At 41.3% G+C, this 1,153,433-nt stretch overlaps 6 protein-coding genes and 1 long non-coding RNA gene across 14 annotated transcripts; 2 read left to right on the top strand and 5 right to left on the bottom strand.

The window, feature by feature from the left end:
* Positions 1–60,077: 60,077 nt before the first annotated feature.
* Positions 60,078–155,045, top strand: MAMDC2 (MAM domain containing 2). 3 transcript variants are annotated; one of them, XM_054032940.1, is made up of 14 exons: positions 60,080–60,344; positions 60,728–60,841; positions 101,967–102,238; positions 105,294–105,378; positions 106,668–106,805; positions 111,829–112,085; positions 113,726–113,819; positions 118,025–118,171; positions 120,330–120,595; positions 140,986–141,079; positions 142,641–142,793; positions 150,782–151,041; positions 153,640–153,724; positions 154,056–155,045. In XM_054032940.1, the coding sequence occupies exons 1-14, from the start codon at positions 60,314–60,316 to the stop codon at positions 154,118–154,120; spliced, it is 2,061 nt and encodes a 686-aa protein (XP_053888915.1). In that variant the 5' UTR covers positions 60,080–60,313; the 3' UTR covers positions 154,121–155,045. The 3 variants fall into 3 exon arrangements, with proteins under 3 accessions (XP_053888917.1, XP_053888916.1, XP_053888915.1); XM_054032942.1 differs by lacking the exons at positions 153,640–153,724; positions 154,056–155,045 and having other exon boundaries at positions 60,078–60,344; positions 142,641–142,789; positions 150,782–150,894; XM_054032941.1 differs by lacking the exons at positions 150,782–151,041; positions 153,640–153,724; positions 154,056–155,045 and adding an exon at positions 144,215–146,154 and having other exon boundaries at positions 60,078–60,344; positions 142,641–142,789.
* A 4,904-nt stretch (positions 155,046–159,949) lies between these two features.
* SMC5 (structural maintenance of chromosomes 5) lies at positions 159,950–244,734 on the top strand. The gene is made up of 24 exons (XM_054032815.1): positions 159,950–160,127; positions 162,546–162,687; positions 164,409–164,461; positions 174,321–174,483; positions 175,624–175,758; positions 177,620–177,760; positions 182,153–182,314; positions 205,376–205,447; positions 206,889–207,144; positions 208,876–209,030; positions 210,874–210,987; positions 212,022–212,116; positions 212,345–212,477; positions 215,321–215,494; positions 215,649–215,818; positions 218,392–218,515; positions 221,143–221,265; positions 226,525–226,650; positions 229,390–229,485; positions 229,883–229,987; positions 232,748–232,867; positions 242,134–242,313; positions 242,419–242,514; positions 244,021–244,734. Exons 1-24 carry the CDS (start codon positions 159,961–159,963, stop codon positions 244,156–244,158), a joined length of 3,240 nt encoding a protein of 1,079 aa, XP_053888790.1. The 5' UTR covers positions 159,950–159,960; the 3' UTR covers positions 244,159–244,734.
* A 29,058-nt stretch (positions 244,735–273,792) lies between these two features.
* KLF9 (KLF transcription factor 9) lies at positions 273,793–297,574 on the bottom strand. Its single transcript, XM_054031725.1, has 2 exons — positions 296,476–297,574; positions 273,793–277,338 (listed from the first exon to the last, which is right to left on the bottom strand). The coding sequence occupies exons 1-2, from the start codon at positions 296,975–296,977 to the stop codon at positions 277,109–277,111; spliced, it is 732 nt and encodes a 243-aa protein (XP_053887700.1). The 5' UTR covers positions 296,978–297,574; the 3' UTR covers positions 273,793–277,108.
* LOC128839064 (uncharacterized) lies at positions 285,595–288,433 on the bottom strand. The gene is made up of 2 exons (XR_008445364.1): positions 287,462–288,433; positions 285,595–286,203 (listed from the first exon to the last, which is right to left on the bottom strand). It is a non-coding gene; the product is annotated as an uncharacterized LOC128839064 (long non-coding RNA).
* A 68,635-nt stretch (positions 297,575–366,209) lies between the features above and the next one.
* TRPM3 (transient receptor potential cation channel subfamily M member 3) lies at positions 366,210–941,322 on the bottom strand. 5 transcript variants are annotated; one of them, XM_054032770.1, is made up of 26 exons: positions 941,146–941,322; positions 550,848–550,927; positions 549,886–550,090; positions 535,176–535,389; positions 531,212–531,336; positions 518,054–518,225; positions 494,217–494,391; positions 475,851–475,974; positions 445,247–445,319; positions 434,310–434,410; positions 432,862–432,996; positions 430,703–430,753; positions 422,368–422,403; positions 422,078–422,218; positions 419,245–419,274; positions 416,671–416,960; positions 415,645–415,873; positions 411,699–411,866; positions 400,268–400,408; positions 395,439–395,567; positions 392,973–393,224; positions 387,613–387,787; positions 376,480–376,630; positions 374,706–374,905; positions 373,802–373,934; positions 366,210–368,289 (listed from the first exon to the last, which is right to left on the bottom strand). In XM_054032770.1, exons 1-26 carry the CDS (start codon positions 941,320–941,322, stop codon positions 366,843–366,845), a joined length of 5,154 nt encoding a protein of 1,717 aa, XP_053888745.1. In that variant the 3' UTR covers positions 366,210–366,842. The 5 variants fall into 5 exon arrangements, with proteins under 5 accessions (XP_053888745.1, XP_053888748.1, XP_053888744.1 ...); XM_054032773.1 differs by lacking the exon at positions 419,245–419,274; XM_054032769.1 differs by lacking the exon at positions 422,368–422,403.
* LOC128839625 (NADH dehydrogenase [ubiquinone] 1 beta subcomplex subunit 2, mitochondrial-like) lies at positions 465,740–466,019 on the bottom strand. Its single transcript, XM_054032775.1, is given in 2 exon segments — positions 465,740–465,959; positions 465,961–466,019. Coding segments are annotated over 2 exon segments (279 nt in total).
* A 119,004-nt stretch (positions 941,323–1,060,326) lies between the features above and the next one.
* On the bottom strand, positions 1,060,327–1,147,408 carry CEMIP2 (cell migration inducing hyaluronidase 2). 2 transcript variants are annotated; one of them, XM_054032009.1, is made up of 24 exons: positions 1,147,299–1,147,408; positions 1,108,222–1,108,564; positions 1,101,949–1,102,089; positions 1,098,793–1,099,354; positions 1,095,384–1,095,553; positions 1,092,408–1,092,596; positions 1,088,317–1,088,486; positions 1,084,346–1,084,555; positions 1,083,752–1,083,957; positions 1,083,034–1,083,103; positions 1,081,360–1,081,488; positions 1,079,540–1,079,628; positions 1,076,294–1,076,425; positions 1,075,667–1,075,702; positions 1,074,658–1,074,813; positions 1,072,434–1,072,611; positions 1,070,549–1,070,764; positions 1,069,628–1,069,836; positions 1,068,333–1,068,515; positions 1,066,780–1,066,999; positions 1,063,487–1,063,585; positions 1,062,312–1,062,460; positions 1,061,289–1,061,392; positions 1,060,327–1,060,908 (listed from the first exon to the last, which is right to left on the bottom strand). In XM_054032009.1, the coding sequence occupies exons 2-24, from the start codon at positions 1,108,550–1,108,552 to the stop codon at positions 1,060,712–1,060,714; spliced, it is 4,146 nt and encodes a 1,381-aa protein (XP_053887984.1). In that variant the 5' UTR covers positions 1,108,553–1,108,564; positions 1,147,299–1,147,408; the 3' UTR covers positions 1,060,327–1,060,711. The 2 variants fall into 2 exon arrangements, with proteins under 2 accessions (XP_053887984.1, XP_053887982.1); XM_054032007.1 differs by lacking the exon at positions 1,147,299–1,147,408 and adding an exon at positions 1,136,909–1,137,029.
* Positions 1,147,409–1,153,433: the final 6,025 nt, after the last annotated feature.

The following is a 1,153,433-nucleotide window of genomic DNA, read 5'->3' as shown; positions in this document are numbered from 1 at the left end:
CAATGACTTTATTGCCTCTGCAAGCGGTGCTCGAAGGGGGGAGGGGAAGGTGGGGTGGTTGGTTTACAGGGAAGTAGAGTGAACTGGGTGGGGGGGCGGTGGGTTCATCAAGGAGAAACAAACAGAAGTTTCACACCATAGCCTGGCCAGTCACAAAACTCATTTTCAAAGCTTCTCTGATGCGCACCGCGCCCTGCTGTGCTCCCCTAACCGCCCTGGTGTCTGGCTGCGCGTAATCAGCGGCCAGGCGATTTGCCTCAACCTCCCACCCCACCATAAATGTCTCCCCCTTACTCTCACAGATATTGTGGAGCGCACAGCAAGCAGCAATAACAATGGGGATATTCTTTTCGCTGAGGTCTGAGCGAGTCAGTAAGCTGCGCCAACGCGCTTTTAAACGTCCAAATGCACATTCCACCACCATTCAGCACTTGCTCAGCCGGTAGTTGAACAGGTCCTGACTCCTGTCCAGGCTGCCTGTGTACGGCTTCATGAGCCATGGCATTTAAGGGGTAGGCTGGGTCCCCAAGGATCACGATAGGCAACGGTTACATCCCCAATGGTTACTTTCTGGTCCGGGAAGAAAGTCCCTTCCTCCAGCTTTCGAAACAGAGCAGAGTGCCTGAAGACGCGAGCATCATGTACCTTTCCCAGCCATCCCACGTTGATGTTGGTAAAACGTCCCTTGTGATCCACCAGGGCTTGCAGCAGCATTGAAAAGTACCCCTTGCGGTTTATGTACTCAGTGGCTTGGTGCTCTGGTGCCAAGATAGGGATATGGGTTCCGTCTATGGCCCCACCACAGTTTGGGAATCCCATTTCAGCAAAACCATCCACTATGGCCTGCACGTTGCCCAGAGTCACTACCCTTGATATCACCAGGTCTTTCATTGCCCTGGCAACTTGGATCACAGCAGCCCCCACAGTAGATTTGCCCACTCCAAATTGATTCCCGACTGACCGGTAGCTGTCTGGCGTTGCAAGCTTCCACAGGGCTATCGCCACTTGCTTCTCAACTGTGAGGGCTGCTCTCATCCTGGTATTCTGGCACTTCACGGCAGGGGAAAGCAAGTCACAAAGTTCCATGAAAGTGCCCTTACGCATGCGAAAGTTTCGCAGCCACTGGGAATCGTCCCACACCTGCAGCACGATGCAGTCCTACCAGTCTGTGCTTGTTTCCCGTGCACAGAATCGGCGTTCCACAGCATGAACCTGCCCCAGTAACACCATGATTTCCACATTGCTGGGGCCTGTGCCTTGTGAGAGGTCTATGTCCATGTCAATTTCCTCATCACTCTCGTCGCCGCGCTGCAATCGCCTCCTCGGCTGGTCCGGGTTTCGCTTTGGCATGTCCTGGCTCTGCATATACTCCAAGACAATGCGTGTGGGGTTCATAGTGCTCATAATTGCCGCGTTGATCTGAGCGAGCTCCATGATCCCAGTGCCAGCTATGGCACCTGGTCTGAAAAAAGGCGCGAAACTAGTATCTGACAGACCAGGGGAAGGAGGGAGGGAGGGCCGAGTGACGACATGGCATACAGGTACAGGGAATTAAAATCAAGAAAGGTGTGCATCAGGGAGAAACACAACTGTCACACAGAATGGTCTCCCCAAAGATTAAACTCAAAACCCTGGGTTTAGCAGGCCATTGATTTCACGGAGGGAGGGGAAGCAAATGAATACAGAACAAATCTATTTTTTACATCTTAAGCTGGCAGCCGACGGTGCAGCATGACTGATAGCCACTGCAGTACGACGACGATGGATACCAGTCGTAATATACCATCTTCTGCCAAAAGGCAAGGGGCTGCTGCTGTGTAGCAATGCAGCCCCACGTCTGCTAGCCCCACATCTGCCAGCACCCAGATCGCCCTCGGCCTCTTCTGGGTGCTTAGCAGACAATACTGGGCGATTGGCAGAAAATAGCATACTACGACTGATAGCCATCATCATCGAGACAGTTGCATGTCTGCCCAGGTGCCCCTGATTGATAGCCACTGCAGTACGATGACGACGGTTACCAGTCGTAATATACCATCTTCTACCAAAAGGCAAGGGGCTGGTGCAATGCAGCCCTTTGGCTGCCAGTCATGCTGCACCGTCTACCGCCAAAAGGCAGTTAGCTGCTGCTGCCGTGTAGCAATGCAGTACCACGTCTGCCGGCACCCAGATGACATATGGTGACGTTGAGCTGATCTGAGCGGGCTCCATGCTTGCCGGGGTATGTTGTCTGCACAGGTAACCCAGGTAAAAAGGCGTGAATCTATTTTCTGCCGGTGCTCTGACGGAGGGGGAGGGGCCTGACGACATGTACCTAGAACCCCCCGTGACACTGTTTTGCATCATTCAGGCATTGGGATCTCAACCCAGAATTCCAATGGGCGGCGGAGACTGCGGGAACTGTGGGATAGCTACCCATAGTGCAATGCTCTGGAAGTCGACGCTAGCCTCGGTACTGTGGACGCGGTCCGCCGACTAGAGCACTTAGAGCATTTTATGTGGGGACACACACAATCGGCTGTATACAACCGATTTCTATAAAACCAGCTTCTATAAATTCGACCTAATTTCGTAGTGTAGACATATCCTTATCTGAGCCTGCCAGGCCCAGATTGGTTTGCTCCCTGCAACTCCTCCCTGATTTGGCTGTGCCTCACAGAGTCTCTCAGGGCTGCTTAGAGGATTCACTTTCACTGCTCCCTGCTGAGATTAACCCTTTCTGCACCTCTGTGGAGCAGACACCTCATCACAACTCCCAATAAAATGCTCTGGCCTAATGGGCTAATGCAGTTCTTGGTGTATAAATGGGAATCTTGAGTAGGAACAGAGAGGCTATTTTCCTCTGTATTTGGCACTGGTGCGACTGCTGCTGGACTTCTGGTGTCACAATTCAAGAAAGATGTTGATAAATTGGAGAAGGTTCAGTGAAGAGCCACAAGAATGATTAAAGGGTTAGAAAACAAGGTGTGTGCACTCAAATGCACTGACCTTTATACATATAATTACTGTGACTGCGTGTGCAGCTGGTTATTTACGCACTAACGAGTTACCTGTACGCACAGTGACAAATATGAATGTGACTGTGCAGGTATGAGAATTTTTTGCGTGTGGCCCTCAGTCCTCTTTTCAGAATTCGTCCCCTAATCTAGAAACAAAGTGGATAGTTATACAAAATGCATGCAATGAAAACCACTGAGGCCAGGCACCTGCCGTTGATGATGTAGTAATAGGATTTTATGTTGGTATTTTGTATAATTTAGAATGAAGGATAAAAAAAAGAATAATAATGTAGCATGTATTAAATGTATTGGTGTATGATATGATCATGTCCTGCCAGCCACCCTTTTTGAATAGGAGAAAGGAATGGCCTAAATGGGCTATTGGTACAGATACATCAGCCAGAATCTGCATCTGTGCTGATTTTGAGGACCACCAATTTGAGGGTCACCAATTTGTTGTAGGTTTAGCATTTTAAAATAAGTAAAAGAATGTCATGATTGTTTTCTTTTGCATTGCAACTTGATGTTCCTGTTCAAAATGTTCTGTGTAAATTAATTCTGTTTTGTGTGTGAATGAGGAATGTGTGTGTTAAGAGATAAGTGTGAAGGCCATCACTGAACCAGATGGTCTAGGGAGGAACCAGAGACAGCGAGGAGGCTGCAACATGCTCGTATTGAAATGTCAGAGGAGGACAGATTGATAGGTGCCTGTCTCATCTTTAGAGTTATCAATGGGGACAAGATAGCTGTGATCAAAACCAACATGGGATAACTCCCTGAGGAACTTGATGAAAAAACAAGATAAAGGATGAGAAGGACAATTTAAGAAAACAAGTACTCGTCAAACAACAATTGATTACATCATGATGGTGCAGAACTCATAGGTTCCAATGAAGGCAAATCACTATATAAACAGGGAGCCTTGTCATGAAACTTTGGGTTCATCTTGCCAAGACTTCCCCAGAGCATTGTGTCGCGACCGACAGAACCCGGCTCCTCCCTACCTGTGATCAACCTAGCTGGCCACTAGATTGATCCAGACTTTGGACTGGTAACTATAACATTGACTGGCGGGACTGTGTGTGTGTGTGTGTGTGTGTGGTGTGATTGAATGCACGTGCTAATTGTTGTTGTATTGTCAATAAATGCGGCGTATTGTCTTTTCTCCTGAAAAAGATCCTGTGTGCTTCTTATAAGCATAACAATGAGGTGATGTAAACTCTCTCTTCTGAGGTGGAAGCAAGGGAGGCCAGGAGTAACGCTGCAATACAATAACATAAAAAAGAGATGTCAGTGTAATGTTGCAAAGATGTCTGACCTGATTGTATAGCCTGATTACCGCCTACTGTGCCACTGGTATGGAAAGTCTAAGGCAACTTTAATCAAGGCATCAACTAGCCACTATATTTGTCCTTAGATTGAGATTGGACGTTAATTCTAATACTAAAACAGATCAGTAGAATAATTTCCAGATTCAGTAGTAGTAGGTAATGAATAAAATATTCAGCTGTGGAAGTGGAGAGAGAGTTAAGGCCTTCAGTCCCATAGGACTTTAACTGGATTTTCCTTCTGTGTGGTAAATCTTGCACAGTCAATCTATTTCCACACAGTTCATTAAGTCTGACTCTGAGGTAGAAATTAAAATCAGCCTTGATAAATACAAAGGCTTTTGTTGATTTTAATGAAACAAACAGATGAATGTAATTCTATTGTTTTCCTACTTGCAGGTGTAGATGAGTAACCAATGATTCTATATGCACTTGAAATCATAGGCAAAATGAGGACTCTTTTTCTCCTCCTTTTGTATGGCTTTTTCATTAGACAGACAGGGAGGTGTTAGAGGATGCCTTTAGGACATCTCAGAATTCATGAGATAAAGAACACAAGTTTCTAATAGAATATGATACTCAGTTAACAATACTGTGTATTTCAAGTTTGTTCAAATTAGTCATGAATATCAGCCTACATTCTACTGAATAAACTAATTCCTCTAGTGCAACGGATCCAAACACCAGTAAGCATGGGTTACTGACCTAGTACCACAAGTCTCTAAGGAGTACATTTGACATGGATTAAAAGGGTCACATGTACAAACAGCCTTGAATAGTACCCAAAAGAAACTGCATCCCAGCAGACTTTGTCCTGGTGCCATTCATGCACTGAAGATGTTGAAACTGGCAGAAGGCAGAAGAAAGCTGCCTGTCAGAGAAACAAACTGAACAGGAAAAAACAAAAGCAAATGTAGGTAAAATTAGGCTAGGAACAGTTCAGAAAGTCCACACAGATCAAAAGGAACTACTTATAAATAGAGAGCATTGTAGAGTTCAGAGTTGTCCTTTTGTTGCAATACAGTGATTTAATACAAGCATTTTCTGTCCATAAAATATATATTGTATCCAAATGACTGTGCTTCGGATAAAGTACCCACATATAGACTAGAAATTACTTTGTAGATATCAGGTTGAAACTAAAGGCAACACAGCCAAATATTAATCACTGCTCTGGATATCTAAACCATATGCAATAACTATATGCTGTATTTCTATGCACTCTTAACAAACCACCAATCAAAGAGATAAGAAATTGGAAAATGCTTTTGAAAGATTTTTTCATTAAGATCAGTGGAGGTCTTAGAAGTAAAAGGGGGCCTCCCTCAGATAAATTGCTCAAGCCCATTCAAGTGTATAAATATCTTTCCTAAAACAATAACACAGAAAAAAAGATGATGGTATTTCTAATTTTACTGACTAGTTAAAGGATACTGGCCATCTAAGAAATTCACAGCATCTCCATATGAACTTTAATTACTGTATTACTGGAAATATGCAAATGAAAGAAGACTTTAAAATACATGGGGTAAAGTGAAGACAGGTGATGTGGACAAGGGCCTAAATCTAGAATGGACCACCATGCACTATCATGGAACATTGAAAAGAAATGTCAGCAAGCTCCCTCAAGAACCAGTAGAGCAGATGTTGTTATAAAGGCCCTGGAGACTTTCTAGGACCCCTGCAGGCAAAACAGACAAAGCTGAGACATTGGCTGGAACATGTTGGGGTCAGAGCTTAAGCATGTACATTTACATGTTAGAGAAGAACAACACTGATTTTATTGATGTCTCCATATAATCTTCTTCCACTCGTTGATGCTCAATGCTCATTAAAATGGCAAAAGAGGAAATGTTCCAGCGTTCCAATAACTTCTCATGGAGGTTTTGCTCCACTAAAAATAATAATAATAATAATAATAAAAAAAAATACACCATTTTCACAAATCTGCAGAAGGCAAAGTTCCACCTGCCAATTCCTTGCAGAGTCTTAGAGATAACCTATTTGTAAAGCAACCCAAATACAAGTATACAAGACATTTCTGCAGTGCACGGATGGAGCATTTGAAAAAAATCCCCAGTTATTGCTTCATTCTCAATAATTTTTGCTTGTGAATTCTCAAGACATATAACTGGTTAACAAAGTATCAGTCAAGGCAATTCTCATTTAAATTAGCAGGGATAGAAATCATGGACTCTCTTGAATATCAGCTTCAATGGAATTCTCTCTCTTACTGAAATATTGATATTTCTGCCTTGAAGAGAGTTGCTATGTCTTACTTCCTGTCTCAGTTGATTGACTGGCCAGCAGTAATATATTTTAGTTTGCATCCATTGCCTAATAGCACTGGTCAGCATGAAGTGTCATGTCAGTAAGCAAATCAGCCACGTGATAGGCATGTCACACAACGGCTATTGACATGACACATTGAAAAGGTATCATGTGACATGCCTGTCATTTCACTGCAGATTGTGCCACATGCCACCAAATGATGCAAATCCCTGTCACATTCTGTATAAGCAATTTCCAGTCTGTGTCCATTCCATCTCACACATAGTGTTCAGAAATAGTTAAATAAAATGGACCAAATTCTTTGCAGGCATCACCCCATTGAAATCAATGGAATTATGACAGAACAGAATTTGACCCAAAGGGTATTTTTACTTACAATGCTAGCTTGTTTTGATTATATGTATATTAGTAAATGAAAATTATTGCCCACGATATTATTATAGATGGAAAAACTACATCCCTGGATAAATGTAATCCATTGATTAGTTTATGGTCCCACAGTCCTGCAGTGATAGTCACAGGTCTACCTGCTGAATGCTGGATTTGCATTTGAGTCTAAATTACTTGTGAGATGTATTAGAATGATGTGTTGGTGAATGTTTATTGGCTACATGCAATGTTTATTCCACTATATACATGAAGTACCTTACATTCAGGAAACTTATTTTGAAATTCCTGTTTGAATTGCAAGGAAAGGAACCAAATCACATAAATAACATTTGATTGGCATAACTAACTTTGTCAGAGCATCAAAGAGACAGAGCCTGAACAAATATTAATTATTTTATTATTTAAAATTGTGAAATATAGTTGAGAAATGTGTCCACATATTACTTGCCTAGTCTGTAATTGGGGCACACAATGTGGGAAATTCAGTTAATTTATGTGAAAAAATACCACAAAATTCATAACATTTTTTTCAACCAGCCCTATTGTGAGTACAGTATCTGTCACAACTACTTCTGCATCAATCATCTGTTCTGTATTTGGGGTTTTATTATCTTTGGTCACATTTAATCTCCTGATCCAAATCCCACTGAAATATTTCTATTTACTTGAGTGGAGTTGGATCAGGTTCTAATACAATGGCAGGCTGCTAGATAGTATAAGACTATTTCTACTATCTCTTTCCTGTTCTCAAGAGCTGTACAGATTTGCTTCTTTGGTTTTTGACGAAAAGTCTTTTATCATTTCTTATAGTATCACACCTGAACATCATGGCCAAATGGAGCAGAAAATGTCTCTTGATTTTGCTCTGATGCATTTTATACTGTTCCAGTCATGAAATCATGACACCACTGAAGTCAATAGGAATTCTTCCATTGACTTCAAAGGGGCCAGGATTTCACCTTATGTTTCCACTCTATGCTTTGTACTTCCCACTTCTAATGTCCAGTTTGTGATAGCTGATCCTGTATTTGTTGAGTCTGTCTACCTGTATTTTGCCTATTTTACTGGGTTAAGACAGAGTGAAGTTTCTGTTTAGCGATTTGTGGTAGTCTAGCTCAGTGCAAACTTGTTGTTTCCAATGATTTATACGTTGTTCTCTTAGGGATTTTATCCCCATAGTGATGTAGGATTCCATCATGTCTTGAGGTACTGCTCCATATTGGGATCAGCATGGAGCCACTCCACTCCTGTGAGAATTCTGGGAGCCATTTTGCCTTCACAAGCTCCCAGGCATACAGGCATATGTCCCTATACTACTACCCATAAGTGGGTGCATTGTGTCTTCCTCTTCATGGCTGGCCAACTCCATTGGCTGGGGAGGAAGGAGCCACAGCTTTTCTTAGGTCATGCTGCAAGTGCCTCTCAGGCTGGCAGGCAGGCTTTCTTGCTGCTTTTTTTGCATGCTTCTGTGATGTTTATGCTTCTTCGCTCTCTCTTGCACACACACATCTGTGCGCATGCACATTCCCCTCCCCCATAATGAAATCAACCCCCCACCCCTGTGTTTGTTATCTGACCCCCGGAAAACTCCTTGGACCTCCTGGCTTAGTCACTGCTCAGGCTTGCATGCAGTTTAGTCCTTGGGTGGTGGTTTTCCATGGTTTCACCTATCACTAAACAAAAGGGCATTTAGTTCCCTCATTTAGCATGAATGAAAGGTGGCTATCACACCCAACAGCTTCAACGAGATGGTGCAATTGCCCAACCCCTACAATTGCCCAACACACCCATCGCAACTGCACATAAGCATATGTTAAAATAATATAAAACAAGTTAACAAATGTCAGCTAAGACTTATTTTCAGATATTTCCAAACATAATTTAACAATAAACCCAACCTTTTTCTCCCTTCAACCACATTTCCTTTATCCCGGGTTGCTCAGGAAGGTATTATCCCAGTAGATTTAAAAATCCAGACAGATTAGCCTAAATTCTACAAGTAAACGGAATAAATGTAACTATTTTCTCCCCCCCACCCAGAGTTACATGCTGTATATTTCATTTAGGGCTTTTCACACAAACATCTTAGATTTCTTTTTGATCACTTGGCTTCTTCCTGTCATTGTAACGTAAGAAATAGGAAGAATCTTACCATTAATAATCAGAATGTACAGTACTGGATCACTGTATATATCTGGGGATATGAAACTACTTTGAAGGTTAATATGGTACCCTTTTATATTATGATATTTTGTATATCAAGCGTAGGTGCTGTAATATGCCTCTGTGAAATCTGGAGAGATGTAAGTGTAATTATCTCAAATTATTGGAACTTTTCCAAACATTTAGCTTTTAAAACTCAAATGAGATTTGATCAACAGCTTCCCATTTTACCATCACTGCCACCATCCCTTATTCTGAATGGCACAGAAATCATGCTGAACTTGAATTAAGATCACACTTCCGAGGCTGTTCCTGAAAGATAAAAGACTAATTGGTTTTGGCTTCTGCAAAGCCTGCAAAGCACTTGGAGCTGAAGATTTTTAATCATTTTTGTTGCTGTGTATCATCCTTCCAATTACCACCAAATATGCCCTGTGCGTGAACTACTTTCTTCTACTGATTATGAACCTAGCAAAAGCAAAGTAACATTTCATTTTAAAGATCTCATCATTATTAATTAATTTGGGATTTCTTACAGTAGCACTAATCACAGTGAACTCATTTGGTAAATGTGTGGATGACATATGTATTTCCATGGGTATCGACTGTGACTTGGAAATATCCAAGGTATCATTAAAATTGTCACTGAAAGGAAAGAAACAAAATGTGAATTAATGTAGACAGAACATTTTCCCTCTTTCTTTTTGATGGCTTTTGCAGTTTTTGTGTTTGGGAAACAATGGTAGTGTTTGAATGATCCGTTATGTTTAATGGATACACTAGAGGTCAACATTGAGAAATGTAAACAACTACTGGTGATTCTCTCTCAGCATTCAGGATTGGCATGAACTGCATGCTAAGAGCTACAAAGAACTGAGAAATGTAGGAGCAGAGTAAGCTGATTCAGGGAGGAACATGGCATCAGACCCTTGCAAAGTTGGCATGGCGGTAGCCACTCTATTGTGCTTTTCATTCTGGAAACTACCACCTCAGGAAAACAAAACAGGCCTGATTGAAGCATGTTTGCCAGGGTCATGTTTGAGAAATAAGCCCTTACCATGAGGATACTGGTATATGTTCTGTATGTTTTTTGGAAAAATATATAACAAATCAAACAGGCCTTAGCAGTGAAACTGTCTCCAAATCCAAACTTTTCCAGAGTTTGGGGTTTTCTGATTCCTGTTCTGGATCCTTCTCTAAACAATAATCCCTCCTACTTATATTAAATGATACTGTTGGGTTACACTGACATTAGAATTCACATTCTGGTGCTGACTGTACTTTTACTGTCTTGTCATGCTCCAAGAATTTATGCTCATTCCAGGGTGTAGCCTAATATGTCCAGTTTGGCTACACTGCGCTCTGCTTTGTAAGTAGCATAGAAAGGGGCAGAGAGGGAGTGAGCTTACACTGTATCTACTGTATAGACAGAAAAAGACAATATGCATTAGTATGGCTGCTTTTATTTATTTATTTGTCACAAACTTGGATCACAAATACAAAGGTGGGTCTAATCCTAATCCCATTAAAGCACCCCAGCAGCAAACTACCACTGACTTTCACAGGGCAGGATCAGACCCAATAACAGCATCAGCTGTTGTTTTATTTTTACACAGCCCTCCCTACAAAAATAAAGAGCTGATGTGGTTAGTTAGGGCCAGTCCTGCTCCCATGTATGTCAATTGCAAATTTCACATGGATGCAGGAACAGGTCTGAGGGTTAGATATGTTCATAAGCACTCAGTGTTGGCTTAACTCAGCTTCCATTAAAGTCAATGGGAACTTCACCAATAGTTTAATTGAGAGCAGAGCTAGGTCAACGCTAATCACTTTTGAAAATCCCACCCTGAATGTCCATTCTGACAATTCACAGCTGAAGAAGAAACCCAGCCAGTTAACTTTCTATTAAAGTGGCATGTTTGCAGAGAAGAGCATATTAAAGGGAATTACTGTTTCTTTAATAGCAGTCATTGGTTTATAACAATGACAAGAGTTCTTTCTCTGCTGCCTCCATAATTTCCCTGTATTAACAGCTCGACAACTGTAGCATGGCTGAATGCTTCCAGCAGAAAATCTGTTGTTAGTTTAATACTGACTCTTCCAGTTACTTTTTTTTTTAATTACATAGAAGTTGTTGACAGTGAAAGTTATTTTCTTGCATAGATCATAAGTGAGAGGGTGACAGATATAAAAAGAAGGAAATGCAGCAGAGTTGAGGCAGTATAGCTGATGAGTGACAGCAGGTATTATTGCTATAAAGTTACATTAATAATTTTGTTTGAACCAGTTCATGCTCATTGGCCTGCCTTTCCTCAAATCACATTTTAATCTAATACTGGCAGTAAATTATTCTATTTCTCAATTTTTTTATTCTGGTCAACCACATTTCTGTAAATGGCATTTGTGATTGCAACCATAGTGATTAACTATATTTATTGACTGTCGTCACAAGTATTATGAGCAGATTTGGTGAATCAAACTATGATGGAAATCAGGATATTTTCCTGATACTAACGAAGAAATCAGACACAGCATAGCACAGCAATTTTAGGAATATTTGTTATCTGATATCACAGAGTATGCTTTCTACAGCTCCAGTGGGAGCACGTGTTTTCTTCTGTTTGTTTACTGAGGTCTTCAATGAAAAAATCAACGGGAAAGATCTTTTGAGTGGGTGTATCAGAGAACCTAAAAATTGTTAGAGCTGGAAGTGACCTACTGCTGGATATCTAGTAGAGTAGTTATCAACCTTTTTCTATGCAGAACCCAACAAAAAACAAACCACCCACAGTTTCTTCTTGCAACCCAGCTGTGTAATTGGGGCCATGACAAAAAATGTTGGCTGGGTTTGGGTGCTGGGGATTGTCTCAGAAGTACCAGAAAGCTAGAGTGAATATAGTCCAGGAAGTTAGAGTGAATATTGACGAGAAAGCTAGGGTGAATGTTGATGGACCCATTGTCAGGTCTGAAGCTGAGCAAGCGTTGTACTCTCTTTGTTGACATAGTAGATTGGAATCTAGGACAGCTGATGGCAACACACAGGGAATTAGGATAGTTTGAGGAGTTATGGCAATCAAGGCAGAAGAGCTCATATCAAAACAGAATGGTCAGGATTTAGATAATGTAACCATGCATATTGTTGAATGAGCTGAGTGCCAAGTCTAGACAGATCCTCTCAATGGCATTGCTGTGCATTTCATCAACCTCAATCCTGAGATTACTATTCTGGATCTCAACAAAGATTATTCTGATCTTCACCCAACCTTAAAAAGTTTGGTTTTATTTTGAAAAGCCAATCTAAAATTTTATTTTTTAAAATCCAAAAGACAATGCAACTATAACTCTTGCTGATGCCTCACAGGGCAATTGCGAGCTATTTAGAAGGAACTAGTCATGCCAGAGTACTGGAGGCCGTGATCAAACTGATCATTTGGCCGTCACCCATTTGGAACATATTGCAGAACTGAATCAGGGGCTGATGTAGGCCAAGTTAGGGGCATTTTTAAGGTGATCAATTAAGATAGGTAGTTTTGGGGGCACACAATTTCGTGATGGACTGAATCGCCATGGTGACTGAAGTATCATTTTTTTCAAGGAGTTGATCACTCATTTGCAAAAGTTAGAAAGTGCTATGTTAGAACTCATGTCTAGAAAAAGAAATCCCAACCCTTATGTCTGAAGACATATCATTAGAGATGGCAAATCTGAAGGGATAAACATTTCCAGGTCTCTAGAGGCAAAGCTACAGAAAAATTAGACATATCTGCTTGGAATTGCATTTGAAAATATGGGTGCCACATTTACCAGGCTACAGCCACCACCATTAATACTGTTTGAGTGCTTTGACTGCACTCCCTGGCCTAATGGTAAGAAAGAACTGGCTCATTATAGTAATGTACAAACTGACAGTCTGCAAGAGAATTTTACTAAGACTGGTAATTTGTGAATAGGAAAAGAAGAGCACCTTACATCTCTGGCTGCCTCAAAATTTAATCCACCTATTGTTAGATAATCATGTTACAATGGTTACCCAGTTTTTTTTATTATCTGTGTCTGGCTAGGAAGTTGTAACCTTTCCTTTCAGGTGTAGATCTTTCCACCAGTATTCATGCCTTTGGTTACTTTCAGATTAAACTATTGCAACACACTCCACATTGGGCTAAACCTTAAAGCTATTTGGAGACTGAAGATGGTGCAGCAGCTCACTTATTGAGCAGGAGGCCCTGCTGGAAGCATCTGGCACCAGTGCTCTGAGATCTGCACTGACTCCCCATCGGTCTCCAGGGGTAGAATAAAGTCTTTGTTTTGAACTATAAAGGCCTAACTGGCCTGGGAATGACCTGACTGAGTGATTGCCTCTCTCCCCTCGCTGTAATACTAAAGCTGTGGTCAGTAGGTGGGCCTGAGCTGATCCCCCTGGTTATAAATGAAATTATTATTTTATTGGGATTTTATTTTATTTTGCACTGATGTATCAGGGTGCCTAGAACATTGGTGTGGTGTCCCTCATACTTTCCTGCAAATACAGGTTTGGACTATTCCTGCAACATTCAACCCTGTGAATTCAGGGCTGGTTGAGGCACAGGAGCTCTCTGCTGGATCTGCAGCAGCTTTTCTGAATGCCCCGGCCTCCTCTCCCAGGCCTGAGAGTGGGTAAAGATCTTACTTACACTATCCCATCCCCCAGGCCTGAGTGTGGGTAAAGATCCTACTTACGCTGTTCCATCCCCCAGGCCTGAGAGGGGCATTAAGATCTTCTTTGTTGCTGGTAGTGAGGCTGAAAAGGAGTGCTGGTGGGGGGAAGAGAAGTAAATGCTCAGATCTCTTCCTTTCTCTCCCTCATTCCATTTTCCTCTCTTCCCATTTCCATCCTGTGTCTCTTTAGCTAGATGTAAGTAGTGACCTATTGGCTATGATTTCCTGGGTGTTGGCAGATGACATTATCCATAATATTATTTATGCGCTAGAATTCATACTTGACTGAAATAAATTATATAGTATCTGATTCTCTGTTTCAAACAGGTGGTAACAGTGACATTTTAATTAATATTAAAGCTAGGACAAAGCTAAATATAAGACCAAGTGAGAGTCAAATATATGAAAGAAGAGAATAAGATTGAGAAACCCTGGCACAATAACCCTCAAAAGAAAATAACCTGTAGACGTTCATAGCAGAAACAATATTTCATTTAAATTTATTTGTGAATGAAACCATAGCCCAAAATTTAAGAAAGCCAGTTGTCTTGTTAGACAACCAAGTGTGAAGTCTTGGTCTTCTGCTTGGTTGGAAAGCAGTGTTGATTATCTCTTCTGTCATTAAGACTTGTTTCAATTATTGCTGCCAAATCTCCCTCGTTTGTTGATCGTGTCCCACTGTAACAGGCAGTCATAGGTTTGCTGAGTCTGACTGAAGCTATTCTGGGAGATTTCCTCTCCCAACATAACATAATGTCATTTTCTTAAAATAAAATATCCTATTAAAATCTCCTGGATTGCTTTCAATAGTCACTGAGAGATTGATACTGATTCCAGGAGACTCCACGCCAATCCTGGAGGGTTGGCAAACCTAGGTAACCATCTGAGTGTCCCTATATGGCTGGGGGAGGTGTGGTGTTTACTCTTTCAGGCCTTTTAAGAACTCCACAAAGTCTTTGGCTATGTCTACACTGCACTATAGTGTGAACTATGGGGGGGTGAACTGCAGAGCGCACCAAAGTGTGCTCTAGCTGCTCTGTGTGAACGCTGTTGGCACAAACTAAAAGGTACCTACCTCATTTGCATTAACATAGTCCTCTTTCAAACACGACTATGTTAATGGAAACTGAATACCTTTTAGTTCATGCCAGCAGTGCCCACATATGACAATTAGATCATAACATTTTGGTGTGCTCTGCAGTTCATACCCCCATAGTTTGGAGTGAAGCACAGTGAAGATAGGCCCTTTCTTTCCATTCAGTAATACCTCTCTTTAGGGTCTGGTTTTATTGGATTAAAGTTCAAGAAAATCCAAAAATAGTCTTCTCCCTAGAAGCTGGGCACAGGTCCTTCTACCCCACCCTGGTACTGCCTCAAAAGTCTCCTGATGTCTAAGGGTCTTTCCTGCAGGAGCCATTTCACTCTCTGCAGTCCCTTTACAGCTTCCTTCCTCTAGGGCCCAGGTGCCCTCTTTTAAGAGTAATTGGGGGTCACCTGCCCAGTCACAGGTGCTCTGGCCTCTGTCCTCTTAAAATGCCAGTGTCACCCCATGACACTCACAATAGGGAAATTGCCGCCCATATCTTTAGCCTTGTAAGGATTAAGTGTTCTCCTTGAAAGATCTGTACATGAACTCTGCTGTCAGCCAGGAACTTTTAGTGTGTTTGTCTCTCTGGGCAATGTTTCCTGTTTCTGTAATAACTATCCCTTCTTAAATGTAATCCAGCGGTATTAATACATGTTTATTTATTTCATAGGGATGATGGGCTCAGACTCTTTACTCATCGTTGTTTCTAGTGCTCTGATATTTTATGAATAATCTTGGCTCTCAAGGAGTGCGTCTCTCAGGGGTTTGGTCACGTACTGACAAATTGTGAGCTTTGTAACTTAAAAGCCACAAAAAGGAAAGAAATCTACAGCTCCTGGGCTAGCATCACACTGTGGAATCAACCCCTTTTGGATGTTTAGATAGCAGATGCATAATTGTTAGGGTCACCATATTTCCCAAAGGGAAAATGGGACACAGTATGGGGCTAGCCAGACCCACCCCACCACCGCCCCCCGTGCAGGGCTGGCCCGAGCCGCTCGTCCGGGTCCCCCCACTCCACGTGGGGCTGGCATTGCTGCTCACCTGAGACCTGCCTGCCCCCCTGCATGGGACTGGCATCTTTGCTCACCCCCACTCTGCACATTCCTCTGCACCCCACTTCTTTGACAAAAATGGGCATTTGTCCCATTTGTTCTTACCAACTGATCAAGTTGGAAAGAGCAAATGGGACAAATGCCCACTTTTTCCAAAAAAGTCAGGATGGCTAGGACAGGGCATAAAAAATGTCCTGGCCAAAACGGGACATATGGTTACCTAACAATTGTGGGATAGGGAATAGCAAACAAAAGGCTGCATGCTGCCATCCACAGAGAAGAATCCCATGTAAGCCCAACCTTCCACAGGTCTCCCTGCCATCATCCTGGCTACATGTCATGCAGGGTCTCTCCATAAGAACATGCCCCTTCACCAGGGCCAAATCCATGACCGTGGAGTTACTGCTCCAATCAATAGTAACTTAAGATGTTTTATGCATTGTTACTTTTACAGGATTTGAAGGGCAATACACCATGAACAGTGGGTCATTCCTAGACTTTGCCTTCCTATGGCACCAGTACCAACCCCTCCATTGGTTGGGCAGACCAGAAATTGATTACAGTAAATGCTAAGGGAAAGCAGGTAGCTCTCAGTGGAGAAGAAAATACCATGAATCTCATGTGAGGACTCTTCTTTGTGATACTTGGTCCTTTCCGTCCCCTCCATGGTGCATGAGCAGGAGGAGCATATGGCCCATCGTTCATAAGTAAGATTTAGTGCAGTTTTTAGGACATTTTTTGGCAACACAACACAGATTCAAATAGAACATGAAGATATTCCTAATGTATTCAGTAGCCCAGGAGGTGTGCTCTCTGGGTGCACCTACTGGCCCTGATTCTGGGCTACAGCTGTGCTGAGATCAATGCAGCCCAAGAGCATAAGGTCAAATGTGGCTTTCAATAAATTCTGGAGCTTGCTGTAATGACCCCTAAGGGATCATCTTACATCCCATAATAGCTAGAGTGCAGGAAAATGCTTATTTTCCAAGTGGCTCTAATTGCTATGATGAACATAAGCTTTCTTTACCTGAAATAGATCCCCATCACTTGCTCTTTCCAAGTAATGATGCCAAAATCATATGTTGATCTAATGCTTTTCTCTAGGAATTACTATATTATCTAAACAGGTTGGTACTTCATTGTACAAATATACAGAAGAAGAGTGCTACAGATGGCCAAAGAAGCAGGGTCAAATCCTGCTCTGAGTTCCATCAGTTACAGTGGTCTGTGTTATTATTTATTATTGTTAATCCTTATGAAGGAGGAGAGTGGAAATTTTTTATAAGTAAATATTTCTCCTATCCAGAGCACTGGAGCTGAAAATGAACACAGAAGAAAAGCCTGTTAATTAATGGAGATATCCTATCTCCTAGAACTGGAAGGGCTTTTGAAAGGTCATTGAGTTGGGTCCAGCCCCCTGCCTTTGCTAGCAGGACCAAGTACTGATTTTTGCCCTAGATCCCTAAGTGGCACCCTCAAGGATTGAACTCACATCCCTAGGTTTAGCAAGCCAATGCTCAAACCACTGAGCTATCCTTCTCCTCCCTGCCCTGATTGTTTGTTTAAATTGTAGGAGATGTCATCCAGAATCTGCTTTTGCATATACTTCCTTTCTGCGAGCAAAACAAACTCTTTAAGAAAAATAAACAGCTGAAATGACTCCTATTAAGCTGTGAAGTAGAAATATTGACAGTTCAACTAGTCAACATGCAGCTAAGGAGACACAAAAACATTTTTTGTAATTTTAAAAGTTTTTTCCTCCCTTATGTTTTCCATATTTCCTTGAAAGCTTGAAACTGAATCTGTTTGCTTAACCCAGTGGTCTCCAAATTTTTGATCGCGCACCCTTATCAGTAAAAAATTTTTGAGCACACACCCCCAATATATGTATATTTATTTATGTATACATTATATACATGTACTACTGTACTAATATATTATGTACATTATAAAACATACACAAAAATAGAAGTCAAAGTTAAAAAAGGATGAGATAAAGATGAAATAAACAATATTTTTAATTTTTTTATTTTATTTTATTTATTAACGGTACAAAAACCCTTTTTGCTCTCACTAAAAAAATTATTAATATTTTTAGTGAGAGCAATGTGATTGAATATGCTCCATTATTTTTTAAAATTTTGGTTTAACACTTTGTGATACAGCAATTCGAAGGTCTGGTTCTACGTTCAGTTTATTTCGCACCTTGGTTTTAATGGCTGTCATAGCTAAAAAAGATGCCTCACAAAGATACATAGATCCAAATGGAAGAAGTGCATCCTTGGCTGCGCTTACTAAATCATGATACTCATTTTTCAATCCCATCCACCAATTATGGAAAGGTTTTTGTTGAAATTTGGCTAGTAAATTTCCATTTTCCTTGATGTCAATCAGTTCTTGCAAACTAATCAGAAGGTGTTGCATTTTTATATTTTTAACAAATGGGTTCAAAACCCACTGAAACTCTTCATTTGGAAGATTTTTAAACAGGTTAGAAAATTCTGTTTCCAAGTTTTTTAAGTGTGCAGATATGAGAGTTTTTATAGGTAACACACTTACATCGTTTTCAGCAACAAAATCACATAACGATGGAAACGTTTCCAAACATCCGTTTTCAAAATGCTCTCTTTATAGCACGAGTTTCTTTCGAAAAGCAATTACTTTCTCACTCATTATTAAAACGTCTCCTTTACCTTGAAGGGACAGATTAAGTGTGTTTATTTTTTCAAAAATATCTGCTAGGTAGCATACTACTGACAGCCACTTGTCATCACAGAAAAGGTCAGCAAATTTGGAACACTTGTCTTTTTGTAAAAGAAAAATGCGTAACTCATCTTTAAGTTCGACAGCACTTTGCCACGAGATAACCAGCGAACCTCTGTGTGGTACAAAAGATTTTCATGGTCACTCCCCATCTCATTACAAAGTATTGTAAAGATTCTATTTAAACGTCTTGTTTTTATGAAATTAACCACATTGATAATATCCTGCAGCACTTTGTGCACTTCTGGCTCCAACTTCTTTGTTGCAATAGCTTGCCTATGAATGATGCAGTGAATGAATTTCACGTGTGGTGCTTTCTTTATTCCAGAGTAGCCACTCCATCAGTAGTTACACTTACACAGTTTTTCCATAAAACATTGTTTTTATGAAAGAAGTCATTTATTGTTGAGAATATATCTTCTCTGGTACATCTTTCCTTTAGTGGCTCACAAAAAAGCAATTCTTGTGTATTTCATTATTGAAACAGAATCTAGGAAATACCATAAGCTGAGACATGTTAGAAACATCTGTACTTTCATCCAACTGTAGAGCAAACCTCCCACACTGCGTAATTTGTTTGAATACTTGTTCCTTCAAATCCTCACCAATGTTTTCTATGCGTCTTCTAACAGTATTTGCTGACAAAGGAATGCATTTTAGTTTGTCGCCATATTGTTTTCCGTGTATTATTTCATCCATTTTTACCGTGGCAGGAAGAAGAAGTGTTTCCTCAATGGTATGTGGTTTTTTGTCTTTCACTATTAAGTAAGAAACCTCAAAAGAGGCTTCTAAACATTTATCATTAAGTTTAGTGAAATTTTCTAAAGTACTGGATTGAGTATTGCATGACTTTAAACATCGCTGAAAAAATTGTAGAGGTTTGTCTTTAGGTTCTGGATGCTTAGTTTTTAAATGTCTTGCTAATCGTGATGGCTTCATACTATCATTAGCTAATATCTCAAGGCACAATATACACTTAGGGCGAGGTTCATCGTTAACGATAGTGGATGTAAATCCATATTTCAAATAGTTTTCTTGATAATTTCAAATTTTTTTGGCCAACTTCTTGTCAGATCTGATTAGATCATCATTGTTTTTACCTTGTAATGTGGCTGACGAAGAACTCATACTAGGAGTAGGAGAACTGTCAGCTCTGCCATTTTCTTGTTGTTCGCTTGTGCTCACATTATTAGTATTATCTTCAATCCGCGGTTTCTTTGCAGGAATCTTTGTCCATTTTGTGAGGGTTAGTTTAGTTAAAACTAGATAATATAATCTGTAAATCCACTTAACCGGGCACATGTAAACTGCAATACATCGCAATACGCTGAAAGCGAATGAACGAGTGAAGGTGTCACTGTCAACCCCTCCGCGTTGTGGAACTCCCACTCTTCCCTCAGGATACCTCGCAGGGCTGGCTCCAGGCACCAGTGTAGGAAGCACGTCCCTGGAGCAGCACACTGTAAGGGGCGGCATTCTGGCCAATCTTAGGGCAGAGCTCCTCCAGCCGCCCTTTTTTACTTTTTCCTCTGGCAGCGCTCCTCCAGCTGCGCTGCCCTGTTTGTTCCCGCAGCGCTCCTCCAGCCACGCCGCCCTGTTTGCTCCTGCGGCGCTTCTCTGGCCGCGGCCCCCAATGGATGGTCTTGCGCACCCCCTGGGGTGCGTGCACCCCACTTTGGAGACCACTGATCTAGACCATCCCTGACAGGTGTTTGTCTAACCTGTTCTTAAAAATCTCCAATGATGGTATAAGCGGGTGTGACTCACCCCTCCGGCATCTCCTGCTGGGTGTCTGTGGGAATTAGCTCGTCCCAGCTCTGGAGCGCCCTCTGCAGGCTGGTGATCCACCTTACCTCACTCTGGCCCCCCGTGTCCCTCCCAGGACTCGGTGCCCCTTCACTGGGTTTCTGCCCCCCTTGCAGAACCCCTCAGTCCTGGGTCTCCCCCCTCCCAGGGGAATCCCCACCCACTATCCCCACTTTGCCTCAGTCTTGGGTACTGCCCAGTCTCCATCTAGCCCCCATTCACTGGGGCAGACTGCAGTATAAGCCACTCATCATAGGCAAAGGGGTTTGGACCTGCTTCCCCCTGCAACCCAGTACCTAATAGGCCTTACTAGGCCTGCAGCCTGGGGGCTTTCCTAGGCCGGAGCTCCCTGGCTCCCTTGGCCTTTCCCCAGCCCTGCTCCACTCTACGCACTTAATTCAGCTCCCTGCAGCCAGGCCCTTCTCGCTCTGAACACAGAGAGAGACTTCTGAGCTCCTGGCTCCCAGCCTCTTACACAGGCCAGCTGTGGCCTGATTGGGGTGTGGTCCAGCTGAGGCCACTTCCCCAATCAGCCCAGCTTTTAGAGCTACAGCTCTCTCCAGGGCTGCTTTCAAGCCCTCCCAGACAGGAGCGGGTGTCCACCCCGCTACAGATGGATAATTCACAACCTCCATAGGCAATTTATTCCAGTGTTTAACTACCCTGACAGTTAGGAAGATTTTCCTAATGTCCAACCTAAACCTCCCTTGTTGCAATTTAAGCCCATTGCTTCTTGTCCTATCCTCAGAGAACAATTTTTCTCCTTCTTCCTTGTAACAACCGTTTATGTACTTGAAAACTGTTATCATGTCCCCTCTCACTCTTCTCTTCTCTAGGCTAAACAAACCCAATTTTTTCAATCTTCCCCCATTGGTCATGTTTTCTAGACCTTTAATAATATTTGTTGCTCTTCTCTAGACTTTCTCCAATTGTCCACATCTTTCCTGAAATGTGGTGCCCAGAACTGGACACAATACTCCAGTTGAGGCCTAATCAGAGCAGAGTACAGCAGAAGAATTACTTCTCGTGTCTTGCTCACAATGTTGTGATGGGTTGGGTCACAGAGATGCCCTTGGGACTGCCACCTGATGTGCTGAGATTACCTCTGAGCCTGTTTTCCCTGCCAGTTTGAGACTTCAGTACCCTGTCTTGTTGAGCCAGACACGCTAGCCTGCTGAAAACACCGACCCAGGTCTGAAGCACATCCCCAAAAGCTGCAGGCTTAACTGAAAACAGCTTAAGAAGTGCTCTTGTCTCCAGCACCCAGATACTCAGTTTCCAATGGGGTACAAACCCCAAATAAATCCATTTTACTCTGTATAAAGCTTATATAGGGTAAACTCATAAATTGTTCGCTCTCTATAACACCGATAGAGATGCACAGCTGTTTGCTCCCCCAGGTATTAATTACTTGCTCTGGGTTAATTAATAAGCAAAAAGTTATTTTATTATGTATAAAAAGTAGGATTTAAGTGGTTCCAAGTAATAATAGACAGAACAAAGTAAATTACCGAGCAAAATAAAACAAAAACATGCAAGTCTAAGCCTAATACAGTAGGAAACTAAATGCAGATAAATCTCACCCTTAGAGATGTTCCAGTAAGCTTCTTTCACAGACTAGATTCCTTCCTAGTCTGGGTCCAGCAATCACTCATACCTCCGTAGTAACTGTCCTTTGTTCCAGTTTCTTTCAGACATCTCTTTGGGGTGGTGAGGCTATCTTTTGATTCAGCTGAAGACAAAATGGAAGGGTTTCCAGGGCCTTTTATAGTCTCTCTCTTGTGGGTTGAAACCTCTTTGTTCTCCTGTGCAAAATTACAACACAAGATGGAGTCGGTAGCCACCTGGGCAAATCACAAGTCTATGGATTATTCAGCTTTTTGCAGGTCGACGCCATTGTTTACATGTTAGTTTGAATGTTCCCAAGAAAGCTCAGATGTGGATTGGCATCTTCCAAAGTCTACTGTTGGTTAAGTACTCCCAATTACTTGAATAACCCCTTCACACTATGTTGACCAAATCTGCCTTATGTGCTTCCTACAGCAAACACTTTAAATACAAGCATAGAGCCAACGCTTATAACTTCAGATATAAAAATGATACATGCATACAAATAGGATGGATATATTCAGTAGATCATAACCTTTGCAAAGACATGTTACATGGCATATCTAGCATAAAACATATTCCAGTTATGTCATATTTACACTCACAAGCATATATCTGTAAAGCATTATGGGGTGCAACATCACAAATGTTATACTGTTGACTCTCATTTAGCTTGTGATCCACTATGACTCTCCCTCCCCCCCACCCTTGATCCATTTCTGCAGTACTCCTTCCTAGGCAGTCATTTCCCATTTTGTATGTGTGAAATTGATTGTTCCTTCCTAAGTGAACTTCGCATTTGTCCTTATTGAATTTCACCCTATTTACTCCAGACCATTTCTCCAGTTTGTCCAGATAATTTTGAATTTTAATCCTATCCTCAAAAACACTTGCATCCCCTCCCAGTTTGGTATCATTTGCAAACTTTTTAAGTGTACTCTCTATGACATTATCTAAATCATTGATGAAGATATTGAACAGAACCAGACCCATAACTGATCTCTGCGGGACCGCACTTGATATGCCCTTTTAGCTTGACTGTGAACCACTTATAGCTCCTCTCTGGGAATGGTTTTCCAACCAGTTATGCACCCACCTTTAGTAACTCCATCTAGGTTGTATTTCCCTAGTTTGTTAATGAGAAGGTCATGTGAGACAGCATCAAAAGCCTTACTAAAGTCAAAATATACCACATCTACCGCTTTCCCCCATCCACAAGGCTTGTTACCCAGTCAAAGAAAGCTATTAGGTAGGTGTGACACAATTTGTTCCTGACAAATCTATGCTGACTGTTACTTGTCGTTATATTTTCTTTTAGGTGTCTGAAAATTGATTGCTTAATTATTTGCTCCATTATCTTTCCTGATGTTAAGATGACTGGTCTGTAATTCCCTGGGGTGCCCTCAGTCCCATTTTTATAGATTGGCACTATATTTGTCCTTTTCCAGTCCTCTGGAATCTTACCTGTCTTCTATGACTTTTTGAAGATAATCACTACTGGCTCAGATATCTCCTCAGTCAGCTCCTTGAGTATTCTAGGATGTATTTCATCAGGCCCCGGTGACTTGAAGACTCTGACTTGTCTAAGACATTTTTAACTTGTTCTTTCCCTATTTTAGCCTCTGATCCTAACTTATTTCCACTGACATTCATTAAGTTATATTTTCAATTGCTACTAAACTTTTTGGTGAAAACTGAAACAAAAGTCATTTTGCACTTTTGCCATTTCCACAGTTTTTGTTATTGTCCGTCGTGTCCCACTTCCCTCCGCCCCCAATTGAGTAACAGGCCTACCCTGTCCTTGGTCTTCCTCTTGCTTCTCATGTATCTGTAGAATGTTTTCTTGTTACCCTTTTTGTCTCTAGCTAGTTTAATCGCATTTTATGCCTTGGTCTTTCTAATTTTGTCTCTATGTACGTGTATTATTGCTCTGCCTCAGTATGATGTGTTTGTAATCTTTTAAAGTATGGGTCTACTTTAAAAAGAGATAATGAGAGAGAAAAAAAGCCAATGTTTACTCAACAGATTTGCTCCCTATACCACCAGTTCTGTCAGCCCTACTCTGAGTAGTACCTTCCTCCATGAGTAGTCCCAGAGGAGTATGGTACTATTTAAAATCTGACCCTGTGTGTATTCATAGATTAGGATTCCAAGTCACCTTTGCATCCATTCTCTCCTTCTCTTCATCTGTGCCCAGCACTCTTGAGCCACAGATAAGCCACATTTCTTTCTGTGCCAATATCATTGTTTATTAAGTTCCAGTCAGTTATATCTGTTCAGAGGGTTTGCAGAGGTGTGGGCGACGGCACAATTTGAAGATAACTGGATTGGCAGATGTAGCCAAAGGACTAATTTAGCCTGCCGAACATTTATTGCTGGTGACGATGCAACAGAGTGAACCTAACCTGACTCACAGCACCCCTGTTGCGTTTGCAAGGCCAGAAGGTAGCAAAGCATCTTTTTACTCATAAACTGAGTGCATTTGATATGGAAATAGTTGAGACAACCAGCCTTGCACCCCACAATCCTATTATTAGAGTCACCTTTCAGACTAGAAATTGTACTTTAAAAGCCAGTGCTCCATTGTCAAAGTGGATATGCCAAGGCTAATGGGCAGCACTTGTGCACACTGTAGCTGGTAAATTAGGAAACACTGAAGTGGTTAACGATTTTTTCCCTCTACTTTGTGTACCCACCTTAGTTTATTGTGGTAGGGTTGGTCCTGAGGTTTTGGATTCTGTCATTTAGGTGAATTATTGCTTTTTTAGAACAAACAACATAGACATCCTTTTTACTGGTGGAATAATCAAATCTAGAAAATGACAACTTTGAATAGGCAGTTTTAAAATGTAATAGAACATTTTCATCCTCAAAATGTTTCTTTAATTCAAAGTAGCGTATGTGTATTTCTATTGTTCTCTTAGTTCAGGGTAGAGGTCAAGATTTTGTAGATTCTTTTGCTAAAGTTGCTGGTATAATTAGAAACCAATAAACAGTTACCAAATGCAATAGTTATCCGTTAATAGGGCTCAGCTGATGTCATAAATCACAGAAATGTGTCCTAGGACATTTTATAGGTGTCAGCATAACCTTAATAGAGAATTATTGGACAACAGGCACCTCCTTAAGTGTGTCTAGTATCTTACCTAATATTTACTTTGACATTTAAAAAATACTCATGAAGAATAATGATTTCAAAATGTAAATACATAGTATTTATTAAAGGCTGCATCAATTAGTGTGGTGGGGATTGGCATACTCTCTCTCAAAGCTAACTTGATTGTTTTATCCTGTATGCTCTTTACATCTCTCCTGTATTATTTGTAGAACTGGACCAAGTGGGTCTAGTCCTGCCCAGAACTAAAGGCCTGCCCCCTCAGCTAATGGGGAGGAATCACTAAGTCCAGGCTGCAAGTGAGTATGTGGGACAATGAAAAAGAAAACAGGAACAGGAATGGGGTCAAAGGTTAAAAATGAGGGAGCCAGAGGGGGAGACTGGAGTAGAGAATGCCAGACAGTGCCCACCACTCCTCAAAGGCATTTAGGGAGTCGGTGGACACTGCCCAGAGTAACTCTGCCCAGAGGTCTGATTGCATGAGGGACCAGAAATAGGCCCCACAATCCCAGAGTACCTTCCCATCCAGCTTCCTCCTCCTGTTATAATGAATGGCCATCTTGGCTAGTGGCAGGAGGAGGTTGACGAGGAGGTTCTGTGACTTTGTGGGGCTACAGATGGGGTGAGCAAGAATTAGAAGATGCAGGGAGAAGTGCAGCCAGAACCTCTGGCGGAGCCGTAAGAGAGGCCTCAATTTGATGCTCCCTATGTAGATGTGTGCTAGGGTCTCCTTCTTGCCACAAAAGGGACAATGCTAGGGGAATTTGAGCCCATGCTCACGGCTTGATGGAGGAATCGCCAACTAATATCCCTGGCAGGCCATGGGACCAGAGTGGATTACAGGCTGGCCCACTGGGGTTTCTCGCACTTCTCAGGTGGCAACAGGTGTTGGGGCAGGACATGAGGAAGTGGATGGTCGGATGCACAAGTGTGTACAGATGTTCTCTGGGTGCAGTTCGGAGATGGATTGGCTGAATGAGTTCCGGAGGCCCAGGGGAGAGGGATGGGCTTGACCTGCTTGAGGAAAGTGGGAGAAGCAGGAGGCAAGGTTGCCCTCACTCCTGGAGCACATGAGAGGGTGGGCAGCCCCATGCGCTGGCTGAGTGCCATGGGGTCCACCCAGTCCCTCTGATTGTAGTCCAGGAGGTCTCCAAAGCTGGTGGTACCAGACAGAACCATCTTCCGGCACACCAAAGGATACCTCTCTTTAGTGCTGCTAGGGCAGGAGTCTATACAAACATCTCCCATTGCATGCATGGTAATAAATAGGTAAGTCTTGTAACTGAACTATCTCCTGTGGATGCCTCTGCGAAGGGAGAGAAAGCCCTACCGCAAACTTTATCCTGTTCCCACTTTCACCAGCAATTGGTTGCACTGCTGACCAATTAAAACTGAAGATCAGTTTTAAAGCATGTGAAGATTGATTTCCCCACCTGTGAGAATGCAGTTGAATTACTAATCCCCATTGCTAGAGAGGCTACTGCCTAGGAATAGCCCCTCCAATGGAGCACAATAGGATAAGGGTCAAGCAGGCTAGCATGGTGATACTAGGGCCAAGACAGTTGTACCCATACTACTGAACCCCAGTGTGCATGTGCAACACAAAACAGAAAAATATGAAGAGTCAATAAGCAATGAATAAAAGAGTTAGGGGATTTAGAATTCAATAAGAAAGATGGGGTAAATCTGAGCACCCCAATTATTCAGTTTCACTGCTTGGTTATGGGTGTGTGCTGCACCTAGAGACAATATTAAGGAAGAGCTCCAGCCTTCCATGGAGAATGCCACTATTCAGGTTTTGCTAGGAGAAAGCAGCAGGATCTGGTAGTCTAGAACTCATCCCCCACAATCCCCAGACAAGTCATGGGGTGCAGCATATCCCCTTTGTGGCTGCTACTCCAAGTTCTAGGATGAACTGTGGTCCTTCTGTGGTAAATCCAACAAAATATGATTCTATGAGGCTGTAATTTCTGGAATATTTCACTAGTTTGGATTGTATGGGTCTGAATCTCCATTCCTTACACACCACAAACTTGGTGCACAAAAAGTGGAGTATCTGGCTCCAGATGTGTGTTTAACTGGTCTATATATTTGTTGTTCTGCCTATAAACTATTAAAATGTCATTAATATATGCTTTTAAAAAGAAACCCATGCAGATTACCCTAAGATTTTCAGTGAGTTTCCCTTGACCCTGTAGTGACTTCCTAATGACACATTTTACCCACATTACTGCTTACAGTGTAATAGTAGGAATTCTTTCAACGAAATCCTATCTGCTGAAACATTCCCGTTTTGTTTGTAAGAATTAGATCCATGTTGGGGATGCAGACGTTGGAATCTTCTTGTGTACTGGCCCGAGAGACAGAAATAAATCATGAAAAGCAGCTGTTCCTTATAGGAAAGAAATCCATTGTTGTTATTGCTAAGACTTTGCAACTGTAAAACATAATCCAAGAAGAAAATATCCACAGTGTTCTGAACCATGCAACACCGAGAAGGCCAAGGATTCTGGCTTTGTTGCAGAGGGCTGAGCAAAAAGAGAAAGGAACAACTCTGCAGGAGCAAGTTGCAGAAAAGCCTGGAGTGAAGGGAAGTAGAGTGCATAAATTAGCTTCTTATGCGAATTGAGAATGCATATAGGTCCCTAAGTGGGGAAATAAAATGAATTCAAGGATGGGATATACACACAAATCCTCAGGCGGGGAGTATGGTCGAAAACATTAGTCCCACACCCATTCTTCTCAAAGAAGAGGATGAATAATCAGTTCTTATACTGGCTTTTGTTCAGTCATTAGATCACTTCATATCATGTTTAGCTGACATGATGTGCTACCATCTGTGGGAAGAGGAGTCACAGATGATTCCATAAAGCTAGTTCAGGAGAGAAAGCAGTGTCTCTTTTCCTGCTCTTGTATTTGCATAGTGGAAAATTAGAAAACTTCTATCATCTCTTATAAAACACTGTAATTCACTATCAGCAGAAATCCAGCCACCTGGTGCTATAAGACAGTATTGTGTGAATTGTTCATGTTCCTGAACATTGTAATGTCACAACTAAGTGTTTTGGTGAATTTATCTTCCTGTAGTGTGTATAAAAGCAGGTACGCGGACTCTTAAGCATGTAAAGCAATACAAAAACGGAGCTTGCTATCCTGTTCACCTCATTGTTCTATAATTAGGGACACCCCCAACAGGAGTCCTGTAGTGAAGTTCTCCCCCCTTTACCTAGGTGTTATGAGTGGAAGATAAGGCCTTGTAGTCCTGCTTTCTCCCTAATGGTGCTCCTTAACCGAACTGTTGGCCTCGTAGATACCCCAGTTTCTGATCAAAGACCTCTAAAATTCTTCCCCAGCTCAATCAGGAAAGGACCCAACCTTGTATTAAGCCATCTGGGGATGCATACACTCATACCAATTCTTATTTGGTTAAAAGTGCATGGTTTAAGTTTCCAGAAGCATGTAATCTTTCCTACAATACAATAAAACCTCAGAGTTACAAACACATTGGGAATGGAGGTTGTTCGTAACTCTGAAATATTTGTAATTCTGAACAAAACGTTATGATTGTTCTTTCAAGTTTACAACTGAACATTCACTTAATACAGCTTTGAAACTGTACTATGCAGAAGAAAAATGCTGCTTTCCATTTATTATTTTAGTAGTTTATGTTTAACACAGTACTGTACTGCAGTGGGTCTCAACCAGGGATCTGGGGCCTCCTGGGGGTCCACGAGCAGGTTTCAGGGGGTCCGCCACAATAAACTAGAGAGCAGGGCTGGCATTGGACTTGCTGGGGTCTAGGGCAGAAAGCTGAAGCCCAAGCCCCCCTGTGGCGTGGGGCCCTGGGCAGTTGCCTTGCTTGTTATCCCCTAATGCCAGTCCTGGCTTTTAACTTAACTACTGGATATGCAGAAAAACAGTTGTGGTACAGGCGGGCCGAGGAATTTTTATAGCATGTTGGGGGCCTCAGGAAGAAAAAGGTTGAGAACACCTGCTGTAATGTATTTGCCTTTTTTTTTTTTCCCCCCCCCTCCTCTGCTGCTGCCTGATTGTGTACTTCTGGTTCCAAATGAGGTGTGTGGTTGACTGGTCAGTTCATAACTCTGGTGTTTGTAACTCTGAGGTTCTACTATATAGCTGAATCAGCTTTTGTCAATCAGCTGATGTCTTAAGTTCATAGGCTGCAACAGAGCATTTTTGTTGGTGTAAATGCAGAAATATCAGTTCCTGATAAAAAAAAATACTTGGAAAGCAATGCCAGTCATTTTTATCTGACACACTAGTGTATGAAGAATTAAGATGAACAATCAGTTCTTATACTGGCTTTTGTTCAGTCATTAGATCACTTCATATCATGTTTAGCTGACATGATGTGCTACCATCTGTGGGAAGAGGAGTCACAGATGATTCCATAAAGCTAGTTCAGGAGAGAAAGCAGTCTCTCTTTTCCTGCTCTTATATTTGCATAGTGGAAAATTAGAAAACTTCTATCATCTCTTATAAAACACTGTAATTCACTATCAGCAGAAATCCAGCCACCTGGTGCTATAAGACAGTATTGTGTGAATTGTTCATGTTCCTGAATATTGTAATGTCACAATTAAGTGTTTTGGTGAATTTATCTTCCTGTAGTGTGTATAAAAGCAGGTACGCGGACTCTTAAGCATGTAAAGCAGTACAAAAAAGACTGCAGTAACAGCAAGTGCTAAAGGGAGGTTAAAAAAAACCCTATAAAATCTATTGGTTACCTTTTTGTTTATGAATGCCAAAGGTCTAATAGCCCTGGATTAAGACATGCATAAAGCAGGCAGGTGCACAAAGCTTTTCTACAGAGCTCTGGCAGTGCATCTCAATCCTTATTGCATCACCCTTGTTATGCGAATTCTGGGCCTCTCTTGAGCACAGACAGTGAATCATGGCAATTGTTTACATTATATCCTGACACCAACACAGTTGCAACAACACTCAAATCAAATTTTGTGAGAGACAGTGAGTTCTAGTGGATAAATTGCTGGACTCAGGAGACCAGGGTCTAATCCTGGCTCTGTCACTGATGTGCCACGTGATCTTGGATAGATCAATTCCCCTCTCTATACCTCCCCCCATTCTTATTCTTTGTTTTCTTTGTCTATATAGGTTTTAAGCTGTCTGGAGCAGGAACTACTCTTACTATGTGTTTGCACAGTGCAGCAGGGCCCAATCCTCTCGGTGTCACTGTAATCCAAATAATAAATATTCATAAAACTGGATGAGGCCTCCAAACTCATTTCATTTGTGACTTACTCAGGATTTGAACCCAGCAGCTAGATTCTGATCTCTTATGTTTTTGTAAATCTAGAGTAACTCCACTGAACTTAATGTATAACAGCAAGAAAGATCTGATCCTAACACATTGGGTACGTCTATACTTACCTCCACGTTCGGCAGTAAGCAATCAGTCTTCTGGGATCGATTTATCGCGTCTTGTCTAGACGCGATAAATCGATCCCGGAAGTTCTCGCCGTCGACGTCGGTACTCCTGCTCCGCGAGAGGAGTACACGGAGTCGACGGGGGAGCCTGCCTGCCGCGTGTGGACCCACGGTAAGTACCTTGTAGTTTGAACTAAGGTACTTCGCCTTCATCTACTGCGTATCTTAGTTCGAACTGGGGGGTTAGTGTGGACCAGCCCATTAATTTACCATTCCACCTAATAAGCAGAAACCAGAATTTCACATTAGACAGAACGGTAACAAAATGATAAGAAAACAGCTGTAAGCTACTGTTCAGAGCCAAACCTCTGAAGCAAGGACTTTGATAGCTTAGTTAGGAAGGTCTGAAAGTGACGTACAGCTCTTGAGTCCGGCTAGACTGGGAGCTCCCTGGCACAGGAACTGTCTTCGTATTGCCATCTATACAGTGCCTCACTCAGTGGGGCCTTGCTAGTTTGGTGCTCCCAGCCACTCCTGCGATATAAATAAATAATAGAGTAGAACAGTCTTAAAGGCTTCATTTGAGGGTTATTTAATTACACACTGATAGCAAGGCTGGTCTGCCCAAACAGTGACAAGCCCCACTGGAATGTACCAAATCTACCCTATCAGATACTAGAGACAGCAGACTATTTTCTCTTGCAAACCTTGATTCCAATTAAAAGCAGAATTTTTACTAGTCAAAACAGATTTAAGGATAGTATCATCAGTCTTTAAAAATGTATAATTTGGCATCATCAGCCTTTAAGTAATCCAAACAGGAAGTAACCTGGGAAACAAGTCTTCATTATAAAGACATAATAACAAAGCTTTGTTTTTTTCTGAAAAACAAGGTAAAAAGAATAAAGCTTTATAGTAAGAGCTTTTTATGTGCTGAACATAAATTTTTCCATTTATTAAACTAAAGAGTTTATTTTGTGTCCTTTGTCTTTGCTTTGCTGAGATGATTAAACATAGCCACATTTCTCTCATTACCTATTGTCTCTGTATTTACATAAGTTACTATTTTTATACCAAACATGGTAATTTTAGATTGTGTTTGGCCCATTGCATTTCTTTTGAAAAACACAACTGGATAAAAATGAATAAAGCATCCCTGCATGTCCTCTGATGCTAGATTAATATCTAAAAATTACCAAACCTTTGAAACCAAACCACGTACAGGTCTGTCACATCTTACGCACATTTAACATGCGCGATTTCAGCTTTACACGGTCGGCAAAAACAAAACAAAAAAACAAAAAAAGAGAGAGAAAAATAACAATTTTAATACTGTACCTGTAGTGCGGGCGATTTCGCCCGCCATTCAACTCAATGTAATTTTGACTATATGCGGTTTTCGCTTTACACGCTAACTGCGGAACGGACCCCCCGCGTAAGAAGAGACTTGCCTGTATACTGAATATTTGTTACATACACTATTAATGGAGAAGAAGTACTTAAAACCCTCTGCAAAGTCTATGTTCAGCAGATGCTGCAGTAAGAAAGATGCATCCATACGGAGTCTCTAGGTATAGGGGGCAGCATGGGAGATGTGCTTTGCCCCACTGTCATTGACATGATAAAGAGGGACAGAACTGAAGCTGTTAATAACCACAGAAATGGAACAGATTAACAGATCCAGCACTTGAATAGTTAAGTGGGTACAGGATGATTTTTTTCCCAGTGAGGTTAAATTTGTTTGTTGATATTGCTGTTAAGGAAAAAGAAAATCATGAATCTGGCCATTCTTTTGGTTAATATTAAACATCTGCCTGATTGAACCTACTTATTTTTCTGGCAGAATTCTGACTTTTGTGGTTTCTTTTTTTTGTGACTATGAAACAACCCCCCGTGTCATGTTAAAGCTCACTACTGTAAACATGGACAATTGTTCTGGGGTCAGTTTCAAAGGCCCATAAAACCCCCAATATTAAATCTTGGTCTGAAACTGACATTGCAGATACTCTTCTGATAGAACTCTTATGTGTGCTAATTGGAGACTAAAAAAATATTTTAACACAGAAACCTTTTGTCAAATGCAAATCAGCCTATGGAAAAACACTTTTAAAGGAACTGTTCTCCAAGGACTTGATCCAACTCAAATTGACTTCAGTGGAAGTTGGACTGGGCACTACTTTTGGCAGGTGTAGAAAATTGGTTCTTTGCAGCCCTAAACTGTGCAGCTTCTGATTAGCAGTTGTAGAAACAGTAAAAGATTGCTAAGGTTAACCACAATTGTTTTATGTAAATTAAATGAAAACTAAAGGAAAACATTTTCAAGTTTCATAATAGTGCACCTGCTGAAAGAAACCAGCTCCTTCTGCAGCTTGTTCTCCTCCCTTTAATATCAGTGGAATTACTGTGGATTTATGTTAGAGTAGCTCAGAGCAGAATGTGGCCCATTGTCTCTGATGAAAGCCAACAGATCACAAAGAGAAACGGGCAGACGCAGCATGTTCATTAGCAGTTATTTAAGGTTCCATTCCAGTGAAGTTGCATTCACCTTATCTATAGCTGAGGTGATATTCTGAGTGAGCTTGCTGTATCCTTTCTGACCTTGCACAACTTTATGCATGGCTGATGAAGGAAGAAAGAAAAATCCTTTGCTTTATTCTAGCTTCCTGGGGTTTTAAAGTGCATTAGAAGATCTAGAGCTTGAGCCTGTAAAAACGTATCCTGAAGTAATGAAAATGGCCTATTCATGGAACAGTAGATTTAATTAGTCCCAGCTTGTTTCAGCTATAAATCACAGTAGGCCACCACCAGGGTGGGAATCTTTATCTGTCTTTATGGTGCTATGGATATGGTGAGGCAGGATGCTTTCAATAACCATTATGGATTTCTTCCCAACTCATACCCAGGAATGTGTTTCTTTGCAGGCAGTTCCCCCACATGCTGTTCAGAGTGTGAAATTTGTTTAAATAGGAGCCACCTGCCTTGTTGAGTTTTTAATGACTTCATATTGATGGTATATGTACATATCCTGCCCTTAGTTAACCTAGTTCAAATCAGAGTGAATCTATTGAAGCTAACGGGCCTTATTCTGATCTCATTCATTTTTCATCATGTAACACCATTGACTTCAGTGCCATTACTCCTGATTTATGCTGGGGTAAGTGATGAAGATCTGCCACGATGGTCCAGGGGGTGAGGGTGAGCAGTTTTTACCCCTACACTTTGCAAAACTTCCATTCAAAAATGAAAGACATCCTAAACCAGGGGTGGGCAAACTACAGCTCGTGGGCTGGATCCGGCCCCTCAGGGCTTTGGATCCGGCCCGCGGGATTGCCTCCAGTGGTGCTGTGGGCCCCATGCCACTCTCAGAAGCAGCCGGCATCACGTCCCTGCGGCCCCTTGGCCAGGGGGCAGAGGGCTCCAGTGTTGCCCTTGCCTCCAGGCACTGCCCCCTGCAGCTCCCATTGGCTGGGATCGGGGAACTGTGACCAATGGGAGTTTCGGGGGAGGTACCTGGAGGTGCGGCAAGGACAGAGCATGCGGAACCCTCCGCCCCCACCCCCCAGGGGCTGCAGCGCTTCCTGGAGCTGCGTTCGGCTGGGGTCAGGGCAGGCAGGCAGGGAGCCTACCCTGGCCCCGGTACGTGCTGCTGCCACCCCAGAGCCGCTTTAGGTAAGCGGCGCCGGGCCAGAGCCCGAACCCCTCCTGCACCCATCCCCCAACTCCATGCCCTAAGCCCCCTGCCTGCACCTCGCACCCCAACTCCCTGTCCTGAGCCCCCTCATGCACCCCACATCCCTCCTGCACCCCAACCCCCTTCCCTGAGCCCCCTCATACACCTCACACTCCTCCTCTGCCCCAATCCCTTGCCCTGAGCTGCTTCCTGCACACCGCACTCCCTCCCTCCCACATACCAATCCCCTGCCCTGCATACAATTTCCCCACCCCGATGTGGCCCTCGGCCCAAAAAGTTTGCCCACCCCTGTCCTAAACTGTATTAACTTACACAGTTTTCCCAAACTCCCTTGGGATTCCCAGAGCCACTACTGCCAGGGAGAGTCCTATGATCCCAGGGAGCTGGCTTTTGCTATGAGACAGGACAATATGGGCTAACTGAATTATCCCAGATGGGATTGAGAACAGAATTTGGTCCATGATGTGTAAAGAAATAAGCATAAATTTTAAAAGAGGTACAGAGGCAAGTGTTTTCAGAATAAATAGCCCCTAGATTAGTCATTAATTCCATTAATTTAGATTCAGAACAGCTCTTGAGACACTGAACAAGCAAAACAGAGCCTAGTTCTTCCCTGCATTACAAAAAGAATGAATTTTGCCTATGGGGTGTATTTGAGAATTAGGTTCATGTAGCTGAACAGGAAGTGTGGTTTCTTTGTGGATATCCCAAATTTTGTATTCCTCCCCACTTACCCTCCTGCAATTATTCCTTCCTGAATCCTGATAGTAAGCATTTCCATCAGAGCTGTGGTGAACAACTCATTGAGCCAGTCAGAGATCCTTGCATCCGTCTCTTGAGAAATGACTCTTGGCTATCATGGTAAAAATTGCTAAGCATTTTGATTATTGTGATTGGATGCTCTCAAGGTTTGTTGAACTTTTTCTGGTGTTATAATACTGCCTTCTCATTTCTAGCCCCAGATAACACCGGAATAAGGAGAGAGGAGTGAAATTAAATAGAATTTTCTGTTACTTTGCCCCTGATTTTTATGAATGTGCTTCATTTACGTTAGCTGTATTTCTAAGGGGCCAAAGGCCCTATCCTGCTTCCATTAAAGTCTCAAATTCAGTGGGAGCAAGCTTTGGTCATTCATTATTACATTTTCTGCAAGGAACTGTCTTCTGGTCCTGTTCTGGTTTTGCTTCCTCTTCCCACCCTCCCCCCAGACTTAAGAATTACAGTAATTCTCTATTATTACCTGATCTTTTACTCCCTTGATTTTTCATTTACTCCACTGGATTTGTTGTTTCATCATTCTGTAACTAGCAATGGAAAAACTTAGTTAATATTCAGAGCTGAGTTGTGAACAAAATAGGAGAAATACATCACCATGAGACAGACTTGAAAAGGCTTGGTACTTAATTCTGCCTTGTGCCAACATTCTCATAATACTGCAGCGGGTTGCATTTTCCCCATGCAGTCTTATCAGGCCTTTTTGAAGTTTTATAGAATTGTGTAATTCAGTCTTTAACTTTGTTTATTATTAATTCCTCCTTTCCTTTCTGGGTTCTTAAGTACTAGCTGATATCTGTGACTCACTAGGTCCTGGCTGCAGGTTTCATGGGGTTGCGTAAAAGTATCACATTGATTTCTTCATGTTTCACCCAGCTGACCTAAGTGCTAGGTTAGGCCCCCTTGGGGGGGGGGGGGGGAGAAGGGGGCAGAGAATTGGCAGTGCTCTGTGGAGTTCCTTATTTAAATCCATGTCACTGTCTGTGGCTTCCAAATTAGGGCATATCATAGGCGAGATTTGCTTTGATTTAAAAAGTTCTCACACTCTATGATTCTGTGTTTCATCTTGTGTCCTTAACATGTTACATTATTATTATTATTCACTGTTAAGCTGTACAAGACACAAAGACCCTGCTTCAAGGGACTTGCAATTTAAGCAAAATGGGCCTGATTCTCATCTTACTTACAGTTGTTTTGTACCAATGTAACTTTATTGGGCCTGATTCTCCTCCCATCAGTTTTACACATTGTAATTTGACTGTCTTCAGTTGAGTTACTCCTCCTGATTTACACCAGTATACCTGAAATCAGAACCAGAGTTCACATGTGGTTTGTATTTTTAGTACAGTACATTTGTAAAATTTGATCTTTCCATTGTTTTTTGTACCTCCTTTCTGTTCTTTGGACTTGAAAGAATTTTAAACTCTTCCTTCTTGGATCACTCTTTCACTCCATGTAGCTCCCTTGCCTTTTGGCAGTTACTGGGAGAACTTTTCTACTTATGAAAGATGCAGCAAGTGGCTTCCGTGGGCACACAATTTCATTGAAGTATTCTGGGATCCTTTTGCATGAAAGACTCTTTGCAAAAGTCAATTATATTGTATACCAACAGATCCTGTATCTGATCTTGTCTAGAAAAGAATGGATGTTGCTTGTATTCCACGTCTTGTGAAAGATTATACTCCTAAACAGAAGCTGTCTGCAACAGGGCAAAAAGTAAGTAACTTCTTAGCCTGGCACTGTTAACTGCTAGGTCTTTGGGCAAGAAGACTGTTGATCATGGCATAGCTTCTAGACAGGTCTTTTCCATTGGAGGGCTGGCTTGTTCAGAGTGACATAGTCTATTTTGGCAGGAGTCTAAGAAGGCTTTTCAGAATAGTTTTAGTTTAGTGAGCAGGATGAATGTGGCAGTTATGAACTGGTCATCATTCTTTTGAACTCTTCACTACAATTCAAACTTTCAGAATTTTTCTATTTCCTAATTCCTAACAACATCTAATTTACTTTTAACTTATTTTATTTCTTACTGGAAATGTCATCTCTGAATTTATAGTTTTCAATGGTGCATGCCACATGTTCTTATATTAATCTTTCAGGATTTTAATCTTGATGACTTAATAATTTTTGAGTGTCTCCTGTAATTCACTGAACAAAAATATAATAATATAGCATAATACCTATCCACTCCATGGCCTTTTTTTTTTTTTTTTTATTAAAGGTACATGATTTCAGGGAAGGGCAATAGTCCCAGAGTTTGATAAACACAAAGGCCGCATGATAATATTTTTTTCCATACTTGAAGTAATGACTAGAGTGCATATAGTTATTCATTCAGTTTGAACACACAACCTTCAGCCTAGCTGCCAGGAAGACAGTACCTTCATGCTTTAGTACCAATAACTTTTGCTAAAGTCTATGAACTAGAATCTCTCATTTGCACTAGTTTTATACCAGTGCACCTCCATTCATATCAATAGTTACTTCTGATTTACACTGATGTAAGTAAGAGGATTATCAGGCATTTTATTTTGGATTAAAATATTCCTTTGGGTTTATGATTACATAGATTGATGATTTCATGGAAATTCTGCTGCTGCTTTGTTTTTTCATTTTTTTTCTTGCACTTTTGATCCTGGCCCAGTTCTCTGGGCTGATAATCAATTCTGGCCTGGCAGGGCTGCTTTGCTTGGCCTTCATACTGATGCTAGTCTACCAATAATACATTGAAATGCATTATAGATACCAAGGGACTGATTCTTCACCATTTACACTGGTGTAAGTCAGGAGTAACTTCATTGAAGCCAGTGGAGTGACACTCATTTTACACTTGTGTAACTGAGTTCAGAATCAAGCCATGAGTCTCCATGGTGCACAGGGTGGCGAGTACACACATTGATACACCCCTTAAGAAGTATCTCATCTCACCATGCCATCATCCCTTTGGGCACCATGAACTCTCAGGGCAGCGATTAGGAAGTAGAACAAATCTTCCTGGCCAGAATTATTCTGGCACCAAATCCATGATAAAATTAAAAACACACTTAACAGTCTAATAAAATACTCCTCTTCATTACTGAGAGACATCCTAGCTGAATTGAGCAATTCTAAAGGAGGTTATGTTTAAAATTCTAGCAACAGCAGTTGATAGATGCATATGGTGACAAAGTTCTGTCCTTGACTCCGTGGGTCCTGCATTTCCTGACAGATTTTTGCTAGCCTCAGAGGCTCACTGTGACCCTCCACATAGCCCTTCTCTCTCTAGAGGCAAGGGTCACAGTCTACTGAGCCATTTTCATCATAAGCCAGCAAGGGAGATGAGGAGAAACAACCCTCCCTCACACAGTCTCTGTTGTCTCCCAGTATCAGTGATTAATCAGGGAGGGGAGGGGAGGGGGGAGCCCAGTCCCACCCTCTACTCCAGGCTCCAGCCCAGGGACCCTAAACTTAGCAGCTATGAAAGCTGACTTTTTGGAAATAGGGCATGTACAATTCCCTGGGCTACTTCCCCACAGCAGCCCCCACTCAATATCTTCTTTACAATTACCTCAGGGCCTCCTTCCTTGCACCTGATATAGATTCATACTACTTCATTCCTCCTACAACTCCCTCCTATAGCTCCTGACACCCACACCACACCAACTAACTGAGAGGCTTTTAACTAGTTCCAGCCAGTCCTTAATTGGCTTCAGGTATCCCAATCAATCTAGCTGTCTCTCCTGCCTTCTAGAAGGATCTTAATTGGCCCCAGGTGTCTTGATTAACCTGGAGCGACTGCCATTTGGTTACCATGGTATCAGGGATTTGTTTAGCCTGGGGCTAACATACCTGTTCCTCACTGCTTTACTGTAGCCATCTGGCCTTGCCCCATCACAATATGTATATTATGGCTATCTGAAGAATAGCCCATTGTAATGAGGTGCTTAAAGCTCTAGGAAATGCAGGAGCTGCAATATTGTTACTGCTAAAATAAGACAGTCTCAAGAAGTAGTTTGAGGAAAGAAGGGGATGTAATTAGTTCAAGTTTTAATGAAAAGAGATAAGATATATATTGTATTAATTCATTCTGAGCCCCTGAGCAGGTACACAGTAGGACATGTAGGGAGCGTGAGATGTCAGCAGCCTCCATCCAGCTGTCCAGTATGCTTGGAGAGTGCAGGCCCTGCTCTCTGACAGCTGGGTGTCAGTGGCCTGTGTGGCAGCGTGAGGCTCCAAGAGTGGTGATGCTTCCTGCTTCACTGTGTGCTCCTTGAGGGTGTCAGTCAAAATTCCTCCTGAAGACACTGCTCTGCAGCTCCTCTGCACTGCCTCCAATGCCTTGCTGAGCGCAAAGAGCAGATTCAAGTTGCATAATTCCTAGCAAGTGCTACATGCACGAAACCCTTCGCCCACTTCAGGGGGGAGTCTTCATCCAGATGGTTTGCAAGACAAGTGGGGTGTTTCTCTTAATGATTTTATGACTGCCTCTCTGTAACAGAAGAAAAAACATTTATTAATCTCCTGGACAATCAGCAGCTCACTTAGCAATATTTCTGAGGTACCCCAGGGAGAGGTTTTTGTAAGTATTTTATGATTTACCCTTTGCCCATGTTAAGGGAGATAACAGAGAAACTTGGAGTTATCTGTATAAAGGAAAATAAGGTTTCCCAGAACACCACACTACATGTGATGGATTATGTTTTGATCCATACCCATTGACTCCTGCACTCATGCAATCCCATTGACTTAAATGGGGCTCTGCGCAAATCAGCTTTCAGGGCCAGGGCCTAAATAATCAGTTAGTTTAACAAGTAAACACCCAGCTATCACAATTTATGCTATTGGCATATAAATATGTATGGTATTTTATAAGGAAGTTTAAGCATAGCCATAAAAAGACATAATTAATTACTTAAATTCCAGAAATATACCATCACAGTATATCTTCCTCAGCATCATTTCTATTATCATCTCTTGGATCTTCCTTTTTTTAACCGTGCTGAGAGCAATATTTTATAGCATCATCATATTAGAAAAAGATATACTTGTCTCTTCAATAATATGTAAGTTAGTGGTAAACAATATGGAAGTATTAATGCCCAACAAAAGATATTCAGATGTTAACATCATTAGTTTACTGTATCATAATTTTGTTTCATTAGCTGTATCAAGGAAGACCTGGACTTTTCCCGTCTTTATTTCCAGTCACTTTCATCTTCCTAGATTACCTACAAGACCCTTTTAAAAATCCCTGACAGATGCAAAAGTTAAAATAAAACAAGTTTATTCTTAAGTCTAATGTAAAATACTTTATTTTAAGAACCAAACTCTGAAGTGTTGTAAATGGTGTTGTGATGAAGTAGTAGTGAACTGTAAGCACAGGAAACAATTGATGTCCCACACGCACCTGGTTTAATATTGAACTGTATAAATATGTCATAGATAATTGAAGAACATAACTACCACTGTGATAAAGCACACCAGAGATTAGTTCTGGAAACCTCAGAATGCTTTCCCCCCACATCGCTGCTCTGCAAAGTTTGGGCTCTGAGCCCCTGGCCTACAAACTACATTCTTTGTAAATACTTTGTCACTACTGACCTCTCCAGTTTAGACTGACCCCCTCCTATGAGCCTTCCCCGGCATTTTGTCTGGTAGCTGTCCCTTTAAATCTGGGAGAAAAGCCCCTGCAGCCAAAGTGTCCTAGTTACATTTGCATTTGACTTTTATAGGTTACATTATCTTCTATTCTGGTTGCCAAGTATTTTTAGATCCAGGTGTAGCAGTCTGAGCGGCCTGATCTGAAGCACTGACTAGAGGTATAGCATCAGTAAATCCTACCCCTGGTCATCAAAGGATCTTTGGTTTTCTCACAATCCTGGCAATAGAGGTGAGAGAGGAATTAGGCAGGAGAACAGAGAGGGGACATGGATTGGGGAGAGAAGGTCAGATGGGGAGGAGTGAATTTAATGCTCCTGATATAGTAGGTGAGTTTCCATTCTGTCTTTTATCCACAGAACAGGAACAGTACATGCTGCACCAGCACCAGTTCCTTCTTACTGACCTCTCCAACGTGCCTCAAACCTGACCTGAAAGGAACATTTCTACGGTGATGGAGCAGTACAGTCTCTGAATGTCCATTCAGTCCTTGGCTTCACTGCCTATTCGTTCTGATTATGATAACAGTTTGTGTGATGTAGTCTGCTGTCCACTATGACATGGATTGGTACCACCAATTCATACTACATAAACAACCAGAGGGCAATGGCTTTCAGCTATGCAGACATGGGCCAGACTCATATTAGGGTAGACAAGGCCACTGGAAATATTTGTTAGGAGATGGGGGTGGATGTGCTTTCGGTATGCTGCTGACACCCAGCTCTGTATCTCCAGATCATATGATCCAACTAGAATAGTGGATTTCCTAGCCCAGTTTTGGGATAGCAGGGGGCATGGATTAGAGTTAGATGGCTCACTCTCACTCTGATGTTGGTTGGTGGGGGGAAGCAACCAGAAGAGCGGCTATAAGTAACATTACCATCTCTTAACAAAAGGGTCTGTCTGTCATTTGTAGGCCACATGTGCAGGCAAGGAGGCTGGCTGGATTCCTAGCTGCTAGTAGATGATAATGTAGCAACTATAGAAATCTGTCTGGAACCTGACGCTTGGTGCAGAATTTGACAGCTTGTGGTTACAGGGTACATCTTGTAATGAGAACATTATGCTAGAATTAAAAATAAAGTACATTCCAAACAGAGCAAAGCACAATTTATATTGGCAATCCTGTATTTGTATGCTACTCATATTAATCAATCATATAAGAAAAACTTCATGGCATTTAAATCTTCTGATGTGGCAATTTCTATCAATAATTAATCGCTTCCTCTACTTTATCAACTGCTGTCATCATAGGTCGCTGGTTTTTCTTTTTCAAGCTATTCAAAGAAACCACAGACCTATCTTTTTTTTTTTATGACTTCAATGTGTTTTACTTATCACAAAAGCAAAAACAGAAATACTGTGTATGGTACAAGGATCGTTACTTGCATGTTAGATACTTTTGGCTTGTTGTGAGTTGCCCAACACATAGGAGTGCCACTGTTTTCAGACATGCATCAATTCAGCTGACAGTGCAAACCACAACCACAAGACATATATTTATTTCTTGATTTTTGTCTAAATAAAAATAATTAGAAGAGGCAGTCTGGTCCAGTGACTAGCCTTAAAAAGCAGGAATGAGGGCTTCAGAAATTCCAGATTCTGTGTTTGTCTTGGCAGTCTCTGTCTATGCAGAGCTACTCTGTGTGCCTCAGTCATGCCTTTGGTGAAAATAGATGGAAGAAGAGGTGCCATATGGTTCATGAGACTACAATTAACACTAGGCAATTCTGGCTGATTAAACACTTAAACCTGCATGAACATGTTGCTGTCATCACTGACTTATAAAGAAGTACTTTTAAAAAACAATTAATTTGTGATAACCAAAGTGTTCTGTGAACACGTGTGTTTCATGGACCCAACTTGCCACTCAGCAATCAGAGTAGGTGGCAATATTTGTTTGCCTCTAAAATCTGAGGCATGTAACTCCTTCTTTTGAGTCCCAGCCTCCCTCACCTCTGGCTACACAGTTTTTCTAGGTAAGCAAGTTGAGGCTATATCTACACTACAAGCGCCACAGCAGCACAGCTGCAGCACTGCTGCTGGAGCGTAGATACTTCCTCCATTGATGTAAGATGTTTCTCCATCAAAGTAGTTGTTTCACCTCTCCAAGAGGCAGTAGCTAAGTGAATGGAAGAGTTCTTCTGTCAACCTAGCTGCGTCTATAGAGGGGGTTAGGTCAACCTATTGCACTCAGCATGAAATTTTTCACAGCCCTGAGTGATGTAGGTAGATCACTCTAATTTGTAAGCATAGACCAGGGCTGATTCTTCTCACACTTATACCAAATTAGGATTAATTCTACTTAAGTCAATGAAGTCTCATGAGTTTAAAATTGGGGGGTAAAGGACAGTAGAATCGGGCCTTAAATGATTAAACAAAATATAAAATACAGGCTCCTTCATCTTTTAATACAACATGTTTTTTCCTGCACAAAACATATGTATACCTATAACCACCATCCTTGGCATCTTTATCCTTCCTTGCTTTGATAATCTCCTGTAACCACTAAATAATCACCTCACTTATGATCCTTCACACCTCTTGAATGCTACAACATTTCACCAGTGGAAACAAAATAAGTGTAATGTCAGGATAAACAAACAAACAAACAAACAAACAAAAAAACACTGAAATAAGTGGACCCAGTTGAGGCCTTTAGTTAAAGCAGATGCTGCATTAGAGAGGTTTTCTTTGTTTTACAAAGCCTATTAAATGCTGGCTTTTAATATGAACAGGCTGTAAAATCCTTGTGGCAATGCTTTCCTAAACAGTATCTATTGATATAAATTTGCCTTAAGTTCTGTCTATTTACTAGAATGCCATGCTGGGAGCTACTGAAGGTGGTGTAGCCTGGATGTGATGAAAAGATAAGGTTCTGACTGCTTGTGATAATTAAAAATCTCCTGGTATGTGCAGGAGTAGGGAGGTTAGCCTTCAGCTGATTCTCTATGAATTTCTCTTTATAGTGTGAGCTGGATGGGATATTCTTTGCTCTGCAGTGAGTTTGTAGTTTCATTTTTAGTTTCTCTGGGTGGAAGTGCTATATAAATCTCAGCAATATTGTTGTATCTTAGGATTTTCTGATTCATGCATTTTTGGATGCTCCTCCAGAGCGAAGATTGCCTCAAGTAGTATTGGTCACATAAAATATATTGAAATAAACACTGATTATGCATAAGCGAGTATAAAGCAGAAGCAAAGATCTCAGCTGCAGGCTCATCTCTATTTCAGAGATGTATATTTTTCAGATTTCTAGAATTGCTACTGCTATAAAACATTCTCTACTTTTATGTAGGCCCCCACAGTGTATTCCTCATTTTCTGTTTATTTGGAAAGAAATAATTATTTCAAGAGGAAAAACTGAGACCCCTGGCAAATGAAGGAGATGAAAAAGAGGAGAGAGCGTGCTGACCAAGAAATGGACAACATCTTGGGAGTGAGATTCTGGGCTGCACAGAACTCATAGCCCCTGGGCAGAGTGTGTATAGTGGCGCCCAACCCCGGCCATGTCTAATTTACAGTGAGTAGCCTCACAAGGCTGCTGTATGGGCGACAGTAGTGCCACAACATTACAGATGCAGCTTTGAATCTGACACATACCCCTCCTGGCCCCAGCCCCACCTGCAGCATGCCCCCTGCTCCAGGCCTTGTGAAGGGGTCCTTGGAAGTAAGGTTTACGGCTATTTCTACAGTGCCTTCCCCCTCCTGCAGCTAGTATGGGGCTTCAGAGACACTTTAGGCATCTGTCACTTTTAACCAGCATGGAGGCTGGAGCAGGACTGAGGATCTTTCCCTGGATTTCTAGATACATCTTCCTACAAACCTGAAAAATGGTCAATACTCAGTCTCTCTTTTCACCCCTATTTCATTTTCCTCATAGCTTTCTCCATACCGTCCTCTTTTTACTCTTTCTCCCCATCTTCAGGATCGCTCTTTGCCTTTCATCTCTGCACATATCCCCTCTTTTTTGCTTTTTATTTTGTTTCCTTTCAAGATCTCCAAAGCAGTGTCATCTGAAGAAAAAACTAACTGCCGTCTATGTGTTTATACACATTTGTTCACTATGGCAACCCCTGTTTTCATTATACAGTTTTCTCAGCTATGAAGTTGCTATTGTCCAGAAAGTGTCTCTAGTCTGTTTCTTCTGCTGTTGGTATCTCAATGAAAGCCTCCATACTAGAAGTTGTTACACGGACTCCAGAAGGGAGAAAAAGTGGACTGTTCCTTGGACAAGATGTGTTTCAGGTGTACAGATTACTAGTTGGTCGCACCTAGAAACAGGAGATAGTTATTTTGTAAAATATTTGATTATTTTATTTTGCTATCAAGGTACAGATTTATACTCACGCAACCCTGCAATGTCTTTATCAGAATTGCATGAGATGTAAATCCACACAGAATTTGGCCCAGCATATTTTGTTCTTTTTGGATTATTAGAAACAAAAATAACCATATCTTCTCATTTGACTCATACTCTGATGTCCAGTGGTGGTGGTTACTCTCAGTAGTGGTGAAACAAACAATTTTTAAAAACCAAAACCTCTTCCCAGGCAGCATAAGTTAAACTGAAAAACAGACACTCATCCTGGGACAAGCATGTCTACATGAATGGGGGGGAGGGAGGGGATAGGGTTAACTCATATAACTATATCAGTTTAATTTCACGTTAGGTAATACCAGTATAACTTCCCCATGTAAACAACCCCGTAAACACTTAAAGAAGCCCTTAAAAACAGGTCAGTGATCAATGTGTTTATTGTTGTTTTTATTTGAATAAATGAATATATAATTAATATAATATTAGAGGTGCAAGAACATAAGGTAATATAAGTCATCTTATTAGAGCTAGATGAACATATTTGGATAAAATAAAACTGAAGAGTCACTTAAAATCAAACCAAAACATTTTTAATGGGTTTTGACAAAGTTTGATAAACCAAAAAGTTAATTTGAAATTTCATGTCTGTCTACTGTACTCTTTAGTTCCAGCTGGAGTCAGAAGCAGAAATACAAAAAATAATGTGACAAAAACTAATGTAATCTTGCAATGTTTCTGACCCATTCTAAACCTGGAAGAACTGGAAATCTTTTGAGAGAATCAGTTCTCAAAATATTTTCAGCCTAAATTCTTGACCAAGTTAAGGTTGAATAAGCGTCTCTGAACCAAACCCTTCAAATTTGAAAGGTTTATCCATCACACTACTTAATAATAATGTGTCTATAAGTAAAACTTTTACTCAGACAAAATTCTAGTTGAGGCCAATGTAAGTTCCACTGATCTGAACAAGGACTTCAGGACTTGGACCAGTACTTTGTTTTGATTCTTCTTCATTCTTCTGCCTTTCACAAAAGCCCTACATTCTCTTTGAAGACTCCATACTGTTTTTTATTATAGCCTGTCCCTTCCTTAGACTGTACACTCTTTGGGGCAGGGGCTGTCTTTTTGTTTTGCATTTGTACAGCACCTAGCACAATGGGGTTAGGGTGACCAGATGTCCTGCTTTTATAGGGACAGTCCCAATTTTTGGGTCTTTTTCTTATATAGACTCCTATTACTCCCCCCCCCCCCGTCCCAATTGTTCACACTTGCTGTCTGGTCACTCTAAATGGGGTCCTGGTACATGACTGGGATTCCTAGGCACTACCACTATATAAATAACAATAGACTACAAGGTTGTTAATAACTGTGGTGGTGTGGAAGAGTCAACATTTTCCCCATTGTTTTGTCTTAAGTGACAGAGACATCACTTAGACTATACAGATTTACCATAGTAGATTTGCCATTGTACATATAAACAAATAACTATTAAGTGGAATACCTGGGTTGTATGACCAAAAATGGCCAGTCAGGGCTAACATTTCTGAATTCCAAAGTGCTTATGGAAAATCCAGATGTAGAGTAGGTTATAGAATATTAGGGTTGGAAGGGACCTCAGAAGGTTATCTAGTCTAACTCCCTGCTCAAAGCAGGACCAATCCCCAGACAGATTTTTACCCCAGTTCCCTAAATAGCCCCCTCAAGGATTAAACTCACAACCCTAGGTTTAGCAGGCTAATGCTCAAACCACTGAGCTATCCCTCCCTGGACTGAAGAGAAGAGTTTGGTCTGGAACACCTGGTCCTTTTAACCAATGCTCATCAAGTATGGGACGCTAAGAATGGAGCACCTGGTACAGTGACTGGTTTAAAAAATGAAAGCATGCTCTGTGGTTTGGTGTGGGAACTAGACCCGTTTAGAAACTGAGCCAAAAATACCCAACTGGAGTTTTAATTGTTAATTTCTTCCTCCTCTTCTGTACAAGTAACAGGGGTTTGTGCAAGGAGAATCCTTGGGAACTAAGGGGGAAAGGAATCCTTCGTTGGTGATCATGGGCAGCAGAGGATCCTCCTTACAGCAACTACCACAGCCTTGAGATTGCAGTAGCCCCTGCCATTCCTGTGCTCCCATTCTGTGGGAGCGTTCATGCTGGTGTTATTAATCATTCTCATGTTTATTACTGTAGGACCTATGAACCAACCAAGAGCAGATACCCTCTTATGCTAGGGGCTGTACAAACACAGTGGGCAGACAGTCCCTGCCCTGAAGAGCTTACAATATAAATAGACCGACAGACACAGGTTGGGGGAAAAGGATACAACTCACAAGCAGCGCGAACAGTGTGATGGCAGTAATTGTCATGTTGGTTCCACATTAAGTTTTTGGGAGGGGAGGGGGGTTAGTTAGTAGGGGATTAGCTAAATGGAAAGAAAGGTGGTGGGAAAGGAAACATTGAACGTTGAGAGGGACAGGGCAGGAGAGAAAAGGGTAAGAGGACAGATGTGGAGTGAAGCTGAGGTGATGAGATTGTGAAGGAGGGGGCAGGGTTGGAGCAAACAGCCAATCAGCCCCAGGCAGAGAAAATCCAGTCAAAACTGTAGAAAGTTCTTTGAATGGCCAAAGCTTTGGCTGCTTCTGCAGCTACTGGTACCAGCTTGCCGGGGATATTAGTTGGTGGCTCCTTCATGAATCCGTGACCATGGGCGTGTACCTGGCATGGTTCACTCCCCTTCCCGACACTTGCCCCTTCTGTGGCATGAAGGAGACCATGGAAGCACATCAATCTCGGGCGTGCCAAGATGAAGCCCCTTTTACGACTCCTCCAGAACCTTCTCCTCAGATTGTCTGCGCTTTTTCCCACACCTCCTCCTATTTGCATACCCATCTGTGGCTCCACGAAGTCACGAAACCGCCTCGTCAACCTGCACCTGGCACTGGCCAAACTGCTCATCCACCATACCAGGAGGAGGATGCTAGATGTGGAGGTGCTCTGTGACTATAGGGCCTATTTCTGCTCCTCCATGAGGTCACGCCTCTGGGCAAAGTTCCTCTAGGCTGCATCCTCTGGCTCCCTGGATGCCTTCAAGGAGCAGTGGGTGCTGTCTGGGATTTTCTCCTTGGTCTCCCCCTCGGGGTCCCTGCTTTTGATCCTGTGATCCTGACTTTTCATTTGTTGTCCCCTATGATCATTTGATGCCTGGGACTGGTGGCTGTTCCCCTTAGGCCGGGGAGTGAGCTGTTAGATGTTGGTGCAACTGCCCATCCCTCAGAGCCTCAATAGGCTGCGGATCCACTGGTGCCTCTGGTCTGCAAACCCTAGTGCATGTGGATGTATGGAACATCCTGCAGAGTTTGATTCGGTGGCATGAAGAAGGCAAGGATCCCCGGTACAGACTCTTCAACTCCTGCCCCTGGCATCCTCAGGGACCCTCTGTGACCACAGAGGAAAGGGAGAACTTGCCCCTAAAAAAATAGCATTAAATGCTCAAGTCCCTTATACAGGCCAATACCTGAATAGCTGTGAGTTGTCAAGGCACCTAGCCAATGCTGAGGTACTTCGTGTCTGGTTTAAAAAACAACAATCTATGAAAGTCAAATATTGTGGCTTTTCAGAAATGTTAATTCATTTTAAAACTGAATCAGGAGCTTTTTTTACTTAAATATTTATCTGGAGTCAGTTTGTTTTTTCCCACTCAGGAAGCAATCGTTTCTTGTTTAACTTGCCAGTTTTGGTGTCAGTAGAGTTATGACAAACAAAGAAGCAATCAGATCATTGGGTTTCAAGTTATTTAATTAATTCCTCTTCTGAACATCCTTTTTGATTGTTTCCTTTACTTCTGTTTAAAGTGACATGATGATATGCTGCAGAAATCTGCTCCTTCCAGGCTGCAAGCTGTTGGCACTCTTTTATTGAAGATCTAAATAAGGTCTGGAAAACTGATTAAATAAGGAAGGCTGATGTTTTTAATGTAAACATGGGTTCCAGGAACCTTTTTCTAGGTCAGTGAGAGACAGCTTTAGAGGTTGTGATTTCTTGTGTGACTTTGCCATTTATGAGCTTGTCCCTCATGGCCTTTTCTACACTATGATCATAGCCTTTTCTCTGTGTGTGTGTAAATATAAAAAAATTGCAGTATAGATTGTTCAGTTATGCCACAAATAAAATCCTTATTGAAGCTTACAGCAGTATTTCTAGATACTCTTCCAGTTTAAAAAGGGTAGATTTATCATTTACTCCAGTTTTATCACAGGCTTTGAGGTGTTTTGTATGACTAATCTTGATGCCAAGTAATCTTGTCAAGTGCAGCAGCTGCATGGTTCCCCATAAGTGATGCCTGGTAATGTTTGCTGGTGAATCAGAAACAGACTCATTGCAAATTCTGTCAGAGAGATCCACGTCCCCTTTCCTCTTCTTTAGCTGTGCAACCTGCTCCCAGCAACAACCCTTTAGCAAATTAGCTAGCAGAGAGCTCTGTTCTCACTTCAGTGTCATGAGTGCAAATCACCAGAGAGGGGAAAACGTGCAAATGTGCTGAAGCAGGATACACTATGTTGAGTTAACATGCCAGACACATGTACTTTGTTAGTACTAAACAGTAACAGGCTGTTCAGGGTACATGTGCCTTTAAAACCTAGTTCAGAATCAGGCCAATAGAATGGATAAAATTTCCTTTAAAAAGCTGCTATAAAAAGCATCCAGATGTTGCCACAATATTGACATACACCTGCACCAGATGCTACTAACAGCAGTGGTAGCTATCAATATGCTTCAATAGCTGACTGCAGTTTGCTGCAAGTAGTATGACAGGATAGTGATCATAGAAAATAGAGCTACATTGCCAAAACCTTTTCTCCACACTACTGCTTATACCTATTTGCCTCTCTTGCCTCCTTCCAAAATAACTGCAAATAAAGCAATGGCAATAAATATAATAAGCACAATCACTGGTTATCAATGACTGCTGTTAAGCCTCTCTCTTGTTTCCTCTGAATGAATTTAACTCCAAGGTAATGTGACAAGTAAACAGTGAATAAATATAATGGGACCTATTTATAAGGAACTCTCCTAGGGAAGTTTTAGCTCTACTGGTTACTGAAACAAAAGAGAAGTGCTTGTTTTCCTTAAGAGCACTCCTATCGAGTTGTATCCTGTTTACAGTGACGCACAACTCTGGATATTCCTTAATTTGTATAATAGTACCACCCAAAGGCCCCACTGAAGATCAAGGCCCCATTGTGCTGTGAGCTGTATAGTAAAGAGACAGTTGCAACAATCAGGCTGACTAACATGAGTTAAATATAATCAGTGTAACTGTAATCGATACACGTCCTAAAGCCAGATTCTGTCATCCTTACATTGAGTTGTACCTTACTCGGCAAGTAGCCCCATTAAAATCAGTGGAAATGCTCAGTGTGAGGTACTATTACAGAGTGGTTAATGGGGTGGAGGTGGGGGTGGACAGAATATGTCCCTAAATTAAGATGAGAAGCAATAAATGGGCATAGCAAATAAATGGAGGAACTGTAAAGGGGAGGATAAGAGTTCCCGTGATAGGAAGATCTGTTACATAGTCTAGCTATGTGCACAATGAGATGGTCTTAACTCAAACTGTTCTTTACTTAATCTTTTTTTTTTTTTTTTTTTTTTTTTTTAAATCTCTCTTGGCCATCTGCCTAATTTTGCTTGTAAAGTGCCGTGCACACCCATGGTATTGTAAAAATACATAATGCATAGTAATGTTAGTATTAGACATGGGGATGCTGAAACCCAAATAATGAACCATGCTAATTTGCACACAGATACCCAACATGCATTTTCAGCTCAGAATAATACTGATGTCCAAGCTCTGAGAACAAGCAGAAAGTTCTGGCCCATGCATGCAGCGAGATCTTTTCTAAAATGTATTTTCCACTTCAAAACAAACATCTGTAGCTAGGAATCAATATGGAGAAGTTCAGGATGAAGCTTGGAGAAGTTCAGAATTTAATCATCATGCTCCTGATTCTCTTCTACTGGACTAAATCAGAAATAATGAAAGAAGTTCATATAATGTAATAGGAGGCAAATCAGGGCCTATGGACCACATTTATCTTTGGAGCAAACCCTCTGAAATCAATGGAATTATAACAAAGATTAATTTGTCCCTATGGGTTTAATTTACATTTCCCATGTTCTCTCTCCTAAATGGGAGAAAACATATGTGAGGCCTAACCATATACAGTCCATGAAGAAATAGCCGTGGGAATCCTACCATTAGTAGAACATATTAGTGCACATGAGAAGCTCATATATACTGCATAATAAGTCTTTTGACATTTGCTTTCACTTGTGAAAAGAGCTAAGATAACTCAAATGTGGCTATGTTGCTCCCTGACATGAAGTAGACAACCTCATTATTTTATTAGCATGAAAAGGTAGGAGCTGTGACTTCAGAGGATTTAAGGCAGGAAGGTACAATACTTGATTATGTGTATGTGCGTGTGTATATATATATATATATATATACACACACACACCCCCTGAAAGGATGCAATTTTTCAACACCACCCAAGCTATTTGGATGTCCAGTTCCCATAAAATTAAAATTTGTCAGTTGGGCCTCTGAATCCTAAAGATGACTTTGGATATCTCTGCCCAACTTGATAAATTATACGCCAAAAGAACTAATTATACTTTTTTAATTTTTGGCTCTTCAAAACAAGAATAAATCTATTTATTTCAAAGATTAGTAAGAGATACTTTAGCCAGTCAACTGTCTAAAATGATTCACTGCAGATATCTCCTGAAAGAAGATAGTGTAGGGCGCTGAAGAGTTTAGCTCTGAGGGTTTTGTGATCATCAGAAAATCCAGAATCCATGGTGCATATGATTAGGACCACGTGACTCAAACTGTAGAATGTTAAAGAATACATACATTGAAGGCTGTATAGTACTACTACATTATTTTAATTAAGACACAGGTTAGAGTTGAGTAGCATGATGTGTAGTTGCCCAAAGGTTGGACAGGCTGGTAGAGTAGAATGCCAGCACTTGTGGTGTAATAAAACAGTGTTATGTTTCTTTTCTTGTAGAGGGACGACGACTTTGGCAATTTTATATTTTGATGTTATTTCTATTTTGGTACTATTCACTTTTAAAAGTGCTACTGCACTTTTTAAAAAAAATGCAGAATGCCTTGAAGCATTGAAAGAGAATGATGCTCATGTACCCCTAAAATTATATAGAGTGTTGCACATATGTTAACATTAATTTCTGTCAGGATAGTAAAAGCATGTAACCCTTGAGAGTGATACATATAATTTACATTACAGGGTTAATATTAATATTACATGGTGGCACTATAAAACCCTTACTCTAAGACAGTGGACCTCTTACTATAGGCCAGCTCTTAAGATAGAGCAATTTGTATGGAGAGCTGCTGCTTTTAGTCTCTCAATCCTAATCATACACAGACGAATAGTGTTTCTACTATGAATAGAATGTGTGTGTGTGTGTATTTTACTTCTTCTACACACAGTAGAAGGGGTAAAACAACACAGCAGGTTTTAAGCAGACAAGATTAAAATAAACTTGCTTTAATGAGATGGCTTTTCATTCTCTGCCTGCTATCCCCACTATTCTAATCTTTCTTGGTCATTTTGCAGTTTGATCTTGGGTTTGCTACCCCTCCAACTTTGGTATAGTCAGCACATAAAATTATAGTTATACCATAGAGACAGCAGACAAAGTGAGAAAGGGAAAGCAGCCACACAAGATACAGAGAGGTGCTTGGTTTTGTTTGTTTAGTTTAGTTTGTCTAAGAAGTCTGTTTCAGAGTAACAGCCGTGTTAGTCTGTATCCGCAAAAAGAAGAACAGGAGTACTTGTGGCACCTTTTGTTAGTCTCTAAGGTGCCACAAGTACTCCTGTTCTTTTTAAGAAGTCTGTGTGAACTCTAAAATAATTCTGGACTGGACTGAAAGTATCAGGAAATGTCACTGCTTGAAGATGGACAGATTCTTCATCCTTGTCACTGAAGGAGCTCCTCAAACAACTAGAAAGTGTGATTCACCAATCACCGCTGCAGAGCCATTGGTCTGATTGGCACACACCTAGCCTTGGGATATATCCTAAGCATCCAGGCTGTTTAAGGATGGATAGCACTTCAGAGGTTATTGTGATGGAAACATAATAAATAAAGTTGAGAACCAGCTGGCTAACCAGTTTCCATTACATTTTTGTACCAAACCTTCTAGCCCACACCCTCCATGCCGGAGGACTTGAAAGAATCTCCTGTAGAGATATTTTGTGATACCATTTCTGTTATGGAGGCTCTAAATAGTTGTATAAAACTGCAAGGAACCTTTTTTTATGATTTAACTGTTAGTAAATAAGCCTGGCAGAAAAGAGGGTAAGCACTAAAAAAAAAAAAAAAAAAAAAAAAAAAAAAAGAAAGAATCCAAAAACCTTTAGGAAAAAACAGGGTATTTTCCTTTCAATACTATTACTTCACTTAACTTTGGAGTTTCCTGTGCATTACTCAGAACAGTTGTTTTGAATTTGTCAGCACTTACATTCAATTGCATTATTAAGAGCAAAGTTTCTTTTCCACCAAATTGCAGAATCTTTTTTTTGTTCAGCTCCAATGTAAACTGGAATTTCTATACAACTGGCAAATGTAATACAAAGGTAGCTAACTACAAAGAATAAAGAGCACAGGACTCCAGTCAAGAGAGAAACATTTTCTTTCTGATAGATCAGTTTGAAATTCATAAGAACAGCCATACTGGGTCAGACCAAAGGTCCAATCAAGCCCAGTATCCTGTCCTCTGACAGTGGCCAATGGCAGGTGCCCCAAAGAGAATGAACAGACAGGTTATCATCAAGTGATCCATGCCCTGTCACCCAATCCCAGCTTCTGGCAAACAGAGGCTAGGGACACCATTCCTGCCCATCCTGGCTAATAGCCATTGATGGACTTATCTTCCATGAATCTATTTAGCTCCCTTTTGAACCCCCTTATAGTCTTGGCCTTCACAACACTCTCTGGCATGGAGTTCCAGAGGTTGACAGTGCGTTGCGTGAAAAAACACTTTCTTGTGTTTGTTTTAAACCTGCTTATTAATTTCATTTGGTGGCCCCTTGTTCTTGTATTGTGAGAAGGAGTAAATAACACTTCCTTATTTACTTTCTCTATAAGATATGATTTTATAGACCTCTATCATAGCCCCCCTTATTCACCTCTTTTCCAAGCTGAAAAATCTCAGTCTTATTAATCTCTCCTCAAACAGAAGCCATTCTATATCCCCAATTATATAAGATGCCTGTAAGATGTCCAGACTCACCCCTGCAGCACCTCCTGCTGGCCATCCAGGGAATTAGCTCACCAGCCCCTGGAGCACCCTCTGCAGGCCAGTGATCCACCTTGTCCTCTTCTCTAGCCCCCATGTCGCTCCCAGGACCCTGGTGCCCCTTGCCCTGGGTGCTGCCCCCTGGCAATACCCACACACACACTAAATCTCCCCTCCCAGGGAAACTCCCACCCAACCTCACGATAAGGCCACTGCCAGTCCCCAACTAGCCCCCACTCTCTGGGGCAGACTGCAGTATAGGCCACTCATCACCAGCAAAGTTGGGTTTAGACCTGCTGCCTTGGCCTAGTCCTGGGCGGCCCTCTGCAACCCCCAGTACCCCTTAGCCTTCTCCTAGGCTGCAGCCTGGGGCTTTGCAGGCTGGAGCTCCCCAGCCCTGCTCCACCCAGGTACTTTGTGTCTAGCACCTTGCAGCCAAGCCCTTCTCTCTCTGAAGACAGGGAGAGACTCTGACCTGAGTGCCTGGCTCCCTGCCTTTATAGGGCCTGCTGAGGCTGTTTGGGGCATGGCCCCAGCTGCAGCCACTTCCCCTAATCAGCTCAGCCTTCACAATGCCTGCTCCCTGGGCTATCTCAGGCCCTTCCAGGCCGGAGCAGGTGTCTACCTTGCTACATTGCCCTTTTCTGAACCTTTTCCAATTCCAATATATCTTTTTGAGATGGGGCAACCACATCTGCACGCAGTATTCAAGGTGTGGGTGTACCAGGGATTTATAAACAGGCAATATGATATTTTCTGTCTTATTATCTATACCTTTCTTGATCATTACCAACATTCTGTTTGCTTATTTGACTGCCGCTGCACATTGAGTGGATGATTTCAGAGAACTATTCACAATGACTCCAAGATCTCAAATTCACCTTATTTGTGAGATGATCTAAGCAAACAAATGATTATTATAGCCCTGTACATTAAGCAAATTAATTCTCAATGAGACTGTGATGTGTGCCCATCTTATTTTTGAATTATTCCTCGCTCCCCCTTAAGTTTGCATATTTTTGTGAGTAGGGCTTAGGTTCACCCCATTATAGAGAACTAGGCCAGCTACAAAAGGTAGATCCAGATCTGGGTTCAGATTCTGTACCCTGCACCCCAATTTTGGGGAGGGTGGTTTGGTGGCTCAGATGCAAGATCTGGTGGGTTCGGCCCATCTCTATTTTACATCAGTTTTCAGAGAAGGAATTAGATTCATAAAAGACTAAAACTGTGTAACCCCAAGGATATTTTGCACTTTTATAGCACCTTTTGTCTGAGGAACTCAATGTACTTTGCTAACATTAATGAATAAACCCTCACAACACCAGTGTGAGTAGGGGTATATTACTATCCCCTTTTTACAGATAGAGAAACCGAATCACAGGGCATGTAAGTGACTGACTCAATGTCACACAGGAAATTTGTGCCAAAGACAGAAATAATACTCAGGTCTCCTAGTCCCAGTCCTGTGCTTTAGCTAAGGGTCATCCTCCACCGCCAAAGATTTATGCTCCAATCCAGCACTTGTTAAATCAATAGGTTTCCATGGGAATTCTAATAATTAAACCACTGCCTCATTTGGGTTGGTCTCTGTTCGGAATCTCCCTCTAATAGAAGTTTTCATAGTGATTTGTCTGATTTATGTTCTCAGTTGTCTAATTTCTGATTTGTCTGATTTCATAATGATTTGTCTGAAATATGTTTATGTTTCCTCCAGAGGAAAGGAAAAAAGTGGTACAGAGAAAACATATTAAAAATCATAAAAGAACCTGCACACATGCTAACAAGCTTACCAGAGATCACCCTAACATGGACTCTGGTGGGAGCAGTCCTTCCATTTCCCACCAAGGGGATTCCTTGTGGTGACAAGTTCATTACAGCTTCAGCTCAGAACAAATACCCAGTCCTTCCAACACTACCCTAAGGATTGAGGCCTTCCATGGACCAGGTGTCCTCTCCATTTGCTGGATCTGGAAGAACCCCCTGAGCCAGTTTAAAACCAGGCTGTTTATCCTTTCTTTGTCTGTTGGTCCCTGGAGAATCCAGTTTGAACTAGTATATCCAAACCTCTTGGGGGGGAGTGGCTTCAAAGGGCTGATCACAGAAGAAGTACACTAGCATCCCCCAGTAGAGAAGATACATACAAAGCCACAGTAGCACATACAAACCTGCATTTGAATACAATGTGCCCAAAAGGCATTAACCCTAATTCCATAAGGTTTAATTTAATTCAATAAAGTTTGTTAATTTCATAAGATTTGTTCAGGATATTACATAGGGTGACCAGATTTCCTGATTTTACAGGGACAGTCCTGATATTTGGGGCTTTTTCTTATATAGGCGTCTATTACTCCCCAACCCCTGTCCCAATTTGTCACACTTTCTATCTGGTCACCCTAATATTACAGGACATTGTCAGTCTGTCATACAAGCCATATCCAATTTCCAGAATGAAGATGACAGAATAGCCCATTTGTTCATTTTATAGTTAAAAATATATAGTGTATTACACCACTGAGGGATATTTCTAGGCAGATGTCTGTTTTCAGTTTTGCAAATTTAAATAGTCTAAGAAGCTAAAGACTGAAAAATATAAAAGAAGCAGTTGATGATACAGTCAGCAGGAGGGATGGAATTATGATTTGTGTGCACAGCCCCATACTGCAAAAACAAACTAATCACCATTTACCTTAATCTCTTAGACTGGGTGTCTGGTCCATCAAGGTTACATAGTGGTTATGAAGAATTTAGGACACCACCCGGAGCAGATGAGCCTCCCAGACTTGGGACTTTAAGAAAAGCATCAAATATTGCAATACTTATGACAAATTTGTGAGAGTTGGAAACACTGTAGACTCCATTTGAAAGGATTAAATTTAGATCAGTGGTCACCAACTGGTAGATTGTGATCGACTGATCGATCCTGGAGCCTCTGACAATTGATTGCGATCTCCAGCCGCTAAAAGTCTGGTGGCGCAGCGGGGCTAAGGCAGGCTCCCTGCCTGCCCTGGCTCCACGCCATTCCCGGAAGTGGCCAGCACGTCCCTGCGGCCCCTAGCGGGGGGAGGGCAGGGGGTCTCTGCGTGCTGCTCCTGCCTGCAGGCACCACCCCCACAGCTCCCATTGGCTGGGAACGGGGAACTCTGGCCAATGGGAGCTACAGGGGCAGTTCCTGCAGGGACGGGGCAGCGCGCAGAGCCACATGCCCCCCAGGGACTGCAGGGTCATGTTGGCCACTTCCGGGAGTGGCATGGGGCTAGGGCAGGCAGGGAGCCTGCCTTAGCTCCGCTGCACCACCACCTGGGAGCTGCCCAAGTAAGAACCCCAACCCCATGCCCCAGCCCTAAGCCCCCTCATGCACCCCAACCCTCTGCCCTGAGCCCGCTCCTGAAGCCTGCACCCCAAACCCTCTTCTGCAACCCAATGCTCTGCCCCAGCAGAGCCCCGTCTTTCACCTAAACTCCCTCCCAGAGCTTGCATCCTTCACCCCCCCCGCACTCCAACCCCCTACCCCAGGCTCAGCCTGGAGCCCCCTCCCACACTCCAAACCCCTTGACCCCAGCCCAGAACCTGCACCCCAACCTCCTGCCCTAGCCCGGTGAAAGTGAGTGAGGATGTGGGAGAGCGAGCAATGAAGCGAAGGGGGATGGAGTGAGCAGGACGCGGCCTCCAGGAAGGAGCAGGGTAGATCCTGGGTTGCACTTAAATTCAAAAATTGATCTTGTGCATAAAAAGGTTGGAGACCACTGATCTAGACAAAAGTCATTTTCCCAAACCAGCTTTGTATATAACTTGTGCCATTACTTAAGTCTTGGCAGAATTTGGTTTGCAAGTGCATTTCACATATCCTCTCCATTACCTCCGCATTTTCCTCTTGTTTCAGTAACACCTCCTCTCCCACATATACAGATCAACAATGTAACCTGACTTTAGGGTTACCATACGTCCGTTTTTTCCCAGACATGTCCGGCTTTTCGGCAATCAAACCCCCGTCCGAGGGGAATTGCCAAAAAGCCGAACATGTCCGGGAAAATTACTGGCCGGGCACTTCCCCTCTTGCGGCTGCTCTGCTCCTCCCCTGACTCTTCGGCTCTGTTTAAGAGCCGAGTTGCCCGAGCGCTATGGGCTTCAGGCAGCCCCCTTGCCTCTGGACCCTAGCCGCCGGCCGGGCACTTCCCCTCCCAACCGCGGCTGGAGGCTCTGCTCCTCCCCTGACTCTTCAGCTCTGTTTAAGAGCCGAGCGCTATGGGCTTTGGGCAGCCCCCATGCCTCCGGACCCTGCGCCGCTGGAGCCCGGGAGGGGAAGCGCCGGCCGGGGGCGCAGGGTCTGGGGGCTGCCCGGCAAACAGTGAAGCCGGTAGCTCTCGGGCAGCCCTTTCCGCGTGGCTGGGAGTGGGAGGGAGGAGGGGGCGGGGTTGGGGCGGGGAAGGGGCGGAGTTGGGTGGGGCTGGGATGGGAAATGGGCGGGGCCAGGGCCCCGTGGAGGGTCCTCTTTTTTAATTTGTTAAATATGGTAACCCTACCTGACTTACATTGTGTGCAATTCCATGGGCCTCAGTGGAGTTGCACAGTATGTAAGTCAGCACAAATTGTGGTTCAGAGTATACTAATTATTTATGTTGGTTAAATTATTCAAATCACTTAATTAAACAAGTAATTAAATGCACCACTGAAGTTAAATTTCCTAGCAACAACCTGAGAAATCCTTACAATTGATAATTTAACATTGATGTTTTCCCAAACCTTTTAATAGAAAAACTGTGTTTCAAAACAACTGTTGATGCAACAAAGACTGTATAATGGAAAAATGATTAAAATAGAAATAAATTTTTAAGCCATGTTATACTGGCTTCGTTATTGAACTACAGTTCCCAGAATGCTCCTGTATCTGACATACATCCAAATATTCTGTAACAAACAAACATAGTCACAATTAACCATTATGTCTGATGGCTCATATCTTTCTGATATAATGTTTGCTTATGATCTATTCAACTGCATGGCTTGTATTATTTCTATATAGGAAACATCATTTAAAAACAAAACCTTCAATGTGACACCATAAAAGTCTTATTAGTGACTAAACATGCTATCAACGTGTGCATGGAACTGCTTGGCATATCCACATATGTGATGTAAGCATTACAGACAGATGGAAACATTCAGTAGTGCTGAATAGGAAAATCTTTCCCTTCTGCTGTAAATGTACAGAGTTTCAAGCAATCTAATTTAAGGAAATTCCATCTTCTAGTACTGTTAATGTTGAGGCAAAAAGGCATACATGACAGGTCCCATTTTAACTAGGTATGGGGACATCGGAATAATGTTAGTGAAGGACAAAATGCAGCTGTGGGAAGTTGGTCTGTGTGCATGGTGCAACTTACTTATAAAATGACCCTAGCACCCATGGAGAACCCCTCGTCCCCCTTTCTGTTTTGCAAACTTCCTAAATTGCATGTATTATGTTCAGTCTTTCCTTCACTCTTCCTTTCTATTCCTGCAATGAGTGGCTGTGGAGATGAACTCTGTTATAAGCTGCAGTGCCTGAGGAACACAGAGCCCTGGAGTAGCCCCTCCCTATCCTCATTTGAGCCAAGGACCAGCTGTGTAGCTGGTAGGTTTCCCTCTCCAGGCTCAGCTCATCTTTGCCGCTGCGCCTGCTTCCATTCTGGTGTCTTGTCCTGAGCACATAAGGAGGCTTGGTGCAAACACACATACACTGAACCAACTTGTCTGCAGCTTTGGAAGTTTTATTTGCTACAGTCCCTGGAGGGTTCATTTACTCCCCCCACCCCTTCTCCCCTCTATTAGTTCCATTCCAAAGAGCTGTATTATTTTCCTCACTGGACGGGTGACTATGCTCCTGCTGTATCTCCTCACTGTGCAAGGTAAGGGGGCCCAGATATGGGGAGAAGTTGGGCAAGTCCCTGTTGCTGTTAATTCCTTTCTTGCCTTTGTGGGCTGTTTGCTTGTGAAAGCAGTGAAGTGCCTGTAAAGGTCCTGTGTGTGCAGCCTCACTTTGGAAGGTGTGAGTGAGGCAGCATCTTTCTGTTGGGGGCTATAATGTAACCTGTGATATCAAAGCAAAAAAGGAGTGTTGAATGCAACAGGTTCAATCTGCTGCCCTTATTCCTGGTGCTTCCATGAGTGAATGAGCATGAGACCTGCTTGCCCAAGTTGCAGAGAAGCATGTGGTTTCCCTCACCATTCTTTTCATTCTGAGTGCAATGCAATGCTATCTGTGTGAACAGAGCTTTCTTTGTCCCTACAGTTTTGCCGTTTGCTGGAGCTGTCGAGCTCTCTACTGGGTCTTGTGCCTTTGAAGACAGCACTTGTGGCTACGAATCAGACTATACATTTTTGGCATGGATTTTAAATGAAGAAGGTAAGGATGGCTTTTTGGTATTTACAGGGATGCACTGTGCTTAAAAATGAACAAATACATTTCTATACTTAGGCTACAATAAACCAAAAGTATCAAGAATGCAAGAATCTTAAATTTCCAATATACTTTTCATGGTTGATGCTGTTTAACTCTTATATGAATACCACTGAAGTCTGTTCACTTTTGTTTATAGTTTCATTGGTTCTCCGTCTTGTAATGTTTAGTTTATAGGCACCACAGAGAGATATTAATTTGTTTTAAAATACCTGTTTCCATGGGAATCTTATAGAAATCATGGCAACTTTCTATTGGTTTAACTATTTTTGGTTTCTCTATTGAGAAAAACTCATTTTTACAAAATCAGTATTTCAGACCTAATTTAAGTTGTCTCCTTAAGGTTGTGGCTCTGCCTACTCTCTTTCTCTACCTTTATATATGAAGCATTGTGTCTTAAACTTCTGTGTAATATTGCTTTTATATTAAACATATGCTTTCTTCCATCCCAGAAGTGACTGCATTTCTGTGGCAGGAGAAGTGATGTTTGTGTATGTTATCATTACTATGCCTACCTCGTAGGGTTGTTGTGAGGTGTATTTAGCAATGTTTGTTAAATGTTTTGAGATCCCTGGATGAAAAGTAATATATGATTGCCAAGTATTGTCGGTGTTTCGATATTCTTTTTGGTCCATTGTGTGGTACCTACAGCTGAATAGGAAAAATTGTAGGTCACTATTTTTGACATTGTATTCTGAGCTATATTGGGAAAGATGTGACATTCCAAATTCCCATGGATTTCACAGGCAGTGTTGCTAGAGTAGTGATTGCAGAATTTGTCATGCTCTATATAATAAACACAATTTGGGTATAACTGAGAAGTGAAAATATTTATATTGGGGGGTATGGCAGTGGGTACTGTGCCATACATAGGATTAAATTTGTGTTCACATAATAAAAGGAAGCCCTATTAGCTGTGGTTATGGCGGCGACATAAATCCCCAAAACAGGGTCCAGGTATAATAAAGCAGTGAGTATAGATACTTATAGATAAATCCTCTCGTCTGCTCTCCTTTCAGCCTTCCAACTAATAAAAGATTTTCTCTTTCTGTTTCCAATCCCTCTCTAACTATTTAAAATAACAGTACAAAACAATGCAGCTCTAAGAGCCAAATGGATCCCCATCCATTTTTGGAAGCAATGTTAACAGTCTCTGCTACCACTACTCTGTCCGTTAGCATCACGCCTCATTGAATTGGCTCTTTTGGAAGCAGTACTTCCTCTTTGTGATTGACAGGAAGCCCTGTGTAAAGTGTTGATGATTCAGCCCAGAGTAGCAGCGAGACACTGGCAGCAACACCTGCAGGGGCAACAGTATGAGATGCACAGTAACTGTTATAGTGCTTGAAAGAAAAAAAGAAACCGAATTGGAGCACTAACAGCCACAGTGTCCTGGCCCAAACAGCACTAGTTTGGTTGGTTGCAACACTCTTTATTTTATCAGAACATTGCAGTTACAGCTAAGCTTCTGTCACTGGAAATCACTGTTTTATTAAGGAATGTATAACTGGATTGTAAAGTTCACTCTGGGAGGATAGTTGGGGTAGTAATACTTTTAATAGGTAGGGCTCTGTCAATATTTCCGTTATAAATCCTTTTCTCAGGAGTTTGTAACTCAGTGGTAGTAAGACATTCCAGGCTGACATTTGGCATACAGGGTATTAGCCTGTCTGAAATGTATTCAGTATTGTAACCAAAACTAGTTTAAAATGTTTCATCCAACTTTTGCTTTCAGGTGTACATAACCAATTTGTCTCAGATACTGTTTTGCTCCATAATACAGTACTGGGAGCTGATATTTGCAGACTAAGCCAGGTGTCTCTGATCAGAGTGTGCATATGTTGTGTGTTTACTGGCACGACAGAGGAAGTTAAGGATGGGAGTGGCAACTAAATGAAACAAGTCACAGTGATTTTCGGTTGTTTAAAATCTTTTATTGTTTTGAAGTAGCTTTTACTATTTGGAGTATATACCCTTATAGGGACGACTTGACTTGCTGTTTAAAATCTTTCAGCTCTTTTATCCTATAAATCTCTCAGTAATATGGTATCATGCCAAGCAGTTTAGGTGATATGTACATAGTTTAAATCCTGCTGAGAAATTTCCACTCCATACTTGAAAGCCTTTTGCCCAACTGCCAAGGAAGCCAATGTGTACTTAAGAGCCAGACCCAGATTGGACATAAGGGGCCAAATTTTGCTCTGGTTTATACCTATGTGTTCCCAATTAGATCAGTGGGGATGCAAGGGCTCAGCTGCCCTTTGAAATGCTTATGACTTCTCTTTAACTAGCTAAGAGTTTTGAGGTGGGTCACTTTGGGATAGTTGGAAAAGATATTGAGTACCATACAGTTTTACCATTTAAATAATTCTAACTAACTTTTTACCTGATCTTTTGACAAGTGAGCTTGAGTGGTGCTGCAGTCCTAATTTTAGCAAAAGTCCCACTGGAAAATCAAACAGAAATAAATATTCAGTATTAAAGTCAACAGGAGTTGTGCCTGAGAAAGGACTGTAAGATTGGGCTTTAAGGCCCCAGTCCTGCAATTGGATTAATGGGATGGATTCTTGTGCCCAAATGAACCTGTATTGACTTCAGTGGTACTCTGTGTGGGACTAAGATTCTGCACAGGTGAATCTAAATATAGGACTGGGGCCTAATATTATAAACAGCAAGGTGCCTTTCTATCTGATAGCTGTTCTGGGGAGGTCATTTACTACTAAAATTTTACATTCCCAAATGTAAATGCCACAAACTATTCTCATGTATTGCTAAAAATCACGGAGTAAAGAATAATATAAAAACTAAAATTGGCTCAAAATATTACAAACCCTCTCTCTAAAAATGTCTACCCAGTACAGAGGAGAGTCTACAATGTTCAGTAATGTGTGAGCCCTAGAGAACTGAACCCCAGCTGAATAAATATAACCTTATACGTCCAGCAGCACAGTTCCCAGTGTACCAGTTTAGTTTGCAATGTCATGTGTATGAATAATGGAGGACTTCACTGATTGCTTAATGCACTTAGTGAAAAATGTTTCTGTATTGTTAGCTATGCGAAAAAGAAAACAGTTGTGAATTTGTTGCATGGCAAAGAGGCTGCATTACACAAAGTATTGTTTTAAAACATAAACTGGTGACTAAGAGATTAGCTAATGTCTGTACAGTGCTTTGAAGATGTAATGAGCTATGTGACCATTAAATATTATTATTCAGTTGTTTGCATCAGCTAACATGTTAGTAGTGACCTTCAGTAACTTTAGAAAGGTCTGCAAGGGATCTACTTCCATTTTACCATAAATATCCTTGAATGCACTGTCTCTCTGAACAGGAATTTACATATAAAACTCCTTTTCAGGAGTATGAGACAAATATCATTCTCCCTATTAGTTTATGAGAGAGACAGAAGGCAAGTCCATATTCACCAATACAAGTGATATTTAGTCAGAATTAGAATTCACTATTGCAGTAATATTTGTCACTAATAGCATTCTGGGGTCAAATTCAGCCCAGGTTTATATTCAGATACCTTGTGGACATTGGCTTTGCAGACCCCTGAAGGCCAGCTCTGATCTAGGCTGTAATTCTATGCTGAGGTTCTGATAATATGAGCAAATCACTAGAGCTTTACTCTTATGGTTTATGATGTTAGCAGAATTGATGAAATCAGACTTCCTTACAATAAGGGGTACTGTTACCTATATTACAAATCCTTAAAGGTAGTGTAGTAGGATTTTACAAATAATTTAGGCATACAATTAACTCTTTGGCAGAAGGGGAAGTTTATTAAAGAAAATGCTTTTTCTGAAATACAATTATTTTTGTTGTTAGTAGAAGAAAGTTTTATCTCCTTACTATCCAGAATCCTCTGTGACTCAACATCACAGGATCTTGTTAGGGGTGGTTCACAGTTGTGTTGACTGTGTGGGATGTCTCCAAGAGACATTGTGGCTTAGGAAGGTTCAGGGAGTGCCCCTGTCCACAGCCAGACAGTAATTGTGGTTGGAACAGTAGAGACAGGGATATAGGTCCACCTGGAATGAAGGAAGGAAACAGTCTCTGCAATCAGAAGAGTGCAAGGACTGCAATTGTAGCTGCATTGCATAGATGGTGCAATGGGGTAAGCTTTCTGGCCTTCTTTCGACTCCCTCCCCTGCAACCTAACCTGCACAAGGGCCAGCTGTAATCTGGCCCTAAGCACAGCATGTTCATAGCAAAATTATAAATCATAGTTTCCTTAGACTCAAGAATCAGGATCCATCCTTTTTATGCCTGTGAATCACTTTATTTGTTGATACTTTTGTCAAGAATAGCTCTAGTTTAATCCACCACAGGTACTATCTGTTACTGCTGTCGTGTTCAATTTGCCTGTGTCCATGAGTATGTTTTGTTCCTGGTCTCCCTTCATGTCATCAGGAAACAACTTAATAGAGCTGAAAAGCAACCACACTTGGGCCTTTGACTCATATCTGCACCAAGTCCTGGACTGTGCTGTGGTGCACGTATTGGTGTGGGCTTGTTTTGATCACCATTGTGTTACCACTGCAGAGCTCCAAGACAATGAGAACATTGTTTCCATTCACAGCAATATATTCTGAAAGGCAAGTAGTCTGGTGGTTGAACGCTTTGTTAAATGTGTGTGTGCACTAGCATCATTTGTGGGTTTAGTGGTATTTAGCAGCAATTTTAAAGGCAACTACTGATGTAGGGATCTCCTCTACACTTACCTGTGTAATGTTTGCTAGTAGACTTTCAGTTAGTACTTTTCCATAATGAATTGAGTGGAGACAAACTACTAGAGCTACGTGAATGGTGCTTGCTGTAGTCTGGGGAATCTGGCATTTGTATGCTCAAGGGCAGCTTCAAGCATATAGATTTGATTGTTCTGCTGCTTTGCCTCTACAGTCCCAGAAATGTTTACCCCATCACATTGGTCATCTCTAAGGGTAAATTTTTGGACATAAAGAAAGGATTGCTTTTAGCTGCTGTGAGTTCCAGAACTGAACTTTCTAGTTTTTTTGCAAAAATTCACACAAGAGACTCTGTCCTTGAAAAGAGAGACTTCAGTCAGAATGGAGATTAAGTACATACTAAATTACAATGTGCGCATAAATTTTCCTGTCTTGATCCCCTTACGAATGCTACAACTTGAGCTACATCAGTCCAAGACTCAGTTTCTGTAGTATGTTCCAAATGGCTGACCATCAGGTGACCATATTTGAACATTGGCTTGATTAGTAAATCAGCATGCCTGGCAGATATGTCTGAAATAGATCATAGTTGTCCCAGAGAGCTAAAGTTGCTGTTGTCATGTGGGACTTAAATAATAACAGTTGAAAATGTTTTTCAAAATAAAGTTAAACTTTTTAAGATGAGGATAATTTTTTTGAGAACCAGAATGGCAAGCACAAGGTTGTGGACGAGATAATACACACCAACATGAAGAACATGGCAGATGAAATTCAATGTTGACGAATGCAAAGTAATGCGCGTTGGAAAACATAATCCTAAAAATACAGAATTATGGTTTCTAAATTAGCTGTTACCATCAAAAAAGAGATCTTGGAGTTCTCTGAAAACATGTGCTCAATGTGCAGCAGCAGTCAAAAAAACCAACAGAATGTTAAGAACCATTAGGAAGGGGATAGATAAGACAGAAAATATCATAGTGCCACTATATAAATCCATGGTATACCCACGCCTTGAATACTGTGTGCAGTTCTGGTCACTCCATCTCATAAAAGGTATATTAGAATTGGAAAAGGTACAGAGAAGAGAAACAAAAATGAATAGCGGTATGGAACAGCTTCCGTATGAGGCGAGGTTAAAAACACTGGGACTTTTAAGTTTAGAAAAGAGATGACTAAGAGGGGATATGATAGAGGTCTGTAAAATCGTGACTGTTGCGGAGAAAGTGAATAGGGAGGTGTTATTTACCCCTTCACATAACACAAGAAACAAACCAGGGGTCACCCAATGAAATTAATAGGCAGCAAGTTTATAACAAACAAAAATAAGTACTTTTTCACACAACGCATGTCAACCTGTGGCACTTTCTGGCAGAGGATGCTGTGAAGGCCAAAACTATAACAGGGTTTCAAAAAAGAACTAGGTAAGTTCATGGGAGATAGGTTCATCAATGGCTATTAGCCAACATGGTCAGGGATGCAACCCCATGCTCCAAGTGTCCCTAGCCTCTGTTTGCAGAAGCTGGGAGTGAATGACTGGGGATGGATCATTCAATGATTACCTGTTCTGTTCACTAACCACTAACCCAGGAACCTATCCTTGTAACAAACCCCGATGCCAACTCTGTCCACATATCTATTCAAGTGACATCATCATAGGACCTAATCACATCAGCCATACCATCAGGGGCTCGTTCACCTGCACATCTACCAATGTGATATATGCCATCATGTGCCAGCAATGCCCCTCTGCCATGTACATTGGCCAAACCGGACAGTCTCTACGCAAAAGAATTAATGGACACAAATCTGACATCAGGAATCAAAATACTCAAAAACCAGTGGGAGAACACTTTAACCTGTCTGGTCATTCAGTGACAGACCTGCGGGTGGCTATATTACAACAGAAAAACTTCAAAAACAGACTCCAAAGAGAGACTGCAGAGCTAGAATTGATATGCAAACTAGACACAATCAACTCCGGTTTGAATAAGGACTGGGAATGGCTGAGCCATTACAAACATTGACTCTATCTCCCCTTGTAAGTACTCTCACACTTCTTATCAAACTGTCTGTACTGGGCTAGCTTGATTATCACTTCAAAAGTTTTTTTTCTCTTAATTAATTGGCCTCTCAGAGTTGGTAAGACAACTCCCACCTGTTTATGCTCTCTGTATGTGTGTATATATATCTCCTCAATATATGTTCCATTCTATATGCATCCGAAGAAGTGGGCTGTAGTCCACGAAAGCTTATGCTCTAATAAATTTGTTAGTCTCTAAGGTGCCACAAGTACTCCTGTTCTTCTTTCTGTTCTGTTCATTCCCTCTGAAGCACTTGGCACTGGCCACTGTCGGAAGACAGAATACTGGAATAGATGGATCATTGGTCCAATATAACCCAATATCCTCATTCTTATGTTCGTTCATATGTAACATCTGGTCTAAAGTTGACCTGCACACCATTTGAGTAGCCCATATTCACAGCTCCACCATTTAAATTCAGGCCTATGTGTGTTCATTTGAATTCTTCCACCTTGGTCACCACAACATCTTCAGGTGTTTTGCTACCCTGTATGTTACCTCTTGCTGTCCCAGACTCTGAGTCTGGTATGTCAGCAAAGGCGGTTCAAATCTGATATATTCATTCTCTTGCTGAGTGGCAGATCTGTTAGCACATTAGTAATTTTAGCTGTCTGTAGTACATTTCTGGGACATACTATGGGACATTTCTGGGACATTCCTACCATACTATGCAACCGTCTCTATAAAAAATCTGTAATGCTACTCAGAGAGTGGAAAGCTTAATCCAAGATTAAAGCAACCAAGTTTGTAAAACTCTAAGAGTTGCAACACAGCCACCTCTGGCTTGGTTGGAAAATTAAACGGTTGCTTGCCTTTTTGGCAAAAATAATTGCATTTGGACTATCTGACAGTAGCTGAAAAGCCCAGATCCAATCTCTGCCTTCCCAGTCACCACAGACCTATGAGCAGAAGAGCAGCAGAAAAAAACATAACATTCAAACTGAGGTCCATCCTCACATGTGCACAGCTGTAAATTCCTTCCTGAGCCCACCTCCTTCTCCTAGATATAGTTTGTGTGTCTGACATCAACTAAGCCCATCTCCGTCCCCTCTGATTGCCAGTTTGGCCTAAATTGCTGTGCTCAACTTCTCTTCTCTTTGTGCTCTCCCCTCTGACTAGCAGTTCAGTTCTTTGGTCTGTTCTGCTCCACCTCCTCGCTCCGAGGCAGCTCACTCCTCTTCTCTTCTCTCACTCAGGGCATGGCTAGACTTGCAGATGTAGATGGCTGTGAGTTAAATCAGCCTTTAGAGACCGCAGAAGGGAAAGTGCTGCAGTGTGTTCACACTGTCAGCTGTAAGTGCATTGGTGTGGCCACATTTGCAGCACTTGCAGTGGCATTGGGAGCAGTGCATTATGGGCAGCTATCCCACAGAGCACCTCTTCCCATTCTGGCGCTGTGGCTTGTGGGAAGGGGGTGGGTGGGTGTGGGGCATTCTGGGTCCTGTCCCAAAGCCCCATGATGCATCGCTTCACATCCCAGCAATTCCTCTGCTTCTGTCCACATTTGGTGCCATCTTTCAACGTTTTTTGTACTGCATGCCCTTTCGGTCTGCAGGAATGGATCCAGAACCGCTGAGGAACTGCTGCCAGCACGTCATGAATTGCAGTAGAGTTACTCCTTAAGCTACAAACTGACAGTGAGGAGTCCGACGATGTCGACTCACATAACGCATATGACATGAGATTGCTTGTGGCGTTCACGGACATGCTCAGCACCGTGGAACGCCGCTTTTGGGCTCAGAAAACAAGCACTAAGTGGTGGGATCACATTGTCATGCAAGTCTGGGATGACGAGCAGTGGCTGCAGAACTTTCGGATGAGAAAAGCCACTTTCATGGGACTGTGTTCTGAGCTCGCCTCCACCCTGCAGCGCAAAGACACGAGATTGACAGCTGCCCTGCCGGTGGAGAAGCGGGTGGATATTGCAGTCTGGAAGCTGGCAACTCCAGACAGCTACCAATCGGTTGCTAACCAGTTCGGAGTGGGAAAGTCGACCGTTGGAATCGTGTTGATGCAAGTTTGCAGGGTTATTAATTGCATCGTGCATGACATTGTGGCTGGCTTTGCACAAATGGGTTTCCCTAACTGTGGAAGGGTGATAGATGGGACACATATTCCAATTCCGGCACCAGCCCACCTGGCCTTTGAGTACATAAATCAGAAGGGGTATTTCTCTATGGTTCTCCAGGCGCTTGTGGATCACTGTGGGCATTTCATTGACATTAACGCAACTGGCTACCTTCCTCCTGGCTTGAAAACAGCTCCTGGCTGCATGCATCTGGGGATGCCAGGCCATTCCCCCTCCTCCTCAGCACCCTCGCTCCCTGCCTTGTTGAACTAGGCTCTGAAGTGTCCATGGTGGTCTTTGGAGTGGAGGTGGGGTCACCCCCAATTATCGCGTACAGCTCTTTGTGGAAATGGCAGGTCGTGGGGGCAGCACCGGAGCGGCAGTTTGCCTCCCACGCTTTGTGGTAGGCATTCTGCAGCTCCTTCACTTTAACGCTGCACTGCAGTGCGTCCCAGTCATAGCCTCTTTTCATCATGTCCCTTGATATCTGCCCAAAGGTATCGTAATTCCTACGGCTGGAGGACAGCTGGGACTGGACAGCTTCCTCCCCCCAAACACTGATGAGGTCCAGCACCTCGCCATTGCTCCGTACTGGGGATCACGTGGCGCGTGGAGGCATGGTCACCTGGAAAGATGCTCTGAGAGCACTCCACGCCTTGCTGAGCAAACAGGAAAGGAAATTTCAAAATTCCCAGAGAATTTAAAGGTTGGGTCTGACAGTTGGTCATCTGAGGGCAGGGTAGTAGAGTTCAAAGTGATGACCAGAGTGGCTAGAACAGGCATTGTGGGACAGGGCGAGATAGCTCAGTGGTTTGAGCATTGGCCTGCTAAATTCAGGGTTGTGAGTTCAGCCCTTGAGGGGGCCATCTAGGTATCTGGGGCGCAAAAAACAAAAAATCTGTCAGGGACAGTACTTGGTCCTGCTAGTGAAGGCAGGGGACTGGACTAGATGACTTTTCAAGGTCCCTTCCAGTTCTGAGAGATAGGTATATCTCCATATGTTGTTGTTGACACTTCTGGAAGCCAATCAGAGAGCATTAATTGACTAGGGCGGCATGGCAAGCATTATGCTTCTCATGCAGGTGGATTACCAGGGGCGCTCCAGCCGCAGAGTCTGGGCGCTCTATGTGTCTTGCCAATGTGGACACATCAGGAGTTAGGGCACCTGGGGTTGCTTTAATGCACTCTAACTGGCAAGTGTAGCCAAGCCCTCAGTCTCACACATTCCCCTCTGACTGGCAGCTCAAGGTATGTCTACATTGCATTTAAAAATCTAAGGCTGGGTCATTCCAGCTGATTTAGGCTAAGGGGCTTTTTAATTGTGGTGTAGACATTCCAGCTTGGGCTGCGCTCCGGGCTCTAGGACCCTGTGAGGTGGGAGGGTGCCAGAGCTCAGGCTGCAGCCCGTGCCTGAACATCTACAGCACAATTAAACATCAGCGCTGAGCCCAAGACCCAGGAGCCCAAGTCAGCTGACATGGGTCAGCTGGGGGTGTCTAATTGCAAAGTAGACATATCCTCAGTACTACTGTGCCTGATGCCCCTCAGTCTTGTTTGCAGCCTCTTCTGTTGTCCTTATCTGATGTGCAACAAATCTGACATTTGTTTGCCCAGATATCACTTGTTGACCTAGGCTTCTGTGCAATAGAATTTTTCTCAGTCTGATTCTGAATTACAATTGTTAATTTACTCTTAGCTCAGCTTCAGATACAATTCCCAGAAAAACATCAACAAAAACAAAGTGATATTTACATTCACAAGAGACTCTCAGCATCAACAACAGGCAATGTGTGAAACCTTTGATAAGGCTGGCTTTCCATCTGTTCTAGGAGGCATAAACCAATCCCAGATTGCTACCAGTACATCACAATATGAGAGACAAGTTTCAAAGCATTCCTTCTCTTCCACAATATAATACAGTTATCAGGATCATGTTTTCTTTTACAGTTGTCACAAATTAAGTATTTTTGGGAATCAACAACCTATTTTAGCTTGCTCACACTGAAACAGTGAGGATGGCTGCAAGATAAGTGTGACAGCTGTTTTTAAAGTTCTTGTTTATTAAATATCCCTGAAGCATGTGCCAAAATGCTTGACTTTATTTAAGGAGAGCTCTGTGTAAGCTCAAAAGCTGGTCTCTTTCACCAACAGAAGTTGGTCCAATTAGAGAGATTACCTCACTCACCTTGCCTCTCTTGTGACTTTATTTGTAACAAAACAACTAAAATGGGTTAATATGGCTGTATAAATTGATTTGGAGTATTCAAGTAACTGGAAAGGTTATGATTGATTATAATTAATAGTATAATGTGAGGCTGTATGTATTGCTTCTTTAAATCTGTAGTAGGAAACAGCCCAAAAGAGGGATGGGGAAAGGTACTAGAGGCCAAAGTATTGCAGTAAAGGAGAGAGAGAGAGAGAGAGGCTTCATGGATAAATAAAACTGTTTTCCTTATTCTAATGAAGTTCCTTGTTAAATATTAGAACAAAGCAGCTTCTTCTCTGATTTATTTTTTTACCATTGTCTCATGACACTGTAAATCTTAATGCAAATACCTTGCAAAATGCCACAATGTTGCAAAACATCCTCTTATTAAACATGTAAAAGTAATACAAATATTCTTTCTCTACCACATAGTAGATGCCTGGTGATTTTTTTTTTTGGCACATTTTTGCGTACATGGGTAAAAACAAAGGTGTGTATGTTTTTTTGCAGTTAAAGGGTTGAGGAGTTATGGATAGACTACAGGGGACCGAGACATAGGACTTTGAGTTCTAACTGCACCACTGACTCCAGTGGAGATCAATAGGTTCCATTATCAGAAAACAATTTTAGCTCTGTGACATATAGCTGTTGTTCTATTTTTAAAAATAGGTTAAATTTATATATAAAACACATAACAACTGTGCTAACCTTGAAAATATTGTTGAAACTCACTAAAACACATTGGTTTAAAATTTATAAACATGCAAAATCATTTGTTTTTAAACAGTAGGAAATATTTTGAATTTTCCCAATAAATGAGGAACATAAGTTTAATCAAACAGCTAGACTTTATATTTAGGAACTTTGGGATGTAAAATACTTTAGGATGTAGGGGATTCAGTAAAACTGGTGTCAGGAGGTAAGTAGCTGTGCTTGTAGGATATTCAGAAATAAGTTGCTGAATTAGTGCACTTCCTGACTGCTCTAGCCGCACAGCCTTGCCGGCTAACATCGCACACTTTCGGGGGTTTGCTTATACTTTCTAAAAGCCATGTTAGCTTAGGGGAGGTTGCATTGCTGCAGCCTAATACCTGAGTGGCATTTCCAATGCTGTGGGTCTCCACCGTGTAACCCTGGAGCTCATCTAGGCCAGGATTTGTGGGGAAGAAACAAATGCTTACAGCTTTGAGAGTAATCAGTTTGAACCCTTATTGGTAATACCATATCCTGAAGATGTGAAACATGTTAAGTTACACAGGTAACAAACATTATTATCGCTGTTACTTAATCAGAATTTATTTGCTGTCATTGTGGATCATAGAGACTGTGATTTGTAGGCTTAGCTGAACTAAACTGAAGGTGCCCTGTTGATCTTAAAGGGCCACTGTCAACTTGAAATCTTGACAGATTCAAAAAATAAGTTAAAAGTAGTTCAGCTCCCTCCCCTTGAGGCCTCCTGCCAATGTTTGTGTTTTTACTGTCACATTTCACTATTGTTTTAAATGGTTTTTCTCTCCTGACTGCTGTGTGAAAGACCAACATAAACAACACTGAAAATTGACTAACTGGCTGACTTATCAAAGTCAACACAAAGTGCTGTCAAATGCTCCAAGTAAACAAATTGAAAAAATAAAGAAATGTATATTTTCAGTTTTAGATATCTTAGGTATTGTAATAATAGTAAATAAAGATGTTTTAGACAGAAATGTGATTGACTGTGACCCTTTAAATGCATGCTGTCATCTTTGGTTGCTTAGCAACATCAGTGCAATTTGAGCATAGTTTAATATATCTTTTTAGAGCACTCAGTATTTTTTGTATGTTAATGCTCTCCTGTTTTTATGCATACCAACATTTTCCAGTCTGGTTGCTACCATCACTCACATTATTGTAGTGTCTACCTAAGAATCAAACTAAAGAATCCTGTAACTTTAAAGCACCACTTATAGGTGATTTTTCTCATCCACAACATACCCGGTAATTTATACAGTGTATAGTTATTTTCTCAACATGTTTATTTTGGCAAACATAAATCAAGAGTGAAGGGATGTATTACTCTGCTAGGTAGAGTAACTGCATTGGCTCACTTTGAACATTGTTTTAAATAGATGTGTTCCAGATAAAATGTAATCTACGCATGTTACTAATGCTTTGTTCAGTACTGGAAGACTTGCAACTTTTAATATCAGAAAATCCCATGAATCACAGTGATTTAATTGGTGTTTCAAATGGAAATCTAAAGTCTTTCAGAGAATTTGGACTGTAAAATATCCAATTATTGAACAATTAAAAATAAGTTAAAGCACTGTGTAATGCCTTTATGAGTTCCTTTAGACTCTGAGGGTGATTGAAAAGGGTAGTCTATCAAAATACACCTCTACCCCGATATAACGCGACCCGATATAACACAAATTCTGATATAATGCGATAAAGCAGTGCTCGGGGTGGGGGTGGGGGGCTGCGTGCTCCGGCGGATCAAAGCAAGTTCAATATAATGCGGTTTCACCTATAATGCGGTAAGATTTTTTTGGCTCCCAAGGACAGCGTTATATCGAGGTAGAGGGGTATATGGAAAGGGCAGAGGTCTACAAAAATAGGTTGTACAAAGGTGACTGCATAGTGATACCTATATTTAAGGTTGCCCAAGCATTTTCATTCTATGTGCCATTTTTATTTTGGCCTTTCAAATGACCTTTCTTATTATTGTCTCACATTTTCACTTTTTTTATATTACAATATGATCTTTAATGATTTTATTACATCTTATTTTGTACGCAGAACTGCTTCCTCATTTAGTGTGCAGGATGGACAAGGAATGAAGCAGGGTTGTGCCTGAAGGTGGTGCACAGGGAAGTGCTGTCTCATTCTTTTTGAAGCTGGAACATGGGGAAGAGTTAAGGTTACCATATAAATACTCTTCATCCACAGATCTCAAAGTACTTTACAGAGATCTATAACTATCCCTGTTTTTACAGATGGAGAGCAGACACACAGACTAGTCAAGAAACTTGCCCAATGACACCCCTACTGGTAGAGCTTGGAATAGAACCAAGTCTCTTGATTCAGACCAGTATTCCACTTGCTGAACCATGGTGTCTCCCAGCATGGAGCACGCCATTTAGGAGCTAAAACATTTGTAGTAACCAACCCATTGTAAAGGGCCAAGTTCAGCAGATAGGATGCTACTCTGTCTGGAGTTGGGGATCCTATTTTTTTTTTTTTGAACCCTTTGCAGTCTGTGGATATGTTTGCAGTGCAGTTAGCCAGGGTGATAGATATCCAGGTTAGCCTGGCCTAGCAGTGAGCAGCCACATTGCAAAGCCCTACCTGAGTTACTGTGCCCTCACTGGTGCTGCTGCATTCCCCTGTGTGTCATGAGGACTTCTGGGGGCATATCCCATGGTTCTTTGTGCTGCACTAAGCAGAGCTGCTCTATGATTCTCTCCAAGGGAATTGTACCACCGTCTAAGGCCTCATCAGGAGGATGAATGAAGCTGAGGTGGGGTTGTGATTATGAGCTGAGTGAAACCTTGTTATGGGTTGAGTTAAAACCTCATTCAAACTGATGTGTGAACATGCTCTTCATTTAAAACAATTGTAAGGTTAAGGCTCTACACCTAAAACAGGCCTGTTAGAGTCTGCGCAAAAGCTAGCCCCATGTGGGGATTGGTGGTGACAGGTTGCCAGGGTTGATTCTGTTGCCAGGGGTGTGAGAGAACAGAACATGCAGAAACTGAGAAGAGGTAAGAACAGAGGAGGCAGAGGCAAAAAAGCAAGAAAGCCAGGCAGTAGCCTGTGAGCACAATGTGACCCTCGGAAAAGCTAGAGAGAGCTTTTGGCCAAGGTCTGTTGGCTAAAGAGGCTTGGGGGCTGAAACTGGTCCTCTTGTTCTTAGTTCTTTCCACACTTGGAGAAGCAAAACTTTGTGAAATCCTTGTAAATAAACAAGATGTGTCAAATAGAATTCCAGATTCCATCAATTTCTATTTCCAACTAGAACATCCCTAGGGGCCTGAAATTTGACTAGCTGCTTGGGTCAAAAAGGGGCAGTATTACTTATTTGTGTGGTGCCCCACACTGTAATGGGTCTTGAGTCTTCCAGTAAGGTTTCTAGGCTCCACTATAATGCAAATAATGAACAAGGGAGGAGGAGAGCCTGCACCGTTTGCCCATGTTCATAAATCACTAACACCCTTCCATGCAAAATCTCCATAGCTGGCGTATCACATACTTTTGGATGGAGTTTCTAGAAGGGCAGAAATGGAGAGCAGCTGTTCTGTGATATCTCCTGTTGTCCCTGGGGATTTTCATATGGAACTACCCATGTAACTTAAAGTTAATAGCGTCATTAAGTTACCATTTGTAGCTATTGTCGCCTCAGTGGGATAGTGTGCAGCCAGGGAACCAGTGGCAGCACAGCTTCTATGCTGCAAGGGGAGGGAGAGTTGTGTCTTGGGGAGCACTATAGATAAGCTGGGTCTCTACACAGATGGCCCAAGTTTCAGTGAAATTGCAGGTTTATTCAGGGATCCATGTGGGTAAGAGGCCATACCATTCAGCTTCCTTGGAGCCAGTAAACTTGCTCTGAGAAGGGAGAATGTGTCTGAACCTTTGTAAATTAAATCTTATGGTGTTTTTGCCTTAATTTTCCCCTTCTGTATGTTTTTGCACAGGTGATAATTTGGCCCTTGGGGTATTTTTTCTGTAATAAGAAATGTTGTTGACTTTGCTAGGTAATATAAATAACACTTTGGTGTTTCCCTGTATCCTTCCATATTTCCAGGGCCGGCTCTGGCTTTTTTGCCACCCTAGGCAAAAAAGCCACCCGCCGCCCGCCAGCACGGCAGGGGAGGGCGCCGAGCAATCCCCCACCGGCCAGAGCGCCGGGGGGAGGGCGGCAAGCCCGCCGCGGCTCTGCTCTCCCCGGCGGCCAGAGTGCTGGGAGCAGGGCGGAGAGCCCGCCGCGGCTCTCCGCTCTCCCCGGCGGCCAGAGTGCCGAGGGGAGGGCGGAGAGCCCCCGGCGGCAGGAGCGCTGCGGGGAGGGCGGCGAGCCCAGTTGCGGCCCCACTCTCGGGCCGGAGCACCCCGCCGCGCCGCCCCCCTCCAGGCGCTGTCCCAAGCACATGCTTGGTGGGCTGGTGCCTGGAGTTGGCCCTGCATATTTCAGGGGGCCACATCTCCCATTTTGGATGTTTGCAGATCTTGTGTGGCACCATCTCCTTGCTATAATTTGATATGGCAGCACCTCAAGCAGGAGGTTTTGGTTGGCACTTTTAGGCAGGTTCTGGTGTTCCTTCTGTGCTGCACAAACCTCAGGAGATTATGACCGCTTGGTTTTCATAGAGACATGTAAAATAACTGGGATTAATTCATTGCAGTGTAGATATGCCCCAAGTGTGACATAGGTAAATCCTATGTGGAATTCTCCATAATGGACTTCTTAGAGGATTCTGGTGTGAACCCTTCCAAGATTCTAGTAACCTCTACTTGGGGATGTCTTTTTGTGTGTGGTGATTTACACACTGCAGTTATGATGGGAAACCTTTAGAAAATAAGTCTGCTCTGTCTAATCTCTCTGGCGGCTCATTCCATAAATGAGCCTCCTTGACCGAGACACCATCTAATACAGGGGTGGGCAAACTTTTTGGCCTGAGGGCCACATTGGCGTTGCAAAACTGTATGGAGGGCTGGGTAAGGAAGGCTGTGCCTCCCCAAACAACCTGGCCCCCACCCCCTTTACACTCCCTCCCACTTCTTGCCCCCTGACTGTCCCCCTCAGAGCCCCCAGCCCATCCAACCCCCCCTGCTCCTTGTCCCCCAACCACCCCCTCCTGGAACCCCATCCCCTATCCAACCCCCCCATTCCCCGTCCCCTGACTGCCAGCCCCCCGCAGAACCTCTGCTCCATCCAACCATCCCCTGACTTTCCCCAGGACCCCCCCGCCCCTTATCCAACCCCCCATCCCCCTTACTATGCTGGGATTAGTCCCTTGCTCAGTATGCTAGACTGCACTTCCTCTCATGTTATGGATCCTTGTGGCCTGAGGCCCTGTTGACTTATTCAGTAGAGGAGCTAGCTCATCACAGGCAGCGGGTTTGTAAGGAGGTTGCAGCATCCCTGGTGTCATCAGCACTAATCCCCAAAGCTGTGAATTGATTTCGGGTCCTCACAAAAATCATTGGACCTATGGTTGTCCTGGACCCCAAAGACCAGCCCCGAGTGTCTTTGAGGGGACTATGATAACCTATGACAGGGATAGGCAACCTATGGCACGCGTGCTGAACGCGGCACGTGAGCTGATTTTTTCAGTGGCACTCACACTGCCCGGGTCCTGGCCACCAATCCGGGGGGCTCTGCATTTAAATTTAATTTTAAATGAAGCTTCTTAAACATTTTAAAAACATTATTTACTTTACATACAACAGTAGCTTAGTTTATATATTATAGACATAGAAAGAGACCTTCTAAAAATGTTAAAATGTATTACTGGCATGCAAAACCTTAAATTAGAGTGAATAAACGAAGACTCGGCACACCCCTTCTGAAAGGTTGCTGACCCCTGACCTATGATCTTTAGGAATAGTCACTTTTCAATCCCAATGAATAACTTAAATTGGTAGCTTGCCTTTTTTTTTTTTTGTTAAACTTTGTATTAAGGCAAAGTTGCGATAAATTGTTAACATCTTACATCGTATATTATTTATTACAGATCAGGTTAAAATTCAAAGAACCTGGCTAAAGATTCTGGCTTGCTGGCTGGGAGTCCTCCTCTGAGTATGCTAAAAAAGTGACCACATTTCTAAATATCTTTTTTTTTTTTTTGGCACTTCTCTTTGTGTGTACTTGGTGTGAAACTTTTCCATTACAAGGACAGTCCATATTTTACTTTACCAAAATTCCGTTGGAGGAATCACATTTTTTTCAAATAATGTGCAACACAAAGTCTAGCTACTAACAATAAAAGTTAATTTATCATTCTATTTAAAATGTAGATCTTTTACTGAAGCATTAAGCAAACAGGTCAAGGATTTCTAGGAAGCCAGCATTTTGTCTAAGATTAATATCTTTAATAATTTCCTCCACAAACCATCTAATTCTTGGACACAACCACCACATGTGCAAATATGTTCCCCTTTCCCTACAACCCCTCCAGCAGAGCACCTCCCTAGTAGCAGAAATATTTAACTGGAGTCAAATGCTATCTATATAGTGATTTATAAAAATGTTCTTTATGAGCTACACAAATTGAAGATGTACTGTATATTCCCTTTCCCATATAGAGACCCCCTCATCCAGATCAATTTTTTTGTCCAAATCCCTCTCCCATCTTTTCATCTGGGTTTTTTCTTATCAACATCTTTTTCAATCAAAATTGTATGTATCTTGGAACTTCAAACTTTTGTCCCATATTGGTAGCTCTTTCAAGGCACTTTGCAAGGAAAAGTGTTAGAAATCTATTTTTAAAAAAGTTGAGATTCTCCTTTACATTTCTAGAGCTACCAGATTGGGTGGAGGAGGGAGGAAAAGGCTGGCTTTGGAGCTAATGCAAATACATACGCACAGAGGCTGTACACAAGCAACAGTTGTGCACAAGCAACAGTTGTGCACACAAATTTTGCAGGTGTATCTTGTATACCAACTTATTAAAATGTAAGCATTAATACTCAAGGCTTACTTACATGAAATTAAAATACATTCCCTAGAGAGGTATATGTAATGATAAAGTCTGTTAATATATTGTTTGTGTCTAGAAAAATTAGATTGGAGTTTTCAAAATTGTGTGTGTGTGTGCAGGTGTGTTTACAAGCTGCACATGCAATTGCGTACTCAACTTACATCCACAATTACTGTGATTGCATAGGCAAATCAAGTAACATTAATGGGAAGATTGGAAAATTTCACCCATATGTATAACTCAGGAAACTTACATATAAGTATATGAATATTTCATACAATGAAATGTCTTTTAAAAGTATGTCCGGATACAGGATGACTTGTAACAGCATCTGTTGTATGGAGCTTACAGATTCATATGTGCCAGTCCAAGCTGTTGTTTTGTTTGTTACTTGAAGTTTTGGAATTAACAGGCTTAGTTTGAATACATGTATTTTAACCTGTTCATATGCAGATATATTACTGAGGGTGTATTATTCAGGTTCATTGTTCTGATCTTTAAGTGCATGAGAGATTTTCAGAGGGATTTCTTTCCTAAGAGTACATTTATGTACTTGAGTGGAAACACGAGAGGTTTTATATCAATAGTTTTCTAAATATAGCCCACTTCAGTGCTTATTTAAACTAAGTGTCAAGCTAGGGAGTTATTATGGAAGTAATTGCACTTTTTTTGAAAAAGAACAGGGAACTTTTCACTGGGAGGCTGTCATATATGGCAGTGATGTTAGAGGGAGGTGTAGCTTGGATTTCCACACAAGTGGGGGTAAATAAAAGTCAAATGTAAGTGTCAACATTTTTTCTCCTACTAAAAACAGAGGGCTGATTAATTGGGAGTAGACTACACAGTTGTAGAACTGTACAAGCCAAAAGAGGGTTATAAGATTACACTATGAAAACAATCACCCTCCTTTAGTAGAAGACTCATTTCCAAAATAAATGAGTCTTCTACTCATTATCTCCCATAATTTGGGCTTGGCCAGATCTGTTTGTATTAGTTAACTCCCTTTGTGTTATGTGACCCTCAGGTTCTTAAGCCATCTATCCAAAATGGCTGTGCGGTTATGAACCGATTAAGGCGTTTCAAATTTGATTGTTGGCAACATAGGCGCCAATTCCATGGGTGCTCTGGGGCTGGAGCTAGGGTGACCAGACAGCAAATGTGAAAAATCGGGAAAGGGTGTGGCGGGTAATAGGAGCTTATATAAGAAAAAGACCTAAAAGTCAGGACTGTCCCTATAAAATCGGGACATCTGGTCACCCTAGCTGGAGCACCCTCAGGGAAAAATTGGCAGTCCCTCCCCCCCGCCTCAGCTCACCTCTGCCTCTGCTCCACCTCCTCCCCTGAGCGCACTGTGTTCCCGCTTCTTCCCCTAGCTCCCAGCACTTGCTGCTGCAAAACAGCTGTTTCGCGCAGCAAGCGCTGGAAGGGAGGGGAGAGGAACTGGAATGCGGTGTGCTTGGGGAAGAAGCGGGGCCGGGACGGGGATTTGGGGAAGGAGTCCAATAGGGGCAGGGATGGGTGGAGTTGGGGCAGAGGCTTTGGGGAAGGGGTGGGAGGGGACGGGGCAGGGGTGGAGTTGGGGTGAGGGGGGAGTCGAGCACCCACTGGCACTGGGAAAAGTTGGCGCCTATGGTTGGCAACTCCTATTCAACTCCGGAACTGCAAATATGGAGTTTGCTAAGCCTCCCAGAATGTTGTTTTGTGGTACCACTTCTATAGGCCCAAGAATGAAGGCATTGTTTTTCTTCCCCTACTGCTCAGGAGGTAGAACGGGTTTAAAAGGAGGCCGTTTTGCCATGGATTTGTATCAAAGGGACAGCAGAACTTTAGCAACTCTGAAACTCCCTTCAGGAGGTAATGGTTCAGACTTATCCAGACCTTATCATTGTGTATTGCATGAATGTGCCTGTGGTTGTCAGGGATAGGCAGGCTGAAGCCACCTGTTAGGAATTCTCAAGTGGCTGGTTCAAAAGGGCAGAGAGAATTTGTGCCTTTTGGAGTGGGGATTAAAAGGTAATTACTTCCCTCTACTGGATCAGTGGGGAGGAAATGGAAGAGTCCTGATACAGGATGAAGCGAGGCTGGTACTGGTAAGTGAATAATCAATTCTGAGCCTAGGACCAAGGCTTTCCAGGATCCTGTCTGATGAGATTGGGGATGATCATTCCAACCATAGATTGGGGGATAATCCTGTCATTTTGATCTTCCTGATGTAGGACTGGTTGATGAAGTCCAAATTGGGGAACTCCAGCAGTTTTCAGAGGGTTTTGTCCACCTCTGAAAGCTGAAGGGCATAGTTTTAGTATAAGTCCATAATGTGCTATCTGCCTTGCATTAGAACAGATGTTTTTGCTCAGCACATGTAAGCAAGGATCCTTCCTTTTAGCTGTATCTCTGACAGGAAATTCCACTTCCAGGCCAAATTCCACTTTGGCCAATCTGAAAACAGTCCAGCATTCTTAGAAGAAGAGGTCCTCCACAATCCTTCACTTTCAACCAGACTGCTCTCAGTGCGTACTCCTCTGGTTTGGCTCACTCATTCTTTAGTTTTGTGAGATGTGGGGGTTTGAAAAGACCTGGGGAGGGTGGGCACTCCATGAATGGGGGACCACCTGGGGAGGTGAAAATGGCAAGCTCACGCTCTCTGAGGAGAAGAGTGAAGGGCTGTGATGTGAAGTTCCTTGTACCATGGCTAGTTCAGACACATCCAAGTCTTCTGTTTACGTCTCCATTTTTGGCCCCTTCTTATGAGGAAGAATGGTGCAAAGGCAGAGTAGGGCAATAGAGGGGAGTGTAGTGGAGAGGCAGACACAGTGAGCAATGTCTGGAGAGTGGCCCAAGAGCAGCTCCCAGTTGAGGGGAATGGGGAGCATCTGGGCCTCAGGCAGCAGTGGCCAGGGGTTCCTAGAACAGATTTGGGCCCGGGCTATTGGGCAGCAGCCAGGCTGCTGTAGCAAGAAGGCCCTAGAGGAGCTGCCAGACGTGGGAGAAGTGGGTAAGGCAAGAGGGCAGAGGGCCTTGACCCCCAATCTAAACATCACATATCTGACTGGAAGCTATGGGTGTTTGTTGTCTAACACAGAGGTCCACGAGCTCCATTCAGGTGGTCTGTGGATAGTTCCCTCTAAGGTGCACACAAGAGAATGAAGGACCACCCACCTAATTAGTGGAGCCATACAGGCGTGGCTCCACTAATTGGGTGCCTGGACCTTGGAGAAGACGCACATGTAAGGTGAGGTGGTGGCCTTGGGGGTAATAAGGGGTAGGTGGGAGGGAGCAGTGGGGTGAGAAGAGGGGATGGGGGGAATTTGGGACGTGCAGAGCTGTGGCGGCCAGAGAAAGAGGCGACTTTCCCCAGCTCGAGGGTTGCGGCTGCCAGGGAGAGACAGTCCTCCTTCCCAGCCCCAGCTCGGGGGCTGATGTGGCGGGGGAGAGAGGGCACATCCATCACATTAGAAGAGTAAGACTACTGATACTAAAATATGAGTTGTGTGCTTTTATTTGTAGAACCAAAAAAACGTTAATTAAGTTTTTTATATAGCGCTTTTATCCAAAGTGCTTTACAATTGTTAACTAACGGTACAAACAACATTTGGAAACATCATTAAGTCGTCCGCTGAGACCCTCAGCAGTTTTCAAGTGGTCCGCAAAAAAAAAAAAAAGTTTGAGAACCACTAGTCTAACAGATCCCTAGGGTAGCAGTAGCATGCCAGGTGTTCCACAACTTGGAGACAAGCGCTGGAGGTGCTTCAATAGCTAGGCCATGTAGGTGCTAGCCCTGGTGGGTCCTGATAACCACTCAGACACATGGATAAGGGCAAGGGTATTTTACTAGGACTGGCAGAAAAGGGAAAGGTTGCAAATACCCTAGGTGCAAAGTGAGCAATAGTGGTTCCTGTTTAGGTCCCTGGGGTAGTCCAACTGAGAGTCTGAGCTCTTCAGGGCTTAGGTTGCCCTCTCCAGTCAAGCATATAGATGCTTTGCATGATTCCAAGCCAGGCTCAGTTAGTGTTTCACTGTGGGGCCTCTCTGTACTGGTTCCCTGCCCAGCTGCTGCTGCTCTCCCATAAGTCCCACGCAGACCTGCACTTGGCTATAATGTCCAGCAGTCACAGCCTGTTCTACATGCAGCTATTCATACAGATCCTGGGAATTCCTCTGCATCTAGCTTCTCTGCAGCTCCTGGCTAGCCACGCAGCTGCTGCTTCCCAACAGAGCCCAGCCACTTCCTGGCTCAGGATCTTTCCCTACCTGGCCAGGAGAAAGGGGAATGTAGTGGAGGGGGGCTGATGAAGTAGTCCCCCAGTTAGTAGCTCTATCATATCTTAAATGCCACTGACTGGCTGCAAAAAGTCCTCACTGATTGGATCTGGGGTGGTCAGGAATCTCTCCAGTCAACCCAAGGAAATGTGTTGCACAGTTTTCTTGATCATTCCTTTTATGGCCTGGAGGAGGAGTGAGATCCTATATATAATTATTAGAGCTGGTCAGGATGTTTCTCATTAAATGAAATTTCATGGAAACATGCTGTTTCCTCAAAGCTGAGAAGTATCAATTTTGATTAAATTTTCATTTGTAAGATTTCTGAGGACCAGGGCTCTCTGGTCACTTCTGACATGAGAGAGACTCAAACTGAAAACATGAGCTTGTCCATCCAAAACCAGATGTCTTGACACAATTCTGTTTTGGTAAAACATTCAAAAGGTTTTGTTTTTGTTCCAGTGAATAGCAAAACCAAATCTTGAAACTTTGAAAGTTGCCACAAAAGGGAATTGTTGTCCTGTAGACAGCTCTAATAACTATATCTCCCCTTTGGGCCCCTTCTAACTTGGGGGCTCTGCCATCACAGGCTGCAGTGTGTTCATAAAACAGCCCTTCACTGAACCATGAAAAACTCTTCCTGAAAGGGAAAGTGGCAGTCTGCAGAGTGCCCATAGTAATGCAGTGCCCACTGCTGCTGGCAGGCGAAAGTTTCCTAAGCCATGTTGTACATAGACTTATAGGCAATTTTCCCACCATTGCTCTAGCATCAGTGCAGTTTCACTTGTGCTAGCAACGGTATAAACGGCAGTGGAGGATGGCAACAGGCATTTTTCCAGTCACGGAGTCCAGACCTGCCCAGAGCAGTGTTGAATGGCATGGTGATAAAAGTGTCTGTGGAGTCTCCATTGGTGCTTGCACCATTGCTAGCACTCCTGGAGTTGCCCTGTTGCTAGACCAATGGTGGGAGACTCACCTACAATTCTCAGTGTAGACACAGTCCTATTGGAGTGCTCAGTCAGAAGTCCAGAGCAGTAGAGTCTCAAACCTACAAGACTTTAGTTAGCTCATCCACAGCTGACCTGTTGTCAGAGAGATGTCCAGAAGAGCAGTCCTGTTCGAATACAGAACAGAATGCAACACCAAACTTCTCTTTGTTCACACAGATCCTGGCTCCTCATTTGGGCCTCTCAAAATGCTGGCAGCAAATAGTCAACCAGTGAAACTTACAGTTGGCTGCAGGATTTGGGGGAGGAGCATAAGGGTGAAGAAACCTAACCTCCATGCCCCCATCTCATCCCAGCTTCCCCAGCCACAGCTCATCTGCACCCCTGAGTGGCATAAATTTTGCCAACATCGGCTATAGCATAGACATAGTCTTAGTAATTAGCTGGGAGAGCTTGTATTAACACATAAGATGACAAATACAAACTAAAAGAAAAGCTTTTAAATATCCTGGAGTAGAAAGTATATTTCTCCTTCATGATGAATCTTTATTAAAAGGCCACCCTTGGTATAAAGTCATTATATTCTAGCTCCCAGCACTCTTGAAGTAATTATAAAAGGGTAATTATAAAAGTAAAATTCTGATTTTTCTGGAAAAACTTTCAAGGCAGGTTGATAATGAGATACTCCTACAGTTTGGTTTCAGCAGGAAAAATGACAATATTTGAATTGATGCTGTCAAAACTCTTGCATGCACAATGTGATGCATCTTAGGTTAGTTATAATTTAATTGGGAAAGTACTGTGGTGGGCATTAGCTTCTCTAGAGTGTGTGGGGGGTTTAAAAAAAAGCGGAGGAGGGGGGGAGAGGAAGAGGAATACTCCAAAGATTGCTTCTAAATAAGGAAGCATAATTTATATCCTATTGCCCCATCAAATTCACACAAATTTTCAGTGTAAAGATAGGTATAGCTTTCAGTGAGAGCAGATATGCCATAGAAGAAAAAGGTAGTGGTTACTTTACTGATGTAAAAGCACCCTCATTTATGATTCCTGGAGGGCCAACAGACAAATTTATGAAAGTAATCAACTCTGATGTGAGATATCACATTTCTGCAGTGCAGAAAGGGTAGTTAGTATATTTCAGCATCTTCATCAACAGAAGCAAGCTTATACACAGTGTAGGAGCAGGTGTGTGGATAATGGGGAATGCAGTCAGAAATCCCAGTAATGAGCATAACCTAAACAATTAGAGATTAATTCGTAGGGACTGTGGCTGTCTGCTTCAATTCCTGCACTGGGGGAATTATTACTTGGCTAGAAGTGAGGCTTTTAAGTTCCATTTATGCAATTTTGGCCCTTTTACCTAATGTAAAGGGGGCAGTTGGAGGGCAAGGCTCTCACCCTGTGTATCAATTCTGCTGTAGTTCTCCAAAGTTGTCTGAAATGGTGTTCTCACTGTTGTACGTATTGTTAGAAACACAGTAGTTTCTAGGCAATGTAGTTCTATCCAGCCAGTGATGCCAACATAGCAACTAGAACAGAAATCATCTCCCTGACAAACATCTGGTATATCCAGACACAACTCTGTAACAAAAACACTTCCTCCCTACCAAGTAACAAAAAGCTGAACACCAGAACAGACGCTCTACAATGCATACAGGTTCCAGTAGATTTTTTTTTGTCAGTAAAACAGCAAGATAAGCATATAGCCAATATGTCATATTTTTAGCTTGTCATGGGTGCGGGCATGTCTGGAGTTCTGTGCTCAGAGATGTCAGAGATGTTTACTATGGAACTATCAAAGAGCTAGACACAACCTTTGTCTCACATGAGAGAGTTTTCCTGCAGTATTAAGCAAAAAAGCCATTAATTTGTTTTTATACCCTTATCCTCCCATGACGACTGTAATGCAGGATTTAAATATATATTGTCCCCATCATATTGCTGATATTCGGGTAATATTAGGACACAAAGGAGTAAATGCAAACACGTTTTCATATGTGTGAAACTACATTTATCAAATAGAAGATAAAACCGATAAAGACATTTGGGGTTGGTTTCTCTCTTCTGATTGAGCTGTGCTTGGCACATGGATGGGGGGAGAACAAAAGTTTCTGTGAGTATGTTTACACTGCACTTAAACACTCATGGCTAGCCCATGTCAGCTGCTTTGGGCTTGGGCTATGGGACTGTTTAATTACTGTGTAGGCATTCGGGCTCGGGCTGGAGCCTGGGCTCTGGGACCCGAGGATGGGGATGGCCCCAGAGCCAGGCCTCCAGCCCAAGCCTGAAAGTCTGCACCACAATTAAATAGACCTGTAGCCTGACCCCAGTGATGTAGACATTAAGTCACTGTGATGGCATATATACCTCCCCCTCCACACACACACACACACACACACACTGAAAGGGTTAAAGTGGCCTGAGAGGCCAATTAACTCACTGGTCTGCACCTGGAGGGGCATTAGGCATAACTGGTGATCAAACCCGGTTAGGGAGGGGCTGGGCCTTCATAAAGGAAGGATCAAATTGTCCCTAGAGGAAGGGTTAGGGACAAGACCCAAGTGAGAGGTAGTTGGGAGTTTTCCTCCCGTAGGCTGAGGGAAGGATGAGTTCCACTTGCCCTGCCCTCCCTTGGGCATTAGGAGTGGAAGATAGGAATATGGATCAGTTTTGGGATGGTTTGAAGCATGGCTAGCCTGAAAAGAAGGCTACTAACTGAGCCCAGCTGTATTGAAGATTCAGTTGTTTTGCTATTTTCTGTTAGACTTAAGTGAAAGAATTTGAGATCCTGCAGATCTTTGGACCCCTGTTACTTGGCTTGGCTGGATGGCCAGGTCATACCAAAAGTTGAAATAGGCCAAAGAAGGCATGGGGGAAACTGAGGCACATCTGTTGCAGTGCCATTTATAGCACTGGGATGCAGTGTGGCAGCAACTTGCCACAGTCACTTTTCTGTTTGTTCTGCCAGGGGTCAATTTATTCTCTTCTGTGATGGCATACATGGGTGTCCCTGCAGCTGAAAATAGCTAGAGTACATCTTGCCTATGCTGGAGATTGTAAGGACAGCCAGCGTAGAAACACTCCACCAGCTTTATGCTGTTTAGGGAACACCTGTAGCCAGTTCCATCCCCCTTAGGGCTCCTTTATGCTGCCAGAGTGTAAGAGAGGACTGGGCCCCTTTTTTTAAGTTTGTAAGAGGTCTATAAACTCGAGTCCTCTTTTCAAAGAAGTGATTAATAAAATACTAACAAGATATGCTAAGTATCCCAGTTTAATCATTTGCTTTTTGTTGCATCTCTGATCTATATGCTATTTCTCTCTGAAAGCCTAGCATGCTATTGGTACTACATAAATAACTAATATTCAGCAAAGGTGCATTCTTTAAGTATTTGGTAGTGTCCCTTCCTTCCTTCCTTCACCAAAGTAGCTTGTTTTTTTAAAATCTGTATTATAACTAAGACAATTCAGTGAGCATATGAGCTTAGCCATGGTAGTGAAAGGCACTAGGTCTGGAATACTGCAGTACATATTGTCAGCTTGAGTCAGCATCTTGGTAATGTTATGGTCTGGGGGCTTTGAAGACTGGTATACAGGTCACTGCCTTTTCCCTCTTTAGATTATAATGGTTGATGATTATGTGCTTCAGTAGTTAAGGTTATGTCCATCTTACACATTGAAAACATGTTTTTTGGGGCTTCTAACAGTCATGAAAACTTGCTTTGATTTTTTCAAAGATGAAATTTGGCAAGCAAATAGCCCATGATCTGATTTACTCATGGCTTTGAGCTCAGGAGGAGAGGGAAGTGGGAAACAATAATGTAAAAGGGCAAGAAAATTGAATCAGTGTTAGGGCTAGGACCCAACCTGACAAAAACCAGAAAACTCAGTGTCCAGTTTGACATTCTGTTCTCACGCTCTCGGGCTCCTCTGGTTGGCTTTGCACCCCTTTCTCTTTTTCCAGTTAAACAGCTAGCTGCCAGATTGTTGCTCTATTCTCAGTTGATAACCATTTATGATGGGCCCGTACAGAATCACTCATGCTGCTTGAGCTCTGTGACGGGGTGAAATGGCCACTGGATGCTGTGGTTTCTGCTCCATCCCCAAAGAGGCCACTGTAGGAAGGGGGCATTGCACACAAATTAGGGGAGAGGGAATGAGATCGGTACTTATGTGGATCTAGTGGCAGGAATCCCCTGCATCAGGGCACAGATGGTTTGCTGTTGCTCTTCCAGTCTGTAGGCTGGAATAGAGATTGTGGAGGAGCTGCATTACAGCTCTGCACCCTAATTTACAGGTTGAGGGGTAGGCTACGTGCAGGGTGTGTGTGTGTGTGTGTGTGTGTGTGTGTGTGTGTGTAAATTGCATCTTAACTATAGATTATGGAGATAATCTGAACACACGTGGATGTTTGATATTCAGCTCATTCCACCCATCAGTGTGCGTGTTCAGATTATCTCCATGTCACTCCAGGCCAACAATACTGCAAGTTTCTTTGAAAAAGAATGCTGTTAATAAAACAGAAATATCTGACTCATCAGGCCAATGGGAAGCTGCAGGCAGGTTTTCTTTGCCTATCAAGATGAATTGACAGCATAGTTAGAGAACTGAAAATCTGTTTTCTTGACACCAGAAAGAAAGGAATGAGTCATTGTCAGTGATCCAGTCAGACATGCCAGGACTCCAGCCAGAGTTGTCAAGTGCAGAAGATAATGAACCTGCAAGTCAACATTCTGGCATATTTCCCATCACAACGTTAATTAAACCAATCTGCGCATTATAGGCCAAAGTTTTTCACTACCAAGTCCACTGTGCTTGTGGAAGTTGCAAGAATATATAGGATATGTGAGGACTTAGTTTATAAAGTATTTGTTTACAGCACATTTACTAAACTTTGACTCTAAAAGTGATATAATCTAATTATTGGCCTTATCCTGAATAACTCTTGAAGCACACATTATTGCAATGATTTCATAGACAAATATAACTCTTGCCCTAAGGAGTGATTTCAGAATAGAACTTAATGCAGTATTTTTATTGAAAGACCACACAAAGTTTGGCATATACAGCAAAGCTGTTTCTTAAGGTATAATCTTGAAATGCATGTGAAACTGTAAAAGCATCTTCAGCATCAGTTAAACTTTTGTTTACATTTAAGGGCTAGCATATTAGTTAGTTAATTCACTAAATTTATGTTTGGTTGCTAGAGGAGGATCAGCCTGGCTGTGTTAGGAAAAAGAAAACAAAAGTTTAACAATGTTATGGATTAAGGCCATCCATGATCACAGATTCATGTGTAATGGACAGAATTCACCTTCCACCTGCTTTGTAAGATTGCATTAGTATCTGTTTCTTTTTCTTCCCCCTGCTCTTCCATGCGAATTTGCCCAAGTAAGGACCTCATAATTAATTGATAGAGCCCCATGAATATAAATCCTGGGCCACATTGTCTTCTCAAGATCTGTATTACCTGTTCCACAGAGCCCTCCTTGGCCGTTGGGATCCCCCTTCATGGGGTATACCAGGGACAGCCACTATTGGGGGGAATCCACTGGGGAACAGAGCCTCTTCATAGATGGTTCTACAGTCCGGTGGAATGCTAAGGATCCTCCAGGTTTCAGGGTGACCCTAGTAATCCCACTGCTGCAAATGTGACTGGAGTTCCTGAAAAATCTAAGGGCTTAATTGAATGGGTCCTAGGGCCAATTTTGGAAAACTGTCTGGGGAATCGTGAGTTTCTGGAATAAAAAAATCACAGTGACAAACTTTCCATCCTAGCTATTGAATTCCAATTTTTATATTTTGCAAGCTATCTCCTTACCAAAATGGAGTGGAATTAACTTGAAAGAAAGAATAGGATAAACCTTGATATGTATAAAATCCTGAAATCAAGGGGCCCTGCGGCCATAGGTTTCTCAGGCTCCAGAGGCCAGCTCTGGCTCGAGGTTTGCTAGTTTTATCATTTTCTACTTAACCATACTCAGCCATCAGTCCTTACTCCTCTCCTTTAGAAAGAACTGTAAATCACTGACAGGAGTGGGATCAGGACCAAAACCCTGCTGCTCAGTTTCCCCTGGGTCTAATCTACCACTGAGCTAAAGCATGAGTGTGAGCTATTTAAAGAATATCTTCTTCTTGGAGGGAACAGGTAAGGAGCTGGATCCATTATACTTAAATGAAATGATACTGGACTCCTACCCTTGGCTGGCTGGGTGGGACGATGGAGCAAGCACAGGCCTCTTTGTCAGGCCTGGTGGAATTGCACAGCCAACGGCTAGCAACCAGTGCCAGAAACAGGTACGCCAGTAGTCACAGCAGTCAGGCTGTTTCTTTTCATTCAGTTTTTGAAGATGGTGGCTTGGCTGATTCATTCCTCATGGAACCCTGCTCAGGAACTTCTTGGTGAATCAGAATGGGACACTCCTTCTGAAGTTACTGGCATCATCAGATGTGGTTTGATTAGGTCTGCAAATGAAGAACTTCCCCATTCCAGTAACTTCAGTCTTGGATTTCCATGGATCCAAAAATATACCCAATCAATCAGCAGATCCATAGGTATTTTGAGACATTAAGGTCATGGGTCAATCCACAGGCATTATCTCAACCATCCTAAAAAGTCCTAACTCAAAAAAAAAAAAAAAAAAAAAAAAAAATTAAAAAAATACAAAGCTAGCAAAATTTTGGAACTGAAATCATGAGACTACATGAATCACACATTCACTCGGACATGCACAAGAAGGATTAGTTTCTGTTTTATAGACTAATGCTTATAACTCCCCCTTTATATTTTGATATGCAGAAAGTCAATTTTGAACAGCATATTTTTGACACACACATTCTGAGTGAGATTACACTTTAACTGGGTCAGAGTAAAAAGTCTTCCTCCTAAAATCAGTTTTGGGTTTCAGTGTTTATATGTAGCCTAGCTGCCTTTCAACATTCTTAACTCTAAATACATGAGTAGTTCCATTGAAGTCAATGGGACAGCTCACTTGCTTACTGTTGGCTACATGCTTTAAGCACTTTGCTGGACTGGGGCTGAAGTGAGTTGTTTATGTGTAGGTATAAGAACAATTTTATTCATGCAGAGCAAGTAAACTTTTATGGGTAACTATCATTCCATACATAGTTGAACTTGAAGAGAAGAATTACATAATTGTATTAACACTGTCTCTGGTACATGAGAAGCAGTTACATACAACAGTGACAGCCTGACACAACACAACAGGTCCGAACTACGCTTGTGACTTAGAAGATGCAGATGGAGCAGATATGTGTTGTAACAAAGCCTAATTTTTAGTGTCTTTTTTTTTTTTAAACCCTTCCTAACTAAAATCAAGAGTACTATGAGTGGTGGTGGGGCAATCAGAGACAAACACCATGTTTTACAATCTGGGCTAGTACCCCACTGTAAAGTCACTAATCTGCTGCTCACCAATCACTGGGTCCAATGTGTTTCCAAGCCATCTGCTTCTACTCTTTCTTAATAAATATAATCTATGAGATAGGTACATCTCCATATAACTGGAAGGGACCCTGAAAGTCCAGCCCCCTGCCTTCACTAACAGGACCAAGTATTGATTTTTGCCTTAGATCCCTAAGTGGCCCTCTCAAGGATTGACCTCACAACCCTGGGTTTAGCAAGCTAATGCTCAAACCACTAAGCTATCCCTCTCTCTTTAGGATGTGGAATGGCTCCATCTATCTGCCCTAAACCCTGGAAATCAGTGCCTCAGACCTCATGAGTCCCCCTTCCCCAGTTGCTTACACATGCTCCCTCAAAATTCCACCTAGCCTATGCACTCTAGTTCTAGTTTAACCCTTTTGGGGACAATGTGGCAAGAAACCAAGGAACCCAAGCTTAGCAAAGGAATTTCTTAACCATAGTCCCTTTAATCTCAAAGCACTCAAGAGTTACAGATTTTTGAAAACAACAGAAGTCCTGAGGCATACCTTCCTTCATATCTGATCTCACTCCTGCTCTTAAGTAGGGGGACCCTGTCTCTGATCCAGGTACCCCAACTGAGAAGCCACAGATGCCACAGTCATGCTCCCCCACCTGCACCCTACATGTTTTTTCTACACAGGAGCTCATTGTTCGGGGGAGGGAGGGAGGGAGGGGAGGGCAACAGCTGACAGACGATCAAAGTTAATGGCCCCAGATTGCAGCTTTTATGGTTTCTTGGAGATAGTCAGAGAGGTATTATGTACCCTTCCTAGTCAGGGAAGCTGTCTGGAATGCAGTTGAGTAGGAGTGCCTTGGGCAAATTTAGATGTGTTCAACACATAATAGAAGATGGAGTTCATAATTTCATACATACATATCCGACTCAGTCATGGTGTGCATCTGTGTAAATAAAAGAGGGAAACAATCAACTGAAGTACAATAGATGAAAGAGAAACATTTAACATTTATCACGGAGGTGTTAAGGCTATCCTGTACTGGTATATGGCAGAACAAACAATTGTCTAGTAAGAAGGCCCAGGACACCTTCTCCAGAATGTTGATTCTTGTCAAAAACACAATTCAAAGAAGAGGTGGAGTTCAGAACCTAAGGGAACTGCACTGTGAACAAATGAATGCATGGATGTTTCTTTTTTAGCTGCTTTTTTATTTTTAAATATCTTTTAAGCATATAAGATAATGGAAACTTTTCTAAGATGCCAAAGAATAAAGGAAATACTTTACTAAATGATTTCCCTTCCAATTCAAAAATCCCTATCACAGAGGGGTCTCAGAATCTGACCCCCGTCCTGCTCAAATGTATTAACAAAAATCACAGGGATGGCTTCTTGAAAGAGCTATTGGAAGCAATAAATTGGAAAATTCAACATTTCTGGAGGCTCTTACTGCAGTAGATAACCGATTTGACAAACAAAATACACGTATGAGCAACTTAAAAGGACTTTTGAATGCTTTGAACACCAGGCCCCTAAAGCTGATGCAACAGTTGAAAAAAACCAACAACAAAGGAAAACTTGAGAAGAGTATAAAAGTATATGAGGCTGTTATAAAAAAACAAACAAACCCATATGCTTGCATTTGAAACAGAGAATCTGGTATAATCTGTATATGATGTAAGAATCTTGGGACATCTAGAGGGAGAGCAAAGAGAGGTCACAATTGTTGCCAAAAATGCTACAATTAAGTATCACCAATGAGACCATTGTAGTGGAGCAGATGTTTTAAATCAGAAAACAGCAGCATGTACTGAACTTGCCAGATTGTTACAGTTGGGCTGATAGATCAAGGCAAAAAGGCATTACCACTGCTGGTAGTAGCAATGCTTCAAAAGTGCCTTGTGCCCACGTACAAAAAGCAGTAAATATACCGCTTACTAGTAGTAGTAGTAGGGGCACATCTCTTCAGAGGAAGGCCTTAAACCAGGGGCGGGCAAACTTTTTTTGGCCTGAGGGCCACATCGGGTTTCCAAAATTGTATGGAGGGCCGGTTAGGGGGAGGCTGTGACTCCTCAAACAGCCAGGCATGGCCCAGCCCCTGCCCCCTATCCGACCCCCCCCCCAGGGACTCCTACCCCATCCAACCCCCCCCGTTTCCTGTCTCCTGACCCCCCCTGAACCCCCGCGCCGCTGACTGCCCCTCCATCCAACCACACCTTCTCCTTGTTCCCTGACCGCCCCCGGAACCCCTACCCCGACTGCCACCCGCTGCCCCATCCAGCCCCTCCTCTCATTCCTGACTTCTCCCCCGGGACCCCAGCCCCCATTCAACCCCCCTATTCCCCACCCTCTGACCACCCCTCCCCCATCCACACCCTCTCTCCCTGACCACCACCCCGAACTCCACTGCCCTCTATCCACCCCCTTCCCCCACTCTCTGCCCCCTTACTGCACTGCTTGGAGCACCGGAGGCTGGCAGCGCTCCAGCCGCACCACCCAGAGCACCAGGACAGGCAGCTGCGCCGCCCAGCTGGAGCCAGCCACACCACCGTGCAGCACAGAGCACCGGGTCAGGCCGAGGCTCTGCAGCTGTGCTGCCTAGCCACCAAGAGCATTGCGCCAGTGGCGCAGTGAGCTGAGGCTGCGGGGGAGGTGGAACAGCAGGGGAGGGGCCGGGGGCTAGCCTCCTGGGCCAGCAGCTCAGGGGTTGGGCAGGAGGGTCCCGCGGGCCGGATGTGGCCCACGGGCCGTAGTTTGCCCACTTCTGCCTTAAACTATTTCTACCTGTACCACTGCACCCAGGACAGTGACTCACCATTGTGGGCAGGAACTCAATACACTGCAGTCAGAATGGTGCAGTAGGTGCTTCACCCAAAATGTTTCAGTCACTGAAAGACAATAAACATGGAACCCCACAAAGTTCTTTTCATAGTCACTTTTAAGGATAAACAGTTAAGAGACAAAGAAGTCAGTACAAGTGACAATTAAGGTTCCTGCCACAATGTTAATTTGACCACCCTGCACATCATGTACATTTTATGGCATAAATGTAACAACCTAAACAGAAATACACTCAGCCACAATTTAACAAGAATAGAAAATACTACATATGCGCAATGCAGTCAAATTGCATTGCTGTAGGAACAGTAACGCTATAATTTGTGGACTTTTTGGAATGTAGGCTTCACCTTCATTAAGTTAGTGCTAGAGTTTGTTTATAGGCATGCTTCTGTATATAAAGGGCAGTGCATAGCTGTGTCAAACCTTGAATGGGCATGCTGAGATTGCTATAGTTACAATTTAAATTTGATTCTCTAACCTTGGCATGAAAGTCTGGGTGCATGTGAAAATAATATATAGATGGTTTCAGAGTAGCAGCCGTGTTAGTCTGTATCCGCAAAAAGAACAGGAGTACTTGTGGCACCTTAGAGACTAACAAATTTATTTGAGCATAAGCTTTCATGGGCTACAGCCCACTTCTTCGGATGCATAGAATCTGAAGAAGTGGGCTGTAGCCCACGAAAGCTTATGCTCAAATAAATTTGTTAGTCTCTAAGGTGCCACAAGTACTCCTGTTCTTTTTGCTAATATATAGATGGTTTGCCTTTGAATCTACTGGATGATTCTCCTCACCCCACCCCCCTTTTCTTACTGGATTTGTATGGTATAAAGTAATTCCTTCTCCTCAGAGAAGATCAAAATTAATGCAATGTGCACACAGATATTTGTCTTCTCCTAGGATAGTCATTTTGTTTAACTGTTGGGCTGTACTTTTGTGCTAATATGCTGAGTCCTTTCACTTTGTAAAATGAAAAACTACAGGTAAAGTGTCTTAAAATAAGTAAAGCTGCTTGGAAAATAAGGGTGGGTTTTTTTTTGTTTGTTTGTTTTGTTCTGTGGAAAATTTACATTTTTTGTTGGAAAGCTGAAAACCAAAACACTTCCAGTTTTCAGCCAGAAGTATTTGGTTTTCAGGTGTTCAGTTTTCTGGTCAAAAATTGAAAATATTTGAGGAAAGCAGACAACTTCAGCAAACAGTTAATTTAGGAAAAACTGGGTTTTCGCCTTGAAAAAAGGTTGGACCAAATATGGAATCTTGAAGCTGAACACCTTAAATCTAATCTCATGAAACTTCTGCAGTTTTCAGCCAAAATCTCATGAGAACAGCCAGTAAGATTTCAGTGCTGTCAAATCAAACCTTAATCTAAACCAGATCTAAACACTGCCTTCACAGTGCAAACTTCATTGTGCAAAATGATGTTGGCATGGCTGTGGGAAATAGTGTTTGTTAGCTAACCATTGTTGCAGGAAGAGCAAAGCTTAATACATATTTTGTAAAACGGTGTAGTCATCTACAAAAACGGTGTCTACTTTGTTCTTTTATTCTTGGCCATAGAATGGTATGTTAAAAAACAAAACTAGATATTGTTATGCCAAAGGAGATATCCACAGAGCAAATTTTTGATCCTAGAAACCTTGATGATACCTCTTCTAATTTTTGTGTGGAAGGTACAGAGGAAACAATCACATGACGTAACTTTTTTCTCCCCCCTAAAACTGTACTGTTGCTAGGTTGAATGAACAGCTGCACCAGACATAAAAGCCTGTGAAGGGTGGAACATATCTGTGGTTACAGTTCCAAATGTTTACACCCTGTTACATCAGTAGAATTGGTAATTTTTAGTTCTTACAAATGCTTTGTAATCTCTTTTTTAATGGCCTGTAGTTTAGTTTGTTAGCCACAATATCTGGCTTCCTGCCTTTCATGTTACTCATAGAATGTGCAATCAGTGTAATTTTCTTACTGTTTTGAGGAACAAATGCTGCAAAAAAAAAATGTTGCTATAACCAGTGCTTAGTGATATATTGATGCCCTTTAGATTTTACTATAATAGCATCGAAACACTGAAATTTGCTAAGTAAAGATAAAATCATTGTGATCTAGAAGTGCAGTGTTTGTGTGGAAAAAATGGCAAGGTTATGGCCTAATCAATTTAAACTGAATGTCAGTCTTTAAGGAACTGATTATTAGAGAAGCAAGGTCAGAGACATACTCACTCATGGGAGTTTAAAGGCCTCGTCCTTCAAACTTTACTGACGTGAGCAGTCCCACTGACATCAATTGGGTTTGCAGGATTTATTCCTACAGCCATAGGTCTAGATTGTCACTGCCCTTGCTTGGATGCCACAAGTGAAAAAGGGGAATTATTTGCCTGATATTCCCTCCTGCAAACAAGTGAGTGGGGAGCGGATGGAGAGTTGGAGGAGCTCTGGCTCTACTACCTCCCACCAACTTGGCAGCCATAGTAGCTGGCTGTGTGGCACAGTGGGGAGTAAACTGCTCCAAGAAAATAGTTGAAGTACCATACTCCCCACCCAGAGCAAGGGGTGAGCAGGGGAGGAATTGTGACTGAGTCATTGTTCTCTGGTCTGTGCCTGGGATGAAGCAGATACTTAGGGCATATGGTTGTTACAGCCTGGCCCATGCTGATAACTCTCTGTGATCACTAGTAAGTGAAATTTTCTGTACTGTTGAAGGGAAGGGGATTTTGAGGAAATATTTGTATATATGATATGCTAGAAAATAAAATTAGGTTCAATGAGAACTCTGCCTTAAAAGTATCAGAGGGGTACCCGTATTAGTCTGGATCTGTAAAAGCAGCAAAGAGTCCTGTGGCACCTTATAGACTAACAGACGTATTGGAGCATGAGCTTTCGTGGGTGAATACCCACTTCGTCGATGAAAGCTCATGCTCCAATACGTCTGTTAGTCTATAAGGTGCCACAGGACTCTTTGCTGCTACTGCCTTAAAAGTTGTTTCCGCAATAAGCCTTTAACAAAAGATCTACCAAGTTCAGCCACTTCCAAAGGTTTCCCCAAACAGAAGGGAACTTCTGGAGGCAACATTTTTCTTCTTTTCTGGCTGGAGCAATGACAACTCTACATATGCACCCCTCTCTACTTGGGGGGAGTATTTTCCCTCATAAACACCCCTTAACTTCTCTCCCACCATCGCTCTGGACCAAGTCCTTGTAGTCCTTTCTGCTGGACAGTTTCCTTGTGCTGCAATGGCAGCATATTAGTCAGTGCCACCATTGATTTGTAAGAGGTTTAGAATTTTGTCTCTGTCTGAGCTTGATCCTGCAATGTTTAAAATGCATAAAATTAAGTATGTGCTGAAGTGCTTTGCTAGACTGAAGTCAGAGTGCTCAGCATCTTATATAACCGAGCTTCTCATAGTCTCATCACCTCTGCTGCAGAAGGGCTTTAGCATATAACAATGAACTGGTCAAATTAATCTGAAAGAGTCCTGACTCAAGAGACTGCTTTGCGATCAAATATGCTGTTCACTTTCATGTGGAGTCTAGAGCAAATGAGAACAAGTGTATCATGTATTTAGGGAGTAGAATCAAATTTATGGTGGCATAAACATCTAGACTGGAGTCACTAGAGGACATTTTAAAACAAATTACCATTTATGAGAGAAAAGTAGACCCTCGTCTACTTATAATTAAGTTTTCAAGTTAGAAAGGCAGTTGAGTCATGTAACTGGTAATTTGAGGTCTCTATTTGAATGAATTTTCCCCTGTCTTTATACTAATCTATTTTTGAAAAACACAAAATAGTGAGTATTATGGTTTGCAGCCATAAGGAGGTTGTGTTTCCTTTGGGGTTTCTCACAAATTCTAAACTAAAATAGGACTGAAATCTAAACATCAATTGCAATGTCTGGACTCTGAATTATATGTTTCTTTGTATCCATGTGTTAAAACTGGGCAAAAGTAGGACTATCTTGAAAATCAAATTCCTGCCTGAGCTGGATATTGCTGGTTAACTCAATACAAAACAAAACTCCTAGCAATGTTTCTGCATGATTCTGTTTAGAACTTTTAAAAAATTACATGCATTTTCTGAATGTGGAGCCTACTGATGTCAACTACCACTGTAAATCAGGAGTCACTCCACTGAAATATGTGGAGTTACAATGATGTAAATCTAGTGTGAGATCAGAATCAGACCTAAAGTTTTCTCTTTGTGCACGTAAAAACAGGTTTTTACGTACATGCAAGCTGGTCATTCAAACCAGGTAAAAATCCATGAATATATTTCTATACCAATTTCTTCCTGCAATTTGAATTACAGTGGGCAAACTGTATACTAAAGGAAAAACCCTGATTAAAACTATTCACATTTCACAAGCAGGAGTGTATTTAATAACTTGCTTGTGTATGAGCTAGAATATCTCTCATAGAATGGATTAGAGTAAGGACAAACCTGATGGAGATAAGAAGATAATATTTTTCAGAGGGTATATTAATTGTTATAGAATTCCTGTCTTTTTAAAGATCATTTAGATAAACATTTCATAATACCGTTCTAGATCTTGGTAAGAAGAGATAAAAACAAACATACTGTGCATTACTTGACTTGCACACGCAACTGCATCTTTTATATACGCAGTTACCTGTTTAGCTGCACACATTTATATATGGCAAGCACAAGTGGTGCCCATTTTTCAATATTTGGCCCTTGATTTGTTTTTCTTTTACATATTGCTGCATTAGCAAGTCACCCGTGATTAACATGCCATAATGCACATATTCCAAGGCCTAGGGACTAAAACCGTGTACTGTAGATATCTGTCTTGCAAGGAGAGATCACGGCAAGATGTGAAAATCCATTCCTAAAAATACAACAAAGATTTTTAATAGGTTGTGTTTTGGATGTGTGAGCAGCAGTCACATATTTGACCAAAATAAATGGCAGGATCGAGGAGCTATTTGAAGGCAGGCAAACAGCCAATATTTGTAAGCAACTCCCAAACAGCTTACAGTGCAAGCATATACATTATAGGCCAGAATTTCTCTTGTCCAGAGTTGCCACTCAGAGCCGCAGAGGTTGTCAGGGAGCTGCCTGGTGGATGCTGTAATGTGCATCAGTGGTAACAGTGACCAATGGATTATTTGCTGGCAGAGGCTAGCTGGAGCACACTATACTTCAGCCACATTTACTCCCCAACCTCTGCCCCTGATGTGTAGCCTGTGCCGGGGTTTAGGAAAGGGTAAGTTAGGAGCTGTGTATGCCAGCTCTACTGCTGCTGGGGTCACAGGACCACCATGTTCCATCCCCTTTGGGCTACAGGAATGGAACAAAGAAGATGGCGGGAGAGTGAATTGAGCTCTATGATTCTGGGTTATTTGCTGTATAAAGGGCCAAAGCCTTCTGAATGTGAAATGGATTACTTTTCCCCTTGTCATTGCACAGTCGGGATCTTGGGAATTGGGCTGTGCTCACTCAGGTCCCAGTTTAGCAAAGTACTTAGATATGTGCTGAACTTCAATGCTACTCATGGGCTTGAAGCTAAGCACTCCCTTAGACACCTTGCTGAATTTGTAGCCATGTGGACCCACTGAGCGAAAAACCTGACAGAAGGAAGTGAAGGGGCATGTGATACTACTGCAGCTCTGAAGAGCCACTAACTCGGACAGAACTTTTCCCAGCCCTGCCCCCAGAGAGAGCCCTGGCTCCCAGCCTAACCATTTGGAGTGGGTGATGGGAATAAGATTTGTCCCTTATGTGCTCCCAGTAGGTTGCCCAAGATCATTTTACAGGAGGTCTAGGTGATATGCAAATATAGAAGATGGCATCAGACTGGTCACAGGGTAGTTTCATGGGGTCTTGTGCTATCTACTCGTTTTGGCCAGATAATATTGTAGAAACAGACTCTCTAACACTGGCTTTTCCTTGAAGTTTTCTTAATTTGTTTCTCTGTTTTGCTGACTACTAGCTTTCTTTGCTTTGGTTTTTTTATTCCTTTGTAGTCTCCAAATCTTAGTCTTACTTTTATGTAAATAAAGTCTGCAGGATTGGGCTTCTAGTTTGCATCAGATTTATCTCCTTTTCTTTTTCCCTTATGTTTGTTTTTTATCACTTTTCAGCTTCCACATGTAGCCCTGTGGATCTTTATTCCTGATGTTAGGTTAGTGTCTTAGGTCCCATTCCAAACAAACAACAACAACAACACTTAAGCATGTAGTTAGTTTTAAGTACAAGTCTAGTTCCATTGGCTCTTTGGGGACTACTCATGTGTTTAAAGTTAAGCATGTGCTTTAGTGCTTTGATGAATCAGGGCATTTGTACATATTAGTGTATATTTTCAGTAGTAACCTTAGAAAAAACTGCCAACAGCTTATTTCAAGTTCTACTGCAAAACTACGAGAAGTGCTTAGATTTTACTAAGTGTCAGTTAAAATATATTTTTATTTTAAAAAAAGTTGAATTATAAAATGAAGATAGAGATGTTTCTGTCCAGAAAATAATTGAATGTTCCTGTAGGATATCCATTTATTATCTATATAAATAATCACTCCATAAAACTATAGGTTTAAAGGACAATACTTGAGTAAAATAACCGGAATTTGTTTAAAAATGTAATTCTTTGCACTTATAGCGTCTTTTATCTGAGGATCTCAAAGCATTTTACAAACTTAAGATTCTTAGTATCTGTAAGGTAGATTATATCTTGTCTACAGATGAGTAAATTGGTCATAGAGCGATTAAATGTCTTTCACAGTAAGTCAGTGGAGGAGCTGGAAATAAAATGTAGGAGTCCTGGCTCAATGTCCTAGTCTAACCTCTATACAACGTTTCCTCCCTAAAATGAATACTTTTATCTAGTGATGCACAAGTAAAGTATCTGACATTTATTGTCCTATTTTTGTGTGCGTTTGTGTTCCTAGGCCATTACATTTCTGTGGATACTTCCTGGGGAACTCAGGGTGAAAAAGCAGTACTTACCAGTCCTGAACTACATTCTGAAGAGTGGAGCTGCATCAGGCTTATATATCAGATTGCAACAGCTTCAGAGACTTCATTTGATCCTACCAGGCTAAACCTGTATCTGAGGTTACAAGGAGAGAGCTTTGATCATTTACTTTGGTCAGCCAAGGAGCCTTCAGATAGCTGGCTCATAGCCAGTCTTGATTTAAGAAACAGCACAAAAAAGTACAAAGTAAGCACAATTGTAGAAGATAGTACTGGATTTACTGTGCACATGCTGGAATGTACTGACTCTTGTTAAACAGAGAGATGAGGTGGGTGAGATAATATCTTTTAACGGACCAACTTCTGCTGGTGGAAGAGACAAGCTTTTTTGCGGCACAGAGCTCTTCTTCAGGTCTGGAAAAAGTAATCAGTATTATTCAACAAACTGTCATAGATCTGAAGAAGAGTTCTGTGTAGCTCATAAACTTGTCTCTTTCATGAATGGAAGTCAGTCCACTAAAAGATATTATCTCACTTACCTTGTCTTTCTAATGTCCTGGGACCAACGCAGCTACAATAACACTGCAAACAACATTGACGTTCTTCTTGGCTTTCATTGTTGTTTTCAGTAGGAGAATCTTTGAGTAGTGAGAACACAGAAAGAGAACTCAGTGGAAAATGAAAGCTTTTTCACTGGAACCCAAACTAGTTTTCACCTACTTTCCTATGCTACATGTTCAAGGACCTGAACATGCAGGCCTAATGTCTGCAAAACTCCCATTGAATTTAGTGGAAGTTAGGTGCACAAAGGATTTCAGATTAATACATAGTTGCTGAAATGTTGTCAGGGACAATTCTCCAAATAAGCCTAGGATCAAGCTGGGGCTGCCAGAGTGATATGCAAATATCCGATCTGAGCACGCATATTTGGACAGAAAGAGTAGCCATAGAACTGCACGTACGTAAACAGGTCTCTACTTCACAAAAGGTGATCTTTGGTGCAAATAGGACCTCACTTTTTAAGGTCTTTCAAAAAACTCCTATAGAGTGCATGATACTCAGTTTATGTAACTGCCAGGGATGAAAGAATTAATCCTTCCTGTAACCTGTTAGCTGCTGGTTCCAGGGCATCTAGGCATTTTAAAACTGCTTGATTTGGAGATTGATTCGGGATAGCAATCTATTAATTCTATCCCTAAAATCAAGTAGTTAATGCTGACCTCCATAAATGTTCAGTCCCTAAAATCACATAATTAATGCTGTCCCTCATCAATGAAATCAATTAGTAATCTCCCCAAATTAATCAATTCTTACCCCACTTGGATTACTCAGCTATGTTCCCAGATCAGTAATTAGTTCCCAGTCACCACTCTTCTTTAGAGAGCTGCTTAGCTTTTGTTACTCTCATGCTCACTGGTTCTTGCTTCTGCTCCCCTATCCTCAAAGGAGCAGAGGGTTAGAGGCTTACAGGGCTGTACTGATACCCAAGCTCCTTTCCATAGAGTATCTGGCAATAGCTTTCTTCACTTTATAGTCTGGTCTCAAAGCTCCCAGCTCATTGCTAGCTCCCGCACTACCTCACTAGCTGCCTCCAACTCTCACTGAACCATCTAGAAGCTTTTTTCTCCAGGTCCCTGTGATATCACTACCTCACTGAATGACTGCATGAGAACCATCCCCAGGTTCCATTTATGTTGACATACAAGCTTAGAAAACTTCAGCAAGTACCCCTGAAAAAAAGTCATTGTCTTGAATGGTGGCAGTAGCTACACTAGGCCCATGCTTTTGGTCTTGTCTTTGTCACAGGGCTCGTGGGAACAATAAAGAATACCTGGTGATGGAATGATAAGGATGGTCATTCCCCCTTAATGTCCCCAAACTGTGCATACACACATGCATAAGAGCCTGAGCTGAGGTGGGAGGGAGGTGCTCTGCCCCAGCAGTGGTACTGCAGCAGTGGTAGTTCTGTATCTGAGCCTGTCCCCAGGAAGTAAATGATAAATGTTCTATTGATTTTAGTGGGAGCAAGAGCAGGTTCCATGCTTGTGTAAAACATGGTAGGTTAAATTCATCTGTGATGTAATGCTGTTCAAGTCACTGGAGATACCTAAGAGTTGAATTTTTCCCAATAGCCTCCAGGAGGAATGGGAGGCACATTGATACATCCAGGGCTGGCTCTAGGCACCGGCAAAACAAGCCGGTGCTTGGTGTGGCACATTTTTAGGGGCGGCATGGCCGGCGCCAGAATGCCGCCCCTAAAAATGTGCCCCGGCTGCCCTAGCTCACCTCCGCTGCTGCTGCCACGGCGCGCGAAACAGCTGATTCGCGCGCGGCTACTCGTCCTCCCTCCCAGGCTCCCAAACCTGGGAGGGAGGGGGAGCAGCGGCGCGCGAATCAGCTGTTTCGCGCGCTGCGGCGGCTCGGGGTCTCCCCCTCCCTCCCAGGCTCTCAAACCTGGGAGGGAGGGGGAGATCCCGAGCGGCCGCGGCGTGGCGCCGCTTCTCCCCCTCCCTCCTAGGCTTGAGAGCCTGGGGGGAGGAGGCAGGGCTGGGGATTTGGGGAAGGGGCGGAGTTGAGGTGGGGCCGGGGGTGGGGTAATTAAAGAAGGGGGGGCGGCCAAAATTGTTTTTGCTTTGGGCGGCAAAAATCCTAGAGCCGGCCCTGGATACATCCATATACCAGCAGTAGTATGCAGAACTCCTAAGTGTTTGCCTTGCCAGCATTAGCTGGGGTCCAGGGGCCAGAGCCCTGGCCTTGTTCCCATTCTGATCAGACATGTCTCTTTTGGACATGTGCTTCTGGAGCAGTTGCAGCTATAGCTGCCTCCCATGCAGGAGTATTAGAGCAGGGGAAGCAGGAGTCTGCTGCCTGGGCCTACTCAGCCCATCCTACTTAAGAGTAGCCATAATTGTGAAGTTTTGAGAGAGAGGATCTGTGGGTGTTTTATCTCTTTATAGTAAATTAATGTGGATCTGAAGGTGCCATATCAATAGCAGATGAGTCTGAAGTCTGTTATCTGCAAAACAGGTATAACATAGTGGGTAAAATGCAGGCTTCCTCTCACTACCCATCAATGTGCTTTAGCGCTGACTTAGAGGAAAGAGAGCAGTACAGTCTCCATGCCCATTCCATCCTTGGTCTCTCTGTTGGGCTGCCAGCAAGGGCACCTCTAGTTATTAAACACAGGACGAGACCACTACATTTATTTAGCTACTCTAATATCTGAATTTTAAAGTTTAGATATCTGATATAGTAACAGAAATATTAGCACCCAATTATACTATTGTATTTATATTTTCCAGATTGTACTGGAAGGTGTACTGGGACAAGATAATTCTGCCAGTATAGCAGTTTTTGAAATTAAAATAACTACTGGATATTGTATTGGTAAGTACCATCCCTCCCCCCATGTGTATAGATGAAAACAAAAATATTTTTATTAGAGAATAATCTATCATAGTCCATGTAAAATGTTCACTATATTTAAACTCTGTGTGTGTGTGTGTGTGTGTGTGTGTGTGTGTGTGTGTGTGTGTACATCCATAGGTCTGTATGACAGAGAGAGAGCTTCACTTAAATTTATATATTTCTGAGCTATTTATTGCACATTCAAGATCTACTGTAGGACACACAAAGCTAGAATGCTGCAAGCATTGGACATAACAGCTGCAATCCCATGACTAACTGTCCATTCATGCTTCGTTATGGAGATGTCCGAGCAGTTCCATAGTTACAGTTGTGTTGATTATTGTACTTACAGTAGGAATTTAAATCCCTTAATTCCCCATGATATTTCCCAGAGATCCCTACCAAAGTAATAAAATTGCAATGAGCAGGAAACATTTAAATGTTTAGGTAAATGTAGTGGTGGATGAATCAGCATTTTCCATTTGTGTGTGTATAAATAGCGCTTACTTTGAAATGTTATCTTTTAGTGTAACATTTTATTGTGCTCCTAATAACTTACTTATCACAAGCCTCACATGCTTGATAATTCACACATACTTTACTCTTCTTTGGGCAGGCTACTTTTTAAACATGAAGTTTAAAAATAATCATTACATCTGTTTGGCTCTGCAGTGAACATTCAATAGACAGGGGGCCTTTCCGTTTTACAGTGTCAGCCCTGCTCCAGTTATAACAGTCACTGTCATAAATCTCAGCTATCCAGCTGCCCTCCCTAGCCTGTCTACCTGGCTATGTGACTACAGGCCCCAGTAGCTCCCTGCACATACACCCCATTTCATTAAGCCCCATTCCAGTCTATCTTGGACCCCTTGTGGTTCACCAGTGGGAGCTCTGGTCTGACAGATCTGATAAGGGTCAGAAAGTAGTACACTGAGTCCCTGTTTTGGTATTTGCAATATTTTAATTGGTGCTAAGTTCCAGCAATTAGTGAGATACCTTAGCAAATGTCAAAAGAACAAGCGGGATTGAACAGGATGTGACACAATAGTTCATAGCACACATCAAGGGTCAGTGGCTATGGTAGTGTGGCAGTTTACATTGCTTCCTTTGATGGCTAGCTAGTAAACCCTGTAGCTGTTTTTTCTTAGATTGCAGAAGGCTAATATGTGGTCTCTACTAAGACAATAAAGTGGATGCTTAGCAATAGCCTTTCTTGCTGCTTCTGTAATGAACATATGTGATCTTCATGATGTTATCTGCAATTGCAGAATGTGACTTTGAAGAAAATCATCTTTGTGGCTTCATGAACCGATGGAACCCCAATGTAAACTGGTTTGTTGGGGGAGGCAATATTCGAAATTCGCAATCCATCTTTCCCAGAGACCATACACTTAGCAGCGAATTGGGTAAGCAACAAGTAGATTATCTAAACTAATAATAATCTGTGCCCACAAAAGCATCTAACTTTTAACTTTTATATTGCGGTAGCAACTAAAGGACCCAACCAGGTTACGTGATCGAAAGATAAACTAAGTCTTCTTTACTTTTGCTTACCCTGTGGTCAATGAAAAATAAAATAAATGGTTGGCAAATAATATTGTGGTAAATAATATGCTGCAAAGGAAGGGCTGTGCTTTAAGAGAAAATTAGGAGGCCAAGTCCTTGCTACTCATAATTCCCCTTTTTGCCACTCCTCCTGAGGCTACTTCCTTCAGATCTAGGCTGAGGGGGACAGAAAGGCGGTGTAAAGGCCAGCTATTCTCCATTTCTTTCCTAGATTGTGTTTCACCTACTCTCTGAGGTATTTACACTTTCTTTCTCAAACTTTCTCTCTTTCTCAAACTTGCTCTCTTTATATTTCCCCTCATCTACTTCTTAATATTGTATGTGACTGGAAAAAAAGTCCATTTGTTTTTCATTCCAACACTTTCCTGTTCTAAGTTTCTCACATTGGAATGTGGGAGTCACATGGCTTGAGATAGTTAAAACAAGAATGGACAAAGTATTGGAGAAATCCTGCATTGGCAGATGGAGAATGGGCTAGATGACTTAATAGGTATTTCCCATCACTAACATCTATGATTCTAAAAGCTTTAATCCTGTTTCTTCTTTCTCATTAAGTTCTTGTCTTCTTCATCATTTTCTCTCATTCCCATCATTCTTTTGGGTCTGTTTTACTTTCAGTGGTCAGGTAACTTTCATATGTAAGTCCTATTATCACTGATGTGTTACTGTAATCAATTGTATCTGCAGCATTAATAGGAGACTAAAACCCTTTTGTTTGTTCAATGATTTAGGCCCTGATCCTACAAAGATTTTATGCACATACTTAACTTTATGCACTGTGAGCAGTCTGCTTTAAGAGCAGCAGCGGATTTACCATGAAACAAACCGTGCGGTGGCACGGGGCCCCCAAAGACAGGGCCCCCCAAAATGCAGGACAAATATCTGACAACCTGCCCCCGAGTCCTGGCTGCCTGCATGCCGTGGCCGACGGCCCCACGCCGCTCCCGGAAGTGGAGGACTGTTGGCACATCTCTGCGTGCCCCTGGCTGGGGCGGGGGAGGCAGCTCCACAGCAGTGGAGCAGGGCTAAGGTGGCTCCCTGCCCACTCTGCCTCCCTTCCTCCACGCCGCTTTGCTCCCGGAAGTGGCCGGCATGTCCCTGCAGCCCCCCCGTGGTGTGTGTGTGTCTCATCGTGCTTCCCCCGCCCTGAGCACCTACTCCACAGCTCCCATTGGCCGGGAACTGTGGCCAATGGGAGCTGCAGGGGCAGTGCCTGCGGGCAGTGGTGCGTGGAGACCCCCTTACCCCCCCACCTAGGAGCCACTGCTAGAGGGGTGTGTGTCCCGGTCGCTTTGAGAGCTGTGCTGCCCGAGGTAAGCACTGCCCCCCTGCCCCACTCCCGTACCCCAACCCCCTGACCTAGCCCAGAGCCTGTACCCCTCACTCAAACTTCCTCCCAGAGCCCGCACCCCTCACCACCTCCCACACCCCAACCCCCTGCCTCAGCCCAGAGCCTGCACCCCGCTCCCAAACTTCCCCCAAGAACTCACCTACAGCACCCCCCCTGAACTGCAACCCCCTGCCCCAATCAAGGTACCTCACCTTTATTTTCATTTACTTCCCATTACTTATAATATAGGAGGAGGATGAAGAAAAATGGGGGGGATAAGAGAGAATGTTCTTTTTCATGGCTGGGTCCTGAGGGGGGAACCCCAAAAATGAAGCTGCACACAGGGCCCCACTAACTCTAAATCCACCACTGTTTAAGAGCAGTCTGCTCACAGTGTGTGGAACTAAGCATGTGTATAAGTCTTTGAAATATCAGGCCTTAAGTATCACTCTCATGTCAACTTTTCCTCATTTTGTATTGTGCTCCTTTACTCTAGTCTCATGTTCTGTTCATATTTTACATTCCACTCTTCACCCAGTCCAGACTTGAGCAGATGTAAGGGCCTTATAGCTTACTGAAAGAACAGCAAATTGCTACAAACTTTTTTTTAATGAAAAGTTAGAAGTCTGAATTGCTTTTGATATGAAAAAAACTTCTACTTGGACACTGCTTTGTAAATATTAGACATATAGTTTGTGAAGCAGTTGCCTCAGACATATAAAAGATGTGTTTTCCTTTTTAAACATACAAGGAACTTGGCATTGGGGAAAAAAGTTCACTTTCCTCTCTCAATGGTAAGAAAGACTCCTAAGATCTAATTCTCCTTAAAACTGTATGTATTACCAAAAGTTCTGTTCAGCAAGTATTAGGAATTATACCAGGCTGAGTGGCCATTTCTAAGTGGGCTGTGCTGAACATATGAATATGTATTTTCCATATGGATTTGGCCCAAAATTCAGAAAGCAAGTGAATGTCTTATACATAGCTCCAAGAACTAGTAGCCTGGTAAATGGTTCCTGCTCTAAATAAATGCCCCTTACAAGGGGAACAAGACCAAGCTATCTGTTGTCACCACTTTTATTGGTTGTAACATTAGACTAGAGGAGACTGCTGCATTTTGCAACAGCTTTAGTCTCTGGATGAATTTAAGATGTAACCCCAATGAGATTTGCAGGTCTTCAGCACTTCTGAAAATCAGGCACAAGGTATCTTGAGTTGAGCATTGAAAAACTGAGGCACACAAAATTAGCAAACTCTTCTGCAAATTTTGGCTGTAGATTCTGAAAATTAAAAAGTACCTGTGTAACTTGAATGAAGAAACATGAATGCAAAAGCTAGTTAAACCCTAACTTGTGCTCTAAAAATAGAGCAGGTGTCATATTCAAATCATAGTGTAGTCTGTTACTTTTGCCCTTTTAACAGACTTTATTGATTTTCATGTGATCTACTGATTTTGATAGTACAACAAAAGAAAGTAATGCTGTTATATTTAGAGCAGTGTCTATGATTCAGGTATACAATCTATGTAAAACTCACACATTAAAAATCTTATATTGGGACCCTGTTCTGACTGTCGTCATTTGTAGGGAAAAAAGACATGAAAGAAGAGATTAAAACTCATCAGTGATACAGTTAACTTGGAAAAGTTAACAAAAATTTTCTGAACTCTTTATAACATGATTGTTGTGCTCTGTAGTCAGTTTAAGAAAAAAGAAAGCACCCACAATTATATCTAGGACAAAGCTGTTATACATTTACAAATACTAAAAGAACTCATTGTCCGGATTTTAAAATTACGGTACATGACAACATGCTGCCAATTATAGAAACCTTTTCATCCTTGTAATGCTGACCTATATATATTCCAAGCATTTGCTTACCATTGATACTGAATGGAAGAATTCAGTGAGCAGAAAGCATAGGGAATGAAACACAACTCATTTATATGACATTGACTTAGATGGGGTTAGAAGGCTTTTATTTCTTTAACTTAACTAGGGATCTGTTCTTGTAGGTCATAGAACACAAAGCACTTTAAAGGCTTAGAGGATCCTTCAGATCTCTCCCCGTACATAAAACTTATGCAGTAGATGCCTTTTCTTTACCACTTTGCTCGAAGTGTCTCTTTTACACTATAATAGCAAAGACAGGGCAGACTTTTTAGTTCCTTGTTGATATTACAGGAAAGAAGTTGAGGGCATTCTAAGGGAAGCAATAGGCAAGACTTATAATTCAGATCTTAAACAATGTGAAGTGAATGACAAAACAAGAAACCAGGAAATTAAAAGTGATGGATGACACCTCCTTAACTCATGCCGCTGTGTCTTTCACCCCCACTCCCACAATTGTATGAGTTGAGTACAGAGTATCAGACTAACACTGCTTGGCCCCCAGACAGCTAAACAATTGGTAACTAATTTAACTTGAGTTTAATATGTTACACTTTTCACTAGCCTACACTTGGTGTCTCATTGTTGAGAATCTTTCACCATTTGTGAATGAGCTTGCCACAGTGAAAATTAAGCTTGACAACTGGTAACACTGCCTGGAAACAATGAAGCACCAAAAATGCCCTCAGCCAACTGCAGTTGAAATGAAACCTAGGTTGGGAGGGTGGTGGTGAGGCAGGAACTTGCCAGACTAGTAAAAGAGGCAGTGACGGCCAAGTTAGCCCTTTTCGTAGTCCAAGATGAAGCGGTCAACAGCTAAAGCTTCCAAGTTCATAAAATATCAGCTAATTATTTAGGCTACAGAGATGAGGAACCTCCCCAGCAACAAGTTTATACAAACCAACACACAAAGCTTAAAATTTTAACTCTGAAATAGCCCCCTTCAACCTGCTGAGCAAAATGTTTCCATTATAAACCTCATCTCTAATCAGTATATATTATTTGATGTCCTATAACTGTGCCAGCTCTGGGTGTACATCAGAGAAAGAGAGAATGTAAATATACACGTAGGCATACGCACACGCAGTTCAGATAAACAGAAATACATATAAAGGGTCAAAGTCTCAGCTGGTGTAAATCAGCATAAATCCACTGAAGTCAATGTAGCTATCTCATCATGTGTGTGCAGGAAGTAACCTACTTATTCAATTCTAATCTGACTGGAAGATGGTAAGTATCTGTCCTATGAATCTTTTCATTTGTGGGTTTGGAGAGCAGATTTTTTCAATCTAAGGTAAAATTGAAGATTTAAATGACTCGAGACGGCAACAAGTAAAGGTTGCAATTGGCTTATTTACCTCTGGAATCCCAGTCTCACAAAATCACAACCCACCAATATGCTATTCATAGGACTGTGCAGAAGAAAAAGAGGGGAGAAGAGAAAGGGAGGCAACATTTGTAATTTGTCAAGTGAAGAGAGTATTACTACTATTAGCATTTCTAAGGGGGCCCTCACAGTAGTTATCCAATGTGTATGATGTAGATGAGCAGCATATCAAATTTCTGCACATCTATTGATACATCTATTTAATTGTCATTTGCATCATTATATATATTCAAGGGTTTTTTATATATATATTTTAGGTCACTACATGTATGTGGACTCTATTTATGTCAAGCATTTCCAAGAAGTGGCCCAGCTGGTCTCACCTAAGACAACAACCCCCATGTCTGGCTGCTTATCCTTTTATTACCAACTTCGGCAGGAGAGCGGCATTGTTTTTACTCTCTATATGAGAGATATAAATGGCTTTTATGAAGAGATCTGGAAAATAGACAGTACAATGAATACAGACTGGAGTTTAGCAGAGGTTGATTTTGATGCACCATACCCAATGGAGGTAAGACAATCAAATGCCTGTGCAGTATAGCTATATCTTCCTCAGAGGCTTGCTTTATGAAAGGGGTCACTAGTAAAAAAGTTTGAGAGCCACTGATATAGAACATGTGTATCCCTGTCATCATGTCTCTTACCTCCAGAGAGCCTCCTAGTGTTCAGGTGTGGCATTGCAGGGATTGTCTCAGTCTAGCACCCCCTTTTGTTGGTTTGTTATGTATGGCCTAGTCCTCCTACCAGGTCTCTGTTCAGTTCATTCCCCTTCTGGGGTTAATAGAACAGTCCCCAAAATAGGAAACTCAAAGTCCATCTCCTGGCCTCTATCTGGTGCTTGATATTCTTGGCTTCTTTTATCTTTGTTGCCTGAGTTTCCCCTCTTGGTCTAGGGAAGAGATAGGAGAACCCTGTCTGCCCTCTCCTCTGGATTCCAGCCTGGGGACCTTATTTAGGCAGTTAAGGACTGTTCCTTCAATCCCACACCATTTCCCCTTTACTTCACACATCAGCGTCCTCATAAGATCAGCAGGCTCTGTTGTACCTGCATTGACTCTGTGATTCCTCAGGACAGCTTCTTCTGGGACTAGCTTGGGAGGCATCTTCTACAAGCCAGTCTCAGTTCCTCTCTGCAGCAGACGAACTGTATTGCTAGCAATTCTTTGCCCCTTTCTTCAAGGCAGTCAGTAGCTCTCTCCTATGAACAGGAGTTCCCCTCAGCCCTCTCCTGGAGCTGGCGTTCCTCACGCCTCTTGCCATAGATTAGTAAATACAAGGCCTTGTGCCAGCTCCTCTCAGCTGAACACTGAACACCTTTCCTAGTAAGCCTTCCAGTCTGGAGGGTTCGTCAGGCTAGACTTCTGCTGTCAGTATCTCCCTGCTCTGCTGGAGGAGGAAGCCTTTATATTGCCCCCCTTCTCCTAACCCCTTCCTTGCCCTGCCCTCTCTGCAGGATTTGGGCCTTTAAAGGTACAGTCTTCTGATTCCTTCCCTAAGCACCATTTATTCCAAGGACTCTTAGGTCTCTACATGTATCTTTTGAACTCTTCTGAACATTTAAAGGGCCAAGATAAGTGGTAGGGCTGACCAATAGGCACTGTTGCCCTCTATCGTGGCCTACCCCATTGCAATTTCATTTGAAAATAAATGCACTTTTAAAAGTTGTGGTAGCTAATGCACCCGAGGGTACTCTCTGGGCTGTATTATTCCTTTCCCCTGTTCAGATGAGATGCCTCCAGCATCCACAGCTTAGATCTTACTCCTCCACAACCCCCCTTAACCGAACTCTGTCTCTCAAAGCTAAAATTGAGCTCTATATTATTATTATAAATCTCCAGGATATCCAAAAGAAATATCAAGTAGAAGGTGTTGTTTATTCTTTACTGACTCTTGATGCTTCACTGAATGGGAAGAAGATTCCATTCCTGACTCCCCACCCCCGGCCTTGGAATGTTCATGTGCATGGACCAGGATTTGACTTGCAGTGTTCGGTGATATAACTGCGTTAATCCCAATACCTGCACTATCCTCTCAAAGAGTTTTGTAGTTTTTCTAGGTAATCTGATCAGAATTCCAGACGGTGAAGCTGTGTTAACACATTGTAATGACATACACAATAGATAAGTAATAAATTGCCATTTATTTTTTCAGGTTATTTTTGAAGTTGCTTTCAATAGTGCCAAGGGAGGCTACATTGCTCTTGATGACATTTCTTTCTCTCCAGATTATTGCAGCAATCAGACAGGTATGAATTCTTTTGGGTATTTACTTTCCATAGTTTTTCTCCCTTCCTCTGACTCCTTTTATCAGTCTGTAGATTTCAGTGCTTGGAATATATTATAGTGACATTCAAATACTAGCCTATTCAATTTAGCAATGCCACTGGGTTCCTCCTTTTAAGAAATAAAATGGGATTGTAGAATAAATGATACATGCAGATCAAAAGTGAAGGTAATTTACCCTTTGTAGAGTGCTTTGAGATCAGATGATGAAAAGCACTATATATGAACTAGGTATTATATTATTATTATTATTATTAGCCATTGAAACATCGTACTTAGGGATATGGTGGATTGTCCATCATATGAAGTCTTGAATTCAGGACTGGATATTGTTCTAAAAGGTGTGTTATAACGCAAACAGAAGTGATGGGCTTGATGAAGAAATTACTAGGTTGGGTTTTATGACCTGAGGTATGCAGGAAGTCAGACTAGATTATCATAATAGTCCCTTCTGACTTTAAAATCTGTGAATCTGTAGATCACCAGAGCTTCAAAACTAAAGCACAACATTTTAAATTTTGAGTAGGAATAAAGAAGATTATTTTACCTGATGTTGATAAATCTGGAGAGGATTCAGGGAAGAGCCACAAGAATGATTAAAGGATTGGAAAACATGCTTCTAGTGATAGACTGAATTTGTTGAGTCTATTTAGCTTAAAAAAGAGGTTAACAGGTAACTTGACCACAGTCTGTAAGTGCCTTCAAGGGGAGCAAATATTTGATAATGGGCTCTTCTATCTAGCAGACAAAAATATAACAAGATAATGACTGAAAGTTGAAGCTAGACAAATTCAGACCAGAAATAATTTTTTATTAGTTAGGGTAATTAACCATTGGGAGCATTTACTAAGGGTTGTGGTGGATTCTCCATCACTGACTATTTTAAAATCAAGATTGGATGTTTTTCTAAAAAATATGATCTAGTTCAGACAGGAATTATTTAGAGGAATTTCTATGGCCTGTGTTAGACAGAAGGTCAGACTTCTGGCCTTGGAATCTATGAAAATTTTTACAACATATTTACAGAATGTCATTCATTTGGGCAATTGATCCAAAATAGAATGGTCTACCCTTCCTTCCAAACAAGTTGCATGCTCCATGCTGCAACAGGAATGCTAGTTGAAATGCTGCAATTCTATCTCCCTCAGGTTAAACAAATTACCACAGAGGTTGAAGCTGGTACAGCATGCCTCTGAGGGAGCGTGGGATTGGGACAAGTGCCCAAAATTAAATAAACAAGTTGCCATGGTGGGAGGAGGCCACAGGTGACTGGCAAGAGCTGTATCCTTCCCACAGTGATTAACACTGGGACATGTCCTATCCTTCCACGTGCCTGGTATGCCATTTCAGAGTTGTAAATCAGAAGATACCTTTTGGGGTCATGTGGCCTACTCACTTCCCTCAGTTGATGGAGTGACTAGCTGCCTCTGAGAGGGGAGTTCTGTCAGGATTTTATTAGGTTTCCACAACAACAGAACTAAGCTGGAGCCACATGATTGTTGTTGCGGGGCAGTTAGGGCCAGGATTCAGCCCTTGGCAGTTACAGTGTCTGTCCCTGGACTAGCCAAATACTATTTAGTTTGAATGTTGCTTTTCATTGCTAAGTAACATTCTAACAAAATGATTAATGATTTCCTATCAAACCTTTGGTCACAATTTTGAAATCTTATGAAATGGGAAGAAAAAAAAACATTTTGTACTGATCTAGTGGAAAACAGTTTCTTCCTTTTTTACCTCTGTACATGGTCTCTGCAGACTTTATCTGCACAGCTTAAAGATGCATTCTGTGGAGGGCATGAGACTGAGATCCCAGATGTGTTGCTAATCTACTAGTCTTGGTTTATTGAATGTAGTTTTTGTATCACTATTTTCTCTCCTCCTGTTCTGGTTTTACTCATTTTTGTAACAGTCTATGCTTGGGATTTATGTATTTTGATTTCTTGATTATGTTTGCAATAATGTTGCACTTTGATCCATTTATTACTTATGCTGTAACGTATTGTCCTTTTCTATTTTAACTTTCAGATGTTGTTTATTTGATGGGCTAAATACAGTCTGTTACCTCTTTAGAACACAACAGTTTATTCTAAATATCCTGACGCAAACTCTTATCTACTGTAAGTGCGTGGAACTCTAGGTTGTCAGTAGTGCTACATCCACTTACACCAGGTCTGATTTTGGCCTATTAAGTTTTTCTGTGTGAGAAATTCATGCCAGTAATTTCCTTGGTGTTTTGCTGAAATATGTTCAGTTACGTTTTAACACTTCAGTCTTGTCAGCAATTCCCATATTTCCATCTTTAGTTGCTTTGAGTACTTCTGAAATTGCATTCTCTTTCTGCTTGGCTTTAGTGGTTCTTTGCCTCCAGCTGTCCAGGAGACTGTATGTGTTGGCTCCATCTGAAATCTTTTGTTGTACAATAATAACATTAAGTTTGATGATTTTTTTTTCTAGGAGTCCTGATTCAAAAGTGCACAAATATTAGCTCAGGTCTTCAAAAATCTACCAGCCACCCACTAGTCAGAGGACTAAACTTACTAGCCACTGGCTGATTCAAAAGATGGGGCCTTGCTTTTCAGGCCAATGCCCTAATGAAAAGCTGAGTTCAATCAGCACCCAGAGTCAGGGTGCAGTTTCTTTCAAAGTGCTGTTCTTGTTCCTTATTTGACACCTCCATCTTTCACAGCTGGCTCATAGGTGTCTGTTAAATTTAAAGCCACCATAGTCCTATTTGTCTGCTGGAAAGGAGGAGGAGCACTTACTTTCTGTTTTTCCTTTCTACTCAGGGTCTTCCAGCTGTTGTAAGGAGTAGCATCTCCAAAACATTAACCCTCCCTTGCCCTCCTAGCTGCTGCAATAGGGTTGGTTGCTGATGGGGCTAGTCTGTTTTCAGTCTTCTGTGGCTTGGGAAAACCATGAGCAGTAGTAGAAGCATGGAAGCTATATGCCTGAAGACTCAGGAAGATAGCACTGCATTGATTTACATGTGGTTCACATCCAGAAGGTTATCTTTACAACTACATGGGCTAGAACCTTTTTGTGTGTGTGTGTGTGTGTGTGTGTGTGTGCGTGCGCGCTAAACTAAAGCTTAGATTCTGCAGAAATTGATAGCATGGATCCCCACACTTACTATGGGAAAGCTCCTACTTGGCAGTAGCAAGCAGACTTTTCAATCCCTGTATTAGCTACTGTACTGTAATGCTAGGGAGGACTGAGCCAGGCCACCACAGAGCTCACATAGACATGACCTACCACCTATAGGAACATCACCTGATTGCCATATGTTGATTTTTCCCAATAACTTGTAAAAATGATCTGTGAATATCTTTGAGAGAGAAACATTTTTCTTAGAAGCAGCCTGCCGGTGGGGATATTTTTAGATTAAAACTCTCTGGCCTTTGAATTTCACACAGCAGGAAAACCAAAAAGCCTTCAGCATAGATGAAGAGATTAGCTCAACTCTTTAATAAATTACACCATTTATAGTGATGTTTTCCTTTGTGCACTGAAACATGCAATACTGATGTGAATTGAGCAAAGCTCCAGAGGTCTGTAGCCATAAATAAAAAATACCACACACACACACACACACACACACACACACACACCCACACCCACACACACACACACACACACACACACCCCCACACCCACCCCCTTTCAGGAAAGGAGGGTTTGTTAAAATGAATAAATAAATAAATCTTACCTATTTGTCTTAGAAGGTTATCACATTGGAAATCTAAATATTATTATACACACACTTTTTGTCTGGATATCTTTTGAATGGAGCAGGACAGAAAAAAATGTCTGGATGTCTTTATGCATTACATCCTGAAGGAGAAATTTTATTTTCTTTGACGTCTGGTGCCTATTTATTTTTATGGGGACTGTGAAAGAGATATTTTCCCCCTTGGCAAAATATAAGAAAAGAGCATCCATTTGTCATACAAAAATGATAGTTTGTTATCAGCCTGACTATGTGCCATATGTATAAAATATCTGTGTGTGTGTGTGTGTGTGTGTGTCTGCTTGTCTTCTGCAATGCACTCAATTACTAGTCATGAACAAACAGAGATAAAACAGAATACATTTTGGCATTATTGTTCTTCAAATACTTATGCATATTACCGTGTACTCCTCCTAGCAGAGCATGTTTATCTTTTTGCAGGATTTTCTTTCAATCCTGCTGAGGCAAGCTGCAATTTTGAGGAAGATCTGTGTAATTTTTATCAGGATCACAAGGATGGCCCTGGCTGGAGCAGAGTGAAAGTAAAGCCTAATGCGTATAGGACAGGTGATCACACTACTGGATTAGGTAAATCAAAAGTTCTTTTAACTGGAGAAGTCCAACTGGATGTGAAGGTTAAATTACTCTTTAATCCAGAACAGACTATGCAATTGACATACTGCTCTGCATTGGGGGTAGGGCAGAGAGATGCTGCCCCAGAGGGAACTCTGTAACCCAAGAACCTGTTAGTGCCAGCTGGTAAAGGGGCACAGAGGGGGTGCATAGAGAGTACAGGTGTCTCCTGAGTCTGTCGTGTACATTCTGTTTCACCAGAGAGTGTCATGTGCATCCTTTAATAAATGGTTATGTCATACTGATCCTCAGAATTGTTGCAAGATGTCTGTACAGATGATAGTTAAAGAGTTGTGTATATGTACTGAAAATATATTTTAACATCTGTCACAACCAAAGAGAAAAACAGGTTTTCTTCCAGAGTGGAGGTAAGATGCATATCTGTCAAAATGTAAATTAAGCATTGTAAGCCAAGACAATAGAAGCCCCATTTACATAGAGAGTCAACAGAAAAGGAGCAACAATGAAAAAAAACAAGCTATGGGGGTTAGCCTAGCTGTGTGCAAAGAAAATGGACGTGGGGTGTGGATATATGCAGGAGGCAAGGAAGACACCCATTTATCCTGCATCTAGGAAGTAATCAGGCAGTGTGATTACATTCATAAAAATGGGATCTCAACCAGACTTGGTGGAAAATGATGCAAAGGACATTTGGGGTGAGATAAATTTATTTAGACAGAAGGTAATCTCTTAAAGTAAGCTTAGTCTATAGGGATCGTGTTATGATTTGTTTTATATGTAACCCTTCTGTTTCCATTATCCTCACTCACTGTCTCTTAAACCTTGATCGTTGATAATAAACTGATGATTGTTTTCACTACAAATATATCTCAGTGCTGTGGTATTATACAAGAACTGATCCTGAGTTGACTCAAACAAGCTGGTATGTACCCTGTCCTCTTGGGGAGAGCAAACCTGATGTTTCTTGGAGTGTGGTGACCCCTACAGGGGAACACTTTGAAGGGGCTTGGGGACTGGGGTACACCTATCGTTAACCTGCAAGGCAAAGTAAGAGTTGCCATAACCTAGAAGATAGCTAACAGACTGAGGTATCAGGGAGTTGGCACCTAGTTAAGCACAAACAAGTGTCCCTCTTGCTGGAGGCAGGGTGGTTGTAAGGTGACTCTCAGTTGTGGGCACCCTGAGAACCGTCCCAATCTCCCAGTCATATAGAAGGAGCATGCAAACTGCACCGTCCTTGTGAAGGTCCTAAAAGGGACTATGATTGTGCCTGGCCTTTGCACTTCAGGAGGGGAGGATCCTTGTGCACTCCCATCACTATACCCTCACAAGTGCCAGGAAAAACCTTGCCCTTTCTCTATGGAAATATAGGGCCAGATCCTCAGATGATATAAATCAATGCAGCTACATTCAAGTCAATAGGTCAACACCAATTTATGCCCAATAAGGATCTGTCCCATATTGTTTTTCAAAGCATGCAATGAACTACTTGTAGGAATTTATAATAGTCAGGAGTTTTGCGTAACTTTTTTAATAAGGAGAGGTGTTAGACACATGAATATAAACTCTATTCAAGCATCCTGCTGATTAAAAAAGCAAGAATTGCATGCCTCTCCAAGGCAGGGGCTCAGGATATCTGATTGTTTTGGGAATCTCCTTTACATTGTGGTTTCTGACACTGCTCATATAGAACCTTTTGTGTAGCATTCACCACTATTCAATCATAGCTACCAGAGAGGCTTGCAATTTCTGTATGAACTATCCAGTGAGGACCTGGCAGTGAATAAAGTGCCAAGTGCCCTAGCATTACCTCTTCCGATAAGGGAGTGGTATCCCTGAAATTGAGTCAGGCTGCCAATGGAGCCAACAGGATGCTATAAAATTGAGGGGTTTTTTAAGGTAATTCTACAAAGTGTTGATCTCTAGTGAAGACTGGAATCTGGCCATGTGCAGTCTTAAATTTGTAACGGCAGGGAGTTTATTTAGGATTTTGATTTGAGCACTACAAACTACAAAGATATAATTTATTAACCTGCTAGTGGAAACTCTCATTAGCACCAAAATCTGCTGAAATGACTAAAGCTTCTTTTACCTGTGAATAGGCTTTGTGAATTGTTTATTAGAAAGACTCAATAATTGCACTGTTTCACAGGTTATTACTTGCTGGCGAACACAAAGTTTACCTCACAGCCTGGGTACATTGGACGTCTGTATGGCCCCTCGCTGCCAGGAAACTTGCAGTATTGTCTGCGGTTTTATTATGCCGTTTATGGATTTTTCAAAATGAGCGACACCCTGGCTGTTTATATCTTTGAGGAGAATCATGTGGTTCAAGAGAAAATCTGGTCTGTCTTGGAATCCCCAAAGGGAGTCTGGACTCAAGCTGAAATCACCTTCAAAAAGCCTATGCCTTGCAAGGTAACAACCAGCATTTCTTCGGTGTTTGTTTTTTTCAAAGGTGTAGATGGAGATTTTTCATTCACTTCCCTTCTAGAGGGAATGTTAATCATCTTTGGCCCAACACTGCAAGGTGCTGAGAGTCTTCAGCTTCCAGTGAAGTCAATGATGGAGTGGAGGGCAATCAGCTTGCAGCAGATGGTCAGCATCTTAGGGCACTTGTTAGCAGGCTTATCCTACCATTATTATTTGTTTGTATTGAGGTTGTGCCTCCAGGCCATCAATCAAGGATCAGTGCCCCATTATGTTAGGCACGTTACATACGGATAATGAAGAGATAATCCCTGCCCCAAGAAGTTTGCCATCTGAGTAATCCTGGTGCTCACTTTATTCCAGAGGATATTAGTCTGTGAGTTACAGCTATAGCTGTGTGCAACTCGGTGGATTTGATTCTCATGGGCTCCATGTACATATACTTTTAGTTTTGCTTCATGGGGTATGGCGGGGCGACGCCTCACCAGCACGGTGCCTCCTGCTGGTCATCCTGGGAATTAGCTCTTCCAGCCTGGTGTCTGCAGGCCGGTGTCTCACCTGCCGCTGGCCCCCATGTCCTTCCCAGACCCCGGTGCCCCTTTATCTTGGGGTGCTGTCCCCTGGCAGTGCCCCACATTCTGGGTCTCCCCTCCCAGGGGAACCCCCACCCTCTATCCCCACCTACTGCCAGTCTCCATCTAACCCCCGCTCCCTGGGGCAGATAGCAGTCTGTAAACCACTCATCATTGGCAAGGTGGGTTGGACCAGCTGCCTCCGCCTATTCCCAGATTACACTTTTGTAGCCCCAGTACCTTTCACAGGCCCTTTTTAGCAAGGCCTACAGCCTGGGGTTTTACCAGGCTGGAGCTCCCTCTGCACTTCCCTTCCCCAGCACTGCTCCACCTCAGGTACCCTTCTCAGCTCCCCGGCAGCTAGGTCCTTCTCTCTCAGAAGCTAGAGAGAGATTCTCTTCTGAGCTTCTGGCCCACAGCCCTTTTATAGGGCCAGCTATGGCCTGATTGGGGCATGGCCCCCAACTGTGGCTGCTTTTTCCAACCACAGCCCTCTCCCGGGCTGCTTTAACCCCTTCAGGGCCGGAGCAGGGTGACTACCCCGCTAGAAGGGGGTTTGCAGTTGCCATTCTCATTTTCAAGATTTAACAAGCCCAAAACCTCGAAAGCAAAAATTTCTTCTCAAATTGCTGAATTTGTCTTAGTTTCTTAGTCAAAACTACCAAGTTTCAACCTGAACCCAGAAATCAGTCCAAGTTCACAGACATTGGTGAAGGTTTTGTGGAATCTGGTTGGAGTTTGTACCAAAAATAGGTGAATTAACAAAGTTTTACTCAGAACCATCCACACCAACTCTCAAGCAGGTCATCACGCTCCTTCTACTACATTTCTTCCCCCCCCCCCAACATTAATTTGACTTAGATAATCAAAATCAGCCTAGAAGTCATTGCATCAGTTATCACGGTTCCTCTCTTGGGGTTTGTCTACACAACAGCAGGGAGGTGTGATTTCCAGCACTGGGAGGCATATGCACACTAGCTCTGCTCAAGCTAGCATGTTAAATAGCAACGTGGCCCTGGTGACAGCTCGGGATACCACCTGAGTGTGTACACAGGGGTTCAGGTGGGATTCTACTCAGGAGACTAGCTCAAGTTACTGACCATGTCACCACGGCTGCCCTGCTATATTTAGAGAGCTAGCTCAAAAAGAGCTAGCATATATATGTCTGCCCAAACTCTGAATCACATCTCCCAGCTGTAGTGTAGACATACCCTTGGAACGTCATTGCAAATGGTGCAAAGGATTTTGGGACACACTTCAAGAGGACCAGTTGCGAGCGGCTGAATGTTGGATTACGGTATGAAAAAGATGGATGACACTCTGTTTTAGATTTTGAGAGTTTGATAGTAAACTTAAACAATGTTAATGCCTGATGCTTCTACAAGTGACCAGTAGTAGAAGGGAATTGAACTTCAGGAACAGTATGATAATGCAGAAGGAGACAGAGACAGGCAGTCATAGATCCTGACCTACATTAATACTTTTACAGAGCTCCTTAAAACTTTAAGAGGTTGTGGTAGAGACTTGAAAATTTGACAAGATGAGATGCTGCTGTTTGAACCCTAAGATGGTCCTGTCTTCACAAGTCTGCCACATGGTATTGCCATTCTTTTTAGCAAACAGTCAATTTAATTCAATATAGTAGCCCTGAATACGTGTGTGGGTGGGTGGGGGAGGGCGGTATGTGTGGCACACACACACAGTGACTATGCCAAATTTCATATGTGGGCTCCAATCCCAGACAGGCACAAAGACAGAGACATCTGCTGTATGCACCTACTAAATATCAGTTTGAGTGCCCAAATGCAGGATTTCATGGGCTAACTTTGCTGATATTTTGAGGCCTCAGATTTCCTTGACTCCAGCCAATCTAATTTTAGGTCTGGGAACTTTACAGAAACCACAGTGGTGATATAGGTTTAGGACACCACTCCCCATGCAATAGATGAGAACAGTACCCTGCTGATTGGCACCAGTATATCTGTCCGTGTGCTAATATGTCCATTCTCCTGACAAGTAGCAGATAGAATTGCTCGTGATTGGCTCCATTGCTTTCTGTGATTGGCTCTGCTCCTTTCTTTGAGTGATACTGTGGGGTAGCTTTGTGTAACTGCATAAGAGACCCCTCAGGGCATAAGTGCCGAGTATTGAGAGGATGTGTTTTGCTACTACTCTTGTTCAAGGTACATACCAGTCTGTAAAACGTGTCTGTGAGGAGACATGGGCTATAGTTCCTTCAATATGTTGATGACACCCAACTTTCTTTCATTTATCTGACCAGGCTAGTATGATAGAATGATGTGTATGTAACTGGGGCCTGGATTAAAGCTAACTGGCTGTGGCTTCAAGCAGACAAGACTAAAGTGACATTAGATGACGGGGAAGAAACTGTAAGATTTGGTGTGGGTTATATTAATGCTCTTAATTGAGGGAGCAAGCTGCCATTTGTTATGCAGGTTTGCAGTGCAAGGGTCTTGTGACAGGTGAAGCCAGCATAGTTTTTTCAATCTGCACTAGATGATTAGGGGTATGCCCATGTCTTTCAGATGCAGATCTTGCTACAATCATTTCTGTCTTTGCTCCCCTGAGAGTTGAGTACTGCAATGCACTATCCATGTTATCAGACCCAGAGTAGAATGGCTTCCCTCCTGGAGAGATCACAAGCTCTACAAAAGCATAAAGGAATCTTCTGCATTGAAATCTGCCTATTGTGAAACTTTCTACATAGGTTTTTAGCTCTGATACTAACAAAGGGTCTGGTCCAGTAAATCTTTACCTGAGTAGTTCCTTCCTCTGCGAACAGTCCCATTAACCACTCGCATGGGATTACTTCAACTACTTATGTGACTAAAAGAGTGCAGATTTGATTCTTTAGTGCTGTTGTTAGTACAATTGCTTCAAATGAGAGCTAAAAATTACTACTGTGCATGTGTGAAACCCCAACAAAAACATACACTGGACAGATTTTGAAGCTCAGCCATTTCTGAGTTATGCGTAAACTAACCAGCATCTTAAAACATTCCTACAACGGGAAAATGGTTTGGTTTTTTTTCCACCTTCCTATAGTTAAACAATGGCTAACGGTATTTATTTTGTTTAAACTTTCTAGGAAAAATTTCTCCTTGGGCTGAGACCAAGCACACCCCAAAAGAAGAATTTAAAAAAATAAAAATAAAATAAAATCTTATGAACATGTGAAAAGGGGTTTTTACACTGAAAGTCTCAACCTTAACTACAGAGTAGCAGGCTCTGTTAGGTGACTGCTATAATTGCAAAGTCACAATAAATAGTAATGAGATTCTTGTATGCAATTTCAGATTAATATGGAAAACAATGCAAAAATTCCAGGAGATATATTTCAAATGTGTGATGGGAAAATGGCTCTGATAAAAATTTTCCTAGGACAATGGAAGAAATATATATTCCCAGTTTGATTTCTTTTAATATATGATTTATCTGGAAAATCTTTAGAAACTCGTTTGATTTTTTTAAAAAAAATTGTTTGGAAATTTTAGTAATTAATGCATTTTAAAACCTTGTAAAAACTTGATTAGCAAATAAATAACCAAAATACAGTTTGTGTGTATAATTTCCAGGATGTCTGTAGGCAGGAGCAGACTGGTTGAGAGGCGATCAAGGGAGTATTCCTATCTTCTGTTGGACCTCTTGAAACCTGCAGGGGGTGGGAGAAACCCAATGTGCAATTGAAGGCGGAGGATCATTGGCCTCCTGGCATGTCTTAGGAGTCTCATTCAGTCGCTGCCCGGAGAGGTTTTGGGTTTAGATTTACATAGGGACACATCTCTCTGCAAGGGAAAGGACTAGAGACTTACTTTTTTTTTTTTTTTTAAACGAAACCTTGGGTCTTCAGCAGTTCTTTGATGTTCTGTATTCAGCTCAGTAGAGCAGTATTACATGTTCAGAAGTTAATGACTTCCGAAACTAGACTTGTAAACAGCTAAATTTTTATACTGTGCCGTAGGTCTCAGCAATGTTAGTCCTGTAAACTTAAGGTTTATTTCTCTCTGTTTTCTCTGTGTTACACACACACACACACACACACGCACGACTTTCTGAGCTGTGGAGAATAACTACTTTGAGGGTGTCCTAATTTAGGAACTCTTTATCCAATTTACTTAAAATTGCGAAAAAACCCTACCTGAGCGTAGACTCAGCCTACTCATTTTAAGGCTGATGTGACTTTTTTGTTGTTGGGAAGGCAAAATTGGGCTTATAGTGGAAACTAAGTTGCAAGCTTAATGATGCAGTAGTTGTCATTGCTGCATAAGTAATGACAAACAGAATACCTTAATTGTATAATGAATCCACTGTTCTACAGTTCTCTCTATGGCCATATATAGTTTAGTTTTACAAATTCTTGATTAGACAAATAGCATATTGAAGACAATATCTATATTGCCTTCACAAGGCATATATGTATACATGTGTGTATAAATATATATTACACACACAAAACTACATTAAAAGAACTTTAATAAGGTTGCAAAGTCAAATACTCAAAAGTTAGAAAATGCCAGAATTAAGGTTGCCTCTGCAAGCTTAATTTGGCCTCCTTATGCATATGTATTATGAGAGTCTTAATTACACAATCACATACTATTTCTTTTGACAGGACCCCTGCCTCACTCAGGACACACGATGGATGGTGCTCATTTACTGAGCAGCTATTCAATATTTTGTTCTTTCTTGTTCAGTGGATGGCCCCAGGCCTCACTTACTGGAAACTATTCAAAGCCTGCTATGAAGACAGAATTATTAATTTCCTCATGGGATTTTCTATGGTGCTCATCACTATAGCATCTGAGTGCTTCACAAACTTTAATGACTATTTTCATAACACCCTTGTGAGATGAGGGGATATTATTATCCCCATTTCATAGATGGTAAACTAAAGCACCGAGAGATTAAGGTCAAATGTATCCATTAAATTTGGGTGCCCAATTTGAGACCCTAAGACCTGATTTTTCAGAGTACTTGCATTACATAGCACTTTATGTATTCAAAGCACAGCTCCAATTGACTTCAGCTGCTGCTGTGAGTGCTCAGCACTTTTACAAGTTAGGCATCCAGAAAATGAGGAACACACAATTAGTGACCACCTGTGATAAGTCTGGTTTAAGTGATTCCTCAACATCACACAGGAACTCTGTGTTAGAGGAAAGAATAGAATCCAGTTCTCCGGGGCAGTATTCAACTGCCTTACTCACACACCTTCTAGTTTCTCCAACAAACCAAGCAGGGGCCCCACAGACATCATTTTCCTTTACTATACAATCCTGATTCATTCCCAGAGCAACTCCATTCTATGCACTGGATGATGCAGGGGTCATCCCGTGTGTCATCAAGTAATTAAAGACTGTACTATAATGCAGACACACAAGAAGGCTAAATTAAGGTGGTATAGGCACCTTAATTCTGGCATTTCCTAACTTTTGAGTGGTAGGCTTTGAAACCTTTTACTGCTCTTTTTACACAATTTATGTGTATAATTTCCTAGTTTTTATAAAAAGCAAACTGAAGAAACAAACTCCATTATGTGGCATCATATGGACATACATGGTCATCAGCAGGGATGGAACTTCTAGATCCATCACACAGACTTCTGCCATTTGAACTAACAGATTAACTGATAACAATAGGTGGTTATCTTCTGTGTGGACCAGCTCTAAAGGAGGATTAGGCACACACTTTGCCAGTAGATTTTCAGATATTTGCTGACAGCAGAGGAATGGTGAGACACAGGAATCTTGGTTTCCATTCCAGGCTATGGAGGAAAGTACTTTGTGGGGTATAGACTCTTTTTTGGCCCTTCCCCCCCCCCCAAGCATGTGATCCCTTCTGCCGCATCCCCTCCAGCCTGTCCACATCTGTCTTGTCTCTTCCTCATCCATAAGTCCTTGTCCCAGCCTCTACTCCTCAGGCTTCTCATTCTAGTCCCAGTCTCCTTTCCCAGCAAGTCCCACCCTCACCCCTCCGGACTCCCCGTTCCAATCTTTCCTTCTCTCCCAGACCCAGTCTTCTTGCCCAGCCAGTCCCCAAAACCTGGCAGGGAAAATTTCAGCCCAAATGGTTAGAGTTTGGCAAAGTTATAAGCAACTGAAAACAGGGTCTTGTCTTATGGGAGAAGGGCAATCTTAAGCACTGTGACTAGCTCTGCATATTTTATTTATAAAATATATCGTAGTGGATGCATGTATATGTTTTTGAGACAGAACAAGTCTAGACTGAAAAGTAAGAACTTTTAAATGTGCATGGTAATTTGCTTGATCAAGCTTTTGGTTGACGGCTGTTACTTAGTAGGTTGGCTAAATAAGTATCTGTGGAAATAGCAAACAGTCTCTGGTGATGTAATCTCTTGGATGCCCCTTAATGGCAAATAAAGTCAGAGACTCAGATCTTTATACTGTTCCTTTCTTTGGTCAGAGAATCTTGAAAGTTATAAAACTCCTATTGCCAGAAAATGATAGTTACAAAACTTCTGATTGCATATTTCCTTCATCTTTCTCCTCACTATACGGAATGATGTATGGTTCAAACGTTAGTCCCCAAAACTTTTAAGGTACATTTTGAGATTTTTCTGATGAATTCTGGGGACAAAGTGGTATTTGTCTGTTGAAGCTTGTGACACTTTTGTGTCTCACACTAATAAAAGACTCTCTACTTTTGAGGATCCTGGTTTGTATAATTTTTAAAGGTTCTTTTTGAATTAGCAAACTGGAGTCTGGGAGCAGTTTGCTGGCTTGAATTCTGTGAGCAGGAGACTTGCTGCTGTCCAGAAGGCATTAATGTGGCATTTTGAAAGTACTATGCCAAATGTTAGATGGTTATGAATCACCCAAGCAAGTCATAAATTCTAATATACATACTTCAAATAGAATACGAAGCTTACGTTGAATAATGTTAACAGATGGACTTAACCTCAGAAAAGGAAGAAAATTCAAAGTTACCCTTTCTTAGTCTGTCTTTAGCTCATGTTGTAAGTGCATATGGTTCTGTATATAAAAACTACCATTTTCAAATTTTGCAATGCTTATGAACAAGTGTGAGGATGAGGAGGTCAGAGGGAAGATCCTGGCATTTATGGGCATGGATCAAACCCATCATCTATTAAGGTTTTGTTTATGGTAGCATGAAAAATGACATTGAGCTGTTTGGATTCTTTGAAATGCATTTCATTTTAGTGAAATTGACTCCAAATCTATTATCTCAGTATTAATGTGTGACGGGGTGGATTCAGACTAAATGAGGTGGGATGTGTGGGGTGAAATCCACTTAAAATAAGTGTGTTCCAAACATCCGCAACACAGCTTGAATTTACATTTGTGTGTGTATGTAACCATGGAAAAAATATTTTATTTATTTAACATAGAATAAACTCTACATCCCTAGATTAAATTGAAGCTTTTGAACCCAAATTAACCTACTCGCCTCAATTCTGCCCAGTTAAAGCAGTGCTGCTAGGACTGATAGAACATTCCAAACCTCTGAGCAGCTTTCAAAAGCTAACATTTAATATTATCTAGCCATTCACACAGGCTAGATAATACCAAACTCACAGAACAGTGAGTTAATTCTCCCCCTCCCCCACCCCCCAGCATAGCAGAGGCCACTTTGAGTTTTTATTTTCTTCTTCTTCTCATGTCTCCTTTCCCCCCTCCCTCTTCTTTTTTGTCTTCACATTTCTGCTCTTCTTCCTTCTTTGCTCTTCATCATAGTTGGTTTTAGTTATAGTTGTGGGAAAGCAAAATCAAACAAGTAAGTTTCACACACCATTGTGAGGACAGTGAATTTAGTGATCATTCTATTCTCCAGGAATGAATTCTAAAACCTTGTCCTTATTGCTGAGTTTCAACAGGCCTGTCATCTCAAGGGTACCCCCTCATGGCCTCAGGGCAGCCCTGCAAGCAGTCCCCCCATCTCAGTTTTCTCTTTCAAGGTGTTTCTTCAATAACTCTCAAACCCTTTTGTCCATTCACAGCCCTTCTCAAATTCTACTTTATTAAATTAACAAACATTCAAAACAAAATTCTCAAGTCCATCCATTTACCTCCTTATTGGGTCCGTTCCAGGTCTTTCCTGCTGGTAGTCTCACTCCCCAACTTCCAGGTTTCTCTACTGGAGCCTAGTCACTTCCAGCAGCCTCTGTACTTCATTCTGTTCTCCCTGAGAACTCTTTCTCTGCCCCTTTTTGCTACCCATTTATAAGGGAATCAGCAGATCCCTGCTCAGGTGTGCCCCCTTGGTAACTATGGTTGGTTGGTCCCAGACCTCTAGCCCTTAAGGGGCAAGCCACACTGTTACACTGAGAAATCCCTGTCTCCCACTCTCATGAGCTTCACCCTTTAGGTTGACGGGAACATAGATTCATTCTTAGTTCCTTAGAAAAACAACCACCTGGGGAGATCATTAACACGGAAAAAGAGAGAGGGAGATTCTCTCTAACATACCTTGGACCAGTTCCACAGATGTGTTTGAAGACTGGAACTGAGATTTTAAATCTGACTTGATATGCTGTGAGAGCCAGTGTAGAACACACAGCATCAAGCTGATGCTCACTTGGTGGCTGGTGTTGCTGAGGGGCTGAGCTGTTGTATTCCGGGTTAACAAAAAGTTTGTCAAGGTCTTTGTATACCTAAATATGGAGAGTTAAAATAATCCAGTCTTGGAAGTCATGAAAGCATGGACAATCACAACAAAGTCACCATTTATAAAGGGCTGTTCCCCAGCCAACATCAAGTGAAAGAGGGAATAGAGCCGTATGACTACCTAACATGTAACTTCTATGTCCAGTTAAGGCATATTTTTGTCAGGTTTCAAAGGATCTCCCACGCAGTCTCTGAGCTGGAAGGGTGATGGCTGACTCATGAGAACTTGTGGGTGTGCAACTTAAAGCAGCAGGGAAACTAACCTCGCTCCCAAAACAAAGAAAACAGTCCTAAAACGTCAGCCATTGAAAATCCCATTCTGAGAATTCATGATTAAAATTTCAAATAACGTAAGATTTCTCAAAATATGGTGATCAGTATTTGATACCCATTTGTCCGTGACATTTGATATACACTTTTGAAAATAACACCTTAGAAAAACTGTTAAAGAAAATAATAAATTAAAAACTTAGGAAATATAAATCCTCCTACACTCATCACAGCAGCTAGATGAGGATTGAATATTATATCCCCATTATGCCAGCCTAGTTGTTCTGCACTACTTAACTGACATTTATTTGCTTGCTCAGTTTTGTTCTCTGCACTTAATATTGCTTTCCAAGAGGTTCTGTGTGTGTCTAACACAGCTTGTGATATTATCATGTTAATGATGTGGCCAGAGATATATGACGGTACTCTTCTGTCCAAGGGCAAAACCTCCCCCTGCGCAAAAAAAAAATCTAAGAACCAAACAGTTTCATTAAAGAGGGAACAAACTCATAATATTAGGACATGGGAAATCTAGCAGGACTCTGGGGGACTCATAACATATCATTAGTCTATTTACTTTTCTGTACAGACAGCATTCTCTGCTAGATAATATAATCCATTGAATATAGATGTGGCAGTAAGAGTCTGTGGCTTTAATTTGTTCTGTGAGCTTCCCATTTCCCTTCTTCATTTCTGCAATCTATTTGTACTTGGACAGAAGTGCATTTCAGAAATATTTGTCCAAATATTACTAGCTGATGTTACCAGGCTTTCCCAAGTCAATATGCACCAGCTTTTCAGATCAATTTCTTTTGCTCTTTACAATCCATAGCATTTGCATACACAGTTTATCTGAGTAATCTGTAACGTGAGAAAGTTGCACTGGTTTAACTTAATGTGATTTTTAAGCCAACTTGGTTAAACTGATGTGTGGACATTCTTATTTTGGTTTGAGTGACTTATTTCAGTTAAGCTTATATCAATTTCTATCAATTTAGCTAACCAAAATAAACCTGGGTTAAACTGAAATAAGAATGTCCATACAGCTATTTGAACCAGTTTGATTAAAAACCTATTAAAGTTAAACTGGCACAACTTTCTCAATCTAGACAAGCCTTGAGCCAATCAGCCCGATTCTCCCCTTTGCTATACTAATCTTATGCTAGTGAAACTTTATCTTAACATAGTTACACTTGCATAAAACCAGCGTAACACAGGGAAGAATCAGGCCCAACCTTTTGTTTTGTGAAAACGTTACGAACTGGCCCATTATACCTTAGCACATTTTTATTTGTATCGGAATGCAACATTTGTAGATTTGGCAAGATTATCAATATCTCTTTGCGCTATATAAAGTTTATAATTATTCCTACTAATGTAAGGCCCATCCCAACTCCCCTTAAGGTCAATGGCAGGCTTCCCATTGACTTCAGTGGAATTGAGCTTAAGGGGCCTACGCATGCAAGATGTTGAGTGTGTGCGGTGAGGGGCTGAACTGCCTCATCTAAACTTCAGTGGGAATTAAGGGCATTGTGAACTCTCCAGAATGTGCTCAGCACTTCTCAGGACTGGATCCTTCAGCAGAATGAAATAGTTCATACCTTCTTTGCTAATTTGTTAACATTTTTTCAGCACTGGGAGATTCTGTTTTAAAAATTGAGACTAAATGCCAAATATTTTTAAATTCTTCACACTTAGTTTAAGTTTTAAAACAAAAACATCTTTTTCTTGCTCATAGGTTTACATATAGGTTTACAATATTTTTTTAAAATCCTTGATAATTTTTGAAATCAGTGGTTCAGATTTCTGTAATGGATTTGAGTTTAACAGCCATTCACATCCCATTATTTTCACAGAGTACATTGTGCAGCAGTGTTTTCCAAAGTCTAAGCAGTGGTCAGCGACAAAGTCATCAGCTTGGGGGACAGCCACTGACACTAGGGAAACTTATTGCTGGGTAGTGAGAGGGAGTGCTCAGCAGCAACATAATTGAAAACATTCTCTGAAACTTATTGTCAACTTCACAAAAGTGTACAGTAGTGTTTAATGCTGTAAAATGCAATTATACTATAATCTCTGTTTTCGTTAGGCTCCTATCAAATATTCAGCAATACTGCAGGTTAAACTGCATGACAGTCTCTGGCAACATAACCTGCTGCCAGGGCACAGTTTACCATCCCATCCTCAGATTGAGCCAGTGCCTCAGTTTCCTGTCTGATTGGGTGGTCTAACTCTCTGCCTGAACCAAAGCTCTCCTTTCTGAGGTAAACAGTGCAAAAGGAAAACCCCAGCTTCCTATTCTACATCATGGTCTGGCTGGATCTTCTTCCTGTTTCTCAGAGCTTTGCCCTTTTCATGCAGGGCTCCCAAATGGTCCTTTGCCTAGCTCCTCTTAGGCTTAAGGCTTCTTTGGCAGGCTTCTATGTCAGGTGTTTTCTCCTTGGAAAGATCAAAGTTCCTGCCCGTTTCCTCCTTGGCAAAGAGACTTACAGCAGGTCCTCCCATTTCCCCTCCCCTTTTAGGAGCAGGTAGACTGTATAAATACAGATTTCACCCTCAATCCTCCTGGTACAGGTAAAAGAGAATGGGGAATCATTCAACCTAACTCAATATTACCTGTGAGCCAAAACCCAACTTTGTATCATGGCAGAGATGAGTTTTGAATTATCATTGCAAATTACTTGCATGCTTGTGTTTTCTGTTTAATATGAATATGTTGTCTTCTTCTGTACCAATTACTGATACGTGGCTGATAAATTACAAGACTTGATCATTGATTTTTGTTGATGCTGTAGACCAAGGAAATTAAGTAAGCAGTGGAACAAAAATCAAACATTCTTTGAGAAATTGATGCAAAGCTTTGTAAACAGATGCTTGAATAATGTCTTGGGCGTCTCCCATTACTCACTGCAAAAAGCAGAGGTAAAGGAGGAAAGCACTTTTTAACTTCAATAATATTGGCAACAACTGACTGCATCCATTAATGTTTCCTAATTTAACCTCCAGGATAGCACACAAACTCAAGAGGTATTTTAATAACTCTGGACTGACATAATAAATATATTGTTCATCATCTGTCATGTTAAATAAAGAAAACATGAGCCCTCTCATTCTCTCCTCTATGGCATGCATTAATTCTTATGGAAGAATTACCCTGTGAAAAGAAATTTAAGTCAAAATTAATATAAATGTAAATATTGCAAGGCTCAATTTGATCACAATCAGTCATCATCTAGGTCAGTGGTCTCCAACCTTTTTATGCCCAAGATCACTTTTTGAATCCAAGGGAAACCCATGATCTACCCTGCCCCTTCCCCAAGGCACTGCCCCTTCCCCAAAGCCCCACCCTGCTCACTCCATCACCCCACTCTCTCTGTTGCTCGCTTTCCCCCACCCTCTCACTTTCACCAGTCTGGGGTAGGCGGTTGGCATTCCGGAGAGGGTGCAGGCTCTGGGCTGGGGCCAAGGGCATAGGCACCGACTTCTGCTCCTGCTGGTGGATGCTTGACCCCCCTCCGCCCCCGGCCCCAACTCCACTCCACCCCTTCCTTGAGGCCCCGCCCCACCCTCTCCCACCCCCACCCTGCTCCAACTCCGCCCCCTCCCTGCCCCTATTCTAACTCCTTTTCCAAATCCCTGCCCTGGCCCCACCCCCTCCCCTGAGTGCTCCACCTCCCTCCCAGCCCGTCGCCAAAGAGCTGTTTGGCGGTGGCAGCTGGGTGGGAAGCGCTGGGAGGTAGGCGGAGGAGCAGGGACCCGGTGCCCTTGGGCGGGGGGAGCTTGGCTGCCAGTGGGTGCAGAGCACCCACTAATTTTTCCCCATGGGTGCTTCAGCCCCAGAGCACCCACAGAGTCTGCGCCTATGGCTGAGGTGTTTGCAGTGTGGGAGAGGGCTCTGGGCTGAGCCTGGGATGGGGTTGGGGTGCAGGAGTGGGTGAGGGGTGCAAGCTCTAGGAGGGAGTTTGCATGCAGGAGGGGGCTCCGGACTGGGGCAGAGTGTAGGGGTGCAGGAGGGGGTACAGGGTGCTGGCTCTGGGAGGAGGGGGTCAGGGCTGGGGTTTGGGGTGGGGTTTGGGGTGCAGGAGAGGGTATGGGTTGCTGGCTCTGGGAAGGCGCTCAGGGATGAGGGTTGGGGTGTGGCCTCCTGCCGGGCAGCACTTACCTCCAGCAGCTCCTGGTTGGCAGCGGGTGCAGTGAGGCTAAGGCAGGCTCCCTGCCTACCCCGGCCCCACCGCTCCCGGAAGGGGCCAACGCACCCCTGGGGCAGGAGCAGGTGGCTCCACGCACTGCCCCTCTCTGCAAGCATCACCCCTGCAGCTTTCCCGGCCAATGGGAGCCACGGGGGGCAGTGCTTGCAGGCAAGGGCAGTGCGCAGAGGGAGACCTCCTGCCCTCCTGCCCTCCTGCCCTCGGGGCCGCGCTGGCTGCTTCCGGGAGCAGCATGGGGCCGGGGTAGGCAGAGAGTCTGCCTTAGCGGCAACCACACTGCACCACCGGAGATCATGATTGACTGGGAGATCCTCTAGGATCGACTAGTCGATCACGACGACCGATTGGTGACCACTGACCTAGGTGCAGTATGAAGGACAGATTTTGAGGCCAAACCTGAAATGAAAATAAGACTGAAAAACATATTGATACCATCCAACTGACAGGTGAGCTGCAAGCATGCTTAAATGGGCCAAAAATACAATTAAAGATGTTAGGGACAAATAAGGGGTGTATATATTTGATCTGGTAAAGAAAAATGTCTTCTACCCCATTCCTCACAATGGCACAAGGAATGTAACTAAAGGAAGGTTTCAGAAACACAGAATTAGTCAAGAGAACACCAGACAACTTCACACACTGCATTATGCTACTTCTGTGTTGGAAAATCCACTTTTCCTGAGCATAAGCCAGCAAAGTAGCCATGGAAACATTAAGCCATGTGGCAGTAGCATGTCATTCACTACTCAAAAAACAAGGGTAGAATTTAGCAAGGTTAAAGGTACACATACAGACACTGGGACAGAACTGCACATTTGATAGTCTTTGTTGCTTGGTAAAGTTAAAAGCCTGAAGTAAAATAAATGGATCTTTTGGGGGAAGAATTGAGTACTTACTCAGTTAAATCCTTGACTGGCCAATACCTATTGTAAAAGCACTACATCATACTGCTTTCTGTGAGATCTAATGGGTAACTGTATATCGAAAAATATAATTAATGACAGTCAGGGCCGGCTCCAGGCACCAGCCGACCAAGCACGTGCTTGGGGTGGCACCTGGTAAAGGGCGGCCAATCTGGGGGGGGGACGGGACACACAGGGTTTTTGTTTTTTTGGGGGGGGGGTTGGTCGGGCGGTGCTGAAGGTGGGGTGGGTTGTTTTTGTTTTGGCAGCTGGGGGGGGGATTCGGCAGTGGCGCTCGGGGGGGTGGCGGGGCGCTCCACGGGGGGAGGTGTTCGGCAGCGTGGCTCGGCAGTGGGGGTGTTTAGCGGCACTCGGCGGGAGGTGTGTGTGGCGGCGGGAGGCTTCGGTGGCGCGGCGCTCCGCAGAGGGGGGGGGGGTGTTCAGCGGCGCTCGGCGAGGGGATGGGGGGTTCGGCGGCACTCCGTGGGAGGTGTGCGTGGCGGCGGGAGGGTTCGGCAGCGTGGCGCTCCGCGGGGGGAGGGTTTCAGCAGGGGGGTTCGGCGGCGCTCCGCAGGGGGCTGGGGGAGTTTGATGGTGCGGCACTCCGCAGGGGGCTGGGGGGGGTTGGCGGTGCTCTGCAGGGGGATGGGGGGGTTCGGTGGCGCTCCACGGGGGGCTGGCATGTTCGGCGGCGCTCCATGGGGCGCTGGGGGGGTTTGGTGGTGCGCCACTTGGGGGGTTCGGTGGTGCGGCGCTCCGCACGGGGGGGCTGGCGGCGCGGTGCTGAGGGGGTGTGTTATGGTGGCGCTATGGAGGGACTTTTTTTTTTTTTTTTGCTTGGGGTGGCAAAAAAGTTACAGCCGGCCCTGATGCCAGTCAGCATGGTTTCATGGAAGGTAGGTCTTGTCAAACAAACCTGTTGTCTCTTTTTGACAGGATTACAGGTTTGGTTGATAAAGGCAACTGTTTTGATACAGTATAATTAGATTTCTCCAAGGCATTTGAGTTAGTACCACATGACATTTTGATTAAAAATTTGCATTATATGGAATTAACAGGGCACACATTTAGATAGATTAAAAACTGGCTCACTCAGAGATATTAAAATGTAGTTGTTACTGAAAGGTATCAACGAGCAGGGCTGTTTCTAGTGGGTTCCCCGAGGATCAGTTCTTGGTCCAGTACTATTTTATATTTTTATTAATGACCTAGATGATGATAGAAAATCTTTGCTGGTAAAGTTTTTAGACAACACAAAGATTGGTGGGGTAGTAAATAATGAGGAAGATGGGTTACTCTTACAGGGTAATCTGAATTGCCTGGTTAAATGGTCACAATCCAACAAAATGCCTCTTAATAGAACCACATGCAAAGCAATACATCTGGGAATCAAGAATGCAGGTTATACCTGTAGGACGTAAGACTCTATCTTGGAAAAAGTAACTCAGGGAAGGACTTGGGGATCATCAAAGAAAAGCATCTTAATATGAGCTCTCAATGCAATGCTGTGGCAAAAAGGGTTAATTGTGGCTGTAAAAAGGGGGACTATCAAGGGAAGTGATCTTGCCTCTCTACATAGCATTGGTAAGACCACTGCTAGAATACTGTGTCCAGTTATTGTGTCTGCAGTTGAAGCGGGATGTGGAAATACTAGTCAGTTTAAAGGAGGGCCACAAAAGTGAGTCAGATCCTGGAAAACAAGCCTGATGAAGTGAGGTTTAAGAAGCTCCCCATATTCAGCTTATCAAAGAAAAGGTAGTGTGGGGACTTGATTGCTGTGTATAGGTGCTTACACACAGAAAAGAGATCTGAGCATAAGAGTGGGGTGTGGATTTCAACCTTGATGAGTAAAGAAAGCATAAGGAGATCTGATAGCTGGAAGCTGAAGTTAAATAAATTTAGCCTTGAAATAAGATGCAACTTTGTAGCATCCTTTGGAAGGGAATTAAACTTTGAAAGAGTTTACCAGGGAAGGTGGTGGACTCACCATTGCTTGGAATCTTTAAAACAAGATTATGCTTTCTAAAAAAAGATGCACCTTAATTCATCTTCTGGGAGAAATTGTACGGACTATGTATGTGGGGTGGGGAGTAGGCTGGATGGTCCCTTCTGGGTTTGAGAGTCTGAATCTAAGAATCCCTCTGTTCATCCCCTTGTTTTATGGGCCCTGGGGAAAACAGGATTCCTTGCATTGCCCTCATCATTCTCATAACACTTGCAGCTCTGTATTAAGACAATGATTATAATCAAATCTCACACTTCAGGGCATTAGCCTGTTGCCTGCAGGGGTCAGGACAAATTTTTTCCCCCAATGCACAATTGGCCAGATGTATTCTGAGGAAGGAGTAGGGGTGGGCTTTGCCTTCCTCTGAAGCAGCAGAGCGTGGCCACACCTAGAGATGGATCATAGGGCAAGTGTTCTGAGGCGGTACAGAAAATCCTCTTCCTAGACGCCTGGCTCTTTTGTCTTGCTGACATGCTCAGCGTCATACTCATCATCAGATTTGGGGTCGAGAAGGAATCCTGCTCTGATTGAAGTCAATGGAAAAATTGAATTGGGCACAGCATTAGGCCCAAAGTGCTGAAACATTGTTTCACTATTAAGAATTGTAAAATCTGGACTCATCCATTCACATGCCACTTTCTTGAAGTTGGAGCTTGGGGGTTTTATGAAAATACCATCTCTGTAGCCAAAAGTCATCCACACTGAACTTTTTATTTTATTGTGATTAGATGTTAACATATACCACAGTGGTTATATATGTCATCGTGTCAATTATTCCAAGGCACTGCATTTTTAATGAATAGATTGTGCTTGTTTCTTGAGAATTGTCTTACAATTTGTTTAATCATATAGGATGAAAACTTTATATCTCCATAGCAAAAGGTTTCAAAAGCATGATTAGAAAGAGACTGGAACCCTGCTCTAGTCCACTATGCATTGAGCCGTTGTGAACCCTTGTGATGCCCTACAACTATATGTTTGCAACAATTCAGAAAATAAACAATCCGTAGTGCTGGGACTACGGGTGTTGAATATAAAATGCTTTTGAACAGTAAAAATTGCTCAGTGCCAGGCAATTGAATTCATGTATTCTTTAAAGATTTAAGTGTGGTTATCTGACTGTTCATAATGCATTTGCAGGTTTTAATAAATATTACATAGTTAGGCAACTTGGCACTACCCTGTTTAACAACTTTATTAGCAGGCACCACAGGTCCTGTTAAAGACAGTGAAAAGTGATTAAAAGTGATATACATGGTTTTTTATAACAACTAATTTTCAGCATAAGCCAAAAATTGTAAGTGAGCAGGGAACTTCAAATGTGCAGCTTCAAATGAGGGATTAACAGTTTGTACGGGAGTGTGAATCAGCCATGAGAAACATACCTGGCTGCAGCCACTAAGTCATGTCTCATCACAATGGAATAGCTATGAAAAGTTTCCCAAAAATGATGGCAGCAAATTACTTCTGTTACGGTCAGATACACAGTTTTTATTATTTGCCCATCTACTGCTTTGTAGCAATATGTACAGCAAATAAGCTTTGTATTTTCTTGATTAATTCAAATAGATCTGCACCAATCTTGATCCGAGGGCAATCAGGAATCTCACATGGTTTCAGTGGTTCTGTTTGCTGTGTTGATTGCAGATTACATACTTGAATACTTTATTTTTCATGGCAGAATTCATACCTGCCCAAAATAGGACATCTTGGACTCCTCTTACACTTCTCAGTACCCAGATGGGCACTATGGAGCATGCTTAGCATTTTTGACCTCAGGCTGCATAGTAATATGATCGCGTTTGTAGAGAATCCCATTTTATGGAGCAATTTAATTTCTATAAGCCCAGTACTGTATGTCTTTATTTTTGAAGCATACCTGGGCCTTTTCTGGTAGCCATCCCATAGCGTTTAAAAAAGTAAATGTTTAAACTATTAAAATGGTACCGGTTAAATGTTTAACCATTAGGCTCCGCTGTTGCCCTGTGCATCCAGGGTCCCGGCTGCCGCCGTGTGTGCCTGGGGCTCTCCTGCCGCCCCATGCCTGGGTACTCCGCTCGCTGCCAGCCCCACACCAAGGACTCCACTGCCGGCCCGGCGCCCAGGGTCCCGTCTGCCGGCCCCGCGCTGGGGATTCCATTGCCGCCCCGCACCAGGGCACAGGGCCGGCAGTCGGGACCTGTGGCCAGCAGCTGGGACCCTGGGTGTGGGGGGTAGGGTGCAGCAGTTGGGACCCCAGGTGGGGGTGTGGGGCAGCATGACCGCCAGAATCCTGCAGCAGAGTTTAAATGTTAACCGAAATACCTTACCAATAAGACTCATGCTTAACGGTTAACCTGTTAACATTTTACATCCCTAGTGCATCCATAACATTTTTTTAAAATCCCCAATCTCTTTATTCTTGCCAATCATGCCAGTGCCATTTTGTACTGTCCCAGTGAGAATGCTGCTTGAGAACACTCAGTGGAGGGGGGGGGCATGGTGTGAAACAGCCAGTCAGCATCTCTACAGCTGCTATTATGGTCCCTGAGTTGTTTGTAATAAGAGCTGCAACCCTTCTTAGTTGATAGTTTGTGATCATTGGATTTATGTAATTATAGACCAACTAGTCATACCTCTTTCCCCATCTAACCCCCACCTCTGAACTGGCCTATGAGAAGTAAGTGGAGACTCCATTCAGAGGGATGTGGAGTCCCCTTCTGTGCCAGCTCTACAGCAACCTTCTGGAAATGCCAGTTTCCCTGCATTGAGGCCTGCTTCTGCCCCTGAATTTCTGGCTAAATGCACCAGAGCATTGTGTACACTATCCGGAAAACTCAAAATCCCAGTGCTCTAGAGCAGTGGTCTCCAAACTTTTTTGATCATGCACCCCTATCAGTAAAAAAATTTTGAGTACGCACCCGCTGCCACACCGAAGCAAAAAAACAAAAGCCGCTCAGACTCCTGCCTGACGAAGCAAAAAAAAAAAAAAAAAAAGCGCTCCTCCTGCCTTGCACCCTCAAGGATCCTCTTGCACATCCCTTGGGGTGCGCGCACCCCAATTTGGAGACCACTGCTCTAGAGTGATATGTACAGTCACTATAATATTGTGGTTTGCATGAAACCAAACTGCATGCTAGAGTTTTAGACTGTAAAACCAGAATACAGTATGCAATTTTTCAGTTTATCAGCGTTGAATGTAATCATGGGAAACTTCTGTTCCTGGCTATATTATATTTTCTCATTTTCAGAAATTGTAGAATAACATGGATCTTGTCAAACCTGTAATATGCCTTTTTGCCCATATTTTGATTCAACTCTAACCATTCTTGGGGTGAAAAATTTCTTTTAGTATAATAGAAAACAATCTAAAATTGTGCTGTTTTTTTGCAGAGGAAATTTCATGAAGTGAGATCCAAGTTTAGAGATTTTCTTTCTCCTATATTAATAAAGATGTGTGCCTTAATAAAATGATAACTGTGTGTGGAGAGAACTTAAATTAGTGGCATCTGTTTTTAGACAGAGATCATTAGCTTTAAAAAGTTAAATGGAGAAAGATTATTCTGTTGGTACTGACAGATATTTTTATGTCTAAAAATCAGTTAATTTAAATGTTTTAATCACATTGCCATGACAAAAATTATTGGGAAAAAATTTTCAACACTTAAAAAATTAAAAATTATTAATGCACAAAGAAAAGTCTAAAATTTCAGGACTGCTTACAATACCAAGTTTCACTAAATAAACCTGAGACCCATGTTCTTCATAAATTGCAGGTGGTGTTTTTGAGCTGGTGCAAAAGCTTTTGGGACTGTGGACTGGTGGCACTCGATGACATATCAGTGAGCCTGGGAAGCTGCCAAACCACTGGTAAGACAATGTGCATATGAAATCTGATCCGTTTTTGTTCTGCTACAGCCACTGTCCAATCTCAGCCCTTGCTATAAAAAGCCTTCTTATGTGTCCATTTTCCTAACAAAATTATATTAAGTTCTCATTCCATAGCTAGCTGTAACACTGGTGTTCGTGGATGTCAGTCAAGTACTGCAGTAATGCTGCTTTTACTGATGTACTGTGAGGGCCAAATTTTGGCACCACAGTAAATCCTGATTAACTCCATTGTCTCCAGTGGGTGCTGTATGTGCTTAATCCAGAGCTAAATTTGGTCCTAAAAGTCTGCTTTACAATAAAAATCAGAATCAACCTTTATACTGGTATTTATGATGATTTTACTTTAATCCTGAGCTATTTTGATTAGGATATAAGGGGCAGTTTAGAGAGGCTAGGAGTGGGTATGCACTACTCCCATTTCCCACACCTGAAGGCTGAATAAAAAGGGGGAAAGTGGCTTGGAGAAGGAGCAATAAAATCCAATCAGTATATGACTAAATACATGTTTCTTATACTGTACTTTAGACAGAATTTTCACAGACAATACCATGCTCCTTACATACTTAAACTGATATTCCTATATGGATTACTTACTTCACTTGTTGGGACTCATGGCTGATACAAGCAAAAAGGTCTGGAATATCTCAACAGGACAGAGCGGTTGAGGAAGAAAGAGAGAGTCTAGGGTAAAAGCAAGTTAAAATATTCATGAATAAAAAATTAAAACAGAATAGCTGAAAGGCAGTTCCTCCTTTACACTCCTGCCAGGATCTGAATTCTGGGTTGTCTATTTCTTCTGCATCATGTAATGATATTCCAAACAGCTAAAGTAGTTCAGGGAATGCATGTTGTTGTGATATCAGCTGAAATAAAGGAAACATAGAATCCTGTACTGTGGGCTCAGCAGGCTAAATCTTTTCCATTTGACTTCAGATAACATAGGCCCTGATCCTATGGTAGGATCTACTAGTACAGTCCCTTATGTATGCTCAGAGCCCATTAAGCTCATTGGGTTGTGAAAGGGCCTACACTAGCCAGGGCTGGCTCTAGGCACCAGCAAACCAAACATGTGCTTGGGGCTGCCGAATTCCAGGAGCGGCATTCCGGGTGGTTGGGGCGGCCAAATTCCAGGGGCGGCATTCTGGCATTCTTGCGCTCTCTGAGATTTGTTTTTTTTTTTTTTCCTTGGGGCGGCAAAAAATCTAGAGCCAGCCCTGACACTAGCAGATCCCATTGCAGGATCAGGGCCACAGCAAGCAGATGACCTATCCGCTGAACAGCAGGGTTGTTTAAAAGAATATTAATATATATTAGAGAAAGGTCCGAATTGTGAAATTCAGATCCAGAGTAGGATCCAAAGTTGTGAAAATAGGAGGTTTACCTGGTGTTCCAATTTGGAGCTATCACTCATACACTGTGTGTATACCATAAATATCTCTATGCATAAAGAGACACCGTAAATGGATGGATAAAGTAGATTCTATGAGTAATGTATCCAACCATACATTTTCAGATGTAACTCAGTGTTCTTTCACTGCAGAGATGTGGTCATCTTTTCCTGGAGAATGTACTTTTGAAAAGGATGAGTGTGCATTTACCCAGGAGAGAAGAAACCGAAGCAGTTGGCATAGGAGGAGGGGTCAAACTCCCACTTCTTACACTGGACCAAAAGGAGACCACACTACTGGGGTAGGTGAGTTAAGCTTCACATTGAACTTTCAGAGCAGAGTGAGAGTTAAATGAATGTCCTTTGAAATGATATTCTAGAGGAAAGTAAAAAGGTTTTTACCCTTCATATCCAAAATAGTTATTCAAAACAAAAATCTGAAAAAACAAACACGCAAGAAATCTGTTATATTCATAGTAGGATCTTTCAGATAAGCTATGTCTGGGAAGATAATGTTTTAATTTGTGTTATGTGCCTGCCCATAGAGACTTCTCAATGGTAGGCAAATAATTTTTAATTTCACTCATTATTTGACTTATTCTTACAAATCAAGTACCCTTTGCTAACAGCCCTCATCCCTTTATCAATATGTGTGATGATGATTGCTGCAGTTTAAATGCATTACAAATTTTAAGGTAAAGTCAAATGAAATCCTATAATAGTGAAAGTGGGAGACATGGATAGCATATGGGTGCACTTACAGCGTCTGGGATATTGCTGGTAAGTGACCCCTTGGAATTTAGTGCAGAGTAACGCAGTATCAGCCTCTTCTTTCTGGGCCACTTCTTTACTTGTTGATTTGCCTCTTTTACTCTGGATTACACGGGACTAGATAGCACCTTTCCTCATTCTTGACATACAGCCTGCTTTAGGGCAGCCGTCATTGCCACTTTTAACATAGCTTAGCCCAGGGTGCTTCTAACACCATGTGATGAGCATAGTCTTTCCCTTCATTTTTGAACTCAGGTGTCTAGCTTTCTCTGGAAGTTCTTGCATATATTTCATTAATGATAGCTAATGCATGCACATTGAGAGATTACCTTTTTGACTTGTCTGTTCTCTGTGCTGGGATGGGATGTTACTGCAGACTTTAGTTAAAAAGGAAATTAATTTTAAGTGAATGATACAAAATAGTTTTAAATCTCTCAAAATAAGATTTTATAATGTAGAGACTGATGCAACTTCTTTGACAGTATCAACCATGGGACTGAAGGATCAGATGATAGGCTCTGTTTCCTATTCTCTTTCTCGTCTTTATTTGGATTGTGTAAAATGAGTTGACTGTCGGAGGCAAAAGGTGTTCACATCACAAATAGCATCAGTGTTCCCACCTTTGTTAGTTGGTGTTCATAATAGAGAGATCAGTGATTGAATGGAAATGCAGAAACGGACCCTCCCTGTTTTGTGGTAGTCCTTCAGAACAGTGTTTGGGCACATCAATGGGGAAGTGTAAACTACCACTGTCTGTGCTCTAAATTCTCTGTGGCTAAACAGAGCTTGGCTTTCCGGTCTGTCAGTATTACACACACTTTCTAGTTACTATAATAAATGTTCACAAATAGAAACACAAATGCTAGACAAAACTTGGTGTTTTCAAAATGCAAATAAAGTAGGTTTTGCATTTCATTTTTTTTTCTATTAATTTCTTTTTCTTCTTTCTGCAGCAGGCTTTGGATATGCACAGAGGGTGAAAATCTCAGCTGCTGTAAATCAGCATACCTCCATTGATTTCAAAACAGCTATTTTATATTACTTCAGTAGAGCTATGCTGCCTTAGGCAAGCTAACGATTTGATCCAGGGTGTGACTGAAAGCTGTAAAAGCTAAGTGAAAATTTAGAATTTGTATGTGTATGCCAGGGCTATGCTGATTTCAGTGATAGACACATACGTGCAGACAAAGGAAGAATTTGACTGTAAATGCCAAATCTTGGCCCTGTCTTATGTAAGAGAAAGGAGCCCCTTATCCCTACATATGGGGCTTAGCACTAGTTTCACAGATTCTGAAGATATAGCAGCTATGTGGGTTACAGGATATATCTATACTTCACACTAAACCTAGACTCTGACCCAAGTCCACAATCACTACAGATCTGCAGTAGATTCTGTGAGGCCTCCACAGGGGAGAAAGAGGCAAGATAAAGGGGTGGGCACTCAGCCTTTTTGCATGAACTACTTGCTTCAAGGAAAAGAGAAGAGACCAGAGATGAGGAACAAAAAGCTACGCTATGGATAGTTGGGCCAGGGGAATCAAGGGAGCTGTTCTGTATCTCTTGACCCCCAATTGCCCTGGGAGGGGAGAAATTTCAGCCCCAACAAGCCCATTCTCCATGGCTGGCAACTCTGTTTTCATCTGAAGTGTTTTTGTTTCCTTCTTTATACTTCCAAAATCTGAAGGATTCTACCCTCCTAGATCTCAGAAGACTAAAACAAGAGACTAAAAGAACCAACCTAAATGGTTACTGCATGTTCTCCATCCAAAACAATCAGATAACTAACTGGCTATATTAAACAGGATGCATATTAGTATTTTCTATGAGTCATAGAAAATTAGTAGTATAAAGCTTTCCAATATATTGTCTCTCCGCTTGGTCTGAAGGATGTCTTTCAGGTGTTTATAAAATACACAGAATAGCTGTTTACCTCAGAGAGCAAAGGTGCAGGCACTAGAATTTTTGCCCTTAACTAGCTCATTAATTATACAGAAGTAACTTCAAAGAGGAGAGAGTGGACTCATGGTGTCCTTTTACTTTTTAAAATATTCAAGGATTCACAAAAACATGAAAAAGTTTGTGGCAACCCTCACTAGACCTAAATTATAAAGAAGTTCGCCTTGTGTCTAAGTTAAAGCTTGCTTGTCCTGAAGAAGAGAATTCCACCTCACATTGCCTCTTACATCAATTCACCAAGGAGCAATCTAATTAGCAGGACTTTTCATGTGCTTGCTGTCACCTGGCTGCTTTAATATAGTATGGGTTATGGCTCACTTACCCCAGTGTAAGTCTTTAAAAGTAGTTCTACTGACTGCAGCATAATGGATTAAATTCATCACTGTGCAGAAGGCCAGCCTAAGGCCTATGTACCATGTGGCCCCTTTTTGACCTAAGCAGCTCATCAAAGTTTGGGCCCTGTAGATGTTCTAGTTGGGAGTGAAAATTATTGATAGGTATTTGTTTGATGCAGCTTTGTTTATTTACAAAGAATGTACAAAGTCCTGTGTCCCAGAACCTCAGAGGGAATCAAATAGCAGGGTACAGCTTCTTTCACTCACAGCACTAAGAGCACTCTTTAGCCTGCACCCCTGATCCCAAATCCTCTTCTGAGGTTTCTTCCAGGGTCAGCCACTGTGCTTTCAGCTGGTCCTTCAGGCTGCTCTGTTCCCGTCTGATCTCAGTTTCTATATCATCTCTACACGTGTGCACACACACACATCCCTCAGCACAGGGGAGGGCAAAATATGGCCTACAGGCTGGATCCCGCCTGTCAGGGCTTTTAATCTGGCCCGCAGGATCACCAGCCCCATGGTGGAGCGGGGCTAAGGCCGGCTCCCTACCTACCCTGGTCCTGTGCCACTCCCGGAAGAGACTGGCACCATGTCCCTGCGGCCCCTGGGGGAGAGCAGAGGGCTCCGTGCACTGCCTTCACCTGAAGGCACCGCCCCTGCAGCTCCCATTGGCTGGGAATGGGGAACCGCGGCCAATGGGAGCTTCAGGGATGGTACCTACAGGTGAGGGCAACGTGCAGCAGAGCTGCTGCCCCCCACCCCCAACCCCACCCCCACCCCAGGAGCTGCTACCAGACATGCTGGCCACTTCTGGGAGCAGCACAGGGCTAGCGCAGGCAGGGAACTTGCATTAGCCCCGCTGCATGCCGCTGCCACCCCGGAGCCGCTCAAGGTAAGTGGCGCCAGGCCGGAGCCCACACCCCAAACCCCTTCTGCACCCCAATCCCCTGCCCTGAACCCCCTAACCCCCTGCTTGAGCCCCCTGCCACACCCCTCCTGCACCCCAACCCCGTGCCCTGAACTCCCTCCCGCACTCCGCACCCCCTCCTGCACCCCAACCCCCTGCCCTGAGTCCCTTAACTCCCTGCCTTGAGCTTCCTGCCGCATCCCTCCTGCACCCAAGCCCCCAACCCCTTGCCTTGAGCCCTCTGCCGCACCCCTTCTGCACCCCAACCTCCTGCCTTGAGCCCCCTGCCACACCCCTCCTGCACCCCAACCCCTGCCCTGAGCCCCCTCCCACACTCTGCACTTCTCCTGCACCTCAACCCCCTGCCTGGAGCCCCCTGTCTCACCTGCACCCCTCCTGCACCCCAACCCTCTGCCTTGAGCCTCCTGCCGCACCCCTCCTGCACCCAAGTCCCCAGCCCCCTGCATTGAGCCCCCTGCCGCACCCCTCCCCCCTGCCCTGAGCCCTTTCCTGCACACCGCACTCCTCCTGCACTCCTCCCACACCCCAGCCCCCCCCGAGCCCTTTCCTGCACACCGCACCCCCTCCCACACCCTGCACTCACTCCCGCACCTGAACCCCCTGCCCCAGCTCTACATTCATGACCCTGCATACAATTTCCCCACCTAGATGTGGCTCTTTGGCCAAAAAGTTTTCCCATCCCTGCCTCAGCCAAAAACTCCTGGGCGGGTTCACACACACCTTTTGTCTTTGGTGAGGCTTTTGCTTACAGATATATCAACTGAAGGATGAGTTCAACCCTTAACAAGGTTTCACCCAGCTCATAACTGCTTAAACTCTCAGAATACTTTAGCAAACTTAAGTGGTGCCTTCTGCTGGGCCTCTTGCACAGGGCTGAAATTCATGCAATAAAGCTTAAACTCAGTAGCTGAGCTGAATTATAACAATTCTGCTAGCTATGATGAACATATTTTTTGACTGATTATAACACAGCTTGGCATTGTCCAAAATGACTTGCCAAACAGTGTTATAACTTAGTCTGTGTACAGCTGAATTTAAACCATACTAACATTGTTAAACATAGTTGTTTCAATTGAGTATGTAGAGTCTTATACAGCTGCATTCGAGAGCACCTGCAAAACTATTTTGTTTCTAGTTAACAAAATAAGAGCCTTGCCTTCTCTCTAATCACACTCTATCTAGAGGGATATTTGTGCATAGAAGAGATGTATACTCAGCAGAACGTCACTTTTCCACTTTTTAATAAAGCCCCTCCAGTAGCTACGTCCTGGGCAGGATTGGAAAATTCTGTGTTAATGCAGGAAAGGAAAGAGATGCTAATGGAGAAGGAGAATATTCTTGACTGTTTACAGAGCTTCAGCTACACAATTTCCCTTCATGTCAATGTGGACTACATGGCCAAAGCCCTGAGCATTGAACTGAGAATATACATGGAAGAGTTTTAACCTTACTTGTAGTTTTCAGTCTTCAGAGCAATTATGCTCTCCCACAATCAATGCTAGACAGTGCTCCATGTAGGCAGAAGTATTAATACATTTCAGGAATGCCAAAGCTCTAATCAAACTCCTGCTATGATATTAGAAATGAAAAATGGAAGCAACCAAATCAGTTATAAGTTTGAACATATTTGATGCAGTTGTTATGGTTAAATTATGCAGAGGAAAAATTTAGGCTGAATAACAGGAAAATGTTGCCTTCGATACTGTGAAATAGTCTCCAAAAGGAAATGATGGAAGCCTTATTGCTTGGTCCATTTAAAATTGGGAAAAATGCTAGAAAATGTAGCATAGGAAACAATCCTACTCTGGCAGGCTATGAACTAGATGACCTAATACCAGTAGGTCTTTGCCATCTTTAACACCCACTTCTTTTGCATAAACTAGATTTGCATGAATCCAGCCAGAAAGAGAGGGTAAATATTTTTCTGAGTGGTTTTTTTTAAATCCATTTGACTGAATATTTTTTAAATGTGGTTGTGATACCTGTATAGGTATGTGTAGACTATCACTGTACTATACAGCCTTCCTTTTCTATATATTGTAATCTAAAAGGACTACACTAAATCAGCTTTGCCAGCTTTGTTTTGTTTCATAACCAGGCTGTATTGTCATAAAGCAGTGGTTTTCAATGTTTTTTTCATTTGTGGACCCCTACAAATTTTGAATGGAGGTGAGGACACCTTTGGAAATCTTAGACATAGTCTCTGGACCCCTAGAGGTCTGTGGATCACTGGTTGAAAACCATTGTCCTAAAGAAATGCAGGGTGCAAGTTTGTTTACTGTTTCTCCCTCAGCCGGATTTTCTACATAGTGTCATCTATTATCCCCTTTCTAGTACATATTCCAGGCCCCATATTTCCCAAGACTGAAGCCCATCTACTTGCTGAAGGAGACATTGTAGAGAGATTCCCCACCCTAGGAAATGAGTGTGCTCTATTCAAAGTGCTCATGATCTTTGAAGCAGAAATTGAACTCAGATCTATTGTCTGGTTGTATAAACCACTAACCATTGAGACAGCCAAGAGGATGGTGTCCTGATTTTCAAAGGGGCTGAAAGAGAGTAATTTTGGTCTGTCAGTCTTAATTCTGTCACATAAAAATATTTTTCAAAATGATGATCATGGTTTCACTTATTTAGCTCACCCAAATATACTGGGAACTTTACAAACATGGGATAATGAAATCTAGATCTGATCTAGACATTCCAGCTAGTTTATAATTTGATTTGGCTCTCAAAACTGAAACCAAGGACTTTATTGCTTTGTTATATTAGCTTACTCTAATGACACTAGTTCTGAGTTTGGATTTTTACTTCAAGAATAATTTTTAAACAAAACAATAGTTAAAATTTCTGTAACCAGCATGCATTCAGTTCTGTATAATAGCCCTGGGAATTTCCTCTGACAGATTACAGAGAGTGCGCTTTTGTTTGAAGATCCGCAGCTGTAGATATTCTTCTACGCTTCCACCCCTGCACATCTTCTCTCCTCTCTCCTCGGGCTACTCACCACCAAAAAAATAATCTTGGCCACAGAGGACCTCTTCAGAATGATTTTAGATAATATGACTCTGAATATCATCAAAAACATTCAGAGCATCTACCAGCTGTTCCTGCCATTCTCTGCTCTCCTCCTGTCTCACTGATCCTTAAGAATTCCCTGTCTCCCCAAAAGTGTTGTAAACTCTATTATTCATAGGGGTGGTAGGGCAGCTTTTCCTTGCCAACATGACAAGAAGGGAGCAGTGGGACCACAGGAACAGCTGCTGCAAAATTTTAACTTACTAGTTACTGGTGGAGTGTGTGCCTCAACATGCAAAATAGTTGCCATGCATAACAGATGGGACATTGGGATGCTTCCCAGTATTCTGATATATCAGTATGCTCCAGCTTGAAATAGCTGTGTGATGGCCCTCAGAGGAAAAATCATTTGTCTTCTGCCAATTAATAACCAATTTTCCCACAATTCAGACTTCAGAGCATAATCCTTTATGCACTCTGGATAATCAGTTCTCTTGACTTGTATCTTTACATCTTGTTCACTAAAACAGACACATGATTGATGTCTTCCATGGCAAACACTTATTTTTTTTCCTTTGATTTATCAAAAGCAGCAATTCTAAATATAGGCCAAATTTTGACCTCTGATGCATGTACACAACTCCCATTGTACTCCAGGAGATCAATAAACTCTCAGATCAGTGAAATTCTGCCTCTCTCATGCCGTACCCCTGGGTTAAGAACAGTTGCAGTCAGAGAGATCCCTGTTCATTCTTCTGAAGGCAGAATTTGGTCCATATATTAACATAATTAAATCTCTACTTCTCTTAAATTCATGGCTTTATTTGAATTATTAGAGGTTGCACCTTTGATCTAAATCAGTATTTCTTACTATACTCAAGTACTATACACCAGGGTAAAAAATCTCCACTCAGTTCCACCAGTACGACTCTACTGCATAAGCAAAAATTTTAAACAGTGTATATTTTAAAAATATGCAACCTTTCCATATTTACATACTTCAGGCCTTTATTATTTCCAGTGTTATCCCTTTATCACCATTCATGTTAGATTATTTCTTTGTACACACTTTTCATTTAGTATATATTAATTTAAAAATATTTTTCATTAATCATTCATATACTCTGCTTTACTATACAACTAACACAGAGTCATTCACTTCTGAACTGTATTGTGAGCAAGAGCATGCATTTATTAAACAGGTTTCACACACAGGCTTATTATTGAACATACTGAGAGAAAGAACCATTTTATTTTACTAATATTTGGTCTTGTATCTTTTTAAGGATACTACATGTACATAGAGGCATCCAATATGATCTATGGACAGAAAGCACGTCTGACTTCAAGGTTACTAAGAGGGATCTCTGGAAAGCAGTGCTTGACATTTTTCTATCACATGCATGGAGCTGGGACTGGATTGTTAAATGTTTATGTGAAAAAGGAAGGTGATAGTGAAGAAACCCTCTTATGGAGAAGGAGAGGTGAACAGAGCATCACATGGCTAAGGGGACTGATAGAATATGAATGTGATAAATACCATCAGGTAAGCAAAAGACTGAGATTCATTTTTTAGCTCAGAGACAGGGCTCCACTTGAAGTCAGAATTAAAAACTGACAAAGGTGGGGTTTCAATGAGACCTGGAGATTTTATAGGAGGGAGGAAATCAAATTCATGAGGCTATTCAGAGCTTGTGTCCTCTTCTGTCCAAGACAGAGAAAGTGTTGAGATGCTTCTTGTTCAGGATCACTGACTGGTGCTGCATGTGGCATTTCATTTGAGCAAGGTGAAATACTGGGGAACTTCTCCCAATTTATAAGAGGGAGGGAATATACCAGATACAGTCATAAGTGGGTTGCAGATGTGAATGTCTCAATTTATATTACTGATCATGTCCGTTTTTGTATATATTAATTTAAATGATATTGTTCCACCCTTTCTTGCCAGTGGTCTTAGCTATATCTTCTAGATCTCATTTTTATCTCAAGCTCATAAATATTTTATTTTCTCCAACTGCAGAATAACCTTCTCTGGAGTTGGCATAATTGCAAAACTATGTACAATTCTCAAGGCCTCTTCAAGGCTGTGGCTTTCTGAGTTTGGCACAAAGCTTGAGCTGAAGATGTAACTGCCAATTAGGGGCCAAGTCCTGAGAGGCGCCATCTGCCCAAACTCCAGGTTAATTTCAGTGGAATTTGAGGATCCTCAGCACCTCATGGGACCAGACCCTAATAATATTCATTCTTGATAGATCTAGATTTTCTGAACTGCACATTTTCCATTGCAGGCATATTTGCATGCCTTTTTTGAAGCCAAAATTACCATGACTGCCCATGTAATTACATTAATTGATTGTGCAAGTCCAACTGGTCATTTGCTCATGCGGTTACATTGCATGTGCAAGTGAGCCATGAAAGTATGTGCATAATTATGAAAGTCTGGGCCTCATTGACATTAAATTTAGAGATGTATTTGAACCAAACCCCAATTTTGAATATCCAGATATAAAGGTTAGAAATGCACTGGTGCAAGTTATAACAGGAAATGAGACAGATGGAAGATGATGTAATAGACAAGGTTGTGCTACTTGGAATATTTTATTACAAATGATTATTAAATCTAATTGTATGTTGATTTACAGAAGATGACAACAAAAATTACTTAGACCCGTATTGACCCAAATACTTTGATTGCATAGATATGCACATAAAAATCTTAAGGGAGGAAAATCTTTCAGTCCCTTTTTAATATTTCTGTTCATCTTTGCTTGTATTTCTTCTCCACAACTGGTTTTAGATTTCTCTTTCAACGTCACTATAGATCAATAAACTCTCAATGCACTGAAATTTGGACTCATAAATGATGCATCTCTCTTGGTTAAGATTCTACAGGTCTCGGAGCACATCCCATAGTTGCCAATTTTATCTGTCCAACCATTGATCATCTATTATGTGACCTCATCTGGCAACTCATCTTTAGATTCATTTATTCCATACTCCTTAACCAACAGCCTTCTTAGAGGGACCTCTAAAATTATGTAATTTGGGTGAAAAACAGACTATCCTATCACTCTCTCGGACTATTCAGGACCTCCTGGCTTTCACCAGAATTGCTGCATCTTGGCCCTTGTGTAAATGAAACAAACAAGCAGATGCATACAAACAACCAAACAAAATATGCCCACCTTGTATTCCTTTTCAATGCTTAATTCAATTTGTAAACTATCCAGAATAGAGACAATTGCTTATTATCAAGGAGAACTCATACTTCTGCTGACAAGAATTCTCTGTTAATAGGCTGCTTAGAAGAATTTAGCTACCCAAGGGTATCCGAGCTTATATTTGGTTTATAAAAAAATCCCTCATACACTTAGAACTTAACAAATAAAAAAGTATTTGTTGATTATCAAAAACATTTCTAAGAATGCACAGAGACCCCTTCTGCTGTGTTTCCTCTTGTGGCTGTGCCTCAGTAATTCTGGAGTGAAATCTTGGCCCTGTTGAAGTCAATGGAGCTTTGCAATTGACTTCAATGAGGCCAGGTTTTTAACTCTGGTGTGTTCAATAAGAACCTGCGTCTGCTTCTATTAAAGTCAGTGGTAACATTTCTAATGTCTATTGGAGCAAGATTAGCCCCAAAATCATTAACCATTAATAGAAAACATATACTGATAGGTTCATTTTGTCTTAAATGTCTAGAAATTAATTAGAAAAATTGCTTTTTATTAAGAGCTAAGTTCAACTACGGGAGTAAGAGGAAGAACTTGCTGGTTTATCACAAAATTCTGCCCTTGCAATTTGCCCAGGTGATAAGGACAACACTCAGGCAATGAAAAAACAAGAGAAGCATTATATCATGAAAACTAACTGATTATTTATCAGTCATCCTTAGGACAAAATAGTTCCATACCAAATTCTGAGATTTGATTGGCCTTTTCTGGGTGTCACATGCATCCCAGTTCTCTGACCAATTAGAATAAAGTCTGTTAAAATATGCTAATCACTGAGCATATAATTTTTCTTAGAACAGCATTGGGGTTATATTATATCTTAAAATAGCCTGCATTGGGGTTTTGCATTTTTAAAAAGATATACTTTTTTCTAGATGTGATATTTATGAAAACCATATGGGTTGTTTTTACAGATTATTTTTGAAGCAGTTCGTGGAGTGTCAATAAGAAGTGACATTGCTATAGATGATATTCTGTTCCAGGCTGGATCCTGTATAGGTAAATTTTATACTTGCTTATAATTCTCTTAGGAGACACCTAGGTACTACAGGTAGTGGTTTTAGTGAGTCGGTGCTATTTTTCCGAGTCAACACTGAATCAGTCCCACAGTAGTGTGGTGTTAAGGACCACCGTGCTGCTGGAGGAGCCATTTTTTTGATGAGATGTAAAACCAGAGTCCTGATAGCTTGTGGTAAGTAAAGATCCCATGGCACATGGGTGTAAGCCCAGTCTCTTAGTCAAAGTCCAACATGGTAATTCAGTTCTGTGTATGTAAAAATTATAAAGAACTATGAAAACACTTAATACTTTTCCCTCTTTTCTGTTCTAGAAATGGGAGAAATTACTCAGCATTCATCCGGGGATTCTGATGACTTAAATGAAATTGAGTATTAAATAAGTTCTGCTGAAATGAATGAAGCACCATGTAAGTTATATGTGAGAAACTAGACAATTCCCCCCCCTTTTTTGTATAAAACGATAAATACTGGACTATTTTGAATATGTCACCGATGTATAGAAATAATTCAGCGCACTCCTGTCCTTGTAACAAAGTTACTGACTCAGGGCTTCTTAGATGGTTCTTATTGGATTTTTTCTCTTTTGCATGTGATAATAGTTATTATATAAAGGCTTCCCATTTTGCACAGATCAAGCAATAAAATACTAATGCTTTTTGGTAAATCTTTTTTGTCGCATAGGTAAAGAGAAGAAGGTAAAAAGGGCACAATTAAAATCTAATGTGTTATCTTAAATCTGCATTCAATGAATGTTTTGTGTTGGGTAGAAAGTGGGTTTTGTTTTTATTTCAAGACATATAAATATTTTGAAATAAGTAAATAATATTGGATATTAATAATATCCTACACATTGAAAGCAATTATTCATGATGACAAATCTCTTTGGGAAAATGTAGTCTCTTACTGGTAATACTTTAAATGTTCCATATGAATGGATTTTTCACTATTCTTTGCCAGACTAATTACTATAATGAATCTATTTGCCATCAATGTGAATAACAAAAGGACTTCCATCAATGTTCCAGTGATTCAGTGTAAGTTAATACCATATTAAAATACACTGCTATTGGTTTGCATACAATAGAGGAGGCATGCTTTGTTTGGACTGCTGGCCTCATTTTTTAAATGTCAGCTTCTACATCACACTTTTTATATACTTTACCTAACCACAAATGTTTTGCATTTATGTTAAAAAGAAACTCAATTGACATAATCTGTTAACTCTTAAGACATTATATGTGTGTTTGTATTACAATATGGTTGTTTAAAAATTACCAAACTATCTAATAAAATGTAATTTTGAATAATGTCTTATTTTATTGCTCCACTTCAAACACTATGTTCTCTAGTTATTGCCATGATGATATGCAAACAAGCTTAGAATTTTCAGAACAAATTATGGGCTGGATCCTTCAGTACATTTGGCACTGCAGGAACCCAGAGCAGCCCAAAAGCCAATGTAACCAACTACAGAAGGATTCTGTATGTACACATTGTAACAGTTCCTATGCCAGTCCCCATTCTGGCTGCTGAAACAGGGTATGTGGCCCAGGAAACAGGAGTGGCCAATGCTCCCTTGTACACCCGTGATCCCCAGTTGCTTTAATGGTCCCTTGGGACTGCTGGCACCTGGTGCATATTGGAGTAGACTTCAGGCTGCTCTAATTTGCATCTAGTGTCCAATCCACTACCCCCACCTCCACAAGCTGCACTAAACATTCCTTGGCCACATCTGAAGATATGGCCCTCTATCAGTACGTCTACACTGCACAAAAGACTTGAGGCAGCGAGTCTCATAGCCTGCATCAGCTGACTCAGGCTCGTGGGGCTCGCACACTACAGGGCCAAAAATTGGGCTGGGGGGGGGGTGCCCAGACTCTGAAACCTGGTGATAGGGGTGGGTCTCAGAGCCTGGGCTACCACCCAAGCCCAAAAGTCATCTATGCTGCTATTTTTACCCCATAGTGCTGCTGCAGGGTTTTTATTTTTACTGTGTAGATTTACCTTATGCCTCCAATCAGCTGGGTTTTTGGTGTGTTTTTTTTTTTTTTTAACATTGGAGGCACAATCAAAGGATTTGAGTTTGTTCAATACAATATATACATTAAACAAAAATCTTAAGATGTGTTAATTAACCAATACTTCCTGTGATTTTAAACATGGGGTCTATAGACTATGTCAAAGGGGTCCACAAAAATGTTGTTGTTACCATAGAACAGTGGGTGGTCTGCAGACTGTCTTAAGATTTCCAAAGGGGGCCATACCTCCATTTGAAATTGTTTAGGGGTCCACAAATGAAAAAAGATTGAAAACCACTGCACTAGACAGAGGAATGAAAGGGGGAAGAGAAAAGGTGTCTTTAGGCCACTTTGTGCCTCCTGAATTCACAGCCTCAGGGCAGCACATGACCCCTTGATGGCCATGGCCAATTAAGAATAGAGGTAGCATGCACAATACTCCCCCAACTGGCGAGTCTCTATGCTATGAGAGGGGAGGGAGACAGCATAGTCATTCCATCAGTCTGTGCCAAGTAGGAAACCCCCTACACCAGGGGAATATCCTGGACCTGGAGGCCAGTTTCATCTATTATATGGCACCTGGCATCACTGGAGCAGCATAACTGGACCACAGCAAAGCAAATAATTGAGGCTGATACCTAAGTTATGTGACATGTCATATAAATCAGCCATCTAAAAATCTCTTCAGAAGCCTTAAAAATAAATCCTCATGCAACTGCTATGAGCCCAGTTCTGTGGACTAGTATACCTATGTAAACAGAGCCTTCAAAAGCAACTACAGGATCCCAAACATTCAATGGTTTATATTTGGTTGTTCTGGAAACAAATTGTATTGTATCCTGAGAGCAGGACAGACCTTTTCATTGTTCCTTGGTTGTTTGTAATATTGTCTTCTTTATTTTGCTGTTTGTATGTGTATATTCTATTACCTCATCTTTTTGCATATTTTTATTACTTAAGAGGGACAAATTCTTATCAGTTATACAGTTTATATCAAATGTAATACAGTTATTTTGGGTTTACACTAGTATAAATGAGACCAGATTCTGGCCCAGTATTAGATTAATCTTGGTTTAACATAAGGGCTTGGTTCATCATTCTTACTCCAGCTTTACTTCCATGTAACTCCTTAATCTAGTTGCTCCACTCTTTATGGCTGGAAGCTACATTGGCAGCTGAGAGTGTCAGCTCAGCTGTAAGGAAAGGAAGTTGCGGAAACCCTAATGCCATTGGTGGAAGTCCTGCCAGTTCCAATAGTGATGGTGGAATACCCACCCACCCCTAACATGAATCTGTTGAGGGTCCTCCTCAAAAGGAGGGGAAAGGATGTTGAATAACCAATGACTTTTAGGAACAATCCCTATGACTAATTTTCCATACAATCAGCCTTCAAAATGGAAGCTGGTTATCTCTGCCCCTGCTCCCTAGTTGATTGCAAATAGCTAAAACATGCATATTCCTGAAGGAGTTGTTTATTAATTACTATATATCCCCTATGCCTTTAAAATTCTTTCTCTGTGGAAGAATTGCTAGATTATGCTGCCATCTTGTGGAAAAGACAATAACACCACCCTCAGTTTGAAATCATCTTAATAAATTTTTTTGTAACAGCAATAGTTTTTACTCTTCCCAATTTCAAATATCAGGGAGGGGATAGAGGAGTGAATTAAAAATGGCACTTTGATCCATATTAAAAATGTAAGAGCTTCGGTGTCAGCAAACAATACTAAGAGACCAGCTGCTAACCTGTCCCCATGCCAGGAACTCTTCATCTGACTAACCCTAAATCATCTGAGCCCTGCTCCTAGCTTCTCTCCTGCCCCTTGCTCCTCGGAATATAAAATCACCTTCCCTCCTGAAGATCCTCTTGCTGGCACATGGTATGATAGGACTGCTTTAATGAAATTAATAGGACTAAGTCAAGTATTGCCTCTCCCCTTGTGGGTTCCAGGACTAGCTGCTCCAAGAAGCAGTCATTTATGGTGTCTAGAAACTGTATTTCAGCATCCTGTCCTGAGGTGACATGTGCCTAGTCAATATGGGGATAGTTAAAATCCCCCATTATTACTGTTTTCTATTCTTATAGCCTCTCTAATCTCCCAGAGCATGTTATAATCACCATCTTGGTCAGATGGTCGGTAGTATATTCCTACTGCTATACTCTTATTCAAGTATGGAATTTATATCCATAGAGATTCTAGCATACAGTTTAACTCATTTAAGATTTTTACTATATTTGAGTATCAGGGGGTAGCCATGTTAGTCTGTATCTACAAAAACAACAAGGAGTCTGGTGGCACCTTAAAGACTAAGAGATTTATTTGGGCATAAGCTTTCGTTGGTAAAAACCTCACTTCTGCAGATGCATAGAGTGAGTTACAGATGCAGGCATTATATACTGACACATGGAGAGCAGGGAGTTACTTCGCAAGTGGAGAACCAGTGTTGACCGGGCCAATTCAATCAGGGTGGATGTAGTCCCCTCTCAATAATAGATGAGGAGGTGTCAATTCCAGGAGAGGAAAAGCTGCTTCTGTAATGAGCCAGCCACTCCCAGTCTCTATTCAAGCCCAGATTAATGGTGTTGAATTTGCAAATGAATTTTAGTTCTGCTGTTTCTCTTTGAAGTCTGAACAAAAAACTTCAGAAACAGACTTCAAAGAGAAACAGCAGAACTAAAATTCATTTGCAAATTCAACACCATTAATCTGGGCTTGAATAGGGACTGGGAGTGGCTGGCTCATTACAGAAGCAGCTTTTCCTCTCCTGGAATTGACACCTCCTCATCTATTATTGAGAGGGGACTACATCCACCCTGATTGAATTGGCCCTCTCAACACTGGTTCTCCACTTGCGAAGTAACTCCCTGCTCTCCATGTGTCAGTATATAATGCCTGCATCTGTAACTCACTCTATGCATCTGCAGAAGTGAGGTTTTTACCCACGAAAGCTTATGCCCAAATAAATCTCTTAGTCTTTAAGGTGCCACCAGCCTCCTTGTTGTTTTTACTATATTTGACTCTCTTCTTTCTTTCATGTATAGTGCCACTTCCCCAAGGGTGCAATCTACTCTGTCATTCCTATATATTTTATACTGTGGTATTAGTGTCCCATGGATTATCAGACGTCCACTACGTTTCTGTGATTTCATTTACATCAATATTCTCACCTAATAGTACCAGACACTCCAGTTCACCCATCATAGTATTTAGAAATCTAGCATTTTTATACAACACTTATAAAATTGTCCACAGGTGTCAGCGCCGTGACCATAACTGACCACCTCCACCACCTCAGCAGCATAGGACAAGTAGTGCAGCAGTCTGCTCGGGCCTGTCCTGGCACTTGCACAGCAGGGAGGACTGCTGTCACCACTTTAATGCAGAAACCCAGTGTCAGAGACCGGTCTAGGCAGTTTTAGGGTTGCCCTATGCCCCTGGGTGAAGGCAGCTGGTGGGGTGAGCAATTCCCCTCCTTCCCCAGCCCGAAAGGCTGAGCCTGCTTAGCGCATAGGGCAAACAGTCCCGCCAGGGAAAACAGAGACCTCCTCCCACCCCAAACCAGAGAGCAGCAACCCTCAGAGTAGGGACGGGGCAGGGGGCTCAAGAGAACTACGTCTCCCAGCATGCAATGCTCAGCCAGTCACAAGGAACGGCGCTGCCCGCTTGCCGCGCTGCGTGTTGGGCAATGTAGTCTTTGATGGCTGCACAGCAGGCTGCGAGGCGCAGGCAGTTTTCTTGTAAGATGGGGGACAACCCTCTGTGATTCCGTTGTATGCAAATAAGGCGCGTCATCTACGCAAAGACAAGGGTTCAAGTTGGGACGCTATTACCAAACCCCCCCCCCCCAATCACCATATAAAACTCTAAAAGAGAAGCCCTATCAGAAAGCCCGCAACAGCCAACGTCACAAATGCACCACGTGCCCTAGCTGGCTTGTGGGAAAGCTCCTCCCATCAGTCTCGCGCGTTCGGACCCTTTATACTGAACTGAAAGTAACGACTTGGCCCCACCTCTCTTTCAACCAGTGAGGTTTCACGTGACGCCCGGTGTTCCATTAGCCAACGGACTATGCCTCTCCCCTTCCGTCCCACTCTGTCTACCAATGGGAACAGGGCGCGCGTGTCGGGCTCGTTTTCAGCTTAAGGGCGCGCGACAAAAGTTTCAGGTGGTGGGCGGTGCTTCAGGGTGGCGCAAAGATGGCGGCCCCGGGCAAACGGAAACTCGGGGCCGCCACTAGCGGCAGCGGTGCCGGGTGGAGTAAGCGAGGCACCGGGGCTGCCGGGCCAGAGGGAAGCGGCCGGGAGCAGCCGCAGTCGCCCTTCGTGGAGGGCTCTATAGTCAGGGTCACTATGGAGAATTTCCTGTGAGTGCGGCGCCCCCTGCTGCTGGGGCGAGGGGGGGCGGTGGCTCGTGCTGGGGGGCTACGGCCGCACCGCGAGTCCCTGCTCGCCGCCCGCTGGGCGGCGAGGACGGGGGTATTTGGCACTCAGCTAAGGGCCCAGCTCCGGGAGTCAGGGGATCACGCCAGGCTCCCCTCGGCCCGGCCTGGGGCTGGGTCGCAAATGGGGCCCTGGGCGCTGGCGGCGCCACCCCTGCTGTCACGTGCGATAGTGGGAGGGAGCCCGGCTCCAGTGTGGGAACGCGGGGGCCCCAGACGTGTGGGCAGAGCTCGCTGGCCGGTGCCGCTGCTCTGCCAGTGGGGCCGGTGCGGCTTCTGCCTCCCCCCGGTGCTCTAACTGCTGGGCTCTGGCTACTGGGGCCGGCCTAGTTCCTCGCACTAGCGGCTTCACGAGACTAGAGTGGCCGGGTGTCGGCCGCCTTGTAAGACGGGCAGCGTGTGTGTCATGGCTGTACCTTCAGTGTTGGACAGCACCTGGCCGTCATTCACAAGCGGCTTGGGCATTCACAAACGCCGTGTACTGGCTAGCTTCCGCGGTGGCCTTCCCAGGCCTTTCGTGTTCCACACCTCCAGAAAAATCTGTTCTAGCGTTACGGCTGGGGCCAGAAACCTTAAAAAGGTAAAGGTAAAGTCAGCACTGATGTCTTCCTGACTCTACAGGCAGATTGGGAAACAACTGCTTTTGGAGGTGTGGACTGCCTTATGTATCACAATAGATTAACACTGACACCTAAAGTATGGCAGTTTAAGCCTCAGCATGAAGTATTCAACTGCTGATCTTTTAAAGAAGAAACATTTAGGTTATTTGTCTGCCCCACAGCCTGTCTCCCACTCCTCTTCAGATGTCACAATCCCCAGCAGCCAAACCCTTTACAGGAGATCTACTTTACAGACCCCTATCAGTATAACTGTTGCAGCTAACCCCTGGGTAGACAGTACTGTGTTGACAGGAGGGCTTCTCTCACCGACATAGCTGCTGCTGCCCCTCAGGGAGGTGGACAAACTACACCAACAGGAGAAGCTCTCCCGATGACATAGGCTAGGTCTACACTAACGGGGGGGGGGGGGTCGACCTAAGATATGCAACTTCAGCTACATGAATAGCATAACTGAAGTTGCGTATTTCAGGTCGACTTACCTGGCTGTGAGAACGGCGGTGAGTCGACTGCTGCCGCGCTGCCGTCGACTCCGCTTCTGCCTCTTGCCGCGGTGGATTTCCGGAGTTGATGGCAGAGCCATCGGGGATCGATTTTTATCGCATCTTCACTAGATGCGATAAGTCAATCCCCAATAGATCGATTGTTACCGGCCGATCCGATGGGTAGTGAAGACGTGCCCATAGTAGCCTCTGCAGTGAAGTGGTACAGTGGCACAGCTGTACCACTATACATGAAGACAAGCCATTACTTATATCCCTGAGCTCTTCTACAGTGCGGCTAAGTGTTGTCAGTAAAATCTCTTTGGCAATTGGAAAATTTAAAAGGAATGGACAGTAGAAGATACTGAGTTTAATGTAAAAATAAATGCACAGGAGGTACAGTACTGATGTATTAATTGTATTAATTATTTGTAGTGCATTAGCACTTAGGAACTAAGTAATAGATCATGACTTCACTGTGCTAGGCACTGTACAAACATATAACAAAACCATTGTCTCCACCCCAAAGAGCTCTTTAATATTAGTTTTAATTAAAATTCTCAGATTTTGTAACTAAATGAATTTATCACAGAAATTTCAGATTGGACTGGAAATTTCAGTCTACTGACAGAAGCTGGGAACTATGCTGCAGATCTTAGATCTGGCTTGCTGTGGTATCACACAGGCCTTTGGTACAGGTTATGCCTTCTAAGATCTGCAACTACAGGAGACAGCCCTCTGCCTACCTGAGTCAAATCTGACGGACGTAGAAACAATCAACTGAACAAAAAGTGTTTAAATCAGCCTTGCAAAATTCAACTTGTCCATTTTCCATAAAAGACTAACATTTTTTGGTTGCTGTTTTGACAGATGGGTAAAATATTAAGGGTGAAATCTTGGCTCCATTGATGTTAAGGGGGGCTATGCAGTTGATTCAGTGGAGCCAGGATTTTACTCTCAGCTTTTCATTCTCCGCAGTCGTCACGGTAAAGGATAGACGTGCTGCAGCTGGTATATTTTCATTACACTGTTAAATGATATGGGATTAGGGTTTTTTGCCATGTGTTGAGCTTTTCTAGAAAACAATGTTTAGAAAATACTTCAATCTTAGAAGTATTGCTTTATCATATTTAAAACAATGTCAGAATGGCGCTGAGGCAAATATGCTTGTTTTGCATGAAACTGTGATTGATTTTTCTGGTCTATATCACTGTCTATTAGCCTAAAATGATGGTTTCTTTCAGAACATATGATAATTGTGAAGTGTCTCCAGGACCCCATTTGAACATGATAGTAGGAGCTAATGGAACAGGAAAGTCAAGCATTGTTTGTGCCATTTGTCTGGGATTGGCAGGAAAACCTTCTTTCATAGGGCGTGCAGACAAGGTGAGTGCAAATTTTTGAGATCTAGACATTTAACTTAATAATTTAGGGCCCACTCCAGTAGGAATAGCCTGGTGCTTTGTAAACTCCAGGTGGATAATAATACCTCAGCAGGTCAATCTGCTGCAGAAACAAAACCTCTCTGAATTGTCCAGCTCTGCTGTAGCTCTACAAAGAGCTCTGCAGCAGTAATGTTGGTCTTCTGCTTATTAACCTGACTGAGCTTTTGTGTTCGGTCTGGAAGCACTTGATTCATGTTGGGACCGCTTTAAATTTTCCAGCTAACACAGCCTACTTGGAGAAATTGAAGCATGTAGGAATAGTGTTAATTTCTACATTTTCAGTGTTTCACTTTATTACTTTAATCACTTTTAAGTCTTTTTCATCAGAGCTTCCAAAATGCATGGAATCTGTGAAAGTCTGAGGTACTTATCAGTTGATAATTGCTATCAAATGGCTTTGTGTTAGAGAGCAAATTAGATGATTTGGGGGTACATAATACTTTTGGGTAAGAGCCTTATAGAGTGTTGAAATGTGTTATTGACAGCATTATTGGCAATATGAACACTCTTAGTCCAGAATAAGAGTGCCTTGTACCTGTTTATCTTAATGCATTTTAGATACATGTTCAGCTAAGCAGGAACAAATAACTCTTATTCCGGAGTAAGAATGTCAACATATGGGGTTAATTGGGAACAACTCTATGTGTAGAGAATCACTAAATGTATTTCTTTGGATGGGCTCAGCACATCCTGTTCATATATTGCAGTGACATTGCAGCCCTGATAGTAAAATGCTCCAATGAGCACTGCTACAAGAAGGTTCCACCATCAGAGCTGCACTGTCAGCGTATTCCATGAATATGAATATGTAGAGTCCATCTTTAAGAACTTTGGTTAGAGGTGAATAAAATTTCATTTTTTTCTTTAATAATACACTTCTCCTTTATGAAAGTGTAGTGTATTTATGGTATATTGAAAGTGGAGCTTTTGAATAGGCAGTAGGATTTTCTAATCTACTTATTTGTTGGTTTGACCTTTTTATATGTGTTTTTGAAAATTTAAGAGGGTATATTTAAAGTTGGTTTAGTGATAATGGATGGATTATATAGCTGTCAGGAATTGGCTGAATCCCTTTAACTGTTCCAGACTTCTTAATGACTTTTTCCTCCCCATGCCCAAAGGGTTCAATTTTTTGTAAAAATAGATGGGCTTGGAGCTAAATTAGCGTACTCATATCTTAATCACATTCATTTGTATTTTCTAGCAGTAGGCAAAATGTGACTGTCTAAAATTCCTTCTTCTGTGTAACTTGATTCAAGGGCCAGTCTAATATAGGGCATCGGTCTTGGAGCAAATCGTGAAGTACAAAAAACTGTTGTAGAGCTCTTTTTAGACAAAAAAGAGCCATATTCTCTCTTTCCTCTGTAGAAGAAACTGAAGCTTTAGAGAGGGAGGGAGGCAGAAGTTTTGTATAAAATTCTAATTTCCTCGTAACAAGGATTTCTCTAGTTATTGCCCAGGCATAATCTTTATTGTAACTACATATGAGGGAATTGTATGCATGGCAGCATTGTAAATTGGTACTAGTTATTGGCATACCTATTCCAAATCAGTCATTTAATCTAAATTGTCTTTTAAGTCTGATTTTTAAATATATGTTTAATAGATACCTTTTGTATTTAATATTTTAGAATAATGGTTCCTGTAACTTTTGCTCTGCAGGTAGGCCTGTATGTAAAGCGAGGTTGCTCAAAAGGCTTGGTTGAAATTGAACTGTAAGTACTGAAACCATTTTTGCTGACTTTATCTTGTGCTTTTGTTTTAATAAACAGGTTTGTAAAAAGTGTTGTAGACAGCATCTATTGAGGCACTGGTGATTTGTGGTGTGTAAAGAGTACTTTATTGAAGCACAAGCTTAGTGTAATACATTTTAAAGTGTCAGATAACTGGTTTGTAAGAAATGATCCATTAGCTAGCTAACAATTTGTCATTTTCTGCTGCAGCTTGCCTAATCTTTAAGGGAGGCTCCCGGCATGCAGAAAAGGAAAGAAAAGTCATATATAGAAAGCAAGTGCCTTGACTTAATCATGTTAGATTTTAGTGTATTTAATGTTGTGATGCAAATACTGTTTTATGTAAACACTTATAACCATTAATATAACATGTAATTGTATCCAAATTGTTCTGTATTTAATAAAAATAACATTAAAACTCTTCAGGAACCTTTCTCCAACCTTACATTGCAACATATCTTTGCATAGTACTTGTTGGGTTCTTGCTCCAAAGAACTTAGACTGCATCAAACAAACAGAAAAGACAACAGACAGAAGAATAGGGAGGGAGGAGAGGCAGGGTAAAGTAATAAAAGGTAGCATAACATTTCCTGTAGACCTAAAGGGACCAAACAGTTGGCCTTAAACCTGGATGGGGCGGTTGAACAAAGACTGACCCATTCTGAAGAGACTTCTTTGAAACCAAGCACAGGAGGTGATATTAGAAGCTGATAAACTAGTAAAAATATTGATTGGGTAGGAAAGAGATGCCAAGGTGACGGCTGATTACCTGTGAGGAGAAAACTGAAGGAGGTTATCCTAGATCTTGAGGAAACAGTGAACCTTGGTAGAGAAGTTGGTTCTAGGACAAGGAATAACTGACCTGCCAACAGCTGCATGGCTTGATGATGAGTGGGAATCTGGTTGCAGAATTGGAGAAAGAAAGAAGAAATATGGAATGATTGCTTCCTCAGCTCAAGATGGGGTTCTGTTGCTCTCCTTTTTAAATCAAAGGAGAGAAACTATAATGGGGGAAAATCATGGCTAATGAAAGGGAATCTGTCTTTTTTTTCTCCTGAGCATGGAAACAAAGTACAACCATCATCCTAATAACAAGATTCTATGAGTAATTAAGGAAGAAAAGGAAGTAAAAAAGGAAGATAGCAAGGACTGCATTACCAGAAAGGAGGTGTGGGGTAGTGTAGGTGTGTGTTTTGTTTGTTAAAGATGGTGCTACAGTCTTTCACCTGGACAATACAATACCAGACAACACCTTAGATGAATGGACAATAATAGGAAAAGGTGGGACTTAAAAAAATCTACTTCACCCCAGTAGATCTTTTGAGATTTTCTTCTTTGTATATCTTAGTTTCCTATTCTGGTGTGTTTGAAGATTTACATGTTGTAACATACAGTTTAAAGACAAGATATTGTGGTTTTATAACAGAGATGGGCATTACGTATTCTTGTGGAATGGAGCTAGCCAACCTTGTTCTAAGGTGTAAACAGAAGTCTCTCCAAACACACGTCAGAGAATGAGAATTTTGCTGTCATGCAGAGAATACTGTCTCAGAGAGAGGCCTATCACAATGTGGGTGGTACAGGAAGAGTGAATTAGCAAAATCCAGGAGGCTATTCAAGGAATACGTAGACAAGTGGAAGAGAAAGAAACTGAATATGATAGATCCCCAGCTTCTGATGATACAAAATATTGTAAATAGAGGCAGAAAGTGGTAAGAAAAGAACAAGGAATAATAGCACCATATCAAAACTAATCAAGGTAGATCTTAGTACAAGAAGGTAAAGAAAGGCAGAGGAAAGTGGCACGATCGGGACACGCGTATATACGGTGGAAGTGGACTCGAGACATTTGTGGTTAGTCACAAAGTAGACTGCAAACCCTGTGCATTACTGATGGGATAAGTTAATCTTCTTGGAAGAATAAACCTCACTTAGTTTATTCTCAGCATAGTTATGTCTATTTGAACAAGGTACATAGATGCTATATGTGATAAAAATAGCCTGTCAAATGGTTTAAATGTAATAAAATCTCAGGGACAGATAGTACCGCCCTTCCTAAAGCAAGTTTTTTACATAGACTTCTTTTACTGAGAAATCTCACATTACAAAAATTTGTGCTAAAAATGACAAGTGTAGGGTCTCAGTAACATCCTTACTGGGGGAACAATTCAATCAAATGCAAAATTTGATACAAAGAGCCCCTGTATGATAATTGAAACCAGCTCTGCCATCTGATACATTGAACTTTCACAAGTTAAAAAGGCTGAAGAGCTTTGAGTATGCTATACTCCTTCATCAGGGTTTGAAGTCATTGGGAATAGTGCTCCAAAGTTACTTTTCATGCCTTTGAAAATACCACCCGAAATATGGTGCCTAAACATTTAGGAGAGTAACTTTAACATCCTGTTTTTGAAAAACTTGGCCAATATGTATTTATTTTTAATCACTTAACAATGAAACTATACTTATACACTTTGTTTTGGAAGTAAGATTTTGTCACTAAGAAATAGTTTGTAATAAAAATGTTAACTTCTGCTGCAAACACTTGTCTACATGCTTAACTTGAAGTCATACATTATCTGAAAGCTTGTGTCTGCTTTAAGGTGAGGTATGGCATTTCTGTTACCATAGAAATGGGGTAAACAGTGACACCATCAACGTGTTAAAATGACCACTGCGAAATATTTGCATTCTTTTCTGTTAGTTTAATGACTGTATTTCAGGACATAAAATTGGATTTCTTTGACCTCACAGCCTTACAATAACTATCTAAATGGTAAAACAAAATCTAATAATACATTTGTATAGCATGCTCTAGGCCTCAGATGCTAGAGTCAAGCCACATAGAGCATGGCTGAATTGCTTGCCAGCAAGCATTTGATCTGCAGTGCAAGCTACATGTACATCAGAATCAACAAGGTCTAGCAATCCTGAGTCTCCTCAAAATTTCCCAGTACATGCAATACAGCAGCACAGGTTGTGAAAACCACCCAAGTGAATCACATTGGTACCAAGTTCATTTGGGAAGGTCCATTTCACTTGCTGAGCAACAACATAGATGGTCTGAATCCCTGATCTGAACAGCATGCTGTTGTCCTAGAGCTGCTGACATTTCTTTACATTTCAGTATTTTAGTATAGACTGTGGCCATGGCAGCTGGTTTGGCATCCACAGTAGTACGTTAAGTCAACCAAATCAATCATATCTGCTGCTTGCCTATAAATGTGGCATATTTTGCTCTTTGGAGCTAGAGTTAGTGCATATGCACCTGCCATGTGCATATGCACTAACTCTTTGGTGCAAGCTTGTGGTTGAAACCAGTCCAAAATACAATCACTTGAATGTGAACAGTATCACCCATTGTTATATGTGGTGGTGTTGTAGCCATGTTGGTCCCAGGATATTAGAGAGACAAGGTGAGTGAGGTAGTATCTTTTATTGGACCAACTTCTGTTGATGAGAAAGACAAACTTTTGAGCTTACACAGAGCTCTTCTTCAGGCCTGGGAAACTAACTCCAAGTGTCACTGCTAAATGCAAGATTTGAACAGATTGTTAAACATAAGTAGTTAACGCATATTTCAAGGGACGATTAGTTAGTTAATTTAGTTTCCCAGACCTGAAGAAGAGCTCTGTGTAAGCTCGAAGGTTTCTCTCTCTCACCAACAGAAGTTGCTTCAATAAAAGATATTACCTCACCCACCTTGTCTCTCTAACAATATCATTGTCATTTGGTATTGGTAGGACATCACAAGGTAGTAGTCTTAAAAGACGAGAGGAGAGATCTCAGCCAGTGTTCATTTGTAGGTAATGAGTTTTTCTCAAATATTTTTTCATGCGTAGTCTGTTCTGGAGGTGTTCTAGGTTTTTCAAATGCTTCAGATAGCATAAGAAATTTTGATTGCCTGGAGAAAGTAAGTGTCTTTTCTTTCCCATGGTTCAATGGTAGTCCAGCATCACAAGAAATATCTGCAGACTGTTCTTGAAATACCACTCTAGCCATTGAGTAGAAGGCCTTCTTTCCATCAGTGGTCTCTACATTTTTGTCTATGGGTATATCTACACTGCGATAAAACACTTGCAGCTGGCCTGGGTCAGCTGACTTGGGCTTGTGGGTGCTTGGGCTCGGATTGGAGGACTATACTGCAACTTTATGGATGCTTGGGCTGGAGCCTGGGCTCTGAGACCCTCCCTTGTCATAGGGTCTCAGAGCCCAGACTCCAGTCCAAGCCCAAATGTCTACAATGCAATTTTATAACACTGCAGCCTGAGCCCTGTGAGCCCAAATCAACTGACCTGGGCCAGCCAAGGGTGTTTTTCTGCAGTGTAGACATACCCTATATCAGGGGTGGCCAACCTGAGCCTGAGAAGGAGCCAGAATTTACCAATGTACATTGCCAAAGAGCCACAGTAATACGTCAGCAGCTCCCGCTACCCAGCAGCCTTGCCAGCGCCTCCCCCTCCCTCCCCGCACCTCCCGAACAGCTGTTTTGTGGCATGCAGGAGGCTCGTGGGGAGGGAGGGAGGAAGAGCAAGGGCAGTTGAGCAGTGAGCACCCCCCAGCACATTGGAAAGTTGGCACCTGTAGCTCCAGCCCAGGAGTCGGTGCCTATAGAAGGACCCGCATATTAACTTCTGAAGAGCCGCATGTGACTCCGGAGCCACAGTTTGGCCACCCCTGCCCTATATTATCATCTCCTTAATGGATGAGAATTACAGCGGCATCAAGTGGTACAACTCCATTTGGAATAAACACACCTCCTGGAGTTTTTCTCCTGGAGTTTTTGGAGCACTAGTGATGGACCACCTCAGCTCATCATGGATTCTGCATCAGTTATGAAGCTGTAGTATGTCAATTAATTGGACGACCCAAATTCATGGTGTGATAATTGTGGAACTGTTAAATATATGCACTCTGCAATTGAGAAGCACCTTTGAATATCTTCTGAAGGATGATATTCATTGCTGGCTGAATTAAATACCTCTTTATCAACCGAAGGACAAACTCCTGTACCAAATGGGGCACAAAAGTAGCTGACCTCGATAAATGACAATCACCTGGCTTTAGATAATATTCTGAGGCTTTCATTTCGGCTATTTCAGACCAAAGGATTGAAGCAGCATTATGCAAAACCACTTGTACGTTTGAAAGCAGTTCATCAGGCTCACTCACCAAAGATTTTGGGGATGTTCCTGCTTCAGATTACTAGCAGCTTGAATAGTATCAGCTAATGTTACTGTTCTCCACAGAGCAATGGTAGACTTTCCTTGTCCATGCTGTGCATGGAATGAAATTGCAGAACCATAGTGTTTTTCTGATTTTGTCTGTAATGTGCTACTGGAATAGCTTGCAGTTTCTACATCTGATGAAAGCAGAGCTTAATATCTTTTTAGGAGCTTGGACAAGAGAAGAGCCTTCTGGCACATAAGATCATTGTCTATCTCTTCAACTGCATCCTTAGCAATTAAGTCTTCCACAGATATTCTGCAGAACATGTCATCTTCTCCTCTTTGAAATGCTGCCTCCATTAGATTTGTTGCTCTCTTGTCTTTCTTGCGTGGTTTTTCTCAAGCAAACAATGCAACAGGACCAATCGCTGCAGGATGTGCTTGCTGTGGTGGCAATAGAAGCAGATGAATGTGATGGTCTCTGATCAGATTCAGTCTGTTTTTCTTTCCTTGGTTCAGTACAACTCTGACATGCCAAATTCAACTTGCTTGCATATTTCTGAAAACAGCCCCTGTGACAGAGCATTGGTGGCACATCATCTTTGATGGAAGCTTAAAGGGACTTGTACTTCCATGTCTTCATATACTGTAACTTTCCTATAGAGATAAAATTCCCAAAGTAAATTGTTAACATTGCCACCATTTTTCATTTTGTACAAGTATACAGAATTAGTTCTAAATATTAGTATCAAAATTACCATTTTTGTTTAGTGAGCACTTTGACTGAACCCTTGTATGAAGCTGTGTATTGTCATCTAACAGTAATACTGACCTGTGTATAACTGTCACTGAATTAAAAAGCTAGTTTATAGAATATTTCAAAGGCTAGTGGTACATGCAAAGGCAATTACAAATTAAAATCTTCCATCGGGCAGACTAGATGCTACATTGTACGTAGTAAAACTTACAATAGAGAAGCATTACATTAGGAATTCATGTACGTTTATATGTTCCCACTCTCTGGTACAAACTATGGGCATGCAATCGTCAGCGTGAAATTGATATGGTCGGCAAATTTTAATTGAAAGTATAGAAAATATTGTTATTACTTGTGATATGTATTTTGACAATTAAGAATATGCAGTGTGAAAACATTTCATGTTATATTGCAGAATGTTGATTTCAGCCATATCTAAACAGCTTCATTTGGGGGGAAAAAAATACTTGCCCATGCAAAACCAATAAAAATCTCTGTACACTCTCGTTTGGTACCTTTGATCAGTAAACACCACATCAAGGTGTTGAAATTAACTTAAACTAAAACTGTAGTCATAGTCATGTGGCAGTGTTTCTGGAACTGTGCAAAAAAAAAATTGGCCACTTTTTTCCCCTCATTCTGGGAACCACTGTTTCATCTCACCTGTAGACCTACAGCACTACTTGGCAGCTCCACATTATACCTCATCTAAACATATGTAAAATAAGCTTCCAAATGATATAGGTGTGTGTAGGGTGGGTGTATTTAATTCCCCCCCACACCCCCGCAAAAAAAATGGCCTTTTTTGTAGAATTGCTACCGATTAGAGTAAAATGCTATTTTATGAATCGGGAGAGAAAGGGACAGGCTAATGGCATACCACAATTAGAGCACAAAGTGAAATATCAGAGAAAGGATGAATAGGATCACTGGAGTCCAGAATAGTATCTTATGTAGATGATATCCAGTTTGCTCTGTGAAAGTCATACATTTCTGTAATGTTCTTGATTTAACAAAAGTGTAGGAAAAATCAAAGATGGTGGAACTCCACCTTTCACATCTGTCTGTGGCTAGGAGTTTCTGATCAGTTGGAATTCCTTCATTTTTCTCCATGCTGTATCTCCCCTTGTAGGCTGCAAGGGAGAAGGAATTATCTTCCTTCACCCAGAGCTTCCAGGCTGTTGTGAGGGCATAGTGCGGGGAGTGCAGACTAGCTCTTCACTTTCTTTGAGTCCTCTCTTCCACCCTACCCTTATCCCAAATAGCTAGGGTGCTTGCTCTTAGTGCTCCCAAGTAGCAGAGTAAAAGTGATTCTTGACAATTTCATTACTCTCCTCCAGGAATCTTAATAGTAATTTCTGAACCATTAACAAATTTGGTCATTCTGTTCAGCAAGGTTGTAAGCAGCAGCAGAATACTAATGCTGTTTGGGGACTTGTGAAGATAGCTTTTTGAAGGTTAACTAGGGCAATGATCAGCTTCAATGGCTAGATCTTCAAAATAACTTAAATTCTGCAAAAATGGGTTACTTAGACCACCTTTGAGGCCAAGGATAACCTTTTACTTAATGGAGGGGAGAGGATTTTCCAAACACGTAATGAGGGGGTGATCTTGGACACACATTGACTATACTGCCAAAGTCAAAGGATGCCTACAAGCCTTAAAGAGATCCCCCTAATGCTTTTCCAGGCTCAAATTTTCAAAACTTGTTTAGTTCCCATTTAGCACCCAAATGAAGTGGCTGACCGAGTTCTCAAATGCTCACCACCCATGGAGGAACTTTTCTGAAAATTTGACAACACCCAGGGCTAAGCCTGTTAGGAAACCTGGCCAATTCATTTAGATGCCTAATTGGGAGCCACACTCTTTCGAAATCCTGATCCCAGTTGTGGGTGCTGAGCACATCTAAAAATCTAGCCCTAAATCTTTTTTGAATTTTCTACTCTCTCATAGAAAAGATCAACCTAATAAAGATACTACCTGTGTTACACATTAACAGCATATAACCTTTTGTGAATCTCAGCATATATTAAAGATGCTGTTTTGATAAGAAGTGGGACAGAGGACAGATCTTTCATGAGCCCTGTCAATACAGTGATCAAGATAAGATGGGATTTGGCTCCCAAATATAAAGCTAGATCATTGGGCATTCAGTCTTGTGAAAAGGGCCAAAGTGAGACAGTCTGGGGCAGTTGGTGCTGCAATGGGTCTCCAGGTCACACTGTTCTCTGGGAAGTAGTAAGGCAGGTCAAAAGAGATAAATTAAGTAACCCAATCATATCTCACTTGAAGTATGGAGAGGGTCTAATGGTCTATGGAGACCATTAGCTGTGTTAGCTGCAGAAGTCCAAATCTAATTCAATAGTTTGTTTAATTAATAGGGAAGTTTTCAGATGAAGGATTAGAATGAGGAAGTGACCAAATGTGGGACTACTTACTGATGGGACACCTAATGCCCTTTAGAACTTGAAATGTGTACCCCTCTGTGCCAGCTTGGGTGAATTTGACTCTATAATCATAACTAATATCAGGATCATCATGTATATAGTGGTGAAGCATTCTTGACTGTGACTGTAATGGAATATCATTAATGACATGGTAGACATTTATAAGGAAGGCATAGGCTTCACGATAAAGGTATTCACATCCTTATCCCACTCACATCTTAGTGCTGCTTTCCATGCAGCCCCTCATGCTTGGAACCCCACCTTTTCTTTCAAGCTCTGTTCCTTTAAGTCCCTGCTTAAAATAAACTTCTTCCAAAAGACCTTATAAACCTAATTCTCTCCTTTTAAAGAAGTGTTAACTGAAGAGACACTAGAAAAATAAACTAAACCAAATTAATGGCAATTTCAAGATCAAATGCTGACTTCACTGCTTATTTGCTTGCTGATACATCTCATCCCCCATGTTTTGCTAATTAGATGGTAAGCATTTCAGTACAGGGATCTTGTTTGCATATTTATTTGTGAGGTATCTGGTATACTGTACTTTTAGTGTTTTAAACAGAAAATAAAAAAGTAATACTTGTTAGTTTAGTACTACAAGATTGTTTTCCTCAGGAATGAGTACAATATAAATGGAATATACATACACATCTAAATCTGTACTATGCAGTAACAGAGACATTTCAGATGTTTTAAACTATAGCTATGTGTGTTTTTTAAAAATCTATTTACTACAGTTACTTTAGAACTTGTTAAATATTGCTACTGTTCACACATGTTTTTGAAACAATTATACTGATATATTCACATTAGTATACTCACATGAATAATCTCATTGGCTTCAGTTGAGTGAAGATTTTTCAGGAACTAATGGGTCTAGTCATGTGAGCAAGGAGTATTTTTGTGAGTAATGGCTTGTAGGATGAACTCGTCACCTTGTACCGTTAGATAATACGCAGAAGTTCCTATTACATTCCTGAATTTGAATATCTCTAGTATCCAGTAATTTTGTATTAACATTTGAAACCTATTATTCCCTTGCTAGTGATAGTCATTACCATCAGAAATTTTGGAGCTTTTTTACTTAAAGCAACAAGATGTGTTACCAGTGCAGTCTGTGGGCTGGTCTACACTGGGGTGGGGGGGGGTTGGGGGGTTGAAGTCCGATACGCAACTTCAGCTACGGGAATAGTGTAGCTGAAGTCGACGTATCTTATTTTGACTTACCTCGGGTCCTCACGGCTGCGACTCCCCCGTTGACTCCGCTGCTCGCTCTGGTGGAGTTCCGGAGTCGACGGGAGCGCGTTTGGGGATCGATATATCGTGTCTAGATGAGACGCAATATATCGATCCCTGATAGATCGATTACTACCCGCTGATTCGGCGAGTACTCTGGACGTACCCTTCATGTATATTTCCAAAGTTGCTAAAAGTGTAAACACTTAACATCTCTTTTTTCTATTAATCAGGTTTAAGACTCCTAAAAATCTCGTTATCAAACGTGAGATTCATGTAGCAAACAATGCATCAGTGTGGTTTGTCAATAAAAAGCCTTCAACCCTGAAAATAGTAGAGGAGCAGATTGCAGCCTTAAATATCCAAGTGGGCAATCTGTGCCAGTTTCTTCCTCAGGTAGGAGAGACAATAACAGATACAAATTGAGTACTGCTTTTTGGGGGGAGGGGGAGGGAGGGAGAAGGGGATTGTGACGTTTTAGTAGAGGGACTGGAGGTAGCTCTTTGGAAGGCCAAAAAGGGTTAAAAAACAAACAAACAAAAAAACCCAATTTTAACCATTGAGTCCTAAATTATTTTTAATATTTGTGTGTGTGTGTGCGGGTGTGTATGGCATGCATAATGTTTTAAGGCTCACTAATTTTGTCAAATTAGTTAATCTTCCATTATAAGGGAGCATGTGTTGGAGATGGCATGGTCCAATGGATAGGGATCAAGTTTAGGAGGCTGGAGGCCTGCACTAGGCTTGTTATGTGATCTTGGGCAAATTACTTTTCCCCCCGTATCTCATTGAATTGGGGGTCATGATATTTGCCCTAGTTTGGAAAGTGCCTTGAGTCTATGGATGAAAAATAATCTAAAGTATTAAGTATCTTTAAATATATGATACATTCTCAGAACAAAGCCAAGAGGAACCTGGGTATGTTTGGGAAAAGAAAAGTAGCAGAGAGCTCCATCATGTAGGTAGGTAGCCTCCTAGCATGTCTGAACTTGAGAACAGACAAATTTAATTAGACGCTCTCTAGACTAGGGGTAAAAATGTCATTTTAAAACATGCTGGCTGACATATTTTAATCAGGTGGTGTTTAAACTATGTTTATTAATGCAGTAGCTAATCTTTTTTTAAAATCAGTTTTTCAGTGTAGGAAAACGACCTTAGAACAAATTCTGTGAATGTGGCAGAGTGAAATTTTGAGCACTTAGGTTTTCCAGGGTGTTTTTATTTTTGTTTGGAGAAGTGTTCAAAGTGATACCCAGAAAGCCATGGACAAAATTTGATAACAATTAGATTTTTCAGCCAGGAGAACTTTGAATAGATCATATGCTAACTATAACAGAGTTACAGGGCTGGCTGTAATACATAACTGCACATTTAATAATAATTTATTGACTAACTTCCAAAGCTGTCTGACATGTAATTCTATGTTGTACGTGCATATTAGCTTGAGATAGGCCAATATATTGCAATAAAATATTACTTTTTTGCAATATTATAACAGACCTGTGACGACATTGGTTTTTGGTTTCTGCTTTGCAGGACAAAGTTGGGGAATTTGCAAAACTGTCCAAGACTGAGCTTCTTGAAGCTACAGAGAAATCAGTTGGCCCACCAGAAATGTACCAATTCCACTGTGAACTAAAAAACTTCAGAGAGAGAGAGAGAGAACTTGAGGTAAGTACCTACATAATAGAGGGACAGTGGTAGGAGGGATTTTCATAGACTTTCCAGTTTCTTTTTGTTTTTAACTATGATCAGTAATAAGTAGATGTCAGGTAGTTTTGTACAACGTGATGCTTTTACAGGAGTAATTGTTTTTCTGACTTTATGCTCACTTGTACAATGACATAATAAGGAAGAATTCCTATTTAAAAGTTGGGCTTCTGGCCAGGGAAGAGAGTGTCAATGTAGAGTTAACTGGCCAAGCTTGCAAAGGCCTTAAACTCAATTCAGTGGCATTTGTCTTCTGTATGTAATACAATTAATGTTTGAACGCCACATCCAATCACGTCCAAAATTTCTGGGAATGTTCTAGGCATAAGTGTCCAGAACATTATTGATTTGGGGGAAATCTGAAAACTGAAAGGGAAAAAATGGGCGCACATGAAGCCTCTGCCATCTCATTAGTACAGCCACAGCTTCAATCACTTATGCCATTGTCTGTAGATCAAACAACTAATTAATTACACCCATTAATGCTTAACAATTAACAGTACTCTATCTCATCTCTGCCTGTCCTCTGAATAAAGTTTAGTATGTTAACATAATTTATTTTCCAGTTATAAAGAATAATAATGGTTAGGGAAATGGGGCTGAACGGGGGCATGCACACAGCTCCTAACTTAAGGGGTAGAATATTATATGACAAACAGTGACATTGACTAGGTACTACGGCAGGGGTCGGCAGCGTTTGGCACGCGGCTCGCCAGGGTAAGCATCCTAGCGGGCTGGGCCATTTATTTAGCTGCTGACGCGGCAGGTTCAGCCGATCGCGGCCCCCACTGGCGAGGTTCGCCATCCTGGGCCAATGGAGGCGGAGGGAAGCCACGGCCAGCACATCCCTTGCCTGCGCCGCTTCTCACCGCCCCCATTGGCCCGGGACGGCGAACCGCGGCGAGTGGGGGCCGCGATTGGCCGAACCTGCCGCGTCAGCAGGTAAATAAACTGGCCCAGCCCGCCAGGGTGCTTATCCTGCTGAGCTGCGTGCCAAACGTTGCCGACCCCTGTACTATGGAGATACCAAGCTAATAATTAATTGTCACTTTGTTTGCCATATAATATCTTTATAGTCTCTGTGATAACCTGTTAATCTAACTAAGCAAGAGAGATAAAGGAATTATAAAGAGGTGCAAAACTAATAGTTATAAAATATCTCTTCTAATTAGTGAAAGTAGAGATATTTTGTTCAGTAAAGAATTAATTCAAGAAAGAACAAAATGTATAATGCAGTAATGAAAAATAGTTTCCCCCCTCTCCTGTTGACCAGTAGAGAATATTATGTTTGATCAGAAAATGTTTGTTTTTTAAAGATTAGGTTGTGTTTGAATTACTCTTGCTACCTGTTGTTATTTGCATTGTTGTAGCCACGTTGATCCCGGGATATTAGAGAAACAAAGTGGACGAGGTAATATCTTCTATTTAACCAGGTTCTGGTGGTGAAAGAGACATGCTTTTGAGTTTGTAGTCTCGAAAGCGTCTCTCTTTCACCAACAGAACTTGGTCCAATAAAAGATATTGGCTCACCCGCCTTGCATCTCATTACCTATATCAAACTTGAGTTTCCATGACACCATTATGTGGGAAAAGTTGTCCTGCATCTTCCAGTACTGATGGCTATAACTAGTGGTTTGACTCTCCCTTTTTTGAAAAATGAAATTCAGTTGCAATTAAAACACAAAAAGCTACTGTTCTAAAGCTACTGTTCTAATCCTTAATTTCTTCTCGTTGACATACTTTTCATAATTTCTGCATACCCCTTTGTATTTAGTTATTTTAGTAGAGCAAAATAAATAGTGTAAAATATATTTTCTGACAGAATTCATTGCAAGAAAAAACTAATTTCTTGGAGAAAATGAAGCAAAGAAATGAACGGTATAAACAAGATGTGGAGAGATATTATGAACGCAAGCGTCATCTAGATTTAATAGAGATGCTTGAGAGAAAAAGACCGTGGGTGGTAAGTTTTTTTTTTTTTTTTTTTTTTTTCCCCAATTTTTCTGAAAAACTATTATAAACCCGCCATCTTTTTAAAAAGAGAGAGTTCCTATGCAGTGAAATAATTTTTTTTCCAACCCAGAATAGCCCAAGCACTACCAACATTACAGAGAGTATAAAATTGTCCTGAAACATTATGTTCTACCCCTGGCCTCACTTAGCTTTTGCCTAGTTGCACCTATTGCTTCTAGCAATGGCTTGTACTTCATGCTTTAAAAGGAAGGCAGAGTGACTCCCTCCGCTAGATCAATCGTTCAGTACTGTATTATGGGTTGGTAGTATTTCCAAGCAGCTGATCACCTTGTGCCCTACAGCATAATGAATGATGGGTCTTTTTGTTGCTTCAGAAGTAAGCCTTGCAATGAGTTTCACAAAATGTTTTGTCATACAAGCGCCTAGAGCTGGAGATAAGTGCTTTAAAGAAATCAAAATAAATAAGAGACTTGCTCGGTTAAAGGTAAATCATTTTGGCTTGCTTTAATAACCATCTTCTTATGTCCACAAGAGTCTGAATTATTTTGAATTACAAAATGTGATATTTCAAAACTGACTCAGAATTGGAGAATCAAAGCCATCAATTAAGCTGGGGTTGTTTAGTATTTTGAGGCATTATGTCATTATTATATTTACTCTGCTTTCATGCCATTGATTAAAGTTTCCTTCATGGGCTTAAATTAATGAAGTATATGTGGCAAATGTTTGGATCTCATTCACACTGACTGAAATTCACAGAGGGTGCAGAAAGCCTGGCCCTCTACGGTAGGTTAGCTGTGTAGTGGCGCTGCATGAGGGGAGTTGCAGGTGTAGCAACCACAGAGAAGCCCCCTGTACATTAAGGAAGAAGCCTCCATGCCAGCCATTGATGAGTAGACTTGAGGAAGGGCAACAGGATTCATAGTTATGTGACTCAGGTGCACCAACCCACAGTACAAATGCTATGAAAGGACAGCTATTGGGGGACATGGGCTATAGCTTTCCAACCTGGCAGTGGAGAATGAACTTCGGCCTTTTCTTTTCTGTGGATGAAGTGAATTTCTCCTGTAGTGGTAGGGGATTACTCGGTTAAGGAGTAAAAAGTATCTGTTTAAACAGGACAGCTACAGGCTGTGCACAGTTAATCAGGAAAGAGCATTGACATCACTGTTATTGGGACAGAACTTTGAAGGCTAATCAATAGAGACTAAGGGGAAAACTAATTAATGTTTGTCATAACACACATTTCTGAATTGATTTTTACATTTGGAAACAAATGGTTCTTTGAGTAATGTCTTTGTAGATTCACACAGCTGAGACACACCTGCACACTTAAATTTTCCCGAGAGCTTTGTAGAAAGCATTGACCACATTTTTGCCATCCTGAACATTTGGGTCTGAAGGTGGACAAGAAGCAGTCAGCCTGACCCCTACCTGCTAGAACACTGAACTCACTTGCATAGTGGATTTGAACAGAGAAGACGCGAACCTTTCCAACCACTGAATCCCAGTATAGTAATGGCAATAGGTGTCTCTACCATGGGTTGGAGTGCTCACTTAATTAAGTCACAATTAAAATTCTGTAACTTGGCAGATGCCAGGTTACATACCATTGTACTGGGACAAGTGGTTTCGTTGGCTCTCAAGTCTGTTATCCGTCAAATAGGGGATCAAGTAATACAAATATTTAGCAGGCAGTAGCATGAAGATGAACTGTATGATCTACCAGGGTGGAGCCAGATCTGCTTTTTGTAATAAAGCTATTCCTTGAGGAGGTAGTGCATTCAAAAATCATGTCCTTAACACTGTTGGCCTGTGAGGCATATAGAGTACATTAGTCTACAATCTCAGCAGAAATTTCACCGTCTAGCACAAATGGTCTTGAAAGTAAAAAGTGCTTTGTTCCTTGTTTCTCAGATGGGGAAAATCCCACAAATAGATCTATTGGTAATGAAAGAGGATGCCACACACTGTCTTCGAAAGAGAGACATTATTTCCCCTCTCATCCTTTCTTTTCTTTATGCCTTAACTCCAATACCGCTGATCCCGAGAATAACGGAAAATTGGAGAGGATGGAGAAAAAGTGCTTCTGGTATATCCAGTACCAATAAGTCCAATTGGGGGCTAACCTGGAGCTTCCATCCTCTTCTTCCATCTTCTCCAATCCTCTTCACCAATTCCCACTCTTCTTTCACAGAAAATGACAGCATGCTACACCTGGACTAAAATCCTTGCAACTACCTTTTTGGATTTTGAAATCTTAACAGGACAGAATCATTAGTATGTTTTGGAGGTGCAGCTGATACTGATGCAGATTTGTAAGCACTCTACTAGACAAACGTGCTGCAAAATGTAAGAGGTTCCCTGTTCGGGCAGCCCAAAACCAGATTAACCCAACATCTGCTACTATTCTGATGATATTTGATTCTTTTGACACAAAAAACCCTCTCAAGTATCAGGCTGAACTTGGTTTATTTGACTATTATTTCATTTTATCAAGTTTCTCTATGAAGATACTCTGGTGATTTTGTACATAGTCCAAATTATTATCTAAGGTAGTTTAGATACTTACAGATTGCTGGACTATGTTGGAAGTCAGTGACTTTGAAAATGACCTGGCAGTCATTATTCATAACTAACTGAATATGAGTTCTCACTGCAATGCTGTTGGGGGGAAAGAGGGGAAAGCTTGGATGTCTTTTAGAAAAGACATGGTTTAGGTAAACCACACATTATTGGGTGCAGTACAGGTATTACTATGACCTTTGTTATGCAGGAGATCAGACTAGATGATCATAATGGCCCCTCCCGGTCTTGAAATCTATGGATCTACTCTGATATCCCTTTATTAACCACCTGTTTGACTTTCCTCCTCTTTCCCTCCCAAAATTACATTAATTACTGGGGAAAGCTTTACTACATAGCCTAGGTGTAAATAGAGCATTTTGCTACTACCTTTAGTGGAAATAAACCCATCAAGTAGTCCTACCGATTCTTTATAGTTTAAAATTACCTACGTAGAGAGTGTATATATAGATACAAAGTGTTACGATCTTGTGAGGGTTATGATTCCCAAAAGTTATAACGTACATTCCATTGCTTATTTGTAATCTCCACAGTTTCTCTTAGAAACATCCCCATACTTGGCATCTGTAGAGCTGTGACTTGGTCTTTGTTCATACATATATATGTCATTCTAGATTTATCTTAAGCTCTCACACTCAACTTGGTAAAATAATGTTTGTTTGTTTGTTTGTTTAGTTAGGTCCTCCTACCCACCTTTACAAGAATCTTTGCTAATCAGATTCACAGAGAATAGATCTCTTAAGAAAATATTTGAAAAAGCAATAGTTATTCACCTATAACTGAATAACTTGGAGGTGCTAGCTTGTGTAGATTAATTGACATGACCAGTCCTCGTTCCCAACTATTTCTGAGCCTTCCTAGTGGACTTCGAAATAGTGAAAGAAACTGAGGGGCAGGGCAGGCCCATGGCTCCTTTATATACCCTTCGGGTCTCGACATTTGATGCTGCATTGTCCATAGGCCAAGGCTTTCTAGATATTTCCAGCAAGGAAGTGGCATTGTGAGATGCATCCCAAGACTTTGAATCTGTCCCTGCAATAATCTTGAACTACAGTTTGCTCTCCAGTTACTGTTTATCTGTCAGTGTCACCTGGGGATTAAGTTGCTCTTCTGAGACTGACCATTTTGGAAGGGGTTGACAAAGAATGTTTCAAAGTAACTTGGGCAGCAATACAAAAATGTTCTCTGTTCACAAGTAGAACAATTAATATCCAGGTGGGAAAAGGCAGCAACACATAAAGCAAAAACAATAGATAATAGTCTGAAATCCTAATATGAGCATTTCTGTTTTTCGCATGCCCCAGAGTTTGGAGTACCTCAGACTCTTGTGCTCTTGAACTCACATTTCAGGGTCCTGTAGATACCAGTAGAGTTTCCAAGTTCATCCTGGTGTTGGGAGTTGCAGTGGAATGGTGGGTTGATGTTGTCAACTGGTGGGCTATACCAAAACCAGGACAAACTCCCCAAGTTCAGTATTGTCCAGGACACACACACACACGCCAAGATATTCACAAAATAATTGGATGTTTACACTCCTATTTTTAAAGCAAAATTATTCAAATGCCATTGCACGCTTTTGATCAGCAGGAAATAGGTGGGTCATTGTATCTCAGGGTCAAGCTGATCGATACCTAGCAAGTTAATTGAACCATTACTGGAACTCCATCACTGTAAAACAGACTTCTTGCATGATTCTTGTTGAATTAAACATGAGCACTGCGGGGGCATAATATGTGTATCCAGTTAAACACAGAAGGTAAAAGGCTTTCATTGTTTTGCTTGAAACTCTTGCAAGGAATATGAAAACGTTCGCCAACAGCATGAGGAGGTGAAACAAAACCGTGACCATGCAAAGGAAGAATTAAAAAAACTACAACAAGCAAAGTCTCCAATGACACAGCAAATCCAAGAAGTTGAAAAGCAGTGGAAGAATTTGGATATAAAAATCAAAGAGAAGGTATGTATTTTGGATTCTCGGTTAAAATATTTAGACTTTCCATGTGTTTAATAAAGCTGAAAATGGAACATGAAGCAATCAGAATATGTTCATTTTTGTGTAGTAGAAGTAGCATGTTATTAGAAGAGATTTTAATGAAGGTATTTTTGCCCCTCATTTTCCCTGCTCTGTTCTTTGTGCCTCTCCTCCCTAAAAGGAAATTAAATATGGCTATGTGGAGTTAGGTACTACTTAGTTCACTTTCCATGATCACAGTTGGTACACTACTGTAAAAGCACCATTGGAATAGACACAGCCATGGTTTTCTTACACTAAAAATCTTTAGGCCAACATATACAGACCTAGATACATAAAGTTAGGGACCTAATTAATTTGGCCTGATTTTTTTTTTCTAGACGTGCCAAGCACCTGCAGCACTTTCATTTACTTAATTTGGGAACTGTGATTGATGAGCACCTCCTGAAAATCAGGCCAGTTTAGTTTAGGTTGCTAGCTTTATGCATCCGATTTTGAGTATTTTGACCTTACTGATTTCCTGAGCTGCTACTCCATTTACATTTAACCCTATTATAAATACCTATATGATAGAGTTTGTCAGATAGTAACCAGTCCTCCTCCATGATTCATAATAATATTTATTAATAAAAAAGTTAATTTAGCTATGTTTTGTGGTGTAATATGTTTGAGAGTTTTTGGATAGCTGCCATGTATTCATACCATTGGAAAATGTTCGTGAATCCTGAAAGATTTCTATGTACTGTATTCATTATTTGCTATTTGTTCTTTTAAAAAATGGTGAGCAGGGTGGATTGACTTAAATGAAAGCAATCTAAATCACCAATTTTAATCATGATTTAAATCAGCAATCAGGAAACCTTGATTTAAATAATCAGTTTTAATCATTTTACATTTGTACTTTTTAGTTATTTTCCTAAAAAAAGATTGATTCTTCTTAGTTGGTAACTATTGAAACATAATGATATGCAACTAAATATTGCCTTTGCACTAAAATTGGTGTTTGTTAACTTCTTCTTCCAGTGATTGCTCATGTGTATTCCACAGTAGGTGTGCGTGCTCGCCATGTGCACCGGTGCCAGAAGTTTTTCCCCTAGCAGTACCCGTAGGGGGAGAGCACCCCCCGCGGCCGCTGGAGTGGCACCTGCCTCGCGCGGTTTAAGGGGAGCTGCGCGCTCCCTCCACCCTCAGTTCCTTCTTGCCGCCAGTGAAGGTGCGTCGGAACTGCTCTGCTCCAGCTTTGCTCTATCTCGTTCCCAGAACTGTTCGTTCGTTTAGTACCTGTAGTTAGTCAGCTGGTTTAGTTAGTCAGTGAGCCTGGGCTGGGGCATGCCCTGAGCCCGGAATTTAAGTCGTGTGGTTCTTGTCGGCGTTCTGTGCCAAGGAGCGACTCGCACACAGACTGCTTGCGCTCTTTGGGAGAGACCCACATCAGCGAAAGGTGCAAAATTTGCAAATCGTTTAAGCCCTGGACCAAAAGGGAAAGAGACATTATGCTCTGAACCATTCTGATGGAGTTGGCGCTGGCGCTGACCCTGACCCTAGCACACCGCGCTGAGCCAGTACTGGGCACCACGGTGTCGGTATCAGGTGATCAGCTGGTGCCTTCGACCATTCAGCACCGCTCCCGTCCACGGGACATGCCGAGAGGACCAAGACTCCCTCCTTGCAACTGCCCATGTCGGGCAGTCCTCGATCCCCATCGGGCCCCAGGCCTCAGACTCACTTAGAGCGGAGTAGCCCGGCCTCTTTGGAACAGACCTTTCTGGGTGTCCGGATGCCTTCCACACCCAAAGCCCTCCAAGTGGCCCAGGACGTCATGTCCATGCCAGTGTCCACAGCCCCACCGATGTCGGCCCCGTGCTCCAGAGGCAAGCCGCCGCTGGGATCTCTGCAGTCGCCCCTGGCTCGCTACCAGTCTCAGTCGAGGGAACCTTCCTGACGCTGATTACCGCCCAGCGTCCGGTTGGGGCAGAGTTCACGTGGCTCAACCCAGACAGTTGGCTCCAGCGGTGCCACAGCAAGTGCAGTGATACCAAGCATCATGGCCAGCCCAGTGGTACTAGTGGGCACCGTGGCCTCCGACGTAGCCCCGGTGGAAGCTCACTTGGTGGCTGGAACTTTGGATGCTCCGTCGGCATCCATCTCTAGATCCCCCCGACGAAGGAGTCGGTGGGACGCACGTCCTCGGCACCGTGCCTGGAGTCCCACCAGCGGGTGGATCCTCCTGTGCCAGCCGACACCGAGAGCACCGCGCCGGCCTCTTCGCCCCATCCAGAGATGGCGATTGGGGCCCTGCCCCCCTCCATCCTGCAGGAGGACTTTAGGGCCCACCAAGACCTCTTAAAGAGGGTGGCAGCAAGCCTCCATCTCCAGACAGAGGAGATGGAAGAGCCTGTGGACTCCTTGTTTAACATGCTGTCCCCATCGGCACCGGGTAGGGTGGCCTTGCCGCTCCATGAAGGGGTGGCTAAGATTTTGAATGCCCTATGGCAAACAATGCCCTCGTTGGCCCCTATCTCAAAAAAGGCTGAGTGAAAGTACTTCGTACCCGCTAAGGGGCATGAGTACCTATATACCCACCTGGCACCCAACTCCCTGGTGGTCAAGTCGGTCAACCACAGGGAACGACAAGTTCAGCCAGCCCTGACCCCAAAGAACAAAGGCTCTCGGAGACTGGACTCTTTCGGAAGAAAAATGTATTAGTCTTCGAGCTTCCAGTTACGAGTGGCGAACCATCAGGCTCTCCTGGGCCAGTACAAATTCAATCTGTGGGGCTCCCTGCCCAAATTTGAGGACTCCCTCCAGGAGCATAAGAAGGAGTTCAGGGCGCTTGTGGAGGAAGGGGCAACGGCAGCTCGAGCTTCCCTACAGGCTGCCTCAGATGCTGCGGACACGGCCACGCGATCGATGGCCTCAGTGGTGTCCATGAGATGGGCGTCATGGCTCTTACTCTCTGGGCTGTCCAGCGAGGCGCAGTCTTCCATGCAAGACCTCCCGTTTGATGGGAAAGCCCTGTCTGCAGAGGAAATAGATACAAGGCTGCATGGCATGAAGGACTCCCACACGACCCTCCAGACACTGGGCCTATATGTCCCGGCTCCGGCAAAACCTAAATTTAGGCCGCAGCAGACTTCTATCCTAGCCACCCTCCTGAAGTATGAGGCCGCCCATAAGAAGCAGCAGGACTATAAGAGACGCCCTCATAGGCTGGACCCTCTAAGGGCAAGCAGGCAGTTTTGACGGGATGCTTCGGGGCATCCTGCCAGTCCTCGTCAGGGATCCAACCCCAATAAAGCTTCCCTTCTCCAACCGGTTATGTGCTTTCCTCCCAGAATGGTCTTGGATCACCTCGGACTGATGGGTCCTCAACAACATCTCCTAGGGTTACACCCTCCAGTTTACCTCCTCCCCGCCCAACCACCCTTGCCCCCGTCCCTCCTGAAGCTCTGCTCGAGCAGGAGGTGGGGCGGCTCCTGGAACTAGGAGCGACAGAGGCGGTTCCTGAGGAGTTCACGGAAAGGGGTACTACTCCCGTTACTTCCTTATCCCGAAAGCTAAAGGGGGGCTCAGACCCATACTGGACCTACGGGGCCTAAACCAGCACATGGTGAAGCTCAAATTCTGCATGGTCTCACTGGCCCCCTTCATCCCCTCCCTGGATCCCGCGGAGTGGTACGCTGCCCTCAATCTGCAGGACTCGTACTTCCACATCCACATATTCGAGGGGCACGGGTGCTTCCTCCGGTTTGTGGTGGGACACAATCATTACCAATTTACGGTCTTCCCGTTTGGACTGTCCACTGCCCACAGGGATTTTACAAAATGCATGTCTGTGGTAGCGGACTACCTCAGACGGTGGGGGACGGTTCTGCTCCGGGGGGGCCTGGGAAGGGGCGCTATATCCGATGCCTTTCTTCTGTCCTGGTCAGGCAGGCTCCTCTACGCCTTTCCCCCGTTCCCTCTAATCAGCAGTCAAGATCAAAAAAATTAATCGCACTGTTAAACAATGATAGAATACCATTTATTTAAATATTTTTTGATGTTTTCTACATTTTCAAATATATTGATTTCAATTACAACACAGAATACAAATTGTACAGTACTCACTTTATATTTATTTTTTATTACAAGTATTTGCACTGTAATAAAACAAAAGAAATATTATTTTTCAATTCACCTAATACAAGTACTGTAGTGCAATCTCTTTATCATTATGTACAAAAACCCTGCATTAAAAATAAAACAATGCAAAATTTGAGAGTCTGCAAGTCCACGCAGTCCCATGGTGAGTCCTATGGGCCCGTGGTGCCTGGGCACCAGGAATATTCCTGGCCTGGGGCCCAGCTCCAGCAATGTTTGGGGATGGGTCTCTCCCTCGGCCCTGTCCCCGCCCGCACTTCCCCCAGGCCATTTAAAACAGCCCAGGGCCCCCACTCACCACTGGCAGCGCAGCAGAGCTGAGCGGTTTCCTGCCTGCTCACTCCACATAGCTGCTGGCCCCTCCCTGCAGCCCCTGGGCTGGGTGGGTCTGTGTCCCGCCCCAAGCGCCCCTGCAGCCAATGGGAAGTTGCATGGGCTGTGCCTGGGGGTAGCAGCACATGGAGACTTCCGGCCTGCTCTGCCTAGGAGCCCCAGGTAAGCGCTGCACCCCTCCACCCCCTCCCAGAGCCTGCACCACCTCCCAGAGCCTGCACCCCCCTTCGGCCCCAAACTCCTTCTCAGAGCCTGCACTCCCCCTCCACCCCCATCCCCAAACTCCCTCCCTCTGCACCCTCTCCCAGAGCCTGCATCCCCATCCCATCCTGCACCCCCAGCCCCTGTCCCAGCCCAGAGCCTGCACACAGCAGCCAAACTCCATCCCAAAGCCTGCACCCCCATCCCCTTCCCACACATCCCCTTCTGTCCCCAAACTCCCTCCCAGAGCCTGCCCCCAAACTCCCTCCCAGAGCCTGCCCCCAAACTCCCTCCCAGAGCCTGCACCTCTCACCCCTCCTGCATATCCACCCCCTGCCCTAACCTGGAGGCTGCATCCAGCATCCAAGCTCCATCCCAGAGCCTGCACCCCAACCCCCTTCCCACACACCCTCTCATTCCCTCAAACCCCCTCACCACCTCCTGTACCCCCACCCCTTGCCCAAGCCCAGAGCCTATACCCAAATTCCATCCCAGAGTCTGCACCCCTACCCCCTCCTGCACCCTCAAAGCCTGCAGCCAGCACCCAAATTCCATCCCAGAGCCTGTACCCCAGACCCCCTCCCCCACCCAAACTCCCTCCCAGAGCCCAACCTCTCAGCCATCCTGCACCCCAATCTTCTGCCCCAGCCCAGGGCCTTCACCCCAGTTCTCCCTCCATTCCAACTCCCTCCCAGAGCCTTAGACAGGTGGGCACCACCAAAATTTCTACAAACCTGCCACCCCTGCTCAGTCCTACTTCAGCCAATCGCTCAGACAAACAAGTTTGTTTACATTTGCAGAAGATAATGCTGCCTGCTTCTTGTTTACAAGGTCACCTGAAAGTGAGAACAGGCGTTCTCATGGCACTGGTGTAGCTGGCATCACAAGATATTTACATGCCAGATGCACTAAAGATTCATATGTCCCTTCATGCTTCAACCACCGTGCCAGGGGACATGGGTCCGTGCTGATGACGGGTTCTGCTCAATAACAATCCAAAGCAGTACGGACCGACGCATGTTCATTTTCATTATCTGAGTCAGATGCTACCATCAGAAGGTTGATTTTCTTTTTTGGTGGTTCATGTTCTGTAGTTTCCACATTGGAAACTCTTTTTCGTGTTGCTCTTTTGAGACTTCTAAAAGCATGCTCCACACCTCATCGCTCTTAGATTTTGGAAGGCACTTCAGATTTTTAAACTCTGAGTTGAGTGCTGTAGCTATCTTTAGAAATCTCACATTGGTACTTTCTTTGCGTTTTGTGAAATCTGCAGTGAAAGAGTTCTTAAAAGGAACAACATGTGCTGGGTCATCATCCAAGACTGCTATGAACATGAAATATATGGCATAATGCGGGTAAAACAGAGCAGGGGGCATACAATTCTCCCCCAGACACAAATTTACTTAACACATTATTTTTTTTTTTAACAAGATTCATCAGCATGGAAGCATGTCCTCTAGAATGGTGGCCAAAGCATTAAGGGACACACCAATGTTTAGCAATCTGGCATGTAAATACCTTGCAATACCGGCTACAAAAGTGCTATGCAAATGCCTGTTCTCACTTTCTGGTGATAGTATAAATAAGAAGAGGGCAGCATTATCTCCTGTAAATATAAACAAACTTGTTTCTCGTAGCGATTGGCTGAACAAGAAGTAGGACTGAATGGACTTGTAGGCTCTAAAGTTTTACATTGTTTGGTTGTTGAGTGCAGTTATGTAACAAAAAAAAAATTCTACATTTGTAAGTTGCATTTTCACGACAAGCAATTGCACTACAGTACTTGTATGAGGTGAACTGAAAAATACTATTTCTTTTATCATTTTTACAGTGCAATTATTTTATTTGTAATCAAAAGTAATATACACTTTGGTTTCAGTTACAACACAGAATACAATATATATGAAAATGTAGAAAAACATCCAAAATATTTAAATTTCAATTGGTATTCAATTGTTTAACAGTGTGATTAAGAATGTGATTAATCGCAATTAATTTTTTTTTGAGTTAATCGTGTGAGTTAACACCCCCCGTCCCCCCGCAGCTACCAGTGGCCGTGATTCTGCCGGGGGCCGTGCCTGCAGACGGTCAACGTAAACAAAACACCTTGCGGCCCACCAGCGGATTACCCTGATGGGCAGCGTGCGAAAGATTGTCGACCCCGGACTACAATACCTGTGGTCCATCTGCAACTGCTAGTAGCAAATATCCCCAACGGCAGGAGCTCAGACACTAAAAGGGAAGGACTCTGAGTTACTACAGTGTATTCTTTCCCAAGTGTCTGGCTGGTGGGTCTTGTTGACATGCTCAGGGTCCAAATGATCACTATATTTGGGATCACAAAGGAATTTTTCTCCAGGTCAGAATGGCAGAGGCCCTGGACTGTTTTTTTACCTTCCTGTGCACATTGGGGCACAGGTCACTTGCTGGTTTGAACTAGATTAAATGGTGGATTTTCTGTAACTTGAAGTCTTTAAATTAAATCATTATTTGAGGATGTCAGTAACTCAACCAGAGGTTTATAGATCTATTACAAGGGAGGACTGGGTGGGTGAGGTTCAGTGGTCTGCAATATGAATGAGGTCAGAATAGATGACCATGGTGGTCCCTTCTGGCCTTATAGTCTGAGTCTATGAATAACAAATAGGCAAAGCAAACAGTTAATGAATAACTGATAACATGAAAATTATTTGTCCAAATGATTTGATTGCTGATAAATACATTTGAAGAAAATCAGGATCAGGGTGAACAATTATCTTACCACTCCCGCCTGAATGAACACACAGCTAAAGAAGTCTGCCCACATGGGGGAACTTGCAAAATTGGGACCCAAGTTTTTAGCAACTATTATTTGTAACAAAGTTTCATTAGCTCTACTCCTCTTTTATCATGTTCTTTCTTAAAAAGAAACTCAGTAGTATTCAGTTGGTGGATGATAATTTAATATATTTAACATGGAATGTAACACTTCATTTTAGTCAGGAACATTTTATATCATTTGAAATTGGAGATTGATAAAACATTAAACAATATTATTTATACAGTTAGGACCCAGTTTAGCTTTCACTGACGATAATGCAAGTTTGACCATTGATTTCAATGAGAGCAGAACCTCGCTCAGATCATTGTTTTGCTTCGGCAGATGAAATGGATTGCACTGTGCAATATCACTTTTCAGTAGCAAAGGTTTATGCCAAAACTTGATCAGGTATTACCATTGTGATTCTGAGGGTATGTCTACACTACGAAATTAGTTCGAATTTATAGAAGCCGGTTTTATTGAAATCGGTTGTATACAGCCGATTGTGTATGTCCACACAATAAAATGCTCTAGGTGCTCTAGTCGGCAGACCGCGTCCACAGTACGAGGCTAGCGTCGACTTCCGGAGCATTGCACTATGGGTAGCTATCCCACAGCTATCCCACAGTTCCCGCAGTCTCCGCCGCCCCTTGGAATTCTGGGTTGAGATCCCAATGCCCGGATGATGCAAAACAGTGTCGCGGGCGGTTCTGGGTACATGTCGTCAGGCCCCTCCCTCCCCCGTCACAGCAACGGCAGACAATAGATTCGCGCCTTTTTACCTGGGTTACCTGTGCAGACAACATGGAGCCTGCTCAGCACAGCTGAGCTCACCGTCACCATATGTCCTCTTGGTGCCGGCAGACGTGGGACTGCATTGCTACACAGCAGCAGCTGCTAACTGCCTTTTGGTGGTAGACGGTGCAGTAGACTGGTAGCCTTCATCGGCGATCTGGGTGCTGGCAGCCGTGGGGCTTGCCTTTTGGCAGTAAATGGTGTATTATGACTGTTAGCCGGCCTATTACAAGTCGGGTCATCGCACATTAGCAGAGTCTTCCCTGAGCAGCAGCTCGTGCAATAGGCCTGAAGACCATCGTCATACACCGCCCCGTATTTGCTGCCAAGCACCCAGAAAGATGCCGAGGGCTATCAGTCACGCTGCACCGTCGTCTTAAGATGTAAAAAATAGATTTTCTCTGTATTCATTTGCTTCCCCCTCCCTCCGTCAAATCAACGGCCTGCTAAACCCAGGGTTTTCAGTTTAATCTTTGGGGGGGACCAGTCTGTGACAGTTGTTTGTGTCTCTCCCTGATGCACAGCCACCGTTCTTGATTTTAATTCCCTGTGCCTGTACGCCATGTCGTCACTCGGCCCCCCTCCCTCCTTCCCCTAGTCCGTCAGATACTACGTTTGCGCCACAGCTCGAGCCGAGAAGCGGTTCGCGCCTTTTCTTTGAATTCTGGGTTGAGATCCCAATGCCCGGATGATGCAAAACAGTGTCGCGGGCGGTTCTGGGTACATGTCGTCAGGCCCCTCCCTCCCCCGTCACAGCAACGGCAGACAATAGATTCACGCCTTTTTACCTGGGTTACCTGTGCAGACAACATGGAGCCCGCTCAGCTCAGCTGAGCTCACCGTCACCATATGTCCTCTGGGTGCTGGCAGACGTGGGACTGCATTGCTACACAGCAGCAGCTGCTAACTGCCTTTTGGCGGTAGACGGTGTAGCATGAGTGATAGCCGTGGGGCTGGCAGCCGTAGGGCTGCATTGCACCAGCCCCTTCCAGGCGATGGTATATTATGACTGGTACCCGTCGTCGTCGTACTGGAGTGGCTGTCAATCATGGCCACCTGGGCAGACATGCTACTGTTTCGATGATGACGGTTACCAGTCATAATATACTATTTTCTGCCAATTGCCCAATATTGTCTGCTAAGCACCCAGAAGAGGCCGAGGGCGATGCTGGGTGCTGGCGGACGTGGGGCTGGCAGACGTGGGGCTGCATTGCTACACAGCAGCAGCCCCTTGCCTTTTGGCAGATGATGGTATATTATGATTGCTACCCATCGTCATCGTACTGGTATGGCTGTCACTCATGCTGCAGCGTCGGCTGCCACCTTAAGATGTAAAAAATAGATTTGTTCTGTATTCATTTGCTTCCCCTTCCTCCGTGAAATCAACGGCCTGCTAAGCCCAGGGTTTCCAGTTTAATCTTTGGGGGGACCATTCTGTGTGACAGTTGTTTGTGTTTCTCCCTGTTCCTGTACCTGTACGCCATGTCGTCACTCGGCCCTCCCTCCCTCCCTCCCGCCCTCCTTCTCCTGGTCCATCAGATACTACTTTCGCGCCTTTTTTCTGACCAGGCGCCATAGCTAGCACTGGGATCATGGAGCCCGCTCAGATCACCGCGGCAATTATGAGCACTATGAACACCACGCGCATTGTCCTGGAGTATATGCAGAGCCAGAACATGCCAAGGCGAAACCCGGACCAGGCGAGGAGGCAATTGCAGCGCGGCGACAAGAGTGATGAGGAAATTGACATGGACATAGACCTCTCACAAGGCACAGGCCCCAGCAATGTGGAAATCATGGTGTCACTGGGGCAGGTTGATACCGTGGAACGCCGATTCTGGGCCCGGGAAACAAGCACAGACTGGTGGGATCGCATCGTGCTGCAGGTATGGGACGATTCCCAGTGGCTGCGAAACTTTCGCATGCGTAAGGCCACTTTCATGGAACTTTGTGACTTGCTTTCCCCTGCCCTGAAGTGCCAGAATACCAAGATGAGAGCAGCCCTCACAGTTGAGAAGCGAGTGGCGATAGCCCTGTGGAAGCTTGCAACGCCAGACAGCTACCGGTCAGTCGGGAATCAATTTGGAGTGGGCAAATCTACGGTGGGGGCTGCTGTGATCCAATTTGCCAGGGCAATGAAAGACCTGGTGATAGCAAGGGTAGTGACTCTGGGCAACGTGCAGTCAATAGTGGATGGTTTTGCTGAAATGGGATTCCCAAACTGTGGCGGGGCCATAGACGGAACCCATATCCCTATCTTGTCACCGGAGCACCAAGCCACCGACTACGTAAACCGCAAGGGGTACTTTTCAATGCTGCTGCAAGCCCTGGTGGATCACAAGGGACGTTTCACCAACATCAACGTGGGATGGCCGGGAAAGGTACATGATGCTCGCGTCTTCAGGAACTCTGCTCTGTTTCGAAAGCTGGAGGAAGGGACTTTCTTCCCGGACCAGAAAGTGACCATTGGGCATGTTGAAATGCCTATCGTGATCCTTGGGGACCCAGCCTACCCCTTAATGCCATGGCTCATGAAGCCGTACACAGGCAGCCTGGACAGGAGTCAGGACCTGTTCAACTACAGGCTGAGCAAGTGCCGAATGGTGGTGGAATGTGCATTTGGACGTTTAAAAGCGCGCTGGCGCAGCTTACTGAGTCGCTCAGACCTCAGCGAAAAGAATATCCCCATTGTTATTGCTGCTTGCTGTGCGCTCCACAATATCTGAGAGAGTAAGGGGGAGACATTTATGGCGGGGTGGGAGGTTGAGGCAACTCGCCTGGCCGCTGATTACGCGCAGCCAGACACCAGGGCGGTTAGAGGAGCACAGCAGGGCGCGGTGCGCATCAGAGAAGCTTTGAAAACGAGTTTTGTGACTGGCCAGGCTACTGTGTGAAACTTCTGTTTGTTTCTCCTTGATGAACCCTCCAACCCCCCCCCCCCCGACCCGGTTCACTCTACTTCCCTGTAAACCAACCACACCACCCCACCCTCCCCTCCCCTCCCGCTTGCAGAGGCAATAAAGTCATTGTTTTTTCACATTCATGCATTCTTTATTAGTTCCTTACAGAGGTAGGGGGATAATTGCCAAGGTAGCCTGGGATGGGTGGGGGAAGAGGGATGGAAAAGGACACACTGCATTTTAAAACTTTAACTCTTATTGAAGGCCAGCCTTCTGATGCTTTGGCGATCATCTGGGGTGGAGTGACTGGGTGGACGGAGGCCCCCCCACCGTGTTCTTGGGCGTCTGGGTGAGGAGGCTATGGAACTTGGGGAGGAGGGCTGTTGGTTACACAGGGGCTGTAGCGGCGGTCTCTGCTCCTGCTGCCTTTCCTGCAACTCAACCATACGCTCGAGCATATCACTTTGATGCTCCAGCAGACGGAGCATTGCCTCTTGCCGTCTGTCTGCAAGCTGACGCCACCTATCGTCTTCAGCCCGCCACTTGCTCTGTTCTTCCCGCGATTCAGCCCGCCACCTCTCCTCTCGTTCATATTGGGCTTTTCTCATCTCCAACATTGACTGCCTCCACGCATTCTGCTGTGCTCTATCAGCCTGGGCGGACATCTGCAGCTCCGTGAACATCTCGTCCCTCGTCTTACGTTTTCTCTTTCTAATGTTCACGAGCCTCTGCGAAGGAGAAACATTTGCAGCTGGTGGAGGAGAAGGGAGAGGTGGTTAAAAAAGACACATTTTAGGGAACAATGGGTACACTCTTTCATTACAAGGTCGCATATTTCGGCTTGCAGGCAGCCATCGTAGGCCACAGTGTTTTGGCTTTTTTAACCTTCTTAACATGCGGGAAAGGTTGCAAACAGCAGCGCATTTCCCATATCAAGGATGAATTGGGTTGTCCATTTAAAATGGGGTTTCAATGTAAAAGGAGGGGGCTGCGGTTTCCCGGTTAACATGCGGCACAAACACAAGTAAACCACCCCCCCACACACACACACACACGATTCTCTGGGATGATCACTTCACCCCTCCCCCCCACCGCGTGGTTAACAGCGGGGAACATTTCTGGTCAGAAGAGCAGGAATGTGCGCCTCTGAATGTCCCCCTTAATAAAATCACCCCATTTCAACCAGGAGAGCTTTCTGGAGATGTCCCTGGAGGATTTCCGCTCCATCCCCATACACGTTAACAGACTTGCTTGCTTTTTTTTTTGTAATGTTTACAAATATTTACAAAGTTACACTCACCAGAGGTCTCCTGTGTGCCCTGAGGGTCTTGGGTGAGTTCGGGGGTTACTGGTTCCAGGTCCAGGGTCACAAACATATCCTGGCTGTTGGGGAAACCGGTTTCTCCGCTTCCTTGCTGCTGTGAGCTACCTACAGTACCTCCATCGTCATCTTCCTCGTTCCCCGAACCGTCTTCCCTGTGTGTTTCTCCAGTGAGAGAGTCATAGCACACGGTTGGGGTAGTGGTGGCTGCACCCCCTAGATTCGCATGCAGCTCCGCGTAGTAGCGGCAAGTTTGCGGCTCTGCCCCGGACCTTCCGTTTGCTTCTCTGGCTTTGTGGTAGGCTTGCCGTAGCTCCTTAATTTTCACGCGGCACTGCTGTGTGTCCCTGTTATGGCCTCGGTCCTTCATGGCCTTGGAGATCTTTTCTAATACTTTTCCATTTCTTTTACTGCTACGGAGTTCAGCTATCACTGCTTCATCTCCCCATATGGCGAGCAGATCTCGTACCTCCCGTTCGGTCCATGCTGGAGCTCTTTTGCGATCCTGGGAGGACTCCATGACGGTTACCTGTGCTGATGAGCTCTGCGTGGTCACCTGTGCTCTCCACGCTGGGCAAACAGGAAATGAAATTCAAACCTTCGCGGGTCTTTTCCTGTCTACCTGGTCAGTGCATCTGAGTTGAGAGCGCTGTCCAGAGCGGTCACAATGAAGCACTGTGGGATACCTCCCGGAGGCCAATAACATCGAATTCCGTCCACACTACCCCAATTCCGACCCGCAAAGGCCGGTTTTATCGCTAATCCCCTCGTCGGAGGTGGTGTAAAGAAACCGGTTTAAAGGGCCCTTTAATTCGAAAGAAAGGGCCTCGTTGTGTGGACGTGTCCAGGCTTAATTCGGTTTAACGCTGCTAAAGTTGACCTAAACCCGTAGTGTAGACCAGGCCTGAGTGTATACTCTTTCTACCTTATTTTTAACAGATAAGTGCATGCTACCATTTTTCTGTTAAAGACTGAGTCTACTGTTATATTACTTCAAAGACAACAAAAATGTTTTTGCTAAACTAGTCCATTACAAATAAATAAATAAATGCAAGCATGTTTGGATTTCATGCTCCACAATACTGCTCAAAGTTTTTGTTTGTTGTTTTTCTTTGGGGTGGAGGGAAGGTTGATTTTTTGCTGCTGTGGTTCAAAATGTCTTAACTTTTTTTTTTTTTTTTCCAAACAAATTGAACTGTTTTCAGTTTTATTGTAAAAGTATATGTGTTTCCTTAGAGGGAATTTAACAGCTGGAAGCCTGAGATTAATTTTCATAATGCTGTACAGTCCTCCATGCTTGTTAAATGCAAAGCTGCATTTGCACAGCTTGGTATTATCCTGCTAAGTTTTAATCATTTTCTCATTTTTAATTAATTAACTGATTTCTAAAAGCAGGAAGGAATTCTGCTGTGAACCACTGTTGCCATAATTCTTAGAAATATAGGGCTGTATTAATGAAAAAGTTATGCTCTATGTGAAAAACACAGGAAAATATATTAAGCATCTTTGTTTTAACTTGTACAGAAAAGAAATTTTTCATTATGGGTTGTGTGCTATGTAAATGTGGGAGCCAAAGCTGAGGAGGTGATAGAAATGATAAAAGTGATGGAAAAGGGTCAAACCAGCTGACTGAGCGGCATACTTGAATCAGGTTTCAGAGTGGAAGCTGTGTTAGTCTGTATCAGCAAAAACAACGAGGAGTCCTTGTGGCACCTTAGAGACTAACAAATTTATTTGGGCATAAGCTTTCATGGGCTAGACCCCCCCTTCATCAGATGCATTGAGTGAAAAATACAGCAGCAGGTATAAATACACAGCACATGAAAAGATGGGAGTTGCCATATCAAGTGGAAGATCAGTCTAAGGAGACAATTCAATTAACAGTAGGATACCAAGGGAGGAATAATCACTTTTGTAGTGGTAACGAGAGTGGCCCATTTCAAACAGTTGTCAAGAAGGTGTGAGTAACAGTAGGGGGAAATTAGTATGGAGGAAATTAGGTTTTGTAATGACCCAACCACTTCCAGTCTTTATTCAGGACTAATTTGATGGTGTTCAGTTTGCAAATTAATTCCAGTTCTGCAGTTTCACATTGGAGTCTCAGAGTAACAGCCGTGTTAGTCTGTATCCGCAAAAAGAAGAACAGGAGTACTTGTGGCACCTTAGAGACTAACAAATTTATTAGAGCATAAGCTTTCGTGGACTACAGCCCACTTCTTCGGATGCATATAGAATGGAACATATAATGAGGAGATATATATACACACATACAGAGAGCTGTCTTACCAACTCTGAGAGGCCAATTAATTAAGAGAAAAAAAAAACAAAAACAAAAAAAACACTTTTGAAGTGATAATCAAGCTACACTTACCTACATGCCTCCAGCTTCCATCCAGGACACACCACACGATCCATTGTCTACAGCCAAGCTCTAAGATATAACCGCATTTGCTCCAATCCCTCGGATAGAGACAAGCACCTACAAGATCTCTATCAAGCATTCTTAAAACTACAATACCCACCTGCTGAAGTGAAAAAACAGATTGACAGAGCCAGACGAGTACCCAGAAGTCACCTCCTACAAGACAGGCCCAACAAAGAAAATAACAGAACACCACTAGCTGTCACCTTCAGCCCCCAACTAAAACCTCTCCAGCGCATCATCAGAGATCTACAACCTATCCTGAAAGATGATCCTTTACTCTCACAGATCTTGGGAGACAGACCTGTCCTCGCTTACAGACAACCCCCCAACCTAAAGCAAATACTCACCAGCAACCACACATCACTGAACAAAACCACTAACCCAGGAACCTATCCTTGTAACAAACCCCGATGCCAACTCTGTCCACATATCTATTCAAGTGACATCATCATAGGACCTAATCACATCAGCCATACCATCAGGGGCTCGTTCACCTGCACATCTACCAATGTGATCTATGCCATCATGTGCCAGCAATGCCCCTCTGCCATGTACATTGGCCAAACCGGACAGTCTCTACGCAAAAGAATTAATGGACACAAATCTGACATCAGGAATCAAAATACTCAAAAACCAGTGGGAGAACACTTTAACCTGTCTGGTCATTCAGTGACAGACCTGCGGGTGGCTATATTACAACAGAAAAACTTCAAAAACAGACTCCAAAGAGAGACTACAGAGCTAGAATTGATATGCAAACTAGACACAATCAACTCCGGTTTGAATAAGGACTGGGAATGGCTGAGCCATTACAAACGTTGACTATCTCCCCTTGTAAGTACTCTCACACTTCTTATCACACTGTCTGTACTCGGCTAGCTTGATTATCACTTCAAAAGTTTTTTTTTTTTTTTTTTTTTTTCTCTTAATTAATTGGCCTCTCAGAGTTGGTAAGACAACTCCCACCTGTTTATGCTCTCTGTATGTGTGTATATATATCTCCTCATTATATGTTCCATTCTATATGCATCCGAAGAAGTGGGCTGTAGTCCACGAAAGCTTATGCTCTAATACATTGGAGTCTGTTTTTGAATTTTTGTTGTTGAAGAATTTTTAGGTCTGTTATTGAGTGACCCAGGGAGATTAGTGTTCTGCTACTGGTTTTTGAATGTTATAATTCCTGATACGAGATTTGTGTTCATTTATTCTGGGAATCCTGGATGCCCCATCATCTCAGGCATTGGCACCCTGACAGCAGGATTATCTGGCTATGTAAACTCTTTCCTCAGGCTCTACACTACCAGCACTCCGAGCTATCTTTGAGACACCACTGACTTCCTGAGGAAACTACAATCCTTTGGTGATCTTCTAGAAAACACCATCCTAACCACTATGGATGTAGAAGCTCTCTACACGATCATTCCACACAAAGATGTACTTCAAGCCGTCAGGAATAGCATCCCTGATACTATCACAGCAAACCTGGTGGTTGAACTTTGTGACTTTGTCCTCACCCACAACTATTTCGGATTTGGGGACAATTTATACTTTCAAGTCAGTGGGACTGCTATGGATACCCACGTGGCCTCACAGTATGTCAATATTTTTATGGCTGACTTAGAACAACGCTTCCTCAGCTCTTGTCTCGTAATGCCCCTACTCTACTTGCACTACATTGATGACATCTTCATCATCTGAACCCATGGGAAGGAGGCCCTTGAGGAATTCCACCAGGATTTCAACAATTTCCACCCACCATCAACCTAAGCCTGGACCAGTCCACACAAGAGATCCACTTCCTAGACACTACCGTGCTAATATTTGATGGTCACATAAACACCACCCTATACCGGAAACCTACTGACCCCTTGGTATCCTACTGTTAATTGAATTGTCTCGTTAGACTTACCTCCCACTTGATATGGCAATTCCCATCTTTTCATGTGCTGTGTATTTATACCTGTTACTGTATTTTCCACTCCATGCATCTGATGAAGTGGGTTCTAACCCACGAAAGCTTATGCCCAAATAAATGTGTTAGTCTCTAAGGTGCCACAAGGACTCCTCATCGTTTATACTTGAATCAGTACATCTGTTTTCTGAAGTCAGATTAACCAATCCAATCCCTGATCTTATAAACACTTGCTTATCTTTATGCAAGTGAGTAGTTCCATTGTGGGTTCGGGGCCTGAGTGTGTAAATTAGGTAGGTCTAAATTGTGCTTGTAGTTCAGCAGTACTCCATCTGTGTTCCTATCAGCAAAAAAGTAAGGAGGTGGTAGAGGAAACAAATAATTTGTTCCAAATGGGAGAGTAATAGAATATTCGCTGTGATATTCTAACATTGTTTTACAGTTGATTTAATTTAGAATTCTGTTATGGTTGGATTGATTTAATTTACAATTTAGGGGTTGTGATGTGATATTGCCTTAACACAAGATTTTATAATGATATTATTTGGTGTGTTTAAGACTCGCTTTGATGACAGTGCTCTTCAAGATTGAGGAGCACTGTTCTATTCTGGGGAAGAAAGGATGGTCTGGTGGTTGAGGCAGCAGACTGGAACTTAAGAGAGATGAGTTCTGTGCCTGATTGTGTCATACGCTTTCTGTATGATCTTGGGCTAGTCACTTAGGATGAAATCCTGGTTCCACAAAAGTCTATGGCAAAGATTCCATTGACTTTAATGGTGCCAGGAATTTACCCTCATTATCTCTGTTTCAGTGCTCCATTTGTAAGGGGGAGGTATTAATGTTTTCCTATTTTATTGCTATGTTGTGAGGAAAAATGTATGTGTGGAGGGGTTATATATTACATTAATGGGGACCACATAGAGAGAATAATTCCTGATAATCAAATTAAATTCTCATTGTCATAACACAGTTGCAGGATTAGTATTTTGTAAGTATTGCCATAGAGCTACTGATATTGTTTTACTGATTGTGCTAGTAGTTCTCTTTTGGGGATTGGTAATTGATTTCCACTCTACCCCCACCCTGCCTTTTCGTGGCATTTGAAAACTGAGCGTGCTCCTTGATTTGTTGCCAGAGAATGTTCACTGGCATCAATAGCAGAAGATGTGGGGGCAGCAACTAAAGTGCTTGTACCATCATGGGAAGACTATGCTCACATTCTTTTTTGCTTTTCTGTTAAAGAATCAACCAGTTTAATAGTACATATTAACACAGGCTACTTCACATGGCTGTCATCTCCTAAAATAAGTCTGAGAAACTGCACACATTCTTAAAGATTAAAAACTCTTCACTATATCAATATAGCATATCTAACTTCAGATGAACAATCTACATGTAGAAAACATTGTTATTCCATAATTGGAATCAAAAGATTGACACTTATTTTTGTTATGGGAAGCAATATAAATCCATACTTTTGGTCCAAGAACTGTGAGATCTTCTGTTTATCCTCAGTTTGGCAATGGGTGGAAGCAGTCCAACTTTAAAGTTCTATTTCAGTTTCAGGCATGTTATGACCAGTTGTGTAATAGAATTTTTTTCAGGCCATTTGTGCCTGACATCAGTATCAAACATCTACAAGCCTGACTGTTTCCCTGAGATCTTGCTCTGCATGCCTGTGTCTGTGTCACCACTGCTCCACCCGGGCCTGCAAAAAGCCCTGTGTAGTATTGGGCATCTCTGGTTGGAAGGAAGCAAGTCTGAAAGCAAATCTATAGGAAAATTAATGCATCTGATATTATGTTAACTTTTCTGTGGTTCTTCTCTGGCTAAGAACCCTATTCTAAGGGCTGGTCTACACGGGGGGGATCGATCCAAGATACGCAACTTCAGCTACGCGAATAGCGTAGCTGAAGTCGAAGTATCTTGGATCGAATTACCTGGGGTCCAGACGGCGCGGGATCGATGGCCACGGCTCCCCCGTCGACTGCGCTACCGCCGCTCGCTCTGGTGGAGTTCCAGAGTTGGCGGTGAGCGCGTTCGGGGATCGATATATCGCGTCTTAACGAGACACATTATATTGATCCCGGATAAATCGATTGCTACCTGCCGATACGGCGGGTAGTGAAGACATACCCTAAGAGGGTGATAAGAAAGGTGAAGTTAGGGGAAGGATCAGAGACTGGAGAGCTGGAATGAAAGCAGATAGTCTATGTGTGGGAAGACCCTGTGCCTTAGGTGGAATCGCAGGATCTGGTGGAATAAAATCCTGCTAATTTTGCAAGTTAGGAGAAAGCCTTCCCTCTAGAACAGTTTGGGAAAATTCCATGAGGGGAACCTTGCTGAGTCTTCCTCCCCTTGGAGAGCTTCAAAAGGGTTTACATAGGAGGAGGCTGTTTGGCCCTATTAAAAAAAAGAAGAAAAAAAAAAGCCAAATTAATACAAAAATATACTTATTGTCAGTCATAAAAATTGAAAGACAGATAAAAAAAGTTGGTTATTCACATATATAAAATATGAATGTGAATCAAATGTACATATGATTTAACAATGTCTGTCATAATCTAGTTAGAATTAATTTTCCAGTGGATATCAAGTGCTGACCTTGAAAATGTTGGGGGGTTTGGATTTTTTTTTTAAAAAGTCTTGCAGCTAACTGTTTCAGAAGAGAGATTTCTCTCTAGAATGCATACCTGAGGTTTTTTTTGGGTGGGGAGAAAGAGGATTACAGCATCAATATTTTCAATATTGTAATAAGCCCTGATCCTGCGAATGACTTTGTGTAGGTGCTTCGGATCAAAAGTCAGCTGCAGGATTGGGGTCTTAAATTAGTACTAATAATCTTCTCTTTGTCTGAATACTGGGATTTAGGTCTAGGGAAGAACACAATATGACTTTTTAAAGACACTTTCTTGCATATCTAACTCCACATAAGATTCTATCCTTATCCCTGCTTTAAAAATACACTTGTACCCCGACATAACGCTGTCCTCGGGAGCCAAAAAAATCTTACTGCGTTGTATTAACTTGCCTTGATCCGCCGGAGCACGCAGCCGCGCCCCCCCCCCCCCCCCCAAGCGCTGCTTTACCGCGTTATATCCGAATTCGTGTTATATCGGGTCGCATTATATCGGGGTAGAGGTGTAGTAACTTTTGTAGTTGATAGGTGGGGTTCTTCAGTATTTCTCTTATTGCAGTGGATTATGGTTTTTCAATAAAGATTCTATCTGTAGTAGTCCCTGTACTGTATTGCATCTATATCCTGCACATCTGTGCAAGCTGCAATGCCTGAGAGTGAGATGCGGTGTGGCGCCAATGTCCCTCCCCCACCTCCTCTCCATTCTCTCTCCTTCCATCCACTTGAGAGAAGAAAGGGGGTGTGGCATGGCAACTCTGTAACCTCTTCCCTGACTGACATGCTATCTGTCATGTGGGTAACTACTGTAGTTCAAGGCCATAAGTTTCTAGTATTTCCATGTGACAGCCAGGTAGAGAGATCTGTTTAAAAATTTAGCCCCAAAAGTCATTTTTTGGTCATTTATCTTGTAGTGGCTTCTGTACTGAAGGGTCTAATTCAGTACTGTTGTCTGTTCAGCTTCCAGTTGCACTACTCTGAAGTTGATGGAATCCATTCTCCCCATCCATAATGGCTATTGCCTCATGCACATTTTGGAAACAGGCATTACGTTTTGGCAGGTTTTCTTTGATTTAGTCTGCTTTTCAGCAGGAGCAGAAATAGTAATTGCTTCACAGTAAGATGGTAGATCCTTCATCTCAGCAGTGGGCAATTTCACATGAAATCTTAATAGCTGGCTTTCTTCTTAATCTTTGGCATTGTAGGATTGTCTGAAGTCTTAAATATTGTCTTAAAAATAAATAAGTTATTGGTAAGATTTAACTCTGTTTGCTAGATACCAATTGCTGAGGGAGTCAAGTAGAAGTGTATCTTCCTGTTGTGATGTGGCCCCAATACAGTATTTTTAAACTCCATCCATATGCAGCCATACAGTACTTTCAATTGATTCATGATAATACCAGGCAGATATTGCATTCTTCTGGTTCTTTAGAGAAATTGTTTGTCTGTAAAATAGTGATGAATCATCCTTAATGTTTTTTGATACCTCTGTCAGAATTTAGAGTCCAGAAGAACACAGAGGGGTGAGGAACTTATTTTGCATAAGCATATATTAAATGCATTAAAACAAGACAAAACCCATCTCATTCTCCTCCTACTTTTTGTGAATCTTTCCCTAACTACAACCAAAAATACAATACTTTAGGAGCATCTCTCCTTCCTGATTCCCTTCTCCTTGCAAAACTGGACACTCTCTCCTTCTGATTATTTTTCCCGATTTTTCTAAATTCTGGATCCATTGCCATCCTTCTAGGTTCTTTCTGATCCCAGTATGCTGATGCTCACTACCATCCTGCATTTGTCAGGTCTTCCTTCTGGCAAAAGAATTCTGAATTGTTCTTCCCTCTTTGTATTGGTTTGAGTTTCACCAAACAATTGCCACAGGTGTTTTTCATCACTCCCCTATGCCAGTGTGATTTTTTTTTTTCCCCCCCCACCCCCTTCCCCATCCCCCAGCTCCGGTGGCTCAGGGAGGTAGGGATTACAGATGAATCTTTGTGTGTCAGTGCAGTATACTTCCGCTAGACGGTGGTGCTGTCACACAGGTGCTGTTATTAATTCATAAATTCGGGTACCCAAAATACATCTTACTTTAGCTGTTTTACTTAACACTTACTATTTCTTTTAAGGGGGCACCATAATATAAAAAAATCCACTTTTGCATCTGAAAACTTTTTACCAACTGTTGTGCAAGTAACTCCTCAGATTATCGTCATTTACTAAGTGCAATAATTGATTGTTAAAAAAGTAGAGGAGGTATTTTTCTAGGTTTTTTTTTTTCCTGTTTACTCTGGGAATTTGAAAGTACTTTGGGTCTGATCCAAAGCCCATTGAAGTCACTGGAAGGGCTCTCTTTGAATTCAAGACCCTCATTGAGATCAATGGAGTTTATGCCCTTTTGTGTGTAGTCATTTTCACTGTTTCCCCTGTATAGTCAATTACTTCCTTCTCTTGTCTGCATGGGTCTTGAATACAGTTGCAGGGGAGTGTTAGACACATTTTAAAAAATTAATAAGTAGGAAAATGTGATTTAAAATAACAACATTTGCCAGAAGGACTCAGACATGTATAGTACCTGAAACTATTTTAGTATATATTTTTTAAAACCTTCATTAAATCTCAGATTGGTGGGGTCCCTTTTAAATGTCTTTTTTAAAAAGAAAGATTTACTAAGCCAAATTGTGGCCTGTCTAGCATGGCGGTGGAGTGATTTAAGAGGACGCAAGTTGCCTCCTTATGGCCCCTCACTAGTTAACCCACTTGACAGATAGCATCTCAGTCAGGGAACAGGTTACAGAGCTGCCATGCCACACACCCTTTCTTCTCACAGGTGGATGGAAGGAGAGAGAATCAAGTGGGGGCAAGGGTTAAGGGGGCAAGGACATTGGCTCAACACCCCATCTCACTCTCAAGTATGTCAGCTTGCATACATGTGCTAAATATAGACGCAGGGCAGTTTAATCTCTTCCTTGAGCTGCAGAGGACCCGGGAGTGAGACTTATTCCCCGAGTCCCAGACTCTCTCCTGGGTTTCTCTTGGAACAATGCAACAATACACTGCCACTTACTCTGGGATTGTTCTAACAGTTGAGCACTAAGTCAATTAGATCTTCCTTGGGAAAGTTGTTTTGGAGACGGAGAAGGAGACCACCTTTTAAAATATAACAGTCTAAATGTAATTTTTTATTTACAATCCTTAAAGAGCATTGTGATTTTAATTTCAGTATTATGTTGTGAGCCTTTCTTTATTGGCAAGTATATCCAAATGTGCAGTTCTGTAGTTGATGAACTTGCAATTACAAATTCTGTAAAAATTATAGACAATATAAATGTAGTAAACATCGTTAGACTAATTACAATGAAATAAAACAACTGTTGGTGTCTAGAAACAATTTCCTTCTGACGAATGTGCAGCTTTTGTCAAAAATAAATTCTTGGTAGGTAAATATTTGGTGCTCCAAACTGAATGTCCTTCCGAAGTCTGATTTTTGCATATTTCCTATCATTTAAAAAAATAGTTACATATACAAAATAATTATGGCTAATTTCTTGCTTTTTTTTGTTTAATTTCATTGTATGCAGACTGCTGAAATCAAAGACACTTCTCAAAGATGTAAACAAAAACAAGATGCTGTGGAAAAGAAAGACAAACAAGTAAGAGAACCTTAATGTATGTGGGTTTTTTTTTTTTTTTTATTCTTGTTTGCAGGTCCTGTGAAGCATTGATGTAATACTAAATACATCACATGAAGTGTTCAGGTAAATATTGTGGAATTTAGTGTTGTCCTGGCTGAGTCACTGTTTGGATTCCATCAATGACACCCATATTTCAGCCACTCATGGTGGAAAGTTCAACTGGAGATGAAATGTAGTGTTGCAAGCTGTCTGCAGCCTCCACTCCTCCAAAGACCCACATCTGGTTGGTACAGCCCCCTCCAAAGTGTACATAGGCAAATTCGGAGGCAACAGGGACAGAGTATCCAGGAGATACAGTGATTCATTGTATTGCCCAGCACCCTCAGCACTCAGACTTGCAGAGTTCCTTAAAGTTGCTATCCCCGAGGAAAATGAAGTTTATCAGTAGAACAGAGCACTGTCACGGAACAGCTGTCTTCTCAAGTTAGATGCAATGTTCTATTATAAGGAATTTACTTTTTGTATACAGTACGCATATTACAAGTTTTTTTGCTTTTGTTGAATACTTTTGCTACATTAGAATATTTTCTAGTGCTCACTTACTCTTATCCACTGTACCCTGGTGCCTTAAGTCTAACCAGATGAAGAAACAGAATAGTTGCTTGTGTTAGCTAATCAGAGAGCTTCTATATGTACACCATTTAAAAAAAATTAAATGCAAAAAGCTGTTAATGCAACATTAAGGCTCCATAGCTAAGCACTCAGTCAATAAATCTGAAAATTAAACATAAGGGGGAGAGTTCAAGTTGCATATTCCATTTTGTTATGTTGAATTTATTCAATCTTGTACTAATTCTCAAACTATCCAGTAGCATACAACTTTTACTATAATTTTAGATAAACATATATCTGAGGGCAGGTAGAGATCGATCTATCGCGTCTCGTCTAGACACCAATAAATCGATCCCTGAACGCACTCCCCGGCGACTCTGGAACTCCCCTTGCGAGAGGTGGAAGCAGAGTCGACGGGGGAGCGGCAACGGTCGACTTGCCGCTGTCCTCACGGCCAGGTAAGTCGACCTAAGATACACCGACTTCAGCTACCCTATTCGCGTAGCTGAAGTTGCATATCTTAGGTCGAAACCCACTCTTCCCTCCCTCCCCCCCCCCCCCAGTGTAGACCAGGGCTAAGAATCTGTAATAATGTGTTTAAAGGTTGGGATTGTAATACATTTGTTCTTTAAAACTCTGGCACAAATTCTAGTTATTTTACAAAAAGGCATCAGTTTGAGTTGTGGGTTTTTGAGCAAGGATGAGATCTTATATTTTTAAACCTGCTTGACTACATCAACATTTCAATATCTGTTACAACAATCTTTTGTAATTATCCGCCTTTTGTTGTATATGCAAAAATTCATTTGTAAATGCCATTCTGGGAAAATATTTGCGTTTCTCTTAGATTGAAGAAATTCAGCAAGCTTTGAGAATGAAAAGCGATGAAGAAATGGATCGACAGAAGAGAATACACAACGCTCGTAAGATGATAGAGGACTGGCAGAATGAGCTCAACAGTACAGGAAACTCTGAGAATCTTCAACCACAGATTGATTCTATTAACAATGAGCTGAGACAGTTGCAAGAAGAAAAGGCAAATATTGATGGTGAAATGAGTGATCTGCGAAGAGAGAGAGAGAACCTAGAGAGGGAAAAGAAAAGTGAGATTGCTTGATTCTTTCCCTACTATGGTTACTACATGCAATCCTTTTATGTTGAAGTGACATTACTGAGACACTAAATCATTTCAAACCTTAGTAACTGTATTTTTGTACATCTCTATAGTGCTTTCATCTTTTCAAGGCCTGTAAAAGTGACAGGGATAGCTTGGTTTGGAAGGGACACCATCAACTTGAAAACTAGTCTTTCAAAAAAATGATTGCACGTAGTTTCAGTAAACCTGCTCCTCACAGATGCTGCCAGTTTGTATGTTTTTCCAATTGAATCTTTCTATTTAAATTCCTTTTTTTCTTACTATGTGAAAGCCCCATACAAACAAAAGGAAAACTGATAAACTGTACAGGAGAAATGCTGAAACTGACTTTTCAGTCATGTCAAATGCATAAAGTAAACAAAATACAGAAGGGTTTTTCTTTATTATAGTAATTTTAGATGTTACTTGTTTAGATGTTACTTTAACGTTAAGTTAAAAAAACTGCAGACAGAAATGGTCATTTTATTAAATTGATGGTATTCATTTAAACTAGAAGAATTAAATGTGGCATAGTGCCAAGATGCTATGCGTAAAATGGCAATATCTTAGTAACTGTTTCTCCTTCTGCCTTTGTTAGATGAACTTGGAGGCCAGCCTTTCCTATTCTTAATGAATTACAATTACACTGCACTTTTTTATATTAGCCTGGCCTTTTGTGTTAGTTCTGTCTTGATGTAACGTGAGAGCTAGAATTAAAATGTGTGGTTTTTTTTTTTTTTTTTTTTTTAGAGCTCTTCTTGATTAACTTGCTTCCACACATTTTTTGTCTGTATGGCCCCAACACTATAGTATCAAAACACCTCTCATGTATTTATGGATTTATCCTTGCAGTAGCCCAATGGAGAACTGAGGCATAGAGAGACTGATTGTCCTGCTTAGTGAGGTCTAGAAAAATAGGAAATTGAACCCTGTCTCCTGAATCCCAGTCCAGTGTCTTAAGCACAAGACTATCCTCCTTCTCCATTATTGGAGAATGTAGATTGGAAACATTCTGTGTGTTGCTGGAAGATTTTGTAGTATTTTTTTTTCTTAGTATCCTGTGGGAACCTCAAGGTCCCTCACAAAAGGGGATGACATGAAGAATGCTACTTATGTGTGTCTTCAGAGGGAGAATGAGTTCTCCCTTTCTTCTCTTGGGTGGCAAGAACCCTACCACACCATTCTTGCATTACAGCAACATTCTTCTGTTGTCACCAAATAAATAACAAATAGAAAAGTACTGAAATAGAAGTTTCTTATCCCCCTACCCCCCACAAGTATAAAATTTCCTTCTCTTCCTCCTCCCTTTTTCTAGTACTGGAGGAGAAGGTTTTGGGTTTTTTTTTTAAGATAGTGGCAGTCCAGGATTTTTGGCTATATTATTTGTCAATTGTTTACTTGAATGTCTCTACACCTAGAATAGGCCCATTGCAAAAAATAGTTTGAATATTAATATTTATACCTGGATATTGTTAGTCTCTGTTTTGAAGTACATTTCTGTTTATTTCACATAGCTCTGGGATTTAAAATTTTAATGGAGTACATGCTTTAGAATGGATGGGATACTGGTCATAAGCGTATGAAAATAAACGCTCTTTCCTAACCATAATACTGTAGCACTATAGTTATTAAACATTAGAAATCTTTAGTTGTGATGTGTAGGCTTGACTTAATATAACTTTCTTAAACAAAATTACAGGAGTAACTGATCGCATTGTACAATTTAACAATATGATGAATCTGAAGGAAGATAAGCTCAGAGGGAGATACCGAGACACACACAATGCTCTTCTGTGGCTAAGGGAGAACAAAGACCGATTTAAAAGAAGTGTCTGTGAACCCATGATGCTTGCAGTAAGAAAATTCGCTTGAGTATAATACTAATTAGTGGCTAATAGTGTGTCTTAAAAAAATTAAATTCTGGATTGGTTGTTATTTCTATTATAAACCTAAAATCTAGAGGCTCCCTAGCTTATCTACTGTTTTACAATGAGTTAGCAAACTGGAGTACATTTAAATCAATGTCTACAGCTGGTTAAGAGGTGTAATTTTTCTCATGCAAGTAATATAACGAGTGTGAAAGTTTTACTAGACTCCTTTGTACCTTGGGTATGTTGTTACATGGATGAACACAGAGTGCTTTCAGCCATCCAACATACAGGTTTCCAATGGAACTGCCCTTCTTCAAGGTGGCCTCTACAAATTCCAACTGGTGAGATATATCCCTCTTGTATTCCCCTGAAATTTGGGGCTCTTCTAAGAAAGCAGAGGTGGTTGGGATTATATGCGAGCCTTCTCATAGTTCTGAATATTCAGAACAGAAGTTTTAAGAGGACTTTTGCTCCCCACCTGCTTCAGTTGCTTCTTTTCCACAGCGAGCTGCACGCAGAGAGGCATTAAATCTGTGCTCAGTCTTGGTTTGTTTCTTGGCCAGACTTTCCTATTATTACTAATAGTTGTCAGTAATGTTCATTTTACATAGTTTTAGGTACTCAGAAGTCAGTAACTAAGTTTAACTAATCCTTCTAAACTTGCTGCTTCATGCTGGTTTTGGAAATGCCAGAAATGGTTTTGCATTATCAGAATCAAATATTATTTTTGCCTTTTCCAGATCATTCGCTCCTACTGGATATAGCATTGTCAGGTCAAGTTAATCAAAAACATATCTTGAGCTAAGGGCCATTACCTTTCTCTTTCAAGGCTAGTTAATCTTCACAGTGTCCATGAACATCTGAACCTTTTCCCCCTAATCTCTATTGGACAATATAACCTTGTTTCTTTGAGGGTTTTAGAAATATCTGAAACTTTTAAATCAATTAAAACTGGCTCACCAGTTCTGAAATCACTAGTGGAAGCAATCAAACTTTGGTCAATTGCCACTGTATTTAATAGAGTTAAATAGTAGTGTGTATTGGTTTTCTCAAACATATCTCGATCCTTTTGCAGCTAATAGTATGATATAATTTTAGTGTATTGATATGTTCCTAATATTACCATATTTTACCAGGGTACAAAAACCTTCCTTCATCTTAAACAATGGATTTGTTTTGTCTGAGAATTCTTTTGAGAAAACCAGATTAACTTCTAGTAAATTCCAAATCCTCCGTCTTCTCACAGGGCCTTGGGTTTCTATATTTATGTTTAGATGTGCTCACTGGCTACTAGTGAAATCAACGAGAACTGCATGTGAATATCCAAACGATGAATCTGGAGTTTTCTGATATTTCCACCTTTCCTTAGAGCAGGGTTCGGCAACCTTTCAGAAGTGGTGTGCTGAGTCTTCATTTATTCACTCTAATTTAAGGTTTCATGTGCCAGTAATGCATTTTAACGTTTTTAGAAGGTCTCTTTCTATAAGTCTATAATATATAACTAAACTATTGTTGTATGTAAAGTAAATAAGGTTTTTAAAATGTTTAAGAAGCTTCATTTAAAATTAAAATGCAGAGCCCCCCGGACCAGTGGCCAGGACCCAGGCAGTGTGAGTGCTGCTGAAAATCAGCTCGTGTGCCGCCTTTGGCACATGTGCCATGGGTTGCCTACCCCTGCCTTAGAGCAAATTATTGCCTTTATTTTATTAAATGTTGGCTTGGATATTACCCGTCTTACATTATTTATTGTTTTTAATGTATTTTATTTTTATAATTATATTACATCACACTTTTCATGATCCTCCTTTGTCTTTTTATCTGAGCAGATAAACATGAAAGACAATAGACATGCTAAATATGTTGAAAATCACATTTCAGCAAATGATATGAGGGCCTTTGTTTTTGAAAGTCAAGAAGACATGGAAATATTTCTTCGGGAGGCAAGTACTCAGTCATATATCATGTTAACTATGTAGCTTAAAATAAATAATATTGATGCAGGAACCCTCCAGTTTAGACCATACTTATTATGACCACTAAGTAATTTATGCACTGTGTAATACATTTGCTAGGTAAGATCAGTTTTTTTGTAAACTGTACTGAGACCACAGATATGCAGACTCGCACCTGATTTTTCTCTTTCATAATTTAAATAAAAGAGCAAGATCTTTCAAAATCCAGAGAGGAGGATTTTTTGCTCTTGCATCCCTGTGCATCTGACTCATACCTGGCTCAGCTACTTAGGTGGGACAGTGGGCTCTGAATTTGACTGTCAATGACTGCTGTTTATTTGACTAATGTATTTTCTTAAAAAGCTTTTCCTACATGGTAGTAGTTAGGTAGTGGATTTTGGAGAACTCATCTGGTTGGGGCACCACAGATGTGGGCTTTTGTGGATGCTTGCATATGTTTTAGTGGTTTGTGTTCTTCATCTTTTTGTTGAGACACCTTTTTTACTGGATATTTCGGCTTGTCTAGTAAATTGAAATTGAAAAGGTAGATATTTAAGAAATTGATAAAAAGATCAGTTAAATGTCTGGAGGGGTTAGTTCACATCTATATTACATATTTCCAAGATGCTGATGCAGAAAGGATCTTCTTGCTATAGTAACTCATTTCTGTCCAGGATTTTGAAGGTCACCAAGGCAACGTTGCTGAGGAGATTGATCATTAATGGGGGGAGGGGGAGGACATAAGGAGGACTTCTTTTCTTTTCTTTCGACTGGCCAACTGACCACAGTTTTCTGCTAATTGAATGTAGAGAAAATGAAAAAGCCTCAGTGGATGTAAATAACTTTGGTTATCATGTGGGAGTCAGAATAATTTCAAATGCATGGTTGTGAGATTAAATCAATAAAGGAAATGTTTGCTTCTATGAAATGCATCTTTTTTATACATTAGTATCATTTTAATTTCACTCAAAACTCTTGTTTTGTTTTTTGTTACTGAATATCTTGTTTGGTGTAACGTTTAGGTGCGTGACCATCAGAAATTAAAAGTTAATGCTGTATGTGCACCCACTGAGTCATGTGCTGAAAATAGACCTTCAAGATCAGTTGAAGAGTTGCAGTAAGTAATAAAATACTTAACCTTAAAACCATTGTTAACATTGAATGTTTTGGTCTTAGTGCAAAATGATGTCACTGTGCACCATGCTCTTTTTTTTTTTTTTTTTTTGCAAATCAAACTCTTACCTCAAGATCGAATGTTTTTTTCTTTCTGAATATTTATGCTAACTTGTCATAAACAAAACTGGTTAAAGATCTATTTGTGATTTTCACCTTTTCTCTTCCTCAGCCAATATGGTGTTTTCTCTTATTTACGAGAGTTATTTGATGCTCCTCATCCTGTGATGAGTTACCTTTGTTCCCAGTATCGTGTTCATGATGTCCCTGTGGGAACTGAGAAGACCAGAAGCATGATTGAAAGGGTGAGAGGTGCTAAATAACATGAGTAGGACTATGATTTTCTTAAGACCATATTTAGGAAAATTGCTGAAAAATCGACATGAAAAAAGTTCTAATGGGCGTTATTTTGGGTACAAATAAAACTTTTCACTTAGTGGGGAGAAAACCAAGACCAGTGGCTTATATAATGAGTAGATTTTAACACATTGGCGCAAACTATTGGTTGCAATGCTTCACAGGAAGTTAAATGTTCATCTTACCCTAGTAATGTGCTAACCAAATCTCTAAAACTCAGAGGTTTATTATGGTAAAAAGTCAAAACTATTAATCTGTTTTGTAGTAATCAAGTAAGCTTTTTGGGTGACCAGGCCTGAAAGTTTCTGGGTACTTTAAGTAAAATAAATTACAAACCATTTACTAACTTCCCAAATTTTAAAATAAATGTTTTCATTTTGGAGCTAGGAAATTTCATGACCCCTACTTGAAACAGTGAACTATTGAGAGCAGTAATTGGAAGGTACTTTCTGCTTGAAATGCCTTTTATCTAATATAGTCTTGTAACTCCTCACTGTATTATTTGTTTTGATAAAGGAAATACAAGAAATTTAGACTTATTTTAAATGGGCTGACAGAAAGAGTTACTTTCCTGGGAATCCTTCGCGCACGCTCTCTCTCCTCTTCCCACCCCCCCCCCCCCCCCACTCAGTGCTGACTTATGCATTTAAGAGCTGCACTTGTGACTGTAATAATAATTAATAATACTCCCTTCAGCACCAGTAGTTCTGTTTGTGCTGAACAGTTGTTTTTCACATTGCACAGAGAACGGAATTCCAAAGTGAAAAATTGCTTTTTCTTCTGGGGTATGGTTGGAAATTCACATTTTCTAAGGAAGCCTGTTTTCCTTAATAGGGAGAAAGGGAAAATTAATGCTCATTCAAGGAATAAGGTCTCCAGGCAGGGAAGCTTGTCCCTTATTTGTGGGAGTGGGGTTATCTCTCTCTCTCTCCTTTCTTATATGTTAAGGAGAGAACAGCAGGGTAGATGAGATGGGAGAAGATAAGAAATTCCCCTTCACCTCCTTATTTCAAAGGAGCTATCTACTGGTCTTGAAGCCCATCCTTTTGATGGGTTGGGAAGAGGAGTCACTTGTTATGTGCTCAAGATTTGCTGGAGTGCACGCCTATGTCCAAAACCTATCTTGGGTGCATTAGCTGAGGAGAGCTGGCAACTGCTCCTCAACTCTGCTGGGAATTGTGCTTCCCATGTGAGAAATGACATTTCTCTGCATATCCTCTGGGGGCACTTACTGGAAGGTGAAAGAAGTCCAAAAAACTTTTCTTCTCCTCTTCTGGCAACTCATCCTATGGGCATGGATAAAGAAGAGCCCTCAGTTCACCAACCTAATGTGTTCATGATGTACCTGGGGTAGAACAGCAGTTTTAAAATATCTACGAAGGGAATGCTTTCAAGTATCAAGTGGTTTTTCCCTCCACCCCGTCTCTCGACAAGGAACTGTCACACTCCCAATTCATTACTCATGGTGGCAGGTGAGAGAATCCCACCAGTTCCAAAATGCCAACAATAATTTGCCTACTGATCATGTGATAGACTATTTATTTTGAAACAAAACCTCCTCGAGTAGCACTTACCTAATATTTGATACCACGTGAAGTCATAAATGATACTTTCTGTAGCCCTTTTCTACTGTGGTTACACAAACTTGAAATTTCAAACATTAATAATTTTAAACCCTTTCCTTCACTTAAACTTGGCTTGATTTTCTTTCCTCTGCTGTGTGGACCACAGTTATGTGAGGTGTTATGTGAATTTTATATTGGCTGTTTTGAGTTATTTGGGCACCACAACTGTTTTTTTCAATGAAATGTGTGGTATTCCTCATGCTCTCATAATAACTCTAATATTTAAATTAATTTTGCTAAAACGTTGCAAACAAATTAATTTTGGGGCTCAGATCAAGTATGGGAAGCGTTACTGATAAACCTGAAGGAGAAAAAAGAGTTAGAATGGAATTGGCCTCTCAACCTTAAGGTGAACTGCAAAGCAAAATGAAGACTTAGTTAAGCACAGATTTCAGTACTCAATAACCTCACAGTATCCAGATTGTGGGGAGAACTCTGTACAGAGATTTTTAATTAATAATTTTCTAATTATTTTCCATTCTGGAAACTTCTTGATTCATCGTGGTTCATTGAGGATGTCACATAATCCTTCTGAAATATTGCAGTACCATGGGTTGTAATGAGGCTTCCCTTATTTCTGATGTCTCCATCTTGAGTGTCTTCAGTGAATCAGGAAGTACCAGATATCAGGGAAGGTATGAAATTTTAAAAGAATAATGATAAATTCCACACCTCCTTTCAGGTATCTGTTCTTAACCAAAGTCTCAATTTTGCTTTGGGACTTACCTCAAACGGTAACTCTTTGGAACACCATAATAGACATTTACATAGCATCTTTCTTCTCCAAAAATCTGAAAGAACTATCTATATAGTTTTGTGTCTATACAGGAGTCATTCACTCATCACAGAAGTGCAGCAGTTGTTTTACTGTGTATGACAACACAGAATGAGTGTGATATATATATATATATATATATATATATATATTTTTTTTTTTTTTGCTACTTCAATTCAGTCGGCAAAATCTTCAAATTCAATGATGCAACAAACTTGTTGAATCTCCTTTATGCAATGGCATGTTCATATGCCAGAAACTTGGCTAATTTTAGTATCCCCACTCCAAATCATAGTTAGATTATTTTCAGAATAGGAAATAAACTTTCTTGTTCAGAATAGGTGAGCCTTACGTAAGATTTTTGTCAAATGGCTTTGTTTTTCATGTTTAGGTCATACAAGAAACCAAATTTAAACAAATCTACACAGCAGAAGAAAGGTATTCAGTGAAAGTGTCTGCTTATACAAATCAAACTATTTCTAGTAACACATCACTGAGACCAGCGCAGTTTCTCACTGTCACAGTAGATGCAGATGAAAGAAGGCAGTTGGAAAACCAACTAAAGGTAGGCCGTTTTATTTTAGTGTTTAGAAAAAAATTCTAAAGTACATAGATTGAAATACTGCCAATTTTTTGTTCAATAAAACTGTATTATTTGGCCTGGATCTGGTATGATTGTCATGAGAATATTAAAGATTTTTTGTCACTATTTACTATAGGATATTAATAGACGTTTCCAGTTACGAGATTCTCAATTGCATACATTATATGAGAGGCAGAAGGGTCTGGAACGCAAAGATAATGAGCTGAGACAGCAAAAGAAGGAACGTTTGGAGAGAAAAAACAAAAGGAAACAACTGGAATCAAAAATTAGTATGAAACACGATAGGTATGACTTCTGATGAGTCTGTTTGATTGCAAATATTTTCTCTTGCTGAGACAGCATTAAGATGCAGAAATAAGTCTGAAGTATTAACATCAGTTATGATTTTGTATGTTGGTGACGGGCCATTTTAATAACAAAATGGAAATAACAAGCAATCCCTAAAATGTGTCTTGGCTGCCTCTAGCCCATTGATTCTGACAAGATATAATTTTTCTTAAGAACTAATTCAGAAATGGGGTGATATAGGTGATGCACAGGCTTGATTCTCCCACCTTTCACTTCTGAAATATAGGTAGGTTCATCTGTGATTGAGGTCACCACTGAGGATATATTTGTTCTCTTAAGCCTGGTCTACACACAGTTTTGTATACTGGTGAAACGGTTTCTGATACAAATGAAGAGGGGGAGGAGGATTTAAAACAAAATTATACTGGATGTTGTTATGCCAGTATAAAGGTACCTTTATACTCTAATAGTTTTATTTCTTTTCCTTTATAGGAATAAGCATACTGATATAAGCACCTTTATACTGGTATACATGCATCTGCACTATGTTGTTGTATACTTTAACTACCAGTATAGTTAAAGCAGTACAACCTTTGTGTATAGACAAACCCTTAATCTAGTTTCCCATGGGTGTTTTGGTCTGTTACAAGATTATCACACAATTTTACATGATCAACAGAGATGTTATCTGGTCTTTGTTTCATAAACACTTGAAAAACCAAACTGAAGCCTCAACCCTAAAAGGGTTCATCTTCAAATATTGTCTTAGTACTCTCATGAAACACCGTTATATTCTTTTTTTGTGATGAGATGGGAAATAAGGTACATTATAGGAAGTGCTACAAAGATAAATGGACTGACCTAAATGTGGCATGTACCCTCTTTGCATCTTAGTGTTACAATGTTGCTTCATTTTCCTAGAACATTGTTAGAGGATAAAGTATAAACAGTGGTTTCTAAATTCAGATTCAGTTCTGCTTTGTTGTCCAGCCAGAATGGGTTATAGCAAGTTAAATCTTCCTCCCAGAAACTAATCCTGTCGCTTAATCTCCATTAGTCCAGTGAAGACAAAATCCTGAAGTTTCTCTTTAATTCAGATCTCCTAATCAGTTGTATGTTGCACTGCTTCAGTACCAGAAAACTCGGTCACTTTTTTTCTTAAGGTTTATCATATAGTGGAGAAGATATTTTGTGTCAATAAAAAGAGAAGGCAAATAATGTTTGAAGCTTTGTGCTAATGTGTAACCACTCTTAAAATATTTGACCAAAGTTTTGAAACTGGACTCCTAAATCAATGGCCAAATTTTCTTAAGTCAGTGGAAGTGCAGATACTCAGCATCTCTGAAAATCAAGCCACTGTTATTTAAGAGCCTAACTTTGGGAAACCAGGGTTAAAAACATAGGCCAAAATTTCCAAACTCTGTTCTGCAGTGAGTGCAATAATAGAAGATAAGTAGCTGTTTTTCATAAATTAATACATATAACAGAAATTAAAGAAAACAGCCTTAACTCTGCCTTGTAATGATGTGATGAAGGGGGAAAAAGATCAGTTTCATTTTTTTGAGAACACACTCTAAAATGCCTTAATTGTAATTATATCCTCACTGAATGACATCATTACAGGGTAGAGTTAGGATTGTTTGAGTGTCTTAATTGTGCATTACTTGCCTTAACATGTTCAGATTTCTTACAGGTGTAATCTTAATTCTGAATTTCTTGGGTTGAAAATGCTTGGTTTGGGGATAATGACAAGGATGTTGTAAGATTCTTTACTCTAAATTTAGACCTAGTCTACACTTAAAACTTAGGTCAACCTAGCTTCATCGCTCAGGTCTGAAAGTTTTTGCATCCTGTGCAACATAGTTAGGTTGACCTAACCCCCACTATAGACACAGCTAAGTCGACAGAAGAATTCTTACATCAATCTAGCGACTGCCTCTCAGAGAGGTGGATTACCTATATCAACAGAAAATCCCCTTCTGTCAATGTAGGAAGTGTCTACACTACAGTGCTACAGCAGCACATCTGCAGCACCGTAGCTGTGTGACTGTAGCGTCTGTAGTGCAGACATACTCTTAGTGATACATACTCTCAATCTTAACAGTCAAAAGACTCTTTATTACAGTATCTGATAGCTGTACCGTTATCATGTAGAAGAATCTAAGTTCTGGAATAGGATAAATTCATTTTTGGGTTTGAGATGGTGGTCCAATCCATAGAGCAACATTATCACCTTTTTTGGAAAGCTGACCTGCATTTAGTCTGCTTACAGATGATAAAAAAAGGAAATGGAGGAGGAATTTAAGATTTGTTTTAGAACCATAGTTAAGAATGAGATCCCGTTTACAGATAACATTTTCTGCTGAATTTTTTACAGAATGCTTTAGGATGGGAGGGGCAGGAAGTCAAGAGGCAGAAAAATCAATTCCCCTTTTTCTTTATTTAGTAAGGGCAGTTGGACCTCTTCTAATTTTCAATGTATTCATTTATGATGGACCCTTTGGGATTAAGAACCTGGGTATCTCAGCATGATTTAATCAGTATTAATAATAAATTGGTTTCTTTCATAGTTTGAAACAGATGGAGCAAGATGCCATCAATCTAGAAGAGGAGTCTCAACAAACAAATGCCAGGATCAAAGAAATTAATGTCCAAAAAGCAAAACTTGTTACAGAATTAATGCAACTCATAAAGGTATGGCTCCTTCTTAGCTTTATACACATTTTTCCTTGTTGTGAAGGATCTAGTATAGTTAAAAATAAAAAGGGGGGGAGTGGAGCTGTCTTAATAGTGGAAGGTGTTTTGAAATGTCGGTTTTTATTGTTAAAAGAGCTAAGTTTACTTCTGCTACATGAATGTGTTTCGTTTGAACATAGCCCATATAAACTCACTCCACTTTCTGTTGTTGGCATGCACAATTTACTACATGGGTACTTAAATATTATAAACTGACTTGGATAAAAGCTGCCATCTTGCTGGCTAAAGAGGCTTCCAGCCCATTAAATTGCCTAGCAAACATATGTGCCGTATATAACCTTGTCACCAAATTTCTTGTATCCCCATATACATTTTTCAATTAATTTTATTTTCCTTAGACCCCTTTCTTATCGTTACTTCTATATGAACATATTTTCTTGGTCCTACAAGAAATACCCCAGTTTATGATAATTCAAAAAGAAAAATCTTTTCTGTAATTTTTTCTAGTTTATTTTGTCTTTTTGACAGCACTTGTGAATATTTCATTTGTGTTTCCTCTGCATACTTAATTTGTCTACTTCAGGTGGATTTTTCACACAGCACCTGAGACATACCCTGCCCTTTTTTACAAATTGTAAAATCACAAAAATCAACGGGGGTCAGCTGCAGTAGATCAAATTACTTTGAACTTGGGTTTTTAAAGAACTGACTAGTTTTCAATTTGTCTGTGGCTCTTCAATAATTTTAAACTCCTTGGAATAGCAAATCAGTCATACATATTATAAATATTGTGTACACCTTTGTTGTTGTATAAATGGTAATGGCCACTTCTTTGGGAAAGTTAGAGAACCATAAAATAAAATCCTTAAGTTTTAATAATCAGAGTAGATATTCTTCCCACTCCTTAGTTATCTTCTTCAATTCTCAGGACTTTTGGTGGGGCTGCTTGTGCTAAATGACCTCCTGTGTTCTGTGAAAGCCTTCAGTTGTTTCCTGCCACCTTTGGGGGTGAGTGTTTTTGTGGATACAGACCAATACAGCTATCACTTAAATCCTTTTTTTGGGGTGTTGCCTATGAAATAATGCTGGTTCTACTGCACTGAATAGCCAGCATTAAAAGAAGTTTCTGCTTACCATGTCAAACAGATGAGTTGTTTTGGAGTGTATTGGTAAGCCCTGAATGGAAATAGTTGGAGTCTTTCACAGATCATGTAGGATCATCTGGCTGAAGCAGCTTTGAAAACCACAGAGAATTGCCGAAGATAACCAATTTTAAGGCACGGTGGGCCCCCAGGGTTTGTAAATTACTTTTAAAAAGTAATTTTGTATAGGTGATATGCTGTTATTAAGCAACTACTTTCTCAAAAGGAATATTATTTTTATGAACAAACAATTTTCTAAATTAAATTTTAAAATATCAGTTTATAAGAACAGCAGCACACTCTGGGATGACTGTGTTTATCAGTCAACTTACATGCTTCTTGGGTGTAGTTAGTGTTCCTCTGCTTCTCATACACAGCACAACTAAAGTGGCATGTACAGTTATAGACCAGTGAACACCCTGTGTGGAGGAGTATTATTTATTTTTCTCCTCCCGCTACCCCATAGCAAACTGGCTCTCTAATATACTTTCTATTCCTCGGCAATACAGATTGGAAGGTATTTGATTGCCCAGCTGCATGGAAGAATGATAGTAGTTAATTATGTGTCACAGGAATGTATATCGATTATACAACAGTCTAGGCTACACAATCATCTCAGTACAGTGTTTCAAACTGAAGAGTAAAATGCTCAGCCAAATTAACAGGTTGCTGCTATGTACTGTCTCTTTAAAGGAGCAGTGAACTTCGTAAGATTTTGTGAGTGTTTAAGTGAGAAGGACTAGATATTGCAGAAAGAAGTGTTGGGGGGAGCACTCAGTGCTGGAAGGGTTGTTGAGGTCCTCCTGCAAAGAGTAACTGGATGGTGAAAACCTGAATGCTTGTATGCTGGCTGTTGGTGTCAGGGCTGTGAGCCACAGCAGCATAGTATTCTAGGCAACCAGAATTGCAAAGCAGGTGGTGAGTGTGAACTCCTTGTTGGCCTGGGTGAACCCCAAAGCGAGACACAGTAAGTAATTGTTTTTCCCTCTTTTTGTTACAGAACTCTAGCTCTTGTTTTTCCTTAAATAGCTGTAGCCTTTAAAAATTGCACACTTTTTTCAAATAATGTAATCTTAGGTTTTTAAAAAAGTCACTTCACAATTTTTGTAACTTTGAAGCAGAGGATTTTCCTAGATGTTGTTTACATAACCTTCACAGCTGTAAGTAATGTTAAAAAAACAAATCTATATGTTTAGTTGCACATCATGCACACCAGCAAAGCTCTGATTTTGCTACAAAATAAATTAGATGTTTAGCTTCCTTGTGTGGGAGAGACAAGAAATACTTAAACAAGCACCTTGCTGCTTCAGAAACAAACTGAAAACAAAATTGGGTTGGAGAGCTGAATCTGGAGTCCAAAACTTTGTATAAAAATTGATATCTTGTAAGCTGGTTTGTAAAGCCTGATGCTGCTGACAATGTATCAGTTTTGAGTGTTTCAAGACAAAGGAGATTTATGTTTTTTTGTGTTTTGCTCTGCAGAATTGCATAACACTGAACATCCTCAAAGTGGATTTGGTTCTTCAGAGCACTACAGTGAATTCCAAGAAGAATAGACTAGAATCTGATTATAAAGCAGCAACTGTACAACTAAGAGCTTTAGAGGTAAGCTTTGCTTTTTATTTCTTGGTGTATTGGTAAATCAACTTTGAAAACACACCTTTTGCCCGGAGGCCTCAGCACTCAGGAATGGGCTGCTTCTGTTCTCTACCTTAGTAATAGGTATCTCTACTTCTGTTGCTAAGGTTTTTGTGCTTTCTGAAGCTTTCATCAGTTCTCCAGTCCCTTTCCCTTCCAGGTGAAAAGGAGCTTTGCTTCCCCATGCTAACCAAGATGGCTACCTCTTCCGTAAAGATGTGCCCTAAACACTTTAAACCGTGTGGGACTGGCATAATATCCTTCATAGCGGGTCCCTTTGGCCCAGTCTGTCATTTCTAAATGACAATCTTCCTCCAGTGAGTAGCTTAAGTTGGGACCAACCTTCCAGAACTGACACTTGGTAGTGGACTGACCCAAATGGGATCTGATGAAGATCTGGAGGAAAGCACATTCAAGTAGGATAGGGCTGAGACCCTAGTTCTCCATAGCTGTTTTCCTTATCCTTTTTATTAAACTCCTGCCTTTGGGGAGGCCTAGTGGAATGAGTGGGAGCAAGTTTCTTCCCCATTGCCATTTCGCCTACACTGTGACTTTTAAATGTTAGAAAGTAATGCGCTAAATGTTTCACATAAACTAATTTTATGGAGGAATTTAGCATATATGGTAGACATGAGAACTTTCATAATTTCTGGCCTGATCCTGCAAGTACAAAATTCCCTTTCCTGACAGTGAGAATTTGGGTGTGCAAGAGGGGTTCCATATTTTCAGTTCACCTGTGACCTGAATCAACATCACTTGTTGGACAACTGCATGTAGCAGAAAGGTTGAAATAATAAAATAAAACTTTCAAGAAACTGCAGGCAAAGGTACAGAGACTGGTACAGAGAAGTAGTAATTAGTATGAGGTATTACAGAAATTATGTAGTGAAACTAAATTAAAACCTACACATTATGATTAAACAGATTAATTGCCAAATAATCAGCAAAGACAGCCGCAGAACACATGTTACTCTTGCTGCCATTCATGAAGATCAGAACACTGCACAGTGATTCACAATGCCACTCGTTGAGATTTGACCCGGTCGTGATGGAGGGGTGGATGGGCCAAACTTGAGTGGTGCCGTGCTGAGTTAAAATGAGAGTGGTTCAGTTCTGCATACCATGTGAAAAGTTTCTGGTGGCGCCCTGGGAGAAATTCGGGGAACTCTTGCTAATATTGCATTTATTAATATTGTTTCTCTTATTAAAAGTTGTTAGTCTTTAAAATATTATTATAAGACTTGAATGTCCCATAAAATCCAATTCATTCCCTCTTCCAGAGGAAAGAGGGCTGCATATGTTCATGTGTGAGTTGTCAGCACTGGGATTCTGTGGAAATAGCAGCACATTGGGTATATTTTAGACACTTGGATTGAAATGCATTTTCCTTCCCAACGTTTATGCTTCAGAATGTGTCACATTAGTAGCAACAGATTTGTGGGTTTTTTTGTTTGTCATGGCAGTTCAAGTCAGAACCTTAGTATTATTTTAACAACTTTTTGTATTTAATTTGTCTAATGAGCATGAGAAGCAAGTGTGTGTTTATGACCCATATTGAACAGTAGGGAGGATTGTTAGCCCCATCTGCTCATTAGATAATTGGCACAGTCGCCTTTGTGTTTATGATGATTGAAAGAGACTTGCTAATTGTCTTGCTTTGATAGCTTGTTAATTTTTAGGTTCATTTGGTGTAATTTTTTTAAATGATTGGTATTAAACTCAGTATGTACGTTGTTATTTTTTCTTTTAGGCCAAGTTTGAAGAAAATGCAAATTCTGTTTTCCTTCTGTATGAATTGCCCATCTTTAATTATTTAAATACTGTCACTAAGAATGCATTCAGACACACATTCATGGGAAAATATTGGCTACTATATTTTCTTTGACTAGTTTCTCATTTCCCACAAAACCAATTGCACTGCTTATGAACATAAAAGAATACAAATTGCTTATGAAAATAGAATGTTAGAGGGTTCTAGTATCCAGTAGCTATGCCTTAGCTCCACTCTAGCATAGAACTCTCTCCCTCACTGCCCAGACTAACCTCTCTTCCTGAATTAGTTCTTATATTGTCAGCTGAAATACAGTAACACATAGCTCACCCTAAGTCTTCTCCCTTAAGCTAGAATTTCCCTCTAGGACCCATCTATTCCAGACAGTAATTCCCTGTGCCCAGAGGGGCACTCTCACATCCCTTATATCCAGGGTGGGATTAACTAACTGTACTTGCCAAATGTTAGCATTTCCATGAAATATTCGAACACATCATAATTGGATGGGTCTATAGAAGGTTCCACATGTATGTACTTATATGCTTCACCTACCTACTAATCCATTTCTCCTGGTATTTATTCTAACACTTGTACCTGGAACAGCTTCAAACACCTGCTTTTTTTCTTTTTAAAAAATCAGCCTGCCTCAATATGTTTCCTCCTTCTCTTCCCAAATACATGTGTTCCCCCAAAATTACAGCTGTCCAACAGCCTGGACAGGCAAAATTCAGTCCTGTGCCTGAAAACATGGCTTTAAGGCCTATTTCATGCAGCCCTGCAGAGTTATAAATGGGAGCTTCTAGCCTTGGAATTGCCAGAGATGACAGACTATAAAATTGACATTTTTATGTACAGAAAAACGATATATGTCATTTTCACAGGTTCTTTTGGCTTCTTTTGAACCCTGTATGTTTGGACTCATGGTAATGAAGGCAATTGGCTTTTAAAGTATTGGGATACAAAAAATAATCCCAGTTACATTTTGAAAACTCGCTAAAATGTTCCTAAATATTTTTTTGTAATATATAGCATGAATAAACACATAGTGGAGCAGGTGTGGTGAGGGATGTAGGTTTTATTGACACTCATTTAGAGTGACCTGTGTAACTCACTTTTGGCTTGTGAGTAATTGGGCCATCCCAAACTTGTGACAATAAGTTTGATGCTACACCACACCATCATGAATTCTTCCTTTCTGTCTATATGCACGCAGTGCCAAAAAAAAAAAAAAAAAAAAAAATTAGCATTAACACAACATTAGAGAAATCAAATTTTCAGAACTAAAAAAAGGTAGAATTAATGCCAACAAATTTCAGTTATTTGTGCTTAAAAAAATACCTACATAGAGGGTTGAAAATTCCATCTTAATTTTCTCCTATGCTTCTACTTTAAAATGGGGCTCTTTTTATATCATTATAAAATACCTGTTCAAACTGCGTAGTTCTTTACAACTTTACATATGCAACCTGTAATGCCTTGCTTGATTTTCTTTTCAGTCACAAGACTTCAAAATAGTTGTCAGACCTTGCTTGATTTTTAAGTTGCAATGAGATCTACAAAACAAGCCTAGTTTTCAGAAAATTAGTACAGAAATTTAAAATTCTGACTATTAAAAGCTGAATGGACTAACATTCAAGGTAACTATTACATGGTCCTCAGGTATACAAACGACAGAGCTTGATATGATTCAGAGTCTCAAACCAAACTAGCACTGAATTAATCTAAAAAGCTTAGCATGAATGTTTTAACATGCTGATTTAAACTTTCATAACTTTACAACTGTTGAACTAATTTTATTAAAATTTATTTTGTCCTTAAGTGGAAGGTCCCTAACTCTATGGGTATTTTTATACTTTGTGGTTTTATTTCACCTTTTTCTGACGATATCAAAGCACTTTAGAAAAATGTATTAATCTCACAAGACCTCTTTAAGGATGATAGAGAAGTATGATTTCCATTTTACAGAGGGTGAAACAACAGGCACATTGAGGTTAACTTGCCCAACTTTGTCTAACTTCAGAAATATTGAACCACTTTTGTCCGTAAAACAGCCAAGTTTGCAAGTTATGCAGGTGAACACTTCTGCTCAGGATTTATGGAATATGTTTTTGTCCGTCTTACTCAACCTCCTTCCCCCGCCCCCCCACCATATGCAGAGCCTAAATGTTTGAATGTATATTACACGTGCTTTGGGAAGAAAAACTTCTCCTTTGGATTGAATACCTAGTGTAGAAAATGTCAATCAAAAATATGTATGCCAAACTCTTGAACACCTGTAAGCATTGAGGTTGCATTTGTCTTAAGTATAACTGTTACTACTACTTGTGTTGTATTATTTAGAACAGTGATATGAATTAATCTAATTACATTGACAGAGAGTAACTTAAACAAGATTTATTGTAAGTACCCTCTCTATAGGGTGGTCAGTATATCTTTAAAATGTGAAACAGACACTTCATCCAGTAGAATACACAAGTATTGAGTCTTTAGTTAACTGTATACATTTTAAAACATTTTTGGTCCCATTTTTGTCCCATGTGATTCCTGGTTTATGTAGGGGTGTAAATGTGTGAAAATTACATGAAAATTGTTTATAATTGACTATTTGTGCTTTTAACAAAAGTGAAAACAAGATCTTAGTCCCTGCCCCAACGAGTTTACAGTCTAAAGAGGTTCTAACTTTGATTGATAGACACATGTAGCACTATTTTTCTAAATTTGCTCTTAGTCATTATTGTGAAACTGTTACTTAGTATCTTTTGCCTGTAATAGTAAAGGTAGCATATGAGAGATGAAGAAAAATACATTATTTCCTGTTTAATATACAGCTAATCTGTTTGTACTGTATAGTTTCAACTTAAATATTCTTCGTAATGCAAATCCTATTTACTAGATGGCTCTGTCATGTCTAGTAGAAAAACTAGTGCTAGTTGGGAGGCATGATACAAAATAAAGAAATACTACAATAGTACATCTCTTCCACCACCAAATTTTAAAGCAGAGATCTACATCTGGACCTAGGCAGAGATCAAAACTGTGGCTCTTTGTGAAAAACGCATTCAGATATTTTACAATTGTGCGCTCAGTTTGATCCATTCACTCAGATCTGTCATCCCTTTAGTTAAAAAAACAAAAAACAAAAATTTAAAAAAGCTAGAAGAAGATAGTTGTTTTTGAAGGGAGGGATTATTTTCAACCTCTGTAAACAATCTATGATTTCACAAATCACCTCTCTGAATCTGACATGATTACATCCAGTATGCTAGTTCTAATGGAGATGATGGAGTTGGAGTGTGTGAAATTGATCATTTTTGTCATTAAACTTTCTTCTGTAGTTCTTTCTCTCTAGAACAATTGAACTTCATGTAGGGTCACAGATTGATTGACTGTAACTGAAGGCAATGGAGTTTTCTTTAAAATAAAACATCTTTTTATTTTAATTTCTTCTATACTAGCAACAAGTTTCTGACTTGGGTGAAAAAAAACGTGTTCTTTTGGAGAACTGCAAGGGACTGATGAGAAAAGCTAGACAGGCGTGTAATCTCAGCCCTGATCAAGAAATTCCAAAAGACTTTCAGACTGTAAGTATTAAAAACAAAAGGCATATTTTTATAAGGGTGTAATGGTATAACATGAAGAGATACTTTTGCTAGCTAAGACTGTTCATTTATAATGTTCAGAACTGTGCTCTTTTAGTGCACCTGCGCCTAAAGCAAAATAGTCCGTTTGCGAAAGCTAGAAGAGTGAATTCCCAATTTCTCCTTGCTTCCTGCCCCAGGTTCTTACAGTTGTGGAGTGCAAGACAGAGCAAACACTTCTTCTTCTCCTTAGGGACTCTACCCTGCCGTTCTATGCCTTCTGCTTCTCGGCCTGATCCAAAGCCCATTGAAGTCAATGGGCTTTGGATCAGACCACTAGATCCCTGTTTTGTTCCTTTGGTTAATCTCTTCCCTGACTACTTTAATAAGGGGCAAGTGCACCCCCTTTTCAAGATCCTTGTTATATATCTTTGTAATTCTGCCCACTCCCTTTAAAAACAAACAAAACCCACTTCTCAATAAAACAAATCTGGAGTTTGTAAGACATGTTCTTTCGGAAGTATGTTGAGGCAAAATATGTTGGGAAAAGCTTCATTCAGTGACAGGAAAATATTTTAAACACCATAACTTGAAAATGTATTAAAAGTCAGAAAAATGTTAGAGATTCTATCCTGGGATCAATTGTGTGCGTAATATGATGAGTTTTTCCAGGGGGATATTGGGAGTAATAGGCTTGAAAATCAAAAAGAGTGCTTAAATAAGTGGCCCAATTTTCAAAAATGTTGAGCACCCAGCAGCTCCAATTAAAGTTTTGGACACAGAGTTAGAACCCTTCTATAACCTGAACTTTGGACAGTCTGTTGATTGATTGTTTGCACTAATTTCCACCTGTTCCAGTTGCTGTAGTCCGGTGTGGGCAAACAACGGCCCATGGACTGGATCTGGCCCGTGGGATTGCCACACCCGTGGTGCAGCGGGGCTAAGGCAGGCTCCCTGCCTGCCTTGGCCCCGCACCGCTCCTGGAAGTGGCCGACACCACGTCCCTGCAGCCCCTGAGGGAGGGGGGCGCGGCAGAGGGCTCCGCGTACTGCCCTTGCCTGCGGGTATCTCCCCTGAAGCTCCCATTGGCCGGGAACAGGGAACCACAGCCAGTGGGAGCTTTGGTGGAGGTACCCACAGGCGAGGGCAGCGCACGGAGCCCTCTGCCTCCTTCCCTCCCCAACCCCACCACCACCCAGGGGCCGCAGGGACGTGGTACCGTCCCCTTCTGGGAGTGGCGCTTGGCTAGAGTAAGCAGGGAGTCTGCATTAGTCTCGCTGTGCGCCGCTGCCACGCCAGAGCCGCTCCAGGTAAGCGGCGCCAGGACGGAGCCTGCACCCCGAACCTCTCCTGCACCCCAACCTCCTGACCCAGCCCTACATTCATGGCCCTGCATGCAATTTCCCCACCCAGATGTGGCCCTCGGGCCAAAAAGTTTGCCCACCCCTGCTGCAGTTCATCCCTCTGCTGTTGGCCTCACTTTTCCTGTCCACAGTGCTCCTCTACAGCCTTCCCTCCTTTTGTTTTTACCTTCCCTATCTCCTCTCCATTGGCCTCTTGCCTCTTTTTGCTTCCCCTTCCTCCGATTCCCCCTTAATGCCACCTCTACCTTTTCCTTGACTTTAAAATCATCCTGATTATAAATGCTTTAAAAAATACATGCAAGTAAGCTTTCTTGAATGTTCATCTTGTCTCTGACCTCTCCACCCTGCACACTACCTAGGCCTTTCTGTTTTGCCTTCCTTTGTTATGTCATGTATACATTATGATCTCTTCTGGGCAGGAAGTGTATGTTTGTCTGGAAAACACCTCTCTCAAAAGAAGTTTCCCTTTTTCTTTATTTTTAATTCAGTCCTCCACCTAACCCCTTTACCCGTCATTTGTTTATGCTTCTCTAAAATAAAACTTGGTCTTGCAAAACCTTACTTGTATCAGTATTGCCATTTACTTCAATATAAAGAACTGTTCATGTAACGATTTGCATGATCATTGTGCCCTTAAATTGTCATCTTCTCAAGAATAGGGACTATGTCTGTAAAGCAGGTGCTATATAAACTTAACTACCACTCCCCCCTGGATTTAAATAGTATTTTAAGTTTAGTTAATTTTTACACTGTTATGAAAACTGGTATATCCCATGATCACAAAAAGAGTTCTCCTTGTTATTTATTCTATATACACAATAGGGGAGGGAGAGAATTTGTCGGGTTAACTAATCAAAATTCCCACTTTAAAGGAAAGAAATTTGGGCCAGATTCTCCTTCCTATTGCAACTTAGGCAACATGAAAGGCCCAGAGCCTGGATGTATCTGGACAGTCGAGTATTCCTCCTGTGTGGGGAAGCTCTCATCTGGCATAGCCAGCTCCTATACTACCATCCCCTTTCTGGATGCACGACCAGAGTGCCACTGCACTCCAACAGTTCTCAAGTAGGGGGCTCTTGTGGACCATTGCCAGGTGACAGGGTTAGAGCAGCTGCACCAGGGTTGGGGCTACACCTGCACAGGCAGAGAATTAGGGAGCCATAGTTAGCTTCCCAACAGCCCTCCCTCTTCCCCCCCACACCAAGCACTTCTCAGGAGAGAATCTAGCCACTTAAATTTAAATGGATTGTGTCTTAATAAAGTGATCTAATGACTAGCAGTGTCCTTGATTGTCCAATTTCTTGCTACTTTTTAGTCCTATTTCAAGCCTCTCTCAACATTAAACTATCAAATGAATAGATTGTTTTGCTTCTTGTAGGCATTCCAGGACCTTCCAAGCACATTGGATGAAATTGATGCTTTACTGAATGAAGAGAAATCAAGAGCCTCCTGCTTCACAGGCCTAAATGCTTCAGTATGTTTCCGCCAGTATTGTACTTGCTTCCCACTCTGTACTAGAACTCTTGGTAATAATAAGCTAGACAGCAGGAACAATGTGCTATAAATGCCAGATTCTGAATCTATTAGAATTTTAAGTAGGTTCTTCCAAAGGAACAGCATGTTCTCTGCCTTTTGTTTAGAGAAAAATAGTTGGGTTAACCTGAAATACAGCCATGGCTTAGTTGCTCTTTGCTTTAGAGAGACCAGTGTGTCCTGTGCAATGTATAAACAGTGCATACACTACTTAATTATATGTAAACAAGTGCAGTGTTTACATGTGTGTATTTTACTGTTAAGATTTGAATTGATAAATATCTATTTTGTCAATTTGAAAGACTATATTTTTGAAGGATAATGCTTTTTCCTGGCAGGTTGTTGAAGAATATAATAGAAGGGCACAAGAAATACAGCAAGTAACGGGGGAACTAGAGGAAAAGAAAAACGAATTGGAGAGCTATAGGCAAAACATTTCACAGGTAATACACAAAATCATTACTGTAGTATAATGAATGTAGGAGAAATATAAATGGGTATATACTTCTATTAAAATGCACCATATTCATTTTAAAAGACATTTCAAGTTTTGATGCTAGGAAAAATGAAACGTTAGCAACTGCTGTATGCTGTAGTGTTATAGCCATGTTGGTCCCAGGATGTTGGAGAGACAAGGTGGATGAGGTAATATCTTTTATTGGACCAACTTCTGTTGGTGAAAGAGACAAGCTTTCAAGCTTATACAAAGCTCTTCTTCAGGTCTGGGAAATTAAGGGCTTGTTTACACTGGCAGGTTACTGCGCTGCAACTTTCTCACTCGGGTGTGAAAAAACACCCCTTCCCCCCCTCCCCCCCACCCGAGCAGAGGTTTTCCACATATGTAGGATCCATTAGGGTTACCATTCGTCCGGATTTACCCGGACATGTCCTCCTTTTTGTGCTAAAAATAGCGTCCGGGGGGAATTTGTAAAGCACTCACAATGTCCGGGATTTCCCCCCTCCCCCGGAGCGGCTGGGAGGGCTGCAGGAAAGTCCCGGGCTGGACTCCGGAGCAGCTGGAGAGGAGCTCCGCCCTGCATTCTGAGCAAGTGTCTCAGCACAAAGTGCAGCCCTCCCCTTTTGCAACTGGGAGCGGTTACTGCCATGCAGCGTAGCAAAACGGGAGCGAGAGCACTTTGTGCTGATACAAGGGCAGCTTTCCCCTGCAACCCGGTCCGGGCCAGGGACCGGGTTTTGTTGTGCAGGGCCAGGGACCGGGTTTTGTTGTGCTGGGGAGCTTAGCCACGTGTCCGGCTCGCACAGAGCCCAACACCCTGTTCTGAGCAGCAGGGTAAGGGGGGCAGGAGAAGGGGCAGGGAGGTTCTGGAGGGGGCAGTCAAGAAACGGGGGGGGGCTTTTTGGGGGGAGTGGAGAAAGTTTTGGGCAGTCAGGGTACAGGTAGGGGGTAGGGTCCTGGTGGGCAGTTGGGGGGGGGGTCTTAGGAGGGGGCAGTTAGGGGACAAGGAACAGGGAGTCTTAGGTAGGGGGTGGGGTTCTGGAGGGAAGTTAGGAGCAGGGGTCCCAGGAGGGGGCAGTCAGGGGACAAGGAGCGGGGGGGTAGGGGGCTGGGAGTTCTGGGGGGGAGCTGTCAGGGGGCAGGAGTGGGGAGAGGGATCGGAGCAGTCAGGGGACAGGGAGCAGAGGGGTTTAGATAGGTTGGGAGTTCTGGGGGGGGCTGTCAGGGGGCAGGAGTGCGGAGAGGGATCGGAGCAGTCAGGGGACAGGGAGCAGAGGGGTTTAGATGGGTTGGGAGTTCTGGGGGGGAGCTGTCAGGGGGCAGGAGTGGGGAGAGGGATCGGAGCAGTCGGGACAGGGAGCAGAGGGGTTTAGATGGGTTGGGAGTTCTGGGGGGGGCTGTCAGGGGGTGGGGAGTGGTTGGATGGGGCGTGGGAGTCCCAGGGGTCTGTCTGGGGGTGGGGGTGTGGATAAAGGTTGGGGCAGTCATGGGACAAGAGGCAGGGAGGCTTAGATAGTCCTGGGGGGCAGTTAGGGGCAGGGGTCCCAGGAGGGGGTAGTCAGGGGACAAGGAACGGGGGGAGGGTTGGGAGGTCAGGGGGGGCGGGAAGTGGGAGGGGCAGGGGCGGGGCTAGGGCGGGGCTTCTCCCGTCCTCTTTTTTGCTCGCTGAAATATGGTAACCCTAGGATCCATGGTTCTTGAAAGATGTTTTCTAGGGGGGGGCTCTGCCTCCCCTAGCGCAGCCGCTACTTCGGGACCCCAGTTGCAGGTTTAGCGGGTGAAATTTTTGCTTTTTATTATGCCCCATGCAGGTTCCGGGGTGACTGAGGAGACAGTATGTGCTCCTGGGTTTATTAATACTTACCCTGGACTCTAGGGAGATTACTGATGAACGCGGGATGCTGTCTGAGTCACACATACCGCCTCCTCCGCCACCCCGGAACCTGCATGGGGCATAGCAAAACCTCTTCTTCCTTCCAGAAGAGAGAAGAAGAGAAGAGCTTTTTAATTTTTGTGGGGCGGCTTGGGGTCTGCAGAGGGGAGGCGTGGGTGCTGGGGGTTCCGGCTGCCCTGGGACTCCTCCGAGCAGGTTTGGGGAGGCGCTCAGGGCTCTTGCTGGCCTGGGGCTCCTCTGGCTGCAGAGGGGGGAGTAGGTTTTGGGGCTCAGGCCCCAGGAGGGGGGGTGGTAAGGGAGGCTTGGGGCGCTCTGGTCGCGGGGGGAGAGGGGGTCTCCTGCTCGGGGGTGAGAGGGGGATTCGAGGGGCGGAGCCAGGGTCTAGCCTCCTTGAAATGGGGCTCCACACCGCCCATGCCATCAAGTATGAGTTGTAGTTGTGCAATGATACCTTGTCTGGGTTCCAATATGGGGTGGTAGGTAACAACTAGAGGTGTGCATTTGGAGTGGGTTTTATTTCTGTATTGAAGCAGGATCTCTTGGATTATTTGGGTGGTCCAAGTGATGCGATCTACTTCTCTGGTGGAGTGTCTGTTTGGTGAAAGTTTTGAATGTGTAAAGGTGTATATCCCAGACTTTTTCTTCAGAGCATATTCTGTGTGCCTGGCTGTATATAACAGTTTTCTTGGTCTGTTTTGGGTGGTTACTTGATCTATGAAGGTAGGTATGGTGATCTGTGGGCAATTTTTAATGTAAATTTCACTGTAATAGTTAAATTTGGTATTTTGTTAATTATAGCTTCAACTGTAAATTCTTTCAGAGGTTGTTTTACATTAGTCTCTTTATTTTTAGGTTAAAGAAAGGTGGCTAACACCTTTGAAACAGCTGGTTGAACAAATTAATGAAAAGTTCAGTAATTTTTTTAGTTCTATGCAGTGTGCTGGTGAAGTTGATCTTCATACAGAAAATGAGGTATGATTACATTTCCATATCTATGAATAATAACGTCTACATTTTAATTTTTTTGTGCTTAAATGTCTCAAAATGATTTGTAATTTTGTTCTTGGTTATGGGGAAAGAGGGGGGGTCACCTCCAGGCATTAATTTTAAGTCCTCTTGATCTTTTTACATGAAAATCTAACTTCTCTTTAAATACCAGAACTAACTAATCTATGTCTCAACCAAAGAAAGCAGGACCACCAGCTGTATAACAGTCAGTCTTATCAGAAGTTTCCAAAGCCAGATGGAGCGGAGTAATGCACTTACTTCAAAGATTAGTTTGTCTATCACATTCTTCTTAAGGATGTCTAAACCTTTCTAGATCCCAACTTTCTGGATGTGTATGTACCCTCTCTGTCAAAGCAGAACCTTCTGGAAAGAGCAATGATTGTTGGAGCCACCCACATGCTTCATCACAAGAACCAAGGGGGATACAAGGAACCATGGCCCTGATCTTACCCCAAGTTCCTTTTTGATCACTGCAGTAGATGGAAACGGAAACCTTGGCTCTTCCTCGCCCAACCTTCCTGGTCCTATTCTAGTTCTAGTAGTTAGTTAACAGCTCATGGTTGTTTGCTATTTAGCATTAAAAAATTGCATTGACTTAGTTATTCTATATTTCAGGATGATGCTGCAGCTTAATTGCTAGTCAAGAGCTGATTCTACCCCTCACAGTAGTACAGATTGGCTCTCTTGTTGGTTACTGTTTAGGTCTATCCATTTCAGTCTATATTTGGCAGTTGTTTCTATATTTTGGTGCAGCATCAGTCAGGTTTGTTCCACATTCAGTCATTTGTGGTGAACTGTTATGCTTTCAGTGGTATTTGAGAAGTATCTCTTAGTCTGACGAAGTGGGTATTCACCCACGAAAGCTTATGCTCCAATACGTCTGTTAGTCTAAAAAGTGCCACTGGACCCTTTGTCACTTTTTACAGATCCAGACACGGCTATCCCTCTGATCTCTTAGTCTTGGTTGCTGGTGGGGAAAATAAATATCTGAAATGCCTTGGAGAGGGGCATTGAGTGGAGTAAAATAAAAATGAATAAAATATGCTTTCATTAAGAGAATCCATTTTAAATTATTATTTTAAGAAACATTTGTTACACAGACCTTTTGTATGAAATATTCACTGTGTGATGTTGAACTAAACTGTACATTACAGTCCACGCAACTTACAGTTGCTTTATAAAATTACTGTAAACTATTCAAATTCTCAGTTTTAAGAGTGGTTAAAATAAATAAGTAAAAAGTTGAAGACTCTTTGATGAAACTTCAAGGGTATGAATCTTTAGAGGAGAGGTCCTATCTGGAAAATTTCTATTTTACATGAATAGTTCTGCAGCCCAGCATCTCCCAGAATTCTTGACGTCTGGGCTGCTTTCCTCTCTGCAGTTCATGGAACCTGATCAGCATTTTGACACCACGTGGTCTGGCTATGCCTTCTCTGCAATCGCTTGTTGCCAGATCCTCTGCCTCTGTGGCAGCAGACAGTGGCGGTTTCATTTGCTCCTCCCCTTACTCCTTCTATTTTAACTCTTCTGCCCAGTTTTTTGGGCAGTGGGGAGCAGTGTTCTCCTTCCTCGGTTTTTCTCCTCTCCCCAGGGTCAGTTAAACCTTTGGCGGCTTAACCCTCCCTGAGCCTCCGCAGCAGTGTCCTTTGGCCAGCTCTTTTGCCCCTTATAGGCATAACAGAGCAGCCAAGAAAGTACCAGTTCAAATCTAAACAGTGTTCTGTATGTAAGGCAGCCTTCCCAGACTTGGCAGATAGCAAAATGTGCCCAACCTGGACCCAGCCTTCCATACCTATCTTCATTAGGTCCCAGGGCTATGAGTTGAACAGGCAGGTGGGGTCCCCTACCCACCCAGGCAGCCAGGACTCCAATGGGGAAAAAATGGATCAGGAACCCCAGTGCAGAACAGGGAGAGACTCCAAAAGCAGGGAGGACCCTCCTGACCACTCAGCTTGAGGGGTACATCACATGGGACCTCTGGCAGAACAAAGAGGGGAGGCTTGGGCAGAACTTGCAACCCTGCAAGTTTTAAAGAGGGTACTTAGTGCCATGGGGAAAGAAACAGCACTTCTCATCAGCCTCCCTTTCTCGTGTGCCAACCAAGAGGGTTTTGGACAGCAAGTTCCCCCCTCCCACTTGGAATGAGACCCAGTGGGGGGGGATTCTGAGACAGACCTCTTGAGAGGGCAGTAGGCCCTAAGGAAGGCAAGTTGCAAAAGGCCTTAATAAAGCTGCAGCAGAGCTTTCACTTTCCCAAAGAATGCTAAGAAAGGTTTAAAAAATTTTAAAGAAGCTAAAAAGAAAAAGGACAAAAAAATCCAGAAGATATGAGTCCTCTGACTTCTCTTCTTCCTCCTCCTACACTGAGGAAGGCAAGCTGCCTGGCTATGAAACCTGCTAAGGCTCCTGTGAGTACCTCAGAATAAACTTTTCCCCTCAAAATCCTCCCTTGAGGCTGTAATACCTCTTCATTTCTCCTTCAGCCAGTGATTAGGTATGCTTGGAACAAGCCTAATAAGGACAAGCATGTTAACAAAAGCAGCTTATAACTTATAGCCTTTATATCATATAGCCTATATTATATATATATATATGATATAAATATCATTCAAGAACCAAAGGGCTATATTGCAGAGATACAGAAGGTTGACACCACTGGAGCATCCGTTGCCAGGGATTTGGTTATTCCATCAGAAGGAAAGTTCTACCCTAAAGAAATCACGGATAAGAAGATGGAGGCCACTCTCAAAAGGGCTTTGAAGCCTCTTCTGCCACCCTCCAAGCATCTCTGGCACTTTGCAAGAACATCTCTTTCCTGGCTGGAAGATCTCAAAGCCCTTAAGGATGGAGTTCACCCTGACTTTGGTCCACTTTTAAGAAAGTCACCCTAGCAACAGCATTTGTAGCTGATGCTTCAATGGATGCAATGAGGTTCTCAGTCCAAGCTATGGCTTCCAGCTTAGTAGTCAGGCACCACCTGTGGCTTTGACCCTGAAAGGTGGATTCACACTCTAAGCAGATCCAGTGCTTGGCAAAGTTTATAGACTTCCCCTCCCCCCCCCCCTTTTTTTTTTTTTTTTTTTTTTTTTTTTTTTTTTAATAAAAGCTGGAAAAGGTGGTGGCTGACAATGCAGCAAAATCCTAATAGTCCCTCCCTTTCCCACTAAGTGCCCTCAGGAGAGAATATAGACTGGTCTTCAAAAGGATTACCTCTGTCTGCTCCTCATTCTCAGAGTCATCAGCAAAGGAATAATAGTTTCCCTAAGGGAAAACAGTGTAATTGAAGTCTGAAGGGAAAGTCCAGAGGGACTTCAGCCTCCCTCCCGCCAGATTTACTTTATGACAAAAATTGCATAGTCCTCCATCAGGAACTGAAGCAAGGGGACAGGATTTCCCATTTCCTAGAAGAATAGTTTTCATTGACCACAGAGAAATAGGTCAGGGGAATAGTGAGTCAGGGATACTCCCTAGAGCTGTGAGCACCACTCCATCCATTTTTCATCCAATCACCCAGTTCCAACAGCCACATAAAACGCAATCTGATCCTGAGCGAAATATCTCATCTGCATATGGCAGTGAAAGAGAGTGCTTCCCTCAAAAGAAAGGAATAGAACCTAGCAAATCATCTTCTTTGTTGTACAGAAGTGCATGGGAGGGTATCAGAACTGTTCTCAACCTCAAAAGGTTCAACAAGTGGGTGAAGAAAATAGAGCTTCAGATGGACTGTGGCCTCTATGGTGTCATCCCTGTGCCAGGGAGGCTTCTTCACTTAAGTAGATCTAGTGAACGCATATTTCTATATCCCCATCAGACCGTGCCACCGCAGACTTCTGCAGCAGGAAACATCAATACTGACCACACCCATTTGTCCTTTCCTCGGTTCCAGAGTTTTTACAAATATGATGATGGTGAGAATAGCCAGATTCAGGTCGCAGAGAACTCTCCTGTACCCCTTCCTGGATGACGACCTGATCAGAGCTCTATTGCAGTCGGCAGTGCACAGGGTCATGCTTAGGATGTTGACTCTCCTCCAGGTGCACAGCTTCATCATCAATACCAAGAAGAGTTCTCTGGTTCATCCACCAGAATAACCCACCTGGGGGCAGAAATAGACACCTTGGTATTGAAGATCTACCCATCATTAGAAAGGTTTCCGAAAATCCAGGAGTTGATTTTCTTGCTTAAGCACTGCAGGAGGCTTACCATAGCACTGTGCCTGCAACTGCTAGGACTCCTGGTGTCATGCATAGGGATCACTCCATGGGCACAAGCATGCATCAGAAGTCTTCAAGCCTTCATACTACAAGTATGGGACCACACTCCAGAACACATGAAAGATTAAGTATGGTTCCAACACAGGTATTCCACTCCTTACAGTGGTCAGCAGCCCACAACAATGTCCACAAAGGCATGCTCATCTGCCTTCCAGATCCTTCAGTCCTTACAGCCACGCCAGCTTGGAGGTCTGGGGATCTCACTTGGAGACCCAAACAGACTGAGGACTCTGGAGTCCGGAGGAAAAGACTCAAGCCTAAACTTCCTAGAGCTGAGAGTGGTCAAGCTAGCTGTGTGAAGGTTCCAGCCCACCCTAATGGGGACTCACATTATGTTTCAATCAGACAATACAACTACGGTCATGCATTTAAAAAAGCAAGGGGAAACAAGGATTCCGGTATCAGAAGTATGTCTTTAGAAGAGAATCAAAAGCAGAGAAAGTAGTGGCTTTGTGGATCAGCACTGAAAGAGTGTTCTGCGCAAAATGGAAGAAAGCACAGAGATGACTGGGGGAGAATTTGAGGATAGTGGAGTAACTGGAGAAGCAGAAGAGACAAGAGGTGACAAAAAGGACAAGGCCAAATAAGTACAGAAGGGCAGAATTATGTAGAGCTTTGAAGGAAAGGACAATAATCTTGAATTTGATGAGGTGGAGAAGGAGAATCCAGTATGTGCACGTAATGGATATAATGAGATAGGCGGAACAGTTCTTCTTTTCTCTCTGAGTGAGCCACATTAAAGGGCACCTGAACCAAAAGGCAGACTGGCTCAGCGGGTGCAGGGTCAACACATTTGGCCTCCCTTCAACCAAACTGTTCGTGAATCGTATGAACACAATGAGGCCAGAATACTTCACAAGGGAAGCAGACCCCAGATTCATGGACAGATGCCTTATCGCACAGTTGGCCACAGGCCCTTCTTTATGCATTTCCACACTTTCCACTACTGGGAAAGGTGCTCCAGAAAATTAAACAAGAACAGGCAGTGGTAATACTGATAATTCCTCACTGGCCGAGGAGACCTTGGTTCTCAGACCTGATGGAGCAGAAATTGAAGCCCCCACTCCAGCTTCTGTGGAGGCTGGATGTCCTCTCACAAACTTGGCTATTGAGAAGAAAGCACTAGAACATCTTGGTATGTCCACCAGAGTCATTAAGATATTACTTTCATCTAGGAGAGTATCAACACTAAAAGCGTACTACTTTGGTCCAGATTCAACAACTGGTGCCAAGAGCACAGTACAGAGCCCAGAAATCCAAGAATTCCAGCGATACTTGACTTTCTTCAAGAAGGTATAGACAGAGGCCTTCAGGACAGTACCATTGAGCATCAGCTGTCTGCCTTTAATAGCATGCTGTTCACAGGATCCTTGGGATCCCTAGCAACAATTCACAGACAGCCAGCTTCCCTTAAGCAAGCCAATTAGCCAGACCAGTGGTCAGGCCACTCTTCCCAAAATGGGAAGTTTTGATGGCCCTGACAAGTCATTCTTCTGAGCCTCTGACTTCAGTTTCAGAATTTTATTTATCCATTAAGACTTGTTTCTTAGTAGCTGTCATGTCTGCCAGACAAGGAGCCTTACTGCCTTTTCTATAAGGACAAGGTGGTGTTCAGGACACCTGAATCCTTTCTACCTAAAGTAAATTCCTCCTTTCAGGCCTCCAAAAAGGTTGTGCTTCCTTCATTCTGTCCAAAACCACAGCACCCAACTGAAACAGCATGGCACACCTTAGATGTCAGAAGAGCATTGAAAAATCTATCTCAAGTATAGAGAATCCATGAGGAGATAGGGCTCCCTATTTGTGTCTTTCCACCTGACATGCAAGGGACTCAGAACTTCCAAGTCCTCCATCACTAGGTGGATTAGACTCCATATTGTGGAAACCTACAAATCATCAGAGATTCCTGTCCCAAAATGGATCAAGGCACACTCCACAACATTGTTAGCAACCTCCTGGGTGGAATAAGGGCTGCAGAATGGAAAATTTCTTACCAATAATTTCCTTTCTGCTAGCAGCATCTTCCACGATTCTACCCACCCTGGACGGCTCATGAGTAAGGCTGTTTTTAGTCACGGGTATTTTTAGTAAAAGTCATGGACAAGTCACGGGCAGTAAACAAAAATTCACGGCCCATGATCTATCCATGATTTCTACTATATATCCCTGACTAAATCTTTGGGGGGGGAGGTGGCCTGGGAGTGCTGCGGGTGCTGGGGGGAGCTGGCAGGCTCCCTACCCCATGGCTCCACACCTTCCTGGAAGCAGCAACGTTCCCCCTTCCTCAGCTCCAGGAACCGTGGCCAATGGGAGTTGCAGGGGTGGTGCATGCAGATGGAAGCAATGCGCAGAGCTGCCTGGCCATGCCTCCACCTAAGAGCTGAGGGAGGGGGAATGTGCCGCCCAGAGCCTGCCTCACCCCATCCTGTGCCTCTGCCCCTTCCTACAGCCAAACTCCCGCTGCTGGGGAGTGGGGGGTGAGGTGGGGGGAAGGCGGTGGCCCCAGACTGCCCCGGCAGTGGCCAGTGTGACTGGCCATGGGGTTGCCTGAGCTGCTCAGGCAGCCCCCGAGCCAGGCACACCGGCCACTGCAGAGGTCACGGAAAGTCACAGAATCCGTGACAAACTCTCAGCCTTACTCATGAGTCAAGGGTCAGATATAAAGTAGAATCATTACCATATGATCTTCTTCTTGGTGTAATGTACATAGTTATTTCATTATCTCTGGAACATTTTTTAATGATATGCAAGTTTTACAGTTTAGGAATAACTAATCTGGAAGCAAGCAGGAGCAGAAGGGGTGTGGCCAAACTGTGCAGTGCCATAACGCTTGATCCGCCTCTGAGCTGCACAGAGAAGAGAGCAGTCCTGATTCCAGAACTGTGGGAGACACTGCTAACAGAAAGGAAATTATCCTTAAGAAGTTTTCCATTCATTTAAATTTTTTTACAGAACTTCTTGTTATGCAAAAGTCAGCATGGTATAATACACAATTAACAGGTATCTTTTGTCTGCTACAACAATAAAAAAGCTGAGGAACAGAAATGAGTATGCACAAATATGAAATCCATGTTTACATTCGGCTGGTACGGTTCTAAAAAAAGACTCAAAAAAAGAGGAGGAGGCATAATGACTTTTAAAAATTGCTTTTAAACTTATAATCACTTAAAACCAATTATGATATTAATAGAATCTTCTGAAAAAAGATCATGGCTCTTGACAGAGAAATGAAGAATGAAAAACACAGAATTGTGTTAATTGAGTACACTGACTCTTGGACAAGCGGACATTAAAAAAAGTATGAAGTAGAATTATTTTTTTAATAGCACCTAAATGAACAGCTTCAAGTCCAACTTATCCTAAAATCCATTTACATGAGCAGAAATCACCAGCCCAGATTTGCAGATCACAGTGTATCAATGCAGTATATCAAAACCATTGACTAATGATTGTGGCTTGGTGTGATCAGTCAGGTACAATAAATAGGGTCTTCTCTGTGGGTAAGTTGAGAACTGTTGTATTAATTCCAATGGAATACATGGGCCCAACAAGTCAAAGGTGTTGACATGATCCTGAAACTTCCCAACATTGAACAGTTTAAAAGAAGGTTTGGGGTTTGGTATATACAGCAACCTCACAAAAGAAGACACACACACCAGAGGGGAAAGAAAAGATCAGCAAAAATAGAAAATGCAGCTTCTGTTTCTGGTGTTGACTCTCACTGCTGGAAAAACATATTTGGTTTTATTAGCTGCTCTGAGACCTGGCAAACTTGGGGCTGTTTAGGTCATTGCTTTTGACTGCCTTTTTGGTCTCTGGCTGACAGGAGCATTGCAAAATATACGGTTTGGGGTAGCTAAGCCAGACTCTTCTTAAACAGAAGGCAAAATGAAAGGGGTAGAGAAGAGATGAAATAAGATGGGGAAGGAGAAGGGAAAGGGACACATGGGGAGGGGCAACAAAGTCTCACATCACAGGTGGTGGTTGGGATTTAGCCAAAGCTGGTGGAGGTGATTTCATGTGGGTCCTTCTCTCTGGCCCAGTCTAGTCAGGACATCTCTCGGGATTAGGGAGACAAAAGCTCAGCAATGTTACAGCGGATCCCAAGAAATGGTGAGGGTGGCAGCCATGGAGGATGGTAAGGCTCGCTGCAGCAGTTGTTGGCAGGCAGCTTCTTCAGCTAATTTTCTCCCCAAACTCTCTTTTCTTTTCAAGAACCCCAGAAGGAAGTGATGGGCAGAATAGTCCATCCTTCGTTATTTTGTTCACTTATTAGGTTAATTTCCGACACAACAATTTTGGTCAATTGATTTTCAGTTCCACACTTGAATGTTTACCAGGTATAATCTTAACTCAGTCCTTGAATTAAATCAGTAGGCCTTTTTGTTTAAATTAATTCAATTCTACTATCTCCTTTTTGCACCTTTTCCCATCAACGTTTATTGTTACAGGTTTTTGTGACATTTTATAAACTTTCACTTTTTCCAGTTGAGCTCACAATTAGGGAAAATTTCTAGAACTAATTATTACAACAGAACCTCTCATGAAACACTAACTTTTGTATTTAATTATGATTTTATTTATAAAGCACCTTGCTGCCAATGTTTTATTTGCTATACAATAATTTACTAACAAGTGTGTGTGTGTGTGTGTGGAAGTATTTATAAGAACAAAAATTCTAGTAACTTGCCCTTTTTAAAATTATACATCAAATCGGTTAGCTGGGGAATAGGTTAGAGAAAAGTTCTATGTATAAAAAGAATAGATCAATGCTAAGAGATAAACCATAGTTTAAAACAGAATGAAAGAGTTTATATATAACTGATCCTGAATACTTCATTCTCCTAAAGTAGGACATACATAAAATGGTTTCCTTTCACTTTTGCTACATTGTCAAATAGGATACGCTATAGGAAGCTGTAGATGTCTAACATTTCCTGCCTACTCTCACAGGAGGAGTACGACAAATATGGGATTCGAATTAGAGTTAAATTTCGTAGTAATACCCAACTGCATGAACTGACTCCTCACCATCAGAGTGGAGGTGAGAGAAGTGTTTCGACTATGCTGTACTTGATGGCTCTGCAGGAACTCAACAGATGTCCTTTCAGGGTTGTAGATGAAATAAATCAGGTAAGGTCGCTAGTGCGTGAAACAAGACTTGTTCCACAGGAGTTCATAGAGTGACCACAGGGACTGTAAAAGTATATATGATTTCTTTTTTTTTTTTTTTTAAAGGGAATGGACCCCGTCAATGAGAGGAGAGTTTTTGAAATGGTTGTGAAGACTGCTTGTAAAGAGAGCACTTCTCAGTATTTCTTTATTACACCAAAGGTGGGTAACTGAAAACTAAACAAAAAGATTCTCGTGTGTGTGTGTATGTGAGAGAGACGCTCTCGATTTCTTTGATGAAAGAATAAATAGCATTGATATAGGTGCTATATAAATGTCTTCTGGTTTGTTCAATTGAGACTGTGACAGGGATGAAATAAAAATACTATAACAGGGCAGTTTGTCCCCTTTAAGGATAGTTGTGGCCTGGGCTCAACCAACTCTGTTCCAAGGCTCAGCCTCTTTAAGAACAGGCATTCTGGGACTTGTGGTTCCCTGGAACGATCGATTGTACAAACAAGCTGAAGTACACACTGCTGGGAACCAGGGGACCCTCAAGAGACAGGGATAAGGATTAAAAGGCAAGCATGTAGCCCAAATGAAGGAGAAAGATAAAGGTGACACAACTTTCCTTAACAGGCTGAGGGCTTAGGGAGAGCTTAGGAAGGCCAGTGCTGCAGTCCTAGGAAGGAGGGCTGCAGACAAACCTGAACCTAGGGAGGAAAGACTATTCAAGCCTGAGCACAAGGCTGATGGCTTACCGAGCCTGAAAGGGAATTGTGCTGCACTCTCTGGAAGGAGGGCTGCGGAGAACTAACTGACTACGGGACGTACTGTCTGTGCCTGTGGCAGCCAGCTGAATGGTTTATATTTGTTCTGACCCAAACAACAGCCCCAAGAAGGAATGTTATTTACAAGTTTTGTTTCTGTAGTACTTTGGCAGAATTGGGAGGTTTGGTTTGAAAGGACCAATGGGGTTGCCTTCTCTAATGCAGTCTCAGCAAGTACCTACACTGTTTCCTACAGGAAATTAGAAGAGATTATAGGGTAAATTGCTTGATCACCAGTTAATGTATTAAGGTAACATTCTCCTACATCCCCAAACTTAATTTATTTAGATGTTAGCTGGTGTGAACCAATTATCTGATTATATGGCAGTCAAGGGATCTACCAAAAACCAACTTTTTTTTCATTGGTCACCTAAACTTGAGTGTCCAGCATAACTTAAGCTTGGTCTACACTTAAAACTTTGAATGACATAACTGCAATGCTCAGGGGTCTGAAAAAATGAGCCATGTAGCTATGATGGCCTAACCCTTGGTGTAGATGCAGCTGTGTTGACGGAATAATGCTTCTGTCGACCTGGCTACCGTCACTTGGGGAGATGATGTTCCTACAGCAATGGAAAACCCCTTCCGTTGATTTAGGCTGCATCTACGCTACAGGGTTATATTGGAGTAGCTATGGGGCTTTAGCTTTGCCACTGTAGTCGTTGTGGTGTAGATGTGGGCTTAGAGCGGAAAAATGGTGATGGTGTTTGTTATTTCTACCCTTTCATTTCCTTATCCCAGATTGTCCAGGCACATGTGGTCAATGGCAAACAATGGTAAAAGCACCATGCAAAAGTTTTTTGGGGGAAATGTTAATCTATTTTAACTAATACAAAAGTGATGCTTGGTATAAGAGGTGTTGCTTAGTGTGACTTTTTTTTTTTTCATTTTTTCACAGCTCCTGCAGAATCTCACCTATGCTGAAAAAATGACAGTGTTGTTTGTCTACAATGGACCTTTTATGCTAGAACCAACCAAATGGAACTTAAAGGCATTCCGTAAGCGGCGACGACAAGTTGAGCAAATGGATCAGTAGTGAATTCCATAGAGCCTTTTGGAGCTACTGGTCTGTGAGACTGTATTTTTGAAAACAGAGTGGTTGAATCTGAGAGGGAAACCTGCAGAGAACTGACAATGAAGAGCTGGGCTTCTTTTTTTAGAAACTTACCTTCAAATATATGTAATATTTTCTTAGATCTGGTCTAGCCATCTATTCCTTCAAAGAAAAACTCATTTTTACCTCGGACTGGCTGTCTTAATGGGAGGGCCCCTAGAAACCTGGATCTTTTGCACTTTGCTATATCCAACGTACCACATCAGGAAATTTTAGCTGTCAATTTATTTCTTTCCAAATGAGTTACGTTTGGTCAAATCCACTTTTGTTGAAGTTTTCAAAAGTTGTGATATATGTTAGGTTAATACATTGCACAGTTAACTTGAAGATAAAGTTACAGTTGGATAGCTTTGAAGTGGTTCTATTGAAATGGTAACTGTGTGAGTGAGGCAGAAGGGTATCTGATGTCACCAGACTCTCAACTAGTGTGGTGTGTGTAGCCTTGTATCACAGTTTTTTTTCTTGTGGCGGTTATTAAATATAAAATAGCATACACTATGTAACTAGATGTTATAGTATTATGTATATTAAGATTTCCCCTTAAACTCTATTTCAGCAGGGCAAAGTGGATTCCTAAACCAAAAACCTTTACGCACACACCACAACCTCTACCCTCTCTCCCCCCCTTCCCACCCCCCCCCCCAATATGGACAAATACAAATTGTAGCTTTTTAAACAAAAATTTTACTTGGGCCAGTAGCCTTGTTTGTTTTTGTCTTCAAAAACAGTTGAGTTTTCTCTTCTGGAGAGCTACAAACAAGATAGCTTCTGGAAGTAACATCAATCTAAATGTTGTTTGGTTTTGGTGGTGGGTATGGAAATTATTCCTGTAGGTTTTTACACTTGAACTCAGCTATTCTTAACAGCTCTAGTTTATTTGGAGTGGTTTTGTAGTCCTAGTGAAGGATAGATCTCTGACATAGCTGTTAAATTTGCTGGCTTCTTGGTGGGGTTTTGGCCATATCTGATTAAGTATAAATGTTTAACAGTTACAGCTGTCAACAATCTACAAAAACAACAAGGAGTCTGGTGGCACCTTAAAGACTAACAGATTTATTTGTCAATAGTAATTGTGAACTCTTGAAATAGAATGTCAGCTGGTTGAAATTCTTATCTGCCTAACTAATCTGTGGTACAAAATTGTAAAAGGTACAGATTTGTATAAAATTGGAAGACTGCTGTCAGTTACCTTTTCCAACTAATCTTTAGGAAAATGAGCCAGTCCCATATGCTCTCTGAAAATCTACAGCAATATGTAACATCTTTATTTTCACCACTGAAGGAGCCATTTGAAGGATGGTATTAGTTTGACTGGCATCTACTTAATTTGCAGTGTGACAAAAGTCACATTTTTAGAAATTAAAACCTTATTTAACAGGCCACTGTCAGGTCAAATTTAGCCCCAGAAGTAGGTTTTGTGTAAAACTTTTATAAAGCTAAATGCCAAAGAAAAGGTTTTTTTCAGTAGCGTACTGTTTAAAACAGACATCCTTTCCACTTAAGTATTTGCAGTGTTGTCCTAAGCAAATGAGAACCTGAAAGTGAAGCTCACATAGCTATTTTAATTCTCCAAAATGAGAGCAATGTAAAAAAATTAATGAATAGCATAAACAGCAAAACATAAACTAGATTCTGGAAAATTCAGTTCTAAAATGTCCTTAATTTTTAAAAATAATACCTTTTGACTGGCCTTTTAATAAGAAGGGTGGGACTGAGGGAGTTGGTAAAGGATTAGAGAACTGTACACCTCTATAACTGGCTTGAATCCTGGTCATTGTGGATCAAAAGTAATCAACAGACATCAGCCCTAATGTGAAATTAATTCTTGGAATTAGTGAATTCCTTGAGGACCAGTGTCCATATACTAGAAATCCTATTTGGTAGAGGGACTGAATGAGTCCGGAGACTCATTGTGTGCAGTACATGCCTGCAGTGGTATATGCAGGAAGCCTCCCATTGACTTCAGTGGGGCTCTGTATGGGCATACGGGTCTGTCCTTGCACCTCATCAGAAGATCAGGCTTTTAAGCTTAACCTTTGGTAGTTACAAATGGTCTGTCTCCCCAGGACTGAGTTGACCTTCCCCAAATATTGAATTTACTTGGTTAAAAACAAATGTGCAATCTTGCTTACCCTTTGAAGATCATTGTAAGAGGGATGCCATTTCTACTCAGTGCCTATGTGGATTAAGCTACACATTGAGACATGTTATACGTACATTAGGGTGACAGAAGCTGAGGGGCTTGAGGTTTATTCTTCTAGGGCTATGACAACAATTGATAGCACAGCTCTACAGCCAAAATGCTTCTGAAATAAATGTAGTCAAACTTTACTAATTCGCCAGTGGTTGAACAGGAAAAGGAAATCTATGCCTTTTGCAGTGCCAATGATTTGGAGAGAGCCAACAGATCATACCAGCAATTGTTACTTCTGCATGGTGCCTCCAGTTGGGAAAAGTGTGTCAAAGAAGAAAAAGTGGACTGTGCATTATCCAAACATTCCATCAGCTATCCGCCCAGTACCCCACGGAGAAGGACTGCCAGTTCCTGATGCACCAGAATCATTCTCACTTGAGTCAGACGAGGAAGAGGATGAAACTTCTGGTCCTGAACCATCAATGTCACAGGACCCACATTTTCTCCCATCCTCCTCCTCTGAACCACACCTCATAGCACAAGGTGAACTGAATGACCTTGTCAGGGATTTGGAACTACCCAAGAGTAAGGCAGAGCTGTTGGGCTCCAGACTACAGCAGTGGAATCTCCTGGCAGGTGATGTTAGGGTTTCCATGTTCCGTGACCGTCAAAAGGATCTTGTCCCATTCTTCTTCATGGAAGGTGATCTTGTAGCCTGCAACAACATCGATGGTGTGATGGCAGCCCTCAACATCGTTCACAATCCAGATGAGTGGCGATTGTTCATTGATTCATCGAAAACAAGTCTTCAAGCTGTTTTACTGCATAATGGCAGTGTTTTGCCATCAATTCCAGTTGGTCATGCAGTCCATATGAAGGAAACCTATGACAACATGAAACAACTTTTGAGGTGCATAAACTATGACCAACATCAGTGGCAGCTTTGTGGCGATTTGAAGGTTGTTGCTCTCTTGCTTGGTCTGCAGACTGGCTACACAAAGTACTGCTGTTTTCTCTGCGAATGGGATAGTCGTGCAAGAGATTCCCACTACATCAAGAAAGATTGGCCACTCCGACAGTCATTGGAGCCTGGGAGGAAAAGTGTTCAGGATCCACCACTTGTTGAATCAAGGAAGATTTTGTTAACACCCTTAAACATCAAGCTGGGTCTGATGAAGAACTTTGTCAAGGCCATTGACAAAACACAAGCAGCTTTCAAGTACCTCCGTGGAAAATTTCCAAGGTTAAGTGAAGCTAAGATAAAGGATGGTGTCTTTGTTGGTCCTCAGATTCGTGAACTTCTTCGAGATGATGCATTTGACCATGCACTGCGTGGCAAGGAAAAGACTGCATGGAAAGCCTTCCAGTTAGTGGCAATAAATTTTCTCGGAAACAACAAGGCAGACAACTACAGGTTGTTGGTGGAAAACCTCCTCAAGGCATACAAAAGCCTTGGTTGCAACATGTCACGAAAGATACATTTTTTGCACTCTCATCTAGATTTTTTTTCCACCAAACTGCGAAGCAGTGAGCGACAAGCACGGCGAGCGATTTCACCAGGACATTACAACAATGGAGAAACGCTATCAGGGTAAATGGAGCCCATCAGTGCTTGCAGACTATTGCTGGACAGTGACAAGAGATGCTCCATTTAATGAATACAAGAGACAAGCCAAGAAGGCCAAGTAGACACTGAATAGGACTAAACTATGTACATAATAGTTTTTTGCCTTTTGTTTCATAATAAATTTTATTTATATAACCCTTTTGCTGATTTTTAAAGTGTTACATAAACAGGACAGGTGAAATATTATTATGTAAAGCAACCATAAACACATGAAAAGACCTAGGTTTACAATTTATGATTAAAACTCTACTATCTACACAATATACATAGACATAAAATGTAAATACTTAAATATCTTAGAAACAGTAGCCAATCAGTTGTTTTAATTGTCATATTTGAATTCAGCACATCAAAATACATAATAAATAGCACATTTTATCTCTGAAGCAGACGACATCTCAAAAATTGTAGACCAGTGTAGTCTGTATTTGTGATGTCTTAATCTTAGAAATCTGCAGGGCTTCTACTTGGAGTTCTGTTCTCACACTTACACAGCATATCCCTCAACTTGGCATCTAGCTCTGTTGCTCATTTTTGGAGAGCAATTCTGCAGAACTTGTTCCAGAAGCTCTCTGCCCATCTTCCTGGGTATTAGAAAGCAGCACAAGTAAAGAATATGCAGATGCTAGCTACAAGAGGAAAGATTAGTAATAATTGCGTCTGTTAGATAGTGTTGTCTCTGTCTAATCAGGCTAACCACCCAGCTTTCCCTTTTCTGAGTTCTAGCCTTGTGGGACTTGGTACCTGGTTAAGTGGAAGGAACTGAGTCTTTTTGAGAGCTCTTGTAACGTCTACTGGGAATGTGCTTGTATAGCCCAAATTGATATTGATTTCCAGAACATTTCTAAAGCTCAATGGTAGAGGGCAGGAGTAAGTGGGTGCATTCTACAAATGAACATTTGCAGAGTAACTCCTGAACGACTAATTCCTGGTCTGTATTCTTTCTGTTATGGTTAGGAATATGGTATGTCTAAAGCTGCATTCTCTCTGGAGGGTTGGGTATTTTTGGTCTCGCAGCCACACTCCACCATTGAAACTATCACTCAAAATATTTAAAAAAAAAAAAAAGGCGCAAAACCCACCATTGCCCTCCCACTACCTTTGCTTTATAATTTATTTCATCTATACAAGTTTTATCTGCAGAGGCAGTTACACTTCTAACCATCTTCTTCTTCCCTATCCACCAGCAACCTTTTCTCCTCTCCCCTCCTGCTGACCAGCAACTTTAGGGACTGAAGTGCTGTGAAAACCTTTGCAATTCATTGTAAATGTAGTTGTGTGTTTGGGGGTGGAGGGGTCAGAGAGGACAGAGAGAATATTAGATTAATATATTTGCAGATAATATGTAGGCTTTAATACTGCTTAATAAAGTACCCCTCACAAACCCAGAAATGGAAGGGAGTTCAAATAGCCCTTCATTTTTAACAGAAAATGGAACTTTCCTTCAAAAAAGAGTGGTGCTTATTTTTTCCCATTCATTTCAAATAGAAGTGGCGCTTGAGGTCCCCTTCTATCTTCAGGTTTTGGGAAGGTCATTCCATGTTTCGTCACTAGGGGACTGGAAACAGTATTCCATAGATCTTTGTTACTTTGTTATCTGATAGGGTGAGGAAGCAACGTTGGAGAAACAGAAAAAGAATAAAAGCTTTCACATAGATTGTATTCAAAATTGGGTGATTATCCACTAAACTCCTGGCATAGGCTACTGGGTATGGACAGCACTAATGAAATAAAATACTCTAAATTCTCCCAACTCACTCTTAATTTGTAAAAGATAGTAAGACATCCCTTGGAGATCAAGGTGGAACACCTAACTGAGGAAGGGGAAGGAGTACTGCGGTTCTCCCTACAAAGTCCCATGCTGCAATGTCACATCTTTACACCATTTGTAAGTCATTTTTTAGTGTAAAAGCTAAACTGAGAGGGCAACTAGGCTTCTGGGAATGGGCTGAGGGGGAGATACAACCTGTCCCAGGGGCCTGTTTTGGGGAGGTAAATGGGATGCTGTCTTCCCAGCATCTCTTCTGCAGCCCCAGAATGCTGGGCCTGGCACCTTCTGTATAAAAGGGTAGAATACTGAGTTGCTGCAGCTCTTGCTTCTCCCATGCTTCATCAGCTCAGCCATGGGCTGGCTGGCTGTGTGCCAGGTACTAAAGCTGGTAGGGATTTTCCACCAAAATATTTTTTTCAACGGAAAATGCAAGTTTCTGCAGAATCAAAGATTTTTGCCTACATGCTTGTTTCTCTGATGAAAAATCAAAATGCAATATTTCTCCATTTGGGTCAGTCAGCTGAATCCAAATTGAAATATTTAGTTTTGGGTCAGTTCCATATTAATCTGTGTCTGCATCAGCTGCTGCAGTGCCTCCTGGGCATTGTAGTTTGGGTGCTTCAGGCTCCCGTTCTTCTCCATAGGCTAGGCAGGAAGCATGGCCCAGCTCCCACGATGCATCATCAACTCCCATAGGTTGAACTGACACAATGTGTCATGAGAGTCATATGGTCAGCATCATGTGAAATGTAGTCTGGCAAGGGAGCCCAGCCATAGAGGAAAATGGGAACATGAGGCACTATGGCAGCTCATGGGGCTGTAGATTAATGTTAGACTGAGCCGAAGTGAAATCCATCAATTTGGGAATGTCTAAATGAAACTTCAGTTAGAAAATACAGAATTTTCTGTCCACAAAAGAATTTGATGTTTCAAATTTGGAACAAAAACAAATTTCAAAATATTGGCATTTTCGGCAAAATTCTGACTTTCAAAAAGCTCTACCAGATATGCTGCAAGGGGACTTGGCATTGACTGCCATGCATCTCACGTGACACTCACACATGCACATTCCCACAGCCCAGGCTAAGGGCTTGTCTACACATGGAGTTATTCAGGAATAGCCACTGCTCTTTAAATATACACCTTACTATAATATGAATTAACTTTCAAATGTAGACAAGTTCTAAATGTCATGCAACTGCAGCTTAAGACCTCCAGAAGCTTCTGTAGTGCCTTTTGGACCTGAGCAAAGAAGGAGCAGCCAAGAGGAGTAGGCCAGCAACGGTGGCAGCAGGAAGTGGCAACAGTAGAGACGGAAGGTAAGATGGGGACAATCCTGGCCCGGGCTTCCCTCCACAGCAATCTTCCAATCCCACCCACATCAAGTCCCAGCTTTCCATCAGCCCTTAGCCAGCATCTACCCTCATGCTCCCCATAGCCACCCCATCTTCCCCTACACACACACCCCACAAGCTCAGCAGTTCCCAGCTTCTGTCCCCTCTGACACCGCCTGTAAATTCAACTTCTCTTAGCTACTGCCCCCCCACGACCTCCACCCACTCAGCCCCTTCAACAATCCCCAGCCACTCCATCTTCAGCCCACCCAACACCCACCTATGCCCTAGACGCTCTTCAGCACCCACCTAACTGCCAGGTTTCTGCAGCATGATGACCTATCCCCACCATTGCATGGGGCAGGGTGTATTCACCTTAAACTGAAGTTTACGGTCTTATACAAATTATGTAATAGGGTTTTTCATATTTGCAAATAATTTCCATAAATTGTTATATATGGAGCTGCACGATACTTGGCAACTATGGCATATTGCTCATTTGTGGGAGGAGGGGAGGCATCTGCGAAACTTAAGACCTTCGTATGGGGCCTGGAAAAAAGAACACTGCAGGTAAGTGAAGGGAGACATGAGATACGTTTTGTTGGGGGGTGGAAAAAGCAGAGGATTGGTTTATCTGAGGTGAACATGAGGATGGTCACAGAAGATGGAAAGGGGTCTTGGGAAAGAACAGGATGAGGTTGAGGTAACAGGACACAGTGAGCACAAAGGAAGCCCCAAGGAACAGATGATGTGAAATGGAAGAGTTAAGGAAAGGGAGCCAGGATGGGGTTAGAGACAGGAATGAGTGAAATTAAAAGGGGAAGAGAGAGAGAGTCAGAAAATTGGGGAGGGAGCATGGAAAAGAAAACGGGCTGTCTGTAGGGAAAAGCAGCCTGGGAAATTAGAGAATGAAGGAAAGAAAGAGAAATAGGAAGAACGAAAAACAAGAGAAACACTGTTTGTCTCGGTTATTTAACAAGCATTTGTGGCAAAATATTAAATCATGGCGTGAGGGTCAGAGGGACTTTGGGAGACCTGATCGTGTGTGAGAGGTGGGCATGAGAGTCTAGTGTTCCCAACAGGAAAATAAGTATACTGAGAAATTTTCCATTTTCCCACCTCTGTCTGTTGGAAGGAGAAAACATTCGCTGTTTTCTGGGTTTGCAATAGACGGTCTACGAGCAAACTGATTAGTAGGTAAGAAAATACCCTGATGTGACGAAGTGGGAATGTTCTTAATGTTTTCTCTGACTACTGTGTTGGTGCATCAGTTTCCCCTATGCATTTCTTAGGTATCTAGGTGGGGGGGATCAGGGTGTATGATTGTTGCAGAGCCCAAGAAGCCCCCTGTGATACTATCTGCACAGAGAATGGCCGGCACTTTGTCTCCTGGTAACTAATGGCCTGGGCCCTTCCTATGCAAAGGTGCCAACTGAAGGTGTTGGAGAACAAAGAGATCAGGTGACCTCCCGGCCCAGGAAAGAGACAAAGACCAGAGAGGAGGGGCTGGAGGGTCTCAGTTTGGAGCTGGCTGGGAAAATGGAGGGGAGCCCAGATGGGGCTCTGGCCTCCCTGGGGCCCCACAAGATGGACCTAACTGAGGGGGTCCTGTTGCCTGTATCTGCAAGACCTGTCTTGGACTGTGTTCCTGTCGTCTAAATAAACCTTCTGTTTTACTGGCTGGCTGAGAGTCATGGTGAATCGCAGGAAGCCGGGGGTGCAGGGCCTTGTCTCCCCTAAACTCCGTGACACCTCCATCCTCCTCTAATAATTTCAGTTTTATTTAAAAAGCTTTGGATTGTGAACACTAACAGAGTTTTTCTGCTTGTTCCAGTCTCATCTCCATTAGCACTGGTTTACCTTAGCCTTGGGTCTCACACAGTCTCTGTCACAGACAAGATGGCTGTGAGAGGCTGGAAGACTGAGCAATGCCAAATGTATTTGTAACTAAAATGACAGGCTCCGTTGCACAGGGTACTCACAGTAAGAAGCGATTCCCAGCTTATGACCAGTGATTTGACTGGATTGACACAATGTGGTGGAGTTTTCTTTGAACAGACTAATCTAATATGTGGTAAAATTTTTAGATTTTCCTAACCGTTTTTTAAAAGGATGGAAAGAGTAACAAATGTAGGTGGATTGGGTTCTTTGGCCCATTTTCTCCCCCATTTCCTAATGTTAGCTCCCACTTTGCAAAGAAAGATCATTTTTCTTCCCACGTCCTTTACATTAAATACCCCAGAGGAAAAGAATAATTAGAAATAAATATGATAAAGCTAAATTTTGTGCCAAATTTTCAGCTGGTATAAATTAGCATAGTTCCATTTAAGCTAATGTAAATCATCTGAGGATCTGGCAAAATTACCTTTTAAATGTTAGTACTGTACATACCCTTCTGTTTCAGATCATAACAAGGAAGATCTCAAACCAAATCTCCATCTCCAAGCATCCTGAGCTTTGAAAATTTGGATCCTGCTCTGAACTTTGGAATTTGGGTCCATTCTGGAGAGGTCAGTCAGTGTACAGGCTAAGTATTCTGTGTTTGCTTTTCAAACAAAAGAAACTATAGTTTCCCTTCTCCATCATTCATGGGTACTCATTTGTTAATTCTGAGGTGTGCAAAAATACAGGATTGTTTGATAGTGACAGTAGGTTTTTTGTTTGTTACACAAAATCTACTTGAGCAAGGGGAGATCTGTCTTTTTTTAGATGGCACATTATTCTAGCTTGCAATTCAGAAACAGGTGGAAAAAGGGTATAGTAAATCATACCGACCTAACCATCTCCTTTTTAGAAAAATAGTTAAAACCTACTAAAAGTCTTTAATATTTTGCTTTCCATTTAGTTCTATTTTGTTCTCCACAAAGGTTTCTCAGTTCCATGAGATTTAAGCATTTGTTTGCTTTTAATATGAAATCTACTACTTCAGGGCTTCTGAAACAGTCATTTCCTCCAACTCAAACACATACATACTTAAATACTGAGACATTTAAAAATGGCAGAGATGTTTTGTTTTGCTGCAGATGGGCAATTGTTACATTGAACAAATAATGAAATATAACAGTAACAGAAGTTAAAGGGAATTATTAGAAAATTGCAGGCTGATGACAGCTCTCAGTCCACTACCATAAATAGACGATGTATGTGAGCAAATCAACAGACACACAACCAATTATTTTGTCAATAACTATCAACGCTTGGGCTCTTCTATCTCTGGTGTTTGTGAATTCTGAAGACAATTGGAATGTCATATTTTCTTTATAAACTTAAGTAACTTTTTTCATTTTGCATTTAAAGATACTCTGAGCAATAGTAGATCAGCTTATCTACAGCCATAAGGGGAAAGGGAACTGCAGTCGTCATTTAGCAGTATGAGGATACCCTAAATAGACATAATGCCCACCCAAGTGGATATCAAAATCTTCATTTGCTCGCTTTAACCATGTACTACCTTGTTCTCAGAACAAATACTCTCACCTATTTGGAGTTAAGCCTATGCTTATTCTGCCCCAGGCGCTCTTGAAAATTAAAAAACAAACCATCAGTACCAAGGGATAGGATGATGATCATATTACTGGTTCTGGATTAGCCCAGAAAACTCTGCATTCTTTGAAACTTCTAACTCTGGGTTCTGTCCTTGTTCAGACCAAGTAGGCTATGGACTAAGTGCAAAGAAAACCCCACCAACTTTTAAGTGTTACCCTTGATTGACCCCTCAGCAAACCCTCCTCTCAACATCTCCTGCACAAGGATCCTAGTTGCCCCCATATTTTGCCTGTTCAAATGACCATGCTCAAAAAAGTCATACAGGAGTGGAACAGGTGCCAACCACAATGGTTGTGAATGTCTGGAAATCCATCATTGCCCATTGACTGTTTCTTCAGGGTTGACACTTAGATAACGGAAACCTTCTAGCTATAATTTTGGAGGGTCTACTTAGAGACCAGGATTGTGCTGCCTTGAGGGCCAGGCCTCTATGGTCAAGGTTCCAAGATAATATAGATAAATTGTCCAGAGGATAGGAGCTCTTATAGAGAGAGATGGATGCTCTGAAAGCTGCAACCAAGAAAAAACCAAGATGGCTTTCTCTGGCCCTTCAGCCTGGCCCTTATTGCTCTCAGAGCCCTCTCTTTGAGCTTTTAAAGAGAGGCTTTTTGAGAGCAGCCTGCCCTCATAACAATTTTCCTGGCTAGAAGACTGGAGGAATTCCTGGCCATCAGGAACTGATACCTAGTCTTTCAGCAAAACAAAGTAGTGATCAAGATGATACCTCATTTTTCTTTGATAAATCCTTATCTTATGGCCTAGGATGTCTCTTCTTTCTCCTGCTGCTTCTCCCTGCAAACCCTGAAGGAGCAGAAAGTATATATTCTGGATATTAAAAAAGGGCCTTGTATATCTAGCTGAAAGGCCTCTAGATTATGGGAAATGGTGTAATCTATTTGTCCTCTACAGCTGAGCTGAGACAGAGGCTAAAACCTCCATGGCCTACTGAGCTCTGGAGTGCTCAGAGCAAAGAAGTTCCCACTACCACTGGAGCACATATCTCCCAATGAAGTAGATGTTGTAAGCTGTTGAAGATAAGGGGGCTTGCTGACTTTCCATTGGATATAAATGCTGAGAGTCATTCCCAACAAGGAGGAAAACAAACTCAGATAAGTCTGAGTGGGGACAGAGGGACCCACCTGGAACACCATCCAAAGCCTGAGCATAGGGAAAGTTCCATACGTTATAGGATGCTGGCAGTGGATAGTTGGGGCATGGGGAAAGTCCAAGGAAGGTGTCCAGGAAAGAGAAGAATTGGGGACATCTTCACAAACACAAGCATATCCGATGGCCCCAGCTTAGAGGTTTGTTTAGGCCTTAGGCCATCCCACCAGTGTTGCAGAAGGATTTTAATGGGCTTCAAGTGTGTGGGAATCTGGACCCACCTGCTAGAACTTCCCTTCCTGCTTCCAATCCCACTAGTCCTTCTCACTATGGGCTTGTCTACTCACAGTTTTGGTACTGCTTTAACTATGGTGGTTTGAAACTGGCATAGCTGAAGTGGTACAATCTCTCATGTGGATGCAGTTATACTTGTATTAAGGTGCTTTATCCTGGAATAGTTTATTCCCATAAAGTTTGTAGGGATAAGCTATACGGGTATAAGCACCTTTATACCACTGTAAGAGCGTCCACACTCGGGGTTGTACCACTTCAACTATTTTGGTTTAAAAAAATGCATCCCTAAGGGCATGTCTACACTACGAAATTAGGTTGATTTTATAGAAGTCGATCTTTAGAAAGCGATTTTATACAGTTGATTGTGTATGTCCCCACTAAGCGCAGTAGGTCAGCGGAGTGCGTCCTCAATACCATGGCTAGCATCGACTCCTGGAGTGGTGCACTGTGGGTAGCTATCCCACAGTCCCCACTGCCCATTGGAATTCTGGTTTAAGCTCCCAATGCCTGATGGGGCAAAAACATTGTCGCGGGTGGTTTTGGGTACATGTCATCAGTCTCCCCCCTTCCCTCCTTGAAAGCAATGGCAAACAATTGTTTAGTGCCTTTTTTCCTGGGTTATCCGTGCAGACGCTATAGCTCAGCAAGCATGGAGCCTGCTCAGTTGTGCACTGCCGTGGTGAGCATTGTAAACACCTCGCGCATTATCCTGCAGTATATGCAGAGCCTGGCTAGGAGCCGCCAGCACAAGGACGATTGTGAGGAGGACATGGACACAGACGTTCCTGAAAGCACGGGATGTGGCAATTGGGATGATATGGCAGGTTGATACAGTGGAATGCCGATTCTGGGCCCGGCAAACAAGCACAGACTGGTGGGACCATAGTGTTGAAGGTGGCTGCAAAACTTTTGTATGCGTAAGGCACTTTCATGGAACTTTGTGAGTTGCTTTCCCCAGCCCTGAAGCGCAGGCATACCAAGCTGAGACCTGCCCTGACAGTTCAGAAGCGAGTGGCGATAGCCCTGTGGAAGCTTGCAACACCTGACTGCTACTGGTCAGTTGGAAATCAATTCGAAATGGGCAAATCTACCGTGGGGGCTGCTATGATCCAAGTAGCCAAGGCAATCAATAACCTTCTGCTAACAAGGGTAGTGACTTTGGGAAATGTGCAGGTCATAGTGGATGGCTTTGCTGCAATGGGGTTTCCTAACTGGTGGGGCGATAGATGGAACGCATATCCCTATCTTGGCACCGGACCACCTTGCCAAAGAGTACATAAACTGCAAGGAGTACTTCTCAATGGTGCTGCAAGCACTGGGGAATCACAAGGGACGTTTCACCGACATCAATGTGGGATGGCCGGGAAAGGTGCTTGATGGTTGCATCTTCCGGAATTCTGGGCTGTTCGAAAAGCTGCAGAAGGGACTTTCTTCCCAGACCAGAAAATTACCGTTGAGGATGTTGAAATACCAATAGTTATCCTTGGGGACCCAGCCTACCCCTTGCTCCCATGGCTCATGAAGCCATACACTGGCAGCCTGGACAGTAGTAAGGAGCAGTTCAACTATAGGCTGAGCAAGTGCAGAATGGTGGTAGAATGTGCCTTTGGACACTTAAAAGGGCGTTGGCGCTGTTTGCTGAGTAGGTTAGACCTCAGCGCAACCAATATTCCCACTGTTATTGCTGCTTGCTGTGTGCTCCATAATATCTCAGAGTGAGAGTAAGGGGGAGACATTTATGGTGGAGTGGGATGTTGAGGCAAATTGCCAGGCGGCCAATTTTGAACAGCCAGACACCAGGGCCATTAGAAGAACAAACTAGGTGCACTGCGCATCAGAGAGGCTTTGAAAAACAGTTTCATGACTGGACAGGTGTGTTTGTCCTTGATGCAAAACCGCCCCCTTTGTTGAATGTACTTCCCTGTAAGCCAGTCCTCCTCCCCACTTTGACCACAGCTGGCAAAGGAAATAAAGTCCCTATTGTTTTGAATCCATTTATTCTTTATTTATTAAAAAAAAATTGAGATCACTGACAAGGTAGCCCGGGTCGGGTGGGGGAGAAGGGAAGGCCAAGGCCACATTGCTTATTGTAGCCACACTACAAATCAAAGCAGTTTGAATGACAGCTTTCTGTTGCTTGGGCCATCCCCGGGAGTTGAATGGCTGGGTGCCCGGAGCCTCTCCCCCACTGCATTCTTGGGCGTCTGGGTGAGGAGGATATGGAACTTGGCAAAGAGGGCAGGCAGTTACACAATGGATGCAGTGGGGGTCTGTGCTCTAGTTGTCTTTCCTGCAGCTCCATCAGACGCCTGATCATGTCTGTTTGCTCCCCCATTAGCCTCAGCATCTCCTCCTGCGTGTTCCGATCACGCTCACTGTATGCTTTCCTAGCCTCTGCCACCGAATGCCTTCATGCATTAAGCTGTGCCCTATCAGTGCAGGAGGACTGCATGAGCTCTGAAAACATGTCATCGCGAGTGCATTTTTTTTGCCTTCTAATCTGCGATAACCTCAGGGATGGAGTTGATACGGGGAGCATAGAAACATTTGCACCTGCAGGGGGGATAAAAAGGAAGAGTACAATTTAAGAAGATACATTTCTGAGAACAAAAGGGAGACTCTTTCACAGTGAATCAAGCAATTCACAGCAGACAGCACGTGTTTTAGGTACAAGGTTTCATTTTGCCTTTTATATTGAGTGCCTACCGGTATGGTGACACATCACACACGGCTGGGCAACAGAATTTGGTTTCCCGGCAGCCATGGTAAGCCAAAGGGTACGTGGGGTTGGCTTCAAAACATGTGGGAATGGTTTCAAACTGCAGCGCCCTCCTTTCCCATAGCAAGCAATGCCGGTTGGGTTTGCCGTTTAAAAGGAGGGGCTGCAGTTTTGGGGTGGATGTGCAGCACACCCCTTCCCCTACCGCATGGCTATTCTCCGGGATGATCCCTTTTAGCCAAGCACAAACAGCCCAGAATGAATGGGCTCCTTTTACTGTTCCCTTACAAAAATTCCCCTATTTCAACCAGGGGACCATGAATATCACTCTCCTGAGGCTGACACAGGCCTGGTCTACACTAGGCGTTTATGTCGAAGTTAGCGCCATTACATCGAATTAACCCTGCACCCGTCCACACTGCGATGCTATTTAGTTCGACATAGAGGTCTCTTTAATTCGACTTCTGTACTCCTCCCCGACGAGGGGAGTAGCGCTAAATTCGACATGGCCATGTCGAATTAGGCTAGGTGTGGATGGAAATCGATGCTAATAGCTCCGGGAGCTATCCCACAGTGCACCACTCTGTTGACGCTCTGGACAGCAGTGCGAGCTCGGATGCTCTGACCAGCCACACAGGAAAAGCCCCGGGAAAATTTGAATTGGAATTCCTTTTCCTGTCTGGCCAGTTTGAATCTCATTTCCTGTCTGGACATCGTGGCGATCACAGCAGCACTGGCAACGATGCAGAGCTCTCCAGCAGTGATGGCCGTGCAGTCTGTGAATAGAAAGAGGGCCCCAGCATGGACTGATCGGGAAGTCTTGGATCTCATCGCTGTGTGGGGCGATGAGTCCGTGCTTTCTGAGCTGCGCTCCAAGAAACGGAATGCAAAGATCTATGAGAAGATCTCAAAAGACATGTCAGAGAGAGGATACAGCCGGGATGCAACGCAGTGCCGCGTGAAAATCAAGGAGCTGAGACAAGGCTACCAGAAGACCAAAGAGGCAAACGGACGCTCCGGATCCCATCCCCAGACATCCCGTTTCTACGAGGCACTGCATTCCATCCTCGGTGCGGCCGCCACCACTACCCCACCACTGACCGTGGACTCTGAGGATGGGATATTGTCCACGGCCGGTTCCTCGGACATGTTAGCGGACGGGGAAGATGAGGAAGGAGATGAGGAGGGCGAGGCAGTCGACAGCGCTTACAACGCTGATTTCCCCGACAGCCAGGATCTCTTCATCACCCTCACAGAGATCCTCTACCAACCGTCCCCAACCGTTAACCCGGACACAGAATCTGGGGAAGGATCAGCCAGTAAGTGTTGTAAACATCTAAACATTTATTTTTAACAGAACAGGAATATTAACAATTAAAAGAATGGGTTGTTCATGATTACTTTGCCCTAGGCACCTAACGGTTCAGTCATGGGCAGTGCAAGTTTTGAAAAAAAATCTAGCAATGTCCGGTTTTCCGTGATTGTCCTGCCCAAGCCGCTGTACTGTTTAGTTCCTGCTACTGCAGCTAGAGTAAAATGCGGTCTATATGTGCAGGGATAGAGCAGTAATCCTCCCGGGACATCTCGATGAAGCTCTCCTGGAGGTAATTGGAAAGCCGTTGCATGAGGTTCCTGGGGAGAGCGGCCTTATTGGGTCCTCCGAAGTACGACACGTTGCCGCGCCACGAGACTATCAAGTACTCGGGAATCATTGCTCTGCACAGCAGGGCAGCATACGGCCCTGGTCTTTGGAGGCTTTCCCGGAGCATTCTCTCTCTCTCTCGCTGTCAGAGATCCTCATCAGGGTGATGTCGCCCATGGTGACCTGCTTTGAATTAGGTAGGGGAATGTTAGTGTTGGGAATGCTTGCTCGTTCCTTTACAGAACTGTAACAGCTGGTTTGCAGCCACGCGGTGGAGGCGGCAGAGGGGCTGCCGAAAGGGATCGTTCCTGGGGACAGCCGCGAGGGGGTGGGACAGGGGCAGAGTTCCTGCTTGCCGGATTGCTGGCAGCAGGGACTGACATTGCTTTAAATGTGAAATGAGGCCAGTGGTAATATAAAAGTTTTAAACTGCCACAAGTCTACGGCTTACCATGTCTGCCTGCAACAGAAATTCCGTTGTGCTGCCCCGCTTCTCAAATGTGCTGTGGAAGACCCCAGGCACTGAATGCGAAGGCCGAGAATTCGACCTTGTGCTGAGTGCGCATGTGATAGGTGCTGTGCATGGTCTTGTTCACAGAGAAAGACTATGTTCTTTGTTCACAACTACATTTATCTTTCTGAGGAATTCACTCCCTTTTTCCCATTCCCACAGCCACATCTGCGACTGTCTCACAACCTAGCCTGGCATCACACTCCCAGAGGCTAGCGAAGATTAGGCATAGGAAGAAGAGGACACGGGAGGACATGTTCTCTGAACTTATGGCCTGTTCCCAAGCCCAGGCAGCACAGCAGACCCAGTGGCGGGAGAAATTGACCCAAATGCAGCAAGCAAACATGGATCGGGAGGAGAGGTGGCGGCAGGAAGACCAGCAGGCGACTCAAACGCTGCTTGGACTACTGAGGGAGCAAACAGACACGCTCCGGCGCCTTGTGGATGTTCTGCAGGAACGGAGGCAGGAGGACAGAGCCCCGCTGCAGTCCATCTCTAACCGCCCTCCCCCGCCACCAAGTCCCATACCCACCTCACCCAAAGTGCAAAGAAGGAGAGGCGGCAGAGTCCCTGCTAACTCTCACTCCACCCCTGCAGAGAGCTCTAGTAGCAGAAGGCTCTCATTCCCCAAAACTTGAAAAGTTCTTTCCTTCCCGCCTGACACAAGCCCCCGTCCAAGTTTCACCTCCCAGTTCCATGTGTAGTTGATAATAAAAAATACGTTCATGTTAAGTACTGTTTCAATGATGTTCTTTTGGAGGAGGAGGGGAAAGGGGGTTGGTAATTGGACAAGACAGTCGCCTTTGGCAGGGTACATAGGCGGGGGCAGGCACAGCAGCAGGGCACATACACAGTGCAGTGATGCAGTGACTAGTTACCCTGGTTAGTCTGGGAGGTTGTTTTCATGTTATGTGGTGGGGGGTGGGTTGCTCTGTGACTTTGTGGCGGGGGAGGGCAGTTACAGATCTTAAGCGGCGGTCCTTATGCAGGATCACAGAGCCACGCAGCAGGGGATCTGTAACCGTCCTCCCCCTGCCACAAAGTCACATAGCCCCCCCATACACACAGTCCCGATCAGGAGGGGTGACAGGCTCCGTTGAAACAACCATCCCACCGCAGCGGAGCCCGTCAATCCTTGAGTTTAGAAGCTTCATTCGCGTCACTACACTACACCCGCTCCGCACCACAGTCTGCGTCCCAGTTTTAAAAAATTCCCGCGAAAACAGTATTAAAGAAAACGGTGTGCATTAACAAAGTAGAACTATTTTTATTTCGAAATGTGTGTTGGAAGGGGGTGAAGGGGGTATGTAACTGGGTAGGATAGTCAACATTAACTGGGTAAAGAAACGGGGGCAGGTTCAGCTTCTCTGTACACAAACTTAAAAGTCACAGGTTACCCTGCTCACTCAGGAACTTTGCTTTCAAAGCCTCCCGGATGCACAGCGCGTCCCGCTGGTCTCTTCTAATCGCCCGGCTGTCTGGCTGGGCGTAATCAGCAGCCAGGCTATTTTCCTCAACCTCCCACCCCGCCATAAAGGTCTCCCCCTTGCTCTCACAGAGATTGTGGAGCACACAGCAAGCTGCTATAACAATGGGGATATTGGTTTCGCTGAGATCACAGCGAGTCAGTAAGCTTCTCCATCTCCCCTTGAGACGGCCAAAAGCACACTCCACCACCATTCTGCACTTGCTCAGCCGGTAGTTGAAGAGTTCTTTTTCACTGTCCAGGGCGCCAGTATAGGGCTTCATGAGCCAGAGCATTAGCGGGTAGGCTGGGTCCCCGAGGATGACTATAGGTATCTCCACATCCCCAACAGTTATTTTGTGGTCCGGGAAGTAAATACCTTGTTGCAGCCGTCTAAACAGACCAGAGTTCCTGAAAACACGAGCGTCATGAACCTTGCCCGGCCATCCCACGTAGATGTTGGTAAAACGTCCCCTGTGGTCCACCAGTGCTTGCAGCACCATGGAAAAATAGCCCTTTCGGTTAATGTACTGGGTGGCCTGGTGGTCCGGTGCCAGGATAGGGATGTGAGTTCCATCTATGGCCCCACCGCAGTTTGGGAATCCCATCGCTGCGAAGCCATCTATGATCGCCTCCACGTTTCCCAGGGTCACTACCTTTGGCAGCAGTACATCAACGATTGACTTGGCTACTTGCATCACAACAACCCCCACGGTAGATTTGCCCACCCCAAACTGGTTCGCGACTGACCGGTAGCTGTCTGGCGTTGCAAGCTTCCAGAGTGCTATGGCCACTCGCTTCTGTACACTCAGTGCAGCTCGCAACCGGGTGTCACTGCGCTTCAGGGCAGGGGACAGGAACTCACAAAGTTCCAGGAAAGTTCCCTTCCGCATGCGAAAGTTTCGTAGCCACTGGGATTCATCCCAGACCTGCAGCACTATGCGGTCCCACCACTCAGTGCTTGTTTCCCGTGCCCAGAATCGCCGTTCCACGGCATCAACATGACCCATTGCCATCGTGATGTCCTCGGCGCTGGGTCCCCTGCTTTCTGAGAGGTCTGTGCTACTCTCAGACTTCAGGACATCACCGCGGTGCCGTAGCCTCCTCGCCTGACTTTTCTGCATCTGCCTCAGGGAAACCTGTATGATAAGCTGCGAGGCGTTGAGAGCGGCCACAACTGCAGCGATGGTCGCAGCGTGCTCCATGCTCGCAGTGCTGTGGCATCCGCGCTGTCAATGACTGGAAAAGTGCGCGAACTGATTTCCCGCCGGCGCTTTCAGGGAGGGAGGGCGGGAGTGATGGACGGATGACGACAGTTACCCAAAAGCACCCTCGACACATTTTGTTACCCAGAAGGCATTGCCGGCTACACCCAGAATTCCAATGGGCAGAGGGGACTGCGGGAACTGTGGGATAGCTGACCACAGTGCACCGCTTCGAATGTCGACGCTTTCACCGTTAGTGTGGACTCACAAAGTCGAATTACTGTCCTTAGTGTGGACACAGACGTTCGACTTTGCAATATCGATTCCAAAAATTCGATGCAAGTAAATTCGAACTACTCTCGTAGTGTAGACAAGGCCACAGAAAGATAAAGACCGAATGTTGCATGAATGTGACCAAAACCCAGGACCATTCGCTGCCATGCTTTGTGCTGCAATGATTCCAGACTACTTGCTACTGGCTTGGCATGGTAAAGTGTCCTACTATGCTGGGCAAATTAAGGGAGCCCTTCCCAGAAACCTTCTGCAAAGGCTTTCAGAGTACCTCCAGGAGAGCTTCATGGAGATGTCCCTGGTGGATTCCCGCTCCATCCCCAGACACGTTAACAGACTTTTCCAGTAGCTGTACTGGCCGCAAATGCATCCCAATTCTTCGGGGCAAATCAAACATTAAACACAATTGCTTTTAAGCCTGTAGTGTAGCTACAAATGTGCACTCACCAGAAGTGCCTTTTCTGCCTTCAGGGTTCAGGAACAATTCACCCTGGGAGGTTAGTGGCTCCAGGGTGATGAAAAGGTCCTGGCTGCCGGGGAGAACAGATTCTCCACTTGCTTGCTGTGCATTCTCCTCCTCTTCCTCATCCACAAAATCCTCCTCCGTGTTGCGTGAGACTCCCCCCTTGAAGGTGTCCATGGACAGTAGTGGGGTAGTGGTAGGGTCCGTCCCCACCCTGGAATCACATGCACCTGATCATAGAAGCAGCATGTATGGGGCTCTGTCCCGGAGTGACCGTTTGCCTCCTTTGTCTTTTGGTAGGCTTGCCTGAGCTCCTTAACTTTCACGTGGCACTGCTGTGTGTCCCTGGTGTAGCCTCTCTCCTATGTCCTGTGCGATTCTGGCATATATATCAGCATTTCTTCTGCTGGTTCAGAGTTCTCCCTGCACAGATTCTTCTCTCCATACAGCAGTCAGATCCAGTGTCTCTCGTTTGCGAATCTGGGACTGCATGGTCACCTGTTCTGCTGAGCTCGCCACGTTGACCAAGCAGGAAATGAAATTCAAAAGTTCCCGGGGCTTTTCCTGTGTACCTGGCTAGTGCATCAGAGTTGAAAGTGTTGTTCAGGGTGGTCACATTGAAGCACTCTGGGATAGCTCCCAGAGGCCAATACCATCGAATTGCACAATGCTGCATCTGCACTACCCCAAATTCGACCCAGGAAGGTCGATTTTAGTGCTACTTCCCTTGTCGGGGAGGAGTACAGCAGTCGATTTTAAGAGCCCTTTAGGGTTGGTTGTGTAGCCACATTGCCTAACGTGGCTAAATTCGACCTAACCTCGTAGCATAGACCAGACCTAAGCAAAATAGTTGAATGGGTATAAGAATTGTGTGTAGACCAGCCCTTAAGCACTCTGATAGGGTCCAGTAAAACAGGCACAGCATTCTTCACACCTACCATGGAATCTATGACTGATGCTGTTATGGTTTTCTCCCTGTCTTTGTTTTCTCATCAGAGTCATTATTCATAGCCTTTCAAGTCACGCTGACATAGGCTTCCAGTCTGGAAACAATTAAAGGCTACCACGACAATGGCTAGTACATAAAAACAGACCAAACATCCATAAATGTACTAGCTTGTCAAACTGCTTGGCTAAAAGTACTGCTCCAACCTGTCCTTCTCCCGCCCTGAGGCTGCAAGTGTCCCCATGCACAGGCACGAAAAGAAACAAGTCGTCCTTTGGAAACTAGGGCTTCTCAAAACTTTATATGTCAGCATAGGCTTCTAGTGTGCTTGAGGTAGTCAGTGGTTTCTAGTTTCTCCCTCAGTGCCCTCCCAATGTCTGTTTTGGAGGATGATATTTTTGCATCTGCCATTGTCTGGGTTGGCATAATAGCAGTGAAGGAGAAGAATAACTTATCTGCTCATTAGGTTGCTCACAGTCCCATACACTACCATTTCTCTGTTACCTGGCTGGATATCCTTGTTTCATTGTTCAGGAGGGCCTAGATTTTTAAAGATATTTAGGTAACTGCTGCACTTAGCATTGCAAGGCCTAAATTTCATTTTCAAGGGTATTTAGGGACTTAGGAGCCAAAATCCCACTGATTGTCAATGGGATTTAGGCTCCTAAGTGCCTGAATAACTTTTGAAAATGAGTCTTAGGCTCCTAAATCAGTTAGTCCTTGCAATGCTGAGTGCAACAATGCTGAAATACCTTTAAAAATCCGGGCCAAAATTCTGTGTATTGCAGTATTTGGTTGCAGCATCCCATTGAAGGAGAATGACACTTGTTCAGTTTGTTTGTTTGTTTCCTATGTGTTTACTGCAGGAAGGATTTAATACCCACTATCTAGGAAGGAGTACGGCAGAAAGGGATCTAGGGGTTATAGTGGACCACAAGCTAAATATAAATCAACAGTGTGATGCTGTTGCAAAAAAAAGCAAACATGATTCTGGGATGTATTATGTGTGTTGTGAGCAAGACACGAGAAGTCATTCTTCCACTCTACTCTGCTCTGGTTAGGCCTCAGCTGGAGTATTGTGTCCAGTTCTGGGCACCGCATTTCAAGAAAGATGTGGAGAAATTGGAAAGGGTCCAGAGAAGAGCAACAAGAATGATTAATGGTCTTGAGAACATGACCTATGAAGGAAGGCTGAAAGAATTGGGTTTGTTAGGTTTGGAAAAGAGAAGACTGAGAGGGGACATGATAGCAGTTTTCAGGTATCTAAAAGGGTGTCATAAGGAGAAGGGAGAAAACTTGTTCACCTTAGCCTCTAAGGATAGAACAAGAAGCAATGGGCTTAAACTGCAGCAAGGGAGGTCTAGGTTGGACATTAGGAAAAAGTTCCTAACTGTCAGGGTGGTTAAACACTGGAATAAATTGCGTAGGGAGGTTGTGGAATCTCCATCTCTGGAGATATTTAAGAGTAGGTTAGATAAATGTCCAGGGATGGTCTAGACAGTATTTGGTCCTGCCATGCGGGCAGGGGACTGGACTTGATGACCCTTCCAGTCCTAGAATCTATGAATCTGGGCTGGCATGTTATTGCACTATGAGAAATCTTATTGGCAGGTAAGAAATTACTCTTGGGTCTTGTTGAACAACTGCAGATATTTAACCAAGATACTTTCATTAGCGTATTTTGTGATTCCTACATTTTTTTTCTTTCAGCATAAATAAAAATAAATGAAAGAAACAAAAGATTTTTTTTCCTCCATGGAAAAATTGAACTTTCTTACCGAACTGGCCTGTATTCAGAGCCCATAGATCTGTTTACTTCGAAGACTAAACAAAGTGTTCTGGCTAGTGCTCCCGTGGAGACTTACTATTCTTCTTATCTAGTGGTTAGTCCAGTCTGTGTTTAAATGGTTCATGGAATGAGGCTTCCATTACTCTTCCTTTGGAGAAAATATTCCCCAGTCTAGTAGAAGTCATTGTCAGGAAGATTTTTCCTGAAATTAAGGCCTTGTCTACGCTAAGAGGGTTTTGCCTATATAGTTACACTGTCAAAACTTGTTAGTGTGGATGCAGTATCAGGGTGTGTCTACACTATGGGGACTATAGCGGCATAGTTATGGCACTGTAGCTATGCCATCATAACCCCACAGTGTAGAGGCAGACTACAGCAATGGAAGTGTTTGTTCTGTCACTGTAGGATCACCTCCTCTCCCAGCTGCATCTACACTAGAGGTTACGATGGCATAGCTTGATTTTTTCACACCCCTGTCTGACATAGCTATGTCAACCTAAATTTTAAGTGTAGATCAGACCTCGGTATAACAATGTTGTAGTGTAAGCACAGTAATATTGGTGTGACTGCATCTACTCCAGGGCTTTTACCAGCATAGCTATGTTGGTAAAAATCACACCCTCTAACCAATATAACTATGCCAGTATAACTTTTAAAGGTAGATCAGGCCTGAGCTTCATCCCTTGACTCCTCATACCACCTAAATAATCCTTATTCTTCCTTGTGTTGACATTATTTAAATATTAATAAGTAATGATAACATCCCTTATTTAGTCTATGTATTTTAAAATCTTTTATTTCCCCTCTTATAGCAATCCCTCCAGCTTGCTGGTCACGTAAGCTATTCCTTTCTGAACTCCTTCCCATTTTTCAATATGTTTGTCTTATCAAGGGAAAGATTAAGTGATGTCATCTACTGTCACAATGGAAATGTGGAAACAGACCCCTGAGCTCAGGTCTTGATGGCTAAGCAAAGGATAAAATAATCAATTATTTCTAAATTTTATTTTGTAATTTTAAATTTGCAAATGAAGAGCAATATCCTGCCTTGACTTTACACTCTGTAAGGTCGCAGTGAGTGTACATCACTGCCAAGTGTGGCCCTTCATCTGTTCAATGTGTCTATTTTAGAAGGTTTTTCAGGATACTTTTTAAAGATACCACACAGAGGAAAATATAAATGCCAAGTTATCCTTCAAGGTTTGTGGCAAGCCAGGTTATTTGCTTGTTACAATGCCCCTGGATCCTTTACTCCCTGAGGCGGTGTCCTCATCTTCCCCAGATGAGGTGGTGGCGGGCACAACAACCTCAGGCCCACCTCCAATAGACCTCCGTGCCCACCAAGACCTGTTACATAGGGTGGCACAGAACATGGACCTACAGGCAGAGGAGATAGTGGAGGTGGAGGACCCGGTGGTGAGCATCCTCTCAGCTGATGCCCCATCCCGGGTGGCACTGCCCATTATTCGCACAATCCAGGCTAACGCTAATGCCATATGGCAAACCCCGGCCTCTATCCCTCCCACTGCCAGAGGTGTAGAAAGGAAGTACTTTGTCCCCTTTAAAGACCATGAGTACCTCTATACGCGCCCTCCACCGTGTTCACTAGTAGTCTCCTTAGTGAACACAAGAGAGCGCCATGGTCAGCAGGTGGCAGCGCCCAAATCGAAGGACGCCAAATGCTTCGATTTGTTTGGACGTAAGCAGACTCCCCGCTACTCAGCGGGGAGTCTGCAGCTCAGAGCCGCAAACCAACAGGCGCTCTTGAGTTGGTACAATTACAACTCATGGAATTCCATGGGTAAATTTAAAGAGTTGGTCCCCCAGGACTCGAGAGGAGTTTGGGGCCCTAGTAGAGGAAGGTAAAAAGTTGGCTAGGACCTCCTTACAGGCCTCCCTGGACATAGCGGACTCTGCCGCCAGGACACTAGCGTCTGGGATAGCCATGAGACGCGTCTCCTGGCTTCAGGTATCGGGGTTACCGCCAGAACTGCAGCAGACCCTGCAAGATCTGCCATTCGAGGGACAGGGGTTGTTCTCGGACAAGACGGACTCTCGGTTGCAGAGCCTCAAAGACTCCAGAACCATCATGCGCTCCCTGGGGATGCGTGTCCCAGGACCCCAGCGCAGGCCCTTTAGGCCCCAGCCACAGAGGTTCTACCCTCCTCCTCCTCGTCCAAGACAGGACTTCCCCAGAAGGCGGGGGTGAGGTGGTAGACGGAGGTCGACCGGCCCCCAACCCGGTCAGAATCAAGGCCCTCCTAGACCACCTTCAGCGCCTAGGCAAAATTTTTGAAGGTGTGCTCGAGGACGGCGTGCTAGCCACTACCCAGGATCCATTCCCTTTAGTTCGGGATCGCCTCTCCCGTTTCCACCGTGCTTGGTCCCTTATAACCTCGGACCATTGGGTCCTTCGCACAGTGGAGAGGAGATACGCTCTCCAGTTTCCTTCATTTCCCCCCTCCAACCCTCCCTCCCCATCCCTCTTCAGGGACCCTTCTCACGAGCATCTCCTTACACAGAAGGTTTTTGGGCTCCTTTCTATGGGGGCCATAGAGGAGGTTCCGTCAGAGTTAAGGGGCAGCGGGTTTTACTCCTGCTACTTCCTGATCCCCAAAGCAAAAGGGGGTCTGCGACCCATTTTAGATTTATGCAGACTCTTCAAATTCATAGTAAAGTTGAAGTTCCGCATGGTCTCCTTGGGGACCATCATCCCTTCCCTGGATTCTGGAGACTGGTACGCCGCCCTCGACATGAAGGACGCATATTTTCATATAGCAATCTATCCTCCACACAGGCGCTTCCTTCGATTTGTAGAAAACAATGTGCACTACCAATTTGCCGTCCTTCCCTTTGGCTTGTCCGCGGCTCCGAGAGTGTTCACCAAATGTCTGGCTGTCGTGGCAGCGTACCTTCGTCGACAAAGGATACAGGTGTTCCCGTATCTAGACGACTGGCTGGTACGCGGCCACACCAAGGAGCAAGTTCAAGCTCACGTCCAGATAACACTACAAACATTCCCTGAGTTGGGCATCTTACTCAACAAAGAAAAGTCCACTCTAGAGCCAACCCAGAGAATAGAGTTTATCGGGGCAGTCTTAGACTCCAGACTCACCCGAGCTCTTCTGCCAGACACTCTGTTTCACACCATCACAAACATCATCCACGGACTCCAGGTCTTCCCGATCACCACGATAAGGACATGTTGGGACACATGGCCTCTTGCACTTACGTAACCAGGCATGCCAGACTTTGGCTTCGCCCACTTCAGGCCTGAGTATCATCAGTGTGCCGTCCTTATCGGGACAACCTGAACATGGTGGTCACGGTTCCGAACTCTGTCTTGACCTCTCTCACCTGGTGGCTGGACCACAAGGCGGTTTGCACAGGAGTGCTGTTTCACGCCCCACAACCCTCCCTGTACCTGGTCATGGATGCTTCATCTCTAGGTGGGGCGCTCACCTCAGGGAGCACCATACACAGGGCCTGTGGACTGCATCCCGACTAGCTCTGCACATCAGTGTTTGAGAGCTGATGGCAGTGCACTTAGCCTGTCAGGCATTTCTCGGTCTCCTACATGGCCGTTGCGTCAGTCCTCACAGACAACACCACGGCCATGTTCTACATCAACAAGCAAGGAGGAGCCCGGTCGCCTCTCCTATGCCAAGAGGTCATTCACCTGTGGGAGTTCTGCATTGCCCACTCGATACATCTCGTGGCATCGTTCCTCCCTGGAGTCCAGAACACTCTAGCGGACCGTCTCAGCAGATCCTTCCAGATGCACAAGTGATCGATTCGGCCGGATATCATCCATTCCATCTCCCAGAGGAGGGGATTTCCCCAGGTCGACCTGTTCGCCTCACGCGTCAACAGGAAGTCCCACATGTTCTGCTCCCTCCAAGGGCGATCTCCGGGCTCCCTGTCAGACACTTTCCTGCTATCGTGGAAAGACCAGCTGTTCTACGCTTTCCCTCCATTTCCACTGGTCCACAGGGTACTGCTCAAGCTACGCAGAGACAAGACACGTATGATTCTAGTCGCTCCAGCTTGGCCAAGACAGCACTGGCACACCACGCTTCTGGAGCTATCGGTACAGACTCCGATCACGCTTCTATTGTGCCCGAACTTGATCTCTCAGGACCACGGCCGACTCTGTCACCCCAACCTGCAATCGCTCCACCTTACAGCGTGGATGCTCCATGGCTGAATCGGACAGAGCTACGATGCTCACATCCCGTGCAACAGATTCTGCTGGGAAGTAGGAAATCCTCTACACGGACCACTTACTTAGCCAAGTGGAAGTGTTTCTCCTGTTGGTGCAAGCAGCGGGCCACGCCCCCCTTGCAGGTGTCAATTCCACTTATACTTGAATATCTCCTATCCCTAAAACAGCAGGGCTTGGCGATATCTTCGGTCAGGGTACAGCTGGCTGCTATATCTGTGTTCCACCCAGGAGAACACGCTTCCTCAGTCTTCTCTAACCCGATGGTCGTCAGATTCCTCAAGGGCTTACAGTCTATACCCACAGCAACGTCAACCGGTTCCGGCGTGGGATCTTAACCTGGTTCTCTCCAAGCTCACAGGGCCCCGTTTGAGCCATTGGCTACCTGCTCACTCCTTTACCTATCTTGGAAGACAGCCTTCCTTGTAGCCATCACTTCAGCAAGGCGTGTTTCTGAAATCAGGGCGCTCACGTCTGAGCCTCGATACACAGTCTTCCATAAAGCCAACGTGCAGCTTCGCCCCCACCCTGCCTTTCTTCCCAAGGTGGTATCAGCTTTTCATGTGAACCAGGATATATTTCTCCCAGTCTTCCATCCTAAGCCGCACACCACCTGTCAAGACCAGCGTATGCACTCCTTGGACGTACGCAGGGCCCTTGCTTTCTATATTGAGCATACAAAGCCGTTTAGGAAGACGACTCAACTCTTCGTTGCAGTGGCCAACCGGATGAAAGGCTTACTGGTCTCCTCGCAACGTCTTTCCTCTTGGATCACGTCCTGCATTCGTGCTTGCTATGACCTGGCCGGTGCCCCGACGCCGCAGCTCACCGCCCCCTCCATGAGGGCCCAAGCCGCCTCAACTGCCTTCCTGGCTCACGTCCCGATCCAGGACATTTGTAGAGCGGTGGTTTGGTCATCGGTCCACACCTTCACTGCTCACTATGCGCTTGTACAGCAGTCGAGAGACGATGCTGCATTTGGATCAGCGGTTCTGCACTCAGCGATGTCTCACTCCGACCCCACCGCCTAGGTAAGGCTTGGTAGTCACCTAATTGGAATCGATATGAGCAAGCACTCGAAGAAGAAAAAACGGTTACTCACCTTTGTAACTGTTGTTCTTCGAGATCTGTTGCTCATATCCATTCCAAACCCGCCCCCCTTCCCCACTGTCGGAGTAGCCGGCAAGAAGGAACTTGAGGGGGTGCTGGGTCGGCTCGGGTATATATCCAGCGCCACGAAGGCGCCACTCCAGGGGGCTCCACAACCGACCCACCGGGTGTTGCTAGGGTAGAAAATTCTCCGACGATCGTGCATGCGGCGTGTGCACACCTAATTGGAATGGATATGAGCAACACATCTCGAAGAACAACAGTTACAAAGGTGAGTAACCGTTTTCTTTTTCAATAACTGCATCACATCTTTGACTAATGTGCAATTTGTGATCCACCAGAACACCCAAATCCTTTTCAGGAGTACTACTGCCTAGCCAGTTATTCCCCATTTTGTAATTGTGCATTTGATTTTTTCTTTGATTGTAGCGCTTTGCACGTCTTTACTGAATGTCATCTTGATTTTCAGACCAATTCTCCAAATTGTCGAGGTCATTTTGAACCCTTATTCTGCCCTCCAAAGTGCTAGCAACCCCTCCCAGCTTGGTGTTATCCACATGTTTAATAAGTATACTCTCCACTCCGTTATCCAAGTCAATAATGAAAATATTGAGTAGTACCAGACCCATGACAGACCCCTGCAGCATCCTATTACATACATCCTCCCAGTTTAGCAGCAAACCATTGACAGCTACTCTTTGAGTAAGATCTTTGAAATTCTCTATAAAATCATAAGAACTGCCAACACTGACTGAGTTTCAACGTGCATCTAGGAGCAGGGATCCACCATCCTTCCCCCCTGTATGGAAGGAACAGGGGGGTTTACTTCTTAAACTAGAGAATGTCTCAAGAACCACACAGATCTCAGGATATCAGCAAAAGCCCAGTGCCTTGGGTATCTGACTGGTGAGGAGGAGAGAGAATGCCATGAATAGTGGCTACTCCCCAGCTGCATTTCTTTCGGCACCTATTCTCTAAATATCTGTGGAGCCCTCACACCATAGAGCTATAGCAGAGAAGCTTCTCACACTGAAGAGTTGGTATTCTTTCTCCTCATCAGGTTACACCGTAATCAAGCTCCCGTCTGCTTGTATTAGTGGAGGGGAGAATTTGGCCCTGAAAAAGTGGAGAAATAAGATCCAATCTCCTGAGTCACTACCAAAGGTTGAGTTTTTTAAAACTGACACAGGGACTTAGCCACACCGCTCTTAGTAATTTAATTGGGAGGTGTGTGCTTAAATGGCTGAGTCAGCTTTGAAAACTCAATGTCTTCAGAGAGCAGAACTCAAATGTTTTTCATCTGCAGTAGTGGAAGTTTTTTCAGTCACCTAAATTGACCTTTCTGCAGTCAAAGTCTGATTAAAATCATCCATAACAAGAAGATAATTTTTTTTATTCCTTTCTTTATTTGGACAATTTATATACATATGTACAAAACACCTATGCCTACTTTTTTTTTTTTACAAGTTCATGTGATTTACAAAACAGGACAGCGAAATAACTTATAAAGGATACGAATACTGTACAAAAATAAAACTGATTAAATTGTTGTAAAGGTTGGTATTTACAGTGTACAGATCATTAATCTGTAGTAAAACAGCATTTTGAAGAACATGTCCAGTCTGGTGTGTACTGAGCAAAGTCCATCTGCAAACTGAAAATAGAATTGTTTATGTAAGTCATCAAAAATTGTTCACAAAAGTAGTATGTTGTATAGCTATACCTTTAAAGCCTTGGCTTCTCTATGCAATAGTGAAGGGCTTTCTTAACTGAGGAGAGGAGCTGTCCTAACTTCAGCACTATTAAGTATTTCCCGAATAGTATGACAAGTACATATAGTATTAGAGAACCTGATTTTTCTTTCTTTTCCAACACCTGCAACAGTCTCTTACAGAAATTCAGTTTAAAATACAAATGACTATCCTGCAATTTGTTTTGTATGTTAAATCCATTGTCTGCTTTCACTCAAAAAACAAAACAAAACCCAAAAAACAAAAAATCCCCAAAACTTTCTCGACGTATTTTGTTAGTGGATAATGAACCATGTTAATCCCATCAGGACTGGACTGAGATAGAGTATGTATTAAAGAAAATTAGAATGTTGGTTTCTGTTTGGGAATTTTTATAGAGAGGATCTTCTCACAAATATAGACATGAGTTTATACATTCAATTTTTGTACCTGTGAGAGTACCTTACTTTTTTTTATAACATGAAAAACAATTTAGTGACATTTGTTTAAATGAACATTCTGCCCCAAATGTTCAAGCTTGGTTGCCTATAGCTTGACACCTATATCCATATTTAAGCTACTACTAATAGTTAAAATGGCCTGATTTTTTTTTTTTTTTTTATTTTTTTAAGAGGTACTGATTACCTACAGCTCCCAACATAGTCAGTAGGAGGGAAGGACACTCAGTATCTCACATGATCAGTCCCTAATTTGCTAAGTACTGCACTTGTCCCACATAATGGCAACAGTACACACAGAACAGCTGCTGGATTGTAGAACTGACTCTAAACTCTGTTCTTAAGTGTTTTTTTAACAGAGAAGGGGAGGACGAGTGTAAAAATATTACTTTGTGAGTTGCTGGGCTACCACATGGTCCTGACCCCAAGGCAGCAATTACAGTACTGGTAAGCAGAATACATTTTTTACACTGGGTCAATAGATATAGCCAGGCTACCTATTTTATTAGGAAGAACAAATGTTCCTACAACTTATTTTGGACACCAGAAATTAATGCTTGTTTCTTAAAATAACTGTTTCAAAAAGCTGAAACGGAGGTAGAAAGTGTGCTTGGTTTCCTGATGTCTTCACTGAAGAAAACGCCTCCCTTTTTATTCCACAGACTGCTCAATATCCCTAATGCCTTAAAAGCAGTTCTCTTCACATAGACAGAATTTCTAATGAACTACACAAGTAAAAATGCTATAGACAAACTGATCTCTAAAGCTGGAAGCCAGGTATAAGTGTAGAAGAAAATATTCTACTTCTGAGTAGATTTTTTTTATTTCTAGGAAGCAAGCTTTTTTTATCAGGTGAAACAATAAGAAGAGAACTGTAGCTGCAGGTGTACTAACAAGATTTTATGTACAAAGTTTTACAAGAGGACCCAAATAACATCCCCAGTGTAACACCACTGACTTCAATGTGGTTAATTCAGAGATGAATTTGGCCTGGATGTCTAATAGGGCTGCACCTCACCTTCCTTCTTTTGAAGGAGGGGCAAAAACAAAAGACCAGAAGAATGTTTCTGGAAAGAAAAGTGTGTAAACATAATTCTCCACTATACAAGTGGATGAAGAGGGAAAAATCCTTAATACATTTTTTTTTAAAGTTCATGCTTTTAACTTAAAGATGAAAACTCAGATAATGTAAATGAGCTTAAGTTTTCCTTCAATGCTGTCTTAACTCCTCTTAAAAAGCAAATCATATCTTTTAAATAAATGTAATATTGCCATTATAATAAAATATGTTGTATATGACACACAAGTACTATACAAGGTATCTAGGAGTGAGGCTCATGTCATAAGGAATAATATGACATGCCTTCTTTATTGTAGTTCTAATTATATCATGATTTCCCCCTCAACTCTATACAACAGCTATGAAAAGATAAAGGAGACTTAGCATTCTATGCTAATGGAAACAGCTCTTAAGGAAAGATCTAGTCTCTCCATAGCACACACAACTCCCACTGGAATTTATAGGAGTTGGACAAGTGGATGAAGAGAATACATCTTTAAGGCAAGTGTATGAAGAGAATTTTTTTTTAAAAAAGCAGCAGTTTCTAAACATGGTAGTTGCTGTTGTGCATCCATTCAAATAAAACAGCAGAATAAAGCAGTTAGTGGCATTTCTATAGTACAGTACGGTATATATTGTCAAATGAAATTATAGGAACAATTCAGAGAAGTATATTTCTCCTTTCATACTCCTGCCACATTATTTAGGCTGACTTATATTTTTTTCTGGTAACTGAATAATAGAGCTAAATATACATGATGTCAGAAAAAGTCAGAATTTTGCCTTTTTTTTTTTTTTTTTTTTTTTGCTTAAAGTATCAGCTTAAGTTGTACACAGCTTTATTGGAAAAAAAATCAAAAGTATAGTTCATACAAAGAAAAATTAGACCCAGTTTTCTGTAGTATAAATTCAACTTACTTTTGTATATCAATCAGGTATTAGTAACACATGTAATGTATTAACAGTCTTTAAATGATGGATCATTCTGAGATAGAAGTGAACCCACTTCTAAAATGTGTGCTATGGAGTTTTACTTGAGAATTATTTAAGTGATTTGGAAAGTGGTTTTACTAAACAAATTTTAAATACAAGCAGCATTACATTGTTCAACAAAACATGTTTATGACACAGCAATCACACAGATCTTGGAATCACTATTGTGGAGTCACAGGTCAGACCACCCACTCAGACATATATACACCAGTGTTGATTCTTTAAGTTACAAAAGAAATTAATCATCTACTCTGATCCCCATCTCTGCCCCCAACCTCACTCAGCAGTCACTCGTTTAAGACTGTTATCAGCACGGCGGACAAAATATTTATTTTAAATTTCAGCTACATGTGCTTTAAAAATGCAAGTAGGGAATATTAACTGTACAGTGGCAGACTTCTTGTGCTGATCAGTTATGCCTTTACCAATGTCTTTTTTCCCCCAGTGCAGTCCATCATTCAAAATGAGGTGGAGCTGGACTTTTTCGATCTCTTAATCATGCTTGGATGAAACTCAGTGTGACGACGGGCATGCTTTGTCAGGTGATCGCTCCTCATGAACCGCTTCTCACAGAGAGGGCACCTGAACTGCTTTTCACCAGTGTGGGTTCTGTAGTGTCGAGTCAGCTCATCTGACCGAGAGAACTTTTTAAGGCAATCTGGCCATGTGCACGGGAATGGTCGCTCACCTGTAGGAAGGTAATGATAAAAACAGAAAGTTTAGAAGGAAAAACAGGAATCTAGAAGATGACAGCAGAGCAATACCAAATACCACAGAGCTTACACAAATCAATAAACATATACACGTGTTGCTTAATGACAGTTAAGGTGAGATATTAGGGAATACCTCACCAATTCACAACCTGAAAAGCAGGGGAATCAGAAGCGCTGACTCTGTGGGTACTCCGGGGCTGTAGCACCCACAGGAAAAAAAATAGCACCATCAGCCCCGCTGATCAGCTCCTCCCCTTCCCCCCAGTGCCTCCCACCTGCTTGTGATCAGCTGTTCAGCAGTGTGTAAGAGGTTCTGGGGGGCAGGAGGAGGAGTAGGGGTGGGGCATGCTCAGGAGAGGAGGTGAGAAGGGGTGGAGCAGGAGCAGGAAGAGGCGGGGAACGCCCTGGGAAATCACACAGTCGACACCAATGAGGGGAATAACAAGCTAAGGGGGAAAGTCTCCTGCATTTCTTACCACTTTCACATAGCCTATAATACCATAGTAATACCCTGCAATGCTCCATACAGTTTCATGTCTCCCTCCAACAGATACCAAAAACCAGTATATACCCTGACTTCATCAAACTCCAGTGCAAAATCTCAAGTGGCCTCTGAAGCTGTTGTATGAGCAGATGAGCACATCTGACTGCCATACATTCCATACAGTTGAGAAGTTTTTCTGCCTAAACACTGCTGAGGTGACTCTTAAGGCTTTGCATAGAGTACAAGTTTGATGAAAGTGGGGGTACGTATTGCTTGTGGGTATCTGGTGGAGGGGGAAATGAAACCTTGTGGAGCACTGCAGTGTGTTATCGACAGCGCTGCAGGCCATGTGAAAGTGGCAAGAAATGCAGGAGACTTTTCCCTTAACTTGAAAAGCATGGAAATAACAAGGTGTCAGTTGGTGGGGTATGTCCTGAAGCAACCTTATCAGTCACCAAATGAAGCTTTTGTGTATTAATTTCCTAATGTTTTATACAGGTTTCATGTACTTCAGTGAATTGGTCCCCAAGGGAGAGATGCAAATGTTTGAAATGCAAAATATCTGTATTTTGAGGTCATGTTATAATTTACATATTCCAATAGTACAGATTATAGTAAATTATTAATGTGTTATGGGATATCTTCTCTTTGTGTAAATTAAATAAACCAGTTATATTTAAAAAGAAAACTTGAAAGACAGACTGTCACATGCAACCAGACTATCCCCTCACACAGGTCAACAGCAACGTTTGAACCCTTAACCCTCAAACCAGATCTCTATTGCTAGAGCTACAGGAGTATTTGCTACCCTCAGTTAGGTCAATCACAAGAGGACCTGACACATACTTTCATAAGGGGTTACTAAACTGTTTATCAGACAACTGATACTGGAGATCAGGAATCCTGGGGTCTATTGTCGGGTCTTGAAAAGAGTATAGGACAGGGGTCGGCAACGTTTGGCACGCGGCTTGCCAGGGTTAGCAGACGAGAAGCCACAGCCAGCACATTCTGCCCGCGCCGCTTCCCGCTGCCCCCATTGGCCCAGGATGGCGAACCGCGGACAGTGGGGGCCACGATCGGCCGAACCTTCCACGTCAGCAAGTAAATAAACTGGCCCGGCCCGCCAGGGTGCTTACCCTGGCGAGCCGCGTGCCAAACGTTGCCGACCCCTGGTCTAGGAGTTAAGGATAGGCTAAGCAAAGCACATTCAATCGGAAAGGCTGTGTGGCGAAGGGATACTAATTGAATCTGCCATTGTTAATTCTGGCTTCTACTTCTGACTGTACCTGCAGTGACCTTGTGCAATGTCTCTGTTAACATATTTTGTAAAATGAGGTGCCAGCTCATACTTGCCTTCTAGAATTGGGGTTCAAGGACTTGACTGATAATCAGGGTGGTGAGATTCATGGGAATATAAACCACATTCAATAGAGGTGAAATTTTAATTTATGATATCCTCTTTTCCAGCTCAGGGAGCTTCCCCCTAGGTTAGAGGAGTATTGGGTAGGGATGGCTCACGTTCTCTCTCTCTCTCTCTCTCTCTCTCTCTCTCTCTCACCTGCAAGTGACCGTGTTACAGCATCACTGCTCATTACAGCAGGTTAGTGTAATGCATTTCTTTTCAGTTATGGAGAAAAGTTTAAAATTATGATGCCGGTGAAGGACACTTATGTATAACAGATACTGTATTAATCATTGCATGAAGAGCAATGTGTGCTGCAAAGCACAGATCCTAGGGCACTTTAGTTTTCTTTCAAAGGTTGTTGGAAAACAGGTGAGACAATCCAGTGTAAAACTTCAAAAAAGGGGATAATTTGAAGCTGATAATTCTCTGTAATAACCCAATTTTAATCAAACTGCTATTAAAAATATAAATAGTTTTAATCTTTATAGTCTACGTTTTGGACTTTTGCCATCTTAATGGGATTCATACTAAACAATGGTTTTAAACTTAAAACTTCTGACTCATTTTTAAACTATGGAGTCAAGATCAGCAACTCCACAATAATACCTTTCATACTCTGGCTTACCTAAAGCACTGTACAATGATGCTAAATACTTGAGGTGAAATCCTAGTGAATCGATGAGAGTTTAACCATTGCCTACAGTGGGGTCAGGATTTCACCTTAGATGCACAGTGACTATGTAAGCAAACAAAGTGCCAATTTGTTTCCACCACTAGTTCATAAACAGCTGTTCAGGAAAGCACTTAATCATATGCTTAACTTTATTCATATAAATGTTTAAGTGCTGTCCTGAACAGGGTTGCTTTTCTGAATCAGGACCTAAAATCTGCTACTTGTTGGTTTTCTAAATTGAGATGGAGAGTCCTGATTAGAACACTAGTGTTGTGGGATCTTTAATTTTCACCAAGACAGCTGCCAGGGGGGTATCAGCCAGTGTATTTGTATAGGACAACTTGTAGGCATGCAGATCCTGTGGTAATGAGTGCAATATAAAGAGCTCTATAGAACAGAATGACTAGAACTTGGTTTATGTGAGTTGTATCCACAAACTTAGGCTGACTTTCTCTTTCCTTTCTGAAGCATGTCAACAAACACCCCTCAAAAATGCGATGATTATTTTTGAATACACACACTCTTCTGGTACTCCTGTTTCACTAAGCAAAGTCATCTGGAGTTGTGAGAAAAGAAACCAAAGGGGGGACCCAGGCTCCCAATACAGTTCCAAATAGAGAAAAACAAAGCTGCTCAACTTCCTGGTTCAAGTCAATTCAATTCAACTTCCTAGGCTAAAAAGTTACTGTCCCTTTATTGTCAGATCCAGCAGTATGGACTGATGTGCATCTGGGTGTAGGGAGCAAAACCCATTACCGTAACCCAAAGTGCATTACTGAATACTTTCAAAAACAAAGATGTCAAGAATGGGCAATAACCATTAGAGGTGCCCTAGGCACCCACAGGCTGCATTCACAGGTATCAAAATCCCTAGAATTAATCAGTGAAGATGGCATGAGAGGAAAGAAGTTAGAGCTGAAGGAATAGCTAGAGGAAGAAAGAGAACCAGGAGAGGAACGTATCACAAAGGCCCATTGAGGATAAGATGTCAAGGAGAGGATTACTGACAAAGTCAAAAGCAAAGAATTCAGGGAGAATGATGATGGGAGTAGATTCTCTGAGATCTGGCCAGAAAATGGTGGCTTTAGACCAGGGGTACTCAAACTTCATTGTAGTGCGACCTCCTTCTGACAACAAAAATTACAACATGACCCCAGGAGGGGGGGACTGAAGCCTGAGCCCGCCAAAGCTTTGGTCTGGGCAGAGGGGCCAAAGCCGAAGCCGAAGGGGATCTGTAATTTGAGCCCCGTCGCCTAGGGCGGAAGCCCTTGGGCTTTGGCCCAGGGTGGTGGGGCTTACGCTTCATCCCTGGGTCTCAGCAAGTCTAAGCCAGCCCTGGCAACCCTATTAAAATGGGGTTGTGACCCACTTTGAGAACTGCTGCTTTAGATCTTAGTGTGTCTCTGTCATATGTAGATGTCAGAGCTCGATGTCCAGGCTATGTAAGCAGAGGATAGCCTCTGTATCAATGGAGGCTAGGCGTTGTAAACTGCCCTTCTGATGCCTGGTTGGGTACTCTTCCACCACGTGAGTTATTGTCTGCAATGAGGTCCCACAGTCAGAGTGTAGGGAAGAAACCAGGCCAAGTTGTCGCATAGTTGTGGCAACTCTGAACAAGCCAGAGAGGAGTCTGTTGAGGTTGGTCCAAGATGTATAATCATATAGACAAGGAGGAAGGTGCAGTGATGCACTCCTGAATTTACGTAGTGTGTTTGGAAGCATCGGTAGGAAAGAGAACCTATCTATGATGTAGTTTTCAGCACCCTGGTGATGCTGATCTTCTGTGCATGTAGCGCTCTTGTCCAAAAGTGTGTGAGTTGCCATGGCAAAGAGGTGTTGATAGATTAGCAGGGGTGTAAAACCCCCAGTCCCCAGGAGCGGGACTCCTCCTCTGAAGATGAGCAGACCTTTGAATTGGCACAGTGTGTTGTTTCTGGTCTGAGAATGGGACATCAGCCAGCCAGAGATGTAATAGGCTAGTTTTGTCAGACTTAATAGTCTTTCACTGAAGGAGCTATGTGCGCTAGCATATACAGACTGAAGGTTGGTGTATAATTCAAGCAGTCACCAATAATATGAATGACAAATTCTTCATGTCAACAAGCTGAATGTGGCAACTGCTCCCCCAGAACATGGAGCACTATTCAGCTACACCAAACAGCAGGGACCAAAGAGTCTTCTCCCCAGGAGGCTCCCGACAGTTTTCATATCAAGGCAGTATGGGAGGAGATCTTCATTTTCAGGAGTCTCAGGTGCGGCCAGTATGTCCAGCTACGGTTGAGTTTTACTCCCAAGTATTGATAACTAGCTAGAATTTCAGAAGCCATCCTGGGACACAGATTGAGAAGAATTGATTGGCAAGACAACTGTTTAAATGGAAAGTGGTTGCCGTTGCCCTGGTTTCATTGAGAATTCATCTCCCCTACTGGAATACGTGGTCAAAATAGCCATGTGTTGGCTGAGCTTCTCTTCAACCCTGTGGAAGTCATTTCTGGGGCCTGCAATACAGATGTAGTCAGCATACACGTACTTCTTGGCCTGTGTTTCAGAAGGTCATATGCGTATACAGTGAACAAAAGAGAAGCCAATACTGACCCTCTTTAGGAGGCCACTGTGTTGACATGTAGGGTGAATGATTTTCTCCCCAACTTGCAGGATGAAGCTTTGGTTATTGATCATTTCTTGAATGAACTGCACCATCGGCCTACAAGGAATAATTCACAGCAGCTTGGCAGTTGGCCCAGTGTGCCACATGGTGTTGTAGCCTGCTGTCAGATTCATAAGGACTATGCCAACTTTCTTTCCTGACTCAAATGTGTTTTCTGTGTCTCAGAATATCTGCTCTTGGGTGCATCTTGACTCCATTCTGAATGTGAGGCAGTTGAGGGTACCTCGACTACCTCACTAATTCACATCAGGATTAGTCTCTCCAACAGCTTGTAAATAACACACAGCAGAGAATTCAGTCAGCAGCTCTCTGGGTCTGTCAATGGCTCCCCTGGCTTGGGTACAGCTACAGCTTTTGCTCTGCAGCTGGGTACAATGATTCAAAAGTCAAAATAGCCAGCTTTTGGAAATTGGCCCAAAGTCAGAAAGAAACACTTGAATGTAATCTAGACCAGGAGCCTTGTCAGGATGCAGTTGAGCTATAGCTAGGTCAAGCTCTTGATTGGTAAAAGGAGCCATCAGGTTCATGTCCACATTCAGAGCCTTCCAATCACCATTTTAACTGCACAGCTGAAGGCTCTGCCTCAATTAGAAGTCTTGCCATTGGCCACCAGCTGGGATGTGATGGAGTTTGCTGTGACTGGGTATTCTCTCTTGCCCAGATTAGAATCTCTACTCAGTCTCTTACTAGTTTGCTAGACTTTGTGACTGGAATGCATGACTTTAGTGAAAGTGGTAAAAGCTGAGTCTAATGGATGAAAACAGTCACTCAGATAATATATTATGAAATTTAGTCTTCTAGCTACACAGCATGCCTTGAGACCTGTCAGACTTTTTTGCCCCACACTGAAAAGGATATGCTAGGACTCTCTATGTTGTTAAACTAGGACTCTTAGGTTGCCCATGAGATGGGGACATGACTCTGAAACTATCTTGATTTAGAATTAGCCCCGAAAAAGCCTGGTCCTTGGTCAAGGAAGAAGGATAAAAGGAGTAGCAAAAGTAGTGAGTCACTCTAGAGCACTAATAGAGAGGGGAGAAAGCCACTTGTTTGAATAATTCTAACTCTTGGAGCTCTGACTACGGTTTTCCAGGTTTCTCTGTTTCCCACTCTACCTTTCCAAGTGCAGTTGAAAGCCTTTTTAAACAACCATTAAGGAGACATTAATTTAATTTTATAGGTCTGCTGTGCATGCACACACAGGCCATGGTTGCATCTATACTACAGAATGGGGTTGTTGGGAGTTCATAGTGTAGAGCAGGGATTCTCAACTTTTTTCTTTTTGAGCCCCGCACCCCCTCCAACATGCTATAAAAACTCCACTGCCCACCTGTGCCACAAAAACTGGTTTTCTGTTTATAAAAGCCAGGGTCAGCATTAGAGGGTAGCAAGCAGTGCAATTGCCTGGGGCCCCATGCCACAGGATCCCCCATGAAGCAAGTTGCTCAGGCTTTGGCTTCAGCTCCATGCAGCAGGGCTTCAGCTCTCTGTCCTGGGCACCAGTGAGTCTAACACTGGCCCTGCTTGGTGGACCCCCTGAAATCTGCTTGAGGCCCCCCAGGGGGGTTCCAGACCCCTGGTTGAGAACCACTGGTGTAGAGTGTCCATGTTAGCCATTCTGTTTTGGGTTTAGGTCTCAGGGCCGCCCAGAGGATTCAGGGGGCCCCTTCCATAAAAAAAGTTGCAAATCTATATTCTCCTGGGGGCCCCTGCGGGGCCCGGGGCAAATTGCCCCACTTGCCCCCACTCCCTACCCCCGGGCAGCCCTGTTAGGTCTACCCCAGATCCTTGTACAGCACCCTCCTCAAGGGTTTCACTTGTACTGCCCTCTCAATGCCTATCTCACACCTTCTGGCACAAAGTCCTGAAGCACTGGCTTGCAGGACATTTGGAAATGCATTCTGGGACTCCAAGAGAATTGTGGAAGAAGAGGTCAAAATCCCATCACTCTTTGGGAAGCTCAGCAATAACCAAGGCATGAACTTAAAATGGAAGTCAGGCTGAAATGTCAGAGCTCATTCTTCGCTCAGCAGAAATTTTTCTCCTGGAGCTCCGAAAATAAAACTCACCAAGTATTGCAGGAGAGGCAATATGTGGTGTCCCTACATTGCCTGTGTATACCAAAAATGCCCTAACCACCAGTCGATAGTCACTTTCTCTTCCCTATCCAAGGGAAGCAATTTTCAAATTTCAGGTATATTCTGATGCACAATGGGAACATTTTTGAAGTCTCAAAAAATTTTGTGGGACAGAAAAGTCATTTCCATGCAGGTCTCATGCAGAAGTTAGGATAAGCTTAGTGCATGATACAAGAAAATATTAAAACTTTGAACTCCTGAAGAGCAGATAGAGGTAGGAGAAAGGGGACCATCCTCTTTTCTAGGCTTTCAGTGATTCTGTGAGCCTGCAAATCCACTGCTCCCCTTGGCCATGAAGCCATACTTAAAGCCCAGAGAAATGGTGATTAAATAGCTGATTTGACAGAAACTGTGGTAGTGGAGAGTGCATTTAGAAGGCTTTAAACAAGGTGGAGGTGCTTGCTGACGTGCAGCAATAGTGCAATCGGCAACAGTGGACATCGTATCTGCCTGTTGCATTCTGCACAACATTTGTGAAAGCAACAGTGAAGTGTTTAAGAGTCTGTGGAATGAGGAACTTGCAACAATTTATGTACAGGCAGACAAGCAGCACTACCGGAATCTAACACTTGTTAATGTTGGCGGTACTAGGCACGTGAACCAAATGAATCAGAGATGCTTTGTACACATTTTGCCAGGGTAGTGGAAAGAGGGTGTGGTGATAATGTTCATTCTGCCTGTTCAAGCCTGAAGGGTTAACATGTGCTACCCTTAAATATCTTTGTTTCCTTTGTTGATGGTGGGTTTCATTTTATGTATGCACATATCAGTTTGAGTCTGGGTAAAGAATATTATGACATAATGAAGTTGTGATGTAATGAAGGTAAATTAAAAGTATATTTTATGGATTCTGAACACTGAAATAAATTATGCAAGTTTACTTTATTTAAAACCACAAACATTCAGGCCAGTTCCAATAAGTAACCAGAGAAAAATAACCCAAGCACACAAAAATTTGGTTTACGGGGCTATAGGGCCACAAAATGTATGTCTGGCATACTCCAGTTCTTTGTCCTGTTCACCACCAGAGTGCCAGGAGACCACAGCAGAGGGAGCAGACAGGGATGAGCCAGTTCTGTACCATAGCATCATGCTGAGGTGGTTGTACAATGCAAACAGGTGCTGGGAGAATAGTGCTAGCTGCCTTTGCTTCTCCATGTATTCTCTTTGAAGTTTTCTATGGACCTCTTGATCCGGCAGCGTCACTTCACTATCATGCCATATACATTCCCTCATTGGTTTTCTGTCCTCTTGCCTAAATTGGTCTTGTCTTTCCAAAAAATGACCAGCTTTTTCCTCCTTGAATCTAAACATTGTATCAGAGTCCCTTTACATGACCCTCTGTGAGTCATTTCAATTTCCTTCCGGTGAGATGGTCAAGTGTTCAATCATTTGTGATTCCTGATGCCTTTGCTGTCCCATTCAGTGATGTGCCAGCATTTCCACACTGGGCCTTGGTGCAGTCGGGCCCTCTGAAATCAGAAAGAAGAAGAATGTTAATAGGCTAATTAATGACATTCCAGAGTTGTCTGTACCAAGGAATGCAATAAAGTAACTGCTTCTGGTTCCTTTCTCACTCCAATGCTTTCTTACAGCAAGATGCTCTGTTCTTACTATTTAAGCTGGTAAGGATATAAACTAACATTCTCTCCCTAATTTAAAACCAATTCTTAGCCAGCGGGAATGAAAACAATGTGTGCAGGGGTGGGGCTTGGTGTCTGTAGTTCAATGGGACTAAAAAATTGCTTAATCCAGGCAAACAGGAAATAGAGAGGATCTTTGTGCTGAGGATTCCAGAACGGGAAAGGATGGGTCGGTTTGAACAAGTTAGGAGCAAAGTTGATAATCCTACACTTGAGTTGTTCTCATGGCTGAATATAGGACATGTTCTGGGACTGAAGAGGTGTAGTGAACTTCTGTGGGTGTATAGGGAAATTAGCATTACCCCTAATTTGATTGCTCAGATTGAGCACTGATTTTTACAAAAGACTTCCAGCGATTACTCACGGAGGACTGTGGAAAAACATGGCTAAAATACATTATCTCTTCTAGATTTCTGCCCTGCATTGTTGGCTGACCACAGTGAAGTTTGACACAGTCATTATTCCACACCCTCACTGATGGTTAGTATAGAGCAGCTTGTTATCGAGTAATGCTTTTGCCTGTGTCTCATATGTTAAATAGAAAGGCAGAATGAACTATAATTACAGCTTGATAAGAGTGGATAGCTAAACAGATGCCTTTGTCTGATACATGGGCTGACTGAGAGAACATCATGTACATGGTGGGATCATGCTGTCCAATACTCTTCTGCTTTTACATTTAGTATATTTCAGGGTTTGTTTGACTCTTGGAACAGGTTCTCCTTGCTTGACCTCCATTTTGAGCCTGGCCCTGTGACATGTCTCAGCCAGCTGCAGTTCACTGCATGCCTGAAACGTCTGCCCTTACTTGGGACACCGGGCCCTCTAGCCAAATGTGGAGAACTATGGTGGGGCTTGTCCATCCTGACAAAATCTGGGGGAGCTGAACCGGGGAGGGAGGGTAAAGAAAGCTGTCACTTATGATGTAATGGCAGAGCTAGGGAGAATGGGGTCTTCTAGCACCATGTGATCTTGTAACCACCCACAGTAAGAGTAAGGTGTTTGAAAGAACCCAAGAACATGTTTCCACAGCCCCTAAGCATGCAAAACCAATCCTGATTGCTGCAAATAATAAAATCCAATGTACCTTGCGTGCTCCTTTGTCTCCTACGTCCACCCCCAACCTGTTTGGCTGCTGTAGCCAGATCTTGAGCTTCTCCAAAGAGGTCTTGGAATCCTTGTACGGTCTCAGGCACCTCCTGGTCCTGGCCCACATCCCTTGTCATGGACTGGGCTATGATGAATATTTTTCCTTTCTCTTCTCCTGATGGCCCAGGTGCTAGGTGTCACAGTGCCATCCAAAGTACCTCAGGCTCTGTAGATGGATGAGTGCCAAAAATACTGTCCAGTTCATTGGGAAAAAGGGTAGGTTTTCCTCCTTACCCAGACTGGCTGCAGTTATCTCAGGCCCTTTTACTTTTCTCCTGATATTGTCTTTCCCCCAAGTGGGTGATTCCCTGCCACACACTCTATTTGTATCACTCAGTCATAATCCAAAGTTTTCCTAATTAGAGTTCAACTGCAATTGAATCTCTCAAGCACCTGGGTATCTGCCTCTGGCCAGCTGGCAGCATTCCTGCACAATAGCTTTTTCCTTCTGAAATATGTTCCAAAATTGGCTTGCTGAAACACACAATGACCGCAAAGCTATGGGTGCTGGCAAAAAACAGCACACAATGAGATTGAAGGTATGCAGTACTATATATATATAGGCAAGGGACTTCCAGAAAACTTGACCCTGAACCAACAAGGTAGAAGAACTAGGCCAAACAGACCCCCTATGTAGTGGCTAGTGCTCTGTGGGACAGTGATGGAGGACAATTTGCACCATAGAGATTATTGCACCAGCACTTTGTATCTACAGTGGCACTGTACCAATGGTGCCTCACAGTGATGTGGGCAACACAGTAGCTAGCCTTGCTTGGAGCAAGTACCACCCACAGTGTGGTATGTTCCTGTGCCCCGTAGATAGTAATTTTGTGGGCAGACACATGACAGGTGTGTTGGGAGATTTAAATGGCAGTTAGTTTGCCAAATTGCCCAAGTATGGGTAAGATACAATGCCACCACATTCACATAACCATCAAACTTAATCTCAGTATTGCTATGATTCCTTCAATACATCTTTGACTGCACCAATTAACATCTGTTGCCCCTATGTTCAGAAGCAAAAAAAAAAAAAAGTTTTCATTATTATCTATGAATTCCCTAGTTTAATAATTATTCATCATGTATAGTGTACTAGATTATTCAACAGGACAACCTGAGACTCTATCTGTCTTAGGTATTTATAGGGTGCCAGTCACTATAATTAGCATCAGTTCTCAAGACATAAAAAAAAAGATCCGGAATGCACCTTTTGCTGCATAGGCACCGACCACACATACTGCAAGGTGAAGAATGAAAGCAATAACCACTATCGTTGGTTTACTTTACAATTATCAGCAGTACTGGAACGCCATTCTGGCTCCCCCAAAAAAGTGCCGGCAAGGCATTCCAGAGCTTTTTAGCACAAGAGTGCTTGGCTGGCGTCTACACACAGGATTAAGACAACAGTAAGATTATTTGAAATGGGCTCTGTTCTTGCTATCCTAGGATTTGGCCATTTAAACTTAACTTGGTTTTCCCCAACCCTTTCCTCTCTTTCAGGTTTGGCAGCTCTGTCCGTTTATGAATGTGAGGATGGTGCCGTATTGCAGTTCAGTGAACTGAAGGTGAATGTACTCACCCATAGTGATCCTAATGGATGCACACACAAACGGACAAAATCAGGTTAGGAAGAAATATACCAAGTGTTCTCCAGTACCAAGACACAACAAGGTGCAATAACTCATTAGAGTCAGCTCTTCCAGTGTGTCCTCTGCTGGCACCAGGAGTTACATTCTTGGTGTGAAAGGATAAAGTAAAGCAGTTGAGATAAGGCCACTTTGTTGCTCTCTGATTCCCTTCTAAATGTGCTTTTCCTTGCTTTGATTGGGTAGTGTGACCACTAACACTTTTTGGTAGTTTTCCAAATGTGAAATTTAATAAATACTTAATTCTCTTAAAAAACAACAAAAAACAGAAATACAAGAAAGCATCAGAAAAAACATATGGAAAATAGGAGAATGATTTTTGCCTAACTTGTTCAACCTTCTAGCCTTTCAAGCAATGTAATTAAATTTTATCAAATATTGCAAACAAATAATTTTCTCCTGGATAGAGAATCTGTCCATTCAGTCTGGTAACAATATGAGTTTTCACATTTTTATAAATCCCTGAGAATAATGGTTTCACACATTTTTATCAAGATCCCCTTTGAGCACTGCTATCTGATCTTCAGCCATATTATAAATGCATTACCTGTGTAACCTGTACTGAATAAGAAGCTTAAAATGTTAGATTTTGGATTTTCCATTTGAAACTCAAAAGCACCAAGAAAATGCTCCAAACTTTCCCCATTAAAATACACATCTGTACTGTCTGACAAACTAGGGATAGTTCAGAAAATAAATGGGAAAGTAATGTAGTCAGGAGCAGCCTAAACTGATAAGGAGCCTGGATTCACGATGTAGTTTGTGTTGCAGCATCAATCAGTTGTGTCTCTGTTGTGACAGAAATGCTGCTCCCTGCCTTCCCTCCGGACAGTAGAACTCAGATCTGTAGCTCCATGTCTCCACCCTTAACCTATCACTGAATATCATCAAGGGCAAAATGTCAAAGGAGGAGTTTAAGGGCATAGCTGCTGTTATATTGTTACAAAACTCTAGCACTGTTGGACTGGTTCTGACTCGCATATTGACATGGGTTGCTCTAAGGCCCTATTGAGGAGGCAGAGAATGTGTATACCTCATGCACTTTATAGCACTCTCAAGGGGATCTATATCTTCCAAGCACTTATAAAACAGGGAAATCCTTGTTCATTATGAATATTTGATATACACAAGGATCTACAGCCAAATCTTAGGAGCAAGTGCATCTGCTGTATGGAGCACTCAGGGCCTCTGGTCTGCCTGAGTTCCCTAACTGAGTAGGCTTCTACTAATCCTGTAACAGCCCACAGAATTGGCCTCCTGGTACCTATGTTGCTGCCCATTGTCTCTCTTGCCATATGGGGGGAGACCGTCATCACCAATTGCCATTTGTCCAATTACTGGCTTTCTTTCACCCTTCTTGCTTACATCCTCCTTTCACCTTCCATATTTTTTTTATTAAAAACTTTAAGCCTATAAACCCTAGCTCTACCCTCATTCAAAATATAAATTGGCAACAAAGAGACTATTTCCAAGCTAATGCGCTGTACTACTCTAAATCAACCATCCACCCACTTCTACCTGGCCTCTCCACTGCACCAGTGACTTCAGACTCAACTGCCAGTCTATCTGCAACTGCATCGCCTATGGTTCTGTACCTTCTATGCTATTCCCTATGCATGGAATAGCCTTATAGAGTTCATTTGGAAAACCCAGATCCTTGCCACATTCAAGTGTCTCCTGAAGACCCACCTCTATCATGATGCTTATGGGAAAACTGCCACTGATAATATCAACTCTGAGAAGTAGTTGGATATAATTGTACATATCCTATTTTCATTATATTTGTATACACATTCTAAAGATAATTGTATATGTATTGCATCCTTCCCCTATCTTCAAGACAAAGAGAGAGACAGTCTTTAAATTGTGAGGTCCTTGGGGAATATGGCCAGGCCCTCTTTTCTATTTGGAAAGTTCCAAGCACTTCATAGTTGCTACCAGAAATAATTCATAATAGTAATCTTGCTCTTAATAATGTTTCAGTCTAATATTTAATTTTAGTGATGTCTTGGGTTTTAATGTTCAAGCTAGTTTTGAGCAGGAGTCATGAGGCAGGCCATAGGCAACCAATTATCAGATGGTTACTTTTGGTCTCTGCAAGAGGGGCTGGTTTTGAACTAGCAGTTAAGAAGATGAAAAATCTCTGATCATGCAGTTCCCCTTTTCTTGTAACTTAGTTTGGTATTTCATCCCCCATCTTCTATCAGCTTGGACAAGATGTACCTGTGTGTTTTTAGTTTCACACCAATACAACATACACGAGTGGTCACTAAACTTTTTGAACTTGCTTAGTTGGTATGCATGGGTGAAATGGGATATTAGTAAAAGACAGACCATAGGTACAATGAGTAAACATTCTGAAACCATTTTTCAAGATAGAATAAGATAAACATGAAAAATGTAAGGTGGCAGTAACTATTGATGGGCATCTACTTTAACTAAGAGTGCTAAAGGCTGCAAAGGCAGTGAGAAATCAAATCTCTGCCCTGGAAAACAAGTTCTCATTGAGAAATACCAGGTTGATTTTAAAGGTTCATGAAACCATGGAGATGAAGGGGGTTTTTTTTTGGTTGGTTATTTGAGGGGGAATGAAGGAAGGAAGGAATCACTGAAGATGGATAGTTAACTCTACAATGTGTAGTCATATATGTCCCTGGCCAATCCAATCAAGAAATACCTCATTGTGGCTACAGAATGTATCACTCTTGGAATGACTTTAAATCTGGCATGTGTATTTTACACTCATGTGCTGAGTTCAAGAATTCTATTTGCCCAGGGTACTGTCTTGATTTCCCTTAGTGACTTATCTGTTTTGTCCCTCTTCCAAAGATGGGACTGGAGTAATCCTTGATTTATAGGTACAGATTTCGGGTAAACCGTGGAGGCTACACCAGCTTTTTCTGTTCTCCCATTCATGAAGTAATTCTCCCAATGAGTATCATTTACTAGTCCATCAGCTAAAGTTAACTCTGTTCACACTGGAAAGCGCTGAGAGTTTATTACTAAAGAATATAGCTGAATATTTGTGGTGTTATTTAATCACTGAAAACTGCAGTACACTGTTATTAACATTAACCTTTACTAGGTTTCCATGGGTATCCACTTCATACATGGCCATGGTAAACCCTGTTCCACTTTAAAACTTACTTGTTATAACAATACTGGTGATAGGAAATTGGAAGCAATGTGTAGTATGTCAATCTGCATGTCAACAACCAGAATGCTATTCCAGCTGATGTCTCCTTCAGAATAGGATGGATTCCTGAGCTCTGGGAACAAACTGGAAATGATACTGTAATTTTCTTTGTCTTTTGCCAGCCAGAAATTTGCAAATCTTCACCTACATTTAGCTACCATAGTTCTGAGTAAATAGTGGACCTGAAATGGCAGGGCAGACACCACACAGGCCCTAGGGTAAGTTAAAAGACAGAGTTTACAAAAAAAAAACTAGTTTTGTGACAAATGTCTTCCCCTTCTTCTCAAGTTTCTGTCTGTATCTATGGGCTGGAAGTGGGCAAATGGAATATTTTTTCCTCCCACAAACTTCACTTGTTGAGGCTTAGAAATTAGGACTACATTCTATCCACAAAGTTCTTTACTAGGAAGATAAATGGAAGTTCAGGTAGACTTTCCCTTCTCCATAAGGTTCTATGAAATGACTACCAACCCAACAAGTTAAGCATAACTGTACTCCTTTCCTTGCTCCCATAGGCAATCAGTGAGGTTCTTTAATTAACCACAGGGATTGCTGTTGAAAGACACACAACCATTCTCCTTGTTCACCTGCCCTGCCTGAGCTAAGCATGCTGCTTTAGTAGCCCTTCAGCATGGAGAGCACAAGACAGGTCTTCCTCATTGCAATGCAAAGTAGTATTGTTAGGCCAAAGGGAAAGCCTGTTCAATGGGAGTTTAACTGTAACTCAGATTTAGCCATTTTCTTTCATAAATCTGCTCTTAGTGTATAACTATTACAGCAGTGCCCTGTAGTATAAATTTCTGTGATAAAAATGTCTTCTTTTTCCACCACCACTATTATAGAAAGTTCAGAAAAGAACAAAGTAATCTGCGACAGAGATGCTATAATTGGAAGGTAAACTTCCAACTTCTAGTGATGTTGATTTCCTTTGAGACTCTACTTTTACACTTACACACAACTCTTATTTACAGCAACTTTTAAATAGCCCCATACACAAGTATTGTGTCTCCTATTGCAATTTACATGTGTGGTAATGGTTTTATTCAGACACTTGAATTAAAAGGACTTATATGACAATTTTGAAAAAAAAAAAAGCCTACAATTACCATGTTTACAGTTTTTGCGGAGAGCCTGTGGACATCTGAATTACTATAGCAGTTTTGGGGTTTTTTTTACTGCTAGGTTAATATTTTGCCATACTACCTCACACGCTAAACCACTTGAGCTAGCCTGTGCATATTAGCATATCCAGTCTTATGAATTTAGTCCCGGTGAAAAACCCCATTGTGACACTACTGGAGACTGATGTCCTCTATGGAACAGGAATAGCATGGACAATGCAATAGTCTCCTTGTTGCCCTGTCAATGTGACCCATCCCCCTAGGCTAAATATGCCACCTGGAGGGGGTCAAAAGTTAGGTTAAGGGTAACATTTTCAAAAGTGCCATAGTGACTTAGGAGAATATGTCCCATTGGAAGTCATGAGACTTAGGCCCAGATCCTTAAAAGTATTTAGGTATTGCTCCACGCAGCATTTGAATACCTAAACCCTAAGCAGCCAGCCACTCAGGCTCCCTGTACAGTGCATGGGGAGAGTTAGGCACCTAAGGAAGAGATTTTTCAGAAGCCAGTCAGCTGCCCAGGGAGTTGCCTAGGCTAGCCAGGAGTGAAATGCTAAGGAGAGGGGTGGGGCTTAGGCACCTAAGTGGCTGACCTGTTGCATGTGGCCTAGAGATAGGTGACTCCCTCCGCTCAGGATCCTCAGCCATGAGCCCTCTCCTGGAGTTAGGCACCGGAGTCAGATCAGCCACTTAGGTAGGCCATGTCCTACCAACCAAAATAGCGTCTCTCTCCCCTGTTCTCGCTTGATACCTTTCTCTCACACATTCTACATTTCCCTGTGCCCCCATGTGTCTTTTGTATGGGCACTCTGTTGTCCTTCCACCTATTGGTGACCTGCCTTCAGCTGTGGGGTCTAATAGGTATCAGGTCTTAAGACATGTTCAGAGCATGCCTACCAGATCAGGCCTCACTAGTGAGATAGGCATCCCCCCATCTAATCTCACTTTGGGGCTTTGGCTTGATATGGATCTCTGAGCAGCTCATTAACTGTGGAGTAGCTTTGCAAATGTTGACCAGTGGAAACTAAGGCAGCTAGGAGACTTGGGCATCTATGGGGTTAGGTGGCAGCTCAGTGGCAACTTTGAAAGTGTCAGTGGTGCCTAAATGGTGGACTTAGGCACCTAGGTACCTTTAAGGATTTGGGCTGTAAGTCATTTACATGCTTTTGAAATTTCCCTCTAATGTCCATTCAGTCCTTAGTCTCTTCACTGATTTTGCCAACGACGTTGCAAGTTTGTCATGATGGAGTTTATGTTGTGTGTGTGTGTGTGTGTGTGATAGAAAGGGAGAGTGATGTGGAAACCCATTCATTAGAAAGTAGACTGAGACTACCAGTTCATTTCACACAGGCCACTAAACAGCCATAATATAATAGTAATTTACCTTTGGCCACTACTGACCTATACTGCATTCAGAACACCGATGTAAAAATTAATAGCACTGTAACCCTGTATTACTAGTATTTTGAGCCATCCAGTCCCCTCATGGGAGCAGACTAAAATGATGGTGAACAGGTGCTATCAAAACACAAATTGTAAAGCTGATGGAATGCACTTAGCTTTGAAAGTTAAATACAGTGGTTGAGAATTACCCAACATCTGATCTTTAAAAGCAGCTGCCCTTCTAGTTAAGTGTGTATCACACTCATGTGCTTGTATTTTAAAAATATGGGCCACATTCCATTGAAGTCAATGGAAGTGTGCCCATTTACATCAGCAGAGAATTTGCCCCTCTATTCTTGCTATGTTTATTGGGGTGGGGGAGCCAGCATTTCCTTAAAATCATTTGCTCATTAAAAATATGCTCAATACCTTCACAAAGAGACTCTGCTAAAAGCAGTGTTATAATATAAATGCTTATAATGAAGATGGCTGTCATATAATTTAGGACCCAGTGTGCTGTAGCCTTATACCAGCAAGTCTGATTTAAGAGGCATACCAGTCCATCATCTTTGTAAATTAGAATATTAACCACCTAACAACTTTCCTTCAGTGTGCTGATTAATCACAAGTATATTTGCCTTGTCAAGGATGGTTACATTTCTAAAGGCGGAGTTTTCACTGCCTTTCTCCTTGTCTATTTTTCAGATCTTAGTTCATTAATTACTAGACCTTTCATATTCCGATTCATGTAGGAGTTAAACTTTACATGTTTCCTTATGAGAATTCATAAAATTCGTCATCAATCCACGACCTCAGAAACTGGCCACGCCCTTAATCTCACAGCAGAGCTCATGGGGACAAGTCCTAACACACTGGATGAATAAAATGAAGCTCTGAAATCTGACTGGGTAAGTAGCTAATCAGAAGCTAACTCGTCATCCCCTATTTTGTCAAAATTCTATGCTGTACTAAGCAGTGTTATTTTAAAACTCTATGAAGACTCCTGGCCAAACATGAAGCCAGCTTGGCAAGCATAAAAACAACAAGCATGAGGCTAAAAGAACACTGAGCAGTCCCTAAAAGGCTCTACTGCATACAGCTGCCATGCAATTTTTGGTTAATTCTTGCTACTCTCAGAGAAGCAGATTATACCATTTTTAGACTGAACAGCTCCTCTACTGGCCTGATCTTCCCAGTGTAAACCTCAGTGTTACAGATGCAGGGAAGAGAAAAATATCTCAACAACATGACAAACCAGTAGAACACCCTTTGCTCTCTACCCTAAACGTTCCATATAATTTCAGTAACATACTGTGCTTTCATAGACTGAATGTAGCCAGAAAGCCATTGAATTCATAGCTAATAACAACAAGGATGAGACACAAAAATGGAGGATGGGAGGAAAACAGGTTAAATAATAAAATAATTTCTAAGGAGTTCAAACCAGGACAACCAACTTCCTTAACATTAATATTTGTCTATATTTGCAGCATTTAAGAACAAGGATAATGTTCATGACTTAAAATCAGTGTTGCATAGCCAAAGCTGCCCTGTAACACTGAGTTAACCCCGACACCCCCTCTGCAATTGAGAGACCACAGCTAACCTGTATGCACTCTGTAATGGGCTTTAAGATGGGAGGATTTTCCATAGACTTTGCCACATCCACTGTATGGACACTTGTGTCTCTTTTCAGTGGCTAGTTTCCCCTTTGCAGGCACTCCACTGTGGAGGAGAGAGAGAGAGCTGGGCACACTGCCAGAATCCTGTCTTTCCACTGGGCTGTGGGAAGGACTCGACCCAGATTCAGTGGTCACGTCGCTGTCTGATCCTACATCCTCATCTGGACTTTCTACACTGTCACTGCAGATGGAAGGGGTTGGGAGGGGTCTGTACTTGTTCAGGTCCAACAAGCTTTTAGCAATTGTGACCAATGTGCAATAATCCTTCCAGGCATCCCTGGGGTCATTCAGGTCCTTGGTCACTTCTTCATCGGGCATTTTCAGTAGCTCTGCATCCTGAGCCCCCTGTTCCTGTACCACAGAGCGATTGGAAATGGAAACCAGACACTGAGCAGCAACAAAATCCATGTAGGCAACTGCTGACATTCTGCAGACGAGTAACCACCAAAGAGGAGAACCAAAATCCAGGCACCGAAACTTCTCTGTCGTACCCCCCGGGGTTTTTAATCAGCGCACTGGTGCCTTCAGCCTGCAAGATCAGTAGCGAGGGGGTGGGGCGGTATGCGTTAGTATCCAAGCAAGGAGTCGAACTCAGCCACTCATCTTTATATAACAATCCATGACTCCAAAGGCAGCATCCACAATCTGGTGCTACACTAGGGCTTCTTGCACTCCTAGACCCCTTACCCGTGATCACCAGAAACTCCAGATTTCAATTCACTCCCAATGACAAGCACATTGACGGGCTATAATAAAGCTCTCTCTTGGAAATACTGTCATTAGTGGTAATTTCAAGTAATCCAGCGTTTTAAAAGGACCCAAGGTGTGTCCCCCCGCCCCCCAAAAAAATAATCGCAGGAGGAGCTCTGGAAATGCACCCAGCCGCTTTGCCTTCGTTAGAATTCCCTGCACATTCACCCACTCATCAAGACGCTCTGTTGAAATAGCAGACAAAGCTCCAGGTCTACAAGACACTTGCCCCCCCTCTGCCCACTGCCTGATTCACTCCCCCCTCGCCTGCCGCTCCTCACTGTTCCGGCATGCTCTTGCTCAGTAACAATTTCGCAGAATCCCATCACGTAAGGTTCCAAGCCCCCCACCAATTGGTCAGCGGGGAGGGTGATTCAACTCTGTTTACCTTCTCCCCCTTCCAGTCAGAAGAGCCTTTTTGCATGAGAGGTGTGTCTATAAACGAGGAGCCCGGCCAATCCTAATATTCCCTCCCAATGCCTCGTGCTACTCCGGGAGTCTGAGTGCTGCGATTTAAAAGGGCGATGCAGGAGGACTCTGAAATAAATATATAATCGTAATCACTTATTACTGAGCTCCAGCCTGAATAAAACTCTCTTTAGCGAGCTCCTTCTGACTGCAGCTTAATCTCGCAGGGTGCCGTACACTGCTGCTTTCCGAATGGACTAAATCCCTTTCCTTGTGGTTTAGCCATAGCCCTCTCTGTCTAGCAGGTTTCCAAGTTTGGCTTTCCAGCACTTATCGGGTTAACTGCCTAGCTGGAAGTCCTACAGTCCCAGCAACCAGCTGGCCAATCGAAAGTAAGTTGGCTGATGTCACTAACATTGGCTTAGCCAATCAGAAAGAAATTCCAAACAGGGCTCAACACTTGTAAACCTAGAGAGCTGGAGTGGGAGACCCGACCGAGAGTGTGCTGTCGTAGGAGTTTAGACTGCAGACGTAAAGGGGCGAAAATAATTGTAAAGTCACTGACCTGCAGCCACCTCTCCACCCCAGTTAAAAACCCATAAGTTCCATTCCAGGGCGGGTTGTTGTTTTTTAAACCAGAGCAGGAGTCTGCTGGATTTCTGATATGCTTAAAAACGTCCAGGATCAGAAACCCTAAATATTAGTATCATTTGATTTTACAGAGCCCAACAGTCTCACAGCCATATACAGAAAATGACATGATCCCTGTACGGAGGAACGTAAAAACTAATTTCAGATAGGAAACAAATAGTGAGGCAACAAGTTAATGGTAAGGGGTGCTGGGGGAAGGAGAGGGCAAAGGTCAATAATGTACAATTACTCAAGGAAGGAGAAACACGGCATGATCCAGTGAATGAATGCTTGGCTAGTCTCTTTTGGACTCAGGGGAAGAAATGAGACTTTAGAAATAGTTCTTGGCCTCCTTTAATAAGAGGGGTCACCCTTTAAAATATGCTAATTTTGTCTTAGGTAAGTTACTTCAGTGTGCACCGTATTATGTAAACTTCCCTATACATACTATAGGGAGTACCTAAAATACAGCAAATAAGGGATAAAGTTATCTAAGGCACCTAACAAGTTTCTAAGGGTGCCCACTGTATCCAAGGAATGGTGTCAGTGATGAAATCTCTTATGGATGTTGAAAAATCCATTTTAATCCATTTAAAATGCTTACAGTTTATTTGCTGCTATTAGAGATATTCTATGGTCTCCCTTCATAGACAAGCCTAATAAAAGTTTAGTATTAAAGCTACTTATTTCAGCTGTTTCTTTTTCAACATCTTTTAATTCCCTTCAAAGACTTATGTATTTTTACATAAGTGAAATATAACCTGACAAAATAAATAGATCATATCTCCTCCCAACAAAAAATAACAAAGTTATTTGACAAGTACTGTACATATTTATATATATATATATTTAGGCTGGTTCATCCAAACTGTAGCCTGAGATGTCTCCTTGACTGAGTGCTCTGAGCAATTTTCCATCTTTGCCTGGAAAATCAGCCATGCTGGAGCCAGTCTTTTTCACCCTGGGCAGATAGTATCAAATCAAGAGGTGAATGAATCTGCTACCATAGTTGGGTTTGACCACATATCATCTTTTGATGTAGAGACGGTTTATCAAGGTGATGGTGGTGGTTGTTGCAGAGATCAATGCTCATTAGGGCTTGTGAAAGTTATATCCCCTTGGGTGGGATTTATTAACAATGTCCTCTTCATGGAGGTGATGGTGCAAATCTGATACACAGCTAAAATATTACCAATTAACCTTTAACTGAGATTTAACTTAATTGAGAACCTATCCAATCATTGTCTAGTCTCTAGCTATCCATCCATCCATCTCTCCATGTATGAGTTTACACTACACGCCTCATCATAATGTTTGACTGTCTTTTTGGTATCTGAACAACTTGATAAACCATTGGTGACTGAACAAATCCAGGGTCATCTGCACAGCACAATATGGGATTCGGCATAGAGATAATGCTGGTCTTCTCCATGTGATTGTGATACTTGTTGCCATACAGTTTGATATATCACCTGCTTTTACTACTATTATTGAGAATGTTTACTTTTTAATTTATAAAACATGTTTATCATTTGTCTGTAAATATACTTTGTTGTGAATACAAAACACAATTAGCAACCAGAGCCAATGTCTATTAGAGGCCCACCCCCCAAAAAAACTAATTTAAATAAAATAAAATAAAATCCTGTGTACTCCTTTCCAAGGTACATATCCTTCTTCTCCAACTCACCCCATCAGGCAAAAGCCTGAGCAAACAGATAGTCCTTTCAGCATACCCTGAAGGTTAGCTAGTTTGGGCTGTCTCAGACTAGAAGGTATGATTTCTTTCTAGAGAACAACCTGTCATTCAGTTCCTAACATGTACATTTGTGGTAAGATAGCTGGTGTATCCCATAGTGAGTTAAATATCAGGGGAAAACATAAGGAGAAAGAAGAAGTCTCTGAAATATCTATCAAGGTACTTATATAGCTTCTATGTGACCAAGTACACATACCCCACACTGACCAAAAAAGGGTTAATGAGAGTCTGTGGGCCCAATCAGCCCCACCCTGTTACACCTGTGAAAGGTATAAAACCTGGAGGGAGCAGGTAAAAGAAGAAAAGCCCAACTTAGTAATGGCTGGATGTAAGGGGGAGTAGAGCTCTTGAGTAAACCCTGTTAAGGAAAGTAGGGCTGGGGCCAGAGCCTAACTAGTAACTGCTTGGAAGGAAGGAAGGAAGGAAGGAAGGAAGAAGGAAGGAAGGAAGGAAGGACCAGTGGGGGCTAGAGCCTAATTAGACACTCCTTACATACAAAAGTAGGGCTGGTATAGAATGTTACTTTCGTTCTACAACTAATTTGGATCTCCTCTCTTTTAGGACCTGCAGATGAGTCAGCTGGGGAAGAGGCAGTGAGAAATGCTTCACGCCAGGCCATGGGCAGAAGCAGCCTTGGGATGTAGCAGAGGGTCTGGACAAACAGACCTCATCTGCTTCATATAGAGTCCCTGGTCTGGAACCCAGAGAACAGGATGGCTCTAGGTTCCTCTACTAGCCCATCTAGGGTTGGGATGTGAAAACCCTGGTGCTAAGAGCTGGAAGGCCCAAAAGCCAGAAGTTGAGTTGAACCTCTGGTGTGATGGTGCCAGGTCATTGGCATGTTGGACTCAGATTTCCCTGGAAGGGGCAGGACTAAGTGACTTGGGCTGGAGAGCCAACTCACAGGAAGAGATTGATCACTGCAATTCCAGAGTGGCTGTTGGCAGAGGGCACCAAAGGAGGGAAACTGTTGCGGTGCCTAGACATGAGGGGGTGTGTCTGTGGTGAGTAGGCTTTTCCACACACCCCTTCAATGTAGTATCTGATTGTCTCCAAGATCTTTATTTATGAAGATAACCATGTGAAACAGGGAAGTTTTTATCATTTTATCAATGGGAAACTGAGATTGAGTTATGTGCCCACGGTTAAACAAAAAGTCTGTGATCAACTCCCAGTGGAAATAAAGACAAGTTATGTATCTAAATACTTGAGAAACCGGGCCTGAACCTCAGTTTCCTAAATCCTAGTCCAGTGCCTCAACTATAGACCATCCTTATTCCTTAAAATGACAGTACCCAAACCATAAAGGGCTTTATAGATTAAAAGCAATCCCTTTAACTGAGCCTGGAAATAATTGGGAAGTCAGCACAGAGGAAGAAACATTGCTGCTATCTCTGTGCAAGAAACACCATTAAGTAAATAGAAGCCATGTTCTATACTAGCTGAATAAATTTTCAGGTGTGGCCCTAGATAAAGGTATGGCTAACTCTCATGAGAGCTGCATTCTTCTAGCCAAACATAACTGGAGAAAAAAAAACACTGATTACTACAGCTGTTATTGGATCATTTAAAGGCAGATGAGGAGCAAAGGAGTTACCTGGATATTGAAATTTACCTATCAAGGGGATGAATATCAATTTTGCTATGTAATCAGGGTTTTCTCCCCTAAGAAAGCTACTTTTGTTTCAGTCAATCTCTAGTGTTTACTAGACATACACCCACATTCCCAAAATGTAATTCAGACAGAGCCCTTGCAAATCAGAGCCTGCTGCCTCTACAGTTGGTGAGAGGTGAAATAGTTAATGTTAACATATACATTGTTAAAATTAGTCTTCAGCATTATTATTTAAAGGAAGGGGCTCTTAGAGCTATTGTTTCAGGTGTTCTGCAGACTTGGGAAGATGACTGCATTAATTTATATTCTGTTCACAGATGGAAGGAGTCTTCACAAGCATAAGGACTAGTGCAAATGGGGGTATATACCCCCATCCTAGCTCAGCAAGGGTTAAGGTGGCTTAATTGGCCTCAAGCCCCACTGGCTGCACCTGGAGAGTGGACCAACCCCACTTAATTATGAGTTTCAGCTGGGAGGCTGCTGCAACAGCAGAAAGTCTGCAGCAGAAGGGGACTGGAGGGAGAGAAGGCAATACTTTACAGTCATGGTGGTGGCAGTAGGGGGGAGAGAGCATGCACAAGAGTGAGCATGCGTGTATGCTGGGGGAGCAGGAAGGGTCCTGTAGGTGTGGAGGAAGCCTATAAAGAGAATACCTAGAAGCCTCAGGATTGGAACAGGCTCCTGTGGCTGACCCTGACATGTTGATAAGAACTGCACTTCCAGGGAGAAACCTGGGGAGTGTTGCTTGTTACAAAGAGCCCAGGAAATAGCTGAGGAAAAGGCCTGAAGAAAGGCTAATAGTAGGAAAGAGTTCAGAGAGGCAGCTGCAAGGTGTCTGACAGGGCAGACCTTGTCTGCTTGTTTGAGGGTCCCTGGACTGGAACCCAGTATAGAGGGTGGGCCTTGGTTCCCCTACCAGCCACTGGGAAAGTGGTGTAAAGCTCCCCTGACATAAGGGGATAAGGACAGTTAAAATCCCTGAGAGATGGGGTCTAAGGAGTGTGGGGCCTGGAACTGAGGGCCAAAGACTGGATGTAAGGATGGGGACTATTATTTGTTTGGATGCTTTTCCCCCTGGAAAGAGTGGGACTAAAATGGCTGAACGGCAGAGTCACAAGAAGAAGCAGACCACTGAAAGACCATAATGACTGTTGCTAGGGGCCATAGGTGGAGGAGAGCCAGCTGCAAGAGGGGAGCTCTATTGGTGAGTCCACCCTTCTTACAACTAGAAACTTTTTTAAGCTGAACTATTGCCATATTGTTCTAAGGCAAAGGAAGATTCTGTGGCAAAGTCAGCAGCCATGGAATACATAGAGCTGTCTAATAATTTCCAATATGCCTCCAAAATGCATGTTCTCTTCATGAAGGCGAAAGTATGAGTCCAAACTCAAAAGGCTTACTAATTGCTGAAAGTAGATATTGATACTTTCTGGAACTGAGTAGTCATTTCTGTCATGTCTTTCCAAATGGTAGGATTTACATGTGGCATACTAGCACTGTTTGTAACCCCTTCTTCCCAGGAAATCAAGGATATGGGCCATGGCTTGAATGTAACTGTATTAATATCTTGTATCTATATAGCAGTTTTCATCCAGGCACACAAACTTTAGATGTGATTTACAAAACATCCATGCAATTTGACCTGTATCTCAATATTGAATTTAGATGTGCCTGATTTATTGTTACAATATTTAAAATGCATTCATATTTTAGTTACCAAGGATGACTGTCTTAGTTTGCAGGGATACAACTTAATATCCCCTCTAACAAAACTTCTGTAGACTTTAACAAGCAAATGCCATTTGCCCATTAAAGATCAAAGTTCAAATCCAAATTGATGTTTATGGCCTTGAATCAGTGTGTAATGGACAGGTGTTCACATTGTAAAGCAGCCACACACAGGCCACCAGCTGTGCTAAACTACTCTTTCTTCATGAGAAGCTAACTCTACTCATGTTAGGGTTGAGGTCATTAACAGTGCAGTGTTTGGGGATGCTGCTTGTCCTTCTGACAAGAGGAAGTGCACAGTAATAGTAGCTGTTTGCTGTGGAGGAGTGTATAAGAGGAGGGTGACCCCATGATGAATGAGTGAAGAAATGGATAAGGATTCAGGTCAGGACAAGTGATCCATACTCTAATGCCTTATCAGGGAGACCATTGTCATGATGGGGCAAAGGGGAAGCAGCAAACACTGCATAGTACGATGCAGGATTCAGATCAATGTAAAGCAGGAGTGAGCAACTTTGCCTTCATGGTTTCAGAATATGTGAGGGAAGAAATGTCCATGTGATCTACAAGTTTATCCCCTCTGCCACTCACAAGTTTGTCTGTCTATGTAGGAACCATGCACAGGTTTTGAAATGTTTCGAGTCTTTAAAAATTGATATGAAGAGGGGTTGGAATGAAATGGATTAACCTACTGTAACTTGGCAAATCATGTGTGTTGAAAGAGGTGACTTGTATCTATATAGTGGTTTACTATATTCTGAGTCTGAATTAAAAAAAAAAAAGCCCTACTGTGCTAACCACTGTACAACACACACACACACACACACACACACAAATATTCCCTGCCTTGAGAAGCTTACGATGAAAGGCTGTTTACATTAGTGGGAATCCTACTGTGGACACAACTCCCACAGCCAGACCAGTTTTTACCACTGTATAAGTTAAACAGGCATGATGGTAAGAATGCTGGAGACAATTGGAGAAAATGAGAAGCTACTGAAGGTATGCCTATGCTAGGTTTCCCATGGATTAAATTTTTCTGGACAATATTTCCTAATGTAGGTATAGCCTGAAAGACGCACAAGATAAACCACAATAGTGCCTTGTCTATACTCCAGTCATGCCTAGATTAGGAAAATAGTTCATGATTAAAAACATGAGCTGAGATTCTGTGCTACATCCACCTGAGGATAGGTGGCTTTAAATTGTTAAGTTATAGCAACTTCCCTGGGCTGTTCTATGGACATCAGGAAGCCCGTGATACTATATGCTATGGGCCTGTACTTCATGCCTCTGGTACCAGGGCTTATGACAGATACTATACAGTGTACTGGAGCCATTGTGGGTGGGAGAATCCCTCCAGTTCTAGCTAACATTTTTTTAAACCCTGGTGTAGACAAAATTTAACACTGTCAAAAAATGTGAGCTGGTTGAGGTAAACCCTAGATGAACCTCCCTCCCTCCCTGGGGTTAACTATGATAAGCTAACACCTTTTTAAACATGACTTTTCCTTGTCTACACTAGTTGCTAAATCATGTTAGCTCATATTTTTTCTAACACAATACACTTCGCCAGGGTAGACATACCCTAGAGGCCAGGGGAAGAGGCTACTATAGGTTTTTCTTTTTCCTTTCTCCCCCTGCATCTGGGCTTGGGGGAAGGGAGGAGAGAAAGAGATGCCTCAGCAAGAAGGATATGAATAAGCAGAGGGTGAGGCCTGCTGCAGAAGGACTGGGAGAACATTCCAAGCACAGAGGGCAGCAAGGAAGAAAGCAGGGAGACAGGAGTGGGAGATGGAAACAAAGAGGCCATTGAGGTTGGCGTCGCTGGTGGGGCAAGAGGGGATGCAAAGGAGAAAAGATTTGATATGGAGACTAAACCATGAACGTAATTCAGATTGGAAGGGTCTGACCTGTTCATGTTCAGTGGGGCTGCTGTTACAGTAAGGAGCTTTAACAAAAATACGTTATATAGCAGAACTGCAGAAACAAAATACAATCTAGCTGTAGGGTGAAGGAGGTGAAAGACCATAGCACCTGCATGCAGCACAATTGAATTGGTGCAAAGACTGCACAATTTATATAGAGAAAAGGCCACACTTACAGTCATAGCAGTCTTAGCAGAGCTTATTTCCTAACCCACCCCCATGGCTTGCATAAATTCAAACCAGCCCCATTCACTGCAGAGTGAAGCTCGGTGGGGACAGCACTAATAAACTGCACTGCAGGCTGCAGCTGTACGTGTAACGCAGCCAGGCTACTCAGGCATTGCCCTTTTAAAGCTGTTCTGCAGGCAGCAGAAGGGAGGAGGCGGTGGAGGAGTGGAGTTCAGCTGAGGACACAGTCCCAGTTCTCAGAAATCCCTTCGCTGCTGGAACATCGAGCTCCCTTTACTGCAGTTGAACAAACTGCCCTAGATTGGGGGCTGGTGAGCCCGCCCCCAGCTCGTGCACGGAGCTCAGGGCGCCTAAGCCCACGTGAGCCGCACTGAAATTAGCACCTACACCTCAGAGACAGACAGAGAAGGGCGGGGGAGAGGAACCAACTGCTGGGTTTTCTGACAGCTAAGGTTGCTGGCTGCCTTCTGGCCCCGGGCCACCATCCCTGTTAATGTCATTCAATGTACATGTTCTATCCCTTTGTCCCCTCGGCCTGCTGTGGGGCGCGCCTTGCAGCTCCACTTTAACCCTCTCCTGAGCGGTTTGGCCGGTACCCTGTTTTTGCGCCGGCTGAGGGGGATGGCATATGGCCGGGCTGGGCAGTAACAGAGCAAACGTGGAGGATGCCAGTGATTGGCAGGAACATACTGGGGTTGGGGGTATAACACCCTCCTTGGAGGGCTGTAAAGCCCCCGCTCAATCAATGGGGCAGGCTGCCGCGTGTCCCCGAAGAGAGCGAGATCAGCCCTTGCCATGTATGCTGGGGGCGCCGCGGCCCCCTCCCCAGGGAGCTCCCCACCCGCCTGTCCGGGGCGGGCTGTGCTGGCTGCCCGCAGGCTTTGCTGCACTGTGTTCCATTTCCTTCCCCCGCCCCCTTTCTGGTCTCCACCGCCTCGGGAAACAGCCGGGGCTCGCGCCCCTTCTCCCCCCTGGCCGGCTACTAGCGGGCACCAGAGTCCCCCTCCCCCGCTCAGCCTCTTCCCACCGCACCCCCCACATCCGCCTCGCCCCCTCCCCCGCTCGCCTCGCCGCCTCCGCTCCCGCCCACCCCTTCCTCGCGCCGGCTCCTCCCCGTTTTACCTCAGATGCCCTCAACTCCTCGTCCCTCCTCCCCTCTCCCTCCCTGCTCAGCTCCCGCCCCCTCGCGGCCTGTCCTCCGGCTCAGCCCCCGCCGCAGCCTGCCGCGCCCCTGTGGCGGTGACGGGGGCTGGCTGAGGGGGAGCCCGCGCTACCGGCGCTGCCCCCGCCCGAGGAGCGGCTCATCAGTCTGCCCTGGGGGCGCCTCCGCCCAGCCCCGAGCTGCAGCCGCCGCCTCCTCATCCCCATGCGCCCTCAGCCCGCGGGGTGGGGAGGCGCAGCCGGGAGCCGAGACGGGCTGGGGTTGTTTACTGCTGCGGTTTGCAATGGGCATGACAGCCCGCTGCGTGTCCTCCCGCCCCGCCCCGCCCCCGGCCAAGCGCAGCGGGGGCAGCCCCGCCGACAAACACTCGCAGTCATGAGACTGGCTTGGAGGTGGTGTTTACACTGCGTCTTCGGGGGAGGGGTGACGTGCAACGGTTTGAAGCCCAGCTGTGTGAACACAGGACACTCAGACTCCTGGGAGGGAGCCCTCTAATTTTTAACCCCAGAGTGTGTGGCTTCATATTCCCTTGCCTAACTCAACACAGTTTTGAAACATTTCAAAGCAGTAGAAAAACGGCTTTAGTTAAACTGGTGCAATTCCCCCGGGCGGCGGCGGGGGGAATGCAGTTATATCACTAGGAAGGGGTTTATCAGTATAGCCTAGCTCACCTGAACAACTTAGCATAGCTATACTGCTATAAATGCATTTATTTATGCTGCTATAACTGCATCCTCAGAAGGGGTTGCATCAATTTAACTAAATCAGTTCTTACAGTCTCTAGTTAATTTGGTGCAAAAACTCTGCAGATCACCCCTAGTGACTCAAGTTCAAATCTATCAGTAGCCCTTTTGACCTGAATGGTTAGCCAATATTTGGGGTCTTGTGGGTGGTTTCCGTTAGGAGGAGAAATGGGCAGTGGAGCTAAGTATTTCTTTGATGAAAAGATGTTTATTCACAAAAAGTGTACACACAGCTCTGGTTCCCTGAACATAGTAGGAATCACACAGGAGACAGTTTTCTTGCTTAATATTCTATGCCTCTTTTTTCCAGCCAGTACTCTACCCAAAAAGCTATTCGCTTTCTCCCAAGGGTTACACTACAAGTGCTTCTTGGGATCTCCTTGGCTTTCTGCTGCCTTCTCTGTCTACTTCTGTGGTGTTTCTGATTTCATCTACTCTCACACATGCTTCCATCAAAAACAATTATCCTGCCTGCTGCATTAGCATTCAGTCTCCCCTCACCTACCACTGCTGTAGCTCAGTGCCTGACCATCTTTGTGTATGGCCTATGTCTTAGGCAGTGGCTCTTGTTTCAGGTATCTTACTCCAAAAGGAGCCTGTTTCTTACTCTTGTCCTGAATGAAGGGTGGCTATTACACTGGGCAGCTTCAACAAGATTTCACCCAACCCCCAGCATTACACTATAAAGCTCTGTGATCTTCCTGCCTGAGCGCACTTCCTCCCCCATATTGCTATAGCTATGATCACCAGAGGCAATCAGGATGGTACCCCTTCACTTTAAAAGAGATGGGATTGCTAGCAGACCATTTGCTATGATTTTGTGCTATAAGACTTCAGTTTCAGGTAAATTGGTTGAAACTATAGTAAAGAACAGAATTATCAGCCACATAGATGAATACAATATGTTGGGGGAAGAGTCAACACAGCTGTTGTAAAGGGAAATCGTGACTCATTAATCTATTAGAATTCTTTAAGGGGGTCAACAAAGTTGTGGACAAGGGTGATCCAGTGGATATAGTGTACTTTGACTTTCAGAAAGCCTTTGACAAAGTCACTCACCAAAAACTCTTAAGCAAAGTAAGCAATCATAGGATAAGAGAGGAAGGTCCTGGCATGGATCAGTAACTGGTTAAAAGATAGGAAACAAAGGGTATGAATAAATGACCAGTTTTCACAATGGATCTGCACTGGGACCAGCGCTGTTCACCATATTCATGAATAATCTGGAAGAGGGGTAAATAGAGAGATAGCAAAATTTGCAGACGATGCAAAATTATTTAACATAGGTAAGCTGAAGCAGAGTGTGAAGAGTTACAAAGGGATCTCACAATTATGGGTGACTGGGCAACAAAATGGCAGATGAAATTCAATATTTATAAATGCAAAGTAATGCTCATTGGAAAAAATAATCCAAACTATAACTACAAAATGATGGGCTCTAAATTATCTGTTACCACTCAAGAAAGAGATCTTGGAGTCATCGTGGCTAGTTCTCTGAAAACATCTGCTCAATGTGCAGTAGCAGTCAAAAAAGCTTAGGAATCATTAGGAAAGGGATAGAAAATAAGACTAAATGTCATAATGCCACTATATAAATCCATGGTATGCCTGCATTTTGAATACTGCATACAGTTCTGGTCATCCCATTTCAAAAAGATATATTAGAATTGGAAAGGGTACAGAGGTGATTAGAGGTGTGGAACATCTTTCAGATGAGGAGAGAATAAAAAGAGTAGGACTGTTCAGCTTGGAAAAAAAATGACTAAGAGGGGATATGATAGAGGTCTATAAAATCATGAATGGTGTGGAGAAAATGAATAAGGAAATGTTATTTACTCCTTCACATAACATACAAACCAGGGGTCACCCAATTAAATTAATAAGCAGCAGGTTCAAAACAAGCAACAGGAAGTATTTCTTTGCCCAATGCACAATCAACCTGTGGAATTCATTGCCAGGGAAAAGCCAAAAGTATAACTAGGTTCAAAAAAGAATGAGAAGTTCATGGAGGATAGGTTCATCAATGGCTAATAGCTAAGGTGGTCAGGGATGCAACCCCATGATCTCGGTTTCCCTAAACCTCTGACTGCCAGAACCTGGGACTGGATGACAGGGGATGGATCACTAGGTAAATTGCCCTGTTCTGTTTATTCCCTCTGAAGCATCTGGCGCTAGTCCCTCTCAGAAGATAGGATACTGGTGAAGATGGACCATTGGTGTGACCCAGTGCTGCAGGCTCTCAGGACCTGTGCTCTATTGCTCTGTACAGTCCCTGGGAGTAACCCCCTTCACTGTGACAGCCCTCCCCGAGGATTGCACTCTCTCTCTGGGGTTAGGGCCTCTGGCCCCACCGCCTCCTGGAACTGCACCTTTGAGCCTTCAGCATGCCTGTCTCACTTCATGAGCCCCTCCATGGGTCCACTCACCCCAGGGCAATGATGGGCAGCCCACAGGCCACACGCAGCCTGTCAGGGTAATCTGCTGGTGGGCTGTGAGACAGTGTTTACATTGCCAGTCCGCAGGCACGGCCGACTGCAGCTCCCAGTGACCACCGTTTGCCGTTCTTGGCCAATGGGAGCTGCGGGAAGTGGCGGCCAGGACATCCCTGCAGCCCGTGCTGCTTCCCCATGGCCTCCACACCCAGACAGAGTAATGCAACCCTGATCTCTAGATTGCAATGACTTTCAGCCAGTGTAAAAACAGAGGGGTTTATTGCTCATCTGGAACACAGCACAGGAAGTTCTCAGAGGCCTTGAGCCTAGAAAGTGTCAGCATAGTCCATCTGGGTCTGTCCAGCATCTGAGTGGGACCTGACCCTTGTTTGTTCCCAGTCCAGAAGCAGCGTCCTTCCAACTGACCACCTTATATCACCTTCCCCAAAGCTCAGTGCTCCACGAGGCTCGGGCTGTCTGCTCCACAACTGGATCCCACCTGCTGCCTCCCAGGCCCGGGGGTCCTCTGGCTGCCATTGAGGAAATTTTTCTAGTGATTCCCCTGTAACATTGTGCAAACCCCCAGGGGTTCATGAATCCCAGTTTGGGAACCACTGATCTAGGTCACATTTAGCCTTAATCCCAGATGAGCCCAGGGTGGTCAAACTGAAAGGGAAGTTATGAAGTAAGAAGTCACTTTCTGTCTCCCATGGCAAAAAGCAGTAGTGGTACTATATTGCCATAACACTTCATCACAATCCTTGCCTGCAGCACTTCTAGTGTACTCAGAGTCCCTGAAACCATTTATTTTCTATCCAGTAGGTCTACCTACTTGAAGCAGTTCTAATATGCCCCAGAAAGCTTTGCTCCTGTAAGTTATGTCAGGAGAAGCATCCAAATCTATCACCATTGAACTGCCACCAGTGCAATTCCTCCAGGGGGAATGCTGGAGTACTAGTGAAGGCTGGCCTATGGCATTTTTTACCACTGTGTCATCTAAGCCTTCTGAGAACAGGTCTAGATGCTACAGTGGTAGAAATGCCTGTGCCTGACTTACACTACTGCTCCTACGATTGCTACCTGAGGTGAAGCTACATTAGTGACAGTGCAACAGTGGGAGATTTCCCCCCCAAAGACTTGCATTCATGGCATAAACACATTTTTATCTAATTTTTCTGTAACTTGCTGAAAGGCTGCAACAAAATGCTACTTTATTTCTTAGAATTCAGAATAACTGACAAGAACCTTAAAAGAGGCACACCCCCACCTGCCTTTACTATAAGCTGTCACTCTGCTGACTGTCCTGTGGCACCTTATAGACTAATAGACGTATAGGAGCATGAGCTTTCATGGGTGAATACCCACTTCTTCGGATGCATGCATACCCACATGCATCCAAAGAAGTGGGTATTCACCCATGAAAGCTCATGCTCCTATACGTCTGTTAATCTATTAGGTGCCACAGGACTCTTTGCTGCTTTTACAGATCCAGACTAACACGGCTACCCCTTTGATACTTGACACTCTGCTGACTGACTCTAAGTTAGTGCACTTTTCTCTACAGAGTCCCCTAGCCTGCGAGCAGGATCAGAAAACAACTTACAAATTGAAGAGAGAGCTTGTAATTGTAAGTTTCCAATACATCACTTAGACTAGTGTAGACAAGGCCACAGGGAAATGTGCATGAGAGGCAATTCTCTTTGACGGGATGTGGGATTTGATTGTTGAGCGGGTCAGCAGATGTTAAGGGGAGTGGTTCTTAGGATTTGGATTGTGCATGAGAACAAACAAAGGGTTAATTATTCCACATATTAACCTGCTCTCCTCTTATCCACTTCCCACACCATTTTTTAAAAATAATGTCTCTTTCAAGGAAGCTTATGTAGACTTTAGACTACATATCTTCCTGAAAGACTGCTAAGAGACCCTACTTCATGCTTTAATTGTAGCACTAGTTGCCTAAGCCTATTTTTAGTATAATCACATTTATATCATACTGTGGCTTGTGCAGCTGTAAGTTCACAATAAGCTTCATAATAGCTGCATTTGCTAAAAAAAAAAAATGTAAACATTCCTTTGGATAGTTCTGATCTTGGCAAAATGCTGAAGTATTAGCTTTGTTTAAATATGATATATTTTTTTCTTTACACAGAGAGTAGCCATGTACTTTCATTCTGGGGCCTTTCCTACACACAAGTTGTATCATTTAATTAAAATCTGTTTTCAAATCAACTTAAATGGGACACTTAAACTGGTTTGCAACAGGCTTATATCAGTTCAGTTTAGTTTAATCAGTCACTTAAATTGGCTTCAAAATAAGTGACCAGACTCTTCTTTTTTTTTTTAGTTAAAGACAGCAACAAACTAACTTCAGCTAAATCAGCTGTAGTCATTTTATTCCGAAATAAGAAAGTACCCACATAGTCTTGCACCAAAATTTTGTTTTCATTCATACGTTTTGTTTGGTGCAAGTTTGTGTGTAGGCCAGCCCTTATTTTAGCTAGAAAGAAATAAGAACATATTAAAGAGCAAAAGGAAAGCGCCTATGAAAGTGCATAGATGAGTCACCTGCATAAGATGCTGCATCAACTTTGCTTTACAAAATTGCAACAGAGAGCAGATTCTTGGAAATTTAGGTTCAGGAGACAGAAAACGAAATCCTAGTGGTTGCATAGCTAGATAGACTTTTGTTTGCCAATTAATTTTTACCTATCCAATTTCCAAATACCTATAACTTATAAATGACCATGGTGTGGCAGATTTTATTTAATTTCCAGTCTTATATTTGTCAAATTCTATATCTGGAAAAAATTGTGTAAAGAGACTGGGAAAAACACTACAAATCCATGCAATTACAGTGAAATTAATTAGATTGAGGGACAGCAGAACAAAGGTGGTTGAACAATCCTGTATTATCACAAGGAGATGGATTATTATATCTAGTAGGTCCTTTCTGTCTCTAATTTTTGTAAGGAACAAGGAAATGTCCATGATATGTACTTCTGCAGGTGCTTCTTGCATGTTAATGCCTCTTGGCCCATTTGAAACTAACTTGGAGTATCTTAATTTGAAAAGATGCTCCTTTTTAATGTTGCCACATAGCACTTAATATATCACTTCACATGTTCAAAATCCTGCACAAACATTAATGAATCTTCATACTACACCTGTAAGGTAGGTAAGTATTAGTTCCATGTTATAATAGGGAAATTGAGACAGAGAAATGTATTGCCCAAGGTTCTGGAGTCCGTAACAGAGCCAGAATTGGAGCATAAGACTTCCAGATCCCCAACAGTGCACTGTGTCCTCCAGGCAATGCTGTCTCTCAGGGTATGTCTACACTACGAAATTAGTTCGAATTTATAGAAGCCGGTTTTATTGAAATCGGTTGTATACAGCCGATTGTGTGTGTCCACACATAAAATGCTCTAGGTGCTCTAGTCGGCGGACCGCGTCCGCAGTACGAGGCTAGCGTTGACTTCCGGAGCATTGCACTATGGGTAGCTATCCGACAGCTATCCCACAGTTCCCGCAGTCTCCGCCGCCCCTTGGAATTCTGGGTTGAGATCCCAATGCCCGGATGATGCAAAACAGTGTCGCGGGCGGTTCTGGGTACATGTCGTCAGGCCCCTCCCTCCCCCGTCACAGCAACGGCAGACAATAGATTCACGCCTTTTTACCTGGGTTACCTGGGTTACCTGTGCAGACAACATGGAGCCCGCTCAGCTCAGCTGAGCTCACTGTCACCATATGTCCTCTGGGTGCCGGCAGACGTGGGACTGCATTGCTACACAGCAGCAGCTGCCAACTGCCTTTTGGCGGTAGACGGTGCAGTAGACTGGTAGCCTTCATCGGCGATCTGGGTGCTGGCAGCCGTGGGGCTTGCCTTTTGGCAGTAGATGGTGTATTACGACTGTTAGCCGTCCTATTACAAGTCGGGTCATCGTACGTTAGCAGAGTCTTTCCTGAGCAGCCGATTGTGCAATAGGCCTGAAGACCATCGTCATACACCGCCCCGTATTTGCTGCCAAGCACCCAGAAAGATGCCGAGGGCTATCAGTCACGCTGCACCGTCGTCTTAAGATGTAAAAAATAGATTTGCTCTGTATTCATTTGCTTCCCCCTCCCTCCGTCAAATCAACGGCTTGCTAAACCCAGGGTTTTCAGTTTAATCTTTGGTGGGGACCATTCTGTGTGACAGTTGTTTGTGTCTCTCCCTGATGCACAGCCACCGTTCTTGATTTTAATTCCCTGTGCCTGTACGCCATGTCGTCACTCGGCCCGCCCTCCCTCCTTCCCCTAGTCCGTCAGATACTACGTTTGCGCCACAGCTCAGAGAGCCGAGAAGCGGTTCGCGCCTTTTCTTTGAATTCTGGGTTGAGATCCCAATGCCCGGATGATGCAAAACAGTGTCGCGGGCGGTTCTGGGTACATGTCGTCAGGCCCCTCCCCCCTCGTCACAGCAACGCAGACAATAGATTCGTGCCTTTTTACCTGGGTTACCTGTGCAGACAACATACCACGGCAAGCATGGAGCCCGCTCAGCTCAGCTGAGCTCACCGTCACCATATGTCCTCTGGGTGCCGGCAGACGTGGGACTGCATTGCTACACAGCAGCAGCTGCTAACTGCCTTTTGGCGGTAGACGGTGTAGCATGAGTGATAGTCGTGGGGCTGGCAGCCGTAGGGCTGCATTGCACCAGCCCCTTGCCAGGCGATGGTATATTATGACTGGTACCCATCGTCGTCGTACTGGTGTGGCTGTCAATCATGGCCACCTGGGCAGACATGCTACTGTTTCGATGATGATGGTTACCAGTCGTAATATACTATTTTCTGCCAATTGCCCAGTATTGTCTGCTAAGCACCCAGAAGAGGCTGAGGGCGATGCTGGGTGCTGGCAGACGTGGGGCTGGCAGACGTGGGGCTGCATTGCTACACAGCAGCAGCCCCTTGCCTTTTGGCAGATGATGGTATTTTATGATTGGTAACCGTCATCATCGTACTGGAGAGGCTATCACTCATGCTGCACCGTCGGCTGCCAGCTTAAGATGTAAAAAATAGATTTGTTCTGTATTCATTTGCTTCCCCTTCCTCCGTGAAATCAATGGCCTGCTAAGCCCAGGGTTTTCAGTTTAATCTTTGGGGGGACCATTCTGTGTGACAGTTGTTTGTGTTTCTCCCTGTTCCTGTACCTGTACGCCATGTCGTCACTCGGCCCTCCCTCCCTCCCGCCCTCCCTCCTTCTCCTGGTCCATCAGATACTACTTTCGTGCCTTTTTTCTGACCAGGTGCCATAGCTAGCACTGGGATCATGGAGCCCGCTCAGATCACCGCGGCAATTATGAGCACTGTGAACACCACGCGCATTGTCCTGGAGTATATGCAGAGCCAGGACATGCCAAGGCGAAACCCGGACCAGGCGAGGAGGCGATTGCAGCACAGCGACGAGAGTGATGAGGAAATTGACATGGACATAGACCTCTCACAAGGCACAGGCCCCAGCAATGTGGAAATCATGGTGTCACTGGGGCAGGTTCATGCCGTGGAACGCCGATTCTGGGCCCGGGAAACAAGCACAGACTGGTGGGACCGCATCGTGCTGCAGGTATGGGACGATTCCCAGTGGCTGCGAAACTTTCGCATGCGTAAGGGCACTTTCATGGAACTTTGTGACTTGCTTTCCCCTGCCCTGAAACGCCAGGATACCAAGATGAGAGCAGCCCTCACAGTTGAGAAGCGAGTGGCGATAGCCCTGTGGAAGCTTGCAACGCCAGACAGCTACCGGTCCGTCGGGAATCAATTTGGAGTGGGCAAATCTACGGTGGGGGCTGCTGTGATCCAATTTGCCAGGGCAATGAAAGACCTGGTGATAGCAAGGGTAGTGACTCTGGGCAACGTGCAGTCAATAGTGGATGGTTTTGCTGAAATGGGATTCCCAAACTGTGGCGGGGCCATAGACGGAACCCATATTGCTATCTTGTCACCGGAGCACCAAGCCACCAACTACATAAACCGCAAGGGGTACTTTTCAATGCTGCTGCAAGCCCTGGTGGATCACAAGGGACGTTTCACCAACATCAACGTGGGATGTCCGGGAAAGGTACATGATGCTCGCGTCTTCAGGAACTCTGCTCTGTTTCGAAAGCTGGAGGAAGGGACTTTCTTCCCGGACCAGAAAGTGACCATTGGGGATGTTGAAATGCCTATCGTGATCCTTGGGGACCCAGCCTACCCCTTAATGCCATGGCTCATGAAGCCGTACACAGGCAGCCTGGACAGGAGTCAGGACCTGTTCAACTACAGGTTGAGCAAGTGCCGAATGGTGGTGGAATGTGCATTTGGACGTTTAAAAGTGCGCTGGCGCAGCTTACTGACTCGCTCAGACCTCAGCAAAAAGAATATCCCCATTGTTATTGCTGCTTGCTGTGCGCTCCACAATATCTGTGAGAGAGTAAGGGGGACCTTTATGGCGGGGTGGGAGGTTGAGGCAACTCGCCTGGCCGCTGATTACGCGCAGCCAGACACCAGGGCGGTTAGAGGAGCACAGCAGGGCGCGGTGCGCATCAGAGAAGCTTTGAAAACGAGTTTTGTGACTGGCCAGGCTACTGTGTGAAACTTCTGTTTGTTTCTCCTTGATGAACCCTCCAACCCCCCCGCCCCGACCCAGTTCACTCTACTTCCCTGTAAACCAACCACCCCACTCCTCCCTCCCCTCCCGCTTGCAGAGGCAATAAAGTCATTGTTTTTTCACATTCATGCATTCTTTATTAGTTCCTCACAGAAGTAGGGGGATAATTGCCAAGGTAGCCTGGGATGGGTGGGGGAGGAGGGATGGAAAAGGACACACTGCATTTTAAAACTTTAACTCTTATTGAAGGCCAGCCTTCTGATGCTTGGGCGATCATCTGGGGTGGAGTGACTGGGTGGACGGAGGCCCCCCCACCGTGTTCTTGGGCGTCTTGGTGAGGAGGCTATGGAACTTGGGGAGGAGGGCTGTTGGTTACACAGGGGCTGTAGCGGCGGTCTCTGCTCCTGCTGCCTTTCCTGCAACTCAACCATACGCTCGAGCATATCAGTTTGATGCTCCAGCAGACGGAGCATTGCCTCTTGCCGTCTGTCTGCAAGCTGACGCCACCTATCGTCTTCAGCCCGCCACTTGCTCTGTTCATCCCGCGATTCAGCCCGCCACCTCTCCTCTCGTTCATATTGGGCTTTTCTCATCTCCGACATTGACTGCCTCCACGCATTCTGCTGTGCTCTATCAGCGTGGGAGGACATCTGCAGCTCCGTGAACATATCGTCCCTCGTCCTACGTTTTCTCTTTCTAATGTTCACGAGCCTCTGCGAAGGAGAAACATTTGCAGCTGGTGGAGGAGAAGGGAGAGGTGGTTAAAAAAGACACATTTTAGAGAACAATGGGTACACTCTTTCATTACAAGGTCGCATATTTCGGCTTGCAGGCAGCCATGGTAGGCCACAGTGTTTTGGCTTTTTTAACCTTCTTAACATGCGGGAAAGGTTGCAAACAGCAGCGCATTTCCCATATCAAGGATGAATTAGGTTGTCCATTTAAAATGGGGTTTCAATGTAAAAGGAGGGGGCTGCGGTTTCCCAGTTAACATGCGGCACAAACACAAGAAAACCACCCCCCTCCCCCACACACACACGATTCTCTGGGATGATCACTTCACCCCTCCCCCCACCGCGTGGTTAACAGCGGGGAACATTTCTGGTCAGAAGAGCAGGAACGGGCGCCTCTGAATGTCCCCTTAATAAAATCACCCCATTTCAACCAGGAGAGCTTTCTGGAGATGTCCCTGGAGGATTTCCGCTCCATCCCCGTACACGTTAACAGACTTTTCCAGTAGATGTACTGGCCGCGATTGCCAGGGCAAAGTAATCATTAAACACGCTTGCTTTTTTTTTGTAATGTTTACAAATATTTACAAAGTTACACTCACCAGAGGTCTCCTGTGTGCCCTGAGGGTCTTGGGTGAGTTCGGGGGTTACTGGTTCCAGGTCCAGGGTCACAAACATATCCTGGCTGTTGGGGAAACCGGTTTCTCCGCTTCCTTGCTGCTGTGAGCTACCTACAGTACCTCCATCGTCATCTTCCTCGTTCCCCGAACCGTCTTCCCTGTGTGTTTCTCCAGTGAGAGAGTCATAGCACACGGTTGGGGTAGTGGTGGCTGCACCCTCTAGGATCGCATGCAGCTCCGCGTAGTAGCGGCAAGTTTGCGGCTCTGCCCCGGACCTTCCGTTTGTTTCTCTGGCTTTGTGGTAAGCTTGCCGTAGCTCCTTAATTTTCACGCGGCACTGCTGTGTGTCCCTGTTATGGCCTCAGTCCTTCATGGCCTTGGAGATCTTTTCTAATACTTTTCCATTTCTTTTACTGCTACGGAGTTCAGCTATCACTGCTTCATCTCCCCATATGGCGAGCAGATCTCGTACCTCCCGTTCGGTCCATGCTGGAGCTCTTTTGCGATCCTGGGACTCCATCATGGTTACCTATGCTGATGAGCTCTGCGTGGTCACCTGTGCTCTCCATGCTGGGCAAACAGGAAATGAAATTCAAACATTCGCGGGTCTTTTCCTGTCTACCTGGTCAGTGCATCTGAGTTGAGAGTGCTGTCCAGAGCGGTCACAATGAAGCACTGTGGGATAGCTCCCGGAGGCCAATAACGTCGAATTCCATCCACACTACCCCAATTCCGACCCGCAAAGGCCGGTTTTATCGCTAATCCCCTCATCGGAGGTGGTGTAAAGAAACCGGTTTAAAGGACCCTTTAAGTCGAAAGAAAGGGCTTCGTTGTGTGGACGTGTCCAGGCTTAATTCGGTTTAACGCTGCTAAAGTCGACCTAAACCCGTAGTGTAGACCAGGCCTCAGAGAAACACACCCAGACTAAACAGTTCTAATTTATTTTGAACCAGTTTGGCTATCCCTGTTTCAAAATACTGTACAGAAAACAAAACATAGGATGACTAAGACAGAGAATACGGTTCTCAAGCTTTTAATTGCTTTGCATTGTTCAAGTATGATATAATAATAATAATAAATAAAAACAAACACACCCCAACCTCTAAAAGCTGTGTAGGCAGCTGTGAAGACTTGCTCCTCAGGTGAAGCAAATTCAACACGGCAGCTGCAAGCTGGTGCAATGGAATTTTGTGGCGTCTTGTGTGTATGCTACTTTTAGCGTGACCCTGTGGCATTTGATCCTTCTAAAACTTTTTGTGCATAAAGTTATTAAACTCAATACAGCTCTGAGAATGCTAAACTGTTGTTGATACTGAACCAACACAAAATACATTGTGTGTGTGTGTGTGTGTGTGTGTGTGTGTGTGTGTGTGTGTGTGTGTAACTCGCAAAAATAGTGGCTATTTTTGTTCTCTTAATCCACCACAGTGGAATAGTAGAATTCAAATTTCCCTCCTTCAGCATTTAGAATCTAGAAAACATCTCATTAGATTCTAACAACTTTAAATTGGGGTTAGTGGGTCTTCAGGAGACCATCCACACCAGAAATGCAACTGAGTCAGAGGGCTCAGTTGCCACATGGTGGTTTCCTAAACTAATTATAATACAATTACAATTTGTAATGTAGATGGAGTCAAACATTTTCAATAACTGGCTTAGCAACTTCCTGTCTTGGACATACCCATCTTCGCGGTAGAAATGGGCCTTTTAAATTCTTGGACGCTTCCATCCTAAGCCCTGTGTCCTGATCCCCAGAAGGGGGACTTGCAATGCTGAATAATGTAGTCTTTCTGCATAAAGGACTAAATTGTGGCTGATCCTATACAGATGTGCAAAGAAGTGCTCAGAGTCAGCCAGGGTTCACTCATACCCACTCCCAATAGTGCCAGTTTTGCTTTATCATGTGAAATTGTTAGAAATGTTGATAGCATGCAAACCTGTTAGTAAGAAGTTACAGTAGAACCTCAGAGTTACAAACACCAGAGTTACAAACTGACCAGTCAACCACACACCTCATTTAGAATCAGAAGTAAACATTCAGGCACCAGCAGAGACGTCCCTCGGCCCCAAAAGCAAGTACAGTACTGTGTTAAATGTAAACTACTAAATAATAAAGAGAAAGCAGCATTTTTCTTCTGCATAGTAAAGTTTCAAAGCTGTATTAAGTCAATGTTCAGTTGTAAACTTTTGAAAGAACAACCATAATGTTTTGTTCAGAGTTACAAACCGTTTCAGAATTATGAATAACTTCCATTCCCAAGGTTGTTCGTAACTCTGAGGTTCTACTGTAGTATTCTCTATACCCTTTTACCTGTGTTGTGGATCTACAGGACTTCAGTTTTAGGGATGCCAGTCCAGCACCCTTCAAAAACATTAATTTACTATTAAATAATTTGATTAATTATTGCAGTCCTTGTGGGCAACAAAAAGGTTTCATATCCGCCAATTCTGTAGCAATCTCTGCATATTATTTTATTTCATTATTGTGGAACCTAGGATTAGAGAAGGAGGGGGGATATTATGACCTCCTGAGGTCCCTTCCAACCCTGATCTTCTATGATTATGCATAAACAATGACAAATGTTAGTTTTGTCAAACTTTCCTCTCTGCCCTGTGAATACAGTGATAATCACAAACATAATCCTTTTATCAATGGATCTTCTGTGGATCATCATGATTGGGTAAACTAGTAAAATATGTTGGTTTATTTATATTGAATCAGTTTTTAACATAGATACATGATACTGGAAACATGCCCTTTAGCCTCCTTGTGATACACTGGAATGTACAAACCCAGATTTTAGCTAGTGTCCTCGGGTTAGGAACAACCCTGTCAAGAGTTCTCTTAAAAGGTTAGCATGCCATTTACATTCCCGAGCAATTTGTTTTTCAGCCAGAAGTCTGATCACTTGATGTTTCCATCTGTTTGTGTTGTCTGTTCTTCTGGTTTTGTACAGTTGATAGTTTCAGTGCTACGTATAAAGATTTATAGCTTTTTAAAACAGTACTACTTAGAATAGTTTAACATGCCAGGCATCTTGATGTTATCAACCCTTATTTCAATGGTGTGCTATGGTTATGCGGTACAGTTTATTTTTAGGTAATACAAACAATAAAATTCACTAATAAAAATGCTCCTTGGTTCCTAAGATACAGCCTCCAGTGGAAAAATCCACCTCACTCTCTTCAGGATAAATGGGAATTAATGCATAGTTTCAAAGATTATTCCCCATGGGATGCTCTGATAAGTCCCAAGCCTGTTCCTATTGTAGTCAGTGGGAGCATGAATAAGGCCATAGACTTTTGGAAGGAGGATTGGGTGGACTCAGAACTTCCTATATATGAACTAATGTATGCAGTGACACCTTTGCTCCTGTGACTGATGCTATCTAGGCTATGGAGCCAAGACAAAAACAATACTTTTACAGAAAATATAGCATCTTCATATTTGTTTTCTTGGCTCTTTGAAAACAAAATTAGAAGTAATCTCAATATCCTAAAATGTTGAATAAAAAGTGAATATTGAATCTCTCCAAAAACATCTAACAAGTCACTTTACTTTTAGCTACTCAATATGTTGTTTGCAAATGATAATAAGCCTCCATGAAAACTAACTGGTGGACTCAATCTCATGTAGCAGATGAAGCTGACTTCTGAAATTAATAAGACATAGACAGTTTTTTGAAGTTGACATTTTTATTTTTTAATGAAATGCAATCAAAAATGAGAGAGAGCAATCTGCATTATGACTTATGGACCTTGAGTGGTCCCTTTGGATATATTTTTCTGGTGGAGAATTGCTAGTAATGATGACAGCTGATGCATGGAAGCATGTCCTGTAATGCTGACCAATAGGCTGTCTGCAGTTTATGGTATTTCTCACTTTGAAAATAAAAGCTTGAGGGGGAAGAAAACCCCAGCATCCTTTGGGTCACCAAGAAACAGGCATCAAGCTCATGTAAGTGAGCACTTAAGATTTAATGACTGATTCTTTTGAGTGCCAAAGGATTCCATAGATAATTTTATTTTTATATGGTGCCATCCAAAAAAATCCATTTTTTCCTCCAAACTATGCTTGGGAATCAGCCAGTTCTCTACAAAAGTGAAACATGCAATTCTGAAACAGCACAGCAACAGTTTAGGACAGAAACTGAAGAATGCTTCTATTCAGCTGCAACTCTGTAATCAATTTAGGTAGGTAGAGTGTCATCGTTCAATTGGAATTTGGACAGGAGATGGGGGTTAGCAGCCCTTCTTGTATGAGGAATGCAATGATAAGTTTCAGTTACTGCATGTGAACAGGACCTTAATTTGCCATTTCATCCAAAAAATGGCAACTCCAGCTTCATGGCACCCTGTTGCCCCATGCTTGCACATTTTCAATTCTGACTCAGATGGAGGAAAGTTGCCTCTTGAATGACCAGCTCAACTTTCTGTAGCATTTAAGTATTCCTGGGAAGTCTCCCATCCAAATATTGACTCAGCTCATAATGACTTGTCTTGTAAGACCTGACCGGACCAAAGCAGGAGGTGATCTGGTTGCAAGATTTTTATTTAATTAAAATAATGGAAATATTTTAAAATGCTAAATACCTTTTCTTATTTGTCCAAGCTGCTGCTGTACTACGGGTATCTTTTTGTAGATCTGAGAGCTTGCTTGCTAGCCAGAAACTTTCTTCTGCGGGCACAGCTGTCCTATTCCCGGTCTTTCCCCCTTTCTCCTTTGCACACCTGCATTTATCCTGCTTCATTCCACTTGACACTTTTTTAGCCAGCAGCCCACTAATCAAGGCTTCATGAGACTGTGAAACCAGTACTAGTAACAATGAATCTTCACTATTACTGGAGCAGGCCAGAATGTCTTTGACATTCATGCAGCTTTGTGGAGACAGCTAAAAAGAAATTGCCATTTGTTCCAATTACTTACAACAGTGCTGCTCTTCTCCAGTGAAATAATTTGTATTAAAATAATAGTTTGATTGTTTTATCCACATCTAAATTGTGTGGGCATTGCCTGATGAACACAGATTCTATTCTGTATTACTGCTTGCTCATACAGTTTTGCATTATAAAGCAGTTTACAACTGGCTTGTATGTGTAAGGGTGAAGAGGGATAAAGTATTTGTTTTTGTTGATCTAAGCCCCTAATCACTGACATACATATATATAGCAACTGAATACATGCAGCATTTCAATATGCAACATTTTACAGATTTGATATAGAAACTGTTCTTACAAGTGATTTGCAGTGTATCACAGGTGTTGGGGCTGGCATGCACTTTACAAAGAGATGAGAAAATCTGCCCTCTTTTTAACCACAGTCCTCTTGATGACAACAGTCTACATATCTACAGACAGGGGAGCTGGTAAGCTTCTTGGCTACCTGAACAAACTAAATATGTATGCCCCAACAAAAATCTTACAACATTCCTCACAATCAATATAATTTATATTATCTGCTAGTACTCACCTAAATGACTTCTTTTCTCTTATATGACCAGCCTATTCCATCCCCTGTTAAAGTTTTCAGCTTAGTTACAATTTATGAAATGACTGATGACAATCATTCTTCATTCCAGCTGGTATCTGAACTATATCCCTTGCACCATAGTCACAGTGCACCTAAGCCAGCTCATTCATGAGAGCCTTTTCTGCCGGATGGTTGTGAAGAATCCCAGATTGATGGGATCTTAGTTAAAAGTCACAAGTAACAGCAACTAGGTGAGTCCTATTGAAGATGGGTGAAAATTCATGTGTGCTTCTCCACTTTGTTGTGCAGTGGTCCCAAGTGTGGGGTTATCAGTTAAATCTCCCTTCTCCATATGCAAACACATCTGGAAGAAGAGGGTACAGTGCAGTGGAAAAATGTGTATTAGAAATACACCTATAAACTGCTTTATATGATAAGAACAAAAGCTTCTAGGTAAGATTTAATAGTAGAAACTGACTCAGTAGCTTGGAAGGAGTAGGGCACCACTGCAGCAGAGTAAAGTCACTCCTACAAGCACAATTCTTGAGTCCCTTCTCTAGCATCCCTGCCTTAAAGAATTTCAGGTCTAGCCCATTGCATAACAGCTAGGCTAAAATTAAACTGCTAAGGTTGCAATCATTCTTTTGCTCCTGTTGTTGGTACAAGTTAAGGGCTAATGAGGCAAGAGGAGGGCCCAGGACAAAGGAGGAGGGGTGGGGATGGGGAAACCTGGAATTTACAGAGGCATTTATTCAGTCTCTGTGGCTGAATGAGTTCTTATGCTTTTGAGGGTCCATACAGCCACTCTCTTCTTCATGCTCAGATCAAAATTATGTGCTAAGACAAAGACCTCGGAGTGGAAAAGCAGAAATGTAGAGAAGGTAATACATGGCTTCTAATATCTGCCATGCAATCAGCATGGAAGAAGATATACTCTCCCCTCAGGGTCTCATATGTAATCTCTCTCTGCTTTAATTTGGCGCAGTGGGTCATTTCATCTTTCCATACCTGGGCCATTAGAAATGAGAATTGTAGTGTGTATAAATTCATATGGGCAGCTAGGCAGGGAGGAGAATTTCCTTTTTTTTTTATGATTTGAGAATTAGATGGAAACATCCTGATTTTTTTCTTTTGTATTTATACCTTCTACTCCATAGGTTTTTTTGGGGAACAAAGCCCTTCCCTTATTAGGGATAAGGGACCTGATCACTTTGTACTGTTTTAATCATCAACCATTTAGTCAGGAAATTATGCCAATTTCTCTTTGAGTTCCTATGAGTCTCAGGGAGGGATTAGGGCAATCTTGGGCCATAGGCACTCCAAGATGTAATGATTCCATCTCTGTGATATGGCTCCTAGACTTGGATATTGATAGAGCCTTATAGTACAAGAGGGGATACATCACTGGAACACAAAGTACATTTTAGGAACCCTTTGTGACATTTGTTTACCATCCACTTGGTGAATAATAGTGTTGGAATTGTAATTTTACTTAAAATTCTGCGCTGTATTTACTTTCTTATATGGTATGGTTCTAGTTATATGGGAGGAGTATGCTCTTAGAAGTGGACAACAGAGGGGAAGGCATTCTTGCAGTTGGCCTTTTCCTTTTTTATGGAAATAAGGGGAGAATGGGGATATGTGGATAATTCCTCATTATGCGTACCTTATATTTAGTGCTGGGGTGGGGATAAAGTCTATATATTTGTAACAATAAAGACAAAGGGCGGTGAGGAGAGTGTATTGTGCACATTGTGGTGGGGAAATACCATCAAAGCTGACAAGATAGTAAAGCAGAGCTAAAAGAAGAGATCTCTCATTTGGGAGCCCAGGCCAATAAAAAGAGTCTCCTAGACTAAAACATTTAATCCTGAGATCAGAGCTAAAATAGCACCGATGAGGAAAAGGGGGTGGTGGCATTCTTGCTGCTCACAGCCTAACTATTGTTGAATGGCTGATGTCAAAGATTTGGCCTCCCCTCTTTTTAAAAAGTACTGGAAATTTCCAAGTCTGCCATTTTCTTTCTTCTTACTGCTAATAGTTTGGCCCTCAGACTCCATATTGCTCTGGTGGGCACTGTGACCTTCTCTTCTCAGGTATCCCAATCTCTTTCTACTTCAGTCCACTCAACACATTGCAGTTCAAGTAATCTTCCTTGCTTGCCATTCTAAACAGGTCACCCCTGTCCAGGAGTCCTTCTGCTAACTTCCTGTTTCAATTCACATCGAGTCCAAATGTCCCATCCTCACTTTCAGGTCTGTGCATAGTGCTGTCCTTGCCCACCACTACACCTCTGCTCACGTGCTAAGCTCTGTCCACTTTAGCAGAACCTTTCTCCCACTTGTCACTCTGTGCCTATATTAATGATTATCTGTGAAGGGACTTGTTCCTAAGAGTTTGTTCTGATCCCTAGACCATTAAGAGTATAGTCTCCCAGCTTTCTGGGTCTCTGCTGGCTAGTCCTTGTCCTTATATAAACTCTCTAAAGTCGGATGTAGGCCTCCAGAAGTCTGGCCTTCTCCCTCCCTCCCTTAGACGGTAGGAGGGAAAGAAATGTCCTTTTTACTATTTCTCAGGAGCCTCACCCCCCTCTCCCTGTGGCAGGCCTCTGCATCTCTTCCTTGGGTGTTTCCATGCCAGGCTACTGCTGGGGAACCTTCTTGAGATAGTCCCAGCCTCTCTGGCAACCATCCCTCTCTGCCTGAGTGGAAGCCTTTTAACCCAGCTGCTAGTCATCACTGAAACACAGCTGGGAAAATAATTGGTCTGTCCATTAACCCCTTTGTGGCTGCGTGCTATCCCTACCCTTTCTCCTTTTGTGCATCAGGTTATCTCACACTTTTCCTTCAAGTTCCTCCAAAAATCTCAATTTTTTTCCAGCAAACCTTGCATCATTGATCAACTCTTGCTTTTGCATCTTACCTCACATCCCTCTAATATACCTGACATTAGGATTTAAGGAGTGAAACAGTTCTGGAGTATAGCATATAAAATGCCTTGGGAGCTTTGGGAATGGAAGGCTGAATGTAAGTAATGATATTGTTAGAAATGCTGAAACCCAGACGCACATTGGAAAACTGAGAAGTTTTCTTCTGAGAAATCCATTATCAATTTTGGATAATGATTTTCCCAGGTGTCACACATACAGCTCAGGAGGGTGAGGTGAGTTTCTGAAGACTACAAGTTTCTTATGTTCATAGCTATACAAATGCTAAACCAGCCTGTGTACAGGTCCTGAATATTGGCAGCTGTCTGGCAAATTCCCTTTGCTGCACACGCACACAGGCAGTGTAGAACCTTTTATTTAGGCAGGGTAAATATTTGTACTTTTAAATGTACTTTATGTGAAGAAGACAATAGAGAGCATTCTAAGGAAAACGTATTCAGTGGTTTTATTTTCATTTATTTATTTATTTTTCCCAACATGTAAATATGAAGAAAACCCTCTATTTTACAAGTGTCTGTAGAAATGAGGCAGCATATTATCAGTGTAAAATAAAGATGAAGGAAAAAACCTTGTGCAATCCATTCTTTTGAAGATCAAATAAAAACATGGTTACACCCAGAGATTAATTATGAATAATTGGTTACTAATGCATTGGCAACATGCATATGAACTTTAATCCATGCAAATAAGGAAAGGAAAGGGGAAGGATTTTTTTCCATCTAAAAATGATCAGAGTCTTTCTGTGGATTTGCATAAAGTGATAGAGATGGATGAGAATCAGAGCAAAGTGGGTGACAATTTCAAGTGGACAGTGATGTTAGGTGCAGCACATGATGAACATATGGAAGTGGCAGGAATTTGCATCCAGGGCTCTGTATCATGCTATAGCAAACTTTCAATGCTCCTTATGTTATTTCTATCTTATCCTGTGGTGATCCAGCTTGTTTTCAGCTTACAGCTCTATAGCTATAAAAATAGCACAATAAGTAACGCATAGAGAACAAACAGGTACTGGATCAGGGCCAGTTCAGTTAAGTCAGAGGGTCATCTGTTAAGTTATTCAGTTGGACTCATTGGCTCTGAGGCCCATGATTCATTGTATGATTTTTGCTCTCCAACCTGCCTCAAACTCCTATGCCAAATTAATAGGGGTTTCAGTCCCATGGGCAGGGGGTAGAAGATATAATGTGTCCAGAACAGGAGTGTGTGTTAGGGAAATAACGATTTCCTGTTAAACAGGAGAAAGGGGGAACCTGCAATGTATCTCAGCCATGACGGGGACAAAGATGGAGACATCCTGATGCCACAAGTGGCTCAATTTATTTCCTGACAACTTTTAATCTGAATGAAAGAGCTCATGCTCCCCAGGACAGCATTGGTGCATGAACAATAAACATCACATAAGCCTTTCAACCTGCACCTGCTGGGCTGGGGATCCCTGTGACCTGGGCCCCCCCATCACACACAAGCTTGGCACCATTGTCTGAACTAGCCCTGATGATGAGTGATGGGCTGTAATTGCCTAGAGGGATTCTGATGACATCATAAACCACAAGAGTAAGCTCTGGATTCATGCCCTGCACAAACAACAGGTCCATGCTCAAAGCTGTTTCCTTACTGGACAACTTCAGTTACTGTCTGCTCCACACTTTTTTTTAGAATGACCACTGCAGGACCTTTTGCCTCCTATCTCTTACTCTAACAGACACCTCTTCACCAGTAATTTTGTTCACAGCTCTGGCAGTGGGAATCCACAGTGACTGCTTTACTGACACCCTGTCCAGTGTTGAGATTGTTTTGAGATGGGTTACTATGCAGGAATATATCTTAAGGTTCTTATCAATGTGGAATGTTTGTGGACTTTAAACTCTCCCCTGCCTCTTTGCATTGGATCTGAAAGAGGAAAAGATGGATCAGATGATTATATTTCAAATCTGCACATTTCCATATTTAAAACTCAACTAGATCCAGTGACTTGTGAAATAATGAATCATTGATTTACAGATACGGGTCAGATCTTAGTACACAGACAAAAACATCCCCTCAAATCTATGCCGCCCTTTACTCCTCCCCCGTTTCAGTAGCTTCTTAGCAAAGCTTGCCAAATTTGTGAATGATTCTGTTATTGACCATCTTAAACAGTAAACAGGTTGAGAGATGAAGTCATACTGTTTATCACCTAGAGGAGGCTTAGAAAGAACAGCAAATGGAGCCATTTCTGCATTAAAGTGGCAACACTTTGGCTTCAGTATAATGCACATTCTGGGTGGAATCTGTGCAGATTTACCCTGTGCAGTCCCGCTGAAATTGCTGGGATTATATCAGCAAAGGATCTGGCTGAAAAACCTAGCATTCAGGTGCCACTGGCAGAAAATATTGAACTACTTTAATCAAACCCTGAGCAGTGCACCCGTGAGGGAATTTGGAGGGAGGAGGGGTTGTTTCCTTGGAAATGCTTCAGCTATGATTCAACTCTGAGGGGAAAAAATCTTCCCAAATTCATTGGGGGAGGAGGGGAGGAAATGTAACAACTTAGTTCTAGGGCAGAAAGTCAGTTAATTCACTGACCTTGATCACATATCCTTGTGTGTGATTTTTTTTTAAATGTAAATGGAGAAATCCTTTGGACAGTTTGAGTATTGAAAGTGTCTCTATTGTAGTGCTGCTGCTGAGATCATGTTGTTGATCTTGTTTTACAGCAGTCCTGCCTGTTGTGCAGAGTACAGAATGTTCTCTTCTCTGAACTGAGGTTGAACTTCTCCAGCCCACTTTGGTTCAGGAACCACATAAATATATGGAAAGAGAGAGAGAGAGAGAACAACACCTCTTCCCCACACTCCCAAAAAAAGCCTAACCCCCAAAAGGTTTGATTTCATCAGAAGTATTTATTTTGGCTCTGTTTAAATTTACCAAAAAAAGCTAAACTATACAATGTTTTAAAGAACAAAATGCAACCTAGTTTCACAGAGGTGGATTAATAGGTTTTTTCCTTTAATTGTATCTGTTAGTGCTAAGCATCTGGGTTTTGTTTTACTTTACCACATTTCCCCATATCACACTTCTGTTTCTTTTCTGAAGTAGGGAATTGAAAATGAGCCTCACTCTACCAGTGACGGAGAAGGGCTTTGCAGAACACAGCTTCCCCACAGCCACATTTTGTGAGGGGGTTTGATGGCAGCAATTCAGCTGCTATATGAGTATTCATCCTAACATGGTGTAACTTTAAGGAGGAATCCCCAGGACTAGCTTTGCCCTTTGTTGGGTTATCGGTATTGATGCACCACATGGAAGGTGCACAAGCATCAGAAGAGCTAGAATAGTAGTTTTAACCTCCTGCAGCAGCTGCCGAACTGTAAATGAAGGCCTGCTGTTGTCAGCGTTCCATTGGAACCTTGGGACATTCATAAGGATGTTACAGGTCTATGGACCAGTACACTGTATAGCTATTCAATGTGTTTGTAAGGGTACGTCTTCACTACCCGCCGGATTGGCGTGTAGTGATCGATCTATCGTGGATCGATTCATCGCGTCTCGTCTAGATGTGATAAATAGATCCCTGAACACGCTCCCTGTTGACTCCGGAACTCCACCAGAGTGAGAGGCAGTAGCGGAGTTGACGGGGGAGCCGTGGCCATCGATCCCGCGCCGTGAGGACCCGAGGTAAATTGATCTAAGATACGTCGACTTCAGCTACACTATTCATGTAGCTGTAGTTGCATATCTTAGATCGATCCCCCCCAGTGTAGACCAGCCCTAAGAGGTTAATTTCAAAATAATGTGAGAAGCAATTCACTAAACAGAAGTACGGTAATTTTATGTTTAATTCAAATAGATCTGCATCAACCTTGGACTCACTAAAATCTCTGCCTGCCTCTCTGACATCTCAACATAGCTAAAAGAGAACGCCTAATCTCCCCTGCCCTCCCTCCCTCCCCCAAGTTTTTCTCACTATCTTCTTTCTCGATCACTGTGGGCAACATCCAGAGCTTAATTTGTAATGAAAGAGGTGCCGGGGCTCAAGCAATTAGGTGCTGGGGCTCAAGCAATTTTTTTACATTAATAACTGGTGCAGCAATCCCAGAGGTGCCAGGGCTAGGAATTGCTAAGCCTAGGAGTTCTGGGGCTCAGCCCTGGCAAGTCTTGGCACAAATTAAGCACTGACAACACCATCATCTTGTCTGTTACTCAGACCCATGATGTATGTGTCATCTTTGACCTGAACATCTCTCTAGGTCCTTGCAGTCCGGCGGTGTCTAAGGGTATGCCTACACTTCAAGCTAGAGGTATAATTTCTAGCTGGAGTAGATATACCTGTGCTAGCTCTTATCAACCTAACATGCTAAAAATAGAGTGTAGCTACAATGGCACGAGGTGCTAGCTGCCCTGAGTATGCGCTTGTCCAAGATGTGTATTTGGGGCGGCTGGCCTCCCCTGCCACTCATGCTGCCTTTGGTAAACTCTATTTTTAGTATGATCGCTCAATCAGAGCTAGTGTGGGTATGTCTTCTCGAACAGGAAATTACACCTCCAGCTTGAAGCATAGGCATGCCCCAAATCTTTTGTTGATTCTTTCTGCATGATATCTTTAAGATACAGCCTTTCTTATTCATTACTAAAACTCTCTCTCCTCCAGGCTCAAATAATCTCACATCTTGATTACTGCACCATCTTTCTCTCTGGCTGGGACAAATGCAACCTTGCCACACTTATATCCATTTAGAATGCTGCTGCAAAGATCATTTTCCTAACCCATTGCTTTGACCATGTCACCTCTTTCTTTGCATCCCTCCACTGGCTCTCCCTTCTCTATCGCATCAACAATAAGCTGCTTGTATTCACTTGCAAGGCCTTTCAAGGGTCCCTCTGTACACCACCTACCATTTTTCACTTACAAATGAGGTGTTGATGGACCTCCAATGGACTCATGATGTCAGCCTCCACTGCCCACTTGTTAAATTTTTGGATAAGCACCCTCCTTCTTTCTCCTGTGCTGCCCCACATGTTTGAGAGGTACTCCCCATAAACATTCATGAAATGTTTGTGTCACTGAATTGCACATTTCACTGAGAAAAGTTTCAGCCAAAAAAACTTCACCTAGTTCTAGCTGCAACTACCTTCAATGGTTCTCAGCCAGGTTTCCTTCCCAATCAGGAGATTCAGGTGGTTTTATTTGCTCAATTTTTGCCAAAGATAGTTTTCTTCTGACACCGTAGCTTGACAATGTGACACACACACAGGCCATGGAGCTGGGGTGTGCAAGGGGGAATGCGGTCCCCTGGGTCATGATCTGGCTACTTTTTGGTCTGCCACAGCCCACCTCAGGGCAAGTAATTTGCTGATGCCAGGGCCAGAAAGAGGGCAGGGCATTACTGGGGTAGGGAAGGCCCCACCTGCATGCTGGGGCAAGAGCCCTACGGGCCCAAGAGGGAAGGTGGGCCCAGCCCCGCAAAACAGGAGTTGCTGCACTGTGAATGCAGTGCGGGCTTGCTCTCCAGCCCTCCCCTGGCTCCTCCCATCCCCCGGGGGGAGAACTGGACCCCCTCCCACCCATGCTTCCCCACTTTAAATGGTGCTCCACAGCCCCTGGGCTCACACAAGATAGCTGGAAAGAGAATAGTCTTTATTTCCAGTTTAGCTCTGGTCACATAAAATGGGTTAGGGCTACAAGGGGTTAATATTGGTGTTTCATGGTAGGGGTCAGGATCCACTGATGCCAGCAGTAGTGTTGCATTTGGGGTAGTGTCATCATTGCCACACTGCTGGCTATCACTGTTGGTGTGCCTAATGTCAGCCTGACATCACCAAGAGTGGCTGTTGGGCTGAGCAGTTGTTTAGTGACTGTCTCTCTGCCTGCTTTGTTGGGGGCAGATCCCCAATCACAAAATAAATTATATGACACTATATTTGCAGCTAGATGGTTGCTATGGTGATGACAAGCTGATGCCACCCAAAGGAACTGTAACGATGGATGAGATACTGTCTCATGTTTATTACAAGTAAACAAAAAGACCTTTTTTTAAAGTGGCGCCTGATGGGTAAGCCCTGAAAACAGTACTTTAAAACCTGAACAGCTTCTGCCTCTTGCCTCACCCCCTTGCCTCCTGTTTTAGCTTTCATTTAAATCCACTAACGTACAATAAGGGAAAGGTTGTAAGAACTTTGTTATGGCTTGTGCTGCCATGGCTGCAGAGGAAGTGGCTGTGTATCAGCAGCAGCTCCTGAACAGGAGAACTGTGACCGAAACAGACAGATTTTCTGGTATGCTAAAGCCACTGTGCTTTGCATGTGCGGTGCAAAATGGTTTTGGAGTGGCTGGAGATGGCCAGTAAAGAATCCCACCTTGTGAAGAATACACTCTACTGCTGTACAGCTGTTGGTGGCAATTCTGCTGCCTCCTGCATCAGCTGGCCCCCATCCTCCATGTAAGAGGGCAGAGCATGGGCAGGACAGGGTGTGGAAAAGAGTGTAGTGGAGTTGTGCTAGGTCTGATCCAATACTAATATAAGGTACGAGGGACCTTATGCCAGTGACCTACGTTAGGGAGGACCCTGTGCAGCTTTATTTCCTCTGGGGCAATGTGTCCCTGAACCAGGGAGCCATAGCAAGCAGGCTGGGGCTCCCCCTCTCCACACCGCCTGAGCTGTGCTTGGAGTTAGTGGAGAATCGAGCTTTAAGCACTGTCTAGCCCTAATAGTATAAAAGTCCACTTCTATGACAGGAAATATAAGTATGACCCTGAAAAAAATATATTGGGAAGTAAATGTGAATTCTTTTTTCTGTATTTGGGTCATATAATTGACAGTTTTATGAAAGCTTCTGATTTAATAAGAACCTGTCAGAACCTCTTATTAGTCCTTATTAAGTCTTATTCAGAACCTTTCCGGTGCTCACATCCATGCCCTCCAGCCATCGTTAGGCCTTAGTGTTAGGTTAGGATCCTTAGCCTTACTGACAGCATCTGCATCTGGGTGAAGTCTCCTCTTCTTCTCCAAAGACAGACATGCCTCAGTTACGACCTCTAACTTGGATAAGTAACAAGCTGGCCTCTGTACAATGAGCAGCATTATGGCAGTTAACTCTAGGCTAGAATGAAGCTCAAGTGTATCTGGAACCAGGCTATAATTAGATTTGAGTGAAGAAAGCATTTTCAGGTTCTAACTTCTGATCCCAAACAGGTTGAGGTCAGGGTTTGGTATCTGGGTTACAGGCTGAAACAGGACTAACTGCATGGCAAGCTCATGATATTTTAGACCAAAGGTGAATCTTGTGAAATTTGTCTACCATTTTGCATTTAAATCTTGTAAGAATAGCTGCTCTTGTGCATTTTTTTTTTTTTGCCAACAGCTAATGTACATGTGGAAAATAGGCCCCCTCCAGTTTTGGATCCAATCCAGAACAAACACTGAAGGATAGGTTTGAATCTGGAGCTTGAATTTGGCCCCTCTTTCCCAAATTCTAACAGGTTTGGATTAGGGAATGTCTGCTTGGGTGCCTGGGGGTGGTAGGGTCTCAGATCCATATGAAAATGGCAAATGAGATAAGCAGATAGATATGTCTTGTCAGCAGAGAGAGGGTGAATAACTTTGATGGGGGTCATGGCATAAATTGTGGTGGTGGCTGGAAGAAGGTTGTGGTGGTTGTTTGTGAGTGGTATGTAAAGGTGAGAGAAAGAAGTGAAAGTGTTGCTGTTCCTTGACTTCAGCAGGCAGATGGGTTGGGGGGGACGGACAAGTTTTTCATCTGTATATGGAAAGCAGTGGAAGCTGAGAGCACTCAGCACCTCTCAGAATTGGATCCCACTCTCAACAAAGGAGATCTTGGTACTGCAGGCTGAAAAGTAGACTGAATTGGAGGTGGGTCTGTAATTGGATGGCTTTCCTATATGTGGCCCTTGTATGGCTCATACTGAGAATTGTAGAATTATGATCTGAGATTTATAAAGGTGTCTCAGGAATGCATGTGTAGATAGGTCAAGGATACCAAAGGTGTTTGACAACATAAAGATTGTCTGTGGAACCTTAATTTTGAATTTATTGATTTTTTTTCTATATTCAGTTTTCCAACTACAATAGTCTAATGAAGTTCTCCTTTATTATTGTTTATATTATACTATATTAACAAGTATTAACAAATACTTCCTATTTTCAAAAAGCCTTTGTTTTTATTCAAATGTTAATAAATTAATAATGGCTGCATTACTTAAATATTTCTTTGATTAAGCCATATGAATAGGTTTGTTTCATATTCTAATTAGCAATGCGTCACCTGAGGCAGGAAGTGCAAATTCTCTTCTACAGGCTCTTTAATTCCTAACATTTTCTCTCTTGACGTTGACATATAAATTGTCATCTGTACTCCCTGTTATCAGTGGGTCTTCTTAGGATGTCTGGGTCTGGGTATAGGGAAATTTGCCAGTGTTGTTGGCATAGCCTACATATTTCTTGAAATAGACCTACAGATCCAGAAGTGGTGGCAAGCAATGCTGGCAAAACCAGCATAATTTGGAATTTTGTTGAGACAGATTGTGCACTATTCCCAGAACCAGCAAAGGCCAACAGGAACTGCTGAGTGCTCAGCACTTCTGAAAAATCAAGGTACTTCTTCAGGTGCCTAAATATGGATTTAGGAACCTAATTTTAGAGTCCTAACTTTGTAAATCTTGGCACTGAGCTATGTGGCCTATGGAATTTACAAGCACTGTTGTCTGTGGGATTCTAAGCTTTTTGAACCAGTAATGTAGTCAAGGGTAAATGTGGGTAAACAGAGTTTTCCCACTTCTCCTTTGGGGAATATGGAGTTTAGACTAGTTTATCCACTTCTGCTTTTAAAAAATTTTTTTTTAACCACACCACTGCTCTGAACTAAAGCTATTTGGCCAAAAGCATTTATAAACTATGATTTGTCTATCAAAATCCTATGGCTGAAAAGTGCTTCTTCCAATTAACCTGAAATTTAAAAAGAAAAAAAACAAATTCTCTTCTGACCAGAGATCAGATAGAAGTTACACCAGGCAGGCATGATTTCCCGCCCCCCTCTCCTCCTCCGCAACTAAGCTGGCCAAAACAAACCTTAAAATGGGTAGCAAGTTACCAGTTCCTACCATGCCTTGTTAATGACTTTGGATGGCATTAATTTCATGGATACTTTTGGGATGGCCGCAGTGAAGTTTGAAGTAGTAGGAAGAATAGTTTCTGAAGGCCTGTTGTTGTTAATAATAATAATAATAATAATCATACTTAATACAAACCTCCTGTTTGCTCCTGCAATATTTGTACTCTCCAATAATTACAAGCACAGTTTTGCATGATTCTTCATTTACAACCGCAAATAATTTCATGTACTGGTCTCTTTGATTACACCCAGAAATAAAGATGACAGCTTAAAACCCTCATTTGCCCTTCCAAAAAGTCCTACCCTTCAATAATTTGCAAAGGGAGGCTAAATTAAAGCCTTTTAGGCAATCGTGCCAAAAATTCTTGTATGAGCCAAATATCTGTAACAAATAGAACAAGTGACAAGGTAATCTTGGAAAAGTACAGGATGTTAAATGGATTTATGTTTAACTGATACATTTTTTTGCCCTCCCTGCCAAAGTCTCTCTTTAAACCTCAGAGGTTTCTCCAATACTACACAAACGGGACAGACTGTGCTAAATACATACGTGCTGAGAAACATGGAGAATGGAAAGCCCTGCTCACTTAAAATACCACACGAAGACAAAAACAAGATACCAGGTCATTCACCCAAAGTGTGGATAATAAACAATACACGATGTGGGCACAAGCTGCTTTCAGAACACTCTTGAAACACTCTTGGGGCCTGAAAAAGAGCAGCATCCTTTGTGCCATGCTGGAATCTGATTCTCTTCTTTATCCTGTTGCTAGATGGGACAGTGAAAAGATAGAATCATGAAAGTCTAGTACTAAAAGTGCCATGATTTGTAACTGCAAATAAAATCCTAAATTGTAGAAAAGCCAGCCCTTTACCAGCAGTTCAGAACCTCAGTACACATTCCTCTCCTTTAAATCTGGGCCTTCTAAGTAGGCACTGATGTCCCAGTGCCTACTTAGAAGGCCCAGATTTAAATTCTTCTCTAAATTACCCTGGCTGGTGCAACCCCACTGAAGTTTATGGTTTTGCACTGGTATAACTCAGAGGAGACTGTAGCTTCCAGTGATTTTTTTTGGATAAGACCAGAGGCTTTGAGAACAGATTATCACTTTAAAAACATTTGGTAATTTAAAGGGGTCCTATCAATTTAGAAGTCACACTTCTGTCTGCAAACATTTTTCCTACTGTTTGTTACAGGGAACAGCTACATTTACTACAAATAGAAGAGATCAGGAAAAAAGTTTTGGTGTTGTTTTTTCCCCAATTTGTTTACTGTGTGTAGCACCTAGATCAGTGGTTCCCAAACTGGGGTTCATGAACCCCTGGGGATTTGCATAATGTTACAGGGGGTTCTCGGGAAAAAAATTCCCTAATGGCGGATAAAGCTGTCCCTACAGACCCTGGGCAGCCTGGGGCCTGCAGCCTGGAGCCCTTGGACTTCCAAGAGCTAAGCAGATCAAAGCAAGCATATCTATCACACTGAGGAGATTTAAACTTCAAGATGCCTTATAAGAAATGGAAAGAGAGGTGGATATTTTTTTGCTGTTTATAAAATGAAATAGGCAACTAGTATTGTTTTTAAAATTATTATGAAGAACAAGTTTAAGCTTTGTTGTAACATGCATTGTTTGCCTGGACTGCTCAAGACCTGAATGCTTGTGTAGGAAGAACTCTTTGAGTTGGCGTCTTAAATACCTTCATGCTGTTTCACATCTGATACTCCTTGATGAAACATAGGAGCTTTGTCTTATAACAGGCTTATTCAAAGTGATACAAGCTACAAAAGTGAGATCTTGGAAGAGTGTTGCCGTTTTCATAATGTAATAAAAATACTGTAATGATAAATTATAATTACTAATAAATAGTGTGTACTAAGCATGTCATAAAAACAAATTTTATATTTCCAAGATCACTGCTTTTATAATTTATACTCAGGTAAAGAAGAAAATCCCTGGAAATATTCATTTTTAGGAGGAGGTTTGCGAGACTTGACATTTTAGTGAAAGGGGTTCAAGGTTGTTAAGTTTGGGAACCACTGACCTAGATTATAGTCAGTTTGACTAGTTTCTGTGTATAGTCTGTTAGTCAGTTTCCCTTTTTGAGGGTCTTTCACGCAACAGGGGAGGAAATTTTTTATTTAAGACATTGTAAAATTGCAAAAATGGTCAGGGGGAACTCTGGAGCAATTAGGGTCTTCAAAACTAATTTAAAATAATTTTTAAAAACTGATACATTTCAAGTTGACAGTGTCTCTTTAAAATTGGTGTACCTAGTTACCTACATAAAGAAATACATTGGGCCTGATTCTGGGGAATCTCACTGAAATTAGGATAACTCCTCAGCAATTAAATGAGCTATATGTTGTGCAGAAAGTGTAAGTGAGAGGAGAATTGGGTCTGTTGCCTTTCATATTTCTGGCAATGTGCTAAATCCACCATAGCTATTCTTTATCTCTCTTTCCATGTTTCTGTTACCAGTGTTTTTGTTTCAGATGACATCTGAGCATTTTGCTCTCTGTGTGAACTATCTCTATGTGAACAATCACTCAGTTGATAAACACACTGTCAAAATTTACATATCCTTATCAGAGGCTCATCTGAATGCTGTTTCACCATTTCATTGATACAAGTGTGCTAGAAGGTGATCTTTTAATATTTAACTGACTTGAAGATAACCATTTCCAAAGGATTATCAGACTATAGTAAAAAAGATTCTTAACAGAAAATATAACCAGTTATCAGACTGGCTAGGCTTGAAGCTTTGTCAGATAGCCTGATATTGCCCTCACCTTTGGCCTTACCTTGAAATGCCTCAATTAAATAAACCTGGAGGTGGAGTGAAAAAAAAATAAGTTCATTATTGGTAGGGTCGGTAGCATTGCCTATTATTAAGGTTGCTAGCACTTCCGATTACAAGATCATGTTTTCAGCTGCTTATAGATTTGCCAAACTTTAACCATTTCCCAAATATTCCCTGCTGGATATTTGCCTGAGGCTGCATTTATCTGGAAAATTTCATCCAAAATGGTTCAGCCATTTTTCAGAAAGAGGCTAAGGAAAAATATGTTTCGCCAACTTTAAAAGATTCTGGTGACCCTTTTGTTGAAAATCTCTAGCACCCCTATGCTTTGGATCAGAGACTTGACATTTGGTGCAGGGCCTTTGTGCCAGGGATGTGCCTTTTGCTATCTCTGGGAAAATCAGCCCAAATTTTGGTCAAGTTATAAGCTTTACACACAAAAGAAACCCAAACAAAAACACAGTTTTCAAATGCTCAGTACAGGCTTTGATTTTAGCAGCTAATTTCCCTAAGATGCCATGTGCACTGGGCATGCTCCCCGTCTAGGGCTGAGCAGAACTTTCTTTGCAGTTGTAGCTCTGAGCTGCTGCAGGCTATGGGCTCCAGGGAGATGGTCTCCTGCGCTCTCAATGACCCCCTGCTGGGCCAGGCAACATGGAGGAGGAAGCTGCCTGATTCAAATACAGAGGGGATCAGAGTCGAATGGGCTATGGAGTGGGAGGAGATTGGGACAAGGTGCCTGGGGTGGGTGGTGGTGGAAACTGGGACTGGAGGCTGGGGAAGAGAGGACTGGGAAGGAGAGTGCATTTGGCTGAGCAAGGAGACTGGGGCTGGGAGCCACAGAGGTGGGCTGAGAGTCACTAGATGCAAGCCCTCAAAAGTTAGGAAATGCCAGAATTAAGATTGCCTGTGTAACTTTCATCTGGCCCTGATGTGTGCATGCATTATAAACTGTCTTTAATCACATGCTAACATACTATTTTTCCCACAAGACCCCTGCCTCATTCAGTGCACATGATGATGGGCTTGCCATGGGTATGAATCAGGATTGGATAGTGACAGAAACTGTTGTCTGTCCCCTATCCCATTTGTCGCAGAAGTTGGAAGGCATGTAGTGAATGAGGCCACAGGCGCCGACTTTTCAAAATGCCCCCGCTCTACTCCTTCCCCCAAGGCCCCACCCCTGCCCTGCTACTTCCCACCCAAGCTCCATCCCCGTCCCGCCTCTTCCCACCCAGTTCCACCCTCTCCCCTGAGTGTGCCACATCCTCGCTCCTCCCCCATCCCTCCCAGTAGGGTGACCAGATGAGATGAAGAAAATATTGGGACATGGGGGGGTGGGCGGGGGGTGTTGCTGGCTGGCCAAACAAAACAAAACAAAACAAAAAAACAAAAAACAAAAAAAAACAAACAAACAAACAAAAAAACAAAACAAAACAAAAAGCTGAGTGATCGCGGCGGCGCAAAATATTGGGCCAAAAATTTATTGGGACATCTGGTCACCCTACCTTCCAGCCTCCTGTATGCTGCGAAACAGCTGTTCACGGCAGGCAGGAGGTTTTGGGAGGGAAGAGGAGGCGCCACTGGCGAGTGGGAGGCTCTGGAGGGGGTGGGGGGAGCTGATGGTGGGCTGATGGTGGGTGCTCAGCACTCATTATTTTTCCCCATGGGTGCTCCAGCCCCAGAGCACCCACGGAGTTGGTGCCTATGAATGAGACAGAGGCTTGCAGGAAGAGAATGCTGCCCTGGAGAATTGTATTCTACCGCCACCTCTGCCACAGAGTTCCTGTGTGATGCTGGGCTAGTCACTTATACCAAACTTTTCACCATGCGGGAGGATCACTAATTGCATGTTCATCATTTTCTGGGCATCCAACATGAGACACATAATCTCATTTACAGAAGTGCTGAGCACTCAAAGGTGCAACTGAAGTCAACGGGAGCTGTGCTTTGAACATATAAAGTGCTACGTAATACTAAATCAGATCCTAGGCATTTCAAAATGAGCACCCAAATCAGTGGATATCTCTGCATCTTAGTTCCCCATTTGTAAAATGTAGATAATACATTTCCTCTTCACAGGGTTTTTGTGAAAATAAATTCATGAATGTTTGTGAAGCTTTTGGATATCTTTGTGATGAGTGCCATAGAAAAGGCCATGAGGATATTAGTAATTCTATCTTCAGAGCAGGGTTTGAGTAGTGTGTAGTAAATAAGGCATAGGGTCATACATTTTTCCTTGTTGTTCAAACAAAATACAGAATAGCTGCTCATTAGGTGAGCACAGTCCATTTTGTGCATGGAATGAGGCAAGGGTCCTATGGAAAAAAATAGTATATATCATGTAATTAAACACTGTTTCATAATGCATATGCACAAGGGGGCCAAATTAAGATTGCACAGGCATATTTAATTTTGGTATTTCCTGATTTTTGAGTTGCTTTAGTGTGTGTGTAATATGAAATAGCACCGGCACAACTCATTATCCCAAATCATTTTGAACTGCCAAAAGCAGGATACCAGGAAACCAAGTATTGCAATTGTATCTGGGGTGTTCAGGGACAGGAAATCAAGCAGCCTCTTTGTTGCTGTTCATTTTACTGCTTCGTTTCTTAAAAGATTTTACAGCTGTCTAGGAAACAGGGGACTGTTCCTACTAAAACAGGGTTGTTGTGCTGGCCCTTTTGTAGAGTTAAACAAATAATAGAAAAAGTTCCACAAATTTGTTTAAATTTTTCAAATAATTTGCTTTAACTGCTTGTGATTATTTTGTGTTTTTTTGTAACTGAGCCTGCTTGGGGACTTTCATTGCTAAAAGCCTTTATCACTTGAGCTAAAGGACTAAGGGCCAGATTTTTAAAGATCTTTAGGCCCCTGAAGTCAAAGATAGGCACATACTGGGATTTTCAAAAGCTCCTAAGTGATTATCTCCCATGGATACCTGTTTACATCTTTAAGGGCATAATGGCCTTTAAAAATCTGTGCCCAACTGCTACTGCTTGCAGTGAGGGCAGATTTATAAACCTTTTATATGGTCTGGCAGGGCCGGCTCCAGCTTTTCTGCTGCCCCAAGCGGCAAAAAAAAAAAAAAAAAAAAGAATGATGAGTGGCGGCACTTCGGCGGCAACTCAATCACGCCGCTTCTTCGGCGGCAATTCGGCGGCGGGTCCTCCCTTTCTTCCTCTTCGGCAATTCGGTGGCAGCTCAAAGAGGAAAAGAGGGAATGAGGGACTCCCCGCCGAATTCCCGCCGAGGACCCGGACTTATTGCCCTGATACCGGACGGAGTGCTGCCCCTTTGAATTGGCCGCCCCAAGCACCAGCTTCCTAGGCTGGTGCCTGGAGACCAGAAGGGGAATAAGACTCTGACTTTCTTAGTGTACCTTATATTTGATTTCCATGAATATACAAGCAAGTGAGGTTATTTTAGATATTATTTGAAACAGACAGTCTTAAGTGACAATTGCAGAGTAAGAACATAAGAACATAAGAACGGCCGTACTGGGTCAGACCAAAGGTCCATCTAGCCCAGTATCCTGTCTTCTGACAGTGGCCAATGCCAGGTGCCCCAGAGGGAGTGAACCTAACAGGCAATGATCAAGTGAGCTCTCTCCTGCCATCCATCTCCATCCTCTGACAAACAGAGGCTAGGGACACCATTCCTTACCCATCCTGGCTAATAGCCATTAATGGACTTAACCACCATGAATTTATCCAGTTCTCTTTAAAACGCTGTTATAGTCCTAGCCTTCACAACCTCCTCAGGTAAGGAGTTTCACAAGTTGACTGTGCGCTGCGTGAAGAAGAACTTCCTTTTATTTGTTTTAAACCTGCTTCCTATTAATTTCATTTGGTGACCCCTAGTTCTTGTATTATGGGAATACGTAAATAACTTTTCCTTATCCACTTTCTCCACATCACTCATGATTTTATATACCTCTATCATATCTCCCCTTAGTCTCCTCTTTTCCAAGCTGAAGAGTCCTAGTCTCTTTAATCTCTCCTCATATGGGACCCATTCCAAACTCCTAATCATTTTAGTTGCCCTTTTCTGAACCTTTTCTAGTGCCAGTGTATCTTTTTTTGAGATGAGGAGACCACATCCATACGCAGTATTCGAGATGAGGGCGTACCATCGATGTATATAAGGGCAATAATATATTCTCAGTCTTATTCTCTATCTCCTTTTTAATGATTCCTAACATCCTGTTTGCTTTTTTGACTGGCTCTGCACACTGCGTGGACATCTTCAGAGAACTATCCATGATGACTCCAAGATCTTTTTCCTGACTCGTTGTAGCTAAATTAGCCCCCATCATATTGTATGTATAGTTGGGGTTATTTTTTCCAATGTGCATTACTTTACATTTATCCACATTAAATTTCATTTGCCATTTTGTTGCCCAATCACTTAGTTTTGTGAGATCTTTTTGAAGTTCTTCACAGTCTGCTTTGGTCTTAACTATCTTGAGCAGTTTAGTATCATTTGCAAACTTTGCCACTTCACTTTTTACCCCTTTCTCCAGATCATTTATGAATAAGTTGAATAGGATTGGTCTGAGGACTGACCCTTGGGGAACACCACTAGTTACCCCTCTCCGTTCTGAGAATTTACCATTAATTCCTACCCTTTGTTCCCTGTCTTTTAACCAGTTCTCAATCAATGAAAGGACCTTCCCTTTTATCCATGACAGCTTAATTTACGTAAGAGCCTTTGGTGAAGGACCTTGTCAAAGGCTTTCTGGAAATTTAAGTACACTATGTCCACTGGATCCCCCTTGTCCACATGTTTGTTGACCCCTTCAAAGAACTCTAATAGATTAGTAAGATACGATTTTTCCCTTTACAGAAACCATGTTGACTATTGCTCAACAGTTTGTTTTTCTATGTGTCTGACAATTTTATTCTTAACTATTGTTTTGACTAATTTGCCCGGTACTGACGTTAGACTTACCAGTCTGTAATTGCCGGGATCACCTAATATTAGTATTCACATAATATTAATTTCAAATTTGTATTTGCAGTTATTCACACCAGAAACCTGAATCTGAATTACTCCAGTCAAGGGAACATAAACATACCACATGACCTGTGTGTGTAGCTTGAATTGCAAATACAACTGCCTTGCAAACAATGTAAAGAAATACAAGTATTTGCTGAAATTATGTGACAAATAATTCCAAACAATGAAATTGGAGTAAATCACAATCTGTTCATGGACAATTTGTCAACATCCATCAAATAAATTACTGTAGTCATTTGTACTGTAGTACAAATTATTTGCCACTACTAATAAGGAGTGTCAACTATATAAAGAGTTAGAGAGTCCTTAAAATCTGAGATCCCATGCAGATGTTACTGATGGCGAGTGATCATACTCTGTCTTGATTATTTACAGGCTTTCCAATGGTGGTGTTTTTTTACCATTCAGACTATAATAAACTATGTTGTCACATTGTCTGCTTGGTTTCTGCAAAGTCAGTGTAGAAAAAAAAAGTTAGTAAATACTTAGGTATTGCAACACTTAGATATCATTGGTGGGAGGAGATGGAGTTGACGGTATTTCGAAATAATTTTTCTAAAATGTAAATAATAACCCTCAGGGAAGAGTTGCCACATCTGAGCATGATATGATGTTTTCAGGTGGTATATGTACAGAAAATGCTACAAACCTCATAAAACCACATGACCATAAGCATATCGGATACACCATGTGGCTGATGATTGTCAGAACACGGTTAGTCAGCTTTGTGGCCTATGAAATGCTGAACACAACCATACTTTCTGTGCATCTAAGTCCAGGCAAATCTAAGCTAAAAAAGACATTCAGCAATCTGTTTAAAGATGCCCTGTAATACCATGTTTATAGAGGTGTTTCATATTAGAGACCTTGCAAAACAAATATATCTTAATCAACAGCATGGTAGGAAACTGACTTCAAAGACAGCTTCTGACCCAAACACACTGGAGTTATGGGAATCTAATTGCAAAGAAAAGCTATGTTGCTTTCAGGATGTATCCCCAAGCCAGAACTTTATCCAAATCTTAGCTCTTTCACTACTGTTCTCCATTTCCGCCTCTGCTCTTGGAAGCTATGCTTCTCCTCTGAAACGCTGCCATGTCAAGGGACACATACCGGCTACATGGGACAGTAGTTGTTTGTGGTGTATTTTTCTTGACGTACCAGCTTCTTCAGGCGGCAACACCCATGTGGGAGAATATGTGACAAATGGAATTTGAACTTTTGAGTACTCACCCAGTTGGATCCCTTAGCAGCCTACTTAAGTCTCAGTTTAACATAGGCAGCACTTTATACCATGCTTTAGTCATTGTATAATAGAGATGTCATGCATGTGTGTTTGATATATGTGAACAATGATGGTGCAGTGTATGCCAACAGGTAGTTGCTTTAGTTTTACTTCAGGAGTTGTGTGTGGGTGATCAGCACCTCATAAAACCAGGTCGCTATTATTTAGGTGCTTGACTTTAGGTTTGAAAATTTTGGCCTCAGTAATACAATATTTATTTTATGTCACCATCGCACCTTGATGCAGTGAAAAAAGAGCTGGGACTGGAAATAAGAAGGAATTGTAACTCCTACTTAATGCCAAATTCCGGTTACACTGTCAAGTTTACTGGGGTTGCATAGCTATAAGCAAGGGAAGCATTTGTCCCTAAATGTCTCTAACAGGCTGGCAGGATCTCTGACCTTGCACAGAGATTGAGTGCTCTTATGTTGACCCATGCTGTTGGCCTGAGTTATAACCTTGAATAAAGCTGTGGAGTAACTCCTGCTGACTCACTGGGACAGGTGCAGCTTGTAAACCTCAAGCATATAAGAGAAGTGGGAAAAGATCAGGAGGGTGTGCAGGAAAACCTAAGAAAAGCTAGGCTTAGAGGTTAAATGTTTACATCCTTTTGCTCTTATTTGAGGTACCCATAAGACCAAATCCCAGGAAGGATATGAATTTGACCTTAGATCTTACTTGGGTCTGGATGGGAATTTCAGAAGGCCAGACTAGATGAGTAAAATGGCTTTTCAGATAACACACTGCACTGGTAACTTGATGAGATATGGAATGGTGGGTTTATTTATAGGACCAAATTTTGCTCCCAGTTACAGGGGTATCCACTCTGAGTAATTCAGGTGGCTTCAACAGAATTACTCCAAGTTGATTCCAGTTTAACTAAGAAGAGTGTTTAGCCTTTAAAATTGTTTTCCTCACGTCTGTATTTTTGTCTCTGGTCTGTTCAGAGGGTAGGAACATCAATGTCTTGTCCTCTGCATCACGATAATTGTTTACCATAAGTTCATCACTTATGCAGAAAAACCTTAAGAAATAAAATATTGCCCCCTCTCACTGCATTAGTATCAGATGCTAAACTTCAGCAGGATTACTATTTATTGCTTTATTATTTGCACTGGGGTAATGCTTGGATACCTCAGCCCCAGAAGTGCTGGTTCTGTTTCTGCTCCCAGTTAAATCTAGGACTAATCTCCCATTGACTGCAGTGAAAACAGGAGCAGGCTATATAGGGAATGTAACAAGTGTTGCTTGTTTAATGGGTTTATGCATTTTATTTGCATACTATATATTTTTTTGTTTTTTATTATTCTGAATGCACCAAAAAGGAACCAAAGCAGGGGGTGGAGGGGAAATTTAATAAAAAAACAAACAAAAAAACCCCCTTGGGCCCAGATTCTCTGTAAGGAATAGGGGACCTTACAAGTACTAGAAGCTCCAGCTCTGTGGCAGCCCTCCAGGTGGGCTGCCTGGGAGCTCTGGCACCTTGGCAGCCTACCAGGTGGGCTGGCATGGGGCCTAGAAGCCCTTGGAAGTGAGCAAGCAGATGAGACAGGCTTCCACCGGAAATCTTCCTGGCTTCCATTCATAATTTTGATGGAAATAAGACACATTCCTGTAGAATGTCTCAATTCTGCTGAATCAGCATTTTCCAATGGACCCATAGACTGGAAGGCCAGAAGATCACGATGGTCCCATCTAGTCTGATCTCCTGCACATTACAGGTCACAGAACCTCACCCACCCACTCTTGAAATAGACCCATAATCTCTGGCTGAGTTACTGAAGTCCTCAAATCCTGGTTTAAAGACTTCAATTTATACAGTAATCACCATTTACACTAGTTTAAACCTGCACAGGCAGAGGAAGATGAAAACTGTTCCACTAGGGAATTGCCAACCAGCTCTAATCATAATGCATATGTGCAAAGGGGTCAAATTCAGATTACACAGATGCCGTTATTATTCTTTCACCTCATTCTTGGAAACAGCTAATCCATTTTGGCTGAAATTTTCCAAAAAACTTCAGCCTGAGGCAGACAGTGTGGAAAATTCAAGGTTTTAAAACAGTTAAAGTTATAAAAAATACAAACAGGGTCTTATAAATGGAAGTGGTGGGCAACCTTAATAGTAGGTGATGCTATCAACCTTGCCTATAAATTATAGTTAAAATTGGTAATAAATGACCCTTGGGCAGTGATGCTATTATTGAAAGTACACTTGGTTATGGAGTGAGAGATGAAAATTGTGATGAATGTGGAAAATGGAAATAGATCAAACATCCAATACTTTCCTTTTAAAGCTCTGGCTTCCACCCCTCAGCATTTGTAATTCTAATTACAGCACACTGCTAACAAGGTTCACCTGGAGCAGCTCAGAAATGTTAGGGTTACACCATTCCTACCTTATTGCAACACTTTCTTTTCACAGAAACATCTCAGCCCATTCTGCAGTTCCTATCCACTCCCCTCTCATCTTCATGAGTATTGCTTCTTCATCCCATTTCTCCATCCCCCCACACCCGCAAGCTGGCAAACAACTTCTCTACTGTGCACTGTCAGTATTCTGCTGCAGCTTATCTTGTACATTGTCCAGCACCGTTAGAGCTGCTGCTAACTGTGTGCCAGCTGACCATATGCTGCTTGCTCCTCAGGGCCTTCCTGATTACTAGTTATGCCACGTTGCTTCTGCTTCCCCACCTGCGTCTCTAATGGGGTGATTGCTAGGGTTGCCAGGTGTCTTGTTTTCGACTGGAACACCCAGTCAAAAAGGAACTCTATTGGCTCTGCTGACTGGGCTGCTAAAAGTCCGGTTGGCGGTGCAGTGGGGCTAAGGCAGGCTCCCTACCTACCCTGGCTTCGCACAGCTCCCGGAAGTGGCTGGCATGGCTGGTTCCTATGTGCAGGGGCATCCCCGGGGGCTCCACGCACTCTCGCCCTGAGCACCAGTTCCGTAACTCCCATGGGCCAGGAACTGTGGCCAAATGGGAACTGCGGGGTTGGCACCTGGGGGCATGTGCACAGAGCCCCCTGGCTCCTCCGCTTAGCCATGCCAGCTGCTTCTGGGAGCTGCCTGAAGTAAGTGCTGCCTGGCCGGAGCCCACACCCCGAACCTCTGCCCCAGCCTGGTGAAGATGAGGGGAAAGCAAGCGATGGAGGGAGGGGGGTGGAGAGGGTAGGGGTGGGGCAGGGAGCAGGGCAAAGTTGTTCAGTTTTATGTGATTAGAAAGTTGGCAACCCTAGTGATTGCAGTCAGTGTAGAGGCTGCTCTTTCTATATCGGGGTAGAGGAAGCCTCAAAATTGTGTGCTAGGCCTGGGCCTGTTGGTTCATTCAGCCCTGTCTTTAAGCACCCCAACTTCATTATTTGGAGCCAGATAAATGTGCCCTTGCAGCTGTATTTCAGAGGAGAAACAGTGACATCCAGTGGCCACTCAGACAAAATGTCTGTAGGTTGTGAATGCAGTGTAGTTGTAGTTGTGTTGGTCCCAGGATATTAGAGAGACAAGGTGGATGAGGTAATATCTTTTATTGGACCGATTTCTGTTGGTGAAAGAGACAAGCTTTTGAGCCACACAGAGTATTTCTTCCTGAAGATATTATTCATCCACATTGCCTCTCTAGTGTGTAGTGAAAACTGTCAAGGATTGAGGAACTCAAGAAGGAGCTGACAAAAATAGGTTATTGGGCAACTTGATGGCAGATGAAATTCAGTGCAGAGAAATGCAAAGTAAGGTGTGAAATCTCCTACTTGAGTACCACTCTGATGATTAGTTCTTAACTTGCCAAATTCTAGCTCTGTGAGCCTGGCCTTTAAACTGTCTGATGAAGACCCAGAATAAGGGCCGGGGAAGAATTTAACAGATGAAGGAAGTTTGAAATACTGATATTCATTTCTCTAACATGCATAGTACAATATTTTCCCATACTGTCTGTTTAATGGTTCAGCATTTTTGATGCCAGTAATCCTCATTATTATACAGTCAGGTTTGTGTTGAAATGACATAAATAAAGCTCTGAAATGACACATACAATTAGTTATACTTAACTGGCATAGCCCTCAGAGACAAGATCTAGCAGTCCTGACTCATGGACGGCTATACTCAATGCACTGCAGCGCTCAAAAATGTGTTTAGAACTCAAGGATCTATCAAGAAGGGAATAGAACATACCAGAGGAAAAGTTTCAGTGGCATTTTATATATATATACGAGGATTCATCCATTCCTTCAGGTTTGACCACCATACACCAAAAGTTGTCTTTAAAAAGTAGAAAGGAAGATCCTAGCCAGTGGGAAATAACATTGTACTGCCCCTACCTTCTCCATGACAGCAAAGTTCTCCTCGATTCTATCCCCTCTATGTTGTAAAGAGTAGGGGTTTGTTCCACTGGCCTAGGCCACAATTTCTATTAAAATAGGCTAAAAGCAGTAGCATTTACTTATTGAGCTAACTCATATTAACCAAAGCAGAAATGATCTATTAGTAGACTTCTCCCTAAAGGCAGAAAAAACCTTGGATAGAATTTTAGCCATGGAAAAAAGAGCTTGCTTAAAAAATGACACACAAGGTTGGCTGCCCTTCTGGAACAGGGTACTGTAAAAAGAAATTGGATTATAAAGTTGTCCTTTTTAGCAAATTTTGCTCCTTACTTAAGTTTTACTATTTAAGATGCCTTAGTTTTATTTCTTTTTTTGGATGTAAACTTTACAAATGTTCTTAGTTTTGTCTGTGTGACTTGGACCCATTTGAAAATCTTGCCCTAAGTGCCTTAGGATTTGGGCTTAAGTTTTCAATGGGACATGTACACCTACATTTCTTAGGGGCTTTTGAAAATCCCATGCTTAATCTTTACTTTGTCACACTGTATTATTTGGCTTTGGCTTAGACTAGACCCATTTATTACATTAAAAAGATGCAGTTATATCTTGGGTCCTAAGACAAGAAAATTAATATAAATAATTAAGTTGAAATCAGTAGGCCTACTTGCATGAGTAAACTATTGACATGGGTAAGTATAGAGATCAGGCCCTTAATGCAGAGGAAGGCTGAGAAAACAGCAGTGACTACAGCTCCACTTCAGCAAGGTACTTAAGCATATTAGTCTCACTAACTTCCATGGTAGGGATAATTGATTTCAAAGATACTGCTTGTGCTGAAGAAGTTAGACATGAGCTTGAATACCTTACTGAATTGGAGCTTATATTACCCAGTATACTACATACAATTGTCACTGCCTATTAATATTCCAAAGTCTTAAAGATTAATATGATATTACAAAACGTTCTGTGGGGGCAGTTAAAAGTTGTAACTTTGAACCTGGGTGTTTAAACAAATCCAATATCAGAGAGGCGAATTCGAGGGGAGGGGGGAGGTATGTGAACTTTCTGCCTTCCATTGTTTAAGGCCCTGATTTTGTAGCTGATCTGGCTCCAAAGCACCCTCTGGCTTCCACTCCCATTTACTTTCAGGGAGGGTGTGTGCAGGCAGGGCAGCAGCAGTTGGGCTGTAGCCAGGCCTTCTCCTGTGACTGGAAAGCAGACTGCACAGACTGGTTCAGGAGCCATAAAAACTGACACAGGTTTATGGCTAAAACGCAAACCAAACCAAAACAAACTGGAAACCAGTTTGGACATTTGAAAAGGGTTAATTAAAAGGTTCATTTAAAAACAATGGGCCAGAGCCTCAGCTGGTGTAAGTCAGCATTGTGTCACTGATGTCAATGGAGTTAGGTTGACTTGCACCGGCTGAGGATCTGGCATGGTATTGTCACAACGCTAGGCCAGGACCTGAATTGGAGGCACTGAAATACTGGGAGGCACTGGTTCCTACTCAGTCTGACTCAAGATGGAGCCAGTTGAACAACATGTTACAAATTTGTTGAGAAGCTCAGCAGTGTTTCATGAAATAATTATTTGCACATAAATGTTATCCGTGTGTAACCAGCTATAAATGACTGGACAGTTCATGAGTGAGCCTGGTTTTTTTGTTTTTTGTTAAAGCTTTTCAGTCTGATTTTCAGTCCAGATAAGTTCAGAAAATATCCAAAGAACTGAGTCTCTGAGGTCATAATTGAGACCCTGGCTAAAACCCTGCTGCTTTGTTCCTATGCATGTGTTTCCCATGTTGCCAGCAGTAGTGCTTGAGGGAGAGTGGCCTCCATAGGGCTGCTACTCCCCCACTAGCATAGCTGTGCTGTCAATCTGTACTGGTTACAGGGCTGACACAAATTACTTCCCCCAAAGCAAACTGATAATCAAGGACTAGATTGTGACTCCGAGTCCCTAGTTTGGTCCTGGGGCAGCATAACTATCCACTGTCCCTTATTTGGAACATCCAGCAAAGATGCAGTAGAGTGCTAAACTTTTAGACCTTCACCAAGAACTTCTGGACAGCTTCCTGAGATGCATAAACTATGTTTTTAATAATAAATAGATTTATCACTAATTCGATGCATAACATTGCTCTATGTTATATGGCAAACTGAGAATGTAAAATACATGTGATGGTCAAATGACCCTGAATTTATTCCGGAGATGTCTTCTGCCTTCAGTCCTTGAGCACCCAAAACTCCCACTGCCTTATGTTCCTAAATTATGTCTCATATGTACACTTTTGTGAATTAGTAATGAGCGGGTTATGATTCATGCTTCTGCTTAGAGCTGTTCATTTTGTTCTTTTTACAAATCAAAGGTTTTTCACTGAAAACTGATCTTTTTTCAAATTTTTTTTTTGGGGAGGAGGAGAAATACTGTCAGCATTTTTTCAAACAACGACATGGAACCTCTTTCACTATGGGACTCTGTCTCTGTCCTCACAGTGGGAAGGAACTTTATCTAAAGGTAACTGTAAGGAAAATGCATTTCAAAGGGTGACTGGACTATAAAAGTGAGGGGTGAAAATACCCCAGTTCTCTCTCTCGCTCTCTCTCACCTGAGAAGACGAAGGAATTGGCTTTTGAAATTTGGGAGAGGTTCTGACCTGAGAATTTGGTCAGTCCTATTGCTGGAAAAATGTGGTAATGATTTTACCTTGAACCAAATCTAGCTTAAATTTTAGTTATTAGAAAGTCTTTTATCTTTATTTCTCTTGTAACCATTTTGGACTTTAATGCCCTATACACCTCTACCCCGCTCTAACTCGACCTGATATAACACGGGTTCGCGTATAGTGTGGTAGCAGTGGGGCTCTGGCGGTGCTTTAAAGGGGCCAGGGCTCCGGCTGTTGCGGGGAGCCCCAGACCCTTTAAATCACCGCTGGAGCCCTGCCACCTCTACCCCGATATAACGGGATTTTAGCTATAACGTGGTAGGGATTTTTGGCTCCCCATGACCGTGTTATATCGGGGTAGAGGTGTACTTGTGCTCACTTAAAACCTATCTCGCTGTAATTAAACAAACTTGTTTTATTCTTTAATCAAAACCAATCCGGTATTGTGTTTAAACTGAATTGTTTCATAACACCAATTAAAGTAGTAAACTGTTGTATATTGTCCCCTCACAGGGGCAATGGACCTACAAGTGTCCAGAAGAGGGCTGGATAGTGCAGAACATACTACTTTGGGAAAATTTGGGACAGTGAGTTTGATGGAGTCACTCTGCAAGTAGTAACCAAGGCTGGTGGAAGCTGGAGTGTGATTGGAGAGCTGCTGACAGGCAGATGGGGGTCAGAGTTGCTGGACCAGAGCTGCAGCTATACACAGTCACTCAGGGCGCGACCTACACAATGTTAGGCTGTTTGTGAGCAACCCAAGCGGGAGCTACACAGCAAAGCATTGTGAGGCACCCAAGGTTGCAGAGCAAGCAGTGACACAATCCCTCACTAGCCTGGATTGCACCCTGGAATGTGCTAATTTGTTCCCTAGAAAGTAGAGAGGGAGAAAGCCTGCTACATCACCTAACCCAACCCTTTGCTTGTGTATGAGTGATCTCCACAGAATAGTAGCTGATTTCTCCTTTATGAGATACTAATTTCTTGCTGGGTTTTTTTTTTTTTTTTTTTTTTTTGTATTAAGGAACATAGGAGTGGAAGGGACCTCCTGGTTCACCAAACCCATTCCCCTGCTATTGCAAGCAGCCCTGTCATAGTCATTTAATATACTTAACAAGCTCCATCTTAAAATTAGTTGGGTTGATTGCCCCTCCCTCTACTCCTAGTTGGAGGCTGTTCCATAACCTCCCTCCTCTGATTGTTAGAAACCTTCTTCTAATTTCCAATCTAAATTTATTCATGGTCTTGAACTGCCCACTTCACTTCCCCCAGCCCCTTTTAAAATGTAGTTACTACATTTGCTGTTCTCCAGTGATCCCCAACTTGACAGATTTATTAAACATCCTCGCAATTTCCACATACCTGTTCTTTCAGTATTCTGGGGCAGATGATCTGTTTCCCCCCATTTGAGGACATTAAGCTCATTGATTTGGCGTCTACCTTCAATGTAGTATTATCCATTTCTATACATTCATTCTCATTAGCCTTTCCCCCATATTGTACATTATCATCCTTAGTGGAATGGAGGCAAAGTGTTCATTTAGTTTTTGGGCCATACCTTGGTAGCCTTAATCTCTAGCCCACCCTTGAGGCTCCACTTCTGCTTTTCTTGCTTTCTTATAAGGCTAATGAGCTTTTTACTATTTGATTTAATTTCTTTTGCAATGGCTAACTCAGTTTGACTTTTGGCGATCCTCACTTTATCCCTACACTTTTTGAGCTCCAGAATGTAGCTTTCTTTGCTGAGCAATCTTTTTTCCATTCCTCATAGGTGCTCATCTTAATCCGAATATCCTTTTTTGAGTTTGAGTTTGGGTTTTTTTGCCCTCATACTGTTAGATCTGGCGCCCTTTTTTACAAGTTTATTTCCCTGGCTTGGGCTTCAAATTCCAGCTAGTTTTCACACCTCTGATTTAAAGGAATTACAACCCCTTTTTCACATTTAAGTCCTTGAGTGTATCAATCCAGTTGACTTCACTAACCAGTTACTTTAATTTCTCAACATCAGCCCTTTTGAAATCTAAAAGCTTAGTTACTGAGCTGTTTGATTACCCTTCCATTTAATTAAAACTCAATCCACTTGTAAAATAGGATCATCTCTTGTTGGTTCAGTGAATAGTTGTTGGCGAAATCCTACCATTCTTAGTAGCATTTGTTCTCCAGTCTACATCTGGGAAGTTAGTCTCCTTATTTAAATGAATAATTGCTTGGGCAGATAACAGTTCCTTAGGGATAAAGGTCTGAACCCAGCTCCTGCGCTGCAGCCACTTTGCCACTTGAGTTTTGAGGGACTGCAAAGGAGGCTTCAAGCATACTCTCTCCTCCAGAGATATACTGTGCACTACTCAGCTGCATCTCAGAGGCCTTATAATATAAAGTGCTGCTGCAATGTACTGAGCTCTTTCAACTGCCACTTATGGCACCTCACAGCACTGGGCCAGATGAGAATTGTGGAAATTAGAAAGCTAAAAATAGAAAGGTACTTATTTTTTTATTCTGTAAACCTTTCCTGGGGTGGAAAGAGTGAAAATGGCTGCCATTCTCAGGAAGGTGTGGGAACGGGTGATGGCTGCTTGTTAAGCATGCCAGCATGGAAACAGTTACACTAGGGTTACCATATTTTGAGTGTCCAAAAAGAGGACACGCCACGGGGCCCCGGCCCCACCCCCAACCCCGCGCATGCCCCCGCCCCAACTCCGCCCCCTCCACTGCTTCGTGCAAACATTCGCGGGAAGCCTGAAGCAGGCAGCAGGTAAGCTGGGGGGCGTGGGGCAAGGAGGCACGGCCCAGTCTGGCCCCCCGCAACCGAGCAGCTCCCCCCGGCAGCCGGCCCCGGCCCCAGCCCAGCCCCCCCGGCCCCGGCCCGGCCTAGCACCCCCGGCCCCGCACCCCTGGCCCAGCACCGCCAGCCCCGGCCCAGCACCCAGCGGCGCTGGCCCCGCCCTATTTTCCCGGACATGTTTGGCTTTTTAGGATTTCCCCCCAGACGGGGATTTGAGGCCCCAAAAGCTGGACATGTCCGGGAAAATCTGGATGTATGGTAACCCTAAGTTACACCCTCACCAAAGTTTTAGTCCTGAGTTTTGACCAAACTACTTTCAAGGTTTTAAAATACCTAGAAAAGTGTGTGTCGGGGTTTCCCCCATAAACTAGAGGACCTTCTTTTGTCTAATTTCAAACTTACTCAGACATTGTGAGGTTGAAAGTTTGAGCCATTATTGTGCTCTTTGTGAGAGAGACTGGAGAAAAGGAGCAGAGAAGAAAGAGAGAAAAAGGGATACTGAAACAACAGGATAGAATATGGAGCGGAGCCTAAGCAGCATGAAAAACAAACATGAAGTGACTGGGGCTGGGTGGGAGGAGGGAAAGGAGTAGAGAAGAATAGCGAGGAGCAAGACATAGTGTAATGTAAAGCAGATCCACTGGATGCAGACAAATCCTCAAGTGCTAGCCTCCTTTTTGGAGTAGAGGGTTCTTCAGGCTCTAACGCAGCTGGGACATTTAAAACATTCCAGCAGTCTGAAAAACACTAATGGTTGCAGTGATATGTGCTATTTTAAATGTAAATATTTTTCTACTACCCCTTCAAGCTTTCCTTCCTCACATCCACCCATCATTTGTTCACCTCCTCAAACCTACTAAACTACTCCACTGACCCCAACCTTAATGGGGAAAGAGGAGCTCACTGGACATATATAATGGCCCAACAGATTTGGGGATCCAGGGAGGGGCACTCAGACCCAATCTCTGTGAAGATGTCAGGCATTTTGCTCTCTCAGGAGGCTGCCAGAGGTCAAATGCCCCACTGATGAGTGAAATATGTATATCTAGACAGAACTGTGTTGCGCTTGATGGCTATCAAGTCAGATAAAGGAGACTCAGTCTCATTTTGAGGGAGAGGTGGGTGGTGCTGGTTCCTATGTGCAATGTTTTTGGGAAACTCAGCATTGGGGAATAGCAGAAAGCAGAGGGTGCTTTTTCCTAGTGTCTTCAGATGAGATAGGGTTACCATATTTATCAAATAAAAAAAGAGGACCCTCCACGGGGCCCTGGCCCCACCCATTTCCCACCCCAACCCCGCCCCCTCCTCCTTCCCACTCCCAGCCACGCGAAAAGGGCTACCCGAGCGCTACCGGCTTCATGGTTTGCCGGGCAGCCCCCAGACCCTGCACCCCCGGCCAGTGCTTCCCCAGCGCAGCTGGAGCCCAGGAGGGGAAGCGCCCAGCCGGGGGCGCAGGGTCTGGAGACTGCCCGGCAAACCGTGAAGCCAGTAGCGCTTGGGCTTTTGGCAGCCCCCATGCCTCCGGACCCTGCGCCCCCGGCCGGGCACTTCCCCTCCCGGGCTCCGGCGGCACAGGGTCCGGAGGCATGGGGGCTGCCCGAAGCCCGTAGCGCTCGGCTCTTAAACAGAGCCGAAGAGTCAGGGGAGGAGCAGAGCTGCTGTGGCCGGAGGCTCTGCTCCTCCCCTGACTCTTCGGCTCTGTTTAAGAGCCGAGCTGCCCGAGCGCTACCGGCTTCGGGCAGCCCCCATGCCTCCGGACCCTGCGCCGCCGGAGCCTGGAAGGGGAAGCGCCCGGCCGGCGGCTGGGGTCCGGAGGCAAGGGGGCTGCCTGAAGCCCATAGTGCTCGGGCAGCTCTGCTCTTAAACAGAGCCGAAGAGTCAGGGGAGGAGCAGAGCCGCCGCGGGAGGGGAAGTGCCCGGCCGGCATTTTCCTGGACATGTTCGGCTTTTTTGCAATTTCCCCCGGACGGGGGTTTGATTGCCGAAAAGCTGGACATGTCCGGGAAAAAACGGACGTATGGTAACCCTAGATGAGATGCTGCACATGTTGTGGCAGGCAAATAGAAGAGGGAATGCATCTGTCTGTGCATATTCATAGGAGGGAGCAAACAGGCACTGCAGCTCCTGGTAATGGTGTGTTGGGCAAATGCCCAGTTGTCCAAAGGCCTACTACAGACCTCAGTTTAAGCATTCCCCTGAAGTATTTGCAAGGGAGATCGTGTGGAGAAAAAAAGAAATGAAATTGACTGTCTAGTTTAATTGCGCAAGCTGAGTGAAGTGCAGAAAGTTTTTTAAAAAACAACAAATATAGAAAAGTCAACTAGATTTTAATTTGAATAATGTCATTGGTACCAAAGATAAGAACTTTGTCAAAGTGAAACACAGATACTCACTGTCCCTTCCAGACAAAATAATATTTAGGAGAGAAACTTTAACTGTTTAAAACAGCAAAATAAAAGTTAATTTTTAAATATTACAAAATAAAACCTTGTTTGCATACAAGTGTACATTAGGGACCATGTGTAATTGCAGTCTTGGCATGAGAAATTCATGTGTCTGCAACCTGTTTTATGCTTCACTATAGTTAGACAGGCAAAACAGAAACACAAAAATCCCAAGTAAACAGACAGGGAAATGAGCAATCCCCTGTAATATTTCAGGAGGAGGATTTAAGTATTGTTATTTATTATTATTAGTTCAGCTGGTACAAGACATGATCCAAAGGCTATTGAAGTCAATAGAAGACTTTCAATTTATTGTTTTTCCAGATGTAGATTTCAAAGTACTCCACCCAGGAAGGTGAGCATTGTTATTCTTATTTTGCAGGTGGGGAGACAAATGCAGCGGTGTGAGGGGCTTAGGGTTGCACAGCAGATTTTTAGTTTAACAGGAATACCTATATTCTAAAATTAAAAATGCATTGTATGACATGTAAAATTATTTCATTATAAAATAATTGTTTTGAGGCTCTGCAGAATAGAGATTTGCTGAGGTTTTTACTGTCTTGGTAGCTGCTCGCAACGTTGTTGGAATTGACATGTCTCTGCCAGTTTGGAGGACAAACTTTTTGTGTTAATAACTACCCTGTAATATGGTTAAACCATTCAAGGATTGATTTATTTGGGGATTATTGCGAAAGAACTTTGGAAAATTTCTGTAAAGCAAGCCTTTCATAATCATAAACATCTATGCATCCTGTTGTAGTTACATACCTGAAAAAAATCATGATTTACTATTGGCTGAAAGCTGTCTCATAGTGGGGCACCTACCTTAATTTTAGGCACCTAAGTTGCCTGATTTTCAGAGATACTGAGCACCTGCCATTGCCACTCACTCCCAAGAGGAATTCCTGATCATTGAATTTCCATTTGAAAGTAATGCTGCTTATTCATAAAACTGAAATATAGAATGGTGTCAGCCAGTCAGTGCACATATGCAAATAGTTGCATCCAGAATGGATGCAGCAAATTCCATAAGTGAGAATTATTTATTAATCTCCTAAGGGGTGAATGATGTAGTTTTTAAAAAACTCTTAAGTACCTCCCCCCTTCAGATGTTGTTTTCAAAGGAAAATTGTTACACACATGACAACACAGAGGCTTCAACATGTCTGACAAAGCCATTCAGAATGGAGATCAGAATAGTTATAGCAGTTCCTTGACATAGCAAACACCAGCATTTATTATTCCTCAAGGAAAAAAAGCTCTGCCTATATTGATAGTTCCCACTCAAATAAGTAACTCTTGAATTCACCTCCTCAAACATGAGTGAGCCAGATTCACCTTCACTGTTCAAAGAAGGGTAAAATTTAAATCCTTGCACCAGTGAGATCCTCTGAACCTAAAAAAGGCATTTAGTGTGGCTGGGCGGGTTGTTTTTTCACCCTCTGCTCTTCTCAGGAGTTCTGGCAGGGGAAGGCGGTTTCAATTCCTTAACCTAGGCTGAGCACTGCTTTTTTAGCCTTTTTTGTGGCGATGGCAGCTGGGATTCTCTGAATCAGCACATTGTTCATGTGACCCTTCTCATGCAACTTTTGGGACTGTGCCAGCCACAGGGCTCCAGAAAAGGGGTTGCTATGGTATCTTGTGTTGCTGAAACCCTCTTCCCGAGGTTCTCTGCTAGGGTTTGTGCCAGCAGAAACCGATATAAAACCCTGGTGTATATAGTTCAATACGTGTTTAATTAAAAAGTGCTTAGGACTTTCCAGCCATAGTGCTGAACTGGCTAAATACGCCTAAGTTTAGAGAAACAAGGTGGGTGAGGTAATATCTTTTATTGGACCAACTTCTGAGGGTCAGAGCGACAGGTTTGCCTCACCCACCGTGTTGCTCTAATAGCTTGGGACTGACATGGCTACAACTACACTGCATATTCCTAACCTTATAATTCTGCTAAGAAGGCACCTAATGTTGTGCATCTAACTGCTCTTAAGTTGCTTCATTCTCGTGGATGGTTGGTACCATTTAAGGTTACAAAGCAGGGGATAAAACACTCTTCACTTTTAAAAAATTGTAGCTTCAAAAATGACAAAAACAGTCATGAAATGATCTGTGGTACCTGAGCTGGAAAGTGTCAGGTATACACATCACTCAGGCACAGTAAATGAGGATACACTGGGTATAGAGCTACAGTTTGGTATCATCAACATACCCCCCCCCCTCACCCCACAAATTTAGGCAAACCTACTACATACTTGTTCCTACCGGTAGGTACACACTGGCGGTAGAAAGCTACAGTATAGGGTTACACAACAAAGGTGAATGGTGCAGCATGGAGTCAGTTAGCTTCATTACCCCCATGGTCTTGTGCTTCATGATTAGAAGCAAGTATTTGCTATTTCTGGTAGCATTATATAATCCAATAATAATTATTAATAGTAAATGATACTATTTCATATTGTCAACAATAAATGACCTTTTGCACTTACATAGAGCTTTTCATCTGAAAATCCGAAAACACGTTAAAAGGTGGGTGTGTTATTTTTACAGATGCGGAAACTGAGGCACAGACATTAAGTAAATTACCTAAAATGCAATAGCAAGGGTTAGTAGCAAAGCCAGGATTAGAAGCTGTGTGACCTGGCTTCCTGCACTCTGTTATAACCTATTATGGACATCATACCTCTTGACAGTCTCTGTAATCTGATGGTTTGCTGTGTTGGTCTCAGGATATTAGAGACATAAGGTGGATGAGGTAATATTGTTTAGAATAATGGATTTAAAAGGGACCCCAAGTGTCATCTAGTCTGCCCCCCCCAACAAGACGCAGGATTTGTTGTGTCTAAACCACCCAAGACAGATGGCTATCCAGACTCCTTTTGAAGGTCTCCAGTGAAGACGCTTTCATAACCTCGGCACACAATCTGTTCCATTGTCCTATTGTTCTTCCAATTAGGAAGCTTTTCCTGAGATTTTATCTAAATCTGCCATGCTGTAGTTTGAATCCATTGCCTCTTGTCATGCCCTCAATGGCAAAAGAGAACAACTTTTTTTATGGCAGCCTTTCAAGCAGAGGTGAAAGTAGAAATAGGGACTTACGGATATGGGGCTGGGTTGGGGCCAGCTCTGGCCCCAGGATGGGGTGGGGCCTTGGGCGGAAGGGATGTGGGGGTCAGAGCCAGCCTCAGCCGCCCTATACCAGTAAGTCCCCTCCCCCTCCCCCGCCGGGGTAGCAGTGGCAGCCGGGGGCTCCGGCAGCAGTTTAAAGGGCCCAGCCAACGCTACTGCCCCGGGCCCTTTAAACTGCTGCCGGAGCCCCCGGCTGCCGCTGCTACCCCAAGGCTCCGGCAGCACGGCTCCGGGGGCTATTTAAAGGGCCCGGGGCGGTAGAGGCAGGGGAGCCCCGGGCCCTTTAAATAACCCCCGGAGCCCCACTGCCGCTACCCCAGGGCTCCAGCAGCGGGGCTCTGGCAGTAATTTAAAGGGCCTGGGGCTCCAGCTGCTGCTGGGAGCCCCAGGCCATTTAAATTGCCGCCTGGGGAAGCCGGGCCACCCCAGTACGGCACACCGGCTTGCTTTCAAGCATCTGAAGATTGCTATCATAGTCTCTCTCCCCCAGCCCCCCGCCAATCTCCTCTTTTCCAAACTTAACATGCCCAGTTCCTTCAGTCTATGTTCATAGGGCTTGCATTCCATCCCTTTGATCATCTTTGTTGCTTCCCTCTGGATCCTTTCCAGTTTCTCTACATCCTTTCCACCTTGGTGACCAATGTATTGGCCTGAACTCTGTGTACGCTTGAAAGCTCATCTCTTTCACTAATAGAAGTTAGTCCAATAGGAGACATTACCTCACTTCTCTTCATTTACTGTGTCTATAATATGTGGGCTATATATAAATCTAGTTCTACCTGTGTCAGGGCACCTAACATAGAGTTTGAACTAATAAAGAACAGCTGGACCTGGTGTCTACTTTTAAAAAATCGAGATGACCGGGAACCAGAAGTGGTTGTGAGAACTATTAAACCAGTCTGATTTTTTTTTTATTGCATCTATAAAATGCTGTGAGGGAGAGTACTTCTGTTTTTAAATTAGTCTTAGCTAGAACTGAAGTAAAACAATCAGATTTTATTTGGAGAAAGGCAGCTGCCACTTGCATCATTGTCCATTGTGATGTTGAAAACAGATGACGGCAAATAAATGCACTGGAAAGCTGTAGAAATGTTTTGAACTACATCCTTTTTTATTGCAAAACATTTGTTACAGAAATTTCAGAAAGTTCTACGGCAGTAACAGCCAACTTCCGTTTTTTCATTATATATCTAACCACACAGTCTAAAAGTGCATTGTGAATCCAGTAGACCTTTTAAAAAGTACTGTTTTCCCTAGTTATATATATATATTTGAATAAATCAAAATTCAAAACCTTCATATTTATATGAATTCATTTAAAAATGACATTTTAATGGTTTCCTCCTCCTTTTATAAATGTTTGGTATAACAGTTACAAATGATACCCCAAATACTATATCATTACATAGCTATTAGTACAATAATATTGCAAACACTGTTCCAGACAGCACTAGCAGCATATAGGCTCTCCTCAGATAACACAGCTGCAGGGGTGGAAGGAGGACATACCTTTAATACAGGTTACTGTTGTGCACGCATATTGTCATAGTTCACAGCCATTTCCCCCCACTATCATATAAACAAAAGTTACCATTTTCGACCAGCAACAGCAGCAGCAATATTATAACCAAACATTTTCCTCAAGAGCCTTTTGAAGTAAGAACTTGGTGGAACCTTGTTCAGAATGAAAGTGCAGCAGATAACTAGGTTTCACAGTCTATCTGAACTGAAGTTAGGCAGGCCCAGTGGCTCATTCAGTAGACTGCCCACTGGAAACTTGGTTAAGGACAATGTGTGTAATGGCTAGAAGTGATGTAAAGTTGGAAATTCAGGGACCAATTCTGCTCTCTGTTATTCTGCAGTGAATACACAGTAACTCTACTCATGTAGACTTCCTGCAGATTTACACCAGTGTAACAAAGATCAGAATCTACCCAATAATCTACCTTGGAAAGGGGCAGGATGGAACATGCTATATTGCTCTCCAAAATGCCACTATAGTTGGCTATAAAGCAAAATAACAGTCATGGGAGTGGAGACAATCATTCCTTTCACGTGCAGGGGTAGTGTTGTGATGTATTCATTTATGCCTGAGAGGAAAGAAGGGTAAATTCTAATGTACAGTAATGAAGGAATTCATTAGCTAAATATAACTCCCCACCCCCGCCATATCCTTTACTTTTGCCCTCCTTCCCTATTTCGAATGTGCTCTTGGTTATGTGAGATTGGTGAGGGAGAACTCATGCTACAATACCCTGAAGCACCTTTCTTAGAAAAAGTATTAACTTAGCTGTCTTATAATAAATGTACTTTAATCTGGAAACATGGTTTTGCTGTCTCAAATGGACTGATTTGTGCAAAAATGCAAACTTTGTTGTTGGGGGGAGGGGAGAAATTCATAATCATCACAACCCCCACTTTGGAAATCCAAGAATGACCACCTCATATTTTCCTTACTCTTGGTTGTTGAATCCCCTTAAAGTGATAACCTGAGCAAATACAAGAAGACTTTTTTTCTTGTTTTAAACAAACAGTTTAGAGAGATTTTTGATTTTCAGTGAGCTCAGTCCAAATTTGTAAATTGATAACTTTTGCTTTTGAGAGAACAGGCCTCGTCTCTCCAACTGCAGGAATTAGACCAGTGGTTCTCAACTTATTACACATTGTGAGCCGTATGTGTGGCCCACAATGTGTTACCTGGTCTGCAGGAGCCAGGTGGCAGGGCAGCAGCAGCCAGACCCTTGCTGTGTGGGACCAGGCAGCTACCTGCCCTGGACCCTGTGGGGCCGGGCGGCTGCTCTGACCCCAGACCCCTGCCATGTGGGGCGGGCCGGCTGCCCAGGACCCCAGAGTTGGCCAGGGGCTCCCGACCCTGCCGCACTGGGGCAGCCCCGACCCTGGCATGTGGGATGGCCTTTAGCACATAGCTGAGCTGGGCCAGGCTGCAGCTGTGCGCTAATTGGGCTGCATGCGGCCTGCAGGCTGCCTGTTGAGAACCATTGAATTAGACTGATGCCCTGTCCTGTGAGTGGCACTTATTTTACTGTATAAGTAGTTGTTCAAACTTGGCAGACATACTTTACTTTTGCATTTTTCAGGTGCCAGACAGTTTCTAAGAAACAAATATTCTACTTCTCTTACAAATATTACATCTCAAGTCACCCCCACCCTAACAAAATCATCCATCCCATCCATATACACAGATTCCATATACACAGAAGTCTTTAAATCAATATTAATTATCTGGAGTCTAGAGTGATTTTGCCATGTGGATTAATGAGCCTTTTCTCACTGGTTGTTATGTTTTAGCAATTTGTACCTCACTGCCATTAGTTACCAGACAGGTGTGCCAAGAACAGTAATGAAACACCTTATCTTTTCCAAAGTAGAGAGCTAAATGTCTCAGCACTGCTGTAGGTTCACACCTTTGTGTTTAGTACTTCAATTTCTTGACATCTTGAAGTGTAGTTTACAAAAAATTAAAAATCAATTTAGTTTGCTGAAAGATTGAACATAAAATGTAAAAGTCCAAAAACTTCATTTTTTTAAATTCCTAACTGGATTCATCATTACAGGCAGGCAATAATAAAATGTTAAGCCTCATAGTAGTCCCAAGAAATTTATGGAACAATGCATGCATTTTCATTGACACAAAAAGAAGACTCAACTTTAAGGAAGAGAAACTAGTTCAGTCATATCACGTTGTTGTGAAAGAATAATATGCTATAATCCAATATCTAGGACAAGGGTACACCCAACTATAGAATAGTATCACTTAAACTGGAAACAACAGATTACTATATGAAAATATTTATAAAATACTGTACACTGCTTCCTTAATTGGCCAGCATATGTAAACAAACAGCTAAGTCAACTGAGTTTCAAAATATTGTTTAAAGTTCATTTATCTTATCTTTTGCATAACATGCCAGTTCATCTTTCACACTATCACAACTCACCAATCACAGCTCACAGTGGCTCATTAGAGACTTATACATCAGCTCATACAAACATTTACAGTGGCGCTGTACAGAAGGACGTGTGAAACATACAGGAGTTACAGATTGTGACCAAAAATGCATAATCCATATGTATGCTAACAACTTGGATAGTGGAATTTAATGTTCAATGCAACATGTGCTATTTTATTGAATGTTACAGATTTAAAAGTATGACTTTATAATGTAATGTTAAAGCTGCCCTGTAACATTCACTATATGATCACATGTCAAAACCATACTGGATTATACATGGGATATATATATATATCATATGGCACAAGCTATAGTTATAAGATGATGAAGGTTGAGTTATTTTTTTTATCTCCACTAAAGAAGTTATAACCTGTACCATTCAGTGTTGAGAGGGGGGCAAAATTCTCATCCCACTGATGATAACAAGTGAAGATAAACAAAATACTCTACCATCCATCATAATACATGCTATAGAAACCTTATTTTAGGTAAATGGGAAACATTCAGGAACAGTTTTGACATTATGGAATTATATTTTTTTATAGTGGAATTTATATATAATGGCAGTTAAAGGAGGTAACTAAAGTGTCCTGGTTCACCACGTCTGGAGTTTATGCTCCAGGTCAATAAAGTACTGTATTCTAATTATTTTACAGCTCCTGGATTGGGAAACCCCTTTACCCCAACAAACTAACAATGATTCACCCAGAGGGGTTCTCCACACCTTGAACTAATAAAGTGATTGGGGGGGGGGTCTCTATTTAATTCTTCTTGTACATGCTAATCATATTGATGAAGGTGGAAAAGTCTATGAATAGTTTCAGAAAACATCCTTAAATTAAAAAAGCAATAATGAAAAAGTCTGATTTAGAGAAACCTTAGGAACAGACTGATACAAAACTTGGCACATTTGAAGCAGACTGTTAAACAAAAATGGCATTGTCCTGGGAAAGCTATTGTTTAACAATCAGCCCATCACAAGCACACTTTGTAATTCACCGAGTGACAGGTCAGAAATTGTACCCTTGATCAGTGACACGACAGAAAAGCAGTACATGGACCTCAAGGCAATCGAGTAAACACAAGCTGAGTCTAGCTCACAGAAGGACTGATTTAAAGTAGGAAAAGAAAATAATTTGTGCACTAACAAATAATACATTTTGTGTTTTAAAGTCAACATGTTGCATTTGTTTATTTCACCAACTTTCCACAAAGTGAGTCATTGCTCACAATTTTTCCCACTCTCTTTGCCTCTTCTCGCAGGTCAGATATTTAATTTTGAGGTAGGGCTTTGTTGCCTATCACTCAGACACCCCTGGGATAAATGCCTAGAGATAAATTAGGCTGAGACTTTCAAAGATGCCTCTTGATTTGCATGGCCAACTCCCACTAAAATTAATGGGCATGTGATGCCCCATAGGTAACTCTGAAAATCCCACCCATGTTAACATTAATAATAAAGGACCTGGATCCACATGTATGGTAATTTTTTTAGAGGCTGTTTTATTTTTTAAACGACTGGTCACAGCATTTGCTTCCAAACGTCTCACAATTAAGCTTCCCCTCCCCCCTAAAATGATGTGAAATTGTGATCAAATTATACTTTTAAGGCTCTATTATATGACCAAGAGATGGCTATCATAGAGGTATGAAACACCTTATTAACATAATGAACAAGGTTTTGCACTCAGATGCATAGGAAATATTACTGCTGACTTCATTTGGGGTCCCATATACATAATTGAAGGCAGAATTTTTATTAAAATGCATGTTGTGGTTTGTTCTATCTTGCTATTTAATGGAAGCATACTTGCAACTGATGACTTTTGCTGTTAACACATATCGGCTTTCACTTTGGTGCTTTAGCTTACCTCTAAAATCTTTTTTATTGTTTTGAGATATTCTGCCAAGACCATTTTCCATTAAACAATGGTAATCTGAAATCAGACTGCTTGAGAAACTTTGTATGGTATGTTTTGAGTGTTTAGATACAACTGTCTCAATAAGTAAAATGTTAATGCTTGTGTTGGGTGAATGATGTGAAAAATCAGCAGCTTGACGGTAGAATAGTAAGAAGAACATGGTAGCAATTTGGGAGGGTGGATAACAATTAATGCAAGAAATGGAAATGTTGCAGAGACTAGTGAAAATATAATATCACTCCTGCTCTGCTTTGAGCATCTCAGCCCATTATTCTTACTGTTCCGTGACATCATTTAATTTAGTGAGACAATATATTGATGACAAATGTGGTAAAAAAATAAATATATACTATTCCACTTAATTACATTCATCCTGAGCTTGGCTCAACTGCACCACAATGCCTGTTTAGTACAGGAAACCACCTGACAGTTTTTTTTTTTTTACATAAATTCTTCCTTCATTTACATTGCAATACAAAAGGCAGTTCTTTTTCCTTTCCCATCTTGAAAATATAAACATTTTGTGGCACTAGAATTCAATACAAAAAGAGACAGGTGAACTATATGATTGTTGCCTTGTTTATCTTTACAATGATCAGTTGCAGAAGTGGGGGAGCTTTAGGATTTGCTTATAGCTCATTTCTCTAGACTACAATTATGCTCTTCCTCAGTCATTGCAATGATGGAACTGATGTAAAAAGAAATCAGTTTAGAGTGTCTCATTTGTATGCTTTTCTTTTTGCCAATTTAGCCTTGTGTCCTAGAAATTCATGAATAATTACCAGAAATCCTAGGATGTCTTCTAGTAAAAGGCAGATTTCTGAACCTACTCAAGGCTTCGTGAGGGTGTTTTTTTCTTTCCTTTCTTTTCTTTTTTTAATTTAAGTGTTTATAAAGCTTTCCTCCCTCCCTCTTTCCTTAAGTGCAAATATCAACTCGGTCAGGATCCAGTAACTCAGTGTGCGACAATGAGATTAACAAAGTGCTAACCTGACCAGTGACAGACTCTGACTTTAGTTGACATATCACGTTGTGAGGTTATTTTATTCTGCTAAGGAAAATGGACTGGAGAGCAGATGACTCTTAGACCTCCTGTTATGCATGTCTAGCTGTGCTTGCTTTCAAAGCTAGGGAAAGCGCCTGTTCTAGACAGTCTTCTCATAGACAAGTTGTCTCCTCTACTCTCCGGTCTGGATGACTTACTCCTCTGGAATGGATTTCGTGGGCCCGTTGTGTTACGCTGTCTATCAAGTTTATCACTGATAGAATAGCTTTTCCTTGTGTGTGCATACAACATGCTGGACTCATCTGCTGAGTAACTGTTGGCCCTCTCTATTTTTGGAAGCGGTATGTTGTTGGACAGTGTTCTTGCTGTGCTGCTCTCTTGAGGAGATAAGGAAGCCCCCTTTTTGTCTTTGGCCTCAATATCCTCATTATCAGAGCTTGGGTGACTTAGCTCTGCTTCTCTCTCCGGGTGGCAGCATCCCAAGTCCTCCACTTTGTCTCCATGATTTCCAGGAAAACTGGATCTTTCTGCAATATTCTGGGGAGCGCTGACACACCTGGTGTCTATGCAGTCTGTAATACTTGTGTACTCTGCTGTTTTAACTGGCACCCCAAGGCTGCTGAAATAGCTCCGAGAAGGAGAGAACATAAAACTATGAGACTTCACGATTGGGGTTTCCTCCAGAATAAATGGGGTAGTAGCAAGATAGCGACTGCTTTTAGATCGCTCTAAGGTCTGATACAAAGGAGGGTCTGAATCCCAGAGGTTTTGGCTATCTGTGATATGTGAATAGTCTGAAGAAAACACTCTTGTTTCCATTGTAGAGGTTTCCTCACAATCAATGCTCCTGCCAGAAATTCTGTCACTGGGAATACTGCTAATATACACATTGTTTGCTAGAACAGAAGAGGCTATTTGAGCCTGCAGAGATGGGTCTCCGGTACCAAGTATATTAATTGAACTGTCGAGAGGTTCTATACCAGAATGCAACTCATCCATGGCAGAAACATAAATATCTATGCAAGACGAAGGCCTTCTGGAGTCTGGGGCAATTGACAAAGTGCTTGTAGGGGCTAACGGTACTTTTGCTTCTTTTGATACAGAGTGTGAGCTACTCGCTCGATGCAGGCTCACAGACTTTTCTTTAAAAATATTTTCCAACCTTTCTAACCCACATTTGTCTTTCATATTCACTGCATAAAAAGAGTGGCTTCGCAGGCGGGGCGTGACAGTAGGAGAGGTTGGGGATATTGACTCCTCTCCTGCAGGATCTATACTCTCTTGAAGCTTGTAAGTGTTCCCTTCCTGGCTATTGAAGCTGCTCTGTCTCACAATGTAGGCTGCATCTGTGCAGTCTGAGGAGGTTCTAGATCGTATCTTGGTAGTTTCCCCTCTCTCTATACCAGTCAGCTTGTCTAAGGCTGCAGCCATTCGTCCTATCATATCCTCCAGCTGAGCAAGCCTGACATCTACAGTCTGAAGGGAAGCCTTCATACAATGTTCTCGTTCGTTCACCTCCTCCAGGCGCATGGCCATGTTCTCTACCCTTCAAAAGAAGAATGCATGGGTTATATGCAGGGAAATGATTATTGGTGTCCATTTATTAACCTGCCAAAATGTATGGGAACAAATAGGGCTTAAAAAGTCCAGGCCAAATCCTCTGTTCTATTCTAATTTTTATACCACCCCATCTGCTGTAAAGCACAGTTAAGGATGGATTAAGTGGCCAAAATGATTTCCCTTTTATAGGAAACTGCAGTAATGGTGTAGAACCAGAATAACCAGTTCTATGCTACCCACTTGTAGGCCTTGATGTAGGGTGATGGCAGGAGGAATGAGGTGGTGCTCTGCTTTGGCAAGCCCCAGCTGCCAGAACTGCTGCTTTGGGTGCTGTTGCAGATGGACAAAATTTAGGGGCAGAGATGAGGTTGCTATAAATTGTGCCATAGGCCAAACTGGGATATGGCTGGCTCCTGGATTAAGGCTGTGGGTGTGAAAGTGGAATACAACCAACTTTTGCCCCTGTCCCTCCTTGGGTTTTTGCTAAGTAGAATTTATACAGGTCTAAGGATATAGTCTAATTGCTTTGCAGTTTATTTTTAGATGATGAGATAAAATGACTGTTTTATCAGTTATCTTTAAATACTTTAGATTCAATACAATAGACCCATACACAGGCGCTGACTTCCCCTCTGCCCGGTGGGTGCTCGACCCCTTTAGCCCCACCCCTGCCCTGCCCCCTTCCCCGCTCCCATTCCACCCCCTTCCCCCAAGTCCCCGCCCCTGCCCCACCTCCTCCCCTGAGTGCACCGTGTCCCCGCTCCTCCCCCTCCCTCCCGGAAAGTCCTAAGCGCCACCAAACAGATGTTAGGCAGTGGAGCGGTGGGAAGCGCTGGGAGGGTAGGGGAGGAGTGGGGACGCGGCATGTTGGGGAAGGAGGGAGAAGGAGGTGAGAGCTTGGCTGCCGGTGGGTGCGGAGCATCCACTAATTTTTCCCCAGGGGTGCTCCAGCCCCGGAGCACCCCCGGAGTCGGCATCTGTGGATCCATAGAAATTAGAGGTGGAAAACACTGCATAAATGGGGTCTGGATTGCACCCCAGTTTAATGGGCATGCAGAGTGGGCAAAATTTTAGTTTCAGAAGTCTTATCTGAAAGAGTAACACCAGTAAACTGTTGTTCAGTACTATATAGACTTGGAAAGATGAATGGCTAAATAAACACTGCTGAGATTTGAAGCTGTGGTTTGGAGGAACATCACTCTTCCCAAGTTGTTTTTTGACCACTAAACCACCCCTTCTAGTCAAAGGAAACAAAAACGTTTGGAGAAAAAGGCCTAACCCACTTCAAGCACAAGATATAATCTCATAATAGAGAATATTCAAACTACCAATTCCTATTGGAATCCGGGAGAATTTTGCCATATAATTTAATTTAACAATTTAACAAAAAGTTCTGGTTTTAAAATGCAAGTTTTATATACTTCTTAGCCAATGACAATGCACTAGCACACATTCAACCTTTAAAATAACTGTTCTATGATGACATATCTAACTTTGAAATTTAGGGATACAGAAGGTACTGAACAAGTGGAAATTCTGATCCCATTGAGGTCAACGGGATTTTTGCCATTGATTTTAATGGAAGGCTCTGGAATGAAGCATGCAATTAGAGTCAGTTTGTAGACAGCCAGTGTATGGTAAGGCGGAGTGAGTTGTGCCTCTTTGTTTTAGGGAGTAGCCTGGTGTTTTTCTCTCGATTGTTTAGGTTCTTGTGTGTTATTGTTCTGAATTCTAGGAAATAAAGTAGTGTTACGTTGCAGCCTTCCAGCAAGAGTATTTATGTTTTTGTATAATTTCTCTGTGTGTATGCTGATGCATAACAGTAGGGACCATGTCTGAATACATATTTGTGCACCAGTTAATACATTCTGGTCCCAATCTTGATTGGAGCCTTTGGATGCTACAGTCAGAGATAATGCTTTCTATTTAGCTAACTGCCTGGAGTCACTGGCTCAAGCCACCTGGTGTTGCTGCTCACCTTCCCAAATGTTCCTCTGCTCCCCCCAGGGGGTGGGGTGAACCACAGTTTTAAAACGTCTATTTTAGATCCAGAGGCAAGGCGTGGGATGGTCACATGTTGCCCTCCCCCCATCAGCAGTCATGCAGGGCCTCTGGTTACAGTAATAATTAATTTTAAATATTTTGAGAAGAAAGATAGCCCAGTAGTTAAGGATTCAGCTTGGGATGTGGGACGCCATGCGTCAAGCTCCTACGCTTTCTGTGGGACCTTGGGCAAATCATTTAAGGACAGATTTTTAAAAATAATCTTTGGAAGTTAGGTGATACTTTCAACAAGCTAAACCTAATAGCTTAAGCACTATTAAGGTATGATCCTCATCTTTTTGGAGTCAATGGCAGGTTTTTCCATTGGCTTCAAGACAGGACTTGACTGTTAATTAGGAAGGAATATTTTCAGGGTGGACTGATATGATGGCTGCATATAGTTTAAGAAAAATAATTTAACCTTATGTAAATATATAATGCTATGCTGATTGAAATGAGCTGCTGACTGTAATATATTGTTTATGAAAGAAGGATTCCAAAGAGAATGGGTTGTAACTCTTCTACAATAGAAAGTCCATGTAAAAATATATCAATCCCACCTTGCTCTCCCCCATGGTCTCCAGGAGATTGAACAAGGCTTGCCTTTCTAGTTAGCATAATGAGAAGAACCACCTTACAGCTTGTGTTATTTTTCATTTTCATCTCCTGAAGTGTGTATTATTAACACATAGATACTATTGTAATGAATGCCTACTAAGTAGGTAGATAGATACTTTTCTAAGTTATTTGACTGGTGTGCCCCATGAACATTTGGGATTACTAAAATCTTGTTTTATGTTTTTTTTCATGTTCAGTTTTTCATTATAGGATGCTATGACAAACTGGTCAGAGTAGGAAAGATTCTACACATAGACCAAGTTTGAACTCCTTTGTGGTGTGTTTTATTGTAAATCAGAATACTAAATATAAAGCATGTCCACTCAAACACAAATGCCAGAGGGCTTTCCCCTCAGCCACAGCCTAAGGTAAAGGTGTAAGTTGTTGCTTGATTCAGAGAAGGCTGAAGCAAAAGACCAAGGCTCTGATCCAGGAAACACTTAAGCACATGTATAACTCCCACCCCAGTTCTTTTCTCAATTTCTTCTCTCTTCCTAGAGATTGTTTCCCCTGATTCTCACTGCAAGACTCAGTCCTGCTCTCACATTCCCCCACCAACTCCTCACAATGCATCTCCTCTTATAGTATTGTTGAGGAAGTTCGTTCATTCATTCCCCATAACTAGCCTGCCTGCACCTATGACATGTAACTATTGTCCTTTCTCAAGCTAGGCCACAGAACAGACTGTGTAAACCCAAAATGTTCAATAGGATGTTTAAGAAGCAAAGGCATCAATCCTGAATGAGGTGTACAGCACACGTGAGCAATGATGCTCAACAGAGTCTGACTGGGGCCTGATCCTGAGCCATCTAGCCTATGTGCAAGTCAGGACAGCAGATCTGACTTACACCACTAGCATACAGTCCTGTAGGGATTTTACACCACTGTAGGACTGGGCATAGCAGAGTTCTGCTGTGTCACTCATATGCCCCCCTCCCCCTCACGCTAGGGGTTGGAGAGGGAGGAGTGGTTTATTCAGGAGGTGGTAGAGCTGCCTTCTTTCTGCTTCTTGCTGGGAGAGAGTTCCCTAACTCAGGAGGAATTTTCCACAGGCCTCTCTGGCTGATTCACGTCCACTTTATGGCACACAAAGTAGATTTAGTGGACTCGACAACCTTGCCTATAATTTAAGTTTTTAATGGATGTAATGCTCTATGTATTCTGCTACAGAATGATGATCAGGTACTGTGATAGAAAAGTGAGAGGGTGTGTAAGAACATACAGCTTCTGTGTCCTGCCACTATTAACGATTTCTAATGAGATGGCCCTGAATTATGTAGCTTGGATCTGGAGCGAGTTTTGAACATTCCTTAGTTTGGGGAAAGAGTAGAGGGATTATATTTATGTTTCTGGGTCAGAACAATTGGATAGAGTCTGGGTCCAGATCCAAACTTTCCCAGCTATATTGAACACAGGGAATGGGCTGGGGCAGATCTGTGGTTGGTCCGAAATATTTATTGAGAACAATGCCTTGACTCAATAGACATGATCTGTGATGGGGAGCTCAAACCTAACTAAATTGCTCAGATACAGTGGTTATGAGGGCTACATAAACACCCATTTAAACAGAGAGAGAAGAGAGAGATCTGAGAACTATGTTGGGAATTTGCCAGGAACCTGAGGCTGCACAGAATTTACATAAAATGGAGTTGATTGCAGTTACCTTCATCTTTAATACAGAGAGAGTGAGTCCATAAACTCTATGGGTGAAATTCTGTAAATGGCAAAACTCCCATTGCACTCCACAGGTCCAGACATCCAGTGCTCTTGACCACTCTAAGTGGGCTATGCCTCAGAGCTAAAGTTACAGGTTGCCTTAAAGAACCTAATAGCCATATTGGGCCTCCAGGTTATATTTTGACCACCTGTGTTCCAGGGCTATGATTTTAATAACTTGGATATAAGAAGAATGCATGGATTTGTTATTTTCTAGCTGAGCTGGTTAAATGTTTCATAGTTTCAAAATCTGGATGAAAATTTGTAGTAAAAAAATTTGAACGTTTTCCAACCAGCTGCATTTTCTAGGCTGTGAAGAATAATTTAAAAAGTAGCCTCAAGCAGTTCCCTTACCAAGAAGAGGAAGAAAGAGTAGCACTGGTAACAGGAACACATTTAAAGATACCTACTATATAGAACACGGGTGGGCAAACTTTATGGCCTGAGGGCCACATCTGGGTATGGAAATTGTATGGCGGACCATGAATGCTCATGAAATTGGGGTTGGGGTGCAGGAGTGGGTGAGGAGTTTGGGGTGTAGGAGGGTGCTCTAGGCTGGGACAGAGGGGTTCAGAGTGCGGGAGGGGGCTCTAGGCTGGGGCAGGGGATTTGGGCATGGTGGGGAGGTGAGGGCTTCAGCTGGAGGTGCAGGCTCTGGGGTGGGGCTGGGGATGAGGAGTTTGGGGTGCAGGAGGGTGCTCTGGGCTGGGGCTGAGTAGTTCGGAGGGCAGGAAGGGGATCAGGGCAGGGGCATAGGGGGTTGGGGCCCGGGAGGAGGTCAGGGGTGCAGGCTCCAGGTGGCGCTTACCTCAAGCAGCTCCCGGAAGCAGCAGCATGTCCCGCCTCCAGCTCTGCGTGCTGCCCTGTCAGCCGGCCAATGGGAACTGCAGGGGTGGCACTTGGGGCGAGGGAAGTGTGTGGAGCCCCCTGGCTGCCCCTACACATAGGAGCCAGAGAGGGACATGCCGCTGCTTCCAGTAACCGTGTGGAGTGTTTGCCGACCCCACTCCCCAATGGTAGCTCAAGGGTCGGATTAAATTGGCGGGTGAGACGGATGTGGCCCACAGTCCATAGTTTACCCACTCCCGATATAGAATGAACCAAACCAAACCAAAAATCACCTTTCAGAAGTGACGCGGATTCTTTCATCATTGGAAGAATTGAATCTATCATCCTTTTCTCTAAAATATTCTTCTATGCACTGCTCCTCAAAGTCATGCACTTTTTTTAGTTCATCTTCAGTTATGAACAGTTCTGTGGGGAATGACAGAAGGAATGTGACACTGACAAAGCACAAATTTATAAGAAACAAAATCCTGATTTTTATTATTGTAGACTGTTGGCGAAACTTTCAAAAGCAGTCTCCAAGGCTGTATCTACATCATACACTTATATGAGAATCAGCTACTAAATGAGCGCACTCAGCCATCAGTCAGGCAAGTAAATATTGTGCACACAAAACTATTGTTGTGAATTTTAGCAGTTGGATGAATGTCACTTTGAAAATGTAGTCCTATCTTTTTTACAAAATCATTATTAGGGTTTAATGAACTAGTTAAAACAAGGAAATAAGGCCTGGACCTTAGCCAAATTTGAACCATTTTTTACTTGGGAAAAGTTTGGGTAAGTTCTCCTATTTCTAACATCTCCCAAACAAAGATCCTTAATTTTACTTAAATTCTTAGCATCTCTGCCTGGTCAGGTGCTGTTTTCAAGACTTTCAAGTCTCAGGGTTCCCTGTTGTCAAGTGGAAGGAAGAAGGGCATGTTTGTATATTGAGCAGTGGTAAGGGAGAGGGGAAAATTGAACACATTGTGTTGGTTTTCTCTAAGGGTGGGAGATACACTGATAAAATTAAATGATTAATTTCAGTTAGTGTTTGTGTGCGTACGTAGTTGTTTCTCACTGAAAAGGTTATTGTAGAGCTGAGTTCAGTTTACATGCCCTGCAAACTCTAAGGACCACCAAATGAATTTGAAAGTCATGCTTTTTATCTACAGGTGTGAGCTGGTTGAACTAACTTACTTAGTCCATAGTCTCTCTCATCTTGGTCACTTTCATGTTTCCGCCATCTGCAGCAGAGGTGTTGAAAAATCATAGTCATGTGGCTGAAAACAATCATAGGAGGTGGTAGGACTGGCCTTTCATGAAATGTCATGATTAATTGATACCTCTGAAATTTCCACACTTGGTTGGATATAGATTTGACTTCAAAAAATGTGTTGCTAAAAGAAAAGAGGGGGAGGGGGGAAAAGGAAAATAAAGTGAGATTGAAACCATCCTTGGGTATTTCCCCACATGATAATACTATACCTAGTTAGACAGATTTCACATAGTGTCAAAGGCCGTCATAAAAAACAGGACAAGATTAACTGTTATCTCCTCAAGAAAGCACAATGCCTGTACCAGTAGTTTCAATGATATGCTGGTTATGAATGACAGAATATCAATACTTAACACTTCACAAGCAGTTAGGCTCATGAGGTGGGTAAGTATTATTATCCACATTTTATGTATGGATAAAATGAGGCAATGAAGGATTAAGTGTACATATGCCATAGTTGAGATTAGAACGCAGAACTTCCTTGCCCTCAGTCCAAATGGATCTCTGTAGTTTGGATACCATAAATTCTAAAGAACTGCACAGCCACCACATACCCTGGAGACGGGGCTGGAGCTACACCAAATAGTGCCCAAGGTGAGGAGTGTCTTCAGTGCCCACCCCCATTTGTTACACTTTTGAATACCTTATTTTTTATTGCATTTGTAGCCCATTTCATGATTTTGATGCACAATTTGCATGCATGATTTATCCCTATCATAGAAGAGGATAAATTTGTATGCTAGGATCTATAAAACTGTATTTTATTCATGTCATATATAAGCCAATTAAAAAAATGTATTTCCTCTAAGCTTGTAGAAACTTTTTAATTTTAAGAATAACTGCAATGTACTAACATTAATACCTGAAACATTTTACTTCAGACATTCTATTTTCTCTTTTGTTGCTAACAACAAAAACAGCACCCCAAGCCCGGCGTCCCCCAAGCCCGACATCCCAAGGCAGTCACCTGAGTCGCCTGCCCCTAAATCCAGCCCTGCCTGGAGACAATCTATTCTGTCACTCCCACACATAATAAATCTCCCCTGAAACTGATTCCAAACCCCAGTCTACAGCACAACATTCTGCAAAGGCCTCCATGCTGGCCAAATCATCATAGTGACCCAATGAACTTTGGATGGAATATAGGGATCCCATGGGTTCATCAAAAGCATGTCATATAAGGTCTCTAAGGGTACGTCTACACTTACTTCCTGGTTCGGCGGCAGGCAATCGATCTTCTGGGATCGATCCCGGAAGTGCTCGCCGTCGACGCCGGTACTCCAGCTCGGCGAGAGGAGTACGCGGCATCGACGGGGGAGCCTGCCTGCCGCGTCTGGACCCGCGGTAAGTTCGGACTAAGGTGCTTCGAATTCAGCTACGTTATTAACGTAGCTGAATTTGCGTACCTTAGTCCGAAGTGGGGGGTTAGTGTGGACCAGGCCTAATTAAAGCCTGTATCACACTGGTCATCATAACCATTGCAAAATGTATGTATGGATGTTGTATAAGGAGTTGTGTGTGTATATACTGTACTTAAAATTATGTTCTTAAGGTCTGTGATTAGGGACTGGTCACCAGAAAGGTGAAAAGTAGGTTTTCTTTCAGGTGATGGCGAGAGCCTCACAACCCAAGGGATCTCAGGGAAACATCACAATCATAACTCCCTGAATCCACATGCATCAGTGTGCCACTCACTTAAAAACAGCAATGAGGAGGTTCACCAAAAGGATATTTGCAACCAAGAGGTAGCATGCCATGATGGCTGGAACGATCCATGCTCCTGTCTTGCAGGGGGGCAGCTGGATTATTTTGCCATCCTCTCTGGTTTCATTCTGGCCGCAGGGAGCTGGGAAGAAACAGTATAAAACAAACAAATGAGAATGAAACCTACAAAAGCATTTAAATATTTATGAAGAAGGTTTCTCCACCCCCCCCCCCACAAAAAAAAAAACTTCCAAAGCAAAGTGGGATGATGCTTCCCCAAGAGGTTTATTATGCACTTGCCTCATGCTGTGATCAAACACTTGTCAAATTCACTACAGATTATACAAGCTACTGCTCTTGATATTGAACGCTCTTCTGTTAGCAGCATCACGATTTTCCCTGAGAAATTTCAGGAAATCTATATAGTTTGAGTGATTTTAGTTGCAACTGCCTGTCCCTCATTGACCTGTCAAGCTGCTTCTGAAATAGTGCTATGTACTGGTGGTAATTAGAGGTTTTCATGTGAAGTGAACAAAATGCTTATTCCTATGAGCTAACATTTATTTTCTATTGGGAATAAATATTTAGGCTTTTGCTAATTGATAGAAGGGACTGCAAATCAATAACACAAAGGTAATATATGAAATTATTTGGCCATTGCAGTACACAAGAATCTAAGAACCACCATGGAAAATGTTTGTAATGACTCTGCTATAAAGGACTTTTGGCTGCCTGCCTAGAATAATGCAGGAAACAATCAAGTATTTATTGCACCAGGTATAGAAACATGGAGGCAGTGGAGCTGCCCCCTGTTTATTTTTTGAACGATTTAGATTCAAATACACTCTGTACTCATTTTTTGGAAGTAGGGGGAGGAGGGATAAAATATTACTTTTTAAGTTCTCTGACAATATTTTGGCCAGAGACTCCCATTTATAAGTGTGAGTTCAGTTAATAACTCTGGTTGGCCTTTTGGTCTCAAGCGATCTATATAGTCTGTCTAACCCATTGCCTTATTCATAGCACCCTGCCTTATTCAGATCAGCTTTTAATGATGACAATGTCAAAAAATAAGTGTCCAAAATATGATAGCGGCCACATTATTTTGATCCATTTAATACTGTAGTATTTGGTAAGGGTGCTTTTTGAAAATCATCAGCAAGAGAAATGAAATGCAGAGTAGCCTTTTGTGAAGACCAGGTTCCTTATTTACACGACATGCCTGCTGTCTACCTACCAAGGTTGGCTTTGGCAGCCATGTTTTAAAAGGTGCGTTAGCTGTCAGGGAAAAAGCATGTAATGTCAGAGCTCCTTCTTTGTTTTTGGTTCCTTGAGCAACTTAAAAGTGGTGAGCCTGGTAACATGTGGTGGTCCCTGTTGCCTGACCCGTTTCTTGCTGGCATGTAACTTTCTTATACCTTAAGATTCATCCTGAGTAAGCATCTTTTTGGGTTCTTCAAGGAAACCACTGAAGAAGTGGCTTACATATACCCCTTCAAAGACACAATGGACATTATCGATAACCTTCCATCATTCCCTCCATTAAGGTGGGATTTTTCAAAAGTACTCAGCATTGGCCTAACATTGCTCCTAGTGAAGTCAATGGAGTTTTACCACTGACTTCAGTGGGAGCAGAGTTAGGCAAATACCGAGTGCTTCTGAAAATCCCCCCCCAAATCAACAAATCTGTGATGTACAAATCTAGTATTATTTCTTTTCAAAATGTTTACTCTGGGCCTGATCCAAAGCCCACTGGAGTCAATTGTGAATGATATTGTGGTGTTAGTCATGTGGTATCAAGTAGCCCTGAGGCCTTGTTTATTTTTGGGCAGTATGTGAAGATGTTATGCTATTAAATCTGTACTTGATGCAGTTGTATGGGAGAGGTGAATGTTTGGCTTACTATCCCATGGTAAAATATACAACCACCACCCACAGACAAGGCATTACATTGCCAGAACAAGCAATACCCCATACACCAATAACACCCTTCTGTAAAGGCTGTGCTGTGCTTGTGGGCATATGCATATGCTAATGATCATTATTAGTCTTCCTCACATACAGGGGGGAAAAAAAACCCTCTCTCTCTGGGATGAATTCAAAGAGAATAATTCTTCAAACAACATGCTATTTACAGATCTTTTCAATTAGCTGCTTATTTAATGTTTCCTTTAGCTTTTCAAACTGTAGTTTCATGTAGGCATCAAGGGCTCTGCCTTGAGACTTGTGGAGGATTTTCTGTGAAGTGCTGATTGGTCTCAGCCTCCATTCAACAGAGGTTGAGGGCACCCAGCACTTACCAGGATCAGGAAATAAACAAAGTGCTTTTAAAATTCTGGTGTGTGGGGCAGCATTGATTTATGTGCATGCATTGATTTCAAGCTACGATAGTCCAGCAGGATACAAAGCCTAATTCATAACTTGGCCCTATAAAGACTCCAGATCAGTACCAGAATAAACACATATAATCAGTTGATATAGCACATGAAGGATGCTGAGGAATAGCTGCGGAGGAAGAATAATCTCTCTTTCTCACACTGACAGAAATTTCTCAAAAGCGTATTTCGTACCATACATCAGGGAAATCAAAAGCTTAGCCCAAACTCTGGCTACATTTATCCTATTTTTCTAATTAAAAAAAAAAAAAGGATTTTCAACTAAAAACAATCCATCTTTAAATATCTAGACAAAGAGAATTTCTCCAGTCTCCTTTAATAAAGACTGCCTCTCTCAGAGGATTTAGAATGCCATTAATGCAGCCCTGTCAGTTTATGCCATACAGTACGATGGACAATTAGACTTAGCATGACAACAGCTCTCCAACCCCTTTCATGCCACAGGAATTGCACATACATGGGTGTTTGGTTTTCCCCATACAGATTTCCAAAGGCTTCCTGCCTATGCCTGTTGTGTTGGAGTCAGCTGCCTTTAAGTGACAACTCAATATAAATTGTGTGTGGCACTCTACGGGCAGCTAACCTGCTATAATCAAGCATACCTCTCAACCTTCAGATCTGCCTGAAACAATTAAATTGTGTGACAAATGACCCAAATATGGAACACCTGTGTTTTGTTGCACATCACACCAGAATTGACTGTTTACAATGTTTTAAACTATACAATTGTTGTTTAAGGATTATTTTTTATTGCTTCCTAAATAAACCCAGTTGTTTAAAAAGAAAACAAGAAAAACAGAAATTCTACCGTATACAACCATAAGAATCCTGCCACATGAACCCTGACCCTTCAGATCACCAGCACAGCCCTCTACCACTTGAACAAGGCCATTTAGGGATCTGGGGCAAAAATCTGTCTGGGGATTGGTCCTGCTTTGAGCAGGGGGTTGGACTAGATGACCTCCTGAGGTCCCTTCCAACCCTGACATTCTATGACTCTATGAGTTCTATGTGGGCCAGCTTTGGGGGCAAAGTGACACACTGTCAATAAATTACACGACTATTTGCTAGACAACAGTAGGATGGTGGGGGATCAGAATTAATTGATTCTGTTCTTGCCCCTGGGAGAGAAGCATGGTTTAGTGGTTGAAGACGGGCTAGCCAAGTACATAGATTTGGTATGTTCATTCTGAAAGGCAGCACAGTTCAGCCTTGGGTCTATCGTCATATAGACCTGAGTTTTATTCCTAGTTCTACTGGATGTGATCTTGTCCAAATCTCAGTTAACTTATTTGTGAGACGGGGAGAATGATACTTGTCTCCCTCTTAGGTAGGCTAAGGGAGAGGTCTGAGGACATGCTCAATAATAATGGCTATGAAGTGCACAGAAATATGAACAGCAGGCAGTGCAAGAGATAACCTTAGAACTCATGGCCTCCTAGCTCCCAGTCCAGTGCAGCCTCCCCTAAGCCAAAGGTCATTTTTCTTGTCTCTGATGCATGGACCATCACCTGCTTTAGTGTTGCTGTGGAATAGAGGGTGTTTCGCTTGAAATGTGGAATGTACCACAAAATCTGAGCTGCTTGAGAAGTCTGTAATCACATACTTACAAATAGCAAGCATAACACCCAGTGCTTCAATTTGTGGTCTGAAATGTCCAATCTATGTGACAGAGATATCTGCAGCAACACAATGAGAAGTGCAGGGCGAGTGTAAGCATATGCTACAAAAACACACGCTAGGGATAGTGAGAAGCATGGAGGCACAGGTGAAATGATTCCAGTACCACAGAAGTCTCTCATGCTGTGAAACACAGAGTAATCTGTGACTAGGTGCTCTACACTGCATGACTGTGTTTAAAAGAGATTATATTAAAATAAAATTAACACAATTAGCATTCTCTTTAGACAATAAATATACATGCTCATGCTGGCATAAGAAAACATCAGAGTTCTATTTGCCAATTTAAAAATAGATTTTGATAAATGCATTTATTTTGTATCATTTAAGGCAGAATTAGATCACAATGACAAACATTTTCAAAACAGGGTTCAGAGTGGTAACTGTATCAGCAAAAACAATGAGGGTTTTAGCCCACGAAATCTTATGCCTACATAAATTTGTTAGTCTCTAAGGTGCCACAAGTACTCCACGCTGTATTTTCAAAACAGAGTTACAATGTTTGCTTCAGATTGTGTGCTTACATTTGTGCACGCTGTGGCCCTGATTCAGCATAGTACTTAAGCATGTTAAGTGTTTTGCTGATTCAAGACCTTTTACTACAATTGCATGTGTACACTAGGTGACTGCACATACACATGACTAGTTGGATACCTTGGTACCAATTAAATGAAAGTAGGACATTGAGCATAGATGTCAGAGCTATGCTTTTAACAATTTGGCTCTTCAGGGCCCAGCTCCAATTTCAGTTACACATGTGCAACTTCACTAAATTTTAGGACATTGGAAACTGACATCTGTAGAAACAGTTATTTTTTGCATCCTTTGTTTCTTCTTTCATAATCCCCTCCTATGCTTATTTTCCCTTTCCATGTTCACTTTTGCAGCTTCCTGTACAAGCCTTTCCTCCTCGCTCCCCAGCCCTTCCTCTTTCCTGGCCAGCTCATCACACGAGAGCAAACAGCTGTAACCCACATCTCTGAGTGTTTCAGGCCTAAAGCATCTGCAGAATTTAGGCCTAGGGCTATGTTTACTCCAAGGTCTATTTCTCTAATATAATTACACCAGACATGACATGGGCATTGCTAATTTTTAATGTGCATTCGGCTGAGGGCTTGTGAAAGGACAGTTGCAAATCTCCTCCCCCATCTGCTGTCCCAAAAGAGAGAGGGAAGGGTACTACTTAGTAGCAAAAACAATTTATGTGTAAAAGCTTTTCATTTAAAAATGGATAAGGTCTCTACAATTCAAGGTATGTTATATGTTGTTAGAAGGAACTGCTTAATGGGTACATATAGTCATGTTTCTCAAGATGAAGACAAAAATATGAATATTAAGTAATGAATAATAATTTTTTGTGGAAGCTCCAGAAATCTGAAATGTACTTATATCCTCATCCTTATGGATAACTAGGTGCTTTTTTCCATCTTAATAATACTTCCACTTCCACAGAGCCTTCCATCAAGGATCTTAAAGCACTTTATAACCATTAATTAATTAAACACTAAACAACTTTGTGAGCTAGGTATTTATTATCCTAATTTACCAAATGGAGAAACCAAAGCATAGAGAGGATAAGTGATTTGCCTAAGGCTGCACAGTGATTCAGAGACAGAGAAAGCACTAAAATCCGAGAGTCCTGATCATCACATCCTTGCTTTAGCCACTAAGGAAAAAACCTGTCAGGGAACTGTAACAATACCTCATTATTTTAAATGATTGTTTTAGCATTAATAGATAGTATTGTTCTGATACAGAATCATAGAAATGTAGAGCGGAAGGGACGTTGTCCAGCACCCTGAGATATGGCAGGACCAAGTAAACCAGGTTCTTGTATTTTACTTTTTGTCCTAGGTTCTGCTAAAACATTTCCTCCAAATATCTGTTGTGCCTTGCAATGTTGGTGCTTTAGTCACATTTTATATTAAAAGTCTATTTATTCTGCACTTGCTGCCTCTAATTCTAGTTCCTTCCTTTTCCGTATATTAAAAACAATAAACATATTTGCAACAAGGGAAGAAAAAAACCCACACAAGGGTATATAGGCCTTGTAGGAATCTCACCCAGTATGTCTATCTAGCATATTAACAAAATCTGTCAGTGATGCAGAGTTAATGTACAGTATAGTCACAGAAGAGCAAAGGTACATTTCTTTCCATCTTGTACAAAATTGCTGTTAGTTCTAATTCTAGAATAAGGGTGATGGACCTTATGAGAAAGTTCCATACGAATGTAAAAAGGCTGAAACTTAAAAGATTCTACAGAAATATAATAAGGCTCAATGCAAATTATTATAAAATCTATAGGCCTTGAATTCTCATTCATATTGGGCACCTTTATTCTGCTCTGGCAGTGTTAAGTGGCTTTCAAGTGGATGTAGCTGCAATTTATACTCACTTTAAGGCCCTGTTATGCAACCAGAATGGTGTAAAGTGTAAATGTGAACTGGGTCCATAGAATTTAACAGAAAAATATACCCTTTCTATAGTTCATTTTAACCATCCTATAGAATTCTATATTCTTCTAGTCATCTTGCTCCAATAAGAACTATAGTGTAGCAGTTGGCATTCCTGAGCAGTGAGAATGCCTTTCCCCAGTTAGACTAAGTTCTTGCTTACTCTCTTCCCACCTTGTTGCCATAGACCTGGTGGACCACCAACCACTGCCCAACATTAGACTTCCTTTAACCCCTGGTTGGGGATTTGAGATCAGAATTCTCCTTCTCCTCTAGAGAATTCTATATAAAGGATAGAATTTTTTGTTACATTCTATATGGTGATTCAAAAACCTATAAAGATATAAAGGTGTGAGAGGAGAATCAGGTTCCATCACTGTCTATTACAATTCTATGGGATTTTTCAATAAGGGGATGTAGGGAGCAGAAAGAATCCAGATTGATTTTTAGTTCTCAGATTGCTTTTGAAATGCTGTCAGTTGGAAAGAAAATCTTGTTTTGATCTATACACTAAGCAAATTTTACATAGAAGACAATGAGCCAACATACAGGAGTTGCCATTAAAAAGTCAATATCTGTCAACAGCAATCACAGTTATTCCATATTCTAAGTTCATATTCTAAGAATGTTATGTGTTTGGATTTTAATGGTGACTGCTGTCCATGAAGTTGTCATTTTACAGTTACTATCTGACCACACATAAGATTATCTACCAAACTCACCCTTTGTTTATAGAACAGGCGCACTGTAGACAACAGCATCACAAGTTTTCCTTTGATGCTGTCTCTGCTCCCTCCCACCCCCGCCACCTGTTTTTTTCTGGAGGGATGGGTTCTAGGGGTCAGAAGACTATTCATTCTTTGTGGCAATTCAATCTTTGTGTTCTCTGCTCAGATTTCCAACAAGGATACCAATTAGTGCAAATTGCCGTGGTAGATTTTATGATGAGGACACTTGTCCACTAGAAAAGCACTGAAACAACTAATCAGCAATTGATTGGGAGTCACTATCAATCAATGCCAGTCTGAGCTGGATTAGAAATGGCAACCTAAAAGTGAAATTCTATTACTAATTCCCTGTCTCATCCAGCCCGTCCTTCTGCAATAAACAAGATTGTGTCTATCTGAGAGAAACTGCTTTCTAATTTCAATTTTAGGACTAACTTTATCTTTTTGTTTAACTGGTTTTAAAATTTGAACATGTTTTAAACAATCTTAGAAGTTTTGCTCTATTTCTTTTCCTTTATGATTAGGGCCCTACCAAATTCACGGCCATGAAAAACGCGTCACAGACCGTGAAATCTGGTCTTTTGTTTGCTTTTACCCTAGACTATAGAGATTTCATGGGGGAGACCAGTGTTTCTCAAACTGGGGCTCTTGACCCAAAAGGGAGTTGTGGGAGGGGTCACAAGGATATTGTGTGTGTGTGTGGGGAGGGGAGGGGGTCGCCGTATTGCCACCCTTATTGCTACACTGCTTTCAGAGTTGGGTAGCCGGAGAGCGGCAGCTGTTGGCCAGGCACCCAGCTCTGAAGGCGGTGCCCCGCCAGCAGCAGCGCAGAAGTAAGGATAGCACTATGCAACTCCCCCAACTCCTTTTTGGGCCAGGACTCCTAAAATTACAATACCATGAAATTTCAGATTTAAATAGCTGAAATTATGAAATTTATGATTTTTAAAATCCTATTACCATGAAATTGACCAAAAGGGACCATGAATTTAGTAGGGCCTTATTTATGATTGATTGCTAGCCAATAATCTATATGAGTATAGTATTTATATACTGCATATGTAATAGTGCACACCACTGGGTTATATAAACTCCTGGAAGTGAGAGTATAAGTGTCCCCACTTTTGAGTTGCTAGTGAGATTCAATGTCCACAGTGCATTGTTGAGCATCTATAAACATTTCAACTAAGCGATTTTTTCCCCCACATGAAATGAATGCAGGTATTTATTGATATATATAAACACATACAGTCCATGCAGTAAATTAGAAAAATATGACTGCTTAGTTTTTTTAAGAGCGCAGTATTTTGAGATAAAATTAAAAATAAGAGCAGATCTACTGGATGGACAGGCTGCCAGCTGATGAGGTGGATCTGGCCAGCTTTACAACATGCTTCACAAATCCAAAGAAAGAGATAAAAGAAAAAAAACACATTTTAGAGTCACATACACTTTTTGTACATTTCTCAAATAGACACAAGTAATCTCTAGCATGCAGCTCCATCGTGTAACATGCCAGAGATCAGCACTCTGGCAGAATCCAGAATTCATGGCCAAATTACAAATATTAAAAAAATATAATAATAATCTGAGCAATCCTTTCAACATAATATGAAGAGGAAAGTAAAACCACAGGTTGTGAAATCTGATTACATTTTAGAGGTGGCACAACAGCTTTTAGGACACTCTTAGAATCACATTTGAGAAAGTACAGTCACTCTAAATAGAATACAGTGGCTGATTTAGCTTAGAACAGTGTGGAGAATATATGGCAGTAAATTTCCAAACAGTGAAAAAATAACAATATAAAAAAAAAATAACACAATTGTGTGTCAGTTAATCAGTGCATTCTTCATTCTATTCCATGGGATAACATATATTTTGTGATGTACTGAAAAACACTGAAAGAGAATGGCAGACTCTAATACCTTGCACAGTATTAGTCTCTCTCTTCTCTCTCTCTCTCTCTTACTCACAGAGAAATAAGTAGGGGCTGCTCTTAGAGTTTCTGTGAAGGACCTCATCTGTTAAAACCCCTAATTTCCTCAGAGAGAGGGACAAAATAACTCCTTTTATACCTGGTTGGCGTTAAGATAATGCACCTGCCTTTATGACTCAACAGTATGACCCTGCACTTTTATGCAAGGTTTAAGCACTGGACATCAGGATTATTCACTAGATTAGCCCTGGATCCCTATGCAAGGGCAGAGAGTCTGCCATCCTGTTACAGATACCTAACAGCCATACTCCACTCATGTTAAAAATAATCTCTCTCCGATTGCAGGGTTCTAAACTACAATCAGCACTTCATTAAAAAAAAAAAAATCCTCTTATCCAGCCAGACTGCCGCACTTGTTGCACTATGGTAGTTTCTTAGTACAACATCAATAAATGGCCACTTGTAGAGGGACAGACAGAATTCCATTTGTAAAAGTGAGCCACAGTTTAAAGGGATAATATCAGCCCCCAATTATTATACCCTTGGAAGTAAAATGGATTTCTGGAGGAAAAAAAAGATGGAACCAAGTGGAAAGGTAAATACAAGGAGAAATTCTCTGGGTTTCAGGATATTTATTTGCTTGAAAGCCATGTTGCCTTTGAGAACATAATGGAGGGGTAACATAAAAGGAGACTATTTGCATTTGGCATAGGGTTCCATGGACATGACAAGAAAGAATGCAAATAGGGCTCTCTGAGTCACCTTTCATGGAGCACACAGTCTACATCTAAAGGGCATTAAAGGGGATGAATGGTGATGCAGATAAGTTTATTATCTGGATCTAAACAATCTAGGGAAAGTCAAAACACCATTCTAAATTCTTTTTTGAATGAGCTCAAGATACATCATGGAAGCACACTTCTTGCTTAAGGCTGTACCTAGTATTTGAATTGCTATATTTATATAAATTCAATGGGCTCTCTCTACCATTAGTAGAGATATTCATTTGTAAGTACTTCCAAGACCTATGCACATTTAAGCAGAAATGAAGGGGTTGAGCATCTCTTGCATGTCAGTGCTTGTTAAAAAGATGGTTCTTAGCTTTTTCCATTCCTCACACTGCATCATTTCACATGATCACACATCTCCTTTGCCATACTACACCTGTTGGCACCATGAGGTTTAATTTAAATAGAAAACTGGCATTTTCCAGATTGCCAGCCAAATAAATCCTTAGGAGAATGTATTGGAAATGATGGCTTCCATTCTATTTGCACTGAACTGAGCACAAACTCACCTCTCAATAAATAATGAAACAAAATTTGAGTAATATATCCACCGTCCACAAAGGGTCGCATCACATGATTTAACATACGGGTGGTAGCAGTCAACAGGTCCCAGTAAAAGCAAAACTCAATGGAGCAAATCCTCAGCTAGTGTAAGTCAGTGTAACTCCATTCAATTCAGTACAGCTATGCCGACTTTTACCAGCTGAAGAGCTGGCTCAGTATTTTCAGACTGGATTCTCAATACCAAGTTGAGCAAAACTGGTGTATTCATTCCCAAATCAAAACCAATGGATGGAAAAGGAGTGGAGTGCTATGTCCTAAATATACCAATGAACTCTTCATGGATACCTAGATTTCTTCACCCCAACACCCTTAAGCATTTAAAAAGAATCAATCACTTAAAAAAGTTATGTATGTATATATATATATATATATAAAAGATAAAATTTAGCAATACAGAAATTGGTACCCCAATACTAGCAGCTACTAATAATAGCTTTTCTGTGAATATCTTCTTCAATGAACGAGTCCCCTATCTCGAGCCATTTATTGAGAACATACAAATGAACTTGTAAGACATCACCTGATCAAAATTGGATACCTGACTTTGGAGTATGAGAATCATAAACACGCTTACGGTCTATCTGGTCTGCAAACACTTCCCCATAGATCATCCAATAGGGCATGTAAAAAATGTTCTTTGCCAGCTTCCACGAAGGCTCTTCATTGGGGAAAAGAATTGACTGCCTTGCGACACCAAAGCTCATCAGAACCACCAACATAATGATGACAAAATACATCATGTCTATCATCTAAAGGGCACAGGAGGGAGAAACAAAGATAAAGGAAACGAATTAGAGAAAATTATTTGGGTATGTTTCAACCTTGATATAATAAAAAAATGTAAAGTTTAAGGATACAATTTTGTACATACAGGCTGGAGTTTTCAAAGGTGGTGAGTGGGGAAATTGGGTGCTTGGTTTGGCCGAGTTCATTTTCAGTGAGATTTTCAAAGCTTGTTATGAATGTGTTTGCAGGTTTGAAATTATAAGCTACTATTTGGTTGCACGGGCTGCCTGCAACTACTACAAATTCACTGATGTCCACCCAACCCAGTTTGGGCCACACTTGCAAGATGAAGCACTGCTCTTATGCTACAGGTGGCGTCGACAAAAACGAGGGGCAGCCATGGGCAGAGTCATCTATTTAGCTAGCAGCAGGCAATGTCCCAGGGGAAAGGAACTGAGGCTGGAGCTAGCATAAGGATTCAACCTCTCTTGGTCACACCGGAATAGTGAGTGGCATAACATAATGGCAGCTCGCTAGTGCAACATAATGGACAGGCACAGTGGTGACCAGTGAGATAGGAGGTCAGTGGAAGGACCAGAGACCCGCATGTTTGGAGGTGACCAGCAGAGGTCAGAGGACTTAGGGGAGGGTGAATTTTCAAAAGATAACATGCAAATAGCATAGGGGCTCAGCCCGGATACATCTCCCCTCTGCAGTGTCTCATTAGCATATGCAAATTACTCATTACCACATGGTTATAATGTCTGCGCATTCAGGGAAGTGCTTAGGAAAAAGGGATATCCTCAGTGCCCCAATACACACAGATCAAGCCCAGTAGGTACTGGATAGGATCTTAGGCATGAGTTTGGGGACAGATATTGCACTAGCAATAGGGATGAGAACCCCAAGAAAGGATATTAAAGGAAGAGTAACCCTTGGGAATGCCTAGAATATCTATCATAGGTGCTATGTAAACTGAAAAAATAAATATTATAAATTAACTAACAACATATTGTGGTATAAAAAATATGGGGAAACAATTTTAGAGACCAGATTAAGGCTCCTCTACTGCTGCAGAGAGAAAACATGTGAAGACCAAGCTGGAGCATGCCATCCCTTTCCCACTCCAACTCAAGCACTGATTTCAGGCAGATGTACCAAAATGTCAGGGAAGTAACCAAACATATTGACAATTATCTTTGATGTTACCGCAAGAGAACCTTTTAACCTTCTGGTATAGTGTTTATCAGCAATCATGATGTTTGGGGCTCTTGTTGCTAGAAATAAGAGTTCATTTGTTTTTGTCTCGTCCACGAGCAAGATGATGTCTCATCTCTAGGCTCAGCCCTCTCAATCTGCCTGATCTAAAACTCAAAGAAGTTGATAGGAGTCTTTCTTTTGATTTCACTGGGGATCGGATTAGGGTGTGTTTGCCTGTTGTACCAAATGACAATGGCTAGTTTAACTGGATTGTTCAACAGTTTAATCGTCTATTTGAAAAAGCTTAGTTAGCTGACAAAATGTGAATTGTTCCTGTATCAATAGATTTATTTAATAGATTTATAAATATATAAAAGTTTAGCCCCACAGCAATTTCCAACTTGCTGACAAACGAAATACAGTTTGGATGTTAGTCTGTGTATGGAAAAGTGTTTGATACACCTCAATCTTGTGACACCATGTCAGAGACATTTCATCCTACCTGCAAATGAAAAGTAATTATATCATTATATAAAAATCAAAAAAGTAGATTTTAAAAATGTGCACATTCAGTCACTGAAATAAGAAGGTAATGGCAAATCCAGCCATTTCAAAGGCACCAACCTCTTTGTTTTATACCTCTAGTGCCCCCTCCTATTCCTGATTTAATTTCAGCCTGCACAATTTTATGCACTGTTTTTAATGAATCTAGTGGTAACACTTATCATCATTAATCCTCTGGCAGCACCTAAAGGCCCTAGTGACAATCGGTGCCTCATTGTGCTGGGTTCTGTACAGACACAGATGAAGAGATAGTAATTTGCCTTACTCTGACACATTAAAATTAATGAAATACTTGAGGGAGTAAGGTCAGAAAGACTTGCCCCTTGTCTGAAGAGTCTAAAACCTTGCTTATGATTTACAATTCCACAGAAATATAAATAGGATGATGGTACAGTTGATACTAAATATGGGCCTTTTGGAGAATAGAGTAGCTGTGATAAGGCTTGCTTGGTAGAAATAAGTTTAATCAAGTAGATCCTTCACATGCTTTACTTATGTACTTCCCAAGCACATGAAATGAAAGAGGAGATTAGATAGAACCTAGAGAACAAAAATGAAATGTGATTTAAACAAAAATGTAGTCGGTGAACCAAATACAGCCTGGAGCAAGCAACTGCACATAAGTATATGAGTGATATAAACGGGGCTGTCAGTTACACACTGGGTATAAGGTGGCCAGAAAATGGGTGTGATGGCAAATTTGTGCAACTCATACCAATTGGGCATGCACTGTATGGGCAAAATGGGTATGTCAAAAATGTTGAGTGCATGAAAACAGGGATAAAAATCAAATAGCAGAAGGGCGTAAGATAAAGCAGTCCCCCTAATTTAACAGTGCTCCAAGGGCTATGTGGGCACAACTCCCAATGCCTGCAATGGGTGTCGAACCCATTTATGCCAGGGATGCATTTGGCCCCACAGAATACCAAAGCATTAGGAGGTTACACTCCTTGTGCACATGCAGGGATATCTCAGAGGTGCAAATTACATTATTTTGCTACTTACACCCATTTGCAGGTCCTGCTACCCCCAAGGTGCAACATACGCTACCATTCATGTCACAGCTGAATTGGATTCAGTGACCTTAATGTCAACTCATCATAATGCTGACTGCCAGTGCCTCAGCTAGTAGGGGTCTGACAATCTATCCAGTAGCAAATTGGTCTCCAAGTTGCCTTTGCTGAGCAGATGGGTAAAAAAATGTGGCTGTGTATGGTACCAGTGACAAACAGAGGAATACATGGCTGTTTTGACATTCTTTTGTAGTTTTATGTGAGACAGGCAGTTTGAGCTGCAATGCTGGTATGGATCATCAGAAGGAGGAATTACAGTCTGGGACAAATTAGACTGAGGTGGGACAGGAGCTATTGCAATGGTTTCTGTCTGATCTTTTCCTCTCTCCTCTCTGTCTGGAAGCCTGTTTTCTCCTTTCAGTAATCTGCAGCAGCAGCAGTTTTTATCTTGAGTGTTTTCTATTTGGACTTTGCAGTTCTGGGAGGTCTCTCTATTCACTGTCCTGTAATCACGGTTCCCTTGGCTCCCCTGAAGGAATCCATAGACTCTCTAAGGCCTTTCTGCAGGAAAAAATACTTTTCAACAGTTTCTGTTGTGGTCTCTCTTTTTTCCTTAAAATGGGTCTTTCCCTTTGATTCTTTGCTATCAGTTCGGACCCTAAGAAGGTAACACACTAAAGAGATGGTGAACTGGTTATTTTGATGGCAGGAAGAGAGCCAGTATTTTGCACTGGTGTATCCTAAGTCTAGGAGTCTCTGGCACTCATTGTCTTGAAGTGTCGGGTTCTATATGCTTCCCCTAATCCAAGGCCCAGGAGTGAGTCTAATGCTTAGCTGGCACAGAGGAGAGAGCAGGTATTGTCCCCGTCCCCACTGGTACAAGGAGAGAGGGATGTTATACTGCAGTTGAAAGACTGGGTCTGCTGCTGAAAGTATAAAGCGTTCTCCATGGCAGATTCAATAGGCAAAAGACTACTTCTGAACCATAATGTGGATGCTATTAGGTTTACTGAGTATTGCCCTCATATTAGTCAGGCATTGTTAATATTTGTGTTATCTGGTAAATTTAATATTCAATTGGCCCAGCTCTGCTATGTGTCAGTGATATTTTAATATTGATTTTTAAACACAGTCTAAACATTTGGAACACATGACAGGGCCTAATTTTGGAAAATGGAAGCCAGAGGTCTACACAAAACATGAGCATGTAAATCAGACAGATGTGCACTTAAGAGGCTAGTTAGTCCCATACATACTCATACAGTGCGCGTGGGCATTTACATGCAGTTATTTTACATGGACACCTACTGAAGGTGCCTTTTAGTATGTGGACTTGACTTTCTATCTTTTGAGAATCTGGCTTTAGAGGCAAAAAATCCAACATTAATGCAATGTTACAGCTGAAATTTTAAACCAACAAAAGGGAGGAAATTCAAAGCTGTGGATCTCACAGCATTTCTAACTCAGTACACTTGAATATGTGTTGTATTAGATATAACATGTTAACATTAATGCCCTAATATGTACATGCAATGTGACTCAATTACAGATGCTAGGGTTGCCAGGTGTCCAGTTTTCAACCGAACACCTGGTCAAAAAGGGACCCTCCCCAGCCCAGTGAAAATGAGCGAGTGAGCGAGGGTGGGGGAGAGCGAGCGATGAAGAGGGGGAGGGAGTGGGGTGGAGCAGGGCAAAGGTGTTCAGTTTTGTTCAGTCAGAAAGTTGGCAACTCTAGCTGCTGTGGTCACATGAATGGATTTTCAGCTCTCATAGGGAGGGTTCCTTTTGGTGCTTCCCCAGAGATAAAATGTGACATGACCCTGACAAAGTTCTGCAGAAGCAACTGGGGACATCACCAGGAAGGAACAGAAGAAAATCAAGGTAACACAGATGTGAGACCTAAGATGGGGAAGACAGGAAGTGATCCTAATATGGGGCAGCAGCGATAACAAGACCACTATTATAATAAATATTAACAATATATGAACACACCACCCTTATTATAGCATCCTTCTTGTAAGGATCTGAAAGCATTTCCAAAAATATTAGTTAATTAAATAGACCTCAAAGCATGTCTTCAAGGTAGGTGAGAATTATTATCCCTCACTTTAGACCTGGGTAAACTGAGGCACAGAAACTAGTGAGATAACTTTGCTGTTGAAAGGGGGTTTCTGAGGTTGCCACACAAAATAGAAGATTCACGTATAAAAATCTGTAGAAGCCTGGAGAAGAGCTAGATGCAGATCTCTTATATATAAGGCCAATCTGGAGGATGTGGGTTTGCCATGATGCTGACATAAGATAAAGGCACTGATTGCTAGGATCATAGGAAATTACTAGTGATTTGTAGTGATTTAATTCTGCCTACCCAAACAAATAAAATCAAACAAATGCTAAGAAAATATGGAAAGAATGAGGAAACTTATCTTACCATTTTCCCAATCATCATAACATATGGTCCCAAATACTTGTTCACGCCGAAGATGTCTAACAAACGTATATACCAGTAAATTATGTTAACACAGTATATGACTCGCCCATCACTCCTGAATGGCTGATCCTGCAGACGAAGTATCATTCCAACAGAGAACAGGAGAATTGCTATGAGGTCTGTAACATTCCAGTACTCTTGGAGCCACACTTTTACCTTCTGTAACAGCTTCCCAGGTTCTGACATCAATATCTGAAGGGCATGAAAGAAGGATAAAAGGGGATCTAGGTTATCTTCACTTTAAGCCCCATAGAAAACACATGGCAAACATTCATATTTTATAAAGGCCAAAAGCAAATCTGATGAAGTCCCTGCTATGACATCCTTCATGAATACCTTGCATGGTGTCAAGTAAATTTGTTAGTCTCTAAGGTGCCACAAGTACTCCTGTTCTTTTTGCAGATACAGACTAACATGGCTGCTACTCTGAAAAAAGTATCAGTGGGTAGCCGTGTTAGTCTGTATCTACAAAAACAACAAGGAGTCTGGTGGCACCTTAAAGACTAACAGATTTATTTGGGCATAAGCTTTCATGGGTAAAAACCTCACTTGTATCTGAAGAAGTGAGGTTTTTACCCACGAAAGCTTATGCCCAAATAAATCTGTTAGTCTTTAAGGTGCCACCAGACAACAACAACAACACTCCTTGTTGTTTTCATGAATACCGTACATGCTTCTGACCCATCTTTAGATACCTTGTGGTCTAGCCAATCAAACTCCATTTGTGATATATTCACAATGTGCTATTTTTTAAAAAAATAATCAAGAGTTACTCATTTGTAAAACAAAACCAAATACATCTTTCTAAAATCCCCTATAAGTGACAAAAAATTCACTGTTCACTTTCCATTTCCCAAACTGAATGATTCAATTTTGAACTAAAGGATAAAGGAAGAGAGGTAGAAAGGTGTTTAATCAAAAAAATCTCATTTAAAGAACCTACAGAAAAGCATTCCCAAACTACACATAAAAGAGCCAGGGGTCTTTAATGACCACAAGGGCCTTGGTTGTGCATTTCATCCAAAACACTGATGTTACTATTTGAACCTAGCTTTGGGAGAATACACAGTTGGGAAAATAATGCATAAAATAACTTATTCTGTGAATTTAGCTTCTTTTCTGTTTGCAAAATCATCTGTGAGGAGTTTACAATTTCCCTGAATTTATTTGTCATTTGAAACTATTCACCAAACAATTTCCATGAATAATTTCTTGCCTTTAACTTGTTTGCAAGTAGTTTGTTTTGAGTATTCTACATTTGGAATTTGAGTATGTTTGAGCACAGTCATATGGTCTCATTTTGCTCCCTGACCCAGTGAGCACAATTCTTAGACAAATTATAGTCTAGTTTTCTGTGAATAATCTCCAACCTCCACTTAGAACTCTTTTTCCATAAACAGTCTTCCTAAAATGTTTGTGGAAAGTGCACACACAGTTGAAGTGAATGATTATAAAAATGGAACAAATATTCACAGAAAATATTTAACAGCATTTGTTTTCATCCACTGAATTCTCTGCAACTTTTTATCAGTGGTGCAGAGCCCCCTTGTGGCTAATTGATGGGGTGCGTGCTCACAAAATCACTGTCCTATTCCACCATGTTGTAACTCTCTACTTTTAAATCAAATGAATAAAGCCCAATTTTTTTGAACCTGCATTGTGCTTTTAAGTAACTGTTTTAGGATCAAGTATCAGAGGGGTAGCCGTGTTAGTCTGGATCTGTAAAAGCAGCAAAGAGTCCTGTGGCACCTTATAGACTAACAGACCTATTGGAGCATGAGCTTTCGTGGGTGAATACCCACTTCGTCGGATTCATGGATGTTTTAGGATGAATTTAGGATGAATGGTCCCAGAGCTCAGGATGCTTGGATCCAGAATCTTGGTTCAGCACATTATGGAGACATAGGACAGCTGCAAATATTGAATGCAGAGCCAAGCTTTTGGACAGTTTGGGGGTATTTAGATGTGGGGCTCTGGTTGGAATCCTCTCTCTAACCCCCTCCACACACACCTAAAAGTAAACAACAAGCCCCAAAATTCTACTTCAGTAGCCATGCCTATGAGGAACATTGTGAAGAGCCCTAAGAAATCTCATGGAAAGTGGGGCTATGTTAGAAGAAAACTTAGCCTCTGACAATTTCATTAGACTTTGTGTAGAAATCTGAACTTGGAAGTTCCAAGGGGGTTGTAGGAGTGTGGAACAGACCGTTGCTTTTAAAAACAGTAAAATGGAGAAATGTAGCAATAGAAATTTCAACATCCCTTCTGCTTTTCTGGAAAAAAGGAAACTTTGTGGTAAATCCACCTAACAAAATATTCAGAGAAACATAATTCAAACAAATAAAAAAAAATGTGAAAAGTATTTGTGTTTCCTTTCTGTTTCTGGCTCATCCGGAATAGTGTTACCTCTCTCATCTTCTCTATTCCCAGTGTGAAAATATAGGAGATAACTATCCATTCCTGTGTAGAAGGCCAACGATCCATCTTCACTAGCACAATGTAGTTGAACAGCATCAGGTACCCGATGTATGCCAACTGTAAGGAAACAAAAATTTCTCTTGACATCAGTAACCACTTACTAATGTTTATACAGCATAGTCAGATCCTCTGAGGTGGCTTTAAAACCCTAATTTCAGTTTGCAAAGATCTTCTATCTGTAAACAGAGAGGAGAACATAAGCAGCAGCTATGGAAATTGAATCTGCATACCAAGTGGAAGCTCTAAAATAAATACTTGGAGGTCTCCTCTCCATTGCTACTGCTGCTTCACAATTATAACCACTCCCATCATTGTTAACACAACTCATGTGGATCTTCACTATGCCTGATGGGATCAGTCTTGGTTCTATGGTTCTCCATGAGGCCACTGTCAAATTTAGACTTCCTAAGTCACCTGTGTGAACACTTCCAATTCAGTCCATTTCCCTCATACCTATTGCTTTTTACTCACCTGACATTTCTTGTCCACACATACAATCATTCTGACCTAGTTCCTCTACCTCAGACCCACCCTGACCTTCTCTGCCCTTAATGCACAACCCTTTTAATCTGGATCCCCTGTATCCAAGGTGATGCTGTGATAGATATAGCAATTTCCTGCAACATTCTTGGAAAACCTTATTGTCTTATGTAATACTATGGGCCGAAATTGTATGTAACCTCTCTAGGGGGAAGATGTGACGTGAAGTGGGGAGTTTAAAGGAATATAATGAAATTGTGCCCAAAATAGACTTTTTGAGGCAATAAATGCAAAGTAGATTTCCTGGAAAATGCCCAGGGAGAGGTTAATGCAAATTCCTCACCTCCAGTTACGCAAAAACCCAGCCTTTTGAAGCTACATCCTCCGGGAGAGGGTGACTGTCTGCTGGTTACTTGTTTCCAGAATTTAGAGATCAAAGACTTGAACTGTTTAAAGAAAGAGGCTGATCTACCCAGCTGGTGTTCTGGTTCTGAATCTGAGACAGTTAAGAGCTTATAATCATGGGGAAAACCCAGTTGTGTGTTTTGAAGGAGTGACACCCACCAGAGCCTAAGGTTGGAGTTGGTGCAACCTCTGGTAAGCTTTTTAGCATGTGCATATGTTATTTTAATTTTTTAATATCTTCTCTGTAATGCTTTCACCTTAGGAATAAATGTGCTTGCTTATAAAGAGCTGTATGGTAACTTATGACTGTGGGCAATACACTGGGCATAGCCTCTGGGGAGAAAGCAAAGCACAAACACTGGTTTCTTAGGCATTCTGGCTTGCTGGGGATATCATAGTGTAGGCAAGGAACTGTGCAACCTTGAAAAACCCTTGAGGAGGGGGAGAGATGTGGGTCTGTGCCCAAAAGAGGTAACAGCTGAGGAGTCGGGAGCCTAGAGTGGGTGCTCTTGGTGGACAAAAGGGGGGAATACAGGTGAAGTTACCCTGAACTGTGACTACTACTACCTGTCCTGACTCAGAGTAATACTGCATCTAGCCTGGCCATCATACATACTATTTCTACTACCTTGACCATCTATATCCTTACTGCTCTGGCCTGACTGCTTCTGTTGCTCACCCACCTATCCTCACCTCTTTCCTAATGGTTCCTAACATTGTTAGCATTTTTTGACTGCTGCTGCACATTAAGCAGATGTTTTCAGAGAACTATGACTCCACAATCTCTTGAATGGTAACAGCTAATTTAGACCCTATCATTTTGTATGTATCAGTGGGATTACGTTGTCCAATGTCAATCATTTTGCATTTATCAACATTGAATTTCATCTCTCATTTTGTTGCCCAGATGCCCAGTTTCGTAACTGTTCAGTCTGCTTTGGACTTAACCATCTTGAGTAATTTTGTATCATCTGCAAACCTTGTCACCTCACTGTTTACTGCTTTTTCCTGATCATTTATGAATATGTTGAATAGCACTGGTCCCAGTAGAGATTCTTGGAGGACCTGCTATATACTGCTCTCCAATGTGAAAACTGACCATTTATTCCTACCCTTTGTTTCCTGTCTTTGAACCAATTACTGATCCATGAGAAGACCTTTCCTCTCATCCCATTAATGCTTACTTTGCTTAATAGCCTTTGGTGAGGGAACTTTGGAGAGTGACATGGAGTCACTGTGGAATAATTCTGTGGCAGGGATATTTGACTCTGGTCAGACTTTGCAGTGCTCAGTTCCCTTCTCTTTTCCCTGTGAGCACCTCACTGTTCGAGCAACAGCTCTATGACACAGAATATTTTAGGTCAAACTCTTCAGAGAACATCTTCAGTGCCAGGCGTAGAGATTTAGGCATGTGTTCTGTTAACGCTGACATCTTATTACAAGTGTTTGTACTTCAAGAAGTAGGTTTCTCTTTCTTTTTATTGTATCTAAGTCCATTGCCTATGCTGTAACAAGGTCAAAAGGAAGCAACATAATGGGGCTGTGTATTTTGGAAGGAACATAGTAGTGATTTCAGTGGTGGTAGACAGTGATGAGCACCTAACAGAATTGGGTCCATAGTGCTGCTCTGTTCAATTAGTTCACACAAACAATTTGTTGAAGTGTGTGAAAGCATAGAGCTTGCAGTACTGAGTGCTGGCTTTATTTTTAGTCACTGGCTTGGAAACTACCTAGGCAAATTCTTTAAATTGACCATAATTATGAGCACAGCTAACATCTACCTCTTCTGCTTACAACAGGAGGAGGAAATGGACTCATCCCTTCTTTCAGATCTGTATTTGGTGATTTGATTGTTTCTCTAGAGCTAACCTGATCTTCGCAACTTGTTTAAAGGAAAGGGAGAGCCAGGTTGACCTATTCTGGGGTCTAGTCCTTTTGAATCAACAGATGTCTAATCTGAGTGGGACTGGCTGGACTGAAAATGTTGCTACCTAATTAGGGTGACCAGATGTCCCAATTTTATAGGGACAGTCCTGATTTTTGGGTCTTTTTCTTATATAGGCTCCTGTTACCCCCCACCCCATCCCGATTTTTCACATTTGCTGTCTGGTCACCCGATACCTAATTGAAAGAACAGCTTCAAAGTATGATGGGTCTATTCCCCATGCAAAACAACATAGGGACAGTGTCTTTGAAAGCCAGGTGATCCCACCTCTTGATGTCTTTTTTGAGTTAAAATGTACCTATTAGATAGATCTTGCCTGTTCTTGGCAACTAATCCCACCAATCCAAGTTGAATTGGGCCCCTTTAATGAATGAGTGGATATTAGTGTTGTAAAAATACAACGTCAATTTCAATAGTAACAGTTACAACACGCTGAGTTTAGCCCACTCCAACATACATTAAGAATGATGGTATTAGAGGTGGGCACAGAATAATGGAATGGTTTTCTGTGCCATTCATATTGACAACTGTAGTTGACATGGACACTTTCCTTGCTTGTTGAACCCTTGCTGAATACAAAGATTTTGGGGATTTCTTTTGAATAGTTTTTAGGCTATACTTCTTTTAAAAAATGAGCCAGACTGATTTCAGAGTTATTCTAACCCTCACTTGGAAGTTGCCTTTCTTTCATTTTGCAGCATTTCTCATTCAAGTCCAATCAGCCAGGCCCCACAGCCTTACTTTGCTCTGGAAGATGAATCTAGCCAAGATCCATTAATAAGTGACCCTGACCTCCCTCAGGACTTAAAATAGTAGAAACAGGTCTAAATGAAAATGTAGTATTGATCTCCCTCTTCCATTTCAGGCTTGAAATAGTAGTGCAAGCCAGGACACTCATTTTGCTTACAGTGGAAAGAATTGTCTTGGTAGGAATAATGCACATTGATACTCATAATGATACTGGACTGCTAATAAGCAGTTTTTAGATTCATCAGCTTGATTAACATTTATTAGCTACAGTTCAGTAGTATTTTGTTGGATGACACTTGCCATCTTCAAGTAAGTTACTAGCATACGCTCCCCACCATGGTTTGATCTCTGCTGACAGGGAGCTGTTTGTGTTGTTTATATATGTATCATTAAGGTCTCAGCAGGAAAGCATGATTTTTTTTTCCAAGTCATCTCCCAAAACAGGGAGTTCTTTTTTGTGATTTGCTGAAATTGGGGTTGGGTTCAGCAGAAGGTAGAGCATGAAAATTAGCCAAACAAAACAAAAATGATCTAAGGACATACACTGCTGTAGTAGCTGATACCTACTTTAATTAATTATGACCCAGTTATGGAGTCCTTATTCAGGCAAAGCTCCCACTGAGTCCAACAACAAATTCAATGGGAGTACTGCCCGATGGTGGACTTCAGAATTTGGCTCTATTACTGTAGTACTTAGAGACAGCTGTTTCCAAAAATAGGTCTACAACATTTACAGGCTCACCCGTTTGTCCATGTAAATCATCATTTGTACACCTCTACCCCGATATAACGCGGTCCTCGGGAACCAAAAATCCCTTCTGTGTTATAGGTGAAACCCCGTTATATCAGGGCAGTGGCAGCAGGACTCCAACAGTGATTTAAAGAGCCCAGGGCTCCCTGCAGCAGCTGGAGCCCCGGGCCCTTTAAAGCGCTGCCTGAGCCCTGCTGCTGGAGCCCTGGGGTTATATGCGAACCCGGGTTATATCGGGGTAGAGGTGTATATGCAAATACTGTACTGTGGTTGAATTTGCAAATGCCAGTCTGCTTCCCCAAATGGCATTTGTGAATATATTAATGGAGGTCCTCTGAAAATTTGTGCCAGTACAGACAGATACATGGACAACAGAGTGACACTGACTTATTTACAAGTGCCTGTATTATGAGGAAGATAGCTTACCGTGTAGAACCAAAACTTAACTATGGGTGCATTGTAGAACTCATATATCTTTCTTCCGAGAGGGATCAGTCTGTGTCTGCTGTGAACTTCTTCTTCCTCCTTCTTTCTTGATGATTCTCCATTCCCTCGGCCCAACATTGCCTGTAACAAGAAAGGTAGTTATTTCCTTGTGAACTACGAACTACCCCTTAATTGGATCCCACAGGGTGGATTGCTATTTTTGAAAGTGTCAAAAGGAGCCACATTAATTGATTCTCGGATATCTTCATCTTAACATGAGGATCGGGTCAGATGACCCATCCCTGTTGGGCCCATGTAGCTGCAGGATTCGAACTACTTTGTTTGCAAACAATCTCTTTTGGATGGGAAGCTCCAGTTCAGATCATATCAATTGTTCCCTCATAAGCTGAAGGAGCCACACACTTCAGCAGAACTGTCAATACCAGTGTGACTACTGAGCTCCATTCACATGTTGGTTCTGGGACAAGAATATGATGTGGGAGACATTTCTGCTTTTTGCTATATTGATTTCTCTTCTCCCAACAGTCACTTTCTATTATGTAGCTATGTGCAAAGCAGAGAAGGTTAGAATAGAAGTTGTTATAAGAAAATGATCAGAGAGTTGATACTGGAAGCGAAACGCAGGAAGGAGGAAAGCAGGTGTTGAAGGTTACTGAATTAGAAATAACCAAACTGGCTGTTGTTCATGTTGATTGTTGTATCCTACTTAGGCCACAATCCTGCAGTGATCTCCATATGGATGCAGAGGCCTGCCCTTTGGAGTCCATTGCAGGAATGAGGCTTTAGACTGTAAGCTCCTTGCTATAGGGATTGTATCTTCTTCCAGGGTTATTTTCCAGAATGCTGAAAACACTTTAGCTGAGGATCTACCACGTAGTGTAAATTGCCTTAGCTCCATTGACTTCAATGACTTGATTTCATTGGCGCTATTACAATTTACACCAGTGGAGGATCGGCCGCTAGGTATTTTAGAAATAAATACATAAGACATTAATAAATACAATACCAATGGTGACTAAACAACAACAATGGATGTTGTCTACATGTAGAGCTAGTCTGAAATTCATGCTCAACCTTAGAGAGAGAGAGAGAGAGAATGATTACAATAAATATTACTCACTGAATCTTAAATGATTTTATAACCTCTGACGAATGGCATTGTTTTCCGTAAAGAAATAAGGCCAAAAAAAAAAAAAAAAAGAGAAGTGTCCTTCTGTATTTGTAATACTGACTGTAGAACTGCTCTTTTGTTTTCACTCCTCTCTGAATAGGAGACTCAGGGTAGCTGGAATTTTATGAGAGTTTCCATGCTGTGAGGAAGTTCCCACTCTTAAATTTGTTGTGACAGGCACAGATTTTGATACTTCTCCATATAGTGACACCTGAAAGTCAAGTATTTTGATACCTATTGTCTTACTTAAGTGCGCTGGTGCTGCCCTGATGCTTTCAGTTAATGTTTCTAGAACACTTTCCTTCTGAAGATTTCAAAGCATTTTAAACATGAATTTAATGCAGCCTTGAAACACTCTTGCAAGTATTGCTATTATCCCCATTTTACAAAGGAGGAAACTAAGACACAGAGAGGTCAAGTGACTTGTCTAAAGTCACACAGGATGTCATGGCAGAGGTGTTTTCTCCCAATCCAGCATTTGTACTTTAATAACACGGTCCTTCCTTCCTTCATGTGTCCTGATTCAGCAAGGCATTTAATCGTGTACGTAATTAGTTGACTTCAGTGGGATTATTTATGTGCTTAAAGTGCCTTGCTGGAAATGCGATATGGCCCACCACCATAATAGATAAGCAATTCCTAAATATTTAAAAATAAACCTTACAATCTCTTGTTTGTTTATTTGTGTGTGTACGTAGACTATATTGAGGAGAAAGCCAAGTCAAAAAATGAATTTTACCTTCTGCAATGGGAGGTGGTATTTCTGAGGATAATGACATTACAGTTCTGTGCCATTCTTCCTGGTGCTGAAAATTTTGAAGGTACTTTTGGGAAGATGCAGGTAAACTAAGGATGAATCCCCTAAAGTCTTGATATTACATCTGATGTTTGCTGGGGCACTCCTATATTAAATAATCTCTTGATGGCTTTCCTTAATCTATAATATTAATTCATAACATTCATGTTCTTACATTCTATCTCCCTGAATAACCAGATTATTATATTGCTGTAACACCTTTGTCCTTTCTAGGGCTGTCAAGCAAGTAAAAAAATTCATCGCAATGAATCGCAGTGTTAAACAATAATAGAATACTATTTATATAAATATTTCTGGATGTTTTCCACATTTTCAAATATATTGATTTCAATTACAACATAGAATATATAATATATAGTGCTCACTTTATATTTATTTTTATTATAAATATTTGCACTGTAAAAATAAAAGAAATAGTATTTTTCAATTCACTTAATACTAGTACTGTAGTACAATCTCTTATCATGAAAGTTGAACTTACAAATGTAGAATTATGTATAAAAAATAACTGCATTCAAAAATAAAACAATGTAAAACTTTAGAGCCTACAAGTCCACTCAGTCCTATTTCTTGCTCAACCAATCGCTCAGACAAACAAGTTTGTTTACATTTGCAGAAGATCATGCTGCCCGCTTATTGTTTACAATGTCACCTGAAAGTGAGAACAGGCATTCACATGGCACTGTTGTAGCCGGCGTTGCAAGATATTTACATGCCAGATGTGCTAAATATTCATATGTCCCTTCATGCTTCAACCACCAGTCCAGAGGACATGCATCCATGCTAATGATGGGTTCTGCTCGATAACGATCCAAAGCAGTGCAGACTAACGCATATCCATTTTCATCATGTGAGTCAGATGCCAACAGCAGACAGTTGATTTTCTTTTTTGGGGGGTTTGGGTTTTGTAGTTTCTGCATCAGAGTGTTGCTCTTTTAAGACTTTCGAAAGCATGCTCCTTCCCACTCCTGATCAGACTTTGGAAGGCACTTCTTAAATCTTGGCTTGAGTGCTGTCGCTTTTTTTAGAAATCTCACATTGGTACCTTCTTTGTATTTTGTCAAATCTGCAGTGAAAAAGTGTTCTTAAAACGAACAACATGCTGGGTCATCATCCGAGACTGCTATAACATGAAATATATGGCAGAATGTGGGTTAAACACAGAGCAGGAGACATACAATTCTCCCCCAAGGAGTTCAGTCACAAATTTAATTAATGCATTATTTTTTTTAAATGAGCGTCATCAGCATGGAAACATGTCCTCTGGAATGGTGGCCAAAGCATGAACGGGCATATGAATGTTTAGCATATTTGGCACATAAATACCTTGCAATGACAGCTACAAAAGTGCAATTTGACCTTCTGTTCTCACTTTCAGGTAACATTGTAAACAAGAAGTGGGCAGCAGTATCTCCCGTAAATATAGACAAACAAGTTTGTTGATATTTTAGCGATTGGCTGAACAAGAAGTAGGACTCAGTGGACTTGTAGGCTCTAAAGTTTTACACTGTTTTGTTTTTGAGTGCAGTTATGTAACAAAAAATATCTACATTTGTAAGTTGTGCTTTCATGATGAAGAGATTGCACTAAAGTACTTGTATGAGGTGAATTCAAAACTGCTATTTCTTTTGTTTATCATTTTTACAGTGCAAATATTTGTAATAAAATAATATAGAGTACTGTACACTTTGTATTCTGTATTGTAATTGAAATCAATATATCTGAACATATGGAAAAACATCCAAAATATTTAATAAATTTCAATTGGTATTCTATTGTTTAACAGTGTGATTAAAACTGTGATTAATCACAATAAATTTTTAAAATTGCCATTAATTTTTTTGAGTGATCACATGAGTTAACTGCGATTAATCGACAATCCTAGTCCTTTCTCTTCCCATACTCTTCAGACTGTTTGACACCCCACATTATTGTGTCATATCTATAATTTAGAATGCAAGTTCTTAAGGGCAGGCACTGTACCTTGCTATATCTTCTGGGAAGCCTTTCCTACATTTTTTGGCCTTATAAAGAATAAATTGTAACAATTCAATCAAAGCATGAACCTATGTATTTATTTCTGTCTGTCTAGATATTTATAGGGTACTTATTGTTAAGGTATCTAAGTTTTTGCTGCCATTTCTAGGGTTTACACTTTATTTGATTCATGTTAGTTTTCTCAGTGTTATTGCTATTTGCCATGTGGTTGCTCAGTTTCGTATTTGACCGAGTACCTGCTAACTGTAAGTCTCTATAGAAAAAGAACAAAGATCTAAGACTCAAGGACAGAGTAGAAGCTGAGTCTTTTCTCCCCCTCTTAAAACTGCAGTCCATCTTAGAAGAGTTATTTATCCATTAGCTCATTGTGTCTATCCCAGACGCTAGGGGCATTACCAAATGCGTTTAAAACAACTGGTATTAAATATTAGCACAGGGCACCCAACTTAGACCCCAAAAATAAGTCACAAGAAGTTTGGGTGAGATATAGTAGCAGAATAAAAGGAGGAAGTGGTTAATGACCAAAGGGAAATGGTAGCAGGATTCACTTTAGCTAAGCAGACTGATTCACTCCTTGCAGTCTCTATCTGCAGCACTCAGTGAATGTATTAATACTAATACAGACTGTTAACCCTTCCCATTACAAAAGACAATTTGCTCGAGGGACACAGGGACAGAGTTATTTCCCAGGTCACAAGAGAGGATGGCTTTCTGCATGTGATTTGAGATGCTCTGAACAAATTCTGCTCTTCCTGCCTGAGAAAATCATTTGTCTGCTTACTTCCCTCTGCCTCCTGAGTGTTTATGGGGAAAACTGATATCTGGTGCTACACAAATCTGCAGTGCCTATCCTGGGGGCTTCTAGCTCTGTTGCCTGCTTGTGCTCAAGAGTTCTGAGGGAGAGGTGAAAAAGGGCTTTGGCAGATTTAACTAAGGCACTGGTCAGTGTTTCAGGGCGGGTGACTGTTCAGCAGATTCCAAACCCTTCACAGTTTCATAAATGTGTGACTCTGAATGGTCCTGTACTCCCACAGCAGTCAACATTCAGTATCTTGCTGTAGGTTCATTTCTTATTTCACTATTGCTGCTTTATTGCCTAGTTATTCTTGTTTTCTTGTGGATAATGATGCTGAGGTTAAACATGTTACAGTCATTTCAAAATAACCATCTACCACAGAGCCACCCTCCCCCACATTGCAGATGGGGAATAACTTTAAAACTGCTAGGGATTAGGCTTAACCTAATGTCCCAGGATGTTAATTTCATGATGGTATTAACAAATCTGAAAAGCCTTCCCATTAAAAATATTATAGAAAGAGCCTGAGTCAAGGGACAGTTTGCACTGTGCTGTTGCAAGCAATGAATGTGAACAAACATGTGTCTATTTCTGAGGGGAAGTAGAAGATAGGAGAAGCAGTGAGACTACACTGAAACTGTTTGGTAAATGGCATCTCATTTTCTAAAACTTTGCCTGTGGTTTGCCATGAGTCAATCAGAGTAATCCTGACTCGAGGGCAACACGCACAGTGCAGTATATCTGCAGCATCCTCATTACTTGCTTTCCCTTTGGCCTGCAGTTTTATGTTGTGTGCTACATGTACATTATTGAGTTGGACATGGGGATTTTGTGAGCAGGGTTCTGGGATTTTTTTAGGCATGTGGTTTTATTTCATTGTAATTATGTTTAGAGTTGTTCCGGCAACAAGAAACATTTGGGTTGTGCACTTACAAATTAAAAGATGTTTTTTAGTAGTAGCAATATATACTGTGTATTTGTTTTATAACAGGAATTTTGATCCCAACGAATATGAGCTTAGGCTTTTCAGAATTCATCTTTAGGGTATGTCTTCACTACCGCTGGATTGGCGGGTAGTAATCGATCTATCGGGGATCGATTTATCGCATCTCATCTAGACGCGATAAATTGATCCCCGAACGCGCTCCCCGTTGACTCCGGAACTCCACCAGAGCGAGAGATGGTAGCCGCGGCCGTCGATCCCGCGCTGTGAGGACCCGAGGTAAATCGATCAAAGATACTTCGACTTCAGCTATGTTATTCATGTAGCTGAAGTTGCGTATCTTAGGCTTGGTCTACACTAAACCCCCAAATCGAACTAAGGTACGCAACTTCAGCTACGTGAATAACGTAGCTGAAGTCGACGTACCTTAGTTCAAACTTACCGCGGTCCAGACCCGGCAGGCAGGCTCCCCCGTCGACTCCGCGTACTCCTCGCGGCGAGCAGGATTACCGGAGTCGACGGGGAGCACTTCTGAGTTCGATTTATCGCGTCCAGATTAGACGCGATAAATCGAACCCAGAAGTTCAATTGCCTGCCGCCGAACCAGCGCGTAAGTATAGACAAGCCCTTAGATCGATTCCCCGCTCCAGTGTAGACCAGCCCTTAGTGAAATGCACAAGCTATTTACAAACTTTAGTGTCTACAAACTAGTGAGGAACATAACTCACTGAATATCCATCTACGTGCACGCGTGCGCACACACACACACACAACCATCTCCACAATACAGTGGGAAATGATGGCCATGTGATAACAGTTCTGGGTGGCTATTCCTTGCTAAGGAATGGATGCTTTCATTGTTTCTAGGACAAAAATAGCTAAAACCCCCAGAGATGTAAGCATGTAAAAAACAGCTTTTGCATGTGCTCAATAGTTCCTTTTTCTGAACACTGAGAACACAGTTTTCTAGACACTGATCTATACTAACTGCAGCTCTACGTGCTCAATTCTGCAGCATCTGCTGAACATTGTTGAAAGAAATAAGCAGAGGCAAAGCACTAGTGCTGGGCATATGTCTACACAGCATTTTGGAGCAAGCTCCCCAGCCTTGGTCAACGGATTTATAGATTTTAAGGCCAGAAGGGATCGTTATGATCATCTAGTCTGACCTCCTGTATAACACAGACCATACATATCATTTTGGGGAAGTTCTTCCTAGAGCAGATTGTATAGAAAAACATGCAATCTTGATTTAAAAAATGGTCACTGATGGGCCAGCAGGGCTTGCACTAGCACTCTAAAAATAACTGTGCAGACAGCACTCTGAAGCTGTGTCTTGGGTAGGAATTCAGTGGGAGGGGTGAGTTTCAAAGCCTGAGCTCCAGCCCAAGCTGAAACTCCAAAGCTCTGCCTATACAGCTATTTGTAGCACACTAGTGTGATCCCCGCCAGCCCATCTTTTGACTTGGCCTACGAGGTTTGCTCCAAAATGCTGCGTAAGACTTACCCTTAGTGTTTGCTCAGCAGCTGTACAGAGAGGTGTCCACACAGTGTGCAGAAATGTTCTGCAGTTAGGGTGAAATTCATCTCTGTGCAAGGGACCAGCATGGGCTAATGCACTACTTAAGTCCCCAAATTATGGCTTTTACATGAGACATAAGTGGTGCATCCCTTGTGCTGGTTCTCTGCACCGGGACAAATTTCACCCATAGTGCTTAGCAATGTGAGCAAGCTTATATATTCACCCTGAACTGAGTCATTGGGAGTGAGCAGAAGTGTATGAGTGGGGGTGAATTAAGGCCTGGCCAGGGCAAAGGTGTTGAGTTCAGCTCAGTGGCCCCCCCATTAGCATTTGCAGCTGCTCCTTTTGCTTGCCAATAACAGCAGTTTACTCAAGTCAGATTAAGAGTTGCTGAAAGCAGGGAGGACAGACACAGAAATATGTCCAGGGGTTGTGGGAAAACAATTTCCCTCACAGACAGCCATTCAGTGTTTCCTGGAACAAAGAGGCAACCATTTTTTGCCAACCTTTCCTAGACGACTGTGCTCATTTCCCCCAGTTCACTTGATCTTTAAGAACAAACAGGCAAAACCGCCCTGCTGTCTCACAGCTCTCATCTGTACCACTGCAGCGCTGACCCCACGGAGAAGCTAACTTTCAAAGCTTTGTAGCTTTAGGGTTTCAGTCTGTAATGGTTTCATTTTATTTATTTTTTTAATTCCAGAAAGAGCCTGAATCATTTCATATCCAAAAAAACTAACCTACTTGAGATTTTTTTGAAAAGGGGAATGTCCTAAGCCCAAACATGTTTCTTTTATTTGCACTCTTACTACTTGTAGAAGGGGAGACACTTTATTTGATGTGGAAAATTAGAACTAAACAAAGAAAATACTGAATGAATGACTGTGATGTGGTATGTTGTTCCCGGAAATAAGATTGTCAGTGGAAGAGTTAGACTCCTGTAGATTTTAGTCTCCTGCCACTCCTCCCCCCATCCAGTAATTCTTCAAATTTAAGTATTAAGGATTAGTGAGTGAAAGTTCCATGCACAAATCCTATGACTTTTTAACCCTTTTTGTGCTGAGGTTGCAATGATGACAGAGGAGCTCTAGCAAATGTGTTCTTGTGGGCATGTTATATCAGGAAATCCTGTTGCCTATCACCAAAGTGTTAATGGGATTTGTGCCTGGCACTCCCATGCACCTGTTAGAAATTTAAAAAGCAAAAATAAAAAACAAGTAATTTACAATGTATAAAGTCAGCATTCTAGTGACATGTACTATGGATGATAACTTAGGGCTTGTCTATTGGATAGGGTAATGGACACTGAGGGTGTGATTTTTTTAGGCACAGTAACATGTTGCACATTAATTGATCTGTGTGGACCCTACTGGTGCATACTAAAGGTTCCCTAATGAAATACTGATTCAAATGACACTACATTAAAGCACACTAGGGAACCTTTAGTGTGCACCAGCAGGGTGCACTTTAGAAATCACACTCCTGCATTGTGCACTGCAACACCATATAGACAAGCCTTCAATTCCCCTTTCCTGATATAACTGTCCCTCTGGGTACTACCAAACAAAAAACTGTTAAAAAGCAGTATCAACACATACAAACATGCTGAGTCATACACACTGGCTTTATTTCCTTGCTTTTGCACCTTGTGTGGTCCTTTACTCCTGTGCAGAACGAGTGCAGATTGGGTGGAAAATGCTATCAGATCAGAATGGGAGCGATTTACACCCACTTTGCATAAGTGTAAGCCAAGGCGGTAACACAATCCTTTTCGTGCACCACAGGGTGGTGGTAAAATCCCCCCGTCCTCTGAGGCAGCACAGAAAACATAGAACACACCCTATTCTATAATAATCAATTCACAGAGTTGTACTACTAGCCATTTAAAAAAAGGAGGGCAACTTTATGTTCAAGATACACTTATGAAGAATTAATAGACATTATAAGCACTCTATAGACCTGAGTAGTGTGTATTGTGGACAGTGATAAGACCATAGATGATGTTTTAGATGGTTACGAGTTATGGTTATAAGCAACTTGTTGGACTCTATAACAATTGATTAACCGTTTATGAAAACATCTATTAATAATTTATTAACTCTCATAGACTGTTTAAAATGTACCCTAAATATCAAGTGTGACCAAAAAAAGGTCTTCATGAAAGAGCTTTTTGAGTAATCCTTCTGGGGTCCTCCTGTCCCAAGGGTGAAGCAGTTCAGATAAAATAAGAACCAATGCATAACTTTCATCCAAAATTTAAACCAAACTATTTTTCATAATTAGAAAAACGTCACTTGTTGTCAAGCCTGGGAAAGGACTAAATATAGCAGCCTCCTGACATGGATGCCGTCTTTCTTCTGAAACTATCCAGAAAGGTCCCAGTTTCTGCAAATCTCCTACATCTCCACTCTGGGGCCCAGCAGCTTGCCTGCTGTTGATTGATGCAAAATTAATTAATTGGGTGTTCTATAGCTCACAACTCAAGGACATATAAAAAACATTTGAATCCAGCAGCAGAGGGCCCAAGACCATATTACAAGAGCTGCTGGACTCCATGTGATCAGCTGGGTCCCCCTGCTCCTGCTTTTTGTAGAGAAGGTTGTAGTCATTCTCCCTGAATTGGGATATCAGTGGTGTGTGTGCTGCACATCAGGGAGTAGGGGGGCAGGGTCAAAGGAGAAAGCCATAGGACTGTCAGAAGGCTGAGAGGAAGGAAAGCTTAAATCCTAAGTCCTGCAGACAAGAATATATCATTCAGCGTATAGTGCTTTTTTAGTGGGAATCAGAAGGTTTTTGAAGGGAAATGTAGTATTGGAGACAAGAAACAGAGAGCCAGAATGTTCACAGAGAGATCATGGTATTTACCTCATCGCCATATTTTTACCCAATGCCATAAACACGGCACTGTGTGAAGCGCTTATTGGATTTGAATAAGCACTTCATGAATTGAGCAGAAGCCAGCAATAATTAATTGTAATTAATAGCTAATGAGTGGAAAACAACCCATCCAATGCTATGCTGGCATCTGGTCTTTTCCAATGGCCAGGTTCTTGCCTGCAAATAGGTCCTGTAGGCAGGTCTTGTGGACCGGTTCTTCTGCTTGCCTGCATATTGGGTCCTGTAGGCAGGTCCTTCTGCCTGCCTGCAGACGGGGTCCTGGGAGCAGCGCCTGCTGTTTGCCTGTGGGAAATAGGCTGTTTTTTAAAAAAATTAACCAGAAAGAACCCTTTTCTTTTTTACTGATGTGTTTCAGTTGCATCTTGGCCCTGGAGGACTAGGGTGGATTTAAAGCCCTTCAAAGCTCTTTGATGATGGGATTTGCAATTTCCCCACTATCATGGCCAAATAAAAAATGCCCATGAAGCTTGATACAAACAAGGAACTGTGGAGATTTGTCTAATCATCGGAATTTCAATGGTTTGAGTCCTTTTGTGGTATAATTATTCATTCAGGGTTACACTGTGCAATTCTAACATTTTAAATGAAGCAAATAAAATATTCATCATAAAAAAAAGAACACAATGAAATGTAACCCCCCCCACCAAACTCCTGTTATTATCCAGGGCTAGATTGTGCAATCCTTTCTAAGTATTTCCACATGTGTACTAGTAAATAATCACCAGTGTGAGTAAAGGGTTGAGTGAGGGAACTCAAAGAGGTGAAATTCTGATTAGCCAGATTTCCATATCTTAGCAGTAGACATACCAATACACTAATTTCTGCTTAATGAGAAGAGATAAAAGGAAAAAACCTGCAGTCTCCATCCAAGCTTTGGGAACTCACATTCTCCCTGCCTTCTGAACACACGAAAGACTAGTGCTCAGTCTCATCCAGGCCACTCATCCTAACATTCTTGGGTGTGTTCTGAATCCTGCAAGTCTGTTACATTTAGTTCAGACAATGCCACGTTGCTGTTGGTCAATACATGACGTCACATCACAACGTGATGAGGCAGTATTGTCATGCACTGAGGCAACATCAGGACTCAAAGAGGCAAATTTGGTGATTCAGCATTGCAACGTAAGTATTGAGTCCCGCCGAGGAAAGAGGATTGTTGGAGGCATTTATCCACTAAACTTGGACATTCTAGTCTGCAGTCCCTGTAGAGGTCGGAATAGTAAATTGACAGAACTTAGGCTGGCTTTTGTATTATTTGCTCTTACTGTGAGTTCCATGTCCTCCTCTTCCTTTTCCTTTACTGGTTTTTCTGGTTCCTCTGGCTCCTTCTCTTGTAGATGGATCTCATGGGCCTGAGACATGTAAGGCATGTCATCTTTGTTCTTGAACTCCAAGCTGAGAATTGAAGGAGGAAGTAGAATTCCTAGAATTACCTAAAGCAATAATAATGATAATAATAATAATCATCTCAATTAACAGGTTATGATTATGGTGGTAGCTTAGTATCAAATGAAACAAGCCCCTTGGGGAATCTGGGAATCAAACATTCCAGTGTGTAAGTTTCAATGGCACCTGGAAATCTGTCATTTGAGATTTTGTTTACAGAGGACTGTGGGGAAACTAAGCATAGCATGCCTTGCAATGTTAATAGAAGTTCTATGGCTAACTCATTGTGCTGAATAATTTATTTATCCCTAAATTGCTCATCTCATACATATTGTTACAAGCTAGAACACTACAAAATATTACCATACTAGGTAGTAGGCGGAACCACAAAAGCATTGAACCTTGAACCTGAAAAGTCTTGCACATTAGAGTGTTCCAGTGTTAATGTGAGACACAAGAAATATTAGGCAATAGACATAGTCCTCTGCAGTAAGTGTTAGCCGTGTCTACAATACAGAACCTGTGCTGGCATAGCTATGCTGGTAGAGCCCACTAGTGGAGACACAGCATAAACCAACAGAAGGAGTTTAGCCAGGATGGTAATACTGCCTCCCCAAAAGACATTAGCTATGCCAACGAAAGCACTCTTCTGTTGGCATAGTTACATCTACACTAGAGAGGTTGTTGACTTAGCTATGTTGGGTAGGGGTGTGATATTTTTGACACAGCTAGGTCAACTAAACTTAGTAGAGTAGATCAGGGCTTAGTAAGTTCCCTGTGGTCCCTTACTTGCAAGTACATAGGGTAGAATAGGTCAGGACAATGGCATGAGTGAGTCTGAGGAGACGGACTTAAAAGTATGCAACTTATGTGCTTAGGTATTCACTCCTGTAACTTGGCAGCCATGCAGCACTGCTCCCGTCAATGTGAGCTCAAATTCTCCTGTATTCGCTGTCTTGTGCTGCACGTCCATTTTACCTTCTTCTTATACATGCAACACACTACACCTGGGTTGTGCGGGATCAAGCCCATCATGGTTTAGGCCCATTTGTAATCACATACACACACACCAAAGCTTGATTTTTGCCAGCATTTCATGGAAAAATCATTTTATACATATCTCCAATGAATTTATCTCCAGTAATGCCAATGAAATTATTTAGTAGGCCTGTTGGCATATGTGGAGAGAGTATATTTCCATCCCATGAGGGAGAACATTCCTGCTTTGTCTACTGGTGCCTATAGTGCATTGCAGAGGTCATTCCAGGTCTCTGGACTGGAGCTGCACTGCTTTTAAAGTACACCCCTGCCCCCCAACGCTGCCATATAACCCATTAAGGTGCATGAAAAAGTCTATGCTGTTCTCTCTTTTGCCTAAAGAGAGTTGCTTCAGGGAGGGAGAGTTAAAGGATAAAGGTTTATGGAATAAAGCAGAATAAATAGAGTGAACAATAAACTGAGGCCTAGTCTTCACTTACTGGCTGGTCCGGCGGCACGCCATCGATGTTCTGGGATCGATTTATCGCGTCTGGTTAAGACGCGATAAATCGATCCCGGATCGATCCCGGAAGTGCTCACAGTCGGCGCCGGTACTCCAGCTCGCCGAGAGGAGTACGCGGCGTCGACGGGGGGAGACGTCCGGCCGCATCTGGACCGCGGTAAGTCCGGACTAAGGTACTTCGAATTCAGCTACGTTATTAACGTAGCTGAATTTGCGTACCTTAGTCCGAAGTCCGGACTAAGTGGGGACCAGCCCTGAGTGTGGACATTTGGGAGGAGCTGCTGTTGGAACAAACCAAAAGGAAAATGGAATTTATCACCCTGAGGTACTTATCATGCAAAGGATAGGGCCAGGGGTCTGCTGTGTGGCGGAAGAGATACATACTGTAAAGGACAAGGCATAGAAGGGGAAATGGATAGATACACTACACTACAGTAAGCAAGATCTACTGAGTAATGAACAACTGGAACATTTCAAAAGCAGTGATGAGCTCCCAAAATCCTAATAACCGGTTCCCTACCGGGTCCTCGGTGGTGGGGGAGACACTTTACTTGCTCCGGATTTTCGGCGGCGGGTCCTTCACCCGGAGCGAGTGAAGACCTTCCCCCCCCCCTCCCCGCCGCCGAAGTGCCGCCGGAGACCCAGTAGGGAACCGTGCGGTGAGTACAAGCCCCACGTGCCTGTCTCTCCACCCCCCACATTCGAACCCAACCCACTTCCTGCCCCAGACTGCCCCCCTCAGAACCCGCAACCCATCAACCTCCCCGCACCTTGTCCCCTGACAACCCCCTCCCGAGACCACCCCACCCTAACTGCCCCCCCAGAACCCCACCCCCTACCCAACTCGCCCCACGCCCTGTCCCCTGACTGCCCCAACCCCATCCACCATCACCCCGAAAGACCCCCGGAACGCCCACGCCTACCCGACCCCCGGTTCCCCGTCCCTTGACCACCTCCCCAGAACCTCCACCTCCTCCAACCACTCCCTGCCCCTTATTCAACCCCTCATCCCAGCCCCAGCCCCCTTACCATGCTGCTCAAAGTGGCAGGAGCTGCTGAGCTGCCCAGAGTGCTGCCGCCGGTGGTGTGGCGTGCTGGGGCTCTGCGAGGGGGGGAGGAGTGGGGGAGCCTCCCCATCTGGGAGCTCAGGCGGGCCGGACAGCACGGTCCTGCGGGCTGGATGTGGCCCACGGACTGGAGTTTGCCCACCCGCCAGCCCCTTTACAACTGGTTCTACACCGGCTTCTAAATTTAACAACCGGTTCTTTGCAAACCGGTGCGAACCGGCTCCAGCTCACTACTGCTCAAAAGTCAGGTTTGCAAGATGGTCAGGCCCCCCAGGGAAAGCAAGGGGATCAGGGCACAGATGGATTCAGAAAACATATGGCTAAGAGGGAGGACTTTCCAAAATGTAAGAACATGTCCTAGTTTTAGGAAGAAAGGTACTCATGCAGAGCTCTGACACAAGTGAGATAAGAATCTTATTAGCCACTGACACTCATTTGTTACTGATAGTGCATTAGTTCCAGTGTGATAATGATATCTTTATATCTCTGCTGTTCATAATTATTTTCTCAGATACATGCTTTTGCAGCATAGTAGAACAACCAGAGCAAGTATCGATTTTCACATGTAAACCTGATACAGGCAAGGGAATGCCCCGGTCAGGGAATATCACCACAAAACATAATTAAAAATGGCAATTCTTGGTCTGACTAGTGAATACTGTGGTGAAGGTGAATGCACCACAGCTCAGTTCCTCTTGGACAGAAATGCCTGTCAGAAAACCCCTCTCACTGGCTGTTTTACCAGAGAAATTAAGTATAAAATGGGCATGATTGAATTATCTTCCACATCCCTTAGGAGTGGTCGGTCCAGGTTAGGTAGGAGGCAGCTTGACATGGGACTGCAGGGGTATTTGCACTGCTGCTGCATTTGCTTGTTCTGAGGATCATTCTCCAGGGTTGCCAATTCAGCACCTTTCACTAGTAGTAAATTCACTCACACACCCTTTTAATTTATTAATTGATTTTTTTAAAAAATACGGCCAAACCCTGAAGTCTTCAGTTAGGGAGACATCCTGCAGTCCTTGCTCAGTCTTTATGACAGTAACTGTCCTACTGATCTTGGAGAGTTTTGACCAAGGACAGAGTAAGGCACTCAGGATTTGGGCTAGCAGGGATGAGCACTGTGTCATGTCACTATAAACAACACAGGACCATGCAATTAGTTTATTAGTACATCTAGTTGTTGCTGATTTGGTGTCAGCCCCCTTGCCATCCCTTAGAGCTCTTGCTCTTAATTGATACTAAGGCAGTGCTGACCTTTAGACCTGAATTTTTGCGCATCCGGAGCCGGCCCATCCACATGTCTGTGAGCAGCATTTGGCTGCAAGTGTGAGCAATGAAATCTCTGTGCTTGGCTGCCACCGCAAGCTGCAGGCACGTGGCGTTACTCCAGTTCTTCAGCTCGTAGGTCAGCAGTTTCATTGCCAGCTGCTCATCCTGCTTGTACGATTGGTCCAACAGCTCCACCGCCAGCTGGCCGAAATCCCTGCAACAGAGGACATTCTCATTAGCCAGCACAGTCTGGTTTGCGGAAAGTACACTGTTAATGACAGCTCCATGAAATGCAGTCGCGGTGCTGGCTGTACATGGAGGCCCACGTTTTCAAACCTGAGTGCCTAAAGTTAGGCACTTTAATAAATGTCCTGATTTAGAATACTGAGTACCCACCGCTCCCAGACATCTGCTCCCACCTGTCTGCCTGCTGTTCTCTCCTTGAAGCCCACTGTCTATCTGCAGTTAGGCAATCCAGGTCCCCATTGCTTGTTCATGATCTCATGGTCAGGTACCCTTGAAGGGGAGGCTTTATTAACCAGTGTCCAAAAATTGTTCAAATTCCTGTTGGTCTTTGATTCATGGATTTTAAGGCCAGAAGGGATTATGATGATGATCTAGTCTGATCTCCTGATTAGTTACTTCCTGCACCTGGATACTACTTCAGCAGATTTTGAACTGTATTTCATTGGGATGGGAAAAGTGACTCAACAGAATCACATTCAGGCTCTGGTGGCCTCAAGATGGAGGAAAGCATATAGTCAGTATAGAGGCTTCATTCACCTTTTTGGCTCCTGTTCTATCCATTTCAGAAGTTGCACTGTTAGCACAGTTTTTAGAAGGGCTCTGTTAGCACAGGTGTGCCCTAAAAATCACTCCTTTGGCTTCGAGGGGCCTGCATTTTCCCTACATCTTTAGCAGTTAAAGCAAACCACTCCTAAGCTGATTACTGGCAGTTTCAGCAGCCTCTCTTTGCTACTCCCCAGAAAGTATGCATGAAAGGAAATCAACCTGGAGTTGTGGTTCAGCTCCTGGGATATGTCATCCACCATGTCATTTTCTGATGCCTCGTGGGCCATGGCTTTGCAGAGTTTACAGGCCACCAGAGCTTTAGCCATAGCCTCCTCCCCATGCTGCCAGAAAAAGAGGGCCATCTTCTGACGCTTCATCAGCACAGCCCACACCATCAGCTCATGGAAGGGGAAAGGGAAATGGTTAATCTCAGGATCATCCAAATCAATATCCACTTCTTCTTCTCGTTTCTTTGTGGTCTTCCTTCCTCTTCGCAAAGGGACGTCATCCTGTCAAACAAGGAGAAAGTGTGGTTCTAGGGAATGATGTGAATCAGTTTACATTGGGTACAGGAGACACGACATGAGGAAGCTGACTCCCTCACCACAGGCACACTCATGTTCATGTAACTTACTTTCTTTTAATTGCTGATTAGACTGACTAATTATTCACTATGACCAGCCCACATTCTGAGTTTCTAGGAGGAGAATTTCTGCTGCTTCCCACTACTCCTCCCTACACAAATTTACATAACTAATTTCACATTCACTGAAAAAAATAATTCACAGAATAAATGTGATGCATATGAAATAATGATTCAACACTCCCAGCTCCTGCCTAGTGGGAAATGGGAGACTGGGAACGTCAATCTAACCTGGCCCTTCCCTGTGGTAGTGCAGAGCACTATCAGAACATGCCCAGGTCACTCCTGGGAAAGCCACCCTTACGTTAAAGCTTTTGGTTTCTCCATTTACTTCTGAGTTTTTAATCTCATTGAGGTGGATATATTCACCTCTTTTCACTCTAACTGCATTAGAGAGAACAATGAGGGAGACGCTGGAGGATGCTTCATCAAAAGATGGTAGCATGGTATTGTTTTGTCCTTTCCCCACTTCTGTCTCATTCTTAGTGATCTCCCCTCCTGATCTTATCAGTGGGGTAACCTATCTCTCCTCACATACTATCCCACTCCCTCAATTCTGTGTCCTTTCTTTTCTCCTTTCCCCCTCCAATTCCATGTTATTTCTTCTTGCTTGCCTGTCCTGTTTATTTCCATCCTCTCATCTTGTCCTATAACTTTCCTTTGTCCTTCTGTTCCCAGACTGCGTGCGCTGAACTTAGCTCCTTGTGTGAGCAGCAAAGTAAAACTTATCATACAAAATCTCAGCTCTCTGAAGTGCCAATGTACAGCATTACAGAGGCTGAAGGATGTCGGGTTATTGAAGATTGACACTGCACTACACTAATGCCCTCCATTTTATCTCAGCTCAAGTTCCCAAGGTATTTTACTTCTGAAAATCTTTATTTTAATATTGTTTACAATTAAATATAGTTAAAAAGTGGTCATAAAAGTGACAATTATAAACCAATGATATTTACAAAATAATTAAGGCTGGGATTTGTGAAAGTGGTCCCATTGATGGCATTGGGAGTACAGACAGGACAAAGTGGAGGGTTTTTGAGAATCCCAGCCTAAATAGCATGTAAAATAATTTTACAAAACTATACTCAGTGCTTCACATTTTCCATAATTAGGTTGCCATGAAAATTGCTACAGAATCCAACCACTTGACACAGAATTATGCCCCAGAATTGAAGTTTTCATTAAAAGAGAGAGGCGTCTGTCCCATATAGTTGTAAAGAAAACCTTCAATATCTGAGAAAAACATGAAACAGTGCAGTAATGGTTTGCTGAGTCTGCAAACAGACAGCCTGAAACAACTATTCTGAGAAGTGCAAACCACTCACATTCAACTAAGTATGGTGCTCACACTGAAACTTAAAAACAAGAATCTAATTGCTAACAAATGCCCTGATGGGCCTGGGCTGGATTCTGGTGCCCTCACTCACATTAAATAGTACCTTCTCCCTCATGTAGTTCCACTGAAGTAAACAGGACTATTTGTGGAGCAAGGTACTACTCAATATGAATAACAGTATGTGCATCTGACCCTATTTTAGAAGAAACATTCATGTAATGTGGTTATCTATCCATTGCTGTCAGATGTGGTAGCAGGTATTTGGCTGAGGACAGCAAGGCATCTAGTTGCTATGTATAGATTCTGGAGTGGCAAAGTAGGATTTTGTTCTTCCCTGCACCCCGAACAATTGCCTCTAACCTTTTCTACAAAGGGAAAAGAAAAAGTCAAAAGCCTCAGCCACGTCAATGGGAATTGGGCATCACATCCTATATTTGTTTGACCTCTCTGACAGCTTTCTATTTTTATAGTTGTTGGATTGGGATACTGGTTTCAAATAGACTGTACTATTTAAAACAATATGTACCGATTTCACCAACAGAGACCTGGAGATAACAGGATTTACTTCCTCCACTTTTTTTTTAGTTTGTCTATGGGGAAGCATACTGAGAAACTGATTTTCTATTTGCATTTATATAAACAATTTACTTTGGTGGAAAGTACAGCCTTGTGTGTGATTAACTTCTCATTCTAAATCTGTGGAACTTTTAAAATATATTAATTACGAGAAGTCTCAGATAGTATATTGCCAATGAATTTGTTTGGTGAGAAAGCGAAGTGAATTTAACATTAAGATTTATTACATGTCACCTACCTCCATTCCCAGAAGTTTCAGGGCTTTTGGCTGTACAAAAAAAGAGTTTAATAAACCATTATATAACCTATCCATACCAACAACATTTTAAACAAAATTATATAATCCTAGTTGTCCCCTCTTCCCCAAGATTCCTGGCATAAGTTTGGCCCCTACCATAAGTTACAGCTGCTCTAATTTGTGCTGGATGGCAACAGACACTAAGGCGCCATTCCATCCATTGAGGATCCCGGGAGTTCATTAGCATTCTGGACATGTACCCTTCACCTGACAACCCCACTAACAAGAAGCTGAAAAAGAGGGGGCACTCTGCTGGCTCTGCATCTCTCTCAGGGATTCTCCCATCTCCTCACAGAGCAGATATAGGGCCCTTTTTTCCCACTGCTTCAGCAATTCAAAGGGATCAAGGATCTGGCCCAAGGTTTACAAGGCCTTAATTTATACAGTTTTTCCACTGAGTGGCTGAGGGAAGGGAGCATTTCTCTGCAGAGAAAAGAGTGCATTTTGCTACTTCTAAAAATGAAATGACAGAAAAGCCATCCCCAGGGTGGAATTGGCAAAAAAACCCCAAACAAACCCAGCAGGTCTCCAGTTTTCCTTTGGATGTAAACATTTCATAACAGCTGTTGTACTATCAGGACCAATGTCTGCTAGGATGAGATCATCAGAATCATATTCATATATGTCTCTAGAAAGTGAACCCATATGTGAAATATCTGTGTTGGCTAGAGAGTAAGCTAAGAGAAGTTGTTATAACTAGAAGTTTCATGGAAGACAACCAAATTCTGCTTTCAGTTCCACTGCTGTGAATCTGGAGAGACTTCATTAAAGACAAGAATGAACATCACTTTGTTTTATAAAGACTGACAAATTACTCCAGATTCACAGCAGTATAACATCAAAAAATACAAAACTGTGCGTTGAACCTGCACCCTTTGCACTCAAGGAATGCAGGATCAAGCCCATTTAGAGTTATGATTTTTCCTGCTCTGAAATCTCCATGCCACTTACAAAGGTTTCAGCACATACCAGGGAAATTCAATTTTTTTTCCAGTCTAACTGCAGTATACTACCTATTACAGGGGCTGATCCAAAGCCCATGAAAGTCAATGGAAAGACACTCATTGCCTTCATAAGGCTTTGTATCAGAACCATTTACAGATTCATATTCATAGATTTTAGGGTCAGAACGGACCATGATGATCATTTAGTCTGACCTCCTGAATAACACAGGCCAAAGAACCTCACCTAATAATTTCTGCAGCAAGCCTATAAAATAGCTTGTGTCAGGAGCTGACTTTCACTAGGTCGCAGTGAGGCAGCTGTTTTGCTATGCACAAAACCCTGATCATAATGAACTGCTAATCAGTAGAGAGAATTGTTGCTTTTAAAAAATCTAGAACCCAGTAACAATCTTTATCCTAGACTCAGGGCAACAGCAGCTGGATCCTAGCAGCAAATGACATGCATATATTGATTCTTCCTCTTATAACTTCTATCATGGGAAGAAAACTACCAAAATTCAGCCCCTTACTGAATTGACTCCCAGCACCTTTTTGTTATTACCACATCAGACAGGCCCGTCGACAGGGGGAAGCAAAGGGGGCAATTGCCCAGGGGCCCGGGTGATTTAAAAGGGCCCAGGGGCCCCTGGCCGCTGCTAGCAGCGCAGTGGGGTTAAGGCGGGCTTCCTGCTCGCCCTTGCTCTGCGCCGCTCCCAGAAGTGGCCGACACGTCCCTGCGGCCCCTGGGTTGAGAGTTTCCGCACGCTGCCCCCATCCCGAGCGCTGACTCCGCAGCTCCCATTGGCTGGGAACTGCGGACAATGGGAGCTATGGGGGCGGTGCCTGTGGGCAGTGGTGCGTGGAGACCCTCTGGGCCCCCCACCTAGAAGTCGCAGCCAGAGGGATGTGCCGGTTGGTTTGGGGAGCTGCCAGAGGTAAGCACCGACCCCCTGACCTCCTCCTGCACCCTGACTCTCTGCCCCAGCAGAGTCCACACCCCCTCCCACACCCAAACTCCCTCCCAGAGCCTGCACTCCACACCCCTCCTGCACCCATTCTCCCTCCCAGAGCCCGACCCCTCACTCCCTCCCGCACCCAAACTTCCTTCCAAAGCCTGTACCCCACACCACCTCCCGCACCCAAACTTCCTTCCAGAGCCTGCACCCCGCATCCCTTCCAACAACCAAACTTCCTTCCAAAGCCTGCACCCCTCACCCAAACTCCCTCCCAGAGCCCGTACGCCTCCTGCACCCAAACCCCCTCCCAGAGCCCAACCCCGCACCCCTCCTGCACCCAAACTCCCTCCCAGAGCCTGCACCCCCCACCCCTCCTGCACCCAAACAGCCTCCCAGAGCCTGAACCCCACACCCCCTCCTGCACCCCAACCACCTGCCCCAGTCTGGTGAAAGCGAATGAGGATGGGGGAGGGAGTGAGGGGGATGGAGTGAGCAGGGGTGGGGCCTCAGGGAAGGGGCAGGACAGGGGCGTGGTCTCAAGTAAGGAGTGGGGCAAGGGGCGGGGCAAGGGTCTTTGGGTTTGTGTAATTAGACAGTTGGCAGCCCTACTGGGTGGGCATGTGGAAGCCCTGGCCGTGCCGGAAGAGCGCACCCAGCAACTCACTGGGCACCAGCAGTGCAGTCAGCAGCTCGCTGGGCATCAGCCAGCACAGGTGCAGCACCGCGAAAATGTCAGGCGGACCGTGTCTGTGCGGGCGCAGCTTGTGTGTGCGTGGGGGCCCATTGCCTGTTCTGTCCTGGGGCCCGGAATTGCTGTTGGCGGACCTGACATCAGAATCGCAATACTACTGGTAAAGAAATACAACTCCTTACCCTCTTGGGTCCAAACAAATTGTGGTAGAGGGTTCTGAACCGTTTTCGGGTGTAGTTGCAGCGATAAGCTCCTCCCATCAGGTACTCAATTACCAGGCCAATATCAATCAGACTTATCCTGTAATCCGGAGGTAGGTTACCCTATCAAATTAAAGAAAAAGGAAAAGAAACAAAGAGACAAAGCTGATTGGTACAGATACCATTCAATGTTTCCTCTAACTATATTAGAGTAAAACAAATACAATTAGTTAAGAAACATAGGAATGTATTATGCTGGTTAATTAATTCACCTTAAAATAGATCCAACCGAAACCTGGATATTCTCGCTTGGAAAGAAGACATAAGTAAATAAGAATGTGCAGTAATCCTCGGTAGTAACAGAAGATAATAATGTCAGAAAACAGTACTCAATTTCTTCTGCTGGGGGAAACAAGAAACACCACTGCAGAACAAAAAGCGTGAGGACAGAGCATTTCCCTAAAGGTCAAGCACACTTGCTGAACTCTAGTCCCTCTGTGAGGTACGTTTTCCACACAATCTGCTCACAGCATCTCTTCGGCTGAATATGTTTGCACTGGCACCCATTTGGGCTGCCTTCTCTGTCAGTCCATTGTGAAGGAAGCTCTATCATTTGCAAACAGAGGCTTTGCAGCTCCTTAGTTGTGATCTCTATTTCCTAAAAGCATATTTCTTCCCTACATTGCATTATTTAATAGTTAGCACTCATCAAATAAAAGGAAGGGGGGAAGAAGTTTCATTAGCAAGGTATGTCCACTTAAATGTGGACTTAAATCTCTTTTGCTTGAAATGAGTCTTTTAAAAAACTTGTTAGAGTCAAGGAGATATGTCATCATCTGCTTTGTATAAAACATTAAACTGGCTCATAAAGTGCCTATTTTCTTTTGCTTTACATTCATAGGCCAGGAATGTGGTGAGCATCAAGTAATTTTGATTCTTATCCAGTTCTGTTTTATCTAGAGATTTAGGAGCAAATATATAAGCCCAATGATTTTTTAACACACTGCTCCTCCTGTGGACTTGATGAATTTTATTTTAAGATAGTTTAAAGGGTACGTTTTCAGCACAGGGTTATTGCTACACAACTCCCATTAATGCCAATGGGGGCTACTCAGCTCCTTTGTCATACACTGCTTTGAAAAATGACCCCTGGATGTCCTGGATAATCTCTGGGACTCTGGGTGCTGCTGAGCTGAAAAACCAGTTCTGACCCATTGCACCACTGTTTCTTACCCTTCCTGGTACTGGAATAAATTCATATTAATTTCCATGCCATCATCAAGCACGTTTAATTTTAAATGGACAAGGCCAACAATAAATATACAGAATATTTATGGCTCCAACTTTGTGTGCTCCCTGGCCCATTCCCTTCTACTCCCTGTTATCAGTGCTGCTAATAATGACCTGAAGGTCATGAGTTCCATGCAGTTTACTGCATGTGAAGCTATGAAATCAGACCTTAGAACAGTTCTCTCTGCTCTGCATGTAAAGTGAGGTGCACTCAGATACTACTGTGATGAGCATGGTATAACAGTATACATAGACTAGAATAGAACAGAACAATGGCCTGGAGAACGACAGGTCCTCTCTTCCACACCTTTGTTCACTAGACCCCACCATCAAAATCCCACAGAGCAGTGCCCTCCCAGGTCTCCCATGGAAGAGTTCCTGGAAAATTCCAGAGATGGAAGGACAGTCTCACAAAGCTGGCATTTCTCGGTCTCCATAGGGGAACTCTGCAAGAGAAAGCTTTGGTCCACTCACAGAGTGGTGGGGCAGTCAGGGACTAAGTAAGGGATACCGCCACGCAAAAATATTTGGCTTTTTTATACAGAGCACTGCCTGTGAACAATTCACAAACAGACAAGAGGCATAATTCATAAAATTAGTCATTATGAATAATTTGCCCAACTCTGATGATAATATTAAGAAAACTCCAGATTAGCTACAGTCTGTCTGTATATCATTATAGGAAACATGACAATTCTGGGTTAATTAGACATGGAATTAAGTCTAAGAGATCAATTAGCCCATCCATGAACAGAGAATTGTATCACAGGGAAAAATATGCTATAATACAACAATAGCTTTTATAGTAAAACTAAAATAAGGCAGCAAAATTGCAATTGTTATCTTAATACTACTATTTAATGTACTCTAGTAAAACCATTATGTTTGCTATAATGATAAGCAGCATGGACTGTAGTTAATTTGTAGTTTTCTTAATATCATTACACCTGGGTTATTAATTCAAAATAATTAATTTTATGAATATTCCTTCTTTTTCTCTTTGGGAATTTTTTGCAGACAGAGGTCTGTAGAGGTTCTGTACATCTGCCTGACTTCTATGCAGATGTGTTTATTTGATTTAGATTAATAAAGCATACAATATAAAACATTCTGAGGGACAGATGTGATGATTTTAAGAACCTTTGTGTACAATTTATAAATTCAGTGTGAGATTCTGAACTTTATGTATCTTTGCCAAGCTACCAACTCTATTTTGAAAATGAGGGCTAGTTGCCTTCTCCATGGTCTCTCTGCCTCCATGTTGGACTGAAATTCCAAGGTGTAGTGATACAGGGCAGACAATAGAGGGACATTAACTTAGGATAAGCCTCCATTCAAATATAAACATCCTAGACAATAGGCAGGCTCCCACACAGAAGAACTGGTTTGTCAGGGGAGAAGTTGCCTGGCAACAAGGTCACCTGGTAGGAGTCTGGGATCACCTAAGGAGGCTGATCCAGGAATCACCTGACAGAAGGACTGGAAGGTTGTAAAAGGGTTCACAGGGGGAAAAACCCTCAGAGAGACACTCGCAGGAAGTTTGGGCAGGAGAGGGGAAGTAAATGGATCATCCAAGGTCTAAGGAGGCTAGCTTGGGAGAGAAGGCTCCATGTTTCATAATCCAAGCCAGGCACTGCGATTATGAAAGATCCTGGATGGTCCCATACAGCCCTGACCTCAGGCCAAAGAATGCTCTGAAGCAATGAGAAAACTGAGGTAGGGAAATGCATGTAGGGTTTATTATTTTTGTATAGATCTGTGTATTTCTCATGATGTTAAAGAAAGATCAACAATGTGCTAGAATTTGGTGCAATGTCTGTATGTGTTCTGTGCTACACCTACCATGTGCTCTGAGAGTTAAATTGTGACCAGAATGTCCAGCATGGCTGGAGGTCTGGGAAACGGTGTGTTTACACTATGGGGGAGTCTGAAGGGGTCACACTGATAACCGGGACTACACAGTGGCTCTCCACTGCTCCTTACGAAAGACTGAGCCTAATAGGCATGATCTATTGATGTGATCATAACCAATAACATGTTTGTGTTCTGAGCACTGTAAAGAAAATGAACATTTCTCATTAAAAGAAGAAAAATTAAAACTATTGGCTTTTTAAAAATGGTTCTCTCTGTCCAGAATGTTTGAGCCAATGTGAGTTTTACCTGAGTAAGGACTGCAGGCTCTAGCCTTCTCTTTGTGATCACATGTAAACAGGAACCAATGACAAAGTGCCATATAGGAGACTTTTATGTAGAGCTGCTTTATAACTGTTCTAAAGGGAAAGGTTAAAATTCATTCCCTGGCAAAAATGGGAACAACTATTTTTGAAGTTAATGAGAATTGCATCTCTTTACAAAACTCCCATTGACTTCAATGGGAGCAGTTTTGGACACCTCAATAAATCAATGTTCTGCAGTAGAAACATGTTCAGTGGTAAATATTAGTTAAATAAACACAATATATAATATCCTATAGCATATATTATATACATATATATATAATGTTGAACTCAATACTTTATCATATCATAGTTGAGATTTTCAAAGTAACCTAGGGATTTAGACACATCTTTCAATACATTTACCTGTACTTTAACAGAAGATGTTCCTAAATCCCCTTAGACAGTTTTGAAAATTTCAGTCAATTTAATGATCAATGGACACTTTGTTGAAGAAACCTTGTAAAACAATAGCCAAAGCACACATTCTATAATACATACACAGGGCTCAATCCTGTTAAGCATGGGAATAATTTTATACAGTGAATAGTCACTTTTTTTTCCCATTGACTTTAATGAGTGCCAGAGCGTTTGCAAGATCAGGCCCACATAGCAAATATGTCCATTCTGTAGTAGATATGAAACTGCTTCCTGTTTTTAACTGTAATGGGCAATATTAGATTTCATTAAGCTATTATAAATATTCTAGGATGTATTATAACTATTTACACTGTCACTACACATTATACTGAAGTCAGTGCTTGTGAATACTGTACAGTGCTTGTGAATACTGTAGCAGAAGCTGCAGCAAATAAACTGATTAATAATAAAGGCTCAGTTCATACCCCAAGTCTGGCTGTAGTGGCAGCACAATGATGCAAGCTGCCCACAACCCTTGATCCTCAGACAGCATGGAACCTACCTATACAACACAGGTACGAAAGAGGACAGTTTGAGCCAATGGTACTAATAGCCTGAAATAATCCTGAAGTAAGCTTTATGACACCAGTGCACTATTCTTCCTCTCTCAAATTCGAACGTGTCAGTGGTATTCCTTTCACTAGGGCAGAACTGTTTTTATTTGTAACAAATAACGACCATTTCTCATTTTCTATTCTAAGCGTTCAATAGTATATCACAAATACTGACTGGTGATAAAACTATGCTTCACAGTTCCCTGTAATACAGGAATCCAGAAACTGTCTCTAGAACTAAGAGCAGTGAAATTTGAATGTATATATAACTAATGAGCAGGATGAACATCTATTCATTAAGAATAAACAAATGAAAAATACTAACCTGCTGATCTGCATGACTTTGCATGAATAGGGTCCAAAGGTAGGGCAGAATCTTATTTATTTTTTTAAAAAAGTGACCAGTAGAGGGCAATCTCTGCCCACAAAAATAGTGTCAAGACACAGTCAACTCCATTTTTTCCTGCTGTTTATTTTGAGTGCATCATTTGAACAACAATCTGATGAAAGTAACCACTGTGGGGAAAATTCTGTTTGCCTTTACATAGGTCCTTTTGACATCAGTGAGGCTGTGTGTGTGAATAAGGCAAACAGAATTAGCTTTACTTTTAGTGGCTGAACTAAGGGGATCAAAAGTGGGAGATGGACACAGTTCTCCATAAACCATAGTAATTAGAAAGGAGAGCGTATTCTCTTTGTTGATTGATACATTTAGAATTCAAACCCTGAGTGTGGCTGTAATTCTTTTAACTTTTTTTCTTAGGGCTATACTGTAAACAGCTACATTGAGGTAACAATCTCCACAACAATATTTGGAAACTCTCAGGAGAATGTGAATCAGAATCCACAAAACCAATACAAGCTTCCATAAATAAGACTGTGGCAATGTACCTTCCTCATTGCATAATAGTCTATTCTAAAGGGAATCCCAATAGTGCTATCAGAACTCCTATAAACCATGAATCTCTTCAAATTAAAGGAAAAATCTTAGAGATTTAGGGTGATACATTTTAATATACTATGGCAAATTCAACATTGTTTTCATGTTTCTTTTTCAAGCAGTTATTTTCAATTCTGTAATTTGCCAAGATACAGAAGATAATTCACATTTTACAATAGAACATTTACAAATTATTCTAGCTATGAAATAAAATGCATATAGTTTGTGCTAGTCCTGGAAGTACCAGGTTGAGGTGGCAGATTTTAAATCTCTTTGGTGTTTATAGTATTAGAGACTGCCATTAAGATTGAAAATTTAACTATCTGGTTTCAAAAATGTATCTAAACTAAAAGACTAGCTTCTACCCAACAATCTGGCTCTGTCATGCACAGTGAACCATTTCACTGTCAAATAATGCTATGTTCCATTGAGAGGTTATTTTCAAGAATGTGTTTGCATTTAAATTCGTGTCAAATCTCCTGACTGATCGATTGACTAGTAAGGGATTTGATTGCTCAGGTGCAGGACTGTGGTACAATGTCAGATATCAGCCAGCACGGCATAGGTATTTTTCATCATTGACAAAATGAAAAGAATAGGCCATAATGTGGCATATTTCTGATGAGCACTAGTGTTTGTATTCTAAGCCATTAGCTGTATTCCAGTTAGAGCATACATTTGCTCAACATAAAGGCAAGTGTGAAAGAAAGAAAGAAAGAAAGAAAGAAAGAAAGAAAGAAAGAAAGAAAGAAAGATTCTACACAAGGAAAAACAACAACAAAAACAAACAACAACACAAACCCCAATAGGATACATTTTAGGAAAAATTCCAATACCTTGCATATTGTTTAATCACAGAGGTTACATATTGTTGTTAAAATATATTAAAAATCTTTTAGATTCTTACTGCTTTATGAAAAAGTCTTCTGTTTATATAAAGTGCTTATAAATTTTTCACTATAAGGCTCTTTTAAAAACACCTCTCAGATTAGAGGCCTTGGGAAACCATGGTAAACAATGTTCTAATTACCCTTATTATAACACAACCTTTTGACACTTGAAATGCTTTGCTTCTGAAGAAGGATGTTAGAAAGAGGAGGCCGGGGTATTTGAAATGGAATCTGTTTAATCTAAAAGACAGATGATAATCATTCCAAACATTTAAAGACACAAAAATGATCACACATTTACTAACAAAATGTACTACTAGCTTGTGCCTCACAGAGAAAGTACAGAGAAGCAGGCAGCCTAGATGCACTCAGGCTTAATCTGAGTACTGTGCTCCATCCAAGGGATTTATGCATGCGAACAATTCCAATTATGTTGCAGATATTTCATATTTTCTCATTGATACTTGTATATTAGTTAATGATGTCTACTCTACAGATGATACTGTAGACCCCTTCTCAACAAAACTAAAATGACCCAAACCTCTTCAAATATTTCTAATCAATTTTCAAGCTTTTGCTTTCTTTTGTTTCTGTGTTGGGAAACCCCAGCAATAGACTCTTGCCAACTTGTTTATTATGTACTATCCATGCCTGTCTGTTACTTCAATCCTAACTCTGCCTTCCCACTCAGTGCCAGACATTGTTATACCTGTATGAAGCAGAAGGGATGACCTGTGACTTTTTTTTCCAGGATGCTGCTATTACGGTCACAACTCTATAGGATGACTGACAAGAAGTTCCCTCAGAAACCAAGCATGGTACCTCCATGACAAGCAATAGCCCCTGAGGTCCACTTTTACCCAGCTCCTTCAGGAAGCAATGCAGGACACTGCAACTAGCCTTCCTCTGCCTCATATACAAATGACCCTTTAGCCATTATATTTCTAGCCAAAGGCCAAGGGGTGGGTGGAAAGAGGTGGAGAAGGGGCATCATGAATAATTAAAATAAGGGGGGGGGGTTTGGAAGGTCTCTGATTGCTTTCCATTACACCAGTGTAATTCCTATGTAACACTGAAATGAATGGGGCTAAAATGGGGTAAGTAAGATCAGATTCTGGGGTGGGATGGGGTTTCACTGCTTTAATCCTTTAATACAATTACATACAGCATCATTAGCTGCTTTTATTTGGGTGTGCTAGAACCAATGGGGCTGTGGCCTGCCCCCCCAAACTATTATTTAATATAATTATTATATAACATTATTTAATATAGTAGCATTGCATCACACATCAGCCGTTACACTGTGATGTTTAGAAGTCCCTAAATATCTACTGTACCAGAGCCCCTTTAACCCTGTCTAGCTTTCACCAATGAAAGAAACACCACAAATTTGATTTGTGCTCTGACAAAAATTCTCCCTCCTTCTTCCCTCTATTATTTAACTAGTTAATCTGTACACAGAAAGTCCCCTTGAAAGCATATACCTTCTGGAGGCACAAGTTACTTAAAGAAACATAGGCACCAGTGTGCACTGAGAATGTCTGCAGTTTACACATCATTTGAAAGAAAATTAAAGGTGATGGGGTCAGCACATGGTCACAATTCCCTGCTTGAACCATCTGCATATAGAAGATACTGGTTTTTCATTTATTTCTGGTCCCATGCCAATCCCTCCCCCCCAAAAAAAGATATTGCTAAAGAAAGTGGATTGGTTTAGCCCCATTGGGACCTTTATAGTTCAAGATGCCTGAAACTCACTTGAAATTCTGATAATGGGGGAGAGACAAGCTGTCTTCTTGCTTTATTGCACTATTCCTTTTCCTATGCTGTTTGTGATGGAGGACTTTACAGCTTTTACAGTATATCACAGAAGATGGAACTGGAAATGTTGCAGTGGACTAGGATCGAGCACAAAAAAAAATATATAGATCTATTACAGTCTCAGGGATTGACTGACAACATGGACATTAGCTTCCAAAATAGTCATGGGTCTGGAAAAATACAGATAACAGCATAAATCCACATGGCATGAAAAAGCCTACAATTCCACTAGCGAAAGCGCTGTATCCAAAGCATCTAAAACCACTGAGACAGCAAGCCCAGTAACTTGTTAGTTGTGCATTGTGTGCAAGAGTTTCAGATTCAATACAAACAAACAATGCAGACTGAAATGGCATGGTGGACGGAGAGGAAGGAACAGGAGAATGATCTGAAAGCTCATGCAAAACAGAGACTGTCTCTAATTATGAGAAGCAATCATGACATTACCTCCAACCTACCGTCTATTGGACTCTTACCTTTTTGACGTCCCTCACTAGATGATACAAAGTGTTGGATGGTCCATGTCTCTGTAAATGACAGATAAAGAAGAATCAAATATTTTTGCCTTATACAGAAGCCACGTAGGAGATAAAATGTAAAATCTGGAAGGTGCTCTATTCATGTAAAGTTTTCCTGGTTAATCACCCAGCCAAACATATGCACACCTCTACTAATCAGTAGCACTTCAGTCACACAAATTTACCCATTCTTTTCAAATAAACGACAACAGCATAGCTTCGTCCAACATCCTTCAGAAAATTCTCAGGCTCTCTCTTCTCAATTAATAGACATGTCCCAGGTTAGATAGTCAAAGAACAAGCCAATCAAAGAGCAGGTGTGTACCTTTGGCTTTAGGGCAGCACAGATACTTGTTTTTCTATTATGTGTATGAGTTGAGTCAAATCTTGTAGTGTTTGATATTTTGGAGACACTTAACTTCTGGCCACCACAAGTAAATTAGTAATATATGCCCCTGAGGCCCATAGTGTGAAAGCCTGTGATGGGGTACCTAATCTACACAGGCATACAAGGGGTTAATCATGCCCTGCCCCAGAAGGAGCAATGGAGGTGAGTTCTCTGAGTGGCCCAGAGTGGCTGCATGAAGCACAGCCAATCAGGGAGGAATTGCAGGGAGCAACCAATCCACGCCCAATAGGCTCAGATAAAAGAGAGCAGCAGGACAGAATAGGGTCAGTGGCTGCTGGGAACCCAGGGAGTAAGGACTGTATCCCTGGAGGGCTGAGAGAACTAAGTTCCTTGGACAGAACAGCTGCTAGCAGGGACAGGGGGAGAGAGAGGGGGCTCCTGGCTTGCTGCTGGGACTGAGCAGCAGAGTGCCCTGAAGTGAGGGCAAAGAAGGTGCTGGGGCCATGGGGAAGTGGCCCAGGGAAATAGAGCAGCATTGATGGGAGGTTACGGAGGAGAAGCAGGAGGCTGCTATTTACAGTGTCCCTGGGTTTGGGTCCGGAGTAGTGGGTGGGCCTGTGTCCCCCCAACTTGCCACTGGGGAAGAGGCTGGACTGTTGAACAGAGATACCCTCCCCCAGAAGGGAGAAACAGATGATGACCTAGCCATAGGGCTGAGTCGCAAAGAGGATGCTGCAGTTCTGGGAGCTGAGAGAGGAGCTGTAGGTGGGAGCAGAGACAGAGTGCCAGTGTGCAGACTGCAGACATGGGTGTTGGCCTCGAGCCAATCCCCAGCACGATCAGGAAGAGGTGCCAGTTTAGCGGTGAGGGCTGAACCCTGTGACATACCCAATGAGGGCATGGATTTGAAATGTATAGGCAGAACAAAGCCATGTATCCATGTATCATGACACAACTCCTTTCAGTTGGACTGAAATAGAAATCATCTGAACCAGACATTGATGTAAATTGGGAGTTTTCCCCAACAGCACCCAAATAATTTTTTTGGCATGCTGTTATGATGAGGGTGACAGAAGTGAGTGTTGGTGTGGGAAGTGCTGTAAGCAACTAGAGCAGTGCAATACTCAAACATTTGCTTTAAGGATTTTTGCTTTTTTTTGGAGAAAGACATTTTGGAAATAAAATTTGTAAAAGTAAAAACTATTAATTTTGGAAAATTTGGGGATTGCAAAACTGGTGAAATTTTGCATGATGGTATACCAACTCCAAGCTTTCAAAAATCATAAGTCAGCCCCCCCCCGCATCATGAGATTTTTCTTAAAATCATAAGATTTACAAAACAATATATGTAGGGTTATTTTTTATAAGCTTTCTGGTGTTGGAGTATTTAAGTGGGGAAGCGCCGGCTATTCTTCAGGTCCTAGCTTGCCCACAACTTCCCTGCCAATGGCCTGTCTAAGCACAAGGTTTATCATACTGAACTACAACTCCCAGCAAACACTCGATGCCGTCTGCAACTTCAGTGACCTTTATTTAACCACACTTCATGATGTGTATTTAGACAGAGGAAGCAGGAAGCAATAATGAATTCTCATGATAAGAGTCAAACCCAAGAAAGCAATGTTGGCTTGTGATGTAAGAAAATAGTAACTCATTTGTGGAGAAAGTGTTGGCTGTGCTGGGCACCATTGTGTCATTTTAGGATGGGCGGGTGGTGAAACAAACACATGAACAAATAGATAGAAAATTTGCCTTAGCTTGGCCCTACCGTATTGTACAGTTCCTCTAGTCGGGAGAGGGTGAGAAACCGATGCATGCTTACTCCATTCTCAATGAGCAATTTCACAAAATCCACTCTGTCCAATACCAGGGCATCCAGCATTGCCTGCTCAAGGGATCCCACCTGCAAAGGAAAGGATTCACTCAGATTGTTCCTGTGTTTAGAGGACAGCCTCTAGATGCTACTGTCACTCTAGCATGGGGAGGGTTTGGTGTTTTGACAGAATTCCCTTAGCTCTCCCATCACATTTTTAAATCTATTTTGGTTTCCCTGTTTCAAAGTATCAGTACAAAAATGAAAAGATCAGTGTGCTAAGATCAATACACTCTGATAAATCTGGATCAGGACCTAAGAACTGAAAGGTTCAGTTCTTAGGTAGCAGGTGACCAAGTCACTACCCTAGTCAGCTTTTCATTATTAGTGTCACTCTCTTGACAAACATTTTGTTTCTTTTGATTTTGCACTTTGTGCTCTTTCCTACTAAGTGAATATTGTCGCACAAGCAGCCTAGAAGGGTTTGAAACCAGGGAAGCAGAAATTTTTTTTTAAACAGCATTTCCAACAAAGGCCAAATGCAACGGATAGATCACATCCATTATACGCACAGTCCTGGCTTTCTTCTGTTCTGGGGAGGTACTTCGTACCTACAGCTTTTAGCTTGTGAACTGAATTTACACAATAGATTTTACAGAGATTGCCACTGTGATTTTGTAAAGGAGAAAGGCATCACTAGCTGCTGCTGCGTATGTTTTGCATGCTTATTTCCAATAGAGAATGCAAGAGAAATATTCAGGTTAACTGAAAAACTGGCTAGCAAGGCTCCTTTGCAAATCCCGACTTTGTGAGTAGCAAGAACTGGAGAATACATTTAAAATAAAAATGTAACAAATGTATTTAAACATAGGCAATTTTCTTTGATGCAATTGCTCTGGGAGTCTCACATTGTGATAGTTTGTGTCTGATGACACCTGATAGGTATCTAACTTAAACTTACTACATCATGACAGATTATCATAAGTATTAGCATACAATGTCGTGTGGATGTTCAGAAAAGTTAAAAAAAAAAATCTCACTTTCCCCATAACTATATTTTAATGGGTTTTTTTTGCACACAAAAAGGTTTGCAGCAGACACTCACTGGCAGTTTGCAGAACAAATTTTAATATAGCTTAGTTTTTGTTGTTTATCTCGTGGAAAGTGTGGCAGTGGATGCAATGACCTAGATGCATCACTAAATGGCCTCATTTCCTTTAAGAAGAGCAGAGAACTTTTATGATCTATCCTGCCTTCGGTAACTCTGACCAGGGAAACTTGAGTTGGACTTGAACATGTCTCAGTATGTTGTAAACACCATATTAGTCTGTTTTTTTAAAAAAAATGCATTCACTTTCATGTCAGATTTTAAGCGTTTCTGTAGAAGATAGTATATACTGTACCGGCCACTGTTGCCCATAAATAAAGATCTGACTGCGAGCGATGTCTACTCTGTTCCAGGCCAAAGCTAGGCTCAGTTGGTCTGGAGCAGATGCATTAGCTCCTGTATATAAACAGACAGGGAGAGAAAAAAAAGGCATACTTTAGATCCAGTCAATGGCCCAACACTAGAATATGAAATCTCTTCACTTAGTCATAACTCCCACTGATGTCAATGGCAATTCTTCCTGAGTAAGAACTTCACAACTGGGCCCTATATCATCAAACACAACCCTTCCCCTGCACTCCTGCAATAAAATATTTATATAGCACTTTTCACCTAAGCAAAGATTAATAAATTATGCCTCAGCACCCTTGTGAAATACAAGTATAATATCCACTCAAATAGGGACCAGAAATAGAACCCAGTTGTCCTGACTGTCTCCTGCTCCAATTGCAAGATCATATATACAGAGGCATGTGCCCAATCTACAAACATGTCAGTCTTGTACCTGCCTTGACTGATTACGTATTAAGAAGCCTCCACTTTCTATGCATATTAGTGCTGGATACCTGAGGGTTCTGCATTATAATAAGGATTTGTATTACTCACAAAGAAAATACTTGCATTATATCTTCTTTTACCAGTATGGATGAACAGCAAGTTCCATAGCAGAGAAATTCATACGAGCAAGCATGACATATAGCTGATAATGAAATGTAATATTACTTTCTTTAACTAAGAGAGTATGCAGCTCAAGCTTATGAGACGGTTGTTGTTTTTGGAAAGACAAAGTTCTTTACTTCAGTTTTAACTGATTTTGTGGGACATTCCTGATCTGCCTTTTTTTTTTTTTAAATGTTCTGCTAAGGACTTCAGGTTATTGAGCTGATTTGTAGCCAAAAACAATATCCGAACTTCAGTATTAACAATAAGAATTAGTATTAATGGACTGATCAGCAAAATAAATAAGAGCCTTTTAATTTTGCTGGTAGGGAGCAGAAGTAAACTCTTGTATTAAGGCTTGTTTTTAGTTGTTCTAACACTCTGAGGGCTTGTCTACACTTACCAGAGGATCAACGCTGTGGCGATCGATGCATCAGCAGTCGATTTAGTGGGTCTAGCGAAGACCTGCTAAATTGACCGCTGATCGTGCTTCTGTGGACTCCTGTACTCCACCTGATCAAGAAGAGTAAGGGGAGTCGACGTAAGAGCATCTCCCGTCGACGTCTCGTAGTGTGGACCCCACGGTAAGTAGACCTAAGCTACATTGATTTGAGTTATGCTATTCATGTAACTCAAATTGTGTAGCTTAGATCGACTTTTCTCTTTAGTGTAGACAAGGTCTAACTTCTTTTCTGATTTTATACTCATTATACTGAAAACTAGTCCCCACTGGCTGGGCACAGCTAACGGCTTTAAAGTACTTGAAAATGGTTCTGCTCCCATTTAGTTACTATACAAAATCATGCACCTTTCTAGAAGAAAGCAGCCCTCTGAAATCAGAAGCACAGTACTATGTAGTATATTGAACATTAAAATTCTGTGTGAAGGATAAGTCCACCCTAGGAGGGATTACACTACAATTTAATTTCTTAATTCTTAACTTTTCAGTCACCTCCTTGTAGCAAGACTAAGTCAAATATTTTTTCGTCTAAAGCAATTATTTTTCTTTAAGGGCTACATTAAAGAGTTGTGATTATGTGTCACACAGGACAGTTTCATATCACTAAGGAAAAGAGCCACAACATAAAGGTAAAAAATGCAAACAAGAAAAGAAAAAAAAGGGGAAAGAAAATGAGAACTTCAACAGAGTAAATCACTGAAGTTATAATTAAGAAATAACAATACTACTCCTGTAAATAAGACAGACATAGGTGCTTGCTATTTTTTATAAACATAGAGACTCAGAGTCTTCCCTCATTCATGCAGATAGACCTACACTGAAGTAGACCCCCTTGTTGCTACATATGTGTAAACAAGAGCAGAATCTTATCCAGTGTATTTATACCTGGGAGGGACAAAAGAAGGGCCCTATAATTCTATTTAAGTAAACAGAAAAAAACACTCCAATCTCAGGCTCTCTTGGCCTGATCCTGCTTCCATCAAAACTAGTGGCAAAACTGTCACTGACTACATTGAGGAAGGATGAGGCCCTATGTGCCATGATGTGTGAAGATGTAAATTCAATACATATTGCCAGATAAAAATCCCCCCCTCCCCCAAACAAATCATCATGGCAAATCCCAAAGGGACATGTCTTCCTTGCAGATCAAGCGCCACTCAGATTAATCTTTGGCAAGGTCCTTAGGGTGGTCTGGCTTGATATTCAATTTATGTCCATCACTGGCAATCTTCTCACGCCACCCATATTTCTGGCTCCCACGTACTTGCTGACCATGTTGTGGCATTCCATGGTACATGACTGGAATTCATTGGTCTTCCATTCTAATAATATGTCCATGTAAATAACAGACCCTGTCAAACCCTCAATGGACCTCCTCCACAAATGCTGCGAGGAAAGATGAGGCTTGCAGGGTCACTCTGAGAAATAACAGTTCTGGTGGTCAGATAAAGGGATGAATTCCAGAATCAAAGAGCCTTGATGGAGAACACACAGCCAACTCTTCCTTCTGATCTGAAGCAAGGAATCTCCAGTTCTGCTGAGATCAACTGCAGTAGTATAGCCTGGGGATAGAGCAGAGGTGGGCAAACTATGGGGGACCCGCGGGACCATCCTACCCGGCCCCTGAGCTCCCGGCCGCAGAGGCCAGCCCCCGGTCACTCCCCAGCTGTTCCCCCTCCCCCGCAGCTTCAGCATGCCGCACCACCAGTGTTCTGGCCTGCTGCTCTGGCCGGGCAGCATGGGCGGTGTGGCTGGCTGGCTCTGGCCGGGTGGCAGGGCTGCGAGCTCCTGCCGCCCTGAGTAGCATGGTAAGGGGGTGGAGAGCAGGGGGGCTGGATGGGGCAGAGGGTTCCAGGGGTCAGAGGACAGGGAACAGGGGACAGTTGGATGGGGTGGAGGTTGGGGGGGGGCAGTTAGGGGACAGGGCTCTTTTAAATTGCCTGGGCCCCTGGGCAATTGCCCCCTTTCCCTCCCCCCGACCCCTCTTGTCAGCAGGTCTGTTCCCAAACTCTTATTCCAGTGGACACTTTTCTGTTCTATTCAGGTTCTTATCATTGTGGTATCTGAGTGCCTTCCAGTAGTGACACATCACTAACTTCTGTCACGTGTGGTTCATTCTCCCTCTCATCCTCTGCTCACAAGGAAAATTATCTTTACAGTGTGTTTTGTTTTGGAAGGGTTTTTGTTTTGTAATGTACACACTGCTGTGGGTTTATAGTAGAAAAGAGGAAGAAGTGGAAGGTGGTGAGGTCTGTGAGGGTCCTTAATAGCCATGGGAGTTAATTCCAAAGTCTTAGACTGGCCCCTTGGAAAGCTCTGTCTCCAGCACAGATGAGCTTTACCTTTATGGTAGAAAATTCCATTGTGCCCAGGGAGTAGAGTTGTAAACCACAGTCCTCATCCTGGAGTTTTAGGTGATCTTTTAGATATCCTGGGCGCAGGCCATTGAGTACCTTGAACTTAACTTGATGATCTATGAAAGTCAGTAGAGAGAGCAGAGGACTTGTCTGATGTGCTTGTGGTAGCCTGTGTTATTGAGGAGACATACTGCAGTATCCTGTACTAGCTGGAATTTCCTAGAGACACAGTGCTCAGTGTAAAACCTGCGATGGATTCTCTAGGATAGTCTCTCTCTCTTTTTTTTTTTTAATGTTCATGGTCAAGAATCTAGAGGGGGTGCCCCCGAGACATTGCATTGTCCAGATAATCATGTCTGAAGGAGAATCCAAAAGAGTCACTTCTTCCCTGATGCTTTTAAGCACAACTTCATGTCAAACATTCTCTCTGTTCCATCATATCATTAGAGCTGAAGGGTGTTAGATTAGAAAAATAACAATCTACATTGACTCCTCTGTCTCCTACTGCATTTGTATCTTGTACAGCTTAAAGAACATTACTGGCAGTTAACAAAAAAAAATTGACAATAACAATTATATTAATAAATAGGGGAGCAGTTAACAGACTCCTGCCAATCTCTGAAACATACTGTACTGAGCTAATGCCATGTCCTTTTGTGTCAAATGTTCAGTGAATTCATGGCTGACAGACCCATCACACTGTGCCTTCCAGGACAATCAGATGCTACATGATGGATGCTCTGTAAGCATGAATCATGACTTATTCACAAGCTGGAGGAGTGCACAGGCATCAGGTTTACATTAGCCTCGCAAATGGTTCAGTGAACATATCAGTGAATTATGTGGCAGTCATGTCATAATGAGTATATACATACAGTGTGCCTCTTCCAAAATATTAACAATTCAGACACTGAAAGGACTTGGGAAGCCCTGTGTGTCCATTGGATGGAAACATGACAGTGCTGTCAACATTCTTCAGGCATTGCAAAAGCCTTGTGATCCTGCAGGACCCAGCCTTTCCCTTATAGTGTATTATGAATTGAGGATCTTTGATACACCACAAAAAACAGGCATTTGTAGTACTAATCACAGTATGTTGCCTTTAACTTTCTTGTTTCATACTTTCTTCTTGGAAAAAGCAGCTCTAACAACACGAAATCGATTGCCACTGTTGTTAAAGATAGGCAAATGTAGACTGCATGAGCTGTAGCAAGAAAATTTCTTACCACAAAATCATATAACTGCAAATCTACTTCCCACATGTTCAAGCGAGTCTTGGAACAATGTGTTGTTGTAGCACCCGGGCAATATAACCTGAAAACTGGTTTGGATACCATTCTCTGTCTTATTGGAGATCACCTTAAACTTAAAGCAAGGTGATGCTGAAGACATGATTAAGCAAAGTGCAGGTTTTTTGTGGCTCTTTAGAACAAACAAGGAAACAATCTCTCAAACTCTGTACAAGCTTTAAATATGTGAAATGTTTGAGGCAAGAGAGTTCCTGCACTATAAGGAAATGTATCTGACTCCGTCTTAAAAGGCAATGAGCTGGTAGCAAGATTCACGATAGGCAAGAATTGATGCTGCTCTGCTCCAAACCCTCCTACCGTCTACTATTCCCTATGAACTCCTCATTGTGGGTGCTGGGATTATTAATTAGCATTTATATAGCACCCAATGAGTGGTGGGCAAGGGTTACAAAATCCTTCTCAACGACATTGTGACAAATCAGCCAGTAATTGCTCTCTCTTCCCTCTTTTCCTTTCTCGATATAGCTGTAAAGATGGGCCAGAACTAAAACCCTGTATCCAAACACTCCTGAATTTCAGGATAGTTCAGGTCCAATCTTCAAAGCTTGGGTCCATATTTGCTTATTAGTAAAAAATGAAGCAAACTGATTAGCATAACTGCCTTAAACTTCTTGATTCAAGTTAATTAAAACATGCACATCTACAAAAAATGGTCAGAACTGTCATTCACTGTGAATGCAAACATGCAGAAAGACAACTGAAAATTATTTTAGACTTGAAGAGATTTCACTTAGCTGAACACATTGATTTAAAAAAAGTCATACACATTCCCTACATTTTCCTGTTCTTTACAATCAAGAAGCTTGATGTTAACAAGAAGACAGGTGATATAAAGTAGAATCTAGAAAATTTCTCTTCTTTCATCCTCTTCAGAAAGTCAGAAATCAAGCAACTTTTGAATGGCATAAGAGATTGAAGATGGGGTGCTCAAACTGAAAATTTTAGCTCTTCAAATTCTTGAGCGAACTATCAGTGCTGCCCTCAGCATGCTACAAAATCATGGATATCAGCAAAGCATCGAAAGAGATGTAAATAAATTACCCTCAGAGGATCAACCTCCTTCTGAAATAATAGATCACTTCAATGAAAATGGTGTCTTATACTACCAATATGGATGAAGAGGCAACACCTTTTACATTTACTGAGCAAGGAGAAGATATGAATAGCTGATACTTGCAAAAAATGATATTCTAGACCAGACAGGACCACTGCAGGGTATATATCCTGATCACAAACTTAGTATTGCAGCAGGAGCTGGTACTGCAAAGAACTTTTTTAATAGAGAATGACCCTTCCCTGGCTTATAAATCATCCTCTTTGGCTGCACAGAGAATTACATTGTAGGAGGAGCACTACTGGGGTTGAAGTCTTTGGGGAATACATGTTGGGATTCAAACCTTGGAAAAATACCTGGAAAAAAGCAGAATGTCAAATTTAAGGAGCTGATCTGTGTCCTACTAACAAACAGGGATGAAGAACTGCAGTTTCTGTGATTGTCTTAATAGCAAATGTCAAGTTTTCACACTTTAGGCAGAGAATAGTGGAAGGATCCTGTTAAAATCATTAAAATCAGAATAACATTTTGAAATCACGTATTTCCCGGGTTTGCGATTTTTATTTATTTAAGCAAAGGATGATTTTTGGTTTCTTTGGACGAACTTCTTTTCCTTAATTCTGTGTGAAAATGTCCATAATGCCTTGAGATTTTAACTACACTTGTTACTATGGAGTAGCAGCAAAACATTAATGTTAACCACAAACCAAATGGCATCTGTGTTAAAAATAAAGAGAGAGATTCAGAAATGTTATTAGAAAAGCCTTTGTTTGGTTGCTTCTATTTTTTTTTTAAAACATAAAGAAACATCTACCACTGTAATAAGATAACGTCTGCTCATTTCCTTGGTTGGCAGTCACCAACCCAGAGTAGTATTTTTAAAGTCACACATTTGCACGTGCTCCATGCTCTGGTCTTTAAATAGTTAAATTATTTAAACAGAACATTGCTAGTTTACTGTTCTGTGTAGACTTTTCTTACACATGTTTGGAAGGAAACATCTGTTTATAAAACCAAACAAAAATCTAAAATGCCAGGATAGGTAAGATACTCTCTGCTTCGGCATGTGGAAAGTTAGTGGGGTGGGTAAAAGTAAATGCCTTGCTTGGCTCTGAGACAAAACAAATGAATCATCATTTAGAGATTTCCCCTCCCCCCCAATTTTTTTGGTAGGCAAAAAGTAAAATCCCATCATGCAGGACCATCAGACATGCATGCCTGGATATTTGCACTCTATATTGTCTCATCTGTGCCTTATAATCATGCTCAATGATCAGAAATCAAAAGCAAAGCAAAACTCTTATGTCAAGCCAAAACTTGAACCATCTGAAGATTTGGTCAGTCATGGGATTGGGAGAAAGAGGAGGTGCTATCTGCATCTCTGTTAGAACCAGGAGGATCTTCCCATACTTCTCCCTGCTTTATAACCTATGTCGCAGTCACTATTCTTCATCTTTTGATTCTCACAATATGCCAGTCTGTCAACCAAAGGAGCTGCTACTGATCATAAGGCATTCATCTCCCTGGTGGGGCTGAGTGCTCTTCTTTCCCCACAAGCCCAGATTCTTTCAGCCTGCAGGGCAAGAGACCAGGGGGAAACTCAGGCCTTGGCTACACTTGCAGCTGTACAGCGCTGTGAGGTAAACCTGTCTTCGTACAGCTGAGTAGGGAAGAACGCTGCAGTCTGTCCACACTGACAGCTGCCAGTGCAGTGGCGTGGCCACACTTGTAACATATGCAGCTGTGTTGGGAGCAGTGCATTATGGGCAGCTATCCCAGCATTCATGTGCCTGCAACATGCTTTTCAAAACAGGGGGTGGGGTGGAGTGTGACAGGGAGTGTGGGGGGAGAGAGAGTGCTTTTTGGAGCATGTCAGCACTCTATTTTGCAAGTTCCAAACTCCCGGCCCCCTGCTCATTCATTAACTCACTCAAAGCAAACAGCAAACTGTTTGTTTTTCTCTGTGGTAGGAGCTTTGAAACCGGCACTTCCGCATTCCTGCAGCCGGTTACAACAATGGAGAGGATTGGCCACTTGACAAGGTGATCAGTACAGCGCTGCAGGTTGTTTCCTGGTACACACTCACAGGGAAGAGTCGTAGCCACTCCGCTGTATCTCTTATGCTTCTCGGGGAGGTGGACTACCTGCAACAGTGTACCCAGGGAGATACAGCGCTGTAAGTGCCCTGCCAGTGTGGACGGGGAGTGAGTTATAGCGCTGGGGAAGGCTTTACAGCGCTGTAACTTGCAAGTGTAGCCAAGGTCTCAGCCCTGGAATAAGCAGGCACAATTCCCATTAAGGCCTTGGCTAGACTTGGGGATTCACAGCGCTGCCATGGCAGCGCTATGAAGCGCGAGTGTAGTCGCGCCGCCAGCGCTGCGAGAGCTCCACCTCTCCGAGGGGAATAGCTTGCAGCGCTGCAGGTGCTGATTACACTGGTGCTTTACAGCGCTGCACTCGCTGCGCTCGGGGGGGGAGGGCGTTTTCACACCCCTGAGCGCAGCAAGTTGCAGCGCTGTACAGCGCCAGTGTAGCCAAGGCCTAACTTAAATTAAAGCTGCACTTTGTTAGTCCCACACTGAATGTAGTCACATTCAAGTCTCCCACATGGCAGCGCAGACCACCAAATCCAGAAAATAGGGATCAGCTTGCTGACAATTGTAGGAAAATTTCTTAGGCAGCAGAATGGCACCCCCAAAATACCATCTAATCTTCCGGTTCTTATTTCAGCACGGTGATTTAACTGGCTCGTTATCTGTTAAGGGGGAACACATTGCTGGAATTCCATGCAAACATCAGACCATACAAAATATGTTATCACATTTCATTGTTTTTCAAACCATTTCTGGTAGGAACAGAAAAACATTGGGAAGGGTTCATTATTATCTGCATACTTTAACACATTAGGGCAGTATAACATATGCACCCCATCCTGCACACCATATGCACATACATTTCTTATTAGGCTTCTTGAATTTTAATACTATATAAATGAGAGCTCATATCGTGTGTGTGAGAGAGAAACGTGGACCCTCTTCACAATGGACTCAGAAGTTGAGTTGTATATTTGAAGTTTGTAGCAAGTGAGATGGCAGAAATGCTGAGGAACATGGTAACACCCTGTGTGATGTTTACATATGGCAGTCACCGTTCATGCCATAAATATTTCCAGAACTATTCTTAAAAGAACTGCTTGATGTTTAAAAATATTATTCCATTTTTCAGCCAATACAGTTTGTGATAAATAGCTGAGTGACAACAGTTGTAGATACTTATTTGTACTCCCTATTTTTACAAAGATGGGATATTTGTAAATGGAGAGCTAGATCCTCCAAACACAAGTTCAGGTGAATAGCACTTAATCATGCAAGTAGTTCTGTTTTGCCACAGAATTCCAGTTTGTTTAAATTAGTTTTGTGTTTGCAAGCAGATCTTACTCCGTAGCGATCTACCTGTACCTTTTTGATGCATCATACCCTGAAATCAGTAGAATGACTTATGTGAGTTAGGACTAATTGTATAAGTGTCCATAAGATTGGATCCAAAGTAAATCAAAATGTGAAAATATTTTAAAAGCAAATAAAAAGCTGATTTGTCATAATGCAATCTTTTAAATTTACTGAATAGAAGAATAGACTTAGATTATTATGGGGCTACAGACAGACAGATGGAGCAAATTGAGGAGTTTTCCAAGTTTGTGATCATTACCTATATAAGTAGCCCAGATCTCACTTACAGTTGTCTCAGTTGGAAGTAATTCCACTAAGAATCTAGCCCAGTATCTCCCTGCTGTATCTTATTTCCTTCAAAAGATCACCAAAGTTAGAGATAAAGATGTAGAGTAGTTTCTTCTTAAAATATTCCCAATTTTACCTAAAATAAGCATATGAGATTACCTCTATTTGTACTCCTCTCTACTAATTGTAAGTAAGGCTACGTTTATGTCACAGAGGTCACTGAATCCAGAGATCTCCGTGACATTTTCTGCTATAGCCCCTGGGTCTGTGGGACTTGAGCTGGCAGCCAGCGGGGCCCGGCAAGGTTTCAGCAACAGGGGTCCCCCTGCAGATTTCCAGCGACAGTTGACAGCTGCCTCAGGGGGCCCTACTCAGGATTCTAGCGACCGGGGACAGCCTCACGGGGGGAGGGTGGGAAAGGGGGAAGAGAACCCTGAAGCTCCCAGCCACCACGGTGGTGGGGAAAACCATGGAGCCGCAGCAGCAAAAGTCAGACAGGTCACGGCTTCTGTGAATATTTGTTTATGGCCCATGACCTGTCTGTGACTTTTGCTAAAAATAACCATGACAAAATCTTAGCCTTAATTATAAGGAAGACTCTGAATACTGCAAATACTATGGCTATATACCCGTTACACTGACTGTTATCTAAGGTAATCGGTAAGATTTTAAGGGTCACCACTGTATTACAGCACGTTATTCATTCCATCATTCTGCTGGTTCCCCAGAGTGCATGAATAACTAACACAAAAGACAAATGGCTGCTAGCAGACTATATTTTTGACAACTTTTGATAGAGAGACTATGTCATTTGATGAATTACTTGGTGATTCATCATAATATGATAAAGTAAGCACACACAACCATACCCTACATCTCACCTATAATTGTATAACAATGCACCACATTATTTTTGGTAAAATTGTTTGGCCAAAAAAAAAAGTAGATCCAATCAGCTATTGTTTAAGAATGTATTACAAACATTAATTTACAACAGACCATTTTAAATTGAGACAAATTATCAAGTATATTTTACAGAGCATGGAGATGCCTGCATTGTAGTGACATTAAATATTCTCTCTGTGTTTCTTTAGGTCTCTGTTTCCTTGTACACTGATGTTTCTTCTGACACAGTACTGTTGGTTAAGATTAAGGATTCAAGGAGAAGAAAGGGGATTTTTTAAATGTTAATGCATGCATTGGATTGTGCAGTCTGAGAAGAAGTTGAAGCATCAAGTACTTATTGTTTCCTCCTATAATTTACCATTTAGATACTTTATCCACTGTCAATAAATGCAGGGTTGCAGTACATCAGAGACAGAGTTAAACCATTTGGATTTTTAATGGACTCACTGTGCAGTGAAACTCTATTTACCTTTTAGTAATGCTGTCAGGATAGCTAAATCAATGTCCTGGTGTCCTTCCGATCCCATGCGAAATACTGTAATCTGCAATTTAGAAGACAATGCCACTGTCAGGAATTTGTTCAGTTTTCGCTCACATAGAAATTAAATCAGTGCAGCAACATTTGATCCCAAAAGACCACAATGGCTGCAAAGTGATTATCTAGCCATAGTCATAGAGTAGTAAGTATATTAGATGGCATTAACACGAATAGGATTTCTGTGCCATATAATTCACAACAGTAAATGGCATTAATGACCATACAACAGAACCTAGCCAGAATCTTTTGAGCGAGAGCTACAGGGCCAAAATTAAGGAGGAAATTATATCCTTCTGTTAAAATTAGATTTAATGGGTCAAAATTATTACTGCACTGGAGTTAATCAGGGATGAATTTGGTGCAGTAGGCTTATAAGTGGAGGACAGATTGATGGAGAATGACCCTTGATGTTTACCATTCAAACCACAACCCTACTCAGCACCATGATTTCAGACTGCAGCAAATTAGTTACATATAATCCAGATTACACATTCTTTTAGATCAATTAAGTCCTAGTTAAGACTTGGGTTAAACATTTACAAATGCAAACTCTCTTGCTCTCTCCTTGCATGAAGAGTAAAACTCTCACTCCCCACCACCCTTCACACACCCCCTCCCACTTGTGATAAGAGCAGCAACAAGCACTCCAGCTTGTGTGCCAGTTATCTACTAACACATTAGATATCATAGCATCCGTTTTATGTCAACTTTTTCCAATTCCCTGTAGCAATTGATATTGGGTACTTCCTCCAAAAAGCTGTTCACTTGTCATCACTCAGTTCCCTTGAAGGGTACCATATTGTGTTGCTCCACTGAGCCAAACTAAATTTCTCAGCCTCTCTCTTTCTCCCCTACCTACACTGGCAATTGAATGACAAAACTTTTGTTTTTCAGAGGTGTTAACCCCTCCCCCCCCAAGACAAAAATTTTGCCTCGTTGTTGGCAGAAGCACTCTCCTGCTGACGATGCAAATGCCGCTCCTTGGGGGTGGAAGTTTTTTGTCAGCAGGACAGCCAACAAACCGTGGCTACACTGTGTGCCTTTTAGCAGCATGGCTGTAGTGACACAGCCATGTCGCTAAAAGCGGTGTAGTGTAGACATAGCCTCAGTGTCACCTTGTCTCCGTTAGAGCTCACTGACAACTCACCCCCGTTTAGTGTCCCAAATAAACAGTCTTGATATCTGGGATAATTGATTCTGAAATCTCTTATACATCTGTGTAGCTCTAGGTTTAGTGACTACAATATGAAAGCTTGTGATGTAAATTTGCCTCTTAATTCTAGTAGGTGACTATTGCTCTTATATAAAGAGAGGAGTTAAAATAGGGCTATATTGTGGGCAAACACTGTGAAAGCTTCCTCAAGCAGTTCTGTCTATGCATCTCACCTGTGTTATTCCAGTCCTGAACCCCAAACTACCTTTGCCAAATTGAAAACATTTATGTCCTTTGATGGGTGTCTTAAGAAGTGTTTAAATTCAGCTCTGTCCTTGCTAACTGAGCATTTGTTTTAAAATGGCCAAAGGATAATGTTTAAATAGTTGCGACTCTAACGGAATTAAATGCCAGAAAGCTGGCCTACTCTGTGTAGAGTCCTCATTACAGAACCAAGACTTTTTTTAACCAATGCCAGCAGTTTGTCATCATCAAACCAGGTGGATTCAGATTTAATTTTTCCTGAGGTGGTAATTATAGGTTTGAGGAAAAAAGCTTTTGGTTTGGAGGAGTATTTTATACATCTATATTCAACAATAGATCAGCAATATGTGAAAAACTGTCAGTAGCACAGATAACTTTTGTACCCTGCTGCAGTGTGATTTCTGTTGGGCTGCTGTAATTCTTAGGCTGTTTAATGAAAGAACAGGGCTGCGTGTTCCTGTCAGCTTTTATTTGGAATACATCAGCTCTCTCTGAGATACAACAAAAAGGATAACGAAGCCACACAAAATAATACCTGGGAGAGACAGGGAGGCGAGAAGTAAGGGAGGCATGCCTGGGTGGGAATCAGGAGTTGCACTAATACCCATGACTAAGGGCTGTTTTCACCTTCTCAGAGATAAAGGATAAGGGGCCAAAGATGAACTGCACTGTTTCCAGGTTTATATTTGTTTAGAGTGGCTGTGAAGAGAGGGTAATTGGTCATAAATTAGGGATTTTTACATATGCTCTGCAGGGCTATGGATTGTTTAGGTGTCCCTCAATTCCCATACTCACAGGGATGAGCATGTAGGGCCAAATCCTGAAGTCCTTATTCAGGCAAAACTCGCACTGAGCCTGAGAGGTGCAAAGCCCCCATAACACACACTGAAATAAATCTGAGTTACTCTTGTCGAGCATCTTTCTGAAACAGGCCATTGACTAGGATGAGGGTTTTGGCTAAGCAAGGAGTTAGAAAGAATCTCAGGATTTGGCCCATACCTTTTTGGTCCCGAAATCTTCACCGATGAATAGAATATTAGTTTCAAATATCATTAATGTCTGTCTCCTGATTGCTACTGACTATTTCCAGCTAGCCTAGTGGGGTAAATCTTCTCAGTATACTGAAAAGCAGTATCTGGATGTTATTAAAACAGCTCACTGACCACTTGGGGTAGTTAAATTTGCCCTGACATTTGCAGAGTAACCCACTCTAAGTACAGATGATAAAGGTAAATGTCAGTGAAACAAACATGGTCTTTCCAATGGTAGTCACCGTATTTCCCTCACTGGATATGCATACATGATTCTCCCATTAAGATAAAAAAGAACTGTACATCCATGCACTGAGGTGTGTAAAGATAGCTAAACTTTCTGGGGAATGATCAAATACTGTTTTATTTAAGGGAACACAAGTCACAAGCTGAACTATCGGGTTGCTACTGCAACTCTAAAATAAGAGTACTTAAGTGATAGGCCTACAACAGACACTGTTCTTTGATGTTGACCTACATTTTTCTTTTCTAAAATTTTATTCCATTACTCTAGTTATTTCACCTTATGGACCACTTTAAAGAGAGCCACTGCCTCCTTGGGGTTCACATCCTTTATATATTAGTAATCAGCATTTGGTTACGTCATGCAGTATATTGTTACTCTATTTTATGTTGATAAGTTAATTGCCTAGCCCCCTAAATCGTATCTGTTGCATGGAACAGTCTATTGTGTATTATATATATTTAAATTATTTACCTTCTAATTGAGAACCATGAGACGGTATCTGATTGTGTTGGCCTGGATCTCCTCTTTCCCATGCAGAATGGAGGAAGGTCAGCTGCTTATGCTGTACCATTCCCCTTTTCTCTGGACACTAGGGAAGGAATTCCATGAGGTCATGGTATGTGCAGAGAGGACACTGGATAGACCGAGGGAGCTAAGAGAGACACATCATTTCCCATCCTCACACTAACAGTGCTAAAGCAGAAAAGAGACTGCAGCCAGGGCCGCCCAGAGGATTCAGGGGGCCTGGGGCAAAGCAATTTTGGGGGCTCCTTCCATAAAAAAAAGTTGCAATACTATAGAATACTATATTCTCATGGGGGCCCCTGCAGGGCCCGGAGCCTGGGGCAAATTGCGCCCCCTCTGGGCGGCCCTGAATCCAGCTATGCCTGTATTATCTCTTCTGTGGAATACACCCTCCAGTGGCAGCCACACTCAGGTGAAACCCTCATATTTTAAGCTCTTTGGGGCAGGAAGCTTGATTTCTCATTTGTCTCGCACTATGGAAATAATTCTCCAAATTATATTGTGGAGAATTTGCTTTTTTAAACTGTTCTGTGATTTTGCCTCTGCTCTGCTGGACAGTTCTAGAAATGGAACCCCTGGTACAGATGCCAAATAAACTTCCTTTTTTTGATTCATTTATTAAGGTTATAATTTTTGCACATCATTTGTAAACTGTTTGCAGGAAAGTTCTTTCTTTTCTTCCCCCACTGGTATATTGGCTGACAAATACAGGGGACAAAAGTGGTGGCGTGTTCTTTAAAAGACCTGTCAAATGTTATTAAAGAGCAACCGCACTTAAAGGTCATTTGAAGAGCACACACTTCCCCATGATACTGCTGTGGCTTTTGCTTGTTTTGCAGGACCAGTCTAATGGAGACCTGTCAATTAACCTGTGAAGAGTTAACCATCTGACAACTTTCCTGGTGCTGACCAAAACTCTTAGGCAGTCAGGGAATTCCCCTGTACATTTCAAAATGTTTACCAGTTCCTCAGAAATGGTGCTAGCAAAGTTTTAGGGTAAAATTATCAAAAGTGCTTAAAGTGATTTAGGAGTCTTAGTATCATTCCCTTTCAATGGGGCTTAGGCTTATGATGATTTTACCCTTTGCCTTTTCTTTTTTAAAGCCTACCACAGAACTACAGAAAGCAAATAGCCTTGATTTCTGTCCTACAAGAATGAAGAAAGAACAATTGAACATCCCTAAAAACAGGAAACATACATTCTAAAGCATTTACTTACAGAGCTAAACAAAATAAAGATATATTAAATTATATTTCAAAAAAGTACTATGTGCCTGTACTTAAGACTGCATTATTTTTAATCTGTTAAGAGGAAAGAAGGGAAAGATGTATAGTATTATACAGCCTGATATTGCCATTCATCTGCTAACTGGAAAAAGCAAATTACTAGTCTAGACTCAGGATTTCACATTATGCTGACCTGGCTTGAACCTCATCTTTAAACAGATTTCCATTCTTCCAAGTATGGTTGAAACTGCTTTATCTACTCAATTGTTTCTTTTGGCCCTGAAAAATCATGTTCTTTTTCTGGTAGAGAGAGGGGGGGAAAAAATCTCCATTTTTCCTCTAGACTGAGTCACATTATTTTTATTTGTAGCTGGCTCTTTGAATCTGTTAACCTGAGTTCTTTTTAAGAAAATGATTTTTACTGTCTTTTGTTGTTGCTGCTGCCGCTTCCATCTTCTGGAAATGCTGATACTGTTTATTGACATGCCATGACTCTTCCAGGCACTAGGTTGAGGCAGGAGGCCTGCTAGAGAACAAGTGCAAGTTACAATCACAGCACAAGCCTTTGTTAAATGAGGGAGGGTTTGTTTTCTCTTTTTAAATCATTTTTTCTTGTCTTCACAAAAGCAAATAGCCCATTTGAGAAAAACGTCTTAAGAGGAGGGCTGCCCAATAATGCAGTTAGAGTTTCTGGACCAAATCCTATCTGACACCTGGAAACAGGAGCAAAGCCTCCCCATTTCCAACAATGGGTGGCACTAACATGCTGCAAAAGCAGCAGTCATGTGCACCTGGATGATTGCTGAGTCTAGCTCTATGCATAGTCCCCTTGCTGCATCCTTGTTGTTTTTCTCTGTAAAGAGCAAAACATGTATTTTCAGTCCAGATGATTTATATTTGACTTTAGTGAAGGAATAAACATCCAATCTCTATGAGAGAGAAAACAGAGTGCCTCTCATTATGTAGGATCAACAATAATGTTCTTTAGGTGAGGAAGGTGCAGGAAGGTCCCATGTGTAGCATGGAACGCAGTTCTGCAGGGCTCCTTTCACGCTGCCATGGTGCAGGAGAAGGGTCGGACAATGGGAAGTCATACAGTGTGGATCTGCTTGCCAACCGCCTATATGAGCTTGATGGAGACGGACACACAATAGCAGCCAGAGAATAAATGCAGTGCCAGACAGGATTCTCCCCTCTTTGCTCCCACAAAACCTGCCATGTACATGGACCAGGATTCACCCCTAAAAATATTAGGAAAAGAAAAGTCCTGCGAAGGTCCCTTTCTCCCCTAGTGTGGATTTTACTGAATGCACGTTAATGTGACCAGGATTAACCTCTAGAGACAGCTAGCTGTGTTCTAACCCTTCCGAGGAAAAAGTGCTGGGAAGTCACTGAGCCAAACCAGACTGTCACTGCAAGCACAATGATCACAGCACACTGTGATACTTGCCAGCTGTAATTACAGTCCAGCAGGGTAGTAAACTCATTTTCAGGCAAGGCAGGTAGAAACCAAGTAAAAAGGGGACAGAGAGGAAGGGGCAGGATAGAAAGCAATTAAGAAAAAAAAACTGCCCTGACTCCAGAATTCTTTGCCAAAGCACTCATTTAAAATCAGCACTGTTTTCTCCCTAGTGAAAACCCATTTCTTCCTTGACTGATTCCCTTTTTCTTCCCCTTCTCTGTGTGGTTCTGCCTCATCATGGTAGGTTTTATCTAATATGATGTGCCCCATTGGTTAGCAGCCTTCACTGTGATTCTGCATTGCAATTCTGCAAAATACAGTAGGTTGTTTTGTTTTAGCTGAGGGCATCTTAGCAAATAGTGAACATTCAAAAATGATTTACATCCCCAAAAGAACGTATGCTACATCAGGTGTTAAATATACAGCATTTCCCAGATTGTCTGTGTGTGTACAACACATACTTGCTGTTTTGCAGTGCCTGTGTGCAAGGCACACAGACCAGAGTTGCATAGTATGGGGACTTTTGAAAATTTGGGTTAAGTGTCTAAAATATTTCAGTTTACAACAGTGTTGCTGGAATATTTTGGATTTTTACTATAGAACACTGGCAAATTACATAACAAAAAGAACTCTAAACTGATAATTTTTGTTATATATATACACAACAAATGTATGTTGTAGGGACGGAATGTTTCGTTCACACAATTTTACTTTATGTGAAATGTCAACAAAATGGGTATTTTCTCAAGGAAAACTTGCAGATACATACAGAAAAAATTATCATTTTTTTGATGCAAACATTTTGTTGCTCAATATAGGCACATCCTTTCTTAAGATATGCTATTCTTTAGTGCTATGGTACTCAGACCTCAGTGGTTCAGGAGCTAAATTAGCAATCAGCATTACCCAAAAGAGCCACAGTAGTGTGAATTCATTGTTTCATTTACTATAGTGCTATATATTCATATTTAAAGAGTATGATGGGGGAAATATTTATAAAATATTATTCTCACAGCCAAATGACTGACCAAGTATTATTTTACCAACTACAATTGGTTAATAACATAGTAGATGCATCCCAATTGATTAATAACTTAGATTAAAAATTAAATCACACAGTGCTTGAATATCATGTGCTGCAAACAGCTGCAGGAGACACATTAAGAGCTGCATAAAAGTGTCTGGACAGACTCTGTATAGCATGGAGCAGAAGCCCATAGTGGGGAAAGGCAAGGGCATGCACTGTAGAGCCATGTTTATGTGGATCCATTAGCCCCAGTACCTTATACAATTGGCACAGAGGGAGTGCAGCCACTATTCCAGCCTATTCCCCCCTTCCTCAGCTGCTCCATACACCACCAGAACCTGAAAGTTCATGAAAGAAGAACAGGAGTACTTGTGGCACCTTAGAGACTAACAAATTTATTAGAGCATAAGCTTTCGTGGACTACAGCCCACTTCTTCGGATGCATATAGAATGGAACATATATTGAGGAGATATATATACACACATACAGAGAGCATAAACAGGTGGGAGTTGTCTTACCAACTCTGAGAGGCCAATTAATTAAGAGAAAAAAAACTTTTGAAGCGATAATCAAGCTAGCCGAGTACAGACAGTTTGATAAGAAGTGTGAGAATACTTACAAGGGGAGATAGAGTCAATGTTTGTAATGGCTCAGCCATTCCCAGTCCTTATTCAAACCGGAGTTGATTGTGTCTAGTTTGCATATCAATTAAGAATATTTCCAACATACCTCTGAACAGCATACTAACCCACAGAATCCTCCCTACCAGCACTACAAAAAAAAGGATTCTGCATGGACTCCTCCGGACGGTCGAAACAACAGACTGGATTTCTACATAGATTGCTTCCGTCGACGTGCAAAGGCTGAAATTGTGGAAAAGCAACATCACTTGCCACATAACCTCAGCCATGCTGAACACAACGCCATCTACAGCCTCAGAAACAACCCTGACATCATAATCAAAAAGGCTGACAAAGGAGGTGCTGTCGTCATCATGAATAAATTGGAATATGACCAGGAGGCTGCTAGACAGCTCTCTAACACCACATTCTACAGGCCATTATCCTCTGATCCCACTGAGGATTACCTAAAGAAACTACACCATCTGCTAAAAAAACTCCCTGACAAAGCACAGGAACAAATCCGTACAGACACATGCCTAGAACCCCGACCAGGGGTATTCTATTTGCTACCCAAGATCCATAAACCTGGATATCCTGGACGCCCCATCATCTCAGGCATTGGCACCCTAACATCAGGCTTGTCTGGTTATGTAGACTCTGTCCTAAGACCCTACGCTACCAGCACTCCCAGCTATCTTCGAGACACCACTGACTTCCTGAGGAAACTACAATCCATCGGTGATCTTCCAGAAAACACCATCCTGGCCACTATGGACGTAGAAGCCCTCTACACCAATATTCCACACAAAGATGGACTACAAGCTATCAGGAACAGTATCCCTGATAATGTCACAGCTAACCTGGTGGCTGAACTTTGTGATTTTGTCCTCACCCACAACTATTTCACATTTGGGGACAATATATACCTTCAAGTCAGCGGCACTGCTATGGGTACCCGCATGGCCCCACAATATGCCAACATTTTTATGGCTGACTTAGAACAACGCTTCCTTAGCTCTCGTCCCCTAACGCCCCTACTCTACTTGCGCTACATTGATGACATCTTCATCATCTGGACCCATGGAAAAGAAGCCCTTGAGGAATTTCACCATGATTTCAATAATTTCCATCCCACCATCAACCTCAGCCTAGATCAATCCACACAAGCGGTCCATTTCCTGGACACTACTGTGCTAATAAGCGATGGTCACATCAATACCACCCTATATCGGAAACCTACCGACCGCTACACTTACCTACATGCCTCCAGCTTCCATCCAGGACACACCACACGATCCATTGTCTATAGCCAAGCTCTAAGATATAACCGCATTTGCTCCAATCCCTCGGATAGAGACAAGCACCTACAAGATCTCTATCAAGCATTCTTAAAACTACAATACCCACCTGCTGAAGTGAAAAACCAGATTGACAGAGCCAGACGAGTACCCAGAAGTCACCTCCTACAAGACAGGCCCAACAAAGAAAACAACAGAACACCACTAGCTGTCACCTTCAGCCCCCAACTAAAACCTCTCCAGCGCATCATCAGAGATCTACAACCTATCCTGAAAGATGATCCTTTACTCTCACAGATCTTGGGAGACAGACCTGTCCTCGCTTACAGACAACCCCCCAACCTAAAGCAAATACTCACCAGCAACCACACATCACTGAACAAAACCACTAACCCAGGAACCTATCCTTGTAACAAACCCCGATGCCAACTCTGTCCACATATCTATTCAAGTGACATCATCATAGGACCTAATCACATCAGCCATACCATCAGGGGCTCGTTCACCTGCACATCTACCAATGTGATATATGCCATCATGTGCCAGCAATGCCCCTCTGCCATGTACATTGGCCAAACCGGACAGTCTCTACGCAAAAGAATTAATGGACACAAATCTGACATCAGGAATCAAAATACTCAAAAACCAGTGGGAGAACACTTTAACCTGTCTGGTCATTCAGTGACAGACCTGCGGGTGGCTATATTACAACAGAAAAACTTCAAAAACAGACTCCAAAGAGAGACTGCAGAGCTAGAATTGATATGCAAACTAGACACAATCAACTCCGGTTTGAATAAGGACTGGGAATGGCTGAGCCATTACAAACATTGACTCTATCTCCCCTTGTAAGTACTCTCACACTTCTTATCAAACTGTCTGTACTCGGCTAGCTTGATTATCACTTCAAAAATTTTTTTTCTCTTAATTAATTGGCCTCTCAGAGTTGGTAAGACAACTCCCACCTGTTTATGCTCTCTGTATGTGTGTATATATATCTCCTCAATATATGTTCCATTCTATATGCATCCGAAGAAGTGGGCTGTAGTCCACGAAAGCTTATGCTCTAATAAATTTGTTAGTCTCTAAGGTGCCACAAGTACTCCTGTTCTTCTTTTTGCGGATACAGACTAACACGGCTGTTACTCTGAAACCTGAAAGTTCATGGTTTATGTGGGTGGAGTGTATTTCACCTCTAGAGGGAGCAGAAGCAGCAGTAGTTAGGTGTAGCAGCCACAACCCTATACCAACTTCTGCATCTCGAGTGCATGGAATGTGACTAGATTTGTCTTTAGTAAATGTTAAGAAACAAAGGTTCTTTGGGCCACCGACTCGTTTAATCCCTTCCCTAACCACATCACAGTGACCCTCCTTCGGGACTTCTGGAACCTGTTGTAACTATTTCAAACATCTGTCACGGGGGTGGCTAGGGTTGCCACCTCTGAGATACAAAACACATAAATGGGACATCTGGGATGGACACCTGAGGCCATAAAACTGGACAGCTGGCAGTGTTTACTGAGCACCCTTACAGATTTCCTGGGACCGCTACCTCAGAAAAGGGACAACCTAAACTGCTAGCAACCCTAGGAGTGGCTCAAGAACAAAGCAAAGTGCTGCCTCCCCCTAGCACCTGAGTGCATACTTCCGCTACGCCTGCGGCACCTGCCGGCATGAGGAGCTTGGGAATGAATGGGTGTCCCTGGCATGGCAGTGCAGCTTGATTTTTACAATATATATTTTAACTCTTTTTTTCGCTGATGTGGTAAATCGCAGCTACCCAATGAGGAGAGGGAAGGACTGAAATCAACTCAAATTTCTAGCTGGCATCAATTTGAAAAGAGAGGAAATGAGAACATCTGAGCAGAGCGGACGCAGCACACAGAAAAGCATTTTACTCTGTGTCTCTGGAGAGCCCAGAAGCACAGGAGCAAATTTATTCTTTACGTCTCGGATTTATGATGCCTGCTGTCAGACCTAGGGACAGCTGAGGATACAGGCTAAGCTGCAGTAGCAGTGACAAGCACAGGGCGAGCAGCTGGTAGTACTCCTTCTATAAGCTGTAATCATATTACAACATATTAAGGCACGGCAGGTTATTCATCCTTTTGGACATAGGTCATATTTTTCCACCGTCATTTTAGTATGGTTATTTGGGGAGGGGGGAAATGTACAGTGAGCCAACGTTAATTTAAAATGATGTTCCCGTTTCCTCTGTCTTTGACTATATTGCCAGTGCCTTCTCTCACCTCTCGTCAACACATGAATTGTATGTCAGTGTTGTATAGTTACATACATCTGAAAGAAAAGTCAGCACTGTTTGCAGCGGAGCAGGCAGGATTATTAATATGTTCTGAAACTCTTACGTTTCTCATGCTAGAACAGTTCTACAGAATAATCAAATCACTCCAGTACGTTTTAGCATTTATAATTCAGCTAATTCTGCCTGATTATTCCCCTGACACTTAGAGCAGAATCAGTTTAATTAAGCAAGCCATTTAAGGTGGTCAGCTATATACAAAGTCTGAGAATTGTGGCAATTAATAATCCTATGTAACTGGGGTAAAAACTGTCTGGGACAGAGGTACAGCTCAGATCAACATGATATGAGTGGGTGACCAGGTGGGTGATGCTGGAGGAGACAAGATGGTGGTCAGATCAGGAGAATTCAGCAATGGAAAGAGAGTAAAGTGTTTAGAGAAAATCAGATCAAGTCAGTGGCCATTTTTGGTGAGTGAAATGATCCAGGCTTGCAGGTCAAAAGAGGAGGGGAGGTCAAGGGGCTGAGGAGCAAGGGGAGTATGTTAGAACATTAGTTGTAAAAGTTCTGAATTTACAATTCCTCCCTCTACCTGATAGCACGAGAACTCTGTGCATATTCTTCCTTGATCTGAAAGTTTGTGTGTGTCATCAGCCTAATGAGGTGGAGAAAAGCAGGAGCACAAACAACAACAAAAAAGTCCTAATTCATGTATGTAGGGCAATGGTTCTTCAAAGCACAACACATAGATCTAGTCAAAATTCTGAAATATACGGAAGTGTGAATGTCTGTAATTGGAGGATTTTCTCTGTGGATCAACACAGTCACAGATACGGCAACAACCCTATGACTGGGTGTGTGTGAAACACTCCTACAACTACATCTTTGTTTCTGGAACCTATACTTCTGCCATCAAGCATTTCAACTGAACACATTTGTATCTAAATTTAGATCACCAAACGTTGTATTTCTCATTTTAACCCCTTCAGTGCTACCAGCCTTTTGACTAGAACATATGGACAAACCAGACGGTGGTGAAAATAACACCTACAGCAATCCTTTGTACTATGGCACTTCCATGCTAGGATCTCAGAGCATTTTACCAACCTTAATGAATTAGGTCTCAATTTCTTTGTGAGGTTGTAAGTAGTGTTCTCTCTCTCTCTTTTTTTTTAATAGATGAGGAAAGGTGAACGCACATGTTGAGTAACTTGCTCAAGGTCACATAGCAAAGGAGTGGCAGAGCAGAGGAACAGAATCTAGACATCCTGACTCCATCTCCTATTCTTTAAGCCGTGTTTTTATATCAACAGTTTATGAATACAAACACAAGGAATGTGCTTCCACAGAGAGCTGGGAATTTCAGAAATTGTATGAGGAGAGCTGGGGAAGTAAGGCATGTTTAAGTGAAGAGACACGAATATTCATTTAAAACTGCACAGTAATTCCTGACTTCTTTCATCACATTGACTCTGGGACAGAATGTCAAACAAATATGATCTTGTTTAATTTTTAAAATGCTAAAGGAACATCCATTATTTCTTATGTTTTAGAGAGAAGGAGTGTTCTTTAGATGCCCTGACTATATACAAAATCAAGCTTCCTTCATAGGTTTTTCTACAAACAAAAAGTGACTTAAATAGGTTAACAGTAAAATGGGAATTGAGTGGCATAGTGAATAAAATATTGAAGCATTACCTCTTAGAAGCTAGTCTGAATTCTAAATAACAGAAATTTTGATGGGTTTAGAACAGACATATTGCAGCTTACTAACCCCAATATAGACTAGGAGGCTACTATTCTCACACACTGTTCCACTTATTCTAGAAAAGTCAGACATTGCTTCCAGGACATGTTTGGAACAAGCCTTATATAGAACTTATTTACAGGAGAAAGTGTGCACAGAAATTATTGCCCTGTTAGGTTGGTGCATTCTTTGGAAAGGGTTCAGAGGACAATGAAGCAACGGGCCTCTCTTCCATGGATGGAGATATTTAGGTTCAGTTGCCAAGACTTTGTTGTAGTGATGGACCATTTGTGTACTGTTTGAGATATCTGTATCTTTTAGAACCTGAGCTCTCTATGATCTTCTTGTATGCCACCTTCTGGCAGCATATTCTTGAGTAGTTCATTTCTGTGCGGGTTATACCTGACCAAATATGCGCCTGTTGTTACCTCACCCTAGGTCTGTGGTGCACTTGCTGACCAATCTTGAACAAGAAAAATTCTTTATATGTGCCTGTAAAAACAAGTCAGCTCCACACTGGGCTTTCATTGGAAGAGTCTTGGCCCATAACGTCTCTTTCCTACACCTGTTAAAGAACTGTAAAATTGGACTGGTTTTGGAGCAGGATTTAAATATGGAAGCCATGAGCAGGACTAAGGGCTAACCAAAGAGAGATCTAGAATTGAAGTTCTGGTGCTTTAAGGGAGTAAGACTCTAAGTAAATGCCCATAGCTGCATGTACTGGAGATATATTGTTCATTATTTTAAAAATTTTTGTCTGCATTCATCCCATGCACTGCTTTGAAATTGACCCAGTCAGCAGCTGTGTCTCTGCTTTTAACTGAAACTGAAAACACTAGCTTCAGAAGCAGGAGAGGATGGAGGGTTCAGTTGTTAGGGCACTATCCTGACACTTGGGAGATCCAAATTCAATTCCCTTGCTCTGCCACAGACTTCAAACTCTACTCTTGCTTTTTAAAATATCACCAACAAACCTTTGTATTACATGGGTATGCAGATTATTTTGCATTACAAAATGTGTCTGTGTATATATTCTATATTTTGATTGATAATGATATCAGAAAGAACAGGAGTACTTGTGGCACCTTAGAGACTGTTAGTCTCTAACTTAGAGATGCCACAAGTACTCCTGTTCTTTTTGCGGATACAGACTAACACGGCTGCTACTCTGAAACCTGTCAGAATGATATCAGACTGATGGCAGGAACATATCACCAAAAATAGTTATGAATTATTACCTTCCAAGCTGGTTAGCAGTCCTTTGAACTACTAATCAGTTAGCAATTGGAAAAGACCAGTTAATAATGATTATAATACATTTGTAGCGTTAAAATTTACATTGCACTTTCCAAACACTGGTCTCATTCCTGCAGCACACAGCATGGGACTAGACTGCTGTGTCCATGCACAGCCCTGCCTAAAGTGTTTGTACAATGCCTATTGTAACAGGGGCCTGGTTTATGATTAGATGCTATTGCAATACAAATAATAAGTAATAAACAATAGGGCTTTGTGCAGGTGCAGCAGTCCATCTAGGCTATAGATAAGAGATATTACCTGCCTTAAAGAGCTTATAGTCTACATAAGAAAGACAGAAACACAGGAAAACAGATCAGGACAGAGATGGTGAAGATGAGAGGATTACTGATAAGTAGAGGAAAGGAGAAGAAGGGATTGCTTGAAGCAGTGGGTTTTCATGAGGGAACTGGAAGAGGTAAAGAGAAGGTGTCTGGAATAATTATTTAAGATGCCTGGGCACATATATAAACAATGATCACACCATATAAACTGGACTATGTTCCAAACCCTCCCAAATTTATTGCTTCAATAATGGGCCAGTTTCTGCATCACCTCATGTAAAACATCCCTCCTCCGCTCCCACACACACAGTACCAGTTTGCCTAAGTTTTCATTATTGAAGTTACAGATAAACAAGATAAATAATAGAAAGTGGTCTCTCCTGAAATGTTTGCTAATGCTACAAGAGACACAGGGTGTATTAGCAAATCTGTACTTTAAGTGGCAACTGTTTGTTTAAATTTTCTCAACTGTAATTTTTGTCACTGAGTTTGTGGGGGGAAAAAGAACATGGTTTCTACAAGATCAAAACCACTTATTATGCGCTAACTTCATTTGACCTAAATGTATGAGCAATGCATATCAGATAAAATGAAAGACATACTTACTGAATGTAATTAATGGGTCAGAGATTTTACTTAGCACTTCAAAGTTTCTTGAGTTAGCAAGGAGTATCTTTTATTGGTCTTTACATACTAATAGTGGGGCAGCAGTAATGGGATGAGGTAACAGAGGTTCATGAAACCATCATAATTTCATACCCTAGCTTATACTGCAGGTTGACATTCTTGTACCTTTTGCTTATGGGAATCTCTTTCCCCCTCTCCCTTTTTTCAAGTTGCAAAGCAACTGCTGTAATAAAAATACTACAATGATTACCTTGCAAACTTAATGGCTGCTTTTTTCTTTTTTCAGTGCACATTGTTTCACACACAAAACGTTACAGAATTTATTAAACGAAAATAACTAAAATTGCAACAAACTGTTTCTTAAAGACCTAGTATTCTAATTCTGCCCTCATTGAAGTCTATGGCACAGCCAAATTGACTTTAATGAAAACAGGCACAGACCTACAACTAGCCTACAATTTTGAACAAGTAAAATAAGAGCGTCTCCAGAAGAAAAAAGAACCAAATAAGACTGGCAGGAAATAAAACATATTGAGAACCACTATTAGTCAGCTCCTGCACCCCTTAGTTACACAGGTAGTCCTTACTTATTAGAATAGTCTTATTGAAGTCACTATGCCACTGGTGTAAAGAAGACCTGCTTATGTGAGTAAGGGTGGCAGGAATGGGCAATAAATCTCATTGAAATCAATGGGACTTGGGCACACGCTTCAGTGTTTCCCTGAATGGGGATAGATTTAGCTACATGCCGGTCCCTAAAATCTAATTTCTGCAAAGTGATGAGCACCCTCAACTTGCATTAAAGTTAGAGTTGTCGTGCTCATCACCTTGCAGATTAGTTCCCTCACATTAGATGCAGAAGATTAATTTAAAATCAATTAATTTCATGTTAGGAATCTCACAGAATGTTTTTATGGACTAACGGCCAGTTGTTCTAGCAACCAGTAAATCACTAGCTGCCTAGAATAGCTGCTTTCCTTCTTCCGATCTTCATTGCCAAATTATATGCTCAACAGAGCAGCCATAATCCTCCAGAAAATCAGATTTTACTGTTCTTAAATATGGTACCGCCTCTTCCTGCTCCAGTAGAAAAAATGCCATTAGCTATCAAGAATTTTAGCTGATATAAATTATTCATTAACTTGTTCTTGAAAGCTGATTTTTTTAAAAACTATAACTAAATAAATATTTCAACCTTTTGGGAAAGTGTCAGAGGGAGGAAAAAGATACAATAGGTTCATGAAGCACTAAAAGCTCATTGGCCAAAAAATAATAAAGATAAAATAAATGACATTTCTGACGTGCGGTAACTAACTGTAAACTGTGTTTGTGAATAGTGTCTAATTAGGCAGTAAACTCAATAAGTCTGGTCCTGCAAGCTCCTACATATGACTGTCTTCACTGGGAGCAGACTGTGCTCAGCACCTCACAGGGTCAGGTCATTGCTAGTATCTGTCCTAGAAACTTTGTTAGTGTGGCTGAAACCAGATAGATGATGATGATGATTCTTCTTCATTGTCATCGTCTTCATCTTCTTCACCTAGTTATATCCGTTGTAGTTGGTAGCTCTTGTTCTTCATCTCCAAATGTTCTTTGTCAAGTTTGTTTTGCAAGCTAACAACACCCTTCTTCATTTCCATCTATCGTCTTTCTGGGTCTTCTTGTCCCATCACTATTAGCTCTTGTTCTATCTGAAACATATCCCACATCTCATTGTCTCAAATGACCCAGCTATCTCATTTGATACTGCCTCAGCTTTTCCGTGATGGCAGCTATCTGCATCATGGCTTGTACCGTTTCATTGAGTAACACTGCTCTACAGCCAAAATGCTTCTGAAATAAATGTAGTCAAACTTTACTAATTCTGGGTCACTGAGAACGAAAATGATGCTTAAAATTGTTGATTGGCTCTAGTTTTCAAGATATGCTATTGGGTCAGTATATACGACCCTTGACTTGGGAATGGCGGAGGATAAGTGAGTTCTAAAGGGAAGGGATCTCAATTTAAACCAGAAATGACTAAAATACATCTTTGACTGGATCTATGAATAAATCTATGACTGGGTTTGGACAGTACTTGCTTTTTAGGCAAAACAATGAATGATGTAATCTGAAGCTGGTATTGCGTCATACATGATATGAATTGCATCATGTTATTCCTAGAAGTCATGGATGATGCAATCATAACGAAGCTTACATCGCTCTGCTGAACAAATTGCCCTATATCAGCTCTAGAAATCATACAGTGTCGTGCTCTCTTATTTGTCAGTGTTTGATTTTGCAAAGGGACACATTTCTGTTTAGCCACAGTGAGCAGAGATGCCTCATACTTGTATGAACAGTGCAGATAACTTCTGCTATGTTTGTGGTGAAGTGACTTTTGCATCACAAAAGCGCAGTATAACCACTATGGTTAAGAAGGCCTATCACCTTTATTTTGGCTGCAAAATTGGAGATCAGGACAAGAGGTGGGCCTCACACATATGCTGCAACACTTGTGCAACAAATCTTCGCCAGTGGTTGAACTGGAAAAGGAAATCTATGCCTTTTGCAGTGCCAATAATTTGGAGAGAGCCAACAGATCATACCAGCAATTGTTACTTCTGCATGGTGCCTCCAGTTGGGAAAGGTGTGTCAAAGAAGAAAAAGTGGACTGTGCATTATCCAAACATTCCATCAGCTATACGCCCAGTACCCCACGGAGAAGGACAGCCGGTTCCTGATGCACCAGAATCATTCTCACTTGAGTCAGACGAGGAAGAGGAAGAGGATGAAACTTCTGGTCCTGAACCATCAATGTCACTGGACCCACATTTTCTCCCATCCTTCTCCTCTGAACCACATCTCATAACACAAGGTGAACTGAATGACTTTGTCAGGTATTTGGAACAACCCAAGAGTAAGGCAGAGCTGTTGGGCTCCGGACTACAGCACTGGAATCTCCTGGCACGTGATGTTAGGGTTTCCATGTTCCGTGACCGTCAAAAGAATTTGTCCCATTCTTCTTCATGGAAGGTGATCTTGTAGCCTGCAACAACATCAATGGTGTGATGGCAGCCCTCAACATCGTTCACGATCCAGATGAGTGGAGACTGTTCATTGATTCATCGAAGGCGAGTCTTAAAGCTGTTTTACTGCATAATGGCAATGTTTTGCCATCAATTCCAGTTGGTCATACAGTCCATATGAAGGAAACCTATGACAACTTTTGAGGTGCATAAACTATGACCAACATCAGTGGCAGCTTTGTGGCGATTTGAAGGTTGCTGCTCTCTTGCTTGGTCTGCAGACTAGATACACAAAGTACTGCTGTTTTCTCTGTGAATGGGATAGTCATGCAAGAGATTCCCACTACATCAAGAAAGATTGGCCACTCCGACAGTCATTGGAGCCTGGGAGGAAAAGTGTTCAGCATCCACCACTTGTTGAATCAAGGAAGATTTTGTTACCACCCTTACACATCAAGCTGGGTCTGATGAAGAACTCTGTCAAGGCCATTGACAAAACACAAGCAGCTTTCAAGTACCTCCGTGGAAAATTTCCAAGGTTAAGTGAAGCTAAGATAAAGGAAGGTGTCTTTGTTGGTCCTCAGATTCGTGAACTTCTTCGAGATGATGCATTTGACTATGCACTGCGTGGCAAGGAAAAGACGGCATGGAAAGCCTTTCAGTTAGTGGCAATAAATTTTCTCGGCAACAACAAGGCAGACAACTACAGGTTGTTGGTGGAAAACCTCCTCAAGGCATACAAAAGCCTTGGTTGCAACATGTCACTAAAGATACATTTTTTTGCACTTTCATCTAGATTTTTTCCCACCAAACTGCGGAGCAGTGAGCGACGAGCACAGCGAGCGATTTCACCAGGACATTGCAACAATGGAGAAACGCTATCAGGGCAAATGGAGTCCATCAATGCTTGCAGACTATTGCTGGACAGTGACAAGAGATGCTCCATTTAATGAATACAAGAGACAAGCCAAGAAGCGCCGAGTAGACACTGAATAGGGCTAAACTATGTACATAATAGTTTGCCTTTTGTTTCATAATAAATTTTATTTATATAACCCTTTTGCTGATTTTTAAAGTGTTACATAAACAGGACAGGTGAAATATTATCATGTAAAGCAACCATAAACACATGAAAAGACCTAGGTTTACAATTTATGATTAAAACTCTATCTACACAATATACATAGACATAAAATGTAAAAATTAAATATCTTAGAAACAGTAGCCAATCAGTTGTTTTAATTGTCATATTTGAATTCAGCACATCAAAATACATAATAAATAGCACATTTTATCTCTGAAGCAGACGACGTCTCAAAAATTGTAGACCAGTGTAATCTATCCTACCAAGAAAGATTTCCTTCTTGGTCTGACAAAATGGAAATCTTCAAAGGCAGTGATTTCCTTTCATGCAACAATTATGAAGGAAAGAAATTAGACTTTTTCCATGGTCTGAATGGAAAAGAATTAGCTACATCACTCAGGTTTCAGAGTGGTAGCTGTTAGTCTGTATCAGCAAAAACAAGGAGTCCTTGTGGCACCTTAGAGACTAACAAATTTATTTGGGCATAAGCTTTCATGGGCTAAAACCCACTTTACTGGCATCTGAGTTATGTAAATAACAGATGGGCTGCACCTAAATCCCAGATCTGTAGAAAAATTTGGATCTGGATATGAATGTGAACTTAACAACACGAGAGACCAGTACCCTAGATCTTTACATTTCTGAGTTTTTGAAAAGTTTGGATCCATCTCTGGTTGAGAGAAAAGCCAACAAATAGCCAGTAAAAAATCACAGTGCAGAGTGAACCTCTGTTCTGAACTCAGCTCATTGTGCCATGGTATTCCAGCATGATGCACTGATTTGTTAATGTTAGAATAACAAATGGCACAACCACCTTGTGTGCCAAGTGTCAGTTTGGAATGAACTTTTATTGTCAGATTATACACAATGAAAATAAGGGGGATTATAATGGGAACCTAGTTCCAGTCTTCATTATAGCAGCACAGTGGTTGCCACTAAAGTAAATGAAAACATGACAGGCAAGAGGAGAAAAAAATGTTTCATTATTCATGGATGTCAAATAGAGATGGGATTCTCTTGTTTCCCTTTGGCAAGAGACTAATTAAATCTTATCCTGTGGCTCCTTAACTTGGAAACGTGCTCCTGGGATTCACAAATCAGTTTCTTCATTTCCCCCTCGCCCCCCCTCCTTTTTTTTTTAGCTTGTAGCTTGAGTTTTTATTTACAATGTGGAATTGCTGAAACAGTTATACAGGAGCCAAAGCCTCAACTTCTTCAGAGATCCTACCACAGGACACATTGGTAGCTGGAGCCGTAAATCTATTCTTCATCATCAGGAGGGATCCCCAATTCCTCATCTGTCCATTTTGAAGCATCTGGGTAAGGAAAGTGACCCAGTACTGCGTCCGGGTTGTGCCAGAAGTGCCACAGGATCCAGAACCACATGAAGCCACTGAGGAGTTCACCGTGGATCACCTGCTGGCGGGTCAGCCCCAGGAACTGCCGGTAGTGGGGCTCGATGTGCACCCCGACCCCCGCGGTCTCTGGCACAGATGATCTGGACCAGACCGCCCCTGGTGCGGCCCAGAGACCTGAGCATGACACCGCCACCACCGGATAAGCCACCCGCCCATTCCCCAATGTCACCTTAGTGGATGCAAGCCAGTGCCTACTATCTATAATTTCTTCCTTACATGAACTCTTTTTATAACTGAGTAATATTACAGTGGTGCCACTCACTCAGCTAAGGCACTGTCAGCATTTTAAAAAGATGTCACTTGAAATATTCAGGGGTTTTACTTCAGCCATAAAATGTCCTTGGTAGTAGTAACAACATTTAACCTTTACCAGCATTCATGTATGTGCATTTCTACGTTACTTGTCACCAAGGACCTGTGGGTATATCTACATTGCAATGTAAGACCAGAGCTAGTAGAATTTGAGTTTGCAGACCCTGGATTTGTTAACCTAGTGCTTGAGCATCTATGCTCATTTGTAGTTCTAGATTAGGAATTGTTGAACCCTGGGTCCCAGCCTTTGCTCCAGCATCTACACTGCATTATGGGGGCTTGAATCCAATCACCCATATTAGGCTTCCTAGCTCCCTCCCAAAATATGGCTGTTTTAGCCCTTTGTTTGTGGTGCAGTGTAGGAACACTTGACTGTCCAGAAGACAAAGGAAGTCAGACTGTGGAATTGTGGAATACTTTTGATGGACTCCCAGAGCATGAGTCCAGTGGGGCAGCATCTATACTGCAAAGCAATAGGACTTGAACTTTGGGTCCCAGTTTGACTCAGGCTCAGACCCCCCACCCCCATGGGATCCTGGGTCTGAGCTCTGGGTTAGTGGCATTTGTGTGTAGATGAAGGGGTGTTAGGCTTGAGCCTGACTTTGAAAGCTGGGTTTATATTGCAGTGTAGATAGGGTTACCATATTCAAACATTTAAAAAAGAGGACACTCCACGGGGCCCCGCTCCCGCCCCCGGCCCCGCCCCAACTCCGCCCCTTCCCCACCCCCACCCGGCCCCGCCCCAACCCCACCCCTTCTCCGCCCCAATTCCAACCCCTTCCCCAAAGTCCCTGCCCCAACTCTGCCCCCTCCTCTGAGCACCCTGCATTCCCCCTCCTCTCTCCCGCTCTGATCTTGGTTGGGGGTTGCTAAGTGCTTCCCTGCTCCCCACTCGCCCCACAGCCCCTATGCCCTTACCTGCCCTGCTCCTCCTGACCCTGCAGCCTCTGCACCCCCCCGCCCCTGCAGCCTCTGTGCCCCCTGCTCCCCACTCGCCCTGCAGCCTCTGCACCCCCCGCCCCTGCAGCCTCTGTGCCCCCTGCTCCCCACTCGCCCTGCAGCCTCTGTGCCCCCTGCTCCCCACTCGCCCTGCAGCCTCTGCACCCCCCGCCCCTGCAGCCTCTGCACCCCCTGCTCCCCACTCACCCTGCAGCCTCTGCACCCCCCTGCCCCTGCAGCCTCTACACTGCCCCCCCGCTGCCTACCCTGCTCCCCCCGCTCACCCGGCAGAGGGAGAAATGCAGGCTCCACGTGGAATCAAACACAGCCCCGCTGCTCTGTGGGGGAGGAGGGACTCTGGCTGCTAGAGGCCCTAGTGGCTGCGAGCGGCTTTCAATCAGACCAGGTGTCCAATCAGCCGCGCCGCACGAGGGGAAGGGGGAAATCCCGGACATTTCTACTTGATTAGAAATCCCCCCCGGACGGCCATTTAACACTGAAAAAGCCGGACATGTCCGGGGAAACCCGGACGGATGGTAACCCTAGTGTAGACCTACCCTGTGTGCCTATGTTTCAGCATATAGGGCCAAATCCAAGGCCCATTGAAGTCAATGGGATTCTTTTTGCATTGATTTCAACAAGTACGGATCAGGCCAGTTGTGCTTTAGGGGCCAAAGCCTGTTGCCATTTAAATCAATGGAAAAACTCCCCTTGACTTCAATGGAATAGGATTAGGTACATCCTCAAACTGCTTTACAAACATTAACTAATTAGTTTTGTGATAGAAATCTATCCTAGAAAAACCTTGTGAAGGAGTAGACTAACAGCCATTAAGAAAAGTGTCTGACCTTATCTTCTTGACAAAGTCATAAAAAGTTATAGAAGATTACTGGCTAATGGTGCTTTTTGGCACTCAGACTGTATCACTACTTTCAGACACTGCTCTGGTCAGCTCTCCTTATTGCAATGCTTTGGGCACCCCAGAGCTGGATTTTTCAGAGTTCATGCTAAGTGTGCAGTTGGTGAATTTCTAGAAAATATTTCCAGCCACTTTATTATACTTTTATTCTACTGAAAATGCTCTGGTACATGCAGTATTGCACACCTAAGCTTCCAGTTCAACAAAACCTGCAGATCAGAGAAGTGGAATTTGTTCTCCATTTTGAAAGTGCATTTACACATTTAAATAGACCACTCTGCTCCCAAGCATGTCCTCAGTAAATGAAATAACTTATTACCAAATGAACATGTGATTGCACATGTAATAACTCATTTTGTAATGGCACATTCTGAGCATACAAGTCAGAGACATCTTTTTAGAAATGTAATCCAAAACAGCCAAAGTGAAAGTCTCGTTTCCTAAGAGGTAGGGAACTTTTGCTGAGACTGAACTATTTCTCCTGCCAATAGTTTTATTTTTTAAAGAGCATATGCATTAGAAAAACAGGTTTTCGAAAGTGAAATATTTTTTGCTTTTGTTGCGTTTAAATGGCAGAAGCCCGTTTTTCTTTTTTTTCTATTGTCTCTCTCCATCTGTGCTTCAGCTGCATCTGTGAGTTTCTCAATGCTACAGCACGTCTTCCTGCCTGTGCCCATTTGTGTGTCTGTTTGCTTGTATGCACACTGTAATGAAGTGAGCCTCTTCAGAGCCCTATAGTTTGCTCCTTATGAATTCAGCGACCACAAAGTGCATCTATGACCCTAAGAACCTCTCAATGCCCATTGGCAAGGGAGTTCCCTGGTCTATAACAGTAATGTCTGACATGCCTGAGAAACTCACTGCACCTAGCACACTGCTTTCATAGTGTTTATCCATAAAGAATATAATGTAATATGTTAGATGAAAGCCAGCATCACACTGATTGTAAATATTGTTGTGAAATGTATGTACAAATATTATGTAAAAACATATAAAGAAAATATGTTCCTAAAGTGTGAGTCCAGGTAGGGTTCACAAACAGGTTGCTGCCAGACAAATGATGTATTTTCATCTGTCTGCCTCAGTTCAAATGTAAATTAAGCATCATAAGCCATCACAATAGAAGCCCCCTATTTGCATATGAAGTCAACATGAAGTCACCACACCAGGGCATAAACCTTAGAGTCATCCTGATTCCAGGGACATACAATGGATTTGGGGAGATGTAAGGAGAAGGCAAAAGGACACTTCTTTATCCTGCACCTGGGGATGTAATCAGGCAGTGTGATTACATTCATGAAAATGGGATCCCAACCAACGTTGGTTGGAAATGCTGCAGGAAGGCTTTGGGTGAGAACAGCTTTTAGATTGTTGCTTAGCCTGTAAATATTAAATTTAGTTTCTAGAAAGTGTTATGATTTTGTTTTATATGTAACCTTTCTATTTCCATTATTGTCCTTACACACATACTCTTAAATCTTACCCTTTGATAATACACTCATGACTGATTTCATTGTAAATAAATATATCTCAGAGCTGTGATGTTATACAAGAGCTGATCCTCAGTTGAATCAAACAAGTTGCTATGTACACTGTGCTATTTGGGGTGGCAAACATGGTACTTCTCTCAGTGGCCAGTAACAGGGGCTGGATATCAAAGGGGAACTCTGAAAGGGGTCTGGGACGGAGGTGCACCCGCTGTTAACCTGCAACACAAAGTGAGGGCTATCCTTGCCCAGATGAGATCCCTTGGGTGGCTAACAGATTGGCGGTGTTGGGGAGCTGGCACCTAGTTAAGCACCAGCAAGTCTCTCTCTGGCTGGAGGCAGGGGGGTAACAAGATGACTCTCAGTCCTGGACATCCTGAGAAAGCATCACACCATCTAGCCAAGTGAAAAATGGTGAAAAAAAAAGGAGCTGTGATCTGTTTGTGCTACTTCTGAGCTCCACTGAAAGAATTAAGCCCTGATAGCTTCCTGATGTTTGTTCTGGGCAAATATTTGAGTACCAACCTAAAATCAGTTTATCAGGCAATGTTTTGTCTTAAGCATATAATCAGGAGGTCAGGCAGGAAAAGAGCTGGAATAGATGTGGAAATGGTGAGCAGCAGGGGAGAAAAGCTGGTAGTGCAAGGTTGGTGAGGTCTCCACCCACTCAAGGGAATATATTGTTAAAGTCATTCAATTCCTCTGTCAATATTATTCTGCAAAAGTGAGACACACTGAGAGTCTTAAAAGGAAGTCATTAACTTAAAAATCACAATTTTGTCTCAAGATTTTTTAAACCTATCATTGTTAAAAGCAACACCCTAGCCTAGACTACTATAATTGAAAGATCAGACACAAAAGTTAATCTTTTTTTCTCCAGTTTGTTTACACTGTGCTTTTAACTGCACATTATGTATAGTTTTATAGTGACTACGGCAATGTTTTGAAATCAAGATCATAACATCTCTGTGTGCCAACTGGCTCCCTGGCTGCCAAGCCATGCCAGAGAAGAAGTTGCAGCATTTCAGAAGTGGCATAGGTATATAGATGTAAAGAAATCTGTGATGGGAATCAGAAATGGACCTGAACAAAAATCCCAGATTTAATGCCTGGATCCAAACTTCATAGTTAGCGCTGTAATGGTCTATTTGGTCTTATCAAAACCCAGGATCTGAATACTTGAGGGTACGAAATCCAGATCTGAATCTGAACCTTCCCAAAGTCCTGAGCATTTAGATTCCATCATATTTACTAGAATTAAGATTTAATTGTGAATTTGGATCCGGAGCGCTGGTTCATGCCCACTCTTCCACAAAGGCACATTAGTATTATTATAATATAAACTGGCACAACAAGGGGTGGGGAGTGAGAATTTGAAGTATGTACATTAGTTAGGAGGATTTCAAAAACTCAGAGTAGGCTGCTCTCTATTAAGACAGCTGCCTCAATAGGAGTGTTGAGAGACTCTAGACTTGCATGAGGCTAGCCAGACTTAGAGAAGTTCTTAGCATACTGACAAATGCCGCATATAAGTGTCTGAAGGGCACTGTTTGAGTATCACAGTAATGGAGTAGCCCCTTTTTCTTATTCCTTCTATGTATGTGATAGTGCATATTTTCTATCTGGCTGTTCTCAAGGTTCCTGCTAATCTCATTTATCTATGTATTAATACCGAGTATGGTATATTCCCAATTACCTGAAACCCTATTATCTGAACCTCCTCATTATTGAATCCCTTCCTTCTCTCAGCATGAGATACAGGCCCGCTGCAGTGTACAGCTCATGTATCTCATTCTGGGGGACAAGGAAGGGATTTAGATAATGCAGAGGTTCAGATAACAGAGCAGAGACCCCAGCCAGGACTGTGAGGAGGAGGGGGAGGACTAACCTCCAACCACAGGAGAGGCCATCCTGCAGGGAGCCCTCTGCAGTTGCATTGTCACAGGAGTGAGCAAGTGGGGCCATAACAGCGGCGCTGCAGAAGGCTCCCTGCCATGACGCAGGGCCAGCAACACCCTATCACTGTGGTCCCAGCAGGGCAGAGCAGAGCCTTGGCTGGAGGGGAGGGGTCTCTGCTCTGCCCCACCAGGACTGCAGCCTGCCCTCTGTGCCTACAAGGATTGGGTGTCACCAGACCTGCAGCAGCAGAGGGAGCCCTCTGCAGCCCTGCTATCAAGGAAGTGATTGAGTGGAGCAAAGCAGAGACCCTCAGGCAGGACTGCGAGGATTACGAAGAGGACAAGCTAGGGTTACCATACTTAACAAATAAAAAAAGAGGACCCTCCACGGGGTCCTGGCCCCGCCCATTTCCCACCCGCAGCCCCGCCCAAACTCCGCCCCTTCCCCGCCCCAACTCCATCCTAACTCCGCCCCCTCCTCCCTCCCACTCCCAACCACGCGGAAAGGGCTGCCCGAGCGCTACCGGCTTCACGGTTTGCTGGGCAGCCCCCCAGATCCTGGGCCCCCGGCTGGCGCGTCCCCAGCGCAGCTGGAGCCCGGGAGGGGAAGCACCCAGGAGGGGAAGCACCCAGCCGGGGGAGCAGGATCTGGAGGCTGCCCGGCAAACCGTGAAGCCGGTAGCGCTTGGGCTTCGGGCAGCCCCCTTGCCTCCGGACCCTGCGCCCCCAGCCGGACACTTCCCCTCCCGGGCTCCGGCGGCACAGGGTCCGGAGGCATGGGGGCTGCCCAAAGCCCGTAATGCTCGGCTCTTAAATAGAGCCGAAGAGTCGGGGAGGAGCAGAGCCACCGCGGCCGGAGGCTCTGCTCCTCCCCTGACTCTTCAGCTCTGTTTAAGAGCCGAGCTGCCCGAGCGCTACCGGCTTCGGGCAGCCCCCATGCCTCCGGACCCTGCGCCGCCGGAGCCCGGGAGGGGAAGTGCCTGGCCGGCAGCTGGGGTCCGGAGGCAAGGGGGCTGCCTGAAGCCCATAGCGCTCGGGCAGCTCGGCTCTTAAACAGAGCCGAAGAGTCAGGGGAGGAGCAGAGCCGCCACAGGAGGTGAAGTGCCTGGCCGGCATTTTCCCGGACATGTTCAGCTTTTTGGCAATTCCTCCTGGACGGGGGTTTGATTGCCAAAAAGCCGGACATGTCTGGGAAAAACCGGACATATGGTAACCCTAGGACAAGCCCGCAGCTGCAGGGTAGGCCACTCTGCTGCTGAATGGCTCCTGCCCTCTTGATAATCCAAACTCCTGATTATCTGTCCCCTCATGCTATTTGGGTAATCAGGAGTTGAGGGAAGTACAGCGTGTAGGCTAGGCACCAAAGAATTCCAGGGGTGCCTCCACTGTTGTGAGGTGTATGATGGTACAGCTGACCTTTATAGTGCTTGTAGACAGGATTTAAGCAGCTGTGTGCCACAAATGCCCCCAGACCGATGTAAAGAAGTATCACAGTATTCATGAACAAGCAAAGATGGATATTCTGCTATAACATAGTTGCCTAATTCTTCATCGTGTTGTCTGGGACAGCCCTTAGCTACAGCAGCTTATTTTGGCCTCTGGAATGATCCCATACCGATAAGGAACAGCCGTGGCTGCCAGGTTCATGAGAAAGAAAACAGTATAAAAACTGTGTGACTTAACATCACACAATGTGACTGGGATTAAGGGATTTTTTAAAAATTCTAATTCCCTTATATTAATTCATATTTGAAGATCCTTCTAATCTCTGCATTTCTCACAGGCATAGTAAAATGCATAAAATAAACTTGTTAAAGGATATTCCAAAATTTGCTTCTACTGCTAAAATGCAGGAAGAGTTGAAATACCATAAAATGTACATCATCCTTCAGAATGTGTGTGTGTAATTCTCTCTGTTAAATCTCCTCTTTTACTCTCTGTCTGTACATTATATCCTTTCTTTCTATGGCAGACTTCTCTCATACCATCTATGCCTCCTTTTCTTGGGCTTTCCTGTGTCTTCTCTCTCTTCTCTTTGACCTTGCCTTTCCCTTTCCCTTCTGACCTATTTCTTTTTTTCTCCTTCACTGACATTTTGTTTCATGTTGTGATCTTTCTCCTTTTTGGGGTGTGTGTGCGCATGCAGTATTGCTCGTTTTTTAGGCCAAATGGTTCCCTCTAAAAAATAGATGTTTTCAGTGAGAGCTCTGTTTTGATCCAACTGGGAAAAACTGGCCCTCACCCGTTTAGAGTTCAAGTGTTTCTGCCAGAGAAGCTTCGTTATCTGCTTGTCTGTAGGTTTTAAGCTCTGCAAAGTTGATCTGGGTCTTCCTAAGGAAGCTGTTTCTGCTAATGATTGGCAAGTGGTGCTGCTTGCAGAAGTGGGGATGCAGCAGTAAAAGGGCAGCAGACTAAGGCAGCAATATATCTGGCAACTCCACTTACTTGTATTATAGTTGGCATCTCTGTAGTTTTGCTATAGGAATGGGACAAGTATTTGGCATGCAGGTAAATGCTTGGCAACCATAAATAGGAGGGAATGGGGGCGAGTATTTGTGTAACACTGACACTTTAATCATCAAGGTTGTAGCTTACATACAGTATCCACAATAATTTAATGATGAGATGACAAGCACAGATGTTATGAAGCATAATTGCAAACTACTGCTACATAGGTATTCATAGGCAGCACTCCTGCTTGGATTTTCAAATGGAAATAAGCAGGCTCAGCAGGGTATGAAGCTGCTACCTAGTAACTACAGAAAAAAATATATATTTTTTAATCAAACTGTATCTGTCCTTTCAAAAGTGTTGATCTGAGCAAAGTATTGCAAACTGTCTGCAGCCTGAAATTGCAGGACTGTATACATTTGGACTGATGTGAATCTGCAATGGATTTTAGAGGAAGGATTGAGTTATAAAATGAAAGTCTCAGTTCAGTCAGCCTGTCAAAAATCAAGGCTAATAGAGTTTAGTACATGCATCCCATTTAAACGCCTAATAATAATAATACCTAGTTCTAATATTGCACTTTTCCATCAGTAGATCTGAAAGCACTTTACAAAGGAAGTAAGCATCATTAGCCCCATTTTACAGATGGAGAAACTGAGATACAGAGTGAAGTGACTTTGTCATCAGGCGTGGGGCAGAGCTAGGAACTTAACCAGTATTTAAAGCAGGTTCTACTCTGAAAAGTTACTTTGTAAAAGTGGTCTCATGGGGTTCAATGCTTATGGTTTCTCAATGATGTCCATATTAAATGTGCTCAGTTTACAAGTAAAAATATTTTTCTAAGGGACAGCCCTATACACTCTACCTGGGGTCTCGGAATCAAGCTCTGTTCTCTCCTTCTCACATACCACCACCTGTAATAAAGGTTCTACAGGGTGAATTATGCCTGTAGTGGCACTTGTGCAACCCCATGTCTTCAAATTGTGCTCTTATTGACAGCTGGGCAGTGCTTCTCTTCAATGGATTTGCACAGATGTAACTGGTAGGAATTTAATAAACAATGTGGCTGATGATACATGAAATGGGATAAGGTTGGTGTCCTTTTAGTTGTGTTAGGCTCTGCCAGGGGTGGAATATACACAGGGAGCAGATATGCTGGGTTAGGAAAGTGCATTTTTAAACACAGTCACTTCTTTAAATCAGTAACGTTCAAACCAAATCATCCACGATATTATTGTGATTGTATTCATGATTACCCAACACTTCCATTACACATTTTTGTGAACTGTTTAAGGTAGGGGTATAATTTGGCCCATTCTGTAAAATCACTAACTTCATTGGGATTGTACAGGTGTAAATGAAGGCAGGAATTGGCCCTACATTGCTACTGTTTCCAAATACCAGCACCATTTGCTGTTTCGCTGCAGGTTTCTCTTATCCATTACTGCCCAAATGGTTTGAAATTTATTGCATGGAATGTATGAATTCTTTACTGCTTGGTTATGACTTGCAACAAGAATAAATGCTAAAAGCTAAAGGCCCAAGCCTGCTGCCTTAATGGGAGCAGAGCTCTCATCAGCATGAATGGCACTTTAGTGTGTGTACAGATGGTGTGGATGGCAAGACAGCATCATGGGCATCAAATAATATGCATAACACCATTCACAAAGCAAAAACAGAGAAGTCACTTCAGTGCCCATACAATTGATAAAATGCATGATGTAAATACAGCACTTAAATTGGTAAGTAAATAAGACTAGAGATCAATAGACAGTATTCCAGAAATCAAAGGAATCATAAAGGGTAGTGAACGCATGGGGAGAGATTTTTCAAAGCTGCCTAGGGGATTTGCACACCCAGTTCCCTGAGCGACATTTGAAAATGTCAGTCATGATGAGGAACTGCATTCAGGTCCCTGACTTGAGATCTAGAAAACCATTCACATACCAGCTCCTTTTTCTTCATGCACTCCATGAGGATTATGAAGAGATGCTGTGCCTGGGTTCGAGTGTAGGTAAAAGTCTTCTGGATAGTAACTAGTAACTGGTCCCTCAAAGACTCATTGATAAGTCTGAAATTCAGAAAAGCAGAGAAAATGCAGGCGTGCGTAATTAAAACTGGCATTGAAAAGGATTGCAGTGTCAAATGAATAGCCAAGGAGGTAAGAGTGAGAAACCAAAAGTGTTAAAAGTTTGTTCTTTTTGCACAGGACTGAAAGGCAGAGATTTATTAAAGAGACATACAATGTTATGCTGAGAAAACATGCTGCCCTTAACACATGGAGTGGTCCCTCACCTCTGAGATTTGATTTCAATTCCCAGATATCGCCTGACAGAAAGTCATTCAAGGCTACCAGCTATGAGGGATTTCTTAATGAAAGCAAGTTGACAGCCGGGCTTTGACTGGGATGTCAGGATGAGCTGAACATACAGTTCTACCAGTGGGTTCGCAGAACTCAATGAAGGGTTCAGCTGGTGCAGCTTTGGGGACTCTTATTTTTGCCAATTTTTTTTTGTGAATATGTTTGTGTTTAATAAATCATAACATACCATATAAAATTACACCAAAACAGCTTCCATAATTCCCAATATTAATACATTTAAAATACTGGTTGTAAAGTAGGATTTTATATGTTATTATGTTGAACGCCATTTTTTGCTCTGGTTAAGTCTGAGTCATCTATGAAACCAAAATGAGCATGGTACTGAGACAAGTAAATAGTCACAATAAGAAAAGGCTAAGGGCAAAATTTTCAAAGTGCCTAAGGGTATGTCTATGCTACAATAAAAGACCCAGAGCATGGCCCATGGGTGCCCCTGGTCAGCGGGTTTAGGCAGTGCCAGGTTTACAATGGTGCCATGGAGCGAGGCCCATGCTCAGAAGGGACCTGGCCTGCTCCGCTTGCACTATGCCATGAGATTCCCACCTGCCCGCCGGCTCCTCCCCGCCTACCACTTGCTCCTCTTGGCCAGCCCACCAGCCAGCTGAGGGTTCCTTTTTGCCCCCTGGCCCCACCCACCAGCTTCTCTCTGCCGCCTGGCTGGACCCCAGTGCACCTCTGGCTCTGGGCAGTCTCTGCTTCCCACCACTTGTGGGGCCCCACCTGCCTCCCTGGAGCTGAGCCACCTGGGACTGATGCAGAAGCCTGGCCAGTCTCAGCTTGGGGGGGGGGGGTAGGAAGTGGACAGTGGGGGAGGGCTGGTGAGTGCAGCTGGGAGGCAGGGCATGGGGGGGTGCTGGGCTGTGTTGGGGCACGAGGGAGTGGGGGTTGTCTGGGGTGTTGGGCAGTTGTGGTGGGACTGTGGGCAGGGGGCGCTGGGCAGGGGTGGTGGTGTGCAGGGCACTATGCATGGCACTGTGCATTTGTGACGGGGGGGGCACTGGGCATAGGGAGTCGGGGGTGTTGGGTGCGGAGGGATGTGTGATGTGGCCTGGGCCCACCCCGAGGGGAAGGGGCGTGCTTAGGGTTACCATATTCAAACATTTAAAAAAGAGGACACTCCACGGGGTCACAGTCCCGCCCCTGGCCCCAACCCCGCCCCAACCCCATCCCTTCCCCACTCCCATTCCAACGCCTTCCCCAAAGTCCCTGCCCTAACTCTGCCCCCTCCTCTGAGCACCACACATTCCCCCTCCTCCCTCCCGCTCTGATCTTGGTTGGGGGTTCCCTGCTCCCCACTCACCCTGCAGCCCCTGCATCCCCCCCTGCCCCTGCAGCCTCTGTGCCCCCTGCATCCCCTGCATCCCCCCCACCCCTGCCGCCTCTGCGCCCCCCTGCCTGCCCTGCCCCTGCCGCCTCTGCGCCCCCCTGCCTGCCCTGCCCCTGCCGCCTCTGCGCCCCCCGCCTGCCCTGCTCCTCCTCGCCCTGCAGCTTCTGCACCCCACTGCCTGCCCTGCCCCTGCGCCCCCCTGCCCCTGCCTGCCCTGCTCCTCCTCGCCCTACAGCCTCTGTACCCCCTACTCGCCCTGCAGCCCCTGCACCCCCCCCGCCCCTGCAGCCTTTGCGTCCCCGTCTGCCCTGCTCCTCCTCACCCTGCAGCCTCTGCACCCCCCCCACCTGCCCTGCTCCCCTGCTCACCCAGCAGCCTCTGCCTGGCAGGGGCTTCGGATGCTCAGTGGCGACCGGGGCAGCACGGGTCCCTGCAGCCCCGGCACATTCCGCACTCCCTGCCCCGTGCCGCAGCCTCCTTCCTGCCGCGCGGGGTGATGGGGCCGCAGGAAGGTCCCCCAGTGGCCGGGGAGTCCCTGCCCGTGAGGGAAGCCTGAGCCGCTGGCTGGGCCCAGCCTCCCCATGGTCCTGCGGGCTCGGTTGGGGCGCGCGGTCCGCCCGGCCTCCGGGGGCAGCAGCGGCCCCTCCGCCACCTTCTGCGGCTGCGCCTCCCTCCTTCCCCCGCCCGAGCTCGCTACAATGTAGCCGGGTGGCTGGCCTGCGCTGCGGACCCGACGGGTTGTGCTGGGGCCGGGCGGACCCTGGCTTATGCTGCCTCCCCAGTTCCCTCCAGACGGGGATTTGAGTACCAAAAAGCCGGACAGGTCTGGGGAAATCTGGATGTATGGTAACCCTAGGCATGCAGGCAGCACAGGGCTGGGTGGACCATTGTGTGTCTGGCAACTGCTGGTTTGTAAATAGTGCCCTCGCACTGTGCTGGGTGGAGTGGGGTCACCCCTCACATGCCATGCCCCTGGTTGGCCCCTTGCTCTAGGGACTGACCCCGCTGCACCATGTTCCATTGCCCCTAGAGGGGCCCACAAATATGTTTGGCACCAGGCCCACAAAAGGTTAATCCGGCCCTGGTTTTAGGGCTATAAAACTGCAGTGTAGATGTTTGGGCTTGGGCTGGTGCCCTGGCTATGAGACCCCAGGAGGGGGGAGAGTCTTAGATCATGGGCTCCAGCCTAAGCCTGAACGTTTACTGATGTTCTTAACCCTGCAGCAGGAGCCAGGTTTTTTATTGCAATGAAGACATAACCTTAAGTGATTTAGGAGTCCCAGTGGGACACTTCTGAAATGTTTATCTTTAAACATCATTTGTCAATTGTGCTGCTGAAGGCTCCATCTTTCAGATGAAATTTAAAACTGAATTATTGATTGTTTTCACTGGATATCCCCCCCCCCACAGCACTTTTTGCAAGACTAAAGGTGTTGATTCCACTGTTTACCAAGTTCTAAGGTCTACCTCAATTCCATTTACAAATTCAATTGCATTCCTTTTCTCTTCCTGTCTTAAACTGTTGTAGACCACTGATCTTTCACTGTTAAAAGAGAAGCCACATTCCACACTGGAGGTGGTTACATTTCAGTAGCTGAGGGAGTAATTCATGTTTATCCTGTGTGTTAAGTTTACAAAGTGCTTTGGAATCCTCTGGGATAGAGTGGCTTAAAGGTGCAGTGTAAAATTTACCCATTTAACTGGGCTTTTAACGAATTACCATCAAGCCGCAGTAAGGACTTGTAGGGCAGATAAAGGCGCTGTAAATCATCTGTAGGGATGACTTAAGAAATTTGGTATTTATTTTTAATCTAGTAAGGTTCCTAGATGTTATGGTTCTGATTGCTGCTGGAATAAACAAATACTTCTAAATGTAAATTTGTTATAATTTATTAATATTACTGATCTGATGGCATTTACTTTTGCACCATCCACTTAAGTGTGCGCAACAATGATGAGGTCACTGACTGTTAATAGGGTACTACTGAATCCTCTCAATAAAGATTCATAGGGCCAAATCCCACAGCCCTTATTTAGTTCTGATTTCAGTAGGAGTTTTGTAAAGACTAAGTTATTCCAGGTGTAGCCCATAGGCAGTATATTGTGATACAATTAAACATCAGTTCTAACAATAACAGTTTCTTATGACACTTTAGTAATGAATGATTGTATTATTACAACTTATAGAAGCAGTGATAAAAGCAGCCTATAATACTGAAGTAAGTGGGAGACTTGCCAAAGTCAGGACTGCTGTAATAGACTATATCTTTTTCAGGTGCCAGCTGAGAAATTAACAAATTCAGAAGATGTCAAGATATTCTGTTTCAGAATGGTAGTCGTGTTAGTCTGTATCAGCAAAAACAACGAGGAGCACTTGTGGCACCCTAGAGACTAACAAATTTATTTGGGCATAAACTTTCGTGGGCTAGAACCCAATTCATCAGATGCATGGAGCGAAAAATACAGTAGGAAGATATATATACACAGAGTACATGAAAAGATGAGGGTTGCCTTACCAATTTTAATTGAATTGTCTCGTTAGAAGTGGTAAGGCAACCCCCATCTTTTCATGTACTATGTATATATCTTCTTACTGTATTTTCCACTCCATGCATCTGATGAAGTGGGTTCTAGCCCACGAAATCTTATGCCTAAATAAATTTGTTAATCTCTAGGGTGCCACAAGATATTCTGTGGTAGTCATCATATCTGAAACCACAGCTTTGATGGCCTAGATAAAATAAGCATGATTATCCCATAACATAATAGAAGGTACCAAGTACTTCTGGATAATACAAATTTTACATAATTGAGTGAACTTTGAATGTATTGGTAATGTATTCAATATTGGAAGAAATGGATCTTCAGATAGTAGTTGTCCTCCTCATGGAGATTAAATTTTGGAGAACAATAGGGGCAACACATTAGCCCACTTTGGTTATTTAGGGAAAAAAAGTCTTATGAACAACTTTGATATTGTATTTAACTATTTATATCCCACACTCTGCTTGCAGATTCTTTCCAGAAGTAGACAGTCACTGAATAAGGAAGGGAAGATTCAAAGCACATTCCCCATTGACTGAATCCAGCCAAGAAGCCATATACAAGATTTGCTTTTGGCAAGTTGAAGCTTTTAGAAATTTAAAGGAACCATTTTTAACATAATGCAAATGTTAATACTTCAATAATGCCTTAACATCAAAATGAAATAATAATATTGCATGCAACATCAACCAAGGTTCTTGACAGCAGCGTGCCTGATAATGGAAACTATTAATCTGTTGTTCTGGATGCAACATCGTTATTCTTAAATTACAAATTAGTGGGTTCAGTAATTTAGAAAATGTATCTTTTGAAGTGTGAAATACTCTATACTAAAGCAGTTTGCTCTCAAATGTTGTAGTTTTTTTAAGCTTATTAGATGAGTCAATGTTTTTAGTAAAAGTCAATGTTAATCAAATACATAGTATTAGAACCAGAAAATCTTCACAGCTCCCATTTTATGTTAGATAAAACCAAAGGTTTATGATTTTAAACCCCTGCAGCAATTGTAGTGAGGTAGCAGAGTATATAATAGTCAAACTGGCTTAAGGTAATTGCTTTGGGATATACAAATACTGAAACCCATTTCATGTGCCTTGCGAGTGTCATGCAAAGTTGTAGCATCACATTCTCCCCCTAGGAGTAAAGAGGTGCAGAAATGAATAAGATCTGCAAAAAATCACTTCAAAATGGAGTTTGAATCTTCTCATCATTAGAGCTGGTTGGAAATTTTTCCATAAAGTGTTTTTAAGTGCAAAATGCAGATTTGTCAAAACCAAAACTTGCATCTGGAAGGTTTCTGAGATCTTGGATGGAATTTCTCGTCAAAGCTAGAGAGAAAGAAAGTGTCACCCCAGAACAGCCAATAGCCCAAAGCTTAGGGCACTCACCTGGGACATGGGAGACCCAGGGTCAAGTCTCTGGTCTGAATCAAGGACGTTTTGGAGACCCAGGATCAAGTGCCCAAACCACTGGAATATCGGCTGTTCTCTACCTATAGTGAACCTATATTGCATTCGCTCTGTGACCACTCATTCCTGATACCAGCCTGCCTAGTCCCTCTATGCAGGGCCGGCTCTAGGCACCAGCAAAACAAGCTGGTGCTTGGGGCGGCACATTTTTAGGGGCGGCATGGCCGGCGCCAGAATGCCGCCCCTAAAAATGTGCCCCGGCCGCCCTAGCTCACCTCTGCTGCTGCTGCCACGGTGCGCGAAACAGCTGTTTCGCACGCCGCTACTCGCCCTCCTTCCCAGGCTCTCAAGCCTGGAGGGAGGGGGAGCAGCGGCGCGCGAATCAGCTGTTTCGTGCGCCGCGGCGGCTCGGAGTCTCCCCCTCTCTCCCAAGTTTGAGAGCCTGGGAGGGAGGGGGAGACCCTGAGCGGCTGTTTCGCGCGCCGCTGCTCCCCCTCCCTCCCAGGCTTGAGAGCCTGGGAGGGAGGGGGAGAAGCAGCGCCCGCGCTGCGGCCACTTGGAGTCTCCCCCTCCCTCCCAGGCTCTCAAACCTGGGAGGAAGGGGGAGACTCCGAGTGGTCGCGGCGCGGGCGCCGCTTCTCCCCCTCCCTCCCTCCTAGGCTTGAGAGCCTGGGGGGAGGAGGCAGGGCTGGGGATTTGGGGAAGGGGCGGAGTTGAGGCGGGGCCGGGGGGGGTAATTAAAGAACAGGGGGAGGGAGGGCGGCCAAAATAGTTTTTGCTTTGGGCGGCAAAAATCCTAGAGCCGGCCCTGCCTCTATGCAAATCCAAATCCTATGGAGCACCATCTGCAAGGTTTCTGCACAAGAAGGGGGATGGAGATAATGCTGGGGAAGCAGCTCAACCTCCTTCCACATGGGAAGGGTGAGAGCTGAAGATTACATTGAGGGTTCCGTATACATGAAGGATCTTGGAGGCACAACGTGGGCCACTGCAGATGCCACCACATATGGAAATGTGAGGCAACTTTTCTGCATTCCTGGTGGTCTGAGTTGCACCCAATGCACCACTGCTGTTAGCACACAGCTGTCATTTCATTACGTACCCACTGAAAACAGCTAATCTCCAATACACTGAAGCACATCTTTTTGTTCACAGCTGAACATAATTCTTTTGTTGCAAGTTAGTATGTGGCTTAAATATACAGGGTCAAACCCTGAAGCTCCTATTCAGGCAAAACTATTTTCAAAAATCAAAGGGAATTTTGCTTTAGTAAAAACTGAATTAAAAACAAGGGTCTTACTCTCTGAAATGGTGTGGAAAGGGGCTAATATTCTAACAATGTATTTCAGAACTCAGCTGGGTTAGTAAACGTGTTACTCCATCCTATAATGAGAAAAATGTGTAGTAAAGTGAAATGGATATTGCTAAAAACACTCCTTGAAGAGAAAATCTGGTGCCCCAACTGGGAAAGATGTGAAGTATGTGAAACAATTCAGAAGATGTAATAAGATGCTGTGGCCTATGGACATATACAGCATACCTTTCGAAAACTCTTTTAGTCTCTACCCCAACTATGGTTCATTTCTAAAAAAAAAAAAATTAGATCCAAATCCTAAAGGTTTTACTCAGAATTTAGTCAGCTTTCCTTCAGGCAAACTCCTTGCAGTCAATAGGAATTTGTCTCAGTAAGCATTGAGCAAAAACAGGATAAGGCTCTCAGGGTATGGTCCACAATTTTTCAAAGCAGCCTTCATTTGTCTTTCCTATATTAAAGTTATCCATGCCATAGATTTTTTTTTAAGCAAACTTCTGAATGAAACTAATGGGAGTTCTTTTTAAAAATTAGTGGCATGAGATGGCTTTCTAATTACCAAGAGGCAAGTCTTCCTGCAGCACGACAGTTTGCAAACTGGTTGTTTGTATCATTTATCATGTGATCTGTCACTTAATTTTCCATGCTTATAAATGTGCTATTTATATCAGAGTGGTCTGTAGGCCTACGGTCAGCCTCAGTGTCTTCCTATTCAGTGTCTTGGTGATGCAGCAAACTGGAAATAATTATATCAGAAATTGAAACAAAAATAGCAGGGTTAGTAACGGTCTCTTTCTAATAAAGCATACATAGCAATGTCAGATAAAGCTTTGTGTTAAATGTGAAATAATTTGGTTCAAGACTAAACTTTATTTCTTAAATTTGCAGTATGCTTTTGAAAGATGTCTTTCTGGGAAGCAAGGACAAGTCCAAACCTGAGGCAGCAGGCAATGCCTGTCTATCCATCCTCCGTCCATCCCTTGCTGCAAATGATTCTACTGCTCACAAGGAGAGACTGAAAAACTTTAAGTTTAAGAGGCGATATGATAACTCTAAATGAAGGGCATAAAGGACAGTGAAAAAAATTATTTCCACTGGACACTAGTATTAAAACAACTAGTAGGATCAGATTAAAAGAAAAAGATGCATTTAACTTCAGTATTAGGAAAACTATTTTGACGGTTAGGTCAACCAGATAAAGGACCTGTTTGTCTTGTGATGTTCAGTAATTACAGCATGATCACGAAGTATCTTTAAGGTAATGCTAGATTACAGAGAAAAAAGTAGTATAGATTCCTTCTTGTTTGGTGGGTTAAGATAGGTGATCCAAGTAGGTATGTGCCGTCCCTATATTTAATTCTATAATTTATTGGAATCTTAAGGTTAATAGGGCTAAAATTTATCAATGTTCCTATTTTAAGATTTTTATAGTACCTTAACAAGTCCAAGTTAGTATTTTAAACACTTTTAATAAAACAGAAACAATGGTTCTTCATGGCAGAATTTACAAATGGGAACCCTGTCCAGATGCATTAGAATAATTTAGATTGAAAGGACAGTGTCCTTTCAATGTTAGCTTTTTTCAAGTTGCCCCATTTCCTTCTGTGTGGCATGGTGGTTACAAGGCACACAGAAGTTGCCATTCTATAGTTCTTTAAAACCAAGATCTAAAGTCATTTGATGAAGAGAGCAATCATGCAATAACACTCCTCCCCTTTCCAAACTCTAAGAACAAATGTGTTCAAAATGACATAGATTTTAATAGATGTAATATATAATGTAAACTCTAAGTATGTAATAGATATATATATTTAATAGATGTAATATATAATGTAACATTAAACATTACCTTCCAATGAATCTAGCATAACACTGAAATCCTCCATCCCAGCACTTATATATATATATTCCTTCATTGGAAGGAAATGTCTAATATGTGTGATATTTCTTAAATTTAACTTCTGTACATTAAAAAAAATATAGGAACAAGTGTTGAGAAATCATGCTAATGGGAGAAGTAGAAGAGCCAAAGTAAAATAAACCCAACATTTTGTGGTGCTGCTTTTTAGTAAGCTGGCCTAATTTTCTCTCCAACACTGTTACATTTTCTTTCTCCTGTGAGTGCCAACAGATAACCAAATATAAAAGTAGCAAGGTATCATTTGCTGAGCATTATATTACTTTTTTCCAAGATATCAGTTATATTTGAAAGTAGCATATAGATAATTATGAAAACATTTGATTTTCTAACATATCACATGGCCTTGGCAATTGAGAGATGTGCAAATAATTCATTTTTTGATTACTGGCTATATAAAAAAAATTGAAATAAAAAATCATTTGAGGTCAACCAAAAGTTTTGTTCTAACTGAAATAAAACGTGTCATGATGTTTGAGTATTTTATGTTAATTTTTATGTATTAAAACACAAATTGTCAACATCACTTGTCAAAATACAGAAAGAAAATATCCTAAAATCAAAAACTCTAATAAGTTCTCAAGCAGCATTTTTCTGACTTTGCCTGTCAATTTTGATCAGCAGAAATATTTTCTCATTGGTTTGTACGTGTAGGGTGAAATGGAAGTTTACCAACATTTACTTATAAAAATCTAATTCTTCCAAGCCTAATTCTATATTTGACTTAACTAGAAGGGAATATTTCACACAATAATTGTATAACAAAGTACTGTATTATAGTATCAATAATTTTAAAACAAGATGCAAGTTCCCTCATTGTTCCTAAACAGACCTTTCTTGGAGCAAGGTTAATACGGATACTTTCATAAATATATCAATAGAAAATATTTCATCTTCACCAGGTCATCAAATTATTGTCAGGTTTTGGAACTTTCACTTTAACACACTAAGAGTGAAATCATGCCCTACTGAAGTCAATGGGAGTTTTGCCATTATCTTCAATGGGGCCAGGATTTCATTGTATTCATCAATGTGTTCAGTACATGATATCATGTCCTAGAACATCACATTACACAAAGTTCTATATGGTACCACTTATTTTTTCTTATTTTGCAGATGTGGGTGGACTTTGCCTTAGGGACTATATTGATCTAATAGCAGTATAAAAAGGTGAAGAATGAGTCACAACTGTTACAGTTATGATTCTTTATTGCTATCACCAGGAAAACCTCATATATAGCAGTTACTGATATTCCAGATATATAAGTATTATACCCACAATGCTCCTAAATGCATCATCTCATGGAAATGAAATCCTGATGTTACTCCTGTGTTCAAGACTTCTGCAAGGTTCAATGCACTCACTGCTAAACAACAACTCTTCAACTAATTTTTAAAAATAGTAATAATAGATCTAGTATAGGGTGACCAGATGTCCCAATTTTATAGGGACAGTTCCGATTTTTGGGTCTTATATAGGCTCCTATTACCACCTCCCCCATTCCAATTTTGCTGTTTGGTCGCCCTAATCTAGTAGTAAAAATGAGAGACTGGAAGAAATGATTTCATTAAAAGTCTCTGTCAAGATTGACAATAGACAATATTTTGGTATCAAAGGATCAGATTCACTCCTATGCAGAGGGCTAACACAAGGTATATAGAAAACGCAAGTCCTATCTTGAGTGCTTACATGGGATTTATGTAGCACATTGGTCTTGTGCTGATCCTGCACATGGGGGGAAATTTCATCCCAAAAGCATAAGACACAATGTAAACTACACACATCTTATTCATCATGGCAATGATCTGCATAAGAAAAATATTTTTTATTCACAAAATATTGCACATGACTTGATTCTGGCTAAACAGTGTTCCATTCAAAGCGTATTCCAGCATAGATCAAGGGTTCAGTCTTTCATTCCATTTTATTCTCCACCCCATTTGACTTCAAGATAAGGCAACAAGACCTAGATTCTCGAAAGTATTTAGATGCCTGTCTCCCATGGTGCACATTCATATTTAGTTCCAACATGAAGTAAACCTATGAGCAAGTTTAGGATGAAACATACATTAATCTTTTACATCAGCATGATTCCTAAAGGGCATTAAGCCTATTACCATTCCCACCTAAATTTCTGTCAGATATAGGGTTGCCAATTCTGGTTGGAGATATTCCTGGAGGTTTCATCACATGAGAATCTTTAATGAACGATTCATCTTTAATTCCTGGAGACTCCAGGACAATCCTGGAGGATTGGCAACCCTAGTTAGATATGAAATAGGCATCAGTAGCAAACAGGGGCCTGAGCTTTATGTATATATTCCCCCAGGAAAGATGATCACAAGATGTACTGGATCCATCTAGACAGGGCACCTGAAACAATTAACATACTTAACTTTAATTGCCTTTATCAATCTGCATTTTAATTATTCCTAAAATACCCTGGAAAATAAGTCTCAAAGAACAGCTCCTTTCTTTGCTCTGGCTGACCCAACAGAGACAGATGAGAGGCTTTGGCATACTTCTGCCTCACATGGAAATCTCTTTTGAACCATGCCCAATGTCAGACAGGATAATATACACTACACTAAAGCACATCACAGCTTTTCAACTGTTCGCCATGCCAGGCTGCAATGAACAGTGAAGAGGAGTTGAAGCTCTCTACATGATTTAGTCAGCTGTCTCCAGTATTTTCAGTACCGATGATGTGCAATGAATACTGCCAGCTCTAGGCTACTACTTATGAGGTTGAATACAGCTTTCTCCTCCCCCAACCTGTTGTGATTCATCTGTTCCTTTATATCAGTATTTTACGAGAGAAGTGGTCATAATAAACCTTGTACTTCAGAGAAGTGAGTTGACTTAAGCAACTTTGTTTAGTGGCTGAATTGCATTAATGAAAGGAAAACATGTGAGTATCATCATCATGTAGGTACACATTAGAATAGATATTGCAGTTTGTGCCAGGCTAAAAAGTAGAACAGAAAAAACAACAACACTGCAGTGTGTTGGAACAGTGCATTAAATAAGGGTCTGATTGGGTTTACAAGGCTTTTGTGTCTCTTGAAAGGGGCCCAGAGCCATGATATGCCCTCCAGACCTACAAATGACCCGAACTGGAAACCCAACCACATCTGGACAGTGGCAAAAGCTTTGGGTTTGGCCAGTTTTTCAGAGGCCCAGCTGGGAGTGCCTCTGAGTGGGGGAAGCCCTAGAATGCCTACCTGCACCTGATGTGTAGGTGAGTCTAGTCAGACTTACTGGGCTCCTTTTTGGGTTCTGGGGAACAGAAAGGTGTTTCCTGAGCAGGATCCAGTGAAGGGAGTTCTGGAGATGTGAGGGGATTTTTAACTTACATGTTTCTAGACTATTAAACTGGATTAAACAAATGCAGCCAGAGTCTCTTCTAGTTGTGTTTTGGTTGTTCCAGGAAACACAAACTAGCCACAATTTTGCACTCCAGTAGGACTCACTTAACTCTTCATACTTCTGAGTTCCATGTATTTTGCTATATGTTGGTCTTTGAGAGGAGACCTAATAAGCCAAGTTGCTCTTTTGTTCTGCTTGAACATTAAAGATACTTAGGCACTTTAATAAAAGCAGGGGTTTGCCTGAGGCCCATTGCTGTATGTTTTCCTTCTGCCCCCCACTGCTGTTTGCTTGGCTGTTGTCCTCCCACAAAGTGGCTGCATTTCATCAGAGAAGTGATTCTTACATGTACAGTTTATTGTTTCTGAAGCACTCTGGGATGGTTCATGGTAGCAGGCACTGACTATTAACAAAATCCCTTTCAGATACAATACCTAAACATTATGGCAGTCGTACTAAGTACATGTCATCACTATATTATGATCCACCTTATTGAGAATAAGAATTAAAATTCTCAATGAAGAAGCCTCAGTGAATTTTTCTTATTTGGTTTTTAAACTGTAATGATCAGTCAGCTCTGTTCCTCAGGTGATGGAAGCCAAGAAAGTATACAGTGATGGGGACTATACAAAACCCTAATAACCACCAGAAGAGGGTATATAGCTCAGTTGGAACACATACATATTGTGTGTTATTCCTTATGAATACTAGCCACAAAGCACATTACTACTACATTAACTTGAATTCCTTGAGGGTCTCACCTCCCTAAGTGTAGAGTTGAAACAATAGTTAAGACACTATTATAACACTTAGATTTGGTAGATTACATTCAACCATTTCCCCTCTTCCAAAGGAAACATTTGTTTAAGCAGTGAGAGAATATTAATCTAATCATTTTTTAAATGCAGGATTTAATTAACAACAGAGCCTGAAGACTGCACACCATTATCACAGTATGCATGATTCTATAAATAGTCACACTTTAAAGTTGTTTCAGTCAGTGTGTGTGCATGTATGCAGGGAATGGGAATGGGAGTGTTTCTTTGATTACAAAGTCAAAAGTTTATGTGGATTTACTTGGTGGAGAGCCAGAATTTAACTGCTATTTTAACCACTTCAACAATTCAGGGCTCATACAGATTTTACGATCCTGGGTCCAATTCCAACAAAACACTTAAGCATGTCCTTAACTTTAAGCAGGTGAATATTCTCATTGAAGTCAAGTGCCTATAAACAAAAATGCTTTAGTTCCTATATTTGGAAAGGATAATATGAGGAGCAGGACAAGAGGAAGCATGCAGGAACCTGATCTTGCATTAACGACATTGCAGCATTGCAGCCACCAAGTTACTCCTGCTTAGTAGCAGGAATATGAAGGGCTAAAAATATCAATAACATAAGTAGAATTGGATTTAAGCCTATGTCTCCATATAGAGTATGTCATCTCCTACCATGTCCTGAAAGTAAGGGAGCATGAATGAAAGGGGCTTGCTACTGCTTAATGCAGATGACTATGTCTAGAGCTTAGCCTTGCTTATGCCTCCCAGTAGCCTCTCTTTACACTTACGCTGTAGTACAACCGCCTTTTTCTTCCTTCCATGCACTGCTGAAAAACTTCCAAAATCAAGGTCAGAAAGTGATCTCCAATGACAGCATTAAATGGAATTTTGCAACAGATACATTAAAAAATGCAGATTCAATATGCATAGTGCTCTTAAACTCAGCTTAATGAGAAGCACAACACACCTTATCACCACAACTTTTTAATGCGCAGTTACTTTTATTGTGAGGAAAAATGTAATTAGGCCACAAAATTGACCTACCTTCAGAGTTATTTCTTATTGTAAGGCTGCGTTTCAGGATCCTCTGTGATCTATTTCTTCTTAAAATATACCAATGCAGTCGTGGGAAATAAAAATAGAGCCTGGCTCTATGAAGTATGGAGTGCATTGGGCCCAGCTCTCATCACGATGCAGTTCTGGGACCTTACTGTGCAGCCAAACAATCTCCTATCATAGCAGCCAGATAAAGTTTTGCTTATGTCAGAATGCCAGGGTCGCCCAGAGGGGAGAGTAAGTGGGGCAATTTGCCCCAGGCCCGCAGGGGTCCCGCGAGCCCTGGCCGAGAATCCCTTTCCTCACCCGGCGGCGGTCCGGGTCTTCGGTGGCATTTCGGTGGTGGGGGGGCCCTTCAGTTGCTCCGGGTCTTTGACGGCGGGGGGCCCTTCAGTGCTGCCAAAGACATGGAGCGACTGAAGTGCCCTCCGCTGCCGAAATGCCGCTGCCGACAACTCGGAGCGCCGCCTAGTAAGTACAAGCTCCCCCGCTTTGACTCAGGCCCCCTGAATCCTCTGGGCGGCCCTGCAGAATGCACAAGCAGCAGAGAATCTGTTTTATTGTGCAAAATTTCCTCTCTTTATACTGAGCAACTGTTTATTAGAAGACACTACGGGCAGATCCTAAAAATCCAAACCTACAAGGCACAGCCTCCAGTTTTGACCTTGTCAGTGGTCATTCAAGGATGGTTATCTTTTCTATAAAATGCTTACATTTGCAGAGAGAGAGATTGCACCTCCCTGCTATATTATTTGTATATTAAAATTCTTAAATAAGACGTTTTAAAGCAAATGTTTTCCTAATATCAAAAAACAATGAACAGGAAAATGTGAATGACGGGAGAGAGGGGAGACAAGACGGAACCCCGAGGAAGCCCATGCAAAAGGGCCCATCATGCAGATAAGTAATTGTCCAATTCTACTCTCTGGGATCTCTCAGAAAGGAAAGAATGGAGCCATACTGATTGAAACTCAAGCAAAGAGGACTATGCTTTATCTTTTACTTTCAGACCGGTTCTGCACCCATGGAAACAGCTCAAAAGAAATGTTAGTGATCATATCCTCAAAGAAACATGAGAGCGCCTCACAGCATTGCCCAGTATGCACGTATATTGTGTGTGTATAAAACCAGTGCATTTGTTGCCCGCAGCGATTAGGCATTCAGAACACTGAAACAAACAGCTTGATAATACTGATGTTAATGTGCCGAGCCCATAAAATATTGCTACCATGAGTGATGTGTAGTTTCTGAGTGATTCAGATCTGACAACTAGTGCATAACAAGGAGAAGATACTTTATGACTTGTAGAAGTACACTGCTTTGCAGAAAGCAGCCAGAGTTCGAGTGTTTCTTGGATTCTACACTCTAGCTGGGTAAAAGGAGAAAAGAAAAAAAGAGGAGAATTGAGTTCAAGATGTAATTTGAACCTTCTAAATACATTTGTATTCTGAAGGACAAAGTTGCTTTAACCTACTTATAGAGATTCAGTCCAAAAGAAAAATTTGTAGCTGCAGTCACTGCAATTTTTGTTCTACTGGCAGTTGTTTTGTTTCCTCTTATTATTATTATTGTGCCTTATTTTAAATGGTATTTGATCAAAAGGTTAATAAAATCAGGAACAGAATGAAACTTTAAAGTATAATTTACTTTTGAAAAAAGTTTTCATGAGCACAATATTGGAGTTTTATACTTATTATTCCTAAAAAACAGTATGTCCCAACTTCAGTTTAGACTTGGAAGCAGATGCTTGCCTGTAGTACCTAGTGTGATTAGACAGCCTCAAATGTTTTATTAAATATGCTAATACTGCAGCTGTCACCTAGGAAATCCTGGGAAATGGTCAAATCAAGCAATGAACTGTGAATCACAGACAGGAGGGGAATGGCTATATTTGAGAAGACCAGGCTTGAGAACCTCAGACTAAAAATGGCTTGTTTGTTATGACTCCAGGCAAACTAATATTTCCCAATCACATCCATGCCTTGCTTTCCTTATTAATGAAGGATTATGACAGATGAATGTGATTCCATTTTGTTCTGTTTAGGTTCTTATCTTTGTGGTAGCTGAATGAGAGTCTTGTTGCTTGCTGGCTGAATTCAGAAACAATTTCTGGAGTTTATTTTTTTTTTAAACACAAATGAGACTATGTGTGTGTGTGGGAAGACTTGACATATGAGTACTGGAAGGGTATAAATACCAAGGAGGGCAATGGAAACTGTTTAGGACAGAAAAATGGAGTAATGGGATAGAATTTAGCAGAGGAAAGTAATGTTAAATGTGCAAAGAATGAGCTCTATTAAAACTGAGGAACAGGTTACACAAGGGATGTGGGGAAAGCCCAATTACCAGAGACATTTAAAACTACACTGGCCGAAGCATCTGAAAATATAGTTTGAGGGGGCTGATGGTGGGACCTTGCAGGACCAGGTCCTTACTTTAGCACACAAACCTGCACTTGCTGAGGGATGGAGTAGATGGTCCGATTGGTCTTTTCCATATGTAATTTCTAGAACTTTGCTAACACGTTTCTTTGAGCTTTTAAATGTGGCACAGGGAATTTCACCAGCCTTTAAAAAAGGGCATCATAGTCATAAATAATAATGAGGTGGGATTTTCAAAAGTGCTCTACGCTGGATTGAAATTTGCTCCCATTGAGCTCCAATGGAAGTTTTAACATGGCTTTGAGGGAGCAGAGATAGGCCAACTCTGAGTGCTTTTGAAAATACCTGCCTGATCTACTTTCTATAGCACCTATATTCCCAGGGCATCTCATTATGAAACACAACCAAAAGATAAATTAAACAAATAATTCTAGCCAATTTAAAATCTTGCATATGCACATTATTTTGAACATATGGTAGAATTATCACAATTTAAAGATTAACCCCCACACTCACCCCCCCCCCAAATCACTGAATATCATTTATTTAAACTGGTGCAGAGGGGACACTTTTTGGTACTAGGACATGACCACAACAAATTAAGTCTGAATTTAAATGATCATGATAGAATTGTTCAACATTTCTAATGAAAATAGACTAATAAAAACGTAACTCATTCTTTGATCCCTCGTTCCCCATTAGAACATTTTTAAATGTAAAAAGAAGTTCTTGATCATTATATTTACTATTAAAGCATATTTTACTTTTGTTTTTAAAGAAGTTCTTGATCATTATATTTACTATTAAAGCATATTTTACTTTTGTTTTTAAAGTCTACAGTATGTTGTATTTATACATATGCTCTCATTTTATAAATCTGTTACTGATGTGCATTTTACACACACACATATACGCACACCAGCCTGAATAAGAACCCCGGATCTGAACCACCTTAAAGCAGTATGAGGGAACTGTAGAGGAAAACCATGAATTAGCCCTTTAAGTTTTAGAATGAGAGGGTGTTTTTATTGCTAGTCATTATGTCTTCAGACTTAATTTTGCCAATATGATTTCATATACATTAGTCACCATTAGAGGAAAAGAACACATTATATTAAAAATATATGGACTTAATCATTAGACACACTTGGGATCCCAATTCAGCCAAAAACATGCTTACAATATCTACACCATGATCTAAATACTGGTCTTGCCTTGCCTCAAGTTAGCGAAAGAAAAGGGGGAAGACACACTAAAACCACTGCAAAAGCAGCAGTGCATGAATACAGGTGGACAGATGGAATTCCTGTACAGAGTACAGGAAGAAGCAGATACACTTGGCCAATGTGAACAATTAGGGACTACGATTATTCAAAGAGCAGGGCTGTGCCAAAAGCTAGTGTTAGTAGACAGTATACCACCATTTATAGTATGCATAAGCCAGCTCTGATTGCAGTGAGCATATATTTCATGGTACCCACTGAGCCGGTCCCTTGTTTGACATCCTGACCTGCAATGCTAAGATGTTGCTGATGCCAGACTTCCAGTATAGTGTTTATGCCAATATGCAGCTGTTCATGCTGTATAGCTAGGATTTATCCCAGTGGTAGATCTGCCAATACAGTTCTTCAGGGTTTCCCCATCTAGGAGCCAGACAGCTTTGGCACTGAATATCTTAATATCTTTAATCAGTGCTAGCAACTGTGACTTGAGGAAGTATTTGATACTGGGTTATGTTGCTAATAGTTTCCCAGCCTCCATATTAGCACCAAAAAATAGCCATGCACATTAAGAATTATTTTGTTTCATTAATGTTTCCTAGCAAATGACTCACCCTCCTTCTTCTGAATATTTGTGACCAAATGCAAGGATGTCAGACGCCCGGCCGCTGCCATCACATACCACAACAGGAACAGGTGGAGTGTCTCGTAGGTACTCCAAGACAATAGAGATAACATTGGGCCCTCCTTCCACAATAAGTGCCACCACTGGAACCCCTTGCCCAATTCCTGGAGTAAAAGAAAGAAAAGGGGAAAAAAAGAAAAGAAAAAACCCCAAAAAACAAACAAAACCGCAAAGCCAGCAAACCAAATAAAAACACAACAAAAGAAAGAAAAAACAAACTGAAATTACTGCATACTAATTATATATTGGCCTCTTACAAGAAATGGTGTTAAGAGATTCATAGGTTCATAGATTTTAAGGCAGGAAGGACCACTGTGATCATCTAGTCTGACCTGCTGTGCAACATGTGCCATAGGACTTCCTGGAGTTAATTCCAGTTTGAACTAGAACAGATCTTTTTGAAAAACATCTACTCTTTGTTTAAAAATTCCCACTGACGGAGAATCTATCACAAGTTCTTCCAATGATTAAATGTTCAAATTTTCAGCAGTCCCATTGACTTTCAACAGGATGTAAGTTTCCAAGACTCTGATCCTCAAGGATATCCATTGAAATCAATACGATTTAGGTACTAAATAATCCATGAGTATCTGGACCTAAAGTCTGTTGAAAGGGGACTTAGGCTTCCCAAGGCCTGTCACTTTTGAAAATGGGACTTAAGACTCAGGCACTCGGCCTCTTTTGAAAATTTTACCCCCAGTCAGCTAATTTGGATCAGGATAAAATACTTAGAATTATTTTATTTCCATTAATCATCAGGTGGCCAGGCTATATTTTGGGTCAGCTGTTTGGGGGGGGGAAAAAAGGACCTTATTTCTAGTCAGAATTTGTCTAGTTTCAGCTTCCAGCTTAAGGGATCTTGAGATACCTTTGTCTGCTAGACTGATGAACCCTCTTTTATCAAATTTCTGTTTCCCATGTAGGTACTTACAGACATGATCAAGTCACCCCATAACCTTCTCTTTGCTAAACTAAACAGATTGAGTAACTTGAGTCTGTCAATACCAGGCATGCTTTCCAATCCTTTAATTATTCTCATGGTTCTTCTTTGAACCCTCTGAGGTTTTTCAATGTCCTTGAAATGTGGACACCAGAACTGGAAACAATACTCCAGTAGCAGTCAACCAAATACAGAAGTAATATGACCTCATTCTCAACATCTGTAATGCAAATAGACAGGATTCCTCTGCAAAAGAGGAAACACTTATATTCATTCAGGAGACTGATGTGGTTTGACCAGACTCACCTGAGTGAAAAAAGAGTTGTGTGTGTTATATCATTAACAAAAGGTTCTTTATTTGTACAACTTGTACTCTTGTCCTTCTTAACCAGTGGAGGCTGGTGATATCTGAAATGGGGTATATAATAGAGGATTGAAAATTTCCTGTCAAAACTGCCTTTTGATGAAAAAACAGGGAGATTTTTTTTGTGAAAAGTGTTCACTTTCTGTGGAAAATTTAGGTTTTTAATCAAAAGACCAAATGCCCACAAACTGAAATATTTCGATCGGGAAATACTTCCACAAGGCATCAGGAGAGTTGTAGTTCAGTTGACTCATCACCACATTTTATTCTACTGGCCAGGATCCCTTACCAGATTACCTTTCCTATGATGCACCAACACCAGGAACTCCCATGATGGCGAGGGAATCCCATGATGCCTCCCACCTCCTAGAGTAGAGACCATGGTGCATCATGGGGGATGTAGTCTGACCAGAGAGCCCAGCCATTTTACATGCATAAATGGGCAGACTAAAACTTGATCTGACTTTACCTTTATCTATTTCAGCATATACAAATGCTGTCCTACCGTCTCTGAGGACAGTCTGCAGTGTGTACTTAACTAAAACCATAATCTGCTGTCAATCCATGCACCTTATTATTACTATCATTTAAAGGAGATGTTATGTTTATTGTGCTTTATAACTATTTAAGTAGATATAATATAGTTATAAATAAAAACTTGCTTTAAATTACGGTATTATTACTGTTTTGTTTATATTACAGTAGCACCCAAAACACAGTAGGTCCTGTGCATGCCATACAGGAAGATCCAGTCCCTCCCTTGAAACACTTATAGTCTAAAATGACAAACAGGCTAAAAGATGAAGTGTGAGTAAAAGGTATAATATACAAGCAAAGTGATTAACAGTATGATTAGCACACAGCTAAATAGCTCCATATCTGCTTTGTATACTATAAACCATCCCCAATTGCTTTTCTACCCTAATCATTATTAGTTGGTTAATTTCTCATAAGTATTGCTATAGAAGTGAGTCTACAGAAGGGATTTGAATGACAGAGGATGATTAAGAACCTTGCATAAAAAAAAAGACATAAGTATGATGGACCAAATTATGCCTAGTGTACTTCAGTGGTTTTAAGCCAGGAATGAATTTATTTTTGACAGCCTTTCACTTGATTGGAAAAATACAATTATTTTTATCATGCATACTATTAAACCACTTAAAAGTTAGTTTAAAAATTAAGAATAAAAACACATTTTAATATAATCAGCTAAAATAAGAAATGTTTTCTTGCTGAAGAATTGGTGGAACCCTGATACATTTAATATTACACATCTGACATCAGAAGACTGGCTGACTTCTAAATGTTCCTAATTCTTTATTGCTACTAGATGACAACAGGCATATTATTTACAAGTGATTTCTAATTCAAGAAAATTATTTGTGTACTACAGCAATTGACTGCCAACAGAACAGCACCAATAAGGAGAGAGACTGCACAGTATATTTCCCACTGAACAGCATCCCCACTTAATCACTGGCCAGCTTCACAGGTGCTATTAGAGAACCTTGTTGTTAAAATTCTCTCACCAAATTAAAAGGAAGGTTGTTAATGCTACTATTTTTGGACTCAACTTCTAGTCTTCTGATTAGTATAGCAATGGCAAGCTTTCTGAAGGTGGAAAGGATCAGTGTTTTCTTCTGCTTATTTACATTATTTTCTTCTTATAGTACAGTATATGGCTGATGTTTTATGTATTCCTTCCTCTACGATTACTTTCTCAAGAAATTAATTCCTTGATTCTTGAACAAGGATCCATGTCAGCTGTCTTTTCCTCATTCCTCCTTGCACCAACATTCCTTTTCTGCAGCATAGAATTCTCCAGCTGGAAAATGACCTTCCAGTCATGGAGAAAAGGTACAGTAGATATCTAAAGACCTCTCACTTACTAATGTTGAGTAGTACCTTAAAGGATGGATAATTCCAGAGAAATCAGAGTTACTACTATGTACACTGCAAAGAAACAACATTTGTGGCTCAGGACAGTTGCATACAAATGGAAACATATAATTCTGAACAGCACAGTATGCATGAGGAGAATATTTAGCTGATCTCTTTCACTGAATGGGGTCAATATGATGCCATTTTAAGGAGTGCATAATGTGAATGAGGAGACATTACTTATAGTGGCTGTGTAACAATACTCAAACATATGCCAGTCTTTTGAATCAAATGTTTATTGTACTGTATCCAATTAGAATGCAGTAACACTGCAACAACACTGCTTTCACTCTGTGGTTGGATCCCATAAGAGGAAAACTTATTTTCTCAAATGTGAAAGAAAGCAAAGTTCACAATTTGGTTAGGAGGAACACTAGAGAAATTTATCAGACAATAAAGCCTTCAAACAGATTTGTGCACCTTCCTTCACCCTGCTGGAAGAATTGATCAGTTCTGGAAGGATATTCTGGATATCAATCAATCTGCTAATTTTAACCTTTTGAATGATGATTATTTATTACAGCTGAGCAAATAATTTTCAGCAAATAGTTTATCTGAAGAACTTAATGTCTTTTTGGCTCATGAGTTTGTATTCAAAATGTTATTCAACAAATGTGTATTTCTTTAAATCTCTATTGACTGATATACAACAGTTTTCTGCAAGTGTCCAAGCTGAGTTTCACTGCAATTAGTCAGATGGCATTATTTATTTTCCCCTGATTGTGAAAACACGTCCAGCATGAATACAATTAAACAACTTTAGCTATACACAAGCCTATTTTCTGTGGGCTTTATTATGGATATTCTGTAAATTCTGCTTTTGCTTTATCAAACAGATGAATTACTTTTCTTGGTAGTTTTCTTCATTCTCCATAAACTGCAAATAGTTTGGAAAGTGATATAGACTTCTTGAGTTCTGGGGAGCAATATATTTGGCACTTGCTGCAGGGAAAAATTAATGTAATCCTTTTGGGGAGAATCTCAGACTTGGATGCAACATTTTAAAACCAATTTATTCTAAAAAACCCCGATTGACATTTCTTCAGATCCAATAGCATAGACAGGATTACTGAGCTGAATTAGATTTTTGAGCTCCTTTTCTCTGAAACCTGGCTCTATGGGTTTCTCATTATTATTATTAATTATTTGTATTAGAGTGCCACCCATAATGTGGTAGGGACTTGCCATATATATAGAAAGTCAGTTCCTGCCTGGAACATCTTATAACCTAAGAAATTCAGTAGACAAGAGTGTATTATCAGTGGAAAGTAGTGAATTCGTATTTCCCCCATGAAGCCCCCTACAGTTATTTATGATACTGTGCTTCATTTCACTTGTTCATTAACATAACAACTTAGCTGCCCATATGAAGGCGATTTTCCTTTCAAGTACAGGTAGACAAGACACAGGCTGATTTCATTTGATTTATATAATCCAAGGAAACCTTGGATTCATTTTAGCCTCTAAATATTTGGGAATAGGTAACAAATATAAAGCCTATAGTGAAAAATGTCATAGTGTAGAAGGGAGTTTGTTTAGGAACAATAATTTCCTAAAGAGATCAATGCACCATTTCATAAACACCTTGTATACCAGAGATTGCTAGCTAGCCTTTGCACTGCTGTCATTCTTTCCATATCAACAATGCATTTCAAGATCAAGATTCCAAGACCCAGGCAAGTTGGGAAATATCAGAACATGATCTTGACAAGTTGTGTTAACTATTAGAATGTTTTAAATATAACTTTGCAGGGACACATTGTATTCAGCATTGTGTCAGCTGGTTGTGGGTTTATTGAAACATTGAACTATTTAACACAATCCTCAAACTACAAAAAAAACCCTTTGTGGGTGGGCACCCCATTACTTGATCCTCCAATACTGGCACAGAACTTTTAGAGGAAGGCGCTAGAGATCATGATGTAAAGAGATCCTTTCACTTCCAAAGATCAGTAATTTTTTTTGGTATTCATAAATTATTTTGGCTGCAGTAAACCAGGTATTTTTCCTTCAATTATTTCCTATGTCATGAATATCCTATCCTCCCTTGGTTTCAAATAGAGTTGATAAATGCATTTTGAATTTTCAGAAAAATATTTTTTTTAAATTCATTTCGGTGCTTTGCAGCCACCTCATAGAGCTGGTTGAAACTTTTTTGATGATTCAAAATTTCAACAAAATATTTTTTCACCATTTTCCAACAAGCTCTTATTTCAACAAATTCTTCTCTTCTTGTGTGCCTCTGAATTCTTAAAGAGTTACTTTCTCATCTAGCAATATCTGCATAGCCTAAACAGTCAATATTTTGAACAATCATTGAGTTCATTACAATGGGGATTACTGGCAGGTCTAATTATGCTTCCAATTCAGTCAAAAAACGTATAGAATGTTAGGAACCATTAGGAAAGGGATTGATAATGAGATAGAAAGTATAATAATGCAACTATATACAGGTAAATCAATTCTACACCAACACCTTGAATACTGCATGCAGTTCTGGTTGCCCCATCTTAAAAATTGATACATTAGAATCTGAAAAAATACAGAGAAGGGCAAAAAAATAATTAGGGGAATGGAACAGCTTCCATATGAAAAGAGATTACATAGACTTGGACTGTTAAGCTTGGAAAAGAGATGACTGAAGGGAGATGTAATAGATGTCTATAAAATCATGAATGGTGTGGAGAAAAAGTGTTATTTACCCCATCACATAACACAAGAACCAGGGGTCACCCAATGAAATTAATAGGCAGCAGATTTAGAACAAATATAATGAAGTACTTCTTCACACAACATATAGTCAAACTGCAGAACTCGTTGCCAGGGGATATTGTGAAAGCCAAAACTATAACTGGATTCAAAAAAGAATTAGATAAGTTCATGGAGAAGTCTATCAATGGCTATTAGCCAAGATGATCAGGGATGCAACCTAGGATTGCCAACTTTCTGATTGCAGAAAACTGAATACCCCTGCCTTGCCCCTTCCCTGAGGCTCCACCTCTGCCCCACCCCTTCTCCGAGGCCCTGCCCCCGCTCACTCCATCCCCCCTCCCTCTGTTGCGCGCTCTCACTCACTCACTCATTTTCACTGGGCTGCAGCAGGGGAGTTGGGGTGCGGGAGGGGGTAAGGGCTCTGGCTGAGGATGTGGGCTCTGGGGTGGGGTTGGGGATGAGGGGTTTAGGAGGGGACTCTGGGCTGGGGCTGAGGGGTTCGGAGTACAGAAGGAGGCTCAGGACTGGGGCAGAGGGTTGGGGTGTGGGAGGGGGTGCAGGCTCTGGGGGGAAGTTTGGGTGCAGGAGGGGGCTCAGGGCTGGGGCAAGGGGTTGGGGTGCAGGAGGGGGTGAGGGGTACAGGCTCTGGGCAGTGCTTACGTCATGTGGCTCCCGGAAGTGGCCGGCATGTCCTGCTGACTCCTAGGCACAGGGGTGGCCAGGGGTCTCCACACGCTGCTCCCGTCTGCAGGTTCCGCCCCACAGCTCCCATTGGCCATAGTTTCTGCACCAAGGAGCCAGAGGAACATGCCAGCTGCTTCTGGGAGCCACACAGAGCAAGCTGCTGCAGCCAACTGGACTTTTAGTGGCCTGGTCAGCACTGAAAACTGGACGCCTGGCAAACCTAATGCAACCTCATGTTCTGGGTGTCCCTAAACCTCTGAGTGCTAGAATCTGGGACTGGATGACAGGAGGTGGATCACTCAATAATTGCCCTGTTCTTTTTGCTCCCTCTGAAGCATCTGACATTGGCCACTGTCAGATGACAGGAAACTGGGCCAGACTGGTCTGATCTGAACTGGCCATTCTTATATTCACCCACAAAAGGCAGGAGAAAGGAGGTGGTATTTAATGTTTAATGAAAAAAGGGGTAAATAGTGAGGTGGCAAAATTTGCAGATGATACAAAACTACTTAAGATAGTTAAGTCCCAGGCAGACTGTGAAGAACTACAAAAGGATCTCTCAAAACTGGGTGAATGGGCAACAAAATGGCAGATGAAATTCAATGTTGATAAATGCAAAGTAATGCATATTGGAAAACATAATGCCAACTATACATATACAATGAGGGGGCCTAAATTAGCTGTTACTACTCAAGAAAGAGATCTTGGAGTCATTGTGGATAGTTCTCTGAAAACATCCACTCAATGTGCAGCAGCAGTCAAAAAAATGAACAGAATGTTGGGAATCAATAAGAAAGGGATAGATAAGACGACAGAAAATATCATATTGCCTCTATATAATTCCATGATACGACCACATCTTGAATACTGCGTGCAGATGTGGTCGCACCATCTCAAAAAAGATATATTGGAATTGGAAAAGGTTCAGAAAAGGGCAACAAAAATGATTGGAGGTATGGAACGGCTTCCATATGAGGAGAGATTAATAAAAGTGGGATTTTTCCGCTTGGAAAAGAGACTACTAAGAGGTGGGGGGGAATATTCTAGAGGTCTATAAAATCATGACTGGTGTGGAGAAAGTAAATAAGGAAGTGTTATTTACTCCTTCTCATAACACAAGAACTAGGGGTCACCACATTAAATTAATAGGCAGCAGGTTTAAAACAAACAAAAGGAAGTATTTTTTCACACAATGCAGTCAACCTGTGGAACTCCTTGCCAGAGGATGTTGTGAAGGCCAAGACTATAACAGGATTAAAAAAAAATCTAGATAAATTCATGGAGGATAGGTCCATCAATGGCTATTAGTCAGGATGGGCAGGGATGGTGTCCCTCACCTCTGTTTGTCAGAAGCTGGGAATGGGTGACAAGGGGTGGATCACTTGCTGATTCATTCTGTTCTGTTCATTCCCTCTGGGGCAGCTGGCATTGGCCACTGTTGGAAGACAGGATACTGGGCTAAATGGATCTTTGGTCTGACCCAGTATGGATGTTCTTCTGTTCTTAAAGTCCCCAAATAAGTTTCCTTAATATTATTGAAAAATCCTGGTAAGTTCTTCCTTTAATAAAGGAACATTTCACTATTAGATGGAGCAACCTTAAATATTCTCTGTAAAAGTAGCACAGGAAGGTAGGAAATTCTGGAATAAATTAGTTCATTAAACAGAGAACCTCACTGTATAAAACTTTATGTAATATGAAAATATTTCAGTTAAACCAATCTTTGATTTTAAGAAAACTCACCCTACACATGTTCTTTAAAGGATATTCAGGGGTACCTTTTCAGTTGGGTCTCTCTACCCAGTCTCTCCTTGTGTATGCACAAAATGGTGCACACACATACTTTTGCCTGCACTGTCCAGGTATGAACAGTTGTATGCACACTAACACTTAAATGAACCCTTTAACAGTCTAACACTTGGGACCATGTAAAATCTACCTGCAAAATCCAATTGGCCCTAATGATTTTTGCAAGTAGAAATGTCACTACTACTATGTTCCCAGGTATTAGACTTTTTAAAGAGCATGTGCAAGTGGAGTATAGGCCTGTACATCTGGCACTAAATATCTAATCCACTTGCTTTAAGAAATTTTGAATAGTCTTTCTTTGCTTTCATTATGCAACATTAACGGTACCTACAGGTATCACGACCACCGGTTCCTCCCCAGCACTACACATAAATCTATCTAGATGTCTCAAGAGATCTGCAACCATCGCACCAGGCAGGCAAGTCACCATGAGGTTCTCCCGGTCATCGCATACCCAGATATCTATGTTTCTAATGATCGAATCGCCCATCACTAATACCTGTCTCTTCCTAATAACTGGAGTTCCCTCCAGCAGCGAGGTATCCTCAGTGCGAGAGGATACCACATCATCATTTGGAATGGGGGTCCCAACTATGAGATTGTTTCCCTCTGCTCCAGTTGGATGTTCTCCTTCCCTGAAACCTTCATCCTCCTCAACAGCACAGAGGCTGTCAGACGGGGGGTGGGGGGCGTTCTACTGTGCTCCGAAAGTCTCATCTATGTACCTCTTTGTCTCCCTTAGCTTCTCCAGCTCAGCCACCCTGGTCTCCAAGGCCCATACACAGTCTCTGAGGACCAGGAGCTCCTTGCACCGAATGCAGACATATGCCACTTGCCCATAGGGCAGGTAATCATACATGCTGCATTGGGTGCAATAAACTGAGTAGCCCCCACTCTGTTGCAGGACTTCTGTCTGCATTCTCTTTCTACTCCTGCAGCTCATTCCTTTGTTGTTTTGTTTTTATCAGGGGGTGTTTTTTGGCTTAACATTAAAGAAGTTTAAGGAATGTTAAGTGTATGTAGCCCCCCTCACTCTCACCCTGTAAACTCCCTCACAAAACTCCCGTTAGCTAGGTCGCTGATTTCACTTAATTGCCTCTCTCTTAATCTATGCAGAAGTTGCCTTTGCACATACTGTTCCAGAACTTTAGGGGATACCCAGAGCTCAGGGAGAAGGTACACTCCTGTGCCATCAGAGAGTCACTTCAGACCAAGCTCAGTACTGCTGCTTCCTGCCGTCTTAACATACCCAAATTCTCAGGTATGCAGCAAGTATGATCTGTAGAGCAAGCTAATTGCAATGTTGTTTGCAGCTTAGTCTGCAGTTGCCCACAGGTTTGTATAGTCCCAAGGCAACATGCAGAGTGGGAGAACAAGCAGAACTGAGTTTGCTTTTAACATATTATACTATTTTTTCCTCATAAAACAGAATACTACCCTCTGAAAGTGGTGGTTCTACATAACTACATGAGTCATCAATAAACCACTGTTATAAATGTTTACTGAGGCTCAGAAGGGGAAATGTCATAAATACAGCAATATAACGTAGTAAACAATTTGATGCTAGATTAGGTGACATTTAGGAGGAGAAATTTATTTTAACCTCCCCCTCCATAAATAGACAAACAGGGTTCATGCAGTTACTACAACTAAATTACAAATGCATCTTTGGATAGCCACATTTGATTTGGTGGGCTCTGGAGAATAAGTATTAGGTTTTTAGATTGGTTGTTTTAGGTTAATTTTTTGTAAGTTTGTAATATATTTAAAAGTACCCAGATTATAAGACAGGTACATAGTTTCTTTAAAAGTGAAATAAATAAATATAATATAATAAAAATGTGCATGGTAGTTGAAATTTGTGTGTGCAAATGCCAGAACAACTTCTCTTTTAAAAACATATCTGGATCTTTATCTTTGCTGTCATTCTGTGTGTGTCAGAGCAACAAATTATTTCTGCATTCATATAGCCATTATGTTTGTCAGTTATAAAGCTTTTATCCAACACAGGAGGTTACAATTCAGGACCTTTTACTTCAGTGGCCCCTTCCCATTTGCACTAAAGGAGAATCCCCCTTAGCTGTCATTAGGAAAGATCAATCAAGGTTAATCAAAAAGTTCATCCATTTTTCAAAGCTTTTGACAATTATGGACTAGCTTTTGATCAAACCTGGTCTGAGCTCAGACATATCTGGGTCACACTAGGATTTTCGGATTTTTCTAGCCTGAAACTCAATGTAGAACTTCGGGGCTATGGGACCCATGGGAACCAAAACTGAAATAATAATCCCTGTGAATTGTAACAGCAGATATTTGTAGAGCTCTAGTTAGCAGATATAGTAAAGTTTTCCTTGTGTAGGCCAACCACTAGGCCTGAATTACTTTATTAGTGGGGATTGGATGCAACCACTATAAAAGCACTGAAGCTAATGTAACCCACACACCTCCTGGGTGTGGTGTTCTATTTCATCTAGTGGCACTGAGACCATGGGGTGGGAGAGAGAGAGAGGTCTGATCTCACCCGCTGACAACGGGGTCTGTCAGGGTTACACTAGTATAATATTCAGCGGCATGCTTCAATAGCAAACACTGACACAAACAAACTGCATAGATGTGTTTTGTGACTTCCAAAACCAATTCTTTTGTTCTGGGCATTTGTGCTCTTTAATTTTGTACAGTACTCATATACCACAGTGAGAGGTACTTTAACAGAAACAATAAACAGGTAAATATGTTGTGTGCCTTGGGGCAGCATTTTTATCATCTGAAACAAAAGTCCACACCTAACATGAAATCAAAAAGCCTGAGACAGGAATTTTCATGTTCTGAACTCCTTTGCCCTGCAGCAACACATTATGAACTCCTTTCCCTCTTTCTCTAGAGAGAGAATATGGCAAAAAGATATTCTCACAGTACCCTTAAATAGAGCAACAGATTTAAAGTGGTCTAAAAGACAGAAACCAGTCCACAGTAAAAGCAAATGCATCCACATTCATCCTGCCGGGCCTAAGTGCTGTTTGATCCACTTACCACCAGATATTCCTGTACTACCTCAAAGAGGCTGCAGTGGTAAAGGAGAAAACCCTGAAATGGCTCAGGTCCTTCCTTAAATCTAAAAGGTTATTATAGGGAACCATTTTTCCATCTTTGGAGCCCTCCAGAAACCCTCAGGTCTCAATCCTCTGCCTGATACTGTACTATACAGCGTCTATATGAAGCTATTTTAGACCACATGGATTGTCGTGCCAGTAGTATACAGATAACTCACACCTTTATGTCAACATTAAACAGCATTTCCCAAGCTTTCTCAATGCTCAGTTCAGATTATTACCTAGATGCAGAGCAACTGCCTAGAGCTGAACCCAGGAAAGTCAGCGGTAACGCTGGTAGGAAGAAGGAACCAAGTTGTTGAACATGTCCCTCCATAATATCTTCCATACTGAGGGCATTTGCCTTCAGATTGTCAAGTTGGTCTGTAACCTTAAGTTCCTTTAGGACACTTCACGGCTACTGGAAGTCCAAATACCTATGGCAACAAAGAAAGTCCACTTTCATCTATGACTAGTAGGGAGATTGTATCCCCTCCTATGAGATACAGATCTGCCACAATGATCACCCATCCATGATTTCCTGGCTTGAATACTACAGCTCATTGTGTCTAGGAATGAAGTCTCACATCCTGAAAAACACACAAAACATAGCAGTCAATCTGCTTAGCAACAAAGATCACTGTGAGTGCTCCAGCCCAGTGCTCTGTTCTCTGCACAAGCTGTCCAATGAATATGGAGCCCAGTTTCAAGGTCTCCCTCAATATTTAAAGCCCTCCATGGGATAGGCTCTAGTAGCCCGAGAGATTGCCTCTCCTTCTGCTACCATCACCTTCCATCAGAACAATTAAATTATTGACCATCAGGGGAAGATCTGTGAGCTCAAGAGACAGAACTTTGACAGGAGCTTGACAAAGACTATACCTTTCATTAAGATAAGAATGTTCACTTTTGACTGACATACACTATGATTTTTACCTGGCATTGTACACAGACTGAACACACCTTTCCCAAATCCATTTTCTCTACCCCCTTTCATATGTCATCAGCTCCCACTGTCGGATTCACAAACCAGGGTGAATTTTCTGATGACCATGGCCCGAGCTTCCAGGTTGTAATGAAACCTGAAACCAGGCAATTTCAGATGGTTCTTAGCTTTGTTGGGAACATTTCAGACAGCTCCAATTTACAGTGGGTCCCTTTGTTAAAAATAAATCTGTGCGTACCTCTAACTAACTACACACATATGGAAATGCATCAAGTGCTGCACAGAATGTGAAAGGAAAAATTGACGTAAATGAGCATTCCAATGCATTTGATGATGGTGCAATGGTGAAAAAAAGATGCCAGTGATGACAGTTGAACGTCCCTTTGCCTTCCCAGCCCCCTTCATATATTCTCAGGCATAGGATGACAAAGGGAAGTCCACGGGTCACATGAATAGATACTGTAGACATGTTACATTGTCGGAATTCCCTTCTCCACACAACCAGAACCACCCCAACCTTGCTGTTTAGTTCCTTCACTCTGCCTGTCGAGGAATAAACTATCCTTCTACATACAGAATGAATTATTAAACAAGAAAGACTGATGCCCTTGCTTAACACTCTAACACAGTCCTCGTTACTTAGCTCATTGATTGTATGAAGTAAAGTTACAGATCAAAACTTTGGAGCTGAACACTTTCAAACTGTGAATATTGAGCTGAATGTTGTGTCTGACCCCTATCTTATAAGGTGACAAAATAAAAACTTGGATTGAAACAACCCTAGTCTCAGGAAAAGTTCAGATTTGGATTGTATTTGTTGCCATCACTAGTCTGAAGAGATGCTTATGCCTGTGTTACAGAAGCAACAATATCTGAAACCAGCCAAGTTTTAAAAGGAGCCGGCATGGTACAGTGGCTATACCACAAGACTGGAACTCAAGAGATCTGGGTTCCATTCATTCTGACAATGACTTGTTATGTGAACTTGGACAAGTCATTTAATCTCTCTCTGTTTCATTTTCACCCTCTTTAAAAATGGGGGCAATGATGCCTAGCACCCTCTTCAGTGTACTTTGATATCCTGGGTGAAAAGCATTATGTGAGCGCTAAGACCAAAAGGTAAATTGGGACAATGTGCTGTGATTTAAGATGTGAGCACTAATGGAATGGGTACACTCCCTCACGAAGCATTCATTCAGTTCCTGCAGGGATAATTTGTCTACTGTTTGGCATCATAATTTATTCTGAAAAGGGCACTGAATTTTTTTTTTTTTTTAAAAGAAAAGGAGGCTTCTACCATTACTGTGCCACAAATGTAAATAAAGAGAAGAAAGCACCTGAGAGGGAGTAAAAACAGAACAATCAACCCCCCCAATTCCTCCTTCCCCCCACCCCACCCGCATCCTGAAACATGCAAACCTTGATGTATAATTGGTTGGCTTTCTGGGGCTGTTTCTTAGGACTTTGCAATATTCACAGCAAGAAGCAAAACAAGGAAAAATAAGAAAAGTTTAAGGATTATTATTTATAAACAATTAAAAAAAAATGTTAGAAAGCTCTTTGGTCTGAGTGTTCTGATGTAACTACAGGCAGATGTCACAGTGCTCTGTTATTTGCCACAGTAGCCTCCTTATTACAGATTTAGTTAGTAATTACAAGTTCATGGCCAGACAGTGCTAACCTCACTCACAATTAGTAGTTTCTTATTGCTTGGGAAGTTCCAGGGAAGCCAATGGGACTATTCTTAGGGTAAGGCACTACCAAATGTGAGTAAGGGTATCACAAGCTTGCCCTTTGCAGAGTAAGACATGGGCAAGACATACTTCCCAGGAAAAAAAAATCGAAGTGCTGAAGGATATGGAATTGGTGATTCAGTAGATGGTGCTTTTTCTGTGGGTATGTCTGCACTGCAGTTGGAAAGGTGCCTCCCAGCCCAGGCAGACAGATGCACTAGCTCTGCTCAAGCTAGTAAGCTAAAAACAGCAGTGCAGACACTGTGGCTTGCCACCGGAGTTTGGACCCAGAGGTCTGGGCAGACTTATACTCAAGTGGCTAGCCTATGTCACCACCTGTGCCACAATGTCCACATGGCTATTTTTGGCACTCTAGCTCAAGCAGACCTAGCAGATGTCTGTCTGTCCAAGCTGGGAGGCGTGCTCCTAGCTGCAGTGTAGACATGCCCTAGGAGTCAGTATTTAACGAATAGTTCAAGAGGGTGCTTGGGGATGCTGGCTTGGAGTTTTGGTTTTACTAATGAGAAGTAAAGCTGAGATCTTGATCACTTGTGATCATTAAAGAGTCCATGAGAGTAGAGGTGTTGACACTGAGATCCTGATTAAATTCTAATATGGATAATTACATTTTTCTTATTTAAAATCCCATGGTGGCTTTAATTGGTTAAGATATTCTTCATCCTCTTCCTCTGTCCCTAAAGTGTTGTGTAATGTTATTTGTAGCCATGATATAATACAATAGCTACTACCTTACATAATGGTTGCTGCATTTTGGTGGGAGTGAAATTATTTCACTCTCTATATAGGGCAAACTCCTGTCCCTGCATAAAAGGGAGGGTACAAAAAACTTCCCCCTCCACAGTGCAACACTTGGATAGGAACCTGGCCTACCTTTTACACTGAACACCAAGCTGGGAGAGCATTGAATGTATTCACTGGGGGCTAGAGCCCTACTTCCTTTAGAAGATCTGGTCTGCTGGCTCAGGAGTGTGACCCAGCCTCCTTTGGACATATACTGAAATTGGCGCAACAATTACCTGCACTGCAGAGCATGTTCCCCCAAGTCTCTTGTGTTGGCCTGCCTGCTCTGGGAAAATGGCTAAAGGGCCTACCATACCCAATTAGACTTCTTCCATTCTACTGCTCTATTCTGCTTTTGAAGAGAGAAGCATTTTGTCCAATTCCACAAAGCACATTTTGGTTTGTGAAAGTTGCTACATAAATGAATTAACTAAAACATTTTGATTGATTTTAGGAAAACCCACACAGAATATAGCATGCTTTGATTTTATTTCCACCAGCTTAATGCAAGTGTTTCAATTATATCTTCCAGTGTATTAACTGGCTTCTTTGGTTCCTTATTTTTATTGTATTTCAGAGACTTCTGGAGAAATTAAAAAAAAAAAATTAAAACAGAGCTCAGCTTTTGGGTTTTTTTAAAAATCTATTTTCCCAGCAGATATAAAATGCTCCATCAGCTTTTCCTGAAGAGAAACATAATAACTACTCTTACTGACAGCAAAGAACTTTAATAAAAGAAAACTGCATGTCTGGCTTTATTTGTTTTTCTTATCTATTATGACCAGATTAGGGCCCAGGCTTTATATCTATATATCCTTTTCTTCTTCTTCTTCTTCTTCTTCTTCATCTCTTGTGAAGGTGAAGCCCCCCAGCCGAAAGTTACACTTTATACTGAACAGGAAAATGAAGTAAATGTAAGCAAAGATTTTTAAATCAATTTCCAAAGCTAATGGAGAGTCTTTAGGGCCACAAATCAGGTTTGCAAATGTCTCATGAGCCCCTTTTTCTGCACTTATCGCAACCATGAGGGTCAATTATCCCTCGTATAAAGCATACTGAATGCAAAACTAAATAAAAAATGTTCCCTGGGAATTAAGTCCAAACATTTGGTGATAGAATAGAGCACAAAATTGGCAGAGTTGGTACTTTCATGCAGCACTTGAGTATTTGTTATATTTACTTGCTGTTTCCAATTATAAAAACCTAATTACTTGGTATTGAAAATGCTCATTTCCCTTTTGTTGAGCACAACCTGTGGAATAGGATAGCAAACTGCATCTCAAAATGCCTGAATGATTTGATGTTTAATAAACACTAACCACGGTTGTAACTTCCATGTATGATCTGCTCATGTGGAGTTTTCTCGTATCTCCAAATAAGACACTACACTCACAGGAAACAAAAGATAGGCTGAAGTGACTATTCCATTTTCATAGGTACTGATTCAAAATGAAAACAGGCTCCAGAAATCTATATGCACTTTCTGCTTCTAAGGGTTCCTTTTAGATTTTAAGAATAACGTTAACTGTAAAAGAAAATATAGCTGGCAAGAATGGTATAGTATATGGGCTTGTCACCATACTTGCCATATTGAGTTTCTTGTCAGAAGCAAATATATATGAGCATGTTCAAAGCAAGGACAATAATTGTCTGCTTGCTGGAATACTTGTGTATGTGAGGATATTCTATAATTAAACATACATTTTCTGTGCTATGTTTCCAGGTTCTGAAACCCAGGTGAGGGTATCAGTTAATAAGAATACTAACTAGAGCTGGTGACAAAGTATTTATGCACATCCATTCAAATAAAAACTGAGAATTTGCTCCTACTATAGTCACAATACCTTTTATTCATTTCCCATAAATATCTGTAGGACAGATTTTCTGGAGTTCTGCCCCATATTTACACTATCTGAGGATTAGGCCCTTGTATGAATGAATTTTCCCCCTTCCTTCCCACAAGAACATTCAAGAACAAGAAAAATACTGTTTACATGTTTGAAGTGATGGGTTTGAGAGCCAACCAATCTAGAGAGCAATAGCAATACCTGATGACTTAAGTAACCAATAAGATCACAACAACAGTGATTACGAATAATAAATATGCAAAGAAATAGGCACCAAGATATCAGGTGGAAAAAAGAGCTAGGAGTATCTGACATGAGACTTTGTAAACACTGGGTAACATTTATTTAACATATGGAGTACCACTGAAGTGTTCTTTTAATTACCCAGAGAACTTTCTGTAACAACATGTGTACACTACAGAGTGTCAACCAATTGGGATGATTTTTCCCCCAACAAAGCTTAAACAGCCTTTGGACAACACCTACCAGTTGCATTATGTTACACTTGTAGTTATCTCAAACTGCTAGAAAACTTATTATTTGTGAAGATAGCAAACGTGAATAATTTAGTACCTGAATTTTTTAATGCACTGTGGATGACAACTTTTTTTTTTTTTTTTACCACCACTACCACATGCATCCGACGAAGTGGGTATTCACCCACGAAAGCTCATGCTCCAATACGTCTGTTAGTTTATAAGGTGCCACAGGACTCTTTGCTGCTTTTACTCTACTACTTAGTAATTTTCAGGCATGACTGATAAATGCAGCTAGATTTCCAATGCCATTGTGAAACCTGAAGTAGTAATGCACCATCAGTCATAACTGACACATCAGTATTTAATAGAAATGCTTCATTAATGTCCGGGAATGTTATAATTGGATGATTTGCAATAGGCTGTTTTAAGTAATTAGATGCTTCACTGCATTCCACTGTCTGTTCAGTGGTTGCATCGTTTGAGTCAGATGGTGGACTGAGCTCTCCTCCTTCCATGTCGTCCCTTAATATTTTCCCAGAAGAAGGAACAAAGGCCTGGCTGTGCTCTTATTTCTACAGGATCATGTAATTTTTACCAATCTCTAATCTGATGATTGTTAAAGTCATATTTGGGGGAAAAGAAAATTAACCCATCTGTTTCAACTAATTTGTTTTTTAAACTGGCACCTTCAAAACCTACTTCTCTCCACCCTTCAGACATGATCTATGTTCTCTCATGCAACACAAACTATTCTGTATAGCAACATTAAACTGTCAAACAACATTCCGCAGCCAAATACATATAAACAAGACAACTATATACAGCAGATTATAACATATCACAGAGATACAGTAGCTTCTACGCAAGTAGAGGAGAGGTAAAATGCCCAAGTGTTGGGGAGAATAACTAAGCACGGGAAAAGCAGAATGGGCTCAGTTAGTGAGATTTGATTGTCTTAAGCAAAGAAGTTGGATCATATACCAGGGAAAAGGTGGATCTTGATGTATAAGAAGAAGTTAATATCTGGCACTTTTATGTCTTCTATCTGAATACCTCAAAATATTTTGTAAACGTTGCCATATTAAGCCTCAAAACACTCCTCTGGATTAGTATTATTATTTAAATTTTACATATAGGGAAATTAAAGAATGGAGAGGTTAGGTGACTTGCCAAGGGCCACACATGAAATCTGTGACAGAACCAGGAACGGAACCTACGTCAAGACACAACGAGACAATTTCCGAAGGTGAAAGTCTGTTTACTAGAAGGCTACATCGTCTACAGGAAAAAGTAAAAGAAGAGTGGGTCTGGTATTCGGAGAGGGATGGGCTGAAGAGAGAGACGAAGTGAGGGAGAGACAAGGAAAGAAAGTCCACAAAAGATATTGAAGACTACAGGGAATATTTGTAATGGATTCTGAAATAGTTAAGAAATTATTAAGATTTTGGAAGATGGGGCTGATGTGATCCTCCATATGAACAAAATGAAGTGTTGAAAGTTTAGATTTAGATGGATTTTAAAAATGGAATGACAGTAGCCAAGAGGAGATGGAGGCATGCCTGAGAATTTCAGAAGAGTAGTAATCAAGATAGCTTCCATGCTGTAGTGATATATATTTCAGGTACCAGTGCCTGTGTAATTCCAACTTGTTGAATAGTGGAATTAGCCATATTTCTCAGCATATTTTAAGCACCTACATCTTTATTTTGGCACCTGAGTCACTGGCTTGATTTCCAAAGGAGTGGAACTCAAGCATTTCCATGTAGCTTGCCATAACGTAACTGCAGCAGTACCATGTTATCTCTTGGCAACAACCCCCACGCTATAGCTTATCCAAATGTTCAGAGTCAAAACTTGCAGTATTTTGATCTAGTCAGATAACATCTATGATGTATATACTGTAATGGGAGACATTTCAGCATTAAGTGCATTTTTAGAAGCAGTGAACCAGAAATCAGTAAAGTATTAGTGGTGAGGGATAACAACACTGAATTAGAAATTGTCTGACTTGCCTGTGTTAGTTCTGGCTGTTAAGGAACCTAAATGTCTGCTCTATTGTAGAAATAGTCTACTCATAGCATCACAGGTTGAAGAGAACTGAACTCTAGTTATAGGTCCATGAAGCCTTTTACCCTTTGAGTAGGGAAACTTTGCTCTCTAAATATTTCTCATGGAAACTATTAATATAATTTTACAATTCATTTGTAAAATATTCTTAAAATATAATGGAAAATACTATTTTTATTCTGCATTTAAATTGGGTATAAATTATCTCTTCTATTTTGTGACAAATTGTCTTTGCAATACTGTATGAATAGGTTATAAGTTTAGCAGGCAGCTCAGAGAGACCTGCTCATAACCTGAGGAGAGAATTCTGCACAGGGGCAGCCATGCAGTGGTCAAACTCTGTCTTAACCCTTTTCCTCTGACTACGGAGTGGAGTGATCACCAACCTACATACAATCAAGGATGAGGTCAAGGAAACCATGAACATACACAATATCTTCCCAACTCTGCACAGAGATGGAAGTGGGGTGGATCTTCTCCAGCTGACTGGCAGCTGGGGAGATGCAATGCCTCAGCATGTCCCAAGAAAGAGAGAGTTCCTGGATGGCAGCTTCAAAAATGGATCTGTGTCTGTGAGAAGATGGGGCCCCATCAGGAATGAAAATAACCTATTCCCAGTATCTGGTGGATGCATGGACAAGGGGAAGTAAGACAGCTCCCCTCCCCACCCTCTGTCCAACGGATCCCTCCAACTTTCCCCCTACACAATAAAGGCACGGTTCTAGTCCCTTTGTCTCCCTCCTGAAAGAGCTCCACACTGCTCAGGTATAGAGTGGTGATCAGCAGCCTCCACTTTCATAGACTTCAGTGACAATTGTCCTCATCCAGGTAACTTGGCTATGTTTAAAGTATTTTTTCCACTCATGGGGCGAGGGGCAGGCAAGATTTGCTCTAAGCACATTTTCAGGTCCATATATTGATCTCTGACTCCATGCACAATTCACTTTGACACAGCCAGTATATGACCCTGAGTGCTGGGCCACAAATTGCAGACACAACAGACACCAACTTTGGATAACTTTCCCTGTGTCTGAAAACATTATTCTAATTTCTAAACCATTAATGGAGCCAAATACTGAAATCCAGAATTGAGGCAATGAGGGAGGTAAGAAGTGGGGTGAGGGGAAAGTGGTGGTGGAGGATAAGGCTTTCTAAATCTCAGGAACAGTATTAATTACTGATTTCCAAAGAAAATATTCCTTGAGGATATTTCCCTAATTGTGCTTCATACATTTATGCAGATCCTAAACTAAGCACAGTGCTTTACATTCAGTACAGGCATATTAGCCACTGATGAGTGATCAAGAATAATGTCACTTTAATGAGAGAACTAGTTTATATTTTCAGAATTATCTGGCACACTTGGAGGCCTCCTCTATTCTTACATTTTAATAAATAAGACTCATCTCTACTCCCCTTTGACTTGCCTAATATATTTGTGTATGATCTAGTTTTCAGCTATTTTAGGAGGTCGTGCAAACTAAAAGCCTTTGTTTAGATGTGGTCTACATTACTGAGCCTCTACAATACTGTTCAATACAATGAAAAAGAACCTAGAATCAAGGCAAAGATGATTAAAAAATAACAAAACCACAAAATGTAGATCTTGTATGGGATGGGAAAGGTCAAGAGTTTTTATAACATGTTTTGAATAAAACGACAATCCTACTATCTGTGGCTGAGATGGTTTGCCAACTGTTCATTAGTTCCTGAATCTGTGCTATTGCCTAGCCCTTTGCTCTTTTGTGATTAGGTCAAAAACATGCCTTTTTCTGACTTTTCTGTCTCTGAGGACCGGAGACTGATACTGTCAAGGGGCATTTTCCACTTCAGGCTGCTGATTATTTAAAACTGTAAATATGGGCATACATCCACAATTGTGCACACTCTGGTTCAGATGTATGTCCCTTCATAGCAGTGCCACTATGCATTCTGGGGCAAGAAGTAAGGATGTCCACTATGCTGCTTTTTCTGCTAGAAGTCTAAGGGAAAGGCATCAGAGAGCAGCCATCTGTTTGACCCAATTGTGCAGGTGTTCTTTATTTTATCTCATCCATATGGTAACCTTAATAATTAAGCTTGGCAAGCCTCAGAATTATTTTTGAAACAAACTCAAGTACACTATGTTTTGTTTTGTTTGGCGGAAGGTTATTTCCGAGTCCTACATCTCCTCTTGTAAAGCCACCCACTTTCCAGACTTCATTGCACCATGACCTGTGAACTCCCACTCAGCAGCATTCCCTCCACCAGTTCTTCCAAATTTCCTGTCGCCTCACCAACACTTCCTCTGGCTTTTGGATCCCCCTACCACTGAAGATATGTTGCAAGGCCAAACTGTTTTTATTTGAGGCTCTGATGCTTCCACTTTGAAACCTTGCATAATATGGCTGGCAGAAGAGTTTGGTGTGCTCCGAATTGCATTATGAGTCAGAGCTGAAAGTTCAAGCAGATGTTCCAGGGCCAAGTCATCTTTATATGTTATCTTTAAAGATGTGTGTGTATGAAGACAGAGGTATATGAAGGTGTGTATATGAAGTAGTAAAGGTAGAATTGAAGATCAACTGAGGGGCAAGAGTCAGAGAGAGATGAGTTGGGGCCACAATGGAAGATCAGCCAATGTGTGGACAAGAATGGAAGAGGAGGGAGGAAGGGTTACATAATTTTGGATGAGGTGGCTCCAGCGGGGGTGGGAGGGTGTCAAGGAGAGAGGTCCTCCATAGTTTAGGAGATGCTGGTAACAGCCAGGTAAGTATCTAACTTTAACAGCTGAAGCTTTTAAAGTTAATTCATTAATACTAATAATGCCTTTCAGTAAATTTATTCTTTTGCCTAAAATGAGCTAAGGTAAATATCTAAGTGAAAAGGGATCAACAATTCCAATAAAGTCATTTTTACATTAAGTTTCCCTAATGTGATTGTTGTACTATAGATTGAATCTCCTCAAAAGTCCTCAAAGTAATTATTTATGCCACAGCTTGATACAGTAAGATTACATTATTTGTACCATTGTTGAACATGATGCTTTGCTGTTGGTTAACTTAAGTTTAGATAATATTGTGCATATTTGCCGAGGATACGTACATACTGCCACCTGGGAAGAAAAGAGAGGCCCACTGATGGGTGAAAATAGTAAACCTGGAAACAGCAATAATCTAGAAAATACTTCCCATTTTGGCTTTTTTGGCATGAAAACAGTTGGATCTTGGAGTGAAGTTGGAAACTCTGAGGCATACTTCACTCTTCATAAGTTGCTATATTGAACTGCTAAATCACATTTGTTATCTAGTTTGTAACGTCCATATAAATGTACAAGAATTTCAACTTTAACATGGAAGGTCCTTCTTGATATACAGGCCTTCACCCCAAAGTGGCTGGTTTGAATTCAGCCCTGTTTGATAATGTATGAAAGTCTCTACTATTTAGAGCTGGGCGTGAAATGGTTATCCTGTCCCATGAATATTTACGAGAGTTCAAAATCTTTTCTCATCTTGAATTGAGATGAAATGTCACAATTACAAAAATATTAATTAAATGAAAAAGATTTTTTAATTTTTTTGGGGTCAATCAAAACACTTATTTTAAAACAGATAGAAATTGAACACCTCCCTTTCAGTCTAATTAGTTTAAATTTCATAATTTTTTGTTTAGAAAACTCCAAAATAAGACATTTTGACAATTTTGAAATTTTTTCTTGGCATTTTTTTGAGTTGGGAAATTTGTTGAACCCAATTCTGTTTTGACAAATGGGTCATTTTTTGATGAAAATACGATGCCTCAAGAATTTTCCAACACACTCTATTACCATGTAATGGCTGCTTGGTTAAATTAATTTTGTGGTCTCTTTCCAGTTTCAGGTATCCATATCATAAAAGTTACCACCACAGTTGGCTCTAAAATGCAACTTTGTTGAAAGTTCTCAGCAAAGAGCCTGTGGATTCAATTGCTATTCAACTGGTTTTCTTCCCTGCTTGCTAAATGGAACATTTTCCTACATTTTCTGAGTTTTAATTTTGTCTTTGGAAGTACTGCTTTGTTGTCTAAAGGATATAGAAATATACGTACCATGACAGAAAAATTTTGGACTCAATCTAACTTTGCCGTGGAATGAACCCTAATAGCTTTGGCCACTATGGTCAAACTACCAGAAACTAATTCAACTTGTTATTTGAGCTCTACTTGTACATTTGTGCACCTAAAATGTTATTTTTGTTTACTTTACATACAGTAACTCATGTTTACCATGTTACTAAAAAAATCCCATCCCCTTTGTAGATCAACATTTATCTACTTAGATTTTCAGTGTCCTTCCTATAGTTGTCATTTATACAATAATATGAAATATGTTACTCACTTGTGTTTATCTTCTGAAGTGAGATGTGCTTTTCCAGCTGTCTACGAAGTTTCACTTCTGCTCCATATTTGCCAGTAGTCCCATTGTCAGCCAGAATGAAATGGGAGTGCATACTATTGAGTACTGTCAGTTTGCTCATAGGATTGGACATTGTCTGGTATGGTCGGACCACCTGCATTATAGAGACAGAAAACGTGCAATATGACAAGCCAGAAAACACCCTCCGATTAAAGTAAATCATGAGGTACAAAATATTTAGTCTGAGTTGTAGAGAGGTCACAATTAAAAAATAATTGTTTGCCAATAGTTACTACTTTATAGAATTTGACATATTGCAATTTCCATTTATACATCGCATAGGAAAGAACTGTGGCACTTGCAACAGTGCGGTATTTTTTGGTAAATATTGACTTACTAAGGCTACCGCTGTTAAAAAGAACTCTAGGATATTCTCTTTCAATGGGACTGGTAGTCTGAATAGTTACCTTTCCGTCACCTTAAAGAATTTTAGAGCAATCACTACATTTTGTATTTTACTTGCACAACTGTATACCCCTTACTTACCTTATTTTCATCACTCTGTGCTTCAATAGCCATTGCCATCTGCAAGTTTATCTTTCCTCCCATCAATCCAACAGAAAGGAGTTTTCATTCTCTGGTATTTCTGTGTCTCACTTTTTCTTCATAGCATTCACCAGCAGAATGAAAACTGTTCTCTGTAAAAGTCTAGTCTACATTCTATTGCTTGCTCTATCTTTGCTCAAACTTCTCATTCCGCTTTGTTTCCCCCTTAAATCAAAGTGAAATTAACACTTATGTAGAGGGCCAGGGCAAGACCTTTACACCACTTAAATGATAAATCCCACTTAAGACCTCAAAATAGGGGAAAGGCCTTGTGCAGGCACTCAGCCCATTGGTGTATTTCACCCTCAGAAGAATACACACGTTGTAGCCATGTAAGCTATGTCATCAATCAGCAAAGATCATAGTTAATATATACAAGCTTGCAAATTATACCACAAGTAACCTAGTTGTTCCAATAGCGCTGTACTTTAAACATGTGTACAATTACTCAGCTATATAGAAAAAGGGAACTATTTGGAAAAAATCAATTTAATGGATAACATACAACTTTGATGGTAGATTATTTATTATTTTAAAAGATAATGATGTCCGGCATGATTTATAGCTGTATTAATGTGACATGATGCATCACAGTAGGAGGGACAATCAAATAATAGTATAAGACATGATGGATAACAATAGCTGGTGAGCTCTTGTGATGAGGGCTTCTCTTCAGTGTATTTTCTGTGCTGCCTCTAAGACACCTATGAGCACCAAAAGTCTGCTATTAACTAAGGGCTTGTCAACCTGGGGAAACAGCCAGGCAATAGTTACTCTACACTAGCTCCTGAAGTGGACATGCTTATTCCACACACAGAGTGCCTTTTTTGCAGTTAAATTTCCATTTTGGAAGTGGATTAAACTAATCCACAAAAAGGAACTCAGTGTAGAAAAACTGTCCACCTGGGGACCTAGTGTGGAATAGCTACTGTGCTTTAAATTCACACCCTAGTTTATTTTGCAATAGCTTCTCCATGTAGACAAGCATTTAGAAAGAATCTGAAGTCCCCCTTTCTCTTGTTCTTGTAAAAGATTTATGATGGAAAAGTAAAGGTTTATAAATACTAGTACTTGATTGAAATTCCCTGGCTAGAGGGCTCTTTTTATGTTCCTAAAATGTCAGTGCTTACAGTACTTTTGTTGGTCCTTTGAAGACAAAGGAAAGCCTACAGACCTCTGTAATTGTCATAAAGCATCACACAGAGCTGTATTCAGTTAGGCATTTGCCATAGAGAGAGAAAAGACCAGGGGGGTGGCTTGCCAATATTGTGCAGTTCCTCCCTGTACTGGAATAGGAGATTGATTTTGGCTGTAGTTTCTTTTATATTGTTTTCTTTTTTATCCCCTCAATCATATAGCATTTATTCCATAGAGGAGTAAATATAAACAAACATTAATGCTTTGCTGAAATAGACTCATCAGCTAAGTTTTCTTATATTAGTAAAGCGACCATGCATCCTTTGCCTCAGACCAAAGAAACCTTACAGAGTTTGGTTACTATTATCTGCTGTCTTGCAGCAGTATCTCATGAGCTATATACCAGAAAGTTAGAGCAAAGAAAGCAATTATGAGAAGAGGGGAAAGAAGTTTGCCTACTTACTGCATGATTATAAAGAGGGGAAAAATTCAGCCTGCTGGCAAATGAAATTTTGCTGTTCAGACCTGTAGTTTGCACCTCAAAATAAGATGCAGTGATTTCTGCAACTGTTAAGCATCTTCAGATAGTAATGTTTTGACACAGAGGGATAAGGAGTTGCAGTTCAGAAGGTGGTATGGGTATAGCACTGTACAGATTCATTAATGCTGCTTGGATGCGGATCAGAAGGAAATGTTCTGGTTTCACGCCTGCTGTTAAAACAAAAGATTTGGATATACAAGAACTTGAATCATAATATTAATCAAAATAAGAAATGAGTAAATAAGGAGATCTCTTACAGTGAGATTACACAAAGCATGAGCAGTTAGTTCATTATCTGGCTATGTAGACTCTCTGGTCAGACACTATGATACCAACACTCGCAGCTATCTTTGAGACACCACTGACTTCCTGAGGAAACTACAATCCATTGGTGATCTTCCAGAAAACACCTTCCTAGCCACTATGGATGTAGAAGCTCTCTACATCAACATTCCACTCAAAGATGGACTACAAGCCGTCAGGAACAGTATCCCCGATAATGTCACGGCAGACCTGGTGGCTGAGTTTTGTGACTTTGTCCTCACCCACAACTATTTCAGATTTGGGGGCAATTTATACCTTCAAGTCAGCAGAACTACTATGGGTACCCGCATGGTCCCACAGTATGCCAACATTTTTATGGCTGACTTAGAACAACGCTTCCTCAGCTCTCGTCCTCTAGCGCCTCTACTCTACTTGCGCTACACTGATGACATCATCATCATCTGGACCCATGGGAAGGAGGCTCTTGAGGAATTCCACCAGGATTTCAATAATTTCCACCCCACCATCAACCTCAGCCTGGACAAGTCCACAGAAGAGATCCACTTCCTGCACACTTCAGTGCAAATAAGCGATGGTCACATAAACACCACCCTATGCCAGAAACCTACTGACCACTACTATACGTACCTCCAGACCACATCACATGATTGTCTACAGCCAAGTCCGAAGATACAACCACATTTGCTCCAACTCCTCAGACAGAGACAAACACCTACAAGATCTCTATCAAGCATTCTGAAAACTACAATACCCACCTGGGGAAGTGAAGAAAGAGATTGACAGAGCCAGAAGGGTACCCAAAAGTCACCTACTACAGGACAGGCCCAACAAAGAAAGTAACAGAACTCCACTGGCCATCACCTACAGCCCCCAACTAAAACCTCTCCAGCGCATCATCAAGGATCTACAACCTATCCTGGAGGACGATCCCTCACTCTCACAGACCTTCGGAGACAGGCCAGTCCTTGCTTACAGATAGCCCCCAAACTGAAGCAAATACTCACCAGTAACTACACACCACACAACAGAAACACTAACCCAGGAACCAATCCCTGCAACAAACACCGTTGCCAACTCTGTACGCATATCTATTCAAGGTACACCATCATAGGACCTAACCACATCAGCCACACCATCAGGGGCTCATTCACCTGCACATCTACCAATGTGATATATGCCATCATGTGCCAGCAATGCCCCTCTGCCATGTACCTTGGCCAAACCAGACAGTCTCTATGCAAAAGAATAAATGGACACAAATCAGACATCAAGAATTGTAACATTCAAAAACCAATAGGAGAGCACTTCAGTCTCCCTGGACACTCAGTAACAGACTTAAAAGTGGCCATTCTTCAACAAAAAAAACTTCAAAAACAGACTCCAACGAGAAACTGCAGAATTGGAATTAATTTGCAAACTGGACACCATCAAATTAGGCCTGAATAAAGATTGGGAGTGGCTGGGTCAGTACAAAAAGTAATTTTCCCTCTGTTGATACTCACACCTTCTTGTCAACTGTTGGGAATGGGCCACATCCACCCAGATTGAACTGGCCTCATTAGCACCGACCCCCCACTTGGTAAGGCAATTCCCATCTTTTCATGTGCTGTATATTTATACCTGCCCACTGTATTTTTCACTCCATGTATCTGATGAAGTGGGTTATAGCCCACAAAAGCTTATGCCCAAATAAATTTGTTAGTCTCTAAATGTCACAAGCACTCCTCATTGTTTTTGCTGATACAACTAACATGGCTACCCCTCTGAAACCTGTTCACTATCTGTGATACTTCTTGTTACAATAAAGATCAGAAACTACACAGTGATACTCCAATCCTCTTTGAAGGTTAAGAAAAATTCTAAATGGAGACAGCAAAACTCCATGCTTTGTGGTTATTCCTTGGGGAAGCATGGCTCTGCGGCAAGACCACAAAGTTTCAGTTTATCATCCTTACTGATTTCCATTTCTTTTGTTCTTTCCCATCCTTCATGTTTCCTGGGCAAGTTAAAAGACAGTATTATGAAAATGGATTAAAACCTTTTGATAATTCTACCGTAAAGACAAAGCCTATGTCGAGTTGTCTACACTTGAATTAGCTCTTCTAGAGTTAACCTAGCTCAGGTGAGAGCGGCCACACTGGCCGCAGTTCGCTGTCCCGGGCCAATGGGGGAGGCGGGAAGCCACGGCCAGCACATCCCTCACCTGTGCCGCTTCTCGCCGCCCCCATTGGCCCGGGACGATGAACCGCGGCGAGTGGGGGCTGCGATCGGCTGAACCTGCCGCTTCAGCAGGTAAATAAACTGGCCTGGCCTGCCAGGGTGCTTATCTTGGCGAGCCGCGTGCCAAACGTTGCCGACCCCTGGCATAGAGGAATTGAATTACTGCTCAGTTGTGCTACCTCGAGCTGTAGGCTATACTCCTTTATGGACCAGCCAACTTGAGTTAAAACCCCACCAAACTCAAGCTAAGGGTTGGCATGTGTGGTTGGGACCCAAGTCAGGGGCAACACTTGAGTTATAATTCAAGGTAACTGTGCAGGGCAGATAAGGCCATACTTGAATGACAAGTAAAAGCCTCAGTTAATTCTTTCACGAATGATTCCATGATTTGTCACATGAACAACAGAGGAGATGGGGAAGCCTTCAGCAGAGCAGGAGCAGGGAGAAATTACATATACATACAGTATTATTACTATTATGTATATAGAGAGACAAGGTAGGTGAGGTAATCTCTTTTATTGGACCAACTTCTGTTGGTGAGAGACATACATTTTTGAGCTACACAAAGCTCTTCTTTAGGTGGGGAAAAGGTATTGAGTGTGTCACAGCTAAATACAAGATCAAACAGATAGTTTAGCATAGAGCACAGCACACATTCTAAGGGACCATTCCAGGTGAAGTGTCCCATTAAAACCTCTGTAGTCATAGGACAAAAAGGGGGGGCTAATGGGTTACAGATTGTTATAACAAGTTATAAATCCAATGTCTTTATTAAGACCATGACTTTTAGTGTCTATCAAAGTTATGAATTTAAATATCCAGGCTCATCTTTTGAAAGTGTTGTGCAGGTTTCCTTTGAGGATGAGGACTGATAGGTTAGATATAGAGTGATCGCTTTGTGAAAGGTGTTCACCCGCAGGTCATACGGTGTTTTTGTCCTGAATGAGGGTCCTGTGGCACCTTTAAGACAACAGGACCCTCTGTTGCTTTTTACAGATCCAGACTAACACAGCTACTCCTCTGATACTTGTCCTGAATGAAAACAGGAAAACAACGTGTAGCTTGAAAGCTTGCCTCTCTCACAAACAGAAGTTGGTCCAATAAAAGATATTCCCTCATCAACCTTGTCTCTCTAATATTCTGGAACCGACGCAGCTACAACAACACTGCACATTATGTATTTACACATAACAGGAGAGGATATATTATCTAGACCAAACTTGTTGCATTCCAAGATAAAATGAGTGAGATTCTATAGTTTACAATTAGAGGCACAGCTCTAAGTGAAGCATGGGGCGGGAGGCATGCAAAGGTAGCTTTAAGCCACCTTTCCGCCCTCCTGATCCTGGGCTACTCTGGGGGCTGGAGTAGTTCCTGGTGTAATTTAGATAGCTCAGGGTGTGTTAGTGCCCCAAATCTCTGCAGTGCTACATTGCTGTAACCTCACTGCTAATATGTCCCTCCTATCTCATGCTTCTCAGGCCAGGGCTTATTAGGGGGTCCTCTAAAGGCAGCCTGCATTTGTCTCCCTCAGGTCCTGCACTAGGGGAATTCCCTCTTGGCTAAAAGTGGGAATTTAAAGCCCCCTTTACATTGCTCCAGCCCCTTTATCCTGAGTAGGGGAGCCAAAGTGGGGATGAAAATCTCACCCAATATCTTGAACTAGGACTCAGTGTCTCAACTAGGCTTATTTTCACCTCTTTTCCAATGATTGAAGTTCAAGCCCAGGTGCAACATATTCCTGGTGGACATTTGCTTTTATATTAACAAAATATACCAGAAAATCTTAAACAAAAGGATAATAGGTGATAATTTGATGGCAATGGATACTATACAAAATTACAAAGTAATATATTCTGAATGACATGCTGATCAATGTCTATTTCCTTTTTCTCTTGTTAAGAAAACTGCTGCAATATCTTACTTTAAAAGTGTATATTCTTGGCTAGAGATAGAAAGGCAGAGAAAGGAAAAAAATACATGGTCTGTAATTTGCAAACAGATGAGATTTTTCTTCTCTTTTTATGTTTTGACTTTGGTTCCTAGTATACAAACTGCAAAATCATATTTACTCTTCCTGAATGTTAAAGCTGCATTAGCTTACAAATAAATAAAAATAAAAATAAATAAATACATTAAAAATTAGAGGCAATTTGATCTGTCTCCTAATCTTATCAAACATATGATTCTCCTTGAATTAAGAAAATAGACCACAAAGTACAAGTGAAGACAGAAATGTCTGATTGTGAATTACAAACTATAATGTGCCATTGTCTTCCTCAGAGATCCAACACAATTCCCACTGAAGTTGCACACACATAGCTGAGATTAGAATTTGACCCAATGGCTCTGCATATAACCCTGAGATGCATGAATGTGCTGGCAGATCAAGAAGGTGCTGCAAGGTACCCCTTCCCTCACCTTGCACACATAGGCAGGATTCCCAACTAGTTCTTAAGGAAACACTGGAAGTGAGGTCCATAGGTAACAGAATCCATCAGTAAAGCAGCCCAAATAAAAATAATAGTTCATGTGAAATTGTAGTCTTTAAAAACCCTTAAACCCAGGGATATTAGCTAGATATGATCTGAGGAAGCCAGGATTTATTTTTGTAAAATGAAAAATAGGGATGTTTTGGATTCATCTTCCATTTAATCCAACCTACGTAAATTTAGGGGTTGGATAAAAGGTTCCAGTTTCGGCTCATCTCTAGCATCATAACACAGAATATTTATGGTGCATTTCAACTTCAAGTACAGTGCAGTCATCTGTTTAGAGCCTTCAGTTTTGTTTAGCCACTGTCTGTTTTAAATGTCGTGAACAATACAAAACAGTAGATTTCTGGGACTGTCAGGCCCACGCAGAGCGTATGCTACTGAAAATGCTTGCAAGCCGCAGCCATCCTGCTTTCAACACCTGGGGTTTCAGAATTCAGAACATGGTCAGTTTGTGAACATAAAATACTTGGTAAGAAAAAAATTCTTATCGTTTGTGAAGAATTTTGCACTGTAGCTTTGTTTGTGGTTATATTTCTTATTTCATGTGATGATTCTTACTGTGAATGGCCCTAGATTCAGTTAAGGTTTATACTGTGGACTTGCCTGTTCTTGTGTTAATACTGAATAATAAATCCAACCACAATTGTCTTCTCTTTACTGGGTAACATCCCTTGTCTAAAATAATAATTACTCTGCTTTCTTCAGAGTTTCTGCTGTGCTTCTTTTCTGACCACAGAACAGTTGCTGAGTGCAAATCAAAGATTAGTTAAATAAGGGGGTGAAAAAACAACTTTTAGAAAAAGATTAGATTAAGGTTCTGGATTAAACCAATACAAGCAAGAAAATGCAGAGAGAACATTGAAACTCTTCCTCCCTGCTGTGCCAACATCCAGCAGTGTTTCAGTGCAGTCATGGAACAGTATGTGATTACAAACCTATAACCAGACTTCAGTGATTTAGCACAACAAGACCGGACCTCAACTTGAACTCTGAGTTGAATTGCTTCAAAGAGTTTAAGTTTTGTGGACTTAAAATTTCCCCCAAATATTCCAGTCCGTGTACTCCTCTTTCTACTCTCCTTTTGCCACATCATAGGATACTGGAGATATCATTTTATTCAGGGATTGTCTAGATAGGGATATTTGGGAAATTAAAATCCAAATTAATTGTTAACTCTCTTTAAACCATATTAAACCCGTGTCGATACTCTTATTCAGTAACAGTAAATTAAGCTAAATCAAATGAAGGCCACTTTACTTCTGAATAAGAGTGTCCACATAGAGGCTTAAGGTGGTTCAACTAATGCACTTTAAATCCAGACCTTTAGTTAATCACATCGTTTTCCTGAATATCCTTATATAGGCAAGCCCAGAGCGATACAATAAAAATGTATTTTGAATTAAAATACACAAATTTAATACTGTCTTTCCTTTGTCTAAAATGTATATTTTAATGGACTTCCAGAGCCAGAAGGGAAAATCCTTAAGTCATTATTCATTCCTTACTCACCCAGAACTCACACTGAAATCAACAGGAATTACATCTGAATTATTAATAATAATAATACTATCAAGAATCACACCAGAGGACAATCCACCATTACATTTTGAACAACAGTGCCACTAGCCTCACGCAAGTTGATAGGTTGCCTGGTAGCCCAACATTATTCCTGAGAGTATACAGAGTTGTGCAGAATTTGCCACAGAACTGTGCTCCAGAATATCAGCTTTCATTTTTGTTTCTAGCCCTAAGTTCATGTTTTCATTGTTGCCTTACAGAGTCTGCAGACTGGCAGAACAATGGTTTTGGGGGTGTGAACAGGTACTTTAATCTCAGAAGGTTGTTAAGTCTGAAACCTCAGGACAGGTAATTTAAATCTCAACACTATTTAATTATTTAACTACTGCCCATTTTAGCAGAAACATTCATTTTATGTGCTTATCCTGCAATCCCAAACTGCCTCCAAAAGCTTCACAGGAGCAAAAAGCCCCAGCTTCCTCCTGCCCAACTGGCAAAAACTCCAGCCTCCCCTCTGACAACCTCAACGATTAAGACAAAATTCTGATACATACCGAAAACTGAAAATATGGGGGCAGTGTACGATAAGTGGGATTTAATATTAACAGAACATGGGTGCCACTGTACTGATTGTATTGTTCATTTTAATATTTAATTAATTGAAAAACTTATTTTCATTTAAATGAAACTGCCAGAGAATTTTTAGTCTGGTGCACGATTGTGTCACAGAATCTGGAAACCTAACAGCTGAATTAGGTTCAGTGCTGCAGAATATGTGGGTTTTGGCTATATACCTGTGGTTTATAAGAAGATGAAGAGCTCCTCTCCCTCTCCAGTGCGAAGAATCCGTGCACCATCCCATACAGGGAGTCCCCAAAGTTAAGGAAATTGATGTGCTGTGCAAGCTCGGAATGTTATTTTCAACAGCCAGAGCTTTATTATTTCCAAATCATATTTCTTTGCACAAGACAAAGCATGTATTCCTCCTTCAGTATTACATATATACCACATTTGTGCTTTAATAAAATTCATTTTAATTACTTGAGTGTTTAAAACAGTATATTCAATGAAGAACGCCTTTTAACATTCAGATAATTAAAAAATGGCTGACTAGTGTAAAACTTTCCAAACCTTCGTTGAACTTTCTAAAACATTTCCCGACAGTTCTCTCCACCCCCTATGAGTCCTCTTCCTTCTCCTAGCATGTCACACTCAGGCTGCACTCCTACTGCTACTGTGACTCTTTCCTTCCCGGACATCTGTTTAGCATGTCCTGATCTGGGCTCCTGCCTCAGCTCCCGCTGTGTCTCTAATTGGAGTAGAGGAAAGGAGTAAGGTGTGCGGAGGCTAGTGAGGAGTGGGCAGGGAAAAGGAGGAAGGGAGTCATCTCAGACCCTGGCCCTGCCCATCCTGGCAACCTGTTAAGAAAGCAGGAGAAACAGCAGGGGAAGCTGGAGGGCAGACCCAAAAGGTGGAGTCTGCAGTCTAAAGCAAGAGGTTACTTAAGCCTGAATTCACACAAAACTCCAATTGAAACCAATGGGGCTTTTTAGCTGAGTAGCTTGTGGCTCATAGCTTTTGAGATAATTTTTTGTAAACAATGACTCTTCCTATGACATTAATTTATTTAAGGGTGAAAGCGACAGAGCCTACTGTAGGCATCAAAAGGAGGAAAGACAAATGAGTTCATAGGGGCCTAGGCAAACATGTAACATTTCAAAAAACAATTTACAGTATGAGACTTCTGACATAGTTGCAGTGATGAGTCTGACTTCTCCATAAATCCATCATGACAAACCTCCAGCCCAAAGGACGGCTGGGAGTGTTGGCAGGAGTGTTACATAATTTTGAAAACACTTGCTGAGCAAGTCAAACGCAGTGTGTGAGAGATTCTCACCCTTGTAAATATCACATGCAGAAGCAAATTTTCTATCTCCAATGCTGCTGATAGTATCTCCTGCTCCACCCAATGAAGGGATGTTTTGACAATTTTTTCAGTTTTGATACTAATTTAACTAGACATAATAAACATACACAGAGCCACAATAGATACTGGAGTTTAGTAAGTCTTTTACTATTAGTTGATTTGTTCTGAGGTTGTTTTTATATATATTTGTGATAATCATTTTTCTTGCTTTACTATGATTTATTTTACATGATCATGGACCAAGGTGTATGTTATTCTTCTCTTGTGTTTTATTCATGATATTTTTCCTTTTCAGTAAGTTTTATGGCATTCACCATATTTTTAACATACAGATACTGGTTTCTGTATTATAGGTTTTTCTCCTGGCCTGAATCTTTGTTTCCTTAAATTATTTTTCTCCAAAACAATGAACTACATTTTGTGTGTGTGTGTGTGTGTGTGTGTAAGTGTGAGTGTGTGTGTGTGTGTGTGTGTGTGTGTGAGAGAGAGAGAGAGAGAGAGAGCAAGAGAAGGAGAGCGAGAGAGACAGACAGATATGCACACACTCCAAAAAATGCAAAGAGCAAGAACTTCTAGGAACCATTCAATAAAATAAAGATAATATTATACGTTAGGGATGGGTAGAAACAGAAGTGATTTAATTTTGCACTCTCTCATTGGTTAATCCAGTTTCCATTTTCTCTAAACTATCAAAGTTTGGAGACAGAAGGGTTCAGATACAAAGTTACAGTTTGTTCCTTATACGTACACTTCAAAGGCCATAAATATTTTAGCTCTATGAAGCTCAAAAGCTTGTACATGCCAACAGAAGTTGGTCCGATAAAATATATTACCCCACCTATTTTGTCTCAACCCTACTGACTTCAATGGAGTTGCATGGTTGTAAACTGATGGCAAAGTTCAGCAAAAAATCCTCTTGTTTGTCACTCAGACAGTGGCATCCTTTTGAAATTTGCCGACTAGCTGTGCCCGCCTACAATTCTCAAAACATTTTTCATTTTTGCAGTATTACTACTCTCTTGGCTCATCCCTAAATTCCAAAACAATACTCTGCCACTCATTTCACACAATTTAGGTCAAGTCTGACTGTTTGAAGTCCAGCATTTGTGTCAGCCTTGCACTTAAAATCACCAGAAATATTTTATTCCTGTGGTTGCTATAGTTTTTGGCTTAGTTTTTAGGTGAATTCCCAATTATGTCACAATAGGATTCTGAATTATTCCCACAGAGCCCTCTCCTTGATGACCATCTCCAACCAGGCTCTGAGCACCCTCAGTATCTTGGTAGATTGAGCCCTAGTACTGTATTATGTAAAGGCTGGAGACTGTGTAGACAGTGCAAAGTTGTACCCCACGATTCTCTCCCCCTCTTGTGGTTACATGTTGTTTAGTGAATTGCTATAAATTCCAGTTGAATCCACTCCTTTTTACTCTTATTGTAATTCCTTTCAATTTAACTTATAAGTGAATGCCTTTCCCCATTCTGTACGGAGTGCAAATGAATAAATCCTGGTGGGAAGACACAGATTTAAAGTAATTCAGATAAAATAACTGTATTCTGTACAGTTGTTATAAATACATAAACCAATTCCAGTAGAATATAGACTGGGATTTCTAGCATCTACCCAAAATGTCAATCGCAAGTTCTCATTCAAAATACTCAGGAATAAGAGGTAGGGAAATTTCAAATGAGGCAAAGTCAAGAAAGCAGGCAGATTATAAAGCTATTATATTATTTATAATGAGAAAGGGAGATCCTGAGGTGGGAGGGATAGATAGAAATTGAGCCCTAAAAAGGATGACATGAAGAAAGATGCATGGTAAATGTTACCTGCACCCCTTAGAAGATATGTGAGGCAGGGTTTCTGTGGAGCCCTGGCTCTTGAATAAAGAATTCACAGAATATGAGCCTTCCAAGGTTGTGGAATAATTATATATATAATATATTAATTGGGAAATAGTATGTCATTACTGAATTCAAGACTACAACATAGTACATTTGCAAAAGAGGGCAGAGTTCAAGTTGTGCATGAAACCTTAGCTTTGGCATTCTCTGACATTTAGTGATTTACTGTGCAACTTTAACAAGCTTTTAAAGTAGATTTTTAATGGAAATTCCTTGTCTTTTATTTTCAAAAGAAAAAAGCATACAAAATATATTAGAAAGAACTGGAATGCCTTATTTCATGAGCCTTACATAATCTACAGGATGGATTTCCTGTTCTAATCTTGCTATGCTCCCACAAAATATAAATTTAAGAACATGAAAATGCCTGACTTTTTGCCTTTTACCAAGCAGCTTTACTACAAATACTACTTCTATCTGAGAAGCACCGAGAAAAAGTAAAGGAAAAAATAACCCAGAATATACAGTTTTGTTGTAGATGACACAGATCCCATAGGACTTACATCTTTGCCAATCAGGTCCTCTTGGTTCTCTACTATTCCCCAGGGGGCTATACCAATGGTACAGATCTTCCCTCGGGATTTTGAGGCATGATCCTTTAATGCATCTCCAACATGCCGAATGACTCCTGAAAAAAAGAAACAGGCACATAATCAAAAATTCAAAGCACAGCATTTTTGGTCACTTTGGTCTGGAATCAGCCAAACACTTAAGTGTATGCTTTCCTTTAAGCATGTGAGTAATCCCATCCCTATTCAGCACAGTGCTTAAGCATGTGCTTAAAGTTAAGTATTTCCTTAAGTGTTTTTTTCAGAACTGGGGCCATAATAAAATGATTTAGATTGATATATACAGTGCCTTGCTAGTTCAGTGAATTTTACATACAACCTTATTGAATAAAATAATGTAAACAAATTGTACAACTCCAACAATGAAAATGATGATGTTGACAATCATAAATTTGCTTTTTCTCATCTGTATCCAGATACATACACATTCTAATATGTGTGGTGTGTATCCTCTCCAAGTATGCAGAAATGCTCAGAAAAGGGGAAAAAATGTGTAGCCTGCATGATTGTCCCCTCCAAATTTGAAACATCTCAGGCATGTGACCCACAAGTAAGGTGATTGAAATCCTGATGGAAATGTTGTGAAAGCATCATCACTTGGGATAGTTTCCCATAGGGAGCCAGGGAAAAGCCAGCAGGGAGCGCAAGGAAGTGGAGACTGGTGCACACAAAATGACTGCCCCATGGCTTGCCGTTACTGTTTGCACTGTCTAAAGCAACTTCTGGCTACTTTAATCACATTCCTGGGCTAACTCCTGTACCGTGCACATGTACAGGGTAATGTGCCAGGCCGGAGAGTTGCTCTTGGACTCAGGCTTTCTTTTCTGCTTTCCAACCTCACTTTCCTAACGGTTTTGACACAGCTTGTATCAAGAAAAAAGAACAGGAGTACTTGTGGCACCTTAGAGACTAACAAATTTATTAGAGCATAAGCTTTCGTGGACTACAGCCCACTTCTTCGGATGCATCCGAAGAAGTGGGCTGTAGTCCACGAAAGCTTATGCTCTAATAAATTTGTTAGTCTCTAAGGTGCCACAAGTACTCCTGTTCTTCTTTTTGCGGATACAGACTAACACGGCTGTTACTCTGAAACTTGTATCAAGAGCTACTTTTATCACCTGACTGCAGCTAACAGCAGCACAACAGCACGTGGAATTTAATGTCACTTACTCTTCTTTGCTGACAACTTTGCATAAAATGCATTTAAAATCTACTTGTGCTCACTGAGGGGATAACTGGTTCCAAATTACATTCTTAGATTGATTTTTTTTTAAACCAGTTTTCTTTACTGTTTCCCTGCTCTGGTTCCATGAATCCTAAAGTGACAGGGTAGCATTACAACAGTCAGACAATAACCACAAGTTTCCCCATAGCTACTGCTCTCTTATACCCATTTAAAATCAACAGTGAAAAAAACTTGACATCTAATCTTCTAATCTCCCCAGCTGCCACCACATTGTCTGGCAGATGAGGGCAAAATGCACACATCTCAGCCAAATGAATCTGTGATCCCACATCCTGATGGTGCAGAGCAGGTCTTCTCTGTCTGCGAAAGCTATTGCTTTCTAGTGAGTACAGCTTCTGCTACCAGATGCATATTGAAAGCAATTTGTTTATAAGAAGATATAGGGGTGAGTCAGGCGTACGCTATCTATGTTATGTCGTTAAAACTAATACTCCGAGGGCAACATTTTAGAGGGTTTCTATTATGCCTTTTATTAACTTACACCTAGTTCTCTGTTTAACTACATTAGTTGCCATTCCATGTATGATATGTGTATAGTGCCATATTATGGGTACATTGTGAGTGGCAGCAGCTAATGTATACACACACTTCAGGTTAACAGTCATACCTTGCGTTTAAATAGGGCTTGCTAATATTCTTCAGAAAGGAAACGTTGGAAAGAATTTTTATCCAAAACAATGGGTGAGATTTACAAACAAATTAGGTACCAAATTTACATGTACAATTGGACACCAATTTAAGCGCACAGTTACCACAATTATGCAAAACAAATTTTATAGTTGTATGTGCAAATGAGCTGTTTATGTGCAGAATTTTTGAGTTGTGCATGCAACTATGGTAACTGCAAGTAGAGATTAGGTTCACAACTGTGTACCTAACTTGTTTAAAAATCTGACCCCGGAGCTCTCTTCTTCTTTACTCTGTATACTTTATGATGTAATTAGAAGTCATTGAACATTCAGGATTGATTTTAGGGTAATACACAGCAGTGGTTGTTCTAACAGTCTTATTTGACTATGAATAATTTTTTTGGCACAGAATAAAAAACCCTGTTCATATCAATTGGGGATTTTTTGTTGTTGTCAGCTACAGTTATGACACTTTGAAAACTGCTATAATGGACATCAAGCTTTTTCTCTTAACTCCAGTCTTATTCTATAAAACACAATTTCATATTCAGTCCTGTGAAGACATCTCTTCAGCTTGGTTTGCAATGCTCAGTTGGCGAGCCTATTGCGGTATGGTCAAAAGGTCCACAGACGGATGCATTTTTAATTAGGATTTTCTATCTATATCTGCCACACTCAACACAGCATTATCTGAACATCTAATAAAATTATCACCACCCCAATTTGCAGGCCAACCATTGTTCTAGTTTCCTTCTTCCTCCCACTGAGGCATTGGGGATGTTTAAAAAAAATATCAAGAGATTCCACCTCCTTCTGTTTCTGTTGTAGGTGTGTGAAAGCTAAGTAGAAGGCAAACTTTCCAGACAGCCAAAAAACAAAGCAAACTGGGCTAACAATTACTCCAGTCATCTTTAATTCAATATATATTAAAAAACAAAGCAATCTCATTAGACATGTTCTGAACTAAGCTTCAAAATATGTAGTGCCTAATCCAAATCCCACTTAAGTCAATGCAAAAATTCCCATTTACTTCAATGAGCTTTGTATCAGGCCCATATTATCAATATGACCGAATGAATATGCTACTCTCCATAGGTACTGAAAGGATTAAATAATGCTGAAATATTGATGTAGCGTAGCTGAGCTGACTCAGGTACAGATAACGTGTCACAACAATTCACATGTGCATAATTCAACTTTACATATTATCATTCACCATATGTAGAATGCTTTGCCTCACCTCATTTCCCTGCCCCCACTTCCTGCCTCCTCATCATTTTAGTCTCTCCATGACAGTATAACTCATGTGGACAGGTAGAAAATAATTCCATGTCAGGGCTCTAAAATTTGGATGCGTTCAACTTTGCATATAAATTGAAATGTTATCTCTGTTTCTGCAAGGACAATTGGAAAAAAAAACCCTTAAAAAAATTCAGACTCCTAATCCACGGGGAGTGCAGGGAGGAGGGGAGAGGGGAAAAGGGGGAGGGAGATGACTTTTATTCAGATTAAAAGGCTTTTTGTTTTTTCAGGCACAGAAAATAGAAAAACTCTTTTCTCTGTCACATCTGACTTGTTCTTATAAGTGAAAGATAAAAGTTGCCTCTTTTTTTTTGGATGAAAATATTTTTCCTTAATGAAGTGGCAAGTTTCTTGTTTGTAATAACTATGAACTAGCTACCCTTTCAGGCTGCTTGCTGCAGATCCCTCGATTCCATAAATGGTATCTGGGCCCATTGATGTTAGTCTCATGAAGTCCCCTCTGACAAAACACTTCAGATTGTCTCACAGCAGGTTTTATTTTTTGGACTTCACAATCTGTCTTTCATGCTTTAATAAACCTTTTATTCTAGGAGAGCTGCTCAATACGTATTATTCTGGCATTTTCTTGTTAATGCATAATAAAAAAAGACACCATAGAATGGTTCAGCTTCTCTTAATTGGACTGATTCTAAATCATGATGTTAAAATGATTAAAGCCTCCCTGATGCCACAAAGCTCTTATTTTAATGTTGCTTGTTACCTGTGTTTACTCCTCCAGTGAATATCCATGCTCCAGTTGTCATGGCGGCTTTAATCAGACCTTTCCCAAAGACTTGCTTGAGTTTTGGCTGAAGTTCAAAATTCTGAAGGCCTCCATGCACAGAGATGAGAAGCTTGGGGAGCTCAAGCTGCCACTCTTTTGTCATCAGGTGTAGAAGAAGATCAGGCTTTGTGTCAAAAGACACACGTACATACTGCAGAATTAAGGGCATTGATAAAGAAAAAGGTTGGTTATGACTCATGATGTGTAACACCAAGAAAATATTTTAAAAACATACAACTTTTGCAACAACAAAAAATTAATTAATTGTAACTTTGATGGTTTAAAAAACAATTTATGAAACTACAGACCATGACAATTATAGATAGCAATTTCACAGAGGTTACCCACTTCAAAGCTTTTCGCAATAATTAATCAATCAATCCTCACAACACCCTGGTCAGGTGCTCATAGATAAATATTATCCTTAATTTAGAGACGATGAAATTAAGGCAGAGAGGTTAAGTGATTTGCCCAAGGCCATAGGGGCAGATGGTATCATAACTCCATTTAGAACTCTCTTTATTCCAGACAAATGTATTGAAAAATATCTACAAAATATGTAATAGTGGACATGCCTGCATTTAACTTAAGGTTAAGGGTTGCAGAGTCCAGCACTCAGAAGTTAGGAAATGGCTGAATTAAGGTTCCCCTTTCAACTTGTTTCACTTGTGTGGATTTAATGAAGAATAAATTATTACGCACTGACTGATGTCTCATTTTAAGACCAGAAGGGCCCATTAGGTTCACCTACACTAAACTTTTGCATAAGACAAACCATAGAATTTCACCCAGTAGTTCCTGCATCAAGCCCATAACTTCTGGTTGAGCTAGAGAACATACAATTATTCTTCCACTAATATATTTCTTTCCCCCACCCCTCATGGTTTATCAGCATAACCTTCACATTCACAGCACAGACTTCAATATAGGCATATCTGTTTTTAGAACATTTATTAGCACATTTCAGTGAACATATTATAAACAGATGGTTAAGGGTTAATGCCTCTTTTACCTGTAAATGGTTAAGAAGTTCACATAGCCTAGCTGACACCTGACCAGAGATGTCAAGTGGAGGGGATAAGATGTTTCAAAAAAAAAGGAGGGAAGTTTCCTTTGTTTAGAATCAGTTTCAATTTTGGCCGGAGTGGAAAAGATCAAGGAATCAGCCTCTTATCGGAGTAGTGAGTATTAGAAAAGGAATAAATAGGTTTATGTTTATTTTCTTTTTGTAACTTGTCTTGGCATTAGGGGATAATCAAATTGGGTATTCTTTTGTGTACTAAGGTTTTGCCCAGAGGAACATCCTCTGTGTTTTGAATCTGTTGTCCGTGAGATCAGCTTGTATGCTATCTCCCAGAGGGTTTTCTTTTACCTTTCTTTTCTTTAATTAAAAGCCTTTTTAAAGAACCTGACTGATTTTTCCTTGTTTTTAGATCCAAGGTTTTTTGGGGGGGAAGACAGAGTTTCCCAAATGACTCAAACTATTTGGGTGGTGGCAGCCAGACCAGATCTAAGCTGGTAATTCAGTTTAGGGGTTCACATGCAGGTCCCCACATCTGTACTCTAAAATCCAGAATAGATGACAACATCACATGAACATTTTGTTCATTTTTACTATGTCTATTCCTTTTTTATGGTCTGCGATTGGTCATCTACAGTAAGTCACATGGTATTTTCTGCCTCTTGAGTGGATGTGAAACTTCAGATGGAGAGAGTATTTCTGGCATGAATGCGAATATCTGTGGTTGCATGCAAATATGGGTATTCACGTGAGGCATAGCCATTCTCAACATTCCTGCAAGCAGAGCCCCATTTGCACAAATGATCATGAGAAAACCAACAGAATAAGAACTTGGTCCAATTGCAAAGCATGCCAGAATTAGAAAATATTGATTCACTCTACTGTTATAATAATACTCCCCACAGCAGCTAAGTCTTTTTACTATTGGGGGCAAAAGGCCCTATGTAGTGTATATCTGATGAGCATGTAATGAATTATTAAGTATGCGTGTAATGGCTTTAATGGCTGGATTGCTGAAATTGAAAGGCAAGCTCTGCTAGGCATTTGAGTGCACTGACTGAATGCTGAAGATAATAGATTTCACTCAGAATTTCACCCAGTAGTTCCTGCATGAAGCCCATAACTTCTGGCCTTCGCTCAGAATTGATCATGGACTTGGGACACACAGGAATGTTGGTAAGACACTAATCTTTAGTTCTTTCACCCTGTCACACGACAGAAGTTGGGGTTACAAAAGGTTATATCACTATTACATGGCAGGGGTTAGCAGCCACATACTGTAACTATTATTGAGGGTGTTTATCTCAAAAGGCTGAACCCTGTGAATAGTTAAAGGAGGGAAGATTTTCCATTGGTCTGAGTATTATATTCCTGTTTTGTTGGCAATGAGAGCTGATGTATTCAGTCTCCCAGGATGAATATATGCATTTTAACTGATGATGATGTTCATATAGATTTGTTACAAACAGAGGTTGTAGGACCAGCCCATGTGCCATTCCTGCTCAGATCAAGTCCTGTATCCTGCCACCACTCATGACAGACACCTAATGTTTAAAATGAAGGCAAAAATTGCGTAGGATGCACATTAACCATTTTGCAAAAATGTGACTGGGGGTGAGAAGGTTTCCTTCTGACCCTTGTAGCAATCAGTTTATTCCATAAAACACATGATTTCATTAACCCGAATTTAGCTTGCATAACTACCAACTGGTAAAAATATTAACTCCTTATTCAGCCACTTCTACGACTTCCAGCAGTAACAAATTCCATAAGCTGACTACAAGATATTGAAGAAATATTTCCTTTTACTTATCTGAAAATTATCACTAATTTCAAATTACCATTTGTTCTTGTTTAGGAGAGAAAAAAGGACTATACTCATGATAAAATTTCATTTTACATTATAAGAAGAAATGTGAGTAAAACAAATCTGAGTGGGTCTTCTCAACTACAAGAACCAGCAATGCAAAGGAAATTTAAATCTTAGAAAGTCCCCCGAGAAAAGGCCAAGGGGCTAAAATATTGGATTCTCTTTTCTAGAGAAGAAATGTGTAGACTTCTTATCTTATTCATTTTAGCTCTGGTGGGGGGCATTTTCCGATTGGTGTGCCTGGGATAATTCTTTTGTAATCACTTCAGATATAATTTAATGTGTATGGGACAATTCTTTTGTCATCACTTCCAAGGCATCCACTAAATTATGAATAAATGCTTTTAAAACTATTTTTGATCATATTAATAATTTATCTCTCTCAATTTTGTAGTGGAACATTTGACCTTTTCCCTTTTCTGTTTAGATTCTGCTGCCATTACTGACTTCCTTCACCACCACTTGCTTGGAAAGATTTTTAAATTTAACTATCAACTTGAACCGAACCATTGCTCAGTTCCATCAGTCTCCCCATGTCTCTCTGGCTGATATCCACCTTTCAGCTCCTTAAGTGATTATATTTTTATAGAAGAGAATTTGGTGCTTGTGAAACTGACAGCATCACTATTTATCAACAGAACAGGTACAATATAGGAAGCAGAAGTACAAGCTTCACCACAGCAACCTGCCAAAGTGCTTTGCCTCACCACTGAACTACTTTAGACAGGCCACATCATAGGATGAAAGAATAGTTCAAGTTCCCATGTCCATTTAATCCATGGCTTGACTATTGAGCCTGTCAACAAGAATGTCACTTAATACTAGCTGTGATTATGATGCTTTATTTTCATATCAAGGGATTAGCCAGAGACTCAAACTCATTTCTCATTGACCAATAAACAGCCAGATGGCTGCAAAATAGCCCAATTTAGATTAGAATTGAACTACAGTAGTAATCTAGAGGTAAAATTTTTCATATTCTGAGCCATACAGTTCTCCAACCACAATGCCTCTATTAGAATACATATACTTAAACTGCAGTGTGCATTGTACCTGGCTGATTACTAACAACAATGATAATTTGAGGGAGAAACTTACAAACTCACTGCACAGACTCATTCTGCTGTTGATTAACATACTGCCTAATACTTTGCCTTCTGCAACACAATCTGACATTTTCTCCTGTATTTTATCACTAGTGGCAACTGGATGATGACATGACCATTTTACCTACCTCAATTAACCTTCCAAAGTTTCAGATGCTTTTCTAAACTAAGCTGAATATCTGAATCTGTTGCTGTTTGTACCTCACAGCAAAAGGCCTGATCCGGCTCCCATTATAAACAAGAGCAAAACTCTCATTAGCTAACAGAAGCAGGATAGGGTCTTTATTCATATTCTTTTAAATATTTGAGGGCCTTTTTCAAATCCCAAGAAAGTCAATGTGAGCACTCATTGATTTCAATGGGTTTTGGATCTAGGCCAGGGGTGGGCAAACTTTTTGGCCTGAGGGCCACATCTCAGTATGGAAATTGTATGGAGGGCCAGCTGGGGCATAGGATTGGGACACATGGGGGGACTGAGGGCTCTGGCTCGGGATGCAGACTCTGGAGTGGGGCTGGGGATGAGGGATTTGGGGCGCAGGAGGTTGCTCTGGGCTGGGATCAAAGGGTTTGGAGGGCGATTAGGGCTGGGGCCGGGTATTGGGGCACAGGGCAGCTCGGGTGCAGCATCCGTGCGGTGCTTACCTGAAATGGCTCCTGGAAACAGTGGTCCATCCCCTCTCTGGAGGCCGGGCCACACAGTTCTGAGCGCTGCCCCATCCATAGGCACAGTTCCTAGCCAATGGGAGCTGCAGAGCTGGTGCTTGGGGCAGGTGCAGCATGCAGAACCCCCTGGCTGCTCCTGGGAGCCGCATGGAGCGGAGCAAGGCAAGCCCCCGACTGGAGCACTGGAGCGGGGAAAGCTCCCAATTCTGCTCCCCAGCGGGGGCTTGAGGGCAGATTAAAAGGTCTGATGGGCCAGATGTGGCCCACGGGCCATAGTTTTCCCACCCCTGATCTAGGCCTTTGTGATTTCATTCACTTTTTTTCTTCAGAACCCTTATTATTTCAAATGCTGTAAATGTCTTTTGAATATTAATAATTTGCTAAGTCAAAAAATAAAACCCATTGTCTTTTTCATGGTTTAATGTCAAAGGATTATAGATTATCCCCCCTTGTTTCTCTCTCCCTGCCCTAACAGCTTTTTAAGATCTTTTCTGCGCAGTTTTATCAAATCTCCTATACTTCTTAAAACCTAAAACACATTTTTAGGTGTGGCTGATTTCCAAGACTCTTTAATAAAATACAACACATTGAAGCTACATATGAGAAGCTGTATCTGCCAAATCTGTTTACCTGCCTCATAGCCACAATGATGCATTTCAACATGAAAGAACAATGTAAGGGACACAATGCCTTTTCCACAGTAATAAACTTTCTGTCTTCTGCAGTTGCAAACATATGCTAGAGACTTAATGAGCATGTTAAAAGTATCATTTGGATTAGCAGGAAGTTATTAAAAATAGAACCAATGTATTTAGTTCACTGTGAACCTTTCAAGCAGCCATTATCCATCCAACCTTGTTTAACCATGATCAAAGCAACTTTAGTTCAGCAAAGCAGAATTAATTAGAAATCTGTATAGGATTCTAATGTCCCAGTTAATGAAAGGGGTTCCAGAATTATTTGTGTGTTAAAAAGAAGAGGATAAATTCAAGACAGCAGTTTAACTTGGTCCTTTAAATTCAATGCTCAGTGTAGCAATGCATGATTGTTCCCACCTGGTCTACCAAGGACCAGACCCCCAAAATCTCTGTTCAGTCAATTCATTTTTCATATTTTGGAGTTTAATTAGTAACAGACATTCAAGCAACGTGTTGCATGCATGTATTCTTGGGGTTGATATAAAACCTGATGGCATACCATGTACTGTTTTATAATTATGTAGGAGCCCACCTAAATGCAATAATGACTTAGTAAACCAGGTACCTCTTATTCATTAAAGAGGGATTCTCAAGCTTTTCAAACAGGTGCCTTAAAACATTTTACTGCATCTCTCAAATCTAGCTAACACATCTGTTGGATGGTATCTCTCCACCCAGGAGAAGATCTGTTGATGACATTGACTTTTAATTTTCCTGTCTCCATTCTTCCAACCTCTTTCAAAAGATGATGGAAGTTAGCACGGCTCAGCCTCTTTCCCAGCCCTTTACTGCTCCTTTGTGTGAGGGAGATCTTTTTCAGGAGCAGAACATGTGGGCAGAGGACCTTAGCAATGTGGCAAAGTGGCGGTCCTTGGCAAATAAAACCCCAAACATTTTGATGAACCTCAGCAATTTATTGATTGAGCCATGTAGTTAGTTTTTGGGTGGGGGAAGATTTGTATTTAGTGCCCAGAGGCCTTTGGTAATAAAACAATTTAAAAGATATATAAAGAATTTGATAAAACAGCAGAAGGTTGGTGCCAACAAATAGATGAGAGATTAATACATGGAAGCTGGGTAACTATATTCCAGTGAGCTGGGCTACAAGCTCTGTCCTGCAAATTCTGACTTTTGATTTGTTGTTGTAGGTTGATATACAATTTCATTTTATTAAATCAAAATCCTACTATTTCCTCTTCAGGGCTATCCAGTATATCTTGTCTAGTATGTCTCTGTTATGGCTAGACAGTACACTCTTTGTGGGTAAAATTGTCTGTATTTTTATGTCTGGTACAGTGCTGTACCACATTGTGCTTAATTACAATAAAAATAATTAACATTAATAGAGTCTCTTCTTTTCTGTGTGTGCAAGTGTGTTTTATTTTGATTGCAAGAGGGAAAAAACCACATGGAAATTAAACCTGAAACTCTAAAGTCTGAACAACTTAAATATTGAGTTCAAGAAAATGTTTATAAAGATTTTGCTTAAACTTGCAAAACCTGTTATTTTCTGTCTACCTGTGCTAATACTGGCCGCACCACAAATATTGTATATACATTTGAAGGGTGAATTTTTGTAATGCATTTGCTGAGTATTAACAGGATTAACCATTTTATAAAAACAAAGAAAATTTTGACTAATTTCAGATCTAGAAACGTGGGTATAGTATTATAGGACACTCAATTGTTACAAGAAATGAGGAAATACCACTTTATTAACTGATCTCAACAACCACTGTAATCTAATCTCAAATATACTCTGCCATAAGAGAGTTAAAATTATCCAAATGATTCACCTCAAACATTAAAAGTATAAATGGAAAAGAGAATGGTAAATTTAATTCCACAATAGGCACTGGAAAACTACTTTAAATGTTACTAAAAATGTATCCCCATCGCATATATGCCGGAGATGTGAACAGAAAGTAGATATTCTGCATTAGTAATGCTGTAGGTAAATACATAACATTGATGAAATATGGGATAGAATAGCACTACACAGGCTTTCGCTGATCATTTCATATGGTATGTCTCACAAAATCTCAGAAAGACAAGGTGGGTAAGGTACTATCTTTTGTTGGACCAACTTCCATTTGTAGCCTGATTTAGGGTGCAGTGATAATATTAATGTGGATAATATGGGAATTTAATTAGCTAATTTAAACAATTAATCGTATTAATAATTATTAATATTAATTAGTATGGGTTTTAGGCTTGCCAATTTGTTTGATTAGAAGATAAAAGTTTTTGTTCTGAATCAGGCTCCACAGAATTTACAAAGGACCCTTGGGGGTATGACAGGAAGCTTACACTGAGACAGTTATAGCCTTAAAGACTTTTCATTAAAATTAATAATAGTAAGTAAATGGAGTGGAGGAAGTAAGTGAGAATAGAGTAAAGTGAGAATGGAGATGGAGTAAAGTGAGAACGGAGTTAAGTAAGAAATGGAGTACTTTATTGAGGTGGGTCACTTCTTTTATAGGGCAAAGTGCCAGAAATCCTTTTTCCTATGCCCAAATTTTATTTTTCACCCACAGAAATGTTAGGGTACACTTACCCATAAGCTAATACGTATGTGCGTATTGATGACAGGTATGTACGCACATCAGTCTTTTGTGGTGTCTTGTTAAGTCTGTGGGTACAACATTGAAAAACCCCCTATGCCATTCTCCATTGTCTATTGGTTTAAGGTTATAGGCGTAGGTACTTTATTTGGGGACAGAAAAAACAAGATAAAGGTTAACTTTGTTTTTTGAGTAAAAGATTTTAATATAGATATGTTAACTTTGCTTTAGCTTACCATACAGGATATGGCCTGTAGGTCTTTTGCATTACAGCCAAAGTTATTTTTAATATACATTTATAAACCTATTTTAAAAAACCAAATACTTAAACTATACTTAAATTTTTATATATATAAAAGCAAGCAGGTTAGTTCTATAGGCTACACATTAGTGAAAGAGACAAATTTTTGAGCTTACACAAAGCTCTTCTTCAGGTCTGTGTAAGCTTGTCTCTCTCACCAACAGAAGTTGGCCAATAAAATATATTACTTCACCCACCTTGCCTCGTTAGTATCCAGGGACCAGCATGGCTACAACAACACTGACAAATTCTCAGAACGTGATTCATTATGTCTACCCTAAAAAAATCAACTTTTTAAAAAGAAAACTGAGAACAGTGTTGGCATCACACTTAACTATTTGTACAAATATGGCAGAAATTCTTACAATGAGCATGAGGCCAAATAATGTCCTCAGTTATGTCAGGACACACCCAGTGAAGTCAATTTAGCAGCCCCGTGGAGTTAATTTTTTCACAAATGGGATGATATTAGCAAAATTAATGCCTTTTGGGAATTTTTGTTTTACCTTTCTGGAGGAAAAAATGACGTTTGAACCATTAAAAGGAATGGTATGACCCAATTTTGTTGAGGATGTTCAGTCTATTATATTCTCCTCTGTTAGTGTTCTGTTTTTTTGTTATTATGGCCTTATTGTAGCTTTGTTTTTGATTTTCACTACAATTTAAAAAGGGATATAATGATAATCACTAGTAAACTCATTTACTCAGTGGCAGAATTGTTGAATATTGATCACTGATAGATCTCTATAACACTACATTTGACCACTTGCAAAGTACTTGTACATTCCCTGTCACTTTGTATTAATGGGAACTTAACTGTATTTCAATTGAAAATAATATACTTACAAAAGGGGAAACAGTTACAGTATTATTTATCAGATACTTGAAACCCTTTTAAAATAAAATAAATAAATTAATTAATGGAGATATCCTATCTCCTAGAAGTGGAAGGGACCTTGAAAGGTCATTGAGTCCAGCCCCCTGCCTTCACTAGCAGGACCAAGTACTGATTTTGCCCCAGATCCCTAAGTGGCCCCCTCAAGGATTGAACCCACAACCCTGGGTTTAGCAGGCCAATGCTCAAACCACTGAGCTATCCCTCCCCCCATTTTATTTAAATATAAATAGAGATCAAGTTTTGCCCGTATCTGTCCCAGGGATAATTTGCGGGTGGTGGAGGCCTATATTTTCATTTGCCTTTCTGTTAATAAAATACCTGTCATCCTCACAGCTCTTAATCCTTCAAGATTTTATAGTTTTGTGATTACCACAGATCTGGATGATATTACTCAATTCTGTTTTATCTTGCTGAATACCATCAATTCTTAGGCTTCAGAGCATGTTCTACAAGGTACAAATTCTTCCATTGACTAGTGGTGTGATCTTCGGCAGGTCACTTAACCTTGCTGTTTTGCAGTTTTATCCATTTTTAAAGTGGGTATAATAACATCTACAATGGTTGCCACTAAGGGTACATCTACACTACAGCGGGGAGTCGATTTAAGATACGCAAATTCAGCTACGTGAATAGCGTAGCTGAATTCGACGTATTGCAGCCGACTTACCCCATTGTGAGGACGGCGGCAAAATCGACTTCTGCCGCTTTTTGTCGGCGGCGCTTACTACCACCTCCGCTGGTGGAGTTAGAGCGCCGATTCGGGGATCGATTGTCGCGTCCCGATGGGACGCGATAAATCGATCCCCGAGAGGTCGATTTCTACCCGCCGATTCAGGCGGGTAGTATAGACCAGACCTAAAACTCAGCATATGCAAAGAATTACCATACAGGTTAAATGAGATACAATAGATTTTACCCGTACTCAGGAAATTAACAGGAGTAACTTTATGCTACACTTACTTATATATTGCATTTAATGTGAGGGTAAGTGTTAAGTTTCCTGAAAATATGCAAGGCCCCAAGGCTTGATATGCATTTGTCTCTTTATCTAGGTCTTATTTCTCAAGGTTCTGGAGACTGCTCATTTTTCTCACTTAATCTCTGGCAATAATGGCCATCTAGTTCGTCTGAAAAAAATCAGCCATCTCAGTCTTTTCAGAATGCTGAATCTTTGGTTGTCTGGCAAAAGGAGAACCTTGTAGAAGGTAAATTCAGATGCACAGTTGGGTACTGTATAGGTTTCATTCTTTTCACTATTAGAACCACAACAACTAAGCTTACGTACTTACCCAGCTCTCACACCACACTTTCCTGCCCACAGTGCTTGGGCTGTCAGGCACCATAAGGGTGGCCTTAAGGGAAACACTTATCTCATTACCTCTTTAGTTTATCATAAAAAAAGCAGTCACCATTACAGTTCTGCACACCTGCTTTCATGGTTGTCATATGCATGTTGAGCTTTGTATCCTTTTATCTGCAATAGCGTGTAAGAAGCTCAGCTATTCAGAGATTGCTAGTGAATGGCTACGATTTGAAGGCATTTTTCCCCATCAACAGACTTTCTGAATGTCTGGCGGCTTTATGAAAGCTTTTCATCCATTCAAAACTTGTTTGTTTTCTTGTGATTTAATGACTTTGAATGGTTGGCAGGATGCAAATGTCTTCCTAGTTCTTCCTATTCTCTGGTACTGTTAAAATAAGTCCAGATTTCCTCCAACAGCTGTTTAATAGAATACCAGCATGTCACAGATACGATTATCCATAATAATATGTACTGGTTTCCCATAAATATACTAAGTCAAAAGTTACTGTTAGATGCTATAGTATTGGTGCTCTAGTGTTTGTTAAAATGTGATAATAGACTTCAGAGGCAATTGCACATCTATACCTCAGGGCAGAATTTGGCCCACATAGTGTAGAAATATCATTTACTGTATCCCTTAGAATTCTATATATGAAAATCATCTCTGTGTTCTCTTTTTTAGTATTCCAGTCGAATACTGTAAGATTTCTCTTGATGGAGCAGCAGTCATGCGTAGAGGTGGTTGAACTGGTTAAGTCAATACAAAAAACAGCCTGAATTTTCACCCATCCTCTGAAATGAACACTAACTTTGACAAACAGATTTGATTTTTTCTTCTAGTGACCCCTCCATAGTTCATCTAAACTACCCTTCTATTATTTTGGGATGTGGTGGCAGGATTGCTGGGCTCCAATACTGACTGTTTCAAATTTAGCCTTGAGTTCTATCCCATAGTGAATGGTGTCCTCTTAGGAACTTCTGATTACATAAAAACCTTTTCCCTTTCCCTCAGGCTTAATATCTCACATCAGAAAGGAGTGAGAGGTTCCAAAAACACTTTATTTATTCTAGTGCATTTATTCTATGCTAAAACAGAGTGTCACCAAATTTAAAAGCAGAAAAACAGTGACGCCTGCCAGATAGTTACAGAGAATGACCAAAGATAAAGAGTCAGTGGCTATCTGGGGAGTCTGAGGGAGGAAGCTCTCAAAACATTCAGAAGTTTATGTAAAATGTAAACAAGCACCTTATGAACGATTAATGTTAGCCCCTCACTAAGCATGATTGAAGAACAGGAGAAGTGGCTGTAACTTCCCCCTTCCCATTACATTTCCTTGGAAATAATCTTTCTACTTTACAACTGATGAGTACAATTTTTTGTTCCTTGCCATATTTTAGAGTGCTGTCCTTGAATTGCACAGGTTTGGTGAGAAGCGTCCTGCTTCTACTGAATGTGATATACAGCACTGTGAAATGGGTGGCTTGATTTATTCCCTTTAGACAAATCCTATTTCATTTTACTAAACTAAACTCTTTTCTGTTAGAGTGAATATGAGTTGATTCGCTTTATCAATTTTCAGGTACCACTGAATGGGCATTAGAGATTCGTTAGACCCTCAGGGAAACACTGTAATTTTCTAGTTGCTTCTATATCTACTCAACATGGGTGACACCGTGTTCTGACATTTCACAGAATTACTACCTCAGAAACAGATACAGGCACAAATCGCAGTTACACGCCTAACTCCCATTGACTTTCAAACCCTCAAATCCTGCATGTTGATTTACTGACTCTGTGACAGGCATGCTGTCCAATATGTAAGAGAAATAAAATATATTTAAAGTTTACCAAACATGCCAGACAGTGACAGACTGCGATTTACCAGGATTCTAACAATGTTATGAATTAGCCAGGAAGTGTGGGGGGATGTCTGTCAAAGAGAGGGGAAAAAGAGGAGGAAGCAAGAATTAATAGAGAAGGAAGAAGTTATAGTTAGGGCTGTCAAGTGACTAAAAAAAAATTATCAATTAATCACACTTAATATTGTATAATATTTTTGGATGTTTTCCACATTTTCAAATATATTAATTTCAATTATAACAGAATTTTTTATAATTTTTATTACAAGTATTTGCACGGTAAAAAACAAAAAATAGTATTTTTCAATTCACCTAATACAAGTACTGTAGTGCAATCTCTTAATCATGAAAGTTGAATTTGAATAAATGTAGAATTATGTATTAAAAAAACTTCATTCAAAAATAAAACAAAGTCCACTCAGTCCTACCTCTTGTTCAGCCAATCAAGTTTGTTTACATTTGCAGGAAATAATACTGCTCACTTCTTGTTTACGTCACCTGAAAATGAGAACTGGCATTCACATGGCACTGTTGTAGTCGGCATCGCAAGGTATTTATGTGCCAGATGTGCTAAAGATTCATATGTCCCTTCATGCTTCAACCACCATTCCAGAGGACATGCGTCCATGCTGATGACGACTTCTGCTCAATAACAATCCAAAGCAGTGCAGACCGATGCATGTTCATTTTCATTATCTGAGTCAGATGCCACCAGCAGAAGGCTGATTTTCTTTTTTGGTGGTTCTGTAGTTTCCACATTGGAGTGTTGCTCTTTTAAGACTTCTAAAAGCATGCTCCACACCTCGTCCCTCTCAGATTTTGGACGGCACTTCAGATGCTTAAACCTTAGTTGAGTGCTGGAGCTATCTTTAGAAATCTCACATTGGTACTTTCTTTGCGTTTTGTTAAATGTGCAGTGAAAGTGTTTTTAAAACGAACAACATGTGCTGGATCATCATCTGAGACTGCTAGAACATGAAATATATGGCAGAATGCGGGTATAACAGAGCGGGGACATACAATTAACTCCCAAGGAGTTCAGTCACAAATTTAATTAACGATTTTTTTTTAAAGAGCATCATCAGAATGGAAGCACATCCTCTGGAATGGTGGCTGAAGCATGAAGGAGCATATGAATGTTTAGCATATCTGGCACATAAATATCTTGCAATATCGGCTACAAAAGTGCCATGCAAATACCTGTTCTCACTTTCTGGTGACATTATAAAGAAGAAGAGGGCAGCATTATCCCCTATAAATGTAAACTAACTTGTTTGCCTTAGCAATTGACTGAACAAGAAGTAGGACTGAGGGGACTTGTAGACGCTGAAGTTTTACATTGTTGTTTTGTTTTTGAGTGCAGTTAGGTAACAAAAAAAATGTACATTTGTAAGTTGCACTTTCATGACAAAGAGATTTCACTATAGTACTTGTATAAGGTGAACTGAAAAATACTATTTCTTTTATCATTTTTACAGTGCAAATATTTCTAATAAAATATAATATACACTTTGATTTCAATTACAACACAGAATACAATATATATGAAAATGTAGAAAAAATCCAACATATTTAATAAATTTCAATTGGTATTCTATTGTTTAATAGTGCAATTAAAACTGCAATTAATCGCGATTAATTTTTTTGAGTTAATCGCCTGAGTTAACCGTGATTAATCAACAGTCCTAGTTATAGTACAACTCTAGGGAAAACTAGAAGAGTGGACAAGGGAACTAGGAATTCAAGACATTTACTAATGTACCTGGAAGCACACCTGAACAGCTGGTGTTGCACTGGCAGAATAGGTACTGCCAGAGGATATGCACATAATTTCTGGAAGATACAACCAAGCACAGGATAAAGAATTAGATGTAGCCCCACTCCCAACCTGAATAACACTGCAGAAAAAACAGCACTGTTACCACGGGACACTGGTCTACTTCACTATTCACCTCCCCATGAAAAATATCCATAGAACTTTGGTGTGAATTGGAAGAAACCACATGGCATATAACATAACTTTCCCTGAAATATTAAATGACTTGCCCTTAATCACTCAGTATGTTAATGTCAGGAACCCAATCCAGGTAGTCCAGACATCCTATCCCTTACTCTAACGACTCAATGATAGTGCCTCTATCATCATACCCAGTAGCCCCTTTCCTGTAGCATTGTAGCCTTTGTAGTTGATTTTATCTTATAGTCCAACTATCTTCTTCCTTCCATGACCCATGAAACCTAGAAAACATATGGCTTTACAGCAAGTAAAATTATTCAATGAATTAAGTAAGAAGGAAGATACTTTGTGAATGCCTTTTGTGGTTAGTAGCATTATCTAGTATTCTAAGAAAGGTTTTGATTACCATGGCTTTATTGGAGTGACCCCCTCCTTGAAACTCAATGGTCCCAAAGGCATCAGTTGGGCTGAGCTGAGTGTGCTTGCTGATGGACCACTTCTCTGACTGGTTGTCATTTCGAGTGAGTCTGCTTTCATTTTTCTCATTCTGAATAATGGAGATACTTGGCGTCAATCCAATATGTTGACCTATTAGACGCCCACAGCAACACCTACGGCAGTAAGGAAAAATTAGTTGCATTTATTGGCCTAAAAATGCAACAGGCTATATTTAAAGAAACTTCTTGTATGCATTGCAAAGTCTTAGAAAGTCACTTTCAGGCTGAAGTGATTTTATAGAGTTGTCAGAAGTCTTGTTTTGTAGCATACACATTGAAATGTCTAGGAAAGATACTGTTACAATATATATATATATGACTTTTTTTGACTTGTGATTCTCCTTTGTTATGTCTTGTTTTTATTTAAAACGAAATAAAAAAGTGATTTGTTCTAAATATATAAAAAAGCAAAGATTCCCCCGCCCCCCAATACATTCTATATATTCCCACAGACTACATTAAGCTAAATAAAACATTTTCACATGGACATCTAAATATTTTAGTCATACACGATGCTCATATCTATCAATCCCTTACAATACTAGCTGTTCTGTCTCTAATATAGAGTACAAATATTCAAGGGACTGGAATACATCACCAAGAAAATGAACAAGTTAAAAATGAAACACTGATATAAATTTAGGTTTTGTTTTTCAATTGACACGTTCTGGAGTGTATAAAGTATTGGTGCCATGCCTCATGGAAATCCATTTCTCTGAGGGTTCCAAAATATAAACCAATCTTTGTCCAGCACACTCAGAGATTTGGAAAAAAATATTATCTACGCAGTCATTTTTTTGTAATTATATAGTTTCATTTTCATAGTATGTAGCAATACAATACAATATGTAGCATATAGCAATACAATTACCTATGGGGGTCTTTGGTGCTGGGTATGATATGAACACATTCTCTCTTGTAAAATGCTCTCTCTATCCATGATTTCTGAGCCTGAAAAAGAGGGTAAAAATCCCATAATCTTTATTTGTTCATTAAATACAATTTCAAGCATAAATGAAGAGATAACTCAAACATGGAGAGATTCTTTAATTATTGACCATGCAAACATGCTGCATCAGTAAACATTTTCCATCAGAATTTATAATATTTTCATGTTTATTGGCCAGATAAATTTTATAGTTGTGCCTACATTCACATGACAGCAATCATTAAAGCAGAACAAATTAAAACAAATAAATTGATCAAGGTTTTCTAGGTGGCAAGAAAACAACCTATCGTCAATTTATGAACAGTTTTTTTTAAGTCCTCTGTTATTTAAACTAATATGGCTATGTTTGAGGTATAGTAAAATTTTTTGAAATTAAAAAACCCACTAAAATATAAATTAATTGCAATCCACTATTTATCCACTGCAACATTTTGTAGAAACTGCAGTTAAACAGCATATCATAATGTCACTTAAAGTGTCTTGGAGAAAAGAGCACATACAAAGCAGGAAATGATACATGTGAAACAAGGGAAGCTTTGAAATATAAAGGGACAGATCCTTATTTGGTGTAAATTGATGTAGCTCCATCAAATTAAATTAAGCTATGCTGCTTTATACTATCTGAGCTTATAGCCACGAATGAACTAAGTAATGCAAAATATTTTCTCTCAGTATGATCTTATTTCCAGATAAGAATGAAGAGTTCTGGTGGTTTGTTTATTTTTTGAACAAAAGAGAAATCTATCTTCAGAGTTTCTCAACTCCTTTTAATTATCTGGGTAGTTCTTGATGGATCAAGTGAGTGAGTGTCCTGGTAAATTACCCAATGGATTCCTGGAGATAGAACTTAATTATTTCCATTTAATATTCAGTTGATTGAAGGAAAACTAAAGGTAAATCTTGTAAAGCATATGCAAAGAATAAAATAATATTTTTACAGTTACACAACAGAAACAGGGATATTGTTAATACTAATCACAAACAGGTGAAAGAGAGCAATGAATTATGAAACATACTATACCAAGTGGATGAAGTTTAAGGAACATGAAGTGAGTTTCAGACAAATTTAAGCAATGTGATAATGACTATATAAAAGAGTGGGAAAAAAAAGAAAATCTGCCTCTAGGAAGTGAAGTGTGACATGGATAGGATGAGAGAAGTCATCACTGCTTGATATTCCACTTACTGTCAACTGTCTTGCAACACAAAATATCTGCAACTTATTTTGATCCCTGAGGCCCATGTTTCTTGGATGTGTGCAAATCAGTTTAATCAGAGAAAATCCTTCAGACTACATGAATGTTCATGTGTGCAGACTTTAAAAACAAGGTTACATCTCTGCAGTGGTGTAAAATCACCTCAAATCTATTACTTAGCATTGAATAAAAACTGTTCTCTGCATTTTTCACTAGGAACGGATTCCTTGTTCTTAATCATTGACTATTTAGCTGAGGGAGTTACACATTTTACTCTTGTTATTTTTAGTTTGAAACCAATCTACCAGATTACACTTTAAAAAAAAGTCAGGATTTTACATTACGGAAGGAGGCATCATAAAGAGTAGAAGGCATCCCAAGTGACTACCACTAGCCAGGACTCAGAGAGGATTTAAGGAACTCTAGATGGAGCCATGGCAGACACTCCTTTCCCCCTGGGTGGAGCAAGGGCTGCTATGATATGGAGCTCTGGGGCAAGGTGTGCATATTAAATATACTGAGAAAAATTATTTTTTTAAGATCCTGGAAGTCCAAGAAAAGAGTGTAATTTTAAATAGACTTTATTCTCTTTCTCTGTTATATGAATTCCGGTAGATACTTGAAAGGCTCTGAAACACAATCAAAATAATTATGTAAAATGCATAAGAACCATATTTTTATATGCCGTACTATCCTGTTAGTCAATATTAAATTAGCCAATTTTCAGCTTAGTAATTTAACTGACTTTTCACACATAATGAGCCATCTCCTTATTAGCCAACTAGGCTTTTAAAGTGAACTTTTTTTAAAACTTCAATTGAATATTTACCTACAGTGAATACTTGTAGCCATTGAAATCCGAGGCATATACAACTTGGGACAATGATGAGAGGAACTTCAAAATTTTGGGGCAGGACATTGTTTTGTTTTACTAAAACATTACAATTACAAAGCCACACTTATTATTCTGGTATCACTTTCTACTATTGCCTTAGGAAAGGGTTTGTCAATATAAGCAGAAGTATATTTATGAATCACTTTTGTTATACATGTCAACATTTCTCAAAATAAGGGAAATTCAGCCATGCTAAGTTTACTTATTTATTTTAACATTTAAGTAAGTGCCTGGCACATCTATACTCTCTTGGGGAAGCATAAAATAGCTGTTACATGCCACATTTCTGGATGACTTCCTAAATAATTTCGTAATACAAAATACCCCCCCCCCAAGTTCTACCTCAGTAACATGGCAGAGCTCCCTAGAACTTTGCCTTTTTCATATAAATTCACAAAAACAATTTACATCAGACATTGGAGAATTCACTAATTAAAAATATGCCTAAAGTACCTTCTTTAAAGATAGTTCAGGAACTGAATTTATCTAAACATCAAAATCAAATAGAAAATGAACAACAAAAGAGACTTCATAGAACAATACTTTGTTATTTTTTTTAATAAGTGGGCAGGCACATATTTCAAAAAGGTTTAAATAGTAGGCAAATTTTATGTACAGAATTAGAAATTACAATATTTATTTGCCTATTCATAACTCCAATTGAGATTTTGAAGACAAAAGAAAAATCAGATACATTAAATATAATATGCCCTTGAGTTTCTATGCCTGTTTTATATTAAAAAAAACAAAGAATGTTTGGAAAATTGTTAAAAAGCAAATTAAAATAAAATCTTGTTTTCACTCTAGCAGAGGAAAGCTGTCTACTTTTCAGGTCTTAAAAGATCTATTACCCTGCCTGCCACAGGCACAATACCAAAGATTATGGTTCATCTTTTCATAATTTACTGTCACCTTCCACCCCAAAAAGAAAGCATCCAATTGTATTCCAGTGAACCAAGAACTTCCTGAGATAGATAATTTGCAGAAATGAAAAGGATAATAAAATTACTTGCAACCTGGTCTTCACTGTAGAGTCAAAGGCAGAGATAAGTTACTAGGGGAACTTAACTTTAATATTGTTATGCAAGTCAGATATGAACAGTATATAAACGTTACATGAATTATGATGTGCTATATGAATTAATAAAATAGCAAATGACACAGCTTGTCTTTGCTTTTCATTATACCACAAACACGGTCTCTCAGTGCTAATTAGCAAACCAAAAATTAATTCAATGGGTTTAATTAATAAATTATCTTTCATCTTTTATCCTCAGACTTAGTTTGCTTTTAGTTTAGTTCCCTGAACTCAATATTACTCTCTTCTAAAAAGTAAAAAAAACCCCCAAAACTAACAACAACAACAAAAAAAAACAGATCAAAGGCTGATGAGTGTATATATAATATATAAAGTATATATATTTTTTTACCTGAGCATCAAACTTAGGTGGTGTCTAAGGCAGTCCCAGAACATATTATGTTGTCCACATTTCACTGCTGCTGGTCATTCTGCTAATAACGCACTCATGACTGCCCACTAAGCAAGGCATTCACTCCATTCTGACCCAAGAGATGTTAAAGTAAGCAATGAACTTGCGCCCATTAGCTACTTGGAATGTGCTGCTGTGGGATTAGCCTCATTAAGAGTTCTATAGACATTCATCCACAGCCCAAAAACACTGCTTGATTTGAACATCTAATCTGACGCCAAAAGAAAAACAAATCCCCTGAGAGCTTGGATTTAACTGGCACAAGCCCTGACAGGCTCTTTTTTTAATTGTATTTTATTTTCAGAAAGGCGGCTTGTGAAAGTGTGATTCTGAAAGTTGAACTCAGGAAAACAAAACCTTCTAAAGAAACAGTGTACTAAACTGGAAACTGACCACACAAGAGATATTGTTAGTCTCTAAAGAATGAAACGAGAATGTTTACTGGGCAGCATCTAAGAATCTACATAAAATGTAAATATATTACAATTAATCAACAATGGCATTTATCCAAGGAACCTAGGTTTTGCAACTGTTTCTTGCTCAACTCTCACGAATTTATCATTGCATAAACCTAAATGTTTGAATTTCAAACACAGGGACAGCTGCAGTATGCTTGTATTAATTAAAAGTCAATGACTTATATTTGACTTGGGTGACTACAGATTTGAGGATCAAAGCATGATTGCAATGGTCTGGCATTAAGGCAGAAGGAGAACTTTATAAATCATCATTTTAAATTTGACTATTTCAGAAAGAAAGCAATCAGACATTTCGGATGGGTGACTAGTAAATAAGAATGAGCCCAAACCTTAACCCAATTTTAAACTCTATATTTTGATTTTTAAAAGTTTGGATGAGTTTCTCTCTCTCCACACACAGACACGCACACTATTCTGGTCCCAGATAGATCTTCCAAATTTACTAAACTCCACTAGGGTCTGGTAATCTCTGGAAGGTTGGCTGATACCTGAAATTTCTCACCAAGTGTTATAGTATCCAGAGGCCTCCCATGGACAAAGTGAGCACTACATTCTGGGGTTACTGTGACGAAGGGAATCTCTGCTGCATATAAGATTTGACTAGAGGAGCTAGCCAGAGTGAAACAGACAGTGTGAAACATGGAGAGCTCTTTTCAGTGTGATGCCAACCAAGGTGAGGGCCTATGGAGTACAGGGGGCCAGTGTCAGGAAAACTGCTGGTGAATGAGTCTGTTGGGGGTTTAAGAGAGAGGGTTGATAATCAGAAGAGGAGTAAGATGATTTGGGGACTTAAAGAGAGGGATTTGATTTGGCTGAGAGGAGAAAGGGAAAAGACTGGAACAAAGAGAAGCGAGGGGGACAAGGAAGGTTTGGATGACTGCATAAGCGTCCAAACTTCACTTTGAAGTGGAACACGTGCTTAAGTACTTTGCTGGATCAGAGTCAGAGTGCTCATCAAGACATTGAAAGACCAAGCTCCAAACTTTCATTGGGATCCTTTTGACCTCAGTGCCCAGGCTGCATTTACCACAGACTTGCCCTGTCTTCCCTCCCCCATCCGCTCTGCACTGTTTCTAATTTAGGCCCCGGTCCAGTGAGGCACTTTAAGCACATGTAGTCCTGTTGATTTCATAGTGCTACTTATGTTTTAAAGTTGCTGGATCTAGGCCTTCGTTTGTAAATGTCTTGGGGCAGAAATCATATCTTGGGAGGTGCATATCATACCTTTGGGTAGTGACAGAAATAATAAATCATCAGTATAAACTACAATATGCATTAACTACTCCTGGTGTCAACCTGTGACATTGTGGGGAATTTTTCACAAGATATTGCATTGGAAAGTTTCTACAAATGCCACTGATTCAACAGAGAACAACAGCTCTATCTGTGGGAGCTCTTATGGAGATGGTTTAACATTATCATATTATGAGGCCATAAACTACCAATACTGTAGCTGTTCCTATAATATGAGTAGTAATAAAGAGAATAGTCCATAAATTCACAGCAGAGAGAGCTATTTTCCTTTGTTGTTTTATATTGTGTAAATTACACAATGGAATAGCACTCTTCTTTTGATCAATGCTTTTTAAAAGGCTGACACTGCTCATTTAGAAACCTACAGCATAAATACTATTAGAATTTAAAACCCAGCTCACCATTAATGAAGTGAAATTGGGACTCCTAAAATCAGGAACAGTAGTTAGTAATGAGCTGAATATCAATTTCTCATGGGAGATGACAATGATTATTAAAAAGAGTCAGCAGCAGAAATCTCTCAGGACAATAAGTTCCATAAGAAGGTAATTTACTAGGTACCAATGATGTTTAACCGTTGATCTAAGAATTTGAAGTTCAGACTAGCTCAAATAATTAACACGGAACCCTTAAGCAGCACTATTAAGGAGGATAATTTCTTGTAAACTCAGCTTTGCTGGTAAAACCAATGGGGAGACAGCCTTAGCTCAAAGTGTCACAATCTCTCTAATCTCCGCTGGACAATGGTAACAAAAACCTTCAGCAGGGCAGAAGCAGTGCTGAAAAAGAAGTTTGTCACTTGTTCTACAGTGGGCTAATGCAGCTGGACAGACACCAGAATATTTCTAAAGTAAATAACTTTGCACGTTTAAAAAGTGGGTCAGATATTTACAAATGGGATTTTCAAAAGCAACTAAGTGACTTGGTGTCAAGTATCAGAGGGGTAGCCATGTTAGACTGGATCTGTAAAAAGCGACAAAGGACTCTGTCGCTTTTTAAGTGACTTGGGAACACCAGTCTCATTGAAATCCAATGGGATTGGCTATCTAAACTCACTACAAGTATGTCTACACTGCAATGTAAGCCCAGGGTTAGTAGAATCTGAGTTAGCAGACCCCAGCTTGAGTGTCTACACTCATTTGTAGCCTCAGGTTATGAATTGTTGAACTCTGGGTCTCAACCTGGGGATCCAGTATCTGCACTGCATTATGCAGGCCTGAGTCCAACCACCAATCTCCCAGACTTCCTAGAGCCTTTCCAAAGTGTGGCAGCTCTAGACTTTTGTTCTTGGTACTGTACATTGTGGAAAAATTTGACTGTCCAGAGGACAAAAGAAAGCCCGTGGGATTCTGGAATACTTTTGATGGACTCCTGCAGCACAAGTCCAGTGGGGTGTGTCTACAATGCAAAGTACTAGGGCTTGAACTCTAGATCCCATCTTGACTCAGGCTCAGAACCTCCACCCCTGTGGGGTCCTAGGACCCAGGGTCCAAACCCTGGGTTAGTACAATTTGTGTGTAGATGGGAGGGGGATTAGGCTTGAGTGTGAGTTTGAACCTTGGGGTAACACTGTAGTATAGACATATCCTTAGATGCTTTTGAAAACCCCATTCAACATGAAAAAAAACAACAGTATTTGCAGTTAGGTTAGCTCAGGCAAAATTACAAACTATAGCAATTCAGATGTTTCAGGGAATAAGCTTATCATTAGTTGTAGTCAGGAGAAATTTCTCTTTCCCTATTGCACAATTAAGTGCATTATGATGTGTTTGTGTCTTCCCTGAAACATTGGGCATTGGCTGCTGTTGAAGACAGGATACTTCACTAACTGGAACGTTAGTCTGCCCCAAAATGACTATTGCAATATTCCTCTGACTTTTACGGGACAGTTGTTACTGGCAGTACTATAGAGGCCAAGACATTAAACCTTCACTTACTGTAGCTTGCTTTCTGTACTCTGTGTTCCTTTTCTATTTGATACCAAGACAACTATCATTGGAGTTGTTCCAAGAACAATCTTCAATTGTCATGAAAATCAAGCTGTATTCAGCACACAGTAGGAGGGCACAAAATATGGCCATTTATCAGCACAAGTTTCCCAATGTAACATTTACATTGTATTTGGAAGAAATGTAGTAATATAAGAAGAATCTGAAAAAATATATTTTCTTCAACAGTTTGCAATTTTAAACACCACTATATCCCACAGAGTTCTTGTCACAAATTAATGGAAAAATATTACAGCTTTTAGTTATTGGTGCCATGTAATACTACTTAGTATTTTTATTGCCCATTGTATTTTTGAAGTATTATACAAATATGAACTAATTTATCCTCAGCATCTCTGTGACTTAGTATTATTAGCCCCATTTTACAGAAGAGTAAATGGAGGCATAGTGATTAAGTGTATGTCTACACTGCAATTAAAAACCCATGGCTGGCGTCAGTCAGCTGACTTGGACTCACAGGGCTCGGGATAAGGAGCTGTTTAATTGTGGTGTAGATGTTCAGACTCGGGCTGGAGCCTGGGCTCTGGGACCCAACAGTGGGGAAGGTCCCAGAGCCCGGGACCCACACATCTACACCACAATTCAACAGCCCCTTGGCCTGAGCCCCATGAGCCAGAGTCAGCTGACACATGCCAACTGCAGATGTTGAATTACAGTGTAGACATACCCTATGAGACCTGCCCCAAGTGTGTGAGAGAGAGATGGGGGGTGGTGAGCGCGCGGGCAGGCATGTACCAAGGTCCTAGAATTTGGTGCAGAGCCTGGTGTCCCATGGACACCCTCCCTCCACCAGGATCTACAGGATTTGGGGGCAAACCAGCAGTTCAGTCCCTGTGGCGATCAACTGAAGGGATGAAGTGGAGGAAATGCAAAGAAATCCTCATATTTCTTTCCCTTAACTCCTTCCTGTGTTTTACCACATGGAGGGAACAATTTGGTCAATGGGCTTTTAATGCTCGATTCTTACTTGTTTCAGTGATATACTTCTGTATTTTCCTGAGTTTCTAAGGAGCAATAAACAAACAATCTGTTTAAAGTGGCTATGGTCTAAAATTTTCTGAAGAAAAATGGTATTTCAAGAATTTCTACACTGATAATTATGACAGGTTTCAGAGTGGTAGCTGTGTTAGTCTGTATCAACAAAAACAACGAGGAGTCCTTGTGGCACTTTAGAGACTAACACATTTATCTGGGCATAAGCTTTCGTGGGCCTCAACCCACTTCATCAGTATGTTCCACTCCATGCATCTGATGAAGTGGGTTTTAGCCCATGAAAGCTTATACCCAAATAAATGTGTTAGTCTCTAAAGTGCCACAAGGACTCCTCGTTGTTTTTGCTGATAATTATGTAGAGCCACTACCAATCTCAGCCAACTGATTCATTTGAATCCAAACTCCACGTACCTGTGTTTCTAATTCTTAGACATTATTGATTACCACAACAATTGTATGTGCATTTGCATGTATGTGGATAAAGACGTAAGCAGGAAATATGTGTTGCGTGATTCAACTGTGATAGCTTTTTAGCACCAGCAATTTAAAATCTATTCCAATGTTGTAAACTTCAAATATTTAAAAAGCATGCATCAGACCCAAAAAATCATGAAGATTTTTTCTTTTTAAAAAAGAGTATATGTTGGATTTTTTGGTCTGTTTTGATTTCTGAAATCCTTCGACCTATCCTTAATGCATGTGTGAAAACCCGCACATTTTCTCCTCCCCTTGCCCATGGTAACCTCTCCTTCCCCCAGGCGGAAAGCTCCAGCCTCTCTTTCACTTGGGGTTTTCTTCATCCACTCTCTCCCCATGCACCTAGGGTAGGGTTACCATAAGTCCGGATTTCCCCAGACATGTCCGTCTTTTTGGTCCTCAAATCCCCATCCGGGGGGAATTTTCAAAAAGCCGAACATGTCCGGAAAATAGGGAGGCATGAGCCAGGGTCCGCCTGGCCCCAGCCCAACCCGCCGGGTCCGCAGCGCAGCCCAGCCGCCCCAGCTACATTGTAGCGAGCTCGGGGGGGGGGGGGGGGAAGCGCAGCCGCAGAAGGCGGTGGAGGGGCCGCTGCTGCCCACGCAAGCCGGGCGGACCGTGCGCCCCAGACGAGCCCGCAGGACCACAGGGAGGCTGGGCCCAGCCAGCGGCTCGGGCTTCCCTCACAGGCAGGGAACCCCTGGCCACTGGGGGACCCTTCCTGTGGCCCCGGTGCCGCGGGAGCTGTTTCCAGCGGGGACAGACAGGCCGGGGAACGTGCTCGGCGGTGGCAGGAAGGAGACTGCGGCAAGGGGTGGGGAGCGCGGCGTGTGCCAGGGCTGCAGGGACCTGCGCCACCCCGGTCGCCGCTGAGCGTCCGAAGCCCCCGCCAGGCAGAGGCTGCCAGGGGAGTGGGGGACCAGGGCAGGCAGGGGGCTCAGAGGCTGCAGGGGCGGAGGGAGTGCAGGGGCTGCAGGGCCAGTGGGGAGCAGGGGTCACAGAGGCTGCAGGGGCGGGAGGGTGCAGGGGCTGCAGGGCGAGTGGGGAGCAGGGGTCATAGAGGCTGCAGGGGCTGGGGGAGTGCAGGGGCTGCAGGGCGAGTAGGGGTCACAGAGGCTGCAGGGCAAGGGGGGGTGCAGAGGCTGCAGGGCGAGTGGGGAGCAGGGAAGCACTTAGCAACCCCCAACCAAGATCAGAGCGGGAGGGAGGAGGGGGAATGCAGGGTGCTCAGAGGAGGGGGCAGAGTTGGGGAAGGGATTTTGGGGAAGGGGTTGGAATGGGGGCGGGGGTGGGGAAGGGACGGAGTTGGGGCAGGGCCAAGGCCCCCGTGGAGTGTCCTCTTTTTTCAGTGTTGAAATATGGTAACCCTAACCTAGGGTCTGCTCCCAGCCCTGGGTATCTCTCACTTGAAATCACCCCAAAAACTCCCACCAAAGTAAGGGAGAGTCTGATGCTGCCTCTCCCAACATTCTCTGCAGCTGTTGCTGCTGACTCTTCACTGGGCATGGAGACCGGCTGTAGACACAGTGAGGAAAGGAGTAGCCAGTTGCAAGCAGAAGGAGTAGATGACCATGCTGTTGCAAAACACTTTCAGTAATGGCTTCTAGTGGCAAGAGTAGAAGAAAAACCTGGTTTCCTGACAATTCAGCCTGATGATCCGGAAGATGGCCCTGGTGTTCTGTGGGTCTGCTGAGAGGTCCGCCCCCGCCTCCCCCCCACTGTTCCCCCACGGTGGGATAACTTTTAATTCTACTTTCCCTTGGAATTTTGCACCAAGATGAAACTGAAGGTAAACCTCAAAATACCTGCCACTCAAACCCAAAAGCTTCACCATGCTGACACCAAGTGAACTCGAAACGAGTGGATTTTATACCTCCAGTAACACTGGTCTACAATTTTTGAGAAGTCGTCTGCTTCAGAGATAAAATGTGCTATTTATTATGTATTTTGATGTGCTGAATTCAAATATGACAATTAAAACAACTGATTGGCTACTGTTTCTAAGATATTTAAGTTTTTACATTTTATGTCTATGTATATTGTGTAGATAGTAGAGTTTTAATCATAAATTGTAAACCTAGGTCTTTTCATGTGTTTATGGTTGCTTTACATGATCTGTCCTGTTTATGTAACACTTTAATAATCAGCAAAAGGATTATATAAATAAAATTTATTATGAAACAAAAGGCAAAAAACTATTCTGTACATAGTTTAGTCCTATTCAGTGTCTACTCGGCGCTTCTTGGCTTGTCTCTTGTATTCATTACATGGAGCATCTCTTGTCACTGTCCAGCAATAGTCTGCAAGCATTGATGGGCTCCATTTGCCCTGATAGCGTTTCTCCATTGTTGCAATGTCCTGGTGAAATCACTCGCCGTGCTCGTCGCTCACTGTTCCGCAGTTCGGTGGAAAAAAATCTAGATGAGAGTGCAAAAAATGTATCTTTAGTGACATGTTGCAATTAAGGCTTTTGTATGCCTTGAGGAGGTTTTCAACCAACAACCTGTAGTTGTCTGCATTGTTGTTTCCGAGAAAATTTATTGCCACTAACTGGAAGGCTTTCCATGCCGTCTTTTCCTTGCCACGCAGTGCATGGTCAAATGCATCATCTCGAAGAAGTTCACGAATCTGAGGACCAACAAAGACACCTTCCTTTATCTTAGCTTCACTTAACCTTGGACATTTTCCACAGAGGTACTTGAAAGGTGCTTGTGTTTTGTCAATGGCCTTGACAAAGTTCTTCATCAGACCCAGCTTGATGTGTAAGGGTGGTAACAAAATCTTCCTTGATTCAACAAGTGGTGGATGCTGAACACTTTTCCTCCCAGGCTCCAATGACTGTCGGAGTGGCCAATCTTTCTTGATGTAGTGGGAATCTCTTGCACGACTATCCCATTCGCAGAGAAAACAGCAGTACTTTGTGTATCCAGTCTGCAGACCAAGCAAGAGAGCAACAACCTTCAAATCACCACAAAGCTGCCACTGATGTTGGTCATAGTTTATGCACCTCAAAAGTTGTTTCATGTTGTCATAGGTTTCCTTCATATGGACTGCATGACCAACTGGAATTGATGGCAAAACATTGCCATGATGCAGTAAAACAGCTTTAAGACTCGCCTTCGATGAATCAATGAACAGTCTCCACTCATCTGGATCGTGAACGATGTCAAGGGCTCCCATCATACCATCGATGTTGTTGCAGGCTACAAGATCACCTTCCATGAAGAAGAATGGGACACGATCCTTTTGACGGTCACGGAACATGGAAACCCTAACATCACCTGCCAGGAGATTCCACTGCTGTAGTCTGGAGCCCAACAGCTCTGCCTTCCTCTTGGATAGTTCCAAATCCCTGACAAGGTCATTCAGTTCACCTTGTGTTATGAGATGTGGTTCAGAGGAGGAGGATGGGAGAAAATGTGGGTCCTGTGACATTGATAGTTCAGGACCAGAAGTTTCATCCTCTTCCTCGTCTGACTCAAGTGAGAATGATTCTGGTGCATCAGGAACCGGCAGTCCTTCTCCGTGGGGTACTGGGTGTATAGCTGATGGAATGTTTGGACAATGCACAGTCCACTTTTTCTTCTTTGACACACCTTTCCCAACTGGAGGCACCATGCAGAAGTAACAATGGCTGGTATGATCTGTTGGCTCTCTCCAAATCATTGGCACTGCAAAAGGCATAGATTTCCTTTTCCTGTTCAACCACTGGCGAAGATTTGTTGCACAAGTGTTGCAGCATATGTGTGGGGCCCACCTCTTGTCCCGATCTCCAATTTTGCAGCCAAAATAAAGGTGATAGGCTTTCTTAACCATAGTGGTTATACTGCGCTTTTGTGATGCAAAAGTCACTTCACTACAAACATAGCAGAAGTTATCTGCACTGTTCACACAAGTACGAGGCATTTCTGCTCACTTTGGCTAAACAGAAATGTGTCCCTTTGCAAAATCAAACACTGACAAATAAGAGAGCATGACACTGTATGATTTCTAGAGCTGATATAGGGCAATTTGTTCAGCAGAGTGATGAAAGCTTCGTTATGATTGCATCACCCATGACTTCTAGGAATAAAATGATGCAATTCATATCATGTATGATGCAATACCAGCTTCAGATTGCATCATTCATTGTTTTGCCTAAAAAGCAAGTACTGTCCAAACCCAGTCATAGATTTATTCATAGATCCAGTCAAAGATGTGTTTTAGTCATTTCTGGTTTAAATTGAGATCCCTTCCCTTTATAACTCACGTATCCTCCGCCATTCCCAAGTCAAGGGTCGTATATACTGACCCAATAGCATATCTTGAAAACTAGAGCCAATCAACAATTTTAAGCATCATTTTCGTTTTCAGTGACCCAGAATTAGTAAAGTTTGACTACATTTATTTCAGAAGCATTTTGGCTGTAGAGCAGTTTAATCACATTCTGTTTGCTTAACTTGCACTTGCAGTTTCAAATGCAAAGGATCACTCTCTGAATTCTCTGGCCATGTGCAATACAATACATAACAATAACAGATGCTCCAAACATACAATATTCTTCTTCACAACCTAAGGAATTATGTTGTCATGCAACTGCTGCATTCCACCCTATAAGAGGCTGCATTTCACAGAAGACAGAATACACTTGTACAATTGTTAGTTTATCAGTTTGTTTAGCTTATAAAGTATGTTCCAAGCTTTGGGGATGAAATGTGTTATATGATTTATTATTAATTACTATTGCATATCACCATGTACATGGGCATGTTTCAAATTTTTGTCTATTGCTTTGAAAACACCATTGGTTTCAAATAGCATAGAAAGGATTTATACTTCTTGCTAAACCTATTATCCGTCTTGAGATATAGTATAGTGCCTGCAACGGAAAGATTTGGAGAGAAGAATTCCTTATGCTGAGTGCCTGATGGTTGGAGCTCTTTGCCCACATACAGTAAATTAAGAAAATTCCAACAATAGGAAAAATGTAAGACTATCTTCTATTTGTATGTAGCATGATCTGACATATGGGTAGTGTTACGGTATGATACTAAGAGAACAAATCCAATTAATTTTACTAATGGGGGCAAGTTGCAAGCACATATTTCAATCAGCATAAAAGTAAAAATCTCTACATAACCATCTAGTACAACAATGAAGGAATAAAGATTAAACATTATGGAAATATTTTAGTTTCATATTCGTTTTTCTTTATTTTCAAAGAACTTTAATGATGTGACCTGATTGCTAACGAGAAAACAAAGCCATCCCCATAAATTTTCTGTGTGATATGCAGGACTAATTTGACATTACTTGGGCTCTTGGAGGTTATTAGACACAGATTTGGACTGCCTGCCAAAGTCACTCATTTTTGCCTTAATGTGCGACTGGGCACATTAATGGGCCTTCACTGCAGAAAGAGCAGTAGAGTGATTTCTACAATAGAAGGAAACTACAGAAAGATATTGCAGAAAATGAGTTTGCAGATCAAATGCTCCAATACTCTATAGACTAGGCTATGACAAACAAATTCATGAGAAATCAAATTACACTAGAAACTAAAAGCATAAAACAGCTCTCTGAAAGTTGATAATCCCAGCAATGAGACATTTCTTCTCCCCATTTTCCTTTTATTAAAAAAGGACCCATACATTTATTTTTTAAAAATGCCTTTTGTTTAACAATCTTAAAGCAGAATGACTATTTATTGAAATTTTTTTAATCCACGGTATAAGATTTACAACTATGTCCAGGCATTAAGGGTCCATTGCTTTTGGGGGTGGTTACTACAGAAATGGGGTGTGATCACAAAAGGGAATTTGTAAGGCAATGAATCTTAGGCTTACAATGGAAACCTGACGTTGACCAGGAGATACTTATGTCAGAAAATAACTTTAGCTTTGATGCAAAAATAAAAAAAAAAAATCTGAGGGCCAAATTTTCAGCATTCTTAAATTCCACCCACAAAATTCATGAACATGTCCTCTTTCTGCAGGTAAATCTGCCAGCTGATTCCTGGACATTATATTACCCTCTGCTGCAACAGCTGGCCAGTAGAAGGCTCCACAATTTTGAGAACAGAAGGTACAGACTGAGGTTGGAAATTTTCCAACAAACCTAAAATATCTCATAAAAACAGTTTGGGTTTGATGAAATTTTGTCCAAGGTTTCCACTGGAAACCTTCTTGGTTCTCTGCCAGCTTACCTGGCAGGCTGCTGGGGATTCGGGGTTTCCACAGTCTGCAGTTTAGGGGACTTTCCAGGCCCACGGCAGTCCCACCACGTGGACTATCATGGGGTCAGGGATCCCGGATTTCCAGGGTCTGTGGTCCCATGGCAGTCCTGCCATGCTACGGCTTCCTGTGTTTCCAGGCTCCCTGCTGCAAAATTGGGAATCTGAAAGCCCCAGCTCAAGCCAAGGCTCTGAGAGTCTAAGCTCCCAGGACAGCACAAATGAAATGACCTTTTATCTGAGTGGCACTTGCAACAAAAATTAGGTGAACAGTAAGCCAAATGTATTGTATTAGCAAAAATATTCATGCTAGAAAGGTTTGGCGAAGGGAACAGTACACAGCATACTACTAAGAGCATACAGTACTATTAGATGCTGTATTATGCTCGAGAAAATTAGGAACATAGTGCTAAAATCACATGGGTATAACTAGGAAGTGTCTCAACAAACAGGGTCAGAAATGGACATTTTGACACAGACTATGGCTGCCTCTGAGCAGGTGTACAAATGAGCTGGGCGGGAGAGACTTTCTGCCGGTGAGCACCGAAGCAGGGGGCAGTCACTAACCCAGTGCTCGTTCTGTCCTTGTGCAAGGTCAGGGGGAAAATATGCTCCAAAAGAGGGTGGGCCATGACCTCATCCCCTTCATGCTTACACCTTCCTTGGACTGCCATTGACATGGAGAGAAGTTGCATATTCAAAAAGAAATTGTAAGCACCAGTCTTCAGTGCACCCCTGGCACTGCAACAGAAGACAATCTGCTGGCATTTGCACTCCACAGTCAGAATGCCTCCAATGGAATGGTGCTACTCCACAGCCACTCCCGCCAAATCAATGGCTCTTACAGCCATAACGGACACCTTTTCTTTTGCAATGTCTATCATTGTCTATTTTGGGTAGGCTTGGGAATGAGTCAAGTTACCTGAACTCCTATCTCCATTGTACATTTATGGCCCTATACAAATAAACAATGCACCAGTTCCTATGTTCCTCTCCTATACTCATCCCCAGTTACTGGCTTGTATGATATGAAGTGATAGAAAATGTCCACCATGAGAAAAATCTGAAGCTCTGACAGACTTCTCCCCAGGAAATTCGTATATTTTTGGCAGATCTATCTATTTTTCACTTTTCCTCCAAAAGTGCCTATGGCAGAATTATCCTTCAAAAATATCCTTTGGAACAGTGGTTTTCAACCTGTGGCCCGCGGACCCCCTGGGGTCCGCAGACTATGTCTAAGATTTCAAAAGGGGTCCACACCGCAAGTCGAAGTTTTTAGGGGTCTGCAAATGAAAAAAGGTTGAAAACCACTGCTTTAGAAGGTATATTGTAAATCCAGCATGCAGATCTAAAAACGTATTCCTAGGAACAAGCTCTTAGAAACAGATTTTTAGAGAAGAACATCAGCTAGATTTATTAAACAAAGTTTGGCATCTCTCCTCCTCCCTAAGAACTATGACAATCATTTTAATGTAATTAGAAACAGTTTAGTACTTTACTGCCCATTTGTATACATATTTGATGATCTAAAATGCCACTGATGTGAAGAAATTGTAGATCAGACAGGAATTCAAATGAATAATAGTCAGAAGTATAAACGTAAGGTGGGGACCATACAGTGTCTCAGTCTGCATGTGCAACATCTATTGATAGCAGGTTTCAGAGTAGTAGCCGTATTAGTCTGTATCAGCAGAAACAATGAGGAGTTCTCGTGGCACCTTGGAGACTAACACAAGCTTTTGTGGGCTAAAACCCACTTCATCAGATGCATGGAGTGAATAAAAAAGTAAACAGAATATATATTATAGCACATGAAAAGATGGGAGTTGCCTTACCAAGTGCTGGGTCAGTGCTAAACGAGCCAATTCAATTAAGGTGGAAGTGGCCTATTCTCAACAGTTGACAAGAAGGGGTGAATACCAAGGGAGGGAAAATTACTTTGGCAGTGCTAACGAGGCCATTACAGTCAAGGTGGCTCATTTCCAACAGTTGACAAGAAGGTCTGAGTATCCGCAGAGGGAAAATTACTTTCTTTGTTGGACCTGTCCTTTAGTAGGTGACTTCTGAATAGTATCTCCGATAATGTCACGGCAAACCTGGTGGCTGAACTTTGTGACTTTGTCCTCGCCCACAACTATTTCAGATTTGGGGACAATTTATACTTTCAAGTCAGTGGGACTGCTATGGGTACCCACATGGCCCCACAGTATGCCAACATTTTTATGTCTGACTTAAAACAACACTTCCCTAGCGCCCCTATTTTTCTTGTGCTACATTGATGACATCTTCATCATCTGGACCCATGGAAAAGAAGCCCTTGAGGAATTCCACCAGGATTTCAACAATTTCCACCCCACCATCAACCTCAGCCTGGACAAGTCCACAGAAGAGATCCACTTCCTGGACACTACAGTGCAAATAAGCGATGGTCACATAAACACTACCCTATACTGGAAAACTACTGACCACTATACTTACCTACATACCTCCAGCTTTCATCCAGACCACATCAAGTGATCCATTGTCTACAGCCAAGCTCTAAGATACAACCACATTTGCTCCAATCCCTCAGACAGAGACAAATATCTATAGGATCTCTATCAATCATTCTTAAAACTACAATACCCACCTGGTGAAGTGAAGAAACACATTGACAGAGCCAGAAGGGTACCCAGAAGTCACGTACTACAGGACAGGCCCAACAAAGAAAGTAACACCACTAGCCATCACCTATAGCCCCCAACTAAAACCTCTCTAGCGCATCATCAAGGATCTACAACCTATCCTGAAGGACGATCCCTCACTCTCACAGACCGTGGGAGACAGGCCAGTCCTTGCTTACAGATAGCCTGTAACTGAAGCAAATACTCACCAGCAACTACACACCACACAACAAAAACACTAACCCAGGAACCAATCCCTGCAACAAATCCTGTTGCCAACTCTGTCTGCATATCTATTCAAGGGACATCATCATAGGATCTAACCACATCAGTCATACCATCAGGGACTCGTTCACCTGCACATCTACCAATGTGATATATGCCATCATGCCCCACTGCCATGTACATTGGCCAAACCGGACGGTCTCTACGCACAAGACTAAATGGACACAAATCAGACATCAATAATTGTAACATTCAAAAACCAGTAGGAGAACACTTCAATCTCCCTGGACCCTCAATAACAGACTTTAAAGTGGCAATTCTTCAACAAAGAAACTTCAAAAAAAGGATCCAACGAGAAACTGCAGAACTGGAATTAATTTGCAAACTTAACACCATCAAATTAGGCCTGAATAAAGACTGGGAGTGGATGGGTCACTACAAAAAGTAATTTTCCCTCTGCCGATACTCACATCTTCTTGTCAACTGTTGGAAATGGGCCACCTTGATTGCATTGGCCTCATTAGCACTGCAAAAGTAATTTTCCCTCCCTTGGAATATTCACCCCTTCTTGTCAACTGTTGAGTATAGACCACTTCCACCTTAATTGAATTGTCTCGTTAGCACTGACTCCCCACTTGGTAAGGCACTCCCATCTTTTCATGTGCTATAATATATATTCTGCTTACGGGTATTTTCACTCCATGCATCTGATGAAGTGGGTTTTATTTAGCCCACGAAAGCTTATGCCCAAATAAATTTGTTAATCTCTAAAGTACCACAAGAACTCCTTGTTGTTTTTACTGATGAGAAGAGTAATCTATAGTTACTATTATGATTTTGACTATTAGTGCAGGGCTCACAGAGCTGTGGACAATTTGAAATATCACTACTGCTGCCATTCCTAAGTATATCAAAGACTGCCATTATTCTGTTTTGTAAATACACAAGGTTTTGACACCTTTATTATATAGTGCATACAACAAAAGCATGATAAGGAAAAATCATAGAATATCAGAGTTGGAAGGGACCTCATGAGGTCATCTAGTCCAACCCCCTGCTCAAAGCAGGACCAATTCCCAGCTAAATCATCCCAGCCAGGGCTTTGTCAAGCTGGGCCTTAAAAACCTCCAAGGAAGGAGACTCCACCACCTCCCTAGGTAACGCATTCCAGTGTTTCACCACCCTCCTAGTGAAATAGTTTTTCCTGATATCCAACCTGGACCTCCCCCACTGCAGCTTGAGACCATTGCTCCTTGTTCTGTCATCTGCCACCACTGAGAACAGCCGAGCTCCATCCTCTTTGGAACCCCCCTTCAGGTAGTTGAAGGCTGCTATCAAATCCCCCCTCATTCTTCTCTTCTGGAGACTAAACAATCCCAGTTCTCTCAGCCTCTCCTCATAAGTCATGTGCTCCAGACCCCTAATCATTTTTGTTGCCCTCCGCTGGACTCTTTCCAATTTTTCCACATCCTTCTTGTAGTGTGGGGACCAAAACTGGACACAGTATTCCAGATGAGGCCTCACCAATGTCGAATAAAGGGGAACGATCACGTTCCTCGATCTGCTGGCAATGCCCCTACTTATACAGCCCAAAATGCCGTTAGCCTTCTTGGCAACAAGAGCACACTGTTGACTCATATCCAGCTTCTCGTCCACTGTGACCCCTAGGTCCTTTTCAGCAGAACTGCTACCTAGCCATTCGGTCCCTAGTCTGTAGCAGTGCATGGGATTCTTCCGTCCTAAGTGCAGGACTCTGCACTTGTCCTTGTTGAACCTCATCAGGTTTTTTTCTGCCCAATCCTCTAATTTGTCTAGGTCCCTCTGTATCCGATCCCTACCCTCTAGTGTATCTACCACGCCTCCTAGTTTAGTGTCATCTGCAAACTTGCTGAGAGTGCAGTCCACACCATCCTCAAGATCATTAATAAAGATATTAAACAAAACCGGCCCCAGGACCGACCCTTGGGGCACTCCACTTGAAACCGGCTGCCAACTAGACATGGAGCCATTGATCACTACCCGTTGAGCCCGACGATCTAGCCAGCTTTCTATCCACCTTACAGTCCATTCATCCAGCCCATACTTCTTTAACTTGGTGGCAAGAATACTGTGGGAGACAGTATCAAAAGCTTTGCTAAAGTCAAGAAATAACACATCCACTGCTTTCCCCTCATCCACAGAGCCAGTTATCTCATCATAGAAGGCAATTAGGTTAGTCAGGCACGACTTCCCCTTCGTGAATCCATGCTGACTGTTCCTGATCACTTTCCTCTCCTCTAAATGTTTCATAATTGATTCCTTGAGGACCTGCTCCATGATTTTTCCAGGGACTGAGGTGAGGCTGACTGGCCTGTAGTTCCCCGGATCCTCCTTCTTCCCTTTTTTAAAGATGGGCACTACATTAGCCTTTTTCCAGTCGTCTGGGACCTCCCCCGATCGCCATGAGTTTTCAAAAATAATGGCTAATGGCTCTGCAATCTCACCCGCCAACTCCTTTAGCACCCTCGGATGCAGCGCATCCGGCCCCATGGACTTGTGCACGTCCAGTTTTTCTAAATAGTCCCGAACCACTTCTTTCTCCACAGAGGGTTGGCCACCTTCTCCCCATGCTGTACTGCCCAGTGCAGCAATCTGGGAGCTGACCTTGTGCGTGAAGACAGAGGCAAAAAAATCATTGAGTACATTAGCTTTTTCCACATCCTTGGTCACTAGGTTGCCTCCCTCATTCAGTAAGGGGCCCACACTTTCCTTGATTTTCTTCTTGTTGCTAACATACCTGAAGAAACCCTTCTTGTTACTCTTAACATCTCTTGCTAACTGCAACTCCAAGTGTGATTTGGCCTTCCTGATTTCACTCCTGCACGCCTGAGCAATATTTTTATACTCCATGTTGACATTTCTTGAAGAGTTAGTGTGAATGAAGTTAGCCATGTTTAAAATTTAATATATTTACCCAAAATATATTATATCTTGCGCTAACATAAATGAACATAATGCTGCAGTGATTGCTCAAGCCAGATTTCAACAAACATTCTTGTGAGCAGAAACATCTCTTGTAAATGTTGGCAGAAAACTAAAGAAGCTTCACATATATTGTCAAAGTGAGCCATTATATATGGAGCAGAACCATACAATTTCATTAAGATGGTGGACTTAAGATGTATCCTGGAGAGAACAAACCCTAACTCTGGCACCAATATAGGAAAGCACTTTAGCATATACTTAACTCTAAACATATGCTTAAATCTATTCTTATTCACCAAAATCCATCATCATGTGTTTAATTCCTGTTGACTTCAGTGGGGTTTAAACACTTTGCTGAATAGGGATGGATTTACGCAGGTGATTAAAGTTAAACACAATCACAAGTGTTTTCTGAATCAAAGTGTATGAGAGCAAACAAAGTTGAAGGAGATCTTTAAAAACCAGAAGAGGCTTTAGACAGACAATAGGCTAATTATGCTACAATAAGAAGAGATGGAAGAGGAACTAGATTTAAGAGGAATGGTTAGTGGTACTGTGGTGCTACTTTTCTCTTGCAATGAACAGATTAGGCTGTAATGGAATTAATACATTTTATTAACATCTGATTTTTTTAATACATAATTTGCAAAAGAAAAAAATATCACTTTTGGGCGAGGATCTGCATACCAAGTTTCCGCTGGGTGCACTTTTTTTTTAAAGTGTTGTAGTAAATGCATAACAAGTAAGATTTAGAGTAAAACTGTGGTGACAACCATAACTAACAGCATTACTACTGAATTCATCTAGATATTACAATTTTTTAAAATCAACCTCTAAAAAATAATCTATTGCTAGTGACTACAGTATTTTTGCCTACCTGTGAACAAAATAGATGAAGAAACGTATAGAGAATATGAACATTAACATTAATTGGAGTGTATGAGTAATTTGCAACTGTCCAGATGAAACTTGATTTGGATTTTGAGAATAGTACAAACTGCTTTTATGCACTTTCCTTATGCTTTGCAGGTACAGTATTGTCATGTGGGAAGCATGTCTAATTGTGTAGTGATCCAAGTGCCACATTTAATACTGTTACGGTTCAGCAATTCTGTGTTTGTAAATGGTGGACAAAATGTCCCAATTAGAACTTACAGTGAATCTGTGTCTTTCTATTTTTAGAAACTTTTTTTTTCAAATTAATAATTAGGGCATTATGTAATTCAGATGTTCTTGGAATAGGTCCAGATAAAAAATACTTTTGCAAGCATCTTCCCTCCTGCCCCCGCTTAATCATCACTACATAAATTCATCTTTTGAATATTAGTAGCGTATTTATAAATTAGCAATTTTTCCTGTTTGATTTGAATTCTATTTCATGCTTATGTCTGTCAGGATAAAACGCAAAAGACAGGTTTACAAAGAGGGGCGGGGAGAGTTTCTGCTGCTAAGGAATATACATTTATAAAATATTTTGTTGACTGACTATTGGCTGGAATCATAATCATATCCTGGGAGCCTGAAATTGAAATTTGTTTTCTTACGGAAATATTTTCCATCCAGTGTATGCCTTCAGTTATTTATTACATATGGTTGTTTACTATTACTTTGTTCCTCCTGGCAATGATACATTAATGTGTTAATTCTGTTTTTCAAAAATCTTCATTGATCCATCTATTTCACATACATTTTAAAAATTACATTGGCTTTGACAAAAGGTCCTTCATAAATGTCAGAAAGAAGAGGGTCAACATTTGGAATCCAAAAAGCTTAACAGTGTTCCCTTAAAGAGAGGAATTTTCATATAGGGAAATTCACAGTACTGGAGCTTACTTAAACTTACATCTACATATACCATATCTTTCACATTACAGAAGAGTGCATGTATCCTTGAATCATTAAGCTTTTTTGCATCCTTTCCCTTTTAGACAAAAAGTTGGGACAGAAGTGTGATTCTCATCACACGTTTTTATTTAATATAATTTTAATAATGGCATTTATTACTTTTGTTAATATTTGCTAACAAGATTTCATTACTCTATACCCCATTTGCTCCTCTATGCTAGGTCCCAATTCAGGAAAGCACTTAAGCACAGGCTTAATTCCAACTGAAGTTAATGTGACCTAAGTATATGTTTTCTTCAATTAGGGCCTTATTCTGGAATGAAATAATTTTTAATATAAAAATAGACAAATTCTGAGTTCATAAATAAAACTTTACAGTAGTGTCAAAGCAGAAGGGGAAATTTGGAGACAACAAACTCATTAAAGCAGATAGCAAGAGAAATAAAAATAAAATCACTGGAAAAATAAATAGCTGTGCTCACTTGTCCTCATTTAATCCAGAATTAAAGTTTCAATTTACAGGTACTGAATTAAAAATTGTTGACTATTATCTTGAACATGAGCCCTTTAAACCAATGACAGTTGTATGAACATGGAAAACTGTTGAAGCTCAAACAATAAAATAGTGTGAAATAAAACTAATGTAAAATATTAATGTTATTATCTTGTGTTAGCAGTACCATTCTGAAATCTCAATTTATATGCAATTTAATGTATTAATATTTAAAAAAATCAGCAGGACTCTCAGTTATATATACACTGAAAAAAAGAATCTATTTAATTTTTTGGCTCCTCTTGTGTATTTTTATTTTAAGGATTCAGCTTTACAAAGTAATAGCTACATGAATAAGATCTGTGTTGACTAACCTAGTGAAGTCCCTCTTTCAGCTCACATGGTAGACTTTACTTATTTTTACTTTTTGAATTAATACTAGATTTACAACTTAACAGAGTCTACGCTACCATCAACCTACACAGATAGCTATCAACAAGGCTCAGACCCTGCAAGCTGGTCTGCAGGGGTGACCCTCTGCCCCTTATGGAGCCCATTGACTTCAGAGGGTCTGCCTGACTGGAGCAGCCTGCAGGATTGAGGCCTAAGACTGGAAATATCTGTGGCAAAATATATATGCTCCTATGTTCTATGAGTAGGCTGACCAGACAGCAAATGTGAAAAATTAGAATGGGAGTGCGGGGGTAATAGGAGCCTATATAAGAAAAAGACTTCTTATCGAGACAGTCTCTATAAAATTGGGACATCTGGTCATCCTAGCTATGAGTCACAGTACAGGACAGAAGACTGAAGCTAGAGCTGGCCAAGATTTCTTTGATTTCTTTTAACTTTATTTTTATTGTTTTTATATAAAATATAAACAATATATATAAATACATGCACAAGATGGAAATACTATATAAATATCAAAATTCAATGCTCATTATTTGTAAAACCTGGAACAAAAAAAAAACCAAAAACCACCCCCCCCCGAAAAAAAAAACCCTGAACCCAGAGAGATCATATAGGGCATTAATTATTAAAGTGACTACATAGATAGATAAGTGAAAACATAACCTATGAGTATTGGGTACTAATATATGCTAAACTGCAAAAGCATGCAATAGTTGCATGTGTGACCAGACATCCTCATATTTTCCCCAAGTGTTTCTATTAGAGTAGATTTTTCCATTAATGCAGTTGTAAGATAGCTCACTAAGCCAGTCCGTGTATGAGGCAGGAATTGCAGATTTCCATTTCCTCAACTTTTGCCACCTCTTAATGTTAACTGATAATACTAACAAACCCAGCACCCCTAAAACACACAAGCTTGCAGAAGGAAAGATAGCAACTTCAAATTTTTGAGAGAGCACGGAATACAGTGTTCCAGAACACATGCCTTTTTTGACAGATATGGAAGATGTGTGAAAGGTTGGCATGTGGCTGTTTGGATCGCCAACATTCACTGTGTGTTGCCAATCTAACCTCAGAAACAAATGTTCTGGAGTCCAGTAATATCTGTTCAATATCTTGTTCTGGAGGAAATCGCAAGGATAAAGAACTTGAAGTATCTTTCACATTAAGCCAGATATCTTCCCAGGTTTCCGTTGTGATAGAAAGGACTGAGTTCTTCCCATTTTCCTTTGAGACTCAGATTGAGAGGATAATGCAAAGCATTAAGCCACTTATAAGTAATTCCTACAAAGTGTCTTTTTGTTTCCTTATTTCTTAGCATATTGGTCTAAAGGTGACAGAGTCGAAACAGACCAAGTGTCTCCTATCCTTGCATGAATCCTTGAGCATGGCTGCTGAAAGAAGGAACTGTGAAGACAGCAGTAGCTGATATTTGTTACACATGTAATCGAAGCAGGTCAGTTTATCATCTTGCATTATATCTTTAATTTTTGTTAATTTTTTTCTATCCAAATTGTCTTAAACAAGGAATTGGCCTTGATCTTGAGATACAGGTATGCCATAGTAGTACGGAGAAGAGAATTAGTAAGACTGGATGCTGTAATCATCTGAAGTGGTCAAGAATCCTTTGATGAAATGTTTTTTGGTTGAAAATGGCAGTTGCTGAAACCAAAATTTCTCACAGGAAAGAGTAATTTTTAACTTTTTTTTTAAAACTTAAAAACAAAAAAGGAAAACAGTTCTGAATTTTTTTTTTCTTCAGATTTTTGATTCATGAATATTTTCAAGATTGACTTTTTGTCCCTATTTGGGATGGGAAATATTTTTTAAATCTCAAAAATTTACAGGGAATGTGAATAACCATTTCCCACCCAGCTCTACAGAAGTAGCCTGTTTCACGAAGGCTAGATCTACATAAGTTAGGGGTATGATTCCCTGTCAGAGTGCACATACTTGTGCTAGCTCTCATCAAGCTAATGAGAGTGTAAATAGCAGTGTCACCATTGTAGCACTGTGGAAAAAAATAATACCTCTGTGGTATGGCTTCATAGCAGTGTAAACTCCTGAAATGAAATAATTTAAAACATGAATGATATGGGGTGATGGAGAGCACAAGGTAGGAGGCGTAAACTGGAAACTTGAGTGAATTAGAGGAAACCCTAGAGAGGTCTAAAATATATCAATAAAAATCATAGAATCATAGAATATCAGGGTTGGAAGGGACCTCAGGAGGTCATCTAGTCCAATCCCCTGCTCAAAGCAGGACCAATCCCCAACTAAATCATCCCAGCCAGGGCTTTGTCAAGCCTGACCTTAAAAACCTCTAAGGAAGGAGATTCCACCACCTCCCTAGGTAATCCATTCCAATGCTTCACCAACCTCCTAGTGAAAAAGTTTTTCCTAATATCCAACCTAAACCTACCTGACTGCAACTTGAGACCATTGCTCCTTGTTCGGTCATCTGCTACCACTGAGAACAGTCTAGATTCATCCTCTTTAGAGCCCCCTTTCCAGTAGTTGAAAGCAGCTATCAAATCCCCCCTCATTCTTCTCTTCTGCAGACTAAACAATCCCAGTTCCCTCAGCATCTCCTCATAAGTCATGTGCTCCAGCTCCCTAATCATTTTAGTTGCCCTCCACTGGACTCTTTCCAATTTTTCCACATCCTTCTTGTAGTGTGGGGCCCAAAACTGGACACAGTTCTCCAGATGAGACCTCACCAAAGTTGAATAGAGGGGAATGATCATGTCCCTTGATCTGCCGGCAATGCCCCTACTTATACAGCCCAACATGCCGTTAGCCTTCTTCGCAACAAGGGCACACTGTCGACTCATATCCAGCTTCTCATCCACTGTAACCCCTAGGTCCTTTTCTGCAGAAATGCTGCCTAGCCATTCGGTCCCTAGTCTGTAGCAGTGCATGGGATTCTTCTGTCCTAAGTGCAGGACTCTGAACTTGTCCTTGTTGAACATCATCAGATTTCTTTTGGCCCAATCCTCTAATTTGTCTAGGTCCCTCTGTATCCTATCCCTACCCTCCAGCATATCTCCCACTCCTTCCAGTTTAGTGTCATTTGCAAACTTGCTGAGAGTGCAGTCCATGCCATCATCCAGATCATTAATGAAGATATTGAACAAAAACCGTCCGCAGGACCGACCCTTGGGGCACTCCGCTTGATACCAGCTGCCAACTAGACATGGAGCCATTGATCACTACCCGTTGAGCCCCATGATCTAGCCAACTTTGCAAATATTGCAAATTGAGACTGCCTTAGACAACAATAGATTGTCACACAGTGGCAACACACGCACTGGGTGATTCGCAAGACCACTATAAACTGGGAGTTTATAGGAGAAAGGACTAATGGAGAATTCAAACCCAGGAGAGGGCAAGCGTCAAGTGGCAGGGGTTCCACCCAAGGATGGCAGGTCCCGAGCTCTGTTCGGAGTGGCACTTTGTCGCCAGCCAATCTGCTCACTGGTAGGAGTCTGCTGGCTGGCTCTGGGTACTTTGAGAGGGTAAGGGTTGGGGGTGCTGCTATGGGTGGCCTTTTTATCATGTAGAGGCCTGCAGTGGTATACACTGGTCCAATAGAAGACATTACCTCACTCACTCTACCTTTCTAATAACCTGGGACTGACGAGGCTGCAACAACACTGCATACAGTCATGTCTGTCCTTCGCTCCACCTGCATTTGCAGTGTCAATTCCTGCTGTGAATCATAACTGAGCTGAAAGCTGATGGCTTAGCAAAGATCTGTTAATAAGTAACACACAGACTTTTGCTTGGATGGCAACCCACTGACCCAAATCAGTCAGTTGACCACTTTCTGAAACAGAGTATCTAATTAGTAAGGAAGTATATATGCTTGTGAATGTGTTTTAAAGGTTGTCAGAGTTACCGTGGATCTTTGTTTTCTAACAGGTTTCAAACAAGACATTACAGATCATTCTAGGTGTAGACAGACATAAAAGTGTGCCAGCTTTTTGAACTGCACCTAGTCTGTACAATCTGTCATAAATGTAGGAGTTTGTTAGACTTGAGAAGTGTCAGCCAAATCCTGGGGCTAATATCATTCAATAGGAAACAGATAAGGGTTGACTACTATAGAGCTATTGGGAAGGAGACATAGGTGAATTGGCACGTAACTGTCCAGATTTTCTTGTGAAACAGTTTTGGATTGTTAACACACCAGAGGAAAAACACATGACTACAGGCGTTGATAACTAATTGGCACAAGTGAGGCCCTATTCTGAGGGACTTGGTCAAAAATCTAATCAAAGACACCTTCCCAAGAAAATAACTCTTATCCTCAATTACTCTTGTGGTTACGTGATTTGATTCTGAAAACCTGAATGATTGTATTGACTAATTTTCTAGTTAGTTTTAGCCAAATCTTAGTCCAGTACCATTTTTGCCTTCTTATATCCTATATCATTAGCTTCTGTTAAGGATATTGAATAAAGCTCTATAAAACCAAATTCATCTTGAGTCCTTTTATTTTAGTTAAGCAGTCAAAATTAAAAGAACCCTAAAAAAGTTGGTATGGGTAATCAGTAATGCAGTTGCTTAACTAAAGTTCATTTTATACCCTATCTTTCTTGCACTAGACTTTGTTTAAAGTCTTTGGAGATCTTTGCACTATAAGTAAATTGAAGTTTCCCATGTGACAGATGGCTCTGAAAGGAATTAACCATACACTGCTTAATACAACTTCTGGATAAAGTGAATATCAGTGCGATAGAAACATGAAAAGCAACCCAAGAGATCAAAGTGGTATGATGGAGGTCATTCATAGTGGGGGTATTTAAGCAGGTTTAATTTACTTTCTTGTTTTGACTTGAGTTTCTAATACTGATTTTAATTGCATTTTTAAAAATATGTAATTTTCAATATGCTAGGTATAAGAATTTAGCTATGGAAAACAAAGTTGGTACTTAAAAGGCTTGGGCCTTTTCTGATTTTTGTTTGGTTTAAATCTTGAGGAATTTGATTATACAGTGCATTCCAGCTACCTGCCACAGCAGGCTCCTGTATCAGGACTTGCTGATTATTACTTACGCATTGTTTCAATATGATTTCTTGAAGGATTTCATTTAATACAGATTAGTACTTTTAATAAACTGTGGTTAATTGAAGCGTCTGAGCTTCGTTAAGTACTGTTCAGTGAAGTGGATTAGTTGATTCGTTGCTCTCTCACAGAAAATAATGGTTGAACAAAGTAATTACTTTTCCCCACTGGGTTACTAAAGGGTGACATTACTATAGTGCTCATGGTGTCAATATTTCCAGTCGTTCATATGTTTCAATAAACTTTGATACTAAGCTGTCCTTAATGGCATCCCTACAACAGGTTTAGCTTTTAAATAGACGAGCTGAAGTTCACTTCCAGGAATAACTTGCTATTTGTATGATTAATAATTGTGCTCAATGTATTGTTCACTCTGATCAGAAAGTATTTTTAACATTTTTTCAAGTGGTCTGTACATGATTTAAAATAGGTTTACAAATGGTTATTCTGCTGTAGGTGGGATGCTATATTACTGTATGTTACAGAAGCCTAGGATGAAATCCTAGCTCTAATCAAGTCAATGGCAGTTTTACCACTGATTTCTCACTCACTAAACCCTAATCTAATAGCTATCCTGTACTATAAAAACAGAACATAGCATGTTTTCGATGACCTAAAGGTCATTTGCAAGAAAACAAAATGTTTCGCCTCATTGTTCCATAAAGTCTACTAATATTCTTAAGGAAAAGAATTTAAGATTCAAATCTTAAAAAAAAAAAAAAAAAAAAAAAAGGATAGGGAGACTATCACATCATCTTTTTTATTTTATTTTTTTATTTTTTGCTGTAACTGACAATTGGTATAAACTTTGAGGATTCTTCTATTTCCCCCACATTAAAGAGAGCAATCATATTCTTTATCAGGCTTATGTTAGAGACAGGAAAATACCAACAAAAATGAATTTAAGTGTCCAAGAGAAACCACTATCTTTTCTATATGGGCTGCTGTAATAAAACAGATGCTGTGTCCGCACACAGGAAGAACTACCAAACTCAAAAGTGCAGTACAGAGAAACCACAGGCATCTTTTTCTCTCTCACAGACACATGCACAGACAGATTCCTTTTTTACATGAAGCATTAGTTGTACCATTAAAAGTTCATTAAAGGGCAATTCTCCTCTGCAGGCAATGGAACTGTGGTTCTGCTGTACAGGTGTATCTGCCTGCTGCATACTGTGAAGATGTATTCTGCATTACCGTATGTGCAGCAATGCAGAGGGGTGGATACATAGTGGGCTGGGAGTGTGCCTTGGGAATCCTCAATGAATAGGATATTGCAATGAGTGAGACTGAGGGGAGCACAGCAGCACTCTAAACACATCTCCTCTCTCCCAGCCATACCTCTGGCATGGCTGGCTTTGTTACCTGGGGATTTTCCTATACTGGGGGAATTCCCCAGCTGTCCGGGGATCTGACCAACACTTTGTACCTATTAACTGCAGTAAAACATAGAAAGATGTCCCGGGTTTCTCATAGTCAACTGGTAAAAAGTAGAATCTTATCCTCTATGTGGACCTATCCCTAGAGAGCAAGGCCGGCTCCAGGCACCAGCTTAACAAGCAGGTGCTTGGGGCGGCCAAGGGAGAGGGGCGGCATGTGCAACAATTCAGTGGAACAGGTCCCTCACTCCCTCTAGGAGTGAAGGACCTGCCGCCGAACTGCTGCCACTGATCGCGGCTTCCCCCCCGCTCCCCCCAATTGCCACCGCCGGTCGCGATTGCGACTTTTTTTTTTTTTGCTTGGGGTGGCAGAAATGCTGGAGCAGGCCCTGAAGGTAAGAGCTTTTAAAAGAGCAAATTTAGGCCCCAAAGACCCCCCAGAGAAATCAGTAGGGCTTTGTGAGTGGATGGGGATCCACCTGGCTGGAGCTCAAGGCAGGCTCAGGGCTAAGGTTGTAGTGCTTTCAAGCATTAAGTCTGGGATTTGAGTAGTACAGTTCTCACCAGCAAAGCTTGGTATAATTTTGAAGATGGCTGAATATGTGTGACAAAATTGATGTGTTGAGAGAGGTGACCTGGGACCACTGCTAGAAGCAAGGGGGTTCGGGCCAAGGTGCATGTACTGGGACCCCCGCTGGTACTGGGGGAAGGGGAGGCTGGGCTGTGGCGTGTGGCCCGGGACCCCCGCTGGTGCTGGGGGAAAGAGGGTTGGCAGGGGCTCCCTTCCTGGTTCCATGTCCCTGCAGCTCCTAGGCAGCGGAGGCAGGGGCCAGGGCAGGAGCTCCTCCTTTGCTCCTGCCACAAGTGCTGGCTGCCGCAGCTCCCATTCACTGGGAATTGCACACAATGGGAGCTGCGGGCACGGAGATGACCCTCCGATCCCTCCACCATCTAGGAGCTGCAGGGGGCCTCCACTCCAGGTAAGTGCCCCACTGCACCCCCCAAACTCCTGCTCCTAGCCCTGAGCCCCCTCCCACACACCCAAACTGCTGCTGCAGAAGTCATGGAGGTCACGGAAAGTCACGGAATCCATGACTTCCATGACCTCGGTGACAAACTCGCAGCCTTAACTATCAACCATTTTTATTCTCAAGCGGAACATCCCCAGGCCCTCAAACTTCAACAAGTTTCTCTGGTCCAAAACAGGCAAAATTATAAATAAGCATTTGTGTTAGCAAATATACAATTGCTAAAAATATATAGGGCCAAATCTACCACCCCTGTAAGGGGTGTGACAATTGACTTCAGTACAGTTCCACTGGCTTATGCTAGTGGTGGTTTTGGCCTGTATTGGGTACATTAACTTAAGCACATTTAAACACATTTATTAGGATTTATTAGTAAAGTTATCAACATTGAAACCTTACTGTTTTCTTCAGATGTATTGCTATTTTTATCAGTTTACAAATACTTAAAATACTTACTTACAAATTTAAGAAAGCAATGTTCATTGACATTCACACAGACTCATACAAGGGAAAAGTAAAATATAGGGGTTAGACTATGCAGCATGGAAGAATCCTGTACTCCATTTTAGGAAGAAGGACAAGAGAAACTATATTGCATCAGGAATTTATGCCTTTTACTATGCAGTCCCAAATTGCAGTGGCCTTAAGGCGAGTCACACTGCGTTGCTAACTCGTGTCAGATCTGCAGCCTTCGGTTATCTGTTGGTCTCCTTCCCCCTCTCATTGATAGAATGCGTTTCCAATTATTTCCTCCCAACTTATATTAGATTTGGTTTTTTTCCCCCAAACGGAATCTAATTGTTATTTTTCATAATTCTAGTTCCAGCTGAATCCCACTTGTAGATCTAATTATTAGGGTTGGTCAAACATATTTCCATTGAAATAATTTTTATTTGACAGGCTTTTGGATTTATTTGTTATTGGTTAAAAAAACTGAATACCCCAAAACCAGAGGGTTTTGATTTGGATATACCATTATGGTGCCTCATCTGAGTTATAGTTCAATTGCTTCATTTGCCCTGTCTCTGTGGGCTTGGCTTTCCAGCTGGACTTCATCTTCCATCATGCACTGCAGCAATGAGACTCCTATGACGCAGAGTGGTGAGAATGCACCATGGGTGATGCAGTCCACCCAGAAGCCTGTTCTACAGACAAGAGTGGGAGTATGAGGCACCTGAACTACAACTTCAGAAGGCATCATGGCAACATTTCCAAATAAAATTTTTCAGTTCTTGGCTTAAAAATTTTGGATTTTGATTTTTCACTGAAAAATGAAAATTGTCCATGGGGGGTAGGGAGGGGAACAAACATTTGGTGGCCAGCTCTACTAATTATATTATTTTTCTGTCCTGATTGGTGTTTGCAATACCCTCTAGTTGAGCATCCATTGCAAATTTCACAAAGGCACGATTTATTGCCTCTTCCATATAGTTAATTAACATGTTAAAAATTGACTGGATCTATTGCTAATCTCTAGATATGTCCTCCAGTTTGATATAGTGCCAATTACCACAGCCTTTGTTGAGAGTTTTTGCTCTTATGTAAGCCATATGACAGCTTTCACTATCCAAGCCAAATCAACAGAGCCGGACGTGTACCCAGAAGCCTCCTGCTACAAGACAGGCCCAAAAAAGAAACCAACAGAACTCCATTGGCCACCACCTACAGTCCTCAGCCTAAACCTCTCCAACGCATCATCAGTCATCTACAACCCATCCTGGGCAATGATCACTCACTTTCACAGACCTTGGGAGGCAGGCCAGTCCTCGCTCACAGACAACCCGCCAACCTTAGGCATAGTGTCACCAGCAACCACACACCGCACCATAACAACTCTAACTCAGAAACCAACCCATGCAACAAACCTCGATGCCAACTCTGCCCACACATCTACACCAGCAACACCATCACGGGACCTAACCAGATAAGCTACATCATCACTGGCTTATTCACCTGCACTCTGCAAGCTGCTGAGTGTTCTCAGCAGTCAGTGACTTCAAAGAGTGTGAGAACCTATGCTTTTCCTCACAGGAGTGCTCAACAACTGCAGAATTAAGCCCCAAGACTGAGTCTGAATGGGAAATGGAGCAGGAACAAACAGCAACACTGCTAATAATTGTCAAATTTTTACCTGTCTGTCAGTGCACAATCTAACTGCACAGCCATACAAGCAGTTGAAATTTTGTGTAACCACCTGGGTACCTTGGATTTTTTTTTTAAATTTCCCCTCACCATTTGCCACTAAGGCCCTATTCCTGAATTTCTTGCATGCTCCTAAATTGCACTGAACCAAATGCACAAGGAAGGCAGGGCTAAGTCGTAAAACAGCTAAATATGTGAAAACACCTACTGAGTACATATTAAAAAAAGATTTGGTGAGGCCACTGACAGAGGGTGACCAGACAGCAAGTGTGAAAAATCGGGACAGGGGGTGGGGGGGTAATAGGAGCCTATATAAGAAAAAGATCCCAAAATTGGGACTGTCCCTATAAAATCTGGACATCTGGTCACCCTAAGTCTGCCTGACCCAGAATATGTTTAAACTAAACATACAGTATTTATTTAGTAGTTAGAAATCCCCAGTCTCCAGACAACGTATAATTGCTTCATAACAGTGTGTGTTCTGTAGCAGTTGGGCTTTAATTATCATCCATTCCAATACATTCTTAAAATATTTAAAGCAATGACTGAAGCAGACCCAGCACTATGAAAAAGAAACAATCTTGTAAAATTATCACAGATACTGATCCACTGAAAATTTGAAGACTGAGCACCCAGCTCTTCAGTTAGAATCCTCTATGCAGAGCACACATAGGACTAGACTCAGTTTTTATTCCCCTTCTTTTACATATTTCAGCTACTTAAAAAAAATCACCTTTGAAATAAAAGCCAGTCAAAAGACAGAAAAACATATCCTTAGCCTTAATCAGTAATAGAATTTTCTTTCTGATTGATCATATAAAAGATTAACATCTAGCTCGAAACACAGAGGGTTGAATTCAGCCTTAAACTCTATTGACTTTGGCCCAAAGACAACAAGAGAATAACTGTTTGCCCAGGCAGACTTAATAGCCTGCAAAATTAATTTTCAATGCAATCAAATCTACAGTGTTCTTGCCACATTAAATCTTTCAGGCCCTAGTTACAGCATGAATGATTCATGTGGCCTTTACACAGGGCTTTTCAGGTAATCTGCCTGGAGAATTGTGCAGTGTGTTTATTCTGAGCAAGTTCTAACATGGCTAGCATCAGAGGCCTGAACAGTTCCTTGATATTTGAGGCAGAGGAGACTAAGGGGAAACAGGAGTTAAAATGTTTTTTTTTTTTTTTTTTTAATCCCTAATTGCTTATTTCTGGCTCACTAGACACACCATTCAATTAAAGACTGGTTCTATTTCCCAGTGACATTACCTGACACAGGTTGCACATTTAGCAACAGAACAATTGGCCACAACACAGTAAAAGGGTGCTCAAGTCCTAAAGGGAATAGGGAGAAACACTGCACAAGAGAGCATTAACCAACTGGTGACTGTTCAGAGTGGTAATGGGCTAGGTTATAACAACCATGCAACACTGTCTGTCCATGCAAGTCTTACAGTTATCTAACAAATTAAACAAAAGTGTTATACTTTTCCCCACACTTGAAATTTGCAAGTATAAATTTAAACAAAGCACACTTAGCTGTCATTACACTACTGAGTGTTATAAGATTCTTGACACACCTGGGTACAGAGAATAATCAAAGAAACAAAATCCATGTACCAGCTAACGCATTAACTTTGTCTAAAAGGGTAACTCCAAATGATAGCTAAAGACATGCTCCTTGCTATTTTGTTTATTGTTTTTGTTTCTAACAAAGTTTTAATATATGCAAACCCTCAGAACAAAAAAACAAAAACCAAAAACCAAACAATAACAACCTCTCCCAAGCCCACTATGTAACATTAATTGTATTGCTTTTCCTTTAATAGAAATGAATTATACCTCAAATATTTTCTAAAAACAGTAATTCAATTGCAGTGACAGAACCTGTTTCTTTAACATCCCTACTGAAACCTTAACAAAGGTAACTCTACAGAAGAAGCCCACTTTTAGCAATTAAAGTGTTATGTGCTTAACAATTTCCATAATTTACTGCAATTAGCTTGTTTCCAGTTTACATCATTGCCTTATGCCCTCAACTACATGTTATACAACACAGGCCTGATATTTATCTTAACCTAACAATCGCAGCTACATGCCTGAAAAAACAACAACAAAACGCCATTGCGTAGCTCCTTTTGGCTCACACATTAACAGCTGATATTTTCATCACAAAAAGTAACAATTTACTGTACCTATCAGGAGTGCTGACCTTCTGAAAATGGAAAACAAATTAAAATAAAACCTGTTTTCTCTTTAGCTGTCAAATAATTATTCTAATATTTTTGCAAGAAGAAATGGCAATGACAGCCATATTGCAGGGCAGCTTCTGTACTGTGTATATTCTTATCTTGAAGCTTGTAAAAGATTCTTCTGTAACACTCCAATTATTTTGTTTATGCTTCTTCTAGCCTAATTATGGCTCTGGCTGCACTGCTTACCACAAATAGCATGGAGCAAGTGCTATATACCCCCAAAATGACTTTACAATACCATTTTTATGTATGCCCAATCCAGCTCCCATTGCATTCATTAGGGGTCCTCGGTTTGTTAGTTGTATCAGACCCTAAGACTATAACGTATGTGACAGCAGTGCCTTATTAAACAAGGATAGAACAAAATGCATGTATAGATAACATTTCAAAAGTGCCTAAGGGTATATCTATACTGCAATCACATAGTGGGAATGATTGCAGCTCAAGTAGATATACCCAAGCTAACTTTCATCTATCTAGCCTGAGAGGTGGAGCTGTAGCAATGTATGCTTCAATGTGGTCTAGTCTTATGAATATTTACCCAGAGTTCCTGGCAGGTTTGTCCAGTCCACACTGCCATGGCTTCACTGCTCTGGTACCTGAGCGAGCTAGATTAAAGCGATCTCAGGTATGTCTACTTGAGCTACAGTCACACCTGTAATTGCAGTATAGACATACCCCAAGTGACCTAGCACCCTAAGTTCTATTTTCAAATGTGACAGCCACCTAGGAGCTTAAAATTCACTTTTGAAAATGGGACGTAAGCACTTTTGAATAATTTATCCTAAAACTTGTTTGTTATAGAAGTATTTTTGGTAAATATTAAAACAAAATAATTTAAAGCAATTACTAAACATCTTGCTTTTGCTGTCTGATTCTTAAATGCTTAAATAAATATAAATATATATTTGCTAGATGAGATTTGTGGTGGAAAAAATCTTTTTTTTAATGGGATCTGTGATTAAGTAAAGGCCTTCACATCTATGACTATGCATGAGCTAAATCCTTAAGCCCTTAGTCAGGCAAAAGACTGAGTAAAGACTTCAGAATTTGACCCTTTAAGTTTATCAGAAATCATGAAGAACTGCAAAAATCAACTTATTTTGTTATTACAGCAGGCATTTTTGACCACATCTAATCCTCTTTACTTAGGGCTTGTCTACCCTAAGCCATAGTGCAGTCTACGGGGCTGGAAACTGCAGAGTGCACCAAAATGTTTCGCTCTAACTACCCATATAGACTCTGTTGGCGTGAACTAAGAAGTACCTACTTGTGATAATGTAGTCTATGTTAACATGAACTGGCTGCTTTTCAGTTCGTTCCAGCAGTGTCCACATGGGGCAGTTAGAGTGTACCATTTTGGTAAGCCCTGCAATTCACACACCCCAAAGCCTGCACTGCCATGTAGACATAGCCTCAGAGTATGTCTACACTTAAACTACTACCGTGACACAATGGCAGCTGCACCACTTCAGTATAGACAATCACTACAGAGGCGGGAGGGGGTTCTCCCATTGTTGTAGTTAATCTACCTCCTGGAGAGGCAGTAGTTAGGTCAAGGGAAGAATTCTTCTGTTGACCTAGCGATGTCTACACTGGGCTAAATCAGCATAGCTATGTCTCTCAGGATTTTTTACACCCCTGAGGGATGTAGCTATGCCAATGTAAAATGTCAGTGTAGACCAGCCCTTAATTTAACTTACTCAGACTAAGCAGCACATGAAAATGACATTTGTCCTTTTTGCCTGTCAAACGTTTAAAAAAAAAAAAAAAATCTGTTTTTACTCTTCACTCCTCCCAGACAGCATTTTATTCTTTTTCTTATAGATTTTCCCCCCTGAAGCACAGATATCAAAAGATTTCACATAAAATTATGGATCTTTCCCTGAAGCCATTATAAGAATAAAAGTAGTGCTAACAGTTGTGCAGTCATGGGATGACAAATGTGAATGCCTTAATTGGTCTACTGGACCAGAGAGACGAGCTTGTTTTTAGTAATGTCACTTCTAATACATAATGGTAGTAAAGAACAATGGAACAGCCTATTTCCCACAGATATCTTCAAAGCCTTGCAGACTGCCATTTGAACCATTCGTTAATTACCTCTGGCACAGACTTCAGCAAGCTTCATTAAGCCAAAACCAATAATATTAATTGTATTTTGCTATAACAAAATAGTAGTAATTATGATGTTTCACAAATATTTGGGTTACTTTTATAGGGCATTTAATGCACAGCAAGTACTAAGTAATACCGTAGATTAATTGGAAGGTCACTGTTTTTCTGTCTTAGCATCTCCTGATCTTGAAAATGCTGAGTGTACTCAACTCCTGTTGAAGTCGATGGAAGATGCAGGCAGTCAGCACCTCACAGGATAAGGCCCTTCATTTAACGGTGACTTTTATTAGTCCAACATAGTGAGGTGAGCATGAAAACACTGGATCAAATTCTCCCTTTAGACAAACATTTGTAAGTCCATTAAAGTTTATAGGAGTTGTGTTTGAATATCTGAAGGCAGAATTTGCTGTTTACTTGCATATACGCTTAGTGGTGATGTGAGGAACACATACCATACAATTCCCTCATTTTATCTTTGGTAAAAAACGTGGCTTACAATCTTCAAATACAATTTGCCTTTTAAGGGGTGGGTTACAGTGGTGGGGGGGTGGTGGTGGCTTCCTTTAACCTTTTATAATGAATCAAGTATAATTCTCAGTTGTTTTTTTTTCTGGCTCCAATTCAGGAAAACATTTAAATATGCTCTTAAGCTCATCTCTGTTCAGGACAGCATTTAAGCAGATGCTTAAGTCTCATTGACTCAATGGGATTTAAGCACATAAGTGCTTCCCTGAATAGCGATGTTTTTTCTAAATTGAGGCCTCAGTTTGCCAAAGACAGAGTAGTTAAAACATATTACAAATAGAATCCTGGATTCTACAATTTATTTCAGCCTTTTTACTTGCTGACCTAGAAACAGCTAATTATCCTAGGAGAGGAAAAGTATCACCTACAGAGAGAAAGAAGTATGTGTTTTTCCCATATAGTAGAATCCTAAATATATTAATATCATTTAACAGGAATGGAAAACAATCATTTCTATATACTAAGCAATTAAGTTTTAATTAGCTATTATGAAAATAATGGCCATAATCATAAGGAACCAATAACTGCAGGGTGTGCTGGTCTGTAGTTTTTCCCACGGTACCACAACACCTACTAGCCTTGCAGCCAGGTGAAAATTACCAATGCTGCCATGCTCCCCAAAAGACCATGTCCCTAAAATTGAAAGGGGTGAGTTGCATACTTTTTATATACTCTATTTAAATGCTGTCAGTCAACATTCTCTTTAATACATTTCAAGAAATGTAACTTACTATTTTTCTCTTTCTTGCCTTATATCTTCTTTCCCATCCTGGCTTTTTAGTGACTTTTTCCTATAATAGATTATAATCAGGTCCGGCTCCAGCATTTCTACTGCCCCAAGCAAAATGGGCGGCAATTGGGGGGGAAAAAAAAAAAAAAGCTGCGATTGGCGGCGGCGGCAGTTCGGCGGCAGGTCCTTCACTCCTAGAGGGAGTGAGGGACCTTCTGCCCCCGAAATTGCCGCAGGTGCCGCCCCAAGCACCTGCTTGTTAAGCTGGTGCCTGGAGCTGGCCTTGATTATAATGCATCTTTTCCTGAGTGGTTTTCACTGTTTCCTCTTTTACTCCACTCCCTAGGCTCTCTCTTATTTTATTGTGTTTTCTATTGGCTCTTCTAAATATTTTCATTCCTATCTTTTCCCACAAAAGTCCTCTGTCTCATAACGGTACTTCTCTTTTCTAGCGTATCAAATCAATCTCTCTCACTCAACACCAGTCCACGCACCCACTCATACTTACTGGGCATTGCCTCCTAGTTACTGATGTCCCTTCATTGTTTTGGTCTTAAGGTAGTCGCTTAGTTTGGAAACTTTATCAGATACTAAATATCCTCAAAAATAAACTACTAGCTAACAACTGAAACAAAGGATGAAAGGGAGGAGGGAAGGAGTTATTGGCCAGGGCAATGCCCAGGTGAAAAACCAAACCTGCCCTGCCCCCATAGTTCAGAGAGATGGCGGCGGGGAGAGGGGGCGTGTTAAGAGAACAAGAAGAGTGCTCTCTTCAAGCCCCACTCAACAGCTTATGATACATATGAAGCCTCCTTCACCAGCTGCTGGAAGGGGAAAAAAAATTCTCTGCCTCTCTCCTTGCCTTCCACCCCCTTCTACTCTACCCCTTCCATTAGCTTTCTGGCTGCTACGAAGGCCATGATATATCTCTGCTATAGAGACAGGAGATGGATTACTTGATGATTACCAGTTCTGTTCATTCCCTCCAAAGTCTCTGGCATTGGCCATTGTTGGAAGACAGGATACTGGGCTAGATGGACCTTTGGTCCAGTGCGGCTGTTCTTATGTTCTTAGCTAATCTAGCACTTTCACAGCCTCTATTTTCATGTGGCCCTCTCCTGTGAGCAGCTAGCTGCAGTGGAGGCAGGCAGAATAAGAGCTTTCTTGAGCGTCAACAGAATGAAACCCTGGGAAGATTGTGAAACTGACAAAAATCAGGTCAGTGTTCTGGGTAGGAGCAGTGAAAACTGACAAGGACTGCAGTCAGCTTGGCACCCTTTGTGCGTACAATGGTCTATGCTGACAGAGCCTGAAGTGGGATTGGGGCTTTAAAGATAAATTTGCTGGTGACAGGAATGATGTCTTGTATCTCATGACAAGTGTCCAGCCTGGGAACTTGAAGAGACACAGTTCAGTAAATTCCATCAATTTAATCAGGTGGTTAAAATGGAGAGGAGAAACTCAAACCCTGGATGGCTCAGGGAACTGGTAATTGGATAACATGTTCATCTTTTTTTTTGTCTCCAGTTCAAACACAGTTCTGGGGGACAGTGACTGAAAATCATTACCAGTTCTCAAAGGAAAAGTATCCACATCATCCTCAAAAACCACCATCACAACTGACACTCAGCCAGGAGACCAAGAATGGACTTAGCATAGAAAGTCATGTACCCTGTCTTCCCTAGAGGCGGTCCCAAGGTTGAAAGAAAAAGGCAGAGCGTGGGGTGGTTTGGGGAAGCTTGCTGCTGCCCATGCTGTATCAATTCTATGGATAAATAGGTAACTTCAATTCCAGAGCTGTTGATTTGAATGCTTATACAAGCATTAAATTCACTCAAGAGAACAAAAAGGCAGAGTCCACCACACATTTAATATAACTGCTCCCCAGTATATTGCTTTTCATGCAAAACCAAACACAAAGCATTCCATTCCAAGTATAAAATTGCAAGTTGCTATAATGGTAACAGAAGTTCATCCAAAGGGATGAAGATCCAGCTTTCTGCACCTCTATAAAAGGAAGGCGCAGAAATGATTAAAATGATCCACAAAGCAGCAGATTGATTAGCCCCTTTAAGGCAATATTTTACTAAGGAATATAATTAGGGCCCTATCAATTTCACAGCCATGAAAAATGAGTCACAGACCATGAAATCTGACCTTTTCTGTGCTTTTACCTTATACTATTCAGATTTCACGGGGGAAGAACACTGTTTCTAAAATTGGAGGTCCTGACCCAAAATGGAGTTGCAAGGGGGTTGCAAGATTATTTTAGGGGAGTCACAGTCGGTGGCGGATTAGCCACTGTGCCTGTGCCTAGGGCCCTGGCCAATTAGGGGGCCCCAGAAAAATGGGCACCCCTTTGGCCCACTCTGCCCACCCGACGGAGGAGTATAAAAGAGGAACAACATCTGAGGGAACTGTATCATCAAAGCCATTATCAGCAGCATCAAATCTGCATAATAGGAAATGGGTATGAGCATAAGCATAAGTGTAGCTACTCAGAGCAATGTTGGGGATCATGTTTATGAAGGGTGGGTAAAATCAAACCCCAAAGTAGGTGATGTGCAGCAACAAGATAGCACTGCCTAACCCCCAAACCAGCAAGTACTGCCACATTAATGTCCATAGGCAATGGAATTATTGCATTGGAAAATGTTTCACAGAAGTTGGGCCAATCCAACCACATTCAAATTTCCCATTCTCTCTCTCTCTCTCTCTCTCTCTCTCTCTCTCACCCTCCCCTTTCACCCAAAGAAATAAGCCAGACTCTTGTAGTTAAGGCAATGTTACACTAATAATTATCATTTCTTACTTGGCAGAAGATCATGCCTTTCTTCTTATAGCCTCTAATTATTATTATGAGCTTTACTTATTTATGGCCTTATACTGAAGTCCTCATATAGGCAAGTGTCACGCCAACTTCATCGGGAGTTACACAAGAATCAGGACTGCAGGATCAGGTCTATACAAATTTACTTACTGAAGCAAGCAAAATCAAGACACACACATGAGTGAGAAAAATTCAGTAGATTTTTCTCTTCCTCTACAAGTCCGTTAATTTCAGCCATCTACAGAAGAGCTTTATATATGGTTAAGCAAAGTTTCACAGACACTTGATATTCCCAGAACTCTTATTAGTGGCAAAAGTAAAATACCTGAGACTATAAAGAAACAAGTTAGTTTTTATGGGGCAGGAAGGGAGGGTGAGTATTGGTAAAAACCAGAGAGAGCCAAAGGAACAAATCCAGACAGAGCCAAATAGGCCAATAATTCAAAGATGGAGAATAGAGTTTCACATTAAGGATTTTGTCTTAGCCAGTTACAGGAGTGAACTGACTGCAAAAGTGGTATCAATATTCAAATTTCTCCAATGTCCAGATCTGATCCTAGTTCTAACCCCCCCCCATGCACATGAAAATAATATATACAGAGAGAAATCCCTTAAAACAGAGAAATTCCTTATTACAAACTAATTTTAAGATTAGCACAAAGATTAACTTTGATTAATGCTTTCTTTCTCTTGTGCGGGACAATTGAGAGACATTTGCTGTAATCTAGTCTGGTAAGAGAAAAAGAAAGTTAATATCCCACTGCAACACATTTATTTTATCAGTTGCTGAATCATCTGTTTTAATCTACAATAATCCATCTCCCATTGCTAGACTTATTCTGCAGAGTTCAAAAAGCTATATAAATAAGTTAAACCTGCAAATAGCATGCCAAGAATCTGATTTCCTCAGCAAAGAAAACTTTGTTAAAGCATTGAAAACAGCTTATGCCCATGCTTGCACTTTTATGTTCTGCTGGTAGGGCAGATAGATGTCAAGTGAATTTTAAATGCTTTGGTTGGAGTGGGTTAATGTGTACAGCTAAGTGTACAATATTCTCAAGTCAGAACCCAAGACTCATGAATGCTCGCCGCTTGAGATTCTTGCTAAGGCATTCTGATTGCAGGACTGAGATAGGAATGTCTCCTCGGGATAAAGTATTTTCTACCTGGGAAATCTGATCACAACTTACTGTGAACAAAGTTTCAATTGTTTCTGATGGATTATTTTCTATAATTTGTTTATAGCGATTTTATATACCTTATACTCAATTGATTTTTCCTACATCAGAACTTCATGTAGAATCTCTCCTATCTTTTTCCTGTATTCTATTTTATTGTTTTATATCAGAGATTAAAATGCACAGGATATAACGTATTGTCTAACACATTAAAATGTATAACTAAAGAGTGAAAAGCTGTAAATTAAATCTTCTATTTTCTAATGTATATTCACAGCCATGTTTTGTATTGCCATAATTTAGCTGGGTTTTAATAACTATTGGATGCTTTGAATGCTATACATAAGTCCTCGTTTTGTCACCCCGAGATATTTGAGAATAAAGTCCTTTGAGACAAAGCTTTCCTTTAAAGCAATCCTTTAAAAATATTAATCTGTTTACCCTCTCTCATTCTTTAATTACTGACAGACTTTTAATCTGGTAATATGCACGTGGTGTGTGTGGGGGAGGTTGTCTTTTGTTGGTGGGTTTTTTTCCTGACAAGGTGACCCTTTCCATCTGCATTATTTATTCTTCTCTCTTCTAACATGTAGGAGGAGACTGGACATTCAAGTTTCATGGGAAAAAATGAACTGGCACAAGAGCAATACTATTGGATTTTTCAACGTTTTCAACATTAATGTTGCTGTTAAAAATTTCAATAGTATTCTTTAAAAAGCATAATGATTTAAAAAGTTTCTTCCCCCAAAAAATAACTGAAAATCTTTGGTACACCAAAACAAGCTTGAATGAACCAGCACCATTCAAAAGAGTTGTGGTGAACTAAATTCTGCCCTCCAAAGCATACATCTCTCCCACTGAGCTCGGTGGTAGTCATACAGAACAGAATTTTACCCTACAGTAGCTAACCATCCATACATAGGGCTTTTCTTCACTACAGGGAGATCAATACTGCTGCAAGGGGTAAATTTATCAGGTCTAATGATTTTCAGGACCTATCTTTCATGGTGAAACTGGACAATATTGTCAGGAAACCCCCCCACTAACCACAAAACCTGGCCGCTCACATGCTGGGATCAGGTGGGCTGGTAGTCCTTAACTGTGCTTCAGAATTAGTAGGGATGATTCATGGATTTGCATTTTTCCATCCATGATTTCCTCCAAATAGTTTAGTATCCTCAAATAAAGTCTGGATCAGAAAGGCCCATGATATGGACTCTGAATTACTGTCTAGAGTAGATGCTTAGCATTCCCAGGAGAAGGAGAAGCAGCAGCGATAACAGTATAAGGCCAAGGGCTGTGACAGATGCCTCAACTCCCTTTTAAGGAACAGATATATGCATTTGTCTACTTAGTTTTATAAGTGAGGCAGCCTTCTCCACTGGAACTAGTTAATTTACATCAAATGGAAGCATTCACCTGATGTACTGAAGCCAACTAAATGATCCTATCCATCTGGAGCTCAAAAGTGGTGATGAAAATGGTGGATTTCTTCTGCTTGGGACTGACCTGTGTTGAGAAGCAGATAGGTAGGCTTATGCATTTTGCACCAGTTGGAGCTTTTTCAGACATTATTACTACACATGAGTTGTAATAGTCAAGCCTAGAGGTCATGAATAGGATCACCATGGCTAAATCCTTATCTGATAGGATGGCATGCAAAACTTCTGCATAGTCACAGATGGAAGTGGATGCTTTCTGCTGCCATAGCTGTTTGGACAGCCAATAGCACTGAGGAGTCCAAAAGGACCCCAAGCCTGCAGACTAATTTAATCTAATGGCAGATGTCCTTGATAGTGAGGATTATTATAGAGATGGAAAATTCTTTGAAGCATTTCCTACTAACATGTCCTAGAAACACTGTTAGGGTATATAAATGAAAAAAAGTATTGAGTGAAAGAAGTTTTCTACTTATATTTTCTATTAAAGACAGGTATGATTCCCTCCATGTTTTTCTTTTAGAATACAATCACCCAGGGGAGTAGCAGAGAAAATTAGTTTAAGATAAGTTGGATCTTGAGGGTCATGATAACTACACTAGAAGAACAAAGGATTAAACTATAGGGACAGAATCAAGTATGAGTAATTGGCAAAAAAACAAAACAAAACACAACCCACAAGAATAAAACCTGGAGCACAGTCTGAATGAAAAGCTGATGAGGATAAGAGAAAAATTATACTCGGATACCAGTGTGAAGGGTGTCATAAAAATGAAATGGTAAAATATGCTAAGGAAGAGAGAGAAGAATTTCTGTCATTTTATGGAGAAACATTAAAAGGAGGTAATTGTTTGACTACATTTTATAATTTTAATTGGCTGTTAAAAGTTATATCACACATTTAAAAGCAAATTTGTAGTTTAAAGTATATTTCATTAAAATTATTTTTCATTTGTATAGTTAATTTGAATAATCACTTAACTTACCTAGAAAAAAACATTGTCATTTTACAGTATTAGAGCCAGTGTTTGAAAACACCCAGCCATGTCATTCTGTATTCAGGTGAATAGTCCCACTGAAGTCATTAAATCAATGGGACTACTCATGTGTGTTCAGTTACTCATGTGTGTAAGTGTCTACATCACTGGGCCTTTAAACTAACAGTACAGAGGTGATGCTATGTCAAAGCCTGATTGGGCTGGAGAAATGGAGCAGCAAAGGGACTATATATAGATTTCCCGCCCTCCCTCCCCTGCAGTTTTTATTCTTATGTAAAAGGAAAATATTGCATTTCTTGTGTGGTTCATAAAAGTGCTATATTCTTAAGTTGTGGTACAGTTAAAAAGTATTGAAAATGTGAACTCTGGTATTGTGACAATTTATATTGTGAAACTGTAGCCAATACTGCCATAGTTAGTAGGTAACTATGTATAAGTCATAAAGCACACCTCTATGTCCAAATGTTTTTTGAGGTAACAAAATCTATAGCTGATTTACTTAAAATATGTTTTTCATTTATTTTAAATCATGCAAAGGTACAGTTGTAATGGAAAAGGTCAGCATCAATCTCAGAGGTATTTGAGATACATAATTGTTTCCCATTCCAAGTACAGGGTGAAAGTATGGTAACTTAACAAATATTGGCTTTTGCATGAATAATGACCTCTACTTTTTGTACTGTATATAAGTAAATCAAAATTTTCAGTCACTGCTTTTATAGTGTATGTAATAAATATAGTCCATGATATCACGTAACTGAATTTTTTTGTGTTGATGTATTTTGGTTTCTGTTCCATCATATGTATTTTATGCCATTTTGGAAGGGATAGGGAGTCGCAATGTGGAATTGGTCACACTACAAATGAGGATTATTAAAATGTGAATACATTATCTCTTCTATGAATATATAGATAGGAAAAGTGAAAAATTCATCTAAAATACTGATACATGCATTACCAGCACATTCAGTTAAACAGAGCAATTCAACCTACAGAAAAACAGTAGGTAATATCCAGAGACATGTAATGTAGTTAAATGGCAGTTATACAAAGTCATATTCTCTCAGAGGAGAAAACTAATACGAAGAATCCCCCCGCCCCCAAATCCAAACTGATAGAAGTTTAAAATCTTGAAAAGGAAGACTTCACCCGGGGGAGGGGGGGACTAGAGAGAGGAGAGAATAGGAAAAATGCAAAAAGGATTGAAAAAGGGGAAATGAAATACTGGGATAAATATTTTAAAAAAGAATAAAACTCAGTTTGTGTACCTTACACACACACTGTTAGGCAATTTATTTATGTAGGGAATGGGAGCCAGAGCTAAGAAAATTTGTGAGGTTTTCTTGAAAACAGTATTGTGGCTTCTCCTCAGGAATTAGAAAAGGAAGACATCATAAAAATTTAAGAACAGGAGTACTCGTGGCACCTTAGAGACTAACAAATTTATTAGAGCATAAGCTTTCGTGGACTACAGCCCACTTCTTTGTTAGTCTCCAAGGTGCCATGAGTACTCCTGTTCTTTTTGCGAATATAGACTAACACGGCTGTTACTCTGAAACCTGTCATAAAAATTTAAGAATACTATCCTGCTGGAAGAGAGAAAGACACAGTGGTTAGTTATAAAATGGCCATTTTAGAACTGGCAGAAGCAAGTTGCTGCAGCCCGGAAGGGTTAGATAGACCCCAGGAAGGCATGCTGGGAAAAAATTTCCCATAAGATGGCAATCATACACAGAAGAGAGTCAAAAACGATCAGGGAGTTGAAGTCCCTACAGGGGAAAATGCTGCTTCAGCATGCCATCACTGTAGCACACACTAAATATGTTATGCGCTAGAAATCTTGAGAAACAATTTACATAAACGAGTTTCTCTTATTAATATCTGGAGAATGTTAAAATGAGCAAAAGGCAAGCTTATTGCAGGCTAGACAAGTCCTAGTTTTTCTATGCAGCTTTTTACAATTTTTGAGCACCTAAGTGCTGACCTACCATAGCTTGCAATTCCAGCCTGAGATTTCGACTGAATAGAGATTATAAACCATGCTGAACCAAAACATATTTAGCTATGTTTAGACCACCAAAAAGTTACTCTACTTGTGAAAATATTCTAAAATTGAGCTCAAATTTCCAGATTTGAAAGACTAACACCTTAATCCACTGTAGCACCTAGGCAGTCTCTCAAACAGAATAGTTTCGTTTGTACCTTCTGATTTACTATATCAAATACAACTAACAAAAATAATCCAGTACACTTATTACTAGAATGGTTTTTATCTGTTTAGTGACAATTTCATCCTCTGCTTCCAGACATTTTCATTCACAGATGATACACTCAAATACCCAGCTTGCTTCCTCTTCTGCAAAGTATTCTTCCTCTGTATGTTGCCAGCCCCACTCTCTGCTCCAGTTGCTTTTATTCTTACACTTAACTTATCCTGCTCCAAAACACAGGTGTCCTCCCATTCTTCCCTTAGGAAGCTCTCTGATTCAGCCAATTCCAATTCAGAGACTAAGGGCTGGTCTACACTGGGGGGGGGGGGGGGGAAGAAATCGATCTAAGATACGTAACTTCAGCTACAAGAATAGTGTAGCTGAAGTCAATGTATCTTAGACCGACTTACAGCCGAAACGTGATAAATCGAGCCCCAATAGATCGATTACTACCCGCCAATCTGGCGGGTAATGAAGACATACCCTAAGCTTTGAAGATAGCAGGAACTGAAGGGGTTGAATGAGTGAGAGGTATGTAAAAAAAGAAAAATCTGAAAATGAGGAGAGAGAAATTTCCCTCTCCTGGTCCCCATGTTCCATTGCTGATTGTAACTATTCTAGTACCGAGGCTGGAATCTCAACCAGGAAGAACTTTTATTTATTTGTTATTGATAGCAAAAATTAAATTATGGGAGCCCACATTTCAACTGGAGGTGGGACAAATGACCACCAGGACTTTTTTCAGAGTAGCAGCCATGTTAGTCTGTTTTTTTTGCGGATACAGGAGTACTTGTGGCACCTTAGAGACTAACAAATTTATTTGAGCATAAACTTTCGTGGGCTACAGCCCACTTCATTGGATGCATAGAATGGACCATATCGTGAGATATGTGTGTGTGTGTGTGTGTGTATATACACATATATATATATATATATACACATAAACACACACACACACACACAGAGAACATGAAAAGGTGGGAGTTGCTCACTCTAAGAGGCTAATTAATTAAGATGAGCTATTATCAGCAGGAGAAAAAAACTTTTGTAGTGATCATCAAGATAGCCCATTTGAGACAGTTTGATAAGAAGGTGTGAGGATATTTAACATGGGGAAATAGATTCTGTGTGTGTAACGGCTCAGCCATTCCCAGTCTCTATTTAAACCTAAGTTGATAGTATCTAGTTTGCTGAACTTGAATTTCTTCCTTTGCCTCCTGCATAGATCCTATCCCTTTCGGATGTCCCTTAAGTTTGTTGTTCTTCACTTGAAATCCCTAGCTGAACAAGTTCTGCTTGAACCAGAAAGTTTATCATCAATTCCTAGCAGAACTGGAATGTCTACCATCTGCCTCCTCCTTGTTAATACAAATAATACATAGTTTCCCGATTCCATTTATTTCCTTTGCATCTCAAAATTGTGAGATTTCTGTAAAAAATCAATGCAATGCAGAATGTCCAACCACACAGCACCTCTCAGTAGAATTCTGAAGCTTTTATTTTCTGATGACTGATTACATTTGACTTGGACCATGAAATTGGGAAGAATTAAAATGTTTCTCTGACTCACTGTATATAAATAGTTTCTAATTTGTCTTACTTTCATTTTGTAGTTTGTAACATATATGTCAACCCTGAGGGATAGCTCAGTGGTTTGAGCATTGGCCTGCCAGGGTTGTGAGTTCAATCCTTGAGGGGGCCACTTAGGGATCTGGGACAAAATCAGAACTTGGTCCTGCTAGTGAAGGCAGCGGGCTGGACTCGATGACCTTTCAAGGTCCCTTCCAGTTCTAGGAGATGGGATATCTCCAATTATATATATATATATATATACACACACACACACACACACACACACACACACACACACACACACACACACACACATATATAAATATAAATAAAGCACTAGGAAAACAGGCAAGTTCTTTAATAAAGTATGTACTCAAGCTCAGAACATGGGAACTTAATATACACATGCCTGTGGTGCACTCAAGCTGACTTGAGAATGCTTCAGTTTTGCCCCCTAATGTCTCTGTGCATAGGCTCTACAGCAGGGCTGGGCAAACTATGGCTCGGGAGCCACATCAGGCCCTCCAGATATTTTAACCCAGCCCTTGAGCTCCAGCCGGGGAGCTGGGTCGGTGGCTCCCAGAAGCTGCGGCATGTCCTCACTCTGGTTCTATATGCAGGCTCAGCCAGGCAGCTCTGCACGCTGCCCTGCCCCAAGTGCTGCCCCTGCAGCTCCCACTGGCTGGGAAGTGCAGCCAATGGGAGCTGCAGGGGTGGCGCCTGTGGAAAGAGCACCATGCAGAGCTGCCTGGCCGCGCCTCTGCGCAGGAGCTGGAGGGGGGACATGCCCCTGCTTCTGGGAGCTGGTTGAGGTAAACGCCGCGCAGAGCCTGCACTCCTGACACTCTCCCGTGCTCCAACCCCATGCTCCAGCCATGATCCTCCTCTCGCCCTCTGAACCCCCCCCGTTCCAACCCAGAGCAACCTCCTGCACCCCCAATCTCTCATCCCCAGCCCCATCCCCCCAGCCAGAGCCCTCACCCCTTCCTGCACCCCAACCCCCAATTTCATGAGCATTAATATATGTAGATATACCTATCTCATAGAACTGGAAAGGACCCTGAAAGGTTGTCGAGTCCAGCCCCCTGCCTTCACTAGCAGGACCAACTACTGATTTTGCCCCAGTTCCCTAATTGTCCCCCTCAAGGATTGAACTCACAACCCTGGGTTTAGCAGGCCAAGCAAGTGATTGGCCCAATGTCACACAACAGGACAAGAGCAGAGCCAGAAATAAACCTAGGTATCCTGAATCCCAAACTAGTGTCCTACCCGCTGGACCACATTGATTCCACTAACAGGAAATTATAATTGACTGTGATCTAATTATCAGAGATTTAAAGACAGTAGGCATGGAAAAGTCCTATTAAGTTATCAGTTCACTGTGATTTCAAATGGAGAAATATTTTCTGTGATATATTCCTACATGTTGTGTTTATTTGCATTTTGAATTAATCACCTCGTGGGTCATCGTCTTCTCTTCAGAATATTCTACAGTCTATTAAAATATGTTGAGAATTTCTTTGTTAGTTTCCTTTTTTCTACATTCTGTACCTTTATTCTGGGTTAAAACTGGTCAAACAATTTAGAGTGAATAATTGAATCAATGAACTTAGTAACTAATTCATGAGCAGAAAAATTAGCTAACTGATTTTTACACATTTTTTCTGATATTATTCACTAAACATTATGGATTTTCTGTTTCTCTTGGGTTGCTCACAAACTGTTTGCTTCAGCTGCTAATGATTTGCTTCAACAAAGACTGACTACTTGGTAAATATTTGTGGAGCATTACTGGTCACCTGCACTATATGGTACTGATTCTACTCATATATTGAGTGACAAATTTTCATAAGCAAGAGAAAAGAAAACAAAAGAGATTTGAAGATGGCCATGCAAGCACTTATTTGTACAAGTATTCATGTGTCTTCCATTCATGAGACATTGTTGCAAACAAAAGCCATTCATATAAATGTTCAAGGAAAATTATTAAATTTAAGAATATTGTCAAATATTTACACCTGTTGCCATACACCATGGACCACCAAAATGATGGTTCTCTCTCCTCAATGCCTATGCCATTAAAGCACTTATATGTGATTATCATATTTCCTCCCATCTGTGGAGTTAATCAAGGCTATACATAGCAAGGACCAAATGCTATATTTGAGTCTGCAAAGGAATGCCCATTGCTATGAATAGAAACAATGAGGAGTACTTGTGGCACCTTGGAGACTAACAAATTTATTTGGACATAAGCTTTCATGGGCTAAAACCCACTTCATCAGATGCACGGCGTGGAAAATACAGTAGGCAGGTATAAATACACAGCACATGAAAAGATGGGAGTTGCCTTACCAAGTGGGGGTCAGTGCTAATGAGTCAATTCAGTTAAGGTGGAAGTGACCTATTCTCAATAGTTGACAAGAAGGGGTGAATACCAAGGGAGGGAAAATCACTTTTGTAGTGCTAATGAGGCCAATGCAGTATGATATATGCCATCATGTGCCAGCAATGCCCCTCTGCCATGTACATTGGCCAAACTGGACAGTTTATACGCAAAAGAATAAATGGACATAAATCAGACATCAAGAATTATAACATTCAATCTCCCTGGACACTTAACAGACTTAAAAGTGGCAATTCTTCAACAACAACAAAAAAACTTCAAAAAGAGATTCTAATAAGAAACTGCAGAACTGGAATTAATTTGCAAACTGGACACCATCAAATTAGGCCTGAATAAAGAGAGTGAATGGGTCACTACAAAAACTAATTTCTCTCTGCTGATACTCACATCTTCTTGTCAACTATTTGAAATGGGCCACCTTGATTGCATTGGCCTCATTAGCACTACAAAAGTGATTTTCCCTCCCTTGGTATTCACCCTTTCTTGTCAACTGTTGAGAATAGGTCACTTCCACCTTAATTGAATTGGCTCGTTAGCACTGACCCCCCCACTTGGTAAGGCAACTCCCATCTTTTCATGTGCTGTGTATTTATACCTGCCTACTGTATTTTCCACACCGTGCATCTGTATTTATACTCCACACATCTGATGAAGTGGATTTTAGCCCACGAAAGCTTATGCCCAAATAAATTTGTTAGTCTCTTAGGTGCCACAAGGACTCCTCTTTGTTTTTGCTGATACAGACTAACACGGCTATCCCTCTGAAACCTGCTATCAATAGATGTTGCACAGGCAGATTGAGGACACTGTATGGTCCCCTACCTTACATTTATACTTCTGATTATTATTCATTTGAATTCCTATCTGATCTACAAAAAGAAGAACAGGAGTACTTGTGGCACCTTAGAGACTAAGGTGCCACAAGTACTCCTGTTCTTCTTTTTGCGGATACAGACTACTCTAAGGTGCCACAAGTACTCCTGTTCTTCTTTTTGCGGATACAGACTAACACGGCTGTTACTCTGAAACTTATCTGATCTACAGTTTCTTCACATTTTTCTTATATCGAGGAACAAACAACTTCAGGCATTAATGGTGTTGTCTTATTTAGCTTTAGACATTTTTCTCTATCATTCCCCATAGTAAAGCTGTATTTTAAATGTGTCAGCTAATGTGTTGTAAAGATTTATTCCAATATTTATGACTATGTTTTGGATAGTGACCTGTACAGTAATGTATGAATACCTTGCAATTAATTATAGAAGTGCTGTACTTCAGAACAGTTATAGCACATTAAGTAACCATCAAAAATATATTTGGACTAATCCATCCCTAGTATAACTCTATTGACTTAAATACAACTGTGACTTAAATACCGTTACACTAGAGATGAATTTGGGACATCCACTTTATTTTCGAGGATTGCACATTTTGTTATAAATGCTTTACATTCTCAGCAATATTTAGATTGCCATTTCAGTGCTTAAAAGAAAATGAAACAGAGAGGCAGAGCTCAAAGAGTCTTCTCCCTAAGGAAATGCAAGCCTAAAAAGCAGCTTAATTATCTAAACGTAACATACTGTCAGTTATTACTATTTACCTGTGTTATTTCTCCTAAGTTAGTATGACTCTATATGAATGCAAAAGCCAATAAGAGCCATAGCATTACCCTGGAAGTGAATTTATAGGCTTTACTAAAAGAAAACCAGCAAGCACCTGTGCTAGTAAGAATGGCATGTGATATATTTTGATGGCCTTGTAACTGTTTCTTCAGTAGTGCACAGTTCCATTCGATAGGAAATCTGCTGACATGCTGTGTTAGGAAAAGCACTGTGATAGGTAAACTAGCACACACTGCAGGCACATTGCCCATCAGAAGCTAGAAGAAAAAAAATCAAAACCACAAGGGACATAAAAAAAATGCCGCAGAAACAGTTTACTGGGCTGGTTGCCCTATGTATAGATCAGTGCACACTTTGGCCTGTGGTTTGTAAGTCTAAATTTGATCAAAATCAAAGTGGTTTAATGGAGTTGGGTACATTTGGATGATGGAGGCTGTGGGTTGTCAGGAGAAAATAATGTGGAAAACTTAATTTTACACTAAGGTCCAGAACTGTTAAAATAAATACATATTTTCTGAGCATCCATGAAGATGTGAGAAGTGTGAGAGGTGAAAGAGATACTTGTGGAGACTCTTTGTGGGCCACTCAGCTGACCACATACTAGAGGGCTAGTCTACGGTGACTCCTGAAAGATGCAGTTTATAAAAACACAGGGTAGGAGTGGGGAGTTGAGGTTGGAGGGGGCTGTAAGCCACAATTTCCCAACTAGGGCCAGCCTCTGCATGCACCAATGGGCTGTACAGCAGCCTTCCTAGAGTTATCCTGCAGTCCAGAAAACGCATAATACTATGTGCTACGGCCATGACCCCTCCAACCTCTATGCTGGGGACTCTGGGGAATCAACACAGGGATGCATATGCTAGCCCTCTGCAGCTCCTGCAGCAGGGGAATTTTCCCCCTAAATGGCTCCAATATGCTGTGGCAGCAACATATGGGGACTGGGACGAGTGCCAAAATTGATTCTTAAGCATCTATTTACTTTCCATACCACTGGAAGGAAGTGACCTGGTTTCTCACCTACTATCCATTACCCCTTGATAGGCAGTACTCTAGTGCGCTGAAAAATCCATGCTGCAATTAATATGTTGCAGAACCCATATAAGTTCAGATCACTAAGTACTTAAACTCCTTGAACCTTCTCTCTTGGCGCTTTCACCTCTGACTACAGGGAAAATATGGCAATTCTCATCAGGGCAGGGAATTTATCTATGTTTCGCCCAGTTCATTTAATAACTGTTTAGTCTAACAAAACCAAATTGTCACCCAGCGGGCTGTGCTCCTTAACAATCTGTGGAAAATGACTGTTGGTTGGAATCTTTAGCTAGAAACAGATCAGAAGTCTCATTCTAGACATCCAAAGATCCTGTGCTGGTATTCCGTTCCATTTCCTGTACTGAAAATCCTAATGCTTCAAGTCCCTGTGCTAGTACTGTAGTTCTAATTTCCAGGTCACTGAGCCTGGACAATGTGGAGGGCCTGATGCAGTCTGCTCTGTAGCAGGGCTTTGCACTTGAAACAATTATCTGAGTTTTCTTTGTGGTTTAAATGAGATCCTACTCATCATCAGACTTTTTTAATTCTCAATGTATTATTCAGTGGAAAATGACAGACAAGTTTGGTTGTGGGGATTACAGCCATTGTATGTACATGACAAATCAGCACCATTACAAAAACAAAAGTACAACTAGGAGGCCATTCAAAAGTCTGAAAAAGCCAGACTCTGCTCAGTTCAGGTCACTAACATGTGCTAGTCTCTTCCTTTTTCAGACAATAGTATCTTATCTTACCCTATACATTATCTAAATAATTAATAAGGTGTGAACATTTAAAAGGATTGTTAACAAGAACCATTGATAGGATTACTGTCAGAACCACATTTTTATAATGTTATTCTATGTACTATATTAGGAGCAGTTTAGAGATGGCACCAGACCAAAATAAAATCCAGACGGCATTTCTGTGGTGCTAGGAGCATTCAGGAACTCAATCTAAGTACTGATGTCATAAATAGTTATAAGCACATTTCCCCCTCATCCCAGAGAGTTACGTTGATTGTTAAACTACACCCAGTTTTGAGATAATTCAATTCAATACTGGTTACACAATTTTCTCAGTCTGCAGTAAAATGAAAAAAAATTTCATCTATGGCAATATTTTGATTTCTATTTCCATTTTTATTTACTTTACCAAGCCTCTTTTACACCCGTAAATAATAGATTATTATTCTTCACTTATATTGTGGTACCATCTAGAGGCTCTGATCAAGGATCAGGGTCCGATTGTGCTAGGCACTGTACGCGTGTGCGCACACACAGTCTCTGCCCCAAACAGTTTTATGATCTAAATATGAGACAGTTCAGGGTGAAGTTATCCCCCTACACCTCCAATGTCTAAGGAAATAAAACCCAGCAGGTCCCAAATGGATGGGTAGGAGGGAACACAAGCCATAGCTTTGTTCTCCTCCTCCCCTTGACTCTGTAGAAGCCCACCTGTGAAGATGAAAAGCACTATGGAAACTATAAGTGTTATACAATATTATTTCAGTTCATTGCCAGCATATTGACAAAAAATGTGGGTCTTGTTTTAGTTTATAATGAAAAAACCCTCAAACTGTACATTACAGAGAGAGAAACAAGCTTTTCCTCCCTTTCTGTACTTATATTTAAACAAATATATATGGCTGTAACTGCTGAGCCAGTCTTTAGGACCCCATGATGCCTGTGGCTGAAGGCTCACCAATACTTCTGACAGCTTATCAATGTCAAAGACTAATTTTAGGTTTCATTGGAAAATAGTGAACCTCCAGCCTTTTTCATTGTGGGGAACGACTGGAAAACATGAGCAGACTTTCGGAGTTAATAATTTATCATTCTGATTATTCTAGAAATTCATGTATTCTTCACATTACTCAAGGCTAGCTTTTGTGTCTTGTGAAAACCTATAGCTGCAGTTTCCTCATTTGGGAAGAGGGAAGGCAGCGACAGACCATTTTGGAGTTTTGGTTAAAGTGTGAATGGGTAGAGTACTAATACCACATTCAATGCAGAACACACCCGCCCTAGGTTAGCACAGGTGCTGCCGCTTTAAATAATTTCCATCACATACAGGGTTTCCAGTTTGGTTCAATGGCTTTCAGCACCCTTACTGTACAAACTGTTCCAGCCCCCCTGTGGCTTAGTGTCTAAAACTTATCCCTGCCTGAGGTTTGCCTTTATTGGTCATTTCAATAACACAACATGAACCTCACTCTTAAATTTTCCTCCCAAACTTGATTTGTTCCCAGGATTTCTCACTGCTCTTAGTTCCCTCTTCTACCTCAAAACATAAATACTTTGATACCCTGGTTGGGAGTGAATGAGCCCTACCTGGTTTACTTGCCAGCATAGCCAGCAGAATAGCAGGGTTCTGAAAGGGCGACATCCTGTTACAGGGTGCAAGGGCAATCTGAGCTGCATGCCTAGTATTGGAACCACCACAAGTTCCCTTCTGGCTGCCAGCCACCTGCCTGCCACTGAATCACTCTTCTGCTGAGCAGCCAATGTGTGTGTCTTCTGACAAAAAAAGGGAGGTAGTGCAAGAAGTAGCGCGAGAAGCAGTTGATAGATTAAGCCTTGGTCTGGAAGCAAGGAACTTGTGAATTCTAATCCCAGCTCTGACAGTGCCTCTGTACTGGGCCTCGGCCAAAACACATAGACCAAAAACTTTTCATATGTGAGTGTTCAGAGAGAGGCACCTAATAGTCTGATTTTCAAAGGTGCGGTGCCCTGCAGCTTCCATAGAGGTCAATGGAAGCGGCTAGTTCTCAGCTTTTCTTAAATCAAGCCATTTAATAAGTTCCCAGCTTTTAAACTAGCAATTATGTGAATTTTCACCTTAAACTCTCTGACTTGATCTCCCCTTAATACTTATCTGCCTACCTCAATGTGGTGGTATGGACTAAGAACTATCCAAATATTTGGGGAGATACCAAAGATAACTTTGAAGATCCATCCTCAACATCACTAGCCCATTTCTGTGCATTGTGTTGTAATCATGGAGTGAGTGATAGAGAGACAGCATATGTAAAATTACATGGTATCCCCACTTAAAGTGCCAACGCCAGTTCTGGTATTATTTTTGACTATAGCATTCTAACATTGGTGAAATTATTGGGATTTACTGCTAATTGTATAGCAACATTCAATAAATTAATAATTGAATAAAAAAATCTAGCATTGGAAATTAACAATCCATTCATTGTCATTCAGTTGCTGCTATTCTTATTCAATCTGGATTTCCAGATCTCCCAAGATAATGACTGGCTTGGCTTTCACGTACTAGATTTGAAATGGACAGCACATTAGATTTGTTTCTAGTTCTACTGAAATTACCTGTCAGAAACAAACAGCTAAAATAGAGATTCTTTCAAAGCTGGCATCTCAAATTATAGAAAATAGGTACTCTTTTAATTCAGTTTACCACTATTGAGAATCATATTATCCTCTTGGATGCACAGGAAAAGCTCTGACTGACTTCATGGAGAGCTGTGTACGTGTATCGGATGACAGAATTTTTTAGAAGGAAACTCAAACCTTCTATTAAGTCTGAGTGTCTCAAATGTGACCTAGAATACCTAATATAGTTGTGAGCAAAGTCATCCAGCGTCTAGCCTTTTCATAATCTCAAATCCTGTTTTAGAAATAAATAGTAAAAACCCCAGAAGTAATCAATCATTCAAATGTGTCAGAGCAATATGTATTGCATCATCTTCAAAGTAATGCTATTGCCAGAGATGTGCCCTTTCATATTTAAATTAGGGCTGTCAAGCAGTTAAAAAAATGAATTGCAATTAATCACACTGTTAAACAATAATAGAATACCATTTAAATATTTTGGATATTTTCTACATTTTCAAATATATATTATATTTATTTTTGATTACAAGTATTTGCACTGCAAAAAAACCAAGAGAGAAAGGATTTTTCAATTCACCTAATACAAATACTGTAGTGCAATCTCTATCATGAAAATTGAATTTACAAATGTAGAATTATGTACAGAAAATAACTGCATTCAAAAATACAATGTAAAATTTTAGACCCTGCAAGTCCATTCAGTCCTTCTTCATTTTCAGCCACTCTCTCAGACAAACAAGTTTGTTTAAATTTGCAGGAAATAATACTGCCTGCTTCTTGTTTACATCACCTGAAAGTGAGAACAGGCGTTCACATGGCACTGTTGTAGCCGGCATTGCAAGATATTTATGTGCCAGATGTGCTAAAGATTCATATGTCCCTTCATGCTTCAACCACCATTCCAGAGGACATACGTCCATGCCATGCTGACAACAGCTTCTGCTCAATAACAAGCCAAAGCAGTGCGGACTGACGCATGTTCATTTTCATTATCTGAGTCAGATGCCACCAGCAGAAGGTTGATTTTCTTTTCTGTTGGTTTGGGTTCTGTAGTTTCCGCATCAGAGTGTTGCTCTTTTAAGACTTCTGAAAGCATGCTCCACACCTTGCCCCTCTCAGATTTTGGAAGGCACTTCAAATTTTTAAACCTTGGGTCAAGTGCTCCAGCTATTTTTAGAAATCTCACATTGGTACCTTCTTTGCGTTTTGTCAAATCTGCAGTGAAAGTGTTCTTAAAATGAACAACATGCTGGGTCATCATCTGAGACTGCTATGACATGAAATATATGGCAGAATGCGGGCAATGCCGGGTTTGCAATGGCGCTAGTGGCCATGGAGCCGGGCCCATGCTCAGAAGGGACCCCGGCCTGCTCTGCTTCACTGTGCCCTGAGACCCCACCAGCCACTTGCTTCTCTCGGCTTGGCTGGGCCCCTCCAAGCAAGTGGGTCCTAACGGAGCCTGGCCAGAGCAGGCACTGGCCTAGCTGATCGTGCCACTACTGAGGGACTGGAGTAATTCCCCGCCCCGCAACCAGCCCAGCAGACACAGCTGCCGCCCAGTAGGGCCGGTGAGTGCGGCCAAGAGGCAGGGCATGGGGGAGTGGGTCACTGGAAGGTCTCGGGTGGTGCTGGGTGGGGGCAGGGATGATCTCTGTGTGTTGGGGCACTAGGGAGTGGGGGTTCTGTGTGGGGTGCTGGGCAGTTGCTGTGGGGCTATATGCAGGGGGGCGCTGGGCAGGGGTGGTTTTGTGGCAGGGTCTGGGGGAGGGCGCGCTGGGCATAGTGGGTCTAGGGGCGGGCGCTGGCCATAAGGAATGGGGGGGAGATGTTCTGGTGCTGGGTGAGGGGGGGATGTGTGGCATGGCATGGGCCCGCACCCAAGGGGAAGGGGCATGCTGGAAGTACAGGGCCAGGCGGGCCACTGTGTGTCTGGCAACTGCCAGTTTGTAAACCGTGCCCTCTCAGTGGGCTGGGCAGAGCGGGGCTGCCCTCTCCACGTCATGCCCCATTGGCCCTGGCTGACCCCTCACTCCGGGGACTGACACCCACCCACCCGTGCCATGTTCCATTGCCCCCTTGGGGGCCCATAAATATGTTTGGAGCCAGGCCCACTAAAGGTTAATCCATCCCTGAATGTGGGTAAAACAGAGCAGGGGACATACAATTCTCCCCCAAGGAGTTCAGTCACAAATTTAATTAATGCATTAGTTTTTTTTAAATGAGCGTCCCCTGGAACAGTGTACGAAGCATGAAGGGGTATACGAATGTTTAGCATATCTGGCACCTAAATACCTTGCAATGCTGGCTACAAAAGTGCCATGCAAATGCCTGTTCTGACTTTCCGGTGGCACTGTAAATAAGAAGAGGGCAGCATTATCTCATGTAAATGTAAACAAACTTGTTTGTCTTAGCGATTGGCTGAACAAGGAGGAGGACTGAGTGGATTTGTAGGCTCTAAAGTTTTACATTATTTTGTTTTTGAGTGCAACAAATGTAAAAAAAAAATCTACATTTGTAAGTTGCACTTTCATGACAGATTGCACTACAATACTTGTATGAGGTGAACTGAAAAAACACTTATTTTTACAGAGAAAATATTTATAATAAATATACACTTTGATTTCAATTACAACACAGAATACTATATATATATACACACACACACACACAGTATATATATGAAAATGTAGAAAAATATCCAAAATATTAAAAAAACCAAAAACCAATAGAATACCAATTGAAATAACAGTGCAATTAATTGTGATTGAATCATGATCAAAAAAATATTTTTTTTTAGTTAATCGCGTGACTTAACTGCAATTAATCAACAGCCCTAGTTTATATCAGTAATGATTGTGGTGCACAGAGAAGAAAATAAAGGGGAGCCAATCCCAGAAGACCACACTCCATGGGAACGAACATTCCAGAGGAACTTAAAAAGAGATTAAGAAATTAGAATGACCACCTATCACTCTTTCTTTTTCCCCCCTTTCATCTTTGTTAGGAGGGAGATGTCCTTCACTGGCCATCCATCATTTTTAACTATATTTGATGGAGTGAGGATGTAGTACACTGTAGTAGTGTCTCTTTAAAATTAGTCATGAGTTATCACCAGAGGGCCTCGCAGTGTAAGGCTATCTACCATAATGCAGGTACACTCAGGGTAGTTGTGTTTAAACTTTATATTTCTTTATATTCAAGCAGCTACAGGAAAAACAGAAGAAATACTATGACTAGACAGCTATCAGGGCCGGTTCCAGGCACCAGTAAAACAAGCAGGTGCCTGGGGCGGCATTCTGGCGCCGGCCATCATAGGTGCCAACTCCGGGGCATGGGGAAAAAGTACCCCTTCCGCCCCAGCTTGTCTCTGCTCCGCCTCCGCCTGCTCCCCTGAGCATGCCGCCGCTGCTCCACTTCTCCCCCCTCCCTCCCCCCTCCCTCCCTCTCAGGCTTGCCACACGTGAAACAGCTGTTTCACGCAGCAAGGCTGGGAGGGAGGAGAAGCCGAGCAGCGGGCACTTGGGGGAGGCAGTGGTGATGGAGTGGAGGTGAACTGGAGCGGGCAGCGGTTCCTCTACCCCCCTTTACTTCCTGCGCCCCCCCACCCTAGCTCACCTCTGCTCCGCCTGCTCCCCTGAATGCGCCACTGCTCCGCTTCTCCCTCCTCCCTCACTTGAGAGGGAGTGGGGAAAAGTGGAATGGCGGTGCGCCTGGGGGAGCAGGCAGAGCGGAGGTGAGCTAGGGAGGGAGGTCAAGGGGGGGCCCGCAGGAAGCAATGGGAGGGGAAATGCGGCACGCCCAGGGGAGGAGGCGGGGCTGGGGATTTGGGGAAGGGGTTCAGAAGGGGTGGAGTTGGGGGGGCAGAGGGGCACAAAAAAAAGGGGGGGGGGCGGCCAAAAAATTTTTTGCTCAGGGCGGCAAAAGTCCTAGAGCCAGCCCCGACAGCTATGCTACTGTCTGTTTTCCGTCCTTGAGATCCACTGTGCATGGAAACAATAGTAGGTTGGCGACAAACATGGGTGGGAGCAACAGGTCTGGAGCCAAGGTCAATTCACATTGAGACACGTACAGGTGAAAAATACAGACTTAATAGAACACACCTAAGATCTGACCATATTATACCCAACAACAAATACACAACAGACATCTAAATCGTAAGCATCACAGGAGCAGCACGCAATGCCTGGACCAGAAACCACCAGGCACAATCGACGTGGCCGTCTTCTGAGACACAGGTTGCATCAGAACCATCAAAAAGTAAATTCACAATAAGTGGACATCAGATGTGCATGCCAGCATGATACCAAGGCTTGTATGAACATTTTATATAGGAAATACATGCGGCAGCAGATTGAGCTCCAACTGGTAGAGTGTTGACAAACTGACTCATGCAGATGAAAATTAAATAGCAAGTAGTCAGCAGTGCAGTAATACACTTCTCATGTCTCAGGCCTGGTGTTGAGGACATGGTTTGGTTTGAGAAGTTATTTATTGGGAGGGACTTTAGGAATGACTAAAGGGAGATGTACTATGCTGTGGTACTGTCTCTTTCAAACTAGTCATGTGTAGTCACCAGAGGGCCTCCCAGCTCAAGGGGTGTCTCACCAGGTCTGCATGCTCGAAGTCTGGAGGAGCCTTCTGGTTATGTATCTAGTAAAGACAGTTGTGGTTCAAATGTGAATATTCCCTGGTCTCACTCTGGTTCCTGAAGTACAGAGGCTACAGAATATGCATGAGGAAGTCTCTCTCAGCTAACTGCCTGTCTGTGCCAGAAAGCTTGAGAGAAGGTATGTGGGTATATGAAGGTGCGAGTGCATGACTCAGCAGTAGAACTCACATGAAGATGGCACCTGGAGAAATAGTTTAGGAGCAGCTTTGTTAGGTACTTTGCTGCTTTGAAGAGGGGTCACATTTATGAACTATAGGGAAACATATATTACTAGCCTTGAAGTGTAACCGTCACCTGAAATTCTTTGTTAATTAAATATATCAAGTTTGGTTTAATATAACTTGTGTCTCTTATAAATTGTATTGTAACATCTTATATCGATTATATACACACATATGAGGGGGAGGCAGGGAAAGAATGATCATCTAACCACTAAGATCTGGGTAGTTAGTTCTCAATTGGTATGAGAGTTATAATCTAAATACTATTTTTAGCTAGGAATTTATTTCCCTTTTTTAAAGTCCTTTGGTTGGAGTATAAATATAGATTTAATTGGCAATGATAATACCCTGCTATTTGATGGTTAAAGAGACAGCCACCTCCCCAAATTGTTAGATAAAGCATATATACAAAATGTTGGGTGTTTTTTTAATGTTACTTCATTTGAACGTAAGATAAATACATTAATCTAATGATGCAATATTAATTTATTCAATTTTAATGTGATTTGCATCATATTCAATTAGTGTAATTTTTTAGTGCTGTGTTTTTATTGTTTTGTTTGTTATTCATTGTCAGGGGTTTAACTAGGGTTGCCAGGTGTTCAGTTTTCGACCGAACCACTAGAAGTCCAGTTGGCCCCAGCGGCCGGCTCCACGCAGCTCCCAGAAGTGGCTGGCATATCCCGCCGGCTCCTCTGCCTGTGGAGCAGGCACCGCTCTGAGCGGCTGCTCCGCAGGTCCCATTGGCCGGGAACCGTGGCCAGTGGGAGCTGCGGGGGCAGCACCTGCAGACAGGGCAGTATGCAGAGCCCTCCAGCCACCCCTGCACCTAAGAGCCAGAGGGAAATGCCACTGCTTGTTGACATGCTGAGCCCCTCTTGCACCCAAACTCCCTCCCACACTCCAAACCCCTGCTCCAGACACCTCCCGCACTCTGAACTCCTCAGCCCTGGCCCCACCCCAAAGCCCACACTCCCAGCCCGGAGCCTGTATCCCCTCCCACACCTCAACCCCATGCCACAGCCCAGAGCCCCCTCCTGCATCCCAAGCTCCTCATCTCTGGTCCCACCCTGGAGCCCACACCCCCAGCCAGAGCCTTCACCCCCTCCTGCACCCCAACCTCCTGCCCCCTCCCACACTCCAAACCCCTCATCACCAGCCCTACCCCAGAGCCTGCACCGCCAGCCAGAACCCTCACCCACTCCCGTACCCCACCCCCCTGCCACAGCCCTGTGAGAGTGAGCAAGGCTGGGGGAGAGCGAGTGACAGAAGGAAGGTGGATGGGCCTCAGAGAAGGGACAGGGCCTTGGGGAATGGGCAGGGGGTTGGCGGCCCTAGGTTTAACTAATAAAGTATATGGGTTTCTCCAATCAGATCAATTGTTTTGCTCTAGGAAGATGGGGCCTGAGAACTTTTGGTATTTATACAGATATCACCCAATTGTTAAATAGGCTATCACGCAAAAGTGCCCAAAGAGACATTCTTATAGCACAATAAAAATGCAGTATTTTCCAGGTGTAAACAGATAAACAGCAGTGCAAGACATATTATTTTAAGTTTTAAGAGATGGCTATGAATAATAGATAGTAAAAGCATTGTAGTTGACAGTGTCCCTCAGCTGACATTATAATCATCTTCAAAACTAAAACAGCTTTTTATAACATCTAAAAGTGAAATTAATTCCACCCACACAGATATGGCATATGGGGGCTCTATGTAGGGGGATTACAGAGAAGCTGGAGAGGTGAAATCTATGTTCCCACAGCCTAGGACTATTGGCTAAACAGTGGCTGCAGTCCTTCCATGATAGTTCTGTGGAATATTGGGACCAGGGGAGCTGCATAAATGGAGATGGACAGCCCTGTCCTAACCTGACTCCAGCTTACACAGGCCTGGCAAGGAGACACTTTCTGCTACATGAAGGTGGTGAATGAAGACCCATCTAAAGCCACTCTACCTGCGGTCTGCATTCAGACACTAGGAAAGGCATAATGTTTACAGAGGGCCTTGCTCTTGCCCTCTGCACCAGTGAAGAAGTCCAATAAAATATTTAGCTCTCATGAACAGTATTACTCTGTGAAACAGAATTTGCATAACTAATTTCTTTGTTGTATCTTGGAATACCTACTGAACATTTTTTTTTTTAAACGGACACTATATTCTGTATCAATAGTTAAGATTTATACATGGCTATGGCAGTGTTCTATTTATTCAGAGAGAATTCGCATAGTTCATTTTAGAAAATGTGTGGGTTTGTTTGCTTAACATAAAACAACCTGCAAATTTATTTTTCCCAGTAAAATGAAAATGACATGGCTTTATGTTCCCCATCAAGAGCAGCTCAGCAAAACTACTTCTCTTAAAACTAAATCAAACATGTATTTGCTTGAATTTATGGAAACAGAAAATGAAGCCAGTAGGACAAATCAAAGGATAGAGCCACATGAAGAGTGAATGGCAAAAGTCTGAATTCTTATATTTTTTATGAGGAACATTAATTTTTGAGCTAATGATGGCTCAAAGCTACCTTTCAGCACTACATTATAAGTGCATAGTGAGCTCTATAATTTTGTTCTTAGGGACTAAACATTGAGTTTGCTGTATTACACAATGAACACCAAGAAGTGCATCTTTAAGAGAGGTCTATCTACTAATGGACAAAAACTACCAATGTAGAAAAGGTCATTCATTATGGTAAAGATTTTAGAGGGGGGAAATTAAAATGCATAAAATTAGTCTTCTAAACCATATTTAGTCACCTAAATAAATGGCCTGACTTTCAAAGGTGCTAATGCTCACATTGGCTTCAAACTTTGGGCACTCTTTAAAATCTTGGCTCAAACCTTTACAGCTGTTTTGTTACACTGGCTACATTGGCATTCCTATAATATTAAGGCATAGTCGCATTTTCTTTTCTATGCCCACAACATTTCAGCACTTAGCATTCTCCAAGTTATTTCATGGAAAAAAAATGAACAAACTTTGCTTACAAAGTTTCTCTCTGAGCAAGATTATTTTATGAAATTTAGGGGGAGGGAGAATGTTTTGACTAGTCTTCGGTTATAGAAGTATTTAAAAGTTAGCAATTTCAGACTTTTTTTCCCCTCACAGTTTAAAAGCTGCTTTAGTTTTAGAACTGGAGTTCCATGCCAGACTGCGCCCTTAGAACATCCCCCTTGGTAAGAGGGGTTAGGAATCAGAGCATGTCCTAGGAGGAAATTTGGGAGACATTGTTTCTAATATTTATGCCTCCTGGAGCTTCCTGGCACATAGGAAGCCTGCCTACCATGCCATTACTTGTAGCGCAATGTGTGCTCACCTCTGTGGCTGACTAGCTACGTTAGCCAGTGGGAGGGTTCATTGGGGCCATGTCTCTGCTACCCATCATCTCCTCTTTTAGAGTGGTTTGTGTGCTGAGATGGTGCAAGCAGGATGCAGTTCCTGGCCTGCACTTAGGCTAGGTCCACACTACCTGCCTGATTCGGCGGGTAGAGATCAATCTTCTGGGATTGATTTATCGCGTCTCATCTGGACACGATAAATCGATCCCAGAAGCGCTTCCCCATCGACTGCGGAACTCCTGCTCGCCGAGAGGAGGAAGTGCTGTCGACGGGGGAGCTTGCCTGTGCTACGTGGACCCGCAGTAAGTAAACTTAGTTTGATCTAGGAAACGTCGACTTCAGCTACGCTATTCTCATAGCTGAAGTTACGTTTCCTAGATCGATCCCCCGCCCCAGTGTGGACCAAGCCTTAGATTCCTTTAGCACAGGAAGTACAATTCCGGTCACCCTCTGTGAAGGACATGTGCCCTCTCCTTTGCACATGAACAGATTGCAGGGCTGAATGGGTCAGCCATAACCTGGGTCCCTGCAAACAACTAGCCCCTTTACTTGGGCTAGCTGATGTCTTTGACTAGCTTAGGAGACAAAAGTTAACATGGATTTTGAAAGTGAATTCATATATAACATTAGTGATGCAAAACAACAAAAGCAAGGGTGCTGAAAAACCAACAGAGGACACCACTGTTCCTAACTTGCCCTTTCATTTCCAAGGCAGTCTTGGAAGGCCCTCAAATAAATGGCTGAAGTTACATAAAATGTTGCTTCAATGAGACAAGTGTAGGAACATGTAATATTTGCATTTGTCGTCTTTTATCATAATTCTAGCGTTATCTCTATGCTTTTTGTCTGTTTAAATCCTGTGGATAGTGTCATGGAAATACTGGTAGAAGATGATGTTTCTTAGAACTGACAAAGGAAAACTATTGTACAATCCACTAAAAACCAACAGGTAATCATCACTGGAACGCTGTGGGTGCTTGTGGGAACTTGCAATTTACCCACTGAACCTGGAGGAGCTGCATGGGAGTGCCTGAAAACATTCTGGTGGGTCCATGCTACTTTTCAGCAGATGGCACTGTAGTACCAGTATTTTAATTTGTTAAACAACAATTCACAATGAGTAGAACTCCTAGGAGAATATGAGGAAGAATAGAAAGTTTCTCTCCCCATTTCTGCATACAGCTTCATGACTGATTTCAACTTCGTAATGTTGTTTGAGCAAGTATGGCTCAAGGTTACTAAAGAAAGTTTCTGTTGTAGACATTGGTAGCTTTTGATTTGTAAAAGGCAGCAGATATTAATATTCATAAACAAGTCACATCACAGACTGACAACTCAGAGTGAATTGCTGTACCGTATAATCCTACTGAAAAATATGTAGCAAGAACCCCATAACTCCCATGTGCTGAATACTGGTAGGTATTTACCAGAATACTGATTTCAGTGGGATAATTGTTGTTACACACCAACAAAAAAGTACTGCACAAATCTATTTTAGCATATACCTGGAATTAAGAGAAAAATCAGATGAAAATAGCACAATTGTTTCTGATTTGACTAATCATAGGTTCCAATCAGCCAGGTAGCTCCATAGAATATAAGAAAGATGCAAAGGGCACTCAACACCCACTGAGGTCAATGGGAATTCAAAGCACTCAGCACCTTGCAGGACCAGCACCTCAGTTTGTTAATCTCACAAGAGGGCATTGTGTAGAACCTGACTCTCTTCTTACCTCAGTGTAAACCAGGAGTTTGCATAGGGCCTAGCACATGACTAACACAGAACAAAGACAGTCCTTTCCCCGGTGAGGAAAGGTGGGCCGCAGAGCCAGGCACATGTGTCCCCAGGCAGTGCTCAAACCAGGGCTGCCGCTCAGCAGCTCACATAAACAACTGGAGAAAGGGACCAGTGAAGCTCTCAAAGGGCCATGCACACAAAGATCCTGATTGGGAGAGATGTCCAACCCCACCGACTGGCTGGGGAAACTCTACTTAAACCAAAAAGAACCACAGAAAGTTGTCTGAGCAAATAGAGAGGAATCCCTGTCTGGCTTCTACTACGGACCCTGTGCCTACTTGCCTGATTTCTGAGCCCTGCCTCCCACCCTGTGCCTGTCCTCTTTATCCCAGACCGCTGTCTGCTCCTGGTACCAGCTTTCTTGCCTCACTCCAAGTCCCTACTCCTACACCTTATGCCAACACTGATTTTGGCTTTGACCCTTAGCTTGACACCTGGCTCTGTCTCCAGCTCTGAACTTCTGCTTGGCACCTGACATTGACCCTAGCTCTGGTCACAGGCTCCTGACCCTAACCATTAGGCATGGCTGCCTATACCCTGGTCCCTATGGCCCGAAAGAGTTTACAATCTACGAATAAGACAAGGGACAACAGATGGATCCAGACATACCAACAGGGGAGTACAAGGAAACAGTGGGATAGCACTGGTTAGCGTGATAGCATCTCAGAACACCAGCAGCCTAACCATTGTCAAGGGTTTTTTTTGTAGGCATTGCAGCTGAGGAGAGTTTTAAGGAAGGATCTGAAGGAGGATAACGAATTAGTTTTGAAGTTTTCACCTTGGTAGTAGAAGTAATAGGCCACAAAGGGCCTTGAAAATGAAAATGAGTAGCTTATGTTTGATACAATCAAGCAGAAGGCGTCAGTGTAGGGAGGCAACACGAGTGATACCATGGTCAAAGCTCTGGGCTAGGAAAATGATCTTTGCAGCAAACATTCTGAATGGCTATGAGCAGAGAAGGGTTGCATTTGTCAAGGCCAGAAAAAAGGATGTTGCAGTAATCTAGACAAGAGAGAGCGTTTTGCCTGTGGGGGTGGATAGAAAATGATGTTTCTTAGAGATGTTATGCAAAAAGAATCTGCAAGACTTAGATGTTGCCTGGATTTGAGGACTTAGAGAGAGGTCAGAATTGAAAATGACACCTGTATTCTGGTCCTGAGTGACAGGTCCAGTGATAGAGAAAGGCAGTAGCAAGGGGAGATGGGGATGGGGGGAGGGGGTAGAAGAAGATTAAGAGCTCTGTTTTAGCCAAGTTGAGCTTGAACTGATGGTTTGGCATCTTTCAGAAATTTGTAGGACAAAGGCATGAAATATTTTCCGGCAAGAATCTAATATTTGTATAGCACAGGATTCCATTTAATTAAAAATACAATAATTATATTTATCTTGATAAGCAATTATTTAAATTAAGGGTAACTGTTGTGTATTTCAAAAAAGTTTGATGGAGACCCCAAACTTCAAACAGTTCCAGTGGGTTTGGATAGTTCAAAGTACCACTTATTTTATTTAATTAATTTAAATTAAGAGCTGCACCTCAGTGAGTGTTCCAGTGCCCTTGGCATACATGCAAAAAATAAAGTAAAAAGCAGGTACACAATCATTCAAAGTGGCAGCAGCACTTCAGTTACTTCTCCAACTTTTATTAGAGTGCAGGAATCAACTGCTCAGTTTTAAGAAGTTGGATGCCTAAATTCTGGCACCCAATTCTACATGCATGCACAAAATCGGGATAGGAGGACCTAAAATGAATATTTGTATGCCTAAGAGCTGATTTTAGTTCCCAAATGTGGAAGGGATACGAGATCTTAGGAACTTGTTTGAAAATGGGACCTGCTTTGTTAAACTGAAAAATTGGTAAAAGTTCACCACAGTTTTCAGCTGCTGTAGTGTGAATAATTCCTCATCCATCTGGTGGAGAATGTTATGCCGTCTTATAGGATTCCTGATCATTAAAAAGTGGACAAGAGCTCAGAAAACCCAAATTCCTAGATATGCTGGCTGAAAGCCAATTCAGATAAGAGAAAAAATGCTGATTGATTTTAGGCTTTGCCAGTTTCCAGAATGCTTCCCAAAACCATTCTCTTAATTGAGGATATCAGGGACGCTGTTGTCAAAGAGCAACAGAGGGTCCTGTGGCACCTTTGAGACTAACAGAAGTATTGGGAGCATAAGCTTTCGTGGGTAAGAACCTCACTTCTTCAGATGCAAGTAATGGAAATCTCTAGAGGCAGGTATATATCAGTGTGGAGATAACGAGGTTAGTTCAATCAGGGAGGGTGAGGTGCTCTGCTAGCAGTTGAGGTGTGAACACCAAGGGAGGAGAAACTGTTTCTGTAGTTGGATAGCCATTCACAGTCTTTGTTTAATCCTGATCTGATGGTGTCAAATTTGCAAATGAACTGGAGCTCAGCAGTTTCTCTTTGGAGTCTGGTCCTGAAGTTTTTTTGCTGTAAGATGGCAACCTTTACATCTGCTATTGTGTGGCCAGGGAGGTTGAAGTGTTCTCCTACAGGTTTTTGTATATTGCCATTCCTGATATCTGACTTGTGTCCATTTATCCTCTTGCGTAGTGACTGTCCAGTTTGGCCAATGTACATAGCAGAGGGGCATTGCTGGCATATGATAGCATATATAACATTAGTGGACGTGCAGGTGAATGAGCCGGTGATGTTGTAGCTGATCTGGTTAGGTCCAGTGATGGTGTTGCTGGTGTAGATATGTGGGCAGAGTTGGCATCGAGGTTTGTTGCATGGGTTGGTTCCTGAGTTAGAGTTGTTATGGTGCGGTGCGTGGTTGCTGGTGAGAATATGCTTAAGGTTGGCAGGTTGTCTGTGGGCGAGGACTGGCCTGCCTCCCAAGGTCTGTGAAAGTGAGGGATCATTGTCCAGGATGGGTTGTAGATCACTGATGATGCGTTGGAGAGGTTTAAGCTGAGGACTGTAGGTGATGGCCAGTGGAGTTCTGTTGGTTTCTCTTCTGGGCCTGTCTTGTAGCAGGAGGCTTCTGGGTACACGTCTGGCTCTGTTGATTTGTTTCTTTATTTCCTTGTGTGGGTATCGTAGTTTTGTAGTTTCTCAAAACTACGATACCCACACAAGGAAATAAAGAAACAAATCAACAGAGCCAGACGTGTACCCAGAAGCCTCCTGCTACAAGACAGGCCCAGAAGAGAAACCAACAGAACTCCACTGGCCATCACCTACAGTCCTCAGCTTAAACCTCTCCAACGCATCATCAGTGATCTACAACCCATCCTGGACAATGATCCCTCACTTTCACAGACCTTGGGAGGCAGGCCAGTCCTCGCCCACAGACAACCTGCCAACCTTAAGCATATTCTCACCAGCAACCACGCACCGCACCATAACAACTCTAACTCAGGAACCAACCCATGCAACAAACCTCGATGCCAACTCTGCCCACATATCTACACCAGCAACACCATCACTGGACCTAACCAGATCAGCTACAACATCACCGGCTCATTCACCTGCACGTCCACTAATGTTATATATGCTATCATATGCCAGCAATGCCCCTCTGCTATGTACATTGGCCAAACTGGACAGTCACTACGCAAGAGGATAAATGGACACAAGTCAGATATCAGGAATGGCAATATACAAAAACCTGTAGGAGAACACTTCAACCTCCCTGGCCACACAATAGCAGATGTAAAGGTTGCCATCTTACAGCAAAAAAACTTCAGGACCAGACTCCAAAGAGAAACTGCTGAGCTCCAGTTCATTTGCAAATTTGACACCATCAGATCAGGATTAAACAAAGACTGTGAATGGCTATCCAACTACAGAAACAGTTTCTCCTCCCTTGGTGTTCACACCTCAACTGCTAGCAGAGCACCTCACCCTCCCTGATTGAACTAACCTCGTTATCTCCACACTGATATATACCTGCCTCTAGAGATTTCCATTACTTGCATCTGAAGAAGTGAGGTTCTTACCCACGAAAGCTTATGCTCCCAATACTTCTGTTAGTCTCAAAGGTGCCACAGGACCCTCTGTTGCTTTTTACAGATTCAGACTAACACGGCTACCCCTCTGATACTTGACACCATGCAAGGCACTGCATTTAGCCGTATGGAATGGAAATCTATCAACCTCATGAAGAAACTTGCACAAATACAGACAGATATCATCTTCCTTTCCAAATGCAAACAGATGGACATCATACCAAATGGACTGAAGGTGAAAAATCCATTGCTATCTACATACTGCACAGACCACAGTGAGAGATTATGCCATACGTTATCAAAGAAACTGAGGAACCACCTGATCAGCATCCTATACAGCAAACAGAAAAACATCAAGAAAGAGCTCTCCAACCTGGAGACTCTCATAAATAACCAACCCTCCACACCAACGGACTTTACTAAAATAAGACAGGAGATCTACATTACCCACTTCACCACTCTACAAAGGAAAAAGGACCGTAAGCTGTCTAAAATCCTACCTGCCACATGGGGCCACAACAGGGGTACCCCTAACTCACCCAGCAATATCGTCAATTTATCCAGCTACACACTCAACCCAGCAGAAGAGTCTGTCCTTTCTCGGGGACTCTCCTTTTGCCCCAGCACCCCCACGAACATGATACAGTTCTGTGGTGATCTGGAAGCCTACTTTCGCCGCCTCCGACTCAAAGAATACTTTCATGATAACACTGAACAGCGCACTGATACACAGATACCCTCCCACCAACAACACAGGAAGAAGAACTCCACATGGACTCCTCCTGAGGGTCGAAATGACAGTCTGGACCTATACATAGAATGCTTCCGCCGACGTGCACAGGCAGAAATTGTGGAAAAACAACATCGCTTGCCTCATAACCTAAGTCGTGCAGAACGCAATGCCATCCACAGCCTCAGAAACCACCCTGACATTATCATCAAAGAGGCTGATAAAGGAGGTGCTGTTGTCATCATGAACAGGTCTGACTACCAGGAGGAGGCTGCCAGACAACTCTCCAATACCCAATTCTACAGGCCGCTTTCCTCAGATCCCACTGAGGAATACACTAAGAAACTACACCATCTACTCAGGACACTCCCTACACTAACACAGGAACAAATCAACATACCCTTAGAGCCCCGACCGGGGTTATTCTATCTACTACCTAAGATCCACAAACCTGGAAATCCTGGACGCCCCATCATCTCGGGCATTGGCACTCTCACTGAAGGACTGTCTGGATATGTGGACTCCCTACTCAGACCCTACGCCACCAGCACTCCCAGCTATCTCCGTGACACCACAGATTTCCTGAGGAAACTACAATGCATTGGTGACCTCCCAGAAAACACCATCCTAGCCACCATGGATGTAGAGGCTCTCTACACTAACATCCCACATACAGATGGAATACAAGCTGTCAGGAACAGTATCCCTGATGATGACACAGCACAACTTATTGCTGAGCTCTGTGACTTTATCCTCACGCACAATTATTTCAAATTTGGTGACAATATATACCTCCAGACCAGTGGCACCGCTATGGGCACCCGCATGGCCCCACAATATGCCAACATTTTTATGGCTGACCTGGAACAACGCTTCCTCAGCTCCCGTCCACTCATACCCCTTCTCTACCTACGCTATATTGATGACATCTTCATCATCTGGACCCATGGGAAGGAGGCCCTGGAAGAATTCCACCATGCTTTCAACAGCTTCCACCCCACCATCAACCTCAGCCTGGACCAATCTACACGGGAGGTCCACTTCCTGGACACCACCGTACAAATAAGCGATGGCCACATTAACACCACCCTATACCGAAAACCCACCGACCGCTACGCCTACCTTCATGCCTCCAGCTTCCACCCCGGTCACACCACACGATCCATCGTCTACAGCCAAGCACTGAGGTACAATCGCATCTGCTCCAACCCCTCAGACAGAGACCAACACCTACAAGATCTTCACCAAGCATTCTCAAAACTACGATACCCACACAAGGAAATAAAGAAACAAATCAACAGAGCCAGACGTGTACCCAGAAGCCTCCTGCTACAAGACAGGCCCAGAAGAGAAACCAACAGAACTCCACTGGCCATCACCTACAGTCCTCAGCTTAAACCTCTCCAACGCATCATCAGTGATCTACAACCCATCCTGGACAATGATCCCTCACTTTCACAGACCTTGGGAGGCAGGCCAGTCCTCGCCCACAGACAACCTGCCAACCTTAAGCATATTCTCACCAGCAACCACGCACCGCACCATAACAACTCTAACTCAGGAACCAACCCATGCAACAAACCTCGATGCCAACTCTGCCCACATATCTACACCAGCAACACCATCACTGGACCTAACCAGATCAGCTACAACATCACCGGCTCATTCACCTGCACGTCCACTAATGTTATATATGCTATCATATGCCAGCAATGCCCCTCTGCTATGTACATTGGCCAAACTGGACAGTCACTACGCAAGAGGATAAATGGACACAAGTCAGATATCAGGAATGGCAATATACAAAAACCTGTAGGAGAACACTTCAACCTCCCTGGCCACACAATAGCAGATGTAAAGGTTGCCATCTTACAGCAAAAAAACTTCAGGACCAGACTCCAAAGAGAAACTGCTGAGCTCCAGTTCATTTGCAAATTTGACACCATCAGATCAGGATTAAACAAAGACTGTGAATGGCTATCCAACTACAGAAACAGTTTCTCCTCCCTTGGTGTTCACACCTCAACTGCTAGCAGAGCACCTCACCCTCCCTGATTGAACTAACCTCGTTATCTCCACACTGATATATACCTGCCTCTAGAGATTTCCATTACTTGCATCTGAAGAAGTGAGGTTCTTACCCACGAAAGCTTATGCTCCCAATACTTCTGTTAGTCTCAAAGGTGCCACAGGACCCTCTGTTGCTTTTTACAGATTCAGACTAACACGGCTACCCCTCTGATACTTGACACCATGCAAGGCACTGCATTTAGCCGTATGGAATGGAAATCTATCAACCTCATGAAGAAACTTGCACAAATACAGACAGATATCATCTTCCTTTCCAAATGCAAACAGATGGACATCATACCAAATGGACTGAAGGTGAAAAATCCATTGCTATCTACATACTGCACAGACCACAGTGAGAGATTATGCCATACGTTATCAAAGAAACTGAGGAACCACCTGATCAGCATCCTATACAGCAAACAGAAAAACATCAAGAAAGAGCTCTCCAACCTGGAGACTCTCATAAATAACCAACCCTCCACACCAACGGACTTTACTAAAATAAGACAGGAGATCTACATTACCCACTTCACCACTCTACAAAGGAAAAAGGACCGTAAGCTGTCTAAAATCCTACCTGCCACATGGGGCCACAACAGGGGTACCCCTAACTCACCCAGCAATATCGTCAATTTATCCAGCTACACACTCAACCCAGCAGAAGAGTCTGTCCTTTCTCGGGGACTCTCCTTTTGCCCCAGCACCCCCACGAACATGATACAGTTCTGTGGTGATCTGGAAGCCTACTTTCGCCGCCTCCGACTCAAAGAATACTTTCATGATAACACTGAACAGCGCACTGATACACAGATACCCTCCCACCAACAACACAGGAAGAAGAACTCCACATGGACTCCTCCTGAGGGTCGAAATGACAGTCTGGACCTATACATAGAATGCTTCCGCCGACGTGCACAGGCAGAAATTGTGGAAAAACAACATCGCTTGCCTCATAACCTAAGTCGTGCAGAACGCAATGCCATCCACAGCCTCAGAAACCACCCTGACATTATCATCAAAGAGGCTGATAAAGGAGGTGCTGTTGTCATCATGAACAGGTCTGACTACCAGGAGGAGGCTGCCAGACAACTCTCCAATACCCAATTCTACAGGCCGCTTTCCTCAGATCCCACTGAGGAATACACTAAGAAACTACACCATCTACTCAGGACACTCCCTACACTAACACAGGAACAAATCAACATACCCTTAGAGCCCCGACCGGGGTTATTCTATCTACTACCTAAGATCCACAAACCTGGAAATCCTGGACGCCCCATCATCTCGGGCATTGGCACTCTCACTGAAGGACTGTCTGGATATGTGGACTCCCTACTCAGACCCTACGCCACCAGCACTCCCAGCTATCTCCGTGACACCACAGATTTCCTGAGGAAACTACAATGCATTGGTGACCTCCCAGAAAACACCATCCTAGCCACCATGGATGTAGAGGCTCTCTACACTAACATCCCACATACAGATGGAATACAAGCTGTCAGGAACAGTATCCCTGATGATGACACAGCACAACTTATTGCTGAGCTCTGTGACTTTATCCTCACGCACAATTATTTCAAATTTGGTGACAATATATACCTCCAGACCAGTGGCACCGCTATGGGCACCCGCATGGCCCCACAATATGCCAACATTTTTATGGCTGACCTGGAACAACGCTTCCTCAGCTCCCGTCCACTCATACCCCTTCTCTACCTACGCTATATTGATGACATCTTCATCATCTGGACCCATGGGAAGGAGGCCCTGGAAGAATTCCACCATGCTTTCAACAGCTTCCACCCCACCATCAACCTCAGCCTGGACCAATCTACACGGGAGGTCCACTTCCTGGACACCACCGTACAAATAAGCGATGGCCACATTAACACCACCCTATACCGAAAACCCACCGACCGCTACGCCTACCTTCATGCCTCCAGCTTCCACCCCGGTCACACCACACGATCCATCGTCTACAGCCAAGCACTGAGGTACAATCGCATCTGCTCCAACCCCTCAGACAGAGACCAACACCTACAAGATCTTCACCAAGCATTCTCAAAACTACGATACCCACACAAGGAAATAAAGAAACAAATCAACAGAGCCAGACGTGTACCCAGAAGCCTCCTGCTACAAGACAGGCCCAGAAGAGAAACCAACAGAACTCCACTGGCCATCACCTACAGTCCTCAGCTTAAACCTCTCCAACGCATCATCAGTGATCTACAACCCATCCTGGACAATGATCCCTCACTTTCACAGACCTTGGGAGGCAGGCCAGTCCTCGCCCACAGACAACCTGCCAACCTTAAGCATATTCTCACCAGCAACCACGCACCGCACCATAACAACTCTAACTCAGGAACCAACCCATGCAACAAACCTCGATGCCAACTCTGCCCACATATCTACACCAGCAACACCATCACTGGACCTAACCAGATCAGCTACAACATCACCGGCTCATTCACCTGCACGTCCACTAATGTTATATATGCTATCATATGCCAGCAATGCCCCTCTGCTATGTACATTGGCCAAACTGGACAGTCACTACGCAAGAGGATAAATGGACACAAGTCAGATATCAGGAATGGCAATATACAAAAACCTGTAGGAGAACACTTCAACCTCCCTGGCCACACAATAGCAGATGTAAAGGTTGCCATCTTACAGCAAAAAAACTTCAGGACCAGACTCCAAAGAGAAACTGCTGAGCTCCAGTTCATTTGCAAATTTGACACCATCAGATCAGGATTAAACAAAGACTGTGAATGGCTATCCAACTACAGAAACAGTTTCTCCTCCCTTGGTGTTCACACCTCAACTGCTAGCAGAGCACCTCACCCTCCCTGATTGAACTAACCTCGTTATCTCCACACTGATATATACCTGCCTCTAGAGATTTCCATTACTTGCATCTGAAGAAGTGAGGTTCTTACCCACGAAAGCTTATGCTCCCAATACTTCTGTTAGTCTCAAAGGTGCCACAGGACCCTCTGTTGCTTTTTACAGATTCAGACTAACACGGCTACCCCTCTGATGTTGTCAAAGAGGTTCACAAAATCTCTACGGCTGGGTTTTTACACCAGAAAAATGGGGATAATGGGATATACCCGTCTCCATGGTGCTGCAAGCTTGTTTTACATACATCAATAAATCAGATCTTTAGATGACAGTTGCTATAGAAATGCAAAGTATTTATCTATATACATAAATTTTCCTGTGGAAGATTCTGATTTTGCTCAATTTTTCCTATTGTCTGTCAGGAACATCAAAATGAAGGATTTCGTTTTGGGTCAACCCAAATTTAAACACTTTTTGTTTGTTGTACCAAAATGAAATGATTTACACCTCTACCTTGATTTAACGCTGTCCTTGGGAGCCAAAAAAATCTTACCACGTTATAGGTGAAACTGCGTTATATTGAACTTGCTTTGATCCACCAGAGTGCGCAGCCCCGCCCCCCCCCCCCCCCCCCGAAGCACTGCTTTACCGCGTTAGATCTGAATTTGTGTTATATCAGGTCACGTGATATTGAGGTAGCGGTGTATTTTGAGCAAGTTCCACTATAGACTGTCTTCCTGAGTTGCTGCAATGTCTCTTGGGACAGCCCAGCACATAGAGCAGGATGTGGGGAGAATGAGGCTCCTCGACTACATCTCTCAAGATGCATTGTGGTGCCCTTTTATTGAACTGATACAGTGAAATATGGGAGGTGACATGATTGTGGTTCATCATAGGAGATGTAGTCTGGCTGGGGACCCAGAGAACAGGGGCTTGAGGCATCCAAGCTACAACTCCCATGAGATGCGGTGACAGTGAGCAGAAACAAAATGTTTTGATTTCGTTCAACAAATTAAAATAAAATGTTTTGACTTGGAACATTTCACTTCAACATTTTGGTTCAAAACAAACATCCCAACATTTCACAATAGTATTTTTTAAAACTTTTTGTTCTGCCAAAACTATTTGATATTTTGATTCCCCCCACCCCCAGGCCAAAACCAAATATTAAAATACCTTAATTTCCAATGGAATGGAAATTCCAATTTTCAAACAGCTCTATTAACAAGTGTTGGAATAGCAATTTGCCATGGGTTATAAACTGAAATCACAGGGAAAGACCCACAAAAAAACATTTTAGGGAAGCTCCAAGAGATGTGCCAAATTTCTGTAAAGGATCGACAAAAGCTATACTGTAATCCCCAGTGTCAGAAACCACTGAAAGATCTAACAGCAGCAGCAGCAAAGAATATCACCCTAAGGGTATGTCTACACTACGGGATTAATCCGAATTTATATAATTCGGATTTGAAAAACAGGTTGTATAAAGTCGAAATGTATGCGGCCACACTAAGCACATTAATTCGGTGGTGTGCGTCCAAGTACCGGGGCTAGCGTCGATTTCTGCACCGTTGCACTGTGGGTAGCTATCCCATAGCTATCCCATAGTTCCCGCAGTCTCCCGCGCTCATTGGGATTGTGGGTTAAGATCCCAGTGCCTGATGGGACAAAAAACATCGTCGCAGGTGGTTCTGGGTACAGCCTCACTTCCTCCCTCCCTGCATGAAAGCAACGGACGGCAGACAACCATTTTCGCGCCTTTTTTCCTGGGTGGGTGAACACTGCAGACTCCATACCACGGCAAGCATGGAGCCCGCTGAGCTCAAGACAGCAGTCATGAACATTGTAAACACCTCGCGCGTTCTCGTGGAGTTTATGCTCAACCAGGACCAGAAAAACGAGGCGAGGAGGCAGCGGCGGCGGCAGCGCAGCGACAAGCATGATGAGGACATTGACATGGACATGGACACGGACACAGAATTCTGTGAAACCACGGGCCCCGGTGCTTTGGAGATCATGTTGTTAATGGGGCAGATTCTATCCATGGAACGCCGATTCTGGGCAAGGGAAACAAGCACAGACTGGTGGGACCGCATCGTGTTGCAGGTGTGGGATGATTCCCAGTGGCTGCGGAACTTTCGCATGCGTAAGGGCACTTTCATGGAACTTTGTGACTTGCTGTCCCCTGCCCTGAAACGCCAGAATACCAAGATGAGAGCAGCCCTCACAGTTGAGAAGCGCGTGGCGATAGCCCTGTGGAAGCTTGCAACGCCAGACAGCTACCCGTCAGTCGGGAATCAATTTGGAGTGGGCAAATCTACTGTGGGGGCTGCTGTTATGCAAGTAGCCAAAGCAATCACTCAGGTGCTGCTACGAAAGTTAGTGACTCTGGGAAATGTGCAGGCTATAGTGGATGGTTTTGCTGCAATGGGATTCCCTAACTGTGGTGGGGCGATAGACGGAACCCATATCCCTATCTTGGCACCGGAGCACCAAGCCACCGAGTACATAAATCGCAAGGGGTACTTTTCAATGGTGCTGCAAGCACTTGTGGATCACAAGGGACATTTCACTAACATCAACGCGGGCTGGGCGGGAAGGGTTCATGACGCTCGCATTTTCAGGAACACTACTCTGTTTAAAGGGCTGCAGCAAGGGACTTACTTTCCGGACCAGAAAATAACCGTTGGGGATGTTGAAATGCCAATAGTTATTCTTGGGGACCCCGCCTACCCCTTAATGCCATGGCTCATGAAGCCGTACACAGGCAGCCTGGACAGGAGTCAGGAGCTGTTTAACTACAGGCTAAGCAAGTGCAGAATGGTGGTAGAATGTGCATTTGGCCGTTTAAAAGGTCGCTGGCGATCATTATTGACTCGCTCTGACCTCAGCCAAAGAAATCTCCCCATTGTTATTTCTGCTTGCTGTGTGCTCCACAATCTCTGTGAAAGTAAGGGGGAGACCTTTACGGCAGGGTGGGAGGCTGAGGCAAATCGCCTGGCTGCTGATTACGCGCAGCCAGACACCAGGGCGATTAGAAGAGCACACCAGGAAGCGCTGTGCATCAGAGAAGCTTTAAAAACCAGTTTCATGACTGGCCAGGCTACAGTGTGAAATATCTGTTTGTTTCTCCTTCATGAAAACCCGCCCCCTTTATTGACTGATTTTCTGTAAGGAAACCACCCTCCCCCTTCCCCCAGCTTTCTTTCAAACCAAATAAAGTCACTATCATTTAAAAATCATTTATTCTTTATTAATAGATTAGAAAAAGAGGGAGGGAACCCGGGTGGTATTTGGGAGGAGGATTGCTGGGAAGGAAAAAGCCACAAAGAAAAGGTTAAAAAAATGACAGCCTTTTGCTTGGGCTGTCTACTGGGGTGGAATGGGAAGGTGTACGGAGCCTCCCCCCCCCGCGTTCTTACACGTCTGGGTGAGGAGGATACGGAACATGGGGAGGGGGGAGGGTGGAACAGGGGCTGAAGCGGCAGTCTGTTTTCCAGCAGCCGTTCCTGAAGCTCCACCAGACGCCGGAGCATGTCTGTTTGCTCACGCAGCAGCCCCAGCGTTGCATCCTGCCTCCTCTGGTCTTCCTGCCGCCACCTCTCATCTCGAGCGTCTCTCCTGTCCTCACGTTGGTCCCTCCTGTCCTCACGTTGGTCCCTCCTGTCCTCACGTTCACTGACTTCTTTCCTATACTTTGAAACTGTTTCCTTCCACTCATTCAGATGAGCTCTGTCACTGCGGCTGGATTCCATAATTTCAGAAAACATCTCGTCTCGCGTTCTCTTCTTACGACGCCTTATCTGTGATAACCTTTGGGATGGAGGAGGGAGGCTTGAGGAATTTGCAGCTGCCGTAGGGAGGGGAAAAAAGAGAGAATTGTTTAAAAAGCTACATTTTGCAGAACAATGCTTATACTCTTTCACGGTGACCAACACTATTCACATTACATAGCACATGTGATTTCTGTGCAAGGTCGCATTTTGCCTCTTAATGCTGAGTGCCTGTGGCTTTGCTGCTAGAGATCACAGGTCTGGGCAACAGAATTCGGCTTGCATGCGGCCATGGTAAGCCATTGTCTTACAGCTTCTGCGCCCTCCTTTCCCACATACCAAGCATAGCCTGTAGAGTGCTGCGGTTTTTCTGTTAACATTCAGCAGCAGCAGCAGAAAACAAACTAACCACCTCCCCCTCTCGCCATGAATTCTCTGGGATGATCGCTGTACCCCTCCCCCACACCGCGTGGCTGGTATCAGGGAAGATCCCTGCAGGCACCAAACTAACCGCCCCCCCCACCGCCGCCCCCCTCCCGCCATGAATTCTCTGGGATGATCACGGTACCCCTCCCCCCACCACGTGGCTGGTAACAGGGAAGATCCCTGCTAGCCAAACGCGAAAAACTCAGGGCCAATTTCCCATCTGCGCTTGGCTAACTGCAGGGAAGGATTTATTTTCCGCCACAGGCAAACAGCCCAGTAGGAACGGCCACCTCTGTCCCCTTAATTAAGTTCCCGTATTTCAACCAGGTTACCAGGAGTGATATCACTCTCCTGAGGATTACACAACAAGATAAAGAACGGATGTTGCTTGAATGCCAGCAAACACGGGGACCATACGCTGCCAGGCTTTGTCAGGCAATGATACCAGATTACTTGCTGCAAGCATGGCATGGTCAAGTGTCCTACCATGGAGGAGGGAATAAGGATGCACTGCCCAGAAACCTTCTGGCAAGGCTTTCGGAGTACCTCCAGGAGAGCTTCATGGAGATGTCCCTGGAGGATTTCCGCTCCATCCCCAGACACGTTAACAGACTTTTCCAATAGCTGAACTGACCGCGAATGCATCCCAAGTCCTCAGGGCAAAGTAATCATTAAAAACCGTTTGCTTTTAAAACAAGTTTTATATTTTAAAAGGTAAACTCACCTGAGGTCCCTTCCATGGGGTCAGAGTCTTGGGTACTGGCTTGGGAGGCTTGGGAGGGTACTTCAGTCAGGGTGAGAAAAAGATCCTGGCTGTTGGGGAGAACGGAGTGCTGTGTGCTCTCTGCAAGCTCATCCTCATCCTCCTCCTCCTCTCCCCCATCGGCAGAATCCTCAGGCGTCACTGATGAGACTATCCCCGACCTAGAATCCACGATCACAGGTGGGGTAGTGGTGGCAGCCCCCCTAGAATTGCATGCAGCTCGGCGTAGAAGCGGCATGTCCGCGGCTCTGACCCGGAGCGACCGTTTGCCTCCTTTGTTTTTTGATACGCTTGTCTAAGCTCCTTGACTTTCACGCGGCACTGCTCAGAGTCCCTATTGTGGCCTCTCTCCATCATGCCCTTGGAGATTTTTTCAAAAGTTTTTGCATTTCGTCTTTTAGAACGAAGTTCTGCAAGCACTGAATCCTCTCCCCATACAGCGATCAGATCCAGTACCTCCCTCACGGTCCATGCTGGTGCTCTTTTTCAATTATCAGCCTGCATGGTTACCTGTGCTGATGAGCTATCTGTGGTCACCTGTGCTCTCCACGCTGGGCAAACAGGAAATGAAATTCAAATGTTCGCGGGGCTTTTCCTGTCTACCTGGCCAGTGCATCCGAGTTTAGATTGCTGTCCAGAGCGGTCACAATGATGCACTGTGGGATAGCTCCCGGAGGCCAATACCATCGAATTGCGGCCACACTATCCCTAATTCGAAATGTTAAAATCGATTTTGGCGCTACTCCGCTCGTCGGGGTGGAGTACAGAAATCGATTTAAAGGGCTCTTTACATCGAAATAAATAGCGTCGTTGTGTGGACGGTTACAGGGTAAATTCGAATTAAAGCTGATAAATCCGAATTAAAGTCGTAGTGTAGACCAGGCCTAAATCTAGAGCTCTCAGGAAATCGTTGCAAACTCAGGTGAAAGAGGCCTTAGTGTTGTAACAAGACTGAGTCGCAACGTTTTTTGAGAGCTGGCTCAAATAACGTTATGGTGGCAGCTGAATTGCTATGATCTTCTACAAAAAACTTCATCATAAAAAGAAAGAAAGTTAGAAACATGCTGATAAGTTAGTCAACAAGTTTGCAAACTATTTCCAAAGCAGGCATAACAGTCTCCTTGGACGAAATGGAAGAGAAGCTAAAATTTGTAAGTTATATGCCACTCAGGGGGAAAAAAAAAATATAGCGAATAGTATGTCTCCTGCTCAAAGGAAAGTAGGTCAAGGGCTGAGTTAGAAATTGATGTATCACAACTTCTGTGACACCTTTGTAGCTTCAAAAGCATAACTGTTAGTGTGAATACATTAAATTAGGCACTGACCTTATCAACACCATCATTAAGAATTGAACAGATGTTTCAAAAGCAAAACAGCCATTGAAGACTGGGGAATAGAAGAGGATAACACAACTCTGATACACTTTCACCATTTTGAATTAATTTTTCTTATCTAAAACAAATAACTTTTTACTAATTGGTTGTGGAAAATGTTCAAGTCCATTGTAAAGCCTCATTGTAGCTCACAACAGTTTTAAAACAGTGAAGATAGACAAGCTTTGAAGACTTCCATCTACGAAGCTCACTGGTCACCGAGAAAGTCTAAAGAAATTACAAATGAATTCATATCTGTTGTTTAATAATGCTCATTTCCCCTTTTTATATATGAGGTGGCAAAGGAATGAGGCGGCAATGGAATCACAAATTTATTTCTTAGGAGGCATAATTTTGGTCTTCATTTTAACAGTGTTTTTCATTTAATATTATTTTGTTCTCTTATCTGTTTGCTCCATCTTTAAATATGGACAAACTCATGCATGGTGTCCTGTTTTAAAATCCATTTATGCCTCCTCTAAATCCTGATTATCGATAACATAATACAACGATCAAAATTCTTTTTAGTCCAGAAGAAGCTTAGTTTTCAAAATATTGTAAAATTTTCCAAAAAGGTCTAGATCCAGCCTTGATGTTGCTTTTTCCTTTATCTTTCTGGAAGGGTTCCAAATAAATATTGGCTTTACAACAAGGTATAAATCCAAGCTCTCAAAGGTTTAATTTATTTTGCAACATAATAGCTTCATAAACAATGTCACTTCTGTCAAGAGTATAATTCCCCAATTACTTTACATCACCATCACATTTATCTGGATCCACATTCAAATAGAAGAAATGGATTTTTATGTTTGTGTTATACAGTACTCAGTACAAGAAAGTTTTCCCATTTGACTCATTTAATTTCTCAAACTCATGAACGCATAGACGTTCAGGCCAGAAAAGACCATCGTGGTCATCTAATCTGATCTCCTACATATTGCAGGCCACAGAACCTTGCCCAGTCACTCTTGTAACAGAGCATAACCTCCAGTTGAGTTATGGAAGTCCCCATGATTTAAAGACTTCAAGTTACAGAGCATGTACCAATTACACTACTTTAAACATGCAACTGACCCATGCTGCAGAGGAAGGTGAAAACCCGCCAGAGTCTCTGCCAATCTGACCCATGGGAAAATTCCTTCCTGACTCCAAATATGGTGATCAGTTAGAACATGAGCATCTGGGGAAGACCCACCAGCCAGACACTTGAGAGAGAATTCTCTATATAAATCAGAGCCCTCCCCATCTAGTGCCCCATCACTGGCCATTGAAGATATTTGCTGCTGGTAGTTGCAAATTGGCTACATGCCATTGTAGCCAGTCTCAGCATACCGTCCCCTACATAAATTTATCAAACTTAGTCTTGAAGCCAGTTAGATTTTTTTGCCCCCACTGCTCCCCTTGCTTTCCAGTTTGACTCATTTAATTTCTATATAGATATTATTCAATTTTCCTTTAAATATAATGCCACACATTTTGAAGGTGTTTTATGGATTTTAGCCATGCAGTTGCCATGAAGGTCAATTATAGTTTTGTGGCTAAATCTGTGTAACTCCCTGAAAATGTGTGACTTGATTCTCCACATTCATACCTGTCCAAACTAACTACTCAACGTGCAAGGCACTGGAGACTCAGGCCTGTAGAAAATATTGGAGGGGTTGTGCAATATTTTTACCAAACATGGTGCTCATGATTTTGCACTTGCCCTTCTCAGAGGGAGGCATGAACTAAAACCACTGCAGTCACCAGGCATGTCTCCATGGTTTCAGTGGGCTTTGGACCAAACCCTAAGGCTACAGAGGCGCTGCTGTAAGCTCTCTAATGGAGCTGCTCTAAGCCAACAGGAGAGAACCCTGCCATCCACAGGCACTGACTTATTTTTCCCGGGGGTGCTCTACCCGCTCCACCCTGAGGCCCCTCTTGGCCTTTCCACCCACTGCAGGCCCCACCTTTGCTCCACCTCTTCCCACCCCTGCTCCGCCCCCTCCCTCAAGGCCCACCTGCCAGCCCTGGGGGCCTGCTGAACAACTGATCGGACAGCCAGCCTTGGGGTAGAACCATTGTGGCTGGTAAGTGCTGAGCACCCCCCCCTTTTTTTTCCCCCCATGGGTGCTTGAGCCCCAGAGCACCCATGGAATCAGTGCCTATGCTCCCATTGACTTAATCCATCCCAACAAGCAGTGGTAGCTACATGAGCAACAAAAAACTCCAGCAGCAAGGTTGGTGTAACTTATGTTGCTTAGCAGGGTGGCTTAGTCACACCCCCCAAGCAACATAAGTTATACTGAGGTAAGTTGTAGTGTAGACATATCCTAAGTGAGGAAAAGGTTTGAGTTCTCAAATCTTTCCTAAGAATTTACCCTTTATTTTACTCATGTAAGGTCATGACTTATCACAAAAAATGTTTACAGTACTTCATGTTTGATATGCCGCATTTTGGACATCTTTGTTCATTGACATTGTGTGGCAAGGGATAGAAGACATAACAGAATCCTCTTCTCCCTCATATTTGGCCATCTTATCTTGGCTACTGCAGAATAGCATCTTTGCTTCCTTCTGGTACGATCATCTAGTTTAGTCAGGTTTCAGACTTGCTTATGGAATACTTTCATCTCAAGTCCACTGTACGAGTTTGTCTGTGCTTTTTCTGGAAATTACAGCAAATCCCTATGTTTGAATGCTTTGCAAACTATTTGACCATTTTCACATTATCAAGCTGCAGCTTATGAACTATCTCAGCCATGTAGAATGGTTTCCAGTTTTGTTAAAAGTTGTAATCTCTTAGTACCTATGCCGTAAGTCACATTTATGCTTATTGCATTTTAAATTTAAACTCCAGTGATTACAGCCTTTAGCTGTCATTCCAATATTCATTACAAGACTCTGACACTGCACAAATGCTATTGGTTTAGTTGCTTTTGGTTTTACTGATGGTACCAACTTCTCATAAATGAGCAAATAATTCATCAATGAATAATTTACATAATTAATTTAGACTGTGTTCCCAGTGTGTCTGAGGCCAGATTGTGATTTTTGTCTAATTCACTCAAAATTCAAATTTTATCAATTTTTAATAGAAGGATTAATCAGAAACAGTTCTGAGAGTATTAGATACTTGGTTAGCTGTGATTGGTTGGTTAGCTGTGATTTATGCAACAAATCACATGATATTGTTTCTGTTTCCTGACTAGAGGTGTTAACTGATAGATAGGAAGGTGGCTCTGAATCTCTCAGGGACAGATATTCTCTTAAGAAAAGGGAGCTGTGAAGAAGGCGGTCAAAACCTTATTCTGCTTGTTCAATTACCTCTATGGTAGCGCTCTAGCAAAGTGTTTATTTTTCCTCTTTGGCACTCAGCTCCCCCGCTGTGTTAGGCATAGAGCCCTCTGTGGGGCCTAGAGAAAAGGGGATGATGCTGTGGAGGCAGATGAACCTACACCTTTCCATGTAGAAGCAGGGATGTCTATGTGGTGGGTTCACCTCCATGTGGTGACTTGCCCCACTCTAATTTCTAATTAAATACATAAATAAATTCTTGGGTTCTTCTGTTATTGTTTTATTTTTAATGCGGTATTATGCATTATATGGAAAGCGGTTTTGCCTTCCACAGTAGTATTGGGTATTACCCTGCCAATGGCAGTGGACATCGGATTAGATGGATCTTATACGACATGGCAAATCGTATGTTCCTATGAAAGAACTGAAATCCTAAGCTATGAGCCACATAGGCAGGAACTACTCTTCAAGGTAACCCTTGCTAAGTTTAGAGTAAAGCTCTTCACCAAGGATATGGTCTTTGAGGTTCCCAGAGTTTACTGGAGATGGAGGCCTCTAACCCAGAAGATCATAGGAATTCATGGGGAAGAGAACCCTTAGATTCACAGAGGTAGCATCTGTTGGGAGTGGGTAGTTTGTTTCTTCACATGGCTTCACTTGTGTGCCCCATTGATGGCAACAAGGCTCCTGCAGGAGTTATGCTGCTATTGGTTGCAGCTTTCTGCGGCTTTACAGAAGCACAGTCATATGGGACTCAAAGGGAATGAATGCAGCTCCAATATGTATAAAATATTGATGTTTCTACACAGAAATCTTATGGCTCTGAAATGGACAGTGCAGTGGAGACAGCCAGTCCCTTACTCTGTCCATTCACTCCCAGCTGTGACCCCAAAACATCCTGGATTCCCTTCCATGGAGAGCCCCAGAAAAAATAATTTTAAATGTTAGAGGAGGAGAATGGATTGTAAGGTAGAATAGAGAGAGATCAGAAACACACCAAATTACCAAAGGAGTAATGTATTTTTTTTTTTTAGAAGTTCTTTTGCTTAAATGCTGGAAGTGCTCTGACAAAGGAATCGGTTTAGACTACGAGAATGTATGCTTTGACACCAGATGTCAATATCACTCTATCTTGTCACTCTTTTCAGACTATTGTCACACACTGATACACAATATCCACAGCCCTATCTATGTAATGTTGATAATCCTACTCACTGGTTTGAAGCAAAATTGAGTCACGTTTCATTTTATAATTTTCAGAGTGAGCTGTTAGTCTGTAAATATGCAGTTCTCATTAGCTATCAAAGTCACATCCCATCCACTCTCGCTCAATAATGTTTTGCTGGATTTTAATTTTTAATGTGTTCTCTGCCTTTCTGATGCTGCGTGAAACATCTCCTCTGCTCCTCACAAAGTAACAGAGCATGGTTTGTTTAATGTCTGCTCACACTATAGTGCAGGCAGATATTGATGTGGACACAGTGGCAAAATGAGGACAGACAAGCATGGAATAAGCAAGCTATAACTTTGTTAAAATTTAATAAAAGGGGAGGGGCGCTACCCATCCATCACCCATACTCACCTATACCAGGCATTTAATTGGTTCCAGTGCAGGGGTTACAGGGCTCCGTACCATATAACATGTAACTGATGCCAGAGTTACAGGGCTCCTTACCATATAACCCCCTCAGCTATCTCTGAGTCCTGGCGCCCTGCCCCACCCACAAGGGGGACAGAGGGAGCAGCAGACTGGAGATCTTGGCCTGTGAGGGCCATGAGGACTCACCCTATCATATGAGCCCAAGGCCCAACACCAAAATCCCAGGTCTTTTCCTTGGGGAACTGTTCATTTTATTCTCCTAACCGCACTGGAAACTGAGACAAACAAACAACTCCACCCCAGTACCTCAGTTAGGTACTAAACATGTTCCTACTCAACCCTCTGTGGCTTGAAGGTGCTGTGAGGAAGGCAAAAACTCCCTGGTCCTCTGCCAACGGACCCATGGGAGTAAAAAAATCCTTCCTGATGCCTTAAACAGGCAAGCAGCTCGACCCGCTAGACCCGCAGCATCTGTCAGGCCAGGTTCTCATTCTTAGCTCGGGTGGGTTGCTGGAGCAGAACTGAAAGAGGCTCTACATGGCACCTGCACTGGGCTAAATCCTGGGAATTGAGGCATGCTGGCCAATCAGCATCTCTCCTCCCAAGCTGGCTAATGGGTGTCAGACTCCCAGGGGGAGGAGTTACCTATTGTCCCTTGGCAAGTGTCTCCTTCCCTTGCTAGGGGGCCTGTTCCCCTTTCACTGCTGGTCCCCATTTAATTCCCCAACCCATTGATGTAGGTGGTAGCATTTCTGCTTCTGAAATGGGATGAGGCTATCTTTGGGCTAAGAACACATTGTTAATTCTTTAGTATCTCAATCATTACGTATACAATATGTTAAGTAGTGAAAGGGTCCAATCCCAGAAACTATAGAGTGCACTCAGTTCTCTTGTCAGTCTCTCACATAGCACAATGGAAGATTATGGGCCCAAATCAGTAATTTTTCAGCTGCACTATTAGGGATATTAATGATACTTGGCAAATTTGCAGTAGGGTCCTTCAAATAAGCATATGCCATTTTTAAGTGATATCTGATCTAAAGGAAATCCACCTCTATTTTATAAATCCACCCATTTGTAAGACTTATAAAATGTATCATGGACCATTTTCAGAAGCTAAAAAAGAAAAAGCACTTGGCATAAAGATGCAGTTCCAAACTTACTACCCTGTTTCCCCGAAAATAAGACAGTGTCTTATATTAATTTTTGCTCCCAAAGATGCACTAGGTCTTATTTTCAGGGGATGTCTTATTTTTCAGAAATGAAAAATGCCTTATTATCAGTGGATGCCTTATTATCGGGGAGGTCTTATTATCGGGGGGATGCCTTATATTACAACGAGAGGCAAAACTGTAAGTAGGCCTTATTTTCGGAGGATGTCTTATTTTCGGGGAAACAGGGTAGTAGAAAGGGGCAGTTGACATCTGTTAGGTTATCACTAGATGAATTTTCAAGCAACTATGCAACAACTGATGTGTATATAAAAATAAGGTCTTCTGGGTTACCTAAGATGGGCAGTATCTGTACTGTCAGTTTCCTGAACAATTTCTCCCAGCAATCCCTAAACTCAGTACTGTGCCGGGGAGATTTAACTCCAGGGCACTAGGATCCCAGGGGTGTCTCCTCTCTCCCTGACCACGTAGCCTTGGGGGGAGAACTAGGGAGCCAGCCAGAGACTTTAGCCCTTAGGAACAGAAGCAGCCAAAGCCAGAGACCTTTTGCGCCTATGCACATTCCAGTCAAAACTGTGGAATGGTCTCTGACTTTCTCAGCCCTGCACTGATTGCTCCATCCTTCCCACTCTTCCTGTGTCTCTTCACCTCAGCTTTACTCTGCACCTGCCACTTTTACTCTCTTCCCCCCTGCCCTGCCCCCTCATCCTCTTATCTTATCTTTTATTTCGATTTAGCCGATCCCCTCCTAATTAACTCCCCCCCAAAAAAAAATTGCTGATATTTGCCACCATCACATTGTTCACTCTGCTTGTGTATTGCACCCTTTTCCCCACCTGTGTCTGCCTGATCTATGTAGATTATAAACTCTTTGGGGGCAGTAACTGTCAGCTAATCTTGTCTGTACAGCACCTAGCACAAAGTGACCCTAGTCTTGCTTGGCCTTACATACTACTATAATAAACACGATTTATATACTGTATTTCCTGTGTTTCTGCTTTACCCAGGTCAAATTCTCATTAATGTGTGCCAAAGGCCTGCACCTGTTTAAGTTAAAGAGAGTTGTGCTTTTGACTTCTTGTTGCATCAGGATCTGCCCCCAAAAGCACAAGTTAAGTGTGGTTAAAATTAAATATTTCTGTAATACTAAAAAGTGCAGTAATACAGACTGACTCTGAATTATGACCTGTTAGCACCACCACAAGCAGATACACAGACATAATATAGGTAGGATATAGACATCTATGGATCCTGTTACCTGGATCGTTTATGAGAGATATGTCTACATATCCACTCAAAGTGAAGATATTAAATAGATTTGACTAAGTGTAGCACTAAGGGAGTTTGGCCAAAACCCAGATACTTTACCCTGAGATAGTGCCCAGACAGATGAATGATCATTGTGTGAAGATATTAGCAGCAGCTACTGGAAAGCTATTACAATAGCCACAGAACAAATACTTGATATGGGGCTTGTCTACATGGCGAGTTAGTGTGCTGTACATTGACACTGTGGCTTGCTGTGCAGTATCTCCCTGTGCAATCACGCCCTTAGCTGAAGTTTTCAAAATTCTATCATTTAGTAAATTTACACTGCTTCGTGCCACATACTCCATAATTTGCACACAAAAGAAATTGGTCATCTCCATTTTTTCCAGTAAATATTTGACAGTAATGAAATCTCATTATGACTAATAATTTTTTTCAACATATACTCCAGACTTATAACCTGTACACCATGCGACAGCATGATAAACATTAAAATACTTGTGTATGTTTTGTCATGTATAGTCTCACTTTTTAAAAACTCTGTTTGGTAGCTTATTTGCTAATTTACAAAATTTAGTACATCCAATATTTCTATTGGCTATTTTAGATATTAGCTATGCTTCCACTCCAGAGTATACTATTATTCATACATGTAATTAAAATTATTTTTAAAACAATATGTTTATATCTATAAACATGTTTTTTTCAGAAACATTGAGCAACAGCTGCTAGTGGGTTCTGATCTAGTTTAGCCCTGTTAGCCTAGAGAGCTGTGCTGATGCTACTACAGTACATATGCTGCAACAGGTGTAGACCCTATCTAAAATTTGGGTTGCCAGGCGTCCAGATTTCGACCAGAATGCCCTGTTGAACCCTAATGGCTCCGGACAGTATTGCTGACCGGGCCTGCAGCGGGGCTAAGGCAGGCTCCCTGCCTTGGCTCTGCGTGGCTCCGAGAAGTGGTCAGCATGTCCCTGTGGCCCCCAGGCACAGGGACAGTGAGGGAGGCTGTGTGCTGCCCCCGCCTTGAGCGTTGGCTCCATAGCTCCCATTGGGCAGGAACCAAGGCCAATGGGAACCATGGGGGGAGCGGGCGCCTGTGGCCCAGAGCCACCTGGCGCCCCTGTGCCTAGGAGCCAGACATGCCGGCCACTTTCGGGAGCCACAGGGAGCCTGCCTTAGCCCCACTGCACTGCTTACCAGGAGCCACCTGAGATAAGCACCACTCATCTGGAGCCCAAACCCCAAATCCCCTCCCGCACCCCAACCCTCTGCCCCAGGTTGGAATCCCCTCCTGCACCCTAACTCTTTCCCAGAGCCCTCACCCAAACCCCCTGCCACAGCCCTGAACCCCCTCCCAGAGCCTGCACCCCTCACCCCCTGCCACACCCAACCCCAGCCCTGGGCCCACTCCCACACTCCAAACCCCTCATCCCCAGCCCTACCCCAGAGCCCGCACCCCCAGGCTGGAGCCCTTTCCCACACCCTGAACCCCTTATTTCTGGCCCCACCCTGGAGCCCTCACTTCCAGCTGGAGTCCTACTGCACCCCAACCCCCTGCCCAAGCTCAGTGAATGTGGGTGGGGGAGAGCAAACAACGGAGGGGAAGGAAGGATGCAGTGAGTGGGATGGGGCCTCGGAGAGGGGGCAGGGCAGGGGCCAGTTAGGGCAAGGGTATTCGGTTTTGTGAGATTAGAAAGTTGGCAGCCCTATCTAAAATACAACTTTAAGCAGAGTTTAACAACCAGTAATTGACCTTGGTTCTAAATGTGCTTTTAACCAAACACACACAATACTCCAACCCGTTGCAGTTAACCATGATTCACCCTTCCCAGAGACCTAAGCTGGCACATAAGTGTCTTCCTGTAACTTGTACAGCATATGGAACATGTATATGGGACTTTCTAATCATACCTACAAAACCTGCTTTGACCAAGCCTCCTTTCTCCCAGCTGTGTGTGACAACACCCCCCCAAAGTGCTGGTGCAACTCAAACATATCTTCATGCACTCTCTCTCTCACTCTGTGGCCCTAAGGACAATGGCCCAGATTTTCCCAGAATGCATGGATACAAACATGCTTAGGTGATATATTAGCTATAACATTCACAGTTGACACTTGGTTGTGATGTGTAATAAGTTGCTATGTGGCCACAACTCATCCCTGTTTATAGCAACCTGGCCAGATGAACGTGTCATGAACTTATGGCAAAAATGTCATAATTAAACTTTCAGAGTAGCAGCCGTGTTAGTCTGTATCCGCAAAAAGAAGAACAGGAGTACTTGTGGCACCTTAGAGACTAACAAATTTATTAGAGCATAAGCTTTCGTGGACTACAGCCGCATCCGAAGAAGTGGGCTGCAGTCCACGAAAGCTTATGCTCTAATAAATTTGTTAGTCTCTAAGGTGCCACAAGTACTCCTGTTCTTCTTTTTATAATTAAACTTGTAATATAAATGAGGCAAACACACAGAGAAAAGGGCTGTAAACACAAGTACATAAAAACAGGCTTTTAATGATGTATCAGTTTTAGCCCAGTTCCCTTCTTGTCTCAGATTTTATACCCTAAACAATTGGACCTGAAGATTCTCTTAGTATGTGAGGAGGTTTCAAGTACTACAGAGGGTATAATTAGTCAGTGTTTTTGTTGGATAAAGGAAACCTGGTGCTAAGGACAGATGGATTGGGGGACCAGAAATATTATATATAAATAACTGAGGGGAAAGGGGAAAAGGGAAGGAGAGAGTGCCAATTAAAGCAAGAGTGAAAATTAAGATTATGATAAACTAATAGGAAGTCAGGAAGTGGGATCATTGAATACACATTTTCTGATGTAATTATATATTTTAAACACTATTTGCAATTAAATTAAGACTTAATGATCTGTACATATTATAATATTGCCTTAGTAATGTAATTTCACATTTTTATGATTAGCAGCTCAAAACTGGGATATAAACACAGTGTAGATTTTCCAGTATGCATGGCTGCTTCAGAGCTGCAGAATTATGTAGAGACACAAGAGGTGTGGAAATATGGACATTTGAAGTCCTTTAGTGCTTAACGAGTCATTAATATACATTTTGTAGGGGAAGTCCTCCAAGAGCAATAAAAAATGTTTTACTAAATAAATTACAAAAAAAAATTACTGTTATCTACAGTAGTGTCTCAAAATAGTATCATGTCACTATTATAAAGATGCAGTGTTTGGGCCAAAAAGACCAGATAACCTTACAGACTCTTTGGCACTCCAGAACCATTTGATTATGTTCTTTTGCTTTAAATTCCATCTTCACAACTGTCTTGCTCTCTATTTCTAAGGTTCTACCTCTTTCTTTTTCAAAGTTCAGGCCCTTTTCCTTTTTGTTTTCACGTCTGAGAGCTCTTGTTCTCTTGTCCTTTGTTTCAGCATCCAGTCGGATACTTTCCTGTTAAAAAGAGACTTCTCTGTGTTCTTCATTTTCCCTCTAGCACCTGAAAACCTTTTCCTTTCAAATCCTATACCCTTAAAATGCTAAAAATAGCTGCTTTTACCTACTGTTTCTTAATTCCTCTGTTCAGAAGCCACTGCTCTGTTATCTGCTATGATGTACTTAACTGACAAAGATTTATTAGTTGTTGTTCATAGTTTCTCCCTATAAGAGAACCTTATAAGTGACCTTCAAAACATTTTTTAAAAATCTAATTGTAAAGTTACATGATATATGGCTCAAATACCAAAGGCCAGAGAGGTATTCAGGAGGAAAAAAAACAACAAACAAACAAAAATAACCATTCAAAATTAACTCAGTTGCTGTGTTTATTCTTTGGGTGACTGACGCAATCTGAAGATTGAAGTGTATCTTTAATGAGTGAGAAGAAGGATAGAATTATACATGCTGATTCTGATCCCTCATACACTGATTGAGTTAGACTGATAAATAATTTACTTTCGAGGCAACCAAGACATAAAATGGTTATAGTATAAAATCATCTAAAGAAATTATGTTTAATCATGATTTTTTCTTAATTCAGTTTTAATATGCACCATAAGGTATATTAGCTACAAACATGGAACCAAATACTTTTAGAGATTAATGTTAGAAGATTAATGGTTGAGAAGCTGCATGACTACATACACATAATATTTTAATTGGGGAACTAATTAAATGTGTGGCATGCTTATGCCACTTTGATGCAGATTTTTTAATTAAAAAGCTCAGGTATTTAAGTATTTGTGGAACTGGAATGATATTTCACAAAATGAAGTGAGAAAAGTTTGTTTTCCCTTTTAAAGAATCATCTCTGTCAGGACAAGTGATAAAGAGGATTTAATAAATAAATAGGAATTTAAGACTTATTGCTCTACCAGCATGTGCATCAGCTGAAGCAGCAACCAAAACCAGCCCACATGTAAATGAACTAATAGGTATTCAGACCTGAATCAAAACAATCCCCAGAGAGGTGTTCTTAGATTTCAAGGAATTCAATGGCTTTTTTTAACACTAGGAAAATTCACCAGCATTTTTTAAGCCACTGAGTCAAGCAGAGTTATAGGGTTGTAAAAACTCCTAGGCTCCAGCTACACTAGAGCTTCCATTGTTGCTACTTCTGATGGAGCTGCACAGATGCAGAAAAATGCTGGTGAATGCTGGTATAGGCACATCTGGTGCGTGAAAGCCTCCTGAAATTCATGAAGCTTGAGCCAGGGAGAAAGAAGCTTACTGTCCTTCTGACAGAGTCACAGGCTATTATACAGCAGCTCCTCAGGAACTGAAAAAAGCACAAGAGACAAGAAAAGAAGCTACTTTCTGAAGAATCTTTCAATCAGCCAGTACTTCACTAGCAGTAAACTTCAGTTGGCAAGACTGAAGTGCTGCATAAGCATTGCCCAGGGTTTGGAGGACTTTATTGCCAAAATGTAGTTTAACTGAGGCTAATAAAATGTTATTGAGAGTCCAATTGTATTAATAATTTCTTCAGCTAAATTCTGGATAGATTCTGGTTTTATTACTGCTATAACAATCCTCTGATCAGTTTCATAGGTGCCGACTCCATGGGTGTTCCATCCCAGGAGCATCCATGGAAAAAAAATAGTGGGTGCTCAGCACCTACTGGCAGATAGATTCTGGTTTTGCTCAGCTGCTGAGACTGCTCTTTCAGTGACCTGGTGGGTTTAAAGAAACATTGAGATCTCAAGCAAATACTCGTTGAGCTGCTTGTTGAAATAAATGAATTTCCCCAAGAAAAAGCTGGTAATAATACAAGCATAAAATCTTAGGGTAGGTCTACACTTACCCGGTAGTTCGGCGGCGAGCGATCGAACTTCTGGGTTCGACTTATCGCGTCTTGTCTGGACGCAATAAGTCGAACCCGGAAGTGCTCGCCGTCGACTGCGGTACTCCAGCTAGACAAGAGGAGTACCGCGGAGTCGACGGGGGAGACTGCCTGCCGCGTGTGGACCGAGGTAAGTTCGAACTAAGGTACTTCGAACTTCAGCTACGTTATTCACGTAGCTGAAGTTGCGTACCTTAGTTCGAATTAGGGGGTTAGTGTAGACCTGGCCTTAGTAAAATCACTTACTTTTAGAACCAAAACCACCTTTGGAAAAGATTCACCTAACTTCTGTTTCAACTTGCTCAGAGAACAGTGCCCACTATAGAAAATCAATCTTGTTCTTCTAGGAGATGTAATCTCCACGTGAGATGCATTAGAAAGGAGGTGGCAGGTGAATAAACACTTCTTTCATTGATTGCTCTTGCGATTCCTATCTTATTTTTGGAATACATTCTACATCATTAATAATTGAGTGCTTTTGCTTGTGAGAGTCATGACATCTCTTAAAATATTTAAAAAAACAAAAACAAAAAAACCCCCCACCTTCGTGACAGATAGTGGAATTATACTCCTGACATTAAATCATGATAAGCCATTAATTATTTAGCTCACAAGGCATTTGTTTTTCCAGACTATAATTTTTAGTAATTTGGGGACAAAGTTACTTGGCATTCCCTCTATACACACACACACACACACACACACACACACTCTCTCTCTCTCCAGCTCCACTCACACCACCTTATTGGGTTAGTATAGCTGCTGTAAATTTTGAAGAAGCATGGAATCAACCCAAAGGAACTTGGGTAAGTGGCACTTTGTATTAATATTATAATGGCATAGCTTTAAGTCTTCCCCCACCCCCCAAGTAAAAACCTGCCACATACAAGGCCCTGTCTGAGCTCATTGGACTTAAACACAGGAGGAGAGAATGGATGACCCCACACAGTGCTCAGAATCAGACAGCTTTCTTCTTCCTATCTCATAAAACTGGAAGGGACCTTGAAAGGTCATTGAGTCCAGCCCCCTGCCTTCACTAGCAGGACCAAGTACTGATTTTTGCCCCAGATCCCTAAGTGGCCCCCTCAAGGATTGAACTCACAATCCTGGGTTTAGCAGGCCAATGCTCAAACCACTGAGCTATCCCTCACATGACCCCTAGAGCCGAATTATGCTGCAAATACGAAATGACAATTATGTACCAATTTGCATGGCCACCTAACCAGAATATACACAGGGCCCTGGCCAGATACTAGGTAACTAGAGTTTAAATCAACCAAGTGTTGCTAACATTACTAAAACCTCAACACATGTGCTTCTATCAGAAAATTCAAGTCAGTCAGCTACATTGTCATTTCCTGCGAGCAGGCCGAGTTCCCACCATGCTCTGAACAAATCTACACACATTCTAAATAGTTCAAACCTTCCCCTTTCCTGGAGTTTTGCTCACCTGCTAATTCATATAACTATGTAAGAACATAAAACCCCAAGGAGGTGCATTCTCCCAAAAACTGACTTCTTAGGATTTGCCTGTAGAATCTCCTCTATCCCGGCTCCTAGCTCCCTCTGCTTGCCAAAGACGCACATCATCCCCTCCTATATTCCTTATTGAAGGGAACAAGATGTTCCTATGACTCAGCTGTAATTATCCTGCGTCTTCCTACAAAGTTCTTATGTCTGACATAACTTTATGGAGGAGCCCTGAGTCATTATATATGGGGTCTGTTAGGCAGCATAGTAGCATAGCAGATTCTGTGACTTCCATGAGAGTTGGACTGCAGTTAGCTGATGGCAGAATATGGTCCCATATATTTCTGTATTAACTTGAAAAAGATTCAAGCTATGTAGATTATTTCAAGGGTCATAAAAGCTTCAGTTTGGAATTCTCTAGCAGCGGCTGATGAATAGTTCAGCATATTCTAGTGCTACAGAAGAATAGGTCATTGAAGTCCATTAATTCACTTAAAATAAGGAGAAGCATAACATGACTAAAGACAAGCAACATAGCACTATTTTGTACTGACCCTCTAGTTATCTGCAATTTTTTAATGATGGTTAATCACCAATTAATGACTTAGTTAATTGCTTGCATAACTTAGGGCTACAACAGCATGTGCTAAAACATTATCTTTTTTTAATTACATTAAGTAATGAAGAAGTAGGGGTTTTTTAAATCTGTGTGTTTCCCAGTAGTAATCTTGTGAATATTCCAAAAGAAATATTTGTTTTCTGTATTAACATATACTTTAAAGGCCCAAGAACATAAAACAGGCCATAACATAATTACTATGTTGGCATCTCTTGCTGTGCACATAATGATGGGGGGGGGGGCCCCGCGGGGGAAGGGATTTTAATGGCAGGAGAAGAAAGCAAGTACTGGGATGAGGGTGGGGGGGTGGAAGAGAGGATGAATGAATGTCACTCTGGAGTGTTCTCGGCATGAAAGGGCTCAGAGCAAAAGTTCGATATATTGCCTATTACCATCTTTTAGTGCCGGGAAAGTTAACCCTTTTCTTTCTGATTTGGATAGTAATAAGGTTAAACAAAGCTTCAGCACTTCCAAGCTGGACATTTATTGGTGCTTAACTAATCTCCCCTTCAAATTGATCCAGATACCACATATATTGCAGAACATAGATGCTCTTTTGTAAAGCACAAGGACAATGGAATCTACAGCTTCAGCCCTTCACAATGGGTACTATTTGCCAGTATATCAACAGATTCAGTTCCAGGTATGAATGTTACTGTATGAACTCTTTAATACTGGACACTACATGGTGCTTGAGCAACTTTATGTTCCACCAAGGCAACTGAAATCAGCCTGAGCATCTTTGTTCTCCATCCTGAGGTTCCACCTGGATTGGGCTGGGAGCAGGGCATTCTCACTTTAGTGACCATCTTTCTCTGGAACTGTCTCCCACAGAACATCCCTCAGAACTGCTCACTGGCTCTCCACAGAGCTTAGTTCAAGTGCATCAATGGCTGTTTTTGCCAGCTCTTCATTGGGATACTTTTACTATGGTGGCTGGCTGTTTCTGGGCCAGCTTTGGTATTAATTTTGTTTTGAGTTCTTCTGTAAAACATCATAAATATTCAATGGAAGATGAGCACTTAATACATTTTTAAAGCTATTTTTATCCTCTCAAAAATTGAGGTTTGAGAAGGTGGCCAAAGAGGAGGAAAACATGAAATGGTGAAAATAAAAAATAATGCAAAGTGCCAAATATATAGGGTATTAAAGGATGTTAATACGAACAGCAAGTCAAAAAACACAGTAGGTTCTAAGGGAGAGGAAGTGTGGCCTTATCAGGGGTCACGGGACTCGGCAGCATAGCCATAACTGTCAGTAATGTTTTCTTTAATCTGCCCCTGGAAAGAAGGTTGTGCCCCCACACTATTGGATGATTCATGTCATAGTGATTCATGCCTTTTCTAGGCTCCATTATGGCAACTTGCAGTACTTTGGGATGGTGTGCCGACCCCTTAAGGGAAGCCCCAACTGATCTAAAGTGTATTTACTTTCCTCCTGAACAGCACTGCCCATCCCAATGCTCCACTCACTACATTGGCACCTCATAAAAGATTGTGTTAATTCCAAGCGTGTGCCCTCTCAAGTAAGGTCCTTTATGAAAACTTGTAGTGTTCTAAACTCAATAATCATTATGAGTTATGTATACAGCCTGTGGCTCTCAATTTGAGTATATAGAAAACTGTGCTCATAATCTGTGCTGCAACTTCAACTCCACCTCACAGTAGGGTGGGGAGCAGTCAGGCAGGCAGGGGCACCTCCTAAACCAGTTGTTTACATTAAACTGGCTTCTATTGTCCACAGCTCAGGAAAGGACATTGTTGGACCATTAGAGTTAATGGAAAAACATTGACAACTCAAAATTGAGAAGAACATCTTGGCTCCCAAACATCAAATCAGGAATCATGGTGGAGGAGACAAAGACAGAGAGAGAAGGCTTTTAATTGGGACTGATTTTTTTTTAAATCCAGAACATGGTGGACAGTCTCAAGGCAGGAGGTTGTCCATGAACACTGGATCCCTTGCATATTTAGGGGGTATGTTGGGGCATGGTTTTAAGGCAACAGGTAATTCATTAGAAAAGGAATATTATCTAATATGAAAGTGTAAAACCTGAGGTTGTGTCTTCATTTTGATTCTCTTTTTTTCTGCCTTCCGTTATTATTTCATCTTTGAATTGGTGGTTTTTCTATTAAATACACTTTGTTTATTTTTATCCCAAGCAGGTCTCTGGTATGCAAACTGTGTGAAGTGTGTATGCCAAAGGGAGCTGATAACTGGGGGGTCCGATTTCATGCCTTTGGGGTTGACAAACTAGAGGGGAATGGTCTGAGTGCCTGGTATTTAAGAACTCACTGATAATGAATTTGGGGAGACTCAGGACTTGATGGCCTATTGGTATTCCCTGCAAAGTGTAACTGGGCTGGTGAAAGCCAGAGTCACACCTTATGCTTCTGGGCTGGCTACTGGTGTCAGGGATCTGAACCACAGCTACACAGCATTAAGCCTGCCAAAGTTACAGGGTAAATGGTGAACGAACCCCTTACCAGTCTGGGTGGTCCCGAAAATGTCCCTCCATAACACCGGACCAGCAAAAAGTGTGACTCTCGCTAAGGGACTATGACCTCCCTAGATGGTTGTGTTTCACAGGCATTATGAAACTATCAAGCTCAGAGGTCACACAAATGATAGCAGAAGGTAGAGCTGTCTCAGCAATGCGCTTAAGACTATGGAGCTCCCTTCTGGGGAAGGTAAAAATGACCATAGACTTCATCACTTCAGACCAAGATGTGAGACTAATTTATTTAACCATTACCTGAACTTCCAACAGCAGCAAAGAAGAAAATAATGATACATTTTTCAATCTAATTTGAACTCTTTCTGCAATAGGGAGGCACAGAATATTTATACCCAGAGCTTTAAATGTATTGGACTGTAACAGAATCCACTCTCTGCTAGGTTCCATCTCATGGCTAGGCACAGCATAGCTGCTCCCTCGCTGGGCTAGCACCCTCTACTAACAGTTGCTAGGGTAGTTCCTCTTCCAATAACTTGGCCCTCTGGCCGTGGCATCATATTAAGTCCACCCCTTCCGGGGCTACTATTGTCTGAATTGAAAATCCCCAAAACATCTAACACAAACAAAAATTGTCCTTCCTCTCGAGGGATTTTCCTCAGCCTATCTTCAGCTCATCCAGTAAGCCCCTTTGCTGGGCTCAATAACCCTTGTAGTGAGCTTGCGCGCTCCCTTCTCTGGGGCTGGTAGGGGAACCCAGTCCCATCCTATACTTTGGATTCAGCCTGGGCCCTGTGCTGACCAGCTAGGTCTGCTTCTTTACATGTGCTGCAGTTTTTCCAGGGCTACTTCCTATCCAGCCTCTTAAGTTTTCCTCTGGGGAGGTCTGTCTCATCCCTGCTTGACCAGGATCCCTCCCAGGCCTCCCTGCCTGGAGAGCTTTTCCCAGTCTCTTCCCTGTTTGGTCAGAGTCCCAGCTGGAGCGTTTTCCTTACTCTGAGCTTTTTGCCTGGCTCTCTCCCCAGCTGGGCTTTATTAGGGTTACCATACATCCAGTTTTTCCCGGACATGTCCGGCTTTTCGGCAATCAAACCCCTGTCTGGGGGGAATTGCCAAAAAGCTGAACATGTCCGGGAAAATGCCGGCCGGGCACTTCCCCTCCCGCGGCTGCTCTGCTCCTCCCCTGACTCTTCAGCTCTGTTTAAGAGCCGAGCTGCCCGAGCGCTATGGGCTTCAGGCAGCCCCCTTGCCTCCGGACCTCAGCCGTCGGCTGGGCACTTCCCCTCCCGGGCTCCGGCGGCACAGGGTCCGGAGGCACGGGGGCTGCCCGAAGCTGGTAGCGCTCGGGCAGCTTGGCTCTTAAACAGAGCTGAAGAGTCAGGGGAGGAGCAGAGCCTCCGGCTGCGGCGGCTCTGCTCCTCCCCGACTCTGTTTAAGAGCCGAGCGCTACGGGCTTTGGGCAGCCCCATGCCTCCGGACCCTGCGCCGCCGGAGCCCGGGAGGGGAAGTGCCCGGCCGGGGGCACAGGGTCCGGAGGCATGGGGGCTGCCCGAAGCCCAAGCGCTACCAGCTTCACGGTTTGCCGGGCAGCCTCCAGACCCTGCGCCCCCGGCTGGGCGCTTCCCCTCCCGGGCTCCAGCTGCGCTGGGGAAGCGCCGGCCGGGGGCGCAGGGTCTGGAGGCTGCCCAGCAAACCGTGAAGCCGGTAGCGCTCGGGCAGCCCTTTCCACGTGGCTGGGAGTGGGAGGGAGCGGAGTTAGGGTGGGGTTGGGCGGGGAAGGGGCGGAGTTGGGGCGGGCTGGGTGGGAAATGGGCAGGGCCAGGACCCCGTGGAGGGTCCTCTTTTTTTATTTGTTAAGTATGGTAACCCTAGGCTTTATCATTACTTAAGCCTGACTCATTCCCCCTTCAGGGAGCAGAATGTGGCTGTAGTGATTTCCCCCAGATAGGGCTCATTCTGCAATCAGGCTGGCTTAGCTCCAGGCTCTCCAGCCCACCCTGTTACATGCAGTGCCTGCAGCAATATCTCACTAGTACAGATAGTGTACAGAATATGTGCATGTACAGGTAATGACAGAATAAGTGCTTTCAAATAACCATGATATCAAAACAAAAAAATATTTGATGGACTCTTACTGCCACAGAACAACTAATCCAAAACATACAAGATTTTTCTGACTCAAAACAAATATGGTATACAAGGTAAAAACAAAAACATTCCAGTAAATTTCCATAGACATTGTAAGTGTCACCAGGCTAATAGAGATCCTTGCAAGCTTTTACACACCCTAGAATTGAGAGGAGTGCAGTGGTTGCCATTAGACTCCTTACAGTGGTTGACTGCTAAAAATTAATGTTACCATGTAACACGCAGTATTATTTATATAATGTTAATTATACAAAAGGGAAAACTGTAAAGAGGTGACTGATAACCCTTGTATGTTGATTGAATGTTTCAGTATCATTGGAAGACATAAGAGGAAAAAATTGCTCTCCTGGAGGCATGGAATTGGTGGTATTCTGTTGTACATGGAAGACAGGATTTGGTAAGCTCACACAGTGCCAAGTATGTGCACGGTACACAGATAGGGCCACAGGATCCACCACTAGAAAAATCCTCTAGTCTTTGCCCACTCTATAGAAGAGATAGGAGAGGAAAGGGCACTAGATTTGTGATCACTGCTAGGCAGGAGTGTCAGCCAGTGGGGGAGGATTCTTTCCTTGTTTCCATTATGGGGTCCTGACTAGCTGTCACAGGGTGCACCACTCACCACTGGTCTGGCGCCTCCTTCTGGTCACTCTGAGGATTAGCTCTTGAGTTCACTGCCCTCTTCTGTGGTTTGCACGCTGTCTCTCTCTGGTCTGCAGACCCTCTCTCACTCCAGGAATCGCAGTGTACTCTTTGTGACTTAGCCCTCCAGCCAGGTCACTCAGTGTTCCCCTCTTCCGGGGTATCAAAATCCCTTTTCCCTTGCAGTCCTAGGCAGTCTTCCCTCTCACTGCCTCAGGTGCCATTCCCTCAGTGTCTGGTAGGGGAACCTGGGCCAGCCCTCTACTCCAGGTTCCAGTCCAGGGACCCTCAGCTCAGCAGTTCTGGGCTTTCCTCTCCCAGCCACCACTGGTCCCTTGACTGCTTCCTACCACACTTGGTTCCCCTTCTCCCTCTGGGTGTACTAGCTCCAAAACCCTCCTCCCTCTTTCTAGGGAGTGCCTGCAGCCTTTCCCAGCAGACCCTGTCTGTTGCTAACTACCTCATTTTATACAGGCCCTGCTTGTTGCTGCACAGCTGAGCCTGATTTCAAGTAGTTCCCTTCTCCCTGGCTCCTCCTCCAGGTGCAGCCTGTGGAGTTAATTGGCCTGCCTGGCCATCTTAACCCCTTCCAATCCTGTGTGAAATGGCCACCTCATCACACTAGTACTCAACTGTTATTTAGACTGGGTGTTAGAAATAAGACTCAGGCCAAAGTAGCCTGTCACTATTCACATCTCTACATTATTATGATTATTTGTGTGTGGATTATCTAGTCTGTGATGAACAGATTTCATGATATGTGAAAAATAATGAGAGAACTCATGTGTGTTGAGGAAAAAAAACTAGACAGATTGATAGGTATAATTGCTTAGAGAAAACACTGATTCTATTGAGATGATCCCTTATGACAAGACCACCCTTTCTTTCCATCAGTCTGGTGTCAATCTACTTAAATGTTTCCCTATTTAAATTTGTATTGATTAGGTTGATACACTGAATATTATTAAGGCTGCTAGTCTGTCACGGAGGTCACAGAAGTCACAGATTCCATGATTTTCCGAGACCTCTATGACTCCTGCAACGGCAGCGTCCAGACATTCAAGCAGTCCCCAGAACCAGCCACACTGGCCACTGCTCAGGCAGCCCCAGGCACCTGGCCTGGGGGACCGCCTGAGCAGCTACTGGTGTGGCTGGCCCTGGGGACTGACCACACAGAGGTCCACAGCCCTGGGGACTGCCCTAACAGCACTGGTCCCAGGGACGGCTGGAGCAGCGAGCAGCCAGGGCCAGTCAGCCCCCATTGCCGGAACAGCAGCCCCCCCAGAATAACAGCCCCCTGGGGCCCTCCAGAGCAGCAACATCCCAGGAGCAGTGAAGATTAAGTCAGGGGTAAAGTCATGGACAGGTCACGGGCCATGAATTTTTGTTTATTGCCAGTGACCTGTCTATGACTTTACTAAAATACCCATGACTAAATCTTAGCCTTAAATATGAGTCTTTCCCTTCTCTTCCCCCTCAGTGGTGATTTACATTTTGCTGAGGCGAAGGAGGATCCTTCAAATTTTTCCCTAGCTGAATGAAACCTCTAAATCCTTTTGATGTTCACTCCTTGCTAATACACAGAATTATCCCAAAACACATCATTAGCAATGCACTTAGAGAGTCCCTGAAATGTGTTTAGTTACTGCAGGCAAAGGCTTTTTTGTTCAGACGTAGGTTAAAAAATGACCCATTGTTAGTTATGCTAAATGAATAGCTGCTGAAATAGTAGTTGGAGCATAGGGGTTATGTTATAAAACACCAACATTATATAACATCTTCAATAAGAAGTCGTCAGTGTACTGTCTGTGTGTACGTGCATCTTACTGAAATCTTTTGCATACAGTATAAATATCTTTGATGTCAACTTTCTGAAATATGGGTATAAATATAAGTGTATTAATAAATAAGAAACACCATCTCTAAATTAGTTAGGCTACAGTAACTGGTCAAGTGGTTGTTTGTGCCAATTCATTTAGGTACCTGACAGAGATTAATAACGGAAATTTTATCTCCAGAAGTTTATTGTTCCAGTCTCCAGACTGAAACAGGGTTAAAGTACAGACTATGAGATGCCTTTCCCCCCAATTACAAGTGCCTTCCTCCAAGTCTCCTCCCTCCACCACAAAATAGTCCCTCCCCCGCCCCCATTCTTCCTTTGTGCCTAGATTCAGCTCTATCTGCCTTTGGTATCTACCCCAGATTCAAAATACACAGCAGCTTTGCCTTGCATTTTAGCGCAACTGAAGATACGGATATACATTAACCCAAACTATTTTTTAAAAGAAATAAAAGATTCCTTTCATTTCTATGCTACTTAAAGAGATTCTCCCTGAAACTTGACATTGCAGCTATTTACATTTGCCCCAACAATATTTACATTTCCCCCAGCCTCTGTAAGGTGCTCTGGATGAAAACCACTATCTAGGCACAATGTCTAAGTGCAAAGCCTTTGTAATTATCTACAGATGTTACATGTATGCTATTTTGTAAATTATACCATTAACTGGTATTTATATGTGCCGACTACTTTTTGCTGTTAAGCACTGTGCAACATATTTGTCTGCATTTTATTATAGCCAATTATATTGTACTCCATAGTGATATAACTGCACTAAAGACACTGTGCATGAGAAAAAAGATATAACAGCTTAACTAACTGGGCTTGGTGACTTTACTTGGTAAAATACCATGGCTTGTGTTATGCAGGATGTCAGATTAGATTGTCATAATAACCCCTTCTGGTTTTAACATTTACCAAAGTACAAAAATAGCTCTCCATGCACGCACAGACAGAAAGAAAAAAAATCACTTAACCAAGATTTTCATGACACTTACTTAAAATGCAGAGAATACCTGCTCAGTGATACTAAGAATACCAGGCAGCTAGACATTCACCGCACAGCACAGATGCTGTCAAAACCAGATGCAGTGTGTCCTGGACTTGTTGCCCTATCTACATACAAGGAAGTTGGCCATTTACCAAATCTGGCGGCCATTCTCCCATATGTACAAGTCTGCTGTGTGTAGCTCTATCCTTTGAGAATGAAGGCGCATCTAAAAGTTGTGAACAAGCTACAAAGAAATATTTTTTGTCTCTGAGCCTTGATTTTTATTTTTTATGGATATCAGAGATGATCAATGAACTGCAAAGAGTGGGCCATAGGAATTACAAGAATCTGTTGGGGTGATTGCTCTCTTATTGGTAGGCTCCTACAGAACAGAGAAGCAGTAAGTATAGATCAAGGGAAGCTAATTAAGGATGAAATAGTACTATGACTGGACAAGAAAGATCAAAAACCAACATGGATTCTATACAGAAAAATCATGCCTCTGTAACCTAATAAAATTCTTAGAACAGATAATAAAACAACACCTCAATGTAGACATAAATCATTACATTTTCAAAAAGTTACCTTCAGAAAAAGCTGTACAGGGAATTGATCTCATGACTATTAAGACATAATATTTTGTAAAAGATGAAAAAGTGATAAAATACGTCCCCTTTTCCTGGGAATATCCTCTGCACTGGGGTGGCAGAATAATGATGGATCAGAATAAATATTGTACATCGTCCCCTGAGTATTCCTTCTATACCAAGGGAATCCCCAGGTTTTAGTGTCTTACCAGTAATGAATATTTATATAATGGTCGTACCCAAAGGCCCCAATTGGGGTTGGACCTCCATTGTGTCGGGGAACATATAAACACAGAAAAAAGAGACAATCCCTACCCTGAGGGCCTAAATCTAAAGACAAAGGATATGGATACAACAGACAAGCAAATTAATACAGTGAAAAATTGGCACAGCTACACTAGGTTAAATGGCTGTTGGTAGCAGTTACTTTTAAGATATCTGAGGTGAAAGATAAGGAGGAAGGGAAAAGGAAAAGATCCTCTCTTTATTACTGCAGTCAGATTTGACCCAAGTTACAAGAATCAGGAAACATTTAACAAGTAAACTAGGATTTAGGGACCCCTACCCATCATCAAGCTGGCTAGATTAAGGTTTTATGCCTTACACCCCAGAGCAAAATTTAGAAGTAACCAAAATATACCAGAAAGTTTCCTCTAGGTCATGGTACCATACTAAATATTAGGTACTAGTGCTATTGCCACTACTAAAAAAATTAGCAGTTGTAGAGCCCCTACCAGCCTTTATGCAAAGAGACCAAAATCTCAGGGGTATACAAAACTGCAGGTGTTGAGACAAAGGTCTACAATTCACCAGTGGCCCTTGTCTTTACAAGTCAGGGAGGCTTTACAAATGTTAGAATCTTTATAGGAAATCATTAACTCCCAAGGGTATATCTGCCCTCTGAGCCCCCTCCCAAAGGATTACATATCTCAAAAGATAGTTCTCTTTGGGCCAAAAGAAACCTGATGAGGTTCAACAAGGACAAGTGCACTTAGGACGGAAGAATCCCATTCACTGTTACAGACTAGGGACAGAGTGGCTAGGCAGCAGTTCTGTAGAAAAGGATCTAGGGGTTACAGTGGATGAGAAGTTGAATATGAGTCAACAGTGTGCCCTTGTTGCCAAGAAGGATAATGACATTTGGGCTGTATAAGTAGGGGCATTGCCAGCAGATCGAGGGATGTGATCATTCCCCTCTATTCGACATTGGTGAGGCCTCATCTGGAGTATTGTGTCCAGTTTTGGGCCCCACACTACAAAAGGATGTGGAAAAATTGGAAAGAGTCCAGCAGAAGGCAACAAAAATGATTAGGGGGCTGGAGCACATGACTTATGAGGAGAGGCTGAGGGAACTGGGATTGTTTAGTCTGCAGAAGAGAAGAATGAGGGGGGATTTGATAGCTGCTTTCAACTACCTGAAAGGGGGTTCCAAAGAGGATGGATCTAGACTGTTCTCAGTGCTAGCAGATGACAGAACAAGGAGTAATGGTCTCAAGTTGCAGTGGGGGAGGTTTAGGTTGGATATTAGGAAAAACTTTTTCACTAGGAGGGTGGTGAAGCACTGGAATGGGTTACCTAGGAAGGTGGTGGAATCTCCTTCCTTAGAGGTTTTTAAGGTCAGGCTTGACAAAGCCCTGGCTGGGATGATTTAGTTGGGAATTGGTCCTGCTTTGAGCAGGGGGTTGGACTAGATGACCTCCTGAGGTCCCTTCCAACCCTGATATTCTATGATTCTATGATTTGTAGCAAGGGTACAAAACTGATCATAGGCACTGACTTACTCAGATCCTGGGGGATGCTCGACCTCTCCTCTGCCCCAGTCCCCGTCCCCACTCCACCCCTTCTTCCAAATCCCCACCCCACCCCACCTCTTCCCACCCCTCTGCCACTTCTTCCTGCCTCTGCTCCTCCCCCCAGCACCTCCTGCATGCTGCTGAACAGCTGATTGTGGCGGGTAGGAGGCGCTGATCCGAGGGGGCTGCCGGCAGCTGCTGAGCACCCACTATTTTTTTTCCGTGAGTGCTCCGGGATGGAGCACCCATGGAGTTGTCGCCTATGAAACTGATCAGAGGATTGTTATAGCAGTAATAAATAAATATACTGTTAGCCATATTCTGTGTATAGGATAATAGCAACTGTGCTACAGTACCATTGGGTCATACTCACAAAACCATAGAAATGGAGGGCCACAAGGTTTATTTTATAGTATATGTGAAAAAAATATGGAGAATGTCTTCATAAATAAAGAGAGGAAGGATAGCCTTGTGATTAAAGCACAGGATAAGAGGTGGCAGAAGTGGGTTCTATACCTAGCTCTCTTCAATGGAACCATCTTATTTTCATTGTTTCGGTTTAGGAAAAATGCAGTTGAGACTGAAAAGGTCCAGAAAGGGACAATAGTTTAGGGATACTGAGTTACATATGACATGAAATTACAAAAATTAAGACTATTAGCCTAGACAAGGGTTGAGTTAGAGGAGATATGTTTGAAGTATTCAAAATCATGAAAAATGTATACTAGAATAAAAATATAGTCTCTCTCCCCTTTTGCCATAATACAAGACTCAGATTTAACAACTGATAAATTCAGCACAATCACGAGGCACTGCTATTCTACACAATATATAGCCAACTTGTAGAATTTTCTGTCAGTCAATCAGAGAACTGACTGGATTTTTTAAAAAAGGCTGTTTAATTTTATGAACTTTTAAAACATTGGTAGTTATATAAGCTAAAATTAAAAGTAATAAGTTTTTATGCATCAAGATGCAAACTGATCACCTGAAGATGTTAAGTAGGAATATTTTCTTCTGTGAGGAGGTCTATCCAGTTGGCTGGGGGGGGGGGTCTATTGTTATCTTTCTCTGTGGCAACAAGTACTGGCTAGCACTGGAGGATAGATATTGTACTTAATGCCACTGTATGGTACAGTAGGTTGGCTGTAAAAAGAAAGGGAAAACAAGAGTATGGTAACAGGTACTGTATAGTATGTTTGCTTATTTATTTATGAAGGAAATGCTGGCTCAGGGGAAAAATAACTTCACAATACATTGGGCTATGTGAAACAAGGAGTTGGAGAGCTGCCCATATACAGTGCCCTTGTACATAACTTTTAATAAGACACCAGAAGTTCCAACCTAATAGGTTTTTTAGTGTTCCCTTAGTATTGGAAAGGAGATCACTCAAGATCACAATTTCTGCTAAGGAAAAAAGTTGCTGTTTTCTATTGTTATCTGCCTCCACTCCTGTTTTGCCATTTGCAATCTCCTGAGGTCACATGGATTCACATGTGGAGAAACTTCCTGGCCGATTGTATTGCCCACATTATATAACTTTTAAAATCGTATTAACATATTTTATTGAGGATATGGAAGAGTCCTTTAGGTAATATGTCGTTAGAGGCTATGAACCTAAAGAAGAAACCCTGCCTTTCCACATTTTTTCATAATCCCTGAATCTTTCCCTCTGTTCATCTTCTGCCTCATGTTACAGATCAGACTTCACAATTTGGAGCAAAGCCTGATGAAACCTGGTTTGGTTAGATTAATTGGCCAGTGTATTCTGAGGATTTCAGCTAACTTCCAGGTTCAACATCTCAAAATAAACAAACAAACACAACCATCAAAGAACAGTTCACTACCCTAACACATACTCTGTCAAAATCACTTGGAATCCCAAATGCCCCAGATAACAGAGAAGAAGCTCAGCGACCCATTTTCAGTTCAGCATTTTATCTCTTGCTTTTTTGATCAGTATTAAACACTTCAGAGTATAAGCTAATGTGATTTATAAATTACAGGGTATGTTTTAGACAAAAATCGCTGCAAGCCAAAAGAGGAACATATCCTAAGTAGATGACTATGGTTGAAAAAAGAAAAAAAAATTCATCAACGTTTTATTTTAATTTCAGTCAAGGAGCACTAGCTGCTGAAGATTAGTAAGAAAACCTGTAGTTGAAAAAAAAAACTTTAAATGAGATGATTCATGATGAAATACATTTGAGAGTATTTACCAGATCTGTGCCTGGTCTTGCACACAGAGATTTCTAATCTTTAATATTAAATAAACATTACTGATAAAACACACAGGGACAGATCCTCAGCTGTGAATGAGGAATATTACTCACTGCAGCTGGAGGTGGGGTAGAGGACAATGGTGGATTTAAGCCATATTTGCACTTCCCAGTCATAGGGCTGCTTTTTGTGGAACTGTTTCCTGAAGGCTACTCTAACTCACACCAACCAGCAATAGCCCCAGAGACTGCCGGAGTCCAGAGATGCCCTACAATATCCTTTGTCCCAAGTCACATGCCCCTGCACCGGCCAGAAGAGTGTGTTTGGGCTAGGAACCATTATAACAGTGATTCAGTACTCCAGAATCTTCATACATAGGGTTAGGAAGATTAAAAAACCACTTTCCAATAGATTTTTGTCTTTTATTATTTGACACACACTGGGCCTTTTCCTAGTTGAGGATATTCAGCCCATTATTGAAGGGGCAACATTTTGCTAGGCTAGACTGTGTGTTTAACACCTAGCCCTGTGTAAATGGTGATGTGGAACAGTACCAGCTCAGAGGGAGCACTGAGAGGAACTGGGCCTGAAGGAGTGGGGAGAGAGGATGGCGTGGCACGCAGGCTGTACCACTCTTGTTCAGGAAGGGTAATGGGCGGAGTGTGGTGTGCATATGTACGTACTCCTTACAGCATCCTTCCTGTGAATGCATGTAAGGGCCAAACACAATCTACCCATCATAATGATTTTGTGTTAAGTAGGTGGCTTATAAAAAGATAAGCATTCTACTACTGCACTGCTAATAGAAATTCTCTGCAAGCTCAGATGATAGAGACCTGGGGTGAAATCCTGGCTTCACTGAAGTCAATGGAAGTTTTGCCATTGACTTCAATGTGGAAGGATTTTACCCCGATGTCTCTGCTCCATGCTGCCTGTGTGCAGTACAGATGATAAATACATTGGCATGTATATAGCCACGGATTTTTCACAAGGTGGTTTTAAAAGACATGGCCTCAGGTGTGCACAGATATGTGATGGCAGAGTGGTGTCCATTTAAAAAGTCAACAGCTATCCCACACAGGTACATAAAATACCAGAGCATTTCTCTATACTTAGAATAGCTGCAGAGTCTTTATTTACCATTGCATGACAATTATTGGTAAATGTTGAATTTTTAAAGGCAATCACTGTATCTCATAACAGCATTTCCCTTCTGTATGTTGCACTTCTGCAAAGAATTTACACCAGTATGTTTCGTAAAAAATTGAATAATGGGAACACTTTTTCACAAAGTTTTTCATGAAGAATTTAGGAGGGTTTGGGTCAAAATTCAAAATCTTGTTTTGTTTTTACCAGCTCTATAACAGCTGGAAAAGTTGAAAAGAAACTTTTTGTGAAAAGTCATCAATTTGTTTTTCAATCAAAATTACAAAGTTCAACCAATTCTAGTTAAAAGCAGTTTTGATTATTAACAGACAGTGCAACAATTCAGTGCATATATCCATATCATGCTATTTCAGCTACTCTGATTACCTAATGCACCTTGTGCAAATTCATTCAACCAAAGCATTTCTTGATATTAGATTCAAAGCAGGATAGGAATAGTCCCTATCTAGAAGCAAAAGGTGCTTTCTGAATATTCCCTTTATCAGCATATAAAATCTTTGATTCTAATAATACCATAATAAAATGGCCAGCTTTTCAATTTTATAACAGGAATATAATCACACTCTATTAAGATGGGACATTACCTTCCATTATTTTACTTCTGTTTCTTAAATGTATTGGAGTGAACTATCAACAAAGTGAAGCATGTATAAAATACCATTGCACTTTCCAAAGGTCACATTCTGGTTTTGTATACATGTGCATGGTTTCTATTTATACCCAAAAGCCAGAACATGGCCATAAGTGCAGGGCAGCTAACACCAAGTACAAGACCATAAATATTAATTAAATCATTAATATGCTGTACAGGGGTGCATAGCCACCTTCTGGCTATGTCCATTTAAAATTCTGCTCTGAAGAACTAAATTTGCTTTGTATATCGACTCTCTCTTGACATTTCATAAGTATATTCCACATGATCAAAGATTCCAAATGTTGCAAATGTAACTAATGCTGATTGCATATGGGCCCCAGGGCTTTTCCTGATGTCTGCAATGCTCACTCTTTTGTATTATTGTACATAAATTATTCAGCTAGCTTTAATTGCACATCAGTCTACATAAATCAATAAAATAGGGAGACTAGACAGGCCTACAACTAAAACAGTGTAGACTGTGAATGATGATCTCCTCCATGCTGGACAGTTTATAACTGAGGTGAGATGGACAGTTTCAAGGTAAACTAGCAGAAGATATTTAAATAGGTCATCAAATACAACAGGACAGAGTACCTCAATTACACCCTTTCTCCTGAGGCCAAGGTACAAATGCACAGCTTCATTGCCTTTTGAAGCTATGTCCTGAGGCGGGTCATTGTCTGCTGTTGATTACCTATTACAGAAGGCAAAGATCAAAGACCCGAGCTGCCCAATCTCTATTCTGGATCTAAGACAGATGAACTTGTAATTACGGGGATAAACCAGTCGTGGGTTTTGAAGGACTAAAACCTACCAGAGTCCTAGGTTGGGACTGGGTGTGACCTCTGTTTGTTTCTCCCCTGATTGATGCAAGTTATGGGGACCTAAGGGCTGTCCACACTGGTGCTATGTTGATGGGAGAGCACTCTCCCACCAACACAGCTTCTGCATCTTGTGGAAGTGGGCTAATTATGCCAACGGGAGAGCGCTCTCCCGTCAGCATAAAGTGTTTTCACCAGACACGCTACAGCGACACAGCTGCATCGGTGCAGCTGTGCTGATGTAACGCTTCTAGTAGGCCTGCCCTGAGTAGATAATATATATGTAGAGAGTATTATGCAGGAAGGCAGGAACGGGGAGAAACAAAAGCATTCAGACTGAGCAGTGATGCACACTACACATATATTAGTAATTCCACAATTTGTTTGACATTTTTTTAAATGTATAAACAAATGTTGAGGAAGGAATTAAACAGGAACAGCCTTTAAAAGAAGTGAGTGTTCAAGATGGACTTCAAAGAAAAGAAGGTAGAGAGGAAAGGCATGCAAGCGATAAGGGACCACAAAATCTGGGACCTTTGGTTTTGCTACAAATGCAAAAATTGGCATAGTTTCACGAAAGATGCAAAATTAAAATGGCAATTTTAAAACCAGACCCATTTTCCAACAGCAAAGCCCACTTGGCAACTTAATGTGGCTTTTTTTTTTTTGGCAGAAGTATTTTAGCTGTAGACACAGCAAGTAGTAGGCTCTTATCCTCACTGAGGCCAGCAACAAAATGGAGACACTGTCACATGTGTGGTATGGAGGCAAAATTCTTTCCTGACAGTGCAGGTGATCAATTTGTGCCTTAAAGACAGAGACTTGATTGCTCCGATTATGGCAGTTTGTGTAACTAAAATGTTGATTTATACAAATAAGCGCAAAATAGTTCACCTTTTAAAAATATTAGCACACATACATGATTAGATTTTAAGCCCCCAGAACTGCAAGTTGTTCCATGTGTATGGAACACATTTGAAGCTCTTTAAAAACAAATAAAACACAAATGGAAAAGAGTGGAATTAACATGAAATGAATATAAAAGCAGCTAATTGGCTAGCAAGGTCTCTCTCTACTAAACCAAGAAAGAAAATTTGCACACAGTCAGCATCATCTGCAACCCAATTAAATGAAACTGTTCTCAGAGGATTGTGGAACACTGCTCTGAAATCACCCAAACAAATCCACTTAAAAATACTTATGACTTCTCACACACAAACACTTATCGGGGACAGTAAAACAATTTTCTTATGGTCTCAGGAGACTGCAATTTTAGAGGATGCTGGCTGTCTTTGCAGACCTGCTGGCTTTAAAAGAGATGTATTCCAATTAGGACTGCTCCTTTAAAACACAGCTGGCAAGCATCAATTTTCACTGACCACAAGGCGTGGTAAACACAAAGCACAGGAGATGCCAGCCTAGGGCAAACCAGATAGTATAATTTCTCTGTATTCTGGGATTGTGGAACCTAAAAAAAGGCCTTTCTTTGCTGGTCAATCTGGGATAAATCAGCAAAAAATATTCTCTGTAAGCCAGCTCTGGGGTAGCTTGTATTTCCAAGCTTGATGTACCTAAAACAGAAACTTCTTCACCAACAAGTTGGCACTTGTTAAACTGTTAAAAGTGGTTTAAAACTACCTTAACCTCCCCTTTCCTCCTCTCAGGCTATGAGTTCTGTGTGGCATCTTTTAGCAAAGTTTTTGCATTTGTATTAACGGATATGGAATCTCATGAGCTTTATTATTGTGCTCAGTCCAGACACAGAACTCCAGCTAACATCAGTGAAAGTTTCACTTTGAAACAGAAGACAATATATGGCTCAAAACAGTACAAGGCTCAAAGAGGGTGACAGCTCCCTCAAATTATTAATTCATGAGATAACATATTTCACTTCAAATAGGCATACGTATCAAATGCTGGAGTTTTGCCCCCTTCCTCCCTCTGTAATCCCCTATAGCAGTGGTTTTTAAACCGTGGGTTGTGACCCAGAACTGGATTGCAGAATGGAAGGGACTGGGTCACGGTGGCTCTGATCAGCACCGCCGACCGGGCCATTAAAAGTCCAGTCAGCGGTGCTGCAGACTTAAAGGCAGGCTAGTCACTACCTGTTCCGACACCACACTGCGCCCTGGAAGCAGCCAGCAGGTCTGGCTCCTGGGTGGGGAGGGACATGGGGGGCTCTACGCACTGCCCACGCACCAAGCACCGGCTCCACACTCCCATTGGGTGGGTTCCGGCCAATGGGAGCTGGAGGGGCGATGCCTGCGGGCGAGAGCCACATACAGCTGCTTGCCCATCTCCGTCAAGGGGACAGACCTGCTGCTGGCTCCTTTTGGGGCACAGTGGGGTCCACGATGCCAGGACAGGCAGGAAGCCTGCCTCTGCACCTCCACTGTGCCACTGACTGGGAGCCACCCAAGATAAGCCCACGCCCCAGCCCTGAGCCCCCCCAAACCTGGAGCTCCTTCCTGCACCTCAAACCCTTCATCCCCAACCCTACCCCAGAGCCTGCACCCCCAGCCCAGAGCCCTGACCCCCTCCTGCACCCCAATCCCCTGCCCCAGCCCAGAGCCCCCTCCCAAACCCGGAACCCCTTATTCCTGGCCCCACCCCGAAGCCCCCACCCCAACCCTCTGCCCCAACCCTGAGCCCCTCCCACACTCCAAATTCCTCATCCCCAGCTCCGTTGGGTCACGGGCATCAACAATTTTCTTCAACTGGGTCGCCAGAAGAAAAGTTTGAAAACCACTGCCCTACAGTACTACATATTTTGTCTAGAGGAAAATAGAATATGTATTCATAAGGTCTTTCTGCCAACTTTAGAGCATAGCCAGAGCAAACAGACTGATTTTTTTGTTCAGCATCCTCAGTAAAATATTACTTATATTCATATCAGAGATTTGTACTCCTAGACAGTCTGACCTTTCACATTGAATTCCTCACCACTCAGAAGCAGAAACACAGAATGATCCTAAAACAAAACATTCTCTTCAGTTGTATTTGGTGCTCACTTCCTCAAAAAAAAAAAAAAAAAAAAAAAAAAGCTTTTTCTTAATTCATGAAAAACTCTCAGTTACATGCTCCTGGTGGGCATGCAGCTCAATAAGAGTTTCTCTCCCCCTCCCCCCTTTTTAAAAAAGTGAACTTGAAACAATTCAGAGCTCCATGAGCAGGGTTAAAATAACACTAAGAAAAAATACGGTACAACAGGATTATTCTGAGATACTTCAGAACATGAACCCTTGGGGCTCCATGGTGATTCCACTCCCACTGGACAGTCACTGGGACTACAGAAAGGCAAGCTAATACCAGCAGAGAGAGAGGCTGTGGGGAATGCTTGAAGGAAGTAATGTCACATAAGCTTATTTTCTTCCACTGATTTTGTGGAAGAGGTTAGTATTGCTTCTTCAGACATGAAACACAGAAGGAAGACAAAAGTTATTTAAGCTCAGTACCAAAGTGGACACAAGAACAAATGGATATAAACTGGCCATCAGGAAGTTTAGACTTGAAATTAGATGAAGGTTTCTAACCATCAGAGGAGTGAAGTTCTGAAATAGCCGTCCAAGGGGAGCAGTGGAGGAAAAAGACATATCTGGCTTCAAGACTAAGCTTGATAAGTTTATGGCAGGGATGGTATGATGGGATAGCCTAATTCTGGCAATTAATTGATCTTTGACTATTAGTGGTAAATATGCCCAATGGCCTGTGATGGGACACTAGACAGGGTGTGATCTGTGTCTTTTCTGGGTGTCTGGCTGGTGAGTCTTACCCACATGCTCAGGGTTTAGCTTATCGCCATATTTGGGGTTGGGAAGGAATTTTCCTCCAGGGCAGATTGGCAGAGGCCCTGGGGTTTTTTCGCCTTCCTCTGCAGCATGGGGCACGGGTCACTTGCTGGAGGATTCTCTGCACCTTGAAGTCTTTAAACCACAAGTTGAGGACTTCAATAGCTCAGACATAAGGGGTTTGTTACAGGAGTGGGTGGGTGAGATTCTGTGGCCTGTGATGTGCAGGAGGTCAGACTAGAAGATCATAGTAGTCCCTTCTGACCTTAAAGTCTATGAGTCTACAGAACAGAGGCAGTCTTTGGCCACTTACCTCATAGGAGCAAGAATTTGGTCCATAAAAATAAGCAGTTGGACGGAGGTAAACATTCAAAATGTTCTCTGTCATCTGAATAACAGAAACGCTTGGATAGGTTTCACAAATAACAGCCTTTTTCCTCCAGAATCTATTCCTACTCCATCCAGAATGAAGACGTAGGGGAATATAGCAGGGAATCCAGCATCCAATTTATGTCTTATTACCTTGGGGTGAGACAGATGGGATGAAGGACGATTCTCTCAATTTACCTCCTAAAAGGAATTGAGGACTGAGCATTACAGGGACTTGAAATCACGGTCATGCTCTCGAGAGGGACAACCAGAAAAGGAACAGCCAACAGCCCACTGCCCTATTAGAGCTACCTGAAAGGATCTTTTAGGCAGGCATTCCATGTATCATGATTAGTGGAACTGGAGTCATCTGAGGGCCAATTTTCCCTGAAGGGATTGTTATTTATAGAACACCAATGGAACAGGGAATGTGGGCAGTTAGGCTGGAAACAACTCAACATCATGGACAGAGCAGTCCACAGTTTCTCTTGTTCATTTTAAATTGCAATCCGCTTCACACTTTGTGAATGAAAAATGCTGGCAGTGTCTGAGCTGTCAGTTCTCTGCAGTGCAGCAGCTGCGTACGTTTTTATTTAAGTTGAAATATTTTTAATTAATGTGAGGTTGTTCAAGATAATGGTGCAATAAAACCCCACTTAGTTTTTTTCGTTTGAGCCTTTAGGTCAGTTATAGAAAACTTATTTAGTAGAGGACCCGTAGGCAACACTTTAAATGTTTTAAAATCAAAGTTTTATTTAAAAGAAAATGATTAGTTAAGCAAACAGGCATGCAATTACCACTTAATAGTGCAATTATACTTACACTTAAAGATGAAATAGTGTATTAATGGGTGATACAGCCTTATGCACACTGGCTGCTACATGCAATTTTGGGGACTTGACAGACACTCTGATTTGGGACAGGATGGTCTGCAGCACTTGGGATCACCACCTATAGGAGCGGGTGCTCTGGGAATGCAATCTCTCCACATTAGACACATGTTTAGACATTGGATATGCAGCAGAAGCTTCAAGAGAGAGTGAAAAGCCTAGGAGACATAACACCCCCAGAAGTACATGCAGAGAGACAACCAGCAGTGCAAGTCGGGCGGTACAGTCTGGTACGCCATACCAGCAAGATATTTATAGCTGGTAGGCATACTGGAAAGACGCAGAACGTGGGGCCACTGGGCAACCCCACACCAGCAGCTCTGCCGGAGCAGCTGTACCACCCCCAGCCCTTCCACACAGGGTATCCTCTATCTGTACAGCAGCCCCACCGGAGGAGAGGGCTGGGGGTGGTACAGCCACCCCGGAGGAGCTGCCAGCGTGGGGCTGCCCGGTGGTCCCATGATCTGCTCCTTTCCCTGCTGTGGTTCCCGGGAAAGCCCTGTGGTTCAGGGCTCTCCCAGGAACTGCAGCGGGGAAAGAAGCAGAAACCCAGCCCCGTCCCCTGCCCTTCCACGGAGTTCTCTCCCCTCTGGCTCCATCTGTACAGCAGCAGCCCCGCTGGAGGACAGGGCTGGAGGGGCAGGGCTGGGGCGGTACAGCAGCCCCAGAGGAGCTGCCAGCATTCTGCTCCTTTCCCTGCTGCAGTTGTAGCTTTGAATAGCTCAACCTCATGGAGGAGATCCTGCGTGGAAGGGCTGGGATGGTACAGCTACACCCGAGGAGCTGCGGGGATGGGGCCACCCTGCGGCCCCCATGTTCTGCTCCTTTCACCGTTGCAGTTCCGAAGTTTCCGGTACAGCAGGAGATGGATAGAGCCCCTCCCTCCCCAGGTAAGGGGGGTGGATCATGGGGAGTGGATGGGGAGAACATGGGGGCCACCCTGGGGGCAGGGCGGGGAGGAGTCATGTGGAGAATCACGTGAGGAGGTCACATGCCCCCCCTTAACTGCTGCCTCCCCATACTGGTAAGAAATGGATTCCACTTGCACCACTGGAGACAACAGACCTCTCTTGGAATATACAGCCATACAAGCCATGAATCTGAGCAAGTTACAGCTTCAGAATTTTATAACTGCAATACAATAAGGAAAAGGGAGAGTCCTATGAACAGTGGAGACAATTTCAAAAGCATATGGGGATGTTTTCAAAGGGGATAGATACCATGAAGAAAGTTGAGACTGGAAGTAGACCCCACAGTTGAACCTGTGTGCTTACTACAAAGGAAAATTCCAGTGGCACTACAAAAATCCAGTCTGCAAGGAGCTCAAAAGTCTGCAGAGTTGGGGGGTATCATAACACCTGTAGAAGCCAATCCAGGCTGGGTAATCAGCATGGTGGTGATCAAGAAACCATGAAGCAAATTGCACATCTTCATGGACCCAAAGCCACTGAACCAGGCATTGAAAAGATTCCACTATCCACTGCCCACAGTTGATGACATCTTGCCCAAACTTTCTAAAGCCAGAATCTTTATAGTCTGTGCTGTGAGGAATGGGTTTTGGTACAAAGGCCTGGATGAAGTGTGCAGCATGCTGACAACCTTTGCAACACCATTTGATTGCTACAGATGGCTGCACATGCTTGTGGGTATAAGCCCAGCACCCAAAGGTGTTCCAGAGAATACTCCAAGTGCTGTAAGGGCTGCCAGGAGTGAAAACAATTTCATGTAATATCATTGTAGGGGAAAGGAGCAATGATACAGAAGATGAACAAGACTAGGACAGAAAACTACAGGCTTTTCTCCAGCAATTCAGGGACAAGAACATAAAACTCTACCCAGAAAAAGTGTGATTCAAACAGTGGGAGGTGACATACACTGGACAACTGCTCACAGCAGAGGGACTGAAAGCAGATTCCTACAAGTTCAAGGCAGTCAGAGGCATGCTAACTCCAGTGGCTGTGAAAGGGTTACAGCGTTTCATAGGGATGATAAAATTTATATCCAAGTTCTGTCCACACCTCGCTGCAATAGGGGAACCCATACATCAGCTCACAAGACAGAATGTTGAGTGGGACTGGGCAGTTCCCCAACCGCCAGCATTTTATACATTGAAACAAATGACTGCTGCCCCTACCCTGAAGCACGGCCAATCAGCAGAACCACAGAGACTCCAATATGATGCATAAATGAAAGGATCGTGTGTAGCTCTTTTGCAGGAGCAGCCAGTAGCTTATGCCACCACAGCCCTGTCAGAGACCAAACAGGGTACGCACAAATGGAAAAAGAGTTTCGGGCTATGGTATTTGGAGTAGAGCGATTCCATCAGTACCCCATCACCACCCAGTAATAGTGTAATCAGATCACAACCCCTTAGAGATGGTCATGGCAAAGCCCCTACTTATTGCTCCAAAGAGATTGCAGTGCATGTTTATGCAACTCCAGCACTACCAAGTAGAGGTCAAATTTTGTCCAGGATGATTACTGCTGTTAGCTGATGCCATGAGCAGGGCATATATACCCAACATCTGTGAGGTGTGGGAATGGGATCAGGACATTGAATCCATTAACATGCTGCACTATCTCCCAGTTTCAACAGTGAAGCAGAGGCTATGGTAAAGGACATCCAACTACAAGAAGTCAAGACACCGATATTAGCAGGGTGCCCAGAACACAAAAGCCAACTACCAGTAGGAGTAGAACCAGATTTTCAAAATAAAGATGAGCTGAGTGTGCAGGTTGGAAACATATTTTGAGAACAGAGCTGTTGTCCCCATCTCATTACATAAGGATGACATGCAAAAAATACATGCCTCTCATCTGGGCATTGAGAGCTGTCTTAGATGGGCTCGAGCGTGTGTTCACTGGCTGGGAATGAATACACAACTCCACTCCTTCATAGAAAGGTATGACACCTGCTGCTCATGTTATAAGCGCCAGAAGAAAAAGACACAACATGAGTTGCCCGCTGACCAGGGGAAAAGGTGGGAGTGGACCTATTTACTTTAATCAGGTACTGTTTTTCATTGCAATGGACTACTATTCATTTGTTTGGGTGGTCAATGCCTTGCCTGATACTAGAAGCAGGTCAGTGATTGGCAAGCTATGTGTCCATTTTGTGAGATATGGCATTCCAGACTCTGTATTCACCACCAATGGACCCCAATTTGCCACAGAAGAATTCAAGGAATGTGTATGCAAATGGGAGTATGACCCCATACTTCCTCTCTGGCATACCCACAGAGTAATGGTAAGGTGGAATTAGCTGTGAAAACAGCTAAGAGATGGTTATGCAAGGCTATTTCTTCTGGTTCATACCCCTTGTTAGCATTTTTGGCACACAGGAATACCCCATCACAGGAGTGCCAAAAATCAGATGCGGGCACTGATGGGGTCAAAACCCTGCTACCAATGAGGGGAGACCTTTTACTACTGAGAGGAGATGCCCAGCAATCAAAGAAAGCAGACACTGGAATATGACAGGTCAATCAAGGCCCTACTGGCTCTGCATAGAGGCACTCCTGTGAGGATCCAGCCATTACACACACACACCAGGAATGGACTAAAGGAGTTGTGAGGGGTGCAGTGGCATCCTGGTCATATGTGGCAAATACATAAGAGGGACAAATGAATTGAAGGGACACGAGGCACTTACAAGCCAGCAGACCCAAGACTCAGAGAGAGCCTACAGAGAGCATCACAGAACAGACAGAAAGAACCACCTGGAGGCCAGTCCCACAGGAAGGGAGGAGACTTTACACAGAGAGAGTTTTTGCTAGCCTCAGAGACAGGGGACAGGGAGACAGAGAGCTCATTACTGGTGTGGTTTCCTATTGAGAAGACCAAAATATCTCAAAAGGCTTTGTAACCAGATGTGTCCATGGCGAAGATGAGACTCCATTGTGCTATGTGCTAGCAGCCTCTGGCCAAAGGGCTATGGGGTGGGAGTCAGAGCATCAATTATTTGTTTTTAATATTTATATTAAAATCTTTATAAAATAGGGAAGATGTATCAGGATCAATGGAACTGGAACAGTGTTCCCTGGAGGGGCTGTTATTAAAGGACATGAGTGGAACAGGGTTGAAGCCACTCAGACACATGGGCAGAGCAGTCTACAGGATTCAATGATTTTTCACTTGTTCAATTTAAGCTGGATTCAACTTCACACTTTGTGCATGAAACAGTCAGCAGTCCCAATTCCTCACTGGAATTGCCTGCAAGGATTTTGTAAGAATCTACCAGCATCATGGTCTGCTTTCCCACAGGAATGTGTGTGGAAAAAAATCAATCATAAGCTATTCCAGTATTAATGGCTCTTCTGGGAAGCCTTACAATCCAACTCCATGCAAGATTCAGTTCCCGGAAAAAAGATCAGATGGCCCAACCCACCACCAGTAAGAGTCTAAAGGCAATTTTTTTGATCTGATGAGAGCTGTCTATTCTTCAGGACCAGGAACTCATGTCACCAACCCTTGAACCTAAACAGTTTCCAAAACTCCACCTTGAACTCCTCTGATTCTGGTGATTCTTCCCTGGATTGTATGAGTGTTCAGTTTATTTAAACAGGACTGACAAGAGACTAGGCTGTCACACAAATCAAGATTTTTTCTTGTTTAGAGCGAGCAATGTGCATAGTTCATAGCACAGTTATCTTGATGAAAATGACACTGGCTCAAGATGAAGACACTGGGAAGGAGCAGATAAAGGCAGTGTTTCTGTCTGAGATGCATTGGAATTCAGGTACAGCCCAAAGGTCCACTTTCCATCTCATTTTCCATGTCTTTATATTCCATACTGAGCTGGAAATTGAAATTCAGATGTGATAAGTGCCATATAAATGCCAGAATAGTCAAACTAGATGAGGTAGGGGAGAGAGAGAGAGAAGGATGATTGATTCAAAGGTGAAAAGTAAACCCCTCAGCCTGTATGCCTGGCAGGTCACAGAAGCTCTGGAAGGAAAAATCTCAAAAGGAAGGAAGGAAAATGCACCAGTAAAATCCATGAGAAAGTGAGTTTGACAGACTTGCTCTCTTCTGATTCTCTTCTGCCTCCCCTGTCACCAAGCCTCCCGCTTTGAATAGCTCAACCTCATTTCCTGTGAATAAAAAGAATGGAGAAAATCCTATCTGGGATACCTGTAACTGTCACAGGTGACAAGTATTCTTTAATGAATTATCACAAAGGAACAACAACAACAACAAAAATAGAGGGAGTCATCTGGAATATCTGCCTGATATTCGTTCTGACTTTGTGAACAAACACTGCTCACTTGTGACAGTCCTGGGTAAATACCTCACTGGAGTTTCTGCCTAGACTAAAAAGAATCTAGTTCTCTGCTGTGCCTATATATTCTACAATATCTTTGCAAATTGTAAATCTCAGGAGCTATGACATTGTCCCCTGGAACTATACTAATGCAACTTGCTTCAGAATGGTTGATGACCTGTTTGCTAACTAGTTAAAATTATTTGTGTAAACATTTCCTAAGCAGCCATGACCTGTCTCCTAAACTGAGTTACGCTAAATTGTTGTGCTCCCTGTACTATTTAAATTATAAGAAAATCTCTGCTGCTACATTGGTCTTCTTATTAAACAAGTCGAGTAATAAATACTAAAATAGCAAGAACTATAGAGCTTTCCGCAAAGAAAAAAAAATACAGATCAGGGTATTAACTGTGGTTCAAAGAGTGCTTTACTGAGACCCTTTTAATTATAAGAACCTCTGGTATCAGATCTTCCTATCATAAACTCAGTATGAAGCTCTGTAGACAGGTTTAATGAATTTCCTATCAAATCAATACCTAGTGTGGTTCAAAATCCTTCTTACATGCTTCGGGGACACTGTACAGATATAAAACTGTCTGCTTCTGACCAGGACAGAGAAAATAAAACAGGGACAAGAACAACTATAACTGAAGTTTCCCTGATTTAAATGGATTATATGAAAATAATAGGGAAAAAAACATGAAACATATATTTGCTGTAGTCTCTGATGTAAATATATGACCTGTCACATTATGAGCAGGTTGTCACTTGCATTGAGTAAATCAACAAAAAAAGTACTAATATAGAGGACCCTAAGAACAACAACAACAAAATCACAGGTGAACAAGCAATTAAAGTGACTTACAAAAGTTAGAGATAGAAAAGACCTACCAGATCACTTTGTATACCCCCTGAAAATGCAAAATATTTCCATACACTATATCATGAAGCCTAAGGTCAGCATGACCATGTCTGTGGCTGTTTGGTACCTATGTGAAATGTAATATGTCATAAAATCAGACAGATTTAACAACAGCTAGCTACCTTTTAATTCCTGTGCCTTTCATTGGTTATATTTCTGTACATGAATTCTAAAAAATACAAATATGCTGTTTTATATATCAGCTTTTACAATATTTGGATTATTGATGCCAAAAAGAACACTAATTTGAAATGGGTGGGTGTGCTTAGTCCAGTTCCTAATCAATTGACGGTCACAGCACAGAAAGCCATAAGTATGTTTGGTACTAATTGGCATCCTTATTGGCAACCTCTACATTAGGAACAAAGGCTGAATGGCCACAGAGAATGAACTATCGTAAATTGATTGGGGCACATTGCTGAAGTGGAATGGGAATCCTATGTTATCACTGACCATGCTGTATTGTACCTGTTATGTGGTTTTAACTGTGCAGTTCTCTTTCCAGAGCTGTCGGATATTTTTCACACCATTTAAATGTGTTTACCCTGTGCAAGTGAACAACAGAAATGTAAATGTTATCCAGAATATATTGCTCCAATTATTTATGATATACTACATTTGGGATTGAATACCAAACTAGATAATTTTTCACAAAATGATAACCTCCTCCCCCACCAAACACACAGAGTCTGAGGCAAAATAAAATGAGATTAATTTTTTTCATGAAAAAGATGCATTAGACCAAATTCCACATTTTACATACTGTACACTAACATCACAACTGACACAGATAGCCACACTTCAGGAAAAAGATTTCAAAATATTTTCTTTATATGTAAAAATCTTTGATTAAAAATGCAATGTCATATTTTGAAAGTAAATGTTTTCTAACTGAATTTGCAAAAGAGCTCTTCTCCAAACAGCACAAGAGTCAATGTTTTTGAAAAGAATAAGTGACTAATGAACCTCAAGTTTTTTTCTAAAAATACAGAAATCTCTCTGCTCTCAGTATCAAGAACTTGAAAGAGAATAGATTTCCAAGAATCACATATAGCTTAATAAAATGTAGTATTTCTTCCAAATTTATTTCAAAGTACGTTGCATATTGCAATAAAGCACATTACACGTTTTTACCAAACAAAACAAAACAAAAAAATCAACTGAGCTAACTGCAGGTGTATCCATAGTACAATATAGTAATATTCAAGAGGCACACATCTGAGGCTTGCAACTCATGCTATGGATTTTCAAGGGTTTATAGAATTTCAAATAGATACTTGCTTTGTGAACATCAGAATAGGCATACTGGACCAGAACAACGGTCCATCTAGCCCAGTATCCCATCTTCAGACCGTAGCCAGTGCCAGATGCTTCAGAGGGAATGAACAGAACAGGACAGGACAATTTATTGAGTGATCCATCCTGTCACCTAGTCCCAATTTCTGGCAATCAGAGATTTAGGAACACCATCCCTGACCATCTTGGCTCACAGCTGATATAAGGACCTGGGGACTAGAACCTAGATTTGCAGAGCCTGGGACAGCTGACATTCCCAGAGTGCCACCAGGAGGCACAGCCAGGAAGTGCTATAGATAATAGGCAATGCAGGAAGTACCACACAAGAGATCCAGAGTGACTGAAGACCTCCGATTGGCCAAGCACCATATTTAACCCTAGGAAGTTGTCTGGGCAACCACATAGACTTTGGCCTGCTGCAATGCCAGACTTTGCTTGATCTCTTGATCTTTAGTCTCCAACTCCAACCTGCCTCTGACCCTGACTCTTGCTTACAGAACCTGGCTCTTGTGATTCCTCCAACTCCTACTGGGTGACTACCGACCCTAGTTTGCAGACTTCAGCCTAGCTGTGCCCACTAGGCCAGACCACCTAGGCCCAAGATCTTTGCAGCCACTGGTGGATGTATCCTTTTTGAATTTATCTAATTCTTTTTTAACCCAGTTATACTTTTGGACTTTACAACATTCCCTGGAAATAAGATCCACTGGTTGACTGTGTGTTCTGTGAAGAATTACTTCCTTGTGTTTGTTTTAAACCTACTGCCTATTAATTTCATTGGATGACCCCTAGCTCATGTGTTATGTGAAGAGGTAAAATAACACTTCCTTCCTTACTTTCTCCACACCATTCCTAATTTTTACAGACTTCTATCATGTCTCCCCTCAGTCGTCTCTTTTCAAAGCTGAACAGTCTCAGTCTTTTTAATCTGTCATCACATGGAAACTGTTCCATATCCCTAAACATTTTTGTTGCCCTTCTCTGTACTTTTTCCAATTCTAATGTATCTTTTTTGAGATGAGGCAACCAGAACTGCACACAGTATGCAAGGTGTGGGTGAATCGTGGATTTATATAGTGGCATTATGATAGCTTCTGTTTTATCTATCCATTTCCTAAAGGTTCTTGACATTGTTAGCTTTTTTGACTGCCATTGCACAGTGAGCAGATGTTTCCAGAAAACTATCCACAATGACTCCAAGATCTCTTTCTTGAGTGGTAACAGCTAATTTAAACCCCATCATTTTGTATTTATAGTTGGGATTATGTTTTCCAATGTGCATTACTTCTGCATTTATCAACACTCAATCTCATCTGCCATTTTCTTGCCCAGTCACCCAGTTTTGTGAGATCCCTTTGTAACACTTTGTAGTCAGCTTTGGACTTAACTATTTTGAGTAATTTAGCATCAGCTGCAAACTTTGCCACTTCACTCCTTACCCCTTTTTCCAGATCATATGAATATGCTGAACAGCACTGGTCCCAGTACAGATTCTTGGGGGACCCCACTATTGTGAAAACTGACCATTTATTCCTACCCTTTGTTTCCTATCTTTTAACCAGTTATTGCTCCATGAGAGGACCTTCACTTCCCTGGCTGGGACTAGGGTCTCTTCTCCTCAAGGCGGCAGCTTGCCCAGCCTCCCCCCATTCAGCCTCGTAGAAGTTTATGCTCAGTGAAGCTATACATATTTACATCTTCTAATCTTTCTTAGCCTTACAGCCTCAATTTCTTTGGATTTCTAATTTGACAAATTTCTCAAATATATTTATTTTCTACTGGTGTGTGTGTGTGTGTGTGTGTGTGTGTGTGTGTAAGTAAATGAAGGATTCTATATACAGGTCTGTCGCATCTTAGGCGCATTTAACATGTGCGATTTCAGTTTTATGCGGTCAGCAAAAACAAAAACAACCCCCCCCCCCCCAAAATAACAATTTAAATACTGTTTCTGTAGTGCGGGCGATTCCACCCGCCATTACACTCAATGTAATTTTGACTATACGCGATTTTCGCTTTAGGCGCTGACTGTGGAATGTAACCCCAGCGTAAGATGAGACAGACTTGTATGTCATTTCTTTGTGAATTATTGCTAAAATTTATGAAACAAAAAGTCTTCCTGTTTCTAACTACAGTAATTTGCCTGTGGTTTGACTGCACATTATGGTGACCATCACTGTATATAGCTGCTTATGTTCTTACTGATCCAGGAGCCCATCACTTAAATCAGACTCTGTTCCAGATACCTGACAGAGAGCTAATGTGATGCTGATTTAAAAAAAAAAAAAAAAAAAAAAAAAAAAAAAGGCTGCAGAGGCAATCCTGGTAATTATAGGCCAGTAAACCTAATTTCAGTTCCAGGTAAACTGGTTTAAACTATAGTAAAGAACAGATTTATCAGACACATGGATGAACACAATATGTTGGAGAAGAGGCAACACAGCTTTTACAGAAAAAGCACGCCTCATCAATATATTAGAATTCTTTGGGGGGGAGGGTCAAAACACGTGTGGACAAGGGAAATCCAGTGGATATAGTATACTTGGGCTTTCAAAAGCCTTTGACAAGGTCCTTCATCAAAGCCTCTTCAGCAAAGTAAGCAGTCATAGGATAAGGTCCCATTCTCCTGGGAGTTTTAAAACTAGAATGGACAAAACACTAAAAATGTTCTATATGGAACAGTTGCTGTAGCCCTATAGAGATGGACTGGATGACTTAAGTGTTTCCGTTTTTATTTTTAAATACTTAGAAATTCTGAGATGTCTGTGCAGGTTTTCTTGGCATACTGGATATAGCTTCCAATTTCATTTTAACTGCACTGATGGTAAAGGTCTTGAATATAGTAAACAAGAAAAAATATGAAAATTCATTGCTGATGTGTTAATCTGTACTATATTTCAGATACTATGCCTTGATATATACCACCACATTTAAAGTAACAAGACTTGCACTTCATCACCTTCCCTCCCATTTTTTCCCTCTCTGTTATGTATCTCAGGGTAGTTTGAATCTACTGAAGTAGGCCGTAGAGATAATTGTCTGTAACAAATTTGATTCTGAATCTCAAACAAACTCAAAAAGGGTGAAAAAGCACTAAGATTAAGTTAATTACTAGATCTCCTAATCTGGGTGCAACTCTAATAACTTCTGGAGATTCTTCTAGTTCATCAACCCAAGACAAATTTGAAGCATCTGTAGCCACCTCTGATTTTGCTCATGCTGTCACCTTTGCTGACTGCCTTCTCTGGTTTCTATTCATCCAACAAACACTTGTGTGTAGGCAAGCTTACAGAGTTGTCATGCTTCTCTTGTCTAGGCACATCAGCCTTACATGTGAAGTAGTCCTCCTGGTAAGTCTACGGGGCAGTGCCTGTTAAGAGAGAGCTCCCTATGGAGTTGACATGAGTTCAAAATGGATATGCAAGAGGGAGAGCCACACTGCACTTTTCCTCTTAAGAAATTGCATTTTTCCCAATTGCCAGTTTTTTGTAATCAGAAATAAGTGCTCATAAAATACAGAGTATTGTTGCCTCTCTCAGTATAAAAGGCATAATAAACATCACAATTCCAGCTGCCAAACTTAACAAAACACACCACACTCCTGAACATTGCCAGTGGAAGTACTGTCAGTCTTCTTTCCTCAATCTCCTCCCCCAGACCCACCATCAAATACACTGTCAAAAGAGCAAGAAAATCTGCTGTAGAGATAAGAAAAACCACATTACTTGCCGGATATGCTTTCCATGATAGCAGTAGTCCTGGGTAAGAGGCCAGGACCATCCTACAAATCTTTCCCTTCATATCCTAAGCGCAGTCTCTCAGCAGTAAATGTTGGAAGTGGAATCTGCTGGCAGTTTCCCCAAGGAAAGATAAACCATTAAAACTGTGCAAAGGGAATAGGCCTATTTCACCATTGCCCTACACCTTGTGTAATTATTTCACTGGTGCAAATTGCGTGTCAAATGAGACTATTCTGATTTAGTAGTGTTATGTCCACTTTGCACTGATGAATATGGCTACACCTGGTGTGAGACAACAGTGAAAGAGACCCAATCTCTACTTCTAATCCACTTAAAATATTGGATTGCAACAGATTCTGGTGGCACAAGCCACAGAAAGTCAAGAAATCAAGTGAAGATTCCCAAGAATATCAGGATAGGCATTGATTGCTGCAGGGCCGGCTCCAGGCACCAGCCCACCAAGCATGTGCTTGGGGCGGCACCTGGAGGGGGGCGTCACGGCGCTCCGGCCCAAGAGCGGGGCCGCGTCTGGGCTCGCCGCCCTCCCCCAGCGCTCTGGCCGCCGGGGAGAGCGGAGCCCTGACCGGGCTCTCCGCCCTCCTCCCGGCGCTCTGGCCGCCGGGGAGAGCGCAGCCCTGACCGGGCTCTCCGCCCTCCTCCCGGCGCTCTGACCACCGGGGAAAGCGGAGCCCCTGCCGAGCTCTCCGCCCGGCACTCTGGCCAGTCGGGGAGAAGGGGGCCCCGGCTGGGCTCTCCGCCCTCCTCCCGGCGCTCCAGCCGCCAGTGGAGCCATTGTGGGCTCACCGCCCTCCCCGGGAGAGCGGGCCCGTGGCCGGGCTCGGCGCCCTCCCCTGCTGTGCTCGGGGGTGTGTGGGGGGGAGAGAGGTGGGGCGGGAGGCTTTTTTGCCTGGGGCGGCAAAAAAGCCAGAGCTGGCCCTGGATTGCTGCCACCCTCTCCCCAACAGAGACCTCTTCTTCATCTGGTCCTCACTGGAAATGTTCCCCTTCCCAGTTCTCCCAAGATCCCAATAAATTTAGCAAGACTAGTTAGGGCTTTTCAGACCCTATCCATACTGCTCCTTACTCAGCCTGAAGATTGCTGGAGAGCAAGTCCCTCTTCCTGGTGATGACTGATCTCCTTTCTGAGTGCTCTGATGGCCCAGAAGGGATAGTGGGCTTAGAAATTAAATTGGTCTCTCTCACATGGTACCACAACGCACGGTTAACATTACTTTTTAATTTCAAAATCTCCATATTTTATATAGATATTTGTATGCATTTCCTGTGATAGCTTAATAGTGGGACATGCTGAAACTCAATGCTCTGGGCAATCTGGAGAAAAGCCCAATTTTTTAAAAACAAATTTCATGTTACTTTAGCCACATGCAGAAAATAGTTTCCAACAGATAGTTCTTTATATTTTCTCAGCCAATTCCAGCCTGTCTTCCCACCTGTAACTCCCTGACAGCATCTCCAAATGTTTCTACACCCACTTGAAACCTCTCTCTCTCATACACACACACACACACACACACACACACAATAGCTCACCAATTTCCTCCCACTCAGAACAGCCATTGCTTAAACAGATTCCTACACTTTGCATATTCAATTAACCATTGAATCTTAAGAAAGAAACTTCCCTCTCCTCTTCTCCATTTTCCGCCTCCCCCCCCCCGCATCTCTAAGACTCCATGGGATACTTTGGCATGAGGGGCAATGTGATAGTAGTGTTGCATGGTACTGTAGAGTATCTGACATTGCTGTACTAAAAAGACCAGAACAAGACAGAAATGTTCTGTTTTGTGTTCAATTTGCCATCTAACCTCAGAAAACCTTTTTCAATTTTTCCGCTTTGTGATCCTACATACAATCCTGATTGCTAACTCCAAAAACATCATTCGTGTAAGCCAGATGCAAGGTCAGTTATTGCTGAATTCTCACAATGCTTTGGATCCTATCCTGGGATGTGCTCACTCCATACAGAAGTCAGGAGTCCTAAACAGCTTCAATGAAGTGTTCAGCACCTAGGAGGATCAGGCTCCTTATCTTCAAGATTACCCTCTCCCACTGCTTCTTTATTGTTTGTAATCTTGTACATTATTATAGTGGTGCTGTTCATGCTTCTCGGGTTAAAGGTCTGTCATCATTTTTACCCCCAAACCTCTTTTTTCAGGAGGGTTATATAATTGAATCTTAAAATGCACTCTGACCTGAAACTTTGCTTACAAATGTGGATCATAGAAACACTTTTTTATGTATTTTTAAATTTGCAAATAAATGAGTTTGGCCATTTTTAAAAGGTTGCAAGTGCGCTGATGAATACTCCTGACCAAAGGCTCAGTTTTGGCCCTTCCACAGCATTGTCCCTGCTCCCTCTTTAGCAGGCACAAAATTCATAATTTCAATTATTTTTAGCAAGAGGAAAATAGTGCACAAACAGCAAAAAACTGAACACACCAGAAAAAAAATCCCAACAAAACCCTTAAATAAGATAAATGCTATGAAGCATTTGCTGCCATGGAAAACAATATAAGGATAAGAAACAACAAAGCAGATTAGAAAGAAACTGTAATTCAGTTTGTCATAGATAAAGAAACCTTACAATGCAAACAAAACCACTTCATATTAACTGGCTTTTCCACCCGAACAGTTAAAACCAATTTTATGTTGGGTCTCCTAGTTGGATTTTACCCACATCTATTTATACAGATTTCTAGATTATTCATCCTTGTGTCTTGTGTCTTATGCAAATATTCTCAATACCCACAGGTCTTAAATCATACACTAGAGCCTATAAAAATAGATACCAATGTCATTAACTAACTATGATAGCCTATCATAATTAGGTATGTGAGCAACACTCAATCAGAAGCATCCTATTGGATCTCAACAATACCTGATTGTCTTTGTCTACAACCTAAGATTAGAAAACTAACTACTGCTATTAGTGTTATTTAAGTGAACCTTAATGCAGATCTTAATGACCCCTGAGACCAGAACTCCTAAAGAGCAGTTGGAAATTCCTCCATCCCCAATTTGTCTAAGCTGAGGGAAAGCAACAGTTTAATTGGTAACTCAAACTGCCAAATCGTAGTCTCACTGCCTTACACATCAATTCACGCAAAGCTAAACAAAGGCCTACCCTCTTTTGGATGACAAAAGAGTCTGTCTATAGTTACATGATTCCTAGATGTTTCTATGAAATAAGAGTTTAATCTGTTTAAATATTATGAATTTAACTGAGAGAGCTATTGATGAATGAAATATGGCCTGATTCTGCTCTCACTTACACCAATGTAAATCAGGACTAACTCTATTGAAGTCCATGGACCTTGACTTGTGTAAGCAAGAACAGAATGGCATTTTGAGGCACAAGAACCCAAATAAAACAAAAAAAAATCCTAGAGGGTTTTCCTTTTTCGTCCTTTACTTCTTGTATTATTGTTTGTCCAGTATGCTAAGCCTAGGCTATTCCTTAGAAGACTCTGGACCTTTGAACTTGTAATGAAATAGGCAGTCTTCTGCAGAGATCTAGAGAGAAAAGCTGACAAATAATAATGTGTTGGCACAGCAGAAATGTAATTTACTACTAAATAATGCTCCTCGACCTGTGTAAACATTTTTTTAAAGTTGAATAAACATGGTGCTCTTAATTTACATTTCCAGTGAAACAGTCATTTGGGCGTTTTCATATTTTACTCATATTTCAAGAGCTTGAAAAAGAGCCAGTGGATTTATGTTTCTCTTTTAACCTACAGGATTAAAGTTACCCAAGAAAAACCAAAGCAACCCAAGCTTTTGTTCCATTCCCCAACCACAAGACAAACATCCAGATCTAGATAAAGAGAATGATATTTCTCTGAAATGTATTCTCTTACTTTTTAAAATGCCTGCATACAGCTCACAACACCATGACTTCTGGAGCATGCCCTCTGAGTGCTATTACAATAGGCATTAGATGGACAAAAATGAACATGTCCATTAATGTTAGCACTGTTTCTCTGTATTGAACAGATGGTACATATGTACTAAAGGTAATATTCTTTTTTTGCATCAATTTTCTAAAGTTTTAATATGTACATTGCTATATATGTTTGCTTTGCAGATAACCTAACATTGCCACAGTGAGAACAGTGTCATACACAACCAAACATCGATTATAGTGTGTTTTATGGAGGGATATAATGGATCTCAGGGGTGGATGTGAGAAGCAGGTGTAGAGCAGAGGACAGATACAAGGGGAAGAAGGCAATGTGAGTGCGAGAAAGGTACAAAGGTAGAAACCATGGACTAAATTAAGCGAGTTCACCCAAGGTGTTAAGGAGCCCAGGTGAGAAATACCTATAGTGTGGGCAAAGGCTTTAGCAAAAAAATAGAAAGAAAAGGAGCAATTTTAGAACTAGTGCAGAAGAAAATTGTATTTTTATTAGCTCCTCATACTATTTCTTGCAACAATGTGGCCTAGTAAAGTTAGTTTTGGGACTTATTTATTAAATTATGTCTAGAACTGGTTGAGATATACATTGAAAAAGAATTTGTTCAAAAAAGTGACCTTTTAAAAGATGAAAATTTCCACAGAAAGTTGTAGAGTCTTTAATGAAAAACACTGGGGAAAATGAAAATTATCTTTTATTGTCAAGTTCCAAAACCAAAAATTGTTTGTTTACTTATTGTTTCCCTCTTTTTCTTCCTGTTTTCTTCCCTGCCCTCCACCCCCATTTCAGTGGCAAAATAGAAAAGAGGGGGAAATCCTTTGTTTTTTTACATCAAAATTTTGAGATTTTTCCCCCCAAAATGTTCATGAGCTATACTATAGTCACCATTTTTTTACTAGCTCTAATTATCTCCCAGATACAAGCTTTAATAAGTAATCTTGTTTACCTGATTCTGCTTTTACTCTGGTTTCATACCTGTGAAATCAACGGATTTCAATAGAGCTACACTAGTGACAGTGAAAGGACAATGATTCATGAGTGCACTAAAAATACTATTTAAACATGACACTTGTCACTCCACAAAAAAATCCCTTTTTCTGTAGAAGTGCCATTTACCAGTAGCACAAACACTCTATCCAGAGGTTCTCAAACTGTGGTCTGCAGACCACCAGTGGTCCGCGAGCACCATTCAGGTGGTCCGCAGATAGTTCCATCTAAGGTGAGTGCCTGGGCGGCCGCACATGAGACAATGAAGGGCCACTCACCTAATTAGTGGAGCCACACAGGCGTGGCTCCACTAATTAGGTGCCTGGATCCTGGAGAGGATGCACATGTAAGGTGAGGTAGTGGCCTTAGGGGAAACAAGGGGTAGGTGGGAGGGGACAGTGGGGTGAGAAGAGGGGGACGGGGAATTTGGGACATGCAGGGCTGCGGTGGCCAGAGAAAATGGCCACTTTCCCCAGCTCCAGGGCTGTGGCTGCCAGGGAGAAACATCCCTCCTTCCCAGGCTCAGCTCTGTGGCTGCTGTGGCAGGGGAGAGACCCCCCTCCTTCCCAGCCCCAGATTGGGGACTGCTCCAGTGGGGGAGAGAGGGCACATCCATCACATTAGAAAGGTAAGACTACTGATACTAAAATATGAGTTGTGTGCTTTTATTTGTAGAACAAAAAACATTAAAGGTTTTTTTTTTTTAAATATAGCGCTTTTATCCAAAGCACTTTACAAAGTTAGCTAATGGTACAAACAACATTTGGAAAGATCATTAAGTGCTCCACCGAGAACCTCAGCAATTTTCAAGTGGTCTGCGGAAAAAAAAGTTTGAGAACCACTGCTCGAGTCTGTTTTAATAGCTTTGCCATTATTCTAAATTAACAAAAAGATGGCAAACCAACTTCTCTGAGCAGAAGGGTGAAGATGAGTAGTTTTCTTCCAAAGGTGCTGTCTGAATCAGGCATTAGGAGACACTTGTACAAGTGGCTTGAGCGCCACTCCTGCAGAGAAAGGGGTATGGGATCACTGGGGAAGTTATGGTTGCACAGTAGCAGGCAAGCATTGTTGGCAATCCAGTAAGCCTGTACTGTTCATCACAGCTTTGCCTTCAAACTTTATTTAAGGCACTAAGTAGTTCTTTCAGTGCAACATCAATAGCAGCAGCAGCAACAATATTGCTTTGGTCCAACTTCAGCCTAGAGCACATTTTTATAGCAGAGTTATAAACCCCTTAAAATTGAAGTTCATCCTGAGAAACACCTCTGCAACAGCAGCCTGCATTATGCCTAGGAGAAAAAATGCCTTTTACTATTCCCCTCTACTGCCCACATGCAGTGGCAATTTTACTAGAAGTTTAAATTAAAGATCTTCATAAAAAAACAATTTGAAAGGTAAAATTTTCTCCTTTTAGAGGTAGTACATGTGCAGTAACATACTCTGCACGATATGTGGAATTAGATAAAAGCAAAATGGGCCTGATTCTTATCTCACTGACACTGGTTTTACTCCATTCTAACTCCATTGATTTTAATAGAATTACACCTGATTTACAACAGTGCATGATCAAAATCAGGCCCAGTATGTCTTTGCATTACCAATAAAGTGTAATGACAATGAACACTCCTAAAATTACTAGGCAGTGATTCAATTTTACTAAAATGTCACTTGATTAACATTAAAGCCTTTTTTCCCCATAAGGGTGTAAGCAGAATCAAAAGATCTAGTCTCTTGGCTTCTCCAAGAGATTTGCATGATGAAACTCTCAAGGGTGCACCCAAAACATTTACTAGAGAGGTACATACAGATTCCAACCTCGATTCAGCGCAGCACATAGCCAGCTGCCGCTCTGGGGGCTAGGAAGGAAGCTGGTCTTTCTCTCTCTCGTTCTGTACTCTATATCTAATCTATCATTCAAATGGCAGGGGGAAGAGACAGATGCCAAGGAAAGCAGCTGAGTATGCTGGAGGTTATGAATCCCAAATAGAAAGTGGGGGTTGCTCTGGGCTCTTTATTAAGTAAATTCAATCTGGAAGCATTTTCCTGCCACCCCTCCACCTCCCAAAATAGAAAACTACCATGTCATCCTTCATTCTTCCCTCCCACTACCCTCTACCACAATTTTATTATTTAATATATTGGTACACAGGTTTCTTCGGGTGATTCAGACCTTCTGAGGCAGCAGTCCCTGCTGCGTGCATCTGGCTTATTGAAGACAAAGGGAGAAGGCGTGGCATGATTGCCAGGCAAATGTGGATGGAATTGATTTTTGTTTTTAATTTTTCTGTGTTCGCTTATAAGCCTCTCGATTCATACATCAATCAAAAAGTAAATGAAAAATAAATCTTTTCTTCACAGTTGTGTCTCTCACTTCTTTAGCATCTCTCTATGGCAGGGATCGGCAACCTTTGGCACACGGCCCACCAGGGTAAGCATCCTGGCAGGCCAGGCTGGTTTGTTTACCTGCCGCGTCTGCAGGTTCGGCTGATCGCGGCTCCCCCTGGCCGCGCTTCGCCGCTCCAGGCGAATGGGGGCTGCCGGAAGCGTCGCGGGCCGAGGGATGTGCTGGCCGCCCTTCCCTCAAGAAATAGGCTGCAGTTGAAAATGCTTGTTTGGGACTCCTGAAAGGCTTCAAGGTATTAGAGCAAGGGTGGCTAAACTCTTTTACAGTTAAAGTGTGGCTCATGGGGCCCCCCAAGCCCCCCCCATTCCCTGCCTACCAGACTGGGGGAGCTCAGGGCTTCTGCCCTGCCATGGTGTGGTGGGGCTAGGGGCTTCTGCAAGAGATGACTGGTGCCTGCTAAGAGTGGGGAGGCAAAGTTTAAAGGTTCGGCCACCCCAACAGTTTGAATCACATTCTCCCTCTCCCCCCCAGCTCCTCTCTGCAGCTCCCAAGTGTTAGTGCCTTGTGGAGAGGCAGCAGCAAACTGCTGGGAACTACAGGGAGGGCCGCTGCTTTCGCTCCATGAGGAGAGGTAGCAGAAAAAGCACCATCTCTCCCTGCAGCTCCCAGCAGACAGTTTGCCACTGTCTTTCCCCACGGCTGCAGCTCCCAGCTTGCCAGCTCCAGAAGCTGCCCTGCAGGGAGGTGGCCCGGCAGCACCATGTGACTGAGTGGGGCTACCATGTCATCTCCGGTTTCTGCCCAGCCGAGAGGGGCCACCTGTGGGGCTGAAGCCCTGTGCCCTGGCAGGCGTGCCCCGGCTCTTGGACTTCTGAAGATTGTCAGATGCGGCTCAGAGGGTCAATCAGTTTGGCCATTCCTGTGAGGACTGATGTGTTTACTTTTATTATCATGAGCAATGCACATGTTGTCATTCTCCTTCATTCTGATCTCTCAAACACCAGAACTAAGTGGGTAATGCTCAGAGTAAGAAGAGACAATGTGTGGTGGGGGAGATTAAGTGAATTTAGTTCATATGAAAAGTAGTGGTTGGACAACAGTAGAGACTGACCTCTGACTACAGAAAAGGTGCAGAACACACAGGAGTAGTGCAAATTCTCCACACTGCCCTGTAAAGATGCAGAAGCCTGTCCTGGTGGGAGATAGGGTGACCAGAGAGCAAGTGGGAAAAATCGGGACAGCAGTTGGGGGGGTAATAGGCACCCATAGAAGACAAAGCATCAAATATTGGGACTGTCCCTATAAAATCGGGACATCTAGTCACCCTAGTGGGAGACCCCTGGTGTTCAGAAGGTAGCTTGGCATCCATAGGCATTCAATCCTTGTCCTCTACCAAATGTGGCCACTTTTAGTTGTTTTCCTGACAGACTCAGAGTCTGATTTTCAGAAATATTGAACATACACAGTTCTCCTTGAAGGTAGTTGGAACTGTGTGTTAGATGCCTCTGAAAAATCAGACCCTTAGCCATTAGAAAGATGAAGAAACTACTTATTCAATACACAATAGCCAGCAATATCAGATGTTAATGAGTCACAATTTACCTGGGCTGGATTTGAATTTGTGATGTAAACCTGAAAGCATTCTTAATAGTAACCTAATTGAAATTAGGCAGAGAAACCATCAAAATCTTATGTAGGTGATTATATAGGCCTACAACTGTAAATAGTTTAAACATGTTTCATTTGTCTACTATATCCATATATATAGATTTGATTTTTTTCCCCTGCTCTCCACAAACAGACTTCCAAAAAAGACAGTCTAAGACTCCCTTCCTGTCATGCATTGTGCACTGGCAGACCTCTGTGTTTGTGCAAAGCCCACTGACTTCAGAGCAGCTCTGCTCAGGCACAAGGATTCATCTACACATAATATTGCAGGATCATGACCTCAGACTCCATCCACCCTACCAGCAGAATCATGTTAACTGGAACCATTGTAATATCAATTTTTCAAAATTGTTTCTAAACACAACACATTCTGTAAGTTAGATGGGGCCAAACAGAGCACTGATAGTATATCAACAGCATGGTCAAAATACTTGTGAGTTCAAATATTTTGCAAGGGGGTTGTGGGAGGAAGGGGAGAGAGGAGAAAGGCTCATACAGAAAATGTATTTAGTTGCAGAGAAGTGGAGAAGTTGTTTCAAGTCAGGTCTGGAAGACAGACTCAAAGACTTATAGGCAGATTCAGACCAAGAGAGGAGAGCACCTGAATGAGAAAGGAAAAAGGAGAATCAAAGTGCCACAAATTTACAATTCAATACCGAAGAGACAAGACATGTAAACAAAGAGACCCAGGTATCACAAATGGTCTGGATTGAGATTCTGAAAACATTCACAGGGGCTCCAAATGTACAAAATTACACAAGAGAACAGAGTTGAAAAGACCCAACCCAAACAACTTTGCTTAAGCGTCTAAATGCATGAGGAGTATTTATGATTTTCCTCAGGCTACAAAAGTTTTGCAGCATGAGGGAAAAAATAAAAATATTTACCAAAGAAACATTTTTTATACTCCCAGTAAATAAGTTTTATATGAGGCCTAAGATTTGGGCTGGCCTCAGACTTTGAAAGAACCACACCAGTCTTTTCCAGTCACAAAGAAAACAGCCCATTTTGAGCCTGTGGGTGGTGGATGGGAGGGGAGGATGTTTCTGTTCTCTAAAGATGATGTTCAGATCTCCTCCCACCCCGGACAATAATCCAGACTAGATATACATAATAGAGTACTTGCCCTAAATCTTGAAGTCACCAGCCAGGTAAGTATTTCCTCCTATTCTCTTATCCTTCTGAGAAGTCTCTCTTTCATTATCAGAGTAAGATCCACCTGTTCTCCCTGAGTGAGTCCTGGACCAACAGCTGCCCTCCCCTTGTCCCATAATCAGAGCAGAGGGAAGGAAGCAATTAACACCACCTGGTTGCTTCCTTCCCCCTAGCCCCACCTTAGGGAATGCAAGATGTCTTTGGCCCACAGGACCTGTATGCTCCATTACACTTTTGATGATCTGTGTATTAAAAATTTCATAGTGGCTTCCTGAAACTTTGGAGATTTCAGAAGATTAACTGGTCTGGGTTCTTTTCATATGAGGATGCTAGTGCTATGAGAAGATGCCTCCCTTCTTTCCAAATCACTGGATTGTCCTCAGAATACATGTTTGTTATCAATATGAAAGTTATTCATGAAATGTATGTAGCTATGAAACTAGAGTGCTTTTCATTTTCTAAGTACAGCGACTTTCAATTTCTCTTTCTGTATGTGTACAGTACAGCAGCCATTTTGTTCTCAGACTTGTTTCTAGCCCGTCAGAATGAGAGACGCACGGTACTCTCAAGTGCAAGCTTTACTTTTGCTCCTTCCTGGTTTTAGTTTTGCTTAATTTAGAACAAGTAATCAATAATGAAGTACATATCTTGCTTTTTGTGTATGGAAGCACAACAACTCAGTTTTTTATTACCACAAAATTTACATTCATATGACTAATACTGTATTTTTGAAAAGCTTAAGCAAGTGATAATATGTCAAAATAACTGTGACAAATAACTGTCAGAATATACACACATGCACACAGTAGGAAGGGAGAAGAATTGTCTAAGATAGATCAAGGAGCTATGACTAGTCACAAGGAGACAGAACTGAGCAAAAAAAAAAAAAGTAAGCATGCAGGAAATTTATCCTTAGCGCAAACTCCATTAGACTATATTATAGTCACCCAAGGAAACAGGTGGAACACCAATCACTTGAGACATTTTCAATTAGACTTGGCAAAACAGTAGAGAATAAACAGTAATCCTGCATTGTTTGGGAGGGATAGCACAGATGATATAACAGATTTTCCACATCTAATTCTATAGCTAGTGCAACAGTCACATAGACATAATAGTTTTAACATAAACATACACTATCAAGAAGTCCTCTCTCTATGCTTTTCATAATCACACACCTGTAATTATGCTTTGAAAATAATTAGAACTGACATAACTCCTGAGAAAAGACATAGGATAAAATCTAATGCTTAATGCAGCTGCAGTACAAATAAATGTGCCATCTCCTTCTGGGTTCTCTGTGAATGTCCAGTGGTGGTAATAACCTCACCCTGTTGTGTCTCAACCAAGGCTGTCAGAGAGCCTTAGCTAAAAACCCATAAACTCCCAGAGTCAACACTTAACTCTGTGAGATAATCAGTCCTCCTAGAAATTGCATCTGCAAAGGGCCTGCCTTTCTTGATGTTGCTCTACAGAGAGTTATAAATATTGTAAGAAATCTGACTTTTCAATTACCCAGTCCTACTCTATGAAGATAAAACACCATTGCAATCCACCTCCTGATCTGCAAGTTATACAAGCCAGTTTTTTAAAAAAAATCTTCAAGTTTCTGTCAGGATAGTTCCATCTATTGTGTATGTTGTTTAAATAATATTCTTAATTGAGCTCAGTATCTTAATTGTCATCTAAAATGAATGTTACCTTTTCTGTCTGCATTCCCTCAGAACACAGGCTGTGAGTGTATTTCTTTGCTTCATATCTTATTTATGGGACTTATTCCTGGGGAAGTGCTTCATTTAAAGATTTGCCACATACCATTAGCAAGCCCCAAAGCTATCCAAAGTGTATGTAAATATATCAAATATGCACAACCATCAGATACACATATGACAAATTGTAAAGCTATGTTCATATATTAAGTACATTTTTAACTGATTTGAACATCCAGGAAAAACGTCACGTTAGCAGCTTGTACATATAAGTACCAAAGATGTATAGAGTCCTTCCACCGCTATATGTCACCATTGCAAATCCCATCCAACTTAAAGTAGTCACCAAAAGTTGTTATCTGTTTGGTGACCTAAATTAGACCTGGGCAGGAACATGACTATCCGGCTATGCCAGAAGGAGGACAGCATGCAGTGGATGTGGCTTGATTAGGCCACAACTTTATTCTCTTAAATATCTGGGAGTACCCAGTAAATAAATTGTACAGTGCAGGTCACCATTATTTCCATAATCCTTTCCATGTTCTTGGGGTGCTGCCATCAACCCTCCCGCCTTGCAACCTGGCTCTAGCCATCCCACTATTGACCACTCCATCCTCCCTTCATATGAAGGTAAAGAGGCTAGAAAGGAGGTGGGCTGACTCCCTGCCATAACAGATGTAAGAGCCCCAAACCCCCTTCCTTGGCTTCTTCAAAGGACACTCCTTTATATTCTTTACAAATCAATTTTATCTGATCACTGTATCCATTCCACAAGTACCTGCCACAAGTTTTCTATGTAATGAGTTGTGACTTATTGTGCAGTTCCCAGTGGCTTCGGTTTGCCATTCCTGGCCAATAGGAGCTTGCCCCACCTCACCAGGTCCAAACCCCACTGCTGGAAAGGTGAAAAAAAAAATCCTACCTTGGCCAACCTGGCGGAGAGCAAAAAAATCCTTCCAAGCCCTCCCCTCCACAAGAAAAGGGGTGATTAAGTGTAACAACCACAGTGAATCATGACAAAACCTGGCCATTTAACTGCTTCCATTTGCTGCCAGTCAAAGCGAAAGAGAGCTTTCCAGAAACTGCATGGTGTATAAGTACCCCCCACTCTCTTCTAGTCAGCTGTGTGGGAGGGGAGAGATCCCTCACACACACCTGTTCTTTCTGCGCGGCTTCCTCCTCCCGGCTCAGGACACTTAAACTGTTCTTCCACTTTTGCCCCTTGTGCTCTGAGCTGGAGAGGGGGCCCTCAAAGGGGCAATGACCCCTTTCATTCCAGCCTGCTGAACAAGATCCTGATCACAGGCAGTTAAAGGGGTAACACCCCTTCTCTTCCATCCAACCGGACAACAGACCCACTGCCTAAGATGCAGTGGTGGCATTTTCCAGGAAATTCAAGGATTTTAAATTTTGTTCTGTTCTGCAATGGACTCAAAACAAAATTTTTTTGAAAATTTCCCACAAAACAGGATTCCATAAAAATTTGTTTCCAAATTGGCACATTTTGTTTCAATATGGACTATTTTTAACATATAATACAAAATATTAAAAGCTGAAAGAAAAAAGTAATTTCAAAATGAAAAATTACAACATTCCATTCTGAAAAGGTTGAAATGTTCCATTTTGATCTTATTGGAATGCTCCATTTAGATTTTTTTTCTTTTCTTTCTTTTAAAGAAATTTTGTTGAAATTAACACTTTTTAAAAACATTTTGTTTTTGACTAACATTTTCTGTCAGAAAAATGTTCTGTTGGATAATTTATGACCAGCTATACCTACAACATCTGAAATGAGTTTAATGGTTCCAGTCCAGTTTCCAGTATTATTTTATGGTAGTGGTAAAGTAAGGAAGAGACTAGAGTCTGAATTTTAGCCTAAATAGGCAAAAGATTGAACCGTAAGAGAATAGAACTAAAAAAGAAAGAAAAGACCTTTCATCCAGAACTTGTATTCAAAGCATAGCTAACCCTATAAATTAGACTTTTCTGCCTTTAATTTTGGGATAAAACACAATGATTGATGAGACTTTTGGGAGCATTAGAGAGCAGTTTCCCTGATATCTGTCTCTATTTCAATAGGACTAAACACAAGAGCTAGAAACTGTAGAATCAGGCTCTAATAGTTTTCCCAGTGTTTATAATTAAAGTTGATTCATTGTCCCATTCTGCCCTAAGTGACTGAAAGTGACACCAGAACTAACTGCCCAATGAATTCACACAGGAAAATGGTATGACAAGAACACCCTATTGCCTGTGGGTGAACACTTTTCACAAAACGATCACTTTATATCTGACTTATCAGTCCACATCCTCAAAGGAAACTTGCACAACACTTTCAAAAGATTAGCCTGAGAGCTCTTAATTACTCTGCTAGACATTAAAAAATCCTGGATTGAGCAGAGACACTAGATTTATAGTTTATTACAACATGCTGTAACCCACTAACCCCCTCTTCTTGTCCAATAGCTGCAAGGGTGTTAACAGACCACTCTACCTTGAATGATCCTTTACAATATGTGCTAACTACTTATGCTAAACAATCTGTTCCACCTGCGTTTTTAGGTGATGCCAGGAGTACCTTTCCCAGACCTGAAGAAGAGGACTGTGTAGCTGGAAAGCTTGTCTCTCTCACCAACAGAAGTTGGTCCAATAAAAAAAAAATATTACCTCACCCGCCTTGTCTTTCTAATGTCCTGGGACCAACACAGCTACAACTACACTGCATACTGGAAGTAAGGAGTGAGCAGTGAGATCCAATGGCCTTATCTGAAGGTTTTTCATTAATAATATTTATGAAAAGTTTGGTACATTTTCCAGCCTCTGTTTGAGGTAGCTCATAACAATTTCATATCATTGGTCTTGAAGGTCATTTATTTCAATGAATACACATACAATTCAAATACTACAAACATTAAGTATACAAACTATAACTCATGAGGATGGATCTAGATTGTTCTCAGTGGTACCTGATGACAGAACAAGGAGTAATGGTCTCAAGTTGCAGTTGGGGAGGTTTAGGTTGGATATTAGGAAAAACTTTTTCACTAGGAGGGTGGTGAAGCACTGGAATGGGTTACCTAGGGAGGTGGTGGAATCTCCTTCCTTGGAGGTTTTTAGGGTCAGGCTTGACAAAACCCTGGCTGGGATGATTTAGTTGGGAATTGGTCCTGCTTTGAGCAGGGAGTTGGACTAGATGACCTCCTGAGGTCCCTTCCAACCCTGATATTCTATGATTCTATGAAGAGTTTTTAGGGAAAAAATGAAGTATGGGATATTAACAAAGTCCAAATCCCCCCCTTAACAATACACTGTCATAAAACCTTCCTGCACCGATATTCTCAGCAGCATTGTCTCTGCACCTGCTACTAAATGAACTGTCAGCCTAGAGCATATCAGCCTAAATTAGATTGTAAGCTATTTGGGGCAGGACCCCTGTCTTGTTAATACACTGTACAGCACTGAGATAATCTGTGATGCTATATATCATCATTACTATTATGAGTGACTCTCCAAAATGACAAACTACGGGCCCAGTTGTATGAAGATTCTCAGTCCCTCAACTTCCTGTATAGTGTTAAAGTCTAGTAAGATTTGAGGACACTGAGCACCTCCCATGATAGGGCCTTTAATCCCCAATCCTGCAAAGAGGTCTGGCTGGACAAGGGTGTACCCACACAGAGCTCACAGCAGGTTTGGCACCTGAGTGTTGTTTCAGGAAAGGTTTTTAATTGTGCCAAATTTATGTATAAGCTTAAAATGCTATCCTGCCAACTTTTAAAAGTAATTTGTCATCTATATATCTTCAGATTAACACTGTAAAAGCAGTTAGCAAGAGCTGTTTGCTATTTTAAACATTGGTTATTCAAGGAGCCTTGCCAGCAGAATTGTTTAAAAAAAACCAAAAAACAAAAAAAACCAAACCCACCTCATCAGTTCAATAGCTGTGTCTAGCAGGCCAAAGCCATTTATTCATCTGACTGAAGTGTTGACATTTGTCATACTGGGCAGACAGCATCTTGGTGACAATTGGGAAAGATATTTGTTGGGCATTCTGACATTATTTCACATTATTGCAGCAGGCCCCGTTAAAACAGAGCTAGGGGAATAATCCAGCAATATCTAAAAAGCGAAAAATAAAGCAGTTTAATTAACTCTGTCAATTGTCTAAAATATTCAAACCTATCAGTGAAACCTGAAGATCTAAATAAATGTTTTATAATGACTTCACAATGCTGACTTCAAAAGAAATCCAAAAGAACAAAAGCAAAATAAGTCATTATAATAGCAAAAAGCATTCCAATAATTTTGGTTTACTTTTGCTTTCTTTGGTCTTTAGCTTAATTTTAACAGCAGGGAAATAATATTCATAAAAAGAAACAAGCGTGAATTATAGCTAGCAGAGTGCCAAATCCAACAGTCTTTAACATAGGCAGAACTCCTGCAGAAATCAATAGAAATATTGAGAAGCAGTAGTACTGTATTGAGAACAGTAAGAAAGACAGTAGTAAATTTGTATTGTTTAAAAAGTGTTTCTAGGTTTGAAATATAATGCTGTACTACCAGCATCCTCACACAGCACACCTTTTATCCAGAAAGATTCCAAAATTCAATAAACTCTATAACTGATTTGGGCATGTTTATTGTTATCTAAGTTTTAGAGGAGTATTATACTCCTGTATTAGCAGGAGTATTGTAAGCAAGACACGAGAAGGAACTTTTCCGCTCCACTCCGCAATGATAGACAAGAAGACTTTTTATCAATACATTAGAACAAGAGGAAGACAAAAGACAGGGTAGGCCCACTGCTCAGTGAAGAGGGAGAAACAGTAACAGGAAACTTGGAAATGGCAGAGATGCTTAGTGACTTCTCTGTTTCGGTCTTCAACGAGAAGTCTGAAGGAATGCCTAACATAGTGAATGCTAATGGAAAGGGGGTAGGTTTAGCAGATAAAATAAAAAAAGAACAAGTTAAAAATCACTTAGAAAAATTAGATGCCTGCAAGTCACCAGGGCCTGATGAAATGCATCCTAGAATACTCAAGGAGCTAATAGAGGAGGTATCTGAGCCTCTAGCTATTATCTTTGGAAAATCATGGGAGACAGGAGAGATTCCAGAAGACTGGAAAAGGGCAAATATAGTGCCCATCTATAAAAAGGGAAATAAAAACAACCCAGGAAATGACAAACCAGTTAGTTTAACTTCTGTGCCAGGGAAGATAATGGATCAAGTAATTAAGGAAATCATCTGCAAAAACTTGGAAGGTGGTAAGGTGATAGGGAATAGCCAGCAGGGATTTGTAAAGAACAAATCATGTCAAACCAATCTGATAGCTTTCTTTGATAGGATAACGAGTCTTGTGGATAAGGGAGAAGCTGTGGATGTGGTATACCTAGACGTTAGTAAGGCATTTGATACGGTCTTGCATGATATTCTTATCGATAAACTAGGCAAATACAACTTAGATGGGGCTACTATAAGGTGGGTGCATAACTGGCTGGATAACCGTACTCAGAGAGTTGTTATTAATGGTTCCCAATCCTGCTGGAAAGGCATAATGAGTGGGGTTCCGCAGGGGTCTGTTTTGGGACCAGCTCTGTTCAGTATCTTCATTAACAACTTAGATATTGGCCTAGAAAGTACGCTTATTAAGTTTGTAGATGATACCAAACTGGGAGGGATTGCAACTGCTTTGGAGGACAGGGTCATAATTCAAAATGATCTGGACAAATTGGAGAAATGGTCTGAGGTAAACAGGATGAAGTTTAACAAAGACAAATGCAAAGTGCTCCACTTAGGAAGGAAAAATCAGTTTCACACATACAGAATGGGAAGAGACTGTCTAGGAAGGAGTACAGCAGAAAGGGATCTAGGGGTTATAGTGGACCACAAGCTAAATATGAGTCAACAGTGTGATGCTGTTGCAAAAAAAGCAAACGTGATTCTGGGATGTATTAACAGGTGTGTTGTGAGCAAGACACGAGAAGTCATTCTTCCGCTCTACTTTGCACTGGTTAGGCCTCAACTGGAGTACTGTGTCCAGTTCTGGGCACTGCATTTCAAGAAAGATGTGGAGAAATTGGAGAGGGTCCAGACAAGAGCAACAAGAATGATTAAAGGTCTTGAGAACACGACCTATGAAGGAAGGCTGAAAGAATTGGGTTTGTTTAGTTTGGAAAAGAGAAGACTGAGAGGGGACATGATAGCTGTTTCCAGGTATCTAAAAGGGTGTCATAAGGAGGAGGGAGAAAACTTGTTCATCTTAGGCTCTAAGGATAGAACAAGAAGCAATGGGTTTAAACTGCAGCAAGGAAGGTTTAGGTTGGACATTAGGAAAAAGTTTCTAACTGTCAGTGTGGTTAAACACTGGAATAAGTTGCCTAGGGAGGTTGTGGAATCGCCATCTCTGGAGATATTTAAGAGTAAGTTAGATAAATGTCTATCAGGGATGGTCCAGACAGTATTTGGTCCTGCCATGAGGGCAGGGGACTGGACTTGATGACCTCTCGAGGTCCCTTCCAGTCCTAGAATCTATGAATAGGCCTCAACTGGAGTATTGTGTCCAGTTCTGGGGGCTACATTTCAGGAAAGATGTGGACAAATTTGAGAAAGTCCAGAGAAGAGCAACAAAAATGTTTAAAGGTCTAGAAAACGTGCCCTATGAGGCATGTTAAGCATTCTAGGGTAGATTAGCACCATAAAAATAAAATGCATTATTTATAAATATGAACAAATGTACTGCAGAATTTTCCTGAGCATATACAAAAGCTGCAGTGCTGTTACGAGGTGTACTAGCAAACATCTAGAACTGCAAAGCTATATAAGAGAGATTAAATGAATCTCTGTAAAACCTCTGAAAACTGTTTTGTTGTGGTGACATTTAAAGAGAGACCTGCCTACATTTTACATTTGCTGCTCTCTTCATTAAAAGTTACATTCTAACCTTTTGGAAACATTCCTCTCTTTCTGTCATCTCCTGTCAGTCGATGAGCTAAATATTTCAGTGTAAAATATAATTAATACTAAATATGAACAGATATTCTAATCCTACTTTGTTCTTGTTACATTTTGTTTTATATCAAACATTCATGTGTCAGATTGATGAGCAGGTGCTGCCTGGGATTTCTTGGCTATAAATCGCATTTCGTGAAATAATAAAACATGAGATGAAGCTGACAACAGAGTGCCACAGGAAATACACTATCAAGCATTAATCTTCTGTACCAAGCATCTCACACACATCACTTCTGCATTTATTTCTGAAATGTTATCAGTAGGTATCACCTGTCCCTCTAACATAATGATTAATAGGTGAAATTCTAGCCTCATTGTCTGCAATGGACTCAAGATTTCACCCAATATTTTTATTTGATTCAAAATATGTAGAACTCTGGTTTATCTCTGGCCCTCAAATTAACCCCCTTCCCCTTACTGTAGCTTGGTCTAGTAGTTATAGCACAGAAAGAGAATTCAAGAGACCTGGGATCCAATTCCAGCTCTGACATAGACTTTCTTTTTGAACAAGTCACATAACATCTGTTCCTCTCTCTCTCTGTAGCCAGAAAATGGGGGTTATAATATTTGTTAGTGCTACTAATCACAGTTTGGGCCAGGTTATGCCCTTGAATACTACCTTGCTCCTCAAGGGATGACTGATTTCAACTGGACTAAGGAGTCAGCTACTACTCGGTGTGGATGAGGGTAGCAGAATCTGGTTTTTAATGTTTAAGCAGAAATAGGAGATCCTCAGATAGAAGAGATTATATAAGTGTCTATTATTATTATATTGTTATGGAGAATGGAGTAATGAAATGCATTTATCAAATCAGAGAGGATTATTTGTTATGGGCCTGCCAGCAGAGGTTTTGAATATGATTCATAGTTTAGACATTAAAGGCAATTAGGCAACAAATAGATGACAACTGAAGAGGTAGGTCTGGAACTTTGTGTAACAGGGTCACTGAACTCTAATAGTTCTTTGAACTCACAATAGTTCTCTTTTTTCTTAACAGGACAACCTCCAAAAAAGCCTGGTATGGACTAAAGTGTGGACAAGTGCGTATGCCAAGGCAAAGTGATCCCTATAATACGTAAACACAGTAACACAGAAGGTAGGCAACACCTACATCTCAATGGTCAAGTGGTGGAACAACTCAACAGTTTTCCCTACCTAAGCTGTCTAATAGTATCAGATGGAAGATGTGACTAAGAAATGAAGAGAAGGATACAGCTTTCAAAAATGTATTCAACAACTTCCAAAGACTTCTGAGCTGTCAAAATTAAAACTGCACATCCACACTAAACTGCTGAAATGCTACATATGGTCAAACCTTCTCTATGGATAGGAGAGCTGGTCACTTAAAAGAATGCTGAGAGATGACTCAGAACATTTAGGTTTTGGTGTTATAGTTGAAAGTTAAAAATTAGCTGGATAACCAAAACTATAAACAATGAGATGTTGAGATGGAGAAATTTAAAAACAGCACAACTACTTGAGCCTCTAGGTAAAAGAATAAAATCTTTCTGTGGACACACAGCTTGCAGCTTGACACACAGCTTGACTGGAACAATTCAGGATCAGATCCTTTATAACAACATAGCACTGTGACTTATTTATAGTGAACACTAATAAGATTATTGGCAAAGAGCAAGGATTTAAGAGATAGTGAGCAAGGATAATAGGACCAACAGGTTACAAATAAAACAAAACAAAACACAGTGCTAGCTCTACACTTATTAATGGTTACCTTTTCTCTTTAATAAAGTAGTTTTTCTCCCAAGGATTCAGTGTTTGACGAAGCTGCTGGTTTTCAGTCATAACCAGGATCCAAGTTTTCATGAATAGCTGCAGGCACTACCAGGGGCTTCTCAGTAAATGGATAGGAAAGGTATCTTTTTTCCTTCCCCTTCTAGTCTAATAAGTCTTTAAAATGCCCCTTTTGAAGTGCTCCCCCCCCCTCCCCCCCCCCCAGATAAGACTCTTCTTCCCTGTCGCTTGTTCTCTGGTGTGCCCCTTATGTTGATTTCACATCCCCTCCTCCCACAATCAACCTGTTTTTCCCTTTGACTTCACATGCAAATAGGGCTTCCACTGTGTTGGCTTTACCATGTTTAATTTACTCATGACAGAGAGATATACATATATCTCCTGCCTGGAAAAACCCCGTTTGTCAACTCTGCCTGTTTACACAGTTTGAACATATTTTTGGTAGGTAAACACATAACTCCTCAGACACGGACTGTACATATATCTCTCAGTGCTTATGACAACCAGCATGATATGAGCTTTCATTTGAAATGTCACACAACATTCTTTATATATAAATACTATACAATCAGTATGCTAGGTGTAGTGAGTTTGTCAGGCCTGAAAGCAGATGCTGTTACAGACCCTTTGCCAGTTATTTTGAGGGGTTCTTAGGGTCACAGTAAGCAAGACAGACTAGAAAAAAAGTATCTTGAATCTGTATAATTTATTTTGATACCAGTGAGGAAAACACACCCCCTTTAAGCCCGACAAAATACTTACTATTTAGAAAAATGGGAAACAATAGGATTTTTAAAAGGTCAGTAAAATACTGTATTCTTCAATGGCACAATTCCATGCAACAGCAAGATACATGAACATTTCTGTAATCTAGAATGTTGCAGAGGGGGAAAGGGAGTGGAGAAAAGATGGTTCTTTCTAGCTGAGTTTATTCATCTAGTTCCCTGCGTATGTCTGTACTGCTCATTTGTCATGCAGGCCCACCAGGAGCCACTGCATAGACAACCCTAGTTTTCTCTTGTCATCATTTAAGAAGTGGCAATCCATTTACACCTAGCATGAATATAATGCCCCTCAGGTAATGTAAGATGCATTACCAAACAGAAAAGTCACCTAGGTCAATTGATTACTTTTTTCATAGTTCATACACCTTCTCACTGATGAAGTGTTTGGGGGGGGAAAAAAAGGAAAAAATAAAGGCTAATAATGTGTCAAGAACTGCTTACTGGCTTTGAGGCCTCTGTAGATAAATTGCTTCTCTCTTACAGTAAAAGTGCAGAAGTAGATGTTGAAATGACCTCAAAACCTCTGGAACAACCATTAGGAGAATTAAACCATGTGAAAAGGCTGAGGTGCAGTGGCTCATATAGTGGCACAATTACAAAATTTCAACTCTGTGATTAACATCTCTCAGTAAATTAATATTTCTATACAGACTGAGCAGTGGTATGGTATTCACTGTTAAAATGTCAAATTTCCTGAAATATGCAGCATAACTTTTAAATAACTAATAAAATTAATGACATGACAAGAACAAAATGCATTATTTTTAGCTAGATGCGGTTATTCATTCTGAAATGAGGGTAGATGATTAATTTGTATGAGGGGACAAGTGAAATCACCTGTTAATTAATGAATTAGTTATATCACAAAGTATAGGCAGTAATGGTGGACAGTAGATTTATCTGCAGTAAAAAAATCCTGAATAATAGACAAAATATTATGTTTTTCAGGGTCATGTTTTAAGTTATTTTTGCTATTTCTTTTATGTAAGCAATTTAAAGAATTCTTTAAAAGGATGAGTGCATGAATGTGTGTTTTATATGAGGAATATACAGACACGCATTCACGTTCTCATACATGTGTATCACCACCAAAACATGTAGAAACAAATTTCAGAACCATGCAATAAATGGCATTTATCTTTCACTTTTGACACTCATTTTTTTGACTCTGTATGTCTAGACTAAAATAAAGGTGCTTATTTAAAATGCATTGGCTAAAACTAGCATGTTTTAAACCCCTATAATAGACAGGGCAAGTTGAATTTTAACACACTAGCAGGGAGAGGAAAACCCCAAGCTCCCCACTAGGGTTCACCTCCCCCTGCTAAAAGTTGTTAAAATCCAACTTATCATGCCTACAGAATAAGAAGGTGATGTATTTTTAAAGTACACTTTTTATCCTACTCTAGTCAAGTATTAATCCATCTCTGGTAAGACTATTACTGAAACACTCCAACTCCCTAAGCAAGCAGTAAGACATACGCCTTTTAGTTGGTTGGTTGGTTGGTTGGTGAGAGAGTCAGGGTGAGAATGAGAGTGAGACGGAGTATGTGTATTTATTTAAAAAAAAACAATATACCATAGAAATTTCCTTTCCTCTTCCAAATGTGAAATATCCTAGACCTTTTCTAAATTACACTTTCTAAATTAAAGGTACAGATTGGGACATACTCTTGATAGGTTTAAGGTTCAGTAACATGTGAACCACCAGGTTTAAAAAACAGTCCTGTATCCCATTGAAGTAGTAGGAATTAATATTTTCTTCCCAGTGGAATACTGCACATATTATAGCCTTAGCAAGTTCCAAGATATTGGACCTTGAAATTACAACATTTGATCTGTAGAAATGTTATTTTCAATAGTGTTTCAAGGTTTCTAAAAGTTTTCAGTTATTTTCCTCTTGTAAAATCAGATTCGTGATAACAGATGCTTCAGATCAATTACTTTAGTTTCCTATCTTGCTTTTCTAAGTTAGTATATCAATAATGAATGAATGTCCACTGTGTTTTCAGTGTAATTCAAAATACATAAGATGTAGTTCCTGATCCAAGGGTCAAATCTAAAATAGACACATACAGTGCAGTCCAAATAAAATATTGTATCTATATACATATTTTTCAACCCCAAATCATACATTATATGTGGATGAAGACTAAACCTTTATGTTCCTCTTCCTTATATACCATATCCAACCATGTGATAAGCAGAGAACTGTTAACTCTTTCCAAGCTGTTGTGTCTACCTTGTCAGACTGGATCTGAGAATGACTTTGAAAAAGCTTAAAATACTCAAAACATTTAGTTAAAATATTTTTCATGTTTTAAAATTGAAATTGATGACTTTTTATATAGAAATTCAAGAAATTTCAATGAGTTTTGCAAAATATGGAAGATAGCCCAGTATTTGCCATTTACTTTTCAGCATCAATGTTCCATACATCCTTCTTTGTCCCTTAATTGCTCTATTTAATTTCATGAAAAGTTCCCTGCTTTTGTCCTCAATATTGGATTTTCATTCCCTCTCTAATGAATATCCCTATACTCATTTGAATCTGGCTGTGGTAGCTCAACAGTTCCAGTACATGCACAGACAGGTCACAACACACCTTAAGTATCGGAGGGGTAGCCATGTTAGTCTGAATCTGTAAAAAGCAACAGAGGGTCCTGTGGCACCTTTAAGACTAACAGAAGTATTGGGAGCATAAGCTTTCGTGGGTAAGAACCTCACTTCTTGCATCTGACAACCATATCCTGTTAGTTCAGCTCATAAAAATAAATTCATTTGATTATGGCATTATAAAGGTACAAGCAACATTAATCATATTTAACGGAGAATGGCCATGTACTATGTATAATAGTTGTAGATTATTTCATGTGAACAATGTATGGATTGATAATGTCATCCTTTTCAGTCTGTGTTTTTGTAATTTTATTTTTGAAAGGTAATTTGTAGTGTCGTTTATTTATAGGGAAAAGATCATTCATTGTTTTCCTTAGTGCTCCATTAATTTCTTACCTCGCTTGTTGTCGGTTACATTTGCCACTAAGAATATTAATTATTAAAATGTATATGCTTGATGGTAGCTAAATATTGCTCTAAGGAAAATAAAATCTAAAGCCTAGATCCTGTATGACACTTATGTATGTGACTAATTTTACTCACATGAGTAGCCTCACTGAGTTCACTGGGAACAAAATAAGAACATAAGAATAACCATACTGGGTCAAACTGAAGGTCCATCTAGCTCAGTATCCTATCTTCCAATAGTGGCCTATGCCAGGTGCCCCAGAGGGAATGAACAGAAGAGGTAATCAACAAGTGATCTATCTCATCGCCCATTCCCATCTTCTAGCAATCAGAGACTAGGGACAGCATCCCTGCCCATCCTGGCTAATAGCCATTGATGGACCTATCCTCCATGAACTTATCTAGTTCTTTTTTGAACCTGGTTATAGTCTTGGCCTTCACAACATCCTCTGGCAAGGAGTTCCACAGGTTGGCTGTGCATTGTATGAAGAAGTACTTCCTTTTGTTTGTTTTAAACCTGCTACCTATTAATTTAATTTGGTGACCCGTAGTTCTTGTGTTATGAGAAGGAATAAACAACACTTCCTTATTCACTTTCTCCACACCTCTTGATTTTATAGATCTCGGTCATATCCCATACCTTAGTCGTCTCTTTTCCAAGCTGAATAGTCCCAGTCTTATTAATCTCTCCTCATATGGAATCTGTTCCATACCTCTAATCATTTTTGTTGCCCTTTTCTGAACCTTTTCAATTCTAATATGTCTTTTTTGAGATGGGGATTTATATAGAGGCAATATGGTATTTTCAGTTTTATTATCTACCCCTTTCTTAATGATTCCCAACATTCTGTTCGCTTTTTTGACTGCCGCTGCACATTGAGTGGATGTATTTTCAGATTTCATAACATTCAAGTGCATAAAGTTACTCATATGCGTAAAAGTTTGCAGAATCAGGGCCCATGTTTGCAAAACAGAAAACAAATCATGCAAGAAAAGGAAACATTGCTTCTAAGTTTCTTTGCTGACTGCATCTGAGCCTAATCAACCAAGTTTTGAAAGTGACCTACTTTAACAAGGATTCCGCGCAACATTTCAATAATATGTGCTATGTTTCTCAGTAACCCAAGGAACTGAGTTGCTGAGCACATTACTAATTTAAAACTCACATTTTTAGGTCAACATGTAGGCTCAACTGCAGACAGTCAGTGCCTGTTCATTGTAATGTGCTTACATTGGTGACACCATACCCACTGAAGAACTCCACTGGAGACTGGAGCCAGTCTATGGGGTAAAGAACACCTTGGTGGTTTTTAACGATATTCCACGCTTCTGCAGATTTTTAAAAAATATTTTATATCCCTTTGCTGTTGCACCTCACTGAAAAGAAACCAACAATCTGTGGTAAGGACCTGATCCAGCATGTATTTAAGTCAGTGGAAAGACTCCCATTGACTTGTGCATGCTTAACTTTATGTGTGAGAGTAGTCCAAATGATGACAACTCTCAGGTGAAGGTCTTTGCAGGATCAGGGCCTATCTTTAAAGAAATTTCAGGTTGCACAATTAAGCACTCAAAATTCTGGAAATGCCAGTGTGACAGATATAGCAATGTATGCAATATCTGTGGGGACCATTTTTTGTTGTGTTGAATAGTTTATGTAACACTGTGGCTAGGAATTGTATGCAACTCCAAGGATGGAGGCTCTGCCAAAAACTAAAAAACAGTAAAGGGTGAGTAAGGTGACTCATTTAGGTTATAAACATCTCCAAATAAGCCTGGAAAGCCTGTTCATAAGCCTCAAAGAGAAAGCAAAGCACAGGCACTGGGCTTCAGGCAGATGAGCTTACTGGGGATATTCTAGTATAAGGCAGGGAGTTGTGCAGACTTAAAACCCCAAGTCAGAACAGAGTGAGACAGGGTCCATACCAAGAGACAAGTCACAGCACAAGACCTGACCTGGGTACTTCTGGAGTGCATTCCAGAGGGTGGAATGCAGTTGCAGTTACCCTGAAATTGTGACAGACAGCATTAATTTTCTATAAACACACTTAACTTTGCCTTATTGTGCATATGCATTTGATAGTCTTTAATTACATGATCACAAACTGTTTCTCTACTAAAACAATTCTATATTTTGGAAGGGATATAAACCCTCAAGTTTCAGGGTAGAAGCCAACCACCAGGTGATGGGGGATAGGAAAAAACTTCCTTTATGTCTAGGTTATTTTATAACTTGTCTCCTATGCGTTTCATGCATCTTCTTCTCAAGCATTAGTGCTGATCACTGTCAGAGATAAAATAGCAGATTAGCTGAACCACTGGTTTGATTTGTATGGCAATTCCAAAGTACTTTACAAACTACTGTTATTGTTACTTGTGCTCTCCTACTCAACTTTATTATTCAGTAGCAAGCAGCATGCTTTGATTCTGTCAGAGTTTGGGCAATTCAGTCATACCTCAATGGCTATAATCTCTCTCTGGTGTATCACATGTAAGGTTCCAATCATGTATCAGTACTGATAGTTATGTAACAGAAGCAGATGTAATGGCCCATGAAGAAGTTACGTGCTAAAAGCAGTCCCATGTTTATCTGACTAAACCTTCATATCCAGTTCCAAAGAAAACCTGTTGAAATGAAATGTCTTGAAGCTGGAAATACACAAATAAGAACCACAATGAAAACTATAGAAGAGCTGGGTATTATTTTCAACTGCTATTGTGTGTGTATATCAGACTGATTTCAGATAGTTATTTCAGTAATATTGATTGTACTGCAAACACTGTATGAATATTCCAGTAGGGATATACAGAAGAATCAGAACGCATATAAAAAGGAGATCATAACACTACAACAAATTAAATGAATGCATGTTAATGTGTCCTACTGTACCTCTGTAGGGCCCGAACAAAACAACTAGGCCAGGCGCTGGACAGACGCACAGAGAAAAAGGATGGAATCTTTCAGCCTTGGCCGTTGAGCTGCTCTATGAAGGCCACTCCAGCCCAATGGCACAATTAGACTTCATAGTTCCCGCCCCCCCCCCCCACCTCCTGCAGCTGTGCAGGAAGTTCACATGGACTGAGGGTCTGAGCCATGCAAGGAGTATGTGCACTCCCCTTCATGAGTCCTTGGCTTCCCCCACTCCTCCTTGTTGTGCAAAGCTACCCTAACGGTCTGATCCTGCACCACTGAATCAATGGGAGCTTTGTCATTGACTTGAATGGGTGCAGGATCAAGACCCAGGTCTATTGTTTGGGAGTTGCTGCATTGTGGAGCCTGGGGCTGGCCTTCCCTCTGCCTGAGTGTTAAAACATCTCACTTAGTGATTAGTACTAACTTAAAATGTGTAAGGTACTTTCTGATTAAATTGCATGAATAATGTGTGGGGAGGAGTAGAGGGGGTTGGGATTTGTGTTTTTGTCTTTATAATCTTTGATATATTAAAAATTTGCCAGTACAGTACCACAGATGAACAATTAATGAAGTCCAACTGATTACCACTGTTGCAAGATGTACTACTACATCTATCCAGCATGTAAAAGCAACTTCTGGCTTCCACTCCCATTGCTTTCTAAAATACTAAACATGAAATACAGATCAAATTCTGCCACCAGATACTGAGACGGAGAGAGGGATGAGAATTGAACAGCTACCTATTGCTCCAGAAAAATGCCTACTTACTGCACCTATTCAAGACTTGTATCTCAGGAAAGGCCTGCTCTGTCCCTAAAACTTAGGTTGAGCTGGCTACTTCACTCAGGGCTGAGAACAATTTTACAGCCCAGGCAACATAATTAGATTGACTTCACTACCACTGTAGGTGCAGCTAAATCAATGGAAGATACTGTTGAACACGCCAGCAGATTACCTACATTGATAGAAAAACCCCTTCTGTCAATGTAGGAAGCATTTTCGCTACAGTGTCCCAGCTGCAGCACCACAGCTGTGCCGCTGTAGAGGCTGTAGCATAGACACAAAATTCAATCTGAAATCAATGGGAATTCTGCCTGAGTTTGAATGTTACATAGGGCTATTTAAGGGCCTGATCCATCTCCTGTTAAAATTAATACTAGGCTCTCATTGATTTCAATGGAAGTTGGATCAGGCCTCAAATGAGGCTACATATGAAGACAGGAGAACAAGAGCAGTTACTGAAAAGGACATGAAATAACTCTGGGGGAACCAGTCAGCACTAAACTAGCTGAATATTCTGCCATCAATCACGCTGAACCTGTTGGGAGAACCTGTTCTAAATGGGCAACAACTGTCTGGCTGAACTATGGGAATTCTAGATTATACAAAATCAAGCTAGTTGGTGCCTGTGGCCGCCCTAATGCACAGTGTGATGAATAAGAAGCAGTCAGAGGGAGGAAAAAATGTCATTTAAAAATAATAAGAATAGCCTAGCAGGGTTCATTCTCACAGATCTACACAATGTATAATGTCACTCACAATACATAATTTAGAAGCTCTCTTTGGTTACCAGTTAAATTATCACAGTACAAAGGTAGAATACTATTGGGATGGTATTATTATGAATGGGTTACAAGTGCTATTTATCTGAATATATAAGCAATTTAGCTCTCGGAGAAATGCATGTTAACAGTTGTGATGCAGTTATTTTTAGAATGTGAGCATATCATCAATGCCATGTTTTCTACCTGAATGTTTGACTAAGAATAATTTTCGTAAGCGCAGGCACTTCCCATAGGTTATATCTAGAACTGGGTGGGAAGCAGTTTTTCTGTCCAGCAAAATTTTGAGATTTGACAAAACCAAGACCTTTGGAAGTTTTTCAGGAAAAAAAAGACATCCCACCGCAGATAGCCTGCTGTGACATTGTCCTGGGGTACGCAGGGCTGTGAGACACCTTGCTACTACCTGCCCTTGGTATGAGGATGCCTTGTCTAGGTCTGCTGGGAGTCAACTCCCCAACTTCACCAGCCATAGGCAACACAAGCACTCCCTTCCTGGGCTCTACAGGTTAGCGATAAGCACACTGCAACCCTGAGCCCTCCGAGAGTCTCTCTGGAGTGTCCAATCCCTGTTCCACTTGACATTTACCAAATTCACAGATTTGCTGCTCTCAAAGGGACAGTACACCCCCAACTCACCAGTTACACTTTAGATCACTGCTCCCCGTAACACACAGCACTTAGATATGTTTACAGTGAAAACAAGTATACGTTTATTTAAGGATAAAGATTCTAATAAGAGCAAGCAGATGTATTGGAAACGAAAGGTTTTATATAAAATAAAATCACAATACACATTCTAGAATCTATACTTATTTAACTAGATACTTTTATGTCTTATAGAGCAATGTTTACCCAAAGTTCTTACAGTGATTTACAGCCAGGTTGGCTGTGATCTGATAATGAGACAAGTCATGCTGTCAACTTGCCTCCTCAGTAGGAGATGCTGCATGTTTATTTACAGTACCTGATACACCAGACTAATCCTTTGATCTTAGTCATAAATAACACACACCCCTGGTGACACTTTTTCCCAGTAGTTTCTCTCTCTTGTAGATTTCACGATCTTATGGTTAGCATCAGTATTCAAATAGACCTGGACAATACATAGTGACCAGGCAGAGAGATAAGTGTCTGTTACCGCCTGCCTGAAAGGAACCTGTCTGAGGCATGTCACTGCCTTACCTTAAAAATACAATTTTGATTATGGATACATAATTTCTTAAATATTACCCTTACATACATTTCACAAGAATTATGATGACCAGCAGGCTACTGGCTCTCAGTACAGACCTCATATGCCACATTGGTGAATTATTATGCTTATATCTGGCCCAAAGGAACAAAACTCTGAGCACCCCTCTGCTAGTTGGCATCAAGAGGTCCCTGGGTAATACCTGGTGGTCAGAGCACAGACCTGGGATGAGGGAGATCCAGGTTCAAGTCCCTGGTCTAAATCAAGCAGGGCAAGGACTTGAACCTGGGTCTCCCATAACCCAGGTGAGTGCTATAACTACTGGGCTATTGGTTATTCTGCAGTTTCTTCCTCCCTTCCTCCCTCCAAAAATTCCATCCTAGACTGGAAAAACATTTCCTGATGACAGTTTCATTGAAAAGGGTACATTGCTGTGAAAAGTCTGGGTTTCAATCAATCAGCATTTTCTGACTAAAAACTTTTCATCAAAAGTTTTGTGACCAGTTCTAGTTATACCCACACAAGCCAACAAAATATTACATTGAAGTAGCTATACTTATTTAAACAAATCCTAGATAAAGCCACTGCCATGCCGGTGAGCACTTCATTCCCAGATGGACTGGACTACAGATACTCAATTTATTAGAAAGACTGGACAATTTCATTCTGTTCCTTTTAACCGAACTAGAGCTGCAGGAACTGCTATCTACTGACAGCCTGGGGGAAAATGCACAAAGAGCTAATTGTTTGTCCCATTCATGGAACATGTAAAATGCAAGACAAGTGTGATAGGGAAACAAGCAATCAGAAGGTACCATAGAGTTGCATCAAACAACAACTGATCAAGCTCCTAAACAATCCCAATACATTAGCCCACCTCTTTTTTTCCCATTTTGCACTGCTGAAAAGCTTACCTAAATAAAACAAGCAGAAGATGATAATGTACTACATGAGTTTCTGATGAATGCCACAATAAAATCAGTGTCCTATGTTAAGTGCCACAGTGCAGTAAGTGGATTCTTACCCCATAGAAGCTACAGTCAAGACCATTTTAACTTAACTTCACAGTTAATATTACTGATTCACTGCTTGTAGGTTAAGTAAAATCCTAGTTATCTACTGCTCTGGGCTGTCTAATACATCCTGCCTATTCTACATGTCTTGTTAGAATATAAACTTTTTGGGGAAAAGACTATGTTTTTATGTCTTGTACAGCACTGAGTACATGGTCTCAGTACCACGTATATACTTTTACACCTGTGTGAATCAAATATGAAGTGTTACCCTTGGAGAACTGGGCCCAATGTGGGAGACTTCCAACCTCACAACGCTTATTTTCTTCCAGTCTGCACTATTGTATTAAACAGTCCACCAACCAACCCACGTAGGACTGTAATTTATGATTAAAAGTGACCTAAGATTTGTGATCACAAAATTCCTTCAGCAGTAGCAGTATGTGGTACAACAGTCAGGCTAAGCAGGACAGTCTGTTCACTGTTTGTTTAAAAATTAGGGGGCAGGGAGGGAAGTAAATTGTGAACTGAATTCCCCTCTCAGTCAGGCTATTTTGGGCATTCACCATGCATTGCTAAAGATGAGAGACTTTTTCAAACACAATTTGCAGGTTACCTTTTAAGGATTTTTTGTGAGGGGTAAGCAGAGAAGGGATGAATAAAGTATTGTATGCCAGAAGTTGCAATATCCCAACCAGTAATATTTTGCATTCTATTCTAGAATAGTTTCTACATCAAAATCTACATTAATTATGAACTGTAATGAATTATGCCTTACAGCAATCTCTAAATGAACATAGTCTTCCCAAGATGACACACAGTGGTTAAATGGTTTTCCCAAGATCACACAGGAAGTCTGAAAGGACCAGCAACAGAACGCAGAATTCATGACTCTCATTCATTTTCTGTAGCTACAAGTCAATCCATTCACCTGTTAACCCTAGCTAATGTAGATAAAGGAGGCAAAAATATTCATTTTGTCACTGCCATTTTACTTATATCCCAAGTCATTACCACAATCTACTCATTGCAAGGTTTATGCTTGTTTTATATTTTGTTCTATGTTGCACTGAAATCTCATTTGTCCAGCTCACTGCTAAAGGCTACTAGTCTGGTTCAGAGCTGAGTTGCAAAATGTACTGAAAAAGAGAAAAATCACAAAGGAGAAAGTTGGCCATAACAACTATTATAACTCTGTCTCTCAATTTAGGAAAGTTCTATAGCACCCATCAAAGCTGTATCAGAGGTGCAGGCTGTTTTGTTTTTCCTGTTGTTACAAGCTGCAGTCTAACAACAATTTGTTTTTTTAATAATGGCATGATGTGTGTCCCCTGGGCCTGGAAAAGTGATGGGGATCGTATGAAAAACACGAAAGAACTCTCTCTTCCTTCCTTGGATTATGCGATAGAAATTGCTGCGAGACTAAAATCTAATGTTATAACAACAAGTTAAGGCACAATTATAACTAGTGTTATAACTACAAGCTAAGGCACAGTATTATAATCAGTGTAATCCGGAAGGCCAAAACACAACTGGAGTTGCAGTTAGCAAGGGATGTGAACGGTAACAAGAAGGATTTCTGCAGGTATGTTAGCAACAAGACAAAGGTCAACCCCTATTATCATACTGGCAAAATGGGCAGAAATCCTCCCATGCCAACCCCAGCTCATCTGGTAGGGACTCCTGTTCCCTCCCCACACATGCACTACAGACAGATTAAGAGAAAATGAAAGGTCGATAAATAGCCTTAGGTTGTAGTAAATCCGTATCATCAGTGCACAGAGGACTGTTCTGTTACCTCTGGGCTACGTGATGCCAATGGTGGGTAGAGGAATAGGCTGAGAATACAGATTAGCTGAGCTGAGGCAATTGTGGAGCAGTACTGCATGAGTTCTCCTTCCTGGCAGAGAACTGCCACTCCCTGGAACAGCACATCTTTATGAGGGAAAGGAGTCTCCCGCAGGGGCTAGCCTCATACAGATATATTGAGAGCAACATAACTCCTTAACCACAAAATTATTTGATTATCCATGCAAAACTTGTCACTAAAAAGCCATAGACATAAACAGTTACACTGTATTTACCAAGTAAACCCGATGGCCTTTGTATTCTACACACTAAGGGTTAGACTGGCTACCTTAGCACCACCACTGGGCTTTCCGAAGGGGCAGGAGCTGGCCAAGCACAAGTTCATGCTGGGTCCATTTAAACGGTGGCAGAGCGTTCCCAAGGAACCGCAGAAGGAATGCTAGCTGAATCCATCTGCATATTACCTAGGGGTCCCATAGCAACAAAGTTCCTACCCCTCACCCCCACTCCCAGACATACATTTAAGGGTTGTTTCTTTAAGGCACAATTTCCTGCAGTGGCAGACGTAGCCTCCTGACTCAATGGGTGCACTATACTAAATTCTAGAGCAGGAGTGGCCAACCTGAGCCTGAGAAGGAGCCAGAATTTACCAATGAACGTTGCCAAAGAGCACAGTAATGTCAGCAGCCCCCCATCAGCTCCACCTCCCCCCCGCCCCCAGCGTCTCCCGCCCACCGGCAGCCCCGCCGATCAGCACCTCCTCCTTTCTCCCCACACCTCCTGATCAGCTGTTTTGTGGCATGCAGGAGGCTTAAGGGTAGGGGGAGGAGAAGTGAGGGCATGGCAGGCTCAGGGGAGGGGACAGGAAGGGGTGGAGTGGGGGCAGGGCCTGTGGCAGAGCCAGGGGTTGAGCAGTGAGCACCCCCAGCACATTGGAAAGTTGGTGCCTGTAGCTCCAGCCCAGGAGTCGCTGCCTATACAAGGAGCCGCATATTAACTTCTGAAAAGCCGCATGTGGCTCCGGAGGCACAGGTTGGCCACCCCTGTTCTAGGGTAATCGCAATATGAAACAAAGCACAAAATACACTGGCCTCCGTGTAGGCTGGTCCCAGTCCCAGTTACTCCTGGTGGTGAGAGAGAGAGAGAGACCCTGTCTGGGATGTTTCACGGGAGGCAGCACCAGTCAGGAAGAGGCCCAGCTATGAGCTCTGTGTCCTGCCCCTGCAATCCTACTGCCTAGAGAATGGGACACATGGGGATATTGTTTTCCCCTGCCTCCTCCCCAGCACTCCAACTGGCAGATTTTGCCCTTTGGGCCTACATAGCAGCGCATGACTCTGACATCATCACACAATGACGTTGCCGGGAATAGTGCCAGCATGATGTGGGGCTGAGCTGTGGAGCTGGCCATGGCTTCTTGTGCAAAGGAGCAAACACGGATCCCTGTCCCCTCTGCAGGGTGTATTTTGCATCCTTAGTTTCATGATTTCAGCAGGTGCAATCGAACCCATGAATCCCCACTAAAGCCACCCTTGATTTCCTGCTGTTTTTTGTTGGTTTTACTTCTTTTTCATCCTGTGGCAGGGTTAAGGAATGCTATCAAACCAATATCTCTTCCAACTCGAGAAGGCTGCAATCCAGGCAAAATCATTTAGGAACTGAACACTGACTGAAATATTTGCAGCTAAATGGCAGTATCTACAGATTATATTTTGGTTTGGGTAGTGAGATGTTTTGATTCTGAATCATTTCTCAGATCAAATATCAGTTTCACCCCCGTCCCCTGCTCCTGAGATAGGAGGCAAACATTTTTTGAAAGGACTGTAACAGCAAAGCTGATTACAATATTTGTATGAATAACCTGGCTCTTCAATGTCACTGTACTCATTTCTGCTGTCAAAGAAACAAGGAATCCAATGAGAGACTATCTGCTAGCTATCTGGGTCTGAAAACTGCAGTGAAAACCAGATGTGCAGTAAAATTTTAAATATGTACACTGGCTTCATATCAATACACACAATGAGTATAAAACAACCCCCTGCAGTCTCTGGTATTACTTGGTTAGCAGCAATGATGTATATTCTTTATCTCATGCAGTGATTTAAAAAAAATACACAATACTTTATATTTGAATCCATCTGTCTAGAATAACATACTAGAATTAGAACTATAAAAATGTGATCTTGAAGTACTTAAGTTTTGTAGCCTTTTATAATGCTGTTCAATTGCATACGTTTTGTCTCATTTAAAAAAAAAAAAACAACCTTTCAGTTATTACAAGGAAATGAAGTAAAGCAGTCTTTACTTTCCACTTTATATTATCTGTTGCTAATTGTAATTGTTCTTGCCACTGCACGCACATTAAAAAAAGCTACAGGAGAAACCACTTCTAAAATCTTTTCAGTGCCAGTTCCACTGTAGCCAATATAATGACATTAAAAATCTCTGATGTTCTGTAGTGAAGTCTGTTTCCTTGAGCAGACGGGTAGAGATGTACTATGCTTACACTGCTTATCCAGAGAGAATGAAGGCAATATGTGGGGGCTTCAGGGTGATCTCCCACCTCAATGCAAGATCCCACCTCATCACTATGATATTGTTGGCATCACTGAAACTTGGTGGGATGATACACATGATTGGAATGTTGGTGTGGATGGGTACAGCTTGCTCAGGAAGGATAGACAGGGGAAAAAGGGAGGAGGTGTTGCCTTATATATTAAAAATGTACACACTTGGACTGAGGTAGAGATGGACATAGGAGATGGAAGTGTTGAGAGTCTCTGGGTTAGGCTACAAGGGGTAAAAAACAAGGGAGATGTCATGCTAGGAGTCTACTACAGGCCACCTAACCAGATGGAAGAGGTGGATGAGGCTATTTTTAAGCAACTAACAAAATCATCCAAAGCCCAAGATTTGGTGGTGATGGGGGACTTCAACTATCCGGATATATGTTGGGAAAATAACACAGCGGGGCACAGACTATCCAACAAATTCTTGGACTGCATTGCAGACAACTTTTTATTTCAGAAGGTTGAAAAAGCTACTAGGGGGGAATTTGTTCTAGACTTGATTTTAACAAATAGGGAGGAACTCGTTGAGAATTTGAAAGTAGAAGGCAGCCTGGGTGAAAGTGATCATGAAATCATAGAGTTTGCAATTCTAAGGAAGGGTAGAAGGGAGAACAGCAAAATAGAGACAGTGGATTTCAGGAAGGCAGATTTTGGTAAGCTCAGAGAACTGATAGGTAAGGTCCCATGGGAATCAAGACTGAGGGGAAAAACAACTGAGGAGAGTTGGCAGTTTTTCAAAGGGACACTATTAAGGGCCCAAAAGCAAGCTATTCCGCTGGTTAGGAAAGATAGAAAATGTGGCAAAAGACCACCTTGGCTTAACCACGAGATCTTGCATGATCTAAAAAATAAAAAGGAGTCAGATAAAAAATGGAAACTAGGACAGATTACGAAGGATGAATATAGGCAAACAACACAGGAATGCAGGGGCAAGATTAGAAAGGCAAACGCACAAAATGAGCTCAAACTAGCTACGGGAATAAAGGGAAACAAGAAGACTTTTTATCAATACATTAGAAGCAAGAGGAAGACCAAAGACAGGGTAGGTCCACTGCTTAGTGAAGAGGGAGAAACAGTAACAGGAAACTTGGAAATGGCAGAGATGCTTAATGACTTCTTTGTTTCGGTCTTCACTGAGAAGTCTGAAGGAATGCCTAACATAGTGAATGCTAATGGAAAGGGGGTAGGTTTAGCAGATAAAATAAAAAAAGAACAAGTTAAAAATCACTTAGAAAAGTTAGATGCCTGCAAGTCACCAGGGCCTGATGAAATGCATCCTAGAATACTCAAGGAGCTAATAGAGGAGGTATCTGAGCCTCTAGCTATTATCTTTGGAAAATCATGGGAGACAGGAGAGATTCCAGAAGACTGGAAAAGGGCAAATATAGTGCCCATCTATAAAAAGGGAAATAAAAACAACCCAGGAAACTACAGACCAGTTAGTTTAACTTCTGTGCCAGGGAAGATAATGGAGCAAGTAATTAAGGAAATCATCTGCAAACACTTGGAAGGTGGTAAGGTGATAGGGAATAGCCAGCAGGGATTTGTGAAGAACAAATCATGTCAAACCAATCTGATAGCTTTCTTTGATAGGATAACAAGTCTTGTGGATAAGGGAGAAGCTGTGGATGTGGTATACCTAGACTTTAGTAAGGCATTTGATACGGTCTTGCATGATATTCTTATCGATAAACTAGGCAAATACAATTTAGATGGGGCTACTATAAGGTGGGTGCATAACTGGCTGGATAACCGTACTCAGAGAGTTGTTATTAATGGTTCCCAATCCTGCTGGAAAGGCATAATGAGTGGGGTACCGCAGGGTCTGTTTTGGGACCGGCTCTGTTCAATATCTTCATCAACGACTTAGATAGATGGCATAGAAAGTACGCTTATTAAGTTTGCGGATGATACCAAACTGGGAGGGATTGCAATTGCTTTGGAGGACAGGGTCATAGTTCAAAATGATCTGGACAAATTGGAGAAAGGGTCTGAGTTAAACAGGATGAAGTTTAACAAAGACAAATGCAAAGTGCTCCACTTAGGAAGAAAAAATCAGTTTCACACATACAGAATGGGAAGAGACTGTCTAGGAAGGAGTACGGCAGAAAGGGATCTAGGGGTTATAGTGGACCACAAGCTAAATATGAGTCAACAGTGTGATGCTGTTGCAAAAAAAGCAAACATGATTCTGGGATGTATTAACAGGTGTGTTGTGAGCAAGACACGAGAAGTCATTCTTCCGTTCTACTCTGCTCTGGTTAGGCCTCAGCTGGAGTATTATGTCCAGTTCTGGGCACCGCATTTTAAAAAAGATGTGGAGAAATTGGAAAGGGTCCAGAGAAGAGCAACAAGAATGATTAAAGATCTTGAGAACATGACCTATGAAGGAAGGCTGAAAGAATTGGGTTTGTTTCGTTTGGAAAAGAGAAGACTGAGAGGGGACATGATAGCAGTTTTCAGGTATTTAAAAGGGTGTCATAAGGAGGAGGGAGAAAACGTGTTCACCTTAGCCTCTAAGGATAGAACAAGAAGCAATGAGTTTAAACTGCAGCAAGGGAGGTCTAGGTTGGACATTAGGAAAAAGTTCCTAACTGTCAGGGTGGTTAAACACTGGAATAAATTGCCTAGAGAGGTTGTGGAATCTCCATCTCTGGAGATATTTAAGAGTAGGTTAGATAAATGTCTATCAGGGATGGGTCTAGGCAGTATTTGGTCCTGCCATGCGGGCAGGGGACTGGACTCGATGACCTCTCGAGGTCCCTTCCAGTCCTAGAATCTATGAATCTATGAATCCTCTGGTACAGAGACTTGGCAGTGAGGCTGCACTTGACTCTGACATAGTGCAAGGGCTGGGCTTGCCCCAGAAACACCTGGTGCATTAGGTGTGGGTGGGTAGGCTCAGCCAAGCAGGATCCAAGTGTGGAGGGGCTTAGTGTGAGGGGATCCAGGTATGGGGTGAGAGGTTTCTGTGCGGGGCAATCTGGGTGCGGGCGGCTCAGTGGGAGATCTGGATGCACCGAGGCTTGGGGGGTTCCATGTGCAGGGTCAATGGGACTCTCCAGATGAAGGTGGTTGCGCCTGGGCATGGGGGGCTCAGTGGGGGAGGGTCTGGGTGTTGGGGGAGTGGGGCGTGATGGGGTGGGGGTCCAGGTGCAGCTGGTTGGGGATCAGTGGGGAAGAGGTCTGGGTGTGGGGGGCTCAGAGGGGTCCACATGTAGGGGGGTAGGGCTGGCCAGAGTGAGGGTTTGATGGGCCTGCTTAACAGAGGGAGCCCAGCTGTTGTCGAGGGGATGTCGCATGTCGGGCTCCCACTTCCCCCCATCCCCTTTTCTTCTTCACCTCACTCCCACATTCCCCTCCCCCTGCCCTATTCCACCTCCTTCCGTCCTCACTGCCTCTTCCCCCACACCTCCTCACTAACCCTTCTCTGGTTTCCCCAGCTTCCCTTACCCAGCCCCACCGTGGGCACTCTGTTGCACAGAATAGAAAACAGGAAGGCTCCCAGCACACAGAAGGGGAGCACAACCAACAATAGGACCCAGGAGGAGGTGTTCAGCTGCAGAGTCAGCGGAGCTGAGACACCGACATCCTCCTTATGCTGGGCAGCTCTGTGCTTGCAGAATGAGGAGGGGCAGTGGTGTGTAACCCCATGTGCCCCCCCATGCCTCGCCTCTGTTTGGAGGGGGGCAACCCCCTCCTCCCCAAAAAAACTGCACCTAGGGTCGCCGCCCCAGCACAGCTTCCCTGCCATTTTCTGCAGGGAAACACAGGAAATCTGCAGGTATGCAGTCTCACAGAATCCCCACAAGAGTAACCCTATGTCAAAAATATATAGCAGAAACAGGCATTCAGCGACTGGTGATGCACATGAGCAGACGCATGGAAAGACACTCATATGATGAGAGACTGCAAAGATGAGAGACTGTTGAGTTTCAAGAGATGACGACAAATAGGGAACATGACAGGCATACAAAATAATGGTAAATGTGAATGCTCATAATACAAGAACAAGAGGGCATTTGATGAAATTTAAAGGAGACAAATTTAAACCTGATAAAAAGAAAAATGTCATTTTAATTAGCCTGTGGGATTCCTCGCAAGAACATAAAAGGCAATAAGAAGAGGTTTTATAAATACCTTAGGTGCAAGAGAAAGACAAATGAAAGTGTAGGTCCACTGTTTTTCAGGGCAGGAGAACTAATAACAGATGACATCAAGGAGGCTGAGGAGTTTAATGCCTATTTTGCCTCAGTCTTCACTAAAAAGGTTAATGGTGACCAGATACTTAACAAAACTAATATTAACAAAAAAGGAGAAGAAACACAAGCCAGAAGAGGGAAAGAACAAGTTAACAAATATTCAGATAAATTAGATAAATTCAAAATGGCAGGGCTTCATGAAATTCATTCTAGGGTACTTAGGAACTAGCTGAAGCAATCTTAGAACTGTTAGTGATTATCTTTGAGAACTCATGGAAGACAGGTGAGATCCCAGAGACCTGGAGAATGGAAAACGTATCTAGCTTTACAAAGGGGAACAAAGGCTACCTGGGGAATTACAGGTCAGCCAGCCTAATTTTGATACCTGGAAAGATACTGGAACAAATTATTAAACCATCAATTTGTAAGCATCTAGAGGATAATAGGGTAATAAGTAATAGCCAACAGATTTGTCAAGAAAAAGTTATGCCAAAAGAACCTAATTTCCTCCTTTGAAAGATGTGGACAAATTGGAGAGAGTCCATAGAAGAGCTACAAAACCGATAGAAAGTTTAGAAAGGATCACTTAAAAGGAAAGATTTAAAAAACTGGGCAAATTTAGTCTACAGAAAAGAAGACTGAGGGGAGACCTGATAACAGTCCAAAATATGTTATGAGCTGTGACAATAAGTAACTGTCTTAATCTACAGCAAGGGAGATTTAGGTTAGGTATTAGCAAGACTTTCTCACTAGATGGATACTTGCACACTGGAATAGGCTTTCAAGGGAGGTTGTGGATCCCCGTCATTGGAGGTTTTTAAGACAAGGTTAGACACACACCTGTCAGGGATGGCATAGGTATACTTGGTCCTGCCTCAACAGAGGGCGCTGGACTCGACGATCTCTCATGGTTTCTTCCAACCCTACATTTGTTTGAGTCTATGACTGGAGCTAGGATTCAAAATAGGATTAAACAATTTTATGAATATGGAGACTATCTACGGTACATTAGACAGGATAAATATTTTAATATAGTATATACAGCCTCATGTTTCCATGTGTGAACTACTCCTATGGACAGATTATTCCATAAATGTCCAACACAGGGTTCCTTGAACCTTTCTCTGAACCTTTGGTGCTAGCTGCTGTCAGAGACTGATTATGAACTAGACAGACCACTGGTTTGATTCAATACAGCAATATCTATTGTATCTTGCTATCAAATTACATTGCTATCTTTATCTATCCATTTACATGTGCATATCAAAGAGGGACAGATGCAGGTACTTTTATTTACATCTTCAATTCATGCTGAGTTTTGGGTATAAATTTTACAGGTACAAGTTGTGACCATAAAAAAAAAAGAATTCATGCATTAGCTCTGCTGAAAATTTTAGACCTAACAGCACTAATTCAAATACTCTCAGAAGCTTGACACTGTACAAACCACTTCAGCTGAGGGCAAAACTACTCTGCTATTGGTGCTACACTTCCACATCCATTGCTCCAATTGTCATGGTGTGCAGTTAACTAGATGACACTCCCATTGGATAAAATTCTTGATGAACAGGAGTAAAAAGTCAAAACATGGAATATGTAAAATAATCCTCAGAAGAAAAATTATACGCACACTGAGGGATCATCTTTCCCATTGATGCATTCAGGAATGTGTAATTTACCTCCTATTACCAACAATGGCAGTTACCTGCTTAAATTCCCTGCACAAAACACAGAGAAGAGAGATTCCCTAAGAACTCAGTAGCGGATTTTTTGTCCGGAGACTATTTGATTATATGCTAATCTCCCATGTCATTGTGTTCAGACAATTATCAAGTACATTCCCCTGATTTCATTTGAAGCTGGCCCTTGTGGCTATGCAAGAGGGAGAAGACACAAACAGCCTCCTGGTCCCTTCGGACACCTGTGCAGGGGGGCCAGCCACAATATCGGTGTGGAGCATGGGCCTTATACAAGGCTAGACTCTCCAAAAGGGAAGGGTGAAAATGGAGTCAATGCTTTCCCCTTTCTATGCACCTTCAAAAAGAGTGATGGAGCATGTGCTCCACTGGACTGACAGAAAGAGTTTTGCTTGGTTCAACCAGAAATCCTCCATGTGCTCCCTCTGCAGTATGAAATGATAGTTGTCTCACCAACAGCCCTCTTGTACATAAATACACACACACACACACACACACACACACACACACACACACACACACACACACTGAGCTGTGGCCATTAGTCTTTAAATGTTGAGTGTTACCTCTGTTTTATTTGAAATTTCAAGACTACACATTAAACAAAAGCTGCAATTGTTGCATGGCTCTCCGACTGTAGGCTACTAGCAAGTAACTGTGGGAAAAATTCTGTACACAAAGGGGGACACATGGCTCTGAATCCATTGCATTCACTCATGCAGAAATAGAATTTGGTCATTTTGGAGTCCAAAATGATAAATGATACAAAGGGTTCCCCTTGTCTGAGGGGATAAGGGCGGGGGCTTCTGTTTTTTGTTTTGCCAGAGTCCACAAAATCTTTGTGTAACCGCTTTCCAAGTGCTAGCAAAAACATGTAGATGCAGCATTGCTATAAAGATTTACACAAGACATTTGTTTCTCCAGCAAGAAAAGAACAATAATTGAGATCAGCAGAAATAAAGTAAATTGACTTGTGGACTTGTTTATGTAGTGCTGGTTCCTTCACCCTCTGCACATTACAACGGATCATGGAGACACATAGACCTATAAGGTGGTCACTTTTTGCATTATTCGGTTACTGGCAATGAATTCTCCCTTTCTAGATAGATTTTATTTTTACATTTTTTTCTGCATCTATTTTTCACTTATGGAACAAGCATATAGAATGTACAGCCTATTTCCAAACATCTTTGAGACACTTCACTTCTTGTGAAGGGGAACTCCTTTTGCCTGGGTGAGGCTCCCGTCTGTGCTGCTCTCACTCTTTCATCAGCCAGGCTGGCTGTTTCCCTCCTTCTCTCAACAAAGGCTACTACTGATGCTCACTCTCTCACTCTGTGTGCAAGAGGACGTCTGATCCCCTGTCCCTAGGGAGACCTGGTCCAGTGAACTGCCATTCCTCTGGGGCAGACTACCAGAGCCTCCTGATTGGCTCTTCTCTTTTTTTCCTTCCCTCCCACTCCCTGCATGGGTTCCAGGTTCTCTTTTCACTAAGGGAGGGAGGGAGACTATGGTTCTTTTGCTGTTCCATCAGGCCTGGGGTCAAAGGACCTACAGCTAGGGTGACCAGACAGCAAATGTGAAAAATTGGGACGGAGGTGGGGGGTAATAGGAGCCTATATAAGAAAAAGACCCCAAAATTGGGATTGTTCCTATAAAATCAGGATATCTGGTCACCCTACCTACAGCTGTCATGTTATTTGTAGTCTGTTCCCTGACAGAGTGTCTTGGTGAGATAGGAACCCAGGGTGGGTACATAAGCAAAATATAAGAGCAGCTGTTGCCAGTGTAATCAACAGATCAGGTGCAGACTATTCCCTTTCTTCATTTTGGCACATTCTAGACTGTTCTACAAAGAACACAACGACTGCATAAAACCAAGAGACCAGGTACATATTTCATTCTGCCAGAGTATTGTGTTGTTTTTTTAATGTAACAATCCTATGCCATTCCCCTGAAGCAAGTAGTGACTGAGTGAAGTACAAAAACAAAATGTACATTTTCAAGGTGCTAAAATGAAATCCCTTAAAACATTGCTGATAAAAGAAAACTACACTCTCAACAAGTCGATCAACTTCTGCTGCCTGTAGTAATGAGCAATCTCTGCCAACAGGAACCAAATGGCAATTACCTCACACTATTAGCATTTCTGATACACCTCATCAACCACAACTTAAGTCTTTCCCCATGTATAACTTTGGAAATCAAGGCTGTCTTTCAGCTGATCCTGATTTGATGACAGTCAGTGTCTCCATTATTCTGAAGCTAGTGACAGCCATAATTTGTTTTTATTGTTGTTTAGCTTTTAAGCACAAATTACTTTTAACTATATGAAGTTTTCACATATTCTGTATTCTCTAACAGGGGTCCCGGGGGGGGGGGGGTAGTGAGGAAGGAGGAGGGGTTGGATGAACTGGCAGGGGATAGGGAGTGGGGGGGGGTGTGGATGGGGCAGGGGTGTGTGTGGATGGGGCAGGGGTGTGTGTGGATGGGGCAGGGGTCCCGGGGGGGCCATCAGGGAACGGGGGGGAGGGGGTTGGATGGGGCAGGAATCCGGGGGGGGGGGAGGAGATAGGAGGTGGGGGCCAGGTCACAACCCGCTCCCCTAACTGGCCCTCCATACAATTTCCGAAACCCAATGCGACTCTCAGGCCAAAAAGTTTGCCCACTGCTGCACTAGTTGGTTGTTGAGGAAAGGAGGCAAGGCACATATCTTTTCTCAGAAGCCACACCACCCTACCCTTTCCCTTAGTGGCAGAGTCTGTAAATGACGACTCAGTAGCCAGGAGAAGCAGGTGATGAGTTATCACCAAGTCTACTGAATGACTACAAATTGTGCGCAGCTTACTATATGTAACACTGATTCCCTCAGTCCACTTGTTTGCCTCATGCACCTGTTGTTTTGTCTTTTTAACTGTAAGCTCTCCGGGGCAGGGCCTCTATTTTATGTTTGTACAGTGCCTAGCATAACAGAGCCCAATCTGGCTATAGCCTTTATGAGCTACTGCAATATATATGTTAAATTATACACAAAAAAAACTACATTAAAAGAATGTTAAGTTTGCAAACTCAAGCCCTTAAAAGGCAGGAAATGGCACAATTAGGATTGCCTGTGCAACCTTAATTCTGTCACCTTGTACATACGTATTATGATACCATATAGCACTTCATATGATCAGACCACAGCACCCATTGCATTCCTCAGTTGCATTTATGAGCATATTTGCAAATCTGGCCCCAGATATCTTAAATGTGGCATCCAGAAAATGAAAAACATAGTGGCCACCAGTGAAAAGTTTCATTTAAATGACTTGCCCAGCATCACATAGACCTTTGTGGTAGAGACACAGATAAAAGCCAGTTGCCCAGGGTAGTACTCAACAATCTTAACCATAAGACCATCCTTTCTTTTACACCACTCCCCTGCCACATTCACCACAAAGCTTCCAAGTTGTGCAATAAAGAAGCAGGGGTCCACACACAACAGCCTCATTCACTACACCACGTTTATTTATTACTAGGGATTCAGTGCCCATGATGGAGTGAGGCAGAGGTTCTGTGGGGGAAAAAAAAAAGACAACAGGATGATACAAAACAGAGAGGGAGAGCACAAAACAACAGTGAGACACAAATTAATTAGCACGATAAGCAACAGTCACAGCACATCAGCTGCTTACTCGCTGTCTAGTTTTCAATAGGCATCATGGTGGAGGCTACACGGGGATTTGAGAAATAATGATAAGAGATACCATGTAGTGACTTTGCAGATTTGTATACATTACTGCTCCCATGCATAACTGGTGATATAGGGGAAAGTGTGAGGGTTTTTCAAGGTAATTGGAGGAGTAATGGCTGATAAAGGTTGGCATCACTGGCTGAGCAGAAGCATGGGTTGATGACTTGAAAGAATACAAAATTAAATTACTTTAACAGCTCTTTATTACAGCTGAAATAAATACAGACACACAGACCAATACTTAGAGGGGATATGAAGCCATGAACTGGTATTTATGTACCAAATTTCACTGTGATTGGGTTCTGTTTTGCATTACAATGTCATCTTTACATGCCTTTAGCTGATCAAGATATAGTTTTGACCAAGATGTGATTTATACAAATATCAGCCACTGTTTGGCTAACATATATTGGGCCTGCTAGATGGGTAAACCTGGAGTTAGAGATTGAAGAATTGGGCCCATTAGGATTTATTTTTTCAGACATGTGGCTAAAATGCATGACTAGAATCGGTAATGCTATTAGAATTGGGACTGACCAGTTATGCCAGGAGCCACCATAGCAATGTGTTCACTAACCCCAGTGGGAGTGATTATGGTTGCTGCCGATTATGGGTAAAATTAGCATTAAAAGGAGAAAAAAAAGTTACAAGTAACAGATTAGAAAGACAGCCAAAATGTAGAAATTTCTAGGCATGAATCATTAGGTATTTTTCTGAGACGTGTGTATACATTCAATGGATCATCATCCATTTAAATAAGACATGACAGGAATGCATTTTGTGGCAAATTATTGCATGCCTCTGGTGGTGATATGAGGCATGTGGCATAAAGCCAAGTGGATTTAGCCACCCGAGAAGTGCCATAATCCCCTCAAAATGCACTGCCCAGAGTGTCTTAATGCTACCATAAACTGGAAATTCAAAAATAAGCAAGGTGGAAAGGCAGGATGTATTGGATATTATTAGCAGGGATCATCATGAACAAAGTACAGTGTGTCCAAAAGGCTACAATAATTTCATAATGGCTCACACTGCCCTGTATACTGAGGTACACAGCAGAAGTTCATTGCTTTTTCAATACATCTTTTTACCATTATATGCAAAAGCCAACTCCCCATCCCCAATTATATATCGCTATAAAGTAACAGAAACAATGGAGATATAGGAAGGAAAAATAATAAGGCTTGTGCATGGCACTTACAATATTAAGCAAATATGCCTGCAATCAAGACCTGAAGAATCTGCTAGGAGTGACCACCCAGTGCCCACAGAAAGGCATCCAATGTAGGTTATATTGAAGAGGGTGTCCTGAGGCTTACTGGAATAGGGGAGTAGGATTGGGGGAATGGGATGCTCCCTAGGATTTTCAAACTCAAACCTCTGAGGATCACTGTGATTCATTTGTGAACCAAACCCTGCAGTATTTTCACAAGCACATCCCTGGTGCTGCCTGTGCTACTCTCACCCCAAATGCAAGAGGCATGTTTCTCCACTGCCTTGATCCTTGGATAGTCACTTATATCCGTGCAACATAATTGTAAAACAATATGACCTGGATTTTCAACTACAGCTGAGAATCAGGCCTTACCATTTTAGTTTATTAGCATTTTATTCACATTTTGCACTTCTTTGTACAGATGCAAGTGAGTGTACAGGGGGGCAGGCAGTATAGAATCAATCTCAAGATCTCTGAACACATGGAATAAAGCACAAACCAATCTGAAATAAAGTCACAGCATAGGCACTGAATGTGGACTGTTTATGAAAAGCCTAATGAATGGCACTATGGATTGTATTCCATCTTGGCATAAGTGGGTGCAACTCCCACTGATGTTAATGGCCCCCCATTTATAACCAGGTGAAATTGCCTCTTTCCATTACACTTCTGACCCTAGGGTCATCATGTGACCTGTAATGGCCATGGGAATAGCATTTATCCTGAGACAGCACATGGACAAGACATGATAAAAGAGAACAAAACAGCATCACTTTCTGATTTAGTGTGAATACTTGCACTTATTCATTAAAAATTTTCTTAGTCAATATTCTCCAATATTCATTAAAATTTGTGAAACATTCCGGTCAGTATCAGATTGCTAGAATATTCATGGAAAGTAACCACAAATAGAATGTGAACTCCGTAGAAGTAAATTCATTTTGAAATGTGAATAAGTGCTTGTGAAATATGTTCATACTATTTCCCCAGATGTACTCCTAGAAAAGAATAAATTTTGACTGTGCCACCTCGTGGTCTTGACCAGAGGTGATAAGTTAATACTGCAAGTACACTCAACATTTACTGACAACAAATCAGATCAAAACATGGCATTCAATTGTAAATGTGATTTTTTTTCCTTTCACACACAAAAATATGAATGACAGCAGGATTTGAAAGCAAAAATTATTAACATATCACAACTAGAGATTCCTTTGATTAAACTAAAAATAACCAATAAAACAGCTGCTATTATTTTTTAAAAATTGGTTTTAAAAAGTAGAGACTTGGGAGGGAAACAAACAGAAAATGGCAAGGTTCCTTTAATGGAATTCAATTTCTGATCACATTATCTTCTGTAAATTAAAATTTATATCACTTCTGTCCATACTGTGTTCCACTTTTAGGATGCAACTAGTAACAGTAAGATAAGCAGATGTGTATTCCACAGTGTGGAAATCAAGAATGCAAACAAAAAATGTTGTTGTTTCTAAAAGCTCCAAGGAGTATTTGTTTAAAAATGCTTGTGTTATTTTATTTCTAACGAACAACTGATTTCTGCTCATCTTTATGCAGATGCAATTTGAATATAACAATAGCTTATAAGTATCGGGGTAGCACCTAAGGTCCCCAGTCATGGATTAGGGCCCCACTGTCAGGGCCGGCTCCAGGGTTTTGGCCGCCCCAAGCAGCCAAAAACAAACAAACAAAACAAACAAACAAAAAGCAAAAAAAAATAAATAAATAAATAAAAAAGCCGCAATCATGATCTGCGGCGGCAATTCGGCGGGAGGTCCTTTGCTCCCAGGTGGAGTGAGGGACCGTCCTCCGAATTGCCACCGAATACCTGGACGTGCCACCCCTCTCTGGAGCGGCCGCCCCAAGAACCTGCTTGACAAGCTGGTGCCTGGAGCTAGCCCTGCCCACTGTGCAAGGCACTGTACAAATACATATCGAAAAGATGGCCCCTGAACTGTAGAGCTTACAAAGTATCACCAAAATAATTGATTTGCCGAAAAGTTACAAGACACTAAAGCAACCAGAAATAAATACTGAAAATGAGAAAAATCAGAAATCAGAAATTACAATCACCAAATGCAATTAATACCACTATTTACTCATGTGGATACACCAAACAGATTAATTATGATGCAAATGGTACAGAAAATATGGCCACTACTTAGAAGCTACTGACACCACAAAACACATGAAAAGTAAAAAAATCGGAGTTTGCTGCAATTAAGCATAGGACTATAATGATATGAAGTAAATATGATGGGAATAAGTCCAAATCAATAAATGCCAGAAGACACATATGGCACATATGCTCAATGCAGAGAAGAACTCGCCAAATATTTTATACCACAATGCCACTCATGATACTTAACATATGTCCACCAAGCAACACAATGCTCAATCAACAGATGAACATTAAACACCTGGGGACACTAGCCAAATATGCAAATCCCATAAACAAAAATGATGATCTGAAGCAATAAATAAATTTCCAGCAGATATAAAACATGAAGACGTGCCAAGGACTGAAACCCCTTTCATAGATCTCTCACTACATGGCAGAGGACTGGAAATGTCTCATCTACAGGCCTATAAATAAATAAATAAATAAATCTGCAAGTGTGCAACAAAGTGCACATAACCAGAAAAGACAAGTCATCCAGTCAGAAAAGACTTGCTGAAAGTTTAGTCAACCGTATCCTCAGAAAAGAGAATGTCCCACAAAACGGAAAACCTGTGGCATTTGTGGAGAGATTAGTCTGCCTTGGTGTGTCAAAGTAAGAAGCCATGTGACACTTCACATCATCACAAATCTTCAAAATCTATGGTTTTATATTAGTCACAATAAAAAAAAATTTTTTTTTTTTTCAAAAAAGGTTCACTGAACAGAGACTGACCAAATCTGATCAAGACACATCAGGTGCTGATAAAGAAGTAGACTGAATTTTCAAAAATAAGTAAGGCCGACCTTGCTAAACTGATCACTAATACGAGAAGCCATATAAGTATAGAATATTCATATTAATGGGAAATAAGTTAATTATTAGCAGTGCTGAACCAACAAGAAGAATCAACTTTCTAAAAATTGTCATGTAGAATCAACAACTTTTTAATAACTATTCAAACTAAAGACTCTCTAATAATTATTTGATATTAAAAGATTTTAAAAACTAAAATCTTTTAAAGAAAGGTTAGGAGTGTTTGACTTTTAAAACTAAATTTAATTTCATGTTGAATTCTATTAAAATTGAAGGACTATCTCAGAAAAAGAGCTGAATAAAAAGAAAAATAAGAGTTAAGCTAATGTCAAAAGGTTATCTGAGATTTTTCCTGCCACAAGGAACAAAGGCCATTAGAATGGTTGCATATTAATTCAATAGCATATTCAGAAGCAGAAGGGGTTTTCTTAATTTCGTGGAAATAGGAAGGAAGGGAGTATTAAAAAACCCTTAGAAGTGATAACTCCACCACTCTACACTTTACCCTGTCCATCATCTCTACAAGCAAGCTACAGTAACAGCTAAGAACACAGAATGCACAAAAAGAAATCAACCCAAGGAAAACCTCCCCAGAACTTCAGTTTGGAGTGGTGAGAGAAAGTTAAGCAAGACGTTGCCAACAGATGAGGTGTAAAAACTCTTGTAATAATTTGTTGGAATACGGAAATGTTGTTATAACTTATATTAACAGTTCTCCTGTTAATCACCAAATGGTTAGACCATCTATTCCTGGAGATGAGACTGAGGCTAATCACTGGTAAACAAATAAATAGTGGGATTTAAGATTCTTAATATTTGTAATTGACCCGTTTTAAGACAATTCCTGAAATGGCTTCTTCTAAGTAACTGATTTAAATATTTTTTTCAATTTCATAGGATTTAGCTAAGATTGGTTATTATTAATTAAAAAACAATTAGCAAGACCTGACCTAACTTTTCTTGTTTCTCTGTACTAAATATTTTTAATACTGTTTAAAATAAAATTACTTGGCATCCCACAATTTACCATTACCCTTCCTGCCCCCAAAGTGAATAACAGCATTAAGAAACTACTAGCAGAATATGCTGCCATATTTATTGGTAAAATAAAGGACGGCCAGGTTCACAGTTGAGGCATTTATACCAGTAGTCCAAGAGAATTAATAGAAAAGGAACTGTGCAAACTAACAGGACAAATAATCTTTGAGCAAGTACATTACTCAAAAAGCCAAATACGTGATATGCAACTGTGTGGGCATGTTATCCAATGTAAAATAATAAATTAACATGTTTCATTTACAAACAGAGAGTATACCACACCTGACTGCATACATCTCAAAAACAAAGAGGCCAAAACTTTAATATCAATTCAAACTATGTCTTAACATAGGCTAGATACAACCACTTTTCCCATTGATCCCATCCCACAATGCTAGTGATTGTGGTTTGGAATTTCCTCAGAGTCAGCAGTGTTTGAACACATCAGACAAATCAGTCCTGTGAAGAATGCTTGGAACTACAGTGATGACATTCTTGTGTTTGCAACAAATCATCAAGAACATAATGAAACATTTGAGAGTTTCCTGGAATGTCTGAAAAGTGCAATAGCTTTAAAAACAAAATCCTAAAAAGAGCTGCTCTAGCAAAAATCAAAACAAAAACAACCAAATATATACACAAAAAGAGACATTATAGGATTTATAATTTCTTATATTGCTACATAGTCTATTTAAAACTAGTGGTATGATAACTATGCTCGTAAGAACATTGGCACTTAAAAAAATTTTTAATAACCCCAGTGGAAAATTTGTTATAAAACCTTAATGAATAATATCATTAATTTCAGCTTTCCCCACACTTTTTAAACTATTTATGTTTACATATATAATACACAAGCATGAGCAATCGTGATAAAAAAAATTCCCCCAAACTTAAAGGAAATTTGCATCCACATCTGAACTGAACTTCACAGCTAATCCAATCTCTTTTACGGACTAAACCAAAATTCTAGATCTAAATATCCCCTAATGTGAGGAAAGTTAGGCTCAAGGTCTGATCTCTGCAGCTTGGACATACCTATGGTGTGCTCACAGGTATATTCTAGTGGTAGTTTGGTACACTGAGGACATACAGGTAAATGTGTCCGTAGGCACTTTTTTGATACTTGGATACTTACTTGGTGTCATTTGTTTGACTGCCATATAATTTGTTCTTGTCAAGCTTTAGGACAATCTATAGGACAATTTCATTTTTGTCTTAGTGATAGGTCATTTCCATTCTTTCTTTGGGTAGGTAACTATCTGTTAAAAACCGGAGCTTGCATTATCCTGATTCTGGGCGTGATTCAATATCTTATGTATTTCCTTCAGTTTGGGTATCTAGATTCATATATGAAGCATAGGAAACAAGAGATCTTGTTTCAGTCAGTTTAATTATATGTATTTTTGTGTGACTGTTGCAAAGATTAAAAATAAATTCTTATCCCTGCTGTTCTTACATTCTGGTGGCAATTTTAATTTAATGTAGGATGTAGAAGTATGTGACTAATTTTCATATTTTTGTGAGATCTAATTTTGCAAGGTGATATTATAAAAAAATTCCTCAGTTCCTTGGAGAGAATCACATTTCTTTAATCTAGTATTTATATTTTAATTCTGTGAACTCATGGAAAGAACAACTTACATTTACTGTCTTTCATATTGAAGGATCCCAAAGCACTTTACACACAATACCAGTATCTATGCAATAGCCACGTCATCTGTCCCTGAAAATACTATTACCTTTGGGCTGGAATATGACAAAGAGCACAGTAATACTGGAGTATTTGATGGTCTGATGACAATAAATAATTATCCAATTGAAACTATAGGGAGAATTTAGGTAAAAAGTTGAGATGTATCCAGGACACCTTGCAAGGACTAAGTGTGATTCTTTAATGATCATGAGCAATCAGGACCTTAATTTTACATCTCATCTGAATTGCAGCACCTCCAACAGCACAATGCCATCTAATATTACACTTGAGTATGGGTTCAGTACACTGACTCCGAATCAACCATTGCCATTTCAGAAGCACCCCAAATTTCCTTTCCCAACCAACCAATAATTAAGTTCAGCCCTGCTTAACTTATGAAAGCTGACAAGATCACAACCTGAGATGGTATGGCTGCTGAGGACAAACTGAAAGCAAAATGAAGAACATGTTCTTAAAGTCTTCCAGACAACTGCAGAATATTTCTCTTCAGCTTAAGAGCTACCATGAATTTGTATTCAGTTCTGAGATAAATATTTTACGTTCTGTTCTATCATAAGTTTAAACATACTGACTGATATAAATAGCATCTAAAGTAAAAGTACACAGCCACATTTCCCCTCACCTGACAGGAACTGTATTAGAAATGCAGTCTATTGCAGTGTAATTGATCACATGATTATGGCTTACCATAAACAAAAACCAAAAGCCAAACCCAATCCTTTCCCTCTCTTGGTTTGCATCAAATTACTATTTGTTAATGACTTGAAAGATTGAGGAGGGAAATATCCTTTAATTAATTGCAGCATGCTCTTCTCCCCATTTCCTACTGAGAAAGAATCCTAATCAAGCTTCAGTCTTGAGGAAACAAGGACCATTTCTGAGAATTTCTACTATAATGTAAAATGTCATTTCTCAGTTTTGCCAGTGCAATAGCATTGATTTCAGATTGTACTGGTGTTCTCTTTTAAGATTATAATATTTGGTTAAAACATGTCATTGGTTGGGGTTATTGACAACACAAAAACAAAAGCAGAGGACATTAAACACTAAAGGCCAGATTTTCCAAAGAGTTCAGATCCCACTTGGGTACCAAAATAAGTGGCCAGATTTTCAAAAGAGGACCATCTAATTCTTTGCTACATTCTGTCCCCGGCAGGGCTGGCAAGCTGGTGCTTGGGGCAGCAGCATGTAGGAGGCGGCATTCCGCCCAATCCTAGGGCGGCATGGCCGCTTTTTTTTTTTTCCCCTTCCTGCTCTGGCCACCCTGTAGGGAGCGGCGGCGCAGAAGAGGGAGCACCCTGCAGCAAGCCCGGCAGGGCAGTCCTCATCCTTCCTTCCCCGCTGACCGGAGCGGAGCCCTCCCGGCAGGTGGCGGGAGGGGCCGCATGGCAGCGTCCCGCTGTAGCCCTGGCCGCCCCCCTTCTCTCTCTCTCCCGCCCACTCCCTCCCTCACCCCCCCCCGCTAGCCGGTTCCCCTGCCCTGCGCTCCGTCTGTGCCACAGATTTCCCCCCCCCCCCCGTTCTGGCCGCCCCATTTTTTTTTTTTTTGCTTGGGGCAGCCAAAAAGCCAGAGCCCGCCCTGGTCCCAGGTGTCCCTTATGAGAGTGAAGGGGAGAAAACAAGTGGGCTGCACAAGTCTTCCACTTATCTCTTATGTCTGAGGAAGAGGGAAAAAGCTCTCCCAAGCCCCTATGATGATCTCTCTTGCCTCTTAAAGATCCTAAAAGAGATACACAAGGGGATTCCTTCCTTGAAGATCTGTCCTGAGAAGAGACTGTTGAGGCTCCTGGCTATATCATTTAAGAGCAAAATGACCCATCAACCAAATTACTAAAAGGTGGGGAAGTCTGTGGTGTAGGGCAGAAGTTGGAAGCTGGACAGAGATACAGGCATGAAGCCCAGGATAGCAGAGGTACTTATGAATCTTTGCCTGGATGTTATATTCCAATCTTGTGGTATGGCTGTAGTCAAATTTGTAGTCAGCAAGTTTTATTATCACCTCTTTACCCTTCATCCACTACAGTTTATGAACTAAATGAGAGAGAGAGAATAAACCACCACCAGAGAAATACAAGAGCATTCTTTCCTAGCAATTATTATTTTTTAAATATTACATGACAATGTATTTTTAGGAAAGGAGATTATATTAGGGGCAGGAAAATGCAACTAGTAGCCAGCACCACTACCCTCGAACCTCAGGCAAAAAAAACCAAAAACCCATCCATAATCACCATGGTATCTGAATGCAAGTCTTTTCCCCAAAGCCTACTCCTCTTTCTCTTCCCTTTTATCTCTCCACAGTTCTCTTCCCCTTACTCGTTCTCCTTTTCAGTTCTCTTTTCCCCTATCTTTTTTCATGTCTCTTCCTTGGACTCTCCCGTCAACAGGTCACTTCTCTTTCCACTCCTAAACTTCTCTCTCCTACCCTGCTGTACAAGGGTCATGACAAGTCTAAATATCTGCCCCTCACACCAAGTATGGTTCTGTGCCTCTTAGATATTGAGTGGCCAACAGATGAACAAAAGAAATGACTGGTCACTAGCACATTCAGAGAGAGATAGATGGGGTGAACATGCTCAGACAAACTGAGGAAATCCAGAGTGTTTCCTTAACGAATATTTGCTATTGCTGCAGATATTGCTTCCCTCTCCTCACACACCAAAGAAGTATAAAGAAATCTCCTGCAAAGAAGATGCCAGACTTGTCGCCCCCCACCTATGTATGTATTGCTGCCCACAGACATTTCAATCTTCAATCTGAAGCGAATCAGAGACCACAGATAACCCAGTGCTAGGCTGCAAGTAGCGTACATAATTAGTAGCACATTTAGGGACTATTACAGGGTCACAGAGAAGCAGAGGGGAAATTGTCAGGGTCGCTGTCTGAATCTTTTGCAATTTACTCGTGACTGTAAGTCAGTCATGTCCTGTGATCATTATCCAGCCAAAAACATACAAACAAATAAAAAACAAAAATGAACCACTGTATGTGGGAACTGAATTATAGAGCCTCCACAGCAAAACAATCTCAGAATTTAATTGCAATCTAGTGTATGTCCCAAAAAACACTGTGGCCTACATCCACAAAATGCCTCACGGGGTTTCTCATTGTCTACTTTTGTCTCTTGATATTTTGGATCTTCCTGTATCTCCAGTCTTCCTACAGCATTTAGAAATAACTTTAGGAACCTCCCCTGATTACATTAATTCAAGGAACACCTACCATGAGTGACTTGCAGCTAGAATGTTCCTGCATGGACCAGGAAGATGCAGTCAAACCGAAAGAGGCCATTGTAAAATCAAGGATGTTTATTTAGAAAATTAACCCTTTTCTAGTTTCCTCCACCTCCCTTCAGGATGTTGTGGAGTTATTAGTCAACAAAGACCACACAAACCCAATTGTCCAACAGCCCCAGCTTTTTGTTGAAATCCTTTCTATATAAAAACACATTTAATTTTCCTCAAACAGAAGGTATGTCAGAAACAGAAGCAAAGTCCCAAATGGAGTGCTTTCTACCACATAGTTTCCTTTCCCTATGCATCATTCTGGCCTTCATATTTTTAAATGCCAAGAAGTGTTTTTCAGACTGTTCAGCTTTCCTCTTGAATACAGTAAACAGTCTTGATACAGATCTATAACCTCTGACATCAGCTCCATGAATGAAGATAGCCTACAGTAGTTTTTGTGAGGAAAACTTGAACTACAACTATTTTGGTCAAGGTCTGGGTCTCCTAGCTACAAGAAAAAGATTAACATTCAGAAAATAAACTGATCAATGTTCGCAATTTGACATTCTAAAACATATCTGTCACTTTATCCTGTATATGACATTCTTTAAAATTGTACTGATTCTCAGTAACAAGCTAAACCGTCAATATATTTTTGTGTGTTTTATTTTTGTATAAAACTGATTTTGTGATTCCAACTTGTCAGTATTTTTTTGCCTTTAAACTGCTTATCAGACAGTAATTCAAATAATTGGGGAATAATCATCACTGCTTTGTGAGTATAAACATGTGATTTAGCATTTATGTATTCACAGTATATTCAAATCACACAGCAGCTACTTGCATTAATTGTGCGTATTTCATCCCTTAATTAATGTTTCTTCTTTGAGCTGAAACTAATGCAATATGTTATATTGTTTGTGGCCTCCCTGTGAGCTTGAAAATCCTTCACAGTGGGAAGCAACGTCTTTTAATGACAGCTCACTTGAATTTTCAGATGAAACACTTAAATCTGAAATGCACCGTCATATACTATTGCATCATGGAAACACCTAAGAGGAAATCATGGGAGAGTTAAAAATTCAATTGAGTACATGTATTCTTTCTCAGCTTGGATTAAGAAACAAACCTAATTTTTCAAAAAATAACTGTTGGTTCTGAGTACTTCAATTTTGGGGTGCACAACAAGAGAGGCCTTAAAGGAGCCTGATTTTCAGACAATGGGTGCTCAGAACCTTCTGAAAATTAGACTCCTTTAAAGTGTCTAAAGTTGGGCACCCAAAAGTAAAAAACACCTAAGATCAACAGAGAAAGTAGGTGGGTGAGGTAATATCTTTTATTGGACCAACTTCTGTTGGTGAGAGAGAACCTTTCGAGCTACACAGAACTCTTCTTCAGCTCGGTGAAAGGAGCATCACCGCAAAATACAAGGTGAAACAGACTGTTTAGCATAAGTAATTAGCATGTATTGTAATGAACCATTCAAGGCCCGTTAACACTTCTGCAGTCATAGGACAAAAAGAGGGGGTTAGTGTAATTCTTAAAAAAGTACTGTTGTAATTAGCCATAAATCCAGTATCTCAGTCCATGATTTTTGGTGTCTAGCAGAGTAATGAATTTAAGCTCCCAGGCTCATCCAGTAAAAGATATTACCTCATCCACCTTGTCTCTAATATTCTGGGACCAACACAGCTATAAATACACTGCATACAAACCAAGATCAGTAGTCACCCGAGAATATTTAGGCCACAGGATTTGCCATATTGGACTAGGCTATATATGTGGTATTCAGCCTCTGACAGTGGTCAGTACTTGATTCTTCAGAAGAGGGAACCCCTTCCTACACATCTAAGCCAAATCTGCAAAGTTATATATGGTGGAGAAATCCTTCCTGACTCCTGTGATAACCATCTTATGACCTGTAGCATGACATTTGATTCAGTGTGCTAAGGTAACAGTAATTTATAAATATTATTTGTCAAATTTATTTTGTTTTTTTAAAAACTATTAAAAACCATACTCTTTCTTAAAGATGGACGAATGGTGAAAAATGTTTCCAGCAACTATTCATTCAATATTTGATTTAATTCATTTACTTCCAGCTTGCTCCCTCCCGTTTCGAATTTGATTTCTGTGAACATGTGTGTCCGAGTGTACTTTTTGGGGACAGTGACTTTCAAGGCTGTATGTCCAAGAATTTGCAGAACCCTATCATTAGTCTTGTGAGTGAGTACTTGCAGAAGAAGGGCCTGCTCACCTAACCAAGCATGGAACAAATATAGCATCATGCCACTTGTAACTATCCAGAATGATTAACAGAATCTGCAGCAAAAGTCTCACCTGACAAATCTGGATCATGCCCATAAGTCAATGAAAAAGTCTTTCCATGGATGTCAGTGGGCTCTGGGTGAGCCTTAAATTAATAAAAACTATCTGCGCAAGAACATTCTATGACCAGAAAAATGTTTAATTTTAATCTGATGCAAATAATTCACTCAGCTCAAGTATTTAACTTATTGATGTTCTGTGACAGACGTTTCCACAGACTGCAACACATTGTGAATAAGCATTTCCTATTATTTGTTCCAACTCTACTAGACTTTCATTCCATCAAATGACTTTTTAGCAATTCTACAAAATTTGCACAAAAAGCAAACTGGAAAAAATATTCCTTTGTACTGGTTTTGAAACAGGAGTAAATGAAGAAGAAAAAAGAAAACCCATCTTGGGATGTCAGCTATGTGAGACTAGAACTGCCATTACACAGCTGCTTCTAAGGAAGCAACCTGCAGAATAGCTCATTACTCCTACCTCAGAATAGGTTACAACTTCCAATGTCTCCATTGACCAGCAGCTGCACAGAAAATTTAGATTTAATATACTGGAGACATTTATCTTTAAAACAAGTTTCTTTTGAAAATCTTATTTATCCTAGAGTGAAATAAGGCATGTGCATTCAATTCTCCACCAAAATACCTATGAAAAATGAAATTTTTGGTTTCAAATGTTACATGGCTTGTTAAAGTATACTTCTTTAGAAATACACATTCAATAAATAAATTCTTTCGTTCATATTATTTTTAAATAATTTGAGCGGCACATATATTTAAAGTCAAATGTTTTAATAACAGTTCCCCTTCTGATTATCCCCATATGTTCAATTTTCGAACTGATTTGTCTTGTGCTGAGTAATGAAAGTAAATTAAAAAACACAGAATACTCTGGTCTCTGAAGGTATGTATCAACTGCAGTTAGACTCCAGGTGCTGGCTCGTGCCAACTGACTCTGGCTCCAGGGGCTGTTTAATTGTGGTGTAGATGTTTGGACTCAGGCTGCAGCCCAAACTCTGGGATCTTCACACCTTGCAGGATCCTAGAGCCCTGGCTCCAGCCCAAGTGTCTGCACTGCAATAAAACAGCCCCTTAGCCTGGGCCGAGTCAGCTGGCATGGACCAGCGACAGGTTTTTAACTGCAAAGTAGACACCACATTAAGATAACTCAGTTGAGTCCCTGTGATGCCATTGGCAGTCTCCTGTTTGCCATATGAGAAAGGTAGATGGAACTATGGATTCTATGAAGAATGAGGGCATTGTACTAGTTTTGGGAACTGAGGGCATTGTAGAGCTGTGAACATTGTGCTAGTGGAAATATGTTCTAGTGCAGGGGTAGGCAACCTATGGCACGCGTGCCGAAGTCGGCACGCGTGCCGAAGTCGGCACGTAAGCTGATTTTCAGTGGCACTCACACTGCCCGGATCCTGGCCACCAGTCTGGGGGGCTCTGCATTTTAATTTAATTTTAAATGAAGCTTCTTAAACATTTTAAAAACTTTATTTACTTTACATACAACAATAGTTTAGTTATATATTATAGACTTAGAGAAAGAGACCTTCTAAAAATGTTAAAATGTATTACTGGCACGTGAAACCTTAAATTAGAGTGACTAAATGAAGACTTGGCACACCACTTCTGAAAGGTTGCTGACCCCTGTTCTAGTGATTAAAGTACAGAATGGGGAGCCAGACAGTACATTTCTTATTCCTACTTATACTACTTACTTGCTGTCTGACCTTGGACAAATCACTTAACCTCTCTGTGCCTGAGCTTCTCTATCTGTAAAATGGAGACAACAATACTTCCCTCAAAAGTGAGGCCCAGTTATTTGTTTGGTATACTAAAATCCTTGGACTAAAGGTGCTATAAATGCATAGGGCTGTCCCAGTTTTGATCTGTCTGTCCACCTTTATAAAAGGATATTTAAACAGTCCAAAATAAGCATGTCATCACATTATGACCCTGCGCCATGAGGTTGCATTACAACTGACAAAATAAAGTCACAAAGTTATAATGCAACAATTCTGTACCCAGCTAAGAAAGGCATCCCTCCAGTGCCCAGTACCTCATGTGGGCATCCTCTAGAAGGACCAAAATAATTCTTAAATGTAATGGCTTATAAATTATTGTGTTTCCCCACTGCAGCTATGAAGCCAAGGGTCAGAGGAGGGAGGAGTTCTGCAGAACTCTCTCAAGGTAGAGGTTATGGAATATTTTCCGGCATCATTGATGGACAGCAAGCCTGGTTATCATTTTAATTAAATAATCTGAAGCCTTTGTTTTTATTCTGTAGGTTACCCGGACTTAAAAAAAGCCATTTGTCAGACTGTTTCATGTCACCATTGTATTTAAAGGATGAGAGATATTTTTGATTAAATGATTTTATTTCATGGTTTTACTGGCTTTGACATAAATTTCCACAAAGCCTCAAGGGTCTCTCTTTTTGCACTGTAGCATACATAGTCTTATTAGCAACTCAGGTGGAATAAAACCGCTAGGCTTCCGTTCATGGTGCTGTGGCCTGAACTGCTCACATGGCACCCTCTTGAACAAAGAAATAACCCCACAGAACAATATTAAATCTTATGCTGTTAATCAAAATCATTAACATGTTAAATGGTATTACAACTGTACCCTCCTGCTTCAAATACTTCTGTTAAGAGCAACATTTTACAATTCTTGCCCCCCAAAAATGTCATTGTTTTATATTAGACTTTTTTTGATGGAAGTAGTAACAGCTATTTTATCTTTTTTATTTTTACTTCTAAACTTCTCTTACAAATACACATGCAAATAAGATGCTTCATGAGGAGTCAGCAAAGAGGAGAGCTGCAATTTTATTACATTTACAATTTTTGTATATGTATTCTACAACGCTATAGTGTTCTGTGCAATATACAAAGAATATTGCAAGGTGCTGTGCTTCCTCAAATCCTATTGGCTAATAATATGTTATCCTAATACTAAGTTATCACATAGTTTTAAAGGACTTTAATCTAGACTCTTTTACTTTACATTCACAATCATTGAATGCGAGTGTCTTATTATGTACTATACAGGAAACTGATGCAGACTCCCCCCCACCCACACACACACACTTCTTTAACTTTATTTTTCTATTTGCCAGAATACATTTGCTTCTGCATTATTTTCAAGCAAATGGTCACTGCTGCTAAGAATTACATCCATAATGTAGGCTTTGCTACTGCTTATCGATTTCTCACTGATATTTATATAGTCAAAAAATGAACACCTATACCTTTGCAGTGTAATTACCCATGCTTAAAAGGACTTATCTATATAAAACACTGGATTTTGCTCATTCAGGAGAACTGATTCAATTGAATCAGCTCAAAGCTCACCAAATACGAGTATCCCCAGCTGCCATATCACCTCAGAGCCTAGTAGCCCCAAGTTTAGGGAAATGGAAAGGTGGTTTAGCAACCTGTGTGCATGTACACACACACTCCTCTGCCATCCCACTCACTTCTGTTACATGTTCCTTGGCTACAACTGAGTACCAGGAACTTATAATTTTGTATTAAGTACTTCCGTTTGAAAAATTGTAGAGTATTTAAAGTTTGGGATAGCGGATGGGTGGGGGGAATGTGAGTGCATGTTAAAGGTGGCTTAAAGACACCTTTGCAACACCCTTCCTTTTTCCCTCCCATTCTGGGCTTCAGACCTGTCCCCTGTTAAAGCAGCAAGGGAATGTCATGGCCCAAGAATATCCTGGCCATATTTTCTCTCTCTAGCTTCAACCCTATGCCTCATGTCAGATGAGGGGTAGTACAGGAGCCATTATACCTGTCTCTCTACAATGTGGTTCTTGAAACGTGGCCAGCTAAGATGGATTTAGGGCCATTATGTGCTGGTGAAGCAATGCAAAGTGCCCCCAACACAGCTGAAACTCAGAGACAAAATATTTAAAGTCTATTGCAAACTTACTTAGCTGACAATTCAGATGAGAAAACAGAACTTTATCAATTAATTATACCAGGTTCTCTATGTAGGGATCAGACATACTCTTATGCAATCATCTATATTTCATAGTGTATTACGGGAACCAGGTTTGTATAATTTTTGGTGCTGCCCGGAACGGGTCCAAGTCCTGCCCCCCACACCTGCCTTGTAAGCTGATTATTTTATACACACACACACATACATATATTTTAAAAAAAAACCTTTAACCCTAACATATCAATTTTAAAATGTTACATTCTGCTTATTGGGTCAGATCCTCAGCTGATGTAAATCAATGGAGCTCCAAAGTCAATGACGCTATGCCAGTTTACACCTGTTTAGGATCTGGTTCATTATTCCTATCCATTTATTGATTAGTTTAGCTGAACTCTTCAAATTTCTAAATTAACGTGTCTAGATGTTGATGTGTCTATGGTACAACAGATTAAACTGTTTTTTGGTTTTGTTACTTCATTGCTCCAATGTTTCCATTCTCTAACCGGCCCTGAAGAATTTCCCCCTCAAGGAACATCTGTTTCTTAAATCTCCACTAGACCATAGGGAAGAGGTCTCATCTATCTAATATACAGGAAAGGTGGTTGTTTTAATAAATGTTTCCATTTTATTTTTGTATGCTCCTGTTATTATGTTCAACACTGTTCATTCCCGTACAGCTGTCCTGTTTAGAAGCACCTTCTAATTTCCAGTGTGCAATTGGAAATCTGTTAAATGTCATGCAAAGTGACTTTCACCAGGTTTTAAAACACAGTTTAAATTACAGTTTTGGCCCAGTCCCTCTCCCTTTGAGCACAATGGGAAAACTCCCACTATCTACAAACTGAGCACAATCAGGCTCCTCAGCAAGATCTAGGTTTGCAGGTTCCTATTTGTTCTGTGTCTACCTCTCAGCTGCTCTCATTTTAATCCCCAAGCCTCCCATGTTCCACACAAATTTCATGTCCCTGGGTGTGGGGCTGGCAGTGGAGCCCCGGGCAGCAGTCGGGACCCTGGGTGCGGGGCCGGCAGCAGAGCCCCAGGACCCCGGTCACAGGGCCGGCATCAGAGCCCCAAACATTGGTGGAGCTGGGCCCAAGTTCCTGAATATTGGGGGAGCACAGACACCACGGACCCATACAACTCACTGCCTATGTAGTGTACACAACTGCACACAAATCCCTGAAGGGTGACCAGTTTTCTATGGATGAATTTAAAAGCGAATAATTACATTGAATGACCTTCTACGTGCTCATATATTAAGCAGAATGCACCAAACCCAGGTAGAGATTTCTGATGGAAGTGTAGGTGACAGCTCATTCTCTGTAACAATTTCAGTTAGTAAACAGTCGGATGTAAGCACAGACTACCAATGTAAATCATTACACACTCTTTATTGCCAGCACTGTGCATATTATCTGGTCATCTTCTTCACTCAATATAACATTTCATAAGTGACAGTGTATGCATACCAGACTTATTCTGAGATCCTCTGTTTTTCATCTGGGATCTGGTATAAACACTCTCTTGTTTTGCTGCAGTCTGGATGGTAGATGCACTAAAACAGTCTGTTACAGCAGAACAATTCAGAGCAACCCTTCTCTCCTAAGCAGTTAAATGGCAAGAGAAATGAGTGTGTCAAATCAGGTTATAAAAGATGGTACAGTATTAAGAAATGTTAATCTTCACACTTACCTATCCTGGTACATCTCTAGACATTTGGCACAACTTTCCAGTCATTTTAAAGAATTATATATCATAATATGGTCTGCACTAAGAGTTTAACATGGTCATAGATGATGATCTCAATAGCTAATAGCGCAGCCAAGCCAACCCATTTACAACTACATTAACAAAAAAGATATCTTAGGGTTATCTCCACTGAATTACAGGATGACCCTTTGGTGACTTAGTCAATAGGTGAAATTGTAATTGCTTTTTCCTCTCTTACACGCACTTTCTTACTTTATCAGTAGAGGCTTCCGAAGCAGACAGCTGGTGTAGCACAATCATTTACTGTTTCCCAGAGAATATATTTTATTCTACATTAAGTACTCCAGAAGTAAATTATTTATTCAATTCACTATATTTTTCTTGGATACAAGGAGAATAAACTAGCTTCAAATTAATGGGCATTCCCTGGTAATCAAACAATAAGGGAATTCCAGAACATAATTTAAATCTGCTGAACAAAATCCATGTGAAGTTTAGCTGATGGTGTCCTTCAAGTGTTTATAATGAAGCACAATATCTGTTTTCACTTTTCTTCCTTTAGATGCCTTTTTATTCAATATATTAATATTAACCATATTTTTATAGCTTCCCACCCAAGCTAATGGGAGTTTTGCCAATGAATTCAGGATTTCACCCAATGCAAATCTTTTTTGTACTTTAAAAGACACCATGCCATATTCCAACACGCTCTTTTTTCCCCAGCCTCTTAAGTGGGTCCCCTCTCAGTTACCTTACATACATTTTCCTGTGTAGTGCAACTTTAAAATACCTTAACTGGTTTCTATTTTGATCAGAAATTAGTGTCTGATCCCTTTAAGTCAGCAAAAAGCATTCAATGGACAGCACATGGCAATCACCAAGATGAATCAGATTGTCTCCAAACTGAGTAGGTTTCCTCTGTAGTTAAATGATATAGTCAAATGGACACTTGCCACTGAACCATGTGGTTAAGAAATATCTAATTTATTTTCTCCATTGTTTCTTCTGACAAACCTAGAGCTATATGTTTATAGAAAGTAAATTCCAGACTCGTAAAATCATTCCAGTAGCCCTATTGTTCAGAAGTAGGTGAATTATCATTGCTTAAAAGTTACGTAAAGGTTGATACACAGTATTTCCATATGAGCATGTCTCTAAATCAGTAACACTGACCTTACTGAACATCAAACTGATTTTCCTTTGTACCCCCGTACTATCCAAGCCCTGCCCTGGATTTTCTATGCATTATTCCATCTCCTACCTCCATGGTATGTGTCATCTTCATATCTGTCCTAGCCAGAGGTTTAACATCTGCAGACTCTCCTAGAGGCATATGGTCTTTAAAGTGAAGCCTTGCTAGTGATGTTATAGATCAATTTTTCATCAACACACAGACCTGCTCAGAAATATCTATTTACTCTAAATCCTTCCATCTTTATTTTCCCTGCTGGTGCATTCACTGCCAAGCATCTCCTCTTCAGCCAATACACTGAGTTAAATGGAATTTATTCCCCAAGTCTTCTCAAAATAGAACAGCTTTTAAATGCATGATACTTGAATGAATTGAGACTGCATATATATATGAAATTCCTTGCACAATTAATATTATGCCATTAAAATCAACTCTCCTGATTTAGAGATTCAAAGAAAAATCAATATAACAAGGTCCTGTCCCAACATGCAAACAAGCAAACAGAGCTAAAGCAGAGAAATTGAAGCTAAACTGTCACAGATGGAAAGCCCTCTTTGGAAGATAGCTCTTGTCTTTTCTATGATCATCTCGGGGGAAATGACAGTTTTCTCTACAACACAAAATTGTTCTGTCTACATAAGGATTTCCAAGCAATGCTCATCTTAGTATTCTAACTTTATATTTGAAGCAGTGATATTGTGTGCTTGTGTAGCATGTAAAAAAGCCACATAGTATTTGCTGCAAGAATACTCTATACGTTATAGGGAAAAAAGAAAAATAAAGAAACCCAAAACAATGAAGCACCAATTGTAAAAATGCCCTACTGTAATTTGGTTTAATTCATGCTTCAAATGTAATAGCTTTCTAGTTCTTTAATATTCTGTTTCTCTGTTAGAAAATGAAAAACTAAGAAATTAGGATTATAAAACCATTTCTAAACATGAGGGTATTACTGAAGTAGGTTAAAACAGATATGCATGCCTGGAAGACAAGCATAGGAAATAGAGTTGGATGGTGTCCAGCCTGTCAGCATCTGTGAATGATCCTAGTTTAGCTAAATCAAATCAGGCCACTGTGTCCCGCACTATATCTACTGTCAATCCATGTAACAGAGAAGGCCATGCCAATTCAACACAACACTAGGATACTAAATCTGGGTTACCTGTTGAAGAGCAGAATTATGTTAGTAATTTAAAATCAGTCATTTCAAGTGCATCCCACAGGATTATCAGCACCGAATAGTGTAAAGAGAAGCTATTAGGCAGTCCTGGCTGCTACTATTGTATCTTAAAATTAATAGATCACTACAACTAAAATTGAACTGACAAAGTGAATGGAGAGGACATTATGCTCCTTGTTAAAGAGACTAGTTTAATATAAAGTATATACAGATGGGGTGTGTGTGTGTAAATTGTTTACTACTGAATACTGCATCACTGGTCACTATGGAAAATTATTCTAAGTCCCTAGAGTTTGTTACTGCTCTTACAGTTTGAGCATATATGTCAGCTTTTGATTTTAAAATGTTTTATTTTGTTCTGATTGTATAAAATAAGGTACAGAGATGAGAATGATCTAGTGTCACTGTAAATTTTTATTCTTTGAAGACTAAATAAAAGACCATACTGTCAGTGATGGGCAACCTGTGGCCCCATGGCCTGTCAGGGTAATCCGCCGGCAGGCTGCAAGATAGTTTGTTTACAATGACCATCTGCAGGACATGCTGGCCACCACTTCCTGCAACTCCCATTGGCCGGGAACGTGCCTGCGGACGCTCAATGTAAACAAACTGTCTCGCGGCCTGCCAGCGGATTACCCTGATGGGCTGCATGCGGCCCGCAGGTTGCCCACCACTGCAATTGTATGAAATATATTTAAACAGAGTTTCGCAACAACAGATAAAATACATAATGATGATAAAATGGATGCTATATGGATAGAAACATCAGTTGTAGCAAAGATAATCCTTTTACTGAGCACACTCATTGTGCAAGAAGCTAATCACATTTAGGAACACAGTATGTTAGGCAAAAGAGAAACTAAATAGAAAGGGCTGGCTGACATCATTATACAGGCAAATTCCCATAGAAGAAACTGAGTAAGGACTTCAGGATCTGACTCTATAAATATAACAGGTGATAAGAATACACTTGTTCTGTGTCCAGCATTTTCACAAATGATATTAACTTTATTTTAAGAGAAATTAGTACAACACAACAAAAATAAAGCTACATAAGTAAATACATACAAGAATAAAGGAAACTATCGCGCCATTTATTTATCGTGACACAGCCACTGCATTACCCTTTAAAAGGATGCTATCAATTTAAAATTTAGGCAATTTAAAAAAAATGAGTTCAAATTAGTTTCAGGTACTACACCTGTCTCTGAATCCCTTTGCCAAAGTTTGCAGATTTATAGTCAGATTCTCCTCTTTAGAGGAAAAAGAAATAGATTCTCTCTCCTTTATTGCTGTGTGAAAGACACAAAATAAGGGAACTGACTGACTAGGGGGAAAAGTGAATTTGTTTATATACAAATTACTGTCAAATGCACTGGAAAAAATTAAGGAAAATTTTCTCAATCTTCTTTCTTAGTTAGAGTAATCTTAGGTGTTCCAATCTAAGCATATTATCTAATTATAACAAGTGAGTTTTGGGGGACAGGGAGTGTGTCTTTGCATGTGTCAATACAGTAGCTAGCACTCTGGGGCCCTGCTCTTGTCTGGATCCTTTGGGGGATACTGCTTTGTAAATATTCTATGCTAATGATAAAAATTGGTAAAAGTTTTAGAAGGTGTGATTTTTGAGTTGATGGTGTCCCTTTAAGATGATATTATGTGCACTTTCTTCCATAGCCAGCAGCCAGTGCAGAAAGACTGGGATAGTGCCAAGGCCCCACCTCCTTCCCATCCTCTCTGGAATGATTAGGGTTCCTATCAGTGCAAAGCCTTCCATAATCCTTGCATACCCCTATGCACAAACACTGGGTTGTCCCTAGCTCCTGTATGTGAACTCTTCCAGTGCTTGTTCACCTGTGTAGGGACTAGCCATCATCTAGCCCTAAAGGGTTCTTGTTGTAGCAAGAAAAAGATTCTAGTTAGCGTGTGCTGTTTAATAAATAATCAATGACATTTACCCTTAAAACATGTGCAGTGATGAAAAACTACACAGAAGGGGCAATGTTTATCTGTCAAAAAGATAACAAAATAATTTTCATGATAATAGGAGTGCTAATAAACCACCACATCGAGGTCTCTCCCTGGGAAATTATAGTCTCCTAAATGAATTTTGATAGTAATGTGTTGCTTATTCTAGCTTGTACTCTTTGTGTAATTGCTTTTCTCATTAAAATAAATACATATGCCCCATTTGTTGTATGAACTACTTCTGTTGCATTTTCATTTACTCATACATATAAATTCGTATTCTGTATCTACTCAACTGTACTGCTCACTGTGTTTTCTTCAGCACATACACACCTAGGCTAGGAAAAGCAATTGTTTCTAGGATAGCCCCTTTCTGTCAAATTAAGATCGATCAAATGCCTGCCATGATGCTAGTGTAGTAGTTTGTTCAATGCATATACTGCAATTATTATACATACTGTAGTTCACTGGAAAACTAATAAAAAGTAAGCTATTATATATTTAATAGTGCATTTAAAGATTCTATTTCTAATAAATGACTTCATTTTCACAATGCCAATTAGCCATATAAATCAATGGGTACATCAAATTTTATATTCAAAGACATTAACTAGAATACTCATATTACAGTTGATTAAATGTTAATTTCAGGGTCAGCCTATGAAACATTAAGGTTACAGATGCATTTGATCAAAAGAGATATTACAGGTGTAAAAGCCAAATAGAATAGTTTCAGATTCCTGATTGATTATTATGGGGTTTAAAACATGCACAGCATGTTAACACAAATTAAGTGACCAGCTTTCCCAAGAACAAATGACACTTTTCAGCTCAATACAAACTTTATTTTCTTCTGAAGAGTTTGACTTTTGAGATTTTGGTTTTGATATATGCCTCTAGAAGGCTAAATTGGGATGTACTGTACTAGTGGTACTTCAGGGGCAGAAACAAACATTGGAGTTTCATACCCATCCATCATTTACTATATAGTATAATAATTATTTAGGCAAGTATCTTTAAGACAACTTATGAAAACAAAGCGTAACACTTGGTTGAAAAACAAAGGACTAGCAGAAAATTAGTCAGGCAATCTGCATTATCAATTAGCCATAGGCTGACCACTGACTGGTATGTGTAGCTTTAAAAAACCATAATAATATTTGTTCACTCACACAGGATTGATGTAAGGGTTTGTTCTGTGTGGTACTCTACCCATCGGTGTCCCTGGGGACTAACCAACATCATATAATTACTATCTACTTAGAAGACTTCTCACAGCACAGCACAGCACACACAAACTGATTTTTTCCTCCCTAGAAGTTCATATTGTTATTTTTTCTAACAAATGGTGAATTGGAGAAGAAACTGAATCAATCATTCCTTATTCCATTCTCACATTGTTAAATGTCTCTCGGACCTCTCTACTTCTGCTAAACATACCATATGCATAAAGACAGAATTTTGTTATCTTTATGCACTAAGATGACAGGAAAAATAATTCAAAGCGAAGTTTCTGGATTCCCTCCAGTAACAAAATCTGAAACACTCTGAATAGAGGATGAAAATAAGTGTTTTATATTAAAATGACCAGTTTACAATACCTTAAGAAGTCTGACGGATGGAAGAAAAGCAGCATGGCATAGCTTCCGAATGGTCCAGTTTAGTGGTCGGGGAGCATCAGTTTGACTCATGACCCTCTAAAAATTCCACTGGAAAATGATCTGCAAACCTTATAACGCCTACAAAACAAATGGTTCTCCACAGTTTTGACATCCCATTTTCATCATGTCCACACCTGCAATTCCGTAGGACAGATGCTTCCTGGAACTTGGTTGGAAGGCTGGCAAAGTGGATTTGCTTTAGCCACTGATCCTCCTTAAGAAAGCAACCTCCTGTCTTGGAGCAGTAGTGCTCATGCATACCAAATGTGGCTGAATGGAAGCAATCAGCCTGCTGCTCAGGGGAGGGCTGCACCGTTTTAAAGGAAAGGGAAAGCCTGCACGAAAAAACCTGCAGTAAGAACTGCTTGTTCTCTTTCTCACACTGTTCAGAGTACAGGCAGGTTAGACATTCTGAGGGAATCCGAGCCATTTGCTTTTCCTCAGATTTTTTGTGTGTGTGTGTGTGTGTGTGTGTGTGTGTGTGTGTGTGTGTGTGTGTGAGAGACAGCAGAATTCAATGAAAGAATATAAATAAAGCAAGCGATAGGGTACTTCCACTTTCCTTCACAAAGCATTGTGAGGAGAGATAAACCAGCATGAGGGGAGGGGCCGACATTCAGATAGAAGAGAGATAGCTCTGCCTGATAAGAAAAAAACTACTTCTTCCTTGATTTACCTGGCATAATGAATTGAGAGAGATTGTGAAACATAAATTTTATTGCCCTGTCATATTGCAGAAAATTATCAGCAAATGAGTGGGATTATGTCCTGATATAATGCACTTTTTAAAAATTAAGGGTCTGTTGAGAGATAAGTCCTCTGAGGAAAATACTTAATGGCACAGGTAGGCAGACTGCGGGCCAAATCCAGACCACCAGATACTTTTGAACAGACCCACAAAATCTTTTTACTTATTATCATCATTTTTTATTTTCTTCTCTGGAGTCAGCACCTTGAGTATACCTTGACCAATACATTTGGACCTTGACAAAAAATAATTGACTACCCATAAGGGTATTTTGCTTTTACTTTATAATTTACAGATACAAGAGGTGTATAATGCTGGAACACTTATAGTAAGGTAGAATCCCATTTGAGATAATTCATGGTTTGCCCAATTAACAACACTTAAAATGTGCTTTAGCTTTTGTAATACAGAAGGTGAAGTACCCTTTATTTTATTTTATTTTTTTATTTTATTTTAACAAAGGTTACATTGGTGACTAGTTAAAATGATAAAGGTTTACAGCAATTTGGGCTCTGGTAGTTGTAATTTTCCACTGTGATAGGAATAACCAGTTACTTTTAATCAGAATATGGAAGAGGATAATCAGCCCCTTTTTAACAGCAACATTTTCACTCTCTCCTCTCCTAAGGCTCTCAGTAGATCAAATTTATTCAATTTGGGGACATTTGGCAAACTTAAGGCATTTTCATGTTCCATTTTACACATCTTTCTCCTTATTAAGGACATTGTTTTTCTCTATTCAGAATTATCTCAACCTATCATTCCCATATTCCACAGCTAAAGCTGACAAAGTCTCCAAAAGAGAGAAACAAGAAAAAGGAACAAAAATATTGTAATGACCCCTTAAGGATTTGGCACAGTTTGATTAATATTGTTTTTGTGAGGCTGTGCTAATAGGCACATTTTATAGCTTTCTATTTTATACGTATCTATATGTCTATAATGGTTTATAATGGGTTCCTATGAGTCACACTAATAAGAGCGAACCAATATTTGTGGTCCCAAATCATAGTCTTAAATGGGCAAGCCTTTGAGAGAGTTGGAAACTCAGGACCTGATCCAAAGCCAACTGAAGACATTGGGAATCTTTCCACTGAGTTCCATGGTATTTGAATCAGCCTCCCAATGAGCATCCTATGAATTATCCTCTCTAAGACATGATGCAAGGATATAGTTTACCCCACCCTCCCTCTTTTGTGGAGGCATGGACGGCCCTCACACTGTGTATGTCTCAAGATCCCTCCGTAAAGCCTACAAATCTGGGGACATCTGTAGAAAACTGGTGCCCTGATGCAGAAGCCAAGTACCTCTATGATCCTTCCTGACCCCCTCCCCAGCCCTTCATATCGGTATGGCTCCCTGAGGAGCTGAGCCCCAGTTGGTTTTCTAACTGTGCACCAACTAAAAACTCACATTCAGGGGGAAGTTGAGAGCAGATTGAGAAATGGAATAAGACAAGGCTTGCGGAAAAATTATTCAGCAGAACAGCTCTGCCCAGATCTCACCCATAATCCTAAATCTGCAGTCCTAAATGTGCAGAGATTGATGAGTTTCTGAGAGGTTGAAGGGCTATCGAGATGACGGACCTGAAGCTCAAACGTCCTTCCTCCTGACAAAATTTGGGCCAAAGCATCTGACTTTTGCTTTTTTTTTTATCCCCTCCACAGTGGGAAAAGGAAAAGGGTGTGATCAAGCCCCTTTGCCCATGTCGCACAAGTTTAAATGCTCACGCACTTTACTTTTTCAGTTGAACTGTAAACATATGTAAAAAGTAGTAAAAATCTACCACTGATGAGTTACAATAACATTTCCTGACACTCTTTTAAAGGCTCAATGAAAGAGGCACAGGGGAAACCAGGCAGAAAGAACATATCTAAATCTTGACATTAAATACCATGGTACTTAAATGGAGCACAAAATGATCCTTTTGTCTGCGTTAGGAAAGTAGTAGTAGATAAGTGCCATTGAATGGTTAAACTGAGGGATGAGGAGTTTGCCATGGAAAGAAAGTAGAAAAACTGCAGCCTTGAATAACCCATCTTTTTCTCCAAAAGGCTGCAGGGATGCTCATTGGCAAGACATGTTCACCATCACCACCGTAAACCCTCCCCACATCTGCTTTTTCATTGGGCACCTGGTGAAAAATAAAATGGACAGATTGCATTAGAGATAGGGAAACTGGAAAAATGGTAGAATGCTGCCTCTCTCTTCACTGTGTAAGAAAGTAGGATAACAAACCTCTAAGGAGGTTATGGAGCAGAAGACACAATAAAAATATAACAGATTGTTTTAATAAACTAAAAATAGTAAGTCCAATGCATCTTAGCTTCCACTGCATTTTAAATGCTTGAAACAGAGCTCTACAAATGCCCCTCTGATACACACAGCAACTTAGAAGCCATCGCTTTTATATAGTGCAGTGTTTAGTATGCATCCATTTGTTTTCATGGGCCTGCTTCTTTAGCACCTGGCCTCTTGTCTAGTCATTTAGACCTGAGAGAGAGAGAGAGAGAGGATGGTGAAGTGAATAGGGCATGGAAATGGAACTCAAGAGATCTAGAGTCAGCTTCTGGTTCTATGGTAGACTCTCTGTGTGACCTTGAGCAAATCACTTAAATCTGCTCTATGGCTCAGTTCCCCAACTGCAACATGGGGATAGGACTTCCCCTATCTCACAGGTTACTGTGAGGATAAATAGATTAGTGACTGTGAGACACCCAGATATACCAGTGATGTGATGAGGGTCATATAAATAGACTGATAGCTACCATTCTGATTGGTAGCAACTAACTCACACCTTGAATAGCTGTAAGTAATCTAAGGGGGTGGCAGTGAACAATCAAGCTCCAAAGGCATGATTTTCAGAGGTGTTGAGGAGAGCTGGTTGAAAAATGGGACACCATTTTCATGAAAGGTCTCATGATTTTTGATCCTTTTTTGGTCAAAACTGTAATGAAAAATTGTCAAATTGAAGATTTTCAACCAGCTGTACTGCTGTGTGCCTGCAGCTCTCATTGAATTCTGTTGTAACTGTGGGTGATCAGTTCTTTTGAAAACCAGGCTCCTTGTCTCTACGTCAGAAGATTATGGAGGTGCAACAATCATGTCAGATGTTATTCTCCTATTAAATGCTGTTATAACATAGCAACACTAAATGTTAAATTTGCCATTGTTCAGATTAGAGCATTCCCCCTTTCAGACACATTCACTGCACTACTATTGCAGTGAGATCTATTACTTTGTCAATTGCCAGGTAAAAATCATAACAATTTAAGGCAAGTTCTGTTGCTGCCAAGTGACAAGAAAGATTGCCATGTTACCTAAAGAAAGTATTTTTAAAAGCTCTTCTATGTCAGTTTCCATAATCTCACATAACAATCCTGTGTTCATAAACATCTACTATAGCACATATCCCTAGGTACAATACATGAAAGCAGCACATATAAGAATACTAAAAAATGAAAGAATGGTTGACGATCCATAAAATCCAAACTGGTTACAGTATATTAGTTGTGGCCAACCATTTTAGCCTGGGGGCAAATATATATATCAACAAGATCAAAGGGCTGCTGCTAACAAATATTTAAGAGCAAACTGTCCTGTTTCTTGTTCCCTTGGCATCACTCAGTCATCACAAATAGAATGGAAGCCAGTAGCATGTCCCCTGCTTGAGATTCCCCTCTTATTTTTTGCACTGAGGGTGTCCAGTAGGTCCAGTCACAGATCTGGACCCTTGTGCTAGGCTCTGTACAAACACAAAACAAAGACTGACCCTACCTTAAAGAGTTTACAATCCAAGTACAAGATGAGAGACAACAGGTGGATGCAGACAGACAGACAGGAGAGCAAAAGGACATGTGACAGTACTGGTCAGCATGAATAGGCAGCTGTCTCTGCACACCAGCTGCCTCACCATTATCAAGTTCTCTCTAAGCATGGGAAAATTTCCAGCAGACATCAAGTTAGCATAGCTGGCTCTTACTCCGTGCACCAGGAGCTACATAGAGAGAGGTGTTTATCAGGTGTGATAGATAGCATTGTACTCTGGGTATCTATCCCCAGTTGAAGTATGGTCCCTAGGGAAATGTTTCCAGCTGGCACAAGTCAGAGAGCACTCTACCTGCTGAATCAAAGAAGAGTAACTGGCTGTTGTTTCTGTGCTTCACCTCTTTTCCCCTTCTCCTGGGTTGTCCTGCAGTATCCTTTGCTAATGGACACTCCCCTAAGCTCAGGCAGAATCATCCAAGCTCCTATCCTATCCTGCTCTCCCTGGGGCTCTCATAGTCCAACAGACAAGCAGACAATCCAAGCAACTCACTTCTCCTTGTAATGCAGCACCTGGTCAGCATGGGATCTGCTGAGCAGCAGATACAGAGAAGAGACAACAGCTGCTCAAAGCTTGCAGCTCATAAGAGAGTAACTCCGGAGGCTCCCCTGCCCACCTCCCTTTAGTCACAGGATTGACTCAGAAACTTGAGTTTAAAAGTCACAGGGTTTGGTTTAGGAAACATTTTCAATTCATAATCAAATACAAGTTTTCTTATTGACAACATTTTCCTCCAGTATTACAGGGTGGTCACCCCTGCAGTATATAAGTAGTAGCTATTGTTCACAAATATGGTATAGTAACCATCTTTGTTCAGTACCTTTAAATTTAAATTCACAAGATTCAGTGCCAGCCATTTTTTCCACTTTGCTTTGCATGTTTTTGCATCCCCAGAAAGTTGTGTTCTAACGAACTGGAAATGTGAACATGCCACAAAACTCATCTGAACTCCCCAAGTTTAATGTGGCATCCATCTTAACACACAAATTGGCCCAGATTTACTTGAAGCTTGTGTAACTCAAGTGCAACTCAGCCTGTGTTTTGGATTTAGAATAAATAATTAATTGAAATTTTGCACAGCTCTTGCTATTAGGTGTTTTTAGAACATGGCTTTGCTGCTTCTTCCTACTGCTACCTTTGCTAAGACGATTCACAAATTCACTATCCCATACGTGTACACGCGCGCGCACACACACACACACGGTGGTCATGTTATATTAAGACTACATAAAGTGTTGATAAATGATTGATGTTACAAACATGTTCTAAATCTAGACATTAATATAATGTATTATAGAGTGTTACAAACATATACAAATAAATGGTTACATATGACCACGGTTATAGACAACCTATTGAGCAACTTGATTTTAACAATCTCTAACAATTGATTAACAGTTTATGAAAATATCTATTAACTATTTATAAAATGTACTCTTAATATAATTTGAACAAAAATGTTTAGGCTCTTTGCTGTTTCCTTGTTAACTATATATTACTGAGTGCTGTTAACATTAATAATTTTAATATTTCTATTGTATGCCTATCCTTTTAGTGTATTGAAAAGCTCGTCATAGGTCCTCCTAATACTTACTTTTCTAAATACAGTCAGTTCCAGTTTTCCCTCAAAAGTCACTTTTCTAAGCTTCTAACATTCATTTTGCCCTTCCCTCTCAACTAGATTTCCTTTCCATTATTGATACTAAGTAGCCATGAATCTAAGTCCTTACCCGAATACTACAGTATTTTTCTGACTTTTGTTGTGTACAGTCATGTGACATTTTTATATTTCTTGTCTGTTACATTTTGTATTCTCAGGCAATTACATGCTCTCATTTTTATTATTTAGTACTTTGTATTTACTTGTCCCATTTCATCTAAATATTGAAATGTTCTTTATCACTTAATTAAGTCACAAAGTTCCCCAGTGAATCATTTATGTTAGGTCATCTAGTACCTAATTTCTGAGATGAGTAAATTGAGAGAGAAAGAGAGAGTCAAAGTGAATTGCCTATATTAACACAGAAAATTAATAAGCAGAGCACGGAATGGAACCCAGTAAACTTCATTTCCAGTTCCTTATTCTAACCATCAGGTTACCATGTTTCCCAATCAAAAAAGAGTGAACTTTTTTAGTCTCGATGACTTAGGTCACAATAAAGAAAGCAAAACAAATATAAAGTTTGCATACACGAGAGAGAAACACAGGGATTTCCCCTGTGCTGTTATGCATATGAAGTGAGAAACAAAATGGCAATGGCCTTGCACTAGGCAAGCAGCTTCTCTGCATTTAAAGGACAGTGGACAGAGAGAGTGACAACTTTCTGCAACATATGCTCACTTGCCTCAGTAATTTGAATGTAGACAGTCACATTTAGTTCTAATGGAGTCCTGTGCCACATGACAATGGCAAAGAATTACAAACGCTAATGTTACATTTTCTTTTAACACTGAACAAGGAATTTTAGTAGAATAAGGAAAACAGTAATATCCATCTCTAAAGCTGTTCTGTCTCTCTACTTCCTTGTAGAGATTCTGCCTAGAAATTTACCCAGCTCTGTGCTAACTGGCTTCTTGTTTGAGATTTAAACAGTACACATATCCTCACAGTCTCCCTTTATACTGTATCTAGCAGTGCCTGTCCAGGTGGTTATTCGGCACCTGCTCTTTGTCCTTAACTGTGCACTCACCATGCTATCTACATCACTTTGTAGACATTTACAACTAGTTTGTCTACTCCTTGACCATGTGGATCAATGCTACATCCTATAGCCCATATCTTTTGCACCATCTCTACCCTCCCCAAGTTGATTAGGGACAACATAAGGTGTCTTAACCCAGAATGGTCACCTCAGACATCTTATCTCAGCTGACTATTCTCCTGTTATCAGCCCAGATTCATTTGATTGGAAGGTGCGAGAAGCCTGCTGCTCCCCTTGACTGTCACAATATTCATCTACCGGAGGAAACTCATCTCTGTGAACATCTTGCTGTCTTTAATATTCAGCAGGGCAACCAGCTGACCCAGGAGTGCCTCTAGCTTGTTATTCAGTTAGCTGTGAAACAGAGTTTGTGTGTGTTCCATAAATTAATACTGCCAGAGAATACATATAGCTACGGGTCTGTTCTAGTAAACAAAACGGTCACCAAAGAGAACAAACAAAAAGGAACAACCCTATACTTAAGAGGAAATGCCTGCAGTGATGGATTGCATATAACAAGCAAAAGTAGCCTAGGAGTAGGTGAAGAGAATTTGTCAATATCAGTCTTTCACCTAAAGTTATATTGCTAACAACCAATATAACTACAAGTAGTCTTCAGAAAGATGTTAATATTAATTACAAAGATGTCCTGGAATACTATGTATTAGGAAGCACCACTAAAACCCTTTTTATGGATGTTTCAGATAGATGTCAGTTTTTCCACAGATGTCAATGACTGAAAACTAAAATCCACTCAAGAGTTATTGTTACTAACATTCCATCATTACACTTCACGGGCATTTTGAGCACTGGTGACTGTTGTCAGCTAGTGCAAAGAAGCTTGGCCTGTGAAACAGTTGCTCCTCCTAAGCAAGAAGTGGCCCAGCTGTAGCAGCTGATATTTTTTCTTCGCAAAACATCAAAGGACAAAAAGGGAGATTCAGATCAAAAAGCTTATAAAATAAACAAAAGGAAAATACGAAAAAATTAGAGTTAACTAAATTATGAAATAAGACCATTGTAATTTAAAGAAATATATACTTTATCTTTTTGAACTGTTATGAAACCTTACTGAGTTCTATGGACTTCAACTTTACATCTGTAACAAATTCCGTATTCAAAATTTTACAATTTTTTACGCACATCCAACAATGATACATGTTCCCCTACATCCTGCACTTGTGCACACAGGAGAAATATATAGGTCTTGTCATTAAAAAAACTATAAACACACTTGGATAGTGACACAAATTCTGGATATCATGGAAAACCATAACAAGAAAGTCCTTTTTATACCTTGGAAAAATTTTCTGAAATTACTTTTTCAATCATTATTTGTGTGTATTACAGTAGCAGCTAGGGGACCCAAATCAAAGATCAGCACCTCTTTAGGCCTAACACCATTCAAATGTGTAGTAAAAAGACAGTCCCTGTACCAGAAATGAATTATCTATGTTCATACCAAGACACAATAGGAACATGAAACAGAAGAGCTAGGTGGATGGCAACGGGATGAAGCCACAGTAAAGCAAGCATATTTTTGCATAATAAGCAGTAGTCTCAGCTTGCCACTTGCCTAACCATTGTCAGATGACACGGTTCTGTAGGCATGATGGGAGATGGTGGTACAAGATGAGACCAATTGTGAGCATTGAATTACCAGAAGTCCTCCCAACCCTATACAAAACATCAGTCACATGGAGAACTGGAAACACAGAAATGAACCACACTGCCTTACACCACAGACTATTTCTAATTCCATTTTGTAACCTGGTATAGCATATTGAAAACTGAGTTAAAATGATCAAATATCACTTTACATTTCGGGGCGGGGAGGGGGATTCCTGGTCCTGCTTTCAGGCAAGGGGGCCCCGTAGGGAAGCATGTGATCTGGGTCTTTCAGGAATCAGTCTGCAAAGAGCAAGCCTAAAGCACAGTGTGGTGAGTTGTGCCTCTCTGTCTTATGGAACAGCTAGTGCTCTCTCTGTTTTTGGTTCTTGTGTGCTGCGGTTCTTGATTTTAAGAAATAAAAGACTGTGACCTTGCAATTTCTCTGTTTGTGTGCTGTGAACTTAACAGTTGGTACGACGCATAACAAGACCCTTGAAAGATCTGTGCTTGCTTATGTCTGCGTGATTCCCACTGTGACAGTAACACCCTATTTGGAATTGAACAGTGGATCACTAGCATGTCTAATTTTCCAGTAACAACAGCATTTCCTATTAGTAAAGGCAAAAGAGGCTCCATTACTGGTGGTATTTTTAGGAGAAATTTGCTTTTTAAGGATTTGAAAATTTTTTCTTCTAAAAATCTATATGTAGACAGTATAGCTCAGTTATTTGCAGGACCCAAGCCATGGAAGTCAGGGGATCAGCAATTAAACTCAGAAATGATCTTTTCTACTACAACATGTAAATTTCACATTTTTAAACTTCAATAAAATTGGTTTGTTTTTAAGAGCTATTAGTCATATTCCCAAAGCCTTCTTTTGAAATGTATTACTTATGGGGCCTATTTACTGAGTGCTTCTGTGTGTAATCCTCTGCAATATGTGCAGGGTAGTAATAATTCTATGTTAATATGGTTTAAATTAGAAATTAAACAAAATGTGGTGTAACATTGATTTGCAAAAAACTCTCAAATTATCCTTCTAATTTAGCTTATGGAACAACAGTGGTGCTATAATGCTGTTCCTCATAGACTAAATAAATTCATTCATTTAAAACAGTCATGTCACCAACCTTGATGCAAATTAGTCCACACAGTGCTTGTTTGCTTCTCTAATGAGAAGACAGACTGATTGGTTGTAGCAACCAAAATGAAAAAAAAAAAAGAATGAATGAAAACAGGGCAAAAGAAAAGGAAATTGGTGTAGATCAGTTGGGAAAAATGTAATTTCACTTACTCTATTGCTTTTTGTAAACATCCTAAAAATATTATTTCTACTATCTCACTATGTCTAAGTCTTACTGCTGTTATAAAACCTCTCTCTGATGCTGTCTAATACATTTCTTAACTGATCTATTTTATAATAAATATTAACCACTAAACTAATACATAGGTTTACTTGAAAAGTTTCAGAAAATTCATTCTATAATCAAAGAATAAGTGCTCTAAATTTTGAGATGGATAGTCTATTTTTCCGTACCTAAGATGCTGAATCCCTGCTTTAAGTGCAAAACTCAATTAAATCACAACAGGTGCCTCCATAATTATAGCATTAAAAAAACCTAATAACATTACTTTCTATCTTATGGAGAAAAATGAGAACATTTGTTGCAGGTTTTATGCCATGACAATCCTATGGGCTTGACCTTGAAACTTCTATTCATGAGAGTAGTCCTTATTGAGTATTTACATTGTAGTCACTGGGGCTGCTCTGTGAGCAAAGAATCCTCGTCTAAGTAGCCTGTAAATTCAAGCCCTACCTCTATTATCACTATGACTCTGAATTTTTAGGGACAAATGAATTCTTATTTCTGTGAATCCCATTTTATATTCTGTTAACAAATGGCTATATAAAGTAAACAATGCATTATGCCTACCAGGACAGATTCCCCCATGAGTCTGAGATTTGGTTCTCTACTTAAATGCGTTTAGCACTACTTAATAACATAGGACAGAATCTCTCTCCTTTGTGATTTATGTGCCCACTTCCAGGAAAATAAACTGATTTGGATGGTTTTGTTGACACCATGCTTTATGCCCCCTATCCTGTTATGCTTAAAGTTCCTGTTGTCAATAGAACACATACTTTACTTTTTAAATTTAGAGAAAATAGCCGTAGTGATTTTTTAATGGAACAGAGGCTCATTCTTCTGTGTGTGACATTATGCCACTGCCTGCAAATTAATTTGCAATTTTTATTTTGTTTTTGAGAATAACGTAAAATGCTGGGGTGGGGAAGGACGGGAGGAGAGATGGGGAAATGAAGAAAATGATAGTGAATAGATCCTGATGCAATGTATTTGCATAAAAAAGTTTGTTTTTAAAATTACTTCTATATTTAACAAAAAGAACTAGGAGTACTTGTGGCACCTTAGAGACTAACAAATTTATTTGAGCATAAGTTTCATGGGCTAAAATCCACTTCATCAGATGCATGCAGTGAAAAATACAGTAGGAAGATATACACACACAGAGGACATGAAAAAATGGGTGTTGCCATACTAACTATAATATGAGTAATCAGTTAAGGTGGGCTATTATCAGCAGGAGAAAAAAAGACTTTTGTAGTGATAATCAGGATGGCCCATTTCCAATAGTTGACAAGAAGGTGTGGGAAACAGTAGGGGGAAAAATTAGCATGGGGAAATAGGTTTTACTTTGTGTAATGATCCATACACTCCCAGTCTTTATTCAAGCCTAATTTAATGGTGTCCAGTTTGCAAATTAATTCCAATTCTGCAGTTTCTTGTTGGAGTCTGTTTTTGAAGGGTTTTTTTGTTGGAGTACTGAGACTTTGAGGTCTGTAATCGAGTGACCAGGGAGGTTGAAGTGTTCTCCGACTGGTTTTTGAATGTTATAATTCTTGACATCTGATTTGTGTCCATTTATTCTTTTGCGTAGAGACTGTCCGGTTTGGCCAAGGTACATGGCAGAGGGGCATTGCTGGCACATGATGGCATATATCACGTTGGTAGATGTGCAGGTGAACGAGCCTCTGATAGTGTGGCTGATGTGATTAGGTCCTATGATGGTGTCCCCTGAATAGATATGTGGACAGAGTTGGCAGCAGGCTTTGTTGCAAGGATAGGTTCCTGAGTTAGTGTTTTTGGTGTGTGGTTGCTGGTGAGTATTTGCTTCAGGGTGGGGGGCTGTCTGTAAGCGAGGACTGGCCTGTCTCCCAAGATCTGTGAGAGTGAGGGATCGTCCTTCAGGATAGATTGTAGATCCTTAATGTCCTGTAGTAGGTGACTTCTGGATACTCTTCTGGCTCTGTCAATCTGTTTCTTCACTTCAGCAGTGGGTATTGTAGTTTTAAGAATGCTTGACAGAAATCCTGTAGGTGTTTATCTCTGTCTGAGGGTTTGAAGCAAATGTGGTTTCATCTTGGAGCTTGGCTGTAGACAATGGATCGGGTGGTGTGGTCTGGATGAAAGCTGGAGGCATGTAGGTAAGTATCGCGGTCAGTAGGTTTCCGGTATAGGGTGGTGTTTATGTGACCATCACTTATTAGCACTGTAGTGTCCAGGAAGTGGATCTCTTGTGTGGACTGGTCCAGGCTGAGGTTGATGGTGGGATGGAAATTGTTGAAATCATGGTGGAATCCTCAAGGGCTTCTTTTCCATGGGTCCAGATGATGAAGATGTCATCAATGTAGTGCAAGTAGAGTTGGGGCGTTAGGGGACGAGAGCTGAGGAAGTGCTGTTTTAAGTCAGCCATAAAAATGTTGGCATACTGTGGGGCCATGCAGGTACCCATAGCAGTGCCGCTGACTTGAAGGTATACATTGTCCCCAAATGTGAAATAGTTGTGGGTGAGGACAAAGTTCAGTCTCCAGATTTGCCGTGACATTATCGGGGATACTGTTCCTGACGGCTTGTAGTCCATCTTTGTGTGGAATGTTGGTGTAGAGGGCTTCTACATCCATAATGGCCAGGATGGTGTTTTCTGGAAGATAACCAATGGATTGTAGTTTCCTCAGGAAGTCAGTGGTGTCTCGAAGATAGCTAGGAGTGCTGGTAGCATAGGGCCTGAGGAGAGAGTCTACATAGCCAGACAAACAAGTTGTCAGAGTGCCAATGACTGAGATGACGGGGTGTCCTCATCCACAACTTTTTATGGCTGACTTAGAACAGCGCTTCCTCAGCTCTCCTCCCCTAACGCCCCAACTCTACTTGCGCAACATTGATGACATCTTCATCATCTGGACCCTTGGAAAAGAAACCCTTGAGGAATTCCACCATGATTTCAACAATTTCCATCCCACCATCAAACTCAGCCTGGACCAGTCCACACAAGAGATCCGATGAAGTGGGTTTTAGCCCGTGAAAGCTTATGCTCAAATAAATGTGTTAGTCTCTAAGGTGCCACAAGCACTCCTCGTTCTTTTTGCTGATACAGACTAACAAGGCTACCACTCTGAATTCTGTATTTAAAACGCAACCCAAATAACCAGTCTGATTTTTGTGTGTGTGTATTTTTCTTTCTGCTACTTGTGTAGCTCCTCACTGATTTTCAAATAATGTTGCTCAATTCTTTCCTTTAAGAGTTTTTTTTATTCTGATACTTAAATACCCACAAAAGAGGCCACTTACTAAGTAAGCTGTAATTCCATTATGTGTTTTAAAAGGTAAATTTTAAAGGAGTCCTGTTTTTCCTTAATTTATTTTTCTTTTTATTATTGTGAATTATCCTTATTGAATTCCTCTTTTGATTCTCCCCCATTTTCTCTCTGATATAATAATCCCTCATCAAGATTCCTGTTATTTGATTAACCAATATTTTTCAGAAATAAAAGAGAACAGCATATTGAACAAAGTGCATGTTGTACTTCATTGCATATGTAAAGTAGAAACTATAAGCAAAGTACAACACACAGCACTAGAAGTTATTTACTGACATGAGAAAGTTCTATAAATTATTTAGCTCATGCAGCTTTATGTTGAGTACCTCGTCTAATTTAATTACTAAGGCAGCAAACAGCAGTTGGAACATTTGCAAATCCAAAAGCATGCCTTTTCCTGCTGGATTATTTTACAGTAGCACTTTAACCTGCTAACTATAAACAATATACAATTTATACTTTGAGCATCTTTGGCTCATTGGCACACAAGGAGTCAAGTAAGTGAAAGAAAACCCTACAGCCCTGATCAGCCATTTTGACATCAAACAATACAGTGCACCTGTAGGCTTTAAAATATCTGAATTGTGAGCAGAAAAAGAAAAGGGCAATGTAGTTAGGTTTAATAAGAGTAACAATAATGAACCTCATTACATCATCTCTCTCTTTGGGAGAAACTACTGTTATGTACTAAAAATAAATTGTCAGACTCATAATAAATTTATAAAGAAAGCCTCTTCATGTGTGTATCCATGACAACCCAAATTTATATTTTGAGCTCCATATAGTAGTTTCACTACATCTTACATAAATTACTGTAAAGGAAGTAACAAAATAAGATGGTTTGCTAGCCCAGGTGTTTTAATTGGCATAATATGTAATATTTCTACAATATTCAAAACAGAGAAAAAAATGTGTGTAATGGTTTGAAACTAATCCTATCAGAAGGAAAACATTTCCTTTAATAACAAGATAATGTACAGGCTTTTAACTCTAATGTTAAAGTACAGTGGAGACTGAACTCCCAAATGATTCAGTCATTCAGTATCAGCAAGTCACAGTTATGACAGCAACAAAACCACTAATAGAAATTATTTATTTCATGCAATGTATGTTTCTAAGGTTCCTATCACGTATGCCACTGCTTTTCCTAATGGGATTCCATCTGGAGTGGTTTGTGCACAGCCAACCCATCTTTAAATCCCTTGGAGAGAGGGGCCTGGTTTCACCAGGCTAGGTACTGCTAAAAATCCAATCTCTGTTATGCATAACTGCTCTCTACAATGAAATTAAAAAGGCACAATGTGTTGTATAACATACTGAACCATGGAATTTCTAACTATAAAACTGAGCGAATGAGCATACCTCATGCAAGTTTCAAAACTGAAATGTCAAAGTAAAACTTTCCCTTGATGTCTGTTGTGGAATAAAAAGTTATCACCTTTCTTAGAAAGAGAGAGGGACAACACCACAGAAGTGACAGGACAGAAGCACAGTTATCCCATCATTGTCTATTCCTGGAACAGCCTGCCATCTATTTTTTTTGAGTGATGGGAGGAAGGAGCATCCTCAAGCTTGGAACAAACAAACCAACATCACAACAATGATGGCCTCTATGGAAACTGTTCTGAACTGAACTGACTGTTTTAGGCCCCAGTCCAGATCTGTAATGCCTATGTGGAGTCTCACAGGGAAATAGCGTAATGGCCTACCTGAAATAGAACTGAAGGCCCCTGAGTGAATGGATGACTGCAACTCTCATCTGAGGATAAAATGTAATCCTAATTAAAATAACTGGTCTGATTATTATTAAATATTTCTACTGCAGTAACACAGAGGCCATAACCTACATTTGGCTTGGCACTGTACATATATAACAAAAGGAGAGTCCTATCTCCAACAGCTTACAATAAAAGAATATGGTAACACAACAGTGAGGAAAATTAAGTGTAATAAGTAGGAGCCACATCATACCAGCTGCCTAGTCATTATCAAGTGCTTTATAGGCATCATGGTAGAGGGGAGATTTACAATCAATACCTAACTTTTTATTTTAAGAGTACAGAATATTTTGCTCACTCTGTTCTAGATGATAGGGTTAATTTAACAGTCTGAACAAAGGATTCCACGGATGTGCATTTATTCCATGTAGTTTCAAGCAGAAATTGATGTGTCTAATTATGCAATTCCTGATATGGTTAACACCCACATGCCAACATGACATTACTTACATACTTTAGGCACAGATAATAACTGTTCGATATTTAGTCAGTCACCATGAGTTAATATTTGATGAGTTAATATGAGTTGATATTTAAGCCAGATGCCATACCTCAGCGGTGTGATGCTGAGCAATATTTGGTATAAAATGTAAGTTTAAGAACTTAAACACTCTTAAAGCTTGCTTGTTTGAGTATTTCTGTGATGTGGATTAAATAAAAGAGGTGGTGTGGGAAAAACAATAGTAGTAGATGAATTGGGGGGTGGGGGAACCCTGTGTTTTGCATCAACATTAAGATACTGATCAAGTTTGTTTGTTTTGTTTTTTATGTCACCATGAGGTGCCCGGGATTACCAGGTACACAGCAGATGAAAAACTATACGCCTCTTTTGGCTAATATTTTCTCAAAAGAAAAAAAACATGTAATTTCTTCTGAAAATTATAGTCTCCAAAAGTGCATCATAAATTATTACTAATCTCTATTAATCCTTATCAAGCAGGAGTAGATAACATCACATTCCTGCCACGAAGTGGAGGAAATCTACAAAGCAAATGAGTTTCACTAATATGTTCACTTGTTGGGCCCAATTCTGCCTAGATGTTGCTTTCGGGGGCATGTCAGATAAACTCTGAGTTGAGGAGGAGTGTTGGGTGCTGTTTTTCTGCTCTATCAACTCCACTCCAAACTTTTGGAGAGCCCTTTCTGCAAGCTTTTTATGATCAGAGCAGGAAAGAGCTCCTCAAGCATTTTAGTGTATATGCTGAGTCATGTGTGTATTTCCCCAGATTTATATTACAATCTTGAAATGAAGAAGGGTGAGTAAAAAAAATATATGGACCGGCAAACACCCTTGACCAGAGAACTAAAGACATTGATGAAATCAAAGTCGTTAAAGATGAAAGTGGAAGCATGTTAGTCAATGAGAACCAGATTAAGAAACATTTTGAAAATGTGTCTGTAATTAATGGCAATAAAAATGTTCAGTCCACAAACTTCAAAACTTTTTTGAGATCATTGTGACACAGAATACATTAACATTAAAGAAATTTATTTTCAGGTTGAGAGAAAGGATTAATCTTTTCATTAGCCCTGAATTGTGAATTATCATTTAAGTATCACTTGTCAAGTCACAGATGTTACAATATATTTAAATATCTATGCAGATCTCCAAGGATATCTCAATATTACAGGGTTGTTTATGTAGATGCCTATGCACTCTAGCTGTGTAGTTTAGTCACCCTTGAATGACAGAAACTTTGTATCACAAAATCTGAAATACCTCTGAAGGAAAAAAAACCAAATCAAGCATAAGCAGTTTTGGTAGATATATCTTTATACTAAGTGGCACACAACACAAATGGTGTTTCTTGAATTTTCAGTGGAAAAATCAGGGTTACTAATGTGTGTAAGTCCTTCCTCAGGTCAAACTCCCAGACAACTGTCACAGTATTGCATTATTAAAATGAATGTGATCACTTTGAAAACTCAGATCATTTAGTGAAAATGAACTGCAGATAAAATAAAATGTGTTGTATATCAGTGTCCATGAATGCTTTTTTTTTTTATAACCATTGGTCCCTAGCCAGCAGGGCCGGCTCCAGGCACCAGCCCAGCAAGCAGGTGCTTGGGGCGGCCCATCGGGCTCTTCGGGGGCGCGTCCCTCTCGGAGGGAAGGACCTGCCGCTGAATTGCCGCTGAAGAAGAAAGCGGTGCGGTGGAGCTGCCGCCGATCGTGGCCTTTTTTTCCCCCCCGCTGCTTGGGGCGGCAAAGACCCTGGAGCTGGCCTTGCTAGCCAGAACGTTATGACTGTTTCTTTCAGATGCTGCTCTTAGTACCATAATCCATGCCTTTGCCACCTTGAGACTGGATTACTGCAAAGTACTCTACATGGGGCAATACATTAAATCTACTGAAGCTTTAGCTGATGCAGAATATGGCAGCCCTTGTGCTAAATGGTGACTCTCAATAACAGCACATATTATCTCTGCTCTGTGATCTTCACTGGCTGCCCATTGGTTTCTAGAGTTTAAAAGGGCTTTTTTGACCTATAAGGCCTGGGATATTTTGAGACTTAAGAGACTGCTTTTCTCTTTCCATGACATATTGTCATAGCCATATCAGCAGAGGTCCTTGTGTTTGATTCCCCATCATTATAAAGGAAGCTGCTAACTGAGTGGTCTCTGGGAAGGGTTCCCTCCTTTGAAATACTCTGCTTCCCTAGGATCCAAAATAACCTGAATTTGTTGACCTTTGGGTCACATGGCAAAGCCTAACACTGGGTAGGAATTTTTTCAGGGAGTTTGAAGCTGTGCAAGTCACATGACTAGTGAAAATGATGTGGTAGGAAGATGTGCTGCTTCAGTTCCTTTTTACTTTGTATCACATATGTTCTCTTGTTTTTAAATATTCGTGAACTGCTCCTATAGCTTTGGAGGGTAGCCTTTGGTGTGCAGTTTAAATCAGACTGAAATCTAAACAACAAACTCCTCGCTGAGTAAGGGCTGCAGGGTCAGGCCCAAAGGCATCTTATAGAATCACAGAAATGCAGGCCTGGAAGGACCACAGGGAGTAATCAAGTCCAGCCCACTGTGCTGAGGCAGGACCAAGTAAACCTAGACACTCTTTGACAGATGTTTGTCCAATCTGTTCTTAAAAACCTCAGATGATAGGGATGGCACAACCTCCCTTGGAAGCCCGTTCCAAAGCTTAACTTCCATTATAGTTAGGTCACTCCAAACTTTCCAAATCTCCTATGCTGCAGATTAAAAGTTTTTCCTACCTTCAATGGACATGGAGATCAACTCATTACAATCCTCTTTAGAACAGCTGTTTCCACATTTGAAGACTTATCAGGCCTCCCCTCGGGTCGTCTTTTCTCAAGAATAACAACATGCCCAATTTTAACTTTTCTTCATAGGTCAGGCTTTCCAAAACTTTTATCATTTTGTTGTTCTCCTGTGGACTCTCCAATTTGCCCACACTTTTTCTAAAGCGTGGCACCTAAAATTGGACACACTACTCCAGTTGAGGTCTCATAAGTGCCAAGTAGAGCAGGACAATTACCTCCCATGTCTGACATACAACACTCAGGTTAATACTTCCCAGAATTATATTAGCCTGTTTTGCAACTGCATCATCTTGTTGACTCATATTCAATTTGTCAAATATGAACTATATTTGATTAATAAAATTACAGGTTTACTACTGTAGGACTGATTCTCCATTGTGTTAGACTACTGTAGCTCTCTCCAATGATTTTACTGAAGTTTCATTGACTTAAAATTAGTCCTGAATCTATAAATATAGTATCTGACAATGGAGTAAATTTATTGCACACATGCTTACACAATCAAGTGCATAAGGGAAACTTCAATTCAAATTGGCAGAACTGTTCCAGGCAGATCCCTCAATATGTTCTGTAAAACTATTCAGAATTCCTTCTGGAGTGAAAAAGGTGATTTGATTTTCTGATAGATATGCTTGTACCAAACAGGCTTCAGCAGAAAAATAACTTTATTGGCTTATGCTAATTAACATTCTGGACAAGGCCAGAAACTGATGCAGTTAAATCTGCTTTCAACATTTCAATAACTGATAAATAATACTTCCAACAGTGTGAACAGTTCTGTATAGTCACAGGAGATTGAGACAGCCATGTAATTACAACACCAGCAGAATGTTCAGAGAAAGGTCCAATTTTCTATCTAGCCCATGTTACAACTGTGTACGTGAAGAAGGTTAATGAAAAATGGAAAACTGTACAGCATATATTAACAGGTTCTTGAAAAATGATCAAAACAATATTCCCATTGGGTGGGATTTTCAAAGGAGACTATGAAAACTAGGCTATCATACATACAATACAATCCCATTGTATGACCAGGTGCTTAACTCCCTTGGGCTCCTTTGTAAATCCCAGACTTAGTATGCGAGTTCACTAATTCTAATTTAACTATTAAATAAATAATTAGGAGAGAAATCTCCCAAAGTAAAAAGTGACAACATTTTCCTAATCACTGAATCTGTCAACATTGAAGTTTATCACATATCCATGTGTAATATTTATTAGCAACTACATATTGCAAGTGAATGCACCCCTGTAATACCTCACTAGTCAATAATATCATGGTACACTGTATGTAGCAACATTATATGTAAAGTTATGAATTCCCCCTGAATGATGTTGGTAGTACATGTTCAAACCCAGAGCCCCAATTAGGCAGCAGTGGTTAAGCAGGTTTATCTTAAACAAAGGAATGTGTGCTTACTTCAGTTTACATGTAAGTAGTAAACAAGGTCTTTCAGACAGCAAATGTACTGGAACATACTGATCCACATTTTAGCAAACAACAGCATGGAACCTCTTTCATCACAAGGCTCCTTGTCTCTATTCTCACAGCAGGAATGATTTTTTTCTAAGGGTAACCCTCAGGAAAGTGCATTTCAGAGGGAACACCCCAGGGAATCTCTCCCTATCCATCTCTCTCTTTCATCAAAGAAGAGAGAAGAAACAAGCCCTTTGAACTTTGAGGGCAGATCCTGACTTGAAAATTTGGATAGCAATGTTACTGGGAACCTGTGGTAAGAATTTTACCTTGAGCCAAGTCTAGTTTGTTAAGTTTAGTTACTAGAAATCATTTTATCTTCATTTCTCTTGTAACCATTTCTGACTTTAATGCCTTATACTTGTACTTACTTAAAAGCTATCTCCTTGTAGTTAAATAAACTAATTCAGTGTCATCTTTAAACTGAACTGTGGGGGTAACTCCAATTAAAGTAGCAAACTGTTGTACATTGACCTCTTACAATGGGACCTCTTACATCCAATACATGGACTGTCCAGGAGGAAAATTTGGGACTGGGAGTATGTTGGAGTCACTCTGCACATAATAACCCAGGCTGGTGGAAGCTAGCATGTGACTGGAGTGTGTTGGCAGGCTGCAGCTGGTGTGATCTGCATGCAGTTTGGCTGTTTGAGAGGGGCCCAGGTTTGGACTTACAGCAGCGATCCATTGTAAGATATCTAAGGTTGCAGGACAGATGATGACAGTCCCTCACTCATCTGGATTGCAGTCTGGAATGTCATACATATACAAGATGGAGAATGAAACACTGGATCAATCAGTTTTCCACATTAGCTGAATCATATTTAGACGTGTAATAAATTAATGGCTAAAACATGTGTGTACAGTATACGACCAATATAACGAAAATCTGCATAACAAAGATTATGTCAAAGAAATTGAATTCATTTAGAGCTGCATTATCAAGCATTCAAATTATTTTGTCTTTAATCGAGTTAACTTTGTATCCGCCTCACATTTCAATTCAAACTGTATGACTAACATCTACTTTGTGTCCTCCTACACTTGCCTCCTTGTTTGCTATCAAGAAACCCTCTGCACTTATCACCCGTTCCCAGACTCAGTCTTCTATGATTCTACTCCGGACTCCTCCTTTAAAGCACATTTTTCTCACAAGCCTATAATCCTCAAACTTCCCTCCAGAAAGAGTTGTCAAGATAAGTGGATAGAAAAAAATTAAATAAAAATGAAAGTATCAAGGCCTATCTAAACAGCACCTCTCAATTACTTGCTTTCCCTGGAACCCTTCCTCTTCCTTCGTTTTGTCTTGAAGATAAAATACGGATCGTCACTCCTTCCTTGCTTCCTAAATCCCTAGCCCACTTTTGGCAATATACACATGAATTAAGAACAAATGAATGATGATAAGTTCACCTCTTGTTCTGGTTTCTTCTGCGCTTTGTAACAGAAAATGAATCCATTTCCAATCAAATTTCATTGCAATAACTACTTGAACTGACATGACAAAAAGTGAGGTTAGCATGCTCTGAATCATTCTCCTTCTAAAATAACTAGTGTTTTAAATTGAAAAGAATAACAATTCATGTGAAATATTAGTGTATCCCTTGTCCCTCTCTCTTCTGACCTCTGCATATTGTGCCCCAGGACTTGGCCCACATGGACAACAGCTAATTATAACAAAGGAGAACTGTCCTAATTTTGAGGAAATCAATACAGAGGGGAAATTCTCTTTAGATAATTTAATAGCTTTGACTTTCTGAAAATGTTCATATATAGGGTTAAGAGGAATTTTAGAAATGTCTGGCTTGATAGCATATTCCCTTTAAGATATTACTTATGGGAAGGTCTTCGTTTCAAGAAATCTACAGATCATTTGGGTGCTTCTTTGATGAGTCCATGACCAATAGATGCCAACTATTATAAACAGCATAACTGTTCTGGACTGGTTCTGAGAAATGGAGTGTGCACAAACATGACTTATGTCCTTTAACATGACTCAAATATCCATGGAGGAAAGTTTCTTTAAGTTCAGTTTGCATTTTGGGTGAAAGTTCATGTTGGTTTTTTCAATCTTTTAATTTTTTATGAAGGGTACATCTGAAAGAATTTAATAATTCATATGTTTAACCTCCCTTTCTTTTGGAAATAAACTGCAATATCATGGTTGGAAGGACTCTATAAAACATGGCACTTTTGTGGCTCACGGAGTACATAGGGTTACATTAAATAATGGACATTTAATTGAAAACTATTTAGAACTGTCCATCAGTAAGAGCATCTTTTGGATTTCAGCATATGGCAGTGTACTATATTTAATCAGGCTTTTCAAATACTGAGTCTTTGCAACTTTGATTTCATTTCCATGATTACACAAGTTATTCATATGATTGATGGGAAACAAAAAGGATGGATGGAACACAGTGGATCCATGGCATGAAATCTATTCAAAACTGAGCTTTTTGAATAAGGTCTGTAAGAAATAAAATTTCTAAAGAAATACTGAACTTTAGGTAGTTCTTTATGGAGAATGCAGAATCTGATAGCAGAAGTAAAATTCTATTTGTGCTGTTCAGAATATATGACAGATTGTTGGGATAAAACTAAAGGCAGAGTCCTGGGCTATCTCCAAATCCTTCACAAATGTTGAAGAGAAATAGAATTTCCCCCACAATCTGGATTCAGGGCACAGGGCTCTTCTGAAGCAAAACCATGACTGCAGTAATCATAGCCCACTGTTCTCTTATCTCTGGGAGGTTTTGGCCAATGGCTCTACGTTGGCTGTGAATACATAGTCCAAGCACCTGACATTTTTCATAGAATCATAGGATTGGAAGAGACCTCAAGAGGTCTTCTAGTCCAGTCCTCTGCACTCAAGGCAGAAGTAAGTATTATCTTGGCCATCTCTGACAAGTGTTTGTCTAACCCGCTCTTAGAAATCTTCAATTATGGAGATTCCACAACCTCCCTAGGCAATTTATTCCAGTGCTTAACTATCCTGACAGTTGGGAAGTTTTTCCTAATGTCTGACCTAAACTGCCGTTGCTGCAATTTAAGACCACTGCTTCTTGTCCTATCCTCAGAGGTTAAGGAGAACAATTTCTCTCCCTCCTCCTTGTAACACTTGTAAACTTGAAAACTTTTATGTATTCTCAGTCCTCTCTTCTCTAGACTACGCAAACCCATTTTTTTTCAGTCTTCCCTCATAGGGCATGTTTTCTAGATCTTTAATCATTTTTGTTGCTCTTCTCTGGACTCTCTCCAATTTGTCCACATTTTTCCCGAAATGTGGCACTCAGAACCAGACACAATACTCCAATTGAGGCCGTATCAGCAGCCTGATAGAAGTAGAGTGGAAGAATTATTTCTCATGTCTTGCTTACAACACTCTTGTTAATACAATGCAGAATCATGTTTGCTTTTTTTTTTTTGCGACAGTGTTATACTGTTGACTCATATAGCTTGTGATCCACTATGACTCCCATATCCCTTTCAGCAGTACTCCTTCTTAAGCAGTCATTTCCCATTTTGTATGACTGCAACTGATTGTTCCTTCCTAAGTGGAGTACTTTGCATTTGTCCTTATTGAATTTCATCCTATTTACTTCAGACCATTTCTCCAGTTTGTCCAGATCATTTTGAATTTTAATTCTACCCTCCAAAGCACTTGCAACCCCTCCCAGCTTGACTCTCTATGCCATTATCTAAATCACTGATGAAGATATTGAACAGAACTGGACACTCAGAACTGATCCCTGCTGGACCCCACTTGATATGCCCTTCCAGTTTGACTGTGAACCACTGATAATTACTCTCTGGAAATGGTTTTCCAACCAGTTATGCACCCACCTTTTAGTAGCTCCATCTAGTATTTCCTGTATTGCTGGCTGTTATTTATCACCTTATCTACTACGTGACTGCAAATTGATTGGTTAATTGAATGATTGATTTTTCTTTGTATGTCCTGTGAAGAGAGGTAGCTACCACAGATCTTCGGTCTGGTCTACAAAGAAAACTTAGGTCAACCTAGTTACATCGCTTATGGGGTGTGAAAATTCACACCCCTCAGAGACATAGTTAAGTCACCCGAAACCCTGATATAGATGCCACTAGGTCAACAGAAGAATTCTTCCATTGACCTAGTTAGCGCTTCTCGAGGGGGTGAATTTATAATAATGGTAAAATACCTTCCATCACTCTAGCAAGCATCTACACTACAGTGCAATGGTGGCATAGCTGCAGCTGTGCTGCTGTAGAGCTCGTGGTATAGACATAGCCTGAGTGTCATGGTACACAAGGGACTGCTTCTTCCTCACCCATAATATAGTGGAACAATATTGGGATTACTGCATTTTAGACTCTGGCTGCAGGAAGGCTCAGAGGATTTAGCATCAACTTACACAAAGGCAATCAGGGCAGTTTACTGAAGTTTCCTGTCTCACACAATGGCTATGTCTACATTGTGCCGCTGCAGTTGTGCCACTGTAAGGTCTCCTGCGTGGCCGCTGTATGCCGGCGGGAGAGAGCTCTCCAGCTGGCATAATTAAACCACTCCCAACAAACTGTGGTAGCTATGTCAGCAGGAGAGTGGTAGCTCTGTCCACACCGGCACTTTTGTCAGTGAAACTTGTTGGTCACCGCGGGTGTTTGGTTTTTTTTTCACAGCCCCGACCAACAAAAGTTTTACCAACAAAAGTGCTAGTGCAGACAAATCTCATGAAAGGAAAAGTACAAATTGTACTGTGCCACTTAGAATTAGGTGACAAAAGAAAATATGAGCATTAAAGATCACCCTGAACCAGAACCCCTGATTTGACACCCTCCTTCCCCCAACAAACTCTGAGAAAGTCTAATTCCACACTCAAAATTGTGATCTCTCTGTAATTAGCCCAAACTAGAACCCAATTACTAAATTTTCAGCTGAAAGTTTGCATCTGGATCTAATTTTGTGGCTCTAGTCCATATTATGATAAAATTCCTTCCTAAACCATAATAATAGAATCATGGAAGATTAGGGTTGGAAGAGACCTCAGGAGGTCATCTAGTCCAATCCCCTGCTCAAAGCAGGACCAACCCAAACTAAATCATCCCAGACAGGGCTTTGTCAAACTGTGCCTTAAAAACCTCTAGGGATGAAGATTCCATCACCTCCCTAGGTAACCCATTCCAGTGCTTCACCATCCTCCTAGTGAAATAGATTTTCCTAATATCCAACTTAGGCCTCCCCCACTGCAACTTGAGACCATTGCTCCTTGTTCTGTCATCTGCCACCACTGAGAACAGCCTAGCTCCATCCTTTTTGGGACACCCCTTCAGGTAGTTGAAGGCTGCTATCAAATCCCCCCTCGCTCTTCTCTTCTGCAGACTAAATAAGTTCCCAAAGCCTCTCCTCATAAGTCATGTGCCCCAGCCCCCTAATAATTTTTGTTGCCCTCCGCTGGACTCTCTCCAATTTGTCCACAACCTTCCAGTAGTGGGGGGCCCAAAACTGGATGCAATACTGCAGATGTGGCCTCACCAGTGCTGAATAGAGGGGAATAATCACTTCTCGATCTGCTGGCAATGCTCCTACTAATACAGCCCAATATGCCATCAAGCTCCTACTAATGCAGCCCATATGCCATAACAATGGTGAACTAATCAATCATTAATACTACCAGCAGTACAATTTCACCGTACCAAAGACTTTATCAAATTACTTTCATGGCACCTTGTTCCTGGCTTTAATGACCCTGAGTCTATACTAGGCAAAATTTTTCAGCTGAAACTTTTTTTGCTGAAAAATGCACATTTGGTTCAACTGAAACATTTGGTGAATTGTGTTAGTCAAAATAAATTCTGAAAAAATTGAAACATTTTTATTGACATTTTGAAATAAAAGATGTAGGTTTTTTTCTATTTGAAACTACTTATTTTTAGAAATTTACTTCATTTTTATTTATAACAGTTCAAAAAACCACAAACATTTCATATCAAATGAAGCATTTTGTTTGATCCTAAACAAAAATTATTTTATTTTTTGGTTCGACTACCAAACCAAAAAAAATTAGTTATTTGCCCAGTTATACTCCATCATCAACTGTACTTAGCAGACACAATCATACAGCAGAATGAATGGCAACTTTACTATACAGATCATTAGGAAAACTAAAACATCCTTGTTTCAGCTAGTGGATCTAGCACTGCCATCGTTGTCCAATGGCTTAGATGGAGGATATGTTAGTGTGGTGTGGGATGTGGGCATTACTCCAAACTTCAAACAACAATTGGCTATGCTGGGGTAGAAAGCACAAGATTTTTCCGAGGAGTAGCAAAGCCTGCACAGGAATGCACTTTCTTCAGTGCACCTGAAGCATTACACTCCCATGCCACAAAGGTATGATGCCCACCTACACAGACACCACAGCTGTTACACTACATCCCATCCACCCCAGCATGCCTCTACATTTAGCCACCTTAATTTGGCCTTTTGGATGGATGTCCATTTATTCATTTTAGTATTATCAAAGAGTGATACCAAATGAAAACATGAAAGCCAAAATCATAGCTAGATGACAAAGTAGATTGGGAAGGTGGATTAATTTTTTTAACAGAGGGGAAAAAAGATACTTCATAAATTCTTACACTTTCTGAAAACTATAAATCTTTAGTTCTTAATTTTTTTCATTTCATGATATGATTACTTATGCAATAAGCAGCTTGTACTTGAATGTTACATAAAACTTGACAATCTTGTCATCCTCTCTCCAGTAGACATTGTAGTGATAATTAGATTTTAAGGTATCTTCTTTACCTTTTAATGCTACACTGAGTAGAGTCAGAATTGCCAGACTAGTATAAGCAGAGACAATGGTCTTTTGATACAGAGGCAACAGAGTGAAACATGGGCATCCATTATTTCCTCATGAAGACCTAAATGGCAGTTTAACCATACATGTTCTGTGCACTCCAGTAATACAGCAAAACCTTACAATAATATTTTTCAAGGCATTAAAATTAAGTCTTAAATAAAATCTCCAACTATTCGACAGAAATATCTTGCAGGGACATTCATTTAGCGAGTTCCGTATCTTGCTCCACAGCTATTGGATGAACTGCAGATGCAATTCAAGCAGCTCTGTTCATTCACTGAGCATTCAAGGCCTCTCTGTGGGAGAAAGTTGTACCAGCATAACTTAAGAGTTTTAAATTGTTATAGTGAAACCTGTGCAAAAGGCTGGGTGATTACTCATATGTGTAATAGTGGTTTACTTCAGTTTAGTTAAATCTTTTCCTAATTGGCTTAACCTAAACAAAACTAAGTCACTCATACCAAAATAAGAATGTCCACACAAAATTTTGCATGAATTCAACTATTTTTGGTTTAAATTCACACCTTACGTGATATTGTTACAACTTTCCCATGCCGACAAGGCTTCGGTAACTACCCACTAACTGAACAACACTTGCAGTAGCCGGAGAGGCTCAAGGTCACATAAAGAAGGAATATGAATGAGCCATGCAGAATTAAAAAATGTGACCTCAAAATGAAGAGGTGTATTGTACAACAGTGTGCATGAAGAAAGAGGGTCAATATAAAACAGTGTGTGACTGTTGGGTATTCATACATTAAAGAGTGAACAGCCTTTTACTGTTCTGGAAATCTAATCCATAACTCAGAGGAAAGCTTCTTCCCTGCTATACCCAAACTGTACTAGCAGCAGACACTGGAAGCAAGTACTACTTTGTATGGCTAGCAAGTCATTTCTGAGTGATAAACACTATGGTTATAGATTAGACATTAATTAGATTCTGCAGGAATTTCTCAAGTGTATGAATTATTTTTAGCTTCACAACTATTACTGTCTATGTATGGACATGTAACAATTCCTCCTACTATCAGAAGAAAGAAATTTGAATGGTGTGGATTTCAAAGATTTAAATTATTGTTCTGGAATGGAAGTTGCATGCACAAACATTTTGGAAGGCTATTTGTGCATCAAAGTTAGAGCTTGTCACCTCCGACCCCTTTTTTACAATGTCTGGAAGTAGACAGGTCATAACATTAAGATTAGCACCTTTTTTGCTAATGCACTGTATGTCTTCTGCATGCCACCTTAAAATAAGCTTAGGGTGAACAGTTAGTCATTTTTTTCTCTCTCCATATTTTGAAGAACAGTTGAAACAACCACTTGAAACATGGCATAAGTTTTAGTTTTCAAGCAGGTTTTTGTAGCAAAGTTACCAACTCTGAGAACAAGACTAATGAGAATAATTCTGACAGGCCTATCAATGCAGCATTATGAACAGAAACGGATACATTCATTTTGAAAAAGACAAAATCCAATAAAATACTAGTTTCTTCTCTGAAGAGGGAAGAAACTATACAAAATGAAATTTTAAAGCTAAGTAAATATACTGTAAGGAAGGGCAACATCATGATGAGAAATGTAATGCCAACCTGTCTGCAGAGATTTCTTTTGCTGGAGCTAAAAATAAATGCACGTTCACATTTTATTTATTTATTTAGGACTGTTATTGTCAGTCTCAGATGGAGAAGAAAATTCTTTACAACAGACATCCAAAATGAACATTGAAAACTATCACATGGCCTTTTCAGGGATGGTTTCATGTTTGCTGCTTAAACAAATATTTGCTCTAGGTAGCACCTCTGTATATCTTATTTCTTGGAAGCACTTGTATCAGAAAGCTGTTCATTCCATTCCTCACACCCACTGCAGGAGTTACTAAAGAGCAATGCAAGCATTTGTTTCTCTGTACTGCAGCTAATCAGTTTGATTAGGGTTTAGGTTTCAATTTGAAGAGCTAAAAAAGTTTTTGACATTCTGTATACGCAAAAAAAGAAAAAAACATCTTCAGTGAATTTTTGTCAATTTAGATCCTCATCTTAGTATCACTGAAGTAAATGGAAAAATCAAGAAGGTAGGATTGGGTCCTCTTACAGGAAAATATTTCCAAGTCTAAGGCAAGAAATAAGAAGCTTTGCATATTATTGGAGGACTAAGTCATAACCCATATGCTTTTTAACATTTCCCAAATTCCTTCAATTTCACTTCCGCAGTGAATGCAATTTTGATTTGAATTCTGTGCTGAAATCTCATTATGAACAGCAGTAGATAATGTTTAAATTCCTAAATCCAATATCTTTTACCTTTATTTTAGAGATTATATCACACTTCTTGTAATGCCAAATATGAATGTGTCAGGTATTTTAATTTGCAACTGCATAATTAGATACAATTCTATTATTCTCCAAAGTTGCTAACAGGTCTAATATACTGATATTTTCCCTCTGAATACCAAAAGTAAGGCAGATTACAGTTAATGCAATGACTGCATGATCTAGTCTGCTAGAGAATTCCCATGACTAATACTACACCAATGGCGCTGACTGCTTAGTAAAAAACTGGCTACTGAGAAGTGAAAGCAAACATTCATTAGATACATCATATTGTTCAATCAATTGATAAGAATAAAACAGGTATGCTTAATCCCAGCAAAGGTAATTAAGCGTCCTTCAAAAGATTGTTATTTGAAAAATGATGACAATAAGAGCAAACAGATGATTTCCCCAAAGACTATTGTTTATATACAATATGAGCTATAGTTAGGTTTTTTGTTTTTTTTCCCTTTCCTTCCCTTTATATTGGCCTTAGGCAATAATGCATACAGTATATTACTTCCTTTCTTCTTATTTTGAAACTTCCCCTCCCCTTCATTCTCCCATAGTTTTCTTCCAGCTGATGATGGAATGAACTGAGATGCACTTTCCCTATGGAAACCAAAAGTACTGGGTCAAATTCAGCCCTGGTTTGAACAGACATATCTCCATTAAAATGAACTGAATTGCATCTGCTTACTCTAACATTGAGTTTGGCCCATTTGGGGGAAATTGTGCAGTCTCTGCTAAACTGGATTACCCACAAGCTCAGGTTTGGTAGCCTGCCTGCTAGAATATAAACTACTGCTACTGTATCATCAGGTCAGCAAGAGCCCTGCTTATCTGGAGTACAATTAGGAGTGAAGCCCCTAATGTCAGTTAACTTTTCAAGATGGTTTTATTGTGCAAGAACAGCCACTAACAATATACAAATCTTTAAAGAATACTGTTCCTATGCAACAGAAAAAAAATATGTTCAGAGACAATGAGACCTGAACAGTTCAGGCTTTTTTAAAATATTCACTAGAATACCCTTCTGATATTGTTGAAAATTCCATGCTCTCTGGAACAGATTTCTTAAAAAAAACTGTTTTCTCCTTGTTGGCTAAATCTGATTTAATTTTGTCTTAATACACCTTAGAGTATTGAGCCAATTTAACTAAGTAGCAAAATAAATTCTGAAAATGGATTTTTCCCTTTCAAATAAAATCCCTTCAGTGACTTGAAAGTAAACCCTCAACTGACATCTAGTCAATAGTGCCAATCTTCAGAGGAAATATCCATAATGCACCTTCCATGGAGACCTTCTACCCTGCCCCCCTGCTCAAATACTAACTGGTTGTTGGAAGCACATGTCCCCTTAACACTAGAAGGCTCTTTATAGAATTTTGAAAGCATTACCTCCTCAGCAGCCAATCAGAGTTCTGCATTTCTGAATCTCCTGGAAAATTCTAACCATCAGCATTCTCTCAAGCAATACCCTTAAGGTTCAGAGAGAGAGAGAATGAATGTTGGCTAAATGTGCCTGCTGGGAAATAAATTTTGCTCAAACATAACACAAGAGGAAAACCCAACAAGATGATAAAAATACTTCACTTCAAGGTGTAATATTCAGATGCCCTCCCACAAGGACAAATTCAATGTGATCCCCTTAGAAACTTAGAAGTATTCTCCCTTTCCATGCCCTGCCACATCTGCCATCCACCCACCTAATATATCCATCCCAAACCACACAACTTCTCTTTACTCTGGGTCTTCCGTTCTCTTTACCCTTTTCAAGTTTCTGGATGCTCTGCCCCTTTCTTCCTACTTTCCAAGTTTCTGATGATTAACCACAACCATTGCAGTTGGAAAGAGTGCCTACCACTATCTGCTGTTCTCCCATGTGGGCAGGTGACTACCTCCCTACATGGTATTGTTCCCATCATTGGTTGGCGAATGAGTGGGTGGCAGGGAGAAGAATGAGCAACAAGCAGACAAATGGATAGGTCACAGTAGCTGCTTGATGCTTCTACCCTCACCTATCTAACAGAAATGGAAGTTTCCTGCAATGAGGATGGAGATTTGGCCTTAATCTCTCTTGTATCAATTTAACCATCAGTAACAAGTGTTGTGAGGCTTACCTCCCTCATTCCTGACTTTTTCCAGAGATGAAGAGTATGGGGATCAATGACATCTGGAGAAGAGGTAGAAGATGGAGCAGTATGGTTCGCAGTGTATGAGGATCAAACAGAAGCAGCACTGGTTTAGTCAGAAGAGGGGGAGATCAGCAGGGAGCGGGAAGCCGTGGGCTGGATGGGGAGCCTGCACAGCCAGTCAACATGTGGGGTAAAGACGGAGGCCCAGAGAAGCTGCTAGCTGGCATGCTGCTTTAAAGCAGTGTTGACAATTCTCATTATTTTGTAGTGTTCTTCATAAAGCCTCAACTCCTGGATGATCTGAAAAACTCAGCTTTTTTTTTTTAAAGTAACTTTCTAGCTCTCACAGTTGTGAACAAAGTTTTGAAAACATGAACCCAAAGGCTTAAAAACCAAAAGATAAATAAAAAGAACAAACATTAGTTTTCTAAAATCTCATGATTTTAACAACATTCACATGATTTTTGGGAGGCTTTTATTTTTTTAAACATGGGGTTGGCAAATACTACTATACCAGTCAAAGAGCAGAATGGCAGCTACATGCCAGTGGCAAGCAGCAAGAGAAAATTGAAGGAACAAGGCAGGGGAAGAGCTGGTTTATAGGACCAGCTTTGTAGTATTCAAAGTTTTAATAATTTTTGAAGTACTTGGATCTTTCCTGAACTTCTTGCGCAGCAAGATGTTGCTTTGAAATGAAAGTTAATAAATCAATGCTCAAATATATTGAGACCCTTTGCTGAAAGGTGCTATACAAGCATCAGTTGTTATTCCAGAAGACCTGCATACACTGTTAAAAATGCATACAATATCACTACTGATGCAGTCATGCAGTACCTTAATATTAATATATCATACCAATTAGTTAGATTTGGTTACTTATGGTGTTAGCCTTGCAAAAAAAAATGAACCACAAATAACTCATAAAAATGTAACATAACACAAAGATATACTAATAAAACATTAACATATTCCATTTTAGGAGCGTATGATGGTTGTAAATATATGTTCCCTGTAAAATGGTGAAGGGTAACCTCCACAAGTCCTTTTAGGTTTTCTCTGTGCAGCAACAGATCCTCCTGCTATGCCCTAAACCTTTCTATACCAAAAACTTTCTGTGAGCAAGTTAGGTGAGATATCATACCAGTTAAATAGATCTTTAAATTCTTTCCTTCCACACTTTGTAGTGCAATAGGGCTAGTTGGAAAAATCATATGATTTCAACAAAGTTTCCCTGGAAAAAATGTTTTTAAATGCAGAAATTTCATTTTCAAGAATTTTATTTCAGAAACATTTCAAATTTGGTTTCAAAATGAAATTTCCATTTAAAACTTCCTCCCCCCCCACTTTAAATTATTTTCACATTATTTCATGATGTCAGGTATTGTAGTGCATAACATGTAGAGCTGAGCTGGGTTGGAAAAATAATATTTTTAAGAGTTCAATATTTTTCCTATCCTGACTTGGGATGAAAAATTGAAATGTATAGATATACTTAGTAAAATTCCTATCTGAAAATTTGTTGACTGACATGCAAACATTACTTCAGCTAACCCTGCCAGACAGAAGTGGCATGTAAAAAAAGTCCACATATTTTGAACAACTTTGTAGTATTGCTAAATTTTATACATTTCAAAGATCAATTTTCAACATTGATATAGATAATGAATACTACAGAATGTGTAAGTAAAATACCCAGATGATCACACAATATATTCCTGCTAATTTATCCTGCTGTTACAAATTCCTCTCTTTCCCTGAGAAATTCTACTGACAATCAGACTGTTCAGTTACTTCAGAGGATTTCCTGCTGTATAGTCAAGGTAATTAATCTATTTTATTCCCCCAATGAGTTGCCTGAACCTGTTATGTGGGTAGTGGATATGAGTTTTTATCTTCAAACTTCTCTCTTTTAACCATTTAAAGGGAATTGTAAGCTTTGATTAAACTGAAATAATAGTAATTTGAATGATTGTTTACGCCAAGGAGCACACGTAGGCCCCCATCTTGCAAACACACTATGTATTGGAGTAGTTTTAGTCATATGAATAGTCCCAATAAATTCAGTGGGACTCCTTACATATGTTAGAGACTTAAGGTGGATGAGGTAATATCGTTTATTGCACCAACTTCTGTTGGTGAGAGAGACAAGCTTTGGAGTTTACACAGGACTCTTTTTCAGGTCTGGGAAATGCACTCAGTGTCACAGTCTGTTAGCTGTGACAAAGTGCATTTCACTCAATAACAGTAACACTGCATATATAGTCATTCTTGTGTGTCTGCTGGATTGGGGCCATAGTGGATAGAATCTGGGGGTAATTCTGCAGTTGTATGATTTTGGGATCAATTTAATTTCAATTCAGTGTCCCAAAATCTTACAGAATGCCAATAAAACGAGTCATTAAGTCACATTCAATTCAGCATCTGTTCTTATTTTAAGACACTTTAAAATATTTAATTTGGACAGGCATTGGAAAAGAAAGATTTGGTATTAAAAGTGCTATATTAATAAAGAGTCACTATGAGGACTGTAAAACATTTTCTTAGAGAATTCCAGTGTCTGGGAAACATATATGTAACACAAGTGTTTGTGGAATGCCTGAAGGCAGAAACTAGAGAGAGCAAGAAGGTAGTAAAGAGCAAACTCACCGAACTGAAAGACTATATCAGGCCTGTTTCTTGTCAACTGTTAAAGGACACTATTTATTCAAATCCTCTGCACTTTAATTTACACATTTGAAGAATTGACTCACACAGTGATTACATTAAAAAAGGAAGTTGTGATGATCCACTAAATATAAGGTGTTCATAGACCTGATAGTTGCTATGTACATTTTGATATCCCCACCTTCACCTTTCCCATGGCGATCATGCAGTGTTTATCTGTCATGCCTGAATATAATGCCTCTGAAAAACAGCACTCCCATGTTTTGCATAACTAGACACACAGACACAACAGGACTAAAAGGTAGCATCATCCTGTGCCTGAACTATGATATATTATGTCTCAGCATTTTAAAGTGACAGGGAATTTTTCCTTCCACCCCCCCCCCCCCCCGCCACCCCCACCCCGTAAGCATAACCCTCAAGTGTGATAGCTACCAGAAATAACCTATGGACAATATGTTGCCCTTAATACTCCACTATTTCCCCAAATATTATCACAAAAGATGCCAATAGCTGATGTATAGGCACCCAGGGTGAAACTCTCCATAGAAAGAGTTAAATAGGTCATGCAGTAATTGCACCCAGGAAGTTGTAAAGGGACACTGTAAAGCACTCTCCTTTGTGTGGTCATGGCACATGCACCAAAAAGATAGGTGAGCCTGCACATCTATTCGGAGTCCCAAACAGCTTCGGTGAGTGGACTTGGAGTAGGGGTATCCAGGGTAAAATGCAAGGACTGGGACAGGAAAAGGAGACGGTTTTGTGAAGAAATGTGATTTGAGAGAGACAGAGGTGCAAAACAGTTGCTCCTAGGGCAGGTTAAAGGTGCCTTACCGAAGGTTTCTGCAATAAAAAGTTGTCTGTGTGCAGTATGTTACTACCCTGTCCAAGGAAACAAGACGTCTGTGCACTTTGTAAACAAATTACACTAAAAACACCTCATCACAATTTCTACTCTGTACAGGAAACTGACCTACAAGGCCCCACAACTCAGCATTTCCCTGAGTAAAATTTATAAAAGTGCTTAAGTGATTTAGGCATTTTTAGACAGGTTACTCATCTTTATTTCAGTCTAGTATTTCAGACAAAAATATTCACTAACTTTGAAGAGCTTGAATGCCAACATAACATAAATCCACATAGTGCTCTATATAAAGTCCTTTAATCATTCCTGATAAGCTTGTTTAATCTTCCCTCATTCAATGACAAATGATTAAAAGAGCTAAATATAGATAGCTTGACTAAGAGATGACTAAGAATATGTTGCTGGGTTTTTGTGATTTTGTTTTTCATGGGGAGGGAAAGATGTCAACAACATACAAATATTTGAAATGTGTATAAATACCAAGAAGAAAAACAATTATTTTGGGTGGTTCAAGTGAGTTAACTAAGAGTAATGGGATGAAGTTAAGAAAAACAAAATAATCAGCCTAATTTTATTATTATTACTTGTATATCCAAGACACCTAGAGGCCCTACTCAGAGACCAGGACTCCACTATGCTAGGCACTGTATACACTGAATAAAAAGAAAGCCCCTACCCCAATGGTGTTCATGGTAAACTTCCTGACAGTGATTTGTATCAGGTTGGATTACTGCTTCCTAAGTAAGTGGTAGGAGCACCATCATTTGGAACATTTAAACTCAATAGGGAGGGAGGGGAGTTAGAAAGTGTTTTACAGGGAACAAACTTATGCTTTCATGGGAGGCTAGCCTGGACAACTTAGGGCTAGTCTACACTAGAAGTGCTACATTGGCGCAGCTGTACTGAGGCAGCTGTGCCACTGTAGCACGTCTGGTGAAGATGCTCTACGCCAATGAGAGAGCTCTCTCTGGTTGGCATAATAAATCCATCTCTGCGAGAGGTGGTAGCTATGTTCGGGGGAGAAGCTCGCCTACTGATATAGTGCTGTTCACTCCAGTGCTTAGGTCAATGTGACTTATGTTGCTTGGGGAGTGGCTTATTCACATCCCTGAGCAACATAAGTTATACAGTGGAGTCGCATCTTACGTGGGGGTTAGGTTCTAAAGACAGCACGTAAGGCGAAAATCGCGTATAGTCAAAATTACCCTTGAAAATCCCTTAAATCACCCATAAAGTACAGTATACTGTACATGGTTTTGTGTATACAACCCTGTACAGTAATATGTATAAATGTATAATGTATACAATAATGTACAGTATATAATAAAGAGTACATATGCAAAATATAATTTTACAGTACTGTATTTTTAATTACAGGCAGTAATTACAGGGGGTCATCAGGGCTTGATGTCAATCCAGGAAACGGAGGTGACGGAGAGCGAGTTGTAGACGAAGTGGCTGGCTCTGGTTCAGCTCGAGAAGTTGATTGCGTAGGCTCATCTGCTGCTGGCTGTTTTTCCTTGAAAAACATGGTGATCAGCAACTGTCGCTGTTGTCTCTTGAGCTGCTCAAACATTTCTTGATATGGTCTCAAATCGTCATTATGCTACGTGTGATTTTGAGGCTTCATTCCATAGAGGGATCGTATTCAGAAATTAAATCATTCAAGTGTTCCGCTGCCTGGAACACTTCAGCAAATTTATGAAGATTCCAACTTGCTGGCTCTTCCTGTTCATCGTCGTCATCTTCGTCTTCTGTAAACGATTTTATCAGTTCCTCTAACTTTTCGTTAGTCAATGTTTCTCTATGGCTCTCAATTAATTCTTCAATTTCTTCCTCAAGGATTTTGACGAAGCCATCACCACCCACTTGCCTGGCCACCTGAACAATGCATTTCACTTCTTTGTCAATGGTCGGGAAACCCTTAAAATCATTCACACATTCTTTCCATAGGTTTCGCCAACATGCATTGACTGTTTCAGGCTTGATTGCATCCATTGCCTGTTTAATATAAGTGATGCAATCAGCAATGTTGAAGGACTTCCAACACTCCATCACATTAAGATTGAGATCATCATCCATAGTGCTAGGTATCTGTGAGAACATAAGCCTCGTGTACGTGGCCTTGAAACAGCGAATCACGCCTTGGTCGAGAGGTTGGAGGATGGAGGTGGTATTGGGGGGGGGGGGAGAAAGACGACTTCAGTGTCGTTATGTGTAAACCGGAGTGCCGCAGGGTGGCCAGGAGCATTGTCTACAATCAGCAACACTTTAAAGTCAAGTCCTTTCTCTTCAAGGTACCACTTGACCTCCAGAATGAAACACTTGTGGAACCAATCCAGAAATAATGCGGCCATCACCCAAGCCTTTTTATTTCATTGCCAGAACACAGGCAGGAGATTTTTGTTCTTGCCTTTTAGAGCACGGGGATTTGCAGCCCTGTAGAGCAAGCCCAGCTTTATTAAATGCCCAGCCACATTGCCACAAAACAACACAGTCACACGGTCTTTAGTTGCTTTGAAGCCAGGGGCTTATCTTTCTGATTTCGAAATGTAAGTGCAGTTGGGCATTTTTTTCCAGAAGAGCCCAGTTTCGTCAGCATTAAAAACTTGTCTGGAAGATAGCCCTTTTCGACTATGATTTTTTTAAATTGTTCGGGGTAGGCTTTTGCTGCCTCTTCATTGGCAGATGTAGCTTCACAAGTAGTCTGCACGTTTTTGAAGTTGAAGCGGTTCCTAAAACTGTTAAGCCAACCTTGGCTGGCTTTGAATTCCTTCTCATCAGAAAGCTGTCCCTCTTTGGCCGGAAGTTTGAACAGTGCGTAGAGGCTAAGGGCCTTTTCTCACAACATGTTGCCATCTATAGGCACACGTTTACGATTCAGGTCTTCCAGCTTAATAAGTTTAATGCCTTTTCAGTCTTCACTAAAGTCTTATCATGCACCTGGCTCATCACCTTAGCAGTTATTGGAGCACTTGATGCCATGGCTTGACGAATTTCTCTCTCTCGAATCTTGATGGCACGGATGCTAGATTCGTTATGTTTTTATAATTTACACGCCATATTTACACGCCATGTTGGAGACCGACATACCATCTCTCAATAAGTCCAACACAGCCTGTTTTTCCTCCAGCGTTGGAACAGATCGCCGTTTCTTCGGTTGAACACCAGATGAAGTAGTTGGCTTGCGTTTAGGGGCAATGTTGTACGAAAAATAAGTATCTTTAAACACTAGAATCACACTCAGCGTGACGAGATGCTCACACTACGAGAGGCACGAGGGAACTGAGACCGACTGAGGGAACAGCAGATTCACGTCTCCCATCTCATGCTCACTCTGGTGCATATGTTCATTGGATGGAATTGCCCGCACTATTTACAGGTATCTTGTTGTTTTTCTTTTTTTTGCCAAGCGCGTATCGTTGAATTTGCGTAGAGTTAAATGCGCGTATGATGCGACTCGCCTATACTGAAGTAAGTGTTAGTTTAGACCTGGCCTTAATATTGGAGGTATATACAAATCCAAACAGTTTTTTTTTTTAATAAATCTACTACCTCCCTGAAGTATTGTTTGATTTAATCACAATATTGACACAGATGATTATAAAAATGAATCCTGAACTGCTCTTAAAAATCTCTGGACATTGCCGCCACACCCAAATAATTGCGATTACAGAATGACCGCTTTTGCATGTGAAACATCAGCAAGTGAATATGGATACAGTTTCTCTCTTTATATATATTAAGAATAAGTTCTGGTTTGAGGGTTTCCGTAGTCAGTAAGTTCCTCTTTATTAATTACCATTGCTGCATCAATCACTTTGCTTTTCTCAATTCTACTGTACTTCAGAGATTACAACATTAAAATTATTGGCACATGACAGAGAAAGAATGAAAATTTAGCTAAAAAGTCCCCGTTTGAACTTGCTTTAGTGCTTTCATGTCTGTGCTATTCACACAATCTTGCCCAATACCATATTCTAGCAGTAATCCACGCTACCCCAGAGTATTGGGGCTTCCCCAGCCTCTTCTATTAATGCTTGATATTAATAGATTTTTTCCAAATGTTAATTTATCTGTACATTGCTACTATATTCAAAGTCTAATGTCTCTTGGGTGGGGTATAGAGTAGGAAGTTCTTAATCACATCATGCAAACAGCCTAAAATGATTAAATAATACATGGTTTGCTTCCCCTCAGCAATTCTCTCAGTGGCACAGTTGCAATGCTTTTCAAAATGCTGTTACAGTATGAGAAGCTATGGTAAGAAATATATTTTCTCTCAACAACTCCCATATTGAATTTGCTCATTTTGTGAGTAAAAAGATTATTTTTCTGACAGCCAGATCAGTAACAAACTCAAGCTTCCCCTCCTCTCACATTCACTAGTAATGAGAATTCCTCAGTGAGAATTAACTGACAATTTTGTTGAGGATGCATGAGGCAGACTAAATCCAGGCCATTTTTCCATCATGATATTGGCTCTGCAGTGTTTACAGTAGCAAAACACTTAGGTGTGTTGTCTAAGGGCTTGTTTGCACTTGCCTGTAGATTGGCACTGCTGCAATCGATGCAGCAAGTGTCAATTTAGCAGGTCTCATGAAGACACGCTAAATCGATGGGAGAGCACTCTCCCATCGATTTGTGTACACCACCTCCCCGAGAAGGTAAGGGAGGTCAACAGGAAATGCTTTCCCATCGACACAGCGCAGAGTAGCCACTGTGGTAAGTGGTTCTAACTATATCGATTTCAGTTATATTATTCATGTAACTGAAGTTGCATAAGTTAGATCAATTTACCACGGTAGTATAGACCAGCCCTAAGAATGTATCATTTTTGCAGTCGTATATTGGCTATAACCACAATTCAGGTTACTCACCAAAGCCCAGTGGAAGCCCCAGATTACTCCAAGAGGGATTGTACTCCAAGAGGGATTATAGAAAGGGCCAAATTTTCAGTCACTGAAAATAATACCATATTATATTGGAATTGGAAAAGGTAGAGAAAAGGGCAAAAAAAAATGATTAGGGGTACGGAACAGCTTCTGTATGAGGAGAGATTAATAAAACTGGGACTTTTCAGCTTGGAAAAGAGACAGCTAAGGGGAGATATGATTGAGGTCTATAAAATCATGACTGGTGTAGAGAAAGTAGATAAGGAAGTGTTGTTTACTACTTCTCATAACTCAAGAACTAGGGGTCACCAAATGAAATTAATAAGCAGCAGGTTTAAAACAAATAAAAGGAAGTATTTCTTCACACAACGCAGAGTCAATCTGTGGAAATCCTTGCCAGAGAATGATGTGAAGGCCAAGACCATAACAGGGTTCAAAAAAGAACTAGATAATTTCATGGAGGATAGGTCCATCAATGGCTATTAGCCAGGATGGAAAGGAATGGTGTCCTTAGCTTCTGTTTGCCAGAAACTGGGAATGAGTGACTGGGGATGGATCACTTGATGATTACCTGTTCTATTCATTCCCTCTGGGGCACCTGGCACTGGCCACTGTCGGAAGACAGGATACTGGGCTAGATGGACCTTTGGTCTGACCCAGTATGGCCATTCTTATGTTCTTATAATCAGCCCCTATGAAATCAAGAAGAGTAACATGAGATTTCCAGCTATGTCACTGAAGATGCAAAATACTGAAAACCTAGAAGTCCCAAAATTGTTCAGCACTACAACAACACTGCATGTAGCAACTCCTTATAACTTCTTTAACAGCTAACAAGCATTCTCCTTTTGAATGGTTCTTGAATCCCGCTTGTAATTTAGCAGTGAAATTAAATAATCAATTTAATCTAATCAATGGATTTTCAATCTGTGAAGAATCTGCTGCTATTGCAATATGATGCAAAACTGCTTCTATCTAGAACATATTAGTTCTACCCAGGGGCGGCTCCAGGCACCAGCGCAGCAAGGACCTGCCTGGGGTGGCAAGCCGCGGGGGGTGGCCTGCTGGTCACCCTGAGGGTGGCAGTCAGGCTGCCTTCGGCGGCTTGGCTGCGGGAGGTCCCCCGGTCCCGAGAGGCGCCCCTGCTCTTACACACCCCAAATACTCTGTCTAGCACCTCCCAAATACCATCTCCCACGACTCACACACACCCCTCCAGCACCCTGAAATACCCCCTCGAGCTCACCCCCCCAACAGCAGTGTCCTCTATTAGGGAACTTGAAATACAGGTGGGGGTCACCCTAGATACAGTTGAATTTTTAAGGCAGGTGTTTCTGTTCTTCCTCATGGTGTGACCGCAATGGGGCCAGGCTCTGGAAGTCTTAATGAGCTACAATCCCAGCTGTGTCCCCAGAGGGCAGTTCCAGGTGGGCGGGGTGATTCTCTGCACAGCCCAGGCAGAGGCAGCGTTGCCCTTTTCTCTCCCCTCATTCCGAAGGCTTGGCCCAGAGCCATGACACAAGGTTGTGTGAGCTGGGTACACGCTGGGAAAAGCCCTGAGTGGGGGGGGACTCAAGCTGGTGCAGAGAGGGGAGCAGAGCCTGGAGGCCTCCAGCCTGGCTCTCTCTTTCCTTCCCCTCTCCACCTAGTACCTTGTGTACCCCGCTGTGGCTGGGCTGAATCTCGCCCCAGGGGACCCAGCCGAGGGACACCCCGTCTCTCTCTCACTGTCCCGGGGGTCTCTCCCGGAGTCAGGGTCACAATCCACTGACGGAAGAGGTGCCTGGTGGTTGCAGGGAGTCCCGCTTGCTCAAGTGGAGATGACTCCGTCCAAGGCAGAGTGGCGCCTGCCGACATTTCCCGCTCCGGTGGGGTCTGTCCACCAGCTACTTCATCCCGGGAGCGCAGGGTCTCGCCTCTGCCCACACGGAGGGAGCCCTCATTGCTCAGTGTATAACAGGGGGGTCGCTTAGCCTCCTGTACAACACGAGCAAGAGCCTTGTGTCCAGCATGTATAAATGGGAGTGGTTCCCCACGGGCTTTGTCTGTGGGTCCGGAAGCCCGGGAGGGCGCTGCCCCTCACTCCCAGGCTGGGGTGGCCGCATGGCCGGAGTGAGACTGCTGTCTAGTCTGTCCACATGGGGGGCAGAGAGGGGGACACGGGGGAACACACACCAGAGCGCCTCACCTGTGATATAGGAGCACAAGCCCCATGGACTCTCGCTCTCGGTTTTACAATTGTACTTCTTTTTTCTTTCTTTGTGTGTGTGTTTTTTCTTAAGTTATATTTTTACCTTTTTAATATATTTTACTTGTATTTCCTTTTTGATTTTATTGTTTATATATATATATATATATATATATATTAAGTTTCATTTTATTTTATTTCCCCTTTTATGTTTTTTTATGTATTTTACAATTCTTTTATTTTTCAGTTATTTCACTTTTTTTAAGTCTGTTAATATTTTTGTATTTTATTCATTACTATTTTAAATTTATTTTGCACTTTTTATAAATGTATTATTTTTTCTATTTTTTATTCTACTCTATGTGAATCGTATACTCTGTTGTCCAGTCATTTGGGCTCCTATCTTCTCTCACTCCAGTGAGGATCTTCAGCCTCTCACCCCATCATGGTAGTCATGCGCCGCCCCAGCCAGACCCTCCACCACCACCACCATTCCAGCCCATTAGTGCTGAAGCGCACCCCCTGGCTTGAAGTGGTTTCCATCCTATAGTTTACAGATTGGTTCACTTGACTCTCAGCACCCCACTATAAAAATTGTTCCAGCACCTCTGATCCAGCCTGGTCCCAGGAGTCAGCTGACTGGTGTGGGGGCCAAAGGGCTGAACTGGGTTTTACAGTTCAGGCAACATAACCAAATAAAGCATGTGTAAGCCTCTGTGAAAAAGTGGTATAGCCTAAGGGAGTCAGGCACCAACTTTTTTAGAGCATAAAGTGCTATACAAAGTTAACAGTACTCCTGTTTTACCCCACCCATAAAACTTTAGCTGTTTTATCAAAATGTAAATTAATGTGACCATTTAACATAAGTTGCTTAAATCCAAGGAGTGAGTTTAGTCCATAAGGGACAAATTGTCAAGGCCCCAGAGCCAGGGCCGGCTCTAGGCACCAGCAAAACAAGCTGGTGCTTGGGGCGGCACATTTTAAGGGGCGGCATTCTGGCACGGGCTATGCCGCCCCTAAAAATGTGCCCCGGCCACCCTAATTCACCTCCACTGCTGCCACTCGCACGCCGCTGCTCACCCTCCCTCCCAGTCTCTCAAACCCGGGAGGGAGGGGGAGATCCCGAGCCACCGTGGCGCGCGAAACAGCTGATTCGCGCGCCGCTGCTCCCCCTCCCTCCCAGGTTTGAGAGCCTGGGAGGGAGGGGGAGACCCCAAGTGGCCGCAGCGCACGCGCAGCTTCTTCCTCTCCTCCCTCCTAGGCTTGAGAGCCTGGGGGGAGGAGGCAGGGCTGGAGATTTGGGGAAGGGGTGGAGTTGAGGTGGGGTTGGGGGGTGGGGTAAGAAAAAAATGGGGGGCGCAGCCAAAATTGTTTTTGCTTGGGGCGGCAAAAATCCTAGAGCCGGCCCTGGTTCTACCACTATAACTGCAGAAGAATAATCACTAGCTATCTGCAATGGTATCACCTTAGTAGGCCCCCAGCAAGTAGGACACAAACTATTGCAGTTTGCTGCCAAGCAACTTGTCAAGTTTGAGTCACACAGATGTCAGATTTTCCTTTTCAGCACTACTTTGGATTAAATAAATCCCAGGAGCACTCTATCAATTCCATGATATTTTCATGCAGCATGTCAGCAGCACTATGCCAGCTTCATTACACTGCACATATATTTATGAAGGTCCCATGATTGCTTTAGCAACACTTCTGCAAGCACAAATTAACCTGGCATTATTACAACTTCATCTGTTTTCAGCAGTCCCTTTATGACATGAAATTCCATTGCATCAGGGGCTCCTCTGTTATGGGCTAGCTCACAATACTGTTCCATTCATGACCTCTCTTCCTCTCTCCTCCTCCCCACCCTGCATCTCCCTAAATGTATTAATTTTAAAGATTTTCCTCCATTTTGAAATCACTAGAATATACTTCTAATGCCTCGTCATTTATACTCTCAGAGAAACCCAGGCAAAGATTCCCAAAGCTAAAAATTCTGTACTCATTCTCAGTTTTCTTCTCTAGGAGATACTACCAGGATTAACACAAGGAGCTAGATCAGCAGGCAAAATGGTAGACCATTTATCTTACATCCCTCCATATCTTCAAATAGTTTTTTATTTTATGAATGTTTCAGGGGGTTAACACTTCCTCACAGTTCTTTATGTCAAAGAGACGGTGCAAGCCATATAAAAGTAAGGGGATACTCTCTATCTTTCATATGGTTATTGTCAGCCATTGCCTTTGTTGAAAGCACCCATCGATTAAACCAAAGTTGCCTCTGTGTGGTGTGATTCCATTAACAAAGATATTTTGAACATATTTGCATTTCATGAGTGCTATTATAGACAGTGAAAAATATTTATAAGATGAATTTTGTTAGATAAGTAATTATTTTCACTTTAAAAAGTCTATGTTCATTCGCATACATGAGAAGCATTCCCAAGACCCACTGTTCCTGAATTAGAAACCTGAATTGTCATTTGCAAACACAAAGCTTCCAGCTTAATTCATGTAATATAAACACGTACAAAAAAGCACATCTTTTTCTCCACTGCCCTGGATTACTCATGAGCTAGTGCCATTCACTGAATTTAGACCATTTAATAGAAACATCTATCACACATCCCTAACAATTATACTAAAGGTTTTTTTTTCAGCTTTCAGAAGACATTTGCTACTCTCACATAGTATCTTTTTCAACTTCTGATTGAGAAAAAAACATTATTTTCTGCCTTTATGTAAATGTAATAAAAATACATATTTGAACAGGAGGCCTTAGGAAATGATGCTAATAAAAGCTGTAGGCGTTAAAATATTAGTGGCACAATATAAACGCCCACTAACACTAACAAACCTTGCTTATGAACATTATTCCCCCTTTGGTTTCTGCAGTTCATTTATAGTCTGTTTTGCAACTATGCTGTACACCCACATCTACCACTTAAATCATTGGGAGCTGCTCGCTCCTCTGAAAATAAGGACATCAGTGACTGGCGCTCTCATTCTCTCTCTGGGTTATGGGATCTGAAATCCAGGACTACTGTTGGTCTTGTTTTCCTTCCATAAGTGCAGTTTAGTGCCAAACTCCAAGAACTATTTTTCATTCACACCTCTATTTCCCGCAAATCAGTAATTCAGGATATTATCTGAAATTTTGTAATGAGTACAATTTTTTCTTTGTTTTAACAGGGGTCACGGGGTCCACTCACTGCTAGTGGTGCCTCCTCCTGGCCAGGATTAGCTCTGCCAGGTGCTGCCCTCCTATGATCCCTACCCATTGTTCTGTCATGCGCAGACTCGTCTCGCTCCAGGAACCGCAGTCTTGTGACTTTGAGACTTGGCCCTCCAGTCACTATATGGTTTCCCCTTCAAGGGGTTATCCAAAGTCCTTCCGCACAAACAGTCTCAGGCATTCTTCTCTGGCCCTGCTCTGATGGTGCTACTTCCCCAGTGGCTGGTAGAGGAACCCAGGCCCACCCACTATTCGGGGTTGCAGCCCAGGGACCCTGTACCTGGCAACTGTGGTCTGCTTTCCCTCACCCTCATGGCTCCTTCCCTAGATTCCTTACTACAGCTTCTGGTTCCCCACCCCCCTTCTCTGGGTGTACCAGCTCAAACTCCCTCCTCCCAGGGAGTAACTACTGAACCCTGCAGCCTCAAACACACCTCCCAGACAACTTCTCCTACAGCCCCTTTCTGTTGCTAGCTTCCTAGCTTTATAAACCTGGCCCAGTTCCTCCCCCATCTGGATTTCATATGCAATTTAGGCCTTAGCACTCTCTGGCTCTCTTCCAAGTGTGGTCTATAGGTTAATTGGCCTAAGTTACCCTTTCAGCCTCATGTGGGGTGGACACCATCACAACAGGGAACTCCATTTTTCACATGAAATCCCTGAAGCAGAGGTGGGCAAACTATGGCTTAGGGGCTGCATCCAGCCCTTCAGATGTTTTAATCCAGCCCTTGAGCTCCTGCCAGGGAGCAGGGTCCAGGTATTACCCCACTCCGCGTGTGCCATGGCTCTGCGCGGCTCCCAGAAGCAACATGTCCCCACTCTGACTCCTACATGTAGGGGCAGCCAGGGGGCGCCGTATGCTGCCCCCACTCCAAGAACTGCCCCTGCAGCTCCCATTGGCCGACAACCGCAGCTCTGTGGGCAGGAGCGGCACCTGTGGGCAGGGGCAGCACGCAGAGCAACGCCATGCTGCTGCTTTTGGGAGCTGCTTGAGGTAAGCACTGCCTGGAGCCCCTGACCCCCTCCAACACCCCACCCCTCTGCCCCAGCCCTGATCTCCCTCCCTCCCTCCGAACCCCTCAGTCCTACCCTCCTGCACCCCAGAGCCCACACCGCCAGCCAGAGCCCTCACGCCCCCACCCACACCCCAACCCCTGTCCCAGCCCAGAGCTCCCTTCCACACCCTGAACTCCTCATTTCTGGCCCCATCCCAGAGCCCGCACCCCCAGCCGTAGCCCTCAGCCCCTCACACACAATTTCATGAGCATTCATGGCTCACCATACAATTTCCATACCCAGATGTGGCCCTTGGGCCAAAAAGTTTGCTCACCCCTGCCCTGAAGGGTTCTCTCAAAGGTCTAAAGAGTTTGCTTCTTTCTCTGGACTCCTCAGACTTTTAATTGGGTTTGGAATAATAACAGAATAAACACATTTTAAATGTGCATTATTAAATATCAAATGTTTTACATGTTCAAACTTCGCCCAAAAAGCTCTTCGGGGTGGAGCTGAACCAGAAATCTCAAATATCTGAACCTCTGATCTTTCACAGTTCAAATAAAATGAGACTGGATCTGAACCACCCTTGATTGTGGTCTTGAAAACCAAAACCCTGATCAACTAGGTTTCACAGATGCGGAATACGTGCCACTTTAGTCCCATCTCTAGCTGAAGGAGAAATGAGGGAAAAGAATGGGCATATTTAGCTGCATAATCTTTTCCCAAACTTTGGCTAAGGGAAGAATTATGGTGAAATGGGAAATTCAAAACCCAAGTTTTTCAAAACCAACCCTGATTTTGCCCATGTGTTCATATATTAAACAAAATCAGATCTTACTTTTGGAGGGGTGAAGAAAATGGGCACACTAAGTGGAAGAGATTCTCACTGTCAGATAAAATTACAATTCTATATACATGCAATTGTATCTACACTTTTTGCAATTAAAAATTTACAACAGGGTTTTTGGGCAGTACATTGGCTAATGCTTATTTCTAAGTCTTCTCTCTCAAGAGATTACAGAGACCAAAATTAAGCAAATGTGTGGAACCTTCTCTTAAAGATCAGTTTGCTATTGCTGCTATTTTAAAGGATCACCGCATGAGTCAAGGATTAGTATGTACTATCAGGACATAATACTTTGCATTTGCATAGCACATTACAGCATCTGCAGACTACCATGGGGCCATTGCAAACCACTGGGTGACAAAATAAATTTTAAATGAACTGATATAGGAGCAATAATTATAGGGTTTATATTTTGCATATATTAATCAACATTGTGAAAACTGAGCATTATAAATCCACTAATTGTAATTATTTTAAATTATAAATCCACTAATGCTGTATTTCAGTGCCTAGGGACTATGATCAGTGGTGCTATATGAATACCACTAATATATAGATAAGTATTGAAATACTATTGTTAACTAGCTAGCAGTTTTAAGGCTTCCACTCTAACAGTAATACGTATCTGATTAGATCACAAGGATTAGCATAAATCCCAGATGTTAAACTGCAATTTGAATGTGTAAAACAACTGTCTGCTATAACTCTTCCATTAGTTATATATAAAATGCTGTTACTCAGACACTACTTTTTTGTGAACATTCAAGAGCACTCTAATGCCATCTCAAGAGAAGAGTAAATATGAAGCAAAGTTTTGCTATCATGTAAAGAAAATTACTCAGGGATCAGAAAAGAAGGAGAGACTAAAGGTCAAACAAAGAGAGGTTTCATTAGTAAAAAAAAAGAAACTTTAGGTATGTAAATACTTTGCAAGACAGTAAAAATGTTGGGGTACCTTCCCACATTTCCTGTTTCCTACAAAGAGTAGATGTCATTGACCTGAAGCTGTATCAGACAGTTCTTCCAAAAAATGCCCTCCTTAGCGCCTGAACACTGATTTGATTAGCTATTGAGAACTCTGAATAAGTGTTTCACTGCTGAAAGCAATGGAATAAGCAGCTGGATTAAAAAGATGATCAGAGTCCTATATGCCTCAGGACTTTGGTCATAAAGGAGTTTACTTCACAGTAATGTGAAAAGGACAATTAATTTCTTTTACAGTTTTTGCTTTCCCCCATTTTTAATCAATGGCATGATTTCAAAAAGCAAAAGAGAAACCACCATCACCACCACCAAAGAAAAAATAGCTACCATAAAAATACACAGCATTTCGTTGTCTGAAGAATTTGACACTTCATATTAGTGGACAGTAGGCATCCTACATATTTGCCAACTACAATTTTATTACTGTAGGAGTTCTTTGAATCAGATTCATTCTAGAATAAAGAAAAACCTCAAAATGTCTTTAAAATTTTGAATAACCAGTCAAAAGTGAGGTTGCTTTTACACTTGCCAGCAGACTTCCTTGTTGTTTTCTTCTGCCCTTCTCTCTCTCTCTCTCTCTCTCTCTCAATTCTGGTAATTTTAAAGTGTCATTTGCAAGACTTTTATTAATTCTGCTAGAAAACGGTTTGGATCTTAAGCTCAAATCTTGCAAAGGGATTCACCTCTGTGTACCACTGAACTCCCCTTGAAAACAATGCTCTTTGCAGCACCTGAGGTTTAATCCTGAGTCTCTTTATTGTTGTAAACTGAATTCAGACCATATTTTAAGTTCAATGTTTGCATTTTATTTCTTTTGCTTTGTAGTTAGAGGGCTATATCATGCGTAAGGATTGCCTCTATGGTTAGATTGCTGTGGTAATCTCACAAGATTTATTTGATTACATTTGTAAAGCATCTAAGTGTTGTACAATGAAATAATACAAGACAATAAATTTAAAAAATAAGTATCAGATAGCTTGAATAAATCACCAACTAGAACCAGGGCCAGAACAAAGGGAAATCCAGTAATTGGGATACTCTCCAATATCTTTCTACATAACATTAACTACATTTATGCAACTCTACGGGGTATGTTTCTCTCTCATATCAATGATTTTACAGTACAAGCTAATACAGATGGACTCATTGTGCAAATCCTAAATTATCCATTTTAAGGGAGAACTCACATTTTCCATGGTGGTGGTGGTTAACTGATGGCAACAAAGGGAAGGAAGCTACAAAGGATACAGAAAACAAAGAACAGCAACCTAGGTTATACAACAAGGTGGTCAGCTTGGGAAAGTGATTTTTGTATGGCTTGTTAACTGGTCACACAGTGTGTCCATTTTAATAGATTATGTTGTATGAAAATGCCCATGTATTAGGAATACATCTTCTGCTGCTGTTTCAGATACCTACTCCTTTTTTTCCCCTCCCAAACAGAAAAGGCCTTTAACCTACAATAAAGATTGACTATAGTTTTGATCTAAATTGAAACTTCACTCAATATTGGGTAACACAAAGAAATGTATTCTTCTTGCCTCCCTACTAATTAAAACGGGCTTTTAGGAATAACAATAAATATGAATTTTTTTCTTTCTTAAATCTACACAAACTTTCAGCTCAATAGGAAACGATGAAAAATCTTGCAATCAAGTTTTGTACCATAGCTGCCCAATAAACAATGTTTGCTGCTAGTATGTCGAATTATGCTGTCAAAAGTAAAGGAACCCTCAGTGCTAACAAAAACAGTAAAATAGTCCAGCACAACCTTTATGGGTGCAGAGAGGAAGGAGAAAGGGAGAGTTATTTTTCCAACGTGTAAAGTACATCTAGAATATCTCCTCCACATCAAACACAAACTAGTTGCATTGCTTTTAAGGCCTTTGCCCAAGTTCTCTCTCCTAAATTATTGAAATCTCAGCCCTTGCCTCGGCCAATGACACCAGCCTTCATTGCCTATTTGTTAAATTTTCAAACAAGGATCTGCCTGCTTTTTCCAGTGCTGCCCGTCAAGCATGGGAGAAGCTACCTAATAACATGCACAAAACCACCTCATTTTTCTCCTTCAAATCCCCCCTTTAACATACATCTCTGCCGTGATGTCTGCTATGACCAGTGTTCTCATTGTTACCTTAAACTTCCCTTTGTCTGCTTGTTGTGCCATCTGTTGTCTCTTATTCTATACAAGCGGTCTTTATTATTTGTTTAGTATAGTGCCTAGCTGAGGCCTTGAAATGCATGATTGGGGCTGCTACACACTACCTCAATACCAATTTCAGTGAGAGAGGAACAGAAGAGCTGATGGAAAATGCCAAGCAGAAAGAAGGAAAAGGAACATGGAAATAGAGGGAAGAGATGAAATCAAGAAATGGTGGATGAGAAAGAGAGAAGATAATGAAGAAATATGGAAAGGAGAGGACAAAAGCAATGAAAAGCATATGAAACTTCACTTATCTGTATTTCTACATTTGATTTAAAATCTCTGGCAGAAAAAGGGAGTTGAAAGCAAGGGAAGAGTTTAAATATGATCCAGAGGGGTAGGGAGTGTTAATCCTTATGCTGCATGACCCTGTGAGGAAAGGAGGCACACACCAGCCATTTTATTTTTCTAAGCTGAGCACTGCATAAATCACAAGTTTCTTGCTTCATAACATTCTTCACTGGAATGAAGGAGAGAAGCAATTCAGTAGAGATGGATAGGGCCAATTAAGAAGGCATCTGCAATCCAAACAACTCTTAGATCATTGGCAAAATCAATTCATAATTAGATAGTACACAATCCCAGAGCTATGAAAAGCACATCTGCAGAGAAATGAGAGGTGGGGGAGTGATAAGAGATAGCTGTGGCCTTTAAATCTAAGGGTCAAGAATGGATCATTTCTATCACTTCATTCCAGACAGCAAAATGAGTAAAGGGAGCTCTAATTGAAAAGCCATATGCGTTTCTACATAGCATGTTCCACATTAATACAGCTAGATTGCGAGCATTCCTGGCATATCACTGGAGTGATAGTGGGGGGGTCAGAAGTGGGTGCGTGCATACAAGATGCCTCTGAGCCTACAAAAGGGCCAATCACTGTAGAAGAGACTGTGAATAGGGTCTGTCTGATGCCTCCTTCCCTGAATCCTGCCTGTTAAGCATATCACCCAAAAAGGAGGCAGAGAAGGGCAAGGAGGAGCTGGGCAACAGCTCCCCCCATCTCTGCACTGTCTTTCAGACTGGAACTACTCCATATACATCATTAAACATTCCCAGGAGCAGCTCTGCACTCCCCTCATAAGATAGTGTGTGAAATGCATCATATAGGTCAGATCGTGTAGACAGTCAATCTTGAAATCAAGCTATATCCATTTAAACAATTAGAAAAAAAGATTATTATTGGCTAGAAACATCACATCAACCTGCTTACTGTTTACAACTAAGCATGACATATTGCACTTATCGGAGTCAGAATCTAAATCCTCATCTATTATACCTTCTTGGTCAGCTCTAAGAAATCCTCAGTTGCCTGCATATATGACCAAACCCAGGATCAGAGTCACTCAACTCTCTGGCCACGTAACTTTGCTAGTTCAAAACTCATTTACTGGAAAGTCTGTTTGAACAAAAGCATAGTCCAGCTCTGACTTCAGGTACTAGAGTTTAGGTTGGTTGGTTGGTTGGTTGGTTGGAGAGCATAATAAAATATCTTTACATAAACACATCTTCAGGGATCTATTTCGTTAAAAATATTCACTCTGTCCTCTGTACTTTCCATTAGGCCTAATATTCTTGGAAAAAAATCAATAATGTGGATTAGGACCACCAACTCATACCACAGACTACCATACAGTCAAGCAAATGACCTTCTGCTACTAGCAACCGAGGCTAGATTTGTACTGGTGACCTAGAGGTTAAAAAAAATATCCATATCATATTAACAACCATTTCTGCAATCCATTCCCACACTTATTTCACTTGGTAATAAACTGGGAAAATTGAAAATGTGCAACAAAATCATGACAGCAAGTTAAAGGTGATGCAGTTTTGGCTAAGTCACAGATATTAGAAAACAAAATCTTGGGTTTCCAGAAGTTTACATTAACAGTATCCTAGCTGTCAAGTCTCCCTACATGTTGCCCTTTATTATTTGTGAGATACACAACAATGATCAATATGGCAAAAGCACACTGATAATAAATATTTCAACACATTATTTCCCTTTAAGCCCTCCTGTACAGGCCCTGGAATAGAGGTTCCTCAACACCATCCCTCTAGGGGGTGTTTGCTTCAGTGCACTGGGTTACTGTGTAACATTGGCTCAGCATTATGTTGGAGTGTGGAGGAGTGTTCCTCCTGATTTGAAAGGGAGAAATGTTGTGGAGAGTGTCCTTTCTTGACCCATTAGGCCGAGTCTGGTGGACCCTTGGAAAGGCTCCCCCCAAAACCAAGAAAAAGGGAGCGCATGCCACAAACCTGCTACTACTACATATCCTATGCCCATACTTATTGAGAAATGAAACAATGGCAGAAATCCCTCCCCCCACCACACTAATAAAAAAAAGTTACCAAGACATTTCATAGCCCCATTCTTCCCTATTTTTAATGCATCACTAACAATAAAAGTGCTAAACATATAATAGAAGTGGCATTCATCTACTAAAGTTTATTTGAATAAAAGAAGACACCTTAGTTTTTAGAATGGTACTCTATTTGTATTTTATTTAAATTTGAACTATTTGCAACAAAAATTTCTGGATGCACATGAAAGTCTCATTAAGACATATATTCACTAGGTAAAGTCATGTATTACTTATTATTAAAAATATCAAAATCAGTAAGCACCAAGTCACATAAAAACCATAGAAGAACAATTTTAGTTGATTTTTTTTTTAAAAAAGAACTTTTGCTTTGCATTACTTAGAGTTTCTCAATTTCTCACTATGTTTTTAATTTTGCCCCAATAGTATAATCGTATACAGCTAAGCATTCAACCTCAACTGTTTAGCAGACTGAGCAAGAGGAATCTGATTTATACACATTACGGAGAATTGTTTTGCAGTTTTATAACCAATTCCTTATTTACAACATCCATCCATCACATTGTTCATAAAACTATGACAGCTGAAGGATCTTAAGATTTTTTTATTGTAATTTATATAATGTTAACGGGTTACTCAGGAACATCTAACTCTTGTGCGGGATGCAAGCAGCCATTAAATATGCTGTTCAAAAAGGAAAACCAAAAAGACAAATCAGCATCCATTATTAGACATAGCTATGAAGAACCTTGATCATCTTAAGATATGTTCCCCTACTCAAACAACCCCCAGTAATGTGCGTCCATCTCTCAACGAAAATGATTTGATTAAAATATTATGCCTGTTCCTTAAACTGCTTTATAGCAGCTAGAAATTAATATTGCAAGTCATCTTGGCAGGCTGTAAGAGTTGCTAGAAATTATATGGATTTTAAAACGTTTGCATTCTGTATTTTACACAAGAACCATTGCCACAGGCCAGCTTCTAAAATATTCTGTTCTTCATATTAATACGAAATCAGCCTTGATCTCTGAAATGCATGCATTTCTGCATCTCAAAGACACCAACCTCATATCCTAGATCAGTAATGCAGTACAGTACTTCAAACTGAAAATAGGTATAGATCTATAAATGCATGTACCTAAGCAGTTAGCTGACATTTTATCATTGAAGTATTTTGTGTGATTGTGCAAAATTGCTGTGATGTGACAAATTTTTGGAGAAGAAATGTGTTTTCATTCTGAAAATATGAAATGAATGGCAGCTAGGATGGCCATAACCAATTTCTATAGCTGTACAAGGCTGAAAAAAATGCTGACATGAATAGTGGTAAAAATCAGTGAATCTGACATATACCAGGGTACTGGAGTCGTAAATAGAGTTTATTTTCTCATGAAACTTTAGTAGTCATTTCTTCTTTGATTTTGTTTTAAAGTTAACCTCAGACCTAGACAATAGCTAGTACTGGACCAGTTTACATTCAAAATGCTTTTTGGGACTACAAGGCATGTGTACATGATCTCATTTCCCAATTTTATTTGAAAAAGATACAGTATAGTTTACAGATAACTCAGCCTCCATGCATGACACAGTATGATCCACTAGATCACAGAGCAATTACACTGGGCCATTGTACTGGTGAATAAAACATATCAATACCCAATGCATTTGGTAGGCAGTACACTGGAAAATGGTTTCCTTTCCTTACTAAAGCATGTAGTCCTAACAAGAACAAGGCAAACACGCATTGGGGCCAGAGGGGGGAGGGGTAGGCCCACCACAGTAAAGCACTACATAAGTAGAAGGCAAAGTGTTCTTTAAAAACTATTTTCAGTGTTAGGTGCAAGAGAGTCCTCTAAAATTACATGTTTATTGGGCTTTCAACTTGTTACATCATCATCAACACATAGGAGAAACTAGTAATAACAAACCTGATAATAGAGCTCATACATCTGCTTATGGAATCAAGGAGAATGAAAGGCTTTGTCCATACTGGGAGCAAAGGCTTGCTAGACATAAGCAAATTTAAGCCTGGTTGTAGCAAGTGGTTTGATCACAGCTTGTGCACAGCTCCTCCACCCCCGAGAACTGTAATAAATGACTTGTTATATATACAGAGAGAGAGAGAGAGAGAGAGAGAGCGCGAGCGCACACGCGAGCAAGCACAGTTTGGGTAACATGGTTCAGGGGAGGTGGGGCTTTCTACACTTGTCAGGGACACTGCAGTACCCTTCTTGCTATAGTTACATCTATGTTTAAATGTGGTTATTGCTAAAATGAGTTTGATTCCAATGAAGATATGAAAGGGATAGAGGCCAGATCTTCGGATCCACTGTTACCATTTTGCAGCAATCAGCAATACAAAGCAGCTGGAAAGCTAATTTAATGGCCTCTCTGAGGACTGACCTTGTGACAGGGGAGTTCCCCTCAGATCCCAACCCCAGGGACGGCCAAGCTCAGGGGTAGGCAACCTATGGCACGTGTGCCAAAGGCAGCACACGAGCTGATTTTCAGTGGCACTCACACTGCCCGGGTCCTGGCCACCAGTCTGGGAGGCTCTGCATTTTAATTTAATTTTAAATGAAGCTTAAACATTTTTAAAACCTTATTTACTTTACAAACAACAATAGTTTAGTTATATATTACAGACTTATAGAAAGAGACCTTCTAAAAACGTTAAAATGTATGACTGGCACGCAAAACCTTAAATTAGAGTAAACAAATGAAGATTCGGCACACCGTTTCTGAAAGGTTGCCGACCCCTGGCCTAGCTCAACCTCTGAGCAAGCCCCTTCCTAGTGAGGGTATTCAGGATCAAATTGAAGATGTATCAGTTATCAACAACCACCTGACCAGAGGGAAAGTAAATATTCTTGATTTTCTCACTAGCTTCTTGTGTTATTAAAGACTATTTTCAGAGGTGCTGACCAATCAGAAGCTCCTACTGAGTCCAGCTGGACTTCAAGGTACTGACCACTTCTGAAAAATCAGACTTAGAGAAGAAAGAGCCAAATTGTGGTTCAACTTGAAGTCGGCAGAAGTTTTGCCATTGACTTCTTAAAGGCCAAATCTTGGTCTCATAGCAGTACTATTGAGCAAAGGATTGGAACTTGACAGACTTGAGTAATGCCAACCCACTTTTATAGCCAGCATTAACCAATGTGCACTTGGAGGTTTGCACAGAGTCCCCATCGGAGATGGCCCCTGACCACCGGATTTGGAAGAGTGGTGTTGCAATAAAACAAACCTGAGTGGTGCTATGGCCCAGGACACCAGGTTGCCATGCCACTCACTCAAATTTGACCCATGCCATGTGAACATGGCGTGGCTGATGGGAGTGAGTCGAGCCACTCGGAGGCTGGGACTGGAAGAAGCCATTCTAGTCTGGTGAGACAGAGGGCAGAACACAGGAAGTGCACCAGAGACTGGGAAGGTCTCAGAGCAGTGGGTGAGGGGCTGGGAGTAAGTTGTTGGTAGCTATGGGGTTAAAAGAGTGGGGGGGCGGAGGGGGTGAGTTGTGGGGGCTGTGGGGGGAAAGAGGGATAATGGGGGCTGTGGCCAGTAGGGCTGAGGTCTTGAGGACTGTGGCCAGTGGGATGTATGTTAGGGCTGCTGGGTGTGAAGGGGTTTCCAGGATAAGTGGGAGCTGGCAGGTGGTTGTGGGGTGGGAGGGGAATTTGGGTGTGTGTGTGGGGGGCATATTTCTGAGTGGCCTGTTCATATCATGCAGGCAGCAAATGGAGAACAGCTAGAACAGGGTTACAGCACCATCAGATGTGGCCCAGCTGCCCCTCGGTCATGACAGGGGGTAGCTGGGACAAATTTGAGTATGTGTGGGGATCCTCAATTTTCATAAGGCACAGAGCACCAAAATTCTTTAATCCAGCACTGTTTGTAGCCGCCCAGTAAGGGTAAGTTATAAAGCTGGATGGCTTTGTGGCCTATTGACGAAACTCTGTGGGATGCTTTAGGGTTGCCGATCCTCCAGGATTGTCCTGGAGTCTCCCGTAATTAAAGATTAATCTTTAATTAAAGATTGTCATGTGATGAAACCCCCAGGAATACGTCCAACCAAAATTGGCAACACTAGGGAAGACAGAATTGCATTCCTATAACATGACTTTCATCTGCATTCTGTAGCTGAAAGGCTTATTTCTCCCTTGTCTGGACTAATGGCCTTAATTGTTATGTTTCAGAGGAGCAGCCGTGTTAGTCTGTATCCGCAAAAAGAACAGGAGTACTTGTGGCACCTTAGAGACTAACAAATTTATTAGAGCATAAGCTTTCGTTGACTACAGCCCACTTCTTCGGATGCATATAGAGTGGAACATATATTGAGGAGATATATATACACACATACAGAGAGCATGAACAGGTGGGAGTTGTCTTACCAACTCTGAGAGGCCAATTAAGTAAGAGAAAAAAAACTTTTGAAGTGATAATCAAGCTAGCCCAGTACAGACAGTTTGATAAGAAGTGTGAGAATACTTACAAGGGGAGATAGATTCAATGTTTGTAATGGCTCAGCCATTCCCAGTCTTTATTCAATCCTGAGTTGATTGTATCTAGTTTGCATATCAATTCCAGCTCAGCAGTCTCTCGTTGGAGTCTGTTTTTGAAGTTTTTCTGTTGTAAGATAGCCACCCGCAGGTCTGTCACTGAATGACCAGACAGGTTAAAGTGTTCTCCCACTGGTTTTTGAGTATTATGATTCCTGATGTCAGATTAGTGTCCATTAATTCTTTTGCGGAGAGACTGTCCGGTTTGGCTAATGTACATGACAGAGGGGCATTGCTGGCACATGATGGCATATATCACATTGGTAGATGTGCAGGTGAACAAGCCCCTGATGGTATGGCTGATGTGATTAGGTCCTATGATGATGTCACTTGAATAGATATATGGACAGAGTTGGCATCGGGCTTTGTTACAAGGATAGGTTCCTGGGTCAGTGTTTTTGTTCAGTGATGTGTGGTTGCTGGTGAGTGTTTTAGGTTGGGGGGTTGTCTGTAAGCAAGGACAGGTCTGTCTCCCAAGATCTGTGAGAGTAAAGGATCATCTTTCAGGATAGGTTGTAGATCTCTGATGATGCGCTGGAGAGGTTTTAGTTGGTATAACTATATCAGCTGGCTTTTCCCCCCAAATACAGAACAAAAATATTTATCTAGCTATTCTCTCTCCTCTATTATTACTGACAATTCTACCATTTCTGCATCCCAGCCTCCCCCTAGCTGGTCCTATGTACCAGTTAAGTCCACAGCATAGGGCTTCTGTGAGCCCTCTGCCCATGGGTGAATTTCACCATATATGCCCATACTGTCTTGTTATTGTACTACTCATGATAGCTAGCCTACAGGCACAGATATTTTTATTTTGATATTTTTTAAAAAAGGACTTGTAGCATTTGTTTTAGGTGGAAATGCATTATTTCTAACGTCAGTGTATTTTTATAAATAGATAAGACAGGCTAATGTATTTTAACAGTATACCTTTAGTTTCAATTCATTCTTTTGCTTTAATTTCACAATTTGAGATTTTTCTAGTCGTATACTTAAAAAACAAAACAAAAAACAACCAACCCCTATTATCAATATCTATTTCTGACATGCTATAGTTGAGATGTGTTTGTATGCATGTATGTATAGATCATCCTTAAAACATTACTCTTCACTCCTCTATTTTTAACTGCATTATGAATGCATAAAACCTGCACTGCAGTTAAATTAAGGAATCAGCAAGCTAAATGCTCAATTGAAACAGACGTTTACCCAGTCTCATGAGAGCTACTATTCAAAACAGCAAATGTGAAATAATCCTGACATTGGCTTTGAAAGCTTTTACTGACAGTTGCCAATATTGAAATGAAAACTTCAATGCATATCCTAGAAGCATCAAGCAAACTCTACTTTTCCAATACTGTACCACAATGCATAATATAGTGATTACTTTAGATATGGTAGAAATACGCGACTGATATATGTCATTACTAAAAAAAGAAAGCAAAAACTATAAAGGATAATATATTAAGAGCCAATATAGATTCCATGATTTTCTAAAAATCAGCTGTTCAAGGCATCTGTGGTTTTGCACAGACTGTACAGTTCACTAAAACAAGGTCTCCAAAATTAGACTACAAATTCTTCTGGGCGGGGGTTATGCCTTCCTATACAGACCCTAGCATACTGATGCCCTAATTCTGACTTTGGAACTTCAGGAACTACTACACAAATACAATTAATAAAGCATTATCAAATAGTAACACCAATCATTTCATCCATTGACGACATTCACAGTTTTACGTCCTTATCTTGTGAATACTTCCGCATGTGAACATCCTGCTTCTGTTATATACAATTTAGTTCACCAAAGAATGTCATATGAGGTCTTAAATGAAAAGCTTGAGTCACACTGGTCCTTAATATTGTTGGGAAATGTATGTTCAGATACTAAGTAAGGAGTTATATACACATATGAAAATGTTTTAAATTCTATATCAAGGCAGAGTTGATAATCAAGTTCTGTCCAACATGGGAAGTTTATTCACTGGTCTCTCTTTTGAAATGTAAATTAAGTATTGTCTCAGCCACAATGGGTCTCCCACCAGCCATTTAAACTGAATGCAGATGAAGGATTGTAAGAATTTCAGAAAGGAACTAACAGGTATAGAACCTGTTCTGGATATAAACTTCCAAAGGTTTGCTGGACTATATCTGGGAAACAAAGAAGACACCATCATCATCCTGGACCTAGGAAGTAAACAGGCAGTGTGTTTACATTCATGAAAACGGGATAACAACCAGCCTTGGCTGGAAATGCTGCAGAAGACTTTGAGTGAGAAGACTTCTTTAGACAGGATGTTAACCTGTTGAAGTATAGTCTCTAGAAAGCTTGTTATGATTTTGTTTTATATGTAGCCTTTTCTTTCTATTATCCTTACTCACGCGCTCTCGATTTTTTGGTAACAAACTTATCCTTGATTTCACTATAAATATATCTAAGTGATATTAAGCTAGGTGCTGATCCTGAGCTCAATCATATAAGTTGGTGTGTAACACTGTTCGCTTGGGGACAGCAGACCTGGTATTTCTTTGAGTGTTCAGGGGATAAGGGGCTGGACGCTACAGGGAAACACAAAGGGACTTAGGGGCTAGGGTACATCTAGTGTTGACCTGCAAGGCAAAAATAAGGGCTGCCATAGCCCAGAGGAGATTGTTTGTGTGGCTTATAGGTTGATGTTATCAGGGAGCGGACTCTCAATTAAGCACAAACAAGTCTCCATCTTGCTAGTGGAAGGAGGGTAACAAGGTGACGCCCCCTGGGTACCCCAAAAACTGCCAGTCTTAGGCCTTGATCCTGCAAATACTTATGCATGTGAGTGGGGGCTCTCAGGCTGGTGCAGAGAGGGGAGCAGAGCCCAGAGGCCTCCAGCCTGGCTCTCGCTCTCCTTCCCCTCTCCACCTAGTACCTTGTGTACCCCGCTGTGGCTGGGCTGAATCTTGCCCCAGGGGACCCAGCCGAGGGACACCCCGTCTCTCTCTCTCGTTGTCCCGGGAGTCTCTCCCAGAGTCAGGGTCACCGTCCACTGACGGAAGAGGTGCCTGGTGGTTGCGGGGAGTCTCGCTTGCTCAAGTGGAGATGACTCCGTCCAAGGCAGAGTGGCGCCTGCCGACATTCCCCGCTCCGGTGGGGTCTGTCCACGAGCTACCTCATCCCTGGAGTGCAGGGTCTCACCTCTGCCCCACACGGAGGGAGCCCTCATTGCTCAGTGTATAACAGGGGGGTCGCTTAGCCTCCTGTACAACACGAGCAAGAGACTTGTGTCCAGCATGTATAAATGGGAGTGGTTCCCCACGGGCTTTGTCTGTGGGTCCGGAAGCCCGGGAGGGCGCCGCCTCTCACTCCCAGGCTGGGGTGGCCGCATGGCCGGAGTGAGACTGCTGTCTAGCCCTGTCCACATGGGGGGCAGAGAGGGGGACACGGGGGAACACACACCAGAGCTCCTCACCTGTGATATAGGAGCACAAGCCCCATGGACTCTCGCTCTCGGTTTTACAATTGTACTTCTTTTTTCTTTCTTTGTGTGTGTGTTTTTTCTTAAGTTATATTTTTACCTTTTTAATATATTTTACTTGTATTTCCTTTTTGATTTTATTGTTTATATATATTTTAAGTTTCATTTTATTTTATTTCCCCTTTTATGTTTTTTTATGTATTTTACAATTCTTTTATTTTTCAGTTATTTCACTTTTTTTAAGTCTGTTAATATTTTTGTATTTTATTCATTACTATTTTAAATTTATTTTGCACTTTTTATAAATGTATTATTTTTTCTATTTTTTATTCTACTCTATGTGAATCGTATACTCTGTTGTCCAGTCATTTGGGCTCCTATCTTCTCTCACTCCAGTGAGGATCTTCAGCCTCTCACCCCATCATGGTAGTCATGCACCGCCCCAGCCAGACCCTCCACCACCACCATTCCAGCCCATAGTGCTGAAGCGCACTCCCTGGCTTGAAGTGGTTTCCATCCTATGGTTTACAGATTAGTTCACTGACTCTCAGCACCCCACTATAAAAATTGTTCCAGCACCTCTGATCCAGCCTGGTCCCAGGAGTCAGCTGACTGGTGTGGGGGCCAAAGGGCTGAACTGGGTTTTACAGTTCAGGCAACATAACCAAATAAAGCATGTGTAAGCCTCTGTGAAAAAGTGGTATAGCCTAAGGGAGTTAGGCACCAACTTTTTTAGAGCATAAAGTGCTATACAAAGTTAACTGTACACCTGTTTTACCCCACCCATAAAACTTTAGCTGTTTTATCAAAATGTAAATTAATGTGACCATTTAACATAAGTTGCTTAAATCTAAGGAGTGAGTTTAGTCCATAAGGGACAAATTGTCAAGGCCCCAGAGCCAGGGCCAGCTCTAGGCACCAGAAAAACAAGCTGGTGCTTGGGGCGGCACATTTTTAGGGGCGGCATTCTGGCACGGGCCATGCCGCCCCTAAAAATGTGCCCCGGCCGCCCTAACTCACCTCTGCTGCTGCCGCTCGTGCGCCGCTGCTTCCCCTCCCTCCCAGGTTTGAGAGCCTGGGAGGGAGGGGGAGACCCCGAGTGGCCGCGGCGCACGCGCAGCTCCTCCCTCCCTCCTAGGCTTGAGAGCCTGGTGGGGGGAGGCAGGGCTGGGGATTTGGGGAAGGGATGGAGTTGAGGTGGGGCTGGGGGGGTGGGGTAAGAAAAAAACGGGGGAGGAGGGGCGGCCAAAATTGTTTTTGCTTGGGGCGGCAAAAATCCTAGAGCCGGCCCTGATCAGAACCAAACTGTTTCCACAAAATGTTTTCATTTCGACCAATCAACAAATTTTGATGAAAAAGTGTTTGTAGGAATTTAAAAAAAATATAGATAGATACGGTCACCAAACACTAAATCTGCATTCTGATCTGTGTGTATGCCAAGAACCCCTTTTGGATGACAGTGAGAAGGCAACAACTCTGTCGCTTACAACCCGGAAGTAGGTTATATAGCTGACAGGAGGAAAATTTAATGTTTCAGGGCTAAAAACTTAAATATGATCAGATCATATCAAATGTTACATATTTGGAGTGCTTTGTTACGCATTAGTGCACAAGAATATGGCAGAACAGTAAATGGGACTTGAAAGCTCCTTATCTCTGCAGTATGCCGCAGTTTACTGCAGTAGGGCAATACAGTGTGTTCAATGCATTGTTGGTTTGGTGCAGTCATATGGGAGATTTGCCAAACATCACTGTAATAATTGACAATACTAGTTACAGAAAACAACCTCGCTATAATAAAGTGATTTCTTGAACAAAAGGCTGATATATGTATGTAAAACAAAATGTAATTATTGACCTAGATTTCCTTTAAAAAATGTAAATTCACTGGTCTAAATCAAAGTTAAATGTACAGGTCTTTTCCTTTATACATTTCCTATGATTCACCCTTTCACTAGTCAGATTGTGTTAATGTTTCTTACGCTTACTGGTTCTGCATTGCAGTGGAACCAGATTCAATTTACCTAGAGTTTTCTGATGCAATGCAAATAAGGGTGTGTTTTTAATATACAAGTTTGCTATATAGAGATTTAGGCTCTGAAAAAAAATCCATTTTTAAAAAAAGTTTCGGAGATTTTTTATTATTTTCCTTCAGTTCCAACTTTGAATTACTCTCCAGACCAGATCACAAACTAGTTGCAAAGAATTTTGGACCGCAAAATACCTTGTTCGTTGAACAAATGGGAAGTAACCGAGGGACAAATCCAGAGTAGGTATAAGGCTCAAACTCATAGTTTTCTACTGTGCTGAACAGTTTATTCACTAGCTGGTAGATATAAAATATCAAGGGTGAAATTTTAGCCCAGTGAAGTCAACGAGAATGTTGCCATTGAATTCAGTGGGCCCAGTATTTTACCCTGAAGGTCTGAGTCAGTATTACTGCTGTCCTTTTTTTTTTTTTTTGAACAAACACATTCAAGCTGAGTGGAGAAACTCATTCTGTTTCATGGAGGATTTTGATATTTTGAAATTTAATTTTGTTCTGATTCAGAATGAAAAGCAAACATTTTGAAATGTTCCACAAAAGAGAATGGGGGCCCAGTTCTGAGACAGTCTGCCTGGAGGATTGTCCCAAACTGTGGATTCTGGATGCTCTGGTGTTCCCAGCAGTCTGCCAGGTAAGCTGACAAAGAGCTGAGCACATGACATGTCAGGAAACCTAGCAGGCTTCCAATGGAATCCCTTCTGGAGGGCAATGACCTGTTGGACTCCGGCCTGGGTTCCATTAGAACTTCATCAGAATCAAACGGTCTCCACAAAATGTTTTCATTTCAACTAATCAGCAAATTCCGATGAAAGCGTTTCGTAGGAATTTTTTAAAAATGACTAGATCTATTCAACATATTGTTAGTGTGGATTAGTCTATTTGTACCCAATTAACCCCTTTGGTCTTGATATGTTTTTATTTTTGAATAAAAATTAGGGGTTTGGAATTATTGGTACCTTATAGGAATCAGTGTGGTAGGAAAAAAGTAGGTTGTGGCAGCTATTGAAAAGTGTACCTGAACTGTGGAATCTTGCTGCTGCAACAATTGGTGGAGAACCAGGAGAAGTGAGGTTGACTGAAGAATATTTTAGTTATAAGAACATAAGAAAGGCCGTACCGGGTCAGACCAAAGGTCCATCTAGCCCAGTATCCTGTCTACCAACAGTGGCCAATGCCAAGTGTCCCAGAAGGAGTGAACCTAACAGGCAATGATCAAGTGATCTCTCTCCTGCCATCCAGCTCCACCCTCTGACAAACAGAGGCTAGGGACACCATTCCTTACCCGTCCTGGCTAATAGCCATTAATGGACTTAACCACCATGAATTTATCCAGTTCTCTTTTAAACTCTGTTATAGTCCTAGCCTTCACAATCTCCTCAAGTAAGGAGTTCCACAAGTTGACTGTGCGCTGCGTGAAGAAGAACTTCCTTTTATTTGTTTTAAACCTGCTGCCTATTAATTTCATTTGGTGACCCCTAGTTCTTGTATTATGGGAATAAGTAAATAACTTTTCCTTATCCACTTTCTCCACATCACTAATGATTTTATATCCTCTATCTATCCCCCCTTAGTCTCCTCTTTTCCAAGCTGAAGAGTCCTACCCTCTTTAATCTCTCCTCATATGGAGACCCTTAATCATTTTAGTTGCCCTTTTCTGAACCTTTTCTAGTGCCAGTATATCTTTTTTGAGATGAGGAGACCACATCTGTACGCAGTATTCGAGATGAGGGCATACCATCGATGTATATAAGGGCAATAATATATTCTCAGTCTTATTCTCTATCCCCTTTTTAATGATTCCTAACATCCTGTTTGCTTTTTTGACCGTCTCTGCACACTGCGTGGACATTTTCAGAGAACTATCCACGATGACTCCAAGATCTTTTTCCTGACTTGTTATAGCTAAATTAGCCCCCATCATATTGTATGTATAGTTGGGGTTATTTTTTCCCATGTGCATTACTTTACATTTATCCACATTAAATGTCATTCGCCATTTTGTTGCCCAGTCACTTAGTTTTGTGAGATCTTTTTGAAGTTCTTCACAGTCTGCTTTGGACTTAACTATCTTTAGCAGTTTAGTATCATCTGCAAACTTTGCCACCTCACTGTTTACCCCTTTCTCCAGATCATTTATGAATAAGTTGAATAGGATCGGTCCGTGGACTGACCCTTGGGGAACACCACTAGTTACCCCTCTCCATTCTGAAAATTTACCATTAATTCCTACCCTTTGTTCCCTGTCTTTTAACCAGTTCTCAATCCATGAAAGGACCTTCCCTTTTATCCCATGGCAGCTTAATTTACGTAAGAGCCTTTGGTGAGGGACTTTGTCAAAGGCTTTCTGGAAATCTAAGTACACTATGTCCACTTGATCCCCCTTGTCCACATGTTTGTTGACCCCTTCAAAGAATTCTAATAGATTAGTAAGACATGATTTCCCTTTACAGAAACCATGTTGACTATTGCTCAACAGTTTATGTTTTTCTATGTGTCGGACAATTTTATTCTTAACTATTGTTTCGACTAATTTGCCCGGTACTGACGTTAGACTTACCGGTCTGTAATTGCCGGGATCACCTCTAGAGCCCTTTTTAAATATTGGCGTTACATTAGCTAACTTCCAGTCATTGGGTACAGAAGCCGATTTAAAGGACAGGTTACAAACCTTAGTTAACAGTTCTGCAACTTCACATTTGAGTTCTTTCAGAACTCTTGGGTGAATGCCATCTGGTCCCGGTGACTTGTTAATGTTAAGTTTATCAATTAATTTCAAAACCTCCTCTCGTGACACTTCAATCCATGACAGTTCCTCAGATTTGTCACCTACAAAAGCCAGCTCAGGTTTGGGAATCTCCCTAACATCCTCAGCCGTTAAGACTGAAGCAAAGAATCCATTTAGTTTCTCCGCAATGACTTTATCGTCTTTAAGCGCTCCTTTTGTATCTTGATCATCAAGGGGCCCCACTGGTTGTTTAGCAGGCTTCCTGCTTCTGATGTACTTAAAAAACATTTTGTTATTACCTTTGGAGTTTTTGGCTAGCCGTTCTTCAAACTCCTCTTTGGCTTTTCTTATTACATTCTTGCACTTAATTTGGCAGCATTTATGCTCCTTTCTATTTGCCTCACTAGGATTTTACTTCCACTTTTTAAAGGAAGTCTTTATCTCTCACTGCTTCTTTTACATGGTTGTTAAGCCACGGTGGCTCTTTTTTAGTTCTTTTACTGTGTTTCTTAATTTGGGGTATACATTGAAGTTGGGCCTCTATTATGGTGTCTTTAAAAAGCGCCCATGCAGCTTACAGGGATTTCACTTTAGTCACTGTACCTTTTAACTTCTGTTTAACTAACCCCCTCATTTTTGCATAGTTCCCCCTTTTTAAATTAAATACCACAGTGTTGGGCTGTTGAGATGTTCTTCCCACCACAGGGATGTTGAATGCTATTGTATTATGGTCACTATTTCCAAGCGGTCCTGCTATAGTTACCTCTTGGACCAGCTCCTGTGCTCCACTCAGGACTAAATCTAGAGTTGCCTCTCCCCTTGTGGGTTCCCGTACCAGCTGCTCCATGAAGCAGTCATTTAAAGTATTGAGAAATTTTATCTCTGCATTTCATCCTGAAGTGAAATTTCCCAGTCAATATAGGGATAATTGAAATCCCCCACTATTATTGAGTTCTTAATTTTGATAGCCTCTCTAATTTCCCTTAGCATTTCATCATCACTATCACCGTCCTGGTCAGGTGGTCGATAATAGATCCCTAATGTTATATTCTTATTAGAGCATGAAATTTCTATCCATAGAGATTCCATGGAACATGCGGATTTGCTTAAGATTTTTACTTCATTTGATTGTACATTTTCTTTCACATATAGTGCCACTCCCTTCCTCCCCTCCCGCACGACCTGTTCTGTCCTTTCGATATATTTTGTACCCCAGAATGATTGTGTCCCATTGATTGCTCTCAGTCCACCAGGTTTCTGTGATGCCTATTCTATCAATATCCTCTTTTATCACAAGGCACTCTAGTTCACCCATCTTATTATTTAGACTTCTAGCATTTGTGTACAAGCACTTTAAAAACTTGTCACTGTTTATTTGTCTGCCCTTTTCTGATGTATCAGATTCTTTATGTGAATGTTTATCATCTGATCTGGCCCCTACTTTATCCTCTTCCATCTTCTGCTCCTGACTAGAACCTGGAGATTCTCTATCATTAGACTCTCCCCGAAGAGAAGTCTCTGTCCGATCCACATGCTCCTCTGCAGCAGTCGGCTTTCCCCCATCTCCTAGTTTAAAAACTGCTCTACAACCTTTTTAATGTTTAGTGCCAGCAGTCTGGTTCCACTTTGGTTTAGGTGGAGACCATCCTTCCTGTATAGGCTCCCCCCATTCCAGAAGTTTCCCCAGTTCCTAATGAATGTAAACCCCTCCTCTCTACACCATCGTCTCATCCACGCATTGAGACTCTGAAGCTCTGCCTGCCTACCTGGCCCTGCGCGTGGAACTGGGAGCATTTCTGAGAATGCCACCATAGAGGTCCTGGATTTCAGTCTCTTCCCTAGCAGCCTAAATTTGGCCTCCAGGACATCTCTCCTACCCTTCCCAATGTCATTGGTACCTACATGTACCACGACCACCGGCTCCTCCCCAGCACTACACATAAGTCTGTCTAGATGCCTCGAGAGATCCGCAACCTTCGCACCAGGCAGGCAAGTCACCAAACGGTTCTCCTGGTCATCACAAACTCAGCTATCTATGTTTCTAATGATTGACTCTCCCAATACTAATACCTGCCTTTTCCTAGCAACTGGAGTTCCCTCCCCTGGAGAGGTAACCTCAGTGCGAGAGGCAACCCCAACACCATCTGGAAGGAGGGTCACAACTATGGGAAGGTTTCCCCTCTGCTCCCGTTGACTGCTCTGCTTCCCTAGGCCTTACATCCTCCTCAACAGCGCAGGGGCTGTCTGACCGGAGGTGGGACAATTCTACAGTGTCCCGGAAAGCCTCATCAACATACCTCTCTGCCTCCCTTCGCGCCTCCAGTTCTGCCACCCTTGCCTCCAGAGTCCGTACGTGGTCTCTGAGGGCCAGGAGCTCCTTGCACCGAATGCACACATATGCCACTCACCCATGGGGCAGGTAATCATACATGCTACACTCTGCAGCTGGGCTTCTGCCTGCATTGTCTCCTAGTTAATGAAGGGGTTGTTTAAAGCAAGAAGTTTTGAATGTAGTTTGGGCTATAGGTTTTAAGGGGAATAAAGGGTATAAGATAGAACCGGCAAGGGTCCCACGCTCCCTTCCTGCTCCCCTTCCAAACTCCCTTGCAAAACTCCCTGTTAGCAGCACCTGTTCGCAAAAGCTCTTTGGGGCAATGATTGTCCCTTTGTTCGTATGTTTGCAGAGCATAGTGGGACTAGGATCTCTACATACTTCTACAATACAGATAATGAAGAGGTGATGGTCAAACAAGGAAGAGGTAATTGAGAGAACAAGAGCACTGTGATTCAGCAGCCAGGGGCATCCAACTTGGCCTCTGCATATATCTGTCCAGTTACAGCTCCCGCCTCCTCCCAAAAAGCTGCAGCTGCATGGGGTACCTGGTGGGCATAAGGAGAAAGGTTTCTCCTGTGGGGTGGGAGGAGGCTAAGAGGACTCAGCATGAAACACTGCACAATAAAAACCAGTCAACCTTGAAATTAAAAAAAAACCCTAAGTAGCTGCAATAAGAGATTAGATTGATTAATGTTTGTCCAGCTATTTGAAGATCTAAAGCACTGCATGGGTTAAGCATTATTACGATTATTATAATGGAACAACTTAGTACAGTCCAAACTTGACATTGTCACCATAAGGATGGATGACTTCTTATCCTGTTGGTTTAATCTGCTCTAGTACTTTATCTGTTAATTAATACAGAGTAAACCTACTGAAACACTTTCTTCAGAAGCATTCAATTAAAACTTCATGTTATTCCTCAGAGTATAAGATATTTAAACTATCCAAACACATCCAAAGATATGCTTCTTTTCTACCCCTCATATTAACTGTAGGGATACCTTTCATTTGTATTTTATAGGTAGTGAACTGTGATATTTTTGGGGGGGAGGTGTAGATGGGGGAGGGAAGAATTCACCCAGAGCAGACAGGGGTTCTCACCGCCTGCCTTATAACATTAGGTGCCTTAATGCTATGCTGGTATGGCTCAGAACATTGACACCAATAGCCAGCCAGTCACAGAGGGGATCCAGTGTTTCACAGACAGCTTATAGTTGCCACTCAGTTTCTGGATGTCCTTTACTTCAAACCCACCTCTCTTTTAAGGGTTTGAAGATATTTTTTTCTTCTTTTGCTCGGCTTATGTTGATTCATGAATAGGGCCTTACCAAATTCATGGTTCACTTTGGTCAATTTGAAGGCCACAGGGTCTTAAAATTGGTTAATTTCACACCCAAAAGGGGATTGTGTGTGTGTGTGTGTGTGTGTGTGTGTCCCAAAGCTGTTGTAGGGGGTTGCAGGATTGTCATGTGCATTTCAGTGCTGCCTTCAGCTTAGCTCTGAAGGCAGCAGCTGCGGCTTTTCCTGCAGCTGGAGGAGGCTCCTAGAGGTAGAGGTAGGTCCTATCTCCCCAGTGCTGCTGGGAGCTCCCCACCCTCACTTCTGCCATGCCTATGGAGGTGGACCTGATCTCCCCGCATAACAGCCATGCAGGGGAAGGACAAGTCCTGTCCCTCCCCAGCCTGGCTGATTGAGAGGAGATCAGGTTTCATGGGGAAGGGCTTATTTTCTGGTCCGTGACATGTTTTTCATGGCCATGAAATTGGTAAGGCCCTATTCATGAATAAATGTACTAGAGCAGGATAACTTTAATGTGCATAATATATATATATATATGAATCCCAGCACTAGATAAGATTTTATATTTTACTTCTAAATTCATACTGAGCTAAATGACATAACATGAAGAACCCTCATGTATAACTGTGACCCCAGGACTTCTTGGTGCCAACTATCAGATGGCACAAGGGTTATAAGGGATTTCCTGGGTCTGGTCTCTACACAATACTTCAAAGGGTGTTATGTAAGGTCTCTTCTGAAAGCTTGGGTCACACTGATCATCATAATCATTGTGAAACATATGTATGGATAATATGTAAAGAGTTATGTACATATACTGAAAATTATGTTCTTAAAGTCTATGATTTGGGGCTGGTTACCAAAGGTGATAAGCATCTCCTGCTGAAAGAAACTATCTACTTGTCTGACTAAACGTAACCTATTATATGGTGCACAGTTGGCACCTATAGAGAGTCTGAGCAAAACGCTTATCAAGTGATTGCAAGGTCTCCTGGGGAGAAACCATAGAAGAAAATAATAATAATAAAAAAAAAAACAAGGAGCAAGGGATACCCTGCTTACAAATTAAGACAATTGATGGTTGCAACTACATATGGGGGTGTAGAGGTAAACAAAGGCATCCTTTACCTAGGCGGGAATCTTCCAGTTGGCTTGTCTTATGAAGAGAGGATCACTGACTGCCTAGCTATTAAATGCTGGGAAAGAAATTTTGGGTGAGCTACCCTTTAGGAGACAGGAGAATGTTGTGTTAATTGTGTTTAGGCTATTACAACATGTTTTCTAGAGTTTTTGTGTAAACATTTGTTCCCATTAATTCTACTTCTATGTGTTTTCACTCAACAAATCTAACTGCTGTGAGTTGAGTGAAGCGATGATCCTGAGGTGAAACTGGTAAGCTGGTGTATAGTGTTCCTGTGGGAATATCAGATCTGTGAATTCGGTAAGTGCCCAGTGGATCAGGGGCTGGACACTCTAAGGGGAGACTCAGATGGCTCAGGGGTTTGAGTGTGCCTACTACATGCCTGCAGAGGGAGAGCAGAGCCCTTCCTCATAGGAAGGGCAAGTGATATCAAGGTGGCTCACAGCCCTAGGTACCCCCAGAAAGCGTCACAATAACCAAAGATAAGTTTGAAGCCTCTAAACAAAAAGTACAGCATTTTGGGGGCTGCATTGAATTCTGCACCTCTGCAATGTGTAAGTAGTTTTGTTATTTATAAAAACAGCTATGCATCTAGACTAAAACGTAAAAGGGTTTTTTTCTCCCTTCAAGTGGCTTCTAGATTGGCAATGATTTATCATGCAGTAATTAATGTTTAATACATGTACATGGATAAAAGGAGTCTGTAATGCTCACTGGTTTCATTTGCACTTTGGATAATTGAACAACGGATCAAATACAGTAGAAATTGGCTCATTGACATTTCTGTAAATCACACACCTGTAAATCAATATTAAGGGATTAATCCTGCTAGCACAGTATGAAACAGAACAAGTGCAGATCCAATGAAAGAGTCAAGTCTGGAGATACCCATCCAGAGGATGCAAATCCTCTTGTACACCATGAAATACAGATGGATGGGACTCGCTGTGTCCCAGTACAATAGGAGATAGGATTGAGCTGGGAGTTGAGCCAATTCCCTCCTCTGTAGGGGACAGAAAATATCCAAGAATGAACTACTGCTGCTGCAGATCAACAGCACAACCAGGAGATGGAAAGGATTCCTTCTAGCAGGGTCCTAGCACATCTCCCTTCCACACAGCTTGGCTGCTTGGGCCATGAACAGCAATAAGGATTTGGCCCTAAAAGAGAAAATAAAGGTCTGCAGCTGAACACAGAACAGCTTAGTGAGGTGTGGGATCAGAGCATGCGAATGTAACATCTTCCTCATTGTGGAGTAATGAGGAAATGTGATTAAGCCCCAACGCCCCCACCCCAGCACAGATGGGCTTTGCTTGTGACTGTCAGGGTTGCCAACTGCCATTCATCTCACATGAGACACATTTGGCAGCCCTATCATGCCTGCCCACAGCCCAGCTGAGATATCATGCATTCAGTTGGGTTTCAGGCAGGAAGAGACAGCCAATCCCCCAGACTGTCAGGGGCTAGTATGGGGCAGGTTACAGGCAGTCAAGCAATCTCTTTACCTCACCCCTGTGTTCCCTTTGCTGGTGCCAAGCTAGAGTGAAACTCCCAGGCAAGAGGCTGAGCTGGCATGGTCAGCAGCTGATAAAGTGAAGTGAGCAACCGGCTGAGACAGAATTAGGATGACCAGACAGCAACTGTGAAAAATCGAGACGGGGGTGGGGAGGTAATAAGCACCTATAGACAAAGCCCCAAATATCAGGACTGTCCCTATAAAATCGGGACATCTGTCACCCTAGACAGAATGCAGATAAGTTGTTGGGGCAGGGGATAGAAGAGGACAAGACAAGTGGTCAGTTCTACGAAGGCTATTAGGGAAAGGAGGAGAAGAAAAGCTACTCTAGGTTCCCCCACACCAAGCATCCCAGACCCTCAACGCCTCCAACAACCATGTCTGCCAGGATCTCTCCCCACCTCCCTCCCGACAATCCTTCCAGATTCATTCCCACAAATGAGGAATGCAAGGAATAGGCTCCTGCCTCCCCTACACCAGAGCAGTTGTGAGTGGAAGGATGAAGGGTTAATATAGTACTCCACCAACGGCTTGTGAGGAGTATGCCACCTATACCAGCAGCACTTGAGCTCCCTTTCCTGCCCCCCCCCACACCAGTTTACCTCTAGCAGAAAATTCTAACAATATAAACATACATTCAAACAAATCCTTTTACTGAAGATTTGGGTAAAATAATCTGAAAGCAGATTATAAAAAGAGGGGGACCATTCAAATTCAAAACATATGAATTTTTTTTTTTAAACAAGCACATGTGATGCCTGTTTCTGGTGTAATGACAGTCCAAATCCTTAATGTTATATTATGTTTTGTGAGGTGATACCGTCTCTGAAAATAATCTATACATGTTTAATTATATAGGTACTGGGATATTCAAAGGGATTTTACTATACTAAAGATGTTGGGTAAATATACAGCTGCCATGTATGCAGCTGCTTTTTAATGTCATACTGAGCACAAATATCACCACAGTAAGCCACGCAAACACTTCCTTTTATAACCTTAAAAATGACATTTTCTTCTTCGATGTTTCTCTGATCTACCACAGATTTAAAGAATCCTGTAGGTTACATTTCCTCTAACCTTCTATCACATTGAAAGAAGCCTCAGTTTAAATAAGACAGTTACATAACTGAAGTGTTTGTGCTGTAGAAGTCATCTTGGTTTTCAACCTTCATTAAAAAACTAACACACAGACATCCATGTAACACATTAGTATTTGCCTGCATTTAGAAAAAAGGTTGTTAGCAGAAGACACACTGAAGGCAATGAAGCATTAAAGGAATCTGTTGTGTAGGTCAGCTTCTTTTTAGAAAGACCTCTTCTTGAAAACAATGAAAAGATGCCGTCAAGTGGTTGAAGGCAATAGGGAGTTAATATAAAATTGGGGGAGATGATTCAACTACAGTACCATCTAGTGGTGAAAATCAGCAAATCCTTAGAAAAAGCTTGTAAAACTAGTCCACGAGGGTGTTCTAAATAATATTTATGTTATAATTTGACATTATGAATTTTACTTTTTAGACTCCTGTCCAAATAAATCACCTGTTTTTTCATAGATAAATTTTAATAATTCAGTTCCCTCTTATACCACGTTTTTAAATTAAGAGGCAGTGAGCACTGTAGTGGGCTAATAATATAAAATAAAAATAAAATATGAGAGAGAGAGAGCTACTACATGCTACTTGCAATTGATTGTATTCAGATACCTTGAACTCAAATCGCATATAATTTCGACTGTAGCACTTCCTTATTATTGCTTGGGACTACTCTATGTATTACACTCTAAACAGTTGATGCTTTTCACTGACATATCCTTTGTTCTATTCTCTGAAAAAAAGCCTTTACTTGAAAGTAAATAAAAGAAGGCTGAAGTAATGCAACGCAGCTACTGCAGATTTCAGGCAAACCATATTCAGAAATCTCTTTGAGAAGAAAAATACAAAGAGAAAAAAGATCTGAAAAAAACAACAACAACAACAACAACAACAACAGGGAGAGTTGTGGGGAGACTAAATAATAGAGAAATTATCTAACTAACAGATCTAGGGTAGCTCTATATTACTGCATATTACTTGCCACCAACATTAAGCAATTTGTACAAGATTCTAAAATAAAACCAAATACCGTGATAGATAAAGAATGATAAGACTTGTGAGTCAGCAAATATTCATCGAGTAACAATTAGGAGACAGGTTTAAAAATTATTAAATCCAGTGAAGAGGAAACTCAAATTATTTTCATCTTGGGCACTAGGTATTATTAGCAAAAGCTGATAAACCGTGGCTACCACTCAAACCTTTTCTGAGTGGAACACTTACTCTGATTGCCTTTAAATGTATCTGCAGATGACTACTTTGAATTAATAAATCATACTAGTTTTCTTCTTTAGCAACATACATTAAAAAAAAAACTTTTGATGACAAAATATACATCTCTATCACTTTGTAGGGCTGAGGGCTTTGAGCAGCCCACTCACAACTGATTGAACAACATCCAAAAGAGAGAGTAGAATATCAGAGCTGAAAACTGGCAGCAGAATTTTTCCTTAACTCTTGATAAAGCTAAGGGGATTTCAATATTACACCAAAAAAGCGAAAACCCTTAGTTATCACCATATTGGTATGTCTTGCTGCTTAATTAGCACAAAGGAGGATGATTTAAAATGTATTATATACCCATGTTGCTCAATGGAAAAAAACATAATATGGTTTATTAATCTGAAGTAGGCAACTGGAGATGCATCAAAGGCAATCAAATGTAATTGTTCACATTAGCAAAGGATTATTAATACCACTCAATGTGCCTGCTGAAATTTAGAAGTTATTTTCCTATTCCTCACTAAATTGATCATTTAGTAACTAGTTGCACCATTTTGAGTCAAGGAAAAATTGGTGATTCATGATCCCTATTTTTATCTCTTCTAATCTCAGTGAGAGCAACAGTATGGGAGTGCAATACAGATGGAGCTAAAACACCACTGAAAAGGAGCAGACAAGTAAAAGGAGTAGTATTGAGAAAGCTTCCATATCGCTGTGCACAATTGAGGAGTCTTGGCACTAGTAAACCAGTTCCTAGCAGACCAACCTGTAGTGTTTAGGTAGCTCCAGTTGCTAAAATTCCAGTCTGAAGGGTATGGAGGGATATGGTCTGCTCTTCAATTTACTCCTGAAACTGTGCTCTGGTGAGTTCTATTACAATTCTGTAATCTTATCCCAGGGTACCTCAGAGAATGAGTAGTATGCAGAATATAATCTAAAGAATAATGAAAAGGGTAACTCCAAAATCTCTTTAAATATAAAGTATATATTCTGAAATATATAGTGGTATAATCAGTCTCTGTTACACTAAATCAGAAAAGATTTTAACCATGTTTATACTGAAAAGGTCAGTGGACACAGAGGATGTAATGCTTCTATGACTTCGGAAAGGAGCATGGCAAGTTATACAGTCTGACATACTCCTCAAACAGTTCGCTTATGTTTTCTGCCTTGGGGTCTGTGCATTCAGATTCCCCAGTTCCTCTTCAAGCTTATTGACAATCCAGAGTAGATGGCTCTTCCACCATCAGAGTTCCCTGGTATTTTTCTGCCAGTTGCTCTCATGAATAATGATGAGTGGAGGGCTGTAGTTGCCACCACACGCCAAGTTTCCCTGTGGAGCAGTGTCTGAGTTCCCACCATAGAGTCTCAAATTCAAGGTTCTGTTACATGACACACAACTCAGCCTGGGATGCACCCAACTCCTGCTCCCACAAGCATTTTGCCATACGAGTCTGAGGGTTGCTAGGTGGACAAAAACCTCCACTCTATTCTCATCAGCCACACAAACCTTCTCCGGCAGCTCTCTCTTATCCACTCTTGGAGCAGTCTGTGGGGTAGCTGTAGCAGCTGCTGCTACTACTGCTATATCTGCCTTGTACACCACCTCTGTGGGTATATTGCTCTATGGGTCAAATCCTTTCCCAATATCTCTGGGCTGGGACTGATTCCCTTTCCCCTCCTACTGCACTTCAGGTGCCTGGGGCTCACACACTACTGTTAATAGAGTATACATGCTTCTTCCCCACTTTGATTCTATCCTGGAGACCATTCCTGTTCATTCACAGTGACATCACTAGCTTCAGAGGTCCCGATCATCAAAAGGGCTTGCCTTTAATGTGTGTCTCACCATCCCACATCTTCAGGCCCCCTCTGAAGTATCCTTCTGTCACAGGCTGACATGCCTTACATGTAGTTTTTAAGAGGATAGTCTCTTAGGAGGGGTCTCCCCCTTTGACTAAAAGAGAATGCCATGTAGTTGCATTCCATTAATGGGCAATCTCTCAATGTGCCCAAGTTTGATGCATTGGAAACATACCACCATGATTTCCTGGCAAGGCCCAGGGAAACATCCCTACATTGCAGGAGTGATTGGGGGTAACCCTTCTGAAACCCTATGTCTGGGGCTGCCCAGGACCGACTCTCCTTGACAGCCTCCCCACAGTCTCAGGACAGGGCTTTTCTTCTTGCCTTTTGCAGTGAGACACTCTTCATCTGGCACACTGCTTAGCTCCCTCAGCTTCCAAGTAGGCCTCTACTTTCTCACCACCAGAGGATGGTCAAAAAATGCCTTTCCTAAGTTTTGGGCTCTCACATGTAGGACCAGCAAGAATTGTTCCAGGACTACCACTCTCTCCAAAGAGCTGGGCACAATGAACGTGTAGTGAGATCCTGCTGGGCTACTAGAAGTTGCTATGCTCGCCATGGAAATGGTTCAACCCAGAACTGGTGGTGATGTGTCTCTGGAATCTGTGTGTCTAAAATGGCAGCTTTTACCTCAGCATATGAGCCAGATTGCTTGCTGCTCAAGGCTCAGTACACTGCCTGAGCCTCTCCCATCCAAAATAATTCCACCCAAGTCAACCCCTTCCAGCTGGCAGCACTGATCGCTCACTCAAATTGGAGGAGAAAGGCCTCAGAGTTATCTTCTGGTCCCAACTTTGACTATCCTGGACTAGGCATGAGCTACCCTTTCCAGGTTCACCAAGACTCCCAAGAGTTCACTTCATCACTAGGTTTTTCAGAAAACTCTCTTGTTCCTGGTGTTGCGCCTTGTGCCACTGCTATTGATTAGCAAGCTGCGCCTCTTGCTGCTCCTGTTGACTCTGTAGGAGAAGCACCAATGTCTGCTGCTGCAGTTCTACCAGCAGATGGACAATGTCCTCCATCCCTTCCCTTTGTCTTTTCCCTAAAAAAATAAGGAGGAAGAAACCATCTGATAAATCCAACCATTAATCGCTTCTTCCTGGTCTTTTCTATAGTTGCTTCAATTTCTCCTCATGTAGGCTGCTGGCCTGTCTCCCCAGTCCAGGAAAGACTAACACCATATCCAAAAGTCTGTTCAATCCTTTCCTTCAGGAAACAGTTGTGAATTTTGTATATGAAGAATAAAAAACAGTTACTCCTCTGACCAAATCAAGCTGCAGGGGCCTAGAAGCCTTTCCTCTGGATCTCTCCCCCATACCAACTTTTTCTTTCTATAACTCTCCTCTTCAATTGAGCTCTCACAGAACTTCACAGGAATCACCTGCCCTTTCCCAGCTGGGTCTAATAACTGAAAAGGGCTGGCTTTTAAAAGGGGCAAACCACCATGGTACAAAGACTCAGTCCTCCTTGAGTGATGCTAAGTAGGACCATGTGGAGGACAGACACTCCATTTCACAACGGATTTAGAGACTTCAAAATGTGTTAATTCCAGTTTGGAATAAAATCAGAAAATTGGTAATCCTTTACAAAAGAAAATTCAGAAAAACAAACATTCATTTCAGACCAACTGAAATGTTTTGCTTTGATTGATATTTCTTAGAAAATTATATTATAATTAAAAACAAAGTTTCAAAATGAAAAGTCTTTTCAAAATGAAAACATTTATTCAGAAAATGTTGAAATGGGATGTTTCAACGTTGTCAACACATTTCTGGCTTTTCTCAAACAAAATTTTCGTGAAGTTTTCACAAAGCGTTTTGATTTCAACCATATTTTCAATCACTTTTCGATGGAAAATAGTGCCAAAGTTTTTCTGATCAGCTTTTTTTACCTGTGTGGTTCAACTCCTGAAACCAAAGAGAGTTGAGGACACCAAACACTTCACAGGATCAGAAACAGTAGGTCCAGTTGGATGTCAGATTTCATTAGATCTGAAATAATGTTTCATCTGATAAATACAATAAGCTTATAGTGTAGCAGCAGTTATGACGTTGTGCCCAGGATACCCAGAACTGTGAGCCATTGAGTTACTACTCTGCCTTAAAAAGAGTGAAGCTTTGCTTCTGCTAAATTCTGTGTCATTTTCCTGACACACCAGCTTATCTGCCTGGCCAGCAAACTCTTCAAGACTCTGACAATCTAAACCTTGCCTTGCAAGTAACAAATGAGTAAACCCCATTTCCTGAGTTCCCCAGAGTCATCTCCCTGCAGCATCCAGTCCCTCTCACTGGACATACACAGAAATTATATTCTTTGCCTCCAAAGAGACAGAGCACACATCCGCCTGTTAAGTTAACTGAAAACCTACATTTCACTTTAATACACAGCTCTGGGATGGTTTTGTTATAAAACAAGAAGAGAGATTCAAGTGATACTAAGCAAGAGCATAGTTACAAACAAAACAAAACAAAAACCACCTTCTAGTGACTAAAACTTAATTTTAGCAAGTTACAATCTTAGCCTTCTTACTTTTCATACTTGCATCAAATTACCAGAATCCCTCACCCTCCAGACTAGGGGATCTAACTTTCACAGCTTCAAAGGGTGCTTTATCCTATGTCCCCTCAGTGATAGGCAAATAAAAGGTCTTTTTACTCTCCTATCATCCAGTCTATTATCTCTGAGCCAGGGAGGGGTGCAGATTCTGTCTTCTGTTGTGACTTAAATTATCCTCCCAGCTTGTTTAGCTTGATGGCTACGTTTACCTTATACATAATTGCACTTTCATTGTCCTCTGTCCCTAGCCAAGCCAGTCAGACAGGTAAATGCACATTTCTTTTTCTAGGGCAGGCTGGGTTTATGCACTGCATCTCAAAACACGTTTTAAGAACATATTTCCAGAGCACATGTATAACTTTGTACACAACCTGTTCACACACACCACACGATTTTTGGGACTAGCATGTCAGCAGTTTACATACGATACCTTATACAACACCTTTGAGACACATATTAGGACAACAATATGTTGGGGGCAATTAGTGTCAAGTTTGGTGAGAGCTATAGTATGGGGGGTGCCTCGGCCAGTTGGCACTGAGGGACTTCCACAGTCACAGCATTGTATCTTGCAGGTAAAAAATTTTAGAAGTACAGTAATGCTCCCACACCATTTAGAACTAATTAATAAACTATCCCTCAGTCATAACTTTGCAAGCAGGCTGGCTAACCTAGTGAGGAGGGCTTTAAACTAGGTTCACCGAGGGAAGGAGACCAAAGCCCTGAGGTAAGTGGAGAAATGGGATACTGGGAGGAAGCACGAGCAGGAGAGTGCAAGAGGGGAGGACTCCTGTCTCAGACTGAGAAAGCGGGACAACCAGCGAGTTATCTAAAGTTCCTATTCACAAATACAAGAAGCCTGGGAAACAAGCAGGGAGAACTGGAAGTCCTGGCACAGTCAAGGAACTATGATGTCATTGGAATAACAGAGACTTGGTGGGATAACCCACATGACTGGAGTACTGTCGTGGATGGCTATAAACTGTTAAGGAAGGACAGGCAGGGCAGAAAAGGTGGGGGAGTTGCATTGTATGTAAGAGAGGAGTATGACTGTTCAGAGCTCCAGTATGAAACTGCAGAAAAACCTGAGAGTCTCTGGATTAAGTTTAGAAGTGTGAGCAACAAGGGTGATGTTGTGGTGGGAGTCTGCTATAGACTTCCAGACCAAGGGGATGAGGTGGATGAGGCTTTCTTCCGGCAACTAGCAGAAGTTACTAGATCGCAGGCCCTGGTTCTCATGGGAGACTTTAATCACCCTGATATCTGCTGGGAGAGCAATACACCGGTGCACAGACAATCCAGGAAGTTTTTGGAAAGTGTAGGGGACAATTTCCTGGTCCAAGTGCTGGAGGAACCAACTAGGGGCAGAGCTCTTCTAGACCTGCTGCTCACAAACCGGGAAGAATTAGTAGGGGAAGCAAAAGTGGATGGGAACCTGGGAGTCAGTGACCATGAGATGGTCGAGTTCAGGATCCTGACACAAGAAAGAAAGGAGAACAGCAGAATTTGGACCCGGGACTTCAGAAAAGCAGACTTTGACTCCCTCAGGGAACTGATGGGCAGGGTCCCCTGGGACAATAACATGAGGGGGAAAGGAGTCCAGGAGAGCTGGCTGTATTTTAAAGAATCCTTATTGAGGTTGCAGGAAAAAACCATCCCAATGTGTAGAAAGAACAGTAAATATGGCAGACGACCAGCTTGGCTTAAAAGTGAAATCCTTGCTGACCTTAAACGCAAAAAAGAAGCTTACAAGAAGTGGAAGATTGGACAAATGACCAGGGAGAAGTATAAAAATATTGCTCAGGCATGCAGGAGTGAAATCAGGAAGGGCAAATCACACTTGGAGTTGCAGCTAGCAAGAGATGTTGAGTAACAAGAAGGGTTTCTTCAGGTATGTTAGCAACAAGAAGAAAGTCAAGGAAAGTGTGGGCCCCTTACTGAATGAGGGAGGCAATCTAGTAACAGAGGATGTGGAAAAAGCTAATGTACTCAATGATTTTTTTGCCTCTGTCTTCATGAACAAGGTCAGCTCCCAGACTGCTGCACTGGGCAGCACAGTATGGGGAGAAGGTGACTAGCCCTCTGTGGAGAAAGAAGTGGTTCGTGACTATTTAGAAAAACTGGACGAGCACAAATCCATGGGGCCGGATGCGCTGCATCCAAGGATGCCAAATGAGTTGGCGGATGTGACTGCAGAGCCATTGGCCATTATCTTTGAAAACTCATGGCGATCAGGGGAGGTCCCGGATGACTGGAAAAAGGCTAATGTAGTGCCCATCTTTAAAAAAGGGAAGGAGGAGGATCCGGGGAACTACAGGCCAGTCAGCCTCATCTCAGTCCCTGGAAAAATCATGGAGCAGGTCCTCAAGGAATCAATTCTGAAGCACTTAGAGGAGAGGAAAGTGATCAGGAACAGTCAGCATGGATTCACCAAGGGCAAGTCATGCCTGATAAACCTAATTGCCTTCTATGAGGAGATAACTGGGTCTGTGGATGAGGGGAAAGCAGTGGATCTGTTATTCCTTGACTTTAGCAAAGCTTTTGATACGGTCTCCCACAGTATTCTTGCCAGCAAGTTAAAGAAGTATGGATTGGATGAATGGACTATAAGGTGGATAGAAAGCTGGCTAGATCGTCGGGCTCAACGGGTGTGATCAACGGCTCTGTAGCGGGATGGTTACCCCGCTCCTGCCTGAGGGGGTTTAAAACAGCCCTGGCAGAGGGCTGGGGCAAAGGGAAAAGCTACTGTGCTGATTGGGGAAGTAGCCACAGCTGGGCCATGCCCCAATCAGGCCCCAGCTGGCCTGTATAAGAAGGCTGGGAGCCAAGAACTCAGTCTCTATCTGTGTTCAGAGAGAGAAGGGCTTGGCTGCAGGGAGCTAGACATAGGGTACCTGGAGTGGAGCAGGGCTGGGGAAAGGCTGGGGAGCTCCAGCCTGGATAGCCCCAGGCTGCAGCCTAGTAGGAAGCCAAGGAATAGTGGGGGTTGCAGAGGGCAGCCCAGGGATAGGCCAAGGCAGCAGGTCCAAACCCAACCTTGTCTGTGATGAGTGGCCTATACTGCAGTCTGCCCCAGGGAACGGAGGCTAGTTGGTGACTGGCAGTGGTCTTGTTCTGAGGTGAGGTAGGGATAGTGGGTGGGGAGGGGAGAGGATGTAGTATTAGTACTGAGGGGGTGTACTGCCAGGGGGCAGCATTCCAGATACAAGGTCACCGGGGTCCGGGAGAGGGATGGGGCCAGAGGACAGGTTGATCACCGGCCTGCAGGGGGTGCTCCAGGATGCTGGAAGAGCTAATTCCTGAGACGACCAGCAGGAGATGCCGCAGGGGTGAGTCCGCTCCGCTACAGGCTCCATGTCTAGTTGGCAGCTGGTTTCAAGTGGAGTGCCCAAGGGGTCGGTCCTGGGGCCGGTTTTGTTCAATATCTTCATTAATGATCTGGAGGCTGGCGTGGACTGCATTCTCAGCAAGTTTGCAGATGACACTAAACTGGGAGGAGTGGTAGATATGCTGGAGGGTAGGGACAGGATACAGAAGGACCTTGACAAATTAGAGGATTGGACCAAAAGAAACCTGATGAGGTTCAACAAGGACAAGTGCAGAGTCCTGCACTTAGGACGGAAGAATCCCATGCACTGTTACAGATTAGGGACCGAATGGCTAGGAAGCAGTTCTGCAGAAAAGGACCTAGGGGTTACAGTGGACGAGAAGCTGGATATGAGTCAACAGTGTGCCCTTGTTGCCAAGAAGGCTAATGGCATTCTGGGCTGTGTAAGTAGGGGCATTGCCAGCAGATCGAGGGACGTGATCATTCACCTCTATTCGACATTGGTGAGGCCTCATCTGGAGTACTGTGTCCAGTTTTGGGCCCCACACTACAAGAAGGATGTGGAAAAATTGGAAAGAGTCCAGTGGAGGGCAACTAAAATGATCAGGGAGCTGGAGCACATGACTTATGAGGAGAGGCTGAGGGAACTGGGATTGTTTAGTCTCCAGAAGAGAAGAATGAGGGGGCATTTGATAGCTGCTTTCAACTACTGGAAAGGGGGTTCCAAAGAGGATGGATCTAGACTGTTCTCGGTGGTACCTGATGACAGAACAAGGAGTAATGGTCTCAAGTTGCAGTTGGGGAGGTTTAGGTTGGCTATTAGGAAAAACTTTTTCACTAGGAGGGTGGTGAAGCACTGGAATGGATTACCTAGGGAGGTGGTGGAATCTCCTTCCTTAGAGGTTTTTAAGGTCAGGCTTGACATAGCCCTGGCTGGGATGATTTAGTTGGGAATTGGTCCTACTTTGAGCAGGGGGTTGGACTAGATGACCTCCTGAGGTCCCTTCCAAGCATGATATTCTATGATATAATTTTCTGTAATTAAATATTAGGTGCCTGTTAAAATCCTCTAGTCTTCAGTGTGTTACTAACTAACCACCTGGATTTCATTAACAAAGATATTTATGTCTCATGGTGCAACACAAAGGATAACCTTTAAGTTAAAAAAAAGATTAAATATCATAAAATTGAGAGAATTTCAGCAGAGTGTGGGTGTTGCTTTTCTTACCCATGCCTAGAATAGACCGATAAAATCTGGTTGCGAGGCATTTTGATGAAGAGTAAAATTCAATCTGCCTGATAACAAACAAGTTGTTCCCTCTGGCGAATGTGAAACACCCACTTAAATCTCTAAAATGAAAATTAAAGCTGATATTACTGCAGTATGAATTAGGGAAAAGGTGACTTTGAATGTTTATATAGAAAAGATAGCTCCAATTTCAATCCTTTTTTGGTTCTGTATTACTGTAACTTAAAATAAAATTTTTCTATTGTGTGATTTCTTTGAACACTCTTTCCTGCATACTAAAAGGAATCATTAAAAATGTTACCAAAATGTAGGGTGACCATCCGTCCCATTCTGGCCGAAACAATCCCTTTTTTAAGCTCTGTCCCAGCCATCCTGACCATTTTTATTTTTTTGGGTGCATCAAAAAAATGGGGTGTGGAGGAACGTGCAAGGGCTGGAGGGCAGCAAGCAGAGACGACAGCCTCACACAGGAGGGAGGCAGGATTCTAGTGGTAGCCATGGGGGAGAGGGGGCTTGGGGATGTCCCATTTTCCCTTTGGGAAATATGGTCACCCTACCAAAATGTTCAGATAAAGTAATAAGAGTAAAAGACTGTAAACTAAAAACTACAATTCCATTAGTATGTACTCTGGGAAAATCATTGCCCTAAGTTACCTTTTAATTAAAAACTGCAGTTTTAATAATAAGCTGAAATACATATCAAATAGTGCTTAACTCTTAGGTGCAGGCTCTCAATGAAACAGCAATTATTTGCATTGAATAATACCTTTAGGAAGATTAATATTATTGCAGCACTGTATTATCAGAGAGAGATTCAAAGCAAACACTAAGTTAAAACTAAACTTAGTTTCATGTGTAAATAGTTCTCCGGATATAATGAAATTTTCAGTTTAGGGAATGTTCAATGTACATTTACAGTATTTAGACATAGAATGTTCATGATAATATTGACACAGATGAGAACATTCAAGTCTTACACTTGACTGGTTTTGTCTTATGAAAACTATATGGATTCCATTTCCAGTGGACACACCCAACTCATTCTTTGTGAAAGCAGAATGGCTTCACATTTAGTAGAATACAGAAAGGCCAGATCATCTAAGGAAATGCATTCTGACTAGCCAGTGAGGGTTTTTTGTTTTTTTTTTAAACACACATTTCTTAAAACTATTGAATAGTGATGCTAAATAGCCACTGCTTTCCACTGCACAGATGGTAGCATTTTAGTGGTGGATGAAATACCTATATAACCTTTACCTATCTCACAAGGAATACAAGACCTGTACACTGCAGCCCTTTAAATACTTTGAGATCCTCAGATGAAAGGTGCTATGGAAGTTCAAATTATTATTATTAAAGATTTTATAAGACCACATTCAAACATGCAATCAGAAGCAATATCTCCCCCCTTCCCCCCCACACGGGATTATTTACCGTAGGTAGTTCAAGAATAATTTCCTGTCATTTACAAGAATCCCCTAGTGCATGTTGGATACTAAGTCAAGATTATCACATGTCATTTTGAACGAGCACATCTGGGTCCTACTACTGGTTTTGACATGTGCCAATCAGCTTGATTGGGATCACTCTGTAACAGTAAGTCAGCTAGGTCAAAAGTTGAACACATTAATATTATTGACTTTTCTTCTCTTTTCTTGTCTCAGGTAACCCATTTCTTTGGGCATTATATCTTCCATCCAGTAAGGACCAATTGTTTCAATTTGTCTCTGACCAGCAGCGAGCGAGGAAGAGGCATGACACAAAGTATAAAAGGGACGTGGCATTTACAAACAATATTAGGGCAAAGGAAAAACTGCAGAGTAGTAAATGATATCATTTTTTAAAAACAATACTATCATATACACACCTCTACCTTGATATAACGCTGTCCTCGGGAGCCAAAAAATCTTACCACGTTATAGATGAAACCGCGTTATATCAAACTTGCTTTGATCTGCCGGAGTGCGCAGCCTCGCCCCCCCGGAGCACTGCTTTACCACGTTATATCAGACTTTGTGTTATATCGTGTCATGTTATATCGGGGTAGAGGTGTATGTTATGAACTAAAACAGGCCAATGATCTGTAATCTTAGTTTTTCATAATGCACTATGGACAGTCAACCCTTTCTGATGCTAATTACTATTTACTGGGCTGGGGTGCATATACATTTTAAGAAGTATGGGGACCATGAGTGAGATTCTTTAGCCTTAGAACTGCACTGAAGGGGATATGGACGAGATAAAAACGTGTGTGTATAAATCCACAGTGAGAGGGATGACATTCTCCATATCCCTTAGTAGTTGCACTCACCTTAATTAGCATCAGATTGTCTTACTTAGTATTTCTATGTGGCATAAAATCCCCTAAATTTAAAGAGCCTCCTTTGTTACAAAGTCAAGCACTCAAAAAATTAGGAGATACCAGTTTTAAAGTTGCTCATGCAACCTTAATTTAAGCTCTGAGACACACACATATGAGAATCGCTGGAAATATGTGGCAGAGTAGAGCTCAGCTTTCTTGGATCCCAGTATGTGGCCTGAAATGCAAGAGAACATCCTTTTTCTTCTTGCCAGGGCCGGCTCTAACTTTAAGTTAGAAAAAAAAAGAACGCCGCCCTGCCGAAACAACCCCCCTCCCACCGAGCGCTGCCCTGCCGAACCAAACACAACCCCCCTGAGCGCTGCCCTGCTGAACCAAACAACAACAAAAAAACCCTGAGCGCTGCCCCGCCACCCCAAGATTGGCTGCCCCTTACAAGGTGCCGCCCCAAGCACGTGCTTGGTCGGCTGGTGCCTGGAGCAAGCCCTGCTTCTTGCAGTCCTCTACCTCTTTCGTTGCCCATCCTGAGCACTGAATGAAATAGGAATCCTGTAGAACAGAATCCTGTATCATCATGCATATGTACATGAAGGCTGATTTTAGATTGAATGGGTAACCTTAATTCTTGCATTTTCTAACTTTTGAGTGCTAGACTTTGCAACCTATGATATTTTAATTTCGCATTTTTATGTAATTCCTAGGTTTTTTTTTAAAAAAAGAAAGAGGAAAATTGAGAACAGAATTGCAATTATGTGGAACCAACACCCCGCATAGGGCAAGATTGGAACTCAAGACCTTTAGATCCCCAGAATAGATCTTTATCACTGAGCTAAAGGTAGCTGCAGTAATCTGGTACTCTCTATGGCCTTGTCTTCACTAGGAAATAAAAAGCTGTGTTCTTAACTCAAGCCAGCTAACATGGAGGCAAAATCCTAGTGAAGAGAAAGCAGTTTGTAGTTTTCACACAAGTTATCAGGTTGAATTAAAGTTTAGGCTCCCCCAGAGTCTTTAACCTGATCTGTTAATTCGTTTGGAAACTAACTTGAGATAAAATCCTGGTGAAGACAAGGCAGTTAACTCAAAATTACCCACTCAAGTTAAGAACACACCTTTTTTCATAGCAAAGACATATGTTAAAGATGATGTAATACACACTTTGCTAATGGATTACAAAATTCTTTGCTATACAGTAATGTTGATTATTAAGAATCCTGTCTTTATGGCATGTGGCTAACTACTTACAAAACAGCATAGCCAAGAGAAAGAGGTGGATAGATGTGGGGGGTTTTAGGATTCCTCATTTCTTCTGCAACTAAGCTGCCTATTTTTCACTGGTTTCTGAGGCCTGCCTCCTGGACACTAATCCCTGCCTAACATGGAAGATAGATGTCCCTTTAAGTAGTGTGGAAAAAAAAAAGAACTGGGTGGCCTTCTTTATATCAACCAAAGTAACACCGAAGGCCCACATTCAGGCCCTCTGACAGAAGCTGACTGTGCAGATGGCCTTTACGTAAGGCAGTACAGGCCAGAACCTGAACTAAACTAGGCTGTGCAATCCCCTGCCAAATACGGTCATGGGCCATGACCAGAGGAGGGAGGGGAAGGAAGCCATGTGAAAGGCATGTGATAACCGCTGATTGATGGAAAAACATAACTGCTTATTGATGAAACACAGTAACGGCTTATATGAAGAAATTGCTTCTAGTAAAGCCAGCTCCTTCTATAGTTCCAGCTACCTGCCACCAGCCAATCATATATCATCTTTGGGCGTCCTGTAATAACCCCCCACCCCTCCCCGGAAAACAATATGTACCCTGATGAAAAAAACCACCCCCGCTGGTGCCAAGTACCACCCATGTCAAAACCACCAAGAAACCCCCCACCCAATAGGCACCCAATTCTTGTAAATAATAAGGAAGCTACCGGGAAAAAGGAACAGACCCCTACTCTTATTTCACATAAATGACGCATTATGTGTAATATGCTTGCGGTTTGACAGAATAAAGGCAGCCTGCGTGCTGTGCTAAGTGTAGCAGTTTTCGGACTGTTACCCCAACGCGTTGGTATGTATTGCAATAAACTGGCCTCAGGCTTGAGTCTGTGAACTAAAATCAATGCCAAAGTTAGTTAATTTTAGTTGCTAATCAGTTCTCTTCTGTGCTATTGAGTTGCTGCACCTGAGCCATGAAAAAACATCAGCATGTCATATCTGCCAATTATATTATGTCATTTCAAGCTGCTTTCATTATTCTCTCCCAGTCCTTTGAATTAATCAGTGGACTTCACTGTGCCCTCAGATTTCTGAGGTTGGACTTTTCTTGTGCAAATAGGTAGCAACTTTCATTACAAACCGGATCTTCCTTCAGGTCAAGAGCTAACTATGTGTGGATTTGGTTTTAAATCAGAGTTACCTGTTGTAATATTTTTCTAGTCATAGCTCCAAAAATTTTGATGTTTTTGGCAGTGGCCTAATATTCAAACATTTCTGGTATATCTGTTCACCCAAATCCACAGTATAATTATTGTGCCCCCCCAAACACCATAATGAAAAAACTACCTAAACCATTTAAAGTACTGTGTGACACTATTATGAATTGACACAAACAACTCAATCATGATGTAAAGTCAAAATAATGTACTTGCAAAATAATTTTATAATTTAATTATTTTCAGACATGTCAGAAATGAGAAATATTCTGTAGCAAAAAAAATTAAATGCCAAGTTGCTTAGAATAGTTACCAACAACTAAATGTTCTAGACAGAACACTTCTGTTAATATGGCATCTTTTTTAATGCTAATGAAAAAGTGTTAGTTTTTATTCTGGGAGACAAAAGCAGTCCTGGCAACTGGCTTATTTTTAATCTAGCCCATATTTTATTGTAGGCTTGCATCACGTATATTCATCTGAACAGGTCAGTGAGGCTTGCATGCCTTTCTCTGCTGACCTTTGTCTTACTCAAAGTGCTTATGCAGAAGCACGATTCAAATCAAGAAAGAAAGAATCCATAACAGTGGTCTTATTGAAATTTTTTACTGGATACTCCATAGTAATGCCCTTGTTCTTCTGTGCCTGGCTAGTGCTATGCAAGGCTACATTTCAAGTTCCTTCACTTTGGGTAGTAGAAAGTTTCCCCCTGCACACGCATATACAGGAAGACTCACAGGTAAAACACAGCCATCTGCAGACAATGGTCCTTGTTAATGGGAGTCATCAAGATTCCTCCAGTTAAAGTGCCAGTAACAGTTCTGGCAACAACAAAGAAACAAATACTAAAAACTAGGTCTGAGGCAGGCAATATTTTTTATGGATAGATAAACATTAAAAGTAAGGGCCAGGGAGAATAATATTTCCTCCTAACTCCATTTGTTTCTCTTTTAGGGATGTTCGGTGGTATTATTGAGGCTACCCTCATTGTCGGTTTCTGATTGGTGAGCTCAACCACAGAGCTCCATAGGAGCTCTGTTAGTGAGGGATACTGAGGGGATTCACTGAATCAATGCATCTGTGTGCAACGCCCATCCTCCATCACCACCACTCACTCTGTGGGCAGTGACGGACCCTTTCAGAGCTTCAGCAAAGGGGAAACAGTGATGCTCTAACTTTCTAATATGGACTCTCTCATGCCAAGGGCCTCCACCACGTAGTAAATTGCTAAAATGTAGCAAAGACCTTATGTGAATTTAGCCCTGTGATTTTAAGAGAGTCACTAGAAGAGAGTAGCAAGACACCAAGCCTCCCTCAAGAAGAAAACACAGAGAAGGAAAGGCCATGCTGAGAAAAGGATGGAGTCCAAAATGATCTGCTCAATCAGATAAGCATCAAACAGAGCTGCTGTTAGCTCAAGATCCTTCACTCTGTGTACATATACACAAAGGGCATATTCTCAGCTGATGTAAATTGGCAAAACTCCACAAAAAATCAATAGAGCTATACCAAATTACATCAGATTACATCAGGCTCTCTATGCTGAATAGAGGTAGGAAGAGCAATATATAGGATTTATAAACTTCTATATAGTCTTGGCTTGAAAAATAACCTCAAAGTATATAGAATTTTCTACAGACTCAATAGACTCTTACTGGTGGACTGTAAACTGTATTCTGATAAAGTATCATCACCATAAATCTTTTTGCCATAGGCCCTTAAATGTGATCAGGCAGCAAGGTGAAGATCAGAACATTAACAATCGATTGCCTAGCCACCAATGCCATAAATTGGACTACGGTCATTTTTTGTAAAATGCAATGGCTAAGGCAATGTTTATTTATATGTTTAAATGACAAGAGGCAAGACTCATCTTCTCTGTTGAGGAACAAACCACCTTAGACTCCCTGAAGCAGTTTAAGAGTATAAATGGCAAAATCTCAAAATCAGCTAAGTATATTTATCTCAGGAGTAGCATGCTTTCAGTGAGAACGTGTAATGACAATGAGCTAGTGTGTTACAGTTGTCTAACAAGGGACTGCTGATGTAGATTACAAATTCTACAGCTTCCTGGTTTACCTTGTATTCATGGACTCGTGTTAAAAACAGAGGAAGTAATATCTGGCTTTAGAGACAATTGTGTGAATGTGCCCATCAGCATACTCCATATATTCAGGTACATGACAAAATATCTGCACTGCAAGGCTCCTTTAATTGTAATTGACAACTTTATTTTAACTATTTATACTTGCAGGTGCCCATACAGTTTTGTAAACTCAATCTGGAAGGAAAAAAAATCCATTGTGCCTGATTTATAAACAAATTAGGTGCACAAAATGCTCATTAAGTTGCACATCTCATTTACATTACACTTCTGCTACCACATATACATCTAGGTGGTCATTTGTGCATGTAAATGCCTGATTTGTCTATGTAATTGTGATAATTGCATGTGCAAATTAGGCACACAATTGTGAATGCATTTGGTGGTTAACTGCTATCTTTGAACTTTTGAATGTACTGAAGAGCTGGTTGGAAAAAATTCAATAGACCCATTTTCCATTGAAGAATGCAGTTCCATCAAAGTCAAAAGGATTTGCAAAATCAATTTCATTTTGAAAAAACAGGGAAAAAATTCCAATAATGCCAAAATGTCAGATAAATTTTCATTATGAAAATTTTCATTTTTAATTTTATATTATATTATATAATAGTCATAATTGAAACAATGTTTTTGTTCAAAATTAGATGTTTTGATCCACCCAAAACAAGATTTTGATGTTCATGAGTTTTGTTTCTAAATGGAATGGAGACAAATGTTGAAATCTCAAAATCCTTCATGAAATGGTATTTCTGTCCTCTATACAGCTCTAATGTACAATCAACTGATTATAAAAAGTTCTAGCAATACTATTGAAAAAGCTTGCACATGCTTTTTTAATTTCTGATCTAAAGACAGCTTACAAGTAACATCAGTCACCTGAATAGCTTATCAAAACAACAACAACAAAATGGAGAATTGCATAACCCAAAAGGCAAAACTGTGTGTTTGTAACTAGCCTGAGATCCGTAACATGGAATCTAAGTGACTCACTTCTTCTGTAAGGTGTCTAGGAGCTCCCAGGATGGTATGCTGTATGGTACAGCAGCTAATGTCTGGGAAGAAGATCAGAGTGTAACCTTGAAGTCTTTTGAATTAGGTTAATTTTACTTTATCATTACTACATCAATATATTTGAGAAACAATTATTTAATATCAGTTCCCCTCATCTCTAGGATGCTGATCTATGCAATTGAAACCTCCAAAATAACCGGGTCTCTGCAGACCTTCTGTAATGTGATGTAATTCCCAGAAATACTACTTTGGCAAAGGGCCTAAGTGTCAGTAAATTGTTTTTCCCAGTATTATAATGCCTTTCTCGGAACGTCAACTTTTAGAAAAAAAAAAAAAAAAAAAAAAGACAGCAACAGCTGTGCTCACTATTGCTTTTTCCCTATTTTATAGGTAGGAGAGGGTTGGAGTATGTAGTCACTCTATTCAACATATATGGTGTTAGCTTATACATTTCTACACTCTGATTTCCTAATAAATTCCTGAGTTCTGAAGGATATGAGTAATTCACATGGACTTCAAGTGGGATTTACACCTACTCTGTAGTGCCAGAATAGGGCATCTGAGAAGTTTAAGTTTACAGAATTAATGTTTTTTTAGGCAATGTTAACTGGCACTGGAATATTTGCAGTTAAAAACTGCACGTTTTTCCTCCCCCAACTTAGAAGTTAGATACCTTATTTTAATCTTAACTACCTCTTAAAGTTTGTTTGGTTTGGAAGTTCCTTATTTTTTTAAAAATAAGGTAAAAATGTCTGACTTTGTATCAATTTTTCATATCTGATTTCTAAAAACGCAATGTAAACTTAAAATAGCAATTGGGTTAATGCTAACATGAATGTTCGTCATCTTAAGTCATTAATATGGTGGCACTGGGCTTCTAGCGACACCTTGGGCCTAAAAAATAACATTAAAAAAAAAAGTTTTGAAATCCTATAGGTCTGGATCTCTTTGCAGAAGGGATAGTATGTTCATATTCAGAACACTGCTGCAAAGGCCATTTTTCTAGCTCATTGCTTTGACTATGCCACCCCTCTCTTTATATCATTATATTTGCTCCTCTTTCTCCATCACCTCAAATTCCATCTTTACTGTACAGATCAGTGTCTCTCCCAATACAAGTTGCTCCAAATAATTACAAAGCTATTTGCTGATTTATAGACATATGTACAAAACTTCAAAGAGGAGTTATGATTATAGAAGTTTGTTGGCAAGAGACATCTGTTGCACCATCTGTGCCGGAATTAAATATTACAAATAAATCCATGCTTTGGGGTTTGCTGTTTTTAGTTCCACAGTATCACTAGCATCTTAAATACCACTACATTGCTTTAATAATAGGAAAAAATATGGTTTAAACTCCACTGTCAACAGCATGTTTTAATGCAAAGGTCAAGAGGTGACTTGATAATCAAATCACAGTATATAGATACATGGCAGAAACAATCAGACAGTAGAAGGGCTCTTTAATTTAGCAAAGATATGAGAGCCAATGGCTGGAAGCAAAAGCAAAATAAATTCAGACTAGGAATAAAGCATAAAAGTTTTTAAAGTTAGGATAATTAACCACTAGAATAATTTACCAATGGACATAATAGATTCTCCATCATTTGAACCAAACATTAAGGATTTGATACAGGAATAAAGGTGAAATTCTATGGACTGTTGTGCAGGAGGTCAGACTAGATCATCATAATGGTCCCTTCTAGCCTTAAAAAAAAAAAAAAAAAAAAAAACACCCTATGAATACTGTGTTTTTTATTTTCACCCCAAGGTCTATTTTAAGTGTTCTGGGTTTTTTTTAAGAAAGCAGAGTTTTTCCAATGAACCGAATGTACAGAGATAATTGCAAAGCCAGAAGACAGATTTTTCCCAGGGGGTGCAGATGACAGAAGAAACAGGAAAAAAGGTTGGAGAAGGCAAAGTGTAGCCAAATGTAGCCCAGAAACTGTTCAGAAAGAATAATTTTCTGTATGGCACCATCTTTTTTTACTGTATGCTCTCTGGGGCAGCAATGATATTTTGCTTTGTGTTGGAAAAGCACATTTTGGCCGCTACCACAATATAATCAAAAACAATAAGTAATAAAGCACATAAGACATACCACAAATCAATTTGGTTATAGAAGTAAGCCTTAGGTATGGACTGTCCCTGTGGATTTGTATGACAAAGCTTCCTTATGAAAAGTCTGGCAATATCAGAAGGATTTTAAAGAGTCATTAAGCTCAGAAATACACGGCTCAAGCAGATACAGTAGGCATTATGTAAGTTAGAAATTAGAAGCACCAAAATGAGTTCAAAGAGCAAATAGCTAACAGTGTAAAAAACAAAAAAAGATTCCTTAAGTACATCAGAAGCAGGAAGCCTGTGCATATATTGTTGGGTCCACTGAACCCCCATCAATTGGGGAGAACAATTCAGGAAGATAAATTCATTGCTGATAAACTAAATGATGATTTCCTTGCATTAGCTTTCACAAACAAAAATATTGGGGCTATTCCTACCCTGGACCTTGACATTCCTAGTAACAAGGTACTCTCAGAGAATGAGGGGACAGAAGAAGTGATGCTGGAGTAAACTGATACATTTAATAGTAATAAGTCACCAGGCCCAGATGGATACAAAGAGTTATGTATCTTATGAAAGAGCTCAGTTATGAAGAGCTAATTGTGGTGTATTGAAAACTGTTAAAATTACAGGCTATCATTAAATTCTAAAGGGTTTTCTATTCCCGCTTTCAGTTCAGAGGGCTCTAAGAAAGTGGACCATCTGGCTCCTCAAAAGTCAGTCTACAAAGAGCCAGCCTAGAGCAAGGGGGGGGGGGGGGTTAGTGGCGCTTCTCTGCTTCAGAGAGAAAGCCTGAGACCCTATGGGTGATCTGTAGAATTATAGACCTGTAAGCCTTACATTTGTATTGGGAAAATTAGTAACATCAATAATTAAATATAATGACAAAACCTCTGGAAGATCATGATTAGGGACCTAACAAATTCACGGCCATGAAAAATGCATCATGGACCATGTAATCTGGTCTCCCTCCAACATGTCAAAAAGTAGTGGATAAAGGAGAAGCAAATGACAATGTATTTAGACTTCCAAAAGACCCTTGACAAGGTCCTGCAGAAGAGGCTACAAGAAAAGCAAAGTAGTCATGGGGTTAGAGGCAAAGTTCTGTTAGGAGACAGAAAGCTAAGAGTAAAATTAAAACATCACTCCTCACATGGCAAAAGGCTAGCAGCAGGGTACGTTAGTGTTCTGTACTAGGTCCCATGTTAATGTATTCATTAATTATTTAGAATGAGGGTGAGTAGTAAGTTAGCAAAATTTGAAGAGGACATTATTTAGGTTAGTCAAGACCAGAGAAGACTATGAGGAACTTCAGAGAAACCTAAACTGACTAAGCTAATGGGCAACACGATGGCAAATGAAATTCAATGTCAATAAATGCAAAGTAATGTATATTAGAAGGGAAAATTTAAACTATCCATACACCTTACAGGGCTCTTATGCCATCCTCTGAAGCATCTATTTTTCACCCGTCAGAGATAGGAAACCGGGCTACATGAACCACTTGTGTGATCCATTATAACAAGTGATATGTTCTTATGTCTAGCAGTGGGAGCGAAGGTCTGAGTTCAGACTTCGTGTGCTATTTAACCAGGGGCCTGATAAGAGATGCTTTTGATAATTTCAGGTTCTTCCTCGGGTATGTCTTCAAATTCTTCCACATTTCCAGCTCAAAAGATCAAGACACCATTATAGTCAGGATCAACATAATCTTTTGGATTATCCACAGAACCAATATTTGCGATTAGAAGTGCTTGAAGAATAAAATGTAGTTCTGACTATTAAGGCTTTATAAACTATACTCCTTTCATCTTCAGAATATGTATAAAATTAACTACATTTTTCCCTTTAAGCCACTAGATGTCCCTGGTTGCATTCATTATAAAAACATATGTACAATTTAACATATAAAATGCATTACATTCTATTACTACGAAAAAATGAAATGCCCTATCCTATAATTCTAAAATAAGGATAACTTCCATGAAAGGAAGAGGTAATACTAGCATCACTGGTATTCAGATTTGGAATACTGTGTTCAGAACCAGTTGTCATGTCACAGAAAGAATATAATTGCCAGGGAGTGGTTCTAGGTATAAGATAATGCCAGATCTCAAAAATCTAAAGTTTCAAAGAAGTGCTATGTTTTATTCTCAATGGGATGAAGGAAATTTGAGTCATGGAATAGACAACTCAAAGTTATGACTGGGACTGCTAAATTGGATAGAAATAAATTCTATCCACTGTAAAGATGAAGAAATCAGGAGTACTAAATTCAAAGAAATTACAAATATGGTGGCACCTAAGGCTCTCCAGCATCTCTTTCAAATTACACTACTCAGGCAGTGTAGCATTCAAGGAGAACACAGATCTAAATAAGGGTGACTCAACGTAGGTCCCAGGTTTGGAACACTGAGGGTAGGAGGCTCCATTTCACAGTGGGAATTGCACAACAAGTTAAGCCATCCACTCACTAAATTAGATTCCACTATCAAGTGGCTGACCCTCACAGCAGACATGTTTCTCTGCCATAGTAAACAGGAGAAAGAACTCATCCACTACACCAGCAGTCCAGGCACACTGTCTCCCTTCATACAGCAACCATTTGGTAGTCAATCTCTTTTCTTCAGCAATAATGGAGATTTTCCATGAGTTAATAGGCTAAATAAAAAGCTTAATTTTAAGATGCTTGGTCCTACAATACAGAGAAGTTCTTTACAAAACACAAATGTCAGAAACTTTCCTTGACACTCACTTGGAACATGAAGACACTGCAAATAATGAAAAGTAAGAGTCTGATTCTTGCTCTCTTCCCACTTCCTCAGTTTAGCAGTCTTGTGGCTGATGGTGTGTAAATCTTTTGTCATTTCTTTCAGGCATGAAGAAGCAGAAACTGCTCATGAAACTCACTCCAAAGCAAGGAAGAGGAAGAATTGGGCTATAACAAGGAAGAAGAGGCCTCAGCACCAAACTTTTGGCACAATCTGTTTGGAAGTTTATTGAGTATATGATTAAAATAGTTGACCCAAACAGCTGCAGAATGATGTGGGAGAATTGTAGAACCATTTAGTGCAAAGTGAAATGAAAATCTGAATCAATTTTCAGAGAAGATTATTGAAGCAGATACTACAAATGTGTTCCAGAGGGCCACTCAGATTTGCTGATAAGGTTATGGTGTGTGTGTGTGGGGGGGGGGGGGGGGGGGGGGGGGGGGGGACAAAAAAACAGGAAAATTGGATTAAGGTAAATTTTAAAAGTGAAGGTATGTCAGGGATGGACAGTTTCCCATTTCTAAATTTTCATTTTTTTTTTAAATCCAGTAGAGCTTAAGGAGAATGTGCAATTGCAGGTTGCTCTCCAGTCTGCCTCAATATCACTGAAGCAGAGACTACTCAATTGCATTAAATTGAGCCAAATTATGCAAAATTAATTTTGCTAATATAGGATGCTGCCTCCACTCTCTTATTTTATTACTAGACCCTTTGTAACCAATGTCATTTGGTAGCTGTATAAAGCATCTCAAATATCCTCATTCACATGAGACTATTTCATACTTTTGAGGTTTAGTATTAGTCTTCAATAGTCATGGGTTAAGTTCTCACTTATTTGTCTATTTAGTCACTTTAATAATTGATACCCTGCAGGACCTCTACAGGTTCAGGTTTTCTGGTTGCTGGTTTTGTTTTTTCAAGTTTTACAAATAATGAACAGTGAATTTTATTATTTATATGGTATTTTCATCTTGCGCATGTATTTATAGATGTTTTGTTTCATTATGTGCTTATATTATATATAAATAAAAATAAAGGTTAAAAAATCCTCCTTCAGAACAGCAGTGGTATACAGTATCCTGCTGTTATGGCATAATATAAACATCAACAGCACTGAGTAATTGGGCAATAATAAATAGAAAATTCCCTTTGGAGGAAAAATTAGATCAAATGTGAATATTATAAATAAGCAGATTATTAATCCTCTGTCAAGGCCATGACATTGATAGCAGAACCCCGTAGAAATTTTGAAACATACCAGATGTGAGCACCAACACTGCTTTACTAGTTCACATAATTCCATCTCTGTGTGTGTCTATGTAAGTAATCCTTATGAAATTCAGTGGTCTAACATGTTGTATGTCCTCATTAAGAAAGTGTGGTTTGCTTATTACAACTAATTCCATTATGCTCACAGAATGCTGTGCTGCACTTGAGGCTTCTTCAACACTGCCATTATAAACCCATATTCCTAAGGCATAAAAGTTATGCTTCGAGATGAAACTCCTCAGTACAACAAACCAACCAACCCCAGGCATGTGTAGAGGAGAAGGAGCACAAATCATCAGCACCTCTTCGACTGGCAGTCTCACTCAGCTCTCCCCTTCTCCCACAGTGGGTGGCAGAGGGTGTTACATTCCAGGCCCAGCTGCTCCTTTTGCCCACAGGTGCTGCTCCTCCTCCCTGGAGGGAAGGGGAATGAATATCCCACATTTAGGCTATGTCCACACTATGAGCTAGGGGTGCGATTCCCATCTTGCACAGACCTACTTGTGCTGGCTCTCATCTGAGCTAGCACACTGAAAATCGTGTAGCTGGGGTAGCATCGGCAGTGGTGGCATGGGATTAGCCTGGTCAGCACAAGCCAGTCTGAAACCTGTGGGTACATGCTTGGCACGTTTAGTCCATGCTGCTGCTGCCAGTGTTACCCCAGCTACGCTACTATTTTTAGCATGCTACCTCAGATCAGAGCTAAAATGAGAGAGAGTGTCTATGCAAGCTGGGAGTCACACACCTAACTAGTAGTGCAGACATGGCTTTAGTGCTCTTCTCCGTGAACAGGAAAGCTCCTTACCTCATGTTGATCTCTCTCTCTGAAAAGAATCAGAAATGAAGACCTCAGTCATTAAAGCCCCTAATTTCTGCATGCATGCAGGAAACATTTAGGAGCAAAGAAAGAAAAACTTAAAGATAATGTTGACATCTAGGCAGTACTTCGGACAAAAACGTCTATGTACTTACACTTACTGATCCATGAATTAACCAGAAGTGATAACGAGGTCTTGTCAGGTAGTATCATTATTCATGCACGCCTGTAGATTGTCTTTCAGAATACTTTGCTTCAAACAGCTTGCATCCTGGGATGCACACATCTTCTTCTATCACATGTCCTCCAGATACCCAAGATAATATGAACAACAAGGAGTCTGGTGGCACCTTAAAGACTAACAGATTTATTTGGGCATAAGCTTTCTTGGTTTTTTTTTAAACCCACGAAAGCTTATGCCCAAATAAATCTGTTAGTCTTTAAGATACCACCGCCTCCTTTTTGTTTGTGTGGATACAGACTAACACGGCTACCCCCTGATTCTTAAGGTAATATGACTATCCACCATCTCAGTCCTGTATATAATATGCCCTTCTTCATCAGATCAGAGAACGATATATGGCCAAAGATAGGCTGATATTTATCTTTATTGCCAAATTAAGGTTATTTCATGCACCAGTATGGCTAGTGATTACATTCTAAATAACCTCGTTAAGAGGATGCTAAACTGGGCAGTGTGAGAGAAATTAGCACAGTTCCATCAGTAATTTCTTACTCAGTGTATATTATTCCAACATAAATTATGTAGTGATGATGTTTTATAAATGAATCCTTTATGTGTAATTTGAATTTAAAAAAGGATATTTTGCCTAAATAGTCAGTGTGATACATATTAGCTATTAAATGACTTTTCATTTTTTCAGTTGAACTGCATAGCTTAAATCACAGCACAGCATATGGCTCATTACATTCACACTGGCATATTTACTAGTAGATGCCAACACCCCTCCCGCCCCAAACATACACACACAAATCTGGCTGTTGAACTCTGTGCTCCATCATTGTTTTAGCACCGATCAGGTTATTTGACAGTAATTCATTCATGTCTAGCGCAGCGCAATTTACGGGAGACAGCGTGGGAAAAGTCTTTCTTACACTGTTTACATATTTGCTATTAAGAGTTCCATTGCTTAAGAATTTGTGTCAGTACTTATGTATATTGTCAGCCTGTAAAAAGAAGTGGAGAATTTTTCCTTGAATATATTTTACCTTGAATATTACAAGGTAATTATTAGAGTTGGGCAAGAACTAGAACTTTCATTTCGCAGGAAATTTTACTATTTCAAAACTTTTTTCATTCCACAACAGAACAAAAGCCAAACAAATTTGAAATTTCTGATGAAACAAAAATTTTTATGAGGAAATTGAAATATCTCATTCCAATTTTGATTTTTCATTTTATAACATTTTTCAAAACAGAAAATCAAAACATTTTGTTCCAAAAGAGTTGAAATGTTCCATTTTGACTTTATCAGAATACTCTATTCTGAGTTTCTTTAAAACAAAAATTACTCAAAATAGATTTTTGATTAAATGTTTAGCTTTAAGTTAATTGGCATCTTCTGACAGAAAAATGTTTTGTTGGAAAATTTCCAACAAGCTCTAGTAATAATTCAGAAACAGCTACAAGTATAAGCAAGTCCACAGCCAAACTGTTTTATCCTATCCTAGTTTGTACAAAGTGATACACTGCTTTTTTTCCTGTTATTCAAAACTACAAAAAAGACTGAGAATTTAGAAAGTATGTTATGTAACTTTGAGCTACACTGATATTTATATCAGCACATACAAGTTCTGCATTCTCAAAACCTACATTTAAGCATACAAACAGGCAGTTGACTATGAGAAATGCGGATTTGGGTATACAATATATACCTAATCTGCATTCACAAATGTAGGCACCTAAGCAACGTGCATCCATTTTTTTTTTCAGGTTTAAATCAGTTTTGTGGGAGGCACTGGAAGGGACCAATAGTGATAGTAATTTGGAGACAACATGAATCTACTGATTCATATTCTTCCCAGTCCCTCTGGAGATAGGGTAGGAGAGGGATGGCCAGGATGACACACCTGCATATTGTCCCCTCTCCAGCCCAGCAAAATATATAATGAAAAGTAAATACAGTTATGGGGGGGGGGGAGATCACATCACATTTAGGGGCAGTTTTTCTATGGGGAGCAAATCCCAGATCCAAACTTTACATTCAGCCCATCTCCAGCATGAAGTTGCTTTTATAAAGCAAAAAGCAAATGCATAGGAACTTAGAGTTTATCAACACAGACTTCACTCAGTAGCAGCACTATGAAAATATACCATCTCCTAGCAATAATTGAGATTTGATCTTTGGATTCAAATTAACTGAGATTCATCATTACAGAAAATATTTTCTGGGGGGGGGGAAATGTGGTATGAGTTAATTAAGGGATAACATTCGGTTTTGGGGAAGACATCAATCCTCTCTCGTTATTCTTCTTCCCTTTACAGAACTAATGGGGGAAAAAACCAATACATTGACCTCTTGCAAGAATAGAGAATGAAAAAAAGCCAGGGTTAAAGGAAAGCTCTTGTGTATGTTAAAACTTCTTGAAGAAAGATTAGTTTTAAGAATAATTTAAAGTCATCTTGTTTTAAAATTAACAAGTTTAACCAAAAATTATGCTTAACTACATGGACTTTGCCATGTTTCTGATAACCTGCAAATCACAAATTAGCGGAAGAGTAAAACAATTGTGTATTGCCTGCTGATATTTTGTACTTTCAGGTAAATTTGGTCTTAACTTATATTCCTTTATTGTATTGTCAGACAGTACCCAGCGATTTCAGATGAAAAAGGTGTGCGCTATGGGCTCTGTGAAATGTGGTCTTTGATCTTTGTTATTCTCCACAAAATATTCTCACACAAACAATTCTGTCTCTCATTGGAGCTTGTTTGGGTGGGAAAAGGTCAGGGTGGATAGGAGTGGGGGGGAGAGGTACTAGAGCAATGGGGTGGGGAGGTGAAAAGGGGTAGGAGAAGAACTGGAGGCAGGGTGGAACAGATAAGAACAGAGGGGGACAGACAGGCTGACAGCACAGAGAAAGAAGGGTCTATGACCACTAGAGCATGCTCCCCTCTAGAACCTGGAATTTAACTCCCGAGTCTGTAAATGCCACATTCCTTTTCTATCAGTAATAACTGTGAAACCTACTAATGTCACATCTCCCTCTCGTGACAAGTCCATATGGAGGATAACAGCCTATTAGTGCTACCAATTCTTCTCATGTGGCAGAGGTCTCTGTGGTGGATCTAAATGTCTGATTTGTGGTTCCACATGATAGAATTTCTGTTTTTCCAGTTTGCTATTTTTAAAAAGTTAGGAAATTAAATTAAAAAAAACACATAGTACTAAAACCACATTAAGATTGCAAAACCAAGCATTCAAAAGTTAGGAAATGCCAGTATTAAGGTTGCCTGTGCAAGTTAAATCCACCACTGGTTCCCCTATTTGTATGCATTATAATATAATTTTTAAGCTCATGATAACATACTATTTTTTACATAGTACTCCTGCCTCATTCAGTGCACCAGATAGATTTGCTCTTGGGAATGAATCATGGTTTTGGAGTGAAGGAGACTGTTGTCTGTAGGATCCCGCCTCCTTTGTTGCAGAAGTTGGAAGGTGTGTAATGAATGAGGCAGGGGATTGCAGAAAGAGAAGGGAAGGTCTCATGGTTAAGAAAATAAAATTTCATCCTCCTGTATGGCATTCTATCTACACTTCTGCCAGAGTTCCTATGTGATGCTGCTGCGCTTATCCACTTAAGCCAAAATTTTCACAATTGGGAACTAACTGTGTGTGTTCCTTATTTTCTGTGTGCCCAGCATGAGACACCTAGGACCAGATTTCCAGAAAGACTGAGCATCTGAGCTTTTAACAAAGAATCTGAGCTTTAAATATAAAATGTTATCAAAATGCTAAATACTCTGGGAAAAAAACAGGCTCTTGGTGTTTCAGTTTGGCACTGACAATTCAGAGACACTTGACAGCTATTGCCTTAATATTTCTGTGCTTCGGTTCTCCTTGTGTAACATGGCAATACCAACACCCATTCACACATGGGAACTGTGGAGATAAACTCAATGTGTGTGAAACACTCAGGTATTCTGGCAAGAGCACCATAGAAATGCCCATGAGGAAAATGGTTTTGTATTCAGTGCAGGTTTGGATACTGCACATTAAATAAGGCTTGGGGCCACACTGAATTAGGAAGATAAAAAGAAATATTTAGTAACTATCCTTTCACTGACAGACAGAATTTCTGTGAAAAAATAGCATGTGATCATGTAATTAAAGTCTGTATCATAATGCATATGCATGGGGTGAGGGGGAACTAAGGTGGAGGAATCCAAATCATACTGTACTATAAGCCCACTGGCAATTATCCTCAATGATTGTTGTTCTCACTTTACCATACCTCTGAACTGTCAGTCTGCCAGTGTGTACATAAGCAAAGTGTGTAACAAACTGATTCAGTGTGGAACACCTATGTTTTAAGCCGATAGTACATTGTGCCATAATTGATCGATTGTAATGGTTTTAAAAGTTGTGAATTAAACCATTTATTAAAAAATGAGAAAACTGGTGGGGCGGGGGGAATTCCAGCACATGCAGCCATAAGGCCTATCTGCATAGGTCATCTGCAGAATTTGAACCCTGGGACTTCAGGTCCCCAGCTTAGATCTTTACCATTTTAACTGAAAGAGTACCATTCTCTATATGAAGCAGCTAGAAGAAGGGGACTTGACATTTAATCCTGCAGTGGGTTACACAACAATTTGCTAAACAATAGTAGAATGTCACAGATCAGGAATTCTGGGATCTATTCTTGAATCCAAGAGAGAAGTCTTAAGTGGCTAGACACATGATATCCAAGTCCATAGATGTGGTATATACAGTGAGAGAGGCAAAGTGGATGAGTGCAATAAGAAGAGTCTGCTATACTACAGACCTGGGGTCTAGTCTCAGAGCTGCTAGAAGTGACTTCATACAACTTTTCAGTTAAGAAACTTGTAAAATAGAGGAATCATATTTGACTACCTTGTGGAGTAGGACATGATGCCTTGCTCAGTAATATAGGGTTTCAATTGCACAGAAATTGAAACACCAGTCAGCAGAGATAAAACCAGAACTCATGTGCTTCCACCTCAGTGCACCTTCTCTTAAGCCTCAGGGTATTGTGGATCTGTCTATCACCTACAGAGCATTGTCAGACATGGTGGTGTGGAATATCCAGCTGGATTTGGCAGATCTGAAGAATGGTTCCACAATCCTGGTATCCTTGCGAGTTCTGCCCTTTAGGACGTTTCAGTTCTACAGTAGACATCTGAAATATTTACTCTGCACTCACACAACATTGTTATTTATCTAGTTAATAGAATTTTTAATATTTAAGAAAATGGAGGCTTCTTTCAACGTACATTTCAAAGAAGCCCTGCAGGATGCTTTTCAGATTGCTTTTAAGGGAAAACAAGTACATATTGTTGGGTTGTGTCTTATTTTACTGCCATCAGGACAGAACCAAAAAAACCTGTGTTGTTTAGAAAAAAATTGTTTCAGAGGAGGAGGAACACCTTTGACAAGCCTCAATCCTGTTGCAAAAAAATATTGGCTTTTGAAGCTGCCGTGCATCTCCTTTGTGTTTGACTCACTGGAGATTTGGCAAGCTTTCAGAATCATTCTGTGAGGCAATAATGAATACTGCATTTTCTGTCAGAACCACCATAAAATTATGCAAAATTAATATAGAATCAGCCAAATTGTAATTACAAGAATGTGCAGAGTTCATTCTTTAAATTGTTTTTGAAGTTCAGTTGTTAATAAAGAACACCTCACTACTAACAGAGGAGTATTCTAGAGGTCCAGTATTTTGAATGCATTCTTTTAAATTAATTATTGCTGTCCAAATCGCTCGCTGCAACAATCATTTAAATCTCAAATGCGCTTTTCCATTCAGATTTTTGTATTTATTTTCCCATTCTCATTTCAGTCTATTTGTGGCTCTAAGTTTCTTAAGGATCTGATTGTTTCTATCAACTTACTTCAAACATCCAGCAGAAACAAACATCATAGCTGACTGCAGCAATGTAAATATTCAATCTATTCATTTCTGTAGCAGTGTTGAGCTATGTCTTTTCTCTCTTTAGTCAACCTTTCATAATTTTTAGGTGCTGCTTTGTGACAAAGTGATGAAAAATAAATAAAAAGGGTTCCCCCACAATCACTTGTATTCTAGAAGCAGAGACAGTACTAATAAAATCGGGAAAAATTTCACGATCCACTCAGTTATATTTTACAGTAACTCTCTTGGAAGAGCAGAAGTTTAGGTTTTGAAAACTTTTGTCTGCACTACCATAAATGTAATTAATAAAGACAACAATCATATACTGAATATTTCAAGTAGCATTGTTGAAGTGCCAGTACATATCTATAAGCACCACTAAAAATTATATTGTTGGACACTAGGAAAACATTCACACATGAAAGTCAGCTAAAAACTAAAGATGTCACAATTGTGTCAGAGGCAAAAGGCTTGTGGGCAACATATTCACAATTTCTTCATGAAATCTGAGTTTGTGGTGTCCAGTTTTACCAATAGACAAATTCTCACCAGAATATATTGCACCATGGTAAAAAAAAAAATAGTTATTTAAGTTACAAACAGTGCATGTTTAACACACTGGTCATTGTGTGTTGTTCATGTCTCACCATAAGGACCATCTGATCTAGAAGATAAAAGTCTGCTACTTGCTTAAAGCTAAGGGAGCTGATCCTTTCTCTCAGGAAAAAATGAGCTTATGCTTTTGAATCTGAAAGTTCCAGACTCTATCCTTGCTTACCAAACCTCTAACTGTGATCACTACCAGATATTTGTGTCTGAAAAGAATTGTCTAACAAATTCAGAATGTCAGCTTGCTTGTATCTTGCGCTATGTTCTGTATTTGTTCACTGTTAAGAATTATTAATTGTTGCTCACATTTCACTTATAAGCAAATCTTGATTTCTCAGTTCCAAATGGAAGTCACTTGCTTGCTATTCTAAATCTTTGAGTCTTATATGCATATATTAGTGCATGAGACTTCAACAACATTTAAGGGTTAGTATTCCCTATTGTTCAAGCTCATTATCCATTATTGGCTATTATTAGCCTCATCTGTCTTGGGTATAACCTTTCCTTTCTGCAGGGCACATATTGATACATTTGTAACAATAAAAGCATTCTACTGACAAACAAAAGCTGTAGGGATAATGGAAAGTGTCCAAATTCTGCTCACCGTTACACTTGCGCAATAGGTCTGCATTGTATAATTGACAACAGATTATGGCCCAACAATTTTAGCATCATTTTTACTGAAGGATATAAAAGGTCTCTCTAGTAAAATACTTGAGCACAATTGCTGAACTGATTTGGAGTGGATTACTAAATAAAGGGAAAATAAATTGTTACTGTAATACAAAGAATACCACTTTTTAAATAATTTCTTCTGATTTCAGTTTCTCTAGCTGTAAAAATAGATTATTTCTACCTGCCTCTCAAGGATATTCTGATAGCTAAGATCTGTATAGTGCCTTGATCATTGGATGAAAGGTGATAGGCACATTTTTTTGCATCCATGCATAGTTGCCTAGTGAACTTATGTATAGAGTTCCATGTTCCACATAACTGTAAATACTATTAAAGCCACTGGCAATTCCATCTACACATCTAATATTGAACAGTGCAGTTAGAAATTTCCCAGTAAGCTTTACAATCAAGTACAGATATTAGGATATGCTGCTCACAAGCAAAGGGGGGAATTTTTTGGGACAGGGCCCCTTGTTTTGTCAGGGTTGCAGGTGTACAGAAGGAATGGGGAAATCTGGTTTCCTATTAACAGTATCAAGTAACCATAGCCAAAGATAGATGTAACATGCCATTTGAAATGTAGGAATAGATTTAAGAATTTTTAGGGCATCCCAGTGCTGTCTTCCTTTGGAAAAAAACTTATTGACAATGTTTCCAAAAAGCAAAAAATTGTTCTTCCTAAATTCAGGAGCCCAAGTGATAATTCACCTTTGGCATGGATGACTTAGCAGTACGCAGACAGAGGGCAACACCATTAACAGCAGGGAATTAATCTCCAATCCCCTGGCTCCTGGCAGCACACCTCCAGTACATCTGTAAAAGCTTACATTACAACCAACCTGTAGCAGGGCATACCAGGCATATACAGGCACTTTAAAGCACATGGAACAGGCAGCATGAGTATTATTGTTACGAAACAAGGACTGAAGTGACATCGATTTTTTTAAACCTAACCCTTTCTGGAAGATCACCACAAAGAACTAGAAAAAGTGAAATTTAAAATATTTAGATATCTAAGGGGGATTTAAAAACCAGAAGTATGGTCATTCTTTCCAGTGGAGATATCGAGTTCCAATTCTCTTCACAAAGAAATATATGGGAGTCCTTATGACAAATACTACAATATATCTCTTGTTGGGACCTGAAGTTTCTGAATGATAGAGTTTAAAATCTACTGCTGCAACACTGCCAGGTAAGTTAGTTTTTTTTCCAAGCCACAGTTTAAATCCTCAGTAAAGTTGGTAGCATAAAAGGAATCCATTATTTCATGTTCATCCCAGGGAATGCTGATTCAACTCTATCTTCTTTGCTGATCTTTGGCTTCAGCAGCAGGTATACAGACAATGTTCACTAAGCTCTGGATCCACAAGGATTATGCCTACACCGCAAAAAAAACACACACCCATAGAGACTGAGGGATCTGAACGTCAGACTATCCCATAGTTCAGTGGCTAAAGAACTCTCCTGAGAAGTGGGTATCCCCTGATCAAATTCTCTCTGCCGGGAGGGAGAGGAGGTATTTTATCTGTGTGGCCTGAATTGGGTCCCATTCAAAATGTGTTTGGTGCTAATGGTGACCCACATTTTGAATGGGACCTAATTTGGCAGGTGACCTTTGAGCATGCCTATTAGATCAGGCCACAAGTGAGATAGGTGCTCCTCCACCATCTTCATCCAGTTCGTGGATTGCACCAGAGCTTAGGTGGGAGATAGGCACAGGGCCGGCTCTGGCTTTTTTGCCGCCCCAAGCAAAAAAGCCACCCCCACCCCCCCGGGGTGGGGGCTCCGCTCTCCCCCCGGCCACCAGAGCACAGGGGACAGGGCGGCGAGCCCAAGCCAGGGCTCGCCACTCTCCCCCGGCGGCCGGGGGGGGGGGGGGGGGGGGGAGGGCGCCGGGGGGGGGAGGGCAGCGAGCCTGGCCGTGGCCCCGCTCTCCCCTGGGGCCGGGGCGCCGCACCGCCCCCCTCCAGGTGTCGCCCCAAGCACAAGCTTGGTGGGCTGGTGCCTGGAGCCGGCCCTGGATAGGCATCTGAATGCCTAGAGGAGGCAGCACTGGGCACAGCCAAAAGAAGAAATGTAGGTGCTTTGGGAACTTTTACACTGAAAATTTAGGCACCTACAGAGTTAGCCTACAGCCAACAAGACTTTTATGGATCACAGTGGTGTGTACAACTGGACTTATGCACTGAAGTCTGGGCTTTAGATGCCTTTGTGGATCTGCCTTAAATTTTTATGGAAGTTGAGTTCAATTATTTTATACCCAGTTTTTACATAACTGAGAAAATACAAAAAGGATTTTGAGGTGACACCAAAAAATGCAATCTTGAATGTTCAAGCATTCATTAAATATTTAAATGTTTTATATGCTTAACACACACACACACACACACACACACACACACACACACACACACACACAGTTGCTACTCTGAAAAGTTGAAGGTAATTGATCAGAACACTGTCTCCGGCTTGATTAAATTCTGACAGAGGCATTTATATAAAATAAATTCTGAGGACAAGCACTAAAACAGAGGGATTCTAATAGGGCAATTATGTAAATTCCTGGTATCTGATTGGCTAACAGCTACTAGCAATCAGAATACAGAAACACATATACGTTATTATTGATTACTATAGAGTGATTATGCAAGTCTGTCACCTATAATGAGAGTGCAGGGAACTTACATCTGAGAGAAATTACAGTTAGACATCAGTAATTATGCAATATCTTTCCACCCTGACGGAAACACTGCCTATTTCAAGAATTAAAACAATCCTGAGGAATAAAGGCTACTTAACAGGGAAATAACTGCTGCAATGCATTGGTGTGTTCAAAATGTTTAATAAAAGAAACTTGAAATGAGCTCCAATGCCTGTAAATCCTTGTTAATGCAGAAAAGTGCTGCTATGAGATATGCCCTCCTGATGCAAACAAATTATCTCTGCTGAATTCTGCAGAGGAAGATAAAAACATCTGGTACCTGATAATGTGTGCCCTGATGAGAAATTCTTTCCCCACTCCAGATTCCGATATCTATTAAACTCAGTGCAACCATTACTAAAGGTCAAGCACCTAATTCTATTTCTACCTTAAAAAAATGGCAAGTACCTGAGCAATTGTTTATTCTCCCCCCCCTCCAATCCTAAAGAGGTGCATTTGCCTCCCGAGGATACACAATTCAAAATATTGATTTAATAATCAATTTACCATTTGTAATACCCTTGCTTTCTCCTTTCTGTAGTTACTGTATGTAACATACATGTAAGTATGTTTGCACTGAAAGTAAATATATATACTTAGCATGAATACAGGTGACACAAAAAATGAAAATTAATAGAATCATTATGGTGTACCAATTGATGGTGAAAACCTTTAACGTGTAATAAGCATCTAACCAGTATGCATCTATTATAGGCAATAGCCATAAGTCTTGATGTGTCAGGTCATTAAACAGACAATTCCTTATGCATTAACTTAAAATTCAGGTGCTTATATTGACTAACATTTAATTGAAAACATTAAACAATTTTCTTTTCTTGTCCCAGCTAGGGTTTGGTGTTGTGCTCTTACTCCGATTGTAAATTACTTTACACTTCAGCAACCAAAATAATGGAGTGCTCTGACATTAATAGTATTGCTGTGCTTTGTAAATGAAACTAACAAAATGACGTGAGGCAGGAGCTGAAAACAATGTAGCAAAGTTTTAATTTAAAAAATTCTCCAGAGATTAAACAGAGGAGCAACATAATTTATGGTTGTGATAAAATAATTGATTCCTTGGGATTTAACAAGGTCCAAGCAACTGCTGTTAATTCACCAGGAATATGTTTATCTCAGGATAACTACAAGAAAGAGTTTTTCTCATTTCTATTACAATAAGTCTACAAGGAAATGGTGAAGATACAATCTTTGCACTGAAAGACATGATGAAATTGCAAGTCTTATTTGGGTGGGATGTAAACAATGATCTACATCAATCCCTCAAAATGTGTACTAGTCAGTCAATTAGAAAGCCCCCCTTACCTGCTACAACACAACGAACTCCAAAGGGCCAAGACCATTTTAAAACAATCATTAATTTGAAACCTATTGCCTTATAATATATATGTAATAGTTTGGCTTGAGCACCCATTTGAGCTGCCAGGTATAAGCCCTGAAGGTTTCAGGTATTTAGAATACGTCTATAATCACTTTTCTGTTTGGGAACCGGGATCTGATTTCAAGGCTGTTTTGTTTTTGTTAGCTAGTTTGTTTTTTGCCAAGTTAATTTTTAAAACATCTTAAAACATCAACTGTTAGAAACAGTTTCAATATATTTTAATGACATGCTCACTACAGTCTAATATTTCCCCCAATAGATCAGTTTGACTGTCTTTGAAAAGATTCACAAAATGAGTGACAGCAGCATGTTAACATTCAAATAACTCTTCAATAAATACCCAATCTTGATTTAAAAATTTCCAGTGATGATTAATCCCACATAACCCTTGCTAAATTGTTCCAATAGGTAATTGACCTCACTATTAAAAAACAAAAACAACCTTGCACTTCATTTCTTTTCTGAATTTCTCTCACTTCAACTTCCAGCCATTGGATCTTGTTATATCTTGGTTTGCTAGACTGAAGAACCCTCTTATGAAATTTCTGTTCTCCAAATAGTATTTATAGACTATGATTAAGTCACTCTTAAACCTTCTCCTTTGCTAGGCTAAAGGTGCTTAATCTGTTTAGTGTACCACTGTCAAGGCTAGATCCCCACTTTGAACTTTAGGGTACAAACGTAGGAGCCTGCATGAAAACTTCTAAGCTTAACTACCAGCTTAGCTCTGGTTCTGCTGCCACCATTTCAATGGATTCCATTCCTGGGAAACCTTGAAAAACCTTTCACCAATTCCCTGGTGAATACAGATTCAAACCCCTTGGATCTAAAACAAGGAGAAATTAACCATTCCCCTCCTTCCTCTCACCAACTCCTGGTGAATCAAGATCCAAACCCCTTGGATCTTAAAACAAGGAAAAATCAATCAGGTTCTTAAAAAGAAGGTTTTTAATTAAAGAAAAAGGTAAAAATCATCTCTGTAAAATCAGTATGGAAATTAACCTTACAGGGTAATCAAACTTAAAGAGCTCAGAGGACTCCCCTCTAGTCTCAGGTTCAAAGTACAGCAAACAAAGATAAACACTCTAGTAAAAGGTACATTTACAAGTTGAGAAAAACAAAGGAAAACTAACACGCCTTGCCTGGCTATTTACTTACAAGTTTGAAATAGGAGAGACTTGTTTAGAAAGATGTGGAGAACCTGGATTGATGTCTGGTCCCTCTCAGTCCCGAGAACGAACACACTCCCAAACAAAGAACACGAACAACAGCCTTCCCCCCCCAAGATTTGAAAGTATCTTGTCCCCTTATTGGTCCTTTAGGTCAGATGCCAGCCAGGTTACCTGAGCTTCTTAACCCTTTACAGGGAAAAGGATTTTGGAGTCTCTGGCTCAGGGAGGGGTTTTATAGTACTGTAGACAGGACAGCTATTACCCTTCCCTTTATAGTTATGACAACCACTATGACATGTTTTCCAATCCTTTAATCATTCTTGTTCTCTGAGTGCTCTCCAAATTATCAGCATCCTTCTTGAATTATGTACACCAGAACTGGGCACAGAATTCCAGTAATGGTTGCACCAGTATCATATTGAGAGGTAGCTTATGACTCCTCTACATAAGATTCTCGTTTATTTTCATTGTCTACTTGCAAATTGGCCCAGAGGCTACTTTTCAAAAGTGAAAAGAAACACTTTACTCTTCCTTATTATCTGTATTGCGGTAGTATGTAGAGACCCCAGCCAGACAGCATTAGGCACTATGCAAACATTAACAAAAAGAGATTCTTGTCTACACTGCAAATAAATAAATAAATTCCCTGCACCGAGTCTCAGAGCCCAGGTCAATTGACTAGGGCTTGTGCTGCAGGGCTAAAACTAGCAGCGTAGATGTTTCCACCTGAGATGGAGCCTAAGACCCTCCCCAACTTTCAGAGCCCAGGCTCTGGCCCAAGCAGAAATGTCTACACTGCTATTTTTAGCCCCCCAACAAAGCCCCACAAGCCCAGTTGACCCAGGCTCTGAGAATCTGCACCATGGGTTTTTCTTTGAAGTGAAGACACACCCCACAATACATTTCCCCACCAAAATGCACCCTATAATCTAGGAAGAATGTGCACATGTCCATTTTCCAGATAAAATAAAATTCTGTGTATCCGATTAGCCAGAATGTTCTGGGATTCTATTACACTGGGGGGTCGGAGGGGAGGAGTGTGGAGGGAGGAAGAGAATCAAAATACAGAAAGCAGATTTTTCTGCTAATACGGGGCATTCCACCTGTGATTTATATTTTCATTAATTAGCTACTCATCTCTATTAATTATTATACAAATATGCAGCAGCTGTAGCTCTCAAACTATAATTAGAATTAAACTCAATCAAATACAGCCACACTTAAAAAGCCACCCTGTTGTGCTTTGTTCAGTTTATTGACTTAAATAAATTCATTTGTTAAGCAATTATTTAAGTCTCCAAAAATCCTCAGATAAAATAGATTACATTGTAGGCATCCTAGAATTCAACTAAGTCATAAAAGAATGATGCCAGGAAAATATTGTTAGGGGCTTAAACAACTAAATTGTTTAATCTACAGCTTTTTATTCTTAATGACATTTGAAGAATGGACTATTTTACCAATTAAACACTTCTGGGACCTTGCTTTCTTACCTGTTTGTACAGTGCCTAATACACTGGTGCCTTATAACTGAATAAATAATAATGATGGTAGTAATAATGGACATCTTAGAAAGGTGTTCAAGGCTTTGTGTACTCTATAGCACTGGTTCTCAAACTTTTTTTTCCACGGACCACTTGAAAATTGCTGAGGATCTCAGCGGACACTTAATAATCTTTCCAAATGTTGTTTGTACCATTAGCTAACTATTGTAAAGTGCTTTGGATAAAAGCGCTATCTAAAAAAATGTTTTTGTTCTACAAATAAAAAGCACACAACTCATTTTAATATCAGTAGTCTTACCTTTCTAATGTGATGGATGTGCTCACCCTCCCCCGCTGCGACAGCTGCGGAGCTGGGGTGGAGAAGAGGTGTCTCTCCTCTCTCCCACTGCAGCAGTTTCCGTTCTGGGGCTGGGAAGGAGGGGCGTCTCCCCTGCCCAACATGGGGCTGGGAAGGAGGGCCATCTCTCCCTGGCAGCCGCAGCCCTAGAGCTGGGGCAAGTCTCCTCTTTCTCTGCCACCGCAACCTTGTGCATCCCAAATTCCCCCCACCCCCACTTCTCACCCACCCCCTATTCCTCCCAAGGCCATCACCTCACCTTACATTTGCATCTTCTCCAGGGTCCAGGCACCTAATTAGTGGAGCCATGCCTACGCTGCTCCACTAATTAGGTGGGTGGCCCTTCATTCTCTTGTGTGCAGCTGCCCAAGTGTGCACCTTAGAGGGAACTATCCGCGGACTACCTGAATGGAGCTCGCGGACAACAGTTTGAGAACCTTTGTTCAATAGCAAGTTAGACTTAAATTCAGCAGCAAGAGTCTTGCATTCTCTGGTGCAGAAGGGTAGAAATTCTGTGGCAGCCTTATTCAAGTTAAGCAATGGAGATGTTTGGTTAATTAAATATGAAAATCAACAATAATAAACGCTGTGTTTATTTTGACATTATTCAATTTCTTTTATGCTTTCTCCACATTTGAAGTTTTTACTCCAAAGATTTTTAAATTAATAAACTCCTAACTAATTGGAATAGTGGTAAGACAACAAGAGGTTTTGGCAGCTGAGGACTTTTTGCAGCTGGGGGAAGCTCAAAATGTGCTTTGGGATTGTTGGATAAACATTAGCTGGATATAAAATTATCAGCTTTGGGACAAAGCTGACACTGAAATAGTCATCTGTAAGTTTCAAGAGCTGAACAAATCAGCTCACACCTCTCATAGCTATTGTGTCAGACTGGCAGCAGACTTGGCAAGATAACAATGCATTGATTCTATTCATGATTTTAAGGGTTTATTTGAACCCTTCCTCCCGCAACCTTGCAAGCTAGAAACTTTTTTTTAAAATGACATTTTGGTTCTGAAGCATAATTCCATGGCAAGGAGTGCATTCTGCAGCAAGTTCTGTACATTGTGAAATACACTGGGCACTGAACATGTATGGTAGATTGGTAGACAGAAGTACAGGGCAGGGCTTATGTAAACAATCACATGAAAAATATTCCATGTATTTACATAGATCTTTTAATCTTCAAAGCATGCTACACACACTATCCTCACAAACTAGATAAGTGTTATCCCCGTTTAATAGAGGAAACAAAATCACATTTGCATAAAATCACTGAGCTAGGATTAGAATTCAGGAGTTTCTAGCTCCAAGATCAGTGCTCTAACCATATCTATTTTCTCTATAGCATTTAGTGCTATCTTCCCAGTAAAAGCTCACGCAAACATTCTGACTATGTTTATAGTGATACTGTAGCAAAGGTATGGTAAATTATATTGGATTTGGACTTTTACTGATCTACTAATCATCACACATTCCCACCGCCCAGAATGAATGTGTCAGAATCAGCTGGGCCACAGGAATGGTTTTCAGCTGCTGCTACCAACTGGCAGAGGCCTCTGTACAGCATGCATTTAAGCAGTCTTTGTCTAAATCTCCCTCCTAGACCTGAGCAGGGAAGGAACAAACTAGAAGAAACAGGCAAGCAGAAACAGTAGTAGTATTAGTTAAGCAGAAGCAGGAGTAGTATTAGTTCTAGGCTGCCCCCACCCCAATGACCAGCCAGCTCAATCCTCTCTCAGACCTTACAACAATGGGTCCCAGTTTCTACCCAGCCGTCAGTCACCATCTTGCCCAGACAACCCTATTAGTCAATGAACCCTTCCAGACAGCTCACAAACCCAGTTTCTCCCCATAGCTACCTCCCTGAACACCCTTGTAAATCCAGCTTCCCTCAGCTTTCTCCAGCCCCCGTCCCCAATAGCTCATAACTACCCCTATCTTTCACCTACATACCCTCACAAATCCAATTTCTCTTAGTTATTGCCTGACTTCCCTTAGGCTGAGTGGACGGAGGGGACTATTAGGATGATGGGGGCTATCTTCCATCCAGAAACCTCCACAAACCTAGCTGCTTCATTTCCCCTCTCCTAATATCCCTCACCCAACCATCTACTCCCCAGACACGCTTTAGCCTCCACCCAGCTGCCAAGTTTTTTGTAGTTTCATGTCCTCCCCATATCACTGTTCGAAGGAGAGTGCATTAAACTTCAGATTAAGGTTAATGTCCTACATAAATGTGCAACCATAAAAATGCAACGAGCCAATTCACATATTTTCAAATAATTTGCATAAAATATTAGTAGCTGGAAAACCTCACTTTTTATGACTGCTTTTTAAAATATTCAATGTAAATTGTTTTCAATTATATGAATCTGAAGCGGCCCCTCACAGGACCTAGATGTTGTACTTGCATCCACTACAGGGATCTGACCACAGACTGCAAGCTCATGGACCACTTTTCTTTTTTTAAAATATATAAGTTTCTACAATTCTGGAGAGATAAATTCTAGGAAAACATAACTAAGAAAGATTCAGTGCATCCTGTGCTAGTTGTCCTCCTATTACATCTTGATGAGAATGTTAGCTCTCTTTTTTTAAACTTTTCCCTGAATGCTCATGTAATCCTCTTTCATAATCATCCCTCAACTATACTGTCTTTGAATTTTGTAGACAGGGACTAAGCCAAGGCTGGGACATCACTAAGCATATGATTGGTCACGGAGTCACAGATTCTGTGACTAACAGATCTCCGTTAGTTCTTTGGCTCCGACTGTCAGCCCCAAGTGGCAGGGCTCTGGCTTCTCAGGTTTGAATCTGAGACCTCAGGATCTAAACCATGAGCTTCTATTGCCTGAACTAAGAAGTTTGCCCGTTAGCTCAAAAGTTTTAAGCAGTGTGTTGCATTACACTCACATCAAAATCAGTTAAATGTTTGACATTTTCTACATCTGTGCACTGCTGCACAGAAATGTATGGCTTTATGTCAAAAGTAAAACCATTTGTGATAAGTGAAAATATTGCCTGGGTAAAAGAAAGTCATAACATACCAACTGAGTATTTCCTGATTTTCTACATTGATACCAGTCAGCTCTGTGTTCTTGGGGAACCAGGGTGCAGTATCCAGCCTGACTCATGAAAGACACCCCCCTTCCCCCAGCCTCTGCTTAAACCAAAACCCATCAGAGGAAAAAAACTTGCAGAGAGCAGTGAAGGGTGTTGGGAGACTCACCTAGACCCCTCCTGACAAGGGTGACAAGATTAAGACATCTCCATTAGCATACAGAATGGAGAGCAGAGACAATTCCCCTAGCCTCATCTGCATGAAAGATGGGACAGGGAGACATCTCAATTTGCATACAGAATGGAGAACACAGAACCGCACTGAACTCTGGGACCAGAAAAAGCAGGGAAGTACTGCATCATGGGAATCTCTGCTCCAGATGCTAATGAACCTACGCCTGCACACACACCCAGCTCTGCAATTATCTGACCAATTCTAGTAATGAATCCTTGACCGACATCCAAAATACTGAAGCAGCCTAGTTGCACTGTGAGCTCCCTGGAAGAAAACACCACCCATAGCCAAGAGTGATCAGCTCCTATAGTCTAGCCTAAAGAAAACCCTTGAGTCATCAGCTTACCTATAAACAAATCTAGTGTTCTCCCTTGAACCATTGTATTTTCTCTACAGAAATCCTTACTCACCCTCTAGTCAGGGTTCTGATGCTTAGACCCAAACTATGCATCAGTTCCACTGGGACTCCATCTTCTCCTGACTGATTGTGCTGGGGGCTCTGCCCGTCTCCAACACTCAGGACTCTGAGCGACCACCATCACCTGGGAACCCCAACCAGTTCAAGCCTCATGGAGTGGGTGAGATCCCCCTCCTTCTCTCTCTCTGTTTTCCTTTCTACCTTAGGTATTAACCTTTAATAATGTATGTTATGTTGGTTTAGCCCTCCTTGTGTAGTTATCACTATTATTCAATAAATAACTTTTATGGTTAAGTTGGTTGCTTCTCTCTCTCTTGCTGAACTTTACTCTTGTGTTTTAGCTTCCCCCATTTACTCTGCAGCAACGCTTCTTTCACCTAAGCTAAAGATCCCTGCAGCACCCAAAATACTGTGGGGTTTGCTCATCAAGTAGGTTACTGCCAGTACAATTGTGATGTGAGAGTGGGGATAGGGATGTGCTGAATCTGGGACGCATAAGGGTAACAGCTTGAAAGTGCTGCTTGACCCAGTCAATGGAGCCCAGGGGCATATAAGGAGAGGCAGCTTGATAGTGCTGCTTCATCCAGCCCAGTGAGTCCAGAGACATATAAGGGGTCAGCTTGACAGTGCTGATTAATCCGGTCCGCTCAGACTTGCTCTGTTAATGTATGTGTGGGTGTGTTCATCCAGTTCTGGGGCTGGAGAAACCCAGCCCTAGGGAACCTAGGTCCTGCAGGATAGCTCCACTGGAAGGGGACTTGCAGAAGGGAGAAGTAGAGCTCCATATGAAAACACAAGTGACACAAGCAGTACATTGATAGAATTACAGAATCCGCTCCCCAGAAGAGTAACCCGAATAAACGAGCATATCCCAAAGTAACGGGCAAATCTGGTAACATGAGCTACAAAGGAAGATTGGTCTGGTCTTCCCCATCCCCATCCTCCCCGCAAGACAGAAAATACAATTACTTAGAAACAATTTCCTAAGCAAAATTATTCAAGAAAAAAATTACATTTTACAAGACAGAAACTTAGATTTAAAAATTTTATTAAGATGTTAAAAAAAATAGTGAACAGAGTTTGAGCATAGAAGTTTCTGGTTATCAGGGAATAACACAGATTATAGAGGGTGCAAAGTTTGGTTTAAGATAAGGTGGCATGAGGAATATATAACCTGCAATATTCCTGATTGGGGGTAAAAGGTTGATGTGTCAAAGTATAGACATTAAGGTACGAGGGTATTAAGTTCATAAAGTGGATATGTTCGGGTGTGGGTTATAATGAATGGATATGATGATGAGGATGGATTGACCCTCATTTGGTGAGATTTAATGTTCAGGAAGTTTATGGTTCCAGTTCATATGATCCAATGGAGAAGGTCACTTGGTCTCTTTCTCGTAGTGGGAGAACGATGTCACTCTGGCTCACACCTCCTGGTACTGTTGGTGGCTGGTGATGTGCTCGATGTAGATGTCCCTGGACCATCGGATGGCGTCTGAGACCATGAGGCACTGCATGAGAAGTGCGTAGCGTTGACCGATCCCACAGGTCCACAGCACACGCTCGTTGCAGGGGTCCCAGGTGCCCAGGGCTCCGACAATCAGGGCGTCCATCTGCACCTCATAGCCCTTCACTCTCAGGGTGTCAGCCCGGGGGGCATACTTTTCCAGCTTACGAGCTCGGGCTTCGCGAAATGTCGGGATCCCGTTCTCAAAGGAAACCGTGACATCGACGAGGATGATCTTTTTCTGGGCCTCGTTGGTGACGACCACGTCAGGTCATAGCTGGCTGTCAGTACCGGCGATGGTGCAGTTCATGGAGATCTTCCCCAGGCGTGGCACGATGGCTTTCACCAGGCGGTTCTGGATGGTGTTATGGCGCAGCTGCCAGGCTTTGGAGTGGGGTTTGCAGCTGCACAGGACGTGGGGCAGGGTCTCGTTGGGGTAGCCGCACTTCCTGCAACGCTTGTCTCGGTTCCCATGGCAGACGGCTCTGTTGAGTGGGACGCAGTTGAGCTGGGCACGGTGGATGAACCGCCAGTCGGTGAAATGGGTGAAGCCGCCCCCGTCGAGGAAGTGGTTGCTGGCGTCCCACTTGCTGGTCAACTCAAAGGCTTTACCCTGGTGTGGTTTACGCTTCAGGGTTTCCCCGTACAGCAAGCGGATGGCGGCCTTTAGAGTCCTCTCCAGCAAGCCCCTGGCCGTTGGGGTAACGATGGTGTTGTCGTCGGACCTGATCTGTGGCACCCGGATTCCCAGCTCCTGGCGCTCCTCGCACCACTCCCAGCGGCAGCTGATGCGCTTCCCCAGGCGACGCGTGGCATTGCGAGTGCGGGACCAGAGTGAAGCGATGTCGCGCCCATCCCATCCGAATTCCCCATCCAGGGAGCTGCTCAGGAAGGTGACGATGTCCTGGTTCAAGGGGGCTCTGCCGATTCGCTTCTCTGTCGCATCACGCAGGGCGTTCGCCGCAATGTTCCTCACCGTGGCATCAGGACACATCAGCAGACGGAAGGCGTGGGTGATCACTGCGACATCGCACAGGTCACCCATGCGGGGGACATTGGCGCCTCCATGCCTGTGGGCGATGTAGACCAGCTCGTTGCTGGCTCTCTGGGGAAGGAACAGCCACTTCTTCACCAGCTTCCGGATAATCTTGTCTGCCTTGTTGAGGGGCACCTTCGCCACGGCGGATCCCCTTAGGGTGAACGAGATGCGTGGGATCAGGAAGGTGTTCAGGGCATTTATCTTCTGCCACGGTGCCAGCAGGGAGGCATCAATCTTGGCAGCGTCCTGCAAGATCTCCTGGATGGTGTCCTCGGCTGTCTGCCGGACATGGAAACCTGTTGGCGTGCCCAGGTGCTGGTACGCCTGCCCCTCTGCCAGGGGGATGACGGGCTCACCCTGGATCTGGAACCCCGTTGTCTGCACCGAGTCCCTTTTGCTGCCATCAATGTGCAGAGTTTTCTACATGTGAACTAAATTCCCTTTGATTCTTTGGAGATCTTAAAGACTAAGATTTATTTGGGCATAAGCTTTCGTGCGTAAAAAGAAATCTGTTAGTATTTAAGGTGCCACCAGACTCCTTGTTTTTGTGGATATAGACTAACAGCTACCCCCTGATATTTGGAGATCTTGTCATTTATTTCTCAAAGATGTCAGGGATGAAAGTTCCAATTAAAAAGCAATCCATAGCTGTCACATTACATTTATGATGTGATAGGTATGAGGGTTCTCAGACTAAAAGCTTATGAAATAAGCAGGACTTGAAATGAAGTAGGACTACTTATACTATTTAACAAATTGCCTTTTCAGTCTTGATTAACATTGTCCATATATTGTACAGGAATGTTACTCAGATAGTTCAGCAACCTACGTGGTTTCAATGGTTGGGGGGGGGGGGGGGGAATTGTAAAGACAAATTATACAGTAGTTTCTAGGTTACTAATTATGCTTATTTGATTGTGAAAGGCTAAAGAACACTCATCCAGTTATTTGAGGGGGGTTGGGCCAGAAAAAACCCACTTTATTACGCAAAACACTCAGGAAAATTTTAGCTGCTAGAGTGCTGATCATGCTTATTAAATACTTGGTCTAAAACCACTAGCTTGTGAAAGAAATGAAAGACTTTCAAATTTAACCAATCCCATGATAAGCAAATGTTGCACTTAAGTGTAGCCATGCCACTTTCACGAAAAATAGACAAGGTTTGTATTAATCCATTGTATAAACTATGCCAAATTAAATTACTTAAACTATATTTTATCACACCTGCTTTCTTAAACAATTGTCATTATTTTGATTGAATCACTAAGAAAGCAAATATTTCTGAGGATCTGGCCCTTAAGCATTTCAGGGGCTGCCAAATCAAGTGAGATTACATACTTCTGTTACATACCCTACAAGTTCAAGTTTTAACTCTGAATTAATATGCATAGGGACAAACGGTCAAATTTTGTAAAGTCCCAGTCAATTCAACATTAAAATTATTTACATAGAAACTTTAAAGTTGCAATATCAGATCAGATGAATGGTCCATCTACTCAACAGTGGCTACTACCAAATGCTTCAGAACAAGAAACAGAATCAGTAATGGAATAACCCGACTATAGAGAAAGTTTCTTCATAATTCTGTCAGTTAAAGGCTGGTTTAAGAGATCATGAGGGTTTTTATTCCCTTCCAAACACACATGGGCCAAAGCACTTTACTACAGAATAAAAACAAAATACCATCGCATAAAATATAGATATGGACAAAAATTTTCAAAACATTATCAAAAGATGATTTTTTAAAATCATTTTTTTAAAAAAAGACAAATATTTGACCAAAAAAATAGAAAATTTCAGTGCCTTTCAGTTCCCCCCATCCCCAAACTTTTATGGGAAAAATATCAGAAAATGTTTTTGAAACTTATCAATTTTTAGTTTGCCAAAAACAGATTTTTGGTAAAGGAAAAATTATTATTTACTAAAACACACATTTTTGGTAAAAATAATATTTGATACCTTTCCCAAAAACATTCAATTCTTTTAAATAAAAGCTTCAAAAAAATTAAGAAAAAAATGTTGTATTTCCAATACTACAAAATGAAAACTATTCCAAAATTTTGTGAAATGGCATTTTTGACCAGCTCGAATTAAAAAACCTGATGAAAGATTACTCCTACTATACTAAAAATAATCCAGAGTTGAGCTGGTAGAGAAATGGGGGAAAATACTCAAAAAATTATCCCTATTTTCATTTTAAAAATTTCCAACCAGTTCTAATAAAAATAGAAGGCCGTACAGAATAAAAGGTGTCCCAAACAGGTTTCCAGTGTAGCGCCATGAATTAGAGTGAGTGGTTGCAGTTCCAGTTTGTGAGGACCATCATCTCACCAACAGTAGCCTTAGAGTAAATATAAAAGTTAGCCCGCATTCAATAACAGTCACTAGCTATTGATGATCCAGAGCCAAACTATATAGTAAGTTACCCAATATAAATTAATTCTAACTCCAAAAGTGTCATTGTAGCTGTGCCTCAGTTATTCTAGTATAAAATCCAAGCATAATCTAACTCAGGATACAATTTAGCACATGCATGCTTAACACATCAGGCACGTTACACAATGCAATCAGAATCAACATAAAAACACTCCCCAATGTACATATGACTGCTCATTAGTGTTTAAAATTTACAGTTTAGAATTTAAGCTTTTTGAGAGAGGGATTTTTGTCATTTTATGTGTCAATGAATTGCCATTCACACCTATGGCACTATATGAATATATGTTTTAAATGTTCTAAAATATTAAGATACATGTCCTTTTTCATTGGAATAGTAAATTCCCTAAAAATCCAATAAAAATTAGTTATTTGAATAAAAACTTCAGATTTCATTGAACAAGAACAGTTGGATCAATAGTTTCCCAAATGCAAACATCTCTACAATATGGAAGTAATGTATACCATTCATAACTTCCCTTACATCATTTTACACACGGAAATATTGTTGCCCCTTCTTCCAGCATCAGTGTCCCAGTCTGACACCAGTATCATCCATTTGCTGAGTGGTATAAGATATCTGGGACCTTTCAAATCAGCTTCTGAGAGGAGGAGAAGTTAGTGATATGTAGTCTGGGCACATTTTAAGTTTAACTTGCTTTATTTGTACATGTACACCAGTCCTGAAATGAAATGATAAAACAGCATGCAGAGCAATCCCTTCTTTCAGGAATTTCACAGCCAGGACCAATGTCTAGCAGTAGTGGTGCAGAAGCCAGTGTTTCATTAAGCCCTACTGCAATGTGGTCTCTCAGAATGCGCTACACTAACTGTGGTGTAACAACAACTATGCACCTTTCAGCTCAGCTAAACCAGGTTTTTTCCAGCTATTGCACAGTTCCTGGCTTAGGGCTGAATTTGTGGAAGGCCGTACAGAATAACAGGTGTCCTAAACAGGTTTACAGCCTAGAGGCATCAATTAGAGTGAGTGGTTGCAGTTCAAGTTTGTGAGGACCATCATCTCACCAACAGTAGCCTTGAGAGTGGTAATTTAAAATGTTGCTACACTTTCTCTCCACTTTAAGATCAAGAGGTCTCCTAGGGAGAAATTTAATAATGGGAACTTTATTTGAGACATGGGGAAAATAGTGCTTAAGGTAGGTCGGAATAACAGGTGAAAGGAAGCTTATATATTACATAAGCTTTACTTCATTTCCTTCTTTTCCTCATGAAGTGTTGTCACTTCTGGTTGAAGACCCACGACCTAGAAATGGATCCTGTTTAACCAGAAGTGGAGGATCAACCAATCAATCAGAAAGTGTTCAGAAGGAACGGTGGGGGTCCGCTAGATGCTGAGCTGGATGATCTGGAGCTGGGGATAAAATAAAAGTAGAATAAAAGTAGGGGACTTGGAACTGAGGAGGAAAGAAGGAAGTTAGAATAGGAAAGGTTTCAGGTCAGGAGAAGCAGAAAACACTAGACTTGGGTATTAGAGAAGGGAAGTAGAGGGAAATAAAATCTACAGACATTCCAGAGCGAGTATCATGGGGGAAAAAATGAAAGGAAATAGAACTGGTGAAAAAGGGAATTGATCAAAAAGCTGTGTTAAATTAAAACAGATCCTGAAAGCAGTAAATGAGAAGCCCACCCACTAAGGTTTATGAACAGAGAGAATGACTGTGAGAATATTTATTGATGGAATACAGTTCACATGTGCCTAAGGGACAAGCGTGGGCCATTAGGTGAAGAGATCCCGCTTGTGGATAAATTCGATGCAAAGAGGTATAGCCACAGGAACATCAAATCAAAGGATTGCTTTCACGTCCATACAGCCAGCTACACAAAAAGGAACATCAAGGTTTCAATAAGTGGGTGAGAAGAAGAGCAGACTATGACAGGTTGGGTACAGAAACCCCTTTGGGACTGCCACCTGATGTGCCAGGACTACCTCTGAGCCCATTTTCCCTGCCAGCTTGAGACTTCAGTACCTTGCCTTGGTTGAGCCAGACATACTTACCTGCTGCAACCACAAATCCAAGTCTGAACCACATCCCTCACAAGCTGCAGGCTTAACTGAAAACAGCTTAACAAGTTCTCCTGTCTCTAGCACTCAGATATCCAGCTCCCAATGGGGTCCAAACCCCAGATAAAGCCATTTTACCCTGTATAAAGCTTATACAGGGTAAACTCATAAATGTATAACACTGATAGATATGCACAGCTGTTTGCCCCCCCCCCCCGGTATTAATACACACTCTGCGTTAATTAATAAGTGATTTTATGGAATACAAAAAGTAGGATTTAAGTGGGTGCAAGTAATAACAGACAGAACAAAATAAATTACCAAACAAAATAAAATAAAACACACAAGTCTAAGCCTAATACAGTAGGAAACAATGCAGGTAAATCTCACCCTCAGAGATGTTCCTATAAGCTTCTTTGACACCAGCCTCCTTCTAATCTGGGCCCAATCCTTTCCCCTGGTACAGTCCTTGTTCCTGCTCAGGTGGTAGCTAGGGGATTTCTCCTTTTGTTCTGCCCCACCCTCTTATATATATTTTGCACAAGGTGGGAATCCTTTGACCCTCTCTGGGTTCTCACCCCTCCTTCTAAATGCAAAAGCACCAGGTTAAAGATGGATTCCAGTTCAGGTGACATGATCACATTGGTGTAAGACTTCATTACCCACTTGCCAGCACACAGGAAGACTTAAAAGTAAACAGAGCCATTTAGAACCAATTGTCCTGGTTAATAGAAGCCATCAAGATTCCAAGCCACCATTAATGGCCCACACTTCGCATAATTACAATAGGACCTCAGAGTTATTTCATATTTCTAGTTTCAGATTCAAGAATGATACATTTATACAAATAGGATGAACACACTCAGTAGATCATAACCTTTGCAAAGATATGTCAGGGGGCATATCTAGCATAAAACATACTCCAGGTATGTCATTTTAGGCTGATAAGCATATTTCTATAAAGCATTATGGGGTGCAACATTACAGAGACATTTAAATTTATCAGATACTCAGGAACATTTTAGGGACAGGAGAGACTGCCTAACATTTATGCCAGGACCAGAGCACTGGAGATCAACTAGATAGGCCTGGTAAATCAAGTTTTATGTTTTCTCTCTTACTGCTACAGAGTGGAAAAGGAAAAAAAAAAAAAAAAAAACCAACAACAACAAAAAACACCTCTCGTACCTGTTGTTAGGGTGTGCCAATTCAGGAATCTTTGGTTCACATCACAATTTGACAGAAATATTGCACTTTTCTCAGACCTAACCTACAAGTCTGGAATCTGACTTTTTTTTCTTTTTAGTTTTAAAGTGGGAAGAAGCAAGCAACCACCTCTTTATGATAGAAATTGATTTGCAATCTTAAATATGAAATGGCTGCTGCCACTCTAATATATGCAATAGGATTTACCAGTAGTTTAGAAGACCAGTTCACAGCTTAGAATGGAATTCTCTCCACATTCTCTATCTTCTATTGAGAGATATTTCTGTTTACAGAGGCTATATGTGCATTTATTGTCCTCTGTTTTATTTCTACAGACATGGCATTAAAATAAGATTCTGCCTTTTTTTTTCCCCCTTAAGGTTCCTTTTGTTCCAGTTGTTTATTCTTCATTTGAAATCCAAAGCACAGAACTTCAAAGTGAAGTAGTTCAGGAGGTACAAAACTGATTAACCAAGTAATTGACGTGCACCCATCAGGTATTTTCACATATCCAGTTGAAAATAAATTGGTGAATGCAAATATCTGTACAATCTAGTACAGATTGTTCTGTTTGGGATACCACAATTAGTTGCTATAGAAATGGCTATCCTCTCAGAAGTCAAAACATTTTGACTTCAAAGTGATGAACAAATGGCAGAAAAATATAAAAAATACTCAAAAACGAAGAGCCCATTTTTCAGGACCAAAACGTCTGACAATACTGGAACAAACACTAAAGCATATGTATAACTTCAAGCATGGGAGTATTCCCATCATACTTGGAACGTCTAATCAAATTCACATATTTAAGTTGTGCATTGCTTAACATCTTGCTGGATCATGGGTGTTATGGGCAAAAATCTGCAGCTGTAATTCAAGCAAAATTCCCACGTAAAAGGTTGTTTCTACCCCTTCCCTGGGCTGAGGGGTAAGAGTAATATGCAGGACAAATGAGGTCAATGTGACTACTCACATCTAGAACCATATTCCATTGGAATATGTGATTCTGTTGAACTCAAAGTGCTTTGCAGAAATCAAGTAGATTTTACCAAAATTTTAGTTTGGAAGAAAACTGAAAAATTTCTGACAGTGTTGAAGCACTCCACTTCAAAAAAAAAAAAAAAAAAAAAAAAAAAAAATCAAAAGTGTTTCATTGCAAAAATGTTGTCTTGAAATGACCATCGATTTCTTTTTAAAAAATTCTGTGTTATATGTTAAACTAGAATCCAAAACAAACAAGTCAAAATCAAAATCGGAACAAAACCAAAACTCTGAAATCTCAAAATCCTTCCCAAAAATGGGACTTCCATCCTCTGCACAGCTCTACTCACATGCTCAAAGTCAAGCATGTGACTAAGTAGTTTGGGGCTCAGCATGTTGCAGGATCAAAGGGCAGTTGTGGGGCAAGTCAAGGTGTGATGAGGTAGCTGGTGGTGACTGTGTGGTGGGGGGAGGGGTAGGAAAAGCAGATGTTAAGGTGGAGGTTGGTCTGGCAGGGGGCAGAGAGTGGGAGGGGAGAGTCTGGGTGGAAGGTGGGGGTTGGCTGTGTGCCGGGGGGGCAGTAGACAAGAGGGAGGTGACAGCTCTGGGGTGAAAGTGGGTGGGGGGACCAGTGGCAGGGAGATTCAGGAGAGCCTTTGTATGAGGGCGGGTATTAGTTGTGTGGGGTGGGGACAGAAGGAGGGATAGGGGGAGAGCCCAGGTGTTAAGGTTGGGGTAGGGGCTTGAGGCTGGATTGTGGTAGCCTTTGTGGTAAAGTGTGTGTGTGTGTCTGTCTGTCTCTCAGTGGCCCTTTCTCCCTGCAAAAGATGGGCACCAGCGATTTTCCTCCACACACACCTCTCCAGTAACTTTACTGGTTCACTTGCAATCATGAGGGGTGGTAAGGCAAAGTGGAAAATAGGCTAAAGAAACTAACCTTTAAAAAGGTTTTGTAAACATTATTGTGCCAAAGTAAAAAATGCCGCTTTCAAAATATGTATTTACAAAACAACTTGGGTGGAGGAGATGATGGTTGTGGGGAGATGCAGGTGAAACACCACTAACTGCTACATTCGGGCCTAATATGGCTCAAGCATAGGCACCAGGGCTGAAGCACCCACAGGAGAAAAAAGCGGCTTAGCACCCATCCCACCAGCAGCTCCCTATCAATGCCTCTCCCTCCCCCCAGCGCCTCCCACCCACCTGCAGCCCCACAGATCAGCACCTTCCCGTCTCTCCCAGCGCCTCCCATCTGCCACAGATCAGTTGTTTCCACAATGTAAGGAGGCGCTGGGAGGGAGTAGTGAGGGCACCGTGCACTTGGGGCGGTGGTGGAACTGGGCAAGAAGTGGCGGAGGGAGGTGGGAAGAAGCAGGGCTGGGGTGGGGCATTGGGAAAGGGATATTGTGGGAGGGGGGTCTGGGCAGTGAACTCTTCCCCCCCCCCCCCCCCCCCCCCGCAGATTAGAAACTTGGCACCTAAACTCATAAGTGTGCTAATTATGTGTTCAGGGCCCCAAGCAGGCCCCGAGTGTTTAAACAAAAAAAGACAATACTAACAAACAGCCCCCTCCCACACAAACTAAATCAAGGGTATTCTGAGTACAATTTGTTCTCTATGGGCTGAGTGGAGGTCACAATCAAGTGTGGCTTCAAATATCTTATTTTGTTTTTGAATAAATGTTTTCATCCCCATCCCAGCAGTACCACATTTACAATGGCACCGTCACACCGGGCCCACATTTGGAAGGAGCCCATAACAATTACATGGGACCCCACAAATATGTTTGGCCCCGGGTCCACAGAAGGTTAATCCAGCCCTGTTCTGAGGGACACAGCAGGGAAAAGGAAAAGAGCGCTTTTACTTGGCATTTTAAGAACTACCTATGTATACAAGGTAGTTCCATATTCATATAACAATATTTCTATGAGGAATATGGCATAACTAATATGTTTTATGCAAGATGGGTCATATGAGATATCTGTGAAAAGGTTATGATTTATTAAATGTGTTTATCCAATTTGTATGCATGTATCATTTCTGTATCTAAAGTTAGGAATATTGTCTATGTATCAATTACAACTGTTTGGGTATGTGCTTGGGAAACACCAACCAGACAGTAAGCAATCAGCCTTAATGGGCCATTAGGAAAAGACAAAATGATCCCCCATCTTCCCAGGAGTGGATCCCCCATCTTCCCAGGAGTTCCTTCCTGTGGACCTTGCAAATAAACTTTGTCTAATGGTTGCCCAGACACTGCAAGGTCATGTGATAATGTCACCTGGTATAAAACACCACCTTGGACACTGCTGGTTCTTTTCCACTGGAAACAAAGGCTTCCCGCCTTATGTATATTCTATTTAATGCTGGGAAGAAAGGCATTCATGACTCTCCTCCATTGCCTGCTCAGGAAGGCAGACTGCTAAAGACACCTGAAAGGAAAGGTAGGGGTGAGTCCAGGCTGAAACAGGGGTCCAGTCTGTAAAGAGAAATAACTGGAACTCTAAGCTACAGAAACTCTGCAATTTGTCAAACATTTAGGGTGAGAAATTACATTTTGTAACCTGTTTCTTGGGTGTATTAAGCTTAGTTTGCATGTTTCGTTTTATTTGCTCAGTAATCTGCTTTGTTCTGTTTGCTATCTCTTTTAATCATTTAAAATTTACCTTTTGTAGTTAATAAATGTATTTCTTGTTCATTTTATAACCCAGTTTGTGCAGTTCATATCGGGGGTGGGGGGACGAGAGGCGCAAAAAAGCTATGCATCTCTCTCTCCACATTGAAGGAGAGGGAGATTTTTCTGAGCTTGTGCTGTCCAGATTTTTCTATACAGCACAAGACATTATTATTTTGGGTGTACTCCCCAAAGGTGGTGTGCACGTGAGTGCGGGGTGAATCCCTGAGCTGATTCCTCCCACACAGAGCTGATTTCAGTGTCTGTGTCCATTTGCAGCTGGGTGTATCCTTACCTATGTGCGCATGCTGGAGAAGGTTTGAGGGCCTGGCACTGCTAGGACAGGGTGAAGAAACCCAGGATAGTGGAACAGACAGAACCAGTGTGACCGCAGTATATCAGGTGACACCCCAGATTGGGGAGGGGAGTGCTGGGAGAATCCAACTCATCACAGTAGCTCCTTTTCTTTGAGCCTTAGGAGATCTGTAAGAGGAGCATCTCAGCCCAAAATGTGCACACCCACTGAGGAAGGGACATCCATCAAGCCCCAGCTTAAATCCATGCACACCTTACAAGAAATTCACCTTGTTTTGTCCCAATTCTCCAAGACAGTGAAAAAAGCTTCAAGATTCTATTTCTCTTGTGCCTATTTATGGAGTTGTAGTTTTGGCGATTCAAGAAATTACCTATACTTTTCATTTTAAAAGCACTTTCCCAAACTTTAAATAATCTACACTCTCTCTCTGATTTAGATATTATATATCCCACTTTTTATAAATAAGAATACTAAAACAGAGATATAATCTCGAAAAGATTGCTGGTGAGGGAATTGATGGATCCACAGGTAATTCTCACATGTCCTGTCAAAATATTTAGGTCTTGGCTCTGACTACATCTCTCACAGGATGAAATTCACTCCAGTACAGAGGGGCTGTCCCCTAGCTTCATGTCAGCAGCTTATGCAGACTTTAACAATGCAGAGGGCCTTGCACAGGACTCATGCCCTGGAGTGAATGTCACCCACAATGACTATTTGTGGGTCTTGATAGTAATTCCACCCCCAATAATGCACCTTACTAACCCAGTTCTAATTTTAAACTTTGAGTTATTTACATATCTCAGTGGAAATCAAAATAGTTTGTTTATACAAATTACTTGACTCAGTTTATTTAGCAAAGCATGATGTTGTTTCTCTAACTTAAAATATCTCCGTACAAGTGAAGACGTTTCAGAGATCATTGCACTTACAAGTCTGGATATTTATTCATTATTTTGCAATGGCGAAGACAGCTGTGTCCTCACAGCACGTATCTTACAGTGCACTGAAATAAGAAACTTTTCTGTTCTGTCCTGATGATCATCCATATATGAACTAAAAGTTCCAAGTAAGGCAGAGTCTGATAAAATGACCTTTTCTTATGAAGTAATTCTTTCAAAGATGAATTGTCCAGGCTGTACTGGGACAAGCTGATATGAAAGATTTTACTGTGGACAGATGATACAATTGATTTTCCTCCTAGGCAGATGTCTGTGTAAAGGTTTTCTTTGTTGTGGTGGCTCAGTTCTCAGCAAGATAATCTATTCCTCTGCTGTAATAAAACCTGTTAATCTGGTTTGTTTCTTTCCCATGGACTCATCCTATTTGCACTGAAGTCAATAGCAAAACTCCCATTGACTTCAACTGGAGCAAGAAAGGTCTGCTAGCATTTAAAGGTCAAATTTCAGGCTTGGCAACATGTGAAATTAGCACGTTAGTGTCATATTTCAGGGTTATGCCATAAATTTATTTAATGTAAAAATCGTCTTCTTCGTATATAGGATAAAGAATGGAATGAAATGTTAGCACAAACTTTTTTTAAAAATGAGGTTTCAAATCCTCCTACTTAATTTCCCAAGCAGTGGCAACTCAAAGGGGATTTTAGATACTAACATCTAAAGAAGTTTTCATCAGATATAGGTCAGCAGATTTTGTTTGAATATAATGAACTTGATGACATCTGAATTGCCCACAGAGACTTCACACGTTATCATTTACAGAGCTAACAATGAGTCAGACCTAGGCTTTGTATTACACTCTTTGTCAAACATTCTTCTAGCTTAGGTCTGTGTAAATACACAAGTTGAGATGGATTCACAGCTGCATTGGGGGCACGGAAGGATAGAGGAAATGACCTGTGAGGAGGTAAAGAAAAATGGGTTGGTGTTGATGCTGGGAGAATGAAGATTTGCTGCTGCTCAGACAGCTTTAGGGAAGAGCTGCCTCTGGTGCAAGTGATGGCCCATGGCATTGGGAGGGAGTGAAAACCTGCTTGAGCAGGAAATATCAAGGCAGTCAAGACTCCTCCATCCCACCCTTACCAACATCAGAAGGGTGCTGCCAACTAGAAGCTAGGGTGGAACATTTAACCTCTACTAATGGAACTTCTAGTTTAACTTAGTGCCACTCTAGGATTTAGCTTCACATTAGCCTTCATGGGCAGCCTGGCATTCCCTGTAACGTTAGACTACCAAGTTGTTAATAATGTATGGTAGGGCCAAATATGTGCTATATGCTTTCCAAAGACTCCAGAACAGGGGTAGTCTATTTTTTGTCAAGGACCACATGTCTTGGCCAAGGTATAGTCAAGGTCCAGACTCCAGAGAAAATAAATTAAAAAACCTACAACAATGATAAAAAGGTTTCAGGGGTCCATTCAAAAGCATCTCTTTAGAACAGACAGATGTTAGAGAGAAGGGGATCAATAAGCCAATCTGCATACAAGCCAATTCAGTTGCCTGTAAGCAATATGGCAGACATGGATCTTGACGAGGTATTTAAATATAGGCAGGATAGTAGCTTTGTGACGAGATCTGAGAGGTTGAACCACATGTAGGAGGCAGCGTGAAAAGAACACACAAAAGTGATTGCATAGGAAGCTGACAGAGAGAGACAGAGATAAGACTGGAAACATGGTGGAGCAGAGAGGATGGGGACCCTGTGAAGCTAGGCAAGGGAGGAAAGTAGTGAGGGGCAGAGTTATATTGAATTTTTCAAGTGATGTCAAGTAGCTTAAATTGGATTTGATCATGGAGTAGAGGGATATAAAGTAGGGAAAAACATGATACAAAGTGACAGGTTGGGAAGAAAGCAAGAGGCTGCATTTTGTATGAATTTAAATAGGGGACAATGTGTACATGTTCGGACATTCCCCTTCCTCACACCCCCACCCCCCAAAGGGGCCCAGTGGCAAACAGAAGCATTTGATTCCCTTTAATCTGAGCTATCAGGACTGCAAAAGATGGACAATGGGAAAGTTCTTGCAGGACTTCACACTTCCTTTTGCTGATACATGAGGAGGCTCCCTGCCTAGATCAGCAGAAGCAACCCCAGGGCAGGTGAGGGGGATGGTAAAATAACACTGGCTGTGGCAGGTGCCACTTAACATTGCATGTATTCATATACTTGTATGCTATGGAAGAACCCAGGAGCATTTAACCATCAATCATTGCTACTTGGAGACTTGATAGATTTATTCAAAATATGCAGCCAAATAATTCTTCTTTCCAGCATTCTGGCCAAGAAGCCTTCACCAGGGGAGATGTACTCGAGGTCTCTCAGCTGGAAAAGCTGGAATAGGAGAGTTGTCTGGCTGCGTGCTGTGAATAAGTCTCCTATATTATAATAATGAGTTCCCTTTTCTTTGTCTTTAGCACACTTGTTGATTTGCAGCTCAAACATGAGGAAAAAATATTTGAAACTTGATTTCTTTTTTAATCAGGTGAGTAAGTGTTAGTTTCATTTAAAACTGAGGTAATGATTATTGCTTCTCTTTGCACTCAACAGGGACTTAAGTGAAGGGTAACATTTGATTTTTAAAACTTAAGTTAATGCACCAGTGAAGAAGACAAGCTCTTCAACTTCTCTTGCCTGAACTGGACACCAGCCACAAACTTCAGTCATCTCTTGCTCCCACTACTCTCTTTTTCAGGGGGACAGGGAGGGAGAATACAATTCCATTCCTAGTTTATAGCCTCCTTTTTATCTTAATCAACCCGGTCTTTAGGATACTGCGAGGAAAGGTAAAAAAAGACACATAAGCAATCTTGCCTAAAGGGAAAAATTCCTTCCTGATCAAAAAGGTGATCTGAAAACCCAGCCACAGCAACTACAACAAAATATAACAAAGGGGGGCAGGGCAGAGCTCTGGGCACGGACGATGGAGAGCTTTAACTTTTTGACTAAAGTGAATGACATCATTCAAAATGAAGGGCATTTGAAAGACACAGATGCTCATCTACCTATTATGGGACTAAGCACATATTTCATAGACTTGATGCACTTTTGTGAAATGCTTTGCAGGCCTCCCCAGTACAATACCAAATTGGCATCCTCCAAACTGGCCAAAATAGAGCCACAGGAGGCAGACAATGGGATATAAAATGTAACAGGCACCCAAACAAGGCCCACCAAAAAAAATTATTCATGCAAGAAATTTAAAATTCTGTGGGAATCCTTCGTTTAGACTGCTCAAAATGTTTGAATTGCAGTTTTTCAGTGAAAAAATTGGGATGATTTTTGGGGGGGGGGTGGTCAAAAACATTGCTTTTTTTAAAAACCAGCTATTCCTACAGCTTCAGTTTCATTGATTATTTTTTATTCAACAATAAAACAGAGTTAACTCTTGGACTAAAGTGAATGACATCACTCAAAATGAGGGGCATTTGAAAGATATGGATGCCTATGGGACCAAGCACATATTTCATACGCTTGATGCAGTTTTGTGAAATTATTTGCAAGTCTCCTCTATACATAAACAGTAATTTTATGCAAGGGAATTATACCTTACGCTTTGTGAAAAATATTTAATTCTAATTCAGCCGGATTACATTATTAGAGTTTAGTATGGACATTAGCACTTTAATAAAACAGGATTTAATGTCAAGCTGATTCTATAAGACCTGATGTAGAATAAGAGTACAATTCACATATCCGAATTAAAAATAAATAAATAAATAAAATAAGTGTTAACAGGAGTAGCTGATAAAGCAAAAATCAACCCTGAAGCAACTTTGGAGACAACTATATTGTGGGTCACATTGCAGAAAGAAGCCTGCTGTAGTCAGCCTTTTTTTAAAATAATGAGTGCAATATAAAATAGATTTCTAAAAAAAGTGATCACAAGAATGAAGCCCTGTCTAAATGGCTGGTACAGGACAAGGGTTAGTACTATAGGCTAACAAACTGAATTTCAGATCTGACTTTCAGAATCAGTATTTTGTTCCCCAAGCAAAGAGGCTGGATGTCCTATAAAGGCAGAACCTCCAGCTCCGAAAATGTGAAATTTCTGTCATTAACAGCCATGCTTGTGATTGACAAGTCTTAGCAGTCTGGTTCATATGTAGATAGGAGGAGTGAAATCCTGGCACTCGCCGTTGAAGTCAGTGAGAGTTTTGCTATTGACTTCGGTGACGCCAGGATGTCATCCTAGATTTTTGAGATCAATACGAATACTTTTCTGAAACCATTGCAACAGTATGTACATGTTAGTGGACACTTCCCCTAGCTATGAGTTGTGCAAACATTTCAGGTTAGCAGTGAATCTCACAATTATGGCAACTCTTGATTTTTAATCACGAGTCTTGTGAAAAGTTTCTATCCCTAACAGTTGGGTAGAAAACTTGAAAACTGTCTGACTGAAGCCTAAAAGTTCATAAATTAGAAGGCAAATAAAAATAATTTACCATGTAGCTAATGTCAGTATATGAAAGTGAAGATCCTGAGTTTTAGTGGCCCTGATTTATGATTTTTGAATGTTTGGGATTGGCAATCCTAATCCCATGCATTCAATTTGGTTTGTCTTCTACGTTTGGCATTACTGCCATTTGCTGGTCAGCCAGCATCATATTGGACACTATCCCTCCAAGTAAGCACGGCACTTCCCGATTGGCAAATTCAGGCCATTTCAACTTTGTATCTGCCAGTATCCAGTTATAAACAGCATTTTTCTACCTCCTCCAAAGGAAGCAACAGCATTATAAATGCTGGACAATGAGAGAACGGACACTTCAAGACCTTAACCCTTGCTGAATAATCACAAACAGCATTAAATGAACTCTAATAAGTGTTCAGATTATAATGTTCTCAGTCATAGGAAAGTTGTTCTGACATGAAGTCTGTGTTCAGATAACAAAGGCAAGACTATATCAAAGGAAAACTTCAAGTCTCTTTTGAAGATGCAGGTCAGCCTCTCCCCTCTCCACTGCCAAGGGACAAGTTTCATGGATTAAGTCCATTCCTCAGACAACATTCGCTCCATCCAGACTGTGGACACATGACAAAGACAGTGATCCCAGCTCATGAGGCAAATCTCCATGACCCAAACACTGCATTATTTAGTTTAAGAGTGGTATCAAAGTTCTTAGTGCTCAGACCCCTCTATCAGTGAAGAAAACTGTTGGCCTGATTTTAAACAGACTGACAAGCAGTAATAAGAGACTGAAAGTCCATGAGAAAAGATGCACCTGAGAAGCTGCATCTGAATTAGTAATAGCTGAGTGACAAATTCAGTTGAAGTCTCAGATTTGACAGGTATGTATCTCTGTTTTCATGGCCTGGTGAGCAACTAACATTTGTTAGCACTTAACACTTCTTTAAAATTAGGGCTTAAATTCAGCTGGAGCCATCTGGAGCAAAGCTCCAGTAAATATTTTCATAGCCCCAGTGCACCCTGCAGGGCTGAAGCCCCAAGCCCCAGTGCACCAGGGAATACTCAGTGAGAATGTAAGTCCTGGTTAAAATGTTACTTCATGGGCTAATTTAATATACTGGGGCAGAGAGGGCCAGAGTAAACTGAGCCGGAAGGCAGAGTGGAGTCTAGGGAAGGGCACTTGGGGAGGGGTTTTCATCCCCCATCTACTGAGAATAGAAGAAAGAGGGACAGGCTACAGATCTGTGCAGGAGGGGGAAGTTTAGAGCCTTGGGTGTGTGCTTCTGTGTGAAGCAGACCACAGTAGGCAGACATTTGTGGACTGTTAGACATTGGTTGGTTCTCTGAATAGTACTCATATTGCTATCGGGCAAATTTAGTTTCGATTCACCTACCCCTACTAAAATCCATACATTTTAATCATCCTTGATAGTTTAGTTACAACCGATGATTGTTTGAGACGATAGAGGCTAAAGGGAGATAACCACTATCATTCACTATATAAATTTGTTCCTGAGCACTTGTTACTGTAAGAAATTGTACTGTGAACAAACTGACATTTCAGACAATATACACAAAACTGACAATTCTTTAAAACCTATAGTAGGGACTAAGTTCATTTCACAGTGAGCTGAAAAAAGTCTAAAAATTTATACAGTAGAAAACTGAATGAAACATTTTGTAAAAAGTACCATTTAAAAGAAAAAACATAATAGAATCTCAGTAATTTACGCAAATGGCTATGAGACGATTGTAAATTAGCAAGTAATAAATGAACTAAAAGTAGGCATAATCATACAAAATATGCCACTGTTTATTTTCAGGTTCATTGATTGATAATTATGATTTGGTGATTTATTCAGGAAGCATTGCTGATGAGAGTAGTGAAAGCATACTAGAAACAGTTTAGATTGATGACGTGGCTGTATGAAGGACAATTTTGGTCTTGGCATAGAATTTTTTTCCTCTGATGCACTATGTTCTGAGGCCGTCTTTCCTTTGTTATCTGTGGCTTATTTCTTTTTTCCTTTTTCTTTGTTTCCTGAGATTATCATAAAATAGTGGGCAAATTTAAAACATTCTTTAAAAAGGATTGGGATTATGGCTCTGTATTGTATTTTTCTTATAAAATAGTCTCATCTGTTAAGAATACAGATATATACAGACTGTTCTTTTATAGTTAGGTTTACTTATTTTATAAACTGCACTTGACTACAGTAAGTTTACGAACTGCACAGTTTTTTGTAAACAGTCTTACAAAGAATAGACATTACAGTATCTGCTCTTAAATCTTTACAGAGAAGTAAGACACTAGCAATATTGTCCACAAATTAGCAAATGTGGGATTGCCAAAATTCTACTGTGTAGTTCATGCAGACTATAACAAATAGCATGGCTTTAAGGATTGCCATATATAATGCAGTCACATTAAAATGTGTGATCATCTTGCGCCATCAGCCCTATCAAACACAAACAGTTCTTGCAGTCATTTTGCACTTGATCACTACTCAGTGAGCCCTCTGTGCTACTTCTTAATCTTAAAAAAACAAACAAACAAAATAAAAATAATAGCCAAATACCCCTTCATTTTGTGTTGCCCAAGTGTCTGTCCTTATAGAATGTTCAGTTCACTCTCTACTACCATCATCAGTGGGGACAAGTCTTTTGAACTGTCTATAAAAACATGTCATCAAAGATTATTATTTTGAAACAGAAGTGCTCTGCCTGCAACTTTATGCAAAAAGAGAAGCTTTAGATACCTATCTACACGCATTCAAGGGAATATCCAGAATGTATCTCTATATGCCTCAAAATTTAGATGTTCATTTTAATACTGCTAGATACTCAAGCCTATTGGGGTGTCTAGTTCTAAACACATGTTGCACACTTTGATAAAAGTGTAACGCTGCAAGTCACTAACTCAAAACAGGGCTTGCTGCTCTTTCTAGACTAACTATAATGCAATGCAGGCAAAACTACAGGTTGGTAGTAAATTAAAAAGGTACTGTTTGCATGTATTATGCTCTTGTATTGAGTGCATTCAAGGCATCATTTCTTGTAGCTAATATCTGAAGAAAAACCTGGCAGTTTCTCTTCTATGAAACTTTCTCCCATTGCAAATATTCTTTTGCATCTCTAAAACAATGGTTGTTTGGATTGTACTATCACTTGCCCTCTTTTCTTTCAATGAATATAGGCACCAATTCTCAATGTATCATAAAAGATCAAGCTCCTGCTCTTTACATTAGCAAGGATGAGTTGTTCAGTTCTTTGAGACAGTTGTAAAATTCATCGTATAAACAGCCTATCCTTTATTCTTTGTGCATGGAATCTTGTATGTGTATGCCTTCCAGAGAAAGCTGTTTTACTATAGGGGCGCATGAAATCAAATGTCTTTAGCTCACTGTTTGCTTGAGACCTCCTAAGGCCAGACCTACCTTTATTTGTATGAACTCTATTACCACAGTCTCATTTACCCTCCTTCCCCCCTACCCCCGAACTTCGCCCATCCCCTCAGTGGTTAACTAGTTACACAGCATTGCCAATTTAGTTGTTTTCCAACTCCCACCCCCATAAATTCGAACACCCCCTCTAATTTCAAATCCTGGGGAAAACACTGCATCTGCATCCCAAGGTGGTAACATAACCAGTGAACCATTCTTCTCTTACAAAATCTCTCTCATTAAGTATCTTTCTCCCACTGCAATAAAGTCATCATATATAAGCAGGTTGGGGTTAGCAAGGAACATAGTTAATCTGAACCAGAATCAAACAGGCTGTGTTATTCTGGTTTGGTTTTGTGATAATTAATGCAAAATATCATCTCAAAAAAAATTGGGGGGGGAAGGGATTGAAAACTAACCTTTTAGTGAAAAAGGTACCTTATTTCTTTTTCAAGACATTAGGATAGCATAATTGTTTTTTTAATTCCATCCCTTTTCTGCCTCCTTTCCCACTCCTCTAGGAAAAGATTATTTAATATAAAAAAGTAACATTCCCCTGAAAAGGTGCATTTTTTAAAAAAAGTGAAAGGAGCAAAAGAAATCAGAAACCCACTCTGTCTTTCACTTAAATTCCACCCCACCTCCCCTTTACTCCCAGTGGAAAAGTGTGAAAAGGGTAAAACAACAAATAGCAGTGGTGAAACTGAATGTCAGTTTCACATACTATTTTGGAAATACCATATTTCAGAAACAACATTTTTGATTTGCTGAGAAACACTGGCAAATTTGGTTTCATTCTGAGGAGGAACAAATCAATTTTTGTAAATCAAAAAACATGAGTTTTGGCCTGCTCTAGATGGAGGTATGTTGGCAAGCCTTGGCACGGAAACTTAGCATACTACTGTTCCAGACTTATTCCACAGTTAGAATGCTGTTCTTTAAGTCTCCTGATTGGTCAGCCCAAGCTTCTGTGAACTCCCATTTCTCAGCCGGGGGGGGGGGGGGGCGGGAGGAGGAGATTTGACGGAGATCTGGATTTCCCTCATTTTTGTCCATATGTTTTTTGTCTCCCAGCAGGAAGGTATGTGGAAGCACTGAACTAAATACACCCCCCCCCCTTTTTTTTTTTTTAAATTAAGACATTTATCGCAGGAAGAAAAAAATAATTTTGACCAGTTGTTGAACAGTATCCTCACTATATAGAGCATTCAGTGACGGCTGCTTTGTGATCATGATTCAGAAATAGGTTTGCTGTCAGACAACTTTGGATAAGAATCTATCATTCTTATTCCTCTCTTTTTTAGTATGTATTATGCTTTCTGAAATTAATACTGATATATCCCTTCCGGTGTCTGACAATTCATCACCTGCTGTACATAGACAACAAGCACTAGAATCTTGACATTAAAAGACTTAAGATTGAAACTTAAAATGATTCATGTGTTTTTTTTTAAATGCTCTGCCTATTAAGGAAAAGCATCATGAATGACTGAGCACATGCAAATGATATCAAGTATCAGGAGGTAGCCGTGTTAGTCTGTATCTACAAAAACAACAAGGAGTCTGGTGGCACCTTGAAGAAGTGAGGTTTTTACCCACGAAAGCTTATGCCCAAATAAATCTGTTAGTCTTTAAGGTGCCACCAGACTCCTTGTTGTTTATGCAAATGATAGAATCAGCCAATTATTTCATATACTATTTCAGAATTTTTGGAAAGATTAAACAAGACAGACATTCTTGAAAAATTTCAAAGAGGCCCACTGATTTTACATATTTAGTGTTGAAGTGTTCTGTTTGATGCACATAAAACTTTAGTAATGTCCATAACTAGAAAATCACAATCTGAAAATGTTTCAAGACAGCACACTGTCTAAAAGAGCTAGCATTTAGAAGATAGCATTTTGGCCTTCTTCACTGAAATAAAAAATTGTATCGCATCATATTCACAATGGGTAAAACATCTTTTTAATTTCTCCTCTAACTTTTAATATTTCTTTTTGGTGTGGTGTTACACAACAGTGATTTATTGCACTAAAGTAATCTCTCCTCTGCTGGAACTCTGCCATGACTCCTCTGCAAAGAAACCATTTTTTTTTTTTTCAAAATTCAGATATCAAGCAGTGATGGGTATTTTACTCTTCTCTAATACCAATGGATTTTGAGAAATAATTACATATACAGCATGACCCATGTGAGCTCAATAAGATTAGATCTTTCACAGACTTCTGTCAGCTTGTTTGGTGTAGCTTGCTGCAGATCTCACCGCCTCCACACCTGGCCAACTGAAAAAAAATGGTTATTTTCTAGTTTTTTTTTATTTTCATGGCTCCAGGCAGCAGAAGGACCTGACAAAGTGAAGAGCTTGTGCTAATGAGCTCTGCTTTCCCCGTGGACAGTTATTCCTGATTCAACTGAAATCAAATTCTTCATAAAGCAATAAAGGAAGAATAAACTTCTCTGACATGCAGTTACCCAAAGCTTAAATAAATTTACCTCCTATCCCAGTTTAGGATGCAGTGGAGTTTAGGGGAGAAATTAACAGCTTTGTTGTTCAGACTCAAAATGCCCTCAATGGCGTTCTCTTACAAATCAACCTTGCCTTCTCCTGTTGGGGATGGGTTAGGAGCACTTCAGTTTCCTCACAAACTCTATGCTCTTAAATCCAATTTTTAAAAATGGATTTCTTTTACACTTGTGTAGGGTTTCCACTTTAAAGCTCTTCCCAGTAAATAGACAGGCTATATCTGGGAAACTGGTGTAGGAAGAAAATTACAGTAGTGAAGTCTTGCTTGGCAAAAGTAACTTGTACAAGTAAATTTTCATATCTAGCAACAAATACACATGCATAATCATAACTTTAGGGTGTATAGTAGATCTATTTATGTAACTGAAGCCTGAACTTTATCAAGACTTTATAAATATTGGGGGGGGGGGGTTGTTTGTTTTTTAAATAGCCCTTTCCATTGGAAAAGCTCAGAGCACACTGACTTTCCTTATGGAATTCTAACTGTCATGGCTTTCCATCTTCACTATTTCCTTATAATTAGTGATAAAAATATAAACCAGTAAGAAACTCTAATCTGAAAACAGAATAATCTCACTCTAAATGTATGATGATTTCTTTGGCTGTCTACCATAAGTGAAGTATGCCCAGATTTATTGTAATCCCTGCTCTCCTTGGCAGATTACACAGACATTGTAGCTCCCCCAATATGGCTATAACCCATTCACCTATCATTTACAGTAGGACAGTGAAAGCAGCAGATCCTAAACAAGAATGCATCCAGAGCAGTGGAGCTAACTTCACCCACCTGCGTAGCTTTTACTGAGGCTTAGTCTCAAACAGAAGATTGAAGTTATAAATACAACCCAAAGAAACAGAAAGGATTCTTTGCAAGTAAGTTACTATACGGTACGCAATCAAGTGCCCAACCCCTGAGATCATTTCATAGTACTCAAAGGCTGAGGGAACTGGGCTTATTTAGTCTGCAGAAGAGAAGAGTGAGGGGGGATTTGATAGCAGCCTTCAACTACCTGTAAGGGCGTTCCCAAAGAGGATGGAGCTAGGCTGTTCTCAGTGATGGCAGGTGACAGAACAAGCAGCAATGGTCTCAAGTTGTAGTGGGGGAGGTCTAGGTTGGATATTAGGAAAAAAAAAACTTTCACTAGGAGAGTGGTGAAATACTGGAATGGGTTGCCTAGGGTGGTGGCAGAATCCCCATCCTTAGAGGTTTTTAATGCTGGCTTGACAAAGCCCTGGCTGGGATGATTTAGTTAAGGTTTGCCCTGCTTTGAGCAGGGAGTTGGACTAGATGACCTCCTGAGGTCTCTTCCAACCCTAATCTTCTATGATTCTTTCCCTGCTTTTATGGAGTTCGGGAGTGAGAGACAGCCCCAGTTGAGATGCTAATTTCAATTCCATTGATCTCTACTTAAAATATTTTTCAAACGCATAAGGCATTGGGGGACTGGGATTCTGCTCTTCGGTTTATATTATTCAATGGAAGATAGTCAAAGTCAGCTATGTATTATTTGATTAAGGTTACAGTCTGACTTTGCATGCAATACTCCAGTGGCTTCCATGCTGTTGTTGCTGCCTTCCTTGCAACAGGTTGACTGAATATTTGTACTTCCCCATCTCATACTACCACCATCATTCCCTGGTGCAGTAACCACATCTCAACTATTTTCTGACCTCTTTTTACTTCTCATTTTGTTTTCAATCCATTTCAATTTTTTTTTTGCGCACATTTTTTCATGTTTTTTGTTCTTCTCTCATTTCTTCTGCTCCTTCCACCAAAAAGCTACACACTACTGGAGGTGGCAGGCATCCTTTGGTATCTTGCTGGGACTGTGCATTTGCTATTGCTTGTTGCCTTGGCCCATTATTGTGGGATAAGACTGAATACATTTCCAGGCCCACTCAGTGGTTTATGTGAAACTAGCTTGTGACTGGGAAAGGAGATGCAATTAACAGTTGGTCTTCAGGCAACCGCAATGGTGTTTGCTCAAGGAAGAGAAAAATAGGGAGTAGGCTTGTTGGAGTGGCGGATAGGTGTCCTAACACAGATGTCTGAACCAAAAAAAATTGAGAGGGTTTGAGGTGGGCAATTCAGAGGCAGGAAGCCTACCAGCAGCCACGCCTGGGGAAGGATTGAGCTGAATTTTGTTAATATACACAAACCCCACGCTTTTTCTTTTTCTTTTTTTTTTTTTTTTAATACTGTACATGCCATGTGGTTTTTGGCACAGAAAAGGTTGGGAAAGAAATTTGGTCCCACTATGTTCACTGCATCCTCATCTGGGACAATATTGAAACTTAACTTCATGAAAGAACCAAACTTGAGTGGTACAAAATATTTGGCTTTTGTCTCAATTGATCATTTATAGAACAGTGGCTCCAAGACAACCAGTTAGAATTAGGGCTCCCTCTTGCTAGGTGGGCCATGCACAGTGCTTTCTAGTATACTCATAACTGAAAACTCTTAACTTAATTACCTAAATTCATTTGTAGGACATTAGTAACTCAATACCACTGACCAGAAGATTGCAATATATGTCTGATGAATTGGAGACGAGCTGCCAGGAAGAATAAGAAAACCAGGTAGATAACGTACTATTTAGTTTCTCTACAAACTACTGCTTGGCTGTAGGCAGATGGATCATTTAACTATGTTTAATCCTTTTATTTTCTGAACAAGAGCTTCTCCCATGATTAAAAAACTATTACTGACTGAAATATCAAACGTTTACAAAACCCAGTGATATAAGCTTCAAAATACAGACTGTTTTTCTAGACAAGAAGTGGCAGCTCAGTCTTGAAATAAGATACCTTTTCCTTTTCTTTAAAAATAGTTTGAGTTTTAAGCATTAAGTTAGTCAACCTACCTAAAAATACAGCCAGTAATTTCAATACCAATTAGTCCATAAACTATATGAATTGTAGGTACTTAATTTGCATTTTCAATTTTAAAAGCCATTTATCATGACAATGAACTGCAAGAGACAAAATTTGCAAGGGCAAAGATCCAAAAATAGTTAAAAAGGAAACCAAATGCTTCTGAGAAAAAAAAGTGTAAACATAAATTAAAGCTTTCTTATACAGAAGACAGACATATATAATTCGTAAATGAACAAGAAATGTAGACAGTAAGCATGGTTAATTGGTAAACCAAAGATACTCTTCCCAAGCTGCCCAGTTTTAATGGCAATAAATCATTAGGGTTTTTGAGGACACAGGTGTTTCATTTAATACAATACTTATACTGCATACACTTGTGTGCATGTTTAAAACTCCACTATGTCTCAGATGTGGAAAATTCACAATACTGTTCTTATTAATACACAGTACTTATATTCTACTTCCATCTGAGACTTTCAAAGCACTTTTCACAAACCCTCACTAATTAAGCCTCATCACCTTTGACAAGAAAAATATGTATCACTCCATTCAACACTGAAATTCAGCCACCTCCTGGTATTAAAAGCTGTACCAGTTATACACAATGGCTTAGGATAGAAATGAAGAGGATTACTGCATCCAGTTGAAACTGCGAGAGGGATTTGTTTCATATACTGCATGCTGGATACCACCACAAAATGACTCCATGTTTCTAAAATTAACCTTCTCTTAGTAAGAAGAACTATTTACAGAGACAATGCAGCAGGCTTTCTAGCCATGCATATGCAGAGTGACTTCCTTATTTTAAGGAATTACATTAAAAATCGTGTTCAGAATTGAAATGAAACATTGTTTCCCCCAAAATCCATTTTGGAGGAGGGGGTTTCAATGTGGCAAAAAAATAAAAAATTAAGTTGGTTATGAGCCTCAAACATTCTAATTTTTTTTTTCAGAATTGCCAATTAAGTGGAGAAAAAAATAGATTTGCACAGCTCTAGTCATAGCTGCTATTTACATATCCAAAGCAGTAGAGAGTCTGACACTGCAAATGTATTGTGAAAGAGTGGCACAATACATGCAAAACAATTTCTTCTCCATTCCCACTCTTCCCCTCCATTCCTGGCTCACTAGCATCACTTTCTTTATGCCTGTATTCAGTCTTAAAAAGTTCACTCCTACCCAGGTCCAAATCTCAATCATAAGAAACTGTAGAAATTATCTTTCAATGGCCTGGCCTGTCACAAGATCTGAAGAAAATCATGATTAACAAAAAAAAAAAAAAAAGTAGTTAGCGAATGTGATTCTCAACACCCCATAATACCTATGTTGATGAATTAAAAACCTTTACAATCATTTCAGATTGTTCCCTAGGTGACATCACTAGCAAACACTATTGTAAAGATATTAGACTGTGTCTGAGTGTTAAGAGTGTGGAGGGGTTTTGCAATCATGTTAAGACAACGCAATTGAGCTAACTTGATTTTTAAAAAGCACCTTTTTTCTTTGTGTAGCCAGGGCATAGGTGTTACGGAGTGTTAAAGATATTAGCTAACAATTTTTAAAAAGTTTGTATATCCTCTGTACTGAACTTCAGATACTGGTTGATGCCTATGAGTGGACATCAGTAATTAAGGGTCATTTACATTCAAATATCCCTATGATTCTTTGAGTTCTGTGTGCTACCTTACCAGGTGTAGGTGACCAGTGGGAAAGGAGCTGGTAGCAGTTACCTGTGTTTAGATCTAGAGATCTGGGAGACTCCACTCTCAAACTATCCCTGCTGAGACTGTGTGACTGGTATCAAGGCTATGCCACACCTGCTACCACTAGCTTCCAGCATATTTACTCCTCCTTAGCAGCCAGCCACTCAAAGCCACAGCCAGAAAGTGCAGGTTGTACTGGCAGATGCGGAGCTGTGCCCACAAGCACAAAGACTCTACTCCTTGTTTGAGGACACCCTGATGATCCTCATGAGGGTCTGGCTTCTGCTAGGGACAGTGTCTCATCTCATGCTAGAGGAGGTGAAGACCAGGGAGCATATAAGAAAAGAGATGACCTGCTTAGAGTTGGTGGCTGTTTTATAACCATGATTATTACCAACTATCACTGTATCCATTTTAATCTGCTCTGTGCAAAAAGTATCTCACTCCTATTACTTAGGATGCCTCTGCTAATTCAGAGATACCTAGTGCTGCCCTTGAACTCCCATTCGACAAGTTTGCCATCGCAAGGAAGTATCTGAGATTTTAGAACTGTGGTGGAGTGCACACTCTGGGAGGGGTTGAGTTTGTTAATTTAATAATAATGTTAATGGGTGAATGTTCCTGTGTAAATTTAAGTGTTTTTTAAACGTAAGTCTTTGTTGTAGTAAGTAGTGGTTACGTTTACTTTAATGTCTAAGTAAGGATATGGATTTGGTCACAGATTCTGTGACTTTAGCAGACGTCGGTGACTTCTTCGGCTGCAGCCGCCAGCCCTCAGGGCTTTGACTTCAGCCCTCCTCCCCATGACCATACCCTGATTTTGTACATTTTTACCGTGACTGTTCTCTGAATTTTGCTTAATTTTACCATGACAAAAATCTTATCCATATCTATAAGTTGCCTTAGTTCAGCATTAGCTGAACTGATGCAATGCCCCATAACGACTTGTCATAAAACATTACAATAGGTACTACGTTTTAGTCTATTGCATTGTCACCATATTTTGTTATATAATGTAATGTTCCTGGCTCCAACTTTGGTGTTTAATGCTTTCCTTAGAGCAGCAAGTGCCATTTGCTCTTATCTGCTACGCCTATTGCATGGTTTAGGCAGGAGTTGTTCCTGGAAGCTACCAAGGTACCCTAACAGAGTAATACAGTACATATCCAGATGGAGCACCACCAATTGCCATTCTTCCCATGAATAGAGAGCAGCTGCAGATGGGTAGATAGAAGATTTCCACTAATCCAACACCACCACTATGATCTTCTCAAGAACTTAAAGGACCCATGCAAGAAGTGAGCACTTGCCTGGTCCTGGGTGATGCAGAGAATATCTGATCTACTGTGGCTGTAACTGGAAGGGGAATTTCTTTGATATTTCCCAATAGAACATGTTTTTATGTGGTCAGCAGATGGAGAATCAACACTGGGAGGAGGCATTCTAAATATGAGAGGGGAAGAAGGTAGCAAAACTTTGAAGTTTTGTCATTAGCTCATCTGCCTATCCAAGAGTCAGGACCAGAAGCCATCCCTTGAATCTGGGATATCTGTATTGGAATATTCTCATCAGGAAAAATAAAATGAAGGGAAATAAAAGTTAACAGTGAAATACTAGATTTATTATTTCTCTACTTAATAATTTATGTGTATCCTGTTCTACCTGTAATTAGATATGTAAATTAAATATTCATACCACGTTGACTTTAACCAGGATTATTTTAGAGTAACTGTGTACACATTAAATATAATAGAAAGTCTGCTAGCTTCTAGAAATGACATTTTAACTGCCATAATTTGTCATAAAAAGGACCATGCCTCCCTTTCATAAAATGTCTCAAGTGTTAAATCAAAAGGATGACCAGAGTATGTCTAGGATAGTTTTGTTTCTATTTTTATCATAACGTCTCAACTTTCTAGGCTCATTGTGAATTAGCTTCCAGAGATACACAATGAAGCCTACTAAAAATGACTCTCAAGCAAAAACACCATATATATCTGATGCACATTTTATTTACAGATTCACATATTTTGTCTCTTCGTGCAGTTGGACGTGATCTTGACTCTAAATGTCTTAGTTTAGCCAATTTAAAAAAATAACTTTAATTAAATTTTAATATCTATTAAAGCAGTAACAACTGTTCAAATAATACTCTTTCAAGTGAAAGTTTCTATATCTGTTTCCTCAATAAACCCATAGACTTTTTTCAGAGAAAGCATGATTAAAAAAAGTGTTCCAGACCTGTCTCATTTTCACAGCACACAAATAATCAATAGGGATCTATTCTAATCTTAAAGCAGAAGATTAACTCCAATTTAAATTTGAGAATTCAACTAAGAGGCAACTAAATGACACGATTAAGAAAACACACTGGTTTGTTTTTTTTTAAAACGCTCTGATATCCAGAAGGCAAACATTACCTGTAGGATATTTGTGTCAGTTTATCTTGAATAGTCTTGCCTAATGAAGACATTGAATTTGCTGCTAAAAGGTCCATCATCATCTACACTTACATAACATTTCCCATCCATGACTCTAAAGTTGTCTGACAAACATTAACAAATTAAGCTTCTCAAGAGTCTTGTGAGGTAAAGAAATATCACCCCCAAAAGTCACAAAGGAAGTCTATTCTTGGCTCTCCTACAGACTCCTGGGATCCTGACTAAGGGGCTTGTGCGTCACCCCAAGATACCATTCTTCATACCTACATCCCACCTTCCAAACCAATTTACGAGTCACATGAAATGCTTAATCAGAGTAAATGCATTATCCCAGAAATTTCCAAACTGTTGTGGTCCACAGAACATTTGCTTGTGGCCCATGTTGAACTGACTGGTCATTCATAGATTCTAAGACCAGAATGGATCTTTACAGTCATCTAGACTGAACTCCTAATTACTGGTTAGGTGGTGCTGGCTTCTTCTCCTTGTTTCCAATTTCTAAAGAGTATTAGACTACAGCTAAATACTTAGTTATTTGTTTCCAAATAATTTCTGTAGCTGTCACAGGGATGTTAAGTCATCATGAAAGGGAGAAAGAGGTGGTTTGCAAAACCATGAAAGGGTGGGAAAAGTCCCCAGGAAACACTCCAAAATCCACATTATGCAAAAGCTGAGAACCCTTGCACTAGTCTAATAAAAATATTGTTTTCTTACTTTACAAATACTTCGAACATAATTCTTCTGCCATTTAAATTGCTAAGCCTGACTTTGATTGCAAACAGCAGAGTGTTCTATGAGTCACCAATTACTGTTAATTATTGCTCCTGAAGAGCTGAGAATAGACATTGCTCCTGCCTTTATGGACTGAAAGCTGCAAGCAACTTCAATCCATCAGTGACATTTAAACAGTAGGTTAAATACACATCAATGAATAGAGACTCCCCAGTACATTTCCTAAAATTCAGGGCTAAAAGGAAGTTCATGGAAAATGATTCTCAGGTCTCCTTCATTCATCCTTCAGTATTTCTATTAGAGTTCTAAAAACACATGAGATAGTGGAAAGTACATTAAGCTAGGAACTTTTCTTGATTAATACACCTGGATATAGTAATTAATTTTGAAGTCTGCATTTTTGATAACTATCTAAGGTAATAAATAGCACAGGCATTCTCAGCAGATTATTCCTAACTTTCCTAACTTCCTATTTTATCAGCAAAGGTCAAAAATCAAACACCACTTTTTTCCTGCTGAAAGAAGCCAAAATACTCTGCATTTATCTAAAAACTGTTGAGCAGTGTTAATATTATACAAATTAAATGGCTCAATATTTATCTTTTCTTTGATGAAATTAACCAAAACCCTACTCAGAGGCGTGTCTCTTTCACTGACTTTCTTAATGACAAATAGCATTTGACAAAATCATACAGAAGCAAGCATTTTCAAAGGGTCCCAAATGCAGTTCATGAAGAATTAAGACTAGATTATCTTCTCTGACAAGCTAAACTTGACAATTCTCAGGCCATCCCAGGATGAAACAAATCACCTATAGCTACTGCCACAGTTCTTAATGAAACCTACGCCTGTCCAGGATTACAATTCAGGGCAATTCAGCCCAGGTCCTTTCCCTCACCACGACCCTATGCAGAGAAGGAAAGTGCAAGACCTGGAGCTCACACATCTGTCCCAGGAGGGATTTTTCTCCTAGCAGGAAATTCTCTGCTGGCCAGCTGCAGTCAGTTTCCAGCCTCTTTCCATTTCCTGAGTAGTCCAAAGGGAGTAAAAGATGATTAGAGAATCCAGTTCTTAAGCATGTATTTTTGCCTTCTATTCTCAGGATCTAGAAGCCTCCAAAACTGGAGCTCAAGGGAGTATTTTTTCCTTCAAATACTGAATTTTGAAGCTTCTAAACCCTTAAAAAAAACTTTTCAAAATTTCTGAGTCGCAGGGCCAAATTGTGCTTTCAGTGACATCGCTGTAAATCCAGAGCAACTTTAGTGACATCAGTGGAAGTACTCTAGATTTTACAACAGTGTAACTGAGATCAGAATCTGGTTCACAGTCTATACCATGAAGCATGTGAAGTGCAGTGAAGCATGAAGTCTAAGGAAGTTATTCTTACATTGCAACACATTGTTTAACGGTACTTCTTTATTAGCTCAGTAACTGCCATTGTTATATTCCAACTATGACATTTTTATTTTTAACGACCTTGTTGAATCTCTGTGCTCCTTAGGACTATTATATTAAATGCGCAAAGGACCTAATTAAACTGTGAGCTCTCAGGGCATGATTTCAACACGTAGAAAGATGTACAACACAGCATTTATCAAATGTATCTGCTTGTGTCCTATAATGCCCACAATGTTACAAATACTAAAGACTAAATGTTTTCTGCCCCCAAGACCGTATGTAAAAAGAAAAAAAAACACACACGGAGGGTAAAGGGGAATTAGTCAGGTGGTTTGTTTTAAAAAAATATTTATTATGGCAAGATTGTAGAGTACTCAGGGATACTCTACTAGTATTCACTAAGCAACATCATAATTAGAGCTGGGAAAAGTATTTTGGACAAAACTTTTTCCCTTCCCTGAAAAACACAGATTTGGGTCAACAAATATTTTAGTGTGTCATGTTAAATTTGCCAAATTGTTTCAGTTAAAAAACTCAAAAATAATCTGGAAAAAATCCAAATGTTCCATTTTAAAAGTTGAAAATAAACATTCGATTTTTGAGGCAACTTTGTTTAAAATTTTACTTCCATTTTATTTTTATAAACAGTTAAAAAAATTAAACTTTTGTTCAACCCAAAATGAATTTCTAAACTTTATTTCACCAAAAATTCAAAAGAATTTCATTTTGTTGACCTGAGATGATTATTAGATTCACCCTCCAAACTGAAAAAAAAGTCAGTCACACAGCTCTAGTCTTAAAGAGAAGGTTCACTCAGTGGGATTTGAAAGCAGGAAGGGTGGCCTTGTGGAGAGACTCCGGTATGGAAGAGGACAAGATGACATTTCTAGGAGAAGCAGACAACAACATATCAAAGCATTATTGATAGTGCAGTGAGATGTGGAAAAAGGGTGATGAAAAAGATCAGATAAATAGGTAAGAGAAAAGCATGCAGGTCCCTAGCCTGAAACAACAAAGCTTGGATTTAATGTGGTGAATAAGGGAAAGCGAGTAGGAAATATTTAAAGGAGGAGCTGATGTAGTCAGATTGACAGGCAAGATTATTTTAGTGGCTGTTTTGCATGGACTGAAGTGATGTGGATGTTAAGAGGGCAGAGAGGTGATAGTTAAAGTAACCTGAGGCAGGAGATGAGCTGAATGAGCATTTAAAATGTTGAGATTAAAATATTTCTACAAACCATAATTTTCTTTCTGAGGGATAAGCAGCAAAATTTGGATATGGTTTGAGCATGTGGGACAAGAGAATGAGAAGTCAAAGATGACATCCTTGAGTTATAAACCTACAAGAAAAAAGTTGATGGCATTATACCAGGCCCTTGAACTGCATCATGAATTGTTATAGCAGCAACAATATCCTGTTATTTTAACCAAAGGGATTTAGATTATATTTTCAAAAAAGTGGGGTTGACAGTATCTTTTATTAAAGCTAACATTAATTTTCTATTTTGAAATGTTCTAAAACACCCAAAAGTAAAAGGTAATGAACAAGAGCTGTACTTATTACCTCAATAACCCAGCCAAAGCAAGGCTCGATTTTATATATATATAAATTTTTTTTTCCAGAAATGCATACAATTTTGCAGTTACTTAAAAATTTAAAAGCAGGTTTTTTACTTTTTAAAATATATATTATTGCTTAGTGAACAATAATCATCAATCTTTGCACTAGGTAGAGAACTGGAAACATTTAAGGGCCAGTTTCAAAAAGCATGTGTGATTACAGCCAGTCAAAATTGCGCATATAATTTTCAAATTTGGATGCATGGAGCAGGTATTGGTGTACACAAATAGGAAACCATGTGCCTTTTCTAGACATTTTTGGACTAAGAAACTTTTCAGTCTTTTTATGAAAGTTTTTGGTGGGTGGAAATGACAAAATTTCTCAGTTTTCAAAAGTCTAAATGAAACAAATTTATCTTTTTCCACCCAGCTCTAATTTCAGCCATTATCTTTGGATAAAAATGTCAAGTCCTCTCCTGAAAGGTGCTCACAATCCTCACTTTCCACTTCAATGGGATGTACTCTGCCCCTTGTAGGAGGAGACCACCAACTCATTGTATGGAGCCTGTCTATGACTAACTTTCTGTGATCAACATCCTCAGTATGGGCTCTAACCTACAAAGTACAGAGAATCTCCCAAGAGACAAGTTCCCTCAACTCTCATTGCTCAAGGTCATTTTGAATTCTAATCCTGTCTGCTGAAGTGCTTGCAACCCCTCCAAGCTTGGTGTCATCTGCATATTTTATAAGTATTCTCTCCATTCTATTATCCAACTCATTAATGAAATTATGAATAGTACCAGACACGACTGACCCCTGTGGGACCCTACTTAATAGGTCCTCCCAGTTTGACAGCAAGCCATTAACCTCTGAGTATGGTCTTTCAAACACTTCTGCACCCATCTCATAGTAATTTCCATCTAGAGTATATTTCCCCAGTTGGCTTATAGAATGTCATGAAAGACTGCATCAAAAACCTTACTGATAAATCCTTATTTTTAGATCTCCTGCTTGCACCCTATCTACTAGGTCAATAATTCTTTCAAACAAGAAAATTAGGTTCATTAGGCATGACCTATTCTTGACAATTCCATGCAGCTATTATCCCATTATCCTCTAGGGAGTTAAAAATTGACCATTTAATCATTTTGTTCCAATATCTTCACAGCTACCAAAATTAGGCTGATTGTTCCTCTTTTCAAAGGCAGTAGCAAAATATGTATTAAACATCTCAGACTTTTTGGTGTCATCTGTTTATTAGCTCTCCTTCTCTGCTAAGTAGTGGACCTACACTTTCCTGTGCTTTTCTCTTGCTGCTCATGTATTTATAGAACCTCTTCTTATTGCTTTTTATGTCCCTTGCCAAGTGTAACTCATCTTGGTCCCTACATACTGCACTATTCTTTTGTTCTCATTCTGAGAAACTTGTCCATGTTTTCACCGTTTGTAGGATTCAGTTCTGATTTTCAGGTCACTGCAAAGCTCCTGATGAAGTCATATTGGCATATTACTATTCTTCTTAGCTTTCCTTTGCATCAGGATAGTTTGATGTTGTGTCTTTGAGAAACTGACAGTTCTCCTCTATCCTTTTTCCCCTTTAACTACACAATTGTTATTTGGCAATTTAAAATGGCTTTACTAAGGATTTCATATTATGAGCACCATATTGTCCTCAAGCCACATATACAATTTGAGCCTACATTAACAGGAGTTACATGCATTGACTGTTGATGTATATGGTGCTTTGTAGTGATGTAATACAGTATGGTATATTGTAACTTAGTTTTGGATACACACTCCAGAGGCACTATTTCTCATGTAAGTAGGTGCATATACAGAACACACTTTAGTCCAAGTATGCAAGAAGGCAATTTAAAGATGTTTAAGGCCGTCAATTGCAGTTAACACATGCGATTAATGCAAAATAAATAAGTGATTAATCGCACTGTTAAACAATAGAATACCAATTGAAATGTATTAAATATTTTTGGATGTTTTTCTACATTTTCATATATTGTATTCTGTGTTGTAATTGAAATCAAAAAGTGTACAAAAAACAAAACAATATAAAACTTCAGAGCCTACAAGTCCACTCAGTCTTCCTCCTTGTTCAGCCAATTGCTAAGACAAACAAATTTGTTTACATTTATAGGAGCTAATGCTGCCCTCTTTTTAGAATCATAGAAGCTTAGGGTTGGAAGAGACCTCAGGAGGTCATCTAGTCCAATCCCTGCTCAAAGACAGACCAACCCCAACTAAATCATCCCAGACAAGGCCTGGCTTGACAAAGCCCTAAGAAACAGTAAGGATGGAGATTCCACCACCTCCCTAGGTAACCCATTCCAGTGCTTCACCACCCTCCTAGTGAAATAGTTTTTCTTAATATCCAACCTGGACCTCTCCCACTGCAATTTGAGACCACTGCTCAGTCGTCTGCCACCACTGAGAACAGCCTACCTCCATCCTCTTTGGAATCCCCCTTCAGGTAGTTGAAGGCTATTAAATCCCCCCCCACTCTTCTCTTCTGCAGACTAAATAAGCCCACTTCCCTCAGCCTCCCATCATAAGTCATGTGCCCCAGCCCCCTAATCATTTTCGTTGCCCTCTGCTGGACTCTCTCCAATTTGTCCACATCCTTTCTATAGTGGGGGGGCCAAAACTGGACGCAATACTCCAGAAGTAACCTCACCAGTGCTGAATAGAGGGGAATAATCACTTCTTTCAATCTGCTGCCAATGCTCCTACTTTTGCAGCCGGCATTGCAAGGTATTTACGTGCCGGATATGCTAAACATTTGTTTGCCCCTTTGTGCTTCGGCCACCATTCCAGAGGACATGCTTCCATGCTGATGATGCTCATTTAAAAAAAAAAAAAATGTGTTAATTACATTTGTGACTGAACTCCTTGGGGGAGAATTATATGTCCCCTGCTCTGTTTTACCTGCATTCTGCCATATATTTCATGTTATAGCAGTCTCAGATGATGACCCAGCACATGTTCATTTTAAGAACATTTTCAATGCAGACTGGACAAAATGCAAAAAAGGTACCAATGTGAGATTTCTAAGGATAGATACAGTACTGACCCAAGATTTAAGAATCTCAAGTCTTCCAAAATCTGATCAACACTGAGTGTGGAGCATGCTTTCAGAAATCTTAAAATTGCAATACTCCGATGCAGAAACTACAGAACCTGAACCACCAAAAACAAACAAACAAAAAAAAAAACACAACCTTCTGCTGGTGGCATCTGACTCAGATAGTGAAAATAAATACGCGTCAGTTCACACTGCTTTTGATTATTATCGAGTAGAACCCATCATCAGCATGGACGCATGAGCCCTGGAATGGTAGTTGAAGCATGAAGGGACATATGAATCTTTAGCATATCTGGCACATAAATATCTTGCAACGCCAGCTATGACAGTGCCATGAGAATGCCTGTTCTCACTTTCAGGTGACATTGTAAACAAGAAGCGGGCAGCATTCTCTCCTGCAAATTATAACTAAATGTGTTTGTCTGAGCGATTAGCTCAACAAGAAGTAGGATTGAGTGGACTTGCAGGCTGTAAAATTTTACATTGTTTTATTTTTGAACGCAATTTATTTTGTACATAATTCTACATTTGTAAACTTTCATGATAAAGAGATTGCACTACAGTACTTGTATTAGGTGAATAGCAAAATACTATTTCTTTTGTTTTTTTACAGTGAAAATACTTGTAATAAAAAATCATCAGTATATCTGGGGTTTTAAATGATTCTGATGATTTTTTCATACCTGGCCCAAGCTTCTTACATCATATATGTTGCCCTGTCCGCCTCTCCCCGGGAGAACAGACAGACAAAAGGGGAGTCTTTTTTCAATTTTAAAAAGTTCAAATTTTAAAAGCTCTAGCCTTCCCATTGGCTCTTTTGGCCAGGTGACCACTCACTTCCTTTTACCTATGCATAGTAGTGAGACTTTTTAACCTTTTACAGGTAGAGCAATTAGAGAACAGCTACCAAGAGGGATTTTATAGCTGCTGGCTGGGTGGCCATAAAAAGGGAGTGATCCTTCCCCACCCCCTTCATTTATCACACATCCTCATTGTATGAGGCGCAGGATTTGGCTCAAAAATCTATGGCAACCTCCTGCACTGCTGCCTCCTTCACCACTCTGCCCCTGCAAACAGTGGGCCAGAGACGCAATTCCAGTGCACAAGGTTGGAAATGGGCAAGACAAAGGGATGCACAGCACAAAGGTGAGTTTTTTTTATGCTGTTGCCGGAGGAGATGAGAGGGGGTTGAGCACCACCAATATACTGATCCACTTTCCTGGGTTCAAAGGGGCTAAAATAAATGCTTAAGCACTACCCTAAACAGGGATGGCTTTGCTTTAAAAAGGACAAGAGTTGAAATCTACTTAATGTTTTTGATCAGAATAAGGTACTTATTGTTTAGGTTTTTGGAGACATCACCACACACCCACCCAAACAAATAATCAGTCATAGCGATTCTTACAACGTTTATTTAACACTTTTAAATAGGGACACCACATTTATGCTAAGATGCTCTCATTCTCTTTTACACCATAATGGTAAGGATTTTCTTTTCCTTTCATTCTTCTCCTTAAGAGTTTTTTATTAAGATCATATGACTTCCAATCTATATGTTGTGATTACATGAGGAGTATCCATATATCTAAAATAGTTTTGCCTCCAATATGAGATAATTTGCTCTAATCATGTAAATCAGAACAATTTTGAGACTTGGATATAATGATTGACCATTCCCAGTGTGATCGTATTCATTCAGATAAATACAAAACAAACATCTCAAGTAACTAACAGTTATATACAGAGTGTCATTTCAGGCATCTCCCCCACCCACAGAAAAACCTTCAGATCCCAAAGGCTTAAAATGGCACTCTCAAACTTCTGGGATTCATCAAAATGACAAAAATGGAAGACACATCTATGACTTTAGAAAACAATAAAAGTGGTCTTTAAAAAAAGGATCCCTACTGTTGCAATCTTATCTTGCCTTGCCTACTGTACATCATTGATAATGGAAGAGGCTTAAAATACCTGCTCATTTGCATGTTCCTTTTGTTACACTTGCAAGTGGAGTTTGGAGGCATACCTTACCACACAGACTTCTTCCCGCCCCCTCCAATTAGGTGCGTCTGTACTTGGCACAACCCACTAGAAGTTATTTGACAACATGGAGGAGACAAAGCAAAAGCACGTCTCTTGTGATATATATTTTAAAATCTGCTCTACATTCTATAGTATAGGCAATGCACATGTGTGCACACACGTCACTGTAATTTCAAGCATGTATTTATGGCTTAACTTTCTGAAAAGTGCACTTTTTATCCCTCATGTAGGAAGACAACTGAATGCCCTGAGTGAATTTAGTGCTTTACTAATGTAAATCATGTATAGCACAAAAGAGGAAAGATTTACCAAGAATAAAACTGTTGCCATTATAACATAAAACCCAAAATACTTAACAGGAGATGGTTTCAGACTCTTACAATTGCCAATCATGACAACAAAATAGCAAAATGAAAGGTAAGTGGTGCATGTCCAGCCTAACCTGTACTTTGACATCAATAATTTCTAAATCTTTTTTCTGGTTATAAAAGAAAATTATTAGTGCCCTCAAGTCAGTGCATGTTTATATTCAAGTTCTGATTCTCAGTTGCTTTTTAACTGGAAGAGGAATTTAAAAGAATCTTGAGAAAGGCAACTGTAATAAAAATAGTTGGGCACCGTACTTTACAAAGAATTTAGTTTCTCTTGCCAATATAATTAAAATAAGTATATGTAGCTAACTAAGAAAGTTGGTAAAATTGGTTTCAGAATTCTAAATTAAAAACTAAAGATGACATACCAGGAGCTTTTGCAATTATGATTTAGACAGGAGAAAAATTTCCACAGTGGCAATGACATAAGAAAACCTAGTCTCAGAATTAGGAAAGTGGTAACAGTAAAATACAAATCTATTTCTTGCTGAGAACAAACTAGTTACTAATTAAGGAGCAATCAGTTAAATTTTTATAGTCTTTGATACACCAATCTAGAACTCTTGGATTAGTTGTTCACATTATGCAACTGGCGGGCAGATGCTCCAGTCAAGCTGTACTAAAAATTCTGGTGCTGAGGACTGTTGTGTCACAGTGGAACCAAGATGGCTTATCAACAGGAAGCTGGTTGTGACAGACTTAAGTGTTTGCATGGAACTGTGGTTAAAGAACGTTTAGGCTGTTCTTCAACCTCATGCTAAGAAAAACCCCATGTACAGTGGAATATTGTTTGAGAACTGGATTTGTGGGTATGCTTTAAGACTGTTTAGAGACTGCCCAAGGTTGGATCATTTTGAGGTGTTTGATCTCTAACACTACAGTAGAGTCCTAAAAGGAAAATGGGTCTCCACTGCCCCAACAAGAATCACAACAAATTCAGTGAGGAGGACTCAGAGGTACCTGGTAATATGGTAACTTCTGCCTCCAGTGAGTTGCTCGAAATAGTCTGGATGGTGGACATAGAAACCTCCCAAAAAGTCAAGAAGTGGGGGGGGGGGGAGGAGGGTGTTGCACCTGACTTGTTTGTATGGGAATGTAATACTACCAGAACCCCTTACTGAGCTTTCACTAGTTGTAATGGTTTTTGTGGAAGTTCGAGCTCTAACAGGCCCTCCAACTCGGACTTAGATTCCCTTGACTAAACTAAGTAGGTCAGATACAACATTCAAAAAGATATAATAATTTCCATCATCATTCCAGATACCTCACCTTAACAGATTCATGATGAAAATGAGAGGCAAAATACTAGATATTTCCTTTGGTGAAAATGCCCAGTCCCCTGTTCCTCTCATTTCAACTAAGGTAGGTTGTCACCCACTGCTTATAGAGGAGACAGAAGAAACAAGATTCTTTAGTAGAGTATTTTACTTTTTCAAGATTACCACCAAATATCTCAGAATTAAGCCAACTGTACTTTTAGGGGGGAACACCTAGAAGTCAATTTGGTTAAAGGTGTCAATGTGTGTTCAGATATTTAAATTTCATACTCTCCCCACCTCAACACCTGGAAGACTGTCTGGAAGACAAAGACTTTGAACTCGTACTGCTGTGAATCGGAGATTAGACATATTTTCATACAGCCAAGTCTGATTTAAATATAAAAACCTAAGAACATTCAACAACACTGCCTTCAGAAGATGGCACCAGCAGCCATAACTATGTTATAGGAGAACATGTTTCAAGGCTCTTCTTGGACAAAGCTTTCCATGCTTCAGCTAATATGCACATGTGTTTATGCTAACTGATTTCTGCTTTTTCTTAATTGAATAAGAAGATATGACATCATGTGAACTATGGTATTATGATTCACACCCACTGTATTATTGGACAGGACGTTCCAAGCATAACCTTTAAATGAAATAGGCTCAAATTATAACACCAACATTCACACTGCCAGGTGTCTTAGAGCAAGACAGATGTATGCTTTTTTGAAGGAAAGGAGATATTTCGCTGAGTGTAAAGTAGCCTAAGTACTGTCTAAGCACAATAGTACAACTACTTGTTTCACTTTAACTGTGAATGGGACATACACTGCATAATCAGCAGTACTGAAAGTTTTCTGCAGTATTATTTTCCCTCCTCCTTTCACTCCTGAGTATTTTTGCCAAGAAATCCTTCTGCCCACAAACAGCAAAGCCACTCTGGCTGCTATCATCTCTTCAAAGTTACATGGCCCCAGGGACCAACAGGAGAAGGGTCCATGGATCCATCATCAAGTTACACATCTACTAGCCCCTCTTCTGACTCACCTATACTCCAATAGCCGATATGCAGCAATCCTATAAGGAAACATTCACTACACTGTCTAGTACTGACCCCATTCACCTAGCCCTACTCCACATATTCCTTTATTCAAATACCTACATTTGAGAACTGGCATCTTCCAACTCATTACCTACATAACCGGAATCTTCAACCTTGTGTTCAGCAGAGATCAAATAATAATACTTCCATTTGTTCACAAAAACGAGGATATTTGTTTTAAATCCAGGCATACAGCACTTTTCCTGATACACAGGAGATTATTAACAAACAGACCAATCCACTGCTTATTTATTTCTCCTGACAGATCTAGGAAAACCTCTCTTGTTTTCTTAGGATACTGGAATATTGAAATTGTTCAGTGAGAAAGTTCAGTGTTATGAAATTTCTTCTAGATAACTTTTTTGATTTATCTTAGTATGTAATCCTCTCTCAGTCCTATATAAATTGTAGGAACTATGATTAAAGCAAACAAATTAGCATTTTTCTGGAATCTAGCCTGTTTGATGGTGCCTTAGATAAATCATCTCAAAGGAGAGCTTTAGAGAAATATTCAGTCCTCCAACCAAATCTTTCAGATAGGTGACTATTGTCAGGTACTGGATATTTCCTGTGGCTGTATTCCTAGGTTAGGCATATTGGCTCAATCTTCAAACTCCCCTATGGGTAAGATTCTCCCTCTGTCTCTGAGCTAAACAAAGCATCTGCAATAAAATTAGCAATTAGACTTAATACATCAAGTCTGGTAACCTTGACTGCGATAGCTCTAGGAGGCCTCTGGCTAACAACATGGTCAATTGCTTTTTTCCCCTCTCTGTAACATTCCATTTTAACAGGAAAACTTAAGTGCCAGGCATAATGTAGATCCTGTAATCACTTTCTGTTCTTATGAATATTAAATCAATTTAGAATTGCTCATTCAATCCACGATCCATGCTCATACTCATACTGTAGATGGACAATGAGCTTCAGAAAACTCTCCTCTGTCAAATCTTAGTCATTGTCCTCAATTATAAGTTAATTCTAGTGTTATTTACGTTAACTTGAGAAACAGATATTACATTTCTGAGATTCATTCTGCTTGGGAGAAACATGGATTAAATTATGACAAGAATATGAGAATATGTAATGTTTGCAGTTCTCAAAGCTTTGTGAATCTCTTGGTTGATGCCTGCAGAACTCTAGCACCCACGGATGAACAGAAACCATATTCAACTCTTCTAGAAAGATCTAGGTACAAACACAAACTTGATACATTATGTCTAGGGATGTGACAATTAGTCTGGCTAAGGTAGAATCAAACCTCACGCCTTCTATGGTAAAATACTAAGTCTTGATGAAAGCTGCACAAGCTGCTGTGATCAGAGCTGAGAACACGTCTTCCTCAGGCAACAATGCTACCCTGCCTCCAAATTACACGAGAGAGAGAGAGAGAGAAGGAAGGAAAATACCCTGATCCAACACTAGGACATAAGATAAGTGGACTTCAGGAAAAAACAGTTTCTCTTAGAAGCTTCATCCAGAGACTGTCAAATGGTTGTGGGCCAGATGTAGACTGACCAACATTCTGATACATCAAAATGCAGTGGATCAGGAAGCTGTATTAACAGAGGACTTCAGTGTGAAATAGCATGACTGGGTAGAGTACACAACCGAACAGTAGAGAAGGTGAGGATGAAAAAGGAAAGGAGCTAGATAGAGGATGCAGAAAGAGGAAGACACAGTAGAACATAAATACAATAATCTTCTGGACCTGTTGGAAAAAGAGGTTCCCACAGCCTCCCAAATCAAAGCATCAACAGAACAAATATTGTACTGAGTACAAAGCAAGTGCATCCATAGGCCCTAGGTGAAATTAATTTTCCCTTAACCACAGAATAAGTCTGGACAACTTTGCTTCAGGCAGAGATTTGAAGTGATCTCTGAGCATTTCATGAACAGCAGCAGCACCACAACATTCAAGGATGACCCTCTTCTTCAGTTATTTCACAGAGTTCTTATGTATGTATTTTAAGCCATCTCCTCTATTAAAATAGCATAGTCTTGGTTTTGGAAACACATGTAGAATTGATCCATTTGGTGGTTTCCATAACTAGGAACCTTTTGGCAAGGTCAGTTCAGATTTCGAAGTCTTTGATGAGCAGATGGAAGTTAGAGTGGAAGGAGTTCTCAATCCCTCACTATTAATGCCTTCTCTTGGTACTACTATACCCAATCTTGAAAAGGGTCAGAGCATCTACAACTCACAGTGACTTCAATGGAGAGTTCTAGATGATTACAAGGCATTCAGCAACCCTCTGGATCACACAAGACAGTAGAGCAATCTAAAGTTAGTTATATTAAAAGGAGGAGGATTAAAATCTGACCTGTCAATTTTGCCAAATATAGACTTGAACACATTTTAGCAATTTACAATTGAATAGAACAGTAACTGTGCAGTCTTAAGCAGCTTTTCTGTTATGACAAATATTATTCGACTCTGTCAAAAAAATATTTAAGTCCTCATAAGCTATTTGGGATTGATTCATCTATAAAAAAAATTCAATCATCATCCAATGCTTCAGGGGGACCTGTAAACAAAAAGGCTAGCTGTGGAGCCTGAAGAAAATGATTAAAACCAGTTGAATTATTCATAGTGAATTTATTCCCCCCCCACCACCACCCTTCTCTGAAGAATAATCTGTTTGCAGACGATTGTATTAGTTGTTTTATAGGCAAGTATGTTTAATAGACATTAAATATGAACATACTTTAGCCTATGGATTGTGAGTGAACTGTTCATTGTGTTTTAGATATTTTCCTTTACTCAAGATGTGAGATTAGTCACTTGGTATTGTTTCTACTCTCTGATCTGATGACCCAACCTTTATAAGCCACTTCTACTTTACCTGAGGCAAATGAAATTTTGGCTACAGAGAATCAAAATTAGTTTTCTATGAAGACTCGTATTAACGGACCTTCTCTCCTATAAAATTTTCGCACAAAGGAATATTATGTATTACTTGTATTATGATAGCATTTAGAACTCCAGTCATGGACCACGACACCATTGTGCTAAATGCTGTATAAACAGAGAAAGGAAACAACAAAAAACTGTCACTGCCCAAAATATAAAGTGTGATATACAAAGTTTTATTAAAAGATATACGCTGCTAAAATGGTCACAAAATGATTTTTCTTATTGTTCATTCAGCTATAGTGGTTAAAATAGTGTATGGATAAAAGTGGCGCGCATGCTTTTTTAGTAAGGGAGAAATGTTTTCCTCACTCAGGAGTTTTAAATCTTACTGGATTTGCAGATTGGATACTGGATTGTTTGCACTCTAAATGAGCTTGAGACTTTTGTTCATTTGTTCGGAGATTAGAATTTTTCTCATCAAAAGTTCTAATGTGAAGAGTCACTTTCATACCACCTTTCTGAGATGCACTCAACTGCTCTATATAGGTTTAGGTACCAGAGAAAATCTGTTGCCGCATGCTTAAACAGCCACTTGACGTATGCGTTTGAATTGAATTTTCAAAGACTAAGAGAGTGAGTTTATACCTGGGAACTATTGAGGAAGATAGGGAAACAGACTGGTGTTGTCTCGTTCTCTCTGGATAAACCACGTTTGAGCAGTATTTCATGAACCACCCATGCACTGACCAGGGTAACTGGGTTACTGACAGTTCCATTTTTTTCTATAGATTCATGCAAGGTTTGGGGTCATTGTTAAAGAAAACACTCAAGGAAACTAGGGAAAAGAGCAGTCAATCTTGTAATCTTGCTATTCTAGACCAATGAGCTGAAGCAAAATGTGAGACAAGTGAGAGATCAGAGAGTTCTGTAAATCCTCTCTAAGCAGAATCTTACAAAAGGACATCATCCCTTAGTACAATACATATTTATACATTGGACTATTCACAATGCATAAGTAAGGGTGAGATCCACACTATCCTAGAAACCAATCTCTGATGTATATAATGTAATATACGTGCTCTCTCTATCTTTCCATATTTTAATAGCCAACCAAGGGAAATTTTACTACTTAACAGTGATCCATAACCTCTCATGAACTCCACTTACTCAAAAACCCTACATAAAAAGATATTTTCTGATGTTATTCATTTGTGTATTGCATTTCTATTGGCGAACAGATTTTAAAGAGTTATCGAGGCTTCTCCTTATAGTTTCAAGTAATATTTCGTTGTGTTGCAGAGCAACAATACATTACATCAAATCTATGGTGTATGACTTACATAAAATGCAATGAATTTATAAAGGCAACTTATTCAGTTTGGAATGCACTTTAACTATAACTACAATTTCTAAAACTGATAGAAATATTTGGAGGGGTCGTGTGTTCCTTAATTTGTCTCAAAGAATGTGCTATCAGAGTCTAACATAACAAAATGGCAATTTAAATGAAGAAAATTTTATTTTATCAGACTAATTCATCATGTACTACAAGAATTCACTACTGATTGAACTTCTAGCTTTCTTCTCCTCCTCTCCAGAAATAAATACTGTATTAAAAATTTGAGGGAGGATAGAAGAAAACTCATTATTAAATGAAATAGTTATACTCTTATGGGAACAAAGGTGCAACCTCAACCTCCCCAGTATCATAATTCATATGATTTTGATCAGTGTTTTACTGAATTTTTAGTTGCATAAGTAAGTTTTTTGATTGAATGTCTCAGAAGCAGAGGCATGGATTTTGAATTCTAAACTATGCATGTAACACATGGAATGAATAGAAAAAGAAAGGTCACTGAAATACTATTGAAGAAAAAAGTGTTTTAATAAAATATACTCAAATTCAGCTGTAGCATTGTTTTAAAGATTTGGCCACTTCTGGCCTCTGGCAGCTAGAATAAATTTTCAGTCACTTGCTACTTAGTAGGCATGTAAAAAAGCTCTGTAAATCAATGTTTTCAGACAGAATATAAAATTTATGTGGACACATTATTGGGTCTACCATACCCAAAAAGTTTCCTCTTTAGCCTCTCACAATTTATTGTGCATTTTACAGCTAGTCAGGGGACATTTTGGTGTTTAATTAAAGAAGTAGACATCACCACCTTCCCAGAGAAATTCTTCATTCCACAGAGCTTTCCAAGAGAGGTGCTTTAATAATACAATGTCGTCTATAGAAATAGACATTCCATACAGTTTGACATAGACTATGGATTTTTAGTAGTAAAACACCGTATTGAATGGCAATGAGGATTGGGGGAGGGGGGAGGGAAGAGAAATGTGATCTGACAGAGCCATTCAGCTGAAATGATCCAACTGATTTTTAAAAGGAGGCCTTGTAAGCATTACTCTATCCCCCAGACACAAAACAGGTCCATCACAAAGACCAATCTCCAGTGTATTTATTGAGGTAACCAATAGGTTTTCAACATAAATGCTGTTAGTTGTCACTGCTCCTCTGGATACCATTGATACTTTCAGCTGTCATTTGACCACTCTTCAATATCCACAGAGCTTTCAATTAATTCAGGTAGATGAGGGATCAGTTTAGAACCACCCCATACCTAGGTCTGGGGGTTAAAAACTGTCAAACATACAGCTAAGGGTAGCATAAAATCCCTCTTTACCCTGCAAAGAGTTAATCCCTCCTTTACCTGTAAAGGGTTAAGAAGCTCAAATAACCTGGTTGGCACCTGACCAAAAGGACCAATAAGGGGAGAAGACACTTTCAAATCTGTGGGGGAAGGTTTTTGTTTTATGTTCCTTTGTGTTCTCTCTGGGTCAGCAAGGAACCAGGACAGGGAAAAATACATCTCCCTAAGCCATATCTGAACTAAGCATCTATTACAGAAATAGTAAGTAATAGCAAGGAAATGCGTTAGATTATCTTTTGTTTTAGCTTGTGAATTTTCCCTGTGCTAAGAGGGAGGTTTATCCCTTTTTTTGTGACTTTAAAGTTTTGCCTAGAGGGGAAATCCTCTGTGTTTTGAATCTTATTACCCTGTAAAGTTACCTTCCATCCTGATTTTACAGAGGTGCTTTTTTTTTTTTTTTTTTACTTTTTTGGTTTATAATAAAGTTCTGTTTTTAAGAATCTGATTGGTTTTAATGTCCTAAAAAACGAAGGGTTTTATCTGTGCTCATTTTGTAACCAATTGATTAGGATATTATTCTCAAGCCTCCCCAGGAAAGGAGGTGAAGGTGTTTGAGGGGATACTTTGGGGAAACAGGAACTCCAAGTGGTCCTTTTCCTGAATCTTTGTCTAACTCACTTGGTGGTGGCAGCATACTGTCCAAGGGCAAGGAAGAATTTGTGCCTTGGGGAAGTTTTTAACTTAAGCTGGTAGAAATAAGCTTAAGGGGTCTTTCATGCAGGTCCCCACATCTGTACCCTAGAGTTCAGAGTGGAGAGGGAACTCTGAAAAAAACTTTGGGCGAATGTAGTGGCTGTTGTCAGAGCTGGATTAGCAGACACTACAATACAGATGACCTTTAAAAATAGAGAAGCCATAAAACATCTAATTCCTCTTTGTGGACATTTAAAACCCTCTCTTGTAAAGCATTACCACTGGAGTTAAAACCAGCAAATAAATAAATAAAAAAAACACACACAAAAGATGCAAAATCTCCTTGTGACAATCTGTAACCGTATGTTCACCACCACTTTGTCAAGACTATGATAAATTTTGTACAAACTGCACCTTGTAAGAGATCATTTAAAAACAATTTGCTGATTATGGTCCGGGTAAAATATGTGTGGTGACATTGTATGTAAAGATTCTACTGTATGATGTTGTTAAAACATATTCCAAATCTGGGGAAGCAGCCAGAAACCAGTTCCTCAGACGCAAAAGGCAAACTGACACCTCAGCCAAGTGATAACTAAATCAAATGTACCATCACCTGGTTAAGTGGCCATTCTTTGGCAGGAAAAAGGGTGTGAGTGAGCAATTTGTATCTTGGCAAAGAAACCGCTAGAGCAGAGGCGGGCAAACTTTTTGGCCTGAGGGCCGCATCAGGTTTCGTAAACTGTATGGCGGGCCGGTTAGGGGAGGGAGTCATGGCCTGCCCCCCCCATCTCCTATCTGCCCCCGCCACCCGGGACTCCTGCCCCATCCAACCTCCCCTTCTCCCTGTCCCCTGACCACCCCCGGCATCCCTGCTCCTGACTGCCCCCTGCCGCCCCATCCAACCCCCACTCCTTCCTGACTGGCCCCTGGGATCCCTGCCCCCATTCAACCCCCCAACCACCATCCACACATCCCCTGGACCACCACTCCAAACTCCCCTGCCCTCTATCTAACCCCCCCTGCTCCCTTACCGCGCTGCCTGGAGCACTGCTGGCTGGTGGCGCTACAGCTGCGCTGCCCGGCTGGAGCCTGGCCGCACCGCCACCACCACACAGCACAGAGCACTGGGTCAGGCCGGCCCTGAAGCTGCGCCGCCCCGAGCATTGCTCCAGTGGTGGAGCGAGCGAGCTGAGGCTGCGGGGATGAGTGGACAGCAGGGAGGGGCCAGGGGCTAGCCTCCAGGGCCAGGAGCTCGGGGGCCAGACAGTACAGGCCATATCTGGCCCGCGGGACTGTTTGCCCAACCCTGCAGGTTCCCTCCCATCCCCACAGACTGTCTCCTGAACCCCAGCTGGAGAGGATTCTCAAAGAAGAGAAAAAGTATAAGAATGGAGAACAGATGGCCCAAGTTATTCCTCCCTTTCTCTCCATCCACAGCAGCCATAACACCTGAGGAACAAAGAAACCACTCAGACTGAGGGAGGGATCTTGTCTGAAAGGAATTCAGCCAGTAAGATTGCTGAAGCATGTGGTCAGAGACGTTTGCTTTGAATCCACTTAGCTTGATAAGTTAGGTATTAGGTGTATTTTACTTTCGTTTTCTTGTAAGCAATTCTGACTTATGTCTCATTACTTGAGATCACTTAAAATATTTCTGTAGTTAATAAACCTGTCTCATCTAAAACTACAGTACTTGGACTGAAGTGTTTGGAAAACTCCATTTGAGATAATATTTGTGCATATCATTTTCTATTACTAAAATGGACTTTATATATGAGCTTGTTCTTGTCAAGGAGAGGGCTGGGCACTACAAGATGCACATTTCTTGGAGAAAGTCCAGGAGTGGAAATTTGCTGGTGTAATTCAAGAGTGGTGGCCATGGGACTCATACAATACAGTTGGGAGTAATTTTGCATGCTGGAGGCTGAGAGAGAGACCAGACCAGGAATAGTAGCTCTCACAGCAAAGCAATGCAAAAGGCTCCCAAGGCTAGAGAATTGAGGGGACACAGCTGTTCAACAGTCCAGATTACCCAGGGTACAATGTCACACTCCTACAACCATTTCTTGCAAGATCTTAGTTTTGTAGAAAAAATAAAATCACTCAGGTACAGAAAGAGCAGATTGGCAGAACCTCTTAAATGGAAAAAGAGCAGGAACTCTCACACTATCCAGTGAGACAGAGCTGAATGGATTTGCATCTATTTACACAAGTGGCGTATGTGGACTGAAAATCTCTAAATTAGGATGAAGCATTGGTTTGGGCAAAGAAGGAAGGTTTCTTGAGGAAAAGGGCTCAAATCTGGTATAAATGCCAATCTCTGCAAAGCCACGCCAGATATTACCAGATAGATCAGATACAAATGCACTCCAGAGAGGAGATCCTCATCCCCATGACAACCCTTTAGATTGTTGTAAAGGGGCCCTAGACACCCCTTACCTAGTTGTAGGAGAATTCCACCACTGCAAGCCCTGCAGAAGACCGCTCTAGAATTGCCTCTCAGTACCCTCTTGCAAACCCTGCTATAGGGGGACATGCGGGGAGCAGCGAGAGCATGTTGGGGCAGAGCCACAGCATCTCTTAGAGCAGGAATAGGCAAACTATGGCCTGGGGACTGCATCTGGCTCACCAGATGTTTTAATCTGGCCCTCAACCTCCTGCTAGGGAGCGGGATCTGGGGCTTGCCCCGCTCTGGCGCTCTAGCAAGGGAACAGGGTCGGGGGCTTGCCCCACTCTGCGTGGCTCCTGGAAGCAGCAGCATATGCCCCCTCTGGCTCCTATGCGTAGGGTCAGACAGGCAGCTCCGCACACTGCCCTTGCCCCAAGCGCTGCCCCCGCATATCTCATTGGCCATGAACTGCGGCCAATGGAAGCTGCAGGGGCACTGCCTGCGGACAGGGCGGCACACAGCGTCACCTGATTGTGCCTCTGCATAGGAGCTGGGGGAAGGGGGGGAGAATGACATGCCACTGCTTCTGGGAGCCACTTGAGGTAAGCACCACCCAGAGCCTGCACCCCTGACCCCCTCGTGTGCCCAAACATCATGCCCCAGCCCTGATCCCCCTCCCACCCTCCAAACTCCTTGGTCCCATCCCGGAGCACTCTCCTGCACCCCAAACCCCTCATCCCCAGCCCCACCCCAGAGCCTGTACCCCCAGCTGGAGCCCTCACCCCCTCCCACACCCCAACCCCCAATTTTGTGAGCATTCATGGCCCACCATAAAATTTCCATACCCAGATGTGACCCGCGGGCCAAAAAAAGTTTGTCCACCCCTGTCTTAGGGGTACAGCACAGAATCTCACCCCAAGGCTCTCAGCCTGTGGTTTGTAACCACTCTACCCTTCCCATATTGTTAAGTGGCATGCACATTCTGGGATATTCCAGCATAAAAGAAATTGAGAGCTACTGATGTACACCAATCATGATTATGCCACAGGGAAAGCATATTTATCAAAATGCATGATACGGTTTAGATATCAATGCAGTCTCTTAGGAGAGCCCATTGATTTATCAGTGGACAAGCTTCTCTGTGCAGGACCATTCCTTGATGCAAAGAGATGTAATTCAGACCATCAGTTAGGATGTGTACCTAACCTACTAAATGGCATACCTGCACATCTGAAGAATGGAGTTAGGTCCATTGAAACATGGTCTGCAATTCATCCCACTACCTATTACAATGCAAGCCACATTATTTGCTCAGATATACCATGAATGACAGATACACAAGTTTAGACAGTTCTGTGCTAGTAAGCAAAAGACCTTCAGAAGTGCCTTAAGGTATACTTCCACCTTTCTCAAGTCCTGCACTGAACACAGGTCAATCGGGCCTGACGATTAGAGCAGAGAGATTAGTTTAAGTTGGAAAAACAAAAGCAAAAGTGAAACACTTGGCACATTTGACAATTTAACCCATATTCAGCGCCAAAATCCAGATGTACAAAACTCTCCTAAAATATTGGTCCCATGCATATTATATTTGTGTACATCCAATTCATTTTTACTTTTTTGGATATAAATATCAAACGCTAAAAATAAATAAATAAATAAATAAATAAAGAGGTGAAAACTTGCCTGCAAGACACATGCCAAATCGTTATGAGCATCAGAGTGTATAACATACTTAAAAAATAAGACAAAACAAAGAAGTCTGCTATTATGTAGGAACAAATTAATCAAAGCATCTGCTCCACATCAAAATACTAACTGCTCCTGGAGCAGTGCCAGCGTTTAAATGTTTGTCTGAATCTTTGCTCAGTTTGTTATGGAAAGAAAGAAGTTTCATGTGTATTGAAAAACAAAGTTGATTTTATTTCCAATAGCTGGATTTGATGTTTAAAAAACGTATATTAAGTAACTGCAGCATTATGATGTATTTACACTAAATGCTTGCAAAAATGCCAGTTGGCATAATAATAAAAAAAAAGTGTCTGTTTTACACAATTTTTCTAACTACAACTCCTATACTCTGTGTGTGAACGTGCACCAGACCTGTACAAAAGCCTTTTCAAAGGATATTTTCTAAAGGATGGTAGGATATAGTTACAGGAGATCCGCCTGAATAGCTTTCTAATATTGTTTTCAGTACTGGAACATGTTCTGGCAAAACTGCCTTTAAATAAAACTGGCTTCCTCAATCTTTGCTTTTCATTCTTTACACAAAAGAATACTTTGTCTTCTTTTGATTATTTTAAGTACTTCATCTTAACAGCTGTACTTCTTGACACCTATCACACAGTCTGCTGAATATTATATGCAATGCCAAGGTAATACAGATTGTTTGCTAGATGAAACTGCAGTATTCATTGACAAGCGAGTTCTTCCCATCTATGGGCTCTCCACAGGGACTTTCTGCACTAAGGAACCGGGTTACAGTACCAATAAGACGCATGCAAGCAATATTACTTCTGGCCAACTCCTGCACAGAATGCTATACAGAGATTTATAATGTTATAATATTCATATAATTTATGAATATCAGAGCTGAGTAAACAATAGTGAATAATTTATTCAATTAACGTAGGTCAAATAATTCACAGACCGGGGGGAGGAGGGGGACTACTTGTATGAAGACAGAGTGAAAAAAAAGCCGTGGCTCCTATTAGTCATGTCCTAACCCTGATTTAAGTTTATCTTTTCTCTCTCTACACCAGAACTGCATGACTCCATGATTTCTTTATTGAGTTTTTTAAAAATTATAGTCAATACTTCAGTTACTTTATTCCCCCATCCCATTTCTGAGAAAAACCTCCTCATACTTCAAATTAAAGCATATGCTCTGAGTTTTAAATACTAAAAAACCAGCTTTCGTACTTCAACACAGCCATTATAATTTCCCAAATTCTTGTCCAGGAGAAGCTTAGGCATCATATCTTGATGGTAACCCAAACCAGGCTCTTGTGAACCAAGGCAAGAAGGAAATTCCAGAGACAGTGGCCACTCAAAAAATGTCTGTCAGTTCCCATCCTGTTACAACAGAGGCTGTATTTCAAAGAAGGATAGGAGCCATCTTTCAAGTAGACAAGATCCCAAAGCATTTAAGGCTTTAATAGATTTAACTTAAATCCCGAAGTTTAAAATCACGAGGTCACCTTTGGAGAGCAGAGAAAGAGTGTGGGAAAACAGAATCTGTCCCAAAATACAGGATGGGCTCTATGTTTGTAGGTGCCGAGCATATTAATGGTCCCACTTACTAACAGAAATTGTTACTATTGATTTTAGTTTCAGTTTGGCTGCATGAGACCGCAAGAAAGGTTCAAAACAAGATGTCACAGGCTGCTTACCAGAAATGAGAATTAGTCTGCATGTACCTAGAAGCTGGCATTTAAAAAGATGCTGCTTTTACTGACGCCAAAATAATTCTGGCTTCAAGAACATGTTTAGAAATCTAATTTTCTTTCATTCAGTCAAGAAACGAGTTAATATAACGTAACATGTAGAAGCATGCAGGCACTTTAATGCAAATGGCAATCAACAAAAACACATTAGAATCTAATTTAAAAAAAAAAAAAAAAAGTGAAACTATAAAGTAAGTGCTGATTTCAAGGTGCAGGACCAGGCTCTTAATTTTCTTCTGTTAGCACTTTGATTAGCTCTTCATTATTATTAGAGTACAAATATGTAATTAGCCTTTGCTTCTCTTGTTACTCTCCCTCCATCCTGTATTTTTCACAAATCAGTGCAGAACCAGCAATAATTTGTCTCTAGGATCTTTGAGGGATGCTCAGTAGATCTAGTCCAGACTGACAGAGATTGATAACTCGATTGGACTCCCTTGTTTTCTTGCTTTTGGAATTGATCCAATAGTCTAACTTGTGCCCCCCCCCCCCCCCCCCCAAACAAGCAGACAGCACAATTGTGTATGTCACAGGTCACTTCTCTGGGCAATGTTATTATGGAATTATGTTCTCCTGGAAAGTGGTTAAGTACTTTTTATAAATGGACCAGATAGCTGAATGATAGCTTGTGTGTCTGTCCACCTTGCAGGACCATCTCCTTTTGCCTAAATGGCATCCATTCCCGATACAGGGAATCAAGGTGGACATGTGCACACACCAGGTTTGTGGTATCACAGAGGCCAACTGAACTACAAGGAGTGCTTGGAAATTTAAATGTAGCACTCACCACACTTCCAATCCTGTGTTTGGCTACCACCAGGATTTTAAGCTCTCTCAAACTTCGTAACCTATTTTCCTTCTCATGTTAAGGCTTATAAACACTCCATCTCTCCACCTTTTCTTTGAGAATGTGGATTTGCAGGCATAGGTTTCCATTGGGCTCCAAAGTGCAGAAGGAGCCAGGCCCAAGAGTTACAGCTGGAAATCATACCTCCCAAATTTGATTGGGCAGATACGGAAATGTTAGCTAAGCAGCATGCTGTGGGTGGACAATGGGGATCTACAGGAATGATCTGGTGTCTAACAATGAAGTCCAGTTTGGCTCCAGGCCCATCATCTCCTTCAGTTTCCCTTCACACAGTTTGGTACTCTTAACCATTCAGCATGGTTTGGTTATGGAGGTGACTTAGCCATTCAGCTAGGTCACAAAAGTCCACCCCTTCTGGGATATCAAAGTCCAAAGATAAACAAGTCTTCCAGGGCATAGCCCTTCTTTCTTGAGGATTTGTCTTCTCTTCCCTCATCTTCACCTTATTCCCAGGCCTTAATCACTGGACTCAGCTGCCCTAAATTCTAATCAGTCTTCCTTCCCATTATGTGCAGGGTTTTGGCCCTGGGAACCCTAAACAGGGTCTACCCTCTGCAACCATAACTTACCCTGCTTCTCCTCCCCACGGCCAATCCCTTCTGCTCTTTTATAGAACACCTATTCTCCAGACTCTCCCTCTCTGGAATCATCCTTGTTTCCTCACCTTCTGGAGTCTCTCCCAGGTCTTCTCTGTTGTCTCCCAGCAGACTCAGGTCCTAGCCAACCAACCCCTTGTCAAAGGATTTCACTTGTTGCCTCTGACAAGGGAGGTGGGCCAGATCTGGCAAAGGTGCAGTTGAGCATTCAACTCTCAAAGAACGAGTTCACTCTGCAACAGATGATTTGAAGATCAAAGTTAAATGGAATGTTTGACTTCTGAGGCAGAATTATCCCAGTGCCAACACGGTGTGGTTAAAAGTCTTCCTAGTTCAGATTTAGAGGTGTGCCACATGCACCTACCAGATTGCTAGCTATAGGAAAAGATGAACAGGCAGACTGCAAGCATTTTGTAATCTCTTGATGAAAGAGTTTGAGGCATTCAGGCAGCACGTAACAGGCTAATAAAACCCTTACGGATAATAGTGCCTATGGAGCAGAATAAGGGCAGCCATATTTATTACCAGTATTAAGGTTTCAGGTCAGAGTGATTTCATTATTTTGGATTTGTTGTAGGGTGAATAGTCACATTACTGTTGGGAGCTTTCAGCTCCATGGCCACAGACTCTGAGCTCAGAATGATAACAGGGTGGGGGCTATCAATTGTGATACAGGAACTGGTGCGTGGTGGGGCACAAGTATTGAGCATCCCCTTCAGAGTTCTTGATTCCCTCCACAAGGAATGGACTGAGAGAGCGCATTCATTCAGTTCAGGGATGCTCAGTTTCAGGAGGGATTGATGTGCCCAAAACATGAGACCTTTCATGGTGGACTGGAAAGACTGGCACACAGTGATCTGACATGGAGGGGAGGAAGAGAGAGAACACAAACACAGGACAGAAGGAGAATTCAACCCTTCAGAGCACACCATGCATTGGCTCCTACCTTCTTGCTCCCCTTAGAATATACAGGGAAATCAATGCCAGTTACCTGTTTAGCCTTACACCATCCAACCGTCAGTGAGGGAAAACAATCAATTATACTAATTGTGTGGAGAAACCCCAGTAGTACATAAACATTTGAACAGATTTTTTCAAAATCTTGATTGTGTTTTTCCATAATTATGAAACTGATTTTTCCTTAATATTTTCCAAAAAAATATGCCCTCTGGTTTAACTATCACATGGATGACTATATTAAAAAAAAAATGCAAGTTGCTGTCTGCTTACAAGAAGCAGGTCATAGTACATAGATGTGCCCTTCAAATAGATAAATTTTTAATGTTCTCTTTCTTTCTGAAAGCTATGGCTGAATCTGCCCTTTTAAAAATTTATTTATTGAGAGCTGATTTATTGGGGGGGGGGTGCTGTTGGCATTTGTTAAGTTTTTGTTTGTTTTGTTTAAAAATAATTCTATAATAAACTTTTAAAAATGCTATTGAGTAAAGTGTTAAAACAGCAACATAGGAGAAAATACATCACTCATTTTGTTCCATATTCAAATTTATTTTATGTAAAATTTTCAACTTTAAATGTATTTTCATCACAGCAAGTTAACCTCGTTTGCAAAAATCCACTCCAATATTGTTCTCCTTTTGCAGTGGTTAGCTTTGATGCATTTTCCATTCATGACCTGAAGAAGAGCACTGTGTAAGCTTGAAAGCTTCTCTCTCACCAAGAGAAGTTGGTCCAATAAAAGATATTACCTCACCCACCTTGTCTCTCTTACCATCCACCATTTCATTCCACTGCCTTCCATTATGTATTAGTTCAACATTTCAATAAAGGAAACTGTTCTTTGAATTTAATTTGCATAACTTAAGCTATACATTAAGAATTGCTTTTATTCAGCAGTCATACCAAACAGTCCCCCCTTTAAGTGATTGATTTTACATTCCTGATCTCTGCAGTGTTGAAACAAAAAACTAGGAGGTCATAATCTCTGACCTCTCAGTGCTACATTAGTGGATTTAAAATGTCATTCGAAGAGATAGGATGGCTAGACAAACACGCTTTCTTACTTTTTTTTGTAACTGAAAGATAGACTCAAACCTTAAATTTCAGAACAAGATCCAGATTACAAAACACTCCATGTCTACACTACAAAATTATGTCAACCTAACTTACATCAGCATATAGCCACCACAGTTATTAAATTGCTTGTGTGCACACACACTTGGCTCATTGCGTCAGCAGTGCACGTCCTCACCAGGAGCACTTGTATCAATTGTATTGTCAGCATGGAGCACTGTGGTATGGCTCCTGAAAGCCAGTAACAGTTGACTTAAGTGGACTGTGCATACATTGGTGCTGTGTCGATCTAATTACATCCTCTAGGACTCTACACCACTTGGGGAAAAGAGGTTACTAAAATCAGCATAGCGAGGCACTTGGGTCAGTGGGAGCCAAATTTAGGTGAAGACTCTTCCACAGTTAAGTGGATGCAAAGCAGCTTATGTAGCCCTAACTCTGTAGACTCCAGGCTTCAGATAACTCCATTATTAAGACCGGACAATTTCATGTCTGAATCTATATCCATATTATTTATTTGAAAACACTCAATATTAAGGGACTCTCAGCTTGGAGATTTTGTTTCAGGAATACCAAGCTTGCATTTTCTGTGTTGTTACTGAAGATATTTGTAGGGTGTTTAAAAACAAAAACAACCACACCCCAAGGGTTTCTTATAACTCAGCTTTTTTCGGTGATTTAGCATTACTTCCAGCCCATCCAATGTGGGTCTGTGGAGGAGAGAACTGAGAAATTGGTTAAAATTAAATCAGGAAAGAGAGAGACCTACCATGGATGAAGATCACCTCTCACCCCTTTTGGGCACTGGTAACTATCCCTGCCAGAAAGGAGCCAGAGATAAGTCTTGGGATGTATTAGGCGAGGTATATCTAGTAGAGATAGGGAGGTCCTGCTTCCGTTGTATAAGGCGCTGGTGAGACCTCATTTGGAGTACTGTGTGCAGTTCTGGTCTCCCATGTTTAAAAAAGATGAACTCAAACTGGAACGGGTGCAGAGAAGGGCGACTAAGATGATCAGAGGAATGGAAAACCTGTCGTATGAAAAGAGATTAGAGGAGCTTGGGTTGTTTAGTCTGACAAAGCGAAGGCTGAGGGGGGATATGATTGCTATGTTTAAATATATCAGAGGGGTTAATACAAGGGAGGGAGAGGAATTATTCCAGTTTAGTACTAATGTGGACACGAGAACGAATGGATACAAACTGGATACAAACTGGCCGGGGGGAAGTTTAGGCTTGAAATTAGACGAAGGTTTCTGACCATCAGAGGTGTGAAATATTGGAACGGCCTTCCGAGGGAAACGGTGGGGGCGACGGACCTGTCTGGTTTTAAGATTAAGTTGGATGAGTTTATGGAGGGAATGGTTTAATGATAAAACATAGTAGCCAAGGAAAACCAAGCAATGGTACATGAACAGCATAATGGCCAACAAGGGTCAGGCTAGAGACTCTTGCCTATATGCTCGGGGTATTACTGATCGCCATATTTGGGGTCGGGAAGGAATTTTCCTCCAGGGTAGATTGGCTGAGCCTCTGGAGGTTTTTCGCCTTCCTCCGCAGCATGGGGCAGGGATCACTAGCAGGAGGGTCTCAGCCGATTGAAGTCACTAAAACACAGGATTGGGGACTTCAACGGTAGAGTCCAGGGAAGGGTCTTGCGGCCTGCAGCATGCAGGGGGTCAGACCAGATGATCATAATGGTCCCTTCTGACCTTAATGTCTATGAGTCTAAGTCTTAAGAGACACTGCTGAATCCTGTACCTTTGGAATGCACCAAAGACAAGCTACAGCATTTTCACAAAGTTTGCCTGATTGAGGACATCCTTGTACAAGGATACGATTCCCCACCCTGCACATTTTTTCAAGTTTCAGATCTTTGCTATACACTCAGTGTTCCCTCTAATTTTTCCCACCCATGTGCAAAATTAATTTTTGTTATGTGCACCAATATGAAGGTGTGACATCACCTTGATATTGGTGCACATAATAAAATGCATGTGGTGGGGGTGGGGCCGAGGGGTTCTGAGTGTGGGAGGGGGCTCAGGGCTGGGGCAGAGGGTTGGGGTGCATGGGTGTGATGGTTCTGGCTGGGGATGCGGGCTGCAGGCGGAGATGAGGGGTTTAGGGTGCAGGAGGGTGCTCCAGGACTACAGTGGGGAGAGAGGACTCCCTTCCCAGCTCTCTCCCTGCAGCAGCACCTGGGCTGGGTGGGGGAGAGGCGCCTCCCCACCACAGCAGCTCCAGACCTGGGGCTGCAAGATAGGCACCCCTTCCCCAGCCCCAGCAGGTCCAGGCTGCAGCAGAGTTAGGCCCAGCGGAAGGGTGCCCTCGCAGGTTGGGAGCTTGGAGAGGGGTGCCCCTCCCCTGGTCAGTTCCTGGCAGGTCCCCGGGCGGGGTCAGAGTGCCTTCATGGTGCTAAATAGGCTGCTGTGTGGCTGCACAGCTTACAGGGAATTTGGCACCTGTGACTGAAAGCTGACTCCATGGGTGCTCCAGGGCTGGACCATCCACAGGGAAAAAATGGTGGGTGCTGAGCACCCACTGGAAGCCCCTTATCAGCTCTCCTCTAGCCCCCCAGTGTTTGCCACCCACCAGCAGGTCCCTCCCCGCACCTCCTGCCCGCCGCAATCAGCTGTTTTGCAGTGTGCAGGAAGCTTTGGGAAGGAGGAGGAGGAGAAGGACTAAGGGGGTGGCATACTCGGGGGAGGGGGTGAAATGGGAGAGGCCTTGGAGGAAGGGGTGGAGTGGGGGGCGGGGCCTGGGGTCAAGCACCTCCCGGCACATTGGAAAGTTGGCCCCTGTGCTTTCAGTATATTACTCAGTATACTTTGAAAGATAGAATTTCAACACAGGTATATATGATATAGATTACTGGGCATCCTTAAAAAGAATTGTCATTTGGTGTTTTAAGAGTAAATGTGGTATTTTATTTCCTATAATTAGAGTGGGGATTTAGCATATGTACCATTGTAATCATTGGAACTAGGCTAATGGTAGTAAATGTCTATTAGCATTGCCCTCCTTCTTTAGCAATAGCATTCTGTTTCAGTGTGAAAACAATTCAATATATTTCTTAGTCCCACGTCTCTCCCATATTTTCTCCTCTGGTATACAAATAAAGTTGACAACATTTTAATTTTGAAATGAGGGATAAATGTGAAAGGAGAAAAAAGAGCAGATAATCAGAGTTGAATTATAATCTTTTTTTAGATTCCAGGTGATTTATTTTCTTTTATCTCATTCAAATAGGCTTTCATCTCCATCAGGTATTTTACTGCATCTAAGGAAACTTTACTCTGAGAAAAATATATATTTTACCTCAAAGATTAGAGCTCTGCAGAATTTATTTAATAAAAAATGATAAAAATTAAAACTAAATTTTAGAAAAATCTCTTTTGTACAGTAGACATGCACAGCATAGCTCAAAACGAGTCACTCTCTCATTCTAAACATTTTGCAATGTTACTTTTGGCAACATGTATTAAAAAGATTAGTGCTAAGAAGTTAGACAGTAGAGTTTTACCAATGCTACTCATTGATGTAAGGGCTTGTCTGAACACCGTAACAACGTTGGAGTATCAGGATCCCTCATTTGATCTTGAAAGCCGTAACAAATGGTCAGGGAATCCAATAAGCCAATTTATTTTCTTGTGCTGTTAGACCATACATTCAATCCCCATTAAGTTTATTCTACTATTATGCAAGAAAAAGTGATTAGATATTAGTAATAAGCTAATGAAGCAATAAATATAAGCAATTTATTTTCATTATGCACAGCTGCAGCACCAGTAGCCTAACTAGTTGGAAGCAATTATTCCCTTGGCAGGTTAAGTATCTCTAACAGACAAGGTTAGTTGTATATCATCTCACTTTCTCTCATCTTCCCACAGACAAATGGCATCTTGAGACATATCATCTCTCCCTCATATCTATAGCAGAGTATCAATAGCTTCCGACCTTGAACATTAAGACACAGAGACCTGGCATTTACAGTAGTTGAAATCCTGACACAATGAATTAAATTAGGAAGCACTTCAGGATATTCAGACAGTAAACATCCCTAACCTACTAAATCAGATCATAAAACTCAATAGGATGTTCAGCCAGATGGCTTAAATGGTTAAATATTCTTAACTTTCCAAATTTGACTAGAGACATCTCATGCAGAAGAACATATTCTGCAGTGCGACATGTAGCTGGCAACTGGACAGTACATACATGCTACTAGCAGTATGCTATGATCTCCCTACGTGGCTATGACACCTACGCACAGTATGATCGTTACTACAGTACGTGCAATTAGCTTTAGCTTTCTAATCTGGTATTAATAAACTGATTTTTTTTCAAATTATGCATTCAACTGTATACTATAAGAAATACTGCCACCAGGAAATTTTAAAAAATTATGGTTGTGTAAGTGGCATATACTTACATAAATCCACATTTGCAACAGATCGTTCCTCTGTGATTGTATCTCTGGATAAGATGATCAAGTTAGAAAAACTTAATATTAAGTGAACAATCAAAAATGTTGACATTATAAGAGTTATACTGTGAGCTGAGAGACCAACGCTATGCGAATCGGAAGAATTCTCAGCTCAGGTGGCAAAATGGCTTAGCCATCCTCGGTTATAATACTCAAATTGCTCACTAGGCACCCAGTAGAGAGGGTGGAGGAGGAAGTAGCCTAGAAGCAGACTCCTTTATGTGGTATTGAACTCCCACAGCTTGTATTTTCAGCATGAACTTGTTTGTTCCTTACCAAGTGTTTAGAAAATAATCAAGTCTGGATGCACACAAGATACTCCCATTAACATTCTTAGTTCTGCATGCATCAAGAAGAATATGCCACTTTAGTTATATTCTCAAGCCATAAAAGTCACAGTATGACCACTGCAGTATTTTCAAACTTTTCTATTAAAGATTCCTCCAACTATTAACCACTGCATTAATTTCTTAAAAGCCAAGCATTACTTTAAACCAACACATTCTTGCTGAGCAACAGATTTCCGTGTTTCCCTACCTAATATACCACAGCAAATTGCTTACCATGCAATAAGAGTTTGTTGCCTGTAGTTAGGCAGGTTGACTGCATATTTCTATTCCATATCATGCTCATTACATAGTACTGACACAATCAAAAATAAAGTATCATCTCTGTGGCTTTTGGCATCTTTTTTTAAATAAAGGGTCATATCAGTGTACTCTGCTTGAATTAAGACAATACAGACAGATCATCATCAAGAGCGTGGGTGGTACATAAAATGGCAAATAGATACCAGTTAGAAGCCTTTAACCAAAATACTGGATAGATATATTACTTGAGTGCTGTATAGTATGTTTCAATTCCATTGTTGTGCCACACTAAGCTGACTCAGAGTTGACTTTTGGATATCTGTCAATGCTAGTCAAATGATATTCATTGATTGGCTTTGGAAAATATTGCCTTTATTCACTGAACAGTATTTGATTAGTTATATACCTGGTTAAATACTTAAAAATTGTGAATAGTTTATTTAATGAATAATGACAATTGGGGTCAAAGTTTAACCAATTAACGTTAAACTAGCTCTAACATCTGCAGTTTAATACCTCTATTAATAATCACAATCAGAAAAGGCAGAAGCTATAGTACAGTAACTCCTCGCTTAACGTTGTAGTTATGTTCCTGAAAAATGCAACTAAGCAAAACAATGTTAAACGAATCCAATTTCCCCATAAGAATTAATGTAAATGGGGGGGGGGTTAGGTTTTTTCACCAGACAAAAAACTATATATTATATAGATATACACACAGTATACATTTTAAAACAACAATTGAATACTGTTCACAGCTATGAGGGTTGTGAAGCTTGGTTGAGGTGGTGAAGTTAGAGGGTGGAATATTTCCCAGGGAATGCCTTACTGCTAAATGATTAACTAGCACTCGGCTGAGCCCTCAAAGCCTCTGTCTCCCCACTATATACAGACATAGGGTCTCAACCAAACTAAGGGCCAAGATTTTCAAGAGTGTCTATTGATTTTGAATTCTCAGACTAAGACACCTTTATAAGGGCATAGGTTCATCCAGCCTTAAAAAAAAGGAGGCACCCCCTTCAGATGTCACCTGCTTAAAAACAGACATCCAAATATCTCTAACCTCTTTTTGAAGTCTTGTCCATTGCATTTAACACTATTATCCCACTTTAAAAAAAATAAATTTCCATCTCCTTTTGATGCAATTCATCTAAAATAAGGCACTTGCTTTAATTTCAGTTTTAATTTCAACTTGAGAAGAGACCACACACACACCATCTTAGCAAACTAAATGGGACACTTCAGTATTTGCCCAATTTATCGCAGAATTAACAAAATGCGAAGTCATTTCTCAGACAACTAAACAGTCTCATTGTTAAAAAAAAAAAAAAAAAAATCCTCAAGGCCAAGCCAAGAGGTACTGATATACTGGGGAAAATTTTCAAACATACTGGAATTAAAATTTTATTATTTTTCTTACCATGTTTGCTAAGTTACTAAAGCTGTGTGTTAAAACAAAAGTTGTCCTCCCTCTCTCAGCTCTCTTTTGGTCCTGCAGGGAAACCATAAAGCTGGATTCTGTAATGACTTACATCCCATATAACCCACTGAAGTCTTTAAAATTCTGCTCTCAGTGGCACTCTCAATTGAAATACACCCTTCAGAGTTATTCAGCTCAGAATCTAACCCATTAACTTCAAAAGGGTTGGTGAGTGAACACATATCAGCATAGAATTTGGCAGAACAATCAAACTATAATTTCAGAGTCATTTCAGATTAGTAACACAGGATGATTTTATTCTAGAATCAAACTGAGGTGAAAAAACATGGGAGAGAGAAGGCATTCACACCCTTCTTTACAACAGTTATAAAGAGACTAAAAATGGCCAAGTGTGCATGTATAAGTTCTACTTCAAGTTTGTTTCACTGTGAAATTAAAAAAAAAAAAAAAAAGGTCCTATTCTGACACTGCAAAGAAGCAATATTTACAGTTCATCTGCAGCTTGTAACCAAACTCATTTATGCTTATACGAATATTAAAACAAAAGTTTGACCTGCTGCTGTGACTTGCACACAGACCAATTATAGGAAACTCTGTCATGGATTAGTTCACACACAGGTTTGCTTATTGAAAGCCAATAATACAAACCAATAGGGCTTATTTAGACAGGTGATGAAGGTACTATATGCTGAATAGATATGAATGGAAAATTAAGGTTGGAAGAGACCTCAGGAGATCATCTAGTTCAACCCCCTGATCAAACCAACACCAACTAAATCATCCCAGCCAGGGCTTTGGCAAACAGACCTTAAAAAACCTCTAAGGAAGGAGGTAAAATATTTTTTCTTAATAGCCAACCTAGACCTCCCCCATTCAACTTGAGACCATTGCTCCTTATTCTGTCATCTGCCACCACGGAGAACAGCCTAGCTCCATTCTCTTTGGAAACCTCCCCCCCCCCCACTTTCTGGTAGTTGAAAGCAGCTATCAAATCCCCCCTCACTCTTCTCTTCTGCAGACTAAAGCCCACTTCCCTCAGCCTCTCCTCATAAATCATATGTCTCAGCCCCCTATTCCTTTTTGTTGCCCTCCACTGGACTCTTTCCCAATTTGTCCACATCCCTTCTGTAGAGGGGGGCCCAAAACTGGATGCAGTACTCCAGATGTGGCCTCACTAGTGCTGAATAGAGGGGAATAATCACTTCCCTCCATCGGCTAGCAGTGCTCCTACTAATGCAGCCCAATATGCTGTTAGCCTTCTTGGCAACAAGGACACACTGTTGACCCATATCCAGCTTCCGGTCCACTGTAATCCTCAGGTCCTTTTCTGCAGAACTGCTGCTTAATCAGTTGGTCCCCAGCCTGGAACAGTGTATGGGATTCTTCCGTCCTAAGTGCAGGACTCTGCACTTGTCCTTGTTGCAGGTCATCAGATTTCTTTTAGTCCAATCCTCAATTTGTCTAGGTCACTCCGGACCCTATCCCTACCCTCCAGCATATCTACCTTTCCCCCCATTTTGTGTCATCCACGAATTTGCTGAGGGTGCAATCCATCCCTTCATCCAGGTCATTAATGAAGATGTTGAACAAAAACGGCCCCAGGACCGATTCCTGGGGCACTCTGCTTGATATTGGCTGCCAATTAGACATCGAGCCATTGATCACTACCTGTTGAGCCCAATGATCTAGCTAGCTTTCTGTCCACCTTATAGTCCTTTCATCCAGTCCATACTACTTCAACTTGCTGGGAGACCATATCAAAAGCTTTGCTAAAGTTAAGGTATATCACATCCACTGCTTTCCCCATATCCAGTTATCTCATCATAGAAGGCAATCAGGTTGGTCAGGCATAACTTGCCCTTGGTGAATCCATGTTGACTGTTGCCAATCATCCTTCTCTCCTCCAAGTGTAATATGTTGAACAAAATTTTAGTGCTCCTATTGTTGAGGAACAGCAGATCAATGTTTATGGTTAAATACTGACAAGCACCACTTTTGGTGTCATTACCAATCCATACAAATAAGATATTAAGGGAAAACATTTCTCCATCTATTTCAAAGCAGAAATATATATTGCAACATTAAACACTGTATGTTATAAGAAATTTAGGCAAGCGTGCCTAAAATGTCAAGTCTGTACTACTCACCAAATCCCACTCCTCCCTATCCACACAAAAAAAGTTTCAAGCCTCTCAGAACTTTAGATAATTGCTACTAGATGGAGTTCAAACAGGATACATACAAAACAAAAAACATTAGATTAACAAAAAATAGGTTTTAGTGAAACAGTTTGGTTTGGTAAATATAAGAAAGCATTCAGAAAATTATCATGTACCAAATGTTTAAGATGTACAGTTTTAACAAACAGAATATTGGTTATTTATTAAAAAAAAAAAAAAAGACAATGAATGACTAGAAAAGTAGTTTACAAAGTTCAACCTGCTTATCAGTACCTTTGGCTCCCTCTGCAAGGGATTGCTTCCACTTTCATCAATAGAGTCACCACTAATAAAAAGAACTATTATTAAGAGTAGGATGACAAAGCAATAAACATTCTGGACAGCAAGGCTAAGCATTTCAAAATCAAAAAATTAATCTTACAAAGTGAGAACTGTGTCTGATCCACCAGATGTCCTGATTCTCACAAGTCTTCTATATTATATGCATTAGCTCTCACCTTTCCTCCCTAGTCAAAACCAACTGTCTTGCTGGCAGAGGCTTTACTGCATTTCTGATTACTTCAATATACAGAAAGTGAAGTAATCACAGAGAGATTGTGTACTAGTACCCTGAATAAAAATGGGGGGGGAAAGACACCAATCCAAAACAAAAAAGCTTTGTACTATCCTGTTTGGGCCAAACACGGTCATACACCATACAGGACAAGTGTCTGGGCTGCAGTCAAGGGGCTCTCTGCAGGAACTTGAGACTGAAGGAGGGAACAGGAATACCTCTTCCCCCCCCCAATTTGTGGAGTGGGTCCCTCCACAACTCCCCCAAACTGCTTGAGCACAGAAAACCCGTACAGAAAGAGCTTTCACCACACCAAACCAGTGTATCCATCTCCCACTCCCTTCTGCAACACCAGTGCCCCTGTTCTGCTGGGTCTAGGTCCTTCATAGTTATGGAGAAGTATTTGACCCAAGTTTTGAATATTTTTACACACACACACACACACACACACACAGTAGAATGTTACTTAATGTGACTTCAAACTGCTGCTTATAACCTACGACTGATAACGTCCTACATATTTTACAGAATATTTCATCCAAAAGGATCCTAAAGCACTTTTTAGGATCCTTTTGGATGAAATGTTCTGTAAAATATGTAGGACATTATCAGTCGTAGGTTATAAGCAGCAGTTTGAAGTCAGAGTAGAATGTTACTCCACCCATCACTCAAGTCAACAATCTCCGGAGTGGAATACAAACACTGCTTAATAACACTTGCTAACAAGTAACTGTTTAGGATATGTATTGAAGTGAAGCATACTACATTCAGTTGAAGCTATGAAGAGAAAAATTAGGCAAGCAGAACATAATTGTCCAAATTCAGCTTGAAGATACCTAGGTAGAGCTGGCTGGAAAACAGATTTCCCACAAGAATTCCCTTTCAAAGTTTTCCCCTCTAGAAATTCTAGTTTCACAAGGGACTTGTCAAAAATATAGGAAAGTTCCCCTCCCTCCCCCCACTCCACACTTACGTGTTCTCACTGGAAAAAGTCAGGAGACTCTCCCCCCCCCCCCCCCCAAAAAAAAAAATAGTATAAAAAGTGTTTCACTTTAGAGAAAAAAATATGTTACTTTCAGGCACAAACCGTTACTGTGTTCCAACTTTTGCCAGTTGGAAAACGAGTCCAAAAACAGGAAAAATCCCACAAATTTGAACTTTTTTTTTTTAAGTGAAGATTTGGGGTTGGGGTGGGTATCCCTACAGAAAACAGAGTCAGAATGAACACTTTCTGCAAAATGTTTGTTTGATGAAAACTTATTTTTTATTAAAATAAGTCAATCCTTTCTGTCAGATTGACACCTAGGTTAGCACTACTATTCTTGCATTAAAAAATAAACATTGCAATCTTTAAAATGACTATTGTTAATTCCTCACATTTACATAGTATATTAAAGATTATAATGCCTTTGTCTTATCTAGCATGTCTCATTCATAGATCTCAAAAATATTTCACACAGGCTGCAAGTATCATTATCCCTATTTTACATGTGAGGATCCTAAGGCCACTAAGAGTGGAAGTGACTTAATGGAGGTCAGAAGAGTGAGTGTTCTATTCAAGTTTTAGTGCAATATCCTAGCCACTGCATGACAGCTTTAACTACCCTATTCATCCCTTAAACCACAGATGTATATGCCCACACCTTAGCTATGCCATGAGCTAGCTGACAGATGCACTCGGTCACTCACAGGTGTTGAATGTAAGTGAGAGATTGGTCCTCCATTGGAATCTTCTGACTGCTCAGAATTTAAAATGATTTGTTCCCCACCCAAATAGAAATACTTTATGTGCTTATATTTTTTCTCATTGACATTCTTTTCATCTTAATGCTACTTTATATAGCTTAGGGCGAAGACATATCTTTTCATATTACTTAAGTTTCAGTTCAAAAGAAATCACCTTTAAAGAAAGATCTTGCATCAAAAGTGATTAGTTGTACAGTTATTTAGCTTCTCTATTCTAAAACTATCCCACTTGAAAACCCACAATGGGTTAAAATAACTACACAATACAAAGGAAACACCTAGTATGGACACTGACTTTAGTTATAAGTGGTGCAGCTAGCCTCTTATGACCAGAGTTTAATATAGGATGAAATCCTAGCCCCACTAAATTAACGGCAAAACAACAAGACTCCCATTGATTTCCATGGGGTCAGGATTTCATCCACAGCTAATTAAAGGATGGAGAGAGGAAAAAGATAGTCAAAGTTTCTTACATTTAAGCTGTGGCCTTTCCATTACATTCTTCAAATCCCACCCATAAATTTATTATTTTATACCAACATTGACTGCATTTTGTCATCTTTACTATAGCAGTCAATTTTGATTACAATATTGAGTTTTGTTTAGATCATACTGCTTGTGTTTTTCTGAAGTCTATGCATAGTTTACTATTATAAGCTGCCAATATTAGGAAAGTTTTTCCCACCTCAACACTCCACTCCCCACAAATCAACACTGGCCCATTCACTCTTCCTTACAATCTAAACACCAAAATATAGGCCAAACCAAAAAACACACCAAACCCTGACAAAACTCCACCTACCCAAAGGAAAGAATACAGGCTGCTATCCAAAGAGAAAGGACTAATAAAATTAAACTTTAGGTACAGAATTACTAATTGTTACTTTTTACTTCTCGTGATTTGAGGTTTCATACTTATCAGTAAACTCTACAGCCATGCAACCAAGAGGATGGTTAGAGACTTCAGATACAGTTAAAATGCAGCAGGCTGTAACAAGATGTCTGAATCTAAGTTTAGGCAGACACTGGAGAGCTTCAACTCTATTTAGGCATTATGCAATACTTGAAGAAAACTGGAGCGATAATATCCATAATACCTATCCATGCTTTGCTTGTTGTCATCCTTGTCATGAGAGGGGAAAAAATCCAGGCTCTCTGTGGTCAGCAAAGATAGAAAAATACACACCATGATTTAACACCTATAACCAAGAATCATAGTCATGCAAGTCACCTTGACTGACTGGTGAAGAGACACTACAGTAGCATGGTTGAAAGTTGACTTTAATATGCTGGACTTTGACATCTCTCAATAAGGGGACAATAACTCTTGTATGGGCAACAAAGATTTTTGTTATTTTCTCCAGGGAATGCTTGGTGGATCTGTTGATGCAACTTCACCCTGATATGATAAGGCAGTATAACACCTGGGACTACAAAACCAGGTCAAGTGGGCGATAGTTCCCACTGAACAGCCCCGATTTGTAGAGATGCACAATTTTTTTTCCGTCCCCCTGTGTAACCAACATAAGGAAGCCTACGTAACTGAGCTTTCTATAATATTCAGATGTGATATTGTGCAAAACACACCAAAAAAAAATCCACAAAAAAACCACCATCTTTTATTTTCTCTATTTTTAATCAGTCTTGTTTTTAAGATACTCTGATGTGGGTACCTTCATTTAGATGGCCCTAAAGAGATATGAATTCAACTTCTGAGGAAAGGTGCCAAGAGATAAGGTGTTTCTAGAGCCTAACCACCACCCCACTTACGGTCTTAGATACAAGGGGCATGGACAGCAGTGTCCTCTCCCATTAAGGTATATTGCAAGAAGGTTGTAGCAAGCTAACACAGGGAAGAAGCTTAAAGACAAAAGGAGGAGATGGAGTTGGCTGGGCATGACAAAGAGTTATACTGAAATGATGAAAAAGAAGCCAAACCTTAAAGAGTACCAAGATTGTTCCAAAACAAAGAATGAGAGGGATAGGCAAGGCCATCTCAGTAAAGAATGCATTCTTGACAATCAATACAAGAGCAAAGAAATCCATATAAAAGTATTTTCTACACTACTGACCTAAGCAAAACTATATAAGTCATCTGTATCATGAGGCTGCATATTCTGAAAAGTATGGTTACTTTAAAATAAATTGTGGCAGAGAGATGGAGATTGTTGGGGGGAAAAGCATGATGGGGGGGAGATGGAGTCAGGTCTGGAGGTTCTAATGCTTAAGAAACAGAGGCTTAAAAAAAAAACTGGAAAGAGAAATAGTTCTGAGAGAGGGTTTGTTGTCAAACTAGCTGAACTCAAGCCTGCAGGTCTAACCCATCTATGTGGCAATGCTATCCCATGTACTATACAGCATTACTAAAAGTAGTCAATTTCTAAAATTTTAAGATAATAGAATTGGCTATTGTTGCATCCTCATCTGTAATTTTATTTACGACAGTTTCAATGTGACACTGAAACCCAAATAAACCCAAGTCAAGCAACTGCCTACATTGTAAATAAGATTTTAAAACACAGATCTAATGTATATACTGAAGAAGACATTATCTTTCAGACAAGCTTCTAAAGAAAATAACCCCTCCTCCTCCTCAAGAATGAATGACAACTTATTTTAGGCAAATATTCTTCTACATAAACTATTCTGGAGCTATATGAAACTGCAGTTGAAGTAACATGCATGATCTAAAAAGAGCAGACAGGTATAAGCACTTATGTGTCCCCAGCACCATGGCATAGATTTGTTTTTTTTTTTGGTTGATTTAAAGAAAAAAAAAAACAATTTTTCTAGTAGGGGTAATCATGATCGAGTCTATTGTTGCTGGAAGGTGGGAAGTGAAGTCAATCGACTCAGACAGTAACTGTGTATTATGCTGCTGAGTTATTTTCTCTCAGCTATTTCCAGCAAAAAAATATGGAATGCTTAACATTAAAGATACTGTACTATAGACCTAGCATCATCATGTCTCAGAAGCTTCAACACAAGTTTAATGGGTGGTTTTCCTCCATGTCTCAGCCTTAGAGCATGCAATAAAGGAACTGGAAATATATCTTGCACAATGTCTAAAACTTGGCTATAATTGGCTTTTCCTGTAGCATAATTAGAAAGTCAAAGATTGGGTCTTTTAAGCTTTGGCTGCACCCCTAGATAAAGAGAAGGGTAACAACAAAACAAAACAAAAAAAGCTTGCCAATGTTGGGAGCATTTTCTATGAGTGCTACTCATGAACAGTGAACTCAGAATTCAAGAACAGAAAGTTTGTACTCAGTAAGTAGGCATGCAGTTGATGGGTGTGGCAGATGTCATCTTGCTCCCCTGTCATTGATACCCAACGGAACCTTCTCTCTTCTTAAGAGAGCGTTAGTGGCATATTCTGACATTTCTGGGCAAATAGCCAAGACGCCTTCCATTAGAATAAAAACAAATTTGTATAAAGAGCTATTTATTCTTACTCATGTACCCATGACAAACACTTCAAGCAATGTAATATACAAGTGGTTAATGGAAGCATCCCTCCTTTTGCCAATATTTCTTGATGTAAAATGGGATGCCAAAGCTGTACTCCTTACCTATACTAGTTACTAGATATTTGAAATGACCACCTTAAAGATAGGAGATTGATTTCCACAAGCATAATGGGCTCTTTATATGGTGCAAGTGAGGAGGCCAGGGCAAATACCACATATCTAAAAGGTGTTTGGGCTGAACAGTAGGTTTAGTGTAGAAAACTATTTTTCAGCATTTAAGGCAGCAGTCTGAGTTAAAACTTTTCCTTTACATTAAATATTGTCAAAATTGAAGCTTCTCATGCTTGCATCAGAATGTATAGTAGATTTCCTTTCCAAATTACCTCAGTCTGAACCATTTAATCCTTTAAAAACTACATAAAATGTGCTCTCCATTATTTGTTCCTCCAGCAGTGTAACCAAACATATGAATAGTATCATGTAGGACCATAAAAACTGTTAGTAGGTAGCAGATTACTGATAAAGTTTTAGAGTTGAATCTCCACTGCTTTGCACCCATAATCTTTTTACACCAGATCAGAATATTAGAATTACACCCTTGTTGGACAAATATAATGACTACACAAGAGCCAAGGCAGTTGAGAACAAAGTCAGAGATGAGAGGAGAAGTTTTGAAATATAGATGAGCTCAAGTCAAAGTTCAATCTGATAAGGGATCCAAACTTTGAGGGAAAAAAAACACAGGATTTTGGTTTGTGCCCCTGTTTAAAGAAACACAAAAACCCAAACATTGAACTGGAACTGTATCTGTAATTACAGAAAAAGAACAAACATGTATTGACTAATGTTCCCAAAACAGTGGAGAACATACCCTACTCTTGCTTGCTCTAAACACAATCTGTAGAAGGTTAACATTCTCAAATAGATTTTCTGAGATTATACGCTAATATTTCAGATAGAGTGTCACATAATAGGGAGATGTGTTGTAAAAACAGCCACTGACATGCCCTGTTTGTTTTGTGGTTAGCAATAAACAAAGATTTATAGAATCAGTCTCACATTTACTGTCATTTCCCTCCCCACCATTTCTGGAGCTGAAATATGGTGTGCATGTATTACCTTGGAAATACCATTTTAAAAAAGAGAGAAGAGGAGGGGGAAATTGGTAAAATCCTCTTGTTATTGTGCATAAATTAGCTAACACAGTACTATGGTTTCAACCTGTGTTATGACATTTTGTTTGCAACTTGAATCTAATTCAAAGAATCAATCTTAGTTATAAAACAAAAAATATTTGGTAAAATATGTATGAGACAGACAATTAAAACAAGACTACAAAATATTTTTTCTGAAATATTGATGATAGAACTCTCAGTTCTATCTAGAATATTTCTGCTGTGAAAAAAAAAATAGTTTGAGACAGGACCACAATTTCATCTTAAAAAAAAAAAAAAAAAAAAAAGGTTAGAATTTTAATCTCTCTGTTCTCCATAGATGAGAATACTATTGCTTCGCCACATGCCTTCTGGTTGTCATAGAACTCCTCCTACCATTGCTCTTTTCACCCTTATGTTCTTCCCCCCCAGAGATATTCAACCTGTGGATATTTTCCTAGCAACTTGACAACTAACAAATCTGCACGTACATTTGAAATAAATCACTCTTACTCCATCAAGTCAAATATACAACCTGAGAACTGAAGCAACAGGTTTTTGCCAAGAACATATGGTATTTTTCCTAAGCAAATGAAGACAGCAGTGGTATGCAGAGTAAAATGAGAGAGCAAACTTGTAACAATCCAGAAAGATTTATACTGTCCCCTCAATTTTCTTGTGCATTTTGTCAGGGAAATTAACATCTGATATATACTTTCAAATACAATGTGTATATTCACAAATATGTCTATCTACCTTAGACGTTCCTAATGCAGCTTCCCAGTGTTCTTAAACAAAAAATAAAAGCTTTTTTTTTTTTTTAATTGTATTAAAGTCTCATATTTGGGAAAAAGTTAATATTTAAAATAGTGTGTCTGGTTAAATGTAGTTTTCCCTTTTATGGTTCAATAGTTCATACATTCATAATGCATTACTTCTAAAGAGGATTTAAAATTATTTTAAAGGACAAATTTTCAGAAGCGTGTTCATGGGCTATCAGAAGAAAAACCATCATAAAAGGAGGGATGCTGGGATGGTCCTTACAGCAATTACAGAACATTATGAAATCGCAAGTCCAAGTGTAATGTGAAAACGCCAGTAGGTAAGAGATGCATAGTTTATGGCGGTTCTATTTGATTATTCTATTCAGATGTCTATAAATCCGTTCCATCACCAATATAACCAGGGCAAGCATTTTGATTTTTCGGAAATGGCAAGCCCCAGTTATTCGGGCAGGTACAAGCAACAGGAGGTTTCCTTGCCCCGCTCTCTAGTCAGATTCAGAACATAGTACATTTTTTCCCTAAGATGCAACAGTTTTCTTCCTCATCAATTGGAGGTGGTATCTGGTCATTTTAACAGTGCAACGATTGAGACACTGCCTTAGGCACGGCCGATATATTAATATTCAGAAAGCTTCTGTTGCAACAAGTGAGAGGAGGGAGTGGAGTTTACACACACGAGATGGGGTTTCACAGTGTGGCTAGCAGCGCCCGCCAGACGCGATGTTTCCGCGGATGCACACGGGAAGGTTCACAAGCCACTGGGTTTAGCCATTACAGGAGTCAAACCACAACGTCCCCTGTAAAACACACGGGAGTTCCCCCCGCCCGTGAGAGTGAGACACGCTCCCTTGCCGGCTTTCCCACCCAGGGCTGCGAAGAGCCAGGACCCAGCACTCATGTGAACAGCTCTCCAGCGAGGCCGGGTAACAAGACGGGTGCCACACCCCAACATCTTTGCCCTAGTCCGCTCCCACCCCCCAGAGAGGCTGTTAACTGTGCCGAGGGGAGGCCCGCCAGCATGTCCTCTGCGGGGGAGAATTCCCGGCTCGGGGCCCCAACAAGTTGAGGTACTTTGAGGCGAATAGGGAAGGAGCCTTGCGCACTTACCGGCGCCTGCTGGGAGGCGAGCCCAGCCCGCTTGGTGGAACCCTGCCTCGAGCTTAACCTTTTCCAGGACTCAGCAAACCTCCCGCGGCTGGCGCTCCTGCTCCGTCTCCTGCCCGCTTCCGCCTGCTCCGAGCAGCCTTTCTCCACCTCACTCGGGCTCTTCCACTTCTTCCCCATCTTTGAGTCAAGTTTACTCTCCCGGCGCGGCTGGGCTGCGGCGCCGTCCTTCCCCTTGCTACACTGCTGGGCGCGCTCTCTCCGCGGCCGCCCTTGCCAGCTCCGCGCGCCTTTCCCGGGACGCTCCCCTGGAGGCGTGGAGCTGCAGCTCCCGGGCACCGCAGTTGCAGGGTCTGCAGCAGGCGCCGGGGGTCGGGCCGCGCCTGGGGCTGGAAGAGCCGTGCCCTGCTCGGCGTTCCTGCCGCACGCCAGCTACCACAGCAGCACAGGTTGCGCTGGTAATTACGTTGCCAAGAGACCGGGGGTAGCAGCTGGCTCAGAACAAGCGGCTCTTCTCTCCTTCTTCGCTCCCCTCGCCCAATTCTTCCCCAGCTTGTGGCAGGGGAGGAGATAACGGGACCAAGCAGCCCTGCCCCCCTCACTTGCCACCTCTAGGTCACGTTGTCCTACCAGGCGAAGGAGGAAAGTACAGCTAATAGGGACCAGCCCAGGGGCACGAAACTTGACACTCCCCTAGTACCTTCCCCATCCCGAAAAGAGAAAAGCTCCACCTTGCCTTCGTCTTTCCCAAGAGGGTATGTGGTGCCAACCACAGGGAAAACTGCCAGAGTCTTCCTCACCTTTCCTGGCACTAATTTACCGGGATGCACCTCCCCCCACGTTGGCCAAAAACAGCCCCCATGCACGGGTTTGGTGAGAGATGGCGGCAGGTGAAACTCATCAGATGAATTGCAGGTTGATTGTTGCAGCAGCATCCGTTAAGACACCTGCGAGATTCTTTCCCCCCCGGAACCAGTGAGTTTGTTTGGTTTTAATAATCTTGATCCCCCGGGGGTGAAGAGCAATGAAGAAGCTGCTGTAGATTAACCTGCTAAATTTGATCTGAAGCCACTGTGATGTTAAAGGGCAAGTTTCATTCTAAATAAGCAAGAGCGGAGAGGAGACAATTAAGCTGTTATATATTTTACAACCGAGTTTATTGAAGTTGCAATCTAGGAACCAAGGAATTAAGCATACAACCCCTGCAAGCAAGGAAATATATTGGGGGGAATTAAGGGGGAGGTATATTGCCTTTCCCTGTTGGAACATGTCCATTGTGTTTAGGCTGTACACACCATATACGACATAAAATCATCTACGGTTTAGGATACAGCCACTGCGAATGGAGTTATTAATGGAACTGGAGAGTTCTTGTATCCTTCGGTTTACAAAATAGTATTTTGCAGTAATAAACTGGCTCGCATCCTAAAATCTCAAAGAGCTTCAGGAACAATTAGTGTACTGTAATAGCCTTGTCTCTGAATGAAAATTTAGAATACTGACTGAGGTCCTTCAAAGATGCCTCAAGGTGCAGCATAATAAATCCATGAGTTTGAGTGTCCATTCATATAGTACTATTTCATGGATAAAAAGGGAACGGTTAAAAAGAATCCCTTGATGACCCACTTATTCAAGTCTAGGATGACAAGGTATAACAAGAGTGTCAAGGAGTACTTAGGAGACCATGCATCTGACAAAGTGGGTATTCACCCACAAAAGCTTATGCTCCAATACTTCTGTTAGTCTATAAGGTGCCACAGGACTCTTTGTCGCTTTTTACAGACCCAGAATAACACGGCTACCCCTCTGATATTAGGAGACCATTAAACCCTTGATTTTCACTTACCAGTTAACCCTCCTTACAGAAATTCCTGAAGAAATGTTTGAATGGAAAGTAGTTTATTATATTTGTGCATATTGCCCATCTAAATAAAATATCTAAACTAAATCAGATCCATTCTATATAGCCTGATGCAACATTATTCCCATTTATGTCCAGGTTATTTAATGTGATTCATGAAAGTGGAGAGTTGCTGCACAGTATGTTTAATGCCATGATAATATTAGGATGGCTGGGTCAGCAAATGCAAAATAATGCTAATATCTCTATTAAATGTAGATTGGGAGCTAATGGCTAAATACTTTTTATGAGCTTAGGAAGCCTAATGCCCTCTGTTATACAGTCTGATCAAGTTGGTTTCAAAAAGTGAAAGATACCAAGTAGATTATTTGAGGGGACATTTCTCTTCCCAAGAGCTGCAACTATTCCATGATTTATTTATCTAGGAATTGGGTCTAATTCCTCTGAACTATATTTCTTCTTGAGTAGCTTCAGTGACTCTAGTGAAATGCATCAGCACTCAAATCAGTAGGGTTGGCCAATTTAGAGATGTCATAATAAGCAAATACATAATCTTATATGCATGCAATAAGCATACATAATATTGTAAAAAGTTGAATTACTATTTTATCTTTTACAAGACAGGTCAACACTTCATCTCCTGTGATGTTTCCTCTGGCTCCTGAACCTTTGGCCATAGCTATTAGAAAGCAAATTACCAAAATCAGGGAATATAGTTGGCCATTGGAAAATCTAAAACCTTCTTCTATGTGAATGATTTTTATTCATATTAATTCATAAGTGAATTTGTCCATTCTATCCTAATCATCTTAGAACCCACAAAGAAATGTGGGACTGTCTCTGGTCACAAGGTTAAGCAAGACAGAAAACTACTGCTCAAGATAGGATTGAAGGAAGCTGGCATCCTCTCTCTCTCTTTTGTGGGGAGGAGGAGGTGGAATAAGAGTCTATGACAGGATTTATGGATACAGAAGTACTTCAATAACCAGAACTCTAAAAATAACAGAAAATAAACCCATCTTGTAAATCAGTCCTTCAGTGCTTGAAAGAGCAAATGAGGTTCTTTCACCAGTTTTGTTACCCAGACAGACAGAGACATTTATTTAGTGTAGTGTAGCTTGGTTTAAGAGAGGGTGAATGTTCTGACTTGGAGTAGTGGCACTGACAGGTTGACTTACAAGATGGGGACATATTTTGTAGTCTTTGGCATAAAGATTAAAATCAAAATTCCAAGCCACAAAAGAATTGAAGTAAGGCTGCGAGTTTGTCACAGAAGTCATGGATTCCGTGACTTTCTGTGACTTTTGCAGTGGCCAGTGCAGCTGGCCCAGGGGCTGCCTGAGAAGCTCAGGCAGCCGCTGGGCCAGCCGCACCAGCTGTTGCTGGGGCAGTCTTGGGCCACCAGGTCCCTCCCTCCCCAGCAGCAGCAAGAGTTTGGATACGTGGGGCGGGGGCGGGGGGAGGGCTCTGGGCAGCTTTTACCTTGGGAGGCTCCCTGGAAGTGGTGACATCTTCTTCCCTCAGCTGCAGGCACCGCCCCCCCCCCACACACACAGCTCCCATTGGCCACGGGAGCTGCGGAGCCGGCGCTTGGGCAGGGGCCATGCGCAGAGTTAAGAGCTGAGGGAGGAACATGTCGCCACTTCCGGGGAGCTGTGAGGAGTCGGGTAGGGAGCCTGCCAGCCCTGTTAACCACCCCAGCACCAGTGGGGGTCCCATGTTGCCACCTGCCCACCCCCAGCACCAGCAAGGACCTCCTGGGTCGCCCCCCCCCACGAGCACCCGTGGCACTCCCTGACCCCCCAAGATTTAGTCAGGGGTAATTATAGTACAAGTAATGGACAGGTCATGGGCCACGAATTTTTGTTTACTGCTCGTGACCTGTCCATGACTTTTATTAAAAATACCCATGACTAAAATGTAGCCTTAACCATAAGCCAAGTAGAATTTATCTTTCATTGTGCATGTAATATGTGGAATGAGTCATAAGAATAATGGCATCAAAAGGCAGGATTTTGTGAATGGCTAAAGTCTAATTTATATATACCGGTACACACAAATACTTAAGCTGGTGTTGGTTTCTCTTCAGCTCTTATTAAGGATGCGAAGTCAAGCACTAAAAATAAAATACCAAAATTGTCTTTGTGACCATAATTCAGCTCCCTTGTGTATATGCATTATGGTACTGTCTTTAATTACATAATCACATTCTATTTTTGCTACAGGACCAGTGTTTCATTCACTGTATGGAATAGTGTTTACTGTGAAATGGAGAGTAAGGAGGGCTGATTCAGGTTCCTTCTTTAATCAGGGGGCTGAGGCGTGGCTTAGTACTAAGGATTGTGAAGATATAAAATTATTAACAGCATTCAGCAGGAAAGCAGAGTTGAGAACCTACGGTCTTGCTGGGACCCAGCCCAGTGCATCTTCCCCTAGATCAGAAGCAGGAGCAGGATACATTTTTGTCTATATGACTGCTTCAGAATGATATAAGAGACTCATTAGGACTGAGAAGGATGTGCCGTGGAGACAGAATGTTAAGAGTTTAACAAGCTCTATTGCACATGCGCAAACAGTGGTTTTCTGACCCTCGTAATTTAGCAAAATCTGGATGAACTTTCACAGGGACAACAAAAGCCACCTCTCTCTCGCCACTGAACTGTCTGACACATTTCAAGTTTTGCTGAAAATCCTTAAGGAGCTAGAACTCTTAAAAAAACTGGAAAGATTGGTTAAGATTGTTTAACCTTCCTAGTTTTCACTTTGCTCATTGTCAGAATGTGCTACATAATTTTTTGCTAAAACTTAAAAAATAAACATTAAAACAGAGGGCAAGATCATATCTAGTCAATTTCAGCTCAAAATTAAAATTTAGCAAAGATATAAGTAATAGAAGATAACGGGTTATAATGGGAATTGTTAGACAACCATAATAGTTGAGATTTTTATTTAATTGATACCGTCTTGTCTTTTTCTCCCCCTGCATATACCTTTTAGATAAAGCTACTAGATTATGTAAATGAATAACATCCCTGTCAAAAATCAACTGTATGGCCTCTGTTGCAATCAGACTAGAACTTTTTATTCCCAAACAAAATTACTAAGGTTGGAATTAAGGTTGTAAATATGTATCATTAACAAAGGAAAATGTAGTAAAATGCTGTGGTTAATTATTTTTAAAATAAAAAAAACAGAGTGCCAGGACATTGAAAGTTAAGATTACACTTTAAAAAAATCTATATGTATATTATAGCAACCTCAGCGTATAATAGACAACCTCACCTTTGCTCTTATATTCTTCCCCATATCCTCCAAAATCAGTCTTTAAATTATAAGCTCTTTGGAGCATCGATAGATCATCATTTATTATATGGTTTGTACAATAGGGCCAACTTGGTTGTGGTCTTAAGATACAATACAAGTGTTAAATAATAACATCTACATACAATTCATTTTCAACATTTGCAATGTGAACCACATACATTCTAGACTGTAATATACTCAATTTATGATTTTTATAGGCATCACTGTTACAGAATATATAGAATATGTCTTGTAGTAAGAGGGTCAACACCCTTCTCCTGAGCAGAGGAAAGACCACATCTGCATGCCCTAAGTGCAGAAATTGTCAAGAAATCTGTTCATGAAAGAGAGATGTTTACACTGGGCTGCAGCGAGTTAGATAATTACCTCAGCACATTGTTAATCTGATTCTCCTCTACCACTAATCTAAACTCTTTACTCAGTCCCCTCTCTCATTCCATCTATTTCTGCATTCCATACATACTTTATTCATTATTGTCTCCTCTCCTGTACTCACTTTCTCCCTGCCACTATGGAGAATGTGCGGGAGGGGAGAGAAAGAAAGAATGAATGGTGAAGAGGGCACCAACCAGGCATCAAGTAGAGGTTGGGCCCACTTCCCCTAGGGAACAGCAGTGATGGCATGTTCATATGCCACTTACATTATATTCACATAAGTTACATATACTTTTACTCCATGTTAGTTAGGAAGACTTTGGAACGCTTAGTTTAAATCTCCAAATGTCAGAAGGTTTGTTTTGAGCGGGTTATATTACGTCAGTTACAATTCAAGACTCACTACACTGTTGTTTCCATACGTGCCTGTGTTCTCCTAATCTGCCACAACCACCTCTATCACAAGTTATCCTCAGTTTCACCTTTCCTTGCCAGGAGAGTACACGAATACCTAAACTCCTGTAGTTCAGGTACGCATCAAATTCCAATCCAATTCCCACTTCATTGTCCTAATAACACTTGATTATGCCAAGCGCTGTAAGTTTTACAACTCTTTTAATCCTTTGCCAGGAGCAAAGTGATTAGTCGTGCCCAGAATATGGAAGGCACTATATAAAACTAAACTGCAAGGATAGAACCTCTTGTGCAATTTTAATGTAACTAGGAATGAACTATATTGTTGAAGGAATCTATTATTCCCATATTAAAGTTGCAAAGAACAACTTCATACAGCTGACCTTTTCCCTTCTTTATACAGAATCCCTGTAAAAAATCATTCCTATCTAGATATAAACAAACCACATTAAAGAGAAGGAAGCGGTCTAAGTTTAATTATGCTTTTCCCCCCAAAACTACTATGTTAAATTAAATGGAAGTAATTCGATAGGAAGCAACAGTTTAGCTAGTGCCTTTCATTTTTAATGCATATTACAGAGTTCATTTGATTCATCTTATGGGAAATTTTTACTTTTCATTATAAAATAGAATCAATAACAAAGCCTGGTGGAGTTTTCTAGCACTTCAAACTTACCCTACATATCTCTTTCTTTGTAGGTTCTGTTTCTCCATTGTCTATCAGGAGTAAATGACTACACAAGATGCAAGGCAGTAGAGAAACGAGCAAGTTCTGTCTGACACACACTGCCACATAAACAAATAGCAAGGGGCTAGAGTGCTGGAAATGGCACCATTACTAAAAGTGTATAATTAGCTAAAAGAGTCTGGAAGCTGGTGAATTTCAGCTTAAGTTGGTACGTATTTTTGAGTTTCTAACTCAATACCAAACCTACTTTGAGGCTCGGAACAGATATCCCATTGACTGTACTGCCTGTAAATCTCCCCTCTTTTTCCTCCAAGAAGCTTTCAAAACAAATTGATTTTTGCAGTGTTGCCAGAAATGGTGGACAGATGTAATATGCACACTTAAATGTACTTGATAAAAAATTACTCTGTTAAAAGAGAAACAACTGATTTTTTTATTTTCCCCTTCATCGATGAAAGGTTGCCATAAGGGTGCTGAAGTTTTTCCATAGTTTTATCGTAAATCTTCTCTTTCAAGGCCTTAATCTCACTGCCATCATTCTTCCATTTGAGGAAGATTAGCTGCTATTCCCTAAGCATATGAGAGCTTTTCTTAGTTGCCAGATGTGCCACTGTTCACTGATCCAAAAGACTGAATACAATCTCTCCCCAACACTTCCAATCACTTCTTGCCTGGGAAGCAAGGGACTGGAAATCAAAGTCAAGTCTGTCACTAGCTATTAGGATAGCCTTAGATTTTTCATTGTCTTGAAAACCATCACAATGGTTAGCTCAGTCAGAGGACACAGAAAAAGACCAGTTAATAGACAGTACAATAAAAAAATGTTCAAAAAATTGTGCACTCTGAATTAGATACACTGGTCATTGTAAATAAGTGAGAATTTATCAAAATTACGGTATCTAAGTTACAGCAACTGCCTCCTATGCTAAGCACAATATTACAGTATTTCTAATTACACTGGGTGGTAAATCTTGACGTTTTTAAACAGTGAAAAAAATAACAACTTTTCTTGTAATATTACTCCAAGTGGAGAAAGGCCTCTTCTAGAATAGTACTATAAGGTTTTAAGTTAATGTCTATCTTTCCTTGATTGCTTTAATATGTATACATATATATATAATTATGTTTTGGGGTTTTTTTTAAATACAACACTAGGTAGATGAAAGATAATGGATCACCACAGTAATCTCTGGTGTAACCATTAACATCAGTGAAACTACATCAGAGATAAATTTGGCCCTATATAAAACTTTGTCACCATCTATCAAAAATGCTTCTCTACTAATGTCAAAGGCATCAGTGCTACACCTGTGACTCTTATTATGTGGAAGTCTTTGCATTCACTGAAAATTGCTTACATGTCACTGTTACTAAAACATCACATTTTTCATGTTCATTGAACAGTGAAATGAAAGGTATTTACTGTTCCTTTATATGAAAGCACAAAGGGTTAAATTCACAAGAGGAACTTACACACAGCATTTTTAATGCCTAATTTTTAGGCATTCTGCTGTCTAGTGAATCCAAAGCCCCCAAGCGAGGCTCCCTATACAATGCATGGGAAGAGTTGCGGCACCTAAGAATGTAATCCACAAAAGCCAGCAAGCTGATCAGGGAGCCTAAACTCGCTAATATGAAATTCTGAAGAGAAGGGTGGGTCCTATGCCATGCCTCTCAAAGGGACTTCAATGCCTAAGTCAGGGTGGAGGGAGGCACCATCCTTTTTTTGGAATTCACAGTTGTGCACCCTCTCCTGTAGTAAGAACATAAGAACAGCCATACTGGTCCATCTAGCCCAGGATCCTGTCTTCCAACAGTGGCCAATGCCAGGTGCCCCAGAGGGAATGAACAGAACAGGTAATCATCAAGTGATCCATCCCATGTCACCCATTCCCAGCTTCTGGCAAACAAAGGCTAGGGACACCATCCCCGCCCATCCTGGCTAATAGTCATTGATGGACCCATCCTCCAAGAATGTATCTAGTTCTTTTTTGAACCCTGTTAAAGTCTTGGCTTTCACAACATCCTCTGGCAAAGAGTTCCACAGATTGACTCTGCGTTGTGTGAAGCAATACTTCCTTTTGTTTGTTTTAAACCTGCTGCCTATTAATTTCATTTGGTGATTCCTAGTTCTTGTGTTATGAGAAGGAGTAAATAACACTTCCTTAATTTACTTTTCCACAACAGTCATGATTTTATTGACCTCTATCTTATCCCCCCTTAGTCGTCTCTTTTCCAAACTGAAAAGTCCCAATCTTATTAATCTCTCCTCATACGGAAGCTGTTCCATACCCCTAATCATTTTTGTTGCCCTTTTCTGAACCTTTTCCAGTTCCAATATATCTTGAGATGAGGTGACCAGATCTGCGTGCAGTATTCAAGATGTGGGCGTACCATGGATTTATATAGAGGCAATATGATATTTTCTGTCTTATCTATTCCTACTCCCAACATTCTGTTCACTTTTTGACTGCTGCTGCACGTTGAGTGGATGTTTTCAGAGAACTATCCACAATGACTCCAATATCTCTTTCTCGAGTGGTAACAGCTAATTTAGACCCCATCATTTTATATGTGTAATTGGAATTATTTTTTCCAGTGTGCATTACTTTGCAGTTATCAACATTGAATTTCATCTGCCATTTTGTTGCCCAGTTAGGTGCCTTTGCCATTTCTCATGACAGCTGAGGAGGAAAATATGCCCCCTTATAACTTAATGGTTAGAGCACTCATTAAGACATGGGAGACCTGGATTCAATTCCCTCCTCTGCTTAATGTGGAGAAAGGACTTGAGTCCACCATCTCCTAGGAGGGGTCCAAACCTCTGGGCTATGGGATATTCTGGAGTAGGGTGTTCTCAGTTTCTCCTGTTGGAGCTGTTCCACTGTATCTAAAAATTTAAATATGCATTTGAGCTGGGGGACTTGACCTTGGTTGCTCACATCACAGGGGGAGTGTGCTAACCATTGGGCAATAGAGTCATTCTCACTATCTGGACCAATTACTATTTAATTATTTGTACACAGTGGCACAGTTTCAGCAGGATAGATTGAGAAATTCATGCCACAGAATTTCCTGTAACCTAGTGGTTTAGGACCCTCTCCTAGCATGGGAGAAATCTAAGTTCAAATCCCCTGCCACAAATAAGATAGAGGGGGAAATTAAACCCGAGTCTGCTATATTCTGGGCTAACCGTTATAAGAAGGAAGGGAGGCACCACCACCTCCTTCCCCGTTGTTTTGTGTGGGACCCAATCAAGTAGGCAGTCACAGAAGCCACCTACCAAATTGGGCCCTGCAGGGAAGATAGGTGGGGAATGTCTAGTTTGAGGATACCGCTGGGGCTTAGATGTGAGTTAGGTGCCTAGAGTGAGGCAGTTGTGTGCATGCTCATTAGCACATTTTTACGGATCTAGGGGACTTTATCAATAAAAAATTAGGTACCTACAGATTTAGGTGGCAGCTGAGTGGTGGTTTTGAGGATCTAAATTTTGGATATATGCACCTGAAATGGCAGTTAGGCACCTAAATCCCTTTGTGGATCTCCCCTAGATTTGTATGTGAAAAATATACATTTAATGAAGTGGCTAAAGTATATCACTGATTCAATGCTTAATCTAATAGGAAGTAATGTATAAGCAAGGCTTTGGAAAAACATTACATTTTCTCTTTGCAAAAAGGTTATAATTTGCACATTTAAGCCATTTTTTCCCAACATCTTTATGGTTTTGCTTTCCTAAAAGAGTAGCTGAGATTTGGGACGATTATGATCTGTCACTACATTGGCCATGGTCATGGTGACCATGGTCCTCCCCTTTTTCCTTTCTATGAGTATGTGGATCATAATTAATACAATAATCAAAATACAAATATTCTATTAGATACATTTATAATATGCTGAAAAATATATACGTATGCGAAAAGATAATTTACATTTTGTTCTTCTATTCATGCAATTTCTATGATCCTAATTCAGGAAGGTATCCCCATTAAAACAGGATGTTTAAACATATAGTAAGTCCTACACATTCAGTAATGGACTTAAGCATATTCTTAAAATGTCCTGAATTGCATCCTCCCATTATTAAAAATACTTTATCTAGCTTTATAGTAAAATAATACACCCCTCATAATTATTTCTTACTATAAATATATTATCTAATTACTCACAACATGGGTAAATACTTCCTTTGCCGTAATACTGTTTATATTAAATATAAAAACATTCACAGACTGTTCAAACGCCAACATTTTTTAAGACTGTTGATGTGACTGAATCAGTCTGATTTTGAGTGAGTTTCTTAACAGACCCATATACTCCACAGAACAAAAGAAAAGGGGAGGACCCGCTGGGCTAGTTCCACTTCACTGTCTCCTTCCCTCTTGCAGTCAAACCAGACTCTGTGCAATTCTGCTTGAAGGCCCTGGATGTCAATTCTCAAAGAAGCCAACTATTCTCATGGAGTTAGCTGTGAAAAACCTGATAGTTCTCAGCCATTTTCACTCCAGTTCACATAGATTCATAGATTCTAGGACTGGAAGGGACCTCGAGAGGTCATCAAGTCCAGTCCCCTGCCCGCATGGCAGGACCAAATACTGTCTAGACCATCCCTGATAGACATTTATCTAACCTACTCTTAAATATCTCCAGAGATGGAGATTCCACAACCTCCCTAGGCAATTTATTCCAGTGTTTAACCACCCTGACAGTTAGGAACTTTTTCCTAATGTCCTACCTAGACCTCCCTTGCTGCAGTTTAAACCCATTGCTTCTTGTTCTATCCTTAGAGGCTAAGGTGAACATGTTTTCTCCCTCCTCCTTATGACACCCTTTTAAATACCTGAAAACTGCTATCATGTCCCCTCTCAGTCTTCTCTTTTCCAAACTAAACAAACCCAATTCTTTCAGCCTTCCTTCATAGGTCATGTTCTCAAGACCTTTAATCATTCTTGTTGCTCTTCTCTGGACCCTTTCCAATTTCTCCACATCTTTTTTAAAATGCAGTGCCCAGAACTGGACACAATACTCCAGCTGAGGCCTAACCAGAGCAGAGTAGAGCGGAAGAATGACTTCTCGTGTCTTGCTCACAACACACCTGTTAATACATCCCAGAATCATGTTTGCTTTTTTTGCAACAGCATCACACTGTTGACTCATATTTAGCTTGTGGTCCACTATAACCCCTAGATCCCTTTCTGCTGTACTCCTTCCTAGACAGTCTCTTCCCATTCTGTATGTGTGAAACTGATTTTTTCTTCCTAAGTGGAGCACTTTGCATTTGTCTTTGTTAAACTTCATCCTGTTTACCTCAGACCATTTCTCCAATTTGTCCAGATCATTTTGAATTATGACCCTGTCCTCCAAAGTAGTTGCAATCCCTCCCAGTTTGGTATCATCTGCAAACTTAATAAGCGTACTTTCTATGCCAATATCTAAGTCGTTGATGAAGATATTGAACAGAGCCGGTCCCAAAACAGACCCCTGCAGTACCCCACTCATTATGCCTTTCCAGCAGGATTGGGAACCATTAATAACAACTCTCTGAGTATGGTTATCCAGCCAGTTATGCACCCACCTTATAGCAGCCCCATCTCCTCCTGTCCCTTCCTCCAGACTTGGCTAGCAAGCACATGCCATCCTGCCATTGACTGGGCCCGCAATAGCAACATGTTTATTTCTCCGTTCATAGGGTTAGAGCCAGGAAAGGAATGTTACGCTGCTTTTAGATAGGAGCATGCTGTGCTGAGTGACTGTTCCTCAGTTCCTCCGCCGTGAACACTGCTGCTTTTCGGCACACATTGTAGCCACAGAGTGGGGTCTACACTGCAATTAAATACCTGCGGCTGGCCCATGTCAGCTGCCTGGAGCTGGCAGGGCTTGATTTTAGGGACTATTTAATTGTTATGTAGACCTTCAGGCATGAGCTGGACCCCAAATCTGAGACCCTTAAGAGTCTAAAGGAAATACTCCCAAGGGAGAATATTACTTTATAGCTATCTTTAACCTCTGCACAATATGTACACCCCATTTACGTGGCACTGCACTGATTTTCCCATGTCCATACACTATTACTAGGAGATGAACACACAAGTCTGGATATAATACATTTCACTTGAGTAAATAACAGTAGGCTATAATATTTTCCTTACTACTATGTTTGGTAATGTTTTATTTATGCAATCTTAGTTTTGCTGCATTACAGAATGTCTTGTAGAGTATTCAAATTAATACATTTTTAAAAATGCTGAGGTCTTAAGACCTACAGTCACTTTACTGATATCAAGAGCTTCATTCTAAGCTTGTACTCAAACTATGGCATCTGTTATGGTAAACTTCTGCTTCAGGCTTCATTATATACACAAGGTAATGCAAATATTTCATAATCTCTGCTAAGACCATCATGTGTTGTTGCTTACAAATAAGAGATGAAAAACTGAGATAAATTAAACAAAATATGTTTAAATATTGATGAGGCATGAATCTTAAGCCATTTGGAATTTTAGATAAATATCTTAACATTCAGGTGCTTAGTGGATTCCTTGGTCTGGACATTAAGGTAGAACTATCATGACACTAGTTCTTTCTGGGAAAATTTTTAGAGCTTTGTGCAATGAGGGAGCTGCTCAACATATACACAAAATATCACTGCAGAAGTACTTTGGGTAATGGATTTTATTGCATGATTGATTTTGGTTTTCTAACAATATCATTTAGACTCTGATTTTTTATGTATTTTATAAATATAATTGTGTGAACAAGATTATACCAAACAGCTTCTCCTTACCCACAATGCTAAAAATAAGAATCATATTCAAACACTGCATAGCCTCCATCATAATCCTCCCTGCCCCAAAAGCTAGATAGACTTTCTAAGGCACCTTGAAGGCCAACAACTTTGGGGTATTTCAAAACATGTGTGAGGAAGAGTAAATTCTAAAGTTAAAGGCCCCTGTTGAAAGATACCCTAATGATAGGCCCCCTCTTTTAAACTGAAGTGATTCCAGCTTGAGTGTCTTTGGGCAGGAAGAGAGACTGTCTCTCCAGTAGGCAAATTCCAACCCGTTTAGGGTTTTATAAGTTAATACCAACATCTTAAACCCTACACAGCAACCAATAAGAGCCAGCACAGATCACTGATGTCACATGCTGCCAGTGAAATACACTACATAAACGGAATAGTCATCCTGAAAAACCAGATTTCCAGATGCAAATTCTACACCTACTATTGTTATAATTAACCCTTGAGGTTACTATAACAAATAGATTAGATGGCAAAATATTTATCAAGTTGTTCACACTGAACATATGACAGCACTGTGTCTAGCCCATTACATCGTTTTATCAATAGTACATTACTCCACCTGTTTCATACTACTAGCATGATGATGCCACACTCATGTAGTGCTCTGGGATAGTTCACTATGCACTTTCCCTCCTCCAACTAGTAACAGCTGCAGCAAAACTGAAATTCAGGAGACAGCAGGTGTTGTAGGAGCAGCAGTGATCTGTATGCTCTGTATAACCTGTATGCTCAAAAGGTCTGTCACACTCACTGCCCCTCCCCCCCTCACCCGCCCCTGTCTCCTCTCCTTCTTTGAATACCTGTGAAGTGGCTTTCCCCCACCCCTCCCTCCTGGAATGCTTGTGGGATGAATGGGCTGCTTAAACAGCTGGAAGATCAGAAGAGCTCCTGGATAGACAAGATGTCTGGGACTCTAATTAGGCAGCACACACACACCCAATGCATGGACACTACATGGACACTGGCTGAGGTGGAGTGTGACCAACCAGATGCAGCCAAGTCATCTCTAGTTGCAGGCCATGAGGACCGGGTCCTTAAAAGGGGAAGGGGCCATGTGCTCAGGGGTGCACCTCACAAGCTTGTACCTCCCGTGAAGGCCCTTCGCCCGGACCGCCTGGCCAGTGGATCGCTGCGTTGCATTCCATCGTGCCTCAGGAAGACATACCTTCATCACACCATCCATCGCTGTGCTGTGGGACACTTACCTTAAAGGATCCTGACATCTCCAGTGCTGTGCCTGTCCTGGGAGTATGCGAGTGTGAGTGTGACACCCTCCGCCCCCCCCCCTTCTTTTGAGCTTAGCTATCAATACAATATACATGCTGCTTTCTGCCAAACTCTGGTGGGTCATTAGTCCTCCCTAAGCTTACTAGCTGACCCAATTTTGGGTAACAGCAGGCAGGCATGTGCCCAGAGTGTAACAGAGTTGAATCTGAGCATGTTTAGTGCTGGTTTACAAATTCAATGGGACTGCTCACATGCTTCACTTTAAATATGTGACTAAGTATTTGTAAGACTGGGGCCTGTATCCCCTTTCCTATGTCTAATCCCAGCCCAAATACTGGATCAAGAATGTGACCAGCTGGGCCAAGAGCCACTTGGGATAGGGCCATAGCCATTATGGTGACCTTGAAATCCTGAACTGAGAAGAATCATTGTCCACATGGATGCGGAGGTTGCCAAGGCTTTTGGAATATACAATTACCCAGGCTGCATACACAAAAGCAATTCTGTGCACAGGAAAATAAAAATACAAAGTTATGACTTCACATGCATTATGTGAAACTTCTCTCAGCAAGGGAGCTTTGAAAATTTGCCCCATATGAAGACATATGCTACCCACCCACATTTACAGGTGGGGAACTTGATGAGGCTAGCAGTGAAAGGGGGACAGTCCCAATGGCAAGGGATGGGGACACTCACCAAGGGACAATAGGTAGCTCCTCACCTGGGAGTCTCTGGAACCCATTGGACAGCTAGAGTAGAGAGATGCTCGTTGTCCAGCATTTCCTAGATCCCAGGATTTAGCCCAGCACAGGGGCCATGTGGAGCCTCTTTCAACTCTGTTCCAGCAGCCCATCCTAGCAATGGGAACCCAGTTTGACAGATGCTGCGGGTCTAGCCAATCACCAGTTTAGAGGGTCAGGAAGGAATTGTTTTTCTCCAATGGGACAATTGGCAAAGGACTAGGTAGTTTTTTGTCTTCCTCACAGCACCTTCAAGCCACAGTGGGTTGAGTAGGAATGGGCTTAAATATCTAACTCAGGTACTGGGATGGAGTTGTTTATTCCTCTCAACTTACAGCCAGTTTCCAGTGCGGTTACGAGACTAAAAAGGCCTGGGATTTTGGTTTTGGGCCTTGAGCTCATTGATAGGGCCAGACCTTGTGGCTCTTGTGGGCCAAGCTCCCCACCCTGCTGCACCCTCTCAAGGGGGAGGTGCTAGGACCAAGAGAAAGCTGAGTCCTGGCGGGTAGGCTGAGGAGAGCTTACCCTGCGTTATGGGTTATATGGGAAGGAACCCTGTAACCACGGCACCCGTTATGGGTTATATGGGAAGGAGTTCTGTAACCCCTGCACTGAAACCAATTAAATGCCTGGTAGAGGGGAGTAGGTTGATGAGTAGATAGCGCCCTTCTCCTTTGTTAAAGTTTAATAAAAGTTGTGGCCTGCCATTTAATTCCATGCATGTGTCTGTCTTCATTTTTCCCCCGTGTCCACATCAATATCCTATGGTGCATTTTGGTAAAACTCACTCTGAAATATTTATATTCCTTCCTTCTTACATATCTTGTAAGTCAGTGGTTATCAAACTGTAGTGTGGAGAATACTTCCTACTTGCGAGGGGTGGCTTGAGACGTAGTAGGTGATGGTTCTCCTCTTATTTTCTAGTTGCTAACTCACATGAATGACATACAAACAGATTAAATATTTTACCTATATTAGTTTTTCATGTATGCAATTGCTACAGGGATATTACACAATTGAAAATTGGTGGAAAGGTGGTCCATGAGAATTGCTTTAAGTTGCAAGGCAAACTGTGAAAAGACAAGTTTTTTAAGGCACATTTTCCTATCCATTTTTATTAATTCCAACATAGAAATGTTTTTTCTTTTTTAAAAAAAACAACTAAATACCTTTCAAAAATTATATCCTTTAAAAAGAAATCCTTAGAGAGCTGTTGTGAATTTTCACTGTTGCTATTAAGATCAGAACATGCCTAATAAGAAAATTACTAACATTATACACTTTCCTTCCTGCATAAAAATCTTGTTGAAATAGAAGGAAAACATGTTTGTATGAATCTAATATTAGTATCATAAGGGACCCTCCTTCATCCTTTTTTTCATTGGGGTTTAATTATGGAAGTTAAACTCTCTCACACGATCAGGATCAGAAATACTTAAGGGAGAACTTTCCAGTGCTAATAATTTTCACAGGGGACCTGCACTTTTATAGTCTTGACTTCCAGAACTGACAATCAGGTGACACTGGTATAGATAAATTTTTCATGGAGATCACCCTCTCCCTAGAATAAATTTTCAAGAGGGATACACTCATATCTTTATGCTAATTCTTGGCTCTGTGGAGATACCATAAGCATTCCTGCTGTCCTTCCCTCTTAATCAAACCAAAAGATGTCCTAATGCAATAAAGACATTTTGCTGTACATCTATAAAAATAAATTATACCATTAAACAGTTTAATTTAATTAAATCATATCCAAACACTATATATTGGTATCTGCTATGTGCAGAATTTTTTTTTTTTTACTTCAAACACAGTATCTGCTACGGATACCGAGCATCAGAAATATCAAAGACTGCTTTAATTTTGAAAAATAAAAGTGAATAATCTTGAGTTGTTGTTACTGAGGATGATCATTCACTTTTCAGTGAAATAGACAATTTGGAAAAACTAAACAAAATAGAACCAAAAAACATTATCTGAACTGGCTCATTTAAAAGTCTCTAGAATATCAGAATTCAAGCAATTGCCAAAAAGTAATCAATTAAAAAAACCCCTGAGAGTAACAACAGTAAATTTTACTTTACAAAAGAAACCCTACACTAAGAAAATCTTAATAGTAGTAAACATGAAGCTGTAGCAGGTTTTGCAATCAAAATGTTATAGATTAAGCCTTATGTTAAATTAGGTGTATGGCAAATCTCCAAAAAGGACCACATATGTAAAGTGTAATGTAGCCATTTTACACACACCCTCTGGCTCCTTCTTGGTCCCTCTCAGGTCCCACCCTTCCACCAGAACGGACCAGGATCCTCTGTCTTGGGCCCGGGCATGGCCACCGCATGTGGCCCTCTTGCCCACAGGCCCAACAGATTGGCGGCCGCCTGGGTTCCCTTACCCAGCGGCCTGTCCCTGGGACTTGCCCCTGTCTCCGTCCTGGGTGAGGCTCCCTGCCTCCATCCTAGTAGGGACAATCCCGCTTGATATGCCCATGCCTTAAACAGGTATAACACGTCTGGTGCTCAGCCACAGGCCTCTTGGCCCTGGCTTTCAGCCTTTCATGCCCTTCTCCACCTCTTCTCTGAAACTCCTTCCTGAGGAGGTTTACCAGGGCCGGCAGCTCTCATACCAGCTGGCCCAACTGTTTCTGGAGGACCTTCTGCACCTCCCCTAGTTCCTCTTGGGCCTCCCTGATTCCCTCCAGGTCATCAGCCCCCTTCCGCTGGGGCGCTGACAGCGGAGACCAGCCAGGGATGGCACCTGGGGTCTCGGCATAGAAGACCCCAGCCTATCCAGGATCCATCATCCCTTTCTTCCCGCTGCTCTCCACTCTCCAGGCAATAGTTGCACAGTCCTCATCCTGTCCCTTGTATCGGGGGCAGAAAGTCTATGCCTGCATTCTCCACCATGATGTAGCGGGGTGATGACTCACTGGGGCGGCGCCTCCTGCTGGTCGTCCATGGAATTAGCGTTTCCAGCCTCCGGAATGCCCTCTGCAGGCCGGTGTCTCACTTGCCGCTGGGCCTGAGTCCCTCCTGGACTCAGGGGCCCCTTCTGCCAGGGTTCTGCCCCCTGCAGTACCCCACGGTCTCTCTAGGTCTCCCCTCCCCGGCGAACCCCCAATCTCCTATCCCTACCTCGCCTCAGTCTTTGGCTACTTCCAGTCACCATCTAGCCCTCACTCACTGGGGCAGAGTTCAGTATAATTGCCATTCATCATTGGCAAGGAAGGTTTGGACCTGCTGCCTCTGCCTACCCTTGGGTTGCCCTGTTACCCAGGGTTCTTGCAACCCAAAGCTCTTGGTAACTTTTACTCTGTGCGAGGAGGTGTCAGGAAATAAATCAGGGGAGACACGACCGTCTGACCGATAGATGGCTGGCACAAACAGGACAACACAAGAGTGCTTTCACTTAAAGCTAAACTTTACTTAGATTCAAGCACTTACACATGTCCACAACAAGATTAGTAAAACACCCCCAACCCTTGATAATTACCAAAGCTGAGTGTGGCTCTCGAGTGGCACTCTGTCTGCCGGTGGGGAACACAAGATGCAGAGAGAGAGAGAGAGAGACCAGTCCTGAAGAGTCCCCCCTACCTGAAACTTTTCCCCCTTATTTATACATTACGGGACATGTCATTCTATTACTAAAGAAAACTTGTCAAGCAAACAGTTCCAATGGGCAAGCAAGAGGCTGGGTTTTTTTTCCAGTGTCTGCAGCCTTGAGACCCCAATAGACATTCCTGAGGGTACATCCTGCTCTTTTAAAATGCATGTATCAGCAACTTCAACACAATTCTTATCAGGAAGGACGCGGGGTCAAGCTGCCCTTTCTCTGGCACCCTAAAACTCCCCCCCTCCCTTGCCTTGGTCAAGCTGAGACTGCTCAATGGCCAATTTATAGCTTGCTGACTAGGTTGCCTTTAACAATAAGTCATAGTGGTTTCGAGCACTTTACTGGTTTGCCAAAGTCTCCCCGTACAGCCGCTCTGCAACCGCAGTACCCTTCTTGGCCTTTAACAAGGCCTGCAGCCTGGGGGTTTTCCAGGCTGGAGCTCCCCAGCTCCTCTGGCCTTTCCCCAGCCCTGCTCCACTTTAGGTACCCTGCTCAGCTCCCTGCAGCCAGGCCCATCCCTCTCAACATCTAGAGAGAGACTCTCTGCCCCTGGCCCACTGCTCTTTTATAAGGGCCAGCTGGGCCCTGATTGGGGCATGACCACAGTTGAGGCTGCTTCCCCAATCAACCTTTCCCCAGCCACAGCTCTCCCCAGGGCTGCTTTTTAACCTCTCCGGGCAGAAGTGGGATGACCACCCTGCTACAGTCACCGAATAGGACCTGTGTCTTTGTCCGTCTTCCGTGCTGATGGAACTATGAGAAGAACAGACAAAGCTGAATTAGGGCATCAGGCTGAAAGAATCCATGATCTAAGATCATGCAACAAAGAAACCACTGCATATACATTAGAAATGCCATGGCTGTCATACAAATGATGGCTGGAGATAAATTCCATACATTTGAAAAATTGGCTGCTGAGTATTTGAGTCAAATCCTTTCAGGACTTGTCAAAGCTAATTCTGTAACCAAAGTATTTGACAGACAGGACAATAGTAATGCTGTGAAAACTGCAGAAGTGACGGACAGGAACTAAGGTGGGATGCAGGAAATACCAGGTGATTGGTGGATGCCCTTTGCCTCCATGGAAAAAGTTTCTAAATGTGACATCCAACAAGCAGTCATTTGTAAAATTCCTCTGTGAATATATGGTTCAAAATACACCTGAGAGAGTAGGAGCATATCCAGCACAAATACTCCTCTTTGCTGGAAGCTTTTCCAATGGTGAAGTAGCAAAAAGTCTATCACCAGTATAGAAGATGAAGAAGCCTAAGACTTGAACAGTACTCAAGAGGAAGCAGACACCAGGATGCTTCTGTATGCGCCAGTAAGGCTTTTGGATCTCTTGGTGTCAAAGGAATCAGTAATTAGGTAACTGGATACAGACGTTTTGGTTCTTGCCGTTCACTACTTTCCAAAAATGGAATACGTTGACAACGTGTGGATTGAAACAGGCACCATTTGCAGCACAACTGACAAGTATCACTTCATACCTGTGCATGCAATTTGTGAAGCTGTCACTCCTGCCTTCTGCAACATACTTCCTGCTGTATATGATTTAACAGGATGTGACTATGTCATCCCTACTTGGTATTGGGGGGGCGAGGGAGAAAATCTGTGTTTAATGTTGTCAAAACGAAGGGGGCTTACTGCTTGAGCGATCTTGCCAAATTGGGAGAGAGTGACAGAAAAGATGCAGAGCAAAGAAAGGAAAAAAGAAAAAAAAAAAGAGACCCACAGAGACCTGAATTGCTTTCACCTTAATCTAGCCATCAAAAAGAACAACTCATTGGTCAAACTCTCACTATGTAAGGACAGTTTTGAAGAGCATGTCAAAAGAGCAGCTTGGCAAACAAAAATTTGGATATCACTGTTCATAGGTAAACCAGCTATTGGATCACGACTACAACATAGATGGAAAAACGTGGATGATGAACTACTTCCTGTATTCTTCAAGGGCCCAATGGCATCTCAGCTTCTACAAGACCTTATCTGTGCCTATACCAATAGGGGTAACTGCACAGTCATGTCTGTACTCAAAATAGTCTTCCCTGCAAAGAACAGTGTACATGCCAAGGCAATGAAGACTGTTGTAACCCACACATTCTCAACAGAGATCATAATTATGAACAAGATGATGATAATGATGGTGACTAGAAATGTCACCATCTGTTACCTGCACAATTTAGGACTCTCAGCCTCCTACCTTCTCTTTTGAGTACTCCGGAAGTAAGAGACCCAACTTTACCCCTTCATAGGCTCAGGGCTAACACCCCCTTCAGTGGACTCAAGGCTCTACGGGTCCGCGGGACCTTTTCCCAGTGAAAGAGCCTTACATAGTAATGTCCTTAACCTATGTTTATTAACCGTTAATCAACAGAATACACACACTAAGCATACAATGCTCAACACTTCCAATAAAGCGGAGAAACTTTTCTTGATGGCCAATCAAGATTTAGATCGTCCGGGACTCTGGCTTCTGCACAGTATCTCAGCAGGGTGTTGAGGTCTGGCAGCTTTGATCTTGGGAGTTAGGTTCCAAAGAATTCCTTCTTGGACCTCAGTTTACATAGTTAAAACTTGGGTCCTACTTAGCTATACCTTAACCAATAATTTTAAACTAAAATATTACAAAACAGTATTTTTCACCAATCCTAGCCCACCACTTTTACATAAGAGTTAATTTAAATTTTGTGAAATAATTTGCACAACTGACAGAAGTAATTAAAGAACAGACAGAAACAAAGGTAAACAAAAAGGGAAGTATAGATCTTCTCAACTGAAACGGATTTTGCCAGGCAGAGTGTTATCTTGCAAAGTTTTCTTTTCTCATCTTAAGGTCTGTCTGTTGATCTGCTCACTCTTGGTGCTTATACTTCCTTAGGGCAGGAATGCTTTCTTAACAACCAGATATTCTATTGTTTTGTACAGTTTAGATGGGATGTGACTCCCCACTTGAAGCTAATGGCTGCGGCTCCTGTTCCTTACTGCAAAAAGGCCTCAGACCACACATCATTATTACATTTCAATGATACCTGCACACATTTATTTCTAGATTTTGTTTTGCCCTTTAGTTTGTTGTTGTGATGCTTTGAGGACATAAATAAATCCAATTTTGTGTCTTGAAATAATACACCGAGTCATTAAACTGGCAGGTAAATGAAAATATTTCAAAGTGGGCATTTTAATGTGTTGACAGTGTCATTGTTTATCCCCATTTCTATGGCAACAGCACCACTTGATAGCTCCACATTATGCCTCATCCTAAAGCAGACATAATAAGCTTTCAAATGATGTATGATGTGCATGTGTGGAAAGAGGGTACATTAAGTTGACCAAATCAATGGTGTCTGCTGCTGGCCAAAATACTGTTCAGAATGCTGAAGGCCCAGTCCTACTCTCACAAAAGTCAACCGGGGTTTTGCCATGGACTTCATTGGGTGCAGATGCAGACTCCACATTTTAAAGTAATCACCTTTGTCTAAAGAGGCACTATATCAAATTCCACTACCTCATCTTTTATCTCCTTTTTAAAATCCCTACTGTCATTATTACAACAGTATCTGGGTCTCTGCACCAATGAATAGTCACTTTACAATCCTAAATGGAATTTATTCTCACAACACCTCTGTGAGGTAGGAAAGAGCTGTCCCTATTTTACTGACGGGGAACTGAGACAGAATAAATCAAGTGACCTGCACAAGGTCACACAGGATGTCTACAACGGAGAGGGATTGAATGCAGATTTTTTTGGTCCCACTCTAGTACCCAATCCATTAGACCATTCTTCCTCACCACTAGCACAATGCAGGTAAACCATGAATAGGTAGGTTATACCATCACTCAATTACTGGAAATATAAATTATAAATATTTATTATTCTGTATTACATATTTTTAAAAGTATTCTCAGCTCTAAAATAAAGTAAATGTGACTCTAAAAAAAATCAGATTATGCAATAGGTTTATTCTACTTCCTAGAAGCCCTAGCATATAGTGTTTATTCACTGAAGTTTATGAGAATTGAGTACAGATTGCAGGATCAAGCTCTGAATATTTACATCTTAATTATATCTATTTTCTCTTCTTCCTTCTTTTCATAGTCAAGGGTCATAATCCTCCACTGTGACATTGTCAGGAATACTTGCAAGGTCTCTGAGGAGTGTAGCTAGTCAGCATGAACAAATTGTACAGGATGGTTTATTAAGGCTCTTGTATTTTATGTGGTATAAGAACAGGCAGCAAATTTACAACAGAACTAAATAACTAAATTGCTTGAACTAGAATCCATTTCCAGCATATTTAATAAGCTTCATTAATTATAGTAAGAAAACTTCTCAGATTCCACTCTTGCTGAGATAGTATTTAGAGGATGTTTGAACAATACACAATGTGCTACAAAGATGAAATTCATCCATGATATGGAGGGCTAGCACAAGCACTACTTAAACACCACATAGAAGCTGTATATGAGATTGGCTATCTGTACAGAAGAGTACAGGCAGCCTTTAGGGACCTGGTCTCTGCAGGGCCGGTGCAACCCATTAGGCGACCTAGGCAGTCGCGTAGGGAGCTACAATTTGGGGGGCGGCGACCGCAGCGGTATTTCGACGGCGGGACCTTCCGCCGCCTCTGTGGGGCGGCGGCATTTCAGGGCGAGACCTTCCACCGCCTAGGGAGGCAGAAAAGCTGGCGGCGCTCCTGGGTCTCTGCACTTTGGGAATGGATGAGGCACTGCAGATACCCATTTATGCAGATCCAGGGCTCTGTGCAAGCAGGCTAGATGGGTAGGGGTCACTATTCCAGCTCATAGATTAGAGTTAGAGCTGTAGGGTGTGAAGAAGCTTCATGGGAGAATAAATGTCACCTCATTCCATTCCATCCACATGGAGCCCAACTACTCTGGCTTTCACAAGATGGAGTAAATGTGACCTTAGTCCATACTGAGCAGACTTCAGAATAGATGGAAAATTTGCATGATGTTTTTTTTTTCTCTCTCTCTCTCTCTCTCTGTGTGTATATATATACACACATATATATATATACATATATATATATACATATATATACACACACACCCCATATATATTATATCCAAAAAACTAAGTTAAAAGAACATTAAGGTTGAGAAGTCAAACATTCAAAAGCTAGGAAGTGGCAAAATTAAGACTGCCTGTGAAACCTCAGTTTTACCCTCTGCTGTGTATGCATTATGGTAATCTAATTTTTAAAAATTATTTAATTACAAGCTCACATGCTATTTTTTCCCCAAACAACCTTTATGCTTGTGTGTTTGATTTTGAAAGGTTAATGTTATTTTAACCAGTTTTTTGGATTTAGTTTCCTAATTTAAATAAAAAACAGAAATTCTATCACGTGGAAACATACTCACCGCAGCTTGCATCATAAGCAGGGTATGGATCTTTAAATCCACAGGTTAGACCTCTATCACTTGAGTTAGTACAGTAACTGATAGAAGTAGCTGGTTGTTATCCTCTGTGTAAACCAGCTAGTAAATAGGGGATGAAACACACACTTAGCCAGTAGGCTTCACAGATATTCACTAACAGCACCAGAACAGTGAGACTCAGGACTCCTGGGTTCAATTCTAGAGGTAGGGTGACCAGACAGCAAGTGTGAAAAATCGGGACAGAGGTGGGGGGTAATAGGTGCTAATATAAGAAAAAGCCCCCCAAAATCGGGACTGTCCCTATAAAATCGGGACATCTGGTCACCCTATCTAGAGGATCATTTTCTCTAGTGATTATAGATCCTGTGTCTGCAGCCTGTCACTATCTTCTATTGCTCCTATCCACTCCCCAGCTTTTGACCAACATATTTTTTCAAAAATGGCTGAACAATTTTATTTGATTTTTTTTTTAATTAATCCCAATGCAGACACTACTCATAGAAAATTTAAGCCTGAACAGCTGAAGTTTGGCAAGGTTGCTAGCAACTAAAAACATGATCTTATATTGGGAAGTATTAGACAACCTCAATTATAGGTGTCATTACCTGTGCTTCCTATAACACACTCAACTCACTCATAATAAAGACTTAGTACATAGAAATTTTTTTAAAGTATTTTCTGACAACAGACGAACGACAAGTAGGACTTGCTTTTAGGTAGGCTTAGTTTAATTCAATCATTTAATGATTTTTTTCATTATTCATGACCTAATCTTGCAGACCTCAATCAGAAGCAAATCATGCTTTCCAAATGTCTTCCCGGGGGTTTTCATAAGAAGCATGGAGTATCAACTTGCTGTGGAGTCACCCTGTTGGAGGAACAGGCCTGCCCATCCCACCCTCAAGAAAGAAATACTAAAATTCTACTTTAAAAAAACAAAAAACAAAAACTTGTCTCTTTTTGTGAGGGGCATCCTCAAAATGTCAAATTAGGTATTGTCCTCCAAAAATGTTCGGACGTCCCCATCATTGCCTCTGTTAGGTAATATTTTTAATGAATTTTGTCTATGAATAAAGATAGTTTAACATTATTTTGCTGACATTTTTGATGGTGGACCAATCTATTTAATCAAATTTTCTTGTCACTAGTTTTTTTTTTTTAAATTAATATCTATGGTGTCTTTTTAATCATGGTTGAAAGATTCACAGGTAATTTAGAAACTCTTCTTCCATGACTGCATCATTTTCTTACTGCACTATAGAACTGTTATATAGTTCTTCTGGTTAAACATACCATATTGACTAGGTCTGATCTATTACCACAGGGAAATCTATTATATTCATATCTGGGGTAATCAGCCCATGTTATTGGGCATCTCTGTCAATGATGGAATTTTTTTTTTTTATTCTTCTTCAGCCATACAAAAGTTACAGGGGACAAAAAAAGTCAATTCTGGAGGATACTCTGTTTACTTAGTTACAATACAGTTTTGAATCAGCATTTGATTGAACTCCATTTAATTTAACCAGATTTATTTGTAGTACCTTATATGGCTTTTAAAATATTCTGTGCTATGAGTTCACATTATTAGTATTATTTAGTACTTGAATAGAACTATATTCAGCTGACAGGAAATAAAAAATGACAATCATATAGCTTCAGGTGAGTGCAACAACAGAATGTTTAAATATATTATGTACTTTCAGTAAGATGTGTGTTCACTTACCTTTTGTCAGATAAAAAATATTAGGTCTGCAAAGCACAGATAAGTGAGGTAACTATCCATTGCTTGGTAAAAAAATGAAGTCCACCCCACCATGTGCCCAGTATCATTCAACAAGTGAACAAGGAAATAAAACAGCTTTTGATTCTGACAGGAACAAATTTCTAGCTTGTTTTCCAATGCAAGGCCCTAAACTTTAATTAATACCTTTCTGGATGAAAAATTTAAAAGGTGTGACACAATTATTGGGTGAGCTGCACTTTAGACCGTTTTGCACCCCTTAGATGACAGGCTTTTCTTCCTCCACTGTATTGGAATCTGTTTGGCTCTAGTTGATGAAATTTTTTTACTATAGAAATGTTAAAATTTACATGATAATTTAAAATATTTTAAAAGCAACTTGGGTTCCGAGTCATCCTACTGTTCATTGTGGATCACATCCTAGTTTCGTTGTGATGATGAACGAACTTATTTACATTGGAGAGCTCAGTCCACTTAAAAATCAAAAACTGTGAAAAATCCGTTAGTAAACACACACTTCTGAATCATTTACTATTTTTTCAGTCTTTACACCTACTTATTCCCCCACACACATGGAAATCAATCTGTTGCAGTGCACAGAATAGTCCTCCGGGGGTAACACCATTCAGTGCAGGAGACATGTCTTCAGTGAATTCAGTAAAATGGAGATTAATTTTTTATCCTTTACTTCTAGGCAGAAATTTCTTGGGAAAGTTCCCGTAGTGCTTATTCATATGGAATTCCCACTGAAGACAAAACAAGGATTTTACCTGAGCATTCGTTTAAGAGGGACCCTTAGTTATTTGAACATGCTCTGGTTGCAGATGACAGCACCTGGCAGAAGGGTTAGACATACAAAAGGGATCTAAGGAATTCATGTTATTTTAGATTCAGGTTTATGCTTTAATTATGCTGATAATCAGGGGCAGTGCTAAGCGGACTTGTGGGGGCTATAGCCACCCCAAAATTTGCCTTAGCTTCCCTGTAGCCATTCCGAAGTAGCCGCCACTCTCTGGTTGCCCAGCTCTGAAGGCAGAACAGAGAGAATGGTAGCTGTTGGCCAGGCGCTCAGCTCTGCTGCTAGCAGCACAACAGTAAGCCCGGGCAGAAGACTGGGGGACCTGAGAGCAACCCCCAGCCTATGTCCACACCCACCGGGGCACGCTGCCCAGGGTAGATGAAGTGTCCAGGGCTCCCCACAGCAGCCCAGACTAACCCGCTATTACCGGCTGCAAACAGTTGAAGGGTGGCATGAAGCAGCCGTGGCCCTGGGCACCAGCAGGAGGAGGAGACAGGGGAATGCTGTGGCCATTCGCACCTTGGCCCCAGCCAGTGCAACAGCCACCCCACACTGCCCGGCTCTAGCTTCTGGTCTCCAACCTGGCCAGGGAACAGGATTAGGGGGGTGGAAAAGAGAAGGTGGGACCAGCACTTACCTGAGGAGTGGGGGCAGGGCCACAGAGAGGTGCAAGGCCTCGTGGTGTGGGGGACACACACACCCCTCAATTTTCTGCCTACCCCATCTCAGCCTCTCGCCCACCCCCACCCCCCCCACTGGGAAGAGGCTGGCGATATCCCTGGCTGATATGAAACTTCATCTTGTATAAATTTAGACCTAAATCCAGGAAAGCATTTAAGCATATTTTTCTCTTTAAAGGGGACTTCATTGGGACTACTCATGGTTTTGAAATTAAGCATATGCTCGAGTGCTTTGCTAGATTATGGCCTAAAATAGTAAGGACCTTATTCTCAGTTCCACTGAGGCCCCTTTACACCACCCTACCAGTTTAAAGAGGCCTCAGTGTAACTGAGAATTCATGCCTAAATATTTTTGTTTATTTTAAATATGGTGCCAGTGCACTGAAACAAATTGTTTGTGCATTGAACATAACAGTAATAAAGTAGACCCTGATCCAACAAAGACTTATGTGCATATGAATAGTCCCACTTTTGCACTACTCATATGTAAGCTTAAGCATATGAGTAAATCTTTCCAAGATCAGGACCTTTGACAGCTAAATCAATTATTATACAAATCTAAGTCTATAAGCTTAACTATTAAATTCAATTCACTGCTGATAGAACTCTCTCCTAGGAATTTACCTGATGGATATCACTGACAATGATAAATATTTTATTGTATCAGTTTTTCAGAGGACAAAAGAAGCTACATGGGGTGTTTTATAATTCATTTCCTGTTTCATAGAGTTACACTATCAGACATTATCCTGCAATCACAAGTTGCTTAGCCTTTTCTCTGGATAAGATTACAGAAAGAAAAGCTTCTTTCATTTTATATTTTTAAGCTCCAACACCTTTAAAGAAAAGGATTTGTCCAAGATTGAATCTGAGAGTAAAGCAATAGATTTTTAGTTCCTTTATCTGTGTAAGATATTTTCCATAAATAGTGATAGACATCTTATTAACTCATATCTTGTGAATGCTGGAAATAATAGTTACCATGGTGCCCTAACTTCTTTTAGAAGGCTAATACTTTCTCAGGGCTGTTACTGTTGTCATCTAATGTGAGCACTTCTTTAAAATGACTGAAAACATAGAGAAAAGAATGCTTGCTAGTGCCTACTATTCCCCTCTTCCATCAAAGTGACACCCAGCCTTATCATTGGAATAAATTTAAAAAAAAACAATAGGTGAAAGATCAGTGTTTTTATTTACCTTTTATTTAGGGCTAAAATACCCAAATGGAAAAGGGAGTGTGGTGACATTTTAGATATGTTTTATTTTGAAAGCATTTTACATGTGGATGGCTATTCAGAATATATACATTTAAAAGGCATAGAAAATGCAAGCGTATTGAGTACTTCATGGGTTCATGATCCTACCCCAATGAAATGAGTGGAAGGTTTTGGATTCGGTGCCAAGTAAATAAGACACAGAACCAGCTCCATGATCTTCCAATGCAGGGGTTGGAGTCTGCCTTCCTTATTCACATTGAGGAGTACCTTACTCTGCCAAGGAACTTCAATGGAACAGATCATGGAGTAAAGTACTACTCATCATAAGTAATGGTGGCAGGAGCTGGCCCTAGGTGAGGTATGACAGGGAGAGAGGCTTCAGATGAGGTGAGGAAGAACAGGGAATGTGGCAGAAGTTCTCATGAAATTACTTATTTTCACATTGTACACAATAGTTTCATGCCTGTGGTTTTGGTTTTAAGTTAGTGCGGGAATAAATCAAGAAGTGCAAAATGGAGCATAGGGAGAATAGGACATTAATTTTGATTTTTACAAGTTGTGGAGTTTTGAGGGGGGGGAAGTACATATCTTAAAAGAAAAAAATGAGAGGTAAAAATAAAGATTTTGTAAGGGTTAGCTTAAGGGTCTGAATGTTTCAATCCAGCTGACTGTAGGTCGAATGTTATGTCTGATCTACTAGCTGTTAATATTCAAGAAGACCCTACTGTATATAGAATGATATTTTAGCACAGCCTCCTGAAAATCATTTGGGAATGAGAAGAATGTGTATATGACGGGGGGGGATGAGTGTTATGCAAAAGCAGTTCCAGCAAAAAGGAAGCAGAGGATTCATTATGGAGAATCCAGAATTTTCTATTTCCATTATGTTTTCGTCACACAGACACAGAGAAAGGAAGTTGTGCCCTTTAAGAGAGGATTTTTTTGAGACTGCAGACCAGGGGCGGCTCCAGGCACCAGCGCAGCAAGCGCCTGCCTGGGGTGGCAAGTCGCGGGGGGTGGCCTGCTGGTCACCCTGAGGGCGACAGTCAGGCTGCCTTCGGCGACATGCCTGCGGGAGGTCCCCCGGTCCCGAGAGGCGCCCCTGCTCTTACACACCCCAAATACTCTGTCTAGCACCTCCGAATACCATCTCCCAGGACTCACACGCACCCCTCCAACACCCCGAAATACTCCCTCGAGCTCACCCCCCCATAGCAGTGTCCTCTGTTCGGGAACTTGAAATACAGGTGGGGGTCACCCTAGATACAGTTGAATTTTAAAGGCAGGTGTTTCTGTTCTTCCTCATGGTGTGACCGCAATGGGGCCAGGCTCTGGAAGTCTTAATGAGCTACAATCCCCGCTGTGTCCCCAGAGGGCAGTTCCAGGTGGGCGTGGTGATTCCCTGCACAGCCCAGGCAGAGGCAGCATTGCCCTTTTCTCTCCCCTCATTCCGAAGGCTTGGCCCGGAGCCATGACACAAGGTTGTGTGAGCTGGGTACACGCTGGGAAAAGCCCTGAGTGGGGGGACTCAGGCTGGTGCAGAGAGGGGAGCAGAGCCCGGAGGCCTCCAGCCTGGCTCTCTCTTTCCTTCCCCTCTCCACCTAGTATCTTGTGTACCCCGCTGTGGCTGGGCTGAATCTCGCCCCAGGGGACCCAGCCGAGGGACACCCCGTCTCTCTCTCTCGCTGTCCCGGGGGTCTCTCCTGGAGTCAGGGTCACCGTCCACTGACGGAAGAGGTGCCTGGTGGTTGCGGGGAGTCTCGCTTGCTCAAGTGGAGATGACTCCATCCAAGGCAGAGTGGCGCCTGCCGACATTCCCCGCTCCGGCGGGGTCTGTCCACCAGCTACCTCTGGAGCACAGGGTCTTGCCTCTGCCCCACATGGAGGGAGACCTCATTGCTCAGTGTATAACAGGGGGGGTCGCTTAGCCTCCTGTACAACACGAGCAAGAGCCTTGTGTCCAGCATGTATAAATGGGAGTGGTTCCCCACGGGCTTTGTCTGTGGGTCCGGAAGCCCGGGAGGGTGCCGCCCCTCACTCCCAGGCTGGGGTGGCCACATGGCCGGAGTAAGACAGCTGTCTAGCCCTGTCCACATGGGGGGCAGAGAGGTGGACACGAGGGAACACACACCAGAGCTCCTCACCTGTGATATAGGAGCACAAGCCCCATGGACTCTCGCTCTCGGTTTTACAATTGTACTTCTTTTTTCTTTCTGTGTGTGTGTGTTTTTTCTTAAGTTATATTTTTACCTTTTTAATATATTTTACTTGTATTTCCTTTTGGATTTTATTGTTTATATATATTTTAAGTTTCATTTTATTTTATTTCCCCTTTTATTTTTTTATGTATTTTACAATTCTTTTATTTTTCAGTTATTATTTCACTTTTTTTAAGTCTGTTAATATTTTTGTATTTTATTCATTACTATTTTAAATTTATTTTGCACTTTTTATAAATGTATTATTTCTTCTATTTTTTATTCTACTTTATGTGAATCATATACTCTGTTGTCCAGTCATTTGGGCTCCTATCTTCTCTCACTCCAGTGAGGATCTTCAGCCTCTCACCCCATCATGGTAGTCATGCGCCGCCCCAGCCAGACCCTCCACCACCACCATTCCAGCCCATAGTGCTGAAGCGCACCCCCTGGCTTGAAGTGGTTTCCATCCTATGGTTTACAGATTGGTTCACTGACTCTCAGCACCCCACTATAAAAATTGTTCCAGCACCTCTAGTGCTAGTCCCAGGAGTCAGCTGACTGGTGTTGGGGCCAAAGGGCTGAACTGGGTTTTACAGTTCAGTCAACATAACCAAATAAAGCATGTGTAAGCCTCTGTGAAAAAGTGGTATAGCCTAAGGGAGTCAGGCACCAACTTTTTTAGAGCATAAAGTGCTATACAAAGTTAACAGTACTCCTGTTTTACCCCACCCATAAAACTTTAGCTGTTTTATCAAAATGTAAATTAATGTGACCATTTAACATAAGTTGCTTAAATCCAAGGAGTGAGTTTAGTCCATAAGGGACAAATTGTCAAGGCCCCAGAGCCAGGGCCGGCTCTAGGCACCAGCAAAACAAGCTGGTGCTTGGGGCGGCACATTTTTAGGGGTGGCATTCTGGTGCGGGCCATGCCGCCCCTAAAAATGTGCCCCGGCCGCCCTAACTCACCTCCGCTGCTGCCGCTCGCGTGCCACTGCTCGCCCTCCCTCCCAGGCTCTCAAACCCGGGAGGGAGGGGGAGATCCTGAGCGGCCGTGGCATGCGCCACTGCTCCTCCTCCCTCCCAAGTTTGAGAGCCTGGGAGGGAGGGAGAGACCCCGAGTGGCCGCGGCGCACGCGCAGCTTCTCCCTCTCCCTCCCTCCCTCCCTCCTAGGCTTGAGAGCCTGGGGGGAGGAGGCAGGGCTGGGGATTTGGGGAAGGGGCGGAGTTGAGGCGGGGCTGGAGGGTGGGGTAAGAAAAAAACGGGAGGGGGGGTGGCCAAGAAAGAAGAAAAGGCATGAATATCAAGCAGGATATGGAATATACACTTTACTAATGGACAATATTTAGAGTGTGGAGCCCAGATCCTGCAAGTTGCTTTATGCCATACCACTGGTGGAGTATAGTCCTACACCCCAAGTAGGTGCCCACGTGTAGGGGGCTCCTTTGGTAGTATGGTACTGACACTGACTTTTACACCATTATCTCTCCCTGCTGCCACCACAGAGAAAGGGTTCTGGGTGGGACTTCCCTACACCCTGCTGCTCCTAGGGTGTCGATAGCTGGCATAATTTAAAGCAGCTTCCTCTTCAAATGCCAGATCCTCATACTCTTTTCTTAATTACAAAAATTAATAAAGTTGTATATACATTTGTGTACATAAATTATAGTATATATTTTAAAGTTATTTGTCTGCACACACTGCTAATATCTTACAAAGATTTCAATACCCACTGGTGCTTCACACACACTGCTTATGGATTGCACATAGATATATAGTTCTGTTTTGCTTTTAATCTACCTTTTGCAGATAAACAATTCTTCAAATTGTAGGGAGTGATTACCATGTGACAAGCAAATGGCTTGGTTTGGCCTTTTTTGATCCCACGCAGTCACACATAACAAATCATTAAAGTACTCAGAGGATTCTGAAATTCTCCAAGAAAACCAGTGCCTCTTTTCTTCGACCAAGTTTTATTTTGTGTGCTCATTAAAAAAAAAAATAATAATAAAGTAAACCCAACATATTTTTTCCAGAGGTCAGTTGCCCAGGTTAAGCTCACATGTAATAGCCAAAAATATGCAGCTGTTCAGAGTGTGAGTAAAATATTTTATTAAGGGTAAGTAAAAAAGTATATTATAAATACTATGAGGACATATTAGAGAACTAAACAATCATTCCACATCCACCTTTGATAAAAGCCTAGATGTATTATGTTCTGGGAGACATTCTCCCATTTCTACAGAACAGAGAAAAATATTTGTTCAGAGAAAGACAGACCATAGCTTGGATGAGACAGTCCCAAGACCTGAAGAGTTGTGCTTTAGACAATGACAACCAACCTCAACACTACACTATATCAAAAAAGATACTAATCACTTATGTTATTTACTGAACAAATAACTCATGCATACTTACCCATACTACCACAATACTATAGTACTACAAATACCCATAACTCTAATTTGCTTATGTTTGACAAATGTCCTTTTATTCAGTATCTTTATCATTATATAAGATACTAAAGGGCATGTTTTTCAAAGACATCAAACTATCTGCATTTTCAGTGTCTTAACAGTAGAAATGTTTTGGAAAGGGTGTCTTATTTATAGAGTATGACAGAATAAACAGCATCTTGGAATGACAGAGAAGGTTTCAAGTCAACCCATGCAATACACATATTGGTGCTTAGATACGATGGGGATAGTTACCTTAGAAACACCTAAGATAGAGCAGTCATGTGTAGGTGCGCATATGTCTAATCTGAGAAGAGATTAACATTAGAAAGCTTTATGAGAGTAACAGACTTTCCTGGAGTGGGAAAGTGCTTGGCATACTTGGACTGGAAGCCTGATCCAAGTGTTGAGGATAGAATGGAAGGGGTGAAGCAGAGAGTAGAGGGAGGAGAGCAAAGATGAGAGCAGAGAATTCAGTAGGAGGCCGAGCCTTCAAGGTGAGGATGAGAAGCTTGAAGCTGATGTGGTAAATGAAGGGAGACAAGTGAGGAGATTCCAAAAAGCATGTATGATGGGGTTCAAATGGCAAGGGTAAAAAGCAGTGGTATTTTGTATAGAGTTGGATAGATGAGGTAAAAAGTGAGATGCAGAAGAAAAAATTGCACCAATTGAGAAAATGGCTACCTGAGGTATAGAACAGAGATTTAGCAGTAGAGGTGTTGCGGAAAGAAGGGATTTAAAATATATTACAGAGCAAGTAGCAACAGTTCACACTTGCAAGTCACTGTTGGGGGATGAATGAGGGAGCAATAGAGGATGGCCAATCAGCATTCAAGTTTGGGTGATGTGGATGATAGTGATGGAACAAGTTTGGGAGGAGAGAGAAGAAATTCAGTTCTGGATATACTAAATTGTAGATGTTGGCAGTACACCTGGCTGAAATTTTTCAGACCAAGTGTATTAGCTGAAAAATGCAGTTTCAGGTTGACTGAACTATTTATGAATACAATACAAAATCACCAGATAGTTTCATCCAAAAAAATTGCTAGATCCACAAGGAGACTTAGGCACTATCACAAGCAGTAGGAGGAAATGGTGGTTTCCTCTGCATAACCCAGTTATTAAAGACTTGATCAAGATGTGGGATCCTGGGTTCAAGACCCCTCTCTGCTGGATTTGGAACAGGGTCTGCCACATTTGAACTAGGATCTGCCACATTGCAGGCAATGTGGGTTGTATTCTATGTGAGGTCTCTCTTTCCTGTTGAAGCTATTCCCTTTTAAACAAATAATTATACCACTACTGCTGCTTCTCCTCTGGTTTTGTGAAGGGTGCTTGCTCCTCTGTGCTGTCTGATTTAAATCTAAACAAAAGAAAAATTGTTTCAAGATTTTCCCATCAAAAATTTGAATGAATCTGTTTGAAATCTTTCATGGGAAAAAATAGCTCAGATAATGAATAGTCTTCACTTAATACGTTAAAGTACAATTTACTGAAAATTAGCTATTTATTTTGTTTATTTCAGAACAGAAAATATGTGGGGACAAAGATTAACAGAAAATGCTTATAAAAATGGGCAAAGAGATTGCATTCTTTAGACATACATGGCACACTTTACTGTAATGAAAGGAATGACACAATCCGGAACATCCACGGACACCTGCCATAGCTGAAGTTTCTGTACTTCTCACATAGTGACTGGGACAAGCCTTTTTGTTGTGTAAATGTTTTTCTGGTAAAGAAAAGGCTTGGAACTCAGAAAGTAATCCTGACTAGAGCTCCTGCCATAGGAGACAAATAGACACCCTAAAGGAGTTTCACCATTGACTTCAACAGGGCCAAGATTTCACTTAAATTGTACACATATAGACACACTCATAAGCAAAGATAGAGAATGGATTCTGTCCATATTTAGCAGAAGCACAGACATGGACACTTTGCCCACAGTCAGATCTGTTAGACAACTTCTATAACAAACAGAACTAAATAGGATGTAGTTTTTCTGTCCTTATAGTGCACAGACATATTTTTCCCTTTAAACAATAGTTCAAAATAAGGGGTTTAATTCTGTTTCTATTGAAGTCAGTAGGAGTTTTTCTCTTAAATTCAACAGGAACAGGGTCAGACTGTACATTTCAACAGCATAGAAGGCAAAAGTGAATGTCCAACATTTCTCTGGTGGAAAAAAAATGTAGATGTAAGTTGGAAGAGTTCGCTTCTTAAATTTCCCTACCTGCCAGATTCAGCCAGCTCTCAATACTCAAACAGAGGGAAATTCTCTGAATACTAAACTAAGGGAATTTTCAGTTTTAGCTGGCAACTTCTCAAAATGCAAGACAGAAAGCTGCCTAGAAATGCCCATCAGAGATAATGAATAATATTGGGTATTACCCCTCCAGTTTAAAATTTATTCAAAGTGGCTTGGAAGGTCCTGGGTTGGGTTATATATTCTGCATCAGAATCATATTAGCAAAGAAAATTAGATGGAGATGGAGTAGACATTAAAAACCTTAATTAAGCTAGATGTGTCTGGAATTAGATCACATATTATTATAGGTCTCCACTGTACCTTAACTTCAAATATGTATTTCTTAAAGAAAGAGTAAAGCAGCATCAAATTAATGCTAAGAGAATTACAACCTTTATAAAACATGTAGGTTTGAAATTTTAGATTCAACAAATACTAATGAGAAATAAAAGGGTACACAAACAATAGAGATCACATATCATTGCAGTCTCAACAATGTGAACCAAAATACCCTTACCATGCCCAATACAGAAGGAAATGGATTATGCATGTCTTCTCTACAGACCTGAAAGGTTCTTCAAAATCCTTGAGGTCTGTGAGTTTAATGAGCCCATAGAACAGGGAAGTCCAATTAATATTCCCTATTTATGCATATTTAGTGTCTGTAAAAATGAAGAAAAGTCTATGAATCTAGTGGAAACTGACAACATTATGCACGAATATTTGATAAGCAAAACATTCCTTTGTTTAAAATCCAGCAAAAAATGCCACAATTGCTTAAGTGTGATTTGATTATATGCTATGGGGTCTTTTTATATTGTTACAGTGTAGGCTGCACCATAATACTATTGATATATTGTACAATTTTATCCAAATCACTCCTTGCCATTCATTCTAAGATGTCTTGTGTAGCCATCCCAGGTTAGGAAGTTGTTTATGGATGAACTGACTTCCAGCCACTTGCAGGTTCATAGGCATTTCTTTAGAGTATATTTTTAAACTTTTCAGGAGCATGAATTTTATTTCATGTTTTAAGTAGAAGTTTTGCTTTCTCCCACATTTCCTGCAACAAAAATACTGTTCAGATTTGGAGAAGAGATGGAAAAATTCAGTCTGCACATTCAAAAATTCAACTGCCGGCCTATATCTGCCTCCCCATAGAAAAAAAAATCAGGAGGAGGGGAAAAAATGCCAAGAGCTTAGCGTGTCAACAATATAAAAAGTCCAACAGATTCACTCTTCAAAGGAAATGTTTACTATAGAGAGGCGACAAAGAGGGTGGCCAGTACAGCCCTGGGGAAATCTAGTTCTAGCCATGGAGATCCATTAATCCGAATCACTAATGCCTTCCCTGCCGCATTACCCACTCACTCCCCATGCAGTCATTGGCTCACTCACACAGCTCCCCACTGACCTACAGCTCCCCACTGACCTACAACTCACAGTTTTGAAGGCTCCAGGGCTGTAAAAGATGCACACATACACCCCAAGGCCCAGTACTCTGTTACAGGGAGATGTCATTTGCTCAAGACATTTTTAGTTCTTTAGATTTTAAAGAATGGATATCAATACTAGCATCCTTCTGGGCTGAATGAAATGGGACCTTTACCATAGAGCTCTGCTTCCTTTATTGTTTTTCTTGCTGGCATGGAACATGATATGGCAAATATAAACCTTACCACACACCAGTCTATGTGACTGTCACATCCAGGAGATATCCTTCTTAGTTACACCTGCTGGTGGAAGTGCAGGCGTGTTTTTCCATGGAAAGGAACAGGACTCCAGATTATTGGCTGTTTTGGTGAGCAGTTTAAATTCTGTGCTAATGCAGAAATAGATATATTGGCTTTAAGGAAGGCTACAGCACATGAGAAAAACTGTTTCTTCTTTACCAAGAGTCCCTGGCAAGTAAAACAGTGAGTCAGCTCATTAAAATTAGAAATAGAACTGTATTAACAAAAAGACTAATGATCCAGAACATATGTATTTAGGGTTTTTTTTTTTTCTTTGCTGCAAATTAGCAAGGGAAAGATTTTGAAAATTGTTAAAAAAAAAACAGGTAAGGGAAAGGAAACCAAAAAAAGGCAAAATGCTAATTACCATGTGCCATAGTTGCAAGTCTTACAAAAGTATTGTACTGTGGGAGCATTTTAGTTGTGAAACCTACAAAGCTGAGTAGTTCTGGCACCTAGAGTATGAATGAGTGGCAGTTGCATTTGACAAGATGGTCTCTAGCTGCAGTACATGTTAATTTTTTTAGGACTAAATTGAGTTTGATTCTAATCAGAGACTCAAAAGCATGCATTGCTGGCTATCTTGAAAAAAGCCTCTACTGTGCCTGTTTGAATCTCTGCTTAGAAGTGAACTCAATTTATATTTGTGTGTCAGAAAAGCCCTAATATTGGTGCCAAACAAGTTTATTTAATCTGAGACTGGTGGGATGGTATTGCAGACACTGAATATGGGAATATTCCACAAAGTAGAGATTATTGACTAAGTGTCTAGTGAAGTTACTGACAGAATAACTGGAAAACTTTTTTTGGAGCTACCAATCTTAGTGAAGTGCAATGGGATTCAAGACTATAGGAAAAAGCTGTGGAGGACCAGCATGGAGGGGGAAAGGCAGTTGATCAGTAACCTGAGCTACTGCCAGACTTCTGCTGCATCCTCATTCCCCAAAATTGGACTCCCAGAAACATAGGTAGAGGCAAGATTTAGGCCATTGACAGACTCCTGCTGTTCTCCTGCATCCCAGGGCTGGGCTCTCAAGGGTTTGTGTGAATGAGAAATTTAGTCTTCCACCAGCCTGCTGCATTCCAGTTCCCCAACGTTGTGAGGAAGTGCAGTGGGCAACAGGAATCTGGTCACATCTGCAGTCCTGTGAGCCAGAGTTGCACTCCTCCGTGGAGAGGTGGGATGAAATTAGACCTACCGGCTCACACCTTTCAGACAACCTGGGAGTCCTGATGGCTCCATGTTGTGCAGTGCTGTCTGCCCACAACTGAGCTGCATGTGGCTCCCCTGCTATGCTGTTCTATATAGAGTCTCATGCAGGCTCACTCCCTATACCTGGAGGCTGTAAGAGTTGAAAAACTATTGATCTGAAAAGAATTCACAGTAGTGTCAACCCAGTGGAGCGCTATCCAGGAAGTCTACACCAGTTGGGGTCCCTGCAAAAAAAAAAAAAAAAAAATCACAGAACCCTTGACTGTGTGCCCCAAACCAGCATCAGCATTAATACACACTAGTTTAGAAAAAGGAAATTTTGCCCACCTCAGTGGTAGAATAAATGTAGCTGAGAGAAGTCATATGTAACTTGTCCAAGGTGTCACAGAAATTCAGTGACACAACAAAGGATAGAAATTAGGTTGGCTGACCCCCAGTCCTTATCTCAGTAGTTATCCTGCTGTTCCACGTGTTGCTACTAAGGTATTGGAGGATGGGGAGAGAGAAGACGGTGGCTGGGGAAATCCATGTTTGGAACTTGAACTCCATTACAGAAAGTAATTGAAGGGTAAGAATGAAGTCATCCTGTGCATCCCCTGAACACGATATGTTCTGATTTTACCTTCTTTGTGGAGCATTCATACCTACTGTATTCATTTTATAGTAAGGCACAAGTTTTATAGACTACTTAACTTCAGGATACTGGCAATATGGCAATTTAGGATTCTTTCAGGTTTCAGAGTAACAGCCATGTTAGTCTGTATCCGCAAAAAGAAGAACAGGAGTACTTGTGGCACCTTAGAGACTAACAAATTTATTAGAGCATAAGCTTTCGTGGACTACAGCCCACTTCTTCGGATGCATATAGAATGGAACATATATTGAGGAGATATATATACACACATACAGAGAGCATAAACAGGTGGGAGTTGTCTTACCAACTCTGAGAGGCCAATTAATTAAGAGAAAAAAAACTTTTGAAGTGATAATCAAGCTAGCCCAGTACAGACAGTTTGATAATAAGTGTGAGAATACTTACAAGGGGAGATAGAGTCAATGTTTGTAATGGCTCAGCCATTCCCAGTCCTTATTCAAACCGGAGTTGATTGTGTCTAGTTTGCATATCAATTCTAGCTCAGCAGTCTCTCTTTGGAGTCTGTTTTTGAAGTTTTTCTGTTGTAATATAGCCACCCGCAGGTCTGTCACTGAATGACCAGACAGGTTAAAGTGTTCTCCCACTGGTTTTTGAGTATTTTGATTCCTGATGTCAGATTTGTGTCCATTAATTCTTTTGCGTAGAGACTGTCCGGTTTGGCCAATGTACATGGCAGAGGGGCATTGCTGGCACATGATGGCATATATCACATTGGTAGATGTGCAGGTGAACGAGCCCCTGATGGTATGGCTGATGTGATTAGGTCCTATGATGATGTCACTTGAATAGATATGTGGACAGAGTTGGCATCGGGGTTCCTGATAATGTCACAGCTAACCTGGTGGCTGAACTTTGTGATTTTGTCCTCACCCACAACTATTTCACATTTGGGGACAATATATACCTTCAAGTCAGCGGCACTGCTATGGGTACCCGCATGGCCCCACAATATGCCAACATTTTTATGGCTGACTTAGAACAACGCTTCCTTAGCTCTCGTCCCCTAACGCCCCTACTCTACTTGCGCTACATTGATGACATCTTCATCATCTGGACCCATGGAAAAGAAGCCCTTGAGGAATTTCACCATGATTTCAATAATTTCCATCCCACCATCAACCTCAGCCTAGATCAATCCACACAAGCGGTCCATTTCCTGGACACTACTGTGCTAATAAGCGATGGTCACATCAATACCACCCTATACCGGAAACCTACTGACCGCTACACTTACCTACATGCCTCCAGCTTCCATCCAGGACACACCACACGATCCATTGTCTACAGCCAAGCTCTAAGATATAACCGCATTTGCTCCAATCCCTCGGATAGAGACAAGCACCTACAAGATCTCTATCAAGCATTCTTAAAACTACAATACCCACCTGCTGAAGTGAAAAACCAGATTGACAGAGCCAGACGAGTACCCAGAAGTCACCTCCTACAAGACAGGCCCAACAAAGAAAATAACAGAACACCACTAGCTGTCACCTTCAGCCCCCAACTAAAACCTCTCCAGCGCATCATCAGAGATCTACAACCTATCCTGAAAGATGATCCTTTACTCTCACAGATCTTGGGAGACAGACCTGTCCTCGCTTACAGACAACCCCCCAACCTAAAGCAAATACTCACCAGCAACCACACATCACTGAACAAAACCACTAACCCAGGAACCTATCCTTGTAACAAACCCCGATGCCAACTCTGTCCACATATCTATTCAAGTGACATCATCATAGGACCTAATCACATCAGCCATACCATCAGGGGCTCGTTCACCTGCACATCTACCAATGTGATATATGCCATCATGTGCCAGCAATGCCCCTCTGCCATGTACATTGGCCAAACCGGACAGTCTCTACGCAAAAGAATTAATGGACACAAATCTGACATCAGGAATCAAAATACTCAAAAACCAGTGGGAGAACACTTTAACCTGTCTGGTCATTCAGTGACAGACCTGCGGGTGGCTATATTACAACAGAAAAACTTCAAAAACAGACTCCAAAGAGAGACTGCTGAGCTAGAATTGATATGCAAACTAGACACAATCAACTCCGGTTTGAATAAGGACTGGGAATGGCTGAGCCATTACAAACATTGACTCTATCTCCCCTTGTAAGTATTCTCACACTTATTATCAAACTGTCTGTACTGGGCTAGCTTGATTATCACTTCAAAAGTTTTTTTTCTCTTAATTAATTGGCCTCTCAGAGTTGGTAAGACAACTCCCACCTGTTTATGCTCTCTGTATGTGTGTATATATATCTCCTCAATATATGTTCCATTCTATATGCATCCGAAGAAGTGGGCTGTAGTCCACGAAAGCTTATGTTCTAATAAATTTGTTAGTCTCTAAGGTGCCACAAGTACTCCTGTTCTTCTTTTTAGGATTCTTTCAGTTATTCCAAAATAAGCTGGAGCCCACGTAATATTAGAAAGCTGATGATTATAGCAAAGGTTAATAAAACAGATGCTTTTCTCCTCTATAAACATCTAGTTATAGCAGGTGAGTCAGTATGAGTGCCCTAACCTTCCCCCTACACCAAGTAATTGTTCTTACTGTGACACCCACTCTGCTTCCAACCCTGGAATTCATTGAACCAGTCAACGAGGAGAAAAATAAAAACAATCATGTTACTAAAAATTAGCTGTTAAATAGACACATTTTTCTTCAAATATATATTTCTGATATTTAATCATCCTCTCTTTGTCTGGCACCAACAGCTTCCTTTTAACATCTCCTATCTGTGTATGTTCTAGAGCAGAAAACAGGCGGGATCTTTTCTGGCTCTGCTCCTGACCCAGATGCCCTCCTTGAGTCTGCCCAATCGCCCTTAGGGCTCCATCTCTCTCTCTCTTCATCTGCTGCAGCTCTTGGTTCTTTTCTTGGCTGGTAGCAGACAAATATTCGGTTATCCTTTTAGCCAGTTATCCTGAAAGACCTTTAACCTCTTCACATACGGAGACTTCCTCCGCTGACCTAAACACTTTTTCCAGACATAGCAGATGGGGAGTGTGGGTGATCCTCCTTATAGTTCAGCTCCCTCCATAGATTTGGCCTTGTTGACATATCTTTCTCTTGATGAAAGAACCTTGAAGAAGGCTCATACTCAGTCTAAACCTACCCACAAGCAAATCTCAGCCCACTGAAGGTTGTCTCTTTCCCACAGATTCTACTTCCACTCCTCCCTGGATGGCACTAACAGCTATATCAGAATGGAGAGAGGTAAACAGTGGTGTCCCCCAGGGGTCTGTACTGGGCCCAATCCTATTCAACACATTCATAAATGATCTGGAAAAAGGGGTAAACAGTGAGGTGGCAAAATTTGCAGATGATACAAAACTACTCAGCAAGTCCCAGGCAGACTGTGAAGAGCTACAAAAGGATCTCTCAAAACTGGGCAAAAGTGAACAGAATGTTGGGAATCATTAAGAAAGGGATAGATAAGAAGACAGAAAATATCATATTGCCTCTATATAAATCAATGGTATGCCCACAGCTTGAATACTGCATGCAAATGTGGTTGCCCTATCTCAAAAAAGATATATTGGAATTGGAAAAGTTTTAGAAAAGGGCAACAAAAATTATTAGGGATATGGAATGGCTGCCGTATGAGGAGAGATTAGTAAGATCTGGACTTTCAGCTTGGAAAAGAGACGACTAAGGGGTGGAGGGGGGATATGATTGAGGTCTATAAAATCATGACTTGTGTGGAGAAAGTAAATAAGTGTAATTTACTCCTTCTCATAACACAAGAACTAGGGAGCACCATATGAAATTAATAGGCAGCAGGTTTAAAACAAACAAAAGGAAGTATTTATTCACACAATGCACAGTCAATCTGTGGAACTCTTTGCCAGAGGATGTTGTGAAGGCCAAGACCTTAACAGGGTTCAAAAAAGAACTAGATAAATTCATGGAGGATGGGTCCATCAATGGCTATTAGCCAGGATGGGCGGGGATGGTGTCCCTAGCCTCTGTTTACCAGAACCTGGGAATGGGCGACAGGGGATGCATCACTTGATGATTAGCTGTTCTGTTCATTCCCTCTGGGGCACCTGGCATTGGCCATTGTTGGAAGACAGGATCCTGGGCTAGATGGATCTTTGGTCTGACCCGTTCTTATGTTCTTATTCCCCCAGCATCAACAATAGGGTGTTTTGAACCCAGTTTATCTCAGTAGCCATAAGGACTCCCTCACTGCATTTTTTCTCATCTCTGCTCACACTTTTACCTCCCAGTGAGTCTCTCTTCAGGTGATATGAGGTACAAGCGAGGAGCTGAGGCACACATGTTCAAATACATAAAGGATTTAGTAGTCTTTCATCCATTACCCTAAGGAGTCCCACCAAACTTGTTTGGATTCTGATAACCAATCCTCCCCTCAGCAAAATTGTCTGATGCAGGTGCTCACACATAAAAAGTTAGAGCGGGGGAGAAAAAAGAACTGCATCAATGGGTCCTACCTTTACAGAGTGTAATAGTAATAATGTTGTGCTTCTATAGTGCCTTCTAGCTGAGGATCCCAAAGCATTCTAACATAACAAATTTAGCTTTTTACTTAACTATGAGGTATGTAATTATTATTCCTAGCAGTGGCATAGAGAGAGTAAGGGACAGATTTTGCTCTGCCTTTCATGGGTATACGAGTGCTGGAGAAAGAGAATGCAAGTACCCTTCCCCAACATCTAACTCAGTGCACCTTGTGCAGTGACCTGTACTCTCATTTTCCAGGCTATTATACTAGACAGTACAGTAATCTCTTACTTATTCTTGCATGCTCTGACCCATAGAGGAACTCAAAAGACTAGTTCGAACTCCATTACAAATGGCCTAGTAAGCGGTGGGCTGCAGCAGTATACCAGGGCCCAGCACAGAGGCTCACCTATGAGGAAGAGTGTGGCGAGACTAGAAATTGTAAATTCTGAAGTGACTGATGAAATAAGGGTCTGACCCACAGCAGTGCTGGAAAGCACAATTATTTTCCTGGCATCAATCACAAGGCTCTAAAGGTCAGATCCCTGTAATGTGACTTGGGGTGAGTATACATAGACTCTAAGGATATGTATACATTGCAGCTGGAGATGCAATTTCCAGCTCAAGTAGCCAGATCTGTGCTAGCTCTGATCAAGGTCATGTGCTAAAAACAGTGTGTAGCCACAGTGGCACAAGCAGCGAGATGGACTAGCTGCCTGAGTATATACCTAGGTTTTCAGAGGAGCTTGTGCACATGCTATCTAGCCCATCCCACTGCTCGTGCTACCATATCTAAACATCTATTTTTAGCATGCTAGCTGGGGTATGGCTTCTATCTGAACTGGAAATTACACCCTAACTGTTACACTTAATAACTGCTGGGTTTAAAGGCATTGGTTTTGACCTATAAAGCCCTAAATGGTCTAGGTCAGACCTACCTCTCTCCTTGTGATACATTGCTGCAGTGTGGGCAGCAGGGGGAGTGGCTGGCAGGGCATTCTGTATAAGAGTCCCAAGGCTCCAGAATGCCCTTCTATCCTGGCCCAAAATAGCTTGGTTTTGTTGACCTTCAGGGCACATTGGTTTCATCTGACTTTTGATGAGAGGTAAAGAGATTACAGTATATGCCGATGCATGTGGGTTGTTGATATTTTAAATAATCAGCAGGGTGCTCATACGAGTACTCTATATTGATTCTAAATCAAAATCATATTAAATACTACCAAGTTCCACATTACCTGCTCTGTAATTAAATTAGGCAATGAGGATGAAAACAGAGAAATGAAAACAGAGAAATACTCAGACTATATATCACACACTGAGTGCCTAAAGCATTTTCATGTACATTGTCATTATCATAGACTCAGTAAAAATGTATTCACACTTCCATATTTTAGAAAACTGTCCAAGTGACACCCAAATTGGATAGTTCAGACAGAGCTGACATGAGCTTCTGTTAGTGCCAAGAGTAAGACAGTTCAGAGTCCTGAATAAAATATAGCTCCAAAAGTTTGGAATGAATATTTTTCTGTAAAATAATCTGGAAAGTCACCTGCTGGTAAACTGGGTCTTGTTGTAAACAGACTGAATACCTTTCATTAGAATTAAGAGAATCTGTAAATGTACCTACAAGCAAATGCTTTGAAGGACTTAGTCTCACCCTCTTAAAAATCACCCGATCCAAAAAGTGTTAAATAAAAATATGTTTCTATTATGATTTACAATTGCAATCACTGTAGAAATACAGTTATATAAGTGCAGGGACGTGGCTACCCCAATCAACAGGTAATTTTGAAAAAGTTTCTCTTTATCAGGGTTCCAATGCATTTTATTTTAGGTCTCCTCTCTACCCAAGTCATGGAAAGCTTACAACTTTAAACTCAAAATTCGTTGCCATGGAGATACTGAAACCTCATTTGGCAAGGTTATTATTATTATTATGTAACTTCATGACACCTTAGCTAAAACTTTTGATTGGAATAATTAACACTAATTAGTGCATACAGCACATGTAGCTTCTGTAATGCACAATACATCATATAGCCATGCCTCCCATTCCTCTTCCATTTGAGTTTTAATGACTAGATATCAGTGCACTTCAAAAGAAGGACTAACCTGTAATCCAGTCATTTAGATATTTTATAAATATACAGCAGCTAAGCAGACACTTATCAATTTGCACTATGAATGTGTATCATTAACAGCATACATAAAGTCATAGAGTTTAAAACCAGAAGGGACCACTACATCATCTACTCTGACCTCCTGTGTATCACAGGCCACCAATGCCAGCTAGCACCCACACACTGACTAACCCAACAACTGAAATGAGACCAAAGTATTACAACCCACAAGAGACTAGATTATTATGTGCCACAGGCAGAGTATAGGAGAGACAGATGCCTGAGACCCCTGTAATGGCAGGGAAATGATCAAGTGAGGTCTACACAGGTAATCCTAGCAAGTGACCCACATCCATATGCTGTAGAGAAAGGCAAAAAAAAAAAAAAAAAAAAAATCCAATGTCACTGCCAATCTGACCTGGGGGGAAATTCCTTCCCGGCCCCACATATGGTGATCAGTTAGACCCTACACAAGTAAGCAAGAACCAGCCAGCCAAGTACCTGAGAGAGAGAGAATGCTCTGTGCCACCTTAGAACTCTGGCCCACACAGCTCAGTGTCCCATCTCAAGCCTTAGCCATCCCTAATGCTTCAGAGGAGGAGATTCAAAACCTCCCAGAATACACTGCAGGAAGTGTGTGAATCCCTTCCTGATCCCACCAGTGTCCAGTTGAAACCCTGAAGAATGAGCTTTTGGAACATAAGACGTAAACCAGAAGTGAGCCCCAGGTGGTTGAGCCCTGACCCCCTACCATCACAAACAACCCCATCACACAAATGCTCTCATAAATTTGTCGGGCTGTCTCTTAAAACTAATTAAGTTGTTTGTCCTCACAACTCCTATTTGGAGGTTATTCCAGAAACTCAACCCTTTGATGGTTAGAAACATTCTAATTTCCAGCCTGAATTTGTTCTTGGCCAGTTTATATTAATTTGTTCTTGTGCCAATATTGTCCTTTAGCTTAAATAGCTCTTCACCCTCCCTGGTGTTTATCCTCCACCTCCAATGTATTTATAGAGAACAGTCATATTGCCTCTCAGCCTTCTTTTTGCTAGACTAAAGAAGCCAAGCTCTGCCAGCTTCCTTTCATAAGACAGGCCCTTCATTCCCCTGCTCATGCTAGTAGCTCTTCTCTGCACCTGTTCCCGTTTAAATTTATCTTTCTTGAACATGGGTGACCAGAATTGAACACAGTTTTCCAAGTGAGGGCTTATCAGTGCCTTGTATAATTGCATGAATACTTCTCTGTATTTACTGGAAATGCCTCAGCTAATACATTCTAAGATTACATTTGCCTTTTCAAAGCCACATCACATTAGTGGCTCAGAGTCATCCTCTAAGCAATTCACATACCCACATTTTTTTCCTCCTCTGTCACTTCCAACTGATGAGCTCCCAGCTTGTAGCAGAAATTCTTATTATTAGACCCCAGGGCAGTGGTGGGCAACTAGCAGCCCAACAGGGTAATCTGCTGTGGGAAGCGGCGCAGGCCACAGGGACGTGCTGGCTGCTGCTTCCCGCAACTCCCATTGGCCAGGAACAGTGAACCGTGGCCACTGGGAGTGCAGACGTCCATGCCTACAGATGGTCATTGTAAACAAACTGTCTCACAGCCCACCAACGGATTACCCTGATGGGCTGCTGGTTGCCCACCACTGCCGCCCTAGGTGCATGATTTTGCACGTTGTGCTATTGAATTTCATCCCATTTCTATCACTGCAATCTTCAAGTCATCCAGATCTTTCTGTGTAATGTTCTGAACCTCCTCTTGATGATGCCTCTCACCAGCACATTCCTTACTTTTTGTGCTAAGGTCATCAAAAAAAATATTGAATAAAATTGGTCCCAAGACTGATCCTTGAGGGACTGAACTAGTAACCTCCCTCCAGTCCTATAATTCACATTTCAGCACAAGCTGTTGCCTTCTCCTCTTTAGCCAATTCCTTATCCATCTTACAATGCTTGTACTGATCCCCATAAACCTAATTTAAATAATATTTTCCCATGTGACGCAATGTCAAATGCTTTACTGAAGTCCAAGATCTACTGCATTTCTCTTATCTAGAAATCAGTTATTTTCTCAAAGAAGGAAATCAGGTTAGTCTGGCATGAACTACCTTTGGTAAATGCATGTTGCATTGCACCCCCTTTACCACTTAACCCTATGAATATAATTATTCTTTCCTTCACAATTTGTTCTAAAACCTTGCATACCACTGACATCAGACTAGCAGGTCTGTAATAGCTTGGATCACTTCCCTTTTCTTAAATATAGGTACAATGTTAGCTATTCTCCAATCATATGGTACTACTCCCAAATAGACAGATTTAGTAAAAATCCCTGCTCCTTGCCTAGCAATCTCATGTGCCAGTTCTTCTGCAGTAGAAGTTATCCGGTCCCTCCAATTTGAGCACATTAAGTTCTATCAACCATACTGCCTTCATATCATCATCAATCATCATCATCATAACTGAAAACTGAGGTAAAGTATTCATTTAGTTTTTTGGCCATACCTAGATTAGCTTTAATCTCCTTCTCATCCACACTGCATAGTGGCCCAACCTCATCCTTCCTTATTCTCTTTTTATTTTTATAACTAAAAAAACCCTCTTTTTATTTTAATTTTCTTGGCAAGAGCTAATTCAGCTTGACTTTTTGCTTTCTCACTTTATTCCTACATTTTCTAACCTCCACAAAGCTGATCAACCCCCTGTAGGCTTTCTGCTTATTCCCAGTAATCTTTTTGAGGTTGTTTTTCCATCGGGAGCCTTTCCCTACAAGTTTCTTTCCCTTTGTGGGCTGCAGCTTTGTGACACAGAGGCCCAATGGTGGTTCACTACTCTGTGTCAGCAGCTCTTATCAGGCCTGACAGACTCACAACACCTAACACACTGTTGTCATAATCTGTATCTAAAAGGGGACATGTAATATCTCATTGAAAAAGTAATTGTTAACTTTAGTTAACGTGGCAAGCTGCTGGGTATTGTCTCTTTGAAGGAACAAACTAACCTTACTATTTCTCTGAGTGGCCCAGGGGAGGGCTGGAGAATTCCAGGCACACTGTTTTGAGGAAACTCAGGTCTTGGGGTGTGTTGGGGTCACTTGGCTAGTAGTATCCAAGGCTGGAGGAGAGCAGACTGTGGGTGTGGTTTAACAAGCAGGCTGCTGGAGTCAGAGTTGCTGAACCAGGGCTTGGGAGCATAAAGACAGGGGCCTACAGCAGCAAAGCATTTTAAAGCACTCAAAGTTACAAGGCAGGTGGTGATACAACCCCTTACAGGTCTGGATTGCACTCCAAAACATGACAAGTTTTCAGATAGTTTTTGTATAGTTGTGTGGAAGAAATTCCAAGCTTCCTCAATATTTAAGTCCTTGACCTCTTCAGTCCATCTGCCTTTTTTAATTAAATAAGTTTTATTTTGCCAGCGACTTATTTTTTCAGTTCATCACATTTTTCAAATTTCAAATTCAGTTCTTCACATTTATTTCACCTAAAGAAAAATGGTTTAGGTTGTTTAAAGCTACCTTATTGTATCTAGGATTTGTGTAGAAGGTTAATGAGTCACAAAAGATTTAATGCTCTAAAATCTGTTAGTAAGTGCCAATTGAGAATGCCAGAGACTCTCGGACTAGGATTTCCTGAAGTTACAATACAGCTTTGTTTAAGCTGTTCTATTGTAAAAATCAGACAGAAAGGCATCATATAGTGCACATGTCTGAAAGACCAATTTGTTCATCTTTACTAAATTTTGCTGGAAGACTGACAATACCAAATCCTATTTGCAGAACAGTTGCAACTAGGATACTACATGGAAATATTATGCAAAGAACTAGTAAATATGGTACATATAGAGGTATTTGCAATTATAGATAGAGCGTGAATGGAATATTTTGGGATCAAAAAGTAAGTGCAGAGAGAGGCTCAGTACTAAAATGAAACTCAAGTTGTATCACTGTTAAGTTTCAACTTGAAAACTTTGCATTTATTTTCATTTAAGTCCATCTTATTCACCTGGAACCTTTAAGTCAACATATCAGTTGAATATAAACTTATTGGAACTCAAGTAAACTAGTTCTATATTTAATTTTAACTGAAGAGAGGCTGAAGCAAAAGCTTTTTATGTACACTGTTTCTCCCTTGAAATTCAAATGAAGCTGTATTCAAACAATTCCTGGTTCTCCAAAACCAAAACCTAACCTCCTTGGTCAGTCTCTTGCAGGATCAAGGCCATTGTGATCACAATGCAGCTAATATTCTGGTTACTTGTAGTGTCAGCATAGTTAGCTCAGACAAAATTAAATAAGTAATTTTGTAAATTACTCATTTGATTGCTTTTTGCCTAACTATAATACTTTAATTAAACTCTGAAACCAGCATTACTGAAGATAACATGCATTAGGCAACGCAAGTAGAGCCCTTGATATTTGAATTTAAAATCTCCTCTTGCAGTCTTCATTGTGGTGTATTAAAAGCTTTTCAGTTGAAATGTAAAACGCATAAATGAGCAAAAATTAAAAAAAAACTTTCAAGAAAAAGATTTGAAAGTGTGTCTGTAATGCTAAGGGAGACACTTGAAATCATATTTCTCTAATAAGGATTTAGGTAGATCATCACTGCAAGTTAAATAAACTCCATTCCTTAATTAAACACAAATGTAACCTGAGTCAGAAAATGTTGCACATAGGTTTTCTGCAAATGTATTTTTAGTGCAAGTAGTTAGCTCTCAAATGTTTTTAAAGTCAGTTGCTGTAGAAAGATTATAATGAACACTGCGATTTAAATTGCTAAAAATAATAATTGCATAGCTGCAATAATTATCCTTAATTAGCCTGAAGGGTGCTCAGAACGCTGGGTGCCGGATTTCTACAGCAGCAAGTAAAATATGAAAGAAACAGTACAGGGAGAAAAGGAGGCACCTGCTGGTGCGGAGGTCACCCCTGTGCAACCCATTTCAATCAGGCATTGTGCCATTGATGAGCCCTGCCTCACTTCCCTTCACCCAGGTTATAAACAAACTCACAAAGGCCATTTTCCCCCCCAAAGAGCATACCCTTTTCCAAGGGTCTCATTTATTAGCAAGCGCCATGAGCATGAGTAAGAATTTACCCACATACACCTGGGGACATTTGTTTGTTTGGGCTTAGTCCAACCAGTGGTCTCTGGTGCCTTCCTTCAGGAGACTTTTCCTTCCTGAATCTGCAAACAGTCTCTGTTTCTGGAGCCCTTCATAGGTCCTTCTCTAGGTTATTCCTTTCAGTCCCTCCTTAAAGACATGTGGCAATTCTCCAAAAAGGGCAATATTTTTTGAGTTGAATGTACCCACCCCACAGACACCAATATCATATATCATTTGAAAGCTTATTTTATGTACTTTTAGATAAGGTATGATGTGGAGCTGTCAAGCAGTGATGTAGGCCTGCAAGTGAGTTGAAACAATGGTACCCAAAATGAGAGTGTCATTTTTTGCACATTTCCACAAACATGGCAACATGACTACAGTTTTTACTGTTTAAATTAACCATGATAAAGTATTGATGTTATTGGTCAAAGCTACCAAATGACAATGTATTAAAATTCATTGATATTGCATGGACAAGGTTTTCTTTCCAGAAATGATGAAGCTGTTTAGCATGTGACAAAAATGGCAAATATCAATATTTTGTAATATGTTAACATGAAATGTTTTCACATCTCATATTCTTAACTTTCAAAGTATCTTTCAAAGTAATTTTCTATATTTTCAATTTAAATTTGCTGATCTGTTCTGTCTCACACTGAAGATTATGTATCAGTAGCATGCCCATAGTTTGTACTGTATAGTGGATAGACAGAAATGTACACAAATTCCTAATGTAGTGCTTATCCATTTGTAACACTTTGCACATACAATGTAGCATCTAGTCTGCCTGTCTGAAGCTTTTAATTTGTAATTGCCTATGCATGCACCACTAGCCTTTAAAATATTCTAGAAACCAGCTTCTTAATTCAGTGACACGTATGCACAGGTCAAATTAGTGTTAGAGATGACAATGCACTGTTCCATATTATGTATATGAAAAAGCTATGTGAGAAAGAAGTGGCCCAACGAAAAGCAGTGAAGACAGAGTCCACAAAAGAGTCCTTGCCTCTGAATTGAAGAGGGATGAAAAGCATGTTAAGCTCTTCCCAAACATGTCATCAACCATATGACAAACCCATTTGACCCTGAATCACATCCGGAGATGCTTATCAACATATCTACAGGACTGCACAAAACCTTGGTTATACAAGAGTCTCTACTGAATATAGCAACTGTTGGTGAAGAACAAATGGAGAGATTTGTGAGACATGCACTTGATTCTGATGGGACACACAGCTTCTCCAGCCCAATCAAGAAATCTGGCATCAAAATATTTGCTGACATGGCCAAGATGACCAAATTTAGGTCGGACAATAGACGGACAATCCCAGCAGCTATCAGTCTGGAAATTGTCCTTCACAACATGCAGAGATGATGTTTCAGTGGCAAATGTTCTTAGTCACCAAATAGGACCTGTGCCTAAGACTTTCTTCCATGTTAATGGAACTATGAGAAGAACAGACAAAACTGAATTAGGGCATCAGCTGGATGCTCAGGCTGAAAGAATCCATGATCTAAGATCATGCAACAAAGAAACCACAGTATACATCAGGGATGCCATGGCTGTCATACAAATGATGGCTGGAGATAAATTCCATACATTCCTAGACAAATTAGAGGATTGGGCCAAAAGAAATCTGATGAGGTTCAACAAGGACAAGTGCAGAGTCCTGCACTTAGGACGGAAGAATCCCATGCACTGCTACAGACTAGGGACCGAATGGCTAGGAAGCAGTTCTGCAGAAAAGGACCTAGGGGTTACAGTGGACGAGAAACTGGATATGAGTCGACAGTGTGTGCTTGTTTCCAAGAAGGCTAAAGGCATTTTGGGCTGTATAAGTCGGGGCATTGCCAGCAGATCGAGGGATGTGATCATTCCCTCTAGTCGACATTGGTGAGGCCTCATCTGGAGTACTGTGTCCAGTTTTGGACCCCACACTACAAGAAGGATGTGGAAAAATTGGAAAGAGTCCAGTGGAGGGCACCAAAAATTATTAGGGGCCGGAGCACATGACTTATGAGGAGAGGGTGAGGGAACTGGGATTATTTAGTCTGCAGAAGAGAAGAATGAGGGGGGATTTGATAGCTGCTTTCAACTACCTGAAAGGGGGTTCCAAAGAATATGGATCTAGACTGTTCTCAGTGGTACCTGATGACAGAACAAGGAGTAATGGTCTCAAGTTGCAGTGGGGGAGGTTTAGGTTGGATATTAGGAAAAACTATTTCACTAGGAGAGTGGTGAAGCACTGGAATGGGTTACCTAGGGAGGTGGTGGAATCTCCTTCTTTAGAGATTTTTAAGGTCCGGCTTGACAAAGCCCTGACTGGAATGATTTAGTTGGGGATTGGTCCTGCTTTGAGCAGGGGGTTGGACTAGATGACCTCCTGAGGACCCTTCAACCCTGATATTCTAGGTTTTGAAAAATTGGTTGCTGAGTATTTGCAAAGTCCTGAAATGTCACCAGTGCTATTAAAAATGTATTATTAGATTTTGTTTTACCCTTTAGTTTGTTATGATGCTTTGAGGTCATAAAGAAACCCAATTTTGTGTCTTGAAATAATACATTGTCATTAAACTAACAGAAATGAATGCAAATATTTCAAAGTAGCCATTTTAACGTGTTGATGGTGTCGTTGTAACAGCACCACTCAACAGCTCCACATCATACCTCATGTTAAAGTTGACATAATAATCTTTCAAATGATGCATGATTTGCGTGTTTGTAGAGAGGGTACATTAAATTGACCAAATCGGCTGTGTCTGCAGCTTCCCTATTTAATCAGAGTCCCCTTCCTTAATTAGCCTGCAAGGTGTTCAGAAGGCTAGCCTTTCCCTGCTGGTAACTTCTGGTGTTTGCTGTGCTCTCAGGGAGGAGGTGGTATTTATGCTGTTCCCCTTCTCCCAGCTAATCTCCATTTGGTTGAGGGAGAGGGGATCCTTGCCCCATACCTCTCTGCAAGGCTTTTGGCCCCAGGACCTTAAAGAAACAGTAATATGCATTTTGGAGGAAATCCTCTTACTCCCAGAACCACTTCCTTTCTCCTTGTCTCCCCCAATGCTTGCTTTTATATCTGCATCTCTCCAATGTCATCACACACTCTTTATCAGCTGATTCTGCTTGCACCAGTCATTGTTAAATTAATCTAAATGGCATGGACACCAACCCCTGTCCCGAATTCTGCTGCATCTTCCACATCTCTAAGATGTGTCCTTTTCTCTCTATCCCTACAACTAAAATTCTTGATAAGGCTGTCACTATCCCCAGTCTTGATTATTCCTCCCTACCAGCCTCCCCACATCCACATTAGCCTCTACTAAATCCACCAAAATCTTCCTTGCCCATCCCACCCCTGCAGTTTTGAATCTCTTCAATGGCTCCACTATATAAATAGAAGCTTCTTGTCACCATTTTCAACACACTGCACTACTCTGTCCCTCCTTACTCCCCCCCCCCCGGTTTGTTTCACATCACTACATGCCCCCTCTGCTCCACCAGTGATGCAAGCCTCATCCACCAACTTATCAGTTTCTTGCACAAATGTTTCAACACCTCTTTCCACACTGCCTTCTAATACATAGAAAACTCTTCTCTCTCATTCCACAAGGCCACTACCCATTCCAGAGTCACACTCTAATTAAAGATCATTTTGCTATATGGCCTAGGGGGAAAACTATCTGGTGCTGCGTAGTTTAAAGAGTAGTTAGGAATCAGTTCCATAGGTAATTTATATTTGAAAAAGATGTTAACCTTATATTGGTATAACCTGGCCAATCACCATCTCATACACACTGCTATTTCGCATTATTCCTTCAATTTAACCTGTCTGAAAATTGTGAGTTTCTTGGGGCAGGAGCCAGGAGTTCTTTCCTGTTTGGAATATACTTAACACATTGTGGATGCTGCCATCAATAAATTCATAATCACTCTCATGCCTGGCTTGTTTTAACAGCAGAGTGCTCTTGTGAGTTGTTACCAAATTAGCAGACTAGACTTAGATGCTTTATAAACCAGAGGGGGCCAAAACTGATACACAAATCTCTCTTGGAATTTTGTTGGGGAATGAGGGAAGGTTCACATTTGAATACCTGGATCCAAAACCAACCATATGCATTGGCTTCAGCTTAGATCCAAAACTGGAAGTGGCCTGTTTTCCATTTCTGATACAGCCAAAAAGGGAGACATTCTGGTCCCATTTAAGCCAATGTGAGTTTTGTCTTTAATTGGAATGGGGCTAGGATTTCATTCATTAGCTTGGAAGAATAGTTTGAGACTTGGGCATCTCTTAATCTGAACCCATTCTTGAGACTGAACTATAAATCTGATCTCCTGCCACATACCACCTCTGCTGCCTACTTCTGCTTAAAATATGACATTATGCTCAAACAAGTTACTGAAAGCATTTTTATTGGGGGGTGGGGGGGGGAGAGAATTTAAAGCGTTTATACTTAAATTCACCTTTAGCAAATGTGATAGCTGAAAGATAAATACATACATTTCTATATCAAATAAATATCCTATCCCTTTTTAACATGATAACATCAGTTTAAAATAAGTACAATACTGGGTTGAACCAGCAAAAGTGTGCTAAGTATCAGTATTAAGAAAAGCAATTTTATCTAGTAACATCTAGATTAGACCTGGGTAAAAAAAATACTGAACATTTTCAATGAAAATTTTCAAACTAAAAAAATGTTGTATAGTTTTAAACTTGTTGCAAAATTTTGACAAAGCAAAAAAAACTAACTAAAGCTGCCAATGCCCAGAAATACTTTGCTTTAAAGGAAATATTAATGGGAGTGATCTACTGCTATTGGAAGACACCAATTCATTGATGTGATGTCACTTCTAGGTGTTGAAAGTGCATCCAAAAACGATGACAAAAATTCTATTTAGAATAATTACTACAAACAAATACAGCATTATTATTGTATGATTAATTATTTTATTATAAAAACATATTTATTAAATGCAAAATATTTTTATTAATTTAGATTAAAAATGCCAGAAGATGAGAAATTACTCTTAAAAAATTGACAAATGAGGGTCTCTATGAAATATAACAAAGAAAGGCAACTGAGAGTCATCAAAACTGAGAAATGCATCCATTCCCTGTCCCTATCATTTATTAATATGATACTATATATTTCATACTACGCAAAATTGCATTCCTGAGATTTGTACCAAAGGAGTTTTTGCTTCCAGGGGCTTACATATTTATTCAGGGAATAGTGCATGTGTTCAATGAAAATAATGCAGGCATAAGTGACGCTAACGAGTACTAACCCTGAGGCAGTTTGTCTATTTCTGTTGAATTAAAAGGATGCCTACACTCGAAATCGTGAGGGTCAGTCAGTTATAATCCAGTTTTGGGGTGTAATTTAGGAGGCTGCTCAGGACCTTGCCCCACCTGCCACAATATTTCTGAAGGAGCAGGGAGGATGAAGAAAGCACGCTGGCTGCTGAAGAGAGAAGCTCAGTCTCATCCAATTAATAAGAAATGGGAAGGATCATGCATTCCACCCCCCAAAGCCCTGCAGTAATGGTGAGGAGAGGCAGGACGGGTAAGACAGACGCTAGCAATATCAGTGAAACGTGAGCCGCCATTGGGGTCACCAGAGCTGCAATTAGATCTCAGGACTTATAACATTTCTGACAGAGACAATGAAGCGTACAGAGATGTAAATTACCCTCTTTTAATTTAGTGAATATTTCTCAAGATTAAAAAATTATTATTTTTTTAAAAGTTTTAAAATAAAAATCTGTTTCAAAGTCTTGCTAAATTCACTGTACATTTCTATTCCAAAGGCCCAAATCAATTTGTCTGTAGTGGATAAAGAGACTTAAAATATATCTACTAAAACATTGACGTGCATATCTGTAATAAAATATATTATTAATATATAAATTAACACACAGAGGAGCTATAATTACCAAGAAAACTGAGAAACAGAGGAAGAGAAAAAAAATAACAGAAGGGAGAGAAAATGTAAAGAGGAGAAAAAATAATAAAAATTAGAAACAGAAAATTAAAATAAGAAGGAGATGAGCAGAAGGAAAGAAAACCAGAAAAGACAATTTAAAAAAAAAAAAACAATTTTTTTTTAAATCAATCATCCCTACATAGTCACCTATGTTTTATGAGAACCTTTTAAGATTTATGATGATTTTAAAATACTGTCTGTCTTTTTTTATAATATCATTGACCCTTTTGGCACAGGGGCTTGGGCACAAATATTTTTCACCTGGAGCATCAACACATTTACAAGGCAACACTTCTCAGACTGATGGAAAATCATTGCTGTGATCATCTAAGTCCATTTTGTCCTATATCCCTGTTTCCTATACACAAACTATTTCAGAAGATTATGAAATAGCCTTTCCCACCACTATCCGTGGCCAGATGTACGATATGCCTTTTTTCCCCACTCTTATTTAGCCATTTAGCTCTATAATCTCCTGTAACCATGAGTTGCCCAGATTAACTCTATATTAGAATAAAATAAAATAAACCACTGTCTGTGTAAGTCTAGGGAATTGGATGTCGGCATCTTTTAAATCAGTATCTGTGTCTTGGCCCCTGCACTCTTTTGTTGGGCAATGTATTTCATAATTCAGCATTCCGTCAGGTCCATAGGTATTAAGATCGATCATCTCTCGCTCTCAGACTTTGACTATGCTGATGACATTGTTCTTCTAGTACACAGCCCCGACAGGTTTCGCGAGGCACTCCAGCAAATGGAGGAGGAGTTGGCCACTGTCAGCCTCCATTTTTGTGGTGAAAAATAAAGCTGTAAAAACCTAGGATCAGGTCCACCCACAACTCCAAACTCTTTGAATAATGAAATCATTGAAGCAGGCTCCAGCTTTTGCTACTTGGGTTCTATATTCACCAGTTCCTCCAACTCTCATACACAGGTTCTTCACTGGATTGGCATCGCAGCCTCTTCCATGGGTCATTTACAATGAATATGGAATCAACTTAATCTTGGCACACCATCCAAGTTCAGAAACTATTCAAAATGTATCCTCTCCGTACTGTTGTACAGTTGCGAAACATGGACACTATGCCACTCAGACTGGAGAAAACTGGAGGCTTTCCATACAAAATGCCAATGTCGTATATTGGGCACAAAGTGAAACGACTTCATTCATAACACATTATGGCCGCTCCTGTCTACACACTACTGGGGCCATTATCTGCAACCAGCATCTCACTCTTCTCAGACATGTTGCCAGAGTGCCACAAGACGTTCCGGCGAACGCCATTCTCCAGGTGGCTTGTAACAGCCACAATAAAATTCCACCAACCGAGGGGTGGAAGTGACCCAGAGGCACACCCCCTATTACATAGATGTATCAAGTGTGTTCTGACATTGCAGCCGCACAGGAACGGTCCAAATGCCGAACTATCACTACGGCCAACCGTTTGGCTAAGTGTTGGAGAAGATGATGTAAAATGCATTACCTTTTTATATAATTGACAGTTTTATTGTTCTTGCTTTGTCAGAAGGATAAAATAGGAACATCTGATTGGCCTTCTTTGCATCATTTATTATTTTATATATTGCCATTATATACATTCTTATTCTAATCCTTTCCAAACTCAGTAATACAAGCTTTTAAAAGATTCTCTCCTTGTATAGAATCCACTCTGCTTCAGTAATTTCCTTTGTCCTTCTCTCAGTCTTCTCTATTTTGTCCCATTGATTTTGATGTGAAGAAGCCAAAAGTAAACTCAAATAGTTTAGGTCCACCAGTCAATACATTTTGATATTTTCCATATTACATATATTATCTATAAGAGCTAAAGTATTGTGATAATCTATTTCATTCTTAGCAAAGCCTAACATTTTATTTGCTATTCTAATTATTCTATGCACTTGAATAGACATCTTAATGGTGTGGTCCATGATGGCAGCTGCATTCCTTTCCCTCCCTCCCTCTTCCCCCACCAAGAGTTTACAAATTACAAAGGGTTGAGAATTCATCAATGTTAATAAAGAGTTGGAATTGTTCCTTCCTATTGCAACAAATCTATCTGCTGCATACAAATAGCACAGTCACCAAATAAACTGCACCAGCTCTACCAAGTGAGCTAATGACCAGTCTTAGCTGTCAGTAATGTTAAGATGCTCACCGTCTCTGTAGATCAGTGTGAAAACGTTACATTAAATGTACAATATGCATTAAAAAAATGTTAATACAATGTGTAAAGGGCCTCCTTAGACAGGGAGTTAGCTCCCTGATCAGCTACTCTCCAGCAGCAAACACTCAAACAAGTGTAAAGAGAACGGTCATGAGGAAGGAATGGTGGCTGAGAACACAGTCAAAAACTCAGGTTTTAGTCAAGAAGCTCTAGGAACAAAGCTCCATAGTAGTAAAATGGAAGCAAGCCTTCTTGGGACAAACCTTCACACCCAGGTAAGGGACTCTGTTTTAATATAGCTGGGCCTTTGTTTTGCTCTCTTATTTGTAAATCTCTACCCCACCGTAGTATCCTCAAAAAGCAGAGAGCCACAGGTTTCAGTGAGATGTTTCTATTTAACTATGGCATCAACAATGTAATGGATAAAAGTGGATTCATTGTCTTGTTCAGAGATTCCATAAACTCTGTGTTTTAGACTACTACTGGTTGCTGTGTCCACAAAACTATACTATTCAACATCTGCCCCCTTTTATTTATTTTAACATCCACACATAAACCTAACAAAGACAGGGGAAAAGAGGATGCTCAGTGAAAGATTGCTCTGCTGTTTAGGTTGGCCAATTCCACCAGACAACAGCCAGCCACTAGAGGGCAAAAATCACACACACATTTGAGCTGGTATGGCATGCTATCTACGGGAGGGCAGTGGTGCCGTTCAATTAAACAATATATGTTACCTCTCTCAATTGTCAAAGCTAGTCTTCAAAAGCAGGAGATGCCTAGTGTTCATATGTGAAATGCCAATCTGTAACTAATTGGTGTGCTGTAGATGTACCAACAATGTTGTTTAGCTCTTGTTTAGCACCAAAAATCATAGATCTCTGTCACATGAGCAAAAGGAGAATTTCCATTAACTGTCAGCAGTTTATTCTCTTTAAGGGCTGCTAAAAGAGGATGACAGACACTTAAATAGGATTGACATTCTGTACAATAAAAAGTATAGGTGAACTTAGAACACACCAGCTATACCCTGCACTAAGCAGAAATTTCTTTTGCCACTGTTTCATATCATACCTAGATTTGTTGCCTCCATCTAAAATTCTTCACAGTACTCCTTAGTCTGAACTAACACAAATAACTTTATATTGCTACTCTACAATCCTCTACATTTTCCAAATTCTTAACCAATACAATACACTGCACATCACTGCTCCCAGTACAACTACTAGTCCTATTTTACATTACTTCCACACTGAGAATTGGTCATTTATTCTTTGTTTCTTGTTTTAGCCAGGTTTCATCGAGAAAAAGCCTCTTATACAATGGATTCCAAATTTCAAAAGGCTTTTGAAAGTTTAAGTAGATAACTCTTACACATCACTATTAATTATATACCAGTAAAGCAATAATAGACCCCTATCCTGCAAACAGTAGTGTTTGCGTGGTAAATTTTAGGTCCCAAATTACTTCAATGAGAAGATTATGTTGATATTCAAATTAAGCATGTGCATAAGTATCTGTAGCATCAGGACTTTCATGGTTTAAAAAAATCCAAAACCCTGACAACATGCAGTTCTTAGATGTACCAATCTTTTTTGCTTTACATTTCCTAAAACTGAAGTGTAAGTCAACTAGCAATTCAGAAAGTAGTTCTATGTTCTGATAAATAATAGCTGAAAAGAATCCATCATTTAGGAAGGTCATCTTTCCACTGTGTCACTATCAGACCAACCCCCTGCACAACCTTCATCCCCCTTCTGTGGGTTGTTGTAAAAGCATGCATGCAAAAATATTCTCACTGCTGCCAAAACCAGAGCACTGGTGGGAGCTTAGGAGAGACATCACACGTTTCCAAAAATATTAAACGTTTTGCCCATCCACCTGTAGATTTTCCCTTTCCATGGGTCTCCGTGAATAACCAGGAGCAATTTTCCCCCAAAGCAAAACTATTATTTTGTACATGATGAAACACCAATTTCTTGGTACAAATGGCATAATTTCATTTCCAAGCCAATTTTGCAATTGCCCATGTCAAAACTTCACTAAGTTTGCTGGCAGAAAAGATGAAGAATATATTTGTATGTTCATAGGAATCTTACACTGTCACACCAAAATGCTCAAGAAGCAACATTTTGAATAGTTCCTGTCTGCTGTTAACTATAGCTCTACATGTTTTTTCCCCTATAAGAAGAAAAAAAAAAACAGCACTTCTGAACATTTCATTTATTTAGGCAAAAAAAAATGCTTATTTCACAGCCTCTGCTGTTTGCATTATCCTTGGGTAATGCTTAAATGATCCAATCTCCATTTCATGTGACTGTTCTGTTAACTTTTACTTCTCAGAACATACACCTGACAAGGCAATGCTAGCTCAGAAATTCACACTGTACTGGAAAGGCTGCTTCTCAGGAGATAGTGTCTAACTCAGACTGTGATGATAAGAAATTGGGTAGCTATTATTTGATGTTTGATCCAAATTTTAACAAATACACATATTTGAGAGTATTCCATAACTGCAGTTATTCAGCTCCAAAATGCATTTTATTAGATGTGTTCATTTTTAAAGTAGAGTAGATCCATATATTGCATATTGCATCATACAGTATATCTAAACAAGCATTCAGAAGAGATGTCATTTAAAGAGACAATTAATTTGAAATCTAGGCAGTTTCAAAAAAATTTGTGAAAGTAGTTTCAGGTTTCAGCTAATCTCTGAAGCCCTCTGCCAAGTTGTGTGTTTAACAATTATTTCCTTATTTTTAAAATGTTTCTCACCCTCCTAATGCTTTGTGAAAAATGACCACAAAAACCAGGGGGAAAATTAGAAACAGCGAAAGTGATTATTTATAAATTGTCTAATACAAAAAGCAAAGACAAATAGGAGGAAAAGAATTTTTTCCCCTAATCTCTTTTAGTTCCAATCATCTTAATTGCTACTTATAACAACATAAGGCAAAAATGTTCTTACACAAATGTGATCTTTAAATTGGAATTGCCCTTTTAACATAATTTTATTAGGCCTCTCTGAGTCAGATGTTAATGGTTTTCAGCTTCCTTATCCTTTTAAATAGACCTATTCTTTCATAACCAAACGTACACCACACCAAGGCTCTAATCTTGCAGGCAAACAAGCTCTTCCTAGGCTCTAATGCCACTCTGTGGTCAGCAAGTTATGGGGTAGAAGAGAGGGAGAGGGAGTCTGCACTTTGCTCTGTCAAAACTGACTGTGAGAAGGATATTCCCAAAACCTATCATTCCAAGACTCCAGAGTCCTTCGGTTGGATACAGTTGTAACTCCTTAGTGGAAACACTTCTCTCAGCCTAATGGTAATGTGTTTCTAACACACCAAGATATAATTCAGTATATGATGAAAACTAATACAGTTTATTCCTCATTAGCAATAAGACTATCACTGGGGAATGAATTCAGGAATCGTGCTGACTCGGCCAATGGAAGCTGGAATGGTCAGAAAGCTGGGGACATATGTGTCCAGTTGAGGGGAAAACACAGATCTTATAACTGTAATGAACAGATCCCCAGCATGGCATAAACTGGTGCTGCTGTGGTCACTGCTTAGGAAGTGCTAGTCCTGATTCAGCATCCTCACTTAGGAAAGCACTTGAGCATATGCCTGTGTAAAGCCTATGATGACTATGCATGAAAAGCACTGTAAGGACTAGGTATTATTATTAATGACAGTTAAGCAAGTGCTTCCATGAATAGAATGGACTGAAGCACACACTTAGGTACTTTCCTCAATTATGGCCTCTATGTCTGCCACATTGGGATTTGTGAGTATAGAAGTGGTAACAGGGAGTTGGGGAGAGAAATTAAGTCTATAGATTGTAGAGGGGAAGATTGTTGTTCGCTATGAGGATGAAAGTAGGATCTCTAGCCTCAAGCAAACAAAAGCCCAATACGCCACTGCTGTTTTGTAGCAGTCACAGCATGCTTTTCTAGTGTCAGCTTGATATTTTCCTTTCAGTAAAGTGAAGATTTTTTTTTAACAAAACTACTATATGCCAATAGTTTGGGGAATTTTTGTTTTTTGGTAGCAGACGAAATATGTTGGTTTAACTCTATGGATTTCAAGTTTTTAAACACAACAGAAAATCCTATTTTGAACAATAAAATATATCACTGGCATAATATTACTGTGATGTAAAGAAAATCAACAATTTCTAAAAGTTCCTGTACCCATATAAACACATGCACATATTAACATGATATGAATCTTTAATATAAAGACACTGACATTGTACAAGTTAGGACTGTCTTTGTACTACTTGCTTGGTTATTAGGAAGTATATACTATACTTCAGTGTAATATTTCACTGCAGTATGGTAATATAAAATGCAGTTGTAATACATCGGTACCATTCCTCTTAAACTTCGTAGGTTATTCTATTTATCACCTGCATAGTAAATAGCTAAGATTTTCAACATCTAACAGGGAAACACATATCAGTGCACTGTATAATACTGTAAAATATTTAAAACTCTTAAATGTTCACCATCGTCACGTGTGTAATCCTCTAAATCTAGTTTCTAGTAGTTTTGAAATGTACTGATGCCTTACTGAAAAAAACACTTTGAAAATAGTCTCTTTAGAGAGAACTTGAATATTGATAAAATATTTCCTTTTTTTATTATCACAAGTTCACATAAGAACAGAATGTTTATTGCTTAAGTGTTAATCCCCTGCTGATTATTTCTCACTTCCCATTATAATCCTTTGTTTGTGACATAACAATAAAATTGCTGTGGTGATCATTATGACGTCAAAAGCAGCAGGAGTAGATGAGATCTTAATCACCAAATATCCTGTTTTTGTGCAAATGTCTGTATTAATAAAAAAGACCAGAGAAAATACAAAGCCCAGAAAATCTAAGTGGAGTGTTGTTCAAAGTTTCCCCGACACCTCAGTGGCTTTTAAAAATGTTATAAAACAACTTTCAGAGGGATGAACAATCATCAACTTATTATTTTTGTCATGGAATCAAGAAAATATTAAAATCCTTATAATATGTTTTTATAATGTTTTGACCTATTTTAGACCCAGGTTAGTGAGCCAAGGAATTGCAAACTGTTTCTGCTAGTGGCAAACACATAAAGTATGTCTCTCTAAGGTGCCACAAGTACTACTGTTCTTTTTACTAGAAATGTAAGATGATCTATGTTAGTAATTACTGTGGTGATTAATGTCCACGCTACCCTCCTTTTGTCGATGGTGTGCATCCTCACAAGGAGCGCTTCCGCTGACTTAAGAGGGGTAGTATGGGAGACAGAGACCCTGGGCTTTCAGCTCCATTCCCCCTTCTGGGAGCCACGCTCCCTGCTGTAACTGGATTCCTGGCTGTGAGCTCCGTGCCTGGAGTCCGGGGGCTCCCAGGAGCCTTGGTGCAGCTGCCAGACTCCCATTGGGAGCGGGGAGCCGAGAGCTGGGAGGGGGCAGCCTCCGGGCAGTAGCCCACCTAGCTGTGAGAAGTGGGGAGCCCAGGCACCAGTTGGGCTGGAAACCCGGAGAGCTGAAATTGATAGGAATGACAGACAACAGCTGATGTAAGTAATGCAATGCCTACAAAGACACTGCGTCACCCTAACTACACCAACGTAAGCCCTACACATCTCATGGCGGGAGAGAGCAAGGCTGTAATCCGTACACTCATGGGGTTTGGGTCACCTAAGCTGGGGGAGGCTTTGTGACCCCACCCCCTGCCATGACCGCTCCCTGCATGCGGCTCCAGTCCTCCGGCTCCAGCCCCATAGTGCTCCGCTGGGGCTGGGGCCACATGCCACCCCCCTTCCGCCTTCCCGGCGCTCGGGAGGCTGGGGTCACACACCGCCCAGCCCCCCAGCGCTCCTTTGGGGCTGGGGAGCTAGCCACGGGACTGGGCCGTGGCCACGGTGATGGGAAGGTGGCCCTGGGCTCCAGCGGGGGGCAGAAGGGAGGATCCTCGGGCAGAAGGGGCGGGGCTGGGGGTAGTCTCCCCCCAGCTGGCAGTTCACACACACCCCCACCCCCCATGCATTCTTTCATTATTAGGTCAACATAAGTTGCCTTACGTCGACCTAACTTTGTAGCGTAGACCAAGCCATAATTTTAACCTTTCAAAGAGGCCTACCAGACAACACAAACGCAATATGACTTCAGGAAAACAAAATGTATTTAGTCTTTCATAAACAGCCATCAAATCCTTGAAGGAATTTGAAATGTGGATTACATTCCATTATTTATAGCAAAATATAGACTGGGGCTGTTTCCGTAAATCTTCATGGCTCTTTTAAATTGTAGCCTCATGAATACTCCCTTCTACAAAGAGCTAAATGGTGATCTTATTACTCCCAAGAGATTAATACCAATTGTATTCCATATCTTTGGCACCCATAACATTTACACACCCACATCAGAGATGTAAACATGTAACTTGAAAATATCAAAAGAATGGGACTAAAGGAGGTTACAACTCATGGACATCTTTGGACAAGAAGATGAATTTATGGTTTTAAATCTTCCATGGAGCATCTACAAACCACAATAATAAAATAACTTGTATAGACCTGCAAATATACAAGCTGAAGTGCAATGTGCTACAATCCACACATACAGTTCCTCATCTTTTTTAAATCATAAGGACAATTACTACAGTTTCATATAACATATAAAAGAATGCCAGGCAAAGGAATGCATCATTGCTCAGCATTTGCCCTAATAACAGAAGGCAGACCCTACATATCGGATTCCACTGGCACATTCCAGCTTTTAAAAAACTTACCTCTCTTAGGCTGTGTCACCAAACCTACCTTTCTGAAGTACTGTCAGAGATGCAAATGAAATAGTAGTATGAAAAACTGAAGCAGCGAGATATCAAAGAAGACTGGAGTTTATATTCTAGTAGTTGTGTGATCACTTACCATAGTTGATGCACATTTCCAAATTAACATCCTGTGGGGAAATTATCTTTTGATTTTGATAATTTTAGTCATAAATATTATTTCACTGAAGAATCGTTCATGGATGTATTGAGAAAACATTTTGCTATTTGAATTTTATTGAAATAAACTTTATAAATTTTTTGCCACTCTACAATATCTGTTTCAATTATGTTTCCCCTTAGCATTTTAAATGACAATAAAGGCAAAAATTTCAGATGAAAACTGAACTTTCTCAGTCGATAATCAAGTCGTATTTTTAAATCAGAAGATTTTAATGAAATGCAGCTTTAGCTTTCACATATATAATTTTAAACAAGTTTCTATAATTACATGGTATTAAATCTAATAGCTATTTTCTATTTCTTCATACAGAAGAGAAAATTGATACTTTATATTTCAATTTATTTGCATTACAGACCTTTTAAAAAGTGGAGAAACTGCTCATTCAATGAAGCACAAATAGCACCATACAAAAAGATATTGAGTGTGTGTGTGTGTGTGTGTGTGTGTGTGTACAGAAACAATTAAAATGTCATTAAAATATATTAAGACAATACATTAAAATGTCTTCAGTGAAGCCTAAATAGAAATTAACACAACTATTTTACACAATACAGTACCACCATTTTTCAAAAAACATATCTTCTGATTATTTTATTTATTTTTAATCATTTAAATTTTATGGACATGTTCTTAAGGTATGTTAAACTCCATGATAATTTTAAACTATAGTATTTCTCTCATGTGGAAGTGGTCAAATTATTTAAGAGTGGGAACCCTCACATCTTCATTATCTTATCTTCCTTTTCTAAGGTGACTAATCTCAGAACTATTCCACTCTTTGCTCTTTAAGACAACATTTGTAATGTCCTGACATTGTGTCACTCCTTAAGATTTATCCATTCAGGCTTTTGTCCACATTGTAAACAATATTTATATTGCATGCAGGTTTGATTAAAAACTACTTAAATGAAACTTTCCTTCCAAAAATGTCAGAACCAGCAAGGTCACTAAAGATCCATGAAAGATTAGTCCTGAATTCCTGCAATAAAAATGAAGTCTCTACTTTCATTTCAGTACATTTAGAGAAGTGGAAGACTCACCAAATTTGTCTGTTTATTCTTCATTTGAGCAGGCAACTTTCAACAGATGAGCCAATATGAATCCAGTTGTCTCTCCTTCATTCTGGGAAATCTAGAAGATGAGACAGGTGCAAGTGCATTGGCAGAGAGCAATAGGGATGTGTGTGTGTGTGGCAGTGGGCTGGAAGGGGAGAGTCAAACCTTACAGCAGTTTAAGAGGTCTGGCATGGTGTGTCTGCCACAGGTTGCAATAATTAGCTTTGGCTGATCTTCTCTCCTCTGACATTGCTGCCTATTGAGCTGCGAGTGTGCAAATGAAGACTAATCACTGTGTGACTTAAGATGACTCCTACAGTAAGCCCTTGTGTTTTGTCAACTGTGGAGATAATAAATGCATAGGGAAGAAAGAAATTATGCCACCTGTCACCTGAGGTAAAACGATCAATTTCCTCAATGTGGTGCTTATGTTGACTTTAAAAGTAGGTGATAATTATTCCAGCTGTCTTTTGCAATGATTTGTGAAGTACACTGATGATTGCTATTAACACTGGTGTGAAATGCTTTCTGACACAAGAGTTCATTTGGTGTAGTAATTTATAGATTAAGCAACCTCTATTTACTGAACCTTGTGGGATTCAGGAAGGACTACTTCCCTTGTGTTTTACTATACTTTTCCTTAGTAAGGATCAATACTCACTACATTTGCCACTTCACAATAATGGCATACTATTAAAAAAGAAAACAATAGGTGGTTACTTAACAGTTCACTTTGCTTATATACGTCTGAATAAATTAATACCACCGTGAACCAGCTGAACTACCATCATATAGGAACAGAGAAGGGGCTGCCATCACACAGATGTCAAAACAGAATCTTGAAGATATCTACTGACTAACATACAAAGCACCACCTACCATACTCTCTACTTTCATGCCCCAAGAAGGAAAACACTTACCAGTTCAATTCATCTTTCAACAATGGTCAGAATCAGAAGAGAAGCAACCCATATTGTCTCTTTCAGATCACCAGTTTTAGTTCTGAGAAAAAAAAGATGAAATAGTATTTTTATTCCATTCCTAAAGTTTGATACTGGGACAACAAGTAGGTGGGTATGGCCTTGGAATATATTTTGGGCAGCTCATAACTTGACTTGTTAGCTGCTATGAATACACAAGCAGAGTTTTCCCAAGTTCAATGGGACTACATGCATATGTAAAATTGGGCACATGACCCACTGTTTGCAGGATCAAGGCCACAGATATGAGTCAGTGAACAAAAATAGGTACATGTAGCAGTGTAAAAGACTTAAAATATCAGAGCTACAACTTTCAAAATAAATACATAACTGCATTGTGGGTCACAGCTTCCAGGTAGTGGTCTACAAAATGGGAATTATAGTACTGCCCCATCTTGCAGGGGTGTGAAGGTAAATATATGATAATTGGGGCCATGTAAGTACCTTAGATGAATGTTAACTCAAGTAAATTAGCATGACCAAAACCTTCAGTCTAGTCAGGGCCTTGGAGGGCTCAGCTTCAGGCAGGAAGACCTTTTCAATCAAGTTCCCTTCCCCCCCCCCCCCCATTTTGTATGCTAATCTGTTTGTTGTTTGATTTCTGACTAATTCATTCTTTTAGGCCTTAACTGACCATTCTCTGTGAGGCAGACAAATAGAAGATGGAAGAGAACAGAAAGAGATGCTGGCTAGAAGAGACTCATTCACATGAGAGTCCTGATCCTGCTCACCTTAGTTCCCACTGAAGGTTTTGACAACTTTAATATGTGAATGAAACAGCAGGAGAGAGCCAAACATTTCTCTAGTTTCAACTTGGAGAGAAGAATAACTAGAACCCCATTTATTTCAAAATAAAAAGACTGAGAAGGTAGAATACAGAGTGATAGCAACTAAAAATACAGATTGCTTGTACATATTTAAAGGGACAGTATCCATTTAAAAATTATATGCTGAAAATATACACATTTCTTCACATAGGGCATGCTTATCACCTTTAGTTATTAAATAATTTTTTAAGATCTCATTTTCTTGTTGATATATATGGTCTTTGCTGCTTAACTTCCTCTCACCTCGGACAATGAAAGTGGATGAAGTCAGGTTCACGACTGTTTCAGGTTCTTAGTGCTGCAGCATGTGCATTTAAAACAGTTTGGGAACATGTGTTATTGTTTAAATAACTATTTCCATTATTATTTTTTAATTGTTGAAAAATGACTGGAGGTTTTAGCTTTACATTTTAAAACAAATTTAAATTAACAATCTCCCTTTAAATGAAAAATATGTATTAGTAAAGGATTAACAAGAATAAAATCAAGCATTAAACTAGAAATATTCAGCCTCAGTTTTAAAGAAATGGAAACAGATCTGTATATCATTTAAATACAGATAATAGTTAAAACCATGATAATGACACTTGGCATTATATGGCACTTTTTGTCTATAGAACTCAAAAAGGTTTTGTTTTCAGTGGATGCTCAGCACTTCTGCCAATCAGGCTACTTATTTAGGAGCCTAACTTTAGGTAGCCACGTTTAGAATTTTGCAAAAAATCATCCATTGGATTTGATCCTACAAACACTTACACAGGTGAGTAGCCCCCTTGAACTCAAAGGACTACTCACCTGCATAGTTAATCACATGTGTAAATATGGGCCACAGGAGCAGTTTGTCACTACTAGTGAGATGCTGCATGAAAGTTGATATCCTTCTCTCAAAAAATGATAAATTACAAAATCTAGGACTATAGCATAGACCTCATAATTGCTACCAATAAAAAAAAGAATTTGAAAAAAGTTTGCTACCATTTAAAACTTTTTTAAATGATACAATCATCTGTCTTAAAATATAACAAATTGAATACTTTAAAGAGCTGAATATTTACTATCTGGTACTTAAACTGTTTATGTTTTTCTACAGTTTTGAATGTTCCTTTTTACACTAACAAAAACAGTAACAAGGTAAAATGGAAGGCTTAAAACATCCAGTTTAGAACCTTTAATATAGCACTGAATCCCTTCACTGAAACAACAGATCTGAGAGAGCGATCTGAGCCCAGTTGCTATAGTAATATGGTTTTAGAGGGCCCTGTGTTGATGCTATGCATATGGGATGGCAATGCAGAGAGGAAATGAGCCAGTTTGTTTTTTCATGCACAGCAGGACCAGCTTGCACAACTGTAACAAATGAGCAAAAATGTTACAGATTGGTAACCAGTTGGCAGTAGGTGGAGGGGGAGATGGGTAGAGAAGAAACACAATAGCAAAGCACGGGGGAAATGGAATGAGTGCTATATATACTCTCAACACTTCATCAGCTAGCAGGGACTATCACTAAAAATAGGACCTATTGTGTTTAGATTTCTTTAATCCCGTTTGGCGAACTGGTTGCCTATCACCCAACCAGCCAATTTCCCTAGCCTAAAGGTAGACACTAAATTCAAGTTCTTCCCAAGTATCCTGCACCGGTTCGAGGTGTAGAAAATGGCATCTCGGTCAAAACAAATTGGATAATTGCATAAATTCAATGTAGTTTCTGGCCACAAGGTGGAGGATGCAATAATTGATTTTGTGGCACCAATCATCCTAGTGCAGTGCCCATCTCTTTGCTTTCTGCCACACCATCTAGAAACACTGGACTGCTCAGATGACATTACTCTACTGCCAGTGGATCACTCTAGTGCTCCCAGATTAATAACATTGAGGATAAGGACGCCAGGTATCTGTGACCTCTCAAGAGAGAGCGAGAGTATTAATTTCTGGTTATGTGTGTGTGTGTTTGTTTTGACAATTGGATAATCTTTACAAATTGTCATTTTTTTAGAATTATATATATTCTATCTTTATAATCTCTATATATAGATAGAATATATACAATTCTAAAAAAAATGACAATTTGTAGAGCTGATTAAATTTTCAAAACTTAAAATCTAGAGAAACTTGAAATCAATAGAGTCATTTATAGTTCCCTAGTTGCCTCTCTTAAAAACTTGACAATTGCCCTAGATATTTAAATAACATTGCCTCTATATTTGTAGTATTCACTAAATATTTCCTATGATAATTATGGAGAAGCAATAGAGGGAATAATGCAAATAGTGGATGTTACCTTACCTATTCATCCTGGATAAAACTGGCAAGTTTTTAAAGGATGATCTCTGTATACAATATGTATAGTTAACAAAATTCTCTCTCTGTCTCTAAAATGTTCTCTGTATGCTGGAGGCAGCTTCTTCTGAACTCTTTCCCCTCTCTCTCCATATATATAACTCTGAGTCCCTATTTGACACCACATGTCCCCCCCTTCCAGGTATAAGCACACAATCTCCCACTCACATCAATAGGCATTTGCAAACTAAAACCAATGTGTGTTAAGTATAGTATATTCGTATAATATGCAGTAGCCCACTGGATCACTTTGTGCCACTACTTCAGCTCTTCCAAATGCACTTAGCCTTCCTAAATTCTTCAGTGTCCAATGATCCTTTCTCAGGCTTACTGTATCATTCTGAGCTAGCCAGTGCATGCCATTTCAATGTTCCTTCTAACCCGGTATTGTTCACACCCCAAAAGAGCCAGAGGATGAGGTTATAACAGACTCCTACTTTATTTTACACCTTCTGATACCCTCGTGATAACTTTTCCAGCTACAGTTTTGCCCTCTGCCCTCTCAATGTGTAAATTACAGCAACTCATACTCACACTGACCTGTCAACATGTAACCCCTGCACCACTTTCTATATCATCTCCAAATTTGGCCCATTATATGCTATACTGAGCTATCAATTTGGGTAGCAGTGCTGCTTTAGCTGGTCATTCTGTGCTTCTCTCTGTGTTCAAGAAGAAACTGTGGGATTAATTTATGCTGCAGAAATAAATTCAATGAGCTAGTTCCTTGGGAGCTAGGAGGCAGGAAATGAGAGAGGTGAATAAGGTAGAGCTTGCAGTCAGGTTCACAGGGGGTAATTCACAGATTTGCATTTTATCTCTGAGGTTCCAGTGATTCTGTCTTCATATAAACTATCAGATAGGATTAAAAAAAGATAAAATAAATAATGCATGGTGTTATTGGATGAAAAAATATTGCTAGAATTCACTTCAAACAGCATACTGTATTACATTGTTAGATTCTTAGAGCTGTTCCATTAATGCACATTTAACTGTGTAGTATATCCCAATTAAATATGTTGGTAGGAATGATTCATTTTAATAATTAAAATGTTTCCAGAGCTCCCTAAAGAGTGTTACCATGGAGGATCAGACCCACTGCTGGCAATATTCACAGCATGCTAATGTACAGTATAGGGTGACTGCTTAATGTCAACCGCGCATATATATAAAATCCACACCTCAGGCATGTAGCACTAGTAACTGCATATACATGCCCTTTCTGTGCATCTTTCAAAGATAGAGGTTCCTTTCAAAGTCTGTGTCTTGTAAAGCTTGCTAGTTGAGCCTCCTCTGATAGAATGCAGAGTGGCATTTTTTTCTCGTTGCTTGTTATGGTGGTGGCTTTTTTCACAACTTTCTCCCTCCTAGGTTGCCTCATTAAATCCAGAAGGCATGCTCTAAGACATTAGTGCTCTAAGCATTGGTGCTGACATTCTTAGATTCCTTGGAAACCACAGGTTCAAATTCTTGCAAATTCTTAGTTTTTCATCTAGATAAACAGAGTTCCATTACGTTCCTTGTGTGACTTGGTCTTATAGATGAGAGATTAAAGATATCTGCTCTATATTGATATTAAAAACCCCATGGCTCTTTCTGGAAGAGGAAGGTTTGGTGTGGTGTTTGTGACCAATATTTCTCCCCCCCCTCCACCCCCCCCCACTGGGGTGCAGCATATTGGCTAACAGTTGGTATATATGGCTGTCATCTTCCCACCCAGAGATGTCTGCATGGTTTGTGTGCCTCGGTGTGTGTATAAAATGAAAGGGACAGTTTGTAAAGTGCTTGAGGTTTCTTAGGAATAAAGCACACTATATAACATGAAATATCATTATTATCAAAAGGAATCTTCTTTTCTGTATTAAAATGTTCAAACCCCATGGTAAATTGAACTGAAAGACACCTGACTTGCATTATGCAAAACTAGATACTAGAGGGGCCATGGATCCATTTGTATTCATATAATGTTGAGAGTTAGTTTTTATTTTGTGTAAATAAGGAGGGAAGAGGATCAGGGAGGTGGTAGGAATGCTACATTCTTCCAGATAAGCAAAGAAACCTATGGGGAGATGAGAAATGTTTATTTAATAAGCTAAAATGATAAAACAGATGAAACCAGGCAGAAGAGATAAGTAAAACAAAAAACAACTGTTGGCTGAATCATTGTTATTGATAGAATAAATACATCTGTAATCCTTTCTTGCTTATCATGTATTACAGTCTGAGTGGTCAATAGTTGTGGAAATGCATTGATGGGGGTCATTCAGCAACATGAAAATAGTTCAACCTAGGATATTGTGCAAGGACATTGCCTATAGTGTCAGCCAGTCAGAATTTCCTGTTGCTGTTTTTTTAAATATTTATCTTATAATTTGCACATCCCTGAAAGCTTTATGAAGCAATGGTTTATGTTCTTTGAACTATGTTCAGTAAAGCTGATTGAAAATTTTTTGAAGACAGGTTTCTTTCCTTTGGAAAATACCAATTCATCACTGTTGAAACTTTGTGTGGCAAAGAGTCAGTTTCAACATTTTTTTAAAATTTGAAATTGTCAAAACATTTCATTTTGACATTTTTTAAATGAAAAATTCCAGTTTTGGGGTTGTAATGACTTTGTTCAGAGATTTAAGATAATGATAGTAAACTTTAAAAAAATAATAATGGTCAAAATGAAAGCAAACCATTTCAGCATCATTAAAACAAAACGTTTCAATTGACCTGAAGCAAATATTTTTCTGAATTTCAGTTCACAACAATTTTCAAGATTTTGCCTGTTTGTCCCATTTTGGGACAGGAACATTTTTTGAAATCTCAAAAAAATCTCTTCTCTAATGTTTAGTAGCAGGAATTTTTAATCACTTGACAACCAGCTAGTTAGTTACTGATGTAAATTAGGAAGAAGCTTCCCCTATGGGAAGGGATTTGGATTCCCTCCCTCCTTAATCTATATTATCTAAAAATTTGATGGGAATTTAGAATTCCTGAAACAGGACTTTATAGAGACTGACACCCTCAATTTATCTATAGAACAGGTAGCTGAAGTTGTCAACACTACCTCACCATTATGTCTCTACCCTGATTTCTCTGGATAAAGAGTAGTTCATCCTTATTGTGGTTGGATACCCAAATAGCATTGCACTTAAACAGTTGCACTTGGTAGATCTTCTTATAAATACATAAATTAGATACTAGTCAGGTCTGACTAGTTTCAGTATTGTGTGTGGGGGAGGAGGGCTGTTTTGTTTTGTTAGTGACATAGAGAACAGGAGGTTCATAAGCTTTCATTTGTAGCTATGGTAGATTTTACACACTCTTGATCTCTGTAGACAGCAATATTTTGTAGCATTCTCCTGTGTCTGAGAGGTGGCATGGTTTAGTGGACTGAGCATGAAAGTGAGCCAGTGACCTGTGAGCTGTAGTCTAGGCCACTCACTCATTATGTGGGCCTTGCACAGGCAAAGCCACCAGTCTCTCTGTAATACCATTTCCCCATTTGTAGAATAGTAATTATCATCCCCTATCTTCAGCACAGGGAGTGGTAAGGACAATTATTCAATGTTCTCATAATGGTACAAGGCACCAGTGCTCTGAGAGCAGGACTAGTTGCCTGTTGGTTTCCAACTAGAGTTTAAGGTACTGGTTATAACTTATCAAGCCATAAATTACCTAGGACCTGCCCACCAGAACTGTTAAATAGTTCACTGTGAACTTTATGGTTTCTCGCACATTCATGCATGCACACAACCACAATTTGACTTGCACACCCTAAAAACAAAGAAAATTAAAAGGCTGTGACTTCTCCCCACTAGTAGACAAAAGACAGTAAGTATGAATAGGAAGAGCATGATACTTACAACAAGAAAGGGGTTCACAAACTCTTCAGAGCAAAAAGTCTTCTGGGTTCTCTTAGGATAAGAGCTGGAATTAGCCACTCTGCTGGCACAGTGCTTCTTGCTAGCAGGCCTCCTTCAGATGCCTGGAGAAACTGGTTGGAGGTTATTGACACTGTGACTTCCCAAGGTGCTCAGTCTTGGAAATTCTGGAACATCAGTCTTCTCTCAAGCGTCTTGTTGAGCCAAAAGGCTTCTTGACCTGACCATTGAGTCGTGTGGCTTACAAATTTTTCTCACTCCACATTACAGTACCTCCCTTCAAGGCCTTCCAGCAAACCAGGTGTGAGGTCTATCAGAGTCATGCAGCCTGGTCCAATCAAGTTTGAACAGGGTCATTGTTACTAAGTGTTAGCTTAGAACAGTCCCTCTGAGGCCAGCAATATTCAATATTTTTCATATCATGGAGACTATTCTTTTAGTGAACTCCCAAACATATCAAATCTCCAGACACAAAGTCCTCTTTGAAGGAAGCCGACATAGTTTTTTCTGGGTCAAATGTCTTCAGAGACAGTGTCACCAGTTGATGGTTACAGAAACCATCAACAGTTTACCAAAAAAAAAAAAAAATTCAAAATAAAACCCTTATACAAATAAATGAGAGGCAAAGCACAACAAAGCCACTCACTCAAACAGTTTAAAAACTGTCAAGAGAAAGGCAGTGTAAACAAGTTGGTGGGAGAGACCTTAGGGGCTGGAGGGCTGTGCACAGGGTTTGGAATTAGGAAGTCTTGAGTTCTAATCTTGGCTTTGCTGCACATTAACTGGGTACATCAATTCACCTCTCTGTCTCAAATTCCACATCTATGAAAATGAATGAGGATAATCATTATTATTAACCTAACAAGGATATAGTGCCAATTAATTATTTATGTATGCAGAGAACTTTGAACATAGCACTTATATACCTCATTCTAACAATTGCTAGGTACGGCACATTTATCAAAAAGAAGCACCTGACCTGCATAGAGAAAATAGGCAGTGTGTTTCTTGTACTTGAGCATTTTCAGTAAGTAGAACTTATCACAAAATGTATTCCTCATATAAATAAAATACAAATGTCTGTATAAAATGAACAGCCCTCATTTGCACGAGAATATTCTACAGTACAATGTACTATACGATTTCTTTCCTACCAGTCATTATAGAATCATAAAATACTCTTGTGATTCATATGGGCAGTAGCTGATCTTGGTATTGCCCAGAGGCTATTGAACAGAAGTTCTTTGTTAAGTCAAAGAGGGACAGGTAGGGGAAACTATAGAAATTACACATCACAAACAGCAATATTTTATTTATTTTAAAGTAAATATATTAAGTAATAAAACAAATTCCCTCAACAGTGACAAAGGAGCAGTCTGGTGGATGATCTATTAAACAAGATAACTCATTTCAAATAAAGAGGATTGAGAATGTTTAGCCACTGGATTGATTTGACTGGTGTAACAAGCTACTTTTAGTAGGAGATTTTATTTTACACAATTGAGCTAAACAATGCTTTAAAACTATTTAAAATTGAAATGCACAAAAAGATAGCCAAACCCAAACTAGACCTCATTGCCCATTTTGATTCATGTGGAGATAGAGTTCCAGGGTTGATGTTAAATATTTCAGACCATTTGGAATTTTCATGTCATTTAGATATGACTGAAATTCATTTTGGTGATATTTTTCCCCCCACAGGAAGTTTTTCATGATAAAGAGTTAGTGCTGTTTAGTCTTGAGGCAGAAGATAGGACCTAGGATCTATTAAGGATTCTGCCACTGACTTGTTTTGTAACTATGGGAAATTACTCAGTCTCTCTCTGCCTCAATTCCCCAACTGTAGAATGACGTTGCTCAGGTCATCATCTTTGTAAAGTGCTTTAAGATCCTTGAATGAAAGCTAGATAAAATACAAAGTAAAACATGATGAAATAGCTTCAGCCATTTGTCAATCAAAAATATGCAAAATATTTGTCCCCGGAACAGTTACTTGTTTGACTTTCCTCTCATTTCTAAACAGAGTCATATCTTCGTTTGACTGATCTACTTCACTCACTAGGATTAACACCTTATCTGTTGCAGAAAGGATCATAAGCTTTTTACTAATCCTCTGATAACTGTGTACCAGTTTTAGATTTCATCCTATTCAATTTTAGTATTTCCCTTTTACACTGAATCTTAAATTTTGGACATGAAGCAACCTCCTTAAAATGGAGCAACCTAGTAATAAGGAAGTAATTCAGAAACAGGGCAAAAACCAAGCTCTTCAAATTTTATTGTAAATGGGGAACTATCATCAAGCAGGTGTGTTTTTAGTGGGGTCCCCCAGGGACTGGTTCTTGACGCTATGCTACTTGACATTTTTAACAGTGACCTTGAAGAAAATGTAAAATCATCACTGATAAAGTTTACAGATGACACAAAAATTGGGGGAGTGGTAAATAACGAAGAGGACAAGTCACTGATTCAGAGCCCTCCGGATTGCTTGCACTCAGCTTACCAAGCAAACAATATCCATTTTAATATGGCTAACCGTAAATGTATACATCAGGGAACAAAGAACATAAGCCATCATTACAGAATGGGGAACTCTATCCTGGGAAGCAGTGACACTGAAAAAGATTTGGGGTCAGGATGGATCATCAGATGAACATGAACTCCCATTGTGATGCTGTGGCCAAATGAGCCTATACGATTCTGGCATACATAAAAGAGGAGACTCTTGAGTAGGCGTAGAGAGATTATTTTGACTCCATATTTGGCACTGGTGTGACTACTGCTAGAATACTGTATCTAGTTTGGGTGCCCACAATTCAAGAAAAACGTTGATAAATTAAAGAGGGTTCAGAGAAGAGCTTCAAGAATGATTAAAGGATTAGAAAGCATGCCTTATCGTGAGACTTAAAGAGCTCAATCTAGCTTAACATTGGAACAATTTACCAAGGGCCATAATGGGTAATTGATCATTTTAAATCAAAATTGGTTGTTTTTCTAAAAGATCTATCCTAGGAATTATTTTGGAAAGTTCTATGGCCTGTGTTATACAGGAAGTCAGACTAGATGATCCCTTCTAGCATCTATGAATGAAGTTGTCTAAGTAAGCATTCAACACTAGCAAAACTTGAGAATAGAAGCAAAGAGGATCAGTTGTAATTATTTAATGTTGCTTACAAGATTTTTCCTGTAATTACTATGCAGAACACGGAAATACAAATTAAAAAAGTAATCAATTATATATCTATTTTTAAAACTTCTCTTTTATTGCACAGGTCTTTTAAATATTTTGTGAGCATTTGAAGTTAAAGCAAAGAGAATTTGTGATACAATAAGAAGTGTCAAATTCACAATGTATTTGTGCTAATTAAGTGTTCTAAATATCTATCAAGATTATTGTCACTTATTTAACAGCTCATTTTTTGTGGGCTGTATTAGTTTTATCTATTACGTTACTGTCTCACTGCTTATGCTCCTAGTAATGAAAATAAGAGAACAAGCTGGCATGATGAAAGGGCAACTATGCCATAAAAATATTATCATGATAGGAATTGACTGTGCCTCTTTTGAATGTGGGTTCCCATAATATGATTAAAGAACAGAGATGACTCATTGTGGCCTGGAGATGGATCAGGTACTGACAGACTCTACCAGTGAGCTACAGGCTGGTATTGGCATTGTAGCTAATGTAGAATGAAAAAGTGGATGTGCAGGGGTAGAAGAGAGAGAAGAAACAGACACCGGAAGGAAGATGTTGAATGTACAAATGTTCTGAATTACAAACCATGTGTGTAAGGATCAGAAAAGGACAGAGGAGAAGGGAGGCGGAGGTTCCACTGAATATTTTAGTGAGATTGGTGTAATTTGGAAACCTATTAATACTTACAGAAATGTGACACTCTTCTCTCCTTCCCTTATGCCTTCTATTTCCAATTTTTCCCTCAGTTTTCCTGTTGTAAGGATCCCAGCAGCTCATTACTGGGTTAATTCTATTGCTGCCTCTGGAATGACCTAGATGGCTAGGGTGGGGCCAAAGGTGTATAGATAAGCAATCTGTCTAACACTGTCACACGGAGGAAGGGGTGTTGTAACCAGCAGAACTGGTGCTGGGGAGAGGCCATCCAGTGGCTTGAACAGGGGCACAAGAAACTGCAGAAACCGTTCAGCTCAAAGTAGGTGAAGCCTATTTAGCTCTCAAAACAAGTAGAGGTTTATTGGAGGACGAGGTTTTTTCTTTCTTATCTTGAATGTCTTTAAAGGGACCTAGACCTTGTTGGGGATAGGAGGCAGCTGTGCTTGGCTTCCTTGGAGACATGAGATAATCAAAATTGAACATTCAAGTGAATAGGAAGGTTTGTGTTCACTTTCAACATCTACAAATGACATTGCTGAGTTCAGATTGCACACTGGCTTCCTGTTGGTGAATTCTAGCAACGTGAATTCAACATAGTGAGAGATGGATTGAGAGAATTCCAGTGTATCCAAGTATTGGATTCTACAAAAGCAAGTTTTGGGGATGACAAAATCTAGTGAGCCAGATTTGAAGCAAGGAAGGATTAAAACCAACCTAAAGATAAAAGAACAGGAGTACTTGTGGCACCTTAGAGACTAACAAATTTATTAGAGCATAAGCTCTGTAGTGGACTACAGCCCACTTCTTCGGATGCATATAGAATGGAACATATATTGAGGAGATATATATACACACATACAGAGAGCATAAACAGGTGGGAGTTGTCTTACCAACTCTGAGAGGCCAATTAAGTAAGAGAAAAAAAACTTTTGAAGTGATAATCAAGATAGCCCAGTACAGACAGTTTGATAAGAAGTGTGAGAATACTTACAAGGGGAGATAGATTCAATGTTTGTAATGGCTCAGCCATTCCCAGTCCTTATTCAATCCTGAGTTGATTGTGTCTAGTTTGCATATCAATTCTAGCTCAGCAGTCTCTCGTTGGAGTCTGTTTTTGAAGTTTTTCTGTTGTAATATAGCCACCCGCAGGTCTGTCACTGAATGACCAGACAGGTTAAAGTGTTCTCCCACTGGTTTTTGAGTATTATGATTCCTGATGTCAGATTTGTGTCCATTAATTCTTTTGCGTAGAAACTGTCTGGTTTGGCCAATGTACATGGCAGAGGGGCATTGCTGGCACATGATGGCATATATCACATTGGTAGATGTGCAGGTGAACGAGCCCCTGATGGTATGGCTGATGTGATTAGGTCCTATGATGATGTCACTTGAATAGATATGTGGACAGAGTTGGCATCGGGGTTTGTTACAAGGATAGGTTCCTGGGTTAGTGGTTTTGTTCAGTGATGTGTGGTTGCTGGTGAGTATTTGCTTTAGGTTGGGGGGTTGTCTGTAAGCGAGGACAGGTCTGTCTCCCAAGATCTGTGAAAGTAAAGGATCATCTTTCAGGATAGGTTGTAGATCTCTGATGATGCGCTGGAGAGGTTTTAGTTGGGGGCTGAAGGTGACAGCTAGTGGTGTTCTGTTATTTTCTTTGTTGGGCCTGTCTTGTAGGAGGTGACTTCTGGGTACTCGTCTGGCTCTGTCAATCTGTTTTTTCACTTCAGCAGGTGGGTATTGTAGTTTTAAGAATGCTTGATAGAGATCTTGTAGGTGCTTGTCTCTATCCGAGGGATTGGAGCAAATGCGGTTATATCTTAGAGCTTGGCTGTAGACAATGGATCGTGTGGTGTGTCCTGGATGGAAGCTGGAGGCATGTAGGTAAGTGTAGCGGTCAGTAGGTTTCCGGTATAGGGTGATATTTATGTGACCATCGCTTATTAGCACAGTAGTGTCCAGGAAATGGACCGCTTGTGTGGATTGATCTAGGCTGAGGTTGATGGTGGGATGGAAATTATTGAAATCATGGTGAAATTCCTCAAGGGCTTCTTTTCCATGGGTCCAGATGATGAAGATGTCATCAATGTAGCGCAAGTAGAGTAGGGGCGTTAGGGGACGAGAGCTAAGGAAGCGTTGTTCTAAGTCAGCCATAAAAATGTTGGCATATTGTGGGGCCATGCGGGTACCCATAGCAGTGCCGCTAACTTGAAGGTATATATTGTCCCCAAATGTCAAATAGTTGTGGGTGAGGACAAAATCACAAAGTTCAGCCACCAGGTTAGCTGTGACATTATCAGGGATACTGTTCCTGATAGCTTGTAGACCATCTTTGTGTGGAATATTGGTGTAGAGGGCTTCTACGTCCATAGTGCCCAGGATGGTGTTTTCTGGAAGATCACCGATGGATTGTAGTTTCCTCAGGAAGTCAGTGGTGTCTCGAAGATAGCTGGGAGTGCTGGTAGCGTAGGGTCTGAGGAGAGAGGAGAGAGAAGTGGGCTGTAGTCCACGAAAGCTTATGCTCTAATAAATTTGTTAGTCTCTAAGGTGCCACAAGTACTCCTGTTCTTTTTGCGGATACAGACTAACACGGCTGCTACTCTGAAACCTAAAGATAGGCTCCTAAATCCATACTTAGGCTCATACATAAGGAAACTGCAGCATCATTTCCTAAAATCAGGCCATTTTTATTCAGGAACATAACTTTAGGTACCCAGGTATGAAATATTTGGGGTGTGTCTCCAGTGGCAGATTAGCCACTGGGCATGTATCCCAGGGCCCCAGCCAACTGCAGAGCCCAGAGCCCTGGACGGGAGGGGAAAGCCCCCACTCCCGGGCAGCAATGCTGGGCAGGAGGGGCAGCACGGTGGTGGGGGAAGCTCCCGTGATCCCAGACCCTGCTTCCCAGCACAGTGCCAGGTGGGACAGCAGCAGGGGAAGCACCCGTACCCCTGATGGCCATGCCAGGTGCAGAGACGGGGGTAAAGACCCCGCTCCTCAGCAGCAGTGCCAGGCAGGATGGGCACGGCAGCGGGGCAATCCCCCACTTCCCCCACACACACACTGGCAGAAACCAGGGGGGTCACAGGGGAAGCCCCCAGCGCCGCCCCAACCCCATCCCTGGCCGAAGCCAGCAGGCAGCAGGGGAAGCCTCCAGCCCCTCCTCCCCCGACAGAAACTGGGGGCAGCAGGAGAAGCCCCAGCACCTGGACCCCCACTGCAGCACCAGGACTAGAGAAGCTCTTGCTACCTGCTGCGCAGCCTCAGGGCTGGGAGAGCTCTCACTCCCCACCCCAGTCTGCAGCAGGGAGACAGAGCTTCTCCTCTCTTGGGCCACAGTGGGGTGAGGAGGAATAAGGGGTACCCTGAGTGGAACAAGGGCAGTGCCCCAGGGAAGGGGCAAAAAGAGGTGGGGCTACATGCGGAGAGGGCAGAAGGGGAGCAGGACCACAGGTGGAAGAGGTGGGGAGTGGGCCACCCACTTGGTCTGGCCCAGGGCCCAACCTTAATTCACTTCTGTGTGTTTTTATACACAGTATTAAGCAGGTTGTTTAATCAGGAGGTTGAAATATGGATCCTCTTACTAGGTCATCCACTAGAGGGCAATAGGATAGTCTTTAAGGTGCCACCAGACTCTTTGTTGTTTTTGTAGATACAGACTAACACGGCTACCCCCTGATACAGGATAATACTTGAACAGATCTGATTCCATCCAGTAGGGATATGTCACTCATGCACTCCAGCCTCTGACCACTAGGGCAAAGTGAATATTAGTTTCCCTGGATGTCTCCTATTATTAAACCAGTGGTTCACATATACACTAATTAGGGCTTGTCTACACAGGAAAGTTTTACCAGATAAACCTGTATAATCATTAAACCAATATAGTAATATTGATTTATATAAGACTCCCCTTATTCTGGAATAAGAGTGGCTTTTTTTCAGTTTAACTTAAATGCCTTTCCAAGCAACACAAAATAAACTGATAAAAAAATCGAATAAGAGTGTCCACAAGGGGAAAGCCTGTTGATATCACAAAGATTGGTTTAAGTTCATGCCTTAGCTCATACTAACATAACTTTCCATTTAGGCAAACTCTTAGTCCAAATATAATCAGTCAATAACACCTACTACAAAACTTCACCTGTATTGCTCAGTAGAGTGCTTTGAATATTCACACAAAGGGAAGCAACTCTTGCCATCTATAAACTGCAAAATATGTTTAATATTAAGATTTTTTAATTAAATTATTATCCTTGGTCTCCTGTTGAGACTGCTTGTGTTGATTAAGATATTTCATCTTTGTTTAACAGTTCAGGCCAACTGCAGACCTGCTGTTAAGCACATGCAACTCCACAGACTTCACACGAGTTTGAATTTGGCCCTTAAAAAGTAACAAGATTTTTTACTAGGAGCGGGCCCAAGCCACAAAATTTGGATTTCATACCCCACAGAATACAAACATGTTCAGATCTGGAGTTATAGTTAAAGTCCATCTATAACTTGAGCACGAGGAGCCAAATTTTCAAAGTGTTTCCATAGCTACACCTGCAATATTTATGAGGCATCTGTGCATAAGAAAAAACACAAATTCAGTATTCAGCCTCACATGTACCTAATTTACAAGTGTGACTATCCTTTCACACATATAAAAGCAGGTTGTTATACTCCCAGCAAGAGAAATTAAGATGAGTCTTCCAAAATTTGCACCTGAATTTTCCTAATTTCTATTATTAAACCATTAAATTTTTCTCCAGTACAGATACCATCTGCATATATTTTACTTGCTGAGAAAGATTCTGACAAACACCTATGTAACATTGGGATCAGTCACTCCAAGATATCTAAATTGCTGTGGTGTAAGCTGAATGTCCAAAGGCTAGTGTGAATATTATATGAAGACTTGAAATATTACATTGGCAAAGCATAGAAAATATTCTTTTTATATTAGTATCTTTTACTTTAGGTAGCACCGAAAGTGTGCTAGGTGCTAGATTGTAAATTACATGTGCAATTTCATTTTGACAGGTTAATTTATGTATTGCCTTCATCAAGCAAAGCGTTCCAGCTTTCGTAAGTGATCACAAGTCAGTACAAACTGAAAGGTTTCATATTAAAGAGCCATATTTCCATCAATATTTTCACATTTTGGCATCAAACATTTTTCTTGAAGGAGTCTGGCATCTACCATAACAGAACATCTTGCATTTCATTAGTTTGTTTTTGATAAGGCTGGTTTACAAATGTGTGATATGCTAATGCCTTGAAAGAAAAATAATAATACTTTATGCCAAAAGAGGGCTCAAAGGAAGCTGGTATGAACACAGTTTTCCTTGTTAAAATACATTAACTAGTTTAATAAATAAGGGGAAGACAGAGCAGGGCAGGATGAGGGACAGGGAATATTGACACCTTTAGGGAAAATACCTTTGTTTTCCAAAGCATCATACCACTGAGAGTTGAAAAAACGTCAGATGCCCCCAAATTTAGTCAAGATTAAGGCAACCAGCTGTCTGCTGGAGCATTTGGTTTGCTCTCTCTGATATGGTCTGGTAGCCACACAACTGAACTAAGCCCACTGTTGTATTTATTTAGACAGACTATATGGGCCAAAGGTGTGAACATAACCCAGTCACTGTTCAACATTAAACAGTCATAAACAAGGTTTGGGGTTTGGTATATCTCAGCCTGGATAACATACCATTAAAAATCCTTTTAACATTTTATTAAAGATAAAGAAAAGAAGGAAAACAGTTAAAGCATTTGAAATGTAAAGTATTAAGTAAGGCTTTAACTTGTTCTTTGGTTGGAGGGAGTTTTTAGAAGGGAAAAAAAACCTTGTTTAACAGTCTCTTAGATAGTATCTAGGATGGTAACTGTCCTTTTGGGGAAAAGAGAAGAAATTCATTGTGATGGGCTGGAGCTGTTGTTGTTAAAGTCTGATCATGTTTCATCCCAGGTGGTGTTTGGGATTCAGCTGGAGCCAGTAGAGGTCAGGGCCGACTCCAGGCACCAGCTTACCAAGCAGGTGCTTGGGGCGGCCACTTCGGAGAGGGGTGGCATGTCCAGCTGTTTGGCGGCAATTCAGCGGATGGTCCCTCACTCCTGCTTGGAGCGAAGGACCTCCCACCGAATTACCACCGCAGATCGCGATCGTGGCTTTTTTTGGGGGGCGGGGATTGTTTGGCTGTTTGGGGCAGCCAAAACCCTAGAGCCGGCCCTGGTAGAGGTGGAGACATCATTTGGGTCCCTCTCTCTGTTCCCGTCTAGTCAGGACATCTCTCAGGCTTAGGATGAAGCTCCAGGGTCCCAGGAGATGGTGTGGGTGGTAGTCATGATGATGAAGCTCCCTTCAGTAGCCAATTTTTCTCCTCAAAGTCTCTTTCTTTAAAGCACCCACAAAGGAGTGGTGGGCAGAATAGCCCATTCCTTCATTATTTTGTCCACCAGTTAGGCCTAGTTTCCAACACACCAGTTTCGGTTCACTGATTTCTTTCACACAGATTCCATAGAGAAGGACTGGGCAAACTTTTTAGATTTGTCTTTCTTGTTCTGTCCATAGCCCGGCTCCCCAGTATTGGAGCTGGGGGATCTTGGGGCCTGTGTCCCAAGTTCCAGTTCAGGAGGCAATAGGTCAGCCACCCAGACTTGGCCATAGTTACAGTCCATGCACAAGGAGTCCCAGCAGAAATGTCCAGGCTGCCCAGATGCAAAGTTTCCCTCACCGGGCAGATCCCTCCTTGGTCTTCTGCACCTCCTGCTGGATTCAGGGAGAGGCTCTTCATAGGGCCAGCTTCACTTCCTAGGCTTGAGTCCTGGCAGAGGCAAGTTCCCCCATGTCACGCTCGAACTACAGCCCTGGGCTTGTCCCTCTTATGTCCCTCTACCTCGCATTCCCGTCTGTGGTCTCTGTCAGCTGGTGTGGGGTCAGGTCTCCGCTATTGGCCCAGTGGTGAGTAGATAATTCTTGAATAACATTACAGCCTTGGAGAGAGCTTCAGGATGGTGTCACATCGCCCACTCCTATCTTCCAGCCCTCAGGATTTGGATAAACTGCTCCAAGATTACTCTTTCAGCTACCTGGGTTCACATTTTCTCATCAGGCTGGAACTACAGCCAACAAAGTCCTCTTAGACACATGTGCCCACATTCTCCACCCCTTTGTAGTGGGTTTCACTCAGAGGCCGGCAGGCCTAGTAGGCAGGTGATGGCTTGACAGTCTTCCATGCCCAAAGACCTGGGATGGGCTTACCCAGCAGTCAGTGAACCCAGCAGTCAAACTGCAATCCCTCATTCCCCAGACAGATAGGGTGCGGGGGGATGGGGGGGACAAGTAGGAGGACCCAGACCCAAGGGAGAGATTCATGGAATGACTGGAGAACTGTTTTGTTCAAGTAGGCGGTTCAAGACCCAGAGCATGCAAAATCAAATTCAGAGGGCAAAATTATAGCCTCTCTTCCACGCCTTAGACACGTGGCTCTAGAGGTAAGATCGGTTATGCAAATATTTCTTTTCTTGAACAGCATGAGTAGGACAGTTTATTTTCAGCTTATGTTCATACTATTCAAATATTTCATTTTCTCAGACAAGAACTACTGTAGGCGCAACAACTTATGCTGGCACAGGTGGTGTTTCATCCACTACCTACCTTTCCAGCCTCCAAGAGAGGAGAAGAGAACCACCACCTGGAAGCTTTCTTCCGTGGGCCTTGGGCAGTCAAAAGTGAAGATTTTTCCATCCACACCAGCACGGTTCCCCTGGTGCGCCCGTGCTAGTGTGTTCATGGGAAAGAGGAGTGACATACTTCCCCCGATCCCCATGCAGGACTCCTTCCTGTCTTTGACAGGCATCGGTTCTATCTGCTTAACCCTTGTCCCAGCTTCAGTATGCTGCCCCTGCAGCCTTTTACTCCCCGCACTCTCAACATCTGTTGGGTGGGATAGCTGTCCCCATGTATTTCTAGGTCTCTTTTGAAGTGGGCAATTGGACCATGTCTCCTATTCCATTTCAGCATGGGGGGTGGGGAGGGCCATAAAAGTAAGATCTTTCTCACCTCCTCTCTGCTGGATCCATCCTTAGAGGCTGCCCCACATTCTCCCACTGAAGTAGTAAAGCTCTTGATCATGCTGCCACTGGCCTATTGACTCTTTGCTAAGAGATGCCACAATAGTGCACATGGCCTAAAGAAAATCTTGCCTCAGGTTCTCTCAAAGAGCCAGTGGCAGCAATGGTATTAAGTGTGTTTCAATCCCCTTACTCCTGAACAATAGAGAGTGAAGAGGTAGCCTAAAGATGGCTCTTCTAGGATTTAGGTATGCGGGGGTGTGTGTGTGTGCGGGGATTGGCTATATTTGTGGATTCTTGAAGGAGCAGAATGAGGAAGCAATTCAGCTGCTTGACCACCAGATTAACCAACTGACCATCCCCCAAAACTCCCAGAAGGGATAAATTGTAATATAACTAGATAAGGAGTTTGATTTATATGGCATCTCTTAGTTTTCCCTGAATGTAGCTTCTTCTGTTAAGTCCTCAGTTTTTTGGGTAGGCTCAGGGAAACTGAGGACACAGTGCAAATGCAATCCTTTCACGGTATAAGTAAACCCTTTTTCATGTAAGCCATTTGCCACAACAATTAATTTTGTGACAAAAATGCACAAACAAGTTGAAAGGAAAACAAAGCAGCAACAGTTAAGGGTCTGATCCTATGGGGCTGAGTGTCTTTAACATCATTAAAGTCAATGGGAGAGGGGGGTACTCAGCATGTAGTAGGACTGGGCCTTGGGAGCTACTTCTTGTTATTCAAGCCCCTTTATTCTGCATTACTTTTCATCCAAGTATTTTACTAAGCAGCAGCTCTCACTAGTGTTGGCAGGTTGGCAGAGTCCTGTTAGTGCCCTGGGGTTACCGAATCCATGTTTTAATAATGACTTGCAATTGCAAATGTTTGTAAAGTCTTTATAGCGTATTAAAAATATATCCAGGATTCTTAGCTTTGTCTTTCAGGTACAGAAGCCTCATTTACAAGAGTCTGTGTTGCGCATGTGTGCATCATTAAAAATCAAGCAATAGAAGAATGCAAGAAGGCACGCAAGTGGCCAAAACAGAAGACGAAGGAAATGAAAAGCAACTTTCTCCTAAAGTTCTACAGAACAAATCTTTTTTTTTTTTAAAGAAAGAATAAAAAATCCAGTTATTTACAAAACTCAAAGTCCACCACAAAGATTGCTTTAGAACAATGATATAATAAATGGTAACATATTGGTCTACTAGAGGAAGCCTAAGTTATTGGACCATTAGTAAATTTAAACTTGCAAAAAAAAAAAAAATGCTTTCCCCACAAGGCCTTTTTGTGCTCACTTGACATGAATTTTACATGGTTGAAATATCTGCTTTCAATAAAACAGGATGGAAAACAGGTCTCCCAGTCACAACCACTGAAAATGGCTCACAGTAAATGAGAAAGGATATGAGGAGAGACAGCCCATTACAGGACTGAGGAGATTAAATCAGAATCTGAATATCATAGCATTCATCTCGGACAGCTTGAATCTATCGGCAATACTAATACACCCAATACAAATATCATCCAATGTGAAATAATGAGGGCCCAACAGAGATGCTTCAGCACATGCTGTGCATGAACTTTGAGGGATGTTAGAGTTGGTTGCTAGGAACCTTGAGGCATAGAGGAGAAGGTGACCAAGACTGAGGATGGAGAAGGGGAAATCCTGAGAGCCTATCAGGAGTGAGGGGGTGGCATATGATGGTAGCCATTTAGAGAGACCTTTGGATGGTGGTAGGGGAGATCACCAGTGGCCATGAATCTTGGTTCAAGCACAGATCTTGTTGGGGAAGGGGTAGAAGATCATGGCATACTACCATGATATACTGAGAGTCTTTGGAGGAAGGATCAGAGGAGAAAGAAGCTGGATTTGGGGTAGGCTGGTCCTAGGAGGATGGTAGGGAAGACATTGCAGAAGTCTGGGATGGGAAGCTACGTGAAGTACCAAGAGTTGCTCATATGGATGGAAGGTTCTGGGGTGTGAGGATTCTGTTGAGATGCAGTGGCCCATAGCAAGGGACTATGCATGGAGAAAATGGATAGTGAGGGGGGAAAAAACTTTTGTAAGGTTCAACGTGTTGGAGTTCAGAAATCTAAGTCAAAAAAGCACATGAAAAAAAATCTGCTGAAATAACTGAAAAAGCTACAAAGGTTTGTGGTTCCAAGACAGAAGCACTATAACCAGAATGAGTGGAGAACAGTCCTGAAACCCTGGGGGGAGGGATAGCTCAGTGGTCTGAGCATTGGCCTGCTAAACCCAGGGTTGTGAGTTCAATCATTGAGGGGGCCATTTAGGGATCGGCAAAAATCTGTCTGGGGATTGGCTCTGCTTTGAGCAGGGGGTTGGACTAGATGACCTGCTGAGGTCCCTTCCAACCCTGATATTCTATGATTTAAACCAGAGGACCAGTAGGGGTATGCCTTGGACCTGGGACTTGTATCTCAAGTATTTGTTTGTAGTTTTGCATTTGTTTTAAGCTTTTCATGAGTTCTCCTCTATTACTACAAGGAGACAAAGTAGGCATGTTGCATAGCCTTAAGAAATGCAATCAAAACAATTTAATTTCTCTCTCAAGTCTTAACAGTATTTTTTGATTACAAAAGAGAATAAATTGTTTTGATAATATAATTACCAGTCCCCGGCAGGGAAAAAGCAACCTGCCTATTGCAGACCAGCAGAACTATTGCTGTAACAAATGTAAATTAGTAATTCAAAAGCAGGAAAATCCATTCTTTACAAACAGCTCTGTTACAAATCTACATATAATCCAAAATGCCTGCGTCTTCCCTCAATCTGACATTAGGGTTATTACACATTGCCATCATTTTCCAAATCTTGATTTTATTTAAGTTGTAGGTATCCCCTGAGATCTTCACACCATCAGGGCTTGCCTGTATACTTTTAATTTAGCAGAGATCAGTCTTAATGAAAAATATTCTTCAGCTGCTCTTGGCTTTAGACTGCATTTGAGTAAGTTATATATAGGGTTGACTATTATGGTAAACACATGCTCAGACTGCATACTAGTGAGTGTGTAGAAGAAGCCTTTGTAACCAGCCACCTATGTCAGTGATGGCTGTATACACTACTCTATTTGCCAGGCCAGTATGCCAGGGAGTTGATACTGGAGTTTTGGATCATTTGTCTCATTAGAAAAGCTGGAGAAGCTTTGGTCTAAGCATGGGTGTTAAAGAGAGGGTTGAACTAAAAGCAAAATGGGAGAGTAAAAAGAGGGAAGATATGAGCATTCTGCATAAAATCAAGATGTTGAGAACGAAATTAATCAAGGAACCAAAGGACTGGAAAGGAAGAAATTCTAGAATTGCCTATATACTGATGCTAGGATCCTAGGTAACAAATGAGAGGAATTGGAATTGTTCATTTATAAGCATAAATTCAATCTAATTGATATTACTGAAATCGGGTGGGATGATTTGCATGACTGGAATGTTAAAATCAGTGGTTATATCCTATTTAGACAAAAAAGGAGGGGAGTGACACTATATCAAAAATGGCAATACCGTATTTCTGAGTCACTGATAACTTAGAAGAATGTGATCTTGAATCATGGGTCAATATATGGATCAATATGGATCAGTAACCTAACAGATAAACCACAAGATGGGGTATTAGTTGGTATCTGCTACAGACCACCAAATCACATTAGGGAACAGAATGACCAACTCCTTATGCATCTATATATAATGTGTAGGAAAAAAGCTGCATAATCAAGGGGTACTTCAATTTGAGTAATATACACTGAAGCCAGTACTAAAGCATCCTTGGAATTTCTAAGCCTTCTAGCTGACAATTTCCTAACTCCAAAAGTGTTGCAGCCAACATGGGGGAATTCTTTATTAGGCCTTGTACTAACAGAGAGAGGAACCGATCACAGCACTAAAAATTAATGGTAGTTTAGGTACAAGTGGTTTGTTAATAGTAGTTTAGGTACAAGTGTGACTTGATCATATGTACAATGTGCAAGCAGAATAAAGTCCAGACCAATAATGTATGTATTGTGTTCTTTATTAGGGCCAGTTTCACAAAGCTGAAAACAATTACCAGCCAAATCAGCTCTGAAGAAGAATTTAATCAGAAAAATGTGAATGATAATTGGGAATAATTTAATAACACCTTATTAGATGCCCCAAAAGCCACTATCCCATAAGTGAGAAAGAAAGCTGTCCTGGTTAATATACTTATCTGGTTTAGAGGAGAAGGAAAGGCAGCTATAAATAAATAATATATAACAAATGGAAGAAAGAGGGAGTTGATAGTAATTGTAAAAAATTGATAAGAGAAGCAAAGGCACACCAGGAAAAATCTATGGCCAGCAGAGTTACAGACAATAAGAAGTTTTTAAAGTATGTTAGGAACAAAAGGAATCCTGACAATGGAATTGGTACATTACTAGATGAAACTGGTAGAATTACCAATAATAGTGCAGTAAAGGCAGAAACCACCAATAAATATTTCTGTTATGTTTTGGGAGGAAAAAAGACAGATGATCTGGTCTGATCTTACTCCATTCCATTAGTATCTCCGGAGGCTGTTAAACAGAAGCTACTCAAGTTAGACATCTTTAAATAAGCAGGTCCAACTTGCATGCAAGAGTTTTAAAAGAGCTGACTGAGCAGCTCACGGGAACGTTAATGATTACTTACAATAAAATCTTGGAGCACTGGGGAAGTTCCAGAAGACTGGAAGAAAGCTAATGTTGTGCCAATTTTTAAAAATGGTGAACAGTATGACCCGGGTAATTATAAGCCTTTCCTCTTGACACCAATCCCTGTCAAGAAAATGGAGCAGCTGATACAGGACTCTTTATTAATCAAGTTAAAAGAGGGTAATGCAATTAATGCAAATCAAGTTGGGTTTATGGAAAATAGATCCTGTCAAACTAACTTGTTATTTTTTTATTATGAGATTACAAGTTTAGTTGATAAAGGTATTGACGTAGTATCCAGGGGTAGCCATGTTAGTCTGTATTCACAGAAACAACAAGGAGTCTGGTGGCACCTTAAAGACTAACAGATTTATTTGGGCATAAGCTTTCATGGGTAAAAAACCCACTTCTTCAGATGCATGGAGTGAAAATTACAGATACAGGCATAAATATATATTGGCACATGAAGAGAAGGGAGTAACCTTACAAGTGGAGAACTAATGTTGAAGGCCAATTTAGTCAGGGTGGATGTGGTCCACTCCCAATAATTGATGAGGAGGTATCAATACCAAGAGAGGGAAAATTGCTTTTGTAGTGAGCCAGCCATTCCCAGTCCTTATTCAAGCCCAAATTGATGGTTTTAAATTTGCAAACGAATTGTAGTTCTGCAGTTTCTCTTTGAAGTCTGTTTTTTATTTTTTATTTATTTATTTATTTATTTTGAAGAATGGCTACTTTTAAATCTGTTATTGAGTGTCAAGGGAGATTCAAGTGTTCTCCTACTGGCTTTTGTATGTTACCATTCTTGATGTCTGATTTGTGTCCATTTATCCTTTTACGTAGAGACTGTCCAGTTTGGCCAATGTACATGGCAGTGGGGCATTGCTGGCACATGATGGCATATATCACATTAGTAGCTGGGCAGGTGAATGAGCCTCTGATGCTGTGGTGGGGTCCTATGACGGTGTCGCTAGATATGGGGACAGAGAAGGCAGCGGGATTTGTTACAGGGATTGTTTCCTGGGTTAGTGTTTCGGTGGTGTGGGTTGTTGTTGCTGGTGAGTATTTGCTTCAGGTTGGGGGGCTGTCTATACGCGAGGACTGGCCTGACTCCCAATGCCTGTGAGAGTGAGGGATCATTTTCCAGGATAGGTTGTAAATAGCTGATGATGTGCTGGAGAGGTTTTAGCTGGGGGTTGTACGTGATGGCCAGTGGTATTCTGTTATTTTCCTTGTTGGGCCTGTCCTATAGTAGGTGACTTCTGGGTATCTGTCTCACTCTGTCAATCTGTTTCCTCACTTCCCCAGGTGGGTATTGTAGTTTTCAGAACGCGTGATAGTGATCTTGTAGGTGTTTGTCTCTGTCTGAGGGATTGGAGCAAATGCGGTTGTATCTTAGGGCTTGGCTGTAGATAATGGATCGTGTGATGTGTCCTGGATGGAAGCTGGAGGCATGTGGGTAAGTATAGTGGTCAGTAGGTTTCTGGTATAGGGTGGTGTTTATGTAACCATCACTTATTTGCACTGTAGTGTCCAAGAAGTGGATCTCTTGTGTGGATTGATCCAGGATCAGATTGATGGTGGAGTGGAAATTGTTGAAATCCAGGTGGAATTCTTCCAGGACCTCCTTCCCGTGGGTCCATATGATGAAGATGTCATCAGTGTAGCGTAAGTAGAGGAGGGGCACTAGGGGACGAGAGCTGAAGAAGCGCTGTTTTAAGTCAGACATAAAAATGCTGGCATACTGTGGGGCCATGCGGGTACCCATAGCAGTGCCACTGTCTTGAAGGTATAAATTGTCCCCAAATCTGAAATGGTTGTGGGTGAGGACAAAGTCACAAAGCTCAGCCATCAGGTGTGCCGTGGCCTCATCAGGGATACTGTTCCTGACAGCTTGTAATCAATCCTCATGTGGAATATTGGTGTAAAGAGCTTCTACATCCATGGTGGCCAGGATGGTGTTTTCAGGAAGATCACCAATGCATTATAGTTTCCTCAGGAAGTCGGTGGTGTCTTGAAGATAGCTAGGAGTGCTGGTCGCATAGGGTCTGAAGCGAAAGTCCAAATAGCCAGTTAATCCTTCTATTAGAGTGCCAATGCCTGAGATGATGGGGCGTCCAGGATTTCCAGATTTATGGATCTTGGGTAGCAGATAGAATACCCCTGGTCGGGGCTCTAGGGGTGCGTCTGTGTAGATTTGTTCCCATGCTGTAGCAGGGAGTTTTAAATCAAGATTGGATGTCTTTCTAAAAGGTCTACTCTAAGAATTATTTTGGGGAAGTTCTGTGGTCTGTGCTATACATGAGGTCAATCTAGACCAGGGGCTCTCAACCTTTCCAGACTACTGTACCCCTTTCAGAAGTCTGATTTGTCTTGTGTACCCCCAAGTTTCACCTCACTTAAAAACCACTTGCTTACAAAATCAGACATAAAAATATAAAAGTGCCACAGCACACTGTTACTAAAAATCGCTTACTTTCTCATTTTACCATATACTTATAAAATATATCACTGGGAATATAAATATTGTACTTACATTTCAGTGTGCAGTATAGAGAACAGTATAAACAAGTCATTGGCTGTATGAAATTTTAGTTTGTACTGCCTTCACTAGTGCTTTTTATGTAGCTTGTTGTAAAACTAGGCAAATATCTAAATGAATTGATGTACCCCCGGAAGACTTCTATGTACCCCCAGGGGTACACGTACCCCTGGTTGAGAACCACTGATCTAGATGATCACAATGGTCCCTTCTGGCCTTGAAATCTGTGAATCATGGCATCCCCCTGGCTGCAGGAAAGATTGCTACCAAATCATGTTCCATCACTAATATATGGAGAGTTACTTTCTCCTCACATTCCAACAGATATTGACTTCAGTCAATTCACAACACCCTGAATCTGCAAATGTTTGATAATGCCTTGGCATTATGAAAATAGGCACAGATCTTTCAACCAACACCATTTTCGTTAGATAAAGAAATGAGTGTATTGTCATCCAATGAGTTCCTAATCACCAGTCTCAGTGTGTACACACAGCAACAGATGCTAAAAAATCTGTTATGAAAAATACCACCGCTGAGTGGGCTAACCAGTAATCAGCAAAACTAAATCAGAGCTTCAGATAAAAGGAAGACGAAGGGAAACAAATCCACTGATTCACCATGATCAGATGTTATAGCAAGAAGTCACAACTAATATGTGTGACTGTTTTCAAAGCTATCAGAGCTCAAATTAGGCAAAAGTGATTGTAAAATGTAAATCAGAACTGCGTAGCTGTTTATGTTTCTACCACTTTTATCATGCTTAGGCTGGCCATTCGGGTTCACAAAACCTGCAGTATTATTAAAGGCAGGAATACTGAACCCTTGAAAGTACAGGATTACCTTAAACTGTTTGCAGGTAGCTTTAATAGGATTAGTGTTTAAATGAATTCATATAATTGTTGGTGCTAATACCATGCATTGTATATATTTACTGTTCAGCAATGGCAGTATGAGATTACAAAGGTGGACATGCTGTCTTTTAAGAAAAGGAGAATATTTACAGGAGGAGGGTGAAGGAGGGCTAGCCAGAATAAATGAGCTGCATATGGGGCAGATTGTGCAACCAGGTCATCTCTGGTATTCCCTACCCACAGGTATTTCTCTCTCCTACAAACTCCCACAATACCCTCCTCGCTGAGGCCCATCCTTCTTCCAAAGAGACTCAAAGTGATGTAGCTCCTTCCCCAGCCCAAGGATGTTGAATCTGAGGGAAAATATAAGTAGTGTTACGCTTCCAAACTGAGCGCCACCCATTCCAGACAGTACAACAAATCACAGGAGACTGTGCTGATGTTCACAATATGATCGCAGAAAACCCTCTGGGTTCTGGTGGGCTCCTCAGGCTTATCTGCCCTTCTTTGGGGCTCAGATAACCTAATGGGCTCTCCTGGGTTCCACTCAGCACCTGGGGGGGTTTAGCTTGGTTCCCCCCTCACTGGTGCTTGGATAACCACCAGGCTATAGTTGGGATTGTCTGGTTCTGCTCTTGTTGGGTGCAGAGGAGACTCAGATGCCCCACTGGGCTGTGCTCCTTCATGCTGGCTTTGTGATTAAAGCAATCAGACTGTGGAGGAAAAAAGGGTAATTAGTGGCATTCTCCCAGCCTTAGCTCCCAACCTCACCTCCACACGCTCAGCTCACCCAGCACAAGATGTCACAGCAGATTGTGCAGAACTTCAGAATACTAGGAGCCCTCTCTCTTCTTAAGTGCATTGATCAGCCATGAAATAGTTAACAGTGCTGACATTTACATCACCACCAGTAAGCTTCAATGTTAACAGGTCAGTGAAACAAAGGGGGATAATTTACCCTTCTCAAAATTATTCCTTCAGGCTGTTTGCAGAGTCAGGCAGATATTAGTTCTTAGGTTTTGTTTACAAGCATAAGACTACTATTTAAAAATGAAAGCTTAAATTATGGAACACAAGATAGCAGCCACGATGGAAGGATCCTGGCTTGCAGAACTGCCATAAGCCAATCCCACTGATTCCGTGTTAACCCTGCTGCAAATCCCAGGGAGGATCCATCCCTCACTTTAAGAATGTCCCAGGTGCACCTTTTCATCCCACTCCCAAAGCCCTGGTCTACACTATGAGATTAGGGCAAATTTAGCCGTGTTAGGTCGATTTTATAAGCAATGTGTCTACACAACCAACCCCGTTCCATTGACCTAAAGGGCTCTTAAAATTGACTTCTGTACTCCTCCCCGGCGAGGGAAGTAGCACTACAATCGACCTTGCTGGCTCGAATTTGGGGTAGTGCAGACACAATTCGACACAATTGGCCTCCGGGAGCTATCCCAGAGTGCTCCAATATGACCGCTTTGGAGATCACTTTGAACTCTGATGCACTAGCCAGGTATGCAGGAAAAGCCCTGGGAAATTTTGAATTTCATTTCCTGTTTGGTCAGCGTGGCGAGCTCAGCAGTACAGGTGACCATGCAGTCCCAGAATCGCAAACTACCTCCAGCATGGACCGAACGGGAGACACTGGATCTGATTGCTCTATGGGGAGAAGAATCTGTGCAGGCCAAACTCCGATCAAAAAGAAGAAATGCTAATATATATGCCAAAATCGCACAGCATGGTGGAGAGAGGCTACAACAGGGACACACAGGAGTGCCGCTTGAAAGTTAAGGAGCTCAGGCAAGCCTACCAAAAGACAAAGGAGGCAAATGGTCGGTCCAGGTCAGAGCCCCATACATGCCACTTCTATGATCAGCCGCATGCCTAGGGGGGATCCTACCACTACCCCACTACTGTCCGTGGACACCTGCAAGGGGGGAGTCTCATGCAACAGGGAGGAGGATTTTGTGGAGGAGGAAGGAGAGGAGGAGGAAAAGGAGAATGCACAGCAGGAAAGTGGAGAATCTGTTCTCCCCGGCAGCCAGGACCTTTTCATCACCCTGGAGCCAATACCCTCCCAAGGTGGGTTCCCAAACCCTGAAGCCGAAGAAGGCACCTCTGATGAGTGCACATTTGTAGCTATACTACAGGGTTTAAAAGCAATTGTGTTTAATGTTTGATTTGCCCTGAAGAATTGGGATGCATTTGCGGCCAGTACAGCTACTGGAAAAGTCTGTTAACATGTCTGGGGATGGAGCAGGAATCCTCCAGGGACATCTCCATGAAGCTCTCCTGGAGGTACTCTGAAAGCCTTTGCAGAAGGCTGCTGTGAATTGCTTGATTCACTGTGAAAGAGTCTCCCTTTTGTTCTTAGAAATGTATCATCTTAAATTTTACTCTTTTTATCCCCCCCCGCAGGTGCAAATGTTTCTATGCTCCCCCTATCATCTCCGTCCCTGATATTATCGCAGATTAGAAGGCGAAAAAAAACGCACTCGCGAGGACATGTTTTCTGAGCTCATGCAGTCCTCCCGCACTGATAGGGCACAGCTTAATTCATGGAGGCATTCAGTGGCAGAGGCCAGGAAAGAATTAAGTGAGCGTGAAGAGCGGAGGCAGGACAACGATGCTGAGGCTAATGGGGAGAAAATGGACGTGATCAGGCTTCTGGTGGAGCTGCAGGAAAGGCAACAAGAGCAAAGACTGCCGCTCTATCCACTGTATAACCGACTGCCCTCCTCCGCAAGTTCCACATCCTCCTCACCCAGATGCCCAAGAACGTGGGGGGAGAGGGAGAGAGGCTCCGGGCACCCAGCCACTCTACTTCAGAGGATGGCCCAAGCAACAAAAGGCTGTCATTTAAACCTCTTTGATTTGTAGTGCGGCTACAGTAAGCAATGTGGCCTTATCCTTCCCTCCTCCCGCACTTCACCCCACCCCAGTTGGGCTACCTTGTCAGTGATCTCCCTTTTTTTAATAAATAAAGAATGCATGGTTTCAAAACAATACAGACTTTATTTCCTTTGCTAGCTGTGGTCGAAGAGGGTAGGGGGATTGGCTTACAGGGAAGTAAATTCAAAAAGGGGGCAGTTTTCCATCAAGGAGAAACACACACAACTGTCACACCGTAGCCTGGCCAGTCATGAAACTGGTTTTTAAAGCCTCTCTGATGCACAGCACACCTAGCTGTGCTCTTCTAATTGCCCTGGTGTCTGGCTGCTCAAAATCGGCCACCAGGCAATTTTACCTCAACCTCCCACCCCGCCATAAACGTCTCCCCCTTTCTCTCACAGATACTATGGAGCACACAGCAAGCAGCAATAACAATGGGAATATTGGTTGCGCTGAGGTCTAACCTAGTCAGCAAACAGCGCCAGCAAGCTTTTAAATGTCCAAAGCCTATAGTTGAATTGCTCCTTACTACTGTCCAGGCTGCCTGTGTACGGCCTCATGAGCCATGGGAGCAAGGGTTAGGCTGGGTCCCCAAGGATAACTATTGGCATTTCAACATCCCCAATGGTAATTTTCTTATCTGGGAAGTAAGTCCCTTCTTGCAGCTGCTCTAACAGCCTAGAGTTCCTAAAGATGCGAGCGTCATGCACCTTTCCCTGTCATCCCAAGTTAATGTCAGTGAAACGTCCCTTGTGATCCGCCAGTGCTTGCAGTACCATTGAGAAGTACCCCTTGTGGTTTACGTACTGGTTGGCAAGATGGTCTGATGCCAAGATAGGAATATGTGTTCCATCTGTCACCCCATCACAGTTAGGGAACCCCATTGCAGGAAAGCCATCCACTATGACCTGCACATTTCCCAGAGTCACTACCCTTGTTAGCAAAAGGCCAGTGATTGTATTGGCTACTTGGATCACAGCAGCCCCCACAGTAGATTTGCCCACTCCAAATTGATTCCTGACTGACCAGTAGCAGTCAGGCGTTGCAAGCTTCCACAGGGCTATCACCACTCGGTTCTTAACTGTCAGGGCAGCTTTCATCTTGGTATTCCTGCGCTTCAGGGAAGGGGAAAGCAACTCACAAAGTTCCAGGAAAGTGGCCTTAGGCATGCGAAATTTTCGCAGCCACTGGGAATCATCCCACACCTGCAACACTATGCGGTCCCACCAGTCTGTGCTTGTTTGCTGCACCCAGTGTCGGCAATGCACTGTATCAACCTGCCCCACTGACATCATGATGTTTCAATTGCCACATCCCGTGCTTAATGGGGACATACACAATTGACTGTATAAAATCGCTTTCTAAAGATAGACTTCTATAAAATTGACCTAATTTCGTAGTGTAGACATACTCTTTCTAGGATACAGAGTGGTAGCTGGGTATGTCTAAGGGTAAGACTTCCCCAGTCTCTGCTAGCATGCCTGACTTTACCTCTGAAATAACCCTCATTCAAAGGACATCATTTATTTTAGAGCCAAAGTTTTCTACATTCCATTTACGCTGGATGCTTTCCTTCATTTACGTATTTATAACAATAAATACCAGAAAGGCAGAGTAATGGATCTGGGGTTACAGGAAATGTTATTTACAGTAAAGGAATGAAATTTCAACTCAATTACATTTCAATGTATTAGCCACAAATGATTAAAAAAAAAAATCACAAATTATTTACATTTTTTAAATCATGAAAGGGGACTAAAATTAATATGGCTGTCACCACTTTCTTGGAAATTAGTGCTATCTGAATGCTAGAAATGGTACATGAGTTGTCTTTTTAGCATGATGTGGCATGTTTGTTTGAATTTTAAAAAAATTGAAATAGAGGTATTTTTTAGAAACAAGTGATTGTCTTTAAACAGAACTGCTAGTAACTAACATGTCAATCAGAACCAAGCATATTTTTCAATTAATTCAAAGGTTATGCACATTAAATACCAGTTATTTGGTATATCTGGAATATTCCATCAATATAATTCTGAGAGAGTTTGTGTGAGGGGGCAGGGCTGTGGGTGATAACGTAAGTCAACCATTTAATAGTCCTATTAATTAAATGGATTTACAGACAAAGATTTGTGGACAAAGCCTGGTTACCTTACGTGATCATGTGGCAATTCAAACCTGAATTCAATTGTCCATCTAAATGACCCATTAATGACTTAAAGGTGTATTTTTTCCACACAATGGACAGTCAACCTTTGGAACTCCTTGCCAGAGGATGTTGTGAAGGCCAAGACTACAACAGGATTCAAAAGAGAACTAGATAAGTTTATGGAGGATAGGTCCATCAATGGCTATTAGCCAGCATAGGCATGAATGGTGTCCCTAGTCTCTGTTTGCCAGAAGCTGGGAATGGGTGACAGGGAATGGATCGCTTGATGATTCCTGTTCTGTTCATTCCCTCTGAAGCACTTAGCATTGGCCACTGTCAGAAGACAGGACACAAGGCTAGATGGACCTTTGGTCTGACCCAGTATGGCCGTGTGTGTGTGCGTGTGTGTGTGTGTGAACAATTCACCCTAAAATACATTTCAATCATTACAGTCATGAAGAGATCTTTGATTTTAACACTCTGGCCATTTTTACTATCATAGGGGTCATTATGAAAACAGCACCGGGCAAATGGAGCTGGTCAGTCAAATCTGTCACTCTCCACAAAGGAGCAAGTTTGGCGACATTTTAATGTTATGTGAATGAAGTTAAAGAACAAAAACATTTTTCCCAATTTGTCATATATTGTCCCTGTTCATTTCAGCTGTCATTTCCCCCCAAAATCAAATATGCAGGAAAAGTCAAAGAAATTCAACTGATCAAACTCTTCCTCAAGCTATGGGGGGAGCAATAAGAATAGCAATTAACTGGGAATCACTCTCACGGTGCCTCGTGGCTTCTATTTTTAGATCGGTTTGGTTTTAAATCTGCTGTGAAGAAACATGTCTCTCATTAAAGAGACCCTGCTGCTAGGCACTTCCAGGGCAATCTGTACAGTCAGCGAGGAGGCTAGTGCTGCTGTTATGAATCTTTGGCTGTATACAGTACACAGCCATCGCAGGTGTCAGTTGTGGAATTGGGGATAGGACTTAGGATGCTTGGCTTCAAAAATAAAAGCTTCTCCCACTTAAGCTTAAGGAAAACCTTTTGGTAGTAGCATTAAGTGATCTCCAGGATCAGCCCTAGACACTTGCAGACCTTATTCCCACCAGGGTCCCCAACCCCATTGTAAGAGACCTTTCAGTGGAAGCAGGAATTAAATTGGGTGCAACCGACACTAAGCCAAAACATTACACAGAACAATGAAATGAGTTGTTTTCCTAAATACAAATAATAGGCCTATAGAGAAGTGCACTGGTATCTCTGTGGTACCCAGGATTTGCCAGTCTGAGAGCTAAAGCACAAAGAGCTATTATAATCTAGCTCTGACTGTCCAAGATTCTGCATCAGAACTATGGCATGATGAATCCTATCAGGGAAAAGAGAAATGGTTTTGAAGACATTAAGCTGGTTTTCTGAAAAGAGAGGGGAAAAGCTGCAAAGCAAAGGGAGAGAACTAAAGGAGTTGGCGGATGCGATTGCGGAGCCATTGGCCATCATCTTTGAAAACTCATGGAGATCAGGGGAGGTCCCTGGATGACTAGAAAAAGGCTAATGTAGTGCCCATCGTTGGGAAGAAGGAGGATCTGGGGAACTACAGGCCAGTCAGCCTCACCTCAGTCCCTGGAAAAATCATGGAGCAGGTCCTCAAGGAATCAATTATGAAACACTTAGAGGAGAGGAAAGTGATCAGGAACAGTCAGCATGGATTCACCAAGGGGAAGTCATGTCTGACTAACCTAATTGCCTTCTATGATGAGATAACTGGCTCTGTGGATGAGGGGAAAGCAGTGGATGTGTTATTCCTTGACTTTAGCAAAGCTTCTGATACGGTCTCCCACAGTATTCTTGCTATCAAGTTAAAGAAGTATGGATTGGATGAATGGACTGTAAGGTGGATAGAAAGCTGGCTAGATCGTCGGGCTCAACGGGTGTGATCAACGGCTCTGTAGCGGGATGGTTACCCCGCTCCTGCCTGAGGGGGTTTAAAACAGCCATGGCAGAGGGCTGGGGCAAAGGGAAAAGCTACTGGGCTGATTGGGGAATGGCTCCATGTCTAATTGGCAGCCGGTTTCAAGCGGAGTGCCCCAAGGGTCGGTCCTGGGTCCAGTTTTGTTTAATATCTTTATTAATGATCTGGAGGATGGTGTGGACTGCATTCTCAGCAAGTTTGCAGATGACACTAAACTGGGAGGCGTGGTATATATGCTGGAGGGTAGGGATCAGATATAGAGGGACCTAGACAAATTAGAGGATTGGGCCAAAAAAAAAAAAAACTGATGAGGTTCAACAAGGACAAGTGCAGAGTCCTGCACTTAGGACAGAAGAATCCTATGCACTGCTACGGACTAGGGACCGAATGGCTAGGTAGCAGTTCTGCAGAAAAGGACCTAGGGGTCACAATGGATGAGAAGCTGGATATGAGTCAACAGTGTGCTCTTGTTGCCAAGAAGGCTAACAGCATTTTGGGCTGTATAAGTAAGGGCATTGCCAGCAGATGGAGGAACGTGATCATTCCCCTTTATTCGACATTGGTGAGGCCTCATCTGGAGTACTGTGTCCAGTTTTGGGCCCCACACTACAAGAAGGATGTGGAAATATTGGAAAGAGTCCAGCGGAGGGCAACAAAAATGATTAGGGGTCTGGAGCACAAGACTTATGAGGATAGGCTTAGAGAACTGGGATTGTTTAGTCTCCAGAAGAGAAGAATGAGGGGGCATTTGATAGCTGCTTTCAACTACCTGAAGGGGGGTTCCAAAGAGGATGGAGCTCGACTGTTCTCAGTGGTGGCAGATGACAGAACAAGGAGCAATGGTCTCAAGTTGCAGTGGGGGAGGTCTAGGTTGGCTATTAGGAAACACTATTTCACTAGGAGGGTGGTGAAGCACTGGAATGGGTTACCTAGGGAGGTGGTGGAATCTCCTTCCTTGGAGGTTTTTAAGGCCTGGCTTGACAAAGCCCTGGCTGGGATGATTTAGTTGGGAATTGGTCCTGCTTTGAGCAGGGGGTTGGACTAGATGACCTCCTGAGGTCCCTTCCAACCCTGATATTCTAGGATTCTATGAACTAGTAGATGTTAGCTAAGCTTTCCTAGTTGGGGAGCTCCAAGCAACCGCTGTATTATCTTACCAAATTATGTGTGGTTCATGAGGAATAAAAATATCTTCTCTGGGGGGGAAATGGCAACTGAAAATTGTTGGATAAAATACATTTTGATGGTGGAGACAATTCAAAGGATGGATGGCTGCTACTATTTTGGGCTTTCTTCTCTCTTGCCTGTAGAAACAGCTACATATATAGACATATGCACGTTTAAAAAAAAGAAGAGTCTGTCCTACTGGTAATATTTACTGAGAGTCATAACACTTCACAAGGTGTTAGGCAAGATCTCGTTTAGGTGTTCTCCTTTACCCCCCTTTTATAAGAACTAGCTGTGTAATTAGTTCATTATAAGGCTACTCAATAATGAAATGTATTTAGAAGGGACATTTTAACCCCTGCACACTAAAGAAGTCATTAATCTCCCACCAGGTTACTTATGTTACAATGTAGGAACTGTTACACTATAGTATGGCTTGGCTTTGCACTGACAGAATTATTGGTAAGTTTCCAATTACAGCAATTTGCACCTTGTGACAATGAGCAGTCTGCCTATATTGGTGTTCTGCCTAAAAAAAAGTTCATATAGAACCACATTATTGCTTAATGTGCTCTTTCCTTGTATTCATTCAGAGCCAAAAACATTTTCATATTATTATGGCCTCAGTTTAAACTGGATCTCTCAACTTTTGAAAACGCTCTGTGACTCATTTTCCTCTCATTCATATCTGTCTAAATTAGCAGCAAGTCCACTGACATTCATAGAGCTACACTAGCATAAGCGAGAAGAGAGTCCAGCGTTCTATCATGGACACAAGACAGAAGCAACGGGTCTTCTCTCCTTGCCGGTGGAGGTAAAGTAAGGAGACAGGCAGGCTCCGCCTAAGCAAGACTGCCCCTTCCTGAGGTCTCTTCTCCCATGGGATGAAGAAAAAAAGCATTTGTTTCTCCCCTTTCATAGGTGTTAGACTAGGAGAGATTATCTCCTACTCCTGCTTCATCTTATTAGGAAGATTAGGAAAGGAACAAACCTCCACTACCCCCCACTACTTCAGGGGGACTAGCAGAGAAGAATCAGGTTGTGAGTAGCCCCATTCCCCTTTTCCCTGGGGAAGGATCAAACCTGGGGAAGCCCCTAACCCACCCCTCAGTTTCTCATTCACTGGTGGAAGGATGGAGCTACAGTCCCCAATGCCTGACAAGGAAGGGAAGTATGCATGCGAGAAAATGAACCACAGGGAGTAGTATATGAGAGCAGGTTGGATAGGTCAGCACAGGTATTAGAAGCGTGGTTGTATCAACCCTGCCTGACAGATGCCATATCAGCATAATGACCCTCACCTTGAGTCTGTAGAGCCACTTCTGGTTCCTCGTAGTGTTAGCAGGTCAAATGGCCTCAGAGGCTCAGAATGATCATGCTGCACCATCTTCACATTGCTTTGCAATAGTGCTATCATTGGGTGACGATGTCCTGTCTCGATGACCCAGGGTCACCCTCCAAACATACCATTCAGAGGTCTGGACTCTTGCACTACTGTGGCTCTCTGTGGCTTGACATCTCTGCAAGACTCTGGCTCTCTAGTAGAGACCCTGCATTCAAAAAGCAGACCTAAAGGCTGATATTGTAGTGCCCATATCCAAATGCTGACAGGTGAGGGGCATAGAAGAAAAGTCAGTTTCCTATCTAGGATTATAGAAAAGGTAAGAGTCAAATGCTTTAGATAGTGTGAGTAAAGCAGTCAATTTGACTACAAAAGACAATGTTCTATCCTCATATTACACCTATGCAATTCCATTGATTTTACTGGAGATGCTTGGGTGTAATTTAAGATAGGGGTTAGCCACATTGGTTGTGAATGATCCCAAGAAGTTATACAATAGCATGTTGTACTTTCATATACCAGTGTAAGTCCCTGACAGGAGTTTGGGGGAGGGAGGGTGTGGGGGGGTTCTGTCTTTCTTTTATTAAATTTAAGCAGTCACTATAAAGTATTTGCTATAAATGCTTCCATTGGACACTGTGCAGTGGGAAAGTTAAGGTATCCCACGGGGAAAAAGTCCAAGCCTCTATTTAGCCAGCTTTCCTATATTAAAATGTAAAGGCTTTTAAAATACAGATTAATTCTACAGAAGTGTCTTTTTCTCCTTCACATCACTTACCAGGGATCATGAGAATGATTTAACTGTATAGCAAGTAGTCTCTGCACATAGAGCTTTATGTCTTAAGAACTGAAATGTTATGGTCTTTCCCCTAGTCCCGAGTGGCCCAATTAAAACACTGAGTTGTAAGTAAGATCACAGTGCCCTCTGCTGAAATATGGAGCTGTGAACAAAAAAAACCACATAACATTTCAAAATCACATCAGGCATGACATTACCATGGTTTTTGTTCAATGTGCAAACAGTAAAAATGGTCTTAAAAGGCTTTACAGTACCTGTGGCTTTCCCTTTACAGTAATGTTTTTGGGTACAACAATTTCATTTCTCATTCTACATGGAGGCTATATCCACATAGCATGGTTTACATCTGACATTACTGATGCAGTAGCGAATGTGGGTGGGAATGATTGGGCCAGTAAAAGATATAACCTCAACTACCTTGTCTGTCTTTTACGGAGGCAGAGGAAAGTAACTGCAAATAAGTAACAGTTGCTTTTGATTAGCAAGTATTGTATTACATTATTGAAACCTTGATTATATTATCCTGCTGCAGGTGCATGTGGAGGACGTAAAATTAGCATTTAATCCTAACACTTTGAAAGAGGAAGGGTTAATAATAAGTAGGCTTTTACTGACTGGTGGGTTGAATTTTTGCAACGGGTTTGGGAAAAAACATGGACAAATAAAAATGGAAGTATGGGAGTTGAGTCTGAAATAATGCACATCTAATTAGCTGTTTAAGGAAGAGCTATTGTTGACTAATGAGCTTTGGGCATTTGACTAATCTGAAAGCATCTGTTCCCACACCTGAAAGGCTGATCCAGGAGCGATATCTGGGGGAAGGGGGAGAAAGGACTGCTGCCACCTATCTGGAAGCTTTTTGGTCTGATTAGCTCCTTTTTCCCTTCAATACCAGGACATATATAGTGGATTCAGGTTGGTCTCTATAATGCTGGAAAGGTATTATATAAGTGTTGATTGAAGACTAAGAAGCACTAGTACTAGGTTTAAACAGAATTTGGCACCAGATATTTGGCAGTATAGTGTGGTGGTACCACCAGCTGACCCCAAGCGCCTGAGAAAAAGATTGAGCCATTCTCCATTCTGTTCTTTTCTATTTGGTGCTTAAGAACTTCCTAAATCTGTTCTGTAAAACTAGTAATCTTTTTATCAGATGTGCTCTTTAGTACTGACAGATGATATCTGGTGCTTTGAAACAAGCATGGCTTTTTATAAAACATTCTAATGAACCAGCAAAGACAGAGGAACTGAATAGGGTTGCCAATTTTGGTTGGACATATTCTTGGGGGTTTCATCACATGACAAACTTTAATTAAAGATTAATCTTAATTCCTGAGACTCCAGGGCAATCCTGGAGGGTTTGCAACACAAGAACTGAATGGAGCCCCGTTTCATCGGAAATCAGTTTGTCCCTATATAGTATGCATTTTCTCCATATCTGATGCAGCAGACAGCAGCTTTCAAAAGTTTCTTCGGTCTTTTTAATACCCAAGGAAATCAGAAGTATATTTTGTGCAAGCAGAGCTATAAGAATAACATGGTTGTGCTGATTAAAATGTGGCACTCTGTCCTACTTAGAAAGAGGTGGCTGAGTCTGATATTTTATTAAATATCCAACATACAGGTTTTGTTTGAGGATGGACATCTGTTGGAGATTTTCAGTAGTGAACATCTGGAACTTAATTCTCTACGGAGTGGAGCTAGAGACATGGAAAATCTCATCTTTAGTCAAAGTCATTTGTGGTGCCTATTTTAATCCACCCCTCACTTCCCCCATACCCCCACCCAAGATATCCTTTCATTCGTATCCATGGCAACAGCGCTTTGCGTTTCTTTACACTGAAGCACTGCAAATGGTGTTAACTCAGTTCAACCAAAGGTTATTCTAATTCCCTCCCTCATAGTTTCAATTTAGTGGCTCACATTAACCCAATAATTAAAGTGACCTCCTTCTATTAAAGCAGTTTCCCCTTAATTAGTTAATATGATAGGTCTTTTTGGTCTGTCTCTCCCTCTCTTTGACAGCAATTCTGTTTAGACAACAGCCTCTGTTGAGCAGGCGCCAAGTGGTAAAACAACAAAAGATCCCCACGGAAGGCATCAGCCAGAGTCTCTTCCTATGGAATTGAGATTACTGTGGCTATAAAATTCCAAGGGGATTTACAGCTCCACACAAAATGGCTGTTATCAGCAAACACTGTAGCTTCCATCCGGTAGACTATGCCAGCAGTTCCTGCCAACACAAGTTATACAGCAGGGTATTCCAATCCTGGCTTATATAAGCATAAGTTTATGAGTCAGAAAGAAAGCACTACTTTTTTCCCTTTTGGCTGTGGAATCATTAAACTATTCCAGTTTTGGATTGCTTTGCTATGCTCTCTCTTCCAGTCATTGCCTTCTGGTGAACAGTACAGATATGATATCTGCTTCCGTAAAAGCTTTTTTGATGTTGGTGCTCATGTATGTTTACTATGTGAGTAAGGCCTTGAAATGCTCTGTGGGGTCTTTTCCCTCTTACACTTGAGAAATTCCGATAAAGGAAAATGTTTATTCTAAATCTTCCTTGTTTCTCTTTCATTCAGCATTTCCTGCAATATATGAACATCAGCCAACTGGTTGTGCAAATAATGTAACTTCTTTCAATGTCATGGCAATGTTCTGCAGTCTTTATGCTCATTTTCCCTTTAACAATTTCCTTAGTAAGAGAACTTCTTCCTTCCAACTAACATCTCAACTTGAATACTTTCAACAGATACACTTTGACAACAAACTGATTCAGCTGTCTGCATTTGTTCTTCCTTAAGCAGGTGCCTTTTCAACTACATTATGATGAGAACATGTATTAAATTGTTCTGTACTTGAGAAGTGTATGTTGAAAGCAAGCATTAAATTGCTTCATTGCAATAAATTATGCTTTGGCATAACAGAGGAAGGAAATCAGTAGCTGCTTTTCCTTGTTGTGTTTGCTCTGCTGCTGCCATGTCCTAATACACTTTGTGCTCTGCCCTGTTTTACAGAAGAAATGTTTCCTGCGTGAGAACCTATTCCTGTTTATGACATTTTTTATCTGGAAAAAAACACATTAACTTTCACCAACGTTCATAGGCATTCTTTCTATAACCATCATCTGTCATCAGAATCAGAGCTGCTTCTCTTACTGTGTTCTCAGTATTCTGCAGAGGTTGCAGCTTTCTTTATGACTTCCACTACCACCACCCCCATGAAAGGAAACCTCTGGAAGAACTCGACTGTCAGCTTGAAAGTGAATTGCCAAACTTTAAAACAAAAGAACTGTTTTAAGATCCTTAACAGAATAAATCAGTGAAGACTTAAACACACTCAGTAGTTACATTTAATAACTGGCTTGGGTTTTTTAAGAGCCTAAGGGAGTTAGGCACTCAAAACCTATTGAAGCTCAGGTTTAAAACCATGTCTACCTCACAAGTTGAACTGCTTTAGCTATAGACTATAGTTAAAGCAATACAACCCCCCACAGTTATACCAGTATAAGTGTGCTTGTTCTGGTATAGCTTAGAGGGAATAGCTACACATTTATACGCACATTCATCCAGTGTAACTGCATACACACTAAGGCGTAGTGCTGGTATGCCCCTACCCAACATACTTTTATGGGTACAAAAAACTGTGTGTAGCCCAGGCCTTAGGCTTTTTTGAAAACCTCACCCACTGCCTTTATTACATATAGTGAAAATAAACTGAACATGAAGGGGCTTTACATACACAGTGTAGGAATGCAGTTCCCTTTTGCACAATGAGATAGGTAAATAAAGCAAAAGAAACGGATTAAATAGAGCAGAATCAAATACTCTGTCCAGGTGCACACTGCAAAATTCACGTATGTAAAGCTCATAAACAATAATCCACATCAAAAACACTGCCACCCACCCACTACACATATAGGCTCTGAGCCTGCACACACATGCTTATGAGTAATTGCTAAGACTACGCATGTGCGTAAGTGATTGCAGAATCAACTCTCTCTATATATATATTTATTATATATTAGGGCTGTCAAGTGATTAAAAAAGATTAATCGTGATTAATCACACGGTTAAACAACAATAGAATACCATTTATTTAAATATTTTTGGATGTTTTCTACATTTTCAAATATATTGCTTTCAATTACAACACAGAATACAAAGTGTACAGTGCTCACTTTATATTTATTTTTGATTACAAGTATTTGCACTGTAAAAAAAAATAGTATTTTTCAATTCACCTAATACAAGTACTGTAGTGCAATCTCTTTATCCTGAAAGTTGAACTTACAAATGTAGAATTATGTACAGAAAATAACTGCATATAAATAATTTAAAACTTTAGAACCTTTAAGTCCACACAGTCCTACTTCTTGTTCGGCCAATCACTCAGACAAACAAGTTTGTTTACATAGGGGGGGAGGGATAGCTCAGTGGTTTGAGCATTGGCCTGCTAAACCCAGGGTTGTGAGTTCAATCCTTGAGGGGGCCACTTGGGAATCTGGGGAAAAATCAGTACTTGGTCCTGCTAGTGAAGGCAGGGGGCTGGACTTGATGACCTTTCAAGGTCCCTTCCAGTTCTAGGAGATGGGATGGGATATCTCCATTTGCAGGAGATAATACTGCCTGCTTCTTGTTTACAATGTCACCTGAAAATGAGATCAGGCGTTCTCATGGCACTGTTGTAGCTGGCATTGCTAGGTATTTACATGCCAGATGCACTAAAGATTCATATGTCCCTTCATGCTTCAACCACCATTCCGGAGGACGTGTGTCCATGCTGATGACTGGTTCTAATCGATAACAATCCAAAGCAGTGTGGACTGATGCATGTTCATTTTCATTATCTGAGTCAGATGCCACCAGCAGAAGATTGATTTTCTTTTTTGGTGGTTCAGGTTCTGTAGTTTCCGCATCTGAGTGTTGTTCTTTTAAGACTTCTGACAGCATGCTCCACACCTCATCCCTCTCAGATTTTGGAAGGCACTTCAGATTCTTAAACCTTGGATCAAGTACTGTAGCTATATTTCTAAATCTCACATTGGTACCTTCTTTGTGTTTTGTCAAATCTGCAGTGAAAGTGTTCTTAAAATGAACAACATGTGCTGGGTCATCATCCGAGACTGCTATAACATGACATATATGGCAGAATGTGGGTAAAACAGAACAGGAGACATACAATTCTCCCCCAAGGAGTTCAGTCACAAATTTAATTAACACGTTATTCTTTTAACAAGCATCATCAGCATGGAAACATGGCCTCTGGAAGGGTGGCCGAAGCATGAAGGGATATACGAATGTTTAGTATTTCTGGCACGTAAATACATTGCAATGTCAGCTACAAAAGTGCCATGCAAATGCCTGTTCTCACTTTCTGGTGACATTGTAAATAAGAGGGCAGCATTATCTCGTAAATGTAAACAAACCTGTTTGTCTTAGCAATTGGCTGAACAAGAAGTAGGATGAGTGGACTTGTAGGCTCTGAAGTTTTACATTGTTTTGTTTTTGAGTGCAGTTGTGGAACAAAAAAAGAGTCTACATTTGTAAGTTGCACTTTCATGACAGAGATTGTACTACAGTACTTGTATGAGGTAAATTGAAAAATACTATTTCTTTTATCTTTCACAGTGCAAATATTTGTAATCAAGAATAATATACACTGATTTCAATTACAACACAGAATACAATATATATAAAAATGTAGAAAAACATCCAAAATATTTAATGTCAATTGATATTCTATTAACAGTGCAATTAATCGCGATTAATTTTTGAGTAAATTGCGTGAGTTAACTGCGATTAATGGACAGCCCTAATTTTTATATATATAAAAATTTATATATATATAAAAAACAAAACACTTAAAGGTCCCAATCCTGCAGTGAGCTGTGTGAGTGCAGGGATCTCATTGTGGGAATGAGGCCTAATGACTTTTCTCCCAGTGTGCGCGTGTGTGATATTCGTGTTGTCTCTTTAGACTGTAAGCTTCTGCACATGGACCATGACCTCTTCTGTGTCCTGTAGAACATCGAGGACATTATTATTAACATTTATATTGCCACACTTTAGTAGCCACACTTAACCAATATGCAATTATTATTAACACAACCATTATAAACAATTTCATTTTTTATTTTTATATTGCAATCTCTTTTACCAAACAGATCTAAAGCTTGTCATAAACTTGCTGTTATTCTTTCCATATCACTCCAACTTTTTTCACATTTGTAAACACATTTTGTTGCAGTATCATTAGGAAACAAATGATGAAAAGTAGGGATGCAGATATGGATTTCACTTTCTTTTTAAAATTTATCTTCAGTGTTTGTGGACATCTACTACAGTGTATCAAGGATATTTGACTGAGACTAAAATTTTAATACAATATAATCCAGAAGAGACTATTTGCTTACCTATAAAGATCTGCGTTCAGGGTTTTGCCTTTTCCTTCCAACTGCATAACTGAAACCTAAAACAGATTTCCCAAAGTTATATGATGTCACTTATTCTTGCCTGGAACCCTAATTTCAGGATTTAGCAACTAAACAGGGGAACTGTCATAGAAACAATAGTTTTATAATTTTTAACTCTGCTTTGGGAGATTTATATATATTTACAAAATCTTTGCAGTTCACTTTTAATACTCTGGTCTCTTCTAAGCTTTAATTCTTCATATAAACAATATCTTAGAAACATGTGCTAACAGTGTTTCCTTAATTTACTGGCCTTGTTTTAGAAATCAGTTTACATGCCACTTTTAACAACGATGTCATGCAGTCTGCTTAGGACCTTTCCTAGGAAAATTTAAAAAACAAAAACAAAAAAACCCCACAACCCTCATTTAAAGACTTTGCTCTGAAAGTAATGAAACAGGAGTAGCAAGTAGTAGAAAACTTGAAAAAAAAGCACCAGCATCACTTTTTTTTTTTTTGGTGTGGTAAATTTCACATCGCTAATTCATATCATGCTAATTATAAAACTCTTGTACAATAAGCACACAAGTCAAATTTAACAAGCTAGCCATTTAAGAACGGAAACCCAACCTTTAACCACAGTTTACAATGGGACTGATATTAAACACATAGCATTATATACTGAATAGGCAGCAGTGACTTATGTTTTCACAGTGGTTCTGTTCCATTTAATTCCCTCAACTTGGCTGGCTGGATGACCCTGGCCTGGGGCCAAAGTCTAGAGTTTGTTCACTTTCAATGGAAAGTTCTATGTATCTGTACAATGGAGAACACATAGCTACCATTGGACTCACACTACTTTCTGGACACCAGATTAACTGGAACAGAATTTGTGGGAGAAATCTCTTCAGGGTAATGGCTCCTTTAAGACAGACTGATGGAACTTTAAAGTGGGTTGTATAGAAAAAGGAGTGGGGGAGAGAGAGCAGCTGAAAAGGCATCACCATTCCGACTTCCCACAATGATCTGGAAATATCATTGACAGAGAAGAAAGATGGGACATTCCTCAGGAAAAGCAAGGGAAGCAGAGCATTTGGAACACAAGAGATGGAGCTTCCTAGAGGAAACAGAAACACTTTCTGGAGCAGGGTTCTGGTATCTTCTCCTGGAGATGGAAGTATTTCCCATCTCCTCTGTTTCAACTGAAAGGAGGGGGACAAAGGAGAGACTTTGAGAATTAAAAGAAAAAAAAAATCAGGCAAATTACTTTTGATGGAGGAAAATAAATAGGTTTCTATGTCCAACTATTGAATCGTGTTCTTGGGGCAGGTAGTGTCTTTTATGTTTCTCCACCACTTACCACAATGAGGAGCCACATCTTGATTGGAACCGTTAGATGCTACTATAAATACAAATGATGTAGTCTTACAAGGTCATGCTTTTGCTCATGTGTAAGACAAAGGATCTGGGAGAAGTGGATGCAGTTGTGATGCACTAGATTTAATCCCAGGAAACACCCTTTAATACTTTTTTTTAATGGATTAATAAAACTAAGGATTAAAAAGTGGACACATACATTGTATGCCAGAGGGTGATGCTAGGATTACCATAAAATCACACGCGCCTCACACATGGATGTTACAGGAGACTATGGCTACTTGTGGCCTTATCCACTTTTACTCAGACTGTGCCACAAACGTCATTTAAGTCATGGAGCATAGATGGAAGAGAGTTATTAGATCAGCACTCACAGCCTGTAAAGGTAGGACATAGTCCCCCAATAAAAAAAACCTTGCAGATATTAAACTGACACCACTTAAGCTTGTGAGATCATTACCAGAGGCTAAAATCCTGGCCTACCAAAGGTTGCCAATCCTCCAGGATTGTCCTGGAGTCTCCAGGCATTAAAGATTAATCTTTACTTGAAGAGGTCATGTGATAAAACCTCCAGGAATATGTCCAATCAAAATTGGCAAGCCTACCCTCCCTTGCAAAACCCACACACTGAAGTGACCCAGACTGATGAAGACTAGAAATACCATGTGAATCAGAGATAAAGGCTAAACTTCAACTGTCCCAAGGACTCCTGGCTCAGTACATTATTTATGCACCTATCTTCTCTACCTACGCAGACAAAAACTATTAGTTACAATAATGCATTATCTGTATGTTCTCCTTATTTTCATATTGCATTTTGGCCTATCACATAAATGCTAGACATCTTTTACTACATTATTTTTGCTCTGTGATTTAAGGTCACTCATCCAGAATCCCTCTTTAAAGTGTGTTACTGCTGTTAGTTACAGGCAGATCCTGTCAGTTACAGGCAGGTCCTCATTAGCAGAGACAAATAGGAGACTGAGTGTTAGCTTCAGCCTGTGAGTCTAAGCTGCGCCCCATATTTCAAGTTTAATGGAACTTTGCACTGCTGTGCTGTAAACCCTTTGTTGAAAAGAGTTAATCATAGGCAAGCATGGAGCAAGACAGGCTTCTTTGAGATTTTTTTGGCACATAATTTAAAATTCCCTGTGAGCTAGTCAAACAACTTGTCACTGTTATACCAACTACATTATGGTAACAAAAAACTTCAAGAGTGTGTGTGTGGGAGGTGGGGGGAAGAGAAACATGCAATATTTTAAAATTCTTTCGCACTGTATTTGTGCCGGTGGGTTTTGGGAAGGAAGTGGCAGGGGGTAAGGTGGGAGACAAGGAGTCATTAAACATGGTTGTTCTCATCAGATGGAATGCCTTATGTCTCTACATCAGTGGCTCTCATCCTTTCCAGACTACTGTACCGCTTTCAGGTGTCTGATTAGTCTTGCCATAAGAGCTCTGGACTTGTGTTTTAACAAAGGACAGTGTGTTACATGGCAGAAGAAAGGGGAAGTGGTATTAAGAGGATTCTGTCTGCAAGTCTGACACCATGAGGGGTCACAAAAACCTGTTTTGTCAGATGCAAAATTTTACCAACCTGTTAGATTCTTTTACATAACTATGGGTATGTCTTCACTACCGGCCAGATTGGCGGACAGCAATCAATCTAGCGGGGTTCGATTTATCGCGTCTAGTCTAGACCCGATAAATCAATCCCCGAGCACTCTCCCGTCGACTCCTGTACTCCAGCTGAGTGGGAGGCGCAGGCAGAGTCAACGGGGAGCAGCAGCAGTCGACTCACCGTAGTGAAGACACCGCGGTAAGTAGATCTAAGTATGTTGAATTCAGCTACATTATTCACGTAGCTGAAGGTGCATAACTTAGATCAATCCCCTCCCAGTGTAGACCAGGCCTATGAAATGCCCAAGATGGCTAATGAAACCAGTAGCCATCATAGTCCTAAATCAGTTTGGTTTACCTCCTTTGATAATTCCCTCTCATGCATTCGCTGTTAAGACAAATGAGATGTGGTACTGGAAATTGTTACAGTGTGTACATAACTGGCACTGTGTCACAGAGAAGGAAAGGAGATTAGATCATAAGACCAGCAAAACCTTGAAAACTCCATCAAAGGCATGGGCATTCACAAAGGTGCTGATAGGACATTGACTGAAGTCAGATGAGTACAGGGAAAAACTAAAAGCCAGAAAAAGCTCTGAAATATTGTACTTTGAAGTAATGAAGAATACAGGGGTCAAATAGAAGAGCTATACTTTGACCCAAGAACCTCGTAATTCCAACTGATGAGGTTGCAACAGAGGGGGCTATAGAGATCTCCTGGGTTTGTAGCATCCTTGTCATTAATATCATTGCAAAATGCATGTGCAGATGTGTAAGAAGTTTAAAGAACATAATTTTCAGTGTGTGTATATATAAAGTATGTATTGTAATGTTCACAATGGGTCCCTTCTCACCTGTCTGAACTGAATACTAATGAAGGATTGTGAAACTTTTCTCTCTGAAGTTAACGGGAAGAAATCTAACTGCAGATACAGATCAAAGGTTTGCTCTAGTATACTTGGGGGACACAGAAGACACCTACTCATCTTTCACTTAGGAAGTAAATGGGCAGCGAATTTCCTTCATAAAAGAGTGGTCTCAATCAGGCCTGGTTGAAAACACTGGGGAGAACTTTGGGAGAGAAACTTTAGACAGGAGTTTAACATGTTAGTTTAGGCTCTAGAAAGCATGTTATGATTTAGTTTATATGTAACCATTTGTTTCCAATATTCTTACTATCACTTGAATCCCAGTTCTTTGAAAGAAAAAAAGAACAAACAAACAAACCCTTAGTCTTGTTTTTACTGTATACAAGTGCTGTGTGTTAAGCAAAGTGCTGCTCCTGAGTATACAAGCTGGCATGTATGCCATCCCTTTGGGAACAGCAGGCCTGGCAATTCTGTGAGTGTTCAGTAGATAAGGGACTGGACACTACAGGGAACGTTCCACGGGTTCAAGAGTTGGCATGTCCTGTACAGAAAGCGAGGTCTGTGGAGGCCTGGAAGACCGTGCTTGTGTTGCCAGAGGCTGGTTGTTTCAGGGAATTGATCCACAGCCGTCATAACAAGACTCCATTATGCTAGCAACAGTTGAGGGTGAGGTGCCTCAGAACCCTGGATACCACTGGGGAGCATCACATTTTAAGACAAGCAGCAAGGTCTGGGGATTAGGATACATATTCCCTTACCTGGAAGGCCCTTAGCACGATTTTGGATTATAGGATCCATAATTAAAAGCATCACTTGAAACAAATACCTTGGACAAACTCCAGAGTAAATTTTAACAGTCTGATTTGTCACTGCCTTGCACCTTATATAATCATGCTGAACTGGTACAAAATACTACCAAGTCAGAATGGTACATCTGTGCACAGATGTACTTTACTCCTACACAAGGTGAAAGGCCCTGTGATTTACAGAACAGGATTGAGTCAGGAAACCTTTGTTTCAAAGTGGCTTATGCCCTGGCACAGTCACTTAGTATCTGGTTCCTCTTTTTCCTCTCTCGCTCTCTGCTCTCCCCACTCCTCACTCTGTAAATCTGGAAGCAGACAGACCATACCTACCCTCAAGTATATTGAGGCTTGAGAAATTAAGGTCTGTAAAGTTTTTGAAATCCTTAGATAGACCAGAGTAACTACAGAAATGTATTTAACATAGAAAGAAAATGAAGATGGCCCATCATTTATTGCCTTAAAGTTGTCAGATATAAAATTTATTTATACTCCTTGTCAAATGTTAGTAACATGGCTCCCTGGGTTAAAAGGAACACACATTAGCACAGAGAAGTTTATTAGATCTAGAATGATTTATTGGTAGCAGTTTGAGGTAGCATACTTTGTAAGGTAACAAACAACCATAATTCAGCTTCTCTGCATTTTTCCCTTAGAGGCACAAGACAGCCTTTTCTTTTGTTTCAGGAAGACAAAGTGTACAGATTGATATCTCCACAAAGATACTCATTTTAAATGCAAAATATGAAGTATATTTAAAAGGAGACTCTCAGATATAACAATTAGAATCAATAGTACATGTATGAAGGAGAATAATTTGCATTAATTGTATTTAAAATTGTGGGTACAAGGTAGTTCTACCCCTCCCCCACCTTTATGAAACTGGTCTTTGGGCTCTCTGAGATACTGAAATTTATGTTCAAAGACAAAGGGCACAACCTCCTAAAATCAGTACCTGCATGGGTTGCAATTCTTCAGTGTGGCTTTCTCACAATTTGCAGGATTGACTAGACTGAAAATTAAAAGGACCCAAACAAACCTAGTGTATAACCAAGGGTAGGTATCCATTTGTTTATATTAAGAAAGATTCAAACCTACAGGTCAAGAAGCAGCCTGATAATATCATGAATGAAAATAGCACTAAATATAAACAAAATATACAATTAGAGCAGCGCAGACCAAAGGTTTGAGCTGTGTATCTTTCCAACCAATTTCAAAATACAGTAATACAAATTAAAAGTTTAACTTGCATGGTACAGGTCAGAGATCATTTGCTCTGCACAAGTTGTTATGCTGTTTGAAAACTGAATTTTAAAGAGTTATTTTGTGTTTAAGATATAGCTTGAATTACCAAGCTAGGGGTTGGAGATTTTCAAGGGGGTGAGAAAAGCAGTCTTCTCATCCTAGACTGTAGCGGCTTGTGTAGTAGCCCCCATGGCACCTGCACATCAGCTGAAGAGAGAGAGGCTAGGGGGATCTACATTACTGTGCATCCATTGGCTTTGCCCTCACTCCAGCCCTACACCATCCCATGTATCCCCTGCACTCTGAGGCACAGGTAGCCTCTGCAGAACATAGATTCATGACATGCATAAGGTACAGGCCCCTGCACCAGGTCCTGGAATCCGTCCTCTTTTCCCCGTGTGCAGTTGAACGACAGAAATTTTGCTACAGTTAGGGCTCTTTATACCCATATGGGTGGGGAAACAGGACTTGCCCCATAATATCTGGAAAAGTGGGCATGGACCGTAACTAGGCTTGGCAGGATTTGATTCAAATAGTCAGTAAATACTGATTTCAAATGACGCAGAAATAAAGAAAAAAAATATCCAGTTGGCAAGCACAGCCTCCCATGCCCCTTCAGGAATCTGGTGTCACTGACCCCCACAGGGAGGGTGACCAGATGTCCTGATTTTATAGGGACAGTCCTGATTTTTTGGGTCTTTTTCTTATATAGGCTCCTATTACCACCCCACCCCATCCCGATTTTTCAAACTTACTGTCTGGTCACCCTACCCACAGGGAGCCTCCCTCTAGCCCCTCTGTCATGGCCCTACTCACTCATTCATCAGCTGGGAGTGTGGAGGCTGTCCCCAGGCAGGAGCATTCAACAGCAGGGTGTCTTCCCCTGCAGCAGATGGCTCACCCTCCTCCTCGTGGCTCTGGCCAGGGGTCTCTGCTCTACCCAAACAGGACTGGAGCCTCCCCCGCACCTTGCGCCCACAGGGATCCAGTATCCCAAGCCCTGCAGCTGCAAGGGAGCCCCCTGAGAAAATGAAAATTTAAAATGGATACAAATCAGGAGAAAAGGTTAAAAATAAAAACAGAGGCTAACAGTTGAGTTTACAACAAAACTGGTTTCTGCTGAGCCTACCCATAACTGGCCTGATTATTAAATGTGATCTCAGGAATGTGTAAAACAAACAGGAAAAAGGAAATGCAAAAATGGATTAAAATAACCAATTCAAACTGCTTAAGAGAGACAGATATTTTAATTATTTTTTTTTTAAATCCTAAGCAATCCAATACTTGCTACCAAAACTTCTCCAGGCTGATCCTTACAAGCATCCTCAATTCTCAGGCTACAAAAGTATACATATATAAAAAAAGTAACTGTTTACAGTAAATACAAACATCAGAAAAAAATCTCTGAAAAACCTATCTATACAAATAGTAATAAATTCTTTAACATTTTGTACAACTAGAAGGTGCACAGACTGGCATTCAAGCGGTCAACGTAGGCATATGTCTTTATCAAACAGTAAAATGGTTTACTTGGGATAAAAGTATAGTTTAAAATGCCATAAATTAAATAAGTTAGTTCACATTTTCTTCCAGCACTTAGTATATCTTAGTCTCTAATGTGCTCTTGAAGCTTGCTTTAAAAGTTCCACGTCTTTCCGTTTGCTAGAGCTCACTCTGGTGCAGCCATACTCTTCCATTTGTAAAGGTATAAACTTTTCTATCTGACTTAGGCCCTGCCCAGCAGGACTGGTAAATAGCTTAGCCCAGGAAGGTTTAAAGTTTCCTCTGAAGCCAAGAAAGGCTATGCTCCCTGCAATGAAACAATCCAGAGTTACAGAATCAGAAGTTAGACATGAAAGAGACACCTTTTAGATACAATTTACATGCAAATGGACATTACAACAAGATGACATAGGAGAAAATAATTCCCTTCCCCCTACCCCAGATTTCCTCATATAATAGTAAATGCAGCCATCCTCACACCCAGCCAGACACTATGGTTTTAAAAGCCATCACACCACCACTTTTGAAAGTTTTAAAACCTTAATTAGTAGTATTCCACTAACTTCTTTATTATAAAATAAATAGTTTGACATCATCTTAACTGGAAACAATTCATGGAACGCCTCAAGAATTTGACTCATCATAAGGAATTTTAAAAAAGAAAATGTATGAGAAAATTAAACAAACCCTTGTTTTGAAGATGAGCTGGTTTTGCTGTTCCCAGGGACATGAAGGCTTCCGAAATATTAAGGTTTCTTATATCACCTCTTGTGCTTAGTAAAACTATTGACCTGTACCAGAAAGAAAGTAGTAAGATGAGGAAACTAAATATTTATTATCACTGATACTTATACACTTTCCAAACTAGCTTGCTTATTAGTCCACTGTATTTGGGGCAATACTATGTAGAGAGCTGATCAAAAATGGTTGGAAATTTTTTTAAATTTTTTTTGGCTGATAAGTGTCCTGTTTTAGAAAATGAAATTGTGTGGAAAATTGTGACTTAATTAAAACTTCTATTGAAATGTTATTGGTGTTTACAAAAAGTTTGTCTAAGGAAAATTTGGTAAAAGAAAATTTATAATGCTTTCAAGTAAAAAATTCTGCAAAAATGAAAAATGGACCCATTTTGAAACCTTTTAAATTAAAATTGCAATTTCTATTTTGTGAAGTTAGCTTTTCATTTTTCAACCAGCTTTAATGTAGGCACCTTATCAAAATGGTTTTAGTGACTTTTTATTACTTTCAATATATAAAATAGAAATTAATAAATCTTCAACTTATTAACATTAAAGCACTTTTGTCAAAATTATCATGCTACAATCTCCTCAATTAGACCAAGGCTTATTCTTCCTACCAGTGTAAGCTAAACAAGGTGATTATGTAATGTTTCGTTAAAATGAATCCTTTGAAAAGGAAAGCATATTTGGGGGATTTAATCCAAATGTTTAAGTTTACCTGGTCCATTTTCTCAAATGTAGCTAAACTGTCCCTTTAAAATGTTTGTGTGCTTCTACTTACTCCCTCAATCTAAAAAGGTTTTCATAGCAATGTGAAAAGTGAGCTAGAATTGTCAGTCCACAAATATTGTTCTCTGGCAAAGGTTTGACTATCATGATAAAGCACTCCAGTGTATTTTGTACTCCAGTTCAAGTCTATATTTCATGATACATATTGTAAATAAATGGATAGGTTTACAATAGCATATACCTTTGTGGAATTCCAGTTTTTAAATATTCGTCTATGCTTTTAATGTTTGCTTGAAGAAACAATTTTTTTTCTGTCACAGTGCCAACACAGGCATCAACTACTAGGGTAAATACACCCACATCTTTGAAGGGAAACTTATTTCCATTGACCTGAAGTGAGAAAAGACATCATAAATCACTGCCTGCTTTTGCCAGCAATTTGCAAGTACAATAATCTTCTTCTGCTCCTGTCAGTTGGCCACATTTACCATAATTTGATTTATAGACACAGTAGTGTCCTTTTAAACAACCAATAATTTATCAGAGATTCTCCATTCTTCCTCTTCCAAAAAGACCTGGCTGACAGGACTTCTTCATTCCTCAGGGAGCCTTGAGAATCACCTAGCTTTTCCTCACTTCACTGTAATCACTCTCAAGGACATGAATCCTATCTCAGCCACCACCATTCTTGACAAGGAATGGAGGTAGCTCACTTGTCCTGAGACGGTGCCATTCAGAGACTCAACCATTCCCTCTGTGCACAAAAGCAGAGCATGCAGCCTCCACAGTTGATTAAGTTGTACTATATTTAACAAAGCATCTTATTGAAAATCGTTGTTAAAAATAAGCTACATAAAATCCCGTACAAGCTTGGATTTGTCATGTTACAAACACACATGCTGTTATAGTCTGCACTTCTCTGCCTAAATAATTCAGAGTTTTACTATTTCACTAACACAATATATGCATTACTCTATACGACAAATATAAATTAAAATTGCACCCTTGAGGTGCTGAGAATGCCTGCAAACCCTCACCTCCGGTATCACATACAATTCTCTCTTGGTTCCCAAGTGGAAAAATGGCAACAGACCAAGTGTTAAACAACATTACATCACCAGATTTATCACCACTGAGTTGGAGTGTAAACAAAAAATAATGACCCCTCTCTTCTAATCAGTTTTGAAGGGCTTTAACAGAACAAAATGTTGGAGGACTGGTACTATTAGGTAATAGTCTGTTAGTATAAGAGTTATTTCACTGATTTGGATTGAACCACAGTACTGAGTATTCACCAGTTCCCACTGGCTTCAGCGGAAGGATACTCAGCATGATACAAGATTGCACCAATGTGCAGCTGCCATAATTCAAACTGCTAAGGAAAAAGCAGTTAAAGGAGGCGATAAGGATACTTACAGAGATAAAAGATGGAAGACTACTTTGTAATTCTTCTTTGCTGAGTGACTGAATCTGCACAAGGAGGTAGGTTTTGTGAGGATCACTGGTAAATGCCATCTAGATGTAAAAAATAAAGTTTTAACATGTTTACACTTCCCCCGCTTTCCCAGAAAATCTGAACAGCAAGTCTTATTTTAAACACTATACAGCATACTGATAATCAACAATTATTCTGATAGACACTCTAGACTGAGAACTGGAAAAAACAAGAATAATAAATCAACAGTATCAAAATGCATGGATACTTTTAGACTGAAAGCTCTTCAGGGAAGGGGAAAAGTAAAGTGCCTCACAGATTTTGGGTGCTATTGTAATACAACTGTATATGTATGGATGAAAACCAGCACATTAATGATTCAAGTTTGAGCAATGGCACTTTGTTCTTACAGCATTTCTTGGTGTCTTGCCCCCAGGCTTGTGCTGGGCATCAGTTTCTGAGCCACTCCTGCTTTTTTTGGTAACATAGCAGAAGTATGAAGTAACATAGATGTTGGAAAAAAGGAGCAAGACAGCACTGAAGATACCAAACCTGTAGCCGTAATCTTGTAATCTTTATGATAGCGATATTCCCACTGATAGAACAGGAGTTTTTCCTGAGTAAAAATTGCAGCATTTAGACACATTAATAGTTAGCATTTGGGGGGTGATGGTAGTCTGGGGAAGAAATTGCATGACAACAAACTGGAAACTGAAAGATGACGAAGTGATGAATAAAGTAGATTCCACAAAATATCACCATAAAGCAGACTTTTAACTGTAAAAATCACATTCACAGAGAGAACAAAACCTGGCTCACTGCAGTGAAATGAGAAGGGTGACAAAAAGATCTAAGTGGCAGAAAAGAAATGGTAAAGAAAAAGTCATGAACTTATTTTTCATGTTCAGTTTTTGTCATGGGAGACAGAGAAGGAGTTATGGAACATGATAGGAAAAGTACGTTATAAGTATAGAAGCCAAGCTCTTAAAGTCTTCTCTTTGAAAGACTAGAAAGGAAAAAATCTTGAAAACATGTTACTAGAACAATGGAAGGTTAAGCAGCAACACAATGGGTTAGATCCTCAATAAGGGCCAAATTGCATCTGGTGCAAGTCAAAGGATGGGAGGGACAGCTACTAAGGGCTCCCAAGGGGCTGAAACCACAGGCAGTGTTTGGTTGTAGGGACATTCCAGCCATGCCCCTCTTCCTCTTGCTATGCCCCATTTTCCTGCTACTTCACAGAGGGAGCCTGTCTGTGGTACTGAAACCAAGTATAAGGTCAGCTCCTCTGAAGTAAACAAGGACTGGGAAAGCCCTAGAGATCAGGCTGTAACTCTCGTCATCTGTTTTATCATTAGAAAGACCTGACCCCTCAAAGAGGTGTGTGTGAAACTGGAGCAAGGCCTGATGATTTAAGCCATGGTTGTCCATAGAGCTATACCAGCGACCATGATTCTGGCAGCAGAGCTTGAGGGGTCATAAACTGCTCTTCGTGCATATCTCACTAGTGTTCTACCCTCAGTGACCACGCTCTCAGCGGTTTTCCTGTGTGTGTCTAGTAAGGAGTCAGTGCATGCTTAATTGAATACCATAATGCATAGCTATATCTGAACATGGCAGCTTGGTAATTTACCACTTGGAAGCTCAAAGAAGCAGAATAATAAATTTTCTTCCAACAGCCTCCAGCTTATGCCCCTCTCTTTCTCTATCTGAGGAAGCAGTCAGGATGCACTGTTACTTTTGCAGAGTTCCTGGGCTACAGAGACCAGCTTTGAATTAGCCAAGAGACATTACAACAAAACAACAACAAAAACTGAGTACCCTCCAAGGGTACAGGAGGCAAACAGTTAGCTCTTTTTGGTACTGGTGGTGAGGACAGAGAGATGTGTTCTTTAAGCTTTAAGTCAAGCAGTGGAGGTATAGCCAAAAGCCTTAACAGAGGGCCCCCCAGTCATGATAGGGGAAATTGACTGTCAGAGGTATGTGAAACAGCAATGTGCCAAGGTCACCTGGCACCAGAGCCTCAAACAGAGGAGAACTGCATGCCAGAGGGAGAATTAAGACTAGTAAGGAGTCTCCAAAAGTGATGTGTTTTTGGAGAAGGAAAACAATGCCCCATTTGGTGGATCAGAATGCTGCTTTTTTTCCTTCTTCCCTAAAACAGGGACACAAGAAGATTTGGAAGCTTGATTCCTCAAAGTTGATCTGTGCTGATTAGAGCATTGAGGGAATTTTTGATGGGGGCTGCAGTGCCAGACCTCAGGTGAGAGGCACAGGACCAGCAAACATGTGCTTTGAGGAGATCGTTCTTAGGCTCGACACCAAAGCTGGGGTGGCAGGGTGTGTCGTCTCATGTCTCTTTACAGAAGACCTCAGCAAAGAAGAGGGCCTGGAAATTCCTGATGGAGTGCTAGAATGATCCGGTTGAAGGCTCAAACAAGCCAAGTGCCTGTCCTTTCTCATCTGAGGAGTGAAGGCATGGTAAATTTTGCATTGGAACCCATGAGCTTCTCCCAGCAACACCAGGCATCAAGGTATGTCCCTCTCTGGCAAGGATGGCTGAAGAGGATGCCCCCGTTTTGAGTCCTCTACAAGATCCAGGTATGACATAGCATTGGAAATAACACAAGGCAAATAGCCCAACTACTCTAAGAAGATACGCCAAGTAGCTCGCAGACACAAGAGGCAGTTCCATTTAGCTCTCTGTGGCAGTGAAGGAAGTGTGTGTGTGTGTGTGTGTGTGTGTGTGTGTGTGTGTGTGTGTGTGTGTGTGTGTGTGTGTGTGTGTGTGTGTGTGTGTGTGTGTGTGTGAGAGAGAGAGAGAGAGAGAGAGAACAATGATGTCATCTTAGCATGAGAGCACTCCCTAGCAGGAATGGCTTTATTATTTACAGTTCCATAGCTTCACGCTACAGACACCAAAACCCTTAACTGAAAATGCACAGAGGCCCTTGAAGTACACCAATATTAAGGTTGAAAAACACTAGAGGGGCTGTTCCCTTTGGACTTTAAAAAAAAAAAGGATATTGGATCATTTTTACAAACCTTGGTTTTTGTAAAAGCTTTTTTTAAAAAAACAAACAATTTTGAATACCTTCAAACTGAACTGACTTGCCCCTTATGTAGTAAACAATATACACAATAGTAGAACTTTCTTCCAGGTTATATCTGCTTCTGAAGTAGTCTCACTCCTTCATGAAAACCATATTTAAGGCAATTATGTGGAAGTTAATATCTACTGGTAATTTACATACACGTTTATGAATTTTTTTACCTGAGTTGTGCCACAATTTTTACACTGTGCAGTAGTTTTGTCTGGCATTGGCTGTTGAATAGGTGGTGCTTGGTAGTACTTTGGATAAGCTTTTGTCATGCAGTTACTGATCTCTTTTGATTGAACAGTGGCCTGAATCTTGACCCTTTCACATCCCTGAGCTGAACAATAACTGTGACCGTCCCTATTGTATTTGGCTTGAAGATATAAAAACAGCAATCTAAACACAAAATAATACAAGAGATTAGAAAACTACTTGATAAAATACAGAAATTTACATAATCGAAATTTCCTCAAATGTACTGATTAGTGAACATAGGAGACCTCAGACTGCAAGCTTTTGAGGGACAGGGGAATGGTCATGTGTTTTTGTTTTCTAAATCTCCGTAAATGTACAGTCCTCTATAAATGTTCTGTAATAACTACTACAATAGGGAAATCTTGAGTGATATATATTAGAACTCTCCAACTGTTAGAGAAATCATTATGACAGGATTTGCTTGAACGGAGGGAAAAAAAAATTAGCCACCATAAATCACCACTCATCTCCCCTCCACCAACCAGTAACTTTCACACCACACATCTTAACAAATGTTCACTAAACTTGCTATCTGGCAATTAACATATCAGACATTAATCAAACAAAAACAACAGTGCTCTTATTGTACAATATGCAAAAATATGAGTGTATTTTAGAAAATAAAGAGCTTTATTGCTCTGAGTGTGCATAAAGCCCAATAAACACATCCTGACTGGAAGATTGGTATACTGATAAGCTCTACCAGCTTTTCTATAGTTGCTTGTCACTGTAGTTTCTAGATGAAAAAAGAAAACCTAAATGATATCAAAGACTACATACATCTGTTTATCTACACAATTATCTCAAACTAGTTAATAAGAGATCCAAAAAATCTTATACTAATATTCTGATTATAATAAAAAACAGGGAACAAAAACAAAATAAAAAAAACACAACATGTAAAAAAAGTATACATAGTCCCCTCCCCCCCCCAAGGAAGCTTTATTACGGTCTTCAGTGGTAACATTCACAAAAGTGCTTAAGGGACTTAGGAGCCTAAGCCCCATTTTTGAAAGTGACACGCCTAAGTGCCTAAGTCACTTTTGAAAATTTTACTCCATAGTTTAAGAAAATATGTCTGATTCCTTCTGGACCAACAGTAATTTTCTTAAACTCTGTTTAAGAGGTGAAGGGCAAACATTTACATTTGAGCCATACTAAACTAACAAAGCAGTTACTTGCCAAAAGGTACCTTTCTGTGGTATTTGAGATGCCACAGTTTTCCCCATACTTAGAATAGGAAATAACTGTGGTAGCTGTGGTATACGTTTACAAGTGCTGATCTGATGGCCACTACATTTATAATTACAAGTTATGTAGATTACTCTTCCAAACGTCTATGGTGACATGCTTAGTGTTTCTCCATAAGATTTCCCTTCTTAAGCAGCCATCAGAGCCAAGTCTTAACACTACTGAATTTGCAATTTTACTATTAAATAAAGTATCCTTTTATTATCAATCTATATACAATTACCCAGTGCTGTTGTCAAAATAAAACTTCTTCTCTGATCGATTTTTCTGCAGCTCCATCATCGAAGTTACTGATGTATAGTCCTCCACACTATAGAAAGCAGATGTCTGCTTTTGAACAACATCAAATGTTACTTGAAAAATTGTGCTTGATGGATAACAGAGTCCAACCCGAATCCAGTCATTCCTGGAAATAGAGTGAAACAAAATTGTTATAATTCATTCATTTGAGCAAGTTTCTTGTTTTTGTGGTAGTGGAAACAAATATTTTGTCAGAGAGAGTATTTTCATTTCAGTTTATTCAACAATTTCAGTTCAATAATTAATTGTTCAAAGTTAAGACACCATTTGGGAGCTGAAAAAGCAGAAAAGCTGTTTTTCTCTTGAATAAAAGCTGTATGTGAGAGGAGGAGGTCCACTAGTTCTAAAATCTTGAAGGACATTGTGACCAGAAACTAACTACAGATAATACTTCCTGTGTTTAATAAATCAGTGTTTTGATAAAAAACGTTTTGTTTTTTTCCTTATGTAGCCAGCACATTCAAGGTAGTTTTAGTTAATAAAAAAATTAAATGTTTTTGTGAATTTTTAACTTCAATTTCCATCCAAATTGAGCTTGACATGACTCAAGGGGGAGGGTGGAGGGAGACAACCAAAAAATCAATCATCCAGTTAAAAGTTAAGCATATCCGCTTAAATATAGAGTATCCTCCTGGTTAGCAAAAAGCAGCATCAAATTCAGTGTAAAGGTATATTTAATTGCAAATCAACATGTTTAAATGGATTATCAACCTATGAAAATAAATAATTTTTTTTTTTTAGAAAACTAAAAAGTACAAATGCAAAACATGAAAAAAATTATTTAAATCAAGATTTCCTGCTTGCTGATTTAAATCAGGATAAAAATTTCAGTGATTTAAGTCACGGATTTAAATCAATCCACCTTGTTTGGATGCAAATTTAATTTTCCAGTTTAACATACAGCATCTTTTTCAAGTGATTCTTAACAAGGCCAGTGATAGGTCGAACCATTTGCGGTTCTACACTGCACAGCTTCATGCAGTAATAAAGCAATAGGGCTTTTCTTTAAATACTTCTTTACAGCATTTTCTGTATAGCTATACACAGCTTTTGGCCTAGGTCTCCAGTACACATTTTGCTTTTAATATTTGCTATTTCAGATAAATCAAGTTCCATTCTTACTCGTGGTTGTAATTTTGAATGTATCCCAACTATTTTTGCAACACAGTATTCCAATGGTGTCTTTTGGATCAAAGGCAAAAATGCAAAGAAACATACCTGTTAAAGTTAATGAGATAAAGATAAGTGCTTTGGGGAGCTTGTCCATTCCAATGTATTGTATAACCCTTCTGAAGCATTATTACAGGCTGGTACTGTTGAAAGTCAGCTCGCTGGTAAATACCTCGTAGTGCCATAGGGCTGAATGGGTATTCGTCTCGTACTATGGTCATAGTAAGGTTCTGTGGGTTCCTTGTCTGGATGTACAACTTAAAAAAAAAAAAAAAAAAAAAAGCAGCATTAGACAGAAGGAGGAGAAGAGATTTGAAGTAATCTGACAATTTTTGATCAGTTTCACTAGAAACAATATATATGAGGGAAAATACAGATAAACAGTGTAAACAGAACCACTAGAAAATTAGATGTCATGCCTAGAGGCCCCAGTGAGCTTGGCACTGTGCACACAATTAAAGACAGTCGCTGTCCTGTAGAGTTTACAGCCTAAATAGACAAGGCCGACAATAATTTCCCCCATTTTACAGATAGGAAACAGAGGCACAGAGGGATTCAGTAACTTACTTAAAGTCACACACAAAGTCTGTGACAGGCTAGGAATTGATCCCAGCAGAGGGGTTTGTATTCAGAAAACTATATTTCACATTTTTAATAAATATTGTGTGAAACAGAACCACAAGTATAAGAAAACTCCCACACTTAAAAGTTTTGGCCAACAGGACTGCGGTATGCAGATGATGGCAAGTCAACTCACTGCATAAAGATTCGCTTTATTACATTTGCTATCATAATTCCCTCCCTTCCCCCAACAAGTTGTTCAGAACCATCTAGAAGGCAAAGTAAGTGCAAAATAAAATTTTTAAAACCTAAAGAGGAAGGGCATTTCATGGCTTTGATATGTTTTTCTTCAAGTCGTGTCAATATATATAAAATATAGAATACACAAAGCACTGCAACAGTTCCAACCTGTGCATAGGTCCCACTGCAAACCACACCATTCCACTGTGTAACATTAATGCATTCTGGATGTCGGATCAGGAAATTATCCATTCTACCAACGCAAGTGTCCTTGTATTCAGTCACAGAACCATCTACATCATGGAATATTGAGTTCTTGTCACCATCCAGCTCACTGTCTTCAAACCAGGGACCAGGTTTACCAAAGAAGACTTTCAGAGAAACCTGACCATAAAAGGGAAGTGAAATATTCCAATTAAGTCTCTCTCATAAAGCCACCAATTTCAGTAGTGCTACTGCATGTATACAGTTAGTAACACACTGATAAACATTTCCATGTATGCAAAGACAATCAGGAGTCTGACAAGGTTTATAAGCTGAATAACTTCTCTAACAAGGACAACATAGTCTTGCAAAACAGAATTTCATTATTTTGTAGTAGGCGTGATTTTCAGTTAACACATGAAGCCCAGACTTCTGCTAAAATGTTTCAGAATTTTATGTTAATACACCTCTACCTCGATACAACGCTGTCCTAGGGAGCCAAAAAAATCTTACTGCATTATAAGTGAAACTGTGTTATATCGAACTTGCTTTGATCCACCGGACTGCGCAGCCCCGCTCCCCCGGAGCACTGCTTTACCGTGTTATATCCGAATTAGTGTTATATCGGGTTGCGTTATATCGGGGTAGAGGTGTATTTATGACTGCAAATTTATTATTTCAGCTGCCTCAGGTCTTAAAGAATCTTGTCTCATTATTATCATTACACGTCTACAATCACTTTTTGTTCTCAAAGCAAGCATTAAAAACCCAAACCAAAACCCCATTTTTGTCTATACCGTCTCCACAGCTTAGCTCGGGTTGGGAGGCACTGGTCTTTGGTTTCATGCCTCACTATACAGTTCTGTCAGCAACTGCACAGCCTAATAGGAGTAGTTCTTCACTTTACTATGAATTCTATATTAGAATTCAATGATTTAAGTAACTCTTGTAACCAGAGTAAGCAAGCAAACAAGATAAAAAAGAAAAAAAGTTAGTTTCCAGACTAGGAGAATACATATTTGGCTATAGAGAATAGATTACTCTAAATTAATGATGTGCAAATTTCAAAAAAAGGCTGGAAGCTCTGTTCTGAATAGAAGTTTGGACTGGAAACTCATTGGGCTAGAAACCTCACACAAACAGGCACTTGTTATTTTCTGAACTTCCTGGTAAGCCAGAAATAGTACAAGAACAGCACTTCTCATGAGATTTTAAGTACAAGCATTTTTGGCTGAAATCAGGAAGTTCAAAGGCACGTGACAATGGAGGAAGTATAGTTTTCAACCTTCAAAGGTCCAATTCAGTCTTAATTGTAAGCAAAGGCAGGAGAAGCTGGTTGACATTTTATCCAAACCCATCCATCTCAATGCTAGCATGGGACAGACACCAAAAATGTAGGACATGCATATGTCCCCTAGAAGTTGCTTAATCTCACCTCCTCACCTGCCAGCCTTTTCAATGTTTCTGGAGCCTTTTTCAGCAGCCCAAAAGGTCCTTAAATGTGGCAGACTCCCCTTCTCCAAACCACAACTCCCTTGCTCAGCAGACATTACCTGGGGGACCTCAGTTTGGGCACATTCACCTGAAGAGAAGCAGGTACTTGCAGGGAAGCAGGGAAAAGGCAACCCAGGCTCCGTGGTGGCAGTCAGCACAGAAATGGGGCAGGTGGAAGCAATACCAAGAGTGCACATGTGATTCCCCTTTGTTTGAAGAAATAGGAGGACATCACCAAAATTCTCTCAAAATAAATCTCCTGCATGGGACACTGTACACAGTTCATCCTTCCCTACTCCATGAAGTCTCCCTTTTCCACCCCATCCACTGAAAATTAATTTTGCATTAAGCTTACATTTGTATCAAACTTAATGAGAGAAATGTTGTTTTTAGGTGTCAACTGCCACGGGTTTTTCAATAGGAATCCAATTGCACTGGTGTATCTATCAACAGTCGGCACAAAGTTTTTGAATGTGCATTTGGTAAGATGAATGGGTCCATCATAAATCTGAAAACCTCTGATTGGAAATGTCCTGTTAAAAACAGAATATGTTTAATACACACACACACACACACACACGGATACATGACCTGTTAGAAGTCTTGGTTCAGGGTCCCTGAGAGGCAATGCTTCCCTTCATTTAAAAGCATTAAGAATGCAGTGCTAAGACAATGGTTTGTAGAGTGGGACACTAAAGACAAATGAAGTCTTCCCTCCACTATTTACTTACAGGTAAGAACCTACTCTTCAAATTCTAGAATTAGAAAAGGGAGCCAAGCTGCCTGCAGCCCACCAAACTATCCCCCTTTGCCTCTCCCTCCTAGGATGCTGTGGGACCCCTACAGCAGAAGTGCCCAATTGGGAGTCCCATGTGCTTGGGCAGGCAGGGAGCCTCAGGCTTCCAGACCATCTTAAACTTCTCAGATGACTCACCAGCATAGAGCTACCCTAAGCTGAATCTGCCCTACGCCTTCTCCCTTCTTATGTGAGGCAAGGGGTGCTATCTGGCAGTGGGTGAATGAGTTTCCCAAGGCAAGCCGCTGGGGAGGTGGAGCTTGTCTGACACAGGGAGGGGAGTTGGAGCCGGGGGAGGGGTGCCTCAATAGGCACCGACTCCGTCAGTGCTTCAGGGCTGGAGCACCCACAGAGAAAAATTTGTGGGTGCTGCTCAGAACCCACTGGCAGCCAAGCTCCCTCCACACCTTTCACCTGCCGGTGGCTCCACTGACCAACAGCTGTTTCGTGGCATGCAGGAAGCTCTGGGAGGGAGGGGGAAGAGCGGGAATGGGGCACACTCAGGGGAAGAGAAGGGGAAGAGATAGGATGGGGGAGGATGGGGGGCAGGAAAGGCGGGGCAGGGACATGGTGGAAGGGGAGGAGCAACCCCTGGCTAAAGGGAAAAATCAGCGCTTAGGGGCGTCCCTCCCCTGGTTGCAGCAGGTCCCAGCAGTTGGGTTCCCTGAGCGCCTGTGCAGCGCTAAATAGGCTGCTGCGTGGCCACATAGCTTATAGGGAACTTAGGTCCAGAGGTCCCCAATATTTAGGGAAGAACTGGAAGGACCTTGGCCAACTGAGGTCCTATAAGATCGTGTTCTCATTGTGAACAAAAGGAGTGTGATGAACTTGAAACCCCTGGGTGGGTTTTGAAGAATTAATCACGTGACGGAGCCTAGGTTAGAGTTGGGGTGATCTCTGGTAAGCTTATTTGCATACATGTATGTTTTTTTGTTGTTGTTGTTGTTAAGGTTCCCTCTGTAGTGCTTTTATCTTAAGAAACAAATATGCTTGCTTAGAAAGAACTGTACAATAGCTAAATCACTGGGGCTGATTATTAGTCTCTGATATTAAAGCAAGCAGGTGTGCTTAAGCAGACTGGCTTTTGCTGGGAAAAACAGTGACGGCAAGGAACTGTTCAGCCTAGAAATACTCCAGTCAGAAGGGAGAGAGGAGTGGGTCTCCACGCAAGAGAGGAGACGACTGGGGAGCTGGAAGCCTCAGAGTGGGCACCATGAAGGCCCATAGAGGGAGAATACAGGTGCAGTTTCCCTAGACTGTGACACTGTTAAACTGACCATTCAGGAGACTGAAGTCCTCTTATTCATCAAATACTGGGCAATATCAGTGAAAGATTTCCTACACTGCTATGTTAACGTGCCTTAATTGTGCCCCTGGAAGGACTATTCCTACATCTGAGAGGATCTACGGAGGGTCAATAAAGGTGCAAATTAGCACCAACTGTGGTAATAGTTTTTGGGATGTGAACACCTGTTCACTGGAAACAGGACTGAGATGGTCAAACTAATTTGATATAACCTACCCACCTTCCATCAGACTAACAGTTTTCAGTCACTACTATTCTCAGCTGGATTCAAACTGCCAGCCTAGAAGTAGAAGGTAGTACATTCTGTCATCAAGTCCCCAAACCATGCAGATCCCCTTGTAGCCATGTTCTATCTTGGAGTGTTTTTTTATTCCATGCAATGTAATACTAGTTCTAAATTTATAGTGCTATTTTCAATCAAACAGAAAAAGTAAATTTTGGAAAAAGCAACTTTGTTTTGCCCACTGAAACACTTACCGATTTCTAGGCAGAGTGCGATTTTTATTGTCTATTCCTCCAGTTCCTGAGTATTTGTTTTGGCCACCGTGAAAGCCATAATTCCTGCTCTCGCCAACAAACAAAGATTCTGATACTTCCTGGCTGGAGCCTTCATCTTTTGGGAAGCTTCCGTCACTATCAAAATGAAGTTCAAGATTACTGATATGGTATTACAGCAAACAGGAAAGTTATATTGTTCTGAAATAAAAAGACATCCTACAAGTTCTAAAGATTGTTTATCTTTATCTAAGCAAAGGAGGCTAAGCCTTTTGTTTAGAAGTGTATTGCAATATACAATTTAATCCCTGCTTTTCAAAAGCCCTAGCCTTAAAAAAAAATTAAAAACAACTGTATGTGCATTAAATCAATTAATTGTAAGTATTACATTTTCTTGTTCCCCTTGACTTCCAGTCCACTCTTTAAAACTTGTATTTTCAGTATTAAGAACATTTTAATTATACAAGGTGAAAAGGAGGTTGGCAGTGATTCTCAAACTTTTGTACTGGTGACCCCTTTGAGATAGCAAGCCTCTGAGTGCGACTCCCCCTTATAAATTAAAAACACATTTTTATATATTTAACACCATTATAAATGCTGGAGATGAAGCGGGGTTTGGGGTGGAGGCTGACAGCTCACAACCCCCCATGTAATAACCCCGTGACCCCCTCAGAGGTCCCAACCCCCTGTTTGAGAACACCTGTTGTACACTTTCCTAGAGTTCTGGTCATGTCATCTAATTATCTAGTATCATGACTCGATGTATCAGAGCTCCAGCAGAAGCAGACTCCAAGTCAAAAGTGGTGAGACATTCCCCTTATGTAAACCCTCTTGGCCTTCTTATTGTCATTTTCACATTTCTAATATTTTTAGATTTGGGTTTCTAAATAGCCCCAGTATCACATCTACTACTTATTCTTTGACATATACTGTGAAAAATTAAGCTAGGAAAACGGAACATAGCGATGAAATCCAGTACAAAAATACTCACCTGGCAAAAGTTAAACCTATTCCATTGTCAGCAAACCTACAAGAGAAAATTATTTTTGAATACAGTGAATTTCAAATCATGTACAATACAATACTTTAATGTTCATGAAATGTGTATTTTTATTTTAGTTTCTCAAAGGATCAGAGCACAGATTCACTTCAAACTGAATCGAATCTTAATCTGTGTATGAAATGAAAATCACCATAGCTATTATACTTAGAGATTTCTGGTATTTTAAAATCAGTATAACTGTTTCTATATGGTTTTGTTTAGTGGCAATACGATAGCTTTAGAGAAACCTCAACTATACTAAAAGTCAAAAGATTAAAAGTACTTTCTATGGTCTCTTAATTTTTGGACTTAAATTTTCTCTATCATGCCATTTTAAATCCTTGTTTGCTTCCCATTTAAATGAAATTCCCATGTAATCTTGCATGGACTTTGTTTCAGCCCATTAGTGGAATGAGACAAACAGCTTCACTGGTTTAGCTCTGACATTCTCTCTCATAACCCTACTTTAATATAGGCTTTTCCAGACTTTACAACTCACAATTCTACTAGCTTTTATACCGTTGTCCAAGAGAATGTCTTTTTATAGCAGGCAGAGCTTTGTTCTTGGATACCTACCCAGAGTTCCGAATGATGATGTCCCCTCCTCTGACCCAAGACCCATGATCATTGTTTTTAAAAGCAATTAGTCTGTCAATCAGAGCAGCAACTCGGGGTTTTTCAGGGTCGGCATCTTGATGAGGTCGAAACCTTACAAAGGGAGGAAAAAAAGAAAAAAAAAAAAAAAAAACCACACCTGAAAGGAAGGTATCTGATTTATGCTCTGTGCACACATACACTGTTGTGTTATATACCAAGATATAAACACTTGCACTCACTGGACTGGCAAAATCAGCTCCTGCAACATGCTGGAGGCAAAAAAGCCCACACTGAAAGATGACAGACTAGAACCCTAATTTCACTGTGAGTGCCCCCACAATTCTCCATTCCCACAACAGTGTCTTCAGAGATCTGACCATCCTATTCTTGGGAAGAAGCAATAACAGAGACGGAGCATTACACTTCTCTTCCTTTCCCAGAAGGGCTAGGATATCTCCCACTATGGATTCCCATCCTACTCTTCCTGAGCTGCGACTTCCTGTTCCCCGACTCCTTTGTCCCACAACTTGAGTCTCATCCTCTTCTTCTTTCTTGCCTTCTCTTGTGTCTTTCTTCCCTCCCCTTCTCCTTAAAGCATTAATATGAGGATATGGAGAGAGAGGAGGAAAATTGACACTGCCACTGAAAGGGCATGTGGGGCTTTGGTTGCACTAGACAGAAGGCTGGAGGAATGGGTGCTGACTGCTCCCTCCTAGACCTCTCAAGTGCACCTAATTTTGTGGAGTGCTCTTCATTGGGGTAGGACAAATGTTTCTCGGCTCCTCCATACCTGCTGCCCAGCTGGTCCCACATAGTGGCAGCTGCAGCCTATTTTTGACTCCGTGTAGCAGTGTACTACAAACACAAAAGCAACAGGGAGGATGGAAGAAATAGCCTGGGTACAGGCTGGGGGTGATGCCAGTTGGGGAACCCATGAGAGCCCCAGGGGCATTAAGGCATATTCGGTTTCCCTGTTTTAAGCTAACTGGGAAAGTGGAAAATAATTCATACCCACTCTGTATTTTTATTGATTTGAACACAAAAGTCACTAGGCAGAATCAAAAGGTAAAGGTACATTTGTTGAAGGGTGAAAACCCACAAAATAACTGCTATGAAACTTGGTCCAATCCTACACAGTAGGGAGCTCTCTGCACCACATTTACGGTTTAGGAAGTTGAAAGACATTATACCTTCCTCTCCTGCCTGCCTCAGCCACTCCTCTCTACTCTGCCCCCAGAGGCATCAGTAGCAGAGAAGGGACAGAGAAGGAAGCAGTTCACAGCTGGCCTACTTCTGCCCACTCAGTGATCCAGAGCGGGGAGGAACCTTGTTTAAAAAATAAAATTTTCTGACAGCAAATTGACTTCTGCTGGGACAAGAACATCTGGGCCTGAATTTAAGAACTATGGATGGCTGACCAGTCTGACACACTAATCATGTCACTGTACATCAGTTCAGACAACAATGAAATGTATGAAGATTAGCTAAAAGTCTTTTCTGCAGATTCATCTGGGAAAATCTGTTGTAGTATATTATATAAAGTAACTTTATTGTAAAGTTAATTTAAACCTTAGTGAGGGAGAAGTCCAACTTTAAAGTAAAAATGGACTATTTTAAATTCTTCTTCAGCTAATACTATCTAATAATCATATTTATGCAGTCTGTCAGATTCTTTTAAGGACAGATTGCGTATTAAGGACAGTATATTTTCGTAAGGTGCCATGTACTACTTTGTCTCAAATCCCTAGCTATGATTACTTTGTTGGTAATTCACACTGGTCTTATCTGCCTTCCGTCATAATTTCTGAACCGTGAGTTCATTTCCAAAGCATGAAGCACAGTATGTTCTCAGAGTCTTGCCTTTTCCTCTCTACGTGCACACCTATCATTCAGCTGTCCCCTTCCTAAACAGAGGTCAGTTCAAATAGACAAATATAGTCCTCTTACCCAATGACATTTTCCAGCTCAGGAAAATTAAGACTTTGAAGGTTATTTATTTTACTAGATTCTTCAGCAGGGTATGGGTAGATGTAACTATTCAGTTTCGCCTCAGTTAAAATTTGATTAAATGTGCACATTAATTTTATTTGAAGTGCAAGGGGAAAAAAAAAAAAAAAAAAAAAAAAAAAAGTCAGCCAGCCTGTAAGAAGGAACCTCTCCACTATTCTTTCACTGAGCAAGCTACGTTAGGAATCCTGGAGAGAATTCGGAATGTGTCTACGTATACCGAATCAATTAATACACTGCAAGAGGTGCTCTCAAGTTGCACTGTTGAGCTACATATTCAGTAAGACGCTGGAAGACAGTGAGATTTTCAAAGGCATGAAGGGCAGTTAGGTGACCAACTCCAATTTACTTGCAATTTGAGTTGTACCTTTGAAAGTCTCTCTCACTAGGTCCTTTAGACCAGTGGCTCTCAACCTTTCCAGACTACTGAATCCCTTTCAGGAGTCTGATTTGTCTTGCATACCTCCAGGTCACACCTCACTTAAAATCTACTTGCTTACAAAATCAGACATAAAAGAATTAAAGTGTCACAGCACACTATTACTGAAAAATTGCTTCCTTTCTCATTTTTATAGAATTAAAATTATAATTAAATTATAATTAAAAATAAAGCAATTGGAATATAAATATTGTACTTACATTTGAGTGTATAGCATATAGAGCAGTATAAACAAGTCATTGACTGTATGAAATTTTATTTTGTACTAACTTTGCTAGTGCTTTTTCTGTAGCCTGTTGTAAAACTAGGTAAATATCTAGATGAGTTGATGTACCCCCTGGAAGACCTCTGCATACTCCTGATAGAGAACCACGGCTTTAGACTGAACCACAAGCCAGGGAGTCCAGCATTCAATAGCCTTTAATAGGTTTTCAACTTTACACATCAGATAGGAAAACATTTTTCAGAGCATGTTGAAAATAATGGCTTACTATGGTTGAGAGAGCCAGCTCAGGACGAGGGTGCAGCAAGCTCCCAGAACACAGCATGCTCTGATGATTCAAAAACTGGTGGGTGGGTCGGTGTGGGTGTGTGATCATATACATAAAATAACAGAAATCTGACAACTATCATGTTTTGCCCATAACTACAAATAATTTTTTTAAACACTTTCTAATATTAGGTTATTAATATTTTGAAAGGAGAGAATTCAATTCTGAGAACTTAGCTATTTTAAAATTTTAATATGCATTCAATAGTATTGAAAGAACAGAATTTACCTCGCATTGTTGTCCAGACAAAGATATTCCCTTGGATCCTCAGCACTAGCATTGGTGATTTTTACACCTTTATCAATAAATAAGCCAGCCTGAAACAAGTAAAGAAAGAAACAAATAATTTACCTGACCCGGCCCCAGATAGCTTTACAAAATTATCTTTCGCGATAAATCTGAAATTGAGTTTACAAAACAGTGAGTCACTGCGTGTACAATGCTGGGTTTGTTTGTTTTTTTAAACGTACTCTCTTTAGCTCTCTATTTCCCTTAGCTTACATAGCCTTGGGAAATATATCTCAAATAATACTTAGTGCTATCACAGAACTGAAAATGTTCATGGAAATACTATATTTAGTATTCATTAAAAACATTTGAAATCTGTTATTTTCAAATGTTATTAACTCTTCTACTGCATAGTCACCTCACAAAAACTTGAAGTCTTGGCTTAGAATATTCCCTACCTTCAACCACATTTTAGTATAAATAGGAATGTGTGATTTGGTTTAAGCACCTCTATTATAATATGCTTCTGATTTGAATACAAGTTTGTCCACTCACAATAACTGCCTTCAAATTTTCAAATAGAACTTTTAATGTACAGCCCCCATAAAGCTGTGCATCCATGCTGTGATACGGTCACTGTTATTTGGAGCAGGAAAGACTATTATAACCAGAAAAGTAAAAAAGAAAGAAAAAAGTCAGTTTCTAACATCCCAAAGTATATGGTATGTAAAATTTACTGTTTAGGATTTGACTTTCAGAGAACTCTTATTATGTCACCTTTAAGCGAATATAGACGGGTAAAGAAATACCTAGATGGCTTTAAGTATCAGAAGGGTAGCCTTGTTAGTCTGTATCCACAAAAACAACGCGGAGTCCGATGGTACCTTAAAGACAGATTTATTTGGGCATAAGCTTTCGTGAGTAAAAACCCACTTCTTCAGATACCTGGAAGAAGTGGATTTTTACCCACAAAAGCTTATGCCCAAATAAATCTGTCTTTAAGGTGCCACCGGACTTCATGTTGTTTTTCTAGATGGTTTTATAAAATCAAGATGTATCACCATACAGAGCAGCTATCATGAAATTATAATGCTTTTTATTGAAGGGCTCACTGTGAATTTATAAGGCAAAAAATGTAGAAGAGACAGTATCTTATTTTGTCAACTGAAGTTTGCTAATTTAAATAAATTGGAATGACTTTCAATGGCTCAAGAGTCCCTTGCGTGTACCCACTGGTACCATAGATTTGAGCTGTGGCCAAACTACCATATGAAATCATCTATGGGCTTCTCAAGTCAAATACTGTGAGACAATAAAGAAGCACTTGAAGTCTGTGTGTTAATGACCCAAGGGAAAACAGGTCACTGACAGTTTATGAACTACAACTTTCAGTTCATAGCCACCCTGATCTGTGGTATACCTTGATTCTCAAGGATGATTGTACTTCAAAACGCCAAATGACAGCCTTAAAACACTGAGCAGTATCTCAGGTTTCAATGTTGAGAAACTAACAATTTCTGTCAGCACATTATGCAAAAACTATAAATTATGGATTTTTGTTTTCGGTGTAATTCAACAACTCCCCACCTTTTAAAAAAGAGAATATTAAACACCAAAACTACTTTGAGGACGAGCATTACAAGGGACTGCACAAGTACCTGATTATACTATGCGCTGCACTACTAGACAACCAATTTCAAGAAGAGCAAGCTTTCAGTCACCTCTCTTTGCCATTATGATTTTTTTGTTTAATCATGCAGGTCTTAATATTGAAATATTATAGTTATTAAAGCCCAGGTATCAAGCTATTAGTACACTACCTTAAAATTAGAATGAACTCGGTTGTTATAGAAGATGCCTAATGGTGTAAGTTCTGCTTTGGTTTCAGGGTATAAACCATGAGAATCTCCCGTTGAAATCTTGTGGAACAAATACCATATTCCAGCATCCTGCAAAGAAGAGGGTGAGAACACGTTTTAAAAGTGACAATGATCTGTCTAGTGCCAGCATGTTTAAATCATTACTGCTATATTGACCTCTCCAACAAATCAAATGCATTTTAAACATAATTTACATGTCTCAAACAATAATAAAATGAAAACACAACTGATATCCTTTCACAATGAATTCCACATTAAATCGTGTCTGAAAAAAAGACCTGTCTGCAGTATAACTAAAAATGGGGGGGGGGGGGGGAGAGGAAGGCTGTATGCATCATTACATGGTTACACAGAAAAAGGAAAAATTTTAGCCACAAAGATCTCCTAATTTTGAACATTTCAAGTCTGAACTCAAAGTCACTAGGAAAAATGTTAACCTTTTGCATTTCAACAACACATTACATTTCTGTGTACTCAATCATATTTTTGTTCAGCTAGCTAATCATTTTATTGTAGAATATACACAAATATTTTCTACTTATTTGTCTTTGAGAATTGCTCACTATGCCCATATCAAGATTTAATGATACAGCAAAAAAAACTCCCAAGAGCTTTAAAAAAAATTGAGAAGTCTGGCCAGTTCAGAGTTCTGAGCCAATAATATGCAACAATTATTTCACACACCTGTGTCGCTCTCCATCTTCTCTCAATTCCCCAAGCAACCACTCTTAAAAGTGACATTTACCAGTTAGCAACCCTCCACCCCGTATGTTACTCTGCATGTGAGGTGGCCAGGACACAGTAGTGGAGTAGTAGCCTCTGCAGTCCTAGTACACCAGGGGAGAGTTCCATGCCATCTCTGAATGCGCTAATATGGTGTGACTAAAAGATCTGAGCTCTTAAGTAAAACCCTCCTGTAGGGAATGCTCAAGAGCAATAGGGATGCTCTATCCAAAAGGCTTGAATAGTGGCTATAGAGCTGCTGCGCTGTACCCTACAGTTTGCCACCGGGGAGAAGAGAATGATTATAAGTCACCAAAACCCTACTTATGTTCTATATCTGGTGATAGAAGGGTCTCATCATTCTAGGATTTGTGTTCTGCTTGTCACAGCATTTTAGGTATCCGTGTTGAGAAACAACAGACTAACGCATAGCCAAGACAATTAACACATCTCAGTCCACTGTAATAAAAAAACAGCACAGCTATTTTGGATTCCACTGAATATGACTAAAATTTTAAGTCCTGAACAGTAGCCACACAATACACTAACAATATAAACTACAGAAAATATCAAAGCCTTAATATTAACATGGATGTATTCATAATATCCCTTGTTCACAAATGATTCACTATACACACTGTCACAAATATAAGAATTAATAATTCAGAAAAGGAAGAATTAACTTCTTTTCTCTTCAGAACAGAGATGTTCAGTATCTTTCAAATGCCCATTTAGAAGAGACAGCTTGCATGTAAAATGCCATTGTACTTCTAAACATAAAAAGAAATACATCTACACGTGAAACTTTGAAATGCCTACCTTTTTAATAGAGTATGCCTTAGTTATCTGAAATATGAATAGTTTGTGTCAAAGAATATCTATGTGCCTCACCTGTGAGCCTGCTGCTGCATTATTTATAAGATGATTGTTGGGATGAGCAATCCAGAATGTTGAAACAGCCCTGCAATATATTATTCAGAAACAATAAATAATTCAGACGCTACAAATGGTAAAATCCCTACAGAAAACTTAGCATTCATATCTAGCAAATTAGTGAGTGCTAATTTGACATACAAAGCAAATCTGTCATGAACTTCAAGTAAGCAATCATGAAGAAAGCCATATTTTCCTAAAGAAAATTGTCTCCATTTCTTTCAGAAGTCCTCCTGCAAGCTCTTGTTTAAAGTGGTTAAAATACTACATGCAATAATAAACCATTTTGTTAATAAGTGGCATAATCTTATTTGGCTTTTACAGAAGAAATTAAATACTTTAATTTATGAATTAAGCATTAAAAATGGTGGTTTCAGAGAGTCTGGTCCCTTGCATGAGAATAAGGAAATAGCCTGAAGAGAAGTCTGCTGAATTAGGTACCATATCAAATAGTGACTGTATTTCAACACAGTTGTTCATATATTCTATTTGTGTTGTTCAGATTGTTAATGCTTTTTTCTAAATAGCAATGTTGTATTCCAGCTGTCCACCTTTGGTAGCCTACATAAAAAAAAAAAAAAAAAAAAAATCGTGCCTATTTGTAGAGCAACAAGAGATTTTCAAAAATTTAATTACTGCAACTAATTTGATTTTCTTTTCTTAGCCAGATACTCACATGCAGTCTGTGGCTGGCACTGGAACATAATTTCCATACACTTTATCCTTAATGGCCATACACATGGTGCTATTCCTGTCTGTGGGAAGAAGAGTGCCTGGTTTGGTGACTAGTCCAAGGTTGTGGAACAGAATATTCCTCTGTTCAATGCCATCCTCTAGGAAGAAACAGTGGCCTAGTGTGTCATAACCAATGGTGTCCTTTATCTGCAGAAATACAAGTTCATTATGTCATTAGCAATAGCATTCATTTGAGATTTATTTGACAAGTGCCAGTTAGTTTTACTATGTTGGCATAACTGCAAAATGAAGTTTCAATATCAGCAATAATGGCTAAGTCAAATGTCAAGTTTTATTTGTTCCCCAGAGACTTTTTCTGAAGATGTTGGCTCACTGCAAGTCTCTACAAATTCAATTAGAAAGACCAAGACTTGTCACAAAAGTCACTGTTTACACCTGGTAATTATGCATTAACTTTTTAGTCATGTTGTGCACATTTAAACTGAAAAATGGAATAAAGTATTTTCACACTGACTGTGCTTTCTAACATTTACTTTCAAACAATTTGAAATGGCATCTCTTTCATGGCACCTACCAACAAGCCATTAGTTGCATGAATTGTCACACATCTGGAGAAACAATGATGAATGGAAAGGCCTTCCAGATAAGTCCTGAAGCTATAACCTCCTTTCTCATCCACATCCCCACAGCGGTGGAAGTGAACAGGGTAACTTCCTATTAGTTGCTGGCCCATTTGCCTCAGTTCCACATGGGAGAGATGAACAGATGTGAAATTCTTCAAAATCTGGAGTGTGTAACAAGAAGATTTAACTGAATAATCAATTACACTTTTAAACTGGTAAAAGTTTAAATTTAAAGCCATAGTGAACTGATTTCCTCCATGCACAAACAAGTACAGTGGAATATTATAAGAATCAGTCTGAAGAATCTTCATGTTTTGCTTTATATCCAGATCTATAAATCGGTGACCTTCATAAACAAGAGACATGCACATAAGCAAAATGTTCATGTTACCAAAACAAAAAAAGTTTCATCAGGAATTTTATTGCTACAGCAAGTCAGTTTTAAATGGCTCTTACTGGAATTCTCACAAATTGCACATTCTTTACAGACAGCCAAATGGTAGTCAAACAAGAAAGAATTTTTCTCCTTATATACACAAAAGTTGTATTGATTTAACTAAATTGGTATAGAAATTGATTTAATTAAACATGTGCAATCGTATGGACACTCAAACTAATTTAAGCATCTACACAAAGGGATTGCACGGTTTAGAAATGGAATTAACTTGGTGCAACTTTCTTGTGCATACAAGATCTTAGAGAGATAATAAAATCCAGTTACTAATCTGTTCCTTTAAAATGAAACCTCTGTGATTACTATAAGCAAGGGACAAAACCTGAACTCTCACTATAAGGGACTTAGCAAAACCAGAAGACTTCTAGACTTTTATTTTATTACAACATTCCTTGAAACAAATATTCCAGTTTAAATTGCCAGTAGAATTTTGTTATAACTGCACTTTCAATTACTCAGATTCCCAAACAATTCTCCATTTGATTAAAACCCTCAATAATCAATCCCCGTAACACCACAAGTGAGGACTGTAAAGGAGTGAGAATCCTTTCTGCATCAAAATGACACACTAAACTAAAACAAAATCCAGCTATACCAGCTCATGTGTGGCCAACCCTCACAAGGGAAGTCACTATGCAAGTCTGTGTCTACAGCACTAACACTTTTGTCAGTTTTCAGAGTAACAGCCGTGTTAGTCTGTATCTGCAAAAAGAAGAACAGGAGTACTTGTGGCACCTTAGAGACTAACAAATTTATTAGAGCATAAGCTTTCGTGGACTACAGCCCACTTCTTCGGATGCATACCAAAGAAGTGGGCTGTAGTCCACGAAAGCTTATGCTCTAATAAATTTGTTAGTCTCTAAGGTGCCACAAGTACTTTTGTCAGTAAAGCTTTTGTTGGTCAGGGGTATGAAAAAACACACACCCTTGACCGACATAAGTTTCACCGACAAAAGTGTTGGCGTGGACAGCGCTATGTCAGCAGGAGATACTCTTTCGCAGACATAGCTACTGCTGATCGTTGAGGGTGGGAGAGCACTCTCCCGTCAGCATAGAGCCGCTACACAGGAGACCTTACAGCAGCTCAACTACAGCGGTACAGCTGTGCCACTGTAAGATCTGTAGTGTAGACATAGCTTAAGTCTGCAGTTTTAGACACAAGACGTGCTCTTTTGCTACATGACAATGGGCAATCCCCTCAGAACTATGGACTTTCACATTAAATTGCATAATTGGCTAGTACACAGCTAAGTATTGTACATCAAAAATTGTTAAGGTTATGGAATTGCACAAAAAACAATTGGGCAACTGCAACTATTTCTTCTTCCTTCTGTCTTAAAAAAGTAAACTAAATGCAAATGCTTAGAGTTATGTGAAGTTAAGTTTGCAAATTTAACGACAAATCAAGAACTTTAAGTTCTCATTGTAATATTAACTTACCCACATTGCACATTTGAGGGCTTGTGAATTAGACTGTCAAATATAAATACCTTAAATAACATACTATTACATGTTGTGGGCAAGTTAAAGAAGCAGTGATTGACCATTTCAACTTTTTAGCTGCTGAGCTTACATTTACCACTTCGTCTCTCTAATAGCTTTATTGAGAGAGACAAGCTTTCGAGCCACACAGACATTTAGGACCAGTGTAATGCTGACGGCTGACAGAAATCGGCCTTGCTGCATTTGCTCCCAATTAACATCAGTTGAGGATCTGGCCCTTAATGTTTAAACACACACAGTAATGAAACATTAAAGCTACAAATTAAGGCCTGACTCGGATGTACAGTACAACACTTATACCGTTCTTTCCATGTAAAGGGATCTTATCAGCCTGTAGTTTCTACTGAGTCCAGACATTTTAACTAATTGTAATAGCCTATTTTACAAATTAACAAAAGCTGAAAAATGCTTTGTGGTAGATGTTTTTATAAACAAATGCTAATGTAAATTTAGCAACATCTGCCCAACTATTCAGAAAAGACTCACAAGAACAATTTAACAACTCTGATGTCTCAGAATATTTGTTTTCTATTCCATCTTCATTCATCAATTTGAGTTATTGCAGCAGTCAAAGACCAGCTTTGTAATGCTGACAACTTGTCAACATCTTTCTCCACTGCATTATCTTAATCACAATAGGAAACTTAAAACCCAATTTATTCCCCTCCCACAAAACAAAGCCTGCAGCACAAGAGAGACTGTAGATCTTTCCCACCATTATTTCCCGCATTATGAAACTAAAATCTATACCCCACACTTAAAAAAGGAGACTAAGCCTGTGACAAAAACAAAAAAACAAACAAAAAAAAATAAACCCACAGTGAAAGCAAAGGAATTTGCATTTTAAAAGGATGAAGCCTCAAACATTTCTAATATCTACTGGGCAAAACCATAACACCTCAATCACTCCTTGCATTTAATCCCATTGCAATGAATATGGGAAGTTTTATCTTTAACCCAGCTTCCCAAACTGTGGGTCTCAACCCCAAATGGGGTTGCACCATCAGCAAATGGGGTTGAGGTGATCCCTAGTGTGGGGAGGACACCATTCTGCTCTGCACTGTGTGACCTCGCATGTATGGTGTGTGTGAGGTCACGGTGCATGGGGGACACCATTTTGCTCTACAAAATAGTATCCTCCATACAGCATGACCTCACATGCATCATAAATATGAGGTTCCGCTGTGCAGAAGAGCCATTTTGTAGAGCAAAATGGTGTCCTCCATGCACCGTGACCTCACGTGCAGCGTATGTCAAGTCATGCTGGGCAGCGGAGGCTATTTTGCTCTTCAAACTGGCATCCTTCATGCTGTCTGGGGTCCTGGGAGGAAATCAATTAAAATGTGGTCATACCAGCAAAACGTTTGGGAATCCCTGCTTTAACCACTAGTTTCCATACTACTGCTTTCCATCTCAGCCTTAATCTTCCTTTAACATATAGCCATGCAAGATATACGAAATGGTAACACTAATGCTCCTTCTATATCCCTTTATTTTAGTAAAGGACTCTTGGTTTTGGGTGCCCAACAGGAGATGCCATAAAAGGGCCCAAATTTTCAGATGGTATGTGCTCAGCACTTTTTGAAAATCAAGCTCCATTAAAGTGACTCAGGTTGGGTACCCAAAACCAGTCACTTTTGAAGATCTTGCCCTTTGTATATTAAACCATCCATGCATTGAACAATACACAATATAAACATAAGCAACAGGCTTCTAACAACATTATACACATTAATATTTCCTTGTCCCTGCTTCTTCAGTCTAATTCTTGGCAAATGAATTCCAGTTTTAGGAAAGATGAGAAGAAATATTGATAGAACCACTCAGTGAGAATTTAGTGAATATCAGGTTAGAGGATATTGAAACAAAGTAGACCCCCCCCCACCACCACCCCAAATTTAGAATTAATACTTTGGCTCAAAAGTCATCCTCAATCTAAGGAAACTACTTAAAAGTTTTTCAAACCTTGATTTGTCCACCAAATGTATCGTAATTGAAGTATTGACACTGATTGCCAGCATAGCAGGACTTTTCTGTCTCTCCCTTGATTAGGATATTCCTAGTGAGAACTCCAACCTCTGCCCTCATGTCCACTCCATCAATGACATCTCCCATATGAAGGAACTGGGGATTTTCTGTTCAAAAAGTCAGTTCAAGGGAAAAAAAAAAAAAAAAAAAAGTGTAGATGACCAACTTAACTTCTCATCCATTAAAACCAGAAATGTAACTTGTTAGCTTACATAACATGCTCACTTAAACAACTCGAAGATAGGGCAGGCAACATTGTATTTTAAAACCTCTTGGAATACTGGGTACCTGAATCCTAATGTTCTGATTGGTTAACAAACACTCCTCATCAGAGATGAAGAGTCCACTACCACAGACAAAATACACATCACTGGCAGGTGATAAACATCAAGCAACAAATATCTGTTGCCACAGGGTTCTGTACAGAAGGCAACACTCTCTCCATAAAGCAGAGGGCTGCTGAAGAGGAGACTGGGTACCAGGAACAGCAGCAGCTTTCCTATAACCAGATTTTTAGATTGTAGTTGATTTAATGATACGTAAGCACCCAACAGTGCACTGAGAGAACTACTAGGGACTAGTATCCTCCCCACAGGGGAAAGGAGGGGGGGTCCTGAAGAGGATGAGTGTTAAAGCTTCCCCATGAGACTGAAAGAGGGTGGCAGTAACCTTCCTTTAATCAGGAAATAGAAGTGAAGAAATGGAAAAGATTAAGGAGGTTTAAATTATTAAAAACATAACTTAAAAAAACAGTAGGATTTCAAAGGAGAAGTTGCTTTAAAAAAAAAAAAAAAAGTATCAATTGGCTAATCTTTCCCACACAGAATAATCATAAAACCTGGAAGTGTGTGATAACTGATTAGTAAATTCAAACACCTTTTCAAGATCAATGGCCTGGATCCTGCAAAGACGTGTGTACATGCTTAGTCTTATTTGCTGTGGGTAGCCCCACTGACGTCAGTGGGGCTCCTCACAGTATATAAAGCCAGCCTACATGCACAACAGTGCAGGGCCTAATTCAGCAAAACTTTAAACACTCATTAAAAAACTACTGAAAGAAAATTCCCAGACTCGTTGCTCCATTTATTTTTCTAATGTGGCTCCTTCCTAAATGGGAGAAACATTGCCATCACAGTTAAAAATCCTAATTAAAAAGGTCTTTAAAAACCAACAACCAAGAACAAAAACTTTCATCTATTTTGGTCCTCACTCACAAATTCCTCTGAAATATTAACCCTCATTTGTCTATATTATGTGAAGTATTATCCCAGTAAGCCTTAAACTACAAATGGGCACTTCTTTTATTTTTCCATTTATCTCTGTATTTATAGGCAACTTCTCCCCTTAACACAAAGCTGACATCTCTGTCACTGCTGCCTCCGACTGCTACAGAAACAGTCCAGCTGAAAATTTTCAATAGGAGCACTTCTCATCCTATGCCTAACGTTATGTACAACTGACCAGAACTGGTAACTTTTCCTTGCAGCTGACAATCTTTGCTCATTCTCTTCCCCACCCTTCAAAAAAGAATGATGGAGAGGAGACAGGAAAGCAAACGGAGGCATTCTTCAAAAAATACTTTCCCCTAACTTCTGTATCCTACAAGTATTACATGGGCTACCAAAATTTAAGGAAGGGAAATACTAAAATTTTCCTTTTGGTGGCAAACTAAACTATCAAATTGCTTCACTTGTTCATGTTTGTACAAGATACAAATAGCAGGTGAGAAGAGGCCTATTCAAGGCATAATTTAACCATACTCTTCACCCCCCCCCACACACACCAAACTGAGGAGAGAATTTGGCTTGACAAGTTTTGCATGACTTCCAATAAAAATAAAAATGCCTTGGGGCATAATAAAAATTTCCCTTTACTGTCTGCCTTACTTGGTTTCAAATTACTAGAAAAGAGCACTCAAGTTAATGCTGAAAAGTAGTAAGATCGGCCAATTTACCATTTTTATGAAAGTGCTAAAGCTCCAAATTACTCTTCCTTTCAGAAGGTGTGCACATTGTACTTGACTCCCTAGTATAAGCCCTGTAAAAAAAAATGTTACTGACAAGCTCTGTAAGAGCAACTCTAGAGTGAATCATACATGGACTAAAAGGTACGTTTTCCAAGGTGAAATGTATTTATAAATACTAAGTTTAGAAGGTGACTGAAATACAACATGATTCCATATAGTGAATTACACACTGTATCCCAAATGTTGAGTTAAAGAATAGCTTCAAAGTGGGGAAAAAAAGGGGGACAGACAAGGAATACATTTTGGATGACGTGAAAAACACATGGTGATTCAGTAAGGAGAGGAGATACAAAAATGCTGTCCCAGATGGCAAGACAGTACACTTTTTCCACCAACACTGGAAAGACATTTTCAGAACAAGAAAGAGGAAATTGGATCCAGAACAAATAGGAAGACAGACCTGTTTAGGAGGGGAACAAATTTGGTTGTACTTCTTCCATACATGAGAGCAAATGAGGAGCAGCATTCCACAGATGCTGGAGACTGGAGGCTAGGACTCAGAGGCTAGAGAATTAAGTTCTTATATAGTCAAGATGAGAAGATGTTGTTGCAACAACATGTGTTTCACCAGAGGCACAGAGGCAGTAAGAAACAGAGTTGCAATCAGAGGAGAAAGACGAAAATTCAGGAAGTAAGGATGATATTATGATTACAAGCAGTGGAAAAAAATAAGAGTTCGAGTCTAAAAGAGAAAGAGGGGAGATAAGAGTTGTGTTTGAAGGTGCTCATATTGTCCAAGGCAAAGTCATAAATCTGAGAGGCCAACAAGACAGACAGAGGTATCCTTAGGTGTCAAATTATATGGTGAATTGATCAATGTTAAAAGCGATAGCTAAGGGTAAAGCCATGAGATGAAGAGGATGAAAGCTCAAGATTTGAGACTTGCACGCCCCTCCACAGAGGAAAAGTTTTGGCTTGAAAGGGGGGGAGGGGCACAGAGTATAAGAAAACCAGAGATGCCCATACAGTAGTCTCAGAGGATGGAGTGGGCTGCAGAGGCAAAATGGGGGGTGGAGGTGGGGTCCATGTTCCCCCTGCCCAATTTTTGCCAGAGTTTGCTGGCCCTGCTTGGTCACATTGTGCAGCCGTGGCCCCGCCCTGCACGGCAACAGCTAGAGCTGGCAAACTGGGAGCTGTACTGTTGCTGTGAGGAGAAGCAGCAGCACACAGCTGGGAACTGAGGGGCTGCTGAGAGTAAGAGAGGGGGACGTGTAGGCAGGGGCATGATGCAAGCTGTTGGGAAGGGCACTTTTAATTGTGCCCCACCCCGCACTTGCAGCAAGCACAAGTCATCTCGGCACTACAGTGAAGTCAAACAGAATGGAGTCTTAGGCACTAAAAAAAGAAATAGTCAACTACATATAGGAGAGACATTTCTGTGTTATGTCCAGAACAAAGACAATTTGCAACCAGTCAGAGATCCACTGCGTGAGAAGAGATCTGAGATGAGTCACTGGCATAAATATTTTGCTGAAAAAAGAAAAAAAAGATTTACAAAGAGAAAATCAGAGTCAAAGGAAGGTTTTATTTAAAAAAAAAAAAAAAAAAAAAAGAGGATATATCATGGCACATTTAAAGAGGCAACAAAGGCACTAGAAGCAAAGGAATTGAAAATCACAACAACTCAGGGAGCAAAGGTGGGGAGATAGAACCAAATGAGAAGTTATTTTTAGGATCAGGTTGTTTCTGAAATATCCACTGAGAAAAGTAAAGAGGAAAAAGGAAAAGAGGCAAACTGGAGTGTTCGTGAGTGTGAAGTTAACATTGTCACAAATCATGACAACTATATACTAAAAGAATGAAATGTACTTCTCGCATATAGCTGGGGAAAGTCTGGGAGGGGAGGGAGAGATGGATGAATGGTCTGAGCCTGTCACTGGGAAGAGTTTACTGTTCCCAGTATAAGAGGCCATCTCAGGGCATTATCCTAATTAGTACATAAAGTTTTCACCCCTCTACAGAGTCACACTGTACGTACCTTACATTTTCATCAGTCTCCTACCTTTGACTTTGACCTGATATCTGCTACACTCTGGACAGGGAAGGAGAGTGAATTCCTCTGCTTGATACATTGAATAGTCGGTGCTTGCAACTACAATCTTGTCTTCAGGCTCCCACTTACTAACATCCTCCAACAGATCTAGTATCACTCCATCTATAGCCTCTACCTGGAAACCTGAACGTGGGACACCTAAAAAGGAAAAACGATGCATGCAGCAATATATAAAGCTATAATTTCAAATGTCATCTACTTTACAAATACTTAGTTATTTTAACTAATAAGGAACTCAGATATTTAACTAATATTTTCCAAAATGTAAGAAGCCTTCTAGTATGGTACTGCTCTGAAAAGGGATTATGTAAAATGGCCTTGAGGGCTTCATTACATCTGACTCAGACTCGCCAAACATGATCTCATTTTACCAGTAGAAATGATAGGCTGAAAGGCAGAAAAGCTTGTGTGTAAAACCTGGGATCGGAGAACAAAGCTGGGTACTTTCCTTATGCATCACCACCACCAGAAGAAAGACTTGGCAAGCCAAGGGTCACTTGTACAAGTGCACACCCTTCACTGGGTTTGCACAGATACAGGGTCTCAAATTAATTCTGTTGATACATGTGCAGGAAGAGGGATCTGGGGCAAAAATAAGTACTTGGTCCTGCTAGTGAAGGCAGGGGGCTGGACTCGATGATCTTTCGGGGTCCCTTCCAGTTCTAGGAGATAGGTATATCTCCATATATTCTATTAGAATACAGCTCTATCTCACTTAGCAGTACAGAGCCAGTATGGCGAACAAATAAAAAAGCCAAACATACTTGTCACTAAAGTGGGCAGATACAACTCAATATACATATTCAACAGATGGTGCCATTTTTCCATAGTCACTTTTCAGAGAGACTTTAAGCAATTCAGAACCAATATTTTGGTCATTATGAAAGCAAACTGTTAATTCCCTTCACCTACCTTGCCCACCACCCACAAGAGTATAATCTCAAAAAGAATAAAAGATAGGCAGTAGTCCTCTCAGTGAGGGAAAACTTCATAAAAAGAACTACTGGTATTTTTAAATTTAGATCTTAGACTGAAAAAGATGTGAAACTCCTTCATTTTAAAAGTGATAAGTGAATTCAGTTGTTCTCAAATGTATGATGCTAGAAACTAAATTAGTTTTCTGGAAGCTGCCAGGCAAGTGAATTGCCTGGCAGACAGGTGATGTTTAAAAGAAGTAAGCAGGACTCTGGAAGAGAAAGTGTGGTGAAGTGGGAGTTTAGTGACCCCAAAATATGACCAGACAAGGAGAGTCTGGATTTCCATAACTTCTTGGACAATTTAAGAGAAACCATTCTTAGGAAATTAACAGTTCCATATATTTATGGAACTGGAGTAGGGAGGATCCCAGAGGAATGCAAGCTCAGACAATAACAAAAGCTTACTGGGAGATAGACCTTTCATGGCATACATCCTGGATAATCAGCTGAAGAACAGCATCATAAACACGAACATGACCAGTTAGGGTATCCCTGACCTTGAAAAACTACTAATCCCCCAAGCATATCTCTCTCATAAGTCTGGTAGACCTTATCTGCATGGGTATCCCTTCAGTCTGATAATTAGTCCAAGAATATTATTCTTATACATATCCGTTTTAAAGACCAAATTGCAAACAGACGAACATGACTGTACTGAGCCACTGATTAAGAGGAGAGTTTTGTAAATCTGAAAATCTATCAGAGCTCCAGTATAGAGACTTAGGCGGTGTCTACACTGCCACTTTCAGCGATAAAACTTTAGTTGTTCGGGGGGGTGAAAAGACACCCCCCCGAGCGACAAAAGTTTTAGCGCTGAAAAACGCAGATATAGACAGTGCTTTATCACTAGGAGTCAACCACCCCCCTCGTTAGATGTGGTTATTTTTTAAATCACTGGAGAACGCTCCCCCAGCTGCTGCGGCCGCGATGTAACGTGGGCAGTGAGGACATACCCAGAGACAGATATTCCTTGGCTTTGTCGTGAACACAAAGGCCTTTACTACCCATGACAAAGATGCTACATCAAGGCAGAGCCATACATTTAATGGGGATCCTACAATGCCCTCACAATGTACAAGGGGACTTGCGGATATTTATAGGTCACAGGCCTTGGTGCAGATTTTCCTGATCAAAAGTAGGCTGCAAACAGCCACCAGACTCAGTGGCCTGCAACCATTTTTGTTTTCTAAAAGAAATAAATGATAAGATTGAGCTTTAGCATCATAAAAGATGAAAGTGAACTCCTAGTACCAATAACATTTATTGCCAAGGAATTTGACCTCAGAAGCAATTTCCTTTTTCTAATCAGCACCAAGACCATGGAACTAAGAATAAGAAAAGCAGTTAAGGATTCAACACCACCAAAAATATTCTTGTGTTCAGATACTGCCTACTACCAGACCAAAAGCCTGTCAGAAGTATGCATGTCAGAATAATCCAACTAATCAGAGACCCTTTTGTGAAAAATAAAATCAGCCACACTTAAGAATCCTCCAAACATCACAAGCAACAGCAATTAACACAATATTCTAATAGGACTAAAGATAAGAAACTAAAAAGGCAAATATGGAAAAGATATATAAAAACCCACAAGCCTGTCGGATCTCCAGCCTGCAGTAGTTGATTTTAGGTTTTAGTATTTCTAAGGATACAGTTCCCTGTGTCCCCTTGATGGTATGTTGGATGCTCACAGCACTGAAGCAGACAAGGAGATTTACATTTTAAAGCTTTCATTTTTGATACCTTCCCCTCTATTTGGATTTGGATTTCATCCAAAAGTTAGGCAACATTAATGGTAAACAGACAAAAATAATTGCAGTAATTAGGAAGTTAACTTGCATTAATAAAAACTGTTCTAGAAAATAAACCATACAAATTGTTTTTTAAAACAATTTTGCCTATGAAGCTTTTAGGGAAAAAACAAATACACACAAATAAACTTTCCTACCTTCATTCCATTCACTAAAAGTTCTCACAGCAAACTTCTGACCATCCACTGTGAAAAATTCTCTTTGAGCAAGAGCTTTTCCCCCAGTGCTATGATTTTCATAGTCTCTCACAGATTCATTACAGGAGGAATTTCCACCACCTAGAACACCAACTAAAGCCCAGGCTTGCCTGCAAAAAAATGAAGTAAATGTTTAAACACAAAATCCCCTTAAATGAAATGCTTTGCAAATAGACACTGTATACAACAATCATACTACACTTATTCAAACATTTATTCTTTTGCCTCTTTTCCAAAACTCTTTACAAATATAATTCCAAAATGCAATAGAACAATGGGACCTCCTCATGCAAGAGATAATTGTTGAAAATATTTGGTTGTTCCCATATGCAGGCTGGAAAATGCTCATCACTCATTTCTACTGCCCCGGCCTCTTTCTCTTCTTTATTTTTATCATTATTTTTTTTTTAAAGATTCCAGACTTCAGGAAATATTGTTAATACTTTGTCCAGTGACCTCAAAGTATTTTACAAACCACAAGATTATGTAACAAGTGTTGTTTTGTGCATAAAACAAAGTACAGCGAGATTCAGACCTTGTCTACGCTAAAGAACACTTGCTAAAAAGTTTCCCACTATGGTAGTGCTAGAGTAGAGTAGGCACTGATAGCAGTTAAGACTTTCAGACAAACCTGCTCTAACCAGCCTGGAGACCTGTCTATAGTGCCAAATCCACTGTTGAAGCTGAACTTGCAATATTAACAGTGTGGGAAGTTTTTAGCTAAAATGTATACATATACAGTACATACACTTTACATTGACACCCCCTGAATGATTTGACCAAGACCACATAGTGAGTCAAACAGGAGACTGAAACAGAAGCCCAGACTTCCATGCTCTACTTCACCACTTTCACTACATATTCTCTCATATAATGTGCTTTCCTTCATCGTTAACCCCTGCCTTTCTTCATGTGTTCTGCCCTTTAATCAGAACTGGGGTTTAACTTATTGGAATTTATAAGCACAATATTTTGAGATTTCTCTCTTCCTTACTACACCTCTATGTACTCCAATCATACAGCCACCTGAATCAAACTTTCCAGTAATTTTTTTTTAAAAAGAGCATTGCAAGCTATTGAAATTGGAGTATGATGTTGTACACAGCAAACCTATTAAAAAGGGGTAACATTTTTAATAAGCATTCACTGTTCTGTGCTATGTTTATTACTTGCATAGTTAGCACTCTCAATCATCGGTTTGAGACAAAAATCCTATTGTAGCTCTGAGACTCAAATCAAGCATGGTCACATCACTAAGTCAGCAATCCTTATTCCTAGGACTAAGGATTAGGCGATTAAAATCTAATTCTGATAAAAAATAAATACCCTATTATACCAAATAGAATTTGTGGCAGCCAGTCAGCTTGCTGGATGGCCAATCATTCACCAATTAAAGGCAAAAAATTAAAACCTTCAACCCAGACATTAGTTTATTCATAAGCATAGACTTTTTTTTTTTTAAAAACAAGTATTTTTATAGGTTAAATCCCATAATTGCTGTATTCTAGTCTAATCACAATGATGCAAGAATGTTACACTGAACATGTCTTTCTTTAGCCTCACTATCCATGAAGTCAAAATAAGCATTAGACAGAAAGAACATTCAAAGAGATACGGTCAGACTGAAGATCTCTTATTTTGGGTGGGAGGGAAGTCATCTTACCTTTGCATTTTTTTTTTTTTTTTTTTTAAACTGACATGAGTGACTATTACTTGCGAGTGGCCAGCAGAAGAGACATAGGACTGCTGCTGGGACAATGGGAAACAGAACGCTATTAAGAAGAAGGGAGTCTCAGCCTACCTGTGAAAGCAGCCAGGAATCAACAACGGGAGGAATGGGGGGGAAAAAAACTTCCTGCTCCTTCCCAGCACATGAGATAGGGAATCTCTCAATTTCAGCTGAACAAATGCTGATACAAATGAGGAGGTACAACCCTCCCCCCTCCTGCACACCCATCCCAGGAGGTTACGGGACAGATCTGGGCACCTTGAATCCGAGGGGTCCTTCTCCAATCACTTCATGCTCACAGGAAGAGATGTAGGATCCAGGGTGTCTGTCTCCACAAGGGCACAACCAACCTTTGACTGAGTCTTTACTGTATTCCGGGGACTGGTGCATATTATGGTATGTTCTACTGCCCCCACATTTGCTGTTCCTATAAAAACTTCTGAGGCTAGAATCCAGACTTAGGAAAGCCTCCCAGTCCCAGGTGACTAGATCCTTCTCTGATGGCTCAGAGGATTCTTTCTTGCTGGAAAGCCCTTTAAAAGGCACCCAAGTCACAAGGATTTTTCTAGGACAACAAACACTAAACGGTATTTTGTCAAGGCAAGAAGTTGGAACCCTGACGTTTTTCCTGAACTGCTGAAGCAGAGGGAGCATAATAGCCCAAGTCTGAATATGGGGAGGTGATGGTGGGAGGGAGAGGGGGCACGAAGACACAAAACCAAAGACACACTATTGACTTACTATTAGATAAATATTTTAACAATAATATTATTCTGACAAATCCCAGTGCAAGCTGAAGATTGGGTTCCACTCAAGCTAGCAGAAAAAGAGGAACAGACACAGCTGGCGACTCAGAGATTTTATATGCTTGGTTGTCGAATGCACATTCCCTAATAGGCTACAACACACTTTCAAATGGGTTCTACGACCAGGTGGTCGGGAATGGGATTGTGATCTGTAGAGACCACAATATGAAGGAGAAGTTGAGATGCCTAGCAGATGCAGTGTCAAAATATTGGTTTCTTATTAATTGCCAGAGAAAAGTGTTGACAACAGAAGAATGCAGCAGCTGTCTGTATCACTTTTTACTCTCTTTCTTTTCTGTGGGGGCAGGGACGAAGTTAAGTTTGTTTGGTCTGATTAGGGCCCCTTTTTTGAATGGTTTCTAATTTGTCACTTCTTACCCCAGAGGTGTTAGGAACATGCATCAGATGCTAACACCTGCTTTTGATTTGTGCACTTAAAAGAAAGACAAATTCTGAAAATAAGCACAAGTCATACTATTATATTAAAAAATGTTATGAAGATTGGTGCACTACAGTAAGTGTTAAAATTCACTATATATACAGCTATAAGTGTTATAATAAGCACTTACAGGCCTTTACACTGTTAAATAATGTACTAATTAATCCTCTTCAATACTTCTGCAAGGGATTATCCATAAATAAGACATTTGCATACCGTACCAGTGTGCCGAGCTTTGGAGGACAGACCTAGAGTGAACAGCATTAGATTGTGAAAAAAATAGCATACTTCCTTAAGGTTTTACAAATCCCTGTTCACAGGATATCTACATATAGAGAGATTAAGTGGATTTGAAGTGGAAAGAAAATTATTTACCTGTAACTCAATCCTTTGACAAGCTTACTTCCCAGAAGATTTTGAATAGTGAATCTGGTTTCGTCCAGGAGATTTTTAGCAGCTGAATCTCCCACAGCAATAGCAACAATGCGGCCAGGATCCTGACCTTTTAAAAAATCCTGAAGTCTCCTGCTTTCGTTTTGATATTCATGGGTATCAAACTTATCAACAACCAAAACTTGTGCTGTGTCCTGGTCAATCACTCTCACATTTAGCCCTCGGGAAAAATTCCTTTCAAATGCATAAGAACCAGAGGCCAGCCCTGAGGAATACATAGTCTTTGACAGCAAAGTCCATGATAACTTCTGAGTCCCATGCAATTCCAGTGTTCCATCAGAGCCAACACCAATAAACTTTTTGCCAAATGTTGGCACGTGATCACCTTCATCTGATTTGCCATACAAGATTATAGTTGCTTTGGATTTATAGCGACAGTTCTGTGCTCCAATATGAAGCGCTCCACCATCCTTTATCAGGATAAAGCGAGTTCTCAAAGTGATATGTCTGGATCCATCTTTATCATCACCAAAGACAAGCAATCCTATGGGAAATAATATTTCAGTATTAAGCTATGTTTTAAAGAAACAGATTTTTTTTTAAAGCAAAAATTAAGCCAAACCTTGCAATAAAACAAAAACAAAAACAAAAACAAAAAAAAAAACACACCTAAATATTAGTGGAAGTTAAATCATTTTGATTTCTAAATGGATTTAGGAAAGGGAAATGGGTTTTTCCAGGAAGTCACATGTTAAAATCTATCTGAACAGAATTGTAACTTCTAGTATAACAACATTTTGACAAGCTGTCTTATAGTTTTATTAAGTATGATAATTGCTAATCTGTTCTGCCAATTTGTTTTCTCAACATCTAACAAACAATGCATCAATATTGATTCCACCAATCAGATACTGTCCTTAGAAAGTTATTGTCCAAGTTCTGCTTGACAAGGCTCCTAGAGTCTCTTGCAGCTATCCCACTGAAGAGCCAGGGGCATTTGTTCATCTGTTTATATATTTGAGACTCTTGACACAAAAGCAAGAAGTGCCGTAAAAGCTGAGGAGCTAGTGATTGATGAAGCTTTAATACCATTGAACCAATAACGACTGCAACATCAAGACAACTAGACAGATATGGGACATGGAATGATCTAGCAAAATTGTTCAAATTTAGACAGACCTACAATGCCTACGGTATGATAGGAAAGAGACGAATTAACTAATTCCCAAGAATTAGAATCATCACTCCATTTTTCTTGACTTTGGAGATTTATGGGAGTCTTGGATCCCATTATGCAATCTAGTCATAACTTACACAGCACTATCCATGCATCTGAAGAAGTGTTTTTTAACCTAAGAAAGCTTATGCCCAAATAATCTGTTAGGCTTTAAACTGCACCGGACTCCTTGTTGTTTTTGACAACACTATACAGGCACATTGGCTGCTGTGGGCAGCTTGCACGTGGTGTATGTGTGACAACCAGGGTCCAGACATCCCAAGGGGCAAAGAGAAGGTTTAAACCCCAGCAATGAACAGTTAAACCAACTGACTGCATACTGTATTATTGTACTATAAAAAACACATCAAGCAAGGTCTTTTATGAAAGACCATAATGTATACAGGCTGTGGGTATGAATTTACAAATTTGTGTATGTAGAAAACTGTGCTCAGTCTGTGGTGCACTTCAGCTATCTCTCAGCAGGGCAGTGAGTAGTCAAGCAGGGAGGGGCATCTCCCAAGCCTGTTTATACAAAACCAGCATCAAGAAACTATCCATTGTCCAGCCCAGGAAAAGACAATGATGGACCATTAGAGTTAAGGGAAAGACACTGAGACAATTTGAAACTGAAAAGAACATCCAGGCTCCCCACATAGATTAACCATGAATCACCACCAGGGGCAGGAGGAGTGGGGGATTAAAGAAGCCTTTTAAAAGAAAGCTTGGAATTGAGGGTTTTTTTAAATCCAAAATTTGGGGGGACAGGCTCAAGGGGAATAGCTTTTGGGGGTGGGGGGAGAATTGCTTTAAGGCAACAGGTAACTCTTATTAGAAAAGGGATTTTATCTTTAATATGAACTGCAAAAGCCTGAGATTGCCTCTTTATGCTGATTTTCCATGTGACTTGTATACGTTTGCCTTCCCTTACTAATTCATCTTTGAATCTGTGTTTATTTAAAAACTTATTTAGTTTTATCCCAGACAGGTTGCTGCTGTGCAAACAGTGTGGAGTGCATATGCCTAGGGAAGCAGAGAACAGTTTCAGGCCTTCAAGGGTGACGAGCCACAGAGAAACAGTCTGAGTGTCCAGTAATTAAGAATTTGAGAAGACTCGGGACTGGAAGAGCTGTTGGTGTCACCCTGTAAAGAGTAACTAGGCTGGTGAGACCTTTTGTTTGTGAGCTGGCTACTGGGTGTCAGGGAACGGAACTTTAGCTGCACAGCACCAAGTCCCCCAAAATTTACAAGACAGGCAGTGACAGAACCTCTTACTGATCTGTCTGGTCCCCAAAACATCACAACATATTACTCTTAACACACTGAGATATGCTACAGAGCCTAAGCACGTTACTAGTAGAGATGCAAAAGTGATAAGTAAGTTTTATGTCATTTTGTGCAAAAATATTAGTCATTTAGCACTGGACAATTTCACAACTCAAATTTTATTTTCTTCAAAGTGGTCATTTTCATATTGAAACTATCCAAGATTTTAAAATAGTGTACATTTTCAATGCAAAAAAGTAATTGTTGGAATGATGTTCAATTCTGAACTTTCCTAAAAAAACAGAACCATCAGAGTGAAAGAGCCCCATTTTTTAAAAGTACAAATGCTAATTTTCAAAGTTTTTCCACTAAATATTTCAAATGAAACACAAATAAAGTTCTCACATTTCATTGCCGGGTTTCTGCAGACATTACTAATGCAGAAGAGCAAGTGTTTTGATAACACCTGAATAAGGAAAGGGAAGTAGATGTTTGTTTGTCTATGCCAACTTCCCTTCTCATCTGCCTCCCTCTTCAGCCAATGTTGTCACACTCACCTACACCTGTCTAAATGTGCTTGGACATAAATCAGAAACGTGTTAAAAATGGGACATAACAGTTGATTGAAGCACATGGCTTGTTTTGCCATTACACACCTCCATCCTGTATGACTATAGAGTGCACTGTAGCATCCAAATTCAGACGAAACAAATCCCCCTTTTTGATGATAACTCTCTTTCCAGGATCTTGTCCAGGGTTCCAATTCCGAAGACGAGGGTTCTGATCTGGACAATTCTCTGCAATAACCAACTCAATTAAAAACACCATAAACACATTAAGACAAGACATTGCCATATAAAATCAAAAAACACAAGTCAGGGGTTGTCCTCCCTCTACAGCAACATGAAGGTTTCATTCGTTAGGAACAAGTGGGTACAATGCATATGACGTTTCTTTTTCAAATTAGATGGAATGGATCAGAAATAATGGATGACCTTGTTTCTTTCTGTTGTTTTCCTAAATTTACCATAGAAGATACTGCAGTTAGTCGCATCAGTGTTCAAACTTATACGGCAAAAACAGTGACAGGATATGCGAAGGCTGACTAAGCTTTAGTAGAAGGAATGTATTCTTGTTCTTAAACTGAGCCACTTAGCACAATAAAGAGCATTACAAAATGCTCCTGCCAAAAGGGCACCAATCATTTAGATACCAAGGTGACCTGTATGCTATCAGCTAAAGTTACAAAAACCTAGAATTCTCTTCTCTCAACGATTGGGTTAAGACTGTTAAAATAGCTGCCTACTGCAGCAGTAGAGACCGGCCTCCTCATAGCACGGAGGTGGGGCGACAGACAGATTGGAGAGAGACTCTCTAAAGCATCTGGAAAAGGAGATATTGGGGGTAGGAGGGCAAACACAATAGATGCCAAGACTAACAGGCCAGCACCCAGTGTTGGAACAATGGCTGGATGATTCCATGTCAATGGAATTCATCCATGTAGCCTTCTCACTTCTCCTTCAGAGACAATCTTACATCAAAAGGCAATTTAGCTTCAGAAAATAAATGGGCATGTAAGAATAGACAATTGTAAACACCCCTATCTAAGGAACTGGGATAGCCACCCTGTTATGAAGTAGTATCTATTCAGCTCATCTTTACTGTGATCATTAGTATTTCTGATTTATATTTTGTAACTTATTTAACACCATATTCTCACTTCAATCCTTTTCTACACTGTGAATTCATATCAACCCTTTTCACAGGAGCCAAGATTTGACTTAGAAAAAGAAGATTAACACAACTAAATATGTAAATACATGGGCAGAAGAAACCTAAGGGATAATATAAAGTCTACAAGAAAACAAAGGAAGGAAACATCAGGGCAGGAGAAAGTTGTTTAGGGTGGTCCAAAGTAGTGATGATATAAAACTCAACAAATGAATTTGAGCTAACTAGCAGGAAGCGTTTCCTTAATAGTAATATCTGCTAGACTGTTGATAAATCTTCAAAGGAAATGGAAGCCCCATTATTTCAGAATTGGACTGTACAAACACATTGCTGGGGCACCAAAGGGAAATGTAATAAGATGATCTAATGAGACAGTAAATTTACTATAAGTTCTATGAAAAGATCTATAAAATGCAATGCTAAAGGACTGTAACTTCAGTGCAGATATAGGAAGGAGGGGGATAAGAGAGCAATTCTAAAATTGAATGTTTTAGGATCTCCAATTAATTAGATGGTGACAAAGGAGATATTAACATCACAGGCACAAAATTAAGTTCCTCGAACATAAATATTCTTTTGAAACACAGAATGTGCATCTGTTCTCTGATTGCGATGAAGAAAATTAAGACTTTTTTCACAGCTGGAAGTGCATTGAAAATCTTCCTTAACATACAGGACAAGGGACCACAATGAAGCACCCAGCATTTAATACTGCACAATGTAACACCCTCCAAAATCATCAGTTATGTTTTACACATATACACTTTTCAGTATATATTCCTGTTTTCAATTATTTGCAATTTTGGCAGATAACTATGCCAAACTAACCATTCAGGCTGAAAATTTTCCAGGCTGGGTAGTTGCTTGATTTTAAGTTTCAGCAAAAGCAGTTCAACTGTTTCTGAGAACAAATTTAAGGGGAAAATATGCTGTTTTTCAAATGTTTTATATATATATATATTAGATACACACACACTTTAACTGAGAAGCTTCGGAGCAATAACTTAAAATTTGGCAGAGGGTTGAGTAGGCAGGGGTGTCACCACTGTGGCCACATAGGAACCTTTCATTGTCCCCACAAAAATCCCTCAAATTTAGGGGGATAAGCCTCTGGAAAAGTCACCACTTTCGTATGCTCAGTAGAGGCTTACAAAAGTCTGGCAGCTAAATTCTCTGAAGATTCTGTCTATCCTCAGCATGATACAGCCCAGGGCTGCAAGTGCCAAGCAGAATTTCTCTACATTTGCTCATCATTGAAGCCCGGGGTCTCTTGTAGCATAAGACAGTGGTACCAAGAGCAGAGAGGAGATTGTCTCTCCTTGTGCTCTCACTGCTCTCCCTTGCTGTACTAAAATAGCCTGACTAGAACATAGGGTGAGAGGAGCAAGGAGGAGGGCAGAAGCAGAGAGGGACAAGCTGGGAGGACAGGACAGAAAGGGACAAGCTCAAGGGAAAGGGTCTAACCACTACAGCACACTGCCCTCACCCCCAAAACTTAGAATTCAACCCATGGTTCCCGAGTCTCACTGTTTCTCTATTAAATAGCTGTGAAAACTATTAGCAAAATGGGCATCTCATCCCACCTCTAATATTCACAGAGGATACCAGCCTACTACTTCTACCACTTATGCCATTAGCTCAAGTGGTAGACACAAGTCTTTGCTGTGGATATAAAGATTCCAATCCTGCTGAAAAACTATGAGGGGGAGGAAGGGATGCAGAGTCAGCATGATTCCACATGACAGAATGTTTGGTTTTTTTTTTTTTTTTTTTTTTTTTTTTAAAAAGGGATGTAAGTGGAATTCTCCTTTAGATAGATGGAAAATTCCAGTCAATGTGTCATTTATTTTAAGACACACGGAATAAATTTATGCAGGCGGAATGTAACTAGCTGTATTGGAAATGGCCTAAATTCCAGGATTAATACTTCTGTTCTTGTAAAGAGAGCAATGAGATCTCTAATAATGCAAGCACTCAGGACCTGGGTTTTAGATCTCAAAGAAGACTGGACCTCAAGGAATCCAGTGCTCACTACCGTATTAATGAACTGATTAAGGTATAACTCAGAGAATAGTGCCACCTACTGAACCATCAACACCAACACCTTGCGTTTCCTTGGAAGTCTGCCAAGTACCTATCAGTCACAACTCTATTTAGGGTGCAAAATTCAACCAATTCAAAAGGCTGATGAAGGAATGGCTACAAATCAAATAAATGTCATCTTGAAACAATCTGCATATAAACACAAACGCACACTAACTCTTTCATAATTTTACAGATTTTAAGGCAAGAAGGTACCATTATGATAATCTAATCTGACCTCCTGTATAACCCAACCCAAAGAAATTTACCTAATAAACTCTTCAACAAATCCATTGCTTTTTAGAGCCTCCACTTTACAAAGTCTCCCAATCTAGATTTTAAAAGACTTCAAGTCACCTCCTACTAACCTTCTCTTGGATAAACTAACTAGATTGAGCCTCTTAAATTTTTCACTGTAAGGCAGATTTTCCTAGAATTTGAATAATTCTCGTGGCGCCTTTTGTATCCTTTCCAATATCTTTTTTTGAAGGGTTGACACCAGAACTGAATTACAATGGGAATACCACCTCCGGACTCTCATTCAGTATTCCCTATTTACACATCCAAGGATCCCACAGCACTGCACTGGGAGCTCACATTCAGTTGACTATCTCTAAGTTCTTTCCATGGTCACTACTTTCCATGAGACAGGCACACACCCTGTAAGAGTGGTTGACTTTTGTTCTCACATGTATGACCTTGCTGTGACATGGACAGACTGGTCAACTGGCATATGACCCATAACAACTTCACAGGAGGTACTGAAATGATAAACAGATTCCCTGGCCATTCCCTGCAGGTAGTTATCAAAGCCATGTTAAGTAGACTAGAAACTTTAATATGTTTACTTAATATTGTTAGAGAATCAAAGGGTAGATGCTAATTATATTTGTTTATGTTTACCTATATCTTGTTAGAAGTTTAACAATGTGATCTAATTAGCTTGTAGATGCTAAAATTCTGTTCCGGTCTCATAATGCTTCATTACGGAATTCTATTGATTCAGAGATCAAAAAGGGGATATTATCATTTAGATGGGACATGTGTAATAATATTATTGTCCTAATTTCTCTTTGAAACTTGTAAATTCCACATAGTAAACTACCTCTGAATATGCTAATGGTTACCAGTGTATGCATAGGAAACAGAGATTAGCTTCAAAGCAACAGTATACATTACCTATTCTTCATCCAAGGAAGGTCCTACTGTGATAGATGACTGACTGCAACTATAAAGAAAGCTTTGGGCCTGATCCTTTTTAAATCTCCTATCTGCTTAAACTTTGACAGGGAAAGTTTAAGCCCCCAAGACTGAGGTATCCAGGTCTACTCTGGAATTCTCATGGAAGATTTTGAACAAACTCAGCACATGGACTGCCTACTGGACTATAACCTTTTAAACTGATTCCTGAAGGACTCTTACAAATCAGCAGCCTCACCATCTCTGCTATGAAACTGACCTGATAACTTTACTCATATGTGTATGTATACTGATCTTTTAACCATAGCAACTCTCTTCTTTCTTTTGATTAATAGATCTTAGGTTTAGTTAATAAGAATTGGCTGTAAGTGTGCATTTTGGGGAGATCTGAAATATTCATTGACCTAGTAGGCAACATGTCCGATCCCTGGGGATTGGCAGAACTTTAAGTATGGTGAATCAGATTTATAGTAATCTCTTGCTATATTAGACTTGGCTGTCTGGATGGGAGCCAAAGGCTAGATTGCTTAAAGGAGGCTGTAGTTTGGCTTCATAGTAACCAGTGTGGTAATACAGAAGTGGTTTGGTTACTGGCTTGGTAAAATCTAATTATAGAATAAACCACCGGTGTGGGGGATTGCCCTATTCCTTGCAGTTAGCCCAGAATGTGGCACTCTCAGTGTGGCCCCTCCAGGCACCATGGTCACACTCGCATTCGGCTGTTTTAAAGCACATGTTGTTCAAATGAATCCAGGTTACCACCAAGTGATCAAAGTCACACTGTACAACTGACCTGACATTTACCACCCCAATTTTTTATTTTCTTCTAGATCATTGAAGAAAGCTACTGAATAGCATTGGGTCAAGAACTGATTTCTGTGGAACCCCATTAGAAATACCACCACTGGATGGAGGTTACAATTACTTTTTGAAAATCAGTCATCAATTTTTAATCCATTCAATTTGTGGTACATTGATTTTGTACAGTGCTAATTTTTTAAATCAGAATGTCCTGCAGTAAAGTCAAATGCCTTCCAAAAGTCCAAATATATTACAAGTTACCTTTACCAACAAAACTTTAATTTTATCAATTGCTTTGACATTTTCCAAAAAAACCAAACTGATCCTCATTAATTATGCTACCATCCTTTAATTCTTTACTAGCTGCATCCCCTATTAGCCATTCCAAGATGATGCATGAGATTAATATCAAGTTTAACTACAGGACAGTTAACCAGGCCATCCTGTTTATCCTTTTTAAAATACTGGTGTATTAGCTTTTTTCCATTCCTCTGGAACTTTAACGTATTTTGGAATACTGAGAAAAACCCAACATCAATGGTTCAAAGAGCTCATTTGTCAATTCTTTTAAAACTCTTGAGTGCAGGTCACCCGGTACGGAAATTTAAAAATGTTTAATTTTATTATGTGCTGTTTAACATTCTTCCTAGTTATGGTTGGAATAGAATATATTATTGCTGACCTATGATCTCATCATCCAGCCTCTCCCCAAATACAGAACAGAAATATTTGAACATTTCTGTCTCTTCTGCATCACTGCTAACAATTTTATCATTCCTAGCTAGTAATGGATCTATAGCACCACTAAGATTTATTTTGTTCCCAGTTAATTAAAAGTTTCCTTCTTATTGTCCTTCGCCCTAGGGGCCATATAGTTTTCATGGATACCTTTAGCTCTTCTTATAAATTGCCTGCTTTTAGACCTGTTAACACCACTGCTATCAACTTCCCCTTTTTTACCCATGTGTTATATTATTTTTAACAAAATATATTTGTTAAATAGATAAACATCAACATCAAATATATATATTTATTTTTAACATTAATACTGATTGTTAAACTATATTCATAGGCAGTTTAACTTGTAATAAGAATTCATTTACACAACAACTTACCATCTGGTGCATATTTTGAAGATATTCCCAAGATAATTGCCAGTGCTATAAAAAATGAAAAGCTAGAAATGCCAAAGCAAATGAGAGTATTTTTGTGTCTTTTCTTTCTGCTGGTTTCTGCTTGACAGCGCTGCTCCTCTGGCGAGAGGGCAAATGTTGCATGGGCTTCTTGTCCTGCAGATGTAAATTTGGCTGAAGTTTGGCTCTTTGGACGTGGGGGTGGACGAAGAGGAACAATTCTCCCTGGAACATAGCCAGATGATCGATGGCTGCTCCCATTCTGAGGCTGAAGGAAAGCAGGGGAATTCCCCCTGGGATCAGTGGCTTGCATGTTATAAGGTCACTGAAGGGGGGGAAAAATAAATGAATGAATGTATGAAAAACAATCAGATAGTTTAGGTCGTGTGTGTTATGTGACTATTGTCTCTCTCTCGGTTATCACTATACTGTACCAATATGTTACAGTAAATTCTGGCTACTACAATAACAGTTCAAAACATTAGTGCATAAATTAAATAAAACTTTAACAAAAAATTTGCTACAGGGAATCTAACCACTGACCATTTCTCAACATTTCAACACAGTAATTGCTGATCCCCACTAAATTTTTAATTAAAATGTTTTTGTGTATAATTTTGTGATTAAGAAGTGACTGGTTAAACAGTAAGACAGCTATGTCAGCACAATCCCCACAATAGTTATGCAGAGAATGCCTAAATGTATTTCTACAGTATGCAGAAACTGAATCAACTCTTCATTGTTCTCCCTTCAATAAGTGAAACATGAATTTCCTTCACTTCATATTTTAATCACCAAAATATTTTCATTTAACATGTACGAATCTCAGACATAGTGTATTTACACCCATCTCCCCTTCCTTAGATGCAGTTATGTTAACATGTATAATCAGGACAAGCATAGATGATCTGCATGCAGTAATTTTTGCTTACAGCATGACTTTGTTGTTAGGAAAGGTGTGTCTGGAATGGCTTTATAAGCAGATCACCTGCATCCTGTTCAGCAAGGTCTCATGATACTTCTCTTTGCCAAGCTGCGTGGGTTGTGACACACAGTCTGGGAGCTATATGACCTCTCCAGACCCTTGCATTTATCACCCAACATAGAGCAGAATTTTTGTTCCAGTTGCTAGCAACCCTCTCTCTGAGGGAGCTAGTGACAAAGACCCATTAAAAATATGGTTCCCAGACCCACATCATTCTTGTCAGTTGTTCAGAGCTGACAAATCTTAATTTATGGTTTGCTTTAAAAGATACATAATTTGCACTATATTTCAATTTTTGTCTAATATTTATTGCAAGCAGTGTTCTGAAAGTCAGCATGTATCCCATTAAAATTTCCAGAGTGGGATATTTGAGAAAGCTGAGTAAACTGAATATATGTGAAGCTTGATCTACTAAAGACTATAGGTTCAGTTAAATAACACATGCTGATGAATGATAGAAATAGGAGCCTACCAATAACGAGACAAAGACCCTTTATTCTCCTTCACTAACAAAGGAGTCCTAAAGTACATATTCTAAAATGCCAGGCACATTGATGAAGGAGAGAAATTACAATGGTAATCTTATTCTGAGAAATAGCAGGGAATTTTTTGTCTCACATGCTGCAAAATCTGATACTTCACTGTTCCAGGGTGAGAAAGGCTGTTACTGAACAGGCTGGATAACCCTTTTATAGAAGACAATGCATCTCCTATACACATAATGAAAGCTAAAAGCATTGAAACACTAGCTAGAGAAGGAACAGCAGAGGGCAGAGCACAAATTGGCCCAAATCCTCTAGAGACTATCCCAATGTTCCTTGCACCTGCTCCTTGTGGCAAATGGACTTTTCAACATTCTTCCCTTTATTTTTTCATAGCTGTTTCCCAAACTCATTTACCTAATCCCCACCCCCAGATTTACTGTCCAATGTTTCATGAGCATTTGATGAATGGCTCTCTTACCATATGTGCATTTTAAACTAAACTCAACTACTAGACTTCTAAATAAAATACTGATTCAGATTTTACTTAAGAAAAATCAACATGTAGTCTTAAAGTCAAATTACTCTGAAACCTCAGCCTTCTTTACAAAAGACAGCACCTATTGCAAACTGGATCAAACAAAGCTATCCTCTAGTACAGTGGTTTTCAAGCTCTTTTTCTGGCAACCCAGTTGAAGAAAATTGTTCATGCCAACAGAGCTGGGGATGAGGGGTTTGGAGTGTGGGAGGGGCTCAGTGCTGGGACAGAGGGTTGGGGTGCAGGAGTGAGGGCTGCAGGATAGGGCTGGGAATGAGGTTCAGGGTGTGGGAGGGGGTTCTGGGCGGGGGTGCGGGAGAGGGTCAGAGCTCTGGGCTGGGGGTGCAAACTTTGGGGTGGGGGTTGGGGATGAGGGTTTTGGGGCGGCTCAGGGTTGGGGCATGGGCTTACCTTGGGCGGCTCCCAGTCAGCGGCGCAGCAGGCATGCTAAGGCAGGCTTTCTGGCACCGTGGACCGTGCTACGCCCCAGAAGTGGCCAGTTGCAGATCCAGCTCCTAGGTTGGGGGGGTAAGGGGGAGGCGGGCACGGGCCTCTGCGTGCTGCCCCCACCCCGAGCACCGGGGCGCAGCGCAGCGTCAGAATATGTAGGGACTAGCCTGCCTTAGCCAGGCAGCACCACCAACAGGACTTTTAACAGCCTGGTCGGCAGTGGTGATCAGAGCCACCACGACCCAGTGCCTTACATTCTGCGAGCCAGTACTGGGTTTCGACCCACAGTTTGAAAACCACTGCTCTAGTACAATAATTCCGATCAACCAGATGTGTGACATTTTAGAGCAGACTCATAACCCAAAGACATGAACCTGGTCTGAGAATTTTTAGATATAAGAGAAACACTTAACTCTAAGATGAAATGCCTGAATTTATAACACTCAAATCACAAAAGTTTCAAATAGTGCAGGGGAAAAAAACAAACAAAAAAAAAAACCCACAGATCCACCAGTTAATACTTTTTATTGTTTAACAGTATAAACCAAACCCAGAGGGGGGTATTCGAAGTTTATTTTAATCTTTCAGTTTGAGCTAATATATATTCTCTACATAGTGCCATTTCACAAAGGAGACCATTTAATAAAGATTTTCCTCTATTTTGAACAAGAAACGTAAGGCTCTTTGGCACACAGTCACAAGACAACCTACAGTAATTGTTTGAAAATAATTTATTTCAAACGTTTAGGAAATGTTGCAGGAAGTCAATGCTGCAATTCAAATATATTCCGTCATATCATAAAACTGATTTTAATACTTGCTTGGGAACAGCATTTTGCAAGTTGTAAAAGTTTCAGAATTTTCTATTCAAAGGCAAGTGATGTTGTTCTTCCAGGGACAGGTGGGAAAGAGATGCCCACAGAACCCTCCCACTCCCATCCCTTCCCCCAGAAATATCAAAATTAAATTCAAAAGACTACCATGAATGAGAGGTCTTGTACAATCAACAAGTTTACAGTGCAGCTCTGCTCATTCCTCTTTGCCATAAGAATTATTTAAGCATTGTGAATTTCCTTCTTCCTTTTGTCATTTTAAATTCTATGACAGAAAGAATGGTTTTTATTTTTCAATTTTAATCCTTTACACCAACAATTTTATGTTACTGACTTTTTATTTTAAAAGTGAGACATCACATTTGAAATTGTTGGTTTTATTGTTCATTTATACTTTATGGACGATTTTAGACAGTAACACACCCACCCACCTACACTGCAATTAAACACCTGTGGCTGGCCCATGCCAGCTGACAAGCGCACAGGGCTCAGGCTGTGGGACTGTTTCATTGTGATGTTGACATACCGAAATCGGGCTGCAGCCAGAGCTCTGGGACCCTCCCACCTCACAGGGTCTTAGATCCCAGGCTCCAGCCTAAGCCTGGACATCTACACCTCAATTAAACAGCCCTGCAAGCCTGAGTGAGCTGGCCCGGGGCCAGCCACGGGTGTCTAATTGCAGAGTAGACGTGCCAATATAACTTAGAGAATTTTTCACTTGACCAGAGCTCAAAGAGCCGGGAAGCGATGGCCCTGTGCACAATATAGCTGTGCAAATGACTGCATTTACATGTTTTGGCTGAGGTATAGCCTAAGTCTTTCTGTACTATATAAAGTGGACATTTTCCTGCCAGCTCCTGTTCAATTCAGCTTGTCCTCCTACCATTGTTGATTCACTTTCCACATCAAGCATGTTTCACCCACCATGGGAATTCACTATTTCCCCTTTAGCAGCCCCTGCGTCACCACAATTACAATGGAAGAAAGCAGAACAAGAGGGAGGATCCTTTGCAATTCAAGATAGTGGCCAGAGCAGCAAGAGCTATAAACACTGGTTTCATGGGGAGCTAGGGAAGTTTGAAAGAAACACTGGCTGGCATCTCAGCCTCCTAAACTACACAGAAGGAGGAGCTTTTTATGAGGCGTTTCATGCTCTAGCCATCTATCCTTGATGTGCAGCTTCTAAAGCAAGAGTCCTCTGATACAATTCCAATGAATTAGATTAACTGGTTATCTATTTTTACTTTGTGGTTAATCTTTAGAATTATTCCAGTACAAGTGAAAGTTATCAAATGATTTTGTGGTGAACTAACATAGCTGTCACAAAGTTGTTCGGAATTCACTGCAAATCTCCTATGTTACACAGTACAGAGAACCCTGCATGTAAGAATGCTCAAAGTTACACTCCTCTCCCCCACAACAGAAAGCTTTGCATATTTTTATCCAGTATATATTAAAGAGCTTTATTGAGAGCAACATTTAAGCACATGCTTAAATACCACTCAAGGGGTCAATAAGTATATGCTTAACAGGTCATTAACTTTAAATACATGCTTAAGTGCTGTTCAAAATAGGAATGTTTTCCTAAATTGGAACCTAAAGCACCAGAAATTGGTGTTACTACTCTGACAACCAGAAAAAGAACTCTACCTCTACTTCACAGGGGAAGTTTTTAAAACAACACAACAACAACAAAAACCACCCTTGCAAATAGGTTAGTCACTATTTCAATAACCAGAATTACAAATAGCTAACAGGATTTCTGGGAAATAAAAGTTTTACCTTCAAACATGGGTGTGCCTAAAAAGAAAAGGCCTATTTTCAGGAGTGCCGAGTGTGACGGGTTGGATCACAGAAACCCCCTTGGGAGCTGCCACCCGATGTGCAAAGACTACCCCTGCTTCTGCTTTCCCTGCCAGCTCAGGACTCCAGCACCCTGTCTTGCTGAGCCAGACACTCCCGTCTGGCTCCAGACACAGATCCAGGGTCTGAATCTCCTGTCCCAAAGCTGCAAGTTTACCTGAAAACAGCTCACAGTAGTGTGCTTGTCTTTAGCACTCAGATGCCCAACTCCCAAAGGGGTCTAAACCCAGATAAATCCGTTTTACCCTGCATAAAGCTTATGCAGGGCAAACTCATAAATTGTTCACCCTCTATAACACTGATAGAGAGATATGCACAGTTGTTTGCTCCCCCAGGTATTAATACATACTCTGAGTAAATTACTAAATAAAAAGTGATTTTATTAAATACAGACAGTAGGATTTAAGTGGTTCAAAGTAGTAACAGACAGAACAAAGTAAGTCACCAAGCAAAATAAAATAAAATGCGCAAATCTACGCCTAATCAAACTGAATACAGATAATCTCACCCTCAGAGATGCTTCAGTAAGTTTTTCTCAGACTGGACATCTTCCAGGCCTGGGCACAATTCTTTCCCCTGGTACAGCTCTTGTTGCAGCTCAGGTGGTAGCTAGGGGATTCTTCATGATGGCTCCTCTCCCTCTCTGTTCTCTTCCCCCTTTATATATCTTTTGCATAAGGCGGGAACTCTTTGTCTCTCTGGTTTTCCACCCCCCCTCACTGGAAAAGCACCAGGTTAAAGATGGATTCCAGTTCAGGTGACATGATCACATGTCACTGCAAGACTTCATTACTCACTTGCCAGCACACACATATACAGGAAGACTCACAGGTAAATACAGCCATCTGCAGACAATGGGAGTCATCAAGATTCCAAACCATCATTAATGGTCCACACTTTACACAATTACAATAGGCCCTCAGAGTTACATTTTATATTTCTAGTTTTAGATACAAGAGTGGTACATTTATACAAATCAGATGATCATACTCAGTAGATTATAAGCTTTGTAATGATACCTTACAAGAGACCTTTTGCATGAGGAATATCCCAGTTACGTTACATTCACTTATTACCGTATTTTCTCTAAAACTATCTCAGTTACATTATATTGACTTATTATCAAGTTTTTATAAAACCATATAGACTGCACAACGTCACACCGAGTATACACATCTGCTGTTGGCGTCAGTAGAAGTTGTAGATGCTCAGTGCCTAGAAGCTCATGCCACACTTCTTTAGATGATTAAGTATGGATTTAGAGGACCAATTTTAGGCACCTAACATTGTACTAGCACCCTTTTAAGAAAGAATTTAAAGAAACCATTCTGGGACCATGGTCTGATGCTAGCCAAGATGAGGAGCCAAGTCCTCTTCTGGCCTTGAATGAGGGTAAACACTTACAAACCTTCAGAGTCACTATTCCAGAGCCCTCCCAGCATCTAATCCTGAGAGACTATTTAAAAAAAAAGCAAGAACAAATTTACTTCTGAACTCCACCATAATGTAATGCTTCTTTAACACACAATATTTTAAAGATTTCTAGTTTGCTCAGGTCATTTAAAAAGAAGAAGAAAAAAAAAAAAAGCTTATCTTGTTGCTCTTGGCTATAAAACATTACAATTCCTGTTCATGAACTTCTCACACACAGTGTAATCTCAAACTGAACAGAACTCAGAAAGAACAAATAAGACATCAAAGAGGGCATCTCTTTCACATAACATAATACTTGCAATCTCACTACAGCTTTCTTGGCACATAACCAGACACTTGTTTGGTATGGAGCAATGAGATTAAAAGGTAGAGATGAAAATCCAAACTGTAAGAGAGGTGGAGAGGGATGAACAAAAGGATGCGAAATGGTTCACAATTAGCAACAAAGTCTGATATGTTAAACAGAAAGCATGGATGATTTTCTGAAAATCTGACATGTATAAGTTTACCTGCCTGGAACCTAGTTATCAGCTATCACAGGAATTATCCCACAAAAGAAATAACAAAACATTAGTCTTCGACAACTTCTCAAATGTATCAAGGCTCCAATTCAGCAAATCGCTTAAGAATATGCTTAACTTTAAGGATGTAAGTAATCCCAATGAAGTCAGATTAAGCACATCTAAGTGCAAGTATGCTTCCTTCTCAGGCACACATTTTCCTCCACCATTTTTAATTTTTAAAATGTCTATATACTGTAATGATAGACTGTTTAATAAGAACTTATACTTACTTATCCACATTTATAAAAGCAAGAAAAAGAAACCACTCATGCTGCAGGTGCATAAAGAGACACAAATAGTAGGGAATGCAGAATAAAAAAATATTTTTAATAAATGAGAGGAACCGTGATGGGCTTCATAATGTGTAAAGTTACTATGAACAGTTTATGTCACACAGTTTACTGAACACAATTTAAGATGGTTTATTTTCCCCCAGATGGTGGTATTAGAAAGTCAGATGAAATAGAAAGCAGAATATAATCAGTAAGCTGTAGAGAGAGTCTCAGATAAGACAGAACAGACTTTTTAATAGGTGAGCCAGGAGAAAAATAAACCTGGGTTTCTGCATCATGTAAACCCAGCCTTTTTGAAGGCTCAAAAATCTCAGACTTTTTGCAGTGTCTCAGTGAACGGATGAGACGATGGCATTCAGAGGAGGGATCACGTTTATTAGTCCTGGTCTACATTTCACACAGCTCAACTTAAGTTTTAAGTATAGACATGACTTTAGGAAACGTCTGGGAAAGGAGGAGCCTATACACGAGGGATGGACTCCACCTAAACCAAAACAGAACCAGATTGCTGGCATGCAAAATTAAAAACGTCCTAAAAGAGTTTTTAAACCAAGGGCTGGGGGAAAGCTGACAGGTGTGGAGACACATCACTTAGGTATGATTTATTAAATGAGATACTCTATATCCTAGCAAAGAGGAGAGGATAGAAAATGATAAAATGCAGGTAGGAACAGAAAAGAAAGCCATCAAAAAAGAGTCCCATTCAATTACATCACATGAAGGCATAAAAATAAATATTGACAAATTTTATAAGTACTTGTATACAAACACTAGACATCTAAATACTAAGATGGGTGAACATGAGTGAGTTTCTCATATTAAAAGAGGATATGGATACAACAGATGTCAGAGAAACTTGATGGAATGATAAAAATCCATGGGACAGACACAGTGATAGTAGTACATACCTAAATTTAAGCAAGTAAATAGTCCCATTGAAGTCAACGGGATCATTTATGTGCTTAAAGTTATGTATTCAGGCATTTTGCTGGATCACAGCCCTAGAAATCCCCGGGTGGAAGATACTACAGAAGTGCAAAGTAGTATAGAATAATGATCTTCTCTGAACAGCTAATCAAAAATGGGTCAGTGGTTTTGTTCAGTGATGTGTGGTTGCTGGTGAGTATTTGCTTTAGGTTGGGGGGTTGTCTGTAAGCGAGGACAGGTCTGTCTCCCAAGATCTGTGAGAGTAAAGGATCATCTTTCAGGATAGGTTGTAGATCTCTGATGATGCGCTGGAGAGGTTTTAGTTGGGGGCTGAAGGTGACAGCTAGTGGTGTTCTGTTATTTTCTTTGTTGGGCCTGTCTTGTAGGAGGTGACTTCTGGGTACTCGTCTGGCTCTGTCAATCTGTTTTTTCACTTCAGCAGGTGGGTATTGTAGTTTTAAGAATGCTTGATAGAGATCTTGTAGGTGCTTGTCTCTATCCGAGGGATTGGAGCAAATGCGGTTATATCTTAGAGCTTGGCTGTAGACAATGGATCGTGTGGTGTGTCCTGGATGGAAGCTGGAGGCATGTAGGTAAGTGTAGCGGTCAGTAGGTTTCCGGTATAGGGTGGTATTGATGTGACCATCGCTTATTAGCACAGTAGTGTCCAGGAAATGGACCGCTTGTGTGGATTGATCTAGGCTGAGGTTGATGGTGGGATGGAAATTATTGAAATCATGGTGAAATTCCTCAAGGGCTTCTTTTCCATGGGTCCAGATGATGAAGATGTCATCAATGTAGCGCAAGTAGAGTAGGGGTGTTAGGGGACGAGAGCTAAGGAAGCGTTGTTCTAAGTCAGCCATAAAAATGTTGGCATATTGTGGGGCCATGCGGGTACCCATAGCAGTGCCGCTGACTTGAAGGTATATATTGTCCCCAAATGTGAAATAGTTGTGGGTGAGGACAAAATCACAAAGTTCAGCCACCAGGTTAGCTGTGACATTATCAGGAACCCCGATGCCAACTCTGTCCACATATCTATTCAAGTGACATCATCATAGGACCTAATCACATCAGCCATACCATCAGGGGCTCGTTCACCTGCACATCTACCAATGTGATATATGCCATCATGTGCCAGCAATGCCCCTCTGCCATGTACATTGGCCAAACCGGACAGTCTCTACGCAAAAGAATTAATGGACACAAATCTGACATCAGGAATCAAAATACTCAAAAACCAGTGGGAGAACACTTTAACCTGTCTGGTCATTCAGTGACAGACCTGCGGGTGGCTATATTACAACAGAAAAACTTCAAAAACAGACTCCAAAGAGAGACTGCTGAGCTAGAATTGATATGCAAACTAGACACAATCAACTCCGGTTTGAATAAGGACTGGGAATGGCTGAGCCATTACAAACATTGACTCTATCTCCCCTTGTAAGTATTCTCACACTTCTTATCAAACTGTCTGTACTGGGCTAGCTTGATTATCACTTCAAAAGTTTTTTTTCTCTTAATTAATTGGCCTCTCAGAGTTGGTAAGACAACTCCCACCTGTTTATGCTCTCTGTATGTGTGTATATATAGCTCCTCAATATATGTTCCATTCTATATGCATCCGAAGAAGTGGGCTGTAGTCCACGAAAGCTTATGCTCTAATAAATTTGTTAGTCTCTAAGGTGCCACAAGTACTCCTGTTCTTCTTTTTGCAGATACAGACTAACACGGCTGTTACTCTGAAACCAATCAAAAATGAGGCTCATGAGAAATTGTATTTATGAATGGCTGAAATCTTCAAAAGACCAAAACTCCACGAGTGCAGGTATCCAAGGTAGCCAGACAACTCAGGACCTACTAACTGTTTCAAAAATATGTTTCAAAAATAGTGATGACACTCTTTAAAAAGAGAAGACATGGTTCTGGCACTTTCTGGGTGACTATAATGCATTCCAAGTGAGAGAGATCAGACCACCTATCTTGTGTATATGGCTTGCATAAAAGTTTGAGTTATAAGGCTCTCTCATATGTATAATATGCAAGAGAGAACAGTAAAATACTGTGGATGGATCCAGCACAGTGTGAAACTCATTCAGAAGAAAAGACCAGAGACCATGTTCAATTATGGTCCAGGGGCCGGGATATAAAAAAAAAAGATGTCATACTCCCCTCAAATCATGACAGAGCTCCCCCTGATGTTGGAGGTTTACAAAGAGATCAATGGGAAAATGCAGCTTTTATGTATTAACCAAACTTTTATTATTTATTCAGTATCATTCAGCAATAGAACCCACTTCTGTTTTATTTCTTCCTTCTCCATCTCTCCCCGTTCTCCGTGTCTCCTGTTTTCCTCTCTGTCTTTCCAGGCAGCCATTCCCAACCCACACCTCTCAAGGGCTTCACTCCCACTCCCTTTCCCATTCTATCTGCTAATATAGTCAGTAATTAAACAGTTAATATTGGCGTTTAAGTGTCATCACTGAGCTTTAGAGTTGTCACTCAGGTGAGATTAATAAAAACAAGGGAGTTTCTGCAGACTGACAGATGTCACTGCAGCATTTACACTTTGTTTGCTTTGGCAGGTTCTCTCTGAAGTCATGAGGACTAGAATTTTTAAATGCTTAGGTCCCAAATAATCTGAAGCGGTCACGTAAATACATAATATGCAGTGCCCTGCAAATTATGTACAATGGAGTCACTAAAAATGGGGATATAATCTTTTTTCTTCTATTCTTTTATCTTTTTATAACATATTCTCTAGGAGTAAGAGAGACAAGAAAAGTGTTCTGTAAAAAAATAATCACAGGGAAAGAAAAGGAAAGCATTCAGTAGATGATAGCTGAAATAAACACTTTAAAAACAAAAGTTTTCATTCTGGTAAGATGGCAGCTGAAAGTAATAACAATATTTTGCATTATCTTGGCACATTCAATTTGAGGAACTCCAAGCACTTGCACACATTAGTCAAGTAAGTCTCACAATATCCTGTGAGGCATGGTATCTGTTTTTTTTTTTTTTTCTCCATTTGACAGTACTACACTTTTTTCTAGTTTATCATGTGTGTCAAAGTTAGAAGGAACTGCTAGTCTGCCCCTTTGTCAGCTTGCCTTGCAATAGTGACCAGAAAAGTTTATTTAAATTCCAAAGTAAGTTATCTTGAACATCCTCCTAAGATTGCTGCATTCATAACATTTTCTTTAAGCTATACAACTACCTTTTGCATTTCCCTTCCAAATATTACTGTTAGCAAGAAGATATTTAAATGAATCCTTGTCTATAACAGATAGATTATTAAATCATCCTGGCTTCCTTGCTGAAAAGACTCTTTCCAAAGCAATCTGCTTTTTTTTTTTTTTTTTAAATAGAGTTAAATTGGTTAGTATTATATACTACTTCCTCATGTTACATTTGGGAGGAATTATTGGTAACAGCATTTTGCTTATCCCAGATACTGTATGGAATTAGTAAGTGTGGTGCTCCATTGAGATACAGAGAAACAACTTCCAGATTAAGAAATAGGAGTTGTAGGGAGGGAGTTTTAGGATGTGTGCCTGCACGTGGACATGGCAATATTTCCAGCACACAGAAGTAGCTCCGATTCACAGCCAGGAACAAGCATTATCAAAGTAATGCCATTTGGACTCTCTACAGCCTCAAGTTTTAAATCACATACCTGACAGTAGCAGCCCTGAGAGTCTCGGCAATACACCATCTATCCATATCTGAACTGGCTCATCTGGGGAAAGTCTTCTCAGGACATCACTAATAGCTCAAACTGGTTCTCAAACTCTTCCACTCTCTGGGAATGAAAAACAGTATGCTAAATCCTACCAACTCCAAAGTAATCGGTGGATTAGATCATAAGAGCAGTCCTAGACTCTGGCCAAGGCCTTCCTTCCACAAGAAAGATCCCAGACAATTTTAAGCTTCATTTCAGAGAACAAAGAAATCCACACACCATTGCAAAAACTTGCCTAAAACTAGTACACCATGTGGACTCAGGCACATAAGTAATACTCTTGACTTCACCTTTAAGGCTGGCTGAGGTCAGCGTACTAGTCAGACATAACATGGATATTCAACTCATGATTTCTATTGCTCTAGTCTCCCTAAACAGGTGGATAAATCCAGACAGTCTGCAAGTGAGTCCCCCTTCCACACTCTTGTTCCCTGCCTCCCCCCCTCCCCATTCCTAGTGACATATTTCCACACACAGAAATGGGGAGCTCATCACCTGCAACGGCTGTGGACCTCTCAAGTAGCTAGGCTCCACATAAACATACAGGAGCTCGGGACAATTTGCCTGGTATGCAAGGCTTTCTGTCCCATGCCAAAGGAAGACACCCTCCAGATCCCAAAAGACAGCACCACTGCAACAGGCAAAGTGGAGCTTCATCACCACCTTGTGCCAAGAAGCATAATTCCCACAGTCCTTCACTTAAACAGGCATAAGTAACCACCTGGCACCACCTCAGTAGAAAGTACTCAGAACATCCCAAGTGGTCTCTGCTGGATTTATCCCTTGTTGACTAATATATGCTGGCTAGCATATAAATCATAGACTCTTAGGACTGGAAGGGACCTTGAGAGGTCATCTAGTCCAGTCCCCTGCACTCAAGGCAGGACCAAGTATTGTCTGGACCAGGGGTCAGCAACCTATGGCACGTGTGCCAAAGGCAGCACATGAGATGATTTTGAGTGGCACTCTCACTGCCCGGGTCCTGGCCACTGGTCCAGGGGTCTCTGCTGCCGCCCGGGGTCCCGTCCGCCAGCTCCGCTCAGCCCGCTGCCAGCCCCGGGGTCTCTGTTGCCATCCTGGGGTTCCAGCCGCTGGCTCGGGGCTCTGCAGCTGCCCCCAGCTGTGGCCCACTGGCCCCAGCCTGGGGCAGTGAGGGGTGTAGACAGGGGCAAGAGAGGGTGCAGCTCAGTACCCCCACCTTAAAAATTGTTCCAGTGTCACTGTACTGGGATATTTTTAAGTCCTGATTTTCTGCTTATATCATTATCACATCACATGGAACAGCACATTGCATTTGACATTGTGTGTCAGGACTGAGATCCCCACTTTGAACTTTAGGGTACAAATGTAGGGGCCTGCATAAAAACTTCTAAGCTTAATTACCAGCTTAGCTCTGGTTCGGCTGCCACCATTTTCAATGGATTCCCTCCCTGGGAAACCTTGAAAAACCTTCACCAAATCCCTGGTGAAAACAAATCCAACCCCTTGGATTTAAAACAAGGGGAAATTAACCATTCCCCTCCTTCCTCCCACCAACTCCTGGTGAATCAAGATCCAAAACCCCTTTGGATCTAAAACAAGGAAAAAATCAATCAGGTTCTTAAAAAGAAGGTTTTTAATTAAAGAAAAAGGTAAAAATCATCTCTGTAAAATCAGTATGGAAATCAACCTTACAGGGTAATCAAACTTAAAGAGCTCAGAGGACTCCCCTCTAGTCTCAGGTTCAAAGTACAGCAAACAAAGAGAAACACTCTAGTAAAAGGTACATTTACAAGTTGAGAAAACAAAGGAAAACTAACACGCCTTGCCTGGCTATTTACTTACAAGTTTGAAATAGGAGAGACTTGCTTAGAAAGATGTGGAGAACCTGGATTGATGTCTGGTCCCTCTCAGTCCCCGAGAACGAACACACTCCCAAACAAAGAACACAAACAAAAGCCTTCCCCCCCCAAGATTTGAAAGTATCTTGTCCCCTTATTGGTCCTTTAGGTCAGATGCCAGCCAGGTTACCTGAGCTTCTTAACCCTTTACAGGGAAAAGGATTTTGGAGTCTCTGGCCAGGAGGGATTTATAGTACTGTACACAGGACAGCTATTACCCTTCCCTTTATAGTTATGACACGCCCCCCAAATCACAGATAGTGTTGGATGTTCGGTTCCACACTGGCTGTGATTTCTTCCTGGAGTTCTAGGAGAAAACAGAGTTAATAAGACACATGTACCTTTAGACATACTACTGATTATATAAAAACTAACAATATGTTTCATTCCAAAAACAATTGTTAACCAGTTAACTCTGGGAAACTTTCCCGGGAGAGTGCATCAGCCACTTTGTTAGAAGCTCCCGAAATGTGTTGTATTTCAAAATCAAAATCTTGGAGAGCTAAACTCCACCGAAGAAGTTTTTTGTTATTTCCCTTGGCGGTATGAAGCCACTGTAGCGCAGCATGGTCTGTTTGTAGTTGGAAACGCCGTCCCCAAACATATGGGCGTAGCTTTTCCAGCGCGTACACAATGGCGTAGCATTCCTTTTCGCTGATTGACCAATGGCTTTCCCTCTCAGACAGTTTTTTACTGAGAAAGACGACAGGATGGAATTCTTGATCCGGTCCTTCCTGCATTAAAACTGCTCCCACGCCTCGCTCGGACGCATCTGTGGTTACTAGGAACAGTTTGTCAAAGTCTGGGGCCCTTAGCACAGGGTCAGACATGAGTGTTGCCTTAAGCTGGTTAAAGGCCTTTTGACACTCATCAGTCCACTGAACTGCATTTGGCTGGTTCTTTCTGGTTAGGTCTGTCAGCGGGGCGGCGATTTGGCTGTAGTGGGGTACAAATCGCCTATAATATCCAGCCAAGCCTAAGAAGGATTGGACCTGTTTCTTAGACTTTGGAACCGGCCACTTTTGGATAGCATCCACTTTGGCCTGTATGGGATTTATAGTTCCTTGACCCACCTGGTGCCCCAGGTAAGTCACTCTGTTTTGGCCTATTTGACACTTTTTAGCCTTAACAGTTAGCCCTGCCTGCTGGATGCGCTCGAAAACTTTTTCCAGGTGCTCCATGTGCTCTGCCCATGAATCAGAAAAAATGGCCACATCGTCGAGGTAGGCAACTGCAGATTCTCCCAATCCTGCTAGGAGACCATCTACAAGTCTTTGGAAGGTGGCGGGTGCATTTCGCAACCCGAAAGGGAGTACATTGAATTCATACATCCCTGCCTGGGTGACGAAGGCTGACCTTTCCTTAGCGGGTTCATCTAGTGGTACTTGCCAGTACCCCTTGGTTAAGTCCAAAGTAGAGATGAATTGGGCATGTCCCAATTTCTCCAATAGCTCATCTGTGCGTGGCATTGGATAGTTGTCAGGACGAGTTACAGCATTTAGCTTACGGTAGTCCACGCAAAAGCGTATTTCCCCATCTGGTTTGGGAACTAGAACCACTGGAGATGCCCATGCACTCTTAGAGGGGCGGATTATACCCATCTGTAGCATGTCCTGGATCTCCCTTTGTATAGCAGCTTTGGCATGAGGTGACTCCCGGTAGGGTGGGGTTCTAATAGGGTGAGCATTACCTGTGTCAATGGAGTGGTATGCCCGTTCGGTCCATCCTGGAGTGGCTGAGAAAATTGGTGCAAAGCTTGTGCACAGCTCCTTGATCTGCTGTCGCTGCAGACGTCCAAGGGTCATGGAGAGGTTCACCTCTTCCACGCCACCATCCTTTTTTCCTTCGTAGTAGACACCTTCAGGCCACTCCGCGTCATCTGTTTCCTGGGCTGTAAACTGGCAAACGTTTAATTCTCTGGAATAAAAGGGCTTAAGAGAATTAACATGGTATACTTTAGGCTTTATGTTGGAGGTGGGGGAGGCTATGAGATAGTTAACAGCTCCTAGGCGCTCCTGGACCGTGAATGGTCCTTCCCACGACGCTTCCATTTTATGGGCCTGGAGCGCCTTTAAGACCATGACTTGGTCTCCTTCTTTGAAGGACCGTTCTCTGGAATGTTTATCATACCAGGCCTTTTGCTCTTCCTGAGCATCCTTTAGGTTTTCTTTAGCAAGGGCCAAAGAATGTCGGAGGGTGTTTTGTAGGTTGCTTACAAAGTCTAGAATGTTTGTTCCTGGAGAAGGCGTAAACCCCTCCCATTGCTGCTTCACCAACTGTAATGGCCCCTTAACCTCACGGCCATACACAAGTTCAAATGGTGAAAACCCTAAACTGGGATGTGGTACAGCCCTGTAGGCAAAAAGCAACTGCTGCAACACGAGGTCCCAATCATTGGAGTGTTCATTTACAAATTTACGTATCATGGCCCCCAAAGTTCCATTAAACCTCTCCACCAGGCCATTGGTTTCATGGTGGTAAGGGGTGGCAACCAAGTGATTCACCCCATGAGCTTCCCACAGGTTTTCCATGGTTCCTGCCAGGAAGTTAGTTCCCGAATCTGTAAGGATGTCGGAGGGCCAACCTACCCTGGCAAAAATGTCTGTTAATGCCTGGCACACACTTTTAGCCCTGGTGTTGCTTAAGGGTACTGCTTCCGGCCACCGGGTAGCAAAATCCATGAAAGTCAGTACGTACTGCTTTCCTCTGGGTGTCTTCTTTGGGAAAGGACCCAGAATATCCACAGCTACGCGCTGAAATGGGACCTCAATTATGGGTAGTGGCTGGAGAGGGGCTTTAACCTGGTCTTGGGGTTTTCCCCACTCGTTGGCACACCTCACAAGACCGGACATAATTAGCAACGTCCTTGCCCATTCCCTCCCAGTGGAAGGACTTCCCCAACCGGTCCTTGGTTCTGTTCACCCCAGAATGGCCACTGGGATGATCATGGGCTAAGCTCAAGAGCTTTACCCGATACTTAGTGGGAACTACCAACTGTCTTTGAGGATGCCAGTCTTCCTGGTGCCCACCAGAAAGAGTCTCCTTGTATAAAAGTCCTTGTTCTACAACAAACCGGGATCGGTTAGAAGAGCTGAGAGGCGGTGGGGTGCTCCGCGCCGCCGCCCAAGCTTTCTGAAGGCTGTCATCTGCTTCCTGCTCGGCCTGGAACTGTTCCCTTGATGCTGGAGACATCAGTTCCTCCTTGGACTGTGGACTGGGGCTTGGTCCCTCTGGAAGCGATGCAGGTGCTGGGGCTGTTTCCATTGACTGTGAACCGCTGTCCGCTGGTGCACTATGTGGTATCTCAGGCTCTGGCTGAGCCTCTTGGGTAGGCTTATCTGCTGCTTCTGCCAGTTCAGGCTCGCTGGTGCCCTCTGGCGTTGGAGTTGTAGACGGGTTTGCAAGCGCTGGACTCAGGGCTGGCAATGGTTCTGGTGCTGGTTGCGTTGCCAGTTCCGGTTCTGGGACTGGCTTTGGCTGGGTCTCTGGGATTGGATCCACTACGGCTGTTGCAGTCGTTGGCAGAGGATCCAGTTCCACCACCTTTGTCTGGGTCTCCGGTAACACAGACGGGGCCCTGGTGGACGGCTCAGGAACAGGGATGGGGGTGAAAGCTTGCTTAGCCTGGCTGCGGGTGACTATTCCCACCCTCTTGGCTACCTTCACATGGTTGGCCAAATCTTCCCCCAGCAGCATGGGAATGGGATAATTGTCATAGACTGCAAAAGTCCACATTCCTGACCAGCCCTTGTACTGGACATGCAACGTGGCTGTAGGCAAGGTTACAGATTGTGACACGAAGGGTTGAATTGTCACTGTAGCCTCTGGGTTGATGAGTTTGGGGTCCACTAGGGATTGGTGGATAGTTGACACTTGAGCCCCAGTGTCCCTCCAGGCGGTAACCTTCTTTCCGCCCACTCTCAAGGTTTCCCTTCGCTCCGAGGGTATGAGAGAGGCATCTGGGTTTGGGGATCTTTGGTGTGATTGGGGTGTAATGAACTGTAATCGGTTAGGGTTCTTGGGGCAGTGAGCCTTTATATGTCCCAGTTCATTACATTTAAAACATCGCCCTGCTAAGGTATCACCGGGGCGATGTTGGTTGGTGGAGACTGGTGTGGTGGGGTGAGAAGGCGTCTGGGGTTTCCCTTGAGATGTGGGTGGGGCCTTGGGTTGTCCCCGGTGGTAAGGTTTTGTTTCGGCTTGCCCCTTCTGATATTCGCTCCAACTGCTACTAGTTTTTTTCTTTTCTGCCACCTCCACCCATTGGGCTCCAATCTCCCCCGCCTCAGTTACAGTTTTGGGCTTCCTATCTAGGATGTACCTTTCTATTTCCTCAGGAACACCCTCTAAAAACTGCTCCATTTTTACTAGGGAAAGCAGATCTTCCAGAGATTTAACATTTGCTCCTGATACCCAGGCATCACAATTTTTGTCAATGTGGTAGGCATGACGGGTAAATGACACATCCGGTTTCCACTTTAGGGCTCTGAACCGCCGACGGGCATGCTCGGGTGTTAGCCCCATTCTGAGTCTGGCCTTGTTTTTAAAAAGTTCATAACTGTTCATGTGTTCCTTAGGCATTTCAGCCGCCACCTCTGCTAAGGGTCCACTGAGCTGCGGCCTCAGCTCTACCATGTACTGGTCTATAGCGATACTGTATCCAAGGCAGGCCCTTTCAAAATTTTCTAAGAAGGCCTCAGTATCATCGCCTGCCTTGTAGGTGGGGAATCTTCTGGGATGGGAAGTGGTACCTGGAGGGGGGTTGTTAGCATTGGCTGGTGCATCCTGCTTAGCCTTTGCTACTTCCAGTTCATGCTTCCTTTCTTTTTCTCTCTCCTCCATCTCTTTTTCTTTCAGCTCCATCTCTCTCTTGTGGGCCTCCTCTTTGGCTTTTTCTTCTCTTTCTCTCTGCTCTGTCTCAAGTTTTGTTAATTGAAGCAGTCTCTGATGTTTTCTTTCATTTTCTTCTGCTTCTAGTTTGGCCAGTTCTATTTTGTTAGCTACTTCTTTGGTAGTCATTTTCCTGTTTTCTTGTGCTGGGTAACCCCCTTTGCAGTTGACAAACTGGGAAGCTCTCAGCTCTGGCTGCTGCAGAGTTAACAGTAACTTTCTAACTAGCTACTCCCGAGGATGTAAAAAGAAAAAAAAAACAATTCAGCTTGTAAATACCTTTTACCAGTCATTTGCTAATTGAACCCTTCTCTTAACAAAGGACCTGTAAAAAAAACTTAACACCTCTGCCTTCAGGCAAGGAGAGATAAGATATGCATCTATCTACTTCCAGCTCGGCTTTCCAAGCAGCTAGAAGGAAAAAAAAATCTCACTGGCTTTTGGGTTTAAAATGATCCCACCGCTATTCACCATGTCAGGACTGAGATCCCCACTTTGAACTTTAGGGTACAAATGTAGGGGCCTGCATAAAAACTTCTAAGCTTAATTACCAGCTTAGCTCTGGTTCGGCTGCCACCATTTTCAATGGATTCCCTCCCTGGGAAACCTTGAAAAACCTTCACCAAATCCCTGGTGAAAACAAATCCAACCCCTTGGATTTAAAACAAGGGGAAATTAACCATTCCCCTCCTTCCTCCCACCAACTCCTGGTGAATCAAGATCCAAAACCCCTTTGGATCTAAAACAAGGAAAAAATCAATCAGGTTCTTAAAAAGAAGGTTTTTAATTAAAGAAAAAGGTAAAAATCATCTCTGTAAAATCAGTATGGAAATCAACCTTACAGGGTAATCAAACTTAAAGAGCTCAGAGGACTCCCCTCTAGTCTCAGGTTCAAAGTACAGCAAACAAAGAGAAACACTCTAGTAAAAGGTACATTTACAAGTTGAGAAAACAAAGGAAAACTAACACGCCTTGCCTGGCTATTTACTTACAAGTTTGAAATAGGAGAGACTTGCTTAGAAAGATGTGGAGAACCTGGATTGATGTCTGGTCCCTCTCAGTCCCCGAGAACGAACACACTCCCAAACAAAGAACACAAACAAAAGCCTTCCCCCCCCAAGATTTGAAAGTATCTTGTCCCCTTATTGGTCCTTTAGGTCAGATGCCAGCCAGGTTACCTGAGCTTCTTAACCCTTTACAGGGAAAAGGATTTTGGAGTCTCTGGCCAGGAGGGATTTATAGTACTGTACACAGGACAGCTATTACCCTTCCCTTTATAGTTATGACATTGTGCATGCCGTCTGTCGCAATTTTTTTTTCCACTGTAAGTTGAGGGGTACATTTGACAAAATGTCAGCTCCTAAGAGAGCAAAGTTAGATGTCCATTCATATCAGCCTTCTTAGACAGATACATCTGGACTTATTCAAAAGAAAGACCGTGCTGTTTGTGCTTTCTGTTGTGAAAGTGTTGTTTGTCGCATATCAAGTGTTCGACGATATTTTCAAACGAAACACGAGAAAAACCTTTATTGACGAAACAGACAAGACTCAATCGATGAAAAATGCAGTAGCAGGATATGAGAAGCAAAGCCATGTTTTTAAATACTTACGTGTAAGTAAAAATCAAGCCACGGAAGGAAGTTTCAAGATTGCACAGTGCATTGCAAAAAAACTGAAAGCCATTTACAGATGGGGAATATATAAAAAGTTTTTCTCAGCAGTTTGGAGGTTTTGTTCAATGATTTCACAAATAAAGAGGCGTATCTAGAATAAAAACTGCCTGTCTCTGCCAGAACAGTTGAGAGACGCATGGCAGAAAACGTTAACGAAAAGACATAGTAGTGTTTACCATTGCAGTTGATGAGAGTGTGGATATAAACAACGTTCCATATTTGGCAGTCGTGCTTCCAATGAAATCCAAGAGGAACTCTGTTCCCTAAAACCCCTGCATGGCACAACAAAGGGGGAAGATATAGTGGAAACTTTTGTAAACCATTTTGAAGAATGAGGAGTTGACATCAGAAAAATATTGTGTGTGACAACAGATGGTGCTCCTGCCATGGTCGGAAAACAGAAGGGATTTGTAAAGTTACTTGAAGATCAAATTGGCTGCCCAACAGTCAAATTTCACTGTATCATCCATCAAGAAAATCTGTGCGCTAAAATTTCTAATTCAGAGCTTAATAATGTGATGAATGCAGTGGTGCAAATTGTGAATGTTCTTGTTGCTCGATCTGCTTTGACTCACAGACAGTTTCAAGCACTGCTAGAAGAGATGGACAGAGCTTATAATGACATTCCACTTCACAGCAAAATTCGGTGACTAAGTTGTGACAAGGTTTTGGTGCGCTTTGTAAACTGTTTTGATGCAATCAAGGCCTTTTTGTCAGAAAAAGGACAAAACTACCCCGAACTGGATGATGACAAATGGCTGTGTAAGCTCATGTTTCTAACTGACATCACCGCTCACCTAAACGAGCTCAACCTCCATCTCCAAGGTGCAGGGCAAATGGTTCTGGATCTTTATGAAACCTGAAAGGCAGTTGTTGTAAAACTAGCAGTTTTTTCTTGGAATATTCGAACTTCGACTTTCCGCTACTTCCAACACATAAAAGAGCTATTGACACGTTGTACTGTCAGTGTCGATGAGATTGGAACGTACATGCAAGAACTGGAATCAGAATTTTCTGACAGATTTCACGTATTCCAGCGATTTGGCCCAATGCTTTCTTTTCTAGTTAAACCTGAAAAGTTCAACAAAAGCGACTTGGATTTGTTTGTATTTCAGTGGATGGGTGTTAAAGATTTCAAAATGCAGCTCATTCAGTTAAAAAGCTCAGAATTGTGTGCAAAGTTTGGAGATCTGCGGAGTGCACTTAAAGCTACCGAGAGAGATCATGGGGCCTCTATTCTGACCTGCTGGATGTCCCTGACAGTGAAATTTAACTGTTTGAAGAAAATTGCATCTGCAATGCTTTCAGCATTTGGATCCACATTCCTGTATTTTCACACATGAAATCTGTCCTCTGTCCCTTAAAGTATCCAAATACATGCCAGACATTGGAAAACTCAGCAAGGAAAAGCAAGGGCAAGGATCACACTAAACTGATATATCATATATATAATATATAAACTATTATAGAGAGACACATTCTAAAAACATGAAAATGTATTACTAGCACGCGAAACCTTAAATTAGAGTGAATGAATGAAGACTTGGCACACCACTTCTGAAAGGTTGCCGACCCCTGGTCTAGACCATGCCTGACAGGTGTTTGTCTAACCTGCTCTTAAAAATCTCCAATGATGGAGATTCCACAACCTCCCTAAGCAATTTATTACAGTGCTTAACCACCCGGACAGTTAGGAAGTTTTTCCTGATGTCCAACCTAAACCTCCCTTGCTGCAATTTAAGCCCATTGCTTCTTGTCCTATCCTCAGAGGTTAAAAAGAATGATTTTTCTCCCTCCTCCTTTTACATACTTGAAAATTGTTATGTTCCCCCTCAGTCTTCTCTTTTCCAGACTAAACAACCCCAATTTTTTTCAATCTTCCCTCATAGGCCATGTTTTCTAGACCTTTAATCATTTCTGTTGCTCTTCTCTGGACTCTCTCCAATTTGTCAACATCCTTCCTGAAATGTGGCGTACAGAACTGGACACAATATCCAGTTGAAGCCTAATCAGTGCAGAGTAGAGCAGAAGAATTACTTCTCATGTCTTGCTTACAACACTCCTCCTAATATATCCCAGAATGACGTTCATTTTTTTGCAACAGCGTTTCACTGTTGGCTCATGTTTAGCTTGTGGTCCACTATGATCCCTTTTCTCAGTACTCCTTCCTAGGCAATCAGACCCAGAACTGAAATATAGATCGTATTAATAGTATGCATTATTCGCACCATATATTAGCATACATTAAGCACAAATATTATAACAGTGATATGGCCTAAAAAGGCCTATACCATAACCCTGTTCACTTATGCTAGGTATTTGGCACAAGCAAATAGGAAACCTGTCAAAATGAAGATACATTCATTCTGTGTCTTAGTACAAGCTTCACGGATCAGTACCTGGACTGCCAGTATCTAAAACAAAGATAAGGAAGGAACAGAACAACAAGTTAGGAAACTGGAACAAATTGCTGGGCACACATTAGTGATGTGTGAAGACATGTGTAACTTGTAAAATCATAAATAATACCAGCTGAAACTTGTAACTCGGGGAGCACACATTCTGCGTAAGATGTATGTAACATCGCTCCACGGGACTACTGTTCAGAGACAGGTATCATATAAAACCTTTTTCCTGTACCATATTAATAAACCTAACCTGATTGGTTATTTGGTCTAAAGTATATTTCATAATGAAATAATGAACCAAAGTCTAGTCAAGCAAATGACTATACAATTTATCAACACCCTGAAGGCCATTTCTCCATGGGGTTCTCCAATGATAGACCTGTTGTTCAGCAACATTGCAAACAAGTGCCCCCTGTTCTGTTCCAAAGAAGGAAGAAGTCCCAGCTATCGGATACTTTTCTCCTCTCCTGGTCAAAAGGCCCATTATCCACCTTCCCTCTGGTTCCAGTGATCCTCAGAGTCACCACAAAGATCACACATTATGTAGCCAGAGTTTTCCTCATAATTCTCTCTTGGGCAAGACAATTATGGTTCACAGAGCTGCTACACCTAGTGCAAGACCTCCACATCCAGGATATTCAAGAGTGGGACTTTGTTCAGAATCAAGGTCAGATTTTTCACCCCCTCCCAAAGTCCCTGCACTTCACAGCATACTTCAGCTGACTGAGCCACACAAACAGGATTCGTTCTACAGTGGTACAAGACCTCTCAGCTAAAACAGAAAACCATTCAGAGTCCTTCACAGGAAGAAGTGGAAACAATTCTGCATATAGCCCTCCCAGGAAGGTGCGACTCTTTCAAAAAGATCCTGTTTGTAAATTCCTATGTTTTCCAACTAAAAACAAACAAGACTCAACACCACTTCAATCAGAGTCCACTTAGTGGCAAACTTCACCGGCCACCCTCCAATCCAGTCTTCCATCACCTCATAGTGACGAAGTGCTTTAAAGCCCTGAGCCATGCCTTTCCACCAACCAGAGAACTACCTCCACCCTGGCACCAAACTATTGTCTTAACCATTCTTATAAAACCCCAATTTGAGCTATGAATGACTATTCACTTTACCATCTCTCCATAAAGATTCCTTTCCTAGTGGCCATCACCTCAGCTGGGAGGGTTAACAAGATTCAAACCTTAAGGCAGAGCCACAGTATACAGGATTCCATAGGGATAAAAAGATGTTGAGGTCTCACCCCAAATTCTTATCTAAAAAGCTTTCCAAATTTCACATGAATCAGTCAGTCAGTCACCCATTCAAACCATTGGGAAGCTAGATTATACACATTAAATGTAAAGACAGCCCTTGTTTGCTATCTCTCTCTTATTTGTAGCACACGGACAATTCTAGGGGTCAATGTGTTTTGAGAGATTCTACATAAGAATGGCCATACTGGGTCAGACCAATTGTACAAGTGAATTAGGCAGCAGACCCATACTTATTACAAAACACTAGGGCCTTTCTTTCCCCTCTCACCGGTATCAGGGTTCATTCTACTAAATCTAAAGCGGCTTGTTACCCCAAATTTGAACGGTGCATGTACCCCAGATTTTGATCAAGTCAATTGCAACCATATTATGTGCATTCAGCCACCATGAATTAATAAAAATAGACCACCACCTACTTAAGGGTTAATTTGAACAAGCAGAGTTTCTGGAGGCAAGGTCAAATACATTTGCAGGCTTACAGTCTCTGCTAATCAGAATGGGAGGAGGGGAGAGAAAAAGTCAACAATTGAGACAAAAGCAAATAAGTGGATGAGAACCTTGGAGTTTGGGTGCGTTTGATGTAAAAGTTTATTATGACTAAGATTGTTAGGAATGTTTGTTGATAAATAATTTATTGACTTTAGGAGCTGTGATGACCTAGTAGGGGTCACAATGATCTATGTGTTTTGTAAAACTTAGCTATAGAAGGATTACATAATAAAGTGTACTTTGGAGCAGTCACCTGAAGTTATCCTGAGAGGGTTTTTTCCCCCAACACCTTACTCCCTGGCAGGGAAGCAACCAGCCATTGCTGAACTGCTGCAATTTACTCAATACCGTCCGATTTTAGGTAAATATTTGGGATGTTCTAAACCTATTGTTTTGTGTCTATGTGTGCTTAAATCTAATAAATTGTAGTTTTAGATAAGAGTACGCTTACTTGTATTAATCTTTCATCAGCTAGAGCTCTGTGTTCCCATTGATTTATTCCTGACCCTGCCTGGAGTGAAACAGTTAAGTTACCACTGCTGTGGGTTCTGAAAACTCTGGGTAACATATGCTGCTTACCTTAGGACTGTTTCTCTTCAAGAGATTCGCTGAGTGGCTACCTGTAGCTTTATCCACACATCAAAATATTACTCGTGGGACCTGGCATCCAGACCAGACACCAACTTCACAAGAATGTTTCTGCATTTTATTTAGCCAGAACTCTTAAGACTTTCCTCCTATTTGGTCTGGTAATTGCTTATTATGAATGGGATCCAGACACACAAAAATTGAAGAAAAACAAGGCCCTTACCTTAAAGCAGTGTTTCTCAACCTGGCGACCCCCTTTAGACTTAAAAAAAAAAAAAAAAAAAGAGAGAAAGAGAGAAAGAAAGAAAGAAAGAAAGAAAGAAAGAAAGAAAGAAAGAAAAAGTGACCTTCCCCTACTAAGACTTGAAAAAATTGCAAACCCCTACCTTAAATATCATTAAGTAAATTATGACTAATACTCAGGGCCAGTGTTGGGGGATGGCAACCAGGGCCCCATGACACAGGAGGCCTCACAAAGCTAAATTATATGCTTCAGTCCCAGGCAATGGGGCTTGGGCTTCAGCTGCGGGCAGCGAGGGGCTGAAGCATGTAATTTAGCTTCCCGGGGTCCCCTGTGGCGTGTGGCCCCTGGCAGTTGCCCTGCTTGCCACCCCATAACACTGGCTCTACACTTGCGACTGCCTCCAAAACCTGTTCCACAATGCCCTGGGGGTCATGACCCCATGCATGCCAATCCAATGACCCACCCTCTTTCCCCACTACTTCAGAGTCCTCCTACACAAATAGGATTCTGGATTAGCAAGCAAAGAGAGTGGTAATTGGAGGTGCACTCCTCCTGTAGTCCCTCTGGTAAGAGGGCATGAAGACATGCAGAGCACACTTGCCCCCAACACTGCTGGCCAAAAGATTTCAGACTTGTAGATTTCCACAAGTAGGACCTCTAAGGACAAAGCATTTCAAAGAACTAGATACTGCCAGATCAGGACCTTGTTTTTTCCTTGTTGCAGTACAGTCCTAATTCTTATGAGCGACAGGTCATCCTACACCAGTAAATTCAGATGTGCCAGTGCAAATCTATTTATACCATGCACCAAAGAAACTTTCTTGACTGAAGCTTCTTCAAAAGGAAGGCTATCGTTGTCTAGCAGATCAAAGATTTACTCTTTCCTCAGCGTAGCATTATAAGCAGGACCGTCTCTAGGCACCAGAAAAGCAAGCACGTGCTTGGGGCAGCATTCCGGCCATTCTTTTTTTGTTGTTGCTTGGGCGGCATTCTGGCAAACCTAGAGCCGGCCCTGATTATAAGGGTTTTGGGGTTTTTTTGTTGTTGTTTTAGTTTATGTTACTTAGCAACCTTCTATTACCTTTAGGTGCACATAAAACTGTCTCAACTTTAAAGGGAGAGTAATATTGCAGGGTAATATCCTCACACGCACCAAGACAATCTTCAAGGTATTTAAATATGAAAACTATTGTGTAGCCAGTTTTTCAGAGAACCTAAAACATATTCTTTAATTCCAAGGATTTAGCTGTACAACTCCCATTATACTTTCATGGACATCCCTGTGCTCATAAATTATCCCTTGGGGAAAACATTTTAAACTTGATCATATAGTATACTCTAAACTCAACAAAAGTTAATTAAGATGATGTAAAAGCTGCAGGCACAGTGATTTCATGCATATTACCTTTCAAGAAAGTTACAGTTAAGAACTTTAATATTAGAAACACAGGAAAGACAGAATTAAGGCTACAGTACCTAAAAAAGGCACCCAATCTGTGGATGTATTAAAAATATGCACCACATAACTATTACAATTTGTTTTTTTACATACATGTCTCAAATGGCTAAGTGTGATGCTTTGTCACCACACTAACCTTTGTTCTTTTCATGCCAGTACTCTGAAAGCACAATCTACATATGAGAGTTCTATATATGAAGACATGCTAGCTCTTTCTAGCAACATTTAGATAATTTACTTGTTAAGGTTAGATTGTTTTTACAATGCGAGACCCTGCTACAGCATCAATTACCTGCTGAGAGGTGAGAGCACCTGTCAAATGTGCTGTGGATTATTAAAGAGGTTCTAATGCATTCAGTGGTTTTGTTAGAACAAAAATGCACTTAAAATAAGAAAGTTACAATAAATCATTATCGATCTGGTTTAAACAAAACAAAAACAAAAAAACCCTGTGGAATTCAAAGTTAAGGCAGCTAATTCATCCTGAACTCACTGCATTTGTGTACTGCTGCACGTGTTGAGGTCAGTTCTAACCATGTGCTGGGAATTTATACATGCAATAACCATCAGAGGAAGAATTTACTTGAGGGTAGGAAAGATTACACTCTGTTCAGGAACTCCATCAATACCTAGGACACAGTGAACATTACATCTAACTAGAATTTAAAGTTGTGAATTTCCTAGCTCTCTCCCTATCCCCCAAATTTAAGACAGGCCCTTATTTTTAATATAAAGCTTTTTCAAAAGCATATTTAAATAGGTAACATGTTACATCAAATTATAACATTTTTATTTCCTTTCAGGGAAGTCTACAATACCAGTTGCTATTACTACTCTAACTCTGACACACAACAGCATCAAACTCAAAACAGTATTTAAGTGCATGCGAATTTTTGAGACTTCCCACATTAGTTTAAAACACAAGACATTAACTTTCCATTTCCTTATTAAAACTGGAATAAAGGAAAGCTAGGGTTTAGTTTAGCAAAGATAAGCATGACCAGCCAAGAGGTAAAACTTGGGGATACAAGTGTAACTTTCTTCCTAAGACAAGCAAAAAAAGAAAAAAGAAAAAAAAAGTTGCTTACAAGTAAATTTGTCAATAACTCAACCTAATTAAAAAAAAAAGTGTCAAGATAAGTTATCACCTTTTAAGTAACAGTTTCTTATCTTAAAACAATCTTCTTACGCAGTCTAGAAAAGGATGCGGAAGGATGTTTTAGTTCCGCTCCTAACTTAGGCTGTTTCATACAAACTTCTGGGACCAACAGGGCTACAACACTTCAACACAATTTTGTGCTGCAGATGAAACTCTGATTTGTTCATTTAAACTGTATCTGAGTTTGAAAAAAATCAGGGGGAAAGAAAATAGGGACCCGAGGGTAGGGAGCAAAGGGAAAGGAAGTAGGGAGTGAACAGTGTGGGGTACACAGGCTCAGCGGTAGCTAAGCAGCAGGGGGTGCTGGGGAAGAGGGCAGCCGGGCTGGGGTAAGGAACCCTGGGCACAAGAGGGAAGCCAAGAGGGGATGAAGTGTCCAGCGGTTGGGGGCACAGGAGGAAGCCAGCAGGGGGCGAGCTGCCGGAGTTGGGGGGCGGAAGTCAGCAGGCGGAGAGCTGCACAGAGCTTGGGGGCGCTCGGGCGGCGGCGGGGCTGGCACTCACCTCGGCGGCGTGCGGCGGGCTGAGGACGCTACCGGTCAGGGCGGCATGGTGTCCCGGCTCCCCGCCCCGGCTGCTGCTTTTACGCAACTGGCAGCGGCTCCTGCCGTGGGGCCTGGAGGGGAAACAGCCCGCCCCGCCCCCGTCCCCGAAATGACGCGGCTCCGCCCGGCCGCCCCTTCCCCGCCCAGCCCGGCTGCACCCCCGCTTCCCCGGCGCCGAGGGGCTGGGCCGGAGGAGGAGCTCCGGGGCCTGGGCTGCTCTGCCCGGCACGGAGAGGAAGGCCGGAGGCGCCGTGGGGGACAAGCCCAGCTCCGTGAGTCCAGAGCTGGGCCCCCGCATGGGGTGTTCGCCCTGCGGGCCCGGGCTCTGGCCGGTGGCAGCGTGTCACACCCGTACCACGCGAGCAGCGCACCGGGACCCCTCCTCGCCCAGCCCCGGGGGGACCCGCTGCGTCCAGCCCCTCTGCACCGCTGGTGTCTCCCGCGTGTGCGCCCCGCTGGACTGCCCCAGCCTGCCCGCTGCGAGCGCTTGCCCCAGCGATTCCTCTCCCTTTCCAGCATCTTCCTCTGTTCTTACCCCCACACACTCCCGTGAGCCACTTCTGCCTCCATACCCCATATTACCCTGCCCCCTCTTCCTAGTTCTCTACATCCCTTCCATGCTCTCCCAGGTCTTCTCCCCTCCCGACCTCTTGTATTACCCTCTCTCTCAACCCGGTTCCCCGGACCTCTTCAGCCTCCCTCCTGCTTCCCCCTTTTCAGCGTTTCCTGCTGAGCTCGCCACGCCACCAATCCGCCCCTTTCTGCCCGTAGGGCATCTTGCTGTCTGTCGCACTGCAGCAGTTGCGAGCCCATGTGAAGTTTTCAGTAACGCTTCCTTGGGGGGTTGGGGTGGATGGTGTTCTGGAGCTTGCAGCAGGAGGCTGGGATTGGAAAATGATCCTGTGACCAATTAAAACCGGAGCTGTGTCCCCACAGAGCCTGTCTGTCCACCCCAGCATGCAGGTAGCATATGTGCAAATTCTGCACCTATTCCCATCGCCTCCCTCCCTTCAGTGCTCATCCTGCTTTCCCTCTTACCATCTGAGCAGGGACTTGTCCTTCCCCCAGAGATGTGGGCAGCATGTAGCTCATTTTGTGGATTACCAGAATTCAAATAATAATCACTTTGTGTTATGTTGTGGGGGAAGTTAGGGAACATTCTGCAACACACACACGGCTAACAGTAAGGGAGAGGAATCGGAGAAAAGTACGACCTGGCACTGCTTGTCATGCTGTAGAGAGCCACACTCCTCAAACAGGAGACTATTAAAGAAAACTATGAACTAAAGACAGAGTTCCACACAGCTTGAGTTCTAACTAACTCTTTGTTTACCAGGACCAACACCATGTCTAAAATGCTGTACAGCAGAGAAGACATCTAGTGGCTGGGTAGCATACTGCAAGTAAACATTACACCTTAAAGCAACAGGTAGCTCCAATTACTTTCACTTGAGTGAGGCTAAATCAGAGTGGAGTGGCTCAAGTGTGAGCTGCAAAACTGCACTCAAGCTATACAGAGTGATTTGATTAGCAGCACAAAGTGATTAGACTAGCATCTGATAAATTATGCTAACTGCAGCTATAGTCTGTAGCTGCATACCTATGATATTACTAGATCTAGTATCTGTGGCTCTCAACAAGCTTCAATTCAGACCCCCATGGGCCAGCTAGCTAGAGTTTAATATACCACTTAACATACCACTTAACTCACCCAAAAGATTTTTGTGCATGAATGGGAATCAGGTTAGAGCTAACATTCAATTTATACCTTGAGCTAACACTATAGTGAAGACAACCTGTTAGATATGTAAATAAGGCAGCATTTTCCCCTTTCTTCTTCACTCTAGTTAATTATACTAGTTTAATTATTCCAAATTATATTGGGTCCAATTTTTTAAAAAGTCATATTCATAATTACATCTGCAAATATGTTCATAAATCCATCATAATTATGATAAATGGACATGCATAAGGGCATTTTTACTTGCAAGTAATCTGTCATGCCTCAGCTGAAGGAATTGCAAGATAATTTATTTTTGTTTGTTTTAAACAATGGAAGCATCTTAGACTTATACTATGATAAACCCAAGCAAGCATGAAAATCAAGCGCGTTTCTATATACAAAGTGCCCCATTTTAAAAAATAAAGTATACCATTGGGCATCTAATTTATACATGCCTATGCAATGCAGGTTTTGGGCATTCAGATTTCCACTTAGTCTGACTATTTTTATGTACAAATTACCTGAATTATTTATTCAATCAGAATAGGTGCATGAGCATATTAGGCTCATAATTGCATGCACTTTTATGCCTGACCTTTTGAAAATCAGGCCCTTTTACATCAAGAAACTTTCAGGGATCCTCTCTGTGGTCTCCTGTAAACAATGATAAATCTGAAACATTCCCACTGAGCTTCCACTATAAAAAGTAAGCTCATGGAATTTAATATCAATACTCCCTGAATTCTATTAAATATTTAGGACTTAAGCTTTTCTTCTCCTTTGAGAAATTACACTCACTAAATGCAGTTTTTACAAAAATCAATAAAAAGGAACTTGGCCAGATGGATATGCTTCCTGCTTTCAATGAGCAGAAGGATCTACCTCTTAAAATGAGTTGTCCTCCCAATGCTCGTTTCTCTTTAATACATAGAATTTCCCATCCATCCCTAAAGCAAAGTTTCCAATAATGCAAAGAACTGTTTACTTTTATATACAGGTATATGGCAAATTAAGAGATCCATAATTCAGTTAAAATACCCAAAATACTCCAATTTCAATGGGACTACATGTGGCAGGGAGCCACTTGAGTTCATAAGCAGCAGGGAGGGTGAAATCTAAAAAAATTACTGAACGTTTTCCAAAATTTACTAAATAGGATCAGGGTCGGAGGGAGGCGATTGAGACACCCTGGAGAGTAGAAGGGGAGGGTTTGGAGTTGGATGAGTCAAGGCAGGCAGAGGATGAGCCTTACCAAATCTTATCCCGATTCCTGAGCCACAAAATTGAATTGCTGGTACTTTTCTGCACCATCCCCTTTACTCCTTGCTAGCGCCACTTGACAGCCAGGCTGGACCCTTTGCTCCGGTCAAACATCTGGGACAGCCAGCTTGACCCCATGCTGCCTCCGCCATTACTAGGAGACAGCAGTGGAATTCAGACTCCTGGGGTTGGGGGAGGCTTGCACAGACTACACAGTTAAAAAAAAAAAGTCTGGTACCATTCCCCAGGCCACCAATTGCCCCCTCTCCAGAACCAGCACCACCACAGCCAGCTCCTCAGCATCCTCCCTGGCGCATGTGGGAAGCCCCTAAGAGGCAGCGCCACCCCTCACCAGCTGGCAGCAGTAGCAAGCCGAGTTCTTCTGCTGCCATTCTCTCTGGGCAGGGGGAGAAGACCCACCAGTTTGGCACAAAGCTGCCATTCAGGCCCCAGCAACACTACCACCTGATGGACAAAATTTTACCTAATGTGTCAGGAGTTGGGGATTTCACCCCATTTGTCCCACTCTTCTGGGTGTCCCTGCCTGAGGGAGTAAGGATATGTGCATAGGTAACTCTTTGCAGGTCCTATAGCTCTTAACCTGCAAACATGGACATATGTGTTTAAAGTTATGCATGCTATGTGTCAGTGTTTGCAGGATAAGGGCCTATGTTTGTCAGAAGGAAGGGATGAAATGGGAATGCCATAACTAATGTTTATTCAGCAACTTGCAGCTAAAAAGTAATATTTGTGAAGCCTCACAATTCAAGATTAAAACTAATTTTAAATAATAAGGATTAGGATGAGATTTTCACTGAAGGTCCAGATTATATCCCACATCTGCATGTGTGGGTTTTTTGCATCTTCCTGTGAAGCATCTGGTGCTGATCAGTATCCACGACTAGAATTGCCAAATTGGCTCAAACCTATGGCTCATTGAATCCAATAGCCTAAATTCCTATACCTGTGATCTTGTGTCGCTTTCCTCATGGAACCCAAAACCGTAAATCACTGCGTCGCCTCCCTGCCTCAGCAAAGACATCTTTGCTGGAGCTTAAACTGTGACAATTCCCCTACCACCCACTCTGTCTACCTCACCACTAAACTCCTTGAGACTCGACAGTCTAAACTTTGCCTTGCAGGTAACGTTCAATGCACCCAGTTCCAAGTTTCCTAGAGGCATCTCTCTGAAATGTCCAGTCCCTCTCATTGGACACTCACAGAAAATAACTAAGTCCACTGCCACACCAGCCTGTTGGCTCAACTGAGGATGCACACCCCACTTCAATATAACAGCACTGAGATGATCTACAGTATAACTAAGCATACATTTATTAATAACATGAATGTAAGCGACAAAGAGTCCTGTGGCACCTTATAGACCAGTGGAGCATAAGCTTTCGTGGGTGAATACCCACTTTGTCAGACGCATGGCAGACTATTCACCCACGAAAGCTTATGCTCCAATACATCTGTTAGTCTATAAGGTGCCACAGGACTCTTGGTCGCCTTTTACAGATCCAGACTAACACAGTTCCCCCTCCGATACATTAATTTAAGCGATACTAAGCAAGAAAAAAAGAGTCAGGAAGGATTACAAATAAAACAAAATAACACTTTCTAGTGACTAAAGCTTTACGTTAGCCAGCTATAATCTTTGCCTAAGCACCTTTTTCACTTCCATCAAGCGGTGTGTATCTCCAGCCCTTCGGGCACAAGAGCCACTGTTCACAGAATCAAAGAATCCTAATTCCCTTTGTCCACTAAGTGATGGATAACTAAGGGTTTCTCTCCCCTTCTTCTTGTAGTCCAGTAAACCTTTGAAATATATTCTTTTGGAGTGTATCCCCAGATAAAGCTTTTCTCCTGTGCTGCTTGTGCTCCAGGAAGTTGACACCATGCTGTGTTCCAGTCCTCGCCCTTCTCTCAATTGCTTTTCCTGTTGACTCGGATGTAAATATAACTTCCACTGTCTCTGTTATCACCTTGCTCAATTTACACTGGAGACGCAGGGAAACAGACAAAACAGCATTCCTTTGTCTTGGACAAATTGTTTATCATCTCTACTTGGATTGCTTGGTCTAAACATATTTTAGTAACATAGTTCTAGCACACCTACATAACTTTTTACATGCTAACCCGATGTAACACACAAAAATATTAATTATCTGAGTGTCACCTGTTTTCATGCAATACGTTACAAGATACTTTTTGGATAACTATTATGACAACGATTGTGTTATGTGTAGTGGAGTTTGCCACAGTGTCAAGACTATCTAATAAGAATAATAGATAAGCAATCACAGTGCAAAAGGAGGAATGTGTCAGGTCTGATAACAGTTGTAGTTACGGACAGTGAGCCCTTTGCCAGGGGGCATTGACAGGCTAATAAGGTCACAGTAATATATATACAAACACACTATTGTTATTAACTGTTCTGCAATACATAGTTAGTTCTGGTTTATCATCCAGACCCACTCCAATATTATGCCCTGGCTATTAATAAAAAATAAAATTTTGGAAACCAAATGAACTAGAAAATGTTGAAAACATACAGTCTCAAATTCCTGTCTTTTCTTTTTAAATTATGTTAGAAGTCACATCAAACTTGACAGTGTGGAGGACTGGGGTCCTCACAGACAATATAGAGTATATGTGATGGTCTGTCATACTAATTGTAGTAAGGCCTCCTTGTGATTACAAGCATGCTCCCAAAAGCCACAAATTATGTGGCCATTTTTAAAAATGCCAGTAAAAACTTTATACTATACAATACCTTCATATGCTTTGCTTATACCAGATATTTTACAGAAAAGAGATTTTAAAATCTTTAAAGAGCGCTTGTATTATTATTCATGTCCCTACACCTGTTAAGTCTAGTTGCCTTAGTTCCAGATTTTACAGAGATTCTTTTAAAAGAGTTTGTTCTTTTTAAATATTTGTATAAAAGTTATCATTCATATTACAAGTCATTTGTTAAGATGAAAGACAAATGCACACTTAAAATATAGTGTAAAAAACCTCCAAAGAACATAACATAATCACACATCAAAGGTCAAATTCCTTCCTGTTGTCATTTTGAAGGCATTTTGAATTTTAACTTTAAAAACTGCTGTCTTATTAGAAGAGGGAGTAATGGAATATTATTAGACTTTAAGACATCCAGAAATAAGAAAAAGGAAATGGTACATTTTACCTCCTGTACTTTGCAATCATCTTCGTTGATATAAATTTTCAGGAGCATTTAGAAGTCAATGGGAATTTTACTGTTGATTTCTGTGATAGTGGAGCTAAGGAAATGCTAAGTGTCTCTGTGACTCAGTTCCCCATTTTTGCACCCTTTGTGTTTCTTGTCTATTTACAATGTAATCTCTTCTGCGCAAGGACTGCTATGTATCTATGTCTTACTATGTGTTTGTATGGCATAATGGCACTCCTGTCTTTGTGGACCCTCTAGGTACTATTACAATGCAAATGAAGAAATTATAACAATAGTAGTAGTAGTCATGAAGGGCTTAATTATGCCTTAGTGCTGGGTCAGCTGGGAGACTGGGTGGTGGAATTACAGCTGCATGGAGCTACGGAGTTGGTGCAGTCAGCAGATGTAAGGGTCAAGGCTGTAGTAGCTGCCATAGAGTTACACCCCCATCATTTGGGCAGACTTCTCCAACAGAGAGCTCACGTACTCAGGCTGGGTGTTGAGTCCAGATTTTACCATTAAGATTGAGCAAATTCACTACATTAAGCACTTGGAGAGAGGCATGGTATAAGAACACAGATAGACGGATCCTTAATAGAACAAAACCCTACATCCTCTTTAGACATCTTCAGTCTCCAACTCTTATCCATCACAAGTGCACATATGATTTATGAGTCAACAGGAGTCCCCAACTTGTTATCAAATTGCAGTAATGATCACAGAACGATCAATTCACCTTGTTTAGCAAAGTGAGCCTTTCATATATTGCAATGTCGAACAGAGCATTGATCCAAGTGTCCATCCAAAGTGCTGCAAAGCATTAGCTTCTCAACTGTCACTGATCAAGAAATTCTTTTTCTGACTTTCAAGTATGTAATTTTTCAAACGTAATACTCTCAACATTTTTTTGTATGGCATGTATTTAAATTGTATAGTCAATTGCTTGACCATACTTTGGTTCTTTTTTTTTTTTAAATGAAATATACTCAAGAGATCAAGTAGCCAATGTCAGTCAGGCTTATTATTATGGTACAGGGAAAGGTTCTGTACGATACCAGTCTCAAAGAGCATCAATGTTACATTCATCTTATATGGAAGTTGCAAAGTTACATCCCTAAAATCATCTTTTTATAACCTACTTGTTTACCAGTAAAAGGTACTATATACTTCACCTGAAACTGAACTCAGTCCACTTTTTACCTTGTTTGTTTCTGGTACCATGATGTACCCCTTTATTTTTTGTTCTGAACCCTTGCATTCCAGGTCATGATGTAGCCTTATCTTTGTTCTGAGCACATGCATTCCAGGTACTAAGAGGCATGAAGACACCTCCTAAGCCTGTACTAGAATAAATAAGCTTGTGAGGGAAACTCCCTTTCTGTTGCTATGAAGAAACTATTATATGTCCTTATACTGACAGTTTTCCTATCTACTTAAGCCAAAACTTTACTCCAGCTAATGCAAGTTGTTATGGAATACTTAGCATAAGTAAACAGGATTATAATAACGGTACAGGCCAATTTGGCCTATATAAAACTGATATTAATACTTAATATGTATACTTATATGCTTGGAATATATATGGCAGGAAGTATTATCAGCATAATATATATGTATACTAGCCAGCATATATTAGTCAACACATGTATAATATTTAGTTATGTTTATTTTGTGATTACAACAGTTGTGAAATGAGAGCAAGTATTCTAGCTGACAGTCTACCTTACAGGTGCACATGGTTATTAAGATGGTTCCTGTGGCGCACTTATTCTCAACAATTTGTCTAAAATCTCTTAAGCAGAGCTAGTGATCTCCAGTAACTTTATCTCCAAATTAGAGGCCTATGACTCGTGTTTCTTTTGGAACAAACCATTACCAAGTCCTTAAGTCAGGTGTAAAGAAACAAAAGTTTTTTTGTTTGTGTTATTAATTATTATTATTATTATTATTTAGCTATTATCCCCTTCAGGCAGAGCCTCTGCAAGAAGGCTGCTGAGGGAATACAGAAGATACATGGGGAGGGAATGGAGATGAGCAAGGAACCAAGAGGAACTGGAGAGGTGTCAGAGGACCACAATGACATAGATGGAAAGCAGGAGATAGGGGAGGAGACAGGAGGGCTTGAAATAGTCAAATGTAGGGAAATATATTTCCCTACAAGTTATTTTTCACTTCACATTCCTTTATCAAGGGGCAGCTTCACTATAGGCACAAAATATGCAGATGCATAGTGTGATATCATTTAAAGTTGTCTGGGTAAAACTAACATAATTGTGGCATCTTAGTATTGAATCAGGGCCCAGCTCTAGTACATTTATTGACTGTTTAACTACTACCCTCATGTGAACAAAAATAGATATGCTCTTCCCAGCAGTCTTGTGATCCATTTCCACGCACTATTAAAAATGTATAGCCTATTTACATGTCCTACTTAATTATATACATGTGTGTTGTGGAGACTACAGCTGGATGAAAACTTTTAAAATATTTTAACGTTTGTTCTAATAAAAATTACATTTGTTTTGTTGTGTTCACCCCCTTATGTGTTAGCTTTCTGCCAATATTGTAGCAAATAAATTTACTAGCAAGAATATTTGTTGAAGCAGTAAATTTGAAGTAAATATTAAAATATGAATTGAAAATGGATTTTGAATGAGTGTGAGGATTTGCACCAGAAACTTGAAACTAAAAGTTATGCTTATCCAGTAAGGGAACAGAAACAATAACATGTAATTATATATGTCCAATAAAGACTATGTCTATATTACAGACCTTACGGCGGTACAGCTATACCACTACAGCAGCGCTGCTGTAAGATTTCCTGTGTAGCTGCTCTGTACCAATGGGAGAGAGCTCTTTCGCCAGCCTAATTAAATCACCCCCAATGAGCGGTGGTAGCTATGTCGGCAGCAGAGCGACTCCCACCAACGTAGCTCTGTCGACACCGGCACTTTTGTTGGTAGTGGAGGGCGGGGGGGCTTTTTCACATCCCTGACGGACAAAAGTGCTAGTATAGACATAGCCCAAGATAGCTTGAGTTTTGAATATGAAATACTGTAGTCACAATGAAATGCTCAGCAACAATCTACAGCCCTTTGAAGCATTTGTTTAAATTATTTGGTAAATAATGAATTCAAGAAAATTACAAGCTGCTTGTAGGCATTTCGCAAACTAAAAAGGAGGTTAAGTTTGTCAGATACATTATTTGCTAAAATTTATTTACCAGGCTTTAGTTCAAACTATCTAGAATCTGTGGTACGGTTTGTGTTTTACATCATGGACTTAATATAATTACTTAGAATCCAGTTTAGAATCCTTACTTATAAACATTTCATCTAATAAGGCTGTGTTCCTAAACTTTCACTTGTATTTGATCTTAATAGAAATTGATTTTGCCATATGTTCGATGGAGTATACAATACAACTAGAATTGAGCCTAAGAGTTACATGTTTCTGACCTCAATCCAAACTAGCAGATATATACAAAAGCAGACCGATTTGTTACAACATTGTGTCCTTTTTGTCTTGAATATGTGGAGACAGATTGATTCTGCATTATTGCTTTTTTTTGTTTTGTTATAAATCTGCCTTTTTTTTAATAAAGTTAAGTTAGCAACTACACATTTGATAGGAGTACAGTGTAAATATTTTTACAAATTAAAATGTTTTAAATGTATATTAATTATAAAACATTAACAAACAACTCTGGAAAAAGCAGAAAGATGTAATTCTTCTTCTTGATTGCTGGCAAACAAGAACAGCTGCCAAAAATGCTTAGAATCTGGATTTAGCTCTTGTAATTCACTTTCTCTGAGAAAAAAACTTGTCTGTAGCAGTGTTTTGTGTATCCTTGAAAATGTAGCAAGTAAATTGCAACAACCTTGAGATACTAGAGCATTTCAAGGGGAAGTACTTTAATGGACTATTACAACCAAGTCTAAAATAGAATACCAAAAATCAATACGAGTGAAAGAACCATCATGCAAGGTGACTTGTTAACACAAAGCATTTTACTGTTGTTTTGTCTTTCAGTTGCCATACTCCTGTATATTTTGAGGTGTTAGTTCTCCAAATAGTTCTATATTACCAATATAACAGGAAATAAACTAGAATGTAATCCAATTAATTATATTACATATTGTAGAATAAAGCTTCTTTACAGCTTACCTTGTTTATTGTCACTGCAGGAATACCCAAAGCAATTATAAAAATGCATACAACTGACAGGATTTTCTTCCAGTTAATTTGCAGTGTTCTGTCAACATAGATGGCCAACAAATGGCAAACTGAACCCTTTTCCTTTTGGGAGAAGAATGAATATGAAGAGTAATACTGTTACAGGAAGAGCATTATCTGTAACATGCTCTGCTCAGGATATCATCCTGACCTCTTGTTTTCTGACCTACAAAAACAGGAATTAAAGTGTCTCATACAAAAGACTGTTGTAAGCTAACGGTTACAAATGAGAAGACTTTATCACTTGAGATTATAGGTTTTAAGATCACTGCTCAACATTTTCAAGCTTGTCTGTCTAAAATGAGACACATCTTTAGACAGCTAAATAGAAATGGCCTAATTCTCAGAGAGACTGAGCATGCACAACTTTAATTGGCTTCAAGTTAAGGAATGGGCGCTCAGCACTCCTGAAAATCATGCCATTTATTTCAGTGCCCAAACATGGATTTAACTTTAGGCATCCAAGTTTAAATATTTGGACCTCTGAATCTATACTTTGATTTTAACTTGTGTCAGTTATTTGTATTCAGTCTACAGCAGCTGATTTAAAAAAAAAAAAAAAAAAAGGACTGAGATGACTATGAGCAAACAGCTTTGCATGCACAGGTGGACAGCTACCTGTTCCCTTGAGTTTATTACAGAATCATTAAGAAAGAGGTATTAAAGATTAAAGCTTCCCACTGAACTGATGAGCATAACATATCTGCCTACTCAAAGGAATTTATATTTGTCATAAATCCATAGACTTAAACTTTGGGGAGTCTAAGAACTACATTAAAACTCAGATCTGACCAGAGCTTCCTGCAGGATTCTTAGTGTGTTTTTATCTTTTGCTGCCACGCCTACAAACATTCAGCCTGAACAGGAAAGCTGAAATGGCTATGATGCAAACTAGCTCATAGCTCTCTAGAGAACTTCACTGACGACAATCCGTTGAGACATGCACCTATTCTTCAAATGCTTCATACAAAGAAACAATAAAACCATGACAGCTTCAGAATGCACAAACCCTTTGACTGAAACATATCATCAGTTCCTTATTGCCCTTCTGAAACATTAGCATTTAATCATCATAGGATGAATAATAGCCTCCAAAAAACAAAATACAGGAAAAATACCTAATAAAAATGTTGGGAACATGACAAAAGATTGAGACACACTACAGCCTGTAATGGAAGTTTGATTTCCTTCCAGTATACTCACGGAAGGCTGATCTCCAGTAGGGTGAGAAGTTGTGGGGATAATGGGCTTGTTTTGCTTATTTTTCTTCAGAGTCTATGTCTACTCATTAATTGCTTCTCTTTACTTTATTACTTTATTCCACTTCCCTCCCCCTTTCTACTGTTTTATTGCTGCAGAAGAACACTTACTGAGTAAGCCAGATGTACATATTGGACTGATACCAACATTTTATAGTTAAATCCTACCTCCACAATACTTCATGGACTTAGCAGTGTGCAGCAGAAAACAGGCTGCAACCAGCAACAGACTAAACTTGATTGTTAATACAACTAAAGCTCAAAACAGCAAACATCTCCAAGGCAATGATATCGAAATTAAAAGTTCAGGCTGAGAACACCGATATAATAACAACATATATTCACCAAAGCAATTTTCTTCATTCTAGTAATACACAGAGCTCAGACTTTATGGAAATGAGAGATCTGGTAGTAACTCAAGCCAGGCTAGGGGGAAAAAAATATTACAGTTGAGATCTACAAAAAAATACAACAAACGTATTAGAGATTCTGGGGAAATGCCCAGACACTGAACAGAAAGACCTCACAAAGGTTCATGCATCACTTAGTCTTAGACCCTGCTATAGGGCATTGTTCTGCCAACACTTACTGCTAATCTCAGTGTTTACTACCACAAGTATTATTTACTTCAATTTCAAGCACATCAACAGTACCGAAGGTGAAATTCACCCCTGTACAGAGATAGCACAATGCCTAGTCACCTCTTAAGTACTCAAAATAGAGTTCCAGTGTAGTTAGACCTTGTTCTTCTTTGTAGGGGTGAATTTCATTAATAGATTAGACAGTTTTGGAGTGGAATTTTTTAGGTCAGACCTCCCCTTCCAGGTCTTTTTATGTGAAAAAGGGAGTATTTGACCCACTATATTCAATTAGGCAGGAAATTTGTCAATCTTGTTTTTCTCATCTCATTTAGCCAGTGTCAGTGTTTTTTAATCAGTACCATTATCCTGTTTTGACATTAACTGCTTTAGCTGATGTTAGTTTCAGTGCTACAGAAAAACAACAATGAATGCAAATTATTTAGCACCTTGACTTTTGTGGTCTGCATAAGCATACTTAAAGATATGAGGGCTCATGTGCAAGAATCTCTTCTGTGAAAGAAAAGGAAACAAAACTAAAAAAAAAAAAAAAAACCCACTTCTATTTGAATTATTTTTAAACTGACTTGGATAGAAGTGCCACCTAGAATGACTTTCACTGAAAGAGACTGGAGGAAAAAGTAGTTTCCTACTTTATTTATTTGACAAAAGTTTCTGTCCAGTCAGTGTCATGCTTGGTCTGGCTTTCACACGCAAACAGGGAAAGAAAAAAATATTTTCAGGAACGAGTGATTGTGAAACCATAAACTGGCAGGGGGAACTCAAGAGCAGGTACAATACCTCAAAATACTCATAATTCTTTAAAAACAAAAACCAGACTTGATTTCAAGTTGTTGACATCCTTCTACACATGAGGAAATGCATGCAAATGTGCTATTTACTCATTTCTAATGTCCATAAAACACACACAAAAAACCCCAACAACCCCCCCTTATATGATTAATGCTTCCCTCTCACTGTTGGACATTATAGTAGGTCTAGTTGTGGTCAAGAGTTGTTGGCATAGAGAATGAGGAACTCAAGCTTCCTTCTTCAAATTTAAAGTCATCTCCGCTCTGAACCAAAAGGGGGAGGAAAAAGAGGAGAGACATTCCCATCTAGTTTCAAATGCCTCTGAGTCCCATAGTTAGATGCTTTGATCTTTCCTTGCATGAAGAATATGGTGGATTAAAACCCTAGCCACTGACTTTGATAGTTCCAGGATTTCACCTGAAGATTTTATCCTCAGCTTGGTTGTAGGATTTCCAGCCTATCTTAAACTGATCATCTAGGTCTTTAAAAACCATCACCAATGATGTGAATTACACCTGAAAACGAACAGGAAGCCAGTACAGAGACACAAGCTCAAGTGTTACATGTTCACATTGATTAGGAGACACATAGCTGCTTTCTGCAAAAGCTGGGGTTTCTGAGTGGTTTTCAGTAGTAGCCCAAAGTAAAGCAGATTAAAGTAGCAGTAGATTAAAGCATGGAGGTAACAAGGGCCTGGATAGCCATTACAAGGGCTACAACTGGAAGTGACTGCTATCTCTCTGACAGGGTGTAAATGATAAAAAGAAATTCAGGAGCAACAATGAATATGACAGTACCCTGAGGCTGCTCTAGCCATATTGGTGAAAGGTGGGTATATGTTCTCAATAGCTTAGGAAGGCAGCCTCCAATCCACTCCTCCAAATGCATTAAAGATAGAAGGGATAGGAGAAGCCTTCTAACTTGTTCTTTATTCTACCTACCCTCTTTTCAGGGACAGCATATTATTCAGGTTGGACCTGTGTTTTTCTCTCAATTACCTTACAAAATTCCAAAGGAAATCAAATCTATCAATAGCAGAAGTCACATAGTGAATGTACATATATGTAGAGGCATTTCTGTATTAAAAACAAACCTCATGGTTTTTTGAGTCTTCACACAGTTTTTTTTAATAATGGTGTTGTTGGTCTTGAGCCCATCCACTCTTCCTTGCTGAAAAGACTCCTATAAAAATCAGCAAGGAAGCAGAGAACCCTTTATAAAACTTTTAAAAGCTGCACTTTAAATAAAATTCCAGACATACTAGTTAAAGGCTGCTCTATCAAAGTTTGATTTTTTTTTTAAATCGACAGCATCTCTGTACAAGAGAAGAGCTCTGTGAAAGCTCTAAAGAGTGTCTGTCTCACCAACAGAAGTTGGCCCAATAAAGATATTACCTCCCCCACCTTGTCTCTCTAATATCCTGGGACCAACATGGCTACAATAACACTGCATACAGCATCCTTTTAACTCACAGCATGTCTCTGTAATGCAAATTGTTTTATAACACAAAGAAATATAGACATTAAAATATTGCTTAATGGGACTGGATAGCTTGGAGGGAAGGCCACCTGTTCAACTAGTGTACTAGTTGATAGGAGTGATCAACTAATTCATTAGTGTTTAAAGTGGGTTGAAAACAAACTCCTAGGTATTATTAGCACTAGAGAGGACTTGTCATCAGGTGGCTGTTTGGTTACCTGTAAAAATGAGTGGTTTTCTCAGGTCTACTTTGTAACAATTACTATCACAATTGGTACCCTGTTTCACAGTCTCAGCAGAAAGGTCAAGGACTGAGAGTCTCTCCAGGTCACTGTTCTCTCTCTTCAGGTTCTTACGTCAGTCCTCCCTGTGGTATCTGAGGGCTTGAAGCAAATTAAGAGGATATGGGGAATTCACACAGTTATTGCTTGTGCTGTGTCTGTTCTGTGGAGAAAAAGAAAGAAAAGAAAGAAAACTAAAGTTAGCAAAAATGAATGAAATGTTCAGCAAGTACCCAGTCAAACCACAAGTGTATAGATACCCAGCACAAGTAATACCATTTGCTATATTTTTCTGATTGCCTAGACAAATATAACCACATATATCAATTTATCATGTGCAAAAGAGATATTCATATTACATACATAGGTGAGTCTCACAGCAAATTTTTGTAATTGAACTAAAAACTGAATATACACTAGTACTGTGTACTTACAAGATTGTATGTCTGAACAATCTATTCATTCCTAGTAATACAGGTATGTGTCAGCAGAGGGCATATACTCATTTAGAAAGATTTAGCAGCAAACTAATCTTAAAAAATACCCTTAAATGATCTCTCTGTTACGGCTGCATATGAGTTTTTGTTGTTTTGTTTTTAATATTTGGTGTTCAACTTTGCTTGAAAAGTCTGTATTTCATGGTTTATTATAGTAAGGGCATTTGATATTAGTCAAAGTAACTTACTAGAGTAGAGTTATTAGTGTATTAGCTTAAGGGTGAGTTCTGTGACTCAAGTCTATACACACACACAACTTCCATTATAATTATAGGGACTTTAGCATGATAACCATGACCGAACAGACCCCTTACTAAGGTTAACTTTTTTTTTTTTTTTAAGATATCTCTAATCTAGAAATATATTCTTTGTGACCCACTATGACTGCACTTTAAAGTTTTAAATATATCACGTTGAAGGCATAGCACAAAGAATATACTGAACTCAGCAGACCAACTCACATGAGTAAAGTTATGCATGTGCTTACATGTCTTGCATGAATGAGGGCAAAGTCAGAAAAAGGACTATTGAAACAGCACTTTCTTATTCATGGTGATTCCTTAACAAGCTAAAGGAACACACCTGGATTTGCAGATCCCAGGTTTTGCTGCCAGAGCTGGATGTTAGAAGAAAAGAGAAAAGACCAAGAGAGTATACGTTTTGAGCTTATGATGTCATTTTTGTAGACATTTTTCTCACTACCGCCCCACTTTAAGTAGAAACTTTCCAATGCCAAAGCCTCCATAGATATAAATAGCAATATCTGATATGGCAGAATACCTGTTCTGCAACAATTCAGCAGTCTATCAATAAAATGAAACCATGATAGTAACGTTTGAATGAAGTGGAGAAATACAAATGAGAAATTGCAAGTGCAGGGGATATAGAGGAGTGTTGTTAAGTGCAATAATCATTTTAGGCAGCCTTGAGTCTTGGGGTGGTCAGCAATCCCACCTCTGTGCTCTGTGCTGTGTTCAGCATTACTGCATTACCAGCATTTTTTTTTATATACAGCACAAGTGAAATCAATTTTGCAAGTGTTCAATTCATTTCAGTAACATTTGTATTATGAAAGAACATGTGAAACTGGTGTCCAAATCGCTGCCATTCAAAAATCAACATACTATTTACTATGTTGTATTATTTGTGCAATATTTCT

Source organism: Malaclemys terrapin, chromosome 6, assembly GCF_027887155.1.
Source record: "Malaclemys terrapin pileata isolate rMalTer1 chromosome 6, rMalTer1.hap1, whole genome shotgun sequence".
Lineage (NCBI taxonomy): Eukaryota > Metazoa > Chordata > Testudines > Emydidae > Malaclemys > Malaclemys terrapin.
Note: the sequence above shows the minus strand (reverse complement) of the source record. Positions and strands in the feature narration are given on the sequence as shown.

What these genes read in the sequence shown, in the direction of transcription:
- TRPM3 (XM_054032770.1), bottom strand. Translation starts at nt 941,322, where the DNA reads ATGGGGAAGAAGTGGAAGAGCCCGAGTGAGGTGGAGAAAGGCTGCTCG. An exon ending in TGAAACTTCTGGGAATGGAG is followed by an intron (nt 416,961 to 419,244) that starts GTAGGTGACATG and finishes CTTGTTTGACAG; the next exon opens with GATGACGTCCCTTTGCGAAG. An exon ending in AGGAGGACATGGAACTCACA is followed by an intron (nt 400,409 to 411,698) that starts GTAAGAGCAAAT and finishes TTCTTGTTACAG; the next exon opens with GCAATGTTGGGCCGAGGGAA.
- CEMIP2 (XM_054032009.1), bottom strand. Translation starts at nt 1,108,552, where the DNA reads ATGCAAGCCACTGATCCCAGGGGGAATTCCCCTGCTTTCCTTCAGCCT. An exon ending in CATTTGGTGGACAAATCAAG is followed by an intron (nt 1,084,556 to 1,088,316) that starts GTTTGAAAAACT and finishes TACACACTCCAG; the next exon opens with ATTTTGAAGAATTTCACATC. An exon ending in AGCTCATCTTCAAAACAAGG is followed by an intron (nt 1,060,909 to 1,061,288) that starts GTTTGTTTAATT and finishes GTTTCATTGCAG; the next exon opens with GGAGCATAGCCTTTCTTGGC.
- MAMDC2 (XM_054032940.1), top strand. Translation starts at nt 60,314, where the DNA reads ATGCTCCTGCTGTATCTCCTCACTGTGCAAG. An exon ending in GTATCTCCTCACTGTGCAAG is followed by an intron (nt 60,345 to 60,727) that starts GTAAGGGGGCCC and finishes TTGTCCCTACAG; the next exon opens with TTTTGCCGTTTGCTGGAGCT. An exon ending in AATGTGATAAATACCATCAG is followed by an intron (nt 151,042 to 153,639) that starts GTAAGCAAAAGA and finishes TTGTTTTTACAG; the next exon opens with ATTATTTTTGAAGCAGTTCG.
- SMC5 (XM_054032815.1), top strand. Translation starts at nt 159,961, where the DNA reads ATGGCGGCCCCGGGCAAACGGAAACTCGGGGCCGCCACTAGCGGCAGC. An exon ending in AGAGAGAGAGAGAACTTGAG is followed by an intron (nt 175,759 to 177,619) that starts GTAAGTACCTAC and finishes ATTTTCTGACAG; the next exon opens with AATTCATTGCAAGAAAAAAC. An exon ending in ATAGGCAAAACATTTCACAG is followed by an intron (nt 229,988 to 232,747) that starts GTAATACACAAA and finishes CTTTATTTTTAG; the next exon opens with GTTAAAGAAAGGTGGCTAAC.
- KLF9 (XM_054031725.1), bottom strand. Translation starts at nt 296,977, where the DNA reads ATGTCAGCAGTTGCCTACATGGATTTTGTTGCTGCTCAGTGTCTGGTT. An exon ending in CCATTACAGAGTGCATACAG is followed by an intron (nt 277,339 to 296,475) that starts GTTAGCTGTGGT and finishes ACCTTCCTACAG; the next exon opens with GTGAGCGACCATTCCCGTGC.